Source organism: Periplaneta americana, chromosome 11 (genome assembly GCF_040183065.1).
Source record: "Periplaneta americana isolate PAMFEO1 chromosome 11, P.americana_PAMFEO1_priV1, whole genome shotgun sequence".
NCBI classification, from domain to species: domain Eukaryota; kingdom Metazoa; phylum Arthropoda; class Insecta; order Blattodea; family Blattidae; genus Periplaneta; species Periplaneta americana.
Genome location: NC_091127.1, coordinates 98762586 through 99916018, shown reverse-complemented (window position 1 = coordinate 99916018; position 1153433 = coordinate 98762586). Strand labels below are relative to the sequence as shown.

Genomic DNA, 1153433 nt, shown 5'->3' with positions numbered 1-1153433 from the left:
AAAAAAAATTATTAAATTAAAGCTAATGAAACTTGGGGACATTAATACCAATTACAAGTGGTTGATGTATAGAAAAACTTAAGTTTATAGCTTAAAAATGTATAAAATAATAATTTCAGACATTTCATTCCTTAACTACTCTTTGGCCTCCAAAAATGCCGCAGTTCCCCGGCTGAGAAACACATCTTAGGCCGGAGTGTCGCACTAAAGTAAAATGAGGAAGAGAGGGCCTTATTATGAAAAATGTTGAAAAATACAGGCCTAGATAATGCAAATGGAGCAGGAAATGCTTCAATTGTTCTTTTCGATGATGATAAATCGACGTATCATGAGCGATAGTAATGTAAATGATGCGGAACGTGTGTGTATTTGTCACGTAAGCACAAATCTGGACTAGAATTCGGAGAAATTTCCATAAATTTTATGATATTTCAGGGACAAACTTCATCCAGCCACAAAACTTCAAGCCAGGAGACGTCCGTGAAATTTATTTCCAAGAGAGATAGAATGCCTTTCCATAAACACCTTCGGAAAAAAACGTGATAATGAATATCCCGTGCTATGTTAAAGATCCCGCTGAATGACAAGTCTGCAGGTGTAATTACTACCCAGGATTCGTTCTGTGAACTCTAACGATTTCTGTGATCTCTGACGTTCGAATCAGAATAACAGGCAAGTCTGTTCTTAGCGTCATTGTGCTAGTTCACTGAATTGCAGGGAAAGCGTTTGACGGAATAGCATAACGATTTTAGTGAAAATTAAAGAGGTAAGAAATGAGCCAGCTGAGGCTAAAGAACAGACGAGATAAAATCTCTGCGTCTGCAAGCTGGCATAAAATATGTTCTACAGTCGCTCATAAATATTAAGGAATGTACCGATGATTGAACATTGGGGCTGAAAAGAAACCTTACTGAGACTCTAATACGTACGTGTCTATTATACTAAGATATACATGAATCGGATTAGATAATTTTCATATGATATATTGGCGAAATATTAGAATCGAAATCTGTATTCATATATGAGACGCTAAGAATAACAACGGCAGATCCCAACCGACCTCCAATTATCAGATAGGTGTACTATATACTCCTTCCATTTACCTTTCATACGGTGAAGTATCATATTAATTGGGATATGACAAAGTTCTCATATTCCACATTGAAAATTAGTCCCTAGTGGGAAAGAAAGCTTTCTCAATGAATAAATGGCATATACAAACATTGTGAGTGAGCTTTTGTTTGTGTTCACTATAAGTTCATTGCGTTGTAATCAACATGATGGCGTCTACGAACTCTTTTAATAAAAAAATTCATATTGTTGCTCTTTGGATTTACGTGGTAAAAATGAAAGTTTTTGATTCAATTATACATAGGCTAGATTTAACGTATCAGAACATATAAAGTTAAAAAAAATCATCGTTATCCAATTTCTTTTAATTTCTATATACTCTGTTTAACTAAACAGTAGAAAAACAGACAAACTAATAACGACAAAGAATCAAGAATTTGTATTTAACTTTAAGGAGTTAGATACAGCTTACAGCAGTAATTTTTTTGGAAATATTCAAAATTATTTCCTCCATTACTGTATCTCATACAATAATGAAAATTGGTATGTGTAAAACGCTGTTTTTCTGCTATAAAAAAAAATATTTTTACGATTTAAAAAACTTTATTTATATTCTTTTAAAAATTAAAAATGGCGGTAGTTCACTGTGCAGTGATGAAGCGTTTCCCTCATAACTCATAAACTTCTTAACTTTTTTAATTTTTCATGTTCTGTCTCTCTTATTTTATTGCTGAAACTCATGTTTACAATATCATGCTCTTTCAATTACATTCCTTAATAAATAATATATATTTTATTTGTGTTAGAAGAAAATACTCATATTTGATCATTTTTAAAAGAATTTAATTTGTATCAGACAATCTTTCAAAGGTGGAGAAGTGATCTTGATTCATATTGTAGATATGACACGCATAAATATACACAAAAATATTTTTATCACAGAATGTTGTATAATTTCTGAGTTATGTGGGGAACTCTTCAACACTGCACAGTGAACTGAATTAAAAAAATGTAAATAATTTTTTTAAATCGTAAAAATATTTTTTTCATATAACAGAAGAACAGTGTTTTACACATACTAATTTTCATTAGTATAGCTACAAGATACAGTAGTGGAAGAAAATAATGTTGAATACTTCCAAAATTTTACTGCTGTAAGATGTACAGTTTCCTGAAAAGGAATGAGACGATTGAATATTCCTAAGTCTCAGATGTAAAACACTGCGCATGATCAGAGACCAGAGCACTGATACACAAGATAACGAATATTGAGTTACTTAGATTCAAGCTATTTGGTTTGTTACTAGCATCGTTCCGTAATTCACTTCAAAAACTGCAAAAAATATGATAATATTACGTAAATAAGAGATAAATATATACGTAAATAGTGTATTTAAATCGACAATGGACCTTCATGACTAGATCGACACTCCGCACAGAAAGTAAAGCTTTCGTGTCGTTGCAATAGCTCAGACGCTAAGATCTCTGCGTCTTGTGTAGAAGAGAGCGAGTTCGATTCTTAGTCTATATCAACGATTTTTTTTCTAAATAACGTTGAAATAGAGTTTTACATAGTCCTCAGATTAAGTGTTAATGATCAGAGAAATTACAAAATTACGAGTTATAATATTATAAACGTTAATCTAATGAATGCATTTATATACACACACATACAATGTAAATGCATTATATATATATATATATATATATATATATATATATATATATATATATATATATTAAAAACTAACCATTAAAATGAAATTAAAAATATATTCCTAAGCCACACGGACAAACGATTACAAAGGTTTAGAGTCCTTAGGCCATGTCATTTGTTGAGTAATTATTACAATATTTTATTAGTAGCTTTCCCATATGTGTAATAAATGCACTCGCACAAAACAATTTTTGTTAAAAGCGTGGCTTTGGATTATTTCATTCTCACCCCTTCAGTTGATTTTAACTATTTTATCTACGTGTTTAATTTAATGTGCATTCAATTTAATTCATGTTATGATTGAATGTATAAGCACTGTTGCAGTTATTGATTAATTACATATATTAATACTAACTATTAAATGCATGTGTTAAGTAACTAATTGCAGTATCTTTTGCAAAATCTTGAATGTTTAAGTTGTCAATAATATTTCTGTACTATATACTATAAGAAGTTAAAAGAATTTGCAATAGATTTGGGATCCTCTACTTTATAATCACTAATTTTAATGAAAAAATATTTTCTTTCTTAGGATATCTACAAGTTTAACTTTAATAATATTCCGAATAGCTTTAATTGCATTATCTGGATTTTGTGCTTTTCTATTCAAGTGTGTTCTATTTCCCTCTTTCATAATTTTTGATAAATTACACTGTACTTCTTGTAGTATTTAAGAATATGAGGATAGTTACATTGCAGCTCATTACATATAGATTCTTCTTTTTAATACATGAGATTTGTAAGCCCTTGCATTATCTACATGATTTTACTTTTCAATTTTTTCACAACATTGAGTGGAGAACATCCACTGAAGTGATTCTGAAATGAAGTGAAAAATACAATACATTTACTCTTAATATCAGTAGTACCAGTAACATAAACGTTTTTCCAAGATTCATTTTGTAGACATAAATGTGAATAATCACTAGATACAGCATTTACGACCCATTTTTAGTTTTTAAATTAATATTTTGAAATTGTTCAGTAACATTGGAAACAGGATTTGTTTATCATGTTCATACAAGCCATTGATTATAGGTGCTGCCGAATAGGAATTCAGTCACCTGATTTGAATGTCATCAAAAATTTATGGGCGGAATTGAAAAAGAGAAGCATAGCCACCTATGCCCACCGACGCCCTCGAAATCGAGACGAATTGTGGGATCAAGTTCTTGAAACCTGGGAAGATCTCGCCGGGGATTAGAATTTATTCCACAATCTCGTGACATCCATGCCGGACCGACTTAGAGCTGTAATAGAAGCTGATGGCATGTGGACAAGATTTTAAGTTGACAGGTCTCTTTTTGTTTCTTGGGATTTTTGTTTGAGGAAAAATACTGTTAACTTTCAAGTAAGCTTTATTTTTTTGACGAGGTTCAGCCCACTTGTAAGACCCAGAAATTTGGCATAAATTATTCATATTTTTCGACAAATTAGATAGTCTAGGAACTCTGAAGAAATTAATTACACCTCAATAAAAAAAGTTTCACCTGGCATCGAACACGAGACGTTTCGGTTAAGCAGTGGAACCGACACGCTACTATATGAGCTACCGAGACAAGACAGTGACAACAGCAGTCTAGAATGTAGATCCCATAGCAGGCATTTGCCATTCGATACAGAGAAGCAATGATAGCTTGTGACCCTAGCTATGTTGTGAAATCGTGGCCTTAAATGGCTGTTTTCTTCGTGATTCTTATTTTGGTCCTTGTCCTTGTTGTGGTCCTCATAACAATTCTTGCTGTATTTCTCATGTTATGTATCGTTACGTCGATATCGAGTGAACCGCGCTGTAGAACTTTAACTTCCGACGACCAAGAGTCGTCTCATTCCTTTTAAGGGTAACTGTACCTAACCCCTTAAGCATTATATTTAACAAATCCTGAAAAAATGTAGTCTTAATATTAAAAATTCATAAAGCTTTAAAAACAAACATAAAATGTCGTTTTTCTCAAAATGAACTTCGATTGGGTTCCGCCGTTACATTGAACGCCAAATATGTATATGTCGCATATTTCTGTATTTGTATTAAATGATACAAGGTGAAGCATAATCAGTGACTCATGAAATAAATTAAATATAATGTAACGGATACAAATTACTCTACTGAAACTAATGTGCATCTATTTTGCTGGGAGAGAATCTTGGGTAACATTTCATAAAAAAAATTGTATCCTCCATATGTCAACAATCGTTTTCCATTCATTGCACCAAACTCCTGCGAAAGTTTTCCAACACTCTTTTGAGAATCCGGGAACTTCAGCAGAAAGCTCTTTCCTTCAAATAGCTACAAGAAATAAAAAAAAAAATCAAGAGCAGTAAAGTCGGGGGATCAAGATGGCCAAGTTTATTTCTTAAACGAGAAATCTCACGTCCCAGAAATAATCTTCGCAAAGTGTCCACACTCAGACGCAGAGTGTGGGCTGTGGTGCCTTCTTATGTGAACACGTTTTCCAACTTCTGTCAGAAAGTTTTAAACTGCAAGCATGACGTTGGACAGAACGAGAAGAATTCCCCAGCACAGCGACTCACACACGCTCAATATTCTCATTATCACCATCCTTCTTATATTAGGCAACTTTTCATGTAGCAGTCTATATTACTGTTCTTGCCATCGTTTTCTTGGACGTCCAATGTCTCTTCTACCAACCGGTCTGTAGTGCAAAAACCGATGTGGTGGCCTAGTAAGTTGCATTCTTTGTACATGAGATAACCAATTATTCCTATATTGCTTTACTCTCTCGTTTACCTCAAACAGTTCTAATTATTCTCGGATATCTGTATTCCTTTTGTGATCTTCTTCTGTAGTCCGTAATATTTCTTAGGAACTTCATTTCATTTGATTCAAGCCTAACTTTGTCGTTTTCATTTGAAATACAAATCTCATTACCATACAATAACTTTGGAACAGACATTGTAATATAAAACTTTAGGATAGGCTAGTAGTCTATGTAGCCTTATTCTTTTAGGTATCTGCATATCATGCCATTAATAAAGTTTAATTTTTGTGTGCCTTTTTTTTTTATTTTGCTCAAGATTAGCCATATAAGACACAGTACATCCTAAATATTTACACATGTTCAATTGATCCATAGTATTGTTCTCTATTACAATCTTGGCTTTTAAGTCACTTTACTTTTGTTTGTAGATATGGACATATCGAAAGTTCAGAATGGCAAGGATCTGTCTAGTGTTTAGTAAGTTTTACAGGAGAACATTTTAAAAGTTTCGTTGTTAATACAATCATTGCAGATAAGAATCTTTTCAAACTAACTTTATCACGAACAATATTTGAGATATCAACATATAATTTATATGGTAGATAGCTGTGAAGTAGCAGAATTCAATGCGACAAAAATCTCAATTTCGCTAAAAATGTCAGATGGAACCTTGTCATTCTGAGCTCGCGATATTATATTCCTCTCCTATATTATCATGAGTTCTGATAGTTTTTCAGCGTTGATATTTATTTACAACTGATCCAGTTTGTCGCCAGTGTTCTACTCATCGATGTATCGTTGAACTTTAAAGAGCTCTTCTCCGACAAAGTCCGTCACCAAATTCTCTTCTAAAAGCACGCTGGACCTCAGCAAAAGGTTGGTTCTTATTAAACACTCAAAGAAAAATATATATTATTGCACCTATCTATTGCTAAGAATTTATAACAATGACGTCTACACAACAATGATATCACATTCCTCATTTCCTTAACAACTTATGTGAAGTGCCGACTTAAAAACTGAGTATGAAAATCTGCTACCTAGTATAAAATAAATTCTACCGTCAAATTTATCTCAGAAATCGCATTTCCAAAACTTCGAAATACTCACTTCCATTCAACTCGTGACAAAATCTCGTCCCTTACGAAAGATTCAGTAAGTTAATGTTCTATTTAATTTTCATATCGATATTTTATATGATTTATTTTAAGACTTTGCTTTCTCTACAGAGGACTGCGTACAAGTATTTTCTTCGCTACGATGATTGACTGAAATGAATAGGTTTGGATGTCATGAAATATCATAAGTTACATCAATAATTTACTAACGGTCACCAGCCCTAGGTCTTTCCATCTAGATAACTCGAACTAATTCAGTAGCACTACTCTTCCCAGCGTCACACAGAGAGAAAGATGTAGGTATGGCTTCCTATCTTCGTGCGACACCACCTAACTCTTAGTCTACACACTGCACCGTATGCTTTAAGGGGAGACTCCATTGAAAATCATGAAAATTTTACAAACAATTTTTATTGAGTAATTCATTCCATTAGAATGTATATTTTCATACCCGAAATATATTTAGTTCAATTCTGATTACAAATATGTTTAATACATTTTAATGAATGTTGTAAGAGGGTGTGCGATTTAATGGGTTAGGAACAGCTTACAGCAGTAAAAGTTTTAAAATATTCAACTTTTTTTTCCTTCATTACTGTATCTTTTAGAGTAGGCGCAAGAAGAGCTTGTCACAGTAAGCTGCGCGAACTTTCGGAAACGTTCGGGTGCACTCGACTTCGCTTTGATTCGATTGGCAAACTGTCGAGTTCTCAGTCGTCTGCTGGCTAGATGTTTCGAGTGAGATTTATCACAGCGCATGTAACGTAACCTAAACTTGTTGCAGAGTAACTAATAACATACAATTGTTGAAAATACAGAAGTACGAATTTTTTTTACATATAAAATCACTGAATGAAATGACAAAGATATTATAAGAAATATGTAATCGTGTAATAATTGATATTTGACGTTGTAATAAAACACTAATACTATGTGATTTTATTAAAATGTTCCGATAACTAAGGTACTATGGTCGGTTTATTTTAATCTGTATATATTCCTTATGTTACGAGCGGAGTCTGTTTCGTTTTTCATAAATTTATGAACGTTATAAACAGATATCGAGATTTTGGACCCGATAGAACAAGTTTACTAAGTCCATACCATAGGCAGCTTCTGTTTGAGGTGGATGGGAGTCGGCACCAGGAGAGACATGTGTACATAAAACCAAGTTCAGTCCAGTCTGCTGGTGCTGTACAGTCACGTTCCAAAGAAAACAACTAATTTATCAAATACGTAGATTAAAATACAAACCTATAATGCGAAATTTTCAAAATTAAATTAATATGCATTTCTTTTCGGCTTCTTCCATAAGCACATGTGCAATACTTACACAACATACATAAGAATCATACACAATATACACAACTTATAATGTACAATCCATGATATCCTCACAATATAGCCTATACAATATATAATGTAATGAGAATTTATGTTCTGTTCAACTTATTTATTTTCCAGTTTTATCTCCTAGAATACTATTTGAACTGTTACAATGTACTACAACACACATTCTCAAGGTCTCAAAACTAAATTTTCTTCGGTTGTCGGCAAGACAAAATTTGTATTGGGAGAAGCTCCGTTCTACATCACATGATGTAATGAGTGCATAACGATAAAACACTAAATCATTGAAATCTGTCTTCGCTACCCCAGTAGTGCCCGTAGATTTCTTTCCTGCTAGCATGTCTTTTATGTTACAGAATATGGCATATCGACTGTTTTTACACAAAACTGAGCTTAATTCCTGTTTAACACGATTACTAGCTGGTGTAGCGGATGCTCGATGAATTACTTTCGTTATCCCAATTAATTTTAGAGCTTCAGCAGACGAATAATTGACGTTTTCTATAACCTCACTGGTTAGTAGAATTTTTTTTTTTCCTGAACTGTCAGTCAAAAGAGGGTTCCGACTATGACATTTACTATACATCTGCCAGCTGAATCAGTGGCTTCATCTATCGACACCCAGATTTTATTATTTGCTGTTTGTTGTCTAATGTTACTTAATGTTCTATCGTATCACTTTCTCAAGTAAGTCTGCCGAAACGTCGAGTCAGTAGGACTATTCTCTTGGTATATTTTTCCATGAGAGCTTTGAAATTAGGGTTATTTACTTTATTAAATGATATGTTTACAGCCACCATCATTTCACATAGATCTAGGAAGAACTCGGATTCTTTATTTATAAGTTAATCTGACACAGGTGGAATTTCTTCTCTGTTAAGAGACAATATGTTTATATGTGAAAAGTGTTTTTGGGAGTTACAATGGGACATGACACAATTTAATGTAACATAGTCCCCATTAACTTCAAAATAATCACTTCCGAACTCCTGCACAAATAAATGCGTCTTAGAGTATTTCACTTTTGGCATACTTACTGTTAATTATATTCTTCGACTAATCAGATAGATAACCACATGCACATATCAAAACTAGACTGCTATCTCCTGTCCTCTCTTCTGACAACGTGAACTAGGCGTACGGGACTGTTTTTATTATCAGAACAGTACCTGCCTTATGAGTATGACTGAGTAAATAAAGCACATGGGATGATAGGTAGGTCGCTACCATCACTGCCCCCACCCACTATCGTCCTGCTTTCCAACTTGAAACCGCACTGTTTTCGTCTATCGGGTCTAAAGTCTCTAAGCCTGGTTATAAATAATTCTCTAGTTTGACTGTGTAACGTTTCATTAGCACTTCCTAATTTAGAGCGAAACGGGGGGCATTGTTAAGTACATAGAATGTTATACAGAACTCTGTTATTTAACAAACACACTTTGAACTACATAAAACTCCTGATATCAGAGATAAAACGCAGAATATGTAACGCAAACACTAGCTTCTACCCGCTATGCAGAGCAACAATCCACGATACGAACAGTTCAAGACCGCGCTTTCGAATGCGCCCTGTAATCAGCATTAGATGATTCATAGCAGCCCTATAACGAGCATGGCGACACGAGGACCGAATATCGTTGTCTGCGCATCAGTCAAATGGGCAAGCTTTCTTTGCGCTTCCTTTACAAATATGAAAATTAATATGTGTAAACCACACTTCTTCTGCCACCTGGAAAAAATATGTTCACGATTAAAAAAAATTATTTACATTTTTTTTTTTTCAAAATTAAATTCACGGTGCAGTGATGATGCGTTTCCGACTTAACTCAAAAACTATCCGACATAGTGTGATGAAACTTGTTGTGTATATTTATGCATGTAATATCTACAATATGATGCAAGATCACTTCTCTACCTTTGATAGATTGTCTGATAAAAATAGATGCATTAAAAATGGTGAAATATCAGTATTTTCTTCTAACACGAAATAAAACAAATATTATTTATTCAGGAATGTAGTTTAAAGAGTATGATATTGTAAACATGAGTTTCAGCAATAAAATAAAAGAGAGAGAACATGAAAAGTTAACAAGTTTGTAAGTTATAAGGGAAATGCTTAATCACTGCACAGAGAACTACCACCATTATGAATTTTGAATATATATATATATATATATATATATATATATATATATATATATATATATATATATATAATTTTTAATCGTAAAAATATTTGTTTCAAATAGAAGAAGGGCAGAATTTTATACATACCATAAACATATCATATAATAATGGAGGAAAAAAAGTTGAATATTTCCAAACATTTTACTGCTGTAAGCTGTACCTAACCCCTTAAAGAGCCGACAAAATTAATTTTTCTTCAAAGAATTCTTTTCTGCAAATTTATGATTAAAAATCTAGTAACTTTTGTTCTAAAGTTGGCCCCCTGAAGTTACTAGATGAATGACACCACCTTGCTGTGATGAGATATTATTTATGCAGTAGTTAGTACTTACTGTATACATGCTTGTATCATTCCATTTCATTTTCTTACTGTATTTGAGCATGGAGAGAAAAAGGAATTTGTTAAAGTTAGCGCTAGAAATTATTAATACAGATGATATTAATGATAATAGTAACACTTCGAAAGAGGATTATAATATTAATGAAAATTGTAATACACTTAGTGATTATAATGTAGATAAAATGTTTCAAGATTCTGGCTCAGAATAATAAACCAAATCCTGATAAGGAATACATTCTATTTTTCATCCATGAATTATGTGTTATTTGTTTTTTTTTATTTTAATTTCATTAATTAGCCCCAATTATCAGTAATAATATTTATTATAGTGCTTTTACTAGTTAGTATGTATCAGGGAGTTCTGATTCAGACGATGACCCAGTAATAGATATTAGTAATGAAATCACTCTTTTCGGAAAGAAACAGATATTGCCTGATACGAAAAGAGGGATGCACAACATGCTACTTCGGCGTAGCTCAATGGTGAGAGCGCTTGGTACATAGAACCAAGGACCCAGGTTCGATCCCCGGCGCCGGAGCGAATTTTTTTCCTCTAATATTAACTGTTACCATAACATATATTCTGTAGAACCAAAGATAAAATAAATAGTAATAATAATAATAATAACAATAATAATAATAATCTTTAGTAAATTAATATCATTCATTCTGAATGATGAGATATTCGTATCATTATTGCAATTAGACGGCCAATGATAATATAGTAGGATACGAGAGCAATATTTTAGTTCAATGTAACAAAATGAACGAATATTTACTTTTCTATTAACATTATATTATCATGTATTTCCTTCTCATCCTCTGGTTGAGTGGAAGAGAAGGCCTCACGGCCTTAACTCTGCCAGAAAAAAAATAAAGCATTATTATTATTATTATTATTATTATTATTATTATTATTATTATTATTTAATGAGTAACAAGTTACTTTATTATTTTTTATTGTTGTGCTTCCTCTGCTTACTTTTTTATTTTCGAATATCCTAATTCTCTAAATAGGCGACATCCCAGATGAACTAATCCCAGCAGATCAGCAAGCTACAGAAATAGGGGTCAAAGATGAGAGTGAAAGCGACGAAAAAGAGACGTCAAGAAAGAGTAAGAGACATCAGCCATCATGGAAGAAGAATATATCTAAGTTAAGCAGAGAACAGAGAGGGAGATCTGACATAGTGTACAGGTAGCCTATATCTTCAATGTAGGTAAGCCTTCCTGTAAGATAAAGTCGTCTGAACTGTAACAAGAGATTCACAGACGAAGAAAGACAACCTACGTTCGATGAATAATTTGTTAGATGTTAATGGGGAAAATATGCTTTTGTTTGGAATCATAGAACCATTTCAGGTTAAACAAATGAGTATTTCTCAGAAATATCGCCAGAAGTCATAGATATTTACTTACAGTTAATGGCAAAAGTAGGTATATATGTAAAGATGAGTCTTGCCTGTGTATGACTTAGGAATGAAATGATTAGCCTAAAAAAAATGTCCCGTTAAGGGCAAAGGCCTCCTCCTATAGAGGGAGAGCTCTATTTGTCTCACGCGGTGAGCTACTCCGCGTAAGAGTGGAATTGTTCACTTGGTTCACATTCTGCACACTTTGGTATTGTTCGCTTGTTTCTGTCGCACTGGTTTTAGTCGCTGTTCACTTGTCTTCTTATGTTTCTCCAGTCTTCCCTATGTCTTGCTCTGCTTGACCAATGGCTTCCTACTCGTTCACTGAAGAGGTCGGCCCATCTTCGTCTTGGTCTTCCGGGTGATCTCTTGCCAATGCGGGGATCCCATAGTGTGACTTTCTGCGACCATCTTTCGTCTCTAAGTCGTGCAACATGGCCTCCCCACTTCCATTTGGTGTTGGTGGCTTGCAGTGCTGGATCGTTAATTGCTGCCATCTTTTGTAGCACTTCGTTTGGAACTCTGTCCCTCAGTATCTTTCTCAGCATCTTTCTTTGGCATATTTGGAGACTGTTACGAAGTTTGGCAGTAAGAGACCACGTCTGGCACCCATATAACAGTACAGGAGTTACGCAGGTCTCCAATATTTCTACTCTGAGTTTCTTGCTGAGTGTTCCCTCCAGTATGATGAACTTGAGACTCCAGAATGCCTTCCACGCGAGAGAAATCCTTCGTTTTATTTCCTTCTCTGTCTTCTGATGAAAGGAGACTAGCTGTCCTAGGTATACGTATTCAGACACGTATTGTAGTTCTGCACCATCAATTATTATGGGTGACTCCGGCCCGTTCGACATTACTTGTGTCTTGGTCATATTCATCAGGAGGCCTGCTGATCTGCTGGCGTTGCATAAATCTTGGAGCATTGACTGCATTTCTCTGGGTGATTTGGCGAACAATACGACGTCATCAGAAAACCTTAGATTATTTAGTCTGCTGCCGTTGATGTTTATTCCACAATTTCTGTTCCAGTTCAGTTTGCGAAAAATGTCTTCTAATACACTTGTGAATAATTTTGGGGAAATTGGGTCTCCTTGTCGCACTCCTCTTTTGAGCCCGAATGGTCGTCCTTCGATCTCGGTTTTCACTTTGGCACAGCTTTGATTATACAGTTTATTTAGTATCGTGATGTATTTGTTGTCGACTCCCTGCGTATGTAGTGCTTACATTACACTCGAGTGTTCAACCGAATCGAAAGCTTTGCTATAATCTACAAAGGCCAGGTATACTGTTAAATGAAATTCTTCAGCCTTTTCCATGATCTGGCTTACGGTTTGGAGATGGTCTGCCGTGCTGTACCCTGAGCGGAACCCCGCTTGTTCGTTAGGTTGATTTTCATCCAGGGTTTTCGTTAACCTTCTAGTAATTGTTTTCGAAAACAGCTTATATAAGTTAGACATGAGACTTATTGGCCTATAATTGTTTAGGTCATCTTTTGTGCCTTTCTTGTGGAGGAGGATTATAGTACTTGATTTCCACTGGTCCGGTATTTCCTCCGTGTCCAGAATTTTGTTGTATATAGTGGTGATGGTCGGTATCAGATGACCTGCGGCTTGCTTCAAGAATTCATTGTGTATACCGTCTTCGCCGGGAGTTTTTCCATTCTTCAATTCTTCTATTGCCGTCCTGACTTCGCTGGCTAATATGGGAGGAGTGACCTGGGAGGGGTTGGTATTGGGTATATGGTTCGTTGCAGGATTCTGGAGTGAACTTGTGTATAGGGATTCATAGTATTTTGTGGCTGCTTCGATGATATTATTCCTTGAGGTGATGCGGTTCCCTGACGGGTCTTTGGTTCCTAATATCCATTGTTTTCCTCCATATAGCTCTCTTTTTTGCCTTTCTGACTGATTTGTAAGATTCAAGTATCTGTCGCGTAGAAGATGCTCGGTGGTTTCGGATGTCTTTTCGTATTTCTCTCTTTGTTAGCTTATCTATCCTGGCGTATTCTTCTTTGTTTCTTTCCGAGTCATCTCACGTGAGGTACAGCTCCGATCTACGTTTGATTAGTGTTATGGTTTCCTCGCTTAGCTTTCCCTTGTGCTTCTTTGCCTTGTCTGCCTTTTGAGTGTCTTCGTATGATTGGAGTATGCAGTGCTCTAATGAGTCATATAGTTCTTGTGGCGTTTTTCCTATGCTGAAGTCCGTCTGTGCCATCCGATTCTGCATTTGCCTCTTATATTCTTCATTGTCTAACATTTCTATGCTTGGTTTTCAATGTTTCTCCCATCGTCGTCTTTTTTCTAGTTTCAGTGTTGCTTTTACCATTCTATGATCAGTGCTGAATTTTAGGTTTGTTACGACTTGAATGTCACTTATGGAGTTTTGTCTGTTGCTCAGGATGTAGTCAATTTCGTTTTTCGTGCTGCCGTTGGGTGATCTCCACGTCCATCTGTTTTGGGGATTTTTCCTGAAAAAGGTGTTGGCTGTTTTCAATCTGTGCTCTTGTGCAAACTGGACCAATCTATCTCCTCTGTCATTTCTTCTCCCAAATCCATGTGGTCCGACTGGTTCTTCATCTTCGTGGCTGCGTGACCCCACTTTGCCATTGAAGTCGCCTATGATTAGGTTCGTTGGTGACTTGAACTTTTCTAGTGCGTTATCTAGACTCTTGTAAAAGTTTTCTAATTCGTCTTCGCTACTTGCTTCTGTAGGGGCGTACACTTGTATAATCGTCACTGGGGAATTTCTCGTTGCTAATTTTAGGACTGCTATTCTTTCTGATATACCCGTTAGTTCCATCACCATGTGTTTTAGGTCTCTTTTGACAATGAACCCCACCCCTTTCTGGCCTGGGGTTGTGCCTATGTGAAACAGTAGATCACCATTTTCTTTTTCTATTATTGATTCTCCCATTCTTCTAACTTCGCTTAAGCCTAGTACGTCGAACTTTATTTCTTTTAAGGCATTGTCCAGTTCTTCCTCTCTGTCGCAAGTTCTGAGGGTTTGTGCATTTAGGGTCGCTATTATTATTTCTGGTTCAGAGTTTCTTTTGTGTTTCCTGGTCAGTGTTTTGGTGTGATTTACGTTGCTTGTGGTTGAAGCAGGGTCTGCCAGTTTACCCACTGATCATTTATTAGGAGCCACAAAATACTATGAATCCCTATACACAAGTTCACTCCAGAATCCTGCAACGAACCATATACCCAATACCAACCCCTCCCAGGTCACTCCTCCCATATTAGCCAGCGAAGTCAGGACGGCAATAGAAGAATTGAAGAATGGAAAAACTCCCGGCTAGGACGGTATACACAATGAATTCTTGAAGCAAGCCGCAGATCATCTGATACCGACCATCACCACTATTTATTATTTTGGTAGCTGACTTTCACGATGTTACCTTTCTCTCTTTCTTCTCTCGCTCTAGTTCTGAGTGCTTGCTATATCTCCCTTTCCTGTCTTGTGAGATCGGCGTCAATGTAGCAGTCTTCTCCTTTGAGTTTGTTTTTGTTCCTCATGACTGCAATTTTGTCGTCCAATGTCTTGAATTCTACCCTTACCAGGCCTCTATCTGATTTGTCTTTACCTATGTATATTGCCTTATTGTATGTTTCTTTGCACTCTATCCGTCTGAGGATGTTCTTAACTTTGTCATCTGGTGTCTTGCTTGTTTCTTCGTCAAAACCCTTGCTTTTAATGACTACATTGTTTCTCTTGTCTTTGCGTTGTCTACGTTCTTCTGCTTCTTCCAGTGATCTGACTCTGTCTTCTATGCGCCTGACTGTCTCTGTCGTCGTATTTTCCCCATTAGCTATTTTGTCTTTCAGTATGCGGCATTTTTCTTCTATTTTCTTGTCGAATCCCTTAATTTCATCTTTCAGTTCCTTGATGTCACGTCTTGTTTCTTCTCTTAGGTTTTCATTTTGTTTTCTGATTTCTTTTATTTCGTTCAGTATGATGGAAAACATATCTTTAACTTCCGAGCCCCTGTCTTGTTCCTCGTCTCCACTTGTTCTACTGCAACTGTTGCGTTCATTCCCTTTTGCGTTTTTGGTACTTGTAGATTTCTTCCCTTCCATCGCTGCGTGTGACTTGTAAACTCCTGTTCCTGTCGTGTATGATGTGTAGTCAGTAGCTGAGCGTATTTATGACTGACGTCTGTCTGCCGGGTAGGCCTCACTGCTTCTCTCCTTCTACTTCTCCCCGTGCTTATACGATGACCTCTGCTGTCCACTGGCTGGTTTGCTATCTAGTTGTTAAAGTTGCCGCCAGATCGCGTGTGGCTGATTAACGTTGGCGCTCGCGTCGCTGTACACAATCTATTAACACTTCAACAGTTGGCTCCCCTTCTCCAAGGTTCGATCAGTCGATGTGTGATCTCTCGCTATCTTGTGTGTGACTTAAGATGGCGGTGTTGTTAACTCTTTGTGGTTTGCAGTTTTGTTACGTATTAACCTATGTTTCCTTGGGATTTGTATTCCCCTAACACTCACACTTCTTTGTTATTATGTCTAATTTGTCTTTCAATTATTCTACATACCTCTGCTTTGTTTATTCCGCTGTGACACTTCTTTTTATCCTCAGTGACTTGCACAACAACTTTTACACTTGGCAGTAGTACCAACATCCATCCTTAGGAATGAAAAAGTTATATTTATTAAGAGGCTAAAAATCCGAAAGCATTTCTACACCTCAAGGTGATATGACAACCAAGCAACACAATGGGCCAAATACAACATCAAAAAAGGATGAAGAGCTTGTTCGTGTGCATATAAAATCTTTCTCAAAGGAAATTTTCCACTATTCTGGAAACAAAATCCCCATCACAGGTATCTATTCCTTATATTATCTGTAAATAAAATGTAGTCTATAATTTGTGTGAGAGTGACGTATAAGTAAATCCATAAAACCTGTATCTCTTATCATTAGAGCCCGGATGTTTGGCAAAATGCCTTTTTTTTTACTGGGCAGAAGTAAATCATTATTTTCATAGATATACATGTGATTTGGAGTAAATGAAAGTGATAGGGCATTTTTTTTTTGCCTAGTTTGCCCTTTTAAGGTGTCCCTTACTAATAAATGCCTTTTTTTGTCATTTTAAAGCAATATTTCTTGCTTATTTGCAATTTTCTAATTAATGCAATGTGTATGAATTTTAAATATTTGAAACAATGACTAACTTTACTAACAACAGTAAATAAAAGTAATTTATTTCGGTGCTTAATCTGCTATATGTATATATTAATGTACATATTTAATGGTTATTCCAATCACTGTAACATTAATGTACCACATGACATAGTTTCAATATGTGCCTGAAGATGCCAAATAGGCGAAAACGTTAGCATTAAATCTTTCAACTTCAACGAATTATTTATATTTATAAATATTTGTTGAAGTTTTTAAAAATTGAGAAATCATTTCGACTGAAGATATAAAATAAATGTTCTTATATTATATTATATTGTATTTTGACTTACCTGAATACTATCAAAATACTTTCTAAGATAGCGTACTATTGCCAATTATTCAGAGCGGAAATACGAAACAACAATACTTAACCTCAAAAGTAAGATAAGCTGAAAGATTCTTACAGACATTTATTTATTACTTGAAGTTACTAAAAACGCAATTTTCAGAGTTAAATTTTGTTGCCATTTCTTGATTTTCTGTGATTGATACTAAAGTACTGTATGAAGCGTCTTATCAGATAAAACGCTTCCTTACAAAACGTCTTATCAGGTGAAACACTTCCTTACAAAACGTCTTATCAGATAAAACGCTTCCTTACAAAACGTCTTATCAAGTAACACAACTGTGATTGGTTGATTTTAAGGCGGTTCTGAAACGTTATTGGCCAATATCGTAATTTTCATCCTATAAGTTGAGTAGTCATATAAACCGTCTTATCCAAATTTTTCATTGCGAACTATTGCACTATATATAAGTACCGGTATTTAAAGCTTCAAGCTACGAATCAAGGCAAGTAGGCTATAGAGGGGAACAAAGAAAAGAACAATCTCATTATTCTTTACAATAAAATATTTGTTACAGGCGATTGTAATTAATAAGGAGTTATAATACATCACCAATATACAGAGTGCAGCATAAGTCAGTTAACCTAAAATGCATAGTGCAATATTAATATATTATTAATATACAAAAACAGTCGTCATTCTACAGAAATTTGTTCTTTCGCTAAACTTCAATGAACGTAACCAATTCTTCGTTTACTTAGAATGTAATGTAATCGTATAATGTGATTGAAGTCATTTTAATAGCCATGTTTTCTTATTGATTGTAACATTGGCAGGTCATATAGGTAGCTAAAGTACCAAACCTGTTCAAATTAATTTTCAAAATTCGCTGTCTTTTTATCCAATCTTTCACCAAACTGGCTCACATATTTGCCTTGTTAATCATTGTGTTAGATATAAAGGCTATGACGAATGTATGCTTTTATGAGTACATACATACATACATGCATGCATGCATGCATGCATACATACATACATACATACATACATACATACATACATACATACATACATGCATGCATACATACATACACACATACATACACACAGTCACCGGCGTAGCTAATCGACTAAGGCGCTTGCCTGACGATCCGGAGTTGCGCTTGGGCGCAGGTTCGATTCCCGCTTATGCTGATTACCGGGTTAGGTTTTTTCCGAGGTTTTCCCCAACCATAAGTCAAATTTCAGGTAATCTATGGCGAATCATCGGCCTCATCCCGCCAAATATGTCGCTATCGCCAATCCCATCGACGCTAAATAACCTCGTAGTTGATACAGCGTCGTTAAATAACCCAGTAAAATAAAAAATAAATACATAAATACAGCCCACACCTGTGGAGTAACGGTTAGCGCGTCTGGTCGCGAAACTAGGCGGCCTGGGTTCGAATCCCGGTTAGGGCAAGTTACTGGTAGAGGCTTTTTCCTGGGTTTCCCCTCAACCCAATATGAGTAAATGCTTTCATGTCATTCAGACGCTAAATAATCTAAGATGTTGATACAACGTTGTAAAATAACCTACTAAAAATTACATACATACATACATACATACATACATACATACATACATACATACATACATACACACATAATTTAGTCGGCCTCAGTAGCATAGCTGTGTTTAAATGCGACAGGCTCAAATTACTGACATGTAAAAGAACTCCTGCGGGACAACATTCCGGCACACCGGCGACGCTGATATAACCTCTGTTGTTGCAAGCGTCTTTAAATAAACCATAATTTATTTATTATTTACATAATTCAACGAATGATGTTCTCCAAAATCTTTTATGTGTTTTCTGCCAGTGCAGTGGTATCCACACTATGCTTCATGTAAACTACTGTAGATCAGGCGCTCGTAAGTTATTGCTATACTGTACACATGTATAAAAACCAGCTAATACGGACGAAGGTTTTATCTAACAAACTATATTATAATGTAATTTAGATATTTTAACTTGTTACTAACACGTAGTGAAGAGACTTGTGATAAGGTCAATATGAACACATCCGCTGCTCTTGCATCAAGGATTCCACTGCTCGGCCCAATGCAGTGTTTGCTCAGCCAACATGTTTCTAGGCACAAAGAAACCCTTCAAACAGCCCAGAGCTTTCATACGAAACCAAATGCTAGTCCGCCTCTACATAAAATATTACATTGATTTTGTTTGAGCACATTAATACAATTGTGAAATACTTCATTATTTTTTATTCCCCTGTTTACTTTATGCCGGGACGTTGCTTCCTTCCCTACTTTCAATTGATGTAAGAAACTAGTACTTTCATAAAAGATACAAAAGTGAATTCTTATGAAGCACTTGAATGTAAGAAACGTAGTTTGCTGTATATCTGTAATCCAGTGAAAATTTTAAGACAATTTTTTCTTCTTCTTGCACAGTGCACGTGTAGACAATATAGCCTATATGTTTACATCACTGAATAACAAATTTTTACTTTTTGTCTTGCTTCAAAATAAAAATAGGTGAAAATAACTAATATCTGTGCCCTAAATCTGAATTTACAATCCAAATTGCTACATCACGTACCATCTTCCGGGGAAATGAATTGATTTTTTTAATGACAAAAAAAAAATATTTTTCACTACTACTGATAAAATTACAACAGACTAGGGATTCAAAATGCCTCATAATCCTTGAAAAATGTGTACTGGATACAAAATTATGTTAAATAGTTTAAAACTCAAAACACACAACAATAAAAATATTTCATTTATTCAGTGACAACCAAAGTCAGAATTTTTATCGCTTTTACGAATATATTACACTGAAGCTAAAGCCACAAGTTGTATCGCACACATATATATATATACATATATACATGTGTATATATATATATAATCATCATTTTTAAATCAGTGACAAATTGGAAATTTTATGAAGGAACTGCTAAGTGCCATGATTACTGATTGGATAGCTTACACGATTTAATTTGTATTTTATTACGTCGTTAACACTGTTTGAAAAGATGACTGGAAGGAATTAAAATATAAACCTATGTAATAATGCAATTTTGTAATTTATATTCAAAACCATAACCCCTACCTTGTGCAGGATCCTTTCCTTGAAGTAAAAACTACGTTCTTTGAAAGGTTATTGAACTCTGTAGTATAATTATGTTATATGAAACTGAATTCTTTTTATAAGGTAAACGTAATTTTTTTGAATAGTAATTACTGGAGAAGTTCAGTTTTAAGAAAAAAGTCTGGAAGAAATGAACTGGATGGACATGTTCAGCTTTAAAAAATCAATATTCTCAATGCTGTTTAATGGGATATATTCACTTTCTTTGAAAAATAAATTTACATATAGTTAAATGTCAGGTAGATCTACCAAACAGAATTGTAACAAAATTTCGTAGTTTTAGGACATGTTCGGTTTTGAAAAAAAAACTCTTCGATTATTTTGTTAAACATTAAAATTAATAATCAAGAAGTTCCTCAGAATGAAATTCATGGATAAAAATGAACGAAATTATCTGCTATAAAATTATACACTTCTATTAATTATACATTTCTAATAATTAAAAGAATGTCACACAAATTGAGAATTCCATATTTATGGAGCACAAAATCAGTTTCTCGAATATGGATCCGGAGGAAGAATAAATATTCCTAAAACAAAGAAACAATGGGGAGAGCCTTAGGAGTTCCAAAGAAGCCACTAGACCTACGCTTCACAGCTGATCAGTAACATCATTTTATATTATATCTCCAGAAACAAAGAAACCCTACTTCACCATATGTTACGGTTGTAGTTTTAGTTTGGTACACAGTTAAAAAAATTACATATTTATATACCTAGCATAAATAGTTCACTACGTGAATAATTCATACAATATTAATTCTACAACACTTATAAATGAAGAGTCCACTGCGAAAAGGGGGAATGTCGAATGTATTGCATACAATACAATTGCAGGAAATACAATTTAATTTTTGACATTCCCACTCTTTGTGTGGAACTGTCATCTTTCTTGCAGTGCAACAATGTGTATTATATTCTACTCCCTTTAATCTATAGTACTGAACCTTCATCTCATTTTTCACGAACTTACGACATTCCCCCTTTTTGCAATGGACTCTTCAAATCTATCTACAAAGACGAACCTATACATATATATAAATATCGATAATCTTACAAAAATGAATCTTACAAAATAAACAAACTTTTTATAGCAACATTTTATGGAAAGTAATTTTGAAAGATGACGGCATAAATAATGTTTTATTCTGAGAGGTGTGATATTAACACAAATCTTTTGCGTTCAAATACTTCGCACTTAAACTGAAGGTGCTCCACATTCTATAATGCTTCTCCGCATACAGACTGAAGTTCTTTCTCTGTAACAATTTGAAACCTCTGAACTTCCTATGCCCCGATAAAAACTGCGTTATTATAAAGTTTAGCGAAATTTGATTCTTGTTGAGTCGGTCAAGTACAGTAGGGAAATCTAGTTTCTTGGTTAGGAATACACATTTTCTACTGACCCATTCTTCATTCCAACGTTCTTTCATGTCCCTCTTTAGCACCTTTCTAATATGTGCAGTAAGACACTCAATGTAAGCATAGAATTAGAAGAGCAGCTGCTTTGACCACTTCATCGGCTATTTCGTTTTCCAGAGTAGCGGCATGACCACGGACCGAAGTTTGACAGATCATTATCATCAATTTCAATATCATTGTCATTATCGAATCAAGCTCAGGACTTAGTGATTCATTCTGGATTAAAATGTTAAACCAAAATAGGTTTCGTACAGTCTGTATTTTTTAAATCTAGTACTTTTTAGTATTTATTTATTTAGCCTAGTAGAGATAAGTTCATCAGGTCTTCTCTTCTCCTCTACCCTCTGCCAGAAGTTGTATCTATGTGCTGTATTCAACATAAGGAAGTCAAGCGGTATGCCTATATAATCTATATTTTAATATTACATAATTTATAGTTTTCTGCTCAAGGGCAAGTCTTTCACTGCCAACCCAGCATTCTACAATCTATCCTATTTTTTCTCATACTGAATTAAGATATTTTGCGTCACCTATGCTGTTTTCCCTGAATATTGTATTACACGAATATGCCTTTGTCTATTTGTTAATGCTAATGCTGAACGTTGGGTCTGTACTAGAGATGAACAACGATCGAGAAAGCAAGACTAACAGCGCCCGCAAAGTCGAAAACCCGCACGACAATGTCCTATACGTCGCTCGTTGATGTAAACACTGCTTGTGAGTGTTTCCAGACGCCGATATCGATCACTCCTGAAGTCCCGAACATCAAGCAGCCTTCAATTGCCACAGTTGTTTATACCTGACTGAACGTTTATCTACTTTGGCAACTGTAATATATGTATAAATAATCAAGTAGCCTATTAGAAACATCACCTCTACCTTTGAGTGTATAATAATCCGTTCCCCAGTCTTATTTAATTACTAGGCCCTTATTAAAAGGCTAGGAATTTTCTTCTTATATGTTTCAGATCAAGTGTGTAATCTGAAGTAAAAAGATATTTACGTTATGTTTTATGTTTATTACAAATGCAAATTTATTTGAGAATTGTTTTTTTTTATTTCTATTTATGTAACCATAGATAATATCATATAATAGAACCATAAGATTTTAATAACTAAGATATTATACCGTTTTGTCTTTTTGTCTCATTTAGAATTAAAATGTTATTTATTTCAATGATGTATGTTATTCAAAGTTACGAAATCTTTCCACGCCAACCAAATGCTATTTCGAGAATGATGAGCGAGACTGGAAGTGCACGAGAGTTACGAGACGACACTCGAAAGACATATGCAATGAACACAGCGGGCCAGTGTCATATGAGTGATTCAACAAAAAAACTGATTTGGCTTGGTTTTAATTGGGCTGCACCTGGGACGAGTTCGTACACTTAGGCACGGTTTGGCCCTTTGTGCACCCTTGTATGCGGCGATTGTCCAAGTCTGACAGGTGGCCTAGTGGTATTCGTGAATCTGACGCTGCCAGGTAGGCCATCCTGACTCAACTGGTAGAACTAGATCCCTTTTCTCGGACGAGTAGCCTAATAAGTCCTCAGGGATCCGGACACCCAAGCCCTTCCTATCATCGTCGGCTGACAGGTGAGTCATCCTGCCTCAGCCTATGACAGACATGAATAGCCTGATAAGTCTCAGGGGTCCGGAGCATCGGAAATCCTCACTACCCCATGTTCGATGACATGAGGGGGGAGGTGGAGAGTGTTGGTGGAATGATAGAAGGCAACATGAGTACTCCGAGAAAAACCCTATTAAACGTCTGCTTTTTCCACTACAAATTCCATCAAGACTTGTCCGGGAGTCTAACCCGGTACGCCTGGACGCAAGACTAGCGCTCTATCACTTGAGCACAGATATTACGGATATTATTGTTTAATACAGGGACATCATTTTATTTTTACTAACATTTCCAATATATTATCTTGCCTGGCTATACCTTTGGCTTAAAGGTTGTGAACCGGAAACACCCCTTCCACTAGAGTACAATGATACTGGCGTAAGATACAAACAAATCACTTTACTAGGTATAGGAGGGATGAAAAGTAGTTCATCCATTTACGTAAAGTAGGAAATATCGCAATTTTGAATTTGATAATTTTCATTAGGTTTTTCTTTAATCAAAATACAGTAAAATATTAACAATTTATTGTTTTTACTCTCGAACTGAGCTGTCCTTTCGGACGTATTCATTATGCAGCGCATATTATACTGTCTATAGCACATTAGCGTACAATATAGAGAATGAAGTTAAATTGAAAAATAGTCATAATATGGATATTTAAACACATATTTGAAAATGATGGCCGTTCATTTCTATGCAAGTTTCAATTCTTTTTTGCATATTATCGCACTATATACAGTACTATTGTACCTAATTCCAATTACCAGTTTCGTCTTTCGTACTACTAACTCATGTTGAAATAATTCTGTACCTACTCTATAAAAGAGTACCTTACGTACTGTATATTCAATCTTCACTTCTGTCCGATCCGAAAAGATAAAATTATTCAGACATGCTATTTATTATTCGTTCAAGTGGTTTTGTCGAGAGTCGTATAAAGGAGGGAAATCACGTGACAGTTAATTACTTAACGAGGCCTTTTTATTTAAGTTATTTTAAACAGTTGTATAATATTACGTAGACGTGAAATTCCTAACAGAAGTTAATGTTTTCAGAAAGAGCTAAGACAGCCCTGCCACAAAGGGACGGGCAGAAGTGGGTGGGGGAAACCGGGATGCGACACAGGCAAACGGACGACAGTACCTGTGCGAGAATATCATTCAATATTGAAAGCGAACATATTTCTGGAACGTACTATACTCACTAACTCAGTACTGTTTGTGTTTCCTAAGACTGTAAGGCGACTTTGACTGTATACGCTTGGTTCTGTGTGGGGATCGGTTGCAAATTCACTAGTAGAGGGGGTGGGAGTGAAGTACATTCAAAAACTCAGGTACAATAAAAATTGAAGTAAAAATAAAATGATGTCCCAGTATATTCACAACTATTATTACAATGTACCGAAGTACATACGATATTTCCGTGCATCCTTCATCATATTCACAAGTCCCCAGTCAAAAGTGACACATTCCTGAACATATGCCACACATTGTAACAGTGAATTTACAATCACAGTGATCCATAATAACGGATTTTCTGACAAGACGCATTCATTAGCCGGTAGGGCCGTTCTCTTGACTCAGCAGATCCGCTTGTCTTCGCAGCTAACTGCTTGTTAGATAAGAGGATGTCAGGTCCTTGCGTCGCGTCGAGAGAAAGGCGGCATCGATCTTTCAGTTGTTGCTCATCGGACAGAAGTACCGATGCTCACACCCTCTTGAAGGGTCCAGTGGCGGATCTCGTAAAACGTTCAGAAACGTTAACAATCAGTACGAAATTGTTTCTTATTCGTAATTTGTAGTTAAATCTTTCTATTTTGTTTCTTCCAAAAACCGCAAGATTATTTGGCGACACAGTGTTAACTACCGCTAGATGTAGTTAGTGTAGACCTACTTTTATCAATTTTGTAAGGATTACTAAGGGTTAAAGTTTTCTTGCGCGACGGACGTACATGCGAGAGTAGTGCCTGGATTTATGGGATTTTATTGACACATAGTAACACTCGTTAGGATCTCGCATCCCAGACGTTCACGATCAAATGTTCCTATACTAAAATTGATTTCTACTCTATATGACCTACTTCAACGCTTTTAAGTATTATTTAAAACGAGATCACTATAACACAGTGAAAACGTTATTTATGTAAAATAATGTTGAGTCCACCTCTGTGGAGTAACACTTAGCCTTCTTGGTCGCGAAACGAACGGGTCCGAGTTCAAATCCTGGTTCGGGAAAGCTACCTGGTTGAGGCAATTTACCTGGTTGGGTTTTTCACCGAGGTTTTTCCTCAGCCACTGGAAACAGAATTGCTGGGTAACTTTCGGCGTTGGTCCTCCGACTCAATTCGCCTTGATTAGTAGTCCTATCATTTCATTAATCATCTTAATAGTTTACAGGTCGATCGATAGGACATGGCGGGAGAGGTTTCAGGATCTGCCTATGGACGGCATCTGTCTGCGGGAGCTGTACATATCCAGCGAAGCCACAGGGATTCAATGCGGACTGCATGCGACCAGATGCAGTGTAGCTCCCTCGGATAGATGGCGCATTGGTGGGACATGGAATCGACTGCGGCATGTTCTTCTAATTGAGGATGCAGCAGATTCAGGCGTATGAATTGCGAACAGATACCATCGATCTGAGGAGGCCGCAGAACAACAACACAGGGAGGCGAAGGAGCAAGACTTTAGTCAGAACTGAATGCTGTGGCTGAATCGATACAATGGCACCACGCAGCGAATCATGCACCTGAAGAGCGATTGTAATGGACTTCAACAATGATTCTAGCATAAGGAGGTTACACAATAAGCCTAAGATTACGATCCTTACCTGCGGGCCCTCCTCCGAAAAAATAAAAAATATTGAAAATACAGAAGATAACAAAAGGATAACAAGAAAGCCACGAGTAATTCACGAATGTTAGGATTTGACTGGGTTTGAAAATGTAGGCCTATGTATGTGTGTGCGTGTGTATGTATGTATGTATGTATGTATGTATGTATGTATGTATGTATGTATGTATGTATGTATGTATGTATGTATGTATGTATGTATGTATGTATGCATGTATGCATGTATGCATGCATGTATGTACGTATGTATGTATATATGTATGTATGCATGCATGTATGTAAGTGTGTGCGTGCGTATGTATGTGTGCGTGTACGTGTGTATGTATTTGTGCGTGTGTGTATGTATGTATGTATGTACGTACGTACGTACGTACGTATATATGTATGTGCCAGATATTCAATGCATTCTAACAAATTTTTTTACAATCCTGGACGGTGATAGGATTTTTCTCCATGCGAAAACTTACATAGCGGTCCCTGGGGCCCTGTTAAATTAAGTGTCGGGCTATCCCCAGGGATAAATGGCGATCAAATCGTTCCGACCAGACTATCTCATCCTAATTCCGAGATCACTGAAGAATGATGCTGCATCTCCTATTCCTCCATACGCCATCATGCCATCTAAAGGGGATGTTTCTACCAAGAACAATGCCTACATTGTGGAATGTTGTTAGAGACTATCGAAAATGAAAGTGACCACGTAATATCATATATTTGTGCCATCCACCTACTCGTATGCTTTGAATGATTATTTTATTTCCTTATTTTATTTTTGATGTCCATTACCCTACTGATTAAGTATCAAAAAATATTATTACTTCGCTTTCCTTTTGTTTTTGTCATCACAGTTTCCTGACACTAACATTACCATGTGAAACGCGTACATGAAGATTTCTGTATTTATCTGTCTTGGTTTCTTCATAAAAAGTTGTTTCCTGATATGAGGACCTATTAAATAATTAATTATTTCACTCCCCGTCACAATGATGAGACAGTAACTGGTTAAAACAGTGCTACACTTAACCGAAAATCTATACTTTATGTTTACATGGAATTCACAAGCTCCTAACAAGCGACTGTTAAAAAACTAGTCACGCGTCATTCATCAGTGGCAGCCAGGTAGCTCAGTTGGTAGAGCGAAGTTCTTGGGTTCAATCCTGAGTGGTGATGCGTTTTTTCGTTGCCAAATATTCTAGAACAGTCCCTAAGTTCACTTAGTCTCCTACAAAATTGAGTATGGTAGTGGATCTTTCCGGAAGTTAAAAGAAGGTTAGAGTGTAGTGCCAATAACATTATCTCATTCTAGCGCCGAGGTGAAGAAAAGTGGAGATCTACCGCCATCCTACTCTTCAAGCGTCATCATGGAGTATTAAAGGGATATCTCTACCTAATATTCACCAGTGACAAAATAATTAAGTTATCTAAGACGGATATTCAAATAAAGGAGTATGTCTTTTTCCTATCTTGAAAGGACATTATATTTTATTTATGTCTACTTTTATTAGTTCAGAATTTATAAACGTTTGAATTTTGACAGTTTCTCCAGGTCTCTATTAACATGTAGAAAATATAATCAAAACCTTTTTTGCTTTGAATATTTTGAGGAAAGATGAAAACTAGTTTAGAAATTGTGAAGCACTTAACTCACTTCGCAGTTTCAAAACATAAAATAATTGACAATGTTCCAAAGATTATTTCTTCATAATGCTAACACCACAGAGAACACAAGGCTCACGTGTGTAGTCCTCAATGTCTGAAAGAATGATAAAGATTGTGCAAAGCCTCATTTGAAATTTAGAATGTTTCATTTAGTGTTTTATTCCTTTACTCCTTATGTGAACAGATATCAGAAAATGACCAGTCTCTACTGTGGAAGATAATGTAAGTCTGCAGATTTACTTTCCGATAATTATATCTGGTTTCATTTCCTTTCTTTTAAGTTCTTTGTGTATTAGTTATTTTCTAATAAATTTGTATTGAAACAGAAGTATGTATTTGATTTGAAAATTGAAGAGTTGAGAGCCATAGTTGGGCCAAGCGCCATTTATTAAAAACGGGGAAAGCAAGGGTTAAAGTTAAGTGAATATCATAGTTTAATGAAGATTAACATATCATTTAGTTTTAATGTGTACACTTTATTCTACTTGCTGTATGTTTGCATTGAATTATAGTAATAACTTCATTTTAATCCTAGTTTTCTACGGTTTTAGTAGATGGCGCTTGGCCCACTATGGTTCTGAATCCTTCAATTTTGAAGAATAAGTTTCATGGCATCGAATTTAACCGACATGGATCGTAAATGAGACTGAAAAGTGAGACATTAACTTCACTTTAAAGGCAGTTAAAGGCAGTGTTTTTCAATTATATACCTTTTCTATGGAAGAATGTAACGTATATATTCATATAATTCTACAAATTACAGATAATTTCAGAAGAGAAGATAAAATAAATTTGAAATGCGTAAAACATTTAGTAATATTCAAATTATAAAACTGTAGAAAGTTGTTGGAAAAGAAGTATTATACTATTTTATACAGGCGAATTAGAAAATTGAGAAGACTAGAATCAAACTGGACTTGACGAAATTGTGAATTTTGGGATTAAGGTATGTTTCAGTGCAAAGTTTGCAGGGAATGTGATAAATTGCTCGTTTGAAGTCAAATTGGAATTTATCTGCCTTAACTTTAATAGTAAAACGACCGTGTGAGTCTACTGCATTAGTTTTTCGTTTTTTCTGACAAATCAGATTTTTATTAAAGTGCAGATTGATTCTATGCCATCCAATTCCAATGTCTGAAACAAAATACTTCAGATGAGAAGAGTACGAGCTGAATATGACAATGAGCACAATAATCATTTGCCAAAATTGTTAAAGTATTGTTTATGTATGACAGATTTTTAGCTCTATAAACTAGACAGTCATTATAAAATTTTGAGCTAGGACTTACAAAGCAGCCAAAGTAGAAGATGGTTCGAATATTAATGTACCTACCGTTTGTTCATTAAAGTCGTCCTCACTCATTTCAAGCCGTTGAAACTATTGAAAAGTACAGATACTGCAACTACAAAACAAGCTAGGGCTTGTTCTTTCAAGTATCTTAGGCGTTAAAGTGATTCAGATAGAAATCTTACTAGGTATGAGCAGTAGTAAAGTTTGTGCAAACTGTTGTATTCATATAAGAGAAGGGATGCCATGTCACTTGCAGGATACTGTTTATTTTTATTTTTGGAACCGCCTAAAATGTTTATAAATTTAGAGACTGATGTTGTTTGACATAGGTTTCTCCCGATCCTGCATTCTAGCAACGAATTGTGGTGTCAATGTTACGGAGAGCTTTAAATTGATGGAAACGTTTACCTGCTAAGCGGTTGGAAACTTGAAGCCTTGACAAATATTCCGACTGCCCTGTCACACGACTATGCAAGCCATCGCACTGCCGAGGGATGTGGCTTTCGTTGGCACTGGCCAGTTCTTCTTGCAAATTAACATAACCACAGTTTTCAAGAAGCTACTTGACGAGGACTTTTCAGTAGTCATTGGACAGGACATTCGACCGTCTGAGATCTTATTACATTACTTGAATTCTAACAAATGTCAGGAATTTTTACTTTCTAATAGCAAAATGGAAGGTATCGTGATACTGTAACAATTCATTTCGCCATTTTTTTTTAAAATACTATAATATTTCATCCCGCGCCGTGGCGTTGTGGTCTAAGGCATCTAGCCTAGGGTTCGCGTTACGGAATGCTCGCTGGTTCGAGTCCTCATGGGGGAAGAAATTTTCTCATGAAATTTCGGCCAATGTATGGGACCGGTGCTTACCCAGGATCGTGTTGCACTTGGGGAGCTACGATAGATAACGAAAATCCGGTTTCGCAAACCAGCTATAACGGCTGGGGGGAATCATCGTGCTAACAACACGATACCTCCATTCTGGTTGGATGATCGTCCACCTCTATTTCGGCATGTGGACGTGAGGTCAGCAGCCGGCTGGTCGGTCTTGGCCCTTCATGGGCTATAGCGACATGGATTTACTTTACTTTTTTACTATAATATTTCAGTGCAGTTTTCCTAGAAATTGTTATTAAAGAAAGTCACACTTTCTGTTCCCAACTTCTACAGTGATTTCTCCTAGATTATTAAACTGATGTTGTGCATGTTTAATATGCACGAGTCATATATCCAATAAATATTATTGTTAAGAAAATAATGTTTCCTTATGATAGTACCACAAAATATTGATGTGCCCAAAACTGGCTCTAATTACTTAATTCTAATTTTACTATTCCTTTATACGAAGCAAATAATCGTAAACTATTTGACCACAAAAAAATAATATCAATATTTATACTAACACATGTAGGCCTATATTTACATTCGTGTTCACCGCTGTGGAGTAACGGTTAGCATATCTGACCGTGAAACGAGGGGGCCCGGGTTCAAATCCTGGTTCGGACAGCTCACCTGGTTGAGGTTTTTCCGTTTTTTTTCTCAATCCATTAAGAGCAAATGCTGGGCAACTTTCTGAACTCGACCCTGGACTAATTTCGTCCGCATTATCACCTTTATATCATTCAGATGCTAGATAACCACAACAGTTGACAAATGTCGTAAAATAACCCACAAAAATGATTTACGTTCGTCATAACGAGGGCCTAGAATTTGATATGCCTCGATTTCTTGTTTATAATTTGTAGACACGAATCACTTCATTCGGAAACGGCGAGTTTTAGTAATATTATGATAATTTGGAAACATAAAATATCTACGATTTATTCAATGTTCAAGAGCAGAGGTCTCCAAAAAGCATATCGTCATTCGTCCTCTCGATGCTGCCCGCCGAACACAGTGTGCTGTAAGGCTAGATAAAGGGGAGAGACTCGTACCTCAACAGATGGAAGCGATCAGTGGGGGATCGCGGCAACAGTCTGCTTATGTTTACAAATAATAACATCAAAAGAATAAGAAATATCATAAGTTTGTATATTATTTGACATACTATGAAGCTGGAGCCCCGTCTGTTGCTATTGACACACGCCATTGCAAATTCAACCTCTTCTGTTCTATGGTGCCTTTCAGTGCCTGGAAAAGATCTTCTCCAGTTGTATTTTGTAATTATATCTAGAAGACATTCAGACACAGTAAGATGTTCATTAACTCCTCGGATGAAAATGGCTAGGTGAGCTTTGTCATTCTATCCGTGCTTTCGTCCAATGCAAGTGAGTAACCTAAAAACTGGTTAATTGTGGTTTCGACTTCAGATTCAATTGCATTTACAATCTTGAAATTCCTTATCTGAACTGTAATTGCAAACAATTTAATTTTCTTAAACTCTGACTTTGTTCTGGACACAGTATTTTAGTAGCGTCCTGTATGCACGATTTTATAAATGATGTTTCTGTAAAGGGCTTCATTGATTGTTCAATATTCCGAGCTAGAACATAGCTAGAAAGAAGCTTTTTTGTTTAATACTGAGGACACGTGTGTGATTTGTGTTTGTATTTTCTTGTTTTATATTTATCAAAATATTTGTAGGCCTACGCATTTCACCTAAAATTAAAAGAAAAACTATATGTTTGTCATGTAGAACTGAGTGTAAACGTATTGTAATATACTGATTATTTTATATAACCAAGTTATACAGATAGCCTCAAAATAAATTATTTTCACATGTTCAACATGCCTGTAATTGTATGATATTCTTTGTGGAGAGTCGAATATTGTCGTCGCATGTTGAATTTTAACACACCCTTAAGAATTTTCGAACAAATTAAGCATTCCACATTCTCCCCACTAAAAAAAAAAATTCTCTTCCTATTCATCCTTTGAATGTACCACGTCCATGATTAGAAGACATTGTGAAACTGTGGAACACTCCGACTAACACAATGATAACGGCAGTCCGCCACTGCCCTTCGTTTGCTCATAAACATTGAGTACAGTACAGGTGGAGATGGGTGAGGTGGAGCGCGCTCATTACGTACTGGCTTCGGTTCCGTTCAGGGACTTACTCGCGAGTACGCTTTTGGAGACGTTTGTTCAAGAGGGATTAAAATATTCAGTGTTTAATCCTATGTTCAAAAGAAGAGAATATCTCCAGTAAATTACATACCCATATCACTTCTACCAGTTTTTTCCAAAGTGATGTTTAAAAAACTACATCATCATCATCATCATCATCATCTTAAAAGATACATTTTAGTTCCAGAGAAGTTTGGATTTAAGAAAAATAAATGCACGGAAAATACAACATTTAGCTTAACTGACAAAATTCTGGAGGAAATTAATAAAAAAATTCCAAGTTGGAGGAATTTGACTGTATAAATCATAAAATTCTGCTAAACAAATTAGATTATTATGGAATTAAAGGCGTTGCACAGCAATGGTTTCACTCGTATCCCATAGACGGCAAACAAAGTCGACATGAATACAACTATGAACTCTACCTCGATATGGAAAACTATTAATAATGGAATTTGAAAAGGATCAATATTAGGTCCCCTATTTGTCCTAGTTTCCATAAAAATGATCTTGCCGTTCTAATGAAAGATGTAGGTCATCCCATATTATTTTCAGATGACACAAGTATAGTAATTATTACAGCTAATAGCTCCAACACATTCCAAACTTCAACGGAGGTAATTCTGCTAAAAATGTGTGTTTGGTTCTCAGAAAATAAATTGGTATTAAACTGTAACATGACTAACACAATCCAATTTAAATCCTGCCAAAATTCAATCTCCAAATTTAAAGCACAATAATTAACAGCAGGTCTCAAATAGAACCAACAACAACCAAATTTGTTAGCTTACAAATCGATAATGTGTTAAATTGGAAAAATAATACTAAAGAAATTAACACCAAACTAAATGCAGCATGTTTTGCTATTAGATCTATACAAGAGATATTTAAATATCAATATCTTGAAAATAATACACTTTGCATACTTCCACCCGGTAATGAGTTTTGAAATAATTATTCTGGGAAAATTCTACAGATAGTAACAGTATATTCCTACTACAAAAAAGAATAATTAGAATAATAGCAGATGCCAAATCTAGGGACTCGCACAAACCATTTTAAAAAACTGCAAATAATGCCCATGGCTTGTCAGTATATTTTTTCGGTAATAAACTTCCTTGTATGTAATCGTCAAAACTTTGCAACTAATTCAACAGTTCATAACATAAATGAGCGTCAAAAATAACTTTCATACTCCAACGGCAAGTCTATCGTGTTATCAAAAAGGAGTGCCTTATACAGCAATAAAATTCTTTAATAGCCTACCTATGGATATAAAAAAGGAAACTCAAAACATACTATAATAAAATATAATAAAAGTTTCAAGTTCAATCTATAAGATTTATCTATTTTGCAAATGTTTATTTGCTATAACATTGTATATGGAATATTAACGTTTTCGCCTTTTCGGCATCATCAGATATTGTTAAGAAACACGAAATCTAAACCTTGAACAAATTAAAATGTACATAGTATTATGCATGACAAAATGGACTTTCATAAGTTTTATATAGTTATGTCTTATTAATGAAAAAGGTTTATTTTGAAAAAGATTGCAGGAAATGTAAATTTGGAAAATTTAGATATGATTTCTGGTACATATAACTCATGTTACAAAACACATATAAAATAATTAAAATATACAAAAGTGTTGCATATTATATCCTGCATTAAGTCATTAACAGAAATATCAATATCAGCAAATTAATAAAATATTGGTGGAAAAGACTCAATTGTTGAATTTGTAATTATTTACCGAGGAATTATGAGTGGAATGGTGATATAATATCAATCTATTTTATATTTAAAGAACATTTGTTATAAAATCAACAATAGATAATTGATAAAATTTGATAAAATCGTATGTGTCGTAATATGGTGCCATGCTGTTACAATTAATCATTAATAGTTGTTTAGTAATACATTTGGCTGTTCTTCATTCATCAAATCTTTAATATGTGAAATATATGTCTCAATGATTTATCTAAGAGATATTGAGTGGCTAATAAATTTTCAAAAATGTGAATAATTGTATCCTGTCGAAAACTTACTTATTTATTGCGTCTAAAAAAGTACTGCATTCAAATTGTAGCAAATACCATTGTATATTGGTAAAAATATAAGCTTGTAGATTTTTTAAGAATGGGTGATAAGCTGAAATATAGGAAAAGATAGCCTATGTAGATTTGGATCAGAAGAGTTTAAATTAATATTGATGTGTTAATCCTAATGACTTACAAATATTTCAAAAAAACGTGCAAACGGTTGTGCTGCGAGAGGTGGGAGAATGAAAATTCAATGAATTGTAAAATACTCAAAACATAAGATTATGTAGGGCCAAATTAAAGAAGTACCAAATTTCTCATGCCTTCTATTCTGTGGGTGAATTGACGACATTCAACAACGCTTCATGAATATTAAGTATTTGATGACGTATTTAAGTATTAAGTCTTTAGCGTTTGATGGATTGTTAAAATATTGTATGATAATAACATCACAAGTATTATAATAATATAATGTATAGGCCATTCGGTATCTTGTGAAATCTAGCTGGACTGAGAAACTTCTCTTCTTCGCTATGCTTCAACTTGTAAGCTAACTAGCACGCTTACCCCAGCCATAAGGTTATTACTCTCAAATAATGTTTCATATAGATGATTATTCGAATAAATAAAATTATTTATGATTGATTCATTCATGAATAACGAACTATTCGTCAATTGTAAATGAAAATTGTATTCAATAGACAATATTTTCAATCGTCAATAGCGAATAAATTTTATTTTTTATGTTAACTTCGTACAGTTATATTCTCTGCGCTGGCAATTGTTTACAAACAACTAAATAAGTTGTCAAATATTTGGACGAAGAAAGGATTTTTATTAATTTTATTGCTCTTAATGATTACTACTGAATGAACATCTTCGTCAAGGCGTTGTTGTGTGATATTAATTCTTGAAAGCTTGTATACTTCTGATACAGTCGCAGATTTATTCCTTGCTTTCTCAACCTGCGTGTATTCACTGTCCTTCCCCACCATTCTACCTTCGAGAGCAGTTCTGTATCTATCTCCAAGCAGTCTATGGATCATCGCCGTTGTGTTCTGTGTATCTATCAGGTAATATAGTTCAAGTGTTACGGCGCTGGTCTTCCATCCAAGCGGTTTGGGCCGCGAAACGAGACATGACTCTATCAGGAATCGAGGCAACAATGACAAATCTCCCAAGTAGCATCAACTATCTGATGGTGTGTTTGAAATCAGAATAGTTCTCAAGTCCAATTTAAAGATTACAAGTGAAGAAAAACGGAGTGATTCAAGATTTTTAAATCATACAGTCAGTGATTACAGTTTTCATACATGAGGCTTCTAGAATCAAAACCCTCCAAGTCCATAAAACAGAATTTGTAGGAAAATGGAAAAAACTGTTTCCATATAAATAAACATTCTTGGGATATAAACAATGCTTTTATCAAGTATTTTATTATCATTAGATACGTCCAAACAAATTACAGGATTGCCCCTTCATTGAAACTAACAAATTCGTGAGGTTAAATTAGCACCTAACTGATTTTGAAACTGATAAGTGTATTTGGAGGCTTTTGAGAGTAAGAGAATTAGTTCTAAGCACAAAAATGAGTCAAAAAGGAAAACATTTTAACTTGCTCCTTACAAATTATGTAGGCAATGAAACCCAGATGAAGTATGATTATGCACATGCTTTAAACATAACAGCAGTATAAATTTGAATATATGTTACACTGTTTAAGTTCAAACAAATTTTACACAATATTGTCACATTCCTCTTCCTCCTGATTAACATTTTTTCTTCGTCTTCTTATTCTTCACGTTCAATTCTATTGTTTTTTTTCTTGTTACTACCTTTGCAACAACAGTGTCAGTTCTATAGTTAAACTCATCTTGCACTGTTTTCTGATCTTTCAATGCAGATCGTCTTAAAATAAATCTTTTACAGGGACTGAACTTAAAATAGCAGGAGATCTTAAAATTATGTCTGCCTCTTTCTTCCAGTCTTGAAGAGGTAGGCCTACATCTTCATTTTCAAGATTAAAGACTGTTCCATGTTTGCCAATAATATCTTTATATTCTTGGGGATCTACAATCACTTCCTTATTTCTTTTTCGATTACCGGTACTCCAAATATGCGATCGGGAGGGAGAAATGAATGCCCAACCACAGGAAATGTAATTTACACTTTTTTAATAGTTAGAGGTGCTTCAGTGAGTAGCCATTTAGAGCACATTCCAATCACTGTTGTATTTTTATTTTGTGCAGTAATAAAATTGTCTTATTGCTGATTATCTGATGAAGAGTAGGAAACGGAATGGAACTTCTTTATGTCCAACAAACTTAAACTGTTGGATTTCCATTTACTGCCAACAGCATGATTACAAGCTGGTATAGTAGGAGGGCACGAGAGGAATACCGACAAAATTATGTACTTAATTATTAATTGGTAAGAATAGGCCTACAATATGTTATAATAATTTAATATTGTACATAATGTTTATTTTTATCATATTATGTTTTCTATGTGATGAAAATATAATTTCAACCACACATACCTTTCTTTCCTTTTCATTTCTCTTTTCCATTTCTCCCTATTCAGTGTTTTTATAGGAGCTTTTCTTTGTGAACATTTTCGTAACTCACTGCTCATTCTATCCACCATTTCACTGAATATTATTAGAGTAGAAATTAAACTTAATAAGGTTTAACAAGAGCTTAACCACACAAATAATAAATCAACATCGCACAGCTGAGGAATGCTGGATAAAGCAGTCAAACAACCTGATTGACAGAAAGTGACTTGGAGGTTTTTGAAACTAACAATGGCCGAAATTCAGTTGGATCTAGCGGATATTGAAACTAACCCTAACTTTTGCCCAGCATTTTTAGAGGAATCCAGCGGATATTGCAGAAAAATAATGCCAGCATCGGATTGGCCATGCAAAGATACACAGAAAAATAACTTTATCTCATTTTTTTTCTTCGATGGACTTGGCGGGTTTTGATTTTAGACGCCTCACATCTAACCCGCCATGACTTGGGTAAAGAATGATGCAATAAATAAATATAATAAATAATTATGTTAATAAATATGCTAATAAAATAAATATGTTATTAAATCGATCATTGCTTAAACGTTATTTCATTCGTAGAATTTATCTTTTTATTCGTGTTCACGAATAATTTTCATTAATGTTATTCGTCAGCAACGAATAGGCCCTACAGGGTTGTTTCCGATCTTTGATAACGAATTTGAATGACGTCACGTGCGTCAGGAATCACACCGACAGCTGAATTGCGGCGAGAGGTAACAGACCAGTAGTGAGTTATTTCATAATCAGAGAGCACGGTGTATCACATTAGCAATGCCCAAGAAAATCGAGCCTTTTTGGGAGGGTTACGTAACAACCCTTTCCGATGCCAAGTGCAGTCACGTGAAAATCAGAGCAGCCTGCAAAAAAACGTGGTTTCTTTATTTCCAAGAGACGATAGGATTAATTCCAGAGAGGAAGAAGCAAGCAAATCCACCCCCCCCCCGTCACAAGTCTCCGCACCCCACGAGATGATACAAATTAATTCCATTCGAGCTTTACCAATCTTATTGAGTATACAGAAAATGCCTTTCTTGGAAATAACGAAACCTTGTTTATTGCAGGCTTCTTTTATTTTCACTTAACTGTACTTGGCATTGGAAAGGGTCGTAATGTACTCCTCCCAAAAGGGCTCTATTTTCTTGGGAATTTCTACTGTGAGTCGCCGTGCACTCCGACTATGAAATCACTCACTACTGCTTTGTCACCTCGCGCCACAGTTCAGCTGTCGTGTGACTCCTGACGTACATGACGTCATTCAAATACGTTATCAGGGATCGGAAACAACCCTGTAAATCTCAGGAATAAAAAGTATTATTTGATATTCGTGATTAACGAATAATTTTCTTTATTCGTAATCATTATTCGTAAATCGAATAAATTTTGCACAACACTGGTTACTATGAACAACGGCGCACGAATGCATTTCGTTTCACGAGATAACGAATGACCTATGTCTTTTAAATCTAATTCCAGTGGGCTACACTTCAGACAAACTGTCAGTGTAACAGGTAAAAATAGCACCGAGAATTAACCGTGGAGCGCTAGAGAAAGAATCCTGCAATGTTCTCTTTCCTGTCGTAAGAAGTGAACATGTTTGAGGCGTAAGTAGCTTTCACATGAAGTGTGTTGTTCGACGCCCGTTACAGGTTGCATGTTGGTCTGTCAGAAGGAAGTAGTGAAAAGTGGGGTATTCCCTTGGTAATGATTAGTTCTCTACAGTCCAACAAAACAGAGTCAAGTTGAAGTGACTTAGCTACCTCATTCTGTTTCAAATTACGTTTCTTCTGGCACAGGCTGAAGGATGATTGGATGGCGATGCTGATTTCAGCACGTCACGAAGTACTCTCACTTCCACCCATACAAAAATTGACACAAAAATGTGTGTGCCAATGCAATGTTTAGGCAACAATATTTAGGCTTATATTGCAAGTAGACAAGATAACAGGTAAGAATTAAACGAAAGTTTACAAAATAAACTTGAAATTAACAAATCGTGCGTTCATTTCGAAACTTCCCGCCTTGAATACCTAATTTTAGTTGTAGAGGGGACATGATTTTCAGAAAAAAAACACGTCCGTTTATTTGTCGAGGGGAACATTCAAAACCACTGCTGGTTTTAATATTTTCTTCCACCCCTTCATCATCTCACCCCAATTTTTAATTTCAAATTGCATCCCCTTTCTTCAGACTAACATTTTAAAGGGGATGATAAATTCTATCAGTCTACCAAATAAATAAATGAATAAATAGATAAATAAATAGACAAGTAGATAAATAGATAGATAAACAGACAAATAAAGAAATAGACAAAGAAATAGACAAACAAATAAACAAACAAACAAACAAACAAATAAATAAGTAAATAAATAAATAAATAAATAAATAGTAAGAAGTTCTTCCCATCTGTACGTCTGAGGATGAAACAAAATATCACGTTGACAGCAGAAGTAAGCACCATGAACTCAGGCCATGGAAAAACCAAGGCATACCTACAACGTTTCGAGATCAAAGACGACACATCGTGATCATGCCTTCAATATGCACAAACGGTAGACCACCTAATATACTCGTGTATCAAATTGAATAAATAAAGATATATATAGAAGAAGGGAATAAATAAAAATCAAGATAGATGGCCAGTGTCACATGAGGAACTATTGTTAAAACACTATATGGAATTCAGAAACTTTGTTCAGTCAACAGACTTCACAGTAGTGTAAATATTGTAAATAGGGAAAATACTACTCTAGTTAAAATTAGTATTAGTATTAGTATTAGTATTAGTATTCAAGTTAGATATGTTAAAATAATTATAAGGAATTCATAAACCTTATAAAATCAATAGACTTCCCAGCAGTGTAATTATTATAAATAGTGAAAATACTGCTCTAGTTAAATTGGTATTAGTATTAGTATCAGTATTAGTATTCAAGTTAGATATGTTAAAATCATTATAAGGAATTCATAAACCTTATTAAATCCATAGACTTCACAGTGTAATTATTATAAATAGTGAAAATACTGCTCTAGTTAAAATTAGTATTAGTATTCAAGTTAGATATATTAAAATAATTATAAAGAAATTCATAAACCTTATTAAATCAATAGAGTTTACAGCAGTGTAATTATTGTAAATAGTGAAAATACTGCTCTAGTTAAAATTATTATTGGTATTAGTATTCAAGTTAGACAATTATGTTAAAATAATTATAAGAAATTCATAAACTTTATTCAGTCAATAGGCTTCACAGTAGTGTAATTATTGTAAATAGTTAAAATACTGCTCTAGTTAAAATTAGTATTACTACTAGTATTAGTATTCAAGTCAGATATGTTAAAATAATTATAAGGAAGTCATAAATTTTATTCAGTCAATAGACTTCACAGCAGTGTAATTATTGTAAATAGTGAAAGTCCTGCTCTTGTTAAAATTAGTATTAGTACTACTACTAGTATAAGTATTCAAGTCATATATGTTAAAATAATTATAAGGAATTCATAAATTTTATTCAGTCAATAGACTTCACAGCAGTGTACGTAATTATTGTAAATAGTGAAAATACTACTATAGTTAAAATTAGTATTATTAGTAGTATTAGTATTTAAGTCATATATGTTAAAATAATTATAGGGAATTCATAAACTTTATTCAGTCAATAGATTTCACAGCAACGTAATTATTGTAAATAGTGAAAATACTGCTGTAGTTAAAATTATTATTACTGGTAGTATTAGTATACAAGTCACATATGTTAAAATAATTATAAAGAATTCATAAACTTTATTCAGTCAATAGACTTTACAGCAGTGTAATTATTGGAAATAGTGAAGTAGTTAAAATTAGTATTACTGGTAGTATTAGTACTCAAGTCATATATGTTAAAATAATTATAAGGAATTCATAAACTTTATTCAGTCAATAGATTTCAGAGCAGTGTAATTATTGTAAATAGTGAAAATACTGCTCTAGTAAAAATTAGTATTACTACTAGTACTGTATTAGTATTCAAGTCAGATATGTAAAAATAATTATAAGCAATTCATAGACTTTATTCAGTCAATAAACTTCACAGCAGTGTAAATAGTGAAAGTAAGTATAAGTAATTCATAAACTCTATTCAGTCAGCTGATTTTACAGCCTTGTAAATATTGTAAATAGTCAAAGCACTACTATTGTTACAAATAGTTTAGCCTACTATTAGTTTTTTTAAGTTCAGACAGAATGTAAAAATAGTGTAGCAACAATTGTGTGTAGTAATGCATTAATGCAATGGAGCGTACTGAATAAAAATAAATATATAAATAATAATAATAGTAATAATAATAATACTAATAATAATAATGATCATCATCATCATGATAATAATTCGGCCCATCCGTTTCTGAGATAGAGCTGGGAATGTATCGTTAAATGAAAAGTTAAGTTGAAATTAGGCCTTATTAAGAAAATACTGTGGTATTACTATGTGAACTAGAAAACAAAGGAAGAATAAACATAAAAATTCTGTACGTGCCAATAACATTGAAAATTATTTTTCCCTGGCTCAATCCACTAAGATAATGATAAGTCCCACTGTAATTATATTCAGGCTCTAGCTTCTCCCTTAGATGTGCAAAACGTACCTATTACATTACTAATCGCATAAGAAAGTTCTGTTTTCTGCGACTTGTCTCTCTGGCACTTACAGCCTTTTTATGTCCAATCTTCAAATCTGTTGTTTGCCTGGTATGACTAGAGTTCCTGTTGTCGTAGAATTGCCCAGCGTTCTTTTATAAGTTTATTTATACACCCTTTCACATCTTAGGTCATATCGCGTGTGTAGGATTTTTGGTTATTTATCAGCAGGCTGTGAACTCTTGCTGTGATTTTGTTTTTATTGTCATTTGTTAATTAAACAACGGAACACATATTGAACCTTTGATTATATGTATAACGCATAATACTCCTGTAATTACCTCTAATTGAGGTCCTGGCTGATATGTACTGTACATCTATTATTAGTCAGTACATTTTACTTGACGATATGACGTGTCAGAGGAAGAACAACAATTATTGTGTGTATGTATACATATGAAGTCTAGTTAGTTTAATATGTAGCTAATACTCGTTGTATGCAATGAAGGGGGAAAGGAACTGGTCACCCTAACCCATTATCTCATGGCATAGTTGTCTCATAAGTGGTGCCATGTTGGTATCACTTGAGAGGTTCAGACCTGTCTTCAGACAGTTGACTAAACCAGGGGTTCCCAATCTGTGTGTCGGGACACACGCGCAGCCCCATGAAGTGTGTCGCGAATTTTTGAAATTGAAAAATAAATTTTATGCCATCCAGAAAGTTTCTTTACAACGCATTTTTTAATTACAACGAAGTCTTTGATATGGTACATTTTATTTTGAGACAAACTTTAATTAAAAGTGAATACCTACAATAATTCTTAGTAATTTATTTTACACTTCCCACTAAAGTAATAAGTTACAGTTTAGAAACGTCAGAACTTATAGGTCAGTTTTAGTATGAATGAGCCGGTTAAAGTGCGGTTATTTTATGAAAAGTGCTTTATTTGTATTTTATCATGGACAAATTTTTAATTCGAAAAAGGCAATCTGAAACAAGATCTGGGTTAGAATTATATAACAGCAGTGTTAATTTAAATAATGTGCGCGAAAGTTCCCTTCAGGGTTCACAAAAACATACTGCGTTTCGTAAATATAGTGATGAATACCTGCAATGTAGTTTTACGTGGCGTGGAGATGAATATAAACAAAATCCCAAGTGTCTTTTATGCGGAAATGTTTCGTCAAATCAGTCGATGGTGCCGAATAAACTAAAAAAGAGTTTACAACTGCCATTTTCAACGTCATACTTCTGTGAATCTGCATTTTCTGCCATGAAAATAGTGAAATCTAAACAAAGGAACAGACAGCTGCATCTTGAAGATGATTTACGTATCCTGTGAACCATAAGGTCACATACAGAGAAATTCTGTGCAACTCACCAAGCGCAGACTTCATATTAATTTAAATGAGCGAGTTTTCAAAAACGATAATAATTTTTTTTTCAGACATCCAGCATAGATAAGTTGGGATTTCTGACACATACCTACGTTTCTTGCTAATTCCATTCAAGTTGCTGCTTGGTTTTTTTTTTTATAGAATTTTCGATTGCGTGTTAAAATTGACTTATCCACAACACTGGATGTCCGACACTACATAGAAGTTATCGGTGCTTTTATCTGGGGGAACGCGCTGAAACGGCGTTCCGATACTTTTTCTTGCATTTTTAATCATGGAACCGAAAATGTGTGAATAACTATGCTTTTAATTTAATTTTTCCTTGAATTCCGCTTAGACTTTGAAAGTCTTAGTTGTATGAAAAGGAGGATAAAAATGACAAAATTTCCGGGCAGTGATGTGTAATCATCTCTCGGTCCGCTATAAAATATTCTACACAGAGTTCCACCACCATTTCTTGTACAAAAAAAAATTACTTGTTTCCGTTATTATACTGTTATTAATAAAAATATATTAGTGTGTCGTGATATCGTGGGTGTTCAGTAAAGTGTGTCGTCAATCAAAAAAGATTGGAAACCATTGGTCTAAACAACTCCTGTAATAGTATTTTTCATATTCTTTAAATATGTTTCTGGCTTTATGTCAGAAAAGGATGGACCGAATTATTATTTTTTATATAGGCCTACCGATAGAATTTATAATCCTATTTAAAATTATGTGTCCGAAGATAAAGGGTGCATTTTGAAATACAAAAGTTGGAGATGAAAGAGCGGAACAGAATATCCAATCTGTAGCAGTTTTGAACTTTTCTCTCGAAAAATAAACCCACATATTTATCCTCAAAATCGTGTCCCCGCACATCTAAAATTATTCAAATTTGAAAATTTTGAAATTAACACATAGTAGCCTATAGGCCTACTTATAGTCTAACATTCAACGACTTAAAATGTTTAATAAAACGTAGCATAAAATTGACTGCAGCAAGGCAGGCTGCAACGTTATTGCAGCTCCACTGCGAAAATAAATAATCATGAAATATCAAGGATATAGCTGATAAGAATGTTAGATTTACAATTAATACACTGTGTTTCGCTTAGAGGAATCTAATAATAAGTGCTAAATTAAAGTATAAATAATGGTTTTATAACATAACTTTTCTTTGTAAAAATTGTTGTAAAAACTTTCCGAGTTTCGGAGAATGGTCAGTGTAACTCGATATGTGCGCCTCGACCTACCCTGAAGACATCCAAAAGTAGTCAACTTTCTGCCAAGTATTCCATAACATTTGCGGAGTGATTAGAACAGCTGCATTTATAATGCGTTCTCAGTTTTTTCAAAGTGTCAAATTTATCACGTTGGTCGTCATAAAGCCCAAAAAGAAGTCAATGGGCGTGAAGTCGGGTGACCTAGGTGGCCAGGCAACAATAACAAAAGTTCTGCACATGTCCAGATACATATTCCCTTCGATTGTTGCCTCGATGAAGGAGAATGGTCCAATGACGGAATGTTCGACTGAATTGCGCCAGGCTTCTTTCCACGATAAACTTTAATGCGCATGCGCATGAACATTCAACTGTTTTTAAACCATTTCTGCATAAACTTGGACAGTTTCTGCATTTTGTCAGATGTTAATGAAAACAATATCTTCATCAGATTTTAAATGGTGAGCATTTATTTCTCGATTCCTCTAAGCGGGACACGGTGTATAATTGATGTAACATATTAAAATATAAAATAATATTAATCTGAAAAATTTTAACCATCTGGTTGTGAATCTTAAACATTTCTATATGAATGTATAGGAAAGCAAAAAACGGATACAATTTGAATGTTTTGAAATTATAGCTTTATCTGTGTTACTTTATGGATGAAAGCGTTGGATTTTGACAAAGCAACAAAGGCGGAGAATAGATATCAGAAATGCGATTCGTATGCGGAATATCTGGGTACCAGTGGACCGGCTATATTTGAAATTATATCACAAAATATAAATATTTATAACATGTTAGAGATAATTAATTAATCCCATTTACAATGGCGTAGAGTAGACACATAAAAAATAATGAAACCAAATGAACTTCGAAAGAAATTTTACTATATAAACAAGACGAAGGCGAACTAAGCTTTGGGACGACAAATTAAAGATTCTTCCTTGAAGACGGGGCGGTATAAAAAGATCATGAATATATTATATATGAGTAATACATTCTATGTCCTGTGAGTGCCATCGTCGTCTGAAGCATCCTTCCTAGGACTTGAGTTAGGGAATGCGCGCTGATTTCCTCATGGAGAAGAAATTTTCACATGGAATTTCGGCTAGTGTATGAAACCGTTGCCCACCCAGCATCATGTTGTACTTGGGGAACTACGATAGGTAGCGAAATCGGTTACGAAAGTCAGCTATAACGGCTGAGAGGATCAACGTGCTAACCAAACGCTATCTTCATTCTGGTTTGATGATCTTCATCTCTGCGGATGCATGTATACATGAGACCAGCAGCCGGCTGTTTGGTCTGAGCCTTTAAAGGGCTGTAGTGCCACTAATTTTTAATGCATTCCATTCTATTTAAACCTCTAATACTCTAACACACATGAAAAAGCAAAGGAAAAATGGAGATATGAAACTATACGAAGTGTAAGCGAAATTCAAAATACTTAATTAACATTTAACATTAAATACATATAACTCATTACTGGAAATAGATAACCTGAAATGATTTTCTTGCCATCTTCTTTGCAACATGTCCCTTGCTATCGTGGCCATCTCATCACGAGTGCAGGTTCGTTAAATTGAGAGATTAGTCACTTTAGACTCATATACACAGTTGTTAACTTCTCCCCACAAAAATTAATATAATAGAACGATGTCAGGTGAATGTTGTGGTCACGAATTCGGTCTGTTGTGTCCGATAAAACGACCTGGAAAATTGATGTTGTGGAGCTCTTGATCCTGCATATTCCAATTTAAAGAGCCCCATAATTTCGAAGGAACGCTGTAAATTTTCGGGTTTACATGAAGTGTGCACAAACGTTAAGGTAAACGTCATCACTTAGCCAGGTTCTCTTGCTCCACAGACGAAGAAATGACCCGACAATCCTGTAACTCGTCAGAGCAGATAACATGTTCGGTTTGAAGTTATTTCGGATGTGTGAATTTTGCGAGCACCATATCCGAATATCATGATCTTTGTGTAATCCTGACAGTTGTGATATGGTCTTGTCGGAGTACAAGATTTTGAAAGAAAAGGACAGGGTTGGTGTCTATAATAATAATAATAATAATAATAATAATAATAATAATAATAATAATAATAATAATAATAATAATAATAATAATAATAGTTTTATTTTCCCTGGCAGAGTTAAGGCCATCAGACCTTTTCTTCCACTCAACCAGGATCAAATCACATACAGAAAAAATACATACCGGTATACAAATATGAACTTAAAAATAATAATAAACATAATTAAGTAGAAAAGAGATATTGAATACATATACACAATCAGTATTAACTTTGAAATAACAATAATAAAAAAATATATATGTAATAAAAAAAGAGACTGAATACATAATCACAAACAGAAAAAAACATTCTAGTATACAAGTATTAAGTTAAAAGAAAAAACAAATAATTAATACATATGAATATAATCTCACAACTAAAGGAATAGTACAATTAGTATGATCCGCACAGAACGTGTTACATTGAGATAATGACAATTGCCTAGATATTAGTGTTAATGGAAAAATAAAGTAATGACTGTGTAAAATAATAATAATAATAATAATAATAATAATAATAATAATAATAATAATAATAATAATAATAAATAAAAATTATACCTAAAAACTAGTTCTGTGCATTTAAAATATTTCTAAACAACCTAATTTTAAACAACTGGGGACTAAGACTATCCCTGATTTCCAGCGGCAGCGAATTCCATGAGCGGGCCATGGCTATTGAGAAAGAACTTGAGTAGAGAGATGTCTGATGACATGGTATTGATAGCAACAGATTGTGCTGTGAACGTGTATTACGATTATGATGTGAAGCTAGGAGAGTAAACCGAGAGGCAAGGTAGTTGGGTGTGGAATCATGTATAATTCGATATAGCAGGCAAAGAGAATGTACTAATCGTCGATCTTGCAAGCGGAGCCAGGAGAGTCGTAGAAAATATTCCGATATGTGATCATGTCGGCGGATATTGAAAATAAATCGGACGCAGACATTATGTACACGTTGAAGTTTTTGAGAAAGTTCAGCACTTAGGTCACTATATAAAACATCACAATAGTCAAAGTGAGGCATTACAAGGGTCTGTACTAGAATTTGTTTTAGTTTAATAGGAAGGAAATTTTTCTGGCGTTTCAAAGAATGCATGATAGAGAAAACTTTTCTACATATATATCTGATTTGCGTATTCCAGTTCATATTAGAGTCGAAATAGATGCCGAGGTTTTTTACAGTAGCACTGAAAGGAATTATACGACGCAGGGTGTTAAGAAAATTTTTATCCACGTGGTTTCTTGTTTGGCTTGATTTCTTCGATATTCTGCACTTTATATCAATACAAATGAAGACTAAGCAGCACTCGATGACCTGTTGTCGGTGCCATGATAGATTGTCTTGATAATTGGCAATTGGATTCTTCTCAACTTTTGTTAAATGTCGTCCGAATTTCTTCCATGATGTCTTTGAAAATGATTTAAAATGATTTTATGTGCTTTCCGAGATAGCCTATTCCAGAACTTCTTCCGATCGCTAGGAAACTTTCTGACTGTTACCTAATTTTTTCATCAAGTGTATCTATTCTACAGGGTGTTAAAAAGAAGTATCCAATATTTTAGGTGTTACTATACATCAAAACAAGAAAATAATGTCTAATAAACATGGGTCCTACAACACATACTTTCTGAGATATGAACACTTGTTCATAGGAGGTGGTCAATGTGACGTTCATTCATGACATACTATCACTATCTAAAATATTGGATACTTTTTAACACCCTGTATATATTTGTTGACAATTTATTTGTATCAAAATTATTGAATTTATTACCACATTTTATACGAAATCTGAGCTCGCTATTAGGGAGTGGCCATACTTGTTTATTTGCCTTACTAGAACAAAAACAATGATTTTATGGCCAACTAAAATTACAGTTTTTCCCTTCTAGTATCAATTCAAATCATAATTTCTCACACTTTTCTCAATGATTGATTGATAATTGAGAGTTTGTAACGGATCACGATGTATAATGTAGCTAATATATTGAAAACAAATTAAAAGAAATAACATTACTATTATAATTATTATAATTGAAATCCGTACTGTGAAATGAAAACAAATAATTGGCAATTCTGTATATTCCTCTATAATGTAGATAATTGGATATTAAACCAAATAACAGAGAAAATAATTCAATATACTGAATTATACATGTGCCCAGTTCTTCATCCTGCTGTACACGAGAAAATGAGGGGTTGATGTCTAATTGAACCAAAAAATCCTATTAATGAGGCTTAGCGTATTTACCCTGGCTAATTAGCGTATAATTGCGCAAAACACCTTCTCCTCTGTATCCCCACTCTTCTGCATCCCTGTTCAGACCTTCCTCCTTCTATGCAGCCCATTCTACTGAAGAAATTTTGAAGTACAAGGAACAAAGTATGGGGTATTTCAAAAGCCAGTTCAAACATTAAACCGCTATAAATATCATAATATTTGAGATAGGAAAAAACCAAAAATATCATAGTGTTTGGAAAAAACGGGGTTTACAAAACATTGGAAAGATGTCCGCCGTTCTCTTGTTCAACTTACAGCATTCTGTCTGCGACATCATGCACAGCATTTTGCAAATAATGTCTTAGAATATTTACAATTTCTTGCAACATGACAGCTTTCAGTTGCAGTAGGGTTGTTGGATGTGTCAGGAAAACTCGTGCTTTAAGGTAACCCTCACAACCAAAAGTCGGCCGGATTGAAATCTGGAGATCGCGGAGGCCACGTTGCTCAAAAATGCCTACTGATGACACGATCGTCGAACATCTGCGTATCTAATTGTTTTGCAGGGCTAAAGATGTAGGGTGGAGCGGCATCTTGCATGAAGATTAGGTTTTCCATGTCGTGATTCCTCAGTCTAGGGATGACGAAGTTCTGTAACATGCTGTTGTAGCGCTCCCCGTTTACTGTAAAAGTCTGTCTTATTCCATTATTGTCCACACCTGCGGAGTGACGTTTAGCGCGTCTGGCTGGGAAACCAGGTGGCCCGGGTTCGATTGCCGGTCTAGGCAAGTTACCTGGTTGAGGTTTTTTTCCGCGGTTTTTCCTCAACGCTATATAAGTAAAAGCTGGATAACTTTCGGTGCTGGACCCCGGACTCATTTCATCGGCATTATCACCTTCATCTAATTCAGACGCTAAATAATCTAAGATGTTGATAAAGCGTCGTAAAATAACATACTAAAATTAATGGTGGAATTAACACGTGTAATTGATGTTTGTTTCCCGAACAAAGTGAATAGTAGGCACTTTCCAACAATATGGCGTCCGCGATGTCCAGATTTCAATCCGGCCGACTTTTGGTTGTGGGGCTACATTAAAGAACTAGTTTTTCTGACACATTCAACAACCCTACTGCAACTGAAAGATGCTATCTTGCAAGAAATTGTCAATATTCCAAGACATTATCTGCAAAATGCTGTGCAGGGTGTCGCAAACAGAATGCTGTACGTTGAACAAGAGAATGGGGGACATCTTCCCAATGTTTTGTAAATCCCGTTGTTTGCCCAGCACTGTAATGTTTTTACTTTTCCCCTATCTCAAATATTATAATAACTTACTTAATGTTTGAACTGACTTTTGAAATATCCTATTCACTTCGTGCTTTGATTAGAATTGGGACTAACAGCATTTTGCCACGACCACATTTAATTTTTGTGTAAAATAATACCAGTATATACTGGCGTTATTCTGGTGGTCTAAAAATTGCTTGAATTTTGTAATATAACATTGAAATGGAATAGCAGTGACCAGGGCCGTATTTAGACATTCTGTCACCAGGAGCAGTTTATATTCTGCGCCTCGATCTTTAATCGATTCATTGCAATGCAGCCAAAAGGATCATTACAATACTTACAAAATTTCATCAGTCGTAAATCATTTGTACTCAGCTTCAAACAGAGGGTTTCGGCTCTTGAAATAATTGATGGTCTACACCCATGGAGTAACAGTTAGTGTATCTGACCGCGAAACCAGGTGGGCCGGGTTCGAATCCCGGTCCGGGCAAGTTAGACCTACCTGGTTGAGGTTCTTTCCGGGGTTTTCTCTCAACCCAATTCCAGCAAATGCTGGGTAACTATCAGAGCTGTATCCAGGAGTCATTTCACCGACATGATAAACCTTCCTTTCATTCTGACGCTAAATAACCTGAGATGACGATACAGCGTCGTAAAATAACCCACTAAAAATAAAAGGAAGTGATAAAAAAATTGACATACAACATGACTTGATTTTTTTTTTTTCAAAAATACTTTATTCAATCTAAAAAATATTATTTTAAAATAACAGTTAACTAATATTTTTTTTATAAATTTGTATTTATCGGAGTAAATACATTTATTGTCACTACTGGTGAAGAATTGTTATTCGTGCCGTCTACTGTATTGTATGATTTGCTTCAAAAATATTATCTCTTAAATCAGAAGCTTTGGACACAGAGGGCCGTATTCATAGACATTTTCAGCGCGGGTTTCCGGTGGATTATCAGCGTTTTTCGTATTCATAAACCAGTGTTAGAGAAAGGATATGATTTGAATTCTGTACAAGTAACCAGTGGATAGCCGGGGCTAGCTTAGCACGCTCGTAGCGCGTGCTGCGAAATGTCTATGAATAGCACCCAGAAGTACCAAGTTGTTGAGCCGAACTTTTCGAACCGGATTTCTTAAAAATAATTCTAGTTTTGGAATTTGTTTTAATTAAATTGTTCCGAAGAGTTCTTTTCATTATTTTTGCATTGCGCATCAATTTAACTGTATGGTCACACGTTCTTTAATAATTAACTAATCCCTAAATCACACACCAACTGACCAATCTACTAGGCTACAATCACGTACAAAAAATTCGTAAGTACACGGACCGCAGAGGGTTGAATTCGTGTATTGGTTGTGTTGTTGGGTTAGAGGGAGACATCGCTACAATGACGCTATATTTGTGGAAACGCGTGCAAAAAAATGTGTAAGTACAAGGATAGCTGAAGTTTAACATTGCCTTTCAACAGAGAGCACTGTACAGTACGATTATTTAGTCCTGACAGTCCCCGGCAATGTGCGCCTGTGTCAGGCGAGTCCATTTAGTTTCGCCAAGGGGTGTTAGGGTTAGTCTCTCGCTTTCCTTCGAAGCGATCGGTTGTCATCCGTGCGGTAGAGCGGTATGTTTCTAGTACAATTAAACTATACTGCATTCCTTTACCGACCACTCGCCCATATCTCTAATCCGGAGCTCTTCCCACTATTCCTATTACTTCCCCTCTTTCGCGTCGCTGAGCTGTCAGGACTAAATAATCGGTCTGTACAGTTTGAAAAATAAGTAACGATTTTTTTGTGTTTGACTGGGTGTGCTATATTAAACCCTAAGACGATGTACACGGCCAGTAACTGTCAGCTTGTTAATCTATTTCCATTATTATAGTATACCATTAAATGTCGCTATCCCTAATTTTTTAGCCTGATTCAACTCAAATATCAGTGGCTCTTTTAATGAATGCTACACGTTATAATTTTTATTTATATAAATTGTTTTATTTAACGACGCTCGCAAATACAGAGGTTATATCAGCGTCGCCGATATGCCGGAATTTTGTCCCGTAGGAGTTCTTTTACATGCCAGTAAATCTACTGACATGAACCTGCACACTCTAATGCCATCGACCTGGGTCGGGATCGAACCCGCAACCTTGGGCATAGGTCAGCACTGTACTGCTACATTTTTATTGTTACTTTGAGAATGAGAAGGACCACAGTACGCCATTTCACAGATGAATTGGTAATTGCTTTTTGTTGTACCGAAAAAAATATTCTTTTATTCGATTTGGGCTTGTTTGAATGTCGTTATCATGAAATTTTTTTCGGACTGAATTACTTGATACGAATTTTAAGTATCTACTTTTTAAGTGTACTTTATCCCCACTCATAGCGAAATTCGCGAATGTTTCGAGTAATAATGTCGCCCCAAAAATTCTGCCGCCTGGCATTGATTCTCTTCGTTACAAGTATGTTCTTTCTTTTACTGGTGATTTTGGTAGTAATGTAAAATCTGATTAATATATTCAAACCTCAAAATTTCTTAATTTTGTATTTATTGTCAATCTTCCAAATAACATTATTTTACACTATCTTAATAGAGAGCTGCAGAATAGGGCTTACAACCGGTTTTCATTCGATAGGTCAGAGAACATCCGTCAAGGTAGAGCATCCGACCGAATGTTCGAAATTCAACCGGTTGCCAATGATGTTTTGCAGGCTAGACAGAACACTGACATTTTCTGAGTACACAAACGGAGTAACAATTAAAGGAAATTTACCATGTGTAATTTTAAAAATGTATTTGCTCAATATAGGTATTTGCTCAAAACATATATTAGATAAATGAACGAATGGAATCGGTAACAACAAAGATAATAAGTGTAATGCATAACATCAAATCTGGTGTGTAAACAAATGCAAGAATACAATAAATTATAATTACTTACTAAATAGAAGGACAAATAAGTACCTACAATCTATTGTAATGCTCTGATTGAGGTTCTGGATGATATGCACATCTGTTATCAGGTAGTACGTCTCACTTGACGATGTGTGTCAGAGGAAGAACAATTGTTTGTATGCATCTGAAGTCTGACTAGTGTAATATGTAGTTAGTCGGCAATGTATAAAATGCAGGGGGAAAGGAACTGGCCACCCTAACCCATTATGTCCTGGCCTAGTTGCCTAGTTAGAACAATCTATTGTAACGTTTACACTTACTTACTTGCTTATAAATTGCTTTTAAGGAACCTGCAAATTAATTGCCTCCCTCACATAAGCCCGCCATCGGTCCCTATCCTGTGCAAGATTAATCCAATCTCTATCATCATATCCCACCTCCCTCATATCCATTTTAATATTAGCCTCTATCTACGTCTCGGCCTCCCGAAAGGTCTTTTTCCCTCCAGCCTCCCAACTAACACACTATAAACATTTCTCGATTTGCCTATATGTGCTACATGTCCTGCCCATCTCAAATGTCTGGATTTAGTATTCCTAATTACGTCAGGTGAAGAATACAATGCGTTCAGTTTTACGCTGTGTAACTTTCTCCATTCTCCTGCAACTTCATCCCTCTTAGCCCAAAATATTTTTCTAAGCACCTTATTCTCAAACATCCTTACCATCTGTTCCTCTCTCAAAGTGAGAGTCCAAGTTTCACAAGCATAATGAACAACCGGTAATATAACTATTTTATAAATTCTAACTTTCAGATTTTTTGACAGCAGACTAGATGGCAAAACCTTCTTAACCGAATAATAACACCCATTTCCTATATTTATTCTGCGTTTAATTTCCTCCCGAGTGTAATTTTTATTTGTTACTGTTGCTCCAAGATATTTGAATTTTTCCATCTCTTGGAAGGATAAATCTCTTTTATATTTCCACCTCGCATAATCTTCTGGTCATGAGGCATAATCATATACTTTGTCTTTTCGAGATTTACTTCCAAACATATCTCTTTACTTGCTTCAAGTAAAATTTCCGTGTTTTACCTAATCGTTCGTGCATTTTCTCCTAACATATTCACGTCATCCGCATAGACAAGAAGTTGATGTAACCCGTTCAATTCCAAACCCTGTCTGTTATCCTCAACTTTCCTAATGGTATATTGTAGAGCGAAGTTAAAAAGTAAAGGTCATAGTGCATCTGTGCAGAACTCTATATCATACATTATTACGCATTTTTTTTTTAAGATAATCACTTTTTATTCTGATATAGGTCTCTATTTCGGTATACAGGTCCTTCAGAGTATCTAAAAATATAAAAATATGTGGATGATACATAGCGAAATTCTTTTTCAAATTGGGTGTACAATGCTTCACAATCATTCGGTTTATTTCCAGAAGACAAAGAATGTAAAGCCCACATTATCGGAGAAGGAAACTTTCTAAACTCAACTAGATAATATCTGAAAGTTTGTAAGCTTCTTTATTTGTGAAGCATTCATGTGGCCTAGTGGGGAAGGGAAAAATGAGCTTCTGCGAAGAATAGAGGTTGGGAGAAGGGAACCATTTGCGCAATTATTGTACTACAGACTAGAAATAATACTATCATTATTAAACATCCAGGAAGGGGACATATCTGTCCATCTGTGCAATTGCACTGCACCGGAGAATGATATGAAAGTTTGAAACCATAGAACGATGAATTTAAAATGATATAATTCTTCATTACAGGGCCTATCTGGAATGCTAGGCTATAGATACATGATATTTGGAGCTCGTATAGGGACTCGGCCCCAGATAGAAGAGGTAAAATTAACGACAGCTATTTTCTATCCATTTCACAGGAATGTAAAAGGACTATAGAAATGTGACTTAAGTGCGTGATAAGTGAACGATCTGTGATCATTGAATTAGGTAAATATAAACAATGAGTCCACACCTGTGGAGTAACGGTCAGCATGTCTGGTCGCGAAACAAGGTGGCCTGGGTTCGAATCCCGATTGGGGCAAGTTACCTGGTTGAGGTTTTTTCCGGGGTTTTCCCTCATCCCAATATGAGCAAATGCTGGGTAACTTTCGGTGCTGGACCCAGGACTCATTTCACCGGCATTATCACCTTCATTTCATTCAAACGCTAAATAACCTGAGATGTTGATACAGCGTCGTAAAATAACCCAATAAAATAAAAAAATAAATAAACAGATGATAAGATTGTTGTTAAAGTTCTGAAGATATTACAACGTCCCTAAAAGTTACAGAAGGCGAGAAAGTAAGTCAAAAGTAATAGTTGTTTGCAGGCATAAGAGAAGATAAAATCTGTTAGAAAATTACTCCTAATTATAATGCACTTAGTGCAAGATATTCGGAGTTTTACAACTCTGTCAGAGTGATCAGCCTAGATCGAATCCGCTGAAAGGTCATTTTCTTCTCGGCAGGTGGATTCGCTTCTTCAGCGCGACGGTGACAGTCGGTGACGTCTACTATTTACGGTAACAAAGTATTACAAGATGATGTGTTCATATAGTTTATGCAAGAAGTTTCTGAAAATTCCAATTTCCCTTTCTATACACTTTAACACCACTTAAGAAATTATTCTTCACTCTATGCAGTTTACACTCGTGATTTGGAGGCTGTTTATCTTCGGATATTTTTTTTTCAGTTTATCTAAGTTGCTTGGGTTGGATTTCTACAGTTCTTCTTTCATTGTGGCTATAAATAATAGTCACAGGGTTTTCAGGCCAGAGTCGTGGAAGCTATCAATATTGGTAATCAGGCGTCTTCGACGAATACATCATGAATTGCCCGAAAAGAAATATTGATGACATGCGCTGTTGTAGAATCCTGTTGATAGAAACCGAAATTACTCTCGCTTTTATTCACTTGATTAAAAGTGCCCAAAAATTCATGATAATGTACAGATACGGGAATAAAATTTGGAACTCACTTATTGTATAATTTTTGCTTACAACACACTCAGCATCTAAACAAGAGCACCTGAATATATGCTACTTGTGGACAGTCGTGCGAAATTGTTGCCTACATGCAGGTGAACTCCCATCAAGACTCGCTCCGAATTTTAATTCCTTATCTGCACATATCTGCGTTTAGTGACCGCTAAAAATTGGTTCTAAAATATGCTCGCCACTAATGGAGCACGAAGCAACGATTTCCTTGTCGTGAAGGGGCACACCATGGAGAAGTCTTGTTTTATATACTAAAATATCGGTTGTTTGAAGCATTTTAGATACATCTACGCAGGTGGTACCAGGCCACGTCTGAAAATAAAATGGATCTATTTCTTCGTCATGAACTGAAAATCCACCCGCAAATTCTGCTCCTAGAAACCGGATCACCGAAATGATTTAAATTTAATTTTAAGTACTGATATTTTAGTTGTTAAGCTTATATAATTTTTCCTGGAGTTTTTTTCTTACAATAATATCCTTCTTTAAATACTATATCGTCTCATTATAGGCCAACGTAACACTTTGTTAATTTTACAGGAGAGAGAAAAAACATTAAAAAATTACCACTTTAATAATTTATTTAATAACTCTCTTAAAATGCTGGCACAACTCCGTATTGCAAGGTGTTATAATGGTTTCAAAATAGATAAGAGAGTTTATTTTTAACTGCCAAATTAATGTAAATCTGAGACGTTTGTCCTTCTGGTAGAACGCCGCCATTCTGCAATTCACAACTCTGTACTAATTATTATAATACGATATTTCAAAGTACAGTTATACTCAACTAAAATTGAAGATTTTAATTAGCTTCAGAAATGTTCTAATTAATAGTCTATCTTTCGCAAATAATGTTTGAAAAACCTTAAACTTTATTCTAAAATTATGAGTTGGACGACCTTAACCTCATATTTCAAACCATAACAATTTACAAAGATTCTTAATAATATTATTAGAACACAAAAAAGTGGATGAAATTCAAACTTACCTGTTATTGTTGTACATTTTGAACATCCAATGGTGATAAATAATATTTGCATTGCAATTTATTAGATAACTGCCACAGTAACAACAATTCTGTTAGCAAAATTCGCTCATCAAATACGCGGGATAACCAACATTCGCAGATTAAAGAAAATATAGGAAAATACAGTATTACAAAGGAAGAACTGTGTTTTTGGAATCTATTTCTTGTTTTTTATTGCGTCTCTGTGATATTTAAAGGAAAAATCAGTAAGTATTTATGACATAACATGGCTTATTGTAAACATAGGACTTTGGTTCTTTTCGTGGTCATGTCTCATTAACATCGGCCCCAACAACCAACATTATTTTCTCATTTACGGCCACAATATTGCGAGAAAAAATCAGTTCTTTTGTATGTTAATGAAAAACATGGTATAGAATCACATAGTGAACATAACTCATTTTATGAAAAAATGTTACATTGGCCGTTATGCCTCTAATGGGGCGATATGTAGAATTATTGAAAGCTTTATTTACAGCTGTCTGTATAATATATGATGCATAAGAGACACAATTCCCTCTTTTTCAGAGCCTTGAGTGTATAGTTACTGCTTACCTAACTTGTTTTAAGTGTGATCAAACACCGGATTCTACTTATAACTGGCTTTTAATGAAGCTTTTCTGTGTTAAAATTTCTCGCTGCAGGTAATATGGAGAAGAGGAAAGCAGACAAGAGATTGTTCTCTGTGACAGAGGGAAGTAAAAGAGAGGAAGATATAATTTAGTGTGGGTTAATTCTATTTGTATAAGGGTGCATTACTTTCTGACCTCAGGGTTCGTGACCCACGTGGCGGAGGGAAGCCATCTGAATCGGAGCGGAACACAGCGAAGAAAAGTTATTTTTATCAAATGGCAGCACAAGCGTATTCCTTTTTTAGTAATAGGATTCAGTTCTTGTTGGAGGCGGAACAACGCAAAAACGAGGGACTAGCGGCGATACATAAGCAATCTGAATTGTTCTTCGAAACACGTAGTACACACTTCATGACGACTGCTTAACAAAAAGGCCGGAGTTGATACCCAGGAAAGGCAGTGAGGAATGTAGTGGCACTGGATCTGTGACTATGTTTTCTCTGAATCCTTTGGTTTCTTTTGTCCTTGTCACTCCGTAATTGACCCAGTATAATTGTCTATTATCGGACTAATTGCATGAAAAATTACTTTACTACTACATGTAGCAACACAATTTTCAAAATATTTTTGTGACTAATCTGTTAAGGAACACTAGAACTGAGTTTTGAAATGTTTCCATTTTCAATCAGGTTTCTTTCATTTTTCTTAATAGTTTGTTAGATGCATGAAAAATAACGTGTGCAATTTTTTAGCTCAATGAATCTGCTATTTTCGCATTTAATTTTATTTTAATTATGCATATCAGTGGTATAATAAAAATGTTCCAAGCGTATTACATTCAAAAAGAGAAAGTTCATATTTTTTTCATATGGACCCTGATTCACTGGAAATATTTTAACAATGAAAATTTCTTGATATTTACGTTAGATTAGGCAAAATAAAGTTTTGAAAACCATACATTTATTCATATTTTTTATTTACATAATAATTCTTTAGCTCTTAATTTTCAAGATACAGTAAAATTTATTCAATTCGGAACCTGAATAATCCGGAATCCCGTCTATTTCGGAAAAATTTATTGGTCCCGGCGTATGTATTATGTGTAGTTTTTTTCTGAATAAAACTGAAACTGCCCAACGCGGAAATGGAAACTGTCTGCTGCTGTTATGAACAAAAATAATATTTTTGACACACTAATTTAATGTAAATTATATTTTGAAACAATATATAATTTCAAGGAATGTACGAAATAGGCCTATGTAGGTCACTAAGATAAAAACAAATTTTCTTTGCAATTTTAGAGGATATGATGGTCTAGCGTTCATAAATCAATGCTTCACACCCATATACTCTCTAAGCTGGGCAGTGCGCAAGTGTAGTGAATTAAATTATTTCGTGGTAAGCGTCGAGTAAAAATGTTAGTGATGAAGTAAAAGTTATTGAGTTAAAGGTAAATGAGAAACTATGTTTATGGGAAATAATGTTGACGTTCAGTTTTGGAAGTCTCAGGTGTAACACTTCAAGATAATAAAAACCTATTACGCGTGAGTTACTTGCGGTCACTAATGACATAAAAAGAAAACGGAAGACAATTGGTTATATGGAAATCAATGAACTGTCGTGGGAATGGTTTCTTCATGCCATTTCAAAGACCATGCCAATTTCTGGACCTATTCTGCAAAGTAAGCCCTTAACCTTTAGGAGCCGTGCGTCCATTATAGTGGTCAGCTAATATTATGATCATGTTATAAATTGTATGTTATATACAAAATACGTTGATATTCTTTAATTTTATATAACTTTAAGGACATTGCACTTGATTAAAACAATTTTTTGTAATTTTTTTTTCCCCTAAAAAAAAAAAGGGCAAAACCATTTCAACTGGAGTCAACTCAAACCCCGTCAGCTTCCATGCGTATCATTACACCGGTTGCTTTACATGGGCCGAACATAGCTTGTGCGTCTTAAACCGCTCGGCTAACGAACTCAACACGAATTTACCCGGTCATGCAGGTATACGAACCCCTGAGTGAGTTAGGCATTTACATGCAATAATGGCATAAGTCTTCCCACTTCTAAGGGTTAAACTGGCAAAGAAATTATTTAAGCCAGAATTCAAGGCTTCTAATGGATGGTTCTTAGTCCATTTAAATAATGTACGGTGATATGCAGTACAGTACTGTAGCATAGTGTTAAATATTAAATTTAGTGTGATTAGTAATCTTTAATAATGTTTAATGAGTTACAATACTGTTAATACAGAAAATAAGCTGTTCATCACCATGATTCCTCAACAAAATAAGCGACAAAAAACGGATTTAATGTGAGCAGTATTAAACAGACATTTGTACTTCTTGCAGCTTGCGGCATTCCATTTTATTTTTTATTTACATAAATGATAAAATATTCTATTTTAACTTCATACCTGAATAATACGGAAATATGTCCACAACGGACAAAAATTAGGACCATGTCACTTCCTTCTTGAACAGGTTTCGCTCTACTTTATATTTCTCAACGCTAGATCTCAAGTAATATATATATAAGTTATATATATATATATATATATATATATATATATATATATATATATTGACACGTACGAATATTGTCATTGAATTTAGTGGAAACTGCATTGGCATAATGCATCTTGAACATCATAAATGCACGATGAAAGAGTAGTGGAACGAAGAAAAATTCTCTCCATCACTGGGATTTGAACTCGGGTTTTCAGCCCTACGTCCTGATGCTTTATTCACTAAGCCACACAGGATTCCCATCGCGGTGTCGGATCGAATCGTCTCAGTTTAAGTTCCACTATTCTTTCATCGTACGATGACGCAGAATATCGGCATGGAAACATCATATGTACTTCTGTACATTAAATTATATATATTATAAATGTAGTTTCCAGAAAAAGACAAAATTGTGAAAAGAGGTACGATAATAATATATGGAGCAGGACTATATAAAAATCGCTCCTGGACCTCATAAAAGACCTGAAGGCACAAAACTTCTTACTAACAACTTCCTAAGCGCCAAGGAATATTGTTGCACAAAAAACCGTAAATAGACTTTTTGACCACATTTTGTAAAAACTCACTCCTTACTTATTTACAAATGGCTTTTAAGGAACCCTTAGGTTCATTGCCGCCCTCGATCCCTGTGCAAGATTAATCCAGTCTGTATCATCATATCCCACCTCCCCGAAATCCATTTTAATATTATCCTCCCATCTACGTCTCGGCCTCCCCAAACGTATTTTCCCTCCGGGCTCCCAACTAACACTCTATATGCATTTCTGGATTTGCACATACGTGCTACATGCCCTGCCCATCTCAAACGTCTGGATTTAATGTTCCTAATTATGTCAGGTGATGAATACAATCATGGCTCTCTTTTTCCATTCTCCTGTAACTTAAACTCTCTTATCCCCCAAAATTTTCCTACGTACCTTATTCTCAAATACCCTTAATCTCTGTTCCTCTCTCAAAGTGAGAGTCCACGTTTCACAACCATACAAACAACCGGTAATATAACTGTTTTATAAATTCTAACTTTCAGATTTTTTGACGATAAAATAGATGACAAAATCTTCTCAACCGAATAATAACAGGCATTTCTCAAATTTATTCTGCGTTTAGTATCCTTCCGAGTGTCATTCCTATTTGTTACTGTTGCTCCAAGATATTTAAATTTTTCCACCTCTTCGAAGAATAAATCTCCAATTTTTATATTTCCATTTCGTGCAATATTCTAGTCACGAGACATAATCATATACTTTGACTTTGCGGGGTTCACTTCCAAACCTATCGTTTTACTCGTACTTACTTCAAGTGAAATTTTCGTGTTTTCCCTAATCATTCGTGGATTTTCTCCTAACATATTCATGCCATCCGCAAAACTCAGTCATAGTGTACTTAATATTCAGTCAGTAAGTCAGCCAGTCATTCAGTCGTTTTGTCTGTCAGTCAGTCAATCGGTAAATGAATGAAGATAGTAATGAATGCCGCATAGATTGTTGACACAAAAGAATAGTTTTTTTTTGTCATTGGAAAAAATTCAGAAAAATGTATGAAAATTGTTCTTGCGCCTAGAAATGAGTATAATATAGTTATTTATGCTGTAAGAGCAGTAAGTAGGATTCACCAGCCCAGGACTAGTTTGCGCCCGAACGAAGTGAGGGTTAGCAATATTGAATCCGAGGATGGTCAACTCTACATACCTCCCGAATTGCATATAAGATTTTTCCACTCACTGTTTCTAAATATAGTTATTTATTTCATATTATTTTCATTTTATATACATTTATATCAGTTAATGTTCGACTTGTTCATTGACAGTCTGTTTCTCATAGTATTGTTTGTTACCATGGGACAATAGCTGTTTATTTATATGAAATAGGTATGCAGACATTTTGATTTATTTTAATGCTGATAAGAAAAAAAATGTACAACAGCATAGGAAGGCTACGAGTGCAGATTGTCAATTTGTACTTCCAGAAAAGTCAAAGAAAAGATATGAGAAAGTTCATAAGTGCTTCAAAATATGGTGTTCTAAAAAGGATACCACCTAGAGTTGAACAATGACCGAGAAAGCAAGACTAACAGCGCCCGCAAAGCCGAAAACCCGCACGACAATGTTGTCTACGTCGCGTCGCGTCGTTGACTGAAAGACTACTTGAGAGTATTTCAAGACAACGGACATAGAGTCCTGCAAAACCGGTTGAAAACCGAAGTAACTTACATAGCGCTACTGAACGCTGGCTTTATAGGCAGTATGCGAAGTACATCTGCTTGCGTACTGCCTCAGTATTCGGTTTAACTAGTATTCGAGTTGATTCGATCTCTCTGTGGGTGGACGGCTCTGGCGTATAAAATGAAGATCACAGTGAACCATCCAGATATTAGCCTATAGCTGCGGATCATCAAGATGAACAAACAGCATGCAGAGTGAAATTACAGACGTTGTAAAGCGTAAACTGCAGGAAAAATCTTTCGATATCCACAAATTACCAAGGTTGTAATTTTTGCTTGCACTAGAAAACTGAATTATAATATTACAATAATGACACACTTTAAAAACAGTAAACTTGATCAATAGTAAAACTAAAACAAAAATAACTTTATATCTTCTGAAACCTAGTACAACCAATGCTTTTAGTATGTTTACTATGACTAGAGTCATAAACGTAATATAGGTTTTCCATTCATTTAAGTGAAAATTATCGCAGGGTTATTTCACTTCTACCCTGTACATGAATAGCTACTGTTTTGGAGGAATGCATTTAGACTTATTAATTATTTTATTTTATGTTTTGTGATTAATTTTAATTCTATTTTGGATTTATTTACTTATTATATCTCACATTATACATTACGCTCATTTCATTTTCTACATACTAAATTGATGGAAAGATCACCAAACAACTCTAGCCTCTCCAGCAACACTTGTGAAACGAATATTGGCCATTCCATGAATAAGTGTTTCCACCGAGCGTAACTTTAGACTAGTAAAACAGATTTATTAATACATAAACACAAGAAGTCAACTCTGAACATGTAGTCTATGATAATAGGCCCTAATAATAATTGTGAACATCAAATAGTTGATATTAGCACGTGTGTAATAAAATAGTTCTTTGAATGACACTTGTTTTCTCTGAAGTAGATATTTTCTATACAGAATGATTTGTTTCTAAACCTTGCTATTCTTTTGTTATTCGTAGTTTAGAAATGTGTAAATTATACTTATTTTGTACAGAACGACAACCATTGGGAGCCAAAGTAATCGTATTGTTGAAAATAACATTATTGTTTATCTTTTTAAATTGATTTCTTAATAAATAATATTGCAACTGATTAGAATAATTAAAAAGCATGCAACTATTGTTTTAGAGATAGACCTATACATTTTTTTTAGTTTAGAGTACAAACGTCATAATGGACTTATGTACTTATTTTCTATTTTGATTTATAATGAATTGTAATTATATTTTTGAATATGTTTACATTATGATATTTCACATTATACATTACGTCTATTTCCTTCGATGTCACTGTGCCCATTGTTCATTTATTTGTTACTAGTCAAATTCCTGCAAGTTCGAAATACAAAAATAAATGTATTGAAGTGTCAAATTATTTGTATTCCTATTTCAAGCAAACATATTTTTGTAATTAAACAAAATAAATATCCTTCAATATTATTACTCTGTTTGTATACTGAGAAAATGTTAAAGAGTTATTGCATGATGAAATGTACCTGGTGTTATTTGGAGATCGTATTTTCTTCCTCCTTACCATTTCTTTCTGTGTGAGATTTGTGTTTCAAATAATTCGCGATCTTACATGAATTTATGTAATATCGATCATTGGGTTATACAAATTGAAAAAGATTCAGTCAATATGTGACGAGAAAGAGTTACGACGTAATCAAATGATGAAGTTATGACGTATAGTGTTCAACACTGGTATAGAAAAACGCCACCTATATAGCGTTTATTGGTAAGAAAAATATACATGGCTTGTGCACGTCTTGTTCTGTGAAAAACTATAACATTGTTTAACATATATATATATAAGCAACTTTCATTAGTAAAATCTAAAAGTTTAAAATATAAACGATACTTATAAAGTTACTGCAAGTTCAGAATAATACAAAAAATATATGTGTTGTAGTGTCGAATGAACTGTAAGAATACTTACAAACACTTTTTCTTTCAATAAGACAACGTAAATTTCCTTGTTACTCCGGTTGTGTACTCGAAAAACGTTAGTTTCATGTAAATCCGCCTGATGTTCTGTCTACTCTGCAATACATCAGGCGTAACCGCTCGACAACCGAGTTATTCGGCCCGTTGTTCATCGTAGCTGGTTGAGCTCCGACCGGTCGAATCTAAACCGGTTGTGTGGGCAGTTTTGCAGGTCTCTAATCGGGACTTCTGGAGTGAGCAACTCTCCAACGTCAAGCAATCTTGAATCGCCAAAGTTGTTTATACCAGACAGGTTTTATCTACTTTGGCAACTGTTATATACGTATAAACAATCAAGTAGCCTATTTGAAACATTATCTCTACTTTTTAGTGTATAATAATCTGTTCCCCAATCTTTATTTAATTACTAGACCCTTTTTAAAAGACTATGAATTTTCTTTTTGTATATTCGAGATCAAGTATACAAAGTAAAAAAAATATATTAACGCTTTGTTTAACGTTATGTTTTATGTTTCTTAGAAATGCAAATTTATTTGAGAATTGTTGTAAAGTCAAGACATCAGGACTTCGGGAGTGAGCAACTCTCCAACGTCAAGCAACCTTGAATCGCCAAAGTTGTTTATACCAGACAAGTTTTATCTATTTTGGCAACTGTTATATACGTATAAACAATCAAGTTGCCTATTTGAAACATTATCTCTACTTTTTAGTGTATAATAATCTGTTCCCCAATCTTTACTTAATTACTAGGCCCTTATGAAAAGGCTAGGAATTTTCTTTTTGTATATTTGAGATCAAGTATACAATCTCAAGTAAAAAAATATATTAACGCTTTGTTTAACGTTATGTTTTATGTTTCTTAGAAATGCAAATTTACTTGAGAATTGTTTTCTTTCTATGTATATAACAATAAGTAATGTCATATAATAGAACCAGAACATTTTGATAACTAAGATATTGTTTTGCTTTGCATTTTTGTCTCAAACATTTCAAATGTTTTTTATTTCAATGATGTATGTTATTCAAAGTTACGAAATTTCTCCACGCCGACCAAATGCTATTTCAAGAATGATGAGCAAGACTCTAAGTGCACGAGACGAGACGAGACAAATGCAACGAAAAGAGCGAGCGAGAGCGGCAGTTAGTTTTGTTCATCTCTAGTACCAACATTTGTGAAAATTCGTTGCTGGCATATTTCCTAGACAAGTCTACAAGATTACACTCCGCTGCAAGTTTATGGTGTGAGTATTAGATATTGAAAGCTATGTTGGTGATAGTTTACGGAACAAAAAAGAGGTAGCCCGAAAGATTCTTTACGGAGAAGGGGAAAGTTCTAGCACTAATGAGGCAGTATTCGCTAAGATGAAAGTAGTTGAAATTATAGAAAGCGATGATGAATTGGATCGGAATATTGTAAATAATAAGAGCTCCTGCAATAATTGTAATATAACAATCAATTTTAGTGATTTGTATAAGATAAAATCAGAAGAAATATCAAATTTGTACCATATTGTATTTTCGTTAATGCTTTATTTTAAATGATTATTTATGCAATTCAAGAGGTAACGTCAAACATCTGATTATTTTTGTTCAACCTTCATTAGGTTTATTCCTATCGTATTTTGTTTTCATTATTGGATGAAAACACAATATTAATGCAGCAGAATTGTGTTGGTTAAATAATTATACAATTAGATAATGCATTATGAATTTTTTTTGGATAGAAAGAAATAAATACGACTACTTCCTGAATTGCATCGAAATATTGTAAATAATTTCAGCTCCTGCGATAACTTCAGTCCGACATCGTAGGGAGGTAAGTTAACTTACTTCACTTGACAGGCAAGTTCTACTTGTTCATCAACATGCAATATACATAACACAGTCTAGCATATACAGTCACGAAGCTTGAGCTGTTGAGGGCACTAGGAACAATAGACTATGCCTGTACTATTTCACATTGTCTGTGATGAGGCTATAGTAGCGATCCTAGTGGTTAGCAACTATCTATGGATGCATATTCCCTACGTATTGAGCTTCGTGACTATATATACTAGACTGTGATACGTAATAGTATACGTACCATAGCATGAGTGGAAAAACATTTTTAAAACAAGGGGAAAATCTGTAAGCTCTAGGGATAGGAGCAGATGGCAACTGAAACACCCTTCCTTCCGTAAAGAACGCAAAAGCACAGAAAGTTAATTTTGTTACATGTAAACAGTGTCAAGTGAATTTAACGTCTAGTAATTAATTGCGGGAAAGTTACTATGAAAATTATTAACGTCCGTAAATCAGCTTTTTTGGCTGTTTGTAATGAGTCACGTTTTGTTATAACCGTCACTGGGATGTGAGGGAGTAATGAAAAAAAAAAAAAAAAAAAAAGGAAGAAAGATATCGGATTTTCGATGCAGGGGGAGGAAGAGTGGGTAAAATGAGTCGTGTATTGCAAGAGACAGCAACAAGAATGAGGCAAAGAAGGAGAGAGCTAGAAAAGGGCGGAATTTGAAAGTGGTAAGTGAGACGGAAAACAGATAAATGGAAGACACAAGAATTTTAAAAGAGAAAAGTCATAAACAGAGGAGGGGGATGCCAAACTCTTTGAGGCGGTGCAGATAACAAAGATTCTTAATTTCAAGCGAACAGGAAACATGACGTCATAGGTCACAAAGAGGCTGCAGCCCTCTGTGAGCTCGTTTTGGAACCACCAAGCAACACGGCTCGCGAATGCTACATTCTTATGTTAATTCCGAAAAAAGGAGACGACAGCCGCGCAAGAAAATTAAAAGCAGAATTATAATAATGTGAGGGGAGGTATTGTACCACAGCATTGTGTGCGGCCTTAGTGTAGTTGTGTCTAATAAAAGAAAGAAGGAAGGATAGAAATACAATGCAAGTAAGAGGATCAAGATACGGGGAAGTAGCAAAGTGGAAAGACCTGAGAGGAAAAGGACAAAATAAGACATTATGAAATGAGGAGAAAGTAGAAAGTAAGTCATAGCAGAAGTACTACCACACGAAAAAGAGTATATAGGAAGCATTAACAATTAGAGAGCATTAAGCTGTAAAATTAAGTAAAGAATGAATTAAATAAAGTACAGTATTAGGAACGAAAAAAAAAAAACAAACAAAACAAAACAAACCAAAGTTACGGAGTTCAATTTTAGTTTTGCTTAGTGTCCAGTTAGATTTTATTAAATTATTTATATTACTCATTTACAAATGGCTTTTAAGGAACTCGTAGGTTCATTGCCGCCCACACATACTGTAAGTCCGCCATCCGTCCCTATCCTGTGCAAAATTAATCCAGTCTCTATCAGCATATACCACCTCCCTCGAATCCATTTTAATATTATCCTCCAATCTACGTCTCGGCCTCCCCAAACGGCTTTTTCCCTCCGGCCTCCTAACTAACACTCAATACGAATTTCTCCATTCGTCCATTCGTGCTACATGCCCTACCCATCTCAAATGTCTGGATTTAATGTTCTTAATTGTGTCAGGTGAAGAATAAATTTCGTGCAGTTCTGCGTTGTGTAACTTTCGCCATTCTCCTGTAACTTCATCTCTCTTCGCCTCAAATATTGTCCTAAGAACCTTATTCTCAAACACACTTAATCTCTGTTCCTCTGTCAAAGTGAGAGTCCAAGTTTCACAACCATACAGAACAACCAGCAATGTAACTGTTTTATAAATTTTAACTTTCAGATTTTTTGACAGCAGACTAGATGACAAAATCTTCTCAACCGAATTATTACTGGCATTTTCCATATTTATTCTGCGTTTAATTTCCTCCCGAGTGTCATTCCTATTTGTTACTGTTGCTCCAAAATATTTGAATTTTTCCACCTCTTCGAAGGATAAATCTCCAATTTTTATATTTCCATTTCGTATAATATTCTGGCCACGAGACATAATCATATACTTTGTTTTTTCGGGGTTCACTTCCAAACTTATCACTTTACTTGCTTGGAGTAAAATTTCTGCGTTTTCCCTAATCGTTTGTGGATTTTCTCCTAACATATTCACGTCTTCCGCATAGACAAGAAGCTGATGTAACCCGTTCAATTCCAAACTCTCTCTATTATCCTGAACTTGCCTAATGGCATATTCTACAGCGCAGTTAAAAATTAAAGGTGACAGTGCATCTCCTTGCTTTAGTCCGCAGTGAATTGGAAAAGCGTCAGATACAAATTGGCCTATACGGTGTCTGCTGTAAATTTCACTGACAAGGAGAGGACACGCTCTGTATATCACTGAATTAAATAATATTGTGTGAGATGAAAGTACAAGACGTATTGTTTAAAATCATACCTGGTATGGGAGTCCAATGACCCCTCGTTTTGGAAATATTGGCTATTGATTGTGACATAATTCCGTTAGGTGCCTAATAGGAAGCATTAGACTATACAACAGCGTAGCTCATATCGTTGGATACTGAGTTGTCATCCAGGCAACCCCAATTCGAATCTTAATGCCTTCTCATTTTTTAAAACTTTATATTATTATTATTATTATTATTATTATTATTATTATTATTATTATTATTATTATTATTATTATTATTATTATAACCAAAAGGACAATTTGGCCCAAGATTGCAACGTCAAGTAGATGAACTCACTTCTAAACTCGGATATATATGTGTAACACTTACTTCATCAGGAAAGCTGACATCTCAACTCCATAAGCAATACCTGGAGAAAGTAATGAAGACATATGTGAAAGGCCAGCCATTTTTTCTAATTCTGGACTCATGGAAAGGGCATGTAAATCCTTTTTTGTATGATGAAATGTTTATAAATGAAGAAAATGAAGTAACGTGCACTCTTAAAGTGATTTTACCCAAATGTACTGGATTATGCCAGTCATGTAATGTTTATTTTTTTAGACAGGTGAAGATTTTAATCAAATATTTGCAAAATAGCTCTTTCCTTTTACAAACTGGAAGACAAATTGCTTCAAGGGAGAATGCCCTCAAAATTCACTCCTTAATTCACTTTCACTTGTCAGTTCCTATATTCAAAGCCACGTTGAAATATGCGTTGTATGCATCAAAATTAATAAACGAACGAGAAGTGTTCGTGAATGTGAAAAATGTCTGTTTCGCAGCAGAAGTGCAGAAAAAAGTGTGTGACTGTGGACAACCTTCTTTCATTTGCTGTGCATGATGCAGGAAATATGTATGTTTTGTGTGTTTTATGACATTTATCATAATGAATCATGCACAAAATGAAGTGGAATAGGAACAGAACAGACACCAGTGATCTTCCTACGTAAGCAATATTTCCTTGTTTATCCTTGACAATATAATGTTAGTTAATTAGTAATTTGTTTAAAACATGATGAAGCGTTCAATACATTGAGAAATATGATATATGTAAATATATTACTGTGATTACACTATTAATCATTTTTAAAGAAAATACAGGACCAGCTAAGATTCGAACTCAGGTTGCCTGGATAACAACTCAGCACCCAATCATATGAGCTACGCTCTTACACAGTCTAAAGTTTCCCTATTAGGCACCTAACGGAAGTATGTCATAAACAATAGCCAATATTTCCAAAACGAGTGGTCATTGGCCACCCTTACCAGGTATGACTTTAAACAGTACTTGTTGTACTTTCATCTCACATAATCTTATTATATTCGGTGATATGCAGAGCGTAAAATTCTCCTTGTGAGACATTTTAATTAATCGAACTAGTTTCTTGTGAATACCAAATTCAATAAGAATATAATATAAAACTTCTCTCTTCACCGAGTCATATACCTTTTTAAAACGTATGAATAACTGATGTATTGTACCCTTATAATCCCATTTTTCTTCAATATCTGTCGAATAATAATCGTTCTATTATGCCTAAAACCGCACTGATGATCCCCAATAATTTTATCTACATATGGAGTTAATCTTCTCAAAAGAATATTGGACAAAATTTTGTATGACGTCAACAAAAGTGATATTCCTCGAAAGTTACTACAGTTGGTCTTATCACTCTTCTTAAAAACTGGTACAATTATAGACTCCTTCCATTGTTCTGGTACAATTTCCTTTTTCCAAATAGCAAGTACAAGCTTATAAATTTCGCTAGATAATGCGTTTCCACCCTCTTGTATTAATTCTGCTGGAATTTGATATATAGATTATTTATATTTCACTATAATAAAATATCCCGTTATTTTAGTTAGAGAAAACCAACGACACTGTTGAAATATCTCAACTAGGAATATAAAATGGACTCCGCCCAGAAAGACCTTGGATGGACAATGTATTCGTAAGAAGATAATTGTTTTATTTAAGATGATAATGTAGTTTGAAGACAGCTCTTAAAATATTAGTAAATACAGTTTTATTATGTTATATCTGCAACAAAATGAGCTACGCGAAGCCTAAAAACAGATTCATACAAAGGACGTACAAGACAATAAATATTATCACGGACATAGCTTAAAAGAAAATCACAATGAATAAAGGTGTAGAACAAAATCTATTGTTTGTCACCTAACTTACTTAAATTCAGCATAGGCAATCACATAGTTAGGTACACAACATAACAACAGGTATTTAAGTAAGTGAGGACAAGGCACAAATATGTTGCCGTTTCCTAAGAATTCCATTATAATAAAAGATGACGAGGCATAATGAAAGAAAGTGATATATGATTTTAAAAATAAGATAGGTGTAAAATTTTAAAATTTAAAAAAAGACAAAACTATTGCAGACCATGAATATCTTCAGGGCGTAAGAATTAGCCTAATTGTTCTTTACAGTAGTATCCCTTTTCAACTACTGCAAGTATAAATAATATAGCTTATAAAAAGTAAAGAAATAAATTACTTAACAGATTTAATTCTAATAGAGGCACATTGAAAACATTAAGGAATAAACAACGAAAGAAATACAATGTGTAAGGGTATAAGTGCCATTATTTAAAGTGATAATTATTCATGCCATAAAGCAGAAAAATGTCCTTACAATATTTTCTAATTGCAATATTTAACTAATTATTAAAGTTTACAATATTAGGCGTTTGGTAACGTTGCTGGATGGGGAGGAGGGGGTTTAAAAGTACACAGTACAAAAGGGTACAGACATACCGGTACAAAACAGATGCTCTGTTCTAATGCAGGAGGGGGCCATGACAATACTGTTGTTTACATGAAACGAGCAGCAAATACAAACCTCCAATCTCATTAACAAAACATTATGGTAAATTTACATTTTATGTAACAATATTGCTCCATTTCTTAATTGTACGTCTAAAAAGTAAACAGTAATTGTTTTCTGCACAAAATCACACGATTTTTTTTTTAATGCAACATTTTAATCTCTCCTCCTTCCGTGAAGCAGTATCATTTTTAAACAGATTTTTGGTTGTGTGATTTTCGAAACGGGGTAAGAGACTTCTAGTTTCTTATAATCGTTGATAAACTGCTGCAAACGTTCGCCGAATAGGTAACCTTCTTTGAGGAAAACGTTGACGGTACATCCTTCTTGCCTCACTTGAATTACGACGACTTTCTCCATAAATTAATAACATATGATATTCTTAAACTGTGCATGACATTGTCGAATACCCTGTACTAAACTACCATCCGCTAGGCAGTAGAGCTATGGACAGGGAGCTTGAACTCAGCAAACTCGTACTTACATCTGCAGATTACTGCCGCTGAACACGTTGCCAAGTCTCTCAAGCCAGAATATTAAAAAATTTATGCAAGCATTTTTATTTAATTTCATGAAAACGTAATAGAACACACAAATATTTATTTAAACTAATATTACTTCTATGCTAGCTGTATCTACTGATGCAATTGCTTTCGTAATTTTACTAACGATAGCCTATAAGTAGTATAACGCAAATAAAACAAGGAAATAAATATTTTTTCTGGGAAAAATTTCGAGTTTAGACACTATGTTGTATGGACATTTTTTGATCCTGTAGACCATCCCCGACGACTGTTAAAAGGACGGCACTTATACCCTTAAACCTTGTATAACTTCTTTAATTTAAATACTAGCAATACCCCATAATAAATTATGGAAGCGAAACTTGGATCATGTCTACAAAAGACAAAAATAATGCAGGCAAATAAAATATTTCATATCTACAGTATTAAACTCTGTGAGACTGGACTATAACTTTCTTAGTAGAAGTGATATAATTGTGCAGATTGAAGGGGCAATAGAACACATTAAAAACTTCAAAGGGATAAATCATCCTTACCAGTTTTCCAAATGATAAAAGTAAAATTCACAATCGTACGATTAGACTAGTACCTTATCGAGTAACACTGTTAATATTTAGGGGAATATTAGTTTTCCCTGAGAAATATATTCATTTGGAATCAATATAATAGTACCTACCTATCGCTATATCCAAGGTATAAGCTGTTAAAATCTGCACAACGCTCACGCGCACGCACGCACACACACAAAATTCAAGACATAAGACGCAAATTAGACGAATTAAAAGAAGTTACTTCCTTACTAAAAAGTTTACGAAATTAAGTGTTTGGAGCACTTCAGGAGAATGCGAGCTAACAGGATAATTAAACCAATTTTTTATTACGAAATTAGAATATGAAGATGTAAAGATCGACCTTGAAGAACATGAAACGAATGAAGCTGGAACAAGTTTTATTACCTAATTTGTCCTAATCCATAAAATGAAGAAGAGCAGGACAATTACAATTATAGGAACACAGAATGGAAAATAAAAGTCGTGATTAAAATACATAATTGTTACATTTCTTTGAAAGTAAACGGAAAAAAAATGTCTATTTACACCAGCGATGACCAAAACTCGAGCTGCAGTGACTACATGCGACAGGCAACCTATGAAGTAAGGAGACGGAGGAAAGATACTTGGCATGAAAACTACAATCAGTGGTGGTTCCTGTACTAACATCTTGATCAATCCCTCGGGTAAAATTCTCAAGCTTTGCTGTATCAGTAATGTCACTGCTGTCATCAACAGTCAATGAATGATATAAGATTTTTCTTGCTTCTTTTTTAACCTCTCTCTTGAATATAATCAGGAAATTTCTAAATTCTCTTCTCGATACTTGATCGAGAAATTCGTAGTTTTACAAGTTAAAAACTTCTTATGGACAAGTTATTTAAGCTATTTAACCATTACTCTTTTGAGAAATTGTGTTCTATTAAAAGACTTAAAAGCACGAGATATTGCAAACCACATTAGGTAGCTGACTTCCTTACATTTATTTATCTCATCTTTCTCTTCCTTGCCATGATTTAAGAAATATCAATTCTTGGCGTTTAGCAGTTCGTTGGCACATTATATTGAATTAGTTTTTCTACAATATTAGTATTAAATGAATAACTAATAAGTAATTACCCTCATCTAAAAATTGAGAAGATTAAAATTGAGATGAAACTTAATAATTTTATCGTTCTAGGGAGAAGATCTAAAAATATCAATATTCATGCACGTACAGAAGAATTATAGAAACACATACTTAGTGGTAAATAATAATAATAATAATAATAATAATAATAATAATAATGATGATGATGATAATTTATTCAGCGTGGCAAATAATGTTTGTATATACTCCTAATTAAACCGTTGAATAAAGTAAACATATTACATTTTGTCCGACAGAACAACAAAAAATTTCTCCTTTCCATTCTTTACGAAACCATCTCTTACTGCTTGTAGGGACAGAGTTTGTAGAGTGACATGATATCGCCACTGCTTACCTTCATTACGTGGATGAAACACACAGTAATGTACAGGATACTCCTCGTACCGGTTTGAATGTCTGTGATTACACGATGTAATCACGACACCCGCTTTGGTCACCGCTGGTTTACACTATAAAATGCTTGTTAAATATTATGAAAGCTATACGTGTTTCCAAAAAACATTTTAGACTATTCCCTTTTATCAACTAATGTTTTCATTTTGAATACATTGTTTATCAAGTTATGTGAAACACACAAGAAAATTACAACGAATAAACACATACGCGATAATTAGATTTTTGCCGGAATTTCACCACACTGCTGTGGTTTACTGTCGTACCCAGTGGGCACAGCTTTCCCGAGTGTGGTACTAAGCCTGTCGCGGGGGAAGAGATAGGATGATAGATGGGAAGTAGAGATGAGGGGGTAAAAAAGGATTGGGAAGGAGTCTGGTCGTGGCCCTTGGAATTAATTGGCAATTTCCTAGCATTCACTTGGAATGACGTGAGAAACCACAAAAAAGCAAAGTCTGGATAGCCGAGCTCTGGGATTGAACCCCGGAACTTTCAAATAAAAGGTGATAAAGATCACCATTACGCCGCACAGTGATCCTTTTTCGCTATGTGGCCGCGTAAAATACAATAATTGTGTATCACATATTTTCTTGCTTTATGGAGTTTTTAATTACTGTAATATCCAAGGATACGAGATTTGTTATAGTTATGCTTATTTGTGCTGCTCTTGTGTTGTAAAAAAAGTCAGTAGTATGGTGTTTAACACATCCCCGGCCTGAAGCCGATCTCATAATTTATGTTCGATAACTGTGCTTGAAAGGACGTGTTTTTTCCGACGATTTTCATCTGTTACTGGTGGATACGGGAGACTAAAGTATGTGCTATGTTTGTGATATTTTAAAAATCTCACACAACTTACTACTTTAAAGTGAAATTTGTTTGAAAATTGAGAAATTATTGCTATTTTAACTTCTAGTTTTGAGTATTTTTACATCCGGACATCTAGAATTGTCAACGATTTGTCATTTTTCAGAAGACTAAAGCCAATACCTTTATTCTTTCTCCTATATAAAAACTAGCTGCTACGTTTTGCAACTTTGCCTTTTTTCAGGTTTTATTACTCACAGAACGATCTTTTTTATGTTTGGCGCCATACAGATGACAAAGCAGAAAGAAGTGATGGACCATTTAACTGTTTACTGTAAAATAATGATTTGAAAACTTACAGATAATCCGTTTTAAAGATACTATTAAAATTGTTAATTTTGCTTGCTCGTCACCGAATCCTGAATAAATTTCAGTCACAAAAAGTAGTGGCTAGAGAGAAATTTCTTTTATATGAACAAAATTTAAAAAGGTTTCCATAAGTGCCTTGTCATCTAATGCTGAATATGTTTTTGGTGTTGTCAAATTGTGTAATAAGCAGCCTCACAAAGAAAGCGCGAAAGAGAAGTGGACCTATACTTAATGAAGTTCTTTGTTTATCAAGACCCCGCGCCCGCTTAGGAACTTAATCTGAAGCTTACAGCAGCACTGAGAACTAAATATTATTCAAAACACTTTTAACACTGAATTACATTAAAGGGAAAATTAGTAGTGACAACTGTTCATTATTAGTATACGTGATGTCATCTCACCCCATTATTTTATACTTGTAACATTTTCCCCACAATTTACAGTATAATAAAAAAACTAGCTATGTCATAATAGAAAACACTGAAGTGATAAATGTGTGGTACAGCCCTCAAAATGAATGTTTGATTACAATACCACCCTTCTTAGAAGGACCACATAAGTAGCACACAGCTGCAGGAATGGCACTGCAACTGTAGAGGTGAAATCATTACTGTGAATATATCAATATAGAGTATATGTAGGAATACATTCACGTGTATCTAGTTTTAATGTATTAAATGTATTAATGTATTAAATGTATTAATGTGTTGTTAAAATTTGAGGCACCCACTGCTTTCTGTATGGAAAGGAAATGTACTTACTGATTGTAGTGAAATATCTTACTTGATTAACATAAAGGAAACCATGTAATGTTTTTATTGAAATATTATGTCATGTGTGAAGTTAAGAGTGCAATTAAAATGAAAATTATAATGTAACTGATTTCTTCTATGTATTTTACTTACATATTTCATACATGCAGTAATGAAGACCTGAAGTCCTACAGTGTTGTTGCCTATAGAATACCAATATATCTATGACTGAGTTAATATTAAGCCTAAATTGAATTCGAATCATGTCGATATGGATAAGGAAAATGCTTAACATATGTAAAAATTGTTATATTAATGTTTCTACATCATTTTAATACTGAATCGAATTTTGCGCGGCCAAATAGGGTAAAAGGATCACTGTGCGCAGCAGTGGTCTGTAATACTGCATCCACAAAAGAAAAAGGAAAATAACAATTCGTATTCCGTCACAGTATAAACTCCGATGTCTCCATTGCGGTAAATAGTAGGGATTAAGAGTGTGATAATGGTAATTGAAAGGTTTCACTTTTGTTCCGAATGAAACACGAGCACGATCGAGACAGAGCAAACACGCACATGTAGCTGTAGTAAGACGCCTTCTTGCATTTAAAATGCGTCATAATAAAGTACGATGATCAAATATAATGTTTGAAGAGCCTATAAAACGCTTTAATGGTCGGAAACACAGAACCGAATCTTAATTTTATGACGCTCTCGTTTGAGAAGTGATGTTACGTCAATACTAATGGATCCCGCGGTCTAGCTACACGACCGCTCAAATAATTTATCTGCTTCCTTGATTAAATTGCCACCATTAAAGGCACGTTATTTCGAACAATAAATAATTTTACTAGCTAGGAATAACAAAGTTTTGAAGTAGTTCGCATCGATTCTTCTTCTAGATACAAGTAAACTTTCAATTCCACTGAGAGAAGAAGTGATCTAACTCTTTAACAATGTATATTCTTTTTTAAAAGAAAGATTAATGCCTACTGAGAATGCCATACATTTACAGATAGATATTCATGATTTTACAATTCCTTTGGTTTGATAACATGCACACACTAATATATACCAACATATTCTGTTCCCCTTATTCCGTAAGTTCTTTCCTACAATCGTCCATTACAGACGTGCTCACGGCGGACATACAGCATTGCCCACTGAGCGCCCGGTGCAGGAGACGGGTGTGCGGAGGAAACCTGTTGTACATACAGGATGATTCAAAACCTCTGCGAGAAACTCTGAGGAACCCTTCTTTGTTAAACAACCTAAGTCTTTTGACGCGTAGTTCCGAAGTTACCGTTGAAAATGTTTTTGCGCGGCGTACGTCAATGTATGCGAATGTGTGCACCCCTGTTTATTTGTTGAGATGTTTGCAAGAGAAGAAAAGTGTTGTTGATGTTGTTGCTTTACGTTTAATGTTCAATACCTTTTCCTTTCAGTTCAGTGTAATCATCAATTGAGAATGAATGTCTACGCCAGGCATGTCAATTGATGCCCACAGGAGCAAGCGCCCGCTTTAGAGCCCAGGAGATCCTGAGCGCTTTACAGCGGAAAGGAAAGAGACAGACGAAAGAGGGGTATATGCCGCTTGGTCGAGCTATATTCAGGGATGGCCAGCACTGATTCAATAGATAAAGGGAAGAGAAATTATTAAAACTGTATCCATGTTAATTTTTAGATTTGTCTGAGAAGTGTACGTGTATTATAAGAATGTAAGTTTTAATTTTAATGCTCATTTTTCACAATTTGATTTTTTTTATTGAAAAGAAATTTGTCTCACCTTTTCGTATAGAAAAATGAAATTTTCAGGTATAGGCCTATTTATTTAGTGGCCTTACAGACTGTTTTCGTAAATCTAATATACCGTATATACGTATTACTGAAGATAGTGTATTGAAAATTTTGAAAATATTCGCATGGAAATTGTTTGTAAGGAAATTAATTAACAAAGCAACTACTGTTACATCATAAGCAAAAGATACGTGCCCATGTGTTGTAAAAATGTCAGCTCTATAGCTTCAGCAGATTTCGAGAAAATAATTTAATATTCTGATGATAGGAAGTTGCTCATAAATATCACCTTAAAAGCATAATGCGATAAGAGTTTTGTTACGTAATATTAGTTACACTTAAAACGGATACAGTACCTAGGTAACTTTGTACTGTAATATTGTTTTGATTAGTTTATTGATTACTTTTATAAGGCTAAAGATACCATCAATATAAATTCCAACTTGTCATGTCATACTCAATCTCTTTCTTTGGAATATCACTTTCTTTATGAATGATGTGTTTCATCCACTCAATACAGTATAATATTATACTACTATGGAATTTAAGTGAATATTCCTTCTTAACTCTCTATTATGTTATTAAGATTTAAAACACAAGTGCAATATTAAGAAATCAGTATTAGTACTTTTTTTTTTACAGACAATATAGATAATATTAAACAGAAAGAATCCATATAAAAATAACAACATAACATTTCACGTTCCGTTTGAAGTTTGTGCACCACTGTTTTCTTAATCCAACAGGTTGCTTATTCATATACACAACCCTTCCTCTTTCCATACTCAGCGCTTGCTGCCCGCGCACGACGTCAAGGTCAGAAAAATGCGCTTGCTTTGACATCACTGGTCTACGCGGTCTTCCACCAACGCGCCGGGGACGAAGAGACCCATCGTCTCAAAGGCGCTGACAAAGTAGAGCAAACATTGTGTGGTGTGGGTGATTTCTGTTTTGAAACTGTTGTTCGTAGACCTAAATTTGGGGAGCTCTTCCTCCGTTTCCGCGAGCCTCCCCATAACACATTACCATGTCGGCTAACTCGGGAAAAGTGTAGACACCCATTCTCAACAGCGCGTCTGGCCGCGAAACCAGGTGGCCCGGGTTCGAATCCCGGTCGGGGCAAGTTACCTAGTTGAGGTTTTTTCGGGGTTTTCCCTCAACCCAATAGGAGCAAATGCTGGGCAACTTTCGGTGCTGGACCCCGGACTCATTTCACCGGCATTATCACCTTCATCTCATTCAGACACTAAATAACCTAGATGTTGATACAGCGTCGTAAAATAACCCAATAAAATAAAATAAAAATAAATCCATTCTCAATTGATGATTACAGTATACTGAACTGAAAGGAAAAGGTATTGAACATTAAATCTAAACAAACAACAACAACATTCTCGTCTCTTACAAACATCTCAAAAAACAAACTGGGGCGCACACATTTGCATACATTGACGTACGCCCGTGCAAAAACATTTTCAACGGTAACTTCGAAATGACGCGTCAAAAGACATAAGTTGTTGAACAAAAAGGGTTCCTTATTGTTAGATCTATCACCCTTCAGATTTTTTCGCAAAGGTTTTGAATCTCTCTGTATAAACAGATCGTGTCGTGCATCACATTTATCGTAACCAAGCAGTAACGTGTCTGGCGATATGTAACATGGATAGGTCTACTGATAAGTATTTAGTGTTTACTATTTATTTATTTATTTAACCTAGTAGACATAAGGCCTTCCCTTCACCTTTACCACGGTATTACAACTACAGTTTGAAGAATAAAATTAAAATTAAAATTAAAATTACACTTGATATTAAATTTACAATTAAAATAAAATCAAAGTACTAAAGCATTACCTGATTAATAAAGAAAAGAAAATTTATTTTAGAAGTTAAAAATAAAGAAAGAATTAGCTACTGAAGTAAAAATTAAACGTAGAATAATTTTATAGGGATGATATTACTGAAGATTGAAGTATTTTATGCTACAATAAGAGATATATTTGCAAAGAGAACAGAATAAGTACCGGCATTCCATTAAAAGTGACACTTTTTGTTCACACTGGTGAACGTGTCAATCGCGTATTATGCGGACATCCTGTTATAGGTACAAATATATCGTTAAGCCACATTACAGCATCAGGTGTGTTTAAACATATAATGATACTGTTGGAGATGTGCGTATACAAGTAATAGTAAATTTAAAGCAATCTCGTCAATGAGGTAAGTTGTTTTAGGAAAGTACAGTATTATTTCAGATATATCCCTGCTTATTGCAAAAAATAAATAAATAATTAAAAAAATACACACAAGAAAATGCATAAAGGAAAATCATAATGATAATATTTCGTTGTGTACATAACGTAAATATATTGTAAAACGTCTCTCCAATTTTAAGAGACAAATGAAAATGAAGTAATTAAATATTATTGTCAAAAATTATAAAATAAAATGCATACAACAAAACATTTTGTGTTAGTGATGTAAATATATTATAAATACAGCTGTCTAGTTTGACGAGACATGTTGATATAAAGTGAAAAAATATTTTTGTCAATCCCACTAGGACAGAGGTTCTTAACCTATTTTGAGTCAAGGACCCCTTTTAAAATCTGGTGAAAGTTATGGAACCTCTCCCTAGAAAAATGTAAAAAAGCGACAAAGATTTTTAGATACGCTTCTGCCTTTTACGTTGAAATAATATAGTGAATATACATGTTAATTTTTATGTGGTCTACACATCTATAAGTCCCCAAATGGTCCATGAACTCCGGGTTAAGAGCCACTGCACTAGCAGGTTAGCAAATGAGTCGTCGCCACTGAACTCCTCTTGCCTCATATTAAGACCAATAACTACCCGGTACTCGCCCGCCTAGCCCAGGGCATGCCCGATTCCTGCCCGCCTGAGGTCTATTACTTGGAAGCTTAAGATATAATAATAATAATAATAATAATAATAATAATAATAATAATAATAATAATAATAATAATAAAGTTATCACACTTATAGGGAAATAGCCTATAAGATCAAATATGCTTATAGGACAGGTTTCCCCATTTTCAATATTTAGGATACGATATTGGCCAAGATTTCGACAGCGATATTGATAATAAAATTTCAAAATTTAACTAAATATGTGGAACAATAGGAAACACTGTAACTAAGAAGAAAAACAAAAAAAGAAACGCAGATGAAATTCTGTAAAGTTATGGCTCTTCCTACTATATTACATGCATCCGAAAATTGGGTACCAATACAAAAGAATGTGGGTAGAATTCAAGCTAATGAAATGAAATTTCTTAGATACGTGAAAGGATGTACACGACAGGACAGAATTAGAAATGAACATATAAGAAATGAATTGCAGATTACATCACTGAATAACAAAATAGAACAATACAGAAACAAATGGTTAAGTCATGTAGGAAGAATACCAGATGGAAAATCTCCAAACAAATATTTTCATATATTCCACAGGGAAGAAGAGATATTGGTAGACCAAGGAAAAGATGGCTTGACCTTGTTGACCGGAACAGGTGAAATCACCTAAACTTTGCTGGGACAAAAAATTAAAATAATAATGATGAGCTAATTTAAACATTTATTCTGTGATATAAGTAACCATTAAACATTTTGAGAAACTTGAAACAGCTATTATTGTTAACGAGAATTATTTGAAAAATATTTCCTTAGTCTATTCTTAAATTGGTTTGATGTCTGACAGTCTCTGACATTATTCAGTAGGGAATTCCAAAGTCGAGGAACAGCCAGAGTGAAAGAAGATAAATATGAGGATGTTCGGTGGGAGGAAATGGAAATGAAATAATTAAATCTTATTGTCAAAAATTATAAATAAAATGCATATAGCAAAACATTTTGTTGTATTGATGATGTAAATATATTATAAATACAGCTGTCTAATTTGACGAGATAGGCTATGAGTAGAGAACTTTGATTGATGCAATCTGTATAGGTTGGTGTCTTCGGAATGACATAATCTCTCCTCAATTTCTTACAACATTAGCCTGTATAGCTGTATTCTTAAAAAGTAGAATAATCTTGTAGGCCTATTTGTGAATAAAATATATTATTTATTTACTTAAAGGAAGAGACTAATGAAGTGCTTTGTGTGGAGTGTAGTAATGTATGGGGTAAAAACATGGACACTACGACGAAGTGAAGATAATGAATAGAAGCATTTGAAATGTGGATATGGAGAAGGATGGAGAGTGTGAAATGAAAAGACAGAATAAAAAACGAAGCTGTTTTGGAAAGAGTGGACAAAAAAAGATTGATGCTGAAACTGTTAAGGAAGAGGAAAAGGAATTACTTGGGTCACTGGCTGAGAAAAAACTGCCTACTGAAGGACATACTGGAAGGAATGGTGAACGGGAGAAGATTTCGTGGCAGAAGAAGAAGATATCAGATGATAGATGACATTAAGATATATGGATCATAAGAGGAGAAAAAGAGGAAGGCAGAATATATGAAAGATTGGAGAAAGCTGGGTTTGCAGTGAAAGACCTGCCCTTTGGCAGAACAATGAATGAATGAATGTACTCGTATAACTCTATCCTCCCAATTTGTGAAAACCAATTGATTTGTTAGTTCAACATTTTAATTAAGTTTAATATTTCTGATTGTTCTCAAATGTTTTCATTTTTGGCATGGTACATTTTTCTATACACAGCGAAAGCTCTCAGGAATTTTTATTTCTGTCACTCTTAATGAAGGTCTTTGCTTTGCAGTCAAGGCCCCCAGCACTCCGCATCAGAGATCAGCATTGGACCGCCATTGTCTCATACAACGGCATTATATAGTTTCTGTTCTGACTATACATTTTCAAGTTCCATTAACTGTCCCGCATAATAATTTTCTCACGAACTCTGTGATTTTCAACCTACTACCAAATAAATTGCTTCTTCAATATTTTCAGTGATAGGTTCATTTTACAAAAGTTCAATTCTCTTAAACAATAATCGTATTTTGTTGAACGGCTGTGACTTAGAATATGTGTGAACAAATTCATTCGATTTTAAGTTTATATCTGAACAGTATCTGCGGGATTGTAACGCATTTTTCGTACATTTTTACGAGATATAAACAAATTGATTTGCTCCCATATGGTTGGAGTTTATTGCTCCATTTAGAACCTCCTAACTTCTACGATGTAGTCACGCAAGGAGCTCGCTCCATGTCCCGACTGCGGCAACGATACCCCCTCACAATGCTCTTTTTATGGGCAGCCTTTTACTATACTCCGAAGTGAGAGCAAAGTTGCAGTGGAAGTCGTTTTATTTTCTTTGCACAGTTAGATTGCTCATGACAGTAGGGTTGTTAGGTAACAATTCTGCCTTGTCTCCGAAACTTTGGAAATACTCAGAGTATTTCTACACCCTCGTGATTTGCGTCAACTTGTCTCTTAATACTACGTTCGCTATTATGAGAATTATAAAACTAGGCTTTCAAAATTGTAGTAAAATGGAACTTAACTGTGGGAAAGTGAACTTAAAATTACTTTGCATTATAGTTTTATATTCAGTCTTTAACCGTGATTTTTATATGCCATATAGTTATTATTATTATTATTATTATAATTATTATTATTATTGTTATTATTATTATCATTACCATTATTATTACCATTATTATTATTATTATTATTATTATTATTATTATTATTATTATTATTCAGAGGGATGAAGTTGCAGGAGAATGGAGAAAGTTACACAAAGCAAAACTGCACGCATTGTATTCTTGACCTGACATAATTAGGAACATTAAATTCAGACGTTTGAGATGGGCAGGGCATGTAGCACGTATGAACGGATCCAGAAATGTATATATACTGTTAGTTGGGAGGCCGGAGGGAAAAGAACTTTTGAGATACCGAGACTTAGACGGAAGAATAATATAAAAATGGATTTGAGGGAGGTGGGATATGATGGTAGAGACTGGATTAATCTTGCTCAGGATAGGGACCGATGGCGAGCTTATGTGAGGGCGGAAATGAATCTTTGGGTTTCTTAAAAGCTATTTGCAAGTAAGTATTTTTATTAGGGTCAAGTCTTGTAATGTAGACACAAAAATTTTCTATCGTGCTTCCCATATAAACTATTCGGACTATTTTGACGAGTTATACTGTACTGCCGATTCGGAGTTGCGTTCGGATGTGGGTTCGATTCCCGCTTGCACTGAGTACTTGGGTTTTTTCCGAGTTTTTCTCTAACCGTAAGATGAATGTCAGGCAATCTGTGGTGAATTCTCGGTCTTATCTTGCCAAATACTCTCTCGCTATCACCAATTCCATCAACGCTAAATATCCTAATATTTGATAGAGCATCGTTAAAGAATAAATTAAAAAATATACATGCTGGTTGATTAATTTGAGAAAGTTGCACTTGAAATCGAATATATAATGTAAATTAACCCTTAATCGGTAGGCTACTAAAGATCTCATTAAAAAAGACTTTCTTCTTAACTTTCAAGCAAATAAAAAATGTCATTTAATCATATTGAACGTAATCTATAGCTTATTCTTCATTAGAAAGACATAGAATTTTCTATTCCAGATACAAATTCATATTTAGAAGAAATTATTTTAAAGAATTCTAGAACAAGAAATGAAGTAAGAGCTCGCAGCGCTTTTATTATAGGTTTGTTCCAGGAAGCAATTCAGAACGCGTTACGAACTAATAGCGAACATATTTCGATGAATGCGCCAGCAGAATAAACGTTCTCAGAACTAGTTCGAGATTTTACGTTTTTGGAACGTTTCTTGAACTGTTCTTTTACGGCCTTATGGGTTTCTTTTCATATTAAAATTATATTAATTTTCCGAACTTAATTCGTCATAAAATGTTACTATTACCTTCCAAATCACTGATGACAGACTATTTTTTTTTATTTTAACCTCACCAGTCTCGAAGCATTTTAACCTCAACCTCAGATTGAGCCATTTGTGCATGCCATAGCACTTCAGAATTCCCAGTTCCTGCTCTTGATCGAGAACCTATTTCACTCGTTCCGAACGAGTTCCAAAGCAATTTGGAACAGGAAACTGGGAGTTCAGGATCAGTTCAAGTCTTGTTGGAACGCACATTAAGCTACTGCGCATGAGAAAACATTTCAGAATCGATACTGAATCGTGCTGGAACAAACCTAATATTACACATAATATTCCCATTTCTTTTTCGAATTCACTTAAATTCATATTTCATGTGGTTAAAAAAATTAATGTGTTCACAAATTAAGGTAGTAAGATAAACAGTTTAAGAATCAAGACATAAATTACTAATCATACTACAGATAGATCTTGATAGTCGACGAAGTCCCTAATTATTGCTGAAAGTGGCTAATCATTTTTATTTAGCGGCGTAATGTAACTAAAAGTATAATTTTAAACATGAGAAACCATAACCTTAATCTGCTGCATCGCCAATATTGCCAAATATATTATTTAGATTCAAGACAACCGAGTATTTTAAAAATGTATAGTAATCCAATAATAATAATAATAATAATAATAATAATAATAATAATAATAATAATAATAATAATAATAATAATAATAATAATAATATTATTATTATTATTATTATTATTATTTATATTATCATTATTATTATTATTATTATTATTATTATTATTATTATTATCTGTTCAACAAAATTGTAACTCTAATTTCATTACTTATGATTCTAATATCACTGACTGTTTGTCCCTGCCTAATATTACATTCGATGATGTAAATAAAGCTATTAAAAAACTAAAGCCTAATAAATGTAAAGGTACTGATAGCATTCCTAATTTTATAATCAAGGGTTGCTCTAATATTCTCTTGCCTGTTTTAACTTTTTTATTCAATCTTAGCTTAAAAACAGGAATTTACCCGTCACTTTGGAAGGAAGCATCCATTATTCCAGTTTTCAAAAATGGTAATAAAAATAGTGTTACTAATTATAGACCCATTTCTATCCTAAACAATTTTTCTAAAATTTTTGAAAAAATTATTCACAAACACATTTCATTTTATGTCAAAAATAAGATCAATTCGGCCCAACATGGATTTACAAGAGGGAAATCTATAACTACTAATTTAGTTTCCTATCTTAATCTCATAATGCCTATAGTTGAAAATCAAGGTCAAATTGACTCAATTTATTTTGATTTTAGCAAAGCATTTGATGTTGTTCCTCACAAAATTTTATTAAATAAATTAAGTAATTTTGTCTCTCCACTAACTACGTTAATTGGTTTGAAAATTATTTAACAGATAGACAGTCTTGTGTTCGACTAGGTAATTCTCTCTCGGTTCCATTTAATAGTTTATGCGGTGTTCCTCAAGGGTCTACATTGGGACCTCTCTTATTTTTATTATTTATAAATGATATAAGAAAAAGAATAAGTTCTAGCTGCCTTTTATTTGCGGATGATCTCAAAATCTTTCGCAAAATTAATAGTTTGGTTGATTGTCAAATTCTTCAAAATGACATTAATTCAATTTCACAATGATCTGTTGAAAATGGAATGAAAATTAATCAATCCAAAACTTCTGTTATTTCCTTTTCACGGAAAACTATCTCCCTAAAATTTAACTATTCTCTCAGTAATGTCGTAATTACTAGGACAGATTGTATTAGAGATCTTGGTGTCCTACTTGATTCAAAATTATATTTCCATGATCATGTGCAATATATTTATACCCATTCGTTAAGAATGCTTGGTCTAATTAGGTCTATAACTTATTCTTTTTCCACTCCTATGTGTTTATTAATTTTATACTATACGTTGGTTAGATCCAAGCTTGAATATGCATCTGTTGTATGGAACTCCATTACTTCCACTGACTCGGCTAAATTGGAGAATATTCAAAGAAAATTTATTTCCTTGTGTTCTTATAGATTTTTACCAAATTCCGATTATAACTATGAGATTAAATGCAATTATTTCAATTGCGGTTGTTTGTTCACCAGACGTCAGGATCTTGATTATTTATTTTTTTGCAAAGTCATTAAGGGTGATATTGATTGTGAATCTTTCATAAGCAATATCAGTCTTCGTATTCCTGCTAATGGTTTAAGATTTCATAAATTGTTTTATAATAAGAATCCTAAATCTCTCTCTCCGGTCTGCAGATGCATTAAATATGCTAATTTGCATGGATTCAACTTGGATCCATTTAATGCGTAGTATATCTTTGAGTTTTTAACTCACTGATCTTATTTTAATAATTATTTGTCCATTTTATTTCTTGCATTTGGTCAATTGATTAATGTAGACTATTCCATTATTTCAATTATCTCATTGTACTAATTTTATAATTTTATAATTATTATTTGATCATTGATTATTATATATTGTTTGTATTTCATCTCATTGCCATTTTCTATCACTCATTCTCATCATCATTTGTTGTTTTGTTCTGTTTTGTATCGTGCAAAACTGTAATTGGCCTTGTGCTGTTGTTTTTGCACGTTAATATTCTAAATAAATAAATAAATAAATAAATAAATAAATAAATAAATAAATAAATAAATAAATAAATAAATAAATAAATAAATAAATAATAAATAAATAAATAAATAAATAAATAAATAAATAAATAAATAAATAAATTATTATTGTACTTGAAACAAATCGTGTCTAATTCTGATAGAAAACCACGTAAACCCAAGGAATGTTTATAAAATAAATCTGACATTATTTACATCTGAAAATATAAATCCTTGCTCTCAAAAGTAGATGTATTAACGGGTAAATTAATTTAATGTAACTCTATCGACTCACAAATGCATTTTTATTTACTGCTTGAAATATAAAATAACACAATTTTTGCCTTACTACATGGCACTATTTAGTTTCAAAACTAAGTTCCATTTACTCTGTTGTTTGAATGTACGGAACAAAGTATACCGCAAATTGAATTTCATTACATACAGCACATACCGTATTTCTATTTATCATCATGTTTTCATTCTCCACACTTTGTATTCTAGCACATTTCTTTATTCTATGGAGAAAATTAATTTCCGACTCGTACAGAATGAAAGTGAAATAGCCCTGCATATTTTCAGAACGAATAGCTCATATTGTATGTAACAAAAACTATAATATCATATTTGTTAAAAGTTCATAGTTTCTATAGAAATTTTTTTTCCCCCATATTTTTAACAATCTCTTATTCGGTAACTATTGTGGGTAGTATTGTGATTTTTGTTCATATTGAGAGAATATCTAATAAATAATGATTTATCCCTCTGGCGTATTTCAATAGCGTGGACGGTTTTCGTGTAAATTTAATTTAAAACCTCTAAATTTAAGCCACTGCACGAATCGAACTCGTGACAACGTCCAGGCAGAGTACAGCTCACGTACTGAGAGCCAAGTTCTTTGATCTCTTACATCCGTATCAGGAGTAGAGTGTGTTAGCGGCGATGTTGCCGGAGTGCTGAAACTTCAAATTCATTTTTTAAATAACCGTCCATTTAATTACAAAACGTAATACAGGTTTTCTATTTATTTATGTGTTTCCTATCGCCCCTTTCAATCTGCAATGTTATTGCACTTCCACCCAATATAATTTACTTCAATCACTTTCATAAAATGATTGTTATTTATGCAACAAGTGGATAATCTTGATGGTGATGGCATGAGTGAATGTTGTCGCATGAACGACATCTTAGCATTATAAATTGTAGGAAATACGAGTAAATTCAATTCTGGATCCATAGACCAGCTGACAAATATGTTCGTATCGATTACTTGCTCCTGGCCTTGGCCTTGAGTAAAGAGCAATTTATGACCTTGCAGGTTATGTTCCTTTATGTTGTTAATATAGGCCTAGTTTCTTTGAACCAGAGAACTGTTTTATGTGATATTACAAAAGTGATACAAAATTGTTAAAGATTGGAAATAAATTATATGTTACCTTTCGTCCTGCATTTCATTTCTTGTTACGTCGCGCGTTGAAACAATAACCAAGATAGCAAACACGTCATTGTTTTTATTGGCATTCGTGTCATAATAAGGCAATTACGCACGGTGTTCGATGTAGTAATCACCTGTTTATAATGCTAGGACGGCATAAAAATGTTCTCTTTTCAAATATCCACTCCACATTGCTTTGTCAGTATCTTATAAGTAGGGCTATGACTAAGCCCTAAAAATGTCCAAAATATGCAGTAAGCATATATATATATATATATATATATATATATATATATATATATATATATATATATAGGCACTTATGACCTAAAAATTCCGAAAGTATGCTCTGTAACATAAAAAAGATGACATAAAAATTGAAACATTTTTTATAGTTATCTTGGCGGTAAAACATAGGCCTGCAAAATTAAGAGTCTTAAAATTGTTTCTAAACGTCTAGGCTACATTTATGGTTTCTTGAGGTGCTGAACTCAAACATGAGCTTAGATTTTCTCTATCGCGTACCATTTTTCCGCAACATACATTGGCACTTTTAGCAATATGAATGTATCGTTATTGAATTGAATATGAAAAACTGATGAAGGTAAACATGTCCTGTGGCATATATTAAAGATATATTTTACAAAAACTATTAGATCATCATAATTAAGAAATCACATTTAGTCAAATTCTTTATACCACCTATTTCTCTTCATGGTGAAATTGCGTTTGTTGCTTTATCTCTTGTGTGAGATTCAAGAGAATCCAGTTTTTTGTTCCCATTAACTGTTTCTTGCTCTGCTGTCCTATTCACAAAAGAAATATGGAAACTTTCTATACTCAGCCTGCTGATCAAGAAGCATGCATAACTCTCTCAGATCTTCACATATTATCCAGTTATTATCGTTGTAAGAAACAGTTCAAGATTCTCTTAAGTTTCTTTAAGGTGTACCGAATAATCAACAGGTAACGAAGCATACTTGTTGCCATTGTGAAAAAGCACTCATCACTGCCTTCAGAATTCTTTTGGAGGAATCCATCGAAGTCTCCATTCATCAACTTTGTACTGAACATGAAACTTTTGTATCAAACCAGGAATATCACTGCAGTATACTAAGGCATCTTCTTATGAAGATCAGAGCGTAAATTCTTCTTCTCTACTCCTGTACCAATGAAGAAACGTTTTGGTGCCAGCAAATTTATTTATTTTAATCTGAAGCGTAAGAGCTCAGCTTTTTCCTTTGGGTAATTTTAAATCTCTTATTAAATCATTAAGTTCAGACTGGTAAACTCTTCAGGACTTTCACTTTCTACATCGCACAGCCTTCTAGAATATGTTTCTGATCCTAATCAACTGGTTAGTACAAAATTTTGCGTTAGAGAACTGGATTATGGATGCAGAAAAATCACTTAATTACTTACAAATGACTTTTAAGAAACCCGCAGGTTCATTGCCGCCTTCACATAAGCCCAGCATTGGTCCCTATCCTGTGCAAGATTAATTCAGTCTTTATCATCATATCCTACCTCCCTCAAATCCATTTTAATATTATCCTCCCATCTACGTCTCGGCCTCCCCAAAGGTCTTTTTTCCCTCCGGCCTCCCAACTAACACTCTATAAGCATTTCTGGATTCGCCCATACATGCCATATGCCCTGCCCATCTCAAACGTCTGGATTTAATATTCCTAATTATGTCAGGTGAAGAATACAATGCGTGCAGTTCTGCGTTGTGTAACTTTCTCCATTCTCCTTTACTTCATCCCTCTTAGCTCTAAATATTTTCCTAAGAACCTTATGAACCTTATCAGAAAAATCACTAGTATATTAATAATATAAAACATAAAATATAGTTTCGTGTAAAAATGTTGCGTGATGTGCCATTTTTGTCATTTATCGCTTCAGCACACAAAAATACATAAAGGATAACCAAAATTGTTTAATTTTTTCATCGCAGGTCTGTGTAATCTATGCCTCGAATGACAACCTGAAGAAGAAAAAGTGAAATTTAAAGAATTTTAAGGCATATAAATTTTATTCACAGCAGAAAATGACAACTTATTTTCATAAAATTGCAATGTAGAATGAATACTTTGTGCAAATTTACAAATGAAAATTATTATCTATTGTCAGCTAACAAAGTTTTGTACACAGAAAGCTTTTTCTATTTTTACTTCTACTGATAAAATGGGAGCAAATTTAAAATATCACTTGACTCAAATTATCTCGCTGTCTCTCACACACACGCTCCGCTTTCTAAAATTAGGCAATAAAGTGTTTTTTTTTTTCCTAATTCCATATCCAGTTGCTTCAAGTGAGAAACCCTTTTACTACCTCCATGAAAAAGACAAATAATTGACTCGTGGGCTTTCAGAGTCAAGTCCATTTTACACATTCCACAGAAGAAGGGGGGGGGGAAGAAAATATTACAATTTTTCCAGGGGAAAATGAGAGAACATAATTCTAACAAATCCAAAGAATGACGGAAACCAATATTGGATATAGACAAGTGTATAGAAAGGTTCGAAGTATAAAAATATGATAAATATGATTAACAGATAACTAAAATACTCTCTATCAGGATAAAAGTATCAAACATGCACAAATATGCTCTAACAAAGTCCTTACTTTAATTAGTTATTTTATGAAATGGATTTCTTTATAGGTACTTTAGATAATCATCGACTTTATAAAATTATGCTAAATCATGAAATTCTTAGCCCTACATATACTGTTATAACTTAAAAACCTATCACATTTCATGTTTCCACAACGCAAAAACATCATTGGGAACATTTATTTCCTCATAGTAGTTTTATTTTTACCAGTGTCTTTCGGTTACAGAAAAAACTTTTTAATAGGTAATGTAATAGCTCATACGAGTACTTCGTTTGGTTGAAAGGTATGCAGAGTGAACCGTAAGTAATGTCATAAATTTCAGAAGGTTATTCTTTCAGATATTTCAAACAAGTAAGTTTTGCTCGTTTATGCTTCATTTCCGAGATAAAAATGATTTAAATGAAAGACTTCATAAAGTGTTCTGGGAAAGACTTTGATTTAATTCGCAACATGCTCAGTCAATTTCAAAAGCAGTGTTTGAAAGAATTTTAGTTTCGTCCTTTAAATATGCAGAAATTTGATATGAACAAATGCAACATTTTAAAATTCCTTTTCAGAACAGAAAGTTAACCTTTGTTCGGATAAAATTTCAGTATATTTAGAAAACGAATCTAAAATTCTTTCAATCATTTATTTTATCATAATACACTGTTCTCTTAAACTGACTGAGCATATAGGAATTTAAATCAATAGCTTTTCCAAAATACGCTACGAAGTGTTTAATGTATAACAATTTTATCTCGGAAAGGAAGCAAAAACGAGAAAATTTGTATTAAACCTTTTTTTTTTCGAAATATCTAAAAAAAAATAACACCCTGAAATTAATGACATTACTTATATTTTACCCTCTACATAATTTTAGTGGCTCTATTATCTGATATTTAAATTTGAAACTAAATCCAAATAATCTAAAATGGGGGATTTTCCAAGGAGTTATTTGTAAGTCGTAAGTTTCGAAACTACTGACATTAAGTTCCGACTTGGCAATCGTTTAAATTACAGTAGGATTTCACAGTGTATAACAGTGTTGTTTGTGCACCTCATATATTATTAAACTAACCTTTGAAATAATAATAATAATAATAATAATAATAATAATAATAATAATAATAATAATAATAATAATAATGGCTTTATTTAACCTGGCAGAGTTAAGACTTTTAGGCCTTCTCTTACACTCAACCAGGATTAAAACTTGCTTACACATTTGAACATAAAACTTGATCAGAATTAAGTAATTACATACTGATTACATAATGAGATCAAAAGAGGTAGTTACATAAAATTTACCTCATAAAATAAAAATAAACATAGTGAAATACGTATTAATTTGTTAGAATCAAATGCGAATCACAGAAAAACAGAAGCCAATAATTCAGTAAAAAAGAAAAATGTACACAGTAAAAATAAAAATAAACACATTAGTATACATATTAATATTAGATTACAATTAAGTATGACTTACATAATTTAATCAGAAGCCGACAATTGAATAAAATGTACACAAAAAATGGATTAATAATAAAGAACAACAACACAGTGGGATACATATTGGCGTTAAGTGATAAATAAACACGATTTAGATAATAAAAATAAGAAAAAAAATAGCCCTAAATGCAGTGGAACACATTTGCAACACGTTAGGTCTGGTAACTCATCATAAGATACATTTCTAATTTACATTTAAAGGAAATTAAAGTTCGGCAGCCCTTGATTTCAGGCGGCAGAGAATTCCAGTGACGAGAAGTAGCAACAGTGAAAGACGAAGAATAGAGAGATGATGTGTGCAGTGGTATTTCTAGCGTGCTGTCATATTGTGACCGAGTATTTAAGTTATGATACCGAGAAAGACTGTGGAATCGGACAGATAAGTAAGAGGGAGTAGAGGTGAGCAAAATTCGGTATAAGAGAGAAAGGGAATGTAACTTTCTCCTCTCATTACCCTGAGCCACAATAATTTATCGAAAGAAGGCGAAATGTGATCATAGTAGCGGACATTACAAATGAAACGAACACACGCATTATGAACACGTTGCAGTTTCTGGGATAAATCCACCCCGAGATCACTGAATAAAGCGTCACAATAATCGAAATGAGGCATAATAAGAGTCTGTACAAGCATCTGCTTTAATTTAGCTGGATAGTGGTACAATCTTTTTAATGAGTGAAGAGTGGAAAATACTTTCTTTCATGTGTGTTTGATATGCGTATCCCAGGTAAGGCTAGATTCAAAATGAAGTCCCAGGTTTTTTACAGTTGAACTGAATGGAATGATCGCTTTATTCAGAGTCACGGGAGGAAGGTTGAGTTTATTAATATCGGGGATTAATCTTTTATTCGAAAATAAGATAGCCTGTGATTTATCTGTATTTAAGTTAAGTCCGAATTGTTGAGACTAAGATGAAACGGGTTCGAGATCTTTATTGAGTCTATTAATACAGTCACTTAGTCTATCAGGACTGGCGGAAATGTATAATTGAACGTCATCTGCATAAATATGATATCTGCAATATTTAATGACTTGGCGATATCGTTAATATAGAGACAGAAAAGCAATGGACCCAATACTGAACCCTGGGGTAATCCTGACTCTACTCTCTGCCAGGATGAGAACCGATTATTAAAGACAACACGCTGCTGGCGGCCAGTGAGGTAGGAGTGCATCCAGGTGATAACGCTGTCAGAAAAATTTAACACTCGAAGTTTAGTTAATAGTAGCTCCATGTCAACAGAGTCAAATGCTTTGCTATAATCCAATAAAATTAATATTGTTGCTAGTCGTTTATCCATAGCCTCTAGTATATCTTCAGGTAAATTCAATAAAGCAGTGGAAGTGCTATGCCCGCTTCTGAAATGAACTTCAAATTCAAAATATATCAATAAAGCTAAATTCATTATATTTCATTAATTAAACATGAAATAGGCGACATGAATTAAATTCATTTAGAAAAACCCTGTTACTTACATAAAATTTAAAACTTCATTAATCACAAATTGCTTTTAAGGAATCCGCAGGTTCATTGCCGTCCTCATATAAACCCACCTTCGGGCACTATCCTGTGCAAGATTAATCCAGTCTCTATCATCATATCCCATCTCCCTCAAATCCATCTCCCATCTACGTCTCGGTCTCCTCAAAGGTCTTTTTTCCTTCGGCCTCCCAACTAACACTTTATATGCTTTTCTGGATTCGCCCATACGCGCTACATGCCCTACATATTCCGTGAAATTCATGTAACACTATTGTTTGTACACTTACTCCACGGACAGAGGATAGTTACGTTTAGATGCATAGTAAAGAAGCATGCAGTGTGCACAGAGTTGCATTTCAGTTGAGGTCACTTGCTGCTAGTCTGTCATTCAGAATTGTGTACAATGGAGGGTCGTAAAGAGCTCATTTCCGATTTAAAGAAAGTTATTGTTTGCGTGGCTCTCAAAGACAGATAAAGTAGTGCAGTAAAACACATTCTGCAGTACAACACATTGTAGAAAAATTTCAAAATCATGGAACTTGGAATAATTTGGCAAGAATTATCAAGCAAAAATTGCTAAACGCACATGACCAGAGATTCATAGTTAATAAACTTGTCAAAAATTCAAGAATAAGTGTTCCACAAATTCGAGTCATGATTGAAGAGTCTTCAAACACGAAGATCAGTAATCAAACTATCCGCCGTGTGTTGTGGAAAAATGGTTACCATGGCAGAAGACACGACAGAGGCCGTATATTATTGAGACAATTCGAGCTCGAAAATTAGACTTCGATACAGACCATGTTGGTAAGGATGAAGAATTTTGGAATAAGGTGATTTGGACAGATGAGACGGAGATAAATCTTTATGGTTTCGATGGCATTCATAGGATATGGAGAACGCCCAATACAGATAACGATAGAAACAACACATTAGCTACAGTGAAATACGGAGGTGGATGCATACAATTGTGGGGCTGTATGTCTGCTAATGGTGTGGGGACTATTGAGTTCAAGATGGGAATATGGATAAGTATGTGTACAATAATATTATAAGGTCAAATGTTAGGCAGAGAGCACAAAAAATGGGGATGCCACTTGTGTATAAGTTCCAACAAGACAATGACAATAGCCCTACTGCTCAAATCAATAAGGATTGGCTCATAATATGGAACACATCCCAGCAACTGAGAACACCTCCTCAATCACCAGACTTGAATCCCATCGAACATTTGTTGGAAACTTTGAAAAGAAGTGTGAGAAAAAAGAAGTGTACAACCACAGAGGATTTCAGACGTGTAGTGAGGGAAAACTAGGCTAAAATCAAACCAGAACAGTGTAAAAACTTGGTAAAATGAATGAGGATGAGATGCCAAGGAGTAATAAAGTTGAAAGATCTTGCTACAAGATATTGTTTTTCGAAAGTGTAAATAATGAAAGTGTACAAACAAGACTGTTACATATAAATTGGGCATGTTTTTGTTTATTTTGTTTTGTTTAATGTATTCAGACATTTATATTTAATTTTTTTTACTGTAATATATACCATGTGTAATAGTTCTCTCATATGAAAAGAAATTAAATTATATAATTTCATAAGATAAATTAGCGTTTTATTTTGAAAATAGAACTGTACAAACCACACTGTTATATACTGTATATATATTTTTTCTTTCTTTCTGCCACATATTGCTTTTGTACTCGCAGGAATATGAATTTGTGGAGAGTCGATGCGTAGGTACTCGATTACTTGCGTGATACAACTTGATGTCTTCCTCAATACTTCAAATAGGTCATTAAAGATGAGTCTCAATTTCGTATCGATCAGCTACTGTTTCTTGGAAATCTGTTTTTCCTCTGTAGGAATCATACTCTTTTTTATAGATGTGGCCTCGACCAGGGAACGCGATCAATGTTGCTCAAATAGGGGCTGCTCGATATCTCACTCCTTGCGGCCTCTCGCTCTTGGACGCTGCTGACGATATAACAAATTACTATGTCTTAAAGCAGCCAATCGAACAGCGTTTACAACTCTCAGGTCTTAACGATGACTCAGATGTCCGCTGTAATTGTAAGGATTTCCTAAAGCTAGGTAGTATGCCATAGGCCTACGCGGTACGTTTCACCATAGGGCTCCCATGAGGGTTTTTCACTTGCGAATGCGAAACAAAGCAGTATAGCGTATACCATTGCTTGGCCGAGTGGTTAGCAGCTATCCCTTACCGGATTCGATTCTCGTTCGGGTCAATTTAGAATTTTATTGACAAAGCAGGCGCTGAGGTGTTTTTCTCGTGGTTATCTTGTTTTACCATCCATCGTCTCTCCACCAATATTCCACAATCTTTCTTCACTCTGCCAGGTCCCGACTCAGGTCTCCAGAAGAAATGGCTTGGAAGATTGGTGGTCAGTTGTCCCAATTCGTTTATCCATATTCTTTTTTCCCCATCGTTTGTAATTGCAGACATAACCTAAATTCCAATGCTCATTTTACCACTCCTTTTTTCCCCACTCCATTTCTCCCAATCCTCTATTGCCATTCTATTTATCCCAATCCTTTATCCGAATCTACACTTCAAAACCCGCTTCGCCCAGGATATTCTTACCATGAAAACCTATGACCCTCTGCTATACGTTTCGATAATAACGAATAATGTTTTATTGAATTATCATAAATTTTATGTAAACTTAGTAATATAACAGCCGAAATTGTGAATTTTTACAAAGGCATGTATATTTAGCCTATGTTACAAAGATTATGTAATCTTTGGCACTCTCTCATAACTAGCGGGAACAACGCGTATTCATCATTATTGATAAGTACAGAAAAATAAGTGAAATTTAAATATATTTACAAGCAATTGAACACAATTTGAGTTCTTGAATATGAAGTAGTACCGTGCAAAATAAATTTAAATTGAATCATGAAATTCTAAATGCATGTATTGTATAGATTTAATCAGTGGTCTATTTCTACCTTCGCTCTTGAATTTTTTATACCGGCAGTAGTTCTTTTCGCCATCGTTGTCTTCGTCTTAATAATAAGCATTATCACGATTTCCGCAGAAATACTCACGGGATGTCAGACAGAAATAAATTGGCACGAATAAAGAGGTTGTTAGCTGTGCGGAGCAGATCTCACTATGGAATTGTTTAAATATGAATAAAATGACTTTTTATAAATGCAACTGTAACTGTAATATGAAAATTAGAATATTTCCCTGGCACTGCCTAGCCTCGAAAAATATTACCTTTGCGCCGCCAGGACCTGCCAGACCTGAAATATACCCCTGGATCTACTTAATGTACAATGTAACATTAATATATGGATAATAATTAAACATTTAAACAAATTGTGAAGAGGTTAGAAAAATAAATATTTGAATAAAGTAAAATTTTAATGCGTTTGAAGCTGGGAAAGATGACTGGGAAATGAATAATTTTGAAAAGGTAATATTTGGTGCTATTTGCTTTGGGAAATTGTAACCACCTGGTTTGGAACTATCCATTATCTTATTTCAAATTCTGCGCACCGCTACCCCAATCTATTTGGCTTCTCGTTTTCAAAATTTATCCGCATATCATAAGCTAAGTACAAATCTTATCATAACAATTTACTCATTATACCCTACCACAAGACATCTTTATATTCTTCATTCTATACAGTTTCAGTTGCTAGAAATTAGAACTCGCTTCCGAGTGATATAAGGGGTTGTTGGACAATAACTTCATTTAGGTCAAAATTACATAAATTCTTACTTAACAGATTAATTGCTGATTAATATTTGTTACTTATAATGAAACTAACATCTGTCCATTCTTATTATTATTATCATTAATTTCTCTAAATAGATTTACAAAACCTCTAACGGCAATTACATTAATATTCTCATTATAGAAATAGAAATATATATATTCTCCCTGTAACATAGTCCTAGTAAGCTTATATTAAATTAATTTTCATCATTTTACTAGCTATCTCAAATATTAAATTAATTATAATTCATTGAATTAAATTAGCTCATAAATTAAGTTACTACTTTACCTTATAGATTTATCTAAATAAATGTGTAGTGAAGAATATTGCTGGAGAACCTTTTAAGTGTAGTGTAAATATTTGTAATTTAAATTTATGTATTGTATTGATTAAGGCTGGTTGAGTGGAAGAGAAGGCCTTATGGCTTTAACTCTGCCAGCGAAAATAAAACATTATTATTATTATTATTATTATTATTATTATTATTATTATTATTATTATTATTATTAGTGGAAAAAATGAATTGGAAAAAATGTCTACCTGCCAGCTGCAGGAATTCACAAGTTGTACATGTTAAGTTTATTAAAATGTAATTAATTACTTCCCATTAACTTACTTTTCTTAACTGGGTTGAAATTTAAAAAAATCGAAGAGAAAATGGAGGCATCCCAGAAAAGATATTTGAACGTATTTTCTCTTCACCATAATACATGTCCTTCACGCCAAAATTCATTACTGAGTCGTCGTGCTATGTTCCTGTTAAGATGAAGGAGTTCTGAGGCAATTTTTCACAATCGTTCCTTATATAACAATACGGTTTAGGAGTAAACTGTATGGATTTCGTGTGGCTGCATGGGACTGGCATAAAAATTCTGTGAAGATTTTCTCCCGGGAACACGCAACAATGTGGCAGTAATGTCACATCTCTCTGCACTGGAGATAAAAATGTTGATAAATTGTGTATAAAATATTTAATAAAAGGAACGGATGTTCTCGTAGAAAACCTACTTACATATAAACTCTATCAAACAAAATTAACACTTCTAGTCTGAATTCGGAAAAGCAGCACGTATGGAACTACAAATGATAAATTCAGTAGTTGTTTTTTCAGAATATAACATTACTATACCTTTTAAACAGTGGCGGCTCGTGATCATTTTTTTGGTGGGACCAGATATTTCACAAATTTTTCGGTGTTAAATAATGCGCCAAGATTTTTATTTCATCTGGTCAATCTTCATTTTCCTATGGGCACTTCCAACGGACTCCTAACGAATATTCACACGTTCATCACTGGAATTGTGGCGCTGTAAATCAATTTTGAACACTTTTATCACAGCCGCGACACATTTCAATTTTTATTGTACAGTATATATGCAATTATCACTGCAATGACACAAAAATTCTTGCAGAAACACAGAATCAACTTAGAAAACGTAATTAACAGGGTCGCAGTTTCACTTCACTTCCACTAGACGACTCTGACTTCTAGCAGACGACAGGCTATAGGTGAAGCAGGGATGCCAATTACAGTAAACGAAATGAAACTAATGTGAGGAATGTTACAACAGGTGTGCTAACGTGAGGAATGTTACAATAGGTGTGTAGTACGTGAGGTTAGGTTAGGTTAGGTTTGGTTACATTAGGTGTGTAAGATTATATGAATGGTTACCACAGTTGGCGACACTGCAATCATTGTCCCACTCCACCTCAAATTACGTCACAACGACGAAAAATGGCCGCCTTCTTCATTCAAGCAGGACGATTTTCCTATATCAGTAAGGTACCTATTTAGGGCGGGTTGGCTGGGACCTCAGCCCTCGCAGTGATCACATCGAGTTTCTTTTATTCCATACTACAAAACTAAGGTATTTTCAGTGTTTCTTTTTAATTCTCTATACTGTCCATACCAAAAGGAAGATTCACCGCACCAACATATACTTGAGCTATGAGTTTATTTTCTAAATGAAGAGTCCATTGCAAGAATGAAGGATGTCATTTGGAATACATTTTTCAGGAGAAGCAATTGAAAGTTTGAAATGCTTAGCGCTCAAAGCTTAACTGTAATTTTCCGATCATTACTGGACAATGACTATCAGTGTTAATGCCATATAACTCTCTATGTACATTCTATATGTCTTAAGCTATGCATTGACGTCTTGGTTAATTTTCGACAAGAAACTTGCATCCATCATTCTTGCAGTGGACTCTTCAAATTGAAAGGTTGTAGATTTTGTTTCAGAGCCTCGCTTAGACCGTTAGCCGTGCGGTTGTTTACCTCTTTGAAAGAAAAAAACCTGTCCACAGGTTTAGAACCTTTCATGTTCAAATTCAAATTCAAATTTATTTATTTAATACTCAAGGTTTACACTACATTAGGCATTGCAGCCTGAAAGAGTAGAAGCTCGTGCTCGGGCGCAATTCAGTCTACTTATATAAAATTGAAGAGTGTTAATTCAGCGCAATAATATGAATGTATCTCAAAATAATAACAAATTGGCTTTTGCAGGCTATATCTGTTGTTTCGTCAGCCTGCACAACAACGAAATCTGTAGAATTAATGTTCTGTTTCAGATCTTTTATGTATACACCATACATACTATTCAATAATTGATTTTGTATAATGTGTAAATATATTTAAAAACAGAAGTACTGTTTAAGTGTTCATCCAATACATTATTAAGACTGGCAAGTAAAGATAACAAATCTAACAAATTTCCCCGAGTTTCATATCCCTGATTTTCATTCTGAACCCTCAGTTATAATTCGTGAGTTCCGCGAAATACTAAAGAATCAATTACTCTTGCTGGTATATGTCCGTTTTTTGTGTCCTGTTTGTTGAATTTCTAGATTGAAAATTTGACAGCGGAATCAATTTGTGCTACGATATTTACTGTCCCAAATAGTTTAAATTTACAAGAAGTTTCTAAATGTATTGTATTTTCTTCTTGTTTTTTGATGCGTTCCCTTATAGACTATGTTTTAGATCTTTGCAACCTGTCGACGTCCACAGTCCCTCGCCACCAAACAATGGACAATGGAAACAAAATAAACTTTTTCGTCACTTACAATTAGCCAGAACTTCTTTGTATACCACGAGTTGCAGAAAGTTCTTCTTTTCATACCATCCTCCGTGTAAAACTGAAGTCATTAGGTTGATGCGTGCCTAGTCGTTTAATTTCAAGTTTATCTTCTAATTTTAATGAAGAAAACGATATTTTAATAGGTAATCCACTTTATTCATGTCCATATACTTCGCTTGCATGCACTATTCAAAGTTCACACGGACACTTCCAGAATTAACCCACTGTTCAGTAGCACTGCGACTCAAAGTACACCAAATAACTGCGACTGTCGCTTCCGTCCGGCAGACGGGCCAGGCTCGTTGGGCCCCAACGAGAAGCATTAAGGCTGGTTCACAATAAGCCGGGAAAGGACACGACAACGGGAACGAAAACGGAAATAATGTTAGAATAAATGTATTTAAATGTGAGCATTCACAATTAACTATTGTGAATGCTCACAATTAACTATTGTGAATGCTCACATTTAAGTACATTTATTTTAACATTATTTCCGTTTTCGTTCCCGTTGTCGTTTCCGGTCCCATTTTATTGTGAACCAGCGTTTATACTCGTGACGGTAACTTCGTAACACTTCGTGAATCTCCGTCGATAGCGAACATTGCTTATTTAATACCTCGCACCATGGCAGTTGAGCACTAAAGTGATTCAAGTTGTGGGGCCCTTTGACGCGGGTCCAAGCTCACAATATTTAGTGTCATACAATCTTTGACGTTTTACTGACACACATTGCGCCATGTTATGAAATTTACTGAAACAATTATGAATCCAGTGCACTGTCCTCAACAACATGTAAGCAATTTAAATGAGAAAAGAAAATTGCTGGGGAACGAAATATTGGCGGGGCACGGCCCCGGTGGCCCCTAAGGACGGGCCGCCCTTGCCCTTAAACATTATCTCTACAGGTCACTTATCTACAAAAATCTTGAGAAATATTTTATAAATATTGTAAGGCACAATGAAAACGCCAAAAAGGAAATTCTTAGTTGTACCTACGAAATCTCTTCCTCAGCAGAACTTGCTGAAATAAGAGATATGAAATACATTATTTTAAGAATTTTTATCTTAACGATTTAACAAAATTGAAGTATGAGACAAACTTACATTTCTTATTAACATACTAGAATTATATTCAAATAAATAAACGTTTTCACCTCTTGGTATCATCTGGTTTATATTTGCTTACATGTATTATATATTTAATAAAACAAATGTAGGCCTATACATGATGATGCCAAGGGGTGAAAACGTTTGTTCATTTTAATATATTTTAACTATGACTATTAACTTTGACTATGTCATACTAGTTTTGACCAACAAAACTGTACGAAAGGACGTCTTTCAACCAATCATGGCTGCTTATCGCACAATTTTATCACTTCCCTAGAATATGTATATTTTTAAACTTACCTAGCATTTGTTTATTTTTGTCACTTCCCTAGCATTTGTTTTTTGTTTGCCAACATTTCAAACTGAAAATTCTTTACGGTAGGCTACCATAAAATATGCTTTGCAATCGTCATTTGTTTCCTGTAAAGATAGTCGACTGAAAATGGCGGCTCCGTTCAAACGTTTTGTGAAGGTAACATTAGTGAAACAGAATTTTAGTAAGTCAATTGATACCTATTTTATTGTATTATAGTACGGTACTTTATTTCTTCTAATCTTCATATGCTTTCTTCTGCTTTTATGATCTCTTTGTTTGCCAAAATTTCAAACTGCAAATTCTTTACGGTACTATAAATTATGCTTTGCGATCGTCATTTGTTTACCGTATAGACCACACCTGCACAAATAGCGGTCAACGAGCGCGCGCGCTCGTTCGGAGCGGGAGAGCTGTGTTTACCGCTCGCCGAAACGGAGAAGAAGATACGTCAGAATGACATAGACTTGCTGTAGGTAGAGGAGAGGGAAACGACCACTCAGCTATCTAATGGAGTGCAGTGTGTATTCTCATTAACTGTTTCACGTTGCTTACCTATTGCTACAGTACAGTATGGAGGAATCTAAAAGACGGAAAAGTGATCATTAGGCAAATTCTTCCAATGTTGCATGGGAAAATGCTTATTTTTTCATAGCTGCTGGAGTAAATACTCAGTGCCTTATCTGCCACAACATTTTGAAAGGTAGAAAGAAACATAATATAATGCGTCATTACGAGTCCAGACATAAAAATACTTACGATTGTTTTATTGCTGAAGATCGCAGTGAAAAGTAAAGGTTCAGGAGTTACGAAAAGCCCACAATTGATATATCATATCACCAGTTGAAACAGTGGTCCATGATTTGCAGCTTGAACTTATTGATCTTCAGTGTGACATAAGAGCTAAAGACCGTTTCAATAATAGTACTAGCCTTGCTGCTTTTTACAACTCTATACCTTAGCAACAATATCCACCGCGACACAAACTGGCTGCGAAAATGATTAGGCTCAACATAGGCTACATTTGTGAGCAATTATTTTCTATTATGAACTTTAATAAGTGTAGGCATCGAACATTTCTGTGTGATGTTTTATTGCGATCAGTACTTTTTCTTTCAGCTGCTAACATAAAACCCTGTTTTGATGTAATGATAGAGAAACATACAACATAACATCGTAGTTTTAAGTAGGTATAGCAAATATATTAATGTATTTCTTTAATATAAACATTCATTGATTTCTCTATTATTCAGTAAAATTTTGGTTTCTAAACGCTGAAAGGAAATTTATTTCATAAATACTCTTACTTCCTTTTGTACATTGTACCTTCGGTACGAGCCCTCCTCTTCTAATCGAGTCCGTACGTAAACAGCGCAATGAATACCTGTATTCCGCTTGCGAGTTTGTGATCCTGTCGGAGAGCGCAAACCCTGTGTAGGTCTGCGTTAGAATTTATTAAACTTCAAAAATTTAAATGTCTCTCTTCAGGGAAAGGGCCAGCTCATTGTTGATATGTTGAATAAATTACGGGATTTCAGTCGTAAACTTACACTTTTCGTAGGTAATATGGCTCACTTTCCAAAGATAGAAACTGCTCGTGATGAAGCCATGTTAAAACGATTATGTGCAAATATTAATTGAAATTCAATATGAATTTAATTCTAGGTTCCAAGATCTTGTCTTAATTGGAAAGAAGTTTAAAGTTATTATAATAAATTCCTTCAAAATCAACTGAAATGTATGTCATACAATTTACAGGTCGGTCTGGTTGGCGCAGTTGGTATAGCGCTGGCCTTCTATTCCCGAGATTGCGGGTTCGATTCCGGGCCGGTCGATTGCATTTAAGTGTGCTTAAATTCGACAGGCTCATGCCAGTAGATTTACTGGTATGTAAAAGAACTCTTGCGGGACAAAATTCCGGCACACGGGCAACGCTGATATAACCTCTGCAGTTGCGAGCGTCGTTAAAATAAAACATAACTTTTAACATTTAACGATTTGCAGCTCGAACTTATTGTTCTTCAATGTGACCTAATGGCTAAAGATCGTTTGAATAATACTACTAGCCTGGTTGAGTTTTACAAGACTAAACATTAGCAATAATATCCACGACTATACAGGCTGGCTGTGAAAATGATTGCCATGTTTGGCTCAACATTTATATTTGTGAGCAACTGTTTTCTATGATCAACTTTATTAAAGGCAGGCATAGAACATCTGTAACTGATGTTTCATTACGATCAGTAGGCTACTGTTCCTTTCAGCTGCCAACAGCATAAAACTTCGTTATGATGTAGTGATAAATAAAATTATAACAAAATGATATTGTAGATTTAAGTAACTATAGAATTTCTATTATTTCTGTAAAATAAATATTTCTTTATTAATTAATAATAGTCCACGATAGTTATGCAAACACTGAACGGGAATTCATTTCATAAACACTCCTAATAGCACTTCCTTTTATGTATATTTTGTACGAGATCACCCATTCTTCCAGTCCACCCTTTTACAGAGCGCAGATAATATCTGCATTCCGCTCATGAGCAGTGAGCCGGCTCGGAGAGCGCAAACCTTGTGCAGGCCTGGTATAGACAGACAGTCAACTGAAAATGGCGGCTCCGTTCAAGCGTTTTGGTGAGGCTAACATTAGTGAAATAGAATTTAACAAGTTAATTAATATATATTTCATTGTATTAGAGTATTTTATTTCCTGTAATATATTTATATACTTTCTTCTCCTCACACATTCAAAAATTGATGGAATAACATTTTTTACGCCTCATCAGCACCAGACTTCGGTAAGACGCCAGATGTGTAAGAAATGGCAGAGCGTGGCTATGTGCTGTATTCTGCAGTTGTTTGTAACTTTCCGCATTTTCAGGTATTTTATGGTCGTGTGCAATAAGTGCGCATTATAATTGGTTACTGGTAACGGAATGTCACTCGAACGAGGTGAATTGACCTAAACCTTTATTACTGCTAGATTTCTGGTTATCTTATTAATTTTCACTCTTTGTTAATTGTTTTGATGAAGTTCGTACTTTTCTTAAGGCATAAATGTCTTCAGTCCAGTTTTTCGACTAATGTTGAGATACCCTTAACGAAATTATAAAAGCACTTTGTTTCACGTGCGCTGGATTACAGCTGTGTTATTGCGCATCCAAAGTGAGATTTGCATTGCATAAGATGTTTCAAGAAAGTTCGGAAGAAGTCATGAAATTAGTTGGCGAAAGGCACAACAAAATGAACTATTTTATATAAGTAATCTAACATATTCCTAAATTGACTACATCAAGCACAGTTCTGTTTGTAATGAACTTGGTTTTGAATCTTAAATTACCCGAAATCAAGTAACGAAGTAGGTCTCCTATTCATCCTGAGTAAATCAAGTATAATAAGCAAAATGAGTAAAACAAGTGACACTAGCTAAAACTACGATTAGTGCAGCGAGCGAAATTAGCAAAATAGCAAAGTGTTAAGATAAGCAGAACAAAGTGAAGTCAGTCATCCACTTCCTTATGAGATATAATGATGTCAGAATAAAATTCTTATAAATGTGACAAGTTACCCAACGTTCGTCATAGACAGTTGCTTCACTTCCGCCTCTCTTCATAGGTGATATGCACATTGCAGCTCGGCGCACGATCATATTTTCGCCACGCTGGTCTAGAGCATCACGCATTTCAATGTTCGACCTCTCCAGATTTGTTATTGATGTACTTAACATGCCGAAATTCTGTGAAATGAAAGAAATACTTTGATGAAGTTCCTCTGACAAGTTACTTTATGGTCCTAAAAGCAGAGCTGTCTGCACTATCAAATTCATTGATAACTTTAACTATAACTTCATAATACATGGCATAGAACTCATAGAGGTCTTGTAACCTGCTCATGCCTTTGATTGAAGTCATTACTGTACCAGGAGAAACTACTCCCATCCAATATAGCTTTTGTGACAAACATGCGAACCCTGGTGAAAAGAATCACTGTAATTATGGTCAAAGAATGGTAGATAGTTGTTAACTGTAAAACTGAAATTTGGAACTAGTACTAAGGGCATGGTCGTCGTGTATTTTGTTTCCTTCTGAAAGGCATGAAATGGGGTGTACTGAGAGGGAAACCGGCAAATGAAACTTTTCCACTTCTGAATCTAAGTACAGTTTCGTCTTGATAGAAACAAAACGCAGATAACATAAAGTGGCGGTGTAGAAAATAAAAAAGCAAGGAGAATGATAGGAGATAAATGAACCCTTTACAACGTCAAGAAGGTACATGGGGGGCATGGAGATAGAGCTCCATGATTTCATGTCCTAGGCATCAGAATGAGGGACAGTGGTTGTCACGTCAGCCAGTCTATCTTTCTACGCCCAGTGCATAATTTGACATGAAGCTGAGTGGATCCCACAACAGCGGACGTTCTGGCAAAGGCAAAAAATTCCACCACTATCCTCCATTCCATAGTCAGTTGGTCAATTAACTGAGCTATCCGGCCAGAAATAGTGAGCATAATTACGAAATAATTATAGAAAAAGAATCAATTTTAATAATAATTATTATTAAAATTGAATTTTTTCTTTAATTATAATTAAAGTAGAGATGCAACAAGCAAAGTAAACAAATAAATAAATAATAAAATGGTTAATTGAATGAAAAATAAAATAATTTTAACTAATGAAGCGATGACCCACTATATTACTCGTACTAATTCATTGGCACTTTTAATAAATTCAGAAATATTAAGTTTGTATCAAGTTTATTTCTCCCCCCCCCCTTTTTAAAAGCATTCACATCCTTTAATTAAACAACCTCATAATATTTGAAGCAAACAACCACAGTATACGAAATTACATCTGTTTGAACAACTTTAAAATTTGACAATATCTTTGGATTTAAACAGTACGGTAACAGTAAAATTAGAATTCAGTCTTTCAGGATTTCCATTATCTCATATCTCAACACAATTAGCACATGATCCTTAATACTCTATCAATCAATTCATAATCTATACGAATCATTACAGCATACAGACATCCGATGTAGCTTCATTCCAACCTAGCAGAATCCTGTATACCATCACCAATCTCTAACAATTGGTTGAATATCTCGTTACCAAGCAATATCAAAGCTCCTTTCTATCTGAGCTGACCATCCTCAACTCCCCACTCGTCCCGCCATCCAGGTGGAGGCGAAAGGCGATCGACGCATGCGCATAAAAACGAGAAAACGTCAGAATTTGCTACATCGAAAGTCCTTCTTTTCTGAACACACATATTCAAAGATCATAAAAAAACACCAGTGCTACATATGATTACATTCTGCCGGATTACAAAAGAAACCACTCAAACATACCGTTACACTAATTAAGTAATAGGAGAAAGCTAAAATATTCAAATTAAATTATTGAATATTAATACAAAGATTTGCCCGGATATGTTATGGGATGAGCTCTTATATAGAAGCCTTTCTGAACAAAGCAATTTGTGAATGCCTACATTTCTTTCAATATAAAACATAAGACAAAAATAATTATGTTGTAGATTCTCGAATTAGTTTCGTAAAACATTTCTGTAAAGATAACCGTTATTTATGAAAAAAAACACGCTTCACTACTTAGCGATGGAAGTGCGACAAACGGAATGTTTCTTTTCCTAAGAGTACGAGCCCAAGAAAATATGCGTTCTAATTAGAGGAAGGCTTGATAATATTGGAACATACTTCGAAAAAATATGTCGTAAATCTTTACGGTGGCCAGATTAGAAAGCCTATGCTCTACGTGGAGAGCAATAACATTTCCTATTAAGTATTATTTGTGATTTTCACTGTGTTAAACGTGAGAAGTTTTGGAGTTTTTGCACCATGTCGTAGGTGAATGATGAACGTGGAAGGCAGGAAATAGGCTAGACTTGGGGAATGGCTCGTGGTGGCAGATCGAACTGATATGTTTCTCTTTCTCTGCCTTCCTGACGACGGAGCCAGGACTGGACTTGAAGAATGGCGCTCGGTAACGAATCCAACTGATAAGTCCTCCTTTCTCTGCATTCCATGATGATGGAGCTGATACTTATCCTCAAAACTTAAAATGTTTTTACTTGGATGACTCGATGTTGGAGCTAAAAATCTTACAACAATTTTATTTCATCTCGCGCTCTAAAATACAATTTTCGTATACAAACTCCGCAGGCACTGTCTTTAAGATCTCACAATAAAAACCCATATAGAAAGTGACGGAATCTAGATGGTCACAGGTACCAATATGTGGGTTTTATTTTATTAGTTCTTTTTTTTCATTTATTGATTGGTAAGATAATAAGGATAGTGCTGCAGTACATTACGGCATATTCAAGTCACAAAGACGATCAATGAACTATGTAGCTAGAATTAGGTGTATGAAAGCCTAGTAACATAGGTAGAGTCAAATCTCGCCATGACATACGCACTACATTCTGTTTCATGTCTGGCGTTTATGTCACACATAGCTTTACTATTCAAACACTTAATTTTAAATTAATTTATTCTTAATAATTCATGTATATCTTCTAAACATGTCAAACATTTGTAAGAATACACTTTTATACAATCATCCTAAAAGTAGACACTCTAACGCTAGACATGCGCCTTAAAATTGACTATTAAACACAAGTACTTTTGACACTAGTGCGAAAAGTGTTTATAACACTTACTTTCATATGTTTTAATCAATTATTGTAAATTGCTCCCCACCAGATGTCAAGCGGCAGTAATTACAACCGATCAATATAGCTGTTCAAACAATGTCTGGCTTGCTTTTAAAAATGACTATTTTGCTGAGGAAACGTACACAAATTGCATAAATTGCTTCAACAACTATTTCGTTAAAAATGATAAAAAAGAGTTAAGAATTATTTTTATTTTTTTTTATTCATTAAAGACATCAGCTCAAAGAATTTGAGTGACCACAAAAGTCCTGAAATCAATAAACATGTACAGTATAATGTGATTTGAAATATTAAAGAAAAAAGAAAGTTAATTGTTGAAGGAAAATAATATAAGTGGATTAATTGAAATAGAGATGATGATGTAATACACTCAGGGACAAAAAAACCGGACACTTTAATATTTGCTGGTATTTTGCAAAACATTATCTTCTCATACAATATTATGGTAGCCATCTGTTGTTATGGAGACGTGTATACATTGTTGATTGTTTTTGTTTTATAAACAAGCCATTACAACCAAATATTCCAATTTTGCTTTCGGAGTCTCAGCTATAACAATTTTGTCTCAACCATTTTGTGCTTCATTATCGTTATCATTCGTTATTTCTTTATTTTTACATTTTCTGAGTTTAAGTGGGGTTGTAACATTTGTCTTAACACAAGATGCGACCTGAAGATGTGGCTCGATCTGTAGCCCTTTACGATGATGGACGCAGTGTACGTTACATTGCAAATGTTATGAATATGGCTAGAAGCACAACCCATGATGCCATAAAACAGTATAGAGAGACCCTAGAATATACCAGAAGACCAGGTTCGGGTCGTCCAAGAGCTACAAATCCAAATGAAGACAGGTATATGGTGTTGAGAGTTCTTAGGGAGCGCAACCTGCCAGCTACTAGTGTAGCCCAGAAATTTGTTAACATGCATGGACGCCCAATTTCGGCCAAAACAGTTAGAAGGAGGTTGAAAGCAAGTGGACTGATATCAAGTAGACCTGCAACTGGTCCCAGACTTCTCAGGATGCATCGAGTTGAACGACTGCGTTTTGCAAATGATCACAGGGATTGGAGAAATGGACAGTGGAGCTGTGTTCTGTTCACCGATGAGTCCCGTTTCAATCTGTGCTCACCTAATGGACGTGAAAGAGTTTGGAGAAGGGGGGGAGAACGATTTTCACAGTGTTGCATTTCCGAAAATGTGCCGTATGGAGGTGGTGGAGTGATGGTTTGGGCAGGAGTGTGTACGGATGCTCGTACAGAGTTGGTTTTTGTTGAAAATGGAAGACTAAGAGCTGATAGGTATATAATTGAACGTTTGGCTGATCATGTTGTGCCATTTGGCCAATTTGTAGGCGATAATTTTGTTTTAATGCATGATAATGCACAGCCGCATATTGTCCATGCGGTCGGAGATTATCTCCAAGAAGTGGGAATCCATGTTCTTCCATGGCCAGCAAGGAGTCCAGACATGAACCCAATTGAACACGTGTGGGACATGCTGGGACGGCGTGTTAAGAATAGACGACCGAGAATAGAATCGTTACAAGAGTTGAGGCGAGTACTTGGCGAAGAATGGGAACTTATTCCTCAAGAAGACATTGCTAACCAAATTGAGAGCATGCCAAGACGTATGGATGCAGTTATTCAAGCCAGAGGGGGTAATACCCGTTACTAAAAAGAGTTTTTAATGTTTAAGGCACCATAAAATGAAAAAAAAAAACAGACCAAACGATGCCATAGTTATACGCTCTTTGTAATTTTTTGTAAATTTTCTCATCAGAGAGTTTTTGTTTCAAATGTTGTCGTATAAGGTGTTAAATGAAACATTATTTTGTTTAAATGGGTTTTATTTCATTTTGAAATAATTGGCAACAAAATACAAGTAAATATAGAAGTGTCCGTTTTTTTGTCCTTGAGTGTATTTGAAGAGAATCCTTAATAATATTTATGAGAATAGACATTACATAATCAAAAGGAATGTTAAGTTCCTTAAGATAATTCCATATGAATTTTGTAATAGAACCTCTACTGCCAAACAGCAAACCAATGACAGATTATTGTTTAAGAGGGACGTTGTAATTTGGAAAAAGATACGGCAGACAAGGTTCATATATAGACTTCTTCTCAATATCAACTTCGGTGGCCTGATTTAGGTTCCTTTCGAAACGGATAGTAGGGTCAAGAACAAGGGCTCGTTTTAAGCGTCCATTAATAGCAATAATGTCCGCCCGTCTGAAAGAACCATCTGATGATACAAAATGTACTTCCTATGAATCTCCCAATTTAAGGTTTTTAAGATGTCGCCAAAGCATGTCGTACACGATCATGTCTAGCATTGATCAGCAGCTCGCCTTCAGGGCATTGTCCAAGCAAGTGTCCAAGTGTTTCAAGCTCACTACAGTCTGGATGACGGCAGCGGGTTGTGCTTAGAGTTCTGTATTTTTGTTATAATCATTTGATTGTAGGAAGAAAGCAGCTTATTTTGTGTAATTTCCTAAATTTAATCAATGAGGGTGGTTTATGTTCTCTCTTGAAAGGTATACACCATTTTGAAATAATTTAATGCACAAACATAACTATTACATGAAATGCTCAATAAGTTTTGTGGCTTTATTCTCTTCAGCTGTAATCAACAATAACAACAATCCTGGTTGCCAGGCGACGATAGAAAAAAAAAGGTGCGAAAACGAATGAGGTGTATAAACAATTGAATATTATTCATATTTAAGTGTAGCAATACATAGATGCCATTTGAAATTTCAAAGTGGGGGTTGGTATGGGTGGATGGTAAAATCTAAAATGCGTTAAGCCTGGTTTCAGACTTCCCCCTCAGTATCTAAATTGACGTGTTTTCTGTCTAATTAATTTAAATAATTATTTATTTAGACTAGGAAGTTTTGAAATAAAAGCCCTGTATGTAGACGATTATAAACTCTAGGAGGTACCAGGGTATGAATCGGGGACTCCTTGAACTGCAGTCGAGTTCTCTACCATTGAGCTACATCATTCTCTTTTAGTATTAAAATGAGGGAAAATACATTAGTAAAGATGGGGAATTGCCTATATAGCAGCACGAACTAACTGCTGTGTAAAACATATTGTGAGAAACACAAGTTAAAAATTATTTTACTTTGCTCACAGAATTGCCACACACGGCCTGAGACCTCGTTTCACAAATATCATCGCTCACAAAATAAAATCATTTCTAGCAATTATATCATAAGTAACTACTGTACTTCTATTTGGAATTTTTCTTTTAAGTACGGTAGTTACTTCTCAAAACCAAATATTTTATGGATACATATTATTATTATTATTATTATTATTATTATTATTATTATTATTATTATTATTATTATTATTATTATCATTATTATTATTATCATTATTATTATTATTATTATTATTATTATTATTATTATTATTATTATCATTCAGAACTGTTTAAAACCTGGAAAGATTCAGTATAATATTGCTGCAAAATGTTTAGAGTAGGCCTATGTATAATTCATAATTTCCCTCCAGGGACTTAAAAAACGTACAGTTTTTAGTTAAATTACATTTTGTATATAATTGTCGGAAGTGTTGACCCATAAATTGTTCCTCGTAATTGGGAAACATTGTTTCAAAACGTGTTTTATCCATTCTTGTAAAGTTATTTTACAGTCTATGAATGCAGAATTCAAATCTGCTACGATAACATAATAAAACGAGTTGTCTCCCATCTTAAAAGGACGTGTTGTCGACTGAAATTTTTCACTGCACAAAAAATATACTGAGCTAGAGAAAATTCATTTTGAAACGTTACTCATCAATTTGTAGGCATATATACATACCACTGATTGAGGTTTTGGCTGATATGTACATCTGTTAGGCAGTACATCTCACTTGACCATATGTGTTTTTATGTATCTGAAGTCTAATTAGTGAAATATGTAACTAATCGGCTACGCATCCAATGGAGGGGGAAAGAAACTGGCTATCCTACTCCATTATCTCCTATCAGACCTGTCTTCGGACAGTTGACTAAACAACAACAACAATATATAGCCTATATTGAGTGATTTATTCATTCATTCATTCATTCATTCATTCATTCATTCATTCATTCATTCATTCATTCATTCATTCATTCATTCATTCATTTATTTATTTATATATTTGAAGCCACTAGCAAACAAATTTATAAAACATCAATTAAAATGATCTGTAATATTAACTGACTGAAATATATAAAGACGAAATATATGTACTTCGCACTGAAACTTTAATTTTGGCAATAGTTTTAACAATGGTGAAGCTTTGTAACGAGGTTCGGTGTGACATTACATGTAACAAGAATACTAAAAGATACGCACCGTTTTTAGTATCTAATTTATTCAAAACCAATTACATAGTGTAAGATTAGAGTGTATACTTTTGGAAACCAGACAGTCTGAGAATTAAATGGATGGCATAATTATTCACTTCTATATTATCAGAAACATGAAAAGCCGAAATTATTTATGAAGATGCAGTAATCTGTTTTAGAGTATAGTAATTGTAACTTTGTCCAATAATAATAATAATAATAATAATAATAATAATAATAATAATAATAATAATAATAATAATAATTATCTGTTCTGGAAGGGATAAGACCGCAAGGCTTTCCCTTCCACTTAACCACTATTTCACTTACAAAACTTACTTACATACTTACAAAATGGCTTTGAAGGAACCCGCAGGTTCGTTGCCGCCCTCACATAAGCCCGCCATCGGTTCCTATCCTGTGCAAGATTAATCCATTATAGGATTATAGAATTAATCTATTTCACTTACACGTAACGAAAATATTACACGTACACGCTCTTAAGAGACAAAGTAGCAACTACTAAAACTTCACTAATAATGCAAGGATAAGTTTGTCAAATTATTTACGATCACAATTTCTAACGTTACAAAATCGCATTTGCAGGAATAATTTATCTTCTGTAATCTCCAAGTGAATGATGTACTAACAACGAAGGATGTAACCTTCAAAATGTAATGATTAATTTCTCCAGGCTTGCTGATTGAAAGTTTAATAAATTTGTTTCACTAGTCGCTATCTAGGGGCGAGATGGGTAATTGCAAGCATTGAACTTCGTAGTGTTATAAATTCCGAGATAATTTTAATGTAACATTGAATCTTTCGCAGATAATAAAACAATTAGATTCTATTAATATTTACAAGTCAGAAAAAGTCACAAATGAATTTTTAATGAGTTTCAGCAGCACTGCAATGTGAGTGAAGTCATCCTGAACACAGGAGACAACGATACCAGAGTTTATTGTCTTTACCGAATTCACCTCAAAACAGGCATTGGAGAAAAAAATGAGAGTATAAGAGTATAAGGGTGCAGTACATCAGTTATTTATTGATTTAAAAAAGGCATACTACTCGGTTAAGAGAGAAGTTTTATATAATATTCTTATTGGAATTGGTATTACAAAGAAACTAGTTCGATTAATTAAAATGTGTCTTACATAAACTTACAGCAGAGTCCGTATAGGCCAGTTTCTATCTGATGCTTTTCCAATTCACTGCGAGATAAAGCAAGGAGATACACTATCACCTTTACTTTTTAACTTCGCTTCAGAATATGCCATTAGGAAAGTTAAGGATAACTTGTCTATGCGAATGACGTGAATATGTTAGGAGAAAATCCACAGACTCTTAGGTAAAACACGGAAATTTTACTTGAAGCAAGTAAAGCGATAGGTTTGTAATTAATACCGAAAAGACAAGGTACTCGTATATGATTATGTCTCGTGACGAAATGGAAATATAAAAATTGGAAATTTTTCCTTCGAAGAGGTTGAAAAATTCAAATATCTTGCAGCAACAGTAACAAATATAATTAACACTCGTGAGGAAATTAAACACAGAATAAATATAGGAAATGCATGATATTATTCGGTTGAGAAGCCTTTGTCATCTAGCCTGCTGTCAAAAAATCTGAATGTTAGAATTTATAAAACACGTAGGGCCTATACTGTATTACCGGTTCTGTATGGTTGTGAAACTTGGACTCTCACTTTGAGAGAGAAACAGTGATTAAGGGTGTTTGACAATAAGGTTCTTCGGAAAATATTTGAGGCTAAGAGGGATGAAGTTACAGGAGAATGGAGAAAAGTTACACAACACAGAGCTGCACGCATTCTATTCTTCACCTGACATAATTAGGAACATTAAATCCAGAACTTTGAGATGGGCAGAGCATGTAGCACGTATGGGCGAATCCAGAAATGCATATAGAGTGTTAGTTGGGAGGCCGGAGGGAAAAAATACCTTTGGGGAGGCCGAGACGTAGATGGGAGAATAATATTAAAATGGATTTGAGGTAGTGTGATATGATGATAGAGACTGGATTAATCGTGTACAGTTGTCAAAAAAAAAGTGGCCGCACTCGTGAACAGCGAATATTTTCAAAGTCCACTTCGGGTCGCGGCGATGTTACACGATGCATGTGCTTGTACAAGCAGTTCCGGAACTATGAAAGTATTCCATATCTGCGCCTCGTAGACCAGCGGTAGAGTGCTTGTTTAATGATTCAAAGGTTGTTGGTTCGGGCCTTCTTCAAGTTTTCATTTTATTTTTAATCGTTCTTTAGCGATGTAAATGACATTCAAATTATCATTTATATTCAGTTATCGTTCTTTATGAATATCACGTTATTTATATTTTGTTATCGTTCTTTAGAGATATGAATAAAATTCAAGTCATAATTTGTGTTCTGTTATCGTTTTATAACGATATGAATAATAATTATTGTATTTCCAATGGGGGTTAGCCCTATTTTACATATGTATGTTAGGGCTATAGCTTTACACACAAAAAAGATAAGCATAAAGAGAAATGGAAAAGAAAATTAAATTAGCTTATGCGATGTAAACAAAACATAAACAATCCGTAAATTAGGCATTGCGATTGCAAAACAAATATCAGGTATCAATTTAAAACATACAAAAACATTAACAACACACATATGTAACACTTCTATAACACAAATATGCAGCTTTCCGTACCATACGTCATAAATTAATACACAATAGTCACACAAACACAATCAAATTATAATTACGATATTGCGACGATATCAAGCATCCCATAACTGACTCACATACATAACAAATCAAGCATCCGTTACAACACATACACTTGAACATAGTAACCACACTTTTAAAAGTTACAAATTTGGCTCCAAGAAGAATAAATAGGACACTGTCACTAATCACTATTCTTCTACAATTTCTTAAATACATCTGTAATAAATCTGTGAAATTCCGATATGAATAATATTCAGATTTTTGTATTCTGTTATCGTTCTTTAGCGATATGAATAATATTCAAGTTATCATTTAAGCTATATTCTGTTTTCCTTCATTAGCATTATAAAATAATATTCAAATTATTTATATTGTTATTGTTCTTTCGCAATATAAATAATCTGTATTTTATGTAAGTAATTATTATAACACAAATAAACATTTTTCTTTGTAAAATAGGTTATTTTATTTAGATAATTGAATACGTATTATATAACATCTTATATTAAGTAAACAAACCGATATTTATCGTTTATCTTCTGTTATCGTTCTTTAGCGATTCAAGTTATTTATATTGTAATCGTTCTTTAGCGATATACTTACAAATGGCTTTTATGGAACCTGAAGGTTCATTGCCACCCACACATATGCCCGCCATCGCTCCCTATCCTGTGCAAGATTAATCCAGTCTCTATCATCATATCCCACCTCCCTCAAATCCAATTTAATATTATCCTCCCATCTACGTCTCGGCCTCCAAAAAAGGTCTTTTTCCTTCCGGTCTCCCAACTAACACTCTATATGCATTTCTGGATTTCCCATACGTGCTACATGTCCTGCCCATCTCAAACGTCTGGTTTTAATGTTCCTAATTATGTCAGGTGAAGAATACAGTGCGTGGAGTTCTGCGTTGTGTAACTTTCTCCATTCTCCTGTAACTTCATCCCGCTTAACCCCAAATAGCTATGTTCCTAAGCACCTTATTCTCAAACACCCTTAACCTATGTTCCTCTCTCAGAGTGAGAGTTCAAGTTTCACAACCATACAGAACAACCGGTAATATAACTGTTTTATAAATTCTAACTTTCAGATTTTTAGACAGCAAACTAGATGATAAAAGCTTCTCAACCGAATAATAACACGCATTTCCCATATTTTTTTCTGCGTTTAATTTCCTCCCGAGTCTCTTTAGCGATATAAATAACATAAATTTAATATTAGGTTTAGAAAAATCCAGTTGCATAATACTGTTATTAGTTTTTCTTTTTGTATTATTACATTATACTATCTTGAACCACAATAAAATGAAAAGGAGTAACGAGTAATCGAACCTGAGACGTTGACATCTAAATTCCGACGTTCGTCCGCTGAGTTACGAGGGCGAAAGTGTGGAAATATTTTCGTAAAATTTGGCCCAATCACACTAAGATTTTCTGATGATTCGTAGAAGCTAGTCCAGGATGCGGGGGGCAAAGGCTAATTGGGATTTCCCGGTCTCTGATCGGGTCAAACATCCTCATAGAACTAATATTTAACCCTTGCCGTGACTTTCGGTGAAGTCCGGAGGGCCCAATTAGTCAAATCCACTCTCCTCATCTCCACGCTTGGGCCCCCTGGAATCTAATAAGATGCGAAAGAGATAGTGGTGTGCGGAAAGCAACGGGATGTTACCGCATTTAGGCCTATCCTTCCCAAGAAAACTGCAAACATGAACAAAGGAAGCTTTTAATAGAAGAAGAAGGATCTTCTGCGGACCTCTGGAAAAAGAACTAAGGAAGAGAGTAGTGAAGTGCTTTGTGTGGAGTGTGGCATTGTATGGGGAAGGAACATGGACATTACGACGAAATGAAGAGAAACGAATTGAAGCATTTGAAATGTGGATGTGGAGAAGAACGGTGCGTGTGAAGTGGACAGACAGAATAAGAAATAAAATTGTGTTTGAAAAAGTGAGTGAAGAAAGAATGATGCTGAAACTGATTAGAAAGAGAAAAAGGAATTGGTTGGGTCTCTGGTTGAAAAGAATAATAGACGACATTAGGATATGTGGATCATATGCAGAGACTAAGAGGAAGGCAGAAAATAGGAAAGATTGGAGATTGCTGGGTTTGCAGTTAAAGACCTGCCCATGGACAGAACATGTATGTGTGTATGTTCAGAATGCCTGGAATATCATGTCTAAGAACAGTCGCTATTTGCAAAGACTAGTCGATTCCATGCCCACTCGACTGCAAGATGATCGAGATAAGAGGAAGATATTGAATTGTGGCTTTTTGTTTTGTTTTTTGAACGCTTAATTGTTTGAATGTTTTAAGACCGACGCCAGTAAATTTGTTTTGTTTATGTCACGAAAGATATTTTTATTGAGAATAAAATCTTTTTTCTTTCCATTTGCAGCCACAATATCATAATGATAAAGTCATGGCATGATATATTAATGAACCTGATGTTAATTACTAAAATAATCGTAAAAGAGAAAGGAGCCATTGTGTATAGTTTGTCTCTCTCAAAAACAGAACAAAATAAGAACATAAAAAGCACGAGGTTGTAATCGAACGCAGGACCTCAGGAATAAGAGGCCGGAAAGCTACCATTACGCTATCGAATAACACACAGAATACTTCAATTATAACTGTAGATATCAGGCAACGTGGTCCAACAACATGTAACATCGCCTGTCTCCGAAATGTAGAGAAGATACCCGAAGGGAACTTTGTTTTAAGAGAGCGGCCACATTTTCTTTTGACAACTGTACAGGATAGGGATAGTTGGTGGGCTTATTTGAGGGCGGCAATGAACCTGCGGGTTCCTTAAAAGTCATTTGTAAGTAAGTAAGTAAGTAAGTAGCAGGCACTTACTGTTTGAATCATTTATTTGTGACTGAATGTTGGAACGCAGGAGGAATATAGGGGGAAATACCCCAACTGTCGCCATTAGAATAGTTTAGATGTGAATGGCCATGGAAGTAAAGTAACAGAAAATCTTTATCGTCAAGTTAGCAGGTAATTAGTTGTAGTTTTAGGAGAGATTACATCAAATCCGGATCACTCAGATGCAAATTACTTAACTCACACACAATGAAGCCAACAAATTGTAAGAAAACTGCAAACAAATCGACTGGCACACTGGAAGCGATTGAATCAACAGTACAGCGCTTACACTCGACTAGATTGACGATACCGATGTTGCCGCTAGACTAACTCATCGAACACGCCAAAGAGTGCTGTCATATCCTAAAACTTTGGTGTACCGTTGCCCGCTGCGTACGGAAACTCGACTCTCCGCTAATTATCATTCAATTTGTAAATAGTCTGCTCTTATTGTTACTCGGAACAATATATTTGTAGAAGATACGTCAAAACTTTTCATGTGGGCCTAAGTAATAATAATCCGTTCACTGTATGTATAAGATTCGAAATCACGACCGTATATTGCACATGGCATTAAATGGAGTGCTTTAGACGTCGTTGTTTATCGCGATTAGTTATTTATAGGCTCTGTATTCCAGCTACTTAAAGACTGAAGTTAAAAGCACATTGGGTATGTATAGTACGCCGAACACAGGCAATGCAAAGGATAAAGATATAAACAAACAGGTCGTTGCTGCGTGTTTGTGGAGTACAGTCAACGCCCGACATTCTGAAGCTATAGTAGTAAACACATGCTTGAGCCGAGATGTTCATTTTCGTTATGATCTTTGCAGTAAATAATAGCATGCCTTTGTAAGTTACGGAACTTGAATATATACAGATGTCACTTGAAATGATTTTATATTGCAAGAAATTCTTTCAATAGCACATGATGATATTGGTGCATGATGTAGTACAAGATATTCCACTTGCCTGATACTTTTTTTTTCGTGTTTCATTAGGATATTTCATATCGCATATCACTGAAAACCCACTAATTTTCCATGTACTTTCCTAGAAATTCCCTAACATGTATATTATTTAATTTATTTATTGGGATGTTGGTACTGAACATCATGGTAGGCTACACAAATTCATCCAAATCGAGTAAGTATCTTCATAATGTTCAGATTTTAATGGTACTGATTCTTTTTGACTACGTTCAATACACTTTCTGTGCCTTTTGGTTTTGCAATGTCTTTCAGTGCACTGTTTTTTGTCACGTTTACGTTTATTTGACACAATTTATGTGTAATGTTGTCTATACTGACAGTGAAAATATTAGTTTAAATATCTTCAAATATGCCTTGCAATATTACACATTTGAACGTCTTACCTAAGACATTTTACCTCTACAATGAACCTTCAGTCAGTTAGTCAGCCACAAAGATGTAGTTATGCATATTTTAATAATACGACTAGTAAGAGCAGTTATCGGTAAGACTACTCACTATGACTGCGTCCCGAGTTTGACTTTCTAGAGGAAGAGGGGAGAGAATGCGTAACTATTTTGTATACGAATGTACCTGTACCTGCGCTGTGACGTCACATATACTTCGAGTCAGGCAACTACTTCATTCTAGTTTATATAGGTAGCTGGAATACGAAGCCTTGTTATTTACCTAGTACAGGCATGCCCAGCAGAAGCAAATCTAGCCTTCAATCGAGGTGCAACAGAGACGTAGATTCTCAGAAAAGCATTCAGGCACACGCATAAAAGATATTCTACGTTACTTTCACACTTCGCTTGAAGGCTAGAGTTGCCCCGACTTGGCATGCCAGGCTTACGCCTACAGTTATTAAGGTATGAAAATTCATAATGTTTTCAGGAAAAAGATGTTTTAAATATGGACAGACAGCATAAAAAGAAACACTTTCACTGTTTCAACAATGTTGAAAAGAAGATTTTCGAGATAAGGTTAAATTATACACGGTATACTTCTCAAATTCGTAAAATACACATTAAAACTTTTCATCGTTGAAATAATATACTTCCTATAATCATGAATTAAGTTCTAAAACTTCTCATTGTGACAATAATTTATGTAAACACTTTAAATTTACAAAATAAATATGAAAACGTCAGTTGTTCTCGAAAGGAGAGACAGGATGGTATCTATTTATGTAAAACATTTACTACTGTAAAATTCATGTAGGGGAGTATACTGAGTCCTTCTGGGCTACCTCCAATAGGAGGCAGTTAATAAAAGTAAATTCTCAGTGCATTTCGAACTTGCGGATCAAGGTCAAGCAATGAGCTGCATTTGCCATGCATGCTTATCTCTTTCCTGGACCATTCTCCTCAATTAAAGTCAGCGGAATAGACGAGATTACCAATACTTCAGTTCACAATTTTCAGTTCAGTGACTTGTGGTTTGTACGTTTATATGTGACCTTGATCCGCCAGTTCGAAATGCGCTGATTATAGAAAGTTTGGAAATGACTATAACACTGACATAATAGCATATGCTTTAGTTGCTGGCGAAGTCGAAATGTTTATATTAGCATGTAAATGTGGCTAGTGAGTACGTAGTTGAGATAAGAAACGTACAGGCGCCACAAGCTACGAAATAAGAAAGCATGCTAGAGAGGAATAGTAATCCAGGTCTGGAGATAACTAACTCCATTCCAAAGAATTTATTAGAAAATATAAATTAACCAATCAGGAAAATGTTCGAGGAGTTATAAATTCTTTGATAAGCTCCCCATGCCTAGTCTCTTTAGATTAGAGCTTCACAAAGGGGAATTATTCGCATGTACAACTGCTAGTAGGCATCATTGAAAGCAGCGGCCGAGGCGTAAGGAAAGTATTTCACATTGCTTCAGTAAAATTGCTTGCTACTTACAGTTTGATACAGATTTAAAACTTTTTTTTTCTCTCCCGTAATTAGCTCCGGGCTTAATGGTACGAGACTTATTCAGTTTTTTACCAAATGGAATAAAATTAGTTGGGTAGTTACTGAATGAACCGTTTTCTGTACAGCAAGAGCTTACATTTTCTCCCGATTTCTTTTTAGATTATACACACTCTTTCTGTGTCTGAACGAATTAAACAGACCAGGGGTATCAAAATCTCAATTAACTGTAAGAGTCATATCATCCATATTCATCACCATGGATGGGCAACTCGTGCTCACAAAGTGCTAAAAAAACCTTGAAAGAGAGAAAGACAGGCGGAGCCAGCCGCAGCAGTTAAAAATTGTTTGTAGTTTCCCTGCAAATGCAGTTAATTGCCACGGTGCGCTCTGGCGGCTCATGCAGGCGGTCGTGTATCTACTGCATGATTTGAATTTCAGAATGACGCATGGTACAACAATTATATAGTCCCGACGCTGTTATTTCCGGAGTGACTCCGCCTCTTTGCTTACGTCTTAGAAAGTGAAGACTCTATAAAGTCTAGGCAGGTAGTATCGTTCGCCATTTTTGTTCTTACGTTGCCGAGCTACCATACGAGGAATCTATTTGCCACAACGTTAAACATTATCATGTCGTAGCTCCTATGATAATAAATCAAACGCAATGTAATTCAGCAAGTAATTGAGCGGCAAATAACGTCTTCGTGTGCTTTATGCGAACGCCAACGAAAGAGCTAAAATGGCGGGCGATTGTATTAAGTGTTTATCGAGCCTTAAGAAATGAATCAGCGAATCACAATACGCACACGTTTAAATGTAGCGAAGGGACTATAGTAATTTTATACAGACTGTACCTAAACACACATAACAAAATTATATTATTTCCTATTAGCTTTGTAATTAGTTTAGTACTGGAAACACGAACTGAATATAACCTTTTCAAGATTCAACAAACGTAACTGCAACACTTATTATTTATTATTACACTATTTGTTAATATTTCTTATTATAAGTCTTATTTGAAACATAGAACGCGAGAATTTTCAAATCTTTATACATTAAAGAGTATTTCTCTGTTCTCAGAAAGGTAATAGTTGTATTCGCAAAGAATCACAAATTCAAGGAAGTATTTTTCACATGTGACGGCAGATAAAATAAACTTACTTCTAAGCTCTTTCAGTACATTGAGACCTTTTACACTTCTTTCTTGTATTAAACTCTGACTCAAGCATATACAGTATATATGGAACCAAGGAGTATATTTGGAAATTCTAACTTAGGCGGCATTACGAACAGTTCGATCTTTACTAAAACCTTCACTGTGTTTATTTGTAACATAAAATCTGCAGTGTTTGGGAACATCTGCTCGCTTGGGAAAAAAGACATAAGTATTTCTACCATTACAATAATTCATACATAAAAAAATCAAATCGGCGTAAACCAATGTGAAGACAGTTTTTTTCCTTTTCCTGTGAAATTAACATTTTTGACTTCTGCCACTTTTCCCGAGCATTACAAAAATGTCATGAGTAAGAAAGTGTAATAGATCATAATACAAGCTTTACCTCCTTAAAAATTCTTTCTCTTTCGACTCATCACTAAAGGGAAATGATCTGGGAATTATATTGTTTTCCACTCAAAACGAGCCGCCACTTACTGCAGACGCGAGCAAACTTGTATACAGACACTACAGTACAGAGTCCGTTCTACCTGCACTGAGGTTGTGTTCACACTTCGAGAGCACGAGTTGCCCACCCATGTTCATCACCATCCTGGTGAAATTTTGATTATGAAATCAACCTGAGGTTAGTTCCAAGACAGAAATGTGATCTTTAGCCCGCGTATTACTCGAAGTGAGAGATGTTTGGGTCAACGAGTCGATAACATGTTGTTTATAAGACAAAGGCGATATCAAGGTGGATGAAAAAATGGGTTCCTACTTTAGTTCTCTTTGGTGAACGGATACTTTTCAGCAAAAATAGGCTCCTTTATGCCGATTCTAAAATATATTTTAACCGAAAGATGTAGCAACAGAATAACTGAATCTAAACCACGACATAGGCTAGATAGGGCAGACAAAATGAATCATTTCCTATATTCGTAGCATTGTCACTCTGAGGCTCTCTTGACAGTTCAATGACTTATGCTGAGCCTGTATTTCCCAAGATAAAAGTTGTTAACTATGGACTACGCATGTCATCCTACTCCTGTTACAGATTGATTAGACGACAGGAAAGACAGTGGCGAAGCTCTTAAAGGCTTTTGAGGCTTATTTTACCCAAAAAAAACTGAGTAATTAGGCCTATACCTAGTAACAGTAGTCCTATAAGTTCATAATAACGACGTATCGTAACACTTGGTTTCACTGCGATCCTTCCATATATTAAGTCCGCAATGGAGAGTTCAGTGTGTGACAGAAACCTCTAAAGGCTTCTACGATCTTGACCCGCAATCTTGAGGGGAAATGGATAGGAGGTATCAATTCGCTACATCTCGGTACGAAACGCGGATAGCATCAACAATAATACGGTGTGCTATATTGGCGTTCTATGATTGCGCTGAGTTGTTGAGTGTTAATTTAATGAAAAGTGAAAGCGTGTGTGTGTGTGTGTGTGTGTGTGTGTGTGTTACATATTATTAATTTTTGTGTAAAATAGCTCATATTGAGAGAACATTGAGGTCATTATTTGTAGAATAATTAAAAGAGAAAGCTTTTTAAAGTTGGACGTGTGAAACAAAATTTGCTTAGATAAAAAGTAGATAGACAACACATTTACATACTGTACCATGCGATCACGTTATGGACATGTTTCACTGTATTAAAATGGTAAATGGAGGAAGCAGTAGCAGTAGTAGTAGTAGTAGTAGTAGTAGTAGTAGCAGTAGTAGTAGTAGTAGTAGTAGTAGTAGTAGTAGTAGTAGTAGGGTAGACAAGGGTGAAACGGGTCACCAGATGAATCGGGTCAGTTTTGAAAACACCGCTCTGTAAGCCAAAGAACAAAGAATACTGGATTGTGCGGTAGCTAGCGTTGAAGTTGGGAACTTCTTCAATGCAGAAAAGCGGGAAAGCACTATAATTGTATTGTTTTCGGTGCGGTGTTTGAGGTAGAAAGTTGCTATTGTAACGATAAGTAGTAATATTTTGTTTAGTTTCTTAAATTGTAGTGTTTATATAATCTGCGTTTTACCAGTTATTAATGTGATACTTATATGATTTAGTAATTAAGTTGAAAGTGGACTCTTAAATGATAGGTTACCCATATGTTGAGCTTCTAAGACCAATAAGTATGGCAAACCTTACGATGCAAAATATTACTGCTCTTTGGGTGATTCGGGTCACTATTTTAAGGGTGAAAAGGGTCAGAATATTTTTAACAGATTTCACTGAAATATGGTTTATATTTGTCCTAAATGGGGAAATACATAAGGAAGACGCAGTCTTCATGATTGGAGGAGTATATGTAGAGGGCAATAAAAGCTTATCGTGAAGTACAAAGCTCTTCAATGTACCACATTACTGCCTACAAAGACGTCTGGAAAGTGAGGTCAACCAACAGGTAAAGAATAGGGGAGAACAAACCGTGTTCTCAGCTGACCAATAAAAGCAGTTTGCAAATAGAATACTTAGGACTAAACTTTCAGCTTGTGGGTTTGAACTGAATGTTCGATGTTTCTAAAGGTGCCCATTATCATCATCATCATCATCATCATCATCGGCAGGAGATAAATCATCAGGTGAATGTAACTCTGCATGTGGTTTTTGTAATGTTAGAGTGATCCTGTTTCTTTAAAGCTCGGAAACTGTGTACAATGCATGGGAAAGGGGGATGAGTGGTACCATGAAAATTGTGTTAGAGCTGAGAGTAAGAAGAGATTTATTTGTGGAAGATGTTCATTGAATAATTAAAACAGGACGTTTGTTGCTTGTGATGAAAAATTGGTATTAAATATTCAAGGTGAGCCATTAGTATGTTTTGAAAACGTATGAGCGTGCTTTGGATACAAAATAAGAACAATTCCTTATATGAAAATTTGACGGAAGTAGTGATTTTCGTTTTCATAAGCATCTGATCATATTGTGTTGTTTTTGTTTTGATTTTGTACCAGTGTTTGTTTACAAACAACACAGTAACAATACAGTAGTACATTGTTTTTTGTTTTGATTGAACGCGGTGGTCCAGTGCCTTGGCCATCCAGATCAGCGGACTTAACCCCTTTAGATTTTTCCTTTTGGGGTCACTTGAAGGCTGTCGTCTATTCAACACCAGTGAATAATGCAGAGGAGCTATTGCAACGTGTTGAAAATGCATGCCAATTGATCCGTGATGACAACATGGTGTTTCAGCGAACTCGCCAGTCGTGTGTACGTCGTGCTCAGGCATGTGAAATAATGGAGCGGGACACACTGAGCATCTTTTGTAAACAAGTTTCTCAACATGTACTTGTGACACAACAAATAAAGAACAAAAACAAAGTATGACCATTTCTCCAATAAAGAAGCATTTTCCGTCAAATTTTCATGTAAGGAATTGTTCTTATTTTTGATCCAGGAACACGCTCACGCGTTTTCCAAACATATTTATGACTCACTCTGTGTAATTTGTGTGGATCTGAATCTTCATAAGTATTTTAAATTGTACAAGTTTACGAATAGAAATGAAAAGTAAGAAAGTTTCCATTCGCCCTTCTTGATGACCCTATTCACCCTGGCTGCTTAGGGTGAAAAGGTTCATGCAGTACTTTGTTTAATTTCTAAATAAGCTAAATTGTTGCAGAGTTAAATCTAATATAGACATTTAAACATGTAGCTAAAACTTCAATCTTTCTGACGAAGTATCACACTTTAGCTTCGATGTTAAGTTATGTGAGTTATTAGAGTAAATATAAATTTTGACCCTATTCACCCTTGCCTACCCTAGTAGTAGTAGCAGCAATAGTAGTAGTAGTAGTAGTAGTAGTAGTAGTAGTAGTAGCAGCAGCAATAGTAGTAGTAGTAGTAGTAGTAGTAGTAGTAGTAGTAGTAGTAGTAGTAGTCCTGGTCACTCCGCAGTGAAGCACAGGGTCTTGATGGAAGCATGCCATCGTATTCTATTGTTCGCCAACGCTTTAGTTTCTTTCCAGTTTTTCCCTGCCTGTTTAACCTCATCTCTAATTGTGTTGCTCCATGTTATTTTAGGTCGTCCTCTTTAGATGGAGGAAGACAAAATATAAATTTTAAATTTTCGTGGCATAAGAAATATCCTTTCCTAACAGGGCATCCGAGACAACTAATTTATATTGTTATACTTGTATTCTGTTTGGGGATGAAAATGTGTAGTCATCATCTTTTTGTGGGGTCGTCTGTGTCAGAAAAAAATTGATAGAAAAGCCGAGAAACAACTGCTCCAGAAAAAGATTTAAAGTAAGCAGATTTTTTCAGCGTACCCTGTATTTAATATAATCACTTATTTGATAATCAGTTTTCCCATGGCGATGCACAAAGGCGGGAGTGCCGCAGAACTCCGTATTAGGACCACTACTCTTCTCTATCTACATTAATGACGTATCAAAGAGCTTACCGTAATAATACGATCACTGAATCAATTGAGAAGTTGAATTGTAACCTAGTCACTGTTTCCACTTGGGCGGCCAATTTCGAACTCGCACTTAATCCAAGTAAGACTCAAGTTATAATTATTGGACATGAACGTTTAGTTAACTCTTTTAATAGCAGTAATCTTCCAGATGTTACACTTAACACACTAATCCCTTATTTATCTGTCGTAAAAATTCTTGGTTTCTTTCTCGATAATAACCTAAATTGGAATTTTCAAGCTTAAGCAAAAATGAAAAAAAAATATATATATATATATATATATTCCTCCATTCACTGTTTGACTGACTTAACGGTCACTGACTATATGGTAAATTCTTTCTTTAGGCATGCATCCTGATAGCGCTGTATTTTCAAAATTATCTCTGAATAATCCCTTCCTATTATCTAACATTATTTGAAATACGTATATTAACATTCTATGTATTCTAGATTAATTCTACTACACAGTTTGTAGTTCGTTGTCTAATTAATAGTTCATGGTATTTTACTGTTTAATTCATAAGTAACTCTTGTATACATGTAACTTTTATCTAATTGTTTTATTCTTTATAGCTTGTAAGTTCATACATATGTATATATAGGTACTTTTTGCTGGTTTGCGTGAAAGAGAAGGCTTTACGGCCTTAACTCTGTCTGCTAAAATAAATTATTATTATTATTATTATTATTATTATTATTATTATTATTATTATTATTATTTACATGTTACCTTCGCCACTGGAATAGACCATTGTGAACCACATCGTGAATACGGTACAGCAAGCTAAACATTTTCGTGATAATCCCCTAATACGGGACAGGTGCCAACCTTCTACATGCATAAGAATCTTGAATTTAAACAGGCTAGAAGAAGGAAAAAGACCCTCAGAAGAAGATTCCTCCTAACGAGAGTATGTGTAATCCGGCAAAGGTGAACAACGCCTAAAGACATGGATGCAATATTGAGAAGTAGAATTTGTGTATATTACAGTTAGGCATTCTTACATTTAAAAATGTAGGGAGAGTAGAAATGAAGTCGACATCTTGTAAGAATGTTGTGTCAGAAACCTACGGAAAGTTTTATCAATAACTTTCAGGCTACTGGAAGTAGAAGCAGACATGGTATCAGATAATGATTCTTTGACGATAGAGAAACTTGTGATCGGATGCTTATGATAACAGAAATGATTGGAAAATATTTCTATGAATGGCAAGGTTCTGAGTGGACTCATCGGCTGTGATACAGGCTTTTATTGAATAATTTTGTTTCATTCTAACTTTAGTTTAAAATTTGATCCCGTTCATCATACGTCATTCTTTGAGAATAAATTCTGTAGTCTTTTTTAATTGATTATGTTACTACTATGGTCATCTAGCGTCTGAGTGAGATGAAGGTGATAATGCTAGTTAGATGACTCCAGGGTCCAAAGCCGGAAGTTACTCAGCATTTGCTTTTAATGTGTTGAAGGAAAACTCCGGAAAAAACTTGAATCAGATAACTTGTTCCAGTCAGGGATTTCAACCCGGGCCAGCTATACATTACTCCACAGCGATGCTCTCCGTACTTCAAAATGACCATTGAGTAAAGAATCACAGTGTAATGTTCTTCTTTTCTTTTCCAACTAGGAATTAGATTAGAGGCCTACTACGTGCTTCAAAGTTGGAACTATAGCTATGTCTTGAGGAGTGTACCAAGATTAATTTATAAAGATTTTGTTATTTTTCGTTCTTATCATTTTCTATAGTACACTTGTCTCTATGGAATTATATCCACCATATTTATAATTAAATGTGATTTAAAAATTTCAATTTTGTTTGCCATGTTTAAATCTTGGGCAACACAATTATTTCTCCATAGATCTTATCTAATGCAATATTTACCTGATTTTAAAACTGCTTCAAACTGAATTACACTAGTATATCTACTTTGGAAATTTTCTCAATTCAGTGTTTATATATATATATATATATATATAGAGAGAGAGAGAGAGAGAGAGAGAGAGAGAGAGAGAGAGAGAGATATTTGAAGAAAAGTAAATGGTTCAGTCATAATTAAGGATGACCTCGAGGACCCGGAAATTAATAGCAATAATAAAATGAATTAAATATGAATATTTAAAAAATGAAATGTAATTAAGCACTGTTCATATCAAATATAAAATAAAATCTTAGAAGATAACCTTAAAATTAAATTTATAGATATAAGATTTTAATTAAAATTAGTATGGAATATCCTTCATTAAGACCATGTGAGTGGTATAAATGAAATTGTATAATCCGCAGGGAACCTAATTTGGGTGATGATTTTTGAATTTCAAAAGATGGTATTGATAAATGTTTTGAAAAATATATGTAAATTTTGATAAAGAACCCTAAGCACCAAAAAGTAAACATATTACTGACCAATTGAAGAGAGAGCTTGGTTGAGATATTTCTCCTTGGGTATGGTTGGATCTATGATAATCGATCTATATCACCTTGAATGAGAGTTTGTATGTAAGAAAACGGGACGAAGCTGTAGATTAGCTTGCCATTCTAGACGGTGATCGCAATCCAATGCAATTGTTATTTAACCACGCTTTACTAACTGTGAGATTAGCGAGATGGTACTCAGAGAGACGAGTTTCAGAATACGCCATATCATTGTCTGACATTCGCTTTACAGTGAAAAGAGTTTGAAAAGCCAACAACGTAAAGACCGGAAACAGGTATATGTGTTGATTAACATAATCTGTCGTCGGAAACTTGTGGAATAATGAAAAAGGAAACGGAGGTATTTCCCAACAATTTGCACCAAGCATATCTCTAATCATCTTAAATTACATTTGGGATATTCTTAATTTGAATTAGACTTTTAGATGTCATCTAAGTCACTAGGCAAGCAGTAGAGATCTTTCATTACTTTTCTCGGAATAAATTATATTGTAAATGTTGAATATATTCTTATGGATTTCAGCAAAAAACCTCGGTTTTTCCGTCGGCCGACCTGCAGCAGATTCCCCCGCTGCCATCGCTGATTGCGTTTGAGAACTGAAAAAGTTTCTCCGTACTAAAACTTAACTATTAATAAAGTTCGGTACTCACCTTTCTTACAGTAGCTGCTGGAAGTGTTGCACATCTTGTGTGATATATAATTTATATAGTAGTAAGAAACTGTCATTCACACACACTGCTCTAAAACAACGAATTTCTCTTCGAAAGTTTTAAGTTCCTCAAATGTGTAAGTATTGGTTATGTACACTTTATTCTTCAGTGTTTCCCAGAAATAATATCACATGTTGTCAGATCTGAAGAAGGAGAAGACAGTAACCACACGTTAATACGAGTAGTTCTACAGACCGGATGCAAGAGTGGCTGTAATTGGGGAACCTGCCGCAGGTCGGCGTACAGAAACACCGGTCACGTTCGCTAGGACTTATTGTATATTTTTTTAAAGATCATGACAAAGATAATGAAAGAAATTGAACAAACTTTTATAAATAATAGCTGTTTCTTGTGGACTCTTCGGAAGCAAAAGTGCGACAGTGACAAGATAACTAAAAGCAGATTACAGCGACTTAAATTTGAATTTTATGATGAACCTTGAAGGTTACAATAAGAGACAAAATAAGATATTGGTATATAGAAACCAAGAAAAAAAATGTGTTTGTGATAAAAGCGTTAGATTACCTTAAAATATTTCTGGGTCACTTGTCTAGTCAACTGTCCGAAGATAGGTCTGAAATTAGACTTTGTAGGAATCTCGGTCTCCATGAAGGAGAAATGATTCGTAGGAAAACTAGTGGTAGAGGCATTTAAATTGGGATGTACGCAGACTTATTGATTGTGTTCTCCCTAACACAGAGAGGTCGTCCGTGTTGCGGCGTAGCAGGGAGTTCAAAGGAATATTTCCACGCGCCTCATTAGCCTTGTGTGCGGAGTCATTTAGCGCCCTCTCAATTTAAGCCTTGACGTCACGATGCACGGCGTTAGTCCACTGCTTCCGTTGAAGAAGATGGAATAAAATTTACTGGCTAGAAAACTTCTCAATGTAGACTTACTGAAACCTATGAAACATGTACGAACTCTTAGGATCGGTAATTACATTAATAATAACAACAACAATAATAATAATAATAATAATAATAATAATAATAATAATAATAACAATAATAATAATAATAACTCCATAGATTATATATAATCTTTATGAGAGGTTACAAACACAAAAACAAAACCGGTACGAACATATTCAGCGTATGGAATATTATAGACTTCCTAAAATCCCCCTTCACTACAATCCTATTGGTAGGAGAAGCGTTGGATGACCTAGAACCCGCTGGATAGAATGATGACATCATCCTTCAAAGTCGGAACAGGCCTTGAGGCCTATACCTTGAAGTTGAAAAAGAAGAAGAAAATAATAACAACAATAATAAAAATAAAAGTAAATCCATGGCGCCACAGCCCATGAAGGTCCAAGACCGATCAGCCGGTTTCTGACCTCACGTCCACATGCCGAAGCAGAGGTGGACGATCATCCAGAATGGAGGTATCGTGTGGTTAGCACGATAATCCTCCCAGCCGTTATATCTGGTTTGCGAAACCGGATTTTCGCTAACTATCGTAGGTCTCCAAGCGCATCACGATGCAGGGTGGGCACCGGTCCCAAACACTGGCCGAAATTTCATGAGAAAATTTCTCCTCCCATGAGGACTCGAACCAGCGCGCATTCCGTAACGCGAATCATAGGCAGCATGCCTTAGACCACGACGCCATGGCGCGGAACAATAATAATAATAATAATAATAATAATAATAATAATAATAGTAATAATAATAATAATAACAATAATAACAATAATACTTACTTACAAATGGCTTTTAAGGAACCCGCAGGTTCATTGCCGCCCTCACATATGCCCGCCATCGGTCCCTATCCTGTGCAAGATTAATCCAGTCTCTATCATCATATCCCACCTCCCTCAAATCCATTTTAATATTATCCTCCCAACTACGTCTCGGCCTCCCCAAAGGTCTTTTTCCCTCCGGTCTCCGAACTAACACTCTATATGCATTTCTGGATTCGCCCATACGTGCTACATGCCCTGCCCATCTCAAACGTCTGGATTTAATGTTCCTAATTATGTCAGGTGAAGAATACAATGCGTGTAGTTCTACATTGTGTAACTTTCTCCATTCTCCTGTAACTTCATCCCGCTTAGCCCCAAATATTTTCCTAAGCACCTTATTCTCAAACACCCTTAACCTATGTTCCTTTTTCAGAGTGAGAGTCCAAGTTTCATAACCATACAGAACAACCGGTAATATAACTGTTTTATAAATTCTAACTTTCAGATTTTTTGGCAGCAGACTAGATGATAAAAGCTTCTCAACCGAATAATAACACGCATTCCCCATATTTATTCTGCGTTTAATTTCCTCCCGAGTGTCATTTTTGTTTGTTACTGTTGCTCCAAGTTATTTGAATTTTTCCACCCCTTCGAAGGATAAATCTCCAATTTCTATATTTCCATTTCGTACAATATTCTGGTCACGAGACATAATCATATACTTTGTCTTTTCGGGATTTACTTCCAAACCGATCGCTTTACTTGCTTCAAGAAAAATTTCCGTGTTTTCCCTAATCGTTTGTGGATTTTCTCCTAGCATATTCACGTCATCGGCATAGACAAGAAGCTGATGTAACCCGTTCAATTCCAAACCCTGCCTGTTATCCTGAACTTTCCTAATGGTATATTCTAAAGCGAAGTTAAAAAGTAAAGGTGATAGTCCATCTCCCTGCTTTAGCCCGCAGTGAATTGGAAAAGCATCAGACAGAAACTGACCTATACGGACTCTGCTGTATGTTTCACTGAGACACATTTTAATTAATCTAACTAGTTTCTTAATAATAATAATAATAATAATAATAATAATAATAATAATAATAATAATAATAATAATATAGTGTTATTTGGGAGACCAGAGGGAAAGAGATCTTTGGGAAAGCCGGGACGTATATGGGAGGATAATAATAAAATGAATTTGAGGGAAGTGGGATATGATGACAAAGACTGGATTATTCTTGCACAGGATAGGAACTGATGGCGGGCTTATGTGAGGGCGGCAATGAATCTGCGGTTTATTTAAGAGCTATAAATAAGTAATAATAATAATAATAATAATAATAATAATAATAATAATAATAATAATAATAATAATAATAATAATAATGATAATAATAATAATAACGATATGGTGGAAAATTACTACCGATTTGTTTTAGCTACTTTTCTCTACAGCAGCGGTGACCAAAACTCGAACGGCAGTGATTGCACGCGAGAGAGAGTGTAAGTAGTAAGGAGACCGGAGAGAGGTACATGGCATGAAAACTACAACCAGTGCAGTGGCTGTTCGTGAACTAAGTTTGAGTTCTTCATGAACCCCGCGAATAAAAATCGCAAGCTTTGCTGCACTAGTAATGTCACTACTGTCATCAAGAACCAATAAAAAATAAGTACATATTTGTTGCTTTTTTAAAATATTCCTCATGAACACAATCAGAAATTTCCTTAATTGTCTTCTGGATATTTAGTCGAGAAATGCGCAGTTTTTCAAACTAATTAACAATTTTCATTGGACAAATAATTTCAGCCACTTTGATCATTATGCTTATATAAAACTCTCCTTCGTTGGAAGGCTTAAAAGAACGGGCTATTTCGTTCGCCACTAGTCAGCTGGCTTCCTTATTTTTAATTATGTCATCTTTCTCTTCATGACGATCATTTAAGGCTGATTTCATTCCTGGGGGCCGTATTCATAGACATTCTTAGCGCGGGCTTCTGGTGGATGATCATGGAACTAACTTTTTCGTATTCATAAACCAGTGTTAGCGATATGATATATGAATCCTGTACAAATAATCAGTCGGTAGCCAGGGCTAGTTTAGCACGATCATAGCGCGGGCTAGCGAAATATCTACGAATAGCACCCTTGGAGTTTAATAGCTCGTTTCATTACTACACTAGCACGTAATATTCATTCAGTTTCTCTATATTATTATTATTATCAGGGAACGGATTTATATGGACTAAAAATATATGAAATATGTAAATATATATGTAGTTATTTTTACCAAAATATGGAATTAAATATGGATTTTTACCAAAATATGGAATTAAATATGGACTTAAAATTATAAAAAAAATGACTATGTACGTTAAATATTGGTACATTTTAATCAAACTAAACAAAAAATATAATGGACGTACCTTATCTTCCAATGTAGTTTCAACAAAACACAATTTTTATTGTCTGTTACCATAACAATAGGTTACAAACATTTCTTTCAAGTGCTGAAAAGTGAATCTTCTTCTATTGTCTCTGAGGATAGATTTATACTGACTAAAAGAGCGTTCGACGTCACAAGAAGTAACTGGTACATAATTCAATTTCACAATGTCTGCTGGGGATAAGTCCAAGTTAATCTTCACTGTTGATTCACCACTCATCACAGCAACAACCTTTTGTAGTTCTTCATATCCAGGGTTTTTTGAAAGTACAGTGTCCACCTTAGCTCTTACTGCATCTGCAACTTTACCTCTACCACGATTCAGTTGTTCCACAGTACTATTTATAATTTCAAAAATTTCAGATAGTGAAAGGTGCCTATTTTGGAGACTTTTGAGCGTTTTTATGATGCATGAAAATGTATGCTGAATGTGAGCTAAGTCATTCTTCACACTTATGTCACAGGTAACTGTTTTCGCAGTATCAATTGAGACTGCATCTTCAGAGTCCAATGCAAGGAGAACATTGTTAATAGAGTCTATATGTTCGGCATAATATTCAACTGCTTCTAGCCATGTACCCCATCTAGTTAAAATTGGCTTTGGTGGCAATGGAATTTCAGGGTACATTTCTTTCAACACGTTAACTCTACTGGGAGCTTTGAGAAATACTTTTTTCACTGATGAAATCAACAAATCTACTTTAGGGAAATTGTCTCTGACCACTTCTGCCACACGATGAAATGCATGCGCCACACAAGTAAAATGAGTCAATTTAGGATATACAACAGATAATGCTTGTCCAGCTTTGACCATATAAGGGGCAGCATCGCTAATAAAGAATAACACATTATCGTACATAATACCCTTTGGCCACAGGATACCCATAGCTTCGTTGAACAGTTTAACTATAGTTTTGTTATTGCACTTTTCTAGAACATCACAATGTAAAAGAATTCGTTCAGAATATTGTTCACTTAACAAACCGATAACTACATTACCAACAAGTCTACCTTCTTTGTCGGGAGTCTCATCAATGGAAACCCAAATTGAACTATCTTTAATTTCATCTCTTATCTTCTGTATTGTCTCATCGTAGATGGATGGAGCATACGTCTTCCTAAGTGTTGACTCATCCGGGATTGTATGTTGAGTATATTTTTCAAGGAATTCCCTGAAGACCTTATTCTTTAGTTTGTAGAGAGGAATATCAGCAGAGATGAGAGAACGGCACAGGTCGATGTTAAACTCAGATCTTACATTCGATGTTGTTGGTTGTGTTAAAAACAATTGTCTCTGCTTGGAATTTAGTTGTTTGTTGGCCTGATGTTTACTAGTTGTAATGTGTTGTTGCACCAGGAACTTTTGTGTAGATGATACTGCACACTGACACAAATTACAAAATAATATTTTATTGTCAGTTGATAAACCATCTTCTTTAAATTCTGAAATGTAACTTGTTAGTTTTGATTTTAAATTGACTGAATGACGTACTTTTGGCATATTTACCGTCTTTATAGTATGATTTACAAAACTGAACCTATGTGTACTCTGACTGGCATTTAACTGTTGAGCTGCACAACTGAAGTCTGTTAAAAATTTTAAATTAAATTAATACAGTTTTGTAACTTACTTTCCCATTGTTGATAGGACTGCTAATTTTCAAATAACTCTGATGTTAAAGGGATTACTGAACATGTGTTTAAATCTCTATTGTTGAAATGTATTTTTAAAAGTTAATGGAATTTTGTTTTGTTTTATTGTTAAACCTAATATAATATGGACTGTTTTATATGAAATATGGAAAATATATGGAAATTAACGAAAATATGTACTAAACTCTAAAATATGGAAAAATATGGAAAATAAAAGTAGGATTTTTCAACCCTACACATTGTGAAACATAAAGATAATGCAAAATATAAATTATATTAGCTTTATAAGTAAATATGTATTTACATATAAATCCTTTCCCTGATTATTATTATTATTATTATTATTATTATTATTATCATTATTATTAAATCAATAACTAGTAAATAACTGATAATAGTCATCAAGAGATCGAAAAGGAAATTAAAATGAGATATAGCGTAGTAATTATTTTTGCATTGAAGCGAAGATGTAGGCCTATATATTCGGGCACGTACATAAGAATTATGGTAACACTTGCTGGTAAATAATAATAATAATAATAATAATAATAATAATAATAATAATAATAATAATAATACCTGTTATGGCTGTGTATTCAGCGTAATGCCCTGTATTGTCGCTTCTATACAGGGTGTTTAAAAAATACGGGGCATAATTTCAGGTACGGTATATATTTCCCACATGTAGACAAAATAATTCATTACAACATGTGTCAGGAAATGCCTTATTTCCGAGTTATGGCCTTCACAACATTGAAATTCACCGGAACGTTTTTCTTTCCGCAGGTAGTTGCCGTCAAAGAGACATTAAGAGGGCACTCTGACAGTTTATTCCGAGACGAAGGTTACATTTAGTTTTGTGTAGGCGTTAGAGTGTGCGACATGTATTCAAATCAAGAGCCAGCAGAGATACACTTCATGTACGGTAAGGCTGACGGCAATACTGCGCTGGCTCATCGTTTGTACCAGGAGAGGTACCCACAGCGACGAAGTCCAGATCGGAAGACATTTGTACGTCTCCATTACCGTCTGTGCGAGCGAGTATGGAAAATTTAACTCTCCTGGTTTGGGAAGGGGACGACCAAGATCTACAGGAGGAGATTCTGGAGGCTGTGAACATGACTCCTTCTATCAGCACACGAAGGGTAGCGTTGCAAGTCAATGTTCCTCATACGACTGTCTGGAGACTGTTGAAAGAGTATCAATTGTATCCTTATCATTTGCAACGTGTACAGGCCCTGTCACCAGCAGATTACCCATCTCATCACCAGGTGCGGTTCTCCCTCAACATGTGGGCCGGTATCATTGGTGATCGATTAGTTGGACCCCATGTACTTGTAAACAGACTTACGGGGCAGGCGTACACAAACTTCCTGGAAAACACCTTACCTCATGTTTTAGAAGACACTCCACTGATCAATCGTCAACACATTCACTTCTTGCATGATGGCGCTCCTGCACACTTCAGTCGTACGGCTCGCCGGTACTAGGATAGAAGGTTTCCTGATCGATGGATAGGTAGAGGTGGCCCAATTACTTGGCCTCCACGCTCACCTGATCTGAACCCTCTCGATTTCTACTTGTGGGGCCATTTAAAATCATTGATTTATTCGTCTCCGGTGCCTGATTTGGAATCCCTTCGGAATCGAATTGTGGCATGTCCTGAGGACATACGCAATACTCCTGGAGTTTGGGATCGTGTTCGCAGGTAAATGAGACATCGATGTGAGGTCTGTATTCAAGCAGGAGGTGGACATTTTGAACATCTTCTGTAATGACAACGACCTGCGGAAAGAAAAACGTTCCGGTGAATTTCAATGTTGTGAAGGCCATAACTCGGAAATGAAGCATTTCCGGACACGTGTTGTAATGAACTATTTTGATTGTCTACATGTGGGAAATACATACCTGAAATTATGCCCCATATTTTTGAAACACCCTGTATACTACTACTAATTGAAGCGTTGAGCAAAGGACCATATTACATTTTCTCCGACAGAACAGCAAATAATGTCCTTTTCTCAATCTGTACGAAACCTTCTGTTTCTGCTAATAGAGACAGAGGGTTTGTAGAGCGACATGGTACCGACACTGCTTACCTTCAGTACGTGAGCGAAACAGAGAGCAATGTACAGGAAACTCCTCTTACTAGTAAGAATGCCTTCGATTACACGATGTAATCACGATACCCAGTTTGGTCACCGCTGCTCTACAGTAACGGGTTTTGACATTCCGTTAAACAATTACATCTGATAGCGGGAGAGTGATCAATTGAGTGGCATGGGCTACTGAAGAGCAGGAACATACGGGCCCATATAGAGGCTCTTTGCAATGGATTAATATAAATTGAAATTATTCGAGTTTATCATTGAGAACTGATTGCATTATTACTGTTACAGCACTTTCAAGCTAAAATGAGTAGGCCTACTAATAGTAAATTAATTTAGTATGTGGCCACAAAGTTACAATAGTAAAATTAGATTAACAGTGTTATTATGACAAAAGTTTTAAATTCCATAGATCGATTATAGTATTTCTGTATCACGCTGTGGTATGTCCAAAAATCCGGATTCACTAGGCTAAATATAATTGATATGTAAATGGTGATTATAGATTGTTTATTGGCGTCAATATAAACTACTGTTTATACTATTCAAAATCTATTAAATGGCCATATGATAGTAATGGAGATATGATGCAGATGATTAAAATAATATAGCCTATCGGGAATAAATCTGCACGAAACAGATTCGTTCATCATCATAATACCACTAAATACAACGGTCATCAAAGGCAAAAATACTTTTATTGTGAAAAAGTCTACTAAATGACCTATGCGGCAAGAATTTTAACAGATTACAATCATACGAGAACAAAATCTTAAGAACTCTTTCTTCTGCGGGAAGAGTTATAAACAAATTATTGCTCATTGTGTCACTTCTGGCAATTGACTCAAGAGGCTTATCTTGTAAGATTGTGGATTATTTGTATTTGCTTAGTTATGTCCACTATCGAGAAATTCATAACTTATTTTCATTTGAGGGCTCCTTCCCTATTTTTCGTGAAATTCGTTGCAATCCACTTGATCCTGGTTTGTTTTTTGCTTCGTCTAACAGTTAGGCCTATCTCTGGACCCCACGATGCGTTGTTCTATACCAGGCCTGCACAAACGGCGCTCATTGAGCACGGCAGCTCCTTCGGAGCGGGAGAGTCGTCGAACAGCTCGCCAGAAAGGCGCGCCGGAATGACGTAGGCCTGCTTTAGGTAGAGCATAGTCCACGCAGCTATCTGGTGTAGTGTTTTTTATCAGTAGCTATTTCACTTTGCCTATCTACGGCTACATAATGGGGGAATCTAAAAGATAGAAAAGTGATCATCAGGCAAACTTTTTCAATACTGCATGGGAAAATGCTTATTTTTTTTTCACAGCAGCCAGAGTCGATACTGAGGGCCTATCTGCCACAAATGTTTGAAATAAAGAGGAAAACATAATATAATGCGTCATTACTAGTCTATACATAAAAATACGATGATTTTATTAGTGAAGATCGCATAAAAAGGTTCAGGAGTTGAAAGTTGCATTATGACATGAGGTAGGGTACGTTAGAATTTATTAATCTTCAACAATTTTAATATCTCTCTTCAGGGAAAAGGCAACCTCATTGTTGATATGTTGAATAAATTACGGGATTTCAGTCGTAAACTTACACTTTTCGTAAATCGGTTTCGGGAAGGTAATATGGCTCACTTTCCAACGATAGAAACTGCTCGTGATGAAGTCATGTTAAAAGATTATGTGCAAATATTAATTGAAATTTAAAATGAATTTAATTTTAGGTTCCAAAATCTTCTCTTAATTGAAAAGAAGTTTAAAGTTATCATAATAAATTCCTTCAACACCAGTTGAAACAGTGTCATACGATTTACAGGTCGACCTGGTTGGCGCAGTTGGTATAGCGCTGGCCTTCTATGCCCAAGGTTGTGGGTTCGAATCCGGGCCAGGTGGATAGCATTTAAGTGTGCTTAAATGCGACAGGCTCATTTCAGTAGAATTACTGGCATGTAAAAGAACTCTTGCGGGACAAAATTCCAGCACACTGGCGACGCCGATATAACCTCGGTAGTTGCGAGCGTCGTTAAATAAAACATAACATTTAACCTTTAACGATTTACAGCTTGAACTTATTGATCTTCAATGTGACCTAATGGCTAAAGACCGTTTGAATAATACTACTAGCCTCGTTGAGTTTTACAAGACTAAACCTCAGCAATAATATCTACGACTACACAGGCCGGCTGTGAAAATGATTACTATGTTTGACTCAACATTTATATTTGTGAGAAACTTTAATGTTTTCTAAAATCAACTTTAATAAAGGCAGGCATCGAACATCTGTAACTGATGTTTCATTACGATCAGTACTGTTCCTTTCAGCTGCTAACAGCTTAAAACCCCGTTTTGATGTATTCATAAATAAAAATATAACAAGATGATCTTGTATATTTAAGTAGCTATAGAATTTCTATTATTTCTGTAAAATAAATATTTCTTTGTTAATTAATAAGAGTCCAAGGTAGTTTTGTAAGCACTGAACGGGGATTCATTTTATGAACACTCGTACTAGTACTTCCTTTTGTTTACATTTTGATCGAGATCACCCCTTCTTCCAGTCCACCCTTATAGAGAGCGAGCCAATAAGTGCATTCCGCTCGCGAGCTGTGAGTCGACTCGGAGAGCGCAAACCTTGTGCAGGCCTGTTCTATACTCTCAATCGAGACGTTGACCTCGGACATACAGTATCTTGCCCCAGAGCAGGGAACTTACTGATACAATGATCAGCTGGTCGGTAATTTTGCATACAGTGGTGTAAGAAATTGTACATCACGCAACTCCGGCTTAATCTGTCTTCCAAACAATCATGCTTACAGTGATATGTTATGTCATACTCTCTATTTTTACATGTTCCCTTCGAAATGTTTTACATCGCTCCTGCACTCGGATGGGAAATTTAGAAATGGTGGCTATCTGACATTGAAGGGAGGAGATGGATGGAATTTTCTTCATTTTGGGCAAAAGCATTTTCTTTTTACAAAATGAAGCTACGATGCCTACTTCACATTTTGACGAAATTTTAGAACCCTACGGCTGGCAGTTCTGTCATTAATTACGTCATCCTCAAAAAGACTGCGTTTATTAAGTTTATAACGCATGCAAACTTTAAACTCATTTTCCATTACAAAATTTATGCTAAGAAGCTGAAAAGTTTACTGCTTGTTCTGTAATGTATACTTAACAAAGTTATAGGTTATTGCGATTTATATATATATATATATATATATATATATATATACGCTTAGTTTTTGAAAAAAATAAATATGGTCCTGTACTCTGTACGTCTGATAATAATTAGAATATGAAGAGGTTTATTTTTTTCTCAGTTTTTATAAGATAAAACTAAAAAATGTGAGAACATAGGAACTTTTCAAACAGATGAAAGGTACTATAAAAATTTGGACATTATACTTAAAATAAGGGAAAATGAAAAGTTTTGAAAATTTGTTAATTATATTTTAAATTTAAATTACTCTTAAATTATTCAACCTAAAAATTTGAAACTTAAGCAAGTTTCTTCTCTCTCTCTCTCTCTCTCTCTCTCTATCTCTATGAGGCCGGGAGGGAAACACCCCTATCCACTGCGACCTGAGGTCTATTATGCGCCCTTGGGATGAGTTGCAGCCCAACGACCACACCCACGCCGAACCGACCCAATCCCTAACACCCTAACGACCAGTCCCGACATCCCTCTAAGTCCGTGTACCATTCCAACCCAACAGACCCCACATTCCTCCCTCAAACGGTCTTAGGCTTACGCCCCCTCTCCCGTCTGGACAACGGTCTGAGGTGTAAGCCACCTCTCCCGTCGGTAGGAGAGTGGGTACCGCTGCTGGATCACCAACTACCATTCTTTGATATATCCATGAAGACCGACCGAGAGCGTCAGGAGCCTTGGAGAGCCGCCGCAGGCGCGGTCTGGGAACCAAGGAAGACAACCGGAGTGATAAGGAAAGGATGATAAGGGAGCAAAGGAACTGATGAGAATGAGTGAGGTTCCACACGCCTGATAAAGTTACCTGATATTCATTCATAGACGTGAGGGAAACCCCTCAAAAGAACCTCACCCAGGCAACTCGTCCCAAGCGGGGAATCGAACCCCGGCCAGCTGGGTTCAGGAGCGAACACGCTACCACAGTGGTGGACTAAGTAAGTTATTACTAATAATAATAGACGTACTTGTACAAAAAATTAAATCTCTGGCTTAAAAATATATTAAACAGAAATTTCACACATCGCCTCGCTTAAGCTGCTTGCGTAGTCAAATCAGCACCATACACTCTTATAAGAACACGATATGCAGAACTGACTCTAGATTTGTTGTCCTAAATTTTCTTTCATTTCACTCCTCGACAGTTCCTAATTCACACTACTGACGGGATACCCAAGGATTACAAACTTTATATTTAGTATGGTTGAGACTTTGAAAGTGATAAACCTGGTGCTTTTCGGAGCTACATAACAGCATCATCATTAGGAAATGTAGACAAAGGGGAATGGGGAAATCTATCTGTTGGATCCGTTACCTAGAGGTGTTCTCTAGGACTGAAAGCCAAGTATCCGAACCACGAACTACGAATTAAATGAAAAATAGAAGGAAAAACAAATAAATGAAACGTGAGTACGCGTCTTATTAAGGAATTTGGAGCTATGGGAAGAATATAATATATGTGGATTTCAAATCGGCTGACCACTAATTTCGCTCCGTTTTGCAACATTTTATTGAAGTAACCTAGAGAAATTTAAAGTGGAAAGCCGAAAATGGACGTAACTTAAGGTGGAGAGATACCGCACAGCAACACTCACAACATAGCTGAACATCAGCAAGATGTTAGCGGGGACAGAGCGAGAGATGGGATAGGTACTATGTAGCTATCCTCGCTAAACATGGGAAGCAGGTCATTATAATTAAGCGAGTAATTCCGAATAAGCTTGTCCAGAAGTAGGCATACCTAAAACAACTCCCGAACGCCAAGACACCGTTTTATAAAAGCTTTAATTTGGAAAATGCCGAAAAATATTACGGGATATTATGTAGGTCCGTAGTCAATTTGTTTTGGGACTTGTCCCAACAAAATGAGGTAAGAACATAATTATCTAGCTAATTGCATAACTATGTAGTTAACTATTTGACTACTTGTTTAGACAATCAACTAGCTAACTACCCAACATAGCAGCTATCGCACTAGCTAACTACTTCATCTGATAAGTAATGGTCTAATCAATTAATTAACTATCGTGCGTGGTAACTGCGTGTAACTTGGAAAACTAAATCAATTGTCAGTTCAATAACTTATTAACATATTCCGTTAAATGATTGAAGTACCAACTTAACCGACTAAGTTCCTCAATTATTCAATAAGTTACAAAATTAATGTTGCAATTTTTTAACCACGTCGTCGTACGTTGAATTATTATGCTTTAGAATAGACCGGATTTTAAAGGGAAAATTTTCATCAAAAAAGGACAAAAAAGGGAAAGTTATAGCCAAACATGAACTTGAAAAAGGACTATATTACTCCCCAAAAGACAGTTCAGTAGCTACATTCAAGGATATACATGGCACATACAATCTTTCATTTTTCTTTTCACAACATAAGGGAAGTGTTGTATTTGATATAATTAAAAAAGGAATTCAAAAAGGACTATATTACTCTCTCAAAAGGATGCCATTTTAATTGAAAACACAGTTCAGCATATTCATGAATACAGATAGCACACACAAGCTTATATTTATCGCTTCACAAAATTAGGAAAGTGTTGTATTTGATCACATTCAACATTTCAATATGTTTCAACATGATTCTGCCTCTTTGAATGCAGAATGTCTTTATAAACAGAAAATGACCGCTCAACATGAACTGAAACCAGAGGTGAAAATTTTCTTTTTATCCTAAACTCTAAATCAGCACACTTTATTAGTTTTTCATTGTCTGGAATCAGAAGAAGGACGAGATTTATTGTCGCTTGCTCTGGAAGTTATAGGCCTATCGGAAAAAATGCAGAAAAATTATCTAAATGTTTGCGAAGGACCAAAATGAGAGACGTTTCTAAAAAAGAGAATATGGACTAAAAAAGGGAAAAAAGGGAAGTAAAAACCACATAATTTGGGCGGTGGAATATAGTTTTGAACATCGTAATTAATTATTTCATGATTCGTGTTGAAATAAAAAAGGGATTCCCTTTAAAATCCGGTCTCTAAATATAACTAATGACAATCATCTCATTTCCTCCTCCAACCAAAGTCAAATATAAAACTTTACTCATCTACCAGCACATACTTGCTTATATTCTGTGATCTGACATAAATACTGATAGGAGTTGATTGTTTATTTATCGATTAATCCATTCATTGAATGTATCACTGACTCACAGTTCACTAATTTACTCTCTGATTCATCATATATCTTCTGGGTTGGTTAGTCAACTGTTCGAAGACAGGTCTGAACACCACAAGTGATACCAACATGTCGCCACTTATAACGCAACTAGGCCAGGAGATAATGGAGTAGGATGATCAGTTCCTTTCCCTCTATCTTCTGAGTATTACTGTTATTTAACTCATCGTCTACAAACTTGTCACGCGAACTGTACACCTCGCTCAAAATTACCCAGATATTGGAATCCTCTTTCCATTCTACATTGTCTCATTTCTTAAATTGTTCTCGCACAATAGTTTGCCCATTAGCAGAGACTGGGTATAGATTTTTGCTAGTACTAACACACTATGTCCAGGATAAATTATTTCACAATTATTTGCCTACGGCGTTCTCTGGACACATTAATAGCAGAAGAAGTACACAAGATATTTCCTAAGATTAGCAGTTTTGACTTTCACAATTTATGGAGGATAATAGGGTCATTACTGCACCGACATGGAATAAACAATGCATATTTGTACAGTTTTAAAATTGCATTGAAAATTTCATCTTGCAAATTAAATCCAGTCTAAAAGAAAAAAAGTTTCACCTTTGTCATTGCCGTGTCCAGAACTGAATAATTAGGTTGCTACTTGGCACAGTGCTGCCCCCTATGCCGTTTGAGCCATACTGTGTGTAATAGGGTAAAAAAGGGAGATGGATAGACGTAGATACAGATAAACGGCTGGACTGATGGAAGGAAGTATGAATAATCGATAATGTAGGTAGGCCTAAATAGGTAGAATTACATTTTGGCAAAGAGAAAGAAGACTGTAGTCTGTGCATTTCGAACTGGCGGCTAAAGGCTGCGTTTGCCATGAGTGTTTACCCCCCACTCATGAACTGTTCTCCTCAAGAAAAGTCAACTACACCAGTAGCGCGGCATATTAGAGCGGGAGGGAACCAGCCAGAGCTTAGGAGAAGGGTATAGTATACTGGGTGTTCAGTTCAAAATGTGTCATGGCTCGCTGTATGTCGTCATGTGGCTAGCCGATGAGCCTAGAGAATTCAATCTTCCTACACTTCCGCAGAGGCGTATTACCTAAATGCGAGAGAAGTTGCCTAGCAAGTACGGCGTTCATCCTGAAGATTACTTACCGATACGTACGGTAACGCCAGTAGTGGCAAGAATGTGAACTGTTTGGAAATTGAAGTGAGTTTTTTCTTACTGTCGGGATATGGGGAGAGGTTTAAGACGATTACTTACGTATTTGTTAACTTGGACCACAGTCTACTATATACAGTCGCGAAGCTTGAGGTGTTTTTTTGCAAATCTCGTGATAAAGCGCTCCAAGCGGTTAGCAACTAGAAACAATAGACTGTCCATGGTCGACTTTGGACTGTGTCGTATTTCTATCGAGTGCTAGCTCGTTGCGTATTTCATATTGATGCTTATGAAATGTTCGTTATTGGTTGTAATGAAAATGTTAATGGCTAAAATATAATAATTTGAATAATAATATGGGACAAGGAGGAGACGTTTGTAGTGCTACAGTAAGAGAAAGAGGCCAGAGTTATCCTTTTTCCGATTTCCGAAAGATCCAGAAAGGTTCCTGGGTTTCCACAAGAATGCTGTGCAGAAACAAAACTCTTAATTTTGAAGTTCTTTGCGACTGTTAGAATACATTATATCCTTAAATTTCACAATGAAATGTTTCAGTCTAACCGAAAGGACATTAGATACCGGTTAAAGTTCTGTCACTTGGGCCGCTAAATTTCCAGAGAAATAAAGGTTAGGTCTACTTTTTTTTTCAGAGGAAATATTTTTAATTGTAGCTATTAATTTTGTTATTTTTATGTGTTATTTTACTAAAGACGAAGAAAAATTAAGTTTGTGTTAATGAAATTTATTGATCACGTTTTATTTTCAATTCTGGTGGGATTATTATTGCTTAGGCCTACCTTTTTTTTCAAAGGACATGTTTTTAATTATAGCTGTTAATTTTGTTGTTATTTTTATTTGTTGCTTTACTAGAGACGTAGAAAAAGCCTGTTACAATAAAATTTATTGATCACATTTTATTTCCAAGTCTGGTGTGATTATTATTGCTTAACCTCATCCCACTTTGTTAACTACGTACCTAAGCCTACACTACAAGTACCGGTACACGTAAGTTACTCCATTAATTCATATTTCCATTATTATTGTTGTAAAGGGAAATGCAATTTAATATTTATTGGTTTCATAGTTAATTATCGCTATAATCTTGAATGAGTGAAGCTATTATAGTAAATTTCAGTTCGTTTTGCACAAACAAAAATTATATTAACTTATTTCTTGCAGGTATCTTCGAGTTTATGGTGGAATTTAATATACTTCATTAAAATAATAAATTAACTTTATGCATTTAATATTTCAATAATGGAAGGAAGGTGTTAATTTTTCCAAAAGAACACGACAACGAAAGTGTAACATATTTTGTCGTCTGCTAGAAGAGAGAGATCTGCGATGATGAGGCGATAGTAGCGATCCTAGTGGTGGGCAACTACCCATGTTTGCATTTTTACTACATATTGAGCTTCGCGACTGTATATAGTAGACTGTGCTTGGACGGTCAACATGGACACGGAGCATTTTTATTTGTGTTGTGGAATGTTGCCGTACGCAATCGATGATAACAAATACCCTGCGTACGACTTGCCCGCGCAAAACACAGTTCGAAAGAGGTTATGGTGGCACACAGACTTTACAGACCGCCATTTGTTGCTACGACATTCAAGTTATACCGTACACGTTCCCAAGTTCAGATTGAACGCCTTGATTAATAGGCAACTTCTCTGACATAAAAGCTGAAACTCACTTCAAATCGCTGACTCACAACAGTGACGTCATGACACACTTTGAAATGAACACCCAGTAGAGGAGACGAAATGATCTTGATCCGCCAGTTCGAAATGCACAGATAGATGGATGTTTCGATGGATGGACGGACGGACGGACGGACGGACTGATAGAGTGACGGAGGGATAGTTGCAAGATGGGTGGATTGAGATTCGATGGGCGAATGGATGGACATTTTATTAGACATTTCAAAGCTTAATTATTTTTCTGCACTGCAATATCCTTTCTGTAGTCCATAACTTTGTGTGATACCGCAAGTTATATTCAACCCTTGTACACATCGTCTAGCAGAGGTTTTTATTTAATAGGATTCATTATCCTCAAATTGAGTGTAATTACCTTTGCCTAAAAGGACTAGGTTATGAAGCTCTAATGACTTGTTTTGCTAGTGGTGTAAAATAACAAAGAATAACGTGAAAAACAGTCATAAAATATTCTCTTTCTACGCTTATACCAATTTATATTTCATTATAAATTAAGTACGTAATTTTTTTCTGGTAATTTTAATAATTACAAGGGTTGGATTACAAGGGTTATGGCAACACTGCTGTCACATGTCGATGGTGAGTTCGAGAGCTGCCAGCTGTGTGGACATAAACAAGGACTGCTAGATGAGTTACTGCAGCTAGCGGCGACAGTACTCTGTCAATCTACTGCAGTGTATAGAACGTTGACTTTCATAGGGATAGTATGAACGCCCTAAGACCATGTTTACAAAACTAGAGCAACGTTCCTGGATCAAAATTGAAGTGGCACGAGGTCGTAGTGCCCAAGTATGTCTTCAGGGACTGCGTGATGTAAGTGGCGATGTAGCGTTGCCATATGGCACAGTGGCACGATGGGTTAAAGCGTTCCGGAAAGGCAGGGGCGCCGTTCAGGACAACTTCCGTACAGGACGACCCACGTGGAAAACGACACAGTTCATCTCCTTGCTTCACTGTTGGATGCTGATCGCCGATGGACTGCGCGTGAGTTAGCAGGGGAAGTCGGAGTATGTCACAAAACTGTGCTCCACATTCTGCACGATATTTTGGGTTACCACAAAATTGCAGCGCGTTGGATACCGCCAACGAGTTAGATACTATAGAGAGGCCAAAGACCTCAGAAAGTTAAAGACAATTGAACATCGGTCCGCCATGTTTCGGTTAGTCAAAACAAAGAGGCGTGGCTCGGAAGTTGTAGGAAATGACTGTGATGAAGTTAGTATTACTGTGGATTGAGTTACATATTAAGACTATGTTAATAAGTAAAAAGTAAAATACACACAAAACTTTACGTTTTATAACAGCTGTAGGCCTATGTTTCATTAGTTTCACTAAATATAGCCCAGATATTAAATGACAAGCTATACTCGATGCAACCAAAGCAAAACACCTAAAGATGGACGAATTTAATCGGCAGAAGAAAAATAAATAATTTTTTGACTTCGTCACAAATTTAATTACCTTACAGCTAATCTAACCTAATATAAAATTATGTAATTCAGTGCTCACCAGGTGATTTCAAGAGAGACGACGTATGTAACTAATAGGAGTAAAATATAGGAAAGGTAGTGGCGAAAATTAAAAAAAATATCCAGTAATTAAGTTAATGAGAAAAATTCATTTGAAATTGGAATTAACACAGAGAACTTTTGAAAACTGCAATTATTAAAACTACAAATAACCTCTTAGCATGCAACATAATAATTAAAGAATGACACTAATAGAAAGTTACTCATGATCATAACTCACCACATTTATTGAAACGATTAGATACTTACGATTAACATTGTTATCAGAAACAACAGGAGCCACAGCTAGCTACACTTCTTTTCGCTTGATGGAGACATCGTGTAGTCTAATATAATTTGAAACAAATATTGTCGCGGGATGGAGACATCGTGTAGTCTAATATAATTTGAAACAAACATTGATCTCACACGAGTCTCGCAACTAGGCAGAGGCTTTTGCAGAATAAAACTGTTCTTACATTATTTTGAACAATAATGACAAATTGTGTGTGATGCAAGTGCAAACTTTCCTCTTTGTTAACAAAAAGAGCCCTACGCACTAATAAAACGAAAATTGGAGTAGGCCCTATAAACACAATAAATACTGAACTCTTGATGGTACAAACTTATTAATACAAACATTTCACTTATGCTCAGTCCGTCTTATCTTATAATTCTCTGCGGCAATGGTACCTGTATTGAGAGGGTTTAATTATCCAGCAACGAATATTATGATTTACGATACATTTCATTTAAATCCGAAGGAATGAGACATTTTTGGAAATTTTAAAGTCTTAATTGCAGCGTACCTTTGATAAGCACTCCTTACGGAGGCTGGCGGTATTATAGACCGCCATGTTTTTTAGGGAACGATCCATAGTACTGTTGGCCTCCGCAGGGAGCGCTTATCAGAGGTCTTCAGCCTCTCTATAGTATCTAACTCGTTGGATACCGCATGAAATTTCCGAGATGCAACAATGTCACCGCTATGCAGTCGCACAGGCCTTGTTGGACCGGTACCAAAGGGAAGATGAAGACTTTCTTGGACGAATCGTCGCTATGGACGAAACCTGGGCGCGCTCATACAAACCAAACTTGAAACTCCAATCAAATGAATGAAAGCATCCTGGTTCTCCTCGTCCAAAGAAAGTGCGCCCTACACAAAGTGCTGTGAAGGTGATATTCATTGTATGACATTGATGGGGTAATACTGTACCACGCTGTACCTTCAAGGCAGATGGTAAACGTGGACTACTAGTGCAGGTTCCTGCAGTACCACCTTCGTCCAGCGCTCAGGAGAAAGCGACGTCACTTGGTGGCACAGAACCCCATCATTCTACGTGACAATGCAAGGAGTCACACCGCTGCTGCTGTCAAGGACCTCTGACGCCGCTGGCAATGGGAGATTCTGGAACATCCACCGTACTCACCCGATATGAGTACATGCGATTACGATCTCTTAGCCAAAGTGAAAGAACCACTGCGAGGGACCCGGTATAATACCAGATATGAACTTATCCGTGCTATAGGGCGGTCAATACGGAACATCAACAAAGATGGACGCGCTGATGTAGTACGATGCCTTCCAAACATTTGGCAAAAGATGATAAATAAGGGGGACGACTATGTTGAAGCTACGAAAATGTTGTACCCCTGTCAATAAAGCCTTGTCAGAAATATGTAACTGTTGCCATTACTTTTTATCCAACTTTCGTATAAATGATAATAATGCATTTTGTCAATATTTAATTAATGCATTGGCTTTCAAGCCTCCCAATTTGTACAAACAATGAAAAATGTTAATATAGTTTCAAAAAGAAAGATATGTTATATATATTAGCGCAAGGTATTCGGAGCATAGAGATAGGCCTATGTAAAGTATGAGATACAAATTTTGGTACTATTCCAAAGCAATCACGGAAGGCAAAGCTGTGAATTATTACCGACATTGTTATGTTTCTAAATGCGTCAAACAGCGAGAATTTCTTTCATAAAGTTCGATTGCGTATCTTACTAACAAATGGAGCTGAATTCAAATAATCTAAAATATTTACAGGTGCCGTTCCTCTAGTAGCTCTGTGGTGAAGCACTGGCTTATCGTTCCGAAAACTCAGATTCGATTCGGAATTACATTCTAGCGATGGGAAAGATTAGAAGATAAGATTTTTGCTATTTAATTTCAGTTTACAAATTTCATTTCACCCAAAACCTTTATTTCGCTCTACATTTCCTCTTCTTTCATATAATTTTATCACACGTATGTTCAAGTAGACCATTCTCTTAACATCCAGAGTCAAGGTACCGGGCATATTGGCAACGCATGATAAGCGGATGCATATTTATTTTCAGTTTGCTGTCGATGTATTCGCTGTCGGATTTGATCCATACTCGCTTCACTCGCTAGGGATTTCCAGGTTCTCTCTGTGGATGTGTCACCTCTCTGTTGCTTCCGTTCATGTCTCCGTACACATTAGTGGTGAACATGTATTATTTTTCTTCGCACAAGTTGAGAACGTACGACAGTCCTCCGCGCTCGGCCCACTCATCTATGTAGTTTAGTTTGCACTTTAACTAAATCTCCTTTGTCATAATATCCACATCTACGTGTATTCGGATGGAAGAGCCAAACGGCATCAGGCTTTTTTTTGTTGTACCATTCGACCGTGCTGAACTTATTGTGGATTATTTGTGTCTTTTCGGAGGTTAAAGATTTTCCTTTACCGATCTCATTGAGTATAGCAGAGAAAGTTACATCGGACTGTCTCCTGACCCAGGTTACTGAGAAAAAAAAACGAGACTGCCAAGAAACGCTTCCATGAGTAAACTGGTAATAGGTTTTTGACTCCACGGGTATGATGGAAAGTGTCTCAGATATCCACAGAAAATTATGTTCATTCGACCGGAGGAATCGTCGAAATTTCTCTTGATGTACCCATGCGTGAATGGATACTGAACGGTATTCCGACTCAGAACATAATAATTTCGTCTCTTCCGAATGCTTTCGCATGACACTCAATGAGCTCTCTTGAGGAGAATTGATTCGATCGCCTGCAGGTGATTATCCGAAATGCAGAATAAGCTGCTTTGCCTGTGATCGCAACGACTGCTCTTTCAGTAGCGAAAGAGGCAACGTAAGTCTAAGTATTGGTTTCGGTGGCATGAATCTGGATGAATCTATTTGCTGTCGTCTTGAATAAATTCTTGCCACTGCCTGCTACCCTAGGTCATATACCTAAATTGCTCGGCCTTATAGGCTTTGATGGCAACAAATTTTGTCAGGTTTACTATGCAGCCATCTAGTTGTTTCAAAAGGAGTCACGTCATAACTCCCATTTGAATTGCATTAGCGACTGTACTGCCATCTCATGTTCGTTTACAGCGAACGGGTGGCATTCTTGCTGGTTGTTCTCTTCAAAGTGTTACCGATTCTAACATAGGGATGAGCAAGCTGTAATATATGTGAGCTGGGCTGCTACTCAGGTACAGAAGAACATGGAACTATAGGTTTGTTCCCCACTAATATCTCGAATGCGGTGAGAATAAAGTCTTTCTACTTCGCGTTCGTTACTCTCATTCTGTGCTAGAACTCTTCAGAAGCCAACACTTAGCCACTTAGGGATTCAAGTCTTTCCAAGCAACAACAGGCGGGGCAACTAGCTCGTATTTTTTAGCAGTGAAAATTATTAAGATAATGTACTAAAAACTTTTAGTTTAGAAAAGGAATTAATAAGTGCCATGTTTTTTGCACTATAGCCTAAGACTCTTTTCGTACCTGGATAAAAATGAAAAGGTTTACAAATTAATTAGGAATTGAACCTAGTCTATAAGGATGGTGCTGCTCACATATTCTTCACAAGTTAGTTTTTAAAAAGTAGATCTGACGTCCAGAAAAGGAATAAAATGATAAAGGAGTATAAATTGTGAGCTGTGGTGAGGCCTAGATACATACATGTGGAGATAGGCTACACAATAACCGATAATGAGGTATTTGACAAGTGAATGAATGAATGAATGAATGAATGAATGAATGAATGAATGAATGAATGAATAAATAAAAATAAATAAATAAATAAATAAATAAATAAATAAATAAATAAATAGTGTTTTCAGAGGTGACGATTAGTTGACAAACTAATTTTCTGAGTTTTAAATATTATAAATACTATAATATAAATTAAATTTAAGTCGCAAAATTTTGATCATAGCTGTACTATTTCTTCGGCGGAATCTAGATACATCGGTTCGCGAGTTCAAACCCGGCCAAGAGCGATTGATTTTAAAGAAAATAACATTTTTAGCATGACTTGGAAGAGAACAAAACATCGGAGACCAGTGTTATACAGATTTACGACGTGTCAAACAATCCTGCTCCTGATCCAGCGCTCGAGAGAAAATTTGGCAACTATATCTCGCCATGTCGAAATTTGGAGCAGCAAGATTGGTCCATATCAGTGGGTTAAACACTCTACCCTAATCCGTGCTATCAACAGAGCCTTATCGATTCTAATGACTCCCGTTATTGAAATGTTAAACAATTAGTAACCCTTACCAGTCATCAATTTTCGAACGTTCCTCGGCTCGTTCCCTTCCCCAACAGTGTCTAGGCAACTTTCTAACAAACAGTGAGGGCTCGACCCACCATATTCCGGCCGGAGATTCGACGAGGGCCAAGAACGGAGAGAGAAGGCGGATAATACAAGAAAAGAACTCGCAGTCTAGAAAGAAACTTTCGGCCAAGAATTTAATTGAGAGAGTGGAGGCAGGGGTTGAGATATAGAAATGGCCGCTGTATAAGAACCAACCCCAGTCTCTCCCTTTCTCATCTCTCTTAACCGTAAATCCGCTCAGAGCCACTTGCTAGCGGTTAACTGTAGTCTACAACGAACGTTCAAAAATTTTCTTCCTACAATACCGGGTGTTGTAAGGAAAATATTAAGTTAGCTAATTTTAACACTGAACTTTTCAACTCTTCATAAGCTTCCTCTTTAACCACACTTCGAACATAAAACTAGACAAATTCATAATAATATTCACAACTTGCTTTGAGATAACAGGCCTAGCAGCCTCTTACAGCCTACAACAATCTTTATTGAGGCCTTCAACAAATATCTTCCCTCGTATGCGGGAAAGTATCTGCCTGGATATTGTGAAAATTTCCATTCTTATTAAGCTAATGTTGCCGATACTCTTGTAAGTGTACAATAATAGGTTTTATTGAAAACAATAAATCCATAAATTTTATAGACATCAAAAATACAAAAGTCGACAACAAACACACATTCAAAGACTACAGAATACCAACAACAACACAAATACACAACACATCCAATCATCAAACACAACACAAACAAGCTGCATTCCGAACAATGGCACACAGACTACTCATCATACCAATGAACAAACATGACTACAACGAAGAACTAAACACAATCAAATACATAGCACAAGAAAACGGATACAACCCCAACATAATAGACAACATACTAAGAAAGACAAAACATAATCACAAAAGCACAACAATACAACACAAACACAAGATTGCAACCTCATTCAAGAAATTAAATTACAACATTGCTTAGAGAACAAATAATATCCTACAAAAGCATCTCAACACACAAACGAACAAATAGAACCACACAGGCGTATACAAACTCAAATGCAACACCTGCAACAACTTCTACATAGGACAGATAGCAGATCATTTAAAACACGTTACACATCACAGATATAACAAAACTACAAAACACTTCCACATATGCAGAACACATCACAAATACCAACCACACCTACAGAAATATTAACACAGACATGGAAATTCTACACATCCAACCAAAAACCCAGAAACTAACACCCTAGAACAATACGGAATATAGGCCTATGGACACACAAAAACACATCCAGATGAAATTCTCAACACACAACTCAATTTCAGAAGACACACACTCTTTGATTCCTCGTTACACTATACAAATACACCCCCACAGGAAACAAACAAAATGCGCCAAGACCAGCAATAATCAGTTTTGAATATGGCCGATGACTGGCTGAAATATGTTAATGAGGTAATGTAAAATTTAACACGAGAAAGACGTAATACGTTTTCCGAAGTAATATAGTGTTAAAAGTTGAGTAATCAAGATGTATAATAGGTTTTAGTTTTAGTTCGTCTGCAATTTCATAATTATTATTATAATCCAGGAGACTGTAGCCAGAAGTCATCCCATAAAAATCCTATTTATACAGTTGCTCAACATAAATCACCTTGATAGGAAATAGTTCAAGGTTCAGTAGGCCTACTACAACCGAGGATTAGTCTTGCTAAAGTTTAATACGCTGTAACTTGAGTGTTGTGTGGTTTTGGGCTTTCAGGACTGGAAGAACTTAATGTTCTTCTTCTTCTTCTTCTTCTTCTTCTTCTTCTTCTCCCTTCAAGGTTTAGGTGATATCACCTGTTCCGGTCTCTATCGTCCAGCCACCTCTTGCGAGGTCTACCCAGATCCCTTTTACCGATCGGGCGATAATTCATTATCTTCTTTGGTAGCCTATTCTCTGCCATTCTGTCAACATGATCTTTCCATTTTGTTTTATTTTCTTCTACCATGTAGTGTATTGAGAAAATATTTAAATCTGATCTTATTGTTTCATTTTTTATTTTATCGGCTTTAGTGCATCTTCCTACGTATCTCATAAATTTCATCTCTGCTGATTGTATACGTGATTCTTCTTTTTTTGTTGTTGTCCATGATTCAGAGCCATATATAAGAGTAGGTACAGCCATAACTTTATAAAATTTCATTTGAGTTTCTTTTCTCGCTTTTCTTCCTAAAGTTCTTCCAATTGTTCCACATATCATCTGAAATCTATTAACTTTCTTCTCAATATCTTTCTCATAATTAAAACTAATATCACATCCTAGATAATTGAAGTGGGATATTTGTTCTAAAATGTTTCCATTTACTATTATCTTAGATCTAACAGGATTTTTCCCTTTAAAAGCCATTATCTTTGTTTTGTTTGCAGATATAGTTAGATCGTAAAATATTGCGTTTTGGCTTAATCTATACACTGCTCTTTGTAGGTTATCTTCTGTTTCCTGGATAATTATTTGATCATCAGCGTATAGTAAAGTATTAAAGGTGTGTTAGATTCTATTTTAATCGCAGTCTGTATTTCATCTTTCCACTTCAAAACTAGATCGTCAATATATAAATTAAACAGAGTGGGTGATAAACTGCACCCTTGTCGAACACCTAAATTTGTTAAAATTGCTTCTGACACTTTAAAACCTGAGCTAATAACTATTTTGGTATTTACATATAAACTCTTAACGGCACTAATAAGGTGCTTAGGAAAGAACTTAATGTTAATACTTTATTATAATTTTGAATGTTTTTAGTATATCACACTCTTCTTAGTATGATGAGTTGTAGTCTAATATTTAAAATTTAAAAGAAGTAATTTATTCTAGCACGACTTGTCGAAAGCAAGGCTTCTTTCCGAGGTTCTAACTCAACCTCTTATACACTTTTAAGCCTGTTTAGGTTAGGATATATTATATATTATATTATATTATATTATATTATATTATATTATATTATATTATATTATATTATATTATATTATATTATATTATATTATATTATATGTTTTCTTTGTGCCATTTTCATTTTAATCTGTGTGTTCTTTTGGATCTAATCATAGGTGAGGGGGTGAAACCTACAAAGTAAGACTTGTTTTACACAGCACGTATGGTCAGAAGACCCGTGCATGGGATTCAAGAAACTTCTGATAATATAGTACATCTGTATGTGTAATATTGCTCAATAAATCCAATATATGAATATGAATAGCAAGTAACTTTTGGCGTAGGACTCTGAACTCATTTCGCGGGAATCATTACCTTCATTTCAATCAGACACTAGTAACTATAAGTGTTACCAAAGCGTCGTAAAATAAACCAATTAAAAAAACTACTGGCGGTTGGCGGAAAGGATTGGCGGTGTTTAAAGAAGTGCAATACGCAGCATATACATATATTTATGTTTTATCTGTTGTATGGACTTCTGTAATACTAGCGTGATCATGCAATAGCGTGTTTTCATGTTTATTGTAGCATGCGTATTTTACATACTGCTGACAATACTGACTGTGATCTGCGCCATCTATTCGTACAAGTTATAACTAATGAGTCTACACTTACAAGAACAAATTATAAATCACTATCGATTAATAGGAGTCGGTAGGCCTATATTTAAAAATCAGTGTAGCTAGACTTCTACTAAGTGACGGAAGAAAAGCATCCGTCCTTCTGCAAAGTTTATAAACTACTGCGCTTTCACCAATCTACATCGAAACGAATGTAACAGAGTGTTACGAAATGATTACCCTGATTTCACAGAATGTCCCGAAATGTTTACCCCGATTAAAAACTGTCATTGCTTTCCACTCATGCCACTGATTTCTGATTTTCCTTTGTAAGTGAGATGGCGCTATGTGGCTATGTGCTTCAATTCCCAAGTCCGCCACTAGGAGCGCTGTAACTACTGAATATGTGAAATGGATTCGCTACAGGAAAAGGCACAGTGTGTACTGTACAAATTTTACGAAAGAATCCCTACGGGAAACCCTCGGAAAGAACCTCATCCAGATAAGTTGTCCCAAGCAGAATTTGTACTCGGGATCGTTCGTTTCATGGTCAGATGTGCTAACCGTTAAAGACAAGGTAAGTTTTGTCAGAGTACCTCTATCTTCACTTTCTTTCTTTCTCTAACTTCCTGGTTGAAATTTCGTTATCATTCCCAAAAGAAGCATCAGTACTCGCTTTAAAATATTGACCCGAATATATCACCATGTCCTGTCAACCGCTTTGGAGTAACAGTTACTACACAGCGGTGGAAAAGGCATTGTAATATATTCTGGAAAATATTTTAAAGCTAGTACTGCTTCATTTGGCAATGATAATGAAATTGAAACCAGGAAGTTTGCGAAAGAAGAAAGTGAAGATAGAGATACTCCAACAAAACTTATCATGATTCTCTCTTTTGCCTGTATTAGATTTCAAATACATAGTTAGGGTATGGCCGATGACGAATAATTTTTAAGGGGGGAAAAATAATATATTCAGCATTGCCTTCCTTTGCAAGGAAAGTAAAGGTGTGAGACCCATGGTGTAGATCAGTGGTTGTCAGCACTCGCTTAAATGGGTATTGGGTATAGAGAACAGGGAAGCCTGCACCTCCGTGCAAGCTTCGAGGGAGGGAGAGGGAGGATTCTGGCCTTAGGTGATGCGGACGATCAGTGGAGACTAGAGTAGTAAGTACTATACACTTGTGGGTGGTTTGTGTACATACACTATAGCAGAAAGTTCAAATAGTGATTTACATAGATCTTCCACCCATACGTTGTTTAACCCTTCATGTGAGGAGGCATTTTTCTTACAGAGTTCGAAAATGTAGCAAGATGTTTAATTTAGTGTAAGATACTCCATGTGATAGATAAGAAAATACAAGCAGCAGCGTCACTATGACAACTGTCATGCTAATGAATACAACAAATTAAAGACGACGAAGAAATCGAAATGGTGGAGCAGTTAAAAAACACCATTATTATTATTATTATTATTAAGTATTATTATCATTATTATCATTATTATTATTATTATTATTATTATTATTATTATTATTATTATTATTATTATTATTATTATTATTCCGATACTGATGTGCAGTTAGTCAGAGAATGTTTCCCTAGGCCCGCAGAATACTGCATCAGGCATCGTGTCTTGGACGAGACAGTTTCGTCTCGGACCGTCTGATACTGGACAAGACTGCTTCTGTCTTTCTAGAACTGTCGACAGTTTCGAACAGAGTTTCGACACGACGTACGTAGTTTGTTTTTCATACATTGCTATTCTCAATTGCGACCTGATAGCAACCGACAATAAAATCGTAGCAATGATCGATTATTTTATGCGTTTAGAAGAATAAAATCACTATAAATTTAAGTACATAAATTTCTTTCAAAACTTCTTTCCGTACTTTATATATTAGATTTCTCCTAATGATATTTTTTTTCAATGTAAAACAAAAAGTGGGGGTTCTTACATGCACATAACAAGTCTATCCATTTGTAATTAAATTGGAAAATGCTCATAAATAGAATATAACAATAAAATTATATTTAACATAACCCACGCTGGACATACAGCAAATTACGTGAATGAGTAAGTGTACAGCAGACTTCACACATACGAAGAATGAAATGTGCGATCTTGTCCGCTAGTGGACGAAACTTCAGGTGACATCACAGGTGATACCGCCCGAGACGGTCTGTGATTGACTGGGAAGGATTTCCATGCAGTATGCTGCCGACCTTGCTCACATTAGCGTTCTTGAGGATTTTTTATTACTTTGTGTTATTCACAGGAAGACGTTCATGAAGATGATGTCAGTGTTCGAGTTAGTTACAAAACTGCTCTTTGTCTTGAAAGAAAACTCCGACCATTCACAGATGGTGATTTGTTGAAAGAATGTATAATAGACGCTGCCGAAGAACTCTGTCCTTAGCAGCTACCTACAATTAGAATAATACATTGTCATAGACTTTAGTCCGGAGAAATTATTTCCTCACATTCCAGTGAAATATCAGGATTTGTGGTTTGTCTCCTCCTTTGATTCGACTCCACAATTTCAGAGATGACTTTTTAAAAGTTATTTGACATTAAAAACGGAAATTCTGAATATTTATTAACTATGTAAAATATGCCTACTTAAATACGCATGTGAACATTGGGTGCTTCATTACACTATTAGTACTATTGAATTCCACTGGGTTAGGCCTACGTAATTTATGGTACGAACGAAAAGCCGCCACTGAAATACTGCTTACCCGTCCTCTCCCATAAATGCACAAGAGGGCTAGCGGGTAAGAAACGCTAGCAAGAGCGTGCACTCCGCTGACGACTGCTGGTGTAGATGTCCTGCACGTAAATGACTGTGTTGTGGAGTAAGATGATCCTAGGCCAACTTCACCGACTATTTATCGCTCATGAAAAAATTAAATTCTACTAAGTATCATAACTTCATAAGCATCGCCTGTTATTCTATATTCCGCTCTGATGATTTACAAACGGAAGATTATGGCCACGGAAATTGAATTCTTGAGTCAGAAGAACAGAAAGAGCGTTGTAGGACATATTTGGGATACGAGTAACATAGTATGTAGAGTAATACATATTTAAACATCATTTTAAGGCTACCACTTGAAACATAGCGAAAAATAACGCAGAGAGAAATACCAAAATGAAGGAATGGATGACAAGATATAGGGCTATATATTCAGAGAGAAGAGTGACTGCATATAACATCATATGATACTATATATACCAGGTGTTTCAGATCACCCTTATCAGGTTCTTTTTCTCAAAAACTAGTATATGAAACTGGTTGCTTTAAAACATTTTTTATAACCGAAACCTATGTAAGGAATCGATTGGTGGTAGTACCATTTCCCCTAACAAACAGGAAGTAGGGTATCTTTGGCCAAATTCGAAATTTCAAATGGGAACATAGGCCATTAAAGGTACTATTGGAAACTTATTTAAAAAAGGAAGAACTTTTACTGAAACTTTTTCTAACTTTTACTGTTTACTCACAAAACAACAAGAATGGTATCTTCTGAGAAATACTGTACGTTGTATTGTACGTACTGTACCGGTAGTAGGTAATATGATAATTGTAAACTCTGCACGTTTTGAAGTCAAGTCACTTTCCAATGTCTTTTATTTTGCATAGTAATAGTGAATTTTGCTTATTCGTCCATATAACGTAGTCTCCCTGTGGTGTGTTATTTGGAAAATGCCATCCACAAATTAAGAAGCATTCGACATGTTGATGATACTTGGAGAATGCCATCTCATTTACAGAGAAGCAGTACATGTTTACGCATAGAGATATCCATTGCACCCCCATCATTCGTACAATGTTTTCCAGCGTCTTGCAAAGCGTGTGCGTACAAACGGTGTGGTGCAGCCGAAACACAACAAATGAGCGTATCAGACGACCTATGAGGAATGAAAAAGCTGGCGATGTCCTCGCTGCGGCGATAGTTAATTCTCATGACTCCACAAGAAGGATTGCCCGTGACTAAGATTGCACCATAGTACAGAGTTTACAATTCTCGAAGACAAACTATTTCATTTCATCCATACCATATTCATCTCCATCAAGAACTTTATTTTATTTTATTTATTTTTATTTTATTTTAAATCCACCACCAACAGAAGCAGGCTGTAATAGGTGGCTTACATAGATATATATATATATACACAAAATACATAACAAGAGAAAAAAACAACAAAACAAACAACGCAAACGAAAGAAAGAAAATACATAATGGTAATAAATACTAGAATATAATATTACAATTTTTAAATTTACATATAGCTATATCTTCTCACCATTCTTGAGCTGCCACAAGGGACACAGAGTACTTAACCATAGAAATTTTAACAAGTTCATGAAAAACCATTGATTTTGTTTTAACAATGAAATTCCTACAAGTACATAACTGCAAATATATATATATATATATATATATATATATATATATATATATAGATTAGTGAAAATATACCTATTTTTAGAAAGGTAAGTGTTACAAAAAAGTAAAGAATGCTACTGAACTTAGTTTGATTTCGAATATAGGTGATTCTTCAGGAGAGTAATTGACCCTTTCAATGCAGCTAAGGTTACAATCGGAATAATAAATGTAGGTATTCCAAGCCTCTTAAACACATCTTTCATGAAGAGAGTAGCGGTACCTCTTGCTCCAACCAGAAGTCCGATTACTTCAAGCTCTTTTAGCTGGTATTTTTTGAGGTAATAGGGAATGGTAGGATTGCAGATATTCTTTTTTTTTCATTATCCAGTTCTGCTGGCTGTTCCTCATCCGTTTCGAAACGCACAGTGGGATCAATTATGTATCCAGATCTTGTAGATTCCTTGAATGCTATTATATCTATGCGCCGTGTACTGCCAGTGACGGAGAGACCATGTACTTCTTCAAAGGTATTGTAATCGGCATCTTTAAGGGCAGTGGCTATAATTGATCGTACTTGGTGGTGTCTAGCGTTTCGCAGAGCTTCACCGTGCGGACAGGATCCCAGGACGTGTGCAAGAGTTTCAACCTCGTTGTGGCAATGCCTACAACGGTTGTCCTGAGATCTTCCCGGCACAGCACGTACTGCAGCAACATTTCCAACCATTTTAATGCCATCGCGCCATTCGCTGTTGGAGAGTCCTTCGTGTTTACAAATCCATTTGTTGGCACCAGGATATTGTTTAAATAAAACCACGTCTTTCCCTTTCTCTGGATGACGACACCAAATATCAAATTCTCTGTTCCTCAGAAGGTTACGAATCTTTGTAACATTTAAGAAATGTTCATTCTTATGAAATAAGGCATCTTCTGGAACAATGTTCAGAGATTGGGCACATCTAATGCTCTCCTCATGAATCTGACGTATTTGTATAATGTATGGGTTTTGAGATTTGTGTAAACATCGAAGGGAATTAATTTGTTGTAGTAGTACTTCCCATTTTGTTCGAAATATTCCTAGTCCTTTGTACTTCCTAGGACTATAAATCATTGCATTAGGAATGTCTGTAGGCAGATTCAGTACATCTTTCAGTGTACTTTTTATTAATTTGTCGGCGTCATCCAAGAACTTTTTTGGTATAAGTTCAGAAGGGATGGTTTGAAATTGATATATTAAGGAAGGACAGACGGAGGTATTTAGAACACAATATTTCTGGCCTGCATGAAGAAAAGGTGACGAGGTAAGAGTTTCAAGTTTATTATTTAGATCTTTCCATGTTGACTGGGGATTGAAAACTATTGAGTCAGAGAAGTTTACTCCCAGATAGCGAATAGAGTCGTTTGTACCAATAGATTTAATTTAAAAATCAGGATATATACTGAGATTATGTCCGACAAGCTTACCGTTGGAGATATTTATAATTACGGATTTATTAGGATTTAATTTTAGCCCAATATCTGTAAATCTTTGATAAGCCATTCTTGTCAGTTCAATAGCGGAAACTTCGTCTATACCAATAATTACGGTATCTTCGGCAAAGCCGAGAACAGTTAAAGGAGGCAGTCCTGGTACAAGTTCAAATCCAAAGTTGATGTTATTGTCTGCTCGCATAACTCATTTAAAATATGATCTGTTACTAAATTATATAAAGCTGGCGACAGAGGGGATCCTTGCATGACTCCTTTCTTTAGAACAATTGGTTTAGTTTTTGTGTGACCTAATTCAATTCGTGTTGTGTTTCCCTCCTGTAAAGCTATCACAAGTTGGGTAAGTTGTGTTGGGGCAGGAGAACTTTCCAAAGTAGCTCTTATGTGGTCATGGCCAACACTATCAAATGTCAATATAATGATGCAAAATTATTTAAAAACTAGAGTAAAAACATTATAATGCACTTCTTCATAGCCTAATTAACATCCAGACTCGTGTTGATTTCTGCAACTGGTTTCTAAACACGCACCGTCATTTTGAGTTCAGAATTTTGTAAACTGATGAGGTAACTTTCAAAAGTAATGATCAGATGAATCTCTACAATGCCCCTTACTGGTCTCCGGCTAATTCACACTGGCTACGTGAAGTGAATTACCAGCACTTGTGGAGCCTCAACACAGGGTGTGGTCTTTTCGGACACAAAGTCATAGGACCTAACTTTCTTTAGGAGAACTTGAATGGTAGAACGTACGCACGTTTCTTTCGAAACATTTTGTACCAGTTGCTTCATGATGTTCCCATTGCGCTTTGGTTAACGATGTGATTTCAGCAGGACAGCTGTCCGCTTCACTTTTCACGTAGGGCTTGGCGAGTTATTAACCAGTTATTTCCCCTACAGTGGATTGGATGAGGAGGACCAGTAGCTTGGCCGGCCCGATCTCCTGACTTCGCTCCAGATACTACTTCTTATGGGGAAGAATTAAAGACATGATCTACTAGGTGCGTCCAACAACTAGGAAAGACATGAAACAAAGAATTAGAGAAGCCTTTGGATCTTTAAGGTGTGCTGAAGTGCTCCGTGCAATTACGGATGTTAGGAGGATATCAGAACGTTGTTTAGCACAGGGTGGCGGACATTTTGAATACTTACTATGAAGAGTGTTCGTACGTAAACAACGTACAGCATTTCTCAGAAGATACCCTTTTTGTTGTTTTGTAGATAAACAGTAAAAGTTAGGAAAAAAAGTTTCAGTAAAAGTATTTCTTTTTTAAAGTAGTTTCCAATGGTATCTTCAATGATCTATGTTCTCGTTTGAAATTTCGAAGTTGACCACAGGTACACCTACTTCCAGTTTGTTACGGGAAATGGCATTATCATCAATAGATTCTTTTTATAGGTTTTGGTCATTAAATGTTTTTTATGAAAAACCAGTATCACATAGTTTTCGAGAATGAAGGCTGATACGGCTGGTCTGAAACACCATACGAGTGTATATATATATATATATACACACACATACATACATACATACATACATACATACATACATACATACATACATACATACATACATACATACATACATACATACATACATACATACATACATACATACATACATACATACATACATACATACATACATACATACATTACTCCGCCGATATAAGAGAAAGCTAATGTCTACCTACTTAGATATAAGCATCTGTAGCTCAGTGGGCGCAAACATTTGGACTCAGACTAAATTCAGACAAATCACGAGCCATAATAATGAACCACCAACGAGCATTAAACAAAATAGAACTAGCCACTATATCAAACACAAAAATAAATAATACCACAATCACATATAGTAACACAATAAAAAGATTAGGAGTATATTTAGATTCAAATTTAAATTTTCGAAGGCAAGTAACCTATATATGTAAGTAAATTTTTTCCATAATTCATTCCCTCAGACACATAAAAAAACGTTTCAAATCTCAACCTTAAAAAAAAAAACCTGATCCAAACCTTAGTGATGCCCCACTTCGATTATTGCGATTCTCTATTCACGAATCTAAATACTGATCTTGCCCACAGACTACAGCGTGTTCACAATATCTGCGTTCGTTTCGTTTTTAACATTAAAATATTTGATCATGCAACACCGTCACTAGAAATATTGTCTTGAAATCCACTTGAAAATACAAGACACCTCAAATCCTTCTTATTACTATTTGAAATCATCCATACCTCCATATCCTCTTACCTAGCATCTCGTTTTATTTACCTTTCACTACCTCGAACCTAGAACATGTACTTTCTCTCTATTCCTCTGCACAAAACATCCTTCTACTCATCATCTTTCAGCATATCGATTCCACGTCTCTGTTGGCTCATCGGAAAACCAAGGTCAGGATCGCCTACTCCTACTTTTTGTATGTTCGGACTAACATTTCACTTCTTCTTCAGTCCGTCAAGCAATTGTATGCAAATTTTCTTCTTTCACCAGTCTTTTTTTTTTTTTAGAAAGAATCGAAGGAAAGAATTTGGAAGGTATGAGAATGAAACATCTGTTAAAGTGGAGTAGGTGGAGGACAGAGAGAAATTTGATGGCGGTTCGTCAGCTACCGTAAGGGACAAGATTCAATATCTCTTTGACGTATGGATCTCATTTCGGGTAAGCATAAGACGATAGAGGTATGACTGTTCTCGTAAACTTCCAGTTGTTGCTCTTGCAAGAGACATTCGATATCCTATATCTTTCTTTGTTTAGGGTTAAAATAATGTTATATTTTATGATGATATTAAATTTTATTAAAATGTCCACACTCAATATTGCTTTTGGCCCGATAATTCCATACAGTACCACAACATTTACGACTGTCATTCCTGTTGTGCGTGAAGTAAAGGAAATGCCTTAGAATTAAATGTGTACGCAAACTGAATTGTTTTCTTAGATCTGTTGAAAGCATTCGACACTCTAAAATTAATATCAATTTTAAATCAACTTGATATAACTCATAGCTAGGGACATTGTAAAACGGCGAATATAATACATAATATAAAATCAATGTCAGTAAAAGTAAGTAAATAGCCTTCTGTAGAATGCATAAAGCAATTTGTCTCGGATATCAGCTGAATGGTACATCGGTGCCACAAGTGAACACTTGTAAATACCTAGGTATATATTTAAGTAACAAACTGGGTTGGGAGGAACAACTCAATAATACCACAAGGAAAGCCTGGAAAGCACTACATTTCTCTATGCGTATTCTGAAGAAATCTAACCGAAAGTCAAAAGAATTAGCGTACAAAACCCTTGTTCGCCCAATTATGGAATATGGAGCAGTAGGTTGGGATCCGTACAGACAAACCCAAACCGATTCGATAGAAAAGGTCCAACGCAAGGCAGAAAAATATGTCAAAATGGGGAAGGGACATGGTGAGGAGATAGTAAAAGACTTAGGGTGGGAACTTCTCAAATCAAGGCGACGAAAAACCAGACTCACCGCGTTGTTTAAGGCACAAATGGGGGAACAAAGCGTGGACCGATATCAATGCTAGATTAGCAACACCATCATACTTAGGAAGGGCTGATCATATTAGGAAGTTTAAATGTAGAAAACAAAGAACGGACGTGACAAAATTTTCTTTTGTTAACCCAAAATAGTAGACTGGAACAGCTTACCTGCGGCAATCTTTCAGGGTGGTCCTCTTAAAATCAATACATTTAAGGAAAGGTTAAGAAGATTAGACTGAAAATGTAATTGGAAATGCAGTGTAATTATTTAAGTTGTGTCATGTACTTAATTGAATTGATATATAATTAATTAAGTTGAAATGTAATTATTAAGTTGATATGTAAAACAATTAAGTTGATATGTAATTAATTAAGATGATATATGTAAATAAATTAAGGTGATATATACTTAAGATGATATGTAATTAAATTGGTATGTAATTAAGTTGGTATTTAATTAATTAAGGTGATATGTATTATTTAAATTGGTAATAGTTGGGTGAAATAGACGTACTTATAAGTTAGATTTACTTTTGCTTATCGTAGGCGTTATTATAGAATAGTTTTTAATTATAGTCCTAGGTTTATTGCATCTACTATTTATATATTTACGTTTATTTCATTTTATTTCATTTAGGTTTATTTTATTTATTTCATGTAATTGTAATTATTGTATATTATATATCACTGCCACCGGGTGTATACCCAATTGTGGTGTTAATAAATAAATACATACATACATACATACATACATACATACATACATACATACATACATACATACATACATACATACATACATACATACATGCATACATACATACATACAAGACGATAAATGAATCTATGCAACTAGCCAGATATGTAAACCGTGAAAAATGTCGTTCTTTAAATACATAATTATGTAAATGATGATAAAACATTCCTCACCATAAAGCCCAGTTACACAGTAGATGGAGAAAAGTGTCATGTGAATATAAAAAAAAGCATTAGGCCTATGCTTATTTGCATATACGAGAGGCTATTTAGCTACCGAATTATCAAAATAGCTTACATTAATTTCTTAATCTTCGTTTCGTACTCTTGCTGACAATTTGGTAAATATTTTCTTTAAACATTTCTTCGTTTCTTCTTGTATCAGCGTCTAACCAACCTAAGCAATTAGATACTCGTAACACGGAACAGTCATGCTGTCCACATGATAAAACATGAAAGACAAATCCATTTTCAGACTTATTTTGAATGTTTCATTGTCGAAAATAAATTAATTGAATTTCATAATCGATGAATGTGCGATTCAACGTTATTCGTAGAAAACGAGCAAAATTCGCAACAAATCATGATCGTTGTTCTGACGGGTTAAAAGCCACGACTTCCATGAGGTAAGTCGCATTAAAATAGATTTAATATAAGTAATTTAATATTTTTTGTAGTATAGCTCTCTCTTATAGTGAACCCCTCAATAATTATGCTTTTCTCTCTGCAGGAAATATTTACGTCTTTTGTCAGACATTATGAAACTTTGCACTTATACTTCGTTCCAAGTCGCTGTGAGACAAAATTCTGAAAAGTGAGATTTCATGTGTTTTAGACAGTTACTACCATCTGTTGCTCTTTCCCTAAACTATATTTATTTAAATTTATTTAAATTTATTTATTTATTTAAATTCAAATATACAGAATAAAGAAATATAATTACAAAAACAAACAAAGAGAAATACAAATAAAATAATACAAGCAATATAAAAAGAAGATACAGTAGTATTAACAAAATTTGAGACCGAATGAGCAGCGCTCGTGCTCGGTCGCAGTTCAGATATATTATTAAAATAAAAAAAAAAAAATAAATAAAAATAAAAAAATAAAATAAAATAATAATAATACTAATAATATAAATAAATAAGTAAAATAAAATAGGAACTAAAATATAATTACAGCGGCAATGGAATTAAGTATATAATATAATATTAACACTAGAGAAGAATAATATCGCACGTGAAAAGTAGGACTAATATATATTTCAAAATTATAGAATACAAATATAATGTAGGTTGATTAATTCATACACATAGGCTATAAATTTATTTAATCAAATTGAAGATATTAACACGTTTCTAATTTTCTTGTTATATGTTAGTGGGTTACATGTTAGAAGTTCTGGGTGTAATTTAGTTAAAGCATTGTACAACCGAGGGCCAAAATTTATGCTATGCTTTAGACCAGCAGATGTGAGACATTTAGGTTCTACTAATGTTGAATTAATATTTCGTCTTGTGTCATAATTGTGTGTCTGTAATACAAACTTATTACGATTTTTATGATAAAATTTTAAGAGCGTATACTTATAAATTTGTTCAATATTAAATACATTAAATTCAGAATAAATTAATTTAGTTGGATAATCGAAACGTTTCTTCAAACAAATTTTAATTATTCGTTTTTGTAGTAAATTTAACGGACTAAGATTAATTTTTGTACTTCCACCCCAAACAATTATACCATATTGAATGATAGACTGAATAATGGCCAAATAAACATTTCGTAGAACTCTAATAGGTAAGTAGCATCGAAGATTAACGAATTTATAAATTGTTTTACGAAGCCTCTTACAAAGATAAGTAATGTGATGAGGCCATTTTAAATTCTGATCAATAATGATACCCAGATATTTGACATACGTGGCTTCTTTCAAAGGTGGACATTTACAACTTTTGGGATCTAAACAATTTTCACTGTGTATTATTAGTCTATATTTATCGCTAAATTTAAAATTTTGAACACTGGCAGCTGTTAACGAAAAAGGAACTAAAGTTGATTTAGATATATTTAAAGAAAGGAAGTTGGAATTAAGCCATTTTTTAACAATGTTAGCACCTATATTAGCATTTCTATATGCTTCCTGCCAAGAAAAACCACTGAAAATAACTACTGTATCATCCGCATATGAATATATAGATCCATTAAATTTTTCTAAATTTATATTTAGCAGATCATTAACATATATTAGAAATAAAATAGGTCCCAAAATTGTTCCTTGCGGTACACCTATATCAATATATTTGTATTCGCTAAATTGATCTTCAATTTTGGTCATTTGCCTTCTGTTACTAAAATATGATTGGAATAATTTTAAAACTATACCCCTAACTCCAATAGTATGTAGTTTGTCCAAAAGTAAATTATGATTGATAGATGTGGAATTGCACCAACCAATGCTAGAGCACTCTGGTTAATTGTAGGACATGACCATTTTCGTAAAAGTCTTATTTTTGTTATTTTCTTTATGCCATAGCTCCCTCTTGCAGTAGGCCCATCAATTACTATTGAACCAATGATAGAGGTCTCATTCGACGCTTTTTGAAGTTGGATGGTCTACCCTCGCCCAACTTCAAGACAAGCGTGGAATGAGACCTTTGCCATTGGTTGAGGAGCAATTATACTTCTCTTCTTCTCTACCGGAAATATTTACGTCCCCTGTCCGACATTATGGAATGAAGTATAATAACAACTAAGTAAACAAGACAACGAATGAAATGTGTGTTGTGGTACAAAATTCGAAGGAATAGCATCAATTCAACTTATTTTCACCGTGAGTACGGTTTCGGAGAGCTCCCAATCAAAAGTCGATCAAGTTATTGCACCACACGTTAGAACAAATGGCGTATTCTCGACACTGAAACTGCCGTTAGCGCTGCTAAGGAAGCAATATGTATATCCGCAGAGATGGCTATGCCATACAAACTATAGGGGAACAACTTACAAAACTCTGTTGGTCTGCGCATGAGTCAATCTTAAAGAGTGACACAATATATTATTCATCTCCTCCTTCCTAATTGTTAGCCAATAGTAGCGCGTACTGATAGCAGTGATGCGTCAGATGACTTGTCAATCAGTAGCGACAATTGAGGCGTTGACATGGGGAAGGTAGAAATAAAAAAAAAAAATCATTTTTCAGATTTTTCATTGAAAAGGTAGTATAACATATCGCCAATGGCGTAGAAATGGCAGTAAGTCAAAATGTTGAGTGATGTATTTTCTACGAGCAATACAATATGGCACCTGTGTTAAGTATGCGTGAGTTGGCATGGAGAAGGGAGTAAGTCAACAAATCGCCTTGTAACCAGCTGCTACTCTGTGACCAACTGTTCATTACTGTGTTTACGTTTACATTAATTTTGATTTGTTAGTAGCGTTAATAGATGTTGTTATTACAATAATATGCCTCCGAAACCTGTTCCATACAAACTGGTAAGTCGTATTTTTCCGTCTGCAATGAAATTTACTTGATTTACATTCTGTGGTAATGAATGCCTAGTTTTGTTTCTTGTTGTGGTCTGTTTGTATATTTCCTTTGTGCAGGCAACTTGTACATGCAAATATGGCTGCCATCGCTTTGACGAGAATGAAGTACGCAGGCTGTACTCAGATTTTTGGAATCAAGATGGGATGAGTCAAGGTAATTTTTTGTTCGGTTTAATCAGTATAGTTCAGATAAAGCAAAGGAGGCTGCGTAAAATCGACGATCCCGGTTTGAGCAGAAGACAAATATGTCACGTATTGTTTACCTTCAACAAATGAGCAACAATAGGAAATCGTTTCCCAAATTCTCCTTCCATTGCCCTCGAAATGACACTTGTTCAACATGAGACCTTCTGAAAACTGAAACAAACTTTGCAGTGAGACCAGAAAAGCTGCATCTCATTTATACATAAGAGTTACATCTCAGGAAAGCTGAGAAAGCTATGAAACTATTGAGCGATGATAATGCTTCTTCACGGATGCTCTGAAGTACCATATGCATGAGTTGGTCGCAGAGGAAACGAGGTGGCCTCTTGTCTTCTAAAAGTGCTTACTCAAAAGAGAACTTTGACTGTGTGGTGTGACAACTGCACCGGACAAAATAAACATCGGATGGTTGATAATGGTTTTAATCTACGCAATGGTACACAGTTTGGTTGATAATATCAATTTGAAATTTCTAGTGTCGGGGCATTCATATACGTCATGCGACCGAGATTTCGGCATAATAGAGAACAGGAGGAAAGTTTCAAACCCAATGATTCCTGACGAAATAGCTGAAAGTATTACAGAGGCAAAGAATGTGCAACCATTCAATGTTGTAAAGATGACAGAGGAAGATTTCTATGATTTCGCCTCAGTATGCGACACACTGTTGAATACACCACCAATAATGATCAGCTCTGCTTCTTGGATTAGAATTTCGAGGGATAAGCTGCCATCACAGAAGTAAGAATTTCGTTCAATGAAATGGAAACATGGAGGGAGGACAACATTTTCAAGAAGGATAAATTTGTCAAGAACATCTCTGCAATTTATCTCTACTACCAATCGAAAGAAGGCCCATCATTAGCGAGCGTAAAAGAAGACCTCTTGTCGATGTTGCAATTCATGGACATCAAATATCATGCATTTTACCGTCACCTTTGTACACCATAATGGCATTTCTTATAACAATGTAATAACTTGCTTTAAATATATTTTGTAAAGCTAATATGGATGTTCTGTAACTATTTTGGAAATACAACTTGGTATTTAGTGGTGTCAAATTTTTTTTTTTTTTTTTTTTGCTTCTCCTGTAAAATTTGCTTCTTATGACTTACTACCTTTCCCATGTCAACGCCTCAATTGTTCAGATTAATAGAGGGGAAACTCCAGACTCCGCCTCCAGCACAGCGGTAAGGTTTAGTAACCTCCTACAACGGAGTTTTGTCAGTTGTATGCCTATAGTGAACGTTACCTGCAACTCTACTCCTACCATATGCAAATGTGTTCAGGCATTACTTGATGATAATCGGTAGAAACTGATCACATGTATTTTCATACTACAGCTGCAAGAATAAAACAAACTGGGCATGGTGTTCTAAGGGGTTGGCTCATTGAGCAAAAGAGTACGTGAATAACATATCTCGTCAACTGTTGTGGTCGTGGTAGATCAATTATATGATCACCAAATCTTCAAGTCTGAAGCTACCCGATTTCTACGATATCTGTGTTTGGTGTTTTGTGAAGAATGATGACTATGCACAGAGAGCCAACTCACAGCAAAGATTTCGTAATCTTTTTAACCCTAAAATGCTATCATACTTATGCAATTTTGACGTATAATGGTAAACAATGAATTCATCTCCACTAATTTTCCCACTAAGCCAGCCCATTATTCTTCTAGCTATGCCTCCATCTGTCAGTTGCTGACTAGCAGTCGTGATAGGCTCCAACTTACACACTGAGGTAAGTTATTATATGATATATTTGGAAGTGTATGTCAGACTTACGTAGGTATCAACAGTAGGTTCGTTGCAACAAGCGGTTCATGGATCAGTTCATGTACGCTAGTTGAGCACTTGCTGTGGGATTGAAACTGGACTGGACGCTGTTGGAACGCTTTCGCGGATCGTTATGTACTAAATCCAGAGTTGCTATAACTGCGATCATCTTTGCTAAGAACGGAATGCTTAATTATTATTGTTTCGCAGCTAATTCTAATTGCAGAAAACATAATTTCGACCATTTTCTATAAAAAGATGAGAAAAAATATGGAAAGCAAGAATTCCGCTAATTCAATGTCGTGTATTTGGGGATTCTCATCCAAAAAAAAATTTTTTTAATTGTTAATTTATGTACATTATTTATTATACTTTAAATCAAAGCTGCATATTGAAATTAACTATTTCAATATCCAAATTATTTCCATTCTCTTTCTTTTTGGCGAAAATTTAAATTAAATCTCTAGTTTTATTAGTCGTCTGTACTGTCACTTTTCATCTTAAACTCACTGATGTGAATAGTCGATCATGTCTTTCTTCGGTTACCAGAAGACGCTTTTTCTGTACTGCGCATGCTCACGATAGTTACGGACGGTTCCTGACTGTTGTTGGAATGAACCTAGTATTTATAGAACATTTTCTGTCAGTTAAGTTTATTAATTTTATTTTAAGTTTCTTTTATCTAACAATGTAACACCGGATCAAAACTTTCGTCATGATTCTGACACTATTATGCAAATTATAGATGAAAGTTCAGATCATGGTGCTGAAGGCAATATAGAGATTGAAGATGGAGTTTCTGATAGCGACAGGAATCCAGTACCGAAATGAAGTTACAGATCAAGGATAAAAAATTAATTGAAGATTGAGTAGGAGAGAGAGACTGAGAATAATTGTAGGAAACAAGCGAATGGAGAAAGATGGAAAAGAAGCTAGGAAATGGAAAACAGGAAACTCACCACATATTTAGTTACCGAATAAAAAAACAAAAAATATACGAAATTCAATCAAAACATCTTCAGTACTGAACTTTTTAAAGACGACTTAAACAAATAAGCAATACGATAGAAAGAATAGAAGAATCTTTAAATTACTGTATTTGGAAAAAAAATTGAGAAGAGGCAGGAAAATAAGAATGCGTACAAGAGTAAAAGGCTGTATGAATAGGTACAGAATTTGATACCACACAAACTAAAATGGAAACGGCAGAATTTAATAAGATTAGAACACACTAAGCTTATGCGAGAAACCAGCATACGAACAAGCTGTATGAAATACAATAGGAGACTGAGTGTTGCGAAGAAGAACGATGAACTCACATCTCTCTAAGATTCGAAAGAGAAAATAGTTAAAGTTGGTAAAGACCGAGAAGGAAAAACGTGTGACTCCTATCTTGATACGTATAAGCAAGCTGCAATCTCTGTAAATAAAAATAAATGAGAATATAGTCTATATCGCATTGTATTTTGTTAAGATGTAATGATAGTGAAAGAAATCATCACTGAGGTCATTGTTGCTTACTAATTTCTTAAGCTTGCTTGCGTATTAGAGTTGAAAACGACATTTCAACAGAAAGCTCCGATAACAGAATTGATAATGTCCACTTATCCCCTTTCTCGATATAGGGCCAGCGTTAATTGCCGGATGACAGAAGAAGTCAACGTTATCGTGTCATGTAATGATGCCATTATTATGAGAATTAAAGAAGGTATCGTTTTTTAACAGCAATTTCGAAGTTTGTTCCAACATGTCGTGGTGCTATAGGAATCGTAGGAGTGTCTGAAAATCTTACTGTTTTCACCACTCGATTCGTAATTCGTCCATGTAGGCCCTTTAGTTTTCTATCTACAAATATCTTGGAGCAACAGTAACAAATATAAATAACACTAGGGAGGAAATTAAACGCATAATAAATATGGGAAATGCCTGATATTATTCGGTTGAGAAGTTCTTGTCCTTTAATTTGCTTAAAAAATTGAAAGTTAGAATTATTTATAAAATATTTAGGTACTAGTGTATTACAGGTTGTTCTGTATGGCTCTGAAGCTTGGAGTCTCACTTTGAGAGGAAAACAGAGGCTAAGGGTGTTTGAGAATAAGGTGCCTAGGAAAATATTTGGAGCAAGAGGGATGAAGTTACAGGAGAATGGAGAAAGCTACACAACGCACAACTGTACGCATTGTATTCTTCATCTAACGTAATTAGGAACATTAAATCTATACACTTGAGTGGGGCAGGGCATGTAGCATGTATGGACGAATCCAGAAATTCATATAATGTGTTAGTTGGGGGACCTGACGGTAAAAGACATTTGGGGAGACCGAGACGTAGACGAGAGGATAATATTAAAATGGATTTGAGGGAGGTGGGATATGATGGTAGGGATTGAATTAATCTTAAAAACCATTATGTTGTGTTCCGATAAGTCAATGTGCAATGTCAAATTATTTAAAGGGAGTATTTCCGTCGAATTACTTATCAATATTTAAACAATAACAAATGATTACATCATGTAAAACTTGTTAATGTTATTTATAATTTGCAATATGTTGCAAACGTTTTCGCAAATCAATTGGCATCTTGAAACATTAATGAAATATCTCAGTTACATTACAGACATGTTCAAAATTAAAAATATTTAAATTAAATAAACGTAATAAAACATTTATAAATTAACAATAGTTGTGTTACTTATTGCACTACATACAATTAAGGTAATCCAGTAAGGGATGAGTATTTGAAAGGTTCAGAGCCACAGTGGGCCAAGCGCCATTTATTAAAAACGGAGAAAACAAGAGTTAAAATTAATTGATTACCGTAATTTAACTAAACATATAGCAAGTAAGATAAAGTATGCACATTGAAATTAAATGATATGTCAACCTTCATTAAATTATTGTATTTATTTAACTTTAACTCTTGCTTTCTCCATTTTTAATAAATGGCGCTTGGCCCGCTATGGCTCTGAACCGTTCGTTTCATTTAATGATTAGTTACGGTACATTATAAACAAATTTTGTGAGTTTCATATCATAAACGTGTTCAAATTTAACAACAGTTTTGACATGTCTTTATTCTTAAATTGTTAATGTGTAATATTGTGTGTTATAATCATTAAAACAACTATTATGTTACATAGTAATGACATACTCATGTGTGAATAAATTATGGGGTTAAAATTTCCATCAATAATCAAATTCAATGTATTTAATGGTTAGAATTATTACTGGACAAATTGAAGTGTGTTACCTTAAATGTTTTATGTGCTGGTCGTGACTAAAGAATGTGGTAGTATTTCATATTTCTTATTATAGGAACATTTATATTGTGATTTATTAATTTATTTAGTATGAAACAAGACTTTGTTCACCTGTAACAGGATTTTGATTCATCACCATAGATAAGTTAAATTCGCTTGAGATGAATTGCGTCCATTGATTAAAAGTATCTAGTTTTTTGTATTTCATTCTACATAGAGCGATTCAATAATAAAGACTGGTCAAACTGTTGTTAAATTCTGAACACGTTTATGATATGAAGCTCACGAAATCTATTTATAATGGTACATAATCACTAAATGAAATTCTCATCCCTTACTGCCTTACCCTTAATTGTGTGTAGTGCAATAAGTAACACAATTATTGTTAATTTATAAATGTTTTAGCATGTTTATTTAATTTAAATATTTTTAATTTTGAGCATGTCTGTAACGTACATTGAGATGTTTTATTAAAGCCTGAAGATGCCAATTGATTGGCGAAAACGTTTGCAACATATCGCAAATTATAGGCTAAATGACATTAACAAGTTTTACATCATGTAATCATTCTTCTTTATTTTAATACTGATATCATTATGGAAATACTCTCTTTAAATAATTTGATATTGGATTAATCTTGCTCACGATAGGGACCGATGGCGGGCTTATTTGAGAGCGGCAATGAACCTCCTGGCTCTCTAAAAGTCAATTGTAAGTATTTATTAGTATTTATTATTTTTATTATCTGACCTTCCAAGGCTTGCCTAAAAACACAGTATAACACACAATTTACAATAATGGTTGTACATGAATAGGGACATGAAAAAATATGTAGATAAAAATTTAAGATAAAAATACAGATTTTCAATCACAAATATATAATTAAACAATTATGTGAAGTGTTTACCAAATGGGTGATTTTGTAAGATGACAACTGAGTATTTCATTATGGTTTGGACAAATTCGTCTTGAATACATTTTAGTAGCTTATTTTACGACGCTTTATCAACATCTTAGATTATTTAGCGTCTGAATGAGATTAACGTGATAATGCCAGTGAAATGAGTCCGGGGTCGAGGACTAAAAGTTACCCAGCATTTGCTCATATTAGGTTCAGGGAAAACCCCGGAAAAACCTCAACCAGGCACCTTGCCCCGACCGGGAATCGAACACGGGCCACCTGGTTTTGCGTCCAGAAGCGCTAACAGTTACTCCACAAGTGTGGACTCGTCTTGAATATCTTTATCTAGTTTATATTTCCCTTTCCATGTCACAAAAATTTAAGGACTATTCCTCGGGACCCCAACAGCAGACCTGTCACTGTGATACTCTGGACGTTGTATTTGTTATGGAAGTATGGTAATGTTGACTTATATATTTGTTTTTTCTCTTTATCAACATCAATAGGATGTGCTTTGGACTGTTCAAAGTGTATTGTAGGGTCGATGATCACTGTTACAGATTTTTGTCCTATTGATGGCGATGATGTCAATCCTACGTACATTATCTTGATCGGCCAAATAATGAACTTCTTCGTAAACTTCCAAATCTTTGTTTCGGAGAGCAGCAGCAAGAAGTGAACGAATTATGTTATGTCGTTTTATTCCTAAGATTTCTCCCCGATGACACTTCCCAAGCACATAAGGCATGGAATCCAACTCACTACAGTGTCTGCAGTGAGATGTGCGTGTGGAACGTCCTGGAAGACCTCGAACTGACGCTACTATGGCCCATGGCTGTCATTTTTATCATATCTCTCCACTCTGAACTGGAAAGACCTTGCTTTTTAATAATCTAAGCATTGACAGATGATAGTTTTCTATCTAAGGTCAGGTCATTAACTGCAAACTTCGCATTCTCCAATCTTTCCTATTTTCTGCCCTCCTATTAACCTCCACATTTCAGTCATATATCTCAATGTCGTTTATCATCTAATACAGTATCTTCTTCTGCCACGAGCTTTTCTCCCGTTCACCATTTCTTCCAGGACATCCTTCAGTTTCTCAGTCAGTGACTCAACCAATTCCTTTTCGTCTTCCTAATCATTTTCATCATCATTCTTGCTTCACCAACTCTTTTCAACACAACTTCATTTCTTATTCGGTATGTTCATTTCACACGCTTCATTATTTTCCATTTCCACATTTGAAATGCTTCTAGTCGCTTCGCTTCACTTCGTCGTAATGTCCATGTTCCTACCCTATACAATGCTACACTCTACACAAAGCACTTCACTACTCTTCCTTAGTTCTTTCTCCAGAGGTCCGCAGAAGAAACTCTTTTCTATTAAAAGCTTCCTTTTGCCATTGCTATTCTCTTTTGAGTCCTTGGCAGTAGCTCATGTTACTGCTTACAGTACACCCCAAGTATTTGAAGCTGTCCACTTACTCTACTGCCTCATTTGTAATTCGCACGTTTACCTTCTTTATAGGCTTTATAGTCTTCGTCTTATTTGCATTTATCTTCATCCCATACTGCTCACAGATGTCATTGATCTCCAGTAGCATATCCCTGAGTATCGCCTCTTCTTCCGCTAACAACGCCAAATCATCAGCAAATTTTATAGACTTTATCCTTCTTCCTCCTACTATCACTCCTCCCATGTTCTGAAAACAGTTATTTACTATATCCTCGAAGTAGATGTTTAACAGGATCGGTAACAAAGGGCATCCTTTTTGTACTCCTCTCCCTATTTCACTTCCTTGTAACATTCCTTTTCAGCTCCTGACTTTTACTTTTTCATAAATAGCCTATTAAGATTACTGAACAAAATTAAAGGAGGATATTTTCTGTGATTTTCATTTATAAATTATGTGCGAAATAGAAATTACACTCGAATATCTGCGATAAAATTTGGAGGTATTATAAGTGAAAATGGATTTTTGAAAACGTACATCTCTCCATTAATAGGTATATAAATCATGCGATAAAAAAGAGAGGAATGATATTTTGTTTCGTGAAAGTTGAAGTGGATTAGCAAACTTCTTGTACTAATTCATATGACCAACCACGATGACACATGTTCAGTCTTCATCTGTTGATATTGCAATACAGTAATTTGTATTTTTTTTTTATTTTACTCCGTACTTTTTTTGTTCTTGTGGATGAATTGTAGTATTTTTCATAGTTTGAGGATAAATGTTATAAACAGGAAATGCCCTTGTGGGCAGGGCTTAGAAAATTCATACAAATCTACAAATAAATATGTAACTGCAGTTCTTTATTATACTGTCAATAATGAATACACAACCAGTTCCATCGGAACTTTAAAATAGATCTAAAGGAAAATGAATTAGAGACAAGTTTCAGAAAAAAGAATTAAGTACGATGCTTGTAGCGATTTTTCGTATAAAATTAGTCACTTAATATTTCATATCCTTTACATCGAATGCTAGAAGCAGAATATAGAACTGATGTAGAACGTGGCTGCAAAAGTCATTAATTATTTTCTAGGATCAGTGGAAAGTTCCGTTACGAGGATACAAAAATGTAACTTTAGAATTCCTTGAAAAGCAGTGTAATGATTGACTACTAAATCTGCTTTCAAAGCTTTGTATGGCGGGAGGAGGGGTGAACAGTGACATTTCAGAAACGCGTGTGTTAATAATGAGAAAGCATTTGACATTTCTGTAACAACGTGCAGGTAGTCAGAGTGTTCGGAATGATTTCAACGGAGACAACAACAAGGCTGTTCTCATTTCGATACCCTTAACAATTACTCATTACGCAAAGAATGTAAAGTACGAAAACGATTTTCAGCCGGGGTACTATATAGAATTACCATCAAAGCTTATGGTAACATAGTGGTTTGTTGTAATTTATTCGTTCACAAACTGCAACTATGGCGTTGTGGACGTCAGATAGCATCATCATTAATTAGCTTATGCACATTTCAACGCGAATTCGAACAGCGACATGCTGTATTTTGTCTCCATCTTCAGCCGTTAATTTTCTGTCAGTCTGCATCATGCTACGCAGGAACTCAGTTCAAATATCTGGTAACACTTCGGTGAGTCAATCATCCAAACTGCACTCTTTTTTATTTTTTATTTTTATTTTTATTTTTATTTTTATTCTTAAAAAGTGGTCTTTTTCAATTTGTTAGACAATAGTACACACATCACAAGATTACCTTGTTTAATCCTTTATACGATATTTTAACTTCCACATCTTTCAATTCAAGTAATTACACAATTAATGCAGTTTCCTACAAAAGTTTTTCAATATTTTAGTACATTCATACGTAGAAGATACAATATAATTTGTGTTGATAGAAATTAATTATATTTTATTTTTCTTTTAAACTTTTTAAGTCAACAAAAGATACTGTAAAGTATTGTAATTTTAAGACAATTTATTATATTTAAAATTGTTTTAAAATTTCAAATTTTAACATACATTAAATAACTATTATAGTTATTAATTGCAATTGTTTCCGTTGCAGTCGATGTAAATTGATATCACTGAAGATGGAGAAGCATTCTTCGAAACAAGTATGATTAAGAAGCTCAACAGGCTTAAAAAGTGCTCATACAACTGCAGTATATCTCCTTCAATTTTATGTATTTTAAAACTGATCTAAGTTTAGTAAGACTTTAAACACAATTTAAATACTAGATACAGAATCCAAATATTCCACCAACACCATTTTGTTCTTCAATCACTCTCCAAGCTTTGTATTTCATTAAAAACATTATTCTTTCCAGAACTTTTATTGCTGTTAATATCTTATGTGACCTCACTTCGACATGCATTGTAATACAAGCTTTAGTAGATAGTTGACACCCACTAACTGCGTAAGAAAGCAAAGCCAGTAAGGAAAGCTTCACTTACTTCTGTCTGTATATCAGCATCTTTTTCATAACTATAGCACTTGTGTTGCACTTTAATACCGATAATTACATTAATTTCCGGCAGAAGGTCGACAGCTGAGGGTGGAACTGGCCGAGGGTGAGGGGTGTTTTTTCTATTTGCTTTTAATTGCGTGTATATAGGTTTCTATGTCTTACCTTTATATTTATTATTTGTATTATTTATTGCAGTTTCAATAAGGAATTGAATTGAATATATATATATATATATATATATATATATATATATATATATATATATGTGTGTGTGTGTGTGTGTGTGTGTGTTTGACTGTGTTTTTTTCTTCATATCTTACATTTAATTTATTTTTATTATTTTTGTGAAATTTGGTATGAAGTTATATTAGTTTTAATTGTGATAATTAATGATAACGGTAGTAATAATAACCATTACTGTTTTACTATTCACACACTTCGACTGATAATAAAACAGAGTGCAGAATGGAATGCAAACCTGTAGGCAACCTTTATTGATTTTCAACAGGCTTTCGATTCCCTGAATCATCAGAAAATCTGGAATGTAATGAATGAATATGGATTGCCAGAGAAAATAATCAAAATTATTCAAAATATATATGATGGATATGGGTGCCAAGTTCTACATAATGACCAACTCTCACAATCTTTTCCAGTTACGAATGGCGTTCGACAAGGGTGTATTTTATCTACAGTGATATTTATACTGGTGCTGGATTATATAATGAGGGCAACAACGAAGGATGTAGCACGAGGTATCAGGTGGAACCTGATGGAAAAACTTGAAGATCTGGACTATGCAGATGACATCTACCTCTTTTCCCAGTGTTTTATATACAAGCAGAATAAAGTACATGATTTATATACTGTTCTTTAACTTTTTGTTGAATTTTAACTGCTTGTATACTTTGTGACCTGGTAGAGTGTAAGAGAAGGCCCTATGGCCTTAACTCTGCCAGCATAAATAAAGAATTATTATTATTATTATTATTATTATTATTATTATTATTATTATTATTATTATTATAGGGTAGCTAAACCTGCAGGGTTAACAGTAAATATAAGGAAAACTAAAGAATTACGCATAAATTATAAAACACTGAGACCTCTGATGATGGAAAATCAAATTATAGAACAAGTTGAATCATATCTGGGAAGTATAGTCTCCACAACTGGAGGAGCCATTGACGATATCAGATCCAGGATTAAGAAAGCAAATTCGATATTCATTCAATTGTATCCGGTTTGGAGAACTATAAACATTTCTAACCATACAAAATTGAAAATCTTGAGGAGTAATGTTAAAGCTGTCCTGTTATATGGATCTGAAACCTGGCTATCAAACAATGCAATTATAATAAGGTTGCATTCCTTTATGAATAGATGTCCGAGGAAGATTTTAAATATGTACTGACCAATGATAATAAGTAACGGAAATTTATGGAGATTAACAGAAGAAGAATCAATATAGATTCAAATTAAAAGACGGAAATAGAGGTGGATAGGACATACTCTGAGAAAACCTAATGAGGCTATAGAAAGACAAGCATTGGAATGGAATCACCAAGGAGCTAGGAAGGTGGGGCGACCAAGAGGGACATGGAGAAGAACGGTTAATGAAGAGATGGGAAAGTGTGGGAGAGTCTGGAGAGAAGTGAAGGCTACGGCAGCAAATCGTATCCGTTGGAAGATTCTCACCGAGCCCTATGCTCCACATAAGGAGGGAAGGGACGCACGCACGCACGCACGCACGCACGCACGCACGCACACACACTCACTCTCTCTCTCTCTCTTTGAAAGCAAAAGTTCTACGGTTAGAAAATTGGCCAGCCAAGAAAAATAAACTGATCTCAGAATATACTACAAACTTAATTAAATTTGGTAATAGTATAGATTTTAGCAAGTTACAATGAAAAGAATAATTTGTATATCCACCATCTGTAAGAAAGCAAGTAACTGTAATATTTAGTTAACATAGCATGTATACCAAGTTAATATCATTGCATATAATATTACTTCACAGTAATGGAGCATGCAGGTTGACTTAATAAATTAAAATAAAAAACACACATTTTACTATTAATAGTATTATTTTTGTTTCCTTTGTAGATTCAAACTGTGCCAGTTATAGCACGAATCGCCGTACAGATTCGTGGGAAGGAGCTTGTGAGTTAGTATAATTATTTTGTATCAATAAATGCACTTCATTCATTCATTCATTCATTCATTCATTCATTCATTCATTCATTCATTCATTCATTCATTCATTCATTCATTCATTCATTCCATTCATTCATACATTTATTCCATTCATTCATACATATTTAATATTGTTCAGTAATTTCATAAATTCCTAACATTTCTTATATATCTCTGGAAATATACTAAGAACATATGCTATAACTAACATTTTATCAGCAATAAAATTATAACTGCAAATTCATGCTGCGGATACCTATTTGGCTTAACGTTCCACTTTTTCAATTCCTCAGGCCTTCTACACAAGAGCGACACACTTTATGAGTAGCTCAAGATCTGCTGTCATCGCCCAACTACAAGAAAAAGTACGACAAATGAACATTGTTTACGAAAGCTGTTATATTTTATCTCTGTTTTATAGGTGTATATGAACCACAACATACACATAAAAAGTTGGATCATTTACATAGCCACGTTTCGACACTTCTCTAACACACGAAACAACACTTAAAACAAGTTAGTATATGAATTCTCGCAAAAAATAAGACCTGGGGACAAATAACTTTAACACTATAAACGTAGACAATGAACATACTGAACCTCCAACTTTTACAAAAATGAGTTAAGGGAGGAACGCTATACAACCACATTGAAATATTTACATCTCTTCCTCACCACTCGGTGTATGACTGGTAAGTCATAAAATACATATTTGGGATCCCTTAAAACACTTTATGATCATTAAAATTTCAACTTCCTCTAGGAAATATTGTTTGATGTTGATAAATAAGGATCTCCTAAAATAAGTAATAAATCATTCCCTTTCATTATTAAGTGACGTTGTTTCTATTACTGTTGAAAAAAACCCGCTAATATACCAAAAACTGGGTGGGGTCAATTGTGCAAATACCTGACGTGATATTGTAAAATGAATTTAATTTTCATAATCAGCATGAAAAAATGGTCCAAAAGACATTTTTTAAATGAAAACATCAAACCCATGCAAACCAATGTAATTATCCCACATTTTTCAGGTAAGTGTAGCTGAAATAGATAATCATAAGTACAATCTATAATCCAGGGCTAAAGGAAGAACCTTCTTGACATCGTTTAGCCTATTACAGTATTGTGTTAAATTTTGTTTTTTAGAAGTGTTTAGTTGTGCTACCCATAGTTTTCAGGTAACTGTAGTTGAGTTGAAATAGAATGCCATAAGTACAAGCCTTGTGGGCATCCTTTATTACAGTTGTAATAAATGAATGTAACACATCAGATGTGGTTAGTTGTGCATTTTTGTCTTGCAAATAATTGCACAGACTTGTACAGATTATGAGGACATATTTTCTCTTTTAATGAAGAATTAGGCCACCAAATATTTATTGAAAACTCCAGAAACATCTAATGAAATAAGTAGCAGTTTTAACGTGGAAGACACTTTCATCCATCTGTTTTTAGTAGGTTATTTTACGACGCTTTAACAACATCTAGGTTATTTAGCGTCTGAATGAGATGAAGGTGATAATGCTGGTGAAATGAGTCCGGGGTCCAACACCGAAAGTTACCCAGCATTTGCTCATATTGGGTTGAGGGAAAACCCCGGAAAAAGCCTCAACCAGGTAATTTGCCCCAACCGGGAATCGAACCCGGGCCTCCTGGTTTCGCTGCCAGACGCGTTAGCCGTTACTCCACAGTGTGGACATCCATCTGTTGTACTACGAACGATAATGTATATTCAGCTATTCTTTATGGTATAAATCAACATTTTTTGTCACTAAGACACTCTGCTTTACAAAAATAATAGGCCTACAATATGTCGATTAGGAGCTTCTTTAAGAATTTCCGATAACACTGAAACTAGTGGTAGATTCATTGGCGCTGAGTTTACTTGCAAAGTTATGGTTGGTTACAATTATTTTATATTGTCTTGAATGAGTGTGAATTAAAAAATAACATCATACATTTGTATGCTGTGCGTTCAAGTTGTAAGGCCTCCACTCCACGACACCATTATCGCATATTGTCTTAATTAACTAACAATAAATCTCAATGGATGTTACGCTATGCAAGCGGATAAACCGGATGAGAACACGCTGGTTTTGTAATGAGAACGTCGCCATTTGAAGTATCGAAAAATATATCTTCTAACTCTCGCTGCAGCCTTTGAGTTCTGTGAGCCGTACGGTGTTGCCAGTTTTGCCACGCATTCACAAAGATTGCTCGCGTCTTTTAGGCTTAATAGTATGTTTCTGCCCCTCCAAGTCCCGAGAAAAAAATAGGAGATTTTCGTACACCTCGTAAAATTATAGTTACTTCATCTAATAACATTTAGACTAGCAGCAGCAGCAGCAGCAGCAGTAGCAGTAGTAGTAGATTTATTTCTACTGGCAGAGTTAAGGGCATAATGCCTCATCTTTCACTCAGCCAGTCTATCATGAAAACAGAGGAAACATATTTATTTAATGCATGTTCAATCGTCAGAATACATTAAAAGTACTAGACTGAATACTTTTAATGTATTCTCTCGATTGAATATCTATGCGTTGTGTGACTGATGATGTGTTTCTCAGGAATACTCTTTTTTCTCAGAAACTTAATTTTGTCACTTGATCCATTATATACCGAGTGAATCTTCTCATCCTGCGAATTGAGAAGTTGTGCAGTACCGGCGTTTTACAGACTATACCGTAAACAATGTCCCCTGACCGAATTGACTGCTATGTACCGCACTGAGGACGACGACTGGAACCATCTATTTATAGGCAAATTCAATATCTAGAATGTTCTACACATTCGGACAGAAACCATGATTTGCTACAACGTTCTCGAAACACAGGTAGATTATGAAAAAAAGTATGTATCCAGATCCGTGATCAGACCCCGGACCTGCACCGTGTTAACCGTTGCGCTATCACAGCACAGTAACCCAGGTCAACATCGTAGCCTCATCGGACGGGATGGTGAATGCGTTGTGAGGACCTGCATTTCGCATTGTCTGTAAAAATTCAGGTTTGCATAGTTACCAATCCGCAGGATGAGAAGATTCACCCTATATATTCAACTCCAAAATTTCAAAAGTTGCTTGAAGAGTAGAATCCAATTAATTAAAGCAGAACAATGAAGTACTGAGTTTTGAATTTAAGAAAAGCTAGCACAAAAATTTGACAAATGTCAATGCTATGGGAATGTTATGCAGTTGAGTTGGCTCGGCTTTTTGAAGGCTGAACCCTGGTACGGATGAATGCATTTGTCTTCAATTTGGCTGTACGCCCCATATAAACAATGATTTTCTAAATTCCTATGTTGTCTGAGTGACATTTGTGAATACGACACTGACAGGTGGCTTATCTTGTCTCAACCCTAACAGAGCCTGGTCCATCCTCAGACGAATACCTGAGAAGCCTTAGGGTTCGGAGATCTAAGCCCTTTCTATATTAGCAATCGAATCCTGTATTACCCCGAAGACTTTCCCTCGCCTATTTTTATTCATAACTATTGCAGACGAGAGACAGATGAGTAAATAAGTTGTAGATGGAGAGTGTTGCTGAAATGACATAGGGAAACGAGTACCCCGAAAAAGTCCTCTCCAACGTTTGCTTCTTCTGTTACAAATTCCAACATCATCTAACCTGGAATCGAACCCTAGTCGCCTACATGGAAGATCAGCGCGCCTCGAACTGTAGACGTGGCAGACAGGTGTATATAGCAGAAAAATGTCAAAATAAATTCAACTAAATACTTCAAATAAATGCCAAAACAAATTCAACTACCTAATAAACTACGGGTTCTAGGGGCGTCAAATGTTTTTATCAGTTCTTGTCATTTTCTCGTAACTTATCATTTTGACTTAGGCCAGAATCCACCTCTTAAATATTGTTTGCACATGAATTTTTAGTTCCTGTAATACCAGAGATGCTTAAGAAGTTTGCTAATGGACGACTGACATCGAAAACGCTTTTGTATACTAAAGGTTTCGGCAACTGAGCGCCGCCGACTGGCACTGGGTTACGGTCTTTAGCTTTAACATCATCGAAACTCGTCGCCATACTGTTATTTACACACATATTTTATTAATCTCAAATGATGTGAAAGGAGTGGATACACAAGAATGGAATGGCGAGTGCTATCGAAAAATCGAAAAATCGAAAGAGAAATGGAAGGACAAATTTAAAAGGTACGCAAAACGCGTCCTTGCAAGGGGTTGGGAGCTGTACAAAACTAAATATGTGAGCTCCATGCCTGTTGGCCACTAGTCTCACTCCGGGTTACGCTGCTCCACTGAAGGAGCTCTAGAAAATTTTGAAGGGGAAGCCGAAATTGGACGTAAACTCTTAGGTACTACATACGCGAGGGGGACGGAGATTTGATCAAGTGATCACGGGACGAGGCGAGGAGGAGTTGGCTGGTGTTTGCCGTTAGGATGGCAAGAAGCTGTCATCTGTTGTTCGATGACAAGGCATGTGAAGGCAGTCGGAAGAAGCGCCGTGAAATCTAAATCTGCAATTTGAGAGATCCCAGTCCTTTCAAATTGCGACTAATTGAGTGACCTCGTACATTTAATATACAATTTATATGTTCTGAACTAGGGCATACGTCGTTTATAATAAAGGGGAATATATATGGGGAAGGGCATATAGGTCCGTGGCCCATTTCTTATAGGGCTCATCCCGACATTTGTCTTACGCCTTAGGAAAACCACGGAATACCTTAGGCAGGATGAGTTGTTTCATATAAGAGACTAGCCAATTTGCGAGTGCTATAGAATATTCGGACCTTAAATTGCAGTACAGCGCTTACGGAGTGCGTTGTTGTGACGTTAACTGCAGAAGAATGCGCGCAAGAGTGGCTTAAGCGAAATGTCAAACTACATAAGCTTATCCATGAATCGTGTGTTCTTAATTTGAGAATCCATTTTACACTCTGATATCATATAGGCCTATATCTTATTTTATCTTCCACAAGTTATACTTTAAGAAACTCTACGCACAAGCACTAAAACACGCACACATAAAATTACTATCCTTACTTTTACGTAATTGTATAGTAGCCTATATTAGACTATAAAATTACTTATAATCGTCAATGCACCTGACCGTCTCAAGATTGAAATGTATATAACTCCGTGTTTTCCACGAGGGAAAATTCGAATGTGTGTATGTTGTACGATAGCTGCAAGAACTATATCACATACCGGTATGTATTTTTCTGTATGTGATTTGATCCTGGTTGAGTGGAAGAGAAGGCCTGATGGCCTTAACTCTGCCAGAGAGAATAAAACTATTATTATTATTATTATTATTATTATTATTATTATTATTATTATTATTATTATTATATCGGCGCATCAAAGCGAAACAGAACAGATATCCATTTTTCCTAAATCATAAATTTGGAACTAAATGAGCTACAGACTTGAGGTTGGTTTTAAAAATAATTTCCATCTTAGAAGGACATTTCTCCCGCTTCGATCCCATGTGTAGACAACACCGAAAAAAGTTTTCCTCTGGCTGACTTTTTCGTGTTTTCGTTTAAAAATTTCTGACTATGACTAAAAAGAAAGAGACATTCTGCATTCTTTTATCTTTAAAATGTAGATTTAAACTTACGTACGTAGAGAGTGAATGTTTCTTCATCATGAGTAAACAGGAAAATATTCTACCTAATTTAATATAGGAGTTATGACGAGATATGTTTCGTGTAGCGAAGATTTTGCATTTGGGGTAAATTTTCATTATATTGACATTTTAACCCTTAATTACTTCGTAAGATATTTTTCATTCATACCAACAGATGCAGCTTCAAATTCTCTAATCAACTATATATTCATGTGTTTTAATCGATTAGGCTAATATATATTTTACGGAAATGTGGCAACCTCGTTAGATTAGGAAAATATAGCGCTTATAGTGAAATTCATGAGAAGGAGAGAGACGAATAGATTCCATTCTTTGCTTTATTGCAATTTAAGGTCCGAATACTCTATAGTAGGTTATTTTATAGGCTACACGTAGAGAGGAAGGAAAATTTTCGGAAAAAAAATTCCGGTTTCTCGTCCATTACAAGCGACATTGCGGTCAACGCTGGCGATCGAACCCAAGTCAACCGGAGGAGAGGCATATACTCTAGTAGTAAACTACTGGAGAAGCGATCGTAAAATTAGAATGGAAGGATGAATGGAAAACATGTACTACACAATATTTCTAAAATCCACCATAAATGTCAGAATATTTCTTTCATGAGGAGCAGACGGCTGACCCAAACTATGACTGACTACTTTTAATGTATTCTGTCGATTGAACATGTATTAAATAAATATGTTGCCTCTATTCCCACGATAGAGGAATATTAAATGAGGTATCAGTTCATTGGAGTCCGCTGCAGTTGTTGCTTGCTAGCGCTGTGGATTTTATTTTGTAAATAATACGCAGACATAAAACGGTTCATTCATATCCAGTCTGCCATAAAATGTACACGCTTCTTCCATTTCAGACAGTATTGCCATGTTGTGTAGACATCATTTGTGTGTCTACAGTCTATCCATTATTAGAAGCGGACATTTCATTAATTTCACTTTCCAACTCCAGGAATAGTACAGAAGAAAATCATGATATTAAAAAATTATAATTTTAAATTCCCATGGAAATGCAAATTTTTAATATTCTTTATTGTATAAAAATGGCTTTCGGCATGCCGTTTGTTTGTCCTTAGTACGTTTTTTGTTTATGGGCAGGTCTTTCACCCAAATTACTGAATGATTTTTGTTCATATATATGGACTGAATTCACCTCGCACGTAGGAACACGGTAGACATATAAAATATAACAAATTCTTGACTGTAGAAGCAGCATAATTCTATTTGAAGTGATTTTACTTTTATTGTTCTTTAGCCAACTGTACGAAGACAAGTGACAGCAACAAGGCATCACTCATGAGGCAACTGGGCCAGATAATGGGATAGGGTGGCGAGTTCCTTTTCCCCTCCATTGCATACATCGCTGACTAGTTACATATTACACTAATCAGACTTCAGATGTATACAAACAATTATTCTTCCTCTGACACATATCGTCGAGTGAGATGTACTGCCTGATAATTGATGTACTTCAGAACTTCAATCAGCGGAATGTGAATTTATTAAAAGCAGAAAATAATATTTACTTAATATTGCCTTACGGAGTTTTAATAATTATTATTAGAGGAGAAAAATTCGTTCGGGCGCCGGGGCTCGAACCCGGATTCTTGGTTCTACGTACCAAGCGCTCTCACCATTGAGCTACGCCGACTTCAATCCACATCACCAGATCGAAATCCTTCAGTGTTTTTCCCTATGTGGCCTGACTCCAAGTTGGGCATAACATGTTGAAATTTTATACTACTGGGTTCAAAAATTTCCCGGAATTTTACTACCACTTTTCGTATTAATATATAACAAGGAATATTATACATTTGTTTTGTTGGTAACATTCATGATGTCATTTCCTTAAAGTTTGTTGATAATGGCGATTGTTGGTTTTGAGTTGTAGGGAATTGTTTATCATAGTGTTTTGTTTGTTCGTCGCATTTTGTAACTATGTCCACACAGCAACGTACAAACATCAAGTTTTGTGTTTTGTTTCACAAAACGTACAATCATCAAGTTCTGTGTTTTGTTACACAAAACTCCTGCAGAGACATTAAGATTGTTGGAAGAAGCATATGGCGAAGCAGCAATGAAAAAAACTCAAGTGTATGCCTGGCATAAACGCTTTTCTGGTGGCCGCGATAGCATCAAATATGACGTACGCAGCGGCCGACCAACAACTGCAACAAATGAAGCAATCGCTCAGCGTTTGCGTAATGTTGTGAGGGACGACCGACGTAAAGCCATAAAAGAGATAGCAGCAGAGGTCGGAATATCAGTCGGAAGTGTACACAATGTTCTTCACAAGCATCTCAACATGCATTACGTGTGTCAGAAGTTAGTTCCGAAAATGTTGTCGGCAGAACAGAAAGAAACAGGAATGACTCTTGCTGGGGACATGATCAGTATGGCTGATGAAGATGGTGATTTCTTAAAAAAAAATATTGCTGGTGATGAAACTTGTGCTACTTGTACGACCCAGTCCCTAAACGACAGTCATCTGAGTGGAAATCGAAAACATCTCCTCGGAAGCAAAAATTTCCTAGGGACACTTCCAAAGGCAAAGTTATGTTGGAAGTTTTCTTCGACTCTCAGGGTCTCATCCACCATGAGTTCATTCCAGAAGGTCGTACTGTAACGAAAGAATTGTACGTAGAAATCCTCCTTCGCCTCCGGGACGCAGTGAGAAGGAAACGTCCAGAAAAGTGGGTAGAAAGCAACTGGTTCCTTATGCATGACAATGCACCTGGTCATCGCGCAATTATTGTAAAGAATTTTCTTGCCAGGCACAACATAACTGCTTTGGATCATCCACCATACTCTCCTGATCTCTCACCACCTGATTACTTTCTGTTTCTCTGCCTGAAAAGTCATCTGAAAGGACGGAGATTCAATGCTGAAGAGGTTATCGCAAACGCGACGAGAGCACTAAGACGGGTTTCACAAAATGGCTTGCAGGCCTGCTTCCAGGAACTCTACACGCGTTGGCAAAAGTGTGTCGTTGCGGAAGGCAATTATTTTGAAGGGAATGCTGTAGAATAGTGTTTAAGGTACGTTGTTTCTATGATACCAGCAAATTCCGGGAACTTTTTGAACCTAGTATGTATTAAGTCAACCTGCCATTATACAAGGAGCGCACTCAGTTGAGTGACTTGGTGGCAGAGATTTCACCGTAATATGCACAGTAATCAGTACAGTATTATGCACTGTTGTTCGAAAAATCTACGTAAAGATTTTTTTCACGTAGATTCTAATAAATACCAACAACAAAACGAAACTAAATGTGATAATGTTATGCTTTGAGAGTCACAGAAGATGTTCCAAATGGTGACCATTCACATTAATCCACATTCGAAGGCGTTCCCCGAAAGACCGTATGACTGCCCGGGATGTTGCTGGCTGAATGGACATACAAGCCTGTCGAATGCTTTGCTGCATGTTGTCTGGTGTTGTCAGAATGGTCTGGTACACAATGTCCTTTACAGTTTCCCACAAGAAGAAGTCGAGTGGCGACAGATCCGGAGAACATGCAGGCCACACTGTACGTGGATTGTGGCGTCGACAGTTGTTGTGGTTTGTTTACATGTTAAGACAGCAAACACACAACACACAACGTGTACAGACGTCAGTCGTCTTACGTTTTGTGTAAGTTAATGCACAAGAAGAATGGGACACCACAGCAAACGGCACATTCTGATGACATTCATTTTGCATTTTGTTGTTGTTATTGATTGGGAAGGTGACATTGTTATACATTTTTGAACTCGTTTTAATGTGTGTAATCAGTGTAACATGATTAAAGTATGTAGTGCTGCTTGAAAAATTGATGAAGTCACGTGTGTCTTGTACCATAATGTAGTTACATGTACCAAATCTCTACAATCATATTAGCCCCTTGTTCTAACACAACTCTCAAAAACAAAAATTCCAATACCTATCCAAACAAAAGAAGTTAGAATAGTTGCACAAGATAAATGGGACACTCTGTATGTGGAAATATCTACCTTGTGACGATGGAGAATGTGTAACACATTTCCTTGACTAATGTCATTACTAATAGACATAACAAGAGAATTAATTTTGGGTTAACAGCAACAACAGCTAAAGCATTAACTTAAACCTCTTTCCCTGTTTCTGTCTGTTTCTAACACGATTGCGAGATATTACACAGCCACTTTGCCTTAATTGACGGGAGAATTAGTGAAAGTCGGGATGGTTGGCTCCATATGTCTTGGCGTACGAATTACAAAATAACACTGAATGTGTGTCACATTTACCATACACAAGTTTCTCATTGACTTTTTCAGGATTTGGAAAACATTCTGTGGCCGCGTGTGCTCAATCGCTGGCCTTTAATCCAGGCTGCCCAGGTTCGATGTCCGTTCAGGTACTGATAGAATTCGTGGTGGACAAAGCAGACTTTGCAGAAGGTATATCTCAGGGCACTCCCACATCCCTCTATCGTTCCACCAATACTCTACATCCTCTCTCCATTTAATCTATCATTTGCAATAAGTAAAAACAGGCTGGAGCTAAGTTTCGAAGTAGTACGTGTTTGTGATGGTAATGTAGGAAGGGCATGCTCAAAGAACCACCTGTCAGCGTCGGATTCACGAAAGCCATTCAGACCATCTGTTCAACTTGGACAGTCATCCCACAAACCTATAGGGGGCACAATGGACCAAAGGAAGTCAAGATGCGTCCAGGGCTCAACTCTGGAAATGCCACGTCAAGCCAAATATCGTCTTCTGTACAATATCCACCACACTTTTCTCTTATGAAATACGACACAGCAACGATTCGAAGTCTTAGTGCTCTTCTTTGGAACGAAACAAAATGTGAACAAAAACAGTAGTTGAAATAAACGATCAAACAGGTTACTTACTTCTTTAAGGCTTTTAAGAAACAAGGAGGTCCATTGCTGCCCTCACATAAGCCCGCCATCGGTCCCTATCCTGTGCAAGATTAATCCACTTTCTATCATATCCCACGTCTCTCATATCCATTTTTAAATTATCCTCCTATCTACCTCTCGACCTTCCCAAAGGTCTTTTTGCCCTCTGGCCTCCCAACTAACACTCTATATGCGTTTCTGAATTCTTCCATACGTGATACATGCCCTGTCGATCTCAAACGTCTGGATTTAATGTTCGTAATTATGTCAGGTGAAGAATACAATGCGTGCAGTTCTGTATTGTGTAATTTTCTCCATTCTCCTGTAACTTCATCCCTCTTAACTCCCAACTATTTTCCTAAGAACATTATTTTCAAACACACTTAATATCTGTTCCTCTCTCAAAGTGAGGGTCTAAATTTCACAACCGTACAGAATAACGGGTAATATAACTGTTTTATAAATTCTAACTTTCAGATTTTTTGACAGGCGACAAGGTGACAAAAGCTTCTCAACCGAATAATAAAAAGCATTTCCCTTATTCATTCTGAGTTTAATTTCCTCCCGAGTGTCATTTATATTATTTTGTTACTGTTGCTCCATGATATTTCAAATTTTCACCTCTTCATTTCGTGCAATATTCTGGTCACGAGACATAATTATATCCTTTGTCTTTTCGGGATTTACTTTCAAACCGATCGCTTTACTTGCTCCAAGTAAATTTCCCGTGTTTTCTCTAATCGTTTGTGGATTTTCTCCTATCATATTCACGTCATCCGCATAGACAATAAGTTGATGTAACTCGTTCAATTCCAAACCCTATATGTTTTCCTAAACTTTCCTAATGCGATGTTCTAGAGCGAAGTTAAAAAGTAAAGGTGATAGTGCAGAAACTGACCTATACAGACTTTGCTGTATGTTTCACTGAGACACATTTTAATAAATCGAATTTGTTTCTCAAAAAATATAAACTTCTATAAGAATATTATATAAAACCTTCCTCTTTACAGAGTCATATGCCTTCTTGAAATCTATGAATAACTGATTTACTGTACCCTTATTCACCCATTTTTTTCTCCAATATGTGTCGACTACAACAAATCTTATCAATAGTGGATCTATTACGCCTAAAACCACACTGATTATTCCCAATAATTTAATCTACATATGGAGTTAACCTTCTCAAAAGAATATTGGACATCATTTTGTGCGACGTCAATAAAAGTGATATTCCTCGAAAGTATCATAGCTAGTCTTGTTCTCCTTCTGAAAAATAGGTACAATAATGGACTCCTTCCGTTGTTGTTGTACAATTTCCTTTTATCAAACAGCAAGTACAAGCTTATAAATTTCACTATATAATGCGCTTCCACCGTCCTGTATTAATTCTGATGGAAATTTATCGATACCTCCAGACTTTAATTTTTTCCATCACAATTTCGAATTCAGAAAGTGTGGGTTGTATTTGAATTTCTTCCCGATCACTTCTACAAGTATTTGGCCTATGCATAGATAAACAAGAAACTTTCAATGTGGAGGTGCTACATATTACCTCAAAACGAATATCGCCTTAAGTTTTTTGTGCAACAACATTTATATAGTTTAATTTTCACTAGGAACAAAAAGATTGTTACATTTAATATATATATATATATATATATATATATATATATATATATATATATATATTGAGAGAAACGTACTTTCTATAATTCTTGCAAACCTTCAATACGCTAGATTTATGAGCCGCTTTCATTTCGTGAGAACATCACGTAAATACCAGGACTCATTTAGATGATATTTAAGGTGGTAACATTAGCGGTCGCATTCCATATGTGAGCTATATAGTTTGATAATCTTAAATGATGTGTAGGGAGGAGAAACGTAAAGGTGAAATGGAGAGTGCAAGCCGTGAGAATTTAATATAAAAATGTTACTCATCACTTAACTTGCCGGTTAGTAAGAAAGTCTATTCGAGTAACTGTAGATTATGGAGAGTGGCAGGAAAGCATGATGTTGCCGAGAGTGAATTTTGTTGTATATCTTTGAAATATTCACTGAAGAAGGGAAAGGATTTAAGCTAGAAGAATGTTATAACTTTCTAAATAAAAGGTTCTCTTATTTCATATGTTAGTGAATATGTCAGACTTTTACTTCAATAGTAATTACTTTAGGTGTTGTGAAATGCAAGCATACTATAAGAATTATGAATACTATAAGAATTATGAATTTAAATATTTTATTTTTCATTTATACTGTACTATGCTATACTATAAGAATGCATACTATAAGAATTATGAATTTCAATATTTTATTTTTCATTTATTTTTTATTTACAAAAGTCCATATACAAATAAAAACTCACAGCAGAAACACATAGCAGATAAATACTCAATGGAAATTTCTACCGAAAAAAACTAAAATATGGCTTTTTGTGGCAAAGAGCCTGTTTCTAGCAAGATTTATATTAATGCAAATATTTCGGAGTTTTTAGAATTTAAATATCTTGGCTACAAATTATCTCTTAGCAGATTTTGACATTCATGACAAATTTTTACGGTATAATAAATCAATTGGCATCATAAATATAATCATGAAACCATCTCTAGTTGAGCGCTAGTTGAGCGACATACCTCTACTTGTCTGTATAAAACCTTAGGTCGACCAGTCCTGAGCTATGGAAGTGAAGCATGCACTGTAAGGAAATATGACGCAATTAGAATCACTGATGCATGCGCCGAACAGTTGGCTATACTAAGTAGGACCATAAAAGAAATGAAGACATATTAAAGGAACTTGAAATGAACTCTATACCGGTACTAGCAGAGATACTGTATGTCACTATCAAGACAACTGGCGTCAGCATGTGAGGAGTATGTCTAGGACTAGAATACCTCGTGCAATCCCGCATTACGAATCTAGAGGCATGAAATCAACTGGACGTCCAATTAAGACATGCGCTGAAAACTTTTGTGGACCGTAACAGTCCTTCTGGGACTATAACCTGTATGGCTGATTATGATGATGATGATGATGATGATGATGATGATGATGATGATGTATTTGAAAGGACACCCAGGTTTACGGGTATCATATAATTATGTACCTTGAATAAGCTAATCTACTTATAAATTGCAGCACGAAATCTTATAAACAACACAAACTGACTCATAATATGTAACTATTCAATTAAATTTGATATTGAAGATATATTTAGAGAAAATTTGACTGTAATTTTATTTCATCTTCGAATCTTACTGCAACCTTCATGGATAGTGTAGCAGTAGGGCTGCCGTAAGAATATTTATGGACAGAATAAGGAGCTAGGCCTATAACTTAAAGAACTAGTAATGGAATAAATATACAACATCCTAAACGAAAGTGGCATCAGCATGTTCTGAGAATGGAAAATTACAAACCGCCAGTCGAGGATCTATGCGAAGATTTTATTATCGATAGATGTAGACTGTAGTAGGCATGTAGCCTAACATGTAAGTTACTGCTTCTGTTCATGATGATGATGATGATTATGGTGATGATGATTATGATGATAGTGGAATGACATTGGTGGTGACGGTGGTGGTGGTGGTGGTGGTGATAGTGGTGATGGTTGTGTTGATATTACAAATACATCTAGAAAAATAATGTAAAGCATGGAATCATGATTGAATGATTACAGGCACTTATGCCATTTATACCGCCAAAGTTCAATTTTGACATGGGCAAGTCCGCCTGAAGCTTTCTCAGCGTTCTGACACGTGCCGCATATCTATGATACAGACTTCTGAGCTTTACTTCCTTTCAAAGGAAAAAGTAGGCTTACTAAGGTTTCTTATCGTCCTGGACCAGAGATGAACCCACGTACTTTGAAATTTAATCACAAAATTTCCAATGACGACTGTAAAGTAGCCTAATATTAGCAACAATACGTAATTTTAATTACAATAGTATTATAAAAATATTGATGTCATAATAAACCACAAAGTCTAAGCAAAACAGAATAAAATCCATGCACGAGAGTCCCTGGAAGTCCTAGGCCTACTAGTCGACAGCTGGTGTTATGTTCATATGTTCAAACAGAGGTGAACGATCTCGAACCAGTACGGATGCAACATATGGTTAGCATGACAATCCACCTCGCAGTTATAACTAGATCGCTTCTGTACCTATCATGATGCTCGGTGTGCAGAGATCCTATAAACTGGCCAAAATTTCGTGAGGAAATTTCGTCTTCCATGAAGACTCGAACCAAATGATCGTTCTACAACGCTAGTCCAAGGCATGACGTTTTATCCCACGCAAGTACGGCGCAGAATAAAGTCTAAATTGTGTCCTAACTTCAGTTGTATGTCAGCTGCGAATGTAAGCACTAAATTGTACCAGAATTTTGGATTAATTATTCTAATTTTTACTGAAAATAGCTGTATCATTGCATGTATTATTTATTTATTTATTTATTTATTTATTTATTTATTTACTACGCTCTCCCTTTATCAAAAAGAAATAATGAGGTATCACAAGTGCATCGTTAATAGAACTACTTCGATTTCTTTGAAGACCCGGCAACACTAAGCAAACTTTGTAATGAAGAGATGATATTTTGTATCCTATTCCCGTACTTATTTCTATCACATTTATCTGAAGTCACTATCAATAATACAATCAACATACTCGTAAAATGCAACACGGGTCAAATTTGTTCCGTTAGACATTGAGCTCCTCTTCAGCTACATATGAACAATAAAACGGCAAGCAAGCTGTCAGCTCTTCAGGTAAGAAGTGGGTCAATGAAAGCTGGAGTAAGTAGAACATTCAGTTCGACGTCGATTTTTCTAATAGTAATGTTAATAGTGTCTTAAGAGGATAAGTTTATCCCATGGAACAAACAGATCGACGATGCAAATTCTAGTGCCTCTCCCATCTGTGTCTCAACAGCACCTCATTACTAGTCACTTATAGAAACCTTCTTGTTGTACCAAAAGGTGGACGGACGGACGGACGGACGGACGGACGGACAGACAGACCGACAGACAGACAGACAGACAGACAGACAGACAGACAGACAGACAGACAGACAGACAGACAGATATAGATTAGGTAGGTAGATTTATTGAGCAATATTATACCTACAGATGTACTATGTTATAAGAATTTTCTCTTAAATCCAATACAAAACTTCTTTCGAATAATTAATTTAGATTTACCCCAAACTATCCACACTAAACATGTTTGAATTGGAAATAGATAAGAAATCACCACATTTACTATCAATTTCTTCACATTGAATATGGTAATGTCGTAACGTTGCACTGAGTCATTTGCTGGAGGACTCGTTATACAGTTCGATATTGGTTATTAGAAAATTATTGTAACATCTTAATTAAGAAGGAAACATACCTATTCACAGTTGACATACAGTTCTTAAAAGTAATCCTCTCCAATATCACATATCCGTCGTCACATGTTTGGAAGGCCCGGTTGCCAATCACAACGGTCACTTTGTTCTAAGCTTCTAATTGAGTGCTCGATAGCTGTTACAATATGCAAATCTAGTTTTTCGGGTAAAGCTCCCTGTAAAGCAGATTTGAATAATTTCAAGGGAAAAATTGTTCCGGGGCAGGGTATCGATCCCGGGACCTCTGGTTGAACATACCAGCGCTCCACCAACTGAGCTACCCAGGAACTCCACCCGACACCGTCTCAATTTTTCCCCTTTATATCCACACAACTCGCGTGAGCTGACGAGACGCCAGAGCCCCGCATCGAGCGCGCACAAACTCTGTGTCACTTGGAATTATGATTTTCTGTTAACCTGTCTACAGTAACATATATATTATGCAAATCTAGTGTTTCAGGGAAAGCTCCCTGGGTAGCTCAGTTGGTGGAGCGCTGGTACGTTCAACCAGAGGTTCCGGGATCAATACCTGGCCCTGGAACAATTTTTGCCTTGAAATTATTCAGCTGTTACAATAACCTGTATATTTCTAAAGCGCACCACACTCAGTAGTTCGCTCATCTTAGGGAAAAGGTTGCAAGGATTCACACATATCTGGAGAATATAAAGGTTACTCTAGAATTTCCCATTTTCACATATTAAGTAAATTAATCTCTTGTACACCCATATGACGAGCATTATTATGACGCACAATGGGATGAATATTCAAGAGATCTCGGCGCGGAATATTCTCATGCTTATTGTTTTAAGTCTGTAAAGGATTGTAGAATGAACAATTCAAAAATTCTTTAGATAATCCTACACATCCAGCAGCGATTCTCCTCCAGTAATGCATTCACATGTATTGTCACTAGCAGGCGGTGATCTACGAGCTTCACTTTTCTGCTTGACACTTTCTCTTCTACTCGCCTTTTAGCCTTTTAACAATACAATATTATGGTAGCGCTTCCAAGTGCAGCAGAGTTCTGCAACTTGGTCATAGATAGTGCTGACTCACTATTCACAATAATCGGAAATTCTATTTTTGATCACAATGACCAAAATATCACACGTCTTTCTCCTAATCTACTCTGTTCATAGCTAACTGCAAGATAGTAGTAGTGGTAGTAGTAGTTTATTGACATTTCCGGCTTTGAGCCAGAGGCCGTTTTATGGTCTTATATGCGCAGGACGCCCTCTCCAGCCATTGTACATAAATAACAATATATACACATATGAGACTATTTCTGGCTAGTGAGTAGGAATATAACATACATAGGTTACATATAAGGAATGGTGAACGGGAGAAGAGTTCAGGGCAAAAGATATCAGCTGATAGACAGCGTTAAGGTATATGTATCATATGGGGAGATTACGAGGAAAGCAAGAAATTGGAAAGAATGAAAAATGCTGGGTTTGCAGTTAAAGATCTTGGGCAGAACATTATGCATGTATATATATGCGCATACATACATACATAAGTACATACATAAGAACATACATACATACATACTGTACATACATACATACATACATACATACATACATACATACATACATACATACATACATACATACATACATACATACATACATACATACATACATACATACATACATACATAAGTTTCCCTTTCCGCTGGCAGAAGCATCTGAATGGTTATGGAGAATTTCATGGGGTAGAGCTATTTTATTGATTTGTCTCTCTGTTGCCGTCGTGTGTCCTCCCAGACAGTATAAACATATGTTCAAGAACTAATATCAATCAGCTTCGCATAGGAAATTACAGAGAAGAAATTAATAAAATTCGTCATACCTGACAACAACAAGTACAACTGAATTGATGATTGCAAAAAGCGCATGAGTCGCCAATTCTTAAATTTACAGGAGAAGCAATAAACTAATTTGTATTCACATTGCTGCTTCGAGGATAACTTGCTCACTCTATGTAATTGCAAATAACCATTCTTATTAGATGTAGTTAATGCATTTAACTAATGTAGAAAGAAATTTGAATTAATAAGTTTGTGACTCATGTGATTTTTGTACTGAATGGAATATTTGTATTTAACTAAACATTGCCATTTTAATGCATAGCATACTAAATTATTTTACATAGCAAAACTAAAGTTATATATTTAAAGTAATTTGTTAATGCAATGATAATCTCAATATAACGAATATAAATCTCAAACATTAAGAAATCTCTGGTCTTTCTAGTCCTTGTCAGAAATCTGTGTTCAAACTTGATCAGTTCCTTCTCAGCATATTTCATCACCCGCCCCCTTTTCTTCTTCATCGTCTTCCGACGGCCATTGTTTTACATCGTCATACCATGGCTGGAACTCATGAGGGATGTATGAGACAAGTTTTTCAATATCTTGAAGTTTGGACTTCTTGATGAGTACCTTTCCTAACGGATTTGATTTCCAGATAGGTATAGCAAAAAAGGTATTGGTCTTATTCAACTTGAAAGTATGTGAAGATATATATATATCGACATAGCTTGTTCTCTGCTTCATATTTGAAGGTCATAAACTCAGATGGTGCGAATGAAATCTTCGAATGTTTTGGAATTTCTTTTCCATATGATTCATTGGAAAGACATCCGCTTATAATGAGCTGGCCAACAGGTTTTGAAGCCGAATATATCTTCAGCTGCCAGATGTTCAACAGAAAATTTTTTTTCATGTTCCTTCAATGATTGTTTTTTTATTCTCCAGGAACGTAGATCTTCACCTGACATAATTAGGAACAATAAATCCAGACGTTTGAGATGAGCAGGGCATATAGCTCGTATGGGCGAATCCAGAAATGCATATAGAGTGTTAGTTGGGAGGCCTGAGGGAAAAAGATCTTTGGGGACGCCGAGACGTAGATGGGAAGATAATATTAAAATGGATTTAAGGGAGTTGGGATATGATGATAGAGACAGGATTAATCTTGCTCAGGATAGGGACCGATGGCGAGCTTATGTGAGGGCGGAAATGAACCTCTGGGTTCCTTAAAAGCCAGTAAGTAAGGAACGTAGATCCTATCATGCTCCTTCAGCGTCTTCTTGATTAGGCAAGAATGAATGTCCACGTTGTGGAAAGTAGTGAATTATTTCATCAAATCTTTCAGTATGAGTTAGAGACAGAAAGATTCTGATGACAGTATGATTCTTGTTCTGCCCTTGGCAACTGTCTGAAAAAAAAACATGCAGAATTCGTACTGTTTCAGGCACACATGTTTCTATGTATTTCAGAACCATTGAACACACCTCATTTGCACCCTTCTTGGCTTCTCCTTCATGTTATATGAATAATTTAGAATCATTAGTCTTCAGATTATGAATTACAAAACAGTAAACCTATAATTGCCTCAAAAGGAAGACATCTTGGACTGCTAATTGCGGAAGAGGCATATTTTACATGAAGTCGAAAATTATCGCCTACTGTCATCACTTCCTTGAAAATGTTTGAAACTTTGTAAGTACTGGCAACGTGATGGCTGAAAAACGTTTGCTATTAAATCGCTGCAAGTTCATAATACTCGTTTGCGTGCAAAAACAGCATGAGTCATTGAGTCATGTGCTTTTTGCTCTCACTCACCTCTATTAAAGCTCGATATTCTAGCAAAGACTAATGAGACTCATGCATCTTTTACACCAGATGTGTAACTACTTTCTACGAGTAGGATTATGACATTAACTCAATTTCATAAAAATGTTGACTCATGTTGTTTTTGCAATCATCGATTCAATTTAAAATGAACTCCCTGTGTTATAAGTAGACATCGGATTTTTAGGCACTAAAAATTGCAGTTTTAGGCGCCTAAAATAAGCTCAAAATTTGTAAAATTAGGCTCTATTTTAATGAAAATAGGCATTTTAGGCACATCAAGGTATCATACTTATTTCTTTCACTGAAATTTTTAGTTATACACTAAAATACGCACAAAAAAGTATGTTTAAACATTAAAAAAGAATACTATATTATATTTATAAACAGAGCTGCACAAATTTAATATATTGAAACTAATGAAATAATGATTATTGATATCAAGATTACTCATTTTAAGTTATTGAAATTCAGTTCCATGCTCAGACTTTATTATAATTATCTGCACAGTACACCACCAGAATTTTTTCTAAATTCTCCACAGTTAACCTTTGCCATTTGTCACTGAGAATCATTTTGAAAGCAGAAAAACTTCTTTCAACCGAAACTGATGTGAGAGGCGCAAATTTTAAATTAGATACAATAGAAACATCAATACTTACTGGAACATTTACACTTTCCCCCGATATCACTCTTGATATTTTTTCCAGCAATGAAAATCCTACATTCTTATTTAATACGTTGTCCCACTTATTTTTAACTTTTTTTCCCAGTTTCGCCCAAAGCAGAATGTATGTTCACTTGAGCTTCCTTTATTATTGCTATTTGGCTACAAAGAGATTGTTTTTCACGTTCTAATTGTTCAATGCTTGCAGGTATGAAAGAAAAGTTTGATGTTATGTAGGCAATATCGTTTTTCACTCGTGAGTCATTCAGACAATCTTTCACTGCTTTCACACACGCTGCACTATCAGTTTCAGGTAATTTATCAATAACTGTGACCACTTCTTTAAAATACTTAGAATAATACACCACAGACTGAATCCAGGTTCCCCATCGTGTAACAACCGGCTGAGGTGGGAGTGGGATGTCTGGAAAGTTCTCTCTGAATATTGAAATCCTGGATGGGGCTTTACAAAAACATTTTTTTGTGTTAGAAATAAACGAATTGACAAGAGGAAATTCATTCCGGATTGTTTCAGAAACCCTGTGAAGGCCATGTGCTAGACAGGTTACATGCGTGAGGTTAGGATAAAATGTTTTAAGAAGTGGAGCTGCAGCAACCATGTATGAGGCAGCATCAGTACAAAACAACAGAACTTTAGAATCGTCTATATTACCTGAGTATAAAAACTGTAGGCCTTTATTTACAAAATAAGCAATGGCTTGGATATTCACTTTCGAAAGTTCCTTAACACATACGAGGTGTGGAATCGAAGGTCCATCACGACTAAGTTTTCCTACTACCATATTTGCTATATACCTATTCATAGGATCTGAGGTTTCATCCACAGAGACCCATATGTAAGAATCACCTATATCCTCCCGAATGGAAGCGAAAGTTTCATTGTATATTCTGTCTAAGTAATTTTTTCTTAGGGTCGACTCAGACGGGATATTTTGTTTGCAGTATTTTTGTAAAAACTGTCTTAAAACCGGATTTTCAATTGCATTCCAGGGAATGTTAGCAGCAACAAACGCTCTGGTTAAATCAGCATAGAAATTTCTGCTGAGATTGGATGAAGTAGGCTGTGTTAGTAAAGTTTGTTGCAGTTGATTTTTCTGCTGAGCTTTTTTGCCTTATGAGCCGCTCCTTGCACATGCTGCTTTAGGTGGCACTTCTTTTCTTGCGAAATCTAAAAATGTAAAGTAAACTGAATTAAAATAAAATCCTAATTGTTGTATTGCCGTATTTCTATCACAAAGTTAGTGGGTTCGAACAATCAAAATTTTAATGACCTGCAAATACTTTAACTATCGGAATTTAAAAGGTTAAAGTGTAGTGGTCTTAAAAAGAATTATACCTCAGGATAGCTCAGTCAATGTATAAATATTATAGGCCTACTCATTAAAATTAATAGAATTTATATATTTCAACTATTGTTACACACCTGTTTGCTACAAATCTTGCAGAATATTATTTTTCTATCATAAGTGAATTCTGAATATTCTGTTAGCCATTGCCGGATCAATGTAGATTTTGCACTTACATTGTTCGGCATTATCGCGTTAAACTTCACAGGAAAACGTCCTACCGCTCAAAACTTCTCAACACAAATAAGGTGAGGGAAAGAGCAACTGTTAACGAGCATTCAAATGAACCGTTGTTATTGAGATTCAATTGGACAAAAATACAAAGTTCCACTTATTGTTGCATTTCCTGGTAGTGTTAACACTAGGAGGGCCATTCTTTTAAATATTTTGTAACGGTTTAACCTACTAATTCGCAGTTTTACGACTTTTCATAAATATTTCAAAAACACTCTTTCTCCAAAAATTGTGATTTTATGACACTCTGAAGGGCAGTACAGCTAATCGGTTTCAGACCGAAAACAGTCATTTTTATAGTATAGTATATCTCTGAATCGGTAGCAGCACATGTTGTGATTGTTGCCTGTTTCAAAACTAAGGTTGGTTCTTTGTCGTCATTTATGCCTCCAAACATGTTAAATTCAGTGAAATCTATTGCGAGTGTCGTGAGATTCAAAACATTTTGTTTCTTTTATCAATGGTTTCATGGCCGGTGTGAAGCGAACTTTCCACTTTTTAAATGCCTTAAATTTCGCAGTGAATGCATGTATAAATTATAAAAAGTAAGAGTAAAATGCGAAACTTTACAGTGAGTTAGGCATTTTAGGTGAATATTAACAAATTAGGCTCTAATAACCGTTTTAGGGCATTTTAGGGAACTATAAAACTCTTTGAATACCTTTCAATTTCCATGAAACACAAATATTAATAATTATTTTTACTTTTCTCCTAAAGAAACAAAATAGGCATTTGCCCTAGAATACGATGTCTGGTTATAAGTAAGCGTTTTACTAGTGAAGATATGCGTAAGGCGTAAGCGATTCAGTTGCTTGGCACTAGGCAACACTACCCTTCATAACGCAGACTCGACATTTCCTGTCTTGTTATATGAACTCTTGCTATCGGAAACGCTAGGGGCGTAACCGTCCCGACAGCTGAGAAAGGAGACTGAGTTCCCACGCTCCATTACGGAAATGGATTTATATTACATTAAGTAAGAATGTAATTACCCGGAAAAAAAGCACGACGGCTTATGAAACCCGGGTGAGAGGGCTAATGGAAGTGAGGTGACAAAATTAGTGTGCGTTAAATTTATTGGATTAATTTAAAAGTTTCCATCCCTTCAACCCTTTCTCTCTCAATATCATAAATACAAAATGAAAGTTTGCATTTTCTAATCAACTACTTTTTAACTCCCGGCTCGCGAAGTAATTTATACAGAGTAGTTAGAAAAAGACAAACACGAGCACATGATAAATGTGATTCCATAGAGAAAAAATCGAGATGCAGCTCTGTGCATATGTTGTTGACATCATTATTATTATCATCACATCATTTCTGTGCATATGTTGTTGACACCATCATCATCATTATTACCTTCTTCTTCTTCTTCTTCTTCTTCTTCTTCTTCTTCTTCTTCTTCAGGGTTTAGGTTATGCAGTCCGTTCCGGCGAAGTCATAAATGAAGGGTACACGGGAATAACGATCAAGGTCCATTTTAGAAAGTTTCGAGAAAAACGAATTTTAAAGTTTAAGCATTTAATACTTTGTTATGTATGTATTTAATAGAAATTGACGTAGTGGAATGTCAAGAACGATTATTTCTTATTACTAGCTAGACCACATGATAGTACTTCCTTTCCACTATAAGATAGCATTATTAACTCAATTTCGATTTTTGATGGACCTTGGTCGTTTTTCCCGTGTACCCTTCAAATGGAATCCATCTTCTACGGGGTCGGCAAACACCTCTTGTTCCTCTCGGATTATATTGGAAAGTTCTCTTTGGTATTATTTCGCTACTCTTTCCCATTAAATGTTCTGTCCGTTTATTTTTGTGTGTTTAGAATTTATTTTCAGTATATATATATATATATATATATTATATATATACATATATATATACATATAATTCCTCTCTGATAGTTTCATTTTTTATCTTATCCTCTCTTGTGCATCTCTTTACATTACGTAGGCATAGCATTTCGGCTGACTGTATTTTGCTTTTGCCTTTTGATTTGATTATCCAGTTTCCACTTCTATATAACAACGAGGGGACAGTCACTGTTTTATATAATTTAAGTTTTGTATCTTTCCTTATTTTCCGGCCCTAAAGTTTTTTTATGGTTCCATATACAGCCTGAAATTTTGTTATTTTATTTTCCATACCTTTATTATCCCGATAAATTATATCACACCCTAAATATTGAAAATGTGATATCTGTTCTACTAATGTATTTTATAAACTAATTTTAGATTTAATTCCTTATTTACCAATAAATATCATTATCTTCGACTTGCTTATTGAAATTTTGCAATTGTATATTTTGGCTATTCATTTAAACTTATATGCCAACGTTTGTAGATCTTTATCGGATTCTGCCAGAAGTAAATCATCTGTAAATAATAATAATAATAATAATAATAATAATAATAATAATAATAATAATAATAATATATTTATCTTTTCTTTATTGTAAATTAATATTCCCTTATTATTTAAAAGTTTCTTCCATTCAGTTAGGATGTCATCTATAGTCTATAAATTTTAAATAAAATAGGTGAAAGTGAACACCCTTGTCGAACTCTTTGGTTCACTTGAAAAAAATTTTTATTATTTTTGGTCAGTAGAGGGTCAACACAAAATGCATATAAAGTGTTAGTTGGGAGGCCGGAAGGAAAAAGACTTTTGGTGAGGCCGAGACGTAGATGGGAAGATAATATTAAAATGAATTTCATGGAGGTGGGATACGATAATAGAGACTGGATTAATCTTGCACAGGATATGGACCGATGGCGGACTATGTGAGGGCGGCAATGAACCTGCGGGTTCCTTAAAAACCATTTGTAGTAAGTTAGTTAGTAAGTAAGTAAGTAAATAAGTAAGTAATAGGGTCTATACAAACATTTTGTTCCATAACACAAGTTGTTATAGATTCTATAATCTGAATGAAGAAGCCTTTTCCTTTTTAGGCTGTTCCAAATTATTTCTCTGTTTACCTTATCAAATGCTTTTTCTAGGTCTATAAATAACAAATGTCTCCCCAAGTTTATCTGTCTTCTTTGATCTATTATCTGGTTTTGGGCAAACACAACATCGGCACAAGGTCTAACTTTACCGAAACCATTTTGTTCTTGTGCTAATGTTATTCCGATAAAATTTTCTCAATTATTTTTGCTAATTTATTTTTATTGTTATTATTATTATTATTATTATTATTATTATTATTATTATTATTATTATTATTATTACGACAAACCTGTTGATCAAGTAAAGGCTTTCAAAATTTGTAGGATAGGGGAAGTTAGGCAAATATGAGCAACATAAGGCATTTTACGCTATATCTTGCACTTGAGTAATGATAACATCTTACAAACCTAGAACATTTTGGAGTATATCCATTTTTTTAAATATAACCCATTAAAATGTTAATATATTCCTTTAAGTAGCATATATATATGATTTTTAATAGAACCTTATAAGTATTCACATTATCTGCACTGTAAAGAAAATATGGACACATATGTTGGTAATATGGGCATTAAATATAGGAATTAAATGCATTTTTAATTTTCAAGCATATATTTAATAAAGATACATGTATTTAATGCTTTCTACACTAACCATCCATAGAATAAAGTTATTGGTGAAGTAACAGAACACTGAGCAAATGAAAAAAAAAAAACTAATATTTAAGTAAAAACTGAGACTACATTAAAAAAATGATTTTACACATTCAATGAGTAAGAAAGACTGTGAAAGGTATTTTAAGTAGTGACAAATTTTATTTCAAATCGTATAAATCCTTAAAGACTAAGAAGAAATGCAAAAGAAACCAAAATAATGTTCTAAATTTATTTCGTGAAGTCATCACAGAAAAATGAACCACTTTCCATCTCAATACATTCTTCATTGTATGAGAAAACGCATGATCTTTCACATTGTACTCACTTTTCTCCATTTTGCTCTGTGTAATAATTTCCTCTACATGCAGGACAAATGCAAGAAGCATTTGTAGAAGTGCGTTCCTATTCAAGTGCTTTCAAGTTGCTGATTTTCTAAATGTATTGTCTCCTTTTGTCACTCTTTTGATAACTTCAGGCAAACAAATGAGAACGAAGAAAAATATTCTAGCTTTTGTGTAACATAACATTAAATTTCTATAAACTAAATTTTGTATATAATTTGTATTATAATCAATAAAATTATAGCAATGAACATAAACTATTATTATACGACTATTCTGGTATTGAGAAGGAAGTTACAAAATCATCGAATGTTATTTTTTATATTAGAATGAAAAGTTAAAATAAGTAGGACTTGGTATTAGAAAATAATTGAGATAATTAAAAGTATATGAGTAAATTTCAAATATATAAATGATATTTACCTCTTAAAATTCCAGTCTATAGAAAAATATTAATAAACGATTTTAAAAATAACATTCAATGCTTGTGCCCATAATACCCTGAATGACAGTGCACATATTTGCCTTAGTGTATTATTTCAACAAATGACCAGTCTGTCCAGAGAGTACATGTTTCAGAACCCCCACCATATGGTTTATTGTTCTGTTTAAATCTACCATTCCCGCCTGTAAAGTTTTTCGATACTACTCACACAATTGTGGCAGTCATTCTTTAAATAAATCATGTAAAAATAAAAAACAGTATTATTTTTTCTATGCTCTGAAGTGTATCCACATACATAATTGGGTTCCAGGATGATTGGTCTACTACAATTATGTCCACTTTTCATCAAGTCCAAAGAAAAAAATGTTCATAATCACGTTATGTCCACAAGCGTTTTGTACACTGAACATAACGTCCATAGACATGTAATCCACAAACAAATATGTCCACAAGAAATTTTGTCCATTACATTTTATACAATGACTTTTACTGTCAATTAATTATAATGTCCATAATACATCTTATAGAGCAGAAATAGAAGGTTGTTTTTTCCACTTCTGTCAGGCCATTTGGCGTCATGTTGTTCAACTTGGATTAAAGGCTGCTTATAATAACAGGGGAAATGACAGAGAAAGAAATGACATTCGAAAATTAATTTCTATACCTTTCATACCAATGGATCATATTGTGAATACATTTGATGAAGTTTCTGATGGTGTAGAGGAATCAGTATTAGATTTATCATTATACATAGAAAGGATCTTTGTAAGAGGGATACCTGCCAGAGGTAGAAGACGAGAGGTGCCGCCTCGCTTTCCTCCGCATGTCTGGAATGTTTATAACCTTGTCTTGAATGGGACTCAAAGGACAATTAATAAAATAGAAGGCTGGCACTCCAAATTTCAAAAAACTATAACTCACCATGCTAACATGTGAAAGTTCATCGAAAACTTGCAGAAGAACCAAAATGACAATCAGTTATTAATAAATCAATTAATGGCAGGTCATATGGCAATACGTATCCCATAACGAAGTCCTATGTTTTAAATTAAAGACACATTGAGGAAATGGTGCGGAATTACCATGTATAAAGAGAAAACGGTAACGATAGATATCTTAGAGGCATTAGTTATCGGTTGAAACTGTACGCAGAAGAACTTTCTTATGATGAAAACGACAATGAAACAAATTAATGGTATTTTTATAATTGAATTAACATATGCTACAATTACAGTTATTATGTAGTATTAAAATTGATGGGTTGTGGGCAAGAACATGGTAACCCACAATTTATTGGTTTTGTGAAAAATGAGGAAAAGTAACTGTGTTATGTATTCCAAAGAAGAGAAATGTGGGTTATCGAAACAAGTATAACAAGCCATCTCTTGGGGATAGACGCAAACTACTTCGTCACTAGATAGAGCATGTCCCCTAACATATTATCGCCCTGTTAGTTCAAAATTCGTCTTCATGTGGGTTACCATGTTCTTGCCCACAACCCCTCAATTCTAAAATAATGTACATCTGGTTGACTGTATTATTTCCATCATATTAAAAGCAGACTGATGATTTTTTAAATTGGTTATTACTTCAGATTTGTGGATATTTTAAATTATAAACAAACCATCTGTGAACACAACTACAAGTGGACCTGTAATATAGTGGACTTTAAATAATTAGACCCATAAATTAATGGACTTCAATGTAAAGGTCAGAAGAAACTGGACATTTGGACTGTGGACGTAAAAAATGGACTTTTGTCTGTGGACATAAAGAAGTGGACATATCATCCGTGTATCAAATAATTGTATTTGTAGCGTTCACATGTCCAGCAGCGTCACTATGGTTCGCCACCTTAGTTCAGGTTTACCAATATACTATCTGATGCTTCGTAACTCACGAAGAATTAGGGTAACTTGGGCATTACCTTAAAAGTGCCCATATTATCTGAGTGCCCATATTTCCCTAATTTCCCCTATAGTGCATCCAGTATAAAAGAAAAATAAATTAAAATCAAATTTTAAAATGTAGACCTAATACAACCATGAGCACAATCAACCAACTCTTTAAGCTGAATCTAGTCCAAAAGATGCCAAAAGAGTGTCTAAGGCAAAGTTATACGACAGCGAAGCATGGACCATTACGTTAACGACAAAAAAGGTCTAGAGACTAATGAAAGTAGATTTATGACTTCAGCAGAATATATCACACTGACAAGAAAATGAATGCATATATATAGGGGAAGAAGTACAAATTCCACCCCTTCCAGAAGACACAGATAATTGTAGAAACAAATGGGAAAATCACGTGTTACGAATGGATACAGAAAGAATTTTATGACATATTTTGAATTATTATGCCCAAGCGAAAGCGATCGTTAGGAAGACGTAGTAACAAACACTGGCTTGTAAAGGCGTAACAAATGTCAGGATGATACTAATAATGATGATGATGATGATGATTATGATTATGAATATTATTATTATTATTATTTTTACTGTACATTATTATTATTATTATTATTATTATCATTGAGATATTTATTTGTACATTTCTAAAATATAGGGTGTCCACATGAAACCTTTACACCTTAAGATGTTAATAACAAATTATTGAGACAAGATATCTGGATGCGGTTTTCAGCATGTGAATCAGAAACTGTCAAAGTTTTTTTATGGGGATTTTATTTGATTGTTGTTGATTGCAGATGTGAATTTTTGTGAAATCTGAAATCTGATAATAAAGGAGATGTGGACTCCTCAGGAGATGGCACAATGTTTTTGGAGACACGATCAGATATATAGGTGCAACGGAACCAATATGGAACAGAACCGCCATAATGGCAGACAATCTGGGAGTAGCACCAAAAATTTATAGAGACTGGCAGTGAGCGTCATAACACTTTGAACGAGTGCAAGATGTATTTGTCCCCTAAGAAATCCTTCCTCAGCTTCAATTCTAGCCAGCATGTCGACAGCAAATGCTGTGCAGTATGGACGATTATCTGGCTGAAGAGCTTGTACTAGCTGAACGTTGTACGCGTACAGCCCCAGATTCTTGTAAAGGACTTTGTGGACAGTCGAATGCCGCAAGTTCAGTTCAATTGTGAAATTACGAATGGACTTACTGATCGTGTCTTGATAAACCAGGATACACATTATGCCATCTCCTGAGGTGTCCACAGCTCCTTCACTGTCAGATTTCAGATTTAACCTAAATTCACACTTGCAACCACAAAACGCATTTCAACAAATTCTCATAAAAACTTATAGAGTTTCTGGTTAATATGCTGAAAACCGCATCCAGATATTATGCCTCAATAATTTATTTGCATCTGAAGTTGTAAAGGTTTCATGTGGACACCCTGTATATAACGTTTTCGTTAGCCTATTCATGTTACCAATAAAATTATCCCCCATTTGTTTGTCAGTCTCTGTGTCTCTCTTTTCATCTGCTTACCAATTTTATTCTAAATACACGAACGAATTTAGTTCACACTAATTCATTATCTACTAATCAATTCGACAGAAATTTGTCCATAAATATGAGTTTCCTTCGAAATAACATGAACGTATTTAAAAGGTTATTTCAATTCGCTAAGTCTTTAACTACATTCTTCTTAATTGTTCATTGCTTATACAACGGTATTCAGCGGAATAATATAGATCTATGCTTGTAAAATGATAAAGTACCACGAATCGATTATATCTATACTTCGTACCATAATATATGATAGGCGACGTAAACATTGACAGCAGAACAAGGGAGAAGGATAATTGCTATTCTACCAATGGTAGAGGTCATATTTCAGGCTTATCTTGAAGTTGGAGGGTCTGGAGCATTCTACCTCCGCCCAACTTGAAGATAAGCCTTGATTGTGAACTCTGCCACTGGTTGATTAGCAATATCCTCCTCCTTTCCTCTACCGGAAATGTTTACGTCGCTTATTAGACATTATTGAACGCATTATATAGCCTATAATAAGTTGCAAATTTGAGGTAAATTGAACCGTTTACAACACTGTGAAAAAATGGGGACAGTCAGTTCAGTCCCAGTACACATGTTTACAGACGAAACTTGCGTCAATTCCATCCCTGTTTTTCAAAATGTATGAATCAGTTCCACCCCAAAGCTACCTACCTGCCTCTGTTACCTGCGAATTAAAGGTAACTATAATGTTAAATTGCTTTTATTGATGCATGCGTAAAAAGCAAGATTAGTTCAGATTCGCCGAACAGATGGCGGTAGAAAACCAAGGACTGCATGGATCACGTACTACCAGACAATTATCATGTCCAATTAAAATTACGGTACTGTAAACACAGGGGATGTGGTTATACAGTATTAAGGAAATGTCAGTTGTGCACTAGCATCAAGTTGATGATAAGCGAGTAGAGTACTGATCACGGTAGAGTAGAGTAAGATTGCACAGTGGGATAGTAACTCTTAACTCTACTACTTGCCTACCCCCACCACTGATTTTTACTCTACTCTACCGGCACTATACTAATGAAAACAGATTTGGCATAGTCGAGTTTATGTTTATGAAGGTACCATTTGTTTGGCGCGTTTTTCTTAGTTTTGTTTCGTGCTTAATGGGAAACTGAACTGAATTTTGGTAATTTCTAAACTATAAAAAATATATGAATTGTTTTTTTACATACTAATTCTGGGCATTACATGCAAATTTTCAAAGCTGTAGTGTAAGTAATATCAGCATTATTATTTGTATTAATTTTATGTTAATATTTTGACATCAATATAGTTCCTATCTTGTGCTATAATTTCACAAATTTTTTAATATATATATTTTTTTTCTTAGGGTAGCTTTTGGTATGTTAAAGCATAATTTACATTTACTTTGCTCACGCTCTAATTATGTTTTGAATTAAAAGTTATTAAATTTAATCATTTCAAAATTTAAAAAAAAATTATGCATAGCCTATTAGGGAATTAAACATTTTTAGACTCAATCATACTTTACACTACAAAATATTCAATGCCAATTATCAAATATTGGAATACCCTGAAACAGCAGAACATTTTTCAGAACAATATGACTCATCGTGGCATTTAAATAGGTAGCGTGCGACTTTTAAATATGGCGGCAGAAACACCTGTTAGAAGCGGAATATGCAAATGAAACTTGGTGAAATGATTCATAACAATATTTAAAATTCAATGTAAAAATCCGAAAATCGATTTTTAGGCCATATATACCCATTCTCTGTTTAATCCCATCTAAAAAAAATACGTGATCTGAGTTGGAGACAATTTTTTAAGTGATCTTCTCAAGCAGTGTCTCGTAGTTTTCCGAAGTCATCCTCAAACACGATTTATACTCTTGTACGTCCTCTTCAGCGAGTTCCCCCAGAAGAAGGGCAGATGCTCCCCGAGTGTGCACTCTTTTGATCCCTATTTTCTTTGTTCTATTCTTTTCTTCCTCGAGAGCTGAATTCGCTTCCACAAGCAACATTTCAGCAATAATTTTCAAAGACTTCCTCAAAGCAAAATAACGACGGTTGATGTTCATTTTTGTGATTTAAATTTTGCGCTGTATATCTCTACTATTTCATATTATTTTCCTTCTGCGTGTGAACGGGTACTCTACTAAATTCGGTAGAGTAGAGTAGTTCGGCTAAAAACTATTCTAGTTTACTCTGCTGCTGACTCTACTAATGAAAACTAGGACTTACAGATAGGAAGCAGAGAGCAGTTCACGTTTACTCTTAAGATATGAACTGCCAGAATTATTACATTTACGTTTTGATGTCATTATTAACCTTGCGAGGCCACCGGCGTGGCTCAGTCGGTTAAGGCGCTTGGCTGCCGGTCTGAAGTTGCGCTCGGGCGCGGGTTCGATCCCCGCTTGGGCTGATTACCTGGTTGGGTTTTCCCGAGGTTTTCCCCAACCGTAAGGTGAATGCCAGGTAATCCATGGGAATTCTCGGCCTCATCTCGCCAAATACCATCTCGCTATCACCAATCTCATCGGCGCTAAATAACCTCGCAGTTGATACAGCGTCGTTAAATAATAAAATTAAAAAAATTTACCTTGCGATAACAGTATAACATAAATACGAGGAAAAATATTAGGCATACTTTCTGTGTAAAGCGAGAGAGACTGTTTGCTAGCTAAAAAATCATTTGAAGCTAAGCTCAGATCATCTCCAATGCAGCTTAAGCTACTTTTATATTAAAATGAAATCCCACAATTTTCTTATACTGTAGACGCACAGTGACACCAGTTCCACATGAGTAACCTACTACTGTGAAAACGACCTAATAGCAATTCTGCCAAGTGACATACTGCACGAAAAGTCATCAAACAGTTGTTTTTAGTAGGTTATTAAACGATGCTATATGAACTACTAGGTTATTTAGCGTCGATGAAATTGGTGATGACGAGATGAGGTTGTGAATTAACTGCAGATTACCTGATATTCGCCTTATGGTTGGGGAAAATCTCGGAAAAACACCAACAAGTTAACCAGCCCAAATGAGAACCGAACCAACGCTCGAGCAAAACTCCGGATCAGCAGGAAAATAGATCTGCTCACTACGTCGGTGGCTCTGAAATTTGTTCGCTAGTTAACAGTTTCCTTATTATCAATAGAGGAGGTTTTATTTTTAATGCTAGAGGGCGCTGAAATAGTCAATAAACTCCTATCTAAGCAATAGAAACGTTAAAAGAATTTGTCGCTCAAAACACTGCTTAATAAACACCATGAGGGACGCACAACATGCGTGTATCACTACATACTCTTCAGATTCAGGCGCTGGGCGTTAAAATACGTTTAAAAAATGTCGGCGAGTTTAACCACGGATAACTGAAGCCGCGGATGTAGATTCCGCAGATAAGGGGAGGGATTACTGTAGTGAGGTTTTCAAATGAAAGGAGCCCGAGGTCCTGTATCATATGGGAGATCTATACATATTTGGAATTTTTAAAAACTGTCCCAAACTGTTCCACCAATTATTTACTATTCATGATTATTTTGCATTTATTCTACTGCCGGAGAGAAGAGAAACAAAATTGAGGAAGATTTTAATTATGGAATTTTTAAAAACTGTCCCAAACTGTTCCACCAATTATTTACTATTCATGATTATTTTGATTTTATTCTACTGCCGAAGAGAAGAGAAACAAAATTGAGGAAGATTTTAATTATGTGAACAATGTTTGTATAAATCAGTTTAATATTTTCTCTCTTACCTTTATACATAGCTACACTTTGAATTATCTATTGATCTAGCAATAAAAAGTTTATTCTCCAAGAACAGAAATAAAAGATGTCGTTTTCGTTTCGAACAGGGTTGGTGGTGTAAGACACAGTGTCTTGGACTTACCAAAGAGTACAGATCACACAGTTCCAGAATTGTATAATTTCTGGATTTTTTTTTCTTTTTTTTTTTTGGTTTACCATTCTTAGACCACAGAGTTATCGACGAAGCACTCACTGATGACATAATGCCTTTACAACCAAAAGATCCACGGGTTAAACAATTCTAGAATTATATCTAGGAAACATTATTTACATCCAGATCCCACATTTCCTCAACAGTATGGGCAGAATTTGTAGTAACAGCACTGAGAACAACAAATAACTGCAAATAATTTCATTCGAGACTTCATAGTCACTTTTATTCTGTTCAACCTAATATTTACAGTTTTATACATATTAAAAGACATACAAAGTGAATCTTCAAGAAAAACGGCTGAATTTCAACAAGGGCTTATTGATAGATTGGATTTTATCAACATTATTTTGTATAAGCCTTTATCTAAAGAATTTCAAATTCAAAAGTTAGTAATATAATATTTACCTAAACAATTTTAGAAGTTGGTTGTATTATACATATTTTTACCTAAATAATTTCGGTAAACATAAACTTCTAGAAAAACGGAATATTGATGTTTAAACTCCTATAATGACGAATAAATACAACCTCCTAGCTACAATTATTACTGAAACATAAATGGATATAAGAAATCCAATGCGCATATACCGACAACAATCTAGGAAACATCAATGAAACTTTGAAAATACTAAAAATCACAAATGATCCCACAATAGAAACAGCTGAACAATTCCACATCATAAAAGACTACAACTCAGGAAAACCCCTTCTAAATGAACAAATAGCTAACACAAACAATCCACTCTTCAATTTATTCAAATTATTCCCGCCCAAACAAACGCACACACAGTTCCCACCAATCCCCTCTCCACTTCCGGTATTAGATAACGTAACTTAAAATACTGTGAGCAAGCCCATCACTTTAGTATCAGCCTAGCATCTAGCACGAGCAGACCAACACATGTCAAACCGTAAGTTAATTTTCTTTCGTAATAGTCATTACCCCAAGCAATTTTAACCAAAATTAATACAATACCAGCTAAATTTTCAAATCAATTTATTAATATTTATTCACATTGAATAATTTCGAGGGAAAAATTGTTCCGGAGCCGGGTATCGAACCCGGGACCTTTGGTTTAACGTACCAGCGCTCTACCACTGAGCTACCCGGGAACTCTAACCGACACCGATCCAATTTATCCCTCTATATCCACACACCTCAAAGTGGGCTGACAACCGTCAAGCAACCAACTTCGAGTGCACACTAACTCCGTGTGACTTAAATTGTGGTTTTCTGTTAACGAACAGTGACGTGTATTATGCAAATCAAGATTTCAGGTATAACTCCCTGTAAAGTTGATTTGTCATATTAATCTAACTTCACATCTGAAGATGATACACAAGTATCGAAAACGTTAATGAAAATTTATTTATTTTATGATAAGCAAAGGCGGTTTTGTACACATATAATTACAGTCAAACATTAATAGCTTATCGGCAAACTTCAACATGAAATTGATTTCTACTGATGTGTACTGGGTGACTTCTGCCGAATTAGTTATTCTTTCTCACATGAAATGATTCGCAAGTATATATTGACTCCTTAATTCGCTGTCGCTGGAAGCAGAGGCTTATAAACTTAGTACAACGAAAATATCGTCAAATATGTAATGTTGTATCACATATTACGTGATTTGACATCAAATTAGATGTTTAGTAGTGTAGGTACTCAGATTATCACGATAGATCTAGAAAAAGTTTTAGTAGTTTACGCGATAATATTCTAAAAGTATAATAATAATAATAATAATAATAATAATAATAATAATAATAATAATTCAGAGATAGTATCAAAATTGCAGCTGAGCAGAGCATAGGTTATTATGAAACTAAGAAATAGAAACCGTGGCTTGATGAAGATTGTTGCATGGTAGTAGAAAGAAGGAAACAGGCAAAATTGAAATTCTTACAGGATCCAGTTGAGGAGAAGAGAGATAATTATTTCAATGAAAGACGGGAAGCAAGTCGTACACTTAGGAATAAAAAGAGAGGTTACTTGAAGGAAAAACTGAATGAGGTAGAAACAAATAGTAAGAATAAAAACATTCGAGATTTATATAAGGGTATAAAGGAATTTAAGAACGGATATCAGCCAAGGGTAAACGTGATCAAGAATGAGAATGGTGACTTGCTTGCAGACTCTCCATCAATCCTAAACAGATGGAAAAACTATTTTGCGCAACTACTAAATGTACATAGGCCAAATAGAAATGATCGGGACGATATTGAAATACAAACTGCTGAGCCATTTATACCCGAACCCACGCTTTCAGAAGTCGAAATTGCGATAGAAAATCTGAAAAAGTACAAGTCTCCAGGTATCGATCAAATTCCAGCAGAATTAATACAAGAGGGTGGAAGTGCATTATATAGCGAAATTTATAAACTTGTACTTGCTATTTGGGAAAAGGAAATTGTACCAGATCAATGGAAGGAGTCCATAATTGTACCTATTTTTAAAAAGGGGGACAAAACCAACTGTGGTAACTTTCGAGGAATATCACTTTTGTTGACGTCGTACAAAATTTTGTCCAATATTCTTTTCAGGAGATTAACTCCGTACGTAGACGAAATTATTGGGGATCATCAGTGCGGTTTTCGGCGTAATAGATCGACTATTGATCAGATTTTTTGTATTCGGCAGATAATGGAGAAAAAATGGGAGTATAAGGGTACAGTACATCAGTTATTCATAGATTTCAAAAAGGCATATGACTCGGTTAAGAGGGAAGTATTATATGATATTCTTATTGAATTTGGTATTCCCAAGAAACTAGTTCGATTAATTAAAATGTGTCTGAGTGAAACATACAGCAGAGTCCGTATAGGTCAGTTTCTATCTGATCCTTTTCCAATTCACTGCGGGCTAAAGCAGGGAGATGCACTATCACCTTTACTTTTTAACTTCGCTTTAGAATATGCCATTAGGAAAGTTCAGGATAACAGGCAGGGTTTGGAATTGAACGGGCTACATCAGCTTCTTGTCTATGCGGATGACGTGAATATGTTAGGAGAAAATACACAAACGGTTAGGGAAAACACGGAAATTTTACTTGAAGCAAGTAAAGCGATCGGTTTGGAAGTAAATCCCGAAAAGACAAAGTATATGATTATGTCTCGTGACGGGAATATTGTACGAAATGGAAATATAAATATTGGAGATTTATCCTTCGAAGAGGTGGAAAAATTCAAATATCTTGGAGTAACAGTAACAAATATAAATGACACTCGGGAGGAAATTAAACGCAGAATAAATATGGGAAATGCGTGTTATTATTCGGTTGAGAAGCTCTTATCATCCAGTCTGCTGTCCAAAAATCTGAAAGTTAGAATTTATAAAACAGTTATATTACCGGTTCTTCTATATGGCTGTGAAACTTGGACTCTCACTCTGAGAGAGGAACATAGGTTAAGGGTGTTTGAGAATAAGGTGCTTAGGAAAATATTTGGGGCTAAGAGGGATGAAGTTACAGGAGAATGGAGAAAGTTACACAACACAGAACTGCACGCATTGTATTCTTCACCTGACATAATTAGGAACTTGAAATCCAGACGTTTGAGATGGGCAGGGCATGTAGCACGTATGGGCGAATCCAGAAATGCATATAGAGTGTTAGTTGGGAGACCGGAGGGAAAAAGACCTTTAGGGAGGCCGAGACGTAGATGGGAGGATAATATTAAACTGGATTTGAGGGAGGTGGGGTATGATGATAGAGACTGGCTTAATCTTGCACAGGATAGGGACCGATGGCGGGCTTATGTGAGGGCGGCAATGAACCTTCGGGTTCCTTAAAAGCCATTTGTAAGTAAGTATAATAATAATAATAATAATAATAATAATAATAATAATAATAATAATAATAATAAGTAATAATACTTTATTGCAAGAACAAATATACATATTGATTTTTATATATAACAACTCTAGCACTCCCAGAAGAAGTAAGTTACATACTCGTGCTCAGGTGGCAATCCACATAAGTTAATGTTAAGATATTTTATTGAATAACAGAGTCAAAAGTAATAGAAGAAGTAAATAAGAAGAAAAAACACATATCACAACAATTGAACTTTAAATTTTCTCTGTTAACAGCAACTTTAAGTAGATTTTTTTTAAAATAAGGACCATTAGCAAATTGTATGTTTGGGAATTTATCTATTATCATGTTATAAAACCTTAGTCCGAAGTTGCTACTGTGATTGTAGTACATTTAGGTACTGTCAAGCATATGTTGTCTGATCTTTTGGTTCTATATTTTTGTGAATATAAATTAAATATATTTCGGTTTTATGTTCGAAATTCTGCAATATATTGTTACAAATTTGATGGAAGTCAAGTAATTTAAATTCTGAATACAACAGCACTGAAGAATAAACAAGAGGTTTACTAAGACATATTCTTATTATTCTTTTCTGTAGCAGAGTTATTGGAATGATGAAGGTACTATAAGCACTACCCCATTCTATAATGCCGTATTGTAATATAGCTTTTACTAATGCGAGGTAAATCAGTCGTAAAGTATGGACAGTCAAGTAATTTCGTAGGATGACAAGATAGTGAATATTTTTTCTTAATCTATTGCACAGAAAAAGAACATGTTTATCCCAACGTAAATGTTGGTCGATTATTGTTCCGAGATATTAAACTTGATGAGATTAATTTAGAATAGGAAAGTTACAATTATTGGAAGAACAATTGGATATATGAATTTTTAAACAGAAGAGCGAATCAGGAGATTTCATACCAACAGATGTTAACGAAAAAGATACAACCGTAGTTTTAGAATGATTTAAGACAAGTATGTTGGAATTACATCAATTTTTAATCAATGAGATGCCATTGTTTGCATTAAATTAGGCATCATCCCAAGTTTTTACCTGTAAAAATAACAACCGTGTCATCTGCATATGAAAATATCTCAGTATTGAATTTCTTCAAATTAATTGTCAATAAATCATTAATATGTATTAAAAACAAAATTGGCCCTAAAACAGTCGCCTGTGGGACGCCGATATTAATATTTCGAGTGCTACTAAATTTAATATCAATTTTGGTTACAAATGTTCTCTTACTAACGTAAGAAGCAAACAATTTCAAAAAAATTCCATTAATTTCTATCTTATTTAATTTGTTTAGCAATAAAAGGTGATTCACAGTATTAAAGGCTTTTCTGATGTCAATAAAACATTACTTTTACCTCCCCGATTATTAAGATGACATTGAAGTTTACATCCGTCTAATATTTTTTTTAAGTTGGCTAATAGTTTTTAATCTCACTAAATTTTAAGGCAAAAAATGCAGTGAACATTATTAACAGTCGCATAACAATAGGGGGGGGGTAAGTTATTGACCCCAGAGAATATCTTTAATGATTTCTCTTTTATTACTGGGAAATTTATGCTGTGCTTTTCGGACATTTTTTGTTGTTATGTTATACACACTGTACTAGGAAATTAACTTTTGGCGGCAGTCCATTGTTGAGTTATAGCGATTTTTGTCGGTACATGCGCATTGGATTTCTTATATCCATTTATGTTTCAGTAATAATTGCAGCTAGGAGGTTGTATTTATTTCTTTGACAGTAAATATGGCTAATAAGAAGTACGCTATATGACAGAGACAGACATTGATGATGCGATATTTGACAGTTCTTGAAGCGAAGCTGAAGATGTTATTCAGGAGCCTAAAGGTCAAGATATGTCAAGAGAAAGAAGTGAGTCGGAGGAAGAAGAAGGTAGGCCTAATGTTTGCTTCACTCTTTTGTATAATAACACTATTTTTCTTTTTTTAAATAAACTACTGATCAGAAAGTAATAGGTTTCTGGTTACGTACGTGATGTATTTAAATACTTATTGTTTTAGAAGTTCAGCCCGTATGAAGGCATCTAAGTCCGGAAGCAAAAATCGACCAACCCCCTGGAAATATGACAGCTACATCTGGTAATATATGGAAAAATGAACCAGTACAAATGAGAAAAGGCGACACTCCGCTAACATCATCAGAACCCAGGGAGGACCTAAACCGGAAGTGAAGCCTGACACTCCAAGGGAAGCATTCTGTATTTATTTCGATCATGATGCTCTATATATTATTTTGATCCACACAAACCAGAGATTGGAAATACTCAGGCAATTATGTGCTGATGCATTTATTCGAAATTCGAAAGATTTTGTCCAAGAGGAAATTTTAGGTGTTACTGCACTTCTTCTAAACAGTGAGGTGAATCGATAAAATAAAGAGTGTTCGTGAGCTATATAGTGAAGAAAATTTTTCACTGTATAGAACTACACTTCCAGAACATAAATTTAGATTATTACTGAAATGTCTGCGTTTTGATAATTCAGATACACGTGAAGATCGGAAGAAGAGAGTGTAATTTGCTCCTATCAGAGATATTTGGAATTTGGTGGTGGTGTTTTACAATCCTAATGAGTCTGTCACTTTGACGAAGAACTAATAACTTTTCATGGGCGTTGTCCATTTAGGTTATATATCCCAACCAAACCAGGCAAATATGAGTTAGAAGTAAACGTGTTGTGTGATTCCAACACAAACTACGCCTCACAGCAGATCCTTATGCAGGATAGTTTGAATCTGAGCAAAGACATCATAACAGTGGTCCTGAAGTAGTGAAAAGGTTGGTCCATATGTCTAACTTGGAACAATCAGAACGAAATATCACAATGGACAGGAAATTCATAACCATGTTACTTGCAACGGAATTGTTGAAGGAGAAAGTAACTACAGTTGGCACCATGCGAAATGACTGAAGAGATTTACCGACAGACTCTCGCCCCGTTTCTTTGAAAAATGCCCAACCTGGAAAGGTTAGATTCGCCTTCACTGAAGATACCACCTTGGTCAGCAATGTCCCAAAGAAAGGAAAAGTTGTGACAGTCCTTTGCACGCAACATTGTGACATGAAGGTGACTGACGATAAGCCAGATATAATCCTATTCTACAATTCTACTAAAGCAGTAGTGGATGTTCTTGACAAGTGCATAAGAATATATTCTTGTTGTCGGGGAACGCGGCGATGGCCAAGGGCGGTTCTATTCAACCTCATTGACATTGCAGCATATAATACATACACATTGTTTCTTGAAACTAATGCTCAATGGGCTAAACAGTACAAAAGAAAGAAAGAAAGAAAGAAAGAGAAAGAAAGAAAGAAAGAAAGAAAGAAAAAAAAAAAGAAAGAAAAGGATTCTGGAAGGAAAATTTTTTTGAAAGAACCAAGTCAACAACTTTGCATCATAAATATAAAGAAGAGTGCTGAAAATTCGGTTGGCTATTTACAAAGTATATAGATGCTTCATGTATGTATATTTGGTTATAATTTCAATCAAGAGCAAGGTGCAGTGAGCAGAGGAACTGTACGTTCAGAACCCACACAGAAAAGTAGCTCGTAATGCAGTGACAAATATTCCAAACAAAGGCGGTTGTTATTTATGCCCAAGAAGTAAGGACCGCAAATACATGAAGACCTGTACTTCATGTAATAAGTACATATTATGTTCTGATCATATGACGAATGAAGAGTCCATTCCTATTAGAACCTGTCCACACCAGTGGAGTAACGGTTAGCACGTCTGGCCGCGAAACCAGGTGGCCCGGGTTCGATTCCCGGCCGGGGCAAGTTACTGGGTTGAGGTTTGTTCGGAGGATTTCCCTCAACCCAAAATGAGCAAATTCTGGATAACTTTCGGTGATTGGCCCAGGACAAATTTCACCGGCATTATCACCTTCACATCATCCAGACGCGAAATAACCTAACATGTTGATAAGCATCGTAAAATAACCTACTAAAATAAAATAAAAAATATTAGAACCTGTTCGCAGTGTGATTCTGAATGATTGTTTTTGTTTGCATAAATCTGCGGTATATTGCAATAATGTTTATTTTATTTTTTTTTGCATTTGTTCAAAAAAAATTTTTGTATAGCAAAATGCATTCAATAAAATTTATATAAAGTTCCTTAAGCCATAAAGATTACAAAAATATATAGTTTAATTGCAGAAACAATATAAAATACGTGGGGTCAGTCACTGACCCCACCATTGGAATTAGTTGGAGTAATAATGGGCATTGGTATGCGACTGTTAACCTGTCTGTAACATTCAAGAAAACAAGTAAAATTGTTACGTTACAGACAGTACTAGATCTGCAAAATGGAAAGGAAATTATTGTTTGTGTTAACGCTGAAGTTAACAATGCTGGGACGGAGCTGAATAGCGACCCAGTAAACCTTCGAACTACTATAGTTAATTTTGACAGAATTGAGGTAAAAAATTGGCCACGGGACGGAATGGACTATCCCAAGAATAATAACCAAAATCACACTGTAATATATTCTACAACTCATATGGCTTCAGTAGATAAGTTTACCAGACAAATTATGGTTAAGATATGCAGAATGTTAAAAAAGTATCCATTATTTTAGGAGGTGCTAGTATGCATTAAAACAAGAAAATAATGTCTAATAAATATGGGTCCTACAAAACATAATTTCTGAGATCTTGTTCATAGCAGGTGTAACGTTCATTCATTGCAATGCATCTTCTGCCCCTCGGCGTAAGGAAACAGGCACTCTTTGAAATTTGTTTTAATACGTTAATAAGAAAGTCCTGATAACGATCTCCAGTTAATCTCTGTGGTAGCACGTATGACCCTATTAATCTATCACCAAGAACGTCTGCACATAAGTTGATTGAGAATCGGTGCTGATGCCTTGTTTCTTCAACTGCATGGGGATTTTCATCAGCCCACACATGCTGATTACGAAAATTCACAACACCATCTCTGCTGAACCCCGGTCATATCCGCAACCAAACTTTTCTTTTCAGTATTCCTTGCGACGTATCAGTATTTCATGCCAGGGGTGTCAACTACGGTGTGATTATCTGGTAGTCTGCTATATTTTAAGGCAGAGAAATGCATTGTCATGAATGGACGTCACACTGAGCACCTCCTATGAACAAGTGTTCAGATCTCAGAAAGTATGTGTCGTAGGACCCATGTTAGTAGACATTATTCTCTTGTTTTGATGCATACTATCGCCTTCTAAAATATTGGAGACTTTTTTTAACAGTCTGTATATAATGGGGATTTGAAAGGTGATGTGATTCTTATCTGGTTACAAAGGACTCACATTTTACTGTTCTTTTGAATGTTGTGAGTATTCTCGAAAACAGTATGACAGGCAGCGCTTAGTGCGGTATATTGCAATTATACAAATAAAAATATTGGGTAGCATTTTGATCGCAGATAATTTATTATCAAAATCTTTGATTAAATAATTAGGGCCTTAATACTCCCTGTTATTTACAATTAAAACTTATGAGCTACTAAATGTTACTTTGTATTAATTTTCAAATTCAGAATTGAAATATTCTGGAACACATTTCGTTTAATTACATATGTAATCTCTTATTTTATTTAGTAATGCAAATATAAGATAAAGAATAACAAATATTTTTAAATTATAACGCCCTAATTTGTACAGCATTGGGACCGCTTCACGCTATTAATTATATGTAAATTTGGGATTCCTTTAAAATGTAAGCTATACTGCCATCTAAAACGATATGAATTAAGCTATAACTCTGTTCCGTCTTTACACTGCAAGCCTACAACTTTCCATAAAGCAGCGAGCGTCTCTTCAATCCCTCGCCCTGTAGTTCCAATAATTTGTTCTAAATTCTGTCTCTAGAGATCTACACTATATGGATGATCTATCACTTTTTCGTATTCATCATTTTGACAGGATATCAACACATGTTGTCCCTCTGCTATTAACATTTTTTTACGTATGTGCTCAGCTAATCTACGACGAACAAGTGTGGAAGGAAGTTTTCTGCACTCGATTTGTTCATAAACTGTTACCAAGTCTAGCTTAGAGATTGTAATTTATTAAATTCATTGACTCTGTTCAGTATCCTTGACAGTAAATGATTACACTTTAATTGATTACTTATATATATATATATATATATATATATATATATATATATATATAATCTGAATAGGGCTCAAAATCAATCCCTTTATTGCTATTTATGAAGAGACAATATGGACCTTACTTCAAATACCCAAAAGAAAAATGCAGAAAATCTGAAAATCACATTGATACTGATAACCTTTCACTTCACTCTCATCTCACTCCACTGCACTGGCACTATGATACATCTCACTCATTGCACTGATACTAAGACACATTTCACTGACACTATTGTATAACATATTTCATTGATACTATATAACACACTATAAATTATCACAGATCGAAACTATTCACTGCCACTGTAAACCATAACTTCACTGACTCGCCACGCTTCACTGATACAATAGTTCAAATAAGACAAACAATTATACCCTGATTCATACTTATAAACAGAACTACATTAAACTGAAAATTTGTAGTCTGGGACCCTCTTACAAGCTATTTTAAAATAAGTTACAATTCAAACCAAGGGAATAACTCATCAGGATAAGTAAATACATGTCACTTTAAGTAATGTAACGTCACTTTTATTTAATTTACACTTTATACACAACTTTTCAATTTATTTATAAATCTCCTTAAGGAAGGAAAGTTCTCAAAGACCGCTGCAGGTAGGTCATTCCAATCATATATAATTCTATTTAAAAATGAGAATTTACCTACATCCGTTTTCTGTTTCCTACATTTGATTTCAAACTCATGATCGTTCCCACCATAGTACGCTGACTTCTCTAACCGAGCCGTTCATGGTTTTTGACCTAGGTGTGCTCTGTACAATGATGTTATTCTAGTTCTTCTACGTCTGTTTTCCATTCAAGTTCTTTTATCGTATCATTCCCGTCTCCTCTTTTACCTTTAACAAATTTAGCTGCCCTATACTCGATTCTTTCTAAGGAATTTAGGCTATCTGATACGCCTACATTCTATAGGGATTCCAACATGTAATTCGGTATTCCATTAATGGTCGCACTAAAGTTAGATATGCTATTTCCCTCGATTTGGCGATAGCCTTTTTCAGATTCTCATAATAAATTGAAGTGCCCTCCATGCTTTACCCGTAACATTATCAGTAGATAAGAAATGATGGGTACTAACTGGCTCCTAATGGCTCCCATGGCTCCGCAAGTGACGTCATCGTACTAGCTGGCTCCCACGTGACGTCATAGTACTAACTGGCTCCCAGAGTATGACATCACGGAGGGGGTGGGGGGCTTAAATTATGACGTAGGAAAGGGGCGTAACTTAAATTACGTCAAGGTTAAAGTGTGACGTCATGCGGGTATGATGTTTATCTCCTCAATGTGGAAATTATGACGTAAGAAAGGGGCGTAACGTCATAAATGGCAATCTAAGAGTTCAAGGTTAAAGTGTGACGTGCAGGTATGTTGTGGCATGACAAGTTCATACATGTTTATCTCATCAATGTTGCTATGTGTGCAAATATAATGCTGAGTCATATCCAGCAATTGTTCTCAGGTGAAAGACACAAGTTCATACATGATTGAAAACTGCTATGTGTGCAAATATTACACATCCGGCGAAAAATTAATCTATCACACTTAAACACATACATTCTTTTTCTTAAGATTCTAATGTAATGGTAATTTAATTGATTGGGGAATGGGTGTTGGAATGTGGGACATAAATGGATAAAAAATTAATCTAGCACACTTGTAAATTAAACAGGATGTGGCTGAAGTGACGTTATAAATTTGTAATTGAAGTTGGAAATGGGGGAGGGGGGGGTAAAAGTGTACTTTAAGCCAATTGTTGAGTAACTGATAAAAAAATTAAGATTCTAATGTACTGGTAATTGAATTGATAAATAGTAATGGGAAATGGAAATTGGAATGTGGGAATTATTGATGGCGTAAATGGTTGTACTTTAAACCAATTTATAAAAAAATTAATCTAGCACATTTGTAAATTAAACACATACATTCTTCTCATATTATTCCAATGTAATACATTTTGAGTGGTTTGTTTAGCGTATTTAATTTAAGCCATACATTATTACCAACATTAAATTCATCAGAATGTGACATTATTATGATTTAGGGCAGTAATTGTAGCAGATAAATCAATGTAGATGTATATGTTGTGTAATGCAGAAGTGTGCAAATATTATGCAAGCTTGCTGAATCACTTCCGGCGACGATGCAATTGCTGAGTAATGATAAAATCATGTTCTTTAAGCACCTGCAACGTGTCATATTACACAAATATTGCATGATGCAAATAATATGCAAGCTGTTAATTCACATCCGGTGAAGACGCAAGTGCTGAATAATGGCCACCTTATTATTATTATTATTATTATCATTATTATTATTATTATTATTATTATTATTATTATTATTATTATTATTATTATGGTTCCAATTTAATACATTTTGAAGTAACATTTATTGGATTGATTAATAATTTAATACATTTTGAAGTAACATTTATTGGATTTATTTTAAGCCATACATTATTACCGAAGCAGTTCGTAGTATAGTAATTTCTTCTTCTTCTTCTTCTTCTCATTATTATTATTATTATTCGTCATAAAGAAGATTAAAGTGCGACGTTATAAATATGTAATTGAAGTTGGAGTATCTGAAGTTGGAAATGGGGGGGGGGATTTGATAAAATTCTAATGTAATAGTAATTTAATTGATAAATAGTAATGGGTAAGGGAAATTCGCAAGTGTTAATTGACATTGGAATGGGGGAATTATTTATGGCGTAAATGGTTGTACTTTAAGCAAATTTATAAAAAAAAAAATAATCTAGCACACTTGTAAATTAAACACATTCTTCTCATTTTATTATTATTCCAATGTAATACATTTTGAAGTAAAATTGAGTGGTTTGTTTAGCGTATTTAATTTAAGCCATACATTATTACCAACATTAAATTCATCAGAATGTGACATTATTATTTCGTAATACAGTAATTGTAGCAGATAAATCAATGTAGATGTATATGTTATGTAATGTTATTACATATGCATAAGTGTGCAAATATTATGCAAGCTTGCTGAATCACTTCCGGCGACGATGCAATTGCTGAGTAATGATAAAAATGTTTTTGAAACACCTGGAACGTGTTACATTACACAAATATTGCATGATGCAAATAATGTGCAAGCTGTTAATTGACATCCGGCGTCTTATGTTACACAAATATTGTATTGATTACAAGTAAATAATAGCTATCTGCTATGTGTGCAAATATTATGCAATGTCACATCCGACGATGAAATTGCTGAGTATTGATAAAAAACATGTTTTTGATAATGACCTTGGAGGTAATATGGCTGGATGATGAGGTGAATTATTTAGAAGTGTAATGAAAGAAGTATTGCAGTTTGGAATAATTGACATTGAACAAGTTTAAACAGCAGTGGGAGGGGGGGCAAGATGATGAATAATACGCTCGAATTTATACAACTATTACACTATCACATATTTTATAAAAGATCTTTGTCAAAAAAAATTTGGTAGTGTAATAGCAGCCATAGCGTTAATAATGTCTCACAATATTTATTTTTTATTTTAATTTAGATGATACTGCATCTCCAGTATCGGTTTGAGCTGAAGAAGAAGAAATCGCACAATTTAAATGCTCTGAGTGTAAAAAAAAAGTGACCAAGATGAAGCGTGGTGAATGTTAAGCTTGATTATGAAGAATGTTCGAATTGTAATAAATGTTCTTTTTGGAAATAGTTTTGCACTGTAATTTCTTCTATGTCTTAACCATCCATTTCCATCTCACATAACCAAAGGGTTGGGTTCGTTTAGAGAATTAAACTATAACACTTTCCTTTCAGATATTAGTAATCCTTTTCCAATATTGAGAATTGGTATATAGGTTTTCAAATATTATTAATCCTTAAGAATTGGTGTATAAGTTGAGATTATTCTAAACATACATGTTACAAGAATATAACATAATTCCAGTGGTAGCTTATTGATTTGGGAGTGGTGGATTCATTACATGTTTGTATGATAAAACCTTAAACTGAACCTGGTCATTGGGGATGGGGATGTGCTTGGTAAAAGAAAATAGTAACAACATAAAATTATGCGTATATATTTATTCATAAAAAGAAATACAATGCATTGAGTATTGAAATATATTTTCAGTTAGTGAATCCCAATTTTGATAATGTTTTCACCAAAATTGAAGAAATTTCTTCCAAATTATACACATAACTGATGATAAATAATTTTTCCACACCCTTTGTATAAACACAACCAATAAGATGGCGCCAAGTGACGGGGTGTTTTCAGCATCCTTGCTGCAAATTGCCATGGAGACGGCGAGTTCATTTAAAATGCAGTTGTTTGTCCAAGCTTCTCGGAAACCATGTACATCATAATAGACGTTCTGAAAAAAAAGAACGGTGTAGCATCATACATATTGTAAATTGTATAATGTCACAGAAAATAGTAACACATACTTACATTTTTAAATATATGAAAGCACTTTATACATAATCCAATAGGAAACCTTGTACATCAATGGACGTCCTGAAACAAAATAAAAATGTGTAGCATGGTACTTATTGTAAATTATGTCACAGAAAAAAGTAACACATACTTACATTTTTAAACGTATGATATGAGTAAAAGCACTTTATACATAATCCAATAAGACACTTTGAACATTGTGTTCGAACAACGCTCTTACACCCTTTTTGCACACATCTCCTCCGACTTTTGAATGGGATATATTGTACCAAATGATTTATACCATCATATCGAGATTCTCTACTGTTATATGTAATCGGAGAACAAGTTAGTCTCACACCCGCTTTCTTTGTGATAAATATTGCAACTGATACGAAAATCGTAATCTTGTGACATGTATGTTACAACTTGTCGAAAATCGAAATCTTGTGACATATACGTTACACCTTGTCGAAAATAGTAATCTTGTGACATATACGTTACAGCTTGTCGAAAATCGTAATCTTGTGACATATACGTTACACCTTGTCGAAAATCGTAATCTTGTTACATATACGTTACACCTTGTCGAAAATCGTAATCTTGTGACATATACGTTACAACTTGTCGAAAATCGTAATCTTGTGACATATATGTTACACCTTGTTGAAAATCGTAATCTTGTGACATATACGTTAGACCTTGTCGAAAATCGTATTCTTGTGACATATACGTTACACCTTGTCGAAAATCGTAATCTTGTGACATTTATGTTACAACTTGTCGAAATTCGTAATCTTGTTGCGATAATGCAACACCATGTCGAAAATCGTAATCTTGTGGCATATACGTTACACCTTGTCGAAAATCGTAATCTTGTGGTATATAAGTTACAACTTGTCGAAAATCGTAATATTGTGACATATACGTTACAACTTGTCGAAAATCGTAATCTTGTTGCGATAATGCAACACAATGTCGAAAATCGTAATCTTGTGACATATACGTTACACCTTGTCGAAAATCGTAATCTTGTGGCATATACGTTACAACTTGTCGAAAATCGTAATTTTGTGGCATATATGTTACACCTTGTTGAAAATCGTAATCTTGTGACATATACGTTACACCTTGTCGAAAATCGTATTCTTGTGACATATACGTTACACCTTGTCGAAAATCGTAATATAGTGACATATATGTTACAACTTGTCGAAAATCGTAATCTTGTTGCGATAATGCAACACCATGTCGAAAATCGTAATCTTGTGACATATATGTTACAACTTGTCGAAAATCGTATTCTTGTTGCGATAATGCAACACCATGTCGAAAATCGTAATCTTGTGACATATATGTTACAACTTGTCGAAAAACGTATTGTTGTTGCGATAATGCAACACCATGTCGAAAATCGTAATCTTGTGACATATATGTTACACCTCGTCGAAAATCGTAATCTTGTGACATATACGTTACACCTTGTCGAAAATCGTTATCTTGTGACATATGTTACAACTTGTCGAAAATCGTAATCTTGTGACATATACGTTACACCTTGTCGAAAATCGTATTCGACAAGGTGTAACATATATGTCACAAGATTACGATTTTCGACATGGTGTTGACATTATCGCAACAAGAATACGATTTTCGACAAGTTGTAAGATATATGTCACAAGATTACGATTTTCTACATGGTGTTCCATTATCGCAACAAGAATACGATTTTCGACAAGTTGTAACATATATGTCACAAGATTACGATTTTCGACATGGTGTTGCATTATCGCAACAAGAATACGATTTGCGACAAGTTGTAACATATGTCACAAGATTACGATTTTCGACATGGTGTTGCATTATCGCAATAAAATTACGATTTTCGACAAGTTGTAACATATATGTCACAAGATTACGATTTTCGACAAGGTGTAACATATATGTCACAAGATTACGATTTTCGACAAGTTATAACGTACATGTCACAAGATTACGATTTTCGACAAGTTGTAACGTATATGTCACAAGATTACGATTTTCGACAAGTTGTAACTTATATACCACAAGATTACGATTTTCGACAAGGTGTAACGTATATGTCACAAGATTACGATTTTCGACATGGTGTTGCATTATCGCAACAAGATTAAGATTTTCGACAAGTTGTAACATAAATGTCACAAGATTACGATTTTCGACAAGGTGTAACGTATATGTCACAAGAATACGATTTTCGACAAGGTCTAACGTATATGTCACAAGATTACGATTTTCAACAAGGTGTAACATATATGTCACATGATTACGATTTTCGAGAAGGTGTTGCATTATCGCAACAAGAATACGATTTTCGACAAGGTGTAACGTATATGTCACAAGATTACGATTTTCGACAAGGTGTAACGTATATGTCACAAGATTACGATTTTCGACAAACTGTAACGTATATGTCACAAGATTACGATTTTCGACAAGGTGTAACGCATATGTCACAAGATTACGATTTTCGACAAGTTGTAACGTATATGTCACAAGATTACGATTTTCGTATCAGTTGCAATGTTTATCACAAAGAAAGCGGGTGTGAGACTAACTTGTTCTCCGATTACATATAACAGTAGAGAATCTCGATATGATGGTATAAATCATTTGGTACAATATATCCCATTCAAAAGTCGGAGGAGATGTGTGCAAAAAGGGTGTAAGAGCGTTGTTCGAACACAATGTTCAAAGTGTCTTATTGGATTATGTATAAAGTGCTTTTACTCATATCATATGTTTAAAAATGTAAGTATGTGTTACTTTTTTTCTGTGACATAATTTACAATAAGTACCATGCTACACATTTTTATTTTGTTTCAAGACGCCCATTGATGTACAGCTGTCAAAAAAAAAAGTGACCGCTCTCCTGAAACAAACTTCCCTTCGGGTATCTTCGCTACAATTCGGAGACAGGCGATGTTACATGTTGTTGGACCACGTTGCCTGATATCTACAGTTATAATTGAAGTATTCTGTGTGTTATCGATAGCATAATGGTAGCGTTCAGGCCTCTTATTCATGAGGTCCTACGTTCGACTACAACCACGTCCTTTTTATGTTCTTTTTTGTTCTGTTTTTGAGAGAGACAAACTATACATAATGGCTCCTTTCTCTTTTATGATTATTTTAGTAATTAACATCAGGTTCATTAATATATTATGCCATGACTTTATCATTATGATATTGTGGCTGCAAATGGAAAGAAAAAAGATTTTATTCTCAATAAAACTATCTTTCGTGGCATAAACAAAACAAATTTACTGGCGTCGGCCTTAAAACATTCAAACAATTAAGCGTTCAAAAAACAAAACAAAAAGCCACAATTCAATATTTAGTCTATCTTCCTCTTATCTCGATCATCTTGCAGTCGAGTGGGCATGGAATTGACTAGTCTTTGCAAATAGCGACTGTTTTTAGACACGATATTCCAGGCATTCTGAACATACATATATAAGTGTTCTGTCCATGGGCAGGTCTTTCATTGCAAACCCAGCAATCTCCAATCTTTCCTATTTTCTGCCTTCCTCTTACTCTCCGCATTATATCCACATATCCTAATGTCGTCTATTATTCTTTTCAAACAGAGACCCAAGCAATTACTCTTTATCTTTCTAATCAATTTCAGCATCATTCTTTCTTCACTCACTTTTTCAAACACAATTTTATTTCTTATTCTGTCTGTCCACTTCACACGCACCGTTCTTCTCCACATCCACATTTCAAATGCTTCAATTCGTTTCTCTTGATTTCGTCGTAATGTCCATGTTCCTTCCCCATACAATGCCACACTCCACACAAAGCACTTCACTAGTCTCTTTCTTAGTTCTTTTTCCAGAGGTCCGCAGTAGATCCTTCTTCTTCTATTAAAAGCTTGGGAAGGATAGGCCTAAATGCGGTAACATCCTGTTTCTTTCCGCACACCACTATCTCTTTCGCATCTTATTAAATTCCAGGAGGCCCAAGCTTGGACATGAGGAGAGTGGATTTGACTAATTGGGCCCTCCGGACTTCACCGAAAGTCACGGCAAGGGTTAAATATTAACTCTATCAGGACGTTTGACCCTATCAGAGATCGGGAAATCTCAATTAGCCTTTGCCCCCCGCATCCTGGACTAGCTTCTAAGAATCATCAGAAAATCTTAGAGTGTCATTGGGCCAATTTTTCCGAAAATGTTTCCACACTTTTGCTCTCGTAGCTCAGCGGACGAACGTCGGAATTTAGATGTCAACGTCTCAGGGTCAATTCCTCGTTATTTCTTTTCATTTTATTGTGGTTCAAGATAGTATAATGTAATAATACAAAAAAAAAAAAAAAACTAATAGCAGTATTATGCAACTGGATTTTTCCAAACCTAATATTAAATTTATGTTATTTATATCGCTAAAAACGATTACAATATAAATAACTTGAATATTATTTATACAGTATCACTAAAGAACGATAACACAATATAAATGATAAATATCGGTTTGTTTAATTAATATAAGATATTATATAATACGTATTTAATTATCTAAATAAAATAACCTATTTTACAAAGAAAGATGTTTATTTGTGTTATAATAATTACTTACATAGAATACAGATTATTTATATTGAGAAAGAACAATAACAATATAAATAACTTGAATATTATTTTATAATGCTAATCAAGGAAAACAATATAAATGATAACTTGAATATTATTTATATCGCTATAGAACGATAACAATATAAAAAACGTGAATATTATTCATATCGGTATTTCACAGATTTATTACATATGTATTTAAGAAATTGTAGAAGAATAGTGATTAGTAACAGTGTCCTATTTATTCTTCTTGGAGCCAAATTTGTAACTTTTAAAAGTGTGGTTACTATGTTGAAGTGTATGTGTTGCAACGGATGCTTGATTTGTTATGTATGTGAGTCAGTTATGGGATGCTTGATGTCGTCGCAATGTCGTAATTATAGTTTGATTGAGTTTGTGTGACTATTGTGTATTAATTTATTATGTATGGTACGGAAAGCTGCATATTTGTGTTATAGAAGTGTTACGTATGTGTGTTGTTAATGTTTTTGTATGTTTCAAATTGATAACTGATATTTGTTTTGCAATCGCTATACCTAATTTAAGGATTGTTTATGTTTTGTTTACATGGCGTAAGCTAATTTAATTTTCTTTTCCATTTCTCTTTATTATAATCTTTTTTTGTGTATAAAACTATAGCCCTAACATACATATGTAAAATAGGGCTAACCCCCATTGGAGATACAATGATAATTATTATTCATATCGTTATAATACGATAACAGAATACAAATGATGACCTGAATTTTATTCATATCCCTAAAGAATGATAGCAAAATATAAATAACGTGATATCCATAAAGAATGATAACTGGATATAAATGATAATTTGAATATCATTTACATCGCTAAAGAACGATTAAAAAATAAAATGAAAACTTGAAGAAGGCCCGAACCCACGACCTTTGAATCATTAAACAAGCACTCTACCGCTGGTCTACGAGGCGCAGATATGGAACACTGTCATAGTTTCGGAACTGCTTGTACAAGCACATGCATCGTGTAACATCGCCGCGACCCGAAGTGGACTTTGAAAATATTCGCTGTTCACGAGTGCGGCCACTTTTTTTTTTGACAGCTGTACAAGGTTTCCTATTGGATTATGTATAAAGTGCTTTCATATATTTAAAAATTTAAGTATGTGTTACTATTTTCTGTGACATTATACAATTTACAATATGTATGATGCTACACCGTTCTTTTTTTTTCAGAACGTCTATTATGATGTACATGGTTTCCGAGAAGCTTGGACAAACAACTGCATTTTAAATGAACTCGCCGTCTCCATGGCAATTTGCAGCAAGGATGCTGAAAACACCCCGTCACTTGGCGCCATCTTATTGGTTGTGTTTATACAAAGGGTGTGGAAAAATTATTTATCATCAGTTATGTGTATAATTTGGAAGAAATTTCTTCAATTTTGGTGAAAACATTATCAAAATTGGGATTCACTAACTGAAAATATATTTCAATACTCAATGCATTGTATTTCTTTTTATGAATAAATATATACGCATAATTTTATGTTGTTACTATTTTCTTTTACCAAGCACATCCCCATCCCCAATGACTAGGTTCAGTTTAATCATTGACATTCTCTCAATCATCCTTAGGTTTTATCATACAAACATGTAATGAATCCACCGCTCCCAAGTCAATAAGCTACCACTGGAATTATGTTATATGCTTGTAACATGTATGTTTAGAATAATCTCAACTTATACACCAATTCTTAAGGATTATTAATAATTGAAAATCTATATACCAATTCTCAATATTGGAAAAGGATTACTAATATCTGAAAGGAAAGTGTTATAGTTTAATTCTCTAAACGAACCTAACCCTTTTGTTATGTGAGATGGAAATGGATGGTTAAGACATAGAAGAAATTACAGTGCAAAACTATTTCCAAAAAGAACATTTATTACAATTCGAACATTCTTCATAATCAAGCTTAACATTCACCACGCTTCATCATGGTCATTTTTTTTACACTCAGAGCATTTAAATTGTGCGATTTCTTCTTCTTCAGCTCAAACCGATACTGGAGATGCAGTATCATCTAAATTAAAATAAAAAATAAATATTGTGAGACATTATTAACGCTATGGCTGCTATTACACTACCAAATTTTTTTTGACAAAGATCTTTTATAAAATATGTGATAGTGTAATAGTTGTATAAATTCGAGCGTATTATTCATCATCTTGCCCCCCCCCCTCCCACTGCTTTCTAAACTTGTTCAATGTCAATTATTCCAAACTGCAATACTTCTTTCATTACACTTCTAAATAATTCACCTCATCATCCAGCCATATTACCTCCAAGGTCATTATCAAAAACATGTTTTTTATCAATACTCAGCAATTTCATCGTCGGATGTGACATTGCATAATATTTGCACACATAGCAGATAGCTATTATTTACTTGTAATCAATACAATATTTGTGTAACACAAGACGCCGGATGTCAATTAACAGCTTGCATATTATTTGCATCATGCAATATTTGTGTAATGTAACACGTTCCAGGTGTTTCAAAAACATATTTTTATCATTACTCAGCAATTCCATCGTCGCCGGAAGTGATTCTGCAAGCTTGCATAATATTTGCACACTTATGCATATGTAATAACATTACACAACATATACATCTACATTGATTTATCTGCTACAATTACTGTATTACGAAATAATAATGTCACATTCTGATGAATTTAATGTTGGTAATAATGTATGGCTTAAATTAAATACGCTAAACAAACCACTCAATTTTACTTCAAAATGTATTACATTGGAATAATAATAAAATGAGAAGAATGTGTTTAATTTACAAGTGTGCTAGATTATTATTTTTTATAAATTGGCTTAAAGTACAACCATTTACGTCATAAATAATTCCCCCATTCCAATTTCAATTAACATTTTATAAATTGGCTTAAAGCACAACCATTTACGCCATAAATAATTCCCCCATTCCAATGTCAATTAACACTTGTGAATTTCCCTTACCCATTACTATTTAACAATTACTTTACTATTACATTAGAATTTTATCAAATCCCCCCCCCCATTTCCAACTTCAGATACTCCAACTTCAATTACATATTTACAACGTCGCACTTTAATCTTCTTTATGACGAATAATAATAATAATAATAATAATAATAATAATAATAATAATGAGAAGAAGAAGAAGAAGAAGAAGCAATTACTATATTACGAACTGCTTCGGTAATAATGTATGGCTTAAAATAAATCCAATAAATGTTACTTCAAAATGTATTAAAGTATTAATCAATCCAATAAATGTTACTTCAAAATGTATTAAATTGGAACCATAATAATAATAATAATAATAATAATAATAATAATAATAATAAGGTGGCCATTATTCAGCACTTGCGTCTTCACCGGATGTGAAGTAACAGCTTGCATATTATTTGCATCATGCAATATTTGTGTAATATGACACGTTGCAGGTGCTTAAAGAACATGATTTTATCATTACTCAGCAATTGCATCGTCGCCGGAAGTGATTCAGCAAGCTTGCATAATATTTGCACACTTCTGCATTACACAACATATACATCTACATTGATTTATCTGCTACAATTACTGCCCTAAATCATAATAATGTCACATTCTGATGAATTTAATGTTGGTAATAATGTATGGCTTAAATTAAATACGCTAAACAAACCACTCAAAATGTATTACATTGGAATAATATGAGAAGAATGTATGTGTTTAATTTACAAATGTGCTAGATTAATTTTTTTATAAATTGGTTTAAAGTACAACCATTTACGCCATCAATAATTCCCACATTCCAATTTCCATTTCCCATTACTATTTATCAATTCAATTACCAGTACATTAGAATCTTAATTTTTTATCAGTTACTCAACAATTGGCTTAAAGTACATTTTTACCCCCCCTCTCCCATTTCCAACTTCAATTACAAATTTATAACGTCACTTCAGCCACATCCTGTTTAATTTACAAGTGTGCTAGATTAATTTTTTATCCATTTATGTCCCACATTCCAACACCCATTCCCCAATCAATTAAATTACCATTACATTAGAATCTTAAGAAAAAGAATGTATGTGTTTAAGTGTGATAGATTAATTCTTCGCCGGATGTGTAATATTTGCACACATAGCAGTTTTCAATCATGTATGAACTTGTGTCTTTCACCTGAGAACAATTGCTGGATATGACTCAGCATTATATTTGCACACATAGCAACATTGATGAGATAAACATGTATGAACTTGTCATGCCACAACATACCTGCACGTCACACTTTAACCTTGAACTCTTAGATTGCCATTTATGACGTTACGCCCCTTTCTTACGTCATAATTTCCACATTGAGGAGATAAACATCATACCCGCATGACGTCACACTTTAATCTTGACGTAATTTAAGTTACGCCCCTTTCCTACGTCATAATTTAAGCCCCCCACCCCCTCCGTGATGTCATACTCTGGGAGACAGTTAGTACTATGACGTCACATGGGAGCCAGTTAGTACTATGACGTCACTTGCGGAGCCATGGGAGCCATTAGGAGCGAGTTAGTACCCATCATTTCTTATCTACTATTATCAACATGCTCTCTCCAAGAAAGTTTGTAGTTTAAATATACTCCTAGATATTTACAACATTGTCCTTGCAGAATTACAACGTCATTGAATTCGTAGTTTAGACTAGTTTCTTCTCGGGTTTTACCACAATGTTACAGATGTACTGCCTGGTAACAGATGTAGGCCAACATATCAGTCAAAAACTCAATCTGTGTATAATACATTGAAAATAAACAAAATCTAGCAATAATTTCGGAAGCAGGCACAAATATTCAAGCAGAAAGGCGAAAATTAGACACTATGTCTTGGGTCACTTTCTTAGTAACCGGCATACCAAAATCATCTCCGTTCCTAGAATGTCAAAACTGTTTCTTGTATCATCACAATACCGTTATTTGTACCAACAGATTACACTATTTCTAGCTGTTTTGCATAACAATATTTCTGAAACGCTACTGTAATATCTACTAAGCTTCATCACTCAATTAGTAGCCTCTTATAACTTCAGGAAACGTAGTACGTATGTGGTATAGGACACACGCACTTTTTGATCGGAAGGGAAACTTTCTTGAACTTGTATAAGAACTTCATATCTCCCAGTCTCTCCCCAAGCTCTTTAGTTATATCTCTGAGCCAGAGTGTGGAACATTTTGCACTTTGTCCTTGTGTTCCTTCACACGATATCCAGGCACGAGAACTCTCGGTCTACAGGAACTACAATATTGTAACATCAAGCTTTGAAGAAATTTCTTTGTCCCAGATTGCGTGGTTCTCCTAAGATAATGCTTGATAGCAATGTTTAAAATTATGCTTGTAACGTCATGTCGCAAACTTTTACATCCAGGTTTGTAACAAAGTAACAGAAAAAATACGTTTCATATAACAACATAGTATAGGGTAGTTCACCCTATTGTCAACCACCTCCCAGTAGTCAGCCATCTTGGCATAATTATGAAAAAAATAAGTACATCAAAGAATATGTACATATTCTGTTGGCTCACCAGTACTCTGCCATTCTTTGTCCAGCCCTCGAACCTCTAGTAACCTCTGATGTGAAAAATATAAAGCAATAGTTAGCACCTAAACATGTTGTGGAGAGCACCATGTTGTTGTTGTGTGATATTCTTGTGCGTTGAACAACGTGCAGTGTCATTTTATTACGTCAGTATTTCGTTGTTATAAGTCATAACCACTTAAAACAGTGATTGAGTGACTTGAAATATTCTAGAATAGTTAAATGAGCACTGAATTTGTGTTTTAAAAGTTTTAAATTAAGTATTTCAATGGAGCTGACTATAGGAGACTTCAGTAAGATAGAGAAGCCAGTAGTCAGCCTAGGCGGCTGACTACTGGAGCTATGGCTCACACTGAGTTTAAAGACCATTTTCTGTCATCTGCAAGCTTAAAGCCTGGCCTTTAATGTCAGACCATGGTATTTTGGTTTAAATACATAAAACCCAGTAGTCAGCCTAGTAAGACACATAGGCTGACTATTGGTATCTTGATTTACCTATAGTCAGCCACCATCTCAAATATTAAAATCTAAATAAAATAATGTAATAATAATAATAGTGTAGAACTCATGAGAAGTTACCTACACCTTGCTTCCTAAATATACATTTTACAGATAGGCCTATAAATAAAAATGTTTTCGACTAAAAAGGTGAAACGACCGATTCACCAATATGAAGAGAGGGCGTTAGTGGAAGCTTTGCTTGAGATTCGGCAAAATAATTTAAACATTGGTAAGGGACATTGCCAGAGGGACAAAATTTTGAAGAGCATCTGTTCTGGCCAGGTCCCTTATCAAATACAAAAAAGGAACATGTTAAAGAGAGAGTTCCATGTACTATTTCATCAGTACATAATTGCATTTAAACCTCCCTCTCTTGAAGGTTACATCATAGAACCTACTGTGAGATTCGAATCGCATGAACACGAGGGGAAATATATATTATATACCTTCCATAAATTTTTATGAGGAAAAATACCATCTGGAATCCATCGTCATTACGGGACTAATGATAGGAGCCCGTGGGACCATACCCGGGTTCCTAGTCGACTTCTGTAAATCTTTTGGCCTGAAAAAAGGTATTTTAAGAGATCTAAGAATTGCAACACTCAAAGGATCAATAGTTATTTTCAGGTATCATACATATGCACCATGACTTTAATTCGCATCTTCTTGACGTTACTTCGTTTATTAACACTTGTTTAAATATAATTCAAATTGTTATTTTTCACTCTAACAACAATGTTTCACTAAGCCTCAACGCATATTTTAGTTGTATTTATTGTTTCATGGCATTCTTTGCTAATGACAACCTGTAGTTGTTACAGGAAGAAATTAATACATAATATAATATAATATAATATAATATAATGTAATGACAAATTACAAATATTTTAATGCAAGCAAAAAATACATACAGTAACAGATATTTTACAACACTATTGCAATAATCATATATGAATATTCTTCAAAATTCGATATAATATAATACAATATAATAATAAGTGCTTTGTGTGGAGTGTGGTTTGTCTGGGGCAGAAACATAGACATTACGACCAAGAGAAGAGAAAGGACTAGAAGCAATTGAAATGTGGATATGGAAAAGAATGAAGTGTGTGAAATGGATGGAAAAAACAAAAAACGAAGCTGTGTTGAAAAAAGTGGGTGAAGAAAGATTAATGCTGGAACTGATCAGGAAAAAGAAGCAGAAGAAAAAAAGAAATTGGCTGGGTCATTGGCTGAGGAGAAAGTGCTTACTGAAGGATGCACTGGAAGAAATGGTGAATGGGAGAAGAGTTTGGGACAGAAGACGCTATCAGATGACAGACGACATTAATATATATGGATCATATGTGGAGACTTAGAGGAAGGCAGAAAATGGAAAGAGTGGAGAGAGCTGAGTTTGCAGTAAAAGACCTGCCCTTGGGCAGAACAGTAAATGAATGAATGAATGAATGGAATAAAAATATAATAATAATAATAATAATAATAATAATAATAATAATAATAGTAATTGTAATAATAATAATAGTAATAATAATAATAATAATAATAATAATAATAATAATAATAATAAAGAAGGAAACAGGCAAAATTGCAATTCTTACAGGATCCAGTTGAGGAGAAGAGAGATAATTATTTCAATGAAAGAGGGGAAGCAAGTCGTACACTTAGGAATAAAAAGAGAGGTTACTTGAAGGAAAAACTGAATGAGGTAGAAACAAATAGTAAGAATAAAAACATTCGGGATTTATATAAGGGTATAAAGGAATTTAAGAATGGATATCAGCCAAGGGTAGACGTGATCAAGGATGAGAATGGTGACTTGCTTGCAGACTCTCCATCAGTCCTGAATAGATGGAAAAACTATTTTGCGCAACGACTAAATGTACAGCTGTCAAAAGAAAAAGTGGCCGCTCTCCTGTATCAAAGTTCCCCTCGGGTATCTTCGCTACAATTCGGAGACAGGCGATGTTACATGTTGTTGGACCACGTTGCCTGATATCTACAGTTATAATTGAAGTATACTGTGTGTTATTCGATAGCATAATGGTAGCATTCAGGCCTCTTATTCATGAGGTCCTGCGTTCGACTACAACCTGGTGCTTTTTATGTCCTTTATTTGTTCTGTTTTTGAGAGAGACAAACTAGACATAATGGCTCCTTTTTCTTTTATGATTATTTTAGTAATTAACATCAGGTTCATTAATATATTATGCCATGACTTTATCATTATCATTATGATATTGTGGCTGCAAATGGAAAGAAAAAAGATTTTATTCTCAATAAAATATCTTTCGTGGCATAAACATAACAAATTTACTGGCGTCGGCCTTAAAATATTCAAACAATTAAGCGTTCAAAAAACAAAACAAAAAGCCACAATTCAATATTTAGTCTATCTTCCTCTTATCTCGATCATCTTGCAGTCGAGTGGGCATGGAATTGACTAGTCTTTGCAAATAGCGACTGTTCTTAGACACGATATTCCAGGCATTCTGAACATACACACATAAATGTTCTGTCCATGGGCAGGTCTTTAACTGCAAACCCAGCAATCTCCAATCTTTCCTATTTTCTGCCTTCCTCTTACTCTCCGCATATGATCCACATATCCTAATGTCGTCCATTATTCTTTTCAACCAGAGACCCAACCAATTCCTTTTTCTCTTTCTAATCAGTTTCAGCATCATTCTTTCTTCACTCACTTTTTCAAACACAATTTTATTTCTTATTCTGCCTGTCCACTTTACACGCACCGCTCTTCTCCACATCCACATTTCAAATGCTTCAATTCGTTTCTCTTCATTTCGTCGTAATGTCCATGTTCCTTCCCCATACAATGCCACACTCCACACAAAGCACTTCACTAGTCTCTTCCTTAGTTCTTTTTCCAGAGGTCCGCAGAAGATCCTTCTTCTTCTATTAAAAGCTTCCTTTGTTCATGTTTGCAGTTTTCTTAGGAAGGATAGGCCTAAATGCGGTAACATCCCGTTGCTTTCCGCTCACCACAATCTCTTTCGCATTTTATTAAATTCCAAGGGGCTCAAGCGTGGAGATGAGGAGAGTGGATTTGACTAATTGGGCCCTCCGGACTTCACCGAAAGTCACGGCAAGGGTTAAATATTAATTCTATCAGGATGTTTGACCCGGTCAGAGACCGGGAAATCTCAATTAGCCTTTGCCCCCCGCATCCTGGACTAGCTTCTACGAATCATCAGAAGATCTTAGAGTGTGATTGCGCCAATTTTTCCAAAAATGTTTCCACACTTTTGCTCTCGTAGCTCAGCGGACGAACGTCGGAATTTAGATGTCAACGTCTCAGGTTCAATTCCTCGTTACTCCTTTTCATTTTATTGTGGTTCAATTGTATGTAATAATACAAAAAGAAAAACTAATACCAGCATTATGCAACTGGATTTTTCCAAACCTAATATTAAATTTATGTTATTTATATCGCTAAAGAACGATTACAATATAAATAACTTGAATATTATTTATACAGTCTCACTAAAGAACAATAACAGAATATAAATGATAAATATCGGTTTGTTTAATTAATATATTGCGAAAGAACAATAACAATATAAATAACTTGAATATTGTTTTGTAATGCTAATGAAGGAAAACAGAATATAAATGATAACTTGAATATTATTTAAATCGCTAAAGAACGATAACAATATAAAAAACGTGAATATTATTCATATCGGAATTTCACAGATATATTACAGATGTATTTAAGGAATTGTAGAAGAATAGTAATTAGTAACAGTGTCCTATTTATTCTTCTTGGAGCCAAATTTGTAACTTTTAAAAGTGTGGTTACTATGTTGAAGTGTATGTGTTGTAACGGATGCTTGATTTGTTATGTATGTGAGTCAGTTATGTGATGCTTGATGTCGTCGCAATGTCGTAATTATGGTTTGATTGTGTTTGTGTGACTATTGTGTATTAATTTATGATGTATGGTACGGAAAGCTGCATATTTGTGTTATAGAAGTGTTACTTATGTGTGTTGTTAATGTTTTTGTACGTTACAAATTGATACCTGATATTTGTTTTGCAATCGCAATACCTAATTTACGGATTGTTTATGTTTTGTTTACATCGCGTAAGCTAATTTAATTTTCTTTTCCATTTCTCTTTATGCTTATCTTTTTTGTGTATAAAACTATAGCTCTAACATTCATATGTAAAATACGGCTAACCCCCATTGGAAATACAATAATAATTATTATTCATATCGTTATAATACGATAACAGAAACAAATGATGGCCTGAATTTTGTTCATATCTGTAAAGAACGATAACAAAATATAAATAACGTGATATCCTTAAAGAACGATAACTGGATATAAATGATAATTTGAATATCATTTACATCGCTAAAGAAAGATTAAAAAATAAAATGAAAACTTGAAGAAGGCCCGAACCCACGACTTTTGAATCATTAAACAAGCACTCTACCACTGGTCCACGAGGCGTAGATATGGAACACTTTCATAGTTCCGGAACTGCTTGTACAAGCACATGCATCGTGTAACATCGCCGCGACCCGAAGTGGACTTTGAAAATATTCGCTGTTCACGAGTGCGGCCTCTTTTTTTTTTTTTGACAGCTGTACATAGGCCAGATAGAAATGATCGGGACGAAATTGAAATACAAACTGCTGAGCCATTTATACCCGAACCCACGCTTTCAGAAGTCGAAATTGCGATAGAAAATCTGAAAAAGTACAAGTCTCCAGGTATCGATCAAATTCCAGCAGAATTAATACAAGAGGGTGGAAGTGCATTATATAGCGAAATTTATAAACTTGTATTTGCTATTTGGGAAAGGGAAATTGTACCAGAACAATGGAAGGAGATTTTTTGTATTCGACAGATAATGGAGAAAAAATGGGATTATAAGGGTACAGTACATAAGTTATTCATAGATTTCAAAAAGGCATATGACTCGGTTAAGAGGGAAGTATTATATGATATTATTATTGAATTTGTTATTCCCAACAAACTAGTTCCATTAATTAAAATGTGTCTCAGTGAAACATACAGCAGAGTCCGTATAGGTCAGTTTCTATCTGATGCTTTTCCAATTCACTGCGGGTTAAAGCAGGGAGATGCACTATCACCTTTACTTTTTAAATTCGCTTTAGAATATGCCATTAGGAAAGTTCAGGATAACAGGCAGGGTTTGGAATTGGACGGGTTACATCAGCTTCTTGTCTATGCGGATGACGTGAATATGTTAGGAGAAAATACACAAACGATTAGGGAAAACACGGAAATTTTACTGGAAGCAACTAAAGCGATCGGTTTGGAAGTAAATCCCGAAAAGACAAAGTATATGATTATGTCTCGTGACCAGAATATTGTACGAAATGGAAATATAAAAATTGGAGATTTATCCTTCGAAGGGGTGGAAAAATTCAAATATCTTGGAGCAACAGCAACAAATATAAATGACACTCGGGAGGAAATTAAACGCAGAATAAATATGGGAAATGCGTGTTATTATTCGGTTGAGAATCTTCTATCATCTAGTCTGCTGTCAAAAAATCTGAAAGTTATAATTTATAAAACAGTTATATTACCGGTTGTTCTGTATGGTTGTGAAACTTGGACTCTCACTCTGAGAGAGGAACATAGGTTAAGAGTGTTTGAGAATAAGGTGCTTAGGAAAATATTTGGAGCTAAGCGGGATGAAGTTACAGGAGAATGGAGAAAGTTACACAACGCAGAACTGCACGCATTGTATTCTTCACCTGACATAATTAGGAACATTAAATCCAGACGTTTGAGATGGGCAGGGCATGTAGCACGTATGGGCGAATCCAGAAATGCATATAGAGTGTTAGTTCGGAGACCAGAGGGAAAAAGACCTTTGGGGAGGCCGAGACGTAGATGGGAGGATAATATTAAACTGGATTTGAGGGAGGTGGGATATGATGATAGAGACAGGATTAATCTTGCACAGGATAGGGACCGATGGCGGGCTTATGTGAGGGCGGCAATGAACCTTCGGTTTCCTTAAAAGCCATTAGTAAGTAATTAATAATAATAATAATAATAATAATAATAATAATAATAATAATAATAATAATAATAACACGGGCATGTTATGAGAAGACAAATTAGTTTAACTGAGAAGCCCTGATTTGGAAACCAAAAGGAAGAAAAAAGGAAGGTAGCCCACAACCGATAAGGAAATGAAGAAGATTGTGCAGAAGTGAAACCTGATACATGAAGAAATGGCTAGATCGAGAGAACTGGAGAAAGAAGGTATATTTAAGTTGAAGAAACCTCTATCACAGAAAGTCTTTTATAAGATAATTATAATAATAGTAATAGTAGTAGTAATAATAATAATAATAATAATAATAATAATAATAATAATAATAATAATAATGTGCCACACTTAAAATAAAATCTCCAGTAGTAGTTGCAAACTGTGTAGCATGGGAAAGAAATTGGTAAAGTGAAAATAAATAATTGTTGTAAGAACAAAATATTAATGATTTCTTATAGTAATTCTGTTACACTGGCTCCATCCGCCTTCACAGTTTCAGAATAAAAACAAAGAAATTTTACTAGGTCAAATTTTGTTCGAATCGAGCGTCACAAAATGGCAAACAAGAACATAATAATAATAATAATAATAATAATAATAATAATAATAATAATAATAATAATAATAATAATAATAATTATTATTATTATTATTATTATTATTATCACTATTATCATTATTATTATTATTATTATTATTATTATTATATTATTATTATTATTGGTGTGGATAATGAAATTAGTTTGCGCCAACAAAGAACAAAAATATTTTAAAATAATTTTGTTCATCAGGGGAAAAATCAAAAAGGCATGCTCACCTTGTTACAGGTCTTCAAAGATTTCGAAATTGAATAAAATCGCTTCTTTAAATTTCCCGAGAATGAAGGCTCACACCTTGTTAAGGATAAAAGCGCTTTTTGCATCTCATGGGCTCAGTTTGTCAGCTTCACCCTCCTCGCTCGCGACTGGTGCATTAATATTCTATGTTATGCACAAGCAGTCCAGATCTGGGTCCAAGAGGCTAATTTTCCAACTGTGACGAATTGCGTAATTATACTCGTACGTGTGTTATAATACGCGTTGTTGTACCAACTTAATAAACACTGAGCGGTAAGAGCTATGAAGTACGTTGTTGAGAATTAAGTTCTTTATTGATAGCGTCTCTTTTAACTCGCAGCAATCGAATGGAAACAGATTCGATTTCTGAAAATAGAACTGTCAATTTATTTCCCACTGCAAACAAATGTATCGCTTGACTTGAGTTAAGTCCATGTTAATAAAAGCCAACATGCTATTTACATGCTCAGGAAGCCATGAATGAATTGAGAACAGAACCGGGAGAACAATCCAGTTAGAATCACCAATTAAAATTGTACGAACTCAGATTCGCTTATCGGTAAGAAATTGAAAAACATCCTACAACTAGAACTAGATATGTTTCCTTCTCTGGTGCCTTTCGTAGTGGCCATGTAACATGATAGACACATGGCCAGAATGTTAGGTTACTTGTAGGACACGCCAATTATTTGTTTAAAAATTCTCTAAATAATTATCACGAAACAAATCAAAGGTTACATATAATGTGGAAGCAAATATTATTCACCCAGCTCAAGCAAGAAACCTCACAGTTTGCATTACTCCACACTTAATTCGGCTTGATTGGTTCACGGCATCAATCTACAGTGTCATTCATAAATACGTGTAAAAGCTTTGAGGGTGTAATGTAGAGGTAAAAATGAAATTAAAATGTCCTACACTGTATAACTTTTCCCGCAAATCCTTAGTTTCACACTTACGACGCATGACGCATGATGTTGTTAAGCATAAAAATCCATGAGCCAGTGAAACCTCCGGATGTGTCACTTTCGCCTACATAGCGACTGCGGTAGATGTTTGTTATTTGTACGCCATACTACAGTTGTTTCTAACCTCCTAGGATTTTGTTTACTGTAAGTAGGTATGTTTAGTTTTACGGCGCTGTTGCAGTTCCTACTGTCACCACGTCTCGTAAGTACACGTTCATTCTGTCGTTAGTTCAGTAGGCTTCAGTTGTGTGCGATATGATAGATCATGAAGGATCAGCTGCTTGGCCAGCCAGATCACCGGACCTGGCCCCCCTGGACTTCTACCTTCGGGACCGTCTGAAGGCCCTCGTTTATGCTACTTAAATTCCGAACGTAGCAGAACTACAGCAGCGAAATCAAAATGGCTATGAAATTATTCTGAATGAGTTGAATGAGGTCTGTAATACTACAAGATCAGTACATACATTCGTTCAGTTAACAAAGTCCTATTAGGTCGGAATCAACTGTAGTGAGGTGTACGAATAACAAACATCTAACGCAGTCGCTATGTAGGCGAACTTGACACATCCGAAGGCTTTACTGGTTCATGTTTTTGATACCTAGCAAGACAAAACATTCTGCATCATAACCCTGAAATTAAGGATTTGTGGGAAAAGTTGTATAAAACATTTCAGTTTTATCTTTACTGCTACATTAATCCCATAACGTTTGTGAAGGTATTTATGAATCCACCTCTAGCGCATTGATCCTCCATCCAGGCGGACCCGGCTCATTCTCCAGCCAGTTTGCAATGGAATTAGCAGTGGATTTTTATTTTAGTTGGTTATTTAACGACGCTGTATCAACTACTAGGTTATTTAGCGTCGAAGAGATTGGTGATAGCAAGATGATATTTGGCGAGATGAGGCCGAGGATTCGCCATAGATTACCTTGCATTCACATTACGGTTAGGGAAAACCTCGGAAAAAACCCAACCAGGTAATCAGCCCAAGCGGGGATCGAACCCGCGCCCGAACGCAACTTCAGACCGGTAGCCAAGCGCCTTAACCGACTGAGCCACGCCGGTGGCTAATTAGCAATGGACAAAGTAGACGTTGAAAGGGGGTTTTCTCGAGATACTTCTGTTTTCTTCCATCATTCCAAAAGCACTCTATACCTCTCCCTCATTCAATTAATATTATGTAATTAATTAAATTATATATATATATATATATATATATATATATATATATATATAGTAATTTATTGATTTATTCTTGTGTACTTAAAGCCGTCGGGCCTTCTCTTTCACACTACCAGAAATAAGAGTACAATAAAAAAAGAAAATCAAACTAAAAAACAAAGTAAAACCACACGAAAATATTACAGACTAGTAGCACAAACTTTAAACGAGTGATTGGTTATAATAATTATAGTTAAGAAACAGGGATAAGTTATCAACGAATATAAATAAGAAACTTGTAATTTTAAATCTAGAGCAAAAACACAAATCAACACATTTAGTTGTACTTAAAAACGATGAAATAAGATAAAACTTTCCAATTTAATTTTGAATTGTGTCAATCCATGATGTCATTAGGTAAAAAATTCCAGAGGTGAGGTATTTCTGCAGTGTAGGAAGATGAGTATAAAGAAGTTCTGTGCTGAGGAATAGAAAGAAGTGCTTAATCCGAATTAATTTGTCATTTGCAATAGTAGAAACAAGCTCTGTTGAAGTCATGGGAGTAGTATGGGTTTCCAACGGTGATCTAGTAGGGCTTGGGGCTTCGTATCGCTGGGGTTTCTAATGATGAAGATCATAATTATACCTAGGCTCCGTATTTCAGCTATCTATAAACTGGAAAGAAGTCCGATTCGAAGTACATGTGACGTCATAACGCAGGTACAGGTACGTTCGTATACAAAATAGTTACGCATTCTCTCCTCTCTTCCTTTAGAAAGTCAAAATCAGGAAGCAGTGTTAGTGAGTAGTCTTCTGAATCACTGCTCTTACTAGTCGTATTATTTAAATAACTACATCTTTGTGGCTGATTGAAGGTTCATTGCAGAGGTAAAATGCCTTGCTAAGACGTTCGAGCGCGTAATATTGCAGGGCATAGTGAAGGATATTTGAACTAGTATTTTCACTGTCGATATAGACATTACATATAAATTGTGTAAAATAAATGTAAATATGACAAAATAGTGCACTGAAAGACACTGCAATACCAAAAGGCACAAAAATGTGTTGAACGTAATCAAAAGAACCAGTACCATCACAATCTGAAAATTATGAAGATAATAAGTCGACGTTGAGCATGGATTTGTGTAGCCTACCATGATGTTCAGTACCAACATTCGAATTAATAAATTAAATTGTCTACATTTTACGGAATTTCTAGAGAAGTACACAGAAAATTATTGGGTTTTCAGTGATGAGTAACATGTAATATCCTAACAGGAAAAAATATCAGACAATAGAAATATCTTGTACTCTTCTATCATGCACCAATAACCTCATGTGCATTGAGAGAATTTCTTACAATATAAAATCATTTCAAGTTCCGTAACTTACGAATGCACGTTATTATTCACTGTAAAGATCACGACAAAAATGAACATCACTGCTCAAGCATGTATTTACTAGTATAGCTTCACAACGCCGGGATTTGAATGTACTCCACGAACACGCAGCGACGACCTGTTTGTTTATATCCTTATCCGTTGCATTACCTATGTTCGGCGTACTATATACCCAATGTGTCTTTAACTTCAGTCTTTAGGTAGCTGGAATACGGAGCCTAATTATAACTATGGTTTTAATTGTAACGTTTATATTTAAATATATAACGGAATGAAATTCGATTTCTGATAAAGAATTTTAAGTACATCTCTATTCATTTGAACTTGGGTGGTTCCTGTATTATGTTTGTTTTATATAGTCTTAAGCATTTTCCTTCTGTTGTGTTGACATTATGGCAAAGGATTCCTGTTTGTGAATGTTTAATGCTAGTTTTTAATCTTCACACAAGTAGAATAAGAATAAGCAAAGTTCCCAAATACTGATGATAATGTTAATGGCAATGGTGAAAAAATATATAAATTAGTAGAAATAACCACAATTTTGTTGCTTAGTCAACTGTTTGAAGACAGGTCTGAACCTCATAAGTGATACCAGAAAAGCTCAAATTATGAGGCAACTAGGCCAGGAGAAAATGGGGTAGGGTGGCCAGTTCCTTTCCCCCTCCATTGCACACCGCCGACTAGCTACATATTACACTAGTCAGACTTCAGATGCACACAAACAATTTTATTCTTCCTTTGACACATATCGTCAAGTGAGATGTACTGACTGATAATAGATGTACAGCTGTAAAAAAAAAAGTGGCCGCACTCGTGAACAGCGAATATTTTCAAAGCCCACTTCGGGTCGCGGCGATGTTACACGATGCATGTGCTTGTACAAGCAGTTCCGGAACTATGAAAGTGTTCCATATCTGCGCCTCATAGACCAGCGGTAGAGTGCTTCTTTAATGATTCAAAGGTCGTGGGTTCGGGCCTTCTTCAAGTTTTCATTTTATTTTTTAATCGTTCTTTAGCGATGTAAATGATATTCAAATTATCATTTATATCCAGTTATCGTTCTTTATGGATATCACGTTATTTATATTTTGTTATCGTTCTTTAGAGCTATGAATAAAATTCAGGTCATCATTTGTATTCTGTTATCGTATTATAACGATATGAATAATAATTATTATTGTATCTCCAATGGGGGTTAGCCCTATTTTACATATGTATGTTAGGGCTATAGTTTTATACACAAAAAAGATGAGCATAAAGAGAAATGGAAAAGAAAATTAAATTAGCTTACGCGATGTAAACAAAACATAAACAATCCGTAAATTAGGCATTGCGATTGCAAAACAAATATCAGGTATCAATTTTAAACGTACAAAAATATTAACAGCACACATACGTAACACTTCTATAACACAAATATGCAGATTTCGGTACCATACATAATAAATTAATACACAATAGTCACACAAACTCAATCAAACTATAATTACGACATTGCGACGACATCAAGCATCCCATAACTGACTCACATACATAATAAATCAAGCATCCGTTACAACACATACACTTCAACATAGTAACCACACTTTTAAAAGTTACAAATTTGGCTCCAAGAAGAATAAATAGGACACTGTTACTAATTACTATTCTTCTACAATTCCTTAAATACATCTGTAATAAATCTGTGAAATTCCGATATGAATAATATTCACGTTTTTTATATTGTTATCGTTCTTCAGCGATTTAAATAATATTCAAGTTATCATTTATATTCTGTTTTCCTTCATTAGCATTATAAAACAATATTCAAGTTATTTATATTGTTATTGTTCTTTCGCAATATATTAATTAAACAAACCGATATTTATCATTTATATACTGTTATCGTTCTTTAGTGCGACTGTATAAATAATATTCAAGTTATTTATATTGTAATCGTTCTTTAGCGATATAAATAACATAAATGTAATTTAGGTTTGGAAAAATCCATTTGCATAATACTGGTATTAGTTTTTCTTTTTGTATTATTACATTATACTATCTTGAACCACAATAAAATGAAAAGGAGTAACGAGGAATTGAACCTGAGACGTTGACATCTAAATTCCGACGTTCGTCCGCTGAGCTACGAGAGCAAAAGTGTGGAAACATTTTCGGAAAAATTGGCCCAATCACACTCTAAGATTTTCTGATGATTCGTAGAAGCTAGTCCAGGATGCGGGGGGCAAAGGCTAATTGAGATTTCCCGGTCTCTGACCGGGTCAAACATCCTCATAGAACTAATATTTAACCCTTGCCGTGACTTTCGGTGAAGTCCGGAGGGCCCAATTAGTCAAATCCACTCTCCTCATCTCCACGCTTGGGCCCCCTGGAATTTAATAAGATGCGAAAGAGATGGTGGTTTGCGGAAAGCAACGGGATGTTACCGCATTTAGGCCTATCCTTCCCAAGAAAACTGCAAACATGAACAAAGGAAGCTTTTAATAGATGAAGAAGGATCTTCTGCGGACCTCTGGAAAAAGAACTAAGGAAGAGACTAGTGAAGTGCTTTGTGTGGAGTGTGGCATTGTATGGGGAAAGAACATGGACATTACGACAAAATGAAGAGAAACGAATTGAAGCATTTGAAATGTGGATGTGGAGAAGAACGGTGCGTGTGAAGTGGACAGACAGAATAAGAAATAAAATTATGTTTGAAAAAGTGAGTGAAGAAAGAATGATGCTGAAACTGATTAGAAAGATCAAAAGGAATTGGTTGGGTCTCTGGTTGAAAAGAATAATAGACGACATTAGGATATGTGGATCATATGCAGAGACTAAGAGGAAGGCAGAAAATAGGAAAGATTGGAGATTTCTGGGTTTGCAATGAAAGACCTGCCCATGGACAGAACATGTATGTGTGTTAGAGTCGGGCAGACTGCCTCATATTATCGCCCGTTCTCGGTTGCGTAATCACCGCAGTCTCGCCCAGTGCGCGAGTACCTAACGTAGCCAAATGACTCATTGATAGAGAACACGAGATTCTCTTGCTCCCGAGATTACCGATACTAGATCAGTCCCGACAGTCTCGGACGTCTATGCGGGACTGTTGTACTGATAAGCAAGCAATATCGCTCGGGCCGTGCTCCTATAGGAAGCATTGGCTTATGCATTTCCCGGTTCTTTAAATATATATCATGTCGTAGCTCCTATAATACTTAATCAATCGCGCTGTAATTTTTTGGATTGATAGCTCAATGTCTAAGGAAAACATAGGAAGAAAATCGAACTGAAAATATTTTTTGGAAAGTGAGAAAAAAAAAATATTAACTTCGATGGAGATTGATGTGTTCAGAATAGACATTTGCAACTTCACCTTTCACCTTTGAAAACTTTTTTGTTTTTCACGTTAGATGGGGGGTCAAAGCGAGAGAAATGTTGAGAAAGGATGGAAATTACTTTTAAAAGTGATGGCCACTCAAAATTTTTACTGGTTCTCGAGTAACTGCGAGTTAACCTGTTAGCGCAGGACTCATGACTCAAACGTTTGTTCCGTAAAATTTGTACGGAACCTTTCAACGCATGAAAACTCGTTATTGGACGGATAGTATTAATTGATATTTTAATAAAGATAGTTGAAAATGAGGCTATATAGTCCAAGATGGTTTACACTTTATAGTAATTAGGCTATCTTTTATAGCAACTAAATAAAAAAATTGTTTGTAACACAATGATATGAAACATGAAAATATTAAAAGCTGGTTCACAATAAACCGAGAACGGAAACGGCAACGAGAACTAGAACGGAAATATTTTTAAAATAAATGTATTTAAAGGTAAGCATTCACAATTAACTATTCTGAATGCTCACATTTAATACTGTACATTTATTTTAACATTATTTCCGTTCTCGTTTCCGTTCCCGGTTTATTCTGAACCAGCCTATACTATAGAAAACTACACTTTCTATTGGTGTGCACGTTATAAATTATTGTTACAGAACAATCATTATCGTATTCTAGCCATGTTACAATATAAAATTATATAGGCCTATATGATTTACAATAATTATCCTATGTTATAGGAACGAGAATAACAAATTAAGAATTAATCAGATTTCTAATACTTGTACCTAATGATAACTTACAAGACAGTAATAAATAATAATCATCATAATAATCCTGATAATCATAATCTTAATCATCCTAATGATTACGATAATGATGATAACAGTAATACTACTAATAATAATGATATAATGATAATAATAATAATAATAATAATAATAATAATAATAATAATCGCTGTAGAGTAAACGGTTAGCACACCTGACTGTGAAACGATCGGCTTCCGGTTCGAATCTTGGTTGGGACAAGTTAAGACTGGTTCACAATAAACCGAGAACGGAAACGACAACGATAACGGAAATATTGTTAAAATAAGTACATTTGAATGTGAGCATTCACAATTAACTTTCACGTTCCCGTTAATCTTCTCGTTAATTGTGAATGTTCACATTTAAATACATTTATTTTAACACTAGCTGTACCCGTGCGCTCCGCTGCACTTATAAGACATAAATATAAAGTAATTACATAATTAAAATAGAACATTGGGTCCAGGGAACACTCGTGTTTGATAGAAGAATAAATCGTTTAATATGTTACTTAATTTAAATTGTATTTAAATAATTAAAATGCTATCATTTTGATCCAGAGACCACTCATTTGGTGCAAATATAACTCGTTTAACATTTTTCTAAATTAGTCTTGAATGCATCCTTTAATAAATCACTCCAAATTAATAGAGTTGATTGTGTAAAAATGTAAAAATTCACGATCTTCTATGCACTACTGCCATAGAACGAATAAATTTGTTTTTCTTCCTACTAAAAAATTTAATAGTTTGCACATAGCAGTTACGGAACAACGACGCTACAATCTGAGGCGGCGGTGGAAATGTATTATTATTTTAAAACTCTTTTATATCCTTAAATATCAGAGCTATCAAAATTTTGCCTGGAATGAAACTTATCGAAAATCATTTTTGAAGAACCTTCTGTTATGTAACATTTTTCACAAAAATCAATAATAAGCGAGATATTTTGGTTTATTTAATTCAGGTCCCCTTATAACCGCCCTTTTAAATAAAGTATTTTGAATGCTACATAGCCTAAAATCTAAGTTACAACGAACTTAATTTATATTCAAATTTTCACTGAAATCCGTTCAGCCATTATCGCCTGAAAAGGTAACTAACATCCAGACAGACAGACAGACAGACAGACTTAAATATCAGTCCTATCAAAATTTTGCCTGGAATAAAACTTATCGGAAATCATTTTTAAAGAAATTTTTGTTATGTAACATTTTTCACAAAAATCAATAATAAGCGACATATTTCGGTTTATTTACTTCAGGCCCCCTTATAACCCCCCCTTTTAAATAAAGTATTTTGAATGCCATATAGCCTAAAATCTAAGTTACAACGAACTTAATTTATGTTCCAATTTTCATCGAAATCCGTTCAGCCATTATCGCGTGAAAAGGTAACAAACATCCAGACAGACAGACAGACAGACAGACATACAAACAAACATTTCAAAAAAGCGATTTTCGGTTTCAGGATAATTAATTAATTATATATGTTAGGACCAATTATTTTTGGAAAAGCGAAAATTACCAGAAAAATTTCGCTTACAGATTTATTATTAGTATAGATTATTTCTCGTTGTCGTTTCCGTTCCCGGTTTATTGTGAACCAGCCTTTACCTGGCTGAGGTTTCTCGCCTCAACCCATTGAGAGCAAATTCTGGGTAACTTTCGGCGCTGGACCCTGGACTCATTTCGCTGGCATTATCATCTCATTCAGACGCTAGATAGCTATAGCAGTTGATAAAGCGTCGTAAAGTAACTAATTTAATAATAATAATAATAATAATAATAATAATAATAATAATAATAATAACCCTCTTTTATTCTCTGTTGTTATGATAAAGCAAATATAAATGACACTCAGGAGGAAACGCAGAATAAATATGGGAGGAAATGCCTGTTATTATTCGGTTGAGAAGCTTTTGTCACCCAGCCTGCTCTCAAAAAACTTGAAAGTTAGAATTTATAAAACAGTTACATTACCGGTTGTTCTGTATGGTGGTGAAATTTGGACTCTCACTTTGAGGAACAGAGGTTAAGGGTGTTCGAGAATAAGATTCTTAGGAAGATATTTGGGGCTAAGAGGGATGGAGAATGGAGGAAGTTGCACAACGCAGAACTGCACGCATTGTACTACACCTGACATAATTAGGAATATTAAATTCAGAGGTTTGAAATGGGCAGAACATCTAGCATGTATGGGCGAATCCAGAAATGGATATAGAGTGTTAGTTGGATGGCCGGAGGGAAAGGACGTTTGGAGAGGCAGAGACGTAGATGGGAAGATAATATAAAAATGGATATGATGGTAGAGACTGAATTAATCTTGCTCAGGTTAGAGACCGATGGGGGGGCTTATGTGAGAGCGGCAATGAACCTCCGGGTTCCTTAAAATGCATTTGTAAGTAATTATGATCAATTTGTGAAAGGATCTACTCTATTTCGTAATTCTGTCCTTCCTCTTGCAAAAGTGTTTCCATTTCACATGCAGCATTTTATCAGTTGGGAAACAAAAATATCTTTTGCCAGAGTCTTTGGTCCTTTATAATATAAATAAGTATTAATTATTTTATTTCGTCCTTACACAGCACAATAATTACCCATGCTGATGAAGATGCCGTTGCATAACAACGAAACATCCAGATGTGAACGCGCAATATAATAATACAGTCGTGTGTTATCCATTACTATAGCGTATACAAAACACTATCGAATGATTAAATATGCAATGTCAACGAAATGCTGATAGCGAGAAAGTATATCATAGCTCCAACCATAACTTGTTATTGTTTTAGACTAGCTTAGGATTAGGTAACGACTGAAAGTGCTGCATTATTTTGCTTCTCCAGAAAGGCAATAAGTAGTTCATTAAAATAGTGTGACTTCTGTAAGAATGTCGACAATCATAATGTGCTGTATTATTGCATACCACACTGCTGTGCCTTCTTAAATTACTTTATGAACATTAATATTTCAGAAAGAGTCACGAATTTCAGTGATGAGCGGCAATTAAGCCGGCAGTCAGTGTACGCATTTCGTAACGATAAGTCGGCCGTGCGATAACAGGCCGGGACCCGGTATTCCTCGTTCCCGAGAGTGCCAATCTCGAGATTACGATTCTCGGAACTGGCGTTATCGGCCAGCCAGTCTCGCCTACGAGACGAGCGGGAGTAAGAGGCTGTTTGCCCGACTCTAATGTGTGTATGTTCAGAATTCCTGGAATATCGTGTCTAAGAACAGTCGCTATTTGCAAAGACTAGTCAATTCCATGCCCACTCGACTGCAAGATGATCGAGATAAGAGGAAGATAGACAAAATATTGAATTGTGGCTTTTTGTTTTGTTTTTTGAACGCTTAATTGTTTGAATGTTTTAAGGCCGACGCCAGTAAATTTGTTATGTTTATGCCACGAAAGATATTTTATTGAGAATAAAATCTTTTTTCTTTCCATTTGCAGCCACAATATCATAATGATAATGATAAAGTCATGGCATAATATATTATTGAACCTGATGTTAATTACTAAAATAATCATAAAAGATAAAGGAGCCATTATGTCTAGTTTGTCTCTCTCAAAAACAGAACAAAAAAGGACATAAAAGCACGAGGTCGTAATCGAACGCAGGACCTCATGAATAAGAGGCCTGAACGCTACCATTATGCTATCGAATAACACACAGTATACTTCAATTATAACTGTAGATATCAGGCAACGTGGTCCAACAACATGTAACATCGCCTGTCTCCGAAATGTAGCGAAGATACCCGAAGGGAACTTTGTTTCAGTAGAGCGGCCACTTTTTCTTTTGACAGCTGTACCGCAACAGAGGATATAAACACATATGCTAAGTCGAAAAGAAGCCTGTGTGCTGAGATATAAAAGGTAAATTCAATTCCTGAAATGCAATTTATTAAAAGACTAAGGCTGGATGAAATTTAAATTGAAACTGATTCCATAAGTAAATAATAGGGGAAAAGAAACTGGCCACTCTACCCCATTATTTCCTGGTCTAGTTGTCTCATAAGTGGTGCCTTGTTAATAGCACTTGTGAGATTCAAACCTGTTTTCGGACAGTTGACTAAACAACAAACAACAACAAGGAAATAATAAAAAGAATAAAGGTTTTGTAAACGATAAAACGTAATGATTCAGAGATACCTAGTTGCCTCATAAGTGGTGCCTTCTTAGTATCACTTGTGAGATTCAAACATTTTTTCGGGCAGTTGACTAAACAACAAACAACAACAAGGAAATGATAAAAAGAATAAAGGTTTAGTAAATGATAAAACGTAGATACAAAAATTCCTAGTTCCCTTATAAGTGGTTCCTTCTTAGTATCACTTGTAAGAATGAAACGTGCTTCTTGACAGTTGACTAGACAACAAACAACAACAAGGAAATAATAAAAAAATTACGGTTTATAGAGGATTCCACGTTAATAAAAAAGCATTGATCTTATGGGCCTTGCTTAGTACACTGTTGACGCAAGGTGCCTCCATTAGAAGAAAGAGTGAGGTACAGTATCTCTGTCTCATTGTCTTCCTAACACGTACAGTTTATCGCACAAAATAGTCTCGTCGAGTCCAAATGATTGAAAAAACCTATTAATGCCATAATTATTTCTGAAAAAAGTACATTTTATATACATTACAATTAATCTTTGGACATTTAGGCCATTAACCAACTTTTGGATACCTGAACTAGGTTATAAAACAATAAAATGTTTAAAATACAGTTTAGGCATCTAAAAATACAATTTTAGGCAGCTGGAAATACGATTTTAGGCACCTAAATGTTTTTACCCACTCCAACTACAATAACTATAACGATGAAAATGATTAATGAATATTAAATATCACGCTATACAGTGGTAAAGACAGTAAAAAAATATTTAGGAACTTCATTTTATTATGTCTTCAACTACTACTAATCAACTTATTAATGAATTCATTGGCCTCATTGCTCTGTATGGCTGCTGATACATGTCTCAATGTCACAATTAATGTAATTAATTTCTTATTAACACATTATTCATAATTGCCTTTGCAGTACATAATGATCAATGATCATAATACAAGCCTACATTTTCTGTTGTAAAACTGTACGTTTTGTTAGTTTTGCTCTTATAAAATGGTTCTATTTTTCCACGCGACACTGTTCTTTTATATTCCTACTGCCCGCTCAAGTGGTCAAAAATAAAACCCGTTACTTTCCCGGAATTTTTTCATTCCTACAACCAAACTATTACGATGTCTTTGAGCCAGAACTTCCTCTTTCATTGCTGCACTAAAAATGTCTCGCCCGTGTCGGACTGGTTAAGCTTGGTTCACAATAAACAGGGAACAGGAACGAGAATGAGAACGGAAATAATATTAAATACATTTATTTTAACAATATTTCCGTTCTCGTTTCCATTACGGTTTATTGTGGACCAGCCTTTAGCCTCCCTGCATTCCAAAGTGGCGCCCCGGTTTCGATTCCATCTGAGCCAGGAAGTAATTTGTGGTTGACAAAGCGAACGCGCGAAGTTTTTCTCGGGGTTCTCCCGTTTCAATAGGGTAAACATAGGTAATTTCATGATAATTTCATGAAAACCAATTTAAAATGCAAATGTGTAAATATATCCTTATTCCGATTTTTTCATCTAAAAGATGATAATTTGCTGTACAAGTCTGGAGACATAAAAGATTGGATACGCTCTTGAATATGTGCCAAAAACCACTTTTACAACTTAAGCTGAAAGGTTGGTTATTTCGTGATAACCTTGGTAATTTCGTGATATTGCATTGATAATTTCGTCAGAGGTAGAGGAATTGTGGAAAAATTCATTAAAGTCAAATGAAATTCTCATATATTGTTACAAGACTTCAAACACACCAATTCCGTCTAATATTCATACCAAGAAAACATAGAAATACATATCAACACATAATAAGAATGAAATCAAAGTAAAAATTGAAATTGAAAAGGGATCTTCTTTGCCCTGAAAGGACTTTAATATAGCCTATATTACTAGGGTAACTACAAAAGTAATGCATAACGTTTGTATAAAAATTATATTTTAATCCTACAGCTTTGCTATTTTCACAGAATGTAGATGCATCTTTAAGGAACAAAATGTCACTTTTCCACATAATCCCCGTCCCTTTCAACTGTCTTACGTAACCTAGGAACGAGGGCTTGTAGACCAGCACGGTAAAAGTCTGGACCAACACGTCTGAGCCACTCTTTAGCAGCGTGCACAAGGGAGTCATCTTCTAACCTCGTTCCGCGAAGGGATCCTTCAGTTTACCAAAGAGATGGTAATCGCACGGTGCCAGTTCAGGACTGTAAGGCAGATGTTTCAGTGTTGTCTTTCCGAATTTTCTGATCTGGTCTGTGGTCTTGTGACTGACATATGACCGTGCGTTGTCGTGAAATATCAGAACATCCTGCTTCTCCCGATGTCGTCGAACACGACTCAGTCGAACTAGAAGTTTCTTGAGATTTGTAACATACCCGTCAGAATTAATGGTGGTTCCGTGTGGCATGATGTCCACAAGCAAGAGTCCTTCTGAATTGAAAAACACAGTAGCCATAACGTTTCCTGCTGAAGGTGTACTTTTGAATTTCTATTTCTTTGGTGAATTTGCATGATGCCACTCCATTGTCTGCCTCTATCTCCGGTCCAAAATGGTGAAGCCATGTTCCATCTTCTGTCACAATTCTTACAAGTCATCTAGCACTTATCATTGACACTTAGCATGATAACAAATCAAACAGAAGATATACTGAACCCATTGCGTCTCCATTTTCTTTTTTGTTATCACATCTTGTCTTCAGATTTCTAAAATTCCTATTGTAATACAATTTTTAAAATAGTAAAAAATGTAAATCAACAAAATTTCGCATCAAACAGCTAAGATTTCTATTAGTAAAGCTAAGCCTATATGGCGACTACAGATGTATCTAAAATTCCAAAAACATTTCCTAAAATTTCATGAAGATACAATAAATCTTTGTACCAAATATCATATGCTTTCCTTTAGTAATAAGCCTGTAATGTAATTACAAGCATCCACAAAATTTGTACGCCTGAGAAGTCGACGCAACTTGCTCTCTCCAAACATAAAAGCTCACTGAAGCAACTACAATAGTCACACAAAGCTTAGTTGTATGTTTCTGGAAACTGGACAACATATGCGATCCCTTGGCGGAAATTTGAATCTCGTAACACTTTTGGTTAGTTCACAAAAGAGCAAAGAAAAGGTATGACGAAATAACCACTGCCACGAAATTACCAATGTTTACCCTACACCTCAACACCCTGATTCTGAGAGTCCCGAGTCAATCCTCCATAACAAATACCAAATGGCTGATAGTTGTTGGTCTACATATTTATTTTTAATAAAGGCTATTACTACTACACGGAAAAAAAAACATATTAACAATAGGTATTTTTCTATTCTAAAACTTAAAAATAACTCATAATGGGGAGAAGTAGGTATTTTACGCACCATAAAGCCCATACCAAATGTTAACATTTTGTGTAAAACTTGAACTTGAAGCTATTTCAGCAGTGGTAGTTTATTCCTGCAGAAAAAAATTGGCATTTAGTCTAAAAACCGAGGTCTAATTATGGCACATTGCATGCAGTATACATATATTTATAGACATCGCAGACAATGTTATACTTATTTTAACAGTGTGAAATCCTGATCTCAACTCTACCACCCCTACTTGTCTGTTGAAATCCGCAGTGGATATGTTTGGCAAACGAGCGGAAGACTATTCTACTAATTCAGCTGTTACCCCGATATTCGTAAATTAAATATATGGTAATTTAGTAATAGTAATAGTAGTAGGTTTATTTTGCCTGGGAGAGTTAAGGCCATGAGGCCTTCTCTTCCACTCAACCAGGTTTCAATAATATACATGAAATACAAAATTTGATTACAAAACAACACAAAAGAAAATACCTTAGAAATTACATAAAATATAGTAGAAAATTACAATAGGAAAGATCAGTTACATAATATAAAATTACAAATAGTCAAGATCGGTTATGTAATATATAAAATAACGTAGAAAATTACACGTAATCAAAATCAGTTACATAACACAAAGGGGAAGTGTAACAATATTTTAGCACATGAAATCGCTCTAGATATCAATGAAATTGTGTTCATTAATTAAAAGTAACTAATTAATTACTAATTCTGAAAAAAATATTTATAAATAGTTGATGGAAACAGCCCCCATTCGTTCAAAGCTTTTTTCTTAACGTGAAATCCTCTATAGTAAACGATAAAATGTAATGATACAGATATTCCTAGTTGCTTCATAAGTTCTGCCTTGTTAGTATTACTTGTGAGATTCAAACCTGTTTTCTGACAGTTGACTAAACAACAAGCAACAACAAGGAAATAATTAATAAATTAAGGTTTAATAAACGATAAAATGTAATGATACAGAGATTATAACAGCCGCCATCTAACAAGAGTATAATATGGATTTTGTCGGAGGGAAATAAAAGGGAGACAGAGAAAAAGCTACAGAGAACGATGAATCCAGAAAGGAATGTGTTTCTAATTCTTGAAGTTGAGTAGAAAATTGAAGCGCAAAATGCTGTTTATGTGATCTTTGTTAAGATAGAAAAGAGAATAATATGGAATTAATACTTCCCAACATAATTTTTATACCGTTAAATTTATTCAAATTTAAATGTAAATAACACCTGTTCACTGAATTTGTAAACGTCCTGTGTATAGATACTGTTTCCGATACATAAATAACGGGTTTTATCTTAGGGCAATATATTTAATTTGCTAATTTTGTGATTAAAAGGCGGCAATACTTGCTGTCGTTGGTCACAGTCATTACGCCCGCCTCTTCCCCCACGTATGGATTTGTATTTTTAATCTCCGAGTGTAATATATATTGTTTATTAGCAAATGACCGCCCTTCTGGAAAATGCAATCGACGACCTGGCCTGAATTCCGCCCCATCTCTCTCGGTTCTCTAATGCAGGTTTAAAGCGGAGGTTTTTACCCTGTGGCTAGATATAAATAATCAGTATAAAACTTTTTTTTACGCGGAGCATTATTTGCTTTGCAATAAATTACTATTACGTTCCTGTAAAATACTGCGTAATATATTTATAATTCTATAAAATAAGGTAAAAATAGTGGTCGGATTTATGCCTCTAGAAATTCACATAGACTAATGAACGAATCCAGATAAATCTTTCTAACAGCAAACAAACTAAAAGTAGCTGGTAAGTCATTGAACAGATTCATCCAATTAATACTACTGGATGAACAGTATAGAGCAGAACAGGTTTCACGGCCGGCCGGCTATGCGCGCGGAGGTGAGGGACTCAAGGCCGCACGAGGCCGTGAAACCTGTTCTGCTCTATAGTGTTCAACCACTGATATCTCACTGTCGAAACCAGGGGCACTGATAGTTGAGCGGCTAGGGTATCATCGATTTTCTACGCAATAGAAGCAAGTGATAGAACTCTGTCCTTTGTTTAGAGGTTAGAGGCTAAACTACCAGTCAGCTGTTTATTCCTCCACCATATTTTTTTTCGTTTCTGACAGGTACAGCGGTACCAACCCTAGCATACAATAATTATGCTATGTTATGCTGCCCATGATTGGGCAGTCTCCAGAGCAGTTTTTTGAGCGCTTTCAATCGGAGACCTCTGATTATCTCCGATTGACGCCGCAACAAATTCCTATGGACAAGCAAGCAGGCTGTTATGTGCTGTGGCGCAGTCGTACACTTTCCGCTGAGAATTCCTTAAATCAAATCATATAGTGGTTCGAATTCAAGTATTTTTTAATAAATGTGTAATTTCTTGTTTATTCTCTCATTTCTTTGACTCTCTCTCTCTCTCTCTCTCTCCCTCTCTCTTTTGCTTGAAGTGCTGCTTTAGTAGACAGATTTTTTTCTACATTTGAAATTTATAGCATTTGTGGAAGAGCGTGCTAGTATTATGTTATTGATCAAATTAATATCATTAAATTCAATTATTGCGAAATCCATAGCAAAAGTAATGTTTTAAGTAGGTAGCTAATATAAACAATTATAATTCTCCCATAAACTTTCGTTTATTCACAAATAGTTACTGCCAATAGTCTAATCGATTTAGCTTAACGTAAAATATATTAAATAGAATATCTGAATGGAACCGAAGAAAAGTGTGATATATGTTAAGGTTTAGTAATATTAGTAGTAGTACCTAGTAGAGATAAGGCCGTCAGGCCTTCTCTGCCCTTCTACCAGGGGATTACAACTGTAATATGAACAATAAAATTACAATTAACATTAAATTTACAATTACAATTACAATAAAAATTGAAGTACGACAAGATTACCTGATTAATGAAAGCTAGACATTTTATCATAGAAGTTAAGAACAAAGAATATTTTGTATTTACTGAATTACAAATTAAACCTACAATAACAAAAATCTATAGTAATGAAATTACCGGATAGTGAAATATTTTGTGATAGATTAAGAGAACTATTTACAAGAAACCATGTCTGAACGAGTTTCAATTACTGGCCAAGTGCCTAGTAAGTTTGCCTTTGAATTCAATTTTATTTCGACAGTCCCTGATGCTAGCAGGTAACGAATTCTAGAGTCTTGGCAGGGCTATTGTTAAAGAGGATGAGTATGAGGAGGTGCGATGGGATGGTATTGTTAGTATTGTTTCATGGCGAGAGCGTGTGTTCTGATTATGGTGGGAAGAAAGGTAAGTAAAGCGAGACGACAAGTACGAAGGAATAGAAGAGTTCAAGATTTCGAAGAGAAGGAGAATTGAATGTAAATTTCTTTTATTATCTAGTTTAAGCCAACCTATTGTTTCCAAGGATGGGGTAATATGATCATATTTACGAACATTGCTTACAAAACGTACACACAAGTTATGAGCACGTTGAAGTTTCGTTTTGTTGTCGCTGGAAAGGTCAGTCAGTAAAATGTCAGCATAGTCAAAATAGGGAAATACAATCGTCTGCACAAGGGACTTTTTTAAGCAAGAGGGAATATGAACATTTATCCTTTTTAGCACATGGATAATAGAATATATTGTTTACCGTTTAATTAATTCGGGCTTTTCGTTACCTGTAACTCTGGAAAACAGTTTAAATAATATATAAGAATATATTCTATTGGAACATAGTACAATATTAATAAATATACCATACCAAAATAACAATAATAATAATAATAATAATAATAATAATAATAATAATAATAATAATAATAATAATAATAATAATAATAATAATAATAATAGGCTAATAATGCATAAAATTTAAAATATCAATAATGTAAATTGTAAACAATTTTAATAATAACCCCGTTGACAAAATTCTGCCGCTTTAAACTGAATGAAATAATGTCCATGTGTCGAATACCCGCTTCAATGCCATTTTATCCCACTGACAACTCCGCCAGTCCTGGCGGTCGGTCATACTTTTGCTAGGGGACCACTATCATCGGATTTAAACAGATCGATATAGCCTAAATCAATTGACTTTCCAAGTTCATATGCTAGCCTTTTATCGGTTATCTGTTTGATACTGAAAATATTGTAACTTAGAGGCAAGATTGGCCCGCTTGAAATCCACTCTCCTCTTCCATCTAATCTCCTCGATCTCCTTTTCAATTCTGCATTAAAGGATTTCGCCATAGATTATTCCAAGGGATCTTAGGACTGTGATGCTTTAGTAAATTGCACACTTGTCCTTTATCTTTCTTAAATGTACTATTTATAATTTCGTCTTTGAAGTGAGGTCGAACTTAGTGTCTAGTAAGGCGAAACGTTATAAATAATTTTGTAATATATTCAAATAATACCTTTGGTTCAGCTTTTTAAGTTCTGCATTTACTGCATTACGCCAAATTTTTTCCACCTCAACTTCCTCTGTCGTTATATCTTCAATTACTGAAATATGTACGGTATTTGCAAAAGTAAAGTATTATTGAAATTTTATCCGGTCTTCTTGTATTAGTTCTTCGTAATACACTTTTCACTTGTTTAAGTTTATCAGTAGTAGGTAGGCCTACATATTTGTTTTCTAATTTATCCTTTTATTGCTTATTATTTTCTATGCCTCTTTGATTTAGTGTTTAGGCTATACTTATTAAATTTATGCTCACGTTTCTTTACATTCTTTATTCTTGACTATTACTATTGCCATTTTGAATTCTCTACTCGTCCTTCGGCTTCTGTATTTTCCTGTGTTCTGGGTCATGTGTTACCAGCCATATTTGATAAGCACCTTCCTTTTTCACCTCTTTTTTCGCAATCTCATCAGTACACCAGTAGTTTCGAGATCATATTTGTCGATTTTCATTTCCTCCAAGACTTTCATTTGCCGCATCACGGATTGCTTTTATTATTTCTCTGCATAACGCTTCTGGCATGGTACCGTAAATTAAGGTAATTCCGATATAGTATTATAATACCGATCGTTTTGCTATTGCATTAAAAGAATGTAGCTCTAGTTAAATTATATTGTTTGATATGTCAGAGAATGCGGTATTTACGACGCTAATAGTGTGGCTCTTATGAAACAGCTGCGTGAACGTTTGCAGTTGTATTAATTAAGTTTTGTTTTCCATTGTTGATTCGAAGTCGTTTTCTGCTAGCTATAATATCCTTGTGTAACTTCAGTTCTGCTGCTTCATTGCAAGAGTTTGTAAGGTAAGTGAGAGTTAAAATGTGTTGTATAATAAGTTGCGTATGTTATTCGTAAGTTGAATAATTATTAGACCTTACCTACTTAAAATTAAAACACTTAATATGGGAAATGGAAACTTTTCAGGGTAACTCCGATCATGGGTAGGACATATACAAAAAAAATTGGGACCATCAGGGAGATGTAGATACAATCCAATACACTTGGATAATGCTCTTCGGGTAGTAATGAATGGAAAATTATCTATTAGGAAAGCTTCGGAGCAATTTGCTGTTCCTTACACTACTCTTAATAACAAATTGAACAACAAATATACAAATAAAGTTTGGGCTCCCAAAGCTTTGAGTGACAATGAAGAGAAATATCTTGTAGAAGAGCTGATGCAATGCGCAAACTGGGGATTTCCCTTGAAAAAAAGTGGATGTAAGGGATGTTGTTCAGGACTACTTGAACCGGAAAGGAAGAGTGGAGAAAAGATTTATGAATAATCGTCCTGGAAATGAGTGGCTTTATGGATTCCTAACTAGGAATAAGGAGCTCTCAAGCAGAATGAGTAAAAGCACGAAGCGATCCAGAGAGGCGATAACGAGAGAGACAATGAATAAATTCTTTCATAATTTAGAAGAGACACTGAACGGAGTTCAGCCTTCAAATTTGAAAAACTGCGACGAAACTAATTTTTGCGATGATCCAGGGCAGAGTAAGGTCATAGTTAAGCGAGGTGCGAAACATCCAGTGAAAATTTTGGACAGCTCTAAAACAAGTATTAGTGTTATGGTGGCGGCTGCTGCAGATGGCACAGTACTTCCCCCTTTCACTGTGTACAGAAACACAAATCTCTACGATACCTGGACAGAAGGTGGAATTAATGGTACAGGATAAGTAGATAAGAAATGGTGGTCACGTGATGGCTCCCATGGCTCCCCATGTGACGTCATTGTGAGCGTGGCCAAAGTATGACGTCAGAAGTGGGCGAGGCCAAAGTATGACGTCAGAAGTGGGCGTGGCTAAAGTATGACGTCACGGAGGGGGTGGGGGCTTAAATTATGACGTAGGAAAGGGGCGTAACTTAAATTACGTCATAAGAATTCAAGGTTAAAGTGTGACGTCATGCACACGTGCAGGTATGTAATTGAAGTTGTGGAATGACATGTTCATACATGTTTATCTCCTCAATGTAATGTCTGCTATGTGTGCAAATATTATGCTGATTCATATCCGGCGAGTTAATTGTAAGATGGGGGTGAAATACACAAGTTCATACATGTTTGAAAATCCCATCTGCTATGTGTGCAAATCTTATGGTATTCACACCCTGCGATTTTTCTCGCCTGCTATGTATGCAAGGTCACATCCGGCGAGTGTCCAAGAATTAATCTATCACACTTAAACACATACATTCTCTTTCTTGAGATTCTAATGTAATGGTCATTTAATTGATGGGGAATGGGTTGGATATTGGAATGTGGGACATAAATGGTTGTACTTTCCGATAAAAAATTAATCTAGCACACTTGTAAATTAAACAGGATGTGGCTGAAGTTGGAAATGGGGGAGGGGGTAATAATTTGAAATACATACGGCGTAACTTAAAGTGTGACGTCATAAATTTGTAATTGAAGTTGGAAATGGGGGAGGGGGTAATAATTTTAATTAAAGAGTGACGTCATAAATTTGTAATTGAAGTTGGAAATGGGGGAGGGGGGTAATAATTTGAAATACACACGGCGTAACTTAAAGGGTGACGTCATTCACAAGTGCAGGTATGTAATTGAAGTTGGGGCGTAACGTAATAATTTGAATTACACATGTTCATACAAGTTTGTATAGTTGAAATACACAAGTTCATACATGTTTGAAATTTCATCTGCACAATTATGATATTATTACACGTGCAAATATTATGCAAGCTCACATCCGGTGATGCAATTACTGAGTAATAATAAAAGCATGTTTTTGAAGCACCTGCAACGTGTCATATTACACAAATATTGCATGATGCAAACATCCGGCGATTGTGCTTCAAAAACATGCTTTTATTATTACTCAGCAATTGCATCACCGGATGAGAGCTTGCATAATATTTGCACGTGTAATCACATCATTGTGTAGATGAAATCTCAGACATGTATGAACTTGTGTATTTCAACTATACAAACTTGTATGAACATATGTAATTCAAATTATTACGTTACGCCCCAACCTGCACTTGCGAATGACGTCACACTTTAAGTTATGCCGTGTGTATTTCAAATTATTACCCCCTCCCCCATTTCCAACTTCAGCCACATCCTGTTTAATTTACAGGTGTGCTAGATTAATTTTTTATCGGAAAGTACAACCATTTATGTCCCACATTCCAATATCCAACCCATTCCCCATCAATTAAATGACCATTACATTAGAATCTTAAGATAAGGAATGTATGTGTTTAAGTGTGATGGATTAATTCTTGGACGCTCGCCGGATGTGACCTTGCATACATAGCAGGCGAGAAAAATCGCAGGATGTGAATCAGCATAATATTTGCACACATAGCAGCTGGGATTTTCAAACATGTATGAACTTGTGTATTTCACCCCCATCTTACAATGAACTCGCCGGATATAAATCAGCATAATATTTGCACACATAGCAGACATTACATTGAGGAGATAAACATGTATGAACATGTCATTCCACAACTTCAATTACATACCTGCGCGTGTGCATGACGTCACACTTTAACCTTTAACTCTTATGACGTAATTTAAGTGACGCCCCTTTCCTACGTCATAATATAAGCCCCCCTCCCCTCCGTGACGTCATACTTTAGCCACGCCCACTTCTGACGTCATACTTTGGCCCCGCCCACTTCTGTCGTCATACTTTGGCCACGCCCACAATGACGTCACATGGGGAGCCATGGGAGCCATCACGTGACCACCATTTCTTATCTACTAGGATATGGTCGCAATAAAAGCGGCTGGTTTGATCTAGAAACTTTCGAGGAATGGTTTTGTAAGATTCTCCTCCCCTATGCAAAGAAATTATAAGGGCCTAAAGTAATGATCGGCGATAAATATCTAGTCATCTGTCCGTAAATGTAATCAAGCTATGTGAAGAAAACAATATAAGATTTGTGTTGTTGCCACCTAACACAACGCACTTATGTCAGCCACTTGATGTGGCATTTTTTTCATCCACTCAAGGCAGCATGGAGACATGTGTTGGAGCAGTGGAAGAAATAGGGGAGTAGGGGAGTAATGCCAAAATCGGATTTTCCACGATTGCTAAAAATGCATTCTTGAAAATTGGAGCTACAGATGCTGCTAATGTTAAAGCAGGTTTTAAGAAGTCCGGTGTTGTGCCTCTATGTCCTGAGAAAGTATTGTCACAAATTCCAGACAGCGAAACTGGCAATGAGTCTGATGAAAGAGAGAAATCATGGACAGATTCGTTTGTAAAGCATCTTAAGGAGGCTCGGTATGGAAATTCAAATGCAAAACAAATCAGACTTGGCAAACGTCTAAATGTTGCACCTAGCAAAGCAATAGTTATCAGGGATTTTTGAAACCAAGTTACAGAAAACACATCATCATCAGAAGAATCCACATTGTCAGACACAGATTCTAGTTCAACACTGTCTGAAACCGATTCAAGTTCAGCACACTCTGACATAAACACTAACTCTGCAAACGTATTGTCTCTTCCAAGCACATCAGCCAGATATAATCTCAGACACTTAAAGTAAACATCCGTCCATATTTTTCAATGTTGTGATATCATATATTGTAGCTTTATACTTTTTACATTGTCATAATGCCTTTTTATAACTATCTTACTTGAATTGTCATTAAAATATCACTTTTGTGTAGGTATCAATACATTGGTGAAATGTAGCCTGGTACATTGTTCTTTGTAAGCCCTAAGTTTAAAATACTTTTTAAAACTTGAAATACTGATCGGTATAACACCTTCATGATCTAATAGCGTTTGCAAGGGAAATTAAATTGGTGATCGGTATTACCCCATTCTAACAGTTAACACCGATCACTGATTTTTCTTTGAATATTTTTTAAAACATAAATTATAGATCGGTAAAACCCCTTCAACAGTTTAACACCAATCATAATGGAAATTAAATGGGTGATCGTTATTACCCCAACATATGAGGTAACACCGAACACTGATTTTTTAAATAAAATCATAATTAAAATTAATAAAATTATGAAAACTGTATCTACAGATTCCTAAAGATATGGAGATAGTGAATTGCGTTATTACGCACATACTGAAGAAAAAACTTATCAACTACGTACGAAAAAGTGTTGAAAGTGATCGGTATTAGACCATTTTACGGTATCTTCTATTTGTTGTAATTTTCCGCTTAATCTAAGCTTATACAAAAACTGAATTGAAGGACTTTGTAGAAGTTCTAATTTATATTTAGGGTACATTTTATTTTATTTCATTTATACTCTCGTATTCAGTATGTTTACCTACTGTAGTGTCATCTTTGAATATGGGAAAAACAATTCTGATATCAGAAGAAATTAAGCTACACTCTGCTCCAAGATAAACCCTACAATGTTTAACTTCCGTTCGATTATTTTGTTTTGCTACAGTCTAATCTGTCAACAAATAGGATTTCCTTCTTCGTTTCGCAAACAATTATTTGTATATTCTTGCTTTAAACGCACTCCATTTTTTTAATCATACTGTCCATGCATTTCTGCTAGGTGTTCTCCATGGTCATTTAGAACGTCTTCTCCAAATTTTTCCACAACACAATTTGGGTCTTGTTTGTGTACTTTTCCATTAAAATCTCCCAAAAGATAAAACCCCTTTGTCTTTCCAAATTGGTCTAGGAGGTTTGCCAACTCCTTAAAAAATAAATATTTCAATATCTGATGCATTAAAGTAGGGATGGGAAAAATGTTCCCGCGCGGGCACTGTATACACCACCCCTTCATTTCTCCCTACACAAATATTATACCTGTTTGCGTGTGTGGAATATGGCAAATAAATTGTAGGTTTCGTTTAGTTTCCAAGAAACAAGGGAACATGATTCTTTTGTTACTATGAATAAAGGTAAAATTCAATGCGTCAACTGTTCAATTGGGATTTATGTAAAACATAATGTCAGACGCCACTTTGATCTTGAACATAAGAAGGATTTTGGCGAGCATAAACGTACACGTAAGAGTTTAAACAGGATAGTTAAAAATGGTTTTTATTAATAAAATAGTTCTTGCATGTGATACTTTTTAACTTTGCTCTAGAATATGCCATTAGGAAAGTCCAGGATAACATAGAGGTTTTTGAAAATGAACGGATTACATCAGCTGCTTGACGTGAATATTTAGGAGAAAATCCACGAACTGTTTGGGAAAACACGGAAATTTTACTTGAAGCAAGTAATGATAGGTTTAGAAGTGAATCGCGAAAAGACAAAGTATATGATTATGTCTCGTGGCCAGAATATTGTACGAAATGGAAATATAAAAATTGAAAAATTATCCTTTGAAGAGGTGGAAAAATTCAAATATCCTGGATCAAAAGTAATACAATATAAATAACACTCGGGAAGAAAATAAACGCGGAATAAATATGGAAATGCCTGTTATTATTCGGTTAAGAAGGATTTGTCATTCAGTCTGCTCACAAAAAAACTGAAAGTTAGAATTTATAAAACAGTTATATTACCGGTTGTTCTGTATTCTTGAGAAACTTGGACTCTCACTTTGAGAGAGGAAGAGAGGTTAAGGGTGTTGAGAATAAGGTGTTTAGGAAAATATGTGAGGCTAAGAGGGATGAAGTTACAGGAGAATAGGGAAAGTGACACAACGAAGAATTGCACGCATTGTATTCTTTACCTGACCTAATTAGAACATTAAATCCAGACGTTTGAGATGGGCAGGGAATGTAGCACGTATGGGCGAATCCAGAAATGTGTATAGAGTGTTATTTGGGAGGCCGGATGGAAAAATATGTTTAGAGAGGCCGAGATATAGATGGGAGGATAATATTAAAAAAAATTAACCTTTTTCAAATACCAGGTAAAACCAGGAAGAAATTGTATGAATTATTACGTAGTGACAAGTCTCCTAACTTACGTAATTTCGCAGCTAAAATGCGAACATTTTTTCTTCTAAAATGAACGTGATGAAAAATATTGCGTGTACACGTCTAACAGCCTATCATGACGTAACTGTTTTACATTTATGTAGTAATAGTATTCATCCTAATATAGATAGATACGCCCTGACCAAACATTATAGGCTTATAAGTGATTATTTATAATAAGTGCTACGTCATAGTGACCATATGAATGCTAATATTACATATTTGACTTGGTTTGAAGAGTTTAATGTAATGGCATGCCGGGTTAGTTTTGTATATCCCTGAGAGAAAGTGAAGCCAAATTCATGTGATGTAAACACGTCCGAAATATTATGGAAGGGGTGAATTGGATCACATTTATCTCCCCTCCGTTAGGACCATCCCTTCATTAGGCTTATCTTTGGGTGCATAAATAGCAGTAATACAGCCATCGCCAGCGTCTTCGGCCCTTATCCTTCAGTACAAGCCCAGTCAGTGAGCCAGTGCAGCTGAGAATGATACCACCCAAATACACGTCACGTCAGCAATCTGCGAATCATAGTCGTCAGTGTTATCGCCCACAAACTGCGGCAAAGGCAAGATACTAGCACTTTGCGTTTGTGGGTTGTGGGTTGTGTCCTTGGCGTCTGTTGCCTCAGTTGTGAGTGGTACCACCTTTTAGACACAAGTCTCTTCAGCAATCTGCTAATCACAGTTAACATTTTCTCGCTTATAGACTGCGGCAAAGACAAGAAACTCGCTCCTAACGTTCCCATCACTTATTTCACTCGCCAAAAATGGTGGCTTTGGTTATAACTATATATTACCATATTCCTTAAGTAGTAGGTCTACCGGGATTAGGTGTTCATTGACACATTCTCATCTCTTAGTACACAAACTGATGTAATTTTGTATTGATATTTGTAGTATATGCAGGCTTTAAAAACTGGAGTTCTAATCTATTTTGACAGGATAATTTCATAGACTATAAAACTGCTCCATGATAATTGACTTTTGAAAGATTGTTTTGCTATACGCTACAAATCTCTGTAAAGTTTGTCTTACTTCTCAAGAAGATACCTTAATATTAATAGGAGTTATAAGCTATTTCTTCTCTCGAAGCGGCTGACCAATTTTTTTTTTTTTTTTTTTTTTGCCCTGTGAACTTAAGATACTCACGACTCTTTTAGGAGAGAAGTATGAGGTAAGTAGACTTCAACGTGTGGGTCTGCAGATCAGAATATACGGCAGAGAGACCGGACAATTATCATGTAATAGAAACAATATTGTCAGACCAACTCTATGGAGGAAACGAATCTTGCTCACGGAATCTCTGATGTCGTTTACAGTCCACACTACAAAGGAAAAGTCTTACGTGGCAGGCCACCTCCGGTCAATAACATATGACACCCTATTCAATATTTTAGAAGAAAGAAAAGCGTTAGGGAAAATGGAGAGCCCAGAAAGCTTACATTATGATATCCTCTCCACAGCAAGCATACTGTACCATCGCATCGACACCGATAGGTTATCAAGTAATGTAGGCCTATATTGTAAAGTATAAGGAACAATTTAATTCAATATTTCACCCTTCGTGAAATAGAAAAATATTGAACTTTGATTAACAATTTTTTTCATTTTTTTCAATGAATATAATTTTTTCCTCGTGTTATGTGTGTGATATTCTTAAATCCGAAGATCTGCTTTGTAGAACACAGATTGAAGAATACACTGTAAAATATCATGTAAATTGATTCAGTAGTTTCAGAGAAAATGCATATAAATTTGAAAAATATCAACGTACAGAAAATTGCTTTTTTTTTTTTTTTTTTTTTTAATGACGTGTGAATTATATATGCCGCCAAATTTAAAGAGGTCATTTCAAAGGATTATCTGTGGAGATACCCCCCATATTATATATTGTTTCAAAGAGCAAGTTTTATACTATTATTTTAAACACAAAGTAAAAAAATATATATTTTTTTGACGTCTAATCACTACCCGGTACCTCCTATAGTAAATTAAATAAATTAAAGAAAGGAAAAATATAATAATTTGATGTTATCGGATGATCAAATTATAATACAGTATGTTCAGAATAAATTACAAGTAGTCATATTTCAATTTTAGTAAATATATAACGAATATATTCTATAAAATGGTGCTTTCCATGGTATTTATAATTTTGATTAACAATTAGCTATTAATTATTTTAGAATCAGTTGTTGTATAGGGCCTATGTACACAGGATGTAGAAAAAAGTATCTAATATTTTAGGAGGTGATAGTATGCATCGAAACAAAAAAAATCTAATAAACATCGGTCCTACAACACATACTTTCTGAGACATGAACACTTGTACATAGGAGGTGCTCAATGTGGCGTCCATTTATGACAATGCATTGTTGGCCTACAATACAGCAGCCTACCAGGTAATGATACCGTAGTTAACACTCCTGGCATGGAATTTTGATACGTCGCAAACTAATGCTGAAAACAAAAGTTTGGTTGCGAATATGAGCAAGGTTCAGTAGAGATGGTGTTGTGAATTTTCGTAATCAGCATGTGTGGGACGATGAAAATTTCTATGCAGTTTAAGAAATAAGGCATCAATACCGAGTCTAAATCAATGTCTGGGCAGGCGTTCTTGGCGATACATTAAGAGCCATACGTGCCACCACAGAGATTAATTGGGGCTCGTTATCAGGACATTCTTATTAACGTATTGCCTACCTTTTTGTTCCATGTCAACAAAGACTATAGATGTGGTTCATGCATGATGGCACACCAGCACATTTTTTCCGCAATGAGTGTGAACACCTGAAGCTGAGATTTCAGGACCGCTGGATTGATTGAAGAGGCCCCACACACCTTGACCTGCTCGTCCTCCAAACCTAAATACCTTAGACATTTGGTTATCAAGAATAACCAGGTCAATTTTAAAGAGTGCTTGATTCCTTACGCCAAAGGGCAGAGGAATGCACTGCCATAAATGGACATCATATTGAGCACCTCCTATGAACAAGTGTTCAGATCTGAGAAAGTATGTGTTGTAGGACCCATATTTATTAGATTTTTTCCTTGTTTTGATGCATACTATCACCTCCTAAGATATTGGATACTTCTTCTAACACCCTGTATATCATCCTGAGTTCTAAACTAACTTATGTTACACGATAATGTTTTAGATATGCCTACTTGCTAATTTTAACCATTTTTATTCTAAAATGTCAAAGAATAGACTGACAATTACGGCATTTCAAAGCAATAATATGATCACATAAGAAATGTGCTGAATAATAAAATACTGATACTGATATAGTACAGTTGACACGTTTCATATAACTTGGCTGCAACATTACTTACAAAGAGGAAAAATATATACTGAAGGAAAGTATAGGGTTCCAAAGACAAGTGGGACAACAGAAAGATTATTTTTGAATGAATCAAGAAGAGTAACCAAATTGAAAATTGTATAAGCTCATGGCTATAGACCTACCAGTTCTGATATGTGGCAGTGAAAACTGGATTAAAACAAAATGAGAAATATCCAAAACACAAGAAGCATAAATGAAGTTCCTGAAAATAGAAAAAGTTTGTACAAAATGAGATAGAATCAATGATGAAGAAATACGTAAATAAAATAACATATTCATTAAATAATGAACAAATTGAAGAGTACAAATCAATTAGAAAACCCATTTCGAACATACAAAGGAAAGGAAAATACCCAAGATACCTCAGGAATAGAAACCTCGTGACAGGTGTGACTAAGACAGATCAAGGAGAAGACCAGTGGCGTCGGAACAGGCAGCGTTGCCTACTCCCTGCAGTGGCGACGACGACGACGACGCTTATCTCCTCATATTAGAGTTGTACAAAGGAACGTCATCAGTCGCAGACTCTTTCTCCCTTCCTTGTCAGTGCTCTGCAGACACAAAGGGTTCCTCGACTGGAAGCGCCACGCATATGAAAGACGCATCGTAAGTTTTCAATATGCTGTAATCTTACCTTGTTACAGGTTTTTTTCTTTACATAGGAGAATTTTATCAGGTTTTAAAACTGTCAGGTCTCCTCTACTAAGCGTTCGTATGTTGTGCATCTAAAATGTTAAACTAAGCATATAAAGTGTTTTAGAAGGAGAAAAATGTGAAATTAAAAGGCAACAAGTTATTTCAAAATAGTGCATACTTCAGTAAAATGATTCCGAAGTAGTCACTTTGTTATCACCTTCAGTCATGTAGACTGTTTGTCTTTGTATGGAGGATGGACACAAAGGCTAGCACTACAATGCAAATCACAGAAACCTGCAGAAAAATATACTCTATTATCCATGCGCTAAAGAGGGTAAATGTTTATCTTCCCTCTTGCTTAAAAAAGTCCCTTGTGTAGACGCTTGTATTGCCCTATTTTGACTATGTTGATATTTTAATGATTTACTTTTCCAGCGAGAACAAAACGAAACTTCAACCTGCTCATAATATTTGTGTGTACGTTTTATAAGCAATGTTCGCAAATATGATCACCAGAGACCGGATTTTAAAGGGAAAATTTTTAATCGAAATAGAACAAAAAAGGGAAAGTTACAGCCAAAAAAAAAAAGGACTTGAAAAAGGACTATATTACTGCCTAAAACATACTTCAGCACATTCATGTATATAAATGGCACACACATTCTTTCATTTATCTCTTCACAACATACGGAAAGTTCTGTATTTGATATAGTTAAAAAAAGGACTTCAAAAAAGACTATATTACTCCCTCAAAAGGGTGATATTTTAATTGAAAACACACTTCAACACATTCATGGATACACATAGCACACACAAGCTTATATTTATCCTTCACAACATAAGGAAAGTGTTGTATTTTATCACATTCAACATTTCAATGTGTTTCAAAATGAGTCTGCCTCTTTGAACGCAGAATGTCTTTATAAACAGAAAATGATCGCTCAATATCAATTGAAACCAGAGGTGAAAATTTTATTTTAATCCTGAACTCTAAATAAGCACACTTTATTAGTTTTCCAATGTCTGAAATCAGAAGAAGAACGATATTAATTTTTGCTTGCTCAGGAATTTGCAGACCTATCGGAAAAAATATAGAAACTTATCTAAATGTTTGCGATATTCTGTCAAAAAAGGACAAAGATAAGAGATGTTTTAAAAAAAGGGGGGAAAGAGAGGAATATGTATTAATAAAGGAGAAAAAAAGAGAAGTCAAAACCACATGATTTGGTCAGTGGAAGATAGTTTTGTACATCGTAATTAATTATTTCATGTTTCGTGTTGAAATAAAAAAGTGATTCCTTTAAAATCCTGTCTCTAATGATCACATACCCCATCCCGGGAAGCAATAGGTTGGTTTAAACAAGATAAAAGAAGAAATGGACATTCACGTTTCCTTATCTTCGAAATCTTGAACCCTTCTATTCCTTCGTACCTGACGCCTCGCTTCACTCACCTTTCTTCCAATCACAATCTGAACATACATTCTCGCTATGAAGCTATATTAACAATACCATCCCATCGCACCTCCTCATACTCATCCTTTTACAGCCCTGCCAAGACTCTGGAATTTGCTACCTGCTAGCATCAGGGACTGTCGAAATAAAATTTAATTCAAACGTAAACATACTAGGCATTTGGTCAGTAATTGAGTCTCGTTCAGGATGGCTTCTTGTAAATATTCTCTTATTCTAGCATAAAATATTTCAATCTCCGCTAATTTCATTCCTATGTAATTAGTATAGATTTAATTTGTACTTCAGTAGAAAACATTCTTCAATTTTTCTTAATTTGACAATATTTTTCTAGCCTTTATTAATCAGGTAATCTTTTAGTACTTTGATTTTTATTGTAATTGTAAATGTAAAATAAATTTGTAATTATAACTGTAATCGTATTCTTAATATTGTAGTTGTAATCCCCTGGTACAGGGGAAGAGAAGGCCTCATGGCCTTACCTCTACCAGATTAAAGAAATATAAACTAAATACAATGTAGTATAAGCCTTGGTGTGTTTCAACACCCCTTTTTTTTAATTTAAACGACCGTATTCTTCGTATTTATCATGAGTCAGCTAATATCATGCTATGTGCCGATTCAGCCTTGTAGGTTAAAGGTTCTTTTCAAAGTTCCACGAGATTGCACTTTCACTCCCTGGAAAACAAACGCAGCGCGTTTCTTCAGACCGATGACACCTGCACACCAGTCATAACGCCGACGTATACTGTCCAGAGTCCGTTTATCATCGAACAAAGATTAGTGGCAGCGATTTGGCTTCATGAAAGACGTCATACCGGCGGCACCATGGAGACAATGAAGATGAAATTTTTGTTGACCGCATTGGTGTGGAACAGCCAAGGAAAGCAACATTGCTGAGGTGGGAGAAACGTGCTTTTGCAATGGATAGTGTGAAAGACCATTCCAGAATTGGAAGGCCGACAACAAGAAGAGAAACATATCACACTGTTGAGGCATCAGTGGAAAGGTCTCCCCTAAAATCCACTCGGAAAAGCTCTGCAGAGCTTGGCATTCCTCGTTGGACCATGATGAAACACACAAAAATTGATTTAAAGCTCAAGCATTTCCGTGCATTCTACGTCAATTAATTAAGCGATGCTGATATGGATGCACGTGAAGCGGCATTTGATATATTTCTTAAAACGTTTTCTGGGGGTTCATCAAGGAACAAGCGCGAAATCACCGCTATAATACAATGACACAATTACGAGCAACTGTGAAAGATGTCTTCAACGAAGTGACCCTTGATTATCTCCGCAGAACATCTGCCAGGACATGACGCAGAATTCAGCTGTGCTGTGAAAATAAAGATCTTCATACCGATGTCTTGGATCGTTAAACTACCAGATACTTGTCCATATCATTTAATCAATCAATCAATCAATCCATCAATCACTCTCTCAATCAATCAATGAATCCAATATTCAATCATACCCATCGTAGTGTCGTAATAAATTGGCGGTACGCCCTCTCCTCAGTTGCTCTGTGAATTGTTATGCTGTTTTTGAGTTCTGTGGTGAATTTTGAAGTGTAAAGTGTTGCGTTACCTGTTCGATAAGATATATTGTGGCAGTGGATAAAGGGTACATAATAGTTTAGTGTAGTGAAGTGTCATGTTCTATGTACAAGAACATTTTGACAAGTGAATGAACTAGACTGATGTAAAATTGGAAAGACATTTAGTACCGGTAGTACATTTTCCTCCTGGTACCATTCAAAAATAAAATATAAGTTCCACTGGTGTAAGAAAACGTGTTGTACAAAGTATCGAAAAAAAAGTGCAAATAAATAATTGAGCGATTTGGGAAAGGAGAAATTTTGTGTTATCTCGCATCAGAATAAGATATTGGCGTTACAGCTGTGCGCGATTTAATGAATAACGAGGATAAAGTGTTATGTATCGCTGTATGCCTAATTCACTGTGTTTATTAGTTCAGTGGCCGGGAGGAAAAAGGTCTTAAATAAAAATGTTATACTTTTCAGGAGAGCTGTTGAAAGATTGAAATTGGTGTCAATTATAGAGTTCTTTTAATTAAGAGATTTTTCATAGATTTTGTTTATATCTCTTCTAAAATAGGTAATGTTCCTCATTTAACAATTTTGTTGATTATTTCCAAAAATAGCCGCACTTAAGCTCTTTTAAGACTATAACCCAAACTGTGAAGAAGGGACTATTTAAACATAAGACCTTTCCATGTCAAAATAAATGGGAAATATAAATTAATAGGAATGCAAAATAGGTGGTAAACAATATAGGACTGTTTACCTGGAGCTTAAAGTTTTAAAAGAAAAAAGCATCAGTATGTGATAAAATAGCTAAAATACAAGTTACACCTTTTTAATAGGGAAGCATGGAAAGTAAACTTATGATGTTTGTAAGAATAAAGTATTAAATATTCTTAAGCCCTTTATTCTGTGTGTGCTCGATTCAAAAAGTACTTGGGACATTTGGTAACGTTCTATAAATCCAGTTAGGAGTCTTATTTTACTTTAACCGTTTTACCAGATTGTAGATAATTGTTTTCGCATTCAGAATATATAAAAATTTCATTTTCACAAAAAATTGACTTAAGACCATTTTCCTCCCGGCCATATAGTTACAACCAGCATAATATTGTTTAGTGTAGTGTTATTTAAAATGATTTTTCCCTTCATTGCGCATATTAGGTCGTTTGATAAAGCATATTTTATAACTTAATAGTGCATGAAATTCCTATCTCTACTAGATAAATAAAATTCAAGTGAAATATTTTGGGATAATCTTGGATACTCGAAACCCAGCAATTTCCAAGAAGTTGATAGCTTATTAATGTCGAACTGTAAGAATAAAAATAAACTAAAAAAAACGGTTGTGCATAAATAACTAAAACAAAGTAAAACATTCTCTCCAATAACCGGCACTGAATTGATATATTTACTCGTATTTAAATGTGGGGCCGAGTTCTAGGACAAAGACGACTGTAATGATTTGAAGGTTTGCTATTGGCGGGATATATCTAGTGTATTTTGTCTGAAACCATAATTCAGGAATAGAGGCCTTCTACATGCCATAAGCTTCAAAGGGATAATGACTCCTGATTACTTATTTCTCTATCGAAAAAAAAATCATGCTAAACATTTATGGCTTTAAACATCCATTTATGTATTTCAACCATTGAGTTTGCCACAGTTCAATATAAACTACCCATTTTAACGAAAATCGTGCTACGGTTTACTGAGTCTGCACACCTTAACAGATTTGCATGCTTGACGGAGTGTAAATTATTGCAAAAATTGTCAATTTGAATGAAGGATTTAATTATGTGAAATTAAATTCCAGTTATTACAATGTTTACAGTTATTAAAGTAATATCAAACATGTTTTTAATAATGTCATAATGAATTGTTATACAAAGAATATTTAATTTTAGTCAATGATAATTGAGTTAATTTTATAAAATTTAAAATATGTTATGAGTACAAATTGTACTTAATTGAGTGTCTATCAAATTAATTCAATGGTTCGTAATTGAATCGTATGGACAACAAATCTGGTGGCGCATTGTCTGCACGGTTACGGAAAAGTTCAAAATTTTGTAGAAGGAACGATTGTGGACACGAATAACGAAACGTATCGCTCGTGCTTTATGTCAGACTTGGCATCATATTGATCTTAATCCAAGGGACCTCTATCTTCGCAATTTTTACAAAAAAAAAAAAAAAAAAAATCCATACTTGAATTTGAGTTAAAACAATCCAAGGATACAGTATCAAGAAAACAGGAGTAATAATAAAAGTAATAAGTCCCGCGGCGTAAGTATCACGTATTGTACTAATGATATGTCCATTGCTTCTAGCCTTCGTTTTTCTTCCTTTGTTAGGCTCCGTAATTGTGATCCATAAAGGACGAGTTGGGGCAGCTGGTTTCAGTCCTCATGAAGAAGTGTATTTTCTCATGAAATTCCGGCCGGTATATGGGACCTTTGTTCAATAATCATTGGGAAGAATTTAGAGAGCTACAGTGTGTAGTGGAATCCAGTTTGATCAACCAGCTATAACGGCTGAGGAAGATGATCATATTGACCACATGGTACTACCTTACTGGTTGGATAATATTTAAACCCTCTGTGGCATGTAAATCTGAGGTGTTTATCTTTCAAGGACTATCGCACCACGGGTTTGTATTTATAATTTTGCGGACTCATGTTTACTGGAACTCTTTTCTATATCATTCCTATATTTTTTCCATCGCTTTTGAAACATCCTATATAGGCCTATCACATATTTCAAGTAAACATTTTATTGAAGTTAAATTTAGTTTATTACTCTAATCTGACAAAATTGTTTTCAATGCACTGCACTTAGCGATGAAGTCATTACCAATCGATTGTTAGAAACAATGCAGGTTTCATTGAAGACTACACTGCAGGATCACAAGATATTTCTCACCCATATTATCTTCACTGTTGCATAAAAGCAAGTTAGAGAAGACAGAGTTTTGGTTTATATCTAAGGGGAGTCAGTAGTGGCAAATAGTCGTTCCGAATGGTGGTAATCGCTAATCTTCTAGGACCTTGGGTTTTGATAAATGTTTTCCACTTATTATAACCTATATTGCAGTTTGAAATCTGATGTCATTTAATATCTTAGCTCTCTTTTGTATCGATCAACACAATTAGTGCTATACATACCACATTTAGTGCTATACATACCACTTCTGAATTAAGTAAACAAATACAATGTGAGTAAAAAAATTCAGCGATTTGCGGTGCATGAAGGTATTTTCATAGTAACATCTCAGGCCAACAAAATGAGAAACACAAGAAAGAAGCAACTCTTTATGCTTGTAACAGCCAATCAACACATGAAATTCTTCACCGATCTGCATCGCACCCTTGTAAATGCTTGTGTTATGCCCCAGGGCTTAACCAAACCCTGTAGCATATTTTCCATTTGGGCATTGATTTCGAAACAATCCAGGAAGAGTTTTAAGACAAGGTGAATGCATTGGATCTATGTCTAACAGGAAATACGAAATGCCTCTAGCTTGCGAAGAATTTGCACAGAAAGCAAATTCTCCACAGAGCATGTACCGAAGCCGGAGAACTTGCTGATACGGTAAGAGTTACTTGGTTGCCACATGAAGATTTGATATCACTGCCTGCGATAAAATTATTCTTGCGCCATCAATCACAGCTGGACTAATCACATTGTTCCAGTTAATTAATCATGCATTTTAATTGGTTAAATTAAAATAAGCACTGTTCAGACTATCTTCTTATGCGTAATCCCAACAAAGCGACTTATTACTGTATTGTATCGAATAGTTTCAGTTGAAATAGTTGATTAATTAAGATGACGTTTTAAAATGCGTATGAACAAACAGATTCTAAAGTCCTGCTCAGCTGCTCGATAACATCGGTGACGCCACAGATGGAAAGCCGCGAACAGAACATAAAAAGAGTTTTTTGTTGATGGATTAAAGACAGTCGTGGAGAACCGAGAAGAAGGCGAGGATCGTGACAATAATAGGAAGCACAGTTTTAAGATGGCGTTAGGTCCCTCAGCAGTTATTTTATGTAAGTAATGTCTAAACACTTTGTTTAAAATAAATCATGTTTAGTTTAGTGTGACATCAATATAATCTTGAAATCTAAATCAGAATCAAGCAGTTTTCCTATATGATACGCTATTTGTTAAAAGGGCGGAAGTCACATTTTTTTCATAAATCATTTTTTGTATTCAAATGTGTCCTCTTACCATAGACACATCGATTTATGTAAAAAGAACCTTAAGAAACTCAGTGCAAATAGTTAAATTGCAGTATAAAGTTTCATAATTAATGTTAAAATGGCGGATGTCCTGGACTTCTGGCTTTTAACAAAATTCCTGATTATATACGAAGCTGGGCAATCTGATGAAATATGTCTTCAGTAATAATATTGTTAATGGTGCATGGTAATGCAATACTGCAGTGTGATATCAGAGTTAAAACGTAATTTACACATCTGAAGGTACTGAAGAAGGTTTTCCTGGCAAAATAGAGCGAATTGAAGTGGATGGTGTAAACGAAATATAATTAAAAACGCTATATTAATGGGTAAATAATATGATAACCATTACCGTGAAAACGCTTTTTACTTCCTTTTAGTATTCTGATTATTATATTTTTTGTGTCTTTGTTTTATGAAGAATTATAGAAAAGGATGCAAATAGCCATAGTAGCTGAGGCGCCCTTTTTAAACCCCACTAAAATGATAACCATGTTGGGAAATTTCCCTATTAGAGGCCATTGCTTCTTAGACTGATATGGTGATTTTCCAAATATCAGAAGATACCTCCGAAAACATAACCGAATTTACATCAACCCACTGAACTGATAATTCAAAGTAGTACCTCCTTTAAATTCACTGTTGTGGAAGTTAGTCCAACAAATCCAAAATTTTGCAATTTAAAAAACTAGTGGCAGAAGTACTTTACGAAAAACCAGTTGAAAGTGAAAGTGCTAGGGAAAAGGATGAGAAAGTACACTTTGCAATTAGTGACTTGTTTCATTTTGTATATGACCATCGGCACCCAGGGACTGCTGTTGCAAGACAATTTATTAATGGATTAACTCAACACACATCCATCCTTCACCATGATTCTGATATCAGCATTCGAAGTGTCCGAGCTTAGTAGCTTACTCTGAAGGGAATCGCTGAATAAAAAAGTCAGTGACTTGAAAAACAAGTCTCCCATATGCCTATATTGAAGAAAATTAGACATATTTATGAAATATCACAAATTCAGAAGCTTTGAAAATAATGGACCATGCATTATCAGTAATAATTCCAACTGCAAAATGTGTGTTCTTTTGTAGCAGTTAACTAAATTCTATGAATATTGATAATTTTCTTAAGGAAAATCAGATATTATTTTACAAATTCAGCTTAATAATTGGTTTATTATAATATTGTAGCGTATTCATTAGCCTATATTTTGCTACCTTTTTCTCAATTAATATGGAGTTGCATACAATTTTAAGAAAATGTATTTTTTTAAACTTATTTGTTGAAAGGGCGGAAGTCCAAAAGTAAAAGAGCCTATTTATTATCTTAGTTAATGGAATAGTTTAGAAACATTTTAAGTTAGACTTATGACGCTAAAACTAATTTTTAAGACTGAAAGGAAAGTTTTAATTTTCATAGCATTTCCGGAAATAGTTTTTTGTCTCTCCTGTAAAATTTTCATTTTTAGACTTCTGGCCTTTTAACAAACAGCGATTCATATATACTGAGAGAACCAGCCCATTCAGTAAAGTCAACTATCTTTACAATTATATTATAATTGTGGTGTCATAAAATCCTGATAAGTTTGGGTACCATCAGAACACAGTAGCCAACCGTTCTACAAGCCGTCGTAAGATAAGATAAAACTTCACTTAATTTGTGTTGTGTGTCATAAGAAACGCGCACAACACTTCCAATCCATATCTTTGAAGTAAAATACATGCATTTCCTTTTGTTTTCTAAAGAGGTACATAGAACATGGCAACTCTGCAGTTTGGGAGAACTATGTTTCATCTGTGTACATTCGGACAATAGCAAAAGTAAGAGCGAAAGTATAACATGCTGCCGTCCGTCTGGGTGGCACAGTCGGTAGAGTGCTTGCCTTCTGTGCCAGGTTGCGGGTTCGATCCCGACCCAGGTCGATGGCGTTTAAGTGTGCTTAATTGCGACATGCTCAAGTCAATAGATTTACCGGCATGTAAAAAAACTCCTGCGGGATAAAATTCCGCCACACCGGAAACGCTGATATAATCTCGGAATTTCCGACCGTCGTTATAGAAAACATAATTTACAATTTACAACCTGCTGCCATTGCGATTTATATAGAATAAACCATGGATAAAGAGAACAGATATACCAATCATTACAGTCAATAATGCCACTATTCCGTACCATTCTGTCGTCAGAAACCAAGGCATTTACTTAGATGAAAATTTAAATTGGGAATACCAAATAAAGGAAATACACTTCTTCCCGCCAAAATTAAAACAGACTTTAGTGCAAATCCTCGTACTACGAGTACCACTGTTTGACTATTGCGAGGTAATACTTACAGACTTGACAACTGAACTTTCGAACAAGCTGCAGCGTGTGCACAATGTGTGTGTACGATTCATCAGCAATTCTCGCACATTTGACCACATTGCACCCTCGTTCAAATATTTTTCCTGGCTACAATTCAATAACCGTAGAACACTTCATTCGCTGTCTCTTTTGTTTCGAGTTCTCCACACTTCTATTCCAAATTATTTTCGTTCCCGTTTTAACTATTTATCCTCCAATCACAATCGAAACACCAGGTCACAGGAGAGCCAAATCCTAGCAATTCCTTCTTATAGAACATCCCACTATTCATCCTTTTTTACTGTCTCAGTCCCCCGTGAATGGATTGTCTAGCTCACAAGATTAGGGGCTGCCAGACAATAACTATTTTCAAGAAAAGGCTAAACGATTTCTTACGGACTCAGTGAAATTGAAGTTACAATTATAATCTTGTTCGAGTTTGATAATTAAATTATATTAAGTATGATTATTATTATTATTATTATTATTATTATTATTATTATTATTATTACATAATTATTTTATTGGTGTCTTCGGAAGATAAAAGAAATTGTCATCGTATGATATTAATTGTGTATTGTATGATATTGTATTGTATTGTATTAAGTATGTTTTGTTTATAGTAATGTTGTAATTTTGTATCATACTGGTTGAGTGGACGAGAAGGCCGAATGATCTTAACTTTGCCAGTTAAAACAAACTATTATTATTATTACTATTATTATTACTATTATTATTAATATTATTATTATCATTATTATTATTATTATTATTATTATTATTATTATTATTATTATTAGAAATATGATCATCTTGTTCAAAAATATACAACAGTCTTTTAACGTATGAGTTATTGGACAAGTGAAAGAGTAAGACTATAACAAAGCAATGTTTATTTTGTACTAAGCAAAATGAATATGTACATTGTTATTTTAAGTGACCTTGCCATATTTATGGTAAAGACATTAATAGTGTTAATAGCGTTCCATCTAAAAGTGATTCATGCCTTACATCGTGTGACAAGGGTGGTGCAGAGAAAGTAATTTCAAGTTGATCTATTATTTCCGTTCATTTAGAAGGTATTCCTCACAGCACCCAGCAGAGTTCAGTAACTAAACATGTACTCCGAAATATCACAGCTTCCAAAACTTATAGGCTATTAAGCGCTCGGGGACATAATTGGAATCAGTATTCTACAGCGCAGAACATGTTGACGCTCCAGGCATCCCAGACTCCACGAATGCTAATTCCATTGCTGTTACGAAAGGAGGGTATCTGCAAGAAGACTGGGGAAATTGGCACACAGTATAATATACAAATTTTCATCCTTCTACACGGCGATCAAATATTCTTGATTTTAAAGTACTATGTGACAATTTAAAACACTGAGCAATACTATAAAAATTAAAATATTGTAAAAGTAATCTGACAGATAGGTCTACTGTAAGGGATATTTGAAATAATGCGGTAGAACCTCTTACGCCGATGCTATGTTTGCATTGTGGTTGGTGACTGTCATTTTGAGCAACTGTCGTGATGTACAAAATGGTACGTTAACTCAGGTTTGTTAGTGGTGTGATGCTGTAGGCTACAGTAATAACTAGCAACCGTATTTTGTTCCACGAGACTGCGGAGTTAAAATTTAACAAGTAATATTTAATATTACTCGAGTTTTCAAGTAGACTACGCATGTATATACAAGCGAATTATTTGACTGGCTGCTCACATGACTCCAATTTGATCAAGTTGGATAGAACAAAACATCACTCGCTTTAACAATTACACTATAGTCCCGTCGCTCTAATTTCCTGCAGCCAATCACGTTGCAGGTAGGCTACATTTAAAAGTGTGCGTCTTGTGATTCGCTGATAAAGACGTTATGTATTTTCTAAGGCTCGATAAATACTTAATATAATCGCCCGCCATTTTGGATCTTTGTTTGACGTTCGCAGAAGGCACGCGAAGACATTATTTGCCGCTCAATTATTTGCTCAATTACAGTGCGTTTGATTTATTATCATACGACATGATAATGTTTAACGGTGTGGCAAATAGATTCCTCGTCTGGTAGCTCGGCAACGAAAGAACAAAAATGGCGAACGATACTACCTACTTAGTCTTTATAGAGCCTTCACTTCCTAAGACGTAAGCAAAGAGGAGGAGTCATGCCGGGAATAACAGCAACTATAATATTTACAATTTAAATTATTTACACTATGTACAATACAATACGTTATTTTTACTATGTACACTATAATAAAGAATGTAGACCTATAACTGATGACACATTATTTACATTTTTATGTAGAGTATTGTGTATTGTAATGCAAGGTAAGGTATCTGGAGGTAATACGGCATCCTTAGTTTGAATTAACTTTTTCATGACTGGTATTCCCTAAATAAAAAGTTCGTGTGTTTGCATGAACTTTGTTTCTTTATGCTTACATACAAAACTAATCCAAGACTTTTCTTTAAACCGTTTTTTTTGTTTTGTTTTTCACATTTTGAAAAATCTCACATTGTGCAGGTAATATTCCATATGAAAGTAATATGGCAAGAAGAAAGAAAATTCATTATTCTGGAAACAAAAGCATTTATGGGAGATTAATGAAGATTGGATTTAAAATAATGGTTCTTGGCTTCACACAAATAACTTGTGACTAGGTCTATAAAACATTACGATTTGAAAAAAAAAATTACTAAGTTAACAAACATAAAATAAAAAATATATATCAATGTGTATATGTGACAAAAAGTCTTTTGTGGGTCCAACACATTCCTCATGCATGTACATACACATCACAAATTGCACATAGTCCCATATCCATGTAGCCATATTACATGCATCAAGCACCTCTCGAAAAATCAGCTATTTTCAGTTCAATATGAAAGCAATTTAAAAATGCATTTGGATGTTTGTAACGAGCATTGAACAAGTTATAAAATGTATTATAGGAACTATAATTAACAGTTGCTTGAAAAGAAATACAAGACAAACTTACCAACAGCAATATTATAACACCGTCTTAATCCGTAGCCCAAATCAAAAAAAGAAGATCTGTGGAAGCAGTTTTGCTATTATCAACTAATGTCGCTTATTATGTAGCCTACACTTCCTAAGACGTGGTACGACATATTGTCAAAAAACTTTTGGGTATCATATCAATTAGCTATACAACAGTAATGTAAACACATTATTGTTTTTTTGCATTGACCGTATTTGTATCACATACCTTTTTTATTTAAGAATACTATAGTCTACTTATTTTTAAATAGTGTATAATAATGTAAATAATGTTTGATCAACGTAAGCCTGCATTCTTTATGTAAGCCAATTGTCGAAAAACTGTTCTTCGTCTCTAAAGTATGATCTTTCTTCAAATATTACTTTTGTTGTGGGATATGATTTATATTTTTAATATATCAAATTTACTTCATTACGTTAATCATTGTATGGGTTCGGAACAAGTTGTTTTTTACGGTGATGGGTTATTAGCTCTTCGCCCAACCCCCAAGCTGGACGACCACTCCTTATCGGCTGTCCACGACTGCTTATTCAATATATTCGCAGCTACCCTCCATATCTAGAGGCCGTCTCTTCTGTCCGCAACTGACGACGCGACATGCCGTGGTGATATAGAGTGTTAGTTGGGAGACCGGAGGGAAAAAGTCCTTAGGGGAGGCCGAGACGTGGATGGGAGAATAATATTAAAATGGATTTGAGGGAGATGGGCTGTGATGATAAGATTAATCTTGCATAGGATAGGGATCGATGGCGAGCTTATGTGAGGGCGGCAATAAACCTGCGGGTTCCTTAAAAACCATTTGTAAGTAAGTTGTAAGTACGTTAATCATTCCTTTGGTCCAAACACTAAATTGTAATTGTTTAACTTTTATAATCAAATGTATCTAAACACATTCACATTTTGTTCGTACTGCTATTACGATTATTATTATTATTATTATTATTATTATTATTATTACATTGTTTTCTGTATTCCTGTTATTTGTAATATTTGCTATATATTTTTATGCTGATTGAGTGGAAGAGGCCAGTAAAAATTAATTAATTAAATAAACGAATACATAATTAAAATTGTAGGAAAGGTCACGTAGTATCATTCTTTATCACTAGAAGGTCTATTTTTCAATCATGAATAGAATGTCAACTGCACACATACAGTACAAGACTCAAATGTTGCCTAAAGCCTTGGTTTCTCTGAACCGACGTATGCGATTGCGAGGTGCAAGGCCCGCCACGCACAAATTCGGACTACACGAGAGATAGTGAGTGGTTTCTATAACTGCGAGGTGCGAGGTCTGCGTACCTCGTAGCCAAAGAAACCACTCACTATCTCTCATGTAGTCCAAATTTGTTCGACGCGGGCCTCGCACCTGGCATGCGTCGGTTCAGAAAAACCAAGGCTTAAAGTAATTGTGTCGCGCTCGAAATATGACATTACATCAATATACTCTATGAACAACTAACCTTATCTCCGTATGCCATGGAACAGAATACGGTCCCTAGTAATAACTGTAAATAATATAAAAACCAAATAGGAATACATATATATATATATATATACATATATATATATGTAAAATCAGTACATATGTAAAATCAGCTGTAAATAATCCGGAGAATAGTGATAGTTTTAGAAATGTTTAAGCCCATATCTGATTGACTGGCTTCTCAGATCCTATGTTCCCTATCTCAAAATGTTCAGTATAATACCACCTATGTCCTGTTTAATTTTGTCATGCTTTTACTGAAACACTCTGCATAACAGAGGCGCTATGAAATATTTAAGAACCATGTCGTTTAAATTTGGCGTCATGATTTATTTATTTATTTATTTAATTTGGGTTATTTTACGACGCTGTATCAACATCTAGGTTATTTAGCGTCTGAATAAAATGAAGGTGATAATGCCGGTGAAATGAGTCCGGGGTCCAGCACCGAAAGTTACCCAGCATTTGCTCGTATTGGGTTGAGGGAAAATCCCGGAAAACACCACAACCAGGTAACTTACCCCGACTGGGATTCGAACCCGGGCCACCTTGTTTCGCGGCCAGACGCGCTGACCGTTACTCTACAAGTGTGGACTGGCGTCATGATTTTGAATAGCATCCATGCCCAAAATTAACGCGGTTAAACAACTTATTAACCTGTGCTGTAGCTGAGGGGCTCTCTATATGTACTTATATTATTTTGTACTTCCTTAACGTATACAGGATGAGTCAGGACCTTTGTGACAAACTCTGACGAACGTTTGATCTCATAATGAGTATCATTTTTTTGTGAAATAACCCATGTTTTCTGACGCGTCGCTTGTGAGCTACGCAAAATAGAAGAAAATCCAAGTTGTGATTATATTTACAATTTTGAAATTAATTATTCATTTATTTGTTTAAACGCTCTTGTAGACAATTTACAGAATGTGTTCAAAGTGTCTTCCCTGAACCAGATTAATTTCATTACACTGCTGTAGCAGTGACTGCTGGACTGTCTCGAACATTTAAGGTCTATCAAAAGTAAAGGTTTCCGTAAACATCTGGACTGGATTTGCCCATAATTATCTGCTCGGAACTGTCATTTTTCCGCCTTGGATTGGGAGAGGAGGACGTGATACGTGGCCAGCGCGATTACCTGACTTAATGCCCGTACATTTTTCCTTTGAGGACATGTGACGAGTGTAATGTATGCCACACCAGTCGACAGCAGAGAGGAACTGATTGTGCGAACATTCGCTGCTTTTGATCAAATTCTACATAGACTTGTAATGTTCGTCAGTATCCAACAATCACTGCTATGACTGTGAATGAATGTAATAGATTCAGGGCAGACACTTGAATAGGCCTACTTTCTATAATCCGTCCATAAGGGTACATGAAGAAATAAATGAATAGTTAATGTCTACATTGTAAATGTCACTAAAACCTGTCTTTTCTTGGATATCATGTACCTTCTAAACGATGCTGCAGAAAACATGGGTTGTTTCACGAAAAATTATCCTCATTGAGAGATCTATCACTCCTCAGAGTTTCTTACAGAGGTACTGACTCAACCTGTATATTAGGTCTAATGCTATCTCAGATCATCATCATCATCATCATCATCATCATCATCATCATCATAGTGTTATGATCATTATAATACATTACATAACATGTTTATGGTCCTAGGACTTCGGAGTCTCGCTGAACAAAAGTCCATCAGTGTTAGATCATTTTCTGTGCTTATATTAATTTTCTTGGAGCTCTTCATTTGATTTCTAATTTCATTCCGAAATCAGGGGTGCCACAGGGTAGCGTTCGGGGGCCATCACTCTTTATAATATACGTAAATGATTTAGGACAGAATATGACATCAATTGTGAGGCTGTTTGCAGACGACTACATTGTTAGAAATAATTCAGATGTGAATGCTATTCAAACGGCCTTGAATAAAATTTATAACTGGCCGTTAATGCATAGGATGAAAATAAATTGTTCTAACAGTAAATATGTAACATTTTGTAACATCCGAGAGGAAACTAGCCTAAATTATAAATTAAATGGTGTTCTATTTCCGCAAAAACATTGTTGTAAATAGGCCTACCTAGGAGTGTATTTAAACTCCAAACTTTCTTGGAGTAAAGCATGGAGGGCACTTTACTATATTATGAGAATCTTGAAAAAGGCTAGCCTCAAATCGAGGGAAATAGCATATCTAACGTTACTGCGACCATTAATGGAATACAGAACTACATGTTGGGATCTCTATAGAATATATCAGATAAATTCCTTAGAAAGAATCCAGTATAGGGCAGCTAAATTTGTTAAAGAAGAGAAGACGGAAATGTTACGATAAAAGAACTTAAATGGGAAACACGGAAAACAGACGTAGAAAAACTAGAATAACATCATTGTATAAAGCACATGTAGGTCAAAAAGCATGGGTAGACATAACGGCTCAGTTAGAGAAGCCAATGTACTATGGTAGAAGCGATCATGATTTTAAAATCAAATGTAGGAAACAGAAAACCGATGTAGGTAAATTCTCACTTTTAAATAGAACTATAAATGACTAGAATGACCTACCTGCAGCGGTCTTTGAGGGCTGTTGTTCCATTAAGGAGATTCAAGAATAACTTAAAACGTTGTGTGTAAAGTGTGAATTAAAATTAAGTTAACATTTATTTTTTAATGTGACATGTATTTATTTAGCCTGACGAGTTACTCCCTTGGTTTAAATAGTAAGTATAGTTTAAATGTAGTTTTGTTTATAAGTATGAATAACGATGTAATTTTATATCTTATTTGAACTATTGTATCAGTGAAGCGTGGTGAGTCAGTGAAGTTCTGGTTTTACAGTGTAGTGAATAGTTTCGATCAGTGATAATTTATAGTGTCATTGAAATGTGTTTCATAGTGTCAGTGAAATGTGTTATGAAATTTAGAAATTTTCTCACTATTCGTGAGCTGCCACAAGGGACAAAGAGCACTTAACCATATAAATGTTTACAAGTTCAGTGAACCATTAATTTTGTTTTGACAATGAAACTCCTACAAGTACATAGCTGCAAATACATTTTGTGGTTGGTTGAAATATATAGTTTTAGAGAGGCAAGTGTTACAAAAAAGTAAAGAATGCTAATGAACTTGGTTTCATTTCGAATATAGGTGATGCTTCAGGAGAGCAATTGATCTTTTCAATGCAGCTAAAGTTACAATCGGAATAACAGATATAGGTATTCCAAGTGTCAGTGAAATGGATCATATTGCCAGTGCAGTGAGTGAGATCAGAGTAAAGTGAAAGATTATTATCCGTACCAATGTGAAACTTCTGTAGGGCCTATACATATGTAGGTTGTAAAGTAAAATTAGGTTCACTTATTAATTAGGTTATTTTATGTATTATTAATTGTAATTATTGTGTATAATTGTATTGTGTATTCTTATTGTATTGTGTAAATAACTGTAGTGTGTATCAAATTGTATTTTGTATTGTGTAATTGTATTGTGTTTCGTAATTTTATTGTGTATTATTTATATGGTTTGTACCACTGCCACCGGGTGCTTGCCCACTTGCAGTGTAAATAAATACATACATTTTTGTTTTTAGTGCAGTCATTAGGTTAGTGAATATAATTGCTGTTAAAAAATATTTCGGCTGTCTTCATATTCGTTTTATAGGGATCCATGTCAACTCCGTAAGAGGAGATGCGGCAATAATGACAGTAGTAGTGTCAGTAGTGATTTATTGAGCAAATCTTTAACGTACAGTTGTTAGTCAGCACCGAAATTCAACATTGGTTAGAACCATGTTATTAGAAATCTTTTCCTTGTCGTAAATGTACGATACGGGACCCGCAGCTTTGCTCTGTTCCCGAAGACAGTCATGCTAAGGATTATATCACCATTTGAAATCACCAGTCCTTTGTCAGGTTTGAACCTCTTAACATCGAATTAAAAGGCTAGTATGGTAAATATTAGACCAGCGAGACAAATGTACTACAACAAGATGCTTGCAATGGCTCTTATAAAACTTGATTCTTTGTTTTCTCGTATTTAATTTGAAGTTTTATCTTGTAGTAGACTAAACACTAGAGATGAACAACGATCGAGAAAACGAGATAACAGAGCTCGCAAAGCAGAAAACCCGCACAACAATGTTGTATTACGTCGCGTCCTTGACGTAAAGACTGGTTGCGAGTCTTCCGAGACTCGATATTGATCATCTCCCATAGTCCCGAAGTCAGCAGTTGTTTATACCTGACTGAACTTTTATCTACTTTAGCAACTGCTATATATGTATAAAACATCAAGTAGCCTATTTGAAACATCTCTACCTTTCAGTGTATGATAATACGTTCCCCAGTCTTTATTTAATTACTAGGCTCATATTGAAAGGCTAGAAATTTTCTTCTCATATGTTTAAGATCAAGTGTGCAATATCAAGTAAAAAGATATTGATGTCACGTTTTATGTTTCTTAGAAATGCAAATTTATTTGAGAATGTTCTTTTTTTTTTTTCCAATTACATAACCATAGGTAATATCATATAATAAAACCAGAACATTTTGATAACTAAGATACTGTTCTGTTTTGTCTTTTTTCGCATTTAAACATTAATTATGTTATTTATTTCAATTATGTATGTAATTCAAAGTTATAAAATCTTTCCACGCCGACCAAATGCTATTTCGAGAATGACGAGCGAGACTCGAAGCGCAGGGAGAATGACGAGCCGAAACTCGAAAGACAAATGCAGCGAACACAGCGAGCGAGAGCGGCAGTTAGTTTTGTTCATCTCTGCTAAACACTAACTTCACTCTAGTTATTTCATTTAGCGCATTCTCAGTCTTTTTATATCATGTATCATACCTTAGGTCATAAAATCATACCTTCTGAAATCAACAGAGTGTATTCAGCACCGATCTGTCAGTTTTATTTCTCCATCTATTTTACCCTACATCGCAGTAAAAGTTATCTATTCTAGTGTTATCTGCTGGCTTGATATACAGCTGCTTGATCTAGTCACTGAATTGATTTCATTGTAAGAATCCGTGAATATATTCTCGGAGTGAAGATATTTTCATATTATCACGAGTTGAGGCAAATCGCGAAGCGCTCGTCTTTTGCCCATGCATTATTAGACGCTCCCTGCTTGAGAACGAAGGCAGAGCTTGTAAAAAATCTTCTCTTTAGATAAATCTTTGCGCTTTGTGGTGCGCGCGTGTGTAGAGTATTAGAAAGAATGGCTTGTACCATCACCCCATAATTTAAACATCCTGACCCTAGAGAACTCTGCCTACAAAGGCTGCGTCCCAGTGTCGCTGGCTTCCGTCTTGTTTGTCCGTCCGCCCGCACCTGCTGTAATATAGAATGAAAAAAATAAATAAATGTTTGTTCGTTTATTTAAAAACATTAATTTCTCTTTAACGTGCATTTGTCATGCTACGGTACTCATTTTAACGGATGATAATTTTATAGATATCGGGCTTTTAATTTATCCAATGACATTGAAGCATAATTCAGGCAATTCTACCATCGTTTTTGTTCCAGATAACAAAGAAACTATTTTTCAGGATTAATGTTCACCCGAAGTTAAAAATTATTATGTTTTAAAATGTTACTTACAACATTAATCGATTAGAGAGACAGGTTGCGAATTTGAATAGCCTGTGTTCAATTTATGGTGAAAATACATTTTCCATCTCGTCATAACATCCTGAGCGATTCCCGGGTCCACTTTAGTCTTAGATCATTCCAGAGCAGCGGTGACCAAACTGGGTATCGTGATTACATCGTGTAATCAAAGACATTCATACTAGTAAGGGGAGTTTCCTGTACATTGCTCTCTGTCTCGCTCACGTACTGAAGGTAAGCAGTGTCGGTCCATGTCGCTCTACAAACCCTCTGTCTCTACGAGCAGGAACAGAAGGTTTCGTACAGAAAGTGAAGAGGAATTTATTCGCTGTTCTGTCGGAGAAAATGTAATATGTTGCTTTGCTCAACGGTTCAATTAGTAGTAGTATATAGAAGCCACATTACAGAGCATTACGCTGAATACACAGGGCTATTTATTATTATTATTATTATTCAACAAGTGTTACCATAATTCTTATGTACGTGCCTCAATATATAGGCCTACATCTTCCCTTGAATGATAAAATAATTACTATGCTATATCTCCATTTTAATTTCTTTTTTAAGTCTTTTGATGACTATTATCAGTCACTTACTAGTTATTGATTTAATAATGATAACAATAACAATAATAAAAAATAATAGAGGAAGTGGTGGTAATATGGAACCTATATTTATTATGGAACCCCTAGCTGCTGTCTCTGCAAAGTGTAAACATCTGGTGGTTGACATTTCTATTGCTTGTATACTATGCACCTACAGCTCAGTAGCGTTCCCAGCAGCGTGAGTGAAGCAGTGTGTTTGTGAGAATATTTTTTTCAATTACAGTGCATTTCAAAACTTTTGCAGGTATGTGTACTGTATAACTTTACAGGTTATATATGCATCCTTTTACCTTAATAATTGCTGTATTTCATAGACGAAGGATTGTTCTTTTATCTACTATAATATGTTTTGCTTCGCATTGCAATGGCCGTTACATAACCTGACAAATTTCCAATATGACAGTGTCGTTAATATGGAAACCTCGCTACGACATAGCTGAAGTTTTTGGCCGAGCTTATCTTAAGGTTCAGACTGGTGAGATAGCTCTGAATGGATTTCGTGCTAGCGGGATCTACCCTTTAAACAGAGGCATTTTCAGTGATGTGGACTTCATTGCTTCTGGAAATGGGAGTAGGGAATCTGCATTCCCTGAACATGGTTCTGATGCCACAGAAAACAAAATTGAGGGAGTTTCGGATTTAGATCATGTAAATTTGCCTAGCACTCCAGAGAAAATTGACCAAAGTTCTACATTTGTGACACCGGAAGACATCAGTCCTGCATCGGCACCGAAGAAAAAAAAACATCTGGCAGGGGGCGTAAAGCCTCAACTGCAGCACATATTACAGGCTCTCCTTATAAGAATGGACTTTCGGAGTCCTTACAAAAACAGTTATATAAGCCTTCCACTTCAGGGACTAGTCTGAAGAAGAGCAGAACAATCATCAACAAAAGAGGACAATCTAAACGAGGCAGAAATTCAGTCCAATTTAAAACTCGCGGTGGTAAAAAGTCACTTATAGCAAGATCCAGAAAAAAATTAATCTGATGACTCGGAAGACTCTTCCGATCAGATGTCAGTTACTTCTGATACTTCAGAAATATGAGCAAATGCTGGGTAACTTTCGGTGCTGGACCCCGGACTCATTTCACCGGCATTATCACCTTCATCTCATTCAGAAGCTAAATAACCTAAGATGTTGAGAAAGCGTCGTAAAATAACCTACTAAAAAAAAAAGATATTTCAGAACTTACCATCGCACCTGGAGAACCATCGCCACGACAAGCAGATGCTGAATGTTCCTTCTGTGGAGTTAAATTTTCACACGACACTCGGGGTGAACTGTGGGTTCAGTGTCAGATGTGTGAAATGTGGTACCACATAGAGTGTGCGGGTTGTGAGGGGGTAAATTATGTTTATGACTATTGTAAGTGAAAGAAACTCAAAAGGATTTTACATTGTTGCAGAGTCTGCTATTATATAATGACTCAATTTGTGTTTACTGCAGTTATGTTGTTTGTGTATTGTATAAGGTAGTGTTGTAGGATTATTTGCATTTTGTTGTAAGATTGTTTGCATTTTGCTAGAGGGGTTCCATATTACCCACAGAAATTCAATACCTCGTTAGTTGACAAACTTAAATAAAATACAATTTTCTCGAAGTAAGAAATTTTTCTCATGAAATTTCGGCCAGTGTATGGGACCGGTGCCAACCCAGCATCGTGATGCACTTGGGGAGCTACGATATGTAGCGAAATCCGGTTGCGAATGCCAGCTATAACGGCTGGGAGGATCATCGTGCTAACCACACGATACCACCATTCTGGTTGGATGATCGTCCACCTCTGCTTCGTCATGTGGGCGCGAAGCCAGCAGCCAGCTGGTCGGTCTAGGCCCTCCACGGCCTGTAGCGCCACGGATTATTATTATTACTTTTTTTTTGGTAAGTCGCAGAACTGTATATAAGAACTATGTAAATCAGCTTTCAAGTGACATTAAAATAATTCAAAAATCTTTCAAAGGCAAATTGCAAATACAGAAAAACAAAATGGGGTTCCATATTACCACCACTTCCTCTAATAACAATAATAATAATAATAATAATAATAATAATAATGACAATAATGGTAATATAAAGAGATTGATTGAATATTGTGTGCTAGTGTAGTAATGACGTCAGCTATTAAATTCCAAGAACTGATATCAGCCTTCAATCATCGTCATGAAGAGAAAGATGACATAAATAAATGTAAGGAAGCCAACTATCAAGTGGCGAACATAATAGCTCCTTCTCTTAAGCCTTGCAACGAAGAAGAGTTTTATAAAAGCGGAATGATCAAGGTGGCTGAAATAATTTGTTCAATGAAAGTTGTTAATTTTGAAAAACTGCGCACTTCTCGACTAAATATCCAGAAGAGAATTCAGGAAATTTCTGATTGTGTTCATTGAGAAAGATTAAAAAAAAAGCAAGAAATAAACTATATATATATATATATATATATATATATATATATATATATATTATTGGTTCTTGATATCAGTAGTGACATTACTGATACAGCAAATCTTGCTATCTTTATTCGCGGGGTTGGTGAAGAAATCAATGTTAGTGCACGAACTACCACTGGTTGTAGTTTTCATGCCATGTACAGCTGTCATAAAAAAGTGGCCGCACTCGTGAACAGCGAATGTTTTCAAAGTCCACTTCGGGTCGCGGCGATGTCACACGATGCATGTGCTTCTACAAGCAGTTCCGGAACTATGAAAGTGTTCCACATCTGCTCCTCGCAGACCAGCGGTAGAGTGCTTGTTTAATGATCCAAAGGTTCTGGGTTCGGGCCTTTTTCAAGTTTTCATTTTATTTTTTAATCGTTCTTTAGCGATGTAAATGATATTCAAATTATCATTTATATCCAGTTATCGTTCTTTATGGATATCACGTTATTTATATTTTGTTATCGTTCTTTAGAGATATGAATACAATTCAAGTCATCATTTGTATTCTGTTATCGTTTTATAACGATATGAATAATAATTATTACTATTATAGCTACAGTATCTCCAATGGGGGGTTAGCCCTATTTTACATATGTATGTTAGGGCTATAGTTTTATACACAAAAAAGATAAGCATAAAGAGAAATGGAAAAGAAAATTAAATTAGCTTACGCGATGTAAACAAAACATAAACAATCCGTAAATTAGGCATTGCGATTGCAAAACAAATATCAGTTATCAATTTGAAACATACAAAAACATTAATACACACACATACGTAACACTTCTATAACACAAATATTCAGCTTTCCGTACCATACATCATAAATTAATACACAATAGTCACACAAACACAATCAAACTATAATTACGACATTGCGACGACATCAAGCATCCCATAACTGACTCACATACATAACAAATCAAGCATCCGTTGCAACACATACTCTTCAACATAGTAACCACACTTTTAAAAGTTACAAATTTGGCTCCAAGAAGAATAAATAGGACAATGTTACTAATTACTATTCTTCTACAATTTCTTAAATACATCTGTAATAAATCTGTGAAATTCCGATATGAATAATATTCACTTTTTTATATTGTTATCGTTCTTTAGCGATATAAATAATATTCAAGTTATCATTTATATTGTTTTCCTTCATTAGCATTATAAAATAATATTCAAGTTATTTATATTGTTATTGTTCTTTCGCAATATAAATAATCTGTATTTTATGTAAGTAATTATTATAACACAAATAAACATCTTTCTTTGTAAAATAGGTTATTTTATTTAGATAATTAAATACGTATTATATAATATCTTATATTAATTAAACAAGCCGATATTTATCATTTATATTGTGTTATCGTTCTTTAGTGATACTGTATAAATAATATTCAAGTTATTTATTTTGTAATCGTTTTTTAGCGATATAAATAACATAAATTTAATATTAGGTTTGGAAAAATCCATTTGCATAATACAGGTATTAGTTTTTCTTTTTGTATTATTACATTATACTATCTTGAACCACAATAAAATGAAAAGGAGTAACGAGGAATTGAACCTGAGACGTTGACATCTAAATTCCGACGTTCGTCCGCTGAGCTACGAGGGCAAAAGTGTGGAAACATTTTCGGAAAAATTGGCCCAATCACACTCTAAGATTTTCTGATGATTCGTAGAAGCTAGTCCAGGATGCGGGGGGCAAAGGCTAATTGAGATTTCCCGGTCTCTGACCGGGTCAAACATCCTGATAGAATTAATATTTAACCCTTGCCGTGACTTTCGGTGAAGTCCGGAGGGCCCAATTAGTCAAATCCACTCTCCTCATCTCCACGCTTGGGCCCCCTGGAATTTAATAAGATGCGAAAGAGATAATGGTCTGCGGAAAGCAACGGGATGTTACCGCATTTAGGCCTATCCTTCCCAAGAAAAATTGCAAACATGAACAAAGGAAGCTTTTAATAGAAGAAGAAGGATCTTCTGCGGACCTCTGGAAAAAGAACTAAGGAAGAGACTAGTGAAGTGCTTTGTGTGGAGTGTGGCATTGTATGGGGAAAGAACATGGACATTACGACGAAATGAAGAGAAACGAATTGTAGCTTTTGAAATGTGGATGTGGAGAAGAACGGTGCGTGTGAAGTGGACAGACAGAATAAGAAATAAAATTGTATTTGAGAAAGTGAGTGAAGAAAGAATGATGCTGAAACTGATTAGAAAGATCAAAAGGAATTGGTTGGGTCTCTGGTTGAAAAGAATAATAGACGACATTAGGATATGTGGATCATATGCGGAGAGTAAGAGGAAGGCAGAAAATAGGAAAGATTGGAGATTGCTGGGTTTGCAATGAAAGACCTACCCATGGACAGAACACTTATATATGTATGTTCAGAATGCCTGGAATATCGTGTCTAAGAACAGTTGCTATTTGCAAAGACTAGTCAATTCCATGCCCACTCGACTGCAAGATGATCGAGATAAGAGGAAGATAGATTAAATATTGAATTGTGGCTTTTTGTTTTGTTTTTTGAACGCTTAATTGTTTGAATGTTTTAAGGCCGACGCCAGTAAATTTGTTTTGTTTAAACCACGAAAGACATTTTTATTGAGAATAAAATCTTTTTTCTTTCCATTTGCAGCCACAATATCATAATGATAAAGTCATGGCATAATATATTAATGAACCTGATGCTAATTACTAAAATAATTGTAAAAGAGAAAGGAGCCATTATGTATAGTTTGTCTCTCTCAAAAACAGAACAAAAAAGAACATAAAAAGCACGTGGTTGTAGTCGAACGAAGGACCTCATGAATAAGAGGCCTGAACGCTACCATTATGCTATCGATAACACATAGAATACTTCAATTATAACTGTAGATATCAGGCAACGTGGTCCAACAACATGTAACATCGCCTGTCTCCGAATTGTAGCGAAGATACCCGAAGGGAAGTTTGTTTCAGGAGAGCGGCCACTTTTTCTTTTGACAGCTGTACCTCTTCTCCAACTCCTTACTTCTTAGACTGTCTCTCGCGTGCAATCATTGCCGTTCTAGTTTTGGTCACCGCTGTTTCAGAGGATGCAAGCATGGTTCCCTTTGCATCACCGCATACTAGTGTGGAAGTAAAGAATGAGCGTGATGAAGATGATAAATACTTACTCATTATAAGTTTTACGCGTTAAGCAATATTTCAGCTGGTTTATCATGCTTCAACTTATACTACCATTTATAGTTTTTCAACGGCTTTTTGGCGGAATTATTAATATAAAACTCATTCATTTTTTTATTTTAACAAGAATGGTGCTAGCCACAATGTACTGGGCTTAAATTACAGTAACTCTAGGAGACTACTTTGCCTTTACGTTAAGTACTGAAAATGCCTTCCCTCCGTCTCATTACGCAGGTGAACATGTCATTAGAGCATCGCGTTGTCAGTGCCATTGATTTCGCTTGTAAAATTTTACTTCTACTTCGAAACGTTCAAAGTTCGAGGGCGTGTAACTTAAGATTTTCCCTTCAGTTAATCTCACAGGAAAACATTTTGTCAGATCAAATGTAGTCATCTCGGTTATAACTATTTAATGACTATGATGCGGCCCTGAAAGAAACTTTGAATCAGCGCCATAGACTAGTATGACATGTGACAAGTTGAAAGTAACCTTAATCCAGCTCAATCTCTTTCATTTGCTCTACAAATTCCATGAAAATGCGATAGTACTGTGCGGTGTTCACTGTTCTGTCAAACAAAATTAGAACCAGTATTGTGTCTGCTGAAATTGTGTACGAAACTTGCCATTTCATTTGGTGCATGGGAGCTTTATGAATGGTAAGCGGATGTTAAGCGGCCTACATGCGCCAGTTCTGTGAATTCACCTAGCCACACAAGTGAAATCATGCCTCGTCTTTGAACCAGGTAATGGAAAGTATGGCAGGATTTTTAACAATGGTCGCCTGGAATGAACGACATAATCCACTCTTTGAGACTTACCTGGCTCCATCAGTTCATGAACAGCCATCATGCTCTATAGCTCTATGTTAGCTTTCTTCGCAGCTCTCTACACATCGAGTACGATCACACGGACTCTTTTACTTTAATTAGTAATTTCATGACATTTCATCAACTGCAATGGTTATATAATGTCTGAGTGAGATGAAGGTTATATTGCAGACGAAATGACTTCAGGATCCAGCGCCGAAAGTTACCCAGCATTTACTCCTAATTGGTTCAGGGAAAACCCCGGAAAAACATCAACTAGGTAACTTGTCCCAACCAGGATTTGAACCCGACCCAGCTCGTTTCACGGTCAGGCATGCTAACCGTAACTCCACAGCGGTGGATTACACGGTATCCAGTGACAGATGTCTTAATGACTTCAGTCCCTCCATAACGTCCACAGGAATAGCCGGCGAACCGCCAGCAGTGTAGACTGTAGATCAGCGGTGACCAAATCACGAACGGCATCGAGAGACAGTCTATGACGTAAAGAGATGGGGGAGAGATACTGCGCATGAAAACTACAACCAGTGGTTGTTCGTGCACTAACATTGAGTTCTTCATCAACCCGCTAATAAAAATCGCAAGCTTTTCTGTATAAGTAATGTCACTACAGTTACCAAGAGCAAATAAATATAAATTTTCTTTCCTTTTTCTTTAAATATTCCTCATGAACACAATCAGAAATCTCCTGAATTCTCTTCTGGATATTTAGTCGAGAAAGCGCATTTTTTCGTAATTGATTAACAACTTTCATTCGACAAATCATTTCAGCTACATGGTTAATTATTACTCTTTTATAAAACTTTACCCCGTTGGAAGGCTTAAGTAGTCATGTCAATTGATGCCCATAGGAGCAAGCGCGCGCTTTAGAGCTCAGGACAGCCTGAGCGCTTTACAGCGGAAAGGAAAGAGACAGACGAAAGAGGTAGTATATGAGTCATTCCACGTCAAATCGCACAAAATTATACAAATTTTGACCTTCATATTTCTGATTGCGTTTATATTTTTTTTACCAATTCAATGGGTCTCATAAACCAACAAGTCTATTTTTATTTCCTCCTAAGTCCACATGTTTTTAAAATATTACATGTTAAAATTCGTTAAAAATGTCGCACAATGCAACATTTAAAGCGTCATATTTCTGACGATATTGATGTTAAAATTTATTTTGAAAAATGCATTTTAAAAATTAAAGTACTGTCGTTTATTAAATATTTACTAACTAATTTTAATATAATTATTTCAAATATTTTTTTTATAATTAAATTTTTAAAACATATACATCAATGTGAAATAGCCCTATTAAAAATCTAAAAAAATGCCTTCTAGGTGCACTGAAGTATTCTTAATAATTCCAGAAAAAATCAGAATGGGATCTCCAATAGTTTAATGGAAATTTAATTACTTATGACAGAATGTGTAGCGGTCGGCGCAGCAGCAGTGGACGGGAAGCTTTAAAGCGCGCTAAGAGGTTTATCGGCGCTGGATAATTGACTGAACTTTGCAACATTACACCCAGTACGGATCAAGTTACTCGAGGAAACACTGCTAATTTACTTATTATGATATCTTCAAATAATTGTACATTATGCTTTTCAAATGTTTCTTTTCATTGACATTTTAAATTTTCATCCGCCTACCTTCTTTCTTGAAAGAAAATTGTTTTACTAAATCTTCAGTTTTCGACAACGGAATGAAAGAATATAATTTTAATGTACCAGTTATTGGTTTTAGATTATGGTATCTGGCCTGCAAATTTTCCGTGTGGTTTTTGTGCTTATTGAATGGACAAAATATAAATGACACGTTAGAAATGTTTTTTGTGACTAATCAAACAGTTTTTTTGTGTTGTTATAGGATCTTGTATAGGCTAACTCTCGTGGCAAGTCTTTTAACAGTATCTCCAATGCCAACACATGGACCTTTACCATGCGACATTGCAAAGAAGTGTCATTCAGCACTAATTCCAAAATCGTCTTCATGTAAGCAATTTTTTTTTTTTTTTTTTTTTTTTTTTTTTTTTTTTTTTTTTTTTTTTTTTTTGGTGAACTTGATCCATTGGAAAAGTAGATGATTTTTTTTCATATCGTTGAATTCTTGCTTTAGGAAATTGATTGCTTCGGATTGAAAAAAGTGAAAGGGATCGGTGTCATGTTTCATGGTTTCTGAGATGACATTACTTTTGTAACGAATTTCTGTATCTCCTTTGAAATATACTACGAAAGGATTTATTTATTTATTTATTTATTTATTTATTTATTTATTTATTTAAATATACAGAACAAAGAATATAATTACAAATAAGAGAAATAGAAATAGAATAACACAATCAATATAAAAAAAGGAGATGCAGTAGTATTAACAAAATTTGAGACCGAATGAGCAGCGCTCGTGTTCGGTCACAGTTCAGATATAATATTAATAGGCCTATAAGAGAATATAAAATAAAATAAAGTAAAATTAAAATTGTACTGTATTGTGGCTTGGCATATGTTCCAATGCACACCTTGTATTGAATCTTGTATTACAAATTAATAATTTTCAGAAAAGTCTGCAATAACTATGTAATTTTCAGGTTGTACTTTCTTTGCATTCCGTCAAAAATAAAATATGGCTGACTTTTGAATGGATGATGCATCTTCTACATGAAAAACTTAACATGCTAGGGAGACTTTTACTTTTGAAACTTTTCACGTGGGTATCGTTTTGTTATATCCTTCATTTCTTGATAGGGGATTCTATTGACATCAAACTCTTGTTTAATTAGTCAATATTAGTGATTTCTAGCACTGTATCCATAGAACTGCTAGAAGAAATACTGGGATAATCACTTTCTCTGTCCGCACTTTCATTTGATTCATGTTTATTAATATCAGAAGAACTACCGGCTTCACATATAATTTCACCTGACCTATGCGGAAATTGATTGATTTTTACGGAACAAATCACATATTTGCACACTCAAAGACTCCTTTAAATTGAGCTTTATCAATAAGTCGCGACTTACGCGTCTTAGTGTACTTTTCTTTTTAAAAGCGTGATTAGGAAGGTAAATGGATTTAAACACTTGTTATATATTACGCGATCTTTACCATCACTCATGTTGTGTAGAAGTCACGTCACTGCTCGAAATTCAAACCCAAACTGATTATTTTTCTCTCATTCCGTCTGTTTACTGCCATAAAGTTTACTGCCTTACCCAGTATTGCTATCATCAAGCACTTGGCTATAAGTTATTACAGTATAAACTGTGAAGGGCCAGCCCTCTTAGCTGAGCTGATAATAATAAAATAATTTTAGATAAGATATTTACTGTTCCTTAAGGTATTAATCATTTTATGATTAGTATGGTGACATCAGATGCAACGGGAAATTTCCACGGGCAGCCTTCTAGCCTATGGCTGCAAGCAGTTCATTAGCTGGGCATCGCGAGCGCGTGCATGCCTCCGGAAAATAAATTGTTACAAATGTATGGGTGCCGATCCCATATTTATAAATGCAGTAGTTTACAGATAAGACATCAGCGAACAAGTCTATATTTTTTTTCAGATTTTTAACTTGGCTATTTAATATAGTAATTTTGCTTTGAAAAAGAAATGATTAAAAAAAATAGGCCAGATTTTTAATTTATTTGTGATAGGCCTAAAGTAATAAAAAGTTTTGTATTTCGTCTTTTAAATGCGCCAAACCTAAAATCTCAATTATATGCAGACACAATGTCCCAAGCGAGTTTATGTAACAGTGCACGCATAACTTGCGTAACTTCAAATATTCATAACTACACAAATAATAATTGTGAAAATAAAAAAATATGGGTCTCCTTATTTGATGTCTGGAATTCATGAAAAAAAATTCGACCATTTCCGAGAAGGTCGTGTTTTATTGCTGTGCGATTTGACGTGGAATGACTCATATGTCGCTTGGTCGAGCTATATTCAGGGATGTCCAGCACTGATTCAGTAGATAAGGGGAAGAGAACTTATTAAAACTGTATCCATGTTATTTTTAGATTTGTGTTAGAAGTATAAGTGCATTATTAGAATGTAAGTTTTAATTTTAATGCTCATTTTTCACAAGTTTGATGTATTTATTCAAAATAAATATTTTCTCAACTTGTTTTATAGAAAAGTGAAATTTTCAGATATAGGCCCATTTACTTAGTAGCCTTACAGAATGTTTTCGTAAATCTAATATACCGTATATACGTATTATTGAAGATAGTGTATTGAAAATTTTGAAAATATTCGCATGGAAATTGTTTGTAAGGAAATGAATTAACAAAACAACTACTGTTACATCATAAGTAAAAGATACGTGCCCATGTGTTGTAAAAATGTCAGCTCTATAACTTCAGCAGGTTTCGAGAAAATAATTTAATATTTGATGGTAGGAAGTTACTCACCAATATCACCTTAAAAGCATAATGCGATAAGAGTTTTTTGTGGAATATTAGTTACATTTAAAACATATGCAGTACCTAGGTAACTTTGCTTTGTACTGTAATATTGTTTTGATTAGTTTGTTGATTACTTTTATAAGGCTAAAGGTACCATCAATATCAATTCCAACTTATCATGTCATACTCAGTCTCTTTCTTTTGAGATATCACTTTCTTTATGAATGATGTGTTTCATCCATTTAGTACAGTATAGTTGTACTACTATGGAATTTATGTAAAAATTCCTTCTTAACTATTTATTTTATTATTAACATTTAAAACATAACTGCAATATTAAAAAATTGGTATTAGTACTTTTGTTTCACAGACAATATAGATACTATCAAACAGAAAGAAGCCATATAAAAATAACGACATAAAATTTCACGTTCCGTCTGAAGTTTGTGCACCATTGTTTCCTTAATCCAACAGGCTGCTTATTCACACACACAACACTTCCTCTTTCCATACTTAACGCTTGATGCCCGCGCACGACGTCAAGGTCAGAAAAATGCGTTTGCTTTGACATCACTGGCTTAAGAAAACGAGCTATTTCGTTCGCCACTAGATAGCTGGCTTCCTTATATTTTATTTATGTCTTTGTCTTCATGACGATGATTGAAGGCTGATTTCAGTTCTTGGAGTTTATAAGTTTGTTTCATTACTACAATAGCACGTAATATTCAATCATTATATTATTATTATTATTATTATTATTATTATTATTATTATTATTATTATTATTATTATTAAATCAATAACTAGTAAATAACTGATAATAATCATCAAAAGATTAAAATGGAGATATAGCGTAGTCTAGTAATTATTTTACCCTTCAAGAGAATATGTAGGCCTATATATTCAGGCACGTATAGGGTCTATAAGAATTATGGTAACACTTGTTGATACATAATAATAATAATAATAATAATAATAATAATAATAATAATAATAATGATAATAATAATAATAATACCTAGCCACCGTCATGGCTCACAATCAGTCGGTTAAGGCGTTTGCCTGCCGGTCTGAAGTTGCGTTCGGACGCTGGTTCGATCCCCGCTTGGACTGATTACCTGGTTGAGTTCATTCCGAGGTTTTCCCCAACCGTAATGTGAATGCAAGGTAATCTATGGCGAATCCTCGGCCTCATCTCGCCAAATACCATTTCGCTATCGCCAATCTCATCGACGCTAAATAACCTAGTAGTTGATACAGCGCTTTAAATAACCAACTAAAAAAATAATAATACCTGTTATGCCTGTGTATTCAGCGTAATGCCGTGTAATGTCGCTTCTATATACTACTACTACTACTACTACTACTACTACTAATTGAACCGTTGAGCAATGCAACATATTACATTTCCTCCAACAGAACAGCGAATAAATTCCTCTTCCCATTCTGTACGAAACCTTCTGTTCCTGCTAGAGACAGAGAGTTTGTAGAGAGTTTGGTACCAACACTGCTTACCTTCAGTACGTGAGCGAGACAGAGAGCAATGTACAGGAAACTCTCCATACCAGTATGAATGTCTTTGATTACACGATGTAATCACGATACCCAGTATGGTCACCGCTGCTGTAAATGAACTATGTTTGCCGGTTTTACTCACTCGGGATGCTATTCATAGACATTTCGGTAGCCCGTGCTACGATCGTGCTAAACTAGCCTCGGCTATCGACTGGTTACTTGTACAGGATTCATATCATATAATATCGCTAACACTGGTTTATGAATACGAAAAACGTTAGTTCGGTGATCATCCATCGGAAGTCCGCGCTAAGAATGTCTATGAATACGGCCCAAGATGTCTAGTTGTTTTCTACTTGCGTATTGACGCCGGTGTTGTGTTTCTGTCTGGACGATCTCGGACACCAAATTCCCTCTAGTATGTCCTTGGCGTCGCTATAACCGAATTTATTGTCCAGCAGTTTTTCACAAGGGACAGCCTTTATTGTAGTGTGTACTGCATCTTGCAAGAAAACATTCTCATAGAGGCAGATATGAAATCTATTTTTTACAACATGTTAATAATGTCAAAACAAGTCTTGTACAAATTTTGGCCACTCGAGCGCAATTACGAGAGCCGTCCCGAAACTAAGTTTCCTTGGGGCCGTTTGCATAAATAAAACACAATGTCATGGAAAAATTTATTGGAACAGATACAACAATTGTTGAGCTATTTTTCAACACACACTCCGTCGGAATTGATGACATTTGTCATACCGTGGGATCAACAGAGTGGTGCAGACGGCTGTCACACACTGGTTCCGATCCCAGGCGCAGACTTCTACGACACATGGCTACAAAGTTGATCCCACGGTATGACAATCTCTCAATTCCGGTGAGGAATATATTGAAAAATAGGTCAACAATTACTGTATCTATTCCAATAAACCTTTCCATGAAATTGTATATTTCTGTAAACTGCTCCAGGTAAACTTGTAGAGCCCTCGTAATTGCGCTCGAGTGGCGAAAATTTGTATAAGCACCAGTTTTGATATTATTAACATGGTGTAAAGAAAAAAATAACTTTTTTATCTGCCCCCAAGAGAATGTTTCCTTGTTAGTTGCAAATTGCGAAACAGCTTTAAGAAACTCAAACTCCCACGTAACACATGAACGAAATCCCTAGACCTCCCCCTTTTAACTTCAACAGGAAAATGAAACATTGTGATGTATTCCTTTTGAAATGAACAAAGAAATGTATGAGTTTTATACGAATTACTGTATATAAAATTTATATCTAAATTATTTTTTAAATACCAGCCCAATGAAACAGTGTGCTCTCATTTCCTGGATTATATAGCCTACTGTATATTAGGCTTAGTCATTTCCATTAACTATAGAGAATTAAAATATTTAACTTCAATTATGAATTGTATAATAATTTAATTGCACATAAATAATTAATTATTATGAAATTTACATAAATAACTACAAGTACGAGTATATCGTAATAATTTATAACAGTTTTCCACGTACGAATGTCTGAGTTAATAACAGGGACAAATGTTAAAATACATGAATCAAAAGTCTGGAACCATATAAATATCTTCCATATGCTTTATTTTCGATTGCTATTGGTGTTAGCAGTATTTGTAAGACCAAATGCTCTACCAGTGACACATTCGATTCTGGCCCTCAATTTTCTCTTCATATGTAACGCCAAAAGAACAAGTCAAGGGTTGTTAAATCTGGAGACCTGGCCGGTCATTCTACTGGTCTATGCTGACCAATCTAATGTCCATGAAACTGTTTGTTCAGTCTGCTACAACATTTCTGTCGCTTAACCTACCAGAATGAAGACAATTATATCAATTCTTTCCTCTTTCAATAACGCCATCACGAAAATTAAGAAATTTGTTAGAGGAAAGCTTCAAATAATCACAACAATGCATCGAAACTGTCACAGGTTAACCAAAGATTAAAGTAGGGAAAGTTAATTACCAGAATTGCATAAAAATACCTTTTCCAAAGCCTCTTTAGTACTATACCATGTTACAAAATATCTGTAGATGCTGTAACTAATATTAGTGTCAGTATTACAGTTATCTTTAAATAACTTGAAAATGATTAGAGATATCTCAAAACGGATTGCACCATTGTTTTACTCAGAAAATTTCACATAATTTTTGGTACTACATAACTCCTTTTCCATTTAAAATTTCAAAGTTGCATTCAAAATGACGGCTTTTGAGATAGCTGAGGGCTAGTGTCACCGGTAGAGCATTTGGTCTCACAAATGCCGGTAACACCTATAGCAATCGAAAATCAAGCATATGGAAAATATTTATTGGTTCCAGACTTTTGATTCACCCTGTATATAAAAATGAGACACTATTCACCAATAAAATATATTAAAATGAGACATTATTCACCAAATATGTCTTATCATGGCAGCTATTTGGACTACAATATTGGCAACGTAATGTAGAAATAGTTCTGCAAAAAATAAATATCATCTCCGACGGATAGGCATCTGAGGACATACCAATCTTCTCATTTTATTTATTTCTGCAGTTTGTACAATATGAAACAAAATCAAAGAAATTCTGTTGAGCTAATATCGAGTGTTATGGATTTCAAATACGGATCTCTTAATATTTTATTTAATTACAGGATCAACCGTAAGTAATGTCATTAATTCCAAGGTTTACTCTTTGAGATATTTCAAACGAAAAAGTGTAATAGAATTTTGCTCGTTTCTGCTTCATTTTCAAGAAAAAAATTGTGTATGAAATATTTCATAGCGTACAATATTTTGGGATAGATGTTGATTTAATTCACGATATTCTCAGTCAATTTAAGAGAGCAGTATATTATGATAATAAATTATTAAAATAATGTTAGTTTTGTCTTTTTAATGTGGCAGAAATTTTATCCCAATAAATGTAACTTTTCGTTCGTTTCGAGTGAGATGAGAGTAAAGTGAAAGATTATTAGCAGTACCAATGTGAAACTTATGTAGGGCCTATAAATATGTAGGTTGTATTGTAAAATTAGGTTCACTTGTTAATTAGGTTATTTTGTGTATTATTATTAATTGTAATTATTGTGTTTAATTGTATTGTGTATATAATTGTACTGTATAATTGTATTGTAATTTATATTGTATATTATTGTATACTAGAAGGCCATGGTTTGATCAATGTGTGCTCTTTCATTTCAAACGTTTATTATGTGATTAATATCCTTAACTGGATTAATTCTTGATTATCCGAAGACTTTCTTATTTCGTTTGTTCATGTGTATATTAGGAAAGTTTTTCATCATGTGAATCTTCAAGAAATTCAGTGTGTTTTCTAGTGACTTTATAGGCTTGTTGATTTTACATAGCAACAGTGCTTACAAACATTAATTCGTTTTATTTCGTTTTTGTGTAGTTTATTTACGCGTTTTAGTTTAATTTATCAGTGATGTCAACCAACATCCCTCTGTCTACTCCATTTGATTTTACTAACACTTCTTCTGTCACTTGTACTTTATGTGATAAATCTTTTACTCATCGAGGCATCAATACCCACATTTCGAGATGTCACACATCAGAAGATTCTTCGCTGAATATTACCCCAGCAGCAGCAGAAAATCCTTACGATATTTCTACACATATTAGTGCTACTAATCAACCTGATGATAATGATTCATCATTACGACAAAATAAAATTGGATGTATTTATTGCAAAAAGTTGTATGATAAAAGGGGTATTCATAAGCACATGAAAGTGGCTCATGGTATACGGTCAACTGCACTTAACATCTGTCCTCATTGTAATAAATTTTTCAAAGGTGTTAAGCAGCATATTGCTAAAGCTCATCCGGAAGAATTTCGTACTAATCTATGTTCTAGTTATAATTCTAATAATCAGAATGTTTCCCTTGATATACCGGAGATACCACTCCCTAATCTCGAGAGTGAGAATGTTTCAGACAAAAATGATGTTCATGGGTTTCAACAAAATTTGGATGAGTGGATTCAAATTTTTCAGAGTAATATGGACGAGGAAAACTTTCAAAAATATACGGAAGATTTCAAAGATTTTCTTGGTACTGCTCATCATTTTCTCCCAGGCCCCAAACACCCCGCCACGCGGTATTATCTAGCACGCAGACGTGGTGACTTCAAAAATAATAATAGACACTATACTGAAACCACAAATCCGCAAAGGAAATCCAAACGAGAAAAGCAAGTCAGACTAGAAAAATACAATTACCAGGTGACACAATTCCTATATTATAACCAAAGAAAGAAAGCAGTTCGTCGAATATTTGAACCAAAGAAATGTCCTTTAAGTATTCCGGTAAATGAGATTGAAACTACGTTTAATAATAAATTTAATAATGTAAACCACCATCACTTGGATAATTATCCGAACCATATTACTGAAGTTGACAAAGATGATATTAACAACAAATTTCTGGATACTGTTAGTAAGGAAGAAATTCTTAAAGCTATGCAAGGTATTTCGATTGACACTTCTGCAGGACCAGATAAAATATTGATGAGAACTATTAAATGTGAAAAAGTTGCAGTAATTTTAGCATTAATAGGAACTAAAATGTTATCACACAATTGGGTACCTAATTTTTTTCGGAAAGCTAGAACTGTTCTTATATATAAAGGTGGAGAAAAAAAGGACCCAAATAATTATCGACCTATAACCATTTGTTCAGTAATTCGAAGAGTTTTGGAGAGGTGTCTTTGTTCAAGAATGCAACAATACGTAGAATTTAATGAAAACCAACGAGGATTTGTATCTACTACTGGTGCACAGATTAATGCCTCTATATTAAATTCAGTTCTTCGTAAGGCCAAAATCGAAAAAGAAGATGTCACCATCTTGTTTCTTGATGTGCATAAAGCTTATGATACTGTTGGACATCGGCATTTGGAATCTGTCATTCACAATTCTGCCCTTCCCCAAAAATTACAGGATTTAATTATAAATTTACAGTGTGGAAATGAAACCCAGATAGAGGTTGGAATCCATAAAACAAAACCCATACCGTTTAAACAAGGGGTTATGCAAGGCGCTCCTCTTTTACCCAATGCTTTTTAATCTCAGCATAGACCACATTTTTGATGAATTATCCGAGCCTAGTGTGGCTGAAGAATTTGGATATGACCTTGTATCGGATCTAAATAATGTAGTAACATTAGGCTTTGCGGATGATATTGCACTTGTTGCTAAAAGTACAATTGCTGCATCTGAAATATTTACCATGACAAAACGGTCATTACAGCAGATCGGATTAAGTCTAAATGAATCTAAAACTCAAACCATCGTTATCGAGAAAGGAAAATTAAGTAGTACGACATTGAATCTTGGAGGATCAATTGTTAATAGTATTGATGGAGATGAACGAATCAAATACCTTGGGATTCATTTTTCCGATGAAATTAAGTTTGACATTGCCAAAGTAATCAATAATTTAAATAATAAGATCCAAGCTTTAACATCTACTTATCTTCTGAAACCAGAACAAAAACTCAATGTTTTAAATATGTATATTTGGCCTATACTTGTTTATCCTCTTCAAAATGCTCCCCTTCACCAGCTTTCTGACCGGTTTCTCGAAGATGTGGATAAGTTAATTAAAAGTTCGGTGAAGGAAATTTTATGTTTGCCAGGAGACACGCCCGACGCGATGTTGTACACCGAACGTAAATATAAGGGTCTCAGCCTTTTCAAAGCTCAATGGGAAGCATATTTACAGCATCTCAATATTTGCAACACATTATTGAGAACCTCGAATCCTCTTGTCGTTTCTACAAGGAACATAGCAGCAGAAAAGAAAGTATGTTCCAGGAAGTTAAAAATTCCACCTGAAGATCTGGATATAAGTAACATCAATGTCCATAAACTACGACAAAATCTTAGGAAACAAGAGTACGACAAATGGTGTGCGCTTCCACATAAAGGAAAAGGTGTTATTTTATTTCAAGAATATACTCCCGGAAATAAATGGATTTTTTCTAAGGAGGGTCTATCTTCCTCTGAATGGCGGGACGCAATTAAGATGAATGCTAACGTAGCACCAGTGAGAAGTCTTCATGGGAGATCCTTGGACGGTTTCCGTTGCAGATACTGCAACGAGATTGAAACCTTAGCACACGTCCTAGGATCCTATCAGCATGGAGAACTCCTGAGAAATTCACGCCATCATAACATCCGAAAACTAATAGCACAAGCCCTTAGAAACAAATCCTTCGAGGTCCATGAAGAGGTGCACTGCGTTGCGTCTGAAGGCGGCGGAATTAGAAGAGCGGACATCGTGGCTCTAGACAAGACTAATAGTAAAGGCTTTATACTGGACCCAACTGTTAGATTTGAGATGAGCCAGACCCAACCATCCGAGGTCAACAAAGAAAAACAACAAATTTATGAGCCTACTATTCCGTATTTTCGAGAAAAATATCAGATGGAAGGCACCTGGGAAGTACATGGTTTAATGATCGGAGCGAGGGGCACCATCCCACGATCAACTGTAAACACTATCAAAACATTTGGAATCCATGACATCATTCCAAAAATAATTACTTCAACCATTAAAGGGTCTGTGGCAATTCTGAAAAATCATTTATACGGAATATCATAATACCCCCCCCTTTTCTATTCGTTAGTGTGTGATTGTTACAAATATATGTACAAATTTATTATTTCTTAAACTTAAGCTCCTAGTTCACATTTAAATTTGGCTCATCTATCTTACTGTAATCATTACTATTCTTATATGTGTGTTATTCTGTGTTTTTGGCAACCCAGGATGCCTGGGCAGACTATTTCTTGAAATAAATTATATATATTGTGAATTGTTTATATTGTTTATACCACTGCCAGCTGGTGCTTGCCCACTTGCAGTGTAAATAAATACACACAAAAGAATTTTAAAACGCAATCTGACAAAGCTGTGAAGGTTATTTTCCTGGAGAGAGGCAGATATACGTAGACTTAAATATCCTGAATAGCTCGTATGTGCTAGGGATGGATGAGACAACGAAAATATGTGAACAGAAAATACACATAATTGCTTTTAAAGACAACTCGGAAAGTTTGATTTCTTGTATACAAGTTTACCGGTTACTGCTTTAAAAAATAAAGTAGGGGGTGCGGGGACTATATCTACTTTTTTTTTTTTTTTTTTTTTTTTTTCGTAAGAATTTTTTTTTTTATTGCAACACAAAATTATATACAACTATAGCAATAACAAAACATTTCAAACAGACAATACTTAATAAAATAATGGTCCCATATGAATGTTGAATAATCTGAGTGAGATTTTCCTAGTACAACAAAAGCAAATATTTCTGTACACATGATAGAATTATTATACTCCTACATACAAAAAGAACATTGTGACATTTTAAGGGTATATGCATTACTTTAACGTTCAGTTCAAAGGTATTTCAATTCCTCTGCTTAATGTTATTAGTAATCACATAATTAAGTACAAAAAATAAGTCTCAAAAAGTTAAAGAATCTTAAGTACTTGTTAAAAATAAGAAATAATTATAATAATCATAACAATAATAACAATAATATACCCCCAAAATATATTCAGTGATCATATTATCAGTCAAACAACAACAATTATTGCACTGATAAAGAAAATGAAACCTTTCCTACATACTACAATTTTATGAATTAATATTTTTATTACATTATTTCCATATAAATGTGTGGACATTGCTTTAACATTTTAATCCAATATTGTTTCCATACAAAGTGCTAATCGCTTCACAATAGCTGCCTGTGTTGTCTTGGGTTTATAATAAAAACTTGGCTTGAGTATAAAGTTTAAATCTATGTATGTCACAGGGATATGCGCGATGTCACTAATATCCTGAATTGTAGTTTCCCAATATTGTTTAGTCCTCGGGCACTCAAGAAAGCGATGTTGAAGATTGTCCTCTTCTTGACAATAGGGGCAGAGTGATGTCCGGGCTAATTTGATATGGTATAATTTACTGTTAGTTGGAAAAATATCATTGACCACTCGAAACCATAGGTCTTGCTGTTTAAAGGTCAAAACACTGTTTCGTATATTCTTCCAGATCCGTTTCCAATTATACACAGGAAAACGGCACACAATTTTAGGAGCTGGCAAACTTCTATTCATATACTTATAAATATGTTTGGCCGTGACAGAATTTAGGATATTTTGTGGTATATAACTGATTTCCTGTTTGAAAGTGCGTATTTGTGGTGCATGACTTGGCAGACCTCGTAAATCCGGTGGATTCTCTAACTTGGTTATGGAGACCCATTTAGAGAAGAATGTGAAGGAGAAGTCATCTCCCTGTCCTTGGACGTGAAGAAGATTCCGGTAGACGAACAGACTGAGTGCTTTAGTGTAAGGGTCAAAAACTCCTAAGCCTCCTTGAGATTTTGCCAGGGTTAACTGATCTCTTGGTACTCGCAATATCTGTCGGTTCCACAAAAACCACCCTGTAGCAGAACGCAATTTCTTACCAATTAGACTTGGAATGGGTAAAATTTGCGCCATATACCAAGCTTTCGACAAAGCATATGTATTGATATATTGCGCTCTCTTCACCAAGTCAGCGAATCGAAATTTTTGTGCAGACAAGACGTGACGAACAGCATTAGTGACCGAATTCCAGTTATATCGTATTGTTTGACTCAGATCGTTGAAGAAAGTGACGCCTAGGATTTTAATGGACGAGTGAATGCTGAGCCAACTAGGAAGTGGAATCTTGTCTTCTTTTCCGATGTACATAGCCTTCGTTTTCTTTTCATTTAATTGAGCTCCCGTTTCTCGACTATACTGTTGTATACATTGATACATTCTTGGCAATATGGTAGCATCAACTGCAACTATAGTGACATCATCGGCATAAGCTCGAATAATAGTGTCTGTATTCATAGGGTAAATACAAGAAATATTCTGTAACAGAGGATCCAAAGTGAGAGCAAAGAGATGCATAGACAGAGGGCAACCTTGCCGCACTGATCTTTCCACAGGGAAGGCTTGTGTAAGATGTCCGTTTACTAACAGTTTTGAATTACTAACAGCCATTATATTGCGTAGGCAAGCTATAAAAGCTGGGTCTATGTTTAACTCCATCATTCGTTGTAGTAGATAATTATGACGTACTCTATCAAATGCATGGTCAAAATCAAGGGAAATAAGCATATGACTTTGTTTATTTTGTTTTGCGACACTGATGCTATCACGAATTGCACATGTAGCATTGAGAATATTTCGGCCAGCCACTAAACATTGCTGATGAGGTCCTATTACATGTGGAAAAATTGTACTCAAACGTGTCTTCATACACCTCATAAATATCTTGTAATCGCTGTTCAGGAGAGTAATGGGACGGTAGTCTAGAGCTGTCTTCGGGCAAGCAATCTTGGGTATGAGTACCATTATTCCCAAACAAATATCGCTGGGAATAACAGGAGATGTCATAAGGGCGTTCATTATTTCTACCATTTCCCTCTCGATTATACTCCAAAACGCAATGTAGAACTCGACTGGAATTCCATCCGCTCCTGGTGACTTATTCAATGGACTAGCTTTAATAGCTGCCAATATATTTTGTGTTGTTAAAGGCGTTGTGAGTGTAGCTGATGGCGGGTTATTCTGACTGGCTTGTATATTGATACTTGGCGCAGCAACTGGTTCGGTATATAGATTCTTGTAATACTCGTACAAAACAGAACGTATTGATGGTTGTGCTGTGTGTATTACTCCATCAGCAGTAGTAATCATGTTAATATATTTTCTTTTCCCCCTCTTCGTCTCTCGAATGACATCATACATGGAAGTTGACTCCCCTGACATACTGTTGGACCGGGCTCGTATTTGTGTACCTCTATCTCGATCATGTTGAATTTTGAGGATACTTGCTTTAACTTTTTTCAGTAAAGTGGTTAATCGAGGTTCTGTTGAAGACGAAGCATATATGTCCCTCAGTAATCCATACAAATATTCTTCTTGTCCTTTTATTTCCTGTTGTCGAAGAATGCTATAGTATTTCATCCATTTTCCTAATTTTTGTTTCGTATTGACCCACCATTCTAAAATATTTGGATACCTCGACTTCTGGCGTTGATATATTCTCCACTTGTGTTCCAAATCCTCTTTGAAATCCTCTTCCTTCAATATGCTTGTGTTAAGCTTCCATATTCCTCTGCCAAATGGAGTGGGTAGACGTGGAATTCGTAGGGTTATTATATAACCACAATGATCAGAGAAAGCGACCGGGCATATGTCTGTACCTCGAAGATTGGACTTCAGGTTCTGTGTCATATATATTCTATCTAACCTTGAAGCGCAATTATGACTTTTATATGTGTAAAGGGAATTTCGGCGTGTCTGTAATTTCCATGAATCCAATAGTTTTAGACCATCGATTATATTTTGGAGTTCCGGGCAAGGATGATATTCTCCGGAAGTGTCGGAGGCGTGTAATACACAGTTAAAATCTCCTCCTAATACTAATTGTTCATTTTTACGTGCTAAAAGCGGTGTTATATCAGTCGTAAAAAACTTCTGACGTTCACGTCGTTTCTGAGAGCCTGAGGGGGCATACACATTCACAATATGGATATTATCTACTCGGAGTGCTATTCCCCTTCCATCGGGAAGTTTAATTACGTCTGTATATGGAATGTGATCTTGAATCACTACAGCTGTTCCTCTCTCGTCGGTTAGAATGTTGGATTCTATATTATAACCAAATATGCTGTGAAGGTCCGAAGTCCCGACCTCCTGCAGTAAGCCAATCTGGATGTCCATATTGCGAAGACACTGTGATAATAACTTAATTTTACGGGGAGAGGAGATATTATTGACATTTAAGGTAAGAATATTAATGACATCCGTCATGAACGAGAAATAAATATAGAAAGGGATTAAAGAAAGGAAAAATATGTTTAATAATCCAAAGGAGTGAGCTTTCTTAAACCAGAATGGATTGAAATGAGACATGATTAAATGTGTCAAACTGAATAAGCATTTATCTTAGGTATGTCAATATAATAACAAGTGAAAGATATTAATCTGTTACTCGCAGAGGAGGAAACCCCAACTTGCTGCCTTCATGCTTATATGGGTGTAACCTACCCGCTCTGTTGCCTCCTTTGCTTGTCTTCTGCGCGGCTATGTCCTTGTGTTGAGTAGCAGAAGTTGACCTGTGGCTGGTGTCGTCTGCGTCCATCATCTCATTCCATGTCTGGTCCGCTTCAAGTTGTGTAGGTATATGTGTACTAGATTGCTTCTCCAATGAAGATGATGTACTACCGCCTTGTAAGTCATTCTTAACAGTTGACGTGTTACTTGATGTCTTACGTTTGTTATCGCACACAGAAGTCAGCTCAGATTGAAGACGCGCGCCGTCTCCTGACTTTTGTTGATCGGAATCTACACGGGTTCCCTCAATTTCATCTGCAGAATCAGTTTCAGAATTCACCGGAAGAGGTGTCGTCCCCGGATTTTGCTCTGCCTCTTCATGGTCACGAGTACTATGTTCCCGATGTTGTTCAGTCGTTGACCCATTAACTCCGTCCCCTCTAGACTGCTTGTGTTTGTCAATTTGGTGTTCCGTCTCCATAATGTCCGATGGACGTGATATGACGTCATCATTCTCATTAAGGTTATCGGAAGCTTCACTCTCCTTTTGTTGACTAGAATGACTTCTGGGTGCAACTGTTGATCTCGACGTCGATTCGGCATTTTTAAACAAATCACTCATAGTGAAGACAGTTCTAGGGGCAACAGTGATTTTCGCTTTTAAGTTTCTGTTAGGACATGTATTCCGCAGATGGGATAATCCGCCACAGATGAAGCATGATTGTTCCTGGCCTGGATACGTCACATACGCCTCGTATGTAGCTACTACAATGGTGGATGGGATCGGTTTGTCAATGACTATATTAACTAGCCTTATTCCGGTATCTACATGAAATCGATATCGCGACGACCATCTTTCACTATCTATTTGTTTTACTTTCCCATAATTTTGGAAAACGTTATGTAATCGTTCATTGGGCACCTCGGGGGGGATATTTAACACTCTTACGACAGTACTTTCTTCTTCCGCTGGGGAAAGCGTAACGTCAACTCTGTCTCCACTCTGTAAGGTTAAGGTTGATGACCCTTCGTAACGTTGCAGGTAATTCTCATACACTGTAGACGTTTTAAATTTCAAATAAACAGCATGTTGTTTACTTACAAGTTGAATTGTTTGTAGGTCGTCTTCTTGTACATTTAACTCGTCTGCTATCCATTGATGAATTTCCATAGCACTCGGACGTTGCTGATCCTTGTTAAATGTTGCTTTGATTGTATGCTGCCGAATAACTTTTGTTGCCATGTTAACTTATTATGCGTATATGAACACACACAGAAATAAACAACAACCACTCAATGTTAGCTGCTTGCCTGCTCAGACCCAACGCGCTGCTGGACACGTCCTACTGCGATGGCTGTCAGAGCTAGGCTATACTTGACTGAAGTAAATGCTTGCAGTACAACAAACGATTTTTTTTAATCATTAAGTAGATTTGTATAAAGTCAAAGTTTTCCTATTGCCTGTGGTAACTGAATATGTAATTAAAATTAAATCGAAGAGTTTAAAAATAACTTTTTTTTTTGTTCGTTTAACATAGAATAAGCATGTCGTATTTTTATTCCTTTTTCTGCGGTGGTTTAAATGTTTTAAAATTTTGTTTTTATAACGTGAAATAGGCATCATTATTGTTTATGTTCTCTAGAATATTCAACTGAAATGGTAGTGTGAAAATATTTGTTAAACGTTTGAATATAGTTTGAAATAAGTGTATCTTATTGCCTGTGTTATCTGAACATTCAATTAAAATTAAGTTGTAGAATTTACTTGAAATTTTTTAAAGATTTTGTCTAACGCTAAATAAGCATTATTCAATCTCCGTCCTCTATCACAGTTTAAACACAACAATTAAAAGGTACATCATCTGTATTTTTTACAAGTTTAAAAACAATGTACATGGCAATGACCTCCCACTTCCCTATTCAAAACAAGCAAGGTGAAGAAGTTCTTCAGAGGAACGCAATCTAATATACACTCCTTACTTATTACAGCGTTGCACGACCTGACAATTCATATATTTTAAAATCCACATATTTCTGGAAAACTAGAAAATAGCAGAAAGGCATTTGACTTTGTTGTTGGTCTTTACTAAAGAAATAATATGCCAGAATAAATGACATTCCTTACTGTTCAATCTGTATTTATTAGGCTATATTTCGTGGGCATTATTCCAGGATAAACTTACTCAGATAAGCTGGATATGAAGAAAATGTGTCTAGTGGTTTAACAAATTCGGTACCTAAGCACAGACAGATGGACAGCGATAACAGACAGAATAAAAAATGTTTTCGTAATGTGTGACTCTGAAAGCAAACTATTCAATTTTACTATAAACATATTGAAAACTGTTCCTTGAAGCAAAGAAAGTAAAAAAGTATGGACCTTGCTTTCGGTGGTTATTTAACGGCCCTCTATCATCTATCAGGCTGTTTGGATCAGTAGAATCTGTGACAGTGAGACGGTATATGGCGAGATGAGATTCAGGATTCGTCTCAGATTACCTGACATTCTTATTATGGTTAGAGAAAACATCGGAAAAAAATCCAACGAGATAAGCAGCCGAAGCGGGAATCGAACCTACGCCAGATCGTAGCTCCGCATCAGAAAATAACGCGCCTGTCAACTGAGCTACACTGCTGATTACTTTGGGACTCTCATCTCCCATCTCTCATGTGCCAGAAAGACACGCACGAGCATTTCTTTCTCCCTTATTGACATGCTTTCTGTTAAAAATTTGGCGCGACGCTGAATCCTTAGCTTTACTTTTCTACCGTACCTATGAACAACACACGCTATATACAAATTTTTTTTTCATTCTAGTAAAGTGGAGTTCCTAGTGTTACATTCAGTTTGCCTTTATAAATAACCATACGGTATTCGACCCATTTTCTATGGCCATTCCATACTTTCCGAACTTGGAGCTGCAAATGGCTCTGTCAGATAACTCAATGATACAACGTTGGTATCTAAATGCAAAAATGCGCGCAAATATTTTGACGACACTTCGGTACTGTTCCAAACATTACAGTTTCCTATCCTTTCACCACCTACATTGTAGCTGTCTCCATCCCAGATATACCTAAAATACTCTCAGAATAGTACAGCTTCCCATATGTGGAGACGTTAGCCTTACTAATTGTTTGCCAGTAATGAAATAAAATTCATCAATTCGAGTTTGAGAGTTAATAAATCTTACACAGATACATTTCTCAAAATAGGTAGGTGGATCTCGAGGTTTACATCAATAACAGCTGTGGTATTTGTTCACACGACAATCCAATAGGCCTACTACATCATCATTATCATCACCATCATAATCATCATCATAGTCTAGGTTTCTTAGCTAGTTTTTCCGATTTCAGAATTTAAAAAAATGTGCTATTTAGGCCTATAATAGATTTCTCATATGAGCTATTCCATAGATTTTTTATGGTGTTCTGCATCTCGTTTACAGGATGTTTCCGAGCTGGTGTTACTAACTTTCAGGGATGATGGGGAAAGTTACATGTATCAATTTGAGATAAGGAACCCTGGTCCGAAAATGACTGAGTCGAAAGTTATAAGCAAAAATAGTTGTGTGGAAATAAAATAGTTTTATTCCTCTGTACACCTTACTTATGTGTATTTTCCTTTACACCTTATACTGTATTCATCTGACGCTGTTTACATTGTTTGCCTACAGTACCGTATTCAGTTTTGAGAGACGTACTCCCCGAGTTGTTGAAACATATCCCACTGGATGTTCGTCAACGTATGTGGTTCCAACATGATGAAGCCCCATCCCACTTTACACATACTGTTCGTGACCACCTGTGTGCGACTTTCCCTGAAAGGTGGATAGGAAGAGGAGGTTCTGTTTCGTGGTCAGCTCGTTCACCTGATCTGACCGAACTTGATTTCTTCTTGTGGGGTTATGTGAAAATTCTTGTGTATGAGACACCAGTCGACACGGAAGAGGATCTCTGAGCACGATTTCTCGCTGTCTGTGACAATGTTCGAACAAAACCGGGGTTGTACCAAAGATATGCCTTCAACGAACCTGGGGGACGCAACTTTGAACACCTGTTGTGAATACAGTACAGGTATGTGTACGATGTACAGATAAATACACATAAATAAATTCTACAGAGGAATAAAGTTATTTAATTTCCACACAACTATTTTTGCTTATAACTTTCGACTCAGTCATTTCCAAACCAGGGTTCCTTATCTCGAATTGATACATGTGCCCTTCCCCATCATCCCTGAAAGTTTGTAACACTAGCCCGGAAACACCCTGTATATGGGTCTCTGTTATTTTCAAACTTTTTCGGATAATTATTACATTCCATTACTCTGCTATGTTATAGTCTCTGTATTAACAAGTTTTATTTTAAAAAGTGTATTTACATATTAATTAAACGGATATTATACAATAGTGAATACTTACTTATAAATGGCTTTTAGAGAGCCCGTATGTTCATTGCCGCCCTCACATAAGCCCGCCATCAATCCCTATACGGAGCAAGATTAATCCAGTGCTTAGCATCATATCCCAACTCCCTCAATTCCAATTTAATATTATCCTCCCAACTGCGACTTTACCTCTCCAAAGGTCCTTTGCCTTCAGATCTCCCAACTAGCACACTATACGCATTTCTGGATTCACCCATATATGCTACATGCTCTGCCCATCTTAAACGTCTGGATTTAATATTCCTAATTAGGTTATGTGAAGAACACTGCGTGCAACTCTGCGTTGTGTAATCTTCTCCATTCTCCTGTAACTTCATCCCTCTTAGCTCCAAATACTTTCCTAAGAACCTTCTTCTCTCTAACACCCTTAACCTCTGTTCGTCTATGAAAATAAGAGTCGAACCATGCAGAACAACAGTCGAACCATGCAGAACAACCGATAATATAAGTGTTTTATAAATTCTAACTTTCAGTTTTTCTGAAAGCAGACAAGATGACAAAAGCCTCTCAACCGAACAATTCGGAGTAGGAGACCGCAATAGTTAATGTTCATCTTAAATTATATAGCGTATGTATATATTCTACTATAGAGTTAGCTGGCTAACTTTCCAAGGAAAGGACCCGTGATGGATCCAAGAACTTAAGCTTATATTGGCCAAATCTGTGTACGATATGCACTATGAACTATATTGTTTCAGTCCGAGTAATAGTCTGGGTGCCATTAATGAATGCGATGCAGACAGGCAGGCCATCCTGCCTGAGTCATAACAAAGCAAGATCCTATCTCCGGACGGGTGCTGATAAACCCTAATGCCCGGAATCCCAGGCCTTTAAACTTATATTAACGTCAGAGGCTCGTACTATTCTCAAGGTCAGTAAAACTGTAATATGGTAAATTCTCAAAAAAAATATATCACAGTATTACCCATATCACAGTACCCTATATATATATATATATATATATATATATATATATATATATAAGGGAAAAACTCATTGAAATATGTACCTACTGATGGAATGTTGAAACTAGACCCATTTTTGCAAAGGATTGACCGCTTTGCATCAAATGAAAACCTCGAGTTTGCAAAAGATCGTGTTAATTTTTTTTTATTCATGTTCATATTTATTCGTATTCATGCAAAATTAATTTCTAGTCTATTAGTGCCATCAGAACAATAGCGAAAAATCTCGAACTTGAAATGTATATGACTCTGTGTGTATCGAATACTTAGTTGAGATTTGAGAGGCTATTTTCTTAAAAAAACTGGCACACTAACACAATAATTACTTTTTACTTTATAACTGTTAAAACTTTCTATTTTTGATTGTCAACGTATTTTATGTTTCTAAATACTGTACAAAGTAAGATATGTATGCCAATAAGACTTTTTTTTTTTTTTTGTAAGTCATCTCGCGACCTTCCTTAGCTCTTTACACCAACCCCCAGGGGGTCGCGACGCCTACTTTGGGAACCATGCTTGTAACAAATAGACATTAACATACAGTAAGTAAATAGTTGAATAATTTAGGTGAATGAACTAAATTAAACATTTGTAACAACAGTTCTTCTTGTCCACACCTGTGGAGTAACGGTTAAGCGCGTCTGGCCGGAGAACCATGTGATCCGGGTTCGATTCCCGGTCGGGGTAAGTTACCTGTTGAGATTTTTCCGGGATTTCTCTCAACCCAATATGAGCAAATGATGGGTAATTATCGGTGCTGGACCCCGGACTCATTTCACCAGCATTATCACCTTCATCTCATTCAGGCGCTAAATAACCTAAGATGTTGATAAAGCGTCGTAAAATAACATAGTAAAAAACAACAGTTCTTAAAAAAAAAAGAGTACGCCCACATATAGGTAATTCATAGGTGATGTTGCAATTTACAACATGCACAGTAAGGTGTTATCTTCAAATATAAAATACAGGACAGACAAACAGTGTATCATCGACAGACTGGACATCCCCACATCTGCACTTGGATATTTGTGTAGTCTTAAAGTAACTGAACCTTTATGAGTTTTAGCCTAGCCTGATTTCCATGTAGAATATCGTCGTTGTTCCTGCAATAACTCCTATGTGCAAAATGTAAAATTATTCAGTAGGAAGAAAAACACATTTATTCATTCTACGGCAAAAATAGGCCTACATAAGAGACTGTGAATTCTTAAATTTTCTAAAGAAAGAAATATAATTACATGTAGGAGATTTTATTATTTGCTGTGTCATATAGGAGTTATTGCAGGAACAACGACGATATGTTACTTAATTTTTAGTTTAATCTATGAGATGGGACAATTTTTTGTGTTTGAACAAGATAGATCTGCAGAAGCAGTTTCTTTCGACAGCTCATCTGCTCGTCCATTACCTACAATGCTGTTTTGATATTTAAATCAGGATAGGTATATGAAACTTTCGTAATTTTGAAATTAAGATCTTATTCCACATCATTAGAGCGAAGATTCTTATTGCTTTGGACTAACTGAAGTGCTTTTGTATACAGAATATATTTTGTTGGTAGTACTCCACTTATTACTTCAGATATGACGAATAAAGTTCAAGCTACAAAACCCTTGGAATCTTCTCCCTGTGTTCGAGAACCGTCTGTGTACGGCACGAATGTCAAAGCGCCTGTATTACGTGCTAATACTTCAAGCAATACAAATCCAACATGGTTTACTTTTCAGCAAGATGAAGTACAATCATCGCTCTTAAGAAAATGTGCGGGTTCTTGAGATGACGCAGTGCAAACGCTTCCACATCCCTGGGATACAATACATATGTATAGGGTATCTGACTGAGCTGTTCATATTTGCTTAGGCAGCCCAAATAGCAGCCAAGACATGCTGGAGTTAATGGTTTCGTGGCGGAATCAGGGGTAGGTGTAACGCTCACTGACATCATTACGTGAATGTTACGAATATTAGTCTTCGTATGATAATTTTATGTTAAACACGTGCTGTGAAACTATTATGTCAATTATTTATTATTTGTCTCCTTTCAAACGTTTATTCCTGTGTTGGACAATGTTTTATCGTGTCATTTGCTCTTCTTATAGTTCCTATTACATCGTTTTCTTAATACGCAAGTTTTATATATATATATATATATATATATAAAATATTTTCATTTTTTTTATATTTCTCTCTTACATGAAATTAAAATATATATATATAATGCTATGAATCTTTCAAAATTCAATAAATCAAATAAAACTGAAATGTCATTTATGTATATAATACATTACTCCATTACACTATTGCTTAATATTTTGTATGTATTTTACAATTGTATTATTTAATACTTTTTCATTTCATTTTATTATTGTTTAAAGAGGCCACTGGCCCTTGTACTTTCTAGTTAACCGAATCTTCTGTGTTTTTCATTCATTCATTATTAGCACTACAGCCCATGAAGGGCCTGGGCTTCCTTAATCAGTAGAAACCATTCATCTCTATCTTGAGCCCGTTGTCTCCATCTCTTACATCCAACTCACCGCAGATCATCCTCCACATCCTGAAGCCACCTCAACCTTGGTCTCTCTCTGTTCCTTAATCCTCCTGGGTGTCCATATAATGCCCGTTTAGGTAATCGGCCTTCTGGCATACGTTCAAGATGTCCCAACCATCTAAGTCTGCCTTCTTAATGAAGGAAACTATACTCGGTTCTCCATACAGTTCCATTAGTTCTTTATTTGTTCTACTTCTAAACTGACCATTTTCAAAATGGGGACCATATATATTTCTCAGGACTTTTCTTTCCCAAACTGCTAGCATATTTTCATTATTTATTGTTAAAACCCAAGCTTCGCTAGCATATGTAACCACTGGTCTTAGAATAGTTATTCTGTGTTTTACCTGATAAAATTTCATTGTATTTCTTGTATTATTATTTTGATATTCATCACTTTACTTTTGCTTACATATATTTGATTATTTATATTAAACAATTAAATTATTATTATTTTAGTGCAGGCTTAAACTTGTAATATTACTTTTTAATTATTGAATGTAAACTCCACTCCCGGCCACAAGCTTTTGCTTCATCGGAAATGCCAACCAAAAGTGCACCCAGTATTATCGTTCGAATAAAATTATTATTATTATTATTATTATTATTATTATTATTATTATTATTATTATATCCAATATTTAGAATTAATTATTTTTTATTCGGAATAAGCAACTATCTTTAAAGAACAGGCAGCGCAGAATGTAAACAAAATTTATTAATTTATTTCAATATATTTTGAATACGTGACACCTAGTGACACTACCATGAGAACGTAAAAACCTAGGTATACCAAGAAAAACGCTAGATCCAGACTGCTAGACCACATGTTGTAAGACATCGCTACGAGATCGAAAATAACCCGAATGGAGTTGGACAATGTCGACGTGTTTACTTGCTGGAACATCTTATATTTAATTATTCTTTCGATATCTTTCAATTTTTCTTCTACAAGCTTAGAGATTAGCACCGCGAATGGTTATCAACGGTAGAATTCGAGCTTTTATAGCTACTGCTGCGGAACATTGTTATTCCTATGATGTTGCAATGGATTTCGTATTTCCATTTTAAAGTAGTATAAATAAAATTATAATATTCTAGAATCATAGATTCGATGTTGGAAATTAAAAGGTACAAAAGGGTGGATCGAATATCGAAGCCTCTCAAGTAGTCAGTTTAGCTAGGAGCCATGAATTATCCTCGTGAGGTCTACTTATTATAAATATTTGTTTCTTTATTCTGACGCGTCGTATAAATTAATGTATCAATCAGTCCACAGAACGTATGTTTATTTATTACTCGAGCTGTTTTCAATCATTACGTACACTAAAATACAAGCGCTGAGAATTCCAGCGACGAAACGTATTGTGTGGCCACTATTGTCAGCAATGTTCGAACATGAGAATGAATGTCAAGATACTACAAACTTCGCCCTACTCCACAGGCATCCCAAGAGTACATGGAAGTGAAGCGTGTAAACTAAAATAACCGAGTTCGTTGAAAACCGGTAAGAGGCCCTATGTTCGGTCCATGTTTTCCGAGTTTCTGTACAACTGAAGCTCCCTTTGTGTTTGTTCAATCTTTCCCTTTGTTTACATTATGTTCGGTGCCTTTCTCCTTAGTTCATCCTCTCCCTTGCGCCTTTATGCTTTAGCTGCATAATTATGTCAAACATGTATCTTGCGAAGTTACGCACAGTAATGAGTATAGACAATTTTTCTTGTTATTAACATGACGAAACATCCACAAAAATATACATATAAGTAATAAAAAATATGTATTTAAAAAACGCATATGTTCAAAGTACCGACTAGTATTGTGCGATGTTCAAACATGAGAGAGGAAACCAAAACATTACTGTACAAACTTCGTCTCATTCCATATGAAAAACTAATCGCAAGATATATGCTCAAATCCTTAGGCGGTTTAAAATAGTGTCCTGCAATTTTCGAACATGAGAGAGATAATCAAGAAATTACAAACTTCGTCTTATTTTATGTGAAAAACTAATCGCAAGGTCTGTGCTAAAACATGAAGGGGTGGGAGTGGAGGGTAGCGAATATTTTTAACAAGGTGGAAGAAACACGACAGCCTTCTTCTGCAGAGCGAACATCGATCCATGTCGAACTTCGTCATACTCGATTAATTTGAATCGAACATAGAGCCTATAATATACGTTGCTAATATTTTTATCATCAGTATAGTCACAGAAATATTGTTATCGAGCAACTGTGAGTTATTTGAATATTATGTGAAAAATGTAATTACAGCTATATTCTGTCGGTAATTGGTATAGTAACAACTGTAAAGAATTTTTAAAAACATAATGTAATTTACTTATATGTACGTATATTTCTCTCGATGTTTAATCATATTTTTGTAATAAGAATTACTTTTCCTTACATCTCCTTATCCCAAGTAAATTTTTTTCTATCTTATCTTTGTTACTATATCAACATGAACTGTACTAATTATACTACTAATAATAAGTTAATATTAATCCATCACCAAGTCCACACCTGTGAAGTAACGCTTAGCGCGTCTAGCCGCGAAACCAGGTGGCCCGGGTTCGAGCCCCGATCGGGGAAAGTTACCTGGTTGAGGTTTTTTCCGGGGTTTTTCCTCAACCCAATATAAGCAAATGCTGTATTACTTTCGGTGTTCGACCCCGGACTCATTTCACCGGCATTATCACCTTCATCTCATTCAGACGCTAAAAAATCTAAGTTGTTGATAAAGCGTCGTAAAATAATCTACTAAAAAAATCCATCACCAATCTCAACATCGTCTCTTTTCTCACCCATTTATTACTAGTAATATCATTACTACTAACTTTATTATTATCATCTTTATGTGACTTTTTTTCTTAAACATTTTGTCTACAAAGTATGTATATTTATGTATTCTTCTATCTACTGTTCTTAAGAATGTGATCTTAGTACAAGAATATCAAATTTTATTTTAGAAATAGTAGAGATTTCTATTTTTGTGAATTACCGGTATGTATAATCTGTGTAAGCAGAATCTTAAATTTAAATTTAAAAAAATAGGTATGTTTGGTGAACAATGTAAAATTGTATGTCATTTTCAAGTCTCTCTATCAAAACTGAACTGTCCCCGAACACCAGCTTTGCTCTTTCGGGGTACTTTCATGTAGCGTTTTTTGTGTATGTGTTATTATTAAATAAATCTAAATCTAAATCTAAATCTAAAATCTAAATAAACTTTCAAATATTTTTTTCTAAAATTCTTCCTCAGCTAAAAGCATGAAGGGATGGGAGTGAAGGGTAGGAGAGGTCAGCGAACTTCAAGGACACAGATCATACAAGGAGCAAGTTCGAGCGAGCTGTGACAGATCCGCTTCTTCAAAGCAGACTTTGGTTCTTGTCACGTTCGACAAACTTGAACCGAACATGAAGCCCGAAATGCGCGACACTACTGCGTGTTCAGTTCAAAGTGTGTCATGGCTCGCTGTATGCCGTCATGTGGCTAGCTGATGAGCCTAGAGAATTCAATCTTCCGACATTTCCGCAGAGGCGTATTACCTATGTGCAAGAGAAGTTGCATAGCAAGTACGGCGTTCATTCTGAAGAGTACTTACCGATAAGTATCGTAACGCCGGTAGTGACAGAAATGTGAACTGTTTGGAAACACGTACTGAGGTGAGTTTTTTTTTCTTACTGTCGGGATATGGGGAGAGGGTTAAGACGATTACTTACGTACAATATTTGTTGACATTAACTTCGACGGTCAACATGGACACGGAGCATTTGATTTGTATTGTGGAATGTTGCCGTACGCAACCGATGATAACAAATACCCTGCGTACGACTTGCCCGCTCAAGAGGTTATGATAGCACACAGACCGTACAGACCGCCATCTGTTGCTACACGTTCAAGTTATACCGTACACGTTCTTAAGTTCAGATTGAACGCCTTGATTAATAGGCAACTTCTCTGATATAAAAGCTGAAACTCGCTTCGAATCGCTGACTCACCAACAGTGACGTCATGACACACTTTGAAATGAACACCCAGTAGTGTCTAACCCTAGTCGTGTTGTGCATGGTGCCTAAAAATTTATTAAGGACTTGAGTCAGACCTCTGTACATATCGTGCTTGAAAATGTAAGTTGAATTAACCACAAGATGATAATGATACCTTCGATGACCAGCTGATAGAAAACTAACTCTTTGTTCTATTTCGTAGTTAATTCCTTTGTCAGAGATCAGTTTTGGCAATGGCAATGAAATAGAGTACAATAGTGCTATACTTTATTATGGAACCAAAGCTGCATCTGTTAGGATGGTGTGATACGTAAAATAAATCCATTTTGAATCTGCAGTAATTTTTGAGTCCAGTATTTGCTTAAGAAGTTTCGAATAGCTAAAATTTCAAAAACATCACAATATAGAACACGTAAAATATCGGAATTTAGTCACCTACTTGACTTCGTAGCACTAACAAAAGTAGAATGAAATTTACTTCAGATTTACCAGATTTTCGAAGTGGAGTCTGGATAACCTATGCCCATCAATATTATAACTTATAGGTATGTGCAGTAACTTATTGTTTGAATGCATTCGGTGTTGAATTGTACTGGGTCATCATTTTGTTTTTACTAACATTTATAATATTAACCTGGCTATACCTTAGGATTAACAATTGAGAACCGCAAACACTATGTTACCCCCTTCCGCGACCGGAGTTTGATCATACTAGTATAAAATACAAAAATATCACTTTACTGGGTATAGGAGGGAAGAAAAGTGGCTTATCCATTTACGTAAATTAGGAACCATTACGATTTTCAGTTTGATATTTTTTGTTAGGTTCTTATTTACTCAAAACACAATACAGTATTAACAATAAGTGTTTTTACTTACTAACTGAACTATCGAGGCGGACGTATTCATCATGCAATGTATAATATACTGTCTACAGCACATTAGCATGCAATATGGAAAGTGCATTTAAATTGAAAAATAATCAAAATCTGTATATTTAAACAACATTTTGAAAATGATGGCCGGTCATTTCTATATGGGCTTCAGTTCTTTTATGTGCATATTATCGGAAAGGTTTTTAAGAATAGGTCTATCTTCTGAAATTGAATGTGTTGTTCCAGGAATGTAATTCTTTAACTCTTCTATTGCTGTAGGATGTTTAACAAACACAACTCTTTTATAGTAATGCCAAAAGAAATAATGCACAGAATCAATAAACATGGGGGGGGCATAATCCTGTGGCTCTTGAAATAATAATTCTGTAGCTACTCTATAACAGGATACCTTACTTACGTATTTTAATCACTTCACTTCTGCCCGATTTTCACAGATAAATTTACTCAGTTTGCTGTCTACTGTCCGTCGAAGTAGTTATGTCGCAGGGTCGTAGAAAGTGGGAAATCACGTGACAGTTACTTAACGAGACCTTTTTATTTAAATTATTTTAAAAAGTTGTATAATATTACGTAGACGTCCAAATCCTGACAGCTAATGTTTTCAGAAAAGCGCTAGGACAGCCCAGACACTAGCGTTTACAGAGGGGCCAGCAGAAACGGATGTTGGAAACTGGGAAGCGACGTAACCAAACGGATACAGTACCTGTGTGAAAATATGATTCAATAATGAATGCAATTTATTCACTGGAAAATACGACCATATTTCTGTAACGTACTATACTCACTCACTCAGTACCGTATACTGTGACCGTAAGACGTCTTTAACTGCATATGAGGCCTTGGGTAGAAGTTCACTAGTAGAAGGGGTGAGAGTGAAGTACATTAAAAAACTGGATACAATCAAAATTGAAGTAAAAATAAAATTATGTCCCTGTACTAACAGGGAATCTTCATTCCTTTTCTTAGAGACTAACATGGCCGTTCTCTTTGTGAGAGTTAAAGTGAAGTTTGTTGTGAATACCCCATTTCGAAACGATGTATAGAATTGGCTTTTTCTGTTATGGTTTCTAGGATTTTTTAATTTTTGTTAGGCATTATTATTACGTATTTCTCATCGATCTGAAAGGGTTATGTTTATCTCTCTCTATAGCATTTTCTAAAAACTTGAAAATATTGGGTCATCCATAAAATTAATTCTGTGATTGCGGCTTCCTTCGACGGTTAAATTTCTTGTCAATATTAATTTTCCAATTATAAATATATTATAGAACACTGTGAAAACCCGTGTACCTAATTTATTAACGGCACGTAAATTTATTAGGAATTTCTGCATAATGTTATAATCTAAGAGCTTTTTGAAAAACGAACTCTTGTGATATTATATAAATAATATCATCTGGACTTCAAATTGGTATTACTTTCCATTTTTAAAACTTCACAGTCTTCCTGACTTGAGTCTGCGATCCACAGGGTGAGAAACACTTAGCTAGTATGTAGGGGTGAGGATTGTACTTACATCGTGTATATTTTATTTACAGCAACATTGCAGGCATCTTATACAAAGCAAGCCCTGTTCGTGTAATCTCAAAAACAACGCTCTCTGAAGAAGGAAAGAGGGTAACTCCTATCTGACGTCATTTGTCTTCTTTCAGCTTGTATATATTAACATATGTCTTTCGCTATACAACCTCGCTAGGGATTCCTTAGGAAATACTAGCACAGAAAGGGGCACATTATTACTAAGTTATTTAAAGCTTTGCGTGCATTGCTTAGTAACAAGAAACAGTTGAAGAACAGATGCGATTTTCCTAACGACTTCCATCTTCAACATAGTCTTCTGATACAAACTTAAGAGCTGAAAGGAAATGATGTTAAAATGACTCTACGATGAATACTATGAGGTTTTAAACAAGTTAAAACTGGATACCGTACTAACTGCATTTTATAGTTTGTCAGGAACTGAAGAAACTCTTCAGTCATTTGCCAATACAGGAAAAGTCTTGGGCCATAAAGAAAGATGTTCGAATTTTGCGCTGTGAAATTTATGTCTGTAAATTTTTACATATAATTAATAGAATGAATGTTACTGACAGATAACAGAGTCGCGCATGTCACATACAGTTCACAATTGCACAGTGTTTATTTCCGTGATGTACACTTGAATGGTCAATAGAAAAAATCGAAATAAGCATGGCAATTTAAGAACTTTGGTCCAGTGGCGTCGCTGTTATAAATATCAACTTAAAACAAGTAGATTGTGTATACAACCTCAATAATCAGTTCCCCTTTAATTCATGCATGTCTAAGGTTATAAATTTTCACAGAAGGTGAATAAACGAATTTTAAAATAGCTTCCTATTGTGTTATTGTTAATGCAATTATTGTTTTAAGTAAGGGAGGAAGCAAAGACCGATTATTGATAAGTGGTTCGTAACGTCTTGAATATTTAGTTACTTTGTTCTTCAGACCATAAGAACAGCATGAAAATAAACCGATATGCCATTCGTTAATGTTGCTATAAAAAGATTAACTTCACGTGACTGTAATTTTTCACTAATTTTATTAAAACTTCTTGTAACTAATTTAACTATTTGCTATAACTTACAAGCAAACATTCTGATGGGGGCAGATAAAAAAGTTATTTTTTTCTTTCACCATGTTAATAATGTCAAAACAAAATGCTTATACAAATTTGTATCACTCGACAGCAATTAGAGGGCCGTAAAAAGAAAGTTCACCAGGGGTCGTTAATAGAAAGAAAACAAAATTTAATTGGAAAAATTTATTGATACAGACATAACAATTGTTGAGTTATTTTTTTTAATAGTCCCCACAGGGATTGAGACATTATCATACCATGGGATCGACAGAGAGATGCAGACATTTGTTAAACGCTGGTTTCGATCCCAGGCGGCAGATTTCTACGACACAAGGATACAAAAATTGATCCCATGGTATGACAAATGTCTGAATTCCAGTGGGGGATATGTTGACAAATATCGCAACAATTGCTATATCTGTTTCAATAAATGTTTCCATGCAATTGTGCATTTTTCTGTAAATGGTCCCAGGGAAAATCACTTTCTGGACGACCTCGTAATTGCGGTCGAGTAGTCAAAATTTGTAGAAGCACTTGTTTTGACACTATTGACATGTTAAAAAAATAAATGAACCTTTTTATCTGCCCCCTCAGAATATTTGCTTGTTAGCTGACAAACCGCGACTTTGGTTGAGTGCTAGGACGCTGGTCTTCCATGCAGACGGCCTGTTTTCTATCTCCGGCCTGGTCGTGGTAAAAATAAAGAAGACAGACGTTGCAGAGAATTTTTCTCTCTAATTCCATCAACATTATCCACTTATCCCATTTAATGAATTATCTCCAAATAGTTCGACTGAATTCTTGGAGATTTGTTTGGTGAATGGAGTTGGCTCTGTCAGGGATGAGTGTTTTTTGGTAGGTTATTTTACGACGTTTTGTCAACATCTTAAATTATTTAGTGTCTGAATGAGATGAAGGTGATAATGCCTGTGAAATGAGTCCGGGGTCCAGCATCGAAAGTTACCCAGTATTTGCTATATTGGGTCGAGGGAAAACCCCAGAAAAACCCCAACCAGGTAATTTTCCCCGACCAGGAATTGAACCCGAGCCACCTGGTTTCGCGGGCAGACGCGCTAACCGTTACTACACAGGTGTGGAGTCAGGGATGAGATAGGATGGCCCGCCTGTTAGTATCGAATTCTTAAATGCTATTCAGCCCACCTGTCGAATTGGAACAATCACCACATATAGAACTCGAAATGGGACAATGTAAGTCTATTGAACAGATCCATTAAAGTTCCTGCCGTCGAAAACCAGCTAATCTGATAAACACGCATAAAATTAATAATGCAGAATGGCGACATTGGCTTAGATGGGGCGTTTGTGGATCGAAGTGTATACAGACACAACTTCTATAACATTACTGACGTTTCGAGTGTTTACTGGTGACCCGCAGACATTTATCAAGCATGTGCTAGAGGCTTTAAGTGCGATCAGTGAAATTACAAACATCATCATCACTTGAAACTCGCAACCAAAGCGTTTTCGGATATTGAATTTCAATCTAACATTGCTTTTCTCCTCTCTCTCTCACAACAACAGAAGTTAATGCGATAGTGCTAGTCCCCATGTGGAGTAACGGTTAGCATGCCTGTCCGTGAAACGAGCGGGCCGGGGTCAAATCTTTGGAACAAATTACGAGGTTGGAATTTTCCCGCCTCAACCACCTAAAGCTGGGTAACTTTCGGCGTTGGACCTCGGACGTATTTCCCCGCCATTAATTTAACTTCATCTATCATCATCAATAGTTTCAGGTCGACCAGGAGATTCAGCTGACGTGGTGTCGTGATTCGCCTACAGGTATCATCTGTCTGGGGGAGCTGCACAGATCCCGGGTAGGTGTAGAGGGTTTCACAGCGGACCATAACAGACCAGGGAGCCACTAGTCTGTGTAGCTCCTTGGAAATTATGGCACTATGATGAATCGTGAAATCTGCGGTGCTGAAATGTTCAGGACCATGTAGGATGCAGTAGGACGTAGTATGCGAATTGCGAATACATGCTATCGATGAGGGTGCGGCATATCAACAGGGAGACTGCATCACACTGGATGTCATAGTTGAATCGATAATATGGCACGAAGCAGTGAATCATGTATCACATACTTAGAGAATGCGTTCCTAAAGACTTCAACAATCATTCTACAATAAAGAGGTGACAGAATAAGCCTCAGACTGCGGTGCAAACTTTCGGGCTCTTCTCAGAAAGGCAAATTTATACCAAATGCAGAAATGAATGTCATAGTGATGGAAGCACTATCTACTTTTGATGCAGTCAGTGAGTTAAACTTTTTATTAAGTGAGCTTTTAAATTCATTTACCGGGAGAACCAATTATATTTTTGAAAAACAAATTAGCAAGACAACAGATTTTCTGCCAATATTCCGAATTCCTCGGTAATTAACAATCTACTCGATTTCTTCGCATATTAACAATCTACTTTGCTGAAGTACCGATCTGTTAGTGAGTTGAAATTTTTCTTAAGTGAGCTTTTAAATTCATTTAGCGGAAGAACCAATCATATTTTTGAAAAACAAATCGGAAAGAAAACAGATTTTCTTCCAGTACTTTGATTTCTTCTGATATCAACAATCTACTTTGCTGAAGTACTGATTTGTTAGTGATTTGAAATTTTTATTATGTGAGCTTTTAAATTCATTTACCGGGAGAACCAATCATATTTCTGAAAAAGAAGTTAGCAAGACAACAGATTTTCTTCCAGTATTCCTATTTCTTCTGATATAAATCTACTTTACTGAAGTACCGATCTGTCAGTGAGTTGAAATTTTTATTAAGTGAATTTTTAAATTCATTTACCGGAAGAAGCAATCATATTTTTTAAAAACAAATTAGCAAGACAACAGATTTTCTTGCAGTATTCGATTTATTCTGATATTAACAATCTACTTTGCTGAATTAATAATCTGTCAGCGAGTTGAAATTTTTATTAAGTGAATTTTTAAATTCATTTACCGGGAGAACCAATCATATTTCTGGAAAATAAATTAGTAAGACAACAGATTTTCTTCCAGTATTCCGATTTCCTCGGATTTTAACAATCTACTTTGCCGAAGTAATGATCTTCGGTGAGTTGAAATTTTTATTAATTGAGCTTTTAAATTCATTTACCGGGAAAACCAATCATATTTTTGAAAACCAAATTAGCAAGACAATAGATTTTCTTCCAGTACTCCGATTTCGTCTGATAGGCCTATCAACACTCTACTTTGCTGAAGTACTGATATCAGTGAGTTGAAATTTTTATTAAGTGAATTTCTAAACTCATTTACCGGGAGAAGCAATCATATTTTTGAAAAACAAATTAGCAAGACAACAGATTTTCTTCCAGTATTACGATTTCTTCTGATATTAACAATCTACTTTGCTGAAGTACTGATCTATTAATAACTCGTAGTGTGCCCATTACCTTTTTTCAATATCAATTTACTCACTGTACAATATCCACAATATATTCCCCGCGTTGTACGCGAGACTACGATGTGCAGCTATAAAAGTTAGTAGGGGTCATGGCCGTGGATAAGATTCCCAATAACTACTTGGGTGCTTTCATTTCTAATGTCTAATATACTTTGATAGAGTGTTATCTCATACGGAGGCCGGTGTCGTGTTGATTCTACGTCACAGAGTTTCATCATTTGTCCTAGTTGTTTCCAGGTTGAAAAACATTATTTAAGGCAGGGATCGGCAAAAATGCCATCATGATATCTAGCAATAGTGACGTCGCAGGGGCAGCATAGTAAACTGTCTTTGCTTTACCCTCTCCCTTCCGTCCAACTCCCCTACAACTTCTGTACACAGGCATCTATCAGTGGCGGGTTACCTGATTACATTTAGATTGCTTCTTTCTCAAAACCTTCAACGTCTGTTCGGAAACGTGTGTTTAAGGAAGAATGGGAGTAACAGTATTTGTTGTGCACATGGTGACAATGTAGACGCCTATTGTGTTCTGAAATTCTAATAATCACTTATAACTGAAAGAAAGTGACATTACGACACATCGTAAGATTATCACGAAATCGTAGGTGAGCATGAAAATATCTAATGTAATTGTAAACGGAAATGTATACAGTAGGAAATAAGTATAAACGTAATTTTCTTTTCGTTGGACTGGACGAGGCGAAGTAATTAAAATATAAAGAACTAAATTCAAATGAGAGTTCCGGTATCAAAATATGATGAAACAAGCTATGAGTCAAAGGGAATTCCACGCAAGTTATGCTATTGCTTAGAAATCGCAAAATTATTGAAGTGCTATAATGAAGGACAGTTCATTAAAACATGTCTGAATAAAGTTGCTAACATTATTTGTTTCGAATAATCTGATGTTTCTAACAGTATGAAATTATCGACACGAACAATGCAAAGGAGGATGAGGGATATTGGAATACTAGCTGAACGAAAAATAAAATCAAATATGAATAAACAGTGGTCTACTTTCTAGCTTTAGATGGAAACACAGATGTTGTTACAGTAAAATTGGTAACGTTCACTTCCGGAATTACGAAGGATCTCTCTGTATAAGAATATTTGCTCGATGTCATTGCATTTAAAGGAAATACAACAGGAGAGGAGTTATTCCTAGTATGAAGAAAATAATACAGTAGAAGAAATGAATCTGAACGTCAAGCAACTTGTATCTGTAGTAAGATACGGGACTGGAAATACAACTTTAAAAAAGTCTACTCGGTGGAGTAACGTGTTATTAAAAGACCTGAAAATAGGTAAGAACATTAAACGTTGCCAATGTACTGTATAATATACCAGACTGGCTTAGATTTATTTAAAATTCTCTCCATAGAAAATATGTGTAGTCCTATCTTAGATCGTCTGCCACTACTCAACATAGCTGCTATGTTTGGTTCTATATTCAGTATATTTCGAAACAATTGTTTCCAGAATGAAAACTTGTAATATCTAAACATAGGTCGTGACTAGCAGGCGAAAATTTAGAGTTTTATTAAGAGTGGTCATTTGTGACGTATTTTCCTACGTTGTTGTAGGACAGTAAAAATAAAGATGAAATAAAATAAAATTTGTTCATCTATAAATCTGAATTGTGTAGTCTACGTCAGATGCTTGTCTTGAGAGTCCGCCGCTTGGATCCGAACGGAGTGCTCTACACTCCTTGGTTGATATTACATGTTATGAATTGCGGCTTGCGTTCAGTGATGTCATAGTGAGTACAAATTTGCCGACGGTTGATTTAAGGTATTGAAACCCTAGCCTCTTGGGTGACTGCTTAGTGTAGACCCGTCTCTATGGTTCCGCAAAATCTTCTTACGGGTTCAGAGAAAAATATAAAAAATTAAATTTAAAACTGATTTTTAAATAAATCCACTCGAAGCCAACTATTTGACTGCAGTTTGCATCCAAGCAGAAAATAAGGAAATGCGTTACGTCCTTTGGTTCCTAGAACTCTAATATGAATATAGGAGAAGCTCGGGTTACTTTCATACACCAATTCACCAATGAAAGTCGTTTTATCATAGCCCGGTGTCTCTGACGCCGCTGGACCTCTCCAGGGTAAACTCATGAAAGTTCCGAGAAAGTTACTCCTACGGAAGCCAGATGGCTAGGACGATCTTGGCTTTTCTAGCAATATTCATATGACTCTGTCTTCCAAGTACTAGCGTAGCGCTACTCCCTTTATTCAGTTCAGTTTAGGACACTCTCACGTTCACTTCAGTTCTCAACTTTTCAATCTCGATTCTTGCTTGTAACTTACAGCCACTAAATAATATTTATAGTTCGTTAAATATGTCGTATAATCTATCAAGTGTTAATGTGCAACAATTAAATGTACGGTACTTTTTCCTCATCCATACTGTACACCAGCCGTCGGAAAATTTGTACTCACGATGATATCACTGAAGGCAATCCGCAATACATAAGATGCAATATCAATCGAGGAGTATAGAGCACTCCATTCTGATCACAGTGGCGGATTCTCAACAAAAGATCTGACGTAGACTCCACAATAACGATTTATAGATGGACAGATTATATTTTATTTCACCTTCATTTTTACTGTGCTACAATAACCTAGGAAAATACATCACAAATTGGCACTCTTAATACAACTCGTAAATTTTCCTCTGCTAGTCACGATCCGAGCTTTGTTTAGATATTACAAGTTTTCGTACAGAAAAGAACCCGAAATATATTTAATATAAAGCCAAACATAGCAGCTACGTTGGACAGCGGCAAATGACCTATAATAAGACTACACGTCATGTTTTCTATGGGGAGCATTTTAAATAAATCTAACGCAGTCTGGTGTGCTATACAATGACAACGTTTTATGTCCTCACTTATTTCCAGATCTCATAATAACACGTTACTCCAGCTAGTAGGCCTAGACTTGTTTAAAGTTGCATTTCGAGTCTCGTATGTTACTACAGATACAAGTTGCTTTATGTTCACATTCATTCCTTCTATATATTTTCTTCATCCTTGGAGTAACTCCTTTCCTGTTGTATTTCCTTCAAGTACGATGACATCTTGCAAATATTTCCTATACAGATAGATCCTTCGTAACTCCGAGAGTGAACATTATCAATTCTACTGTATCAATATCTGTGTTTCCACCTAAAACGCGAGATTAGACCACTGTTTATGCATCTTTGATTTTATTTCTCGTTTAGCTAGTGTTTCAATATCCCTTAACCTCCTTTATATTGTCCGTGTAGATAATTTCGTACTGCTAAAAACATCAGATTATTCGGGACAAATAATGTTAGCAACTTTATTCAGACATGTTTTAATGAACTGTCCTTCATTATAGCACTTCAATGATTTTTTGATTTCCAAAGCAATAACATAACTTGCATGGAGTTCCCTTTGACTCATAGCTTGTTACATCATATTTTAGTACCGGAATTATTATTTCAATTTATTTTTTTATGTTTTAATTGCTTCGCCCCCGTCCACCCCTACGAAAAGAAAATTATGTTTATACTTATTTTCTACTGTATACTTTTCCATTTGCAATAAATTACATTGGATATGTTCATGCTTATTTATGATTTCGTGATAATTTTATGACGTGTCGTAATGTCGCTAGATGTTTGATTTATAAATGACCATTATAATTTTAGAACACAATAGGCGTCTACATTGTCACCATATGTACAACAAATACTGTTCTTCCCATTCTTCCTTAAACACACGTATCCGAACAGACGTTGAAGGTTTTGAGAAAGAAGCAATCTAAATGTAATCAGGTAACCCGCCACTGATAGATGCCTGTGTACTGGAGTTGTAGGGGAGTTGGACGGAAGGGAGGGGGCGAAGCAAAGACAGGTTACTGCGCTGCCCCTGCGGCGTCACTCTCACGACGACATTACTGCCTATCCCTGTTATACACACTACACATTGTAATAGTGTCCTCAACAGCTATTTGTGCTTTAAGTACACAATTAGGCCTATATAGTTAATGGCGACAAGAAAAGCATAGAGTGAGCCGATATCTGAATATTCCCGTTGTTTTAAAATCCAGCATTACAAATTTTCTTGTCACATATTTCACTTCCAAGAAACGACTAAATATTGCACTAGGTCTATCTTTAGGTAAAAGTATAAAAGACAACAATTCAATACCTCGTAACACAAGAAAGGCGGGGAATACACTACCTTAGTAAGTCACCCAAGTTTGGTGGATGGACGGCGTGGGTAGTTGTTCCTTTACGTCAATGTAATTCCTGTCCATTGCAAATTGCCAGCGAAAACATGTTTCCTCTCCCTACCATTTACGTCCACGTTTTGCTATTACCGCATGTCATGCGATATCCAAATGGACAGGATTCTTGTACGAATAAATTTTTAAATGAAGTACTCCATTATTTCAATGGCCACTTCTAGCTAGCCATACTAGTACTACACCTATCGTTGCAGTCAACTTTTTCTTCCAAAAGTGGATCAAAAGAGCACAGATACAATGACAGTAAGAAAAAAAAAAGGAGATTTTTGATCTTAAACATTATTTTTTATTTTAAACCCTGATCACCAGGCAGCGCATTTCCGTTCTCACATGTACAGCGGATCGAGTAGGTTATTCTGGTACATCTATCACACTCTCCATTCCTAAACACAGGACATCCTTCTATTCTATGTCTTTCACGGTCTCTGCAGCTCATCTCTGGAACTCTCTACCACAACATGTCAGAGACTGTCGGACATTGTCTAGTTTCAAAAATAAACTAAAATTGCACTTTTTCAATTCAATTCCTTTCAATTATAAGCCCTTTTCTCTGCGATAGTTTTGGAAAAATTATTGGCTATTTCTTTTCCTTCCTTTCCCCTTTTCCGTTCTCTTGATTACCAGACCAATTTATTATCATACCCTTTTTATTGTGAATTTTATTTCATATCCATATTTCTTTTCTTTCTTATTATTTTTTTACATTCCATTTTGTTATATTCTTCCTTACATTTTCCATATTGACTATGTGTACTAAATGAGTTGCTTTTACTATATTCCAATGAATTTTACTTTCTTTTTTTCTAATATGGTAATATTTTCATAGTTGTTTAGTGTCGATTTTGTTATGCTATTATTATTATTATTATTATTATTATCACGTCACTTGGATGCATAAGCCAGGTAGAACTGCAAGCAGGTACGAATGGGATCATTAAATAACAATAATGTAATGTCTTATAAATATGCCGCTGTAACGTCATATGACGCAGAAAGAACATTCTCTTAGTTTAATCAAATTTTATGCGATGCTCGTAAAAGATTTGCATTTCATAACCTCAGAATACACGTTTTCGTTCACTGCATCGGGATAGGTTTTGATAAATGAATTCTTGTAGGCTATATACAGTGTGAAATGTAAATATTGCTAATTCGTATATTGATTTTTGTTATTATTCTTTTGTCCCTGTAATGTCATGTCACGTAGGAAGAACATTTTCTTAGCTTAAACAAATTTTTACTGGCAGTTATAGTAAAAGATATGAATTTCATAATATCAAAATATATGTTTTTGTCCACCGTAACGGAGTTGATTTCGTTAAATGAATTAATTGTATACATATTATAAATGGAGTAGTTACAGTTAATGTGTATCATGTTTACTATTATGTATATATATATATATATATATATACACATATACACTAGTTCAGTATTATTATCAATCTAATTAAATTTTCTGTCATATGTAGCACTAACATTTTGTACAGGGCTAGTTTCACAGTGTTATTGCGTTTACATGGTTAAAAATTAACTGGACAGACCATTTCAATTTAGTAGTAATCCTACTTACAGTTGTCATGCTCCTTTATTATTCTGTACTGAACTAGGTTATACCTTTCGTAGCGTCCTGACATAAGCATTTCGGGTCAGAGTGTGAACAGGAAATATTAACCGGTAACTTTCCTAACTTGTTTGGGAACGAAAATGGTCTGCCTGCTGATCACACATACAGTATAACAAACTGATCAGCCTAATGCACTTTCAAGGCAACTTTTATCAATTTCACTGTGCTTCCATCTAGCGATTGCAAAAGAAGTCACGTTATAACCCTGATGGAATTGCATGGAGTAATAGCTTGCAGCAGTATTTTCATCTAGCAATGGAGGTCCAAGTGGTTGTTCTCTTTTATATGTTGCCATTTCATAACATGGGATTGACAGGATGTCTCAAAAGTGATGATCAATAATTTGTAAATGAAAAGTACAAACAAACACAAGCAAAAAACTCTAATACAAATCGGTCCGCAAATTAATACACATTTTTTGTTGAGAGACCTCGCTAAGTGCAGATGTGCTTATATTCCTAATTGAATTCTACCTAGAGAAGGTATTCAAAATACTGTCCATGCTGAACGCAACGTTGTGCTCTTCTCTCTAGCGAGCTACGAATTCTCTCTGCCCGAGAGGATTCGCTTGGATCATACTTTATTTGCTGAAAGGCATGTTCAATCCGAAACTGCTCTGCCTAAGGGAATATCGCATGAACGGTTAATTTGCGGACCAATGCTTATATGAGCTTTTTTTTGCTTCTTTCAGTTTGTACTTTCATCTGTAAATTATTGACCATCACTTTTGAAACAAACTGTATATGCGATCATGGATTGCAACTGGCTGATGTGAAGGGGAGCATAACTTGATATATAATATCGCATCTAGTCACTGTATTTATCTATACGCTGAAAGAAACTTTAATATACAACAATATATTTTAGTTTCCTATATTAATTTAGCCATATATATATATATATATATATATGTGTGTTTTTTTTTAATTTCAAAGGCATGTTGGGTCCGAGAAGTATATTTAATACAATTTTAAATAAATAAATATATATATATATATATATATATATATATATATATATATATATATATTATTACTTATCAACACTCAACCATTCAAGTCATTACATTATGACATAATTAAGGTGATTCATAATGAGCGACGAACGTTTTCGCCATAAGTATGGCATCCTCAGTTCTCATAGTAGCGAAGACACATAATGAACACTTATAATTCTGGTTTAAATACAATCATTAAAATATGTTTGAACGAACAAGGTTAACATAATGGGCAATATAACATATGTGATTATGAACATATGCGTGATATCAAAATCTAAACTCAAGTACACAGTATTAAAAATGACACACAGTGTGCTAGTGGTTAAAGTGTACAATGAGATAAAATAGTTCGACAGTGTTCAATTGCGGGTAGTCATGGATTACAAAGTAGTGGAACATGCTGTGGTATACAGCTCGCTTGTGTTGCTGTGTAATAAGTAGAACCGTGACATCGGTATATTTGTATTAGTTTGAAGGTGAAGACGCCGGACAGAATGTAGTCGACGTGTTTCGAGTAGGTACTGGCAGGAGAAGCGAATTTGACACACGCGTAAGTAAGCAAGTTCCGTGTTTTTTATACGATTATTGCGTATTATAAAATCAAGACAATACAATTATTGTATATAAGGATTAACATCAAAAAGATCTATAATTTCAAGGTTGAGAATAATTGTTGGAAATCATATTTAAATTTTCACAAATGTGGTAAAACATAAGCCTGAAAAGATTTTTTTTTTATATTTATAGTTTTGTATTACAGTTTTACAATGCCGAAAATGTATATGGAGTATGATATAAGCAAAAAGGTGTGTGAGAAAATGAACACAGTAATACAAAAAACTGTGGAATCAATACATTATGCAAAATTGCAACAGTTTTGTCAGGTGGCAAGTGTGATTGTTATAAACTTGATGTAGAAATGGATGATGTCAAATATTTTACATATACACCCTTGCTTTCAGCCGATGTTGAACGCAGTTTTTCCGCATGTAAGATTATACTATCCGACACTCGGCAGTCATTTTCATTTGAAACTTTGAAAATGAATGGTGTTGTTTATTGCAGCAGGAACCGAAACCAGGCGAACAACATGCAAGAAAAGTAAGGTACATAATAGATGTGACAAATAAATTAATGTAACAGTTAAATATCGGGAAAGCAAAATTATAGGTCATATACCTTTTCGGAATTCTAAAACTGTAATGCTAAACTTTGAATATTTCAAAAAACATGTTTTCAGACTTACGTTTTACCACAGTTGTGACAATTCAAGTATGATTTCTCAACCTCGCCAAAATTTTAGACCTTTCCGATAATAACCCTTATATACAATCATTATATTGTCTTGGTTTTATAATACGCAATAATCGTTTACAAAACACGGAACGTTCGTGCTTGCTTAAGCTACGTTTTCCAAGGTGCGACTATTCCGATGATCGTTCAACGATTATTGTTGAACGATGAAACGTTGAACGATAATCGTTGGTTACCATTTTGCTCGGAGCGTCTACGATTTGTTGATTTTTCACTAGTCGCGTGTTTTCATTCGCAATCGCATCTGCTCTAGAGCAGCCGTGGCGAAAATGTAATCGTGCGCCGAGCCACTGTGAAACCTGCAACGTACATAGCACCTATGGAGGGAGGTGGACACCCGAAGGGGAAGTTAAGCAACTGTCTGACTTATTAACGGATATTCATTTTCTTTAGTCAAGCACTCAAATATAATTTTATACAGTACAAGGCTACAAACTGATGTTTAGTACGTATAACGAAAAAAGAAATGAATAAGAAAACATAGGACACATTATCACAACCTAAAATCAACTGTCTTCAGCATGTCTCTGCGACAGAGTTTCAAAATCAGGAATTATGTCACTTAATGCCAGTCGTAGTTGATCACGAAGGTATTTGTCTGTCAGTTGTGATCTAAATTTGGTTTTTACTATTTTCATTGTTGAAAATGATTTTTCAAACGTAAATTGTAACAAACATGGCTTCAACAGAGGAAACGAATGAACGAAGTTTCGGATATTAACTTTTTTTTGGCAAAGATTTGAAAAGTTCAACATTTTTCAAGTCCTTACATATAACTTTCATTTAGCACCATGTTGTAAATGTGTGAGTTTAAATTGGAGATCTAACCGTATTATTCGTACACCTGCTGAAAAAGGATTGACGTACAGAGGTAATAATAATAATAATAATAATAATAATAATAATAATAATAATAATAATAATAATAATAATAATAATAACAATAACACTTAACCTTGTAATGTTTTGTGGGCAAAATGTAGTGCAATGCCGTTTTATGTTACACAACCTTTTTCACGTAATACTTTTGGACAAATCATATATTTTATATTATCATACTGGCAGCAAAAAAATGCGTCCTCCCATCCTACTCTGAAACTTTCGTTTTTGTAGAGGTACGTGGTTTCGAAAGAGACATTGCGACGATACGCCACTCGCAGACAAATACAAATGGAACGGAATTTGACTCCACTGAGTGAGAAGGTGGGAGTTGGAAAAGGTAGGAAGCAAGACAAATGTATAGCTATCATTGCGAGCCACAATGTGCTCGTGAGTCACATTTTCGCCACGGCTGTTCTAAAAGAAGATTGTGTTTCACAGAATGAGTTTAATAAGTATACGTAAAAGATTACTTAAATACCTTTGATTGAGGAGATAGAAGACGACGAAATGCTTCTCCATACGTATGGGATGAAAAGAGCCAAAAGACACAGTCTGCTTGAGCTCAATAATGAAGAGAGACTATCAAAAATTTAAATTACTTAATTAATAACTTAATTTTCCAACTTTACTGATAAACTCAGCCCATATATTGTCCTGGACTCTTTGATCCTTGTAGGACGCATGTGACAGCTGCAACAGTGACGGATGATTCTCCACTTCCTCAAGAAAAATTTCATCATCAACGTCAGAAAACGAAGGAGCCATGATACACGTCTTTCTCACAATAAATTCTAGCGACTAACGATTATATTCAACCTTTTCCTGAACGACTATTCAAGACGTACGATCGTCGTTAACGACTCTAGCGGCAGTTGCTCGGAGGAAAACAGCTCCATAGGAAATACAAAGAAATAGTGCACAACGATTATCGTTGCACGATCATCGTTGAACGATCATCGTAATAGTCGCAACGAGGAAAACGTACCTTATAGGTACGTACATTAAAGGTACGTTTTCCTCGGTGCGACTATTGCGATGATCGTGCAACGATAATCGTTGAGAACTATTTCTTTGTATTTCCTATGGACCTGTTTTCCTCCGAGCAACTGCCGCTAGAGTCGTTAACGACGATCGTACGTCTTGAATAGTTGTTCAGGAAAAGGTTGAATATAATCGTTAGTCGCTAACGTTTGTTGTGAGAAAGACGTGTATCATGGCTCCTTCGTTTTCTGACGTTGATGATGAAATTCTTATCGAGGAAGTGGCGAATCATCCGTCACTGTGGCATCTGTCACATACGTCCTACAAAGTCTCAAGGACAATATATGGGCTGAGTTTGTCAATTAAGTTGGAAATTTAAGTTATTAACTAAGTTATTTAAATTTTTGATACAGTCTCTCTTCATTATTGAGCTCAAGCAGACGGTGTCTTTTTGGCTCTTTTCATCCCATACGTATGGAGAAATATTTCGTCGTCTTCCATCTCCTCAATCAAAGGCATTTAAGTAATCTTTTACTTCTACTTATTAAACCCATTCTGTTAAACACAATCTTCCTTTAGAACAGCCGTGGCGAAAATGTGACTCACGAGCACATTGTGGCTCGCAATGATAGCTATGCATTTCTCTTGCTTCCTATCTTCTCCAACCCCACCCTCTCACTCACTGGAATCAAACTCCGTTCCATTTGTATTTGTCTCTGACCAGTGAGTGGCGTATCGTCGCAATGTCTCTTTCACATTTTTTTGCTGCCAGTATGATGAGAATATTAAATGTATGATTTGTTCACAAGTATTACGAGGAAAACGGTTATGTAACATAAAGCGGCATTATACTACATGTTACTCATGATACATTAAAAGGTTAGGTATTATTATTATTATTATTATTATTATTATTATTATTATTATTATTACCTCTGCACGTCGATCATTTTTCAGCAGATGTACGAATAATACGGTTAGATCTCCAATTTAAACTCGCACATTTACAACGTAATGTTAAAAAAAAGTTTTATGTAAGGACTTGAAAAATGTTAAACTTTTCAAATCTTTGCCAAAAAAATAAATATCCGAATCTTCGTTCATTCGTTCGCTCTGTTGAAGCCATGTTCGCTATAATTTACGTTTGTGAAAAATTGTTTTCAACAATGAAAATAGTAAAAACCAAATTTAGATCACGACTGACAGACAAATACCTTCGTGATCAACTACGACTCGCTGTAAGTGACATAATTCCTGATTTTGAAACTTTGTCGCAGAGACATTCTGAAGACAGTTAATTTTAGGTTGTGATAATGTGTCTTATGTTTTCTTATTCATTTCTTTCTTCGTTACACGTACTAAACATCAGTTTGTAGCCTTGTACTGTATAAAATTATAATAGAGTGCTTAACTATGGAAAATGAAAATCCGTTAATAAGTCAGATAGTTGCTTCACTTCCCCTTCGGGTGTCCGTCTCCCTCCATATTTGTTATGCACGTTGCAGGTTACACAGTGGCTAGGCGCACGATCACATTTTCGCCGCGGCTGCTCTAGTACGATGCGATTGCGAATGAAAACACGCGACTAGTGAAAAATCAACAAATCGTAGACGCTCCGAGCAAAATGGTAACCAACGATTATCGTTCAACAATAATCGTTGAACGATCATCGTCCAACGATAATCGTTGAGCACTATTTCTTTGTATTTCCTATGGAGCTGTTTTCCTTCGAGCGACTGCCGCTAGAGTCGTTAACGACGATCGTACGTTTTGAATAGTCGTTCAGGAAAAGTTTGAATATAATCGTCAGTCGCTAAAGTTTATTGTGAGGAAGACTTGTATCATGGCTCCTTCGTTTTCTGACGCGGATGATGAAATTCTTCTCGAGGAAGTGGAGAATCATCCCTCACTGTGGCAGCTGTCACATGCATTCTACAAAGGATCAAAGGGTCCAGGACAATATATGGACTGAGTTTGTCAATCAAGTTGGAAAATTAAGTTATTAATTAAGTTATTTAAATTTTTGATACAGTCTCTCTTCATTATTGAGCTCAAGCAGACGGTGTCTTTTGGCTCTTTTCATCCCATACGTATGGAGAAGTATTTCGTCGTCTTCCATCTCCTCAATCAAATTCATTTAAGCAAACTTTTACGTCTACACATTAAACTCATTCTGTTAAACACAATCTTCCTTTAGAACAGCCGTGGCGAAAATGTGACTCACGAGCACATTGTGGCTCGCAATGATAGCTATGCACTTCTCTTGCTCCCTACCCTCCCCAACCCCCACCCTCTCATTCACTGGAGTCAAACTCCTTTCCATTTGTATTTGTCTCTAACCTGCGAGTGGCGTATCGTCGCAATGTCTCTCTCGAAACCATGTAGCTCTACAAAAGCGAAAGGTTTAAAGTAGGATGGAAGGACGCATCTTTTTACTGCCAATATGATGAGAATATTAAATATATGATTTGTTCACAAGTATTACGTGGAAAACGGTTGTGTAACATAAAACGGCATTATACTGCATGTTACTCATGAAACATTAAATTATTATTATTATTATTATTATTATTATTATTGTTATTATTATTATTATTATTATTATTATTATTATTATTATTATTATTATTATTATTACCTCTGTACGTTGATCATTTTTCAGCAGATGTACGAATAATACGGTTAGATCTTCAATTTAAACTCACAGATATACAACATGGTGCTAAATGAAAGTTATATGTAAGGACTTGAAAAATGTTAAACTTTTCAAAGCTTTGCCAAAAAAAAAGTTAAAATCCGAAGTTTCGTTCATTCGTTTGCTCTGTTGAAGCCAGTTAGTTACAATTTACGTTTAAAAAATCATTTTCAACAATGAAAACAGTAAAAACCAAATTTAGATCACGACTGACAGACAAATACCTTCGTGATCAAATACGACTGGCAGTAAGTGACATAGTTCCTGATTTTGAAACTCTGTCGCAGAGACATTCTGAAGACAGTTAATTTTAGGTTGTGATAATGTGTCCTATGTTTTCTTATTCATTTCTTTTTTCGTTACACGTACTAAACATCAGTTTGTAGCCTTGTACTGTATAAAATTATATTTGAGTGCTTGACGTAAGGAAAATGAAAATCTGTTAATGTCAGACAGTTGCTTCACTTCCCCTTCGGGTGTCCGCCTCCCTACATAGGTGCTATTCGTTGCAGGTTACACAGTGACTCGGCGCACGATCACATTTTCGCCACGGCTGCTCTAGAACGATGCGATTGCGAATGAAAACACGCGACTAATGAAAAATGAACAAATCGTAGATGCTCCGAGCAAAATGGTAACCAACGATTATCGTTGAACGATCATCGCAATAGTCGCACCGACGAAAACGTACCTTTAGGCGTGTGTCAAATTCGCTTCCGCTGCCTGTACTTGAAACGCCTACTACATTCTAACCGGCGTCTAATTTTCACCTCAAACAAATACAAATATACCGATGTCACTGCCCTAATAATAAGTGGTGGGTCCACACCTGTGGATTAACGGTCAGCGCGTCTGGCTGCGAAACCAGGTGACCCTGGTTCGAATCCCGGTCGGGGCAAGTTACCTGGTTGAGGTTTTTTCCCGGGTTTTCCCTCAACCCAATATGAGCAAATGCTGGGTAACTTTCGGTGTTGGACCCCGGACTCATTTCACCGGCATTATCACCTTCATATCATTCAGACGCTAAATAACCTAGATGTTGATACAGCGTCGTAAAATAACCGAATAAAAAATATGTGTTGTATAAATTCAAAGTCCTGTAATCATAATGTGGGAAAATGTAACTTTAAAAAATTGGAAGTTACATTTTCCCACATTATGATTAGAGGATTCATACATCGCTTATTACCCTACAACACGAGCGAGCTCTATACCACAGCATGTTCCACTACTTCGTAATCCATGACTACCCACAATTGAAAACAGTCAAACTATTTTATCTCTTTGTACATTTTAACCACCAGCACATTGTTTGTCATTTTAAATACTGTGTACTTGATTTTAGATTTTGATGTCACGCATATGTTCATAATCACATATGAAGAGTCTACTGCAAGAATGATGGGTGTCATTTGGAATACATTTTTCAGGAGAAGCAATTGAAAGTTTGAAATGCTTAGCGCTCAAAGCTTAACTGTGATTTTACGAACATTACTGGACAATGACTATCAGTGTTAATGCCATATAAATCTCTCTCTGTACATTCTATATGTCTTAAACTATGCATTGACAGTCTTGGTTCATTTTCGACAAGAAAGTGACATCCATCATTCTTGCAGTGGACTCTTCATATGTTTATATTGCCCATTATTTTAACCTTGTTTGTCCAAACATATTTTAATGACTGTATATAAACCAGAAACATAAGTGTTCATTATGTGTCTTCGCTACTATGTGACCTGAGGATGCCATACTTATGGCGGAAACATTCGTCGCTCATTTTGTATCACCTTACGTCATAATCTAATGACTTGAAGGATTGATTGTTGATAAATAATTCTGACGATAATAAATCAATTATTTAAAATTATACTAATATAATATAGTTTACTTGTAGCGATATATATACTGGGTGTACAGTTCAAAATGTGTGTCATGGCTCGCTGTATGCCGTCATATGGCTAGTCGATGAGCCTAGAGAATTCAATCTCCCTACACTTCCGCAGAGGTGTATTACCTATGTGTCAGAGAAGTTGCATAGCAAGTACGGAGTTCATTCTGAAGAGTACTTACTGATATGTACGGTAACGCCGGTAGAGGCAGGAATGTGAACTGTTTGGAAACATTTACTGAGGTGAGTTTTTTTCTTACTGTCGGGATATGTGGAGAGGGTTAAGACGATCACTTACGTATTTGCTGTCATTAACTTCGACGGTCAACATGGACCGGAGCATTTGATTTATATTGTGGAATGTTGCCGTACGCAACCGATGATAACAAATACCCTGCGTACGACTTGCCTGCGCAAATCACAGTTCGAAAGAGGTTATGGTAGCACTGAGACCGTACAGACCGCCATCTGTTGCTACGACGTTCAAGTTATACCGTGCACGTTCCCAAGTTCAGATTGAACGCCTTGATTAATAGGCAACTTCTCTGACATAAAAACTGAAACTCACTTCAAATCACTGACTCACAACAGTGACGTCATGACACACTTTGAAATGAACACCCAGTAGCAGTATATCACCATATTTCTATTCGCCCTTCTCAAGATTTCATCATCAATGTCGTCGTCGTCATCATCACCATCACCATCATCTTCATCATCATAGTCGTCTTTAAGAAAGGGACCATCAGAGTCTTCGTCGCCCACTAGAAATGTATCTATTACAATTATTGAAACTACTGTTTACTTTTTTTTTTTTTTTTTTTTTTTTTTTTTAGAGTTATAGCTCGAGATGCCTTCGACTTAAAATCGTATACAACCATTTTTTTCGAAAATGTCACAAGATAAGCAAACAGAGTAACTCACATGATGTGAGGTTGGTAACTCATGATTATATCTTTGAGAGACAACACAGAAACCATATTAAGAAAGATAGGAATGTTCTGGCTAGGATTTAAACGGGATTGTAACCCACCATGGCTGCTATGCAGTGTTTCTTTGGAAAATATACTTAATAATTTTAGGTAGTCCTGCTGAGTTCATACATTCATTCATAGTGAACTGACCAAGCGCAGGTCTTTCACTGCAAACCCAGTATCCTCCAGTCTTTCCTATTTTCTGCCTTCCTCTTTGTCTCTGCATATGATCCATGTACCTTAATGCCGTCTATCATCTGATTTCTTCTGCCCCGAACTCTTCTCCCATTCACCATTCCTTCCATGAGCACACACAAAGGTATATATTCTTTGAATTTGTATATGCCTGAACTTTTGAACAATTAAATTAGTGATTACATTTTGTTTTGTTTGAGTACAGAGAGATCTTTCGCTGAAACACGGTAAGTGCTTCATCATACAAATACTGGACGTCATATGAGGTGAAGAAATCAGCAATCACATTACTGATCGTTATAAGTCATCATCCGTAGGTTGTTAAGAAAATAATGGATAATTATTTAATTTGACTAATAATCTAGTCAAATAACACAACTAAATATCTGAACACGTTACTACTTGAAAAAAATTAATGACCTTTTGACGAAAACTAGATGTGATCAAACGATATAAAAATTACAGAGTTGAGTTTGTCAATAATTTCATGTGACATATTAAAAAAAAAATTGAAACGCAATTTGTGTGTCTTGTGTCACATGGCTATATAAATTTTATCAAGTAAGTTAAATGTTCAGGAATCTGAATATATTTCATAATGAATACAATTTTGTCATTTCTTCGGCAAAAGATTTCTAAATAAATTAAAAGTGACATGATTAACTAAACTAAATTTATGACGTCTAGATCGAAATACTGAGTAGTAAATTGAAAGTGACAAGTTTCACTGAATATTATAATCTTGTGATGTCTATTTCGAAATAATGAATAAGAAATTGAACGCGGCTACACTAACTGAATAAAATCTGAAGATGTCTAATTCGAATAGTATGTTCAGTCAAGAGTCCGAAGTCTGGTAGAAGCCTCATAAGTGACACCAATAAGGCATCACAAAAGGAATAAATATAATTATAATCTAAAAATACTGAAGACGTACTAATTTTTTATAATATAATTTTAAAATATTTTCAATGTTTGCCTTTCGATCCGAGATTTTCGAATTAAAAGTTGGAGGAAAAATATTGCCTTTTATGGAGTATGTCCACTGTCGAAAGATATACAGAACTAAGAAGAAAGTGTCGCATATTTGTGATATCTGAAAGAATCCTACTCCCTTATTAAGAGAGTTCCAGAGAAGGATTATTTTTCCGTTCTACTGCGTATAAAAACGGACGATAAGATTCTAAAGAGCAGTAAATAAAGAAGAAATAAAATCGAATTCATTAAAAGAAAAAGAAAAAAAATTATATTTCTCGTTTATTGTGAGCAAACTTTTATAGGTATTATCGCAATAATTTCGTGTAATTTTGGAAGGAATTTTACGTTTAAAAATGACGCTATATTACATTAACAAGAATTAGGAATCAAAATAACGAAAAAGTCAGATTTCCTTATTTATTTACTGAATATACTAAAATTAAACTCAACTATATTTTTGCGAAAATACTGTATTATTTCATATTTGCGTTATGTAGCATTTAGCAATTTTTTATTTGGAAAATGAAAGCAAAATCGTAATAGTTTTGTCTATGATTCCACAAGAACAGATGCGCAATGTACCCAGATACATTCTAACGCAACATGAGTAGGCTAAATGCAGGATAATTAAATAAGCTATGCGAGGTAGTAATGCTTCATTCATGTTAATCCAAACAGTGCGAGTACTGGCTGTTGTTTTGAAACTATTTCTTTCAAAGGAAGGAATGCTGCACTGTACTCAGGTTTTTTTTTAATTCTCCAAATAAATTAATGTTACAACTTTTCCATGAGTGCTGGAAGTTTCAAAACTTATCTGAATAATATTTGTTGTACATTTGAGATGGGCAGGGCATGTAGCACGTATGGGCGAATCCAGAAATGCATATAGTGTCTTAGTTGGAAGACCGAAGAGAAAAATACCTTTCAGGAGGCCGAGACGTAGATGGGAGGATAATATTAAAATGGATTTGAGGGAGGTGGGATATGATGATAGAGACTAGATTAATCTTGCACAGGATAGCAATCGATGGCGGGCTTATGTGAGGGCGGGAATGGACCTGCGGGTTCCTTAAAAGCCATTTGTAAGTAAGTAATATTTGTTTTGTTAAGTAATTTATTTAAAACAATGAATAGGGATCATCTTTTCAATGACTAGCATACTGATATACTTTACATAATTTATTTTTACACAGCAACGTGATTATACAGATATTCACTGCCTTCTAAATCCGAAGCTATAAGTACATTAACAATAATAGACCTATATTAACAATTTTCATGTACGGAAGCACCCTATGCATTTGCTAAACTGATTTTTTTTTTCATTTTATCTCTGGGCCACCGGTGCACTTTTGAAAGTCGATTGAACACAAAATTATTTGAGAATATTGAAATATTAATATCCAGATATAAACCAACTATCTAATCTAAATAAGATGGCTTGGTTTTTTGCTTTTCATGTTGGTTTTCTTCTAGACAAGAGCGGTAGGTCTGCATGTGTTTTATTTTCGTTGACAAGTGACAACAGTTCTAGGTTCTGGATACTAATGAATTTGATGAATATTCATTAATATGTCACATCAACGGACGTATATACGTCATCCAACATCGTAAGACGAAGTTTACTAATGAATTAATTTCACACAAATGATTTTATAAAACGTCTCGAAAATGCTAAATTTATGAGTCCATCAACTGATATGAATTAGACGATCTTCCATTCATGGTAAAGATATATTAAATTAACAAGGATTAGGGATTAAAATTGTGAAATAAAAATAAGTTGTTATATTAATTTCTTGCATAAACTAAAATTGAACACGACTTCACAATTCTGCGAGAATATTATTTACGTTAAAATTACAAAGTACAGTATTTTATGTTTTCATAGTCAATTGAAAATGTGAATAATGATTTGAGGTTAGCCTGTGAGGATATCGTACTGTTTGTAGACTCCAAAAATGTACAGTCTAAGATCATGTTTTTTTTTTTTTTTTTTTTTGCTGAAACAAAGTATCTTGTGTTTAAACTAGGACAAATCCGTAGCGATCTGCCGATTCTGTATCGTCACAAATTATAGCTAAATCATGTTTGTCAACTAAAGATTTTCTTATATTATCAACCATTTCTTCACTGTAGTGGGGAATATATTCTTATATTTATTGTTTAGGTCGTGGAGGTCTGCCGATCCTAAGAAAATTAAGAGAATTTTATTTATTAACTAAAATAAAATAACTGTTATAGAAATTATGGGTGGTATTCATAGACATTTCGCAGCACGCGCTACGAGCGTACTAAGCTAGCCCCGGCTATCCACTGATTACTAGAACAGAATTCAAATCATATCCTATCGCTAACACTGGTTTATGAATACGAAAAACGCTGATAATCCACCGAAAGCCCGCGCTAAAAATGTCTATGAATACGGCCCTATATGTCTGATTGAAGAAATACTAAAAATTAGCTTTCAAAACTTCAAATTAACTTCATTTTGTTGAATACTTTAGCGGCACGGTACCGGTACCGGCACTTAAAAAAGGAAACATTTTCCTCATTAAAATCCACTGTGAAATAGTAGTAATAAAGAATACTGTTTTTATTATGAAGCAAAATTCTCACCTGGAATATATTTCTGAATACAATTTATATCTACAGTTCATTCACTTCTTGGATAGAAATATTTGAATTTAAAAACATTTTTGCTGTATCACTTTTTGTAGCTCTTTTTACTATCTAACGACTCTTCAATAATTGATGCTTGTCTTTTAGAAGCTACATTGCTTTTTCAATCGCAGACGTTCTTTATATTTTAAACATGTTTATACTTTATCATATTCTTATCTATGCAAAATTATTAACCGATTTTTTCCCAGTTCACCGGATTCCCTACTTTGCAGACAGACGATAGTAAAATTCAAATTCTCGCTTAAGAGTTTAAGACTCCAAAGTCCCCTAAAGGACTACAGATGTGTCTCACGGATAATGTACGGATTAGTTTAAAGGTTACATTACTTACTTACTTACAAATGGCTTTTAAGGAACCCCCAGGTTCATTGCCGCCCTCACATAAGCCCTATCCTGTGCAAGATTAATTCAGTCTGTATCATCACATCCCACCTTCCTCAAATCCATTTTAATATTAACCTCTCATCTACGTCCTCCCCAAACGTTTTTCCCTCCGGCCTCCCAACTAACACTCTATAGGTGCATTTCTGGATTCGCTCATACGTGCTACATGCTCTGCCCATCTCAATCGTCTGGTTTTAATGTTCCTAATTATGTCAGGTGAAGAATACAATGCGTGCAGTTCTACGTTGTGCAACTTTCTCCAATCTCCTGTAAATTCATGCCTTTTAGCCCCAAATATTTTCCCAAGAACCTAACAGAAAATATACAATAACGGAAAAAAATAGTTATTAACCCTACAGTACTCGCGCGGCATACATTTGTAATTGCTGATTTTCAGACACCGGAATTTTAGGCATTATGAATCATTAAATTAGGCAGGCAAAAAGGCATTATAAATAGCTAAAATACGCAATGAAAGGCAATTACAAAAACCTTGGACTTGACCCACAACCTTGCACTTTCCACAAAGAGATTTCGGTAGCAAGAAAAGCTTTACGTAAGTTGAATGCAAATTGAGATTTTCGACTCGAGGTTGCAATTAATGTTGGAAGCAAAGATATCTTCCCAGTAGCCTTAGAAAGTACATTTTTGTGTTTGGTTATACTTATATGTTGGGATATGAATAGCTACAACAACGTAGCAATGAAAACTGAAAGAGAAATAACCGTTAAAGCTAACGTTATATCCGCACTCATTGTTGCCTTGTCAAATAAACACAAGCGATACCGGTAATTAAAACGCTTACTGTTATACACTTTTGCACTTTAGCACTCATTGTTGCTAAGAAAATGTGAACTGACTCAAAGATAATAACATACATTCGGTGAAGTCACTTTCATTATAGCGGTTATAGAAATGAATTAAAATATACCTGTAGGCAATTTTTAATAATAAATTAATAAATAATAGATAATATTCAAATAAAGGCAAAACAGCATTTATTTTGTAAATCAGGCATTTATATTAAAAAAGGCAGGAAAGGGCAACATAAGACTGTTACGTTTCAATCACAAAGGTATAATTCGTACAGATTTACTTTCAAAATGAAGATAGATATAACACATTTAAAAAGGCATTCTGCCAAAGTTCCGGTCTCTGCTGATTATTACGTCATTACATCTCCGCTCTCAATGCTGACAGCGTGAAATTTTCAGTACTTTCTTTGTACGGCAATAAAAAAGCAATATTTTTAAACAGAATTGTAACAATTTCATCGTTTACTAGGAGAAATCCTGGTAATAAGCTACATTCTATAGTACTTCGAAGAAATGTTGCCGGCTTCTTCTAGTCAGTAAATTCTGTATAGCCATTTTCGAAACAATTGGAAATCAACGTAAACTGCATACAGTTGGATTCTGCTTCATGCTGAGTGATGTTATCATTTTGTGACAGTGGTACTACGCTCGTAAAACGAGTAGTAGTTGATGCACCCAATCTGTTACCTCATAACCCGGCCATAACTCAAGTTGTTCGTATGCCTGACATGTAGAATACTACACAGTCGTCATGGTTACAGCCTCAGAGCGCCACGTCTGAACATGCGGAAAACGATGAAAGTCCACATAAAATATTCAACTTGTACAAACTGGGTAGTGATGTGTGCAAATTCATGCCACAACAGTATCGATATAACTATACCAGTCATCGATGCGTTCATAGACTAATCAATGTCAGTGGAAAATGTTGATTCCTAGGCATGCATAATTAGCATAATTAGTGTTACAAAAATGTGAATGGAAAGAAAGAGTACACAGAGTGGACCGCAACGCGGGATGAGACTCGAGAGCCTAGTGAGAGCAACGTATCTAAGAGAAGACACATTCGAAGACAAACTCTGGTTCTCGAGGTTGGGAGTTATGCGAAAGGCCGGTAACATTTTTTTTAATGTAAAACACTAGATAGTCTTAAGCTGAAAAAAAGGAATTCAAGAGATCAGCTTAAACTAGCAACTTGCACGTTCGATGTCTGTGCACATAAAACTTGTGATTTAAAAGGGAAATGGACAGATAATATCAACGAGTTATATACTATACAATGGCAGTATACCTTTGATAAGCGCTCCTTGCGAAGTCTGGCGGTACTGTGGTTCGTACAAACAAAACATGGCGGGCCATAGTACTGCCAGCCTCCTCAAGGAGTGCCTATCAAAGGTATACCACATGCAAATGAGTTGTAATACTACGGGAGACTTTGAATAATCAGGTGTGCCGTAGTTTTCAATGAATAGGCTACTTTATTTCATATTCTTGTATGAAAAAGTTTCAATAATAATATTCTACAACATAACTATTATTATTATTATTATTATTATTATTATTATTATTATTATTATTATTACTGTTATTACTTATGTATATGTATTAATTGTAGACTTGGGTCAGTGAAAGAGCAGGCCTTAACTCTGCCAGGTAAAATAAAATAACATTATTATTATTATTATTATTATTATTATTATTATTATTACATTATTATTATTATTCGATACGTCAATATTTAATTTAAACATTTCGCTATTGTTTTTGTAAAAAGCTTATTTATAAATAAATAGAAAAGTAATGAATTTCTAAAATGTCTCATTCCCTTGAATTTAAATTAAATGTACCGTAAATCATAATATTCGTTTCTGAATAATTAAACCCTCTCAATACAGGTTACATTGCCCCAGAGAATTATAAGGTAAGACGTACTGAGCATAAGCGAAATATATATTTAATAAGTTTGTACCATCAATAGTTTAGTATTTATTGTGTTTATAGTGCCTACTGCAATTTTCTTTTTATTAATGCGTGAGGCTCTTTTTGTTAACAAACAGGAAAGTCAGGACTTGCATCACACACAATCTGTCATTACTGCGTCAAATGTAAGAACAGTTTTAATCTGCAAAAGCCTCTGCCTAGTTGCGAGATACGTGTGAGATCAATATTTGTTTCAAATTATATTAGAAGATATGTCCATCACGCGAAAAGAAGTGTAGCAAGCTGTGGTTCCTGTTGTTTCTGATAACAATGTTGTACCTTATCGTTTCAAAAAATGTGATGAGTTATAAATATGAGTATCTTTCTATTAGTGTCGTTCTTTAATTTATATGTTGCATCCTAAGAGGTTATTTGTAGTTTCACTAATTGCAGTTTTCAAAAAGTGCCTGTGTTAATTCCATTTTCAAATGAATTTTTCAAATTAATTATTGTTTTTTTTTTTATAATTTTCGCCACCACCTTTCCTATATTTTACTCCTACTAGTTACATACGTCGTCTCTCTTGAAATCACCTGGTGAGCACTGAATTACATGATTTATGTTAGGTTACATTAGCTATAAGGTAATTAAATTTGTGACGAAGCCAAAAACAGTTAAGGGTTGAACATAGCTGTAAACTAAAATGCAACTGGAAGCAATCTCAATATACAGAGCGTTCCAGTGACAAGAGAAAGTGAAGATTGCATACGCCTGATGCAGTACTGCTTTCGTAGCTGATGCCTCATTATCATAAACAAAAGATTTGGGCTAAATTAAAAGAAAAAAAACAAGGTTCCTTGGAGAATCTAGTCAATATCCACCAATAACAAATCGACTCCAGATTATCTCCTCAGTGAAACACAGTATAGGGGAGAGATTGGTTACCATGTCATTCAGGTAATCATCTGGTGGTAGATGAAAGAAACGCACTGTCCGATATTACCCGATGTCCGATACTACCCAACTCTCCCCTATCAATCAATCAATCAACCAATCAATCAATTCCGTGGCGCATCATATCTCAGGAGGTTTTTGGCCTTATTCACAATATCATCAACCTGGTGTTGTTCATATCCTCTTAGGAAGATGAAGTCTATTCTAACTTGATCTCACCACCACGTTGCACCATAGTTTCGGAGTGCTAAGAAGTCTTCGATCAAATGTGTCGCCTCTCCATGTATCTACTCTCTAGCAAGACGTTATTTTCCCTTCTGAGAACATGTCCCAATTATAGAATTCGCTTACCGTACCCTTCAGAACTACTATGATGTCCGAATTCTTATACATCCTTCTAACTTGTTTATTTTCCTGAATTATTGATAATGAATTCTCATTAATGAAACTAAGGATGTTCCTTAAAATTTGGTAAAAAACACAATTTTCATTCTTTTCATCCTTTGTTTATTTACTTGATTATTTAATGACGCTGTCTCAACTACTAGGTTATTTAGTGTAGATGGAATTGGTGATAGCGAGATGGTATTTGGCGAGATGACCCGAGAATTCGCCGCACACTACATGACATTCACCTTACGGTTGGAGAAAACATCGGAAAAAATCCAACCAGGTAATCAGCCGAAGTGGGAATCGAACCTACGCCCGAGCGCAACTCCGGATCGGCAAGCAAGTGCCTCAGTCGACTGAGCTATGCCGGTGGTTCCTTTGTTTTTCCAATAAGGACATCAGAATTCCGCATATGCTAAGACATTCAACTTCCTTTATCCTCTTTCAGGGCAAAGATAGAGGTGTGAACCTTTAACAATGCATTTATAAAATGAGATTAAAGGTAATCGTGATAGGCAGTCTCCTTGTCGTAATCCACTATCAACTGATAAACTTCCTGATAACAATCATATTTTTAGCCTACACTTTGATTCAGCAATATACATTCTCTTGTAAGAGTAACCAGTTTCTCGGGAACATCAACTCTTAATATTTTCCTCTCAGGGAAGGTAGAAGGCGCAAAACGTGCTCTGGGCCTTCTCACTTCCGTCCGGTTACCTTAGACAGAATCTCGATTCGTCACTGAAAACCACCTGACTCCACTGCCCTTCAGCTCAGTGCTCATGTCCTTGCACGAAAATATGTAGATGGCCCCGTCGGTGCTCTGTGTTGGATAATAATCCATTTTGGTAGAAAATCTACAGATGGAGATAAACCACCTTAGCAAGCTCTGGGCCTGTTGCATGTTTTCTTGAGGCTAGGTCTGTCTCGTGTAACCTTCTCTTCACTGTTTTCTCACTTAAGATTGTATTCTGGACTTCTATGAGGTAATTTCGTACATCAAAATTGGTGATATGTCAATTTCGCAGGAGTTGCAGCTTCAAGAAACGGTCTTTTCTGGCCGAAGTGCATCTTGCATGGCCTGATCTCCTCTGGAATGTTCCTGGAAACGTTTTACAGTTCGAAGGATACTACTGCGAAACGTACCCAGGATCTCACCAACGTTGTGGTAGCTGCGGCCTTCATTTACAAGTGCGACTGTAATAGCCGAATCTTACAGGTTTTCTTACGCATACTTCCTCTTAATTCTTTTCAGAATTTCCACAGAGAATGTTCACATTAACGCTAAACATCGATAACGCAACAGTATCCTAAAAACAACAGATTTAAGTTCTAACACGCAAAGGACTGGAAAAAAATAAAACTATAAATGACGCCATTGTTGCTATCATCATATTTATGTAAGCATTGTTAAAGCAAAAAATCTTTGTTGAAATGATTATTTTATAATTCTATGATATACAGTAGCAGAAACAAATTTCATTCCTCTCGGCTCGGTTAGAGAAGCCAACGTAAAATGGCAGGAATGATCATGATTTTAAACTCAAATGTAGGAGACAGAAAACGGATGCAGGTAAATTCTCATTTTTAAATCGAACTATACATGTTTGGAATAACCTACCTGCAGCGGTCTTTGAGGGCTGAACTTCCTTAAGGAGTTAGGTACAGCTTAATGTTTGGAAATATTCAACATTTTTTTTCCTCCAGTCCTGTATCTTGTACAAAAATTAAAATTAATATGTGTAAAACAATGTCCTTCTGCTATATGAAAAAAAAATATATATATATATATATGTATATTACGAATAAAAAAAATATTCTTTTTTTTTTTAGAATTCAAAATAGTGGCAGTTCACTGTGCAGTGATGAAGCTTTTCCCTCATAACTCACAAACCTTTTAAATTTTTCATGTCCTCTCTCTTTTATTTTATTGCTGAGACTCATGTTTACAATATCATGCTCTTTCAACTAAATTCCTTAATAAATAAATATATATATATTTTTTACTTTTTTGTTAGAAGAAAATACTGATATTTAACCATTTTTAAAATGAATTTTTATCATATAATCTATTAAAGGTAGAGAAGTGATCTTTCATCATATTGTAGATATGACATGCATAAATACACAAAAAGAATGTCATCATAGAATGTTGGATAGTTTATGAGTTATATGGGAAACGCTTCATTACTGCACAGTGAACAGAATTTAAAATATATATATATATATATATATATATATATATATATATAATTTTTTTTAAACCGTAGAAATAGTTTTTTTTTCATATACCAGAAGGAAAGTCTTTTACACATACTAATTTTCATTATTGTACAAGATACAGTAATGGAGGGAAAAAATGTTGAATATTTCCAAACTTTTACAACTGTAAGCTATACCTAACTCCTTAAGGAGATTCAAAAGTAATTTAAAAGTTTGTGTATAAAATGTAAATAAAAAAAGGATACGTTAAATTAATTAAGGTGACATGTATTTACTTAGCCTGACGAGTTATTCCCTTGGTTTGAATTTTAATAGCTTGTAAGTATATAAGTATGAATAAGTGTGTAATTGTTTGTCTTATTTGAACTGTTGTATCAGTGAAACGTGGTGAGTCAGTGAAGTTATGGTTTACAATGGCAGTGAATAGATCAGTAATAATATATAGTGTCAATGAAATAATATTCTATAGTGTCAGTGAAATGTGTTCTAATGTGTCAGTGCAATGTGTCATAGTGCCAGTAAAGTGAGTGAGATGAGAGTGAAGTGAAATATTATCCGTACCAATGTGAAACTTATGTAGCGCCTATACATAATATGTAGATTGTAATGGAAAATTAGGGTCACTTATTAATTACGTTATTTTATGTATTATTATTATTATTATTATTATTATTATTATTATTATTATTATTAACTGTAATTATTATGCCTTTTGTAATCGTTATGTATTAATTTTTATTATGTGTAATTAAGTTACCATTGCCACTTGCAGTGTAAATAAATACATATTAAACATATATTTAAATGGCGTATTTGTTAAAAAAAATAGGTATCACTGTTCCTTCGGAGGGCAGTGTTAAATTATTTATATAGGTACAGCATGTGTGACCATGTGTGTGAGTGTGTGTGTGAGAGAGAGAGAGAGAGAGAGAGAGAGAGAGAGAGAGAGAGAAAAGAGGAAATATGATATCATATTTCGTGTCAACAATTACATTCATGCAATGCAGACCCTTCAATTTTGTACTGTCACAATTACATTAATTACAAATACATTTTCATTTACTCTATATCGCTGTTTTTGCCCAGTTCATACCTAACTATACTTAAACTGGGCCACACAAACTAAACATGTACAGTATGAAAAAAAAGTATTTTCTGTAATGCACTCATTTCGACGAATAAAAAAAAAAATCCCTTTTAAATTAAAACAGATCTTCGTCCAGACACTTATCACGCCACAGTTCAACTACTGCGACGTTCTATTAAATGATCACAGCTATGATCTGACCCAAAAATTACAGCGTGTCCACAGTGCCTGTGCTTAGTGATTAATCGTACAGCGTCCTAAAGGTAGGACAGGATGTCTTCATCGTCCTACCAAGTTAAAGTGCTTATGTAGGATTTTCTGTCCTGCCGAGAGAATATTCACCTACATCATTGACAAGAGCGTTTCTTTCTCTATTACTGGAAAAAAATAGGATGGTAAGACATATTTTTGCTGAGAAATGGCGGATTCTATCAGTAATGGTGCGCGAGTTTTCGCTAAAGCAATTCTCTTTGATGCAGATGAAAGTAACCCTTGGAGTAAGCCTGTTTTTGGTGATACATGGTCTGAAAGTGTGTGTGAAGGAACTGTATTGAAGGTAAGTGGGAAACTTGTTAAATTAAAATGGAATAATGATAATAGAATAATGTGGGTTCGTGCCTCAGACATAACTAACATAGCCAAAAATGGCATTTCTTATAACTTCAATAATTCTTCAAAATCTGACAAGAAACAATAAGAATCAAGACAAAATGTGTTTGCTCCAGAATGAGGAAGATAAAACAAAAAGCTAGTTACTTTTGTGTTGCTTGTGGCCCAAGAAAAGTTAAGTGGAGTCCTCAAGCTAAACGTGACTGTTTTGCATTTCATGTTCAGAATGGAATTCCTGCATAATTAATGAAAGTTAATAATCATTGGACTTAGATCATATAAATGACATTTTTAAATTATTTATTTTCAAATTTCTTTAAAGAATCTGCAGTAATATCTGGCCTAGTATTCTATTTCACAAGCAAGTATTAAAAACAATGGGTCGTATTCATAGACATTCTTTGCGCGGGCTTCCGGTGGATGATCAGCGAACTAACGTTTTTCGTATTCATAAACCAATGTTAGCGATATGATATGATATGAATCCTGTACAAGTAACCAGTCGATAGCCGGGGCTAGTTTAGCACGCTCGTAGCGCGGGCTAGCGCAATGTCTATGAATAGCACCCAATATGTTTAAAAAATAAAATAATAAAATGTTAAGATTCACACATTTACTTTTCTGATAAGTTGGGATAAAATTTTATTTATTCAGTTATCTTCCTAATGTTACAAATAAAACTAATGTGAATTGCATTGAAAACAATAAATAAATTATTAGTTTACTACTTTTGTTTTTCTATTTACAAAGTCAATAAAACTGATGTAAACTGTATTGAATAAATAAATAAACAAACAAAACAAAAAAAAACTAATAATACGTCCTTCTGACAGGACAATAGGATACTACCGGCAGGACCCATAACTTCCGTACTGCACTCAGGACGTTACAGAAATACGTACTGCTAGAAGGACAGCTAATGGAAAATATTGTTTAAGAATCTGTCCTACCGGAAAGACAAATTTCTATGTACAAAAGTCCTTCTGGAAGTGCTTCGGGAAGAACATGACTCTGTACGATTAACCATTAGTGTATATGTACGAGGACGTGCTGAAAAGTAATGCCGCTTATTTTTTTGTCGTTATGAATATAGTTAAAATATTAGTGATAGTACATTGTATTCCGTGAACGTTCTGCTTTCAGTGACACAAGTTTCGTTTCTCTGCCAGTTGAGAGCTCTGAGTTATAGCCTGAAACATGGCTGCGTGTACCAGCATAGGTCGGTTGTCTGAAGCAGCGTGCTGTGATCGAGTTTAAACAGCAGAAAATGTGTCCCCGATAGACGTTAATCGGAGACTGAAGGCTGTATATAGTGATCAATGTGTCGACATCATTACTGTGTGACGTTGGTCTGCTCGTGCTAGCAATGGACCTGGTGCATCTCTCAACTTGTGTGACAAATGACGCAGTGGAAGACCAACTACTGCAACATAATATATAACGCTCATCAGAACTGAGTCAATGAACTCATTAAACGAATCGTCGCATGTCTGTCAATCCAGTGTGGCATATCAAGGGGACGTGTGCAGGCGATAATTGCAGAACTGGGATTCCGGAAAATTTGCGCATGATGGATGCCTCGAATGCTCCTTCCTCACATGAAACAGAAGAGATTGGATATTTTCCAACAATTGCTTCTGCGCTACGAACGGAAAGGCGATGAATTCTTAAATAACATTGATGAGTAGGCCTACACCATTTCGATTCCGAAAACAAGAGGTCATCAATGCAGTCCGCCACAAAGGATCACCTGAACCCAAAAAGTTCAAAGCTGTGACGTCAGCAGGCAAACTCATGCTTACAGTCTTTTAGGATATTCAAGGTGTGGTACATATGGAATTCATGCCTAAAGGCACTACCATTAATTTTGTAAGGTATTGTGAAACTCAAAAAAAAAAAAAAAAAAACTGAAATCACGAATTCGAAGGGTTCGTCCAGATATGGAGGAGCTCCTCCTACAGCATGACAACACCAGCGCAATGACATCAGAACACATTTGGTTTCGCTGCTGTTGGTCATCCTCCATATAGTCCCGATCCGGCGCCATGACATTTTCATCTGTTCCAAAAACTGAAAGAACAATTGAGTCTTCAATCTTCGATGAATGTCTATCGGGGGCACATTTTCTGCTGTTACAAACTCGATCACAGCACGTTGCTTCAGACCACCGACATAGTGCAGGTAAACGCAGCCATGTTCCAGGCCAGAACAGTGTACATTAGAGAGTACTGCAACCTCGGCGACGGCGGCCATATTTACTCCTTGCTCGGCACAGAAGCGTATGCAGTAATGCTAGAACGAAGGTCATTAAAGGCGATATCATACATGTTGTTGTAGTTTATTGAATACAGGGGACATGGATTAATAAACAGTATTGTTACAGTGAAATTACTTATTAGAGATAACATTTTACTATTTATGTTAGGCTATGTCCATTTCATTAGGGATAATATCAGCAATAATTTTCTACTGCAATTCTCATACCAACACTTCGATTGCCACATTTAGCAGATTGTTGTAGTGCATTTGCTGTAACAGACAATTTTCTTAACAATAAATACATTCTAGTTTTAAAATACAGTAATAAGACTTTCTCAAAAATATTATAACAAGTTGGGAATTTATGATTGAAGTGTTAATGAATAAAGACGTCAAGTCCTTTAGTGTCAACTCATTTTCTACCGACGTTTCACATTTGTTCCTGAAAATGTTTTTCTGCATTTAGGATTATATCAAACATAGATTTACAAGGGTATACAAGTGACAATTTCTTGTACGACTTGAGAGTCATTAATGTGCTAATAAAATTTATAGATTCATCCTTGTTAGAGATGAAAAACGGTTTTCACAAGTACTATATGACTTATTTTGTTTTATTTTGAACAAAACTGATTCCAACAAATAGTAAAGAGTTTGTTGTACACAAAATCAATATTTACATTTTCAGTTAAATTACAATTTATATCAATATCCTTTTGCTTACATTCATGTTCACTAGGTCTTTCTTCTTGGGGTTACTTGCATCTGTAGCTAGAAACTCAACTAATTGCTCAGAATCGCAAACTGCGTAACGTCCATGTTTCGTTTGTAATAAAAACTGAGGAATCAATATTAATCGTAATGCAGTTTTGAATTCTTTTCCTTTCGGGATTGAATTTCTGGAACGAACAGTAGACAATAAATTGTCTAATGCATCCTGCGTGCATCTACTTAACATAAGATATTTGAAATCGCTTTATTAAGACAACTTTCTTGAATATTAAGAACTGTTTTTGTTGCCAGTATTATACCAGTTTTGAATGGTTTCCAACGTCCTCTTTTGCCCATCTTGATATTTTCAATTATCAATAATATGTCATTGAGAAAATTATATCATTGATGTAAATTAAACCAGAGTTACATTGTTGTAGCTACTGTTTATACGAGAGAGGAAATACAAATGTTCGTATGGATTTATTCAACCGACTTAATTTAAATATATTCTACGTACCAAAAACTAAACCAGATGAATTGTCGAACTGCAGATCGGGTTTCAAGGCCATTTCATCTATCAATAGCACAGCATGCCTCTCGTAGGGTTTCATACATTTAATTTTAGTCTCTAACAAAAGAAACAAATCATATAATATTCCAGGTTGCAATTTAAATACTTCTAACCGTTTCTGAAGAGTTTGAATGCTTGGTATTGGATAATTCTGATTTCTAACTATTGAAACACTTTTTAATTGTATCTGTTTGCCAATGACAGCCGGTCATCCTTCCTTTTCTTTAAATATTCTTTATGATCGTCATTAAAAACAAATTGAATGTTACTTTTCAACGTTTCTGTCTCTTCATTCATGTGTTTTACCTTTTTTCTACACGACTGCAATTTTCGTTCCAACTAAATTTTGGATTTGTTTCCTCTTGTGTCGACGCGTTAGGGCTTTCGTCTACCGTACCACTGAATCATAAGGAACTGTTTCTTTCACACCTGCAAGATTCAAAACTGTATTATTATCTATTATATGGTTAAATTTACGACTAATATTTTCTGATACTGTACATTATTTACATATGAATAGTTTAATACAGAGTTAAGAACGTAAACAATAATTAAATTGTCATATTATAGATATGTTTATTTTATTTCGTGAAATATTATATTATCGACTTCATACATTCAGGACTATAATGTTTTAATGTGCTGAATTTCAATGTCATAAAATGGTTGTTAACAAAGGAGCTTTATCTTTATCATTATTATTATTATTATTATTATTATTATTATTATTATTATTTCTTTCGTTGCAAGGGATAGTGATGTGCACTCTATAACCTCTCCTATCCTATTCTCAACCTCTCCTTCCCGCGGTGCAATCTGATTATATTAACGAGGCTCTGAGGACCGAGTCACAGCGCTATAATTGTTCCATCACATATGGAGGAAATTTCATAATTTGAAGCCTGTCCAGAAGGCTTAGGTAGCAGCCCTACCACTGGACAACTGTGCGACATGCTTGTAACTTGTTCACAGAAATTTCTCAATTTCATTCAAGTATTTTTTTCTAAGGGAGAGGATATTGGTTTTAAGGAAGTCTAGACATAAATTAGTAGTAATCATTTCTATAATCTTATACAACCAAGCGTTGTTTACATTGTTATTGCTTTCTTAACTCTCAGTTTTAATGTATACTCATTTAAGGTGAAGGAATCAGTATAAACCCCATTGAGTTACACAGGGGACAGGGAATTACAGCTTGCATGTTCATTTCAGTTCCATACTAGAAGTGAGTGTTCAAATTAACACGTTACGCGTTCTTCGTTATTTATCTGTAGGGAAAATCTAGTGCTCAATTTCATAGAGGGCTAAATGGACCCTGGAACCGTTCTGGATGTAACGATATTTTTAAGAATTCCGCTTCCAACTGCCTTCTAATGACGGAGCCAACTCGATTCCATCAACTCGCATGTCAAATCTAAATTTTATATAATCCAATTTATCTTAACTTCATAATTCATCATTGGCTTTACAACCCATTATTTTGGTCCTCGCCTTTTCAGAACAGGTTATCGCAACCCAACATAAGTCACACCCAAAATTGGCAGATGTGACACAACGTGAGGTCTATATGACGCTAGACGTGAGCTTTATGATAAGAATAACAAAAAATAGAATATGAACAATTGACAAATACCCATGCTCAAAGTGAGATTTTAAGCCACAATAATAGTAGCCTTCGCTCGGTTACCAACCATAATCGACGTTTATCTGACCTGCTTATAATACTGTGGATACAATGCTAAAATAAGTACTCTATGTAATGTAATAGAGAGCCAAGTTACTATTAATATAGGTATAGTGCAGAATGTTGAGAGTATAATTTGATTTATGTAAGTGTTGCCATGTGTTTCAGTATTACACGCGTACATACGGATGGATTGGGGCATTGCACTCCTGACCTCTAGAAAAGGGAACTGTGGCAGTCCTGCTCTCCGCATTACAATGATTCCATCTAAAATACAAGCCATATCGGATATGCGTCAAGTCTCGTGTATAAGCGAATCAGTTTTATACTCTTCTTTGTTACTGTTATTTTATTTCACGGACATCTGATCAAAAGATATCAATTTTACGAGAGGACGGAATGTATAAAAATATTTCCCTTGCAGATTCTCTAAAACAAAACAAAGTTTGAACATCGCTTCTGTGTTCCGTCAATAAACATATGAGACAACCAGGTGAACATGTTCCTATGGCAACATTTTTATACGCTCCAATCTAGAAGTAAGTCTGTCTACACATATCAATGTAAGCTGCTTTCTGTACACACTCGTGTTCAGCGTGGTCGGAAAATCCCCTGACCACTAATAGAGTATTTACTTAATTAGTAGCCTACTTATTAGTAGGCATAATATTATTTTATTTTGTAGCCAATTGCAATTCCAGTGTCCAATGGATCTTTAAGTTCACTATCATGCTGTAAACCTACACACAAATTCAACATTTGTCTTGACATCTTTTGAAGCCTAATCGGTGAGAAATTTCGAAACGCGACCTTTACAGTAGGCCTATTTCGTAATTCTACGTTACTATCTACTAACGTAGAATAGATAGATGGATTTATTGAGCAATATTATATATACATATGTACTATATTATCAGAATATTCTCTTGAATCCAATGCGCGGCTCTTCTGACCGTACGTGCTGTGTAAAACAAGTCCTACTTTGTACTCGTAGGTTTCATCCTCCTCACCTACAGCTCGACCAAGTTAAGTCTGCGAGCCGAGAGGGGAAGTTGGAGGCAGTTCTGTAGTGAAAGGAGTCGGTAACGAGAGGAGACCAGTACAGTCTCATATGACAGCAAAGTTTTCCTACTGCGCTTCAGTTCATAGAGCAGTAATAATTTAAGACACTTTGAAATAGACTGTACTTCTACTTCTGCTTGGCAGTGAGGTCTGGTGTTCTGATTGGCAAGCGTGGGTGCAGGAGAGAAAGTTGCATGAGGGGCGGGAGGCTGGGAGACAGCGTAGCTGTTGCCTTTATCTGAAGACAAGGACAAAAAATGCTTGCGCTTCGTAGTGTATTTTAAACGATGTGCACACGTTGAAATCTGAGCATCAAGTGACCTATGTGGCAACTGTGTTTTGCCTCTACATTCCATCCCGATATCTCCCCACCCGCAGACTTGACTTGGACAAGCTGTATGGTTACATCCAACCACTCTCCAAAAGAACACACAGGTTACAATGAAAATGGCATAAATATAACGTATTATATAATATATACTAACCTAAAACAGGCATAAAAGTGAGTTGTTACCATTATCCCATCGTCAGTTCGCATCATAAACTTCAACAGCTGAAGTTCTAATCTGTCTCGCCTTTAAGAGGAACAATCCAGTCTTTTGTTCGCATTCTCTATTCCCCATGAGGTTAAGGAATGCAAGCGAACTCCTATTCTGACTTAGCATCGAGGATGGTAGATATTTTCTCCGGATATGTTCCGTTTCTACACACTGCAATAAAATGTCTCCATGAGTCCTTTCCCGTTAGTAGCGCAACAACGTGAAGACAGGTAGGCTTCGATGATTAACCATAATTTTTTTCAAGTCAGAGTTTCGTGGTGGCAATTTCAATTAAGGTAATGTTTCTGGATAACCACGGCCAATCCAGCGGCCTGGAAAATGTTTATTAAGGAACTCACGCACACGAAGAAGTAATATAGGAGGTACTCTGTCGTGCTGTAGACATACACGTCCCACTATACAAATTTTTTTAAAGCTGTGGCATTAACTATACTTCCAGTATGTATATATAACTTTAGCCATTCACGGACCCATAAAAATATGCATAGTCCAAACAATTGACCTGATGTCATTCCAGCCCATATAATTATGTGCTGTGCATTCATTTTGAACTTACGCTTGCAATGATGATTTTGTTTATTCTAGAGGACATTTCCGACTCGTGAACTACAACAAATCCCACATTCATCAGGAAAAGCAACTCTGTGCGGAACACTGCATTCGGAAATCGTGCTAACAAAGCACGGCATGCTGCAACACGATGTACCAGGTATTCACTCAATAACACATTGACAAACATCGGGTAAATTTCTTTCAAGTGTAATTTCATGACGTGATCTTGCATTGTTATCCACAGTAAACCAAGTTCACCAAATCGTTTACGTTCCGATTCCAGTAGAGATAACCCAATCAAAATAACGACTGTTGCATGTTTGCAATCGTGTCATCTTTTTGCCATTCGGCGGCCAGTCTTTAACACTGCCTAAGGAAAATTCACGTTTTCCCTACTGAAGCGTTGTTGCCGTACGTTTTTGGAACGAAAGTATTATTTGTGTTATTGTTTGTCCTCTGTGTTGTTAGTTAACCACCCACTGGCTCAACCGTTCCTATATAGTATACCTATTTATGATAGCTTACGAACGCCATGACGTGATATACGTGAAATCTTACGAAAATAGTGATTGTGCCCGAACTTGTACGGAGTGTTACCTGCCAAATGAATACTACTGCCAACCCAACTACCTACTGAAATAACAACATTCCTCCTTTTAACCTTCCTCTTGAATATAATCAGAACTTTTCTAAATTCTTCTCTCGATACACATAGCCAGGAACAGAAAAATGAGATAAATAAATGTAAGGAAGTCAGATACCTAATGGGGTTTGAAATACTGTATCTCGTGCTCTAAAGCCTTTCAATAATGGAACAGAATTTCTCAAAAGAGTAATCATTAAAATAGTTTCAATAACTTGTTCGTAACAAGTTTTTAATTTTCAAAAACTACGAATAACATGACACAACCAGGTGAACATGTTTCTATGGCAACTTTTTTATAAGCTCCAATCTAGAAGTAAGTCTGTAATCAAAGACTTTCAAACGGATATGAGAAGTTTCCTGTACATTGCTGTGTGTTTCATTCACGTACTGAAGACAAGCAGTGGCGCTCAGAACCAAAGTGATACAAGTGACGTTTAGTAAGTTTTCAGACAAATGACTTTGAAGTTGAAAAGGAAATTTAAAAATCTGTTACAGGACTATGTTGCTGTAAATTTACAGTTGTATAAGTTGGTACCTATATTTTTTAACTTCTAAATAGAAATTTTCTAAAACTGTTTAGGTAAAATAGGGTTCTAAAGTCACTTATATTATTCTGCCACGGAAACATTTTTGTGGAGGAGTAATATAAGTGCAAGGGTTTTCAGTATTTCTATATTTCTTAAAAACAGAACAAGAACATTGCTTACAACATTGAAATATTCCTGTCTTAACAGCATTTGAGCTTTCCTATCATATTATGACACAAAAATGTGTCTTTATAATCGAAAGAAGTGGGTTAAGAATATTTTTAATTTTCAATTAATTTCAGCGTTAGTCGCTGTCCATTACGTCACTAGCCTCATCTGAATAAGTCACATCTCTCTCGGCTGCCACATCTGTGTTTTTGTCATGAAGTGCATCTGTAGGCCTCCTGCCGTGAGTATGCCTTGAACTTCTCTTCCATGCCCTCTTCCACGCACTCTTCCACGTCCACGTCCTGCAGTCATTATAAGCCCCTCCTCATCCTTCACGTCATCAAAGAAAGACTGGTGTAAGGGTGAGATGAATTTCTTTAGATCTTACAAGATGCTCTACTTAACAAAAGTTATCCTTATTGGATCACTGTATAGTTGGTCCAGCTCAATGTGCGCAGGCCTGCCGCGAAGATGTTTCGAGAAGTCAGCGCTATAATATATTACCTCTCTCCATTATGGCAAATGAATTAGTCATAAACAGGAGAAACGCAACAACACTATGTAAACATCGCACTTGTATTAGTTTGCCTCTCAGTCAAAACTCTGTAAGCATTGCAATACAAGAGTTAGGTCAACAGGGAGCAGCACTTATATTACTTTTCCTCTGAATAGAAATGACATTAAAGATTTAGAATATACACTTATCTCACTTTTATTTTAAATATCCTTGTATCACTTTGCTTCTGAGTGCCTCAACAATTTCTCTAGCAACTATCATCATCAGAGTTAAATAAATGAGCAAAGCCTTCTAGTCGTTGTGATGTGATCACCGACTTTCTTATCGATGTCAAACATGACATTACTTATGAGTCATATTTTCGTTGAAGGAGGACTGAACCGATGCACAATCAATCTGGACTTAAAAGTAAAATAATTTAAAAATATAATTGTTTGTGTAATTATTGAAAACTACAAATTTAGAAAAATTGATATTTTAAAAAATGGTGTGGTGTTGTAGACCTACCTTGTATTGTACAACTAAGTGTTGTCAAGCTTTTGGGATTGTAAATTAATTCGTGAGTGAAGTGAAGTGTATTTAAAAATTTCTATATAGGCTAATTTTCCTCCTCTGAGTGACGTCAAACTTGCCTTAGAAACTATTAGAACTGCACTAACGAAGGTCTTCAACATGTTAGTCCTAATAAAGTGATGTCACCGATACAGCTTAGGCGATAGTACGGTCCCCTGCTGATCTGCAGCTTCGCTTGGTAATTGAAGAGTCCACTGCAAGAATGATGGATGTCATTTGGAATACATTTTTCAGGAGAAGCAATTGAAAGTTTGAAATGCTTAGCGCTCAAAGCTTAACTGAGATTTTCCGATCATTACTGAACAATGACTCTCAGTGTTAATGCATATAACTCTCTATGTACATTCTATATGTCTTAAGCTATGCATTGACAGTCTTGGTTCATTTTCGACAAGAAAGTGACATCCATCATTCTTGCAGTGAACTCTTCAATTGGTTTCATTCTTACTTATGTTGGTTACGTGGTTGGATTTTTCTGAACTTTTCCCCAACTCTAAGGCGAATATCAGGTAATCAAATGTACAGTTCTCAGCCTTACCTCGCTGTAATCAATTTCATCGATGCTAATAGCTTACTACACCCCTCAGCCGCTCAAGATTGAGAACGAAAATCCCGTTGCAACCTTTCGTAGACGGGTTCACAAAAGCATTAGAATCGCTTTGCAATTGGGTATTTTATTTTTTCACAAACGGGCTGTGTTTCATATTAAATGTGGCAAACGTGTTTTCTCGAAGGGGAGAGAGCCATTGGAAAAAGGACTACAGAAAAATGATTCTGTTGTGTCAACACGCTACACCCCCTACAAGATTTAGTGATCAAGTTAGTGACCATTCACATAAGATGATGTTATGATTCTGATGGGATAAGAATGCGTCGTGTATTATAAATTACTTCTCAGGAATATAAGCATAATTGCTGACATGCATTGCCAATAAGTCAGAATCTTGCGGCCGCAATTTAAGAAAAACGGCAGGGAAGATAGAATCAAATGCTGCTGCACCACGATAAGCAATCCCGCAATACGCTAACATGAAGAAAGCTGCTATCCACGACCTAGAATGGGAGGTGATTCACATCCCCTATATTCTTCCGATTTTGCGCCCTCAGATTTCCACCTTTTTCATCCTATATCCAACATTCTTCAAGGGAACTCCTCTGGTTACGAAGGTGTTTTACAAAATTGGCTTGACTACTTCTTTAACTGCAAATCAGGAGGTTTCTTTAAAAAAAAATATTCCAGCGTTGACAGAGAGTCACAGAAAATGTAAAAGAATATATTACTGATTAATTTTTTCTTCTATTTTCCTCAAGAACTTTTGTCACAGCGAAAAAACGCTACGAACTTTTGCTTCATCGTAATGAAAACATAATTTATTTTATAAATAACTGCGTTCGATAGAAACTGTAAATTATCATTTGTCAGTTCATTCTATATATTTAAAATATAAAGATATTTGTTGAATTAAATTTGGAAAAAGGCATTCTGCTTTTAAATTTCAAATTAATATTCATTATTTTTTACTAGAATGATTATATTCTATGTGCATCATTCGCATATAAATTGACTTTTAAATATTGAATATTAATATCTATTCAGTAATTTAGGAGAAATCACTGTTTACAATGAGACAGAGGACATACCCAACAGCAGTCTTTTAAATATGACGATAACTTGAACGTGTATTCAGGCGAAAATATCGAAGTCATTTTCATTACAGAATCGCAATGCAACCCATTATATTGCGAATAATAAGGAAATGAATCAAAGGAAATGCTGGTAACTAAAGAAACACTTGTGAAAGAATGAATAGAATTTATATAATTGCGTGAAACATTTAAGTGGTTAGTGGTTGTGTGATTTCAAGTAATCGTAGATGAGAATTATCTTACCATAATCATAAAACAAAGAACTTGAATTTCTAACGAATATCGTAACCTGTGCAAGAAAATAAATGCAGCATTAAAACAACATTTCGAAGAGCCAGTTCAAAAGGGAAACAATTCAAAATGCAAAGTTTTGAGATAGGCCTAACTACATTTTAAAATTTCATATTGCAGTGAGAAATTCAACATCAGTCTAATTGGAACTTATAGTAGGCTATATGAGGGACTTTTCACAGCAACATGAAACTTTAAAATGCAGTTATCCCAAAACTTTGAATTTTCAGTTTTTTCCCTTTTGAATTGGCCCGTCGATTTAGTCTCCTAATAATTATAGCACTATGCTGTGGTTAATACATCCGCTGCCTATGTTGCGGGTTGCAACGGCGCCCTCCCGCTTGGGATAAAGATGAGTGTGGAGTATTATACAAATAGTAACTATACCAATGTAAATCCAGCTTAATGTTAGGAACAATTTTTTTTATATCGGTTGTGTAGTTATGATGGAGATACCGTTATGTTTAGTGTTCATGTAAGTTATTGTCAGTAAAACAAGAAGCAAATGTTTCAATAACAATCACTGCAGTAACTTCAGTGATATACAAGTTAGGGGAAAGGAAATAAATGTTTTTAACACTACAAATCAGATCGGAAAATTGAAGATACAGGGAATATTTTCTAACTTCCCCGGAGAGTTGCCGGTTGCCGCTTCCCGCTTCCAGGCGACCTTGTGACTAACACGCTAATGACGCAGTTCCCGGTTGACGGTCTCAGTGCTAGATTGGCTGCAGTACGGGGTGGATGCATACTCCAATTTTCTTTAGTTTCTGAGATGTGCTTAATGATATGTGTGAAGTTAGTGATTAGTGTGTGAAGTGTTTAGTGCCAATGCAATTTTCATTATGTGAGCGTGTGTATGTTTATGATACTTACATAAAATACAGAAAATCTTGTGAAAAAAGCGACTTAAGTTCCGACAGAAATTTCCAAACAGACCCGTACACTGTGTAAAAACAAAACAAAAACAACCTAGTCAAAAACTCAAATGTTAATTAATGTTATGTTATATTTAACGACGCTTGCAACTGCCGAGGTTATATCAGCTTCGCCGGTGTGCCGGAATTTTGTCCCACACGAGTTCTTTTACATGCCTGTGAATCTACTGACATGAGCCTATCGCATTTAAGCACACTTAAATGCCATCGACCTGGCCCGGGATCGAACCCGCAACCTCGGACATAGAAGGCGAGCGCTATACCAACTCCGCCAACCAGGCCGACTTAAAAAAAAAACTCAAAGAAACAGGTTCAATAAATGATCGTAAAAGATAACATAAGAGTTGAAATGGAGTTAATCAGTGCTACTGAACTTGTGAAAGTTGCCTGCCAGGAGAACAGCAGTGCACGCATAGCGGAAGTCAGTCGCCCTGCGGCTGCAACCGAGAATTTCTAACTCTTTGGGACAGTTGAAAGATATTCCCTATATTTAAGTGTCGAATAAAAAATGGGAACAAAGTTATGAGTTTTGTATATTTGAAGCCTATCATTCGATATAATTAGAGCAACAGAGAGTAATATCCCATTTGAGGAACACGTAGAAACTTAAAAACAATTTCAATATTAAATAACTCTAGATCAGGATATAAGCCTGCTTAATTCACGTAGTATTTCATTTTACTGTATAGATACTAGTATGGAAATAGGGATGTTCTTGGCGTCTGTTTCGTCAGAGAAAATGTTAAGTATTACTGGACCAAGGCGAGTGGAGCTGCGGGCGTAATGTGAACTATCGCGATGAGGTATTACGAACGCAGGAGCAGTGGCTCCGGGCTGCAGGACTCCACTGCCCTTGGTCGAGTAATAATTTTCTTATCAATCGAATGGCAACCCCGTACGAAGCATTTGTGTATTATCGTAAGAGTAGATAAGGGTGAAGGAATGTGATTCTCTAAGACTGCGCAGCAACAAACGAACGCATAATACCTCGGCCTAAGCGTGCGCTCTCGCGGGTTAAATCGATCGCGTAATCACGACAAGTAAACAAACAGACTTGCCTTATATATTTGTTTCGCTATCATGCACAGACTGGAGAAACCAATTACAATAATTTATTCTTGAGGCTGGAGCATATTCACTTAATTTATAAGTTACTTGTTTATGAGTGTAAGTAAAACTTCTAGGGTGGTCTGGTTTCTGAGTATTTGTATATTCTGACTTCCTGACCTAGTCGTTTTAAAAACTAAAGAGGACATTATGCAAATTTGGCTTTCAGGTAGAAGTTCCCTCAGAAGCAGGCTTGAATAATTCCAAGGAAAAAAATGTTCCGAGGCCGGGTATCGATCCCGGCACCCTTCGCTTAGCGCACGAATGCTCTGCCGACTAAGCTACCTCACTGTAAGTTGGGTTCTGGTGTCTTGTCAGCCATTTTGAGTTTTGTGGCTATAAAGAGAAGAATTGTGACGGTGTCGCGTATGGTTCCTGGGGTACCTCAGTCGGTAGAGCATTCGTGTGGTAAGGGAAGGGTCCCGGGATCGATACCCGGCCCCGGAACAATTTTTGTTTGAAATTATAATTATTAAAGGGGAGATTGTTCGAGTCTGGCAAATATGTCATCCAATTCCTCTTCGGTGAGAACGCGAGGCTCACCAGATTTTATTTTATCCAGAATATCCTATTTCTTCAAACTTTTCCACTGATCTGCGATTCTGGTTCTGTTTCGAAAGTTTTTACTTTAAAACTTGCGTTGAAATAAACATTGATACTCTCGTATAGAACTGTATATCTAATACTTCTTCATATGAAACACTCTGTGCTGTTAACTGTACATAAGACATTCACAGAACGACAGTACGACTACGACTGACCGTCGAACTAATCGCTCTCTTTTCCTCCCGACAGCTGACAATACTTCCCTTTGCAGCACAGGATACTAGCGATGCGTTTCTTTATAGATTTAATATATTATTATTCAATTACATTTTTTTATTTAATCCTAGTAAGCGATGTGAAAGCAATTCATTTTAGAGAATTTGGGTTTACTAAATCTAAAAGGACTCCACACAAAGAAAATTCAATGATTTTTCAACACATTCTGTACGTTTTATGATCAGAAGACAGTAATCACCAGCCTGCGGCCTAGGGTACCGAAACGCATTAAGTTACGAACGCGGCAGCCATTGAGAGGATCAAAGCTTTCGTCGAGGGGGATGACGCACTCTGTTAGTTCGTGGAATCAACACCGGCCAATTTACAACGGACGAGTACTAGATTCGACCATCAAAAGAAGATATTTATTTATAAAACATAACCCCCTCCAGAGTGATGACATGTGCACAGGTAATGAAGGCCTGCTATACCTACACGATAATTGACATCTTATATTAGAATATTTCAAATGTAATTATTTCGGAATCTATTCCAAATTAATGGAATTTGTTATTTATATTCTTTATTTTATTACAGATGAAGTTACCACATATCTCATTACCTAGCATTTCATAAATACCTCTTTAATAACATGATGTAATATGTTTATGTTTTTATGCGTTCGCATGCGTGTACGTAGAGTATGTATATACTTTTAGAGTCAATTTGGAAAGTACTATGCCGTTTTCTTCTCAAAAGATTTTGAAAATCTAGGTATACAAAACCGTATAGGCTATATTTGAAGAAACAGCTACACTCACAAATGAATTTCCAAACTTTGTAAATCAGCGACTGTGATGTATTCTGGAGATTGAATGTACTAGTAGCAACAAACACATTCAAAATCTCTAATCGCGTAAGGAATAAAATTTATAAGTACTGTGAACTACAGTATTATACTCTATTTTATTGAACAGAAAGGAAGTGTTTTCTTGACATAACCTCATGAAATAAAGATAATAAACAGGTGTTAATTAGGAAGAAACATTCTGCCTTCTTACAGACACAGTTTTTATTCTTGTTAATTTGAAATACTATTCCCAGAAAGAGAAAATGAAAAACTGAACAAATAACAGTGACAAAGACAACTGTGAAGATTAAGTTAGTAAATGATAGTGAAAGATGGGAAATAAAAGTCAGAATATTGCATTTATATAATAATTAATTGTAAACACCATAAAATTTTGAGATGACCAATCTATGAAGAAGTGTTACAAAATAGTTAGATAGTCTGTTGTATTACATATTTTATCTTTTCTTTAGACTTGACATGAATTTTAAGTTCATTTGCATTCATAAAATTTATTTTACATAATTTTTGCCGGGATTTAATAAATATAATGTTACGTCTTCTCATTTTATTAATTTAAAACGAAATGCACAAAGGCAATGTTATCACCTATTTTTCAAAGGGTTTTACATTTTTTCCACGATGATAAGGCTAGAAATGCCAGTTAGAGTATCTTTCTCATTATTTATGAAATACTGTAATGACACTTGAAACCAATATGTTTTTTCGGTAATGGCGTTGATCTGTGTAAGAGGATTAATGTGTATCATGAGACCGGTGCATCAGTTGCAATAGGTGGCCATTAACATAAATTGATTTTTCAGTTCCCTGTAACATTGCAGGAGGCAGCTAAAAAACACAAATGAGATAAAAATAATGTGTGGTAGTTGACGTCAACTTTCTATAAACAAATGTGTATAGTTGGATAAAACCGACAGTGGATGTGTTGGATGCAATACATGTAGAAGGCTAACGTCTAAGATCTGTGACTTCACAGAAGAACTAAAGCAAATATAATTGCGCATAAAAATTTTACTTTCAAATTCCACAAATAATAGCAAAAAAGCGAAAAAATTAAAATGACAATAGAGTTGATAGACGTATTGAACAACATTTAAAGTTAAGTACAATATTTTCAGTACCTATATTAGCCTACATGGTTTCAATTCACAGCCATCCTCTCTCGGAAGTACTAAGCAAATACGTGCGAATAAAATGGACAAAATTAGTGATTTGCTTACATTAAAGGTAATCAACAACATTAATTCGAAAGCACATTCCCCAAAAGTGGAGAAAAAGAGAAATTTTCCAAAATATTAATTCAAGTTTTGTGTTATTTTTAACGAAGCGTGAAACATTTCGCGTTAAAGTTTTTCAATAATATTCTTAAGATGTAACATTAATTATTTCACAGATTCTACAAATGTTTTTCTGATTTAAAACGGCCAGAGTTGAAAGATACGAAATCTATTTATGATACGTCAACTCTTAATAAAAACTTACGAAGTGACATAAATGAGGGGCTCACAACCAGATTGGATAAAGTCCAGCAGTGGTCAGTTTGTGGATTAATACAATTTCGGATGAAGAAAACATAGATTTATTCATTGCCATAACAAACCAAGTCCATAACTCATTTGTTCCTCCACAGAGGGCAGCATTTCCTATGGAAGGTGAAGGTTGCTAAGCATGAGCCAGGAACTTTAAGACTCAGTTTCTCAAAATTATTCCAGAAGGACTTGGTCCACTCTGGTTGTGAACTTCTCAAATGTCGCTTGAAAGATTAGGGTGAATATTTAGTCATTTTACGACAAGTACGAGTATAGGTATGACAAATTAAATGGCTGTAGGGACCGGTCGTTAAGGGGGTCAAGTGGATAGATCGGTGCGCATAGAGGATCGGTGGGCACGCGACTCATCCCATATAGGGGGTGTACAATAGACTTCAAGGTCGTAATGCGTGGAATGTTCCCTCCCTCCCAGCAAGACAAAAAATTATTTTACGATAAAAAATACGACTATTACTATAATTTTTTATGGCAAAATAACTTGATTTGTGTTTGAGGACTTTGTGTTCCCAGTGCAGCCAAAGTGTCTGTATACACTGTTGGTTACGTTCCAGACTATTCTCAGTACAACCCAAATGTCTTTAGATGTAGACGGAACCATATTTGCCTAAGAATAACATGAATTTCATGTTGAAGATATACCGATAAGCTGTCACAATTTGACTATAATTATGTGTATATATTCCGCCTTTGCTTATCATACAATATGAATGAATTAATTAGTCATATTTTCTCATTAACGTTTTCGGTACGTAACTTGTACCATCTTCAGATGTTTGTATATGATGCTAATTGTTAACCAAGCCTGTGGGTGCATGTATCTGGACTTAAATGGTCAGTGTTTTTGTGCATGCTGTGCGATGTCGGTGAAGTGTTGTCATGATTACACAAATGTTCACCTTAACTCTTATATACTATTTGCTGGTGCAACACTTTATCAAGCTTAAATTAGAATGTTTCAGTCGTTATTTAAAAAACACTATTTAAAAACACTGTTTAAAAACACTGTTTAAAACTATTTAAAAGCACATAGTTTTTACATCACTTGTGAAGTATGTGATCACTTATTGTGTGGTGTTTGCCGGTTTGAAGTTAAATGAGGCACTTGTGGTGATCTTGTTTAGCGTTGAGCTGGACGCAATATCGTAACATGGCTATGTTTTCTAAAAGTGATGTTGAAACACTTCTATTAAGTTGATGGCATATGTAATATTATAACAGAATGAAGGTTGTCAGGTCCGTGGCTTTAGTATCGCCTGGCGTGTCTGTAACAATATGATTAAGTATTAATTTATAAATTTGAAATTGGGAATGTTTGTAATTAAAATTGGAAATTCCTTTTACTGGTATTGGTATGGTTAACTGCTTGGGTAATGCCTATTATGTAAGAAAAGTAACTTACAGTTTTAACGTGTATTGATCTGCTCGTGCTTGATGCTAGGCTGATACTAGAGCGATGGACTTGCTCACAGTATTTTTTTAGTTAGTTATATTGTCTGTTTCCGGAAGTAGAGGGGGTGTCGGTGAAATCTGTGTGTGTGATTGTTTGGGCGGGAATAGTTTGAATAAATTGAAAAGTGGGTTATTTATATTGGCTATTTGTTCATTTAGTAGGGGTTTTCCTGAGTTGTGTTCTTTTATAATATGAAATTGTTCCGCCGTTTCTATTGTGGGGTCGTTTGTGATTTATTATTATATAATATAATATATATATATATATATTATATAATAGGCATTACCCAAGCAGTTAACCATACCAATACCAGTAAAAGGAATTTCCAATTTTAATTACAAACATTCCCAATTTCAAATTTATAAATTAATACTTAATCATATTGTTACAGACACGCCAGGCGATACTAAAGCCACGGACCTGACAACCTTCATTCTGTTATAATATTACATATGCCATCAACTTAATAGAAGTGTTTCAACATCACTTTTAGAAAACATAGCCATGTTACGATATTGCGTCCAGCTCAACGCTAAACAAGATCACCACAAGTGCCTCATTTAACTTCAAACCGGCAAACACCACACAATAAGTGATCACATACTTCACAAGTGATGTAAAAACTATGTGCTTTTAAATAGTTTTAAACAGTGTTTTTAAACAGTGTTTTTAAATAGTGTTTTTTAAATAACGACTGAAACATTCTAATTTAAGCTTGATAAAGTGTTGCACCAGCAAATAGTATATAAGAGTTAAGGTGAACATTTGTGTAATCATGACAACACTTCACCGACATCGCACAGCATGCACAAAAACACTGACCATTTAAGTCCAGATACATGCACCCACAGGCTTGGTTAACAATTAGCATCATATACAAACATCTGAAGATGGTACAAGTCACGTACCGAAAACGTTAATGAGAAAATATGACTAATTAATTAATTCATATTGTATGATAAGCAAAGGCGGAATATATACACATAATTATAAGAATAACATACCAATTTGTTTAGTTTCACAGAGGGTGTAATCAATGAATTTTGGTTTATTGCACATGATATACAGCAGTATGATTATCTTTATTTCAAAACAGATCTACTTCCTCCATTTTCAAGCGACATTTTCGTGACACTGTATTAATGAAAGCTATGCAACAGATTTTTGTTTAAATGGTACAAGAATCATATTAAGATGGAAACTTGTATCTTCACTTCTTTCAATTTTATAAGGAAATAATTATTAGTACTCATTGAGTCATGACATTTACTTAGTAGATGCAATTAACTAAATGTATCTTTCATACTTGTAATAATGTACCCAGTAAATATAAAAAAATAAAACCCTGGATCACTTCGGGTATTGTTAAATCAATACGCACAAGAGACAAACTAGCAAAAATAGTAAAATGTGAACCTTTGAACGAAGATTTATCAAAAAATAAAAATAAAAAGTACAGAAATATCCTAACTTGCGTTATAAGAAATATGAAAGTTACTTACTACTCAGAGAAATTTGTCAACAATAGGAATGACCCCAAAAGATTTTGGCAGACTATTAACGAAGCTACCAACGTTTCAACAAATAAAAGCTGCGGTATTAATGGAAATAGTAAATAGAGATGGCTTAGTTATTAAGAATCATTATGATATTGCAAACGAACTTAATGCTCATTTTACAAACATAGGACACAATATACAGCATCAAAAATAAACAAAAACACAAGACTCTCTTCTTCCTTTTCTTATCCATCATCATCATCATCATCATCATCATCATCATCATCATCATCATCATCATCAATGTTCATGTTTCCCTAAGTGATAAAGACATTACAACTATTGCTAAAACTTAAAAAAAAATAATGTGGCTCCGAGTATTGATGGTATCACTACTAGAACACTCAAAATGATTATTGAACCTATATCGATACCACTAACCCATGCTTTAATTTGGGCATATCGCAAGGTGTATTTCCAACTGATTTAAATGTGCTGTAGTAATACCTATATACAAATCTGGTGACAGAAACAATCTCAATAACTATATACCCATCTCACTCTTACCAAGTCTCTCTAAACTATTAGAAAAATGTATTAAAAGCAGACTAATTAATTTCTTAGAAAAAAACAATCTAATAAGTCAAAAGCAGTTTGGCTTCCGTACTAACATGAGCACGGATGACGCTATTATGAACGTAACATCAAGGATTATTAAAGAATTAGACTCGGGTAAAAAATGTCGAGGAGTTTTTCTAGATATTCAAAAAGCCTTCGATACTGTAGACCATAATATACTCACTTCTAAACTTCATGCCTACGGTATTAAAGGAATAGGTTTAAATTTATTTAAGTCATACTTAAGCAACAGATCCCAATTAACGAAATTTAACGATTAACACAGTGAAATTCGTAATATAAATATAGGTGTGCCACAAGGTACGGTATTAGGCCCTCAACTATTTTTAATATACATCAATGACTTGCTAAATATTGATATTGGAAACACATCTGGAGATATATTTGCATATGCCGATGGTACAGCCGTAATTTTTAGTGGGTCGAATTGGAATGATGCCTACCTAAATGCTAATAGAGGTATAAATATAATTAAGAAATGGTTAGATGAAAATTTGCTCTCATTGAACATTTCAAAAACAACTGCAATTCCTTTAAAATAACGGCTTCTAGTCTGAGAAAAATCAAACTCGATAAGGATACAAATTTCAAATACACAATTGCAGTAACATAAACTTGATTGATTGTAATTGCTGTATCTTGACAGAATCCAATCAAGTAAATACTTACGTGTTGTCATTGATCAACATTTAAGATGGAATAAACATGTAACATATTTATGTAATAGGTTACGGAAAAAGAACTCACAACTTTGTAACCCTTCGCGCATATATGCCTATCTATGTTCTTCGTGTTGTTTATCTGGCCTTGTTTCAATCAGTCATTCAATACGGAATAATAGGATGGGGTGGAATGACAAAGACTACCTAACTCCATTAACATTACTACAAAAACGTATCATCAAAATTTGTCTGCATAAACCATTGATTATCCGACACAATTTATTTATTCTGAATTCCAAGTACTAAAAATTGAGCACATATATAAGCATACAGTACTAATTTATTTTCACAAAAATCGAATGAATTTTATAACTGAAAAACATATACATAACACCAGAAGAAATGTCCCAACTCTTTTGGCAGAACCTAAATGCCACGCTACAGCTGGATTAAGAAACAGTAGGAATTATGGACCAAGATTATACAATTCAGTATTGAAAAATAATCCAGACTTAAGCAATCTACACATTCTTAAGTTTAAAAATAAAGTGAAAATGTTTGTATGATATTTGATACATTTTATTATTATTTTAAGTGTTATTATCATTATATGTTACTAATATTTATTGTATTTATCTGATGCATGTAACCTATAAGATAAAACATTGTAATAAATAGATATAGATCATTTTCTCAATAACAGTGTATATCGCCAATAGATGATTTCTTAGCATCGCCACAGATACACTTGATTGTACTTGTCACTATCTCTGTCACTAGAGAATTATTCAAATTTATATTTTCCCCGCCATTCATAAAATATTTTGATATGATACCTCTTGAACAAAAGGGGAGATCTATAACTGAAACTTCATTAATATATTTCATTGTTATTTGTATTTATCCTGGTAATAATGAACATTTTGACTCGTAGAAATTTTGCTTTTCAGCATTAACTTCCCATGATTGTATGAGAAGATTCGAAGAGAACGGCAGTTACGTAGACCTTCGACCCCCCTACTACCAATAATGCATAGCACAATGTCAATACGGCGGTTGCTGTCGTCTGCGATACATCGAACTTTTCTCTTGATTTTCGAGTTCACCATTTTTTTTCTGGTTATTATATGCTTATTTAAGTTGTGTTAACTCTCGCTAGTGGTTTTATATTTTATTTTATCCGTCTTAGTATTTATTTTATTATTGTAAATATTTTTCTTTTGTCACTAATATTATTATTATTATTATTATTATTATATTATTATTATTACTATTGTTACTATTATTTCTAACATTAACATTATTATTGATCTCTGTAAAATTTATGTAGAATACTGGACTGTACCCGAGCACGAGCATATGCTCATTTCGGGTATATATTCATACGTATAATTTCAAATGTAAATTGTGAATAAATCTGAATTTGAATTTGAATTAAGTTATAATCTCAGTTATTTTGAGTCATTCATTTACAAAAATACGGTTCTTATAGGCTACCACACAACAAACAAAGTTCATATCGAATGCAAAAATATGAAAAATACTTGATATAAGTTAGGTTTCCTCATCATATTTATCAATTTCTGCAGTCAATATATCTGATGCAGCATTGTAAATTTTTCTGAAGTTCAAAAGTGAAGACACCTCCATATCCATCAAGGTAGAGTTAAATTTCAAGTCATGATGGGGTGGTTATTTGTGATGGAATTAGATCTAATTAGAGATGTTCTAGATCCGGCATTTTCTTTATTTTTTCAGTAAAGGGGTTCCTGTCCAATTAATGTGAATGGAGAGCTAAAACACCAATTGAAACATTGTCAGCAACGAAATATTATTCTGGGGTTAGTCTGAAGGAAGTAGAAAAGGAAAACGAGCAGAGTAAAACATTCAAAAATATTTCCATTCCTGAACCAACCAACAAAGATAAAATTGAATTCTGAGATTTTGAAAAGAATTTTTCGCATGATTTTATGATACAAGTGAATTTATTAGTGCACCAGAAGTACTAGATGAAAATAACTGGCCAGAAAATGAAGTGAAACTAGCGATCTATGATGATGAGAAGATTAAATTACTTTGTGATGTGACAAACATGTGAAATTTTGTTTTTGTTTCAGAAGGTTCTAAAAACGTGAACTTCATTGCCACGTTATTAAGGAGATTTGCAAATTAAAATTATGTAGAAAGGTTCTTAAGACAGAAATATGTCTTTGGGTACTAACCCAACGGATCAAAATCGTACCAGTTTCATCAGCACAGGTAGAGCGTGACTTCAGTAGAATGAATAAGATATTAATAACTGAACGAAATAATGAGTATTCATACCCTCAGCGCTGCCATGTTCATCGTCATCAATGTATCAGTTCTGAAGGAATTCCCACGAACAAATATGCCACCAAATGGATGCAACAAGGCCACCACTCCGCATGCAATGCTCCACCCCGACAAAAAGTACGACCAAAACCCGTTGCCTCAAGCAAACTGTTTATTTAAGGTATTCCAACACACATGAAGCAATAAGTTACACTATATTTTGTAGTTTAGAGAATGCTATGATACCGTAAGCTGTCAAAATGCACAAAATCTGCTGATTTTTTTTTAATTTGACTGCCCCCGCCTCTGGAGAAATTTTTCAAATCGCACCCTGTAGTCAGTAAACACCTCCATAATCTTCATAAAGATAGTGGTGGGATGGATGAATACCGACGAATTTATTTTGTGATGCGGTGATACCAAGTCTACAACGGTCACCACATTATACTTGCTTACATTCTGTGCATCAGATTGCTCGAAAAACGCTTGGTCAACGGTGCATTATCTTCATCGTTGCACAGAGTCTTTCATCTGGATGACCTTTCTAATCGAGTACTATTTAAGCTCGTACACCACTTACTGCCAGATTTTTTATGCAATAGTTTGTAATACTGGCAAAAATGAAGTGAAGTGGAGAGTTTTGGCAAATGTAGATCGAATACCTACGTGTTCACGAAATGACAAGCACTCAGACATATTCATGGCGATATTCTAGAAACAATACTTATGAATACAAAAAAGAACGATAATTTCCAACGCTGAAAATTTATGTAATTGAGGTCTGGATATGTAGGCTGGATTTTTTAAAAGTAATTATTCGTGAAAACAATGCTAATATACTCTGTAATTACATACCTTCTCATATATGATCAAGTTTAATCGTTGATCTCATATCAGGCACTTGCCTTTTATCAAAGGAGAAAATTACACGAATGCTATTGGCGTATTAAGTCCTTAGCACTCCTTATTAAGCATGACTTAACTCGTATATCATTTACTAACTAAAAAAAAAATACGGAAATAATTTGAAGTACTTTTCTCTAGAGAGTTTGCAAGGAAAAAGTGGAGTTCGTGTAGGTTGAAGAATGTCAGAAAATAAGTTCAGTAAAAGTTTGAATTGCACACGTTAAAATATAATTCCTAAGTGATTTCCAGATATTTGTAAATACAAATACGCAAATGCGCATATAAGTGGAAGTACCGTACTTACAATGAAAAACGTGGACAACAAAAATGGATTGAACATAATTACTTTCATGACATAAACATTATGATATCTGTTTTAGGTTACTGTATGTGAATTAAATATTTGAAAACTTGTTCCCTTTTGAATAATTATTTATGCACACCATACAACTAATTAAAAAAATTATCTTTTCTCTATAAATCGCTTTTGAATTTCCCTTAAGTTCATTCCAAAATAACAGGATAGATGAGCATCTGGACGAGGTCACATTTTTCAATAATTCATTCATGCATAATTTTCCAACCAATTGCAGGTCCCAACTGCAAACTAGCATTCGCCAATCTTATCTGTTTTTCGCCTTACTCTTTGTCTCAACATAGGATCCATATCTCTAATGTTGACCATCATTTCTGATATCTTCTTCTATTCCGAGCCGATAAGTCCCGAGGATCCTGGGCCCTAAGACCTTCATGATCAGTCGACGCTGACAGGAAAACATCCTTCCTCAGTCCCTGACAGCCGGGTCCCATCCCCTCACGAGTTGCTTGATAAGCCCTACCCAAGGGTCCGGAATCCCAACCCTTCCTACATCAGCATTGGAAACTCGTATTACCACCAAGACTTCACTCCAACCTATTTCATTGTTGCAGATGATAGATGAAGTGAGGGGCAGGTTGAGAGTGTTAGAGGAAACAGGACTACCCCGAGAAAAATCATTTGCATCGTCAAATTTGTCCAACAGAAATTTCATCACGACCTAGCCGGAGATCGAACCCTGGCCGTCTGAGTGAAAGATCAACGCCCTAGTATTTGAACCACAGACGTGGCTCGAGTCGAAATTCATCCTACTCACAGCGATGGCATGTTCTCGGATGAGTTTTCGATACTTCAGGAAAACATATGAATCGAATACTATAACTAAATTTTAATTCATCCATCCTACCCAATACAGCAAACACTACAGCCCGCAGTAACCACCAATATATTGTCAATGCACAATATAAAGAGGAAAGGTTCTGTTATTGATGGTTGTAAGTACAGTACCAGTACGGCGTTTCAACAGTTTTCAGTTGTATTTTTTATCACGGAACCGAGAAATGTATTAATAATTAAGTTTCTAACCAAATAATTCTTTGAACTTCGCTCAGGCCTTTAAAATCTTTAAGTTGGACGAAAAGGAGATTAAAAAGATAAAATTCCATGCAATAGGTAGGTAGATAGATAGATAGAACTTTAATGTCGATGGCATAATGTATGCATAGACATGGTCAAATATATACAATTACAATTTAATGTAAAAAAAAAACATTATTCATTTCAACGGCCCATGCGTGCATCCTCAAGACTGTAGGGACACAATTTTATTAATTTCGTTTTTATATATTTCTTAAATTTCAGAGAATTTTTTGTATATTTGATGTCATCAGGAAAACTGTTGTATATTTTAATACCAAAGACCATATATGTTCTACTAGTATTTGTAAGGTGGTGAACTGGAATAGTTAAACTATTTTTGTTACGAGTGTCGTAGGTATGGAAATCACAATTTTGATGAAAATCAGACAGATTTTTATAAATTAGTAGTAAAATATTAAAAATGTATAAACCATAAACAGTAAGAATATTATATTGTAAAAAATGTTCCCTACAAGAGGTCCTACTGTCAACGCCCGCTATGCAACTGACAATACGCTTTTGAGCAATAAATATATCATTCAGCATGGTTCCAGATCCCCAAAAACAAATACCATATGAAAGCCTTGACTCGACGTGTGCGAAATAATAAGACATTAATACATCGTGATTTATTATCGTCCTCAAAATTCTGATTTGATAACAAATGCTATTGAGCTTAGAAATTAAACTTATGCAATGGGGTCTCCAAGACAAACAATCATCAAATGTAACGCCCAAAAATTTAGTAGTTTCCCATTTACATAAGTATTGATCTTGAATAGAAATATTGATGTCCTTCAAATTTCTCTTTTGAGAATTGTGAAAGTAAATATATCCGGTCTTATTAACATTTAAGTGAAGCAGATTGCTATCAAACCATGTTTTGAGATCTTTTAACAGGTCACAACAGGTTGTCTCTAAATCCAGTTCCTCTCCATCTTTTACAATGACAGAAGTATCATCAGCATACATACACATAAAATGATTTCTTACATACATGGGTAAATCGTTTACATATAAAAGAAACAATACAGGGCCCAGAACAGAGCCCTGAGGAACACCCACATCAATATGTACATTCTTGGATCTATATTTATGTGTAAAATTATTAATTTTATGATCCTTGTGTAGTATTTCCACATATTGATATCTGTTTTGAAGATAAGAGGCAAACCATTTTAAAACTATCCCACGAATACCATATCTTTCAAGCTTAGCCAGAAGAAGGTTATGATTCACACAGTCGAAAACTCTGCTAAGATCGCAAAAAATTCCAACAGGAGGCTTACCATTATCAAGAGCAGACATAATTTCATTGAATACGCTATAGATTGCAGTATTGGTGGACTTTGAGGGTCTGAAACCATACTGATTATTGACTAAAATATTAAAACGATCCAGGTACTTGAGTAGTCTGTCTAGCATGCAATATTCAAAAACCTTAGAAATAGTATTACCAATTGCAATGGGTCTATAATTTTCCACTTTAATCATCTTCCCGTACGTTATAATATATTGTAAGTAGAGTTTCCTCATGGGGGAAGAAATTTTCTCATGAAATTTCGGCCAGTGTATGGCACCGGTGCGCACCCAGCATCGTGATACACTTGGGAAGCTACGATAGGTAGTGAAATCCGGTTGCGAATACTAGCTATAACGGCTGGGGGATCATCGTGCTAATCACACGATACCTCTATTCTGGTTGGATAATCGTCCACCTCTGCTTCACCATGTGGGCGTGAGGCCAGCAGCCGTCTGGTCGGTCTAGGTCCTTCACGGGCTGTAGCGTCACGGATTATTTAAGTAGTTTCACCTCGTTTTTCTCCAGAAGAAAGCATTGACCATAAGTATACTGTAGGTATTATAAAAACAGTAAGAAGAGAAGGAGAGGTACACTGTCAAGACTTTCAATAAGAAATTAGTGACAAATACAGGAGGTGATGTAGTGATAATGGAGGAACACATCAACATGAAGGATGTGATGCGTTATGTCGTCAAATAGTATCAACTGGCGTTAAGCCTAAGATTTCTTACGATCTGCAGGAATATCCTTTTAGCAGAAGAAATTGTATGCCAACAGAAGAAAACAGTTTTCAGTGTTTAACCAAAATTATTGAAGACGTTCAAGACGTGTGGCATCTTCCAAGCTATATAGCAAAGAAAGGGAAAACATGTTAGTAGTTGAAGATAGGGTGTGGAATAGGCATATTATCTTTTCAGGTGTAACAAATATTGTGTACATGGTACAAAAATTTAGTCTTCTCTTTCATGGCACTAATATTTCCAGTGCGAAAAATGTTCCCCAAATATTCACTATACATTCGGTGAAAAACAGAAAATACTTTCAACTAGCCTTTGGTCTATTTCCAAATAAAACTAAAAGCATATGTGACAATTCTATTGCATCTGGTACGAATATGTAGAGAAAATTAAGTCCTCAAACAGTTGCTATTAAGCAAATCAAGATTTCAGGTATAACTCCCTGTAAAGTTGATTTGAATAATTTCGAGGGAAAAATTGTTCCGGAGCCGGGTATCGAACCCGGGACCTTTGGTTTAACGTACCAACGCTCTACCACTGAGCTACCCGGGAACTCTAACCGACACCGATCCAATTTTTCCCTCTATATCCACAGACCTCAAAGTGGGCTGACAACCGTCAAGCAACCAACTTCGAATGCACACTAACTCCGTGTGACTTAAATTGTGGTTTTCTGTTAACGAACAGTGACGTGTATTATGCAAATCAAGATTTTAGGTATAACTCCCTGTAAAGTTGTAAATCAGTACACCACGCTCCACTTCTCAGTGTACTAGTGCCTCCTGATCTTGTCTGCTGTACGACTGTCAGAATCAAATAGGTAAATACCATAGTAATATTTTGTTTACAGATGAAACTTCCTTCACAAATCATGGTAATGTGAATTTGAGGAATATGCACTACAGTTTGGACTCTGTAGAATACGACAACGGTGTTGTGCTGTTTTGAAATTGAGTTTTGTTAACGTCCTGCGACATATGAAATAGTGAAAGCTATAACAGATGAGCCAGTTGTTGATAATTCTGGGCTCAAACATCATAATATCGTACCAGTATGTTACCTGACGTGAACGCTTCATAATATAAGTACATTCTAACAAAAATTCAGCATGAATTTAATGTTTTATGTTAGATTGTTAGTTTAAAATAGTTATCTGTTACATCACATCTGTCACTGCTCCACATGTGTCGGTGCATGTCTCATTTTCCGTTGCGAACATAAGGTAAATCAGCGGTTGTGGCGCTGAACGATTTAGCGTTACGTTAGTTGATATGCGGAGCCTTCTTATATGGAGTGAGGATTAGTGTGTTGATTATTCGTGCAGAATCTAGTTTTAGCGTTTCCACCAAATAATTGCCCATCGTTAGATTTGAGGAAAGTCCGAGTCATATCCCTCCAAAAATTATTCTGTCATTAAACACCGTTTCCTTATCAATTCCAGAGAATCATTGGAAACATGGGCTGTGGCAAAGGTTGTTGAAATATGTATTTGTCTCTCATTATCTGAGGACAATTAAAAATAACGGCGCGAATATTTGTATACTGTACTCCTCTGAATTTACTACACAGTATCTATTGTTCTGTGAAGCTAAAAACCACGTAAATAAAACAAGTCTCATCAGAGGAAGTTATTAACAGTGGATCAATACTACAGTTAATAACGCTCTGTAAGACCCAATTACAGAAATTCAATATACTTACGCTGTAATGCGGCCGTAATTCTTGGACTACAGCCAATTTATAAGGTTTCAGTTTTCAAAGCATAGTAGCCGTACGGACTGAGGTTGTTGATGCGAATTCATCCTGTGATACACGACAAAGATATTTATTTCGAGAACATTCCACTGTTGCACCAATTTAACCTAGTTTTATCTCGTTAGGATCCTCCCGTTTGGCTTACGGATTGTAGGATTTAGCGATCTCTTTTTCGTTAATCTAAGAACAAATTTATTGTGTAATCTATACTCTTCTTGGATCTGAAATACCAAAAAATCTCTCTCTAAAATTACCTACACAGATCTCGACATGAGTCGATTTTATATATCATACGTATGTCATATATAAAAATTCTTTGTTGTGGCATTAACTTTTCAGCTGGCACTTCAATGCTTTAACAATCTAATGTAATGCACACACACATACACACATTGCAGACACTGAAATTACATTTCAAAGAAAAGACTAATCGTAAATTAGGGAGACATAATATCACAATGTACGACATATAATTATCACATAAAGGCGCATTACGTGGCCTTGAGGTGACGTAATATCAGGCTATTGCGATTCGTCCCGCTCTTTTGGCCCAGATATAGTTATGTACTTTAGAGACAAATATACGATTAACGTCTATTCAAAATTAATGTATTTAATGTAGCTGTAATTGAAGACTCGATTTCAGGAAGGTTGAAAGTGTAAATATCTTTGAAAATTAGTTTTATAAAATAGACTCTGTCTCTGCTCAATCGAGTAAGAAAAGAACATAAGTTCCATAGTAATATTATTCAAAGCCTAGTTACTCTCATAAATGTACAAAAAGTATGATATTCCATTACTAGTTGCACAAGAACCCTGTTTTCTAGGAGTTTTCTCTTTGGCATTTACAGCGATTTTTATGTCCAGTCTTTAATTATAATTATTTCCTTTTAACAGTCCTATAAGTTTGTTAGCACGAGTAGCCTACATATGAAAACATGGACCATACTACTGAATATAATTTATTTTGGCATTTGTTAAGTTTTTAATATAGATATTTTACTGAAAGAACTTTCTTTCATACGATTATGTCGTTCATCTTGTATGAAATTATGTTCAAAGAACATTACACAAATTTTCGTTAGTGAAATCAGAAGACAATAATAGCTTTCTTTGCCACACTTTTTAATACCTTCATTAAACTTCGTCTTTCTTTTTTTCTGGGACTACAACTTGCAGTTAATGAATCTTCTTTCGACGTTACGATATTCAGTAGTATTAAACGCGTTTTTAATAAATCGTCAGAAGGATTCAATTACAGAGAACTTGCCAGGTTACCTAATAAACCGTCAAACACTGGTATATAGACAAATGCAGTGTGTTTCCTCCTAACATGTCTTGGTGTCATTTTCTTCTTTCACGGTGTGTACTTTTGTTGACGTATTAGAATGAGTACTGTTGTATTGCAAATTGTTAACTTATGAACTTTTCAAGACGATAATTTCGTATCGATATATTAATTGCCTAACAATATTGTGATAGAGTTCGTTATATTAATTGCCTAGGAATATTGTGATAGCGTAATCGACAAAATAATGTACAGTAAACTATGAGCAATTATGTGAAATTATTTGAAAGTTTGGAAGAAACACAGTAGCTAATGAAAGATATGTTTATACGCAATTAAATTACTTTGAAGTATGTGTGAAAGTGTATGTATGTATGTACGTACGTATGTACGTGTGTACTGGTGTAGTATGTAAGTATGTATTTATGGCTTAGGATCAAATGTAATACTGCCTGGCAGTCAAATAGGACTAAAAGCAATTGGTTAAGATTTTGATTGGTTGCTTAGGATTGGATGTCTTCCATTGCGAAGTCTTTGTTCAGAGAGCCTGAGAAGGAAACTTTCTATTTGAGAGTCTGTGCTAATGCACTTCATACAGCTGAAATACTAAATAGGTCTGCTAGTCGGGTATACTCTGCCTTAGTAGGAAGCGGGTACTTACGATTCCGAAGGGCGAGAGTCCACCGATGTGGGGCAGATGTCCGGGCTCGTCCGCTATGGAGCAGTCTGCCCTAACAGAGAGCAACAATCAGCTGACCAGTCGAGCGACACATGAGTAGACTACAAGCAGAGAGGTTGGAGACTCACCAAGGAGTGTTGCAGGTGTGGGTGAGCGTGAGGTAGCGAGCCCCTAGCTGGTACAGCATCCGCAGCACCCCGAGACTGGTACCTATTGCATGTCCGCCCTCCACCCCTATCAGACTCGCCAGCAGGCCCGACTCATGCGCCCGCTCTATGCCTGGATAAACAAAGAAAAATGAAAAAAAAAATTAATTAACTGAAAACTGAATAAACAAATCAATACTTACTTACTTACAAATGGCTTTAAGGAACCCGAAGGTTCAATGAAGCCCTCATATAAGCCCGCCATCGGTCCCTATCCTATGCAAGATTAATCCAGTCTTTATTATCATATCCCACCTCCCTCAAATCCATTTTAATATTATTCTCCCAACTACGTCTCGACCTCCCCAAAGGTTTTTTTCCTTCCGATCTCCCAACTAATACTCTATATGCGTTTCTTAATTCATCCACATGTGCTACATGCCCTGCCCATCTCAAACGTCTGGATTTAATTTTCCTAATTATGTCAAGTGAAGAAAACAATGCGTGCAGTTCTGCGTTGTGTAACTTTCTCTATTCTCCTGTAACTTCATCCCTTTTAGCTCCAAATAATTTTATAAGAACCTTATTCTCATACACCCTTACTCTCTGTTCCTCTCTCAAAGTGAGAGCCCAAGTTTTACAACCATACAGAACAACTGGTAATGTAACAGTTTTATAAATTCTAGCTTTCAGATTTTTTGAGAGTAGACTAGATGACAAAAGCTTCTCAACCGAATAATAACAGGCATTTCCCATATTTATTCGGCGTTTAATCTTCTCCCGAGTGTCATTTATATTTGTTACTGCTGCTCCAAGATATTTGAATTTTTCCACCTCTTCGAAGGATAAATCTCCAATTTTTATGTTTCCATTTCGTACAATATTCTAATCACGAGACTTATCATATACTTCGTCTTTTAGGGATTTACTTCCTAACCTATCGCTTTACTTGCTTCAAGTAAAATTCCAGTGTTTTTCCTAATCGTTTGTGTAATGAAAGAAATAATATAAGTAAGAAAAATGGAGAAGTGCAATGAAAAGACGAAACGAAGCTTAAATAATAATGGAAAAATAAAGAAAACGTGTATAAATCAAGAAGGAAATAGAGTAGCTAAAAGGAAGGAATGAGAAAAATTGTCTAAAAGGAAGGAAAGAAGAAAGTAAATACGAAAGAATAGAGAGAAAACAGTGAAAGTGGGAGACGAACATAAATAATTGAAGGGAAACTAAAGAAGAAAATTAAAATAAAAAAAGAAAAGTACAAATTGGGAATGAAAATCTACAATGGGTAAATAAATTGCTGAGAAAGAAAGAAAGAGAAAATAAATTAATACAAGTAGAAATAAAGATATATGCAAAGCAGATAGTAAAAATTCAAGCAGAGAATGGTAGATAAATGTAAATAATACAATGATTTATTAAGAGTACAGTATTCGTTTTACACGTATAGAACTACTCATAGGTAATATTGTGAATTACCTAAGACTAATTCATGGAACATTAGCATTGTATTCTTTTCCAGCAATTCTATATTGTACAGACAGCATTATTATTATTATTATTATTATTATTATTATTATTATTATTATTATTATTATTATTATTATTATTATTATTATAGAGAAACTGATTGAATATTACATGCTCCAAAGAACTGAAATCAGCCTTAAATCTTCGTCTTGAAGAGAAAGATTACATAAATGAATGTAAGGAAGCCAGCTATGTAGGGCGACCAAGGGTAAATGGGGTCAAAAAGTAAGAAATCCTTCATTTTATTGCTAATTTCATAATATATCACACTCATAACATATTAGTTACAGCCACATGTAAGTACTACTTCCCCAAAAATGCTTCTTTTTTACTCTAAACTGTCTGTACATGAACTGAAATACTTCACTGCAGCGACCCTTTATACCCTTCTGTATAAGGATAAATTGGGTCAGTGTTTAGGGCAAATCGGGTCACAATTTTTTCCCGCTATATACGTGCACGGAACGTTAAAATAATATTGAATTGATTTAATTTAACACTTTATACCTTCACAAACAAACACTCTTTCTTTTCTGCACCAACGAACTTTGTTGCAGTGTAGTCCAAAACCACATGCGTTCATGCGTACAGTTTCAAAATTCTAGACACAAGTTCATTTTCTTGTTCTGGTGTAAACGTAGTTTGACGGCCTTTACTTTTCAAGTGGTTGTCCTGACCACTTCGAAGACGTCGTTGCAGACATGAATGAGGAACTCCTAACAACTCAGCAGCATGACGTTGGATTCTTCCCTAGCGAAATTCTTTAACAGCCTTCTGCATGTCGTTCTCAGTTCACGAATTTGACGTTTTCCTCTTACATTTAATCATCTGTCACAAAGAATTGAAAATAAATACTTAATTTGACTGGACTGATTTGAAATATGTTTACCCTATTTGTCCGATATTACTGACCCTGTTTAACCCAAATTTAGAATTTTTTGCTCTAGAGGTTAGTAATACTGAATGCTGCTTCGACGAAGGTGTTAATAGCCATAACCTCTTCTAAAAAGCTTAAAATTAATATTGAAAGTTAATCGCACAAATTCTCTGCAATAATTGTAAAATAATAAAGGAACCGTAAAGCATTATTTAAAATGTATAAAATACTCTTAAGTCACCTTTATATTCTCTCTATTCTTTTATTGTCAACACAAAGAATACACACACCAGCTAGCATCAATGGCACTCAACGTGTACAGGAAGTTCTCTTCCTGACCAGTATATGGTAGCACTTGATTGAACTGGTTTACACTTGAATATGGAGACAGGGTTTTGAAATTGACCCGATTTAACCTCTGACCTGATTTAGATTGAGTTACCCTAGTGGCGAACGAAATAGCTCGTTCTTTTAAGCCTTCTAACGAAGGAGAGTTTTATAAAAGCGTAATAATTTGTCCAGTGAAAGTTGTTAACAAATTTTGAAAAACTGCGCATTTCTCGATTAAATAACCAGAAGAGGATGCAGGAAATTTCTGATTGTCTTCATGAGGAATATTTATAAAAAGCAAGAATATTTTTATATATTTTTAATTGGTTCTTGATAACAGTAATGACATTACTGACACAGCAAAGCTTACGATTTTTATTCAGTGTTAGTGCACGAATCACCACTGGTTGTAATTTTCATGCCATGTACCTCTCCCCCGTCTCCTTACTTCTTAGACTGTCTCTCGCGTGTAATCACTACCGTTCGAGTTTTGGTCACCGCTCCTCTGTATAGGGAAGGATCTGGAGTTATGGAGAATCAAATTCATTCTAGGGGATAAATATATCAACCGGAAACTAAAGTTCGAGGCTCTCAAGACATGCACATTTCCCGTGCTACTCTATGGCTACCAAACATGGACGCTGACTGGCAAACAGAAAACAGCTATGACAGAGACAGATGAAGAAAGGAAAAAAAAGGAAAAGACAGGGTATCGAATGAACTGTCTATGGATGTAGTGAAGAGAGTCATAGAAATGTGGAGTAGATGCGATGAGACTATACCAAACAAAGTGGACAAGTGCAGCTCGATGTGGATCCCTTAAGAGTACGTAAGTAACAAAGGGCAAGGAAAGAGGTTCAGATGGGCAGATACGTTTGCTAAGGAGGTAGACAAACAGTGTTCAAAGATAGGAAGATGTGGTAAATATTAAAAAAGTAAAATAATACAACATAATTGAATGAAAAGTGAGTGTGACTTAAGAAGTCATCTACCTACAGTACAATGTTTAAGTAAATAAGAACACTTGTTCAGAATCGTATATATAGATCCAGAGATACGCTAACACGAATAAAACTATATGACATATAATTAGTTGTACATTCGTCATATGCTGACTTCGATGTAGTGTTAGTGGAGAATGGGGTTTTCGTACGCAGTGGGGTAATGGTGCTCACCTAAGCTTTAGGATATGGCAGCACTCTACAGGTAGTACGCTAATTAAAAGATAATAGCCACTCGCAATGAAGTTATAAAAATCACGAGATATAAACTTGGCCACGTTGGAGGTCACATTTAGAATGCGAGGTATGCAACGAAGAATGAAGTTATCATTTGGAGATTATAATGAAAATTAAAATAAGTTATTAATTATATTTTATACACACTTGCCATTTCTCACATGAGAAAAGTGTCGGCTATCCATGCCTGAGACCAATAATCTAATTTCAGCAAGTCCAAATGGAAGAGGTATTGGACAAAAGCACTATTGATAGCAGGATCTTTCCTACAATGCTTCCGCTCCTCTTGTTAGTATTTTCCCATAACTAAATTCATCCCTTTCATCATTCAGACATAACGTATAATCACATCCCTTGGTGCACCACGGGTAAATGTATTCGCGGTAAATGATTTACAATTTTGACGCTCTACTCCCGAAGGAGTGTGACAGTGATGAAAATTTAAGCTCCACTGTTGAAAAAATCTATTACATATTCGAAGAAATGACATAGAGTCTATAGGATAGCTACACCACTGTGCAATTCGATTGATAGATATTAAGTAAGAAGAACACTGTGTGTTTTAATTGGATTCAAGAACATGTCCAAAGCGTAAATGGTATATGCTGTAAGTTTCAAATGTTTTAATACCCTAATCTAGAAAATGAAATCCATTTTGAGATAAGACTGCGTCATAGTATTTACTGATTTATTTACTTCAAGTGCCAATGTGTCTCATAAATATTTCAAAATTGTATAAGTTATTTTATTATAGGCATAGGTGTGGCAAATAAATGAAATGTATTCGTAAGCTTGCAGAACGGTAAATTAAATACCTAATACAACTGTAAAAAATAGACCTTGTAATATTTGATTATAATTATTTTCTAGAAGACCATGAATAAATAAATAAATAAATAAATAAATAAATAAATAAATACATAAATAAATAAACACATATAAACACAAATCATTATCTTCTGCTTCCAAAATACATTTCAGTTTATTGTACGTTGGAAATAAGGTTGCACAACAAGACAAAAGTAAGGCATCACTCATGTTGCAGAGTGCTCACGATGCCTACGAGGCAGCCTAGAGGTATTCATATCAATGACGTTTGCCATTCGAATAATATGGAAACGACGTTGGAATCATCTTACTGACTTACTTTTGCACAGCAAAGCTACTAAGTGGTTTCTCTTCAACATCAAAACGTGTTATATTTTATTCAATAGTCTCTCGGCTACCAAACTCAGAGTACACATACGTTGCCTCCATAAGCCTCGTTGCATTAGGTAGGTGATATATATGCATGTATTTCTATACTGGTTGAGTTGAAGAAAAGGCCGTATGGCCTTAATTCTGCCAGTATCAGTAAAAAGAAATTAAATATATTACTTAAAAAAATAATTTAAATTTTAGAAAAGGCCAGTGCCAGAGTGCTGCATTGGAGTTAAATCGCTCGCTTGAACTCGGTCGAATGTCGCGCCCTCGAATGAGATAAGATCGGTCGTGATACGCTTGTAATATATATAAAAGCACAGCACAAGGTCATAGCCTATCACCGACATGTCTTATCTTGTATGGAAGGCAACAGATAAGATACACATATGTTTTGCTCACACGGTAAAAATAAGGCTTTATTTTCTGCGTTTATGACAAACGTCTAATGGAACGTACAAAACAGTAACATGAAGTTATAAATAAAATATTATGAAAACTTCGATATGCAGTTATTATTCCTAATTAATAATTATTCAATATTTGATTTACCACATATATAATATGATAGAGCCATACATACAGTAGTGTTCCGCCTATATACTGCGACAATGTAGAAACGGTTTACAAAGTGTTATTATACAGCAGTAAATTAATAACAATATTAATACAGAGATAACGTCACAGAAAATATAATAAAACGAATAATCATGCTGCACAACTGTTACAGACGCAAACATTGATACACTAATTATTAGAGATTATTATTATTATTATTATTATTATTATTATTATTATTATTATTATTATTATTACTAGAAAACTTGATACATTTCTTGCATTATCGTGATTGCGTTCTCCGTTTATAATAATTACATTTACATCCAATAACATCTATGAGATATGGCAGAAACAAAATCACTCCTGTGTGTGTGGGGGGGGGGGGACATTTACCTACAACTTTTATATTACATTTTAAAGCACGTTTTGTAGTTGTACTATGGAGAGGTTAGTTAAACACTGCAAAGTTTTGAAATGATAAACATCTATGATGTTACTACACAGTTCATCACTGTAACAAGAACGAATGTCTAACGCTCGACTTATACCGAGGATTTATCGCTCGCGACAATTTTACCCATCATGCATGTTCGCTACCTATCGGATTATGCTATGAATTACTTGGCACTCGAGCGAAAACGTCCGATGCAGACCTCTGGTCAGTGCAGTATCAATCTTTATGACTGAAATGCATCTTCAGTAGTCTCCAAGGTCAAGTTTTGAATCATTCATAAAACGTCAACTACAGAACAAACAAGATGCAAGTGTTCCCTGATAGTACCTGTTCCAATCACCAAATATGACGATACACCAATATAGTCTATGAACAACTAACCTTATCTTCGTACACACCCTGGGACAGAATACGGTTCCCAGTAACTAGTGAACAGATATTTCCTGTATAATCCTTTAGCAACATGTTATAATCCACTATAGGTACGCTGGGAAATTATTTGTACAATCCCATTATTTGCAGAAGTGTGCTCCTGATTTGGCGACGTTGTTAGCAGACGAGCACTCAGGACGAGTGGGGCTGTGCAAATCGTTCTGACAGAATTGGTGTGTCCCCCATTACAATTTCACGCGCCTATTACGTAAAATCTCAAGTTCAGGTTTTCCTTTTTCGTTTTCGAACACTATATTGGACAACAGGAATGAAAATATGGAATAAAAATCAGAAATCAAAGAAAACAATACAAACAAAGCTACTTATCCACATAGTAAAAGGCTGACTTTCGTTATAGAAGAGAGACTACGACATTTCCTTTGCCATCACGCATTCATCATGAGGCAGAAGGCAGCCACTTTCTTACAAAACCCCAAGCCCAGTTTCTAGGTGACGCTAGTATGTTTCGACGACGACTGTCTTCATTGCTCCATGACCATGAAATAGATAGACAGACAGACAGACAGACAGACAGACAGACAGACAGACAGACAGACAGGTAGGTAGGTATATAAGTAAGTAAATAAATAAATAATTAATTAATTAAATATATAACTTCGAACTTCACTGTAGAACCGAGGCAGTCATAAAATAATAATAATAATAATAATAATAATAATAATAATAATAATAATAATAATAATAAATCAAAGAATAAAGATACATATTATTATCTTATACAGGGCTATCATTTCAAAACTTCCCAGTCTAAATAAATAATTATTTAAATTGAATTCAATTTAAACAAAAAACATGTCAATTTAGATATTGAGGGGGAAGTCTGAAACCAGACTTACTTCCATTTAGATTTCACCCCCACCTCCAGCCACCCCCACTTTGAAATTTCAAATGGCACCCCTATATTTTTATACTTAATTATGAAAGAGCATTTAATTGTTTATAAACCTAATTGATTTAGTTCACACATTTTCTTTTACATCATTGCCTGGTAACCTCGCTTTTTTTTTTGTTACTGTTGATTAGAGCTGAAGATGCAAACACCATTGGACATTTCTTGTAATAGTTGTGTTCGTATATCAAATAATGGTAAAATGGTGTATACCCTTCAAAAGAGAACAGAAATCATATTTATTTATGGAGCTGAAAACCGTTGTGGTCGTAGAATTGCTAGATTTTTCAACGAGAGGCATCCTGAGAAAAATGTTAAGTCACCGATATGGCATAGATCTAATAGGGAAATTTGAAGAAACTGGTTCTGTGTGCAAAAAAGGGGCGGACGAACCTGAAAACTCTATGAATCTTCGTAGACTGAAATACTAGGTCATTTCATTAATGAACCCACCACCTCCATTCCAAATGTAGCTGATGTAACAAACATTTCTTTTGGTTCCATACATAAAGTGCTGAAAATGATAAAAATTTTCCTCCACGAAATACAAAGTCTCCAACAACTCAGCGAAGGCGATTTTGATAGAAGTATAGAACTTTGTGAACATGTCTCAGAGAATTGAGATGATCCAAATGTGACACAAAATATTTGCTTTAGTGATGAAGCTACGTTCTTCTTAAATGGGTTTGTCAACAAACACAATTTGTAGGTACTGGGACATTGAAGACCATCGCGTGTTTCGTGAAGACAATACCCAGTTTCCTCAGAAAATCAATGTGTGGGCTGGAATTTTTGGGGATGATATTGTTGGACTGGTTTTCATTGAAGAAAACTTGACTGGAGAATTTGTATCTGAACATATTAGAAAATGTAATTGATCCACTTATAACACTGTAGCTAGAGAACTGAGTCAATGAAGCAAACTTGGTATTGGACGAACAAAATTTGCATTTTCAACAGGACAGAGCTCCCCCACACCATGCAGTACCTGTGCGACAATGGCTGGATAGAAGATTTTCTGGAAAATGGATTGCTAGGAGAGGTGCTGTAGAATGGCCGGCAAGATCTCCAGACCTGGCGTCGCTTGACTTCTTCTTATAGGGTCATTTTAAATCAGTTGTTAATACTCCTACGCCTGAGAATATTCAAGAACTGGAAAATAGAATAACCCAAGAATGTAATCGGATTAGTAAGGAAACACACCAAAACGTTCGGTAGGAGTTCCAAAATAGACTGTATTATTGTTTAACCAATAATGGGGCACATTATGAAAACTTGATTTAGTGCAAAATATACTGTTTCTTATCAGGTTGCCAGGCAAAAGATGTGAAATAAATAAATGAGGTGTATAAGCAATTCAATGTTCTTTCATATTTAACGATAAAAATATACAGGTGCAATTTGAAATGTCAAAGTGTGGATACCTCTGGTGGAGGGTGAAGTCTAAAATGCAATTAAGCTGGTTTCAGACTTTCCCCTCAATATCTAAACTGACGAGTTTTTTTTTTAAATTGAATTCAATTTAAATAATTAGTTATTTAGACTGAGAAGTTTTGAAATGAAAGCCCTGTATATAAAAGTCACTGTGACACCTCCAGAAAGAGTACATACTCTTACTCAAGGGGCATTACCCAAAATTTTAAGACAAGTATTTAATGAACAAAACATAAAAAGTAAAAAAGTAAAAGAAAAAAATGCAGATTTTATAATAATAGAAATGTTATATTGCCTCCCTAAACAATAATTTATAATTGATATTTTATTGATTGATATGTGTTATTTTTTTCAATATGAAGACAACTGCTTTATTAAAGTGTATTTAGTTCTTAGAAGTGTCATTACAATAGAAGATTGATAATCCGAACTAATTAGATTCGCGGATTTTTCGGATTATCAAATATATGGAATTACTCTATCGACGTACCTGAACTAAAAAAAAATACATTAAACAGTAGTGTAAATAAAATAGGGTTGTAGAAATTGATGTGTGAAGTACAATAATAAAACATATAGCTAAACTATACAAAACAGTAAAAGCAAACTAAATCATAATGCTATATTTAACTAAATAATACAAATACGTTGAAAAGAAATTGCCTTCCAAAGGATACACTGGAAGGAATGATGAACGGTAGAAGCGTTCGGAGCAGAAGACGATATCAGATGATGGATGACATTAAGATATATGGATCATATGAGGAGACAAAGAGGAAGGCAGAAAATAGGAAAGACTGTAGAATACTAGGCTAATCTAGTCTTTCAGGTAAATCGAAAAAATCGAAGAATCGAAAGAGAATTGGGAGGACAAATTTAAAAGGTACGCAAAACGCGTCCTTGCAAGGGGTTGAATAATTTCAAGGGAAAAATTGTTCCGGGGCCGGGTATCGATCCCGGGATCTCTGGTTGAACGTACCAGCGCTCTACCAACTGAGCTACCCGGGAACTCCACCCGACACCGTCTCAACTTTTCCCTTTATATCCACACAACTCGCGTGGGCTGAGGAAACGCCAGAGACCCACATCAAGTATACACAATCTCTGTGTGACTTGGAATTGTGGTTTTCTGTTAACGTACACAGTGCCGTATATATTATGCAAATCTAGTCTTTCAGGTAAAGCTCCCTGTAAAGCAGATTTGAATAATTTCAAGGGAAAAATTGTTCCGGGGCCGGGTATCGATCCCAGGACCTCTGGTTGAACGTACCAGCGCTATACCAACTGAGCTACCCGGGAACTCCACCCGACACCGTCTCAACTTTTCCCTTTATATCCACACAACTCGCGTGGGCTGACGAAACGCCAGAGACCCACATCGAGTGCACACAAACTCTGAGTGACTTGGAATTGTGGTTTTCTGTTAACGTACACAGTGATGTATATATTATGCAAATCTAATCTTTCAGGTAAAGCTCCCTGTAAAGCAGATTTGAATAATTTCAAGAGAAAAATTGTTCCGGGGCCCGGTATCGCAGTGAAAGTCCTGCCCTTTGAGTACAATACTATAGATTGTTCCACCTTAAGAAGAAAGCATTGGTCTTACGGGTCTTGGCTAGTACACTGTTTCCGCAAGATGCCCCCGTTAGTAGAACGAGTGAGGTATAGCACCTCTATCTCACTGTCTTTCCTAATACGTACAGCGTTCTACACAAGATAGGTATGTTGAGTCCGTTGGAATGATAAAAAAAACTATTAACGCCATAATGATGCCTGCAAAAATATACATTATATTCTATAAAATATATTATAACTAGACTTCGGATATTTAGGCCATTAACCAACTTTTAGACACCTCAACTAGGCTCCATAATGATCGAAAGTGCGCATTAAAATAAGTTTTAGGAACGTAAAACGTTACTGCACTTACAAATGATGATGATAATAATAATAATAATAATAATAATAATAATAATAATAATAATAATAATAATAATAATAATAGTCCTAATAATAATAACAATAATAATAGGCCTAATAATAATAATAATAATAATAATAATGATAATAATAATAATAATAATTCATTCATAGTGTTCTGCCCAAGAGCAAGTATTTCACTGCATATCTACCATTCTCCAATCTTTCCTATTTTCTGCCTTCCCCTTTGTCTCCGCATATGATCCATATATCATAATGTCGTCTATCATCTGACATATTCTTCTGCCCCGATCTCTTCTCCCGTTCACCATTACTTCCAGTGCATCCTTCAAAAGGCAGTTTCTTCTCAACCAATGACCCAGCCAATTTCTTTTCCTCTCTCTGATCAGTTTCAGCATCATTCTTTCTTCATCCACCTTTTCCAACACAGCTTCCTTCGTTTTTTACTCTGTCCATTTCACACACTCCATCCTTCTCCATATCCACATTTCAAGTGCTTCTATTCGCTTCTCTTCACTTCGTCATAATGTCCATGTTTCTGCCCATACAATGCTACACTCCACACAAAGTACTTCACTAGTCTCTTCCTTAGTTCTTTCTCCAGAGGTTCTTTTTCTATTAAAAGCTTCCTTTGCCATTGCTTTTCTCCTTTTGACTTCTTGACAGCAGCTCATGTTACTGCTTATAGTACACCCGAAGTATAATAATAATAATAATAATAATAATAATAATAATAATAATAATAATAATAATAATAATAATAATAATAATGATAATACTAATAATAGCAATAAGAACAATAATATAATAATAATAATAATAATAATAATAATAATAATAATAATAATAATAATAATATAAAACTGTTATTTTATTGGGTTAAGAAGTGCTTATAATACAGACTTAAGATTATGTGCAGCACACGTTTACCGTTATTAAATGTTAAGAAGCGTTTATAATACAAATTTAAGATTATATGCAGCACACGTTTTCCGTTATTAAATGTTATTGAGCGCTTATAATACAGACTTAAGATTATGTGCAGCACACGTTTACCGTTATTAAATGTTAAGAAGCGTTTATAATACAAATTTAAATTATATGCAGCACACGTTTTCCGTTATTAAATGTTACGGAGCGCTTGTAATACAAAATTAAGATTATGTGCAGCACACATTTTCCGTTATTAAAAACGTTAAGAAGTGCTTATAATACAAATTTAGGATTGTGTACAGCACACTTTTTCCGTTATTAACTTCACACGTTAATCAAACAAGAACCTAAGATACATACCTAATGCCGTTGTTGTTTTGCTGATAGTTAAATTTTGTGCACTTCTTCAAATAAGCGCAGACATTGTACGTGTTTTAACAGTGTCAAATCTTAGCCTCAACTGTACCACCCCTACTTGTCTGTTAAGTTTTTCAACGGAAATGTTCGACAAGCGAGCGGAAGACTATTCCATCAATTTAGCTGTTACCCCGTTATTTGTAAATTAAATATATGGTAATTTTAGAGGTGTAACACAATTTTAGCACACGAAATCGACCTAGTTCTCAATGAAATTATGTTCTATGAATTAAATGAAATTAATTAATTCCCATTTCTCCAGAAAAATAGTTATAAATAGTTGATGGAACAGCCTCCATATGTTCAATGCCATTTTCTTAAAGTGGAATCCTCTATATGAATGAATGAATACAAACACTACAGACAGTCCTACTTACTTACCTTCAGGGCAAGAAAGGCTAACGAAAAAAAAATGTTCGTTTACTGTGCTTTCCTGTATTGGACGTATATTTGGTAATGCGTTCGGATTATCAAGGTTCTACTTTATTAGCATAAGATATATTTATAGTAACACTAACAAAATTTCAGGCAGTTGTTTGTATAATACTTTATCGTATCCTCTCCTAGAACTGATGTATGGACGTTGTTTACTTTTACTCCTCTCACAATTTGAGTTTTAATGCAGCCGACATATTTCAATTCTACTCATAGTTATTATTGTAAGAGAAGGTGAATCCAATTACATGCGAAATATTTGAAATCGGTAGCTCATCCAGCAAAATGTGCTGAGCCGTTATTCATTAAACGGTTTCATAAATTCGATACGACTCTGCAACACATGCATAATTTGAGCTCAAGTCTGCTTTTCATAACGGATTACTGGTCCGAATATTCTATGGCATATTGGCAGTTGTTTAATCCGGTAATACGAAACAAGCACACGTCGGCCTTGCTAACACTATCTCGCAGCTTGATTCACGCTTTATTTTATATCAGGCTTATGACGTTTCGCTTATCACACGTGTTCATTGTCTAGTCGCATTAAGGCAGCCATTCTTGACGTTTTAATAGGGATATCGCCCAATATTGGCCTGTTTTTCAAGTATCATTAATTAATAAACATTCTGTTTAGTGTTCGTGAGCTTCACGTAGCAATTTTAAGACTTTCAATTTTCTAAAATGTAATATATATCATGATAATTACCGGATAAGCAATGACCAACATAAGAGAAATTCCATAACACAGTCTATCCTTACTCGAGAAGTAAAATTTTACAAAAGGATCGTTGTATTAATGCAAACGCCTGCGTTTATGGTGCTTGTTCTTGAATACAATGCACAATCTGCGAGCATCTGTTGATAGTGTAGCTGATAATGGTACCACCTGCTATAAACGTCACGTCAGCAATCTGCCAACCACAGTTTGTTGTCAATCTTGCTGCCCAGACTGCGGAAAAAGTATGATATTCGCACTTAACTTTCCCTACGCTAGCGGTCCTGCGGTGTTTCCTTGAGTACAGTGTCAGTCAGTGAGATTCTGTTGTCACTCCAGCTGAGAACGGTACCTCCTTCTAAATACACGTCACAGCGACAGTCTGCCAATCAATTGTCAACTTTATTGTCCATAGAGTGCTACAAAGGTAAGACATTCGCACTTTAGGTTCCCATTACTTATTTTACATGCCAAAAACGGTGGCGCGGCCTATATATATATATATATATATATATATATATATATATATATATATATATATATATATATATATATACAGGGTGTTTAAAAAAATACGGGGCATAAATTCAGGAATGTATTTCCCACATGTAGACAATCAAAATTATTCATTACAACATGTGTCCGGAAATGCTTCATTTCCGAGTTATGGCCTTCACAACATTGAAATTCACCGGAACGTTTTTCTTTCCGCAGGTCGTTGTCATTACAGAAGATGTTCAAAAGTCCACCTCCTGCTTGAATACAGACCTCACATCGATGTCTCATTGACCTGCGAACACGATCCCAAACTCCAGGTGTATTGCGTATGTCCTCAGAACATGCCATAATTCGATTCCGAAGGGATTCCAGATCAGGCACCGGAGATGAATAAACCAATGATTTTAAATGGCCCCACAAGTAGAAATCGAGAGGGTTCAGATCAGGCCAAGCAATTGGGCCACCTCTACCTATCCATCGATCAGGAAACCTTCGATCCAAGTACCGGCGAGCCGTACGCATGAAGTGTGCAGGAGCGCCATCATGCAAGAAGTGAATGTGTTGACGATTGATTGATCAGTGGAGTGCCTTCTAAAACATGAGGTATGGTGTTTTCCAGGAAGTTTGTGTATGCCTGCCTGCCCCGTAAGTCTGTTTACAAGTACATGGGGTTCAACTAATCGATGACCAATGATACCGGCCCACATGTTGAGGGAGAACCGCACCTGGTGATGAGATGGAACAGTTGCACGTGGGTTTCCAAACGCCCATACATGCTGATTGTGGAAATTTGTTATGCCATCTCGTGTCAACTGTGCTTCATCTGTAAATAATACTAATGCAGGAAAGTTCGGATTTACACCACACTGCTGCAAGAACCACAGACAGAACCTAACTCGTACAGGGTAAACTGCTGGTGACAGGGCCTGTACACGTTGCAAATGATAAGGATACAATTGATACTCTTTCAACAGTCTCCAGACAGTCGTATGAGGAACATTGACTTGCAACGCTACCCTTCGTGTGCTGATAGAAGGAGTCATGTTCACAGCCTCCAGAATCTCCTCCTGTACTTCTGGAGTTGTAGATCTTGGTCGTCTCCTTCCCGAATCAGGAGAGTTAAATGTTCCATACTCGCACAGACGGTAATGGAGACGTACAAACGTCTTCCGATCTGGACATTGTCGCAGCATTGCCGTCCGCCTTACCGTACATGAAGTGTATCTCTACCAGCTCTTGATTTGAATACATGTCGCACAGTCTAACGCCTACACAACACTGAATGTAACCTTCGCCTCGGAATGAACTGTCAGAGTGCCCTCTTAATGTCTCCTTTGACGGCAACGACCTGCGGAAAGAAAAACGTTCCGATGAATTTCAATGTTGTGAAGGTCATAACTCGGAAATAAAGTATTTCCGGACACATGTTGTAATGAACTACTTTGATTGTCTACATGTGGGAAATACATACCTGAAATTATGCCCCGTATTTTTTAAACACCCTTATATACTTAAGTCTTTTAGAGAACCTGGAGGTTCATTGCCGTCCACACATAAGCCCGACATCGGTCCCTATCTTAAGCAACATTAATCCAGTCACTACAATCATGTCCCACCTCCATCAAATCCATTTTAATATTATCTTCCCATCTACGTCTCGGCCTCCCCAAAGGTCCTTTTCCCTTCGACCTTCCAGTCGACACTCTCTATGCATGTGTGGATTCGCCTATAGCTACGTGTTCATGCCCTGCCTATCTAAAACGTCTGTTTCTTATTTTCCTACTCCGTCTTTTCCAGAAAAGATTTTTAACACCACAATTCCTACTTGAATACATTGATAAACTCATACAATATAATCATTAGCTTTTGGAAAACAAAAATAAAAACAAAAATACAGAAATAATGAAATTACTAGCGTTTGAAACTAAAGGTACATATGACATTATATCCAAAAACAGAAACGTTACACATTTACAAAGATGGATCTCTGCACAAAATTTTAGTACTGTTGCTGGAGGTATTTACTGTGATACTTTTTACTTCACTTACACTAGGACAGTACGATGGTGAATTAGAAGCTATTAATTCCGGTCTGACCTCTAAGATTCTATCTCTGATTGAGGTTCTGGCTCATATGTACATCTGTTGTATTATCTGGCAGAATATAGAGTGGACATTGTGCCACAATGTTTGAAGAAAATTGAAAGTGCGTCCGTCATTAAAATAAGCACCCAAACAAAGTAGCGTGACGATAAGTAAGGCTAGAGTCGAGCAGTTATAAAAATTTCATTTGCATAAATCAGTTAAACTGAAATGGAGAAATGTAGTTTTTCGTCAAAAATTTGACTTACATGCTAGTAACTTAATCTAAAATAGAGAACTTATGTAAGCTAAAGTTAAAACACTTGAGCTATTTCTAGAGTGAAAACTTAAAATAATAACCTAACGGAGCAAAATTGTCATGTAGGCCTACGTACGACAAGAGTTCCAGCAAATATACTGAAGGAAATGTCAAAATTATTCTTAAGTTCTTTTTTTTAATGTGACCTGTAAGACTGGCTATAAAATTAACGAGTATGATTTTATTAAATTGTTTTCCTACTCTCTACACGCTGCAAAACTACTTATTATATCATATTATAGAATGAAAGTAGGTCCTAAGTGTAGTAAACAAACTTCACCTCTAAGCTTGTAGTAAAACATGATTCAACACGCTTTTATTTTCTTTAGAGGAAACCAAATATACTGTATATCCAATAGTTTTGATTACTATTAATTCTGTTAAATTTCATAGCTGTTTCTCCAGAAAAGGTATACCAAGGAAGGAAAAATTTTCTTTTGTTTTTGTGACTTCTACGAGATGCATACAGTAATAAACACTTGATATGTCTACAGGGTGTAAAGGGCATAAGTGCCGTCCCTTTCACAGTCACCGGGGACGGTCTATAGGATAAAAAAATAACCATGCAACGTAGGTTTTCTCAGAAAAAAGATATTTATTTTCTTATTTTATTTGCGTTACACCGCTTGTATCGTTAGTAAAACTACGAAAACAATTACGTCAGTATATATATATATATATAGCAAAATGTTAATATTAGTTAAAATAAATACTTCTGTGTTATATTACATTTTCGTGAATTAAATAAAATGTATATTTAAATTTGTTAATATTCTGACGTGAGAGACGTGGCAACATTCAGCAGGCACAGGTACTCTGCACAGACGTAAGTACGAGTCAGCTGAGTTCAAGCTCCCTGTCCATAGCTATATTGCCGAGCGGATGGTAGTTCAGTACAGGTTATTCGATAAACTACTTACAATGTCATTCAGAGTTTAGGAATATCATATGTTATTAATTTATGGAGAAAGTAGTCGTAATTCAAGTGAGGTAAGAAGGATGTATCCTTAACGTTTTTCTCAAAGAGGGTTACCTAATCGGCGAACTTTTGTAGCAGTTTCTCAACGATTATTAGAAACTAGAAGTCTCTTACTCCGTTTCGAATATCACACAACCGTCAATTTGTTTAAAAATGATACTGCTTTACGGAAGCGGGAGAGATTAAAATGTTGCATTATAAAAAAGTTTTTGTGATTTTGTGCAGAAAACCAATATTGTTTATTTTTTAGACGTACAATAACATTGTTACATGAAATGTAAATTTACCATAATGTTCTATTAATGAGGATTAAATTTATACTTCCTGCTCGTTTTATGTAACAAACGTATTGTCATGGGCCACATTAGAACAGAGCATCTGTTTTGTACTGGTATGTCTATACACGCTTGAGCTGTACTGTGTACTTCTAAACCTGCTTCTGCCCCCTTGAGCTGTACTGTGTAGGCTACTTCTAAACCTCCTCCTCTCCATGCAGCAACGTTGCTAAACGTCTGATATTGTAAACTTTCATAATTAGTTAATTGTTGTAGTTGAAAAAAATTGTAAAAATATTTTTTCTTCTTTATGACTTGAATAATCATCAGTTAAAATAATGGCACTTATACCCCTTACGCCCTGTATAGTGATAAGTGGTTTAATTTGCAGCATCACAGGAAATTTCCATCCTTATTTCTGTTCCAAATTATTGTCGGCACTCAAGTTTTCTTCTGTCTACGGTACCTACATATGACTCGACTAAAAGCCAAGTACGTAAATACAGTTGCTTATTTTTCAAAGGGAAGCTGCAAGAAAAGAGAAATACTGTAGATATGTATTCGTTATCTCCTATCTCCGTATACTCAACGTTGTAAGCAACCAAAATCATACAATTGAGGGCGCTTATTTTATTACTGTCATATTTCGCCTCGCCACCTCTAAGAGCGCTGTACAAGCCAACTTGACCACTCTATAATCTCTTTTCTAACTCGTTGGTTACTAGTAAGCAATATAAGCAATGCTCGAGGGAAGGAAATGACCATCCTAACCCATTATCTCCTGGCTTAGATATCTCATGAGTAGGGGGCGGATGTTGATGAAAAGTTATCTTCTTATTTTTCACATTAGGACGATGCCTATTAATACATAAATCCATTCTATGTTAATATCAACGTAAAAAAGTGATTTCTTAAATTGCATCTTTTACGTTTAACTAATAGGTCATTTATATATTTTTTGGGCATTTTTTCATCATTTTTAATATGTTGAAGAACTTTCAGATCATTTGGAATGCATTTTACTTTCTTATTTACCGATAGGTCTGTTAAATCATTTTCTAACCAAATAGGTCAGTAGCAATTACCTACTGAATAACTGAATAACAGTGAAGTTTGAGTTTTATAGTTTGAAACTGACTCTAAAGTTCATCCCTCATTCCACTGAAGGCTTCAGTTCATACAACGGATGTAATATAAAATGCTTGACAGCAGCTTAGTTTAAGTGAGAACTTTGACCGCTACTGTTCTTTTGTCGGTAAGAGGGTGTCTTTAGAATTTATGTTTGGAAGGGAGGAAACTTTCGCCATGTCCTGGACAGGACGTTGTGTCCTCAGCATGGTTCGAAAGGGATGTCTACTGTGTAGTAGACAGTGTTTTTAACACAGAGATTGCAAGAATGTACTCTGCGCCCACAATTTGCTTTGTCATTCACACTCTCTCATCTGGAAGATCTGGTAACAAAAGTAAAGCGCGAAAGGAGGAGGAGTTGGAGAATGAAGGCACTGACATGGACTACTCCTGATTGAAACACCTTGTAAATCCTCATTAAAATCTATAGTTTTTCCTTAAAACCTTTATTTTGTTGCATGTTCTTTTCCCTTATCTTAGCCAAATTCCAGAAAGTTGCCTCGTCTCTCAGAGATTTGCAGGGCAGTTATTGATACAAGGTGACTAATATTTAAGAAGGTGTGGTGCGAGTACGCTGAATAATATTTTGAATGTCATTTTCTTTTAATTTCATGTCATTTTTCCATTAGTTTAAGGGCATTTTAATGATCATTTTAAGTATATTTTTAGGTTATCAACATCCGCCCCCTACTCATGATTGACGCCTGGTTATATTCAGACCAGTAGCTGCACATGAATGTTTGGTAGCGCATCTTTTCAGAATTGAAATATATACACCACCAAAATATATTCCTTGCGGAGTAGAAAGTTCTATCATGAACTTACTGTACACATTGAAATCTAAGGCTATCAACATTTTGGATAAAAGAATTAATTTCACAAACGTTTACTTGTGTATTGGAAAACAAAATAATGTTCTGAGTATGTGATAAATTAATAATTCGTTACTTCGATTTTAAGTTAAATTTGACTACAAAACTACTTCACTTCTTTATACTTCTTACAAAGTTAATTTTCCTACTACTAAAATTTACTCCTGATCACATAATGGCTTAGGGGTACTCTTTAATCAATACGAGTCCAGGGTTACATTTCTCAGGCGAAGGAATCACTGTTTGCCGTCAGCCTTTTTGTTTTTGCGTACAGAGATAGATCACTGAAAGGTAAGACGTGGATTCTATGAAAGAGATTCTTTGTCTGTACAGTTCTAATAAGGGAAAACCATTTGCTTGAAGGTATAACTGCTATATTGATCACCATGCCCTGATCAAGACTCGTTTTACAGGCACTGTCAGCATACATCAACCGCAGCATATCAGATGATGTCATAGTTTTTTCCTATACGTTCTGATCGGCATTTGCAAAATGAATTACCACTGGAATGACACCTGTACTCGAAAATTAAAATCAGGGATTGATCTCGTCTCGGAATGGATGCTTGCCTCGAGGGGCTGAGACAGGAAAACCCACTTGTCAGCGTTGGATTCACAATTATCATACAACGCCACTCATCGGACTTGGAAAGATCATCGCATGCAGAGAGCACAATGGGCCTCTGTCGCCTCAGTACAAGAATCCATCCTGAGTCAAGCCCTCACAAGCCAATTCAACCCAAAAATGTTCTATAATCTACGAAAAAAATCAGGAGGACAATGTACAGGAATAACTAATTAAACTCTGTGAAATGATTGGTATTTAATGCTTACCGAGTTTCAACTTCGATAACGAAATTAGAGTGTATACTTTCTAACACGTTTGACGTAGTACAGATGAGGAGGCGAGACCTGGCATGAGAGCTGTGCGAGAGGGGAACGAATGAGCTATCAGAAAGAGAGTTTGTTTCATGATAGTTAATATTATCGAATCTACCCACATGAAACTTCATCTCAGACTAAAAACTATCTTTCCCCTCCATTAGTAGAGTCCTGCGTTTGGTTACTTTGCATGAAGTTAGCTGTAAATCAATCATATTGTACTCGCTTCGTTTGGTAAGGAGAGCACTTTACGAGTTGACAGTTCACGCTGCTCCCCGCACGTCCGGTACTTTGTGTTTACATACATTCGTGTAGGTTATCTGTTTTTATAAGTCGTGAACAACAGAAATTGTACTCAGTACAAAGTACCACTTAGTAATAATAATAATAATAATAATAATAATAATAATAATAATAATAATAATAATAATAATAATAATAATAATCCGTGGCGCCACAGCCCTTGAAAGGTCGAGATTGACCAAACGGCTACTGGCTTCAAGTTCACAAGCCGAAGCAGAGGTGGATAATGATCCAACCAGAATGGAGGTATCGTGTGGTTAACACGATGATCCCCTCAGCACTTAAAGCTGGCTTTCGCAACCGGACTTCGCTACGTATCATAGTTCCCCAAGTGCATCACGATGATGGGTGGGCAACGATCACATACACTGGCCAAATTTTATGAGAAAATTTCTTCCCCATGGGGACACTAAACAGAGCGCATTCCGTAACGCGAGTCCTAGGCAGGATGCCTTAAACCACAACGCCACGGCGCGGGACTACAAAATACCACTTGGATTTAATAACAACAACAAAGTACGACTATTTATTTAAAGGCAGCTTATATGCAATAATAGATCATTTTTGCAGGGACAGATAGAATTAAAAAAAAAAAAAAAGAAAATCACGAACTAGCCCGTTTATTTTCAGGAACCACAAAATTTTTCCCACACATGCAATGAGAAAACAATTCGAACTAAGACAAAGACACATTTACTGAAATGTATTAAATAACTAAGCAATGCAAACACACGCTCTCAAAAGCGCTCTGTAGCTAGAATGTAGTGATACTATTTAGAGATGCCTTCAGTGAATACCATCTTACACTCTACACAACTTCACAAATCCTTCATCAGTCATTCCAATGAACCACTCAGTCAGATTCCAGCTCAAATGCCACCGCAAAAACTACAACGCTGATTGAAAAGGAAGGGGCGACAGATTTGCTCAAATGGAAAACTTTAATGAGAAATTCTTCTATTTATGAGCAAAATCACTGGATTGCAAACTAAATATGTCCTTCTAATGTACTAGGTTTATATTTTATGTTCATTTGCAAAACTGTAAATAACTTAATGTTATAATAAAGTTTTATACCATTAAAAAGCAGGTGGCACATAACCGGTGCCTACTGAAGATAGATAAATCTTCATTTGTTAATCGAAAATCGCGCCCGAATTTGCCAAATTCATTACCAAAAACACTAACACTTGAATCAGAATGAAAAATTCGTACATCGTATTTCATGTAAATCACTGAGGTTGAACCTGCGTTGTTTCATTCAGACGTACACACGTTATATTTAATTCAATATGATATTAATACTACACATATAATGGTTGTGTACCTTCAGTGCTGGTGACCAGGGTCATGTAGGTAGGGTACTTGGCTACCAGGCGTCGGATCACATCGATCTGCTCTAAAGCCAATTGCACGGCGTCCAAATGCTGCGTCGAGCAGGGCACATAGGCTGACCAGAACTGGAACAACACAACGCATACTGTCGGTCACAAACTATGTAATGGAAAAAACACTAGCTGTTTAAATTAATTACTCATATTATCTAAGGCTAGGAAGAAAAGTGAATATTATGGTAGTATAACACTTGCAATATTCTGATATGTTAATTGTTGTTTAGTCACTTGTGCAAATATAGATTTAAACCTTATAAGTGACACCAATAAGGCATCTCTCATGAGGAAACTAAGCCAGGAAATAATGAGTTACGGTGGCCCTTTCCTTTCTCCCTCTATTGGATATATCGCTGACTAATAACATATTTCACTAATCAAGCTTGAGATGGTAGGTAGAGTGGAAATTATACAGTTAAGAGTTATTACAGATATACATTAAACATGTACTATGTATGTGTGTGCGTGTATGTATGTATGTATGTATGTATGTATGTATGTATGTATGTATGTATGTATGTATGTATGTATGTATGTATGTATGTATGTATGTATGTATGTATGTGTGTATGTATGTATGTATGTTAAAAAAATGTTATGTTTTATTTAACGACGCTCGCAACTGCAGAGGTTATATCAGCGTCGCCGGATGTGCCGGAATTTTGTCCCGCAGGAGTTCTTTTACATGCCAGTAAATCTACTGACATGAGCCTGTCGCATTTAAGCACACTTAAATGCCATTGACCTGGCCCGGGATCGAACCCGCAACTTTGGGCATAGAAGGCCAGCGCTATACCAACGTGCCAACCAGGTCGACTGTATGTATGTATGTATGTATGTATGTATGTATGTATGTATGTATGTATGTATGTATGTATGTATAAACACTGCAAATGGGTATATACCTGGTGACAGTGGTAGCTAATTACACTCAATAATGACATTAAAAATATAATTAATAATACTAATAATAATAATAATAAATAATAATAATAACAATAGAAATAATAATAATAAAAATTACAAGGAGCATCCTAAATTAAATGAAGCACGATCACTTAAAATACATTTAAAGGAAATCTAATTTGTATCTTAACCGTAAACTAAAACCCACGAGTATGATATGTTCATACGTGCACAAATACCTTTCAGGACTACACTCATTTTGCTGTCAACTCACTACTGCACTGGAACTAAGACACATTTCACTGATACTATCCTCATTTTACTAACACTTCAAAGACATTTCACTGTTGAAATATTTTGCACTGCCACTGTAAACTATAAAACCTCACTGACACAAACACACTTCACTTACAAAACATACTTCACTGACACAAGACACTTCTTCATTGATACAAAACTTCAAATAAAAAACATCAATATAACACCCTTTAAATAGTGTGTGCAATATACTAGCTTCTATTAGTAAAGTCCTTAACCCTATTTTTAAATATTTTTTTGGTTATTGTTGTGTGTGTGTTTTTTTTGTATGTGTTATGACAAATACATATGTTTGTGTGAATGTATGTATATGTGTTTGTATTTATATGTGTATGTATAATTGGAACTTAAATATCATTTTCGTAGGTAATATTCAGGTATTTTTATTTGTATACTTTAATTCACAAACCTGTGTAATAAGCTTGGTGCATAAGTTCTTAGCGCTTTGTTTCGCGTGTTGGTACTCCGGTTGCTATAGGTTTATTTATCGATTGTCATTTTTTATTTGAAGTTCAATTGTTTTGCTTGAGTTTACATATTGAAGTTTTCATTTTTGCAGATAGTGAGTGAAGCTGTGGACACTAGATAATGAGTGTCAAGTGGAGAAAGTGGAACATTTCCGACGTATTCTTCTTTCTGAGTTCAATAGAGGGCCGAAAATAGTGGAGGCGGCCAGAAACATTTGCGCCGTGTATGGGAGAGCATTGCAAGAAAATGGTATTCTCGTTTTGACATTAGTGACTCTCCACGTTCATGAAGACCTTCGGAGTTTCATGAAGACCATTTAAACACATTAATCCACAATGATCCAAGTCAGTATACCCGAGAACTGTGATGAACTGTGACCATTCCACCATCGTGCGACATTTTCATTCAATGAGCAAGGTTAAAAAATCAAGTATATGGGTACCGCATGTTCCAAGCCAAAACCACAAAAATCAGCGGATGGCCATACGAGCATCTTTGCTTGCTCGTCAATGATTGGCTCGTGAACAACATCGAACATTCCTATCCAATATCGTTACTGGTGACAAGAAATGATGTCTTATGCTAACCTAAGAAAAAGAAAGGAATGGTTGAGCCCCGAACAAAAAAGCAACTCCCTGTACAAAAGACAGTGCGCATTCACAAAAGATAATGTTATGCATCTGGTGGAACTGCGAGTGTGTGCTGTACTATAAATTGCTTCCCTGAGGTATAACCATCACTGCCGACATTTATTGCCACCAACTGAGACGTCTTGCACACCCAATCCAAGAAAAAACGACTAACAAGACTGCGTGAAGTGATGCTACTCCACATTAACGCCCGTCCGCACTCTGCTAACTTGATACAGAACACTATTCAGGAATTGTGTTGGGAAGTCATTCCACACCCCTGGTCTTGCGCCCTCAGATTTTCAACTTTTCCGCTCTCTATCGAACAACATTCAAGGAACTTCCTTTCCGGATGAAAATGCGCTCTGAACTTGGCTTGACGACTTCTTTAATTCAAAATCACGCGATTTCTACAAGCGTGGAATTTAAAAACTACTCCAGCGTTTGCAGACTGTTATAAATAATGAAGGAGAATATATTTTTGATGAATTAAGTTCTCTCTTATGTGTATGTGATGTGTTTCATAAGCTTATGAAAAAACGCTACGAACTTATGCAACTTAATACAAAGTATGCATTTCTGAATAGTTATAGGCCTATAATAAAAATACATGAGGATATAATGGATATTTTATTTAAGATATGAGAAAAGCACCGGTAATTTATTTTTGTATCAAATCATTGCCAGAATCTTATTTCTGTTTGAAATATAATGCATTTCATTATCGAAGAATAAAATTGTTAATTTGTATGGTAACAATATACTGGAGAAAGATAACTAATTGTAGACAATTCTGAATGTTCGTTTAGATTTTGACTTTTGCACTTCTACCTCTCAGACTTCCAGTATCGGATCAGTTTTGGCTGCAAGGCAATCCATTGTCTGGGTTTGCAAACTGAGTCTTTGCTAAACTTATCGAAATAAATTTTCAGACTGATTTTTGCCATCTAATTCAATTACATTATTCAAAATACTTGGCACAGAGTTTTTGATGGCAGACACTTCTTCCCCAATGTGGTGTTTAAGGGGTCGGGGGAAGGGTATTTCTTACAAAAGCGAAGAGGCGAATCCTCCTCTCTTGGAATTGAATTGTAAAAAGTTACAGGAGCCAGTCCGACCCGTGAAGTACAAGAGGAGTGTTTCGCAACTTTCGCTTTACTTTCCATTTGGAAGTCGTAACTTGGAAATAAACTCCGCACTTAAGCGTCAGATCACATGACCCCATTTACATTTTTATCTTTCAGAGCCGATTACGAGCACATTTCCCAGCAGAGAGGAGCATTTCTCATCTAAGAAACTCTCAGGCGAAATTTTGTCTGATTTTTCCCTTTCATTATGCAAAGTACGGGAAAAATATGCTGATAAATGATAATACAAGTATATCTACATCCAGATTTTAACGGAAATGGAATTCTAAGCATCGGCACCGAAAATTGTGATTACATTGACTTTTGGGTAATAATTTATTAAATGATAAAATACACGTTTTTGGTCAATTTTGTAAGTGTTCATTAAAATTGATAAAATACAATACAATTGAAGAAAAAATATAACAGTTATATGAGCACTATGTCTGTTCAGCTTCTTTATTTATCATGTCATGTTTCGGAAATTGCATCCTCTTCATCAGTGACATCAAGACATCTTTTAAGCAAATTTTGTTTTGTGTTAAAGAAGTCTTGACATCACTGATTATGAGGATGCAATCCCCGAAACATGTATGATAAATAAAGAAGCTCAACAAACATAGTGCTTATATAACTGTTATATATTTTCTTCAATTTTATTGTATTACATCAATTTTAATGAACACTTATAACTGACCAAAAACGTGTATTTTATCATTAAATATGGCTAGTAAAGAAATGGTTGTCAACTTATACCATGACGTACGACTCAAAATAGAATTCATAAATAAGAAAATATGGTTCAACAAAATTTGCTTAAAAGAAGTCTTGACATCACTGATGATGGGGATGTACTCCCCGAAACACGTATATAAATAAAGAAGCCAACAGACATAGTGCTCATACAACTGTTATATATTTTCTTCTATTTTATTGTATTTTATTATAATTTCTTTGTTTACAGAAGTTACTTTCTGAAGCCACCATTCTAAGTGCCGATACAACAAATCAATTTTCTGAAACAATAGTTCTTGGAGACGTACGATAGACCTAAAAATAGTAATTATAATTTGGCATTAATATTCATGAAAAGGGAGTAGGATAGTAGTGTGATTTTCAAACATCAAATTTGTATGACTTTTGGAGGAATGCATATTTCCGATAACGCTGTTACCAAGGTATTTCGGACTTACCGTCTAACAATCCGTCAATCTAATTCTACTAATAATTCCACAATTTGGGACATCTGGTCGACATCTACGGCTGACCACTAGGATCCAGAATACAAAGCAGAAGTTAACTTAAAAATAAAATAAAATATGATTTGCGAATAGAATACAGAACAATGATCAATTTAAAAATGAAGTTCAATTTAATTTCGGAGAAACATGAGATGAAAGTACAATAAAGAGCAATGAAATGAAGTAAAAAAAAAAATAAAATATTACGTAGTGATATACAAGAGAATGTGTAACATGGATAATGAATCTCTCAATACTATTAGACAAATTTTGTTAATTTCCTCATTAGAAAATTTAAGAGAAAGGAGAATAGTTTTTATTAACTTAAATGGAGTTCCCCTAGCGCCAAGAAGAAGTCTTTTCGCTTCCTATGTATTAATATTCATTTTGTATCTCACTGAATGAGGAATACATGGATTTTAAATAGATTTCTTTCCATCGTTAATGTTATTGGCTTGTTGATCATCGTTCTCAAGACGGACAGTGGGGTCAAGAATGAGGCTTCTTTCATTCATCCAAACACTAGAAAGGGTTCGTTTATGGTAAATATCTATATGTCCATTGGCGTGAGAAATGTTAGATGATTTGCAATGGGTTCTACTTAAAGAAAATAAAAATAAGCAGATATTTTAACACTTATTCCTAAGTTGCAGAAAATTTCAAATTGTGACTTGCACAATATTGACATTCACAACTTCTTAATAATGCGGAAAATAATTCGAAGTGAAATCACATAGTCCTACGCTAAGTATCCCTATCTGAAATAGAAAAAGACAGGCAAATTATTAACTTAAAATTATCCAGAAGCAACATGTCAATTAGTATGTAGGCAGTAATAATATTTAACTCTCTTTTTAAAGAAGTATTCGGAGGATGTAAGCTTAGCATAGTTATCAGTGGCAGTGTTGTAATTTGGGTAATTTAACATCATCATGATCAATTATTTGTGACAAAATAAACACAAAATTATTGACGTATAACAAATATCAATGAAATAATTTTACAAAATTGTCATTTTCAGAATTTGTACTAATGAACAAAAAGAATGGCGGTGTTTCATTTCTTTACTTACCTTAAGTGCATAAATTCTATCTCCGTAGAATATAGACGGATATTCATGTTCAATGCCTAACAAATATTTATGAAGCAGAAATTTTTATGAATTCCTCGTATTTCAAGATTTGTCTTTTGTCATGTTCCGAAAAATTCAACTTTACAGACTAGACAGGCAAGTGACTGGACTGTCGTACCTTAACGTCAGCTTGCTCAGCTAAGACGTCACATTGACGAATATTGATTATATGTGGGATTCGAACTGCAGACTGTCTCTTCCACGCAACGTTGTAGTTAATTTCTTACCTCTATAATATTTTTAGTCTCGCGCTATAGCGTCGTAGCATCAACCCTAGGACTCGCTTTACAGAATGAGAGCTGGTTAGGATCCTCATGGGAAGGAAAATTTTTTTTAATGAAAATTCGGCCAATGTATGCAACCGGTGTCACTCCGCACGGTGATGAATTTGGGGAGCTAAAATAGATACCATGATTCGGTTACGAAAACCACCTATAATGACTTGAGGGATTATCGTGTTCATCACACGATACTTCCGTTCTGGTTCGATGATCGTTCATCTCTCCTGAGGCATGTGAACATGAGACTAGCAACCGCTGGTCGATCTTGGACCATCACTGGCTGTCGCGCCACGGGGTTATTATTATCGTTGTTATTATTATCGTTATTATTATTATTATTATTATCGTTATTATTATTATTATTATTATTATTATTATTTTCTCAATCGTACTATCATGGACTGGAATGCGTTACCTGCAGACTTACTAAAGGCTTTACCAATAACCAAAAATGTATTTAAAAATAGACTTAAGAACTTTACTAATAGATGGTAGTATATTATACACACTATTTAAAGGATGTAATTGATATTTTGTTATTTGAAGTGTCGTATCATTGAAAAAATGTGTTGTGTCAGTGAAGTGTGTGGTGTAAGTGAAATGTGTTTGTGTCAGTGAAGTTTTATAGCTTATAGTGGCATGCAAAGTATTTGAACAGTAAAATGTTTTTGAAGTGTTAGTGAAATCAGGATAGAATCAGTGAAATGTGTCGTACTTCCAGTGCAGTGAGTGAGTTGACAGCGAAAAAAGCGTAGTGCTGAAAGGTTCTTGCGCAGGTATGAACATATCATACTCTGGGTTTTAGTTCGAACTTAGGGATAATATACAAATTAGATTTACTTTAAATGTTATTTTGAGAGATCATGCTTGATTCAATTTAGGATGCTTCTTGTTATTTTTCCTATTAATTTTTATTACTAATTATTATTTATTATTAATTGTATTTTTTATTAGTTGTGCTTGTTATTAATTGTCATTATTGAGTGTAATTAGTTACCACTGCCACCGGGTATATACCATTTGCAGTGCGAATAAATATATACATTATTATTGTAAGATATATTTAGATTATTCTGAGATCTTGGTCACTATTTTGTTACAGGCGACAGGCTGCAAACTGGAGAAGTCTGTGTGGAAGCACATTCCTTTTATTCTCCTAGTAATTTCCTAATATTTTCGAAATTCCACTCAGTATCTCATACAATCAATCGCGCATGCTCTTTGACGGATGAATGCGGTCTGAGCATTCTTATCATAGACACTTTTCTTGTGTCTGGGGTTTCTGAACGAAAATGAGTCCGTTCCTCGCTATGCACGGTTCTCCGTGATCTAAAAACAGCTGTTTGGGACCATTGTTGTGTAAGTTAAGGCGTAGTCGATAAGATTTTAAAGTTGTATAATGCATTTTTCTTCCAAGTTATCTCTTTCGTATCGTTATGAAATACTTCATTTGTTTGTTTTTGTTCCTTTTTTTAAGTTATTTATAGTGGCTTTAACTGCTATGATCAGATCGCAACTTTACTACAGATGTGATATCATTTCGTCTGAAGTTTCTGCGTTCTTTCTAACTCAGAGACTTCCGAGCTCCTACTTGAGGCTCTCTCTCGTCATCAAGACATCAACCGCGCCGGCTAGACATTTAAACCCCGACCGGACCGCCAAGGTGCTCTCTCACCAACATGACATCTGTCATGTTGTCTGGACACAATAATTTATTTTGTGTAGAATCGAATACTAGCATGGCGTAAAATGAATTTGTTTAAATGGTTCGTGGTCCTTGTGGATGACAACAGTTTTATTGCATAAATGAACATGAAATAAAGACAGGTAAATTTAAAAAAAATGAGAGAATTTACATTCCGGCGATTATACAGGATGCTTCACGAGGATTTACCGTCCATTACGGAGCTTATTTCCGAGGACATTCTGAGCAAAAAAAGTCATTATAAACATTTGTCCTAATCTAAATATTTTCAAAGTTACATTAATTTGAAATTGTTAGTAAAATATTTTTTCTTTAGTTTTAAGGGTAAAAAATATTACAAATAGAGAATGAACTATTCAGAAGTGTCATTTCTTTAATTAGTTATTGTTCTGAAGCTAAAAATGTGTTGTTAATTGTTTTGCACAGATTTTATTTTTCAATTTTTAACTAAAAATGACATCATTCTTACAAACGTATCAAAAAAATTGTTACAAATCATACGACTTTAGGAACTTGATTCTTTAAATTTTAATTATGTATTTTAACGTTCAGTCTTAAAGAATTTACAAGAGTGGCGTGAATTGTAACAATTGTTATGATAATTGCGTAAGAGAATGTAATTTTGCAGTTAAAAATTGAAAAAAAAAATGTACAAAGCAACTATGGAATTCACAACACATTTTTAGCTGCAGAATACTAGCTAATTAAAAAATGATACTCCAGAATAGTTCATTCTATATCTGTAATATTCTTTTACCCTTAAAACTCAAGAATAATGGTATTTTACAAATAACTTGAAATTAGTGTAATTCTGAAAATATTGAGATTAGGGCAAATGTTTATATGAATTTTTTGCTTAGAATGTCTCTGGAAAAAAGCTCCGTAAGGGACGGTAAATCGTTGTGAATCATGCTATATAATATGGTGACAGAACACGTTAATACCAAGAGTAATGTAGGCTACACTTTCTAACGAAACTCTTCCAAACCTATCACGTATTTTTCAGCCAGATTTACGTTCAATTGAAAGAAAATGCAGAAAAAAGAATTGCTTGATATCTACCTATAACAAGGACTCTAACTTTGTTCCTCGCTAATAACAATGATCGTACTTTGACACACTAGCAGACTATCTTATCTGGTCAAATGTTATGGTCCTGCAAGTCTTCACTTGCAGAATTCACCTCACAAAGAGATATATATTCGTCAGCTCCTATCACACACCCACAGTCACATGTACAAATATATTTATTTAAAATGTATAATTTTTATAAGGCAATGGTATTTTACGACGATTAATTTATTGTAAATTAATATGTGCATAGAATTAATAAATAATTTAACGTAATAGATCGGTGTAATTATTTATTAAACTTTCAATGAATGCTCAACGTTCACTCAATCCTATAACATTTGACTAAATAGTATAGATTCAGAGTGAAAGATAAATTACTACAGCTTCTACCAAAAGTTTAAGGACATCCCATCAAAAGAGATGTTTCAATCCTGACTTTATATTTATGTGAAACCTCCTGATCTTTACACAGGGAATAAATGTCTTTGAAAAATAAACTTTTTACTTTAAACCCAATCTTTCTATCTGTCAAACTGTGGATTATATACAAATTTTCTGTTAGGAAAACTTATTGATAAATTACCTTTTTTGTGGGAAAAATTAATTACTCCATAATGAGTGTAGTTAAACCAATGAAATTTGGGATTGAGTTAGACATATCTGAAATATTTCTTCTGCAGTTATCATTTTTTATTTTACAAATTTGTGACAGCTCGATCACACATTGTAACCAGATTTTTTTTATCTTTCATTAAGGAAAAATTTCCAGTTTCCAAAGTTCTCTTAAGTTTGAAATTCACGGGAAATTGGTCAGGGACCGCCATTGCCATTTACATCATCACACTGGGAGTTGGCAAAAACTTGTCAATCAGCTTATTTTCTTCATTTTTAGTAAACAGTTGTGGATTTTGTTACACGTGTGGAAAGGTTAGATTTGTTTAAAAAAAAAAATAATAAAATGAGTCGAAATTCTTTGAGTATGGACTTAAAGTGACACATTATTGTAATATGGAAGAATGATTTCAGAAAATATTTAACTTTATATTAAAATTCATTGATCTACGTAGGCCTACACAAATTCTGGAGTGTTTAATTTGTTTCTAAGAAAATAATTTGTCAATAAGTTTTCATAACAGGAAAATTGTTTTATAATCCATACTTTGAAGGTAGTGAGACTGGATTTGCAGTGAAAAACTTCATTTTTAACAGAAATTTATTCCCTGTATAGAGATAAGGTCGTTTCACGTAAGTATAAAGTCAGAAGTGAAACCTCTTTAGAAGGTGTTTCCTAAAACTTCTGTCAGGAGGTGTAGTTTATCAAATACTACGTATTTTATTCTTGAAAATAATTTGCCCTTTAATTGTAAATAAATAATTTAGTTAATTTTTGTCAGTTAAAGGCTTGAGTTATTAAATCAATGATTTTTCACACCTAGGAGTATTGCTTTATCTACTTTTTGATATAATATTGTCTCAAAAAGTCAATAATTGTTTTAAGATTCTGAAACAAAACAATAATGTGTGTTACAGTTAACCATAATTCACTTCGAAAATTTATATACTTTGAAGAACTAAGTTATTTTGTGGTTTTTCAATTATTCGTATGTCAGTATATTCCTGAAACCCAAATTTTTTTCCACATGCTTTACATTTATTCTTAAAACGTAATATTCTTTAGAGATCATTATATTCTTCCATCGTGACAAACTAATTTAATGATCCATTGTAACCTCAAAGCTGACTGTAAACCACTAGTTTGGTGTATCAGTTTTGAACAGTTTTAAAAATGTAATTCTTACAGTTACCCTATGACAGTTATGGAGATAAGATATATTCTCCCTGTAACATAGTCCTAGTAAGCTTATATTAAATTAATTTTCATCATTTTACTAGCTATCTCAAATATTAAATTAATTATAATTCATTGAATTAAATTAACTCATAAATTAAGTTACTACTTTACCTTATAGATTTATCTAAATTTAAATAAATGTGTAGTGAAGATTATTGCTGGAGAACCTTTTAAGTGTAGTGAAAATATTTGTAATTTAAATTTATGTATTGTATTGATTAAGGCTGGTTGAGTGGAAGAGAAGGCCTTATGGCCTTAACTCTGCCAGCGAAAATAAAATAAAACATTATTATTATTAAACATTATTATTATTGTGTTCCTCCCCTCTGTCCGTGTTTTAACTCCTTCCACGAACTGCCACGACTTGCCTTCTTTACTAGGCAAGCACTAGTATGTCTTTCATAACATTTGATTGGGCATCAGTGATGGAGTCGTGTGTCATGGTAGAGCAAAGAAATATGTTTTAAACTCAAATGGTAATTAAAGTACTTTTGTGTCGCTCATAATGATAAGGAATTGTGTTTATTATATTGTGCCCTGTTTAATGCGCAACGACATTTTAACACTGTTCAAGCAAAGGATTATAGTGAACTATGTTTTAGAGGTTTCAAATGTTACTTCATTTCATTTTTCACATTGTGGTTGTCATATAGATAGTTGGCTCTCTCATTATATATGTGTACTATTTTTTTACAAAATGTTTGTGACTTTAAGATATTCCGAATTACGCATATTTAAAAGTATACTTTTTATATTCCTTCCGTATACGCCCGAACGGTCTCAGAAAGTTATAAGAGTTGAAGAAAACTAGACATGAACCCGCTTCAGTTTGTTTAGGAACAAACGTAATTCAAGTCAGATATCTCATCTCGAAGCATATAGCCGAAAATTTGAAATGTTTCTTGAAAGGAGAATTTATTAGAAAATATTTGATGACTGACTCCGAGCGTCTTTGTCCGGAAAAAAATACTGAAGTATTTAAATCAATAAGTCTCTCTCGGCGAACTATTACAGACAAAATTACGGAAATAGCTAAGGACGTTGAAGATGAGCAAAAAGTAAAATTGAGAGATTTGATATGCTACCCTTTAGATATCGACGAAAAGATACAAAAGACACTGCGCAATTAGACATTTTTCTACGGGGTGCGGATTCTGAACTCAGCATATTAGGAGATTTTCTGGATTTTGTATCTTTGAGAGGCAATACAAAGGGGAAATGATATTTTCGAAGCTGTCTTTGAAGTTGTGACAAGATATGAATTATCCTGGGAAAAATTTATTTGTATAGCCACAGATGGCAATAGGGAAACATAATGGCTTCGTAGCTATACAGTATTACGACGATTTCTAAAATCCTTTAATGAATCTTGAGATGAATTAGTTGCAATTCACTGCATAATACATAGGGGCATTATGTGCTAAAGCACGATGTCTTGATAATGTTATGCAGATAATCGTAAAAACCGTAACAATGAGTATTACGAGTAGTTTTATATTTTGTAATAAAAGAGTATTATTGTTATGTTATGTAATTAGATGGTATTATTTTCATGTTCTGTAATGAAAGAGTATCATTTTGGTTACATTTAATTAAATATAATATATTTATGTGTAGTTGTGCAAGTAAAGAAGTTTGAATGTTTAAAATAAATGCGATAGGGTGAAAAACTTGCACTAAAACCAGAAGTAAGTCTGAGTTAAACCAACATAAATTAAATAATTATTTTTAGTTGGTTATTTAACGACTCTGTATCAACTACGAGCTTATTTAGCGTCGATGAGACAGGTGATAGCGAGATGATATTTGGCGAGATGAGGCCAAGGATTCGCCATAGATTACCTGGCATTCACCTTACGGTTGGGGAAAACCTCGGAAAAAACCCAATCAGGTAATCATCCCAAGCGGGGATCGAACCCGCCCCTGAGCGCAACTTCAGACCGGCAGGCAAGCGCCTTAACCGACTGAACCACGCCGGTGGCTAATTGAATAGTTATATGATAGAACATTTGTTATTAAATAGTATATTTATTGTGTATAATCACTATTTGTGCATATGTCAGTTCTAATTATTAAATTATATACTTTTGAATTTTTAATAAATAATTAATAATACTAATACTAATATTTATGTGTAGTTGTGCAGTACCTTATTCATTTGAATAATAATAGATCTAAATAGTTATAATTCGATCACGTTCTGCCACAGGTGACGTCTTGTGTACAAACAGAAGTTCAAAGAAGGAAGTAAACGTATCGCTGCTGTTGGAAAGTGATGTGGGTTAATAAAACAAAAAGCGAGTTCATCTCCTTTTCCCCAGGGCTGCCCTATGACATCTGAATTTTACTAGTAAACCTATATATGTTTAATGCTGGCATTATTGTTGCATCTGTTCTTAAAACATGATAATGCTATTTAAAGTTCAAAATGTTTTATAATGTTGAAGAGTTAATGACTTCTTCTTCATAGGTAGGAGTTAATAACTATTTATAGTCGTTGATGCATTTCTGAAACAGGGTAGAGTAACAGTCTAGTTTATACAGTCACGAAGCTCAATACGTAGTAAATATGCATCCATAGACAGTTGCTAACCACTAGGATCGCTACTATCGCCTCATTACAGACAATGCGAAATAGTACCGGCACAGTCCATTGTTTCTAGCACCCTCACAACTCAAGCTTCGTGACTGTATATACTAGACTGTGACAGAGTTGTATGTAGTCGTTTCAATTTCAGCCTATCATTGAAGCTTTTATTTCCTCCTGCAGACTAAGAGACAGAGGACTGGGTTGTGTTCTTCCCTGCATCAGCAAGTTCTTCATAGGTTTCTAATAACCGGAATCGAGGTTTGGGTCCCTGCAGACGTTGCCGATAACATATATCTGCAGATTTACTGTCCCTGTGAACGGATGTCCGCCTCAAGAGATTTATGTTGCTTGGGGACTAAATCTCTCTCGACTCTACCCTTTCCACCTCTCTACAATTCTGATTCCTTCTTCCCCGATTTCAGGATTTGAATCCGCTCCCTATACGAAGAGAAGGATATTCGGCGGTACAAACGTCCTTTCATATAAGGCTGTGCGTTTGAGCAACAATACAGCCTGTTTGATTCACGCAACGAAATGATCAGTCACCGAAGTAACAAAGCAATTTAACGCGCTAGAATCAGAATCCATGCCCAACAGTGAGCCGGAAATGAAGCCGTAACACACCAGCATAAAACCGTGCACAGATCGAAACGCGTCACACTTAGCTGATGTTTTCTCACAACTAGGATCCGGAATTTATTCTGTGCGATTTGTAGTGGACAAAAGACCTTCAGCGATGTTTTCTTCATGTATGTCGGCTACTCCTACTATTGTAATTCCACCACTGCACGAATCTAGTGACCTTGATATGCCTTGTTCCTTGATTTATGATATCGACGGAAACTAATCTAAACCATAATATTTTATCAACGGAAACAATAAAGGAAAAAAACAGAATTGGTATTTCTGAAATCAATTTTTCCCACTACACATCACAATGTGCATCGTCAAAATGTATAATTTACGATTTATTTTTAAAAATATATTTAAGGTACAACATTAATTCCCTCACCCATCTTATTCTGCATTTGGGTTCGTTCCCCCCCCCCCAGAGGATATTTCCACAAATGTCAAAAATCACTGTAAAAACCGGACAACGACCACAGCTTGGAAAAAAGTTTTATGAATCTTCAAATAGCAACATGAAATGTACAAGGAATATTTTCTAAAGAAATACAATTACTAAAGAAGCTGGAAGATAGAAAAATTAATATAGCAATACCTACAAATGGTTTTTAAGGAACCCGCAGGTTCAATGCCATCCTCACAAAGGCCCGCCATTGGTCCCTATCTTGTGCAAGATTAATCCACTCTCTATCATCATATATCCATTTTAATATTATCCTCACATATATGTCTCGACCTCCCCAAAGGTCTTTTTCCCTTCGGTCTCCCAACTAACACTCTACAAGCATTTCTGGATTAGCCCATACGTGCTACATGCCCTGTCCATCTCAAACGTCTGGATTTAATGTTCCTAATTATTCAGATGAAGAATACAATGCATGCAGTTATGTGTTGTGTAACTTTCTACATTCTTCTGTAACTTCATCCCTCTTAGCCCCAAATATTTTCCTAAGAACCTTATTCTCAAACACCCTTAATCTCTGTTCCTCTCTCAAAGTGAGAGTCCGAGTTTCACAACAATACAGAACAACCAGTAATATAACTGTTTTATAAATTTTAACTTTCAGATTTTTTGACAGCAGACTAGATGACAAAAGCTTCTCACCCGAACAATAACAGGTATTTCCCATATTTATTCTGCGTTTAATTTCCCCCAGAGTGTCATTTATTTTTGTTACTGGTGCTCTAAGATATTTGAATTTTTCCACCTCTTCGAAGGATAAATCTCCAATTTTTATATTTCCATTTCGTACAATATTCTGGTCACGAGATATAATCATATACATTTTCCTTTCAGAATTTACTTCCAAACGCATCGCTTTACTTGCTTCAAGTAAAATTTCCGTGTTTTCCCTAATCGTTTGTAGATAAAAAAAACAACCACAATAGACTAAGCAAGAACGAAAAATTTCCGTTATCCAAGGCAGTTCTATCGTATAGACCAATAGGACGAAGAGATCAGAGTAAACCACATACAAGATGGTTCGAATAGTGAACGGCCATAGACAAAATTGTCTAAACCGGAAAGTCAGCAGAAGAAGAAGATGAAGAAGAAGAAAAAGAAAAGGGAGGAGAAGAGACAACATTAACGTAAAAAATGTGGTACTTTATATCTACTTTCACAGTTCTTTCAATAAAACAATCTCTGTCCACTTCTACGTCTACGTCATTAAGTGAAAGAAAAATAATAGATTTTCTGTCCTGTGCTGCTTACTAGCCAAATTCGCTTCAAATTATTCTATTCAAATATATTGTCGCACACACAGTGCTATAGTTGGGCCAGAACAGATCGAAACGCAGTTCCGGTTAAAATTTTAGTTGTACTTTACCGTTCCCGTTAAAAATTAATATGACTTCACCGTTCTGGTACAAATATTCTCTTACTTCTAGGTAAATATTAATGGATAGAAGGATTTTGTTTAATTTATCGGGTCCAGTATTCTAGCAAATTTCAATTTACGATAGACTTCCATTAAACAGAAACACAAAAAGATAAAGTTGGAGTGAGATGTGATCAGTCCATTTTTTTCTTCATGCAGTTCAACACTATGCAGGCAGACGGAGAATGCACTTAGTTGTATAAAAGTGAAGTTAATCTCAAGAAATGCCGCCCAGCTAGTGAATTTGCAGTGTCATCAATTGAAATTTTTCTCTCTAACTGATAAACAAATGAATTTACTTGTAAATGAACTGAATTTGTCTAACACAAAAAACAGGCCTCTGAGACTAATATAGGTGGAGTTCATAAAAGTGTAAGCAGACTCTGAGATATTTTTCTTTTGCTAGAAAAGCGACCCTTTCTATGAGATTGAGTATTAAACTGAAACACATGAACTGAAATTTTAAAACTAATAATCGGCAACCTGCGATTTTCAACACCAGAGTGCAACAGATCAATCATCACAATGAATAAAGTAATATCAAAGAAGAGAAATGCTCTCCTAGTGTTACGGGCAAGTGGCTTGATATTCATAGGCAGTGTTTGCCCTCCACTTCAAGAGTTCAGTTCACATTCCTATGTACAGAAACATCATTTTATTTTTACTTCAATTTTTATTGCACCTGAGTTTTTGAATTTACTTCCCTTCCACCCCCTCTACTAGTAAATTTCCTACCGTCCACTACTCAAAACCAAGACACCGTGTGCAGTTAAAGTCGCCTTACGGTCATAGTAAACAGTATTGAGTTAGTGAGTATAGTACGTTCCACAACTATGTTCGCGTTTTCCAGTGACGAAAGAGCTTTCAATATTTAATCATATTTTCGCACATGTACTGTCGTCCGTTTGTCTACGTCGCATCCCGGTTTCCCCCAACCACTTCTGCTCGCCCCTCTCTAAAGGCTAGTGGCTGGGTTGTCTTAGCTCTTTTCGGAAAACATTAATTTCTATTAGGAATTGGACGTCTGTGTAATATTATAGAACTGTTTAAAATAACTTAAATAAAAGGGCCTCGTTCAGTAATTGTCACGTGATTTCCCCCCTTTCCAAGTCCCTGCGACAAAACTACTTGGACGGACAGTGAATAGCATGTCTGAATAATATTATCTTTTCGGATCGGGCAGAAGTGAAGATTGAATTTACAGTACGTAAGGTACTCATTTATAGAGTAGGTACAGAATTATTTCAACATGAGTTACTAGTATGAAGGACGGAACTGGTAATTGGAATTAGGTACAATAGCCTATAGTGAGATAATATGCACAAACGAACTGATGCCTGTATCGAAATGAATGGCCACCATTAAAAAAAAATGTGTTTAAATGTCCATATTATGATTATTTTTCAATTTAACTTCATTCTCTATATTGTACGCTAATGTGCTGTAGACAGTATAATATACACTGCATAATGAATACGTCCGAATGGATAACTCAATTCGTGAGTAAAAACACTTATTGTTAATACAGTACTGTATTTTGATTAAACAAAAACCTAATGAAAATGATTAAACTCAAAATCATGATATTTCTCAGTTTATGTAAATGAATGAACTACTTTTCTACCTTCCTACACCTAGTAAAGTGTTTTGTTTGTATTTTACGCTAGTATCATTGAACTCCAGTCGTGGAAGGGGGTAGCAAACGGTGTTTCCGGTTCTCAACCTTAATCCAAATGTATAGCCCGGTTAATATTGGATATGGTAGTAAAATTAAAATGATGTTCCTGTATAATCGTGTTTGCGAGATGGCAAATGAAACAGTATGTAGAAAACGACAGCCAGTGAAAGAAGTTACATACGAGTCTTTTGAAATAGACTGTAAGGTGAGTTCCACTTAAAATTTTTTCCCAACTATAATACTGCTCACACACGGTATTTTTCGGAAAAGATAAGGATCTGAAATCATAAGACATGGAATACAGGTTTTGTGATTTCTTCATGCATTTTTATACTTACAATGACAAAGAATATCTGTTGGTTTCTTAGATGCTTCTTTTCAGGCTGTTCTGATTTTTTTTTACTCCAGTTATATTAAGAATTTTTGCTATTCCATTAAATGTATATTATCATGTTATAGTGATGGATCAATGCCTCATTTGTCATCTGATCGGAGACAGAAAAGATTTACCTTCTGTTTCGTGCAACACAAAGAACGCTAATGAAACTGCTTTGCTCTAAAACTTGTGGTTGACTAAGATTTCATTAAAACTATTTCATGCTTATCTAGCTGTGTCTGAGGTATTTCAACATCTTGTTTACTATCTCTTCGTTGAGCTAATGTCCAGTCTCTGTTATTCACTTGTGATGCGAATTCCAGCGAATGAGAACATAAACATGCTGTAAAATGTGTGGTGTTTACTGCTCTCATGAAATGACCTGAACCCGATGGATTTTAGTTCGCCTTGTTCTTGAGGCGTTCCGTCTCTTGGTACACTCATTCACCATGTCTGTATTCACTGCTGATGTTCCATATAATTTACTAAAACTTTTTTGAATGATAGCCACAATTTCCTTCTCAGCAGTATTAAGAAACTCGATTACGGTTCCTTCTTTGTACTGTACATTACTCAGAGACGTCATCTTGAATGTCGCCTATATTAAATTAGGCCTATACAGAGTGTAACTGTAAGGAATATAATTGCCGTCCTTTCCACAGTCGTCGGGTACGGTCTACAGGATCAAAAAATGTCCGTACAACATACGGTCAAAACTTGATAGTTTTCCCAGAAAAAAATATATTTCTTCTCTTATTTTATTCGCGTTATAATGCTTATATCGCTATTAAAGTTACATCAGTCGGTATATATAGCAAAGAGTTAATTAGTATTTAGTAGTATTTATTTATTTCACCTGGTAGAGATAAGGCTGTCGGGCCTTCTCTGCCCCTAGTTTAAATACATATTTGTGTGTTCTATTACGTTTTCGTGATATTAAATAAAATTGCATGCTTAAATTTGTTAATATTCTGGCGTGAAAGACATGGAAACGTGTTCAGCAGGCAGTAGACCTACGTACGTGTTAGCTGAGTTCAAGCTCCCTGTCCATAGGTCTACTGCCGAGCGGATGACAATTCGGTACCAGGTATTCGATAAACAACTTATAATGTCATTCACAATTTAGGAAAATCATATGTTACTAATTTATGCAGAAAGTCGTCGTAATTTAAGTGAGGGAAGAAGATGTACCGTCAACATTTACCGCAATGAAGTTTACCTAATCGGCGAACTTTTGCAGCGGTTTCTCAGCGATTATTAGAAACTAGGAGTCTCTTGCCTCGTTTCGAAAATCACACAAACAAAAATTTCTTTAAAAATTGTACTGTTTTACGGAAGCGGGAGAGATTAAAATGTTACATTTAAAAAAAAGTTCGTGTGATTTTTTGCAGTAAACCATTATTGTTTATTTTTTACACTATAATAAAAAAATGGACCAATATTCCCAATATTGATAAATAAAATGAAAATTCACCACAAAGTTATATTAAAGAGATTGAAAGTTTGCATTTGCTGTTCGTTTTATGTAAACAACGGTCCGCCCCTGCATTAGAACAGAGCATCTGTTTTGTACTGGTATATCTGTAACGGCTTGAGCTGTACCGTGTACTTGTATACTCTCTCTTCCCCATCCAGCAACGTTGCCAAACGTCCAATATTGTAAACTTTAATAATTAGTTAAATATTGCAATTAGAAAAAATTCTGAAGACTTTTTTTTCTTCCTCATGACATGAACAATCATCAGTTGAAATAATGACACTTTACCCCTTACACTCTGTATATTTCAATATTTTGGCTCACACTTGGACAACTTGAAACAGTAGACAGATAAAAATTTCATATCAGTCATTCTTGTAGGATGTTTAAAATGCTAAGAAATGTTTATTGTTCGATAATAGTTTCTCAAAATATTTTCTTGCCACTTCTGACAGAAATAAATGTTCTAAGGTATATCTTATTAGATCCAGAAATATATCTGGAGAACATTTTCATTAGTTATAAATTAATAAAGACGTTCTTATAATAAGACACAAATATAATTTTCTATATTTCTTTAACTAGAGATCACTAGGTGAAAAAGATTCAGAATAACATTTCACACATTACAAATCAACTTCCATCTCTATAAGACGTATATTAATTCAAATGTAAGTAAGTAATGGAATAATGACGATAAAATAATTCATAGGTAACATTCGTAGCTTAAAAAGCAATTAGCAAATTAACATTTTCTCAGCATTTCTATTTGCAGTAAAGTTGAATATGAAATGCATAGGATAAATTTGACTCAGTATAATATTTTCCGAATATTTACTAGATACTAAATCTGAGATGAGCATCACTTCAAATATACAATGTTTTGTTTATGCATTCCGATATAATATTTCTTTTCAAAATCATCTACTCGTAGTGTGCAATTACTCTCTTTATATTCGCACGAATAAGGGCTTTTAATTTTCGATTTACCTAGTTCAAAATTCAAAGAATTTTCTTATATACTTTGACGTAAGAATGTTTAATATTTAGGATCATTTGAATTCTGAAAGAGTTCACCTGTATTCTTAAAGTTTTTCTCGTTTTTCTGCTTTAATAAATTATGTAATGGTACTGTATCTGAAAATGGAACATAAAATATTTCGAACATTCTTGATACCTTTGGGATAATGAGTCATGATTTTTGAAAGCTCTGTGTGTTAAAATTGTCTTCTCTATTCTATTTTACTAACGCAACGAACCAAGATTTTCAAATTGACTTGAAAATTTAAAAAATGTTTGTACTGATATCCATTTCAACACAAAGTAATACGATTTTTCATCTGTATTCATATTCGAAGGATCTTCTGTAAATATTTCCGGAATATGAAGTAGGGATTTTTCAATAATGATCATTCCTAGTGTTTTATGTGTGCAATTTTCAATCATTAACCAGGAATTTGTACTAGAAATATGTCCTACCACTACTAGTCTATTTTTTAAATGGATCCAAATATTCGAATGGCTCAATATTGAAATTTCTCGTACAATATCTTGGCTGGCCATTTATTTAAAATAATGTAACTAAATCTGTTACAGAAAATATTTTCACATTTAAAGAATTTTTCGTTCCTTCAGAGGAACGAAATAATCAGTTTCTTCCATTACTTTAGCTATGTCCTAAAAATTTCATATGCTCCATTTTCAGATATAGGCCCCTACTCTAGTTCTTAACATCGTTACAAATTGTAAAGTCATTTTGCATTTGTCTGTCAGTTTTCGACCCATATGACCTGCTTTCCTGTCTCACCCCTCATGGTGCCACTTACAGTCTGCTGTTTGCATACGTCATGGAAATCAATATCTGCACCAACAGCATGACGTTCAGATGATGACTCCAGCTGATCCCTGACAAGCGATATAATTAGAATATTATTCGACTTATATTAGACTAAAATGACTTCAAACAATTTCACTGATGAAGTAAACTACCCAAATTTTAAATTTTATTGTCGAGTTCGCATAGACGTGCCAAATTATTAGGTTATTACTATTATAGCATTATTATAATACTTGATTTGACAACAATATGGATTAAATATTCCAATTTAGAAAAATAAATACAAAATCTTTATAAATATGAACTTAATTAGTTATAAGTTTGAACTAGATAAGCTGATTTTTAAACATGTTAATACATTTACTTATTTAAACTGTATTCTCCAATATCATACTGAGAAAGTATACGATTAACTTGATTAAAATGTTTGGAATATAAGCAATATAATAAAAGAAAATTTAATCCGACACTCTTTAAGAATTATAATACAGAAATCATTATTTCGTATCTTCATCTGTAATAAATACAGGGACATCATTTTATTTTTACTAATATTTCTAATATTAACCTGGCTATACCTTTGGATTAAAGGATGAGAACCGGAAACACCGTTTGCTACCCACTTCCACGACTGGAGTTCGATGATCTGGCGTAAAATACCAAGAAATCACTTTACTAGGCATAGGAAGGAAGAAAAGTAGTTCATCCTTTTACGTAAATCAGGACATAGGCCTATCGCGATTTTGAGTTCGATCATTTTTATTACGTTTTAGTTTAATCAAAATACAGTACTGTATTAACAATAAGTGATTTTACTCACAAACTGAGCTATCCATTTTGACGTATTCATTATGCAATGTGTATAATACTGTCTACAGCATATTACCGTACAATTTAGAGAATGAAGGTAAATTGAAAAATAATCATAATATGGATATTTAAACACATTTTTGAAAAGGTGGCCTTTCACTTCGATACAGGCTTCAGTTCTTTTGTGCATATTATCGCACTATAGACTATTGTACCTAATTCCAATTACCAGTTTCGTTCTTCGTACTAGTAACTCATGTTGAAATAATTCTGTACCTACTATATAAAAGAGTACCTTACGTACTGTAAATTCAATCTTCACTTCTGCCCAATCCGAAAAGATAAAATTACTCAGATATGCTATCTACTGTCCATCCAAGTGGTTTTGTCTCAAGGTCGTAGAAAAATAGGAAATCACGTGACAATTACCTAACGAGGCCCATTTAAGTTATTTTAAACAGTTTCATAATATTACGTAGACGTCCAATTCCTAATAGAAATTAATGCTTTCAGATAAGAGCTAAGACAGCCCAGCCACTAGCCTTTACAGAAGGGCGAGCAGAAGCAGGTGGGGAAAACCGGGATGCGAGGTAGCCAAACGGACGACAGTATCTGTGCGAAAATGTGATTCAATATTGAAAAATTTTTAGTCACTGGAAAACGCGAACATAGTTGTGGAACGTACTATACTCATTAACTCAGTAATATGTCTATGACCGTAAGGCGAATTTGACTGCATACGTGGCCTTGGTTCTGCGTGGTGGACGGTTAGAAGTTTACTAATAGAAGGGATGGGAGTGAAGTACATTAAAAAACTGAGGTACAATAAAAATTGAAGTAAGAGTAAAATGATGTCCCTTTATAATACAGTAATTTCGGTCGTGGTATCCGCAGTGGTTAATGTATGAAGCTTTGACGCTGTGGGAAGGCTACGATCGTGGATTCGAATTCAGCTTAATTCATGGACGTTTTCTTGTTGTAAATGTCTAGTGACGCAGGTATGACGCCATGTTGATCATACGTCACTGGAGCTCTAACGTTTGTGTGTAGTCCTAAATTCAGTACTCCGTTTTGAGAACTTCTTGGGAAGTAAACTAAGTTCCACTATTTGTAAATACTTTGAAAAGAAATCAAATAAAATTATGTTTTGAGTTGGCCGAGGAAAATGCAGAGTTCGAATGAAATCTACAGAAATGTGATTACTCGTAAGAAGGGCCGAGTAAACATTATTGGACCAGAAAAGGGTCGGATGAACTAAGAATTAAGTTCGTAGAAGATGAAATGTCAGTATATAGAAAAAAAAGTGATGGCAGGGAAGTACGTAGAATAGGCGTCACAATAATTGAAATCAGTAGACTAGTCCGAGATGACATTGCCATTATCCTACTGACATTCGTATCTGAGGATCGCCAGTTCAAAGCTGTCGACGGCACTATATTTTAAATGGTGACAAAGTCTTTAGTATAATTTCTTCTGAAAAGGCAATAAAGCTAGGAGAATCGTGTCCAGGCTGTATGGTACGCAAAAGAAACCTGTGCCTGAAATAGGGTTTGAAGCAAAATTTATCGGCCATTTCTCATCCGCTTTTATTTTGGATTCTGAAAGCGATATGAAATATGATATTACTATTAATACTATCACTTGTCTTATACTAATTTTAAACCTGTCACTAAATTTTATTATGAATCTAGGAGGAATAAGCCTATATCACTGAAAAAATCCCTCAGGGAGTTTAAGAAGAGAAAGTTCAAATAAAACGGGCCAAGTACTTTGTGTATTTATAGCATTATTGTTATAATAATAATAATAATAATAATAATAATAATAATAATAATAATAATAATAATAATATTAATAATAATAATAATAATAATTGTAAAAATAATTTTATTTTTATTGGGTTATTTTACGACGCTGTACCAACATCTCAGGTTATTTACCATCTGAATGATATGAAGGTGATAATGTCGGTGAAATGAGTCCGGGTCCAGCACCAATAGTTACCCAGCATTTGCTCGTATTGGGTTGAGGGAAAAGGATAACCACGGAAAAAACTCAACCAGGTAACTTGCCTCTACCGGGATTCGAACCCGGGCCACCTGGTTTTGCGGCCAGGCGCGCATTTGGCGTCATGATATTATTATTATTATTATTATTATTATTATTATTATTATTATTTTATTGATGCAGATTCTCATTCAACCTGAAAAGTTCGAAAAACAATTTTTGGCAACTAGTAAATGTACACAGACCAAATGGAAATGATGGAGACGATATTCAAATACAAACTGCTGAGCCATTTTATACCCCGAACCTACACTTTCTGAAGTAGAAATTGCGATAGAAAAGTTGAAAAACTACAAGTCTCCTAGTATCAACTAAATTAGATCAGAATTAATACAAGAGGGTCATTATGTAGTGAAATTTATAAGCTTGTACTTGCTATTTTGGAAAAGAAATTGTACCAGACCAATGGGAAAAATTCATACTTGTACCTATCTTTAAGGAGGGAAAGACTAACTGTACTAAATTTCGAGGAATATCGATTTTATTGGCGCCGTACAAAATTGTGTCCAATATTATTTTGAGAAGATTAACTCCATTTGTAGATGAATTTATTGAGGATCATCGACGTGGTTTTAGGCGTAACAGAACGACTATTGATCAGGTCTTTTGTATTCGACATATAATGTATAAGAGAAGAGTTCATCATTTATTCATAGATTTAAAAATGCCTATGACTGGGTTAAGAGAGAAATTTTATATAATTTTCTTATTGAAGTTGGTGTTACCGAGAAACTAGTTGCATTAATTAAAATGTGTCTAGTAAAACTTACATAGAAATCCGTTATGAAGAAATAGGAGTAGGAAAAATTATGTTTTAGTTAGTTTTAGCCAACAGTTTTAATTAACACACTGTAGAGTTCCCCGCACGTCCTCCCGCGTGACGGTAGGCAATTATTTACCTGCCAGACATCTGAACTTGGCATGGTATACAAACAGTTGCTGCTTGATAGGAGCAAAACTCATGAGAGCGAATAACCTGTCTTAGGGTCAGATTGTTCTTCTTCCAAGACCGAGGATGAGTTCTGCTGAAAATAATTGCGAGAGGCAAGAAAGGATAAAAAAAATATTGCTGTGATATTGTAGTCGCATTTGTAACATAATGCGATAAGATCATAGGTTTGCTGTTTAAACCTCGGCCGAGAATAATGAAATTTTAGGGAGGCTAAACTTCTTTCGATTGGATTTTTTTTTTTGGAATAATAGTAAGAACGTGAATTATTTGTAAGATAAGTGATCCAAAAGTGGCCATAACTAAGCTTTAACAAGTTTTAATATATTTGTAGTGAGATTTACCTAGGGTTCCAGGATAATTGGTCCATTAGAGTTATGTCCATTTTTCATCAAGTCCAAAGAAAAGAGAGTCCATAATCACGTTTTGTCCACTGATCATAACCGTCCATAGACATTTAATCCACAAACAAATATGGCCACAAGAAATGTTGTCCATATGCATTATATAAAATGAATTTTAGTGTCAGTTGATTATAATGTCCATAATACATCTTACAGAACAGAAATAAAAGGTTGTCTTTTCCACTTCTGTCAGGCCATTTGGCGTCATGTTGTTCAACTTGGATTAAAGGCTGTTTATAATAACAGGGAAAATGAGAGAGTAAGAAATGACATCCGAAAGTTAATGTCCATAACTTTCATACCACTGGATCATATTGTGAATACATTTGATGAAGTTTCTGATATTGTAGAGAATCAGTATTAGATTTATCATTATATATACAGAAAGTACCTTCGTAAGAGGGATACCTGCCAGAGGTAGAAGACTAGAGGTGCCGCCTCGCTTTCCTCCGCATGTCTGGAATGTTTATAACCTAGTCTTGAATGGGGTTCGAAGGACGATTAATACAATAGAAGGACGGCACTCTAAATTTAACAAATGTATAGTAACTCACCATGCTATTATATGGGAGTTAATCGAAAACTTGCAGAAGGACCAAAACGACAATCAGTTATTTATAACTCAATTAATGGCAGGTCATATGGCAATACGTCAACCCCATAAAGAAGTCATATGTTTTAAATTCAAGACACATTGAGGAAATGGTGCGGAATTATCATGTATATAGAGAAAACGGTGACATTGACATATCTTGGAGGCATTAGTTGTCGGTTGAAACTCTATGCAGAAGAACTTCCTTATGATGAAAACAATAATGAAGCAAATTAATGGTATTTTTATAATTGAATTAACATATGCTACAATTACAGTTACTATGTAATATTACAATTCTAAAATAATGTACTTCTTGTTGCTGTATTATTTCCATCATATTAAAAGCAGACTGATGATTTTTTAAATTGGTTGTTACTTCAGATTTGTGGATCTTTGAAATTATGGACAAACCATCTGTGGACACAACTACAAATGGACCTGTAATGTAGTGGACTTTAAATAACTGGATCTATAAATTAAATGGACTTTAATATAAAAGACAGAAGAAACTGGACATTTGGACTGTGGACATAAAAAATGGATATTTTGTTTGTGGACATAGTGGATATGAGAGCACTAAACTGATTAGGGGTAAATGCAGGTTGACAATAGCGTTACGTCTCTGGAGGTCAATATCAATGTTGTCATGTAAAACTCTCTCACAAAAACGTTTGGTGAATTTCTTCCATTGACGAAAAAAGTTATACATCCAACGGTTGAAAAAGGGAAGTAACACCAGGTGGAGTGGTTGTTACCTGTATATGTTTATCCTCTATATTCACTAACATTATTAAGCATCTCTGGAAGAAAGCTACTTTTCCAGTTGAATGTGATGTCTTTGAGGCTCCTGGCAATGTTATCTGGGACACTGAAGATTCAAGTTGCTCAACTCCCAACTGAAGACATGCATCTTTCATGCAATGTGCTTATTGTCGTTTACATTTGTGCTTAACGGATTTATACATCAACACCCAAAAACATGTTTTAAGTACATGTAAGGACAGCTAAAATTAGTAGAATAATTATTATTTATAGATAAATTTCCTTTCGTATTCATTATTATACCAATATCTATATAGGTTCATAAACATTGTATAATTGCACTACAGGCAGCTACAATTGGTACCATAAACATTGATTACAACTGAACTTTCCATCGTATTTTATTTTATACCATTATCACTCAGACACTTCGCGAATGTACCTTGTTAGACTAGAATATGTTTAGTTTAATGTAGTTCGTTTATAAGTATGATTGTATGGCACAATAAGAGTGTAATTGTTTGTCTTATTTGAACTGTTATATCAGTGAAGCGTGCTGAGTCAGTGTAGTTAGGGTTTACAGTGGCAATGAATACATTCAATCAGTGATAATTTATAGTGCCAATGAAATGAAGGGTACACGGGAAAACTAACAATGTCACAAATCTGTTAAGGGTGATGTCGTTATCTAATTTCACTGTATTACTACAAACTTTAGTGTTATTTTTACCAAAAGTGGTATAGGAGAGTTAAAACCACGGATACACTCATCATTTCCTTCATTCCAAGTAGAAACACCAATAAACTTTGCACTAGTAAACTGAAATAGATCATTATCTGACCCTTAATGGGAATGTGACATTGTTCGTTTTTCCCGTGTACACTTCAAATGTGTTCTCTAGTGTCAGTGAAATGTGTTATAGTGCCAGTCAGTGAGTGAAGTGAAAGAGTAGGCCTATTAGTACCAATGTGAAACTTAACTAGGACCTATACATAAGTATGTTGTAATGGAAAATTAGTTTCACTTATTAATTAGGTTATTTTATCTTTTTTTTTCTCTCTCGCTGTTATTAAATACTCGTTTTAACATCTTTGGTCAAATCGCGAGTTAAACTTTGGTTGAAATCCGAAGGCCTATGTACTATTGTTGAGACTCGTTCTATGTATTGTTGTGAACTAGATGGTGACTGTATATGTATCACTAATTTGTTATGAATATGATTTCGGCGATGAATGAGGCCGGTGATATTCAGGGATGTTGTGGCCCGAATTTCCTGGGATTTTCCTTACGGTTGAGGAAAAACCTTGAAAAAACTCAATCAGGAAATTCAACCCGACCGGGAATCGAACGCAGGCCTTCTGCGTAAGAGACCAGCATGCTGAACCCTATACCATAGAGGTGGTCTTTATGTATTATTAATTGTAATTATTGTGTATTTTGTAATTATTATGTATTAATTTATTGTGTATTATTTTTATTGTGTGTAATTAAGTTATCACTGCCACCGGGTGTTTGGCCACTTGAAGTGTAAATAAATACATACAAACATAGCAGTTGTGCAAATCTAGTCTTTCAGGTAAGGCTCCCTGTAAAGCAGATTTGAATAATTTCAAGGGAAAAATTGTTCCCTTTCAAGTCACACAGAGATTGTTTGCACTCGATGTGGGTCTCCGGCGTTTCGTCAGCCCACGCGAGTTGTGAGGATATAAAGGGAAAGATTGAGACGGTGTCGGGTGGAGTTTCCGGGTAGCTCAGTTGGCAGAGCGCTAGTACGTTCAACCACAGGTCCCAGGATCGATACCCGGCCCCGGAGCAATTTTTCCCTTGAAATTATTCAAATCTGCTTTACAGGGAGCCTTACCTGAAAGACTAGATTTGCATGATATATATGTCACTGTGTACGTTAACAGAAAACTACAATTTCAAGTCACACAGAGATTGTGTGCACTCGATGTGAGTCTCTGGCGTTTCGTCAGCCCACGCGAGTTGTGTGGATATAAAGGGAAAGGTTGAGACGGTGTCGGGTGGAGTTTCCGGGTAGCTCAGTTGGCAGAGCGCTGGTACGTTCAACCAGAGGTCCCGGGATCGATACCCGGCCCCGGAACAATTTTTCCCCTTGAAATTATTCATACATAGCAGTTATTTTGAAATTCCGGGGTACAGTCATATAATTTAAACCAGTGGTTCCTAATTAAGAAGAATTCTTTTTTTTTCCATAAAATGACTAAAATACGATATTTTTAAAGTTGGTCCATAGTGACTCTTGTGGCGAACAAGGTCTGCAATTGGAGTTTTTCTCGGGGTTCTTTCGCTGTCCCATATTAGATATCTAAATTATTTCTTTAAAATTCCCCATTTCGTTATCATTCGATAGCATTCCCCGAATGCCAGCTGGCGACGCAAGGAGAGGGCTAGATTAGGGACGAATGGGATTACCTACTAGAAAATCTGATTCGCAGCTACCTTATTGTGGTCAGCCAGTATGGGTTTGATAACGCGCCTAGCTTGAGGTTAAGCGCAATGGATCTAATAAGTTCGCTGTGATGAGTCGTAGAGCCCTCCCCCGAAATTCAAATTCAGTTCAATTCAAGGTCGGTGCAATATTCTAACTTTACTGATCTGGCAACCCTGGCTGCGCGTCAGTCATTCTCTTCTCAGCCTGTCGCACATCTACTCTGTGTTTATTCAATATTGACTTGTGGACTTGTGCCGCTTTCACTGAAGTATGAGTCTTGTAAACTCACTTTTGTGTGCACTCCTCTTTTCAATTCTATTTTTCCAATTTTGCTATGACAACCTTTACTATTTTAATTTTCCCGCGAAACACCAGTGGATGATTCGCAGCATACCGGTTGAAAATGACTGATCCACAGAGTTACTAGATAGTCTACTGACAGTACCAGGAAGCGCTGAAAACTGACTACAGTATATGGATATTTTTCATCTTCGAAAGTATCTGAAAGTTATTGAAATGGCATGGCGATAAACAAACAATGCAGGGATGAGAATTTAAAAAAATAGATTTAATAGTGGAATTAACAAAATAATCTAAATATTCTATTCAAAATAAAGAAAACATTAACACTTGTCTAAAATGAAAAATCATCAAGGAAACTAATAAGTAAGCGTATTTTGAGTATGTTTGAGCTGCCGGTTTAAAATTTCAAATCTGATCTTATTTTTCCCTACAAGTATAGCTTTCCAGTAATACTTTGCAGCTATTCATGTGAGAATACTGTAATTAACTAGAGTTAAAAAATATTTTTCAAATTTATTAAATTGTTTATTTTTCTTAGTACCTGCAGTTGATTCGGCGTAATAGGGCATTTAAATGAAACTGACATAAGATCTCATATGTTCATTATAGGCAGTAGCATCCTACTAAGATAATTGCCAATACTCAGATCTTAATATAGAAAAAAGATGGCTGCCGTATAGGTCCAACCACTTCCGTCTATTATAGACGGCTCCGTTATATCCTTATGTCAAAAGAGTTATATTTTTATCATTTAACTAGCCGTACCCGTGCGCTCCGCTGCACCCGTTAGAAATAAATATAAAGTAATTACATAATTAAAATAGGACATTTGATCCAGGGAACATTTGTGTTTGATATAAGGATAAATCGTTTATTATGTTACTTAATTTAAATTGTATTTGCATAATTAAAATGCGATCATTTTGATCCAGAGACCACTCATTTGGTCATAATAATGATTTTAGGAAATACAGGAAACGAATGTACACAATAGCCTATCAAGTTTTCTGTGCATAAGAAGCTATTTTAATCTTATGCAACATTTTTCACAAAAATCAATAATAAGAGAGATATTTCGATTTATTTAATTCAGGCCCCCTTATAACCCCCCTTTTAAATAATTTATTTTGAATGCCATATAGCCTAAAATCTAAGTTACAACGAACTTAATTTATATTCCAATTTTCATCGAAATCCGTTCAGCCATTATCGCGTGAAAAGGTAACAAACATACAGACAGACAGGGGCCTGAATTAAATAAATCGAAATATCTCGCTTATTATTGATTTTTGTGAAAAATGTTACATAACAAACGTTTCTTTAAAAATAATTTGCGATAAGTTTTATTCCTTGAAAAATTTTGATATGACTGATATTTAATGAGATAAATGAGTTTCAAAATTAAAATAACTGCCATCTAAGGCCGTGTAATGAATTAAAATACAAATGACTTCGTCTATAAGGGGCCTTGGACAGCAACAATCGAAAGCTATGAAAAATAGCCTACAGATAATGTTTCTGTGTTTGTATGAAGTAATATCGAAAGCTAAATTAACCGATTTGTGTAATTAATTATTAATTCACCATTGGAGAGTGTAGTTTCTCTAGATGGACATAATGCTATAATGTTATTACAGTAACTTCTGAGTGAATCGAGGACAGGTAAGATTAAAATAGCTTCTTATGCACAGAAAACTTGAAAGGCTATTCTGTACATTCGTTTCCTGTATTTCCTAAAATAATTTTTATGACCAAATGAGTGGTCTCTGGGTCAAAATGATCGCATTTTAATTATGCAAATACAATTTAAATTAAGTAACATAATAAATGATTTATCCTTATATCAAACACGAATGTTCCCTGGATCAAATGTCCTATTTTAATTATGTAATTACTTTATATTTATTTCTAACGGGTGCAGCGGAGCGCACGGGTACGGTTAGTAATAATAATAATAATAATAATAATAATAATAATAATAATAATAATAATAATAATAATAATAATAAAACAGCTTACATTTTATGTTCTTATTAGAAGACGTTGACGTAAAACTAGTGTCCTTGGCCTACTTTCTTCTGAATTTTAATTCTTTATGTTTCGTCACTTTTAAACTTAATTCTTCATGGTTAGATTCATCACTTCTTTTCACTCTTTTAGAAAATTGATTTGAAATGTTTTTTTCGTTCAGAACCTTCGTATAGTTATTCATGAAAATATTTGCTAACACTTTCATACATTTCTTCACAAGGCTTCTAAGTGCAACACCACATATGCAGAGATCATCCATATTAAAACTGTTTTCACACATTTGCAGACCCAGTGTAATTAGTGCGGTCCTCTGAGATTTTAATTTGAGAAATTCAAACTCATATGGACTGCTTATTAGGACTTAAAATAGGATATACATATTTCAGCACAAGGAAATTAGGAAAGAAGAAGGACACTTTCACTGAAATATGTAAAAATTTCTTCTGTATGACACTGCAATACCATATCCTCTTGGGATTGCAACATGACTTGGCAATTGACACATCTTCTATTTTTACCTAATTTTTCAAGAGCTTTCTCGCTTGTGTAGCTAGCAAGGCAGATTAAAATCTTCTGTGTCTCAACAGGAATTTGACAATTTTGAACTTCTTCTATTGCAGATTCCAGAATGTCTAAATCTTCAACTGTTTCTTCCTTGCTTGTTTTCTGCACTTCTACAGCAAAATCATTTAATTTGAATTCACCAAATTTATCAGATTTCAATTTCAAAACACTCAGCATTTTGAGTTTCCTCTCCGATTCAAGAATTTGGTCAACTGACACATTGTATCTGCAACTACTTAGTCTTCTATATTCACCAAATCTTGCTTCTAAGCTGTCAGTTTGTAATTTGGCTATAAGAATGTAGGGCCAATCGAATGTACTGAAAATATATTTACATAATTGTACGACTGTAATGGGAGTATAGGTCAATGCATTTTAAGTTTCTTTTGTCAGTTTTCCCCTCATGTCTGGCATATGACACATATCAATGTAAGTTTTCAAATTTTCCAGAAAGACAAGTTTGTCATCATTGATCCCATTAATTGGATTAGCATCACCACTCCTAGTATATTTTCCTTTCATTGGATGTTTCACATTTACAATGGTCTACCACTTAGTGATGAGTTTCAGAAATTGTACTGTGCCATCAGAAATACAAACTCCTTCTTTCTTGAGTGTTTCAAATGCAGCTGTATTGTTCAAATCAAATATACGGATTGCTAATAAGACATTCTGTCTCTCAATTGACGTAGGATAAAGTGCTTTTCTAGACAAATTAGGAGCTAACTTCAGTATCATATTTTTTTTTCTGAATTAAACAGATTTTTCAAGTCACAAAAGTTTGCTTCTACACTTGTATATTGACATATAGTAAGAGCACCCTCAGTAGTGTTAGTGACATCAATGATAGGGAAAACCTCTTCAACACTTGGTATTATGAATGTCTCATTAGGTCTAATCAACCAATTGTTGCGGATACATTTTAGTAAATGTACTGTATCAAAAAGGAGAAATAACTGTTAACTAGGATTTACTGGATTTGGAATGCTAGGTTTCAGAGGACCACCACACAGAAGTTCAAACATTTTTCTATTTACAGTGTGATATTAAACACACTACATGAAATCCCAGATCTTCCATCGTTCCCAATACTTCCAATGTTAGTTTATGCAAAGTGTTGCCATCTAACTTTTTTATTAGAAAAAGGCCTATAACATCTTTGTTATGCGAGCGTAAAGAGGATGACATGAAAGCCTGCATGGTACTTGCTGTCTGTTACTGAAACATTTTCTGCCAATCCCAATATTTGCCGTACTTTATATGATACCTTAGGATTGAGGTAAATTTCATCAAGCAGAAGAGAAATAATTTTCTCTTCATTTCTTAGAAATCTTGATTTTTCTTTCAAGTAAGCCTTATGAGAAGGTCCTATGCTAGAGGAAATGGGACCCATTTTACTTAAAAATTGTTTTAAATAAACAGGATGTGGCAAAGTCATTACATTGGTTTCTCTCGTTGATTTATAGGCTCCAGGAAATGAATAAAACAATTTTTCAGACCAAATTAATAAATGGGAAGAGTATCTTACTTGTTTCCTCAAAGGTAAGTCTAATTGTTTCACAGAAAAATTTACTTTGCCTAACTTATCTTCACCTAGATCAACATCGTCATCAGTACCGGTACCAAGAGTGTCTCTGATATTGTTTGTTAATATTTTAATCCTTTCATTTACTGTAATTACCTTATCTGTGCAGCTACTGAGGTGATTAACTAAATTACCAAATTTAGTCCATGTATCACATTTTAGATCCTGCCCTTCAGGTGCCAGGATCTCAATATAGTGCTCCGTTGGAAGACACACATTTCCATAGAATACCATAACATCTAAAGTACTAGTAATTTTAAAAGTTACACATAATATTGGAATTTCATCTACACCGTCATCTTTTATTTTCAAGAAAACAACATAGTCACCTTTGACAACAGTTATAAATGGATCCACACTTCTTTCCTGAACCTCCCTCTTGAACTGATCAAAAGTGCTAATAACGTCCTTTCACGCCATTCCCTGAAAAACTGTTCTTCTCTCTCCATTTGTTTGTCTCTCCGTTGAGCTGGATCCTTTCTGAGAGCTGGAAGACTAATAGTATGGTATGACGGTTGGTTGGGAAATATGTTTGGATATGCATCATTGGTAAGTTTCGGGAATTTACGGGGAACACGAATAGGATCACCAGTTACGACAGGAAAAATATCTTCCCTTATAACAAATCTAGGTTCAAATGTTTGATGCATAAAAATGTAGTTTCCTTAACACAGAAATTGTCATGATGTATACACCTTAACCATTTGTCTCGTAAAGTTGCATCTTTCTGGAATTTAAACGCTGAAATGTCTGATACAGATCCATAATTCAAACTGCAACCCGGTATACAACACGAACGACCCATTTCACTAAGTAACTAACACAAAAAAAACACCATAACAAATCCACGTGTTAATCATGCTTGGATCTCTATCGGCGCCATTTTGGCCACTATCGATACTTGCACTGAGTATTGGAGACGGTCTTGGTCCTACTTAGTGATGAGATAAACTGCTCTTTTGTGGTCACTGTTCGACCTGTAATTGCTCATTTATGATCACGGTGTTCTTAGACACTGAAACAGTGATTGAACTGCGAACTTATTCGAGGTGAACACTGAACAGTTCATTCTTCCCCGCTCATCACAGCGTCTCACTGCGATGTTTCAGTGCTCTCGATATTTCGCAGATGGTAGGTGAGGGCGAGAAAATGTTGAGGTAATATGTTTGTACTTCACAGAAGTCAAGTGTAAGCACAATACTGAGATGTAAATACAGGCGTTTCATTATTTTAAAAACAGATTAAAGTTTTAAAAGCCAGTATTTATTTACTTATTAATTTATCTAATTATTTATTCATTCATTTAATCTAATGCTATAGACAAACTGAACATTTATTTTCTGGCTACCCAATATAATGATTTCCATTTGATGTTGTCCACTACTCCCGAAGTGAAATATTATAAGGGGAAAAAAAATGGAAAATTAGCAATTTTTTCATTGTGTGTGTGTGTGTGTGTGTGTGTGTGTGTGTGTGAATTCACACATCACTCAGAAGATGAATGAAACATTGTTACTTTTAAATCATTGTCATATTTGGTAAAATTTTGGTATTATTGTAATTTTACTGGTTGATTAGTGTAGCCAATTAATAACGTCACTGCTTAAAATAATGGAATCAATTAAGCAATGTAAAAACCTGCCTGATTTTCGGCTGTCGGCTGACAATAGTATATTTCCCGGCTTTAAGAAACTGAAATCTGTTCAGGATCAGCCTGAAATCTACTGAGTTGGCTACACTGAATATATAGTACAGTATTGTTAAAATCGGGCGCTCACAGTTCGCGGGCTTAGTTGTTCCCAGTGTTGTCACTAGGTAGCATAAGCACAGCAGCGCAACGCACGCAGTGAGTAAAGACCGTGAAATCTTCAGCTGGTGAGCAGTTTAGCTCTCGAACTGTGATCACTGTTTAAAGAGCTGTTTAATCACAGGTGTGATCGTGATTTTTCGATCACCGTGATCAAATCACAGGTTAGTGATTTTCTGCTCATCACTAGTCCTACTCGTGAAGCTAGAGTTGTTGAAGGAACTATTTCGCATTGTCTGTGATGAGGCGACAATAGCGATCCTTGTGGTTAGCAAGTATGTATGAATTAGTGATGGAGGAAATAATTTAAATACCGATATATTGATATTGCAATATATTGCAAACCTAATTTCGATAATCGATATATATTGGAGAAAATATATCGAACGATTATCGATATATCACTATTCCATAAGCAAATTACATTTTTAGGTGTACATTTACTGTATTACAATAAAATTACTTAAATTTTAATGTTTCTTTTTACCATTGAAATTAACATCATAACAGTCAAAAGCATAAATGCAAAATTGTAACCAACAATACACTTTCAATAACATACGATGTAGGTCCTAACCTAAATCAAAATTATGGTGGAAGTAAAGTGAACTTAAAAAATGCTATAGGCCTAGTGGGAAAGAGTTAAGTCAGCTCTACTTAGTTGAGTAGGCTTATTTGATATTGGAACACGATTAAATTATTCTAATTTTATATAGGATTCAATCCAGGACACAAATATAATGATCTTTTCTACGTAACAACGTAATTATTTTTAAATGTAAGTAAACAGAACTTGTAATTATTTTTAAACGTAAGTAAACCTACTTAGAATGTTACAATTCTTAACAAACTTCACAGTTGATTTGATGCAATCCTTCTATAGTAAGTTTCCATTGCAAGTTATTGTTATACTCCAACATTTCAAACAACAATGGTGATGATGATAGGGATAACATTTTTATGCACTAAAACAGCGTTGTCAGACACAGCCTAAACGGAGCGGAGCGCTCCACTATAACTCGTTGCGTGCTCCGGTGCTTCCACAGACATAAGCAAGTTTACCCTCCGACTGGACGTCTCTAGCACCACAACCGGTTTCGGAACTTACAACTCTGACACTATTACACTAAAAGATATAATAAGAAAACAGAATGTCAGTACTAGGTTGTGCATAGAAATCATAGCCGTAAACAAATGTCACATCGGTATTAAATCCTTGTTTCTCTTTCCATTTCAGAATGTAGAAATAAAAGTTTTGATACCCGTTTTGAGGTCAGACGGTTCCCTTTCAGGGTGGGAGTAGCTCCTGCCTTGGAGAACATTCATAACAATATTAAAACAGTAGTAGATAAACCTGCGGTCTGTTTAACGATCGCACACGATGCATTTTGAATTTGGTGCTGCATATTAAACAGTTTGAATTCGAATTCCGGTCCAGCCAATTAGAGCATGGTAATGATTGCATTGGATAGTTCAAGGTTGCACAATTATGTAACTATCCACCTTCATTAGTGCCATCTCTCGGGAATTATCGGAGTTGTCTAGTGTGGAAATTGTGGTTGATAATGATAATTCCACAAAAAATCGATAAATTTATGAGAAAACCGATATATTATATGGTATATTGAATCAAACTTTCGATACCGAGTTATGGATATATCGAAACGAAAATATCGGTATTTCGGAAAAACATATATATCGTTCCCATCTCTACTATGAATGCATGTTCCCTACGTATTGCGCTTCGCGTCTGTATATACTAGACTGTGTTATATGCATATTAGGTTTCATGGACACTTCAATATGTGAAGGTGCTCTGGTAAAATTGTAAAATAATTCTCTGATGTTGTGGCATAAGCTGATATGTGCATTTTTCTTATTTTATAATAGAGCAGTTTTAAAGTTTATTCTTTCAGAAAAAATTAGAGATATATTAGAAGGAATATATTTTTATTAGTATCAGTGTTAGCTACTAATGGGATTAGACATACTATGTTTTGCAATAACGTTAAAAAACATTTGCAACATATTTAGACAACAAAATATTTTTGCTGAAATTATACATTACACTGGTCAACAATGAAAATGTTTCTTGCTCAAAAATAGCTAATTGCTATGTATTTCCACCTGCTGAATTCAAAAATCACCATAAATATGACATATTAGCTCTTGCTTTGTAGATAAAGTGACATTTTATTTTTTAGAGTCAACATTTTCAGTTTGGGGGAAATTTGGGGAAAATTTTGTTTTGGGAGTTGGCACACTTGTCAAATAACAAAACGCAAATGTTCTTTAGCTGTTTCAGTTGTAAGTTACAAACATAGGTATTGTTGCTGTCACTGTGAATTTCATATTGTTTCTGCTGTAATTAATGCAGAATTTCTGGTTTGGAAATGTTTTTAAAGCGTAAAATTTGTAAAAATGCCACGAAATTTGTGTGTTTGAAGTAGAAAATGAAGAAGTGTGAAACAAGAAGAAGAACCCAACAAGCCTACCACATCCCAGGACCCTGATTTTGATGAAAAAGGATGATAAACAGCACAGATTGAGTCAAACGGAATTGAATGATCTCATTAGAGACCTTGACCTGTCAAAGAAAAAGGCAGAAATTCTAGGGTCTAGACTACAGCAATGGAATCTTCTCGAACGTGATTTCAGTGTCTCACAGTATAGACAACGTCACAGGGATCTGCTTCCCTTTTTTTAGAAGAAAAACAATCTTGTTTGCTGCGACATTAATGGCTTGATGAAATGTTTGAATTTGAACCATGATCCAATTGAATGGAGGCTATTCATAGACTCCTCCAAGCTTAGTTTGAAAGCTATATTACTTCACAATGGCAACAGTCTTCCTTCTATTCCTGTTGGTCATGGAGTTCATGTGAAGGAGATTTATGCAAATACATATGACAGCCCTCTTCGACTCAATCGAATATCATGGACACAAGTGGAAAATCTGTGGTGATCTAAAACTCATTGCTGTACTCTTAGGAATGCAACTGGGGTACACAAAATAATGCTGCTTTTTATGTATGTGGGACAGCAGGAATAGGAAATCACATTATATTCAGGCAGACTGGCCTGCAAGAAATCATAACCCTAGCGAGAAAAATGTTGTTGCCGAGCCTCTCGTAGACCCAAAAGATGTTCTTCTTCCACCCCTGCATATTAAGCTGGGTTTGATAAAATATTTTGTCATAGGTATGAACAAAGAAGGACAGGCCTTAAGTACGTAAGAGAGAAATTTCCTAAATTAAGTGATGCCAAAGTCAAGGAAGGTATTTTTTCGGGCAACAAATTCGAGAACTTGTGAAGAATCCTGCATTTGACCAAGTTTTGGCGGGGAAAGGAAAGGAAGTTTGGGAAGCCTTCAAGGGAGTTATTCATGGATTTTTAGGCAACAAAATAGATGATAACTACACTCAGTTGGTGACAGTGCTCCTGCAAAAATACCATCAACTCGGATGCAAAATGTCCCTTAAAATCCATTTTCTCCACTCCCACCTAGACTTTTTCCCTCCTAGTTGTGGAGCTTTCAGTGATGAACACGGAGGAAGGTTCCATCACGATATTTCTGTTATGGAACGAAGATATCAGGGCCGCTGGAATGAAACAATGCTTGCGGATTACTGCTGTCTTTGCGTAGGGATGCTCCGGAACTCACTCACAAGAGGCAAGCTAAAAGACGACGATCTCATGAAGCCACACATGATTCTCTTCAGACCCAACCATCTGCCAGGTATTCTTCCATAAATTTAGAACTCTTAGAATGTAACTGCCATTCAAAAAAAAATTAAATGCACTTTCAATGTGGTTGGCATATGTAAGTAAAATGTATCGTTTTCTCTTAATCCGTTAAACTGAAATACTTCCACCTATTGTGTATCACAGAAACTAGAGCTAAGAAAAATTTTTCATTGTCATATTCGTTTTTCTCAACGCAAAATTAGTAAGAATTGACTCATGAAGTGCAAGAAACATTCAAAAATTTTTTTTTTTTGTTGGCCAGTGTTATCAGCTTCTGCCATAAAACTACATGGGTTCGGTACTGTCACAGAGTTGTTATGTTAAATTTATGACGAGCATTATGCCTCGTAAGTGATAAGAACCATCTTAATATTTTTTGCTGTATTTGTGATTCATTTACTACAAAGTCTCAGTAGCGTACAATCACACTGGCCCTTAAGCAGCTGTATCAACTGTACTTTCAAATGCTACTAGGAGATCAAGATAAAGTAGTGGGCACTACATGTAGTGTGTACTTCATGCTGTAATGCAGTGCGTGACTGGATGAAAAAAAACACCATTGCATTTTGCTATTTTTGCTGCGTCGGTATTAAAGGTTTCTCAGTGAAGAATAAACATAAAATTGCCGATCCAAATTTACACTCTACGATAAGGACAATCTCATACAATGGCAAAAATTTACCAATTCCTAAGTCTCCTGGAGAAGTACTTATTTCTTCGTTAGTGGAATGTGAAGATGATTTCTCAACTCATCGTAATTCAGGTGGGAATATCTTGCACAGGAAAATGGATCAGACTCAAAACCTTTAATCGAAGGAACTCAAAGAGTCAATTAGATATCTTTCCTTACCAATATACAAAGGAGAACTTCTTGCTTCTAGGATGAATAAAATAAACATGTTAAAGCCTAATGCCAGAGTTTGCTATTTCCATGTAAGGAATTACATGTTAAAGCAATTTTTATGTTAAACGTCCCTAATGGTTTATTGTCGTAACATCTGTGACTTATTGCAAGAACAGCACCATGAGTATAAACCATCAAATTGCAGACTGTTCATTGACTCTGTACAGCACAGAATGAAAGCTCCATAGGGGAGAGTCGGATAGTATCGGACAGCGGGTAATATCGGACAGTGAGTTTCTTTCATCTACCACACGATGATAGTACCTGATTGACATGGTTACGTTTCTGTGACGTCGCATAGAGAAACGTAACCATGTCACTCAGGTACTACCATATGGTGGTAGATGAAAGAAACGCACTATCCGATATTACCCGATGTCCGATACTACCCGACTCTCCCCTAATGGTAATTCGAAACTTGTTCTTATGTTCTAGAAAGTTCTGTATTTGCAGTATTTCTTTATGTTATACACTTCTGGCAATAAAAATTATTATTATGACATCAAAAATTGCGCATTTCACACATCTAAAGAAAACATATGGCAACATGAAAATGTCACTAGGGGCAAATATAGTTATTATGGCTACCAGTGGAATATCTGTGAGATCTCAAGCTTATTGGCATGTTGATGGGTGTGCAGCCTGAATTCAATAAATGTTACAGCCTTTGGGATAGTCGCAATGCAGATCATTCTATAAGGGATGATTGGGGACCTAGGAAGATTTATGAATCACGAGATCATAGTGCTAACTACCAATCTCAGATGAATCCCAAGAACATATTATTTCTTCTATTTCCTTATGTAAAATTTATTGGGATTGATAAAGTGCATAGTAAAGAACATGGCAAAGAAAAAGTCACAATTATATCAATATCTAAGAAAAACATTTTCTATGATATGTGAAGCATAATGACGGTATCTTCGTTGGATTTCAAATCTGAGAAAATAAATGTTCAAGATGAAGCTTTTTTATATTTTGTCTATTAAAGAATACTCTACCTGTGAAAATTTCAAATGAGCCTGCACAAAGTTTTGGGCATCGAGGCACTTCTACACTCATATAAAGAACCTGGATTTCGTACATCAAAGAAAGTTCATTTCTTTCATTGAGGCCTAGAATTCCTTCTAGAAAACCTCGGTGAAGTAAATGACGAGCAAGGTGAATGTTTCCACGAAGACACAAAGTCAATGGAGCAGCGTTATAAATGTTCCTGGAATGATTCTATGATGGCGGATTACTGTTAAATGCTGTACCGGGATGCTCCAGGATACAGAAAGGGGAAGTAATCAACTTTTAATTACTTTCTTTCAAATGAAGGTACATTTATCATCATCATTTTATCATATATTATGTCTTCGTTTCACGGATATGAATATGAATTGCTACCAAAATATATCAAATAATGTACTGCAGAAACTATTACTTACAAATTGATTTTAAGAAACCCGGAGGTTCATTGCCGCCCTCACATAAGCTCGTATCCTGAGCAAGATTAATTCTGTCTCTACTATCATATTCCACCTCCCTCAAACCCATTTTTATATTATCCTCCCATCTAAGCCTCGGTCTTCCGAAAGGTTTTCTTTTCCCCTCCGGTCTCCCAACTAACAATTTATATGCATTTCTAGATTCGCCCATAAAAACTATAACAAAAAGTTGAAATTCATTTTCGTAATGAAAACGAAAATTCGGTCTAGAAGTAGGCGTACATATATGTTAATTTCAGGTGATTAAATAAAAAAAAGTTAAATTTTGTAGACCAGCTTAGTGGAATAAAAATGTTAGGAAGAAATTAAATAATTCCTTAATGTTCATTACTGTTACCATTATTCCTTTCTTCTCTTTCACTGTTTGCACTTGTCATTCCATTATTATTATTATTATTATTATTATTATTATTATTATTATTATTATTATTATTATTATTATTATTACTTTAAGTTGCTGTTATGATTTCCCGTAGGTTGGTTATGTGTCTTTGGTACCTCATTTGGTACGTATGCACTGTTTTACAAATTATTCTTTCAGTTTTATAATTAGTTTCCCAAAACTTTTCTAACTTTTCTTTAAAATTCAACTTCATTTTTATATTATTTTCTCTTTACAGAAGGAAAAAAAACGTAGTATTTTATTTTGGAAGAAGTGAAATTTATGACATATACTTAAATTCACCTTTAAGCATTTCTTATATCCGTAAGGAGTAATTTATTAATTAACTCTTATTTTGCGAAATAAAATGTGTTAAATGTGGTAAAAGTGTAGCAACATTGAGATGAGGTACGAGAAATTTGAGGTACTAAGACAGACCTGCAGAACTGTAGCTCCTCAGAACGACTTCTTTCCTCCCCTTTCTTACCCCATCCACCTTTTCTACCTGTGCGGTCATGGCATTCTAGTTATGCTCGGATGCATCAACATTTATTCTCGCGGCGGAAGTCGATCATCCCTAATAGAAGTGGAGTGAGGCTGACGTCATATTTCCCCTACTTGCGAGTTCTGCTAGCCTGTACTAAGAGAAAACCTATTTCTCTGGTTTTCGTACTACAAATTCCAGACTACATACTGGTATAGAAACCTGTCTCCATTCTTGAAAAAATACTTCCTATGATCTGAAAAGAATTTTGAGGATATTACACATTTCATGGTTACTTACGTTCTGTAATTAATTTCCATTCTAGGGTAACGTTTTTATACCTCAATGAAAAAGTACTTTTTTGACATACCTCGTAATGAAATAAGATTCTTGAAAATAACAATATATATATATATATATATATATATATATATATATATATATATATATATACCCTAAGTAAATCCTATGATTAAGTACTGTACACATATTCCTACGTAATGATACAGGATATGTTTAATAAATATTGATAAACGCACATACAAAACGTTGAGCAGCTCTCTTATCATATGAAATATAAGTTTCAAAACTCAATACTCCAACCGTTTTTATCGATCTACACTTTTGCTCTTGGTTCGGAAAGTACATGATATACTTCGAAATGCGACGTTCTTCCATTCTCTGGACGTAGGCAGATCAGCTGCAGCGACGGTCGTCAATGTTTCAAGCAGACGTCTTACGCCCACGTTATTATGATTTTATTTTAATATGTTCTGTCTCATTCCAGCTGTACATCTTTGATATCTCATAGACCTATGTCTTTTCTTGTCATTGCCCATGTTTCGTCACTATTGAAACATGTAGTAATTGGCAATGTTACCAATATGACATAGATTATATATTTTTGTTATATATTCTGTACATTTATAAAAAATTTAGTTTCCCATGTTATCAATTACATTCCTGTCTACATTACGTAACTACATTCATACATTTTAATTTACATCGCTCGTTATCTACCTCGAGAAGAACACAAACCTTAAAGTATTTCCGAACGCATGCATAACTTAGGTTTATATGAAAACCTATTTATACTGTAGCCTATAATGTAATCTCCTGTAATATTACTACTGCTTATGAATAATTAATACACATAATATTAATATGACTATAGAAAGTTATTGTTGCTTATAATGAAATTCTGCATCTTACTTGATATTCTGCCATGACTACAGAAAGTAAAAATAATTGCAGCATCTGAACTCTTTGAAACATTCGCATTGTACACCATTTTCAATAGCGGAAAAGAGTGAGGTTATAGAAATTCATGACAGATGGAATTACCATTCCCCACACCCAAAAATTTCAATAACGGATGGTTTAAAATAACTTTTAAAATATTGTTCGATATCATGATATTATTACTCACGTATTTTATTGGTTTCAGAGTAACGTAACTGTTAAATATTCTTCGTAGAACTAATTAATTATCCTTTTGTTAGAAAAACTCTCTCCTAATAATAACCTGTAATCCTCTCTGAATGTTTCAACACATACAACCATCTGCTTAGCAAAAACTGTAAGCAATAAAACAATTTATTTACTGGTTGTCGTCAAGGTTATTACAATAATACAGCCGTTATTCGATCATTTACAGCATCACTGGGCGAAGAAGGATTCTTGAATCCCCTTACTTCAGCTTTGCGGTTAATGAACTGAATGTTAATCCGAGTTGCGTTCACTATGGATTCGGCGCAAATTGTTTTCTCCTCACCCCTAATTTACAAATAAAATTGGTGTTCATATTGTCAGTTGCAGGTAGATAGTAACAATACTCTTTCAGTATAAAATTCAGGCAGGTAATAAATAATCTTTGTAACTGGAAACATTAAGTTTTGTTCATTATGATTGAGAAGAGAGAGCCTCGGTGTTGAAGAATAGGGTATCTTCCGGTACCACGAGTGATAAAAATTGAGGAATTCAATAGTCGCTAGTGATTGACACTAACTATATTTTACAAATTTACATACAATTGCTAGAAGTATACTTATAATTTAGTTTATTAACATACAGGCGAAGTGAAATAAACCTTCAGCTTTACAGACCGAATTGTTCATATTGAGCATAACAAAAAAATCTAATACAATATCGATGGTAAGTTCGAAATAAAACATGTTTTATCCTAAAACGTTAATGTCGTCGTTGTGGATAATTACTATGCACAGGATATTGATTTCTCTCAGTACGAATATAGAATTTTTTTTTCCTTTGTCGTATTTCGATAGAATGGGCGACTTTCGTGTAAATTAAATAAGAAGTATTGGAAATTTGTTTCCTGTTTAACAAAACTAGATGCGACAACACTGATCAGCTGTTCTCGCTCCACATGAGTTCGTAGTCAAGGTCGTCTTGTCCCAGTGCCGTTCTACGTTTGGTTTCGGGCAGGATATTATACAGGGACATTATTTTATTTTTACTTCAATTATTATTGTACCTGAGTTTTGAATGTACTTCACTCCCACCCCTTCTACTATTGAAGTTCTACAGAATCAAGGCCGCATATACTAAACAGTACTGAGTTAGTGATTGTAGTACGTTCCAGAATTATGTTCGCGTTTTCCAGTGACGAAAGAGCTTTCAATATTGAATCATATTTTCGCACAGGTCCTACTGTCCGTTTGCCTACGTCACATCCCGATTTCCCCCACCTGCTTCTGCTCGACCCTCTGTAAAAGCTGGGCTGTCTTAGCTCTTTTATGAAAACATTAATTTCTATTAGGAATTGGACGTTTACGTAATATTATACAACTGCTTAAAATAACTTAAATAGAAGGGCCTCGTTAAGTAATTAACTTTCACGTGATTTCCCCCCTTTCTACGATCCTGCGGCATAACCACTTGGACGGACAGTAGATAGTAATTTTATCTGTGCGGGTCGGGCAGAAGTGAAGATCGAATTTACAGTACGTAAGGTACTCTTTTATAGAGTAGGTACAGAATTATTTCAACATGAGTTACTAGTATGAAGGACGAAACTGGCAATTGGAATTAGATGCAATAGTCCATAGTGCGATAATATGCACAAAAGAACTGAAGCCTGTATCGAAGTGAACGCCCACCATTTTCAAAAATGTGTTTAAATATTCATATTATGATTATTTTTCAATTTAACTTCTTTCTCTATATTGTACGCTAATGTGCCGTAGACAGTATAATATACACTGCAGGTACGTTCGCATGAATAACTCAGTTCGTGAGTAAAAACACTTATTATTCTTAATACAGTACTGTATTTTGATTAAACAAAAACCTAATGAAAATTATCGAACTCAAAATCGCGATATTTCCTAGTTTACGTAAATGGATGAACTACTTTTCTTCCCTCCTATACCTAGTAGAGTGATTTGTTTGTGTTTCACGCCAGTATCATTGAACTACAATCGTGAAAGGGGATAGCAAACTGTGTTTTCGGTTCTCTAAAGGTGTAGCCAGGTTAATATAAAAATGTTAGTAAAAATAAAATGATGTCCCTGTATATTGTAGATAGTAAATTGAGTTATTTTGAAAATGTTAGTTGAAAATAGCAAACATACGTGTCAATATATTGTAATTTTTGTGAAAATGCCAAAAAAATTACTTATTACTTATTGGCTTTTAAGGAACCCGGAGGTTCATTGCCGCCCTCACATAAGCCCGCAATTGATCCCTATCCTGAGCAAGATTAATCCAGTCTCTACCATCATATCCCATCCCCCTCAAATCCATTTTAATACTATCTTCCCGTCTACGTCTCGGCCTCCCCAAAGGTCTTTTTCCCGCCGGCCTCCCAACTAACACTCTATATGCATTTCTGGATTCGCCCATACGTGCTACATGCCCCGCCCATCTCAAGCGTCTGGATTTAATGTTCCTAATTATGTCAGGTGAAGAATACAATGCGTGCAGCTCTGCGTTGTGTAACTTTCTCCATTCTGCTGTAACTTCATCCCTCTTAGCCCCAAATATTTTCCTAAGAACCTTATTCTCGAACACCCTTAATCTCTGTTCCTCTCTCAAATTGAGAGTCCAAGCTTCACAACCATATAGAACAATCGGTAATATAACTGGTTTATAAATTCTAACTTTCAGATTTTTTTGACAGAAGACTAGATGACAAAGCTTCTCAGCCGAATTATAACACGCATTTCCCATATTTATTCTGCGTTTAATTTCCTCCTGAGTGTCATTTATATTTGTTACTGTTGTTCCAAGATATTTGAATTTTTCCACCTCTTCGAAGGATAAACCTCCAATTTTTATATTTCAATTCGTACAATATTCTGGTCACGAGACATAATCATATACTTAGTCTTTTCGGGATTTACTTCCAACCCTATCGCTTTACTTGCTTCAAGTAGAATTTCCGTGTTTTCCCTAATCGTTTGTGGATTTTCTCCTAACATATTCACGTCATCCGCATAGACAAGAAGCTGATGTAATCCGTACAATTCCAAACCCTCTGTGTTATCCTGAACTTTCTTAATGGCATATTCTAGAGCAAAGTTAAAAAGTGGAGGTGACAATGCGTCTCCCTGCTTTAGCCCGCAGTGAATTTGAAAAGCATCAGATAGAACTGGCCTATACGGACTCTGCTGTAAGTTTCACTAAGACACATTTTAATTAATCGAACTAGTTTCTTGGGAATACCAAATTCAATAAGAATATCATATAAAACTTCTCTCTTCACCGAGTCATACGCCTTTTTTAAATCTATGAATAACTGATGTACTGTACCCTTACACTCCCATTATTTCTCCAATATCTGTCGAATACAAAAAATCTGATCAATAGTCGATCTATTACGCCTAAAACCACACTGATGATCCCCAATAACCTCACCTACATATGGAGTTAATCTTCTCAAAAGGATATTCGACAAAATTTTATACGACGTCAACAAAAGTGATATTCCTCGAAAGTTACTACAGTTAGTCTTGTCCCCCTTCTTAAAAATAGGTACGATTATGGACTCCTTCCATTGTTCTGGTACAATTTCCTTTTCCAAAATTGCAAGTACAAGTTTATAAATTTCGCTAGATAATGCGCTTCCACCCTCTTGTATTAATTCTGCTGGAATTTAATCAATACCTGGAAACTTGTACTTTTTCAGGTTTTCTATTGCAATTTCGACTTCAGAAAGTGTGGATTCAGGTATAAATGGATCAGCAGTTTGTATTTGAATTTCGTCCCGATCATTTCTATTTGGCCTATGTATATTTAGTAGTTGCCCAAAATAGTTTTTCCATCTGTTCAAGATTGAATGAGAGTCTGCAAGCAAGTCACCATTCTCATCCTTAATCACGTTTACCCTTGCCTGATATCCGTTTTTAAATTCCTTTATACCCTTATATAAATCTCGAATGTTTTTATTCTTACTATTTGTTTCTACCTCATTCAGTTTTTCCTTCAAGTAATCTCTCTTTTTATTCCTAAGTGTACGACTTGCTTCCCGTCTTTCATTGAAATAATTATCTCTATTCTCCTCAATTGGAACCTGTAAGAATTTCAATTTTGCCTCTTTCCTTCTATCTACTACAGTGTAACAATCTTCATCAAACCATGGTTTCTTTTTCTTAGTTTCATGATAGCCTATGCTCTGCTCAGCTGCAATTTTGATATTATCTCGGATATTGTCCCACATGCTATTAACATCAAACTCTTCCTTAGCTTCGTCGGAAGTTGCTAAAGCAGCAAACCTATTTGAAATTTCAACCTGATAACGTTGCTTAGTTTCGTCGTCCTTTAATTTCAGAATGTTGAATCTCCTAATATTAGCTTGTTGCTCTACTCGCTTAGCTACTGATAGTCTTTCTCTTAATTCTCCAATTACCAAATAATGATCAGAATTACAGTCTGCCCCCCTGAAAGTTCGAATGTCTATTATACTAGTATGTCTCCGTTTATCTATCAAGATGTGATCTATATGGTTGTGTGCCATTCCATCTGGAGAAATCCAAAATGCCAATTAAGATATTGTAAATAGTAAAGTCAGTGTTTGTGGAAGTGCTAGCTAAAATAGTGTAAATAGTGAAGTTAGTGTTCATGGAAGTGCTAGTTAAAATTACTACGTTTCCATGGAGTACTCAGTTCGATTTGAATACAGTTTCTATATTAAATACGATGTCCCCGATCCCTGTTTTCATGCAATTTTCAATACGTATTGAAAACGATCTGAATACGGCGGTTAACGAATACGGAAGCTGAAGTTTCGAAAGTAGTTATGTTGTCATAGATATATTAGCATGTTGGTCAATCTGCAGGTCTTAGCTATGATGACTGTAATGAGTTTTCTTAATAAGGTGTATGAAAACTTAACTGGCTGTTAATGAAGAATGGTAATAGTAGCTTGCAGGAAAATACAAAATTTTGTGTGTTACAACACGCCTTTTCAACATATGTAATTGAGCTCGCAGTTTGTAAAACAGCTGACACATCAAACAAATGATGATTGATCACGCGCTTAGCATATTGAGATCGTTTTGAATACGATACGTGTTTTCATGCAAATTTGAATACGATCCAGTCGATCCCATTCCATTTGAGACTCAGATCGTTTTGAATCCCTGTTTTCATGGAATTTTCAATACGGCAATCACAGCTGTCTGCCAGCTGATCCGTGATACGGGCAGCGTAATTCCATTATTTCGCAAACGGGGTCGATAACAACTGACGAAAATGTTGAAAGGGAGGAGAAGATTTTAAATTTGGTCTAGAAAAGCCCGGGCCGAAGCAGTCGTGTAATTTTGCAATACGAAGTTTTTTGTTTAGAACTCACGTTGAATGAGTTCAATGCCTCCGTGCGGAATCTTGGACATTACGATGTTACCAGTGTGCTTAAATTTTCGATGCAAATATTTATTTTACCATACACTTACTCGTAATCTGAAAATGTATAATAGATATTTTGTTTAATTTCATGTAGGCTAATCTATCCCTCCTTTCATTGCTTTCATCCAGTATAATATAATTCTTCTACTTACAAAAAACCGATATTTAAAAGTGGTATAGTGATCTAAACTTTATTATTTCACTACTATATATTGAAAAAATAAATAGAGAATTCTCTTTCCATAAGAATCTCTTGTCTATAAGGAAAACAAATTGACTAAGATATTTCTAGTTCAAGGTCATTATGTAGGCCTATGTTATATTTTAAATGAAAATACAAAAAAACTTTAACTAAAATTGTTAAATTTGAAGTTCATAATTCCATATAAACTGATCTGTTGGTACTGATTACGAATAAATTCCGTGCAGATGTTTAGGATAAATCGCTGTAACAGAGAGGTGGAATGTTAAACATTTATTTTTCGGTTATTTAATGTTGAAAAAATATATTTTTTTACTCCAATATCACAATAGTTTTTGTTTGTTTTCATTTCGACAGAAAGGAAATAAGAATTGAATGTTGGTAACAGTTTTCTTTTCAGTTTTCTTTTCTTTCTTTTCAGTTAAGTAGCAGCAGCAGTAGTTTGCCTGTCAGAGAGGCCATAAGGCCATCTCACTCAACCATGTTTCAATTATACAGGTTGTTTCAAAACTAGGGGGCATAATTTCAGGTATGTATTTCCCACATGTAGACAATCAAAATTATTCATTACAACATGTGTCCGGAAATGCTTCATTCCCGAGTTATGGCCTTCACAACATTGAAATTCACCGGAACGTTTTCCTTTCCGCAGGTCGTTGTCATTACAGAAGATGTTCAAGCTGTCCACCTCCTACTTGAATACAGACCTCACATCGATGTCTCATTGACCTGCGAACACGATCCCTAACTTCAGAAGTATTGCGTATGTCCTCAGAACATGCCACATTTCGATTCCGAAGGGATTTCAAATCAGGCACCGGAGACGAATAAACCAATGATTTTAAATGGCCCCACAAGTAGAAATCGAGAGGGTTCAGATCAGGTGATTGTGGAGGCCAAGCAATTGGGCTACCTCTACCTATCCATCGATCAGGAAAACTTCCATCCAAGTACCTGCGAGCCGTACGACTGAAGTGTGCAGGAAAGCTATCATGCAAGAAGTCAATGTATTGACGATTGATCAGTGGAGTGTCTTCTAAAACATGAGGTATGGTGTTTTCCAGGAAGTTTGTGTACGCCTGCCTGCCCCGTAAGTCTGTTTACAAGTACATGGGGTCCAACTAATCGATCACCAATGATACCGGCCCACATGTTGAGGGAGAATCGCACCTGGTGATGAGATAGAACAGTTGCACGTGGGTTTTCATACGCCCATACATGCTGATTGTGGAAATTTGTTATGCCATCTCGTGTCAACTGTGCTTCATCTGTAAATAATACTAAGGCAGGAAAGTTCCGATTTACACCACACTGCTTCAAGAACCACTGATAGAACCTAACTCGTGCAGGGTAATCTGCTGGTGACAGGGCCTGTACACGTTGCAAATGATAAGGATACAATTGATACTCTTTCAACAGTCTCCAGACAGTCGTATGAGGAACATTGACTTGCAACGCTACCCTTCGTGTGCTGATAGAAGGAGTCATGTTCACAGCCTCCAGAATCTCCTCCTGTACTTCTGGAGTTGTAGATCTTGGTCGTCCCCTTCCCAAACCAGGAGAGTTAAATTTTCCATACTCGCTCGCACAGACGGTAATGGAGACGTAGAAATGTCTTCCGATCTGGACATTGTCGCTGTGGGTACCTCTCCTGGTACAAACGACGAGCCAGCGCAGCACTGCCGTCCGCCTTACTGTACATGAAGTGTATCTCTGCCAGCTCTTGATTTGAATACATGTCGCACAGTCTAACACAACACTGAATGCAACCTTCGCCTCGGAATGAACTGTCAGAATGCCCTCTTAATGTCACCTTTGACGGCAACGACCTGCTGAAAGAAAAACGTTCCGGTGAATTTCCATGTTGTGAAGGCCATAACTCGGAAATAAAGCATTTCCGGACACATGTTGTAATGAACTATTTTGATTGTCTACATGTGGGAAATACATACCTGAAATTATGCCCCGTATTTTTAAACACCCTGTATACATGAAATACAAAATTAGGTGATAGATCACAAAACAACATAAAAGATACCTTAGAGATTCCATAAATATAGTAGAAAATTACAAATAGTAAAAATCAGTTACATTAATATATGGAGAATATAAAATAAAGTAGAAAAATACATATAATCAAAATCAGTTACATAATGTAAGGGGAATATATACAATTTATGAGACAAAGTGCTCGACATAAACTTGACGGTTAATTCACTTGCGATACAATACACAGTTAACATAGGCCTTCTAATGGAAGAAAATAGGTGGATTACCGAGACATAAAATGTTGAATAGCAAAAACGTACTATAGAGTCATTCCACGTCAAATCGCACAGGAATAAAATACGACTTTCTCAGAAATGGTCGAATTTTTTTTCATGAATTCCAGACATCAAATAAGAAGACCCGTATTTTTTTTATTTTCACAATTATTAATTATTTGTGTAGTTATGACTATATGAAGTTACGCAAATTATGCGCGCACTGTTACATAAACTCGCTTGGAAATCTGTGTCTACATATAATTGAGATTTGCGGTTTGGCGCATTTGAAAGACGAAATACAACACTTTTTATTACTTTAGGTCTATCACAAGTGAATTTAAAATTTTGCCTATTTTTAATCGTTTCTTTTTCAAAGCAAAATTACTATATTAAATAGCCAAGTTAAAAATCTGAACAAAATATAGACTTGTTCGCTGATGTCTTATCTGTAAACTACTGCATTTATAAATATGGGATCAACACCCATACATTTGTAACAATTTATTTTCCGAAGGCATGCAAGCGCTCGCGATGCCCAGCTAATGAACTGCTTGCAGCCATAGGCTAGAAGGCTACCCGTGGAAATTTCCCGTTGCATCTGAAGTCACGATACTAATCATCAAATGATTAATATCTTAAGGAACAGTAAATATCTTATCTAAAATTATTTTATTATTGTCAGCTCAGCTAAGAGGGGAAGCCCTTCACAGTTTATACTGTAATATAGCCAAGTGTTTGATGATAGCAAGACTGGGTAAGGCAGTAAACTTTATGGCAGTAAACAGATGGCAGGAGAGAAAAATAATCAGTTTGGGTTTGAATTTCGCGCAGTGACGTGACTTCTATACAACATGAGTGATGGAAAAGATCGCGTAATATATAACAAGTGTTTAAATCAATTTACCTTCCTAATCACGCTTTTAAAAAGAAAAGTACGTAAGACGCGTAAGTCGCGACTTATTGATAAAGCTCAATTTAAAGGAGTCTTTGAGTGTGCAAATATGTGATTTGTTCCGTAAAAATCAATCAATTTCCGCATAGGTCAGGTGAAATTATATGTGAAGCCGGTAGTTCTTATGATATTAATAAACATGAATCAAATGAAAGTGCGAACAGAAAAAGTGATTATCCCAGTACTTCTTCTAGCAGTTCTATGGATACAATGCTACAAATCAGTAATATTGAGGAATTAAACAAGAGTTTGATGTCAATAGAATCCCCTATCAAGAAAAGAAAGATACAACAAAACGATACCCCCGTGAAAAGTTTCAAAAGTAAAAGGCTCCCTAGCATGTTAAGTTTTTCATGTAGAAGATGAATCATCATCCATTCAAAAGTCAGCCATATTTTATTTTTGACGGAATGCAAAGAAAAGTACAACCTGAAAATTACATAGTTATTGCAGACTTTTCTGAAAATTATTAATTTGTAATACAAGATTCAATACAAGGTGTGCATTGGAACATATGCCAAGCCACAATACAATACAATTTTAATTTTACTTCCTACTTTAATTTATTTTATATTCTCTTATAGGCCTATTAATATTATATCTGAACTGTGACCGAACAGGAGCGCTGCTCATTCGGTCTCAAATTTTGTTAATACTACTGCATCTCCTTTTTATATTGATTGTATTATTTAATTTTTATTTCTCTTGTTTGTAATTATATTCTTTATTCTGTATATTTAAATAAATAAATAAATACATCCTTTCGTAGTATATTTCAAAGGAGATACAGAAATTCGTTACAAAAGTAATGTCATCTCAGAAACCATGAAACATGACACTGATCCCTTTCACTTTTTTCAATCCGAAGCAATAAATTTCTACTTTTCCAATGGATCAAGTTCACAATAAAAAAAAAAGAATTTTAAAAATAATTGCTTACATGAAGACGATTATGGAATTAGTGCTGAATGACACTTCTTTGCAATGTCGCATGGTAAAGGTCCATGTGCTGGCATTGGAGATACTGTTAAAAGACTTGCCACGAGAGTTAGCCTATACAAGACCCTATAACAACACCAAAAAAAAAAAAAAAAAAAACTGTTTGATTAGTCACAAAAAAAATTTCTAACGTGTCATTTATATTTTGTCCATTCAATAAGCACAAAAACCACACTGAAAATTTGCAGGCCAGATACCATAATCTAAAGCCAATAACTGGTACATTAAAATTATATTCTTTCATTCCGTTGTCAAAAACTGAAGATTTAGTAAAACAATTTTCTTTCAAGAAAGAAGGTAGGCAAATGAAAATTTAAAGTGTGAATGAAAAGAAACATTTGAAAAGCATAATGTATAATTATTTGAAGATATCATAATAAGTAAATTAGCAGTGTTTCCTCGAGTAACTTGATCCGTACTGGGTGTAATGTTGCAACTTTCAGTCAATTATCCAGCGCCGATAAACCTCTTAGCGCGCTTTAACGCTTCCCGTCCACTGCTGCTGCGCCGACCGCTACACATTCTGTCATAAGTAATTTAAATTCCATTAAACTATTGGAGATCCCATTCCGATTTTTTCTGGAATTATTAAGAATACTTCAGTGCACCTAGTAGGCATTTTTTTAGATTTTTAATAGGGCTATTTCACATTGATGTATATGTTTTAAAAATTGAATTATAAAAAAAAATATTTGAAATAATTATATTAAAATTAGTTGGTAAATATTTAATAAACGACAGTACTTTAAGCTTTTAAATGCATTTTTCAAAAAAATTTAACATCAATATCGTCAGAAATATGACGCTTTAAATGTTGCATTGTGCGACATTTTTAACGAATTTTAACATGTAATATTTTAAAAACATGTGGACTTAGGAGGAAATAAAAATATACTTGTTGGTTTATGAGACCCATAGAGTTGGTAAAAAAAAATATAAACGCAATCAGAAATATGAAGGTCAAAATTTGTATAATTTTGTGCGATTTGAAGTGGAATGACTCTATATGGCATACAGATACAAACGATTAAGTAAAATATCGAGATAATTAAAAAAAAAGAAGAGGGAGGAGAAAAAAATTATGACTTGCTCATTTAAAATTATTTACAAACTTCCGCAAGAGTCTAGTTTTGTTCAATAAAAACATTTCTAAGTAGAGTGTACTAAAAAGATTTTAGAGTCCGATATGTACTCCGATGCAATCTGTATGATGTGTCAAGAGCTGTGTCTAAGTTTCTGACATAGGACAGTAATAGAGGAACGTATTGTAAAAATATACAGGGACATCATTTTATTTTTACTTCAGTTTTTATTATATCTGAGTATTTTAATGTACTTCACTCCCACCCTTTCTACTAGTAAACTTCCACTGCAGTCAAAGTCGTCTTACGGTCATAGTAAACATTCCTGAGTAAAGTATGTTCCAGAAATATGTTCGCGTTTTCCAGTTACGAAAGAGCTTTCAATACTGAATCATATTTTCGCACAGGTACTTTCGTCGGTTTGCCTACGTCGCATCCCGGTTTCCCTACCCGCTGCTGCTAGTGGGTGGGGTGTCTTAGCTCTTTTCTCAAACATGAATTTCTGTTAGGAATAGGACGTATACGTAATATTATACAACTGTTTAAAATAACTTAAATAAAAGGGTCTCGTTAAGTAATTAACTGTCACGTAATTTCCCCTCTTTCTACGACCATGCGACAAAACCACTTGGACGGACAGTAGATAACATGTCTGAGTAATTTTATCTTTTCGGATCGGTCAGAAGTGAAGATTGAATTTACAGTACGTAAGGTACTCTTTTATAGACTAGGTACAGAATTATTTCAACATGAGTTACTAGTACTAAGGACGAAACTGGTAAATGGAATTAGGTACAATATTCTACAGTGCGATAATATGTACAAAAGAACTGAAGCCACCATTTTCAAAAATGTGTTTAAATATCATATTATGATTATTTTTCAATTTAACTTCATTCTCTACATTCTACGCTAATGTGCTGTAGACAGTATAATATACACTGCATAATGAATACGTCATGAATAGCTCAGTTCGTGAGTAAAAGCATTTATTGTTAATATTGTACTCTATTTTGATTAAACAAAAACCTAATGAAAATTATCAAACTCAAAATCGCGAAATTTTCTAGTTTACATAAATGGATGAACTACTTTTCTTCCCTCCTATACGTAGTAAAGTGATTTGTTTGTATTTTACGCCAGTATCATAGAACTTCAGCCGTGGAAAGGGGTAGCAAACGGTGTTTCCTGTTCTCAACCATTAATCGAAAGGTATAGCCACGTTAATATTAAAAATGTTAGTAATAATAAAATGATGTCCCTGTATTTTCATATCTCTTTATTTTTCTCTCTTCTCTAGATATATACTCTCATAATACGTCGTTTTATTAAATGAGATAGTCCCTTTTAAGTAGTGCAGAGATATGATTTTCTGTGGAAATATTACCTCGTACCGATCTAAACAGTGAGTTTGGTCACATCCATCATCTACATATTCTACAATCATTGCATTTTTGTCACAGTTTTACAACCCAGTCGCCTATGATTTTAATCGGCACTTTCTTTCGTTTATTAACTTTTCTTAATATATTCCATAATACTTTATCTTAGGTTTGTTTTATCTATTTTGTCTGCAGCGTAAGTCAGAACCGAACTTAAAAAACTGATTTTTAATCATTATTTCGCCTACCACTTTGAAGTAGTGGTCAGCGTGTGTAACTGCGAAACTAGCTGATCCGGGATCAAATCCTGGACAGGAAAAGTTGCCTAGTTGGGATTTTTCCTCAACCCGTTACGGCTCCGAACGCTGGGGTTCATATCGCCGTCATTATCGCCTTCATCTTCATCCATGTTGCCTAATTACTTACACATAAATGTCATCCTGTTATGCGGGGCGAACAGAATTAGACATAGGCTAATTGGTGCTCCAATCTCAGTACAGGATTTTTCATAATAACCGTCAAAAAGTAGGCAGACGCGCAAACGGCTAAACGTCAATATGCGTGGCGTTAGATAAAAATTCATTATTTTTCTCTAATGTAGTCCGGTTTAAGGGGACTGCGTAGTATGTATAGGCCTAAGTGATATAAGTGAAGAACATTAGCTGTTATTCTTCAACTTTTGAATCTATCAATTTACAATTTTTACAGCTTACACAGGTTACAGAGTCTGGCTGGGCGGAAGAGAAGGCCTACTGGCCTTAGCTCTGCCAGATTAAATAAATAAATTATTATTATTAGGCCTATTATTATTATTATTATTATTATTATTATTATTATTATTATTATTATATTTGCAGGTATATTTTGTATTACTATATTACTATGATGTACCGAAGTACATATGGAATTTCAGTGCAGTAATTCTGCGTTTTCATAGGGTGAAGACATTCAAGACGGCTCCATATTCCATCGGATACCGGCCACTTAGTCACTCGTAATGAGTGCATATCTGTACTTGTGGTTGGACATATGTCTACTGTCACACATACTGTGACAGGGTACACGAGGGTATGGCAACAAAGGCGATCACAGTAGGTGGAACTTAAAAATGAGAGAGGTTTAATCCGGCATTGGAACTTGAATCCGGTGTGGTTTAGTGGATAAAACGCAAGCACGTAAAGGTGGAAACCCGGATACGAGTCCCGGTACCAGAGAGAATTTTCCTCCGGTATATTTTGGTTTTCGCATAATTTTTCTACGTCATATACTTGATTTTATAAAAATGTTTATACTTGAAAACTATTAACTAAATTTAATTTAAATACATGGGTACTTTAGGAACATTTTCTTAGCAACTACGCAGGAGCTGGCAGGCTGAAATTTTGAATACTACTATTTCATACGTTAGTGACGAAGCATGGCGACTTTCACAAATTTATCAAAATTATTATAAATTTTACAGATAGAAAAGTATGAACATATTACTTATTTATTTATTTCTTTTTGGGGCAATAGAGTGAATCGGGGCGAGATGACTATCGGGGAAAGATGTCTTCATCAGAGCAGTGTATATCAGAGAGTACCGCATTCTCGACGGCGGCAGCCATATTTACTCCTTGCTGGGCACAGAAGCGTAAGCAATAATGCTAGAACGATGGTGATTAAAGGCGGTATCATACATGTTGTTGTAGTTTATTGAACGCAGGAGACAAGAATTAATAAACATTATTGTCATAGTGAAATGACTCATCAGAGATAACACTTTATTATTAAATGTTATGTCCATTTCAATAGGGATAACATCAGCAATTTTCTAGTGCAATTCTCACACCAACATTTCGACGCCTCATTTAACAAATTACTATCGTGGATTTGCTATAACAGACAATTTTCTCAACAATAAATATATTCTAGTCCTAAAATAGTGATAAGACTTTTTCAAATATATTTAACGAATTAGGAACTTATGAGTTGAAGTGTTAATTAACAAAGACTTCAAATCCTTTAGTGTCAATACATTTTCTACCAAAGTTTCACATTTTTCTGCATTTAGAATTATATCAAACACGAATACAAGTTATACGTGATATTTCCATGTACGACTTGAGTGTCACTAATATGCTAATAAAATTTATGAAATCATCCCTGTTATCAGTTATTACATATGAAATACAGTTTTCATAAATATTATATAACTTGTTTTGTTTTATTTTGAATAAAACTGATCCCAACAAATAGTAAAGAGCTTGTTGTTCACTCAAGTCAATATTTCCATTTTCAGTTAAATTAAAATTTAGCCTATATCAATTTCTTTTGCTCACATTCATCTTAACTAGACCTTTCTGTTTCGGGTTTACTTACATCAGTACCTAAAAACCCAACTAATTCTTCAGAATCGCAAACTGCATAATTTTCATGCCTTTTTTTTTTTTAGAAAAAACTGATGAATCGTAATGCAGTTTTTTAATTCTATTGCATCCGGGATTGAATTTAAGGAACGGACAGTAGAAAATAAATTTTGTAAGGCATCCTGAGTGCATCTATCTAGCATAAGATATTTGAAGTTCACTTTATTGAGACAATTTCTTGAAAACTCAAGAACTGTTTTTATTATCACATTATACCAGTTTGGAATATTTTCCAACGTCCGCTTTTCTCCACCTTGATATTTTCAATTATAGATATTACGTCATTATACTTATGACTTCTAAGGAAACCGGAGATTCATTGCCGCCCTCACATAAGTTCGTCATCGGTCCCTATCTTATGCAAGATTAATACAGTCTCTACCATCATATACCACCTACTTCAAATCCATTTTAATGTTATCCTCCCATCTACGTCTCGACCTCCCCAAAGGGCTTTTTCCCTCCGGCTTCCCAACAATACGCTATATAGATTTCTGGATTCGCCCATACGTGGTACATGCCCTGGATTTAATGTTCCTAATTATGTCAGGTGAAGAATACAATGCGTGCAGTTCTAGGTTCTGTAACTTTCTCCATTCTCCTGTAACTTCATCCCTCTTAGCCTCAAATATTTTCCTAAGAACCTTATTCTTTAACACTCTTAACTTCTGTTCCTCTCTCGAAGTGAGAGTTCAAGTTTCACAACCATACAGAACAACCGGTAATACAACCGTTTTATAAATTCTAATTTCCAGATTTTTTGATAGCAAACCAGATGACAAAATCTTCTCAGCCGAATAATAGCAAGCATTTCCCATATTTATTCTGCGTTTAATTTCCTCCCGAGTGTCATTTATATTTGTTACTGTTGCTCCAACATATATTAATTTTTCTACCTCTTTTAAGGATAAATTTCCAATTTTTATATTTCCATTTCATATAATATTCTGATCACGAGACATAATCATATACTTTTTTCTTTTCGGGATTTACTTCCAAACGTATCGCTTTACTTGCTTCAGTGAAGTTCCCGTGTTTTCCCTATTAGTTTGTGTATTTTCTCCCAATATATTCATGTCACCCGCATAGACAATAAGCTGTAATGCTAATTCAGTACAACAGCAATTGATTACACATTGATTAACTGCACAACAACACGGCATTCTCCATGATAACGATGGAATATCACCCTAGAAACCTGTGTTCCTACGCAAGTCTTGCGGTGTACTGAGTCTCCCCAGGAGTAAATATGGCCGCCGCGTCGGCATTTGTCGGATCAAAAGAATGCGGTACTCTCCAATATACACTGCTCTGGTCTTCATGATCACTGAGACAGTTGAATGTCTGTAGAGTGGAAGCTAACTCATTTTGCCACGTGTTCTTGTTGTGAGAAGAAGAAAAGCAAGAAAACAGCTCATTTTTCTGCTATAAAATAATTGCAAAAGTATGTTAAAATTTCAATACATCGCTGTATTCGCAATAACAGTCAAATCTTTGTAATGGATATTGTAGTAAAGGTTCTAAAGATTTATTGTTATCAACCAACGACCTTGTTCCGCCATCTTAGGTTGCGTCACAGCACTAAGCATCTTACCCCTATACTTGGGGAAGATGCTCACTTCTTTTCGGGTTAAGATGGCACTTGTTGAAAGAGTTTTGTTTTTTGTTTTATTGCAGGGAATGCGGAAACATTATGTAACGGCCTTGGTAGAAGTCAGTGGATTGAGGACAGTCTTCACCTTACAACATGGGGTTTGAAATGTTTTAGAGCTTCGCAAGCATATTACAATACCCTTAATCGCCACCTAAAAGAGAATGATGACAAAAAATGTACTGGATTGAATTCCTTGTGTGCAAGAAGTGATTTTACGACTCACGAGTCTTGCAATAAAATATGTGCAATGACTGTGTTGCTAAGTAGTGATAAACGAGTGAGAAAGTGTCCATAAGTTTTAGATTAAGTCAATTTTGTTACGTACATGTATTAAACCAAGTTCAGGTAAAATATATAATCAGTAAATGTGTTAATTGCATTTGCCATCTTACCCGACTATCGGGGGAAAATGCCTACAGCGCAGGTAAGAAGAAAACCTGTATCTATAAACAAGATAATTAATGTTTTCAGTTTTGTACCAAAAATATAGTTTCAAAATACCTTCCAGACTTTGATATTTCAATATGAAATTCAAAACTAAATGAACAGTATCTTAAAATTTCAATCAAAGAACAAGTTAGGCATCTTCCTCCGATTGATTCTCTATTGAACGAATATTCAAAATGTAATGAGAATGATAGCAAATTTAGTCAACTGCATTGGAAATGTGCTTGAATTTTTAGGAAATTTAGTGTAAAGAGTTTGTGAGAAAATGTTCCTGAAAACCCTACGTTTTTAAATTAAATTTAATTAATACTTTTCCAATTTAAATTTATTTTATATAAAACAAAGTATATAAGGTAGAAAGATAAACTAAAAACCAAACTATACCTCCAAATATTGTGCGTATGCTGTAAAAATGGTAAATTAATAGATTCAAGAGTTGAAGAGTAATATCAAAATTTCTTCACCCATACACAACAATCATACACTCAGACTACCCAGTCTCCTCAAAACGTACTTTAATACACTTCAGAAAGAGCTTGTTTTCTTTTCGCAATGTTAATCATGATTATTGTTTCGGAATACCAGTATTATCACTGACAACCCGGTTAACATAAGCATTGCACATTACATAAATTAGTATAATTTTCGGCCGATATAATGAGTTATTTTAAGGGGTTAAGTACAGCTTACAGCAGTTAAAGTTTTGGAAGTATTCAACATTTTTCCTCCATTACGTATCTTGTACAAAAATGAAAATTGGTTTGTGTAAAACACTGTCCTCCTGCTATATGAAAAAAAAATATTTTTACAATAAAAAAATAGTTATGTTTTTTTTTTAAATTCAAAACGGTGGCAGTTCACTGTGCAATGATGAAGCGTTTCCTTCATAACTCATAACCTGGTTAACTCTTTCATGTTCTCTCTCTTTTATTTTATTGCTGAAACACATGTTTGCAATATCTTGCTCTTTCAAGTGCATTCTTTAATAAATACTTTTATTTTTATTTTGTGTTAGGAAAAAAAGTACTGATATTTGATGATTCTTTTAAATGAATTTATTTTTTATCAGACAATCTAACAAAGTTAGAGAAGTGACCTTGCATCATACTGTAGATATTACATGCATAAATACACACAAAATGTTCATCACAAAATGTTGGATATTTTTTAGTTATGTGGGAAACGCTTCATCACTACACAGTGGAATGAATTTTGAAGAAAAAATAATTATTTTTTTTCAAATCATAAAAATATTTTTTTATATAGCAGAAGGGCAGCGTTTTACACATACTAATTTTCATTATTGTACAAGATACAGTAATGAAGAAAAAAATGTTGAATATTTCCAAATTTTACTGCTGTAAACTGTATCTAATCCTTTAATCAACACCATCGATTTCCTTTTATCTAAATAACATAATAAATAATAATTATAGGGTTGAACTAATACAGAGATGTGAATTAAGCACAATAAAACATTCCAGTATGAAGAGAGAGAAAGACTAAGGGACTTAATTTGTCACAGCACTTTTCACACTGTCTTCTGTAACAGTTGCTGGGAACGTGCATAATTTTACATTAATTAGTTACGAAGGAGAGAAAGGAACACTCGGTAGTCATAAGTACTGCTGTAGGCAGCAACTGTTTCAACATTTCACTGGAATTAAGTTATCATTGCTAGAACGCATGTGGATTCATTGTTGGAAAGCGTCCGGTCCCAGATCATAGGCGGATATGTCACTTACTTCCTTTACAATGGATTTTGAAGTTGTCAGCTACATGTATACTACATGTATATCCAGCTATGGAAACAGCTTCTGCCGCTTCAGAATGATGTATGAGAAACTGGTCAATATCACGGACATGCATCTTCAACTCTTCGGGTTTCTACAGTAAATGTGAAACACATTCAACTGTTCGGTTTTCTATAGCAAAAGAGTGTATCGTTTTAACCAGGCCATATCTCTGAATAAGTCTTTCGAATATATTGTGGGACAAATGTAATGGTTTCATCTGAACCCAGTCTGTCTGTTTGGAATATAAAGACGTGTCTGGTGTGATATATGACCAGGAATAACATGGAACTACGGAATACAGCAATATGCACAGGCCAGGAGAATGGATTTTCACTTCGTTCTCTACGGTACTTAGTGAGATGGGGGAGGGGGGTTTCGGTTGTTACGCTTACATTAGCAAGTTACATAATTTATTAATTACTACATAATACACAGGACACATTAATCTTGATTCCTGATAAAAATTGTATGGATGCATCAAGCAGACACAGTCAACAGACCAACATTACATACAAGTTCTTGCGGGAGTGGGTTTACGGGGAAAAATGCAAATTTTTGAAATATTCTGGCAAGATATTTTTATTTTAAGTATCGGGAAACTCTATACACAACTGAATGCATGGTAAATTAATAAGTTAAAATAATTCATTCATAGTTTTTTGTACAAGAGCAGGTCTTTCAATGCAAACCCACTATTCTCCAATCTTTCCTATTTTCTGCCTTCCTCATAGTCTCCGCATACGAACCACGTATCTTAATGTTGTCTGTCATCTGATATCTTCTTCTTTTACAAATTCTTCTCCCGTTCACGATTCTTTCCAGTGCATCCTTCAGTAGGCATTTTCTTCTCAGTCAGTGATCCAACTAATTTTATTTTCTCTTCCTCATAAAAGTTAGTATTATTCTTCATCCATTCATTCTAGCACAGCTTCATTTCTTATTATTTGTTCATTTTGCATGCTCCTTTCTAATTTTCTAATTGAAACATAATTAAATATTTTCCTTTTTATTTTTTGTCTCATATTTTTTCGATTTTTAGCACATAAAAAATCAATATTTTCCAGATTTTTAGCACCCAAAAATTCGAGCCCTACTTATGACTGGTTTTTTTATTGCAAGTTTATAAGAACTGACGTAATTTGATTCATTAGTAATTTATTTCATAAAAATGTCTAGATGGAACTAATCGGAATCTCACTGGAATAATAAATAATCCCAATATAGTGTTTATTCAGTTTAATCATTCCAGAGCTGTGGAAAAGATGTTCGTTTTATTTCGTTATCTGAGTTTTATTACTGCTCATAATTAAGCCAACGTCCTTGCTGTGTTTAATGATGTATCAATCCTTTCTGCTTGATTTCGAGAGCAATGTCATCGTCAACGAAGCAGATATTGTAAGATTTCCACGTTGATAATATTTATAACCCACACTCCTTGCACATTTCAACTTTGGAAACAGATTCCCCTGCACAGATATCAATAATATCTGTGACATTCAATAGTCTTGCTTAGTAGAGTATACTTCATTCTTTCTAAACTGAAACAGATCTTGGTACAGAGCCTTGTGATTTCTTATTTTGACTACTGCGACCTTTTGTATAGTGACCTTAGTGTTTAATTATTATTGAAACTTCAGTGTGCTCATAATGCTTGTATTCGTTTCATTTTTAACAGCCGTCGCTATATCATGTCTCCGAGTATTTCTTACAATTATATTGGCTTCGCTTACGAAAGAGACGTTCACTCCATTCACTCTGTTTGCTGTATCAGATTCTAAATAATTCCACGCCTATTTACCTAGTTCCTCGTATCACACTTTTAGCATCCCACCACAACCGTGATATATATTCACAGCATAACCTTGTTCTATCAATACCATAACATAAAACATCTCTCCTCTCTGCTTCTTTTACAATACACACACCCCGTTCCTGATATTCCGTGTCACAGGAAATTAGGAGCAGCCAGAGTCTAAAATCTTTTAAGTACACTCTACTTAGAAATATTTTTATTGAACAGAACTAGACTGTTACGGAAGTTTCTATATAATTTGCTTTACATTGTCAAGATCTTTTCTCTCCATCCCTTTCTTCTTTTCTTTTATTATCTTGATATTTGACTTAATCCCTTATGTCTGTATGTTAAAAAGTACGTTTTTGCTATTGAATTGGTATGTCTTGTAACCCGATTATATTCGCATGTTAATTTAGTAAATAACTGCATATTCTGAAGTGAATTCGTTTTCATTCAAAGTTTCTCTATGCTCATTATTATTCGATGAGTCTCTTATTGGTATAATATATGTAATCGTGGAGTTTACATCTAGCTGTTTATGTCTTTTAAATTGTATATATTTCCCTTACATTATGTAACTGATCTTGATTGTATGTAATTTTCTACTTTATTTTATGTAATCTCTAAAGTATCTTCTTTCGTGTCGTTTTGTATTTTATTCATCTATTTCATGTATATTATTCCAAGTTGGTTGAGAGGTAGAGAATGCCTTACGGCAGGGCTCGGCAGCAAGAGCGGATTCTACTCTCTCACGGGGAGCCATATGATTTCTCTTCATCCCCTTTCTTCACCGCCGAACACCGCGCAGCATTGATTCAGTAACTGATGAATATTAAGCGTCCCCGTTTAGAGACTGGATGACTGGATGCTCTGCCGATACCCAGCCCTGCCTTATAGCCTTAATTCTGCCAGGCAAAATAAAGCTATTCGGCTGCTACTGCTACTACAGTGTGAAAGTTTCTGAATGCACTATAGACAATTTCAAAATCATTGGGTTTTGCATGTGCGTTACTGAAACTAATAGTCTCCCAGATATTTTACAAGAGAAAATTGATCATTGGGTGAATTATTTGAAATAATTTTATATCTAGTTGGCATTTTTCCTCTCAACATCATAAATTTTATCTCTTGTTAAACATTTCTGTGTTATAATATTACTTACTTACTTACAAATGGCTTTTAAGGAACCCGAAGGTTCATTGCCGCCCTCACATAAGCCCGCCATCGGTTCCTATCCTGTGCAAGATTAATCCAGTCTCTATCATCACACCCCACCTCCCTCAAATCCATTTTAATATTATCCTCCCATCTACGTCTCGGCCTCCCTAAGTGTTATAATATTCCCCGGATAAAATCATCATATTAACTATCATCACTATTGCCGTCATCGTTGTGAATATAGTAAGGGATTACATCTTAGATACAGTCCGGCTCCTTAGCCAAGTGCTATCTCCACCTCATGAGCGTTATTTTCCTGTTTCTCTTTCTCATGGAATGCAATTTATGTTTCGTTCGTTGAGACATTCCGTTGTTCGTTCTTTGTAGGTGTCAATACCTCTTTCCTTGACGGACCTTTATTTCTCCTAATGTCAATGTTACTTGAAGCTCTTATTGCATTTCTTTCTCTTCTGTAAGTTATTTTATGTCTTAGCACGTTTTCGAGATCAAGATTTTTCATTTACCTTTCCCATCACTTTTTACTACTTTGAACGATATAACAAGGAATATATTACGAACACTTCATCGCACATAGTTTTAATTTCATTTTATGCCTAAATTTTTTCTTTTCATTGTGCTACGGAAAGTTGGAAGATACCGGTACTTTCATTTGTGTCTGGATTTTGATCTTCTGTCTTCAGTTTTCTTGACATTGAAATTATTTGTATCCTTTTAATATTTATTAATTTCATAGCTTTTTGATATCGTGTCATGAGTCCTAAAATTCAATTTTCAATGTAAAGTTATGCTTTTATTAGTGCCCAGAACTCTATGCCATTAAGAAAATAGACAGTTCACCGATGTGGAATAATGGCCAACACGTCTGGCTATGAAACGAGTGGGCCCGGGTTCAAATGCTGGTTAGGACAAATTACACGATTGGGGGCTTTTTCCGGGGTTTTCCCTCAATTAACCTAAGCAGAATTGCTGGGTAATTGTCGGCGTTGGACCTCGGACTCATTTCGCCATCATTAATTCATATATCATCATCATCATCATCATCATACATATATAGGCTACATACATACATACACATACATACATACATACATACATACATACATACATACATACATACATACATACATACATACATACATACATACATACATACATACATTACAATAGCCCGGAGTAAGTTCACGGTATAAAGTGCTGTACTATACAATAGCGCGGCCTTTCGGCTACCAGTCATTCACAAGAATAGAAGTGATAAGAACAATAAGCCTGAGGCTATAATGTAAGCTTTCGGGTTCCTCCTTGGTACAAGAGAGAGAGAAAGAGAGAGAGAGAGAGAGAGAGAGAGAGAGAGAGAGAAAATAAGCAAATTCCAATGCTGTACAATTACAGGATTATGCTTCATCTTAATTCAATGTTTTCACTTTATTGCTTAAGGAATACATCGTAATTCACTTAATTATGTTTTTAGATATCGATTTTGTTTCGCCTATTTGGAGTAAATGTAAAGGAGGAGCAGGGTAAATAAAGAAGAATAAAAAGAAGATTATTCATAGCTTAAGAGTTGCAATCGTTTTGTAAATAAAAATCGTAGAAGAGAAGTAGATTTATCATTCGTTTAAAAAGTGGTATACAGACAACAGCAGAAGAAACGATAGTATACACAGAAGGTGCGAGAATTAAGAAACCTAGGGTCACAGAGAACATATTGGAGAAGATGGAGGAGAGGAGAAAATGGAAAAAACATCAACACAGAAGAAGGTAGAAGAAACTACAGGAATCTAAACAACGAAATAAGAAGAACTGATAAAGAAAAAGAAGACTGGATCAAATAGAAATGTGAAGAAATAGAGGATCTAGAGTGGCTCTATTTTCCTCCACCATAATTTGTATGAAAAATTTGGGACAATTTTTTAAGGTGGAAGCTTGAAGAATGAATGAGACTGAAAACACTTCTATATTCGCATCACTTTTATTAACAAGACAAACTGTTCACATTGGGTACCTATTAGTTTGAATGTTGGTTTTTGCTAGTGCTTCGTGTGTTTCTGTGAGCAATTTGAGAAGACCAGGGTAAATAACAGAGCGAATATTTCAGATGTTGCGTTCATTAGTGTCACGTCACCGAAAGTCAAAGTGGGAACATCAGCTTCTTTCATTTTCGTGTGAAATAGTTTAAATTGTCAACTTGAAATGTCTTCCACTTCTTTTCTTTTCAAAGATTGACTTAGTTTTCCCTATTAAGCCTTTCATCGATAAGTTTTTCATGATTAGGTTTTTCAGAATTTTCCACTGTGCAGTTATATGGATTGATTTCAGAGAAGCATTTACATGATGAGGAACAGCAATTCCATCGTTGAACAGCTCCAAGTTCTTTTGAAATTTGTGCAATCATCCACATCAAAATAACAGACCTATTGGATTCCTCTGACTAGTCACGATCACCATAATGCCGAATCTTCCATAGGTCTACTGCAAATTCACCCTCTTCTGTGTGAGGAGAGAAGTTCTGAGGCACTGCATTGGATCCAGAGGCGATTACAGGAAAAAAGTAGAAATACTTGTCTTATTACCAAAATTAAAAACTGTAATGATCTATAGAAAATAAATGCGACCTCTAGATTGGCAATATGACATAGCGAAATGAAATATTGTACAAAATTGTAAAAGTATAATAAATAAAATATGTGTCCACGTATATTTCAGATGTACTGAGACAGAGTTAGGTTAGCTCAGTCATATGTACTTATTTATGTATTATCATGTAGGTAAACAGAGTCTCTAAGATCATGAGCGTATATGTAAACTGAATCTCAGTATATCTTTAAGATACATGCAGATATACTTGATTTATTGTACTTGTCTAGTATTATAAAATATTTAAATATTAATGGTTGTTTTTCTTGTAAATACGCTATGTGATGTTCACAATCGACAGCCCGGACATAGTGAACCTATACGCTTCCTTTGTAAGGGAAATTACCAAATTCTTCATGGTAGGCACCGACTTTATCAACTTCGGCAAGTACAGCCTCCTGGAGATAGATGACTGACCCTTCGTAAAGAATAGCCAACATTTATCCCTCATTGATCGACGGAAGCCACTCAATATCGGAAATTCTCCTGACGTCAACAGTTGGAACTACCATTGCATGCTCCCCTCAGCTAGGGGCTCAGTTAAGAACATTCACAGAGGAGAAGTAGCTGGCTGGTCGTCTCCACACGGCATCACCGAAGCTCGTACACCTACCATTAAACTTTATTTCTAACTAGGTGAAATGCAAGGTGTTGGTGAAATGAGAATTATATAATTGAGGTTTATGTGAGTTTCCCGAGAAAAGTTCTCATTAAACACTCCAACAAAATCCGAGGATCGAACGTGATTTGGGAATATAATAATCCACTCTGTAGTACTGGCTTACCATGGGGTGAATTTAACATTCTGATATCACTATTAAGCGTAGGAGATTTCTTTCCACCATCAGACCAAGAGGGAGGAAATAGTATCTCGATCAAAGGCTACCGATATCAGCAGGTAGACTTCAAGTCGACCCTTTTTTAAGGTTTACACATATGTCATAAGTAGAGCCCGGATGTTAGGCATTTATAACAGTTAAAATGAGCAGGCAAAAAAAAAAGACAATAAAACGTAAAAAAAAGCACAATAATCTTTGAAGAAGGCATTATAAATTTTAAAAAGGCATAATATATTTTAGCAATAAATTTAAATTATATCAACATAACTCACATATTTACTTCGTAGGTGACACATGTCGAATATATATAACTCTTTTTTTTTTTTTCGTGATTAACAGTCTTTTCACAAACATTACGTAACAAAACTGTTCCATCGGTTGAAAACACATGGACACCAAATTCACTAACGTAAACATGAAGTATACTTTTCAATGGTTTACTGAATTAGGCATTCTAGCTAACCGATCTTATACCTTCTGTCTCCCTAAAATAACTGATTGTTCCTCTTTCAAATTTCTTTCTCCTACAATAATAAACACGTGTAGCACAAAATAGTAACAGTAAGATATGAAAATATGAAAGCAAATAATTGAAAATGCTACGTGACAACTTCCATGAGAACGAGCTTAATATTTAAAATTGTTAAGCTAATTGTTGGTATCGTGAAGACATGACAATATTATATTCATTTGAAACTGTGATTGTTGATCATTATTCATGTTACACCAATAGTATTAAAGCACGATTATTAGCAGATTAAAGACCGAAATAAATTACTTTTATTTACTATTCTTAGTAAAGTTAGTCATTGTTTCAAATATTTAAATTTCATACACATTACATTACAATTAATTAGAAAATTGCAAATAAACAAGAAATATTACTTTAAAATAATTAAAAAAGGCATTTATTAGTAACAAAGACCTTAAAAAGGCAAAATAGGCAAAACAAAAATTGGCTCTATCACTTTGATTTACTCCAAATCACATTTATATCTATGCAAATAATGATTTACTTCAACCCAGTAAAAAAGGCGTTTTGCCAAACATCCGAGCTCTAGTCATACGTAAGTTGCTTATAGGCCAGAATAGTAGTTAGCCTTTAGTTACGTCACCAATTTTCTCTATTAAAATGTAAATGAAAAGTGAGAGTACATATGGTAACATAACTGCATTTTAAGTCCAGTCCTGAATACTGAGAATTCTTACTTTGGAATACAGACTTTCTTATTGAATAAGACAGTAAGTGTAATACATAGAGGGTTCCCTTTTTCACTCCTCCCTCTTATCACAGAACTGACACGTCATATGTTTGTACAGCAGTGACACTGTAAAGAATTTCAAAGCTTCACATGATGTTCAGCATGGCGAAAGGTTGCCATCATACTTAACACTGAATTTGACTGAATATTTCCTGCATTAAAATTTGTATTCCTTATGTACTTATAGATTATTACCAACACATATAATTATGAAATTATATGACAATGTTTACTCTTGATTTAACTTGTCTCTCAATTTTTACTTCTCAACTGCGATATCACTGTAAATATATGTATAGCCTAATAATTCCACGATTCATTACATCGTAGTATGATTTCTTTTTTCACGCTCAATACTATTAGGAATATACCAAATATACCAAACAGTGGTTAATATTCCTCTTAAGACAGAATCCGTTAGATTAAAATTCAATCTAATACAGATTGTGTGAGGTACAGGAATTACGAGACTGGCCAGGCAGTCGTTTGCTGCGAAAGTCAAATCACAGAGCTGATTGCATGGGTGGACGACTCGGTATCTCACTGGGGAGTTCGAAGAAAGTGCGCCGAAGTTAATTGAAGACCTGAGAATTCTACCGACTTTGTTATTGAACATTACGGTCCCTATTTCTGAATTTCGTTCTCGCAGTTATTCACATAATTTTGTCCTATGCAAGAGGAGGAAGCTCAATTTATTATGTAGCGATTAAGGGGTTACGTACAGCTTACAGCAGTAAAATTTTGAAATTATACAACTTTTTTGTCCTCCATTACTGTACCTTGTACAATAATGAAAATTAATATGTGTAAAACACTGTCCTTCTACTATATGAAAAAAATATTTTTTACGATTAAAAAAAATTCACTTTTTCTTTTTCAAAATTTATTTCACTGTGCAGTATTGAAGTGTTTCTCACATAACTCAGAAACTATCCAACATTCTGTAATTAAATTGTTTTGTTCGTATTTATGAATGTCATATCTATAATATGATGCAAGATCACTTCTCTATCTGTGATAGATTGTCTGATAAAAAATCAATTCTTTTTAAAAAAAGGTCAAATATCAATATTTTCTTCTAACAATAAATAAAAATATACTATTTATTAAGGAATGCATTCAAAAGAGCATGATATTATAAACATGAGTTTCAGCAATAAAATAAAACAGAGAGAAAATATTTTTTTTTTTCATATAGCAGAAGGACAGTGTTTCACACATACTAATTTTCATTACTGTACAAGATACAGTAATGGAGGAAAATAAAAATGTTGAATATTTCCAAACATTTTACTGCTGTAAGCTGTACCTAACTCCTTAAGTAAATGTAAGAATCTCAAAGAGTGAGGCGCGAGAATTCAATATTTTAAAACGAATAGGCGCATGTGTTACCTGAAACCTCTCCTATAGGTGCATCTACCACAAGGAGTTGTACTCTTTCTTAGCTCGACTTTCTAGTCTTTACCCAAGATGAAATGAATATTGAGGCATATAGAGGTTCTTATCGGGCAGGACATGGAGCATCTCTAAGCGCTTTAGTCCAAATAGACATTTGTGCAACCCTGATAACATGATGTGTGCTAATTTTTTGCCCGGCTCCACCAACGCCACACAACGCATTTCTATTCATCCATTAAATCCTGTACCATTCGTATGGTTAGTGACCTGCCGTATCTCTCAAACGTATAGTCAATTCCATTAATGCCGTCACATTTCGAAGTTGTGTTTACAGTCAGTACTTCATCCCCTCCCAGTACTATGCAAGTATGTATACAGACGTACAGATAACCATCCCTATGAGCTGTGGAATGCCTCTGCACTTCTTAAAATATTGGCATATATCGCAAACGAGTTCTAATTTTTTGATGACAGCGCAGCTGCTACTCTGGCATGAACACCGCTGAAAACCGGAACACACAATGTGGGCGAGTCAAGCCTCACGTGCACATTAGTGACGGGAGTAGAAGATATAGTTTTGTTCTCAATACGACTAAAGAACGAGACGGCTTTAATGCACATCCTGTGTACATGAGTCGTCATGCACCCCTCAGGAGGAAAAAATCCTGAGGAGCTCTGGAGTCTTTTGTGCTGGGCTATGAGTCGTCTGCTATCCGTCCCTCTGTCATCTACTTATCTTTTGACAAACCGCGGGGAATTAGAAGGGCAAGTTTAAAAACAATGGCGGATGAACTGACTGCAAAATTCCGAAACATATCTTCCTTTTAATCTAGTTTCCACTAAAGTAGATGTTAATATAGGAAGCTATTTCTGCGTACTAGAAAAGTGAATGTGATATTGATAGAGAAAAACTGGCGTAATATTTACATGGGAGATGGAATTACTCTGAGAAAATGTATGCCAAAATAACATAAATACACTTTATCACTTAGACTAACAAGAATTTGAACTCGGGATTTGGACTAGAAAACCAACGTTCTGCAGGCTTGTTTCTGATCTCTGATAACGAATTTGAATGACATCATGTTCGTCAGGAGTCGCACGATAGCTGAACTGTGGCGCGAGGTGACAGACCAGTAGCGACTGATCTCATAGTTAGAGTGCACGGCGACTCACAGCAGAAATTCTCAAGAAAATAGAGACTTTGTGTGAGGGGTACATTATGACCCTTTCCAATGCCAAGTACAGTTAAGTGAAAATAAAAGAAGCCTGCAATAAACGAGGTTTCATTATTTCCAAGGAAAGTATCTTCTGTGTACTTAATAAGATTAGTAGAGCTCGAATGGAATTAATTTGTATCATCTCGTGGGATGTGGCGACTTGTGACGGGGGTGGATTTGCTTGCTTTTTTGCACTGTGGAATTAATCCCATCCGAGGTTGCCAGTCTTATTAGGTACACACAAGATGCCTTTCTTGCAAATAACGAAACCACGTTTTTTTGCAGGCTGCTATGATTTTCACGTAACTGTACTTGTCATCGGAAAGGGTTGATATGTACCCCTCCCAAAAAGGCTAGATTTTTCTGGGCATTGCTATTGTGATACACCGTTCATTCTGATTATAAAATCACTCACTACTGTTCTGTCACCTCTCGCCGCAATTCAGCTGTCGGTGAGATTTCTGACGCACATGAAGTCATTCAATTTCGTTATCAGAGATCGGAAACAACCCTGTATGTGTTCGAGTAACGCTGCACTTCAAGAATATCGAGATAAACTGTAACAACTGAAAAGAATGAATAGAAACTAACACGACAGCTACGAACCAGAGGCGATGAATGATAAGTGTCGTAAGTATCCAGAATTTATTGGACCACTTTGAACAGACAACAAGGTCCGAATCAGCGTCGTGTATTACATGTTCGGTTCAAGTTTGTCAAGTGCAGCGAAGTTTGACAATCGCCGATGTTCTCTCTGCAGGAGGCGGCCGTCGTGTTTGTTCCACCTTGTTATAAAAATATTCGCTGTCCTTCACTCTCACCCATTCATATTTTAACCTCTTAAGGATTTTTAGCACAGACCTTATGAATAGTTTTTCATATAAAATAAGATGAAGTTTATAATGTCTTCGTTGTCTCTATCATTTTCGAACATTGCAGGACACAAGTCCAAATCATAAATGATATTCATGACTATAATCATCAGTCTCTTTCGATAACAACTTTTGTAAGGTGCCTATGTGATTATATAAACATATATTTGTGAATCAGATATTTTCTTCTCATTAGATTTTTTATATTATTGGTGTATCGTAATTTCAAACTTGGTGTACTATGTTACAAGTTAAGAGCACTTCGAATAAAACTTCTATAATTTCAACTTCAAAAACTGTCTAAAAATATTTTCCACTTCGTTAAAAAGTCTTTATCTTTATATTGGATTTTAACGAAAATTTGCTTCATTTTGTTTCCTTCTACAACTATTGTTCTCGTCGTATTTTATCTTATTTTTATTTATTTATTTTGCTAATAATTATAACAAAGTATAATATAAACAGAAAAACTTTAGCTCGCCCTTGAAAGAGTAGAACTCGTGCTCAGGGGCGGATTCCTGAATTGAAATTAAGAAGTATATAATACAATTTGTGTTATGTCTACTACGCAATAAGAATATATAAATTTAAATTTACTATTTTTCAATTTTTATAAAATCCATACATAACTTTTTAAATTTAATACTAGAACTATTAGAATTGACAAGATTAGGATGTTTAAATATAAATTTGTTATATATTCTTGGGTCTAAATTAATACTGTAATTAAATACTGTAGCAGTGTTGCATTTTGGTTCAAACAATCTTAAATAATTTATAACTTACCTTTTGTTTCATAAATATGAGAACAGAATTCAAAATTATTTCGATTTTTATGTACGAATTTCATTAATACAATATAATAAATTGTGTCTTATTTCAAGAGCATAAAGTCTAAAAGCAATTTTTGAGATGGAAAATTAATAGGTTTACGAAGACATATTTTAATTATTTTCTTCTGTAATAAATAAAGTGGATTAAAATTGGATTTGAATAAGCTACGCCATCCTATAATTTCATACAACATTTTCAAGCTTATATTTCTTCCGAAGCCATTTCTAAGTTTCCCATACTAGTCATTTGTACTTTGTTTCTTTGATCACACTTTACCACTTATTATTATCTTCCTCATTTCGTCTCCTATTTTACTGCTAGTTTTTAATTTTTAGAGGAATATCATTATAATTTCATTAATGAACTGCTGGGTTTAAAATTCCCTTGCGGAAGAAAAATTTCCATTGGTTTGGATCACATTTCTGCACATTTAAAGGAAAAAACTAAAATTCTTTCAATCATTTATCATAATATTACATTGCTCTCTTAAACTGACTGAGCATATTGGAATTAATCCAATAGCTTTCCCAAAATACGCTAAGCAATGTTTCATATAAAATAACTTTTTTCTCGAAAAGGAAGCACTAAAGAGCAAAATTGTATTAATTTTTTTTAATAGCTCAAGGAATAACCCCTTGAAATTAATGACGCTACTTCCGGTTTACCTTTTGTATATATGTATTTGTAAAGTTTGATAACGTTTATTCCTACATTCATTAGCTCGTTTATTATTAACACATCAATGAATTTATTAACTGCTTTCAATCTTCCATTCTTTTTTCTTCTCTTTATTTCCTTCTTCCTTTATTTCTTTCTTGGTCTCTTCACGATGTGCTATTCGCTTTTTGATATGTTGTTTCCTATTTTCATTCTTTTTTACTCATTTTTTATTATTATTCTCTTATTTTCTCTCAGTCGCTTTATTTATCTTCCCTATCTTTTGTCTCTGGCATTTATAACTATTTTCTCTTTAATAATTACTAATGTTTTTCATTGCCTCAACTTTATTTTTCCTCTATCTAATAACACTTATTTCTTTCATTTCCTATTTTTTAATTGAAAGAAAATGATTTCCAATGCAAGTTGTAAATATGTTCACGCTTATGCCATAAATATAAACATAAGTAGATTAACATCCCCTTCCTACGAGAAGCTTGTATTGGGTGCGTGTAACAAGATGTGACTGTAAATTTAGTAGCGAAATAATTCCAGCTATCTCAGATATGTGATGCAATAAAGATAAACAACAAAAGCGGAAATCAGGGAACAAGTAAATATTACATGGCAGCTGTAACAACAAGGGGCTCCATAAATCTCTTCCCTATTCCCTGCGGATATTTCACCCCAGGCAACTCTCCCTCCTTTTCCAATTACTGATGGAAGATGGCAGCACTGGCGATGTAAAATTGTAATGAGGAACAGGAGAGCGGAAGACAGAGAGAGAGAGAGAGAGAGAGAGGGGGGGAAATGGGAGAGAGAGGGAAGAGAATGGGAGAAAGTAGAAATTTTATAGGAGTAAATAAACAGTAAAGTTAGTTTTTCTTTTGATTCGAAATATAAACCCTGCCCAGCATTTTAATTCCAATCTTTACAATATAAACCGTATTTACTTGATTTCTGCTTTGTTTTCTTATGCGATTACTTCCCTGAACCCCATTTTGAAAAGGATTCGTAAAACAAATAAACTTCTTTCAGCCAAAATTAGTTTCTGTTATTTATGCTCAATGCAATTAAGAGATGGGAGCTACATGCCTTGCAGCGAATCATCGGAGTCGAGATACTAAATGGCATTACAAATTACAACAGTTTCTGAAACCAATAGGCGGTACTTTCACATATCTTGGGATAATTTGAACTCTGATTTATGGCTAGAAACTTTCTGAATTGTGTTTTAATTTTACATTCATGACTATATGTAAGCAAAGGAAGGAAGAGTCGAGTCGTGTTTGTATAAAAAACTGATATTCAATGGCCTTTCAATATTCGTTTCCTACTTCAATTGCTCACGTGGTTTATTTCTACTGTTGGGCCTATATACAAACACGGTGTCTTGTGTTATATTTGCGGAAGTGAAGTTGACAGGTGTTTAGTATTATATAAATATATTATAAATTAACAATAATAATAATAATAATAATAATAATAATAATAATAATAATAATAATAATAATAATAAATAACAATAATAACCATAATAATAATAATAATAATAATAATAATAATAACAACAACAATGATATTATGAGACAACATATGCTATTATTTAAAATAGGAAAAGTTCACAAATGTGGAATAACTGTTAGCGCGTCTGGCCGCGAAACCCGGTGGCCCGGGTTCGAATCCTGGTCAGGACAAGTTACCTGGTTGAGGTTTTTTCCGGGGTTTTCCCTCAACCCAATATGAGCAAATGCTGGGTAACTATTGGTGCTGCACCCCGGGCTCATTTCACCGGCATTATCACCTTCATCTCATTCAGACGCTAAATAACATAAGATGTTGATAAAGTGTCGTAAAATAACTTACTAAAATAGGAAAAAAATTAAAATAAATAATGATATTATATCTCATTTCGTATTCATAATAATATCTCAATAATTACACTAGTCTGCGATGAAATTCCTGCCTCCAAAGTTTTAATGTTTTTAGGGTATTTTTAGCATGCTGAAATCAAATTCAAAGCCAAAAAGTTCCTATCACGTCCCAATTTTTTGTTATTTTAACTTTCTTATAATATATTACGACAATTTATAGCGTAATTATTTAAACTGTAATACTTTAACATATGTAGGTTTAGTATGTTAGGATATGAAAACCAAATGTATTCAACATATTTTTAAGATGTTTATATTGAAAACCAAGGACACTGGATGTTTCTTAGTAGATAGGGGGTGCAAGCACATAAGGAAGTTAAGGCGAAATAACGTGCAGCCTTGTCATTATATTTATTTGTGAAAGACAGAAATGTCAGCCACTCCTTGGTGAGAGACTGAACTCAACTCGTCTAGTTTCTCTCACATTTCATTAGTCCGCGTTTCAACTGGAAACGAAACGAAATCAGTTTGAAGCTTTATTATGGAGTAGAATGTTGAAAGTTTTTAGTTTAGTAAGAAAATATTTACCATGTTGCATCGAGGATGTCTAAATAATCCAGACCATTTTTGTTATATAACTTATGTAGGATATACACATTGCCTAAGCAGAGGTGTAAAATTACAGATTTTGTGAAAAAGTCATACCATGCCTATTTTGGGATCAAACTTGGAGACCAAAGTAAAGCTTGGGCACAACACGAAGTATGTAGAGTATGGATTCAAGAACTTCGTCATTTGATCAAGTGGAGAAGACCGTTGCTATCTTTTGGAGAACCTATGGTTTGGAGAGAGCAGTCGAACCATAGTAATGACTGCTACTCCTGTTCGTGTGATGTGAAGGGGTATGATTCTAAACATAAAAATCAAATCGTGTATTCAGTTGTTCGGTCAGCCATTTTATCTGTGCCTAATGTATCAATCCCTGTGCGACCAGAAAATCTTAAACAAACATCATTCTATTGGTACTGACATCGTGAAATGGGTTTTATAATACTTTTTCTCCGAAGATGATAATCTTGTATATTGCAGTAATGAGAAAGAATTTATGCTAAAACTTGGACTTCCAAACTATGACCTAAGTGAATGGAAACTGTTCATTGATGCTTCCAGGCGAAGTTTAAAGGATTACCTCCATCATAACGGGAACATTTTTGGTTCAGTGCCCGTTGCCTCTTCAGTGATCCTCAAAAAATCATACACAAATTTGCAACTGCTGTTATTGCGACTAGACTATAGGAACACAACTGGCAAGTTTGTGATGATTTCAAAGTTCTTATTATGTTGCTGGGTCAACAATCTGGTTTTACTAAATTTCCATGCATTCTTTGCCTGTGGGATAGTAGGGCACGAGTTGATCACTGGACTATGAAAGACTGGCCACCTCAACAAAATATGGAAATCGGTTGTAAGAATGTTGTGCGCCAAAGCCTTGTGAGTTCTTCTAAAGTTGTGCTGCCATCTCTCCACATCAAACTTGGCTTAATGAAACAGCTTGTAAAAGCTTTAAATAAGGAAGGAGATTGTTTTAAATACATATGTGAGAAATTTCCACTACTGTATGTAGCAAATTGAAAGAAGTTATACTTATATATATATATTGTTTTAAATACATATGTGAGAAATTTCCACTACTGTATGTAGCAAATTGAAAGAAGTTATACTTATATATATATATATATATATATATATATATATATATATATATATATAAAATGGCCCTGACATAAGAAAGCATGTCTGGTGCAGCATTTAAAACAGTATGAATGGAAAGAAGAAATCAGCATGGTTGTTGTTCTGTGAAGTTGTTTTAAAATTTCTTGGCAACAAGGATCCTAATTACGAAACATTATGGCTAACATGCTTGAAGCATACAAGGAATTTGGTTATAGCATGAATATCAAAATTTTCTGTTTTCTCAGCTAGATTATCTCGCCGAAAATCTAGGATTTTTCAGCTAAGAGGAAGATGAACGATTTCACAAGTATCTGCAGGAGTTCGAAAGAAGGTACCAGGGACGCGGGAGCATCAGTATGCTTGGTGATTATTGTTGGATGTTAAAGCGTGAAATACCTGAAGAGAAACATAAAATAAAGAGGAACAGGAGGACTTTCTCAACTAAGAAGCAAGTGGTGTAATTTTTTGGTTGATACATTGTGCTAATTTATCCATCCAATAGTGAAGTAAACAAGACAAAACAAAGCAAAAACACTCTAGTGACATGTATGAACAACCATACACATAATTTCAGCAAGTTGTGTCTTTTAAATATTGTTTTTGAATTTGAAATAAAAATGTGAAATGAAAAAGTTTGTGATGAAATTCACGAAATTATAAAATATATTTAAAGTGATTTTGCAAATAAACCTGACGTGATAGAAGCAAACGGATTGAAAATTTGGATTCATCACATCGACATTATATAAAATCACATTACTTAGTTTAGGCAACAAATACAAAGTTGAAATTCGCAGGCTAGTGTTATTAATAAAAGACAAAGGAAATCCTTTTATGTCACAGTTGAAGGAAAACGTCTGGAAAACTCACTGTGAGAATGACTAATTCAGTGAAAGTGTTCAAAGGACAGAAGACACTATTTTCTAACACGAATTCAATTTTTTCTGGGGCTTAAATGTCGTACTATTTTATGTGCAACTCTTATTCAAATTATTATTATTATTATTATTATTATTATTATTATTATTATTAATGTCTCGTGACCAAAATATTGTACGAAATGTAAACAAAAAAATTGCAGATCCTTCTAACTGGTGGAAAAATTCAAATATCTTCGAGGAACAGTAACAAATATAAATTACACTCGGGAGGAAATTAAACGCAGGATAAATATGGGAAATGCGTGTTATTACTCGGTTCAGAAGCTTTTGTCATCTAGTCTGCTGTCAAAAAAATCTGAAAGTTAGAATTTATAAAACAGTAATATTTCCGGTTGTTCTTTATGGTTGCGGAACTTGGACTCTCACTTTGAGAGAGGAACAGAGATTAAGGGTGTTTGAGAATAAGGTTCATCGGAAAATATTTGGGGCTAAGAGGGATGAAGTTACAGGAAAATGGAGAAAGTTACAGAACGCAGGACAACTGCACGCATTGTATTCTTCACGTGACATAATTTGGAACATTAAATCCAGGCGTTTGAGATGGGCAGTGCATGTAGCACGTATGGGGGAATGCAGAAATGCATGTAGAGTGTTAGTTGGGAGACCGGAGGGAAAAAGATTTTTGGGTAGGGCGAGACGTAGATGGGAGAATAATATTAAAATGGATTTAAGAGAGGTGGGATATGATGATTGAGAGTGGATTAATCTTGCACAGGATAGGAACCGATGCGACGGCGGGCTTATGTGAGGGCAGCAATGAACCTGCGGGTTCCTTAAAAGCCATTTGTAAGTATAATAATAATAATAATAATAATAATAATAATAATAATAATAATAATTATAATTATTATTATTATTATTGTTATTATTATTATTATTATTATTATTATTATTATTATTATTATTATTATTATTATTATTATTATTATTATTATTATTATTATTTAAATACTGGACATATCCAGAAAAAATTAGTAGTGGAATCGGTCATTTTCACTGATTTAACATGATGCCTGTCAATTGTTCGAAGAGAACTGTTGTAAAACCATACAATAATACATGTACAGCTGATAACTGAATTACTGCTATCTAGTTTACAATTATTAAGCTGGATTTAACATTATTATTTTACCATTACTCTCATTTCCTTTATAATAGAGTTTCCTTAAGCGAAAATGTCATACAATCTTTCTTTTTTTAATAAATTTTTATTATGTTTAATCTCATCATTTAGTATCAAAGTACAATGCAATGGGGTATAAGCACGGTATAAAATTCCTTTTGCTCAACTTAATAGGCACACGTCTATTAGTTTCCCTTCAGGGAAGGTCACGGACTGGGACTGTCCTCGCACGCAGGCCGTTCGAGTGGACCCATTGTACTATTCGAGATAGAATGGTGTGTATACCCTAAGGCCCTCCGGACTACAGATTCCCCTACGAGCCGCATCCGAACTCCCCTACAGTCTACATGATATTTTTGCCTTTCCACATAGGCCTCATCGCGTTCCGTGATACCCGGTCCCACGAATTTCCACGAGCCCAGTGGAGAGCCCACGGTGCACAGCACTATCACCAGTAACGAATGAATACATATCCAAGAGGTTAACCTCAGTGGCAGCCCGGAGTTGACTCTACATCTGAGAAATACAGGAATATAGTAGGAAAGAAACGAAAATGATGGTGAAAGACAGGAAGTGTAATTATGAAGCCGAAATGAGTCCCAGTTTCAACGTCGAAAGTTAGCGAGTAATTCTGCTCCAAATAGTTAAGGAAAAACCTAGGAAAAACCTCAACCATGTAACTTGTTAAGACCAGGATTTGAACACGGTTCCGTTCTTTTCACTGTCAGATGTGTCTTTTTAGACAGTCAATGACGGATCATAATGAAATGTCATACTACGCTACTGCTTACGGTAAAATCTTTTATAATAATGATGTTCATAAAATGAACAAACTTTGGTTTCCAAAATTAATTTTGTCAGTTATCATCAGGGAAAGGATTTATATGTAAATACATATTTACTTATAAAGCTAATATAATTTATATTTTGCATTATCTTTATGTTTCACAATGTGTAGGGTTGAAAAATCCTACTTTTATTTTCCATATTTTTCCATATTTTAGAGTTTAGTACATATTTTCGTTAATTTCCATATATTTTCCATATTTCATATAAAACAGTCCATATTATATTAGGTTTAACAATAAAACAAAACAAAATTCCATTAACTTTTAAAAATACATTTCAACAATAGAGATTTAAACACATGTTCAGTAATCCCTTTAACATCAGAGTTATTTGAAAATTAGCAGTCCTATCAACAATGGGAAAGTAAGTTACAAAACTGTATTAATTTAATTTAAAATTTTTAACAGACTTCAGTTGTGCAGCTCAACAGTTAAATGCCAGTCAGAGTACACATAGGTTCAGTTTTGTAAATCATACTATAAAGACGGTAAATATGCCAAAAGTACGTCATTCAGTCAATTTAAAATCAAAACTAACAAGTTACATTTCAGAATTTAAAGAAGATGGTTTATCAACTGACAATAAAATATTATTTTGTAATTTGTGTCAGTGTGCAGTATCATCTACACAAAAGTTCCTGGTGCAACAACACATTACAACTAGTAAACATCAGGCCAACAAACAACTAAATTCCAAGCAGAGACAATTGTTTTTAACACAACCAACAACATCGAATGTAAGATCTGAGTTTAACATCGACCTGTGCCGTTCTCTCATCTCTGCTGATATTCCTCTCTACAAACTGAAGAATAAGGTCTTCAGGGAATTCCTTGAAAAATATACTCAAGATACAATCCCGGATGAGTCAACACTTAGGAAGACGTATGCTCCATCCATCTACGATGAGACAATACAGAAGATAAGAGATGAAATTAAAGATAGTTCAATTTGGGTTTCCATTGATGAGACTCCCGACAAAGAAGGTAGACTTGTTGGTAATGTAGTTATCGGTTTGTTAAGTGAACAATATTCTGAACGAATTCTTTTACATTGTGATGTTCTAGAAAAGTGCAATAACAAAACTATAGTTAAACTGTTCAACGAAGCTATGGGTATCCTGTGGCCAAAGGGTATTATGTACGATAATGTGTTATTCTTTATTAGCGATGCTGCCCCTTATATGGTCAAAGCTGGACAAGCATTATCTGTTGTATATCCTAAATTGACTCATTTTACTTGTGTGGCGCATGCATTTCATCGTGTGGCAGAAGTGGTCAGAGACAATTTCCCTAAAGTAGATTTGTTGATTTCATCAGTGAAAAAAGTATTTCTCAAAGCTCCCAGTAGAGTTAACGTGTTGAAAGAAATGTACCCTGAAATTCCATTGCCACCAAAGCCAATTTTAACTAGATGGGGTACATGGCTAGAAGCAGTTGAATATTATACCGAACATATAGACTCTATTAACAATGTTCTCCTTGCATTGGACTCTGAAGATGCAGTCTCAATTGATACTGCGAAAACAGTTACCTGTGACATAAGTGTAAAGAATGACTTAGCTCACATTCAGCATACATTTTCATGCATCATAAAAACGCTCAAAAGTCTCCAAAATAGGCACCTTTCACTATCTGAAAGTTTTGAAATTATAAATAGTACTGTGGAACAACTGAATCGTGGTAGAGGTAAAGTTGCAGATGCAGTAAGAGCTAAGGTGGACACTGTACTTTCAAAAAACCCTGGATATGAAGAACTACAAAAGGTTGTTGCTGTGATGAGTGGTGAATCAACAGTGAAGATTAACTTGGACTTATCCCCAGCAGACATTGTGAAATTGAATTATGTACCAGTTACTTCTTGTGACGTCGAACGCTCTTTTAGTCAGTATAAATCTATCCTCAGAGACAATAGAAGAAGATTCACTTTTCAGCACTTGAAAGAAATGTTTGTAACCTATTGTTATGGTAACAGACAATAAAAATTGTGTTTTGTTGAAACTACATTGGAAGATAAGGTACGTCCATTATATTTTTTGTTTAGTTTGATTAAAATGTACCAATATTTAACGTACATAGTCATTTTTTTATAATTTTAAGTCCATATTTAATTCCATATTTTGGTAAAAATCCATATTTAATTCCATATTTTGGTAAAAATAACTACATATATATTTACATATTTCATATATTTTTAGTCCATATAAATCCGTTCCCTGGTTATCATCAAACTGCTGAGCATGATACCGAAACACATTAAGTTACGGACACACTGACCACTGTATTATGTAGATCGTGGGAAATGGGAAGTGGAATGGCTCAACATGTTAACATTCACTCACAGTAGGACACAAAATTAATGTTCACGTTTACGAATATAATATTATACCGAGTGTAAGGGGTATAAGTGCCGTCCTTTTCACAGTCGTCAGGGACGGTCTACAAGATCAAAAAAGTCCACACAACATAAGGTCAAAACTTTGTAGTTTCCCAGAAAAAAATATTTTGTCCTTATTTTATTTGCGTTATAATCGTTAGTAAATTACGAAAACAGTCACATCAATAGGTACATCTACCAAAGAGTTAATATTAATTTAAATAATTATTTGTATTTTCTATTACGTTTTCGTGTAATTAAATAATAATTAATGCTTCAATTTGTTAATATTCTGGCGTGAGAGATGTGGCAACATGTTCAACAGGATTCATGCATCTGACATACTCTGCACAGATGTACAGATCAGTTCAGTTCAAGCTCCCAGTCCATAGGTCTCCTACCGAGCGGATGGCAGTTCAGTAAGGTTACTCGATAAACAACTTGCAATACCATTCACATTTCAACAATATCATGATATGTTAATAATTTATGGAGAAAGTCGTCGTAATTCAATTGCGGCAAGAAGGATGTACCGTCACCGTTTTCCGCAAAGAAAGTTATCTAATCGGGCGAAATTTTGTAGCACTTACTCAACGAGTATTAGGAACTGGGATTACAATACCCCGTTTAGAAAATCGTATACCTCAACGACGGTGGAAACGTGGAAAATCTTATAGAGCAATTCCACGTGTAAGTGACCGACATTTACAGTACACTTTGACAGCAAAATGTCTGCCTAATTTGTATAATGGGTTGAAATTAGACTGTGTCACCGCAGGATTTGATAGATGAAAGTTTACACTTAAAATACATATAAAAATAAACGTCTTTAATAGAAAAAGTATACTATTTATTTACGTCCAAAATGTAACTGACTGACAAATATCAACTCTCTCTTCGGGTGAACATGGTTCTCCACAGAATTCACTGAATTGTCATTCCTGATACAATTTTGCAAAATATAGTTCGGAAAGGAAATTGTAATCTTCAGTTTAAGATGAAAACGACCTCCAAACCACGATTAGTAATGGAGTTATGGCCGAAAAAGTGATGTGTAACTGACTGACCTCATTCCGTAACTGACTGACATCTCTGAATTTTAAAATAAAGTTGCACTTACGGAACCGTAAATAGTATAAAATAATATTAAATTTGATAAGTAGTAAATTGACGTAACGATTAATTTAAATGAATATGTTTTCCAGAACACAAAAATTATATTGCTTAACCATGCATCTTAAATGACACAAATTAATGCAGATACAAGCATTACATAGGCCTACTTAATAACATATATAGTACACTGTATATACTAGCCATACGCATTGGTGTTTAATTTTAGGACTATAAGTGTGTCACAGCAACCTTGACAGCGCTTATCACTATATGGCATCAACTCCCCAGCGAAGACAGTATGTTACGTTATTCAAGCGTGTTCCTACTGACCACCTTATCGATTACGATAAGGTGACGCAGATCACAGTTTATATTTCCCATGCCTATGGCTGTTATATATTATGTTCATAATAATAGATTAGAATGTTGAGTTCTACTTTTAGATTGAATTTGAACCATTGGAATTAAACACGTAGAAGCACTCCACGGCACTCGTTGACTCACTTATTAAGTCTAACAAGTATGTACTGCAGGAACACTGTCAATATGTCACTTGTTATCTGAACAAACTTTAGTTCCTTTTCATACACGGAACCTTAGATCTTTCGCACTGATTGTTCACAAGACAGTTGTGCATATTCTATGACGTAGGGATCTAACACTTTCACGTAATGAACTCCATGAGTTGCCGGAATAGGTGCAAGATGTTCAAATCGTTTTTCGAGATAATTCTTTCCTTCGTCTATCTCAATCTGTGCTACCTCCTGAACAATAATTTGGAATTTTTATTGTTCACAATGCTACAAAATTCTGTAGCGCTTTGCATCTTCTTTCCCGATTTCGCAGCTATCCATGCCATCCTTTTTACTTGGTCTCCAATCGCATCCACGGCCCCTTTGCCACGATATGACTGAAAGAAGTTCCATTCTATGTTAAATTCAAATATGCCAGCAAGCAATGTCACATTGCTCAATGTATACTTCTGTTTGAAATGACTCGGTGCTCCATCTAAAAATATTTTTCCCACCAAACCCTTTTCGTAGACAAACATCCACTGCATATTTGTCATGTGCTACATAATCTGACATTAATGCAGAGGATTTCTTCTGAATGTCCCTGTCACCTTCCTGTTTAAACCAGGCAACAGCAGTAAATATTGAGACCTGCTTATTGCTGCAATGAGCTGCCTGAATCTCATTTTATTCTTTTCAGGTGTAATTACTGCACACTTAACACCAGTTCACGTGTAACTTCACCAAGGCCTTCCAAGAAACTAAGTACGCTGTGAGAATGAACAGCATAACAGCTGAGAGAGAGAGAGAGAGAGAGAGAGAGAGAGAGAGAGAGAGAGAGAGAGAGAGACATGTCAGTCACTCACAATGTCGTTGCGGAAAACGAAGTCACTTTAGAAGAAAATGTTCTAATACTTTTTTATTGGTCATGTAATAATAACGCAGAATACCAAAGGAAATTTTAATCTGTCAATTATTGTGCTGTGTGGAAGAGTTTTTATATGTTTCTTGTGACGGACTGACCGTAACTTACAGTACAAATAATTATAATGATTTTAAGTTATTTAGGATCTTAGGATACTTCAACTAATTTCATATTTACTTCAAGGAAAGACCAAAATATAGTATACCAAAAAGACGGCTCGTAATAAAACAAATTTACATGTCCAAATTGTGACACGAAACATAAATATCTATATGTGTTTTTTAAAGTATTTGGAGTATGACAAGATCTGCAGCAATTTATAGACTAAATGAAAGAGTATTTTAAACATTATCTTACGAAATAAGGCAATTTAAAGTATAAAGAAACATATTTCTTCAACAAAAATAGTCCTACATCAATTTCAAGAAGTTCACCTCAATATGACATTTTCGCGGAATTGCTCTATATAAATCGTTATGTACAATTTTCAAATATAATTTAAGGATTTCGTGTTGCTAAGACAACAAACTGAACTTAGACAATCACTTATGAATAGTTTATTTATAAAAAATGATTTACCGTCAGGTGTCATGTCCTAAAATATAACAAACTGCAAACTTTAAGTTTCTTTAAAACTTATGCTGCCTTACGGAAGTGGGAGTGATTAAAATTTTTCATTAGAAAAAAAAATGTTCATGTGATTTTGTGCAGTAAACCATTATTGTTTGTTCTTTAGACTACAATTAAAAATGGAGCAATATTGTTAAATAAAATGGAAATTTGCCATAGTATTCTATTAAAAAGATTGAAAGTTTGTATTTGCTGCCCGTTTTATGTAAACAATAGTTGTCATGGTGCGCCCCTGCATTAGAACAGAGCTTTTTTTTATCGGTATGTCTGTCCTCGCTTCAGCTGCACTGTGTGCCTGTAAACCCTCCCCTCCTCATCCAACAACGTTGCCAAACGCCTTATTTTGTAAATTTTAATAATTAGTTCTACATTGTAATTAGAAAAAATTGTGAGGACATTTTTTGTTCCTTATGACATGAATAATCATCAGTTAAAATAATGACACTTAAACCCCTTTCTCTCTATATACAGTGCATTTCTAGTATAAAAATAATTGCCTAACATTACATGTTTTTATATTATACCGTACAAGTTTTGACAGTATAAATAATAATCATTTGTGTGTGTGCAGGAAAAAAAAAATATAGCTACAGTACTTACATAAAATAAATTTCTTCACAATTCAATGCACCGAATGACAAGGTACATTCGCAACGTATGGAAAGAATTTTTTTTTTAAGAAACGCTTTGAAATATTGTTGAAATGGATGTTGGCATGTACCAAAATTATACACAAATTTCTATGGGCATAGGAGTGTACAACAGGAAATATTAGCAGAGGCGAAAGAATTAGTAGATCAGAATACAGGAGAAATAAATAATGAAGAAAGAACAAATAATAATGAATCAAGTGACTACAGACAGGAGATTGAAAGGGTTAAGATAAACATAGAGGGACACAGTGAGAAGATTGAATTGCTGAGACATGATATAGAAAGAATGAAGAGGAAAATTAAGCAGTACGAAATAAGTCAAAGAAAAAGGACATTGTTATTCTTTAGAGTAGAGAAAAAAGGAATTCGCAATAGAAACCGGGGAGGCAGTACGCAGAGTATGCTAAGAGATCTTCAAACTGGAGGTAAGAGCAGAAGATATCGAGAAGACTTACAGAATCGGATTAGAATGTAAAAGGCCTTTTGTGATAAGATTCTCAAATATAGTAACCAAAGAAAAAAATATTAAGGAACTTACACAGAGTGCGAGGAACGGGAATGAGAGTTGAAAAAGACCTGAGCTACGAGATCAGGATGTAAAAGGAAGCTACTACTCACTTTCATGAAGGTGGCAAGAGCGAATGGACACTTTGCAAAATTATATGAAGACAAATTCAAAATCAATGGGAAATTCTATGACGTAGAATTCTGTAAGACAAATGAAGATCATCCAATATTTGGATTAAGTACGAAGAAGCGAGAACATCAATATGAAAAAGAGCAGAGGAGATCTGAAGACACGAGGTCATAAGGTACGAATGGGAAAACTGATGAAATTACAATCGTGAGGAAGAAGAATGGCCAAGAGGAAAATAAAATGAAGCAACCGCAGTTATCGCACAAACTGGAAAGTAGAGAAATTGAAGAAAATCATTGGCATGGATTAATACCGACCAGCCCAACTAAACAGATGTTAAGCGAAGATCGGACAAAATATACGTGACAGGTGATGGACAGTCTGCTCAATCAGCAATTGTGATGTAAAGTAACTATCATAACAAGAGTGTTGACCAGGTACGTATAGACGAAAAGAATTGGCTGAATTGCAAATCGCGCCGGAGGAAGCGAGACAGAACCAAGAAATTTTGAGATCAAAAATACAAAAGAAGAAAACATATGTGAAGAAATCAGATAAGAGAGGGCTTAAGTATCACAAATACTATGAAGTTTAGTGACATGAGTAAAAATTCAAGTAATTTTGGAAGTGATTTTACCAGATTAGTAGGAAGGAAGGTCAGTGCCGAGAGGAGAAGTGAAATTGTTTCTGTGAGTGCAAGAGCTGAAATGGTGAGAAGTGAAGTGAAGAGAAAGAATGACAAGTTTATAACAGAAAAGGGTGAAGTGGATATTTCTGGTCCAGAGACGGCTAAGGAAGAGACGACTGCGGACTTAGTAAATAAAGTGAAATATGAAATATAGGAGTGTAATAGGAAGTTAAATAAGACGATAGAAGTATTGAAAATAGGTAAGGAGTATGGTGGAGGAGGCTAGCTAGGATAGCAAAGTATATTATGTAGAAAATTAGTTGAGATCTGAAGCGAGGACAGACATACCGATACAAAAAAGAAGCTCTGTTTTAATGCACGGGCGCACCAGGACAACTATTGTTTACATAAAACGGGCAGCAAATACAAACTTTCAATCTTTTTAATAGAATACTATGGCAAATTTCCATTTTATTTAACAATATTGCTCCATTTTTAATTGTAGTCTAAAAAACAAACAATAATGGTTTACTGCACAAAATCACATGAACATTTTTTTTCTAATGAAAATTTTTAATCACTCCCACTTCCGTAAGGCAGCATAAGTTTTAAAGAAACTTAAAGTTTGCAGTTTGTCATATTTTAGGACATGACACTTGACGGTAACAGACATAATTACGAACATATTGGACAATGGTGTAATATATTTTAGTGACAAGTATTATTAGAAACACTGTGTGTTCGATATAGACTAAGTGAACTGAAAATCTAGAACGGACTGATAAAAGTGTCAATTTTGAATGAATTAGAGGACTGCAATAGGAAGTAAGTAAAACGACAGAGATAAAGAAAATAGGTGAGAAGTATGGCGGTGGAGGCTAGCTAGGATAGCGAAGTATAATATGTAGAAAATTAGTGAGATCAGAAAAGGCAATGTACACAAGAAACAGACATAATAACGAACATATTGGGCAATGGTGTAGTATGTTTTAGTAAAAAGTATTATTAGATACAGTGTGTGTTCAATATAAGTGAACTGAAAATCAAGAACAGAGTCGTAAAAGTGTCAATTTTAAATGATCTAAATTAAGTTGCTATATTTTAAAGGTGGGAAAAAAAATGTTATGTTTTATTTAACGACGCTCGCAACTGCAGAGGTTATATCAGCATCGCCGGATGTGCCGGAATTTTGTCCCGCAGGAGTTCTTTTACATGCCAGTAAATCTACTGACATGAGCCTGTCGCATTTAAGCACACTTAAATGCCATCGACCTGGCCCGGGATCGAACCCGCAACCTTGGGCATAGAAGGCCAGCGCTATACCAACTCGCCAACCAGGTCGACTAAAGGTGGGAATACTGGTCAATTTAAATGAGGGCGAAAGTTAAATTTTAAGATCGTCTACAAAAGGTATATCTGTAATGAATGTAATTGTGGCACCGGATACAAAATTGTGAGGTCCACATTACATGGATGTAAATGTTGACATCAAATGTATGAAACATTAAATAAAAAAAAACTCTATGAAATTCTTTTTCATGTTTTATATCTGGTTTTGATGTTGAAGGCCAGTTTTGACTGTACCGATATAATTAAATATTTTCCATGTACCTAGTGCTATTACACTGCTTTTGAAAGAATCGACTTCTATTGGTCCTTGTACTTTTTTTTAACAATTTGCAAAATTCAATATCTTTTTCCTTTAAGAAGATGCTGAACATCACACTCAGACACAGACTACGTAACGAAGATATAAGGAGCCAAACACATGCCAAAGACGCAGCAGAGACGGTCGACAAGCTGAAGAAGAAATGGGCAGGACTCAACACGAACCGGTGGACACAAATCCTTACGACATGGGATCCAGGATTGGCAAACGCAACGCTGCAAGACAGAAGACAGGTGGGCGGAAGAACTTAGATCAAGATTCGGCCATCTATGGTCAAGAACAGCGAAAGACCGACAACAATGGAAACTAATCACAAAGTGATTTGCAACCCAACCTGTGACTAGTGAACAGTGGAGCCATCAGTGTTTACCCAGACAGATTCCCAATCAATTACATTACAAAAGTGACCATCATTCCCGGAACGGCTAACCGGAGACTGCTTGACAAGCCACTCTGCATAGTCAGGAGACCCTTGCCCTTCACGGGTTTTCGTGGCTAATTCTTAATTCTTATAGAAAATATTTCTTTCTGAACTTCTCTATAAGTTCGTTCTGGTGTTCTTAATTTTCGATATGTTCCTCAGTAGTGTTAATTATAAAACAGCGAAATTAACACTAACACAAATACGCATGTATAAATAATGAAATAAATAAATGAAAAGAAATAAAATATACTTGTTTACTCACAGGATTTCAAGTAGCCTACGTGTGGTGACTGCAAGAACTCACGACAAGCAGAAGTAGAAAGGCCGTAATGTAATTTCTTTAGAAACCAACTGTACTCTCAGAGTGCCATCCCAACCCATGGATCATGACATCATGTATATTCCGTGCGTTCCAAACTTCAGTCTCGCGAATCGGTGACCCTAGGTCGCAGTCTGGTTATCATATACACCAAAATGTCGAAGACGTCCTGGAAGACCTGAAAGGAAATGGCTAGAGACCGTAACGGGCCAATGAGACCCAATAATTGCATGATGATGATGATTATTATTATTTTATTTATTTTAGTTGGTTATTTAACGACGCTGTATCAACTACTAGGTTACTTAGCGCCGATGAGATTTGTGATAGCGAGATGACATTAGGCCGAGGATTCGCCATAGATTACCGTGCATTCACAATACGGTTGGGAAAAACCTCGGAAGAAACCAAACCAGGTAATCAGCCGAAGCGGGGATCGAACCCGCGCCCGAACGGAACTTCAGACCGGGAGGCAAGCGCCTTAAGCGACTGAGCCACGCCGGTGGCTGATGATGATGATGATGATGATGATGATGATGATGATGATGATGATGATGATGATGATGATGATGTTCATAGTCATGGGTGGTTAACTCCTGCTCACAAAGTGCTAAATACCTCGACACAGAGACAGACAGACGGAACCAGCCGCAGCAGTTACAAGTTGTTTTTACGTAGTTACGCTGCAAAATCAGTTCACCGCCTTGGTGCGTTGTGGCGGCTCATGCAGGTAATCATAATATCTATGCCATCATTTGTATTTCAGAATGACGCATGGTACAATAATTATAGTAGTTTTAAACAGACTGTTCCCAAACACACACACTAAAATTATATTACTGTCAAGCTTTCCAAATATATTATTATTATTATTATTATTATTATTATTATTATTATTATTATTATTTAGTACTGAAAACATATTAAGCTGAACACAACCTCTTCAGGATACAACAAATAAGTGCAGCACATATTAATTATCATTACACTGTTTATTAATACTTGTTTTACTTGAAACATAGAATGTGAAAGTACTTTAAAGAGTACTTCTCTGTTTTCAGAAAATTATTAGTCTATATTCTTAAACAATCACAAATTCAAGTTATTGTTTTACGCGTCACGGAAAATAAAACAAATATTCTCCTGAGCTCATTCTGTATGTTTAATGGTTTGACACTTCTTTCTTACATTAAAACCTGGTTCATATTTGGAAGCATGTAGAAGCAAATATACACTATGCGGCAAAACAAACAACACTGAAATTATCGCCCATCTGCTGTCCATGTTTCCCCAGCAACATAGCATTTATTTATTTTATATTATTGTTTGACATATTGTATATTCAGTGCTGAAGCTAGTGCTGCAATCCTGGTTCTCACAGCATAGGAGAAGGTGTTTATTGTCGGCCATTATTGCCTGTCATACGAAGTACTGAAATTACAAACATAGGCCTACTCTGAAAATCAAGATAACTCCATGCAAGTCCGTACGATGAAACTTCTCGACGGTCGACAGCTAACATTGTTGCTTTATTTGGTGCCGCATTGTTAAATCGCTCCTGGTACTGCTCAGTGGCGCAAGCTCGGCCCAATCTGACGCCTCACTCCGTTTGACGGAAATAATGCTCGACAATAAACACCTTCTCCTATGTTGTGACAATCACAATTGCAGAAATCAACACGACCCTGAACACACAAAATGTCAAACTATTATATACAATAAATAAATACTTCGTTCCTCGGGAAACGTGGACAGCAGATGAGCAATAATTTCAGTGTCGTTTGTTTTGTCGCATACCGTACTTACTAGGCGGGAGGAAAATAAGCTTAGATTTGGAAATTCTGACTTATGCAGCAAAGCGAACAGTTCAATTCCTGATTTCGCCGAGACTCAGAGTGGTGTGCTGTTCTGTAAATTTATCAATTTCAACCTCCATACTTTCAAGATCTTCTGTCGGCTGCAAACCAAATGGATTTGCTGAAAGATCTCTATTCCTTGTCCATTGTCACTATCTTTCCAAACCTACCAGTGAATTCTATTGTAAGATCTTGAAGAAGGGTCTTAAATTTGATAAACACATTTTCTCCATCACAGTTGAGGACAGTTTTGTATTCAAGGAAAGTAGTGAAGTTGATAATGTTGTATTTTTGATACTGTCATATTATTTTTATTTTAACTAAAATTATGTCGTGTAATTTTGTAACTCGTACGCACGACGTGATGATGATACGTGATATTAATGTCACTTTATTATCACAATTTTTTTTTCCTTTATCTCTTCTAAAGCTTTCTCTCTTGCAGATCCAGATAATATTTCTTTACCTGAACCTTCATCACGTCTATTTTTAAAATGTCTTCTGGTATTAAAATTTGATGCGTAAGAAAGTGTAATGGAACATAATGTAAGATACATAACTTTACCTTCCTTCTGAAAAAAAAATTACTTTTTCTACCACTCGTCACTAAAAGGAAGCGATCTTATCGGATTATACTGTTCATAACGCATAACGAGCCGCCACTTACTGCACACAAAAACGAACTTCCCATATAGCATTACCAAGAACCGCATACAAGCACTACAGCTAGCACAGAGTTCGTTCTACTTGCACTGAGGTTGCGTTTACAGTTTGAGAGCACGAGTTGCGCAACTACGTTCATAGTAAACATAGTTACATGCAGAAAGTTGGTCTGAAAATGAGGGAGAAAGGAATTGTGAATTGTTTAGAAGCGGTGTAGAGAGGACCTTATATATTGTTCGTAATGGAAAAGGAAATCACAGTTTTTCAAAGACTAGTTGTATGTTCTTTTTCCTTTGATACAGATGAGATTAAATTGAGTTCCTACTCATTGAAGGAGTTAAACAGCTAAATCTGTCAGACTGACCAGCAATAGCTAGGAGAATGCTAGGTTATACAGGGTGTAAAAAAGTATCCAATATTTTAAGAGGTGCTAGTATGCAACAAAACAAGAAAATAATATCTAATAAACATGGGTCCAACAACACATTTTCTGAGATCTGAACACTTGTTCATATGAGGTGATCAATGACACGTCCATTCATGGCAATGCATTCTTCTGCCCTTTGGCGTAAGGAATTACACACTCTTTGAAATTTTTTGTTACTGCGTCAATAAGAAAGTCCTGATAACGAGCCCCAATATTAATCTCTATGCAGCACGTATGGCCCTATTAATCTATCACAAAGAACGCCTGTCCATACTTTGATTGAAAATCGGTGTAGATGCTTTGTTCCTTAAACTGCATGGGGATTTTCATCAGCCTACACGTGCTGATTACGAAAATTCACAACACCATCTCTGCTGAACCCTGCTCATATCCGCAAAACTTTTGTTTTCAGTATTCCTTGCGACGTATCATTCATTATTCCATGCCAGGGGTGTCAACTGCGTTATGATTATTTGGTAGTCTGCTATATTGTAGGGCAGGGGAATGCATTGCCATGAATGGACGTCACATTGAGCGCCTCCTATGTGTAAGTGTTCAGATCTCAGAAAGTATGTGTCGTAGGACCCATGTTTATTAGACATTATTTTCTTGTTTTGATGCAGATTATGACCTCCTAAAATATTGGAGACTTTTTTAACACCTGTATACAAGGTAACGGTACGTAGATCATAAATGAGGGTTCAAAGGGAGATATTGTAAGAATATAAGAAACATAATAAGAAAATAGAAAAGTTAAGAAATGTACTAGTAGAAAGATAAGCAGTATAGTGTAAATGAGTTAAATGTAGGATGGATGGTAGCATTTGCACCAAAATGAAATTGGTAATAGATCACGAGATGAGATTTGAAAAATCTAAGTAAGTTTTTTTCTAACATTCACCGTTTTAGAAGAAATCGTTATGTTCCTATAAAGCATTTTGCAACAACATAGCTACTGAAATAAATCTACAAAGGGCGGCCTGCACTCCTTACCTTCCCCTCCCCCTCTACTGTACTCAGTCAGTTACGAGCGACAGTTCGCTGTGTTGCACGATTTTTGAAGTTATTCAATTTAAATGTATAACTTAACGGTTCGATATGCAAAAAAAAATTCAATACATTAACTGTTCAGATTATTTTTAACCACCTGCTTCTATAGCAATCAGCCATTTTTCGGGCCATTACCGCAATTGAGTGCTGCAAACACTAGGAAAACACTATTTTTTCCTGTTGAACGGTGCTTCATCGAAGGAAAAGTGTTATAAATGTTTTGTTACATTTAACATGTAGAATCACCTCTTAAATTTTGGTTCATCGGTCCCCGTAAGAAAGACATTAAGACGACTGGTAATATAGCTGTGGGAGAGGGACTCAAGAAAATCGACAATTGAGGGAATGGGTTAAACCATTTTTTTACTTTACTTAGAGTTTACTAACCTCGTCGCTCAAATATTATATTCAACCCTTTGCACAGCGCTGCAATAAATTCTACCTAACCCTTTCCTAAAACTGAATTTGAATAACTGTGAGGGGAGTGACACAGACTTGATAAACATAGAAACGTGGGATAATTAAAGACGACATATCTTTAACAGAAATGAAATTTATTTTGGGAATCGTACGATATAAAATAAGAAGCAAGTTGTTTGAGATTCTGTTAGCCTATTTTATGTCTTCTTGTACTCCAACATTGAAAGGCCTGGATAGACTCCTTCATTCTGACTACTTGCTAATACGAGTATAAATATAAATATACAGGGTGGCCCACTTAACTCTTTCACCTTCGATGGCGTGTGAAATATTTAAGATATACACAAACCGACTATTACAAGTTAAATTACATCGAAGAGGATATTTGATACATGTAATGTGTTTTTTGTACATACATGAAATAATTTTCAAGATATTGGAGTCAACTTTCTTTTTTTAAATGGGAACCAACTATGTTTTGTATTGCAAATGTTGCGTTAGCTCTGTCTAATAACAACTGGCTAATTTACAGGCTGTTTGAATGTAACCGGTAAGAGTAAACATAAACAATGACTGAATGACTGACCCTTCCTTATAATGCTGGGTTAATTGAAGGCCGAACACACCTATAGTACTGTACATTACCCAATACAATTCTAATTTCTTCAGTTCTATACTGAACAACTGAACGATAAGACATCGGCGAGAAATTTGATTGCGCACCGGAGATTTTGTGTTTTGTTTTTTGATAATAGTTGCTTATTTTCTATTGTACATTACTTTTATGTGTAACTTCACCATGTGTAACATTTCCATAGTATTGAAATGTACAGTACATTGTTATTGTGATTTAATTGATACATAAATCTAACCAGAATTATCCTCCCTCTGTTCGATCCTTGGTCAGACATTACTTGTATTTACTCTTACAGGTGACATTCAAACAGTCAATAAAGTAGGCAGTTGTTATTAGACAGAGAGAACGCATCATCTGCAATAAAAAACATAGTTGGTTCCCATTTAAAAAAAAGAAAGTTGACTCTAATATCTTGAAAATTATTTCATATACAGAAAAATAAATGCATTAAGTGTATCAGATATCCCCTTAGATGTAACTTAAATTTTAATTGTCGGTTTATGCATATCTCAAAATTTTGACCCGTTATTAGAAGTGAAATGGTTAAGTGGGCCACTCTGTGTGTGTATGTGTGTGTGTGTGTGTGTGTGTGTGTGTGTGTGTGTGTGTGTGTGTGTGTGTGTGTGTGTATATATATATATATATATATATTAGCATCTTCCTGTGCCCAAATTCTTCTCAGCCATTTTTCTCTATCCTCCCAGTCTCCTCCTTCTAAGCCCATCATTTTCATAGCATCTGCAATTAACTGGTCTCCTATTTCCCGTTAGTATCCAATCTAAAATTTGTTTTGGGGGCCGATCATCATCATCCAACCTTCTAATGTGTCCATACCATATCAACTGCTTATTATATACATAATCCAAAATATAACCTTGATATTCCATCCGGCTTTTAATCTCATTTCTCACCCTGTCCAAACTTGAACAACGTGCTGCTCTTCTTAAAAAAAAATCAATTTTAGTGAAGGTCAATTTAGATTTTGTCTTTGAATTATATAATCATTTTTCTGCTCCATGGGTTAGTGTGCTCCTGACTGTTGTTTTGTAAATACTTATTTCACTTGTTTTTGAAAATTGTTTATCCCATAAAATTCCATTTAACATACTTATTGTATGACATTGAGATTATTAATTAATAAGGGCTTAATAGGATTTATACTATTGCTCTTCAATCAATTTTCTTCATATTTGAATTATATCTCTTGCTTTATTGGCTTCATTTTTAATACCTCTGAATTATACTTCATCTTACTTTATAATATAAATTTTGTATAGCCTATAATATTTCGACAATCGGCATTTAATGGCAGTGTGACGTCAGTCCTACGTAACCGCCCCCCTTATGCCCAAGGATATGCCACTTGTACTCATTTCTGTTGGAGGCTGAGTGGATCCCAGGGCCATAGTGAGACTGTAATGATTAGATCAAAGAAAAAATTCATGACCCCCAACGGAAATCGAACCCGTGACCTCCAGGCTTGCAGCGTTACGTCTTAACCGGGTAGCTACCGCGCGTCCCCATAACTGTTACTATAGTATTGTGTCATTATTTAACAATTTCAAACAATTTACAAGTTACTCCACATCGACAATCATTAGCAATATCTTCATGACATAATCCTAATCCATTTAGACTTGTTTAATAAACCATATTTCACATTACTATGTTTCACATTCTACATCTAAGGCCAGAGGGCCGCAATTTAATAATCCGAGAAAGAGTTGGGAGCTCGCCCAACAAGTTGAGACACACTGCAGTAAAATTTAAAATGAATAATATGAGATTCTGTACCATTTTAAAGAATAAAACAATACAATTGTGTCTTTACTTAATGCAAAATAAAATTGTTATTTTTAAATATTCATAGATCTTTATAAATATAATAATAATAATAATAATAATAATAATAATAATAATAATAATAATAATAATAATAATATAAATATATTAATGTCACAAATATTATTATTACTATTATTATTATCATCATCATTACAATATAATATTTTGTTCGCAGTCACTCATTAACTGATCTGCGGCCCCCAGGAGGCATCGTCCCCCAGTTGAGAATCACTCGTCTGGAACATCATAACTGAGTGATGCATGTCCCCTGAATGGATGAATATCTCATCCCGCTCAAGTAATTACATTCAACCTAAACGAAGAAGTAATGGAAAGAAATTTTAGGAGATATGGGAAGTATAAATTAATTTGCATGCTAATCAGTAAAGCCCGTATTTCTAAGCACAATCAAACAGTAAAATAAGCAAGCAAATAAGCACGAAAAAATGGTGAAAATAAGCAGCAAAATAAGCAAAAACGAATACACGGAAATATGGTGATAAATTATTTGTTTCGTAGAACTCTTTCCTTATTGAAGGCTGTTGCTGTATACAAGGAAGGTCATCCTGAGATTTTCCTATGTGAAGCTCCTGCGTCTGTCAGTGAAGAATGATTTGTACAGTGAAAATGTTCTTTCGACGGAATGTCGGAAACGCTAATACTAAACACAAGTTTTTGAAAAATGTATCACTAGAACTCGATTGTTCTCCCACATTGCTTTTAATCAGTTGCTGGTTTAACTTAGACTTATTCTTAAACCTCTCCCTATGCCGCATTTTATTAATACGCTGCACAATGGCGTATTTTTTCTTCTCAGAAACTCTCTTTTCACACACCAAATAAAATAGAACACTATAGTCCTCACTGAAAATATTACTTCCAAACTCATTTAAACATTTGATTAAGAATGCTGATTTAGAAGTTTCTGTGGGTGGCATTCCTTAACTACAACAGTAAGCAATCACACAAACCTTATTGAACCAACGCGTATTGCACAACTTGCACACTGCAGCTTGGAACTCGGAGATTCACCATCCATGCACATGACATCATTCCGATAACGCGATAAGTGCGATAACCGATTGACCTGCCTAGTCGCAGAAGTTTTGCGTGGAATCCCAAGGTTCTCTCCTAATTAGAACTACTCAGTTTTATTTCACAACATCCTGGATCAGACCCTAGCATTGCTTTCTTACGCATTCGAGTGAAGTTAATTTTTTATTATCCAATAGAAGAAAGAGAATCTGGATAAATGACGGCTAGGAGTGAAATATGCACTTTTAAAATTACAGTTTTGGGCAAAATATGCTGTTTTAATTAAAAATCGTAGAATAAGTAAGCAAAAACGTTTTCCTGCGAAATAAGCATTTATAAGCACTAACAAACATAGCTAAAACTGTTTATCTAGATGTGTCTTTCAAAGTATAACCTTTCTGCTTACCTATAATAGTGTGGAAAATAATATGCATTTTGCTTAGAAATCGCGGCTTTATTAATCAGGCTTTTAGTGAAAAGATAAACCTTGAAAACGACGTATATATATTGCTTTGAATTCACACTGTGTTGGATAGTAACTGGACACCCCTGGAATGATGTAGTTCCACCAAGTCCTAATAAAACACTCAATTTACTGGAGAATCGTCTGTACCACTCACAGGGCACTCCTCTCACACTCAAACAAGATTACACGATGACAATGGGACGAGGCCAGAGTCAAAACGTTTTATTTTTACTGCGTTAAACTAGTTCTAACTTGAAATGACCTCTGCTCCGGTCAACTGCATCTAACGTGCAGTAGAAGAATAAGTGGCCCACACAGAGTCCCAGTTCCAGAGTCTTTGATATAACGTTGAAAATTATATGTTTACTTCCTCCTAACGAGAGTTTTCCTACGTGTGGCTATGTTACTCCACGAGTATGGAATTATAACGAGTTCTATGGTTGCTGTGTTGTTTTATTCAAAGGCCTAATGCATTTAGCGACCTCTGCTTCTGTAATCTGCCAGCAAGAACAACCCAGAAAAAAAATTAGTTTTTTAAATAGAGGTCAAATTGTTTGTCATTGTTTGAATATATGAAGGCAGAACTCGGACAAGGTTAAATTACTCAATAGAAGAGAGCAATCAAAAGATTGTAAGGAATTTGGTTTGTTTTTTTTTTTTCATGTTATAAACAGAATGACTATGTGATGGAAAATAACTGAAGATATAGTGTTTCTATCTGTAAATCCAATGAGTTTCGTTAATATTCCGAACATGAAAAACTTATTTCCCCTCTGTGATGGCGTACCAGTGTGTATTTCACGGCTTGTGGTACAATTGAAGGGTTCAGAGCCATAGCGGGCCAAGTGCCATTTATTAAAAACGGAGAAAGCAAGGGTTAAAGTTAAGTAAGTACTAGTATCATAATTTAATGAAGAGTGACATATCTTTTAATTTTAATGTGCATATTTTATCTTACTTGCTATATGTTTCGTTAAAATTATGGTAATCACTTAATTTTAACTCTTGTTTTCTCCGTTTTTAATAAATGGCGCTTGGCCCACTATGGCACTGAACCCTTCAATTAGAGATGAACACTGGGCCGTCCGTTGCTCTTACTTCGCGGGTTAAGTAAAGCACACTGCATATCTAAAATGGGTAGCTTATCGATATAGAGCTATAAATTCAGTAGTACAGACAGTAAAACGTAAACAGTTTCCTTCACAGTAATTTAAAGTGAACGAAAGGTATTTATATTATTATTAGAACGAAATACTGTACTCACAAATAAAAAAAAGTGACTACATAAAAGTTTAATTTCAAGTTATGTTAATTATAATTAATGTTGTTAATGTTCTGCATTTCTTTTTCAAGCAATGTAAAATACACAGTTGTAAGTTAAAAAGCAATATTATTATTGCATATAAAATATGTCTTTACTGAGCGTCTGTAAAGAAATAGAAGACAGAGCTGCAGTGATACTGAGGTGGAGGACATTCAATCATAGTGTTCTGCCCAAACCCAGCATTCTCCACTCTTTCCTATTATCTGCCTTCTTCTTTGTCTCTTCATCTTCTTTGTCTATCATCTGATAATAAAAGATTGCTATAACGATGAGAAGAAATATTCTCTACCACGAGTAACAACTTACTTAACCACTTCCGTTTAAAAAAAATCATTAGAACGCTCATTTGAACATTAGGACGTTTCGGAACACATTGAAAAAATCGCTTGGAAATACAAACGGCGATTCTACAGTCATCCGCGGGACATGTAAACATCAGATACCTTGTTACAAAAAGTAGTCTACATCCTGAAGCAACGGTAACTATAACAAATTGGGAGTATATATCAAACATATTGTACACATAACATTAACTTGTATTTGATATTCAAAAATTATAAAATTAAACTGTATTCGGTAGAATCACAAGGAGAAAGAGAACATTAATAACTAGAGGCAAATCCTTTCACGAAGAGAAGAATAGCCTATATATTTAATACTTAACACGGAGTAATAATAAAATTATTATTATTATTATTATTATTATTATTATTATTATTATTATTATTATTGACTTACTATTATTTCCTATAACCGTGATATCATAAGGACGAAAAATCCTTGAGGACGAACAATATAGGTGGATGAAAAGAAAGTGCAGAAAGATATACTTACAATGGAGGAAAGGTAAGTATAGACGAAAAGTAAGAGTAGGCGAAAAGATAATCGACGGAACTCATGTCGACGACACATTGGGAACATGGTTGTTATCCAATTAAAAATAATAATGAATGGTGGCAGTGTCAGAAAATTTCGATTTCATTTATTCGTTAACTCTGTACTCAAGGATTGATCTACTTTTATAAAAAAATATGAGTTTTTTTATATGCTACTTTTAATATGATAAAAGCTTCTCAACCGAATAATAACAGGCATTTCCCATATTTATTCTGTGTTTTATTTCCTCCCGAGTATCATTTATATTTGTTACTGTTGCTCCAAGATATTTGAACTTCTCCACCTCTTCGAAAGATAAATTTCCAATTTTTATATTGCAATTTCGCACAATATTTCCGTCACGAGACATAATCATATACTTTGTCTTTTCAGGATTTACTTCCAAATATGAACAAGTTTAATGTGGTAATACTGTTATTTTCAAAATAATAAGAGTAAAGGATAATATTATTTACAGAAATAGCCTAGGTTATATTATGTATAAAGTACAGGAATATTGTATTGTAATGCATTATTTGCATAATGAATGGTTAATATAATAGTAGAGTTATAAAGTACCCGAACAATTTAATAATTTTCCTTCATTATAATTAAAAGGCATATGACTCGGTTAAGAGAGACGTTTTATATGATATTCTTATTGAATTTTTGTATTCCCAAGAACTAGTTCGATTAATAAAAAAGTGTCTCAGTGAAACGTACAGCAGAGTTCGTATAGGTCAATTTCTGTCAGATGCATTTCCAATTTACTGTGGGCTAAAGCAAGAAGATGCACTATCACCTTTACTTTTTAAATTTTCTCTAGAGTATGCCATTAGGAAAGTCCAGGATAACAGAGAGGGTTTGGAATTGAACGGGTTACATCAGCTGCTTGTCTATGCGGATGATGTGAATATGTTAGGAGAAAATCCACAAATGATTAGGGATTTTTACTGGAAGCAAGTAAAGAAATAGGTTTGGAAGTAAATCCTGAAAAGACAAAGAATATGATTATCTCTCGTGACGGAAATATTGTGCGAAATGGCAATATAAAAATTGGAAATTTATCTTTCGAAGAGGTGCAGAAATTCAAATATCTTGGAGCAACAGTAACAAATATAAATGATACTCGGGAGGAAATAAAACACAGAATAAATATGGAAAATGCCTGTTATTATTCGTTTGAGAAGCTTTTCTCATCCAGTCTGCTGTCAAAAAATCTGAAAGTTAGAAATTATAAAACAGTTGTATTACCGGTTGTTCTTTATGGTTGTGAAACTTGGACTCTCACTTTGAGAGATTAATATAGGTTAAGGGTGTTTGAGAATAAGGTGCTTAGGAAAATATTTGGAGCTAAGAGGGATGAAGTTACAGGAGAATGGAGAAAGTTACACAACACAGAACTGCACGCACTGTATTCTTCACCTAACATAATTAGGAACATTAAATCCAGACGTTAGAGATGGGCAGGGCATTTAGTACGTATGGGCGAATCCAGAAATGCATATAGAGGGAGGCCGGAGGGAAAAAGACCTCTAGGGAGGCCGAGACGTAGATGGGAAGATAATATAAAAATGGATTTGAGGGAGGTGGGATATGATGATAGAGAATGGATTAATCTTGCTCAGGATAGGGACCGATAGCGGGCTTATGTGAGGGCGGCAATGAACCTCCGGGTTCCTTAAAAGCCAGTAAGTAAGTATGTTACTTTTAATTCGAATATGAACAAGTTTAATGTGGTAATACTGTTATTTTCAAAATAATAAGAGTAAAGGATAATATTATTTACAGAAATAGCCTAGGTTATATTATGTATAAAGTACAGGAATATTGTATTGTAATGCATTATTTGCATAAAGAATGGTTAATATAATTGTAGAGTTATAAAGTACCGGAACAATTTAATAATTCTCCTTCATTATAAACTAATTTCCCTGCTACAAATTCCCCTACTGTCAGCGTCTTTATTTTTGTAAATTTTATTTACACACGCTTTAACATGTAGATACATCTGCGTGGCTGAGTGTTTAAACTTTCAACGTGTCCCACAGACGGCCCGGGGTCAAGTCCCGGTTGCGTCTGAGATTCATTGAAAATTCCAGAGCGACACTTTTGCGGACAAGGTCGCATTTGGATTTTCCTCGGGGTTATTCCGTTCCCCCATATTAGTAATCTACATCATTCCGCAAATATTTATCCATTTCCTCATCATTCCGAAGCGTTCCCTTAACGTCGGCTGGCGAAGCACGAATGGGGCTGGCCTAGAACGACTGCATTGCTTGCTCAGTGTGATCAGAGCGCTTGGTACTTAGAACCAAGGACCCGGGTTCGATCCCCGGCGCCGGAGCGAATTTTTCTCCTCAAATTAATAAATCTATAATATAAAAAATACAGTCACATTAATTTCTTAAATATTGCATTATTGGTTACTGCTAATTTCACTGAAACAAATTTGTTACAGACCTACAGATTCTCTTTCATGACTGGATGATACTTTATGACACAATAATCTTTTCCTGCTTTCAGGACCCAAATTGTTTCTGCTATCTGTAAAAATAAACTTGTGCATAGTAAATGTTCCTTCTACATCACATGAAGTGAGGGGTAAAAATCTAAATCTGTTAACACGATATGATTAATGCCCACATCACTTTCTTATCACTCTCTTAGGCTACTTTGCTGAGTTCCCTCATATTCTTCAGACCATCATTCTTTACTTGGCTGAAGACGAGTTTTCTCTATAAAATTCATTCAGAACTGTTTGATCTGCTTGCGTAATATGTACAAACTATTGAAATCTCATTGCGACTGTCTTAGAGAATAGGGGGAGGTGTGACTACATAAATTCTTGTAAGAAAGACAGTAGAGCAGGGTTAGCGTGGCTAAGATTGGGGGCATGGAAGGGTAATAAAATTGTCTACGAAAAAAGAGAGCATCTTTGTCCACTGTGCGGGGAAAAGGACTCCTAGAGACACATTTTATTACAGTGTGTAATATCCGGGGAAAGTATCTATAATCCTAGATACTAATTCAGAATAGGAGTTCGCTTGCATGTCTTGACCTTATTGGGAATAGAGAATGCGAACAAGACTGGATTGTTCCTCTTGAAGGCGAGACAGATTAGAACTTCAGCTGTGGAAGTTTATGATGCGAACTGACGAAGGGAAATTGTAAATACTGAATTATACACTTTTATGTCTGTTTGCATGTTAGGTTAGGATATATTACATAATGTGTTTTGTTTGTGCCACTTTTATATTAATCTGTTTGTTCTTTTGGAGAGTGGTTGGATCTAATCACAAGTGACGGGGGTTAAACCTACAAAGTAGGGCTTGTTTTACAAAGCACGTACGGTCGAAAGACCCGTACATTGGATTTAAAGAAAATTCTGATAATATAGTTCATCTGTATGTATAATATTGCTTAATAAATCCATCTGCCTAGAGAGAAAATCCAGAAAGGGATAGCTGCACTATATCAAGGGATACCATTTGGTTACAGCCACGTTAATATTTCTTTGTTTGTGTACAAAAAAAAATTATATTTCTATATACTTAAGTCTTGTCTCTTTTTTACTTTGATTTATTAGCAGCCATCACTTTAACCGAATTATATATTTATTTTTTCATTTATAAAACTATAAAAATGATGATTTACAATTAACAAAGATGAATTAAAAATATATAGATCCTGGAGAATTGATATACTGTGGAAACAATCTATACATAATTGTTAAATTGTTTCACGTGCTCCAAATAATAATCCAACCACAAACTATCTTTCTAGGAATTTAAAATGTTTTTGAAAAAGACCTTGCTTCCAGCAGTACGCAGGCTTCGTGTTACACAGCACGTTGATTGTCTTTATTTTCCTCGAAGTACTGTTGTGGCATCTAGGGGTGTCATTCACGCTACGAGTCCACATCTGTGGAGTAACGTTCAGCGCGTCTGGCCGCGAAACCAGGTGGCCCGGGTTCGAATCCCGGTCGGAGCAAGTTACCTGGTTGAGGTTTTTCCGGGGTTTTCCCTCAACCAAATACTAGCAAATGCTGGGTAACTTTCGGTGTTGGACCCCGGACTCATTTCACCGGCATTATCACCTTCATTTCATTCAGACGCTAAATAACCTAGATGTTGATACAGCGTCGTAAAATAACCCAATAAAAAAATTCACGCTACGAGCGTGCTAAACAGGATTCATATCATATCATATCGCTGACACTGGTTTATGAGTACGAAAAAAAAGTTAGTTCGCTGATCATCATCTACCGAAAGCCCGCTCTAAGAATGTCTATGAATACGGCCCTAGATGTTTAAGAAACCAAATGTATGAAAGTGTGAGTTCCGAGAGCTGAACTACACCGTGTTCAGTGTTGCCAACAGTTGTTCGTATAATCCCGCTAGATGACTTTCGAAAACCCGCGATTTTCTAACAAATATCTCTAGATTTTAATATGTACTTATTATTCAATAATACTAATACTAATAATAATAATAATAATAATAATAATAATAATAATAATAATAATAATAATAATAATAATAATGGTCAAGATAGAGCATCCACCCGCCAACGTAACTAATATTGCACACTATTATCATTGCCAATGTGGTTCTATAAAGCAATTTTGAACACTTTTATCACAGACACAACATATTTAAATTCTTATTGCAAGATATATGTTACCGTTAAGACCCAAAATTCGACAAAACCAGTTTCAAATAATAAAAACTAGTTTTAAAATATAGGTAATTAGAAAGCGAATTTTCGTAAGATCTAGAATCAATGACAGGTCAGGTTTGGTTTGTTTAGGTTTTTTTAGGCTTTTACCAAACAAAAACCTAAACAAACCAAACCTAACCTGACACTGATTCTAGATCATACGAAAACTCACTTTCTATCTATCTATCTTTATTTGCTTAAACTAGTTTTTACTAATTTACAATTCATTTTAATATATCAATATGCCTGGTAAATTATTAATAAGTATTTAATGAATTTCAATCTTAAGGCATATAAACTTGCAAATGTTTATTTGCTATTTAATAACAATATATCAACGTTTTCGCCGTTTAGGGCATCTTCAGATATAACAAAACATATTATCTGGACCTATGATAACATATTATGCAAATTACAAGGAAAATACAGAACAATATATGTGGTACATGAAATTCATGAGCTTTATGTAGATATAACATGAAACAGGATGAATATTGAGATAATCTTTGAATTTGAACTTAGACTGGACGAATATTTTATTTTATACATATAGCTCATGTTACAATTAATATACAATGTTTAAAATTTGTCAATGATGTAAATCCCGAAAAGACAAAGTATATGATTATGTCTCGTGACGGGAATATTGTACGAAATGGAAATATAAATATTGGAGATTTATCCTTCGAAGAGGTGGAAAAATTCAAATATCTTGGAGCAACAGTAACAAATGTAAATGACACTCGGGAGGAAATTAAACGCAGAATAAATATGGGAAATGCCTGTTATTATTCGGTTGAGAAGCTCTTATCATCCAGTCTGCTGTCCAAAAATCTGAAAGTTAGAATTTATAAAACAGTTATATTACCGGTTGTTCTATATGGCTGTGAAACTTGGACTCTCACTCTGAGAGAGGAACATAGGTTAAGGGTGTTTGAGAATAAGGTGCTTAGGAAAATATTTGGGGCTAAGCGGGATGAAGTTACAGGAGAATGGAGAAAGTTACACAACACAGAACTGCACGCATTGTATTCTTCACCTGACATAATTAGGAACTTGAAATCCAGACGTTTGAGATGGGCAGGGCATGTAGCACGTATGGGCGAATCCAGAAATGCATATAGAGTGTTAGTTGGGAGACCGGAGGGAAAAAGACCTTTAGGGAGGCCGAGACGTAGATGGGAGGATAATATTAAAATGGATTTGAGGGAGGTGGGGTATGATGATAGAGACTGGATTAATCTTGCACAGGATAGGGACCGCTGGCGGGCTTATGTGAGGGCGGCAATGAACCTTCGGGTTCCTTAAAAGCCATTTGTAAGTAAGTAAGTAAGTAAGTAAGTATATTAATTGTAACATGAGCTATATGTATAAAATAAAATATTCGTCCAGTCTAAGTCCAAATTCAAAGATTATCTCAATATTCATCCTGTTTCATGTTATATCTACATAAACCTCATGAATTTCATGTACCACATATATTGTTCTCTATTTTCCTTGTAAATTGCATAATATGTTATCATAGGTCCAGATAATATGTTTTGTTATATCTGAAGATGCCCTAAACGGCGAAAACGTTCATATATTGTTATTAAATAGCAAATAAACATTTGCAAGTTTATATGCCTTAAGATTGAAATTCATTAAATAGTTTTTACTAGTTGAAACTGGTTTTGACGGATTTCGGGTTTTAACGGTAACATATATAATATGGAATTATCACTACATTAACATATCCATCATTTCACAAAACACACACAGAACGAATTAAATGTAATTATGAAAGCCGCTTATAATGCTAATATGAATTTAATTTCAGAAACTTTAAAGATTAAAAACCGCTAGTATTCCCGCTAAGCGGGATAATATAATTTTATCCGCGAGACGGTTATCCAAAAAAGCTAGATTTAGCGGGAAAACCGCTGAATTGGCAACACTGACCGTGTTCCGCTTAGAGGGATCGAGAAATAAATGCTCACCATTCAAAATAAGATGAAGATATTGTTGTGATTTACAGCCGACAAAATGCACAAACTGTCCAAGTTTATCCACCAATGGTTTAAAAAGGAGTTGCATGTTCATACGCATATGCACTAAGTTTAGCGCATTTCAGTTGAACATTCCGTTATTGGACCATTCTTCTTTATCGAGGCAACAGTCACAGGGAATGTGTTTCTAGACATGTTGCAGAACATTTGTTGTTGATCAACTTCTCCCAATATCGGCTTTTCAGCAACATGGGGCTCCACCCCATTACTATGTAGCAGTGCTTGGCTTCTTGAATGCAAACTTTCCCAATAGGTTGATCGGAAGAGGAGAACCCTTGCCTGGTGACCTAGGCCAACCGACTTGTCGCCCATTGACCTTCCTCTGGGGCTTTGTGACAAGTGCTGTATACCAACGTGATACAGTTGACACTTTGGAAAAACTGAGACAAAGCATTATAAATGCAGCTGCGCTAATCACCTCACAAATGTTATGGAACACTTGGAAAGGTTGGATACCTTTTAGATGTCTTCAGGGTAGCTCGAGGCGCACACATCGAGTTGCACTGACCATTCTCCGAAACTCTGAGAGTTTTTATATCAAGTTATACGAAAAGTTATGTTATAAAACCATTATTTATACTTTAAATTAGCACTTATTTCTCGATCCTTCTAAGAGGGACACGGTGTATATTGGAGATGAGTCACATTTTCGGAGCAAAGACTATGGGATTCTTGACAAAAACATGCAGTGCGAGGCTATGCATTGTCATGGTTGAAAATGTTTTTTTTTTCTTACACTTAATGTTTACCACTCAGTAAACAACGTAACTTCTGAGCGTCTTCATTTAATTATAATTATCCTGTAAGCTTACAAAATCTTCACAAAGCGTCCATACTATTACTACTTACGCAAAACTCTCGTGAGATACCGGCGTAGTTCAGACTGTGGCCATTTTAATTTGGGGATCCGGAGCTGCGGTTGAGCATGGATTTGGTTCTCGAGTGGACTGATCATGTGTCTATTTTTCTTAAGAGGTTTTCCGAACTGTCAGGTGAATGTCAGGTAATCACGATACAAATCCTCGGCTTTATCTTGTTATTTAATATCTCACTATCACTATCGACGCTAACTAATAATAAAAATAATAATAATAATAATAATAATAATAATAATAACAACAACAATAATATATTTTTGCTACAACAAAGAGACATATTGTTTTTTATAAAAAAACACTCTAACATCCCCAGAGAAAGTACATACTCGTGCTCAGACAGCGTTTAAGATAAGTAACTTATTTTATTAGTCAGCAGAATAAAAAGTAAAACAAAAAACACGGATATTACAATAATTGGAACACCATATTTTCTCCCTAATTATTAATTTCTTTCATTATTTTCTTAAAATAGGAGCATTAGCAAATTGAATGTTCAGAAATTTAGCTGTTACCTTAATATAAAACCTTGGACCGAAGATGCTGCTGTGATTATAAGCTACAGTTGTGGTACATTTAGGTTCTGTCAAGCATATGTTGTCTGATATTTTGGTTTTATATTTATCATCATCATCATCATCATCATCATCATCATCACCTCTTCATGGATTAGAAGATTTCTCCTGTTCCGGCCTCATGTTATATATTTATGTGAATACAAATTAAATTTAATATCTTTCGATTTTTATGTACGAAATTCGAATATCATTATTGTTATAAATTTGGCGGATATCAAAGGCTTTAAATTCAGAGTATAACATTTCTGGGGGTTAATCAAGAGGCTTATTAAGATATATTTTTATTATTATTTTCTGTAGCAGTGTTATTGACTTGAGGGAGGTAAATGACCTATGGTACAGCGTTGTTAAATACGTACTTACTTACAAATGGCTTTTAAGGAACCAGGAGGTTCATTGCCGCCCTAACATAATCCCGCCATCGGTCCTTATCCTGTGCAAGATTAATACAGTCTCTATCATCATATTATCCCACCTCCCACAAATCCATTTTAATATTATCCTCCCATATCTATGTCTCGGCATCCCCAAAGGTCTTATTCCCTCCGGTATCCAAACTAACACTCTATATGCATTTCTGGATTCGCCCATACGTGCTACATACCCTGCCCATTTCAAACGTCTGAATTTAATGTTCCTAATTATGTCAGGTGAAGAATATTATGCGTGCAGTTCTGCGTTGTGTAACTTTCTCCATTCTCCTGTAACTTCATCCCTTTTAGTCTCAGATATTTTCCTAAGAACTTTATTCTCAGACACCTTTAATCTCTGTTCCTCTTTCAAAGTGAGAGTCCAAGTTTCACAACCATACAGAACAACCGTAATACAACTGTTTTATAAATTCTAACTTTCAGATTTTTTGACAGCAGACTAGATGACAAAAGCTTCTCAACCGGATAATAACGAACATTACCCATATTTATTCTGTGTTTAATTTCCACCCGAGTATCATTTATATTTGTTACTGTTGGTCCTAGATATTTGAATTTATCCATCTCTTCGAGGGATAAATATCCAATTTTTATGTTTCCATTTCGTACAATATTCTGGTCACGAGTCTTTTCGGGATTTACTTCCAAACCCATCGCTTTAAATACCGAGTTGTTAAATATCGAGTAAATAGAATATCATTCTCCTCAAGAACAATGAATGGCTTGACAGCTCATTTATGTGAATAGCCAGAGCAAAATACTACTACTATGCCAACTTCTACCCTACGCATTACATCGTTGATATCAGAAACGCTTGAAATACAGTTAGATTTCATAAAAATGAGATACGAGACAGAAACATCGAAACCAACAAAACACCCAACGTTTACAGTATCGTTATCTGCAGAATATCGTTACGGCGTTTTACTGTAATGGTAGCTTTAAAATGTTAGGTGAAAGAAATGGGTACATCGGAGAGATGTGATCTTGGAAAAGTAAAGATGTTCTCCTTGTGAAGATTATATTCCTCTGGAGATGTTTCTATGGCCGGCTTGTTATTATGCTCATGAACCTTGATACGCTTCTCGTATTTTTTTTTATTCCTAACAATCCTACAATTTGGTCATCCCTGTTCCTTAGCTTACAAACGTAGAACGTATAAAACAGTAATTCATACGACATTTAAGTTTCATAAATCAAATAGTAGTATCTATGCACACACGAATTTCACGAAACAGGAAGAAGAAAGAGGAATATAGACTTATAAGTTTCGAAAAAAAGAAAGGACGAGCTTTTCCTCTTGTTTGTCTAATGTTTTATTAATTTCTAGAGTCGACTGCTGCCGAACTTTACTGAAATGTAAAAATCCTTTATAAACTGACAGAAGGGAAGGAATGGAAAGATTTGCCAACTTAAATTGAAAACGTCTCTAATAAAAACGGATTTATATACAGTAGTTGGTCATGCAATTTTTGTATCCGAGAGACGCACTGACGGCTCTTTCAACGTTTGGGAAGAACAACAATAAAGAAAAGGGAGTAGAATCCTGTGACATCCCATTCTACAACTCTTGCATAAATCAACTCTGACAGAGTCTCCTACAATTTGCTTGCTTCTTGCATACAACTTCATTGAAGTTTAGTGTACAAAATCTTGTCGAATTACGCGTACGTTGTAGGGTCCTAATCAATTTGAGGGCAACCGCACCAGAAAACATTAAATTTGCAGTCTGGTATACGTTACACTGACTTCATGTGGTTTTTTTTTAATTTTTTTAGTATGTTATTTAACGACGCTGTATGAACTACCAGCTTATTTAGCGTCGATGAGATTGGTGATAGCGAGATAGTATTTGGCGAGATGAGGCCGAGGATTCGCCATAGATTACCTGGCATTCACCTTACGGTTGGGAAAAACCTCGGAAAAACCCAACCAGGTAATCAGCCCAAGCGGGAATCGAAGCCGCGCCCGAGTGCAACTTCAGACCGGCAAGCAAGCGCCTGCTTCATGTAGTATAATAAAATTTCTATACATCTTGATTACACTACTTTTTAACACTATATCACTTCGGAAAACGTATTATGTCTTTCTCGTGTTAAATTTTTACATTACCTCGTTAACATGCTTCTGCCTGTTATCGGCCATCTTCAGAACTGGTTGTTGCTGGTCTTGGCGCCACAGGAGACACAAACAAAAGGCGCCAAGACCAGCAACAACCAGGTCTGAAGATGGCCGATAACAGGCAGAAACATGTTAACGAGGTAATGTAAAAAGTTAACACGAGAAAGACATAATACATTTTCCGAAATAAAATTTGTACTTCAGAGGTAAGCTTTTAAGTACGTACTCACTGCAGGAATATCGTTGTTTGAATTACATTACGAAAACAACTACGTCAGTATGTGTATCTAGCAAAGAGTTAATATTAGTTTCAATAAATATTTGTGTGTTCTATTACGTTTTCGTGAACTTAAATAATAATACTCGTACATGCTGAAATTGTTTAATATTCTGGTGTCAGAGACATGGCAACATGTTGAGCACGATTCATGCAGCTGACTGCTCTGCACAGACGTACAGATCAGTTGAGTTTAAGCTCCCTACTCCCTATTCATAGGTCTCCTGCCGAGCGGATGGCAGGTATTCGATAAACAACTTACAATGTTATTCATCGTTCAGGAATATCAAGATATAGTATTAATTTATGGAGAAAGTCGTCGCAATTCAAGTACGGCAAGAAGGATGTACCGCCAACAATTTCCGCAAAGAAGGTTATCTAATTGGTGAACTTTTGTAGCAGTTTCTCAAAGACTGAGAGTCTCTTACCCCATTTCGAAAATCACACGGCCAAAATTTTCTTCAAATATTATACTGCTTTACGGAAGCGGGAGAGATTAAAATTTTGCATTAGAAAGAGTTCATGTAATTTTGTGCAGTAAATCATTATTGTTTATTTTTTAGACGTACAATAAAAATAGAGCAATATTGTTAAATAAAATTGTAATTCACCATAATGTTCTATTAATGAGATTGAAAGTTTGTATTTGCTCTCGTTTTATGTAAACAACAGTTGTTCTGATCCGCCCCTGCATTGAAACAGAGCATCTGTTTTGTACAATATGTCTGTGTCCGCTTGAGCTGTATATACTGTGTACATGTAAACCCCCTCCTCCCCATCCAGCCAAAGTCTAATATTGTAAACTTTTATAATTAGTTCAATATTGCAATTAGAAAAAATGCTGAGGACAATTTTTGTTCCTTATGACATGAATAATCATCAGTTAAATTAATGGCACTTATACCCCTTACACCCTCTATATTCTATCTATATAAATATGAAGAAAGAGTTTTTGTATGTGTGTGTGATGTAAGTTAAGCTAACCAATTTTTTTGGCCGTTGGAAATTCCCCCTATCATACAAATCAAATATGTAGACTAACTCTTCTCGGTTTCTCAGCCAGGCGAGTTGGAGATTTGCTTCCAAGCTTTCGACGTCTAGCTCTGCCATTTTCTTCAGGGAATGAAGTGATGTGGGACCATGTCTAGCCGGTATATACACAATAGTAGGGCATCCCGCTGCGGGCCAATCAGGAGCTATGACCTAGTCCCGACCGCCAGAGTCCTGATTGGCCCGCAGCGGGAAGCCCTACTATTGTATATACACCGGCTAGACATGGTCCCAGAGATCAGTGTCGTCATGAAAAATGTCGACACGCTGATCTCTGAGGACGAACTAATGCAGATCCTGGCTGTAACACATCCAGGCATCACACGCATTAAGAGAATTATCTCCGCACAGACAGACAAACCCACCAACTTAGTTAGAATATTCACAAATGACATCACCACAGCAGACAAGTTACTAGAAGGAATTAAACTTGCAGGACGGTACTACAGAGTAGAGCCATCACACGAGACAATCTTCCACCGACCGTGCCTTAACTGTGCACAATACGGCCATACAAGGACAAACTGCGACAAGCCCAAGACTTGTTTTAAGTGCGGCAAAAATCCCGACCTTTGCAACCACAACCGCCTATCCCAGATTAGGTATTGCGCCACGTGCAACAGCGACACCCATTATACGGGCCAAGCTCGCTGTCCAAAATATCCAAGGACTAATCTCATAACCTCCACCGATCCCACGCATGTCCCCATAGACACCCACAAACCAATACCGAAACCTATACCCAAACCATCACAGTCCGTCTTCAAACCAACACTTCCCAAACCCGAATTGTCTTATGCGGATGCAGCTAAGACTATGACAACCAAGACAACCACTACAGACGATCCACAGACAGACAAAACAACCACGGAACAGCTGGTCGAGGGGGTTCTACGTTCTGCTATGCAGAAAATAGAATCCTACATTGACCGGCAACTAAACAGACTACAGGACGAAATAGTGACATTCACTATTTCCTTACTCACTACAGACACAAACCCCACGAAACGACACACGACACTTGCCACAGCCAACCAGGCAGCCAGACGGCTTCTACGGAAACGAGTAGCCCACCACTTTGTTGGTAACAGGTTACGAGTCTCCCTAGCGCCACTACAAAAACGTGACTAGGACAGAACTGACCAGAGCACTGGACTCTCCACCTCTCATTAACATCTGCGGGGCATGGTGCTAACTTCACTTCATTCATTCACTCACAATTCAACTGATAGCGTGCACATTTTTCATATAATCATTTACAGGGGAAAACACACTACTGTTAGTTGAGAGGGCAAACGGCTTTTAGCTGGGAACCTCGAACTAAAGTTAGCGAATTGCATGTCGAGGAACCAATGGAGGCATGGGATGCTTACCCTGCCTGCCATTTTAAACATCATTCATTCTTTCTTCGTCCCCTTTCATTCATTCATTCATTCATTCATTCATTCATTCCCACATCACTTCATTCCCTGAAGAAGGTGGCAGAGCTAGCCGTCGAAAGCTTGGAAGCAAATCTCCAACTCACCTGGCTGAGAACCCGAGAAGAGTTATTCCACATCAAACGCCGGGAAAGCCTCAAGTCATACAAATCAAATATGGTTCGACGTAAAACACATTTCTGACAATGATCTAAATTTGTTGCACGCTTCTACTATGCTCACACTTCCTATTTTAGCTGACTCTTTGCACTCTCTAAGAATATTCATTACAGCCTGCTTATGTAAAACTTTGCGAGTAGGTACTAGGCTTGCGAAATGACATTATAAAAGTGAATTTTTCACTATGATTGAGAATTAAGAAATGTAATCTCATCTCTTATACAGAGTTTCCGGGAATGAATGGTGGGGTTTTGCGAGTTCACTGTGAAGCATGTATAATGTGTAATGGAGTGAAGGTGCTTGTAATTTGTTCAGCAACTCAGTTTCCTTTCACGTCTATGTTGCGTATCTTACCAGATTTCTGTCATAATAAGTCATTTTTAGATATTCCTAAGTCCACAGTGCACGATGCAGAAGAGATTGAAATTACAGGTCTATGAAATCCAATTCTTGCATGCAATAAACCCACAGGATAAGTTTCTCAGAGCTGAATTCGCTGCTATCATGCTACAAAGAATTGGTGATGAACCAGAATTTCTAGAGAATATTCTTTTCTCTAATGAGGCGACTTTCCATGTCGATGGTTTGTGTTAATCGGCAGAATTGTGTAATTTGGCACTCGGATAATCCACATTAGATACATGAACACAATCGAGAATCTCCTAAGGTTAACATTTGATGCGGTCTAATGCACAGTATATTTGGTCCATTTTTTTTAAACAAACAAACAATTGGAATGCATGAATGGACGTATATTATTACAATGGACCAAAGTACATATGACATTTCCGTGCAGAAATTCTGCGTCATCATATGATGGAAATGAAGTTTCAAATCATCCTTCAACAAGATGGAGCACCATACCATTCCGCAAATCATGTCCGAGAGGAGTTAATTCATCGATTTCGAGACCGATGGATTTGCAGAAATGGACCCATCTCATGGCCGCTAGAAGTCCGGATCTTACTCCACTGAACTTCTGCCTTTGGGGCTATGTCAAGAATGAGGTCTACACTGAAAGAACTTGGAATCTTGATCACATAAAACGAAAAATCAGAGAAGTACTCACAAGCATTACGCCAGATGTTCTTGTCAGAGTGTGGACTGAAACTGAATTTGGCTTATACGTCTGTAATACTGGTAATAGTAATCTTATTGAAATTTACTAACATTATTTGGAAACTGTTTGAGTTATTGAACTAATTATAAGCACCTTCAACACATTACAAATAATACATGCTTCACAGTGAACTCATAAAACCCCAGCATTCATTCTCGGAAACCCTGTATTTTGGTTTGACAAAACGAGAGTCGCTGTGTTTATACGTATTAGCTTCAATGTTAATCCTTATCTCGAAAACCGCTAATTGTACAGACATGGGGTTTGGACAGTCGCCTTCAATAACAATAGCTATTTGTCATGACATTATCAAAAAGTTCTATATGTAATACAATTTGTGCATGTAAAGAAACAAATAATAAGGCTTCGTCACAGCGGGCTTTAACTAGACAACGCTGCAGCGATCTGAGTGGCTGACTGCAGAATAGGAGACACGTCTAGCCCCGCTCCTTGTTCATAGTTGTTCTGCGTTCACTTTAGTACTGATTCACTAACTCTTGTTTCAATTATTATTCTTTCTGCAGAACAGGAAAGTTAATAAACTGTTTTTGAAACAAGGGGCATTTCTTCTAACGGAATATTCCCTGAACTTTCCATTTCTTTGGAATCAGCTGCTACGAAAATCTATTTTGCATTTGTAGCTCTAAAATATTCATTGAATTCCTTTTGACAAAGGACTACTTATGCCTCTCCAGTTGAGTTCGCATCACCTGATGGAGGACAATTTACCACTTCCTCAATGTTTCAAAGTTTTTACCTACTACAGTAATCCGTAACTCCCAAATACGTACTCCAATGGATCAGCACTGACTTTGGTGGTAGTGAAGTCCCAATCTGGAAAAATCCTTCAGGAACATTCCTTTAATCGAGAAAATGTGTATCTTTTTACACTCGCGAACTCAATTCGAACTACTTCAATTCGGTGGATTCCATCTGCTAATCATGTAATGTAAGTTGAAATTCTTATAAACTATCCTGCTTCAAGCATCAGTCAACAATGAAAAGAATCTTCTATGTTCTCGAATTTGGATGTAGAGATTGTGGGCCTGAAGTAACGAAATAGAGAATAATTTCAACAGACTTCTCCTAACTGCTTAATAGATTAGGTTCTCCGGTGTCTCCTTGCCAACAATGCCTTTACGTAATCAGACGTTTCGCTGATATACAGAGTGATTCAAAACCTCTGAGGGGTGATAGATCTAGCAATAATGATCTTTTGAAGCGTCGTTTCGAAGTTACAGTTGAAAATGTTTTTGCGCGGGCGTATGTCAATGTATGAGAATGTGTGCACCCCTGTTTGTTTGTTAAGATGTTTTTAAGACACGAAAAGGGTTGTTGTTTGTTGTTTACGTTTAATGTTCAATAGCTTTTTCCTTTCAGTTTAGTCTAATCATCAATTGAGAATGGATGTCTACACTTTTCCCGAGTTAGCCGACATGGTAATGTGTTATGGGGAGGCTCGCGAAACGGAAGAAGATCTCTCCACATGTACCAACAACGTTTCAAAACAGAAATCACCCTCACCACAGAATGTTTGCTCGACTTTATCAGCGCCTTCGAGACAATGGGTCTCTTCGTCCTCGGCGCAATGGTGGAAGACCGCGTATACATCCATTCTCAATTGATCACACTGAACTGAAAGGAAAAGGTATTGAACATTAAACGTGAACAAACATCAACAACCCTTCTCCTCTCTTACAAACATTTCAACAAACAAACAGGAGTGCACACATTTGCATACGTTGACGCACGCCCGCGCAAAAACATTTTCAACGGTAGCTTCGAAACGACGCGTCAAAAGACATAGGTAGTTTAACAAAAAGGGTTCCTTATTGTTAGATCTATCCCCCCCTCACAGTTTGTCGTAGAGGTTTTGACTCACCCTGTATATGTATATATATATATATATATATATATATATATGAATACTAACTTGAATTTCTCTCGCTATAGATAAATCCATATCTATAAAATACAATTTCTGGTAGTTTCACATCCAGAAACTATAGGCTTGATTATTAGTGAAAGTGTACTTCCGAAAAATCGTTTGTTTTAAGTTAGCTGTTTGACACTTTTTATAACATTGATATGGTGTACATTTCAGTCGGAATCTATAATTTTATTATAGAAACGTCTCAGTTCTAGAGTCTACTTTAATTTTAATTTCCTAGAAAACCATGAAACGATACGAAACAAATTAAGATTCTGACCGCAAAAACAAAGTTGTTTGAAGCACGAAAACTGCGTTTAGCAGCATTTATTTATACCGGTATATGCGACTATAAAATCTACCTCTACATGGGGAACTATTAATAATGGAATTCCTCAAGGATCACTATTAGGATACCAGTACCCTACTTTTTCTAGTGTGCATAAATGATCTTGCCCCCATAATAAAACACATAGTAAAAGATGTAGGTCCTTCCATAATATTTGCACACGACACATGTATAGTAATTACAGCCAATAATTCCAACACATTCCGATCTTCAACAGAGGAAATTCTTCTCTAAAAATGTAACTGGTTCTGAGTCAATAAATTAGTATTAAATTGTAACAAAACTAACATAATTCAATTTAAATCCTGACCAAATTCAACCTCGTAAATTACAAGCGCAATAATGAACAATAGGTCCCTAATAGGAACAACAAACACCAAATTTCTTGGCTTAAAAATCGATAATGTGTTAAATTGGAAAAATCATATTAAAGAAATTAACCCAAAACTAAATTCAGCATGTTTTGCTATTAGTTATATGCACAAGATAGTAAATATCATTATCTTAAAAATAAAATACTTTGCATACTTTCACTCGGTTATGAGTTTTGGAATCATATTCTGGGGAAATTACAGAGATAGCAACAGTATACTCCTACTACAAAAAAGAGTAATTAGAATAATAGTAGGTGCCAAATCTAGGGAATCACGTAGGACTATTTTTTATGTTGCTTGGTTATTTAACGACGCTGTATCAACTACGAGGTCATTTATCGTCGATGAAATTGGTGATGGTGAGATGATATTTGGAGAGAAGAGGCCGAGGATTCGCCATAGATTACCTGACATTTGTCTTACGGTTGGGGAAAAAACCTAACTAGGTAATCAGCCCAAGCAGGAATCGAACCCGCACCCGAGTGCAACACCGGATCGTTAGGCAAGCGTCTTAGCGGACAGAGCTACGGCGGTGGCCGTGTAGGACTATATTAAAAAAACTACAACTAATACCCATGACTTGTCAGTATATTTTTTTTCCATTGATAATCTTTCTCGTATGTTACGGTGAAAACTTTGTAACTAACTCTACAGTTCATAGCATAAACGCGCCAAAAACGAACTTTATACTCCATCGGCAAGTCTATCATGTTCTCAAAAAAAGAGTGCGTTGTATGGCAGTAAACATTTTAATAACCTCCTTATGGATATAAAAGATTAAACTCAAAACATAAGATTATTTAGGTCCAAATTAAAAAGTACCTAATTTTTCACGCCTTCTCCTCTGTAGGCGAATTCACGACATTCAACAACGCTGCATGAAATTGATACTAAAACTTTGTGTTGCACTAGTAGACTATATTGTAAACCTCTTCTGTATATATAGTATTTCAACTAGATTGTGACTATAAATTAACACTTTATTAAGATTTTGACTTGTTCCATATTCTAGCTGTGAAGCAATGTACGAATACCATGGAATATTAATAAAAACAATACAATACAATACAATAAATGTATTACAAGCACGCCAAAATATTAAATCTGTTTTATATAAGTATAATATTTTCATAACTCAAACATGAATTGACGAATATATTTGCCCCTTTGAGTTAAGCAAAACCACACAGTAAAGGCTTATCTAAGTCATTAAATTACACTAACTAATGTGGTGATCGATTATTCCTTAATAATATTTTGAAGTAGACAATAATGTGCTTTAAATAATTCGAAGAGCAACGAATATTAAATGCATTATTCTTGAAAATATAGATCACAGACGAAATAACATCCCGGACTACGACACGAATGAGTATATAATTAAACATTTTCCCGCCCATAGTTTAGTAGGAAAAACCTTTGATTCACTGCTGAATTAAATTATTACATTTTGCTTTCATACGAGGCATTTGTCTTAAGTTCAGTGCTGCTAACTAAACTTGCACCGGGTTAATCACAGAAAATAGTCTAATGAAAATCACTCTTCTGCAGCTTTAAAAATGTACGAGGACAACTAGCACAGCTATAGTATAACTTTCTGTAATAACACTGTTACATATCAAATAAACGTCTGTGAATCGTAGATCTCTGTTTTCACTCCAGGTGTGTTTCGGAGCAGTTATGCATTTTACCTTGTTCTAGTATTTACCTTATAGTAGCAAATTATTACATTATGTCTCTGTTTATTCTATGCAATATGGTCTTATGTAACTAACAATTCTCATTACGTTAATTATATATGTACACACGTGTTTCAGAAATAAACATTTATAAGCATTAAACAGTTAAACAAACATAGAAAGACAAGACATTTCGAGGCAATATGAAAACCAACCAGTGTCCTTGTTTATTAATGCTACACTCATAAATGTATTTATTTTTAAAGTTACAAAAAACAGTATATCTTAATCATCCGAAATACTGTAATTACACAGACAAATAAGCAAGTGAAACTATTTGTTTACTTTTTCAATCATCTATTGCTTTATAAAAGCCTTCCAGTGTGTGAAATATTATTTCCTTCCAGCGACAATGTACCATCAACTTTAAAATTTGGATATGTTGCAACAAAATGAAATGTTAATGAACAATTAATGATCGATCTCGAAACACTCACAAGCAGTCTTTACGTCAACGACGCGACGTATACAACATTGTCGTGTGGGTTTTCGGCCTTGCGGGCGCTGTTAGTCTTGCATTCTCGATCGTTGTTCATCTCTACTGGTATGCACAATTTATACACACTACAAGTTAATTAATAAACATATTGTGACTTGTCCAGATTAATGGATATGCATTTCTGAAACTACATTCTTTCAACAACCTTGTCATTATTACGTACAATAAAGAAACTAGAGTTTTTTTTTAATGTTGCAACACTAATTTAAAGTTGCATAGGCCTACATTAAGTTAAAAAAATTACCTGCCGAAATTTGAAATTTCCACCTTATCATTTGTAGGTGTATTAATATTTATCTTCATTATATGAGAAAGAATAGGAACCAACCGACAAATTTTATTTCCAAAACAAACAAGAAATTCAATTGAATGATTGTAAATTTACTCTCAGCAGAACACAGTTATTCAGAATTACCAACATTCTTATTCTATTATTCTAATATGGCAGATAAGTGCAATAGATTTAAGCTCCATATATAAAGTATTCCTGAAAACTTTCATTAGAAATAATGCCAACATGAGCTAATATAAATTTACAAGATAGAGCACCACCTATTATAGAACAATTAATTTATTTTCATGATCATGCCCTAATAATTGAGGAGTTTGCCGGAAAAAGGGCGTATACGTCAATATGGTGAATTGAGATACAGGCAATCTAAGATCTTAAAACGCACCTGAATAAAATGTTATACAGCTAGTGAACAAAATTATACATTAACTTAAAACTCTTAGCGAGTATAAATGTTTTGTAGCATTTAGGCAATTTATATTATTAAATTTCCTTATACTTGTACCATATAAAACTTCGGTCTATACGCCCTTTATCCATATAATGATTTGCTTAGGGGATTTAATGTAGATTTCAAGTTTAAATTTCACACAGAATTGAAACAAAGATACATTTTATGACATTTATTATCTACTTCTAAAGTAATTTACATTATTTCAGATATACTGAGTAGACATTAAGTACGCAAAGCAAAATCTCTGAATATAGGCTAACAGAAAAAGAAAATCTCCATTTTCTGTGAACATAAATAAATAAAATTTATACTTTGTATAATCCTGATAACAAGAAGACCAAAAATCTGAATATTGTAACAAATCTCTTTAGAGAACATAAAATATTTCCGTCTGAATCTATGAGTTTCATAAGTTTGTTTACTCTTAAAGCAAGGACAATAATGAACAGAAAAAGCAGCCAAAGGAAACAACTGGACTGACTAAATTGAACTATATATATTTGCTTAGTCTCTACCAAGAGAAAAAACACACAGTACAGTATGCGGTAATGCGCAGCACTAGCTCTACTTGTAGACTGACTAACTAAATCGCGCGCGCACGCACGCAGCCCTGTCCTGCAGGTATGTACAGTACAATCAAAACAAAATTTCGCTACTATAATTAGCGAATTATTCACTACATTTTAAACCGTTTTCCCGAAGAAGGGCGTAGAGGTCTATCCGCCTTTCTTCCGGCAAACCCCTCAATTATTATCATATTTTTAATAGTTGTATCATACATAATAATTGCAATAGTTTACAATAAATATATTAATCGATTCCTATTGGAAGGTCAAATAATTGAATAAGCATGGACAATTGCCCCTGCAGTAATTCTAGTTTTTTATTGCAATACCATTCTTACGACTACTGTATTATATTTATTAGATGAAATTAATACACCTACAGTAACATTGAAAACTATTGGACATCAATGATATTGAAGTTATGAATAGCCTATTCAAATTTTGCAAAAGTGGAAACCATCTACAATGTTTACCGAGTGTACCACAGACATATAGCATATTATTTCCGACATATTTTCAAATGCATCGCTATTCCATCTGCAGGTTCAATCAGTGGCGTACTGGTTCAAAAATATTTCACGTCATTACCTGCAAGTCTGAACCCGCAGACCCCTACTTCGCTATCTAAAAATACGTATCTAGAACCCCTCTACAACCCCTTAAATTTATTCAGTTGAATTCTGAAACATTCTGTATATAAAATGTTTTTTTTTTTAAGAATGGGAATGAAATGCCACACCTAGAAAACATATGATACTAGGGGCCAGCTCAATAGACAAATGACAACCAACATGATCGACGATGATTCGATTTCTCGGAGGTCTTCAGCGATTAATGTGAGATGGCTTTTCTGAATTCCCAGCTCGTATCGGGACGGTAGGAATGGAGGTGACGCTGAGGGCAAGATTGATGCCTATGCAACACCGCATCCCATGACAGCTCCTCCGGTGGATTGATGCCGCCCACAATTGTGACATTTTGCATAACTTTCCGGTTGTCTACGTACAGTCTATTTCAATGGCGGTGAAAATAACATTCCAATGTAAGATGCAGTGACTAAGAGAGCTCAGTTTATGTGTGTAACTCCATGCAATCTTCATAATATGTACATCACGATATTATAAATACTCGTAGTATTTAAAAGTCTTTTCATAATTTTTATAACAAAGTAATTTCGTAATATTTATTTGGTGCACAATCTTACATACAGTAGATAGGCCTACAGTACATAAAAACAGACTTTCGACACATTGATTTGAACTTAAATTTAATTGTTCTCAACTTAAAACTTCTTCATGTTTACGCTTTTGTGTTATTTGTTAAATTGAATTGGTGATTAATTGCTAGAGACCGGATGTTTAGGTATTTATAACAGTTAAAATAGGTAGACAAAAAGGCAATAAAAATGTAAAAAAAGAAATAATAATCTTTGAAGAAGGCATTATAAATTTTAAAATGATATAATATATTTTAGCAATAAATTTAAATAATATCACATAACTCACATATTTACTTCGTAGGTGACACATGTTCACTTATAAAAGCCTTTTTTTCGTGATTAACTGTCTATCGGTTGAAAACACATGGGCACCAAATTCACTAACTTAAGCATGAAGTTTACTTTTGAATTGTTTACTGAATTTAGGCATTCTAGCTAACCGATCTTATATCTTCTGTCACCCGAAAATAATCGAATGTTCCTCATTCAAATTTCTTTCTCCTACAATAATGAACACCTGTAGCACAAAACTGTAACAGTAAGATTTGAAAATACAGTATGAAAGCAAACAAATGGAAATGCTACGTGACAACTTACGAGAACAAGCTCATTATTTAAAATTATAAAGCTGATTGTTGGTACCGTGAAGACATGACAATAGACTATTATATTTGTAACTGTGAATTCTCGACCATTATTCACATTACACCAATAATATTAAGAAAGACAATTATTAGCAGATTAAGCACCGAAATAAATTACTTTTATTTACTATTGTTAGTAATGTTAGTCATTGCTTGAAATATTTAAATGTCATACACATTGCACTACAATTAATTAGAAAATTTGGAAATGAACAAGAAATATCGCTTATAATGTCAAAAAAGGCATTCATGAATAAGAAACACCTTAAAAATGCAAAATAAAAATTAGCCCCATCACTTTGATTTACTCCAAATCACATTTATATGTATGCAACTAACGATTTAGTTCCACCCAGTAGAAAAGGAATTTTGCCAAACATCCGGGCTCTTTTATTTGTATTAATAATTATATATAATAAATTTTCAGTCAAATACACTTTTCAATTTGTGAGGTCAGATAATCTGTTACATCACAATATTTAATACGAAGTCACTAATATTTTCGACTTTAAAAAGTCATCTTCAGGTGCATGAGATGCAAACAATTTTTAAAAATAGTGATAAGTTGATCTAGCAATTAATAACATAGTAAGTAATGCACGTACTGGCTTTTACAATTATATAAATTTCGTGCCTCTTGAGGTAAACTATACATGGTAAAGCTGAACACTGATGCTAAATTCTCTATGTATATAAGACAAGGAGAAGACACAGCATGATATTAACCTTATATAATTAAAGGCTAAGTATTCTCATTAGATCGTATCATTAAAATTAATTTGTACAGTTTGATATTAACTATGTTAAAATGTTAAATATAATGTATAAATTTAAAAGATGGAGAAGCTGTGATGCAAATGCTGTTGGTGGGAGAGCACGCAGTCTAATTCGTCGTGGTGAATGCCATAGTTGTCTGAAAATATTTTAGTTAATAGGTTATTATTAATTTTGAAAAGGTTGTGAGAGCTGATATCAGCGTTTCTTAAAGGTTTATTATATTTGTACTTACATAGTTGTTAAGTTGTTTGCTTCCAGACAAGGGGGCATGTTTCACCCGACGTTACATGCTTTAGACTGAGTGATGATGTATGGACAGATAACTAAGAGGAAATGCCAGGAGTGACTATTCGATAACATATTATTTTATTAAGTTGTGATGTAACAGATTATCTGACCTCACAAATTGAAAAGTGTATTTGACTGAAAATTTATTATATATAATTATTAATTGTATTCACACTTTTCTGAACCAACATGTCTTTCAAATTCTTTTATTTGTGTCTAAGTCCTTAGGTGTAATGTTATTTGTTTTTGTCAAGAATTAAGAATTAAGAATTAAGAATTTTGCCCAAATTATAAACAGTAATATTATTATTTTTATAAATATTGTATTCATTTCATTCAGGATCTATTTGTGTTGATTCACTGATTTTCTTGCTCCATGAAAGGCACTGGAATTATGAGGTTTGAACTTACGGATTAGTATCGTCATGAATGACGTCAGTTATATATACGGTACAATGCTGTAAATATATAGTTTATGCTGTCACTTTACTTCTCTCTACCCAATCGTCTTATCTTATTAACTTATCTTATACTACCATCTTATTCATTTTGGAAGAACATTCGTCGATATCGAAGTGTCGCTACAGAAATCCAGGTGAAGAGAAAGGGTAATGGAATTGGGAAACGAAAAGTGTAAAACTATTTAAACTTAAGGTAACTCAATAATTAAAAAACTTATGAAATTGATCCCTAATGGAAAATGTTCAGAAAATACTTTTAAAATGGTAAACCATATTTATTTGTTTTTACAATATTTTAACAATTACTTGCGTTTTTTTATTGTTTAGTACAGCAAATATCTATGTCGAAGTGCTGTTAAAAGCGTATAGCTTCTATAATGTTAAATATACAGGTTGATTCACAAGGGTTTACCGTCCTTTACGGAGCTCATTCCCAAGGAAATTCTGAGCAAAAAATGTCATATAAATATAAGTCCTATTCTCAATATTTACAGAGATACGTTTCGTAATTGAAACGCATTGCTGTGAACGCGTGATTTTGGTCAGCGTGCGGTCAGCGGTCAGCAGCCAGCAGCCAGCAGCCAGCGCGAGTGCTACGGAAATTAAAGATTACCGTATGGAGTTACGTAGAGCGACGAGTGCCGTTCACAAGTGTGCGGCCAAGTGTACCCAAGCCGACGGCGACATTTTTTAAAACGTGTTGTAAACTCTCCAAGACTCTAAATTAGGGTAGAAAATTAAACTGCATAGAATCAAGTCGGTGGAAGTGGTGTGATTTATAATAATTGTTGTGATAAGTGCATAAGAATAATGTAATTTTCTAGTTAAAATAGAAAAAGATGTCTGTACGAAGCAACTAAAGAGTTCACAGCACATTTTTAGCTTCATAATACTTGCCAATTTAACAAATGTTTCTGAATGGTTCATTCTCTACTTGTATTCTTCTTTTACCTTGAAACTAAAGAAAAAACTTATTTTACGAACAACTTTAAATTAGTGTAACTCTGAAAATATTGACAATAGGAACTATGTTTATATGACATTTTTTGCTCAGAATATTTTCAGAAATATGCTCCGTAAAGGACGATACATCTTCGTTAATCAGCCTGTATCTATGTCAAAGTGCTGTTAAAAGCTTATAGCTTCCGTAGTATTAAATATGTATCTGAAAGGAACGAATGAAACAAATAATATTGTTTAGGATTGAGCTCTACAATAATATCATTATTATTTAAATCAGAGAAAGAAGATCGTAGTTTCACAAGCAAAATACATTAAATCAAAACTAATACTTCTGAGAAAAATAATGTGTCTTTATAAACTTAGAATTGAAAAAAAACACTTAAAGAGACAGAACTTAATAAAAATAATATTTCGAGGATTCGGTTTTGTCAAGAACATTCAAACGCCTTTTTTTCAGATTTAATATCTTTGACTTAATGGGTATTGCTTGTAAATCGACGTTATATTCAAACCCTTTGATATTAAATCGCAAATTAATATATTAATAAGTACCAAATGCACCTCGAAGTTTGTTTGCCATTTTTATTTAGCCGATTGAAGATAAACACCGGAAAAATTTTAATTAGACTGTTTATTTAAACCGGAATTTGAACACAGACCACTAGTTACGTAATCAGATAAGCCGACCACTACTTTGTAACGGTGGACAAATTCTTAAAATTGTAGATTCGTAGTTTAAGGTCTTGAACAATTTAGGCTCTTTTAGTAAATTAGCCTACAATAGTGTGTTTTTCCAGTCCTTTTAACAGCGAGCTACTTATTCTTATGATTCTTAGAATTGAGCTATCTCTAATGTTGTAATTGTATAATGGAAAAGTGGTCAAATGGTAAGAAAAACGGCGGGATATGTCCAAATACAGTCATTTTCAATCAATTTTTTTTTAATTGCCGGGATTTCAATGTAGTACTAAGGCATGGAAAGCTAATGATTTCAATATCTGGGTACACTGTGTCAATAAGTTCTTTCAAACGAGGAAATTAAGCAACGTCTCATTTTATTCTACAGAGTTTAGAGTCCACTCCGAGCTAACCAAACTTGTCATTTCATTTCTATTTTTTTCTGTTAAGACAGAAATCTTTCTTAACATTCTATAGCTGCTCATTCTCTGCTGCTGTTGGCCTATATCATTTGTGCTAGGAGTTGATATTTCCGCTTGATTCCACTTCCAACTTTTAATGTATTCAGTGTATATAGGTATAGGCTACAATAACATGTACTTATATGTAAAAGTGTACATATATTTGGGGTGAAACTTATAAATCCAACATTAATCCGCTAATTTTACTGCAGAAAAAAAAAGTATTAAAAATTTGTTTTAAAAAAGCAGAAATATTACTCAACTGTACTGTTGTTTAAACATTTAAAAGTTTTCAACATTAAAACAAATTTATTATTTTATTTTATTAAAATATTTTCACAGGAATCTTAATGACTTTGAAAGCTATATATACATAAATATAGAACTAAAAATATGAATTCTCTGCGTTTATCTGAACCTAAATGTAAAACCAATGCAGCTTTTTACCATAACATGAGTCAAGGTCCTATATTATTAAACCAATTTTATTCCAATAATATTTTAACCATTAATCCTCTCCAAATTAATAAAAAATATAAAAAATTGTACTAGATTTATAGTTTGGGTTTCAAGATATTCAACATTTTTAATCTGTATTCACTCTCAATTTTACTTTTATTTTTGTTTATATTGTTTGTATTGTAATTAATTTATTCAAATCTTTCTGATTTTCACCAAAATACAGTAGGACTCCAATTTAGAGGAGAGAGCATTCAACTTGCAAGCAGGGTTTGTACAGTTCATGGGACGCTGCTGTCATGTACACAACGAGTACTCGATACACGATAAAGATTCAGGGAAGATAATAAGAGTGAGCCTAGAAGAAAAACTGTAGGCTATTGGTGCAATAGAAAATGGTGAAAAAATAAGTAAAATTGTTAAGCGATGTAATCTAACCTTATCCGTTGTATACAGGATAAAAAAAAGACGTGAAAAAATTGCAGAAGAACTGAAAAACAAAGATGGTAATGTACAGGAAAAAAAAATCTGTGAAACTTCCTGATAACAAGAAATGAGAGAATGAAACGTTTGAACGGTTCAAGCAAAAGAGAAGTGTGGGAATTCCTGTGTCAGGTGAAATACTGTGTGTGAAAGCCTGTGAAATTAACAATGAACTTGGTGGTGATACAACATTTAAAGTTAGCAATGGGTGGTTAAGCAATTTTAAAGCGCTTCATGGCATTCGCTAGATCTCAATACAAGGCGAACAATGAAGTACCGGTACAGATACATCACCTGTTTCTCAGTTTTTGAGGACCTTCATCATGAAATATTACGTCGTCAATTAAGTAAAGCTGACTTAATTGGAAAGAGCTTCTCGACAAAACTCTACTCTCGGATTCAGAACGTTCGGCGCCAGGGTTCAAACAACAGAAAGAACGAGTCACTTTACTGATGTGCTCTAATGCCAGTGATACCCACAAGCTTCCCCGGAAAATAATAAAATCCAAGGGCATTTAAGAATGTAAATATCAATAATTTACCTGTATTTTTAGTAGGTTATTTTACGACGCTTTATCAACATCTAAGGTTATTTAGCGTCTGAATGTAATGAATGAGTCCGGGGTCCAACACCGAAAGTTACCCAGCATTTGCTCATATTGGGTTGAGGGAAAACCCCAGAAAAAAACCTCAACCAGGTAACTTGCCAGGTAAGAGGCAATATTTGTCATGAATAATGCATCTTGTCTTTTAAACGTCTGCCTGCAGAATGATAATAATAACATAGTTTGTAAATTCCTACCACCTAACACTACTTCCTTAATATAGCCATTGGACCAAGGCGTAATAGGGAATGTGAAGAGTCGATATCAAAACTATTTCATTCAGTGCAAGATAAGAAAGGATTCCAATGAAAATGTCCGTGAGTTCTTAAAGAAATACCCCATAAAGGATGCAATTGATAACATTGCAAATGCTTGGAATGATGTATCCAGGGAAACTTTAAAGAGAAGCAGGAATGAATTAACACCCAATTAATAGTTAAGGTGACTGTAAGGTGTCTGATTATTTTTCAGAGATTATTATGTAATTAATTTTATAATTATTTTGTCATTAAATAAGTGAATGAACAAATGTTCATGAAATATATTTGTTATTTATTCATTTGTTTGTTGAAATTACGAAAATATTGTGTTCATGGTGTATTCTGTTTAAAGAGATCTATATTTTATTAATAGAAGGAATTTAATTTTTCTTATGACACCTATTAAGGAATAGACTGTTTTGGTATCGTATATTTAACTACATGCTAATAATAATAATAATAATAATAATAATAATAATAATAATAATAATAATAAACAGGTTCATATTAACAAGGAACAAGTTGATTTTAATACTTTTCCTATGTCCCTCTCTACTGTACTTACAATAACATCTGAACGAGTGCAGGGGTCTTGCTGCACAAAGTGCATCGTCTCAGGCGAACTTAGCGTTTACAAGGTATTCCTCTAAATTGGAGTTCTACTGTAGTGACTTTCATACTTATGATACTCGTAATAAAAATAGTTTAAGTATTCCGGTACACCACCTTACAAATATTAGCAGAACTTACATGGTTTCTGGTATTAAAATTTACAATAGCTTGCCTGAGGATATTAAATATACAAATAATACTTTTAAATTCAGTAGATATATAAAAAATAAATTAATACAGTTATGTCCTTACAGTCTAGAGGATGTACATGTGATCCTTTGAAATCTTCCCTAATGTATTTCACATTTGACTTATTGTAATTTTAATGTATTAATGTATTTTATTGACAATGTCTATTTATATATGCCTCTGATAAAATTTATCCATCCATCCATCCATCCATCCAGTTATGTGATAGCCTATGTATTTGTAAGTAATCTTTGTGTAATTGTATCGGATATGCATTTAATTATAAGGCTAATATACTTTATGGTAAAGAATTCAATAAACTTGGATATTCAATGATGATGATGATGATGATGATAATAATAATAATAATAATAATAATAATAATAATAATAATAATAATAATAACAAGCATATAATAAATAAATAAATAAATAAATCAGTAAATAAATAAATAAATACATATTATTTGTGCTCTGTAATTTGCATAATTTCATTTAAGTATTAAATTGTAAATGCGTCCTTAAGATGGCCCTCTTAATTTGGGCAATCTCGTTAAGTCCGCATAATCTTGAAGATGAAATAACTATTTTAAAAAGAAATACAATGCTCCAACAATTAGTTTATTTCATTTTACATAGACCTATGTGCTCCTAAAATGGATGGGACACAGTTGTAAAAACGAAACTGTATTTTAACATTTCATTTTTAGAATGGCTTTCTAAATTCAAGTCTCTATATGGTCCACTGTTTTATGAAACACCCTATCGCATATTTTACACGAAATACAATTTAGAAGAACCTGACAGGGGCAGGCTAACTGAATAAAGACTAATAAAAATTCGTTATCTAACATCTGAATTAAAACAAAAGGAAAGAACTGACAGAACAAATTAAACTAACTGAAATTATTCAACAAACAAACCGCGCAACTCTGCGTGCAGGCAGCGCGTTTGCCTCTGCCCGTCCCACAAGGCCCGGTGGTGTGGGTGGGAGCGGAATGAAGTCATGACGCCAGAGATTCGACGTACGGACATCTGTACAACCTAGCGTGCTGCTCGACTTATTCATTACGGTTCGTGCGGTTGTCAGCTGCAGACAGTGATGCGTCCTACAGCAATGCACTGCCTTCATTGGTTTTGGAGCCATTCTTAACAAAACCAAGTCATAGTGAAAGCAACTGTTCCTACTGGAATAAAAAATGAACTTTGAATTTCGACTATTGTTGTTAAGATACATTACACGTTGCTAAACAAAATTTTAGACACAAATAGTTTATAAGGTAGTACCAGAAGCGAGTTACCAATGTTGCATTTTACATGACTGCAAGAGATTTAATTAAAATTGTGAGATAATTAAAATATTGTACGTAATATTAGGTGACAAAAGTAAGGAAGTCAGATTGAAAGAAATTTCAGTGAAAAGGTAAAGGAAAAAATGCAACCTTATGCACGATTGTTACAACTTATTACAATACATAAAAATGGCTGCGGTTTATCAAACGACCACGACTAGATTTATTACTTACGATGTTATAGGGCAGGACGGACTTATGCCTTGGTTACTGCAGCCAAAGTAGTCTCATTGTACACTCACGTTTAAAGATACCTGATCCCAACTAATCGATAGTCATCTATCATTTATTCGTGTCACTGTGGTTTCATTAATTTTTACGTGCAGAAATAGATGGCGAAGATAGCAGTCAGTGTCGCCAGCAGTATGTGAATATACCAATATTAAAGCATTCAAATATTTGATTTTAAATATTCCAAGTTCAGCGGGGAACAGCTTACATTGTCAACAATGAGAATAATTTGTACTTAATCTTCATAATCATTTTTAATTTTGAAATGACAAGAACGCGTTAAGGAAAATAAAATTTTGTAATCATAAAATAATGTAGGAGAAAATAGAAATTGTTTACAATTTAGGCCTACACGATACAGAATTTTCGATTAGTTCTTGCCAGGTGTCATTAAAGTATGACATAGGCCTATAGATTATAACCTTTAATACATTATGTTTCTAAAGTTATCTTCTGAAATAAATAATGTACAATATTTTCTATGGTTAATAGAAGAAAAATAAGTAACATATTATTTCAATGTCAGTGTCATGGTACATTTATTTATCTGACCAACAACTGACCTGGAAGGCGATGCTATTCCATTCTGTTATTTTGTGTATTTAATTTTTTTTAGAAATTCAGAGATGCTCTCTAATTCTTTAATTTTCTTTAGAGATAAAAATATTATTGTATGATAATAGTGTCACCTATTGAGAAATAACGTAACTATTTCAAAGTTTGTCTCTTTGTTATAATCTTTGGTTCTGATTTATCCCGTCGTTTTAGAAGTTCGCTTACATGATCAGAAAATTCTAGAAGACCGATGTACACCGGTACGGAATAAAATACATGACAGTTGTGTGCTTCTTGCGCATTAGTAGTTCTTCCATCTTTCGCATCCTGCGTTCCTCTCTATTTCCTGGTGACTGTCTTCCGTATCTAACAAGCAAACATTCTTATGGGGGGCAGATAAAAAGAGTTATTTTTTTCTTCCACTTTATTAATAATGTCAAAACAAGTGCTTATACAAATTTTGGCCACTCGAGCGTAATTACGAGGGCAGTAAAAATAAGTTTCCCTGAGGCCATTTACAGAAAGAAAACATAATTTCATTATAAAAATTTATTGAAATAGGTACAGCAACTGTTGAGATATTTTTCAACATATTCCGCACCGGAATTGAGACATTTGTCATACCATGGAATCGCCCAGATCGACAGAGAGGTGCAGACGGCTGTCACACACCGGTTCCGATCTCAGGCGGCAGACTTCTACGACACAGGAATATAAAAGTTGATCTCTCGCTATGAAAAACGTGTCAATTTCGGTGGTAAATATGTTGAAAAATATCTCAACAATTGCTGTGTCTGTTTTTAATAAATCTTTCTATGAAATTATTGTTTTTTGTTCTGTAAACAGCCCTAGGGAACTTATTTTTTACAGCCCTCGTAATTGCGCTTGAGTGGCAAAAATTTCTGTAAGTTCTTGTTTTGACATGATTAACATGGTGGAAGGAAAAAAAAACACTTTTTTATCTGCCCCCATGGGAATGCTTGCTTGTAAGATCTCTTGAATCGCTGGACCTCTTTGGAGAGTGTTCTCCGAGTCGTCCACCAACTTTTGAATATACCACAAGCATTCCCATGTCGCGGTAAGCGGACGAGCCGAAACCAAATAATACACAAGTAAATGTTGAAATTAGAGATAATAATGAGTTTTGGTTCAATAGTCAAAATCCGAAGACAGGTTGAAACCTTGTAAGCGACACAAATAATGCAGTACTCATAACGCAAATAAACCAGGAGGTAATGGAGTAGCGTGGCCAGTTCCTTTCCCCCTTTGGTTGAATTATGAGTGTAAAATAATTGGAGAGCGCAGGGAGCTACTCAATCCTGCCTCCAGCCACCACGAGTATTATGTTTGCTAGAGCAGTCCTTCAACATGAATTCTTGCGTAACAATGCCACGCGCTATCCGTCGGACACAAAGGCGGCACTTCCATTGCTACCAGTAAAGCAGTCAGCTGGTGTCATGTCACCTCAAGGTCATGTAGTAGGACGCGTGTATATTTTTGATAGGTTATTTAATGACGCTGTATCAATTACTGGGTTATTTAACGTCGATGTGTTTTGGTGATAGCAAAATGGTATTTGGCAAAATGAGCCCGAGGATTCACCATATATTATACTTTCGCCTTATAGTTGGGAAAACCTCGAAAAAAAGCCAAGGAAATAATCAGCTCAAGCACAACTCCGGATCGGCAGGAAAGCGCCTCTGCCGACTGGGCTACGCCAGTGGCCGATTGCGTTTTACTGGTTGACACAGCGAACACAAGTATCGAATTGGAGGCGGTGCTGTTGCTCGATTACGTAGAGTTTCCTCGAGGAAACTGGTTATAGGTGTGTGGTGAAAACCACATTAACTCATTCTAGTACTGAGGTCAAGAAAGCATGGTGCTCTACCTCCATGCTCCCAAGTGTCTTCATGGCATGTATGGGGATACCTTTACCTTACGTGAGAGAACGGTTATGGGTTTGACAGTAATGGCGATTCAGACTATATTACCGCTCAGGAAGAAAGAAATAACAATACTGAAACAGTTGTGAGCTCCATAGATGTACTCATACTTATACGTATTTACGTTTAAAAGTCTTAAGCAATTCTGTGAATTTTATGTCTGGCGTAGGGTACAGTAAAACAAGACGATTTTGTCCTACTTCCTGCTGTTCAACGTCTTTTGGTTATCTTTTTGCCTCTAAATTCCTGTTGTGAATTCGAAGATAAATGCCACTTGTCATAAAGAAATCTTCTTCAAAAACCCTTTGTCAGAGGCATGTCTCGACTTTACCCACAATCAGGCATCAACCTTTCACTGAGCTATACAAAGAATAAAAGATCAGTCAGAGATTTTGAAGTACTTCGTATCTTGTCTGATTTAAAGACAAGCTTGGCTTCAAAGGAGAACGACTGTTTTAATACACTATCTGTCAGAAGCAGTCTATCAAATTTGGAAAGAGAGGGCGTTGCTTCAGAAATAGCGAAATTTCGAGAGTGCGTTCATACTTTCTACCAAGTTGGAGTTAAATATTTAGTAAAATGGACGGCGCCGATTGAACATTCGAAAAGATTTATTTGAGCATCACTCAAAGAGATACCGAGATACAGAACACCATACTTTTTGTCAGGAAAATACGTTCTTCAGTTGAAATTGTTCCGTGCGACAAATGCACATGAGTTAAACAATATGAATATGTAACTAGCCAAGAGGAGATCGGACAAAGAATCACCAGACCAGCGTTGGGAGGATATTCTTTGCCACTTGAATTCTCATAATGTGCAGTGTCCAATTATTTTTAAAACATGGAGTTTCTTTTCTATTTGCTCGGAACTAATACATCTACTGAACGTGTGATAAAATTCAGCTATCAATAAATACTCTAAAACGGATGATAAACACTAAAGTTGACTTCAATTACACGTGTTCCAACTTTTACAAACTGCTGTGTAACAAAGATGGTCTCTTTTTTAGTTGTTTTTTTTATCCACGCTGTATCAAATACTCAGTTATTTAGCGTCGATGGCATTCGTGATAGCGAGATAGTATTTGGCGATATGAGGCCGAGGATTCGACATAGATTACCTGACATTCACCTTACGCTTGGGAAAACCTCGGAAAAAAACCCAACCAGATAAATGAGTCCAAGCGAGATACCCATGCCCAAGCGCAACTCCGAAAAGACGGCAAGCGACTCAGCCGACAGAACTGGGCCGATGACCATAGACTATCTTCTGAAAAAGATTAATTCATCCCACAAGTATGCTACTAGTTATCAATACAGTTCGTTCGGAAAGGTTGGCTGGAATGCAGTGTTACATAATGACATAAATTGCCTTAATTGCTGCATTACAGACCGATTATTTAGTCCTGAACAGCTCAGCGACGCTAAATAGGGGAAGTAATAGGAGTAGTGGGGAGAGTGCAGTTAAGGGCAAGCGGTCGGTAAAGGAATGCAGTACAGCTTAACTATACTGGAAACACAACGCTCTACCGCATGAGTGACATCAACGCTCTGACTGTAGGCTACTGACTAACCTGTACATGCCTTGGCGTAACTTAATGGACTCGCCTGACCCAAGCGCACGTTGCCGGCGACTGTCCGGACTAAATAATCGTACTGTACCTATCTTTTAATGAAACGACTGTCAGTACACAAACTAGCTATACTTCGGGTTTACGTAATTATTGCAATTATTTTCTGTAAGAAGTGCGCTATTTATGTCAGAAGGTTATTTTGGAAAGTTAACTTATTCAGGTTTCAAAATAACAACTAATGAAACCCGTTAAGATGCGCATGCTTCTTCATATACACAGAGCGTGCGAGTTTCTAGTTCCAGTTTGCTACTAACTTGGGATTTTTTATTTATGTATTTATTTATTTACTTACTCATTTACTTACCTTCTTACTTATGTACGTACCTACTTGTTTGTTTGTTTATTTATTTATTTATTTATTTATTTATTTATTTATTTATTTATTCATTCATTCTTTTAGAGTTAAGGCCATGAGCCTTCCCTTCCACTATGTAAAACTGTGACGATACTTATTTCACCACTCATTTTAAGTTATGGGTGTCCGGATGTTGTAAATTGAAAATACTGTCACCTTAGATGTAAACGAATATCGGTGCAGACAGAGAGCAACGTTTTCACGCTAAAGACGACCAAACCATAAACGATTGGAATAATTATCCATAGAATATGGCAAGAACGTTATAAAGCAATTTTCTTAGCGGACACTCGCCTACTCTGTAATATAAATAAAATAAGTGATTTAAATTTTGCCTGACGTGCATAAAATAACAGACGTCAATGTAAATACTGCAACTAAGCACTGTTTCAAATATAAACGCTTTATATTGCTTATAAATATAGGCCTAGCTTATTTTATTTGTATTTCCATTAACCAAGTAAATGGAAGAAGTTTACTTCTGTTATTTTATATAGTTTATAAAATATGATTAAAACTTATTTTATATATATATATATATATATATATATATATATATATATATATATATATATATATTGCAAAGAGGGTGAGTTGCAAGATAATATTATATTAATTGATTCATACACTAAATGAGCTCAAAAATTTCTTACCGTCTACACCAAAAAACCGATTAGTGCAAACACTCGTTAGGATATCCTATTTTGATTATTGTGACTCTCTCTTTACTGACTTAAATATCTCACCCACAGACTCCAGCATGTTTATAATGTGTGATAACTAGAGCAGTGTAAAGGGAGCAGTTATTCGACACACCGGCAACAGGGCAAGGGTTGTAAATTCACCTTGTGTACCCGCAGAGGTCTGACTCTGCGGTACACAGGATAGCTGCAAGCAGTAGGTACAGCTTGGTAAAGGAAACGTCAGTACTGAAGAAAGATAAGAACAATTCGGTTCTAGTGTTACGATGCCTAAGGGGGAGAAAATGCGTTTAAAGGTGCTAGTCATAGACATTCGCTAGCCCGCGCTACGAGGGTGCTAAACAGGATTCATATCATATCATATCGCTGACACTGATTTATGAATACGAAAAACGTTAGTTTGCTGATCATCCACCGAAAGCCCGCGCTAAGTATGTCTATGAATATGACCCTAAGAGATTTCTTTCCGAATATGGTGATATATTTTTTTTTTTTGTTGCAACGAAGATAAACTATTCTGTAAATTGTGTAAAATATCAGTTTCAGTAACTAGAGCATATAATGTTCGAAGACATGTAAATAGGGATGTACACAAACGTGTTCTCATGAAGTTGAAAAAAAAAAAAAGGCGAAACATGTGAGCAGGGTCACAGTTCTTCATCCGTGTTCCATGAAGAAATGTGTGATGTGTTTTGTTAAGCATTCAAGAAGATATGTCATGGTGTATCTCTTCCTCCTTCTCCTATACTTACTCGATGGGTTCCTGGTTGAAGGCCTGCATTTATTACTGTAAATATTTCGACCAGATCCAGAATGTTATTCAATCATTTGATGTGAAAGATGCATTTGCAATACCAATAGCCCAACATCTGTTGGTTGATTCAAGCATAAAACAACTATTGGAATACATTGAATCGAATTACGGGTTTATTCCTGATTGTGAAACAGCTTTAGAAAATTCTGGTACAAAACTGGTTGATCAGATTTCCCTATTGCGAAATATCTGGAAGAAAGTAACTCAAGTAGACGATAAAATTTCTAAAATAATATCTGCGAAAATAACAAATATGTTGAAAAAATGGTGGATATTATAAAGTTTGCAAGATTAGTGACAGTATTTCTGGAGATAAAGATTCCTTTGAAGAACTAACAGAAATTGAAAAAAAATTGTACAGGATTTTACGTATGCCTGAGTTGTTTCAACAGACGTAGAAAGAAGCTTCTTCACATATTATAAGGCCATGCTATCAGATAGACGATAATCGTTTTCTGTTAATAACTTACAAATGTCATTTGTTGTGCATTGTAACAATATTTGGAAGAAAAGTGATAACGTATAACATGTGCGTTAATAACTCACACTCATTGTAAAGAAAAGAAAAAGACAAAAAACAATAGTTCAAGTGCTTTTGCGAATAGAATATCATGAACCCGTTAAAAATAAACAGTGATTTTGTTTGCGTTATGTATGAAATCATACATGTAAAATATATATTATTTGTTCAGGATGAAATGGTTAATTAGTTTTGTAATTTTGAAATCTTATTAAAGTATCTGTAGAAAATTAATTGCAGAAACGTTAGGGAACTGTGTCATTTCTATTGTGTCGTCTGTACGTCAACACATCGTGTACATGACCGTCGCTTGTACACAGGGAACACGCCGAGTAACGTCGGAACCTTTCCTATGATGCCATTCCGTCTGTCATGTGCTCCGTCTGCACCGCTCTAGTGATAACGTTTCAACTGCTACATTCGTCGATCTGGTCCTGTAAAACCGTCCCTGAAAATGTTACCATAGCTTCGGCTGGGTGAGCGAAGAACTTTCCTTGTCGCTGCTGTTTAATATATTGGATGCATCCTCACCAAGATATTTATCAAATCGTTTCAGTTGACTTTCTGTTCTGCACAACTTTCACACTCGCTCCCATAATGCCCTGTCCTGACAATTCCTTCACACAACACTACACTGCAATCTTTATCTTTCAAGTGACACTTGCAAAAGCTTAGAATTCTTTACTTCTATATATCAAAGATTGCCGGGAGCTGTCAAATAAAAAAAGAATTGAAAATTAATCTGTTACAGTCAAACACCTCACTATCATAAAATGTAGACAGGATTTGTCTGCTCACACTTTTATTTCCTTTCTCTGTAATTACTAGGCTTAATATAGCTAATCAGTGAACAGCCTAATGTTACTTACTTCTTAGTGTATATGTTTAAGGTGAACGCTTTATTTGAATCTTTTTATGTCATTACTGCATTGTAAAATCATTTCATTGTATTTATTTTAGTTACTATATTGTAGGCTACTTCATATGGTTTGTAGTTGTAGTAGTAGGCCTAGTAATTAGTTCTGGTTGAGTGGAAGAGAAGTTCTGACAGCCTTAACTCTACCAGATAAATAAGTAATGTACGCTAAGAAGACGCATATATACCCAATTGTATGTATTTTATAAATCCCAAACGACTTATAGTTGTCACCGGAAGAACAAAGAACACAAGAATTTCGTCGCATAAAAATAAAATTTGTTATTTGAACACACAAGCTTCACTAATAGATTTAGATATTTGTAATGTTTATTAGCAAAGACCTCTAATACAAATCTGGCTTTCATGTAGATAATCCCTGTGAAGCAGGCTTGAATAATTTCAAGGGAAAAATTGTTCCGGAGCCAGGTATCGATCCCGGGACCCTTCGCTTAGCGCAAAAATGCTCTGCCTGCCTCACAGGGAGCTTCTACCGGAAACCCAGATTTGTATAATATATTCGTTACTGTAGGTACGTTAACAGGAAGCCACAATTTAATTCACACAGAATTTGTGCGCAATCAAAGTTGGGTTTCTGGCGCCATGTCAGCCCATTTGAATATAAAGGGAAGAATTGTGACGGTATCGTATATAGTTCCTGGGGTAGCTCAGTCAGTAAAGCATTCGTGCCGGGTCCCGGGATCGATACCCGGCCCCGGAACAATTTTTCCCTTGAAATTATTCAAAGACTCCTACTTTACGACACAATGTGCTCTCTAAGTTAGTGAACTGTATTCTTGAAGGTCGACTTTTGTTTCACCATATTACTTCGCAGTCCTATGTTTTGAAATTAATATCAATTAACAAAACCGCAGCAAATTAGAACTGTATTCTAAACTTAAATTCGGATGAGTGTCTTCCACAAATGAGATCTATACTTCCTTATAGTTCGGTAGAAGGAACTGAATAAATATAAAGTGAGTCTGAATGGTTAGCGTGTGTAGTATAAATACACCATATAGGCTAGATCATGCTGCAGGATTTAAGTGGAATGACTTTTCACAATGTGCATATAAGATTTGTGTACACAGAAAAAAATTCCATTCTAGTAAGCCCATATAGATATATGCTATATTTAATACGGAGAATAAAACAAATTTATTTGTGCACACAGTTCTTTCAAGGTGTGCCACACATAAGTAAACGATTAGAAGGAGCATAGAATCCTCTTTACTTCAATACAGTGTGAAATAATTTAAATCATGATTTTAATCACATGATTTTTATTATATACATCACTGATTTTAATCAAATTATTTTGATGATAATAATCAGTGAATTATTTTTTAAAATTATGTTTATTATTAATTATTTAAGTAATAATTGACAGATACATCTTATTTGTTAACAATGACATACCCATTGGGTAAATACAGTATGCGCCAAAACAAACAGTACTGATAATGTTTAGTATATATACAGAGTGATTCAAGAGAATTTACCGTCCCTTATGGAGCTTATTTCCGAAGACATTCAGAGAACAAAATGTCATATAAATATTTGTCCTAATCTCAATCATTTCAGAATTACACTAATTTGAAGTTGTTTGTAAAATACCATTATTCTTGAGTTTCAAGAATAAAAGAATATTACAGGTAAAGAATGAACTATTCAGGAGCATCATTTCTTTAATTAGCCAGTAGGCTATTCTGAAGCTAAAATTATGTTCTGAAGTCCATAGTTGCTTCGTGCAGAATTTTTTTAAACTACAAAATTACATGTTCTTACGCATTTAACACAACAAATGTTGTAAATCACGCCACTCTTGTAAATTCTTTAAGACTGTACATTAAGATGCATAATTAAACCGTACAGAATGAAGTTCTCAAAGTATTATTTGTAACAATTTTTGTGATAAGTGCACAAGAATGATGTCATTTTTAGTTAAAAATTGAAAAACAAAATCTGTGAAAAGCAATTAACAACACATTTTTGACTTCAGAAAACAAGCCAATTAAAGAAATGAAATCTCTGAATATTAATTCGCTTATTTACTTACAGATGGCTTTTAAGAAACCCGCAGGTTCATTGACGCCCTTACATAAGCCCGCGATCGATCCCTATCATGTGCAAGATTAATCCACTCTCTATCATCATATTCTACTTCCCTCAAATCCAGTTTAATATAATCCTCCCATCTACGTCTCGGCCTCCCCTAAGGTCTTTTTTCCTCCGGTCTCCCAACTAACACTCTATATCCATTTCTGGATTCGCCTATACGTGTTACATGCTCTGTCTATCTCAAACGTCTGGATTTAATGTTCCTAATTATGTCAGGTGAAGAATACAATGCGTGCAGTTCTGCGTTATGTAACTTTTTCCATTCTCCTGTAATTTCATCCCTCTTATCCCCAAATATTTTCCTTAAGAACCTTATTTTAAAACACCCTTAATCTCTGTTCCTGTCTCAAAGTGAGAGTCCAAGTTTCACAACCATACAGAACAACCGGTAATATAACTGTTTTATAAATTCTAATGTTCAGATTTTTTGACAGACTAGATGACAAAAGCTTCTCAACCGAATAATAACACGCATTTTCCATATTTATTCTGCGTTTAATTTCCTCCCGAGTGTTATTTATATATTTGTAATATTTTTTTACTCTTAAAACTAAAGAAAAAAGGTAATTTATTAAGAACTTCAAATTAATGTAACTTTGAAAATATTGAGATTAGGACAAATGTTTATATGACATGTAAGTGACGATAAGTCCTCGTGAATCAGCCTACATATAAGGTATTCAAAATAAGTTCCATTTTTCAAAAGGTAATACGATTGTGAAATTTTTAGATTAAAAAAAAAACAATTTGTTCCTAAAGAAGTGGGATTCTATTAAAATGCGCAAAAATTAAATATGACCACCACCGTGTTGTTCAATAAGACATAGTATTTCTTCTATGCTATGAACAGGATTTATAAGCATATTCCTAGGGAATTTTTAATGACATCCGTTATTGACTGTTTCAGTTCCTCAGGTGTAGAAGGTCTAGTAAGAAATTCTTTTCTTTTACATAACCTCATAACCAGTAGTCAGCTGGATTTATGTCTGATGATCTAGAAAGCCAACTGTTCGGACAATGTTTACTAATTACACAATCACCAAAAACGTGTTGCGCACTAGTGTTTTTAATTTTTTTATGTGAGGTGGAGCGCCGTTTTGCATGAAAACAATTTTTTTGATTTCATGATTCTGTAATATTTGATAATATCGCTGCCCGGTTACAGTCACTGTTTTTGTTTGTCCATTTTCGATTTCTTCATAAAAATATGGCACTATTATGAAATGTAACGTAAAATCACACCAGACTGTAACTTTAATATCATGTAAAGGTAGAATCATTGTAAAACTTATTAAAATTACTCTTCTACTGCCGTCTGTATCCTGAAAAAAATTGCTTATAAAGCGTGACACAGTTACCATAACAACGAAACACGCATCGATAAAATAAGCCTCAAACTTTCTAAACTGTAATGGTACCTATATGAAACCAAACTGCTAATATGTACAGAAGATATAGCTGTTTCAAAATAGGAACTTACTTTTGAATAACCTTACCAAACATGAACACATGATGATGGCTCAATTTTCTCTAACGTTCTATAAAAAAACATGTTCAAAATGCTTCCCATTATGTTGCAGACAATACTCATATCTTTCGCGTAGATTCCGAAACGTGTTTGAAAATGTATGTTCTTGCAAGTGGTGAAAAAGCTCTACGATTTTTCATCGCAATTCCACAATATTGTTGTCTGGGAGTTCTGTCGAATAATTCATTCCTTCAACTTGCTCCTTGCATATGCATCGGGTGGCATAGGATCAGCTGAATGCTATAGATACGGAAAATCTGTTCCACGGGAAATTAACTTATATGTTCACCAAAATGTTCCCGGAGAAAAATGAGAGGGTATCTGTCAGTGTGGCAGGTGGTTCCATCTTGACGGAACCATTGAATATGATGTGCGATGTTTCGTGCACGACAAAGTCTTTGCAGATCCCTCAGAAATAATGTGATGATGTTCCTACACCGATCCCGGTTAAGTCAGAGGATGTCCACCATCGTACAGCTTTTGCAGATATGGCACACCATATTGTTACACGTTCAGAATCAAGGAATGCCTAAACAATAAAATCTGGCCATTCAAAACCAAGGATGTGAGTTGTCTGTTTATTAATGTATCCACCAAGTTGAAAGTGACATTCGTCACTGAAACCATATGTTAAACAAGATTGTGGGATTCTCGTTTGTCATAGCTAACACTAAGCCCAATTCTGGCACGGAGATCAATATCACTCAAACGCTGTCAAATCTGGATTTGATATGCATATCCACCAAGTCCCTTGAACATTCGACATATGGACATTGTACTGATATAAATTTTCAACACTTTTCGCCGAAAACTTTTCGGAGACTATAACACCCGGGTCAACAGCCGCCCATGATTATTATTATTTGCCACAGTAAGAAGCGGACCTGTGCAGTCTTTTCTTTGAGTGAGGACGCTTCCTGTACGCCGTAACTTAACAACTTTTAACAAAACCGCGTTACTCAGCGGAGCTTTGTAAAGCTTAGCACGAAACTCATGTGAAACTTTTTTCAAACTAGGGTTATTTGTGCTGCCTAATCCGTATGAACGGAAATAATACCCTAAAATAAACACCTTTTCCTCAGTTGTGAGAACCATTTTAGCAAATCTTCACTAGAATACAATAATGAGTTCAGACAAACAAACTTCACAATGGATACGATACGTACTTGCGCAGTATTAGTATGAGAATTTCAGTACTATTTCTTTTGGCACATACCGTAATTAAAATCAGTTTTCTTTCTTATAGCTGTCTAATGCTTGCAGTCCACTGTTGTTCAAATTCAAACTGATGTTTTTTTCTTTTCAGTTTGTTTTATATAATTTCTGAGTTGACATTTATTAGTAATTATACTTTTTACATAATTTACTGAACACATTTAGGACAATTTGCTTTTCGCCACTTCTCAACGGTTTGTCTTTTCGATGCTTAACATATTCTATGCGCGCAGCCATCTTGCAAAACTGAAATTTAAATTTCCGCTCTTCTCCTTCCTTCCATAGCATTTTCTGCGCATGCACTACATGCTATAATATTTTAATATGTTATACAATTATGAATTTATGGCATATTTTCATAATTTTTACATAACCAAACAATGTTTCAAAATTGTTTTAGAAAATGATTGTTATGACTTTATTGAAGTGATAGGGTTGATTTTGCGAAATACACAGCGAGCTACATTTTCACCTACGCTAAGTAACACAAAAGTTGTAAGGTTCCATCAGCCAATGGGATCTTACTCATACAATTTGTTTACATGACAACATATTCTAAGTCCGGAATTAGTATAGCTATGCTAGTAACTTGTTATGCTAAGAGAAGAGTCACTTTATTGAGTGTATTAAGTTGTATTACTTGTAAAAGTGCAGTAAGGAGATTATCGTTAACTTAAGATTAGTAAAACAGGCCGAAAACTTGATCTAGTTTGGAGGGAATTATTATTATTTTTTTTAATTTTTCCCACTTAAAGTGGAAAAGTAATGAAAGCTAAATGCGAATCATATGGTTTAGAAATGCAGGGATTAGTTTCTACAATGAAGTTACATATAACAAAAAAAAATGTAACAGCGTGAAAGATAAATAAAAAAAAATAGGATAGACTCACTCCAATAACTGACAATGAAGATAAAAATTTAGAGATAAGTCTAGTAGTTGCACTTCACTATCAAAACAAAAGACATCATTAGTTACGGATTACCTATCCATCGAGAGACCATTGCTGAAAATTAAGAGAAGTCAGCTTAGACCCATTTTTGTGTGAACAAGTCAAAAACAGAAAGAGAATTTTAGATAAACAAGTTTAAAAATTCTATTATGTTACAAACAGTTCCTTCTGTTACCTTCAACTATAAGACAGAATGTTATCATACTCCAATTAGAATTATTGTTAAAACACAGAATGTAGATTGATTCATCATTCATCCTAGGTATTTCATAAACACTGAAGCGCTCACCAATCTGAGAACAATTTCAAATGATATATGTATAAGCAAGAATTGAAATTTAAGAAATCCGATTTAAATTAAATAAATTTTATTAAAGGCATTGTTTTTTATTTTCTTAATAAAATCATGATTTTTTACACCCTAGTTGTGGAGCTTCTGGTTTCATTTGTTTCAAGTATTTTTTGTTTTGGTAATTCGGTAGAAAACGTTGATCAGGTTACCACAGGTTAGGTTGGGTTTGTTCAGGCTTTTGGTGTGCCTACGTAAAAGCAAGGAATACCAAAAACCTGAACAAACTAAACCTAACCTGTGACATCCTCGCTGATATGGTTAATGTACGTCACATTGACAAACGTTTTCTATTGAATTGCTGTTATAATTTACTTAATAATAAATCACACCACTAACCAAACAGTAGTTAGACTTTTTCCAGTTTTAAGTCTAACTACTGTTTGGTTAGTGGTGTGATTTATTATTAACCACCCTTTTTTACTTCAATAAAACTAATTTTAAAAAATAAGTAAAAATACTGAAGTAAAAGAGTTCACTGAAAATATCCGGTATAAATAAGAAATCTGATTTAAATAAAAAATCTAATTTAAATTTTAAAATCTGATTTAAATAAAAGAATCACCGCTTTTGATTTAATTTAAAAAATCGTTATTTTTTTAACCCTGCTTTTAATATGAGGAAGACCTGAATCTGTGATGAATATGTTTTAATGCATGCGAGGAAAGGCTGAAGAAAATAAGTGTCAAAATGAACAATTTTTTGCTGCTATTACAATTTCGTATTATTTCCAATAAGAAACGATTGCATTTGAAGGTTTATATTTTGACATTGAATATTAATATTTTGAGTTTAACTTTTAATAATTTATTATTCGTAATACTGAATACCAGAAGACCATACGGGTATTAAGAGTATATCCGTTATAACATCTTTCCTAATTTCAAGTTTTAAGCAAATGAAAGAAAATTTTGTTTCATTCTCTTCTAGCTCGAGCATAACATTAATTTCCGAAACACACTATGGCAACAAGTCGTTCCTAGGATACGTAATAGCTTCCCACTATTTGCTGTTAATTCGTGTGTATGTATGTCAGTTTCCCGGCTTGAATTTCCAACTTAAATTCTCTCGAGCGAGGAAGAGAGATACTAGTCACTACACCGCGATACCCGGTCCATCTGTTACAAGCAATCCTGCCACACAATTAAGCTTTCACACGAAGTGTCCGTCCCACAATACGGCTGACACACTTGTCTAAATCTTGCGTACACACAGAAAATGGTTTCCATTATGTGAAGCACTGAAAGAAAATCTTCACGTCAGAGCGGAAAGTTGGAATAACAATCTTTGTTGGTAGGACCGAATTTTTCTTGTGGCTGTCATTCCGTGTCCGCCATGCTATTTGCTCTCACCATAAACAAGCGAGTGTTTCGATTCAGTGAATCAGTGCTTGGTGACTTTCTAAAATAACGTTAGAATCATGATTCAATTTATGACTTTTTACTACTCATACAATTCATTATGATGTACTGGAATAATTTCAGAAATTAGGCTAACATATTTTAAAAGAATATACATACAAAAGTTTTATAATATTTCAATGTGAAAATTCCTTTCACAGAACAGTACAATAACACTTTAAGAAAAGAACCAATAGGTAAGAAAATTGTAACAGTTTACAAGTAAGAACAATAAAAGAAGTAAATTAATGCAATTAATGGAATAACATATAGTTAGCCAAGATGGAAAAGTTTCTACATCCATTTCAAAGCCTTCATGTGTGTCCGATAGACTAAACTGTAGCCTTGTTAAATAATTGAATAAAATGGATCCGTCTATGCTTATCTTATGTGTTTTTGGGATAATCTTATACAAACTAAAATTATCTAAGGATAACATTTTTTTCTATCAGATATTTTTAATTTTGAAAGTGTTGGAATTAAATGATTATTTACTTACTTATAAATGGCTTTTTAGGAACCCACTGGTTCATTGCCGTCCTCATATAAGCTAGTCATCGGTCCCTATCCTGTGCAAGATTAATCCAGTCTCTACCATCATGTACCACCTCCCTCTAATCCATTTTAATATTATTCTTTCATCTACGTCTCGGCCTCCCCAAAGGTCTTTTTCCCTCCGTTCTCCCAAATAACACTTTGTATGCATTTCTGGATTCGCCCATACGTGCTACATGCCCTACCATCTCAAACGTCTGGATTTAATGTTCCTAATTATGTCAGGTGAAGAAAACAATGCGTGCAGTTCTGCGTTGTGCATCATTCACCATTTTCCTATAACTTCATCCCTCTTAGCCCCAAATATTTTCCTAAGAATCTTATTCTCAAACATCCTTAATCTCTCTTTCTCTCTCAAAGTGAGACTCCAAGTTTCACAAACATACAGAACAACTGGTAATACTAGGGCTGGATAAAAAGTAATGGCAACAGTTCGATATTTCTGACTTGGCTATATTTACAGGGGTGCAACATTTACGTACCTTCTATATAGTCGCCCCCCTTATTTGTTACCTTTTGCCAAATGTTTGGAAGGCGTCGTACACCATCAGCGCGTCCATCTTTGTTGATGTTCCGTATTGACCGCCCTATAGCACGGATAATTTCATCTCTGCTATTGTACCGGGTCCCTCGCAGTGATTCTTTCACTTTGGTGAAAAGATCGTAATCGCATGGACTCGTCGGGTGAGTACGGTGGATGTTCCAGAATCTCCCATTGCCAGCGGCGCAAGAGGTCCTTGATAGCAGCAGCGGTGTGACTCCTTGCATTATCATGAAGAATGATGGGATTCTGTACCACCAAGTGTCGTCGTTTTCTCCTGAGGGTTGGACGAAGGTGGTGTTGCAGGAACTTGCAGTAGTAGTCCGCGTTTGCCGTCTGCCTTGGAGGTACAGCGTGGTACAGTATTAACCCATCAATGTCATACGCCACAATGAACATCACCTTTACAGCACTTCGTGTAGGGCGCACTTTCTTCGGACGAGAAGAACCTGGATGCTTCCATTCATTTGATTGACGTTTCAAGTTTGGTTGGTTCGTATGAGCGAGGCCAGGTTTCGTCCATAGCGACGATTCGTCCAAGAAAGTCATCTTTTCTTTGGTACCGGTCCAACAAGGCCTGTGCGACTGCATAGCGGTGCCATTGTTAAACCTAGGAAATTTCATGCGGTGTCCAACGCCCTGTAATTTTGCGGTAACCCAGAATGTCTTGCAGAATGTGGAGCGCAGTTTTGTGACGTACTCCGAATTCCGCTGCTAACTCACGCGCAGTCTATCGGCGCTCAGCATCCAACAGGGAAGCATGGAGTTGAACTGTTTGTCCTCCATGCGGGGTCGTCCTGTACGGAGGTTGTCCTGAACGGCATCCCTGTCTTCCCGGAACGCTTTAACCCATCGTGCCACTGTGCGATATGGCAACGCTACATCGGCACATGCTTCACGCAATCCCTGAAAACATTCTTGTGCACCACGACCTCGTGTCACTTCAATTTTGATCCAGGAACGTTGCTCTAGTTTTTTAAACGTGGTCTTAGGGCGCTCGCACTATCCCTATGAAAGTCAACGTTCTACACACTGCAGTAGATTGACAGAGTACTGTCGCCGCTGGCTGCACTAACTCATCTAACAGTCCTTGTTCATGTCCATATAGCTGGGAGCTCTCGAACGCACTATCGTCACGTGACAGCAGTGTTGCCATAACTTTTTATCCAACCTTAATATAACTGTTTTATAAATTCTAACTTTCAGATTTTGACATCAGACTAGATGTCAAAATCTTCTCAACCGAATAATAACAGGCATTTCCCATATTTATTCAGCGTTTAATTTCATTCCGAATGTCATTTATATTTGTTACTGTTGCTCCAAGATATTTGGATTTTTTCACCTTTTCGAAGGATAAATCTCCAATTTTTTTTTGTTTCTATTTCGTACAATATTCTCGTCATGAGACATAATCATATACTTTGTCTTTTCGAGATTTACTTCCAAACCTATCGCTTTACTTGCTTCAAGTAAAATTCCCGTGTATTCCTTAATCGTTTGTGATTTTCTCCTAACACATTCACGTCATCCGCATAGACAAGAAGCTGATGTAACCCGTTCAATTCCAAACCCTCTCTGTTGTCCTGAACTTTCCTAATGGCATATTCTAGAGCGAAGTTAAAAAGTAAAGGTGATAGTGCATCCCTTTGCTTTAGACCACAGTGAATTGGAAAAGCATCAGATAGAAACTGACGTATACCGATTCTGCTATAAGTTTCACTGAGACACATTTTAATTAATCGAACTAGTTTCTTGGGAATACCAAATTGAATAAGAATATTATATAAAACTTCTCTCTTCGAACTAAATGATTAGTATTAATAATTATGTACTTGTTGGGCCTATTCAAAATTAAATTACGTTTGAGAAAGTCTTGTAAGAATTTATTGATTTTAGAGTTGGGAACGTTTCGACTCTTTACTATAGGCCCCATAGTTAGTTCTGACTTATGCATTTTGGGAGGACTTTCATCGTGGAAAACAACAGTAAAAAATTCCCCTGATCATATTCCAACTGATCTGGCCAATAAACTAATTCAAGTTAACCCAAATGTACCCACTCTGAAAGCCCTACCCAAAAGCCATAAGTCAGAACCAACTGTGAGGTCTATAGTAAACAGTCAAAACGCTCCAACCATAAAATCAATAAATTCTTACACAAATTTCTTAAACGTAATTTAATTTTGGATAATAAACACACAATTATTAATACTAAACAATTAGGTAGAACACTTTTAAAATTAAAACCATCTAATAGAACAAAAATGTTATCCTTGGATACTTCTAATTTGTATACGAATATTTAAAAAAAAACACACACACATAAGATAAACATAGACGGACCCATTGTATTTAATTATGTAACAAAATATCTACACTAAAGTAATACCGATTCTAATGGACATTTACTCAACAATAAAAAAATGAATGCTGTAAGTATACATGGCTTAAAGTGGAGGTAACCCTCCTAATGATAATAAAGTGGTAAATATTAAGAATTTTGTTGTAGATATTTCACTTCCTATTAAAAATGTTTGGTTAATAAATGAAATTTGATGTGATCTAACAATTGTAATGATTGATAAAGTTAGAAAATACGTCCAACAATTTCAATAATAAATGTATGGCACAGAAATTTAGACTCTTCAAAGTAGTTGTATGTGAGGTCAATTAAACATAGTTTCTTATCACAAAAAATAAATTAAAATTACACAGGGAATAGAAAGAGGTCAATGTTAGATAAAATTAGTCATTGCAAAAGAAAAGCCTACATTCCTATAAAAATTAAGACATTACATTGAAAACTTTTGAACTACAGGATCTGACACAAAAGAAGATAGTGATATTATGTAGGCATACAGTACCTAATATATGTGCCAAATACATTTATTCTGTTATAATTTAACATTCGCAATGAATGAAGGTAAGCGTGCTGATAATGAAGGAAATTGTGATATGATGACACTGGTGGTAGTGCTATTGTGTGGTGATGATGATAAAGTTGATGAAATTTTATTCAGGAAAAGAAGAGTTAGATTTCATTTAACAGAAGCAGGTAAGGCTATTAAGATTTTATCGTCCCATAACCACAGGGTAATTGAAATGATTTACTTTAAAAGAAAAAAAATAGCGATAAAGCAAGAAGTTCAATGACTTTATTGTATTATGTCACAATCATGACATACCTAATTCACATTTACGTTTTAAATAAGAAAGATACTATGTAGTGAATTAATGCACTGAGCCGATTTATAATTCAATTATATTGTGTTTCCTGTACGGTGTCCAAGACCTGTGCTCACTTTGCTTACGAGACGGTAGAGCAGATTTTCGTCGACCACCTGGTATAATATGCGATAGCTATCACGTATTTTACACAAGAAAAAATGACCGATTTGTACATTTCTGAAAATTAAAACGTTTATTTTGTTTCTTTTCTTTATCTTTCATATAAATATAAATAAATAAATATATATATATATACATTTTTTTCTTCATAATTTTCATCATAACCTCAACACAAAAGCACTAAGTACGATTCTCGTCACAGTCAACACGATAATGGCTTTTACGTAAGAAAACGAAATACCACGTTGTTTGATGATGACCATAGAACATTCATACAGTATATCATTCCTCCCTTAGCATGATCTAGAAACTTACATCCGCTTTGCGGCTTTCTGTCTCTTAATAATTCCCTAAGTGTTTTCCGTGGAACAGTGAATTCAGAATCGGTACAAGTTTGGAAAGGGAATTTTCTAGTTTATTTGTCAGGAATTTTAGTTCCCCAAATTTCTCTCTTGTCACTACTGTAGTTAACTCGCAACGAATAAATAGGCCTATAAGTTTAAGTCTAAAAGACAGGATATGAATCTATGATTTAGCTACCATGTAACATAATATCCGTGTGATGCATTCCGTATATAAAATGTAGGAGTAATTAAAGTATTACTTGTTTCTTGTCGTACAAAAATAACTGAGGGGACACTGTAACGGGCCCAATTTGTGCAGCCACATTACGTTACTTACTTACAAATGGCTCATAAGGAACCAGGAGGTTCATGCTGTCCTCACATAAGTCCGCCATCGGTCTCTATACTGAGCAATATTAATCCAGTCCCTACCATCATATCCCACCTCCTCGATATCTATTTTAATATTATCCTCCCATCTACGCCTTGGCTTCCCCAATCGCCTTTTCCCCCTCAAGTTTTCCAACTAAAACTCTATATGCATTCATAGATTCACCCTTATGTGCTACGTGCCCTGCTCATCTCAAACGTCTGGATTTAATGAGGGATCGGTGGAGCGGAGAAAAATTCTCTCCAGCACCAGGATTCGAACCCGGGTTTTCAGGTCTACGTGCTGACGATCTATCCACTAAGCCACACCGGATTCCAATTCCGATGCCGGATTGAATACTTTCAGTTTAAGCTCCACCGTTTAGTTTCCCTCATCATATGATAACCCCGAATTCCTGCATGGAAATATCATATGTAGTTCGGTACATCGCTATAATATGATATGCATACATAATGAGTTAGTGATTTAAGATGGCGCTCATTCCGTCGAATCCCGGCCACTTTATCACTCGTAATGAGCGCACCTGTGCACATTAGTGTGTTGGACATTGTGCCACTGTCACACATCTGTGACACAGTGCATGAGGCTTGGCCACTAAAGGGAAGCTAAACGGTGGAGCTTAAACTGAGAGGATTCAATCCGGCATCGGAATTGGAATCCGGTGTGGCTTAGTGGATAGAGTGTCAGCACGTAGAACTGAAAACCCGGGTTCGAATCCCGGTACCGGAGAGAATTTTTCTCTTCTCCACCGATCCCTCATCATATGATAACGCAGAATTCCTGCATGGAAATAGCTTATGTACTTCGGTACATCGCTATAATCTGGATTTAATGATCCTAATTATGTTAGGTGAAGAATACAATGCATAGTTCTGCGTTGTGTAACTTTCTTCATTATCTTGTAACTTCATCCCTCTTAATCCCAAATATTTTCCTAAGCACCCTAATCTCAAACACCTTTAACCTCTGTTCCTCTCTCAAAGCGAGAGTGCAAGTTTCAGAACCATACAGAACAACCTGTAACATAGCCCTAACTGTTTTATAAATTCTAACTTTCAACTTTTTCGAGAGCAGACTTGAAGACAAAAGCTTCTCAACCGATTAATAACAGGCATTTCCCATATTTATTCTGCAGTAATTAAATCATTACATTCTTAAATTGATCTCGAGCATAAAAGTATAAATTGACAAGAATCACTTAGTGAAAACTTGCAAATGTTTTGGTATATACAGTGCGTATATCACATTGCCACACTTTTTCCTTCGGAAGTTCAGTTTGCTAAAAATAAGTTAGTTTTGCACAGTACGGACGTGAGCACAGACGGAATCAACAACGTTATTACGTCGCCATATCTCCCTTTGAATATTGTCTAGCATTTCGTGTCGACATTCAACTGTTTTCTGCACTTCGCAAAGCAAGTCTCCGTCGTTTGGAACGAAGGCTTCGTGTTCTATGGTAATTGAATTGGTAATAGATTCAGCATTGTAATGTGGCGCGAACGTAGTTTTCTGACTGAATTCCAACCTGTACCTTAGAATAAGAAGATATAGACGCATCAGCCGAATCAGTAGACCAGAAGTGAGTTCAGTGAGTCTAGGCTTCTATACTCCAGGTCACAACAGAATCTTAATTCTTTCCTATCATCGCACAGTGTGCAATTTTTCTAATCTAGGAAGACAAAAATCAAATTTCGACTTGTTAATTTAAGCATAGGTGATAAATATTGCAAATTATTCACATGACATCGAACATTAGGTTAAAAATACATTGGACACATTTTTATCAAACCTTTAATATTTGGAGAATGTTATGCGAAATAGCTTTTACTGTTTTATCAGCAGGAAGCTATATTTAGAAGGGTATAAAAACGAGTTCTTTCTAAACACACCTCGCTCCGGTTCACTCGTAGACAGAGAGGTTTACTGTGTGTATGAATAAATGCCAATTGTTAGTGATTTATAGTGTTGTGAAACATGTAGTCTGTTCAGATAGTTACGTTCTTACTAATGCAACTTCAGTTTCAATTTTGCAAAATATTTTACTTCTTATAGTACGGTTTAAATATTACAATTAAGAAATGTTTTTTTTTTTTTTAATTTCTCCAAATATAATGTCAGTTTTAGAATAACCGGTCATGCCCGGTTACAGCAATTATTTTACCATTTAATACAGCATCATTTAAAAGATTGAATCCTTGTTTTAAAGTCTGCGCGTTCTTGCGCATTTTTCAGTAATTAATTGTTTTTCAATGGTGGGGCATGCGATAACGCGGCGGCAACTGTTTCACGTTTGACTTAACAGCAGAAAAGGATAATGAAATAAGGAAGTTTTTAATCGCTATGTGTGTTAGACCTGCAAAATTATTCACATGACATCGAACATCAGGTGAAAAATACATTGGACACATTTTTACCTAACCATAATAAACTCACCGTGGATGAGTACTCGTATCTAGTAGTTGAACAAAATTAATAACTTCTCTGCATTCTAACAGATTTTTATAAAACTTTGTACAGCCTTACAGATGGCGCATATTTTTTGTGTACAAACTCTGATTATGTTTGCACAAAAACAACTACGTAAAGATTAATTTTTGGTCCTCCAGAATATATCTGTTATGGTAACAATGGTTATTAGAAGAGAAAAATTCACTCCGGCGCCGGGGATCGAACTCGAGTGCTTAGCTCTACGTACCAAGCTCTCTAACCATTGAGCACAGGATCGAATCTCTCTCCTCTAGTGTTATTCCCTTTGTGGTCTGACTCCAAGTTTGATATATATCAAGTCAACTGCCATTATACAAGAAGCGCACTCAACTGAGTGACTTGGTTGCCGGGAATGCACAGTAATATGCACTGTTGGGCCAAGAATCTACGTAAAGATTAATTTTTGATCCTACAGATTATATTTGTTATGGTAACAATGGAGCTGTGGATTGAACTTCGGCGTAGCTCGGTGCTTAGAGCGCTTGGTACGTAGACCAAGGACACGGATTCGATCCCCGGCACCGGAGCGAAATGTTTTCCTCTAATAACCATTGTTACCATAACAGATACAGAACTCATGTACAAAGTTTCATAAAAATCTGTTAGATAGGAGAGAAGTTATTAATTGTCTAAAATCACCCCTTAATACTGTAAAATTCCTCTTAAATTTTGAAATAATGAAACCATAACTTTCGTAGCTAATTTCTGTGGTAGAAACGTTTCTTGAGATATATTATAAGAAGGTTGCCGTCACTGTTTTGAATTTCTTTCTGGGTCTTCGTGGTTTTCTCATATTTCGTCGATAGTAAGATGACTACTTTCACTAAGAACAATGTGAAGGCAAAATTTCACTCTTTCTAGATTTTGGTCAGCATTCAATGCGTTAGTAGACCATTTTCCATGGAATGATTTAGCCACAAGCTTTGAAAATTTTCACCCATACGAAGAGATAATATAAAAGTTTCAAAATGCTGTAGCTAATGAAATCCATTGCCATCTGTGACGGGCTAAATTCTTATCAACCCTCTTCCCCTCCTATATGCCACTAGTGAATTAACGATTCCAGAGAATCGGGAGTACGTACTGACAATGTACAACATCGTTATTCATAGTACATCTTGTAGAGACAATTTGTCATTTCCCAATACCTGTCGCTTTGAACCTGACGTCACTTTATTGCTAACGTTCACTAATTACCTCGCATCGGAGAGACTCCGCTACCTCGACATGTCGCTCGCAGCAGTGCGGGATGCATTATCATTATGCACTTGTATTCTACTGTCTTTCTGTGCGATATTCCCTCATTTTCTTAGATATTCTGTCACTGCTTGACTCGCTCTTTCTTTCTTATTTTTTCTATTTTTTTTTTTATTTTTTTTCTCATTATAGATTTCTTGCTTTTCCCTAAGTTCCTTCCGATTTTCTTCTGTCTATTATGCATATTTCTTCCTTTTCCTATTTTTTCTTGTTCTTGTCTTACTATACTTCTTTATTTATAACCATTTCTCTTTTTCATTCTCTCCTTTTATCATTTTCACAATTTATTTCTCTGCCTTGACCCAATAAATTTTTCCTCATTTCTTATTGTTTAATTTATTCCAGTATGTTCTTTAGTTTGCATTTTTTCCTACTTCACTGTGTTCATGCAGCCTTACATATACAATCTTATTTCTTTTCATCGGCGAATGAATGAATGAATGAATGAATGAATGAATGAATGAATGAATGAATGAATGAAACAAGCAAACAATTAATCGATCAACAAATGAGCATAGTATCAAAGTTAGAGAACTCCATTTTTTTCCATTTCGAGATATCAATTGTTTTAATACAATTTTGTAACTGAATGAGATTCTGGAACTGTTTAGGTTAAAAACTGACAGAACACAGCGAAAATAGCACTTAATTGTGCGCTTTAGAATCAAAATGTAGACAACTACACTGTGTTTGGTTTCAAATTAAGACAATTCCTTCAGTAGCCAATGAGAAGCCCACATTCATACCACCTTTTCCCATCACGCATCGCGAATCCAACATGGCTGATTGTTTATATAATCGATCTGTGGATGAATAAGACATACCGTTTTACGTAAATTTCCTTTGTAAAAGTATGTTACATTGTTATTTAAATAAGAATATGGAAGTTCATGTCAAAAAATTTCCTCGAAAGGAAGCGAGGAAGCTTCGTTTGGTTTCACGCCCGACCTTCCCTTTTACTCTTACCCCTCAACTGAAACGTTGTTCCCGTACTGCGCATCGCGAGTGTCTTGACAAAATTCATGAGCTGTAAGACTATCGGGGTGTGATGTAAGTTTTTGGCCAACGGTAGTGCGTTAAAAGGACACTGAGGCAGTTATTCCGGTACCCAGGATAAGGCTATTGAAAATGTACGAGATCGTTCGATGGAAGTCCAAAGAAGTCAATGAGACAAGTAGCCAGAGAACTTGGAATGAAACAGTCAACGGTACCTACATAAAATTCTTCACCAACGATTACATTTTCAAGCCTACAAGGTACAGATTTTGCAGAAAATCAAAACCGACGACCGACCAAAGCAAGAATCATTTACAAACGATATGTAGGATCGCTTTGCGAATGACAGAAATATTTTATCGCGTATAATGTTTTCAGACGAGGGAATGATTCATCTTTCAGGAAAAATCAATCGCCATAATGTGCGAATTTGGGGCTCTGGAAATCCCTATGTTGTCCAAGAACATGTGCGTGGCAGTCCAAAAATTAATGCTTGGTTGGTATTCTATACAATGTTATTATTGGGCCGTTTTTCTTCGCCGAGAACGCAGGATTGAAAATTTTGAGAGTTCTACAATCATTTCCATGCATAGTGTTATTTGTATACAAACCTTTCCTTTAACTCTATGTGTTTCAAATGTTGGAGGTTCATGGTGGACACCTTGTACATCTATCCATCTACCAATCCCACAATTCAAGAATATTTCCAGTAATATAATTCTATCAGTCTGTTAAGTCCATGGGCATACTTTCATCCCTTCACAATTCATTTATCATTAACGTCTCCTACTTATAATCTAATCCAATCATAGACTATATAAATTCACCCATCCATTCATCCATCCCTACATATATATCTGCCAGCCAGAATGTCTGCCTACCTGCCTGTCTGTCTGTCTGTCTCTGTATCTGCTTATTTATCCATCCTTCCTTTTCTTCAACCAATCATCCGTCTAGGTTTAGTACTCTATTTCGGGATCCGGATCATTCTCCAGAAATTTTTCGCAACTAGGACGATTCGCAACAAATTACAATTTCGTCATCGGACGATTCATAACACATTAGTTTATAATTTCGTTACCGGGCGATTCGTATCACATGACATTTTTGTACAACAATACGTAGTGGGAGACAATAACCCCTTTCTCAACCGAACATATGAAAAGGATATGTTAAGACCTTAATGTAATTCCAAGAACAACGAACTGTGAGGCTTGGTATAGTCGACTCAACCTTTTAATGGGAAAATCGCACCCCTCACTATATCATCTTCCGGCACTCCTTCAGAGAAAGACGGCAGAAATCAGCATGGTAATAGAAAGAATAGCAAGTGGCATATCTCCACCCAAGAAAAAGAAGAAATACGTTGAGTCAGATAAAATAATTCAGAGAATTGTTGAAAAATATGGAGAGTACAAGGATAACGATAATATATCGGAGTACGACCTCTTGAACATAACGTAGGAGGATTTTTTTTTTACTTTTATATACTGATAACATAATGAAATTAATACAGTTTTTAAGATTACAATATTCATTCATTCATATTGACAGCAAATAGTACTGTGACAAATTTGTCATTCTAACGAAGATGTCACATGTTACGAAAAAATACTTGTGACCAATTTATCATTGTGATCAAAGTTTCATTGTGACGAACTACCAGTGATTAAACTGGCCGGTGACGAAACATTTGTGACAAAACGTCCTAGACCTCACTATTTCATGGGCTTACTGGAAAAAGTTGGTAACTGCATAGCAAGACAATGAAACTTACCGACTTGTTCCTGTAAGTCGACTGTTTATTATTCTCATTCATCCGCGCACTTATCCCTCCATATATTCTTCAAAGCGTCTCTTTCCTTTGTTTTACCCTCCACGTCTCCTTTTATTTCCATCGATTTTTTCATCATTTACATTTATTTTTCAATTCTTGTCTCCTAATAGGGGCCTATACTAAATTACTCCTTTTCTCTAAATTTCTATTATTATTTTACTTTATACCTGAATTTTTATTTGTTCTTTTGTCTTTTGATCCCTTAATTTATTTCCGTATCTCTTTCCTCTCAATTTTAACTTCTTGCTATTCACATTTCTTCCTTGTTCGTTGCTTCCTTTTAAATTGCAGTCACTGTAACTTGAACCAAACTTCTCGCTAGGATGTGAACCGTTACTGTGGAACACTGTGTGCAGAGTGCTGCTTCTCTGATGAAAGCTCTTGCACTCGGTATCACACAATTTCGTGGTGCAGTATGAAACCACATCGTCTTTTGAGCAGGAATTTCTCCTCATCCTCCCGCCTGAGCATTGTCTGTGGGCGAGGTGCAAGAATGTAGACCTCAAATTGGGGCGGTTATAAATAACAGCTCGCAATTACAAATCAATAACATGACGGACTGGAGTGAGGTCATGTCCAGTACAGGTCTGATTCCAATACCTATTTACTTCAAGCTTCTAATCAATATTCGAAAGGGGATTAACTTCAAATATATTAATATTTCGCTTGTATATCTAGTAAGGAAATGGACATTTATTTTTGAAGCACAACAAGAACTACCTACGTATTTCTCCCTTCTACCGTGCTTCTCTTTTATTGCCACAAGTGCCACATGAGAGTGTGACGTTGGTGCTTGTGAATTATGTAGGGCAAAGACTTTTAAAACTGACAATAGTATAACCTACAGAAATTAGGATGATGTTCATAAGAAAACATTTAAGAGGAAAAATAAAGGGATCCAATAATTAGTAATAACCTGTCGCATTTCGGAACTAACATAACTTATGAAATACTGCATGTGCAATAATTATTGTTATTATAATGCCAGCACACTATCTTGCAGAAAGAACAATTGAGTCGTTTATTTCTAAAACCCCAAAGTGACAAAAACAAAACTTTTGGAAAACCAATAAAAACTGTTTAGTTTTATTAATTTTATTTTATTGTCAAATTGTGTTTAACAAGTGATATTAGTTGCTAAACATAAGGTTTATTTACCATTAGTTGTGTTTAAAATATAAAGTTCCTCAAAAAATTAAATTAATTAGGATGTTACGGATTTTTCCAGCAAACAAACTGACACTAAGCAAAGCGTTGCCTTTTTCCAGGTATTAAAGTGAATAAAAGTAAGTATGAACAAACTTTATAATATATGTAAAAACTACAGTATAAAATCACAAAAAATTTAAGTTTTTTTTTTCTGCTGCAACAGACATTTTTCTTATCAGGACTTGTTATTTATTTTAGTCTTCACTTCCACTGTCATTACTATCTTTGTTGGTGGTAGGTCATGTGTATAGTTCTGTGTAGAATCCTTTCACTTCATCCGGTATCTACTGCAAAATCTTCTTAAGGTCGTTCATTTTTTTAACATTGATTGGTAGCCTCGAGCTGTTATAAGCTAGGTCTGTTGGCAGTTCAAACGTTAAATTTTCAGCACAAACATTTTTCTCAGGAATTCAGATGGCGAAAACTTCTTCCGATACAATGCTGTCAATGAACTCTTTAAAAGAACTTTAACTTTTTATTCATTGCAGTGAAAAAAGACATTCACCTTCGACTACTTTATTTATGTGTTGCTAGTTATGGGGTTTTTACAATAAATATATATTTCTTGTCCAATTTTTTACATGTTATAGTCATGCTAGATATAGGGTTTTTATATCAAAAGATGCGCATTCATGCTGGCAATCAAAATACACAAAAAAAGCATCTTGTAAAAAAATGTCGGTTGTGGTATTTTTACAATTAACGATTCGATTGAAGTCTCTTCTGGAGAGGTACTTCTGAGATGAAGCTAACTAGAAAATTCTGAAGCAACTGTAGATATATGTCGGCCATTAAAGTTTCTTGATAAGAACTAATCCAGTGTCCATTTAAAATCCAATACCAAACATTAGTATCCCACACTTGTTAACATTCCTGCTATCAAAAGGGGTAATGCGATTACCCTACTGACGATTTTTCATTATTATTATTATTTTTCTCCATATTTCTTTTTGAAATTCCATCTGTTCGTACGTTATATGTCTACTAACAATTTGAATTGGCGATAACATAAATTATTACTCTAATTTAAGATATAATTCACATTAGTTACGTGGGATGTTCTTATTAACCCCCTTGGTAGTCTGTGTCATGACAATTGCAGAATATAAAATTTAATCTGAAGCTTAATAAAATTTTCCTCATGCCTATATTCGTCAGGGCCCAAATTATTTTGTTTTGTGTTATTTATAACAATTTTTATATTATTATTTATATAAACATGATCTTTCATTCGCAATTTTTTATTTTTTATTTCTGCGTATTACGGTTTTTCTGAAAGTGATTTTGTTATAAATAATTATTAGTTTAGCCTTTTTTCGAGACGTTCGTTGTAGTAAAGGTTATGTTCGAATACAGTATTTGAATTTCAACATATAACTAAAATTAGATTTATTACTTTTTTACTTGGTTATTTAACGATGCTGTATCAAGTACTAAGTTATTTAGCGTCGATGGGATTGGTGATAGCGAAATGGTATTGTGAGATGAGGCCAAGAATTCGCTATAGATTACCTGACATTTGTTTTACGATTGGGGAAAACCTCGGAAAAACAACCAGAAAATCAGCCCAAGCGGGAATCGAACCCACGCTCAAGCGCAACTCCTGGTCGGCAGGCAAGCGCCTTAGCCGACTGAGCTACGACGGTGACGATTTATTACTTTCATATTTTTATTTATTTATTTTTAGAAATTAATTTTTATTATATTTTATTATAAACAAATGTTATTGAGTTGCTCATGGTTGTATGTATGGTATTCTAATATTTAATTTTCAATAACTAACTGAAATGATTTCCAATCTATATTATAGTGCTGTGACATTCATTTCTTATAAATATGTTTTCCACCATATCAAACTTATGTAGCATTAAGAAGTTTGTCTTGAAATGGAAGAGAGGAAAATTTAAATTTATTTGATATGTTACCTTATAGTGTCACCAGTAACATATCTGAAGTTCATTAATTTTGATGTGCGTTTTAAACAAAATGGAACAGGACTTTTGAACTGCCTTGTGTTTTTAAAAATAAGGTAATTATTTTAGAGTTTTCATAAATTGTTTATATTACAAATGCTTAACGAAGATTGATGTATGATTTTGAATGGAGTAATTATATTACCCCCCTTGGTAGTAGTAAATTGTGAAAATCCTTGGTAGCAGGAGGATTTCCAGCATGCAATGCGGATTCTCTGCAGTCCAGTGGTGTACATTCACTACCCCATTCTCATGAAATCTTGCTTCAATTGCCACTAAAACTTTAGACGGTAGACTAGAATCATCACCTACTTTAATTGTCACTTTAAAAGCAAAATTAAAACGTCTCTCATAATCTATATCTCTAAGACTCTTTACTAAATGCACCGTGAATGGATGCAATTTATGCTGTTTATAAATTGGTCGTATTGTTTACTAGAGATAATCACATTTGTACCATATACAAATAAGATTATCTTGGCTAAATTAGTAATTATTGTTGGGGCTGAATCATTAATTGGAAACAATAATGAACCTAAAATTCATCCCTAGAGAACTCAATATCTAATATTTATAAATTCTGATTACCTGACATTCTAACTATTTAATGTATTTATTTAAACTTTTCCTTTATTATTTATAAGTAAGGTGTAAAGCAACCTAAGGTGTTATCATTAACAACAAAAAACTTTAATATTCATTCTTGATCCACATCCATTAGCACTTGTATATTACTAATTCTCATCGCTTAGTCACCACATGACTGATGTCTTATTGGTGTCAGTCCGGCCAGTCTTCGGGCTGTTGAGTAAACATATATACAGTACATACTTAAGTGACTAATGATAGAGGTTAGGGGATATATTTTGTTCCTGTCGAAAATATCCGTTCGGGCAAGTGATGGCGTATAAGTGTCCTTTCAGAAGGTCCTTTCCAGAAATTTCAAATAATATCCGTTCATCCAAATTGTCCAAACCCGAAATATCCTCTCTCTCACACTATTTTGCGTTATCTATTATAATTATATTGAATGGCGATAGGATTTAGATGTACTACTCAGCTCAGTTGTCCGAATGATCCTGGATAACGATCTCAAAAGAATGCGGACCCTCTAGTCTTACTTATTTGCCCTGATGATAGAACTAGTATATAGTTTCGAAACATTGGAAATGTCAAGTTCTAGGAGATAGCTTAAATCTGATTAAGTAAATTTTTCCATACACCAAGGTAAAATTTCATATGTCAAACTAACCTTACTGTTGAGATAATATTATCTAAAGCATTTATTTACATTTAGTCGCATTTACAGAAAATACTGCAAGTTGGAAATCTCTGTATTGCACATTTTCGTTTATATTTAAGCAATTCTTTATTTATAATTTTCAGCCCAAGTGTACGTCTCACTGCTAACTCGGCATTCTCCAATGTCCACTATTTTCTGACTTTCTCTTGTTCTCCGCACGAGATCCATAGGCTATATATTATTTTCTTAATATCGTCTATCGTCTGATATTTTCTTCCGCCCTTACTTCTTCTCCCGTAAACCTTTGCTTCCAGTGCATCATTCAGTATAAAGTTTCTTTTCAGCCAGTGACCCAACAAATTCCTTTTCCTCTTTCTGATCAGTTTCAGCACCATTCCTTCTTCACCCGCTCTTTCTAGCACAGCTTCATTTATACCACAATGTACACTGAGACAGTGGCAACTTTGCGAAGCTAAACAATTGCCACCGCTGCGAATATTTCGCGCGGTGTGGGGAGGCCTTTGCGCTATATTGTCTGTCCATTTCACACCGTACATTCTTCTCCATATACACATTTCAATATTTCTAGTGATCTTCTTCACCTCGTCATAATGTCCATGCTTCTGCCACACTCCACATAAAGTATTTCACTAGTCTCTAAAATCAGGTAATATTTTGGTTTTTAAGGTCATCAGTGCGTGCATATTTTCACAAATATTAGATCATAAAAATCGGGTTCTAATGATTAATAACTAAATGCTCTGCTAGGAATCACGTCATGTTTTACTAGAATGGAAAGGTAATCATCTGCGAAGCAATAGAAAGCAATGGACAAGCGTCATGTTAGCAAATAATATAACAAACGGAAGGCTTTCCAATATGTCCGATAGTACCTCTTCATCATAATATTATAAAGATCTATAATTATAGTAACCAATAAATGAAAATCCTAGAAATATGTCATAATAATAATAATGTGCATGTCGTTTTGGCATATGATAAATACACCACATGAAAATTAGTTCAAAGAATAATCTAAGGCATAAAAATGATCGGTTTAGAAATCTCTGTACTCCAAATAACAGACAAGGCAATATTACGTAACATATACAGGAAAATTTTCAAAGAATAACTTTACTTTAAAGAGAGGACGATTATTTATAATAAATAACAAACCATTTTGTAATGCAGTCAACAGATGCCCATAGGCGTAAGTGCGCACTTTAGAGCTCAGGAGAGCCTGAGCGCTTTACAACGGAAAGGAAAGAGACAGACGAAAGATGTTGTATATGCCGCTTGTTCGAACTAGGCCTATGTACAGGGATGGCCTGCACTGATGCAATGGATAAAGGGAAGAAAATTTATTAAAACTATATCCATGTTAATTTTTAGATTTGTCTGAGAAGTATAAGTGCATTATAAGGATTTAAGTTTTAATTTTAATGCTCGTTTTTCACAAGCTTGCTTTTTTATTCAAAAGAGATAATTTCTTACCTTTTTTTACACAAAAGTGAACTATTCAGATATGTTTATTTAATAGCCTTATAGGTACTGGAACAATGTTTTCGTAAATGTAATTTATCGTTAATACATATTACTAAAGAAAGTGTATTGAAAATTTAAAAAATATTCGCATAGAATATGTTCGTAACGAAATGAATTGACAAAGCAACTACTGTTACATCATAAACAGAAGATATGCGCCCATGTGTTGTAAAAACATCAGCTCCATAGCTTCAGCAGATTTCGATAACATAATTTAATATTCTGATGATAGGAAGTTGAGCACCAATATCATCTTAAAAGCTTAATCCGATAAGAGATTTGTTATGTAATATTAGTTACAGTTAAAACATATACCTAGGTAACTTTGCTTTGTACCATAATATTGTCTTGATTAGTTTATTGATTAGGTTTATAAGGCTAAATATACCATCAATATCAATTCCAACTTATAATATCATACACAATCTCTTTTTTGGGCTATCTCTTTCTTTATAAATGTGTTTCATTCACTTAGTACAGTATAGGTTGTTTAAAAATTTAAATTACGGTTTATTTAACGACGCTCGCAACTGTAGAGTTTACATCAGCGTCGCCGGTGTGCTGGATATTTGTCCCGCAGGAGTTCTTTTACATACCAGTAAATATATTGACATCAGCCTGTCTCATTTAAACACACTTAAATGCCATTGACCTCGACCGAGATCGAACCCGCAACCTTGAGCATAGTAGGCCAGCGCTATACCAACTACGCTACCGAGAGCGACAGTATAGGTTGTACTGATAAGTATAGAATTTATATGAATATTCCTTCTTAACTTTTTATTATGTTATTAACATTTAAAACACAACTACAATATTAAGAAATTGGTGTTTACTTTTGTTTTACAGACATATAGATAATATCAAACAGAAAGAAGCCATATAAAAATAACGATATAAAAATTTTACGTTCCGTTTGAACTTTGTGCACAAATGTTTTCTTAATCCAACAGGCTGCTTATTCATATATAGTACATAATCCTTCCTCCTTCCATACCTAGCTCTTAATGCCCGCGCACTACGTCAAGTTCAGAAAAATACATTTGCTTTGATATCACTGGTGTAATGTATTCCACGACTACCAGCCGTCATGGAGTGTAATGCTAAATTAAGTAATGTATGTAGAGGAATAAGAAGAATAACTGCGATCTTGAAACTTAATTACAGAGGAAATGCAAGAATCTAGGAAATACGAATTCTTTATAGCCTATTCATAATCTTCAGAAGTTGTTGTCGGGAATCACTGCACATCCTAAACCTCACTTTAAGTTAGGAAGAAAATAATTGTCGCAAAAATGTCCAAATGAAGAATTCTATTTGTGTAAAGCTTGCACAATATTCGAAATAACTGTCCAGAAAGATACAATTAGTAAGGTTTCCAGAAACAAGAAAAATATGAAGGGCCTAATTTGTTTCTTGGTGTTTTATGTTTTTCAAACGACTCTACCATACCATTCATATATGTAAGTAAATCAATAGATTTATGTTTAGAAACAATTAGCCTGATGCTGAATTTGGGACATCCCATTAAAATACATGTAGCCTATTTTTATGAGCACTCCAATCATTGAAAGCACTTGGAAAATCAAATTCTTTACGAGTAGGCCATTTAAGATTTATTTTTATCAGAATCCTAATTCCTTTTACTGAAAAGTTGTTTCTAATTTCAGTTTCTACAACATTCCTGTAACTAATTCGTCGCTCACAATTTACAGTGTGCATTGTAATTGTTGCAGCATGCTGTGCAACTAAATCAATTAGAGGAAATTGTTCATTTAACTTGTTAACATTAATTGTACCAACTCTGTGAAATCCACTCCTGAACAACTGTTGGTCAATACCTACTTGAACATTGCCCATTCCATTAAAATTTAATTTAAATCTAGATCCTCCAGAACTATTTGCTGCTACACATCTTTGATTTCATTCTCTCCATAATTATCTTCGTTTCTGAAGTTTTCTCAAGTCCAATTTGATTGCAATTTTGCACATTTACATTGAAACTTTGTTGTGTTTTTGGTAGTCAAGTATCAAAATGCGACATATTTGACTGTGGCTCAAACTCTGCTCTACAAAAGTTCCTGGGCAAGCTGAATCAAATTCAGAGTAGATTATCGATATTGAACTTACGAATCACGTTCTTCGAGGATGAGATGTAATAGAGCCATCGGCATATCTCAGGCGGTAGCGCGTTTGCCTGCTGATCCGGAGTTCACTCGGGCGTGGGTTCTATTCTTGCTTTAGCTGATTACATGGTTGGGTTTTTTTCCGAGGTTTTTCCCACCCATAAGGAGAATGTTAGGTAATCTATGGCGAATCCTCATCTCGCCAAATAACATCGACGCTAAATACGCCAGTAGTTGATGTAGCGTCATTAAATAAACATGTAAAAAGATATAACTATAATATCCAATTATCAGTTTACATTATAACCTGATTGCCTCTTATCGTACCGTTACAATGTCAAAATTCTTTATGATTTCTTAAAACACTTGTTACTTTTAACGGTTGTGTTACAGAATCTGTCAAGATATGCTGTTTTTATGCTTTGCGTTTATATGAAGATACGTCCTTTACGAACTCATTAATTTGTTTTAATGAATTACTCTCTACCTGAAAGACATATTTCCTGCAGCCCCAATACAGCATTAAGCGTAAGTTGTGCTGTATTTAACGATAAATGAAACCTGTTATAAGAACGCTTTCTGTTCTAAATATGACAGTTCGATCAATTAGCCAGACTTGATTAATTAATTAAAATCTTTCCCATGTGTGTACTCGTCGATTTTCAGCAATTTATCAGTTTCAGAATATCATCTCAGTGATGACGAGAGACCCAGTTATTGACAAATATTCGTGTTTTAGCAGCTTAATTCTGTCATCTAGTTCAGATATAGTTCGACGAGTTGTATGGGATAATGTTGAAGAGGGCTCTGAGCAGAAACGCAAACCAATCCGCCAGGATGAGTAATTACCATAGTTAAGCTACTAGGGGATTCCAATGGGGTAAAGAATTGATCAGTCATTGACGTAATATTGTGAAGTGCGAAGCTTCAGGTAATAAAACCGGGGATGAGTTTCCAAAAGCAATTGCCGTTCATTTTACAGTAAAATTCGAATAACTTACATTCAATTTCTCAACTCAATTCGTTCCAATTTGAAAGTAACGGTATGCTATAGTAGGAATACGTAGGAGTAATAGAAATTTCGTCCGTATTTACACGAGAATTTCTGTAGTTCGACACAAAATATTCCGTAAAATGTATTGTAAAATGTAAATGTGTGTTTACATTACACAATGCAAGAAGATGAAATAATGGTGTCGAAATACAGCGTAATTCAAAAGTGATGGTCAATAATTGAAAGATGAAAAGTACAAACTAATACAAATAAACAAAACACACTTCCAGTAACCATTAGTCCGCAAATGAACCCTTTTCGAAAGAATACACATTTCCTGCTAAGATGCACCATTGACTATGGCAGCACTAGTTCTGGAGAAGGCTGTGAATACTTTGCAAAAGACAGTTTTATTCAACATGAATGTTTAGGTTTTGGTTTCAGCACCACAGATGTCTTATTAAACACAAGAGAGATGATTTTTAGATTTGGCTACTGGAACATCACAGAAGTTTACGGATGCAATAAGTACAGATACTTTAAAAAAGGTTCACGGTCATTTTACCCTAGGAAGTTTTCGCTGGACATATACTCCAAAAATATTTTTACCCCCCTGACCTTTTTTCCCTAAAATCACTTTATCTAATTTTTCCCCCTATATATATTTTCCTTGTCTCGTAACCCAATTTCAGTAGAAACTCCACATTTCTTCCTGTTTCAAACACCTAAACTCACTCATCCTCAGTTTCAAAATCTTCATCTTCATAGGAATCATGTATTAGTTATTTATGCAACAAGAGGATAACCTTGATGATTATGGCATAAGTGAGTGTCGTAATAAGATTATCCACGAGTTGGATACAATACTCTATGGGATCTTAGCATTATAAAGTGTAGGAAATAAATTATGAAAGAAAGTCGGGATCCATAGCTGACAGTCTTTATATATTCGTATCGATTAGTTGCGCCTGACATTGACATTGAATAAAGAGAAATTGATGACCTTGCAGGTTATGTCATAAATGTTCCTTAATTTTTTTAATGTAGTTTTTGTGAACCACAGAACTGTTTTATGTAATATTACAAAAGTGATACAAAATTGTTAAAGATTGGAAATAAATGATACGTTACCTTATATCCTGCATTTCATTTCTTGTTATGTAGAAGCGGTAAGCAAGCCAACAAGCGTTCCTATATTACGTCATAGCGAATACGTCACTGCTTTTATTGTCACGCATGCTATAATAAGCCGATGACGCACGATGTTGGATGTAGTAACAACCTGTTTATAATGCTAGAATGGCATACAAATTAATTTCTGTTCAATGTTTTTTAATATCTTTTTGGTAATTCCCTTAAATCACTCAATGATTTTGGTTCAGGCAACTGATCTCTTCTACGCTCCCGTCTGAGAGACCTTTTTAAGTTATCTCTTTCTGGCAAATAACATAAAACACCAGATGCAATTTTCGATAATTCTGTTCGAATCAATATTATTGTGATGGGGTTACCTCGGAGTGTTCCTTAGCTGTTCTCTTTAAACAGTGGTGAGCTGTGCCTGTACTTTCTCATGATTAGGTGCATGGGCATGACTTCCCTCTTTAACTCAATTGCATTCTCAGAGCCTTTGGTTATGGCAGTTGTTCTGCATTCCGGTTTCTTGTAACATGTCCAATATTCCTTTTCCACTCTAGAATCTCCCCCTGATATACGTGTCCATTGCAAAGTAGTCTTTTCTACCCCAAGATGATATTATAAATTTGAGAAACGTTAGGCATTCTACTTCATAATTTATAAGAGTGTTTGATATTCGACTTGAAAATGTATAATTACATGAGAAAAAATGTAACTATTATAAAATAGTATAAATTACTTGATGGGATAAATGGTATAAGGAAAAAGGGCTTTGCGAAAAAAATTGCTAGGAATAGAAATTATTCGGGAATAATTGTTGTTGGGAAAAAGTGTATAGGGAGAAAACATTTTTGGAAAAAAAAACCCTAGTGGAAAATTACTGCGAACGGTTAAAAACAATGTAACATATGTGTTCAAAATTCTGCCTTTGCATCCGAACGTATGCCTGAACTCTTCTCCGTAATGAGCTGAGAATCTCCGCTTGCATTCATGGGTCACTTCTCATTTCCTGAAAGGCTCCTTCAATATGATGCTGCAATTCCTCACATGTGGTAATGCCATTAGTGGAAACGAGGTTTTTTACATAAGCCCGTACAGAAAAATTAATAGAATCAATATCTGGTGATCTAGGAGGTCACTGTACTGGCCTCTCCTGCACCTACCCACGATGAATATAAATTATAGATGGTTATCGAGCCACAAAGAAATAAAAATGTAGCAGTGAATCAACATGCTTAAACCACATGTTCTGGAACTGCTGCAGTGGAATATCATCATCAAAAACGGTCTGGAAGGACATTCTGCAACAATTAATAAAGGTATCGCTCTCCGGAACCCTCGACACTTACCTCAGGTCTTTTCTGTCCCCACACCATTTTTCACTGCTAATTCTACTGTATCTACGTTCATACACTCCGAAGTGTACCAGTAACCTATATATGCTGTCTTTGATTATTTTAGTTTCTTTTGCAATTAAAATTATTTCATAAACATGTATTCATTTTTTCATGTTTATTGCTTGGATTCGTGAATAACCCCAGATAATAGAACACGTCTTTATTTTCTAGTTAGAATTAGTTTCCAGCGATAGTGTTTTGTTGTAAACAAAGTGAACATATACTTTGAAAAATGATCAAATGAAACAAATATAGCAATCTGTCATGTGGGCTGTTGGTAAAATGTACGTTCAAGAGGAATCATTATTTCTATTTGTAAAAGTAGCTTCTTGTTCTTTCCACTGCAGTAGGTGATGAGGCTAAGTTAATTAAATTGTCTAGACATAATAATTAACACCTGATGCAATAACAATTTCCTTTTTGTGCTTTATTTTAGGGAAAGTGAATGTGTCTCTGATAACCGAAAATAAATTTAATAAATTTAATCATTGTTTAAGCATAGTGAGTAAATCTAGGTGCAATAAAAACTTTCAATTTGCTTGTACTCCATATGAAAATGCAATAAGCTATAAAAATCCTAATTATAAACAACAAATATTCTAGGGGTAAAGAAATGATCCCAGATAAGTAGCATGAAATTCTAGGGTAGCTACTTTGTGAGGGTTAAAAATTAACTTCTTCTGGTTAATAAAACTTCTCTGGTGTTGAAATCATAACCTAAACATTAACTACCCTTCGCAAATAATTCATAGCTTTGCAAATCAAGCTTTCAGGTATAACTCCCTGTGAAGTTGATTTCAATTCATAGCTTTCTTCGGAACGAGTGCTCTTATAGTCAGTAGTATGTCCTGACAGAAAATGCGTATGACATCGAAAACAGATTATTTGTGGACCAATGTTAACAGGAAGTATTTTGCATGTATTCGTTTACAATTTTCAGCTTCAAATTATTGACCATCTCTTTTGAATTAACTTGTAGAACAAATGACGGCACAAAAATAATACGTATATAAGAATAATCAAATAAAACTTTCTAAAAATCACACAGAAGCAGCCGTGATTGACTTCATAGGTATTGTTAAAATAAAATGGATGAACAAGTGCTTTAGTAGTAATAATTGTAACGAAAAGAATACTTGTGGAGGAAAATACATATTACATAGTATCTTACTTACAAATGGCTTTTAAGGAACCCGCAGGTTCATTGCCGCCCTCACTAAGCCCGCCATCGGTCCTCACCCTGTGCAAGATTAATCCAGTCTCTATCATCATAACCCATCTCCCTCAAACCGATTTTAATATTATCCTCCCACCTACGTCTCGGCCTCCCCAAAGGTATTCTTCCCTCCGGCCTCCCAACTAAGACTCTATACGCATTTCTGGATTCGCCCATACGTTGTACATGCCCTGCCCATCTCAAACGACTGGATTTAATGCTCCAAATTATGTCAGGTGAAGAATACAATCAGTGCAGTTCTGCGCTGTATAACTTTATACATTGTCCTGTAACTTCATCTCTTTTAGTTCCAAATATTTTCCTAAGAATCTTATTCTCAGTCACCCTTAATCTCTGTTCCTCTGTCAAAGTGAGAGTCCAAGTTTCACAACCATACAGAAAACCGGTAATACAACTGTTTTATAAATTCTAACTTTCAGATTTTTTGATAGCAGGCTTGATAACAAAAACTTCTCAACCGAATAATAACAAGCATTTCCCATATTCATTCTGTGTTTAATTTCCTCCCGAGTGTCACCTATATTTGTTACTGTTGCTGCAAGATATTTGAATTTTTCCACCTCTTCGAAGGATAAGTTCTCCAATTTTTATATTTCCATTTCGTAGAATATTCTGATCACGACACATAATCATATATTTCGTCTTTTCGGGGTTTACTTCCAAACCTATCGCTTTACTTAACGGAAATATGTTTCCCGTCTGAAGTGTCACTATTTGTTAATTTCAAACTGGACACGATGTTTGTATTCACATTACATAGTAGTTACTCTGGTTTTGTAAGAGTTCAACCTTTCGATCCGGCCGGCGTTTCACAGAATTTCTGAATTGCTTTAATTCTTATTTTTCCCACAGAATATAGGCTGCTATTATTGTTTGAGAAATATTATGAACAATTTTGAAGCTACAATAAATATAGTCTATATTTATTGGAAGATTCGGGCGGCTCCCGAGTCCTCGACAACAAGTAGTTCTGGGAGGGGAGAGGAGGACAGGGCCTGTGGCGAGAATACATCACACTGTTACATCTGTACGAGGTGGGGGTGGAGTCCCTGTGGAGAGGAATGTGTCATCCTTGTCAAGGGAATGCGCCACATCCCACAGTGTTAACCCCCAGGGGGGTGAAGTTGAAACCTCTCTCCGGTATCGACACCCTCTGGTACAATCACCTCAATATGTTAGCCGCAGCCCCGCGCAGGGATGAACAGACACGTCAAGGCCTCCGTCCGAGTTTTATTGTCAGTGACAGAGCGAACCGCCCAGTAGAAGCAAACTTATTGAAAAGAAATAGCACATGACATTAGTTTTAGCGTACAGTAAACGATTAATTGTACATTGATTTTATTTCAATGACGGCATCCGCAATAAATAAAAACTGAATTCATATTATAGAATATAAATAGAGAAATATGGAAATAATCGGATCCCACATGTAAACAGAACATAGAAGGAAAAAATTTCACAGTTAATTGAGTCGTTGTATTGAAAAAAAAAAAATAGTTCAGCATGAGATTTGATATATATCGTGTCCCAGAAACGCCTTCCCCTTCTTCAAGTTACGCTGCAGGATACTTGCATAGCTAACGTTCACTTCGAAGGAGTATTAGGAGTGATGGAAGTTATATCCAATTACGGTTTAGTTTCTTTCAAGAATTATTGCTCACTAGCCGTACCCGTGCGCTCCGCTGCACCCGTTAGAAATAAATATAAAGTAATTACATAATTAAAATAGGACATTTGATCCAGGGAAGATTCGTGTTTGATAGAAGGATAAGTCGTTTAATATGTTACTTAATTTAAATTGTATTTAAATAATTAAAATGCGATCATTTTGGTCCAGAGACCACTCTTTTGGTGCAATGACAATTCCTTTAACATGTTTCTTAATTTTTATTACATGCATCCATACTTTAATGAAGACTGACATATCATTTGGATTTAATGTGTATACTTTATTTTACTTGCTATATGTTTCCATTGAATTATGATAACTTAATTTTAACCCTTGTTTTCTACGTATTCAGTAAATGGCGCTTGGGCCACTATGGTTCTGAACCCTTCGAGTAACTTAAATAACTTATATTATATTATATTATATTATATTATATTATATTATATTATATTATATTATATTATATTATATTATATTATATTACATAAAAAATGTGTTGATAACGGATTACACCGGTAAGTAAGTTTTTAATTTGTTATGGGGGCTCTTGAATCTCATGAGGAACAAATTTTATTTTACAACAGCGCAACATAATCTGCTTGGCTCATTACCCAATTTTTTTGCATTGCATTTAATGCATATGTATTTTATATATTTTAACACGATTCAATTGAGCATAGTTAAAATTTGGATTATAAAATAATGGAATGCTAAGCTAACATATTATTACTGCATACTAAATCAATACACTCTTGTGCTTCGTTAATTCTCCGAGATAAACATTATTTTAAGAAATACAGGAAACGAATACACAGAATAGCCTATCAAGTTGTTTGTGCATAAGAAGCTATTTTAATCTTACCTATCCTCAATTCACTCCGAAGTTACTGTAATAACATTATAGCATTATGTCCATCTAGAGAAACTACACTTTTCAATGGTGAAATAATAATTAATTACACAAATCGGTTAATTTAGCTTCCGATATTACTTCATACAAACACAGAAACATTCTCTGTAGGCTATCTTTCATAGCTTTCGATTGTTGCTGTCCAAGGCCCCTTATAGACGAAGTCATTTGTTTTTTAATTCATTACACGGCCTTAGATGGCAGTTATTTTAATTTTGAAACTCATTTATCTCATTAAATATCAGTCATATCAAAATTTTTCAAAGAATAAAACTTATCGGAAATGATTTTTAAAGAAATGTTTGTTATGTAACATTTTTCACAAAAATCAATAATAAGCGAGATATTTCGATTTATTTAATTCAGACCCCCTTATACCCCCCTTTTAAATAATGGATTTTGAATGTCATATAGCCTAAAATCTAAGTTACAACGAACGTAATTTATATTCCAATTTTCATCGAAATCGGTTCAGCCATTATCGCGTGAAAGGGTAACAAACATACAGGCAGGCAGGCAGGCAGGCAGGCAGACAGACAGACAGACAGACAAAAATTTCATAAAAGCGATTTTCGGTTTCAGGGTGGTTAATTATATATGTTAGGACCAATTATTTTTGGAAAATCGAAAATTACCAGAAAAATTTCGGCTACAGATTTATTATTAGTATAGATTAAATCAGCATGTTTGCCTATCCCTGACGACGGTGTGGTTTGGTTGCCTATTTGAATGATATGGACGGCGTTTCAGAGACATCCTGTATATTTCTATAGTAACAAAGTATTTTCGTACCCAAAACATATTTATTTATACAGTAAATGAGCCTTAAATTCACCTATAAAATTAAAACTCCTCTAATCCATAGCAAAATGCAAACCTTGCCTCATGCACTGCATAAAATTTGATGTATATCTCGTCTCATCCTAAAATTTATAGCAAATATTTAAACAATTTAGTTAAACCTACATACAGATAAAAGACTATGAATAATGTTGCAATATAAGTTCAATATCATTCTGAAATTAGCCTCGACAAATTAGAAGATGTATTAATTTCAGTATGAAATACAATGATGTCCCGATATTAGTGAAAATGGGCGAAAATAGCAGCATACCATGAAGGGGAAAAGTGACGATGTGGAGAAGAGTACCAGGGACGTTTAACTGATGTACAAATAAAAATTAAGAGCTTAGAATATAAGAGTGTACTTAATTTGAACTGTAGGCAATCTTAGTAGATTTAGTTGATTTTTTACTACTGAATTCACAATATAGAGAAAGCCTGTATGGATTTATTTATATAAATAAGTGTTCATACAGAAATATTATATTTCAGTGAAAAGCTGCACATACGGGGGTCGTTTGAAAAGTTCATAGCCTGACATAGAAATTGAACTACGATTATTCTGAAACAATATTTATTTCTCATCATAACCCCCCCTCCCGAGATTCACATACTTTGTCCACTGGTGCTGCAATGCTGCTATACTCTACTTATACATAGATTCCTCGAGGCCAGCAAAAAAGCCTTCTGCTGCTGTGATAGCCTCTTCATTTGACGAAATTTTTTCCCCGTCAAGTAAGTTTTGAGCTTTTCGAGCTTTGGGAAAAGAAAGAAGTTTCAGGGTGCGAGATGTAGTTAGTAATTCGTATAATTTTGTAACCGGGATTGCAGACGTGTGAGCAGGGCATTGAAGTGATCAAACACCACTTTAATCTTGGCCATACCCGGCTCTTCTAGTGAATTTTCCCCATTAATTTGCTGCAGCAGATTTGTATAATATTCTCCAGTTACTGTTCTCCCCTTTGAAAAATAGTCAATCATGATTATCCCCCTAGAATTCCATAACCAAACCAGGCTAGTACGCACAACCGAAGTTGGCCAAAAAGAAAATTCACCCAAAAAAATTCGCCCAAGAATATTAATCCAGGAATATTCGTCCAAAGTGATTACACCCATCGATTTTCATTCTCATCCTCATTCACAGAAAATTTACCCATTGCGATGAAGTTTAGTTTATTTCATAGTAAATACATTTTATCAGTTCTTTTCCGTGGTAACATTTGTATTCCGAAACGTGTAAGTGTATATGAATATCTATTTCATTTTCAACAATAAAGTGCATGATTTGTTGATGATGTGGCGTTGTTAGCAGACGAGGAGACGTTACTAAGGGACGTTACTGGAGCTAAATGGCAGCTGTAAGAAGTATGGGATGAAGATAAATGCAAACAATACTAAAACCATGGTCATAAGAAGAAAAATAAAGAAGATAAACGTACGAATTCTAAACGAGGCTGTAGAACAAATGAACAGCTTCAAATCCAGAAATCAGATCTAAGACGAAGAATAAAATAACCACAAAAACGAAAATACAAAAGCTTAAATATAAGGCTGCAAAATATTTCCCAAACGTATCACGAAATCAAAGACGAAGGACGTGTCTGAATATTTGAGTGGTTACAACATTCAAAACTGAAGAAATCCATCAAGACTCGATTTCTGCAATTAAATAGGCCTACAGTTTTTTAACGAGATATGTAAACCATTCCAAATTTCGTTCCACATAATTATTGTATTATCAACTAAAAAAATTCCTAAATATGAGAATATTCTTTGTTCTAATTTTCTTTTGGGTTAATTCATTTGGGTACATTCTCCGGCGCGTCAAGCGTCGATGGTTAAAATTTTATTTGGGCGAGTATTCTTTGTGTGAACTAGCACCGAACCTACCACAACACGAACGACATGATTTTTCCTGCCGATTGAACAAATTTTGCTTTCTTTGGAGGCGTAGAATCACTGTGCTTCCATTGCTTCGACTGCTGTTTTGGCTCTGGCATGTAGTAGTGGATCCAGGGTACATGAGTAGTCACAAACCGCCTCAAAAAATTGGCTGTATTTTTTTCGAATCGAGCCAGACAATTTGACATCGGACATGTTTCTTTTTTTTTCCCGGTGTTAACAAACGCGATCCTTTGGACATCTTCGAGACATTGACTGAGATGTGGACTACCCGTTCAGTTGAAATACGCATAACCTCGCTAATTTCCCGCATTTTTCCGACGATCATTCCTCATATTGTGAATTTTTTTCTACGATTTCTTCATTTGTTTCTGTTAGAGGACGTCCACTGCTGTGGTCGTCGGGAAAGCATTCGTGGGCAAGCGAAGGGTCCCGGGATCGATACCCAGCCTCGGAACGATACTTCCTTCAAATTATTCAAACCTGCTTTTCAGGGAGCTACTACCCGAAAGCCAGATTTGCATAAGATTGAATTTTGTTCCTCAGATGAACACACAAGCTAAATTATACAAGTGGGTGTGCAAAAATCAAAATCAAATTAGTATTTGATGTGTTTTATTTTAGTAGAAAATTATTTGGAATTCGGATTCGAAGTTTAATTTTTATTTATCTCAAAACTCCGTTTTATGACTTATGTCCCTTTACCCAAACGACACAGAATTATTCTAATACCAACACAATAAACTATGATCAATAAAAAAATATATTATTGTCGCTGGTTTTGTACGTATTGGAATCAGTTTCCCAACATGATTTATATGTTCTTCACCTTTAACTTTGGTATTTCTTATTTTGTCTTCCTTCTTTTCTTTCCTCTTCCTCTTCTTTGTCCATTGTATATTTGGATCTGGTTCATTTTGATGATCATTCATTTGTAAAACGAATTATTTAACCAATAACACTGATAATAACAGCTATTATGGCGATGAAACAAAAGAAGCCAACACTAATGTCATCTTAATGCAATTTTCTAACAAGAACCGGATAAGTTTGTGACTTTTTCGTTTTGCCAGAAAGACGTTGGACTAATACGCCTTTTTCAGAAACACTACATTTTCAAACATTTATTTCAATGACACAAATCCGGTTTTTGTAGAAATTCGTTATGTCAATAGTTGCCACTTGAAATGAAGTAAAGACAAGTATACTATGCTCATAATTTGATTTTTTGACTATTCGATTTTGCTATTATATTCTGAAGGCGAGTATGTGGAACAATATCAAGAGAACTAACTCAATTTTTATTCATAGTAACATTGTCTGTGATTTCTAAAGAAAAAAATTCATGGTATTTCATTGGAAAGAAATGTCATTTTTGTAAATAATTATTATAGAAATGGGATACAAATGCTGAGAGAATGGATATAACGCTCTTATACGCCGCTCGTATACATCTGAGATAGACACTGGTAACTACTTCCTTAACGGAGGTAGCACAAATAAAAATTGTTGGAAGGGGGATGGATGATATTTTACTTTGGCCGTGACCCAAAATGTGAATGGTCACGGAACCAGCAGCCGTCAGTGATTGCCCCTCCTCCACTCATAAATCAAAATGAATATTTGTTTGCTCATAAGCAATCTGAGACTAGTGCTGCAAGAAGATAAGATCACGTCAGGCTGTCTGTATCAATTGTCACGAAAAGTCACAGCCTTGAATCTTGTAAGCCGCAGGATTTCTAGAGCAATATGCAGGAATACATAAATCTCGCATGCTACGTTTTTTTCGTCTAGAAATATGTCCTATCAGGAAACTGATTCTACATCCCTTATGAATTACATTTCTCGCCAATGACAGGGGTCTTGTAGTTACCGTGCCAACCGTTGCATCCGGCCAAACGCGATGAATTTTAACGGGAGGCAAAATAACTTAAAATTGCTTCCTTCGAGAAGGAAGTGAAGCTGCGAGACTCGTGTCGTGGTTCGTAATACGTGAAAGAACTCAGTCTCTAATCATCGTTATCATCGTTATCATCATCATCATCATACTATTATCACAGTCTAGTATATAGTCACGAAGCTGTGATGATTTTTTGCATTTTTCGCGACAGTTGCTAGCCGCTTGGAGCGCTGTGAGTACTAGGAACAATAGACTGTGCCAACAGCGTATAGATTGCCACTGCCACCGGGATCTAATACAGGCCGTAAGACCATATGATTCGCTTAACCCAATCACGAAGGGCGGCGTTTCAACCATATAAATTAGTTGGAATGCATAAAGAGTAACATATATTTATCTAAAATGTAGTGTAATTGCATTAATAAAATTTAAAACAATAATTATGGGACACTTGAGACATAATTCACTTGCGAGTTAAGGTGTAATATTTATTTTTGGTGTGAAAATTACGTTGTTCGTATGTGTAATACCTGTCTTTATTTCGATTATATATTGCGAAATTCTTGTACATTCATTTATGCACAATTCAATAATTTTCAGTTGCACCGCACGGATATTTAGATATGTTGAAATTATAGGTTATATTTACTGTACCAGTTGCCCCTTTTTGTCTAATTTATTGGTCTCCAATGCCCTGCCATTACATATGTTATGTCATATGGAAATTAGGCTATAGGTTATGTTTACTATATTTAATTTATATTATATTTTATTAAACCTCAAAATAGCTTCCAATCTAAACTTAAAATGTTGATGCGAACAGATTATATTAACATGTTAAATTCTCTTTACATTAAAATAACACAGTTTTGTAATTATTTCTGCAACATATTACGCAACAAGAAGTAAACGGAACTTATGGACACATTATACTAAATAAAACTTAGCAATGAGAAGCAATAGAGTTGTAATATAATATTTCACTGAGTTCCATACACTGAAATAGAAAACGCGAACATATATTACGGCCTGGTCTAGATCGAAAAAGCATTGACTGTGCCGTATTTCGCACTGTTGTGAAAAGTTGTGTAAACTGTGAAATGTTCGTTATCGATTGTAATAACTGTAATTGACTAAAATACAATAATTTGAATAATAATATGGGACAAGGAGACGTTTGTAGTACTATAAATTGTAAGAAAATGAGTTCAGAGTTATTCTTCTTCCGAAAGATCCAGGAAGGCGAGTTTATAAAATCTACGAGTAATATATATTTTATGAAAATAATATATAGGCCTAAACCCTATGTATTTCATATTTCAATAGTGGAAGGAAGATGTCGAAAGTACAATACATTTTATCATCTGCTAGGGAAAGGATCTCTGATGAGGCGATAGTAGCGATCCTGGTGGTTAGCAACTATCTATGGATGCATATTTATTAAGTATTGAGCTTCGTGACTGTATATACTAGACTGTGCTATTATGGTGTTAAGCCTTGTGACCTGTTTTGGTTTCAGTGATCTAGAAGAATTTGATTCCTTCTATCTTTGTAGCCTGTATTTCAGAATTCAATCCATTAAATGTGAAGTGCGATAACTCAATAGAACCTTAACTAGTCAGTAATCTGAAATGGAGGAAAGGTAATGAAGTTAACTTAGAAACATTGTATAATATACGTAACCCTTTATATGTGGAAAACAATTTATTATTATGACTATAAATCCATTTTCAATTGTACTGCAGCCGAAGCTTATTTTACTTACAACTCCAGATCGGTCTGTGAATGATTTTGCCGCCAAAGGCCGCGCTCTTATATTAATTCAGCATACTACTGGGAGAGCATTCGTGCGCTAAGCGAAGGGTCTCGGGATCGATACCCGGCCTCGGAACAATTTTTCCTTGAATTTATTCAAAATTCCATCTGCACAAAAAAATGACTTATCCCCTTTTACCCCTAACATTACGGAATTATTTGTCTTTACTTGATATATCCGACGTACCACAGATTTCAAAGGCTGAAGGACACAAATTTAGAAAGAGAAAATGTGGACATAAGAATACTGTTTATCTTGTTCAGGAAATCGATCCAACATTAAGTTTTTAATTCAATAAAACACTTATGAAGTATTTATTTGTATGTTGATACAGTTACAACATGAATGAAACATGATTTTATATACTTTTTCTCAATTAATGTGTGTACATATAAAATGTTCTGCAAAAGTGGATATGTCCAAATGTTTTTCCCCCCCAAGAAACCATATAAAAGAGAATAGTAAAACTTTTTACCAAATTTGGTAGATATATGAGATACCTTTATAAAAATATATCAGATTATTGTATTGTATGAGGGACGTGAGGGATAGTTTTTTTCATTTTCTGAAAAATTAATACTATCGAGTTGTATGGTTTTTGCTATCAAACCCTTCAATTTTACCAACAATTCAGTTCATGTGAAAGAAAAGGTTGCCATATACACACGCTAATGAGGTGTGGTAGTTCTCTTGACCTCGGCACTAATAGAGGTGTTACGGTCAGCAATCGCTTTTAGATCTCAGAGTCGTTCTGCATATTGCAATGAAATTAACAAATCTTATCTTCGCCTGAGCTTCAATTCGATCTCTTATAGAGTCAGTAGTCTGGTGCCTTACTGACAAGTCTAAGTCTACTTTTGTTTAGCGTATGACAAAAATTATAATTGTATAGAGAAACAAATATCAATGTCAATCATATTCTATATCTAAGGTATCTGTATTGTGCTTACCAATAAATAACTCAGAGTTTGAGTTTTACTCTAAAGAAGGAATTTTTGAGAACCATAAAATTTCTTCTGGAATTCCGCACCTTAGATTTATGTTATGTAAAAGAGACTTATCTCTCACTTTAGTAGTCCAGGCAAAATTTGCCTTCCTTTGACAGTAGGAAAAAAGATGAACTGCATATTACACGAGAAAGATATAGCAGAAGTGTATCCGAGCTATACTCCAGAAGTAAAAATGACCATCATCATAATGATTTCCTTTACCGAAAGGTATGCATGTCTGTATCATTAAGTGTAAAGTAAATGGTATGTTTCATCCACCACACGACTGACTGAACGTTTTTTATTCCACCGCTTTCTAATTCACAGTTTCGTAGAACAGACACATCTCTCTCGCCATTGGAATTATAAATTTCAGTACCGGCATTTCTCATAACTATGGTCCTAGAACACAACTGTAGTCCATTCAAATTTTGTATTCCAAAACGTAGTACCTCGTTTATCTATATTTTTTTTGTACTATAGTTTGAATTCAAGTCACTGCAGGTATCTATGAACGGTCTATGTTATTTCTACAATGTTCTTTGAATACTTGTATCATGGACCATAGTTGTGTTCCAGAACCATAGTTATGGAAAATGACGGTACTAAGGTACCACCATGAGTCTACAGAATTTCATTTGAGTTTCTTTTCTACTGAAGTTTTTCTATGTTTTTGCTACTGTGCTATATCTGTGCGTATAAACTTCTTGCCGCAAGTGTAAACACAAATCTAAGTAAAAGATCGAATTGACCGAGATCTACCCAATATTATTTCAGTTTCAGGTAGTTATTTTTCAGGAAGTTGAAAGCGTGAGTTTTTCTTTGAAGTTATTATTTCTCGTATGTGATTTGCTGTATTCACTCATTCATAGTGTTCTGGACAAGGGCAGGTCTTTCACTGCCAACCCAGTTTTCTCCAGTCTTTCCTATTTTCTGTCTTTCTCTTAATCTCCGGATACGATCCATATCTTATTTTATATCTTCTTCTGTCCTGAACTCTTCTTCGTTCACTTTTCCTCCAATGCATCCTTCAGTAGGTAGTTTATTCTCAGCCAGTGACCGAGCCATTTCCTTTTTCTCTTCCTAATCAGTTTCGGCATCATTGTTTCTTCAGCCACTCTTTCCAACATAGCTTCGTTTCTTATTCTGTATGTCCATTCCACTGGCTCCATTCTTATCCATATCCACATTTCAAATGTTTCTAGTTGTTTCCCTTCACTTCGTCGTAATGTCCATGTTTCTGCCCAATACAATGCTGCACTCCACACAAAGCACTTCACTAGTCTCTTCCTTAGTTCTTTTTTCTGAGGGCCGCAGTATGTTACTTATCATCCCTTATATCTATTGGTTGTTTAACATTTAAGTAGTCGCGTGCGGGTCATGTTGACCCCAGTGTTATATGTTGGTTTGTATTATTTTTACGCTGTTGCCTATATTACCCAGCTTATCAGTACCTTCCTGAAAGTGTATCAGCAATACAACTACATCATAACTTCCAGTTTATCACTGTCATTTGTTGCGTTAATTTAAATTTTGTAGGCTGGGGGTTCTGTTGACCCCCACGCGACTACTAATGTCATAAATTAGTCCACAAGTAGTATAGTGTTACTTTTGTAATTCAATACGTGAAGCCTCTTACTCTAGAAGATTAATGCATGTAATGATGCATATGAGCTAGAATATTTACATAGAACCAGGATATTTAATATTTTAATTCGTGTTAATTGGGGGTCCCTCTTAACACCCACGCGACTACTAATGTTACAAATCAGTCCACAAGTATTACAGTGTTACTTTTGTGGTGTATATACATGCAAATTATTACTTAAGAACATTATGGCAAGTAATGACCCATATGAGGTAGAAAGTTTACGTGGAACTATAAATTTTATATTTTAATTCGTAGTTTTGCTTGGGGGTCACTACTAATGTCACAAAATAGTTCGGGAATACTTAAGTGTTAAATGTCGTTACGTTCGAACACAGGAAACGACTCGAGGAAATAGACCTTATTATATCAGCAATTTTATGGAAAATGTACCTATAGTTTATCTATTGTTAGCCCAACGGAACATTTAAATTATTTCTTTTGTTGGAATGGAATCAAAATTGTCTCTGGTAGTCAATTTACTCCAGTTATATTGAGAAGGAATTTCACACACACACACACACACACACACACACACACACACACACACACACACACACAAAGGTTACATACATACATGCACAACCATCATATTTTTTAATTGGTACCCAGGAATGCAGAAAAATTTGTGTTATACATATGGCACACCCTGTAATTGCTATCAGAAAGTGCAATGAAAAGTGAGTACAGACATATGATTCAATCGTAAGTCGGAAATCAGTTTGAATCGATAGGTTATTGGCTTTCAATTTCTCTGTTGTCACAAGGGTGATATTATCTTTACTCGTATTAAACGAAATAATTTTATATGAATAAAGCTTACGTCATTAAACCAAGCAGCTAATTCACAACACCCACACACGCCACAGTTCACATTTAAACAGGAAGAGATTGTTATTCGATACATCTGATTGTGTATTCCGAGCGAATTCGTAGCAGATTGAAATTCTGTTGGTATATCTGTTTCCAAATCTGTCTCACCTACTTCTGCAAAGTCCGCTCAACCTACCTGAATACAGATTCTAGTTCCATATAATTGAATGTGGTCGCTAGGCAACACAATTGTGTTGAAACTAGTGTTGCCAACTATTATAAACACAATTGTACTTCAACTTCGCACAAGATTACCTTGTAAACTTAAGGTAATGCCCAGAATACAAAACAGGGGGTACCAACTGCCATGATCACCGCAGACTAGAATACAAATCAGGGGTACCAATCTCGATGATCACTGCGGTATATGTATTTTTTCTCTTACTTTTCCCGGCAACTTTCAGTAAAGAAAGACGTAAGAGAAGATTGTACATACTTTGGTTTCAGACGTGAGGGAAATTTCAGATAGGGAATGTGGTTAGTATGCAGGACGGCCTAGATTTTATTTTTATGCTATAAGTTATTATTTCTCATTCTGTTGGAAGGACGCAGATGGAAGATATTCGAAAACAAGACACTGCAGGTGAATGTATGACTGCAAGAAGAATGAACTTGCAAAGGGCAGGGAAAGTACGTATGGCGTAAGTTGGGAAAGTATAGAAGGCGGATGTGTTCATTATCTGAAGAAGTCGGATTATAAATTAATTTCTGAGGTTTTAAATGCTGCTATAATACCCACTAATGCATTTACTTTTTTTCAGTATCAAAGTTGTCGCCATCATCATCATCATCATCATCATCATAATAATCATCATCATCATCATTATCATAAAATATTTTAAGAATATGTCTCTAAAACAAAACAAATTATTATACAGATTGTTAAAAAGTACCCAATATTTTAGGAGATGCTAATATGTATCAAAATAAGAAAATAATGTCTAATAAACATGGGTCCTACAACACATACTTTCTGAGATCTGAACACTTGTTCGTAGGAGGTGCTCAATGTGATGTCCGTTCATGACAATGCACGGAAACAAAATATTAATGAGGCATTGAACTCAATGACATAAGATAGGTGCCCAAAAACATCATTTGCGGGTTAAAAGACTCTTGATATTGTTGCCATAGCCTGCTTCAATGATGGAAATATCATAAGGAAGGACATCCTTCAGGAGATGGCCATTGTTTCTGGAGTTTAGTGTGATAGTATGTTAAAAAAAAGTTGGACAACATTCGAATGTGACAACCAGATATTAGGACTAAAATCAATGTAGAACAACAAAAGGCAAGGAAGAGAGGAGCAAAAAGTGCCCAACAAGACAGAGAAAGGGTAGGAGATGAAGATGAAGGTGCTGGAGAACTTAAAGCTGTAAAAAGTTAGTAAACACAAAATGCGGTGTCATGGTTTTTTGCAGTTTACCGTAATTTATCATTTTGAACATAAATTGTCTCCTATCTCTGAAACTAATGCACCAATTCAACTGACTTTTTTTCTGTATGCTTTTTAGTCTATATGAAACAATCTGTATCATTTATAATTTAAAGAATTGACTTACATTTTGTAATATATATATATTAACAATTTTGTTGCGATAAGTAAATTAAAAAACTAAACGATTCACATTTTTTATTTTAGTCTTAGGTATAGGCTACGTATAATAAAAATGAACCATATCCACTAAATAGTTTTTGAGAAACACTACAGCACAAAGGCATAAGTGTTAAAATTGTTATAAACATTTAAATGTGAACTGTTTAAACAATTCACAAAAACTGTGTACTTTGAAAGTATCACTGAAATTTCCAAAGTGTGTTTAACAAATGTGACATCTTTGACTGTTTTTCAACAAATACTTCTTTCGATATAGTCATTTTAACAAATATGTGACTTTTCATAATTTTCTCATATTGCGCCCCATTAACGTTCAGAACCAGCAGAATACACTTGATGTACGTTCATGGCTTTTAACAACTAAGAAAAAGGATTAAAATACATCAATCATTGTAGCTTACAGTATGAGGAAAGCAGAAAATCGAATCTAACAACAAAAACCATCTTTATCTTCACATGATCGATCAGATAAGTACAAGCAGGGTGACCAGATTGGGCGATATGTAGCCTTTTGAGTTATGTAAATATTAAATTTTGCGAATATTTTTTTTTTCTAAAAATACGACTATCACTATTTGGTGATATTTTCCCCGAAAAACGTGATTTTTGGTCTTCATAATGCTACCTGTATTCTTAACATAGTTTAATACAAACATGATTTCCTCCTTAACAAACAACAAAGTTTTTTATAGTGCAATAAGAGTATTAGACTGACAGGTTCAATATCAATCTAGGATCTCAATATGCAATAGCACTCGAAGCCAATAATCACGTAGAAATCACGATTGCAGTACCAATCAGTTTTCTCAATTCAAGACTAACATCATGGAAAATATGCACTTAGAGTGGAGAAAATTTCCGACAGCAAGGAACTTGTCATATCAAACTTTAGTTTCATTATTCCATTGTTAGTTCCTTTATGTCATTACCCTGAAAGATTAATGATGGTACGAAACTAATAATAAATTAATTCTAAGTAAAACTGCATGGATCAACTTGAAATATTCGACTTGAATTATTTTAATTGTTTTATTAATTAACACAGCAAAAGAAATTAGTAAGTTTTTTAAAATATCACTTCTGCATAACATACAATATGGGAATTTATGCTTAAATACAAAGCTGAGGGAGTAAATCACTTTTTCAAAGAAACATCAACATTTGCACTTAAGGGGTATTATTTCCCTTCCTGTAAGCAATTCCATACTCGAGAGAGAGAGTGAGAGAATTGTGTTAAGATAAAAGTAAGAAAACGAATAACAAATCAGATGTTAGTATCAATATTATGCCTACGTATACACTTTCTTCACTTAATTTTAGTTTATATGTGTATTATATTATAAGGTATAACTTGAAAATTGTCACTGTTGTTAGGTTTAAAGCTAAATGTGTGTCTCAAGTATGTTTAATTGAGCTTATGAACTATGTTATTATTTTAACATTTGAGACATATTATGATGCCTTTAGAGGCGGTCGTATGAAAGTTGAGTGATCGACGACATTGGGCTACAATAGCGGCGCAATACGGCGATTTGACCTGAAAACAATCTGGCCTCCCTGAGTACATACTCACTGGATGATCAATGCACATTCGGTCAGTCTATGCATCTCCTTCCTGATGCGTGTGTTATATTTGTTTCATCACTGTTAATGGTTTACCCAGTTGGGTATTTCTGCTTGCTGAATATTGACATCAGAGCCTTTCCCTCCAACACACACACCCACACACACATAGAATCTATATCATACATATATGTAACCTGTCTCCTATCTTCGAACTGCCTGAGTATGACTAAGACTCGCATAGGACTACGTATACACTATACAGTATTTGAGGAACCTAATTACATGTCTGAAACTTACCGTACCTAAAGTAAAAGAGATAGTTTCCTTAAAGAAGTGGCCCATTGTTGAATAGAATGTAACTTTAACAATTGGACTTCACCGACTCTTCTATTCTATTACACATACTGTATTTATTCGACGCTGCTCCACTATGGTGTGTCCAAAACTATTTCCGACCTGACAAATGGCACCTTTAGCATGTTACCATGGCAACCATTCAAATCAACCAATCACGATACATACGTAACCATGGTAATGGAACAGTGTTGCCATGTCTATATTTACAAGTTGTACGTGCATACAATGACTCCTATAAGATATCCTACAAGCAAAACTCAGCTCGAACTCCTCGCGCCGCGCATGCTATACCCCTCTTACCCCCCTGCAGTAAGCTTGAGAGCATGCTGGGAACGGGAGCATACGTCATCTGCTCGAGATAGTCACGCCCGCTGGTTTCTGCGCACTGATTTTTCCTTGTTGGATGCCTATAGTTGGTTGGTTAGCGCGTGTGTTGTGTGAATTAAAAATATTGTTTAGTTTTATTATTGTTTTAGTGTATCGATAATTATTTTGTTTAAATTATATTACACGTATTATCTTAGTTGTCATGGTGGAGTGTGTGACTAGTGTCTGCGAGAGTTACTAAACAGGTGTCTTGTGCAATGTCGGAAGAAAGGAAAGGCAGGAGGAGAACAAAGAATATTGTACAAGGTGCCCCGTTAAAGAGTCAAGCGCGAGGAATGGTGTGCAACGTAACAGAGTATTTTGAGAGGGAAAAGATGATGTTGGACCTCTTTTACCTTTGGCTCAAGTTGTAATGAAAAACTGCTGCTTATGTTAAAATTAATAAGAGCACTGTTATCGATACTGAAGAAGAAAAAGGCCGTGTAGATGAAGATGACGCAGGGCCTTCAAGACTTGAAACTCTGGGAAAAAGGGAAAAGTGGAGGAAAGTGTAACAAATATAAATTCTATCCAGCAAGATACTTTTCTTTACATGGTTGAATACTGGCACTCATAAAAGTAAAATTATCGTATTAAATTTAAACTTGTTTTTACAGTTTACAGTTCTTTCGATGCTTTTCTAACAATATTAGGCTACATTACATTGAGAAATATCGGTACTATTGTTACTTGTTCTACTACTACTACTACTACCACCACCATCACCACCACCACCACCACCAATAATAATAATAATAATAATAATAATAATAATAATAATAATAATACTATACTAAATAATAATGTACACTAATTTTAATGCATATCGTCGCTTAAGAAACAATACCGCGTAACTGACATTTTTGGTCAAAACTGTTTTTTTGCACAGATGATACCTCCACTGTCATCTGCATGCATTGACAAGCGCGGAAATTTGAGTGCATGAATGGCCTGCGTGCGAAGGAGGAGGGTACAATACCGCGAATCTGAAGTCACGAGAAGTCTGTAGGAAATACCGCGTATCTGACAACAGATATGCTGTTATGTCTACTCCCTGCGCGCCCTCAGTACGGAAGCTGGTTCTCGTTACTGGCTTGTAAAATTGTGTCAACAGTGTGTAATATTCTGAGAAGATTAAAGAAGTGTTCAGTTTCAATTATTTAAAAGGTAAATATAATAGAATTATTTCACTAATGTCAATTGAATGTTAGTTGAGCTGAATTCCCGCAGAATCTTATTGCAAGTTCATTCACTGAAGTATAGTAGGCTACATTTATTGTTTTATTATTAGCCTATATAGGCCCACAGATACAAGAAAAGAAATGGATAATGAATCAGACGACGGTCAGTTTAGCGAGAACGAAATATTATCTGTGCTATGTTCTGCATCCAAGGCGAGAGAAACTTCTGTGAACATTAACGAAGGTATGGCATAAGAAATATCACAGTTATTAAACGTTTATTTTTCTTCAGTTACGGAATCATAACAGCAAACTTAATTTAAGTACTTAATATAAATAATCGTGAATGGGCCGCAAAAATAATTTGTGCTACATTCAGTGGTGCTGAGCTTGGTTCCTTCCATTTCCTCCGGTATGAGGAAGATGTAAATTGATGATAATATTACTACACATGTTTTTAATCCATTTATATCATATTTATAAACACTAGTAATCTCATCTTATTCGTAGGTGTACTGCCTGATAATTCAAATGCAAAAGAAAACCATCCTTCTTAAAATGGGCTGCTGCAGATCAGGCATTGTACATCCAGTGTTACCGGAAAGGTTATGATCGTATTATGCAGTCTGGTATGATTTAAAGCAACACTATTAAAATAATACCGCTAGAAATAGGATAGGACAGAAACTGAAGACAATACCCCGTCAATGAACGATCTACACCAAATTTCGGATGCGTCTTCAGATGTAGACGACCTCGAAGAATTCATGAGTCCTACTTATTCTACATCTTTACATTCGTCAGAAAAAGATAAAGAGAAGAATCTACAAGCGTTTCATGGAAATTTGACAGAAAAGAGAAAGAAGTTCAAAACCACAAAAGGGTAAGTGGAAGAAAATGAAAAATAGAAAACTTAGAATGGAAGAGGAAGCTTATCTTAGCTACAAGAGATCGAAAGATGGCAAAGTGACACATGATACGGAAAGAGATGCAAGGAATTTGGGGCTAGAGTGTAGTTATAAAATGTGCCAAAATTCGAAAGTAAGGGGATGTAATTTAATTTCTAATGAGAGAAGACACATCTTTCAGGCATTCTGGAAAATTTTGACTTGGGAACAGAGGACCGTTTACGTATGAAATCTTGTGGATTTCACTCCTACGAAAAGACCTGGTAGTAAAAATTTTGAATCAAGAAGAAAGAGAACATTTGTCTACAACCTAAAAGTTGATGAGAAAAAAAAATCAGGTTTACCAAAAGATGTTTCTGTGTACATTGAGAATTAAAGAATGAACTGTATGATATTGGTTACCTAATAGTACTGATGCCGCCCCTTCAGTAAAAAAAAAAAGTCATATTCTCGTGCAAAAGCACAGAAAAAAGAGCATTAGTAGCCTGCCTAAATTACCGTCACATTATTGTATATAGAACCGATTGTGCCATAGTTTTTATGATAGTATTCCACACTAGGGTTATCAAGGATTACTTTTTGTGATTTCAGCATAGGCCTATCATTATTTCTTTATTGAGTTTAACGAATGTTGTGCCTGAAAAATTATCATAATTATTATATTTTTATATGATTTTCTTTTCATTATTCGCAAGTCACTCAAGTCCATTGTCAATAATAATAATAATAATAATAATAATAATAATAATAATAATAATAATATTATTATTATTATTATTATTATTATATTATAAAATTATATTTGTCAGCAACGTTTTAGTAACAATTCTACTTATCTATTCAAATACGTAGTGTGAAAATAAAGTACCTGGAATCAGATTGTCATTATTATTATTATTATTATTATTATTATTATTATATTTATTATAACAATAAACATTGAACTGTGTCTTCTTTTTCCTTTCCCAGTTTCAGCATTTGACTGACTAAGAATGCAGCAATCATTGTCTGGAACGTAATCTAGTGCTGATTCAAGCTACAGCCTACCGACCTTGACCTCAAGTCAGATGGTAGGACAACAATTCAGATAACACATTGACACATACAAGAGTACGAATAATATTTCCAGTAGGCAGTTTTCACGCAAAGAAAACGCTTGTCAACATGTGTCCTGAAGCTGCTAAAGTTGTCTCACAATACCGCGTAACTAACAAAATGTAGTCAACGGCAGAGTTCCAATACCGCGTAAGTGACATGGCCAAATGTGTACGGCCATGATCATCCATTTTCACTTGGTTACAAATTAGTTATGCTATTTCACAGCCATACACTACGTTTCAGAACTATTGCGTTATTTTTATGGTTTTTATTCGGTTTTTTCCTTCTCCTGTAAAATTTACATTTTGTCAGTTACGCGGTATTGGTTCTTAGGCGACGATATTATTCAACAAGTTGGTTAGCAAAATATACATTCATGTCAGCTGTTCGTTACTGCACTCTATCGGCAGCGCGCTCGCTTACACGTAAGATGAACAACATGACAACACTGCTCCCCCTTCTCTGTAAGCTGTCAAGTCGGAAGTAGTTTTGGTCATACCATAGTAGGGTGACAATTAAAGAGAAAAAGCTTAGGCTATTAAGATGACTTAGGTATCGTGGAATCATAAGTTCTTGACGTAATGGATATCATAAGAAAGTTCTCAAAACTCCTCATAAATACAAGCGCACCAGATTAAAACTGCTGAACAAAGCATTCAGTGTTCTCTTCGATGATGCAGTGTTATATTGGTTACAAGCTTTCTGAGTCGGTTCCGGCTGTGGGAGAGGGATTTTTAATTCTAGAACATATAGGTGGGGTCATATTGCCTGGAGCTATTTTAATTTTTGCAAAATATCACGTGATATCGTTTCGTTGTCTGTTTCACTCAAGGCTTCTATACACTCAATAAGTTATCTCATTTCATTAGCCAATCAAATGGCTAGTTGGCTAATGACGCGCGAAGAATCCATGCTCATTGGTCATTTATTTTCAAATTGATCAGCGACAACAGCGTACAGTTACCCTTAAAAAGAATGAGACGATTCTTGGTCGTCGGAAGTTAAAGTTCTACAGCGCGGTTCACTCGATATCGACGTAACGATAAGTACCATGAAAAATAGAACAAGAATTGTTACAAGGACCACAAGGACAAGGACCAGAATAAGGATCACGAAGAAGACAGCCATTTAAGGCCACGATTTCACAACTTAGCTCGGGTAACAAAATATCATTGCTTCTCTGTACCGAATGGCAAATGCCTGCTATGGGATCTACATTCTGGACTGCTGCTGTCACTGTCTTGTCTCGGTAGCTCATATAGTAGCATGTCGGTTCCTCTGTATAATCTCCGTATAACCGACACATCTCGTGTTCGATCCCAGGTGAAACTGTTTTTTTATTGAGTTGTAATTAATTAGTTCAGAGTTCCTCTACTATCTAATTTGTTGAAAAATATGGAATAATAATATATATCCAATTTTTGGGTCTTACAAGTGGGCTGAATCTCGTCAAAAAAAATAAATCTTACTTGGAACTTAAAAGTATTCTTCCTCAAACAAAAATCATAAAAAAACTAAAAGAGACCTGGTAACTTAAAATCTTGTCCACATATCATCACCTTCTATTACAGCTCTAAGTCGATCCGGCATGAATGTCACGAGATTGTGGAATAAGTTCTGATCCCCGGCGAGATCTTCCCAGGTGTCAACAACTTGATCCCACAATTCGTCTCGATTTCGAGGGCGTCGGTGGGCATAGGTGACTATCCTTCTCTTTTTTCAATTCCGCCCATAAATTTTCGATGACATTCAAATCAGGTGACTTCGGAGGCCAATTAATGATTTCGATCTCGGGTCTCCTTTGAAACCATCTTTGAATGCTTGCGGCATAGTGCACGGGATGGTTACCCTGCTGGAACAGCAATGTTCCTTCGGAAAAACGTTCTAGGACGGAAGGAAGGAAATATTTTCCAGAATGTGCTCGTAAGTTCCCGCATTAAACCGGCCATCGATGCGTTCTATAACACCAGGTCCACCACCAACACGATATGCTAAAGTGCCCCGATCTTTTACGTCGGTACACATAGCGCTGATCATGTCGGAGACCATCCTCACGATAGACACGGATAGGACCTTCTTAGTCACTCGAGATGGTTGTTTCTTCGGAGAAAATTACATTTCTCCAATCGAAATCCACTCGATTGGTAGCGAAGGCAGCTTGTGCTTTCCCCAATATTTCCATTTGCGCAGCCCTCCGGCTCCTAATACCGCGGTTCCTCAACCTGCTGATCACAGTCTGTGAAGAACCGGGAAAGTTAGATGCTGCTCTTATTTCGTTAGCAGTCCGAAAGGGGTCCAGTCGAACTGTCTCGAATAAGAGAGCATCCTCTTCCAATGAAGAAATCCGCGGACGCCCAGGAATAGGGCGATTTTTGACCTCCCCTGAATTTTGGTAACGATGAACCCCCTCGCGGCTGTACTTCCAGGAACACCGACCAAACGGCCAGCAGATCTAGCCCCATATCCAGCCTCAACTAGAGCTATAAATCGCTGTCTCATGTCACGTCGGTTTGCCATTAAGATGAGAAATGAGGGATGACGATAATACTTTAGTGTAGACATGAATATTTAACGTGATATAGAATTATTGAAATAAGGGGCATCTTGCACAGTAAGAGTTCATAAATCAATCCTAAATTAAATGTTTAAATAACAGGATATAACAGGAAGTTCAATTGTTGCGAAACTAATCAAATTAAATCTAATTACATTAAGTAAACAAACCCCAAGTTATGACACTACTTTGCTACAGCTAAATTGTAGGTTATTAACATAAGCATTGAATAGGTCCGTGCTTATGCGTTGGACGACAAAACCAAACATAGAAAGTTCGAATCTTGCCGAGGAATGTAACTTCTTGCTTTTTATAATGTAAATCAGACTTCTAACTACATTTATATTCCTTACATTTATTAATATTTATAGCCAACATTGAATTTGTAAAGAAAATACTTTAGAAAGGTCATATGGAATTTGTGATCTGTAGTGACATAAACATAGATTATCTCTCGGAACTTTTCCGTAAAAGTAAATTAAATTCACTCCTTGAAACTGGAAACCATAGTCGTAGAGTCATTTTTCCACCTGCATACAAGCTGAAGTAGCACAGCCATTGATAAAAGTTTTGTACACAGAATTAGACTGAGAGAACCTATTCGACAGAACCTATAACCAAAGGCTTGTCTGAACATGATAAACAAATCCTAAGTGTTTCCAATGTCACTGAACAATTTCAAAATATTAATTTAAAAACTGAAAAAGGGTCGTAAATGCTGTAGCCTCTCTAGTGATTATTTACATTTATGTCTACGAAATGAATCTTGGGAAAACGTATATGATACTGGTACTACTGATATTAAGAGTAAATGTATTGTATTTTTCACTTAATTTCAGAATCACTTCAGTGGATGTTCTCCACTCAATGTTGTAAAAAAATTCAAAAGTAAAAACATGTAGATAACGCAGGGACTTAAAACTCTCATGTATTAAAAAGAAGAATCTATATGTAATGAGTTGCAATGTAATGATCCTCATGTTCTTAAATACTACAAGACGTACAGTGTAATTTATTAAAAATTATGAAAGCGGGAAATAGAATACATTTGAATAGAAAAGTACAAAATTCAGATAATGCAATTAAAGCTATTCGGAATATTATTAAAGTTAAACTTGCAGATATCCTAAGAAAGAAAATATTTTTTCATTAAAACCAGTGATTATAAAGTAGAGGATCCCAAATCTATTGCAAATTATTTTAACGTCTTATAGTATATAGTAAACAAATATTATTGACAAATTAAACATTCAAGATTTTGCAAAAGATACTGCAATTGGTAACTTCACAGATGTATTTAATAATTAGGATTAATATATGTAATTAGTCAATAACTCCAAAAGTGCTTTTTCGTTCAATGATAACATGAATAAAATTGAATTCACATTAAATTAAACACTATTGCAAACACGTAGATAAAATAGTTCAAATCAACTGAAGGGATGAGAATGAAATAATCCAAAGCCACACTTTTAACAAAAATTGTTTTGTGCGAGTGCATTTCTTACACATATGGGAAAGCTACTAATAAAATATTGTAATAATTACTCAACAAATGACATATCCTAAGGACTCTAAACCTTTATAAAAGTGTGTCTGTGTGGCTTAGGAATATTTTTAAAGTCATTTTAATTGTTAGTTTTTAATATATATGCATTTACATTGTATGTGTGTATGTATAAATGCATTCATTAGATTAACGTTTATAATATTATAACTTGTAATTTTGTATTGTCTGTGATCATTAACACTTAATCTGAGGTCTTTTTAAAACTCTATTTCAACGTTATTTAGCTATTTCAAAGTTATTTAGACAAAAAAAAAGTTACGTAGACGAGGAATCGAACTCGCACTCTTCTACACAACACGCAGAAGTCTTAGCGTCTGAGCTATTGAAACGACACGAAAGCTTTCTTTTCTGTGCGGAGTGTCAATCTAGTCATGAAGGTCCATTGTCGATTTAACTACACGATTTATGTATATATTTATCTTTTATTTACGCAATATTATCATATTTTTTGCAGTTTTTGAAGTGAATTTCGGAACGATGCTAGTAACAAACCAAATAGCCTGAATTTAAGTAACTCAATATTCGTTATCTTGTGTATCAGTGCTCTGGTCTCTGATCATGCGCAGTGTCTTACATCTGAGACTTAGGAATATTTAATCGTCTCATCCTTTTCTAGGGAAACTGTACATTACAAACATAACCGCCTGAAATAAAAACATTACAATGGGTGTAAACCAATTGTGTACGTATCATAATGTGAAAGTGTTTATACCGTGTATATAAGAGCTGTACTTACACTTGTCACTGCATTATTTTTCTACATTTCTTAATAATTCGTCTGCTCTCAGTATTCCCGTCCGTTTTCGTCTGCTAGTTTCCAGTCCTGTGTTTATAGAAATTCTAACATTGAATGTTTTTTTTTTTAATATCTCATTCTAAAGTTTGGAAAAAGGGGCACGTATCGGTAATGAAATGTCAGCTATACGTTCCTTTACAATAATCACTACAACTCAACAATGAATTGTCACTGGGAGCTTTAATGATTAACCCACTCAATATGCCATAAGGACAAAATGTCATAATTACGAGAGAATTATAGTGAAATAACATCACTGGTATTAGTCGCTAACCCTCCACCCCTTTCGTATGCGACTGCTAGTATAAGTAGCATAATTGTTTTGTTGATTGTAAGTTATGTACGACCCAGCAGAGAGTTTACAAAAGAAAGAAAATAATTTAAAGGTTAACATAGATGGACCTAATCTAATTATGCAACGATGATATTAATGAAAGGTACTTACATAGGCCTGCGTGATTAATTTAAACTTACCTGTAGGCTTTAACATTCTCGGTCGTTTCGGCTTTATTTTCATTAATGCTGCTCGCAAATCAAGAACAAAATCGTCATCGGAACGCTCTCTGCTTGCATCAGGACTGAATTTATCTTGTCTTTTGCACGCAATTACCCATTTCTTTTCTAATGTCTAAATCTTTAGTAACGGTAAAGAAAGACAAAACTTTATTTTTATCATTAGAATTGTGGCATACCACAGAGGTTCCCAAGCATTGTGTCGCGCAGCCCCATGGAGTGTGTCCGAAATTTTGGAATTGAAAAATAAATTTTATGCAATCCAGAAAGTCTCTTTGTGACGAATTTTTTATTTACAACGAAGTCTTTGATATGGTACATTTTATTTACCAAAGAAAGTGAACATCTGCAACATCTGGTCGATGTTTATAATCCAGATATAATAATTGGGACGGAATCATGGCTTAGGGAAAACATAAATGACTCGGAAATTTTTAGGTCGGATTATAGAGTCTTCAGAAAGGATAGAAGTGAAAAGGGAGGGAGAGTTTTCGTTTGTACTAAGATAGAAATAAGTAGCAATCTTCTGTGGATACATGAGGAAGTTGAAATATTGAATGTTCAGATAAGAAATGGGCGGGAAACCTTAGATGTAATAGCATGTTACAGACCACCCAGTGAATTAAACAATTTAACTTTGCACAAACTAAATGAATATCTTAATACAGTATCAGAAGACCGAAACGTAGTAATTGCTGGGGATCTAAACCTCCCGAAAATTAACTGGAACGGGATTTCAGGTACAAATTCAGATGCACAGACCCTTGTTAATGAATTGATCTGGCGTAAAGATTTCACGCAGGTAGTAAATGGTCCGACGCGTGACAATGTCCTCTTAGATGTTTACCTACTATGACCAGTCTCTCTCTTTGTCAACTCTGAAAGTCTTCATAAAATAAGTGATCACAATAGCGTCTTATTAGAAATCTTCTGGGAAAACACAGTAAATCCGAGGTCAAGACCACTGTCTGTCTGGAAATTCAACAAAACCGATGTCCATGAATTACAAACGTTTCTACGACAAAAGCATGATGATTTTCTAAGGACTGAAGGAAATATGGAAAATGTGTGGCATAAATTTAAGAGTATAATTTTCGAGGCATTAGTAAAATGTGTACCTTCTAAAATAATTAAGAAAAATCCGGACCCAGAATATTACACTAATTATATTCGCTACTTAAAGAAAAAGACAAGGCGTGCATTTAGTAAACGTAAACGAAGCCATGAGCATTGGGAAAAATATGTCGAATTAATTAAGAAACTTGAGTGTGAAAAAAGGTTAGCTCAGGAAAATTTTCTAAAAACTATTTTAAAAGAAGATGAAAGTAACAATTGGAGACAGTTTTATAATTATGTACTCATGAGAAAAGGAAAAAATGAAGGAGTAGTGCTTTTACGAAATCAGAACGGAGAAAGTATAACTGATGACAAAGAAAAGGCCGACTTATTAAATTCCTATTTTATTTCGGTTTTCAATAATAAAAATAATAATAATAATAATAATAATAATAAAAATAATATTTTATTTATTTATCAAAGCTTCCTCAAATTAGAGGCTGCCATTAGACAAAGCATACAAAATAATGCAAGAACAAATAGAAGATGAGAGCTAAAAGAGTAAGAAAAAAAAGGCAAACAAATACACAAACAAACAATGGCAGTTTACAGAAAAAAAAAATTAAATAAAGAATCATTGAAAGCTAAGAATGAAAAAGAAAAATGATAATGGTGCGTCAATTTTTTCCATACACTGAATTAGAGTCCATATACGTGGTTCCGTAAGAGTTTGACTGACTAATTATGAGGAGGGCCAGTTCATTCAGAAAAGATTTGTGCAGTCCTAGGGTCTTACAGAATTGAGAAGAGAAGTTAGGTATCGTTCCTCTTGCTCCAAACATCAATCCCGTAACAATGATGATAATAATAATAATAATAATAATAATAATAATAATAATAATAATAATAATAATAATAATAATAATAATAATCCCGCTGATAGGAGTGGTTGTGTCACAGACCGTGAATGTGAACCAAATTCGACTTTTAAAATAATTTCCAAAGGGGTTAGAGAGATAATAACGAAATTACAAAAATCGGAAGTCTCGAGGACCAGATAGTATTGCTACAGAGATTCTTAAATTAGGTTCTGAGGCCATAATTCCATACGTAATGCGTATATTTCATGTTTCCATAAACAATGCAGCTATTCCATGTGACTGGAAATCAGCTATAGTGGTACCGATACATAAAGGTGGAAATAAATTAGATGTCGGAAACTACAGACCGAACAGCCTTACATCTGTCGTATGTAAAGTCATGGAGCATTTGATATCGGATTATATTCGTCATGTTCTAAATGCGAAAGACTGGTTTTACAACCGCCAGCATGGTTTTAGGGAAGGCATCTCTTGTGATAGTCAAATTACGTCGCTGGTTCAGGATCTAGCTGAAGAGGTAGATAGAGGTGGAAGAATCGATGCAGTTGTGATTGATTTTTCGAAAGCATTTGATTTGGTGCCACATGACATATTAATAGATAAGTTAAGTAGGCTAGGAATAGATAAAAGAGTGGTGCTATGGATCCACGAATTCTTAAAAGGTAGAACCCAGAGAGTTAGAGTAGGTCATGAAATATCGGAAATTGGAAATATAAGTTCAGGGGTGCCACAGGGCAGCGTTCTGGGTCCATTACTCTTTCTAATATACGTAAATGACCTATGCCAGAATATTACATCAAATGTGAGGCTATTTGCAGACGACTGCATTATCTATAGAAAGATTAGAAATAATTCAGATGTAGATGCTATTCAAACAGACTTGAATAAAATTTATGACTGTGCGTTAATGCATAGGATGAAAATAAATGGTTCTAAAAGTAAATCTATAACATTTTGTAAAACCCGAGAGGAAACTAGTCTTAATTACGAATTCAGTGGTGTTGTAATTCCGCAAGAACAATGTTGTAAATACCTAGGAGTGTATTTAAACTCCAAACTTTCTTGGGGAGAGCATGTTGATAATGTTACGGGTAAAGCATGGAGGGCACTTCACTTTATTATGAGAATCTTGAGAAAGGCTAGCCCCCAATCGAGGGAAATAGCATATCTAACGTTAGTGCGACCGTTAATGGAATACGGAACTACATGTTGGGATCCCTATAGAATATATCAGATAAATTCCTTAGAAAGAATCCAGTATAGGGCAGCTAAATTTGTTAAAGGTAAAAGAGAAGATGGAAACGATACGATAAAAGAACTTAAATGGGAAACTTTGGAAAACAGACGTAGAACACTAGGATAACATCATTGTATAGAGCACATCTAGATCAGAAAGCATGGGTAGACATAACGGCTCGGTTAGAAAAGCCAACGTACTATGGTAGGAATGATCATGATTTTAAAATCAAATGTAAGAAACAGAAAACGGATGTAGGTAAATTCTCATTTTTAAATAGAACTATAAATGATTGGAATGACCTACCTGCAGCGGTCTTTGAGGGCTGTCCTTCCTTAAGGAGATTCAAGAATAATTTAAAAAGTTGTGTATAAAGTGCAAATTAAAATTAAGGTGACATTCAACATTTAATTTTTTAAGGTGACATGTATTTATCTAGCCTGACGAGTTTACTTCCTTGGTTTGAATTGTAAATTATTTAAAAATAGCGTGTAAGAGGGCCTTAGACTATAAATGTTTAGTTTAAATGTCATTCTGTTTATAAGTATGCATAAGGATGTAATTATTTGACTTATTTGAACTGTTGTATCAGTGAAGCGAGGTGAGTCAGTGAAGTTATGGTTTTACAGTGCAGTGAACAGTTCCGATCAGTGATAATTTATAGCGTCAATGAAATGTGTTCTATAATGTCAGTGAAATGTGTTACAGAGTGTCAGTGAAATGTGTGCTAAAGTGTCAGTGAAATGCGTCATAGTGCCACTACAGGGAATGAGATGAGAGTAAAGTGAAAGACTATTGAAACTTATGTAGGACCTATACATAATTATGTAGGTTGTATTGTAAAATTAGGTATTTTATTTATGTTTTATTATTATTGTGTTAAATTGTATTGTGTATTCTTATTGTATTGTATATAAAATTGTATATGTGTTGTAAAATTGTATTGTGTATTGTAAATTTTATTGTGTATTGCTTATCATTTTATTGTGTATTGTTTATATTGTACGTACCACTGCCACCGGGTGCTTGCCCACTTGCAGTGTAAATAAATACATACATACAACAATGCTTAGTAATTCGTTTACCTTTCCCACTTAGTAATAAATAGAGTTTAGAATCGTCAGAACATATTGGTGAGTTTCAGTATTGTACTGTACGTACGTGTGAGCAGGTGATAGTGTGACTATATTATCAAAAGTGCATTATTTAGATTTTATCATGGACAAATTTTTAATTCGAAAAATACAATCTGAATCAAGTCCTGGATTAGATGACAGAAGTGCTAATTCAAATAACGTGAGCGAAAATTCGCTTCAGGGTTCACAAAAACGTACTTCAATACGTGTATATAGTGATAAATACTTGCAATATGGTTTTATGTGGCGTGGAGATGAATATAAACAAATACAATGTGTCTTATATGCAAAAATGTTTTGTCAAATCAGTCGATGGTGCCGAATAAACTAAAAAGCCATTTAGAACTACCGTTTTCAACGTCATACTTCCGTGAATCAGTATTTTCTACCATGACAATAGTGAAGTCTAAACAAAGAAATAGACTGCTGCATCTTGAAGGTTATTTACGTGCTGACCTGCCATCAATAAGGCCACGTAGGAGAAAAACTGGGTGGAATCCACTAAGCTCAGATTTCTCATTAGTTTAAATACGTGAATTTTCAAAAACGATAGTAAAATCTTTTATTGGAAATCCAGCATAGGTTGGGATTTTTGACACACATACCTTTGTTTTTTCTAATGCCACTGAAGTTGCTGTTTATTTCTTAGAGTTTTCGATTGCGTGTGACCATCGACCTATTTACAACACTGGATGTCCGATACTACATAGAAGTTATCAGTGTCTCTTTTTCTGGCAAAACGCGCTGGAACGGCGTTCCGGCATCTTTTTGTTGCACTTTTTCTTCATCCAACTGAAATATATATGAATAACTATGTGTTTAATATTTTTTTTTTCTTTGAATTCTGCTTAGACCTTGAAAGTCTTAGTTGGACGAAAAGGAGGTTAAAAACGACAAAATTCCCGTGAACAGTAATCATCTCACCATCCGCTATAAAATATTCTACCCAGAGTTTCACCATCTTTCTCTCCAGAGGAAAAGCACTGCTTGTTATGTATTATGTTATAATCATTAATAAAAACAAATAAATGTGTCGCGATAACGTGGGCGTTCAGTAAAGTGTGTTGTCAGTCAAAAAAGGTTGAGAACCACTGGCATACCACAACAGCACACCTTTGACCTGGCATAATGCATTTAAAACAACAGAAAAAAATACGAGATATTACTTTGAAGCATTCGAATTTTCAACATTGCTTTGATGCGCTCAGCAGTCTTGTGACGTCAGAATCGCTCTCCTTTCCCCGTCGACTGCTCGCAATTAAGCTCGATACTAATGCAACCTATGAGAGAGATTTAGAAGCCTTGTGTTTCACTGCCATGTAAATTCATTAAATTTCGCATTACAACGATGGCAGTGTGAAAAATGATAATTACTATTATCTTGTTGGTCCTCTTGGGGGAAGAAATTTCGGCCAGTGTATGGGACCGGTGCCCACCCAGCATCGTGATGCACTTGGGGAGCTACGATAGGTAGCGAAATCCGGTTGCGAATGCCAGCTATAACAGCTGGGGGGAATCATCGTTCTAACCACACGATACCTCCATTCTGGTTGGATGATCGTCCACCACTGCTTCGGCATGTGGGCGTGAGGCTAGCAGCCGGCTGGTCGGTCTAGGCCCTTCACGGGCTGTAGCGCCACGGATTTAAATTATCTCGTTGGATATTAAAGTTTAAGGGTCAATTTAACCCTGTGTATTTGTTATAAGTTGTCCATATTATATACCATTGGAAAATAATTATTCCCATTTATGCACAGAACTTGAATTACTGTTGGGATTTCAAATTACTGATGCAACAATAAACAATAACGTTATATGGTTCTGTTAGCATTCAAATACCCACCGTAATAATTCAGTTGTAGTAGTCAAGTAAAATAAACAAGACGGTGGCCACTGAGGCTTTTCTATGGAATGCTGGATAAAGTTGCAATCAACTCACGTATCATATTCTCACAAGCTATTCCCGAATGGAATAATACAAGAAAACAGTACTTGAAGGATCTAGGATTGGCCTTTGTGTTATCCATCATGAAGCAGAGACTTCAGAACAAGAATCTTCCGAGAGAACTGAAAGAACTCATCAGCAATACTTCTGGAAACGCAGTATCTCCTCATCAGTCAGCCCAAGTAAACGAGAAAGGAAAGAGAAAACTGCGTGACTCCTGCCCACGGAATAAAGACAGAAAATCAAATATTATCATACGCAAGAAGTATATCAGAGCATAGAGTTTACGTGTGTGTGTTGATACAATAGACTGTATATTTTCTAATGATAGGCCTAATGATATCTGAACGTGATTAATATCAATTAAATAAAAGGCAAATGTTAGTTGCTTAATAATATTTGTTCAAAATTTGAATTATGATGTTTAAAATTGAAATGATAGGTAAAAAACTATACATTTAGGTAGAATTGCCCTTAAATAATTTTTCTTTATTCAGTTCAGTTGGAAAAATGTTCAATTTAAATAATAATAATCATAAAATATATTTATTTAACCATTTTTGTATCTTTTATATTGTGAAACTACGGTATTGGGTCAAGGTGACCTCATCTACAGGGTGTTAAAAAAGTATCCAATATTTTAAGAAGTGCTAGTATACATCAAAACAACTAAATAATGTCTAATAAACATGGGTACTACAACACATACTTTCTGAGATATGAACATTTGTTCATAAGAGGTGCTCAATGTCACGTCCATTCATGGCAATGCATTCTTGTGCCCATTGGCGTAAGGAATTACGCACTCTTTGAAATTTATTGTTAATACGTTAATAGAAAGTCCTGATAATGAGCCCCAGTTAATCCCTGTAGTACCACGTATGGCCCTATTAATCTATCATCAAGAACAACAGCCCATACGTTGATTAAGAATCGGTGCTGATGCCTTGTTTCTTCAAATTAATGACAATTTTCATCAGCTTACACATGCTGATTACCAAAATTCACACCACCATCTCTGCTGAACCTCGCTCATATCCGCAACGAAACTTTTGTTTTCAGTATTCCTTGCGACGTATCAGTATTCCATGCCAGGGGTGTTAACTACGGTATGATCATCTGGTAATCTGCTGTATTGTAGGACAGACGAATGCATTGCCATGAATGGACGTCACATTGAGCACCTCCTATAAACAAGTGTTCAGATCTTAGAAAGTATGTGTCGTAGGACCCATATTTATGATATTATTTTCTTGTTTTGATGCATGCTATCACCTCCTAAAATATTGGATTTTTTAAACACCCTATATATATGTTTAAGGAAGGAAAAAAGTACCTTATGTTGAGTTAAGGACGAAAAAAATCGACAGGTGCTTAGCTTTATATGCTACATATCTCTATGTAGAACTACGTGTGGATGTGGGAAAAATGAATATAAATTATGTATATAAACACTTACGACATGAAGCCTCAGGGAGTTTAAATTTTTATTTCAACACAAGTTTTACTGCACAATTAAGCATAGAATCAGGACATGACCGATCTGTTTACAACTTTAACTGCCGACATGACGAAAGGAAATAGTTTCAGAAAAATGTTTATTGAAGAAATGGGAAGACAAATGTTCTTAGAATGTTTATACTGATGGCAAAATCGTCTTCTGTTCAATATGGCTTGTTAACACGTATTACTTTAAATTATTTTAATTTATATCGTATTAGCTATGAAACCTCTAAAATGTATTTTTACTGCATATATATTTCTATTTTAGCACATATTTGTACAGTTTTTATTTGCACTGTTGCATGCATTTTTTGAGGTTATTAATTTAATACATAAAATTCCGTGGTCTAGTAGACTAATAATAGAAGGTAAATTAAATAATATTGGAAAAATCAGGAGGATAATTATTAACATACACGGAATAAATTTTATATATATATATATATATATATATATATATATATATATATATATATATACTGATATAAGCCGACAGGATGGCGAAACATAGAGACTCGTGCATGAAGCTTAATTCCCTCACACCTAGATTATGATGTTGAAATATAAGAATTAAAGAATAAACCTCAATGCTAATTTACTAGAAATAATAACCCAAATGACAGAGATACATTGACTTCATTCTCTTTCTTATGAATTTTATTTTTAACAGCATTTAATATTATACGCTTTAGGAACAACAACCTTCAACACAGAGAGATACGTAGCTGATTACCATGAATGACAACCCTGGGCGTAAGTCCGCGTTAGTGGATCAAGCACTAGCGAGCTGGTATTTCGTTCAGGTGTGCTGGGTTCAATCCCAGGTTGGATCGTATTGAAATTCGCTGTGGAAAAAACAAAAGCTACACAGGATTTTTTCTCAGGGTTCTTCCTTTTCTAACATTCCATCAACACTCTCCATCTCTCCCCAAATTCATCTATAATCTGGAATAATTAGGAACAGGCTGTGGTTAATCTTGGTATTATTACGGTTTCCCCATGCAAGTAGAGGAAAGGTTTAGTTCTCCGGGCTCTGGAGCTGATAGACTACTCCTCCGTGGGTGGGACCTCGCTGTCAGGTCTGAGGTAGGATGGCCCCTCTGTCAGCATCGGATTCACAAATGATACACAGGCCACCCTTCTAATTTTTTCAATAGTAATTCTTTAACACAACAAAGTTTTTACGTAATTTTCAGACTACAAGATCACACGTGCCTCCAGGCGTTACATACAGCTATAAGCATGATGCTGCATATATATATATATATATATATATATATATATATATATATATATCTTCACTATCTTTTAACTGTATATTAAATTGTGGCTTGTAAATGCAGACATTATGACATTCATTATTTACGTGATACCTTTTACATATAATCGCAAGGAAGCGCATCCTGTTTATTCCACATAATTTTCATATTGGGCCTACTGCTTGATTTTAATATTTTAACCATTTTAAATTTGTATATACCTTTAATGTTTCATGATATTCATTCCTTTTGTATGATCTCACAATTTTAACATGATTCACCTTTATGTAACCCATTGTTTTTCATTGTTTATAATGTAATAACTGTTCATTTTAAGGGTTAATGATGATCTGATGACGGTTTTTTAAAAAAGCGAAAACGAATATAATGAAATAAAATAGTGTACTATTACATATTATCAAATGAGATACGTTTAAGACGGTTTTATGTAAAAAACATTTGGTAATTATCGGATACAACAGGGTATTCAAAGAAGGAATTAACTATAGGACAGGGGTTGTCAGCGCAGAGCACCCTGAGGTTAGCGTCTCTTACCCGCGGAAAACACAGCGCACCATAGTACACTCGTAGCTGCTAGCGGGTATACTCTCTATCTCTTCCTGCTGCACGACGGGGCACACGGGACGGCACCGCATACCCTTTGCACATTTCAGCGAGTGCTGACGACCACTGCTATAGGATATAGCCGCGAGCGGGATTGAACCCTACAATCTTAGCTTTCGGGCTGTGTCCAAGCTGCTATTTTTTTGCAGTTTTACTGTATTTATTTATTTAATAATAACATATACATAAAAAACGCTACATGAAAGTACCCCGAAAGAGCAAACCTCGTGTTCGGGGCAGTTCCGTTTTGATAGAAAAACTTGAAAATGACACAATTTTACATTGTTCGCCAAACATACCTATTTTTTTCTGAATTAAAATTTAAGATTCTGATTACACAGATTATACATACCGGTAATTCACAAAAATAGAAATCTCTGTTTCTAAAATAAAATTAAAAAATTCTTGCACTAAGATCACATTCTTAAGAAGAGTAGATAGAAACATACATAATTATACATACTTGGTAGACAAAATACTTAAGAAAAAAGGTCATATAAAGATGATGATAATAAAGTTAGTAATAATAATACTAGTAATAACCGAGTGTAAAAAGAGACGATGTTGAAATTGGTGATAGATTAATAGGCTGTTAACTTATATTAGTAGTATAATTAGTACAGCCTATGTTGATATAGTAACAAAGATAAGGTAGAAAAAATATACTTAAGATAGAAATAAACTTGTTTTACAATATATGGTAAATATTATAAAACAGGGAAGTCTGTCCTATACATTTTTAAAATCTGGATCTGAAAATTGCGTTGCTTAAAGTAGTCAATTCTGGATGAAATTTTATTTTCGAATTATAGAGACGTGGACCATAATTTTACTATGTAGTAAAGTAGCAGAGTGAAACATTTAGGTTCAACTAAATTAAGAATTCCATTTCGTCTTGTATTATGATCATGTGGCTGAACTATTTATAAGCCCATGTCGAAAACTTCCCTGAAATTGCACATATTCTGACATGCTCACAAGAGGCAGACGAATATAAAGGTTAACTTTCCACACTAACCGTACAGTCATAAAAGTGCAGTTTGTATGAAAGCTTATCAGGATACTTAGCAGCCTTGCGCTTTGAGTGGATAGTGCTCACTCAGCTGGAGAAGTCCTTTATGCACACCATCTTAGTTTCCACGTCACGTGAAAAGTTAGAAATTTATAAAGGAAACAATTACTTTCTTCTTAAAGCTACTTTTGTATACAAGTTTCACACCATTGCCGTTAGAAGAACAACTTTTTTTTCACGTTTGCATATCTGTTGTGAAAATCAAACTTTGTTCTAAGTTCCAAGGAAAATTTCCGTAGGTCTCATTTACAGTTTCCTTTTTCTATAACATAATACTCGCTATCAATCAGCAGCTTTACCAGCATCACCATCACCTGCTAAGAGTACATAAGTTTAAATGGAAGATTTGCGACTGCTACCGTGGCTTTCTTGCTTTGCAAAGACCGATTTTAAACAGATGCTTTGTGAGTAATGGCAATGTCGAGAAGTTCCAATTAATGGCGACTTGTAGGAAGAACAGAGTAAATTGTCGTGAAATTACCACTGACATGGTACAGCGTGTTGTAAATAACATGAAGTTCTGCCTCCGGACATGTCTGGAATTCGGAGGAGGTCACACTGAACATATTGTATGTTGTAGCCTATGATGTGGGTTTTGTCGGACATGCTGTAGAACATATTCAAACTTTGGCTCGCACAATTCAAATCTGTTGCGAAACTAGCCGATTCTTTGTCTTGAAATTAACGAAACATGTGATCGATGAATGTACAGTAATAATAACTGTGGATTAAATTATAAATAAAAATAAAAATAAATTAATATCTTATATGAACAACGGGCTACCAAAAATATACTCTTTCATGAATAGTAACCTTCCAAGTTTCTTCGAGAACTAGCACAGCACAGAAAAACGAAACCATTTATGCTAATGAAAATGAACTGTTTATTATTAGGGCAAGTGCACTAAGTATGCTTACTCATTTTATAACTTACAAATGGCTTTTACAGAATCCGGAGATTCATTGGCGCTCACACATAAGCCCGCCATCGATCCCCATTCTGAGCAAGATTAATCCAGTTCCTAGCATCATATCCCAACTCCCTGATAACCTCAGATATTATACTTTTGAACTTCTGCCACATTGTAACATTTTTGTTTCTGTATAGTGTATAGAAACAAACCAACATAATCTTACTGAACTCTGGAAGTAATATTTGCATCCAGATAGTGTAGTTTTGGACTTCCGCCATATTGTCAGACTTTTGTATCAGTAACAGAAATGTACCTTCACAGTCTCACTGAGCACCTGGAAATATCTGTCTTGAGATGGGTTCAGTTTTGGATTCCCACCGCGAACCATACACTGTAATTAAGCAGCTCGAATTATTTCACTTAAGAAATGTGTAGTTTTGGACAACCTCCACATCCTTAAGACTTCGCTTGTAAGACACACACTTAGTGAGCAACTGGAACTCTGTCTTCAGAAAAGTGTTGACTTGAATACTCATCATGAATCAAACCATACACTCTGACCAAACAGGTGGAAATATTTGTTTTCAGATAGAAGCCGTTTAGTACACCAACCATGAACCAACCATACACTCTAAGTAAGTAACTCAAACTATTTCTCTTTAGAAAGGTAATAGTTCTGGATATCCCACATATTGTTTGACTTTGACTCTATAACATGAATCAATCCACACACTTTCATTGTGTAACCAAATTATTTGTCTTCGGAGAGGTGTAGTGTTTGACACTAGCCACGAATGGATCCATACTCTGTTACTTAGTATCTGGTACTATTCCTCTTCAGAAATGGATAGTTTAGGATACCCGCCATATTGTTATACTGTCAGCCTATTTCTATAACAGGAATAAAATTCCACTGATTCTTACTGATCAACTAGAATTACTTGTCTTCAGAAAGGTACAGTTTCGAACAAGCGCCATATTGTAAGGTTTTTTCACCATAAAAGGAATAAATCCATACTCTTACAGAGCAGCAGAAATTATCTTCTTTGAGAAAATTATAGTTTTGGATAACTGGCACGTTGTTAGAATTTTAACTCTGCAATGGGAATCAACACACATATTCTTGCAGAGAAACTAGATTTAACTGTCTTCAGAGAAGTGTAGTTTTGGACACATTGTCAGATTTTTATCTCTGTCACAAGAATAAACCGAGTAGCTGGAATTATTTCGCTTCAGAAAGCTGTAGTTTTACATAACCCTCCATTGTGACACTTTTCTCTCAGTAAAAGAGTAATAGGAATGAAGCCACACACTCTTTATTAAAAGTTAATCAAATGTAGTTATGAATTAAATCACAATCCGAAAAATCTTAACTTATTCTTCAATTAACCATACGCGACAAGAGTAGGCTTGTATCTTCGTAAGAAGTATTACCCATTCTTAATGAGAAGTTGGAATTGTAATAGTAATAGTGTGCAGAAAACTATAATACTGGATATCCGTCCCATTGTTATTCTTTTTCATTTTCATAAAATTAAATTTGAAAATGTGCTTATGCAATTCCAGAACATTGATATAGTTTCCAAATGTAATGTGGAACGAAATCAACAAGTTTTTTAAAAATCTTGGAAACAACTAACTGACGGATATATAATAGAAGTAGAAGGTAATTATTGTGATGTGTGTATTATTAAAACTGTGCACCCCTGTTTAGCGGTCCAGTGCCGCGGCTTGGCATGAGCTAATGCCACGCATAACCGAAGTAGAACCACAATAAGCAGGTCCGGGAACATACAATTCCCAGCTATGCCAGCACAAAATGGCTTCCATCCCATGATGCATTGCAAACCGCTGCAGGCCCTAAAAATTAATCGCAGGCAGCCGAAATAGTTCGACTTCATTGGATTTTATGAAAGCCGGTGCATTATTTATACTCACAAAGCACAGCACTAAAATCTGCCAGCCTGGGTCGTCGGATCTACTCTCATCAGAGTCCTAGTTGGCTCTTTTCAATGTGTTTTTGTAATTCCATACATGTTTCACCAATATCTGCACAAATAGAATCCTGACTACATTAAACTAAAATTCTGTGTGTTGTGTGCATAACCCTCACCTCTAGATCAGAGTTCAGAATATTTATACGATTTTAACCTTGTAAATTCTGAAAACATTTTTCTTATCACTCAATTAAACAAGTGACATTGTTCGATTAATTAAAATGTCAGGCTCATAAACTGATGATAATATATTTAGGAATACATTACAATAAATCGAATCTGACATGTGTATGGGTTACTAAAACATATGGTATGAATAAAAAAATTATAATATTATTCCTTAAATACTAGAAAATGACGGCCTTCCCAGTTTTTTGCTCTACTGTTTCGGAAATAGGATTAAAAGCATAAAAAAGGAATACTGTGGCACAAATGTTTATGTCTAACAAGAGAGAGGCTATAAACTTAAAGAGAGAAAACAAAAGGAAAGAGGAGCAATTACAAGAAATGTCTTTTGGTGTAACTCGTATCGTCAGAAATTATATTGTTATTATAAAGATTATATTTCATGATTAAATACACTGAATACATTAATGAATGGGATGAAAGATGATAGAAATATTTTAATCTATAATGGGAAAGGCGAGCGATGCAACTGCAGACTGATTTCTATAAATGTTCTGTTGTTAGACGATTAATTGAGAGAGTTATTCATGTAAAAATTAGACAATTCGTCATTTTGATTGAGAACTAAAGTGGTTTCGTAAGTCAACCAGGTACTTACATCAATATTTCGTTAGTTGACTGTTGTTTACGACAGGCTAAGCAAGATAAGAAAGATCTTAATCTTTTGAACATCTAGAATAAACACTTAACACGCAGCCTTTACCGTCTCGTCTTCGCGAACTAATACAAACCTTAACCAAAGAAACTTCACTACCATCCAGTCTTCAGGTTGAAAGCCTGATCGTATCCAACTCAAAAGTGGGGTTTTTCAAGGATCTCCATTGTCCTCTCTCCTTTTTAATTTAGCCATTGATTTCATTATTAAGAAACTGACAGAAAAACGTATCACTGACCGATATGGTTTTCAAATTAATTCAGATTTAGACAGTTTTACTGTCTGCCTTTGTAGATTACCTAGTTGTCCATGAACCCAGCACATGATGGTTGTAGCTCTACTTCAAAATATTGGCCTACAGCTCAATATTCAGAAATCGGCATTAATTAATATTCATAAATGAAAGCTACTTGAAAAGGATTTGTTTGTTCACCATAACTCGTATATAAAAGCTATTGGACAAGTCATCCTCAGGTCTTTCAACTAACACTCTATATGCATTTCTACACTCACCCATACGTGCTACATTTCCTGCCCATCGCAAACGTCTAGATTTAATGTTCCTAATTATTATGTTAGGAGAAGAATACAACAATGCGTTCGGTTCTGCGTTGTGTGACTTTCTCCATTCTACTGTAACTTCGTGCATCTTAACTTCAAATATTTTCCTAAGCACCTCATTCTCAAACACCCTTAACCTCTATTCTCCTCTCAAAGTGAGAGTCCAAGTTTCAGAAACATATAGAATAACCAGTAATACAACTGTTTTATAAATTCTAACTTTGAGCTTTTTTTTTTTTTTTTGAGAGCAGACTAGACGACAAAAGCTTATCAACCGATTAATAACAAGCATTTCCCGCATTTATTCTGTGTTTAATATCTTTTCGGGTGTAATTTATATTTCTTACTGTTGCTTCAAAGTACTTCAATTTTACACATTTTCAAAGGATAAATTTACAATTTTTGTATTTCCATTTCGTACTATGGTCTGGTCACAGGACAGAATACTATATTTGTTTTTCGGAGTTTATTTCCAAAGCTATCTCCTTATTTGCTACAAGTAAAATTCCTATGTTTTCCCTAATCGTTTGTGGATTTTCTCCTAACATATTCACTTCATCCTCATTGACGAGCAGCTGATGTAACGTGTTCAATTCCAAACCCTCCATGTTTTCCTGGACTTTCCTTACGGCATATTTACAGCAAAGTTAAAAAATAAACGTGAAAAATGGGTAAAAAATTGTTCCGGGGCCGGGTCTCGATCCTGGGACCCTGCGCTTAGCGCATGAATGCTCTACCGACTGAGCTACCCCAGAAACCATACACGACACCGTCACAATTCTTCCCTTTATATTCACACAATTCAAATGGGCTGAGAAGACGCCAGAAACCCAACTTTGAGTGCAAAAAATTTTGTGTGACTTAAATTGTGGCTTTCTGTGGCGAAGGGGTCCCTGAATCGATACCCGGCCCCGGAACAACTTTTTGCCTTGAAATTATTGAAGCCTGCTTCACAAGGAGCTTCTACCTGAAAGCCACATTTGCATGATAGTATATTTCCTTCCTTTAGCCCGCAGTTAATTGGAAAAGCGTCAGATAGAAACTGACCTATACGGACTCTATTTTATGTTTCACTGAGACACATTTTAATTCATGGAACTAGTTTCTTGGGAATACAAAATTCAGTAAGAATATTACATAAAACTTCTCTCTTAACCGAGTCATAAGCGTGGAAGTGGATGGTAAGTAAGGATGGTAACTTCGATACAGAAATCTAACCTCACATTAGCCTCTCCAAAAATATTTTAATATCTCTATTTGTTTATTAGTCTGACCCAAGAATTTGAGTTTGCCTTGCGACATAGAATAGCTCACAATAACATTTTAAATTAAAAATAGTATAAACAGATTTCAAAGAAAAGATATTAAAATCTAAACATTAGATCTAGTGGAATTTAAATTGAGTGTACTCCATGAAGATTCTGGCAAAATATCGCTACGGAAAATTTTATTATGTGGTGACAATGGCATCTTGAACTTCCCTCTGAGTGAACTGCTTAGTGAACTTACTCACTTCCTATGTTAACAATGTTATTGTTACATTGTTCATTGTTAGTTTTGCCACGACATATGTACGTAAAGCCTAAAAGAAGGAGTTTTATGTACGATGTGTGTAAAACTAAACTCGTGTAGAACAGTGGCAAGACGATTCGCAAGAGATATCCTTATAATTCTGTTCCAAGTAGAAAAACCGTCAACTTGTAATAAAGCCGTAACAAACATGATTTCTGAACGACAGAAAACCTGTTACAAGACGCAGAGCTCTTACGGAAGAAAATTTGTATGAACAAGAGAACTAGTGAAACATTTCCAAAATATATACTGCATATATCGAGGCGTAGCTGTGTCACGGATACGGCCTAGGGTTTTACGTGAATGTATCAGACTCAATTCGACGGATCTAAACGAGATCTTTTATTTGGCACCAAAATAAGCGTGCTTTGTGAAAGCACTGTCAAAGCTGCAATATATCGAGCAGAAATATTAAGATCTATTTTCGAAAAACTAACACTCATTAAATGCCATTAATCATTCTTATAACAGCATTCTGCTACTGTACACACTGCTTACAACTCACAACATCTCATTTCAGAGATTTTAGAGGATGGAGTTACCAGCGCTGGATTGTGGCCACCTTAAAAGACAGAGTTTATAAGACTAACCCTTAGATAAACAGAACTGAAAGAAAGTAGTAGTCGAGACACTTTCTTAATCACATCTAAAGAACATAAGTTTGTTAATGGAAATTTCCTAAGCAAATGTTGAGGATTTCGCAGATAAAGGACATCATTTTCAACAATTTTCACAATAAAGATCAATGCTAATTACTATCCGGTTTGAATATAAATTTATGTTTTCAGTAACGAAAGAGATACAGCTGGAAAGGTAAGATAACTCTTATGAGGTTGTCGAAAGAAAGTCAGTGCCTTCCCTTCAGCGCGTGTTTGGTAAAACCCTAGCAAATATTTTATCGTAGCAGACAGACCATGATGACATCATCTCCTCTGTAGAGGCTGGCAGAAAGGAAGCAGTGCCTTCCCCTTCCTTTAGCGAGTGTTTCGTAAGACCTGGACAAACATTTTATGTGCAGTAGACAGCAGGCCGTAATGACATCTCCTCTATAGCGGCCGTCAGAAAGGAGGAAAAACCTTCCCTTCAGCGCGTGTTTGATTCATGTCTAATCTTTCCGCGCCGAAGAAATGTATACACACTTTGACAGGAAATATCTATTTAATATATTTCAAATTTGGACCGAAAAACAACAGTAATGTGTAATATAGAGTCCTGTAAACAGATGAGACTCACATACGTAGTGTTGCTGTGCGACAAGTCAAATAACAACAATAACAACAACAAAATGGAGCCAAGATTATCGTTTGAACAGCGGAAAGCAAATTTGAAGTGGTATTGGAGAACAGAGAATGTTGTTGAAGTTCAACAGCAATGGAGACGTGAGTACAGAACAGAACCACCAACGTGACAAATTTGAGAATCATGGTACCGTATGCGATGTTTACAAAAGCAGATCTGGGAGACCTCGCATATCAACAAGCCCCGCGTTCTCGGCTATGGTTTTGGAACGTTTTGAACACTTACCGCAGAAATCGACAAAGCAATGTGCAGGTGAGACTGAGAATAGCAGAACCAGCGTACTTCGTATTATTAAAACAGCAAAGTTGAAAGTTTTCATTCCAAGACTTTTGCATGCATTAAATTAAGATGACCCTGATTGGAGAATGCAATACTGTGAGTGGTTTCGGAACATGGTACAAGAGGATGAGTCCTTCGCAGGGAAAGTTGTTTGGTCTGATGAGGCACAATTTAATTAGAACGGAACAGTTAACCGGCATAATTGTGTCTACTGGTGTGCAAACAATCCACATATTTTTGTAAAAAAAAAAGGCTGATAATTTACGTGGAATTAATGTTTGGTGTGGGTTGTCATCCAGGGGCCTAATTGGATCATTCTTTTTTGATGGAACAGTAACTGGCCAAGTGTACCTGAACATGTTACGCACATCCTTCTTACCAGCCATTCGTACATTCTATGGAAATGAGGAATTTTACTACCAACAGGATGGTGCACGACCATTTTACCAACGAGATGTACGTGCGTACCTTCATAACAATTGTTATAACTGCAGAAGTCTAAGATGATTAGTGCTCAACATTTTCTGTTTGTGTGAATTCATATTTGTTATGTTAACATAGTTTTTCCTTTTCTTGAAACGGGTATACATTTTTGGCACCCTATCTATATATCTTTTGTGTAACAATTGAAAGAGAAATCGTATCGCCTTTGCGGCGTTCTATCCGTAATCTTTCGTAATGTATCAATCAGAATTCTTGCTACTGCAATACGGAATTAATGACTCTGGATTTCAAATTTTATAAACCAAAGAAAGGAGACAAAATCATAAGATGAAGGGTATAGCAAACTTCTAGACAAACCTTTACTTTATAAACAATGTGGACGTAATTTTCTTCATCCATTTATGCAACATTTGAAAGAGAAATCCTATCGCCTTTGCGGGGTCATATCCTTAATCTTTTATAATGTTGCAATCAAACTTCTTCGTACTGTAATACGGAATTAATGGCTCTGGATATTTCAAAGAGCTTATTACTAAGTCTTACGGGAAGGCGGCGATAGCTGTTACCGGAATGTAAACAAGTGAAGAAGATTCTAGTTCCAGAAAGTGACGCGAGAGGGTTCTGTTATATAGATCTTGCCGGCATCCAATTAACACGGACCTGACCTCAACGGCCCATCATTCGCGGCGTTAGCCTGTTGCTCAAAGCCATGTTAAGCAGTCTAATTAAAGTGCTACTTAAGCAGTTTGCTTAAGACCGTGTTTAACTAAAATGAAAGAAAAGTTTTCAGCAAAGCGCTCGGGGGCAACACTTGCTTTCAAAGCTAAGATGTAGGGGAATTTGTAATTTTAGAGTTGGCAGCCTGGCCTTTCAAAGCTTTTCCATCAACACCAATAATATGGCGAAGCCTGACTGCAAATATAGTTGTTGACACTTCTAGCAACGTCATGCGGCTAAAATTTAGAGCGCAAAACCGACATAGGAAACTTCGTTCAGATAAACTATGATGCAAACTGTGTGCAAAATCTCATTACGTTAAATTAAAAGCAAATGCAGTGATAGGGCCTAATGGTTAAGCAAATATCGGTTTATGTGTAAGTCTATGTACATAAAATTAATGAAAAGTTAATTTATCTTAGAGGTCCTCGATACACAGTTACGTTTCCCCATTATGTCAACACTCCAGTGTTAACGATCATATTGCACTTTTCTTAAAATATTTCCATTTAAAAATATAAGAACGCCCCATTTTCATATAGTGTTACTCGTAAATTCGGAAGGAGATGTCGTCAATAAAATTTACAATATTTAAAAGAAGCAGAATTAAGAAAATTTAAGGAGGTAAGTAATATTAATGTAATCTTTGCCAGTTATTTCTATTTACTACTATCATAGGAGTAACACATATATCGTTATTCGTCCTAACATTGTAAAAAGCATAAATAAAGGCACACTATTGACAGCATCGTCTTCAGTCCCATATATATATATATATATATATATATATATATATATATATATATATTGAAAAAAAAATCGGTCACATAACCATTCTAGAGTTCCAAAAATCCCAAATCAAGTCTTCACACAAAATCAAATTTTGGGGCAATTTTGACTCTTGGTGCCCCCAAATTTTAAATTCTAATTTATAATTCTGGTGTAGAAATGTAGCAAAAGTGATACCCTTCATTTCCATCAAATTTAATTTTTCCAAATTTTAAAAAATATCCAAGACACTGCAAAAAAAATTAAAAGGCAATTATGTAGAGTATACTCTACAACAGGACTGAAGACGGTATGTCGATGCATCAGGAAGAAATTAACGTCAACGAAATCAAACAAAGCTGGAAGAAAGAAGTAGGCCTACTTATAAACTGAAACCTCTCTAAAGGCTGTTTCGCCGGCTAAATGCGATGACAATCAAAATTCAATAAATTATTGAAACATCAACGCTGATGAATACACAAACAAAGGGTACAGATTCGATTTCGAGCAGGAGTTTTAACATTTTATCATATTATATGTCTTCCATAACAGCCAGGCGTACGTTCTTCTTGTATTTATAGTATCTATCTAAGCGATAACTTTCTGACTCATTCGAGTACTACATCAATCCGGCTACACTTTACCGACTGGTATCGGATCGTAATATTCACAAGAGTAGTATCGAAAAAGGCGAACATTTATTTAACAATCTCTTCATGCTTGATATTTTCCTGAATGGCTAGATGCAATTGCTACACCATAATCAAGAAAAATATTCATTTTGAATACATTTAACAAAGAAACGAATTCAGTGTTAAAGGAATTAATCAACAGATATTTTATTTGAAAATTTTAGATTATGGGTAATGAGTTACTGAAGACTGGGAAGATTTTTGAGAAGTATTAGGACTAAATTTCCTTCTTGTTCGAAATGAAGAACGAGGCCTAACACTCGTGAAGGATTATGATGTTGATGACAGTGAAGACAATGACGACCATACTAATTTGAAGTATTGATAAATAAATGTAGTACAAATAAAATTATTGAAAGAAATAATAATCATGTACAGGATTTGTGTGTTAAATGCATATCTCATACCATAAGCGCGGTTTTGGTGACAGGCTTTGGGGAGGTTCTGAACAAAAGTGCGAGAAAATTTTAATTGCTCTTTCTAAAAAAATTCCTTCACATATTTTATGGAAATTAACATCGTTTGATTATTTTCGTATCGATGGTGTTTAGGTAAAATGCTTAACTCTAATAAGTGACTGTTTTCTGTAATTAGATAAAATTTAATTACAAATAGTGAAGATATGTTTTTTACAATTATGTTTACATTCCTTCATATGAAGTAACTAATAAAAAAGTGTTCAAATTTAATTATAGCTGTTTCTGAAAAAAATATATATTTTGTGGAATAAGTCCTTTTACCTGAACATGATGGTTATAATTAGACTTCGTGGAATTGCCACGAGAATCGAAAGGTTTACTGCACACGCGGTATAGACTGTATGAGAAGGGGGCGTGCGAAGGATGGAGTATGCCTCTGATATAAACACTGAGCAGTATACTGCGGTTACAATAAAACCTGTATCCTGCATTCAAGAAATATAATGAATGATCATTGAAGTAGGAAATATCTAAACATGTAAATACACAATTATTTATAGTGATATGTATTAACTCTTAAATGTAAGATACTCACATCATCCTTGAATATGTGCATTGCAGTGAAGAGTTACGTACATTTTGAGCTATTGCAAAGTGAACCTCCTCCGATGGTTACTTACACAGTTTTTATATTGGGAAAATGGACGTTCAACATCACACGATGTAATAGGTGCATATTTGAAGAACGGGAAGTCACTACCTTTTAGTAAAGCAACTTCAGACTTCTTGTCGTGACCTGATAGTACATCATTTATAATACTAAGTTGTGAATAGGCAGACATTTTAGCAATAACGTTTCTCAACTTACATTTACCTTTTTCTGAAATTAGTGAAATGTTATTTTGGATAACGGTTTGTGATACTTTATCCACTATATTAAGGGCTTCTGAGAGTTGTAGTTTAGACGATTCTAACAGGATGATGCTTTTGGACACGATTTTAAAATTATTAGAATCAATGTACAGAATAGTATCTTCGAAAAAAAATGTTATGTTTTATTTAACGACGCTTGCAACTGCAGAGGTTATATCAGCGTCGCCGGATGTGCCGGAATTTTATCCCGCAGGAGTTCTTTACATGCCAGTAAATCTACTGACATGAGCCGATTCTGAAATATTATATTACGGCATGTTTGATTGAATTCTTGTCTGCACTGAACAGATGTTAAGCTTTGACTATTCCAACCACAGTAATGCAAAAACAAGTGCTTACATAGGTATACATTAGCTGTAGCTGCTCCATCTATTTGGACCGGTCACAACTCTTAACATGAACTGCTTATACTATGAGAGCAGGCGGTCGCTCACCTCCTCTATACTACCGTACATCGGCAACTTGATAGCATGCTGCGTGTGGCAATTCAACGAAGTCTAGTTATAATACACATGGAAATTTCTTAAAACAATATGGTTGAAAACCATGTCCCCTATGTACTAAGTTTTCCTTTTTTACTGCCTTTTCCACCCTTCGCTGATCCTTGCACTGATTATGAACATGTGCTATTCTGCCACTGCTACTGTTACAACTGAATTTGTCATTCTGTTCCCGTTCATTGCAGGTTTTATTTTGAGGAGTTTTCGTTATTAAGATAGTATCCATTATTACAGTGATCACTTCACAATGACGCCCCAGCGACCACGGTCATCACATAAAACAATGACTAAAACTGAATGTTACACTAGTCAACAAATTTTAACTTTTTGTCTGTCACAGAAATGAAATCAGCTGATTTTTACTAAATCGACCCTGCTGATTACGAAAATGGCAGCGAAAAATCTGTAACACGTAACATTTTTGTGTGACAGAAGGGGAAATATTTTGATTAAAAAAAACGTTTTCGCGCATTTCAAGAGACGTAATTACAACAGTGAAAATAAATAAATTCCTAAGATGCAAAATTTATACACAAAATACACTGACATTTCACAGAAAAATAATAACGCCGCATTAATAATAATTACAATAAGAAAAAAATAGCATTATGTTCCTTTTTTTCCTTTCAAAATAGGCTTTTACTTTATTAATTTAAAACTGGATCAAATGAACTATAATTTTTTAAGGTTTATAAGTTAAATTGATTAAAATCTCAAATCAAATAATTTAGGAGCCCTATAATGAAGTAAACAACCATATACAGACTTCAAGCTAGATTAAAAAAAAAAGGATTTAGTTACTTAGAGTTATTTTTTCCTCTTGTAGTTTGAGTCACCTCCTCTGAACAAAAACCAACAGTAGTCCCCCATCATACTAGAATCCCACCTTCCTTGATATCGTTGTTCCATCCTGTGTATATCTTGATGGAATCTTTCCGCTTTTTCATCGCTTATAGCTCCTAAGTTCTCTAGAAAAAAGTCCAGATTGGAATGGAGGAAATGTATTTTCAATGACATTCGACAACCAAGCTTCTGGTAACTATGCAGGAGTTCTTGTACAAACTGTTGGTAATTGTCAGCTTTATTGTTACTTAAAAACCCACTAACAACACTTACAAAGGCATTCCAAGCTTCTTGTTCCTCAACACTTAATTTTTTTTCAAAGCTCTCATCTTTCAAAAGTTTCCTAATTTGAGGGCCAACAAAAATTCCCTCTTTTACTTTAGTCGCACTGAGTTTCGGAAACATATTCCTTACATATGCAAAACCTTCTCCATTTTTATCCATAGCTTTAAAAAAACTCTTCATTAAACTAAGCTCGATATGTAAAGAAGTAAGCAGTAATTTTTCCGGTTTTACTAAAGGGACATACTTGATGTTATGTTCTCCTGGGACATAGCTTTCTCTGGGAAGCCAGTCTTCACTATGTAATGTTTTTCAGTCGCTCTACTACCCCACAAACAGAGAAAGCAACAGTATTTTGTGAATCCATCCTGAAGTCCGAACAATGAGGCGACAATTTTCAAATCTCCGCAGAGTTGCCAGCAGTATATTTTATATTGGACTGCATCTAGTAACACTGACAAATTTATATACGTTTCCTTCATATCTACTGAATACGCCACTGGAATTGATGGTTTAGTGTTTCCATTGTGCAATAACACTGCTTTTAAACTTATTTTGGAAGAATCTATGAATAATCTCCATTCCTCTGGGATGTGTTGAAATCCTAGTTCTTCCATTAAGCCGTCTATATTTACACACATTCACATAGAATTCTTCATTATAAAATACTTTGAAAACCGTCCATGTCTCTTCCTGTACAATGAAATTTTAGTATCTGGTGCTAGCAGGTCCCATTGCAGTCTGGACCCTAAAATCTCAGCTTGTTGTTTAGTGAGATTAAGATCTCTTATTAAGTTGTTCACTTCACATTGTTGAATGAAATGGGGTTCTTTATGATGTTCTGGGCTATAAGATGGATCAGAGAATGTTTATGGTTGAGCTAAATCATCTGTTTGGTCTATTGGAAGAACCAATTCCTCCGATTGCGAAGGAGGATTAGGAACAGGGAGTTTTGGTCCAGGTGGTACAGGTTTTATTGCAGATGGAACATTAGGATATTCAATTTTAGATCTTGTTTTCTTTGAAAATCCCGCAATCTTTGTTAAACAGAAATAACAGTGCAAATCTAGTCTTTCAGGTAAAGCTTCCTGTAAAGCAGATTTGAATAATTTCAAGGGACAAAATTGTTCCGGGGCCGGGTATCGATCCCGGGACCTCTGGTTGAACGTACCAGCACTCTCCCAACTGAGCTACCCGGGAACTTCACCCGACACCGTCTCAACTTTTCCCTTTATATCCACACAACTCGCGTGGGCTGACGAAACGCCAGAGACCCACATCGAGTGCACACAAACTCTGTGTGACTTAGAATTGTGGTTTTCTGTTAACGTACACAGTGATGTATTTTCCCTTGAAATTATTCAAATCTGCTTTACAGGAAGCTTTACCTGAAAGACTAGATTTGCATAATATATACGTCAATGTGTACGTTAACAGAAAACCACAATTCTCACACAGAGTTTGTGTGCACTCGATGTGGGTCTCTGGCGTTTCGTCAGCCCACGCGAGTTGTGTGGATATAAAGGGAAAAGTTGAGACGGTGTCGGGTGAAGTTCCCGGGTAGATCAGTTGGGAGAGTGCTGGTACGTTCAACCAGAGGTCCCGGGATCGATACCCGGCCCCGGAACAATTTTTCCCTCGAAATTATAGAAATAACAGTCTTCTGCATGGCTTGTCGGTTCACGCCAGATCATTGGAACTGCAAACGACATACTTCGAGTCTTCTCTCCGTTCATCCAGTTTATCAGTTTTGAGTAACATGTTGTGCAGCACATATGGGGAGCCCATGATTTGTCCTCATCACACACATTACATTAAAAATAGTAATAATATGCTTGTTTTAACTTATCTGATAACGGCCGACGCTGCGATTTTGCCATAAATTCTCCACATACGTAACAAAAGCTGTCCGGCGAATTTACAAACGCACGACGAGATTTTTTCATTCTGAGAAAGAGTAAATGAACGCGAAGATAAACACTTAAAACCAGCGTTACAACTTGTCACAAGCTCAAATAATATTCAACTAATCCTAAAATGCAATCTATTTCACTCTAAAAGCCCACCCTCTCAGTGCTTTCTGTCGGTCTAGCGTCATAAAGCAATAAAATAATACAGCTATATATCATCCACTACTCACCTTATTAATGCAGACTCATGTATTTGAAAGAACCTATCCCTTAAAATACACTTTTAGTATATCCTAAGGAACAATAAGTTATAAAACGTATGAATATACTGTGTAACCGTTTAAATAAAGTCCATAGCTCGATACCCGAGTTCTTTGGTAAATTCATTCTTATTTTTTCACAATTTCCAATTTTCCTCTTTAATGGTACGTGATGAAAAATTTTCAAGTTTAGATCTAGTATCAGCACACAAAAATTAATCTAAAATGACCATTTTCACCCTTGTGACAAAAACCTTGTTGACTAGTGATTATTAACGGTTATTCTAAATTTCGGAACAAACTTAAATGCGTATGAAAAAATATTGACCATCAATAATAATTGCAAACTCTATTAGGCAAAAATACACTCGAATAGGCTATTAATTGAACTGTTAATTCCGTATTATTTATTTATTTATTTATTTATTTACTTATTTATTCTGACAGAGTTAAGGCCATCAGACCTGCTGTTTATTATTATTATTATTATTATTATTATTATTATTATTATTATTATTATTAATTACAACTGCTACTGTCCTGCCCCAAAAGTTAATAGATTTGAAAAGATGTGGATCATAGACAAAGAAGTGGAGTTAGGGTTGTACATAATGTGCTGGATTGACCGATCTCAAATGTAGTATAATAATAATAATAATAATAATAATAATAATAATAATAACAATAATAACAACAATAATAATAATCCGAGACACGACAGCCCATGAAAAAAAAGACTGACCAGCCGACTGCTGGCCTTAAGTCCACATACCGAAGCAGAGGTGGACGATAATCCAACCAGAATGGAGGTATCGTGTGGTTAGCACGATGATCCTCCAGCCGTTATAGCTGGCTTTCGTAACCGGATTTCGGTATCTATCGTAGTTCCCCAAGTACATCACAATGCTGGGTGGGCACCGGTCCCATACACTGGCCGAATTTCATGAGAAAATGTCTCTGCCCATGGATCTCAAATGTAGAAGGGGAGAAAGAGATGGTCATTGTGAGCTGCGTTACTGACATGGTCATTGTGAGCTAATTCTCTCTATGGAGTTAAGATAACCATTTTTGGCTTATGTCCTAGTTACTAAAAGTCTTGTTTCTATTTAAAGAAATCAATTAATTTTTAAAATGAGGAATGTCTCTTAGAATTTCTTGGAGGAGCGAACGCCTCTCCATTAATTGTAATGAGAGGCGATGCCTTTGACTTTATAAATTGAGAGAAAAGAAAATGTCTTTTCCCACCCAAAGAACATTAGAAAACGTACGTAATGTAGTTTAGTTCTGAATCTCACTTAAATCTTCTTTGATACTCTTCTATAGCACCATATTTGAAACAAGGCGCATCTTTAGCCGAACGGCTAGGCTTTCCACCCTGGTAGCCCGACTTCGAATTTCGGTGGGTTCATGTGGATTTTATGGTGAAAAAACGTGTTAGATCACGGGACATTCTCGTTTCTCCTACCGGCATTGTATCATTGCTCCATTAATCATCGCAATGAACACATGCGTACACTGTAGACCACCTAACATGGTGCAATATGGACGACGCTCTACGGCAAAGTGGCTATAAGTAGCTACGGCGTGTTCCTTCTAGAGGGAGACACTTGGGTGAATGAGGGGAAAATCAAATACCCGCCACTGAAAAAGTAATATATTAATTTCAAACAAAATTTGTACTCGTGCACATTTTTCCTTTACGTTGTACTGTATAAATCCTATCTGTTTATTCCGATATTTAATATTAATATTTTTTATATGTGTATTGATAAAATCGTAATGATGTTTTTTTATATCTGTAATGATGAAATACACGTATTACTTTTAAATTAATAATTTTTAAGGCATTTAAATTAAACGACAATACAAAACTTTCATTATAAGGTAGGTATCCCTAAGTACGCCATGTCTCCAAAATTCGCCATTCGTCGTTTTCTTTAAGACACAATATTTGGCCAAATGTTAGCAACAGTAACTCGATGCGTTAGTACTTTGTTGATTATTCAAGGTACATTAATAATATTACTAATAATAATATTATTATTATTATCATTATTATTATTATCATTATTATTATAACTATTTCTTACCAGTGTTTATTATTGTCACACTAACATTAGTTATCCAATTTTCATTATTTACTTTCATGTTGTTTTATGATCTAGATATTAATGTAATAACTATGTAAGCAAATGTATTTAATTAGAATTAGAGTCTGGCTGGGCGGAAGAGAAGGCCTACCGACCTTAGCTCTGCCAGATTGAATAAATAAATTATTAATATTATTATTATTATCATTATTATTATTATTATTATTATTATTATTATTATTATTATCAGTATCTATTGCTATGAGGTTGTCACTATATTGCGTTAAATGTGGTTGCCGATATAATATTTGCTTCGTATCAGTTTCATACAACAGAATAAATAATGCGTTTACAGAGAGTAATATATCAATCGAAAGCCTATTTTATGTACTTTCTGGCTGTATTTTTTAGAATTACACTTACTATAGTGATGTCCTTGTTTATAACATTAAATGTTGGAACTGCTTTTAAGTTCACCACTGCTGCTTCTTTCATAGCCAACTTAGAATCATACGTTGTTGCTTCTCTGAGATCGTTTTAACACAGTTGGAATTTTAATAACTGATTCCATTTTAATGCTAGTGTTTCAGATATTTTATATGTAAAAGAATTCTAAAATTATTAGTTCTGTGATACTTTATTAATAACAAAACTTCAATTTCAATTATGACCATTCCTTCTGTATTAAAATGTATTACATCTGAATTCTGATGATAGTAAATATTATTTGAATTTGCAACAAGCAGCAAGTGGACAACTAGAGAACACTTGCGTCCTAAATTCGCCAGTTGCATCGCCCTGTCTCTATTGTTTTTGTACGAGAAGGAGTACCTTATTCTTTACAAAACGTTAATCTATGATGCTGTTTAGTATCAATATTGCAACGCAATTTTTTATATTATCGAAATATGACTTCATAATCAATTTTAAAAAAATGCTTAAGATGGTAAACTTAGAGAGACTTACCTTAATTTATGTACAGCATTACAATGTTTTCCTGTGCCTATGCCTATATTGCTTCTTCTCCACCTGTCTCTAACCAACAAGTGCAATTCTTCCAGTTCTCTTTCTCTTATCTCAATTCTGGCCTCTTGTATCCACAAGTTTTGAGGTCTGCCTCTATTTTTCTCCCAGGTGGACATCATTCCAACAGCTTTCTAGACAACCTTTCCCCTTGCATTCTTCTCGATGTCCATACATATTCAATTGCTTATACATATGGAGTAGTCGACGCATGGAATATGACCAGATAACCTGGAGATATTGCAACATTACATTGAATTACACGAGATGCTACCTGAGTTATGTAACTCGTCCGACGCGTCATATGTGAATAAAAAACGGAATAGAGCACTTGTTGGGTGTGTTTGAGAAAATTAAATCAAATGTAAATCGTGAAAGTATGAGAAAAAATAAGAAATAAAATAGTTACAGGAAGGAATTGAAGAAGATAATGGCCTCGAATTGCTAAGGTATTGGCACAAACGATGAATATGAACCATCATGGGCGTTTCATGTACTCGGATTTATAAAGATATCAGTATTTGCTTTTTCTCTCAACAATACATATTTCAACTCATAATCTTGTTATGCACATACCTAGTCCACAAACTGAAATTAACCCTACACATCATTCAACTGACAAGAGAACAGTCCCAGGTCGTAGAGCTTGAATTTAATGAAAATCCATATTTAAGCTAATTTTAGTTCGTCAAGAAACGTGGTGATTGTCGTTCGTTTCGCTTTTTCCTCGTTTATAAAATGTATTGCCTTGAAAATTGTTGCTACTCAAACCGTTTCTTGCGCGCACTCGTATCTTCATAGTTCTGCGATAACGTATCACAGCTCACACAATAATGCTCTAGTCTATTTTCTTTTTCTCTTAACTCACATTAATGGAGTGCTTTTGCTGAAATACAAATTAAATTTGAATTTAAAATATATATTAACTATGTGACTCACCTTAAATATGATAGCAGAACGAAGAGCAATAAATCTATTCGTTCTGTTAATAGTGTAGATTCGAAATGAAGTCGTTGGGATAAAGGGACATTCAATAGTACAAACATATTATACAGAGTGTTTAAAAATACGGGGCATAATTTCAGGTATGTATTTCCCACATGTAGGCAATCAAATAGTTAATTACAACATGTGTCCGGAAATACTTCATTTCCGAGTTATGGCCTTCACAACATTGAAATTCACCGGAAAGTTTTTCTTTCCGCAGGTCGTTGTCATTATAGAAGATTTTCAAAATGTCCACCTCCTGCTTGAATACAGACCTCACATCGATGTCTCATTGACCTCGAACACGATCCCAAACTCCAGGAGTATTGCGTATGCCCTCAGAACATGCCACAATTCGATTCCGAAGGGATTCCAAATCAGGCGCCGGAGACGAATAAACCAATGATTTTAAATGGCCCCACAAGTAGAAATCGAGAGGGTTCACATCAGGTGAGCGTGGAGGCCAAGCAATTGGGCCACCTCTACCTATCTATCGATCAGGAAACCTTCGATCCAAGTACCGGCGAGCCGTACGTACGACTGAAGTGTGCAGGAGCGCCATCATGCAAGAAGTCAATGTGTTGACGATTGATCAGTGGAGTGTCTTCTAAATCATAAGGTATGGTGTTTTTCAGGAAGTTTGTGTACGCCTGACCCGTAAGTCTGTTTACAAGTACATGGGGTCCAACTAATCGATCACCAATGATAGCCTACCGGCCCACATGTTGAGGGAGAACCGCACCTGGTGATGAGATGGAACAGTTGCACGTGGGTTTTCATGCGCCCATACATGCTGATTGTGGAAATTTGTTATGCCATCTCCTGTCAACTGTGCTTCATCTGTAAATAATACTAAGGCAGGAAAGTTCGGATTTACACCACACTGCTCCAAGAACCACTGACAGAACCTAACTCGTGCAGGGTACTCTGCTGGTGACAGGGCCTGTACATGTTGCAAATGATAAGGAACAATTGATACTCTTTCAACAGTCTCCAGACAGTCGTATGAGGAACATTGACTTGCAACGCTACCCTTCGTGTGCTGATAGAAGGAGTCATGTTCACAGCCTCCAGAATCTCCTCCTGTACTTCTGGAGTTGTAGATCTTGGTCGTCCCCTTCCCAAACCAGGAGAGTTAAATTTTCCATACTCGCTCGCACAGACGGTAATGGAGACGTACAAATGTCTTCCGATCTGGACATTTTCGTTGTGGGTACCTCTCCTGGTACAAACGACGAGCCAGCGCAGCATTGCCGTCCGCCTTACCGTACATGAAGTGTATCTCTGCCAGCTTTTGATTTGAATACATGTCGCACAGTCTAACGCCTACACAACACTGAATGTAGCCTTCGCCTCGGAATGAACTGTCAGAGTGCCCTCTTAATGTCTCCTTTGACGGCAACGACCTGCGGAAAGAAAGACGTTCCGGTGAATTTCAATGTTGTGAAGGCCATAACTCGGAAATGAAGCATTTCCGGACACATGGTGTAATGAACTATTTTGATTGTCTACATGTGGGAAATACATACCTGAAATTATGCCCCTTATTTTTGAAACACTCTGTACAGACTGTTTCTTCACCTTCTTCTATAACACACACACTGTTTTCAACATGCAATATTGTCGCAAGAACGTTATCCAACATTATCACATGTTTCTCCGTCACAAATTCACACCTCTGCCATGCTCATGTCTTTAAGAACAGGCGAATGAAACTGATGATACACAACAGAATGCAATGCCCTTATGAAGCCCCTATCGTTCAATGTGTCTGAAATGTTTTCACAGATAATTTTATGTCTGAAATACTCATCTAACTTCCGAATTAGAATATATTGCCCAAAAAATTACACAAATATTGTAGTGTTTGGAGGGATATTTTGTGTTTTAATTGTCTTACCAGGTAAAGTATTGTGTACTCCCTCAAAAACGAATATAGTGTCATCTATCTGATCACTCCAGGAATACAGAATTAGTAGTGTGTCTTTCTTAATATCCAGGAGAAATACATCTCTTAACCATCTCCTCATGTCATTTTTTTGTCAGTTTACCGGAACTACTTGCATCGAACACATTAAAATAATGGCTTAACTTTGTCTACACGTTGTTTTACTTTAGATCCAAATTCACCTTTCGGTTCTTGAAAGCATAGTATGCACAGCTGTGTTCCTGGAATTCCAGTTACATACCTATGGATTTGATCGGTGTACGAAAAAGTGAAAGATGGCAAGGATTCCACTACTACTGTATTATTTTGAGTTAAGAGAGAGAGAGAGAGAAATACTAGAGTATTAATGCGACAGCTGTAATACGCAGTCGTAGAACTATGAGGATCCGAGTGCGCCAAAAAGCGGCATAATTAATAAAGATTTTGAAGTCAATATATAGGGTACTTCAAAAGTCAGTTAAATATTAAACCGTTATATAATATTTGAGATAGGGAAAAAAAACAAAAACATCACAATGTCGGGCAAACAACGTGGTTTACAAAACATTGGGAAGATGTATGATGTTCTCTTGTTCAACGTACAGCATTCTGTCTGCGACACCACGCACATTATTTTGCAGGTAATGTCTTGGAATATTGGCAATTTCTTGCGAGATGGCATCTTTCAGTTGCAGTAGGGTTGTTGCATGTGTCGAAAAACTCGTTCTTTAAGGTAACCTCATAACCAAAAGTCGGCCGGACTGAAATCTGGAGAACGCGGAGGCCACATTGTTGGAAATTGCCTACTGATGACAGGATCGCCAAACATCTGCGTAATTAATTGTTTTGCAGGGATAAATATGTGGGGCGAAGCACCATCTTGCATGAATATTTCGTTTTCCATATCGTGATTCCTCAGTACAGGGATGAAGAAGTTCTGAATCATGTTGTAGTAGCGCTACCCGTTTACTGTAACAGTCTGTCTTATTCCATTATTGTTTTCTTTGAGCAAAGTCTGCAATTACGAGAGTTAAATCCACCATTAAATTTTTTAGGTTATTTTACGATGCTTTATCAACATCTTAGGTTATTTAGCGTCTGAATGAGATGGTGATAATGTAGGTGAAATGAGTCCGGGGTCCAACACCAAAAGTTACCCAGGATTTGCTCAGATTGGGTTAAGGAAAAACCCCGGAAGAAACCTCAACCAGGTAACTTGTCCCGACCGGGAATCGAACCCGGGCCACCTGGTTTCCAATTCAGACGCGCTAACCGTTACTCCACAGGTATGGTCAATAATTAAATAAAACAGACTGTTACAGTAAACGGGAAGCGCTACTACAGCATGTTACAGAACTTCGTCATTCCTATACTGAGAAATCACGATATGGAAAACATAATCTTCATGCACGATGCGCTCCACCCCACATCTTTATCCCTGCAAAACAATTACGCAGATTTTTGGCGATCGTGTGATCAGTAGGCACTTTCCAACAATGTGGCCTCCGCGATATCCAGATTTCAATCCGGCCGACTTTTGGTTATAGAGTTACCTTAAAGGACGAGTTTTCCTGAAACATCCAACAACCCTACTGCAACTGAAAGATGCCATCTCGCAAGAATTGCCAATATTCCAAGACATTATCTGCAAAATGCTGTGCATGGTGTAGAATACTGTACTTTGAACAAGAGAAAGAGGACATATTCCCATTGTTTTTATACCCCGTTATTTCTGCAACACCGTGATGATTTTGTTTTTTTTCCCCCTATCTCAAATATTATAATATTTATATCGGTTTAATGTTTCGACTGACTTTTGAAATACCTATAATTCGTAAACAAAGAAAGGGCGAAACGAGCTACTATCATCATGTTTCTTAACGAAAAAAATTAGCTTAAGGGGTTAGGTTCTGGTTACAGCAGTAAAATTTTTGAAATATTGAACATTTTTTTTCCTCTTCATTACTATATCTTGTACAATAATGAAAATTAGTATGTGTAAAACACTGTCCTTCTGATATATAAAAAAATATTTTTACGATTAAAAAAATTATTTACATTATTTTATTTTATTTTTTTTCAAAATTCAATTCAGTGTGCAGCGATGAAGCTTTTCCTACGGAACTCAAGAACTATCCAAAATTCAGTGATTAAATTTTGTGTGTATTTATGCATGTCATATATACAATATTATGCAGGGTCACTTCTCTACATTTGATAGATTGTCTGATAAAAAATAAATTCTTTAAAAAAATTGTCAAATATTAGTATTTTGTATTACACAAAATTAAAAAAGTATATATATTATTTATTAAGGAAAGTAGTTGAAAGAGCATGATATTGTAAACATGAGTTTCAGCAATAAAATAAAAGAGAGAGAACATGAAAAAGTTAACAAGTTTTTTAGTTACGAGGGAAAGGCTTCATCACTGCACAGTGAACTGCCATCATATTGAATTTTTTAAAAATAAATAAATGAATATATTTTTTTAAATTGCAAAAACATTTTTTTCATATAGCAGAAGGGCAGGGTTTTATAATACCAATTTTCATTGTTGTACAAGATACAGTAATGGAGGAAGGAAATAATGCATATTTCCAAACATTTTATTGCTCTACGCTGTACGTAACCCCTTAAACATCCATTTTTAGTACATTCAAGCTCCACGACTTGGGATGGATCCTTTGTGAGTTGTCTGCTCAGTACGACACTGTATTGATACTTTTATCCTCACACCTAATTCTGAAACTTCTGTTTATTCATATTAAACACGTAGGGCATAATTAATAAAATTGTTAATCATTCTATTCCTATAGAATTGTTTAATAAGTTACCGCACAGGCACATGATGCAAGTTATACAGGCCTACAATTTAAATCTGTTTTGTATAACTGGGTAATCACCAGCCATTTTATAGTATTAGCGAATTTCTTGACACTACCGTAAATGTATTCTAAATTTTTAAGCTGCACTGCTCAGTATTATTACGATTATTATTAGTGTTTGTTATTATTATTATTATTATTATTATCATCATCATCAGAATAGTTATTGTTTGTATTCATCTGTTTTTTTCATTCTATGTCAAAATATTATTTTATATACAGCCTGTAAGAGGTATGTGTCATTATTTTAACTGATGATTGTTCATAAGGAAGAAAAAAATATCCTCACAATTTTTTACTAATTGAAATATTTAACTAATTATTAAAGATTGCAATATTAGGCGTTTGGCAACGTTGCTGGATGGGGAGGAGGGAGTTTACAAGTACACAGCACAACTCAAGCAAAATACAGACATACCAGTACAAAACAGATGCTCTGTTCTAAGCAGGGGTGGACCGTTGTTTACATAAACCGAACAGCAAATACAAACTTTCAATCTCATTAAAAATTTTGCCGGCCCGGATGGCTCAAGCGGTAGGGGCACGGCATGTCTATCGCTTGGACCGAAGGGTTGTGGGTTCGATTCCCACCTTGGGCATGGATGTTGTGTTTGTATTAGTGTAAGTGAAACAAATGGAAAACAGAAAACAAAGATAACTTTGGTAAACGGCCTCTGGCCGGTCTAAATTAAAAAAAAAAATTGAAAGAACTTTATGGTAAATTTCCGTTTTATTTAAGAATATTGGCAATATTGGTCCATTTTTTATTGTACGTCTAAAAATAAGCAATAATAGTTCACTGCACAAAATCACACAACTTTTTTTTAATACAACATTTTAATCTCTCCCGCTTCCATAAAATAGTATCATTTTTAAAGAAATTTCTATTTGTGTATTATTTTCGTAAAGAGGTAAGAGACTTCTAGTTTCTAATAAACGTTAAGAAACTGTTACGAAAGTTCGCCGATTAGGTAAACTTCTTTGTGGAAAACGTTGACGGTACATCCTTCTTGCCTCACTTGAATTACGACGATTTTCTACATAAATTAATAACATATGATATTCCTAAACTGTGAATGACATTGTAAGTTGTTAATCGAATACCTGGTACTGAATTGTCATCCGCTCGGCAGTAGACCTATGGACAGGGAGCTTGAACTCAGCTGACATGTACGTAAGCAGAGTATTGCCTGATGAACACGTTGCCACGTCTCTCACGCCAGAATATTAAGAAATTTAAGAATGCAATTTTATTTAATTTCACGAAAACGTAATAGAACACACAAATATGCATTTAAACTAATATTAACTCTTTGGTAGATATACCCGTTTTCGTAATTTTCTAACGATATAAGCAGTGTAACGCGAATAAAATAAAATAAATATTTTTTCTGGAAAAACTATCAAGTTTTGCCCCTATGTTGTAGGGACATTTTTTGATCATGTAGACCGTCCCCGACGACTGTGAAAAGGACGGCACTTATACCCCTCACAACATGTATACGTTAATTTAATATATTTTAAGTCTATTGCAATAAATTGTTGCTCATGACATTAATAAACGATTGATTGATTGATTCGGTATTTGTCCAGTTTAACCTCCTCGGACCCATGTGGAAATGAAAAACACTGCAACATTGAAATTTTGTTATTTTATTAATAACTGAGCTCATTACACAACATGCTGCATGAAAAATACATACTCAACTTGAAAGGGGCGTAACTGCGGGTATCATACATGATACTGTGGGACTTTACCGTTACATAACAATTATGAGTGAAATTGTTTGTAGCAGTTTCTGTCATTATTAAAACACAGAAAGACTTTGCAGTCAGAACACTGTACATAAGTCAGATACTTGCAACCAGGATATCTGCATTTCGAGCGATTCTTCTGCTTGTCTGACAGATTTTCTGGCAAATGTAGTGCATTAGATTTCCTCGAAGCCTCATGAGGAATAGGGATCATTTTCCTACGTTTGGAGGAAATGTGTTCATGATTGTCATCTTCATCACTTGAAGAGTCTTCGCGTGTCTGTCCTGCAGAATGAATTAAATTTTCTGCAATGTCAAGGCGAAAATTAAAATAATCAAGAACCTCTTTCTTCTGCAAACCACTTTCTGGACACTGAGCATCTGAGCGATACTGTAACTAAGCTGCAGCTAAACAAAAGTAAAAAAAAATGGAAAATTGTTCTTTTTGTCCATTGACCAGTTCTTGTACGGATCGCATACTTTGCTATTACCCTGTCCAGAAGGTCTACTCCCCCCATGAATGTGTTGTACTGGGATACAACATGAGGGCGCTCTACCAAGATATACTTGTTGTCTTTTTTAGACCACCTTCTACATTCTCCTACTGGCTGAACTCCAAATTGAGTTGATGCTAGGTAAATTCCCTTGCTATCATACCATTTCAATGAAGACACCTTATCATCCTGTCTCACTATTTGGTCATGGCTTCCACGTCCGGCCTTCTTCAGTGCTGCGTCATTCACAAAAGAAACTGCTTTAGGAATTCTGCTGGACATTATTGTCCCAGAAGCAAGAATGCTCCTAAGATACAGTAGATCTAATAGGGGCACAGAAGTAAAATACCTATCAATGAAGATAGATGACCAGCAGGAAGAGTGTCACACAGTTTGAGCACTGCCTTGCCTCCGATATCTAAGTTCTCTGGTGTGGAAGCAACTACACTATGGAAACCAGTACCCTTCCCCTGGTACATTACAAAATCTAAGGGGAGACCAGATGCTGAAGCCATGACAAACAATTTCAGGCCTACAGGACATGGTTTTCCACGAACATACTGCCGCATGCTCATATGACCATAAAATGGTATCATTTGCTCATCAATGCTAACATTTTGTGGTCGTGGAGTCTGCAGGCAAGATTGTCTGACAATATCAAGCATCGGCATCACTTTCCAGAAGCGATCCGTTTTCCTGCCATCTTCTGACACACTATTGTCATCTATTACTTTTAGATTAGTTCTAAGCTCAAAAAAATCGATTTCTGGACATATTGTCTGCAATAATGGGAATCCGGGTTCTCGCCGACCAAAACATTTTCAGTCTTGGATACCCAATCAGAGTTCTGTAAATGCAAGCACCAAAGAATTTTTTGATTTCAGTGGAATCAGTTCCGAGAGATTTTCCTGTCTGCACTACTCCTCTCATGTTTGTACATTCAGCAACTGACTGAAAGAAATCTTCATTCAATCGCTGCAGGAAAAAATTCGTATGGCTTGCGCAAGTTGAAGTTTTGGTCAGGCCTTGGTGCACCTGGAGGCAGGTTAGGTGAAAATCTGTAAATTCATAACGAAAATTAGATTCTGCAATTAAATGAAGCAAATGCTCCCTCTCCTGTATATTTGTCCTACCGTAATTGGAGCCATTACATTCTAATTAGGGCAATTTCCGATTTAGATTTTTTTCATTTTCATCATTATTACCTACAGCCATATGTCCTATGACAGCACGCACAATTTTTTACTATATAGGTCATTAAAACTTACATTTCACTGCTTCTGTATGTTTCCTGCACATTCTGCCTCCCTCCTGCAGATTGAGAAGTTCGTATATCGTATATTACTCAGGGGTTCTTCATCTGATGAGTCCCATGAAGAATTATGTCCTTCATCTAAAATCGCAGTTTGAGGCTCAAACTCATCCTCCAAGTCTTCAATTTCAAAATCTGAGACATCTGGGTCTATTTGGTTCACTAACGTTGTCAGTTCTCCTTCACTAAGTGCTAAAAATGAATTAACATTCAATTACAAACAAACATAGTTTCACTTGGTTAGGATCCGAAGTATCAATAGTGATACTTTTATGTTTCGTTGTGGTTTTTTTATTATTTTGTAATAAATAATATTTTCAATAATAGTTAAGCACTTATGTAATATAAATAAATAGAATTATAAACAAATGAAGCAAGGAAACACTTTTAGTAACAATACTTACGTTTATTTTGTCCCGAGTTGGAAACACAGCTGGAATCTTCCATTTTGCTCACACCTGACATCTACTGGACGCATCCAGCACGAGGAAATAGCTGAAGGTCGCGTTCCGCCAAGTTTATCGTATATGATACTACGGGTCCCATTCAGGACAGGACACTACTTTGCGCGGTAAAATTAAATAGAGAACAGAAGTATCACATATGATACCTGGGAACCGAGGAGGTTAGTTACATCTAAGAAAGCACAATATTTTTGCTGAACAGACAGAAGATGGGCCATTATAGTGGAAAACAATAAATCTTCAAAACTCGTTCCAGTTGCAAGACATCGCAATTTAGAGCTATTCTCCATTCAAGAGATAAACAGTTCTTTACATTCGTATTCTGTTTCACTAAAAGGGGGCGTACCATTCGAAATACCAGTAATTTACCTAAAGTAGGCTCTCACTCATTCGGAGATTTTGTTGCATTGTTCTCAGGAAGAAGCTGTTTTTTCCACAGAAAATTCATATGAGACTACATCTCTGGGTTTTATAGCCAATATTAAACCAATTTTTTCTTCGTTTAACTCGTGCGATATGCTGCTAGTTTTATTATTATACCTAAAACATACCTTCCATTTATTAGAATTCATTGTACTTTCACGTCTGTACTGAATAAGAAAACGAGAAGCGCATTAATATGACCAGATATATTAACAGTAGGCTAATACTGATTGCGTAGGGTTACTAAAATATTGATGCGTTCTCTGAGTAGTGACCCATTATTACTGATTATTATTATTATCCATGTAAGTACTGCATTACAATATTTATTTTTGTCTCTTCCTAAAATAATTTTAAAGCGGTTAAGTTAAACGACAAAATAACAAGAAACAAAAATGAGTAGCTACTGTAAGTTCGTCATTCACAGTTCTTTGACAAGATTCGATTGATTACAATACTACGCCAGTTTATTACTGTTGCTGAATCAGTTAACTTCTTGATATTATGTGTCCAACAAACTCTAAACAATCTGCAGAAATCAATTTTTCGATACGTGAAGGAATTTGAAAGAGATAATATCAATCAAAATAGTAAAGTGTGTTTTCTGTTGTATGTACAAAAAAATGTGGCTTATAATACAATTTAATAGTTTTTCAGGATATTCAATGCAGTAGAGACCCAGAAACAATTTTTTGGCCATGCTTACTGAGCAAGTGCATATTATAATCAGGCTTCGGTCTAGAGTACCGAAACGCATGAAGTTACGAACACACGGACGACTGTGTTATGTAGATCGAGTGGAGTGGGGGATGGAGCGCGCAGTTACTCCTTGCGTTAACATGTAAACATTCAGTCACAATAGGACACAAAATATGTGCCCGTGTTTGCGTAATATAAACAGTCCATTTCTAATATATTACATGTTTAATTTTACATTATATTAATCATGTTTTAACAATCTAAAACAATAATTTGATTTTCTATGTCTCATTTTCATGTTGAGGGCCTGTCTTGACTGTGTAAGTCTATAATAATAATAAGAAAATATTAAGAATATCAGAAAATATTCCTTTCCGAACTTCTCTATAAGTTCTTTCTGACGTTCTGAAGAGAATGCTTGGTGCACTTAGTTTTCGACATATTCCTCAGTACTGTGAATTTAAAAACAGCGAAATTAACACTAACATAGACAACTACATAAATATAGCCTATTTGTGTACTGTCAGAATCTAAAGTACGTATGGTGATAACAGGGATCCATGTCAAGCAGCAATAAGAAAGAAGGTATAATGTACTCTCTTACGAAACCAGTACTCTCACAGTGCAACCTCACTCCACGAGTCATGACGTAATTTGTATTCCGTGCGTTCCGAACTTCAATCTGGTGACTTGGAGACTCTAGACCGAAGCCTGATTATAACTGGAACTTGGAAAATTCATGTGGTTCAAATTTTGTTTCTGAGTCTGCACAATACTAGGATAGATCTAATGAAAGTTTAAATAGAGACAGAGGTTGATTGGCAGTAAAATAATTTACAGTAGCATTTCTAGTTCCTGTTGTAAATATTTATATCTGGCATTAGTGTGAGAAAATATACTGCTATGGAAACTTATGAAGGTTAACTGAAAGCTTGATAGAAAATTACACTGCAACTAGAAAGGCAGACGAGTTCACACTGCATAAACTATATTTGCAAGAATGTTTTGATAATCTGATGTTATGAGATATCTGGAACTATTTGAAACATGAAAATAGAGGGTAATTAATGAGAGACAGAGGTTGATTGGCAGTAAAATAATTTACAGTAGCATTTCTAGTTCCTGTTGTAAATATTTATATCTGGCATTAGTGTGAGAAAATATACTGCTATGGAAACTTATGAAGGTTAACTGAAAGCTTGATAGAAAATTACACTGCAACTAGAAAGGCAGACGAGTTCACACTGCATAAACTATATTTGCAAGAATGTTTTGATAATCTGATGTTATGAGATATCTGGAACTATTTGAAACATGAAAATAGAGGGTAATTAATGCATATGACTGCCGTAGCATAGGATCTGGCTCCCGGCGACAGGTCGAGCATCAGCCGGTAAAATGTTGCCTTCAACGGTGGAAGCAGAAATGGATTACGATGTACCTATCTTACAGTAGATGTTGAAAGTGTCGTCCTTCCCCTCGTATACAAGCTTGATACCGCAAGAATATGTGGTCACTCACTCTTCAACTCAACAAGTGGAATTCTGGTTGAATCCTGAGAGCGCGACGACCAGAAACCAACACTAATTACTTTGTCCTGGAACACATTATTTATTTTATGCAATGATTCTTGAGTCATATCCAAAGTTCTGTGGAAACCAACCCTAATTTTTTTTCTCTTCCGTCTTCTGCTGAAGAAAGGGGTTTAAGATTATTGTTTTGAGAGAGATCCGCATTCATTATCTCACGATAAAATATTGAACGTAATATTGTTCTCCTTGTACTTATCGTACACTACACACCAATTTTATGGTAATAATAGTAACATACAAAATTACAGGTTTTTCTTGGAAGACTAATACTGACAATACCGACAATTTTGTGAGTTCATACGCCCATTTAGAAGAATGTAATATTCGTCTCAGAAAAAACGGCGCTGCGAATCAATTTCAAAGAAACCAATTGCAATAATGTACTCTTAACCAGATAGCTTTATAGCAAAACATGAACACATGTGTACGTATATGGTTTCAACTTTAGTATAACTTCTTTAATTTCCTTGCAGAAGACTCTCAAACCTTTGCCTATTGTGCAACTTTAACTATTGATTTTTATAGGGAAATCAAACTGGCTTCTTTAAAACTGATCGAGGTCGGGATTGTTTTTTCCGACATTGAACCTGTGGTTTCAAATTTCGTCACTTGTCTTTGTAAGTACTACTTCTTGAGCCTTGAGCTTATAGTCACTGCTTACTTAACTTGTGTGAAATGTGGCAACTAATGGGCTTTAAAGGTGGTCGTATGAGTTATTTCTTATTCCATCTTACATAATTGATTTGGGGTATCGAAATTATGTCATTTGTTTACAATATTTTGTATTAATTTCTGCAACATTCTTTATTATCTGTATATCCTAAAAGTCTTTAGAAAACCCTTTTTTGAAGTCTAAATATGATTAATACTTCACTATTTATAATCCACATATCTAACCTCATAAATGCCGATACATTCAGGGTATAATTAAGACCTTCGTATCATTTCGTATGTTGTTCTCCAACAAAATCTAGTGCGAAGTTAATACAGTAGTTCTGCATTTATTCACCCGATATATATTTCTTCATTTAATGGTTTAACAATGAAGCGCTTATACTTCTGCTTAACACACACTACGTACGGTTCGAGCAGATGGCCGTAAACCTTTTAAGCACTGTGACGCTCATACGTTATGTATGTTTCGTTGCTTCCTAAAGTTCCTTATCCTTCCGTTTTGTACCCTTTTTATTTTTTATTTAGTTTACATTCCTCTGTTATCGGTATTTATTTTGTTTTCTGTTTAAATTTAATTATATTTAATATTAATTATATTCCTACATTACTTAGATTACCGTTTAGTTACACCAGATTCCACGTTCTTCCTCGCTGTTTATTTAATATTATTACACCAGTTTGTTATAGCTCCGCTAGATGTCACCTCCGTTACTGTTCTCTTGTATTTTCTCTGTATGGCATAATAAATATATTGCTACCCTGTTTTGAGGTGAGGCCGTTGTTACTGGTCGATTTTAAAATGTAACTTTCTTTTTCTCGCAGTAGACGTCGCGAAGAAAGGAGTGTCATGTGTAGGCGTCATGCAGTACAGTACACATCGAGAGGAGGGAGTCCATGAGTGTTCGTGATGCAGTAGACATCGAGTGCCTTGGAGATCATGAGAGTAGTCGACATAATGCACGCTTGCCGTGTGCATATCAGGAGAGTTCGAGAAGGGAGAGTCAGCTATGTTCAACACGAGATGGAGTATGGCATGAATCGACACAATGCACGCTTGCCGTGTGCATATCTGGAGAGTTCGAGAAGGGAGAGTCAGCTATGTTCATCACAAGATGCAGTATGGCATGAATCGACACAATGTACGCTTGCCGTGTGCATATAAAACAATGGAGACTTCACCATGATTACGAGCACTGTGTGCATATAAAGCATCGGAGTCTTCACGTGGAACATTGTGCGTGATTTACGGATATGAGTGGCCGTTGGTGTTCGCTGCTGAGAAATTACTACGCGGAATCATCTGGGAACATTAACTGACGGACGAGTTTTTCCGGAACGGGTATTTGTATAAGTTCGAGTTAACATTATTGAACAAATTGAGCCGGGAAGTGTGATCGATTGTGAAGCATGGACTGTAAAGAGAATGGGTAGGCTCGGCCTAGTAGCACCTGAGGTATATCAGAATGAGATTGTATGTGAATGTGGCGAAAGTATGCAGGGTTGTATGAAATCAGTGTTGTGTAGAGATTTTTGTACCTGAAATGTTTGTTGTTTATTTAAACGTTTATTTTATTGTTAATTAATTATAGTTTGCGTTGAATAGTGAGTGGTTTTAGAGTAACTAGAATACCAGACAACTCAAATTCCATTAAGTTTCATGGATCTAAACAAAACGGATAGGTCGTGCGCGTCACACCACACTTCAAAATTCAAATCCTCGAACTATTTCTCACTTGTCAGAAACATTCCAAGAGTATTGAAATGTCACTAAATAGAATGTATGAAATTCTTTCTGTGCTCCGATTTATGGGATCGAAATTAATTATGCTAGTTACAAAATTTCTAATATAATTATATAATTATTTTATTAAATGAATTTTAGACTTTAAAAATAAATTGCTGCTAACATTTGCGATTACTGGTACGCTGCTTTCCGCATGGTTACGATACGAATTGGGAGAGACATTTCCATTTATTGGACACGCCTAGTCTCCTTACAATACATTTAAAACTTAATTTCATTCTCTACTCAGAAATAACACGAGTAATTTAGAGACAATAGGCAATATTCGCATTCCTGTGACAGATTATTGATGTTTAAGAATTGTATTATGAGCAATGTATCCATAAATAAATGTAGAAATTTTTAAGCACTCGCTACACAAGTTTAGATAGTGACAGGGAGAAAGAAATAAAAGTATGAGAGTAAAAAAACAATACAAATGAAAGAGAGAGAACGTAAAAATCGAAGGAAAATATAAAAGTAGTGAGTTAGGAAACAAGAAGAAGAAGGCAAGGAAAATAGAGAAAAAATGTATGAAGAACATAAAAGAATGGCTCTGAGATGCTGTCCCGTATACTGCTGTTTGCTTCGTGAACACAATTCTAGGCATGGAAGTCACTACAGTGTAGGGTTTCGTAGAGAAACGTTCAAATTAAATTACAGTTAAGATAGAGGTTAACAAAAAAAGTCTAGATTCAAGGCGTCCTAGTGTCTCAGCAAACTTTTCTGCGTGGTAATAAGTCAAAAGTAAAAGCTGGCAACCTCACTTATTAAAAAATTATATTCTAACAACGTAACTATTTTTATGACTTAGGAGTAGGGATATAGTTTGGAAAATTTTCATTCCTTAGATGAAGGATATTGGAATAATTATAAAAAATTCACTGGTCTGTATGAAATTTGTTTTTTGAAAAAAAAATGAGAGTTTCTGAATCAGGATTTCACTTTGATTGCAAAATTTAAATCGTTTACGTGCATCATGTCAGAATTTTCTACCAATAAAATGTACACAGGGTGTTTATAAAATACGGGACATAATTTCAGGTATATGTATTTCCCACATGTAGACAATCAAAATAGTTCATTACAACATGTGTCCGGAAATGCTTTATTTCCGAGTTATGGCCTTCACAACATTGAAATTCACCGGAACGTTTTTCTTTCCGCTGGTCATTGCCGTCAAAGGAGACATTAAGAGGGCACTCTGACAGTTCATTCCGAGGCGAAGGTTACATTCAGTGTTGTGTAGGCGTTAGACTGTGCGACATGTATTCAAATCAAAAGCTGGCAGAGATACACTTCATGTACGGTAAGGCGGACGGCAATGCTGCGCTGGCTCGTCGTTTGTACCAGGAGAGGTACCCACAACGAAAATGTCCAGATCGGAAGGCATTTGTACGTCTCCATTACCGTCTGTGCGAGCGAGTATGGAAAATTTAACTCTCCTGGTTTGGGAAGGGGACGACCAAGATCTACAGGAGGAGATTCTGGAGGCTGTGAACATGACTCCTTCTATCAGCACACGAAGGGTAGCGTTGCAAGTCAATGTTCCTCATACGACTGTCTGGAGACTGTTGAAAGAGTATCAATTGTTCCTTATCATTTGCAACATGTACAGGCCCTGTCACCAGCAGAGTACCCTGCACGAGTTAGGTTCTGTCAGTGGTTCTTGGAGCAGTGTGGTGTAAATCCGAACTTTCCTGCCTTAGTATTATTTACAGATGAAGCATAGTTGACACGAGATGGCATAACAAATTTCCACAATCAGCATGTATGGGCGTATGAAAACCCACGTGCAACTGTTCCATCTCATCACCAGGTGCGGTTCTCCCTCAACATGTGGGCCGGTAGGCTATCATTGGTGATCGATTAGTTGGACCCCATGTACTTGTAAACAGACTTACGGGGCAGGCGTACACAAACTTCCTGAAAAACACCATACCTTATGATTTAGAAGACACTCCACTGATCAATCGTCAACACATTCACTTCTGCAATGATGGCGCTCCTGCACACTTCAGTCGTACGGCTCGCAGGTACTTGGATCGAAGGTTTCCTGATCGATGGATAGGTAGAGGTGGCCCAATTGCTTGGCCTCCACGCTCACCTGATCTGAACCCTCTCGATTTCTACTTGTGGGGCCATTTAAAATCATTGGTTTACTCGTCTCCGGTGCGTGATTTGGAATCCCTTCGGAATCGAATTGTGGCATGTTCTGAGGACATACGCAATACTCTTGGAGTTTGGGATCGTGTTCGCAGGTCAATGAGACATCGATGTGAGGTATGTATTCAAGCAGGAGGTGGAGTCTATATGAACTTCGTGCAAACATAGAAACATCTTCTGTACTGACAACGACCTGCGGAAAGAAAATCGTTCCGGTGAATTTCAATGTTGTGAAGGCCATAACTCGGAAATGAAGCATTTCCGGACACATGTTGTAATGAACTATTTTGATTGTCTACATGTGGGAAATACATACCTAAAATTAAGCCCGTATTTTTGAAACACCCTGTATGTTTCTAAAATTTTTTCATTTATTTCCGTTTGAAATTTGTTTATAAATTATTTGAAGTGCACGACATTTTATAATTTCAACGTTGTTACTTAAATTCTTAAAGAATAATTGAAGACCTCCCATTTTGTGGGGGATATAAAAAGAACCATTCTCCGTAGTCTATATGAACTTCGTGCAAACATAGAAACGTTTCTGCACAATTTAACAGTGCAGCAGTATGATGCTGTGATCATTAGAATATGTCGTACATGATGGTGGAAGATTTCCCTGATTAACCTATGAAAACATTAAAGCTGGTGTATTGAATGGCCCACTAATTCGAAAATTGATGATGAACAGCCAGTTGGAGAGTATGTTGAGTGAAAATGTAAAGGATGCCTAGAATGCATTCAGAAGCGTCGTCTTTAATTTTTTTGGAAATAAAAACGTCCTAAATTAAGTTAAGGTAATAAAAGTGATACAGGGTTGTTTCCGATCTCTGATAACGAATTTCAATGACATCATGTGCCTCAGGAATTACAGAGACAGGTGAATTGCGGAGAGAGGCGACAGACCAATAGTGAGTGATTTCATAGAGTGCACGGGTCCACACCTGTGGAGTAACAGCGCATCTAGCCGCGAAACTGTGGTGGCCTGGGTTCGATTCTCGGTCGGGGCAAGTTACTCGGGTGAGGTTTTTTCCGGGGTTTTCCCTAAACCCAATATGAGCAAATGCTGGGTAACTTTCGGTGTTGGAACCCGGACTCATTTCACCGGCATTATCACCTTGATCTCATTCAAACGCTAAATAACCTAAGATGTTGATAAAGCGTCGTAAAATAACGTACTAAAATAAAAAAATTAAATAGAGTGCACGGTGTACCACAGTAGCAATTCCCAAGAAAATTGAGTTTTTTTTTTGGGAGGAATACATAACAACCCTTTCCGATGCCAAGTACAGTTACTTGAAAATCATAGGAGCCTGCAAAAAAAAACGTGGCTTCATTTTTTTCAAGAAAGGCATCGTGTATGTACCTAATAAAACTGGGAAAGCTAGGATAGGATTAATGCCAGAGTGGAAAAAGCAAGCAATTCCACCCCCATTATAAGTCACCGCACCCCACGAGATGATTTAAAAGTTATGTACAGCACGATTATTTAGTCCTGACAATCGCCGAAGATGTGCGCCTGGATCAGGCGAGTCCATTTAGTTACGCCATGGGGTGTTTGGGTTAGTCGCTCGCTTGTCTTCGGAGCGATCGGATGTCATGCGTGCGGTAGAGCGGTATGTTTCCGTACAATTAAGCTGTACTGCATTCCTTTACCGACCGCTCGCCCTTATTTCTACTCCGAAGCTCTCGCCACAACTCCTATTACTTCCTCTCGACTCGTTAAGCTGTCAGGACTAAATAATCGGTCTGTAACATTGTTACGAAATAAATATATAGAAGATCATGAATGCAATATTATTCATAAATGTGAATTAGAAACCAGTATCTGAGAATATGCCCCGCTGTTTAATTTGTAATTATAATTGTAATTGTATTCTTAATATTGTAGTTGTAATCCCCTGGTAGAGGGGAAGAGAAGGCCTGATGGACTTATCTCTACCAGGTTAAATACTGTCGCTTTGGAACTTCATTCACACTGGATATTGGATGTGATATTGTGAACTGTGTTCCAATTCCTACATTTCTTTTAAAATAATTACAACATTTATATAGTTTCCTATAGAAGTTAATCTACCACAATACCTTTTATGTGTCTCTGGACCCTGTACTTTCAATTTCTTTAAAAACTCTTACAATGACAAATTACAGGGTCCACTCCTCAAACCATTTACGATTCTTAACCTTCTCAGTGCGCTGAAACAATCTGTGTTACCTTTATACTAACACTGAATGAGACGAATTACTCTTTGTAAAATCAAAACTGTTCTCTTCTGATATGAATTTTCGAAGCAACGCACTTAACTCACTCAAGCATAGTTTGAGTATCTGTTTATTTCATTTGCTATAGCAATAATTTAAGCATAACTATGCGAACATAATCCATTTTTCTACGAATTTGTAAAGAAAGAGGATTTTAATAGTTATTTATGTAACAAGTGGGTAATCTTGGTGATTATGGCACGAACGTCAGTGAGTGCGACAATTTTCATGAGTGTCATAATAAGATTATCCAGAGTTGGATGCAATACTTTATGACACCTTAGCATTATAAATTGTAGGAAATAAATTATGTAAGAAATTCGCGATCCATAGCTGACAAATTGTCTTCATATGTTCGTTCGATTAGTTGCGCCTGACATTGGCACTGAGTAAAGAGAAATGGATGTCCTTGCAGGTTATGTTACAAATGTTCCTTTATTTTCTTAATAGGCCTATAGTTACTCTAAACCACAGAACTGTTTTATGTGATGATATTAGCCTACAAAAGTGATACAAAATTGTTAAATATTGGAAATAAATGATACGTTACTTGTGTCCTGCATTTCATTTCTTGTTACATGGCACTTAGAAGATAGACGAGTTGCATGCATTCCGATCCAAGCGTTCCTGTATAACGTCATAGCTCAATACGTCATTGCATGCCATATTAAGCAGATTACGAACTATATTCGATGTAGTAACAATCTGTTTATAATGCTAGGATGGCATAAAATTTATTATAAATAGCATTCCTTAACCCATGCATTATACTTTGTCTTCAAGTGAAGCCGGACGGAATTGTGTATTTAATGCTGTAGAAGACTAACATATCTGATTACTGAAGTAACAAATTTTTACATTTGTCTTCTTCGTCACTGCCTCCTGCATCGGCATACGCTTGTCGTAAAAAAATTGATAAATGTTTTCAGACTGTGAAAATAGCAGGAAAGCTGACTCGGGGAAAGTTACCGTACTAGTTTCTAAACTTTATCGGAAATCCATTCCGTTTATTTGCCAAACATTTCATCTTCCTGAATGTATGTGAAATACTTCTTTGCAGCAGTTATCTTACCTTGCATATATATACAGGATGATTTACGAGGATTTATCGTCACTTACGGAACTTATTTCCGAAGACGTTCTGAGCAAGATATATCCTATAAACATTTATCCTGATCTCAATAATTTCAAAGTTACATTAATTTGAAGTTGTTAGTGAAATACTTTTTTCTTTGGTTTTAAGGGTAAAAAAATATTAGAAATAGAGAGTGAATTGTTCAGAAGTGTCATTTCTTTAATTGGCTACTGTTGTGAAGCTAAACATGTGTTTTTAATTGCTTTGTACAAATATGATTTTTCAATTTTTTCAACTAAAACTGACAGCATTCTTATGTACTTATCACAAAAATTGTTACAAATAAGAACTTGATTCATTACAGAATTTACAAGAGTGACATGATTTGTAACAATTGTTGTGATAAATGCGTAATAAAATATAATTTTGTGGTTATAAATCGAAAAAATTCTGTATGAAGCTACTATTGAATTCACAACACATTTTTAGCTTCTCAATACTAGCCAACTAAAGAAATGATACTACTGAAAAGTTCATTATTTGTAATATTCTTTTACCCTTGAAGCACAAGAATAATGGTATTTTACAAACAATTCCTAATAATTAATGTAATTCCGAAAATATTGAGATTAGGACAAATGTTTATATATAATTTTTTGCTCAGAATGTCTTCGGAAATATGCTCCGTAAGGGACAGTAAGTCCTCATGAATCACTCTGTATAGATGTAGAGTATGTATACATATATATATATATATATATATATATATACACACAAATATAAGGATACATATATATATACACAAATATATTCATGAATATATATACAAATATATACATACATATATATAACATACATATATGCACATATACATACATATATAAACATATAGGTATATACATACATATATATAACATGCATATATACACATATACATACATATATAAACATATACATACATATATACACACATATGTAGAGATGTCCCATTTCTCATGTGCACCTATTATAACTTTGTTTGGATAGGTATTGGAATTTTTGTTTTTGAGAGTTATGTTAGAACGAAGGGCTAACATGAGTGTAGAGATTTGCTTCATGTATCTACATTATGGTACACAACATGACATCATCAATTTTTCAAATAGCAGGACATACTTTACTCTTGCTAAATTGATTAAACACATTAAGACGAGTTCAAAAATGGATCACAATGTCACCTTCGCAATCAATAACAACAACAACCGAATGAAAAATAAATTCCATCAAAATGTGCCGTTTGTTGTGGTGTCAAATTAATCTTGTGCATTAACTTACACAAAACGAAAGACGACTGACGTCCGTACACGACCCACGTACACTAGCCTAAACGTTCTCCGGACCTGTCGTAACTCGACTTCTTCCTGTTGGGGACTGTAAAAGACAGTGTGTACCAGAACATTCTGACAACACCAGACGACATGTAGCAAAGCATTCAACAGGCTTGTGTGTCCATTCAGCCAGCAACATGCCAGGCACGGGGAACGTCTTCGAATGTGCATTAATGTGAATGGTCACCATTTGGAACATCTTTTGTGACTCTCAAAGCATAAAATTAGCACATTGGAAGTACGTTTTAGTTTCGTTTTGCTGTTGTTATTGATTAGGAATATGACATTGTGATACATTTTTGAACTCGTCTTTATGTGTATAATCAATGTAACATGATTAAAGTATGTAGTGCTATTTGAAAAATTGATGCCGTCACGTGTATCTTGTACCATAATGCAATTAAATGCACAAAATCTCCACACTCATGTTAGCCCCTCGTTCTAACATAATGCTCAAGAACAAAAATTACAATACCTATCCGAACAAAAAAGTTATAATATGTACACAAGATAAATGTGACACCCTGTATATATTCCGGTGTTGCAGACCACATGTATCGGCCTCTTTTATCTCGAAAACTATATAATATTGGTTGTTCATAAAATTTTTGATAAATAAAATCTATGTAAAGAATCGATTGGTGGTAGTACCATTTCCCGGAAGTAGCGCTACCTATGTTCACCTTCGAAATTTCAAATGAGAACATGGATCATTGAAAGAACAATTGGAAACTTCTTTTAAAAATAAACAACTTTTACTCAAACTTTTCTTTCTAACTTTTATTATTTACTCACAAAGCAACAAAAATGATATCTTCTGAGAAATGTATGCTGTTTATGTACGTACACTCTTCATAGTAAGTGTTCAAAATGTAGCCACCCTGTGCTGAACAATGTTCTGATCACTCTATAACATGCGTGATTGCACTTCAGCACATCTGAGAGACCCACAGGCTTCTCTAATTCTTTGTTCCATGTCTCCTCTAGTTGTTTGACGTACCAGGTAGAACATGTATTTAATTCTCTCCCACAAGAAGAAGTCATTTGGAGCGAAGTCAGGAGATCGAGCTGGCCAACTTACTGATCCTCCTCGTTCAATTCACCATAGGGGAAATACCTGGTTAATAATTCGTCGAGCCCTACGTGAAAAGTGAGCCATACATCCGTTCTGCTGAAACCACATCATTAACCGAAGCGCAAGGGGAACATCATGAAGCAACTGATGCATAATTTTTCGGAGGAAGCGTGCATTCTACCATTCATGTTCTCCTCAAAAAAGTACGGTCCTATGACACTGTGTCCAAGGAGGCCACACCATGTATTGAGGCTCCACACGTGCAGGTAAATCACTCATGTCGAAAGTATGGATTAACCGGACACCAGTAATGAGCATTTTAGAGATTCACCTGACCATTATTTTTTGTAAGTTGCCTCGTCAGTCCACAGAATTCTGAGCTTTAAATCACACTCCGTGTTCAGAAATCAGTTGCAGAAATCAACACGAAACTGGAAGTCATGTTCCCGAGTTCCTGATGGAGATGAATATGGTATGAATGAAATTTGTTGTCTTTCAGAATTCTAAATACTGTATTATGGTGCAATCCTGAATCAAATGGCAAAGCCTTCTTGTGGGGAAGAATTAAATACATGTTCTACCAAGTGTTTCCAACAACTAGAGAAGACATGACACAAAGAATTAGAGAAGCCTGTGAGTCTCTCAGCTGTGCTGAAGTGCAATCACGGATATTAGAAGGTGATCAGAACTTTGTTTAGCACAGGGTGGCGTACATTTTGAACACTTACTATGAAGAGTGTACGTGCAGTTACCCTTAAAAAGAATGAGACGATTCTTGGTCGTCGGAAGTTAAAGTTCTACAGCGCGGTTCACTCGATATCAACATAACGATACATACCATGACAAATAGTACAAGAATTGTTACAAGGACCACAACAAGGACAAACCAGAATAAGGATCACGAAGAAGACTGCCATTTAAGGCCAGGATTTCACAACATAGCTCGAGTCACAAAATATCATTGCTTTACTGTACCGAATGGCAAATGCCTGCTAAGGGATCTACATTCTGGACTGCTGCTGTCACTGTCTTGTCTCGGTAGCTCATATAGTAGCGTGTCGGTTCCACTGTATAACCGAAACGTCTCGTGTTCGATCCCAGGTAAAACTTTTTTTTTATTGAGGTGTAATTAATTTGTTCAGAGTTCCTCGACTGTTTAATTTGTCGAAAAATATGGAATAATTTATGCCCAATTTCTGGGTCTTACAAGTGCTCTGAACCTCGTCAAAAAATTAATCTTACTTGGAAGTTAAAAGTATTCTTCCTCAAACAAAAATCATAAGAAACAAAAAGAGACCTGTTAACTTAAAATCTTGTCCACATGCCATCAGCTTCTATTACAGCTTTAAGTCGATCCGGCATGGATGTCACGAGATTGTGGAATAAGTTCTGATCCCCGGCGAGATCTTCCCAGGTGTCAACAACTTGATCCCACAATTCGTCTCGATTTCGAGGGCGTCGGTGGGCATAGGTGGCTATCCTTCTCTTTTTAAATTCCACCCATAAATTTTCGATGACATTCAAATCAGGTGACTGCGGAGGCCAATTAATGATTTCGATCTCGGGTCTCCTTTGAAACCATCTCTGAATGCTTGCAGCATAGTGCACGGAATGGTTACCCTGCTGGAACAGCAATGTTTCCTCGGAAAAACGTTCTCGGGCGGACGGAAGGAATATATTTTCCAGAATGTGCTCGTAAGTTCCCGTATTAAACCGGCCATCGATGCGTTCTATAACGCCAGGTCCATCGTAAGACATCCACCCACAACATGATATGCTAAAGCGCCCCGATCTTTCACGTCGGTGCACATAGCGCTGGTCATGTCGGAGACCTTCCTCACGATAGACACGGACACCGACAGGACCTCGAGATGGTTGTTTCGTCGGAGAAAATTACATTTCTCCAATCGAAATCCACTCGATTGGTAGCGAAGGCAAGACGGTTGACAGCTTGTGCTTCCCCCAATATTTCCATTTGCGCAGGTCTCCGGCTCCTAATACCGCGGTTCCTCAACCTGCTGATCACAGTCTGTGAAGAACTGGGAAAGTTAGATGCTGCGCTTATTTCGTTAGCAGTCAGAAAGGAGGGTTCCTGTCGAACTGTCTCGAATAAGAGAGCATCCTCTTCCAATGAAGAAATCCGCGGACGCCCAGGAATAGGGCGATTTTCGATCTCCCCTAAATTTTGGTAACGATGAAGCCATCTCGCGGCTGTACTTCCAGGAACACCGACCAAACGGCCAGCAGATCTAGCCCCATATCCAGCCTCAACTAGAGCTATAAATCGCTGTCTCATGTCACGTTGGTTGGCCATTACGATGAGAAATGAGGGATGACGATAATACTTTAGTGTAGACAATGACTATTTAACGTGATATAGAATTATTGAAATAAGAGGCATCTTGTATAGTAAGAGTTAATAAATCAACCCTAAATTAAATATCTAAATAACAGGATGCAACAGGAAGTCCAATTGTTGCGGAACTAATCAAATTAAATCTAATTACATTAAGCAAACAAACTCCAAGTTATGACACCACATTGCTACAGCTAAATTCTAGGTTATTAACATAAGCACTGAATAGGTCCGTGGTTCAGCGTTGGACGACAAAACCAAACATCGAAAGTTCGAATCTTGCCGAGGAATGTAACTTCTTGCTTTGTATAATGTAAATCAAACTTATAACTACAATCATTCATATTTCTTACATTATTTATAGCCAACATTGAATTTGTAAAGAAAAGACTTTAAAAGGTCATATGGAATTTGTGATCTGTAGTGACATAAACATAGATTATCTCTCGGAACTTTTCCGTAAAAGTAAATTAAATTCACTCCTTGAAACTGGACACCTTAGTCGTAGAGTCATTTTCCCACAGCATACAAGCTGAAGTAGCACAGCCATTAATAAAAGTTTTGTACACAGAATTAGACTGAGAGAACCTATTCGACAGAACCTATAATCAATGGCTTTTCTGAACATGATAAACAAATCCTAAGTGTTTCCAATGTCACTGAACAATTTCAAAATATTAATTTAACAACTAAGAAAGGATCGTAAATGTTGCATCTAATGATTATTTACTTTTATGTCTACAAAATGAATCTTTGAAAAACATATATGATACTGGTACTACTGATATTAAGAGTAAATGTATTGAATTTTTCACTTCATTTCATAATCACTTCAGTGGATGTTCTCCACTCAATGTTGTGAAAAAATTCAAAAGTAAAAACATGTAGATAACGCAGGGACTTCAATATCTCATGTATTAAAAAAAAGAATCTATATGTAATGAGTTGCAATGTAATGATCCTCATGTTCTTAAATACTGCAAGAAGTACAGTGTAATTTATCAAAAATTATGAAAGAGGGAAATAGAATATATTTGAATAGAAAAGTACAAAATTCAGATAATGCAAATAAACCTATTATTAAATTTAAACTTCTAGATATCCTAAGAAAGACAATATTTTTTCATTAAAACCAATGATTATAAAGTAGAGGATCCCAAATCTACTGCAAATTCTTTTAACGTCTTATAGTATATAGTACAGAAATATTATTGACAACTTAAACATTCAAGATTTTGCAAAAGATACTGTAATTGGTTACTTAATAGATGCATTTAATAATTAGTATTAATATATGTAATTAGTCAATAACTGCAACAGTGCTTTTTCATTCAATCATAACATGAATAAAATTGAATGCACATTAAATTAAACACTATTGCAAACACGTAGATAAAATAGTTCAAATCAACTGAAGGGGTGAGAATGAAATAATCCAAACCCATACTTTTAACAAAAATTATTTTGTGCGAGTGCACTTCTTACACACATGGGAAAGCTATTAATAAAATATTGTAATAATTACTCAACAAATGACATAGCCTAAGGACTCTAAACCTTTGTAAAAGTTTGTCTATTAATATATATTTTTTAATTTCATTTTAATTGTTGGTTTTTATATATATGCATTTACATAGTAAATGTGTGTGTATAAATGCATTCATTAGATTAACGTTTATAATATTATAACTTGTAATTTTGTATTGTTTGCGATGATTAACACTTAATCTCAGGACTTTGTAAAAACCCTATTTCAACGTTACTTAGCTATTTCAACGTTATTTAGACAAAAAAAATCGTTGTGTAGACTAAGAATCGAACTCGCACTCTTCTACACAACACGCATTAGTCCTACCGTCTGAGCTATTGAAACGACACCAATGCTTTCCTTTCTGTGCGGAGTGTCGATCTAGTCATGAAGGTCCAAACATCGATTTAACTACACGATTTATGTATATATTTATCTTTTATTTACGTAATATTATCATATTTTTTGCAGTTTTTGAAGTGAATTTCGGAACGATACTAGTAACAAACCAAATAGCCTGAATTTAAGTAACTCAACATTCGTTATCTTGTGTATCAGTGCTCTGGTCTCCGATCATGCGCAGTGTCTTACATCTGAGACTTAGGAATATTCAATCATCTCATCCTTTTCCAGGGAAACTGTACATAAACGAAGCTCCTATACCAGTAGCTGCGCAGAGCATACTGGACAGATCAAATAGAACGTTGCGAGCAACGCCATTTCTGTGGGAGCTCAAGCTTGCGGACTATTAAGTTTCTAGCTACAAATATCACAAATATAAGTATCCGGACCCTTAATAATGCATATAAATATAAAAAGCTGTGAAATTATCGTTTCTCCTTACCATAGTAAAATAATAAGTACACAGTAAGATTTATAAAAGCAATACAACTGGACTGAATTGCGTCAATAAAGTTTCATACGAAGGTATGCCTGCTGTAGTTGAAGAAATAAAGTACCTACAGCATATGCTCTTTAATTACAACATTATTTTTGCCGAAACTTACAATCCTCTTGATATTCATATATTAAATGCTATACAAATGTTATTGTGATTAAGTGCCAATAAAAACTGACAGAAATGAATAAATAGTAGACCTACTATTTAACCTAAAAATAGTAAAAAGACTTTATTATATAGAGTGTTACTAATAAATCCACTAAATCTTATTTCAAAATGCATTATCCTACTGCTGCTGCTGCTACTACTACTGCTGCTGCTGCTACCACCACCACCACCACCACCACCACCACCACCACCACCACCACCACCACCACCACCACCACCACCACCACTACTACTACTGTAGCTGTAGCTCTCTTTTTAATAAATCAAGCATCAGATCTGAAAAATTTGGTGTTTACAATTTCATGCAACTTCTCACTAATCAGGTTGTTTTTCCTTCAGTTACTTAGTCAAGCTTCTTAAGTTTGATATAACTGCATACCTGTCGCATCCCCTGATTGAGCGTCTGGCTGATATGTACAGTACATCTGGTATCAGTAAGTACATTTCACTTGACGGTATGTATTAGAGGAAAAACAATTGTTTGTATATGCCGTACACTGATCAGTGTAATATGTAGTCAGTCGGCGATGTATGAAATGGAGAGGGAAAGGAACTGGCCACCCTACCCCATTATCTCCTAGCCTAGTTGCCTCATAAGTGGTGCCTTCTTGGTATCACTTGTGATGTTCACACCTGTCTTCAGACAGTTGACTAAACAACAATCTGTCACATTTTCTTTTACAAGCCAGGTTTTCTTTTTTCAAACTCCTAATCTGTTCATTCTTTTTCTGTAACTCACCTTCCATTTATCTCAATCTTTTCTTGGGGACTGGTATATAATTGTGTTCCGCAATAATAATATCGGGGACGTGTGAACAATTCGCAGTAATAGTTCCATTGTCTGGTTCTCAGACTCCAGTACTTCTTTTCAGAATTCTTATAGGTTGTTTTCTACCTAAAAATAATAATATACCACGAAAAAAATAAATTCTACTAAATATGGTTTTAAATAATGAAGTTGAAGCAAATGGAAATTAGGTCTATGTGAATTTAATTTGTTCTACAATGAACCCATCCGCATAAGATGTTCTGGAAAATTAAAGACGGATGAAAATGTGTCATCTTCCATTTTTTATGTTATTTCCGAAGCAATCTTCTATCAAATGTTCAGAATACAATTTGTGTTGTGATAATTTGTTCGAATAAATTATCTCTTCTAATGGCAGATAGCCATCGCAAACGTAGTTCTGCCTTTTTTTTTTAGGGGGAAAGCTAGAAATAACACATATTTGTTTATAATGCCTCTAGCATATTTAAAAAATACCTTCAATATATTTGCCGAAATAGTTTTAGTGCAAGCTGACAGAATAATTCAATCTGTATGATAGTGTTATTATTATTTTTTTGCCTGCATTAATTGAACGTTAGATTATTAGATGCATTAAAATATCGTTATTTAAGCATGAAAAGTGATGCTGTAGCCTTTTCTGAAGCGATTTGTGCAGTTACAAGCTTTACAAGAATGCATCATTTTGATATATTCATCAAATGCACGCTGGATACATTCGCAATCACTATCACAACCAACTGTTAAATGCCACACTTACCACCATGATGACGATGCGCGAAAGGTTTCAATTTTGTACAGCACCGCAGCGCTCGCTGTGCGTCTAGGTAAGCTACTATAACGTCAATCACATAAACAACATACAGCATTTCTCACAAGATACCATTTTTGTAGCTTTGTGAGTAAACAATAAAAGTTAGAGGAAAAAAAATCAGTAAAATTTGTTTTGTTTTTAGAACTAGTTTCTAATGGTACCTTCAATGACCTATGCTCTTATTTGAAATTTTGAAGTTGACCACAGGTAGCGCTACTTCTGATTTGTTACGGGAAATGGTACTACCACCAATCGATTCCTTACATGTGTTTCGGTTATCAAAATGTTTTATGAACAACCAATATCATATAGTTTTCGAGAAAATAAAGGCTTATAGGCCTACGTGTGGTCTGCAACACCCGGTATATATGGAGTTAAAGATTATGGACTTAACCTTCCATTCAGGGGGAAAAATCACTATTTAGAACCATGGATAGAATTATGGAGTTTGAACACAACTTTAATTCTGGAAGGGGCAGTATATTTCCCAAAAGGCAGCGATTTTATAGCAGAAATAGAAACTTACGTAGAATAACTTTATCCAACAATTAAGCAGTGTGCAAATATCATTTCAGAAATATTTTCCACCCTCCATTAAATAAAATTTGGACGAAAAATGCTTTTAGCTTTTCACGAAACAGGCTGATTTCAGACTTTTTTTTTAACATAAATTTAGTGAACTTTCCCTCACTGAATCCTTGTGCAGAGAAATATTCGAAAATTTCTAAATATGCAATGATGGAAGTTGTTTACGAACTTGTGATTTTCGCGATATACAGCAACAATATTAAAACATTGTCATAGCCTGGATGTCGTGCCAGATATCAAAATAAAGCATTTTCCAGTCGCCCTCAATTTGGAGAAAAATTTCGAGGTGAGGAACATTTCCATTCTTCACATTAGCAAAATATTAGAAGGTAAGATTTGTTCTTGTGATATTTGAAATTATGCAAGAATTCTATAAATTTTTAGGGTCTGTATAGGCCTATTCATTAATCCAATGCTGTATATGTAATGTTTTCCTGATTCCACATATCAGGTAGATAATATCAGGTAGATAAGAAACACAAAATATCGGAAAAAATAAAGAACTAGTGGTGTAGGAGAAAGAAATAAGCTACTCACCCCGATGAATCTCATTCCAGCATGTGGAAAAAACTTATGTTAATGATACGTTAAATTTATTATGAATTACTTGAAATGAAATCCTTAATGTTTGAACTCTTAATAGCGTCTCGATATTCTCATACCGGTATCACTCTGTCCACAACAATACTGTAAGTTAAATGGCGATTTTCAAAAAGGAGACAGAAATTTGTTCACCTGTGATTTGTTGTGTACAAAGCAGCTGTGTAACAGAGTTAGAGTTTACGTAGAACATGTCTTCCCTTTCTACAGATACTAACGAATGTATAGGTAGATTCATGGTATGTTCTCATAGTTTTCAATGGAGTATATCTAAACGTGTCAGAAAAGTTTGTTACCGGTTTATATTGTTTCCTATAGCAGGTAATGGATAACATTCATATAAATGTTTTGTTATGGTTAGTAGGCAACTACGATTCATATAATATGCTATGAATTTTAAATTATATCATATAAAACCTACAACAGACTAAAAATGGTGTTGAATATGTTAATAATTAACACAAGCAATTAATTTTAACTATTGTTAGAAAATACACATATATATTTATAAAAGTATGTAATTTGTTTTATCTCATTTACAATTTTATTGCTGTATAAAACAGTGCAGCGGAGAGTTTCGGAGCGCTTTCTCCTATTAAATTTTGAAATGAATAACTAAATAACATTATTTTTTTCTCTTTATAAAATAAAACTAGATACGTAACGTCCTAAGCAGTCTATTGATTATCGTACCTGCAGTGAAGGAATATACCCCATATACTACTTCCACAATAGAAGGGAATAAAGCTGTTAACTTTGAATGAAAGATTTACTGTACGCAAAAATCTGTGAATTGATAAAATGGAATTAAAATAAAGTTGTGTGTACAGACAATCATTACTTGGCTTTAAATTCTCAGTAAAATATCATATTAAGGGTTGAGAGTTCCTATCATAGAAACGAGTGGATATAATGTCCATTCAAAATCTCACTGGCTCATGGACCTCTGTATGTAACAACACCTGCCCATGTATTGTATACAATACAATACAATATTGACAGCTAATATCCATTGAACCAAGAGATTCGAGAAGAGCGAATGGACACGTTGTGAAATGTTCAACATTGTAATCACATATTCCGAAAGTCAAGCTGCATCTTCTTCCATTTGCATAATAACTTTCGTTTCTACTAAGCTTCTTTAATTAAATATAAATATTGTTGTAACTGATCAATAATCACTTTCAAAATAACTTAAGGGATTAGGTACAGCTTACAGTAGTACAATTTTTGGAAATATTCAACACTTTATTCCTCCATTACTGTATCTTCTACAATAATGCAAATTGGTATGTGTAAAACAATGTCCTTCTGCTATATGAAAAAAAAAATTATTGTTACGATTAAAAAAAATATTTATATATATTATTTTTTTCAAAATTCAAAATGATGGCAGTTCACTGTGCAGTGATGAAGCGTTACCCTCATAACTCATAAACTTGTTAACTTTTTCTTGTTCTCTCTCACTATTTTATTTTATTGCTGAAACTCATGTTTACAATATAATGATCTTTCAACTACATTACTTAATAAATAATATATATTTTTTAATTTTGTGTTAGAAGAAAATAGTGATATATGACCATATTTTTAAATGAATTTATTTTTTATCAGACAATCTATCAAAGGTAGAGAAGTGATTTTGCATCATATTGTGGTTACAACACGCATAATTACTCACAAAAAATTTCATCACAGAATGTCTGATAGTTTTTACTTATGTAGGAAACGCTTCTTCACTGCACAGTGATCTGAATTAAAGAAAAAAATGTAAATAATTTTTTTAAATCGTAAAAATATTTTTTTTTTCATATAGCAGAAGAACATTGTTTTACACATACCAATTTTCATTGTTGTACAAAATACAGTAATGGAGGAAACAATTTTGAATATTTCCAAAATTTTACTGCTGTAAGCTGTACTTAACCCCTCAATTTAAAAAATAACGGAAAGATAAAGACAACAGAGTACTTCAAGATGAGTGTTCAGAAAGAGTGATGTCATCGTAAGACACTATTAAGCCTGAAGTATGACTGAACTGGAAACGCTTGCCTGATCACTGCTATTCAGTTTTGATTCCTGGCGAAAGATATACCAATAGTTGAAGTAGTGAAAGTAGTAACAGCTATGTGAAGGTTTGATTGTAACTGTGAAATATTAGGTATGAAAAGTAAATTTAAATTCTGAATATATAAAGATAATCATGTGCAAAATTAAAATTACATCAATTTCACATATTTAATACTCTATGAACTCATTATGAATCCTCAGTTATAATAAGAATACGAATTTTATGTCATAATGCAATCCTATTCTTTTTCTATCATGTTTGAGTCAATAAAGTTGACTGAGCATTACATCATAATCGTCCTTATTTATTATTAATAACAACTCTAAAGAGCAGGCATCGCAAAATTGTGTTTCGTGGAATAGCGCCTGAACTCTAACGCAAGTTCCAAGTGACAACACCCCTCTCCGCGCTGAACATCTTCCTCTAGCGCTGTTTGTACTATTAGCGGTGACCTCAATCTTTTATCCAGTACCATCAGAATACTGATTTGGCGTTCACAACAGATATTTCTGAACAGCTGAACAAACTAAACTGTCAACTTCAAAAATGTGATCAGAACATAGTTAACATGTATGACGCGGAAGTACCTTTTTCTACGATGATAAATGTTTGGAAAGTGCAAATGAAAGAAAATGAGTTTCGTCATTTTTCTTGTCTGAAGTCACTTCAAATGTTTCTGACTCAAGAATAGATAAATACTGCAACATCCTGAAAACTTTACTTTCAGAATTTAGAGATAGAATGTTTCGCGATTTCACACAAATGGAAAATGATTTCTCTCTATTTGCAAATCCTTTTAACACTCCCTTCCGGAAGGTATGACCAGACTTACAATTTGCTGATCTCCAAAAATGACACCTTTGTGAAAAGCAAGCATTACAATTATTGTGTTGGTTTAGATCAGACTTGCAGTAGTGGGCGCCAATTGAGGCGTACGTCACTCATCGGAATAAGTCATTCAACTCTTCCTTCCACCCCCCCCCGTCATTGACTTGGTAGGGGAGGGGATTTGTATTCAGTGTCTGTGTTATGTGATTGCGTATGGGTCACAGAGATTTTCATTCAACGCTGGTTGACTGTGGAGGGGAACAAACGCTTTCCCCATGCTTTGTGTGTAGCGGGTAGTATTTATATTGCATCATGAAATCTTGACGTTTTGCTATACCTGTTCAAGAGCATTATACAGGGTGTTAAAAAAGTATCAAATATTTTAAGAGGTGATAGTATCTATCAAAACAAGAAAATATCTAATAGGCAGGCGTCCTAAAACACATACTTTCTGAGATCTGAAGACTTGTTCATAGGAGGTGCTCAATGTGACGTCCATTCATGGCAATGCATTTTTCTGCCTACAGTACAGCAGACTACCAGATAATCAACTATTCGCATGGAATAACGATACGTCGCAAGGAATACTGAAAACTAAGTCTGGTGTTCAGCAGAGATAGTGTTGTGAATTTTGGTAACCAGCATGTGTAGGCGGATGAAAATCCACATGCATTTGAAGTAACGAGGCATCAGCACCGATTTTCAATCAACTTATGGGCAGCCGTTCTTGGTGATTGATTAATAGGGCAAAACGTGCTACCAGAGAGATTTACTGAGGATCATTATAAGGGCTTTCTTATTAACGTATTAAAAGTAATTTCAAAGAGTATGGTTCCTTACGCCGAAGGGCAGACGAATGCATTGCCACGAATGGACTTCACATTGAGCACCTTCTATGAACAAGTTTTCAGATCTCAGAAAGTATGTGTTGTAGGAACCATGTTTATTAGACATTTACTTGTTTTGATGCATACTAGCATTTCCGAAAATCTTGGATACCTTTGTTAACAACCTGTATATGCTCGCTGAAGGCTGAACGAGAAATATAATGAGCAATATTTCATTTTCTTTATATCTAATGTTACAATTTCTGCCTGTTTGACCTACATATGTGACATTGTATTCTTAAATTGACAACTTAATTTGGGTACCCCGGTTGAGTTAATTATACTAATGTTACTGTTTTTTTTTAATTTATTAAACAGAATTTTACCAGGGAATTATTAATCCTATATGCGATATTGAAATTAAGTTTTTTTGAAAAGAGTAGTAATATTGTAAATGTATTTATTAGAATAGACGAACGTGATGTAATATTCTTGCTCTTTTTTATTAGATAAGTGTGTAAGGTTTTTCAGTTGTTCTTGTTTTAAACGCTAAATGATCTAATCAACTGTCGTCGTATTGAAACCATTGCCTTTTGTTACTGTGCGTATTGTATCTAATTCTTTTTTGTAATCAGGTTTTGATATTGGGATATTGAGTAATCTATTGATTAAACTTTATAATCCTGCTCTTTTATGTTGTACAGGATTATTTGAGTAGGTTGGAATTAAATGTGTGGTCTGTGTGGGTTTTCTATATATTTTGTAAAGAAATTTATTAGTAGGCTCTGTATTCCAGCTACCTAAAGACTGAAGTTAAAGACACATTAGGTACATAGTACGCCGTACACAGGCAATGCAACGGATAAGGATGTAAATAAACAAGTCGTCGCTGCGTGTTCGTGGAATACAGTCAACTCCGGACATTCTGAATCTATACTGTACTTGAGCCGTGATGTTAATTTTCGTCCTGATCTTTGCAGTGAATAATAACGTGCATTCGTAAGTTACGGAACTTGAACATATGCGGATGACACTTGAAATGATTTTATATTGCAAGAAATTATTTCAATAGCACATGACGTTATTAGTGCATGATGTACCGGTAGTACAAGATATTCCTATTGTCTGATATTTTTTCGTGTTTCATTAGGATGTTGCATGTCGCGTATCCCTCAAAACCCAGTAATTTTACATGTACTTTTCCAGGAATTCCCTAAAATGTACATTATTTAATTTATTACTTCAGATGTTGGCACTGAGCATCATGATAAGCTACATAAATCCATGCTAAACGTCGAGTTAATTATGTTAATAATTTTCACACTTTGATATTACTGGTTCCTTCTGATTATGTTCAACACACTTTTTGTGCCCTTTGGAATTGCAGTGTTTTTTAGTGTATTGTATCTGTCACTTTTACGTTTATTTTACACAATTCATATGTAATATTGTTGAAAATATTAGTTCAAATATCCTCAATTATGCCCTGCAATATTACACGCTTGAGCGTCTTACCCAAGACATTTTACCTCTGCAATGAACCTTCAATCAGCCACAAAGATGTCGTTATTTAAATAATACGACTAGTAAGAGTAGTGATTGATAAGACTACTCACTATGACTGCGTCCAGGTTTTGACTTTCTAGAGGAAGAGGACAGATGATGCATACGAACGTACCTGTATCAGCGCTGTGACGTCGCATATACTTCGAATCACGCAACTTCATTGCAGTTTATAGGTAGCTAAAATACGGAGCCTATTTATTAGCCTTTCTTTCTATAGTCTTGTCTAAAAGATGTAAAGTCTTATCTGTTTCATTTTATTTAGTGAACTGAACCTTAAGATGCATAGATTTTATGTTACCTAACAAATTTTGAGAGTCAGTGTCTTGATATACTAAAAGAGTGTCGTCCACATAACATAACCATCTAACAATATTTTGTGTCTTGGATGCTATAAATTTATTTCCGAGTTCCCTCAATTTACTTCCGTTTACTGTTGTATTCAATTTAATATAATATGCTATTTCTACATTAAGTTTTAGTAATGCTTCTTGAAAAAATATTTTCTTGTTCTTTCATATTCTGGACAAGATAGCAGAATGTGTAATACGTCTCCTTCTTATTACATAAAGGACATATGTCTTTTCCTACATCTCCTCTTCTATTTTTTTAGCTTCCAAATTCTCAATCTCCACCTCAGTAGTCCCACCCTTTCTTCCCTGTTGTTAACTTTTGTATATTCTTCCTGTCCCCATACGATTTTCATTTATTTGTAATTTATTAATGATTTTAAGCTATTTAAATTTGCTAAACATTTCCTGTCTCACTATCTCGTTACTACTCATTTTTATAATATTATTTATCAAATTTACATTAATTTTTCCATTTTCTTGCCATAACCAATTTAGTCCTAAATTACTTACATAATTTTCTAATACTTTTATCTAATTTGACTTAGATTTCATCGTTTGTAGGTATTTTACATATCTTTCCAAGACATAATTTTCCCCTTTCTCTACGATATAACCCAAAAATTTAACTTTCCTAACTAATATTGTTCCTCTACTACCCTCCATCTCCATTTCCAATCTGACTGCTACACTTGAGACATTCCATGGTATCCCTAAATATCTCTTACAATATTTAGATATTATTATGACTATATTTACTTCAGATAAGTAATTTCCCCATATCTAAATATTATATAATATCTTTACTTCAATCATGAGCCTGTAAATATAATTTAATTTTTGCTATCTATGTTGGGCCATTTATTTAAACATTTGTCTATTGCTGTTTAATGCTACGTTTCCTTTATTTGCGATATTTTCATTTTGTTCTTTCCAATCTTCTTTACTACATAATACTTACTTACTTACAAATGGCTTTTAAGGAACCCGAAGGTTCATTGCCGCCCCCACATAAGCCCGCCATCGGTCCCTATCCTGTGCAAGATTAATCCAGTCTCTATCATCATACCCCACCTCCTTCAAATCCATTTTAATATTATCCTCCCATCTACGTCTCGGCCTCCCTAAAGGTTTTTTTCCCTCCGGTCTTCCAACTAACACTCTATATGCATTTCTGGATTCGCCCATACGTGCTACATGCCCTGCCCATCTCAAACGTCTGGATTTACTGTTCCTAATTATGTCAGGTGAAGAATACACTGCGTGCAGTTCTGTGTTGTGTAACTTTCTCCATTCTCCTGTAACTTCATCCCGCTTAGCCCCAAATATTTTCCTAAGCACCTTATTCTCAAACACCCTTAACCTATGTTCCTCTCTCAGAGTGAGAGTCCAAGTTTCACAACCATACAGAACAACCGGGAATATAACTGTTTTATAAATTCTAACTTTCAGATGTTTTGACAGCAGACTAGAAGATAAAAGCTTCTCAACCGAATAATAACACGCATTTCCCATATTTATTCTGCGTTTAATTTCCTCCCGAGTGTCATTTATATTTGTTACTGTAGCTCCAAGATATTTGAATTTTTCCACCTCTTCGAAGGATAAATCTCCAATTTTTATATTTCCATTTCGTACAATATTCTCGTCACGAGACATAATCATATACTTTGTCTTTTCGGGATTTACTTCCAAACCGATCGCTTGACTTGCTTCAAGTAAAATTTCCGTATTTTCCCTAATCGTTTGTGTCTTTTCTCCTAACATATTCACGTCATCGGCATAGACAAGAAGCTGATGTAACCCGTTCAATTCCAAACCCTGCCTGTTATCCTGAACTTTCCTAATGGCATATTCTAGAGCGAAGTTAAAAAGTAAAGGTGATAGTGCATCTCCCTGCTTTAGACCGCAGTGAATTGGAAAAGCATCAGATAGAAACTGACCTATACGGACTCTGCTGTATGTTTCACTGAGACACATTTTAATTAATCGAACTAGTTTCTTGGGAATACCAAATTCAATACGAATGTCATATAATACTTCCCTCTTAACCGAGTCATATGCCTTTTTGAAATCTATGAATAACTAATGTACTGTACCCTTATACTCCCAATTTTTCTCCATTATCTGTCGAATACAAAAAATCTGATCAATAGGCGATCTATTACGCCGAAAACCGCACTGATGATCCCCAATAATTTCATCTACGTACGGAGTTAATCTTCTCAAAAGAATATTGGACAAAATTTTGTACGACGTCAACAAAAGTGATATTCCTCGAAAGTTACCGCAGTTGGTTTTGTCCCCCTTTTTAAAAATAGGTACAATTATGGACTCCTTCCATTGTTCTGGTATTACATCTAAATATCGTCGCCTGAATGCAAGAACTGGGTAATTTGATTTTTCGTATTTTGTGACATTGCTTATTTATTTATTTATTTATTTATTTATTTATTTATTGATTGATTTATTGATTGATTTATTGATTTATTAATTTATTAATTTATTAATTAATTTATTTATTAATTTATTAATTAATTTATTAATTTATTAATTTATTAATTTATTAATTTATTAATTTATTAATTTATTAATTTATTAATTTATTTATTAATTTATTAATTTATTAATTTATTAATTTATTAATTTATTAATTTAATTACTTAATTAATTAATTTATTTATTTATTTATTTATTGATTTATTGATTTATAGATTTATAGATTTATTTATTTATTTATTGATTTATAGATTTATTTATTTATTTATTTATTGATTTATTGATTGATTGATTGATTGATTGATTGATTTATTGATTGATTGATTGATTAATTCATTGATTAATTGATTAATTGATTAATTAATTAATTAATTAATTAATTAATTTATTTATTTATTTATTTATTTATTTATTTATTTATTTATTTATTTATTTATTTATTTATTTATTTATTTATTTATTTATTTATTTATTGCAGTAAGGAATATGTCTCGTTTTCTTTCACCTATTTGTTATATTGGAAAATAGATCCGCTGGTATCGTTCGATCAGTTACCTAGATCCTGGATTATATTTTGTGTGATTTTTGCTATGCTATAAAAGAGGTAACTAAAAAAACGCAAATTTCGAGTTACCTAGTTTTTGCATTCAGGCGACGATATGTAAATTTTGTCACACTCTCAATTTCAATATATATTATTTAGGTACCACTTTTATTTTTACTCCGCATTGCTCCTTCCTTGCATATCAGTACCTTCTATACTTATGGTTCTGAGGAACCCGGAGGTTCATTGCCGCTCTAACATAAGCTCGCCATCGGTCCCTATTCTGAGCAAGATTAATCCAGTCTCAACAATCAAATCCCATCTCCCTCAAATCCATTTTAACATTATGCTCCCATCTACTTCTCGGCCTCGCAGAAGGCCTTCTTCCTTCCGGCCTCCCAAATAACACTCTATATGTATTTCTGGATTCTCCCATACTTGCCACATGTCCTGCCCACCTCAAACGTCTGGATTTAATGTACCTAATAATGTTACGTGAAGAATACAATGCGTGCAGTTCTGAGTTGTGTAACTTTCTCGAAGTGTACCTGCAATAATTCCAGACATTGTTTAGTCAACTATTAGAAGACAGGTTTGAACTTCACAAATGACACCAATCAGGTATCACTCATGAGGCAACTATGCAAGGAGATAATGGGGTAGGATGGCCAGTTCCTTTCCCCCTACATTGCATTCATCGCTGACTAGTAACATATTATACTAATCAGACTTCAGATGTATACAAACACACATATTCCCAATTGAGATGTACTGCTTGATAATAGATATACATGTCAGCTAGAACCTCATCAGAGGTAAATATAACATACAGAGTGATTCACGAGGATTTACCGTCCTTTACGGAGCTTATTTCCGAAGACATTTTGAGAAAAAAAGTCATATAAACATGGTTCCTATTCTCAATATTTTCAGAGTTAGACTAATTTAAAGTTGTTTGTAAAATACGTTTTTTCTTTAGTTTGAAGGTAAAATAATACAAATTGAGAATGAATTATTCAGTAGTATAATTTCTTTAATTGGCAAGTATTATGAAGCTAAAAATGTGCTGTGGACTCCTTACTTTGCTTCGTACAGACATCTTTTTCTATTTTTAACTACAAAATTAGATTATTCTTACGCACTTATTACAATAATTATTACAAATTACACCACTTCCACCGACTTAATTATTTGCAATTCAATTTTTCATCCTAATTTAGAGTCTTGGAGAGTTTACAAAACAATTTAAAAAATGTCGCCGTCCGCTTGAGTACAAATGGCCGCACGCTTGTGAACGGCACTCGTCGCGCTACATAACTGCATACGGCTGTCTTTGATTTCCGTAGCACTCACGCTGGCTGCTGACTGCACGCTGACCAAGATCACACGTTCACACCAATGCGTTCCAATAACGAAACATAAGTCTGTAAATATTGAGACTTGGACCATGTTTATATGACATTTTTTGCTCAGAATGTCTTCGGAAATAAGATCCGTAAAGGACGGTAAATACTCGTGAATTACCCTGTATAGTTCATATCATCAACAATGGCAATGTACAGTATTATCCTTCCTTATAGTTACGTCCACATCAATGAAATTCACACTGCCAGATTATTACTGTTCAAAAGTGTTTACAACGATCACATATTGTAGACAACCAACAAACCTTGCTTGAAGTTTTCATCCATGCTCATTCAGCACCATATATGCCGTTAGATTAAAATTCCGCGATTTTATATCCAGCCTAGTGCAATTGGTTTTGAGGAACTGTAAACTACTTGAAATATCATTTTTGTGTATTAAATTTTGGTAGAAATTGCGTCATACATTTACGGAAAAAAAAATAAAAAATAAAAAATAAACTTGCTCTTCAATGAGATAGCTCTGGTCAATAACACCAAGAAGCTATATTCACTCTATGGACTCTGAACAAACTTCTCGACTAAGCAGCAGATATTTCTGCAAAGCAACTTATTACGGTCTCTGTCGTCTCGGAGAACAACACAGAGAATGACGTACAGTTGTTCAGCGGTCACAATTATCCATCCCCTTTCATCCTGACATTACATCTCTTATTATTATAAACACATTCAACTCAGAAATAAAACTAATAACGCTAGAAACCCACCAACCAACTCACCAACCTGCCAACAAGTTCTTCATGATTACAGTTCTTCTCAATAAATTGTATAATGATTTCCATGAGTAGACTGAGTTCTAAATTCATGTGGAATAACAAGTAAATCTATGACGCTACCATGATATATTCATTTCCATTCATAGTTTTCTTTCCAATGGAGGTCTTTCACTGTAAACCTAGCATTTTTCAATCTTTGTTAATTTCTGCCTTCCTCTTAGTCTCCGCATACAATCCATGAATCTTAATGGTTAATCGTACAGAATCTTGTCCTTCCCTAAGCGCTTCCAGAAGGACTTTTGTATATATCAATTTGTCCTTCCGGTAGGTAAAGGTAAAGGTAAAGGTATCCCCGTAACATGCCATGAAGGTACTTGGGGGACATGGAGGTAGAGCCCCATTCTTAAACAATATTTTCCGTATGTTGTTCTTCTACCAGGACATATTTCTGTAACGTCCTACCGCCAGTACGCAAGTTATGGGTCCTGCTAGTAGCACCCTGTTGTTTTGTCAGAAGAACGTGTTGATTATTTCTTTTCTGTTTTGTTTGTTTATTTATTCATTTTTTTCTATTTATTATTTTCAATAGAGTTTATATTAATTTTATTGACTTTGTAAATAGCAAGAGAAAAGTAGTAGATTAATACTTACATATTTATTATTTTCAATAAAATTTACATTAGTTTTATTTGTAACAACAGGATAATAACTGAATAAATAAAATTTTATTCAAAACATACGAGAATCATAGAATTATAACATTTTCTTATTTTTTTTAACATATTGTTTTTAATAGGCCTACTTGATTGTGAAATAGAATACTAGGCCAGATATTACTCGAGATTATTTAAAGAAATATGAAAGTCAATAATTTAAAAATATCATTTCACTTGACTAAGTGCAATGAATACTAATTTTCATGAATTATGCAAGAATTCCATTCTGAATGTGAAAAGCAAAGCAGTCACGTTTAGTTTGAGGACTACACATAACTTGGTTACAAGCAACACTAAAGTAACTAGCTTTTTGTTGTATCGTCCTGATTCTGGAGCAAACAATACATTTTCTCTGGATTCTTATTGTTTCTTGTCAGACTTTGAAGAATTATGGGAGTTAGAAGAAGTGCCATTTTTGGCTATGTTAGTTATGTCCGAGGCACGAACCCACGTTATTCTGTTATCACTATTCCATTTTACTTCAGCAAGTTCTCACCTACCTTCAATACAGTTCCTTCACTAACACTTCAGACAATGTATCACCAAAAACAGACTTACTCAGAGTGTTATTTTAATCTGCATCAAAGAGAATTATTGCTTTAGCGAAAACTCGCGCATCGTTACTGAAATAATCCGCCATATCTCGGTAAAAATATATTGTACCAATTTAATTTTATTTTTTTGCACTAATAGAGAAAGAAACGCTCTTGTCATTGATCTAAGTGATGAATCTGTCGGCAGAACGCGAAATTCTACATAACCACTTGAACTTGGTAGGACGATGAGGACATCTTGTCCTGCCGGTAGGACGCTGTACGATTAATCATTAATGTTGTCTATCATCTGATATCTTCTTCTCCCATCTCCCACTTACCATTCCTTCCAGTACAATCGTCAGTAGGCAGTTTCTACTTAGCCATTGACCAAGTTAGTTTCTCGGATAATATTTTATTATTTATTTAAATTAATTTTGCAATAATTACAGTTTTTATGTTATACAACGATCCAATGATTCTTCCTGATTAGTAAGTAAATTAGTAAGCCTGTTAGTGAGAGTTGCGAGACAATCTTAGTCCTTATCTACCATCGTAGTATATAAACGTCTTCATCGTCTATTCCTGGCGTGTTAGTAACCCTCCAACACAGCAGTAATAAATAACTACGTAATATAATCAAAGCTCGGGACAAATAATGTCTCCTGCATACGTTGGATAATTTCCATTTTGTAGCTGTAGATGTTACTGCTAATGCAGATTACTTCACTGGACGATAATCACGTCACGTGGGCGCCGGTCCAGTTGCGCAGCCGTGTGGAAGGATTTTAGACGGCGCCAGCATCTTGTCACATTATACGCAGGGATGTGAGCGCCCGGCGTTAAAGTACGTTACAGGGCGCGATCGAAGCAAGCCTAATGCCCTTCCCATGTTTGTCGCGCATCTGTCTCTCCGTCCGTTTGTCTGGACGTGGAAACGCTGACCATTCGCGCTTGTACGACAAGGACAAGGAATTTTTACAAGGAATTCTAAGTTTGATATCTGGACAACGAACACAGTGGCTACGAAATTCAGTATGATGTAAGAGACGTTATTTGCCTAGTTTAATTTCATTTATACAGACTTTTAAAATTGTCTTCCTCCTACATTCTTCAGATATTAATTTGTATTTATACCTGTGGCGCCGTCCTGTCGCACAGTGTGCAATTTTCCCAGTCTAGATGGACAAAAATCAAATTTCGACTTGTTTACTTAGGCATAGGTGAACATGAATTCATGTTTTTTTAACATTTGAAGAATGTTGTGAGTAACAGCTTTTACCGTTTTATCAGCGGCAAGTTATATTTAGAATGGTATGAACAATGAGTTCTTCCTAAAATTTCTCACTCCGTTTCAGACGTAAACAGAGAGGCTTACTATATGAGTTAAAAAGAGCCCATTGTTACCGATTTATTGTGTTGTAAGACATGGAATCTGTTGAGATGGGTACGTTCTTACTAATGTAACTACATTTACAATTTTGTAAAGTATTTTTCTTCTTACAGTACGGTTTAAATATTACAATTTCAAAAAAAATATTTGTTTAAAGTTCTCCAAATATAATGTGAATTTTGGTATAGCCGGTCACTTTCGGTTACAACAATTTTTTTACCATTTAACACAGCATCATTTAGAGTGCTGAATGCTTGTTTTAAAGTTTGCCCTTTTTTTCGCATTTATCAGTAATTATTTTTTTTCGGTGGTGGGACATACGGTACCTGTTCCAAGTTTGGCTTAACAGCAGAAAAGAATCATGAAATAAGGAAGATTTTAATCACTGTGTGAATGTTTTACGCCTTCAAATTATTCACATGACATCGAATATCAGGTTAAAAATACATTGGAACATTTTTATCTAACCTTAACAAGCACACTGTGAATCAGAACGCAAATTACTAGCTGGACAAAATTAACAAGTTCTCTGTATTTTAACTGATTGTTAAGAAACTTTGTACAGGACTTACATGTGGCACGTTATGTTTTGTGTACAAACTCTGATTACGTTCGCACAAGAAAAACTAACACTTTATAGCGTGTGCATTTAGACAGAATCAATAACTTCTCTCCTATCTAACAGATTTTTATTAAACATTGTACGGAAGTTACAGGCAGCATATATTTTTGTGCAGAAACTATATTTATGGTGCCGTAAGATGAACTACCCCTTTACAAGGATACATTCAAACAAAAGTAGTAACTTCTTTCCTATCTAACAGATTTTTTTGAAACTTTATACAGAAGTTACAGGTGGAATACATTTTTTGTCTACAAAGTCTGATCACGTTTTATAAGATTAACTGCCCATTTATAGTGGTGCATTTAGACAAAATAAATATCTGTTGTCCTATATAATATATTTTTATGAAACATTTTACAACAATTAGGGCTGTAGGTAGCATAAAGATGTTATCAGAATTTGTACATAAAAATATATGCTACCTGTAACTCCTGTACAAAGTTTCATAAAAATCTCTTACGTAGTTAATTTTGTGTCAATCCACCCCCTGTAACGGGGTACTTCCTCTTACGATTCCGTAAATATAGTTTATATATATATATTAAAAAATACGGGGCATAATTTCAGGTATGTATTTCCCACATGTAGACAATCAAAATAGTTCATTACAACATGGCCTTCACAACATTGAAATTCACCGGAACGTTTTTCTTTCCGCAGGTCGTTGTCATTACAGAAGATGTTCAAAATGTCCACCTCCTGCTTGAATATAGACCTCACATCGATGTCTCATTGACCTGCGAACACGATCCCAAACTCCAGGAGTATTGCGTATGTCCTCAGAACATGCCACAATTCGATTCCGAAGGGATTCCAAATCACGCACCGGAGACGAATAAACCATTTAGGCCCCACAAGTAGAAATCGAGAGGGTTCAGATCAGGTGAGCGTGGAGGCCAAGCAATTGGGCCACCTGTACCTATCCATCGATCAGGAAACCTTCGATCCAAGTACCGGCGAGCCGTAAGACTGAAGTGTGCAGGAGCGCCATCATGCAAGAAGTGAATGTGTTGACGATTGATCAGTGGAGTGTCTTCTAAAACATGAGGTATGGTGTTTTCCAGGAAGTTTGTGTACGCCTGCCTGCCCCGTAAGTCTGTTTACAAGTACATGGGGTCCAACTAATCGATCACCAATGATAGCCTACCGGCCCACATGTTGAGAGAGAACCGCACGTGGTGATGAGATGGAATAGTTGCACGTGGGTTTTCATACGCCCATACATGCTGATTGTGGAAATTTGTTATGCCATCTCGTGTGAACTGTGCTTCATCTGTAAATAATACTAAGGCAGGAAAGTTCGGATTTACACCACACTGCTGCAAGAACCACAGACAGAACCTAACTCGTGCAGGGTAATCTGGTGGTGACAGGGCCTGTACACGTTGCAAATGATAAGGATACAATTGATACTCTTTCAACAGTCTCCAGACAGTCGTATGAGGAACATTGACTTGCAACGCTACCCTTCGTGTGCTGATAGAAGGAGTCATGTTCACAGCCTCCAGAATCTCCTCCTGTACTTCTGGAGTTGTAGATCTTGGTCGTCCCCTTCCCAAACCAGGAGAGTTAAATTTTCCATACTCGCTCGCACAGACGGTAATGGACACGTACAAATGTCTTCCGATCTGGACATAGTCGCTGTGGGTACCTCTCCTGGTACAAACTACGAGCCAGCGCAGCATTGCCGTCCGCCTTACCGTACATGAAGTGTATCTCTGCCAGCTCTTGATTTGAATACATGTCGCACAGTCTAACGCCTACACAACACTGAATGTAACCTTCGCCTCGGAATGAACTGTCAGAGTGCCCTCTTAATGTCTCCTTTGACGGCAACGACCTGCGGAAAGAAAGACGTTCCGGTGAATTTCAATGTTGTGAAGGCCATAACTCGGAAATGAAGCATTTCCGGACACATGTTGTAATTAACTATTTTGATTGTCTACATGTGGGAAATACATACCTTGAAATTATGCCCCGTATTTTTGAGACACTCTGTACATTCTACCTGTAACTTCAGTACAACGTTTCATAAAATCTATTAGATAGGAGAGAAGTTAATACTTTTGTATAAAACCACCCCCTATAAAGTGGTAGTTCCTCTTACAAAAACGTAGTCAGAGTTTGTACACAAAACATGTGTGCTATGTATAAGGTCTGTGCAAAGTTTCATATCAATGTGTTAGAATGTAGAGAAGTTATTAATTTTGTCCAGCTAGACTTGCGTTAGGTATTACACACTTTGTGTCGGTAGAAAATGCACATCCATATATTCTGCAATTGGTTAAGTAGCAGACTCTTCATTTACTGTTAGTAGAAAGACAAGTGAACATATATATTGTAGATTAAAGTCTTTTATTGCACTATATATACGTAAAATGTATCGCGATGTAGACACTGCGGGGAATATCAGTGAAAATATCAGAATTGAATATATCAATATACAAGTCGAACCGCAAGTAATATTAACTTCAGTGGGTTTTTCTTTGACATACTTAAAACAAAAATGTCTAATGCAATTTGGTCGTGTTTGCTTCCTTTTTGAGATAAAAATTGTTTTATATATGAAATGTTTCATAAAGTTTTTTGGGAAAGTCAGTCATGGAATTTCCAATATGCTCGGACATTTTAAGAGAGCAATGTATTAGAGTGGATCGGAGGAACATGCCTAACTTTTTCTATGCTAATATGTGTATTTTACCTGAACATGGTTCGATTCATGTATATAAAAAAGGACTTAATCTAAAGCCCATGGACACTTTCTCTCCCGTTTATTACTATTTATCAACATAGTCGTTCCACATATTTTTATTGCTGTGTGTAAGACTCGTGAAATCACTTCTTGCACACAATAAATTCAATCCAATACATTTCTTGTCATCATTCTTTTTTAGGCGACGTTTAAGGGTACGGTAAGGAATCTCGTATGCTTGCGATGCTCTAAAACAGTTCATATTCCCTGTTCTAACATGTTCCATCGCAAGTTGAAGACTGTCCTCAGTCCACTGACTTCTATCAGAGGACCTTACATAATGTTTACGCATTCCCTGCAATAAAACAAAAAAATAAAACTCTTGCAATAAGTTGTCATATTAACCCGAAAAAAGTGAGCATCTTCCCCACGTATCGGGGTAAGATGCCTAGTGTTGTGACGCAACCTAAGATGGCGGAACAAGGTCATTGGTTGTTAACAATACAAACTGTAGAACCATTAGTACAATATCCATTAGAAATGTTTGACAGTTATTAGGAATTCAATTTTGTATTAAAATTTTAACATACCTTTGCAATTATTTTATAGTAGAAAAATGAGCAGTTTTCTTGCATTTATTCTTTTACTGACGAGAACACGTGGCAAATGAGTTAGCTTCCACTCTACAACATTCAGCTGTCTCAGTGATCATGAAGATATTCGCGTGGCGTTCTCTCTTGGAACAATGTGAAACTACAAAGGAATAAGTATATTCCCCCGATAGTCATCTTCCCCTGATTCACTATATGATAACAAATGATTGAAATAGTTTTAGTTTTGTCCTTTAAATTTTCATAAATTTTATCCGAACAAACGTTATATTGTAAAATTATTTACAGAACGAAAAGTTACAACTTTATCAACTTTCGTACTAGTAGGCCTACATCATTAATTAGGACGAGGGTCTGTGCATCTAATTCTTCCAAGTCTTTGACTTTGTAAAGTTGCGTTTACCTATTTACGTTTCCGAATGATTCACAAAAGTCGACAAACACTGCGTACAATTTCTGCTTCGGTATTCTCAGAGTTTTGTCGATGTCTCAGAGAAGGATTTCTACCGCCTGGAGTGTGGAACGCCTCTTCAGGAAAGATTTTTTTTTCTAAGATCTGCGTATGCAGTACTTTTGTTAGTCTGATATTTAGGATGTTGGCTACAAGTTTGAAAGTGTTATTTTGTAGTGCGATGCCCCTTTATGAGTTTGGGTTGTTTCTAGCTTATTTTCCTTTTTACAGCATCTTAAGGGTTAGCGTGTCTTCAGGAGATATTATGTCCCCAATCTGTAACAATTTGTTGAAGAGTTCTGCCCACGTTTGTTAGAGTTCTACGTTTTCGTTCATAGGAATTCATTAAAAATTTCTCTGTGTCTATACCGAGCTGGGATGTAGTTGTATTTTTTCCCATTGCGTTATTTTTTCACATATCTTTTCTTATTGACTGGATTTCCTGTGCTGACTCTTCTGGTTTCTTTGCATTTATTTTCTTGAGAATTTTGGGTTTTGCTGCTCTTTTTCGTTGTCTCTGGTTGTGTGGGTCTTGAATTTTTCTATACTAGGACGTTTTTCCTATGTAGTATCAGGGTTAAGGCGGTAAAGACTTCTTTGTCTACTTTTATATTGTTCCCTCTAAGGAAGACTAGATCAATTGTGCTGCTGGCACTTATGCAGAAATATGTTTTTTGTTAGCCCTGTTAATGAGCTTGAAATCTTTTTCTTCTAGTGTTTCGGATTAGATTTTGATTCCCTGGTTCATTGTCTCCTGTCTGCAGTTTCAGTCCCCTGCTAATATTGCTGGTTATTTTAGTGTCGCTTGCTTGATGCCGCTCATCTTGAGACTATGATGTGAATATTTTTTGTTTTCGGATAGTATGGGAACATTAAATAGCATGGCCAGAGGACGAATTCCTGATGAACTCCTGTTAAAATTTGGCGAGGCGCGAAGTGAAATTTATTTAATACTCTGGTCCTATTAGATAGCGCCAAAGAAGGTTTTCCATTCCATCTGATACTCCCAGGTCTAATATAACTTCACAGTCCCTCAGTCCTCAGATTATATCGAAGGCTCACTCGATATCCAGGTACACTGCAAGTCATGACTTCATATAGGCCCTTTTTCCAAAACGAATCCTTGCATTTTCTGAAGTTTCCTTGAATATTTTGTGTTAGTTTTTAGTAGTCACTCACCTAGTTCTAGAGCTTCTATCTCTTGCCCAGAGAGAACTGTGACCTCCGCTCTCACCACTCACTTTGTCCAGGTTTCCAACCTCTTCGGGACTCTCCCCTGCTGCTGTTCAGCTCTAGCTTCGAATTCTGCTCTGCAATATTTCTTTCCCTTACCTACTAGGTACCTATTTTATGTTTTATCCAATTTCGGCATTTTTACAAATTTCCTATTTCCTTCAATGGAACGGTGGAAAAAGAAGTGGTCAACTGACTTGGAACTCAGGAAGATTCTAAGTCACTAATCCAAATTTCCTTCAATGGGCGCAATTGAAAACGTTTTAATTACTTCTCCTCTCAATCCCGCCTCCTTAATTAATTCGCTCGACCTCCAGCCCTAGAGGATAGCTGTCGCTAATGAATCCAAGAGATAGGTTTCCCCATTCCCTTATGCCTATTTTCGCTGATGATTTAGCCAACATGTTACTCTGAAAGGTGAATGTCTTTCATGTAGACCACCGTGCAAATATTCAAAAGCCTGGCATCACGTTAATAATAATGAAAGCTTTAAGCTATAATAAAACTAGTGTATAACAATCCAGGGACAGTATTGTGGTATACCGGTATTGGTATTTGTACGAAAGGTTTCTTAGTATTTCCTCTGCTATGCACTTCATGAAATTGTTATATACCAGTACAAAACGTCGTCTCTTCGACATTACATAATAGGATCAATTGATTTCCCCTTACAATAATTATTACTGAAATAGACTACTCGATGTCAACAACAACACACACTATCCTATTTTTCGTCTAAAAATCCTTCGCTCTCGGTCATCTTTAATTCACCGTCGATTATTAATAAATTTGTATTAGAATTAGCCTGTTAAATCCCTTGGAGGGAAAAGTTTCTTTCCGGGCAAGGAAACCAAATTAAACAGCAACCTCGGTCAGCTACCCCAGAAAATTCTGAAAAGATTTAATATTTTAATTGATTTTTAAAACTGACTTCAATTAATTTTATTTTAATTTTATTACATATTACTTATACACAGCCCCATATTTAGACAATGTTATGCTGACTAGCCGAAAAATTGTTGCGTCCTGACCTACTTACGTAAATCTTAAATATTTAGCAATGAAGCTGTAAAAGAAGTGGCATATAATAATATTTAATATATGCTACTATTCAAAGCAGTCATCTGTGAAGTGGGAAAATATCGAAAAATTATTTTCAACTAAGTGAATAAGATTTTTTTCATTCCTCAAAATTTTGTCACCCCTTCGAATTTGCCGCGCCGTGGGGCTACGCTCATGTGAGCCATGCGGAATTAATACAACACTGCATATACATGTAGGCCTACATACAGTAAAATTCTTCACACCCATACGAGCAAAACTTTGTGTTGGTTTAAACACAACACCTCATCTACTGTACGGTTTATATTTCTGCAGTGCTTGGGAAAAGTGGCATAAGTCAGTTTTCACAAACCTTTTTTGATAATTTATGAACAACTTACACTGGTTTATGTCGATTTGATTTTTTTCTGTGTGAATTATTGTAATGGGAGGAATACCTATGTATTTTTTTCCAAGCGAAGAGATGTTCCGTAAGTTGTCAATAAATTATCAAAAAAGGTTTGTGGAAACTGACTTGTGTCACTTTTCCCGAGCACTACATATTTGATATCAAGACCGTGTGTAGATAGCAGGTAAAGTGTTCAGTGCACAAAACTAGGCCCAATTTTTTTCTAATAGATCAAATTCATTCTCTTCTTATAACTGGAAGCATAATTTCGTAAATATAATGGCTACTCTAGTGATCCTCAAGGATCAATATTAGGTCCCTACTTTTTTCTTGTGTTCATAAATGATTTTGCTCCCTAAAAAAAAAATGAAGGTAATACCATATTATTTGCAGATGACACTAATATAATAATTATAGCCAATAACTCCAACACATTCCAACCTTCAACAGAGGAAATTCTCCTCAAAATATGTGAATGGTTCTCAGTCAATAAATTAGTATTAAATTGTAACAAAGTAACATAATTCAATTTAAATCCTGTCCAAATTCAACCTCGCAAATTACAAGTGCAATAATTAAAAATATGTCCCTAATAGAAACAACAACAACCAAATTTCTTGGCTTACAAATCGATAATGTGTTAAATTGGAAAAACGATATAAAATAAATTACCCCCAAACTAAATTCAGCATGTATTGATGTATGCAAGAGACAGTAAATATCAATATCTTAAAAACAATATACATTGCATATATCCACTCGGCAATGAGTTTTGAAAAAATATTCTGGGGAAATTCCACAAGTAGTAACAATATATTCATATTAAAAAAAAGAGTAATTAGAATAAGAGTAGTGCCAACTCAAGAGAATCGTTTAGGACTGTTTTAAAAAAACTACAAATAATGCCCATGGCTTTTCAGTATATTTTTTCATTAATTATCTTCCTCCTATGAAATCGTGAAAATTTTGTAACTAATTCAGCAGTTCATAGCATAAATACACGTCAAAAATGACTTTCAAACTCCGTCGGTAAGTCTATCGTGCTATCATAAAGGAGTGCGTTATATGCCAGTAAAAATTGTTAATAGCCTACCTATGAATATAAGAAATAAAATTCAAAGCATAAGATTATTTAGGGGCAAATTATAGAAGTACCTAATTTCTCACGCTTTCTATTATGTAGATGAATTCATGACATTCAACAACGCTTCATGAATATTTGTATCTTGTATTAATATTGATAATAAAACTTTGTGCTGTACTAGCAGACTATATTGTAACACTCTTCTGTATATATTTCAACTAGACTGTGACTATAATTAAGACTTCATACTACTATTAAGATTTTTTTTCTTTTGATATGTTCCATATCCTAGCTGTGAAGCAATGTACGAATACCATGGACTGTAACTAAATACAGTACAGTACAATACAATACAACACAACACAATATACAGTGAAACCTGTCTAAAGCGGCCATCTGAAGTTACCTTGTAAAATGGCCGTTTTATCAGTGGCCGCTTGATTAAGGTTGCGGTTTTTATGAATCAGCATGAAAATACTGAATTTCGTTGATTTTTTAGTATTGTGCGCGTACAACAATCGTGCATATTAATGTCAGTCTCTTCCATTCTTGGCAACTAGCATTTTCAAAACTCGCTTGAGGTACCTCAGTTTAAATGACTGAATAATACCTTGTTCAAGGGGCTGGAGGTGTGATGTCGTATTTGGAGGAAGAAACACCAATTTCACGGATCACATTGCGATTTTGTCGTTCAATCTTCGAATTGAAATTGCATAGCCAATTCTCAAACAATGATGATGCCACCTAAGTTTATTGTTGGCAGTCCACTTCACCCCCAGTAAGCCCATGTCAATATTTTTTAAACATCTCGGTTTCAATGATTTCTCTATCATTAAGAGTGGTTCTTTTTCTCCTGCAGCATTACAAAAAAAGAAAAGCAGCAAGGTTATTCTGTCTTTTGCCAACTTCCCCCCTTTACACTCTTTTTTCTTAAAACTTAAAGTTTTGTTAGGGAGGGCTCTGAAAAAAAAAACCTGTATGAAAAGAAGAAACATTCGTAAAAGCTGTTCCAAATAGAGAAAGATAGAAAGAGGAGGGAAAAAATAAAATTCGAATGGTTAACTACTGACCTAAAACATACCGTCACATTTTCGATAGAAAAAGTCCGTGTTTCAGTCCTTTAAAAACGAGTAAGAATTTATAGCTGTGCAGGGTCGGAGTGGAAAGTGACAAAAGAGTCATAAACAGTAACCAACTAACCCCAAGATATGTACTGTTGTACACTTACATAGCTATTGTCCCCTGTCCTCTAACCATCGAAAAAATAGGTCAGATAGTATCCGTGAAAAGATTTTTTGTTGGACAGTGACTGTTATAGTCAGGTTCCAATCCAAATAGACCCCGGCCGCTGGCCGGCGCATGAGGTGGCCGCTAAATAGAGAGAGAATTTGTATTGATCTTATGGAAAATCCAATTGGTTCCGGAGAAAATTGGCCTTTTGGCCAGGTGGCCGTTTAAATGAAGTGACCGCAAAGGCAGGTTTCACTGTATTGTAAAGGGGCATTAGATCCATAAAACATGTTTTGTGTTATACACTATGAAATTATTTCATGCATTTTTAAGTTGATATAGGCCTACAGGATATCTTCAAACTAAGTAACTTCTTAATTATTTGTGTCCAGTGTTATTACTAGGGTCGTGACATCGGTATATTTGTATTAGTCTGAGGTGAACATACGACGCCCCGGACAGAATGTAGTCGACGTGTTTCAAGTACAGGCAGCGGAAGCGAATTTGACACATCTAATCAAGGACGTTCCGTATTTTGTACACGATTATTGCGTATTATAAAATCAAGACAATACAATTATTATATAATAAGGGCTAATAGCCTATCGGAAAAGTCTGAAATGCTGGTGAGGTTGAGAAATCATACTTAAATTGTCACAAATGCGGTGAAAAATAAGTCTGAAAATATGTTTTTTTTTTTTTTTTTTATATTTAGAGTTTTGCATTACAATTTTAGAAAGTCGAAAACGTATATGGCGTACAATTTTGCTTTCTCTATGTTTAACTGTTACGTTAATTTATTTATCATATCAATTTCGTACCTTACTTATCTTGCATGTTGTTTGCCTGGTTTCGGTTTCCGCTGCGATAAACAACAACATTCATTTTCAAAGTTTCAAATAAAAATGACCGCCGAGTGTCGGATAGTATGACCTTGTGTGCAGAAAAACGGCGTTCAACATCGGCTGAAACCAAGGGCGCATATGTAAAATATTTCATATTATAAATTTCATTTCTGCATAACAGAGTAATACAAAAAAAAACGTGGTTTCAATTCATTATGCAAAATTGCAAAAGTTTTATCAGATGACAAATGCGATTGTTATAAACTTGATGTAGAAATGATAACATGAAACTCTGAAAGTGAATGTTGGTGTTCATTGCAGCAGCAACCGAAACTAAGCGAACATGCAAGAAAATTAAGGTACAGAATAGATGTGATAAATAAATTAATCTAACAGTTAAATATGGGAAAAGCAAAATTGTACGCCATATACGTTTTCGGCATTCTAAAACTGTAATGCAAAACTCTAAATATAAAGAAAAACATCTTTTCAGACTTATGCTTTACCACTTTGTGACAATTTAAGTATGATTTCCAACAATTATTCTCAATCTCACCAGCATTTTAGACCTTTCCGATATTAATTCTTATTATACAATGACTGTATTGTCTTGATTTTATAACACGCAATAATCGTAAACAAAACACGGAACGTGCTTGCTTAGTCGTGTGTCAAATTCGCTTCCGCTGCCTGTACTTGAAACGCCGACTACATTCTGACCGGCATCCTATGTTCACCTCAGACTAATACAAATATACCGATGTCACGGCGCTAGTTATTACAGATATAATTGTACGAAATGACTTTTTCCTGAAGGACATCAGTATGTCAGTATTACTGCTACCTTTCTAGGGGACGCGTAGCAGCAAAGAGCGACTTAAACAGAATTTAACGTTTCTCAATATTTTATATCGCACGCACGCACGCACGCACGCACGCGCACGCGCACACGCACACACACAGATAGAGTTTATAGTTTCCAAACTCAGTAGAGATATCCATCCTTCACTTCGCTTTCCGTTCTTTAAGTTCGATAACATTCAACATGTTCATATAAAGGCATAACATCCTTTACCCACCGGCATCTCTTTACTAGAGTTGGGCAACACGATTCTTTTTCAGAAGTCGATTTCAACGATTCAGTCATACATTACGAATCGATTCTAACGATTCGTTCACGATTCTTCTCAGTCTGCGATTCCAACTATTCTTTTGAATCGTCAACGAGTTCACGATTCTTCCTACTCTGCGATTCCAACGATTTGTCAACGAACGACTTACAGGACACTTTCCTTTGCAAACCACGCGTAGAACAAAAACGTTCTACATCTCTCTCATAGATGGCATAAGAGGCGAGACATTGGATTGTCTCTTTCTCATTGGCTGGAACCATTCAGCATGACCGCCATTAGTCTACAAAATTATCCGAGGTAATGTTTCTAAATTATAATTGATCAACTGAACCTTATTACGAAGTACATTTTTTGCATTACATCTCTAACTATGCACATTTCAGGTTTGTGTTCATTATTTTTCATACTTAACAAATGCAGTATTTTTATTTCACTCTCGCTCGGGAATATTCGGCACGGTTCGGAAATGTCCGTTGACAGGTTACATCAAACAAGTAAATAGAATCGTGGGTTACGATACCATGTCAATTCGTTACTATTCTTTTGAACGACGATTCGTTGATACCACGAAACGATTCTTACGATTCTTTATTATTAGTCGTTCGAATGAACGATTCGTTCACGAATCGACCCAACTCTACTCTTTATCAGCCATTGATACATAAATGTATTGTTTTCTCCATCTCCATTCCTTTTCATACATCCAAGCCAAACATACCTACATTTGGTTCATAGAACTGAACAACTCCATAAACAAACGTTATGTTGTAAACTCGAAGTATGAACGAACCAACTGAAATGAAGCCGTACGTGTTTTCCCTTTATTTGATAACGAGCGGTCAGACATACGCGTCTACCACTCGCCCCCGTTTAGCAGCCATTAAATTACCACAATAATTACGTTTGGTATAATGTTTATAATCCAAGCACATGGCCTTGTTATTCCGGCCGTAAAGTCTTGCTAGTTGCCATAACAACCTCACGTTTCGAGTCGTTTCCATAAATGCTAATGTTGCTATAGAGACCAACAAACAGTTGAATGGTCGGCGAGAAATTCAATTGAAACTAACTTTTCGAAATAATTTATATCACAATTAAGTAGGACCTAAACAGAATTACTTCATGCAGAAATTCGGAACAAGAAACAAGGGATGTACAAGCAAGTTAGAATATCTCCCATGCAGGGGTATACTCAGAGAGGATATAAAGTCTCGATCCATTTTCATGCAATAATGGATATTCGTACATGAACTGTATATAGAGTTTTGCTATGGTGTGTACATATGTAATTAATATTCAACCAACGCTTTCCCAGCTGACGAATATGCAGAGGTTCAGCACAAGTATGTTCATGTCCATCACGTTCACCTGATTTGACGTTCTAAGATTCTTTTGCTTGGGGGTTATCAAGTCAGAAATATACAAAATCAAAGTAGAAAATATACAGGATCTGAAGAATCGAATTCCAGAAGCATTTGCAGCGAACTCTGGCGACATGCTTACGAATGTATTTAGCGCTTCAACCAAACGTTGGACACAATGCTGTAAAATGGATGACTAACCTAACTCCATTTTCATTACTAGTTAAGTGTAGGCTCTCTTTTCGAATAGTTTGTTTAAAAATATCCTCCCGTTCTACTTTAGCGTTGAAATGTCTCAAATAAAATTTTAATGTATTATCTAGATATCTGATCAAAAGTGTGTGAGTTTTTACTCCTTCAGGGAAGAATTAAGATTGTATTTTTGTACATGTTATTTTACTAACAATAAACAATAAAACAATTCCTCATAGAATCTATCCTTTATATGGTCGATTTCCTTTCTCTAGGGGAGTGAGCATTTATCACTACGATATAGCACCATCTACCTTTAAGTACTAAATACGATAATCTGATATCATACTGATTTTATTCTTTTATGAACAAATAATCATATTCCTAATTGGTGATTATTGTTTCCTTCCCCATAATACAACAAGTATTCTCCTATTTTCAATATGTCATTCCCATCTAACCTAATCTGTTGCACTCCCACAAAGTTTATTCTATATCTAACTAGTTCTTTTGCTGCTAATGTTACCTCTCCTGTTCTATAAAGACTAGTTATGTTTCAAATACCAAATATCATAACCTTATTCCTTTGCTGTGATCGTGCCAAAGAATCAGTCCCATTACGGGGCTTACTTTGAGGTTTCGTAAAAAGCTGGCTTTTTACGGTGATGTGTTGTTAGCCCTTCGCCGAACCTCTAAGCTAGGAGACCACCTCTTATCGGCTGTCCACGACTACTTATTCAATATATTCGCAGCTGCCCTCCTTATCTGAAGACCACCTCCTCTATCCTCTTTCGCTCTGTGTTTTAAAAATGTTTAAACCCAATCATTTTTTGCACAATACAAAACTGAATATCAATTATCAAATATTGCAATGCAAAACATCAGAAAAAGTTTCAGAAAAATATGTCAAAAATGTGGAAGTAGCTAGGTTTTGAATAAGTGAACCTGTAAAAGAAATTTAAAACAAGAAATAGACACCATAGTTTAAAACGTAATAATTTACTCTGTTAACAAATTCAAGGTTTTAAAACTGTCCTGCTTTCTAGGATGTGCCTTCCTTTGTCTTAGCAGCTTCCTCTTATCTCATTCTTGCCATCGCAGCGACGAGTCTCCTGATATTTAGCTAAAGCTTGCTGCTTTGCTTCCCTAATCCAGTGCGAGTCCCTCGATATTGACAGAACCACACTTTCACCCCCCCCCAGGAGACATTCCTGCTACTTTCTGTGTTTCTGTTACAGTTTTTGTTACTCCGACATTAAAATCACACACAGCTTCGATCACTTCAATTTCCAGACGCCTTCTGGAACGGAATCGTTCTTTCGGATACTTCTGTCAGATGACAGAGTGCAAACTCTCACACATCTGTCGAACAATGTTTTGATACCAATTTTTATAGATTGGCATCATCTGTGAAAAATATGCCTCTTTCAACATTTTCTGTATGAGGTAGTGGTTGTGTTCTTTCAGCCATGGCTCGCTGGTAAAATCGGCATGAGCTCTTACCTAGTGGACATTTATTATGCTGTGGCTTTTAGTTTGTTGAAATACTGTGCAGTAATGTCACATAAATTGCTGACTTAATTCCATTTACATTACCTTTATACTAGATTTTGATATTCAGATATTGCTTCGTCAATTTCTTGATTGTTGTACTCTCAAAAGTTCCATGTTCCTTCCCGTCAAGCGTCACACCGTGGGAACGCCACTGTAATACAGCATTGTGCAGTGCTGTTCCAGTCTCTTCCCAACATGGTTCTCACACTCCTCTTTCACTATAGTGAAGTCTTCACCATAAGGCTGTACCTCGTTTATTTTGAGAAATGTCTGCATCACCATCTAACAGAAGTGTCTTGTGATGGAAAATATGACATTCGGATTGCTGCCAAAGATCTACTGCTACCTCAATTTTCATTGATCCAGAAGACCCATCATATTTTATGTCTTAATCCAGGTTATTAGTTTCCTTCCAAGTTGTAAATTCTTGTGACTCTTTACCTAGATACATTTCCTTCAATGTACACTGCTGGCAATACCGTACTTGGATTTCACAATATAAGCAACCACATAGCCAGTGAAGATTTCAAGAATGTTTGTCCAAACATTTTCGTCCAGTACAACATTTCGTTCAAATTTCTATGGCCAACACATTTAAGTCCAGTGGACTAAGTCCATAGCATTTTCGTTCAAGAGTAAATTTCGTCCAGAATTTTTAGTCCACAGATATTTAGTCCAATATACATATTGTCCAATCGTGATTGATTTTGGATAGTCAGATACTAGAAGCACATTTTAAACAGATGCCAACAATATAATACCAAATACTGGAGAACTCAAAAATGGACAGGTGTTGCTAAGGAAATGAAAACGTTAGTTTTATTTAAAATTATCAGGTATGGATCCCAAAGTAATTACTTGAAACTCTAAGAATTCACTGCTCATAAAAGACGAGTACTGTTATCGAACCAGTATATATTGACGATATGAGAATCGGTCAACCTGTAACGAACGAGTAGAACCCCGAAGACGTTAATTAAAGAAAGAAATCATTACACTTTCTAAGAAATAGCTGCAATGAATGCATGATCTTTGTTCTTTGAAATAACTCGAAATAAATCTCATGTTTTATTTCAATGATTATTTTTTTGCAATAAACACAGCTACGAAAATTTGAAGTAAATTAATTTGGACTAAATCAGGTCAGGACAAAATATACGTAGGACGAAATTTCACATAGTATTAAAATGACATGGACGAAAGATTTGTATACAAAATTTGATGCAGCTGAAATATATAACTGGACAAACGTAAAATTAGGATCAAAATACGAATGGATGAAAAGGTAATGGACTAAGATTCTTCTAACCCCAGTGACATACATGGAACGGATTCTCTGTCTGAATATGCAAACAAGGTCTCAGAAAATTGAGGAAAACCACAGTACGTTTGAAATAGAGAGAGGAGAGAATCTTGCAGAGGGAGCAGCTGTGGGTCACAGCGCAACACTTTAAAAATGGCAGCCGAAACAGCTGTCAGAAACGGAATATGAAATTGAAACTATGTGAAATGATTCACTACAATATTTCGAATGGTTTATTTTAAAATTCCATATATGCCTAATTTTCAGTTCACTCCCCTTTTTAACATATTTACAGTATGATACGAGTCATCCATTTCCGATACCTATTAAGTCCTTCGAAAAAATTGTACAGAAATCAGGAAAAACTGTCATTTGTTTCCAAATTCGCTTTTCTATAATTCCTTTGTTTAGTTTTATATGATAATTTATTTCTATCTGATCTACATGAAGTACTGAAGTCATACTGTAATAGTTTCTTTTTAATTAAATATTTTAAGTTGGATTTAACGGTGTTAGGTTCTGTAACTGGGATATAACAGGCTTTGGAACTGTATTTGACTATTCAAGATTGCACACAAGAAGGGAGAATACTTAAGACATTTTAATTAAAAGTGACTTAATTACTGATTTATTATTAAAACATTGTGGACTAGAATTAATCTGTTACTATAGTATATTAGGATCAATTTATCACTAGCAAAAAAAAAAAAAAAAAAAAAAAAATGCAGATGGAACATAAAATTTACAAGAACTATAATTCATGTGTGGCACGTTAAATATATTTCCTTATGATTCTGTCTTTCTGATGAATAATAATTATTTTCCACTTTTCACTTAAAGATTTATATTGTATCATCTTGATTTGGTAGTTCACCTATTTCACTATTCTTCTGGCTGTTCAATTCCTATTTGTTGTGTTAAATTTTTGTAAAATAGAAGATCCTCGTAACTCTCCCACTCAGGTCCATATTGATTATTTAAGAGGGTTCTGATATCTTTCATTTTGTCTTTTGTTTAGCTTTACACCCTTTTCAGTTTCTGTGTGCTGAGTTTTCATGAATGAATTTCCCTCTTCTGCAGATATGTTTTCCAACTCCAACATCAAGGTTGCAACTTTGCTCACCTTGAACAGTTACTGACCGACCCCGTAGTGGTTTTCTTCTTGATAATGTTCCTTTTACATCCTTAACTGGAAATTCCAAGCTGAAGAAGGCTTCACTATATTTTTGACAGCCGATTCCCAATCAGACATCTGTACATCTGTTCCTAGATTTAATATGGTCCCAAATTGAATAATATAATTTGTTCGTAGTCAGTACGTTTCAAGATAAGGCTTCTTATTTTAACTTGCTCCTCTATATGACCAAACAATCTATCGGGAGGTATAAACGAGTGACCAACAATAAGGGACAGTAGAATAATATTCTTGGCAGTTTTTGGAGATTCTTTGGCTATCCAGGAGCATAGCATCCATAATTTGGTTTTTATTTATTAATTTAGCAGAAATGATGGATTCAAAAAAGTGTGACTGTAACGTTAATTGAAACTGTATCTTCTATAATGTACTTTTTTCTATTGGACTTAACAGGCTTATGTACATAACGTTTTATGGAAATGTAACAACCATGGACTTAACAGATTCTGGAACTGTGGCTAACATTCAGTCGTAAATTTGAATAGGAAATAACGTCTATAATACCTGTAAATATAGCTTAAAATGTGTAAGACATGCCAGCTATCAGATGATGTACAAAACTAACATTTGTAATTTTTGTGGACTTACGGTTTTTGGAAATGGGCGACACATATCTTCTTGAGTTTCGGAGATAATGGATCATTAAATAAGCAAATTTGGCGATATAGGACATTTAATCGCTTCTTAAAATCAAAGAACAATTTTCTCATCTCGAAATTTATTTCGACCAATTCTTATTCCCCATTATTATTATTTCTGTTTTACATCCTGCATTATATGCAAAGACGAATATGCCATATGAGCTACCTTGTATGAGTGTGGGGCAGTTGCCTCCCGTCGTTAGTTTTAATGAGCGAAAGAAATATATCATATTTTTATTGACCACAAACGATGAAAGCAGAGAGAGACCTGAAAGTTGTTAGGAAAAGAAACATAACCATATTTTCTTCAGTTCGAAGAAAAGTAATTTCTTGGGGAAAAAAAAAAAAAAAAAAAAAAAAAAACTGCTGTATTAAAATGCACAAATGCATTATTTACACATTAATATTAAATCGGATATTTGGAAACGGCCACAAGTCCACATTTTTTTTTTTAATTACAGGACAGAGTAAAAAATTAATAACATAAATCCTGTAATTAAGTATAAATATTAAGAATTAAGAATTAGCCACGAAATCCCGTGAAGGGCAAGGGCCTCCTGACTATGCAGGCTGGCTTGTCAAGCAGTTCCCGGTTAGCCACTTCGGGAATGATGGTAACTTTTGTAATGTAATAATGTGTTTAAGATGCTGTCTGATTTAACATTGAAGGGTTCACTAGCTTGGTTTACAAGTCACTTTGTGATGAGCTTCCATTGTAGTCGGTCTTTCGCTGTTCTTGACCACAGATGACTGAATCTTGATCTAAGTTCGACCGCCCACATTGTCTTCTCTCTTCCAACGTTACTTTTGCCAGTCCTTGGATCCAATGTCGTAAAGATGTGTGCCCACCGGATCGAGTTGAGTCGCATCACGTGTCCTGCCCATTTCTTCTTCAGCTTGTCGGGCGTTTCTGCTGCGACTTTGAGATGTGTTTGGCTCCTTACGTCTTCGTTAGGTAGTCTGTGTCTGAGTGTGATGTTCAGCATCTTGCTCTCCAGTTTTATTTGGCATTTTCTCAGCATTTCCAGCTCTCTTTCCGTTACAGACCATGTCTGTTCTCCCTATAGGAGTACTGGAAGGATGCATCTGTTCATGACTCCGCTTCTTAAATTTAGATTGTAAATCTTGTCTGTCAGAATGAAACTGAGGCTCCAAAATCTCTTCCATGCATTTCCAATTATTCTCTGAATCTCGTTCTGTCTCTGTTGAGAAAGGACATTAGTTGGCCGAGGTAGATGTATTCAGTCACGTAGTTTGGTTAGTCTTCTCCAATTAGACGATGATTCATAAATCTATTACAATAATTTCAAAAATCGCCTATTACAGTAATTGTAACTATTGGTGCAAATGGGGAGAAGGCGGAGACTATTGGTAGAATGACAGCAGAAAAGGAGAATATCCCGAGAAAATCCCTATGCTACTCTTTTTAGTCCACTACAACTTTCAATACAATCTGGGCGGGGATAGAACACGGGCTGTCTACTCAGACCAACAAGCTGTAATTGAGCGGCAGTTGAGCTCAAGGTGAATCCCTCAGCACAGCAATACAACAGCCATTGTAATAAAATAACTTGAAGAAAAATGCATATATTTGGAGATATGAATCTTACCAAGAACTAAATAAAGAAATTATCTCGGCATTCTATTGCTAGTACGAGGCTTAGAGAAGTGGCTTTTTCACTGCAAATTCGCAGTTCAGTTCAAAGAACACACTAATGTAATAAAACGAATTTTAAAAAATATTGTATAGGCTTATATGACCCTTTCCAAATGACAGAGTCAATTACGTTTGAGATACAAATAATGGTTAGAGGCCAGAGGATTATTTGATTTGTTTCAGTCGAACTGGTCGCGAATTTCTTCATTTCCTAACAAGGTTAATTAACTCTCTCATATCCCTGCCGTGCGTTGGTGATAGAAATTTGCTCTCGTCCGTTTTCCATGTTTCTCTCTCAAATGTATTCGGTTGTATGACTCTATTACACATTCTGGAAGTTTCCTTGTAAGTATAATAGATCCATAAGCGTACCCTGGTTTACCCATGGTAACTAAGGACGAATTAAATATGTGACAGACTAAAATTGCCGCTTCATGTCTCCGAAAACTGTAATTGGTTAGATTCCATCACTTCCATGCTGAAATGAATATTGCTAGGATTCAATCATCCTGACGACATCATGTGTTCATTTATAAGGTGTAAGTTGTTAGATCTTGTGACAATAATAACTGAGTGTTAAAATTTTGCATTGTGGGATATATATAGGATATTTCAAAAGTCAGTTCAAATATTAAACCGCTATAAATATTATAAAATTTGAGATAGGGAAAGAAACAAAAACCCCACAACCAAAAGTCGGCCGAATTGAAATCTGGAGACCGCGGAGGCCACATTGTCGGAAAGTGCTTTGGGTAGTTACGACATTATTATTTTAAGGGTGCGATATACTGTACCTCTATCCCTCACATTAGCAGTTAATCTTCTTTTACGTGCTGTGCACGACTGTTTGTCTTTGAAGAAATCTATGTTAAAAGAACTTCATCATCCTTAGTTTTGACCCCTCGAAACTCACGCATGTTTATCAAATACTAAAATTAATCGACCACGAAAGAGAACTTCTCGAACATATCTACTTGAATTTTTAGAACTTCACAGTCAAATGTTTACAGAATGCGGTGATTTAGAACAATCAAAACAGGGGAACTGGACAGCAGTTTTTCAAGAAGATAATTAGATTTCGACCCGTGACTTGGAAATCTTGAGGAAGGACTATTAAGTAAATGAAAATTTCTACATTTTTAAAGATACAGCTTTCGTTGTCGGTACACATATGTATCTCGGCAATTTAATAAAGTTACCAAAATTTGATATTCATAATATACTTATTTTTTTAATTATTAAATTTAAAAAAAAGAGGACATATTTTCGAAATTCCACCGATACAAATTTCATTCAATTAATCTTAATATTTTTATACAGCACAAGTGCTAAGTTAGGAACAGAAATGTGTGTAATTCTTCTTCTTCCTATCATGGGTTAGGCCTGTTCCGGCTTCAGTTCACCACTTCCTTGGCCTTTTTTCATCTCTTCTTACTCGTCAACGTCCATGACTCGCATCCATAAAGCACAACAGGGAGCGCCATGACCTTATACATCTTTATTTGTCTCTCTCTTCTGGTCTTCTTATCTAGGGTTCGTCTGATCGTGTCACAGATGTTGAAATTTGTGTATTTTTGTTTTTATATCTCGGTCGTTGTCTTAGCTTACATCACAATCGAGGTAATTAAAGTTCTGCACTTCTTCCACTAATTGGTCATATATATAAATTTGATATCTAACAGGGAATTTTCTGAAGAAGGACATGGCTTTACTTCTCTGACTTAATATTCCTCAATTATATTCATTTACCACTTGGCTCAGCTCATGAGCATTTATTTGTATATATTATTTTTTTTATTTTAATGTACCGAAGTACATATATTTTCATGCAGATATTCTGCGTCATCATACGACGCAGAATATCTGCATGGAAATATCATATGTACTTCGGTACATTAAAAAATAAATAAATATATACATATGATATGCATAAATCACTTCGTGATTTAAGACAGCGCTTATTCCGTCGGATCCCGGCCAACTAGTCACTCATAACGAGTGCACCTCAGCACATGTGTGGACTTCAGTCCTACGTTCATAGACGTCTATGACGTAGTGCAGAGGGCGGCCACTAGAGGGAACCCAAGAGTTGGAACTTAATCTGAGACGATTCTGTCCGACGCCGGGTGGGTATCCGGTGTGGCTTAGTGGATAAAGCATCAGCACCTAGAGCTGAAAACCCGGGTTCAAATCCCGGCGCCGGAGAGAATTTTTCTCAGTTCCATTACTCTTTCATCGCATTTATTTGTAGCTCGCCTTCGAATCTTGCTATTAAAACCTAATAATATTCTATGTACATACATCCCAAACCCCATTTTAATTTTTTCCGAGCTTCGAGTCTTCAATTTACGAAGGGCATCTTCAAAATATATATTAAATAGTGTAGGGGACAAACTGCATCCCTATCGTATTTATTTTTTAAACAGTCCCAAATTAGAGAGAAAAACTAATTTGTACAATAACTACATATTTAAAAATTCATTTTTATGACATATATTTTTCTTTTGAAAGTTACATAGTTTGGAAGAGTTCCCGTATAAAATTGTTATGGACTGTATAGTGAATACAAAGAAAAAAAATAGATTCTTAGCTGTATAACAGTAGAAGCCTTAGGGATTTCGGTGAAGAGAGATGCACAAAACCTTTAGCGGAGAAATGTGACTTTAAAGTTGACACTTCAGGAGGGAGGACGTTAAATTATGAGTCATTATGAGAGTTTTCCGTCGTCTTACGCACTTTAAATTTTGTAAATATTAGAGTAGGACATTAGGAACCATTTAGAAAAGAAAATTTTAATTTTGTCCAAAAAAGTCATATTTTCTCTATAGTCCTCCTATGCGAGAGAGCGGTCGGATCTCGCCAATAAACACGCAGGCTACGACCTGTTATAATGCCGTAAGTAGTATATATCGCGCACTAAATTAATACTACTACTATTATTACTAGGCCTAATAATACATTAATAAAAAGGATATTAATTATAACGATAAAAATACTAGGACTAAATAATCATGTTAGGAATAAATAGTAATAGCAAATGAAATAATAATAATAATAATAATAATAATAATAATAATAATAATAATAATAATAATAATAATAATAATAATAATGACAATTATTCGTTTAGATAGAGACACATCCAAAGAAAGGAACAAAACGAAATGTAAATTAAATATTGTTTTGAGGTGTTGACAGTCTTCCAAGTGAAAGGGAGCATTTTAAAATTTACGTCTATCTATACAAAGTAACTGAAGCATGTAGACATACTCAGTACCATAAGTTAGTCAGGTTTTAAAAGTCGTTAAGCCAGTAGCTTTAACCATCCACCATGGCGTGATTTGGACTGCCTATTGGAATAATTTGGACAAAGTTTCTGGGGCAACAAATGTATGTCTTAAGATCTACTGTGATTCCATACGAAAGTAATGTGGGAAGATGAAAGAAATTTATTAATTTATCCTACAACATTTTGAATTAGAAGAGCATAGCAGGAGCATATATATCTGAAATGTCTCGTTTAAGACCGGTTAGCTGAAGGGCACGAAGTCAATTAAGTTACCGAAGATTACACTTAAGTTTCTTGGCTTCTTGTTAAACCATTGTTGACGGAGAACATAATGTGTTAAAGTGAGAGGACTAAGCGCTTTAAAGACAATTTGATCTCTCTGGAGAAGTCCATCATACATATGATATAATTTACTCACCTGAGCGGCCACCATGCCTTCGCGTAGACGCAGAAGGTCAGTGTGAGACCATGAACTGCGTGACCAAGGCGACATGTCTCTCAGGTCCTCAGCGAATCGGAAGTTTACCAGCTGATTTTTGAGGAATTTTCGAATATTCCAAGGAAGATCGTTATGTCTGAAATAAAGATACATTTGACAAATTTTTACAAGTTCATACACTTCAAGAAAAATATGATCAAAAAAGTGTCATTCAATTATCAATTACGTATAGGCTAAGTCGTTTTCTAATATTATAGAGCATATAAATTTTAACCTAACTGTAAACAAATTCACTCAGAAAACAGATTTTTCCGAAGTAACAAACTTCTACTGCCGGAATATTAAATTGTACATACTTTAATCTCTACTTTACGGATTTAAATTCACAATAGGAGTAAAGAGTAGGTACTCTCTTATCTCTACCGCAAGTCCCTACGAAATGTTGCGGCCGAAAGTAAAGAATTCTGAAACGTGTACTATATTGCAGAGAAAATAAAGATTAATAAAAAATACTTAGGTACACGTTTCTATATCAGAAATGGCGAGCCAAATATACAGGCTATATTTCAATAGCTTGGATGAAAGTAAATACAACGTAACATAAAAAAAAACTCATTGTAAATGTAATATTACATATGTCATTAAGAATCAAATATAGATCTTAAAATATAGAATACTGTACATCATAAGTATAAATTTTCAAAGCGGATATACTGTACACTACGAGACTAAAGGGAGAAGCAGCATAACGACAATTAACTTTGAAGAGAATGAGCATAAAAGTAAGATTATATAAATGCATAAATTTGTTAGAGGATTATACAAAGACAGTAAAATTTATGGAATGGTAGCGCTTTCAGATACCCTGTTCTTCAACAAGCAACATGGATTCAGAAAGTGACTATTAATAATTAACTACACTTTTACTTTAATAAATAAAGTTGAAAAATATGTTGTTTATCTCTTATCAAAATTAGACAACATTGATACTTTTGATGCCCTTTACCATCTAACTGGTTCAATGGAGGATTTAGTGAAGAACTGTTTTCAGAACATGGGAGGAGTGATAGTTGAAGAAAGAATAATAAAGTGCGTAAGATTTGCTGATGATATGACGTTATTAGCAGAAGAGAAGATGATACTAAATGATATGCTATTGGAGATAAATGACAGCTGTGAGCAGTATGGGATGAAGATAAATGCAAATAAATCGAAGACCATGGTGATAGGAAGAAAATTAAAGAAGGTAAAATTACGAATTCCAAATGAGGCAGTAGAGCAAGTGGACAACTTGGGATGTACTATAAGCAGTAATATGGGCTGCTGCCAGGAAGTCTAAAGGAGAGTAGCAACCTCAAGGAAGATTTTAATAGAAAAAGGAGCATCTTCTGCGAAAGAATTAAGAAAGATTAGTGAAGTCTTTGTGTGGAGTGTAGCATTGTATGGGGCAGAAACATGGACATTACGACGAACTGAAGAGAAGTGAAATGTGGATATGGAGAAGAAAGGAATGTGTGAAGTGGACAGACAGAATAAGAAATGAAGCTATGTTGGAAAGAGTGGGGATGAAATAATAATGCTGAAACTGATCAGGAAGAGAAAAGAATTGGTTCAGTCACTGAATGAGAAGAAACTGCTTACTGAAGGATGCACTGGAAGGAATGGTGAACGGGAAAAGTGTTCGAGGCAGAAAAAGATATCAGATGATAGACGACATTAAGATATATGGATCATATGAGACAAACAGTAAGACAGAAAATAGGAAAGATTGGACAAAGCTGGGTTTGTAGTGAAAGACCTTACCTTGGACAGAACACTGAAAGAATGACCGGTACGTGGTGATTGAGGGGGAATAGTAAATATTTTTTGGGGGTGATGTTATGGACTATTCTGTATATACAATGTATCAAAAAGGATGGCGCGAACTTACACGGTTGGAATTACATGATAATACAAGCAAATATGTCCCAGTAAACATTGTTACCCAAACGAGCAGTTGCGAGAAAATTACGAATGAATGGTTAAAAGCCGCCACTGACTTCATGTGAACATCCTCCTAGTTAGTACAAGTGAATTTGAAATTTCGAATTTACTATTAATTTTTCATTTGAATTAGTTTACATATTCACTTTTGAAACAAAGTCCACATCATTGAGACATTGAACCTGTTGGAGGTGGTAAGGGTACAGCAAATTGCGATGTAAAATTCTCTATACAATACTGTGGTTTAATATAAGCTCTTGTGTGGCGATTCTTCTCGTCGAAGTTCCTGAGTTGTACTGCTTCCAACACCAAATCCTCAACCTCACGCATAATACTGTGCCATGTGCCAAGCTTCCATTTCTCTGCGGCGCTGATGGACCCTTGTAAATGTATGACTTTCGGGGTGTCTTCGTTCAGGATATGTTTCTTGGTACAAGCGTTCAGTCTCCCTGAATTGCCGTTAGCCCTGCCATACATGAAATTCATATCCCCATACTCTTCATTACTGTAAGGTTCCATTGTAACTACAGTACAGCACAACTGGCACTCCTCAGACAAGTGACGTGACTGATACCTTTTGAGACTCTGTACTGTATCCGTCCTGTTCGTTATGCGTGTATGGTTTGATTACAACTCCACCTCTCGGCAATGTTCAGTTTTGTAAACATAAAACATAGGACCGTTTCTAGTGAGCAAGGAGTAAACCATACGATGTTACAAACAATTGCGTCAGTGGCGGCTTGTAACCATACATACGCAATTCTTTTGCAAACGGCTTGTTTGCGAATCCATGTTTACTGGGATTATTTTTCTTCTATTACTGTCGTGTACTTCCAACCGTGTAAGTTTGCGTCAACCTTTTTGAGACACCCTGTATAGTTGCTCATAAAACGCAAGTCCAATGCATACATCTGTTTGAATGTTAAGCATAACAAGCCTTACAAATGACTACCTAGCACTGACTACCGTACCTATAGCTCGCGCAAGGAACGATTACCGAAAAACGGTAGTGGCGTTACTGTCTGTTTTGACGTGTGTATGTAGGCACGACGAAGGAGCGAGAGGTGCGGGGCGATGGAATTATTGCCTCTTGCAAGAAGATGAACAGATGGCGACATCGCCTGTGGAAATGAAGAGCGTAACAAGAGAAACATTCGAAGCGAATTAAAAGCGCAACATTATGTTTACGAATAAAATAATGATAATCTACGAGGGGAACGCTCTATCACTACATAATAAAATAAACGCGCTTGGAACAAGGCACGTACTCACATGCAGTGGAACTGAAACTAAAATGTTAATGTAACTATCACAATGTAAAACTGATCGATGTCGTTTCTCTTCCGACTGTACTCTTGAATATTATTCAAGTTATCTCGTGACCTTTCCTGTCGCCCGCCCTTCCTTATCGAATTGTTTCGTTCGCATTCTTGTCGTCGGTGATCCCTGCTTTCAAGACCTATAGGGCTACAAAGGAATAGTATGTGTAGCTCTTTGTGATCATGTGAGGTATGAACTGTTCATAATGCTCGTAGAAAAAGAACTACTAAACATTAAAATGTGATTAATGAATTTAATAAGAAATCACTCAGGATTCGATACCCGCCCCATAATAATTTTTCCCTTGAAATTATTTAAGTCTGTTTCACAGGGAGCATTACCTGAGAGCCAGATTTGCATAATAAATGTCACTCTTCGTTAACAGAAAACCACAATTCAAGTGACACAGAGTTTGTGTGCACTCATTGTTGGGTTCTGATGTCTTGTCAGCCCACTTGAGGAATGAGAGCCGGTGTCGGTTACAGTTCCTGGGTAGCTCAGTCGGTACAGCTTTGGCGCGCTCAGTCGAAGGTCCCGAGTTCGATACCCAGCCCCGGAACAATTTTTCCCTTCAATGCAATGGGAAACTTAGCAATGCTTTTCCTCGGCCAGCTTGTCGATGTTGGCATCAATGTTGAAAGTCGCTATGCGCAAAGTATTCGCAAGGTGTTGATACTTTTTCAGAGTTCTTGTCTTGGATGTCATATGCTTTATTCTAGAGAACTGCTCACATAAGTTTGTGCTTTCTAACCAACGCACATCTTCAAAGCGTGCCGACGAAGACCAGCGAATGCGTCCTCAAAAATATAATTAATATTTACAAAATATAAGCATCAGCACTAGAGAGCTGCAGAATGGGGCTTACAACCGGTTATCATTCGACAGAACCTGACATTTTCTGAGTACACAAACGGAGTCGCTATTGAAGGAAATTTACCATAGTGCTTTCTGTGGAGTGTGACATTTTATGGGGCAGAAACATGGAAATTTCGCCGAAATTAAGAGAAATTAATAGACGCATTTTGAAATGTGGATATGGAGAAGAATGGAGCGTGTCAAGTGGACAGACAGAATAAGAACTGAAGTTATATTGGAAAGAGTGGGTGAAGAAAGAATGATGTTGAAACTGATGAGAAAGAGAAAAAGACTTGGTTGGATCACTGACTGAGAAGAAACTGCCTATAGAAGGATGCACTGAAAGGAATAGTGAACGGGAGAAGAGTTTGGGGCAGAATAAGATATCAGATGATAGACGACATAATATGTGGATCATATGCGAAGACTAACAAGGAAGCCTTTGAGTGCGAGGTCACAAGTCCAGTCTCTAGTAAGGCTTATTTGACAGTGTTATATTAACAATATTATGACAGGAAAACTATTAGCTGCTAATGAGGAGGGTAACAGAAAATGAGTGTTCGGGAGATGCAGAGCTCAATCCTCTATGGGATGTATGCATTATATATATTACACTTCACAAAATTGACATCATCGACATTCAAGAAATGTTAAAAATAAACCATTAACTTGCACCATGAGCACCGAATGAAAAGTGACGCGACAAAGTGATCACGAAGGTTCGAAGATCCGTTAAGATCGAAGACGAACTTCTGGGGAGTTATAAGCTGTTCAGAACGTTCAGATAGGTATCCACTCTTAAAGAATGCATATAGAATCATACTGGTATAACGTGGTGACGAGAAATGATGGATTGTGATGGCATGCAACCGAATGCGAAACAGTCTGTCGTAGAGTTTATCGTGAAACTGCGGAATCGGCCCTAAAATTTGTAGATGAGATAAACAAACTTGTCCCATTGTTCAGTAAGGAATTTGTTTTCAACTCCGATCAAACAGGATATGAAGAGGAAATGAATGTGAAAGGAACCCTGGAAATTAGAGGTACCAAGAGAGTTGTATCAAGATCAAAAAATATAAATTTTCTGGCGCATCGTACACAATTATGCCAACTATTAATCAGGATGGTAAATTAACTGGGAAGTTATTTATTGTGTTCAGAGAAGTCGGATGTGTTCTGCCCCCTACGATTCATTCTCGTGTCAGTGATCTTGCAAGGGCAGTAGGGAATATTTACGTCACAGCAAGCAAAAGTGTGAAAATGGGCTTATCAGAACTACAGCTATGGTATGAGCACTTCTTTTGGCCAATAGCTGTTGAAAATAATTTGTTTTTGCTTGATTCCTGGTCTGCATACCAAAATCATACTTCTTTATAGCAAACTATCTCTCCTGAAAAGTATGTAACATTGCAATTCATACCACCTGGAACCACTGGACAAAGTCATCTTCTGGATGTTAGCTTTTTCCGTGCCTATAAAACATGTTATCGCACCAGGTGCAGCTATGCATTTTAAGATAGCTAGCTTCACGATAAACTCCACAACAGACTGTTTCGCATTCTTTAAGAGTGGATACCTATCTGAACGTCCTGAACGGTTTATAACCCCGCAAAAGTTCGCCTTCGATCTTGATGGTGCGAATTTTTGTGATCACTGTGGCGCGTAATTTTCCATTCGTTGTTCATGGTGCAATTTAGTTGTTTATTTTGAACATTTCTTGAATGTCGATGATATCCATTTCTTGAAATGTAATACATATATCCCATAGAGGATTGATATCTGCATCTCCCGGAAAGTCATTTTCTGTTGCCCTCCTGATGCACATGGTAGGTCATTAGCAGCCAATATTTTTCCTGTCATAATATTGTTAACACATCACTTTCAAATAACCTTACTACAGACTATACTTGCGACTTCGCACTCAAGGGGTTCCTTGTAAGAGGAAGACAGAAAATAGGAAAGATTGGAGAAAGCTGGCTTTGCAGGGCAGAACAGTTATTTATGTAATTAAAAAAATCCCACAATTGATTACATACTTTATTACACTTATCATCATAACATAATTATATAGATCAGACCTGCAGAACTGTAGCTCTTCAGAGCGACTGCCTTACTACCCCTTATTACCCCACCCACCTTTTCTAGCAGTGCGGTCATGGCGTTCTAGTTACGCTCGGCTGCATCAAGATTTATTCTCGCGGCGGCAGGTATACAATACAATATCAAGAACTACAAATGAACAGATAATAAAATCCTTAGGAACATACCTTTAGAAAGTAAGAGAAAAATTAATGAGGGAAATAAATGTTAAAAGACATGTAAAATGAATTTTAAAATCTATGTGTGCATATAATATATCGTCCTATTACTAGTAAAGCCGATTAAGTCCACTTTTGTGTAAAATAAGTTAAGTACAGACCGCGACTTGTCTTTCCGTGCTCTCTATTCTACTAAAATGAAATAAGTCCTAAATGTTGCATGCCGGCAACAAACCAATTACTTTATTTGAAGAATTTATTATGGTTTTTCGTTCATTAATAAAGTTTTAATTCCTGTTTTTATAAACCTTACATTGCTGGTCTTAACTGGGTTTACTAGTAATGGGACGATATATAAATTTTACATTGATACGTGAATGATAGCTATATGACCGGATGTCAATGCTGTCATTCAACATTGTAACGCACTCCAGCCAAATAAATGAATAAATAAATAAATAAATAAATAAATAAATAAATAAATAAATAAATAAATAAATAAATAAATAAATTAATTAATTAAATAAATAAACAAATAAATAAATACGTAGACGGACAGACAGACAGACAGATAGATGGACAATACGCGTACTGCAGTTTAAAAAGAACTGGAACATGGCAAAATCTAAACCCCTGAAGAAATACTACTTCCAAAGGAAATGGGAATATGATTATTTTGTTGTTGAAGAAGACGAAAGAATTGCTTACTTACTTTGTCCCATACAATTTATTTCTAGTCGTCATTTCAATATTAAACCACATTTGAACAAAGCCCACATTAATAATTATTATGGAATGCACAACCTTTCGGGTAAGTTCATTATTGTGAACTGTATATTGATTATTTATTTATAAATTAAGGACGTCATTCGTTGTGTTGATTCTGAATTGATATTAACAGTGACTTTCAAGGTTAATTACTTAAATGCTATAAATTTATGTTTCGTAGGTAATGATAGGAGGAAAGTTTTAAAAGTCTAAAGGAGATTAGGTGCAAAGAAATCACAAGGAAACTACCGACAGGAAATCTAGCATAATTGTAAACCTTGAAACGAGATAACGCATTATAAATACAATGAATTTATTACAATCCTTTTTGAAAATTACATACCGCCACAGATGGACCTTTGAACGGGCAGAGAATGTAAACAACTCTACGCGGAACTCGATCATTCCCAATAGAAGTGGAGTGAGGCTGACGTCATATTTCCCCTACTTACGGATTCTGCAAGCCTGGCTTAAGATGATTTAATCACTTTTGCGAGTTATGTCTCCCAATGTTTAAGCTTAACCACAAAAGTTTTCATGTAACCAAACAGAGTATGCACCTATTGATCTTGATCTTTGGATAGTAGCCTCGTATTAGATTTGCATACAATGAAATGTCGCAGATGTGGGTCACAAAGTCAAATTTCTGTCCCAAATTCGGATCGTTGGATTACGTAATCAACTTTCCCTTAGCTTGCACGAAATGTTGTATTTCGCTTCTTAAGTCAAAGACACTTTTAGGAACCTAGTCTCTCTCACTATAACAAACCACATCGCCGTAATCCGCTTCCCACCCTTACCCATCAGTTACCACACCTTCGAGATTCGTTGAGCGTTTTGTTGGTGGCTTCAATATTATCAGTGCCTTTCGTCGTTCCTTTTATACGTACGTGAGCTAGCAGTTTTTCTGATACCACGAAGAAAGATATCTAGTTATGCTGTGCCTGTCACATTTGTGCTCTCATCTAAATAAATTGAATAATAATGACAAATTCGTACGATTGTTCCTGTTTAAGTTTCTTCAAGATCTTCTTCGACACGTCTTGCTATATTTACATCAGAAAAACTCAATTTTTAAACACATCCTTATTATTTTGGCACAGAATATCCCCATTAGCCGTGAGACACTCTTTCAGAAACTCGCCGTCCAAAAAGACTTTTGATTTTCATCAATTTTTTATGGCTTTGTAATGGTTATTATCCGCTGAATATGCCCCACACTAATGAAAAAAGTCTGCTAATATAATACCACAATACCCTATAGCTGACACGGAGAACCTGCGTGGGCTTAAACACGAATATCAATTGTTCACAACTGACTGACTCTGGATGAGATCCTCTCGTATTTATATGAAAATAACGAAATATCAATAACCTTCGAAATGTAATTGGATGGCACTAGACTACGCACTCGGACAAACTACTACTTCAGCCATATATGTGCCACGTTAATAATAATACACCTCACTTGGACGAACAACTTGAGCCATCTACCTGCGACGTTAATACTGATAACTAGGGGCGGATATTGATGATCTAAAAATCTGTTTAAAATGATCATTAAAATGCCGTTAAACCAATGAAAAAATGACGTAAAATTAAAAGAAAATGACATTAAATATTATTAACAGTACTCGCACCACAACTTCTGAAAAATTAGTCACCTTGTTTCAATGACTGCCCTGCAAATCTCTGAGAGAGGAGACAACTTTCTGGAATTTGGCTAAGATAAAGGATAAGAACATGCAAAAAAATAAAGGTTTTAAGGGAAAACTATAGATTTTAAAGAGGGTTTACAGTGTGTTTCAATTAGGAATGGTCTATGTCAATGTCTTCATTCTCCGTCTCCTCCTCCTTCCGCGCTTCACTTTTGTTACCAGATCTTCCAGGTGAGGGAGTGTGAATGACAAAACAAATTGTGGGCGCAGCGTGCAATATTGCAATATTTGTGTCTACTACAGTAGACATCCCTTCCGAACCATGTTGAGGACACAACGTCCTGTACAGGACATATGGTGAAAGTTTCACCCCTTCCAAAAATAAATTCTAAAGACACTCTCGTACCGACAAAAGAACAGTAGCAGTCAAAATCCTCACTTAAACTAAGCTGCTGTCAAGCATTTTATATTACTTCCGTTGTGTGAAGTGAAGCCTTCAGTGGATTGAGGGAAGAATTTTAGAGTCTCTCCCAAACTATAAAAATCAAACTTCATTGTTATTCACTTAGTCAGTAGGTAATTATTACTGATCAGTTTGGTTAGAAAATGATTAACAGATCTACCAGTAAAGAAGAAAGTAAAATGCATTCCAAATGATCTAGAAGTTCTTCAAAGTATTAAAATGACCAAAGAATGCAGAAAAAATATAAAAATGACCTATTAATTCAAAAGCATCAAAAACTTAAAAAAATTCAATATAAGAGATTACTTTTTTACGTTGATATTAACATAGAAAGGATTTCTATATTAATAGGCATCGTCCTAATGTGAAAAATTAGAACATGACTTTTCATCAACATCCGCCCCCTACTAATAACTAACAAGGAGAGGACATGCTCTGTATATCACCGAATGGAATAAGATTGTGTGAGATGAAAGTACAAGACGTACTGTTTAAAGTCATACCTGATATGGGTGGCCAATGACCCCTCGTTTTGTAAATATTGGCTATTGTTTGTGACATACTTCCGTTAGGTGCTCATTAGGGAAGCAATAGCCTTTGTAACAGCGCAGCCCATATGGTTGGATGCTGAGTTGTTATCCAGGTAACCTGAGTTCGAATTTTAACTGGTTCTATATTTTTTTTCTTTTAATAATGATTAATATTGTGATCACAGTTATCTATTTACATACCTATATCATATTTCTCAATGTATTGAATGCTTCGTCATGTTTTAAACAAATTACTAATTAACTAACATTGTATTGTAAAGGATAAACAATGAAATACTGCTCACGTAGGAAGGTAAGATGTGTCACTGGTGTCTGTTCTATTTCTGTAGCAGCTATTCCATTTCATTTTGTACCCGATTCATTATGATGTCATAAAAACACAGAAAACATACTGCATCATGCACAGCAAATGAAAGAAGGTTGTCCACAGTCACACAAATTTTTCCGCACTTCTGCTGCGAAACAGATATCCTTCACATTAACAAACACTTCTCGTTCGTTTATCAATTTTGATGCATACCACGCATATTTCAACATGGCTTTGAATATAGAAACTGACAACTAAAAGTGAATTAAAATAATAATAATAATAATAATAATAATAATAATAATAATAATAGTAATTATGATAATAATAATAGTAATTATGATAATAATAATAGTAATTATGATAATAATAATAATGATAATAATAATAATGATAATAATAATAATGATAATAATAATAATGATAATAATAATAATAATAATAATAATAATAATAATAATATCAAGCTTTAAAAAATGAGAAGACATTAGGATTCGAACTCTGGTTGCCTGGATGACAACTCAGCATACAACCACATGAGCTACATCCTTACACAATCTAATCCTTCCATATTAGGCACCTAACGGAAGTATGTCATAAAGAATAGCCAATATTTCCAAAACGAGGGGTCATTGGCCACCCATTTCAGGTATGACTTTAAACAGTGTGTCTTGTACTTTCATGTCACAAAATATGATTTAATTCGGTGACATACAGAGCGTGTCCTCTCCTTCTAAGTACCGCTTGTGGCTGGTAAATGACTGGAGAAGCATGTATGTTTTATATGTTTTATAGAATTTTATGTAAATTATCAAATGCACAGCGTTCCATGTGAATCGCTTCATTGAAATTTTTAAAGTTGCCTGCACTCATTTACATTCCCTTCTTGCACTTGTAATGCTTGTTATGCGATGCATTGTATCTCCACACCGGATGAAAATGGGCACGTGTGTATAAACGTTTTTACTCAAATTGAGTCATATTACCGCCTCCTAAAATATTTATTATTCTTCCTGATTCATCCGGTAGATTATCAGATTATAAATTTCATTTTATAATATCAATTTGTTCATGTTAAATGTAATTCGTTTTCATGAATTTTTTAGTCGATTCTGCTCTGTAGCTGCTTCCTCTTATGCTCTTTCTCTCGATATAGGAGACCACACTCAGTCCGTTGTGGATTTTTTGTACTGATGATCTGTCTGTCGCAGAAGTTGAGAAGTTGCTTAAGAAATTATGCTTTGTGATAGATTGTAGGATTGGAAAGGAAGCTGGTAGTCGTCTTTTTAATTGGTACTATCCCAATATTCGCCTGGAGGAATTTTAGAAACCGTGATAACCCAAAGTCAGGAGAGGCTGGTCCCTGGTATCGAACTACGGACTTCCCGGAACACATAACGGATGTCTTGAGTATTACACCACCGTCCTCGGTATATTCGTAGCAACGAAGAAACATAATTAAATTTTTCTAAATTCATTAAATTATTAAGTGCGATCGCTAATCATAAAAAATCTAAGCTAAACCAATTTATGTTACATTATCTCAACTGCACTCGATATATACGCTACACCATTTTAGTAACGAAGTGACTTGCATGTTATACCAGTTCATTTATATTATACTTTTTCTTCTACTTGGCCGAAATATCTACTATAGGTTAATAACTGGCAAAACACCGCTAAAGGAGGTTACTAAACCTTACTGCTGCGCCGGAGGCGGAGTCGGAGTTTTCCTCCATTAATCTGAACCATTGTCGCTACTGATTGACAAGTCATCTGACGCATCACTCCTATCAGTTAATCATTCCCCTAACTCAATTATTCTCTCAGATTCACGTCTATTACATTAGCACATGAAAAGGTTGTCCTTCGTTATTTTTAGCGTGATCAACACATTTCTTTAGGAATATGTATGATAAGACTTTCTTGTGTTAAATTTTAACGTACCTTGTTTACATGTTTCGACTTATTTATGGGTCATCTTCATTTCTTTAACTGCGAAGAGGCGGCGACACAATCGTTCCTTCACTTTAAGTGGGGACCCATTTTATGTTGCTTAGTAGGTTATTTTACGACGCTTTATCAACATCTTAGGTTATTTAGCGTCTAAATGAAATGAAGGTGATAATACCGGTGAAATGAGTCAGAAGTCGAGCACCGAAAGTTACCCAGCATTTGACTCAATTTATGTTATAAAAATGGAATCGAAAATACTGGACACAAATTGACTAAACATTTTAGTTTGTCCCTTAAATAAATGAAACCAATCAAAATAATAAATGTTTAATTTTAAAGCATTGTTGTGTTTTAAAGATAAATAATGTTTATGTACGCGCTACGAGACGGGCCGCGAGCGGTCAGACATAAACGTTTAATTTTTCTACTTCAAAAACATATTTTCCCATACTGCAATAGCATAAAACAAACCTCAATTAAGAAGTCTTGCATTTGTTATGTTGCGGTTACTCAAACATCTTAAAAATTTGCAAACAATACCCTTCAACAAGCTTTTTGACTCATTAGAATGTGACTACTACTACTTTTTGAGTTATTATTAAGTATACTAAATGTGAAAACATTCTGCTTCATTGAAAGTTTAAGTAAGTAACGCCTTCTTTCGTTATTGGCTGACAATTAGAAAGGAGGAACGTATGGGCAGACCAAAGGAGTTTATTAAATATTTCCCTTAATGTTTGTTACATGCTTCATGTTGTAAGTCATCCTTGTTATGGTGTACCAAGATTAAATTCCTACCCTCTTCACAGTGTGTCCTATACCGTAATAATAATGGACTACCATAATTATGTGGATTTTATGTAAAGCAACTCTGAAGAAAATATTAGAAGTAGTGTGTCTGCTATAAATTTTACATCGTACTTCAGATGTCTATCCACGGCAATTCCACTCAATCTGAGAAGTGCATTTAGAGCTAACAAGTCGATTTTCTTATGCCACTTAACTCATTGCTAGAATACGGCTAACAGTTTCAACCAAGACTTTAAAGCATTCTAAGGCTCTGATATATAAAGAAGAGTTTTGCACCCTCTCTATATCTGAAGAGAGTTTACTCCTGTGTAGGTTGCTACTCCTCTTTATGTGGATGTAAAAGGGTTGCAGGGTGAATGCGCCACTACTCCTGAAAGGCTTCTTAGCTGAAGGATCCCTACTTGGCAAGTGGACACTCCTACCTAAGAAGTCAGAGCGCTCAAGGGGGATGAATTAACAGCCCCTTACCGGCAACGCTTGGCTTGCCGACTTCAAGGGGTTCACGGCTAATGTGTGGCGGTACACGCACCTGCCACCCCGTACTCCTAGTAGCTATGCAGACAGTTTGACATCATTAGAGTCCGGCAAATCAATTACCCAAATGCCTAACCAGCACTTGATGTCACACTAACTGCATCTGTCGGAGACAATTTGAATTACTGATATAGCCATGCCGACAACAATAAGATAATTGATTTATCTCAGCTCAAAGCCGATGTGTCATAGTTCTCTTTCTGAAAATGTCTTTATTGATTTCTCAATGGTAAACGTTTAAACTAGATGAATTTAGAGAAATATTTTCTTTCGATTAGAATAATTTTCAATAAATTAATCAAAACTAAGAGTAAATCTAAAAACAAGAATACAATAGCTATCTATAGATCATGAGGGATTATATGGGCGACAAATAGAACAAATTTTCATATGGTCTGATATTATACGGACTCAATGGAATACTTCATAAAGTTAGAGTAATTTAAATAAGAGACTTAACATTTCAATTATTCATTCATAGTGTTTTGCCCAAGGGCAGGTTTTTCACTGCAAAACCCAGCGTTTTCCAGTCTTTCCTATTTTCTGCTTTCCTCTCTGTCTCCTCATAACATATATATCTTAATGTCGTCTATCATCATATATTTTCTTCAGACACTTGTCTCATTCACCATTCTTTCCAGTGCATCCTTCAGAAAGCAGTTTCTTCTCAACCAGTGACCCAACCAATTCCTTTTACTCTTCCTGAACAGTTAGAGCATCATTCTTTCATCACCCACTCTTTCCAATACAGTTTCATATCTTATTCTGTTCTGTCCATTTCACACGTTCCATTCTTCTTCATATCCACATTTCATATCGTCGTTTTTCCTGCAATAACTTCTACGTGACATATTTATCGATTTTCAGATTTTTGCTCTATTAAATAACTTAAATAGTGATACAGCAAATAATAAAATCTCCTATATGTAATTATATATCTTTGTTTCGAAAATGTAAGAATTCACAGTCTCTTATGTACGGCTGCCATAGGATGAATAAATGTGTTTTTCCTACCTCCTGAAAGATTTTATACTTTGCACATAGAAGTTATTGCAGGAACAACGACGATATGTATTGCTATTCGCTACTTCTCACTTCGTAATAATATCTATGTTTCTGCCCTGTATAATACCACACTCCACACAAAGCATTTCACAAGTCTCTTTCTTAATTTTTTCCGCAGAAGATTCTCCATTTTCTATTAAAAGCTTCCTTTGCCATTGCTATCCTCCTTTCGACTTTCTGGCCGGAGCTCATGTTACTGTTTATAGTACACCCCAAGCATAAGAAACTATCCACTTGCTCTACTGTCTCCTTTAGAATTCGCAAGTTTACCTTCTTTATTTTTCTTTCTATGACCATAGTCTTCGTTTCATTTGCATTTATCTTCATTTCATACTGCTCACAGCTGTCATTATCTCCAGTAGCATATCCTTCAGTATCATCTCCTCTTCTACTTAATTCTACATAATTCTCCTCTTCTACATAAATTTTTAAGTAGGAGTATAGTTTATAATAATTAACAATAAATTCTATGTAATAATAACAATAGACTTTTTAAATTATATTCTTTGCATGATAATATCACTCAATATATTATATTGACATCACTGATTTAAATACTGAATTCCAAAATAGAGTTACATTGACGTATCACAAACAGTTTAAGAGAGTCAGTTAAGTAATGTTACTATTTTAAAGGCTATATGTTGTACAATTACATATTCATACGTGCAAAAGAATTGATTATTAAAAATATAGCGATTTAAAATGTAATCCGCGCGAGTACTGGTGTCATAAAATTTTGGCGCGAACACTGCAGAGTTAAACGGTATATATAGTATTAACTGGTCTCCATCTCATGTTATATATAACTGATTTACTATTGCGGTTTTTTCGCCAATTTTATTTTAATTAACACAGGTTACTCCTCATTGCGTCTTATTAGTACGATATTGAGACGTAATTGTGCAGAAAGGAACCGACCATAAAAGTATTTTTAGCAAAATTGTCATGCAAAAGAGATGTCATTCCATATCCTAATTCTAGAATATTCATTATTAATTGGCATAACTTATACATTTCTTGGTAACAGGTTCACTTCTATTATGTAAATATGATCATCATAATTAATGCCAGCCACCGGCGTAGCTCTGTCGGCTAAGGCGCTTGTATGCCGATCAGGAGTTGCGGTCAGGCCCGAGTTCGATTCCCGCTTGGGCTGATTACCTGGTTCGTTTTTCTCAGAGGTTTTCTCCAACCGTAAGTCAAATCAACCATCTCGCTATCACCAACCCCACTGACGCTAACGTCGTAGTTGATACAGCGTCGTTAAATAACCAAGTAAAAAATTATTAGTGTCTGATTTTGTAAACATGCAAGTGTTTAGACCTATACGTACTTAAACAACTTTCATTTTTAAGGTTTCAACATAGGTGTACCGACATGAAATTTTACATGCAACAGTAGTGGGGAACAAGATAATAATTTCAAGTGCTGGTATCTCAGAACTTAGCATTTGTGGCAATGTTCCTATCTGCATACCTTCGTTGAATTGCTTAGATGAAATTTTGGTATTATAGGTACAATTATTTTTTTTCGTTTAGAATTTTTGAAAGAAGAATTTTACTGCAAGTATTTAAGGGAAACTTAATTTATATACTTACAGTACTAAGAAAAGTTTTCTAGAAGAAGATTGCCTGTAGGAGTAATTAAGAGGAAACTATTACAATGTGAATCAGAAGTAGTGAACAGTTCTACAATCATCGGAGGCAGTAGTTTCCTTGAAGCAATCAATAAGTATAAATTAAGCCATAATCTATGGCAGAAATATTTGTTGAATGATGCCCACAGTTGCAGAAAATGTGCACTATTATCTGAGTCGTTATCTTGAGAATAATTTCTCACAGAATATGATCTGTGAAACAATAATTGCTTTAAGTGACTTACAAGAAACCAAATAAATTATCATGTTTCTCAATGTCAGTAGATATCAGTTGATACTTCAGGCACACATTGCATTGGTTCTTCTAAAAGTCTATTTTCTCCTTTCATTCCTGTTTGTGAATCCGGTGGAAATAACATTTATGAAAACTATGATAATTTACAGCTTGAAACAAAAAGCGCTGTAATAAATTATTATTTAGATTATGATAGGGCAAACGTTTTACATCAGACCAACCAATACAACAAAGAGGATCTTTAGTTATGTTTTACGAATGTTAATGAGATTCTGCCTTCTATAAAAAGTGAAGGTAAACTTACGAGAAAGAATATTGCTTTTACAAATCAATCAAGCCGCAGTGAAAGCCAGATTCAATCGTTGACAAGAGACAGTACTACGAGATCTTATTATTATTATTATTATTATTATTATTATTATTATTATTATTATTATTATTTTATTATTATTATTATTATTATTATTATTATTATTATTATTATTATTATAAGTTAGAGAAAAATTAAATCCTGAAGAATGGAAAGACCAAAAAAAAAAAAAGAATAAAGAGAGAATCATACTTCGGAGTCAAGAAAACTGCCGCTGGAAAATTGCAGATTATAGAAATGAAAGCAAGAGAAATGAAGAATCGTTGCAAAATGTGTTCTTTCAAAGATCATAAGAAATCCTTCTAATTGCAACGAGATCACAGCCTCACAAAAGAAAGAAAGAAAGAAAGAAAGAAAGAAAGAAAGAAAGAAAGAAAGAAAGAAAAAAAGAAAGAAGAGAATGAATGAAATCAATGAATTCTGGACAATGGAAATATGAGATGAAAGACATGCCCTTGTTCGTTCTCTAGTAGATTAGCAAATCCCTAAATGCAAGAGAAATACAACAGATGATGATGCTACATCAAGTATAATATATCAATTTATTTACAGTACCACATCAAGACGGAAGAAACAGAATGCATGTATGTAAGAAAATGTTCTTGAACATATTGAGATTTGGTGAAAATGGACAACTCTTATGTATTCTTTCAGGATTAGAACATAATGAAGCACATATCAAAAGAGCATGAGGGAAGGAACTTCGTAACGAACATACAGTATTTTGTCTAAAAAAATTCTTACAAGTTGAATCCGAGCCCTTAATAGTCATACACTTACAGAAGTGGCAAAAAAGTACTTCATTTTCTCTACAAATGCACGAAGATTTGGCACATTTTAAACATTTACATCTCCAATTACCTATTTGGGATAATTCTGTCAATTCTTTTGTGACATCAAACCACATTCTAATACTTCAAAACCAAATTCACGTGGATCTAATCGAACAACCATGTCACTAATGTAGTGTTCCTCAGAGTATGTGTAGAGGAATGGCCTTAACAAATGTCCCTTTGGCTAATACTCGTACTTCTGCTTACAGGTGGCAAATATTCAACGTCTGAGTTCTTCCCATGATCCCATGATGAAAGAGTCACAAAAGCAGTTAATCTAAATGTATGCAAGATGACCCTTTCCTTAATAACTACACTAATGGCCGGTTTGTTCAAGTATTGTTAGAACACTTAACGACTGTTAAACTTTCAACAATTTGTTAAATACAGTTTTTCCATTTATTCAACACCAGTTTGGCTTAACAGATTCTCAACCGTTTGTTAACTTTAAATGTAGGATTTCAGGCCGTTAACTCATTTAACAAACAGTTAAACATGGCGGATAACACCACAGCTGTTCAGACAATAGTTCTGAAAATAACAAGTTATGTTTCTCTTTGAGGAATGTTTAGAGTAAGGGCCGGTTTCACCAAGCTTCAGTAAATCAGTCCAAATGAAACATTAACTAGTACTGAACATTAAAATATTTACACGAGTACGTTTATATGAGCGCTGTCTCCGTAGTCTTCAAGTCGAGCAGCTATATGTGCCTCGTCGCGCTGGTTGCGTCATGACTTTCCGATGGAGCAGTCAGTAGCGAGTTGGCTTGCTATCCCAGGCGCCCGTGTTAAATTCTCGGCGATAACTTTTTTTTATTAACGTAACTAATTTTTATACATGTTACCTTTCTTCATTTTTTTTTAATTTTGTGTAGTGGAACTAATTATGTCGCAACTCTGGTTCCACTAGGAGAATTTAAAAAACTCTTGGGAGATCAATTTTCTTCCCGAAATAAAACAAAGATAAACAAACAAATTAAAGAAAAGAAAAAGAAATACACATGTGAATCTAATACATTATCCACATGCCACCGGCGTCTATCACTCCCTGGCATTTTCGGGGCATTGAGTCCACCAGATCGCGAAAATAGTTCTGGTCCTTAGCGAAATCTTCCCAGGTAGCCAGAACTTGATCCCAGAACTGATCTGGATTTTTAGGTGGGATGTCTCGATATTTGTCAGTCCTCCTCTTTTTCATGGTTTTCCGTGAACCGTCTTTGAACGGTGTGCGCAGGGTGATTATCATGCTGGAAAATTAAATTTCCATCGGAAAGAAAACGATTACAAATTCCAAGAGCCCAACTCTTTCGCTTCTGTTTTAAAGCCAGTGCAAACATATCTTATTGCTAGCTATAATACAATTCTAATAAATGAAAGTTAATATACCAATTAAGTTTTGTTATGTTTGAATGCACATTATGTATTAATTTACTAATATTTCTTAGATACCGGTATGTAGTTATAATAATCACTTTCATGTCTTAAAATAAAACTCAGTTGTATGTTACCTAGCTGACTAGTTTCAGCTTTGTCTCAGCCGTTTTTATGATATTCTAACCCATGACCAGTTTCTTCTAAAATTTTGAGTACCGGTACCACGATCTTCGTGATGCGGTATCTTTTGTGAATTATTGTGTCATTCAAATTTTCCAAATGATCGGTTTTTAAATGGTTAACATTATCTCCATTTGACTCTTAATTTTCGAGCAGTTCCAGATATAACAATTTGCGTCGAAACGTTCCGCCATTTTATATTGCATCTAATGAATAATTAAAAATTTAAAGACTGAAATTTCTATCACTAAATTTAATGATAGTTTTACTGGTTCGTTAGGCTAAAGATGCTTGGTGAGATATAAAAATGATTTTATGAACCAGTAAATACATTAATGATTCATTAACACCTTAATGAAGCTTTGTGAAACCGGCCATAAGACTGGTAATATATAATTTAAAATATGTTTTGGAATATTAATATAGGGAAGATAATCTTTATAAGTCAACTGATTATCATACTGACGCTTATTTCGATGCTGAGCTATTATCCATTTAATATTGAGGAAATGTGCGATCTCAACGTGGCAAGAAATTGGAGTCAGATTTGAATATCCTACAAACAGAAATAGGCCACTTGTTCCAATTCACCAGCTACTATTAACTCTAGATTCTATGTTACTGGCTCTTCAACTATAGCCGATGTCAATAGTGCTTCAAAATATGCAGTGAGTAAATAATGAAATGTTTCAGCAGCAATTGCTTCTTTAGGACGAAATTACATATAATTTATACATGGACCTGAATTAGATAATTTTATATGATACGGAATTCTCCTCGGGGTTTTGTGTACACTTGACTACACACACATTCGTGTAATTATTGTCACCTGGTGGTCATAATGCTGATATTTTTCTAAACAGAAATTCATATTTAGCATTACAAAATATAACCATACTTATAATAATTATTATTATTATTCAATAGTAGTCAACTCTCTGTACTGTATGAATCATGCCTACTGTAACAGGTTACGATTTTACACATGTTTCATGACTTACTCTACAGTACAGAATTTAAATAATAATACCAGCCAATTAGAATTTGTCTTATATATGCAAAATCATTACCAACTGCTGTTGAGTAGTTAGAATAGTATTAACGACAGTAAAAGTTAAGTGTTGGTTATTTTAAACAAAATTATGTTGGAAAAATGGAAAACATCTTAACAAAACGTTAAAAATAAACCAGCTGTTAATTTAACATTTGTTAAGCCAAATTAAACATTACTTGGAAAAACTGGCCATAAGTAGCCTATTCTTCCGAAAGTTAAGGCATTTTTGTATATCATCCCAGTGAGGCGATACCCTAAATTTCTCCATGTATCTTGTATATGCACTATTAAGAGCTGTTTTGTTGTCATCCAATTGATTATTGTTATCTGGTTCAAATAATGCGTGGATGGCTGGAATTAAAGAGCATAAGTTTTCACTCATGTTTGGTGAATAGCAGGAGAAAGGAAAAGTCGCGTGGAATCACCAACTCCAGTGCGCACCCACATCGCTTAGATACGAAGTCAATGAAGTGTAACCCAGTAAAAAGAAGCTAAAACCATTATATCAATGTCAGCAGTAACAAGAACGATATTAATAAACCAAAATTAACCTTGCAGTTACTATTATAATTAAAATATTTTTAATTTCAGAGAATAGTTTATTTAACATCTAATTTTCGAGATTAATGAAAAGATATATGTTTTTTCTCTGGAAGTTTAAAAGGTATTACTCATTTTTGGTTTACGAGACAAATGTTCTGAATGAATCATCATTCTAAAATCAGTTTCTTCTACTTCAAAACTGTTTATTACTGGATTATTTACTTGTTTTTCTTCTAGCACAGATGTACATGATATCTCAAATTTATCTCCATAAAAGACCCTGTAAGTGTTGTTGGTAGGACATGGTGATTGCGTCAAAGACGTCTTCACTGTAATCACAATTAATTCTTGTAAGTATATTTGTTTCTTTATCAATCCAAAATAATTCTAATTCGACAGACAATGGAACGTCTTTAGAGACGGGACCACATCTATAACAATGCTCCTACCTTGCCCCTGTTATCTCAGACTTTTTCGGTAATAGTTTGTTTCAGTAATAGTTGCGAATAACATAATCGATTCTTCAACACGAGTGGTTCGTTAGCCTCTGTGGGTTTGAAAACATCATATCATTTTTTCCAAAGTAGTCACACAACAGTAGCTTTAGTTCCTCGTTACAGACAGTGATGTGTTCATTACGTATATTAAATTTGTCTCGAATATACTGCGTGTATATCTATATAACCTTCCTCTAATCCATATTTAAGATCAGAAAATGCTGCCACTTTTCTTCTAACTTGAGCTGTACTTTGAAGTTTCAGTTTGTATCTCAGTAAATATGCAGAAATGCATTTGACAAAGTAACGTAATAAAAGTTTTTTTTTTCCCCCCCAAAAATCCCTCACCTCTTGGTCACTCAATTATTCTAGACTTCTCCTAAATACGGTTATCTGATTTGTGATTACAAGAAAAAGGTGTCGGTACGTAATGCGCTTGGGGAAAGTGGTGGCTTGAATGTTTCCTTCACTTTTCTTAAGATCATTGTCTTCAGTCTGACGAGAAGTATTCTCATCTTCATTTTCTGATCGTTCCCTCTCATTTTGAAGATTTTAAAGTGACTTCTTATGGCAGTATTATTTGCAGCATGCTTTAGTCACGTGATAGTAAATTATTGCTCCACACTTAATCTGATCAAGCGGCTAGAAACAATGTAATTTCGTCCTTTCGCAGATTCCCTGATTTTGTTCCTATATCTGCATTAAAATCTTTTACAAAATTCTATGATATCTATATGTTCATTTCATTTCAGAATCGTGGGAACAAATATAAAACATTAATACCCGCTAAATACTTTAATTGTTGTTATCATTTATTTCCACAGAAAACCTCTTTTATTAGTTTCCTAAGGAGAGTGGACAGTGATTAGGGGTCAAAAATCCGATTTTTTATTTAATGTTTCGAAAAAAGTATGAAACAAGCGCTTTAAAATAATATATAGCCTATGACATTCTGGGAGTATCTCTGCAGATAAGCCATTTAAATGGCCTCTTTAAATTTGCGGCGCATGTAATTCATACATTCCTTTTATTTTAAATGCACTTTTCGGTAAGTTGATATTTCAAATTTAAGTGCATCTTTCTCTGAAACTACTCAATATATTTACATAAAAATTTTACAGCGTCATCTGCAGCCATTGTTCTACAATATAGACCTACGCTTTTATGGAAATCTCACGCATAACACGAGAAAAAATATATATGTGTTGAAAAAATTCTTAATGGGAGTTCAATATTTTTTCTGTTTCACTAAGGTTCAAATATTTAACTAAATTTTGCTTTAGAATTTACAATACAGGCCTACATTCCTTGATAACTTAAAAGTATACAAGGCATATGAGTGAAGATGGTAGTTAGTAACGTGCACTCATAGACTGAGGTACATTTAACAAAGTGGAAAAACAATTTATCAGTTATAGCCCTCTTTTGCACTTGGATAAGAAACTAATTAGTTGTCTTTCATATCGATGAATTCGGAATGATTTATTGTAGCTATAACCATGGAAATTTTTAGTTCACTATGTACACTAAAAGCCTAGAAATGGTGAACTAAACATTTGTACTGAAATACTTTAATAGCACAGGTATCACTATCTGCTCCCCTAAAAGGTTAAATTGTTATAAAAATTACACGTTAAATGTAAATCTAGCAAGTTTTATAGTCGAACAGCCACCATCTTCGATGATGTCGCAGCCGTAAACTGTATCATATGGCGGATATTCACCCGAGTCAGAAATACTTACTAGGACATCTACTAAGCTTTCATGGAAAAAAATTATTTGTACACGACTTTTCCTACAGAACCATAATCAAGCACTGATCAGGCCTATTGCTGCAGAGAAAGTTCATCCTTTATTATGTCTGGAACCAATATGAAACACTAAATTAGAATTTATAGTCAATATAAGAATCAATGTGAACGTTTAAATAAAAGATGTAATAGGAAAAAGTCTTCAACACTGAACGTTTTCGAAAAAAAGACGACGAGTACGTAAAGTGCATGCAGTTTAAAATATAGCTTATACAATTTCCTTTATTGAATATGTTAAATTCAAGATTCATTAAGAAAGAATATCAGGGTCATAAGCTATACCAAATCATTCAACCCTTTTTTAAAACATATAACCTTTCGCACTATCATCGATGTTAGATATATTTCTTCTCGTATTCTTTCCAGTTTTGTTGGTGTATGTACAATGTTAATTATTATTAAAGTTATTTTGAGAAATTCTCCGATTTCTATGATCTAAATCCAGTTTTGGGTTGTAGTTTCTTTAATAAAATTGAACAAACACAATAATTCATGTTTGTAATATATCTTGATTGTTTAATAATATTCAGGACTTGGAGCCATGCGGCAATATAGGAGTTACTAATTTTGATTATGAAGCTAAATGAAGTCGTTCCTTTCTTTAGCCATTCCATTTATTGTTTGTCCTTCTGTTTTGAAAACAAGTACAAACCGTTTTAAAAGTAAATTTCTTTAATTTCTAATCCAAAAAGAACGATCGGTTGTTGGCATTCAAGAAACAAAACGAGTACACGCACACATTTGACAAGAGATTGACTTCGCAAAAGGAGAGCACCCGGGAACTGTTTATGTAGTCATAATGATTAATTGAAAGGAGATAATTTTTTTTCTCCGCCCTGAGTAGAGTTCGGCATGACACTGAACGATGCAGCTATTCAGAGATGGAAATGCATCTGTCAGGGTGCCTCCTTTCCATTTCAATTCCGCATTGGGAATCGATCTATTATGTCACTATCACAGTTTAATGGGAGAGAGGAGAGGGTGCGATGCATTATCTTCGGAATATGGCGACGCGAGGGCATAGTGATGTCCAAATTACTTGTGTATGTCTTTTTGTTCGTCTTACCATCTCATCTATTCTATACTATCTAGGAAAAACTTTTATGTAGAGATTATTTATCTAGATCTAGAGCTAAATCTTTAGAGCATAAAAACACATAAATCGAAGGAGGGAGAGCTCCCGTGATTTTGCAGGTTTCTCGTAAGACGATGGTTATACAGGTTAATCGAATTCCCAAAAGAAGTTGTGTTAAGGGGACTTATACCTGAATACATGGAACGAAAAGTATTATAAACTAGCCAGTATGTAAACTGCAGACTCTCAGAAACTTGAAGCCATAATTTGAAGTACTTTTTACAGCGTTGTAATGGAATATTTTAAGCAGGGACAACTTTTAGGTACAGCTGTCAAAAGAAAAAGTGACCACTCTCTAAAAGCTAAGTTCCCTTTGGGTATCTTCGTTACATTTCGGAGACATGCGATGTTAGGCTACATGTTGTTGGACTACGTGGCCTGATATCTATAGTTATAATTTATTGTAGTGTTCTGCATGTTACTATTGTAGCGTAATAGTAGCGTTCCGGGTTGGTATTCATGAGAACGTTTGTTCGAACACGATCTAGTGCTGTTATGTTTTTTGTTTTGTTTTTAAGAGAGAGAGAGAGAGAGAGAGAGAGAAAATATAATTGCTCCTGTCTCTTTTATGATTGTTTAGTAATTTAGATCAGGTCATGAATGTATTCATGACTTTATCGTTATTTATTATGACATTATGGCTATAAATGGGAAGAAAGATTTCATTCTCAACAAATCTATAAATCGCGGCACAAACAAAACAAACTTACTGGCGTCTCTCTTAGAAAATTCGAACAATTATAAGTTAAAAATCTAAAAACATAACAAAATGTCACGATTCAATATTTTTATTTAGTCCATCTTCCTCTCATCTCGATCACATCTTGCAGTCAAATGGACATGGAAATGACTAGTCTTTTCAAATAGCAACTGTTTTCAGCCACGGTATCCCAGGCATCCTGAACGAGCTGCCACAAATCATCAGGATACCTTGGAGGGGGACTGGGCCAATTTTTCCCCATATACGTCTTTACTTGTACTCCGTAGTTCAGTCGGAAGGACGTCGAAATTTAGCTGTCAACGTCTTAGATTCAAATTCTCGTTACTTATTTTCATTTTATTGTGTTACAAGATAGCGTAATGTAAAAATATAAGGAAAAAACTAACACTAGTATTATGCAGCTGTAGTGTTCCAAACCTAACATTAAATGTATACTATTTATATAGCTAAAGAACTATAACAGAATATAACTGATAACTTTAATATTATTTATATCGTTAAAGGACAATAATAGAATATAAATGATAGCTTGAACAAGGCTCAAACTCACAACCTTCTAATCACTAAGCTAACGCTCTACCACTGTCCTACGAGACGCAGATCTTGAATGACTCCTGCTTAAACACAATAGTTTTGAAACTGCTTCAAAAGCGTTTCTACAAGCGCATGCATCATGTAACATCACCGTGATACAAAGTGGACTTTGAATAGATTCGCTGTTCACGAGTACGATAACATTTCTGACAACTGTACACAGCTACTTACTTTACTCAATATTATTTATATGAAATAAAGTTCTTAAATTTGCATACAGTGCAAATATCTTAAAAAATATTTTTTTAAGAAAGTTGATATATTAAATAATAGACTTTCGGAACTGAAGTACGGTAAAATTATAGTTCTACCACACTGACATAAGATTTTAAAGTTCGTTACTTTTGCGGAATATACGAACTTTAACTACAGTGTTTTTTTATCAAATTTATATAATTTTAATAATACTATTCAGAGAAACACTACTAAAATAAAGTGTTTTACAGATTAATGAAGTCCTACTAGCAAAGTTTCAAGCACATTACGCATTTTTCTCTTTAGATGTATTTGCAGTTATACACATATTTAGGTATTTAATTTTCTTCCCTAAATTGTATAAGAAAGAGTAAATGAAAAAATGGAAATGATGTTCAGAAAACTATCCGTTGAAACGATAGAAAAATATAAAAATAGGTACTCAAATTTCTGTTCACTTCTTGTTTACACAACTGTCCGAGTACAAGTCTGAAGCTCAGAAGTGATAGCAAGTAGATGCCACTCATGAGGCAACTAGGCCAGGAGATAATGGAGTACAGTGGCCAGTTTCTATCTCACTCCAATGCATACATCGCCGGCTAGCTACATATTACACAAGTCAGACTTCAATTGTATATAAACAATTATTACAATGTACCGAAATACATATGATATTTCCGTGCAGGAAATCTGCGTTATCATATGATGAAGGATGGATAGAACACAAAAAATGTCTCTACGGCACCAACACCCCGAACTCGGGTTTTCAGCTCTACGTGCTGACGCTTTATCCACTATGCCACACCGGATTCCAATTCCCATGCCGGTTCAAATCCCCTCAGTTAAGTTCTACCACTCAGTTTTCCCTTTGATGGCCTACCGCCATGTACTTTGTCACAGAATATGTGACAGTAGCACAATGTCCAACGCACTATGTACAGAGGTGCACTCATCACGTAGAGCTGAAAACCCGGGTTCGTGCCGCGGTGCCGAAGAGAATTTTTCTCTGTTCTAGCCGTCCTTCATCTAAAGGAAACTTTACTGAACACTTTAGCACCAATACAATATGCAGTAAATATGTGAGGAAATTTTACTTCATATACAGAATTCGTTGAAGATGCAATGGATTTAATAATGTATTTAAATAGGTATAACCAGGCAATTTAATTTGGTTCTACTAAGAATAATGTACTGAAAAGCTGTTAAGAGCAGTGATGGACGCATAATGTATAGGCTAAACAGTATAGGGTAAACACTGGTAATTTCTGGCAGTGGTTATTTCGTGATACTTTTTCTTTGCTATTTCGTCAACTAACCAATGCATTGGTTGCAATGGTGTTACGACATTCAAATTTCTGCCAAGGGATTGCATATTTTGTCCGGTTTCCAGAAACATACAGCTACGCTTTGTGTGACTATTGTAGCTGCTTCAGTTACCTTTTATGTCTGGAGAGAGCAAGTTAGTGTCGACTTCTCAGGCGTACAAATTTTGTGGACATTTGTAATTACATTACAGGCTTATTACCAGGGAACGGATTTATATGGACTAAAAATATATGAAATATGTAAATAAATATGTAGTTATTTTTACCAAAATATGGAATTAAATATGGATTTTTACCAAAATATGGAATTAAATATGGACTTAAAATTATAAAAAAAATGACTATGTACGTTAAATATTGGTACATTTTAATCAAACTAAACAAAAAATATAATGGACGTACCTTATCTTCCAATGTAGTTTCAACAAAACACAATTTTTATTACAAACATTTCTTTCAAGTGCTGAAAAGTGAATCTTCTTCTATTGTCTCTGAGGATAGATTTATACTGACTAAAAGAGCGTTCGACGTCACAAGAAGTAACTGGTACATAATTCAATTTCACAATGTCTGCTGGGGATAAGTCCAAGTTAATCTTCACTGTTGATTCACCACTCATCACAGCAACAACCTTTTGTAGTTCTTCATATCCAGGGTTTTTTGAAAGTACAGTGTCCACCTTAGCTCTTACTGCATCTGCAACTTTACCTCTACCACGATTCAGTTGTTCCACAGTACTATTTATAATTTCAAAACTTTCAGATAGTGAAAGGTGCCTATTTTGGAGACTTTTGAGAGTTTTTATGATGCATGAAAATGTATGCTGAATGTGAGCTAAGTCATTCTTCACACTTATGTCACAGGTAACTGTTTTCGCAGTATCAATTGAGACTGCATCTTCAGAGTCCAATGCAAGGAGAACATTGTTAATAGAGTCTATATGTTCGGCATAATATTCAACTGCTTCTAGCCATGTACCCCATCTAGTTAAAATTGGCTTTGGTGGCAATGGAATTTCAGGGTACATTTCTTTCAACACGTTAACTCTACTGGGAGCTTTGAGAAATACTTTTTTCACTGATGAAATCAACAAATCTACTTTAGGGAAATTGTCTCTGACCACTTCTGCCACACGATGAAATGCATGCGCCACACAAGTAAAATGAGTCAATTTAGGATATACAACAGATAATGCTTGTCCAGCTTTGACCATATAAGGGGCAGCATCGCTAATAAAGAATAACACATTATCGTACATAATACCCTTTGGCCACAGGATACCCATAGCTTCGTTGAACAGTTTAACTATAGTTTTGTTATTGCACTTTTCTAGAACATCACAATGTAAAAGAATTCGTTCAGAATATTGTTCACTTAACAAACCGATAACTACATTACCAACAAGTCTACCTTCTTTGTCGGGAGTCTCATCAATGGAAACCCAAATTGAACTATCTTTAATTTCATCTCTTATCTTCTGTATTGTCTCATCGTAGATGGATGGAGCATACGTCTTCCTAAGTGTTGACTCATCCGGGATTGTATGTTGAGTATATTTTTCAAGGAATTCCCTGAAGACCTTATTCTTTAGTTTGTAGAGAGGAATATCAGCAGAGATGAGAGAACGGCACAGGTCGATTGTTAAACTCAGATCTTACATTCGATGTTGTTGGTTGTGTTAAAAACAATTGTCTCTGCTTGGAATTTAGTTGTTTGTTGGCCTGATGTTTACTAGTTGTAATGTGTTGTTGCACCAGGAACTTTTGTGTAGATGATACTGCACACTGACACAAATTACAAAATAATATTTTATTGTCAGTTGATAAACCATCTTCTTTAAATTCTGAAATGTAACTTGTTAGTTTTGATTTTAAATTGACTGAATGACGTACTTTTGGCATATTTACCGTCTTTATAGTATGATTTACAAAACTGAACCTATGTGTACTCTGACTGGCATTTAACTGTTGAGCTGCACAACTGAAGTCTGTTAAAAATTTTAAATTAAATTAATACAGTTTTGTAACTTACTTTCCCATTGTTGATAGGACTGCTAATTTTCAAATAACTCTGATGTTAAAGGGATTACTGAACATGTGTTTAAATCTCTATTGTTGAAATGTATTTTTAAAAGTTAATGGAATTTTGTTTTGTTTTATTGTTAAACCTAATATAATATGGACTGTTTTATATGAAATATGGAAAATATATGGAAATTAACGAAAATATGTACTAAACTCTAAAATATGGAAAAATATGGAAAATAAAAGTAGGATTTTTCAACCCTACACATTGTGAAACATAAAGATAATGCAAAATATAAATTATATTAGCTTTATAAGTAAATATGTATTTACATATAAATCCTTTCCCTGCTTATTACTAAAGGTAAGCATATGATATTTGGTACAATGATTTATTATATCTTAATTAAATTTTAGGAAAAGTTTTTGGAATTTTAGATACAGCTGTAGTCGCCATATAGGCTTAGCTTTACTGTTAGAGGCGAAATTTTGTTGAGCATTAAGCGTTACATTTCATACTATTTTAAAAATTGCATTACAATACGAATTTTAGAAATCTGAAGATAAGATGTGATAACAAAAAAGAAAAGGGGGACGCAATGGGTTCAGTGTAGCTTCTGTTTGATTTGTTATCATGCTAAGTGCCAATGATAAGTGCTAGTTGACTTACTTGCAAGAATTGTGACAGAAGATGAAACATGGCTCCACCATTTTGGACCGGAGACAGAGGCAGACAATGGAGTGGCATCATGCAAATTCACCAAAGAAATAGAAATTCAAAAGTGCACCTTCGGGAGGAAAAGTTATGGCTACTGTGTTTTTCGATTCAGAAGGACTCTTGCTTATGGACATTATGCCACACGGAACTACCATTAATTCTGACTCGTATGTGGCAACTCTCAATAAACTTCAAGCTCGACTGAGTCGTGTTCGACGGCATCGGGAGAAGCAGGATGTTCTGCTATTGCACGACAACGCACAGCCATATGTCAGTCACAAGACCACAGACCAGATCAGAAAATTCGGATAGACAACACTGAAACACCCGCCTTACAGTTCTGAACTGGCACCGTGCGATTACCATCTCTTTGGTAAACTGAAGGATCCCTTCGCGGAACGAGGTTAGAAGATGACTCCCTTGTGCACGCTGCTAAAGTGTGGCTCAGACTTTTACCGTGCTGGTCTATAGGCCCTCGTTCCTAGGTTACGTAAGGCAGTTGAAAGGGACGGGGATTATGTGGAAAAGTGACATTTTGTTCCTAAAAGATGTATCTACATTCTATGAAAATAGCAAATCTTAAGGATAAAAATATAATTTTTAAACAAATGTTATGCATTACTTTTGGAGTTACCCTAGTAATATAGGCTATAGTAAGTCCGTAATAAAAGTGTTCAGGGCAAAGAAGATCCCTTTTCAATTTCAATTTATACGTTGAATTCATTCTTATTATGTGTTGATATGTATTTCTATGATTTTCTGCTATGAATATTAGACGGAATTACTATGTTTGAAATCTTGTAACAATAAATAAGAATTTCATTTGACTTTAATGAATTTTTCTACCTCTCACGAAATGATCAATGTAATATCACGAAATTACCAAGGTTATCACGAAATAGCCATCCTTTTAGCTCAAGTTGTAAAAGTGGTTTTTGACACTTCTTCAAGAACGTGTCCAATCTTTTAGGTCTCCAGATTTGTACAGCAAATTATCGTCTTTTAAATGAAAAAATTGGAATAGGAATATATTTACACATTTGCATTTTAAATGCATTTTCATGAAATTATCACGAAATTAACAATGTTTACACTATACTTCTAAAAGCACCCGCCGTTGCCCGGGTTTTTATTTTTGCTTCTTGACTTAAAGAAATCTCGGCAACCCAACTATAGAAAACCAAAATGAATTACTGTCTTCACTAAGCTTTCCTCGTCCCTAAAGATGAATTTTTACATAGCGTCACTTACATGAATTAATGACCTTCTTAGCCAAAATGCCTGCCAAGATTAACACAATTTAAAACAGCTGAAGATCAGGCACCGAAAGGAAAGATGTCATCATGTGCCTTACTGTTTTTGTTTTTAATTAGCTTTGTGTTGTAGTTTAGCTAAACAAAAACATCCTCTTCGTCGTTTTACATCTGTTGAACATTGACTCGATGTTCTACATTGATCTAAAGCTGTGCTGACACAAATTTAATGTAATTTTCTGTCTATGTGTGCTTTCGCTTGACGTTTAAAGACAGTTTAGCCGAGGATGATGAATTTTAAAAGGTAATAAAATTATTTGCATGTATTTCTTCGGAAGGCAACTAAATGTATGGGTCGGGGGTCGTAGACTTACAGAATGTAGAACACCCTTATGCTTGCTCTGTGATCGTGTTAAGAAAAGTCGAGTTTTCAAACGTCTGTTCAACATTAATATTTCCTAATTTCAGAACTATTTACAGGTTTATTTTAAGGATTGTGGCTGTTAAGTTTTGCTATTCCAAATAACTGGAGATGATATAATTTGTAAATAGTAGCGGGCTTACTGATTCTTACCACATGGTTAACCCGAATTATTCCTAGTAAATTAAATGAATTTCAGCTCCCTAATATATTATTTATTCATAGCGGAAAACCATTATGCTCTTTGCACATATTTCTGTTATTACTCAATTGATGTTTCACATTTAAATATTTACAATTTTAAGTATTTAAAATTGTCATTATTTAATACACATTTATAGCATAAAATCTATAGATCCATACATACTGCATCTCTAAATTAACTTACTTCTGTTCCTCGCCAACGAATCGTGGTCCTAGTCATCATACCGAAACTGAAGTTATGGAATGAGCGCTGGTTTGAATCCTCGTGGGGAAGAAATTTTCTTATGAAATTTCAGGTAGTGTATGGGATCGGTGTCCACACAACATCGAGATGAACTATGGCAGTTAAGATACCGGTTTCAAATACCAGCTATAATGACCAGAAAGATCGTCGTGCTAACCACAATTATGCCAATTTGTTCTTTCTGGATCTGCTGAGGCGTGACGCTAGCAGTTGGCTGATCGGCCTTATTCCTTCATGGACTATCGCGCTGCGGTTTAAGTTAACTTTTGAGGCCTCCTCCTTGTACTTAACTTTAAGGCCACTATTGGACTAGGCCATCAGTGGCGCAACTGATGTAGCTCCGCGTTAAATTGGTTAACTACAGCGAAAAAAAAATTAACACCCACTTGTTGCGCTACTGCAAAAGATTATTTTGTTCATTTCATAAAATGTGACTAGTTGCAGGAAATGGGAGCTAAAGTCGGATTTTTTCAATTTTTTTTGTTTGTTTTTTTTTTTTTTTTGTGGTTTCAAAAAGATAATTAAATACTGAGAATTTAAAAAAAAAATCATGTATTACTTATTGAATATTGATATTACATTATGTACTTGTCGAGAGTCCACACCTGTGAAGTAACGGTCAGCGCGTCTGGCTGCGAAACCAGATGGCCCGGGTTCGAATCTCGGTCGGGGCAAGTTATCTGTTTGAGGTTTTTTCCGGGGTTTTCCCTCAACCCAATACGAGCAAATGCTGGGTAACTTTCGGTGCTGGACCCCGGACTCATTTCACCGGCATTATCACCTTCATTTCATTCAGACGCTAAATAACCTAGATGTTGATACAGCGTCGTAAAATAACATAAATAAATAAAAACTTGTCGAGAAAAATGCAATAAAAGTTTTCATTTGAAGAGTCCACTGAAAGAATGATGGATGTCACTTTCTTGTCGAAAATGAACCAAGACTGTCAATGCATAGCTTAAGCCATATAGAATGTACATACAGAGTTATATGGCATTAACACTGATAGTCATTGTCCAGTAATGATCGGAAAATCACACTTAAGCTTTGAAGCGCTAAGCATTTCAAACTTTCAATTGCTTCTCCTGCAAAATGTAGGCCTATTCCAAATGACATCCATCATTCTTGCAGTGGACTCTTCATTTGTTTTCTTAGCAACTGTAAAGAAGATTTAGGTATTTAAGAAGTACTGTATGAAACTACGTCCTAGTTTAATATGTAAAAAAAGCTTACAGGTAGCGCAATATGTCAAAACATAGAAATGCAATTTTTACACAGCAAACTTGTTTTTTGTTCTCATGTAAAATCTCCTTTCACGACTTTAGGTCCCTTTTCGCGCAACGGGTCACATATGTAATTACACGAAACTGTGCTTCTCCTTGCTCTGTTAATACAAAAAAGAGAAGGTGCAAAGTGACGAAAATATATATACATGCAATGTTAGCTTCGATAAAGAAAAAGAATTGCCTTACACTGTAGGCTTTCACGTTCGGCGTCATTAGGCTTTGTATTATCCGGGCTAGAGTGCCGTGGTCTGTTGGTAATAACTGTCCCGGTATACATTTATTGATGCATAATAAATTATATAAATTCATGTACACAAGATCCTTCGCACGAGCTCATAAGGCCATTCGTGCTGTAACTATGCACAGTTTGAATCTTCAAAACGAAAATAATGCCTACTAATAATAATAAAATAGTGAAACAACAGTTATTATTATTACTACCGTTATCATTGATTACCACTATTATAACCAATCTAACTTTATACCAAATTTCACAAAAATAATACAAATAAAATAAAAGGGAGATATGAACACACACACACACACACACACACACACACACACACACACACACACATATATATATATATATACAGTATAAACAATTCAATTTCTTGTTGAAGCTGCACCAAATAATCCAAATAATAAATATAAAGGTAATACAGTATACAAATAAAAACATACACACGCAATAAAATACAAAAGACACAGTAAAAAAAAAAACTTATCCCCTAATTATATCATTCGCTCTATGTTAATATCACTCATTGCAACACTAATAAATCTTTTCCTTATCCATCGGCTCCCTCCCCCTCGGCCAATTCCACCCTCAAACTGTCGAAATTTTGCCATAAATTTTCCCACACTGTCACAGGATTTAACGTTATTTAATACAGCGTATGTCGCCAAGTGCCCCCTGCTAGATGTAATGAAGGACTCTGGCAGGAATCGTTTCCTCAGAGCTTCTGTGGCTTCACACTCCGACAAAATGTGGTGTGATGTCTCGCCTCTACCGCAAAGAGGACATATTCTCGCCTGCTCTTCGTTGACGATTTTAAGTGCCCTCCAGGCTCCTAGACGAAACCAGATTAAACCTAGTCTACCATCTTTGCTACCTCCATAGAGATATAGTTCGGCCCCCCAATTTGTTTTGATCATCGATTGGATCTCCAGAGCAACCTTATCCCTACATTCCCCTTCTGTTATTTGCCTGTCTATATCCTTCAGGCGTTTCTTGACTTTCCGCCAGACATTTCGCTTGTTCCTGCAATCTTCCGCGATTATAAATCCCATGCCTATTTCCTCCAACCCTCTGCGTAATCTACCTGCCCAGGTTACTTGGTCTCTCCTCTCGAGTTGCTCCCTATAACAGACCGCTCTAATAAGAGACTGATCTCCATGCACAATCCTCAAGTAGTACTTTAAAATTTTTATCTTGCATTCTATTGAGTCTCTATGGCGTCCGAATTCTCTTAGGATTCCGCTGTTAGCCGTTCCCCTCCCCACTCCCACTATCCGTTTTAAAAAGTCGCTTTGTACCTGGTTAAGCTTTTCCGTTCTTCCCCAACCCCAAATTTCTGCCCCATACGTAATTGTAGATCTAACTACAGCGTTGTATACTTTATCTAATAAATTTAGAGAGACTTCCGGGATTTTGTTACGTATCTTCAGCGTTTCCATCGCTTTTATCAATGCCCTATGCTTTGTAGTGTCTATATGTTTATTCCATTTTCCGTTCATCGTCATTGTTACCCCTAAGTAAAGAAAACTTTTCACGTTGTTCAGTGCTCGGCCTTCGTATGTCCAAGTCTCCGTTTTACTGTAAACACATCCGTTCTTAAAGGTCATAGTCTTCGTCTTTTCAGTATTTACTTTTAATCCCCAGTCCCTAGAGTATATTTGAAGCTTGTCAAGTCCTTTCTGCAATCCCTTAAACACTTTTAGAACATAATGTCAAATCATCACCGTATAATAGTACTGGAATATTCACGTCCCCTATGACGGGGGCGTCGATGTCCTCTCGTAACATAATCTCTGTTATATCGTATACATCTTCAGTGGCGTGGTGTACGGGAGTGGAGAGATCTGCTGTGTGTATCAAGAACGCCTGGTCGTCTCGTCCTTCGTACACATAGCAGATCTCTACGCCCCCGTGCACCACGCCACTGAAGATGTCCAACGGAGTAGTGGACGAAACGTTTGGTTGTGTTACCAACAGACCACGGCCCTCTAGCCCGGATAATATCAATCCTAAAAGGAATTGTATTATACTTTAATTGAGGAACTCAGTGGAAGATGATACATTCTTCAATTACTTTCGCATATCGAAATCATCATTTTTCGAACTTTTTGATTACATAAAAGAACACACAAGTGTGTTGACACGCAGGTAATATGTATTCCACCTGAGATGGTTTCTTCTTTTGTCCATGTTTCACACCACTTTTAATAACGTTTTCACTCGACATTATATCACAAATCAACTGGCACTATTCAATTTTGTGGTTAAGTGAAGAGAGTCCAAACTTGTAGAGTAACGGTTAGCGTGCCTGGCCGCGAAACCAGGTGGCCCGAGTTCGATTCCCGGTCGGGTCAAGTTACCTGGTTGAGGTTTTTTCCAGGGTTTTCCCTCAACCCAATATATGACCAAATGCTAGATAACTTTCGATGCTGGACCCCGGACTCATTTCACCAGCATTATCACCTTCATCTCATTCAGACTATAAATAACTTAAGATATTAATAAAGCGTCGTAAAATAATCTACTAAAATAAAAAGATAAAGTGAAGAGGGTGGTAGGAATGCACGTGCAGTTGTGGTGGCGCCACTAGTGACGTAGCTTAATAGGCTACATATAAAACAATGCCTCGGCCAGTAGTGACGCCACCAAATGTTACCCGACCTGTTGCTGGGCCTGTCCACCAGCAAGCCATCTATTTTCGGTGGCGCCACCAGTACCCTAGTTCAGGATTGGAGAACTAGGCGACAATTGTGGCGCTGTGTCACTCATCGGATACGTCACTCACCCGTTCCTTCCATTCCCGCGTCATTGACTTGGTAGGGGAGGGGATTTGTATTCAGTGTCTGTCTTATGTGATTGCGTACGGGCCACAGATACGTCATTCAATGCCGGTCGACTGTGAACGGGAAACCAACGCTTTCCCATGCTTTCCACCCCTCCCTCGCCAGTTCTGAATCCTTTCCCTAGTCTAATAGCTCTCATTAGTTTCAATGACCCAAGACGTGCTGAGCCACCAGTGGATCAGCTTGGTTGTGCCATCAGTGGCCTAGTCTAATAGAAGCCTAATTTTCTATTTCAATGAATTTTCAATTCTTCTAAGAGCACTGTCCCAAAATATGCTGTTCTCTCATGCTATATTATACTTATAATTTCAGAAAATAAATAATACGTATTGAGTAAAAGACCGCCCATTTCAGGTGAGGGAGATACAGTTTGTAAAAATGTTTACGAATAAAACTAAATCACTAAGAATTAGGAGAAAAAATACCCCTTCACGTACTGCGTTTCTTTACACAACTCTGAGCTGTGCGTACTGAGGTGCTACACAAGTATATCGCGTTTACATAAACAACTGGAGAAAACAGAAAACGGATAAAGGTAAATTCTCATTTTAAATATAACTATAAATGATTGAAATGACCCACCTGCAGAGGTCTTTGAGAGCTGTGCTTCCTTAGTGAGATTAAAAAATAACTTAAATGGTTGTGTATAAAGTGTTGATTAACAATTAAGGTGACATGTACTTATTTAGCCTGACGAGTTATTCCCTTGGCTTGAATTGTAAAGTACTTTAAAATAGCTTGTAAGAGGGTCTTAGACTATAAATGTTTAGTTTAATGTAGTTATATTTATAAGTATGGGTAAGGGTGTAAAAGCTTGTTTTATTTGAACTATAAATAAGTGAAGTGGTAAATCAGTGAAGTTATGATTTACAGTGACAGTGAATAGTTTCGGTCAGTGATAATTTATAGTGTCAGCGAAATATGTTCTATAGTGCCAGTGAAATGTTTTATATAGTGTCAGTGAAAAGTGTTCTGAAGTGTAAGTGAAATGTGTTATAGTGCCAGTGCAATGAGTGAGGAGAGTGCAGTGAAAGATTATTATTATTATTATTATTATTAATTATAATTAGTGTATTTTGTCATTGTTGTGTATAATTATGTTGTGTTTTAATTTTTATTGTGTGTAATTAAGTTACCACTGCGACAGGGTGTTTGCCCACTTGCAGTGTAAATAAATACTGTACATACACATAACTCAGCTTCATGCGTATTAATAGATGTTTTGGTAAATTGTGTTTACGCATAATGTATGCAAATCCAACTTGTTTGTGGCCATCTAGTGTAATAATTAGCCTGTTATGCCTTAACTCATTTCACAGTCATTGTCAGTCATGTCACAGCAAACTCAACTTCTCAGATTATATAATTCATATTGGTTATTGAGTAAACATGGAAATTAAAGACGGTTATGAATATTATATCCACACTTTTTCTTTTCATATCACCACATCATTATCCTTTCATTTTTATGAACTATAATAATCTTCCTACCAATTTAAAATCAAGTGCACAGAACGAGATTATAATGTAATACATATTTTTTAAACCTTGACAGAGTAATTTTGAAATTGTATGGCCCAAACTACCTTTTAGAGAAAACTCCCTACAAAGTCAAGTGTCGTGAAATTAGATGAGGACATTCTGTTGCATGCTGCTTTGAAGCAAGGACTGGGCGTAACAAAGAGGTTTGAGAACGGAGTGTGGGCGGGAAAGAAGCTTCATTCATTCTAGACACAATGAAATATTTCGTCATTCACATTCTACGTCTTCTAGTCGCAGATTTTATATAAAGACTAATAAAATTACGTGAAAATTATGTGTGTTCTCTTGTGTGAGTCTGAGGGTCGGTGAGAGGTTTATTTATTCTCTATTAGTCTTAGTCTTCAGAACTTGCTATTCAATAACGTTATTGATTTTACTAACATGATTATACGCTTCCCTTTTAATCTAATTTATTTTGTCATAGAGTGGAAATAGTTTCCGTCTTAAGCAATCCATTGACAAAAAAAAATTACCAGCCTATATGAACAGCCAGAAAAATGCTGCTGGTATGTAATAACTGAAGAAAAAAGGAAAAAATATTTTTCTGTAACTGTCAAAGATTTCCCAGAAAAAAAAATATATGTTTTGCGAGTCTACATTTTTTTAAATTGAGAATAGAAAGTCATTATTTACTTTGTCTAATACTTACGTTGAAGCAGTTGTTTGTTACTTTGTTGTGTCTCTGTTGTGTACTGGTATGTATTGGGCGCAAGGTCATTGGCAGTGGCATTCATGTTCAGTCGAAATTAGGCTGCTATCAAACTTAAAAACATGGCATTTCACAAATTAAAAATAAAATTATAAGACATAATTAAATTTTACTGGACATTTTATTCAGTAGAATGATGTGTACTGTCTAACTTTGGCAGTTTATATTATTCACACCTGTAGACCTATATTCCCAAAGGAAAGTGGTATTTATTGTTCTCCGTAATATCTTCATGAAAGTATCTAAGGTGCCTATAATGGACGGAATATCCAAATATTTGTAACTGGGAAAGACAGGACCGTGTACAAAACACGACTTGAGAACATAAACAGGGTTAAATTTGAGTCCTGATGTTGACAAATAAAATGCCTTTCCTTTTCTCTTCTGTTTACGATAGGATGAAAATGTTCCCTTAAAATATTTACTCTTTATATTGTAGCCTTAAGAACACGAGAATGATGTCAACACATTAAGGGACATCGTAAGAAAAACTTACTATTCGAGGTCTCAGAAAAAATTACTGAATCTTAAAACAAATATTTATTTATCCAACGTAATCACAGTTTAACTTTAAACTATAACCACAACAGTCATAAAGTACGATGGAAGAGTAATGGAACGGAGAAAAATTCTCTCCGGCGCCGGGATTTGAACCCGGGTTTTCAGCTCTACTTGCCGACACTTTATCCACTAAGCCACACCGGATTCCACCCCGGCGTCGGAAGAATCGTCTCAGTTTTAAGTTCCAACTCTTGGGTTCCCTCTAGTGGCCGCCCTCTGCACTACGTCATAGATATCTATGAACCTAGGACCGAAGTCCACACATATGCTGAGGTGCACTCGTAATGAGTGCCTAGTTGGCCGGGATCCAACGGAATAAGCGCCGTCTTAAATCACGAAGTTTACGCATGTCATATATATTATTATAATGTACCGAAGTACATATGATATTTCCATGCAGATATTCTGCGTTATCATACGATGAAAGAGAAATTTTCTCCGTTCCATTACTCTTTCATCGTATGATAACGCAGAATATCTGCATGGAAATATCATATGTACTTCGGTACATTATAATAATATATATGATATGCGTAAATCACTTCGTGATTTAAGACGGCGCTTATTCCGTCGGATCCCGGCCAACTAGTCACTCATTACGAGTGCACCTCAGCACATGTGTGGACTTCGGTCCTAGGTTCATAGATATCTATGACGTAGTGCAGAGGGCGGCCACTAGAGGGAACCCAAGAGTTGGAACTTAAAACTGAGACGATTCTTCCGACGCCGGGGTGGAATCCGGTGTGGCTTAGTGGATAAAGTGTCAGCACGTAGAGCTGAAAACCCGGGTTCAAATCCCGGCGCCGGAGAGAATTTTTCTCCGTTCCATTACTCTTTCATCGTATTATAACGCAGAATATCTGCATGGAAATATCATGTGTACTTCGGTACATTATAATCATATATAAGTCATGAAGTAATTTTATGTATTGAAATAATTGTTTACCTTGGTTTGCAAACCACCTTTCCACAATAGTTCATACTGCTTAATTTCGATGAAAACTTCCTTCCTTTCAGAGCTCGTGAACCTGGAGACGAATAACACAGTGCGGCATGATTTTCCATAAGTTTTATTGAAACTAAATAGCGTTTCTTATCCACTTTTGTGTGCAGATTTGGAAAATGTACTTAGGTTTTGCCCATCACATCAGGATATTCCACAATTCGCAATTTTATTTTTAGTTAAGGGATGCGAGGACAGAATTTTCAGACTTCCACATTTCTTGACAGATTTTCTTAAAATTTTTACTGTCAATTAACATATTAACAGTAATAATATTATCTGAAAGCAATCGGACTAATAGTTATTAAATTATTATTTTTTAAATATTTTATGTACAAATAACGCCAAATAATGAAACGTTTCATAGGCCACTCTTTTCTAGATATAGCATTAAATGTAATAATATTTCTTTTGAGTATGAATTACAGTCATAGAAACATTTGTACAGTGAAATATTTAGTATAACTGATTTCATTTAATTGTAATATTTGGGGGGGGGGGATTGTAGACCCTATCCCAGCCATGTTAATTTTACCTACTTTAGGTACACTTTTGTCAGAAACTATCGCACAGTTATGAAACTTTGCACATTTATAGTTTCGATCTTTCTGAATCTTTGTGTATTTCTAAAGTGTATTCGTACAAAAATTAATGTTTTAAATTATTCTTTATAATTTTTTTGCTGTAATTTTAAAGTAATTTCATATATCTCTCTGTACGTTGTAAGGTTAATGTGGATATGAATTAAATATTTTATGTTCTCAGCTGCCGCATGACTGCGTTGTGTTTCACACTGGTAGAATTTTTCCATCCCTTAATGAGCGGCCGCTCCCTGATTTTTGTACCTGAAGTAAATGCACACGGATATGCAGGTGCCTGTTCCTATCTCATGACTGTTTAAAGTGTTTTTCACACAGTATGTCTGAGCTGCTAAAATCTCGAAATGTCACGCACAGATGCAATAAAACATGTGTAATTGCACTTGGTAGCAGATTTTAGAAATTGTGCTTCTGCATAAATTAAAAAAAATCGTGGCATGAGAATATTTAGATCCCGCCTGCTTCAGAATATGAGGAATGGAATTGAACAGTCTCCCTCACTCAGTTATGATAAAGTCGAGTCTGGAATTTTTGTAGCCACTCAGATACGTAAATTAATTTTAGACAATTATGTTGACGCTGTTATGTGTTATTCAGAAAAGAATGCTTGGGATAGCTTCAAAATAATGTTAATCCAGAAACCTGAAGAACCAGGATTTTAGTCCGAGTACTTCAATAAAATTATATTTGTAATAATAATAATAATAATAATAATAATAATAATAATAATAATAATAATAATAATGCAGTAATAAATTCATCAGAAACATTGAAAGCCACAAATACCTTCTTGGTATTATTTGAAACAAAATCTGACAGATTCCTTACTTCAATATTTTGTTCATTAATCTTAATTCCTTGTGGAATGTGGTACTCTCATGTTTTGTCTGATGATATCATTGCCAATTTGAAGTCTAAGGGCACATCTTTACTGAAAAATGCAAGACCAATAAAATTATAATTTCACTCAAAGACCACAGATGCCTTGATAAGTGTTTGAGCTAACGTTTGCAACATTTGTGATTTTATATTTTACAAGATTTTGCAGAAATTCAAGATCCATCCTTGAGCAAGTGTAGTAGATGATACCGTAAATATTATTTTAAATCAAACTGTACCACGGACAGATTGAATTCACGAAGGGAGGAACTGTTAATTGAAACAGATCGAAATATGTAGGCTATATATTTAATATATTACGATGTACCGAAGTACCTAAGATATTTCAGTGCAGAAATTCTGCGTCATCATATATCTTTGTCAGCACGTAGACCTAAAAACCCGAGTTCAAATCCCGGTGCCGGAGAAAATTTTTCTCAGTTCCATCGCCTTATTAACTTTTAATCATTAAAACTATTTTGCCATCCACCAGGCTCAATGTAAAGCACTGGACAATGCTACGACGTCTCTTGTTAAGGTGTTTCTTCAAGAAAGAGGAGTGAGAGTTGCAACATTTCTTTGTAGTCATCCCTAAAATTATATTTTGCAAGCTGACTATGAATGAAACAAATCAAATTCCTCTTAAATAATTTCAAGGGAAAAATTGTTACGGGGCCGGGTATCGATCTCGGGACCTCTGGTTGAACGTACCAGCGATCTACCAACTGAGCTACCCGGGAACTCCACCCGACACCGTCTTAACCCGACGGTGTCGAGTGGAGTTCCCGGGTGGCTCAGTTGGTAGAGCGCTGGTACGTTCAACCAGAGCAGATTTGAATAATTTCAAGGGAAAAATTGTTCCGGGGCCGGGTATCGATCCCTTGAAATTATTCAAATCTGCTTTACAGGGAGCTTTACCTGAAAGACTAGATTTGCAAATTCCTCTTAATTGATTCTAATACTCTAGAAATAACTTAATCATATATACCTGACTCGTATACATCTTTATCAAGCTTGCTCCAAGAATTAAGGGGTCCATTGGAAAAGGGGTCCATGCCACATTCCTGTTGATTTTTAATTTCTTCGATTATTCGACAGATCTTTCCAACTAGAATCTCTTTTATGCATTTCCAGTCTTGTGGCATGTATCTACCGGACCTGGTAAGCATTTATAAATTCCTCCTCTTCACTTGAAGATAAAATCTCAAGTGGAATAAAATGTTTCTCGTACTAAATTTAGTTTTTGTGGCATGGCCCCATTCTCAACTGAGCCACTCAATTATCAAATCTCTGAACGAATTGGATGTTTGGTTCACTTACAGCTTCCACAGTGTATCGAATACATGTGCAACAAGAAGTTAAAATATGTTATTTCTACAAGTCTAATTCACAAGGAGTAATTTTAATATTTTGTTCCAGCAAAATACAGGCTCCACTTTTCAAACCTGTATTGCTTGCTATAGTGTCAAATGACATGAAATGGATACTTTCAGCCAAATTCCAGTTCTGTATTAGTTGAAATACCACATTTACTTGTGATATTCCATCCTATTTGGAAGCTTCGGAGAAGCAAGAAGTAACATAACCTCCTCCCCTAAACAGATTCTTTTATAAGTGTGTTCACTGAGAATGCAAGTCTTTAATTTTATTTAACACTAGACCTCGAATTTTAGGCTAAATACCTGTTTTTGTTTATAGGGCTAACTAAAATTACTGTACTTACATATCTTCACTTTTCACATAAATTATGAACACTTGGTAGCAGTTTTATTGTGCCTAAAATGCCTATTTTGCCCATTTTGACCTATTTTAATATTTTAATCTTCCATCGTATGATAACGCAGAATATCTGCATGGAAATATCATATGTACTTCGGTACATTATAATAATATATATGATAAGCCTATGCGTAAATCACTTCGTGATTTAAGACGGCGCTTATTCCGTCGGATCCCGGCCAACTAGTCACTCATTACGAGTGCAACTCAGCACATGTGTGGACTTCGGTCCTAGGTTCATAGATATCTATGACGTAGTGCAGAGGGCGGCCACTAGAGGGAACCCAAGAGTTGGAACTTAAAACTGAGACGATTCTTCCGACGCCGGGGTGGAATCCGGTGCGGCTTAGTGGATAAAGTGTCAGCACGTAGAGCTGAAAACCCGGGTTCAAATCCCGGCGCCGGAGAGAATTTTTCTCCGTTCCATTACTCTTTCATCGTATTTTATGACTCTTGTGGTTATAGTTTAAAGTTAAACTGTGATTACGTTGGATAAATAAATATATGTTTTAAGATTCAGTAATTTTTTCTGAGACCTCGAATAGTAAGTTTTTCTTACGATGTCCCTTAATGTGTTGACATCATTCTCGTGTTCTTAAGGCTTCAATATAAAGAGTAAATATTTTAAGGGAACATTTTCATCCTATCGTAAACAGAAGAGAAAAGGAAAGGCATTTTATTTGTCAACATCAGGACTCAAATTTAACCCTGTTTATGTTCTCAAGTCGTGTTTTGTACACGGTCCTGTCTTTCCCAGTTACAAATATTTGGATATTCCGTCCATTATAGGCACCTTAGATACTTTCATGAAGATATTACGGAGAACAATAAATACATGAAAAGGTTCGGTACTTTGGTCCTCTGTTATGAATTCGGGTGGTCCCTGGCTGGGTTACAGGCTCGGCGCCAGATATGCAGGGAAAAGATGGCGAGAAACGCCATGTTCATAGTGCTTTAAATCGCCCTTTTGTTGTTGAAAGTAGAGTGGGAAATGGGTAGGCGGGTACGGTAAGAAATTTCATAAAATATTAGTACTAGGAGAAAAAGTGAAAGACGATTGCCATGTGTAATTTTCGAAGTCTGACATTTTCAGCTATAGTGTGATACGCAATTCGTTTCAATTTTATTTTTTCTTCTGTCTCTTTTGAAGGACCACAAGGACAGAACTCGAGGAACACAGGTAGTCCGCGGACCATAGTTAGAGAAACGCTAGTATAAGGTAGTAGTGGTATTAATCTGGGCAGGTTTCGCTGTATGATCGGAGCCATGAACATGGTGACTGATGTGAGATTTTTTCTCTTGCGACACCTAAACACCAGAAAACAATAGCTACGAGTATAATTATTACTCTGTAATGTTCGTTATTGATATGAGAATTTGAATTATTAAAATGCACGTTTCCGTGTTGTGTTTAGGTCAAAGATAGGTTATCTATATACCTGTCATTCGAATAAATAAATAAATAAATAAATAAATAAATAAATAAATAAATAAATAAATAAATAAATAAATAAATAAATAATTAAATATATAAATATATAAATAAATATATATGAACAAATAAATAAATAAGTAAATAAATAAATAAGTAAGTAAATAAATAAGTAAATAAATAAATAAGTAAATAAGTAAGTATATGAGTGAGTAAGTGAGTGAGTGAATGAATGAATGAATCAATCAATCAATCTGTTATTTACAAGATGAAAAAGAGAAATTTATATACTTTTAGGTTTATTAAACTTTGACGACTTACAGACATCTCTAATTCTACAAGGTAATAACTTGAGTGTGTGTGAAAAGTTATCCTCTTTACTATCACGTTATGCATTCAAAACTCTGCTATCCATTTAAGGGAACAAAGTATACCAAGGTGAAACATAGGAACTTGAGCGTTCTGAATTTCAACTAAACAAGTCGTTAGAGCTTGGCAGTCACACATAACTGCCTTTAGGGATTTGAATAGAAATTTTACAAATAAAATAAAGTTTGAGGATGAGTCAGTGTTTACGCGGAATTGAAAATGAGTCTCTTAAAGAATCAGAGCAGTGACTTCAACAAGTTGAACCGTTCAATTATTGCGGCCAGAAGCTGTCAATGCTGACAGTGACAAATGGCTGCATGCATAATGGATGATAGATATTCGTGCAGTACATTCACCAGTTTAGCAACTGTTAGCTGCGAAATATTTTCCTTTCCGCCTTTTATACACTTATGTACAACTTTGAAGCTTCCTTTATCACCACTCCTTTTTCTTTCACCATTCGTTTAATAAGGCTTTAGATAGCCTACGTCCAAGTTGACGTTTTCATTAACTTCTCATTTATTTCGAATTTACGGCCTTCTTGACTTTGAAAATTAAAGCTTTATGCAGTGACAAATATCCCACAAACTACTTTATAATCTATTTATATTAAACTACTAACTAGTCTGCTTACAACTTTCTCACTTTTGTTGCTAATTCACGTATTGACTTCTGCATGCATTCTTACATAAAATGAAGTGGTATGAATTTTACCTATTACTCAGAGGGTTTAATTTATCGTAAAGGTAAAGTTAATCTACTTATGCCATGAATACACTCGGAAGTCATAAAAGTAGAACTTCATGCTTTATTGAACTCTACATTAGAATGAGGTATCGGCACCACATTCATACCGCCTTTTATCCCCCGGGAAAGAGTCCATAATCAATTCAACAGTAGGCTGAGTGGACTTTGGTGCCGTTCTGAGAATTTTGAGTAGATAATCTGGCCAACATCTGGAAATGAATCCGGGACCTTCCCGTCTGAATCGAATTGCTCGATGCATGCGAATTGCATTAGGAAAGGAAAAAAAAAATTCCGAGTTGAGTGCCACGATATTCTAGGAGGTATCAAATTACGCGCCATCACATCACATAGGCATAACGAAATTTAAAGTTATTCAACGTTTCCCTTTCCATTTTTACACTTAACACTGATAGCTACAGCTTCAAGAAAAATCTAAGATTGGTAGGCTTATGATTAGAAAAAGCCTCATATTATATGTATTTTGCTTTGGGCAGACATTGATAGGTACCTTTTTGATACAGTAAAATGGTGTTATTTCATTGTTTTGTAAGAACATCATTTTGTTATTAATTGCAATCGGCATACCAATGAACCAACACGACTGCGAAGAAGAGCTAAACATAATCAAATAAATAGAACAATAAAACGGATACAACCCTAATATAATAGACAACATAATACGAAAGACAAAACGTAATCACAAAAAGATAAAACACAAACACAAGAACACAAAAAATAAATCACGCTAACATACGAAAACAAAAACACATACGAGATTGCAGCCTCATTCAAGAAATTAAATTACAACATCGCATACAGAACAAATAATACTCTACAAAAGCATCTCAACACACAAACAACACAAACAAACAAACAAACACAACCACACACACGTATACAAACTCAAATGTAACACCTGCAACAACTTCTACATAGGACATGCAGGCAGATCATTTCAAACACGTTACAAAGAAACATCACAGCCATAACAAAACTACAAAAGACTTGCACATATGTAGAACACGTCACAAATGCTAACCACACCTAGAGAGACATCAACACAGATATGGAAATTCTACATATTCAACCAAAAAGCCAGAAACTAAGCACACTAAAACCATACGAAATATATACACACAAAAACACATCCAAATGAAATTCTCAACACATAACTCAGTTTCAGAACACACACACGCTTTGACTCCACATTACATTAAACAAACACACCCCGACAGGAAACACAAACAAAAGGCGCCAAGACCAGCAACAACTAGTTCTAAAGAAGGCCGATAACAGGCTGAAACATGTTAACAAGGTAATGTAAATTTAACACGAGAATGACACATACCGTAATACGTTTTCCGAAGTGATATAAAGTTGAAAGTGTGTAATCAAGAAGTATAATTGCAATTTATCTTCAACGAGTTTCTGTTCTCTCCAACACGTTCACCTTCCCTTATTAATAACTAGTGTATTTTGAAAGTGAAATTTTAAACTATCACTCATCATGGTAGTAGCAGTTGGTTGAATGATTGAATCTCCCTCATTTGAATGCATCTAAATATAAGATTTCAGTAGCTATTGTTATTAAAATAAATATTTATTTCATTGAAAGCTGTTAACAAGTAGTTTTTTTTCACTCATCCTGTCGCGTTGCGTTACTGAAGAGAGTTGACTTATTTATGTGCTTACAGTAGCTATATGCTTGACAGTCTACTTCAAATTAATTTTGTTCCGCTTTCGGGGATTCGACTTTTCCTTTTTGAGAGTCGTCTTCGCATGCAACTCAAGTTTGTCTTCAAAAATCCCTGCATGCAATTCATTGTTTACTATTAGGATCTGTAATAATCCCGCGTAGAATTCGAGTGCGCCCTAATTGCTCCACCATCTGAGCTACACGGCTTGCCTGAATACAACATACACCTAAACTATATTTTGGACGTTATTCGACCTATGAAACTGACCGACACACGTTGAAATTTCCTCGGAAATATGTTGGTCATTGATGATTCTCCCTCTTACAAGCAAACATTTTGACGGAGGCAGATAAAAAAGTTAAGTTTTTTCTTTCACCAGATTAATAATGTCAAAAGAAGTGCTCAACAAATTTTTTCCAATCGTTCGCAATTAAGCTTACAAAGGCCGTAAAAAAATAAGTTTGCCATGGGCCGTTAACAGAAGGAATATATGATTTTATTGGAAAAATTTATTGGCACAGACACAGAAATTGCTGATTATTTTTCAACATATTCCGTATCGCTCAGACGGGCGTTCCACTTGGGCTGATGACATGGTTGGGTCTTTTCTGAGGTTTTCACCAACCGTAAGGCAAATGTCAGGTAATCTATTGCGAATCCTCGGCCTCATCTCGCTAAATGTTGAGCTTGTTTCCAAAAGGTACCAAATCCATAATTTTCGAAAAATGAGTTACAAATGACAGTGCATACCTACCAGGCTTCGGCATCTGTATGCGATAGAATTTTTGTCAAAAAGTACCTAATCCCGTGTATAGAGGTCGTCTAAGTTTACACTTTACAGCAGGACATACCGTATACGATTCAATTTTCAAAGCATAAAGTAGGCTACCTACTTCTCTTTCAACGATGTGGCTGTGTGCTATTATGTCAATTTTCTTCAATTTCCAGTAATGGGTGCCATGTGCATTAGGCCTATGTGTTATTCTGTGTAACATTTTTGTGCTTCTTGTTATATCGATTTGTGGTGAACTCTTCAAAATGGGTTCTGATATTTGAGATGAATATGTCGATTTTCCAGAATACAGGTGTACATTCTGCATATGTAGTGACACCAATATTTACGCACAAAATGCTCAGAAATGGGATAACACATGATTGTATTTTGGTTCAACTGAAAGAAATACCAAACTGTAGCCATGTAAAACTAACTAAAAAAATAACTTGATATCTCTACATTCTGTTAGTGGATACGAATTATAGAAAATTTCACCTTACAAGAGAGTCGTGAAAATAAATAGCATGGCATCAGATGAACCTTTATTAATGTTGTCGACGTAAACTATGATGTTTGATAAGTTTTGCTTTTGTTGCTGCTGTTACAAAATATTATTTATAAATGTTGTCTTATATGTGAAACAACATTGTACTTAATACTAAATGCCACAAATATATTATTATTGCAAGTTATTTAATCTTTAAGTGCACTGTATAGAAACCTTTTCGAAATTTTATGCCGAAATGTACCAAATCCAAAATTAAACTCCCTATAATTTGGAATGAAATGTGGAATAACTTAAAATTTGCTATAAACATATAAAAAAAGAGGTGCAGATAAATCCTAAATTAAATATTGATGTATTACAATAATTAGTATAGCTTCAGTACGTATTCTTGCTCTCTTGTAAAATTTGTCCATTTGGATTTGGTACATTATGGAAACAAGCTCCACAAATATCTCATTATCACCAAGTTCTTCGACGGTAAGTAACCTCGTAGTTGACACAGCGTCGTCAAATAACCAAGTATTGAGACATTTTTCATATCATGGGATCGACGGAGAGGTGCAGACGGCTGTCAAACGCTGGTTCCGATCCCAGGCGGCTGACTTTTACGACAGGAGGATACAAAAATTTATCTCATGGTATGACAAATGTCTCAATTCCAGTCGGTAATATGTTGACAAATACCGCAACAATTGCTGTATCTGTTTCAACAAATTTTTCCATTTAATTGTGCTTTTTTCTGTAAACGAACCCAGGGAAAATCAGTTTCTGGACGGCCTCGTAATTGCGGTCGAGTGGCCAAAATTTGTATAAGCACTTCTTTTGACATTATTAACGTAGTGGTAGAAATAAATTAACTTTTTTATCTGCCCCCATCAGAATGTTTGCTTGTTAGTTAAAATAGAAATAATTGTCACTCACTCATCCACCTCTCCAGTTTCATACAGCCGTATACCAATGCATCGATCTATCCGCCCACTTATCCATCTAGTTACACATTTTACCAGTACTGTATTAACTCACCTACCCAGCCATCCATTCATTCGTTCAGCACACGCCCACCTACAGAACTTGCGTACCTGTCTGTTCTATCTCAGTGCATCCGTCATTTCATCAATTCATCCATCTTTCTGTATAGCGTCCGCTCCATCTACCTTCTGCCTATTTTAAAACTTTATATGCCTAATTATACATTTACCGCCTGATTGTCTTACTGTTCATCTATCCGACTTTCTACTCAAATTCAAGTTTTAAATTTATTTATTCAATACATTAATATATATATATATATATATATCCGGCGTGGCTTAGTGGATAAAGCATCAGCACGTAGAGCTGAAAACCCGGGTTCAAATTCCGGCGCCGGAGAGAATTTTTCTCCGTTCCATCACTCTTTCATCATATGATGACGCAGAATATCTGCATGGAAATATCATATGTACTTCGGTACATCAAAATATATATGATATGCGTAATAAATCACTTTGTGATTTAAGACGGCGCCCATACCGTCGGATCCCGGCCAACCAGTCACTCATTCGGGTGCACCTCAACACATGTATGGACTTCGGTCCTGCGTTCATAGACATCTATGACGTAGTGGAGAGGGCGGCCACTAGAGGGAACCCAAGAGATGGAGCTTAATCTGAGACGATTCCAACCGGCGTCGGGGTTGTATCCGGCGTGGCTTAGTGGATAAAGCATCAGCACGTAGAGCTGAAAACCCGGGTTCAAATTCCGGCGCCGGAGAGAATTTTTCTCCGTTCCATCACTCTTTCATCATATGATGACGCAGAATATCTGCATGGAAATATCATATGTACTTCGGTACATCAAAATATATATGATATGCGTAATAAATCACTTTGTGATTTAAGACGGCGCCCATACCGTCGGATCCCGGCCAACCAGTCACTCATTCGGGTGCACCTCAACACATGTATGGACTTCGGTCCTGCGTTCATAGACATCTATGACGTAGTGGAGAGGGCGGCCACTAGAGGGAACCCAAGAGATGGAGCTTAATCTGAGACGATTCCAACCGGCGTCGGGGTTGTATCCGGCGTGGCTTAGTGGATAAAGCATCAGCACGTAGAGCTGAAAACCCGGGTTCAAATCCCGGCGCCGGAGAGAATTTTTCTCCGTTCCATCACTCTTTCATCAATACATTAAGATTTTTACTACATTAGACATTACCCATCCGGCGTAGTTCAGTTTAGTTATATAAATATTCTACAAAACTGAAGTTCATTCAGTACAATAGCGTTAATATAGAGTAAAATACTGACAGTATATATAAATATAGAAAGTTTAGGATTAACTCTAATTAATGCATTATACATAGTGAATGGTAACGTCTGCACCAATGTGAAGCTGGTAATAGATCAAGAGAAGAGATTTGAAAGATCCGAATAATTTTTTTTTCCTCAAACATTTACCGTCTTATAGGAAGTAGTTATGTTTCTATAAAGCATTTGGCAATATGATGAATACTGCAATAGCTCTATCAAGAGCAGCCTGTACTCCTTATCTTCCCCCTCCCCCTCTGCTATACTCATTCGGTGACGCGCGACAGTGCGTTGCGTTGCAAGATTTATTTTAACGAATTTCGCAATTATTCAATATAAATTCATGGCTAAACGGTTTGATATACAAAAAAAATCAGACATTAACGGTTCAGATTATTTTACCTACCTGTTTGTATAAGAATCAGCCATTTCTCTAGGGCTATTACCGCAACAGAGTACTGCAAACATTGGGCAAAGACTATTTTTTCCTGCTTAACGTGCCGGAAAAGTGTAATAAAAGTTTTGTTACATTTAACATGTAGAATCACCTCTCAAGTTTTGGTGCATTGGCCCCCTTCCACCCTGTATATTCTGGTCCAAAATTTCTGCTGTATTTCAATCCAGTAATTGTGTAGCATTTGGAGGTGTTTACAAAATAAAATAATTTTGTTTCGTACTGTTTTCTTGAGGATCAGTTTTAAATTTATTTTGATTTTCATGGAAGCAAATTAGCAATATTTGTTTATAAATTTGTTCTAGATTTGATACAGCAAATTTCTGAAAAATTAATTTTGTTGGGTAAACTAAAGAGGATTTAATATAGACAAATTTTGATAATACTCTTTTGGAGTAAATACAACTTGTTTATTTAGATCTTGATACGACAAATATATATTAAAACGGATTTTTTATAACTAATCTATACAGTGATGGGCAAAGTGCTCTTCACTAAATATTTGTAAGTGCCCATTACTTGTGCAATGATATAAAACTGATAGCCATTAATAAATGCCTTTTATGTTTAGTCGATTATTTATCGTAGCTTACAGCCGAAGTCGAACTCTATAGTCCTATTTTTCTTTCAATCTCGAAGTGCAAAATATTGGAAAAATTATTTTAAATTAAAGATCAATTGATGTCATTAGTTGAACCACTTCAGAATGTTCACAGGCTTGAAACTTATGCTAAGAAGTTTGGGCTACCAAGATCAAAATGAAACGGTATATTAAGGGACAGTGCAAATCTATATTTGCTAATTCCTTTTAAGAATAATACTTCTTGGAACAGAAAGGTAAGTTATAGCTTTCCTCCGAAGTAATGCCATTATTTAGAAGCAAACAGTACAAGGTTGACGAAGGCAAATTCAAATGTGAATGAAGACAATCTAAAAAAAAAAAAAAACAGTTTTTCGAAACTGAATCGATCATAAAGGAGGAAACCCGTCACAAAGAAACAATTTTTCACCAGTACTGAATGAAGTTCTAAAGTCTTCCGTGAAACCTCACACACTGAAAAATGGATTCACAGCAACCGGCCTTTTTATCCTGGAATTCCAGCAACATTGGTTTTACAGAGTGAAGAGTATCCTAGATGTTGGAAACATAAATTAACTTCAATTTAGAAGTAACTGTCTCAGTTTTATATCATAATATTAATGTACCCATCATTGTATACCAAAGTGCCCGAGTTAGACGCTCGACTGCCCATCAGTATGTTTTTCTTCCATTTGAACATTGATGTAATTTCGAAACTATCAGACATTTATTATTGTCAATTATTTTTTTGTGACAAACAGTAGTAAATATATTTAGGTGTTTATTGAAAAAAAAAAAAGAGAAGAATATCGACAGAAAATTATGTTTTCATCCAAATATATTTTTTTAATGCATCTTAACTCCTTCAGTCCCGAATTTATATTAAAAAAATTAAAAAAACTGGTCACATAATCATTTTGGGGATCCAAAAATCCCAAATCAAGTCTTCACAGAAAATCAAAATTTGGGGAAAATTTTGACCCCTAGGACACCAAAATTTTAAATTTTATTTTTAATTCAGTTATAGAAATGTTTCAAAAATAATATTCTCCATTCCTATCACATTGAATTTTTCAAACTATTTAAAAGTATCGAAGACATTCCAAGAAAGGAAAAAAGAAACAATGTACATCAGGCCTGAAGGGGTTAAAGTGCCCTCTTTGTACAGTCTTAGACAAAAAAAAAAAATGACCGGCTGCCATACGCTAAGTATCCTTCGGAAAACTTCGGTTGATTCCGTGAGAAATTAGGTTTATACATAAAGGAATTTCTTACGCACGACTTCGCTCTGTTTTTTTTGTTGTTATTTGTTTTGTTTGTTTTTTGCTATCCCTCGCCACGCAAATAACTAGAGTTTCAGAGTCAGCGGATAGGAATATTTTTTTCCTAAGTCTATAAACACACTGTTTGCTAATGAAAAGGCAAATTAAAGGGTTCAGTGCCATAGTGAGCCAAGCGCCATTTATTAAAAACGGAGAAAGCAAGGTTTAAAGTTAATTGAATACCATAGCTTAATGAAGATTGATATATCATTTAGTTTCAATGTGCATACTTTATATTACTTGCTATATGTTTCCATTGAATTATGGTAATAACTTCATTTTAACCCTCGTTTTCTACGGTTCTAGTAAATGGCGCTTGGCCCACTATGGTTCTGAACTTTCAATTAACATACACAACTACCATTATGTATAACTTCCATTATTTCAGTGTTGCTTATTGGAGTCAAGTCGCTTTAACGTACATACATAGGTGAAAATGTATTAAGTTTTAGTTGGATTAATTTATCATGGTTAAGTATCAAATCAGTCTTCAGAGTAGCGAAGGAGTGGAAAAAAAGTCAAGAAGATATTTATCTAAACGCTTCAGTTGCAAAAACATTTAAATACTTGTCAAAACAGAATGTAAAGAGGAGAATAAATGTCTTTAATCTCAGGTCCTTCTTCCGACAGCAGATGCCTCGGTCCTGTTTTCTTGGCTGTTAGTCTGTTTGATGTAGCTGCCTGGGTTGTAATTAATGTGCGAATTAAAGACTTTACAACCCTCTCGTCAATCTGCTCCCCTACAGCTACTGATTAAGCTGTTTACAAAAGGTCTCGACCTTTCGATAAATTTCGTGTTCGTGATATCGATTCTGATTCTTTGGTGTTTTTCCAATAACGTTATTTTTCTTCGTTCGTGTCTCATGAATCTCTTTTTTTCAGCATGAGGTTCTCGTGTTTACGTAGAGGAATGAGTTGTAGTAAATTTAGTGGTTCTCACAGAAAGTGAATTACAAGTTATCGAACATAACCTTATCTTAATTTTCAAACAAAATGGACAAAAATCACATAACGAATACCACATAGTTCTAAATGACTTCTCATTTTCTGACTACAATGGGGTCACTGCAAGTTGAGGAAAAGACACATTAAGGAAGGAGATACACTATAGGCCTGCAATAATTTAGTGAAACATTTTTTTATATACATTTCAGCTACTATAAAAGCTACATAAAAAAAATTGTCTTATTTAAGAGGCATGATGGAGCCGATAAGCTAATTACTATAAATGACAATTTATTACATGTGCCGTCTATGCTTATCCTTATTTAACAAATATATTGGTTATACAATATTTTGTTACATAATATATATTTATTTGAACGTTTTCGGCTCTATGGAGCCATCATCAGAAACAAGTAAGCCCATATGTATGGTGTGAGTACACTATATGTTGCCGTACAAGTAAACTCAATTAATGTTAAAATTAAAAGGCATGTTTCTATTTAAAAACAATAATTGTAAGGCAGAAATTACAATATAAATACAAGGCGGCTCTATGGGCCGTGATAAAATGTTACAATTGCTGATGATAAAATTAACTAAAATACTTTAAAATTGTTGAGATCAGAATTAATAGTCGTCCAGTTTGATGGTTATGTAGCTTTCCATATTTGGTGGGAGCTGGGGCGACAGCTGTGGGGAAGAAAGTATCAAATGTAATATCTATACTCAAAAATTTTTCAATGATGCTCGTTTCCAGAACAAAGTATATACATATCTCAATGCTATTAATGCCAAGATCTTAATAATTCACATGAATCTGTTACAGAACATCTCGTGTAGAGATTATATGTACGTAAGCGCACGGAACAGTTGTTTATTAGTTAAAAGATTGAACTATTAATTGTTAAAAGGGCAAATTTTTACAAAATTAATAAGAGAAACGTAAATGACTGTGTCTTAGATTGAGAACTGTATGAACTGCAACTTACTATAAGTGAGGATGTGTTCTTGAGTTCACTGAAGACAGAAAGCAACTGGTCGATGCGCTCCGTGTACAAAAATTACGTAAACTATGTCACAGCTGATGGTGGAAGGGGGGGAGAATAGTGGTAGGTTGATAACCAATCACGTGTACTGTGTGCGTTCAGATTGAATAACGGATTATATAAATTTGGGATGTGCTCATTTAAGAGAGGAATACCTAATTTTAATGCCCGGGCTATATGAAAATCTTCTGCTGCAGTGATAACGTGCAATTATTTAAAGGGAGAATTACACGTAATGTTTCATTGATGTTGGTTAATTCGTGGCCATTCTCAATAAGGTGGGTCGCGAATTTAGATTTTCTCCTGTTGTATTTGAAATCTGCGACATGTTCATTAAATCTGGTTTTAAAATTCCTACGAGTTTGTCCTATGTATTTGTGAGGGCAATTTTTGCACTGTAACATATATATCCCCCTGTTCTGATGCTTGTCGATTACGTTAATTTTATTGGGTAAAATATTATTGAGTTTATTACTTGTTCGGAACGCTAGTTCAATGCCATGTTTTTTGAAAAGGTTATTAAGTTGGTTGGAAACTTTACCAAAGTATGTCATAGGGACTCCTTTTTTAGGTGTAGGGGGTTCAATGGCTGAAAGTGTAGTGTGTTGGTTGTGTAGCAACTTATTTTTCCGTTTTTGAAACAGCTTATCTATTTCTTGTTTATTAAAGCCATTAGATCTTGCTAATTCTGTGATATAAGTGAGCTCTTTGTTGAATCGTTTTTTACTTAAAGGCACCATTAATAGTCTATCAATGAGGTATCTGAATTTGCTGAGTTTGTGTGTCTCGGGGTGATTAGATTCTTTATTTATGGTATGATTTGTGGAGGTAGGTTTTCTAAAAATATCAAAACTTATCTTGGAGTTCATTACAAATATGTGCAAATCTAAAAAGTTTATTTGTAATGAACTCCAAGATAAGTTCTATGCGATAAATAAATCCAAACTACTCTGTAAATAATATATTGATGGATTCTAAATAATGATATTTATTATACACAAATTTCTCAAACACTTTTGAAGCTACTGTTAATGTTTACAATTTTTTTTTCTTATATTTTGTATCCGTTCGTTTATAGTACAGGGTTACTCCCGTATAAGCTTCGTATTAAAAATGTGAACTCACGTTTATAAAAGTAATGAATTTAGAAAATGCACAAACGTTTATATTGATAATAATAATAATAATAATAATAATAATAATAATAATAATAATAATAATAATAATAATAAAATAATATATTACCATTACTATTAATTTAATAATGTATTATTACTATTATTATTATTATTATTATTATTATTATTATTATTATTATTATTATTTATACTGGCAGAGTTCAGGCCATTAGGCAGTGATATCAAATCAAGCTCATTTTTCTGACGACGTCATGCGCGGGCATCAAGCGCTAGATATGGAAGAAGCAAGGATTATGTATATGAATAAGGAGCCTGTTGAATTAAGAAAACGGTGGTGTACAAACTTCAAACGAAACGTGAAATTTTATGTCATTTTAGATGGCTATTTGTAATTTGATATTATCTATATTGTCTGTAAAACAAAGTACTAACCAGTTTCTTAATATTGCAGTTAATAACATAATAAAGAGTTAAGAAGGAATATTCATATAAATATCATAGTAGTAAAACTATACTATATTAAGTGAATGAAATATCATTCATAAAGAAAGTGATATTCCAAAGAAAGAGATTAAGTATGACATGGTAAGTTGGAATTGATATTGATGGTATCTTTAGCCTTTTAAAGTAATAATAAACTAATCAATATAATATTACAGTACAAAGCAAAGTTACCTAGGTATATATTTCAACTGTATCTAATATTACATAATAAAACTCTTATGCATTATACTTTTAAGGTGATATTAGTGCGCAACTTCCTACCATCAGAATATTAAATTATTTTCTCGAAATCTGCTGAAGTTATAGAGCTGATGTTTTTACAACACATGGGCACATATCTTTGTTTAAGTCTACCTGGTTGGCGAGTTCATATAGCGCTGGCCTTCTATGCCCAAGGTTGCGGGTTCGATCCCGGAACATGTCGGTGGCATTTAAGTGTGCTTAAATGCGACAGGCTCATGTCAGTAGATTTACTGGCATGTAAAAGAACTCTGTGGGACAAAATTCCGGCACATCCGTCAACTCTGATATAACCTCTGCAGTTGCGAGCGTCGTTAAATAAAACATTTTTTTATGATGTAATGGTAATGCCTTTGTTAATTCATTTTCTTACAAACATTTCTCATGCGAATATTTTGAAAATTTTGAATACGTATCTTCAGTAATATGTATTTACGACATATTAGATTTACGAAAACATTATTTCACTACCTGTAAGGCTACTAATAAACATATCTGAAAATTTCACCTTTCTGTAAAAAGTTGAGAAAATATTGCTTTTGAATAAAAAGGAAACTCGTGAAAAATGAGCGTTAAAATTGAAACTTGAACTCTTATAATGCGCTTATACTTCCCAGACAAACCTAAAAATTAACATGGCTATAGTTTTAATAAGTTCTCTTCCATTTAACCATTGAATCAGTACTGGCCATCCCTGTACTCGGCTCGACTAAGCGGTATGTACCACCTCTCTCGTCTGTCTCTCCTTTCCGCTGTAAAGCGCTCAGGCTCTCCTGAGCTCTAAAGTGCGCATCAATTGACATGACTGCCACAGGGTCTTCTCTTACACTCTAGCAATTCATTTTGGTGAAAAATATTTCAGTTTTCACTGATCAAGAAATATCGAAAGATTCGACAATATCCATAAGTTCCATCTTCTAGAATCTGGTGCTGGTGTTGAGAACTTATTGCTAACGGATACAACAGTTATATTCTACTCTCACTGCATTCCCCGATGATGTAGCTAATGCGTAGTTCCGGCATACTGAATGCTTCTACATACATCACATAGTGCAAGACCCAAGAATTTCACACCATGTTAAATGCGTGAAAGTCTATTAAACACTTTCACTGTTCACATTAGATTGCAATGCGTAACCTATTAGGAAGGAGGTTTATTAAGATTAAACGCAATAGATATTAGATTTCTGAGAATAATAGCTGGATATGCTGCCTTAGGTCACAAAAGAAATTGCGATTTCTCCCAGGTTCTCTAAGTGATATCACTTACTAAACAAGAATAGAATAAACGGTTCACTTAGTAAGGCCTGTCAACCGTCAACGATTATAATGATTATGTTGGTGTTGATTCTTTACCAGACAAAATTCAGCTCTTGTAATAAGAAAATCGGAAGTAAAATATTTTCCGTGACATAAAAAATATAGTCACTGAAGAATAGACTAGAACATGACAAAGAAGAGAAGATTAATAACGTTTTAGTTATTTGTTTCTTGTAATCTGATATACATCTTTTCCGTTAACTTCATTCGCAAAGATCCATATATTACATTTAAAGGTTGAATAAAACGATTTACAGAAGCATTTATTTAAGGAAGTCGTGAATCATGTCTTAAAATTTTCCATTTCAACATACAATTGGAGGGAAGAAGTGCATGAACACAAAAAAGGAATAAATTGGATAACAATCACAAGAATGAGAAACGTGTGGCAGGAACACGACTTATGTAACTGCTCCGATCTCCGGTCTTCGTGTAGGAATGTTTGCCGGGAAATCTCGGAGGTCACGCAACTTCAGAGGAAAATAAAATTAACGCTACAACTTTATAATACATGTCCATTTCGGTTCTAACAAAAGAATTTGAATCCCTCATTTTAAATTCTGATTGTAGTCGAATAGGCAATCATTAGTATAATTTGATATATATACTTGTTAATATTAAATTAATCATCAACATGGAAACGTAGCCAGCGTTTTGGGAACCTTTCCAGACGCCACTTCTCTGGAGGAATTTTTTTTTTTTTACTTGAATATCTAATATGTTTGCAGTTTCCTTTTCCTCATTTTTATGTTCTTTAAATAATTATATAATTTTGTAGACAATGTCACTAATATAATAAAATTATTTGAATATGCATATGATAGTAGATCATATATAAGTCAAAGGAAATATCTTCACAAGCTGTATTTTATGTACCGGTACCATTTCATTATTTTCAAAATTATCTTAAGTTTCGCTTATAAACATTTCTATGTATTGTCTTAAGACACTTTTTAATGTTCTTCAAATTGAATAAATACGTACATTAAACAATGAAAGAAAAATCATCAGAGTGAAATATGAATAAATATACAAATGTTTCAAACATGATAAAACAGAGAATATGAATATATTTTCTTAAATAAAATGGTGGCATTTCAGAACCAAAATATTAGCAATATTGTAACAGATAACAATTCCTTATGAAATTAAATATTTAAAAAGGGGAAATCCGAAATTCCTTATTGTAAGAATTACAAATAATTCAACAAAATTAACCACATATATTAATTTTCTCGCAGCATACATCGACTGTGAGGAAGGATATCCATTCAAATTTTATAAAGGAGTGTATATGTCATTCGTTATATCGCGAAATCAAATGCTTGTATGTGTCGTAGCTAATAGTTAGAATCTTATGGTGGGAGTAAGCGAGGTAATAAGTTGCTAGTGGAGGGAAGCTTCCCAGTCCACTTCTCCTTTCCCCTTACGCACAGGTAAGTTTCACGAAATACCGAATGCCCTATATTTAAATAAACTATTTAGGGAGCTACTATAGGTAGCGAAATCCGGTTACGACAATAAGATACAACGGCTGGGGGAATAATCATGCTAACCATGCAATATCTCTGTTCTCGTTGGATGATCGTTATCCTTTGCCGAAACACGTGGACGTGAGGTCAGCAGTCGGCAGGATGCCCTGTCCCTTTGTGGGTTGTTTCGCCCGGGAAGAGTGAATTTTCACAAAATTGCGGTTGGATCAGTGTGAGATATGTGAATTGTCACAAAGCCATATGTGAATTGTCACAAAAACATATGTGAACTACCACAAAGGCATAAGCTACAACTTTCCTGTACAATATTTTCCCTCCCTTTTTGTACAGATTTGCGACAAGCATGATTGATTTGATTAAAAATGTTATTCTCTTTTTGTTAAAAGTTAAAGAAGTTAGATACCATGGAAACAAATTAAATTAAGTCTTACTGTCACAAACTACTGTTAAAAGTTAAAAAAAAGTCAGAAAGTCTTACTATCATATTCTGCGTTTTAATGCTATTTTTCTATATGAAATTCCAAGATTATTCACAACGTCTAACAGCCTAATATAGGTTTCAAGTGCCTTTTTTGGCAAATGCGCAAGTAGCAAAGGTATGTAGATATTATTTAACAGGCTATGCACGAAATACAATTGATAAAAGTGACGGATACAATATTGAAATGTCCTATCCATGCGGATAGTGTCTGCATTATTCAGAGCTAATACATTTGTGGAACACGAGAAAATCACTAACTCACTTTCTACGTCGTTTTCAAGAATAAAATCTCCGCCTCTATTTGTCTTTATGGTCATTGATTCCAGCACTTTTTGGACCTCTCGTCTTGTTTTAGGCAATGCGGGACGTACAGCTGATCTTGCAAAATATATATTTGCCTAATTAGTTCAAGATCCTCTGTTGCCAACTCATGTTCATTGTCATGATTTGCCAATACAACAAGATGAAGGTTTTTCAGATAAATTTTCTACTGCTTTTCTTTTTCAAATACTGCTTATTTCTTGTCGATTTAATTTTACCTCGGCTATGCTCGTATGATGAGTGAAGTCACACTTACCCATGTCACATATTTCTTCAGTTAACCCTGTTGTGTAAACCTTCGCCCTGCAGCTTCTTTGGACACACCGCCATGTATGTTTGTTACTTTTAGATATATAATGAATATAAAATTTAAAATTGTTAAACACTGAAGGTCGTTTACTTTTTCACTAAGTCAAATGCACTGCCATCACTAAGCAGGGTAGAACAGACACTGATACGAAACATAAGCAACTTGATCGGCACAGGTACCAACCTCAAAATTTACCGCAGGTAGTTTTGTGGCAATTAACATATCTCGCAGATACCAACTCTAAAATTTACCGCAGGTAGTTTAGTGGCAATTAACATATCTCACAGATACCAACTTTAAAATTGACCGTAGGTACCTTTGTGGCAATTAACATATCTCGATCTTGTAACTAGCTTTACCTGTTCGGGTTTTGAGGCAATTCACCTGGACTCGTTTCGCTACGGATTTATAATTATTTTTTTTAAATTGTGTAATCTGTAATATTATTGGTTGTTGGGTGTCCTAGAAAACGTTGAGCTGATATATTGAGAAGTCGGAATGGGAGACATGCCTATACTTGGAAAGGTTGATGATGTGATATTGTTGCTATCATTTTCTGTTCTTATCAGTTTCATTACGACGTTCTAAAATACAACAAATATTTGATATGGATTTCACAATTATTTACTGATAGCCTAACTTTCATTTAAGCACTTCAAAAATCATCCTCTAAGTTATTGACAGGCAAGGGATTTGGAGTATTATAAAGTAATGGTGAAATATTGTATATACAGCCAAAGTTGTTGTGAACTTGAACCGAGCAAGTGCACTGATCAAGCAGGAATACAGTTCAGTCAATGAAAATTACACGCAACTTGTTGAAAAATTATTTCAGAACCGGCACAGTACTTGCTCCGTCAGAATATAAACAACTAAACAGTGCAGATGTGTTCAAGTGTGTCAGTCAGCAGTTCGTGCACATTTCTTGCAGAGTTATACCAACAATAGAACAAGTACAGTGTATATAAAATTATGAGCACGTAGCCTATTTGAGAATTTGATGGCGTCTTTATTATTGAAAACAATATACTATTCTGTAAGTTTTGTTGAGATTTTTCAGGGTTTTCTCTTAACCGTAAAGAAAATGCCAGGAAATTCGGGCCACTACATCCCTGAATATCACCGGCTTCATTAATCACCAAAATCATATTCATAGCCCAGAGCAGTGTATATACGCATTCTCGGCGACGGCAGCCATATTTACTCCTTGCTCGGCACAGAAGCATAAGTCGTAATGCTAGAAGGAAGGTCATTAAAGGCGATACCATACATGTTGTTGTGGTTTATTGAATACAGGAGACGAGGATTAATAAACATTATGATCATAGTGAAATGACTCATTAGAGGTAACACTTTATTATTTATGTTATGTCTAGTTCAATAGGGATAACATCGGCAATTTTCTACTGCAATTCTCATACCAACACTTCGACTGCCACATTTAGCAGATTGTTGTAGTGCATTTGCTATAACAGACCATTTTCTTAACAATAAATATATTCCAGTCCTAAAATACAGTGATAAGACGTTTTCAAAAATATTATAACTTGTTGGGAACGTATGAGTTGAAGTGTTAGTGAATAAAGACTTCAAATCCTTTAATTTCAACTCATTTTCTACTAACGTTTCACATTTTTCTGCATATAGAATTATATCAAATACGAATTTACAAGGGTATACAAGTTACATTACCTTATACGATTTGAGAGTCACTAATGTGCTAATAAAATTTATAGATCCATCCCTGTTATCAGTTATTAGACATGAAAAACAGTTTTCACAATACTATATAACATATTTTGTTTTATTTTGAACAAAACTAATCCCAACAAATAGTAAAGAGCTTGTTGTTCACTCTAGTCACTATTTATATTTTCAGTTAAATTACAATTTAGCCTACACCAATTTCCTTTTACTAACATTCATCTTCACTAGACCTTTCTGTTTCGGATTTACTTACATCTGTACCTAGAAGCTCAATTAATTGTTCAGAATCGCAAACTGCGTAATTTCCATGCTTCGTTATTGAGAAAAACTGAGAAATCGTAATGCAGTTTTGAATTATTTTGCATCTGTGATTGGATTTATGGAACGGACAGTAGAAAATAAATTTTCTAACGCATCCTGCATGCATCTATCTGGTATAAGATATTTGAAGTTCGCTTTATTAAGACAATTTTCTTGAAAATGAAGAACTGTTTTTGTTACCAATATTATACCAGTTTGGGATGACTTCCAATGTCCCCTTTTGTCCACCTTGTTGTTTTCAATTATAAATATTATGTCATTACTTATTTATGGCTTTTAAGGAACCCGAAGGTTCATTGCCGCCCTCACATAAGCCCGCCATTGGTTCCTATCTTGTGCAAGATTAATCCAGTTTCTTTCATTATATCCCACCTCCCTCAAATTCATTTTAATATTATCCTCCCATCTACGGCCTTCCCAAAGGTCTTTTTTCCTCCGGCTTCCCAACTAACACTCTATATGCATTTCTGGATTCGCCCATACGTGCTACAAGTCCTGCCCATCTCAAACGTCTGGATTTAGTGTTCCTAATTATGTCAGGTGAAGAATACAATGCGTGCAGTTCTACGTTTTGTAACTTCATTCTCCTGTGATTTCATCCCTCTTAGTCCCAAATATTTTCCTAATTACCTTATTCTCATACACTCTTAACCCTCCGCTGGACACGTTAATAATGTTATGTGTATTGGCAAATGGGGCATGGGGTCTCAAAAGACTCACATACCCAGCGAAGGGTTAATATCTGTTCCTCTCTCAAAGTGAGAGTCCAAATTTCACAACCATATATAACAGATAATATAACTGTCTTATAAATTCTAACTTCCAGATTTTTGGACAGAAGACTAGATGACAAAATCTTCTCAACCGAATAACAAACATTTCCCATATTTATTCTGCGTTTCATTTCCTCCCGAGTGTCATTTATATTTGTTACTGATGCTCCAAGATATATGAATTTTTCTACCTCTTCAAAGGATAAATTTCGAATTTTTATATTTCCAGTTCGTATAATATTCTGGTGACGAGACATAACCATATACTTTGCCTTTTCGGGATTTACTTCCAAACCTTTCGCTTTACGTCTTGCTTGAAGTAAAATTCCCGTGTTTTCCCTAATCGTTTGTGGATTTTCTCCTACCATATTCATGTCATCCTCATAGACAAGAGGCTGTAACCCGTTCAATTCTAAATCCTGTCTGTTATCCTGAACTTTCCTAATGGGATATTCTAGAGCAAAGTTAAGAAGTGAAGGTGACAGTGCATCTCCTTGCTTTATCCCGCAGTGAAAATATTATGTCGTTGAGAAAATTAATCATTGAAGTATATTCCTCCTCTTGTTTGTGACTTAATGCCAATTTTGTATAACAACAATTGATTACACATTTATTAACTGCACAACAACACAGCATTCTTCAAGATAACGATGGAATATCACATTAGAAACCTGTGTTCCTATGCAAGTCTTGGGTTGTACTGAGTCTCCGCAGGAGTAAATATGGGCGCCGCGTCGGCATTTGCCGGATCAAAAGAATGCGGTACTCTCCAATATACACTGCTCTGTCATAGCCAATCAATAATAGATCTACAGACGCCACGTAATTCACAATAGAACCAGTAGTAAACAATAGTACATAGGTCTTTCGATTTCATCCAAAAAGATTAACTCGCGATATGACCAGAGATGTTACAGCGAGTATAAATAACAGAAAAAATAATGAAGCGTTAATAAACGCGAACCAAAGTGAAGTACCGTCAAATCAGTCTAGGATGTACTCTAGTTCAGTCCTGGACATAAGAGGGGAAGTGAAAGGGACGGATAAACCCGCTCATGTTCTTTTCACTTTCACCGCCTTATAAACAAACACACAGTAAACGCTCTGAGCATCAGTAGTGGATTTTAGGTGACCAGCAAGAGCCGAAAGGTCGTTAAAGCTATGATGCCTGCCTGATACAATCCGTCACTGACCTTCCTGTCTACTAGTACCGCACCAAAACATTATAGTCTCAGCCGGAGAAGGTGGAGTGGGGAGTTAAGGGAAGATCTGCATTGACTCAATTGAGCTATTAGCGCCCAAGCCTGCTCTAGTTCATTATGATATTACATCACGGTGTCAGGATGAACATCTGAAGAATGTGAATATTGTGACTGGCGATAGTCGAACACAGTAGCACACAGCCTCATAAGCCATCCCATGCAAGTCATAGAACAATTAGATATAACTTATAACCAGAAATGAAGGGGCACAATACTATAGAGCGATCCAAAAGTCGCGCACATCTTAATAATACGTTCACATATAAGTTATTTATAAAGATGAATTTATTACGTATACCTACAGCACTTTTCACATGAGTGACATCATTTTTCACAACATATGCTGGAAATGGCAGCCTCGTTCAATAATGCATGTACAAACACTTTTTACCATGTTTGCGGTCACTTTTTTGAACACGCGTACACTGATGTTTTTAATTACTAGATGACGGAAAAATGTGCGTTACCACGCGATACAGGTTAGTTTGGTCTGAAGTAGGGATGACGTCTCAGGTACAAGCGCAATAACATATATGCATTAGAAGAGGACAGCAGTATAAGCAGGAACCAGCAAATTACCTTCAGTGTCAACTTCTAATCGTATGGGAAAGAAAGCCAGGTATTTACAATATCGTTTACTGCCTTTGTGCAGTTTGTAGTGTTGTGTAAAAGTGATTTAAAATACCTACCTCGAAGCTTTTGGAATTAAACAGTTTAAGAAATAAATATGGAAGAGAGATTTTGATTCCGCAAGGGGAAAATATTTTCTGTGCCATGCGCAAATGTGAAATTAAAATACGTAGGAAATATTACATAGAGCGACATTATAACAGCAACAAACATACCGAAAATGTACAAAGGTCTCCGACATCAAATAATGAAAGACATACACGATCTGAATTTAATGTGGATTTATGTACTATGATGATTTCTACAAATACTCCGTTCAAGAAACTTGATAATCCAAATTTTATAGGTGAAAGGGGAAAGAAAAATTCCACAAATTCTGCAAAAAAAAAATACCGGTTATATAGTTATGTGTAACATTTTGAGTGGAGGGAAAAACGATATACTACGGCGCTTTTTTCATTTGCACTTCTAACATCTTGTGGCACGGAAAGAATCTTTTCGACATTGAAAACTGTTTGATTGAAAGACGTCGAACTTTCTCTTTCGACAATTTACGGATGTATATTGTGGTTGAGTATAATGCATCCTTTAATCGTCCAGTCGGTAGTAGTTAACATTTAAGGTAAGTTTTTAAATCATAATAACTATATTACAACTTCATTCCATTATTTATAGATCGATTGAATGGAGTGATGAGGTTCTCATTACCAGACTGCACTCTCTTCCCGCTGTTTACGTGAGTGGATGATAACAGTATAGTCCGTTGACACTGAACTTAAGGCATAACGCACATTTTTCCGCCCTTTATTAATTACAGTTGTTATGTTCCTCTTTAGTTCCTCCAGAGTGTTCGGCCTTGTTTGTATATCCTTCCTTTAAGAATAATTCTGAGGACGTCAAATCGGGGGAACGTGGGGACCATAATCCTTGAGAAGTGATACGCTCACCAAAAAACTCGCGCAAAAACTGCATGGTTTCATTAGATGTGTGACATGTGGTACTGTCCTGGTGGAACCAACAATAACTTTCATCATTTTCAAGAAGGTCTGAACCATATTCCCTAAAACGGGCGATTAATCTCGTAATGGTCGAATTATTACGTCTTCCACATCCGAGTAATTCCTACGAAATTCGTCTACAACACATGCATAAGAACGACTGTAAAAATAATGTTCAATAATGAAAACTCGTTGCTCTTGGGAAAACGAAATCTTTGCAGAGCAATAAACAAAGGACTACTGCAAGCGTCAGTGCGTACATCCACATCACAATGACGTCTAGGTTTGTTGCTATTAATAGCCATGATGTTATCTAGCGGTAGCCGATAGCACTTTCCAACTGCATTACTCAATATAGACACTATATGTGCGCGACTTTTGGATCGCTCTGTATTACCACTACCATCAGTACTACCACTCTCACTACCACCACCATCACTATTTCTAGTACACTACTAAGTTATTACTTGAATTCATCACAAGTGATGAGTTAATTATAGTACATATCTCTGAGCTAATTATAGTACAATTTGCGTCTTCGATCTTCAATTAACACTTTTATAGTTACTACAATTTGTATCACAAATGAAATACAATGAAATATATTTGAAGAACAACAGATTACACTTATATGAACTACAAAATTAATACAGAGATTGTAGAAGAATTAAAATTTGTTCTGGTAATAGAAAAAGAATAGAAAATTATAAAACAAAATATTTTCAACACGTAAGCTACACAGAATGGCAAAAAAACAGACTACCTAAAATTTTGAATATCTACGTCCCAATGGGAATCGAAATCTGTCACGACAAATGACAGATTATTTGAAATATTCTTACCAGTTCCTACTTCAAGTTTAAGACAAAAACTAGTCATCATTTGGTGGTACGCATAGCGACGATGCTGCTGTCACTTTGAATAAGCGAGGATCAGGGGTCGTGTTTTGAACTAGTTTTTTTTTTTTGTCTGGGAGCAGGGGTTCCTGCAGCAACAGTAACTCGATCCCAGAGATCAATATGTAACTCAGTGGCTGTCATAGCCGTAAGCGTTTTCCTCTTATTCTTATTCTTCTTTCTACTCGAGGAATTTCGAAGGCACTGGGGCGAACCTTTAGACTTGAGTTTTCAATCTTGTTAAATCCTAGTCAGTTCCTTGAAAGAAAAGAAGAAGAAATCTCTCCTCCGAGGTAAAAGAAGTAAATCTGCGTGATTTTTCTCTGTTTTACTTTGCCATTTTCTTTTCCTCGCGCAAAGTTGCCACAGTGACTGGGATACCAATTAGGACCTGATCCCAGAGCCAACTTTCTTTTTCCTTGTTTTAGCCCTCTCATATCCTTCTACAGAGACTAAACATGGTATGTGGGTACATTTACTTTCCGCCATGTGTCTGGTAGAGTGTGAAGAGAGCAAAATAATTTTGGACTAACCTCTTTTTTCTCTTTGTTTGCGGGAGGAAGGAGAGTATTGTAACAATGACATATATTTGTAGAGCGTTAAGAACTCTTTCTTTTAGGAAACGAATGAAATACATTTTCTTTTTTATTTGTTTACTGTCCCATAAAGTCTTTCAAGAATAAGTGTGTTTTTTCCTGATTCTTTTTAACAGCTCGTTCCTTGTTTCCTTATAGCTTCATAATTCAATGCTAATTTCACAGAGGTATTGTGTCGTATTTCTGGTGACGCGACACTTCCGTCTGTGTTTTCCTTTGGTAAATTTATATTTTAAAATGCCATCCAGTATACAGGTTGTTTCAAAAGTTTGCGCACAAATTTAAAGAGCTTATAGAGGGGTCGAAATAAAACTACTTTAGAATAGGAATTTATGGTCTAGGACAGCGATAATCAGAACACTGCACCCTCGTGCTAGCATCTCTTACATACAGACAAGACACTGCCCTAGAGTGCATTCATGGCTGTTGGGGTTATGCTGTCTCCCTATCTCTTGTGCACGACGGAGCATATTTCCTTACCCTCCATGCACTCTACTCATTTCAGCGAGTGCTGACGACCACTGGTCTAGGAAGTAGTCCTCGGTCAGTAAAAGCTACGGAATGTCAGAAACTATATAATGGACAATCACACACTAAGTTAAGCAAAGATAATATTCACTCAACTTTTTTTACAAAAATTTTCAAATTGGAGACCACCATATTCAGTACAGGCATAACATCGTCCTAGGAAATTCTACCAAGTACATCACGCATCTCACGAACCTCATCAGATGCTGAAAGTATCCTGGCTAGAAGTGTTTCTTGGCAGGGAACTGCTGTCTCGTACACGAGATATTGAAGAAGAAATCAAGAGGGGTCAGATCAGGGGAGCGGGGTGGCCATGCAATTGCACCTTCCCTTCCGATCCAACCCGAGTTCTGACAACGTGTACAGTAATTGTTCCATTTCACGAATACAATATCATAAACACAGCAGTTGCCCTTAAAGTACGTAATGCCTTAGTATACACTATCGATAAAGTTATGCAATGCATGTCTCGGAGTTCTAACGTGTACAGGTACTGTTCCATTTCACGAATACAGCATCACAAAGACAGCAGTTACCTTCAAAGTACGTAATACCATAGTGTACACTATCGATAGAGTACTGCAATGCAAACAACCCACTTGTCTCAGAGCGCACGAATGATTAGCAGATATAAACAGAAAAGATACACAAATACTGTACTGTACCTTAATGATATGACAAGGTATGACAACAGACTGAACGTCTTCATCATTTCATAGTCTATGGAACCCAGTGCCTCATTGCAAAGTAAGCTTACATCTGCAATGTAGTTCCTGGCATTTCCAAGCGTGCACTGACTTAGGAGTACTTCCTAGACCATGAATTCGTATTCAAAAGTTGTATTTCGATCCCTCTATAAACTCCTTATGTTTGTGCCCAACCATCTGAATCACTCTGTATTTATTTATTATTTACAAAAATTCGGTAACAATACAAACAAATGGCCACTGTTTCGAGAATTTAGTAGACTTGCGCAGTTCAGTAGGCCTACCCTTCATAATGCAAAAATATTTTTGTCCTTCTGTCCATTTATGTACAAAAAATTCATTCGGAAAACATTCTCAATAAAGATTATTAGATCATATACAAAAAGCAAAAATTGAAGTTAGATCAAATCCATCGCAGTTCATTTTCTTTTTAATTCTTATAATGTAATCAATACCGATTTGAAACAGCAGAGAAAGCAATAACAATATTAAGACGTATGTCACCTACACAATTATACGGAAACTTCCACAATAAAAGTATTAGATATTTTCTGTAGTAGAGATAAGTAACGGTGTGGTGAACGTAGACAAGGTTAATTCCAGCAACACTTGCTCTTACTGCAAACTTTGCTGGGAACATATCTTTTCAGCAATGGATGAATTTAGAATTTTGAAGTATCTATGTAAATTCTTCTCACCCTCACCCTTCTTCTGTAAGTTAACTAATTGTTACTATCATGATTCATCAGCTATGCGTCATGTTTCCAATGGTCTCAGGATCTTCTTTTATGTTCAGGATAATTACAATATCTATTATATGGTGCCATACGGGAGAAATGTATATTCTATTCCTGTCATCTCCTTGTTTTCCACAATTCGACATTCTTAATATTGGACTGTGCTCTGATTTTCTTGCTGTACATAGAAGATTATAATTTAGCAAGGTCTGCTTTTACAATTTACCTCTTCATTCCTGTTTTCCATTGTTCTTGCCGTATCTGACCTGTTTTCTATTACGTAAATTAAAGTTGGTCTTATAATGCTTTTGTAGAATTTTATTTAGATTTTCTGAAGTTATTATTGTTTCTATTTAGTGCCAATCAGATATGCGATTATAAATACCAAATTGGATTTTATTTCTTAAAGCTTTACTTTGTTCTGTAGGTCGCCATAATTTGGTGTTTCAAATACCGACGTAGCTCAGGTGGTAGCGCGTTTGTTTAATGACCCGAAGCTGCACTCGGACGTTTGTTCGATTCGTAGTTGGGATGATTAGCTGGTTTGGTTTATACTTTGTATTCCAAACTGCGAAACGAATGTAAAATAAGCCATGGCGAATCTTTGGCCTCATCTCGCCAAACACCATCTCGCTATTACCAATTTTATTATGATAAATAGCGTAGTTGTTGATGCGGCGTCATTTAATAACCGATTTAAAATAACCTGCCATTTTATTTCATAAATATTGGAAATATAATCTATTCGATTATTGTATTGTTACTTAAACCACACAGATACTATACTTAACATAATTTGGGGGGGGGGGGAGGGGTTTCTTCGTTGAGATTTTCATTTCATGAATTTCACAGCTTCTTTAAAAGCTATTAGAGTAAACTGTGTGTAATTTACTTGCAGAAATGTTGGATATCCTTGCACAGAGAAGAAAAGAAAAGAAATGACGATATAAGAAAATAATTATAACGAATAGTACCCTACAATCTTCTTAATACGAATATATAAAAGTGAATGTGGGTATGTATGTATGTATGTATGTATGTATGTATGTATGTATGTATGTATGTATGTATGTATGTATGTATGTATGTATGTATGTATGTATGTATGTATGTATGTATATGTATGTATGTATGTATGTATATGTATGTATGTATGTATGTATGTATGTATATGTATGTATGTATGTGTATGTATGTATATGTATGTATGTATGTATGTATGTATGTATGTATGTATGTATGTATGTATGTATGTATGTATGTATGTATGTATGTATGTATGTTCCCTATACAAATCTATATGCATTGACCGATATGTGCCAAAGTTAGCACATTTAACCTTCATAACCAGGAGAAAAACATAGGCTGCATTAAAATTGTGCAAATGGACGTGAAATTAATAAAAAATAAAAGAGAGAATTAAATACGATCAAACATTCATGTATAATATTAAAATGCAATCTCCTATGGTCAATTGTTCTTTATTATTGTCTTTTGCATTCAACATCGACTTTCACGAGGCCATGGAAATTATAACACGAAATTAAATAACATTGTTGATGCACATCATGAAGGCTAAAACTAAATAATTCAGAAATAAGTGTCTTTACGCAATCCAAGGCCATATTATGAATTTCTCGATGCAGATGTAGATAGTGAGCAGACTGTGTTTTATTCAGGTGTATTCTTGAATTCTTCGAAACCACAAGGATTGCTACCATATAATTTAATACTTAATACTGAATTACTAATAATACTATTGCTATATACTATATAGTGATTCTCTGGTACGACCGATAAAGTGATAAATTTTAGCTGTCGACACCCCAACGAATTCAGATTGGAAACAAGATTATTCCCTGTTTATCGTCAGCTGTCTCTAAAGTTCAAGTGAAAGCACACAGAGACATGAAATTAAGTGAAATGCACAGCTTCAGATCAATGTACAGATTTTATAATTTATTTTATCTCTGCCTATGTGCAACGTCACATTCGCGGGGGAGGAAAGGAGACGGCAGAAAGGTTGTAATGCTTTTTAATACATTGACTCCCATGACTAAGATAAGCCACGTGAAATTTAACAGTCATTGACAGGTAGAGATAAAATGTAAGATCTGTATAACAATCATACAATGCTAAGTGGACCTATAGAGTCCGAGGGGTGTGTTTTTGTTTTGCTGAACTTCAAAACATTGCTAATTCATTTAAAGTTTGTATGACTGTAGCCTATATACGTTCGTTTGGTTTTAATTTATTTATAGTTTGATTTTTTTTTATTATTTTATTTGTATTTCTGGTGATGTGAAAGAGAGGGTCTGATGGGCTTAACTACTCCAGAATAAACAAATAAACACATACTATGTATATAGATGCAAATTAAAAGATATTTGAAATTAAAGCACGTGATGAAATATTTCATTTTGTTGCAGATGTTTTAAATTGAGTTAATCTTGTCAGGCATTTGGCTAAGAAGGTTATTAATTCATGCAATTGACGTTATGCAAAGATTCATCTTTATGGACGAGGCAAGCTTTTTAAAGACGATTCGATTTGGTTGCCTATAGTTGATTTTCTGAGATTTCTGAAAGGTCTAACAACCAGTTTAATTTAAGAAAAAAGAAGCCTTCAGCTAGTTTTAAATAAGATAACCGACATCTAATGAAATGTTACATGTAGACCGAATTGTAGTAAGTAGACTACAAAAACTATTGCAGAATTATTAATAAAGAAATGAGATTTACAAAAACAATAGTATAACACCAAAATGGGTCAGCAAATTGTCCATTTCTTTGTAATGATTTTTTTTTGAGAAACAGAACAATAAAATATTATAAAGCAATAATGAAGTGAGATTTTCATGTGAAGAAAGTTATTCCTGGAAACCTGCTTCTCTGAAAGTCTTTTCAGTCACAAACCTTATAGAAAACAGAAGGGAACAAACCCAGGCACGTCTAGGGAGAAGTTGTCTGTCAGTATTAGAATTAAAGGAGATACAACAGGTTTTGTGGAGAAATTTACGATTCCTGGCAAGCGACTAGTGAATTTTTTCTCCTAGAGATTGCCAGAAAAATAAAAATGATAGCCGTAACATGTTTTTTATGCATCTGAGAAAATTAGGTGATTACCTTCAGAAACAAAAGGGAAAGCATTAGAGATCTGCGAAGTGGATCGGAAGTAACTAGAAGAGACGAAGTATTTTCCTTCTGTTTGAATTGCAATGAATTTCAGTCAATTAAGCAAGAAGATTCTTGGAAAGAAACTTGATAAAAGGAAACTAGTACAATCGTTGCTAGAATTATATAAACCTTTTCCCAATATACAGTTTGTTCGTAACTTTCTATAATCCGTCCTGAATTTACTTTTTTACAACGTAAGACATGGGCTCACAGACTGACTAATTACGAAATACGGTTTAATGGGGCAATTCAATTAAGGCCTAAATTTCTACTTGTTTGAATTCACCTGAAACGCCTGTTTATACATGAAACAAATAGCATGTTTTCGAGGACACCATTTCAGTAGTGTAAGCCTACCTGTTTACAACAGAGATGAAGGATCCGTTTAGCATCAAACAATCGAAGCCATTTATTGTTGCATGATAAATTATGGATTTTGTTGAATTTGTTTCCGTCTAGATTTATAATAATAGAACTTCATGTAAAATAAATTGTATTTTCAAAAGCGCTTAAATTATTATAATCCAGAAAGTAAGTTTCCCGATTTTTTCCCCTTGAAAGTAAACGTAATTAGCCGTGTCAATTGCGCATGCGTAACAGATCTATGACGTATCAATCATATGCCAGCCGGACAGGTCCCGCCTGGTGCTAGTAGCGTGGCAGCAGTGGTCCGAAATGGAAGCTCTTATTCCTTCTCCCGCCGCCTGCGAGGTTCCGTCGGTTATAAAGTTCTTTAATGCACAACGCATTGCGCCAATTGAAATTCATCGACAGCTCTCTCAGGTCTATGGACCGAACATCATGAATAAGCAGATGGTGCGTCGCTGGTGTAGGCAGTTTTCCGAAAGTCGTCAAAGTGTCCATGATGAAGAGCGCAGTGGGCGACCGTCCCTCATCAATGATGATCGTGTTGTGCTGGTGCGACAGTGCATCATGGAGAACCGTCGCTTCACGATTACGGAGCTGAGCAGCCATTTTTGCAAATATCGCGATCCTTGTTGCATGATATTGTCACTAAGCACCTGATGTTCAAAAAAGTGTGTGCCAATTGGTGCTGAAAAACCTGACACACGAACACAAAATGCAACGTTTAGGAGCAGCACTGACATTTCTGCAACGGTATCACGATGACGGCGACGAGTTCCTCGACAGGATCGTCACGGGCGATGAGACTTGGATTTCGAACTTCACCCCGGAAACCAAGCAGCAGTCAATGCATTGGCGGCATAGTGGATCTCCGGTCAGGACGAAATTCAAACAGATGCTGTCGGTACGGAAAGTGATGTGCACGGTGTTCTGGGACAAGAAGGACATTCTGCTCATTGACTTCCTTCCAAGAGGTGAAACTGTGAACGCTGACCGTTAATGTGAAACACTGCGAAAATTGCAACGTGCCATTCAAAACAAGAGGCGTGGAATGATTACTGCAGGTGTTGTGCTCATCCATGACAATGCTCGTCCACATACGGCTCGGCGCACAGCAGCTGTTTTGACGGAATTTGGCTGGGAGTTGTTTGATCACCCACCCTACAGGCCTGATCTTGCTCCCAGCGATTTTCACGTTTTCTTGCACCTCAAGAAATTCCTGTCTTCCGGTGAGCGTTTTGGCAACGACGAAGAGCTGAAGACGTCTGTCACACGATGGTTCCATTCACAGACGGCAGAGTTCTACGACAGAGGGATACAAAAGTTGATCTCACGATACGACAAGTGTCTCAATTCTGATGGTGGCTATGTTGAAAAATAATTGAAACATTGCTGTACCTGTTGCAATAAATGTTTTCCTGAAAGTGTGTGTTCCTTTTTTTTAACAGGGAAACTTACTTCCTGGATGCGCCTCGTATGTCCAAATATAATGAATTAACAACAAAATGAAGAGAAACAAATAGAAGCATTTGGAATGTGGATATGGAGAAAAATAGAACGTGTCAAGTGGACAGACAGAATAAGAAATGAAGTTCTGTTAGAAAGAGTTGCTGAAGAAAGAATGATGCTGCAACTGATCAGAAAGAGAAAAAAGAATTGGTTGGGTCACTGGCTGAGAAGAAACTGCCTACTGAAGGATGCACTGGAAGGAATGGTGAACGGGGGAAGAGTTCGGGACAGAAGAAGAAATCAGATGACATTCAGATATGTGGATCATATGCGGAGACCAAGAGGAAGGCAGAAATTTAGAAAAGATTGGAGAATGCTGGGTTTGCATTAAAAGACTTTCCCATGAGCAGACCCCCTATATTATGTATGTATGTATGTATGTATGTATTATGTAAGTTTACATTAACTGTCTTCAAAAATATAGTATATCATGTCATGGAATAAAATATAATATTACTGTAGTAAATTAAAAAATATAATATCACAATATGCGATTAATATCGTTTTCCAATCAGTATTCTCGAAATAATACTAATAAATACGGATCGAGGTTTTTATTCATCATACATAAATTTACTTGTGAATTTTTTTAATAAAACATAAATCTCGCATGTCTTTACCTCTAATGGATGTAATTTACTCTTAAAATGTAATGTATAATTGGACGAAATTCAGAAAAAGTATCTCCTACTATTTGTCTATTACGCGCATCTAGCTTCTTAGGAACCCACAACATATTACTTATGTTCAGCGGCAGCAGGCCGACGAAACCCGAAACCTAAAAGCCTTGGTTTTTCTGAACCGACGCATGCGATGTGTGAGGTGCGAGGCCCATCTCGCACAAATCCGGACTACACGAGAGATAGTGAGTGGCTTCTATGGCTGCGAGGTGCGCAGACCTCGCATCTCAGTTATAGAAACCACTCACTATCTCTCCCGTAGTCCAGATTTGTGCGAGGCAGGCCTCGCACTTCGCACGTCGAATCCGTCGGTTCAGAAAAATCAAGGCTAAAGGATGTCGGTACACACAAAAGAACTTTTAACAATGCAACATGCATAGGCATATTGATCTTTAATTTATTTCATACACATCATAATCTATAAACCCCCAAACCTATATATAATCTCACAACAACCAACCATTTAAAGTTTTTTTGGTAGTTATAGGCTATAAATTCTAGTTTTCCCTACCATCTTTTCAATTTCTCGACAAATACCAAAATGCATAAGAGAATGTATTATATACATAGTAGTTTCAGGTAATTAATTAAGTCCAATATTAAATTTTATCTGAATCTGAACATGTGCTTAACAGTATTACAATTGAAGCGTTGATCCATTATATTACTAATTCATTAGAACCTTTAATAAATTCAGAATATGAAATTTGTATAAAGTTTATTTCTTCCTTTTTTAGCAATCACATCCTTAAATCAACAAATTCTCTTGAAACTTTAGTTAAACAACCTCTTAATATTCGAAACAATTTAAACAACCAAAGTATACCAAATTACATCTGTTTGAACAACTTTTAAAAAATTGACAACTATACCTTTGGATTTAAACAGTGACTATAAAATTAGAATTCGGTTTTTCAGGATTTCCTTTATCTCATATCTCAACACACTTAGCAAATGATCCTTAATACTCTATCAATCAAATCATAATCTATACGCACCATTACAGCATACAGACCTCCGATGTAGCTTCATTCCAGCCTAGCTCCAACCACTGATTGGGTTTGTTTGTACACTAGTATTTCCCACTGCAAGACGAATGTTATATAGTCACATGACACATCCTAGGTTTTACTGTATATCGTCAAATACTATCTCGTTATCACCAATTCCATAGATGGTATGTAACGTAGTAATTCAGCGTCGTTAAGTAGCTGACTAAAATTACGAGATATTAGTAAGGCTTCAACCTTGGCCAACGCTGTGGAGAGACGGTTAGCATGTCTGGCCGTGAAACGAACGGGCCCGGGTTCAAATCTTGTTTGGGAGAAGTCACTTTGCTAATGTGTTCCTAGGTTTTCCTTCAACCAATCGAAGCAGAACTGTGTTGGATTCATTTCGCCATCACAATTGAAGACCTAACATTCTAAATGATTAAAAGGTAGCCACGAAATCCCGTGAAGGGCTAGGGCCTCCTGACTATGCAGGGTGGCTTGTCAAGTAGTCCCCGGTTAGCCACTTCGGGAATGATGGTCACTTTTGTAATTTAATAGTGTGTTTAAAATGCTGTCTGGGTTAAGGTTGAAGGGTCCTCTGTTCACTTGGCTGCAAGTCACTTTGTGATGAGCTTCCATTGTTGTCGGTCTTTCGCTGTTCTTGACCAAAGATGGCCAAATATTGGTCTGAGTCCATGCGCCCACCTCGTCTTCTGTCTTCCAACGTTGCGTTTGCCAATCCTATGTGTTAAGTGCCAATTTTTTCAAAATTAATTTCACTCAGTCATATGAACTCATATGAACTTCCATAAGAAAATATCATATTAAATTGAAATTAAGGAAAATTGTAAATTTAAATTTATATATTCTTATTGTTTAGTAGTCATAAGACAAATTGTATTATATACTTCTTAATTTGAATTCAGGAATCTGCCCCTGAGCACGAGTTCTACTCTTTCAAGGATAAGCTAAAGTTTTATCAGTTTATATTTTACTATTGGCTTGTACAGCAAATGCTGGAACTAACTTCATTAGACTTTGAAATAAATTTTTTCCAGACTTCTTGTATTTTCAATGAATAATACCAGACATTTTGAAAGTTATTTGCTTCAATAATGGTGAAACATACTCCCTCTGAATCTCTTTTTATGCAAAATACTTTTTCTTAAAACTATCCACCTTCACTTTTTGTTTTAATGGGAAAAAGCAAGTAACAATGTCAGGACGATCAGTGGGTTTTTCATGTGGGAGTAAAGCAATAGCTATTTCAGGTCATTGTGGATTGTAGGTGAAAGTTAAAAAAGTAAGGTTTGCTACGCTTTCGAACAACATCTTGGTATAGCTGCTGCATGTAGAGCTTGAAATGTGGAGGGTAAAATCATTCTATCCTGCTAAGAGATCTTGTTGAAATGATCGGGAGACTACAAAATTTTGTAGGTATCTTATTTTATCAGTAAGTAATACCTTGTGATCTTTCCTTAGGAACTAAAATTTTTGCGTTCCCTCGAGCCAGTATCGAAGAGAATGACGCATATAAATATCTATACCACACCGCCATTAAGTATATGAAAAAGACCCAACCCCACTTGATTAATAACTATAAAAATATTTTATTTTTAATAATATTATTATCTTACGTAAGTTCTGTAGTTACACATAATAGCCGCCACTCAGTAAATTATAGAAATGAAGATCTAATTTAAGATATTTTCTACATCTGCTTATATAACCCCAAAACGTTTCACTTTCATATCATCAATATAGCTTTAATATGTATACTTAATGAAAAATAGTCACATCAAGGCATTAACCATAATATTATTTCATTTCTAATCTTTATAATGTCGTCAAACTATCTCAGGTTTTTTAGATTTTAATATCCAATACAGAACTGTCACACACCGCAGATTCAGACATGTAAATTATTTTTAGCAAGTCTTGAAGTTTTTAATAATCAATTGAGTTTGAACTCTAAATATATCAGCAATGCTGCAGGTCATGGCCTTCGTGTAATAGCCTATTGTTTATTGTAGTGTGTGTTTTGTTTTATTCTGAAATGGAATTAGTTCCCAAAATTGACCAAAGATGGATTTTGGAAAATAGGAAAATTATGTAGGCAAACTAACGCTTCACTGAAACTTACTATTCTTCAGAAAATTCTTGGATGCCAAGCTTCAAAATCACGGGTCATTCATTAAAATCCGTTCAGCTGTTTTCCCTTAATTTCCATTACTAGTTCAAATTATATATTATTTACGATAAGATGTTACAAGTATTATCAAAATAAATAAATAAATAAATTGTCTCTGTCTTAGCCCAACTGTGACTCACTCGTGCTCCAAAAGACGGCGTTGTAGGTATCTCAACATGCATTGCGCAGTGTCTTTTCATCACTATCTCAGAAAGTTGTTTTTGGCACTTGGCACATTCACAATGTTAAATCCTCAATTACACTTCCCTTGCTTTCTCCGATGTAGAGTCGGCTGCGAGCCGCCATCGAACTTGGTACCTATAGTATGTGGACATCAGTTACTGGCGGTAGTGCTATGTACTCTGGGCTCTTCCTAAGCTCATGGTAGCTCGTCGTACCGTGCTTGAGGGACAGCGATAAGGGCTATAATGAAAGGTCCGCAGGGAAATCTGTGGCTCGGGGGACCTTAGGGCATGTGCAGAATTCCATTGCGGTTAGTACAATGGTCTCACACAATTGGCCTATTTGTGAGGGCAGTCCCCAGCGTGTGCTCCTACCTTAAATGGGAAATAATACCTCGGAGATCATTTACAATATAGGAGCGATAGAGTCAGATTATCGATCACTGCAGATAATAGATCAAGCCACTAATTCGGTTTGCTAATCAGTCAGACAGCGTGACAGTGAGTTAGTCAGCTTTCCAATTATGCAATTGAGCATTCACGCAGCTATTTCAAAGAATGGATAAAAATTTGAAGCCTTCAGCCCAGTCTGTTATTCCAGGGATTAGACCTACATATGCATAGGTACCCAGGCCGGTCGGTTTATAAGTCAGTAAGTCATGCATCATTTCAGTAAGTCAGTATCTTAAATTATCAGTAGGTCAATCAGGTATAAAATCATGCACGTATTCTGTTAGATAAGTAAATAAATACATTCGGAGAGTAAAAATTAACGCCTTCAGTAGCTCACAGATTATCAGTCTTTCCATCACTCGGGGAAGTATTCAGGCAACCACAGATTGTATAGTATTCAGTGACAGTCATTCTAGAGACAAATCATTGGTGTAGCACGAAGTCCACAAAGTCCTGTAATATTTTGTTCGTTTGCGCTTATGTTTTCAGAAATAATTATTTTATATGATAAATTCTGATTCCATTACATTTTAAACATATTATTAGAAATATAGGGTAAGGAGGTACATTTTCTAACATAGTACAATTCTGAACGCACTAAGATTTTTTAACATTTGCGAGTTTCATATGTTCGTAACTCTGCTTGAGTTATATAGCGTCGATAATCAATCTTCTATAACTTTGTCTCCTAAAAAGCTGTATTGTAAAGTGTTACTATTACCACTAATAAATCATTTTTCAAATAAAAGGTACGTACTTTGGCTACAGAATATGCTCTGTTATAAAATAGCTCGTAGTTTCCCGTTGTGATATTATATTACAATGATAAATATTGGTTTACATCTGACTCTAAACTGTTCTGTGGTCTTCGTTACACATGTCACCGGCACACCAGTGCTATCTATGGGCAGTTTAGAAAACTATTTATTCATTTCTTAAGGATCGCTGAAGTAGAATTTCGAACATTATTCAGGTATAATTCTGAACACTAAGAGTACAATTTCGAACAGTTGTTTGTAACCATCCTAACTACGTCATTTCTGTTTGTTGGCATTTTAGATGCCACAAAGGAAACAGAAAAGAAAATACGTCTGAAATGGGATTCTAATGCTATGGAAAATACAATCAAAAGTGTAATTTCAGGGGATATTTCATTGAAAGGAGCATCTGCGATCACCTTCCACTAAGCACTCTACATGATAGAGTAAACAAGGAAATGGAAAAACAGGCTGGTCTTACTCCACGTGTTACAGGGGAGATTGATCATCCCACGGCACTGTCTGGAGACATAGAAAAGGCTTTGGTAGATAGGCTCCTGTACTTAGAAAAATAGAGAGTTAGGTCTTACCCCCTTATAGGTTAACCGTGCTGCTTTTGATTTGGCCGTGGCCAGAGTCCCTCAGAAAATTCGCAAAATGGTCCTTCTGATTTTCCAGAAAATGTAGCTAGTGCCATTCTTAACTCACCGGAGAAAAACAGCTTGTTTACGTCAAAGAAAACTGCTCACGTCACTCCACCTTACTTCGCAAGAGCATATCAACGAGATACGATCTAAGAAATTCTCTGCAGTTATTACTCGGCCTAAAGGAAAGAATAAATCTACCCCCAAAAGAAGAATGAAACAAAGGAAAACATCGTCGTTCCATCAAATGGAGACGAATGTGGCCTCAGCCTATTGAATTATTATTCAAAAGAATCCATGTTAAAAGGCGAGTGGATCCGTTGCCAGACGTGCGATGTGTGGTATCACGTAGTGCGCGTGATTCCAGTTGATAATGCAGTTTCTTTTGATATACCTGACCTGTTCAAAATTGTGCTCCTATGATACATTTTCTAACGTTTTTTTTATTGAAACATATACAACTATAGACAATGTAAACATCCTTTATTTCTTATATTGTTGTGGAACGACAACTAGGTCTTGAACATTGTATTCACAATAAATTTAGAAATTTCTTATGCTTATTTTGCCCACAAAGTACAAATATGTTTACTATTCGAAATTGTACCCCTTTACCCTATATTTAATAAATTTAATGCTTCTACATTATAGTTCTCAGTTCCAACAAATGAGTTCCTTAATGTTTCTCTTACGTTTTTAGTTTAAGACAGATTCAGTACCTTAATTTTAACCAAAATTTTTCTGTTAATTTTCGCTTTTCCAGGAATAATTGTTGTACATTTATAACTAACTATCCTGAGAAAGAAAATAGATTTTTTAAATTTATCTTCATCTAGTATTGTATGAGAGTGTTGTGACTGAAATGGGCCTACGTATTTTTTATTGTAGGCCATAAGTGATCTAGCACAGTGGTCGTTAGTACTCGCTGAAATGTGCAAAGGGTACGCGGTGCTGTCCCGTGTGCACTGTCGTGCAACAGGGAGAGATAGAGAGCATACCCGCTAGCAGCTACAGAGTGCACTCTAGTGCACTGCGTTTTCCGCGGGTAAGAGAGATTAGCCCCAGCGTGCTCTGTGCTGACGACCCCTGATCTAGCGCATGACAACTTGCACACAATGAACTGAAGGTCGGGGTTTGGAATGGTCCACAAGCCACAAGTAGTGCTAGATATGTTACTTTTCTAATTATCCAGTATAGAGTATGTGCACTATACAGAACTGTTAGGCCTACCAATTAAGTGTATGACTTTCTCAGTGACCATAGATTATCTCTAGAGTGGCCGGTTATAATTTTAAGGTTATTGTCAATTATTTAAATGTGCTTTCTCTCTAGTGTGTGGTGTGGTACGATATCGAAGTTGCACTTTATTTGTAGTGTAAGTTGTACATTAATAAATTATGTCCCATTGTTAAATGTTTTATATACTAAATGACACTCCATGGTTCTGCCTGACAGACAGCATCCAGGCTCCGCTGTTTCCTAGAGACAAAACAAAATTCGGAGATTTAATAAAGATGAGGAATAATTGGAGATTCATTTACGAACTAACAATTCAATCATTTCAGCGGTTCGACTAAGGGAAACTAGCGTCGAACACTTTGTTCGACTTTCCGACAACAGAGTTCGATCTTACCAGGCTCGAGAAAAAGGAAAGAGCGCCTGAAAGTTCTCAGAGATTTAACGAATGAGAATGCATTGATTTAGTATCCAGTAGTAAGTAGTATGTTAGCTTAGCATTCCATTATGATCCAAATATTGATTATGCTCATTTTAGTTGTGTTCAAATAAGTAAAATGAATAAACTATGCAATAGATTCAATGCAAAAATATGGGGTAATAAACCAAATAGATTATGTTGCACTATTGGTAAAGTTGTTCCTCTTGAGATTCAAGAGTTCCCACAATCAATTAACAGCTTACTTATAGGAGTACATTCGTTATCAACACACTTTTTAAACAATATTGAGAAAAGCTTAAATATAAACTAGAAAATGTATGTTATAATCGTAACAACATCTCCTTTGAATTCATAGGGTTTTTTACGAAAATATTTTATGGAAAATCAAAGTAAAGCTCGATTTTATGCCTCTCTTTGCTTATAAGTTGTGCAGGACTCTCAGTTTCTAGTCCGAACTTTTAACTTTCGATTGCGAATGAAAATTGATTTCATTTTAATCTAGAGCAGCGACATCCAATATCTCTATACTAAGCCTTACGGCGCCAACATGAAAATCCAGGCTATCTTTCTTCCAAATTAATATAATTTTATATATTTTCCAAAGTTGAAAATGTCATGTCAGCAGATGAAAAGTCTATATGAAGTGACAATGTGGTATTACTGGATTAGAAATGAAAGAGGAATCTAAGTTTTTGCAGAAACCATCCTACTAATGATTTGTATGTCACATTAACTAAATTAATTTCATGTTATGCTAAAAATATTGGTAAGGGGAAGAACAATGAATAAAATTAAGAAACATATAAAACGAGATTTTGCAGAGTTTTTTTGGGCTTAATACTGCAAGATCATATTCGTAATATCAGTAATTCAGTACATTTAAAAGACAATATTATTATGAATTGAATGCTTTAAACTGCAGTATTTATGCAAAGAGAAATCCAATTCTCATATTACCAAAACTGCAAATTATACACTATCCTCAAGTAAGTAGTTCTGGAAGTTTAATGGACTGACAAATCAGATTGAAGCCGATCCAGAAAGCCTGACCTATATTTTATTGAAAAAAAAAGACAAATTGACAAATTTCGAGCGCCTTGATTTCTCCGTGCTATCACAGTCTAGTATATACAGTCACGAAGCTCAATACTTACTAAATATGCAAACATAGACAGTTGAAATATGCATCCATAGATAGTTGATAGCCACCAGGATCGCTACTATCGCCTCATCACAGACTCTTTCCCCAGCAGACGATAAAATGTACTGTACTTTCGATATCGTATTCTTTTGAAAAAATTAACACTTTCCTTCCACTATTGAAATAAGAAATACATAAGGTTTATGCATTATTTTCATAAAGCATATATTATATTTTATAAACTCATCTTCCTGGATCTTTCGGAAGAAGGATAACTCTGACCTCTTTTTGTTACAATTTTTATAGTACCACAAACGTCTCCTTGTCCACATTTTTATTCAAATTATTGTATTTTAGCCATTTACAGTTATTACAACCGACAACGAACATTTCACAGTTTATATAACTTTTCAAAACAAAGCGAAATACGGCACAGTCAATGCCTTTTCGATCTAGACCAGGCCGTAATGTGTGTTCGGGTTTTTTATTTCAGTGTATGCAGCTCAGTGAAATATTATATTATAACTTTATTGCGTATCATTGTTAAGTTTTATTTTGTATAATTTGTCCATAAGTTCCGTTCACTTCTTGTTGCATAATATGTTGCAGAAATAATTACAAAACTATGTTATTTTAATGTGAAGAGAATTTTACGTGTTAACACAATCTGTTCGCATCAACATTTTAATTTTAGAATGGAAACTATTTTCAGGTTCAATAAAAACGAATTTATATTGTGATTTTAATTTAGCACATCTACCTTCCATAATTGTAGACAAAAAAATTTACCATACCACTCCATTGAAATTAGTGTACGTACGATTGTGTTACTTCGTCTCTTAGGTAGTAAGTACAATTCAGTACTCAATTGCAGTTTGTAGTATGAAAATACAGACAAATCGAATGTGAGGGGTGTCATGAATGACAATATGTTTAATTATAATGTATAATTGCGAATATAGGAATATAAGTTAAATATAGTAAACATAACCTATAATAGCCATATGACATAACATACAAATATAGTGGCAGGGTGTTGGAGACCACTAAAATTAGACAGAAAGGGGCAACTGGTAGAGTAAATATAACCTATAATTTCAACATCTCTAAATATTCGTGCGGTGTAAATGAAAATTATTGAATCGTGCATAAATGATTGTACAAGAATTTCGCAATATTTAATCGAAATAAAGGCAGGTATTACACATACGAGCAACGTAATTTTCACACCAAAAATAATATTACACCTTAACTCGCAAGGAATTATGTCTGAAGTGTCCCCTAATCATTGTTTTAAATTTTATTAATGCAATTACACTACATTTTAGACAAATATATGTTACTCTTTATGCATTTCAATTAATTTATATGGTTGAAACGCTGTCCTTAGTGATCGGGTTAAGCGAGTCACATGGTCTGCCTTACGGCCTGTATTAGACCACGATGGCAGTGACACAGTCTATTGTTCCTAGTACTCACAGCGCTCCAGTGGCTAGTAGCTATCTCGAGAAATGCAACTCGTTGGCAAAAAATCACCCCATGCTTCGTGACTGTATATAGTAGACTGTGGTGCTATCCTGTTTTATAATTGCTCTGGGATATCACGAAATACTCTCTTGCGGACATCTGCCATCTCAATCGCGCTGTTGACTTTCAGAGACGTCTATGTGAAACTCAAGAATTTGGTGGAGCGATAAACAGCTGGTCAGTACCTTATGCTGGAACCCTATCATTGCGAGAATGCGATGCGTGCCATATAAATCCGACACAAAAAAAATTCTGTCTCACTTCCTTCGGTAATAATCAGGCAGCGCATTTTCGTTCCCAAACAATTATGAAAGTTATCGGTTAGTAAAGGGGTCGTCAGCACAGAGCACCCTGGGGCTAGCATCACTTACCCGCGGAGAATAAGTGCACCATGGTGCACTCGTAGCTGCTAACAGGCATGCACTCTACCTCTTCCAGCTGCACGACGGTGCACACGGGATGGCACCGCTTACCCTTTGCACATTTCAGCGAGTGCTGACAACCACTGGGTTAGTATATACTGAAGTTTCAAGGTACGAACTCTAACATTAAATGCTTACGTCAAGATGCTATGGAAGGTAAAACCTATTTCGGTACATTAATAATAATAATAATAATAATAATAATAATAATAATAATAATAATAATAATAATAATAATAATATTGGCGTATGACAACTGTAAGTGGGATTGCTACAGTCTCTCGAGCTATTTTTTAACCACATAAACGTAATAACATTGCAAAACTAGCGCTCTACAAAATATTAGTGCTACATATGGGAGAAAATATAATTAGATCTATGATAATACGAACTAGTATATATAATATTGTGGGCCTAGAACATAATAGTAAACATGACACACATTCATCACATATTCATTATACGCGCTGAGTGCTCTTTCCAACTGAGCTATGCCGGGACACGATCCACGGTGCCGGCCGAACTCCTCTCGTAATACGATGAAAGAGTAATGGAACAGAGAAAAATTCTCTCCGGCGCCGGGATTTGAACCCGGGTTTTCAGCTCTACGTCCTGACGCTTTTATCCACTAGCCACACCGTGATTTAAGACGGCGCTTATTCCGTCGGATCCCGGCCAACTAGTCACTCATAACGAGTGCACCTCAGCAGATGTGTGGACTTCGGTCCTAGGTTCATAGATATCTATGACGTAGTGCAGAGGGCGGCCACTAGAGGGAACCCAAGAGTTGGAACTTAAAACTGAGACGATTCTTCCGACGCCGGGGTGGAATCCGGTGTGGCTTAGTGGATAAAAGCGTCAGCACGTAGAGCTGAAAACCCGGGTTCAAATCCTGGCGCCGGGGAGAATTTTTCTCTGTTCCATTACTCTTTCATCGTATGATGACGCAGAATATCTGCATGGAAATATCATATGTACTTCGGTACATTATAATAATATATATGATACGCATAAATCACTTCGTGATTTAAGACGGCGCTTATTCCGTCGGATCCCGGCCAACTAGTCACTCATTACGAGTGCACCTCAGCAGATGTGTGGACTTCGGTCCTAGGTTCATAGATATCTATGACGTAGTGCAGAGGGCGGCTACTAGAGGGAACCCAAGAGTTGGAACTTAAAACTGAGACGATTCTTCCGACGCCGGGGTGGAATCCGGTGTGGCTTAGTGGATAAAAGCGTCAGCACGTAGAGCTGAAAACCCAGGTTCAAATCCCGACGCCGGAGAGAATTTTTCTCTGTTCCATTACTCTTTTTTATCGTATGATGACGCAGAATATCTGCATTGATATATCATATGTACTTCGGTACATTATAATAATATAGATCCTCTCGTAATGTTTTACGGCCTTACTACCTGCACTTTAGACAATTTAAGTCATACATGCAGGAGCGCATATTTAAATGACTTTTATGGCCATATGCAACATCAGTTTGTGACAACTACTAACAGTTATCACAAACTGATGTTGAATATAGCCATAAAAGTCATTTAAATATGCGCTCCTGCCTGTATGACTTACATTGTCTAAAATGCAGATAGTAAGGCCGTAAAACATTACGAGAGGAGTTGGGCCGGCACCGTGGATCGTGTCCCGGCATAGCTCAGTTGGAAAGAGCACCGAGCGCGTAGAGCTGAGAGGTGCCGGGTTCGATTCCCGGTGCCGGAACGAATTTTTCTCGTATTAAATGGTGATAATGACACACATTAACTGTAATATATACAAATAATGTATTTAACAAAATCAGCTCTGTTACGGCAAAAAGAACACCGGTATATATTCTGAGATTATGAAATTAATATATTTTACCATAACTGTCAATAAAAATTTAAGCTAAGAAAATGTTCTTTCTACGTCACAGGACGTTACACTGACACAATTATAATAACAAAAGTCAATATAGAAATTAACAATGTTTACATTTTACACATTATACAGTATAAAACATACAGATCAAAATGAACTACAATATAACATAAATTGATAAATTAAATAATATTAACACAAAAGTCTGAACGAAAATGCAACTTACTCAGTATTAGAATCGGATCACAATGTAGCCGTAACTTGGCGTTTTACATAAACAACACTGACGATATAGCGTCTATATTGTACTATGATTCATAGTCTGCATACCTGCTTATGCATCCAGATGACGTAATAGATGTACCAGAAGAAACCACTCGATACGCTGTGCGTTTGGGAACACAAATGCTCTCCCTGGTAATAATTCATAATATTCGATCCTATATAAAGTTTTGAAATTTAGATACTATTGGATGTTATCTGTTTAATGGTTTTTGAGAACAAGGTGCTTAGGAAAATATTTGGAGACATGAGGATTGAAGTTACAGGAGAATGGAGAAAGTTATACAACGCAGAATTCCACACATTTTTTAAATATTCTTTTTTTTTTATTTACTTATTCTTCTTATTCACAATTTTTGTATTGTATTTTTCAAAATTAAAATTATAACATAAACCTACTCTAATAATTGAGGAGCGTTTTTGCAAAAGTCGATAGATGCAGAAATCAAGATTTTACAGAAATTTACAATAAGTGACAGGATCTATCGAGTTTTGAAAAAAAAACCTGGAAGGTTTGGTAGTCTCTACATACGGTATGAATCAAGTTTTAGTAAATCTGATTTCATAGACCGATTCCGGAGGTAGAAAACATACGATATCCATATGTAATTCACTTTCTAAAATTTCTGCATCTATCGACTTTTGCAAAAACGATCCTCAATTGTTTAATTGTTTTATTAACCCTAATCATCATAATACTTATTCCTATGTAATTCGTATTTTGTGTGATGGAAAAATTATGAATATAACTTATCAATTCTAAATATAACGTTATAATAAGTAAATATATACAGACACTAAATCGTTCACGCAAACTCTTTGACATTTCATTGAAGAAAACATATTTCAGACACAAATCAGGAATAGGATTTCAAATGGAGATTAATTGTAAGTTTTGTTAATGAATTTTACCTTGTAACATTAATTTTTCTCTGTATATATGATTAGTTGGCAAGAGAACTCATTACTTTCTTGTATGTAGACCTAATATATAAGAGCTATTAAGAATAATTATAAAGGAATAAAGAAACTTAATACAGAATATAACATAGATTCTGAAGGGAACGCTTATTGGAAACATAAATTTATTTATATTAAATTCAAGTTAGAAAATAACATTATATTTTAAAAATGAATTAATATAATCAATTATGCTGAGTTGAAAATTTAAATAGTTGAAATCTATGCAACTAATTTCACTCTTAATATTATATATTATTATTATTATTATTATTATTATTATTATTATTATTATTATTATTATTATTATTATTATTATTATCGCCGCGGCCTCATGCTTGACATGCCGGCATCATACGAGTACAATAATATAAGGTGTGCTTTTAAAACAATTTTGTCGATCGATTGTTTCTCTGTAGGTTTCACTCTAAGCGTCACGTTGCCAAGTCTACTTCCTCGATAAGAATAAGCACTAGTTTGTTATATTGTTAAATGGCTATAACAATAATAATAATAATAATAATAATAATAATAATAATAATAATAATAATAATAATAATAATATTGTTTCATATACGAATACGTTAACATTCTTAAATTTTAATAATAATTCTTTCATAATAATTTTTAATCACATATCTTAATGTTTGTCCTCAGCACAAGACATTACAACCTCGGTTTTAGTCCACGTAGATTAGACAAGTAGATGTCATTTTATAATGGAAGGAGCTTATTGGTTGCAACATAGAAATTGAGGCGAGTGATTGGAGCAGCGACATAAGAACTTGAAAATAATAATACAAGTAAATTTAAAAGACCTGCCGAATGTTACTCACGAGGCCGCTCAAAGACCTGCCGAATGTTAAGCATGAGACCGCGGCGATAATACCGGTATTAAACCTTCAATATGAATAAATGTAATTCATCACACTAGATATGTAATGCAAAATAATAATAATAATAATAATAATAATAATAATAATAATAATAATAATAATAATACTTACTTAATTATGGCTTTTAAGGAACCCGGAGATTCATTGCCGCCCTCACATAAGCCCGCCATCGGTCCCTATCCTGAGCAAGATTAATCTAGTCCCTACCATCATATTCCACTTCCCTCAAATTCATTTTAATATTATCCTCCCATCTACATCTCGGCCTCCCCAAAGGTCTTATTCCCTCAGGCCTCCCAACTAACACTCTATATGCATTTCTGGATTCACCCATACGTGCTACAAGCCCTGCCCATTTCTAACGTCTTGATTTAATGTTCCTAATTATGTCAGATGAAGAATATAATGCTTGCAGTTCTGCGTTAATAATAATAATAATAATAATAATAATAATAATAATAATAATAATAATAATAATAATCTTCATCATCATTAGTGCTTAGAGAAATGAAGAATGGAAAAGCAACAAGAGTTGATGAAATCCCCACTGAGTTAGTGAATTGCTCGGGTGAAGACAAGAAGAAAATTTAATCACTATGGAACGAAATATATGAGAAAGGCCAATGGCGTGAAGATTTTATGGAGACGGTGTTGCTGCCAATACCAAAGAGAAAATAATATTGCCAAGAAATGTAAGGAGTTAAGGACTATCAGTCTGATATCGCACTCGGCGAAGATTCTTCTGCGAATACTGAATCGACGTTTATATTGTAAGATAGAAGGACAGTTGGAAGCAGAGCAGTTTGGCTTCAGAAAAGAAGACATCCTGAAGGAAATAAGTGTCGATTGGAAAAACAGGAGGCTATTCAGTAACCTATATATGAAACAACGAGTGAAAGTCAGGATAGGAGAAGAAATGTCTGAAGGAAGTGAAATAGGGAGAGGAGTACGACAAGGATGCCCTTTATTATCTTCCCTGTTCAACATCTACTTGGAGCATTTGGTGAACTGTTTTCAGAACATGGGAGGGGTTAAAGTAGGAGGAAGAAGAGTAAAATGCCTAAGATTTGCTGATGATATGGCGTTGTTAGCAGAAGAGGAGATGATACTAAGGCATATGCTACTGGAGCTGAATGACAGCTGTGAGCAGTATCGAATGAAGATAAATGCAAACAAGACGAAGACTATGGTTGTCGCAAGAAAAATATAGAAGGTAAACTTGTGAATTCTAAATGAGGCAGTAGAGCAAGTGAACAGCTTCTAATACTTGGGATGTACTATAAGCAATAATATGAGCTGTAGCCATGAAGTCAAAAGGAGGATAGCAAAGGTAAAAGAAGCTTTTAATAGAAAAAGGAGGATCTTCTGTGGACCTCTGGAAATAGAATAGTGAAGTGCTTTATGTGGAGTGTGGCATTCTATGCGTCAGAAACAAGGAAATTAGGACGAAGTGAAGAGAAACGAATAAAAGCATTTGAAATGAGGATATGGAGAAGAATGCAACGTGTGAAGTGGACAGAGAGAATAAGAAATGAAGTTGTGTTAGAGAGAGTGGGTGAAGAAAGAATGATGTTGAAACTGGTCGGAAAGAGAAAAAAGGAATTGGTTGGGTCACTGGTTGAGAAGAAACTGCATGCCGAAGGATGCACTGGAAGGAATGCTGAACGGGAGAAATTTCGGGGCAGAAGAAAATATCAGATGATAGACTACACTAAGGTATGTGGATCATATGCCGAGACTAAGAGGAAGGCAGAAAATAGGAAAGATTGGAGAATGCTGAGATTTCAATAAAAAATCTGCCAATGGGCAGAACACTTATGTATGTATGTATGTATGTATGTATGTATGTATGTATGTATGTATGTATGTATGTATGTATGTATGTATGTATGTATGTATGTATGTATGTATGTATGTATCATCATCATCATCATCTGAAGGGCTAATGCTGACCGGCTGGCTGTTGGGGGTAACATGCTTGTGACTTAATAGACGGAGAACAATCACAAAATCAGAACAGCGTTATTATTATATTGTTGGCTCCAAAATCCCTTATCCATTTTAGGCGGCTTTCGAAGCCAGATTTCGCTAGCGATCGAAGCTTCTCTTATTCATCACGATGCTGGATGGGCACCGGTCCCATACACTGTATGAAATTACTTGTGAAAATTACTTTCCCATAAGAACTAGAACCAGCGTGCATTTCGTAATGCGAGTGCTAGACATGTGGGACTCCTAATAATATACAAAACAATAAATTAATATAGGAAACAAATAGTGGACTGGAAGAAATTATAATTACAAAGTATAATGTATTAACTACCGATATTGAATAATATGTGATATACTTAAACTCAATTCACCACACCAAAGGAAATATTATGTTTAACAGATTTGAATTTGAATCAACATTTAACATTTTTTTTAAATACATCTACATCTCTTGAACAAATACCACAGTCTAGTATACAGAATGTTTAAAAAATACGGGGCATAATTTCAGGTATGTATTTCCCACATGTAGACAATCAAAATAGTTCATTACAACATGTGTCCGGAATTGCTTTATTTCCGAGTTATGGCCTTCACAACATTGAAATTCACCGGAACGTTTTTCTTTCAGCAGGTCGTTGCCGTCAAAGGAGACATTAAGAGGGCACTCTGACAGTTCATTCCGAGGCGAAGGTTACATTCAGTGTTGTGTAGGCGTTCGACTGTGCGACATGTATTCAAATCAAGAGCTGGCTTCATGTACGGTAAGGCGGACGGCAATGCTGCGCTGGCTCGTCGTTTGTACCAGGAGAGGTACCCACAGCGACAATGTCCAGATCGGAAGACATTTGTACGTCTCCATTACCGTCTGTGCGAGCGAGTATGGAAAATTTAACTCTCCTGGTTTGGGAAGGGGACGACCAAGATCTACAACTCCAGAAGTACAGGAAGAGATTCTGGAGGCTGTGAACATGACTCCTTCTATCAGCACACGAAGGGTAGCGTTGCAAGTCAATGTTCCTCATACGACTGTCTGGAGACTGTTGAAAGATTATCAATTGTATCATTATCATTTGCAACGTGTACAGACCCTGTCACCAGCAGATTACCCTGCACGAGTTAGGTTCTGTCAGTGGTTCTTGCAGCGGTGTGGTGTAAATCCGAACTTTCCTGCATTAGTATTATTTACAAATGAAGCACAATTCACACGAGATGGTACAACAAATTTCCACAATCAGCATGTATGGGCGTATGAAAACCCACGTGCAACTGTTCCATCTCATCACCAGGTGCGGTTCTCCCTCAACATGTGGGCCGGTATCATTGGTGATCGATTAGTTGGACCCCATGTACTTGTAAACAGACTTACGGGGCAGGCGTACACAAACTTCCTGAAAAACACCATACCTTATGTTTTAGAAGACACTCCACTGATCAATCGTCAACACATTCACTTCTTGCATGATGGCGCTCCTGCACACTTCAGTCGTACGGCTCGCCGGTACTTGGATTGAAAGTTTCCTGATCGATGGATAGGTAGAGGTGGCCCAATTGCTTGGCCTCCACGCTCATCTGATCTGAACCCTCTCGATTTCTACTTGTGGGGCCATTTGAAATCATTGGTTTATTCGTCTCCGGTGCGTGATTTGGAATCCCTTCGCAATCGAATTGTGGCATGTTCTGAGGACATACGCAATACTCCTGGAGTTTGGGATCGTGTTCGCAGGTCAATGAGACATTGATGTGAGGTCTGTATTCAAGCAGGAGGTGGACATTTTGAACATCTTCTGTAATGACAACGACCTGCGGAAAGAAAAACGTTCCGGTGAATTTCAATGTTGTGAAGGCCATAACTCGGAAATGAAGCATTTCCGGACACATGTTGTAATGAACTATTTTGATTGTCTACATGTGGGAAAGACATACCTGAAATTATGCCCCTTATTTTTTAAACATCCTGTATACAGTCACGAAGCTTGAGTTGTTGAGGGTACTAGGAACAATAGGCTGTGCCGGTACTATTTCGCATTGTCTGTGAAGGACGATAGTAGAGATCCTAGTGGTTTGCAACTATCTATAGATGCATATATAAACATAAATTTAACTTCTCTTAAGAAAAGGTTGTCAGATTTGACAAAGCGTATTACATATATTTTGGAAACACAACTAAAAGGTAAAATGATATATATTTGAAACGGTTAGGGAATCGAATATACAAAATGTCAGAAAAATTTACACCTAAGTAGCGTTTGTGCTCATTTACAGTTAAGAAAGGGGGGGAATATCATTAGATAGGTTAGAATAATTGGAATGCCATATACCGCGACAAATAATAATACGGATATATTGGCATTGATATCTAAACCAATCAACAGCCATCGGTTAAGATAACTTGAAATTTACATTATCACTCCCATACAAATGATTTCTCAATATCTGAACCGATACTTTGAGGGCACTAATGGCTATTTCCTTCACAATGCTTGTGTTAGGCCCAGGTTTTTACATTTGTTGGCAAAGAAGGAGGGTATGGAACCTCGTGCTCCTACCATCAGACCTATTACATCAATGTGGGACAGGCTATATTTATCTTTATAGAACGGGATTGTTGGTTCATAGATCCGTTTCTTTTCACTGTCCACCTCATGCGGTTGATCTGCATGTGTCTAAAATCTTATGGTAGGATCGAGAATGTATGCCGAGTTGTTCTTAATGACAATAATATCAAATCGCCGAACACTTCCTTGTGTGGCTAGTCCCTGCACCTCTTGATAGACTGTAAACCCTACTTCCTTCAGATCCTCGGCCAGCATAGAACGGACAGCATGGTGATGGATGTTGCAAAGGGCCTCACTATAGGGGCAGAAGCCAAGGATATGGGGAAGAGTTTCAATCTCGCTGAGACAGCGCCTACTGCGGGTACCATCCCGACTTCTACCCGGTACAGCTCGGACCGGAGCAATATAGCCTACCATTCCGAGAGGGTTAGACCTTTGTGATTTCTTATCCAGCTGTTTGCTGGGGGGAATTCTTTGTTAAGAATCACTCCTTTACCCTTTTCTTGCAATGTACACCAACTTTCAAATTCTTTTTCTATTAAAGCGTCTCTTACTTTTTGAGAGTCCACACAATTTTCACGATTATTAAAAAAAAAAAAAAAAAAAAAAAAAAAGAATTAGCAGGAGTTAATTTAAGGGTCTTTAAACATGTTTTACTCTCCTCAATAAGGTCCCTAGTGGAAGTAATGTAAGGATCATTAGTTTTGTGTAGTACCCTTAAGCCGTTAATGTGTTGTAGCGTGGATTCCCAGCGTACCCTAAAAAGACCAAGACCTTTATATTTACGATGTGTATATACCATAGAATCGGGTGTGTCAGCCGGTAGGTGCAAAATTTCTTTAAGGGTGCTTTTAATAATTTTATTAGCGTTATCTTAAAAAGTATTGGGTATAGAATAATTTAATGGGAAAGATTGTTCCGGGGCCGGGTATTGATCCCGGGACCTCTGGTTGAACGTACCAGCGCTCTACCAACTGAGCTACCCGGGAACTCCACGCGACACCGTCTCAACTTTTCCCTTTATATCCACACATCTCGCGTGGGCTGACAAAAGGCCAGAGACCCACATCGAGTGCACACAATCTCTGTGTGACTTGGAATTGTGGTTTCCTGTTAACGTACACAGTGACGTATATATTATGCAAATCTAGTCTTTCAGGTAAAGCTTCCTGTAAAGCAGATTTGAATAATTTCAAGGGACAAAATTGTTACGGGGCTGGGTATCGATCCCAGGACCTCTGGTTGAACGTACCAGCGCTCTACCAACTAAGCTACCCGGGAACTCCACCCGACACCGTCTCAACTTTTCCCTTTATATCCACACAACTCGCGTGGGCTGACAAAACGCCAGAGACCCACATCGAGTGCACACAATCTCTGTGTGACTTGGAATTGTGGTTTCCTGTTAACGTACACAGTGACGTATATATTATGCAAATCTAGTCTTTCAGGTAAAGCTCCCTGTAAAGCAGATTTGAATAATTTCAAGGGACAAAATTGTTACGGGGCTGGGTATCGATCTCGGGACCTCTGGTTGAACGTACCAGCGCTCTACCAACTAAGCTACCCGGGAACTCCACCCGACACCGTCTCAACTTTTCCCTTTATATCCACACAACTCGCGTGGGCTGACGAAACGCCAGAGACCCACATCGAGTGCACACAATCTCTGTGTGACTTGGAATTATTGTGGTTTTCTGTTAACGTACAGTGACGTATATATAATGCAAATCTGTCTTTCAGATAAAGCTCCCTGTAAAGCAGATTTGAATAATTTCAAGGGAAAAATTGTTCCGGGGCCGGGTATCGATCCCGAGACCTCTGGTTGAACGTACCAGCGCTCTGAGACTGTGTCGGGTGGAGTTCCCGGGTAGCTCAGTACGTATTTAAGACGTTTACTGCGTACGGCAGATTCTGCTGCAGAGCTTGCGATTTTAGGAGTTTTATATTTTATATGTTGCACAATTTTATAGTATTGTGAAATTTTGGTTAAATTTAATTTTCCTACCCATTTTTTTCTATTGTTCTATTAAAATTATAGCATACTATTGGTTTGCGCAGAAAATTCTGCAAGCTAAGTTCATTAGACGTTCAAATATATATATATATTTTTTTTTTCAGATTTATTTTCAATGAAAAATACCATACACTTTGAAAAGTTATTTGCTTCCATAATAATGAAACATACTTCCTCTGAATGTTATCTTATGCCAAATAATTTTTTGAACCTATCCACCTTCAGTTTTCGAGTTTCAACGTCAAATGCAAGTGAAATATCAGGGCGATCAGTAGGTTTTTCATGTGGGAGTAAAGCAATAGCTATTTCAGGTCATTGTGGAATGCAGGTGAAAGTTAAAAAAAGTCAGGTTTGCTATGCTTTCGAACAATAGACATAGCATCTCGGTATAACTGCTGCATTTAGAGCTTGAAATGTAGGGGGTGAAATCATTTTATCCTGCTAAGAGATCTTGCTGAAATGATCGGGAGACTATAAAATTTTGTAGCCCTCTTATTTTATCAGTAGGTAATACCGTCTTTTCTTAGGAACTGTAATTTTTGCGCTCTTTCGAGCCAATACTGAAGAGAATGACGCATGTAAGTATCTACACTACATCGCCATTAAGTATATGAAAAAGATACAACTCTACTTGATTAATAACTACAAAACTATTTGATTTTAATAACAATATTATCTTACGCAAGTTTTGTAGTTTATATATCGCTGGCTCAGTATTACAAGGTTCTGTGTCTATATCACAAGTATTACTACATACACCCTTGCAAACATTTAGCCAGCGATATGTATATATATATATATATATATATATGTATGTATATGTATATATATGTATAAACATCATGACATTAACTATAATAATATTTCATTCGTAATAGTAATAATATCATCAAACCACCTGAAGTTTTATAGATTTCAATATCCAATACACAGTTGTACTGAGAAAATTACAGAATCAGACCTGTAAATTTTTTTAGTAAGTCTTGAAGTTTTTAATAACAAATTGAATTTGAACTATAAATATGTCAGCAATTCTGCCTTCGAGTAACCTCCTACTGTTTATTATAGCGTGTTTTTTTATTCTGAAATGCAATTAGTTCTCAAAACTGACGAAAGATGGATTTTTGATAATAGGAAAATTATGTAGGAAAACCAACGCTTCACTGAAAGTTACTATTTTTGTGAAAATCCTTGGAGGCCAAGCTTCAAAATGACGTATCATTCATTAAAATCAGTTCAGCCGTTTTCCCGTAATTTCTATTACCAGTTCAAATTATATACATATATAGATACCCCATTAACCTGTTGTATCCTATACGATACTTTGTGAATTTAAGGGCTAATTTAATGCAGATATGGATAATTAGTACAAACACAAAAGATGCACGAAATATTGAAAATTGAGTGGAATTACGATGTCGTCAGAGATTGCCGAAAAACAAGATAGTAAAATTTGTTTAAAAGATCGTATGTCAGGAAAGAATCATGTATATAAATAACTTCTAACCTACCGTATCTTGAAGAAAGCTGAACCTCACCTTCTGAGTCTCCTTTATCATAAATATGAGTAAAAGTAGACCAAGTACTCACCCATCAACGAGAGGAACCTCGTGCAGGATCCTGCGCACTGTGTCCAGCCGGGCTTCGAGGTGTTGTCCCAGCCCGACGCGGCCCGCCTGTAACTGTAGCAGCAGCAGCCACAGCACGGCTAGGCGCATGCTCGGGCCGCGCACCAGTCCTGCAACAAAGACAGACATTGTTGCCAATTTAGCAGCTTTCCCGCTAGATGTTCTTTTTTAAAAACTGATAACCGAAAAGAATATTATCTAGTCAACATCCTTCTACAACACTGAACATACTTCTTCCGCTTCCACCGTAAGTAAATATATTCAATTAAGCAGTCACCCCTTTCTACACAGTCGTATATTGATTTCAGAATTGTTTTCAATAGTAATTCTTTAACACAACAAAGTTTTTACGTAATTTTCAGACTACAAGACCACACGTGCCTCCAGGCGTTACGTACAGCTATAAGCATGAAGCTGCATATATTTCTTCACTACCCTATAACTGTATATTAACTTGTGGCTTGTAAATGCAGATATTATGACATCGATTATACCGGTATACAATTACAAGAACACCTTTCACATATAATCGCAAGGAAGTGGATGCTGTTTATACCACATAATTTTCATATGGTACCCTCTGCGTGATTTTAACACTTTAACGATTTTAAATTAGTAAGTAATATAGGAACACTTAATGTTGTATGATATTCATTCATTTGTATGATCTCACATTTTCAACATGATTTATCTTTATGTAACACATTGTGCTTCATTGATTATAATGTAGGATAGATATTAACAGATAACATTCATATACAGCATGGAGCTTAAATAATCCTGCAAATTGAAAAGGACGATAGGGTAGACTTAAATGAATAGAAAACCTATAATATTAGATTTTGTTGTTAAATACACTGTTAATTAGGAAATTGAATTGGAATATGGCAACATCGCCGCTAACACACTTCTGCTTCTTCTCATAATACAGACTTAAGAGACCAACGAACTCAGGTCTGTCTACCTTAGTAAACTACCTCTCATCTCTCTTTCTGGCTACAATGTTGCAAGCGGTCAGTGATTTCAAATTAGCGGTTTTCAATTAAATTTACACGGAAGCCACTCACGCTATTTAAATACACCAGAGGGATAAATATCCTATATTAGATTTTCTATCGATGAGGCCTAAATCGAATAAGAGGGCTTTAAACATTTGTAAAAAAAAAAAACATTTTTTATGAGAAAACTATGGACTTTCCACCAATACACCTTTTTTTTTTAATATAACATGAGTATTCGCTCTGAAATCTGTAGGGTTATTGCACTTCCACCCCATACAATGCTTTAATTTCCACGTTTATCGTTGTGAATGAAAAGTTTGCACAAACATTAAAATACAACTTAAGTAAGCTTATTATTTTGATATCCGTCTGTTAAGTGAATATATCGAATGTTCAATTCACAAAATGTATTTCTCTTACCCTGTGTTTCTGAATTTTTTTAATTATTATAAAATGACATAGACAATTTCCTACATTAAATTGTGATTAAAATTCAAGTATAATCAGGCCCTTAATTGAGTAGGCTACATCAGTAAAGTGTACTTGCACCTAAGTGTGAATACGATATCCATTCGATTATACACGTACAGAATGTCTTGTTAGATGACTCAATATTTTTTTTCTCTCTTCTCAACTTTTACAATAAACTGCCTAGCTATTATTAATGAGTTAATCTTTTAGTATCGGTACTTTGATTTTTATCGTATTTGTAAATTTATTATTAATTGTAATTATAATTGTAATTGTATTTTTAATATTGTAGTTGTAATTCCTTGGTACAGGGAAAGAGAAGGCCTGATGGCCTTATCTCTAGCAGCTTAAATAAATAAATAAATAAATAAATAAAAAATATTATAATGCAGAATCGCTCTATATAAACGGTCAAAGTAGAAACGTTATTAATATAAAAATATACGGTACATAACTATAAAAGTGAAAACTTATACTACACTAACATCTTAACTGGCAACATTGTAAGAAATAATAAAATACATGTTATACCAGCGGTCATCAGAACACTGCACTCTCGGGCTAGCGTCACGTACCTGCGGACAAGACACAGCCCTAACGTGCATTCGTGGCTGCTGGCGGGTATGCTGTTCCCTATCCCTTGTGCACGACGGAGCATATTTCCTTACCTCCATGCACTCTATCCATTTCAGCGAGTGCTAACGACCACTGTATTATACTAAAAATCCCGAATTCGACCCTTTATTGTGAAACATTTTGAAGCAGTAATTAGGAGAGGGAGAGACCGATTTATTAGCGAAGTGATATCTCCATATTTTTATTACATGTATTCGCGGGGATGTTCTGGCGACTTGGTTAGAATTAGCTTCCCACGCAGGTGTTGTTATGGGAAATCCAAAGTCTAAATTTAGAGATGACGTATTTCGCGCCCAATGAGAAGAGATCTTGGTTCAGCTTATGAGGTCACTTTGGACCAATAGAGAATAGATTTTAGGCCGGTTGAGTGACGTAGTTTTTAGCCAATAGGATAGCTAGTTTTAGCATAGGATAGGTTTTTATAAATAAGGGTGACGGGGAGCGGAGATGATCACAACATCTCATCGTGTCGGCGGCCCTACATACAGGGCACAATCACTACTCCTTTTCGTGTCGACGGCCCTACATACAGGGCAGAATAACTACTTCGTTTCGTGCCGACAGGATAACTACTTTTCTTCGTGTAGACGGCGCGACATCTTTTTTTCGTGTCGGCGGCCCAACTTAATAGTCTTTCTTCCGGCGAAGACTCGATAGATAGAACTTTGTCATCGGCGAGACCACTCGTCAACGTTTAGGAGCTTCGATCATAGTGTACTGGGCAGAGTATTGAATTTATAGTATCGGTTAAGTCTTATTCAGAGTGGCCATAGAGTCGATACAGAAGTGCGACCAACGATTGAATTATAAGTCAGCCGGAAATACATACTCTAGGGTTTACCAAGTGAATACGACAATAAACTTATAGTTTTCGAGTTTACACTGCCTTTTATGTAAGTAGCCGGCTTGGTATTATTCCCGACATCATCCTATACCACAACAGTACCTCGGCTAAATTTTGTCGGCTAAATTTTGTCAACATGGACAATCGCTGTCCTTTACTCAAAAACTGTCAACTGGTCTAAAATATCTCTTAACGCACTTCTGCAATTTGTTACGTAGCTGAGTGCTTAGTTTGCAGGGAAATTAATTTCTATGTATTTGAAAAATATTTAGGTGATAAGAGACATTATGAATAGATAATAATGTTGAAGAACGCAGCTTTTAAAATTCCACAAATATCGAACGAAACACTGTTCAATCGAAAAAGGTATAGAAATTTCAGTACAATCTCAAAACGGCGTCAGCAGAATCACAAAACATTGTTCATAATTAATAGAATAGTGAGAACCTCAAATGTAGTCTATGTTACTGTGTTCGTTACCACTGAAAGAAAACTGCCGGTAAATTGTATTGTTTTAACACATTAGCATAAAAGAAATTAGCGCTGTAACACGGTCCATGCACTGATACTGAAGATCTAAAGCTCCCTTTTATCAACGAATGAGAATAATGACAGTCCACAATTAGCACTTTACAAACTAATCCTCCACATGAGTGGATTTGTTGGATAATGGCAAAGGTTTTCTATCTGTGGCTACGCAAAGCGTTATATGGAAATTGGTTTCACGGTTTCTGCGAGTGTAAACAGAAGCTTCGAGATTATGATGTTGTGGATAAAATATACGTGAATAAATTATGTTAATACAAAACGAAGAATGAATATAGGCCTACAAAAAAAAAGAAACGATATACAAAATATTTGTAAAAATTTTCTAATCTCACAAGCAGGCTGTATTCAAGGTAAGAAATTATTTTATCGACCTACACAGGAAACACAATGTGACCCTAGAGCAGCGGTGACCAAAATTCGAACGGCAGTGAGACAGTCTAAGAAGTAAGGAGACCGGGGGAGAGGTACATGGTATGAAAACTACAAGCAGTGGTGGTTCGTGCACTAACATTGATTTCTTCATCAAGCCCACGAATAAAAATATCAAGCTTTGCTGTATCAGTAATGTCACTACTGTCATCAAGAACCAATAAAAAATATATACAAATTTTCTTGCTTTTTAAAAATATTCCTCAAGGAACACAATCTGAAATTTCCTGAATTCTCTTCTGGATATTTAGTCCAGAAATGCGCAGTTACTTCAAAATTAATTAATTTTCATTGGACAATTTATTTCCGCCACCTTGATCATTACGCTTTCATAAAACTTTCCTTCGTTGGAAGGGTTAAGAGAACGAGCTATTTCTTTCGCCACTAGATAGCTGGCTTCCTTAGGCTACATTTATTTAGGTCATCCTTCTCTTCATGACGATGACTGAAGGCCGATTTCAGTTCTTGGAGTTTAATAGCTCACTTCATTACTACACTAGCACGTAATAATCAATCAGTTTCTCTGTATTATTATTATTATTATTATTATTATTATTATTATTATTATTATTATTATTATTATTAGTAGTAGTAGTAGTAGTAGTAGTAGTAGTAGTAGTAGTAGCAGTAGTAGTAGTAGTATTAGACCTATTATTATTATTATTATTATTATTATTATTATGAAATCAGCAACTAGTAAATAACTGATAATAGCCATCAAGAGATTAAAAATTAAATTAAAATGGGAATGTAGCGTAGTAATTATTTTATCATACAAGGGAAGATGTAGGCCTATATATTGAGGCACGTATATAACAATTTTGGTAACACTTGCTAATAATAATAATAATAATAATAATAATAATAATAATAATAATAATAATAATAACACCTGTTATGCCTGTGTAGGCCTATTCAGCGTAGGTCTAATGCTCTGTAATGTCGTTTCTATATACTACTACTAATTGAACCGTTGAGCAAAGCAACATATTACATTTTCTCCACAGAACAGCGTATAAATTCCTCTTCCCATTCTGTACGAAACCTTCGTTCCTGTTCGTAGATACAGAGGGTTTGTACTAGAGCGACATGGTACCGACACTGCTTACCATCAGTACGTGAGCGAGACAGAGAGCAATGTACACGAAACTCCCCTTACCAGTATGAATGTCTTTGATTACACGATGCAATCACGATACCCAGTTTGGTCACCGCTCCCTAGAGGCACGTAGTCAACATTGAGCCGACGTCAATCTCAGAAAATTCATACTCGTATTAACAACAGACAAAACAATCCATACTCGAGGAGGGATTGAAACTGACGACAATGATTTCTACTCAGCGTTCTTCTTCATGTCTCAGCTGTTCTGTTATATTTGCTAAGATCGATAAGAAAAATAAATGTATAAATAAACTAAAATAAAAATAATTATAAATTCTTTTCTGATATGGCAGATGGCTGAAATAATGACATAATAATTGATTTGTATGAGTCACAAGTTCTCGGACCAGTTACTCAACCTCCTCGTCTGTAAAGATCGGCTTCTAGAATTTGCTTTATCTCAAATTAAAAAAATGTATTAATGAATAGATTAATGAAAGATAAAGAGATGGGACCTCGATACTCGCGATACCTCGATACATACGATACTCAGTAATAACGAAGCATGTCTAATACACTGGGTAAGTCTTTGTTACCTTTGCGATACTTTCAATTTCTGCATTTCAAATAATATTCAATCTTAAGTCCAAGAATTTCAGCACGTAGTGATTATGTTAACATGCTCTCTCCAAATGGCACGCACAGTTTCCGTAATTAGTGACTAGAAAACAGAAATATGTGTACCTGTTTTCTCTCCAATACAAAGCATGTGTCGCCTCTACCCTTTTCCTATTGCCAGTCGGTTCAATTAGTGAATACTGAATAACAAAGACTGGTGGTGGGGGAAGAGTACCGACCTTTCAGCTTATAGCTGGCAACTTGGCAAAACAGCTTAAGTTATAAATAACTATATAAGCAATACCATACATATAAAAGAAGAATAAACCGTAGATTCGTAGAACCAGTTACAATACTTGTAATTTAAAATAAAGCGGTGATGCGAGAGGGTGAAAACGATGGCGTGAGAAGAGGCGTACTACCTAGCTACCTACAATAACAGTTACTGGAAGAAGAAGAATAAGAAGAAGAAGAAGAAGAAGAAGGAGTGCTTTTCTCAATGTTTTCAAAATAATTAGAATTCACTACAAAATACATAGGCCTACCATATTATACTTTGCCTAACCCTTCCCTCTGAGCTTCGAGATTTCTTTTAGCAGGTTATAGTGTTACTGTCAATACTGTAGTATGTAGTTTGTTTGTGTCTAACTATTCCTCAGCGTGCAGTACATTGTGTGTCATTTGGAAAATTTACAAAGATATTTTTAACAACCGAGTACCGAGTATCGATGTCAAAATTTTGGTATCGGGTATCGAGTATCGATAAAAAGCGATATCGTTCCATCACTAAAAGAAAGTATGAATGACCGAATGTATAAGTCAGTGTCATCATCCGTGGTTAAAGTGTCAGTTTTTATAGCTTCATATCTGTTAAAACCCCAGATATAAACGTGACGAGGAAGTAGAAGTAAATCTCCCTCACATGCATATTTTTTATTCTGTGATGTTCAAAGACGTACCGCAGTCTCTCGCCTTGGTGACAACGCGAAAAGGGAGTACAGTTACTTGTGAATACATAGAAGTCTTGAAGTCTTGCACATTGGAAGGTGAAGCGCGATGAACGTGGACGGATCTTTTCATGGATTTATTGTTTCGGAAGGGTACAATTTCAGGATCAGGATCAGCTGCGCGGCTGCGAGTGACGTGAAGTGTACTAACAATTGAAGACTGCTCCGTAATAAGGATGCAACCAACAAAATTATAAGTCATGATTCAGGAGAAGAGAAAACAATCTCAGGGGCATCTTTCATTAGCCTATATTTACGAGCAGAACAATTAGTACAATCAAGGATACAAGTTTTTTTCAGCAATTGAACGCAATAATTTATTGTTGTGAATGAATTCTTTAAAATTGCTTTTTTTCACCTTAGTCACATAATTAAATTATTTAATTTTACATCTTTTTTTCCGGGGAGGTCTACAATAATTCTACAACAACAAGTTTGAAAAAAATGCCTCAGACCTCAATAAACTGAAGGTAAAGACGGTGAAATTCGAGACGTAGTAAGCAATGTTGATCGAAGAGAAGGAAGCTTAAATTGAAGATCTCATTCATATGAGATCTATTCTGCATCAAGTAGTAATATCAGCTATATTAGTGAGAACTAAAGAAAATATAGAAGCGGTTGAAGCTGAAACCTGAATAAAACTTAGTAGATCAAGAAACACAGAATACAGGAGCAGAAAATTTCTATTTTGCAAAACAGTGAATTAATTTGACACAACAGAAAAAAAAAACAAAGTTGTATAGATTTATAAGCGTGTGTTGCAAAAGTACTTATCACATATTGACTTTCTGAAGATTGTCAGATAATTAGTATCGATAGTTATTACCATTGTCTCTGCCACTTAAACAGAAATTAACCTCATATGAAAATATAATGTACCTCACATCTAAGCCACCGGTGTAGCTCAGTCGGCTAAGGCGCTTGCCTGCCTATCCAGAGTTGCGTTCGGGCGTGGATTCGATTCCCGCTTGGACTGATTACCTAGTTGGGTTTTTCCGAGGTTTTCCCCAACCGTGAGGCAAATGTCAGTTAATCTAAGGCAAATCCTCGGCCTCATCTCGCCAAATACCATCTCGCTATCACCAATTTCATCGACTCTAAATAACCTCGTAGTTGATACAGCGCCGTTAAATAACCAAGTAAAAAAACCTACATCTACGAATATACGCATCTTCTCAATTGAGATGCACAGAAGTATTCTTTGTGTCAAATTGTCTTCAATTCTTGTAAACACTGAATTTTGTTTGGATCCCAGTACCTACTCTGATTTGAACCATTTTCATACTTACATTGGCATGACTGACATTGTAGCAGTGACGCGCAGTCCACCCAAGCAACCCAAGCATGGCTTGGGCAGCACTGATTGATTATAAGAATCACGACATTACGTAAATCAATTATTAAACTTTCTATTTATTTAATCACAAAGTCTCGAAACATTTCTAAATACGTTTGATTTATTTTAAGTCGCATCATGGGGCCTATACAATGCACATACTGCAGTCCCGAGCTGGCAGCAAAATGCCAGCAGTGCAGAATGCAGGTTAGCATGGGCGTTGCCATGACAACCCACGTCATCATAACTTCTAACCAATGAGGGACGCCTCACGAGACTCCAGTAGATGCATATACCCCAAACAGCCCGTAACCTGCCTGGGCTGGCTGTGTGCGCGAAGTCGAATGAGTGTAAAACGTACTGTTTCTCTCGCGTTTGTTTGTACCGTTACTTTATAGTTATATTATATACGTGTATATAAGTGCAATAATAAGTTTTGATTATGTTTAGTGATAATAACAATAATAATAATAATAATAATAATAATAATAATAATAATAATAATAATAATAATAATAATAATAATAATAATTAATTCAGCAACAAAAGAATAGGCCTATTACTCGCTATTTTCAGAATACCAATTACTAAACATGCGATTGACTTACTGGAAGTGTTAAATGTAACAGACTCTTTTATTGCAATTGTTTGCTGTTTAGCTGTGACAGAAGCTCCATTTGGAGAACCACAGAATACAACAAGCTAAATACAGTCATTTATCTAAAGCAATACGGAATCATGATGTTGCTATTGTACATATTCGTGCTTCTAACGCACTCGCGACTTTTGGAACTGTGCGTATTGAAACTGAGCTAAGTGACCAAACACAACAAAGCATTATTCTACATAATGAGAAGATAACACGCAATAGAGACATTCTGAAAAGGCTTATAAACGCCATTTGTTTACTTGCAAAAATGGAACTTTCATTTAGAGAAAACGGTGAGTCGAAAATGTCCAACAACCGCGGTAATTATTTAAAACTTTTGGACTACACCGCCCCGTATGGCCCTCTTCTAAAAAGTCATTTGGAGATGTCTACAGTATTCAAAGGTGTATAAAATCGTATTCAAAATGATTTAATTGAATCAATTGCCAGTGCACAAGACTTTTCAAACTACAGTAAGAAACTTGTTGCAAGATGAAAGTGCAGTGATGGCCTCTTCATTACATGGTGTCAAGCTAATATTAAGGCGTCTTTTCCACAAGCTCTCTTTGTTCACTGTTATGAGCACTGTTTAAATTTATCACGGTCCCAAAGTGCTTCAAGTATTCCTGAATGCCGTATATGTTTTGTTACTCTGTCTGGGCTTGCAGCGTTTTTCTCCAAATAATCAAAGCGCACAAAATTTCTTGATGAAATACTGGGTCGACGATTACCACATGTTTTCCCAACAAGATGGAATTACTCGTCACGACTTACCAATACTTAGAGTAGTCTTTTATAATAGTACTAGCCGTACCCGTGCGCTCCGCTGCACCCGTTAGAAATAATTATAAAGTAACTTAATTACATAATTAAAATAGGACATTTGATCCAGGGAACATTCGTGTTTGATAGAAGGATAAATCGTTTAATATGTTACTTAATTTAAATTGTGTTTAATTTTTTAAAATGCGATCATTTCGGTCCAGAGAGCACTCATTTGGTGCAATGACAATTCCTTTAACATGTTTCTTAATTGTTATTACATGCAACCATAGTTTAATGAACATTGACATCATTTAGATTTAATGTCTATACTTTATTTTACTTGCTATATGTTTCCATGGAATTATGGTAATAACGTAATTTTAATCCTTCTTTTCTACGTATTCAGTAAATGGCGTTTGGCCCACTATGGTTCTGAACCCTTCAAATAACTTAAATTATATTATATAATATTACATATTATATATTATGTTATTATATTATATTATATTATATTATATTATATTATATTATATTATATTATATTATATTATATTATATTACATTATATTATATCAGAAGTTACTGTAATAACATTATAGCATTATGTCCATCTAGAGAAACTACACTTTCCAATGGTGATATAATAATTAATTATACAAATCGGTTAATTTAGCTTCCGATATTACTTCATACAAACACAGAAACATTCTCTGTAGGCTATCTTTCATAACTTTCCATTGTTGCTGTCCAAGGCCCCTTATATACGAAGTCATTTGTTTTTTATTTCATTATACGGCCTTAGATGGTAGTTATTTTAATTTTAAAACTCATTTATCTCATTAAATATCAGGCCTATCAAAATTCTTCAAGGAATAAAACTTATCGCAAATTATTTTTAAAGAAACTTTCGTTATGTAAAATTTTTCACAGCAATCAATAATAAGCGAGATATTTCGATTTATTTAATTCAGGCCCACCTTATAACCCCCCTTTTAAATAATGTATTTTGAATGCCATATAGCCTAACATCTAAGTTACAACGAACTTTAATTTATATTCTAATTTTCATCGAAATCCGTTCAGCCATTATCGTGTGAAAAGGTAACAAACATACAGACAGACAAACAAACAAACAAAAATGTCAAAAAAGCGATTTTCGGTTTCAGGGTGGTTAATTATATATGTTAGGACCAATTTTTTCGGAAAATCGAAAATTACCAGAAAAATTTCGGCTACAGATTTATTATTAGTATAGATTTTTAATTTTAGGCAGTAGTTGCAGTAGGCCTAATCTTATAGATTTTTTAAAAAGAAATGGTACCAAATACCAACGTATTTTTATAATTAGTAATGAAATATAAGTAGTAAGAAGGAAAAGAAAACTTGACTACGTGGCTGCTTGGGTAATCTGTTGGGCCACCGCACGTCACTGCATTGTAGCCATTCAAGTGTCACTTGTCTTACAGATTTATGCGAGTCATCTTGAATGGATAACTACAAGAACATTTTCTCCTCCTGTAAATGCATCTGTATGCAATTAAGCAGAACGAAAACCCAGATTCTAAAATAATCTTATTTTTTTCTTTAATTATAGAAACATAACTGCCCAAGAATTTCCATGCTTTGTGATAAATTAAGTATTAAGCTCTATTTATAAGAACATAATTTTGTACTTATTCCTATTTTGGTTCATAAAACATTTTTTTTTTTTCCATTTTACATTTATGGCAATGTTCGGTCACTTTCTTACTACTCGAGTTTAATGATTTTATATTCAACCAATTCTGTAAATGTTGTATAATTTCCTTTTATTTCGCACATATTGTCCACAACACGACTAGCACCTTTCCAATAACACAGGGTAATCCGCTAGGGTATGGATGAAATAAAAACACCATACAATATTTACTACTGAACTTTATTTGTTGAAACTTTGTGCATACAACACTGAAAGGTGGGAGATTCCTCAGGGCTCAACATGAAACCCATTGCGCACCCTGCACAACTCATAACGGTAATGCAATTCAGCCCATGTCCGTTGTAACACAAGAGGAGTGAATTGTTGAAAAACTTGAGTAATTTCTACTCTCAGATTATCAATGTTCTTGGGTTTCTGTGAATAGACTATGTCTTTAACAAAATCTTACACGAGGAAGTCAGGAGGGGTTAGATCTGGGGAGTTTGGGGACCAATCCAAGAGATAGCTGCTTCTCGTACTGAGTTTTGCCTGCGACTTCCTGTATGTATTTTTTTAAAGACAGAACCTGTTTCTACAAATGTTCGATACCACAACATTATGGAATCGCATTTAGGTAAATTATGCACACCATACTCACGTCGAAATTCTCTTTTAACTCTATTAACACACTCAAATTTAGCATACCAAAGAACACATTGTGCCCGCTGTTGATTTGTAGTAGCTATTTTAATCATCTACAATTTTCATTTGTCCTTTCAGATTATGCATTGTTGATTGTCATATATGGAAACTCCCATCTTTTAATCATAATATAACCGGAAAGAAATTTTTCCTACTACAATAATAACTTTATAATAATAAATTAATATTATCCATGCCCAAACGGATCAGACTGTAGTTTTGTCCAAACTGCAAACGTTTTCTTTTTACTGATAACGCTATAGTAAAATTTCTTATGTATACATATTTCTGATGTCATGGAAGAGAAGGTCTAATGACCTTATCACCAGTAGAATACAATTAATTATTATTTATTATTATTATTATTGTTATTAATTTTATAGTGCAAAATTTAATAAAATGGCTTAAAAATGAACCAAAATTTGAAATATCGTGAATAGTGGATTAATGGTTGATCTTTCTATTTCAACGTCATTTCTTCCTTTTTGCATGTCGGTAGACTGTCCTTGAAGACAATTTTATTATGATAATATCTAACCAATATTCACCAAGAAAGGGGGTAATCATCTCTATTATTTACAGAAGTAAACCAGACTTAGAAGCTTTATAAAATAGACCTCCCTAAATATATCTAGGCCCTATTATATTAGTACAGAAACCTACAGAACAGCCTGCCGATATTTGGCAGGAGCAAACGTGCAGTGTCTGGTCTGCCGTGAAATTGTAGTTTTCATTCAGTGATTACAAAATAACATAAACCTAAAGTTAAAGCAAGTATGTCATGCAATTAATTAAAGCATTTCGTGTTTCAATATGGTAAAATCTTGTTCAGTATTGAGAGATTAATATTATTCAGTCTGCTTTGTGAGATTTTCTGCAGAGAAGAACTATATAGCAAAGCTGAAACCTAATACCACTACCACAAGAAAAAATTACGTCGGTAATGCTACGAGCAAACAGCAACATAAATTCCAGAGAAAATATATGAAGAAAATATAAATGCCAATTAACGAAACAACAGAATTAGTGGGACAGTACACAGCCGATACTGTAATTGGTATGATGTTGGAATCTGAACATGGTGAAGTATTCCTATCAATTGTGAATGCCCAAAAAATTATGTGTTCAATACTCAGCTAAGCTTTCAACAACTCGGTGCAATTATTACGGAATTATTGCATCAAATATGACAGTTTTTTATCACGGATATGACATCATAATTATACTGAAAACAGGGAATTCCAGCAAGGCACTATAGGCCTACTAAAATGTGAAATAAATTATCTTACAATACTACACTTTATTGTAAATATTTGTTTAATCCCTTCCCTTAGCTTAGCTTAGACCAGGGACGTCAAAGTGCCTGTAATACGTGTTCACTTTTTTTAGCAAGACAAAGTACAATCATCGTCCTTAAGGAAATGACGTGCGGGTTTTTGAGACCACGTACTGTAGGCGCTTTGATATTCGTGGCTTAGACGGTGATCCTGGAAACCACAGAAGATAAAAAGTTTTACTTTTCTTGTGAAGGAAGACACACCCTTTCCATCCCATTGCGTTCGGTCATTTAAATGAATGAATGAATTAATTAATTAATAGATAAATACATAAATAAATATGGAAATGAATAAATAAATGAATAAATATATAAATAGATAAATAAATAATTAAATAAACAAATATATAAATAATTATGATGTTACAAGAAAATTCCAGTTCTTTTACGTATTTATTTCTTTTTAGTAGGTTATTTTACGACGTTTTATCAACATCTTAGGTTATTTAGCGTCTGAATGAGGTCCAGGTGATAATGCGGGTAAAATGAGTCCGGGGTCCTGCACCGAAAGTTACCCAGCATTTGCTCATATTGGGTTGAAGAAAAGCTCTGGAAAAAACCTCAACCAGGTAACTTGCCCCAACCGGGAACCGTACCCGGTTTACCCGAATCCGCGGCCAGACGCGCTAACCGTTACTCTACGGGTACAGGTATAGACTTACGTATTTGAACGTGATTCATCAACACATCTGACATGAAATCCATGTGAATGAATTTTGTTCAGGAAATCAAAACAGATAGCATTAGAGCCGAAAATTAAATTACTGTAAATAATACATAAGCTAATTTCAATAAATATAGCATTACACAATAACATTTCTATTTCTACTAAATATTGTGTGCGATATTTACTTTGAATAATCGTAACACCAACAAAATCAGTCCACGCTCATACAAATTGCAATTTTAGACAACTTCGAAGTTCACTTTGATCGTTTTGTTGTTATTCTAGCTGTTCTTGAGTTAATGTATGCGAATTTAATCCTCATAGAACTTAATGTTCAACTCCTATCAGATGAAGTAAATCTATTGGCTTCATGTATTATATTTTCTGTCATTTGAAATATGAATGAATATAAATAGACACAAAATTCTAAGTTCACGGCCCCATCATTTTGAATGACAGATGTCATTGAATTAATAGTTTGAAGGTCTGATTAAGAAGAGTGGAAACATATTGATCGAAAGTCTTACTCATCCATATCCTTCTAATTTCCGTGTACAGGAATTACATGTGGCTATTACTGAAGCGGAGACTATACGGAAAGGATTAATGGTTTAATTATAAACCAACCAGATACGACTGTGTTGACTTTCGAATTGGTATTTCATGGTACAACATAGTGAGTAAGAACATTATATCCGTTATCAGCCATTTCGCACAAACTAGGAATTCCAATGAAAGAGTGTTTTTCAGGAATATTCGTTTATTATTAGTGTAAGACATAGATAAGGCTCTAAATTTAAACATTCTAATGTTTTATTTTGAAAAGGACAATATTTTACTAGTTTTATGGACATTGAATCTAAGTGATCTTGGCTGGGTAGTAGGTACTGTTTTGTTTCCCTGAAATTTGCAGCACTTACTCATAGAGAGATCAGCTGGTAATGTATACTTTTCAAGGAGCTGTTGTTGATGAAATATTTTGAGAGTCTGTACTGTTAATTCCAGATCTCCAGGATCAAGTAACTTTTTACTCTGTACTATATTCTTTCTGTCATTTATTTTCAGTAGTTCGGGTTAATAACAATTAATCTCATATTTCAAGTGAATATTCTGACTTAGAATATTCCGTTTTGAAACTGGAAGAATGAAGGACAATAACACATCTGTAACATCCGTAACGTGAAAGAAACAGGTATAAAATATTTACCGATTATATTTTCGTGAACTAACAGGATGCCATGAGATTTACATAGCCTTCACATGAACACAATGAGAATGAATCTCTTTTTGCTTGAGGCAGAGAACTGAATTTTATACTCTTCTTTAATAAGGTATGAAGGGAATTCACAAATCTTGTAATATCCGTGACGGAACCTTTTATTTTCTGAAATAATAATATCTTTTATTTAACAACCGTTTTCTGTGAAATATTGTTCTTCAAAATTGATTCTAATAATAAAAGTTGACAAAAATGATTTAATTTTCTATATACAGAGTGTTAAAAAAAGTATCCAATATTTTAGGAGGTGATAATATGCATCAAAATAAGAAAATAATGTCTAATAAACATGGGTCTACAACACATACTTTCTGAGATCTGAATACTTGTTCATAGGAGGTGTTCAATGTGTCGTCCATTCATGGCAATGCATTTCTCTGGCCTACAATACAGTAGACTACCAGAAAATCATACCGTATTTGACACCCTTGGCATGGAATAATGATACGTCGCAAGGAATACTGAAAACAAAAGTCTGGTTGCGGATATGAGCGGGGTTCAGCAGAGATGGTGTTGTGAATTTTCGTAATCAGCACGTGTATGCTGATGAAAATTCCCATGCAGTTGAAGGAACAAGGCATCAACACCGATTCTCAATTAACGTTGGGCAGGCGTTCTTGGTGATAGATTAATAGGTCCATACGTCCTACCACAGAGACTTTCAGGACTTTCTTATTAACGTATTACCTGCCTTGCTTGAGAATGTGCCATGTCAGCAGGACTACAGATGTGGTTGATGCACGATGGCGCACCAGCACATTTTCTCCGCAATGTGTGTGAACACCTGACATTGACATTTTAGTACCACTGCATTGGTCGGGGAAGCCCGACACCTTGGCCTGCTCGTTCCCCAAACATAAATCCCCTAGACTTTTGGTTATGGGGACACATGAAGCAACAAGGTCAATTTCAAAGAGTGCGTGATTCCTTAAACCAAAGGGCAGAGGAATTCATTGCCATGAATGGACGTTAGATTGAGCACCTCCTATGAAGAAGTGTTCAGATCTCAGAAAGAATGCGTTGTAGGACCCGTGTATATTAGACATTATTTTCTTGTTTAAATCCATACTAGCACCTCCTAAAATATTGGATACTTTTAACACCCTTATAGAATTTGAAAATAGTAAAAATGTAACATCCGTGATAACTGTAATGACTGTTATATTTTAAACTGATGTATCATGCAAACTGTAATGCACCATACATTTGTTTCATGATACTCAAAAGTTTTGGAAGATTTCATCTCCTTGGCTAATGGGATAACAGATTAATGGCTTTGTTCAACCTTTGAAATTAGATAAATAGCGAGATTCCAGAGACACGTTATCTCATGTTGTTGGCCCAAGACAGAAAAAATGTCACATTAATAAAAAACGCCGAATTTCTAGACGGGATTTGAACCAACGTCCGTTGCTTTAACGTAATGTTAAATTTAGACACCTATGCCGTTGTGTAGAACTGTCTAATAACTAGTGACCGAATTTTAAATGGAAAATTTTTCATGAAAAGTAACAAAAAAAAGGGAAAGTTATTGCCAAAAAAAGGACTGTATAACTCCCCAAAACACACTTCAGCATATTCATGGATAGGCCATACAAGGCACACACAATCTTATATTTGGGACATTCAGAGCATAAGGGAATCAAATCCCCTTTAGGTCATTTGGGAGATATTTCGTCTGTACATATCTCAGATGAGGCTACTTTCAGAGCACAATCTTTACAATGGTGCACATGTTTAAAATCACACTCCCCTTTAATGGGTTATTAACTATACATAAAAACTTTAAGTCTAATTTTCTGAAATTTTTTTTTTTTTTTTTGGTGACTTAATTCCCTTGTGCTCTGAGCGCCCCATTTATCTCTTCACAACATAAGGAAAGTGTTGTATTTTATATAGTAAAAAAAAGACTTTAAAAAGAACTATATTACTCCCTCAAACGGACGCTATTTTAACTGTAAACACACTTCAGCACATTAATGGATACACATAGTACACACAAGCTTATACTTATCGCTTCACAACATTCAACATTTCAATATGTTTCAATATGATTCTGCCCTTTGAATTCAGAATGTCTTTATAAAATAAAATGACCGCTCAACATCAACTGAAACCAGAGGTGAAAATTTTCTTTTTATCCTGAACTCTGAATCAGCACACTTTATTAGTTTTTCAATATCTGGAATTAGAAGAAGAACGATATTTATTTTCGCTTGTTCAGGAAGTTTTAGGCCTATCGGAAAAAATACAGAAAAATTATCTAAATGTTTGCGATATTCTGTCAAAAAGGACCAAAATAAAAGATGTTTTTAAAAAGGGGGGAAAAGGGAATATGAAGTAAAAGAAGGGGGAAAAAAGTCAAAACCACATAAGTTGGTAGGTGAAAGATAGTCTTGAACACCGTAATTAATTATTTCATGTTTCGTGTTGAAATAAAAAAGGGATTCCCTTTAAAATCCAGTCTCTACAGTAATAACACTTTCCTACAAAGCGCAGATTAACGGCTGGCTACTAACACTTCCTCATAAAATGCTGACTACGGCCTCTGTGGACTGTGTAATTACGTGTGGTTCGAGTATATACCGCACGTGTTATTTCAATAACCATATTTATTTTTCTCTAAGTCTAAATAAATGGAAGTGTTTAATTAATATATCGTTTTGATTTAATTGAAAGTGTGTAATTAAATGTAGTTATAAGGGCGTAGCACTATTTAATTGATATTATTTTACTGTGTATCAGATGTTCCGAGAAGCACGCATGCTCCGTGTGGATTGAGTTGAAACGAAAAAATTAACATCCCACGGCGCATGCCTCCAACATTAGAATTGAAATTGCTGCGATGAGCGTATTTATTTGAATTGTTCCGCAGCAAATGTTCCAATTTGACGCATTAATTAATGTGTTTGAAAGCGGAGTGATTACAGTCAACATTTGGAATAATTGAACAGACATTTTTAAACTCATGATGGTCTGAACTCCAGAAATAAAACGGTGTCCGCTCTAATAAATCGGCTAACACATGTTTATACAGAAAAAATACACCTGTATACCAGGTAATACGTGAAACAGAGTACTAGCCAGATTTTACAAAATATCAGTTCGTTTTGGGTTGATTTTACAAATAGGGATCTTGAATAGAGCTAAAAGCTGCAACGAAATTTCTAATTTGTGAAACAAGAAACGTCATTAAGTAGTGTTCTTGGCGTTAACATATGTTTTCAATTCATATTTTATCATGTTTGCCTGATCATCAATCCATCTTGAAAACCATTTTCCCTACGAATTTCATTTTAGGAAATTACACATTATTTGGCTATAATAATTGTTACAGGGTTTTGAAGTTTAAGGCCTTGAAACGCTGACACACTATATTACTAACTCATTGGAAACTTTAATAAATTCAGAATATGAAGTTTGTATTAAGTTTATTTCTCCCTTTATTTTTAAAGCAATCACACTCTTAAATCAACAAATTCCCTTTAAACTTTATAACCTTTAGTTAAACAACCCCATAAGATTTGAAACAAACAACCAAGGTATGCCAAATTACATCTTTTGAACAACTTAAAAAATTGGCAACAATATCTTTGGATTTAAATAATGACTGTTAAATTAGAATTCAGTCTTTCAGGATTTCCTTTATCTCATATCTCAACACAATTAGCACATGATCCTTAATACTCTATCAATCAAATCATGATCTATACGAACCATTACAGCATACAGACTTCCGATGTAGCTTCATTCCAGCCTAGCAGAATCCTGTATACCATCATCAAACTCCAACCATTAGTTGAATATTATCTCGTTACCAAGCAATATCAAAGTCCCTTTGAAATCTGAGATGATGTCTCCGACAGTCCTCAACTCCCCACTTGCGATCGACTCATGGTCATAGAAACGAGAAAACATCAGAATTTGCTACATCGAAAGTCCATTTCTGAACACACATATTCAAAGATCATAAAGAAACACCAGTGATACATATGATTGCATTCTGCCGGATTACAAGAGAAACTACTCAAACATACCGTTACAGCCTGCATACGTTTAGAAGATGCCTGATATGCATATTACTTTTCCTTTTGCTGACGAACAGATTTCTACCACAGAATTAAAATAAGATTAAATATATGAACAGAAGTTATTTTCATGCACCTTATGCGAATTTTTAAAAATTATAAGGAAATTATATATTAATATTAAAACTATTACGTATATTATATCAACTGGGGAAAGAACACACTATTTCAATCATAGATATTTTATGAAGTCACAAAACAATATACGTTTTGATATAAATAATAAAATAATAATTTGAATGCAAGTATTGTACAGCATGTTTTGGCACAAAAGTATTGCCAAGGTAACTATAAGAGATATTCTTAAAATAATTGGAATAAGAATTATTATAGTTATGATTTAGAAGTAATATAATAAATAATGATACAAAATACGAACTGAAACGTCGGCAGACACTAAATCAGAATCATATAACTTGCGAAAGAAGGAGGCAAAAAAAATGTAATAAAAATGAGAAGGGTAGGTTATGAAAGAAGATGATAGATTAATTACCTCTTGCTGGTAAGGTTACAGAAAAACCTAAAAGTATTATACACGGTTATGATTAATACTACTAAGATTTATTTAAAATCATCCGTCCTCAAGTGAGGTTGATCACTGGGATCCGGAACTAACAAACGTAAAAGATAAAAGGAAATGAAACGAGTAAAATAATTATTCGATTTGTACATTAAAACAAAAATTTATGTGTTGACATATAGATGATAATGTAGAATTTGAAGAGAGGCCTTCAGAATTTTCATTACAATCTTGTGAACCTTATAAAAGAGAATTTTAAAAGTTCTAAGGATATTACATGTAAATTTTGGTAAACAACTCCTCGCTCCAAATAGTAAGCCTGTAACATCTCAGTTGTAAAACGAAATGTCTTATTTTTCACTGAAGTATGGAAGACAAGATACATATTTAGCTCGCTTGTCATCATTTATCTCCAGTGCCTCATTCGTGTCTCGCTCAAAGCAAATCATAGGGTCCAAGAACATCGCTTTCTTAGTTCTTCTATTGATGGCAGTTATATCCACCCGTCTATGAGAATCATCTTCAGACACAATGAATCTCCTCATGTACTTCCCATCCTCTGTTCCTTAGCAGGTTGGCAATTGCTGTACGGGCTCGATGGTGTCCGTTGTTACGCAGTAGTTCTCGTTTGTTACAGAACCCCAGTACGTGGCCAAGTGTTTCAGTCTAGCTGCAACCGGGATGGCGACAACGTGAATGTTCTGCCAGAGACAGATCTCACTGCGGTGACGTTGGACGAGTGACTGGCTTTAATGCTCTGAAGATTGTATTAACATTAGATATTGCACAATTTTTGAGGACTTTGTGTATTTTTGGCGCTAAATTTTCCTTAAGCACTCTCGTCAGAGAAAGACTTAATTTAGGGCCGTAAATGTACGACACGGGAGTCTCACTTGTACTTCTAGTCCGAAGGATGCCCTGTTAATAATTTCATTCCATCTTCAGAATCTACTGCTCTCTGCTCAGTTTGAGCCCAGAGACCAAAAGCAAGCATGATTATCGAGGTTAACAAATTTAATGTCTGTTTTGAGTTTGGATAGGCAGTTATATATGTGTTGTGGAATGATCAGAATAAAAATCAGTGTTCTTTTCTAAATCGACATCACATAAGTTTCAGCTGTATTATCTTAAGAAAGGAAAACCAACAAAGTTGAACTGTGACTGATATCGAGTTATTTGTGTCAGAGACGCGACGAATTAGGCTGTCGTTACTGCACGAGTAAAAATGGAAAGTGGAATAATTTTATCATCATTCTTTCAAGACAGTTAGCAGTGAAGAGATACGAAACCAATTCTGCATCCAAAACTTCAACTTACAAAGAAAAATGGTACCAATAATTGACGGAACACCGTATACTTACTTACAGACGGCTTTTAGAGAACGCAGAGATTCATTGCCGCTCTCACATAAGTTTTCCATCGGTCTCTATCCTGACCAAGATTAATTCAGTCTCTACCATCATATCCCAACTCAATAAAATCTATTTTAATATTATACTCCCATCTACTTCTCGGCCTCCCCAAAAGCAATTTGCTATTAAATTAAAAAATTCATTTACACTCCTCTCAGTTTAGTTAGTTTGTAATATCTGATTTGTTTTACAAATTCATTTGTATTATTGTTAATTTTAGTTAGCTTGCGATTTGCTACTTACTACAAAAATTTATTTGTACTGTTTTCGTAAATTTTACTTTGCCTGTGATTTTCTATTTTAAACATTTAATTAACTTCTGTTGTTAATTTTACTCAGTTTGCAATTTGATATTAATTTGTGCCTATTCTATTTTGTTTGTAATTACGATTTATCAATAAGTATATTATTGCATAATCTTGTTATTGTATGTATGTTCCATGTCCAAACACTGTATATGTGTAATTAAAAATAAACTACCCCTTTTCCTTAACGTCTTCCAATAACATTTTATATGTGTTTCTGGATTCGCCCATACGTGCTACCTGCCTTGCTCATCTCGAACGTCTGGATTTAATGTTTCTAATTCAGTCAGGTGAAGAATACAAGGCGTGCAGTTCTGCGTTATGTAACTTTCTTTATTCTCCTGTAACGTCATCCCTCTTAGCCCAAATATTTTTGTAAGCAACTTATTCTCGAACACCCTTAATCTCTGTTCCTTTCTCAAATTCAGAGTCCAAGTTCCACAACCATAAAGAACAACCAGTAATATAACTGGTTTATAAATTCTAACATTCAGATTTTTCGAGACTGAACGACAAAAGCTTCTCAACCGAATAATAACAGGCATTTCTCATATTTATTCTGCATTTAATTTCCTCCTGAGTGTCATTTATATTTGTTACTGTTGCTCCAAGATATTTGAATTTTTCTTTTCAAACGATAAGTTCCCATTTTTTTTTATTTCCATTTCGTACAACGTTCTGGTCACGAGACATAATCATATACTTTGTCTTTTCTGAATTTACTTCCAAACCTATCACTTTGCTTACTTGAAGTAAAGTTCCCGTGTTTTCCCTAATAATTTATGGATTTTCTCCTAACATATTCAGGTCATAATCATAGACAAGCAGCTGATGTAACCCGTCAATTCCACACGCTCTTTGTTATCCTGGACTTTCCTAATGGTATATTGTAGAGCAAAGTAAAAAATTGAAGGTGATAGTGCATCTCCTTGCTTTAGGCCGCAGTTTATTGAAAATCATCAGACAGAGTCTGGCCTATACGGACTCTACTGTACGTTTAACTGAGACACAATTTAATTAAAATTGTGTTTTGGGGATACTAAATTTAAATAAGAATATTATATAAAACTTCTCTCTTAACCCAGTCATGTGCCTTTTCTAAATCTATGAATAACTGATGTACTGTGCCCTCATACTCCTATCTGAATAACTACACATGTATAAAATATATGTGCAATTTTCATATAAAGATCTCAAATAATGTGTTTTATTCAATTTCAGGTTACAAAAGCTTTTGCCTGCTGATCCGAAGCTGCACTTCGTTGTGAGTTTGTTTCCCGAATAGGATGATTATCTGTTCCTTTATGCGAGAATTTTCCCATTTGTAAGGCGATGCCAGGGGCTGGCGCCAGCGTTTTTGGCTTGTGTCTTATAGTACCCAGTTTGTGAGCATGTTGCTAGTGCAGCTGAGAATGGTACCACTTCCTATACACGTCACATCAGCTATTTGCCAAACACAGTTGTCAGACTGACTACGCTAAAGGTAAGACACTAGCACTTAATGTTCCCATTTACTTATTTCACACGCCAAAAACGGTGACGCGGACTGTAACTCCATGTCGAATTTTCGGCCATTTTTCTGAATGCCTCCAGTATTGTACTGACGTTAAATAGTCCAGTAGTTGATATAACGTCGTTAGATAACCTATTAAACAGTATATTTCAATTTTATTCTTGATCATAAGCAGAACCCCTGTATTCAGGAGATAATGGGGGTCTAGTATCAAAACCTACCACATCCACTTTGCTATATTTCGAGAAAAATGAGAAAAACGTGCAGTTACTTTGATATAAGATGTATGTGGCCCTTCTTTAGCAGATGATTGGGGTTGGTGGAAATCTACTAAAATAATAAGATTCAGAAAATCGTGCCCCCCTAAATAATTATATTTTTGACAGTTTATAATGGATATGGTTGATTTTGATATATCACCCATAAGAACATGTGTTAAATAACTAATAATTTTTCTGTTAACATGAAAAAGCATTTTTTCTAGTTTTATTGAATTAAAAACAGTTTTTTACACAACGCCTTTATCATGAGGGTTAATGGATTGCTCAGTCTCGCAGTAATCTTCCTCTGCTTCTTCCTCAGTTACTCCAGAATATGGACGTAGGCCTACACATAAAATAATGTTTATTTTCAAGCTTTTTGAAATTAAAAATATAGGTTTCACACAATGACATCATCATGGGGGTTAATGAATTGCCCAGTCTCGCAGTAATCTTCCTCTGCTTCTTCCTCAGTTGCTCCACAATTTAGTACATTCGCATAAAATTTCAAGCGGCCGTCTTGTTGCCATTCACTTCCAAAACGTTACTCCAACAGATTAGCAACGTCTGTGATCTTTTTAGCGCATACAGGTACACCAATATTTACCGCCATAGGCTGAAGTTGTGAGAGGGCTTTTTCCACGACGAACTATAATTTTCCCAATGCCAGTGTCAGTCATGTACGTCGATTCCCCACATATAACAATTCTATTGTCCATCTTTTGTATTTTAATTCTTTTTACAGTGGATATTTGAAAGTGAAGATTCTGAGAGGATTTTTACAACGTTTGCAGCAGCTTCTTTCCAATTATAAACATTTCAATCTCTTCCAATGCGGCACACCTTGCCATACTTACCGATAATGTTGTTATAATGTTGTGGGTTCAAAATCTCCTGTTCTTTGCGTACTGCTGTTTCTATGGAACCAAACACTCTATCTGCTGGTAAAAATGAATGGCCAGTAACGGGAAAGTGAAGTTCCATTTCAGTGATGTTCTCTATTGACTTAGATACTAACCATGTTGCTGCCATTGAAACCATAGTCATGTTCTCATTTTGACCAGTGCAGCCGTCTGAAAAAGTCGTATTTTCCGTATTTTGTCTGAATCCACTTTCTGCAAGATGTCATAAATGGCTGAAGCTATTTCACTGGATCCTCTAGACCTTTCATTTTCAGTCCAAACATAGCACCTAACATTGTTTATGCCTACTAGTTGTTTGTTAGGGAGCATCGTCACAAAAGCGAAATTGTGTAGGTAAAGTTATCTGCTATAGTATGCTGACATCCCCTATTTTGGGTATTTTTGGGTTTTCACAGTCAACACCAAAGTTACCTCGTCATCTGTGATCCTGTTTAGCAACTGATGGAAAGATTTTGCTCGTTTCTTATGAACTTTTAGCTGAAGGATAAAATATTGCTTCTTTTCTTCATCTCTTTCCATTTTTGCTTTATTCTTCAGTCTTACACAGATTGAACAAATGTCGGTGCTTGGGTTTCCAAATCCAACATTGAAATTGGTATTGAAGATCTTGCGAAAATATTACTCTTTTAGAGCGGTATCATTGGAATACATCCGCCACAGCTTCGTCCTACTCAAAGATGGCGGTAGATAATGTCTTTTTTGAAGATCCTCGACAATAATGGCTCTCCATCCCTTTAAATGACTATGAATGTTTTGATTGCATCTGCTTTTCAAGAAAAAGCCTCTACCTTCTGATTATCACCACGGTGTTCATATCGGACCTATGAATAGGGTAGAAGTAGACAAATATTAACTTTGAACAAGAAAATAATGAGTTCATTAGAACTAATAATTTCAATGCAATGGGTATTATCAATCTTATGTTTTCTCCGAATTGGACACCTCTCAGTGGGTTGTATTGAACTTCCTGAATATTTTTTTATGTGAGCTGGTCTAGGGTCAAGGATGTGTACATATTATGTGCCAGCGAAATGTTCCTGCTTATGAGTCAGAGTGTCTTCGAAATTAAAACGCAGGCAAAATTGACCTTGCAATGTTATCGTCATGTTTAGTACGATGCCACTATTGATACGTAAAATGCATGTGTTCGTGAAAGAATTAACAATACTATGCGTAAGAGTACGGTATTTCTCCTGTAATATTATTGTTCACTTTATCTTCTGTGTGATTTTGCAGCGTATTTTCATGAATTGTATGTAGTAATAAACCTAACTGTAATATTACCATTAATGTGGCAACATTTTAAAGTATAGAAATATTAATTTCATATTTTAATCCTCTACCAATTATTACGCTAATTCTAATGACTCAATAACAATATTGTAATTCCATTAGTTAATTTTTCGTTAAAAAACGTAGACAGTGAGCACCTTTAAGCCATGGACAGTTTCCTTCTTACAAGACTTATTTGAAAGCTACAGCTTTTGAAAAATGTTATTAATAATATTTACCTGCCCTGTACGATGGTAATGTGTAACAATTGATTCCACCCGTGATTTACCAACAGACAGAATTGCCAGAAACTTTCTGCGGCAAACACGAACACAGATCTTGTCTTTTTTTTATGAAGTAGTGTAAAGAAACTTTCATCTTTTCACTTGTGGTCTTGCGTCTAATGCAGTCATTTATAGACACATGCTTCAAAATGAATGCATCTTGGCCTCTTTTTTCTGTATTGGAATAAAATGCAGAATTTAATCTGAGTATATCAGCCTCAGAAAGTTCAGAACATTTCAAAGCCTTTGCTTTTGTTTTATGGTCGCATTGTTGGAAAGTCGGCGGTTTTAATGTGTACCTACAATCCACAAATGACATGCTGTAGCATCAACAATGGGAGATTTTATAACAATTCTAAACATGGCACGTGACTTGATATTTTCAATTGTCGTACACCAGTGAAAAGAAACATTTTCTTATCTTTGCTTCCTCTTCGTTGTAGTGCTCCATTTTGAATGCCGAACGCCTTTTCTCGTGATGTTTTCGGTGTAGTTAGTGCAGGTGACATCTTAAACAACAATACTGTAACAACTGACTCGCATGTAATGTAGAGTAACCGAGAAGATTGAGCTCACGCGATTAAATAACTTCCAGTCATTTGTGAATGGATGTGGCAGGTTTTGAAAGTGAGACATCGAGCATTTTCCTTGGATGTGGCAGGTTTTGAAAGTAACTCCAATTTTTACTATGCATTATATATGGGTTGTAGTTCAAATTTGAAAAAGCCAGCCAGTGCATATGGTAGGTGTTAGAAAGTACTCCAAAATACATTAGGAAATTCGATTTAAAAAAAATGGATATGGTAGGTTTTGATACTAGGCCCCTCTAATAATTATGAACTTACGTGTATGTTAAACTTTAATCTGCGGATCCTTGTTTACTGGAAATTTTTTGCTCTTCTTCGTATTTACCTCGCATTCCTAAATTTTTTACCATTACTTTTGAAATACCCTGCACGTCAGGATCTCAAAAAAAAATATTTTTTTTTCAGCAAGAAATTCTTTTCTAGGCCTTTGGAACTAAATAATAAGTGAAACATAATGACAGACTCTGTATCTGCATTATAAATATCATAAGTTCATAACATTAGTCTGATATGTAAATACTGATAGTGCGGGACTAACGTAACTCATATAAACAGAGCAAGGCACAAAGAACTATTCCTCAGTATAAACTACAAGAGAAATGAAACTGTAAATCTCAACTTCATCATAACACGAAATACTTCCAGGAGTGCTCTGAATTAAAACTACGCCTGTTGCAATTATTCACTGATGAGAACATTATGAGTTTATTTAGGAAACAACTTTCGCATGCAACATTCCCATGTGCAATACGAGATCAATCTTCATTCGTTATATGGGATTGCAAGTTTCATTAAAACTTAAGTTCTAAACAGCATATAAGACCTGCTGCGAGTGCTGGAAACATTTATCAGAAGTCGAACGTAACTGGGTCATATCAGCTGCTTGTCTGTGTTGGTGATATTACTGTACTACGATAACAGATACTACGAGTATTTAACTTCATGCTGTGTGAAACGAAGTTCGAACTTACAGTATGTCACTTTGATATATCGCTGGTCAACAGTCATTTTGCACCAGACATAAAACTTACAAATTCCTACTAATTTCGACCTCCTGAACTCAAAAATAACAAGCAAAATGTTCCATCAGTTAGGGTTTACGAGATGCATAATATAATTCATTTCCTACGCAGTTTATTAAAAAAATCACTGTATTTTGTGTGTAATTAATTTGTTTTACAAATGTGAATACCCATTATGTGAAAACAATATTAGTATAAGTAGACCACCATGTTAGAAGCACTTGTAGAAATGGAAATGATTGTATTGCCCTTTTACGAGTCTATTTGGAGGTGAATTTACGCTATGAATTCATTTGGGTTTATCTAATTTTACTTGAGGTGTGTAGTTCTTTCACTATGAGCTTTAATGACATTACTATAGTTTATATTTTGTAAGAGACCACCCTGTCAAAACCACTTATAGAAGCGGAAATTGTTTTATTGCCCTTTTCGGTTCCATTTGGAGGGAGAGAAACAGGTTCGCTGCATGAAATCACTTCACTTTACTATGAGATTTCCTTGGTATTAGTATTCTGTGTAAGACGTGTACTTTTTTAAAGTGTGCTTTAATGATAATTAATATTTTATGTTATGTCCTCCTAAGTGTGTTAACAAAACAGACAGTTCCTGCTACATTTTTGGTGAGTTCGTTCCAGTTAAACAAAAATGCAAATTAACCCCATTAACACAAAAGCATACGAATTATAATTTGGGTACAAAGTAGGCGATTTTGATTTAAAAATGAGCCCCTAATATTTGTTGCAAAATTTGTACCTCAAATTTAAAATACTGGTTAAAGGGGAAAAATCGATCCAAGAGGTTTGAGGTACTAATGATTTGGAGGGAACCAACAAATCATAATACAGACTGTTACTTTTGTTTGACTCCACCAGTACAGGGTATAACATTTAAAAGCAAACATACAATCTCCTATCCAAACATTCCATAAGCCATCCGATTAGTCACTCACAGTTCCGAATTGCCTGTGCTAAAACCTCCAATTAATTTTGTACATGATTCTTCTTCATCACCCGAAAAAGAAGCTGACCCATCTGAAACCTTCGAATACGAAAGCAGTTCCTCAACAGAGCATATTCACTTTCTTTACTCCCATCTTGACTTTTTCTCTGAGAATTGTGGCGATTTCAGTGATGAGCATGGAGAGCACTTTCATCAAGAAACTTTAGCAACGGAAAAAAGATACCAAGGACAGTGGAGTACCAATATGCTAGTGGTCTATTGTTGGACTCTAGCTCGTGGTGTACCTGATGCCCAGTACAAAAGAAAATGCAGAAATAGAAAGTTGTAATCTTCTGAACAGTGAGCATTTAACCTTATTGCCATTACTTAAAGCAGTATTTTGAATACATATAAATTCGAAAATTTCTCAAAACCCGTATCCAACAACTGTTTTTATTGGCATATTCGTATTCATGAGGTTCAAATTATATAGAAAACATGTATCACATACCCAGCGCAAAAAAAAAAAGAAAGAGTTAAAATTTGTTACGCAGCGTATTCATAGACTTGGATTTTGTAAATAAGGCAATAAAATGTTCATACCAAAATTACTCTAATAGAATATTTTCTTCAACAAAAATTTTCAAGATAAATATTTACATAATACGTTAAAATAAATACATCACTACATCACTGGTTTCTAATATTTTGTAGAAGTAGCCTTTGGTTTTAATAACAGTTTCACATTTTCGCTGCATGGATCTTACAAGGCGTTCACAATTTTTAGGGCTATTTTTTTTATCATTCCGTAGCAATCTCCCTTTTCAATTCTTTTTTCGAAGAAAGATGTTTGCTGTAGATTCTTGGCTTCAGATAAGCCCATAAAGTTCAATCAGCAGATTGAGGAGAAGTTCTCAGTAGTTTAGGCACGTTTCAAATTAACCAAGCCCTATTTATTTCGGCCGTATGTTTGGGGTCATTGTCATGTTGGAACATATAGTATGTAGGCGTCATATCCAATTTTACCCCACTTTGTTTAACATTCTTCTTAAGAATGTCCACGTGTATTTCCTTGTCCATTAGACCATCAATTAACTGCATATTCCCACCCCCTCTTGCTACCATTCACCCTCACAACATAACAACCACCCCCTCGCTTTATGGTGAACAGTGTGTTGGCCACATTGCTGTCCTCATTTTGTTTTCTCCGTACTTTGCTGTCGCCATCAGCACCAAATAGGTTAATTTTAGTCTCATCACGCCTGACAACATTATTCCAAATTTTCTGGTCCTTATGTACTTGTTCTTTTGTGAACTTTAGTACTGCAGTTCGGTTCTTCCTACTAAATAGCTAACTAAGACCTTTTCCTTATAATTTTACCGCGGTAACCCCATGTACGAAGTACCCGACGGAAGCCTCAGTACATATCTTCTTATAAGTAGTTAATTACAGTGATGACCTCAGTTTTGGAGAACTTACAATAGGGTTCGAGTTTACTTGTCTTACAATGGCTCGTTCCTCTTTTTTCACTTAACTCCATTCGTTTCGTTTTTTCTTCGTATATTCTCCACCGAACCTTTACATTTAAATTTATTAACAATATATTGCACCGTTGCGTGACTTTCTTTATAAGTTGCCCCATTTTTCTTAACGAATATTCTTTTGGGGCTAGACTGATAATTGTCGTCTTGAGGTCGAACTGAGCGCTTTATATTTACTCATGTCTGCCTCCAGACTAGACGGCCCGGGTTCGATTCCTGGCGGGGTCAGAAATTTTCATGTAAAATTTCTACCTCGGGGCTAGGAAAGATAGCGGTGCACAACTTGACATCACTAAATTGTCCACCAATATGCCTGGGTTAAATCCTAAATCTCTCCGCAGTGCATATGAAGAGAAGGCATATTTCACTCTTGATAGTGATTCGTCTGTCGGATGGGGACGTTAAGCCTGGCGGCCCCCTTGGTGCTATTCGACAGGAGTAGGATATATGCCGGCACCGGGTTCCCCTTCTCCCTTCCTCACCTTCACCATCATCCTCACCCATTCCCTACAATACACTTACACATACACTCACCTAGTGCACGACATACAGTGGGAAAAAATTTTTCCGGGCTATCAGGCCGTGGTCCGTTGGTTGTGTGACCATGGCCTGATAGCCCGGAAAACTTTCTCCTATTGACGCCGGCCGTGAATGCTTACATTCGAATATAACACGACATGCAGTATCTCACAGATACATATCATGCATAACGTGGCCTGCCGAAATGGTGTGTAACTTCAAAATTTATTTTATTTATTTATTTATTTATTTATTTATTTATTTATTTATTTATTTATTTATTTATTTATTTAACCTGATAGAGGTAAGGCCATCAGGCCTTCTCTTCCCCTTACCAGGGGATTACAACTACAATATTAAGAATACATTTACATACATAGATCACAGTCCTGCCATCTATCCGCAGTATCACGTTAAGTGAAGAGGGAAGGCATTAGACAGAGACAGATATTGACTCATCTTGAAGAGCACTACCTGACGACTATTTGTGCCATGTATGAAATTCAAATATGCTACTACGCACTCAAGTGTTTGAACATGAAAGTGGCTTGTATTTTGGGTTAAAAATACTTATTTTGTTATAAATAAAATATTTTAGTTTTGAAGGCTTTTTGCTTTGGATATTTACACATGCTATGTCTCTATATTCAAACTACAAAAATACAATTTAATATTTGTAATACCTCATTTAAAAATTATGTTTTATAATATACTTGATCTTGTATGAATAACAAAGTGATACACTGTATGTTCGTCGAAATGCAGAAGTGGTCAGTGCATTTAACTAAGAAACAAGCGAGCCCGGTTTCAAAATCTGGTTGGGACAGTCTGCATGATTCAGTTTCATCTGGAATTTTCCTCACCCACTCGATAACAAATTAAGCTTCTTGCCGAGTGGTACCCACTGTCATTTCACTGCCAGTGACATTAATGTGCTACGAGATAACAAGGAATATTATAATATTTACTTTTGTGAAACCTTACATGTTTGTTGAGTTGTATGTTAGTGTCGGCGAAATTATTGACCATTCTTCTTCACGATAAGACACGAATTGTTTAAGAATTTGAGCACGATTTCCTACAGAACATGTGACAGTTTTGCCTATCAAAAGAACACATTATCAATTTTAGCTACGCTCTTCGTACCCCTTTACGTTATTATTTGATTACACCAATATTGTAACCATATTTTTTACGAAAGTGCCAAATGAAAAGAAAAGAATTGAAACATGTTATCTTCATGTACTAGTTAAAAATACCGTTTGTTATTGGATTAAAGCTCTCGAGTTTTAACTTTTATTGGTGATAAAATCCTTAACAATTTCATCTAGTATACAAGGAGTACAGCGTAAGGTCCTGTGTCGTAGAATTTCAAAATATGCCATAACTGTGTGAGGTGTCAGAGCAGGAGGAAATACTTTCCTGCCATTTCTCGGACACGTCTGTCGTGCGACGATATCCGTTGCTTCTCCCCTGGCGTGTCGTCGAGGTGAAGGAGAGGGGAAACGTGGTGACGGGACAAGAGAGCCGAAGCTAAAGGGGGTGATGTGAGTTTATGATGAAGGAAATGGAAGATTGTTTTAAACAACATTTGTTTATTAACTACAACAAAATGTCTTTAGTGTCACTATCACTAATAGGAATATCAGTACCACTGAAATGTTACTAGTTTTACCGCTATTATTAACCTATCTGATTACTGCTTCAAGACAACTCACAAACTTCGATGTCTGTATTCGATTTATATTTCTATTTTGTCCGCAACTTAAATTAATGTTTCTGGTAATCGAAACTAATTTTTATTGAACAGATCTATTAATATATCCCAAATTAGATAAATTCTTTTTGATTTTGGATGGTTAATTGTTAAGCTCAGTAATTCTTAACTGTAGGTCTTTACATAAAACTATTTACAGCGATTCATTATTTGTTTTTGGGTAAAAGAAGTAAAAATTAACAGAAAATTAATGATAAAATTGGAATGAAAACAGCAATTACTATTAATATTGAGGATTAATTTACATAAAATGTTATAAAAAAGTGAAAAGGGGTTCGTAGGATCACTGTAATTGCAAGAAATGTTTATGTTCTCTGTTAGGTGTGATGTGGTATTTAGATTTGTAAGGAAATGCTTTTTTTTTAATGATTATGAATATAATTTAAGGTGAAATAAATTTAATGAAACTAATGTGTCACATTTATTATTGATTATTTTTCATTTATTTATTTATAAATATATAGTCTATTCGTGACATATACATCTGTAAATGTTTACAATTAAATTACTAGGGAGCGGATTCATATGCACTAAAAAAAGGGTACTGCATGTATGCATTTAAAATCCAGGAGATGTGCACTAACAATAAGAAAATATACACTTTTAAATTTAAAAAAATATATATTATTTTAAATAATTTACCATTATTATTATTATTATTATTATTATTATTATTATTATTATTATTATTATTATTATTATTATTATTATTATTATTATTACTACTATTACTGCTTTTTGTGATATATGCCTAAGAAATATTGAGATACTCTCAGTTGTTAAAGTTGTATGCCCATCAACCCTCTGCTTAAGCTGCACACTTCTGACACATTTTTCGTTAGGCCTCGTTGATAAAACTAATTCTAAATTAATAATTTCTTTGCTGCTAAGCTGTTCTAAAATAGAATGCACTATGCACACTGTCGAAGTTTCTCTGACTTGTCACCATAATAAATGAAATATTATTTACCTCTTCGGTAAGTAGAAAACATAAAATTGCATTATCGTATCTAGCCTATATTATTCTTCATAAAATCTTATGCATGTGCAAAGTAGACGAAAAGGCAGTTTCTTGTTTTGTTTATCTATACTTTTAATCTCAAATTTCATCCATCATAACGTTCCAATATTATACATTTGAACAAAGTCAGCAACACATTTAATTACGGAGTGCTTTGTTGATAGCCGCGGAATTGTCCACAATGATTCGCCAACAACAGTTGTTAGATTGCAATAAATACAATTTAACTATTGCAATGTGTTTGAATGTCTATGTTTCTTCCGTAAATACCAGTATTCCATTTTTCCGATTTTCCGTATTGTAAATCTTCGTTTGCTAAAATAATTAACAGAAAATTATTTTATATGCGCTATAAGCTGAAATATACATTAACCCTTAAGTATTCATTGTATATGTGTTAACTGTAAATGTACAAAGACCGGTAAATCTTAGAATTTACCGGTATAACCCAACATTTACCGTTATAGTGCGGTAAAACCCGAAATATCTTATTAGATGTATATATTTTGAACTTTTACCAAGAGATGTTGGTAAATATCAGGATTTACCGATCAGTTGTGGGAAAATCGTATTAATTTAATAATAAAATTCTTACTAAAATTTGCCCTTCTTCGCACTTTTACATATCTATTTCCGATTCATTTTTTTATTGTTGTTTTGGGAACTATATGAAAACAAAAAAAAAAAAAAATCACCTCAGCAATGACTGAAATAATTTGCATTTATTTTAAACTGATGTTATTTAAATAATCTTACATTCCAATGTGAGTATAATAATTATATTCCATATATTTTTTTATTATCCAATTTAATAAACCCTATTTCACCCGGAGATATATTAGGGTTATAGTTGGCATCAAAATACATATTTTATAACAAAAAAAAAACTATAGTAAAATTATAATATAAAATTGTGGTCACAGTTACAATTCTCATGAATTATGTAGAAGAATGCACCTTAATGAAAGAATGGATCCTGTTAAAGATTAATGAGATGTTTGAGGAATAATCAATGCAAAAGATATATAAGAATGTCTAACCGTTTCAGAGTAAATACACGACCTTAAAAATATAATCAATAATACATTAATATAACAAAGATTGACTTTCACTTTCAAATTAATACTTAATTCATGAACAATGGAACACTTAAGAGTAATAAAAGGATATTACAAGCAATGATTTACGGTTACAAGTTAAATACGTGATTAGGAACAAGTACAATGATTAAAATAATAACACAAGTAATGACTTATAACTAACGAATAACGAAATTCTTGAAGGGCAATATATAATAGTAGGGGCAATACAAACGATTTAAAAACAAGTGTAAACAGTAAAGGAATAGTAGAAAAATTGGCTTAAAATTACAATGAAAGAGTAATGGAACGGAGAAAAATTCTCTCCGGCGCCGGGATTTGAATCCGGGTTTTCAGCTCTACGTGCTGATGCTTTATCCACTAAGCCACACCGGATACAACCCCGACGTCGGACAGAATTGTCTCTGATTGAGTTCCAACTCTTGGGTTCCCTCTAGTGGCCGCCCTCTGCACTACGTCATAGATGTCTATGAACATAGGACCGAAGTCCACACATGTGCTGAGGTGCACTAGTTATGAGTGACTAGTTGGCCGGGATCCGACGGAATAAGCGCCGTCTTAAATCACTTCGTTCGGGTTCAAATCCCGGCGCAGGAGAGAATTTTTCTCCGTTCCATTACTCTTTCATCGTATGCTGACGCAGAATATCTGCATGGAAATATCATATGTACTTCGGTACATTGAAATAATATATGATATGCGTAAATCACGAAGTGATTTAAGACGGCGCTTATTCCGTCGGATCCCGGCCAACTAATCACTCATAACGAGTGCACCTCAGCACATGTGTGGACTTCGGTCCTATGTTCATAGACATCTATGACGTAGTGCAGAGGGCGGCCACTAGAGGGAACCCAAGAGTTGGAACTCAATCAGAGACAATTCTGTCCGACGTCGGGGTTGTATCCGGTGTGGCTTAGTGGATAAAGCATCAGCACGTAGAGCTGAAAACCCGGGTTCAAAACCCGGCGCCGGAGAGAATTTTTCTCCGTTCCAATACTCTTTCATCGTATGATGACGCAGAATATCTGCATGGAAATATCATATGTACTTCGGTACATTGAAATAATATATTAAAATTACAAGTTAAACACATTCTTTTTAAAGCAATAGGTAACAACAAAGAGATATAATATCAATACACTGACTGTAGTTACTGATTAAACACATTATTTTAAAAACAAACACGCAAAGGATCAATAGCTATTTTCAGGCATTATATACATGGACCATGTCTTCAATTCACAACTTCTTGACGTTACTTCGTATATTATTTTGTGTTTCAATCTATTTCAATTCGTTATTTTCCACTGTAACAACAAAAATATGTTTCATAAAGCCTCAAGGCATTTCTCCATATTTATTGTATCATGGTACTCTTTGTCAATGGCAACCTGTAATGGTTATATATATATATATATATATATATATATATATATATATATATATATATATAATAGTTATTAAACGAATTATTTTAAAAGCAATAAATAACTATACTAAGAGATGGCTTAAAATTTACGAATTAAATACATTATTTAGTAACAAAAATTGGCAATAAGAAGGTATTACAAGAAATGACTAATTAAAATAAAAATTAAAACCAATAGTAGAATATTGTAGTATGCGAAATTGATGACGTACAGTTTCATAATAGTTGATTAGAACTAATACGATTTTTTCCTGGAATAATTTAACATTTTACAGTTTCACTAATATTCCATATTAAAAATAGTGAAAAATATTGTAGTTTTAACCACTGTCTGTTGTAGTATTCCATACAAAAATTAACAAAGCCTTTCCATTCCCTCGGACATTATGAATGTTAATTCTTGTTACAAGAAGGTTGATTGTTATGACGTTTAGAATTACACAACATGGAAGATGATTTACACAAACATTTTTTTGTTGAACACTTTTTTCAACAATTACACTTTTTGAACCCTTGTCTTCCAACGAAAGGTATCTTGCCAATCACTTCCCATACACTAATTTCTTCCTACTTCTTCGATGCTGATAAAATTTTCTTTGCACAATTTAAATTGGTTCCTCGTGTACAATGACTTCAGTTTGCCAGCTTTGGAACCAAGTTGATGAAACTCTTCATCTTGAATATTTATGACCACTGCTATTATTGATTTTGCGTCAATCTTTGCCCGGTCTACTTTGATTCTTAAGTTCTGTCCGACTGAAAGTTTTGAAATTTTGCTTTCATTTTCTTCGCTTGCATTTCAAGATTTCTTTGTCAGCCTCTCAGATCCTTTCACTTTATCGATTCTGCAAATATGTCTGAACCTGCATAACGGTGGCAGAATTCTTCGTTCTGGATTCTTCGATCTAACTTTTACAGTTCGCATCGGTAAATTCTAACATTTACCGGTCTTCGTACGTTTACGGTAACATATTAAGTATAAAATCTTGACCTTCGGTTATAAATAACTTGAAATGCATATACGGTAAATAATTGTAACATATGATTTGCAATTAAGGAATAAAACATGCAAATATACTAAAATCCGCCCCTAATAATTAAAGTGTTTCATTTGAGTTGTTCTTTTGGAGAGGTATTAGTATGGGTCAATGATAAGATAAGTAATAAATATGATAAAATTCATACATGAAATTAAGTCTATCCCTCTAACAAACACCGTATCAATACAAGAGTCCAACCCGTAGCTAAACAAGTGACTTCAGGATAGTATAGATTAACTCATTTCCGTTGCTAAACAACTGACGTCAAGCGTTGAATTTTCGGAACATTTTATTAATTTAACACTCGATCATAAACGATCCACGTTGATCCGGTGCTAAGTAAACGATGTCAGAATATGGACACATGCAGTTCCTAAGCAACTGATCAGATATTGATCTTTTTAACAGTTTATCTATTTCACTCTCGACCATAAACGTTTCACTTAAAAAATTTACCTAAAAAAGACAAAATTAAGTTAAATTTTTACATACAAATCAAAGAAAGTGTATTAAAGCAATAACATTAGAATGGAATCAACAATTATAATTTGAAATATTGCAGACGATGTATTACAGAATTCCGTTAAAGAAGACTAGCATATAAATTGGGAGATGACAAATTTCGAAGTCAGAGAGTTTATATGAAATTTGAAAAAGAATTGAAAATAATATAAATAATACAGCAGTTCAATAAAATACCTTACTATAATAATACCGGACAGCTACATACTAGCAGTGAGTGAGTGCGAAGTGTAGCGGAGCTGACATCTAGCGGAGAGGTGTGGTATTACGACCACAAATACAAAATATTAACATAGCTGGAATCAGACTATTGTTTAGGACGAGAGGTACTAATGTTGAACAATATACGAGACACTTAAGAAATGTTGAATAGTATTTCATGTAACATTATTATTTTATATCAAAGGTGCATAAGGAGAAATATTGCATACTTTTTATTATTTTCCGTAGTTAGTTGTTACATTTTTTTTTTTTTTTTTTGCTTCAGTGATACAGAATTAATTCTGACGTTAAGAATAAATTTACAGTAAGTTTACGCTTTATATAGGCATTGCTGACAGTTGCAAAGATAAAATTAGTAGTAGTCTAGTGCTTGTAATAATTTAGTGAAGGTATGTGAACAACAATAGATCTTAATTTGGTAAAACTTTAACATTTCCAATACATTTCAACCTCTTTTCATTAATTACGCCCAAATAAAAAAGCTAATTCTTATTGTTCTATCAACACAGAGACGAATACATTTGGCCTAATAAAGAATGTTGTTGATCACATTCTACGATCCCTCGGAAATCGAAACTATGATTTGAAGCAGTTTGTAAAGTTGTAATTGTAGCAGTTATAAAGAGCACATATACACCTTGACATTTTAACACAACACTAATTAATAAAACTATTCACTAGCCCAGCAACAATCTACATTATAGTAGATTACAGCTTGCTTCGCTGGTTTCAGCACACCCTGCCGCCTATGTAGTAGCACCTGCGCCGCCACTCGCGCGCAGAACTGCTACCTGTCCGGTATTATTATAGTAAGATAGTTTTCAATAACTATTTGTTAAAATGGAATCCAGAACTAATACTGAAAATTTTAACAAAACACGAACTTGACAACTGGTGACCCATTCTATTGCTCGTTCTACAAATATTTGACAAAGACAAATCATCAAGTGAGCACACGAAAAAAAAAAAAAAGACACGTCTTCGAAATGATTGGCTGTGCATGCCTGAAGCCATTCAGAACTATTAATCTATGTGACTAAACTTTTCTATACTCCTGATAATAAAATTTGTCAGTTAAGGATCATTCCTATAGCGCGATTTATCACAACTCTGTTATTGGCGCTTTATACACAATTTTAGTTCCACTCTTATTAGTTCCTTGGAACGTAAGCTATATGAATTTTACAGATATATATATATATATATATATATATATATATATATTAGATAATAACCGTGAATTTGAACGCGTAAGTTTCATGTATTATAAGAATACAATACATCAGTTATTCATAGATTTCAAAAAGGCATATGACTCGGATAAGAAAGATGTTTTATAAAATATTCTTATTGAATTTGGTACTCTCAAGAAACAATCTGATGCTTTTCCAATTCACTGTGGACTAAAGCAAGGAGATGCACTATTACCCTCACTTTTTAACTTCGCTCTAGAATATGCCATTATGAAAATTCAGGATAACAGAGAGAGTTTGGGATTGAACGTGTTACATCAGCTTCTTGTCTACGCGGATGACGTGAATATGTTAGGAGAAAATCCACAAACGATTAGGGAAAACACGGAAATTTTACTTGAAGCAAGAAGTAAATCCCGAATAGACAAAGTATATGATTATGTCTCGTGAACAGAATATTGTACGAAATGGAAATATAAAATATTTGAGTTTTATCCTTGGAAGAGGTGGAAAAATTCAAATAACTTGGAGCAACAGTAACAAATATAAATGATACTCGGGAGGAAATTAAATGCAGAATAAATTTTCATTGTCTCAATGTAACACGTGCTGTGCTGATCATACTAATTGTACTGTTTCTTTAGTTGTGAAATTATGTTCATATGTATTAATTCTTTTTTTAAGTTAATACTTGTATACTAGAATGTGTTTTCCTGTTTGTGATTATGCATTCAGTCTCTTTTTTATTATGTATTACTATTATTATTATTATTATTATTATTATTATTATTAAGTATGAGAAATTTCTGTTATTATTCGGTTGAGAAGCTTTTGTCATCTAGTCTGCTGTCAAAAAATCTGAAAGTTAGAATTTATAAAACAGTTATATTACCCGTTGTTTTGTATGGTTGTGAAACGTAGACTCTCACTTTGAGAGAGAAACAGAGATTAAGGGTCTTTGAAAATAAGGTGCTTAGGAAAATATTTGGGGCTAAGAGGGATGAAATTACAGGAGAATGGAGAAAGTTACACAACGCAGAACTGCACCCATTGTATTCTTTACCTGACATAATTAGGAACATTAAATCCAGAGATGAGCAGGGCATGTAGCATATATGGGCGAATCCAGAGATGCATATAGTGTTAGTTTGGAGGCTAGAGAGAAAAAGACCTTTGGGGAGGCCAAGACGTAGATGGAAGGATAATATTAACAGGGAGGTGGGATATGATGATAGAGAATGGATTAATCTCGCACAGGATAGGGACCAATGGTGGGCTTATGTGAGGGCGGCAATGAACCTGCGGGTTTCCTTAAAAGCCATTTGTAAATACGTAAGTAAGTTTCATCTATGTCAGCTCTTTCACACCCTCTAACGCCAAACATTGTTACCCGAATTCCATTCCTTGCACAGATTGCACAACCATCGTGAACGGTTCAGAATATTTCATATTATTTTCTTGAGAATGGATCTCAGGAACTGCAAAACAATATCTTCCTAAGAAGATAATTTTAAGTTATAAGAACAGTAAATGTAAATGTAGAGTCCGTAAAATAAATTGTGGACAGTGATTTCTATTTGAATAAAGCGATTCTGACATTGTCAATTTCTCAATATATTAGAAATGACATTTTTTTACGAAAATTGCACTAAGGGACTTATTTTAAAATGCAATACGAAGCCAGAGCCACATCATTCATTTTCTAAGAATCCATAACTAATATCACCTTTAAAATGCCTCTATTTCGATTAAGGCATACTGTTACCTTTATAAGCATGCCTTTTATTTTACCTCAGCTTTCGGCGTCTCTCTATTAGATATAGGCTTATTATCTTTTGCTCTTCATTATTGCTTTGGTGTTGAAATTCTGAATCAATGCACATTAAATTTACATTAGAGTGCGCAATTGTACCAATACATTAATTCGTTTCTTTTTTTTTTTTTTTCTTTTTTACAAAAGTACGACAAGCTAATGTACCAGAACCGTTATCTTATTCTTGTGTTACGATTTACTTCCTTTATCGAAAATAATTATCATAAGAAATGCAGTCATCCCAGTTGTGACTTGACACCTTTATAACTCAGGTGGCCTCTCAAAGCTGTCATGAAAATTCATTCTATCAGGTAGCACTCATGGAATATTTCGTTAAGTATAGATCGTATATATCAGTCCCTTTTGCATTATGGTTCAGTCCAATGACTCGAACACATGTACGATTATGCAAAGTGTGACAATCTAGAATATAGTATTTTGAATTGTTGGTAAAAGCAAAATTTATATTACAATGTATTCAACTAAGTTCCGAAAAGTCACTTGGAAGATGTAAAAAAATAGCAATGTATGCAACTAGGACAGACTTACATTGAGTTAGTAAAACTGCATTTCTTAGCCAGGAAACTTTAAGACGACTTCAAAGGATGTCAGCCAAGAACATTTCGTAATGAAAATGAAAAATGTAAGGAATATAGGGTTCTTATTCCATCCTTATTGGAAGCTCAAAATTCTTAATTGAGTGTGGTCTTCATCTGTACTACAGGGTGATTCACGAAGATTGTGCAATACTCTAGGATGTGATTTCTGACATCAGTTCCTATACACATGTTTCCGATTTTGAATAGTTTCAGATAAAATCACGTTTCTTTCTTCCGTAACACGCATTCTTGTGAACTCTCTCTCTTTCTCTCTCTGGACGTGTGGAGCTGTACAGCTTGATTCAGGGATTTTGGCCTCTGCAAAAAATATGTAGATAGTAAGAGCGAGTTACTCATCACTACTGGCGTTCTGGGTCACACAGGTCAGGCCGCGCAGTCATAACATCTAACACTTCCTTCTTATCATGTCGCGGTACATTCCGTTTTAAAATACAATATTCTTCCACACGTCCCGTTACTAACCACTTCGTCTGTTGACTAAACAATATTATGATGACATATTTTCTTGACATGAGTGTCCCTCAGCTCTGAGCATAGATATTTTCATTCTTCCTCTTTCCTCTTCCCCTTCTACTATCCGTTATTTAGGAGAAGACGAGCGGAAAGACTATCGCTGTTGATTTTTATAAACATCGCTCAGATAAGCATTCCAGTAGCCAGGTTATTACTCGTGCTGGAAACATGAGTAACAATGCGTATGAAAATTAAAGCTAAATTGAACAGAAGGAGACCTAATATTTCCGCTTACTGCAGTATAAATATTGCACGTGTTGTCGTACGTTACCTGTTCACATCCCTTCCTCCTCAGTCCGCTCTCGTCTTCTCCTGAGTCACCGACAGTATGCACATTTGTGATTAAATTTCTTTCTTATGACGCAACACACAGCTCGCTCACTAGCCAAACAACTAAGGACAGAGGCTATTAACGCTGAATCGAGCTGTATGTGTTACAGTACAGCTGACAGCAGCGACACAAAATCTCGTGACATTAGGGTCATAGAAATAAAGCGACACCGGTACAACGTACTGTACTCCAACCAGGAGAAAGTCTCAGGGGAATGAGAAGCAGCGGGGAAATGCTGTGAATGAATGTTGATGTCATAAGGTCACACGCATCTCCATTGGCTAACTTTCAAACCACAAACGATAACACTGACACACATACTTATTTATTTATTATTTTGCTAATATGTAACAAAAATTATAAAATATGCAGAGAAACTTTAGCTCGCCCCTGAAAGAGTAGAACTCGAATACTATCCTAGTTACTAAATTAGATCACTGTTAATCTCCTGGTCTTTTAATCCCTCCATACAGGAAATAACATATGAAGGAGAGCGCATGGTTTTTAAACTGACGTTATAACGGTAATGCTATCTATCTACTTCGCTCCAATAGATGACGCAATAGCAAGCACATTCCTTTCACGGTTAATCTCCTGGTTGGAGAACAGTATCTACTTAGCTTGCAAACAACGTAATCGGGCGGCTACGAGTATTGCTGCAGAAGTGGGATCTTTGTAAACTGGCTTTAATACAGATTTTTCAGATAAGTAATAATGTGAATGTTCTTTAATGAATTTATAATACAACCAGTACCATTGTTGTAAATAATTTAAATGCTTGAACCTTCATAACATCTACGTTTATGTTTAACATTCAGGAGGGCGTAACTCACTCAATTTAAAAAATATGACATATGTTTATATGAACTTTTTCCTCAGAATGATGCCAGAAATCTCATCCTTGAGTACTGTACAATCTTCGTGAATCACTCTCTATATACTTCTTTCGACCTACCTACATAATGGGACTCCCATGAACTGTAATCAGCTTGAATCGTCGTCAGACCTCTACTTGATAAAACAGTAGACCAAATTTTGAACTACAAGTTAACGACTTTCACTCTGTGTGTTTTTCCCCCTTATAGGAAGGAGGGACACGAAGGTTTACACTGCAGCCTAATCATTTATTTTGGAAAGTTCAGTTTAATGGACAGGTATGTTTGTACCAAATTTAAAGTTGTGTAATAATCGCATTTCTTAAATCAAAAACTTATAGCTCAGTGTATGGTTTATATGTGCCACATTTTTTATTGCTAAGATATTCGGTTATGAGATTTAGACCTTTACGGATTGTGTTTAAAAGAAATAAATGGATTCTTAGACCATATAAGATTTAATTTAGGCAATGTCAAGGAAATGCTTATATGTTTCTTCAAATGAATTATCACATAATAACGAAGTGATTTATGTTTTAAAAATAATCTTCTTAGGTAATGAGTAAGTATCTTTCTAATGAAGGGACCTGTAAATAGTTCCGACATTTCTTTACTTTAACCCATTTATGCCCAGATTATTTTTTTTTTAATTTTTGTTTCACATATCATATTAAGTGTGTCAGAGGGACGTTGTAAGTATGAGGAACTATGAAAATACTGATTTAGTTACTTCGGTAAAAATTTATGGGATGGGTCGATAACGACCCACTAGGCACTTCCTCGAGAATTTGTTCATTATGATGTTTTGATGATTCCTTGTTTTATTTATGCTTTTGCGTAGTATGCAACTTCTTAAATTTAAAAGTAATATATAAACAAATCATTACCATATTAAAAACGCATAACATTAAAAAAAATATTTATTGAATAATTTCCCTGAGAGCTATATACACATTTACATGTATTTTACATTTACACATCTGAAAGGAAACCTTGTACTGGAAGAAATAAATAATTGAAACATACAATAAATTATGGTACATGACATAAGGTCCACACCTGTGGTTAGCGCGCCTGGCCGCGAAACCAGGTTGCCCGGGTTCGAATCCCGGTCGGGGCAAGTCACCTGGTAGAGATTTTTTTCCGGGTTTTTCCCTCAACCCAATATGAGCAAATGCTGGGTAACTATCGGTGCTGGACCCCAGACACTTTTCACCGGCATTATCACCTTCATCTCATTCAGACACTAAATAACCTGAGATGTTGGTACAGCGTCGTAAAATAACCTACTAAAATACATGACATATGTCCTTAGTTCTACTCAAGATATGGTGCATCTCTGACATGCTTTTACATTGTCACAAATCTTGTATCGCTATCTTTGTTGTTGGGCTATAGTGTCCACAGTGATCCTTCCTCTGATGTTCTTTGATGGTATCGAAGGAACGAACTCGTCTTACACTCTTTGGAGAAGTATCAAATTTTAGGCTTGCGTTATTTCGTGGCCGAAGGCGAGTGCATCCAAAGACTTTCCATATGATCGACTGACTGAGAAAGCCTAGCATTGTTCATGCACACATCTAATAACCACGAAAGTAATGGTATGTGCCATTTTTTCCAAATATATCAGAAGTATGTACTCCACTCATATTGCACTTATATTTACGGAAAACATAAGGCAGACGAACTTTGATTTCCTCTTCGTGTAAAGGGGTTACTTCATGTTCGTTAGACGTGATGCTCACCTTTATTTCTTTCTCGCTGTATTCTACGTGTCGGTGGTGGGGAATTTTCAATTTCATTGGTGATAAGATCTGAATCTTTTCTAATATCGGTGCCCCCATCCTCAATGAACAATGTCTAGTAGCTCTGTCACGAACTCTGCTACGGCTTGTAGTTGAGCTCGGTCGGAGTCCTTGCAATCTTCATCTCCAGAATCAGCATCCGTTATCCTCAGGCACACCAATGAATATATCTGCCCCCTATTTTGGGATTTTGGAAGAATCAGATCTCTCCAACTATTCTAGAATTTAGATTACCGTCAGACCAGTGAGTCTGAAAAGAGGAAATACTTATGATTATGGAAACTGTTATGAAGGATCTCAGTTTTCAGATGGGGCCAGTAGACAACTCTCATGAAGATAATAAAAAGACAAAACGAGGTCATTCTGATTGTTATTCACACCCGGCTCTCATAGGTGCCGCTAGTGCTGAGAATTATGAACTACTTAGTTCGTCAAAGACTATTCAGAGTGCATCCCAAGCGGTGAGATATAACATTACACAAATAAAACAATGTTGTAAACAAAAGTGGTAATAAGCCTGAGATATTCTGAGAATGCTATCTGAATTATCATCCCCAAAAGCACTCCTAATCCTTACACAAACTTCTATTGAGGTAGTTGTTCGTAAAAACATCACTCAAAGAAAAATAATAAGAAAACAAAATGATTTCATAATGAAAAGCTATGTGAAAGGTAATCCTCGAATAAGTGCTTAGTGGGTCGTTATCGACCCACACTAAATTATAAGCCCTACTGTACAGCAAATAGCGTAAATATTGACAAAAACATACAAGATACATATTCTCCTGAATCTTCTTGGCAGAAAACACTGATTGTTAATAAAATTCACGGATTGAACAGAGTTTTTACTCACTTTTTCTTCTCCAAGGCAGACGGTAGTTGCGTCATATTTATTCGGCAAGTTCCCGCGCAATAATGACGTGGTCTGTTGGTTCCCCTCGTGTTCCATAAGTGTATTGTACCTTTGAGCATCTAAGAAAAGTAGACATGTAGTGTTGTCTAGACTAATTCGCGTGGAAAATAATTTTAATCAATGGGTCGAAAACGACCCACCTGGGCATAAATGGGTTAATTATTTATTATCAACGCACAGACGACAAAAAAATCTCTTCTCATTTTGAAATAATCGCCTTGGATTCTTTTCTTTTGCAGTCCTTTGTTCCTATTTGTAGCTACGAATCTTAAACTGTTTCTTAGAGTTGTGTGTGTATGAATAATATTTCCCTATCTGGCAATTAAGTAACTTGATTAAATGAGGGGTTCGGGAGTAAAACATGATAAGTTACGTTTTAGTGTTTTGATGTTATTAGGTAGGTAAACATTTATACATGCAACAATCGGCCTCGGTAGCGTGGTTCGAAGTTGCGGGTTCGAACCCAGCCCATGTCGATGGCATTGAAGTGCGACAGGCTCATGTCAGTAGATTGATTGGCATGTAAAATAACTCTTGCGGGACAAAATTCCGGCACACCGGCGACGCTGATATAATCTCTGCAGTTGCGAGCATCGTTAAATAAACCGTAATTTATTTTATTATATTTAAATGCAACAGTTTGTATAGTGCCAGAAAAGTAAAATATATATAGCCTACTTCTGCCATCTGTTGAGATGTTAGAAAACTAACTACTGCATTATACGCAGAATGTAAGATACCATATTATACGCTACATATTTCATTTTTTATCAAACTGTCAGTTACCATGTTTTACGCCGCTCAAATATAGAAGATACAGATTAATAAGTATTTCAATTAATAAATACTTCAGTACTGATGAGAAATGACTAGTAACTTTATCCTGAAATTCTCTCAGAGTACTCTGCTTCGCAGTGTTAATTTAAAAGACAAGATACTAAATGTAGGGACCTTTGTTACTCGTAGGAATTTCTGTCTCTTTTAAAAATTCATCGCACTGGGGGGTCGAGCTTGAACCTACGCAATTTGGATCGATTGGCAAGTGTAGTAGGACCTTGACGAAGACTAGTACAACATTAAAGAATCTATAAAATATCGAATGCATCACCATGAAGTAATAAGGGTGAGTGTATATTTATTTGTTTGAAATAAAACATTTCATTTATGGCCGGCCTACCTACATTATACGATGTTTCCACAGTAACGAATTTATTCATTATCTATTACAATCCCAAATGCCTCCCTAACAAAAAGACCAACATTGTGTGAACAAAACGGTACACACGCACACATATATCCCGGCTTATTGTTCGCAAACGTGACGTCATTTTGAATGTAATACGCTCGCAGTATGCAAACTCTATTTCCTAGTAATTACATACAAATTTAAGCACTCGCTTTTCCACGAAAACTCAGGCGTATTCCGAAATTATAGTGGTACAGCTACTGGCGCTCTTGTTTTACAGTTCAACGTGTCTTCAGCAACGTACAGAGTGTTCCAATGATGAGTGTACTCCGAATTCGACCTTTTACTGCCGTACATTTTCATTACGACTATCACAGACCTAACAACAGGAACGAAATGAGATAAATGTGTTCTAACCCACAGGCGAGGCACTACTGTTTAGCTAAGAGAGAACATTTCAGCATAACCCTTGTTAGGGAATAATGATGTGAACATGCATAAACTCCTTTAACCGTAAGACAAATTTAATTCGGGGCAAATAAGTATTACCTCCTCGCAGTCACTGTATAGGTAGGTTCAGAAACTGGTTTTAGTATACCATGAATACCAGCACAAAGTTTTCCATCAAAATTTAAAATAACAAATATCGAGTAACCAAATAATTTTAGGCTTTTCTTTTTCAACAAAAGTACTCTGAAGACCTCTCTTTTGGAATAGATATTGAAAGGTACCAGTATTTGCTTTCCTTCCATCCCCCTTTTTTTTACAAGATTCCGAACTGGTTCAGTATTGGTTTTATCTTTATTAGGTTCAGAAATAAACCAAAAAGATATCACCAATTGCAGATATCAGGAGATTGAACGGTAAAATAATTTTTTTAATTTTTATAGTTATATATACAGAAATAGAATGGCAATCCTGCACCAACCTGTACTGTACGTTCAAGAATTAAAGAGTATCACAAAATAGTGCTGCCTGTAAAGTTACACTCTTGAATTTTTTAACCAATGTATAGCTTCCTGCACTTTGCTATAAAAAAAATAGAAATTGATGTTACCATTGTTTTTATTACTTCCGAAGGCTTTCAAGTGTCGATTATTACTGCTTGTATTTTTGACGAACCAACATTCGAAGTAACTATCGAAGACTCGAGATATACAAGGAGAACCTTAAGTAATCTTATTAATTTCAGGGGGTTATTCTGTGATATATTTCAAACGAAATATTTTGATACAATTTTGGTCGTTTTCTCCTTCCTTTTCGATATAAACATTGTTTTATATGAAACAATTCTTAGCGTGTTTCGGAAAAGCCATTGATTTAATTCCCAATATGTTTGGTCAGTTTAAGAGAGCAGTGTATTATGATAAATTATTGAAAGAGTTTCAGTTTTTCCTTTAAACACGCATACGTGTAAAACAAACAAGTAGTATAACATTTTAAAATTCTGCAAAGGAATTTTGCAATGTTACATTTGTTCGGATGAAATTCAATTTTGTAAATTTAAAGGACAAAATAAAGTCATTTTAATCATATATTTTCATAATATACAGTAATACTCTCCTAAGCTAACTGAATATACTCGTATTTAGAAATAAATCAATGGCTTTCCCAAAACACGTTATGAAATGTTTAATTATAAAACATTATTTATCTCGAAAAAGAAGCAAAAATGAGAAAATTATATTAAATACTTTTGTTTGAAATATCTCACGGAATAACCCGATGAAATTAATTACATTACTTACGGTTTAGCCTGTATATTCGCTGTCAGAAAAACAAGTTGACGATTGGATTTTCAAGAACATCTATTCAGGCTTCTGACATTTTGTGGGGAATGTTCTATTCCAGCTTTCTCGACTTTCTCATATTTATTGTGTAATAGACGGTCAGAAATTCGGTAATACCTATCAAGATAATAATTCATAGTCCCAGCGGAATTTCTTGTATTTTTTCTTCTTGCAGCTGTTTTATATTTTAAAGGAAAAGCGGTCGTATTTTTAGCAAGCACCAAAAAGGAACTCTAGAAATGACCTATTATTGAACATTTGCAATAATATTGAAAATTCACAGCAGTTAATTATTATGACACCTCTTGAAACATCTTCTGGACACTTGCTGTTTCTTGGTCTATTCGGATTAGGAGATCTTTCTCTTTACATCAAATATACATAGTTTTAAACTTTAAAATTAATAGATACCTTAAAGTTACCTTTCAGTTCTACCTTTCAGTATGGAAGAATAAACAAAATCCATTTGAATACTTAAAAAGTTCAGCGATGCTAACTACAAGACAGACAAAGATTTAATGGAGTAAAGTTTATTGTGGTTTACCAAAAAATTAAATTTGTTGGAAGGTTATATTATTTTCGTTTTATACTGAATACTATATTAATATTCTGTCTTATGTAGGATGTATTCAGTGAATATCGTAATAAGTTAGTATTTCTGATAATTCAAATTGCACGTATGGAGAAAATGTAAAATATACTACTTGAAATCCATTAAATACATTTTATTTGAGTTTCTGTCCTTCTCGTACCAGAGAGACACGTGATATTAAAAGTGACAGAAACTGAGGAGAGATGGAGCAATAGAGAGTCTGAAAGGACAGAATTATTCATGTATGGTTAAAATTTGTGTTATGGGATTGACTGTGGATTGTGTAGAACAGCGGTGACCAAAACTCGAATGGCAGTGATTACCCGTGAGAGACAGTCTATGAAGTAAAGAGACGGGAGAAAGGTACTTGGCATGAAAACTACAACCAGTAGTGGTTCGTGCACTAACATTGAGTTCATCAACCCGCTAATAAAATTCGCAGGCTTTGCTGTATCAGTAATATCACTACTGTCATCAAGAGCCGATAAAATACATGTACAAATTTTCTTTTTTTTATATTCCTGATGAACACAATCAGAAATGTCCCGAATTCTCTTATGGATATTTAGTCGAGAAAGCGCAGATTTTCAAAATTAATTAACAACTTTCATTGGACGCTTTTATAAAACTCTCCTTCGTTGGAAGGCTTAAGATAACGAGCTATTTCGTTCGCCACTAGATAGCTGGCTTCCTTACATTTTATTTATATCATCTTTCTCTTCATAATGATGATTTGTGGTTGATTTCAGTTCTTGGAGTTTAATATCTCGTTTCATTACTACACTAACACGTAATATTCAATCAGTTTCTCTATATTATTATTATTATTATTATTATTATTATTATTATTATTATTATTAATCAATAACTAGTAAATAACTCATAATAGTCATCAAAAGATTAAAACAAAATTAAATGGGGATATAGCGTAGTCTAGTAATTATTTTATCCTTCAAGGGAAGATGCAGGCCTGTATATTCAGGTACGTATATAAAATTATAGTAACACTTGCTGATAAATAATAATAATAACAATAATAATAATACCTGTTATGCCTGTGTATTCGCTTCTATATACTACTATTAATTGAACCATTGAGAAAGGCAACATATTACATTATTTCTCCGACAGAACAGCGAATAAATTCCTCTTCCCATTCTGTACGAAACCTTCTGTTCCTGCTAGAGACAAAAGGTTTGTAGAGCGACATGGTACCGACACTGCTTACCTTCAGTACGTGACCGAGACAGAGAGCAATGTACAGGAAACTCCCCTTACCAGTATGAATGTATTTGATTAAGCTATGTAATCAAGACACCCAGTTAGTTCACCGCTGGTGTATAATGATAAAGAATGTTCTAATATAGGGCTGGGCACCAAGAGCGAATTCTACTCTCTCACGGGGAGCCATATGATTTGTCTTCAACCCCTTTCTTCCCCTCCGAACACCGCGCAATGTTGGTGTCGTGACGGATGAATATTAAGAGTCCCCGTTTAGAGTTTGGATTCGCTCCCGGTGCCCAGCCCTGTTCTAATATATTATGCAATCACATAGTTTATCCTCAAGCTGTAAGCAAGAAGCCAAAGTTAAAGGTAAAGTTTAGGTACTACTTGTAAAAGGATGCTTCAGTATGTAAAGCGACAGAAGAACTGACTGTTAAATGGCATTTGAACATGCAGAAAATTACCCAGTTAAATATATTTTATTATTTTTATTTTAGTAGGTTACTTTACGACGCTTTATCAACATCTTAGGTTATTTAGCGTCTGAATGAGAAGAAGGTGATAATGCCGATGAAATGTGTCCGGGGTCCAACACCGACAGTTACCCAGCATTTGCTCATATTGGGTTGAGGGAAAACCCCGGAAAAATCCACAACCAGGTAACTTGCCCCAACCGGGAATCGAATCCGGGCCACCTGGTTGCGCGGCGAGACGCGCTAGCTGTTACTCCACAGATGTGGACCAGTTAAATATAGTGGAACAATTTCAGACCTATGTAACTACTATTAATCATATTATATCGTGAAAATAATCATAAAGGGACTTCCAGGACAACAAGCATATATCAAGAAACCAGAATAACGCAGAAACAGTGATTAATGTCTACAATCTGACTAGCCGAAGAGTTATTTCCTACTACTGTTATGTCTGTTGCTCACGGTCAAATTTTTCGCTAAATTTATTGAACAATAAATAGGATGAAAGTTTTTGTAAGGGTTTTATTAAATTAGTTCCTTGCTCAGTGTTCATTAATTTAATGTTTATGTTTGACCTTCACAATCTGTACACCAGATAGCGCTGATTCCTCACACTTGCTTCGGTGATTGGTGGTTTCATCCAATATTCGACGTTTAACCAAACTCGGTTTTACCAAGAGGAATTTTAATAAAACTGAATTGAATTAAGTTCCTTGAACAATAAATTTAACGAAAAATTTTACCGTGAGCTACAAGCATTATATGAAACATGACAGCCAAATACAAATATTATGTTTTCTTCCTTCTTGCACTCTTGTGATCCACATTTCGATAAATTATATAGTGAGTGGAAGTGATATAAAGATTGAAGGGAGCTGTAGGATATATTAAAATAACTATTAACCTAATTTCTTGTAATTACGTGCACGGTTAATTACAAAAGTATGCTCAATGTCTGCGTAGTTTGGCAACAGCGCATTGCCGGTCCATCTCCTCAACCCTCCCCCAGTGGCAATGATCTGAGTAACGCTGACCAAGGATGTAAACAAATGTCACTTGCATGTCACTAAACTTCACACTGACGTATATTTAAATATATTTATTTAATAATTTTAATTAAATTAAACACTTCAAGCTACCGAAATAATGTTTTAAATCTAATTTTTTAGTAGATTATTTTACGATGCTCTATCAACATCTCGGGTAATTTACACTCTGAATGAAATAAAAATGATAATGCCGGTGAAATGAATCCGGGGTCCAGCACCGACAGTTACCCAGCATTTGCTCATATTGGGTTGAGGGAAAACCCCAGAAAAAACCTCAACCAGGTAACTTGCCCCGACCTGGATTCGAATCCGGGCCACCTGATTTCGCAGTCAGACGCGCTAGCTGTTACTCCACAGGTGTGGACGTTTTAAATATAATATTTATTAGACATAGCATTATGAATTTTAAGACAGTTGAAATTATTGAAAGTGTTTCGACTTACTTTATTGCACTAAGTTATATGACAGAAATACACCGTCCACACCTGTGGAGTAACGTCTGGCCCTCAACCCAATACGGACTCATTTCACCGGGATTATCAACTTCATCACATTCAGACGCTAAATAACTTAGAAGTTGATAAATCGTCGCAAAATAACTTACTAAAAAGCAAGTACATCGCAGGATATGTGTATGTTATGAAAGTTCATAATACAGTTTCGCGTGAAGCATGCTTCGTCTGTAATCATGATACGAGTATTTCCTACAAAATGTTGATCCTGCATACACCAATAACACACGTGAATATACATTATAAGCGCTGATTGTGATATGGGAACAATAACTTTTCTGTGTATGTTCATAAAACAGTCCACCGCGATGTTCCAATCTCACGAGCAATATAACGGCTACTACGCTCTAGACATTTTCCACCAAATTCCAACGAGTCATTTATTACCAAACTTACGAAAATCCGGTATTACATTTTCTATGTAATGTATACATTGACAAAATGATATAATTACCTGTACATTTGGTAGGCCTACATTCCTAATTGAAAATCTTCATGCAGTCCTCGAGCGACAAGAGTACTAGGCCTACAACATGATTCTCCGTGAACTTAAAATCATGTCGAGATATTCATGGTTTGAAAATTTTGAAGTACTTTAATACACACCTACTAAATAATTTAGCAAGAAAAGAATGAATTGCGCTGTTTAAAAAAATCGGGGTACCTTCTACCCACGAATATAAACGCACAATCTCCGGCCGGACGTCCACGTATGGTAGAGCCCGATCACAAACTCGTGGCACCTGCGCGAAAGACGAATTGGCATCCACTTACATGGACTCGTCCAAGAGTCTTGCTGGAGGGGTGTTTGAACAGTATTGTCTATGAGTAAGCCAGTCATGTCAATTGATGCCCATAGGAGCAAGCGCGCGCTTTAGAGCTCAGGAGGGCCTGAGCACTTTACAGCTGAAAGGAAAGAGACAGACGAAAGCGGTAGTATATACCGCTTGGTAGAGCTATATTCAGGGATGGCCAGTACTGATTCAATGGATAAAGGGAAGAGAACTTATTAAAACTGTATCCATGTTAATTTTTAGATTTGTCTGAGAAGTATAAATGCATTATAAGAATGTAAGTTTTAATTTTAATGATCATTTTTCACAAGTTAGATTTTTTTATTCATAAGAAATATTTTCTCAACTTCTTTTTATAGAAAAGTGGAATTTTCAGATATAGGCCTATTTATTTAGTAGCCTTACAGAATGTTTTCGTAAATCTAATATACATTAAATACGTATTACTGAAGATAGTGTATTGAAATTTTTGAAAATATTCATGGAAATTGTTTGTAAGGAAGGGAATTAACAAAGCAACTGCTGTTACATCATAAGCAAAAGATACGTGCCATGTATTGTAAAAATGTCAGCTCTATAGCTTCAGCACATTTCGAGAAAATGATTTAATATTTTGATGATATCACCTTAAAAGCATAATGCGATAAGAGTTTTGTTATGGAATATTAGTTACACTTAAAATATGCACAGCACCTAGGTTACTTTGCTTTATACTGTAATATTGTTTTGATTGGTTTATTGATTACTTTTATAAGGCTAAAGGTACCATCAATATAAATTCCAACTTATCATGTCATACTCAATCTCTTTTTTTGGGATATCACATTCTTTATGAATGATGTGTTTCATCCATTTAGTACAGTATAGTTGTACTACTATGGAATTTATGTGAATATTCCTTCTTAACTCTTTATTATGTTATTAACATTTAAAACACAAATGCAATATTAAGAAATTGGTATTAGTACTTTTGTTTTACAGACAATATAGATAATATCAAACAGAAAGAAGCCATATAAAAATAACGATACAAAATTTCAGTTCCGTCTGAAGTTTATACACCACTGTTTTCTTAATCTAACAGGCTGCTTATTCATATACACAACCCTTCCTCTTTCCATAATTAGCGCTTAATGCCCGCGCACGACGTCAAGGTCAGAAAAATGCGCTTGCTTTGATATCAATGGAGTAAGCAGTAACCCGCACACACAGAACCCCCCCACTCCCAAGCCTCAGAAAGAAGTTCGCGCATGTGGTGCCACGAGTTTGCGATCAGGCTCTACTAATACTGTTCGCTTTAAATACAAACACGAACTCAGGTCTGAATAGCAGCATTCCGTTCCTAGTAGTCACTACAGCAGGATTACCAGACATCTAATGGTAGAAATAACGATGTGTTATTTTTTTTAATTTGCAAGAAGAACTGTACATTTTACTGAAATATGTATTTCAAAGGGATAAATATTTTCTTATCTGTGTCTATAATCATAGGGGTAGAAATGAGAATCGTACCTACTTAACGAGTAAAACAGCATTAACAAATAGAAGATTTTTTTCTGAGTTAAGTATTCGTTTGGGATTAATAGATTATTAGAAATTTTGTTGTACTACAGCCAAGGAATAAATTGATAAAATCTACATATTTACATTACTTCCTCTCTGTATACCGTCCTTAAATATCTGTACAGATGCATTTTCTCTCACTCTCGTTATGATAAATTAAATCTTGTCTTCACGCTGTGAATTGTACATGAAATTTTGTTTTCTGCCTTCTGTTTCTGCATTATTTCTAATTCCAACTGCTATTCAGTTCTCCGAGAGGAAATTGAACACGGATTAAATATGGGAAATGCTATTATTATTCGGTTGAGAAGCTTTTGTCATCCTGTCTGCTGTCAAAAAAACTGGAAGTTAGAATTTATAAAACAATTATGTTACCGGCTGTTCTGTATGGTTGTGAAACTTAGGCTCTCACTTTGAAAGAGAGACCGAGTTAAGGATGTTTGAGAATAAGGTGCTTAGGAAGGCATGAAGTTACAGGAAAATGGAGAAAGTTACACAACGCAGAACTGTACGCATTGTATTATTCTCCTGACATATTTAGGAATATTAAATCAAGACTTTTGAGATGGGCAGGACATGTAGCACGTATGGGCGAATCCAGAAATGCATACAATTTGTTAGGTGGGAGGCCGGAGGGAAAAAGACCTTTGGGGTGGCCGAGATGTAGATGGGAGGATAATATTAAAATGAATTTGAGATAGGTGGGATATGATGGTAGGGACTGGATTAATCTTGCTCAAGGTAGGGACCGATGGCGGGCTTATGTGAGGCCGGCAATGAACCTCCGGGTTTCATAAAAACCATTTGTAATTAAGTAAGTAGGTTCAATTCTCACTATCTCTGAGTATTTTCATAAATACAAAATACAGTATTTAGTGAATTTATTTTTTTATGTTTTTCTAGTGTTCCAATTTCATATATGTCATTATGGTTCTTTGTCTTTTCACTTATCATGTTGTCTAATTTTAACTATTTTGTTGACTGCTGTCATCTCTAAATATGTTTTGATGAAAACTCTCCCGAGTCAAAGTCTGGCAGTGTAAAAAAACTTCTGTTCTATAATAGGCGACATGTAGTGGTATCGTTTATTCAGATGATTGGATGAGATGCGGAGGTGATAAGTAGAAGACATTAACTTTTTGGTGTCGATAAAAGGTGGTCTGTACTTAAATTTTGCCACAGATTAAAACAGTTTAAGTTTCAGGATACCTTTGCGTGTCGTAAATGTGTAACTTTGGTCTTAGATCTTCAAATCGTTTCAAAAAATTTTGCCCTGTTTAAAATCCGTCGCCTTCGCCAGAGTTTCAAATAGCTGATTTAAAATTTAATGACTAGGATGGTTAGCACTTAACCACGATGAGCGTTTCATCACATATATGTTAATATGTTAATCTGAAAAATGTTAATATGAAAAATGTAATAAGAATTTCGCACTTCGCGTTGTATGGATGTGAAATTTTCAGAAACTTCAACATACTTGTTCGGAAGTGTCAATTTCCATTACTAATCCTATTCCTTCAATCTATAATCATGGTATTTTATACCCATCGGCGGATTTAACTCACCTTATTTTTGTTGAGACATGAGTTTGTCCTGTTTATCCTTTAAATAATTCCTCAATTTTCCTTTATATTTCTATAAATTTACTGTATATTTCTCCTTTATAGTGAAAAAAATTGGATTAAGAATATGACAACAAATAAAATTATTTAGTCACTTAATCACAGTCTCAATTACCACCGCCTGGGCGTCCACGCCTGTGGAGTAACGGTCAGCGCGTCTGGCCGCGAAACCAGGGGCCCGGGTTCGAATCCCGGTCGGGACAAGTTACCTGATTGATGTTTTTTCCGAGGTTTTCCCTCAACTCAATACGAGCAAATGCTGGTTAACTTTCGGTGCTGGACCCCGGACTCATTTCACCGGCATTATCACTTTCATATCATTCAGACGCTAAATAACCTAGATCTTGATACAGCGTCGTAAAATAATCCAATAAAAAAATAATAAAAAAAATACCACCGCCTGGGTATATCAGCAAATTTACTGATAACATCGTCACTGTGTTAGTATTCTGAAGTACTTCATTTGCTATTTGAAGCATGCCCAAATTAATAAACCATAGATCACTGAAGTTTTCAGTCATGGCCTGGTTCTTCTCGTTGTGAGTGTGGGTATAGCCTCTACTAGAAGGCATCTAACAAGGAAAACTCGGTGCGCAGAAACCAGTGGGCGTGACTGTCTCGCGCAGATGACATATGCTCCCGTTTCCAGCATGCTCTCAAGCCTACTGCAGGGAAACAAGAGGGGTATAGCATGCGCGCCGCGAGTAGTCCGAGCTGAGTTTTACTTGTAGGATACCTATAGTACTTTCCTTCACTTGCTTCGTTTTCCAGGGGCTGGCTCGCGAGTTACAGAATGCCGACGTATGTTATATACAGTATACTAGTTGATTGTTAATTGCGTGTGGCTCAGAAACAAGTCTTTATTGTGTTATTAAAAGTACGTTATGTTTTAATGCAATACTATCATCATCACCGCCAACATTATCATCATTACTAATATTGTTATTATTACAGTAGAATCCCGATTATCTGGGCTATAAGGGTCGAGGGCAATCCGGATAAGCAAAAATCCGGATAATGCGGAGGGTGAGAGGGCTATGTGATTTTTGATCCTCTAATCTTAAAGGGACAAAGATCGAGCCCAATAATGTAGAAAGACGTTACTCATATGTACATAATAAACGAGGTTTTATTCATAACACAGTAGGCCTATAGTATGTAATTTACTTTTAAAAACTTTGTAATTGTTTATTACACTATTGTAATTTTAAAACAAAGCGATCCGGATATCACGGATGGCCGGAAAATCGAAGTTTGGATAATCGGAACTCTACTGCATTATTATTATTATTATTATTATTATTATTATTATTATTATTATTATTATTATTATTATTATTATTGGAGGACTGACTTTTATTCACAGCTGATTTAATTCTGTCCATTAGACATAGTTAAATATTACAGAAAAATGTACTTTTTTAACCAAGTTCTTCCATCACCCTAAGCATTTTATAGATATTGAACGCAGTCATATTGCTTGTCACTTTTACTTATTGATTTTTTAGTAGTAGTAGTAGTAGTAGTAGTAGTAGTAGTAGTAGTAGTAATAGCCTAATAGTAGTAGTAGTAGATGTGGTATAAATAGTAGTAATAGTAGTAGTAGTAGTAGTAGTAGTAGTAGTAGTAGCAGTGGAAATAGTAGTGGTAGTAGTAGAAATTACAGTGTTAGTAACTTAGTAAAAGTGGAAGTGGTAGTAAGAGTAGTAATATTAGTAGTGGAAGTGGTAGTGGTAGTAGAAGTGGTGATGGTAATAATACTAGTGTTAGTAACAATGTGTTAGTGTAACAATGCTCTCTACTATAAAGTTTGTAAAGCGACGAAGTTCAACGTGGACAATAAAAGGTCATCGAATTATGGCTAGATTCCTGTAGAAGAGATAGGAATATTCTGCATACTGTCAATGTACGATATGGGACCCACAGCTTTCCTTCCATCTCGGAGGAGACTAAGATTTTATTGCCCCTTAAAAGTCAACGCCTTCGGCCGGGTTTTAACCAGTGAATCTTGGATTTAAAAATCAGAATGGTAATCGCAAGACCACGAATACCAACTCTTCATGAGAGTCCAAAGTTCAGAAACTTAGGTCTATTGGTGACACCAGCGTTTCTGGCGCGTGTCCTTGAGTACAATGCACAGCCTGCGAGCATCTATTGACAGTATAGTTGAGAATGGTATCACCTCCTATACACGTCACATCAGCAATCTTCCAACCACAGTTGTCAGTCTTTCTGCCCAGACTGCGGAAAAAGTAAGATACTCGCACTTAACTTTCACTACGCTAGCGTTCCTGCGGTGTGTCCTTTAGTACTGTGTCCACTCAGTGAATTTCTGTTGCCACTGCAGCTGAGAACGGTACTTCCTCCTAAATACACGTCACATCAACAATCTGCCAATCAAAATTATCAGCTTCATCGCCCATAGACTGCTACAAAGGCAAGACACTCGCATTTAAGGTTCCCATTACTTATTCCACGTCCCCAAAACGGTGGCGCGGCCTATACAGAAAACTGTGAAAGGTTATAGTGGTCTGTCCACTTTATTCTATTAATGTTTTTCTACGAATAGACATCCAAAATGTTATAAACAAGCTGCGGATTTATAGGCACTAAAACAGTTGAAATAGACAGACAAAATAGGCATTCAAAATTCTAAAATAGACATTTAAAAAGGCACTAACAAATTTCTAATTCTCAATGGCTAATACGACCATAGCGTAACATTATACACTACTTTCTATAGGAATGTCATTATGGCAGTGAATAATTAAATATTCGTCCAAATGTAATGAGAACTGATGTCTATTGTCTGTAAGAATGTTCTTAAATTGGGAGAAACTCCCTTCCACTTCACATGAAGTGATGGGGCAATACTTCAGGAATCCAATCTCAGCTGGGGACCAAACCAGTGGGAACGCTGTAATGTCAATGTATTTTCCGATCAGTGCTTCTGATGACTTTTGCTTTGGCATATCTCCACGGTATACTTCACGTATTACAGCAGAAAACTCAACTCCAAACTCAATTCACAAAACGGATACACAGTTTAAACAATTACCCTAGTCAACTACCACAATGATTCATGCGGCTTTCGATATACATTTTTTCTTATCGGTTGATTTTAAATTATTCGATTTCTCCGCGCTCTGGTGGCAGTAAAACGTAACACACAGAATTATCGATAGTTCTATATTTTTTCCCTCTGCTAGATAAGAAAGAAACAAATTACAGATTCAAAAAATAACGATAGACTGGTCAGTAAATTCAAGTATAATATATAATACGGACATTTAGGCAACTTTTACGCATTTACAGTATAAGCAAATAGGCATTTACGAGTGAAATAGGCATTTAAAGGCACTATAGAATTCACATACTCACAATGTCTTAAAGTGGATATGTAACCTAAAATCTTCCGCCTTCAGGTTAAGTATTAAAATAGGCATATATGCATAAATCCGCAGCTTAGTATAAAATATTAACGAGGTTTCCTTAGATTTATACTTATAAACATCTTCTTTTCATTTTAGCGTAGCATTTATTATTGTAAATAGTGATTAAACTAACTTTTTACAACTTTCCTCTTACTTTCTCTCACAATAATTTGAAGTTGCGCTTTCATTTGTCTTCTGTAAACGGATTCTCTTGTGACAATGTAACACAAATAAGAAGCTGGGTGCAGATTTCAAAATGAAAGTGAACGTTCCATCCCTTGGCTCATGGACTCTTTGACTGCGCCGCCATCACGGTCGGTGTAATGACGTAATTCGCATTCATGGAGGAGTCGAGTTCATAGAGACAAAGTAAGAATGTCTCGGGACACATTTCCATACTTTAATTACTCTTCCTTCAGCACGCGTAATGCAAGACGCTTCAGTAATTGTAGTCGCACGAAGTAATATTGCTTTCGATGTCTCTGAACAATATACGCGATACCACATTCCATATTATTTATTTACTAGAGAAGTATTTGCATTCCCTTCGTTGTATTCGTTTCAGTACTAATCAAAATTGAAGTGGAAAGAATTGAGTATTATGCTATAGGTAAAGTTGCCTAAGTCCATGACATATTTAATAAAGTTTACATTTATGCCAAAATTGTAATAACAATTTTCAAATAACACATAAATGACGTTATTTGGACCTTTAGCTACAGTTTTTACAACATTCAATGTCAACAGTTTCACAAATTTGGTATATACTATATGATTCTCCATTGTTATACAGTGGCTCCTAAATCCGCGATAGGGATCCAAATTCCGTGATAGTGGTTTCCTAATTCCGTGAGTGATATCCTAATTCCGTGATACTAAAATAATCCTCATTAACTGCTCAGAAAACAAACGTGTATTTGTAAAAATACATTAAAGTCATGGTATATTGTTTTAATATGGATTAAGCAAGAAATTACAACATAGAAAAAGGGCCTAAGTGACAGATTTAATAGAAAATACTTGTGTAACTACATGAATACATATTACATATTAATATATTATAAACAAAATAAACTGAAAGTTAAATTCAATACAAAATTATATTTGAATAAGTTGAATTATAACACAATTATTTCTCATTATTTATATTCCTAAAAACAGCAGTAATTAAGTTAAATATATACTCTATTATTTTATTATAATTATAAATGATGTTTCCTGTAACTTATTTCTATTATTATTTCCACGAAACATTTTCTTTCATAGACATTCATTTTCACAATTTATCGTTGGGATCACTGGTCGAGTGAGCCAGGAAGGAGATATATGAAAATAAATCCGAAAATGGGAAAGCTCCTGTAGCATTGTTATTGTCTCATAATGTTTAAATAATCATACACATTGTTTTAGCCGACTATAATCTACAGTAATATATCATTTTTATAATGCTATATTAATTCTTATCTCAAATACAAAATGCTTCTTCAGAAATGGTCACAAAAGAAAGAAAAATTTACTGGTCAACCACCTTTCACTGAACAAAAGATTCTGCAGTCGACTGCTTCTATTCAAAAGGCGGGTAGTCAATAGAATTGAAAAGAAGACATTTCCTGGCATCTGTTAGGTATTTTAAAAACTTAAAAGTCAGAGACCAGAACTCCATGGCAGTCAATTGAAATTTTGTCACGGGATTAGGGGTATCACGGAATTAGGCACCTTTACCCTACAGTCACCATGGAAACGTATTTCTTTCTGCTACATTAACTTTTTCTGAAGTAAATATAGACTTCCACCATCTCGAGAAGGACATATTATAATATTATAGTGCTCACTAATTTAGCGAGATACAATTGCAAATAAAGATTAAGTTTATAGTCTGTGTAGTGAATTAAGAAAGTGCTAGAAGCTTTCGGTTTCGTTTCCATGAACATTATTATAATCGTAATCCTCGATGTGACTATCTTCTTTATCATATTAACCAACATTTATTGTTAATATTTATTTATACTGGTAAAGTTAAGGCCATTGAGGCCTTCTCTTCCACACTACCTGAAGTTTAATACACAATGAAACACTGATAAAAATAGTAATATTAATAGTCATACGCAAATGTAACAATCATTTTCATACACATTAACAAGCTTACACATTAACAAGCAAATATTGACTAAACGTGATACATAATTGATTTACAATTCATATTCTAATTCTACTTTATGATAGGCCTAAATGACAATTTATACAAACACACAGAATAACCTATATAATATTAAGTTTAATAAGAATTCTGTTCTATGAATTGATCATTCTTAAATTTTTAACACTTTTCCTCAATTATAATTACCATTAAAATAATATAGAAATGATATAGGCCTATGATAAGATCAAAATGTAATAGTTGTGGAATTCTATTGCTCAAGAGAAGCCGAGAGAAACGAAACGAAAAATGTTTCACAACAATAATTTGTTTTAATATTATACAAAATATGTTCTAGAAGAATCTCACCACAATTTCTGAGAAATCTTCAGTCTATCAGTAATAACAGGATAAAAATATAATTACAGTTATATAAAAGATAATACCTTAATATTATAAAAACTTGGCAGAGAGGATGGACAGACGTTAGGACTGACAGACAAGTAGGCAAGTGGACGGACGGACAGAGGAACCGATGGACTGATTGAGAGACAGACGTTGTTAGATAAACAGATAGGCAGGTAGGCAGTTCGGCAGGTAGGTATGGAGATAAGCAGAGAGGTAACCAGGTAGGAGGTAGGTAGCTAGACACACAGAGAGACGAACGGAAGGACAAAACAAGGACCGACGGAAGAACGAATGGACGAACATACAAACGGACGTACCGACGGAGAGAAAAATATAGAAAGACGGACTTACGGATGTACAACCGAACTGACAGAAAGACAGATAGGCAGGCAGGCAGACAAACGTGTAGGTCAGTGATGTCAAAGAAAGCGCATTTTTCTGACCTTGACGTCGTGCGCGGGCATCAAGCGCTAGGTATGGAAGGAGGAAGAATTCCTATATGAATAAGCAGTCTGCTGGATTAAGAAAACAGTGGTGCACAAACTTCAAATCTAATGTGAAATTTTATGTCGTTATTTTTATATGGCTTCTTTCTATATTTTATTTATTGCTGTAAATCAAAAGTACTAACACCAATTTCTTAATATTGCAGCTGTATTTTAAATGTTAATAACATTAAGAGTTGAGAAGGAATATTCACAAAAATTCCAAAGTAGCACAATTATATTATACTAAGTGAATGAAACACATCATTAATAAAGAAAGTGATATTCCAAAGAAAGAGATTGAGTATGACATGGTAAGTTGGAATTGATATTGATGATATCTTTAGCCTTTATAAGTAATCAATAAACCAATCAAAACAATATTACAGTACAAAGCAACGTTACCTAGGTAGCCTATATGTTTCAACTGAAACTAATATTACATAACAAATCTCTTATCGCATTATGCTTTTAAGGTGATAATGGTGCGCAACTTCCTATCATCTGAATATTAAATTATTTTCTCGAAATTTGCTGAACCTATAAGGCTGACGTTTTTACAACACATGGGCACATAACTTTTGTTTATGATGTAACAGTAGTTGCTTTGTTAATTAATTTCCTTACAAACATTTTCCATGCGAATATTTTCAAAATTCAAATGTTCAATATTACGTATTAACGATATATTATTTTTACGAAAACATTGTTTAAGAACCTGTAAGGCTACTAAATAAACATATCTGAAAATTTCACTTTTCTATAAAGAAAGCTGAGAAAATATTCACTTTGAATAAAAAAGCAAACTTGTGAAAAATGAGCATTAAAATTAAAACTTACATTCTTATAATGCCCTTAACATCGATACAGTTTTAAGAACCTGAGCCACAATAATTTATCGAAAGAAGTCGAAATGTGATCGCAGTAGCGGACATTACAAATGAAGGGAACACACGCATTATGAACACGTTCCAGTTTATGGGATAAATCCACCGTGAGATCACTGAATAAAACGTCACAATAATCTAAACGTGGCATAATAAGAGTCTGTACAAGCGTCTGCTTTAATTTAATAAGTAGTTAGGTAGGTTGTAGATATATAGGTAGATAGACGGACAGGTGAATAGGTATACAGTTGTATAGCTAGATAGGTATGTGTGTGGATAGGTAGATAGGTGTATATTTGGATATGTTGGTAAGATATGTGCAAAGGCGGGTATACGATAGTTGGATAGGAAGACAGATGGATAAATGGGAGGATGGGTGGGTAGGTAGGTAGATAGGCGGGCTGGCACTCGGGCAGGCTTGCAAATAGTTGCGTAGGTATATATCTAATTCGCGTACAATAACATAAACAGATAATTATGTAGTTACGTATTTAGGTAGGTAGGTAGGTATAATAATAATAATAATAATAATAATAATAATAATAATAATAATAATAATAATAATAATAATAATAATTCTTTATTTATACTGGCAGAGTTAAGGCCATAGGGCCTTCTCTTACACTCTACCAGGTCACAAAGTGTACAAGCAGTTAAAATTTAACAAAAAGTTAAAGAACAGAATAATAATAATAATAATAATAATAATAATAATAATAGCATAATAAAATCGACACTAAACAACATGAAAAAATACCATAATAGAAAAAAAGAAAGTAAAATACATTGGAATATAGTGAAAGCAACTCATTTAGTACAAATGGTTAATATGGAAAAACGTAAGGAAGAATAAGTATATCAAAATGGAATGTAATATAATAATAAAGAAAATAAATACGAAAATTAAATAAAATTCACGATAAAAAGGCTATGTTAATAAATTCATCGGCTGATAAAGACAACAAAAAGGGGAAAGGAAGGATAAAGAAATATATAACCTAAATTTTTACAAAACTATGGCAGAGAAAAGGGCTTATAAGTGAAAGGAACCTAATTCAAAAAGTGTAATTTTAATTTATTTTTGAAACTAGACAATGTCCGACAGTCTCTGACATGTTGTGGTAGAGGGTTCCAGAGATGAGCTGCAGAGACGGTGAAAGATGAAGAGTAGAAGGATGTTCTGTGTTTATGAATGGAGAGTGTGATATGGTGTTGTGAGCGAGTATCTATTTCGTGATGTGAGGACAAATGTTGAAAACGAGAAGCTAGGTAGCTAGGGTTAGAGGTTTGAAGAATATTGAAGAGTAAAGTGAGAGAGTGAATAGTTCTTTGCTCTTTGAGACGGATCCAGGACAGCATATTTAGTAAAGGTGTGATACGGTCAGATCTACGGACGTTGCAAATAAATCGAACGCATGCATTATGAACACGCTGTAGTCTGTGTCTCAAGTTAAGGTCAGTGTAGAGAGTGTCACAGTAATCAAAATGAGGCATCAAGAGCGACTGCACTAAATTCTTCTTGAGAAGCAACGGAAAGAAATTTCGAATTCTTTTTAGTGTGTGAATTTTCATAAAAAATTATTTTACATACGTGTGTGATTTGAGTTTTCCAACTTAAGTTTTTGTCCATATAAATTCCTAGATTTTTTAGTCTATCACTGTAAGGGATAACAGTTTCACTCATTTTGACAGGAGATAAGTCACCTGTATTTAATTTACTTAAAAGTCGTTGATGTCCCATTATAATTGACTGTGATTTCTCTGAGTTCAGTTTCAGTCCAAACTTTTTCGTCCATGAAATAATTGATTTTAGGTCATTGTTTACTTCATTTATTGCGTAATTTAGTGCCGATATGAGGTATAGGCAGTTAAGTAGAAAGATATACGAGAAATGGATGTACTAAAGACGAGAAACTAACAAGTATATTATATTATTTATTATATAATTAGAAATAATTAGTTGCAGGTAAAACGTGGGAATTTTTTATACCTGTAACAAGCAGTTTTATTTCAACAACTTTACATTAACCGCTTAACGTCTCCATCCTACAAGGCATGCTGGATTGCTTGGGATTGAAGCTTAACCGCTCTAATGTTTCTTCCCGGCCCACAGCCGCTTGGTTTGGACGTGCCATGAATAATTTACACTTAAGTGATGTACCTAACATTATCGTGTGTAGCCAACTTTTAGGTAATTGTTATTTAAGGAGGAGCAGGTGGAAAGCGACGTCTCCCCACTGCACAAGCTACATGATGCTGCGTTAGAGGAAATCTCAACTAAAATCTTTCCTTCCTCTCCTTTTTCTTCTGGATGTTTCTGTAATGAGATTTGGAGTAATAGCAAGTTCATACTGGGCAATGTTTCTACAACAAATATATTGATTACGTCGATATATAATTGGACTTTTGAAACATCACTTGTCTTTGCTTGCCTAGTGATTATAATACTCGCTTCTTCATCTGAAGTTCGAGGTTCATTGCGGTATGTGAGACTGAAGGATATTTAATTATGATAAAATGTCAATTGAAGCTGTTTTCAGAGGATCTATAATAAATGTGAATACTGTCTTTTTTCGCCGTTCTTGCATTCCTTACTCTTTCAGAATAGCAAATCCCGGGATTGTATTAGGTGAAAATGCCATAAACCAATCTATTCGGCGAAAGTAATCGCTTTGGGTCGACGAGTCACTCGACATTAAAACCGAGATTGGTTAAAGAATCTTATGAGAGATAAAATCATTGTTACGTCTCTTCATTGACGGTAAGTAGAGACGAGAATTTCGTTATATACAGAGTGATTCACAAGGATTTACCGTCACTTATGGAGCTTATGTACGAAGTCATTCTGAGTAAAAAGTCATATAAACATGTCCTAATCGTAATGTTTTCAAAATTACATTAATTTGAAGTTGTTAGTAAAATACCTTTTTTCTTTAGTTTTCCGGTTAAAAAATATTACAAATAGATAATGAACTATTCAGAAGTATTATTTCTTTAATTGGCCAGTGTTCCCAAGCTAAACATATGTTGTTAATTGCTATATACAGATTTTATTTTTAAATTTTTAACTAAAAATGATATCATTCTAACGCACTTATCACAAAAATTGTTACAAATCATACGACTTTAGGAATAGCTTCAGAATACTAGCTACAGTAATTAGAGAAATGATACTCCTGAATAGTTCATTCATTATCTGTAATAGGCCTATTCTTTTTACCCTTAAGACACAATACTAATGGTGTTTTACAAACAACTTCAAATTAGTGTAATTCCGAAAATATTAAGATTAGGACAAACGTTTATAAGACGTTTTTGCTCAGAATGTCTTTGAAATAAGCTCCGTAAGTGACGGTAAATCCTTGTGAATCACCCTGTTTTGTGAGTATAAGATAGATGAAGGATTGAGACTTTTTCTTTCTCACATTGAATTGAAGTTTGTTGGTAACATTTTCACCCCAAATTGACATGTCTTCTGTGATCGGAAATAGAGAAGTGAGTTCCGTTATTGTGAGGATAGCACAGATGAGGCAAATCAATCTACTTTTTCTATCTCACATTAAATTAAATTTTCTAGGTAATCATTTTAACCCCAAATTTTGTTAACGGATGTAATTACATCTTCATTTCAGTTCCACTTATCTTAGAAATGAAATATTTACACTATTAGATTAGCAGAGCTCAAAAAGTACTTGCATGAAGACGTCTCTGCCTAGAAAGGGGATACACAAATAGCAAGGAATATGCAGTGGTGACTGTATCCCTACATACCAAGGTGAGGAAGCAAGAGTTCAGCCGTTTTAAAAAGAATCTTTTAAAGAGTGCTGTCCTCATATTTTTACAACGCTTAATTTTCAATTTGTATGCCACGAACCGAATAATTACAAACGGCAGTGGCTTGTATGTGACCTATGTTTGAATCTCTCACTTCATCATTTATTTTGTTTGATTGGTTTTCTGTTGAATATTATAGAACTATTATTTTGTAGTTTTTAATTGATTTTTACTTAAAAAGGCGTTTTCTGTGTGTGTTAATCTCACATTATAACATAGTTATGTGGTAAGTGTATTGAGTGCAATAAAAAGTATTACTCTCATCTATACTTATAATAAATCTGTAGCCTAAATTTTTCTGGTAATTTTCGATTTTCCAAAAATAATTGGTGTTAACATGTATAATTAACCACCCTGAAACTGAAAATTGCTTTTTTGAAATTTTTGTTTGTATGTACAGTATGTCTGTCTGTCTGTCTGTCTGTCTGTCAGTCTGTCTGGATGTTTGTTACCTTTTCACGCGATAATGGCTGAACCGATTTATATGAAAATTGGAATATACATTAACTACGTTGTAACTTAGATTTTAGGCTATATGACATTCAAAATACTTTATTTAAAAGGGGGGTTATAAGGGGGCCTGAATTAAATAAATCGAAATATCTCGCTTACTATTGATTTTCATGAAAAATATTACATAACAAACGTTTCTTTAAAAATAATTTCCGATAAGTTTTATTCTATATAAAATGTTGATATGATTGATATTTAATGAGATAAATGAGTTTTAAAATTACAATAACAACGCCATCTAAGGCGCTGTACTGAAATAAAAACAAATGACTTCGTCTATAAGGGGCCTTGGACAACAACAGTCGAAAGCTATTAAACATAGCCTAAGAGAATGTTTCTATGTTTGTATGAAGTAATATCGGAAGCTAATTAATTGTTTAATTATTATTTCACCATTGGAAAGTGTAGTTTCTCCAGATGGACATAATTCTACAATGTTATTACAGTAACTTCTGAAACATATAGCAAGTAATATAAAGCATATACATTAAAACTAAATGATATGTCAATCTTCATTAAACTATGTTTGCATGTAATAACAATTAAGAAACATGTTAAAGGAATTGTCATTGTACCAAATGATTGCTCTCTGGACCAAAATGACCGCATTTTAATTATTTATATTCAATTTAAATGAAGTAACATATTAAACGATTTATCCTTCTATCAAACACGAATGTTCCCTGGATCAAACGTCCTATTTTAATTATGTAATTACTTTATATTTATTTCTAACAGGTGCAGCGGAGCGCACGGGTATGGCTAGTATGTGATAAATTTGTTGATTTTAACAAACTTGTATCAATATAATTACCATATACAGTATGTTAATTAAGTATGGAATATTGCTAATAACCTCTTATATATTCATTTTATGAAAAAATACCAGCAATAAAAGTTGTTGGAGATATCTAACAAACTTATGGCTGTGGTCTCACAAAAGTATTTGTAGTGGTTGGAAGTGAAGTGAGCTGCGGTCGTGAGTGACGCTACCATTTTATTACCTATAGTTCAGTACAAAAGCTAAAAGATATTAAGCATCGCAAAGATCAAATACAAACTCAAAGATATTAATACATAAAGTCAAAGATATTAAAACAGTGTTAAATCTTCCTCAGTATTGATTCATGTACACAGTGTGGCAAAAAATAACACTTTTTTATATAACATTGTAGATATTTCAAATCTCCATTCAATTTTACATACAAATATAAGTTTAACTCAGCATAAATGATGAATACTCTCTTGTAAATGTTATGGTTCTTTCAAATGCTTTGTTAATGTAACACAAAATCAATATAATATATATTCATGATGGAGTAGGCCATGAAACGAACAAAACAATAACGTAATTGTTTCAGAGAATGTTTAAAATTATGTTTCTTTCAAATGCTTTGATATGTAACAAAAAATAAATATGTATTCATATGGAGCAGGCCATGAAAAAAAGAACATAAATAAACACTGACTACTTTTCATTCAACAGTTTAAAACGGTTCATTATGGCAATGCTTTCCAAAAGAGAAAGGATAGAAATTCTAATGATGGTTGGTTATGGTGGCAGAAGAGAAAACAAAAACAAAAGGTATGTAATTTATTGATTGAGGTATACACATATAAGAACATAACACAGTCAACAGTTTCAAAAATAGTAAAAAAAAAAAAAAATAATGAAACAGGAAGTTATGTTATTGTTTTGTTTGTTGCATGACCTACTCCATATGAATACATCTATTTGCATATAAAATTGAATGGAGATTTCAAATCTGTAAAATTTAATATAGAGTGCCATTTTAAAAAATTATTAATTAGACCACAGCCATACGTTTTACTTAGATATCTTCAACACCTTTTTGTTTTTGGTATTTTTTCGTAAAATGAATATATAAGGAGTTATTAGCAATATTCCATACTTAATTAACACACTGTATAAATGTTATGTGGGCAGCCGTGTAGCTCAGTTGTTAGAGGAGCTGGCTACGGACTGGAAAGTCCGGGGTTCGACCCCAAATGTGACGGGATTTTTCTCGTTGCCAAACTTACAGTACAGCCTCGAGGTTCACTCAGCCACCTATAAAATAGAGCACCGGGTCTTTCCCGGGGGTAAAAGGCGGTGAGAGCGTGCTGTCGAACACACCACCCCACACCACCCCATTCTGGTGCCGAGGTCATGGAAAGCATGGGGCTCTACCTCCATGCCCCCCAAGTGCCTTCATGGCGTGTGACGGGTGTAACGTTGAGAGAGGACTTAACGCAATCCCGGCATGCACTATTGAAAGACTGCATCACGCGATATGGACTGACTAATGTCTGGACCACAGACGGTATTATTTTTGTTAAAATTGGGAATGTAAAACACAAAATTGTAAAAGCTTCTGATCTGCCGTAGTTAATATGCAAGCACTAGGTCATAACATCATACACTACCACATTTTCTTAGTCCGTAATTCAATTTTTAGTGGTAGGATTGCAATATTCACTATTACTGTTATCATATAAATATTATTATTAATCTCTTTCATTATTGCATTACTATTAGTTTATATTAATTTAGTTTCTGTAAGTTGTCAGTATTGACTGCATCGAGGTGAATGACTCGCTGTCTGCAGCCCCTCACACAAACGACTTTCACTTTTCTGAATTCCCTTCCACAGCCTCACCCCCACCCACCCCAGCCACCCCTAACCCACTACCTGCTACTTCGACCAGTGCCCTGTTAAAATCGTCTTTCAGCTCGCATCCTAACACTTTAAAAGTAGCCCACATAAATTCTCAAAGCCTTCTCTGTCATTTCAATGAAGTTCAGTCTATTTTCTCTCCTTTGTCTCTTCACGCTATTCTTATCTCTGAAATGTGGTTGAAGCCTTCCCTATCATCTTCTCTAGTAAGTTTAGATAATTACACCCTCTGTAGAAATGACCGAATTGTTAAACGCGGAGGTGGTGTTGCGATATATGTGCGATCGGACTTACCGTTTAAAATTGTCTACCAGTCTTCGAATGAAGTCTTAGAACATCCTGAATAACTATTCATCGAAGTCGGTGCAGGCAACAAAAAGTGCCTCCTTGGAGTTGTATACAAACCCCCTAAATCAGGATTCTTAAGTGATCTTGAAACACCTTTGCTTAATCTTGTGCCTCACTATGACCATACTGTTATTTTAGGCGATTTCAATACAAACTTATTAAATTCAAGTAATTACGCTACAGTTCAACTTAAGAACATGTTTGAGTCTTACAATATATCCATCCTTCCTTCCGCAGCTACCCACCACACCCAGGAATCGGAGACACTTCTTGACATTATTGCCACGACTAATCCTCAGTTAGCATTAACGAATGGACAACTACCAGCGCCGGGTATCTCAGCACACGACATAATCTTTCTAGAATATTCCTTGTATTGTCCAAAATATAAACCTCACATCACATCATACCGTGACTTGAAGCATATTGAGCATGATAAATTAATCAACGATGCACTTAGCCTGCCTTGGACTGAAGTGTGGAATTTACCAGACATTGACGACAAAATCGAAAAATTTAACGACCTAGTAATCCAGTTATACGATAAACACGCACCCTTGAAAACCAGACGAGTTGGTAGACGCCCTGCGCCTTGGATGTGCGATGCCATAAAATTACTCATGACAGACAGAGACACTGCTTATCGTAAATACAGACGGAGCAAGGACGAATTAGATTTTAATACTTACAAAGTTTTAAGAAATAAATGTAATCAAGCAGTAAGAAATGCTAAATTACGCCATGCACATTCCCTTATTATACCTTCGGTCAGTGCGAAAGAATTGTGGCGTAACCTTAATAACCTGGGTCTAACAAAAGCAAAGCCTCGGGTAGATAACATCAACTTGTCACTCAATAGCCTAAATGAACATTTCGTCACTGCTCCACCTGAACCATTACATAAAAAAGAGACTCTTGAATTTCTCAGATCTTGCCCCCAACCTCTATGGGATAAATTCTTCTTTAAATACATTAACCCGACTGACGTAATGAAGACGCTGCGATGTATGAAATCTAAAGCCCAAGGTGTAGACAATATAAATATCACTCTCCTGTATAAAATAATAGATGTGATTCTGCCGACCGTCACCCATATATTCAATGCATCTATTATGACTGGGTCCTACCCCTCACTCTGGAAAATGGCATTAGTGAAACCTTTACCTAAATCTAACACACCTTCTACAGTAAACCAATACAGACCGATATCAATTCTTCCCACTCTTTCAAAAGCATTAGAACATATTGTACACGGACAACTTACGAACTATCTCGACGAACACAAACTCCTCGATGACTATCAATCGGGTTTTAGGCATGGACACAGCACTACTACAGCCCTACTTAAAGTGACCGAGGACATCCGTGAAGCTATGGATAGGGGTGAAGTAACGGCACTAACTCTTCTCGATTTCAGCAATGCCTTTGGTTCTGTTGATATCGACTTGCTTCTTGCAAAGACGAAAACTTTGCACCTATCAGACAATACCTTGAGCTGGATGGACTCCTACCTACGGGACCGCCAAGAGTGTGTTTCACTTGATAATCAATTCTCCCAATGGCGATACACAAAGGCGGGAGTGCCGCAGGGCTCCGTATTAGGACCACTACTTTTCTCTATCTACATTAATGACGTATCAAAGAACTTACAGTATTGCCGATATCACCTCTATGCCGACGACCTACAACTTTACATACATTCCAGACCCAATACGATCAATGAATCGATTGACAAGTTAAATTGTGACCTAGCCACTGTCTCCACTTGGGCGGCCAATTTCGGACTCGCACTTAACCCAAGTAAGACTCAAGCCATAATTATTGGACATAAGCGTGTAGTTAACTCCCTTAATAACAGTAATCTTTCAGTTGTTACCCTTAACAACACGCTAATCCCTTACTCATCTGTCGTAAAAAATCTTGGCTTCTTTTTTGATAATAATCTAAGTTGGAATTTTCAAGTTAAAGAAACGATAAAGAAAATCTGTTCCTCCTTTCACTCTTTGAGTCGCTTGAGAAACTTCTTGCCCCAGCAACTAAAACTTACCCTAGTACAAACCCTAGTAATGCCGCACTTCGATTATTGTGACGTTTTGTTAAGTGATCTAAGTTCTGAACTGTCAGTCAAGTTACAGCGAGCTCAGAATATGTGCATCAGATACGTGTGCAACATCCGACGATATGATCACATATCACCGTCCTTCGCAAGTCTCTCGTGGCTCCGACTTAAAGAACGCAGAACTTTACACTCTTTGTCTTTACTCTTTCGAATTCTGCACACCTCAACACCAAATTACCTTTCGTCTCGTTTCTCTTATCTATACTCTAACCACGACGTAAATACCAGATCACTTATCTGTGGCACGCTAAATATACCTCTTCATAGAACATCTTGTTATTCCTCATCTTTTACAATATCCACCTCGCGTCAATGGAATTCCTTGTCACAAAGTATTAGGGGCTGCAAGACAACAAACACCTTTAAGAACAGCTTAAAAGATAACCTTATTAGCATTTCACTCCAATCATACTGATTTAAAATATTACTGACTACACTGTTGCTTTTTTTCTTTAGACATCATCCTGACTGTGCTGCATTTTCAAAATTGTCTCATAATAATCTCTTTCTATTATCTAATATAATTTGAAATATATTAACATTCTATGTATTTTAGTTTAATTCTGCTACCCAGTTTATTTCAGTGTTTAATTAATAGTTCATAGTATTTTGTTGTTTAATTCGTAAATAACTCTTGTATACATGTAACTCTCATCTAAATCAAATTGTTGAATTCTTTGTAAGTTCATGCATATGTATATACACTTTTTGCTGGTTGTGTGGAAGAGAAGGCCTTACGGCCTTAACTCTGCCAGCTAAAATAAATCATTATTATTATTATTATTATTATTATTATTATTATTATTATTATTATTATTTTATTATTATTATTTACCTTGTTTTACCTTTTTATAAATGTTATTCAACAATACAAAATGAATTAATTTTGAAGATTAAATATATCCTTATAAGTTAATGTAGAACAATTCTCATCTGGGAATTCATGTATATCAATGTACAGTTTCCCTAGAAAAGGATGAGACGATTGAATATTCCTGAGTTTCAGATGTAAGACACTGCGCATGATCGGAGACCAGAGCACTGATACACAAGATAACGAATATTGAGTTACTTTAATTCAGGCTATTTGGTTTGTTACTAGCATCGTTCCGAAATTCACTTCAAAAACTGCAAAAATATGATAATATTACGTAAATAAAATATAAATATATACATAAATCGTGTAGTTAAATCGACAATGGACCTTCATGACTAGATCGACACTCCGCACAGAAAGGCAAGCTTTCGTGTCGTTTCCATAGCTCAGACTCTAAGACTTCTGCGTCTCGTGTAAAAGAGTGCGAGTTCGATTCCTAGTCTACACAACGATTTTTTTTTGTTTAAATAACTTTGAAATAGAGTTTTAAGTGTTAATGATCACAGACAATACAAAATTACAACTTATAATATTGTAAACGTTAATCTAATGAATGCATTTATACATACACACACATACAATGTAAATGCATATATATTAAAAACTAACAATTAAAATGAAATTAAAAAATATTCCTAAGCCACACAGACAAACTTTTACAAAGGTTTAGAGTCCTTAGGCTATGTCATTTGTTGAGTAGTTATTACAATATTTTATTAGTAGCTTTCCCATACGTGTAAGAAATGCACTCGCACAGAACAATTTTTGTTAAAAGCGTGGCTTTGGATTATTTCATTCTCACCCCTTCAGTTGATTTTAACTATTTTACCTACGTGTTTCCAATAGTGTTTAATTTAATGTTAATTCAATTTTATTCATGTTATGATTGAATGAAAAAGCACTGTTGCAGTTATTGACTAATTACATATATTAATACTGATTATTAAATGCACCTCTTAAATAACCAATTGCAGTATCTTTTGCAAAATCTTGAATGTTTAAGTTGTCAATAATATTTCTGTACTATATACTATAAGACATTAATAGAATTTGCAATAGATTTGTGGTCCTCTAGTTTATAATCACTGGTTTTAATGAAAAAATATTTTCTTTCTTAGAATATCTACAAGTTTAACTTCAATAATATTTCGAATAGCTTTAATTGCATTATCTGAATGTTCTACTTTTCTATTCGAATGTATTCTATTTCCCTCTTTCATAATTTTTTATAAATTACACCGTACTTCTTGTAGTATTTAAGAACATGAGGATCATTACATTGCAACTCATTACATATAGATTCTTCTTTTTAATACATGAGATTTTTGAGTCCCTGCGTTATCTACATGTTTTTATTTTTGAATTTTTTCACAATATTGAGTGGAGAACATCCACTAAAGTGATTCTGAAATTAAAGTGAAAAATGCAATACATTTACTCTTAATATCAGTAGTACCAGTATCATATACTTTTTTCCAAGATTCATTTTGTAGACATAAATGTAAATAGTCACTAGATACAGCATTTACGACCATATTTTAGTTTTTAAATTAATATTTTGAATTTGTTCAGAGACATTGGAAACACTTAGGATTTATTTATCATGTTCAAACAAGCCATTGATTATAGGTTCTGTCGAATAGGTTCTCTCAGTCTAATTCTGTGTACAAAACTTTTTATCAATGGCTGTGTTACTTCAGCTTGTATGCTGGTGGGAAAATGGCTCCAGTTTCAAGGAGAGATAATCTATGTTTATGTCACTAAAGATCACAAATTCCATATGAGATTTCTAAAGTATTTTCCTTACAAATTCAATGTTGGCTATAAATATTAATAAATAATGTAAGGAATATGAATGATTGTAGTTAGAAGTCTGATTTACATTATAAAAAGCAAGAAGTTACATTCCGCGGCAACATTCAAACTTTCGATGTTTGGTTTTGTCGTCCAACGCATAAGCACGGACCTATTCAATGCTTATGTTAATAACATAGAATTTAGCTGTAGCAATGTGGTGTCATAACTTGGGATTTGTTTAATTAACGTAATTAGATTTAATTTGATTAGTTTCGCAACAATAATTGGACTTCCTGTTATATCCTGTTATTTAAATATTTAATTTAGGGTTAATTTATTAACTCTTACTGTGCAAGATGCCCCTTATTTCAATAATTCTATATCACGCTAAATAGTCATTGTCTACACTAAAGTATTATCGTCATCCCTCATTTCTCCATATTTTTCGACAAATTATACAGTCGAGGAACTCTGAACAAATTAATTACACCTCAATAAAAAAAGAGTTTTACCTGGGATCGAATACGAAACATTTCGGCTATATGGTGGAACCGACACGCTACTATATGAGCTACCGAGACAAGACAGTGACAGCAGCAGTCCAGAATGTAGGGCCTAGATCCGATAGCTGGCATTTGCCATTCGGTACAGAGAAGCAATGATATTTTGTTACCCGAGCTATGTTGTGAAATCGTGGCCTTAAATGGCTGTCTTCTTCGTGATCCTTAAACTGATCCTTGTCCTTTTTGTGGTCCTTGTAACAATTCTTGTTCTATTGTCATGGTACTTATCGTTATACGTCGATATCGAGTGAACCGCGCTGTAGAACTTTAACTTCCGACAACCAAGAATCGTCTCATTCTTTTTAAGGGTAACTGTACATCTTTGCTTACTCGACTGTACCGGTTGTGGACAAACCAAGTTGCGTGCAATAAAGCCTTAACGACGACAACGTTTTGAAAAGCCACTTAATGAGAAAATTATTGACCGTTACTCTTATACAGCGCAAATGATTTGAAATATACTTAGCAGTAATCGTCTTCTAAAGTATAGTGTTTGGCGAGCAACCAACTATTGCCTGCCCAAATCCGGGCAATAATTGAAGTTTTCGAAAAAAAAATTGAAGTTCATCTCTCTCGAACAGAAATATGAAGCCTTGGATTTTTCACACTCTTTAAATAGAAATAATTATAATTAGTCTTGTAATGTTGGGGACCGATTACACAAGTTGGCTGCAGCATGATACATAGGCCGGGGACGTGAGCTAGTATGAGGACATTGACTTGGTTCTGCGACCGATTATGCGAATAACAAGGTGCATATAAACAAATCTGAACAGCTATAAAAGTAAATATGCGCTGCATAGCATTACGTAGGCCTACTTTTCGTTATTTGCGCAAGAATATTATCATAGAATTAGGGTTTGAGTTTCCTCCTTTATTTTCTTGTACTACAATGTCTCTGTATATGTTATTGGTTGTCAATAATTTACATGTAATGTTTCCGTCATTCGTTTCAAAACATTCACCAAATTCCGCTGCAAAAATATGCGCCTGAAAACCTTTAATCTTCGGCATTATTATTCAGCACGTATACTGTCTACGCATGCTACTGTAGTGACTGGCGAATGGAGTATTCAGCAGGTACACTGTTTATGTATACTAGAGTACTGATTGGTGAACGGATAGTCAACTTGAAACCATCGTAACCATGGATGGGCAACTCGTGCTCACAAAGTGCTAAAAAAATCTTGAAAGGGAGAAAGTCAGACGGAGCAAGCCGCAGCAGTTACAAGTTGTTTGTAGCAGTTCACTGCCACGGTGCGCCCTGGCGTCTCATGCAGATGGTCGTGATAACTACTCCATGATATGAATTTCAGAAGGACGCATGGTACAATAATTATAGTAGTTTTGGGCATACTCTCTAAACACACATAACAAAATTATATTATTTCCTTACTTACTTACTTACTTACAAATGGCTTTTAAGGAACCCGAAGGTTCATTGCCGCCCTCTCATAAGCCCGCCATCGGTCCCTATCCTGTGCAAGATTAATCCAGTCTCTATCATCACACCCCACCTCCCTCAAATCCATTTTAATATTACCCTCCCATCTACGTCTCGGCCTCCCTAAAGGTATTTTTTCCTCCGGCCTCACAACTAACACTCTATATGCATTTCTGGATTCGCCCATACGTGCTACATGCCCTGCCCATCTCAAACGTCTTGATTTTAAGTTCCTAATTATGTTAGGTGAAGAATACAATGCGTGCAGTTCTGTGTTGTGTAACTTTCTCCATTCTCCTGTAACATCATCCCGCTTAGTCCCAAATATTTTCCTAAGCACCTTATTCTCAAACACCCTTAACCTACGTTCCTCTCTCAGAGTGAGAGTCCAAGTTTCACAACCATACAGAAGAACCGATAATATAACTGTTTTATAAATTCTAACTTTCAGATTTTTGGACAGCAGACTGGATGATAAGAGCTTCTCAACCGAATAATAACACGCATTTAACATATTTATTCTGCGTTTAATTTCTTCCCGAGTGTCATTTATATTTGTTACTGTTGCTCCAAGATATTTGAATTTTTCCACCTCTTCGAAGGATAAATCTCCAATTTTTATATTTCCATTTCGTACAATATTCTGGTCACGAGACATAATCACATACTTTGTCTTTTCGGGATTTACTTCCAAACCGATCGCTTTACTTGCTTCAAGTAAAATTTCCGTGTTTTCCCTAATCGTTTGTGTATTTTCTCCTAACATATTCACGTCATCTGCATAGACAAGAAGCTGATGTAACCCGTTCAATTCCAAACCCTGCCTGTTATCCTGAAGTTTCCTAATGGCATATTCGAGAGCGAAGTAAAAAAGTAAAGGTGATAGTGCATCTCCCTGCTTTAGACCGCAGTGAATTGGAAAAGCATCAGATAGAAACTGACCTATACGGACTCTGCTGTATGTTTCACTGAGACACATTTTAATTAATCGAACTAGTTTCTTGGGAATACCAAATTCAATAAGAATATCATATAATACTTCCCTCTTAACCGAGTCATATGCCTTTTTGAAATCTATGAATAACTGATGTACTGTACCCTTATACTTCCATTTTTTCTCCATTATCTGTCGAATACAAAAAATCTTATCAATAGTCGATCTATTACGCCGAAAACCGCACTGATGATCCCCAATAATTTCATCTACGTACGGAGCTAATCTTCTCAAAAGAATATTGGACAAAATTTTGTACGACGTCAACAAAAGTAATATTCCTCGAAAGTTACCACAGTTGGTTTTGTCCCCCTTTTTAAAAATAGGTACAATTATGGACTCCTTCCATTGTTCTGGTACAATTTCCTTTTCCCAAATAGCAAGTACAAGTTTATAAATTTCGATATATAATGCACTTCCCCCCTCTTGTATTAATTCTGCTGGAATTTGATCGATACCTGGAGACTCGTACTTTTTCAGATTTTCTATCGCAATTTCGACTTCTGAAAGCGTGGGTTCGGGTATAAATGGCTCAGCAGTTTGTATTTCAATTTCGTCCCGATCATTTCTATTAGGCCTATGTACATTTAGTAGTTTGCGCAAAATAGTTTTTCCATCTGTTTAGAATTGATGGAGAGTCTGCAAGCAAGTCACCATTCTCATCCTTGCTCACGTTCACCCTTGGCTGATATCCGTTCTTAAATTCCTTTATACCCTTATATAAATCTCGAATGTTTTTATTCTTACTATTTGTTTCTACCTCATTCAGTTTTTCCTTCAAGTAACCTCTCTTTTTATTCCTAAGTGTACGACTTGCTTCCCGTCTTTCATTGAAATAATTATCTCTCTTCTCCTCAACTGGATCCTGTAAGAATTTCAATTTTGCCTGTTTCCTTCTTTCTACTACCATACAACAATCTTCATCAAACCACGGTTTCTTTTTCTTAGTTTCATAATAACCTATGCTCTGCTGAGCTGCAATTTTGATACTATCTCTGATATTTTCCCACACGCTATTAACATCTAATTCTTTCTCAACTTCGTCGGAACTTTCTAAAGTGGCAGACCTATTCGAAATTTCGACCTGATAATTTTGCTTAGCTTCCTCGTCCTTTAATTTCAAAATATTGAATTTAGTAATATTAACTTGTTGCTCTACTCGCTTGGCTACTGATAATCTTTCTCTTAATTCTCCAATCACCAAATAATGGTCAGAATTACAGTCTGCACCCCTGAAAGTTCGAATATCTACTATACTAGTATGTCTCCGTTTATCTATCAAGATGTGATCTATTTGGTTGTGTATCAATCCATCTGGAGAAGTCCAAGTATATTTATGTATATCCTTATGGGGGAATGTTGTACTTTTGACAATTAAATTTTTCGATGTGGCAAAGTTGACTAATCTAACTCCATTGTCACTACTAATTGCGTGTAGTCTCTCTTTTCCAATAGTTGGTCTAAAAATATCCTTCCGTCCTACTTTAGCGTTATATTATTTCCTAGTTTTGTAAATTAGTTTAGTACTGGAAACGCAAACTGAACACAACCTTTTCAAAATATACGAGTAACAAATATAGTTGCAACGCGTATTTATTATTTCACTGTTTGTTAATATTTCTTATTATATGTCTTATTTGAAATATAGAACGCGAGAATTTACAAGTCTTTATACATTAAAGAGTATTCCTCTGTTCTCAGAAAGGTAATAGTCTGTATTCGCAAACAATCACAAATTTAAGGAAGTATTTTTTACATGTCACAGCAAATGAAATAAACTTACTTCTGAGCTCTTTCTGTACATTGAGAGCTTTTACACATTTCTTTCTTGCATTAAACTCTGCGTCAAGTCCATACAATATATAGGGTGTTTCCGGGCTAGTGTTACAAACTTTCAGGGATGATGGGGAAGGGCACATGTATCAATTTGAGATAAGGAACCCTGGTCCGGAAATGACTGAGTTGAAATTTACAAGCAAAAACGAAAGAATTTTATTCCTCTGTCCCCTTATTTACGTGTATTTATCTGTACATCTTACACATACTGTATTCATCTGGCAATGTTTACATTGTCTACTTACAGTATTACGTTTAGTGCGCTGTCTGAGGGGTGGGGACAGGAAACTACACTAAAGCAATACAGATAGCGTAATGTGTAACGGACATGGTCGGTCCTGATAAGCACGTCTGTAGACAGCAGTGTATGTGTACAAGTTGCAGTGTCCAGTCGATCAGTCCTAGTGAAATGGAGGAGTACACGAGAGCGGATTTTCGAATATGTATGTGTAGACAAGTTCACCGATTGTAGACAAGTACCCACATAGGAGACATCCGGCCCATATCATCTTTCCACGACTGTTCCAAAGGTTAAGGGAAGGAGGGCACGTGTTGCCAAATTACAATTCTATTTCCACACAACTATTTTTGCTTATAACTTTCGACTCAGTCATTTCCGGACCACGGTTCCTGATATCAAATTGATACATGTGCCCGTCTCCATCATCCCTGAAAGTTGTAACACCAGCCCGGAAACAAACTGTATATGGAAGTAAAGAGTAAATTTGGAAATAATGACAGGCAGCATTACAAACAGTTCGATTCCTGATTTCGCTGGAATCTGAGTGGCGTGCTGTTCTGTAGATTTATCAATTTAAGCTATAAACTTTCATAATTTTCTATCGGCTGTAAGCCAAAAGGATTTCAGAAAAATCTGGATTTCTTGTCAACTGTCACTGTTTCTCCAAACTTACCAGTGTATTCTGGTGTAAGTCTTGAAGTAGGGTCTTATGTTTGATAAGAAGATTTTCTTATCTCTCTTCAAGATTGTTTGTAGTCAAAGAAAGTGAAGTTGTCTATGTTCTACATGATACTGTCACATTTCAAATTTATTCATAAATTCTCTTAGCCAGTCGATCACATGTCGTGCAATTCTGTAACTCCCACGCACAACGTGCTAACGATATTTGATATCAGTCTCACCTTGTTGATATCCCACTTTTACCTTTAGCTGTTCTAAAGCAGATGTAGACAGTATTTCTTTACTAAAACCTTCACTGTGTTTATTTGTAACATAAAATGTCATGCGTAAGAAAGTGTAATAGAACATAATATAAGCTTTACCTTCTTTCTTAATAAAAAATATTTCTCTTTCGACTCATCACTATCTAGATTTCCCCCTTACCATTATTACGATTATTATTATTATTATTATTATTATTACATTGTTATCTCTATTTCTGTTATTTATAATATTTGCTGTGTGTTTTTACGTGGGTTGGGTGGAAGAGAAGGTCTAAGAACTTATCTCTGCCAGTAAAAATAAATAAACAAACAAACAAACAAACAAACAAACAAATAAATAAATAAATAAATAAATAAATAAATAAATAAATAAATAAATAAATAAATAAATAAATAAATAAATAAATAAATAAATAAATACTGTAATTTAAATTGTAGAAAAGGTCATCATAGTGTCATTCGTTATGACTATAATGCATTGTGAACAGTTTGCGGAATCTGGTTTTTAATCATGAATAAAATATCAACTACACCACAAACAAGACGCAAATGTTCCCTAACAGTGCTTGTGTCGTGCGCGAGACATGACGTCACATCATGATGTCTATGGACAACAAACTAATCTCATCTCCGTACGCCCTGGGATAGAATACGGTCCCTAATTATGACTATTGATTCATTACCGGAAGCAGAATCTGAAAACACGTTTCCCAGTAATACTATGCTTATCAATTATCTCCCTTTGATGAAATAATACCAAACCCACTTTTAGATATCCACTTTAAGAAATTATATTCAACTGTGTAAGACGAGAAGGCATCCGGGTGACCGTATTTGAAAGTAAGGGAAACCGACGACTGTTTTAGGAGGAATATTTTCCTAGAAGCTTAGAACAAGCGTTCTTAATCTTATGATTTAACTTATTTTATTCCTTGCCACACATATCGAATATTTTAACACAATTTTATTTCACATATCGCACAGTAAAATCAATTAACCTTATAAAATTTAAGAAGTGCTAAAGAAAGCCTTAAAAACCAATTAAGGTTAAACAGAACAAAATTAACTAAAAAAAGTATACTGTATGGGTATATAAAAATAATAATTACATTTACAATACAAGAAAACTGTCTTGAAACGATAACAATCTAACTATACTACCAGACATTTAAATAATTTATATTTTGCTTCGATAGTTAAGTATGCCTGTATGAACAATGCACTTTAATTACGGTGAATTAACAAGTCGGCAGAGTCCAATTTTGTGCAGTAGTGGAAGGTGTAGAAATTATGTAAGTCGTGACTTAACATATACATTGTTGCGTCAAACATGGTCTGTAATCAAGCTACGCTTCTATAATAAAATTATTCATTTATTCGTTTAATTCTTCGTTAGCATTTTCTCAGATGATGTTCGCTGATAAATTTGTTAATTCTTGGCACAGTGACAGTTTATACATCTCGAAATTTGCAGCATTATACGAAAATTTATTTCAGAAATGGATAGGCGACGATTATTAATTTACAACAGAGAGTAAAAAAAATTCTGTCAAGCTTGTCGAAAGTAAGTAGACGATATACAAGGTGGGCCAGTCAAACGGAAAGATTTGATATATGGAGAGGGTGAGAATGAATATAACCGTCTCTTCTCTACCTACCTACTTTACAATTTATGACTCTTCAGGCGATGACGTCACTATCTCTGCGTTCCCTAGTAACCAAGTTGTTTGTCTCTACCACGTTTTGTTAAATGGTGCTCATCGTTACTGCAAACTGCGATTAATTGATTTCAATGGTCAATGAAACATTTCATGATTAGGGGGAGGATGTTGATGAAAAGTCCTTTTCTTATTTTTCACATTAGGACGATGCCTATTAATGTAGAAATCCTCCTCTATCAACGTAAAAAATTCTTGTATTGAATTATTTTTTTGCGTTTTTTGACGTTTTGAACTAATAGGTCATTTATATATTTTTTCAGCATTTTTGGCCATTTTTAATACTTTGAAGAACTTTTAGATAATTTGGAATGCATTTGACTTTCTTCTTTAGTGATAGGTCTGTTAAAACATTTTCTAACTAAATAGGTCAATAGTAATTACCTACTGAATAAGTGAATAACAGTGAAGTTTGAGTTTTATAGTTTGGAACAGACTCTGAAGTCCATCCCTCATTCCACCGAAGGCTTCACTTAACACAACGGAAATAATATAAAATGCTTGACAGCAGTTTAGTTTAAGTGAGGACTTCGACCGTTACTGTTCTTTTGTCATTACGAAGGTGTCTTTAGAATGTATGTTTGGAAGGGGGAAAACTTTCATCATGTCTTGGTCAGGACTTCGTGTCCTCAACATGGTTCGGAAGGGATGTCTACTGTAGTAGACAGTATTTTTAACTCTTGCGAGAATGCACGCTGTGCCCACAGTTTGTTTTGTCATTCACACTCCCTCATCTAGAAAATCTAGTAACAAATATGAAGCGAGGAAGGAGGAGATGGAGAATGAAGGCACTGACATGGACCACCCCTGATTGGAACACATTGTAAACCCTCATTGAAATCTGTAATTTTCCCTTAAACCTTCATTTTGTTGCATGTTCTTTTCCTTTATCTTAGCCAAATTCAAGGAAGTTGCCGCCTCTCTCCGAGATTTTCAGGGCAGTCATTGAAACAAGGTGACTAATTTTTAGGAAGTTGTAGTGCGAGTGTGGTGAATAATATTTAAATGTCATTTTCGTTTAATTTAAGTCATTTTTCCATTAGTTTAAGGGCATTTTAATTATCATTTTAAGTAGATTTTTAGGTGATCAACATCCGTCCCCTAGTCATGAGAAATCTCTCCATGCCCAAAAGGTTTCATCAACTGGAATAATCGGCCCATTCTTTTTGGGAATGAAGCCGGAAATATTTTGACTGTTAATTAAGTACGATATGTTGCAATGATACAGAACTTTTTACACCAGAACTCGCACATTTTCCAGTGAATGAAAACACACTCTTTCAGCAGGACGGAGTAACAAGCCACACCGCAAGAATTTCGATGTATGCTGTGAATACTTTGTTCCCGGCCCGCGTCACTTCTCGGAAAGGGGATATCACTTGGCCGCTTAGGTCACCTGATTTATCGGTATATGATTTCTTCCTATGGGGACACCTCAAAACGAAGGTGTTTGGGAGCAATCCACCCAGAACAATTCCAGCCCTAAAACGATATATACGAGAAGAGGTCGCTGACAACAGGTCGTGGCCAGACTCGAAGAATGTGTGCGTTTCAATGGAAGTCACTTGGCTGACGTAATTAAAAAAAATAGTTTTCTTTTTTTGTTTCATATCTATTCATGTACTTGTCATTTCTACTAATTAAATTGATATAATAGTAACTTTTCATTCTTTTTCTGTGACTTGAAATCTTTCCGTTTGACTGGCCCACCTTGTATATACTCGTAATAAGCAGTCGAACAAATATTAGCTCTCAAGCAAGACCTTCTGTTGTTTAGTTTCAGTAATTGAAATGGAAAAATTCTATTATGGACTGGAAATTAAATCTGGGTATCTCAGTGGTTAGAACATCAGCACTTAAGGCTGATATAACTTTCCTCTTTCAGTTTTTCAACGTTGTTGATCATCGGATTTTACTTCTAAATATTTTCGTGTTCAGCATATTTTCGATGTGATTTAATTTCTTCTCCAATTTAAGTTTTTTATTTAAATTGAGAGTTTAATATTAGGGTCTAGCCTCCGTGGCACCAATAAAATTTTCCCCCAGGACATCCTGTGCTGTTGAAAAAACAGTTTCAGTATACAAAGCAGTTGATAGAGAATAAAAAAACATTTATTCTAGAAAATTTAGACAAGTAGCTTATCAGTAATATTGTAATTAACACACTTAAAAAGCATATATTTCAGTTTCTTGATCAATAAAAATAAATTTGCTTGATTTGAATAATTATTGATTATTTCATCACGTGTAATAATTGATAATTTTTATAAAAACTTTAAAGAAGGCTATTTTCTGTAAACAGAAAAGGTAAAATGATCTTCAAAAAAATTAAAAATATTCCGAACCCTGCTAATAACCAATTATTGCTGAAAGTTAAAATGTTATTTTGACGATATGTTTAAGCAATATGTTTGCGACACATTGTTTGACTTTGAAATGGCATAAAGCCATAGAGAACGAAACATCAAAAAAGTTCCGCACTGAAAAAGCAGCAAGAGATATTATATTATTGTTTTATTTAAATTGAGAGTTTAATATTAGGGTCTAGCCTCCGTGGCACCTAGTATGTAATGTTTTAACACGGAATTCCGCGATTTTTTTGTTCATTCGAAGCAATTGAATCGATTATTTTTTTAAAGTCACACGTCCACTTTCGTCAATTTTACGGAAGCATAAAACTGTTTATTTTGTAAATGGTACTTTGTAGTGTAATCAGATTTTTTTATTCGACGACAGAGGTGTAAAGTTACATTTACATGTACAATCTAATGGTAACATCACTAAAATTTAATTGTAAAAAAATAGGATTTATAATGGATTTGTGCCCCTTTAATAATAAACAGTAAGTAAAATATAATGAAATCAATTTTTATGTTCTTGAATGTGTCTTAACTATTATTGACTAACACATACTTAAGGATATAACTGTTAAGAACATTATTTTGCTGAGGCAAGATCTATTATTTCTGAATTAAAACAATTATTTAATAATTATTTAATCATTTTAAAGCACAAGAACTTTTAAGTTTCTCCATTAAACACTTCCTCTGAAGTTTGCAATCATTTTCATTGTTTTTTTCTTTTTTCTTCTATCGGCCACTGGAGAATTTCTTCTTAAAATTGAAGATATTCAGGAAGTACATACTGCATAACTTTGCTGACATCTTCAACTTTATTCTTATTTATTGGGACTTTTCCATTATATGCATGACTTTCAGTTAGTTTCTAGTCATTAGGATATATCGTATTGGTTCAAAGCAGTAACTTGAATGGGTGTGTCATTACTCCATCAATATACGATCATATAATCATCGTATTCATATGCAACCACTTAGCATCAAAAATCATTATTGAATACTGTGAAATTTGAGAGTGTATGTTCTGATCTTTTAGGCACTCCTTTCCTTAATGATTCAACTACTCGCAATTTTTAACTGTTGTAAACAAAGAATGGAATCATGGGGTTTTATATTGTACATCATGCAAAGAATGATTGAAGAAGATAGGTCACATGTCCTGAACACGTGACCTTTCATACTAAACGGAAACTTCTTTACATTGTAACATTCGGTAGAGTGCACATACTTGTGCCTTTTCTACAGCAAAAGGTGCGCTACAGTAAGAAGAATATGATGGTCATAACTCAATTTGTCAAAAAAGTGGACGTAACCTTTCAATAATAATAATAATAATAATAATAATAATAATAATAATAATAATAATAATAATAATAATAATAATAATAATTAATAATAATAATAATAATCGTTTCAATTATGTTTTCATTAAAGGACTGTATGCTGTCGCAGCTATACTTATTTGTGGATATAATTATAACAAAATTAGATAAATGATCCACCGGGTGTACTGCGTTTCCGTTAACAAAATGGGAATATGTTTATCTATCAGAGGAACTGATTGTGTGTACCTTTCCGTTTCTCATTATTTGGAAAGTTAAAAAATATATATTGTTAGTCTTCAAAATGTTTGCCCTACATTTCAAAAGGCTGGAAGGTTTCAGCATTTCCATTAATGAACAATGTTATTTTGGCATGATTTCTGTCTCAATTTATCCATTCTTCTGTTCATCCGTCCCTATGTGTTTGTGCAATCTTTTCTTCTGAATTACTGGAGAATTTCCTTCAGGTTTTTCGTTAACATGACTATCATTCTTAACAAGAGTAATAATAATAGTAATAACAAGATAACAACAACAACAACAATAATAATAATAATAATAATAATAATAATAATAATAATAATAATAATAATAATATTGAGAGTGATGATATTCATCATCATCATCACTAACACTTTTGGGCATTATTGTTCCTTTGAACATTTTCCGTTATAATTTCCGCTCTTTCTTCGAGAGTTGTTCTGTGTACTGCATAATATGGGTTTCGCAATTTATGGATACAATATTGTTTCATCGATAATTGTGACCCTTAATTCTCCCGTAAAATTATATTTTTATTGTTCTTTGTCAAATCATATATTAAATATAAATATTTATAGAATTTGATTTAAATGCATATATTGGCCTACATTTCAACTGGTCATTATTTATTCTATAACTACGCAGTCTATGTTTTGAAATAAATTCATCATTAGACCTCGGGTTTTATGTAATACAGGGCCGGGCATGAGAGCTGCTCAGTCTAGTCGGCCAGAGCTGCTCTCGCTCCGAAAGCCACTTCAATTCCAAGCTAGAGCAGAACGCTCACGCAGTGGCGGACTCGCATTACAGCTACCTTCCCTGCATTAATGTAACAAGAGCCACGGTTGTTCTAGTCATTCAGTCTGTCAGTACATAATAGTTTATAAGGATATTATATCAATCCATTGTACATTACAGAATTTATAACACTCTTATTAATTTAATGAAATAAACTTCGCTCTATGCACACACACAAATCATTAGGCTTATTTACATAACCCATACGCACATACTGCAATCTCCTCACCACAGTTCTACGAGACAGACGTATGGCTTCCACTTCCCCTACTTGCTGTGGACAGAGTTCATCTGCCAATATAATTAAACATCGCTTGATGAATTCACCTTCGTTGAATGTTTTCAACTCCTTTGCAATTTCGTGGCAAATTTTGTAGCTAATTCTCATAGCCTATTCACTAAGTGCATTATTGTCATCCTGTTAATATATAATATAATATAATATAATATAATATAATATAATATAATATAATATAATATAATATGATATGATATGATATGATATGATATGATATGATATGATATGATATGATATGATATGATATATGATATGATATAATGTAATGTAATGTAATACAGTACAATACAATACAATATAATATAATATAATATAATATAATATAATATAATATAATATAATATAATATAATATAATATAATGTGATGCGATGCGATGCGATATATGATATGATATGATACGTATGATATGATATGATATATGATATGATATGATAGAAGATATGATATGACCATAAATTAATACAACTTAAAGAAAAAGTTTATCAGGTACATTATATTGGAGTATCTATTCGATATTTATATTGCATTATAAGTTATTATAGTAAATTTAGTAATATATAATTTTAAATTATACAAATATGATATATCATAGTATAGTATATTACAGTTCATGATATATAATATGATATGTTATATATCATAAAACTTGTATATGCCTAATTTAAAATTATATATCACTAACTGTATAATAACTTATAATGCAATGTAAATATCAAATATTTATACTCTAATATAATGTATCTGAGAAACATTTTCTTTAAGTTGTATTTATTTATGGCGTTCATTACCAACATATTTGTCATATTCAGTAGCATCTTGTAAAGAATAATGTCGTTGGATATTGAATTTCTTAATCAGTTGAAGCGTTTTATGCCAAGTTAAACACTTTGCTAATCCACTGCTCTCTACCAAAAAGAACTCCTCCTCTCATGATACATTAAAAGCATTGGGAATAGCGGGATGCTTTAGTGTATGAGCGGGAGCTCCGTCTTCAAAGTTCGCCGTCATTCTGCACAGTCACCACTGCACCGACACTGAATGACGTACAGTATGCATACGTCAACCGCTCGCGAGACCTGCTCTTTAAAGCACACAGCGCTCATTTCTCAGAATCACGTAATGTGCCCAGCCCTGATGTAATATGAAAGTGAAAAATATGTACATAAATACGTAAACACAATTGGCAAAGTATATACTGTAGATAAATATGTATCTACTAATGACAAGCTATACGTAAGCAAGAAAAAAGGAAATAAAACGAACTTTATGCTCGCAAAATCAAACAAAAACAAAATTAAATTAAGACGACAAAAATTAACCATTCATCTCCATGCACATTTTAATACATTAATAAGTGTCAATGAAGTTTTGGAGACAAATCAATAATTAAATGCATTCAAGCTTACACCTAAGTGAAATTAGACAGTTTTATTGTAGTGAACCTACAATTTTCATATTCTTGCACATAGGCTACATTATTTTGAATTATAAATAGTATATACAAATTTTCAGGTCAATTGGTATATACTTTGTACGTTTTTAAAAGTGTTTAAAAATATTTGTACTTTTTTCATCTCATATAAAATCATTTTTAACTACAATTTTACTAATTGGCATGAATATTTTAAGTCTGATTATTTGTTTGATCTACAAAAATTGGTTTACATTACTGTAGCTCAAATACGAAAAAAAAAAAAAAAAAAAAAAAATGCCATGATTGTGAAAAGAAATCGTTTTGAAATCCTAGTGATATATCCATGCGAACTTTCATATAAGCTTAGTATACATTGCGGGAGTGGAAAAAAAAAAAATCATACTGCCATCTCAAAATTTGTGGAAGAAGAGATTTTGAACACTGACAAAAGTAAAAAAAAAAAAACTAAAAATCGAGAAAACTGGAGTATTTTTAAAGAGTGAAAACAAAGAAAGATTTTTTTTGTAAAAAAATGACATTATTTAAATTCAGTGCAGGTTCAGTACAGTAACTATGCAGATGGGACCCACCGTTCGCACTGAGATTTGCACCTTACAAAAGCATTATTTACCTTGACTAAGAAATATACCAAGTATCAGCATCGCATGTATCTTCATTCTGCGAATAATAATAAAAAAAAAAGCTAGTCAGAGTCTGAATCTACTCTCTCACAAAAATACAGCCCGAGAGCATAGTCACTGCCATGCCGGTGTAAACACGATGCGCGCGAGCATTGGACGAGTCTATCAGGTTGCGGAAAGTAAGCAGGGGGTGAGTAGACCAGTTTGATGCAATCGCTGATACCGTGCAGATGGTATTCGCGCTCCCTCTGGAGAGAGTTATACTGGCGGCGTGGAAAACATCAACCATAGTGAAATTAGTTCATTGACAAGTAAATTAAACAAAAAAGTGTTACATAGTTAAACTCGTGAAGTAATTGCGAATGTGTTCATAAAGAAAGAAAAGGAATGTGGGACTCCCCTTAAATTACAGTCTGTGCTAGTACGGGTAGCGGAAGCAACGAAAGTGTCATTACGTTCCGTTGGTCGCATTAAAGCAGAATTAGACAATATTAAATCCGCATGGCAGATACATTTTGACGCCTCATTAAGAACGACCCAGACGGCCAAGAAAGTCGTCGATGGATAGGTTCAATACAGATGTTATTCGTCGAACTGTTCATGACTTTTATAAAACAGAAAAACAGAGACTGACTTTGAAGAAAGTACTTGAAAAAGTGAAAAGTCTATCAATTTCGACTGCAGTATATTTACGCTACGAAAAGTTCATGAAACTGTAATTTACGTGGAAAAACACAAGCAATAGTCCACACCTCTGGAATAACGGTTAGTGCGTCTGGCCGCGAAACCAGATGGTCCGGATTCGAATCCCGGTCGGGGTAAGTTACCTGGTTGAGGTTTTCCCTTAACCCAACATGAGCCAATGCTGGGTACTATCGGTGCCGGACCCAAGACTCATTTCACCGGCATTATAACCTTCATCACATTCAGGCGCTAAATAATCTGAGTTGTTGATACAGCATCGTAAAATAACCTACTAAAAAAACAAGCAATAACAGACAATCTTTAATTGAGTAGAATCGAATTCGGGCACTGAGAAATGCGTATCTGCGAAAGATAAGAAAATATCGCAGACAGTCTCGACTGATTGTATACATGGATGAGACGTATATCCAACCATCGCACACAACACCATATGATTTCAGTAGTTAGCGATAGAGTCTAACAACAACAACAATAATAATAATAATAATAATAATAATAATAATAATAATAATAATAATAAGAATAATAATAATAATAATGTTTTATTGATGCATTCGAGATACAGGAACAAACTGTATAAACAATTCTCAAACTCTCAGTAATTTGAGATTCGAGATTAAAAGGTTAAAAAAAGTGCATGTATTTGAGTTACATTTAAAAAATTTAAAATATTTTAAATGCATGAAAATACTTAACATATACCAAAATATGTAAAAGTAAGCAGCTTAAGATTTATGTATAAGGACCTGTTTAGTGATTCGCCTAATTTTTTGTTTTCTTCTTAGCTAGATATATAGGATTATAATGCGAAATTACATAAAATCCAGGCTCTACTCATCACTTAATAGACGTATTTGAATTTGTTTTTTTTTTCCTGCTGTTTTAATGTTTCCTGAAGCGTCTCATAAAAGAAACAATTGATTTAATTTATCTTCTGAATCTATAATATATTCCAAGTGTATAGATTTTAGTATGTTCATACGCAATATCTATGGACTTAATTTTATCGAAGAAACTTGCGCGTGAGACATAGTAATCGAATAGCATCGTACTGCAATCTGTTAGAACGACGATCCAGTAAAAACTTTGTATAGGCCTACACACTTTTCCAATTAGTTCAATATAAAAATAATTTCAAATTAACATTACAGGTCAATATTCCCAAAATGTTCGGTTCAAAATAGTTACAGGTTGAGTTACACGCAGATACCTACTCTTGTCAGATACGGTAGTAGAGACACCGCCGGTAGGGATTAGCTGTTAAGGCTGGTCCACAAAAAGCCGGAAAAGGAAACGAAAACGAGAACGGAATTACATTTATTTCAAAATTTTCGTTCTCGTTTCCGTTCCCGGTTTATTGTGAACCGGCCTTTAATACTGACACTGTTTTGTCTGGGTTAAGGGTCCAAACAAAGTACTTCGGCAGTGGAAATTTTGTGATTGTTAAATAATGAAAGAAAAGTAAAAATACGTAACGTAGAATTTACTATATGGAAAGTGAGCTATCACAAGCAAACTTACCTGGACACCGTTTTAAACTAACACAATTTTCACTTGAACTCATCCAGATTTAATTCGGGTTTTCCGGTGTATAAAGCTGACACTGTATCCATTCACTTAACGATGCATCTCTACAGAATAAGAGTTACAGGTCTATGTCCAGAACAATTCAAGACTGGTCATAAAAACGCTGTAGGTGCCAAAGGGAAAAGTTCTAGAAAAAAGGAGTTTTATGTGCAACTAGTAATGTAATACGATAGCGAGCAAGTGTAGATACGAGGGTGATCCAGGAAGTAACGTCCGTTTTTCCATTCCCGCCGGGCAGGTCAATCCTTCCCCTCTATTCAAGGTCGACTGGTTTATAGAACACCATTTCTCAGTATTCTGTAAATGGACGTTGTAACGAGTTGTTATTGTGCATTTCGTGAGTGTTCAAAATGAACTGTGTGATACAAATTCCCACCTACTGTAAAGTGAGAAGTGCTATTCGATTCTTGAATCTTCAAGGTTGGATTGATATAAATCAAAGTGATTTTAATCATAATTTTAATCAACTGATTTTTTAAATCTTCGATTTAAATAATTTTTTGTGTCCACATTTGTATTTTAAACATATAAAAATGTATTCTGTGAGGTCAATGTTATGCCATAGAAACTAATTTCTAGTAAATGGATATGCCCGCGATTCAATTGTAACCCTATTCGATTGACCATTTGGATGATTACCTAGAAAGTCTGACATTGAAACAACGACAATGCAAAGAACACGATCCTTCAGCATCCATATATTTAAAATGAAAGAACAACAAATATTTGCCATATAAGATTTATATTGTTAACAAATTTATTAACTACAATAACACAGAAACACATACTATATGATCATAGTACGTTCTAATATTAGGTTTACGTAAAAAACAAACACAATCAAATGATATATCAGAATAATTGTTATACATTAATATAAATTAAGCAAGCTTATAGTAATATACATATTGAGTGCAATGTTCACATTATATGCAATAATACTTTTTTTTTTAATTATGTGTAATATTTTGTGCAATAATGGAAGTAGATGTTTTAACTTATAACTAGGTTTTTAACTTTGTAATAATTTATAGAGTGATAATAATAATTAATACTACTATTGTTTTTTAATGTTACATTTTAAATCATATTTAATTTTCAATTTTTCAATTTATATGCTAATTAAATAAACCTCTCCTTCCTCGGACACGATGTTGCCTACGCTTCAGCCATACAGTGTGGGTGTTTCTGAACTATGCATTGCGGTCAAATGTAAACAAGAGCAGGTTTCAGACATACAGATAGAGTATACTTCGGTTAACATAAACATAGCGCACTACCTGTTCGGAACATTTAGAGTGAAATATAAGTAATGTAAAGTTGTTGCCCTTGCCGTTTTTTAGTAGGTTATTTCACGACGCTGTATCAATACCTTAGTTTATTTAGCGTCTGAATGAGATGAAGGTGATAATGCCGGTGAAATGACACCGGCACCGATAGTTACCCAGCATTTGCTCAAATTGGGTTGAGGGAAAACCCCGCAAAAACATCCACCAGGTAACTTACTCCAACCGGGATTCGAACTCGGGCCACCTGGTTTCGTTGCCAGATGCGCTAACCATTACTCTACAGGCGTGAACTCTTGATGATCCTCTATGGAGTGTACAATTCAACTAAAGTCTACATATATTAGAAAGACTTAATAACTTATATAAAGTAATGACAATAACACTCCACTACAGGTTAGAAATCGACTCGCTCACTTACTCCCGCACTGGAAAACTTTTGCAATATATGTTCTTAGCTACATATGTCATAATATTTGTTTTCGTTTAAAATCTTAATAAGTCATTTTGACGGAAATATATTCAATTAATCTAATAGATCTGTGTTGTTCTTGACTGAATGTGATTGGTGAATTATACCTATGTTATTTCCGATTGTGTTTTCCATGTATTTATCTGGCCTGTATGATAGTTTAGACCAGCGGTTCCCAAAGTGTGCTCCGCGGAGCCCTTGGGGCTCCGCAAGTGAGTCTCAGGGGCTCCGACCGCGGCAGTTATGAAAATGAGAAAAATTTCTGCTTTCATCTAGTCTCTAGTGCGGAAAACGTAAACTACTTCCATCAAGCGAAAAGTACTTTCTCAGAAAGTGGTTTGATATCTTCTTGCTAGATAGAAGCAGCAATAATAGATCTACTAGAGTCATCAGCCATCAACCAGTGCTCAGTCAAAGGGAATAATAACAGCCTTACTTTCGAAGAAGATAGTGCGAATTCTTTGGGATTGAGTTCAGAATATGCTGCACATGATCCTACTTCAGAGTTTACGATGTCTAGTGTAGAAGGAAGCAAAAAACTAAAATATTGTGATTCATATTTGGATATGGGATTCACTGAGTTTGCTGATGGACGTCCACAGTGTGTGAAATGTAACAAAGTTTTGCCGAATAGTTCTATGTTACCTGCCAAGCTTAGGCAGCATTTCGAAACTCATCCTGACTACACAAATAAAACTGCAGATTACTTCAAAAGAAAATGTGACGAACTCCATGCAGTTCAGACAAAAATTTTATCTCGTATAAAGACAAATAACTATAAAGCACTGGAAGCGTCGTACTTGGTTAGTCATGACCAGGGTCTTACTGGTAAATCTCATACCCTTGCCGAAATTCTTATAAAACCACTCTTAGTGAAGGTAGTGAAGTGCATGGTGGACGAAAAACTACGAACTTGATCTCCAGTGTACCCTTATCAAATAACACTGTGCGTACTTGGATCCAGGATCTATCAAATGATGTTTAAAATACCATAATTTCCCGTGTCAGTCAAACGAAATTTTTGCAACAACTTGGCGAAACCACGGACGTTGCCGGATTAGCTGTGCTAATGACGTTAGACGATACAAATTTTCAGGTTCTTTTCATGAAGATATTTTGTTCTGCAAGCCATTACCATCTTCTACAAGCGGTACTGAATTTTTTTCCCTGATAGATGTCTTCATTGAAAACTCGACGCCATGGTAGCATTATGTTGTACCGATGCAGTACATCATAATAATATGATATGTGTAAGTAATCACTTAGTGATTCAAGACGGCGCTCATCCCGTTGGAGCCCGGTCACTTAGTCACTCGTAATGAGTGCACCTCTGTACATAGTGCACTGGATATTGTGCTACTGTCACACATTTTGTGACACAGTATATGGGGGTAGGCACCAAAGGTAAAACTGAGAGACAGAACTTAAACTGAGGGGATTCGATCTGGTATCCGGTGTGGCTTAGTGGATAAAGTGTCAGCACGTAGAGCTGAAAACCCGGGTTCGAATCCTTGTGGTGAAGAGAATTTTCTTCTGTTCTATCCCCCTTCATCGATACCATGAGACAATTGCACAGATGAAGCAAAGACCATGGTAGGTCCTGTTGCTGGTACTGTTACAAGGACCAAGAAAGTTTGAAAAAAACTGTACAAGTAGTCATTTTGTACTACACCGACACGCCCTCGCAACGAAAAAAAAATACCAACATTATTAAAGCAAGTACTAGATAACGTCACCTAAATTATCAAATTTGTTAAGGCACGACCTTTGCAGTGTAGGCTATTCAAAATCCTGTATGAAGATATGAGAAGTACACACAAGTCATTGTTATTATTTATTTATTACACACAGAGGTGCGGTGGTTGTCGCTTGATAAGCGTTGTCTTCACTTTTGAATGATCAAAAGAGTTTGCTAGCAGGTAATTTTAATGATTAGGAATGGTTGTGCAAATTATGTTACTTGGCACACATTTAAAAAAAATTAACGAATTCAGCAATCCATATAAGGGGAACAGAAGACTATATTCGATGCTAATGACAAAATTGCGGCACTGAAGGAAAAAATAACGTTCTACATGGAAAGAGTCTAGAATAAGGATGACATGTTTCTCATTGACTTCAAAATTTATGCAAGAAAATAACATAAAATGAATAACTCATTCATAGCAATAATAAAAGAGCACCATGATAATTTGTTTCAAAATATGAATTCATACTTTCCAAGGGACACTCAGGAAACGATTCGATTGTAGATCCATTTTCAGTGAAGTCAAAACCAGCAGCCCTCACTGCGGCAAGAATATGAGGTCCTTATAGACACGGTTTCGGACGGCCACTGTCAGGCATCATTTAAAAGCAAATCACTTCCCGAATTTTGGGCTGTTAGGGGAGGATCATTCTATATTAAGTTCAAAAGCTAAATTATTTGGATGCAGAAGACGATATGCGTCTTCAACTGACTTCTGTGACACCAGACATTGACAAACTCTGTCGCAAGAAACAGGCACATTCTTCACATTAATTCAGGTATAAATGTAACATTGTAACATTTTCTAAATACAGTATCTTAACTACCGGTACTACTTATAATTATCATTTTATAGATTTAAATAATATTGTCTCCAGTTCGTTTTTACTATTGTTTCATTTATATATACCTTATTATTCATGCTTCCGTATACATATCATGTGTATTATGCTTCATAGAACATATACAGACAGAACTAAAAACCAAACATTATTTCTTGGGGCTCCACGAGAAAATTTTGCTTCAAAAAGGGCTCAGTGGCTCAAAAAGTTTGGGAACCGCTGGTTTAGACAATGTAATTAAGTAGGGGTCTGATTGGTTTATTAGGCTTATGTATGTTACGTTGAGCATTCAGTTTTGAAGCTTCCGGTTTCATTTGTTTCAAATATGATTTTTTAACTTAAAACTGGAAAAAATTTAAATACTGTTTGGTCATTGGTGTGATTTGTTATTAACAATACCTTATTTACTTCAATAAATCTAATTCAAAATAAATTAAAAGTATTTCAGTAAAGAATGTTACTGAGATAAAGAAATCTGATTTAAATAAAAAATAATAGCCTAATGCTTTATTTTTATTTCTGGCAGAGTTAAGGCCGTGAAGCCTTCTCCTCCACTCAATAAGAGGATAAAAAGGAAATTCATAATAATATAATGTTAATACAAAAGGAAGTTATAGATATACCCAAGACAAAATCGAAACAAAAAAATATGCATAAGACAGAGGATTATCGAACCTAAATGCTTACTTGCACTAGAAGACAAATTAAATTATATGATTACTTTATAAACTAGTTATAATTGGGAATTTTAATGTATACTCTGGTATACTGAGCGTTCTAAAATAAGATGTTTCATTTTGAACTGATATAGGTTAAGTTCGAGCAACCCCTAACATCTGTACGTAATGAATTCCAAGAACGGATAGTGCCTATTTTAAAAGACGAAGAATACGCGGAAGTTCTGTGGTGAGGGACTGACAGTAGAGTGTCGTGTTGTGACCGAGATTACAGATTATGATCTGTGGATAGATAATGAAATCGTGATGCAAGGTGTTCAGAGGTTGATGTATGCAAAATCTGATAGAGAAAAGGACAAAGCAAACTGTGTCTGTCTGCCAGCCGGAGCGAAGATAATTTATTGAAAGATGGTGCAATATGATCGTAGAGACGGATATTACATATAAATCGAATACACGCATTATCCGATTTAAGTAAAGAAAATCACTGATTTTGATTTTAATTTTAAAAATCATTATTATTTCCACCGTGGAACGCTCAGAACTCGGAACTTTGCAGAAATTGATCTGGATGTCTCATACGACGCCAGAGAGAAAGCATCAATTTTGTGAATGACATCATTCCTCATCACCCAAAAAATTTGCGAAAATTCAAACAAACCCTGTCAACGCGAAAGTCGTGACGACGGTTTTTTGGAATCATAACGGTATTCTCTTAGTAGATTCCATGCCAAAATGTACTAAGATAAATGCAGTTGGGTATTGCGAGACGCTAAGAAAATTACTTCGAGCCATTAAAAACAGGCGACATGGAATACAGTCTCGTAGTATGAGTTTCTCTATCACAATGCCCGCCCTCACACTGCTACTGCAACCCGACACTTGTTGGATCAATTTGGGTAGGACGCTTTTGATCATGCAACCTACAGTCCGGACCTTCTTCATATCGATTTCCACCTTTTCACTAAGCTCAAAGAGTTTCTGGGCGAAAAGCGTTTTGGAAGCGATAACTAGTTGAAAAATGCAGTGAAAAATGCTTAATAGGCGGAGGCATACGACAAGAGGATTCTGAAGCTCGCAGAGAGTTAAGGCAAATGTTTAACCTTTCTGCTACCAAGATGGGTAATAGGATTACCCCACGAACGATTTTTCAATATTATTTTTACTTTTCTCCATATTTCTTTTTGTAATTCCATGTATTTGTCAGTTATATGTCTACTAACAACTTGAATTAACTGTAACATAAATAATTACTCTAATTTAAGACGTAATTAACATTATTTATGTGGGATGACCTTGTTATCTCCTTTGGTAGTCTGTGTCATGTCAATTCCAGGATATAAAATTCAATTTGTAGCTTAATTTTCTTCATGTCTATGTTTGTCTACCTCCAATTTATTTTATTTTGTGTTATTTATCACAATTTTTATACTGTTACTTTTATTGTGATGAACTTTTGTTCGCAGTTTTCTATTTTTTTATTTCTGTGTGTTAAGGTTTTTCTGAAAGTGATTTTGTTAGAAATAATTATTAGTTTAGCCTTTTTTCGATATGCTTATTGTAGTATAGGTGTTGTTCGAATACAGTACGCCTATTTTAATTTCAACAAATAACTAAAAGTAGATTTATAATTTTTTACTAGGTTATTTAACGACGCTGTATCAACTACTTTGTTATTTAGGATCAATGGGATTGGTGATCTCGAAATGGTATTTGGCGAAATGAGGCCGAGGATTCGACATAGATTACCTGACATTCGTTTTACGGTTGGGGAAAACCTCGGAAGAAACCGAACAAAATAATCAACCCAAGCGGGAATCGAACCCATGCCCAAGCACAACACCGGATCGGCAGGCAAGTGCCTTAAACCGACTGAGCTATGCTGGTGGCGTTTTATTTTTAGAAATTAATTTTTTATTTTATTTTGCTTTATTATTAACAAATGTTTTTGAGTTTCTAATTCTAATATTTACTTTTCAATGACAAACGGAAATGATTTCACATTTATGTTATAGTATTTTGACTTTCATTGATTTAAATTTTTTTTCCACCATGTCAAAATTATGTAGCATTAAGAAGTTTGTCTTCAAGACGAAGAGAGGCAAATTTAAATTTACTCTATTAGCGTATATTGTCAATGGTAACATAGGCCTATCTAAAGTTCATTAATATAGGTACACGTTTTCAACAAAATGGAGCATTAATTTTGAACCACTCTGTTTTTTTATAAATAGGATGATTATTTTATATGTTTACATTTTTGTAAGTGTATAATCAATAATACATAAATTGTTTATATTCCAAATGCAGTAGCTGTCAGCGGTTACAAAGGTTGGCAGTTCTGCATGAAAAATAGTGTATTTAGCAAACGCATGCTGTTTATTGAATCTAAATCGGATAACGCGTGTAATTACAGCGCCTTCTCAAAGTTGACTCTGCACCCGAAATTGTACTCTAACCATCCGAGCGCCCTACCCACCCCGTGCGCTACACTTCTCCCTCCCGACACTACACGTAGTCGAGATGTGCTCCACATGTTGATACCGGAATGAACAACCATCAGGAACTTTCTATCGTTCGAACGCTTTTGACTCCTACCGAATTTCGTTACGCCAACTTTTCTAGCCGAATTTAGAAAATGGTTGGTCGTTCACGTTTTCATCTCATTCATTTTAAAATAAAATACAGAGTGTAACAAAAGTTTCTGTAACAGAATGTTAAAATTATTCTCTTGTTAATTTCCATTTTCTCAGGAACCATGGCCAAATTTTATGGTGTAGGAGTTGGTAGTACTTGATTGTGGTGTGATGCAATCCTTTATTATTAAATTGGCTGAAAATGTGATATTTACCACCAAATTTAAAAAAAAAAAACTAAAATTTTCACTGTACCAGAAACTTTTGTTACACTCTGCATTTCCTTAGACACACTGACTAATCACATCACACCACCCATAGTATTTACCACACTGGAACTGTAATGATATGCAGTAAATCCAGAAGCCTATGTGTCTTAACGCAGGTCATAAAGAGATGAGAGTGTTGGCGGTTCTTTTGTATATTCGGAGAGAGCTGCTTCGGTTGCAGCTCTAATGCAGTGTTATGGGAGAGTGAAGGAAACAAGTTTTCTGCTGCCACCTACCCTTCGTTGAGCTCCAGGAACTGCCGATCACAGATCCGAAAAGTACACTACAGATAAAATTCTCGAGCAGTTCAAGGCTCCTACAGACAGTAAAATCTCGAATCGAAGGAGAATGAATTGGAAATATAAATGTAACAATGAAATAGATTACATAAAAGCACGTTTTACATTTTACAGGTCCATGTAAATGGCGGTTCTGCAGCTCTGCAGTTCTTATTGTACAGCCGCCCCTGTCCAAATGCTTAACGAAGATTGATGTATGATTTTGATTGGGGTAATTATATTATCCCCCTTGGTAGTAGTAAGTTGTGAAAAACCTTGGTAGCAGGAGGGTTAAATGAAGGAGGTAATTATGTGGATAAGTAAAATAAGCTTCATTTGTACAAAGGAAATAGATTTTTTAATGAATATTTGTTTTTAAAGTCACTACAGCCAAACGGTCGTTACATCCTGGATCACCCTCGTACGTTTTGCACATCTATGGGAGAAGCTAAGTTCTAAAGAAAGTTACAATGGAACTTATCCTCTTTTTTTCTGGATATAGATTCTATTTCGAAAAAATCTTATTTTCAAAGATATTGACACTTAAACCTTCTTTATGTCCATTCTTCAATTACTAAAATCATTTACATGAACAAATTATTTTGATTTTTATTGCTACAATTTACAGATGTAGTCCTTGACTGTATAACAATGTGCACATTTCCGTTTCAGAGGTGTAGGGTAATAGGATTATAGCGAGAATAAAAAATGATTGGCGGTATTAAATTTTGCCATGCCAAAAAAATTTGGTATGTCAAAAATCCGTGCCATAAAACTATGATACTTGTCTCCTTTAAAAAAAAAAAAAAAAAAGGCTAAAGCTGTTCTATTTTCATTACGGTACACTTAAAATTTCTTTGTCCTCGGCTGGGTGTGATCTGCAGTTCTTGTAAACCAGCTATACGATAAAGCAGTTGAAGTGGTGTAAGGGTGTAAGAGTGTATGATATTTTAGTAAACTTGGAATACGGATAGTCACAAAAGCTTCCGCCACTTACACTTGCTTGTTACCAATAAAGAGGAAAGCGAAGTGGATTCAGTAGTTACTCAAGTACTTGTTAATTAAAGCAAAGGGACAAGAACTCTCTCAGAGATTTTCTTTTGTTATCGTGCTAATTAGTATGCATTCCTCTTTTAGCTCTTTGCATTTTCTACCGTCAAGTTAAAAACATCTTCCTAGAACTTTACTTCTATTCCTTCAAGTAATCTGCACAGAAAAAATACATTCGCCTTGTGTATACTTTATTCATTTTTCTATCGTCCTCTTCTAATGTCATATTCATTAATGAATGAATAAATTGATTGATTGATTAACCTATTGACTGCTTCACTTAGTCATGTGTCAGCAATTCATTACTGTTTTTAGTTACGTTCACACTCAAACTTTTATCATTCTTTGATTAACTATTCCGCTCATTCATTCCTTCATTATTTCGTTCATTAAATCAATCAATCAATCAATCAATCAATCAATCAATCAATAAATCAATCAATCAATCAATCTTTCACTGCATATTTCATTTATCCCCTCACTCATATATTTTGTAATTTCCTAAATGATTTGTTACTCAATAAATAAATAAATAACTAAATAAATAAGTAAAGAAGTAAATAAATAAATAAATAATATATACGGAGTGGGCAAACTAAAACTCGCCCGTGGAAAATATATATGAAATATATGAATTTATATGCATAAGACTGGCGTAGAAATGACCCTGACATCTCCCGCATGCTGTGTCATTACGTTTGAGTGAGAGAAGCAGACATGTTTAGTGGCCAGTTGAATACAACACAAAATGGTGCTCACGATAAAACAATGCGTGTTCATTGTCGAGTGTTATGCGAAACACAATTCATGGAGAAGGAGTGTGAAACTGTTTGCGCAAGAGTTTCAGACTGGACTTGTTTTGGCAAAACCTCTAGCAAAGGCTGCAATGCAAAACTTAGTGGCAAAATGGAGTGAAACGGGCTCTGTAGCGAATAAAAACCGTAACTACCCGAAAAGAGTTCGTACACCAGAAAACATTGTTCAAGTTCAGGAAAGCCTGGAACAATGTAGAGGCAGTGCAATCTCCTGGCCACCTTGATCGCCTGATCTCTCTCCCTGTGATTTTTACCTGTGGGGCAATTGAAGAGTCAGGTGTACTCAATCCTTACGCACTGGAAGAGCTACAGCAGAACACTGAAAGCCCTATTGCTGCCATCCCTCAAGCAGAGCTGCTACGCGAATCACAATTTAATGAAGCGAGCACAGCGCTGCAGCGACATCAACGGTGGCCATTTTCAGCATCTTCTGTGATTTACATTAACAAAGGTCAGTCTTAAACAGTCTTATAACTATATATATATATATATATATATATATATATATAGTATATGTATTACAGATTTTTCGGGCCAGTTCTATTTTGCCCTCCCGGTATATATAATAAACAATTAAATAAACCAGCGAATGAATGACCGAGTAAGCAAGCAAGTAAGCAAACAAAACAGTAAATAAATCAATAAATAAATAGATAAATAATTAACCAAACAAGCACTCATTTACTCACTCATGAATTGATTCATTAATTAATTTATATCATTCGACCACTATCCATTATGCACTCTTATTAATTGTTCACACATTCGTTTTTTTCACTCTTTTATTTAAAATAATTCTTTGCAGAACGAAAAGTTACATTTGTTCGGATCAAATTTCCACACATTTAAAGGAAAAAACTAAAATTATTTCAATCACATTTCCTCATAATACGCTTCTCTCTTAAATTCACTGAGCATATTGGAAATTAAATCAAGAACTTTCCCAAAACATGGTATCAAATATGTCGTATAAAACAATTTTTATTTCGAAAAGGATTAAAAAACGAGCAAAATTTTTAAACTTTTAAATTTTAAATATCTCAAAAAATAATCTCCTGAAATTATTGACATTACTAACAGTTCAACCTGTAGGTATAAACTCTGATATCCAGTTGCTAGTTCTGTTGCTGGTTGTCCTAATATTTATGTAATTCCTTTACATCGTAGATCATAGCTTTGGAAAGAACAGTCATGTATAAAGATTCGATTCAGGCTACGATACATCTCCTGATGATATGGTGTGAAATACTATGGTGATGAGAAGCAAAACATGTTTTTGGTTCCGAGAGTCTGTTCTGGGCCTGTTTCTTGTCCAGGATATCTTAAAAGGCAGAAACACAATACAGGGTGATTCAAAACCTCTGTGACAAACTCTGAGGGGTGATAGATCTAACAATAACTCTTTTTGTTAAACAACCTATGTCTTTTGACGCGTCGTTTCGACGTTACTGTTGAAAATGTTTTTTTGCTCGGGCGTATGTCAATGTATGCGAATGTGTGCGCCCCTGTTTGTTTGTTGAGATGTTTGTAAGAGACGAGAAGGGTGGTTGTTGTTACTTTATATTTTATGTTCAATACCTTTCTCTTTCAGTTCAGTCTAATCATCAATTGAGAACGGATGTCTTCACTTTTCCCGAGTTAGCCAACATGGTAATGTGTTATGGGGAGGCTCGCGGAAACGGAAGAAGAGCTCTCCACATGTACGAACAACAGTTTCAAAACAGAAATCACCCTCACCACATAATATTTGCTCGACTCTATCAGCGCCTTCGAGACGATGGGTCTCTTCGTCCCCGGCGCATTGGTGGAAGACCGCGTAGACATCCATTCTCAATTTATTTATTTTTTTATTTTATTGGGTTATTTTACGACGCTGTATCAACATCTAGGTTATTTAGCGTCTGAATAATATGAAGGTGATAATGCCGGTGAAATGAGGATGGGGTCCAGCACCGAAAGTTACCCAGCATTTGCTCGTATTGGGTTGAGGGAAAACTCCGGAGAAAACCTCAACCTGGGATTCGAACCCGGGCCATTCTCAATTGATGATTACACTGAACTGAAAGGAAAAGGTAATGAACATTAATCGTAAACAAACAACAACCCTTCTCGTCTCTTACAAACATCTCAACAAACAAACAGGGGTGCACACATTCGCATACATTGACGTACTCCCGCGCAAAAACATTTTCAACGGTAACTTCGAAACGACCCGCCAAAAGACACAGGTTGTTTAACAAAAAGAGTTATTGTTAGATCTATCACCCCTCAGAGTTTGTCACAGAGGTTTTGAATCACCCTGTGTAGCAGAAGAGGTTATGCAGGACAGCGGTATAAAGCCTTAAGGCCCATTCACAATGAAAATTAAACATAACCGTAACATAAACACAGAAGTTTGCGCCCAGGCTACCAAATGGGATCATTCGCAATGATTCACATAAGCATTGACATAAACATTACCGTAAGACGTTAACATGAAAGTTTGCAAACACCAAACTTTCATGCTTATGCTTACGTGATTTGCAAACAGAACACAATCGTGGAGCGCTGAAGTATACGACAGAATATGAGGAAATGGCGTTGTTGTTGTTATGTTTCCATGATTACCAAGTATGTTTGCTGTTATGTTTATGTTCGCATCGTCAATAATGGTATGACTTCTTGATTTTACTGTAACGTTAAGTTAACGCTTACGTTATGTTTAATTTTCATTGTGAATGAACCTTTAATATCTCGGTGTTGAGTCACCAGAAGGTTTAAATGCGATGGCTAGACTTGCGAGAAATGTTGTGTAATTATTTGTTATAACGTAGAGATGTGCTTTAAATGATATGCTTCTATTTAGGAAAACACTAAGGTGTGTCAATTTGTATACGATTTGAATATCCTCATGATCCATCTGATTAGGGGAATGTTAAACTTAGTTTTGTTGTAACAAATAGAGCCGTGGTTTTCGCTGGACTAAAACTCAGGTTGTCATGACCCCTTTTAAAAGTTTGTCTAAAGCTTCACTGACAATGCTTGCCAAATTCTCTGTTGTTTATGATTTTATCAACAAGACAGCGTAATCTGCATAAGCAATTAGGGATAATCCATCGTGCAAGTGTTGCTATAAAAGATCGTTGTACAGGATTACCCAGAACTCCACACTACATGTTGAGCTGTGTGGACAACTTCCCGTTATGTGTATTATGAAGTTATGATTGTGCGATATAGTGCATGTAGGCCTACTGTTTTACTACTATTATTATTATTATTATTATTATTATTATTATTATTATTATTATTATTGTATCTACAATGCGGGGTAGGCCTATTTTACAAATGTATGCTAGGGCTATAGTTTTACACAAAAGAGATAACCATAAAGACAAATTGAAAAGAAAAGTATACTAACCTACACAATGTAAAACAAAATATAAACAATCTGTAATTTAGATATTTCGATTACAAAGCAAACATCAGGCATCAATTTGAGACATACAGAAAAAAGAGTTACAATACACATACGTAACACTTCTTAAAAGTCGTACTCTACTATACAAATATGCGGCTTTCCGTACCATCCATTATAAATTAATACTCAATAGTCACAGAACACAATCAAACCATAATTAAGACATTGCGATAACATCAAGCATCCCATAACTACGACTCACATACATAACAAATCAAGCATCCGCTACAACTCATACACTTCAACATAATAGCAAAACTTTTAAAAGTTACAAAGTTGACTCCCAGAAGAATAACTAAGACACTGTTACATTGAGGAATGTTATTTTCTACAAGGTCTTGAACACATCAGTGACAAATTTGTGAAATTCCTTTAAGCAACTTTGCTTCAGAAGAACTTTTGTTATAGGTGGTGTGAAAGTTATATCGCATATGTTAAGATGGGTTCCTAGCCGGTATCTCTTGCGTTCTTGTAGCGGGCACTCAAATAATAGGTGGTCGACTGTCAAAGCAAGCGCATTTTTCTGACCTTGACGTCGTGCGCGGACATCAAGAGCTAGGTATGGAAGAAAGAAGGATTATATGTATAAGAATAAGAGCCTGTTGGATTAATACAGTGATGTACAAATTTCAAACGGAACGTGAAATTTTATGTCATTTTTCTATGGCTTCTTTCTGTTTGACAGTATCTATATTGTTTGTGAAACAAAATTAGTTCCACCAATTTCTTAATAGTTCAGCTGTTTTAAACGTTAATAACACAATAAAGGTTTAACAGGGAATATTCACATAAATTCCATAGTAGTTTAACTATACTGTACTAATTCAATGAAACACATCATTCATAAAGAAAATGATATTCTAAGGAAAGAGATTGAGTATGATATCACAGGAAAGAGATTGAGTATGACATGGTAAGTTTTTTGGGTTATTTTACGACGCTGTATCAAAATCTAGGTTATTTAGCGTCTGAATGATGTGAAGGTGATAATGCCGGTGAAATGAGTGCGGGGTGCAGCACCGAAAGTTACCCAGCATTTACTCGTGTTGGGTTGAGGGAAAACCCCGGAAAAACCTCAACCAGGTAACTTGCCCCGACCGGGATTCGAACCCGGGCCACCTGGTTTCGCGGCCAGACGCGCTGACCGTTACTCCACAGGTGTGGACGACATGGTAAGTTGGAACTGATATTGATGTCACTTTTAGCTTTATAAAACAAATCAATAAACTAATCAAAACTGTATTATAGTACAAAGCAAAGTTACCTAGTTATGTTTTAACTGTAACTAATATTACATAATAAAACTCTTACGCATTATTGGTGCCCAACTTCCTATCATCAGAATATTAGATTATTTTATCGAAATCTGTTGAAGCTATTGAGCTGACATTTTTACAACATATCGGCACATATCTTTTGTTTATGATGTAACAATAGTTGATTTCTTAATTCATTTCCTTACAAACATTTTTCATGCGAATATTTTCAAAATTTGTAATGCACTATCTTCAGTTATACGTATTTTCGATAAATTAGATTTATGAAAACATTGTTTCATTACCTGTAAGGTACTAAACACACATAGCCTATCTGATAATTTCACTTTTCTGTAAAAAAAAAAAAGTAGAGAATATATTTCTTTTGAATAAAAAACCAAATTGTGAAAAATGAGCATTAATATTAAAACTTACATACTTATAATGTAATTATATTTCTCAGACAAATCTAAAAATTAACACGGATACAGTTTTAATAAGTTCTCTTCCCTTTATCCATTGAATCAGTGCTGGTCATCCCTGTATATAGCTCGAAAAAGCAGCATATGAGTCGTTCAGAGCAGAAGTGGTGTAAGTAAAAAATAGGTAATGAGGGTTAAAATAAACATTCTGTAAAATATAGCGCAAAGGAACAATTAACATTAAATTTATTTAAACTAGCAAGAAGGACATATTAATTGCTACTTTGCGCTGTATTTTACAAAATTTTTACTTTAAAGCTCATTACCCAATTTTGACTCACACCATTTTTTCTCTGAACGGCTCATATAATACTACCTCTTTCGTCTGTCTTTTTCATTTCCGCTATAAAGCGCTCAGGCTCTTCTGAGCTCTAAAGCGCGCGCTTGCGCCTATGGGCATCAGTTGACATGACTGGTCTATAGGGATAAATGTGTCAGATAGGCGGTACATTGGCACACTCTATAGGATTTCTTGTATATTCTTTTTCCTGTGCCAAAAATTGTTGAAAATTTGTTCAAATAATACTATACTCGGCATATATTTCATAGGAGCCTAATTTCCAGGGATTTTGAGAACTCTGCATAAAGCCAAACTTATTTGAGCTACTAACTTCCGCACTCAGGTTAGCGTTCCTACCTTTATTTCATACGAAATTCCGCCTCATTTATTTCTCTCAGTGGTATGCACTTTGCTCTTTTCAGTCTTCTGTGACAGGCTAATAGACATAACACGTAGTTATGTACTCCAACAGTAACTTCTTGTTTCTGTATGAAAATTTTGAGAGGTGCTAGTCACAAATGTGAATGATACAACTTGCCATTTATTGTACGACTTCATTAATGTGTTATTTTTGTTACCTTGCCTAGAACCTCTTCAGATGCATGATCGAAGGTTTACGTTCTATGTTTTTGTGTGGAATTAGGAGCTTATGCTCCGAGAACATTGACTTATCACTAACATAACAGCTTGTTATATACTGTACTGCAATAATGGCATGCTATACACAGTGATATCAATGAAAGTGGATGAATTTACTCGGCAGTAGTTTGAGACATTATAATCATCTGTTATATTACAGCTAGTTTCGTAAAATAATTTGTCTCTCCTTCTTAATCAATAACTGGCATGTGCTTTGCATTCACATCCCTGACAATGAGTAGCAGATCTTATCAAAGATACTTACATACGTGTGTCGCTGCTGAAAGTACATTATCAAAGATGTAGAATGGGTAAATTTAAATATTACACATGAATAACTTTACATCACCTATTCTTAAATTACGATGCAGTGATATGATTAAAGCTGACGTAATTTAAGAGAATTTGCATAATTTGTTATAATAGTGACCCTAGTAGGCCTACTACTAAAAAATTAGTAATGGTGTTATTTCATATTTAAAATATGAATTATTAGTAACTATTAATATAATATCAATTACAAATGACTTACAATCAGTGATGTCATGGAGGCCATACGGGACCATACATTGTATGGAAACCTAGAATCTTTCAATGAACCGTATGGGGAAGAGAAAATTTTGCCTCTATGGAGCCATACAGTGTATAGGTGCGTAATTTTTGTACATGGATGTTATATTTTACATGGAAATCTGTAGGCCTACTGGTCTTAGACCATCTCTTGCAATTCCTAATATATCTTAATTGCTGTTCATAAACATAAACGGTCCACCTCTACAGTGCTGAAATCCAGAACTATATATACAAAATTATATTTTTCCAGAAAAGCTACACCAAAGGAGGCAGTTTTCTTTTGCTTCACTGTATATGGTGATAAACGTATGATTTTAGTTTGCAACCACAAATTCTTTCAACAGAAAAATCGTTTGATACTTATCTGTTTATTCTCTACTACTTGTTACTAATTACCAACTTTTATTATATACTTTCATGTTGTTTTATGGTCTAGATATTAATGTGATAACTATGTAAGCAATTGTATTCAATTAGAATTAGAGTCTGGCTGGGCGGAAGAGTAGGCCTACTGGCCTTAGCTCCGCCAGATTAAATAAATAAATAATAATAATAATAATAATAATAATAATAATAATAATTATTATTATTATTATTATTATTATTATTATTATTATTATTATTAACATATGAGAGATCCAGGATATATTAGGGAAATTGACCATTTTCCCAGTATGGCGTCTTGAACCTCTCGAGTGTAATATTCGTAACAAGTTGAAGAGGCTGAAATATTGCATAAGAACATATCGTACAGGTAAGTATCAAACGATTTTTATGTTATTTGTGGCTCCAGACTAAAACTACTTCTTTATCACTGCAAACACCTAACTGAAGACAGTGAAGCAATAGGAAATTTTCAAGGGAGAAAATAAGGAGAGGGCGTAGGGCGAAAAAAATATATCATGACAGCACTGCTTACAATTAAGTAAAGAACTATCTGGAATAACAGAATCACAAGGAACAACAATAAAATACAAAAGAAAGCAGTGTATGTGTTACTCCCGACCTATAGTACATCACACACGAATTCATATTTTAGTTGCCTCTTATCTCTTACCGTAAGAGCTACAGTTATATTAATTTCTGACATGTAAAAAATAATGTTATTTTACAAAACATAATTCAATCCCCTAAAATGAAGACAAACAATTCTTTAAAAGATTATAACATATATATATATATATATATATATATACACAGGGACATCATTTTATTTTTACTAACATTTTTAATATTAACCTCTCTATACCTTTAGAGAACCGGAAACACCGCTTGCTCCCCCCTCCAAGACTGGAGTTCGATGATACTGGCGTAAAACACAAATCACTCTACTAGGTATAGGAAGGAAGAAAAGTAGTTCATCCATTTACGTAAACTAGGAAATATCGCGATTTTGAGTTTGATAATTTTCATTAGGTTTTTCTTTAATCAAAGTACAGTACTCCACAAGTATGTTCGCATTTTCCAGTGACGAAAGAGCTTTCAATATTGAATCAAATTTTCGCACAGTCCGTTTGCCTACGTCGCATCCCGATTTCCCCCACCTGCTTCTGTTCGCCCCTCTGTAAAAGCTGGGCTGTCTTAGCTCTTTTCTGAAAACATTAATTTCTGTTAACAATTGGACGTTTACGTAATATTAAACAACTGTTTAAAATAACTTAAATAAAAGGGCCTCTTTAAGTAATTAACTGTCACGTGATTTCCCCCCTTTCTACGATCCTGTGGCATAACCATTTGGACGGACAGTAGATAACATGTCTAAGTAATTTTATCTGTGCGGGTCGGGCAGAAGTGAAAATTAAATTTACAGTACGTAAGGTACTCTTTTATAGAGTAGGTACTGAATTATTTCAACATGAGTTACTAGTACGAAGGACGAAACTGGCAATTGGAATTAGATGCAATAGTCTATAGTGCGATAATATGCACAAAAGAACTGAAGCCTGTATCGAAATGAACGGCCACCATTTTCAAAAATGTGTTTAAATATTCATATTATGATTATTTTTCAATTTAATTTTTTTTCTCTATATTATACCCTAATGTGCTGTAGACAGTATAATATACACTGCATAAAGAATACGCTCGCATGGATAACTCAGTTCGTGAGTAAAAACACTTATTCTTAATACAGTACTGTATTTTGATTAAACAAAAACCTAATAAAAATTATCTAACTCAAAATCGCGATATTTTCTGGTTTACGTAAATGGATGAACTACTTTTCTTCCCTCCTATACGTAGTAGAGTGATCTGTTTGTGTTTTACGCCAGTATCATCGAACTACAGTCGTGGAAGGGGATAGCGAACGGTGTTTCCGGTTCTCTACAGGTATAGCCAGGTTAATATTAAAAATGTTAGTGAAAATAAAATGATGTCCCTGTACTAATAAATGATTCTACGTATTAAATGAGCATTTAAGGTCATACCATAAAATACGTCCAATCCATAACATAATACTTGATAGTTATTTTAAACAAACCTAACATGAAATAGGATCTTGTAAATGACATTTTTCTTAAATATTTCTTGACCAAGCTGCCAATCATGTCATTTTACTCTTGGTCCTGACATCTAAATCAGTCAGATTGCAGTCACTTAGATTGTATTAAAAGACAGTAGTATCTGCATTGCAATGTTAAGATAATATCATGTTCTAGGAAAGTGAGCAATGAATATATGGAAAATTAATTGAGGCGCATAACTCCAATACAAAGTTTTCATAACAGGAGTGAACAGATTTGCAAGCGTGCTTGCTCAGTGATGTGCGTCATATGCAGGCGGTACTCCAATTTGTCTAGGTTCTGTACAATCTCACGAAATTGAGAGCATCGATTACCTACACAATATGAAAAAAGAGATTCTCCTGTTTTTGATATAGTCATAATATCAGAAACTAATCTATGATATCAGAACGTGAAACCAAATAATCAGTTAACTTCGTAATGGCAGCAAGGGAGTTTTTATCTTGTACTTTGCGATCTGGCACATCTATTCTATACTAATAATAAATCTGTAAGCGAAATTTTTCTGGTAATTTTCGATTTTGAAAAAATAACTGGTGTTAACATGTATAAATAATCATCCTGAAACCGAAAATCGCTTTTTTGAAACTTTTGTTTGTATGTCTGTCTCTCTGTCTGTCTGGATGTTTGTTACCTTTTCACGCGATAATGGCTGAACGGATTTCGATGAAAATTGGAAGTTCGTTGTAACTTAGATTTTAGGCTATATGGCATTCAAAATACTTTATTTAAAAGGGGGGTTATATGGGGGTCTGAATTAAATAACCCGAAATATCTCGCTTAGTATTGATTTTTGTGAAAAATGATACATAACAAACGTTTCTTTAAAAATGATTTCCGATAAGTTTTATCTCAGACAAAATTTTGATAGAACTGATATTTAAGTCTGTCTGTCTGTCTGGATGTTTGTTACCTTTTCACGCGATAATGGCTGAACGGATTTCGATGAAAATTGGAATATAAATTAAGTTCGTTGTAACTTAGATTTTAGGCTATATGGCATTCAAAATACTTTATTTTAAAGGGGGATTATAAGGGGGCCTGAATTAAATAAACCGAAATATCTCGCTTAGTATTGATTTTTGTAAAAAATGTTACATAACAAAAGTTTCTTTAAAAATGATTTCCGATAAGTTTTATTCTAGGCTAAAGTTTGATAGGACTGATATTTAAAGATGTACAAGAGATTTAAAATAACAATACAACACATTTCCACCGCCGTCTCAGATCATAGTGTCGTTGTTCCGTAACTTCTATGTGCAAAATATTAATTTTTTTTAGTAGGAAGAAAAACAAATTTATTCATTCTATGGCAGTAGTGCATAGGAGATCGTGAATTCTTACATTTTCGAAAGAAAGAAATATAATTAATTTATTATATATAGTAGATTGTATTATTTTCTGCATCTCTATTTAAGTTATTTAATAGAGCAAAAATCTGAAAATCGATATGTGACATACGAGTTATTGCAGGAACGACGACGACGGCTACAATGAAATGAAAACAAATGGCTCTGTCTATATAAGGCGGCCTTGACGTTTATCAATATTAATATAGAGAGAATATTTTGTGTGTTTGTATGAAGTAATCTCAGACGCTAATTAACCTTCACTATTTGAAATTTGTAGTTTGTCTAGATGGATGTAATGTTACAAATGAGGACTGAGGTAAGGTGAAAAGAAATCTGTACGCACAGAAAACTTTATATTCTGCCGAAATATTGTATAACTTGATTATTGCAACTTTATTTGGTCCACATAAAATACTCTAATTTTATACACTCATTTTACCATAGAGATCACTGGAGCTGAGTTATATTAAAAGGTGTCATGAAATGGCGTTCCTGCTCTCATAATTTACCTATATTCATTTCCTGTGTTTCTTAAAATAATATTTATGTAGGGTACCTCATTTTTTTATTTGCATAAACAATGATATTCAACCGAGCGAGCTGGCTCAGGCGGTAGCATTTGAGACTCGCATTCGGGGGTCCCGGGTTCAAACCCCGTGGCCGACCAATCTGACTGGGGTTTTTAATATTTCCCTTAGTCATAAAGGCAAATGCCGGATTGGAAAGATTCATGCCATTATTCATCACCACTTCAATTACCAATACCAAAAACATTAATCAAAATCTATAATCATTTACATGAACACAAGCCATCTACAACACAAATAGAAACAGGAACTCAACAAGAGTAAAAACGGCCTGCTGATATGACCACACATTCTAAACACGCGACATGACCACAAATGTTAAGGCGTGAATAAAATAAACTTAACAAAAGAAAAAAAAGATGCACAGTAAAGTTAACATAAAAATGATCTTCGTACACAATCAACTATATTAATTTGGAGTGATGTATTAATGGATGCATTCAAGACTAATTTATAAAAATGTTAAACGAATTATCTTTGCACCAAATGAGAGGTCTGTGAACCAAAATGATAGCATTTCAATTATTTAAATAGAATTTAAATTAAGTAGCTTATTCAACGATTTATTGTTCTATCAAACACGATGTTCCCTGGACCCAATGTTCTATTTTAATTATGTAATTACTTTATATTTATTTCTAATAAGTGCAGCGGAGCGCACGGGTACAGCTAGTTACTGAAATGAAAGTAATATAAATTGAAGTTATTGAAATATTGTTCTGTTAAAAATCCATAATATAGGCCTATTAAAGCACTCGTGTGTGCTAAAATATGACTAATACTTTCGAGGGTTAGTAAGTCTGTAAGACAAAATAGAAGGTCAAATTTTGTAAATAAATTTTCTGATACTTCATTGACAATACATCTGCTGTTACACTGTCAAATAAATATTTACGATTAAAGTTACAGCACACATGAAGCTTACTGACTTAATTGTGTTCAGTCAGCGTCATAATTTCTTCTATATAGTTTATTATTCGTTTAGATCAGGCCCGCGTATAATAGTGTTCTACTGGCAATGTGCAGCAAGAGGGCCGGCGTGGCAAGTTGAAGGGGCTGTTTTGCCTAGTGTGACGTCAGCTGTCATGACCAGTGGACTTACAGCGTTAACCACTATCACATCAGTAACCTACAAACGTACAGAGGAACATTGTCTGAACCAAGTACAAGCAATAAGCGGAGATCTACCAGGCCTACTTGATGTTTGATTTGAAAGAAATGTCCTTTATTGATTTTGAAGGAAGTGCATGTTTAATATATACGAAGACTTTAGATCAGTTAAAGAAATTCAGTCTTAAGATACATTATTCCGTATATCACAGCCAACAATATTATGATGATATGACTATGTCAGTGAATAATAAATGAAATTAATAAATTAAGAGCTACAATAAAAGAGGTTTAAATTAACTTAAAATAAGCCTTTTACTACTACTGCTACTGCCACTATTATTATTATTATTATTATTATTATTATTATTATTATTATTATTATTATTATCTTCATTACTCTTCAGCGTATCTATTGCACTGTAAATATATTTTGAGTTTCAGAGAGACACTGAAAAAGAGATGTACAACGAGCCAACTTAACGGCTTATTTACCGAATCTGTTTACATTTAGGAAGGCCTCTCAGAAATATTATTGCAATGTACCGAAGTACATATGATTTTTCGTGCAGAAATTCTGCGTTATCATATGATCAAAGATTGGTGGAGCGGAGAAAAATTCTCTTCGGCACCGGGATTCGAACCCTAGTTTTCAGCTCTACGTGCTGACGCTCTATCCACTAAGCCACACCGGATTCTAATTCCGATTTCGGATTGAATCCTCTCAGTTTAAGCTCCACCTCTCATTTTCCCTTTTGTGGCCAACCCTCATGCACTGTGTCACAGATGTGTTACTAATAATTGAGAAGGGTTGAAGCTGGCCTCCAAGGCCGGGGGCTATTGTTTAAAGGCTGTGAAATTTTACAGTTTGTACTACCTGATTCGAGAATAGTATTCTCATTCCCTGTGTCCAAGCAGTCACTGCTGCAGTGGTAAATTAGCTGGCTCTATCTTATTTTATCAGAAATACACCCCACATAGACTACATTCGCAAAGTCTAAAAGTTGTTTTCTGCGCCGTGTAATTCTTCTCATGAGCTCACCAGTTTGTTCCAGCTCTTGTATTTGAAAGTTTAACGCGCGCGTAAATGTACACATGCTGTTTAATACTGTGTACGTATATATTAGTTTATTATTTAGTGTATTTAGAGTGTACTAGTGATAAGTGTATATAGTGTATTAATCCTACATCTAAGTGTATATTATATGTTTAATCACTATAGCGCTATTATACAAATACGAGTACTTAGGTACCAGTACATAGAACATATTGATAAATTAGTGCGAAATATGTAGGCCTATCCCGAAATTGACACGGTTTATAATTTATTAGAAATGCCGTTTTATAGACTTAAACATGACGATAAAAAGAGGTTTTAAATTCTGAACGACCTACACTTCCATTTGTTCTTTGTTGTAAAAAGTTCTAATAAAATAGAGAAGTTGTATAAAATAACTTTAAAAAAAATTCTTCCGATGAAAGAAGCTTTTCTGTTTGAATAGATTGAATATTTCACTCGCAATGCTACATCACAGGAGGGACTTTCATCATTAGTCCCATAGCTTTGCATAGAGATATACTGTCAGTTAAACTCAGACATTTTATGAAGACATCATCGACAGGTTTGCTGCTTTAAAAGATACGAGGATGTAATGTAATGTATGTAATTGGGTGAGTCCTGAAATAAATTAATTTTTCTGTTTACATGTGTTCTAGAACTAGTAGAATTGTATGTAGTTTACGAATAGTAAGCCTACTCATTATATTGGTAAAACTGTTCTTGCATTTGTGTATGTGAACATCACTTCACCTATTTTTTTTTTACGGCGAGCCGCTACTGACATATATACATACATTGATGCGGCAAGCTTGGATCCGAGAACAAAACTCTGGACTCGCCTTGTCTGCGGGGCAAGAACTCGCTCATACGGGCAAAGTATGCACGGGTTTGATTTAATTTGTACCAAGTATAAAATGCCTGACTTCCTAATAGAATTAGAACGATCATATTCTTGTAGACCTGGTTCTACTCCTCCTTGCATTTTGCATAAACTAAGAGACATGACCTGTAGAGCATCTTGATATTCAGGGGATACGCACAGCGTCCAGGGGCGCGATGGATGAGTCAGAGGGTGGATATTTCGGACCCCATCTATCATCTGGCACAGGTGATTATTACGTCGATAAGTATTGCCGTGTGCGAGGTTGGCGCCAGCGAGGCACCATCGCCGATTGATCTCTGGACCGGTGGGTGCCAGGCCATGCGGATTTTCATGTCTCGAGCGTATATCCCGGCAAATTTCGTCACTAATGACCGTAAATTATTGCTCATGGGCGGGATAAGTAATCCCAACTGATAACTGGATGGAGCAGTAGCATGAGGAGCACCATGACCCGACGAAATGTAGCCGCCCCAGGTATATCGACACCTTCAAAACAGACCCAAATAAACAAAGTCATTCTGTTTTAAATTATTATAATTGAATAGCTAAATGAGTAACTTATTGTATTCTGTGTCCGCAGAAACATTCCGGAATTATAAACTGCTATAATTCTGTCACTATATGTTTTAAAAAATTCATACCGGTGTCATCAGAAAGAACAGCTCAAAGAATTTCAGGAAATGCGTAATTGATAATTGCTGTTGACCGAAACAACAGATGGCAGCACAAGAAGAAAGAAAAAATGCCTTTTCCGCTATTTCGCTTGTCATTAAGGCAACCATCGTCAGAAATGTCATCGCGATACCTGTTACTAACAGCGTATTCCGAATCTCACAGGACCGGTGGATAACAATGACGTCACGCTGCAGCGAAACAGGAACAAAACTGCTGGAATGCTCGATGGCTGTCATGGAGGCTGCACAATTGTCTGTGCTACACTAGCAAAATTTTGCGAAATTTCCGTACTGTCAAGTCGTTCAAAGAAAAGAGAACATAAACAATTTATTTCTTGAACCGGTAGTAATAACTGGCACGTTGCCATGTTTTTATCTTGGTTATTTAACGACGCTGTATCAACTACTAGGTTATTTAGCGTCGATGAGATTGGTGATAGTGAGATGATATTTGGCGAGATGAGGCCGAGGATTCGCCATAGATTACCTGCCATATGTATCACGGTTGGGGAAAACCTCGGAAAAACCCAACCAGGTAATCAGCCCAAGCTGGAATCGAACCTGCGCCCGAGCGCAACTCCGCATTGGCAGACAAGCGCCTTAATCGACAGAGCTACTCCGGTGGCTCGTTGACATGTTCACTCATAAGCCATTAACATATTGTTTTTACGTTGTGCTCATTACAAACAATACAAAAGAACCAAAGCAGAACACACCGCCATGACACAACAGTGCACGATGTCATTCGTCTGCTAATTCCTGTCCTATACAAGAATCAATCAGATTCACTGATGGGGACTGACGGAGATTGCCACTACGTCTGCAAGCTGATGGAACCGGTGTGACACTGGTGGAGCATCAGTGATGTCATCGTTGAAATTCGGAACACCTCGATGCCATCAGATTGCTCAGCTCTGAGATTCTAAGTGACGTTGCAGGGGCAGGCAAGGAATACACATCCCCACTCCCAACCAACCCTCTGCAGGTACATTGTACAAGTAGCTACTAGTGGCGTAACATACAGCTAGTTAAGCTTGGCTCTGTCCAAGGTAGGAAACGTGTATTTAAAGAAGAATGGGAGGAGACGTATTTTTCTTGTGCTTGTGGAAAAAATAGTTGTATGTTTATTGTGCTCGAAAGTTTTAAAGGACATTTATCAACACAATATTAAACGTCATTATAATGTAGCCTATGTCATAAATAGCATCAGAAGAACACAGGTATTTATGAACATTTTAAATTCAAATTGCAATACGAAGGGCAATAGCAAAACGTAGTACGATATGGTGCGATCATTCATTACAATGATAGATATCTGGAAATCAATTATGAGTAAAAAAGAATCATTTCCCATGCTTACAATTTCTTTCTGATATTTCCGAATCAAATTCAAATAATTATGCTCATCTAAATCTAAAAACAGAATTTCAACAACGGAGATTCGGTGATTTTAAAAATATTGCAAATGATTTCTTTCTTTTTGCGAATCTTTTGACTATAGACAAAAACAAGGTCAAGCCACAAATGCAGCCAGTAGTAGGTGATTTACAGAGTGATACATATTTACAAACGCGGTGCAAAGACATATGTGGTTGAATTTTTTTTACAATTCTGTCTACGGAAAAAATAAGTTTCCCTTAGGTTATTTGTCGCCAATATTGGGGCTATGTTTGGTTCCAGTTATAGTTACGAATATATATATATTTCTTCAAAATTGAAACTTGCAAAATCCAAACAAAGATCGCGGCTGAAAGAAGAAAGTTTATTCGCTATCTTGAGATTGGCTACTTGTGACTAATGCTAGGTTTACACGGCGACAGTATAGAGTGAGAGAAGATCTAAAGTATGAGGAGAGCTTTCTAAAGGAGTGTTTACATGGTGACAGAATATAGCTTCTCTAAACCCATTAGCGAGCTCTCATGAGATTTATATAACTCTAAACTCTAATGTTACTCTCCGGACCGTTTACATGGTGCAGACAGTTTAGAGTGAGAGAAAGTATTACGAGCATATAGAAAAGAACAGGCTGGTCAGTGCGTTTACAACTATGGCAGAAGCAAAGTTTTTCTGCCGCTGTAGTGTGCAATTCTTCTGAATTAAAGAAGGCAGAGGAGAAATAGATCTACGTGGGAAAAACCCTGTATATCTCGCCGGAACACGCATGGAGCTTACACATCGGACCTGTAATTTGCAAAAAAAGACACAACTATGAGGATTGCCATCAGTATAAAGGAAAGGCTGTTGGTCACATTACGCTTCCTAGCAACAGGTTTATACCCTAAACACATTATTTCATTGTTCTTAACAGAATAAATTAATAATAATAATAATAATAATAATAATAATAATAATAATAATAATAACAATAATAATAATAATAACAAATAAACATATGAAAATGGTAGACTACATTGTGCATGTAAAATGTATTAAGTTTCTTTCATTATGTTCGAAAAGGTATGGTGTATGAATAGAACAACAGGAAGGTAATGCCTGAATTTATAATATGTAATATCTTTTCATATCAAAAATGACAACCATTTATTTTAATATAATTGATACGTAGAAGTTTTGAAATTACATCTATTGACCATAAAATATTGTACGAAGCATTTAATACGCAACGATGAGTCCTTTAAATGCCACAAATGTCAATGTCAATAAGTGCTCTGCTACAAATATCTAGCACCGAACAGCGCTCTGAGCGGCGGAATTGCGTCTCTACATTTACACGGCGAGAGTTTAGAGAAGAGAGGGCTAGAGATTATAGCTGAGTATAGCTCGTGCGGAACCTGGTGAAACTTGGAGGGAGAGAACAGTATTGTGGTGTGGGATCGACTACCGACCGATGTTATGTGACGAGATGCAAGCGAGACTGAACAAGCGTTACCCCCTCCACTCTTAACCGCCCGTAGAACTGGTTTCTCCATCAAGGTCAAGCTTCACCAGGTTCCGTTCCAGCTATATCACCGTGTAAACGGTTTTGAGAGTAGGTATCTCGTTGGCTCTAATTAGATATTAGAGAGACTAAGTAGAGCGGCCTTGAAAACTGCTCTCGCCGTGTAAACACCCTGGACAAAGAACTCGCATATGCTCTCAACTCTCATTATAGCTACTCTAAATTATTCAACTCAGTTGAACTTTTCATAAACTCTCGCGACAGAAGCATTATAAATGACTGCCAAAAAAAATGGAGTGTCGAAGACACGAAGATTGATTGAAGCATATGAATTGGAAAGTTGTTTGTGGAATGTGTTTAACAAGAATTACAAGAATAAGGGCCTTGAGAAAACAGGAATTGTCAAAATCAGCTGAGACTGTTGAGGCGTCTGAATTTGGCTTTTAGTTTTGTTAATTTATTGTAATTTGGCCGTAATTTTAGCGAGGTCCATTGTTTTAATTGTTAATTTGTGGGTTTTATTCTTGCTTATTTATTTGCTGGAGAAGGTACAGCGAAAGGTCCATAACCTCCAGTAAGTGCGAACTGTAATAATAATAATAATAATAATAATAATAATAATAATAATAATAATAATAATAATAATAATAATAATAGTGATAATAATAATATAATAATTATTATTATCACTATTTTATTATTATTATTATTATTATTATTATTATTATTATTATTGTCGCTATTATGTTATTATTATCACTATTGTATTATTATTATTATTATTATTATTATTATTATTATTATTATTATTATTATTACTGTGCAATTATCACCATTCACTTGATGTGGAATATTTTCTATATTTCTTTAATACTATTGATAATGCATCATAATAATAAAAATAACGCTCACCTAGTACATTACAAACAAATCACATAACTGGTACAGTGGGGTCTGTACCGGAATCTGTTAACAAGAATATAGTTATAATTTAACAAAACGAAACAGGCACAACTATTACATTGTATTAGTAGAACCATTATAAACACAATATAATGAAAGAAGATGAACAATGTTATGTGAAAAATTATTGTTTTTTTTTTCTTTGAACTCTCGGTCTCTTTTGAGGAGCTTAAACGCAATCAGTTATTTTCATCGCAAGTTCTGCACACTCTTTTTTTTTAACATTGGAGGTAAATTGGACTTTGGCCCTTGTAGCAAGAATATTTTCTCCTCTTTAATTTCGGGAGGCACAAAGCACATCTTCTTCTTCTTCTTCTTCTTCTTCTTCTTCTTCTTCTTCTTCTTCTTCTTCTTCTTCTTCTTCTTCTTCTCAAGAACCACTTCTTCAGCTGCATCCGTTGCCTTTCTTTCATCAGGAAGCCTGAAAATTGTCTTTATACAGGTTTCTTACAAAAGACCTTTCCGGTTTCGAACACATGTAATTTACGTGCTATGAATCTGAGGTGCATGAAAATAGTACCAATGGAAAGAAACTCCAAACGTTTAGTTTTTTGACTTAAAGATGTTCAATGTGTCCCCCCTCCTTAGTAACATGGCACACATCAAACCTATAGTCAAGTTCCACGTAGGTACGCGGATTTTCCGATCATTAGATTCTGAGGTTATGTCTGTTCACCTTACAAGAAAGTTGAAAAGTGACGTCGTCAGAAAACACACGGAACGAAAAAATTCATCATCGTTTTCAATTAAAGTCTACATACTTGTGCAAAAATTTCTTCGTAGCACTTTGTCCTCTGGTATTAGGGCTTGCAGCAACTGTAGTAGGTATGGATGGAGTCGCAACTGCTTGCGAAGAATCGTGCCTTGAAATCTGTGTACCATTTACGGATTTTAGGCCCACTGGGTGGATCTGCACCAAACTTTGTTCGGTAATCCTTTTGCACATTAATAACCGACTGGTTCACATGAAAATTAAGCTCTTCTGTCGTCTATAGCAGCCATTTCGCCTCAACAATGAACAAATTTGTTTATATGCACTATTATGAGGTGTGTTATCAAGTAGGGAAACAATGTTAACACAACTAAACTTTTTGAGTTTCTCTTACCATTGGTACTATTTTCATGCATCTCTGATTCATAGAATGTAAATTACATGTGTGCCGACTTGAGCTATAATTTGCACATTTTTGATCAAGACTATCAACTCCGTCCTTCGTGCAATTATATTATTCTATACGAATAAATAAATAATGACTCACCCAACAATATTAGTAACGCAAGTGCTATGCGCAGTCAGGTTACACAACTGCTGACCACTGCTCAGAAGTTAGATGGGTGATGATGTCATAAAAACGCACTGACCAGCCTATTCTTCTCTAAATGCTCTCTCTCAACACTCCTCTCACTCTAAACTGTCTGCACCATGTAAACGGTCCGGAGAGTAACTTAGAGTTTAGAATTACATAAATCTCATGAGAGCTCGCTAATGGGTTTAGAGAAGCTATATTCTGTCACCGTGTAAACACTCCATTAGAGAGCTCTCATGATTCTTCAGAACTTCACTCTGAACTGTCGCCGTGCAAACGTAGCATGATTATTACTTTAGACCTGTATTTCAAGAGTTATGCGCAAGCTTGTATAATCTCGTACGCAACAGTCGCGAGAGTTAATGAAAAAGTTAAACTTAGCTGACTAATTTAGAGTAGCTATAATGAGAGCTGACAGTATATGCGAGTTCTCTGTTCAGGGTGTTTACACGGCGAGAGCAGTTTTCAAGGCCGCTCTATTTGGACTCTCTATTTAGATATTAGAGTCAACGAGATACCTGCTCTCGCAACCGTTTACACGGTGATACTCAGCTATAATCTCTAGCTCTCTTCTCTAAACTGTCGCCGTGAAAACGTAGCAATAAACTTAGAATTCTGTGGCAGCTTGAAAGTTACGGTACAGTAAATATGAAGTTTGTGATGGCTGCACGCCATTGATGTCTGAGCGGGCCCTCAACCCTACTCAAAACCATGCGACGTCATGTGTATTGTAGGTTGCATTGTCTGATGTCATCGTGAGTACAATTCTGCCGATGACTGCATTAAGACATTGTCGGATATAAGCAAATTGTGTTAAATGATCTGAATATTAAATTTTCAAGTCTGTGTGAATTGTGCTTGTTTATTTTTTCATTGACGTGGAACATTGCCTCGTCACTAAAATGAATTTGGCTGAAAGTTCTTCATCATCCGCCATTAGTGTTAATACATTTTCACAGAAAACACGTCGTTTTGCATAGTCATCAGGTTTCGACTTATACACTAATTGCAGTTTGTAGGGGGTGAAATCGCTGATGAGAACGTAGGACATTGGAAACGGTGGATTTAGAAATGTTTAACTGCAGACTAGCTCTACGCACAGACTTTCGAGGACTATGTACAAACGCCTCCCGCACCTGTTCTACAGTTTCCGCACTGACAGGCCGTTTCCTTTTATCACATACGCATCCATGATCTACAAAATCTCTATACCACTTCAGAATCGTTTTGTCGGTAGATGCCTCATGATGAAAATTTCGTCTGAAAGGCCGCTGTACTCTTACTACACTCCGAGTACTATGATATTCCAATACACACCAATTACGTTCCTGTGGATTCGCCATAACCCAAATACCCCCTCTAAATGCTGCAGAATTCATACAGACTTGAAAATTTAACATTTAGATCATTTAACACAATTTGTTTATATCGAACAATGTCTTAATGACAAATGAAATAGCGGAAACGGCGTGTTTTCTTTCTTCTTGTGCTACCATCTGTTTTTTCGGTCAACAATGATCAATTGCGCATTTCCTGAAATTCTTTGAGTTCTTCTTTCTAATGACACCGGTTTGAAATTCGCAAAACACATAGTGACAAAATTATAGCAGTTTATAACCCCGGAATGTTTCTGCGGACACACTGTGTTATAATTTACTGAGACAGTGACTATGAATGAGTGAATGAATTAGACAATAACAGCATATTGATAAATTTATATCAGTGAAGGAACAAAGAAAAAAAGACAAGAATTAATTATTACTTATGTGAGTCCTGGAAAGAGAATACAACGATTAGCAAATTAAAAATAGTGAATACAGATTCACTGAGTGTCAGAGATATGGATGGAAAAAGTACAGAGAGAGAAGATAATCCAGGGTCACTAACAAAGTGCCTATTTACTCATTTCAATAGAGAAACTGGAAGAGTGTGTAGTGAGGGAGTTTAATAAGAGAAATGTAGTGTAATGTGTAGCTAGTCGGTGATGTATACAATGGAGGGGGAAATGAACTGGTCACCCTACCCCATTATCTTCTGGCCTAGTTGCCTCATAAGAGATGCCTTCTTGGTCTTCGGACATTTGACTAAACAACAAAAGAAATGTCCAGAGTACTGTGAGAGTTTCAGAGGAGAGTATCATAGAAGGAAAATTACGTATGGAAATAATATAAATGTCACAGGGACATTATATAAACTTCAAACCTTTGATTAAACCAACCTCTAGTTTTTTTATAAAAAAATTACAGCCCAAATGTACAATTATTATGGATAATAATGTAAAGTAAGATTTAAATCATGAACAGGGAACTCGTATTTTAAACAGAGAAGACATCATGAGTACCTGCATACAATAGCAACTAAGACAGTGGAAGAAGCTAAGCTGTGTGAGAGAGGCTGTTCCCCGTCGCTGATTTAAATGAATAAACACTGTAGGGATGTTATGGTAAGGATAAGGGAGAGATGAAGAGAATAAACCAGAGAGGAGAAAAGTTGAATATGTAGTACAATGAGTTTTCAGATATTAAGATCAGAATAATGAGAGTTTTCTGTAGTAGAGAGAGGAAGAATCTGTTAAGTGGAGCAGAGAGAAAGTGAAAGTGCGTGCAAAGAGGGCGAGTGATCTGTTAAAAATACGAGTATATCATTAAAGGAGAAAAGGTGATAAGTGATTGAAATAGGTGACAGCAAGGAAGTATTACGAACATTTGAACAGTTGAAAAATAAAAGTACTGTAAGAGAAAGCACCAAAAAAACAATGAAAAACAGGGTAAATAATATGAGTATAATCCGGTAAGATAGAGCAAAATCCTATAGATAATTAGGGAATATTAGATAAATATAAACAGAAATGAAGATAAAGGGAAAATGTAAGGATAATTATTTTAAAGAAAGTTAGCAATAATAGTAGATGGTGGCAAGGATTAAATCTAAATCAGAGTAATGTAGACAAGTATTTAACAGTAATCAGAAATGAAATACAGAGAAGATAAGAGACGTTAATATTTTAAGGTATCTCTCAAAGGAAAAGGTAGGAAATAGTAGAGAAATTAACTTCATATAATGGAAAATATTATAAAGGGATAAATAAGTTAAGAGAAATAAATTAGAATGTAAAGAATGCCTAGATAGATGAATGAATGAATGAATGAATGAATGAATGAATGAATGAATGAATGAATGAATGAATGAATGAATGAATGAATGAATGAAGTGCATTTAGTAATACACAATTATACAAACTCGTGTACAAAGGATCCTTCGCACTAGTCCGTACAGCCATTCGTGCTATAAACTATGTACAGTTTGAATCTTCAAAGAAAACAAAAATAACACTACTAATAATAAAACAGTAAAACAACAGTTATTATTATTACTACCGTTATCACTAATTATCACAATTACAACTAATCTAACTTCATACCAAATTTCACAAAAATAATAAAAATAAAATAAAAGTAAGATATGAAAGGAAAAAAAAAAACACGCAGTAAAAACAATGTGAATGCCTAGATATATAATTAAGTGTGGTACCGTATACAATTGTACCCATATTGAGTGAGTGATTGAGTGAGTGAGTGAGTGAGTGAGCGAGCGAGCGAACGAACGAACGAACGAAGTAATTCATTAATTAATAAGAAGAAATAAAGTACTAATAACATTTCCTCTCGTTTCTCTAGTAGCTGCCATGCGTCCCATTATTTGAAATTCGTGGGTTCAAATCTATCAGAGGAAAAACGATTTTTAAGAAGAGAGAAGAATTCTTAATGTGACTTCCTTGAAAAGGAAAGTGGAATCAGAAATCTCACGTGATTAATTTGGAATATGAAGGAACAGCTATCCTGAAAAGGAATTACTGCCTGGCTGTTCTTTTCACCAGCAACTTCCTTCCTTTGCGACAGATTTCTACGCTTGTCCATGAGAATGCAGTATCCGTGACAGATCGCATGAAATGTGAGATCCTAGATGTCTCTGACGGAATAGGTTGGAACAAGAATATAAATGTTTCGTATTGTTGAATTACTTTTATCCACAGGTCTCCGCTAGATACAAATTGTTAAGCATTGCTGAAGCTTAACATAATTGTTTAAAAGACAATACAATGACTCAGAATATGTTAAGATAGACAATACAAACCTAGTGCAAGTCAGAAATACGTACTTGGTTTCATTTCCATAACCACTGAAACAGTTATTCCATTGTGTTGGGGGAGCGGGGAGAAATTTTGGAAGCTTTAATAGATTCTCAACACTTCAAAATTTGCAGTTATATCAAATTTTATTATTTTTTTTGTTTCCCTTTAACTAAGCAAACATACCCTTAAAAAACAATAATGCTCCTTTAAACTCCAAACCTTTGATTAAACCAACCTCTAGTTTTTTTTTATAAAAAATTACAGCCCAAATGTACAATAATGCCTGTTTAAACAACATTAAATTGACAATAAATGTTTAATTTAACAATATCAATAGAATTGCCTTTAAAAGATTTTTCAATACGTATCTCAATTCAATTAGCTCATAATCTTGATATTCTGTCAGAACCAATCTTAATATCTATTAACCATTAGGCCTACAGCATATAGATTTCAATGCCCATTCGTTTCAGCCTAGCGAAAACCAAGGTAGCACAACCAATCTTCCAATCATAGGTTGAAAAATTGTATCATCGCCGAACTCGAACACCAAACCCGGTCTTTAATGCCAGCTGATAGCTCCAGCTCTAGACAAAGACACAGACGACTCAGCGCGCACCATCGGGCTGGCGACCAAAGAAAATCGACGCATGCCACATCGAAAGATCTCTGTTTTTTGTTTAATTGTTTTTCTTTTTTTGTACACACAAACTCCAAGATCATAAAGAAAGACCACTCATACATATGATTACATTCTGCCGGATTAAAAAACAAACCACTCAGACTTACCATTACACCACAGTCTAGTATATATACTGTAGTCACGAAGCTTGAGTTGTGAGGGTGTTAGGAACAATAAACTGTGCCGGTACTATTTAGCATTGTCTGTAATGAGGCGATATCAGCGATCCTAGTGGTTAGCAACTATCTATGGATGCATATTTACTACGTATTGAGCTTCGTGACTGTAAATACTAGACTGTGGTTACACCATAGATATTAAGAAAGAATAACATAATACACAATTCATTAACTTTATGAAAGATAATTCCGGAATGGAATAATTATTATTAATCTAAAATCCTAAATGTGAAACAACCAGATCAAATTCACGCTTAGAGAAGCTGTATGTGAGAAATGTAGACAAGTTTTCTGAATATTTCAGTTACAAGAGACCTATGCTTATTGTAATAAATTCAAATTCCAAACTCGGTGATGTTGATGAATAAGGTGTAAATGTTGTAAATAAGGTACTGTACTGTATGTTTTATCATGCGCACTGCCTTCTTTCTGGGACTGATAAAGTATCTGTGCTACAAAACTTGCATCTAAGACTGTACTTTTATTGGGTTTGAGGTGCACTCTTCATGGACCCACAAATCGCATTGAAAACACATTACCCAAACTTCTCTACTGGTATCTTAAAGAAATATGGGAGTCCCACATAATACGTTCGTTACAGAACCCTGATATTGATGGAGAAGTTCCCATACAAAATTTCCGGCCAACTGTGTGTGTCCTCTATTTCGAAACTTACTATACATACATAGATATTTCTGCGAACTACCATTGCGATTGCAACCGAAAATATTTTGCGTAGACTATGTTCTTTATCCAGCAATGATTTCTGACGGATAACACAAAAAAGTAGAATCAATTGAGAGAGGACAATAACCCTGTAACTTAATTATAGCCATCAGATGAGTTAGCAGGTCACCATCTCACACAGATTGCAAATCAATACGTCAATCAGTCAGTATGTCATCATTTAAATGACTTATGCAGCCTTCCAGTCGGCTGTCCTCATGTCTGTTCGGTCAGTCAGTAGGTCAGTAATTCAGGTAATGAATAAACTATCCGTTGCCGATAGATCAGTCAACCAGTCAGTCATTTCTTCTGACCTTAAGCGAATTAGACAATTAATCAGTCAGCTAGTCAACTAGCCTGCCTAAAGACAATCTCAGAAAAGCATATCAACCAATGAATAATAAATTCATCCCGTTGTTAATCTGAGAGTTTGCAGGCTAGTAAGTGAGCGACTTGAATGGATGTCATTAAAAATATAACCTTGATTCTGATTCTATGGGGTAGATATACATATGCATTAGTGTAGTACAATATTCGAACACGAGAGGGGATATCAAAATACTACAAACTTCATCCTATTCCTTAGGCATCCAGCAATACACAGAAGTGAAGCATGTAAACTAAAATAACCTAGTCTATTGATCACCGGAAAGAGGCCTATGTTCAGTTCATATTTGCCGAGTCTCTGTAGAACCGAAAATCCTTTGTGTTTTTTCAATCTTTCCCCTTCCTTAAATATGTTCGGTGCCCTTCTTCTTAGTTCCTCCTCTTCCTGCGTCTTTATGCTTGGGCTGCATAAGGATGACCACATATCTTGGGAAGGTACGCACAGTAATGAGTACAGGTAATTTTACTTGTTATTAATGATTAAACATTCACAAAAATATACGTACAAATAAATGAAACAAAATATGTAAAAAAAAAAACAACGCATTTGTTCATAGTACCGAATATGTGCTCAATTCCTTAAGCGATTTAAAATTGTATCCTGCAATTTTCGAACATGAGAGAAGCAACCAAGACATTACGAATTTCGTCTCATTTCGTATGAAAAACTAAATTGCAAGATATTTTCTAAAATCATTATGCAATTAAAATATGAAGGAGTGGGACTGGAGGACAGCGAATATTTTTACAAGTTGGAACAAACACGACAGGTCCCCTCCTGCAGAGCGAACATCGACGAATATCGAACTTCGTCATATTCGACTAACTTGAACCGTACTTAGCGCCTGTAATATTTTTACTTGGTTATTTAACGACGCTGTATCAACTACGAGGTTATTTAGCGTCGATGAGATTGGTGATGATGATATTATATTTGGCGAGATGAGGCCGAGGATTCGCCACTGAGTACCTGACATTTCCCTTACGGTTGGGGAAAACCTCAGAAAAAACCCAAGGAGTTAATCAGCCCAAGCGGGAATCGAACCGCGCCCGAGCGCAACTACGGATCGGTAGGCAAGCTACGCCGGTTAGCGCCTGTAGGCCTAATGTATGACGTATAGTCACACAAATATTGTTACCGAACAACTGTGATTTATTTTAATATCTTGTGAAGAATGTAATTAGAAATACTTTTGTCGGTAATTGATAAAGTAAAAATCTGCCAGTATTTTTAAAACGTAACATGATTTACGTGCGAGTATGTACGTATATTTCTGTGGAAGTATAATCATATTTTTATAATAAAAATGATCTATTTTTACAGGTAAATGAAACTTCACAAGATTTGTTCTAAAAATCCTTAAGCAGCTAAAAGCATGAATGGACGGGAAGGGAGGGTAGGTGAGGCCAGCGAACTTGAAGGGGAAATTCGAGCGAGCTGAACAGATCCGCCTCTTCATAGCACGCTCGACAAGCTTGAACCGAACATAAGAGCATGAAATGCACGACACTAATATGAATAGAGAGTATCCTGATGCTGTAAACGATCTATTTGGATAATTTCACAGATTACACGTTTTCAGAAACTCTGATACCAAATTGTGACTTTGGTCATGTCATCTATGAGTCTGTCTGCTTGTGTAAAGTTTTTCTCTAAACTTTCTGTAGGATTTCAATACATTCACTACCTGCAAATCAACTTATTTGAGAGTGATACCCAAGACATGGTAGAACTTCCTAGTAGATTGAATGGATCTTTATTTGAAACAAAAGAACACAATGGTGATCCTACATCATTCAAATCCAAAGATTATCTTTATGGCTTTTTCAAGATAAACAAAATTTCAGATGAGAATGTTATTACGTACACTTGGAAAGTTAAATCGGCCGTCTGATTTTTCTGGAATTAAACTTCAACCGTACAGTTGTGGCCATATTTCATATGGATTTTTAAATTTATATTTGCAGCTTGTAAATATAAATTGCTCGACAAGGTTTTAACTTTGATAAAAGGACTTGTGCTATGAAAGGCCATCACTGTGAGATTATAATTATATTTAAATGATAATATAATAAAGACCATAAATTACTTTGAAGTGACAATGCCAATTTTACTTGAAACTACATCAATAGCCACTGACACGATTTGCCGTATGAATAAGGATCAAACAATTTAATGAGTTATATTTCATTCATAAAGCTACAAAATTATTTGAAATATCTATATATTTACGTAATAACCACTTTATAGACATTTTATTTCAGTTCATTTTATTTGATATCCCTTCGTTAACGTATTCATAGGCCCTAATATTAACGTTATGTGATAATCCCAGTAGTGAAAAATATGAAGTAGATTATGAGTTTCATTTAAAGGAAAACTAATGTTAACTAGGCTCTGTATATCTATCGTCTAGTTCAAAAGTGCGACAACTCAAAAAAACAAATTTTGACATATCTTCAGTTGAAAGTTCCAAATAAATCACTTAGAAAGGAACAGAGTTCTGGTTCATAACCACGACAATTAGAAATGAGTCAGTATTCAGGACGAGTTTATCACAATCTTCCAGTTCATTATTAATACATTTCGAAATGTACTAATAATGAATTAGTAAAGTCTATAGTTATATTTATTTCTAAAGCAGTTTATTTAGTTTTTTTTTTCTTTTTGGTTGTAAATATGACTTATCTCAATACTGAATCGGAAAGAGCTCCGAAAGGGGCTTTCAGTAGTATAAATAACTAACAAATGGCAATTTTTGAGTTGTCGCACTTTTGAGCTGGACGATCGATATTATAACTGAATAGTGGCGATTTTATTTAACTCGAACGCTTTAAATATTTCTGTCATTCAACTGAAAATACCTAGGAATAGGGTAATGTTTAGCAGCGATCTCGGGTGGGGGAAACACGTTTTTTTCTCTTGTACAGAAGAGGGACCCGAAGGCTTACACTGCAGTTTGAGGGTTATTGTGGTTACCACTCCTATTTCTTGTGAATGATTGGGTAGCCGTACGGCCGCGCTCTTGTACAAGTAGAGCACGCTGCACAGTGAACTTAACCCGGACTATTGTATGGATAATGATATGTGAATTAATGATGGCGAAGTGAGTCCGAAGTCCAACGCTGAAAGTTACCCAGCAATTCTGCTTCAATTGGTTGAGGGAAAACCCCGGAAAAAACCCAAACAGGTAACTTGTCCCAACCAGTAATTGAACTCGGGCTCGCTCGTTTCATAGCCGGACGTGCTGACCATTACTCCACAGCGGTGGACTGGGAGAACACGGGAAAAGCATGGAGAGCGTTACACTTTGTGATGGTGCTGAAAAAAGGCTCTGATAAATCCAAAGAGATTGCATATAAGTTTCCAGTTCGTCCAACAATGGAATATGGCGATGCATGTTGGGATGCTTACAGATAAGAACATATTAAGACATTGGAAAAGATTAAAGAAATTGGCTCTCAAGCGTTGTTGTAATAATCCAACATTAAAATGGGACACACTCACGGACAGGAGAACGCGAGTTCGATTATGTGCAATGTTTAAAACATACAAAGGTGACTGGTTGGCAAGTTGGTATAGTGCTGGCCTTCTATGCCCAAGGTTGCGGGTTCGATCCCGGGCCAGGTCGATGGCATTTAAGTGTGCTTAAATGCGACAAGCTCATGTCAGTAGATTTACTGGCATGTAAAAGAACTCCTGCGGGACAAAATTCCGGCACATCCGGCGACGCTGATATAACCTCTGCAGTTGCGAGCGTCGTTAAATAAAACATAACATTTAACATTTACAAAGGTGAGCCTGCCTGCAGAGAAATAAAAAATAGGTTGCAGCCGCTAAATTACTCTTCAAGGAACGGCCACTCACATAAATTGAGGGAAAGAAGACAGAGGACGGACACTGGAAAGTTTTCTTTTCTCAATCGAACTATCTGGGACTGGAATGCTTTACGTGTAGACTTACTAAAGGCTTTACCAATAACCAAAAATGTATTTAAAAATAGACTTAAGAATTTTGCTAATAAACAGTAGTATATTATGCACACTATTTAAAATCTGTAATTGATGTTTTGTTATTTGCAGTGTTGTATCAGTGAAGTGTGTTGTGCCAGTGAAGTTTTAGGGCCATATTCATAGACATTCTTAGCGCAGGCTTCCAGTGGATGATCAGCGAACTAACGTTTTTCGTATTCATAAACCAGTGTTAGCGATATTATATGATATGAATCCTGTACAAGCAATCAGTCCATAGCCGGGGCTAGTTTAGCACGCTCGTAGCGCGGGCTAGCGAAATGTCTATTCATAGCTCTCTTATAGGCCTGGTTTATAATGGTAGAGCAAGGTATTTGAATAGTGAAATATTTTTGAAGTGTTAGTGAAATCAGGATAGCATCAGTGAAATCTGTAGTAGTTCTAGTGCAGTGAGTGAGTTGACAGCGAAATGAGTGTAGTTGCTGAAGGGTACTTGTGCATGTATGAACATACCATACTCGTGGGTTTTAGTTCGAACTTAGGATTAAGATGCAAATTAGACTTACTGTACTTCTAAGGTTATTTTAAGTAATCGTGCTTCATTCATTTAGGATGCTCCTTGTTAGTTTTATACTACTGCTGCTGCTGCTACTACTGCTACTGCTACTACTACTACTACTACTACTACTACTACTACTACTATTAATGTTAATTATTATTATTATTATTATTATTATTATTATTATTATTATTATTATTATTATTATTATTATTATTTATGCAAATCTGGTTTTCAGGTAGAAGCTCCCTGTGAAGCAGGCTTGAATAATTTCAAGGGAAAAATTGTTCCGAGCCGGGTCACACAGAAGTCACACAAAATTGTGTGCACTCAGAGTTGGGTTTCTGGCTTCTTGTCAGACCATTTGAGTTGGGTGAATATAAAGAGAAGAACTGTGACACTGTCGTGTATAATTCCTGGGGTAGCTCAGTCGGTAGAGCATTAGTGCGCTAAGCGAAGGGTCCCGGGATCGATACCCGGCCCCGGAAAAATTCTTCCCTTGATATTATTATCACTACTATTAAAATATTATTAATTGTATTTATTATTAATGGTATTTATTATTAATAGTCATTATGGAGTGTAATTAGTTACCAATGCCACCGGGTATTTACCCATTTGCAGTTTGAATGAATAAATAAATACATACATTCATTCATTATAAAGTAGAATGCATAGCGATAACGCTAGTGATATATTATAGATAGCAATTATGAAATATTTTTCTGCTGTACGATATACAGCTCTTACAATATAGGCCTAGCTAATGATATACTTCCGCTGGTATTAGCATTTAGTGTATCCCTTCCCTCTCGATTCCACAAGTCGCTGAAAGCAGAGATCATATGTGTTCATACAGAATGGGCACCCAAAAATACCTTTTCAAGGAAACATAATTTTTCCAAAATTTATTCAAGAAATATACAATTCTGAGTAACGCTGATTCAAATTACAAAGATGTAATAATAATGATAAAAAAACAATCACGGCAGGGAAAAGAATATGCAGCATTTTCTTGGCAGACTAACGCGCTAACATTCAGCTATCAAGAGGAGATGGATGGAATTCATGAGTATAACGTCGATGTTAGTTGGAAATTGTCAATATTATCTATAATATCAAGCATTTACACACAGAGCGTTCATTTCAAAACGTCACAGTCTAAATAACTATATAATTTAAATAGATTTAGTTAAACAAAACACATGTAAATTTAGACAGGCCTATTAAGGGGAAAGTTTAAACCAACCAACCAACCAACCAACCAACCACGTGACGTGACGCATAACCTAAGTTATGCATTTTTTCAAGTATCACACCAAAAAGAGGTGTTTGCCAGCCTCCAATAGTACAAAATCATCACAATACAAATATTATATTAACACAAGAAACATGATTAGATTAATTGGCCAGTGAATTATGGTCATTTGAAAAGAAAGTGTTTAGATTCACCTATAATTTTCATACCTGAAACTTCAGCCTATTGACATTTCAATATATAATTAATGATCGACAGGGTAGAATGGTTTTATTGGCCATATTGCGTTGGCATATTGAAAGGCTGAATTGTCGCCATGACTTCTTGTATTGAACATACTAAAAACGACACTTGCTTAAAAACCTCCTTTAGTTCTAGTAGAACGTTTTGGATGTTAAAAGAACTGAACAATTTATGAAGTCCATGTAATTCTGCCTGTAATGGTTGAGTTGATTGTCTAGATGGTGATTGAGAATTGATAGACGCTATTTTAGCCCAAGTTGAAGTTGAGAAGTTTAAACCTAGTTTCAATTGCATATTAGTTTTCACTCCTTTACCGTCAGCCTCACCAATTTCAAATATGAAATATCACCCCTATTCTGCGATACTTAAATTGGAAGGAGAATTCAATTATAGTTCAAACATCTCATTCATTTGTTTTCGCATCTTTTGTTTACTATCGTCGCCTGGCAAACTGGATTGTTGTTATTGTTGACATAATTTCCATGTGACATAATTGTTATTGTGTCGTATTGCACCTGTGACAATATTAATATTGTGACAATGTCCGCGTGACATTTTAATGCACTGTGACGAAAAGTCGGCGGTACGTTCTGGTTATGGCAAAACATTCGGACACGGTTCACCTGATAGAATCGTAAATATATTTTGTACACAAAAAATATATTCTATCTGTAATTATATACAAAGTTTCATAAAAATCTGTTAGAGAGGGACGTTATTAGTTTTATCTAATTTACTCCTAAATGGAGGGTAATCAGAGTTTCTACACAAAAACATATGCTGACTGTCACTTCTGTACCTTCTTTCATAAAAATTCGTTATAATGGACAGAAGTTATTAATTTTGTCTAAAATCACTTCATGTAAAGGGTTAGCAGAATGTTAGTCCATTATGTTTTCGTCCATTCGTAATTTGGTCTTAATTTTACGTTTGACCAGTTATATGTTTGTACTGCATCAAATTTTGTCCACAAATCTTTCGTCCATGTCATTTTGGTATTATGTGAAATTTCGTCCTATATATATATTTTGTCCTTACGTGATTTAATCCAAATTTATTTAGGTACTTGAAATTTTCGTAGCTGTGTTTATTACAAAAAAATAATCACTGAAATGGAACACAAAATCCAGACGTTTGAGATGAGCAGAACATGTAGCACGTATGGGCGAATCCAGAAATGCATATAGAGTGTTAGTTGGGAGGCCGGAGGGAAAAAGACCTGTGGGGAGGCCGAGAAGTAGGTGGGAAGATAATATTAAAATGAATTTGAGGGAGGTGGGATATGATGGCAGAGACTGGATTAATCTTGCTCAGGATAGGGACCAATGGCGGGCTTATGTGAGGGCGGCAATGAACTTCCGGGTTCCTTAAAGGCCAGCAAGTAAGTAAGTAAGAAAGTAATCACTGAAATAGAAGCTGAGATTTATTTTAAGTTATTTCAAAGAACAAAGATCATGCATTCATTACAGCTATTTCTTAGAAAGTGTAATTTTCTTCTTTAATTTCCATCTTCGGGGTTCTGCAGGTTGCTGTGTAATTTCATTGCAGTTTGACCAATTCTCACATCTCCAATATATCCTGGTTCATTCTTATTATAAGAGTGGTGTTGATAACAGTATCCGTCTTTTATGAGCAGTGGTTTGTTCCTTTTGAAGTAATTACTTTGGGATCCATATCTGATAATTTTAAGTAAAACTAATGTATGCATTTCTCTAGCAACACCTGTCCATTTTTTAGTTCTCCATTATTTGGTACTATATTGTTGGCATCTATTTAAAATGTGCTTCTAGTATCTGAATATCCATAATCAATCACGATTGAACAATATGTATATTGGACTAAATTTTTGTGGACTAAATAATTTCTTTACAAAATTTACTCTTGGACGAAAATGCTATGGACTTATTCCACTGGACTTAAATGTGTTGGTCATAGAAATTTGGACGAAATGTTGTATTGGACGAAAATTTTTGGACAAACATTCCTGAAAGCATGCAAAGGATTAGTTCCTCTTACACAAACATAATCAGAATTCGTACACAAAATGAGATGTGCTACCTATAAGATCTGTACAAAGTTTCATAACAATCCGTTATAAAGCACAGAAGTTATTAATTTTGTCTAACTAGATTTCCGTTTTTGCACACAGTGCAGCGGTGGACCTTAATAAGTGTCATTATCGACTTTTCAATTAGGCCTAAATGTATGAACCTAAGAATTTTATGCTTAAATAATCACTAGTAGTTTTCTTCAGTTGGTCAAACGTTTAGGATGTACATTCCAACACATATTAAATGTATCTAAACTATGTTATGTGTACACATCTGGTTTTTAAAAATCGCACCAAAGTTAATTCGTGATGATGCGATGGTAATGTTTTGCTCTAATCCAACTATATTTCCACTGGAATGAAGCGTTCTTGAAAAGTAACAATTCCATAAATAATCTTCTTATTAAACAGGAAACAACTGCTATCGATTGAACAGTACTCATCTGTTTATTACAAAATTCAATTTTCAGGCCGTTACTAAATGGGATAATGTAATAGTGATACAGTGTTACGCAAAATTATGGCTAATCATTTGATGTATGTGTAATCCTGATGGAACTGTTTTGTACAAAATGCAATTACACAGCGTTGCTTGTGGAAATAAACGACAATAAATTTTAAATAAGGCTACAATTTCTATGGGAAAGAATGCAATTGGCCTAGTGATGCGACAAAAATTGAATTGTTCATAATCCACTCAATATTATTGTAGAAATGAATAGAATAATGACGTCGAACGATACCTTTAAATATATGTTAAACTGAAGTAAATTGTCTTAAATAATATTTCAAATTATCCCATTCAGTCACAGGAAGGTTCTTACGGTTGAGGGATATAAGACTCACTTCACGAGACAATCAGCAATGAGTAAGAGCAGATTTAAGTCAAGCCGATTTTTCTCCCAAAGATATACCCTACGACCTCATTTCTGTAACAGGCTGAGTGCAGCTCAAATAATTATATTTTAAAATAAACTTACATCTAATGGATCATTTTAGGGCATAACAACGCTTTACACCTGTGATTGAGGTTCTGGCTGATATTTACATCTATTATCAGGCAGTACATCTCACTTGACATTATGTGTCAGAGGAAGAACTTTGTTTGTATCAACAATCCGTCTCTGCTCAATTGTTTATCAATCTGTATAATTGAAGACATGAATGCAAGAACTAGATAATGACCCCATTTGGCGAAAATGAGTATTTATGTGATCTGTATTGTTGAGTATTCCCCCTACAGGATACCATTTTAATTATTCACAAAAAGTGCATACGTTTGTCAAAAGATAACATTGAAGTTTTAGTTACTTCCTATTTGAATGCAAGGAAAAGATAATGACAATAATCTACTTCCTGCTATAGTGAATCTGGACTTCTAAGATGGAAGAAAGTGAAGATCACAGTGCAATGAATGTGAGTTTTTAATATGGGAAAATATTATTCTAAAAGTGGACACTCTAAAGTGTACATGATGATGAAACCATTGGGAAGAAGGGAGTAAACGAGGCTGTGTCACTCTTACATTGAGAACTGTGTGAAGAAGGAAGTCAAAGAACAACTATGATGGCCAAAATAAGAACTTTGTGGTAGCCCAGTTCTTGAGTTCGCTTGCAGCATTTGGGCGATTTGTGAAATAAACCATCATTTTCTTGAGCGTGGCCATTCATTCAAGCCTTATGATAGGGCATTTGCACAAACCGAGAAAATTAAAATGAGGAAAGAGTATTTATTTGTATCAGAAGAATGGTATAACATTGAGTCTTCTGCATCCAACAGGTTCTCAGTTATTAGGGTGCGACAAGAAACCATATTTAATTTTAAAGAGCATATGACACCATTTTTTAAGAAAATAATAAAGAATGGAACAGGATCCTTTACAATAAGCCGATATTGGAATATCATTTATGAAGGAAGAGAAATATCTGTTTCCCTTGATCAGAACAACGTTGTCCAAAACCAGTTTTGTATGTTTAATTAAGCTCACAAGACTCCAGATTTTAATGCTTCCAAAGCATATTCTGCTAAATTGCCGTGGATTCCAAGGAATATAATGGCATAATGAAAATGACACAGAAATACATACCACCTGTGCATATGAGTTGATACAATGGTCTTACTAGTAATCACATTGCCTTGAATGAAGCGGAAATTGATGTCACATATTCTGACTCACCAGTTTGAAATAAAAATCATATTTTTCAACTTATATTTTCTATGTGTTCTATTTATTACTTTAAGATATGGTACTGTGATTATAAACAAAATTTCAACAATGTTTGGCATCATATCTTTACTTCTTAAACCTTGTAAACTATTTCAGTGCAAGAAATGGATATAACCATAAAATATTTTCCAATTTTTTTCATATTTACATATAAGTCACAGCTTCAAAACTTTGTGAATCCACACACATTACAGAATACGTTTAGTCTGTGTAAAAACATTTAGTTGATTCCGCATTTAAAAATGTGTAAATCGTTTTTCTCATTTTTCTCGGAACTTTACTTTTGGTCATTATCTAGTTTTTGCATTCATGTCTTCAATTATCCTAACATAGAGCAATCAATATAATTCTTCAGTCATTCCACAATACTTCCATGTACACATGCCTATATGAATCCATCAATTCATATAAAATTCTGTCCATTCATACATCTTACAACGCTGGTGTCGAACAATCAACCCTTGCAATCATTCATTCGTTCATTAATTAATTCATAATATTCTGCCCAAGAGCAGGTCTTTCACAGCAAAACTAGCATTCTTTAATCTTTTCTATTTTGTGCCTTCTCCTAAGCCTCGGCATACGATCTATACATATCATATTGTGACAGCGACGTGAGAATTGAACTCACGACCAGCGTCCCGCAAGAAAGCAGATCGCGCGGAGCACGGAAGGACGGCGCGCGGCGGAGTAGTGGGGAAAGGGGCCTACACGCGAGGGAAGGCTGCGCGCGCAGCTGCTACTTAACGCAGTGAATGGGAAACGGACCTTCCCGACTCTTCGAGAAGTCCGTCGAAGTGGAGATATCCAGATAATTTTCTACACACCTGTAGAAATTTCTCGCAACTATGATTTTGCTATAAAAGAAGAAGCGCCAGCGAACTCGAGAGTTTTCAGTTATTCAGTCAGTGAGTAAGCCAGAGCAAGCAAGCCAGACTTGTGTGCCGGAGTTCGGCTCGAGTGTGCGCCCGCATCTGCGTCAGCATCCGAAGGCCTGAGTTCGAGTGCAGTGGACCGCAGTTGGAGGGACCTGAGTTCGAGTACAGTGAACTGTCTCTGAAGGTCTGTGGTTCGAGGTACTGTGAACTCGAGTGACTGAGATAGAAGAACTGTGAACTGAGAACTGATAGTTCTGATTTGTAAATAGTGCTTTGTAAATATTAGTTAAGATTAACAGTTCATTGTTGTTCGTACTAGTCCAAGTAAATTGTCATTATCATCAGTGGAGTGCTATAACGAATACTGTGTTGAGTGAAAATCCAATTGTTGACGAGAGCGTTTAAGGCGAATTGTAGAAAGGAATTATAGTTGGAAGAATAAAATTCTATTGTTGAGTTGAAATAAAGTTACACTGGTGTCAGAATCGGGACATTATCGACAATGGAGAACCTACAGCAAATCCTGCAAGCCATCGCGGAAATGAAAGCTGAAATGAAAAACGACATAAGTGCAGTAAAAGCAGAAATGAAGAACGATATCAGTGAAGTAAAAGATAACATGAACAGGCACATTAGTGAGGTTAAGAACGACATAAGTGAAGTGAAAACTGAGATGAAAAATGACATAAGTGAAGTGAAAGGCGACATAAGTGAAGTGAAAACGGAGGTGAAAAGTGACATAAGCGGAGTGAAAGGCGACATAAGCGGAGTGAAAGGCGACATAAGCGGAGTGAAAGATGACGTCACTACGCAAATTGAAAGCGTTTCAGCCCACGTAGATGGAATTGTCGCCATCGTGAAAGACGAACTGAAAGCCGATCTTGACAACCTAATCAAGAATTTTACAACTATAAACGAGACAGTAACCGAATTGAGACAGGAGGTAGACCATTTCGACGGCAAAATCCGCGATCTCGAGCGTCGTCAAGAGCAGACGAGCGAGTTGCTGGACAAGACGCGTGAGGTGATGGACAAACACGCTGAGGAAAACAAGCACATACTCGCGTTAATGGACCAACACGCTGTAGAAAACAAACACATCCTCGCGTTGGTGGATCGCCAGGCTAGAGAACAGAAACAGATAATCGCCGAGGAAGTTCAACGGGCCGTGGAAAGATCGACGTCAGAATTGAGGACCTCATGTAGTGGCCATGTGGAACCATCGCCCTCAGCCAGGCATTACAACGTCAAGACGCCGAAGTTCGACGGTACGACGTCTTGGGCGATATTCCGTCGCCAGTTCGAGGCCATCGCAGAGCACAATGGGTGGACGCCGGCAGAGAAAACTACTCAGCTGCTGGCCGCGCTTCAGGGACAGGCGTCGGAGATTCTTCACAGCGTTCCAGAAGATGGGACAGCCGCTGAGATAATGGCGGCCCTGGAGGGACGTTATGGTGACCATAAACTTGCTGCAGCATTTAGGACCCAACTAAAAACGAGGGTCCAACAGTCAGGCGAGTCCCTACAAGAATTCGCGATGGCGGTGGAACAACTTGCCCATAAGGCTCTCAAGGGCCTACCTAATGACTTCATCGCTGGAGAGGCGGCCTACACCTTCGGCAGCAGAGTTCGAGACCCGGAAATAAGACAACAGCTACTCTTAGCAGAGCATCGCACCATCAACGCAGCTCTGGCGGTGGCCCTCAGGATGGAGGCGGCCAAGTTGGCGGCGGGAGTCTCAACACCGCACTGGATCAGGAGCGTCACGGCGACGGATGCTGGGGGGCGCCAACCGAAGCCACCCGAGCGCCAGCAGTCAACGGAGCGGCGGAGACGACGGGTGCCCATCTGCTGGTCCTGCGGGAGGCCGGGACACCTGAGAAGGGACTGTGACCGATCCGGTCACAGGCAGGAGAGAGAGGTGGCCGACGTCGAGGAGCGCCAACAGTCAACGGAGCGGCGGAGACGACGGGTGCCCACCTGCTGGTCCTGCGGGAGGCCGGGAAACTTGAGAAGGGACTGTGACCAATCCGGCCACAGGCAGGAGAGAGAGGTGGCCGACGTCGAGGAGCGCCAGCAGTCAACGGAGCGGCGGAGACGACGGGCGCCCACCTACTGGTCCTGCGGCAGACCGGGACACCTGAGAAGGGACTGTGACCGATCCGGTCACAGGCAGGAGAGAGAGGTGGCCGACGTCGAGGAGCGCCAACAGTCAACGGAGCGGCGGAGACGACGAGTGCCCATCTGCTGGTCCTGCGGGAGGCCGGGACACCTAAGGAGGGACTGCGACCGCTCTGGCCACCGGCCGGAGAGAGAGGTGGCTGACACCGAGAGGAGTCAACAGTCGCCTGAGCAACGGGGACGACGGGTGCCCACCTGCTGGTCCTGCGGTGAACCTGGGCACTTGCGGAGGAGTTGCGACCGACCTGGCTACAGTCAGGAGAGAGAGGGGGCCGATGCTCGGAGGAGCACGTCGGCGCCATCATCACCGTCCCCTCCTCTCGTCCTGAAACCGGTCGACAGAAGATGCGACGATGGGCTGATTGCTGAAGGACGGATAAAAGGCCGTCCATGCAAAGTACTGGTGGACACCGGGGCGATGCTCACTATCGCCAGACCAGACGTCGTGCGGGGCCTACCTGGGAGGACGCCGCTGCGCCAATACGAGCTACGGACTGCTTCAGGCGAGAGCTTGCCCATCCAGAGAGAGGTCTTCCTGGACCTGACCTTGGGGAAGAGGAAACTGGAGATGTGGGTGTTCGTCGCCAACATCACCGAGGACGTCGTCCTGGGACTCGACGCCATGCGGTTACTCGATGCGACGGTGGACGTCCGGCGCCGTATACTCCGTCTTGGTCGGGATGAAGTGTTCCTGATGGACCAACCCGTGGCCAGCGAGCTCTCCTTGGAGGGCCAAGTGGAAAAGCAAGATGGCGCCCACGCAGTACGAGTATTGCTGCCCAGCCAAGCCAAGGATGGGGTGGCACCACCATAAGGAGGGAGCAGCCGGAGAACCCCAAACGTTGGACCGATTAGCAGCCTACCAAGGGACTGCCCGGGACGAGCAGCCCTAAGGAGGGGGCAATGTGACAGCGACGTGAGAATCGAACTCACGACCAGCGTCCCGCAAGAAAGCAGATCGCGCGGAGCACGGAAGGATGGCGCGCGGCGGAGTAGTGGGGAAAGGGGCCTACACGCGAGGGAAGGCTGCGCGCGCAGCTGCTACTTAACGCAGTGAATGGGAAACGGACCTTCCCGACTCTTCGAGAAGTCCGTCGAAGTGGAGATATCCAGATAATTTTCTACACACCTGTAGAAATTTCTCGCAACTATGATTTTGCTATAAAAGAAGAAGCGCCAGCGAACTCGAGAGTTTTCAGTTATTCAGTCAGTGAGTAAGCCAGAGCAAGCAAGCCAGACTTGTGTGCCGGAGTTCGGCTCGAGTGTGCGTCCGCATCTGCGTCAGCATCCGAAGGCCTGAGTTCGAGTGCAGTGGACCGCAGTTGGAGGGACCTGAGTTCGAGTACAGTGAACTGTCTCTGAAGGTCTGTGGTTCGAGGTACTGTGAACTCGAGTGACTGAGATAGAAGAACTGTGAACTGAGAACTGATAGTTCTGATTTGTAAATAGTGCTTTGTAAATATTAGTTAAGATTAACAGTTCATTGTTGTTCGTACTAGTCCAAGTAAATTGTCATTATCATCAGTGGAGTGCTATAACGAATACTGTGTTGAGTGAAAATCCAATTGTTGACGAGAGCGTTTAAGGCGAATTGTAGAAAGGAATTATTGTTGGAAGAATAAAATTCTATTGTTGAGTGGAAATAAAGTTTCAATATCTTAAAGTTGTCTATCATCTCTTATCTTCTTCAGCCCGGAACCTTTCCTCTCTTCACAATTCATTTCAGTACATCCTTCAGCAGGAATTTTTTCTTAGCCAGTGACATAGTCAATTCCTTTTTCTCTTCTTTTTCATCAATTCTTTCTATCACAGCTTCGTTTCTTATTTTGTCTATCCATTTCACACGCTCCATTCTTCTCCATCTCCACATTTTAAGTACTTTCAATGAGGTATCTTTCATGTAATCATTTATTTACTTAATTTTTACCCACCTCATCCATCTATACGGGATGAACAGTAAGTAATGTCATTAATTTCAGGGTGGCATTCTTTAAGATATTTCATAAAAAATAGTTTAATACAATTCTGTTTCTTTTTGCTTCCTTTTCGAGATAAAAATTGTTTTATATGAAACATTTCATAGTGTGTTTTGGGAAAGCCATTGATTGAATTCCCAATACGCTCTGTGAATTTAAGAGAGCAAAGCATTATGACAATAAATAATTTAAAGAATTTAAATGTGGAGAAATTCAATCTGAGAAAATGCATCTTTACGTTTTTAAAATAAATTTCAAAATGTTACATTTGTTCGGACCAAATTTCTGCACATTTAAAGGACAATACTAAAATTCTATGAATCATTTATTATTATAATGTACCTACTGTTCTTGAATTGACTGAGCATATTCGGAATTAAATCAATGGCTTTACCAGAAGATGGTATGAAATATTTCATAGATATTTTTTTCTACAAAAGAAGGCGAAAACAAACAAAATTTTATTAAATTATTTTGTTTGACATATTTCAAAGAATAATCACTGAAATTAATGACATTACGTACAGTTGACTCTGTAGGCTATACCAATACGCCTATATTTGTTCAATATTTGAACAGTTATGTATGCAACATCCAACCATTTATTTTCCTAGTCATTTGCCTACATAGCCTACATATCTATAATTTATTTCTACTTGCATGTCTGCCTACCTCTATACATAATCTTTCCATATAATTATATTTATGTTCCTCTAACTCTTCATACAATCAATCTTCCACTCACCCTTCTACCTACACACTCAGATACTTATCCATTAATAAATTCACTCCGTTACCCATTCTTTTATTCAAATTAGGCTATAATAATAACAATAATAATAATAATAATAATAATAATAATAATAATAATAATAATAATAATAATAATGATTTATTTAACCTGACAGAGTTAAGGCCATACGGCCTTCTCTAACACTCAACCAGGAGTAAAAACTGCATTATAAAAACACTACAAATTTACAAAGTACACTATAATTTTACACACAAAACAGAATAAGATAATAATAATAAAATGTAAACAACAAGTAAGAAGAAATCAGACATAATATATAGCATAGAGAAGGAAAGAAAAAAGCATAATGAAATTTGAACAGCAGGTCAAAAATAAATGAGGCATACACAGTATAAAAAAATAAGACAATTATTAATAATAATAATAATAATAATAATAATAATAATAATAATCATCATCATCACCATAATAATAAGAACAAGAACAAGAAGAAGAAGAAATAAGAATAGTAATAATAATAATAATAATGATAATAATAATAATAAAATAATAACAGGCCTAATAATAATAATACTAATAGTAGTAATAAAATAGTGCAGTACAAAGCATACAATGAATACAATATTTTTAAGTACACATAGTAAGGAAAATTATGTTTATATATAGCTCAACTTATCACATTAGAGATGTACCATTATCGGAAAATATGAAAACAAAAATATAAAATAAGTTAAATATCACTAGAACATAAAAAAAAATGTGAATACGTGGAAACATGCAATACAACACTTGTCATAATAGTAAGTTAGTTTGGCAACTCGTCATAAGATAATTTTCTAACTTGGATTTGAATGATTTCAATGTTCGCCAGCCCTTGACTTCAGGCGGCAGAGAGTTCCAGTGACGAGAGGTAGCAACAGTGAAAGATGAGGAATACAGAGATGATGTGTGAAGTGGAATTTCTAGCGTGTTATCGCGTTGTGATCGAGTATTAATATTATGATAGCGAGAGAGAGTATGAAAACGAGCGAATAAATAACAAGGGGATGAAGTGTGCATAATTCGATATAGGAGAGAAAGGAGTGCAGATTTCTCCTCTCATGTAACCTAAGCCATGATAACTTCTCGAAAGAAGGTGAGATATGATCATAGTATCGAACATTACAAATGAAGCGGACGCACGCGTTATGAACACGCTGTAGTTTCTGAGCGGAAACAATCCTGAGATCACTGAAGAAAACGTCGCAATAATCGAAGTGAGGTAGAATGAGTGTCTGTACCAGCGTCTGTTTTAATTTAGATGGATAATGATACAATCTTTTTAGTGAATGGAGAATAGAGAATGCCTTCTTACATGTATATTTAATATGCGTATCCCAACTAAGATTAGATTCGAAAGGCACTCCGAGATTTTTACGGTAGAGCTAAACGGAATGATTGTTTTATTCTGTTTCACAGGTGGAATATTCAGGTCGTTGACTTCAGGAATTAATCTACGGTTCGCGAACAGAATAGCCTGTGATTTACATGCGTTTAGATTAAGCCCAAATATAGACAGTATTCATGAAGTTAAGTGCAGTAATAGTTGACTGAGGAAGGAAAGAATCTAAAATAGTCACAGAAAACATTCACTGCGCTACTACAGCCTTATGTGATCTGTGTGTCACAAAATTACGTAGGATCGCTTGGAATCAAATCCCATTTTCTTTGGATCGAATGTTATCTGATTCGTTTATCCAGTTGGATTTTTCTAACTATCCCTTAACTCTAATACGAATTTCATTAATTCAATAGCTGAACCTCAGCTCCACCTGACTAAACAGCATCACGCTTTCACCAATAAAATTCCTTTGACTACAGATGAACGATCGTTTGATACAGAGTCTTTAAATAAATAATTAAGGAAAGAAGACGATGTGATTAGAAGTTTGGCTCAGTAGTGAATTGCATGCAACTATTTGACTGGTGAGATTACAAGGCCAGCGCATCAGCGGAAATAATTCCCAGATAATTATTGAAGATTTATTACCGGATATTACAATTGTTCATATCGTACCAAAATGTATCAGTACTATGAAGAACTTAGTAGATTCGACAACAAAATTAGTGAAAGAGGACAGAGAATTAGCATAAAGATGACAGGCGAAACATGAGTTCTGTGAAGAAACTTGTCACACCGCTATCTCTGTTCTTTAACAATCCTACCAGTACTCGTCGCCCTTTCAAAACATCAGTTAAAGCTTATTTTAAATAATACTACCGTAAAATTGGGAACTAGGCAAGCGGGTGTAACATTGGAATATATGGGGGAACTTTGGCAATCATGTTTCTATTTCCGATGTTTCTTATTTTCCCATATTAATAATGGTTAAAACAATGGCTATTGATGAAATGAAAATGAATGGATGACTACCAAAGGTACAATTCCCTCTTCTATTGAAGAAACTGTGGGATACAATGAATTTAAACTTGCCTGGATTTCGGGCAACTGGACTTGTTCCGTTCAATCCGTCAAAGATTTCAGATAAAATCTCTGATATCGAAGACGGAGGAGAAATTAGAAGATTACTTCATAAGTGACTGACAGAGATGCTGCAGGAATTAAGATGTCATGGCAAGAGAAGAGGAATAAAAAATGAGAGAAAATACCAGTAACTCCAGGTAAAAATTAGGATATGAATTTATCTGAAGATGGAAAAGAAAAGACAGGAAAACCATTGTTGTATTTGTACGTGTCTCTGGGATAATCGATTGGGTTAGCTGTGTGGAGTGTTTTCGCTGGGTATGTGGGGATTGCAATGATATTACTACAGACCATCACTCTCAATGTCTCAATACTTTGATTCTGATTAAATATTTAATAATTAATATTATGAGTTCATTTATTTTTTAAAAAGGTTCTATTTTCAAAACTTTGGTTTGTAATTTTGTAATGACATCAATTATGATTTAATGTAATGACATAAGTAATGATTTAATATAATTTCATAACTTCGTGTTCATTTATTTTTTAAATAGTTGTAATTTTGTAATGACCTCAGTATTTTTTATTGGATATGTATATTCCAACTTACTGATTGTGAATGCTTAATTAGCAAAAATTATGAAATATTTTTTTAAAACGTATTTCTGTACCAAATTTACTTCTACTAAGCAAATTATTTTTCAAATAAACCTTCGAAATGAACCTGCCAAAGTTACTCGTTTACGTGATAAGTTGATAACATTGGAAAGCTAAAAAAATTTAAAAAAAGAAGAAGTAATTGTTAAAAGAAATTAAAGATAAGTAATTAATGAAGAAATAAAAGCAAGGTTTGAATGTCATACTCAATTGCATTATACAGTAGAGCGTCTCGTTTAGGCACAATGAAAACGTAAACAAAGTGCAGGTAACGTGTGGGGTGAGGACGAGCCGTACGATAAACACGAGGGTTGCAGAAGGTTTTACAACATTTATGGCGGAGCATTAATTGAAATTATATTTTTCAAAAACACACAAAACAAAAGAACACAAATTGCATAACGTTATCATATACACATTTTAACAAAAAAGGAATTATTACCTTGAAATAATTCAGTATAACAGATAAAAGTTTGCTCCTTATATGATGTTGCTTTCAAACAGCAATTTTTACGGCCATGAATTACTTTCTCTGTATGACTAACTTAATATCACGTCCGCCCCCTTGGTCTTGACGTAGCGTCCTGGATTCCTGATCAAGGTGGCCCGGTTTCGATTCCCGGTCGTGAAGTCAGGGGAATTTAATTCTGACCTCTTCACAGGGACTGTTTGTCTGTCCATTGTCACAGCGTCTGTGGTGTCTCGCAGTGGTCCCAGGTATCCTGGGCCAGGAAACGGGGGAGTCCTGCAGTGTGTGCGCGTGTTCAGTAGAGTTGTGGGTCTAGGCACTATAAGCATCAGGCTGCGGTGCCAAAAAATTAAAAAAAAAAATCATCATCCTCTGTGGCCGAATTAACAAAACTACAGTATATTGGTCTGAAGTGACAACACAATTTCCTAAACGTAATTATCCCTTCTCAAAGTTTAATTTATTCAGGCACTGTACCTGACCACTTCAGACCAATATAATGTAGTTTTGTTAATTCGGTCACAGAAGACGGTGATATTATGATGACCGTAAAAAATTGCTACTTGAAAGCAACATCAGCAACAGTAGCAAAATTTGATTTGTTATACTTAATTATTTCAATGTTAAAATTGATTGTTTGTTAAAATGTGTATATGATAATGTTATGCAATTTGTGTTCTTTTGTTTTGTGTGTTTTTTGAAAATATAATTTCAATTAATGCTCCGCCATAAATGTTGTAACTAAAACCTTGTGCATCCCTCGTGTTTATCGTTCGGCTCGTCCTCCCCCCACACGTTACCTGCAATTTGCTTACGTCTTCACTGTGCCTAAACGAGACGCTATACTGTAATAGTAATTCTTGTATGTGGATCTGGGAAACTTTAAAAAACATGAAAGATCCTGCTAATGTTCCCCCAATTTACGGTAATATTTTAGGGCGCACAATTGGTACAATGTTCTCTGCCTTGATCGCTTTTTTCTTTTTTCTTTTTTGTGTGTGAGTGAACATTTTACATAAAAATTCCGTTATGTTGATATTTGAATACTTTAAATTCTCCATTTTGAAAATACATGCTTCATGAACATGTTACTGACAAGTGAATGTCATTTACATATAGGAAATTAAATTCTATAATCACTGTATTACAGGGATGTCAAGGTCAGAGCACGTGAAAGACTGCACGTGCTACCAAGCGCGCACAGGTTGCAATGAATCTATTCTACAGGCAGTAGCGCAAAAAAGAAGGGGTGAGCAAAATGAACTCTATTGGTCTACCACTGCAAGATGAATTAAATTGCTCTTCAATAATAGATAATGTGTTACGATCATACAAGGAAACAAAATATAAAGGCATGTTTTGCAGCTTGTACCTCTCTAATAAATGCAATTAATTATAAAATAGTAGGGTATAACAAATAATAAACGTATATTCTCTTTAACTTAAGCAGTTTTACATAATGAGACCTATAATTCTGTAGTGCTCGGGAAAAGTGGCACAAGTCAAAAATGTTAATTTTACAGGAGAAGGAAAAACTGTCTTCACACTGGTTTATGTCGATTTGATTTTCTTCTGTATGAATTATTCTAATGGGAGAAATACTTATGTCTCTTCTCCCAAGCGAGCAGATGTTCCATAGTTGACAATAAATTAATAAAAAAAATTTGTGAAAACTGACTTATGCCACTTTTCCCAAGCATTGCAGAATTAGCCTAATTATTGTTATGTAACTGTTGCATAATCATGTACTACTTATATGAGCATCATCACACTTCTAGAAACAAATTTAAATTCCTGACTTATCGCGTATTCAGAAGTACTTTTTTTATTTTTGCCGACACCAGCCTTATGTCCGGTGAAATGATGTTTCCTGCAGCAAAATAATTTCTAATGGAAAACCTGAATTGGCTAAGATTCCAAATCCATTGAAGTAAATTTTTCAGGACCGCAAAGAAACTATAGGCCTATAAGCTTGCAGAATGAGTATCGAAATAAAATTTGGTGTGATCCAAAAACACAGGCTCAGAGTCGGACTTAGGATATTCTTTTTACAGAATGGTAGCCTATGTAAAACACAACTTGTTACAGTAGGTAAAATGTCGAATTCGGTAAATTTTGGACTTCGGATGTTTGTCAATTCAGGTATTCTATGTTAACTTTGTTGATATATTTTACTGAGTTTGATGAGTAAGGATCACAAAACAAATCCAATTTGGGCTGCGTAGGTCAATATCTTTAAATCGTCTATGGAATTCTTCCCAGAGATTTTTTATAACATTGCACTATTTTACACTGGCGAACAAGAGTTCAACGACTGAAGGCGTTGGAATTATAAAAATTTCACTGTGAGATCTGTGACATCCACAATGAAATCTTCATCTGAAACTTATAACAATATCTGTCGACACAAATTAATTAATTTTTTCCTTGCGATCTGAAATTAAAAACGTTCAGCTGCTCGAATATATCCTTGAGAAAGTTAAGTTCCTCGATCCATGTAGAGTCAACTAGTTCTGGACTGTCTCTATTTTTCTATTATGAATTCTGATAAATATTTACGCATTCAAAATACCTGGACAGAACTTTTTCTCGGCTTAACCAAAGGATATCGTAATGGTAAGAAACATCGTCAAACTGAGAATTTATGTACGAAAACCTGGACAATTTATAGACACAACTCTTAACTGACATGTAACGAATCTACGCCATTAACAGCACACACTTGGGAATAAATTTGAATAAGGAACAAAAAAAAAGTTTCCTTCCCAGGCAGGATTCGAACCTCGAAAGTCTTAGTTACCAGTCTATCGTGCTCTGGAGTGAACAAGGCTCTGAAATCAGCCACAAGGGTCGGTCCGGTTTTTTGCCACTACTGTACAACCCTTGTGTTCACCAGTGACTTGCACTGCGTGCCTTACGTGCTCTGATCAGCGCATACGGGCTGTGAGCACGTCTGCGCTCTCGTTGAAATCACTGCTGTATTATATTAACTGACTATTTTTACCATCATTTTGTTACGATGAAATTATGTTACATCGGGCAGCCGAAATTGTATTAATGTCTTTATTAGACCTACCATAAAATTTATATTATTACCAGATATAGCATCTTGGGGACCGATTGAAGGGAACACTGTGTATGCAAGTTAACTGAATGCTGGAGCATATGCTTGCGTATAGGTGCAAGAGCGGCACAATCATGTAGGTATTAACGCTACGAAAAAACAACTGTTTGTTCACCACGAGACACATATAGTTTGTAATTACCCTTCAGTACTCTACTTAGCTTCATAAACAGTGCATCTATAGTACATCATGACGAAGAAAAAGGATCTAAAAAGCATCAATTTGTGACAGAATTTAGAAGCGAATCTTTTGAAGTGGATGGGGAATATATTACCTGCAAACTGTGTAGCGCAGCCGCGGCGAAAATGCGACTCACGAGCACATTGTGGCTCGCAGTGCTTTTCTCTCGCTTCCTACCTACAACCCCCACCCTCTTACTCACTGGAGTCAAACTCCGTTCTATTTGTATTTGTCTCGGACCTGCGAGTGGCGTATCGTCGCATTATCTCTCTCGAAACCATGTACCTCTATAAAAAACGAAAGTTTCAAGTAGAATGGGAGGATGCATTCTCTTGCTTACAATATGATGAGAATATTAAATGTATGATTTGTTCACAAATATTACTAGGAAAACGGTTGTATAACATAAAACGGCATTATAAGTTACTACATGTTACAGATGAAACATTAAAAGGTTAAGTGTTATTATTATTATTATTATTATTATTATTATTATTATTATTATTATTATTATTATTATTATTATCATTATCATCTCTGTACGTCGATTCTTTTACAGCAGATGTGCGAATAATGCGGTTAGATTTTCAATATAAACTCACAGATTTACAATGTGACGTTAAATGAAAGCTAGATGTAAGGACTTGACAGATATTGAACTTTTCAAATCTTTGGAAAAAAATAAATATTTGAAGCTTCGTTCTTTCGCTTGCTCTGTTGAAGCCATGTTCGCTGTAACTTACGTTTGTGAAAAATTATTTTCAACAATGAAAATAGTAAAAATCAAATTTAGATCACGACTGACAGACAAATACCTTCGTGATCAACTACGATTGGCAGTAAGTGACATAATTCCTGATTTTGAAACTTTGTCGCAGAGACATTCTGAAGACAGTTAATTTTTTTAGTTTGTGATAATGTGTCCTATGTTTTCTTGTTCATTTCTTTCTTCGTTACACGTCCAAAACAACTTCCCCCTCGGTTGTCCGCTACCCTCCATAGGTGCTATGCACGTTGCAGCTTACACAGTGGCTCGGCGCACCATGGCCTTTTCGCCACGGCTGGAATGTAGCGTAAACATGAGGGATGACAAACGTCAATATGTATAGAGACAATGTAACACTAGAAAACTCACAGAAAATGGAAAAAATTGTATTGAAAAACGAAACTGAAAGATCTGTCAATAAGTAATTCCACTTCAAATAAACAATCACAATTTTAATTGGATTTGTGTGAGAACATGGTAAAGATTTACATCCTGTTCCTTAAACTACGTACAAATTCTACACTTTAAAGTCTTTATTGAAAAATACACAACTAAAAAGTTGCCAATCTATGTAACATTAAGGCAAAATTATTTTAATATATGCTACGATAACACATTGCATTAAATAAGACAGATGTATTTAGATTATTTTCAATATTAATATATCATTTATTTAATTTTCTATCAATGTTCTTATGGAACCCATCGTTCCTTGCAAGCAGTATTTATATCCATTAGACGACGAACATAGTTGTATAATATTAAAACTCAAAGATCCGTGCCTGATTCTGAACTACAAGATCAACACACATTCAGCAGTAAACAACGCTTATTGAGTTTTGATGTTACTGTATATTACTCGGGACAAATAGGAATACGGCTGTTCTCCGAGGGCGCCACTATAATGTTTACATGCGTGTTACGGTGGGAACCGTGAGTGGAGGGGAAGAGAGAGAGCATGTACACAACCTGCAAAGACGCAGTAGCCTACCTACCTAGACAGGTATGAATATCTAATTAGGAGCACGAACTTATATCGAAGATATATATAATAATCGTAACAGAGAATAATCGTTTTTTACCTGTTGGGATTTCCTTACATTCTGCACTATATACTAAAAATGTTCTACGAATGACACACTGATCAAACCCGCCAGCTTTATATTTCTTTTGTCGTTTCCGATTTTTGTCGGGTGTTACAATTTGTGTGTCCGCTTGCATTCTTTTCCTATATTACTCACCGATTTTTTCCTCTTTTCGACTGCTTTCGCTGTTCTTTCCAAAGCACTTTTCAGAGGAATAGCTAGACCACTCTTTTTTTCTTCTTTACAGAACTTAAATACATTACCTATATATTTATGGAAGTATTCTATACAGAGTAAATGACTAGAGCGGAATTCAGTATGAGTAGATAAGAGATGACGGTCACGTGCAGGCTCCCACAGGCTCCCACGTGACGTCACAGGTGGGCGTGGCCAAAGTATTACGTCATAGTGGGCGTGGCAAGTGACGTCATGGGCGTGGCTAAAGTATGACGTCATGGAGGGGGTGGGGGGCTTAAAGTATGACGTAGGAAAGGGGCGTAACTTAAATTACGTCATAAGAGTTCAAGGTTAAAGTGTGACGTCATGCGGGTATGTAATGGCATGACATGTTCATACATGTTTATCTCCTCAATGTGGAAATTATGACGTAGGAAAGGGGCGTAACTTAAATTACGTCAAGGTTAAAGTGTGATGTCATGCACACGTGCAGGTATGTAATCGAAGTTGTAGTATGACAAGTTCATACATGTTTATCTCCTGAATGTTGCTATGAGTATAAATATAATGCTGAGTCATATCCGGCAATTGTTCTCAGGTGAAAGACACAAGTTCATACATGTTTGAAAACTGCTATGTGTGCAAATATTATGCAAGATCACATCCGGCGAAAAATTAATCTATCACACTTAAACACATACATTCTTTTTCTTAAGATTCTAATGTAATGGTAATTTAATTGATTGGGGAATAGGTGTTGGAATGTGGGACATAAATGGATAAAAAATTAATCTAGCACACTTGTAAATTAAACAGGATGTGGCTGAAGTGACGTTATAAATTTGTAATTGAAGTTGGAAATGGGGGTGGGGGGTAAAAATGTACTTTAAGCCAATTGTTGAGTAATTGATAAAAATATTAAGATTCTAATGTACTGGTAATTGAATTGATAAATAGTAATGGGAAATGGAAATTGGAATGTGGGAATTATTGATGGCGTAAATGGTTGTACTTTAAGCCAATTTATAAAAAAATTAATCTAGCACTCTTGTAAATTAAACACATACATTCTTCTCATATTATTCCAATGTAATACATTTTGAGTGGTTTGTTTAGCGTATTTAATTTAAGCCATACATTATTACCAACATTAAATTCATCAGAATGTGACATTATTATGATTTAGAGTAGTAATTGTAGCAGATAAATCAACGTAGATGTATATGTTGAAGTGTGCAAATATTATGCAAGCTTGCTGAATCACTTCCGGCGACGATGCAATTGCTGAGTAATGTTAAAAGCATGTTCTTTAAGCACCTGCAACGTGTCATATTACACAAATATTGCATGATGCAAATAATATGCAAGCTGTTAATTCACATCCGGTGAAGACGCAAGTGCTGAATAATAGCAACCTCATTATTATTATTATCATTATTATTATTATTATTATTATTATTATTATTATTATTATTATAGTTCCAATTTAATACATTTTGAAGTAACATTTATTGGATTGATTAATAATTTAATACATTTTGAAGTAACATTTATTGGATTTATTTTAAACCATACATTATTACCGAAGCAGTTCGTAATATAGTATTTGCTTCTTCTTCTTCTTCTCATTATTATTATTATTATTATTCGTCATAAAGAAGATTAAAGTGCGACGTTATAAATATGTAATTGAAGTTGGAAATGGGGGGGGGGATTTGATAAAATTCTAATGTAATAGTAATTTAATTTATAAATAGTAATGGGTAAGGGAAATTCGCAAGTGTTAATTGAAATTGGAATGGGGGAATTAATTATGGCGTAAATGGTTGTACTTTAAGCCAATTTATAAAATGTTAATTGAAATTGGAATGGGGGAATTATTTATGGCGTAAATGGTTGTACTTTAAGCCAATTTATAAAAAAGTTAATCTAGCACACTTGTAAATTAAACACATACATTCTTTTCATTTTATTATTATTCCAATGTAATACATTTTAAGTGGTTTGTTTAGCGTATTTAATTTAAGCCATACATTATTACCAACATTAAATTCATCAGAATGTGACATTATTATTTCGTAATACAGTAATTGTAGCAGATAAATCAATGTAGATGTACCTATATGTTATTACATATGCATAAGTGTGCAAATATTATGCAAGCTTGCTGAATCACTTCCGGCGACGATGCAATTGCTGAGTAATGATAAAAATAAGTTTTTGAAACACCTGGAACGTGTTATATTACACAAATATTGCATGATGCAAATAATATGCAAGCTGTTAATTGACATCCGGCGATTGTTCTCACAGCGTTTTATGTTACACAAATATTGTATTGATTACAAGTAAATAATAGCTATCTGCTATGTGTGCAAATATTATGCAAGGTTGCTAATTTTATATCCGACGATGAAATTGCTGAGTAATGATAAAAAACATGTTTTTGATAATGACCTTGGAGGTAATATGGCTGGATGATGAGGTGAATTATTTAGAAGTGTAATGAAAGAAGTATTGCAGTTTGGAATAATTGACATTGAACAAGTTTAGACAGCGGTGGGAGGGGGGGCAAGATGATGAATAATACGCTCGAATTTATACAACTATTACACTATCACATATTTTATAAAAGATCTTTGTCAAAAAAACTTTGGTAGTGTAATAGCAGCCATAGCGTTAATAATGTCTCACAATATTTATTTTTTATTTTAATTTAGATGATACTGCATCTCCAGTCTCGGTTTGAGCTGAAGAAGAAGAAATCGCACAATTTAAATGCTCTGAGTGTAAAAAAAGTGACCATGATGAAGCGTGGTGAATGTTAAGCTTGATTATGAAGAATGTCCGAATTGTAATAAATGTTCTTTTTGGAAATAGTTTTGCACTGTAATTTCTTTTATGTCTTAACCATCCATTTCCATCTCACATAACCAAAGGGTTGGGTTCGTTTAGAGTTCCAAATGGGGAATGGGTTATTAACCTATAACACTTTCCTTTCAAATATTAGTAATCCTTTTCCAATATTAAGAATTGGTATATAGGTTTTCAAATATTAATAATCCTTAAGAATTGGTGTATAAGTTGAGATTATTCTAAACATAATTGTTACAAGAATATAACATAATTCCAGTGGTAGCTTATTGATTTGGGAGCGGTGGATTCATTACATGTTTGTATGATAAAACCTGAGGATGATTGAGAGAATGTCAATGATTAAACTGAACCTAGTCATTGGGGATGGGGATGTGCTTGGTAAAAGAAAATAGTAACAACATAAAATTATGCGTATATATTTATTCATAAAAAGAAATACAATGCATTGAGTATTGAAATATATTTTCAGTTAGTGAATCCCAATTTTGATAATGTTTTCACCAAAATTGAAGAAATTTCTTCCAAATTATACACATAACTGATGATAAATAATTTTTCCACACCCTTTGTATAAACACAACCAATAAGATGGCGCCAAGTGACGGGGTGTTTTCAGCATCCTTGCTGCAAATTGCCATGGAGACGGCGAATTCATTTAAAACGCAGTTGTTTGTCCAAGCTTCTCGGAAACCATGTACGTCATAATAGACGTTCTGAAAAAAAAAAAAACGGAGTAGCATCATACATATTGTAAATTGTATAATGTCACAAAAAATAGTAACACATACTTACATTTTTAAATATATGAAAGCACTTTATACATAATCCAATAGGAAACCTTGTACATCAATGGACGTCCTGAAACAAAATAAAAATGTGTAGCATGGTACTTATTGGAAATTATGTCACAGAAAAAAAGTAGCACATACTTACATTTTTAAACATATGATATGAGTAAAAGCACTTTATACATAATCCAATAAGACACTTTGAACATTGTGTTCGAACAACGCTCTTACACCCTTTTTGCACAAATCTCCTCCGACTTTTGAATGGGATATATTGTACCAAATGATTTATACCATCATATCGAGATTCTCTACTGTTATATGTAATCGGAGAACAAGTTAGTCTCACACCCGCTTTCTTTGTGATAAACATTGCAACTGATACGAAAATGGCATTCTTGTGACATATACGTTACAGCTTGTCGAAAATCGTAATCTTGTGACATATACGTTACACCTTGTCGAAAATCATAATCTTGTGACATATACGTTACAACTTGTCGAAAATCGTAATCTTGTGACATATACGTTACAGCTTGTCGAAAATCGTAATCTTGTGACATATACGTTACACCTTGTCGAAAATCGTAATCTGGTGACATATATGTTACAACTTGTCGAAAATCGTAATCTTGTGACATATACGTTACACCTTGTCGAAAATCGTAATCTTGTGACCTATACGTTACAACTTGTCGAAAATCGTAATCTTGTGACATATATGTTACAGCTTGTCGAAAATCGTAATCTTGTGACCTATACGTTACAGCTTGTCGAAAATCGTAATCTTGTGACATATACGTTGCAACCTGTCGAAAATCGTAATCTTGTTGCGATAATGCAACACCATGTCGAAAATCGTAATCTGGTGACATATACGTTACAACTTTTGAAAATCGTAATCTTGCGACATATATGTAGCAACTTCGACATGTTGCATTATCGCAATAAGAATACGATTTTCGACATGGTGTTGCATTATCGCAACAAGAATACGATTTTCGACATGGCGTTGCATTATGGCAACACGAATACGATATTCGACATGGTGTTGCATTATCGCAACACGAATAGGATTTTCGACATGGTGTTGCATTAACGCAACACGAATACGATTTTCGACATGGTGTTGCATTATCGCAACACGAATACGATTTTCGACATGGTGTTGCATTATCGCAACACGAATACGATTTTCGATATGGTGTTGCATTATCGCAACAAGAATACGATTTTCGACATGGTGTTGCATTATCGCAACAAGAATACGATTTTCGACATGGTGTTGCACTATCGCAACAAGAATACGATTTTCGACATGGTGTTGCATTATCACAACAAGAATACGATTTTTGACAAGGTGTAACGTATATGTTACAAGAATACGATTTTCGACAAGCTGTAACATATATGTTACAAGATTATGATTTTCGACAAGGTGTAACGTATATGTCACAAGATTACGATTTTCGACAAGCTGTAACATATATGTCACCAGATTACGATTTTTGACAAGGTGTAACGCATATGTCACAAGATTACGATTTTCGACAAGCTGTAACGTATATGTCACAAGATTACGATTTTCGATAAGTTGTAACGTATATGTCACAATATTATGATTTTCGACAAGGTGTAACGTATATGTCACAAGATTACGATTTTCGACAGGTTGTAACGTATAGGTCACAAGATTACGATTTTCGACAAGGCGTAACGTATATGTCACAAGATTACGATTTTCGACAAGGTGTAACGTATATGTCACAAGATTACGATTTTCGACAAGTTGTAACGTATATGTCACAAGATTACGATTTTCAACAAGCTGTAACATATATGTCACAAGATTACGATTTTCGACAAGCTGTAACGTATATGTCACAAGAATGCCATTTTCGTATCAGTTGCAATGTTTATCACAAAGAAAGCGGGTGTGAGACTAACTTGTTCTCCGATTACATATAACAGTAGAGAATCTCGATATGATGGTATAAATCATTTGGTACAATATATCCCATTCAAAAGTCGGAGGAGATGTGTGCAAAAAGGGTGTAAGAGCGTTGTTCGAACACAATGTTCAAAGTGTCTTATTGGATTATGTATAAAGTGCTTTTACTCATATCATATGTTTAAAAATGTAAGTATGTGTTACTTTTTTTCTGTGACATAATTTCCAATAAGTACCATGCTACACATTTTTATTTTGTTTCAGGTCGTCCATTGATGTACAAGGTTTCCTATTGGATTATGTATAAAGTGCTTTCATATATTTAAAAATGTAGGTATGTGTTACTATTTTCTGTGACATTATACACTTTACAATATGTATGATGCTACTCCGTTTTTTTTTTCAGAACGTCTATTATGACGTACATGGTTTCCGAGAAGCTTGGACAAACAACTGCATTTTAAATGAACTCGCCGTCTCCATGGCAATTTGCAGCAAGGATGCTGAAAACACCCAGTCACTTGGCGCCATCTTATTGGTTGTGTTTATACAAAGGGTGTGGAAAAATTATTTATCATCAGTTATGTGTATAATTTGGAAGAAATTTCTTCAATTTTGGTGAAAACATTATCAAAATTGGGATTCACTAACTGAAAATATATTTCAATACTCAATGCATTGTATTTCTTTTTATGAATAAATATATACGCATAATTTTATGTTGTTACTATTTTCTTTTACCAAGCACATCCCCATCCCCAATGACTAGGTTCAGTTTAATCATTGACATTCTCTCAATCATCCTCAGGTTTTATCATACAAACATGTAATGAATCCACCGCTCCCAAATCAATAAGCTACCACTGGAATTATGTTATATTCTTGTAACAATTATGTTTAGAATAATCTCAACTTATACACCAATTCTTAAGGATTATTAATATTTGAAAACCTATATACCAATTCTTAATATTGGAAAAGGATTACTAATATTTGAAAGGAAAGTGTTATAGGTTAATAACCCATTCCCCATTTGGAACTCTAAACGAACCCAACCCTTTGGTTATGTGAGATGGAAATGGATGGTTAAGACATAAAAGAAATTACAGTGCAAAACTATTTCCAAAAAGAACATTTATTACAATTCGGACATTCTTCATAATCAAGCTTAACATTCACCACGCTTCATCATGGTCACTTTTTTTACACTCAGAGCATTTAAATTGTGCGATTTCTTCTTCTTCAGCTCAAACCGAGACTGGAGTTGCAGTATCATCTAAATTAAAATAAAAAATAAATATTGTGAGACATTATTAACGCTATGGCTGCTATTACACTACCAAAGTTTTTTTGACAAAGATCTTTTATAAAATATGTGATAGTGTAATAGTTGTATAAATTCGAGCGTATTATTCATCATCTTGCCCCCCCTCCCACCGCTGTCTAAACTTGTTCAATGTCAATTATTCCAAACTGCAATACTTCTTTCATTACACTTCTAAATAATTCACCTCATCATCCAGCCATATTACCTCCAAGGTCATTATCAAAAACATGTTTTTTATCATTACTCAGCAATTTCATCGTCGGATATAAAATTAGCAACCTTGCATAATATTTGCACACATAGCAGATAGCTATTATTTACTTGTAATCAATACAATATTTGTGTAACATAAAACGCTGTGAGAACAATCGCCGGATGTCAATTAACAGCTTGCATATTATTTGCATCATGCAATATTTGTGTAATATAACACGTTCCAGGTGTGTCAAAAACTTATTTTTATCATTACTCAGCAATTGCATCGTCGCCGGAAGTGATTCAGCAAGCTTGCATAATATTTGCACACTTATGCATATGTAATAACATATAGGTACATCTACATTGATTTATCTGCTACAATTACTGTATTACGAAATAATAATGTCACATTCTGATGAATTTAATGTTGGTAATAATGTATGGCTTAAATTAAATACGCTAAACAAACCACTTAAAATGTATTACATTGGAATAATAATAAAATGAAAAGAATGTATGTGTTTAATTTACAAGTGTGCTAGATTAACTTTTTTATAAATTGGCTTAAAGTACAACCATTTACGCCATAAATAATTCCCCCATTCCAATTTCAATTAACATTTTATAAATTGGCTTAAAGTACAACCATTTACGCCATAATTAATTCCCCCATTCCAATTTCAATTAACACTTGCGAATTTCCCTTACCCATTACTATTTATAAATTAAATTACTATTACATTAGAATTTTATCAAATCCCCCCCCCATTTCCAACTTCAATTACATATTTATAACGTCGCACTTTAATCTTCTTTATGACGAATAATAATAATAATAATAATGAGAAGAAGAAGAAGAAGCAAATACTATATTACGAACTGCTTCGGTAATAATGTATGGTTTAAAATAAATCCAATAAATGTTACTTCAAAATGTATTAAATTATTAATCAATCCAATAAATGTTACTTCAAAATGTATTAAATTGGAACTATAATAATAATAATAATAATAATAATAATAATAATAATAATGATAATAATAATAATGAGGTTGCTATTATTCAGCACTTGCGTCTTCACCGGATGTGAATTAACAGCTTGCATATTATTTGCATCATGCAATATTTGTGTAATATGACACGTTGCAGGTGCTTAAAGAACATGCTTTTAACATTACTCAGCAATTGCATCGTCGCCGGAAGTGATTCAGCAAGCTTGCATAATATTTGCACACTTCAACATATACATCTACGTTGATTTATCTGCTACAATTACTACTCTAAATCATAATAATGTCACATTCTGATGAATTTAATGTTGGTAATAATGTATGGCTTAAATTAAATACGCTAAACAAACCACTCAAAATGTATTACATTGGAATAATATGAGAAGAATGTATGTGTTTAATTTACAAGAGTGCTAGATTAATTTTTTTATAAATTGGCTTAAAGTACAACCATTTACGCCATCAATAATTCCCACATTCCAATTTCCATTTCCCATTACTATTTATCAATTCAATTACCAGTACATTAGAATCTTAATATTTTTATCAATTACTCAACAATTGGCTTAAAGTACATTTTTACCCCCCCACCCCCATTTCCAACTTCAATTACAAATTTATAACGTCACTTCAGCCACATCCTGTTTAATTTACAAGTGTGCTAGATTAATTTTTTATCCATTTATGTCCCACATTCCAACACCCATTCCCCAATCAATTAAATTACCATTACATTAGAATCTTAAGAAAAAGAATGTATGTGTTTAAGTGTGATAGATTAATTTTTCGCCGGATGTGATCTTGCATAATATTTGCACACATAGCAGTTTTCAAACATGTATGAACTTGTGTCTTTCACCTGAGAACAATTGCCGGATATGACTCAGCATTATATTTATACTCATAGCAACATTCAGGAGATAAACATGTATGAACTTGTCATACTACAACTTCGATTACATACCTGCACGTGTGCATGACATCACACTTTAACCTTGACGTAATTTAAGTTACGCCCCTTTCCTACGTCATAATTTCCACATTGAGGAGATAAACATGTATGAACATGTCATGCCATTACATACCCGCATGACGTCACACTTTAACCTTGAACTCTTATGACGTAATTTAAGTTACGCCCCTTTCCTACGTCATACTTTAAGCCCCCCACCCCCTCCATGACGTCATACTTTAGCCACGCCCATGACGTCACTTGCCACGCCCACTATGACGTAATAATTTGGCCACGCCCACCTGTGACGTCACGTGGGAGCCTGTGGGAGCCTGCACGTGACCGTCATCTCTTATCTACTAGTATGCTGGAATGCAATGATCTCGCGAAGTAAACACTGCTATTGTCTACAACGTTGCAACATTGCAACTTTCGTTTTCTAGAAAAATTTCAAAAACTATGGTCGTATGAAGAAATATTATTTGACAAAACATTCCCAAATGATATGATCTGTTATGTGTGTGAATGATTGTAAAAGGTTACCTTCCACCCTGTATATAACAATTAATAATCAGTTGAAATAGTCTTGTAATAATATTAAGACCACACTTAGATTAATTCCATAAATGTTGTGTGAATAATAACAGACTGTATGCCTATATTTAAAATTAAAGTTTAAAATATCTAAAAGTTTAAAAACGACGGAATGTATCCACAAGTCATGCAATGTTCAAACAAGCAAAGTCTATGAGCAATACATATTGGCATTCAGTCGCTCGCAGCTATCAGTTGTAAAAATATCTTAAGTTAACCAAAAAGATATTTGTTTTTAATGTAATTAGGAAAAGAGGAAAGCATGAATAGTACTTTATATTAATACGAGTACTTACAATATTTAAGAGGGTGATGTATCCAGATGTTGATGCCATCTCGTCGCTGCGCTACATGACTGATCATGTGTACCTTATATGATGTGGCCAAGGAAACGAAAGGAAGAAGCCTGGCAAAACTACTCGATGAATGGTTACTTGAAGCGTGCATTTCCATAACGTTGTAAGTGCCGAAATCGGGAGAATCTATTTTTTTCACATATATCAATTGTAGATGCCCTGTTTGACAATATTGCGAAAGGTTATGAAGAAATTGCTGCTCCAAGTAATAAAGTAGTGCACTTTCAGGTTGTGCAAGTTACTACGTTGTATGTACTGTATAAAACTATTTTTGTTCCTATTGTAAACTTTACAAATTGGCACTTACAACGTTCTGGAAATGCACGCTTCATTTAGTGATGCGGTATAGGAGTATTGAAAGTTCGGAATCTGTTCATTAAGTAACTGTAAGTTATGATTATAGTTTTGGCGATGAAATACTGTTCTGCTGTATTAATAAGTTGAGGGTCATTCACTATTTTCAAAATTTTCAATGTATTATGAATACTGTTAAGTTCGTGGCCTGTATTAATCAAATATGTAGCAAATTTTGATTTGTTTCTGATATTAATAAAATCAGATTTGTGTTCCTTGAACCTAGTTAGAAAATTCCTTTTAGTTTAACCTATATATTTCATATTGCAGCTCGTACAGTCTAATATGTAAATGCCACTATGTAGATGTTTGTTATTATTCCTGATTCAATTGAGACTTATGCTATTCAGTTTATTATTGGTTTTACATCTAATATTTACATATTCCCTTTTGAAACAAGTCGATAATTGATTATTGACTTTCCTTGTATAAGTCATGGGATTCCAAAATTTAGCTTTTTTTTCTGGTAGAGAGCACCATTTTTTTAATTTTCTAATAGGCATACAATCTGTTATTAATCACACAACATTAATGGAATTAATCCAAGTGTGGTCTTTATATTACAAGACTATTTTACCTTACTAGTAATTGTTATACATTGCATGCTGTTGTGACTTAGAGCCACACTTATACTCTCTTATAATGAACATACAGGTTTAATTTTGCAATACATACAAGTGTTCACCTAATGTATATCACCTGTGTTCAGTTTTGTTGCTTTTATTGTGTCTATCATCTGTAGATGACTTTATATAAGTTGAAAATATTAATGAAATATATAATTTAATGTGATGTGACAGAATTCATTCTGTACTTACACACTTCGGTAAGTTGCTGACTGGAACCATATAACCATTTCTATTATGATATGGTCTTTATTTAGGACGTGTGCGACGATAATGCGAAATCTGCTGCTGCCGAATATCATTGCCATTATCCTGATCGTAGGATTCCGAGTTCCTAAACCTTAAAAAAAAAATATATATATATATATATATATATATATATATATATATAAAACAGGGTGGAAGTGATTCCGAGTTCCTAAACCTTTAATATATATAACAGGGTGGAAGTGAAATAACCTTGCAGATTGAAAGGGACGATAGGGTACACTGAAATGAATAGAAAACCTATATTATGTTTTGTGATTAATTAGAAAATTATGTTTGAAGTCTCAGCAGTCCAACAACATCGGCGCTAACATACGCTTCTCGTGATACAGATGTAAGAGGTCAACGAACTCGGTAACTCTGTGTGTCTTGCTAGATGAGCTGTTATCTGCCGCTCTGTTGCAACCAACTCGCAGCGTGCAGAGGCTTGAATTTAGAGATTTTAAAAATTAAATTTACACGAAAACCGTCCACAATATTGATATACGCCAGAGGAATAAACTATTCTGTATTAATTCTCCTATCGATATGTACAAAAATCACGATCCTTCTCGCAATAATTACCGAATAAGAGATTGTTAAACATTTGAGAAACAAAAATTATCTGAAAAACTATTAACTTTCCACCAATATATTACAGTTTTTTGTTACACACAATATGAGCTATTCGCTCTGAAAATTTGCAAGGCTATTTCACCTCCACTCTGTATAAAGGAAGAACAGATGGTCAGATAACTGGACACACAAAGCAATAATGTATAGATAGACGAGTAAAGAAACAGTCGGATGATATGAATAGATGGAACGATTGAGGTACAGATGGACGATTAAAGAAATATGGCCTGATAGATGAAGGGATAGATGAGCATCTGAAGGAATTAATCAACAGGTGGACTGATAGGTGAACAGACAGATGGATGGAGATGCAGAGAGTCGGATAGGTTGACAGACGAACGAATTGAGAAATACACTAACCTAGCGATGTCAAGGTCAAGAGTACGTAAAGGTTCTGCGTGCGATCAAGCGATCACTGTTTGCGATGATTCAATTCTGCAGGTAGCAGCAGTGAATAAAAAGGGGTGAGCAAAGTGAACTGTCACTGCAAGATTAATTAAAGTGTTCTTAAATAGTAGGTAAAGTGTTACATTCATACAAGACAACAAGAAATCGGAATATGTTTTGTAGAGTGTACTTCTCTAATAAATGCAATGAATTATAAAATTGTAGGCTACAATAAATAATAAACATATCTTCTCCTTAATTTACAGTATATGGTTTCAGATAATAGTTAGAATATAGGCCTAATTCATTTTATATAATTATCTAATAATCCAATTAATATAAAAAGAGTTTTCCTGTTTTAAACTCACCAATACAGAAGTGGAAGAAATTAGAGGACATTGTGCATACGGAAAAATGAATAATAGGCCTGAAATAAATTATAAACATACTTGGCCTATATTTTCTTTATCTTAGCAATTTTAGATAATGATGCCTATACTATGTAACTGTTACACCCTTAATAATGTGCTTATTATATGAGCAGCACATTTCTAGAAACAAACTAAATTCCTCACTTCTCGTCTAATACAGAAATGTTTTCTCTTGTTTTTGCCGACACCAACCTTCTTATGTCCGGCAAAATTATGTTTCTACAGCATGACGTAGCATAGCACGCTTATTATCATCTGATAATATTGGTATTAGTCTTAATTTTGTGAGGTTCGTAAGTGAGGAAAATTGCTCACATACGTGCTTACTGCCAAATATAGAAATAATTTGCTCCGCAAATATTCGTATCCTGCATATATTACCCGGCAAAGCGAACTTCCAACTCGGCTCTGTTCACAAAATTCAAAGAACCTGGAAAAAACGTTTCCTCGGCTTAACCGAAGGACATCACAATGATAAGGAACACTATCAAACTGAAAATCTATGGATGACGTATCTTGACAATTTTTAGACAGAATTCGTAACGAGTCTACGCTATTAGCATCATACTCTCTCTGTACTTTATTCTGTAAACTTAAATGCAATGCAGTGCGGAAGAACCTCTATAGTACATCTAAATTATATTTATTACTATTTAATGTCAATAAAACAACAAAATTTCAAGATATCATTATATACATCAATTAAAAATTTCAGGCGTTTCACATTGCTTCTCTTTGCAACTAAATGTTTTTCATATATCAGACAAAGGCCATTATCTCTTCAGTCACTTATAAGAAGTCAGGAGTCCAGTCAACCTAAAACTTACTGAACGACTTCATCCTCAATATCTTCTGTACAACCCTTGAATTCACCAATGACTTGTACCTGCATGCCGTACTGTACGTCTTCTGAACAGCGCATACGGGCGATGAGGCACGCTTGCGCTCTCTTTGACATCACTGCACTAACCGATAGAGAAATGGATGGATACAGAAACAAGAAAATAAATATAGCAACAGACGGAAGACTAGACGGCATGCTATATTTAACACTATGCTGTAAGAGACTCTGGGAAACTGTAGTCTTGTAAATGTTTTTTGCAGTAACGCAACACTTTCCTGTTCTCTTGAAATCTGGATATACACTTTTGAGTATGAACTTGTTAGATATCGTTAAGGGGTTAGGTGCAGCTTACAGCAGTAAAATTTTTGGAAATGGTAAACATTTTTTCCTCCATTACTCCATCTTGTACAGTAATCAAAATTGGTATGTGAAAAACACTGTCCTTCTGCTATATGAAAAGAAATTACGATTTAAAAAAAATCATTTATATATATTTTTCCAAAATTCAAAATGGTGGCAGTTTACTGTGCAGTGATGAAGCGTTTCCCTCATAACTCATAAATTTGTTAATTTTTTCATGTTCTCTCTCTTTTATTTTATTGCTGAAACTCATGTTTACAATATCATGTTCTTTCAACTAGATTCATTAATAAATAATATATATATTTTTAATTTTGCGTTAAAGAAAATACTGATTTTTGACCAATTTTTTTAATGAATTTATTTTTTATCAGACAATCTATCACAGGCAGAGAAGTGATCTTGCATCATATTGTAGATATGACAAGCATAAATATACGCAAAAAATTCATTATAGGAAGTTGGATAGTTTTTTAGTTATGTGGGAAACGCTTCATCACTGCACAGTGAACTGGATTTTGAAAAATAAAAATCTATATAATTTTTTAAAATCATAAAATTATTATTTTTTTCATATAGCAGAAGGATAGTGTTTTACACATATTAATTTTCATTGTTGAACAAGATACAGTAATGGAGGAAAAAAATGTTGAATATTTCCACAATTTTACTGCTGTAAGCTGTTCCTAACCCCTTAAGTTATGCATTAAGTAGCATATAATTCCGTAATATATTAAAAATATATGCTGTTAGGTAATTTTGTGTAAACGACCCGTTAAAATAGGAAGACGAATATTAACCGAGCTGAAGACAGGTCCTCGCCGACTTGTGCCTGTTTCCTACACATTAACTTGTAACTGTGCTCCGTATAAATAACAGAGAGCCGTTACTTACATCCGTGGCCGGCCTGCTATCTTCCGACTTCAGAGTCGAGTCTGGCTATAAACATCTCCGGAACAGAGTGGGATCCAACTTGCGTCATACAATCGAAGTTTATTGTTCCTTGCAGTCTCTCCAGCAAGTTTTCGTGAAAAAAAATACTATACCTATTTAAATTGATATAAAATAATGAACATAAGAGCTGTTATTCAAGAACTCACAGTGTCTGATATCTATTCTACAACAATTAGGGCTACAGTGATAAGCTTATATAAATTTTATTACTTATTCTAAGCTACAGATTGCTGTATCAATGACCACGTTTTTATACGAGTACATTTTAGGATTTTGCTGCCACAACATTCACATGCCAACTGTCTCTGCTTACTGTATAATATGTTCGTACAACACAGACGGAGGAGTCCTGACTTCGGAGAGACTGTTGTGTCTACATACGCCAGTGATGTCAAAGCAAGCGCATTCTTCTGACCTTGACGTCGTGCGCGAGCATTAAGCGCTACGTATGGAAGGAGAAAGGTTTATGTATAAGCAGCCTGTTGAACTAAGAAAACAGTGGTGTACAAACTTCAAACGGAACTTGAAATTTTATGTCGTTATTTCTATATGGCTTTTTCCTGTTTAATGTTTTCTATATTGTCTGTAAAACAAAAGTAGCTTACTAACACAAATTTCTTGATATTGCACTTGTGTTTTAAAACGTTAACAACGTAATAAAGGGTCCCGGGATCGAGACCCGGCCCCGCAACAATTTTTCCTTGAAATTATTCAAACCTGCTTTACTGGGGACTACTACCTGAAAGCCATATTTGCATAACATCATAAGGAATTAAGAAGGAGTATTCACATAAATTCCCTAGTAGTACAACTATACTGTACTGTACATCATTCATAAAGAAAAACATATCCCAAAGAAAGAGACTGAAGGCCGGTTTCATCAACCTTCGTTATCATTATAACGTCTCGTTAAATAACTTAATGACAAGTTAGTCAGTTTTTGTGTTTCACCAAGTAACATTATTGCTAACGCATCTTTAAATTCATCGTTAATTTATTAGGACCTATTCGTCGCGTTAAAACAGTAATGATGCGTTAAGAAGTCAACAACATGGCGGACGTAATTATTCGATGATGAAGTTCTTTATTTAGAATTTCAACATAACGACGAACTTATATGTTGTAATAACACTCGGAATAATCATTTTGGAGATTTAAGTGATAAAGAATTCCACGAAAGCTACACATTAAGGAAATAAGTAGTAAGAATGATTCTACAAGAAACTGAATACCGGTATATTGTATAGGTTAGAATACTACAGATAGAAATCACCCACTTAACGCCTCTTCAACAGATTCTTCTCGTTTTAAAATAACGTTGCGGGAAGTTTTGAAATAGTAATTGATGATATGAACGGGGTATCAAAAGCTGTATTGTCTAGATATGTGAATAAATTATCAGACGTACTATCAACATTACAATAGTCATTATTTCTATAGGCCTAATAAGCTTATAGCTAAATTTTATGTTGTCAATCGTATATCCTGGCAGTAATATAGCCAAAAGATTCTGCAATAGAAGATCTTATTTTTCCTTCAATATTCAAACAATTTCATAGGCCTATGTAACTCTCCGCATAGAAAAATTGTGGCTAAACTAGCGCTGAGGTAGTCTCCTTCGTACTCTGCTTATACACCTTGCACATACGAATCTGTGACAGGTTAGTTTGATTAGCTTAGGTTTTTGTTATGCCTTGCATATACGATCAACTGCATTACCACAAAAAAAAATCCCTTATAAGTTCAACGATTTTCACTTCTACCTCAGAACTACCTCAGCCCTAGTTTATTGAAATTGTAATAGGTTAGAATACGACAGATAGGAATCGCCCACTTAACGCCTATCCACAGATTCTTCTCGGTTTAAGATAATGTTACGGTCTACACGGATAGCACAACATTGCAAAGGAGGATGCCTTTTAAATGAAAAGGGTGCAAAGAGATTTTCTTTTAGGAGACAATGGATACCCTTTAAAATCCAATTTAATGATACCTCTCCTGAATTCTGCCACACAAGCATGACAAAATTGTTACAGGGTACTAATAAATCTACATGAAATACAGTGGAAAAGTAGTATGCAATTTATGGAAGAGGCGATTTCCCGTCCTAAATTTAGGCCTAACATAACTGCTTAGAATGCTTTGTATATAATTAATTGTGGCATCAATTTTTAAGCTGTCGACCTTACAGTCCGCTAAATTTTCTCAGATTTCCTTTAGCAGCTACAATTTAACTGCTCTACATTCCTATTATTTACATTTGGAAGCAGCTGTCTTTTATTTTTTTTTAATTGCGGTATGACAACATACTGTATTTAGGAAGATGTTCCTAAAATTACAGCCTCTTACCCGTTTGCCTATGATTGTTTCCTCATGCCAAACAAAGTCAGCCATGATCATATGTAACCAATGAAATTCGCGATTTCGAAGCCATGGTCGTATGAAAAACAAAACATGCAAGATATAAGTACAAAATCCCCTCGTTAGTAAACGCCTGTTAATTTTAAAGATACGAGGCTTGGTGAAACAGTCAACTTTTAAAGATTCCGTTAAAATTAAACGATCCTTTGTTGACAAGTCGTTGGTGCTGATTTAAAGAAGCTTGGTGAAACCGGCCATGAGTATGACATAAGGTGGAATTGATATTGATGGTATCTTTAGCCTTATAAAAGTAATCAATGGACTAATCAAAACAATATTACACTACAAAGTAAAGTTACCTAGGTATATGTTTTAATTGTAACTAATAGTGCATAACAAAACTCTTATCCCATTTTGCTTTTAAGGTGATATTGGTGCTCAACTTCCTGTCATAAGACTATTAAATTATTTTCTTGAAAACTGCTGAAGCTATAGAGCTGACGTTTTTACAACAAATGACCACATATGTGTTTATGATGTAACAGTAGTTGCTTTGTTAAATCATTTCCTTACAAACATTTTCCATGCAAATATTTTCAAAATGTTTAATACACTATCATCAGTGTGATAATAAATAAAAGGCAAAATTGTCATATCGTAAGAATTTTGATCATAGCATTTCTCAATATGCTATCTTCAGTAATATGTATTTACGATATATTAGATTCACGAAAACATTGTTTCAGTAACTGTACGGCTACTAAATAAACATACCGCTATCTGAAAAATTATCTTTTCTGTAAAAAGGTTGAGAAAACATTCCTTTCGAATAAAAAAGCGAGCTTGTGAAAAATAAGCATTAAAATTAAAACTTACGTTCTTAGAATGGACTTACACTTCTCAGACAAATCTAAAAATTAAAATGGATACAGTTTTAATGAGTTCTCTTCCCTGTATCCATTGAATAAGTGCTGGCCATCCCTGTGTATAGCTCGACAAGCGGCATATATTAGCCTACCTGTTTCATCTGTCTCTTTCCTTTACGGTATGAAGCGCTCAGGCTCTCCTGAGCTCTAAAGCGCGCGCTTGCGCCTATGGGCATCAATTGACATGACTAGGCTTCGAGACTTCGGATCCGATAGAGCAGTTCAGTGGGAAATCTGCATAACGGCGTAATGAGTATAGTGGTGAAGCGTACATTGGGTGGGAATACTGTAGAATGAATGACAACAAATACGCAAAGTAAACGCTCTGGATTTGAAGGTTCTGATGATTAATTTGGTTTTCATACAAACCCATTTTCAAACTATGTCTGAAACTATTACACGGTTAGAAAAGTCAGAGCAAGAGATGCCGTAAGCCCTCAAATTAGTTGAGGAAATGACACAGAGAATTGTCCACACTTGTGGAGTAACGGTCAGCGCGTCTGGCTGCGAAACCAGGTGGCCCGGGTTCAAATCCTGGTTGGGGCAAGTTACCTGGTTGAGGTTTTTTCCGGGGTTTTCCCTCAACCCAATACGAGCAAATGCTGGGTAACTTTCGGTGCTGGACCCCGGACTCATTTCACCGGCATTATCACCTTCATATCATTCAGATGCTAAATAACATAGATGTTGATACAGCGTCGTAAAATAACCCAATAAAAAAAAGACTCAGAGATTTAATGAGACATCAGGTACACCGGTTACTGAGCGTGTAAACAGAAGTGGAAATCAATTTTATGTAAAAATAACGGATATGGAGCATTGTGTAATATAAACAGCAAATTAGTGAACATAGAGTCACAAGAGAATGAAGGACTGTCTGTTAAAGGCTGCAATGATGTTAGGTTTTTTCGTTTTGCTCCTATAAAGTCATGCGACGTAGAGGCATCTTTTCACAATACATACTGTGTTTGGTAGACAACTAAAAAAAAATATTTACGTTTGAGACACTGAAAATGTATCTTGTAGTACATTGCAATTCGGTACTGTAAGTTAACTCTACTTCCTAAAGACGACCAATAGGATAAATGAAGAAATTAAAATTGCTGGATGTTTATTTCTACCATTAACACTGTGTATAATTAAACCCAAATGCATGTAAAATATAGGAGAATAAATGCTTTTCACATTCTTTTGTTATTGTCATTGTGTGATGTATATTTACTTTCAGAATGTACATAATTTATGTGTACGTTTCCCCATAACACCGTACTCTATTCTAAATAGCAACGTTGTTACCTCATAACACATCTCTACCTTTCACTACCTGCAGCGAGTGAACAACCTATAGTACAAGCACAGTAAACTTATTGTATCGGGTCCAAAGTCTCGAAGCCTGAACATGACTGACATATGCAGAGAACTACTGCACAGACATACTCAGGCTATCAAGGCAAATGAAGCACTCTCTCAGAATATCATGGTAGAACAAGTGTTTCGCGTTTGGGTATTTAATACAAATACGTATTTAAAAGATATCTTATTTAATATTATTAGGCCGGTACATGAATAAATAATTTCTGAAACTGTCAGAATGAAGTGGGTTCATAACATAAATAAATCTTGAACATTACAACATGAATAATAATGCTACGTAATAATTTTATCACTCTAGCTTTCAAGGAGTTGTTAAAGATATGTGAATAAGTTTATATAATAGACACATTACTCAAATATGCCACATAGTTCATAATTGCCCCATAAATCAATCACACTACATCATTTTAGTTTCACTAGCTGAGTCAGTATCGGAATCTCCACATCTTTCAGTTTCATTTCCAGAATTATTTTCTTTATGGGTGTTACTAGAAGTACACAACTTATTTTTAATCAATTTGTCCCTTTCTATTAATCCTTATTGTCTTCAATAGTCCTTTGCTATTTTTCCGACATGAGGAACGGAATTTTCCTAATATTTAGTGACTTAGCTGTTCTTTGCTAAATAGCGGCAACTGTTAACTGTTTCAATGAGGTTATAGAAACACTATCAGTAATATTATCTGCAACATTTTTGTGCACGCCATTGCACGTTATGTTACTTTTCCAACGGAATTATTATTATTATTATTTATTATTATTATTATTATTATTATTATTATTATTATTACTCACAAATGGCTTTTAAGAAACTCGCAAGTTCATTGCCGCCCTGACATAAGCCCTATCCTATGCAAGATTAAACCGATGTTTTGTGAGTTCTCTTAAAACCATCAACACATCAACACCAACACATACAAATAAATCTGATGACGCGCAACAGTTAAATCAATACGATGTCATCAAATCAGAGTAATCACCAACGTCAAACAATATTTCATAAGCGAACGATCTTTTGAATGATTGAAATTCATACTTAACTCACGATTTATCTACCACGAAAATCATCGTATACTCTACGACAGTAGTGGCGAAAAGGCCATGGTGCGCCGAGCCACTGTGTAAGCTGCAACGTGCATAGCACCTATGGAGGGAGGCGGACAACCGAAGGGGAAGTTGTTTTGGACGTGTAACGAAGAAAGAAATGAACAAGAAAACATAGGACACATTATCACAAACTAAAAAAATTAACTGTCTTCAGAATGTCTCTGCGACAAAGTTTCAAAATCAGGAATTATGTCACTTACTGCCAATCGTAGTTGATCACGAAGGTATTTGTCTGTCAGTCGTGATCTAAATTTGATTTTTACTATTTTCATTGTTGAGAATAATTTTTCACAAACGTAAGTTACAGCGAACATGGCTTCAACAGAGCAAGCGAAAGAACGAAGCTTCAAATATTTATTTTTTTCCAAAGATTTCAAAAGTTCAATATCTGTCAAGTCCTTACATCTAGCTTTCATTTAACGTCATATTGTAAATCTGTGAGTTTAAATTGAAAATCTAACCGCATTATTCGTACATCTGCTGTAAAAGAATCGACGTACAGAGATGATAATGATAATAATAATAATAATAATAATAATAATAATAACACTTAACCTTTTAATGTTTCATCTGTAACATGTAGTAACTTATAATGCCGTTTTATGTTATACAACCGTTTTCCTAGTAATATTTGTGAACAAATCATATATTTATTATTTTCATCATATTGTAAGCAAAAGAATGCATCCTCCCATCCTACTTGAAACTTTCGTTTTTTATAGAGGTACATGGTTTCGAGAGAGATATTGCGACGGTACGCCACTCGCAGGTCCGAGACAAATACAAATAGAACGGAGTTTGACTCCAGTGAGTAAGAGGGTGGGGGTTGTAGGTAGGAAGCGAGAGAAAAGCACCGTGAGCCACAATGTGCTCGTGAGTCGCATTTTCGCCGCGGCTGCTCTACGACATCCATGACCAACGAGCATTCATTTCAAATAATATCTCAACAAATCTGATTACACGTAACAGTCATTTATAATCAATAAGATGTCATCAAGTCAGATATTAAATTGAAACAGTAATCTCCGACATAAAATAACATTTAATTCATTAGCGAACGTTTTCCAATGAAATACATACATAACACACGAACATCAGCTACGCAAATTATCGTATACTCTACGACAATCCTCAACTAATGATTATTCTTAAAATATCTATTTTATCAATCATCATCATAAATTTTAACATTATTGACAAATTTTAATTATAATTGTATATTTTATTTGTAACATGAGCTATATGTATAAAATATTCATCCAATTCAATTTCAAATCTAAAGATTATATCAACAATTATCCTGTATTATTTCACATTTTACATAAAGCTTATGAATCTCATGCATTGCATACATACATTGTTCTTTATTCTTGTTATTTGCATAATTTATTATTATAGGTTCAGATTATATGTTTTCGTTATATCTGATGATGCCCCAAACGGCGAAAACGTTAATATATCTTATTAAATAGCAAATAAACATTTGCATGTTGATATGTCTTAAGATTGAAAATGTATTATATACTTATTTAATAATTCACTAGGCATATTGAAATATAAAAATGAATTGTAAATTTCAAAGAGGATTGTAGCAGAATCTCCCTGGTTAGTTGTCCAATGCATTTTCGGTGGAATAGATACAGTGAGAAAAGCCGTTACGCTAAGGAAGAAGAAGTAAAAACTCCAACCTATGCATTCCAGTTTTTACGCCTTTAGGATGATTTTCAACAAGTCGGTGTAAATATCGTTTTTATACTATTTGCGTACCAGACCAGAAAATTTATCCTACTTGCGTACCGGCACTAATTAATAGAATATCAGAGTTGCGTAACAGTCTGATTCACTGGTCAACAATGAATCTGTTAAATGTACCATTTCTGCTGTTTCTTATGTAATGTCATCTACTGATTCCAAAAATATAGTTAGAATTTTTCTACCACCCACCATTTTTTTCGTAATTTTACAAAAATTGATTTATTTTTATTGTTAGGCCCTAGCACAGGCCTGCACAAACAACGCTCAACGAGCGCGCTCGCTCCTTCGGAGCGGGAGAGCGGTGTTTACCGCTCGCCGAAACGAAGAGGAAGATACGTCAGAATGACAGAGACTTGCTATAGGTAGAGGAGAGGGAAACGACCACTCATTTATCTAGTGGAGTGCAATGTGTAGGCCTATTCTCAGTAACTGTTTCACGTTGCTTATCTACTGCTACAGTACAGTATGGAGGAATCTAAAAGACGGAACATAACATTTAACGATTTACAGCTCGAACTTATTGATCTTCAATGTGACCTAAGGGCTAAAGATGGTTTGAATAGTACTACTAGTCTGGTTGAGTTTTACAAGATTAAACCTCAGCAATAATATCCACGACTACACAGGCTGGCTGTGAAAATGATTGCTATGTTTGGCTCAACATTTATATTTGTGAGCAGTTGTTTTCTATAATCAACTTTAATAAAGGCAGACATCGAACATCTGTAACTGATGTTTCATTAGGATCAGTAGGCTACTGTTCCTTTCAGCTGCCAACAGCATAAAACCTCGTTTTCATGTACTGATAAAAAAATATAACAAAATGATATTGTATATTTAAGTAGGTATAAAATTTCTATTATTTCTGTAAAATAAATATTACTTTATTAATTAATTATAGTGCAAGATAGTTTTGTAAACACTGAACGGGAATTCATTTCATGAATAGCCTACCTTCTGTACAATTAGTACGAGATCACCCCTTCTTCCAGCCCACCCTTATACAGAGCGCAGCTAATACCTGCATTCCGCTCATGAGCTGTGAGCCGGCTCGGAGAGCGCAAATCTTGTGCAGGCCTGCCCTAGCATATAACATGCAAATGGAAAAAAAAAAAAAATTCAAATATTGCATTTGATTGCTTTAACAATTGACCTGTAACTTTATATCACTATCGTCTGTGAAGTCAGAATTGATAAAAATGATCCTCATTAGACTGTGAGAGTATTAGTTCTCAGTCGAGTTAGAACTTAGAATCATGAAACAAGTTTCATAATCCGTGTTTTTTTTTTGCCTAATTTTAAGTGTGGTAAAAGAATCTTATAAAGTGAAACATATCTCGAAATACTGTGTAAATCACAAACAATTTTTGTTATGTTTGTGCTTAATTAATTTTGAAAGCACACAGGTGAATTTTACTACATTACTTAAAAGAGCTTACGAGTGTTCTTTTGATTGCAAAATAATCAGGACAGGACGTGGGCTCCTGAAATCTGTCGTGCTCCATATAATTCTATTAGCCTAACTGATTGCCTGTAAGGATTCCGTCAAATGCCTTTTCTAATTCCAATGATATACCGGGAACTTAAAAATCATTCAACATACTGTTACTTTCTAGGAAACCAAAGATCAGAAGATTACAGAGAACTTGTCAGCAAGCTGATTCAGAACTATAACGTGATGGGGTATCATATATCTGTCAAAACAATTTCATGGATTCTCATTTGTCTTTCTTTCCTCAAAATCTTTGGGTAGTGAACGATGAATATGGGGAGCGTTTTCATCAGGACTTCTGAAATGGAAAGACGGTACTAGGAAAAGTGGAGCCTAAATATATTGTCAGACTATTGCTGGACACTCAAAAGAGGTGTTTCTCAAGCGAAGTATAGTCTAAAATCTATTTCACACACATGTTAGGTAATTAAATATGATTTTATGTAAAATGTTACAAGGTAGAAATACAAGAAAAGCCTGAAGTACATTTCATATAATTACTCAAAAAATCTGGGTGATAGATCTGAAATAAGCATGAAAAATGGGAAAAGAATCACCTTCTCTTTATGTTTTAAGAAAAAAATGTTTAATTTTGTTGATATCCAAGTTGCGTCTCGCCCTTTTAAATCATGCATTTTCCTTCCCCCTTAACTACACTTAGGACTGGCCACCAACTACTTAGAATGTGTGGCTTAGAACGTGTGATCGTACCTAATACGCAGTTAGGTGTATAACTGCAACAAATTTCTAGAACACAAATTGGAATGGTAGATAATACTAGTTTATAAACTATTGGATATGTTTCATAATTATGAGTTATTGTCTAGATAAGGATCAAATTTAAATTGCCTTCGTTAATATATATATATATATATATATATATATATTGTCACAACTTATTACGAAACAAATTTACAAAAACTGGAAGTCGTTATTAATATACTCCATTTCAAAATGCAGTTCTTATAATGCATACCGAATGCTAATAACAAATTATTCATATGTTCCTATGTTACATTCTAATTTCAAGTCGCTCTTTTCATGTAAGTCGTTATCATTATAGTGAGTCACAATATAAATTTAAATTGTTTCAAAGACCACGAAATTACAGTGCAGCAACTTGTTTTCTGAATGCGAAAATATAATGTAAATATACTTGATGTTAAATATAATATAATTATTCAATTTGCCTATGATTCTGAAATCATAGTGCAACTACAATTCCATTTGAAGTCACTGAATCCTCGGCCTCATCTCATCAAATATTATATCGCTATCACCAATTCCATCGACGCTAAATAACGTCGTAGTTGATACAGCGTCGTTAAATAACCAAGTAAAAAAAAAAAGATTCTGATTTAGGCTGTTTTGGACACGGACTGTTTTCTACTGGATACACATGTCTTCTATGTTTTGATGTAGGAATGCAACAGGAACACAAAGCGTGTGGTTTTGATAATCTAATATTGCTCCCACACAACCTGAAAGCACTCCGGATGATAGCCAATACAAATTTGACTTTCTAATTTTTTTGCATCCATTCGAGATAATAGAATAACGCACTGCTGAGAATATTCCGTACTTACAATAGTTATTACATTCGTGTTCGACTACAGCGAAATATGAAATATGCAAAATGGAAAAGAGAACAAAAAGGCTTCATGTAAACTACATTTTTGTCGAGCGTATAGCGACACAAAACATTACATGTGCAAACCAGATGTTTAAACCGCGAATGATGGCTGGACATTCTGCATTTTAAGTATCCGTTTTTCAGGCCTGTGCCGATAGGATAAACTTAGCAATAAATAGGCATTTCCTTTTTACTTTATTTCCACTGAAGCGTAAGATTTAATAGTGTATTCCAGTACCAAATAGATATTCGATACTCTGTGAATTTGCGCGCAATTATATGTAATTCCAATGAGCAATATTCCGAGATGTGTTAATTCTTCACTCACGATTTCTACTTTCTCCTTCCATGAGGTATAAATAAAAATTTTCACTTTGTTAAGAGAGATTTAGTTTTTTCTAGTTATTTAGTGACACTGTATCAAATAGTGGTTTATTTAGCTTCGATGGGATTGTTGATAGAGAGATAGTAATGGCGAGATAAAGCCGAGGATCCGCCATAGATTATCTGACACTCACCTCAAGATTGAGAAAAACTTCGGGAAATACTCAACCCAAGCGAGAAACGAACCCACGCCCAAGCGCAATTCCGGATAGACAGGCAAGCGCCTCAGCTAACTGAGCTACGCCGGTAACTCTGTAGTCTTTTGCACCTTTCATAATAAGAAGTTGTTCTTCCCTATATCGGAGGTCTGTCTTCTAATTGTTTCACTACCTTTATTACCACATTTATATTCAAAAATACTTAATTTTGTAGCAGTTGTGATTGTTACTTAACATTGTAACTACTGTAATGTAAGAATTTCACTACATTGTGCTTCATGTACGGAATTTCCGATCTATACACTTCAGTACATCTAATACGCTGTGAGGCTTGCGATTACCAGAGCTATTCTGTGACATTTTCTACAAACGGTTCGCTCTTCGTACCATTCTGAATTTCTATATAGCTAAATGCCATAGCACGATTTATTGCCGTCGTATCCGCATATCCTCTGCAGTTCAAAATATATTAAATGAAGAATTTTGTTTGTTTGGAAAAAATCTTTCGGACTTTACACCGTTTATTTGCACGCAATATCTCCTGCGTTACGGAAGTACAGTACTTAAACGTTTGAGCATGAGTATATTAAATAATTCTTGCTCTTTTTAATTCTGTTATCTATATCTATCCAATTTCTGTCACGTATAGGCCTACTGGTCTGGTTCAGTAAGATTCTTATTTCATTAAGTGGGTCATTTAGGAAATAAAGGGGATAAAATTATTTTGTACGTGTGAAATTGTACAAATAGGCCTATGTATTGTATTTCTTTTAGTTGGTTATTTAACGACGCTGTATCAACTACTAGGTTATTTAGCGTCGATGAGATTGGTGATAGCGATAAGATATTTGGCGAGGTGAGACCGAGGATTCGCCATAGATTACCTGACATTCACCTTACGGTTGAGGAAAACCTAGGAAAAAACCCAATCAGGTAATCAGCCCAAGCGGGAATCGAACCCGCGCCTTTATTGTATAAATTCTCTAGTTTCTGTTACCATTTTATTTCATTATTGCTGTTATTTCAAATTAATGTGTTCTATATGTATAGTTAATAAATAAATTTAAAATAAAATAATATACTATTTCTTGTAATATGTTACCTGACCTAGAAGTTAGCTAATCTGTTCCATCAGATACAACAAACAATTGAAGATATGAATTCAAAAGTGTCCTAAGTTCTATTTTTAGATTTTAATTCGCTTTATTCACGTTTTAATTTATCCTTTTCAAGCCTTGATATATAAGTTTGTAAGGTTATTTAACAGACTAAGTGTCTGCATATGTCTTTTTCAAACGGATCTAAGGGCGTCAAATTGATTTTATCAGTTTTTGTCATTTATCTCATAACTTGTCATTTTGACTTAGGCCAGTTTGGAATACACCTCTTTAGTTGAACCTCTTACTCAATCATCATGAAAGCATGAAATCTCACGTGCACTTCTATTTACTTAGGTACCTTAATTGTCCTGAATAGTCAATTAAGTGAGTTTGAGACTAACTTTCAATGGAGTTCTCCGTCATGATAGGGTTCATTTGTGTGCCGTCAGTCTCAAACACGGGACACACAGCTTTGCATCCCACCCTAAAGAAACCATACAGCCTAATAAGAGTTTAATTTCTCCTTAAAATGTGTCACCTTCGACAGAATTTGAACACGAAAACCTCAGATTTAATGGCTAACATCAAAACCAATGGGCCATCAAGAACAGCGGGAAGAATTTATTATATACCCGCTCTTATCAACGCATTTTATTCGAAAGTGGAACAGATTAGTGAACAATAGTGGTGGTGGTGGTAGTGGTGGTGGTGGTGGTGGTAGTGGTGGTGGTGGTGGTGTTGGTGGTGGTGGTGGTGGTGGTGGTGATAGCTTTATTTTGCCTGACAGTTATGCCCATAAGACCTTCTAAGAAACAATACAAAACAACATAAAAAGAGGCAGCTATTAGATTACATAAAATAAATTGGACATATAAATTTATCAAATTTGTCGCCTAAGAACTCAATAATAGTTGACATAATATAAATTAACAGCTTCAGAACCTATTTAAAGTAATAAATTTAAAGTATAATAGACAAATTCCATAAAAAATATTCCACATAACATTTTAAAATTCCTTTGCAGAACGAAAGATTAAATTTTTTCGATTAAATTTCTGCACCTTTAAAGGACAAAACTAAATTCTTTCAGACATTTATTATCATAATGCACTGGTGGTCGATGGCATTTAAGTGTGCTTAAATGCGATAGGCTCATGTCAGTAGATTTACTAGCAAGTAAAAGATCTCTTGCGGGACAAAATTCCGGCACACCGGCAATGCTGATATAACCTCGGCAGTTGCGAGCGTCGTTAAAAAAACAATTTTTTAATTTTTTAAGACACTATAAGCAGAATGGCAGAAGAAAATCTTGACTAGAATGTGCATGGAGTAAAACAGTCAATTCAAATCTTCTGATCTCTCTACAAGGTAACGTTTGTTAGGTGTGGTATTGGTATGCTGAGGCAAAGCTTCAACACATTCTTATTTATTAGAATTCACTGAAAACATTTTTCAAAAATTGTAATGGGCCTCATGTACTTGTTAGTGACAATGTTTTGCTGGCCAGCTACAAGACTCATTGATTAAAATAGGCATTACTCGGATGTACCACTTTTATATAGTGTATTTATACTATATGTTAGAATTTTAGCGAGATTTTCTTATATGCGGAAGACAACAAAATGTCACTGTATACAATGTGATGTTTTCAACATTCCAGAAGCTTGGGGAAAATGTATTGGACTATTAAAGGTTAAATATGTCAAGATTATATATACCGTCTTGTTTAGCTTATCAAAATTAGCCTATATGTGATTTATTTATTCACATATTTCACAACACATAGAAAGCAATAACAGATGAACGTTTTCGGCATAGTATGCCATCATCAGATCGTACCTGCTTCTCGCCATGCATCCACTGCTAAGCTTTCAACACAGCACTTCATAAGGCTTCACTCACACACACAACATGTATAACATACCTCCCAAGGAAGAGTTGTATTACTTCACATTACGAAATCAGCAATCCATATAACATACTTGCATTTATTTGTGGTGTTCCATTGATTTCTATAGTTTAATCACATGTTAAATGCATAATTCTACATGATTTGTTTTAGCTTCAGTACCATATACTATATGATCAACTCAAATTATTACTTATTTTAATCATCATTATAGTAATGTTTATAACTATGGTATTTTATTTATAACAATTGTAAAGTCTTCATATCTTGTTATCTGATGATGGCATACCATGCCGAATACGTTCATCTGTTATTGCCCCCTATGTATTGTGGCGTATGTGAATAAATAAATATCATGTAATTTGAGATAAGCTAAACAAGACTGCATATCTAACCTTAACAATTCAGCTTATCGGCAATCTATTCTCACTCACATAAATTTCGATTCGCTGGTCATGTCCTTCTGCCATCATCTGACTGCCAAACAAGTTCGCCATATTGAGTAGTGAAATTCCTTAACACATCGAACTAGGAGTTAACAGATTATGCATAGAGACTATAAATAAATCTAAACTTTTTATTATTAGATATTTTAAGAATAAAATTAACATCTTTAGTATCATAAAATAAACATGTAAACGCTTTCTCAATACAACTTAATCCAGCAACGAATAGAATAGCTTTGTACGAGTAGCAGAAAATTACAGCAAATGCTATTTCACCGATGAAATAGTTGGAAGTTCATTTTTGTTTTAAAATTATCATCAGTTCATATTTTTATCTGATCAAAGTAACAACCACCATAAAATAAGTCGATACGCGGGAATACTTACATTTTACTGTAGGTATGCAGAATTACCCGAGGGATTCGTAAATTCGTACTAGACTTGAGAAACGTAATTCAAGAAGGCACGGTGTCTGTCTCAAGAGATTTTCTTCTGAGTTACATAAAATTATAGCTCCCGAGCAAGCACCATACAAACTTAAGAAATTGTGATTGTGTTGTGAGGAAAAACTTTTGATTATGTAAACTTGCATTAAGATTGATTTCTCTCATATTTCGTAAATATTCACATATCCCATCCTAGATGAAATATGTTCGATGTTAATAAATGAAAATTTATAATCAAACAAAGAATGCTGCGTACTGTATATGGGTGGAACCTATCAGATGTAACACATGTAACATTGGCTATAATATGATTACTCTATACAAACTGTAAATATTGTGACGTAAGTAAACAGACTCATATATCAATGATTGAATGTAGGAAATACTTTAGTCATTGTTGTGCCTTTTATATTCGTCATTTCCTTCGCATTTAAACAAAAATGTATATAACATTTACTTTCATGATCTGTTTATACAGATCTTACGTGTCATTATTAATGGTTTGCTATATTCAATATTAAACTAGTTCGTAGCTTATTTGAGCATAATGTTCTATGTTCATCATATTTGTTTGTTTTCACTGCACCGCAAAAACCGAGTGCAACCCTGGGTAAACGTCATTTTAAACGTATTGTTTAACTGGATAACCATTTCACTGACACTAATTAACAGTATAATTTTATGATATACATTTCGGATATTATATAATGTCAGGAAAGAATAATCACATTCGTCAGGTTTTCACAATTATATGATTTCCACAATGTTGTTTTTATTTATTATGCTAAGTTGTACTTACCTGAATTAAATTGTACGTACTTGTTGGCTACATAGTAACATTTAGTTTCTGTTTTCGTTTTTTTTAGGTTATTTTACGATGCTTTATCAACATCTCAGTTTCTGTTTTCTCATTAAGAAAGGGAATAAATTGAGATATTAAATTCTAATAGTAAATTTCGAGATGTAAAAGATATTTATGTGCACCAAATACCGTCAAGTGGGGCTACTTTAATAAATTAAACTTACATTTTTAATGGTTACATATTAATTTTTGGGTATTTTAACGTATAAAAATATTGTCTTTACCTTTTCTATCCTATTTCTAAGAAAATAATTGTATTGATTTGTACCCGTGTAAAAAATAAAGACCATACTATCAAAGTTAAACTGTGATGGGGGCTACTTTAATATACCATTATTTAAAGCCAGATTTCCGTAGTAACCCGAAGGTGACGTAATAAAGTCAAACTAATGTTGTGAGATTTGCTTATATAGGCTATAGGTAAATCAGGGTATATTAAATAAATGAAATTATATTTAAAGGATATTTCAAATACCACATTAGTATTTCATTTGCAAGAAAAGTACAAAGGCTCATTGAACATTATAATAAACATAAAAAATTATAGAATTGAATTCAAGAATATTAGGGAAGACATAAATCATAGAATTGTCAGTTGGTTCTGCGACTGAAGAAGGTAAAATCTTGATGATGTGTTGCATTGAAATAGTAGTAGGAATATCCTGTCAGTTGGCTTAAATTTTGTTTCATTCTCATCAGCTCTTTTGAGACCATGAACCACTATTCCATTAATTTGATGTCATGTCCACAATTTCGCAGACACGTGTGAAGATTTTCTTACCTTTATTATAAAGAAATTTAGCAAGGATGAAGTTTCCTGTTTTTGGGTTTTCTGATTCTATTTGGCTTTGTTCAGCATCTTCTGGAATTTTGGGACTTGAAACTTTGATCTGCTCATTTACACAAATCACTTGAGGCTCTTCGTCATCACTGCTATCTTTGTTGTTTGAATTAGACTCAGTAACCATACTCTTCCCTGCTTCAACTTTGAGTCGTCGAGTGATGTCCACGCGGATGTCTGCTGAAGACTGCTCACGCATGCATGGATCAACGTCGTCAGATGATTTGTTTAATTTGTTGTAGATGCCATCAAAGTCGTTTCAGTTACATCATCTTCGAGAATAGCTAATAGAGGCTTACTGATCAGGAAATATTCTGGACTCAGACATGACGCGTGAAGTTCATTAGAAAAAAATGTATGTATGTATGTATGTATGTATGTATGTATGTATGTATGTATGTATGTATGTATGTATGTATGTATGTATGTATGTATGTATGTATATGTATGTATGTATGTATGTATGGATAATTTATTCGTGGATTAACATTTCTGTCAATGAAGTTTGGAAAGACTCATAGAGTTTTCTTGAATTTCCCAAAACGACAACTTTTTTTACAGTTTATTTTCTTAAACAAACGAATCATGTAAATTATATTGTGTAATTCAAGTACCTAGATTAAACCTTAAAAGCCTGAATTATTTTTCGTCAAGTTTTTCGTTTATTTCGTTATAGACTGATTAAATGGATGTAACTGAACACAACAATGCTTTTGTTTTCCATTGTTGAAGCGAATATGTGGAATTACAGGGCGTTACCATATGGTAACGCTAGGTCATTATGTTGCCAAATCTTAAAGAATGAGTTATTTCCTTATAATGGCATTTTTCAATCAATTTATTGAACTTATCTGAACTTTAACAGACAAATAATACATTCATCATTCATTCAGTGTCTGTCCAAGGTCAGATCTTTCACTGCAAACCCAGCATCCTCAAATGTTTCCTATTTTTTGCCTTCCTGTTTGTCTCATATGATCCATATATCTTCATGTCTTCTACCATCTGATATCTTCGTCTACTCCGAACTCTTCTCCCGTTCACTATTTCTTCCAGTGCATCCTTCAGAGGCAGTTTCTTCTCAGCCAGTGACCCAACCAATTCCTTTTCCTCTTTCTGATCAGTTTCAGTTTCAGCATCATTCTTTCTTCATCCACTATTTCCAACACGGCTTCGTTTCTTACTCTGTCTGTCCACTTCACACGTTCCAGTCTTCGCCATATCCACATTTCAAATGCTTCCATTCGCTCCTCTTCACTTCGTCGTAATGTCCATTTTTCTGCTCCACAGGATTCCACACTCCACACAAATAATACAAAAAATGCAAAACTAAGAAAATTACTTTCACAATATCTAAACAAAGATACACAATGCCCTCATTACAGGACACGTTAGTCTCCTTCAGTGTGCTTTCACACATATGCGAAAGTTTATAGAAAACCACAAATTATTGTCACAATACACTCGTATGAACAAAACACATTTTCCTAACATAACATGGGCTGCATAGACCTACATGAAATTTTGAGAACGCTGTATGCCAGAAGAGCATTCTTACCAGCACATTGCCGTCTTTTGTTTCCGGGTATCGGAATCACTAGAGTTCCACTCCATCGTATCTTATATAATCAAATGTTCTGCGAGTGATGTCCAGAAAGTAAGTCTCCCCGGAGCCGTTCACAGGAAGAAAACACAATTTCATGCAAAGATTTATTGGAACAGAAACAACAATTGTTGGACTATTTTTCAACATATTCCCCACCGGAACTGAGACATTTGTCACACCGTGGGATCAATTTTTGTCCCTCGTAGAAGTCTCCCGCCTGGAATCGGAAAAAGTGCGTGACAGCCGTCTGCACCTCTCTGCTGATCCTACGGCATGAAAAAGTCTCTATTCAAGTGGAGAATACATTGAAAAAATAGCTCAACAATTCCTGCATCTGTTCGAATAAATCTTTCCATAAAATTGTATATTATTTCTGCAAACTTCCCCAGGGAAACTTACTTTCTGGAACGTCTCGTAGCTACAATAACGCTGTATTTGGGAGTAGACGGTCACTCCTTGCCTTTTGGGGTGCTCCCGACTTGTTGAAATCTCTCATTTGAATTCCAATTCAGTCGATGGTGAGCCGGATCTTTTATTTGGCTGTCGAGCATTTTGTATAGCTACATCTAACATGTGAAAATGGGCTGAAAAAATTTTTACGTAGATAAAACGATATATTTTGTTTATAAAAAACAATTTGTCACATCTCTATCTTTAAAAGTCACTCTCTGGAGAAATCGATTGAAAGAATGTAACATACTTTTCATACACTCACGTTTCCCTGATGGCACCATTCCATAAATTGCAATGTTGATGGTATCATTCTCTTCGTATCACAGATTACTCTTCAACTTCCTCTTCTTCTATAATAAGGAATATCGTCTGGTCCACCTATTCTCAGTTTCAGCACTCAGTTTCCTTCCACTTATGTTGTCAAACATGCCACCCTCTACATCAGCAGAGTTCTCGTCAGATACAAAGTTGGGCTTTGGTGACTATGTAGAATGATCTAATTTTTCGTTTTCTAATTCCCAAAGTATCTCATGCACTTTCACGCACCTGTTTGTAACATACATTTTGTTACTTGTACTTTCTTGCAACTCCTCCGTCTTACTGTTAGTAGCAAGAGACCACAAAGAATGAATGACAACATATTAGCCTAGCGTTACCATATGGTAACGTAAGAAACAATGTATTATATCCACAACAATGTAATGGATTGTAAACTTGTGCTTGATGTACACGAATACTCAATCACCATTACGTAAAATACCACAACAAACAATACAATGAAGTTAACCAAAGTAACAAATAAATTATCTTACTTCCTGTTGCTCTCCAAAATTGCTGCTGAGAAAGCAACATCTAAATCGCACAGTTGCTCTTGCCCAACTGGTATAATAAAGTTGTGATTTCATAATGTAATAAGAAAGAACCAATCACGTAGCTTGGATTCACAAACAAAAATTCCAGTTTTATTAATTAAAGACGGGTGTGGGGCAGGTTATATTGCTTTGTGCACTGCGTTACCATATGGTAACGCTAGGTTAAAATGGGTTAAAAGTTATCATACTACGAAAGAATCTCATATCAGATTGGGCATATTCTCATCCAGTTTCTTTCATACACGCCAATAGTTTGCTATTCGTGAATACCTTCTTTAAGAATTTGTGACCAAAAATATCTCAGTTTGCCTAGTCTTACCTTTCTGAAACCCATATTCGGGTTATTATTGTGTCCTTCCATGCCTGCAGATCGCACCTCGTTATATATCTTCCTCGTTTTCATATCAATGCTGGTTACTTGCATCAAACCGGAATTCTCCGAAGGAACCCACTTTATTAACTGCTTAGTACATCGATGCCCTCTCCGACTCTTGTGCGTTTATCTGATTCCGATTTGCATTGATTTCCAATTCTTTGGCATTAATAGAACGGGTAGAGTTTGGACAATTAGTGACAGAAATTACAAACAGAACGACAACCTAAGACGTTGCATACCGTATCCGGCGACCATTAGACATCACCGTTTCTAAGGCGGAGAGAACAGCTTCTATCCCAATCTGTATTTCAAAACTGTTACAGCACGCTACGTCAGGGCGTGGATAGATTTCTTCTCTCTCTCTCTCCCTGGAAAATCTACTGCTCTTTTCCGTGTCTCCAGTTTCCTCACACTAATGGCAGTCTTCACTTCGCCAAATCGCATGTCTATTAGTTCCTCCCCTCAACTCCACCTTATTCCCTCCTTCCGCTCACTCATTGATGAGCTCTCGGAATATTTTCCACCTTACAAACTACGAACCCCCCATTTCAGTATTAAAACATATGCCATTAGTCTACTTGTCTTTCTCTGTTGCTCTCACATTCGCCGCTCTTTCGACTTACACATATCAATGAAGCTTACTTTAATCTATTTCTTCCACGTCTAATAATTTTTCTGCAATGTCGAGTTCAAATGTAAATTCAGAAGGCTGCAGGAAGTAGTTATAATGTATAATACGACGGATTTTAGGTAACACAAATAGGCTTGTATTACTTGTTTTTTTTACTTGGTTATTTAACGACGCTGTATCAACTACGAGGTTATTTAGCGTCGATGGAATTGGTGATAGCGATATATTTGTCGAGATGAGGCCGAGGGTTCGCCATAGATTACCTGACATTTGCCTTACGGTTGGGGAAAACCTCGGCAAAAACCCAAGCATGTAATCAGCCCAAGCGGAAATCGAATCCGTGCCCGAGAGCAACTTCGAATCGGCAGGCAAGCGCCTCAACCGACCGAGCTACGCCGATGGTTCACTTGTAGTAGTCTTTAACTCAGTGAATATAATAATTTTATTATCAACAAACTTGGGGTATAGTACAAATTTTCAAATTGCATGTAGCACAATTAACAGTGATATACATTGTACAAATCTGAGTTTGTTTATTAACAAATTTTTAGTTGGTTATTTAATGACCTTTTTTCAACTAAGATTATTTAACGAAGTTGTATGATCTATTGAAATTCAAATATAAATATTGGAAATTTATCATTTGAAGAGGTGGAAAAATTCAAACATCTTGGAGCAACAGTAACAATATAGACTATATATGGCACTTGGGAGGAATTTAACGCAGAATAAATGTGGAAAATGCCTGTTAGTATTCGGTTGAGAAGCTTTTATCATCCACTCTGCTCTCAAAAAAGCTCAAAGTTAGAATTTATAATACGGTTATATTACCGGTTGTTCTGTATTCTTGTGAAACTTGAGTTCTCTTAAAACCATCAACACATCAAGACCAACACATACAAATAAATTTGATGACGCGCAACAGCTAAAATCAATACGATGTCATCAAATCAGAGTAATCACCAACGTCAAACAACATTTCATAAGCGAACGATCTTTTGAATGATTGAAATTCATACTTAACTCACGATTTATCTACCACGAAAATCATCGTATACTCTACGACATCCATGACCAACGAGCATTCATTTCAAATAATATCTCAACAAATCTGATTACACGTAACAGTCATTTATAATCAATAAGATGTCATCAAGTCAGATATTAAATTGAAACAGTAATCTCCGACATAAAATAACATTTAATTCATTAGCGAACGTTTTTCAATGAAATACATACATAACACACGAACATCAGCCACGCAAATTATCGTATACTCTACGACAATCCTCAACTAATGATTATTCTTAAAATATCTATTTTATCAATCATCATCATAAATTTTAACATTATTGACAAATTTTAATTATAATTGTATATTTTATTTGTAACATGAGCTAGGCCTATATGTATAAAATATTCATCCAATTCAATTTCAAATCTAAAGATTATATCAACAATTATCCTGTATTATTTCACATTTTACATAAAGCTTATGAATCTCATGCATTGCATACATACATTGTTCTTTATTCTTGTTATTTGCATAATTTATTATTATAGGTTCAGATTATATGTTTTCGTTATATCTGATGATGCCCCAAACGGCGAAAACGTTCATATATCTTATTAAATAGCAAATAAACATTTGCATGTTGATATGTCTTAAGATTGAAAATTTATTATATACTTATTTAATAATCCTCTTAGAGCACAGATCCCACACCATCAGACTTAACACGTGTTTGGTTCTATGAATATATTTAACTTAAACATGTAATATTGAGTTGCTTATACAGTATGATTTCTATCCTGCCAACGATTAAACAGTGAAGATTTAATTAGAGAAGAAGCAATAGTTGATTGTTTTTGAAAGAGTTTTAGAATGGGTGGCCCTTATTTTTCAACGTTCTAAAAGTTTAGCTCCCACCCCTCTATCTTGTTCCAATCAACAAAAACACGATCTGTGCAAATTTTCAGCTCAATCGGACAACTGCAAGGCGACCCTCATCGACCATGAAATTTTGAAATTTTAGCCCGAAAAATATTTTTTCTAATATTATTAGATAAACATATAGTATTATTATTATTATTATTATTATTATTATTATTATTATTATTATTATTATTGTATGTGCTTTGTTAATTTATTTTATAACTAAACATGATATTTTTTATGAATAATTTTTCAGTTATTGATTCACAACTGTCTGTGCTGGCCTGCTGACTGCTCGTGTAAAGTGACTTTCAAGACTTTTTTCCTAGAGTTGTAAAATGGCATCAACTTCTTCACATACTTCGTCACATAAGTTTACTTTTATGTCTCTCACTTGTTGGCTACATCTCCAATCAAATCATCGGAGCCAAACTACCTTCAAACCGGCAAGTTTTAAGCATTTTCTTCTACAATGTACAAGTTGTAAATCTTACAACAAAGGAAAGTGTAGCATTGGAGATTCAAGAAGTTTTAAATTTTTGGCAAAAAGCACGAATCCGTACTAGAAAAAGTGACCACTGTGTTCATAAGTTATTCAAACTCTGTGATGATTGGAAAGGTTTATAGAAATATTTGAGTAGAACCATAGGCAAGGGAAAAGAAAAAAGGGATATTTTTGTGGAAATTATGGACGATCTCTTTGAAATAGTTCATTCAGAACTTTGGGACAGATGAAAAATGAAGAGGATAAGAATTTTTAACGATGATTTTTCTTGGCAGCATTCCAAAGAACGGGATATTGTTTCATATACTAGGAGCTGGAAGTCTTGCTAGGTGAATGACAAAAGCAATTTTTGCATTCAAGATAAACTTGTTTCAAGATCAATTTCAGGTATCTCATAAGGAGAAGAACTCTTTAAGAAGAGTATGTATTTTTCTTGCTCGAGTGTAGGCTATGTTCGAGCCTGGTTTCTGTCATCAGAAGCAATTAAACCATCTTATCATGCGTGAACTGATCAATTATCAGTATATTGATCCAGAAATCAGGCTGCTGCAAATAAATTTTCCAAGCATCTCTGGTACTTAGTTCCCGAAACTGTGGTTCTATCCTTATTTGATTACTATGTTCCAACAGCGGTTAAAGCAAATATGGCTCAAGTTATACTGGAAGCAAATGAAGGTGAAGAAGAAAAAGAAGAAAATCTACTGAAGAGCTACATTCTGCAACAGAATGATTTTTCTTCCTTTACAAATATTGAGTTTACGTCTTTTGTAACTCCTGGTACTAAAGTTTTCTTCACGAGATTTTCTATCAGCACCGATTTCCTCAACAAAGACCCTTCAACTTGGAAGGATGATCCTTCTACAAAAGTGGAATTTAAAAAACTTTAGAAGATAGTTGTTGTGAAGGACGTTGTAGAAAGAGAAGTCAAACTTATTCAGGATTACAATAATATTCTCACAAAAGATGAAACTGAGAAACAATTTGTTTTACAGATTGTTACCAGAGACTGTAAAAAATATCCAACTGCTACTAAATCCTCCCTTAGGAAAAAATAATGTTCAATGTTCGTTCATATACATAGTGTTTGATTCTGTAGAAATTATTGTTGTAAATAAAAATGTGTTTCTCTTATAGAAGTTGTTTGCGTTACTAAAAGAAACTTATATTTCTTACATTTTTCATTTTATTTTCAGGAATTTTTCGAATTAACTTTTGGGAAATTTCGTTCAGAATATTTTTAAACAATTGTTGGGGTCGCCAGAATGTCCACATAAATTTATCTAAAAAAAAAAAAAAGAAATGGTCGAGACAGGAAAGAGTACACTGCTTTTGTATGGAATTAATCGTTGCGTATACTATGCTCCAACTTCAAAGCGTTTGAGGGTAGCCAAGCAGTTGTCCGATTGAGCTGTAAATTTGCACAGATCATTTTTTTGTTGATTGGAACAAGATAAGGGGGTGGGAGCAGCGCAATTTTAACTTTCGGAAAATTACCTATAGCTAAGGGCCACCCTGGACACATGCCGTTATGTGCAATGGATTAAGTAATTCACCAATTTCGAAGAATGGCTCCATCCTTGTCTCCAAATGAACAAGAAATGGAGTGAGAATTATATCCTACTCTTAGATATCCTTACAAACAGTTAAAGCCCGCTTGATCGACCAACAACTCCCAGAAGAGTGAGGTGTTATAGCAGACTTGGAGAATTGGGCGACAATTGTTGCGTTGCGTCACTTATTGGAATACGTCATTCACCCCTTCGTTTCATCCCCGCGTCATTGACTTTGTAGGGGAGGGGATTTGTATTCAGTGTCTGTCTTAGCGTACGGACCACAGATACGTCATTCAACGCCGGTGGACTTTGAACGGGGAACCAACGCTTTCCCCATGCTTTCCACTCCTCTCTCGCTAGTTCTGCATCCCTGCGTTATAGAACTAAACGAAAATGATAAGGAAAAAAACTGATAAACAACGTAGTAAAAAAGATAGTATATCTGATTCTGTAAAAATCTAGTCTGTCTCTGTGAATGATCAGGTTTAATTTCATACCAAGTTCAACATCTAGCCAAACTATTAAAAATAAGAAATAATAAAAATCTGTGGTAAAAGTTGTTTTGTTAACGTCTCTAACTAGCATAATTTTCTATTTTGAATAAGAAGCCGAATTTCGCTAATTTTAATACTGTCTCTAATTAGGATATGGCTTGTACAACTGAAGGTACAATTTCAAAACTTAGCACTCCACTAGCATCAGAGTTGTGTTTCAGAAAAAAAAACCCTCTAAAACCCAATATACTGTATGTACCACAGAATACAAACTCTTCCATTCCTTGAAAGCCAATTTTAAATGTAAAATTCTGCCTGTGAAGAAAGGAAGTTGTATAGTAAACATTAATAAATACTACGTCTAGAGATACGTTTCCTTTATCATTTAAGGTGATAACTACACTGAAATATTCTAAAACTGTACCATCAAAGTGGAAGACAAGTTCAATAAGCCACTAAGCGAACATATATCACTCCTGCGTTCCAATACCCACAAAAAAATTATCCCATACATGAAACTAAACCATTTCTACGTACTCTCAAAGTCTCCACTCTCAATCTCATTGCAGATTCCATAGGCATTACTTGTCATGCTCAAAAAATCTTTCTGTGAAAACTCTGTACCAGCTGTAAGGCTATGTTCTTTTTTATTTTTATTATTATTTTGTGTGTGTGTGTGTATCCAATGCCCACTCACTTCACTGCACTGCGGAGAGATTTGGGATTTAACCCAGGCATATTGGTGCACAGTCTAGTGATTAGAAGTTGTGCACCGCCATTTCTCCTCATCCCAAGGTAGAAATTTTACATGAAAATTATTAAATCTCTGACCCCGCCGGGAATCGAACCCGGGCAAGCTAGTTTGAAGGCAGGCACGCTACCACAGAGCTAACCCGGCGGACTTATTATTATTATTATTATTATTATTATTATTATTATTTTATTACATTCCATTTTGTTTTATTCTTCCTTACGTTTTCCCTATAAACTATTTGTACTAACTGAGTTGCTTTTATTATATTCCAATCTTTAAATCTGTATTTCACTTTCTTTTTTCTATTATGGTATTATTTTCATGTTGTTTAGTGTCGATTTTGTAATATGTTAGTATTCTGTTCTTGAACATTTTGTTAAATTTTCACTGCTTGTATACTTTGTGACCTGGTAGAGTGTAAGAGAAGGCCCTATGATCTTAACACTACCAGTATAAATAAATTAATAATAATAATAATAATAATAATAATAATAATGATAATAATATTATTATCATTATTATTATTATTATTATTATTATATAATAATTTTCGAGTGCAGCGATATTTTACTACTTAATTAACTTATTATTCCCAGAACATGAATTTTACCAGCAATCGAGAAATATTGGGAATAAATTTGAATAAGGAACAATAAAAAGTTTCCTTCCCAGGCAGGAGTCGAACCACGAAAGTCTTAGTTATCAGTCTATCGTGCTCTGGAGTGAACAAGGCTCTGAAATCAACTACAAGGATCGGTCCGGTTTTTTTAGCCACTACTGTGCAGTACTCATTCATATCGTCCATTCAAATCAGCTTGGATATGGAACAAAGCAAATGTATTTCACTGCTGAATTTATTAGTTATAATAGGCTAAAAAAATCTACATCCTAAGGTTTAAAAGAAAACCACTCACTTACTACCATCCTATACTATGTCATGTCAAAACAAGTATCATATCAGGTCTCCATAACAGAGCTATGAGCCGTTGTAAATAAACAATGTGATATTCTTTATAAATTGAATTCCCTTTCTAATATCCCCGTATGCAGTGTTTAACCCAACAAATTTATTGCAATTTATTTAAAAAAAGAAACCATCAAAAAGGCACAGGGATAGCTGGAATTAGTCATATTCATAGCTTTTAAATACTGTCAAAATGCATAGGTGAGAAAATTGAAGATTGAAACATATCTTAAAAACTACTCTTACAATATAAAAACTGAGTTCAAATCAGGCTACAAACTCTGGCAATTTCTATCTATCAAGAAACAGAAGTCGATTCTCAATTACACTAGGGACATACATACATACCATATTAATGTGGTCTGGGTGTACATTGGAGAAACCGTGAGACCTAGAGAACATTTTCAATCCGTTAAAATAAAAATACAATACATATAGAGGAATGTCTCATTGACAGATCCAGAGTGGCTTCCATAGTTTTGGGGCAGATCACAAATAAACTGGAAAAATAACACCAACCTCAAACCCAAACAAATCCCACTTTCAAGGGTTATACAGAGTGTAAGGGATATAAGTGCCATCCTTTTCACAGAATGGGTCGGGGACGGTCTGCAGGATAAAAAATGTCCATACAACTTAGGTCAAAACTTGATAGTTTTCCCAGAAAAAAAAAATACTTTTTCTTCTCTTATTTTATTCGCGTTATACTGCTTATATCGTGAGTAAAAATATGAAAACAATTACATTAGTAATTATAACTAGCAAAGGGTTAATATTAGTTTAAATACATGTTTGTGTGTTCTATTACGTTTTCGTGAAATTAAATAAAATTGCATGCTTAAATTTGTTAATATTCTGCGTGAGAGACGTGGCAACGTGTTGAGCAGGCAGTACTCTGCACAGACGTACGTACATATCAGGTGAGTTCAAGCTCCCTGTCCATAGGTCTACTGCCGAGCGGATGGCAGTTCGATACCAGGTATTCGATAAACCACTTAAAATGTCATTCACAGTTTAGGAATATAATATATTATTAATTTATGGAGAAAGTCGTCGTAATTCAAGTGAGGCAAGAAGATGTACGGACAATGTTTTCCGCAATTAAGGTTACCTAATCTGCTAAATTTTGTAGCTGTTTCCCAACGATTATTAGAAACTGGGAGTCTCTTACCTCGTTTCGAAAATCACACAAACAGAAATTTCTTTAAAAATGGCATTGCTTTATGGAAACGGGAGACATTAAAATGTTGCTTTTAAAAAAAGTTCGTGTGATTTTGTGCAGTAAACCATTATTGTTTATTTTTTAGACGTACAATTTAAAAATGGACCAATATTGCCAATATTGTTAAATGAAATGGAAATGTATCAGAAAGTTCTATTAATGAGATTGAAAGTTTGTATTTGCTGTTCGCTTTATGTAAACAACGGTCAGCAGGGGCTGCATTATAACAAAGCATCTGTTTTGTAACGGTATGTCTGTATCCGCTTCAGCTGTACCGTGTACTTGTAAACTCCCTCCTCCCCACCCAGAAACGTTGTAAACTTTAATAATTGGTTAAATATTGCAATTAGAAAAGAATTGTGAGGACATTTTTTTCTTCCTTATGATATGAACAATCATCAGTTAAAATAATGACACATACCCCTTACAGTCTGTATAAAGAAGCTTCCCTCATGAAGTAAGATAATCATATCAACCAACCAACCGTGACTGTAACTCCTTTATATGCGACTGCCTGTCAGCCAATACGAAGTTGTAAATTTCCGGCTAAACAAAAAACTGTATAAAAAATTTCCTCGCGATCTTCCTTTTCTCGAGTCTTACTGCAAGACTGCACCACTATCCCGCACATGTTTAAACAAATCTTAACCGATTTTAGCTATCCTATTGAGTATTATTTTTACATCATTGGTGTTTAGTTCGATAAGCTTTCTCTACTCCACACATCTATTAGTTTAATTTTCATTACTTTTTTATGTTTCTCTCTTGGAATCTCAATAACATGTTCATTCTTTCTTTTAGATAGCACAAAAATCTCCTGGAAATCACTGGTCACCCAATCAGATTTAACAATTTGTAAAGACTCCGACGATTACGATACATTTCTCATTATAAATATTTGAGTTTAGTTCATTCCATCCTACAATATGACATTATTGGACGGGGTAGGGCAATGAAGTCTTCACTCATGCCATTAATATTATTACAGAGGAGAATAATAAAAATATGTATTAAGAAAAAAAAAAGTATTATCATACACACCTCATATACAAGGAATTTAATGTACTGAATATTAAGCAAATATACATATACACACTATTAAAATACTGCCACCAAAAATAATAACAATTATGACTATGTTTACAGTACAAGAAGACACATTATATCACGTCCTTTATTTGAACCCAAATGCAATTCTGAAGCAGGATTAAGGCATGTCTCAAATTTCGCCCCGAGATTGTATAATACTTCATTAAAAACATTCAAAATTAGCATCTTCCAATAATAAATAATTTCAACTGATTTTAAATACTGATTAGTATTCTAGTAATTATACATATAATATTTTTCATTTTTCATTTTTTTATATTTCTCTCTTACATGAAATGTTTAAAAAATATATATTTTTTTCTTGTAATTTTTTCAAAATTCAATAAATCAAATAGAACTAAAATATCACCTATGTATATTATATATAGGCCTACTCCATTATGTTATTGCATAGCATATTGTCTTTATTTTACAACTGTATTATTTAATACTCTTTAATTTTTTTTATTATTGCTTTAAGGGGCCATTGCCCCTTGTACTTTCTAGTTAACCGACTCTTCTGTGTTTTAACTGATCTAATTTCATTTTATTTCTTATATTTTTATTTCTTGTATTATTATTTTGATATTCACCAGTTTACTTTTGCTTACATGTATTTGATTACTGAAATTAATTTTAGTGTAAGCTTAAACTTGTAATATTATTTTTTAATTATTTAATGTAAACTCCACTCCCGGCCACAAGCTTTTGCTTCATCGCGAGTGCCAACCAAAAGTGTACCATTATTATCGTTCAAATAATAATAATAATAATAATAATAATAATAATAATAATAATAATAATAATCATTATTATTATTATTATTATTATTATTATTATTATTATTATTATTATTATTATTATTATTATAACTCTTCTGAATTGTAGTGAAATTGCAATTCCATAACCTAAAATGAGTAGCATTTGATTTGTTTATGATAAGGACGTGCTCCAAGAGTGTCCAGACATTTTTCTGGATTCAAGAATCTAGCGAAAAAGTGGACTTAATATGCTATTAATTTTTTTCGTATGATATAATTATTCGTGTTTTTATGTTGTACTATTAAAACTACTTGCATGAACTCTGACTTTTATCTTATAAATTTTTAGTGTTACACAACAACTTGACACTGTAAAAGCAATTTGAAGTATAGTGCAGTCATAGATTTGTATTACAGATATTTTATGGAAAGAAAACAACTGAAGAAATTATTTTTCATATCCATGTAAATTATCGATAATTTTCCTTTCCACAAATGTTTAATTAATTGGTATTCTAAAGCCATTTCCCGTCATATTGATAATGTAAACTTTAGCCCGTTTTCAACTTTCCCATTAAGGTTAGGCTTCTGATAATCCCAACACTTCCCTCCAATGTTTCATCCCTTAAGTACGAAAGAGGGATACCAAGTTTCACACGCAGGCAACACAACACGTACAACTCCATTGTTAGAGAGTCATAATTTAAACGGTAGCAGAAGTCCTTTGTGGCGAGACTAATTATTGGCCGGAATATTGCGCATACCTCGATTACACAAGCTCACCCTCATCCCTTGGAATATATAACCCGGTATCTGCATAACCCGGAGATTGTGCCAGTAGTGGGGGTGGAAATCTCTTAAAAGCGCCTTCCATATAGAGACTTGATCAAGGTTCTCGCTTCCTGCGGTAATTGTCAGCGCCGGGTCTCGCTTCTAGCGAAGAGGCAATGATGATAATCTAAATGATGACCGACGTCATCAACATGACTTCATTCAAGGTGAGTTTAGCTCGGTAGCAAGTAAGTGGTGTTAACCCATACTTATGCATCAACTCTCACATATTACGACAAACTCTGGTTCGTTTGCGGATGTTTCTGGAATCCCGTGTATTTCTCAGAATCATCATCATCATCATCATCATCATCATCATCATCATCATCATCATCATCATCATCATCATCATCATCAAGGATTAGTCTTTTTAGACTGTTCCGTCTACAAGGATTCCTTTCAGAATTGAAGGGTTCAGAGCCACAGTGGGCCAAGCGCCAATTACTAAAAACGGAGAAAACAAGGGTTAAAATTAAGTGATTACCATAATTTAACGAAACATATGGCAAGTAAGATAAAATATGCACATTAAAATTAAATTATATGTCAACCTTCATTAAATTATGGTATTTACTTAACTTTAACCCTTGCTTTCTCCGTTTTTAATAAATGGCGTTTGGCCCGCTATGGCTCTGAATCCTTCAATTGGTCTTTCCATCTTGTCTGTGGACGCCCTCTGTCTCTCTTCGCTATTGCTCTATATTTGTTTAGTTGTTTAGGAAGTCTATTATTATCCATTCTTTCTACGTGGTGATGTTTCCAATTTCATCCACAACGCTGTTTACATTCAATCTTTGTCTAATATCATTACTGTTTATTCGGTCTGTTCTTGTAAATTATATAATTTATCTTAACAATTTCATTTCTGCAGTCTGTATTCTCTGTTTTTGTTGTTTTGTCAGGGTAGCATTCTGCTCCATAAAGAATAGTGGGAACTGCCATGACTTTATAAAACTTTAAATTGTTTCAATACTCGCTTTTCTATTTAGATTTTTTCTTATTGTGCCACATAAACTTTGGAATTTTCGAATTTAAAATATACCTAGAAGAATTGGAGTATATAATATTCATGTGATTCTATATAATTGTGTTAAATTACACAAAGTATCTATAAAAATTGACATACATCAGTAACCTATGCACTACATTCATGAATCCTAAAGCGAAGGTATAAAAGATATAATACTTTCAGGAAACAATAGTATTTACTTCCATATAGTCTACTAGGAAGATGAAAAATGAGTTAAGAAAAAAATATATCTGCAGACAAAGAAAGTAAAATTAAAAACTTTGCTCTCAGTTTGAGAAAGATCTGGCTACCTTAAAATTAAAACATTCAAAGCCAGCTAGAGAAACACAATGGAAAATAATCAGTAGAAAATATATAACAATTTACATATGTATATATACAGAGTGAACCGTAAGTAATGTCATTAATTTTAACGTGTTATTCTTTGAGATACTTCAAACAAAATTTGTAATGTAATTTTGCTCCATTTTGTTTCGTTCTGGAGAAAAAAAAATATTTTGGAAAAGCTATTGAATCAATTCTCAATATGTTCAGTCAATTTAAGAGAGCAGTGTATTGTTTGTTGTTTAGTCAGCTGTCCGAAGACATATATGGACTCCACCAAAGAAGTTATATGACTCCACAATTGACACCAACAAGGCATCACTCATGAGGCAACTAGGCCAGGAGGTAATCGGGTAGAAAGCAGTGTTTTATGAAAATAAATAATTGAAAGAATTTAAGTTTTGCCCTTTAAATGTGCAGAAATTTTATTCGAAAAAATGTAAGTTTCTTTTAGCAAAGGAAATTTTTAAACTTAATGCGATTTGAAAACTTTGTAAAGATTATTACCTGTTGAGGGACACAGATATACGTGTCGTAGGCCAGGTACTCTGAACAGCAGGCGTGTTCGAGACGACGCCAGATGAAAAAATGAGAACTGTAAACATAACACACAAAATTGATTTTAAAGACGTCTCGGGGGAATTGATTTCATTTATGTAAGTTTACCGATTCATTCACTTAGTGTTCTATCCAAGGGCAGGTCTTTCACTGCAAACCCAGCTTTCTCCAATCTTTCCTATTTTCTGCCTTCCTCTTTGTCTCCTCATATGATTCATATATCTTAATGTCGTCTACCATCTGATATCTTCTTCTGCACCGAACTCTTCTCCCTTTCACCATTCCTTCTAGTATCACTCTAAAAATGAAAGTGAGATCTCTTAAATTTATTTTGAAATAAGCGTATCTTATTGTCTGTGTTCTCTGAATATTTAATTAAAATTAGATTGTAGAGTTTATTTTCAATTTTTCAAGATTATGTTTAACGTCAAATCATCAGTGTCCATTCTCTATTTTCTAAAACTGTTTGAAAGGACTTCAAGCTATCCAGAAGGAAGAAGAATCACGTGAGTTGAAGTCGCTCAATTTACCAAAGAAAAGTTTGTTAAAGAAACTCGTAAAGTTTCTCTAAAAATGTCCAGGAACAAGATCTTACTGAAACAAGATGTTCTTCTAATGGAGACTGGAAATTAAATGTGTGCAAACTGTAATAGGCCTAATATAATTAGCAAATGTGCAGATATAATTTTAATTTCCCTCTATTTTGCTATTATTTAAGATTGTGGCGCTATTGCAAAAGTGTCATTATTCTTTAAAATAATATGGATTGACATGAATCATGTGTTTATGATTCCACACACAAAATTTAGTGCATATTTGAAATACTAAAAATGTATTCAAATCGTCATTTTAAAAAGTATGTTTTTAAGACTTATGCTTACAAAATACTTTCTTGAAACGCTGCCATAACATTACAATAATATATATTATATATTATAAATTATTACACATCATGGTAAAATTAAATCTTGCAAAATGACTAGTAGTACTCCATAGATTTTTCAATATATTATTATTATTATTATTATTATTATTATTATTATTATTATTATTATTATTATTATTATTAATATAAGGGGTAAATATATACATCGCAATTCTATTTCTATGAACGAATAAAATGAAAATAGTTATTTATGGTACTTGTGAGGTAAGTGCATCTTTATTGCACGAGTGGAAAGATTTAAGCACGAGGCGTCAGCCGAGTGCTTAAATTACACGAGTGCAATAAAGATCACGCTCACAAGTACCATACGTAATTTTATCCATGACCATAACGAAAAATTATGTTTTATAAAAGAAAATATGTTGAAAATAAGTCCTCATGTAATCACATACCATGGCATGGATTTTAGAATCAATACGTGTACTAGGTAGGTCATGATGTAGGCCATGATTAGTAAAGAATGGTATGTAAGGCATCCAAAAGTTTCTTTTATTTAAAAAAAAAAATAACTTTATATACAACGCAAAATACATATAGGCTATTTTTTATAATACATTTCGTCTTTCTAATGCTAAAATAACTATGTGAAAATATGTTTAATTGCTCAGAAACTAGAGTGACAGAACATTTTAATACTTTTTCTTATAAACAAAACTGTATTATTAAGAATTTAGTTTCCCAATATTTATACGGCAGCAGAATTATTCGTAATTTATTTATTACATGGAGGAGTCCCCCTGGATTAAGTTAATGTCTCGCTTATGTTGTGTATTCTGCAGCCAGGTAGTGCCACTCGAAACTTCTGTCCAGCAGCCAGATCTTGGGGTCCTCTCGTTTTAGATCGGATTCGCACTCGCTCTTGTCCATGTACACCAAACACACCTTTCCGATGCCTTGGCAAGCGTCCAGTTCGAAGATCTTGCACTTGACGCCGAAGTTGGGGCGCTGCCTGGGGTCGTCCTGCTCGCTGCTGATCTCGATGTCCAGCAGCGTGGGGCATTCCGCATCGCCCATGCTCTTGACGCCGGCCAGCCGTCGTAACTCAGACATAGAGTTGATCTTCATGTAACCGATGGGGAGCACCTCGCCTTGTGGATATTCTCGACCATGGCATTGGATAAATAACAAATTATAATTAATTATATAATTTTAATATATATTTTTTCACTTTAAACGTGTATTTTCGTCTTTTTGAAGTTTCAGGGATTATTTAGAAGTGTTCACGGGACTAATGTGATTAAAAAAATTTCACATTTTACTTTTGTAAACTTAAGAGGAATATTAAAACTTAATTAATCATCGTGTCTGTTTAGCTCAGTTGGCTAACGCGTGTTGTTTTCAAAGTTTTCAAATCCTATAAACCCAACTTCGTAGGTTCAAGTCTCCTCGCATCCCAAAAGGTAAATTATTACAAAATAAAAAAAAGATGAATATTAGATATGGATGTAATGTACAAATTACGACGTAACAGATAGAGAAAAGAGAAGGAGATTGAGTATATGTATATTTAAGAAATGGTAATAAAGAAGTAGAGGTAGTGACATCTAGTAACTAATATATTAACTTCTTGAGTAATAGTTCAATGGAAAAGTATACGTGTGTACCCGGGTACTAGGAAAATACTAATGAACTGTGAGATAAAGTCTTTATCTCACTAGTGAAATAAAGTAATGTTGAATAAAAGCCTACTTTACAAACGCAAAAGTATTTAGTAAAGGCATGTTTTTCGTCATGGTCATGGATAAAGTAAGTTTTATTTCACAAAACAACAAGAATAATAATTACAATAATAGTAATAAATAATCATAAAACAAATCGTGAGAAAAGAAAACTAAGACCTAAATAAAGTAGCAATGTGGAAAGGTTACCAGTGAAAAGTGCAAATAGTTAGAGATGTGAAGTGAAGGAAAATGTGTCATTCAGGAGGGGGGGGGTCAATAATTAAAAGTACGGTATATATTTTTGGTATAATAATGGGTGAGGAGTAAAGTAGTGGAAGAATTGATGACAGACAAGAAAATATTAGTGGAAGAATTGCAATATTAAATTAAATGTAACGACCTAAATGACTTGTACAGACCGATTATTTAGTCCTGACAGCTAAGCAACGCGAAAGAGGGAAAATAATAAGAGGAGTGGGGAGAGTTCCGGAGAAGAGGTAAGGGCGAGTGGCCGGTAAAGGAATGCAGTACAGCTTAATTGTACTGGAAACATACCGCTCTGCCACACGTATGACATCCTAACGCTTCGAAGGCAAGCGAGTGAATAACCCAAACACCCCTTGGCGTAACTAAACGGACTCGCCTGACCCAGGCGCAGATCGCCGGCGGCTGTCAGGACTACATAATCGTACTGTATGAGGGGCATTATAAAACGGGGAGACGGCACTGTATACTAATAATGTGAAGTGCCGTCTCACCAAAAGATATATTGCTTAAGAGAAATATATACATTCATTGAATATATACTTTCATCCATACATTCATTAATAAATAATCATAATAAATAACACCTGGTGATCCCATAGTGGCGCAAACCAAGTATCATCTCAAAGACAGCGAGGTGATCTATTCACAAGCACTCTGTATCAACAAATCTGTCTGTAGGCCTATTTATGGACAATACAATTTCGTGAATGTATAATATAACGCAATACGCCAGTTGCATGAGCAACCACAATGTAAAGATCTTTACAGATGAATAAAAATATATATAAAGAAGGTGCTATTGATCAGGTCGGATGCGCTTTCGTTCTGTATTGCAACGGCCAAGAAGTGTACACACAGAGGAACAAACTTTCACCTGAATGATCCATTGTGCAAGCTGAATTATTAGCAATTAAGAAAGCAATGACATGGACTGAAATTCATAATTATAATTGCTGTATCTACAGTGATTCTCAAACAGCCCTCAGATCTATAGTAATAAGTTTAACTTATATCCTCTGTTATAGATTTATTTTATTGATTTGTCCTACAGAATAATATCTATGATATTGACAATTAATATTTGAGGAGAAAAATTCGCTCCGGCGCCGGGGATCGAACCCGAGTGAACCCGGGTCCTTGACCACTGAGCTACACCGAATTCAACCCACACCACCGGACCGAATCCTCCTCCTTCAACGTTTCCCTTTGTGGCCTGACTCCAAATTAGGCATATATGTTGACGTATATGTCCAATATCAACTGCCATTAACTTATACTAGGAGCGCACTCAGCTGAGTGACTTGTTTGGCCGGGATTCCGCAGTTACGTGCACAGTAATCTGTACAAATACAGGGTATTTCAAAAATACGGGGCATAATTTCAGGTATGTATTTCCCACATGTAGACAATCAAAATAGTTCATTACAACATGTGTCCGGAAATGCTTCATTTCCGAGTTATGGCCTTCACAACATTGAAATTCACCGGAACGTTTTTCTTTCCGCAGGTCGTTGTCATTACAGAAGATGTTCAAAATGTCCACCTCCTGCTTGAATACAGACCTCACATTGATGTCTCATTGACCTGCGAACACGATCCCAAACTCCAGGAGTATTGCGTATGTCCTCAGAACATGCCATTATTCGATTCCGAAGGGATTCCAAATCACGCACCGGAGACGAATAAACCAATGATTTTAAATGGCCCCACAAATAGAAATCGAGAGGGTTCAGATCAGGTGAGCGTGGAGGCCAAGCAATTGGGCCACCTCTACCTATCCATCGATCAGGAAACCTTCGATCCAAGTACCGGCGAGCCGTATGACTGAAGTGTGCAGGAGCGCCATCATGCAAGAAGTGAATGTGTTGATGATTGATCAGTGGAGTGTCTTCTAAAACATGAGGTATGGTGTTTTCCAGGAAGTTTGTGTACGCCTGCCCAGTAAGCCTGTTTACAAATACATGGGGTCCAACTAATCGATCACCAATGATACCGGCCCACATGTTGAGGGAGAACCGCACCTGGTGATGAGATGGAACAGTTGCATGTGGGTTTTCATACTCCCATACATGCTGATTGCGGAAAGAAAAACGTTCCGGTGGATTTCAATGTTGTGAAAGCCATAACTCGGAAATAAAGCATTTCCGGACATATGTTGTAATGAACTATTTTGATTGTCTACATGTGGGAAATACATACTTGAAATTATGCCCCGTATTTTTGAAACACCCTGTATATGCACTGCAGCTATGACAATATTATAGATATAGACCCATTTTATATTTAAGAACTTGTAATTAATTCAAATTAATGTAGTAGATATGTGTTATTTTCAAGTAGCAAGACTGAGTTACCCACGTCAAATGAATTATCTTTGTAATAATATAAACTATCAGTCTATAACTATAACCCACGTCAAATGAATTATCCTTGTAATAATATAAACTATCAGTCTATAACTATAACCCTAATGTACTTTCGGGTAAAATAGTGTTCAAGAAATTATTGTATACCGGTATTCAAATAAATAAATATATCGCAATAATTAATATATTTCACATGCGTTTAGAATTCTGCACAGATATGGAGATACTCGAAATAGTATGAATACATGATAATTCTAAGAATGTTTTTCTTAAAATTAACGATCACACATTTTCCTCTTTTCAATTTTTTTTTTATGTGTAGGAAACATTACAGTTGGTCATTTAACGAAGCTGTATCAACTATTAGGTTAATTAGCATCGATGGACTTGCTGATAGTGAGTTGATATTTGGAGAGATGAGGCCAATGATTCGGTATAAATTACCTGACATTCGCCTTACTTTTGAGGAAAATCTCGGAAAAAAAATCCAAACATCTAATCAGCCCAAGCAGGAATCGAACACACGCCCGAGTGCAGCGTAATAAATTTTAAATACGTGCAACCTAAGGGCCACGGTCCTAAATTCATGTAAAGTTCTGTGGGATTGAAACCTTTCTTTATTGTGTTGTGTACAATATTACGTCCATATGAAACATCGTAACTGCCACTTACACTTATCACTGAACTAAACTCAAGTGAGGCATATGTAGCAAATGGAAATATCTTAAAGAGTTTATCGGAGTTAAAGAGTTGGAGGTTCGATAATGCATGCAGAGATTCAGCCTGCGCATACCCTGCTGGAATTGAAAGATAACGGTCGCTGCAGTGTTCTGCAGTTCATTCAAAATTTATACAGAGACATCACCGCAATAAAATATAACATGCACAGTGGATATGTAGTAGCACAAATCCTCCCCTACTACAGAGGGAGAAAGAGAGATGAAGATGGGGTGAGGGAGAGCCTTGTGGGATATTTGAATTTTAAGAACAACGGAACCGGATTCCAAAACAATATGCATAGTGTCTTCATTCTTGTTTCCAGAAGGGACGTAAACGTTAAAATTGCGTTCCGCATAATGTTATAATTGCTTGTACCGCTTGTAGGGACATCTAAAACGGTTGTCAAGAGATAGTAAAGTTCTCATATTAGAATGGTATTACACAAAGTTAATCTTTTCTCTGTTTTTTTGAGTTAATTAATCTTTTTCTATCTGCTACACGGACTGTCTTGTGTCGACTTGGCTTTTGCGTTCGTCACTGTCGTTTGAGGGTCGTTAAGTAGGCTCCGTATTCCAGCTACCTATAAACTGGAATGGAGTTGCCTGATTCGAAGTATATATGACGTCACAGCGCAGGTACAGGTACGTTCGTATACAAAATAGTTACGCATTTGCTGCCCTCTTCCTCTAGGAAGTCAAAATCGGGACGCAATCATAGCGAGTAATCTTACTAGTCGCACTATTTAAATAATACTTAATATTTTTGCTGACTGAAGGTACACTGCAGATGCCTCAGGTAAGACGCTCAAGCGTGTAATATTGCAGGGCATAATTCAGGATATTTGTACTAATACAATCCCTGTCAATGTAGACAAAATTACATATAAATTATGTAAAATAAAGTAAAAGTTGTACAACATTATCTGCGCTTTTTCATATAAAGTATACAAAAATTTTACTGTCAGCAAAACAACAAATCATTAGGTATGTAACTTAGGTTCTTGTTTGATTACAGTGTGAAGTTAGTAACGGAAAAAGTGTGTTATACATTATTCTAAATTTGTATCATAAGTGCTCCTCAACATTTAATAACGGAAAACATGTGCTGCACATAATCCTAAATTTGTATTATACGCACCTTTTATCATTTAATAACGGAAAACTTATACTGCACATAATCCTAAATGTTTATTATAAGCGCTTCTTAACATTTAGTAACGGAAAACATGTGCTGCACAAAGGCTTAATCCTAAATTTGTATTATACGCTCCTTTTATCATTTAATAACGGAAAACTTGTACTGTACATAATCCTAAATGTTTATTATAAGCGCTTCTTAACATTTAGTACCGGAAAACGTGTGCTGCACATAATCTTAAATTTCTATTATAAGCACTTCTTAACCCAATAAAATAACTGTATTGATGTTTAACACAGTTTTTTATTATTAATATTATTATTATTATTATTATTATTATTATTATTATTATTATTATTATTATTATTGGTCCTATTATTTGTAATTGCAGTAACTTTTTAGGTGCCAAAAACTGTATTTTATTGCCTACTTTCGATCATTATGGAGCCTAGTTGAGGTGTCTAAAAGTTGGTTACTGGCCTAAATGTCCGAAGTCTAGTTATAATGTATATAAAATATAATGTATGCTTTTACAGGCATAATTATGGCATTAATAGTTTTCTTTTTTTTTTCATTTGAACGGACTCAACGGTGCCTATCTTGTGCGATAAACTTACTAGAACGCTGTACGACCGTTCAGGAAGAGAGTGAGACAGAGATACTGCACTTCACTCTTTCTTCTATATGACTGTCCGACTGTCCTCTAATCTTCTAACAAACGCTTTTTATGTTCTCTTACCGGCTTCCCGGCCGTGGCATCACCCACGTTACCCAGCAGGTGAGATGGGCTTTAGGACCTTTTCGTTTATATGTACTTTAGGATGCCATCTTAATCATTTATTCCTATTGCCGGCCTCGGTAGTGTAGTTGGTATAGCGCTGGCCGTCTATGCTCGAGGTTCTGGGTTCGATCCCGGCCCAATTCAATGGCATTTAAGTCTGTTTAAATGCGACAGCCCCATGACAGTAGATTTACTGGCATGTAAAAGAACTCCTGCAGGAGAAAATTCCAGCACACCGGCGACGTTGATATAACCTCTCAGTTGCGAGCGTCGATAAATAAAACATAATTTAATTTAATCTATTACAATTAAATCGATTCTGTGCAATACGGTAATAAGTCGCTTTGAAGGGGGTGTGCGTAAGAAAAGAGTTCGAACAATGCGTGTTTTAATTTAGCCAATTAAAATGGGTGATTACTTTCACTGGACCAATGTGATTAGTCCAGCTGTGATTCGTGGCGTAAGAATACTTTTATCATTGTTGGTGATCGAAATGCGACGTAACTTTTATCGAGTTCAGTAATCAGTTGGCTGCTCTCTTGCTGCTCAGGAGAGAAACGCTGGTTAATCACATACTTCGCAAGCTGGGACTCCTTGCGTTTCTTGCTTAATAAAAAACATAGTCTAGTATATACAGTCACGAAGCTCAATACGTTGTAAATATGCAACCATACATAGTTGCTAACCACTAGGATCGCTAATATCGCCTCATTACAGACAATTCGAAATAGTACCGGCACAGTAGCCTATATTGTTCCTAGCAACCTCACAACTCAAGCTTCGTGACTGTATATTTTCATACTAGACTGTGATACAAATACGATACATTCACCTTTCGTGAAACTTTTCCTGGATTTTCTCGAAATTAATTCCCAAATCGAAATCATGCTACAGGGCATGCTTAAGTCCTGGTGCATATATTATTAACCCTTCAATTGATAAAATTTGTTGGTTTCCTCTAATTTATAACCAGGTTACGTCTAGTCCCGGAATTTACGTTATGGGTCACGGTACTATTTTCCTTCATAGTCTAATTTGGACCATGCAGTGGAAGAGAGTTTTGTCTCTCTTCATTGAGGAACAAAGTTGAGTTTTATTCTGTCGTCTCTATAAACATCAAACTCGAAAATTGAACTATTATCGAATAATACAAAATAGAGACTGGCATAGCATTTGTGGCAAACGGGTGTCGTGCTATGACAAGCTAACAAACTTTAGAAAACGTGATGTCAGTTTTAAAACTGACACTTCGCAGCCCTGACATTGTCGAATGATGATGTAAATCTATTATAACCATGAGGAGCCACCACCGTAGGTCAGTCGGCTAAGGCGCTTGTCTACCGATCCGGGGTACGTTCGGGCGCGGGTTCGATTCCCGCTTGGGCTGATTACCTGGTTGTGTTTTCTTCGAGGTTTTCTCCAACCATAAGGTGAATGTCAGGTAATCTATGACGAATCCTCGGTCTCATCTCGCTATCATCAATACCATCGACGCTAAATAACCTAGTAGTTGATTGTCGTTAAACATCCAACTAAAAAAAAATACCTCTGAAGACATTCACTGGCATTAAAACTAAAGACTTAGGCGTACGCTACTAACGAATATCAAATATTTCTTCACAACTGCTACAAAAATGAGAATAAAAGTAGACTAAAAAACTTGGCTTTGGAAAAATATTATACGTTTTACTGTCTTGTGAAAACTGTAATTCACAAACAACTGTTAACGATGGCCTTGTAGCTCAGTAATGCAACTGGAAACAGAGTGGAAAATCTCGTGTGACTGCTCGTTTCAAACTTCCTGAACGGCTTCGGGGTCAACACAGCCCTCTTCTCTATCTAATCGAATACCGGGTCTTAGCAGGGGAAAAAGGCTGATGCCAACCACATCATCTATTCTAATGTCGAGATCATGAAAGTGTTAAACTCTTCTACTGTGTCTAAAGAGGATAGGTCTACTTTCACCAAGGGCCAATTTCATAGACATTCTTAGCGCGGGCTTCCGGTGGATGATCAGCGAACTAACGTTTTTCGTATTCATAAACCAGTGTTAGCGACATGATATGATATGAATCCTGTACAAGTAATCAGTCAATAGCCGGGGCTAGTTTAGCACGCTCGTAGCGCGGGCTAGCGAATTGTCTATGCATAGCACCCCAAGTGTTTAAATGTGGCCAGCTTCGTGGTCTTCTTCGGGCATAACCTTTCAGAGCTGATCGATACTCGATGTTAATCGTTGTGAAATTTCTTCAAACTAAATTACTGGATAGTGTTCGTTGTTGTAATTAAAACGATCTTTTCAATAGTAATTGAATGGCTATTGAAGCTACAAATGGGTTTTCACCTGTGTCAGTTACAGGAAAAATAACGATATTGCAGAAAAACTAAAGAAAACTAAAGAAATACGAAATACGTACAGTTACCCTTAAAAAGAATGAGACGATTTTTGGTTGTCGGAAGTTAAAGTTCTACAGCGCGGTTCACTCGATATCGACGTATAACGATAAGTACCATGACAAATAGAACAAGAATTGTTACAAGGACAAGGACCAGAATAAGGATCACGAAGAAGACAGCCATTTAAGGCCACGTTTTCACAACATAGCTCGGGTAACAAAATATCATTGCTTCTCTGTACCGAATGGCAAATGCCTGCTATGGGATCTACATTCTGTACTGCGGCTATTACTGTCTTGTCTCGGTAGCTCATATAATATCGTGTCGGTTCCACCGTGTTACTGAAACGTTTCGTGTTCGATCCCAGGTAAAACTCTTTTTTTTTATTCAGGTGTAATTAATTTGTTCAGAGTTCCTCGACTGTATAATTTGTCGAAAAATATGGAATAATTTATGCCCAATTTTTTGGTCTACAAGTGGGCTGAACCTTGCCAAAAAATAAATAAATCTTACTTGGAAGTTAAAAGTATTCTTCCTGAAACAAAAAATCATAAAAAAAGACCCGTTAACTTAAAATCTTGTCCACATACCATCATACATTTCTCCAATCGAAATCAACTCGATTGGTAGCGAAGGCAAGATGGTTGACAGCTTGTGCTTCCCCCAATATTTCCATTTGCGCAGCCCTCCGGCTCCTAATACCGCGTTTCCTCAACCTGCTGATCACAGTCTATGAAGAACCGGGAAAGTTAGATGCTGCTCTTATTTCGTTAGCAGTCCGGAAGGGGTCCGTCGAACTGTCTCGAATAAGAGAGCATCCTCTTCCAATGAAGAAATCCACGGACGCCCAGGAATAGGGCGATTTTCGACCTCCCCTGAATTTTGTAACGATGAACCCCCTCGCGGCTGTACTTCCAAGAACACTGACCAAACGGCCAGCAGATCTAGCCCCATATCCAGCCCCAACTAGAGCTATAACTCGATGTCTCATGTCACGTCGGTTCGCCATTACGATGAGAAATGAGGGATGACGATAATACTTTAGTGTAGACAATGACTATTTAGCGTGATATAGAATTATTGAAATAAGGGGCATCTTGCACAGTAAGAGTTAATACATCAACCGTAAATTAAATATTTAAATAACAGGATATAACTGAAATCCAATTATTGTTGCGAAACTAATCAAATTAAATCTAATTACATTAAGTAAACAAATCCCAAGTTATGACACCACATTGCTACAGCTAAATTGTAGGTTATTAACATAAGCATTGAATAGGTCCGTGCTTATGCGTTAGACGACAAAACCAAATATCGAAAGTTCGAATCTTGCAGCGGAATGTAACTTCTTGCTTTTTATAATGTAAATCAGACTTCTAACTACAATCATTCATATTTCTTACATTATTTATTAATATTTATAGCCAACATTGCATTTGTAAAGAAAAGACTTCAGAAATCTCATACGGAATTTGTGATCTGTAGTGACATAAACATAGATTATCTCTCGGAACTTTTCCGTAAAAGTAAATTAAATTCACTCCTTGAAACTGGAAACTTTAGTCGTAGAGTCATTTTCCCACCGGCATACAAGCTGAAGTAGCACAGCCATTGATAAAAGTTTTGTACACAGAATTAGACTGACAGAACCTATTCGACAGAACCTATAATCAATGGCTTGTCTGAACATGATAAACAAATCCTAAGTGTTTCCAATGTCACTGAACAATTTCAAAATATTAATTTAAAAACTAAAAAAGGGTCGTAAGCGCTGTATCTAGTGACTATTTCATTTATATCTACAAAATTAATCTTGGAACAACGTATATGATACTGGTACTACTGATATTAAGAGTAAATGTATTGTATTTTTCACTTTAATTTCAGAATCACTTTAGTGGATGTTCTCCACTCAATGTTGTGAAAAAATTCAAAAGTAAAAACATGTAGATAACGCAGGGACTTCAAAATCTCATGTATTAAAAAGAAGAATCTATATGTATTGAGTTGCAATGTAATGATCCTCATGTTCTTAAATACTACAAGAAGTACGGTGTAATTTATAAAAAATTATGAAAGAGGGAAATGGTATACATTTGAATAGAAAAGTACAACATTCAGATAATGCAAATAAAGCTATTCGGAATATTATTAAAATTAAACTTGTAGATATTCTAAGAAAGAAAATATTTTTTCATTAAAACCAGTGATTATAAACTAGAGGATCCCAAATCTACTGCAAATTCTTTTAATGTCTTACAGTATATAGTACAGAAATATTATTGACAACTTAAACATTCAGGATATTGCAAAAAATACTGCAATTGGTTACTTAAAAGATGCATTTAATAATTAGTATTAATATACGTAATTAGTTAATAACTGCAACAGTGCTTTTTCATTCAATCATAACATGAATAAAATTGAATGCACATTAAATTAAACACTATTGCAAACACGTAGATAAAATAGTTAAAATCGACTTAAGGGATGAGAATGAAATAATCCAAAGCTACACTTTTAACAAAAATTGTTTTGTGCGAGTGCATTTCTTACACATATGGGAAAGCTACTAATAAAATATTGTAATAACTACTCAACAAATGACATAGCCTAAGGACTCTAAACCTTTGTAAAAGTTTGTCTGTGTGGCTTAGGAATATTTTTTTAATTTCATTTTAATTGTTAGTTTTTAATACATATGCATTTAAATTATATGTGTGTATCTATAAATGCATTCATTAGATTAACGTTTATAATATTATAAATTGTAATTTTGTATTGTTTGTGATCATTAACACTTAATCTGAGTACTTTGTAAAACTCTATTTCAACGTTATTTAGCTATTTCAAAGTTATTTAGACAAAAAAAATCGTTGTGTAGACTAGGAATCGAACTCGCACTCTTCTACACTAGACGCAAAAGTCTTAGCGTCTGAGCTATTGAAACGACACGAAAGCTTTACTTTCTGTGCGGAGTGTCGATCTAGTCATGAAGGTCCATTGTCGATTTAACTACTCGATTTATGTATATATTTATCTTTTATTTACGTAATATTATCATATTTTTTGCAGTTTTTGAAGTGAATTTCGGAACGATGCTAGTAACAAACCAAATAGCCTGAATTGAAGTAACTCAACATTCGTTATCTTGTGTATCAGTGCTCTGGTCTCTGATCATGCGCAGTGTCTTACATCTGAGACTTAGGGATATTCAATTGTCTCATCCTTTTCTAGGGAAACTGTACAAAGTAGGAATATAAACAAAACACGTCAACGATAGTAAATAATAGAATTATGTAATTGATTGTAGCCAAGATGACGATTGCCAACGATATTTCTTTGGCGATTTGCGTTATAAACAATGAGAAGCATCTAAATTTACTGATGAAACATAGTAAAATGATGTTAATATAACAAAATATTAACAATTTTTGCTACAGCAATTACGCTATATACAGCAAGTGGCATATAAACGAAAACTAGAGAGAAATTTTTATATTGATATATTATTATATTTCTATTTTTGTAATTATATTCTGTAGTCTGTTGTATCATTCTGTATTATATGTTCTGTATTAACATATAAATTATTATAACAAAAAAGGATAGATCGCAATAGATGGCCTAAACAAATTCTTGCCTATGTACCAAGAGGAAGGAGAAATCTGGGGAAATTTGGGAAATTTTAATATATGTATATTCTATATTCATTTCGTAGAGATTCTATTAAATATATTCTTCTCATTTCTACAACTTCTTGACGGCTTTCTGTTTACATGCGTCATTTCCCTATGCAGTAGCTCTAAACACCGTACACAGACTAACATTAATCTTAATAGTTACTTACTTACTTACTTGCAAATGTCTTTTAAGAAACCCAGAGATTCATTGCCGCCCTCACTTAAGCCCGCCATCGGTCCCTATCCTGTGCAAGATTAATCCACTCTCTATCATCATATCCCATCTCCCTCAAATTCGTTTTAATATTAGTCTCCCATATATGTCTCGGCCTCCCCAAAAACCTTTTTCCCACTGGACTCCCAACTAACACTCTATATGTATTTCAGGATTCGCCCATACGTGCTACATGCCCTGCCCATCTCAAACGTCTGGATTTAATGTTCTTAATTATGTCAGGTGAAGAATACAATGCGTGCAGTTCTCCGTTGCGGAACATTCCCCATTCTCCTATAAATTCGTCCCTTTTAGCTCCAAATATTTTCCTAAGAACTTTATTCTCAAACAACCTTAATCTCTGTTCCTCTCTCAAAGTGAGAGTCCAAGTTTTACAACGATATAGAAAAACCGGTAATATAACTGCTTTGTAAATTATAATTTTCAGATTTTTTACCTGCAGGCTAGGTGACAAAAGCTTCTCAGTCGAATAATAACAAGTATTTTCCATATTTATTCTGCGTTTAATTTCCTCCCGAGTCTCATTTATATTTGTTACTGTTGGTCCAAGGTATTTGAATTTTCCAACCTCTGCGAAGGATAAATCTCTAATTTTTATATTTCCATTTCGTACAATATTCATAATCATATACTTTACTTTTCGGGATTTACTTCCAAACCTATCGCTTTATTTGCTTCAAGTAAAATTTCCGTGTTTTCCCTAATCGTTTGTGAATTTTTCTCCTAACATATTCACTTCATCCGCGTACACAAGAAGCTGATGTAACTCGTTCAATTCCAAACTCTGTCTGTTATCCTGAATTTTCCTAATAGCATATTCTAGAGCGAAGTTAAAAAGTAAAGGTAATCGTGCATCTCTTTGCTTTTGCCCGCAGTAAATTGGAAAAGCATCGGATAGAAATTGGCCTATCTGGACTCTGCTGTAAGTTTCACTGAAACACATTTTAATTAATAAAATTAGTTTCTAGGGAATACCAAATTCAATAAGAAAATTATATAAAACTTCTCTCTTTATCGAGGCATATAGCCTACCTTTTTGAAATCTATGAATAACTTATGTACTGTAACCCTTATACCTTATACCTTTCGTCTCGTTTCTCTTATCTATACTCTAACCACGACGTAAATACCAGATCACTTATCTGTGGCACGCTAAGTATACCTCTTCATAGAACATCTTGTTATTCATCATCTTTTACAATATCCACCTCGCGTCAATGGAATTCCTTGTCACAAAGTATTAGGGGCTGCAAGACAATAAACACCTTTAAGAACAGCTTAAAAGATAACCTTATTAGCATTTCACTCCAATCATACTGATTTAAACTATCACTGACTACATTGTTACTTTTTTCTTTAGACATCATCCTGATTGTGCTGTATTTTAATTGTCTCGTAATAATCTCTTTCTATTATCTAATATTATTTGAAATATATTAACATTCTATGTATTTTAGTTTAATTCTGCTACACAGTTTATTTCAGTGTTTAATTAACAGTTCATAGTATTTTGTTGTTTAATTTGTAAATAACTTTTGTATACATGTAACTCTCATCTCAATCAAATTGTTGGATTCTTTGTAAGTTCATGCATATGTATATAAACTTTTTGCTGGTTGAGTGGAAGAGAAGGCCTTACGGCCTTAACTCTGCCAGCTAAAATAAATCATTATTATTATTATTATTATTATTATTATTATTATTATTATTATTATTATATACTCCCATTTTTCTCCAATATCTGTCGAATACAAAAAATCCGTTCAATATTCGATCTGTTACGCCCAAAACCTCACTGATGATCCTCAATAATTTCATCTAATAATCTTAATATAAAACAAAAGTCGAACCACCAATATAGCTCAGGAAGTAATGACTTGGATTCGTGATCAGACACTGTGCTCGATTGGAATCACGCTTGGGCTGATTACTCGGTTCAGTTTTTCTCCGAGACATTCTGTGACTGTAAAAGTAATGTCAAATAATCCTATGGCGAATCCTCGCCATATCGATGGCCCAGAACCTGACTGTTTCAAGTCAATTTTACTATTTTTTTTTTTTTTCAGGAGAGACATTCAAAGCTACATGAAACTATTTGGAATAGTTTCATAGGAACCTTATGGAGAGGAATATTTATAATTTTGTTCGATTAATATAATATGCAGACAAGAACTGGAACATAATATAACACAGGTTTCTTTCTTATAAAAAGTTAGACTTAGAACAGTCTGGTTCTCAGCCATCGATATATCGTCTCGGTATTGCCAATTTCACCGATGCTTAATTATCTCGCAGTTGAAACAGCATCTTAAACATCGGCATACTCGATTTAAAATAAAACCTTAAAAAATAAGCATGCGCATGCCACATTTTAAATATTCTTTACTTCTTTATCTCAATTTAACATCTCTTTTTAGGTTCATTTATACGACCCACGTCGCACAGGCCTTTCAGGACCTATCGGGAGAAGAATTATTTTTTACTTGGTTATTTAACGACGCTGTATCAACTATGAGGTTACTTAGCGTCGATGGAATTGGTGATAGCGAGATGATGCCGAGGATTCGCCATAGATTACCTGACATTTGCCTTACAGTCGGAGAAAACCTCGGAAAAAATCCAACGAGGTAATCAGCCCAAGCGGGAATCGAACCCGCGCCCGAGCGCAACTCCGGATCGGCCGGCAAGCAAGCGCCTCAACCGACCGAGCTACGACGGTGGCTGAGAGGAATTAATCTACTGGATCACATACATACTTTTTTGACCACGCAAGTACAGCTGTCAAAAGAAAAAGTGGCCGCTCTCCTGGAACAAAGTTCCCTTCAGGTATCTTCGCTACAATTCGGAGACAGGCGATGTTACATGTTGTTGGACCACGTTGCCTGATATCTATAGTTATAATGGAAGTATTCTGTGTGTTATCGATAGCATAATGGTAGCGTTCAGGCCTCTTATTCATGAGGTCCTGCGTTCGACTACAACCACGTGCTTTTTATGTTCTTTTTTGTTCTGTTTTTGAGAGAGACAAACTATACATAATGGCTCCTTCTTCTTTTACGATTATTTTAGTAATTACATCAGGTTCATTAATATATTATGCCATGACTTTATCATTATGATATTGTGGCTGCAAATGGAAAGAAAAAAGATTTTATTCTCAATAAAAATATCTTTCGTGGCATAAACAAAACAAATTTACTGGCGTCGGCCTTAAAACATTCCAACAATTAAGCGATCAAAAAACAAAACAAAAAGCCATAATTCAATATTTAGTCTATCTTCCTCTTATCTCGATCATCTTGCAGTCGAGTGGGCATGGAATTGACTAGTCTATGCAAATAGCGACTGTTTTTAGACACGATATTCCAGGCATTCTGAACATACATACATAAGTGTTCTGTCCATGGGCAGGTCTTTCATTGCAAACCCAGCAATCTCCAATCTTTCCTATTTTCTTCCTTCCTCTTAGTCTCCGCATATGATCCACATATCCTAATGTCGTCTATTATTCTTTTCAACCAGAGACCCAACCAGTTACTTTTTATCTTTCTAATCAGTTTCAGCATCATTCTTTCTTCACTCACTTTTTCAAACACAATTTTATTTCTTATTCTGTCTGTCCACTTCACACGCACCGTTCTTCTCCACATCCACATTTCAAATGCTTCAATTCGTTTCTCTTCATTTCGTCGTAATGTCCATGTTCCTTCCCCATACAATGCCACACTCCACACAAAGCACTTCACTAGTCTCTTCCTTAGTTCTTTTTCCAGAGGTCCGCAGAAGATGCTTCTTCTTCTATTTAAAGCTTCCTTTGTTCATGTTTGCAGTTTTTCTTGGGAAGGATAGGCCTAAATGCGGTAACATCCCGTTGCTTTCCGCACACCACTATCTCTTTCGCATCTTTTTAAATTCCAGGGGACCCAAGCGTGGAGATGAGGAGAGTGGATTTGACTAATTGGGCCCTCCGGACTTCACCGAAAGTCACGGCAAGGGTTAAATATTAATGCTATCAGGATGTTTGACCCTATCAGAGATCGGGAAATCTCAATTAGCCTTTGCCCCCCGCATCCTGGACTAGCTTCTACGAATCATCAGAAAATCTTAGAGTGTGATTAGGCCAATTTTTCCGAAAATGTTTCCACACTTTTGCCCTCGTAGGTCAGCGGACGAACGTCGGAATTTAGATGTCAACGTCTCAGGTTCAATTCCTCGTTACTCCTTTTCATTTTATTGTGGTTCAAGATAGTATAATGTAATAATACAAAAAGAAAAACTAATAGCAGTATTATGCAACTGGATTTTTCCAAACCTAATATTAAATTTATGTTATTTATATCGCTAAAGAACGATTACAATATAAATAACTTGAATATTATTTATACAGTATCACTAAAGAACGATAACACAATATAAATGATAAATATCGGTTTGTTTAATTAATATAATATATTATATTATACGTGTTTAATTATCTAAATAAAGTAACCCATTTTACAAAGAAAGATGTTTATTTGTGTTATAATAATTACCTACATAAAATACAGATTATTTATATTGCGAAAGAACAATAACAATATAAATAACTTGAATATTATTTTATAATGCTAATGAAGGAAAACAGAATATAGGGTAAATGATAACTTGAATATTGTTTATATCGCTAAAGAACGATAACAATATAAAAAACGCGAATATTATTCATATCGGAATTTCACAGATTTATTACAGATGTGTTTAAGAAATTGTAGAAGAGTAGTAATTAGTAACAGTGTCCTATTTATTTTTCTTGGAGCCAAATTTGTAACTTTTAAAAGTGTGGTTACTATGTTGAAGTGTATGTGTTGCAACGGATGCTTGATTTGTTATGTATGTGAGTGAGTTATAGGATGCTTGATGTCGTCGCAATGTCGTAATTATAGTTTGATTGTGTTTGTGTGACTATTGTGTATTAATTTATGATGTATGGTATGGAAAGCTGCATATTTGTGTTATAGAAGTGTTACGTATGTGTGTTGTTAATGTTTTTGTATGTTTCAAATTGATAACTGATATTTATTTTGCAATCGCAATGCCTAATTTACGGATTGTTTATGTTTTGTTTACATCGCGTAAGCTAATTTAATTTTCTTTTCCATTTCTCTTTATGCTTATCTGTTTTGTGTATAAAACTATAGCCCTAACATACATATGTAAAATAGGGCTAACCCCCACTGGAGATACAATAATAATAATAATAATAATAATAATAATAATAATAATAATAATAATAATAATAATAATAATTATTATTATTATTATTATTATTATTATTATTATTATTATTCATATCGTTATAAAACGATAACAGAATACAAATGATGACTTGAATTTTATTCATATCCCTAAAGAACGATAACAAAATATAAATAACGTGATATCCATCAAGAACGATAACTGGATATAAATGATAATTTGAATATCATTTACATCGCTAAAGAACGATTAAAAAATAAAATGAAAACTTGAAGAAGGCGCGAACCCACAACCTTTGAATCATTAAACAAGCACTCTACCGCTGGTCTGCGAGGAGCAGATATGGAACACTTCCATAGTTCCGGAACTGCTTGTACAAGCACATGCATCGTGTAACATCGCCGCGACCCGAAGTGGACTTTGAAAATATTCGCTGTTCACGAGTGCGGCCACTTTTTTTTTGACAGCTGTACATGGAGGGATCAGCTCAATTCCAGGGCAACATCCGATACAACACAAAAATTTTAAGATACAGTATTACACACTATTCACTCACATAAATGAAAGGATTAAGGGAAGGATCGCAGTCCATGGCTGGACTTTCAAGAGGTACAATCATAGCATTTGCCTGGAAATAACTGAGGAATCCACGAAAAACCTCAGTTAAGATTACCGGCCCTGGAATCGAACACCGGACCTAACGAATGCAAGGCTAGTCCTCTACCACTCCGCTAGCTCGCTCGGTCACATAAATATTATCATAATTTGAAATAAATTAATGCTTGAAAATATTGTAATGATAAAATTATGGGAAAGTAACAAAAATTAAATATTTCTGTTACATATACTATAATATACAAAATAAATTAGACGAAGATATTGAAACAAAAAGTTAAATATAGGATAAACAAATTTAATATAACGTTGAAAATAAAATTTAAAACTGAAATCGGAAAAAAATGCGTCACTAAATTTGAACTAAAAAGTCTTCAAAGGTGCTCTTCTGTTTGTGAATCGTGAATTCGAAGGAAAAGGCAAACATTTCAAGCTATACACACACGATTCCTTCGCTCTGTAATAGGAGTTACATTAATTATACCATAATATCACAAGAGAAAATATAGATATAATTTTAAAAATTTAGAAGCTAAAAATATTGTATAAAATACAGTTCTCGCTAAAAAATATTGGAAAGGACATATGGATAGCTCGAATGAAAACAGAATTGCAAAGGTACTACCACGATACAGACCATGAGCACGTCGAGATCAAGCCGAAATCTAGATAGGGGGAACAATTTGGAAATCGGAATGTGCTTTTCGCTGCCGAACTGCGATCGGAAGAACATGAAGAAGAGTACTGCTGAGAAAATATATTGAAGTAATAAACTTATTAACACAATCCCCCGCCATGTGCATCTGCTTGCTTCTAATTTTTCTTCTTCAATGAATTTATAGCAGTTAGCTACATCAATATTATAATTTAAATTCTCAATCACAAATACTCTCACTGTGACGCATGTTCAACAATATATTAGGTAGCATAAAAATTACACCCAAACAGGGACTCGAACCCTGGACCCTTAGGTTAAAAGCCTAATGCTCTACCGACTAAGCTATCCAGGCTCACATAACAAGTTTGGCGATAGGTTTAGTACAATATCCTGGGACCTCCTAAGAATCGTCTGGCATTGTCCAGTCGACCGCCTGGTGGCGTAGGTATACATCTGTCACATTGTCTGTGAATATCGTGACGTCAGAGGGGAAGTAGCCGCCACACCATTAGCACTATTACCCATATTAAGAACATGAGACGTGCAGAAGCTTCAACTTAATTATATCATTAATAATGTGTAACGCGAATCACACCCTTTCCAGGAAGAGTAGTTTCATTCACGGCTATTTCTTACACAATATTTTAAAGATACAAATTCCCGGGTGGCTCAGTTGGCAGAGCGCTGGTACGTTCAACCAGAGGTCCCGGGATCGATACCTGGCCCCGGAACAATTTTTCCCTTGAAATTATTCAAATCTGCTTTACAGGGAGCTTTACTTGAAAGACTAGATTTGCAAATGTACATTAAATAAGAAGTTTTAAGGCCCTTGGTTGCCATTCGTTTAGTGAGAATATTGATGTTTTCTTACAAATACTACACCAATTGAAAATTATTGCGAACAATGCTACAATTAAGAGATTCTACTGATGATGTCAGAAGCTTGTGGTGTGTGACAGTCAATTCAGTATTGTATGCTACACAGAAAGCATACGCTATAAAATCTTAAATTTGTTGTTAGTGATTTCGTCGGTTTTATTTTAGATATGCTAAGTAGGCAAGTAAGTAGTAAGTGCTTTATGGGTGCTTTCCGTTTGTCACTTTGTTGAACACACAGCATTTGCCCTAGCTAAAAGAGGTGTCAGTTAACCATGTGTAAGTAACCGGTGATTATAAATGATGCACTGAAACTATACACAACAGATCGTAACAAGTCGCAGTGCTGTGCTATAGTGCTTCTCCTGTAAATTCCATTCCATTCCATCTTAAAGTTCGTAAAAATGTGCAAGGAATGGACATGGATTTACCTAAGTTCTTACTGTTCTTCCTCTAATAAAAATGGTTACGATGTTGCCGTTACCATAGCCAAAGAAATTACAGGGGCGCTTGGCATTCGTGTATTTCAGGAAAGTACAGTAAACTGAGAAAAAAATGATACGGGTTTTATAGAACCCCAGAAATTGCGTGAAAGGTTTGTCCTCTCGTTTGGATATTAATGTGATATTTATTTTTTTAACTAATTTATTTTTATTTGTAAGGATTGTCAATATGACTGAAAAAGAAATAAACTTTATGCAATTCATGCGTTAATTTATTAGTAAATATTTTTCTATTTTTTATTTAACATAGGCCTATACCATAGACCTGTACAAGTTTTTACAAAGGGATTACTGTGTGTTATTTGAAATATCTATTACTAAGCCAGCACGATTGCTAAGCAAGTGACGTCAGAAGCGTGACGTAACTCATTTCTGTTGTTAAGTAACTGACATCAGAAGTAGGAATTTTCGTAACGTATTACTTATTTGGCTCTGTAGCTTTAGTTCTACGTTAACATTTCTTTGATAGGTCGTGTGCTGTGGCAGAAATCGTGACATTTGTGGCTACATAATATATGTTATTTTAATTTCGTGGAGATTGAGTGTATGTTTATTGGTGTTATGTTTAGTAGTGGCGAGCGGTGACATTTTTCAGGGGGGATCAGCAATAATAGAACTGTCATGACATCATTTAATAATAAACAGAAAATTTAAAAAATATATATATTAGGTAATACGTATTACAACGAAAATAAGACTTACCAGTTACCACCTTCACGACGTGTACATCAACAGAATTCTCCTCTCTCCTTTTCGGGCAAATTTTTGTATGACGTCATCGTAAAAATGTATTTGGCTTTGAATTTTGTTCAATAGAGCTTTTTCAATCGATAACAGTGAAAGTCGCGAAAGCTTGTCTTCGCACTGAGTGTTCCGTACGTAACTCTGTACGCGTTTTAAACAGGAAAAAGTACGTGCCACTGTGGAGGTGCTCACTGGAATTGTAGCTATTAGGCAGCATAATTTATAAACTTCTGGAAATGCCTCTTCTCCTAACTCAGTGTCTTTTAAAAACTTTTCTATCTCAGTCACTGTCCTGCCTGAAAAGTCTGACAATCTATAAACAGCCACTAACTCACTTAAACAACAGGATTAAAACAAAAAAACTTCCAAACGAAGTACCGATGCTTAACAAACGGTCCAAAATACAACATTGTGACTGTTGGCAGCCGTGACTGGTACCACTGCCGGATGGCAACAATTCAGACGATGCAGTTGGTAAGAGTGCAATGGACTTGCATTTCGAAACGAGTCCCTTTCCATGTTTACTAAACAACGTAAAACACACAATATTGTTTTAATCCATGTTACACTTCACAGACACACTTTCAATACTTAACTGATAATGCACAAAAACAATAAACGTACTAATATATTCTTTCTAACACGAATGGAGACACGGAAATTGTTTATCAGGGATCGCCCAACCGTATTTACTATTCACGTAGACAAGGGAACAGATATAAATCTGCTAGTCCAGTCCGAGCTGACGGGTTCCCGTGCGCTGGACGAGTCCAATTCTACAGACGTTGAGCGCTGAGGGGAGGAAATAGATTGAAGTCGTCAATATTGTTATGTCTTGAAACTTTTTAAAATTCAAACATGAAATGTAATAAATTTTATAAACTGATGATACTTAGGGGACTAGGCTACTCTTACTAGTCCATTGGCGGGACGCCACTGATGTTTAGTATCATTTCGACCAGACTATCAAAAATTGCGCTACTTGGTGGATGCCTAAAATTGATTGAATATATATATATATATATATATATATATATATATATATATATATATATATATATATATATAAGAATGTAAAGAAGGGCTAGGCAAGTGGAGCATACAGTATAAGAGCAGCGAGCAGTGCGGCAGCTGACAAGGAAACATTTTTTCTTCCACCATGTTAATAATGTCAAAACAAGTGCTAATAAAAATGTTGGACACTCGAGCGCATTTATGAGGGCCGTAAAATTAAGTTTGCTTTGGACCGTTTACAGAAAGAAAACACAGTTTCTTTGAAAACATTTATTGGAAAAGATACAACAATTGTTGAGTTATTTTTCAACATATTCCCCACCGGAATTGAGACATTTGTCATACCATGGGATCAACAGAGAGATGCAGACGGCTGTCACACACTGGTTTCGATCCCAGGCGGCAGACTTCTACGACACAAGGATATAAAAATTGATCCCACTGTATGTGAAACTGTCTCAGTTCCATGGGGAATTTATTTAAAATAGCTCAATAATTCCTGCATGTTCCAATAAATCTTTCCATGAAATTGTGTTTTCTTTCTGTAAAGGGCTTTCGTAATTGCACTTGAGTGTCCAAAATTTGTATTAGCACTTGTTTTGACATTATTAACATGGTGGAAAAAAAAACTTTTTGTCTGCCCTCATAAGAAAGTTTGCTTGTGAGAGCGCTGTGTTGGTTCTGTTACATGGTCAGAGATGGATTTATATATTTGTATGCTGTACGACAACACTTTGAAATTGAACATAACGAAATTCATTGTTTAAAATATTTCAATAACATGTGAAAATGAAAAGAGTCCAAAAGATTTGTAAGTAAATCAAATGTGTAACAGATTTAAAATAATTGTTGGCAGGGTAAATATTTCTTCCGTTAGAAATTTGAAATCCCTTTAGTACTTTCATTGTAAAGATATTTATAACAGTGTAGATTGTTGGATATATTTAGGATGTAGCAGATCTTTAGATGTATATTTGTCCATGTTCTTAGAATAGGTCAAACTTGTTCAAATTAATAAATACAGGGTGTTAAAAAAAGGATACAATATTTTAGAAGGTGATTGTATGCATCAAAAGAAGAAAAATCTCTAATAAACATGGGTCCTACAATGCATATTTTCTGAGATCTGAACACTTGTTCACAGGAGATGCTCAATGTGACGTCCATTTATGGCAATGCAATTTTCTGCCTTACGATACAGCAGGCTACCAGATAATCATACCGTAGTTGACACCCCTGGCATGGAATACTGATACGTCGCAAGGAATACTGAAAAGAAAAGTCTGGTTGCGGATACGAGCAGGGTTCAGCAGAGATGGTGTTGTGAATTTTCGTAATCAGCATGTGTGGGGTGATGAAAATTCCCATGCACTTGAAGTGACAAAGCATCAGCACCGATTCTCAATCAACGTATGGGTAGGCGTTCTTGGCGATAGATTAAGGGTCATACGTGCTACCACAGAGATTAACTGGAGCTCGTTATCAGGACTTTCTTATTAACGTATTGCCTACCTTGCTGGAGTATATGCCATGTCAGCAAAGACTACAGATGTACATTTTTTCCGCAATGAGCGTGAACACCTGACGCTGACATTTCAGGACCGCTGGATTGATTGGGAAGACCCCGCACCTTGCCCTGCTCATTCCTCAAATCTAAATCCCCTAGACTAGGGGTCGTCAGCACAGAGCACGCTGGGCTAGCATCTCTTACCCGCTGAAAACGCAGTGCACCCTAGTGCACTGCGTAGCTGCTAGCGGGTATGCTATCTCTGCCTATTGCACGACAGTGCACATGGGACAGCACCGCGTACCCATTGCACATTTCAGCGAGTGCTGACGACCACTGCCCTAGACCTTTGGTTATCAAGAACAACCAGGTGAATTTCAAAGATTGCGCGATTCCCTACGCCGAAGGATAGAAGAATGCATTACCAAGAATGGACATCACAATGAGCACCTCCTATGAACAAGTGTTCAAATCTAAGAAAATATGTGTTGTAGGACCCAGGTTTATTAAACATTTTTTTCTTCTTTTGATGTATACTAAAGCACCTCCTAAAATATTGGATACAACACTGTGTATATAGTATAATATATATTTGTGTACAACCAGTTGTTTCATGAACTTTATCAACATTAGGCACTATTTTGACCTATTACAATAAAGTTTATGGGATAATAATAATAATAATAATTATTATTATTATTATAATTATAATTATAATTATAATAACTAATATCCTGCGAAACTAGAAAATCAGATATTTTCAGAAATGCTTTTAGTTCATTATTATAAATATTTAGGTGTACATTTGTCGCAAATTATCAGGACATAACAAGCAAATTAAGGATTTTTTATAAAGAGATACGGAGAAAAATGGAATTAATTTTAATTTCGCTATCTTACCTTCAAGAAGAAAAAGAAAGAAAAATTGCACAGTTTGTGGTGGAAATATGTAATCTGCGGCATGTGAAAGAAACTCTTATAGCACAATAGGTGTCCCTCAGCAAATATTAATGCTAAATCGCTGCCCAAACTTGAATTTGGGTGCTACAACCAGTTGTTTAAAGCTAATACCAAATACCACTGATTTTAGGTCTGCGGGCCTTACTAGCAAGTGCCTAAGCAGAGGTGAACGAATATCCAACCAGAACGAGGTAGCCTACCCTACGATCAGTACGATGATCTCCCAGCCGTTTTAGATGGCTTTTGAAACCGGATATCGCTAGCCATTATAGCTCCTCAAATTCATCACGATGCTGAGTGAGCACCGCTCCCATACATGGGCAAAATTTCATGCAAAAAATTCCTTCTGCATTCGGACTCCAAGTAGCACTTATTCCTATTCCGTAAAGTGCGTCTTACGTAAGATGCCTTCTATCTATTACTTTCCGTTGAGAGGAAAGACATTGCCCCCGTGCTACAGATTCGAATTTGAAAATAATAATAATAATAATAATAATAATAATAATAATAATAATAATAATAATTCGAAGCAAAATTATTGTGAGGGTATGTGAATCAAGTCAGTGTTTGTGCATCATAACTATCATTTAACTCGCCAGAATATGAATTTGGGTCTTAAGAGTGGAGAGCCAATACCCTATTCTCCGCGGCAAATTTCCTGCATATGACGAGAACCAATAAAAGATCGCTGGGTTGTGCGACAGAGTTACGTCTCGTGCGAGAGACTTACGGCGATACCGTAGCGCAGTGATGTCAATCAGAGCGTATATGCGCTACGAGAACGCTTGCGCTACTGGAGCACGCAGAGCGCGCCAGCTACGAATACGAGCTTCAGTGAGGGTTGTACAGTGTACAGTTGGCATTAATCATGCACCAGCGAAGAGATCGTATAACAAGTTCCAGGTCGAATGAGCACTGCAGTTCCTATGCAAGGAACAGGAAGGAGATAATACAGTGCTTAATATGTGGACAACATACGATTAGTAAGAAAAGTAGCATACAGCGACATTATTCAACATACCATGAACAAACATACAGAGATATCGAGGGGGAAGAACGATTACAATTATTACATACATTACAGACTACCGTAAGTGCAAATATCTAGATTATTTACTATGTATCAATTAATTTATTATTTCTTTATTGAGGGTCCTTACAGGGAGTTATCCCCAATTACAAGCACACCAACATAAAGAAATACAAACAACAAGTTAAAAACAAATGATTCATAAACATGTGCTGTAAACACAAAGTCTACAAAAGTTCAGTGTATATACTAATGTGATAAACTTCTAATTTCCAAATACGTAAACTGAATTGACAGATGTATAGGGCTACATAACAAAAAAATCAAGTAGAGTTATTAAAGAGGTATTCAATTGAAGACAGTCCTGTAGGCCTAAATAAATAGTGTTCAAATTTAATGTATGGGCTATTCCATCTCAATTCGACCGAAATATAGAGAAAATTGACCTTGCATTTTTTAAATACAATGAAACTTTTTCTGTCCGTTGACAACTGCGATACAATGCTTTGTGCAAAGTTTGAGACATCAGAACTTAATAGTGTTTAAATTAAAAATATTTTAATTTATCTTATTTTCACAAAATTAGCAACTTTAAACTGTTGTGGCTCCGAAACCCTTTCACCCAATGATCAAAATCATGGTTTATTTTGATGCTGAGAAATTAAAGTTTATATTGACATGTAAACAGTTTTTCTTACTTTTTATGGAAATGGAGAAATTTAGATTTTTCTTCATTAAGACGCCTTTGCCCACGAAAAAATATTTTTAAATTATATGGTTAGATTCCGCATTGAAAGTACAAATAAACACATATTTTTTACTGGTGCACCGTTGAAAAGAAAGTATTGAAAATATCAAATAAAGAAAATAAATAGTACGCGCGTGAACTAACCAGCTGACTGTGAGACGGGACCTAGCCGAGACAAGCAAAGCCAGGAGACAAAACATGTGATGTTTCGTCTAATAGCGCATAGCTGGGCCAGCTTTATCACAAGTTTTCATGAACACAGGAGTAAAGTGACGCCCAACGCTCGCTTATCTCCAGTGCGTGCGGTATATACTGCTCCGTTCAAGTCTAGGCGTGTGAAAATAATTCACTTTGTCCGCCCCTGTGTCTTGCTCTTATCTGTGTTTACGGCATCCCACTCCAGCACTTAAGCACGGGAAGGAATCGAACGTCCGTTATGCGCTCTTTCTTTGACATCACTGCCGTAGCGGAAGGGAGGACATAATCCTTGTCCGGCTTCGTTAACATTTACCATGTCGTAGCTTCTATGATAATCAAACAATCAATCAATCAATTAATCAATTAATCGCGCTGTAATTTTTATGAATGATAGATCAATGTCTGAGAAAAGCACAGAAAAAAGTCGAAATATTTCTTTTTAAGAGAGAGAAAAAATTGGTAATTTTGTAGTGATCTGTTCAAAATACACAAGCGTCAAAGTTGTTATTTTTCACTTTGGATGGAGGGGGGGGGGGTCAAAGCGTGAGAAATGTTGAGAAAGAATGGAAATTACTTTTAAAAGTTGAAGCTATTCATAATCTTTACTAGTTTCCGAGTTACGGCGAGCTAAAGGACCGTTTTCGTTTAACAGAAGACTGAAGACTGAACCTTTTGCCTTTTAAAAGAGAAAGAGCGCTTTTATTAGATCAAAACCAATCGGTCCTCGCGGCCGTTTGCCTTGGTGACGCTGAATTACGACAGTTATCCAAGTAACTGTCCACCATCTAAGGAACCATAACTGATTTAATGACCCATTCGCGGTTTCACCTTAATGCGGCTTGCACTGAGACATGCATGGCTTAATCTTTGAGACAAGCATATCAACTACGAGCTCAAAAAACTTGTAAACTCTACATATCAATAATTCCCATTCGTGAATGTTACGCATCTTTATAATAATTGCACAGAGGGAATGGTTTGACTTAAAATTACGGGTTTATTTCCGGTGTACTTAGAACTTGATTCTCTTTATAACTGGCAAGCTACTGAATTTCAGGATTAAATGAATTCCCGACCGCCAATGTCTTCACTGATAGCGATACTCCTTTATTAGACAACGTTGTGCTCCTTTGATTCGCGGGCGCCATGAAGCCGTTGAAGGTCATATGCAGGAGATTTGCCGCGGAGAATAGATGTCTGGATATTTTGTCAAAAGAAAGCAATTGTACGCTACACTGCTTATGTCAGCCTTATTATTATCTATGCATCGCTTCTGTCGTCCAGTCTGCTTTCAAAATTCTGAAAGTTACAAGTTATAAAACAGTTACATTACCGATTGTTGTATATGGTTGTGAAACGTGGACTCTCATTTTGAGAGAGGATAAGAGGTTAAGGGTGTTCGAGAATAAGGTGCTTAGGAAAGTATTTGCGGCTAAGAGAGATGAAATTATAGGAGAAAGGAGAAAGTTACACAACGCAGAACTGCACGCATTTTATTCTTCACCTGTCATACAGTAATTAGCCCTCAACAACAGACGTACTGTACGTAATGTTAGCCGTCAACAGACGTGCGATCTCATACTGCTGTTGTATTAGTATTTTTGTCTGCACAAGAATGAGGCAATGGATGTGAAATAACTTGGGTGATGTTCTTTTACATTCCTTCGCTTAATTTGAAAAAAAAAACAGAGATAAAATATACTGCAATATTTTATTTATAGAATCTTAAATGCTCAATGTCGTGACAAATACTGCTTGGAAATATATGAGTACACATATAGACGCGTTTATCAAAACTCAGTACGTATTAATGTTCAATTTTGAATTAGATTAACGGAATAATGGGCCTATACATTTAGGGTTATATTCATAGACATTTCGCTAGTCCGCGCTACGAGCGTGCTAAACTAGCCCCTGCTATCGACTGGTTACTTGTACAGGATTCATATCATATCGTATCGATAACACTGGTTTATGAATACGAAAAACGTTAGTTCACTGATCATCCACAGGAAGCCCACGCTAAGAATGTCTATGAATACGGCCCTTAATGTTTAAATTAAATAAAAACTGAAATAATATAAGTTTTAAGCAAAAAATTGAAATATTCCAAACACTGCCTACTTCATATGCAGTACACTTTCAATAGGCAATCATTGTTTATCACTCTCAAGGATGAAATGTTGTTTACCTGCAGAGTCAACCTCGCTATCCTCATCTTCTGTCCACTCAAGCACTGTCTCATTAAGCTTTCATCACTAACACTAACTTTTGCAAAGGACTTTGTGTAGAATCCATTGCGATAACGCAGAAAAACAGTCAAATGACACAGACGTGCAGCTTACGAGACCGCTAGCAATATACTGTGTATAATATCTCCAGTACTACAGAAATAATTGAGTACCACTAAGTGAACTGGGCAACTGGCTTCCCGCCAGAAAGTACACAAGCGTTCACATTCGTAAAGTGTCGGGAACCGGTTCATTTCCACATTAACATTTTTTGAAGCTGTCTCAGAGACCGCACCCTTGTGGTTGAGGGTTAGGAACATGTAGCATATATGGGTGAATTAAAAATGCATATAGAGTGTTAGTTGAAAGACTTGAAAGGAAAAAAACATCCTTTGAGGAAGCCGAGACGTAGATGGGAGAATATTAAATTTGATTTGAGGAAGTTGGGATAAGATTGTAGCAGCGGTAACCAAAGCGGGTGTCGTGATTACATCGTATTATAACAGATAGGCTATTCAAACGGGTACGAGAAGTTTCCTGTACATAGCTGTGTGTTTCATTCACGTACTGAAGGCAAGCAGTGGCGGTATCATGTCGCTCTACAAACTCTCTACAGGCAGTAAAACGTGGTTTCATAAAGAATGAGAAGGAGAACTTTTCTGTTGTTCTGTCGGACAAAATATAATATGTTTACTTTGCTCAACGGTTCAATTAGGAGTATATAGAAACATTAATTGCAACGCTGAATAATGTAGCATTGTTATTATTATTATTATTATTATTATTATTATTATTATTATTATTATTATTATTATTATTACTGACCACTAAGTATGTGTTTCTATAATTCTTCTGTACGTACATGAATATTGATACTTTTATATCTTCTCCTTAATGGATAAAATTATTAACTTTTATCTCAATTTTAATCTTCTTAATCTTTAGATGAGGGTAACTATTTATTAGTTATTCATTTAATAATAATAATAATAATAATAATAATAATAATAATAATATTGTAGAAAAATTGATTCAAAATTATGTGCCAACGAACTGTTAAACGCCAGGAGTCGACATGGTCTTAATTCATAGCCAGGAAAAGAAAGATGACATAAATAAATGTAAGAAAGTCAGCTACCTAATGGGGTTTGAAATATCTCGTGCTCTAAAGCGTTTTAATAGAACAGAATTTCTCAAAGAGTAGTGATTAAAATAGCTTAATTAATTTGTCCATAATAAGTTTTTAATTTTGAAAAACTATGACTTTCTCGACCAAGTATCGAGAGAAGAATTTAGAAAACTCCTGATTATATTCAAGAGCAAGATTAAAAAAGAAGCAAGAAAAATCGTATTTTATTCACTGGCACTTGATGACAGCAGTGACATTACTGATACAGCAAAGCTTGAGATTTTTATCTGCGGGATTGATCAAGATGTTAGTAGGAACCACCACTGGCTGTAGTTTTCATGCCAAGTACCTTTCCTCCGTCTCCTTACTTCATAGGGTGTCTGTCGCATGTAATCACTGCAGCTCGAGTTTTGGTCACCAATGTAGGAACTGGATTAATCTTGCTCAGAATAGGGATTGAGGCGGGCTTATGTGCGGGCGGCAATGAACCTCCAAGTTTTCTAAAAGCCATTTGTAAGTAGGCATTATTATTATTATTATTATTATTATTATTATTATTATTATTTATATTAAACAATTTTTCTGTGAATTTTTATGAAAATATTTATTTGATTCAAATATTCTCAATCATAATTATGTTTCTGTCTTGTATATTAATTTAATTTATGGCCACGTATGTCATGAGACGTTTCTATAATAACATTTCCGGTGTTTCAGTAATTATTTCTTACAGCGTTTTGTATTGTTCTGACGTCGAAGAGGTACAACATCACATATCCTGAAAATCTAATAGCTCAGGAATTTGTGTGTGAATCCACACGGTATATGTATTTGCTTCTTGTTTGTATTTTCATGTACTTTAATTCAAACTTTGATCTGTTAAAACACACATAAACAAGAGATCCTATTATGAAACATATCGCACTACGAGTACAATATTTCATCCAGTTACATTTTCCTTCCGTCAAAAATGTTTATTGCTTCCGTTTCCCTTCCTGTTCCGTGAACATATGATAATTTTCCTGTTAGAAATTAACAGTAATAAATCTGTAAGCGGTCGGAAAACTGCAATCAATTTTCGAATGATTACGATTAATTGAAAGCAAATTGACTTCCATCGATCAACAATTATTCCAAGCCGGCGCCAGTTAAAAAAGGAAAGAGGGTGAAACAAACCGAGCGTAGAGCTCCACAAATGCATCTAAAATAATAAAAACAGACTGGCCGACCCATAAATTGAAACTAGAATGGGAGGTTTGAAAAGTTATGATGAACTAGAGTAGTGTATTCGGCCCTCCGCGGAACTCATCAACCTCCCAATCCTTTAAATTAATCTCTTCCCGCTGTAGTATTTCACGCCCCCTTATTCAATGAAACTCTGCCTATAAACTAAGTGCCGCTGTTCCTTTTTTTCATGAGATTAATATTATGGGCAACGTAGAAAAAATAAATTCAGTTTTGGATATAAACGGTTCTTATTAAATATGTTTGTGAAAATAAAATTTAGACGTTTATACCGCTGCAGCTGTAGTCAAATTTTTGTGACTGATACTCTTGAATTTCTGTTAAAATGCCTTGTCATTTGAAAAGAAAAAAAACCTGAAGGGAACCACAGTAGTATTAAACAAAGCTTAAGATCTATATTAAGATTATTAATCTAAATAACTACACGAGAAAGGGTCATTATTAATAATGTAAACAAGAAATACAATAATAAGTGATTATACAAACGCTGTAATCTACACATCCAGTAACTTATTAATAATAAATTTCGTTAGACAAAAAGTGCATTTATAACTTAATTTTGAATTTTGATAGCGTTCGGCAACCCCGATGTCAAAGATGAGGTAATGATGCTGTATAGGAGGATGAATATAATGACATTCTGTCATGAGGTATTGAAAGAAATGCTTGATTCTGGTTCCGTACTGTTGTTAGAAACTGAAAACGTGCTGGTAGGTAAGTAGGAGAAGATGTATGCAAGAGTTTAAATAGCAGTGTCAGTGAATTCACGATTCTTCGTTCTTTCGAGCGAACCCATGATAAACGCTCAGGGATGGTGTTACATGATCAAATTTGCGCGTATTATAGATGAATTTTATAAAGATATTATGAGCACGCTGCAATCTCTCAGATAGGTTATTGGTTACATTTGTCAGCAAGGAATCGCAATAATTAAAATGGGGCATCACAAGCGTCTGACTGAGAATCTTTTTAGAGCAAATGGTAGAAATTTTCTGATGTGATTTAAAGAATGGAGCAACGAGAATATTTTATTACACATACTGTATATATTACTTGACTATTCAAATTTAAGTCATTGTTCATAAAGAAACCAAGTATATTCTGTTGATTTACCATTTAGTATTGTGTGTGTGGTAGGTTATCGCGGTCAAGAGTTCCAAGCAGACATTGATGCCCCATTACAACAGACTGAGATTTTTCTGGGTTTAACCTTAATCCAAACTTATGAGCCCACATGGAGATAGAGTTCAAACCGTCATTCATTCTATTTATTGCGTCATTCGTTTCGGCGGGGTGGAATTGGATGTAAATCTTCAGCATACATGTGATACTTACAGTGCTTTATTGTTTTCGTAACGTCATTGATGTAAATCATAAATAGTAAAGGGCTTAGACAAGATTCCTGCGGAACTCCAGACTTCACATCTAACCATTCCGAAAAAGTACTGCCTGCTATGACACATTGTTGACGGTAAAGAAGATAGGAGTGAAACCAAGAGACAGCAATTTCAGGGAGGTTAAGAAATCTTAACTTGTGTCAACTGTGTCAAAAGCCTTACTAAAGTCAATTAGCGCCATTAAAGTCAGTTTATGTGATCAGAGGTCTCGCGAAGATCCTTATTGACCTTTAGCAATGCTGTAGTCGTACTGTGTCCAGTTCTAAATCCTGATTGATGCCACTAGTCTACAAAATCAAACTTTTTTAAACATCAGAAATTAAAATATGCGTCTCTAGACCAGTTCTTCATAAGAAACTACTTTTTAATTTTTTCTAACTCGTACAATTTGTACAGTACAGTACCTATATGATATGTTATTGCTGCAGGTTATATTGTTATCCGTAAATCTAAGACCTAAAATATGATGAAATAATAATAAACATACCTTCTGTGATTAAAAGGTAGTTGACTTCCTCTTTTTACGGTTTCTGGAGCATCCAGGTACAATATCCAGCAGTAATCCGCCATCATGGAATGATTCCAGAAACTTGGTAACGTTGCTCCATTGACTTTATATATCCTGGTGGAAACGTTCCCCTTGCTCATCCCTTACTCACCAAGGTTTTCTGGGAAGAATTCTATATGGGAATTGCAGGAAATGAACTCTTAATGACAAACGATACACAAGTTCCTTGTATGAGTGTAGAAATTTGAGGTTACCATTCTTGAATTCAGGAGCTTTCCTCATGCCTAAGAAATTGCTGCATACCCATTTTAAAATTTCCCAAGCTGCTTGTTTCTTGTCTGTCAGAATAGTAAACAAAGCTTCATCTTTAAGGATTTCTCGGATTTCAAGTCCAACAAAGATCCCCCTTGTGACTCTGTTTTCGCCATTTTCTTTACTATGCACTTTAACAATCCCAATTTTATTTGTAGAGGAGTAAGAAATTCCTTCTTGGGATTCACAAGTGGTTGGTATTTAACAGAATGATCTCCTGGTTTATACCCTACATGTTCCTTAGTTCCCAGTCATGTTTAAGATAATGCTGATCTGTATTGTGGCTATCGCAAAGGCATAAGAAAAAGCAAAACTTTGTGAAGTCAACTTGCAAGTCCATCAACATGCCAAAAACCTTGAGATCTCCACAGATATTCCACTGGTAACGATCGTAACAAAGTGTCTCTAAACGCAGTTTTATGTTGTCATAGATTTTCTTGAGATGCACAGAATGGGCAATTGGAATCGAAGGATTCAAATTGCTATTATGGAGAAATACAACTTTCACACTTTGCTGTGAGGAGTCAATGAATAGTCTCCAATCAGATGGCATATGCTCTTGATGCAGTTGTGTGTATAGGGCATCAATGTTATGACAATAAACCATTGGACGATCAACCACAACAAATTGATTGAAGTTCTGTTTCCTAATGCGGAAATGACAAACTCTGACATCTTCCTTTCTTTCAGTCTAGAAGCAAGAAGTAATGCTTTGTATTTCGGTAAAGAAAGATCTCTAATTAAATAATTCAGTTCTTGCTGATTAAAAGGTTTCGGCTCTGAATTTGTCTCTGGGAGATAATCATTATCTAAATTCTAAACTTTGATAAAGTATGGATCCATCATCACATTGTATCTCTTTAGAGTATCAAAGACAGCACAAACTTTCTTTTAAAATATTATCATTGCCTTAGTCTCTCCTGTTGTATCACTTAATATAATCAAATAACTGCTGATATTATAAGAATTAAACGATAAAAAATGTTTAACAATTGTGGACATAAAGCATTCTATCTGCTTAAAAAGAGAGAATTTTCTGAAATTATTTATACCATTTTCACATGGATGACAATCTATCATCTCCCTTAATTATCAAAAACTGTACGTGCTAGAAAAAACTAATTACAGATTTGAAATCAGCAGTCCAAACTTTGCCAGATCCGCATAATATTAGGGTAGACTGTATAGTTATCGACACATTAAACACTTTTCTTTACATTTGTCTCCTGCAATTCTTTATTTTCAGTAACTAAGATGTTTTATATTTTGTTGCTATTTCTAAAGAACTCCTATGTTATCTTGGGTGAGTCAGATATTTTCAAATACACTTTAATGGTCATTAATTAATTAATAAATAAAACATTACAAAAAAGTATAATTATTGACACTTATTAGATAGATATTGACATCTTTGATACAGTTGTTGACACAAAAGTATTTTACTTACATTCAGACCTAGCCTTTTAAGTCCACTTTCACACAAAATGAAATGAAGGATATTTAGACTACATTACACTTACAGTACATAATAAATTATGTAGTCTATTCACATAGAGGTCAATAACTGGTTATGAGGAATTAACATGGAATCCTACATACGATCATGTAGAACGTCATCCATAAATGTTTTACAATGGTCACAATAGTCAATACTCCTGTCGGAATTTGATGTTGAAGGGAGATTTGAGAAAAATTTTTCATGAAACAATTTTTCACAGAAGTCACACTCTCTTCCATAATTCTTTACATCTGCTGCACATTTAAAACATAGTCCATATAAAGTGGGTCTTTGCTTTTTCTCTGAAATATTGAATACAATATCATTTTGGCTTGTCAAATTCTGAAATTTCGTTGTCTATTTTAGCTTATTATTTTTACTTTCTTTTACCCGATTTTCAGTTAGATTCTTCTTTACGCTTTGTTTCTGTAAACCTTTGTTCTCTTTTCGGACTGCTTTACTTATTTCTTTTTGTTTTTTCTTCTTTCTTTTCTTCTCTTTTTCTCTTCCTTTTCAATTTCTCTTTTCCTAATGTAAGCTTCTTCTTTCCTTCCTCATTGTGTAACTCCTGTCATTTATCTGAAGTCAGTACAAAAGGCATTCTTTCAATATTTCTTTTCCTCTTCCTCTTAGGGGTATTTGGCCATACAAGGATATCTGACAGTGGTGATTTACCCTGGTTATTTTGTGTTGATAGACTATTATCAACCAAAGCCGGGTTATCATTTACAAATCTTTGAATTGATTTTGATTCACCTATTGATTGATTTGCATCTGAGATGTACTTTTCCTCTTCGAGTACAGAAACATTATCTTCCTATTGAGTCAAATCTCTTTGTTTGTTCCCATTATTCTCTGCTGGTAATTGTGTTTCCAACATTTCAGTCGGACTTTCATGGTAAGATACTAGCTCCACCCGTATTGTAAACAACATTTTAGACTCTTCATTCTCCCAAGAACAAATGTTGTTGTTTCTGTCTATAGACTCAATTTTGAAAGAAAATGTTGACCAATAATTTCCTTGAATCTGCTGTATGTGAGAATAGAGTTGGATGTTCTCTGTTCATTGGTGTCTCTACTAGGTAAATCATTTCATTTGGCTTTTATTTTATGGCTGTCACCCAAACGTATTGAATAATCTATGGCATTGATACCCAAGGATATAGACCACAAGCTCTGAAACCTTTCTGCAATGTTTCAGCCTTTATTTGTGTCTTCACCACTTTTTCCACGATTGCAGCAAAGAATTTCTTGGTCAATGCTTGTGATGGGTGTGCCCTTCGCCATTTAACACAGCAGACTTCCATCCACACTTAAGGGGAAAGAAAGCAGATACATCTGCTGACTGTATAATTCTCGTACAATTTGGGTAAAGAACAATCAGAATTATTTTTAATTGAGAACACAGTTCACTCAACTGATATGTGAGATGAGTTTTATGCAATCCACAGCGTCTGTAGCAGTCTCCAATGCTTCAGAAGAGTATCCATGTTTTTGTTTATTCATATTAGGCCTAGGCGTGAATAAGAATAAGATAGTTGAATAATTTCGAGGGCAAAAATTGTTCCGGGGCCGGGTATTGAACCCGGGACCTTTGGTTAAACGTACCAACGCTCTCCCACTGAGATACCCGGGAACTCTACCCGACACCGATCCAATTTTTCCCTCTATATCCACAGACCTCAAAGTGGGCTGACAACCGTCAAGCAACCAACATTTGAGTGCACACTAACTCTGTGTGACTTTAAATTGTGGTTTTCTGTTACGTACAGTGACGTATATTATGCAAATTAAACTTTCAGGAATAACTCCCTGTAAAGTTAATTTGAATAATTTCGAGGAAAAATTTATTCCGGGGCCGGGTATCGAACCCGGGACCTTTGGTTAAACGTACCAACGCTCTCCCACTGAGCTACCCGGGAACTCTACCCGACACCGATCCAATTTTTCCCTCTATATCCACAGACCTCAAAGCGGGCTGACAACCGTCAAGCAACCAACATTTGAGTGCACACTAACTCTGTGTGACTTTAAATTGTGGTTTTCTGTTACGTACAGTGACGTGTATTATGCAAATTAAACTTTCAGGAATAACTCCCTGTAAAGTTAATTTGAATAATTTCGAGGGAAAAATTGTTCCGGGGCCGGGTATCGAACCCGGGACCTTTGGTGAAACGTACCAACGCTCTCCCACTGAGCTACTCGGGAATTGGATCGGTGTCGGGTAGAGTTCCCTTTAAATGATGGAAGAACGGCGTCAAAATGCCATCTTGGTGCCTCTCTGCATTTACTGTTGTCTCGAAAAAAATTAGGTCCAATTATTCGTCTTGCACTAACACCACACCAAACACCAATCTTCCTATCATAATGAGGGACTTCATAAACAACATTAGAATTTTCTGCACACCAATAGCGAGAGTTATGACTGTCCACACGACCGTTAAGGTGAAACCAGGCCTCGTCCGAAAATAACACAAGCTGTGGGTAGAATAAACGATCATTCAATTACGCAAGATACCATTCAGAATATCTCACTCTTATGGCTGAATCAGCAAGTTTTAAGCAATGGGCTCGTGTAAACCTGTAGGGTTTGATGTGTAACAGCTTTGTAGCTCTGTGTGCAGAAGAAACCGAAACCCCTACATGTTGTGCTAATTTTGTGAGTGATTTATTCGGTGACCGTTCAAGATTCGCACCAATATCATCTAGCTTTTCCTCTGTTAAAACTGTTCTTGTGCGCGCATTTTTTCTAGTGAGCAGTGAGCCAGTACTTTAAAAATTTATTTGAAATTACGTGAATCTGTGATAGTGGAAATTGCTGAACAAATGCATCGCGTACCAGTCGAGTCGACTCGTACTTAAAATAACTTTTGCATACGAAAATACGGTGTTGCAATGATAACTATCTCACCATTTTAACAGCTGAGATTCAGATTGGCGACTAATGCTTGCGAGGTCGAACACGTGCACGCTGCTTGCACGGACAAGAACTTTGAGCGCGCCTCCAATACTGCAGCTTATGTATCGGAGAGTAAAAACGTCGCTTGGATGGTCTTGGTTTCTATGGTAAACCCTGTATTGGTTAAGGATTTAGATCGGACCTAATGTACGCTGCAACACCACCTCTTTATAAAATATAAAATATATTTAAAAAATATGATTTTAAAATTATTAGCTCTAATGGTACCAAATATCCATGTATTGTGGGTCCCTGTCACCACGGCATGGCGCGTCCTCAGGTTGCGGATAGAGGAGACGGCCTCCAGATATGGAGGGTAGCTGCGAATATATTGAATGAACAGTCGTGGACAGCCGATAAGGGGTGGTCCTCCAGCTTGGGGGTTGGGCGAAGGGCTAACAACCCATCACCGTAAAAAACAGCTTGTTACGAAACCTAACAGTAAGTCTCGGAATGGGACTGATTCTCTGGCACGACCTCAGCAAAGGAATAAGCTTTTGAGATTTGGCACTTGGAACGTAACTAGTCTTTATAGAACGGGAGGGGTAACATTAGTAGCAAAAGAATAGCTAGATATAGAATAAACTTCGTGGGAGTACAAGAGGTTAGGTTAGATGGGAATGGCATATCACAAATAGGAGATTACTTGTTGTATTATGGGGAAGGAAACAAAAATCACCAATTAGGAACAGGATTATTTGTTCATAAAAGAATAAAATCAGCAGTAAAAAAGGTCGAATTTATCAGTAACAGGTTATCATATTTAGTACTTAAGGGTAGATGGTTCGACATCATAGTTATAAATGCTCACGCAGCTACAGAAGAGAAAGACGACCATATAAAGGATAGCTTCTATGAGGAATTGGAACATACTTTTGATCAGTCACCTAGATATCACATGAAAATTTTATTGGTGATTTCAACGCTAAAGTAGGACAGGGGGATATTTTTAGACCAACTATTGGAAAAGAGAGCCTACACGCAATTAGTAGTGACAATGGAATTAGATTAGTCAACTTTGCCACATCGAAAAATTTAATTGTCAAAAGTACAACATTCCCCCATAAGGATATACATAAATATACTTGGACTTCTCCAGATGGATTGACACACAACCAAATAGATCACATCTTGATAGATAAACGGAGACATACTAGTATAGTAGATATTCGAACTTTCAGGGGTGCAGACTGTAATTCTGACTATTATTTGGTGATTGGAGAATTAAGAGAAAGACTATCAGTAGCCAAGCGAGTAGAGCAACAAGTTAATATTACTAAATTCAATATTTTGAAATTAAAGGCCGAGGAAGCTAAGACAAATTATCAGGTCGAAATTTCGAATATGTTTGCAACTTTAGAAAGTTCCGACGAAGATGAGAAAGAATTAGATGTTAATAGCGTGTGGGAAAATATCAGAGATAGTATCAAAATTGCAGCTCAGCTGAGCATAGGTTATTATGAAACTAAGAAAAAGAAACCGTAGTTTGATGAAGATTGTTGCATGGTAGTAGAAAGAAGGAAAGAGGCAAAATTGAAATTCTTACAGAATCCAGTTGAGGAGAAGAGAGATAATTATTTCAATGAAAGACGGGAAGCAAGTCGTACACTTAGGAATAAAAAGAGAGGTTATTTGAAGGAAAAATTGATTGAGGTAGAAACAAATAATAAGAATAAAAACATTCGAGATTTATATAAGGGTAAAAAGGAATTTAAGAACGGATATTAGGCAAGGGTAAACGTGATCAAGGATGAGAATGGTGACTTGCTTGCAGACTCTCCATCAATCCTAAACAGATGGAAAAACTATTTTACGCAACTACTAAATGTACATAGGCCAAATAGAAATGATCAGGACGAAATTGAAATACAAACTGCTGAGCCATTTATACCCGAACCCACGCTTTCAGAAGTCGAAATTTCGATAGAAAATCTGAAAAAGTACAAGTCTCCAGGTATCGATCAAATTCCAGCAGAATTAATACAAGAGGGTGGAAGTGCATTATATAGTGAAATTGATAAACTTGTACTTGCTATTTGGGAAAAGGAAATTGTACCAGAACAATGGAAGGAGTCCATAATTGTACCTATTTTTAAAAAGGGGGACAAAACCAACTGTGGTAACCTTCGAGAAATATCACTTTTGTTGACGTTGTACAAAATTTTGTCCAATATTCTTATGAGGAGATTAACTCCGTACTTAGATGAAATTATTGGGGATCATCAGTGCGGTTTTCGGCGTAATAGATCGACTATTGATCAGATTTTTTTGTATTCGACAGATAATGGAGAAAAAATGGGAGTATAAGGGTACAGTACATCAGTTATTCATAGACTTCCAAAAGGCATATGACTCGGTTAAGAGGGAAGTATTATATGACATTCTTATTGAATTTGGTATTCCCAAGAAACTAGTTCGATTAATTAAAATGTGTCTCAGTGAGACATACAGCAGAGTCCGTATAGGTCAGTTTCTATCTGATGCTTTTCCAATTCACTGCGGGCTAAAGCAGGGAGATGCACTATCACCTTTACTTTTTAACTTCGCTCTCGAATATGCCATTAGGAAACTTCAGGATAACAGGCAGGGTTTGGAATTGAACGGGTTACATCAGCTTCTTGTCTATGCAGATGACGTGAATATGTTAGGAGAAAATACACAAACGATTAGGGAAAACACGGAAATTTTACTTGAAGCAAGTAAAGCGATCGGTTTGGAAGTAAATCCCGAAAAGACAAAGTATATAATTATGTCTCGTGACCAGAATATTGTACGAAATGTAAATATAAAAATTGCAAGTCTGCAGCTCACGCTTTAGTGAACCAAGAAGTCTTTCAGCATGCGTCATCTACTGCGAGCCTACATCCTTTTATTCGTGTACCTGTGTGTGTAAGTCGGTGGACAACAGGAATACCACTTGGATTTAGTAACAACAATAACGAAGTATATATTTAAAGGCAGCTTATACGCAATAAAAGATATTTTTACTAAGAATGGACGAAACCAAAAAAAAAAAATTCTGGAGCCAGACTCTTTATTTTCAAGAGCCACCACAATTCGTCCACACATGCAATGAGGAAACCATTCGAGCTAAGATAAAGGTACATTTACTGAATTATATTAGATAACTAGCTGTACCCGTGTGCTCCGCTGCACTTATTATAAATAAATATAAAGTAATTACATAATTAAAATAGAACATTGGGTCCAGGGAACATTCGTGTTTGATAGAAGAATAAATCGTTTAATATGCTACTTAATTTGAATTATATTTAAATAATTAAAAGTCTATCATTTTTGTCCAGAGATCACTCATTTGGTGCAAAAGATAATTCGTTTAACATTTTTCTAAATTAGTCTTGAATGCATCCTTTAATAAATCACTCCAAATTAATAGAGTTGATTGTGTACGAAGATCATTTTTATGTTAACCTTACTGTGCATCTTTTTTTTGTTAAGTTTATTTTATTCACGCCTTAACATCTGTGGTCATGTCGCGTGTTTAGAATGTCTGGTTATATCAGCAGGCCTTTTTTACTCTTGTTGAGTTCCTGTTTCTATTGTGTGTTGTAGATAGCTTGTGTTCATGTAACTGATTATAGACTTTGATTAATGTTTTTGCAATTGGTAATTGAGGCGGTGATGAATAATGACATGTATCTTTCCAATCCGGCATTTGCCTTTATGACTAAGGGAAATATTAAAAACCCCAGTCAGATTGGTCGGCCACGGGGTTTGAACCCGGGACCCCCGAATGCTTGTCTCAAATGCGAACTCGCTCGGTTGTATATCACTGTTTATGCAAATAAAAAATGAGGTACACTACATAAATATTATTTTAAGAAATACAGGAAATGAATATAGGTAAATTATGACCGCAGGAATGCCATTTCATCACACCTTTTAAAATAATTCAGCTCCAGTGATCTCTATGGTAAAATGAGTGTATAAAATTAGAGTATTTTATGTGGACCAAATAAAGTTGCAATAATTAAGTTATACAATATTTCGACAGAATATCAAGTTTTCTGTGCATACAGATTTCTTTTCATCTAACCTCAGTCCTCATTTGCAGCATTACATCCGTCTAGAGAAACTACAAATTTCAAATAGTGAAGGTTAATTAGCTTCTGAGATTACATCATACAAACACACAAAATATTCTCTGTATATTAATATTGATAAACGTCAAGGCTGCCCTAAATAGACGGAGTCATTTGTTTTGATTTCATTGTAGCCATTGTCGTCGTTCCTGCAATAACTTCTATGTCACATCTATGTCACATATCAATGTTCAGATTGTTGCTCTATTAAATAACTTAAATAATGATGCAGCAAATAATACAATCTACTATATATAACTTAATTATATTTCTTTCTTTCGAAAATGTAAGAATTCACGACCTCCTATGCACTACCGCCATAGAATGAATAAATTTGTTTTTCTTCCTACTAAATAATTTAATATTTTTTACATAGAAGTTACGGAACAACGACACTATAATCTGAGGCGGCGGTGGAAATGTATTGTATTGTTATTTTAAAACTCTTGTGTATCCTTAAATATCAGTCCTATCAAAATTTTGCCTGGAATAAAACTTATCGGAAATCATTTTTTAAAAGAAACATTTGTTATGTAACATTTATCACAAAAATCAATAATAAGCGAGATATTTCGGTTTATTTAATTCAGGCCCCCTTATAACCCCCTTTAAAATAAAGTATTTTGAATGCCATATAGCCTAAAATCTAAGTTACAACGAACTTAATGTATATTCCAATTTTCATCGAAATCCGTTCAGCCATTATAGCGTGAAAAGGTAACAAACATCCAGACAGACAGACAGACTTAAATATCAGTCCTATCTAAATTTTGCCTGGAATAAACCTTATCGGAAATCATTTTTAAAGAAACTTTTGTTATGTAACATTTTTTCAGAAAAATCAATAATAAGCGAGATATTTCGGTTTATTTAATTCAGGCCCCCTTATAACCACCCTTTTAAATAAAGTATTTTGAATGCCATATAGCCTAAAATCTAAGTTACAACGAACGTAATTTATGTTCCAATTTTCATCGAAATCCGTTCAGCCATTATCGTGTGAAAAGGTAACAAACATACAGACAGACAGACATACAAACAAAAATTTCAAAAAAGCGATTTTCGGTTTCAGGATGATTAATTATATATATTAGGACGAATTATTTTTGGAAAATCGAAAATTACCAGAAAAATTTCGGCTACAGATTTATTATTAGTATAGATATTAAATACGAAATGCAATGCAAGTCAAGCTCTCAGAGACGCTCTGAATCTATGTAGGACAATATTTTGAGATGCGTAACAAATGTAACGATATTAATTTAAAAAGCACATTCGACTTTCTTTCTACAACCGCTTTTGTTAACATTATGTATTAGTCGTAGTGACAAAAAACAAATCGAAGTCTGAAAAAAAATTGAATTCAATAAGCAATTAAGTCACCACATACAATTTTCAGTTGTCATGGTTACCTGGAGCACAGAATTTATCCACCCGTAATTTTACAATAAGTAAAACGCATTTAGATATTGTAGATCCCATTAAAGATTGAAATTAACAAATGAAAAACATAAATTTCAACACAAACTTAAAGTAAACACATTATGAGTGCGTGCCTTACGAGTCTCTACCAATTACAATCATTGACAGTAAACATTTTAAGTGTTTCAAATGAACAATTTTTCTGCTTTCAGATAAAATAGATTTTCTTCTCACCTAATGATGTGCTCGCTACCAAATTCTTCTACTGGGGCACTCATTTCCAACCGCCTAGCTTTGTCTTGTTTTCGTATGTTCACTGAACATTCTTCTTCCGAATAGTCACACTAATTGGCCAGACAGTCTCCATTTATTTAGGGGATCAGTTGTTCCCAAACTTTTCGAAGTTGCGATCCACTTTTGGGCGAGATTTCCATTCGCAATCCCCCTTCTTTCTATACCGGTTCCTGACTCCATTCGAAAAAAAAAAAAAAAACAAATCCCTGTAAAATCGCAAGCAACTATAATTTTACACAAAAACAGTGGGATTTTACTGAAAACAAATGCATACCACCCGAAATAGGATTGTAAACAACATATTTTTTTTATTATTTTCTGGAAGAAACTCAAAACAATTTACTACAATAACAGATTGATACTGAATCCGTTGCCATCAACTGGCTGAAATTCCAAAACATATGAAGGAAAAAGTCATTGAAATATGTACCTACCGATGGAATGATGAAACTAGACCTTTTTTTTTGGGAGATTATCAAGAGAATAACTGGAGTTTGAAAAATAAGCTCTCAAATTTTGTATAAAATTTGAAACCTCGTATTTATGCAAAATAAATGTTTTGTCTATGATTACCATCTAAACAAAAGCGAGAAATTGCTTTGAACATGAAAATGATATCACCGTTTGTGTATCGAATCTTAGTCTAGATCTGAGGGGCTACTTTCTGAAAAGAAGAGGCACATTTATCACATTAATTATTTTTTACTTTATAACTATTTAAAAAAATATATATTTTTATGTTCAGCGTTGTTTATGTTTGTGTTTCTAATGCAAAATAAATATACAGAGTAATTCACGAGGGTTTACCGTCCTTTGCGGAGCTTATTTCTCAAGACATTTTGAGCAAAAAATTTCATATAAACATAGTTCCTATTTTCATTATTTTCAGAGTTACACTAATTTAAAGTGTTTATAAAATACGTTTTTCCTTTAGTTTGAAGGTAAAAGAATATTACAAATAGAGAATGAACCATTCAGAAGTATCATTTCTTTAATTGGTAAGTATTATGAAGCTAACAATGTGTTGTGAACTCTTTAGTTGCTTCATACAGACTTATTTGTCTATTTTTAACCAGAAAATTACATTATTCTTACGCACTTATCACAACAATTATTACAAATCACACCACTTCCACCGACTTAATTATTTGCAGTTTAATTTTGCATCTTAATTTACAGTTTTGGAGAGTTTACAAAACATTTTAAAAATGTCGCCGTCCGCTTGAGTACATTTGGCCTCACGCTTGTGAACGGCACTCGTCGCTCTACGTAACTGCATACGGTAAATCCTCGTGAATCACCCTGAATGTTAATAAGGCGTCTTTGTTTTATTTTGTAAATTATTTCGCGTCTTCCCTCAGGTATTTAAACGACCCCCTATGAGTCGAGACTCACACTTTGTTAATCACTGTATTAGATGAGTGACCAGTCGTTCCTGAATATGTCGGTACATTCTACCTAAGAAATACAGAAAATAAATCAATAAAGTGAGTTAGAGTTCTGTAAATTTCTTTGTGGAGTAAAGTATTGATATGGATAAATATGTTCTTTTATTAAAATAAAATCTCAATAACAAATTTCCTACATTACATAACATTCAAAGATTACAACAGAGTGGGTTACAAATCAATAAAAAAACTTTGAACATTGGAAACGGTTATTACAATAACAAAACATTACTTATATAAAATTGAATTACCGAATAATTAAAAGATAACAAATGGAGAAACGAAAATAATTATTTTGCTTTGACCTGAAGAGTAGCTTCCAGGTAAACGAAATGCAGAGTACACAGCTCTAAGGCTTGAATATTTTACATGTTCGGAAATGGTGCGACTTTAATTACTGCTGAATTCTAACATATATGTTGTAAACCTATAGAGTAAGAAGAATGTTACCGAGACATTATTAATTAATGCATTGATATTTACACAGGGTGTCTTTGCTGGGCATTTCGAAAGTTAGGCCCAGGAAAAGACATTGCACTTAAACTTATATCGGTTCATTGTGCGACGTATACAATTATGTGATATCAGTTCAAATCCGATAGGTGGATTACATAGCAACCGAATCCGATGCTAACAGATGTCACCATCCTGCCTCAGTCCTGATAGAGCCAGGTTCTATGAGAGATCGAAAGCCCGCACTAGCCCAAGATTTCATCCAATTCTAATTTTAACTATTGCAGATTAAACATGAAATGAAGGGAGATGGACAGTAGTGGTGGAATCAGAAAGGGAAACAGAGTATCCCACAAACTCCTCTGTAAGGTCTATTTTGTCCAATATAAATTCCTTGACGACGTGGCTGGATATTTAACCAGTCTATTATATACAGTCACGAAGCTTAAGTTGATGAGGTTGCTAGTAACAATGGACTGTGCAGGTACAATTTCGCATTGTCTATAATGAGGCGATAGTAGCGACCCTAGTGGTTAAGAACTATTTATGGATGCATATTTATTACATTTTGAGCTTCGTGACTGTATATACTAGACTGTAATTTAATCTAAACCGTCAGGATAGAAGATCAGCGCTCCAGCGTTGAGCCACAGACACGGTTTATATATACAGAATAAACCGTAAGAAATGCCATTAATTTCAAGGGGTTATTCTTTGAGATATTTCAAACAAAATAGTTGAATACAATTTTATTAATTTTGCTTACTTTTCGAGAAACAAATTATTTTAGATGAAACATTTCATAGCATATATTATGAAAGCTATTGAATTAATTCCCAATATTATCTGTGTATTATAATGATAAATGATTGAAAGAATTTTAGTTTTGTCCTTTAAATATGCAGAAATATTATCCGAACAAATGTAAGTTTTCATTCTGCAAAGGAATTTTATTTTAAAGAGTAATGCAGTACGACAACGATGTAAAGGTTACAACCTGATGAGAGATAGATACACATATCGTAGGTTAGGTACCCTGAACAACTGGCGTGTTCGAGACGACGGTTAAGAAAACGAGAAATGTAAACATAACCCTCACTATTGATTTTAAAGCCATCTCGGGAAATTTGATTTCTTATGTGTACCTATATGTGCAGGCCTACTGGTTACCACTTTAAAAATGAAGTGAGTGGGAACTATTTCTAATTGCCTGAAGAAAAAGTCTGCAGTTTTTTTTAATCGTTAAGTTAATTTCTATATCGTAAAAATAAGCTTTTCATATTGTGTGTGTTCACCGAATACTCAATTAAAATTAAATGAAAAGAGTTTAAAAATATCATAAAAACAGCATACCGTATTTTTATTTTTGCCTGTGGAGTTTTAAATATTTTAACATCTTGTTTTTATAACTAGAAATATGCACCACTATTGTTTTCTTTCTCTAGAACATTCAATTCAAATGATGTGTAGAAATACATATTTTCTTAATTTATTTTGAAATAAGCGTATCTTATTATCTGTGTTCTTCGAATATTTCATTAAAATATGATTGTAGAATTTTTTTTCAATTTTTAAATATTTTGTTTAACGTCAAATGAGCAGTGTTCATTTTCCATTCTCTAACACAGTTTAAACACAAAAATTAAACGGTATATCATCTGTATTGTTTGTTATGCGTTTAAAAACAATGTATAAATAAGGACATGGTAGTTCGTCGACTCTAGTTCATTCTAAGTCAAAGAATGCCACACTACGCACGCCTCGAGCAGTAAGTTTTCAGTCATATCTTGAGCAGGTAATCGCTTTGCGCTTCTGTTTAAATATTATATATCTGTGCTGAGAGGGAATTAAAACTATAGCTTCCTATGAACCGCGCTACAGATATTGAAACATTTTTGCCCGCTCCACAATTATGTATATGACAATGACCTTCCACTTCCCTATTCAGAACAAACCAGGTGATGGGGTTGTTCAGAGCAACACAACCTGATGTGCACTCGCTACTGACTGCAGGGTTGCACGATCTCATAATTTACATTTTATAAAATGAAAGTTTTTCTGTAAAACTATTCTAAATATAGCAAAATGGTAGGTTATGCGACTTTTTTTGTTTCTCTTTACTAAAGGAATCATCCACCAGAATTAATGACATTACTTACGGTTCACCTGTATATCTAGTGTCAACACATTTTTACTTTTTTTTCTCCCCAATATTCTGTATAGAATTATTTTTACTTTACAATGAGAATTAAATTCCCGTTCACGGTGATCTGATATATAAGTCTAAACCCGGCCGAGGGTGATACATGTTAACAGCGGAAAAAAACGTTAGCATGGATTCCTTCGGGACGAAGGGGAGCTCGTGTCTTATATTTACGAAATGTAAAAGAACTACGTCCCTGATAGAGGACATAAAAGTTTTCTCGCCCAGTTGAATTTCGACATGGAATTACGTCTGCAACTGTAAACGTTCTTAGATGAACTCCTACTTCAAATTCTACTAACTTACTACTCGTACTTCATAGCGAATTTGGTCTAAATTCTTACCTTCCAACAGTATTATTCGACAGCTAAGCCAGTATTTGCAAACATATGGCGTTGAGGAAATCCTTCTCTCTCTCTCTCTCTCTCTCTCTCTCTCTCTCTCTCTCTCTCTCTCACTAAATCCTCTGTGATGTAGACGCCTCTCCCACGCAGGTACATTTATTTTATTTTCATTATTTTAATTATTTTTGTGAAAATTGGTATGAAATTGGATTAGTTGTAACTGTGATAAATATATTTATGGTAATGATAATTGATAACAGTAATAATAATGTTTTCATTTTATTTTTAGTAATATTCTTTTATTATTATTATTATTATTATTATTATTATTATTATTTTTAATTCAAACTGTTCATAGTTATAGCACGAATGGCCTTACAGGCTCGTCCGAAGGATCTTATGTACATGTGTTTGTATCTATTATACAGAGACATCATTTTACTTTTACTGACATTTCTAATATTAACCTGGCTAAACCTTTTGATTAACGGTTGAGAACCGGAAACACCGTTTGCTACCCAATTCCATGACTGAAGTTCGATGATACTGGCGTAAAATACAAAACAAATCACTCTACTAGGTGTAGGAGGGAAGAAAAGTAGTTCATCCATTTACAATAACTAGGAAATATCACGATTTTGAGTTTGATAATTTTCAATGGCTTTTTATTTAATCAAAATACAGCACTGTTTTAACAATAACTGTTTTTATTCACGAACTGAGCTATCCATTCGGACGTATTTATTATGAATTTTATATTATACTATCTGCAGCACATTAGTGTACAATATAGAGAATGAAGTTGAATTGAAAAATAATCATAATATGGATAATTAAACACACTTTTGAAAATGGTGGCCATTCATTTCGATATACGCCTCAGTTCTTTTGTGCATATTATCGCACTGTAGACTAATGTACCTAATTCCAATTACCAGTTTCTTCCTTGGTAATGATTTTAATAGGTTATTTTACGACGCTTTATCAACATCTAAAGTTATTTAGCGTCTGAATGAGATGAAGGTGATAATGCCAGTGAATTGAGTCCGGGTTCCAACACCGAAAGTTACCCAGCATTTGCTAATATTGGGTTGAGGGAAAACCCCTGAAAAACCTCAACCAAGTAAATTTCCCAGACCGGGAATCGAACCCTGGCCACCTGGTTTCGCAGCCAGATGCGCTAACCGTTACTCCACAGGTGTGGACTCGTACTAGTAACTCATGTTGAAATGATTCTGTACCTACTCTATAAAAGAGTACCTTACGTACTGTAAATTCAATCTTCACTTCTGCCCGATCCGGAAACATAAAATTACTCAGACATGCTATCTACTGTCTGTTCAAGTGGTTTTGTCGCAGGGTCGTGGAAAGGAGGGAAATCACCGACAGTTAATTACTTATCGAGGCTCTTTTATTTAAGCTATTTTAAACAGTTGCATAATATTACGCAGACGTCCAATTCCTAACAGAAATTAATGTTTTCAGAAAAGAACTAAGACTGCTCAGCCACTAGCCTTTACAGAGGGGCGAGCAGAAGTAGGTGGAGGAAATAGGGATATGACGTAGGCAAATGGACGACACTACCTGTGAGAAAATATGATTCAATATTGAAAGCTCTTTCGTCACTGGAAAACGCGAACATATTTCTGGAACGTACTATACTCACTAATTCAGTACTGTTTGCTATGACCGTAAGGCGACTTTGACTGCATATGCGGTCTTGGTTCCGTATGGAGAACGGTTAGAGGAGGTGGGAGTGAAGTACACTCAAAAACTCAGGTTCAATAAAAATTGAAGTAAAAAGAAAATGATGTCCTTGTATATAAATAAATGCACTTCATTCATTCATTCATTCATTCATTAATTCATTCATTCATTCATTCATTCATTCATTCATTCATTCATTCATTCATATAATGGAGGCATACTTCCTTAAAGCCCTCTTATTAACGAATTAAAATTCCTCTTGATGTTACGGAAATTCACTCATATTTAACAAAATGTCTTATAGAAAGTGGGTGAAAATAAAAACTATAAATGCATAAGGTCATTACAAACTAGTTATATATTATTTATTTATGTCACTTTCATTTGCCAATTTTCATAAATACATCAATAGTACTCAAATGTTTACAGTGTACGAGAAATTACATATAGGCTAATCTTATTTACTTACTTATGACTTGTAAGGAACCCGGAGGTTCATTGCCACCGTCACATAAGCTCGCCATTGATCATAATCCTGAGCAGGATTAACCCAGTCTCTACAATCATATCCTACCTCCCTCAAATCCACTTTTATATTATCATCCCATATACGTCTACGTCCGAATGTTTTATAAAATTTTATTGTTTTAAATGCGCCAGATAATTTATCCGTGGTGGTATTTGGTTTATTATTTTATTGTTTCTTTTTAAATACTACCTAGGTTATGAGAACTGCTCACTTTAATAATTTCTTAATAAATCACCTAGTGGATACTGCATTTGTGTAACTCGTTTTTACTGTGACAACGTGTTTTGGTTTTGTATTAGCTTTCAGATTATTGTATTGCTTGCTTTTTTTTTTATAAGAATTTCAGATAAGTGTGCAAATAGCAAGAATAGTTGACTTGCCCTTTCTAAACTCCACTAACTTACGAACTAACTTTACGTCTTCTCGGCCTCCCCAAAAGTTTTTTTCCCCTTCGGCCTCTCAACTAACACTCTATATGCATTTCTGGATTCACCCATACGTGCTACATTCCCTACCTATCTCAAACTCTGGATTTAGTAATCCTAATTATATCAGATGAAGAATATAATACGTGCAGTTCTGCGTTGTATAACTTTTTCTATTCTCCTGTAACTTAAACCCTCTTAGCCCCAAATATTTTCCTAAGCACCTTATTCTTAAACACCCTTAACCTCTGTTCCTCTCTCAAAGTGAGAGTCAAAGTTTCACAACCATACAGAACAACCGATAATATAACTGTTTTTATAAATTGTAACTCTAAAATGTTTTGAGAGCAGAATGGATGACAAAAGCTTCTCAACCGAATGATAACACGCACTTCCCATATTTATACTGCTAGGAAAATATACCGTGTTTGTTATTATTAAAAATTCTCTCTAGAATCCCAGAAAGGGTAATTACATATTCATGCTCTTGGGGATTTCCATAAAATTGTAACATAAATATTTTATTAATCAGCAGAATAAAAATTAAAAACAGAAAGAAAAAGAAAGATATTACAATAATTGGAACTTTATATTTTCTCGTTAAACAATACTTCAATGATTTTTTTTAAAATAAGAAGCATTAGCACATTGTATGTTTGGAAATTTAGCTGTTATCTTGTTGGACCAAAGTACAGTAGCTACAGTACTTTGATTATAAGCTACAGTTGTGGTACATTTAGATACTGCCAAGCATATGCTATCTGATCTTTTAGTTTTAGATCTATATTTATGTCAATACAAATTAAATATAGCCTGTTTTGGTCTTTATCTACTAAATTCAATAACACATTGTTATAAGTGTGATGGATATCAAACACTTAAAACTCAGAAAACAACATTTCTGAGGGATAATCAAGATGCTTATTAAGATATTTTTTATTTTTATTTTCTGTAGCAGTGCTATTGGCATGACGGAGGTACTAAAAGCACAACCCCGTCCTTTAATGATGTATTTTAATATAGAGTTAAATCACTATCAATTTTGGTTACATAAAGAATTTGAAAACAATTCCATTAATTCCTACCTTATTTAATTTTTCTCGTAATATACGTTGATTCACAGTATCAAAGGCTCTTTAATGTCAATAAAAATGTTGCTACTTCAAAGCAACAACTTCTCAAGCGTTTTATCGGAATAACAAGGGAACTTTTAATTTAATTGCCTAGAAGCCAATTCCTAATCTGTTTTTTTTCTGTTACACTAGCACATGTATACATTTCTCTAAGGAGAAACAAATTGGATTCTATTTTGAAGGATATTTGCACGCTTAAGAGTTTTATCAATCGAAGTTTGATGCATTGGTTCTTCAGAGAGATATTTTTATGGATCTTGTCAAAAGTGTTGTTACACTATTTTAATTACAGTGTTCCATTTATTCACAACGCTAAAAGACATTGCTACAATCCTGAAAGTGCTAACTCATAGTTACAGTATTTGAACTAATGTGGGACGCCCTTTTGGTTTCATCGACAATGAGTAAAGATAGTATTAATAGTCTAGCAGTTATTCCGGATTATGGTTAGGAAATATTTTTCATTGATATCGCAGAAGAGATCGTAGAACGCAATGTACTGTCCCACAATATTTTTCCTGTTTACTGTGTAATATAAAGATTAAACATATCTCCAAATACAGTCAAGTTCAAGATGTCCTTGTGTATATTCTTTTATCACTAATAAATTTTGTCACTTTCATACGCTTTTTAATTTTTACTCGAGTAGTTGCCATGCAAATGGACATTTGTATAAAAAAATAATTAGCCTACTTCATTTTCCACTTTTACCATCCATTGTTTCGGCAATGTTCCCAATGAGTACGTATACAAACTTAATGAAATTACGATGCCACTCCAGGGAATTTTTAAAACTCGGAGTCTATGTTGTTAATTTTTTAGGAAAGAGCGAAATGGATTATAGCGTGCAGGGACGTAAAAATATAAACAAACTACGAACGCGGACATTTAACGTTTACTACAATAATTGTAATGTAATTCTAAAACTAGACCGAACGCTTGTCATATGGTAGTGATGTCTGGTGATGGGTTTCAGATGGATTTCTGGAAATAGATCTCTTTGTGTATATTCACAACATTTTCACACTTTCGAAACAGTGAATTTTTAAGTGTACTTATACGGAAATGTATTTTTAGTAGGTTATTTTACGACGCTTTATCAACATCTTAGGTTATTTAGCGTCAGAATGAGATGAAGGTGATAATGCCGGTGAAATGAGTCCGGGGTCCGACACCGAAAGTTACCCAGCATTTGCTCATATTGGGTTGAAGGAAAACCCCTGAAAAAACCTTAACCAGGTAACTTGTCCCGACCGGGAATCGAACCCGGGCCACCTGGTTTCGCGGCCAGACGCACGGAAATGTATAAAACACTAAATATCCTGGCGTATACAGAGATTTCTTCCTCACACTTAATGCACAGTACTATAAATTTACAGCCAGAAGAACTTTACAATTCATAAAGGGTTTAAACATGAATAGAACTGATCGCGTGAGGATTGACTCAGTCACAATGCGTATTCTGTTGCTAAATCATTACTGTCTGCTAAGAAGGAAAGTATGAATATATCTTGCTGTCTATGCTGGGAACATACGGCAACTTGCGGCTTTGTACTCATATAGTATTATGTGAAATGTCATTACAATACATTCTTTCTAAGGTTGTCACAATTTTCTAATCCAGGACTACTATTTTATGAAATAGATTATTATAATTATTATTGATATTATTATTATTATTATTATTATTATTATTATTATTATCAAAAAATGAATATTGAAATAATTTCCAATATACAGGATGATTCACTACTAATGATCCGCGCTTTAGGAATCAGTTTTATAAGCCATAAAATAGCAAAAAATATCATATGAACATGTGTCTGATTTATCGACCGTTAAGCAATTACAGCTGATCGAATCCTATGAAAGTAGGAGCAGTTTTGAGCAGAACTAAGAGTTATTCATTTAAAATACACAGAAATATTAATTCAAAACATTACATTAGCCATAAAATAAATATATCTCACAGTTTGAAAGTAGATTTTCAAATATTCCTCCTTCCACTTCAATGCTTTTGGCTGCATGGATGTGAATGTCACACGTAGCGTTCCAAAACTCGGCATAGTTGTTGCTGATGAGCACAACAGCGTGCACAATACGGGCAGACCTGTCTTCCCCTCCCACTCCAGTACTTCAAGTCACAGTGCTACCTCCGTTTAATTTACGTTGTAATGCTCGCGTACGATGAAAGCTACTCGAAAACCTATTATTCACAGTATGACGTTTGGACGTTTACGATTAACTTTCAAACTAATGATAATCGGACTATGTTCATATGATATTTTACAATCAAAATGACCTATATAACTGATTCCTAAAGTATGGGGCATTAGTTGTGAATCCCCCTGTATACTACATAATGTAGAAATTAATAATATCTATGCATTTGTAGATGGTTGTATTTTATTACCCTTAGCTCATAAAGAAACTACAAAATTATCATCATCATCATCATCATCATCATCATCATCATCATCACAAGTATTAGACCGAGTGGCCTGTTACGGTCTTCTTTTATGTCCATCTCTTTTGAGATCTGCCAATGGACCTTTTTTCCTCCTGGTCGTTAATTTAAAATTTCCTTTGGAAATCTGTTCTTGCTCATTCTATTAGCGTGATTTTTTCCACTTTTCTTCATAACGCCAAATGTATTCCATCACTAACTCAGCCTGAGTTCCTCCATGATATCCTCATTTCGCGTTTTGCTGAATTTCATATATCCCGCAGTTCTCCTCATGAATCTCATCTCACATTCTGTGTTTCTCCTAATATCGTGAGTTTTTTTATGGTCCATGCATCGCTTCCATAAGAGAGAACTGGTCTGGCAAGAATATTACACGGGCATAAACGGTTATAATTCTGAACAATTTCTGGCTTAAAGCTTATTGAATATACTCATAGCTTTAGTGTATTTATTGATTTTCTGGGAAATATCCCTTTCAGATTGAAAAGTTAAGTTGTACCCAAAGTAATTGAACTCATTAACCCTCTCCAGAATTTCATTTTCTAAATATATTTTACTTCGAACTGGTCCTTTGGCGGAAAATGCCATAATTTATTCTTTATCAGATAAAATTTTCATGTTGTATTGATCAGATATTACATTATGGGATCTTTGTAAGTCATCTTCTGAAGATGCTAGTAGCACCAGATCATCAGCGAAAAGTATAATACTGATTGCAAATTTATCTTTATTAATATTTTGCGGTGTAGTTTCAGTTTCCATTCGTCCGTAATTGCATTCATGTATATTATAAATAACAGAGGTGATAAGCCACAACCTGGCAAACTCCAGCATTAATTGGTCTCCAGTCAGATAATGAATTCTCGACTTTAATTTCTATTTCAGTGTTATGATATATATTAAAAATACTGGAAATTATTTGTTATGGATTATTATCATGTGCTAGAATTTCAAGTAATTCACTCGCATTTCTGCTAATTTTCTCAAATGCCTTTTTGAAATTCACGAAAGCTATTGGCCTAATATTTTCGATATTAAATTGTCTGCGTTTCTCCATCAGAATTTTGAGTGCGGAATAGCCATCACAACATGATTGCCCCTTACGGAGACCGTTATGCTCTTCACTAATTTTGTCCGAATAATGTTTCTTAAGTGATTATATATATGTATATATTTTATACCCAGAATGTAATAAGCAAATTCCTCTATAAATAATAATAATCCGTGGCTCTACAGCCCGTGAAGTGCCTAGACCGACCAGCCGTCTGATGGCCTCACGCCAACATGCCGAAACAGAGGTGGATGATCATCCAACCAGAATGGAGTATCGTGTGGTTAGCACGATGATCCCTCACAGCCGTTATAGCTGGTATTCGCAACCGGATTTCGCTACCTACTGTAGCTTCCCAAGTGCATCAAGATGCTGGGTGGGCACCGGTCCCATACACTGGCCGAATTTTCATGAGAAAATTTCTTCCCCCATGAGGACTCGAATCAGCGCGTATTCCGTAACGCGAATCCTAGGCAGGATGCCTTAGACCCCGACGCCACGGCTCGGGACAAATGCCTCTATAATCTTCACAATCTTTTAGATGACCTTTGTTATAATTGTCATAATCAGTACTTATTGTAAATAGTATTAATGTTCAAGTCATTTTCATTATAAGCTCCTGTGTTAAAGAACGAACGGAAGCCTAAATAATCTGGTTTACAGTATTCCCCAATAAACCGTCCTTCTTTCAGTTATAATTTTCAAAATTCCCATCAGGATAAATATATGACTGTCTGTATTGCTCATTTCATTTACAATAAAATTAACGAAACGAGATACCCTTGTACTTTAACAAAATTTAGATGTTAGTTTTTAGACTATCTATAGGCAAAAACATTTAGTTGTTACATATACGTATGAATATATTAAAGCTTTTTTTTCAATTTTTATGGCTTAACACATTAAACAAAACCAAGTTACATATCACTGTTTTGTATATTTACATTTGTACGAACGTTTTCACCCTCCACAGGGTATCAACAGGTAAAACAATATTAAAATATCATATGTATAAAATCAAATATATAAAAATGTGCAAGACTGTTTATCATGATACATAACATATGAAGAAAATCTCGTATTATAATGTGCACAAATGAACATGTTAAAATGGACTTGAACAAATGTATGTTAATATTTAATGTAAATGACACTGTCCTAGAAGATTAATGAAAGTCCCATTTAATGGGTATATGATGAAGCCAATAGAATGGTGCAGGTTGTCAATATTCAGTTTTCAAACTTATATGAACTAAAATGTAAGTTAAAACAAAGTGTTTTGTATACACTACACAGAAGTATCACCAAATGTTGAGTCAAGATTGTTCACGTGTAGTCAAATGTTGTTCGATGAAACGATGGGTTGGATAAGTTGTTTTACAACAGTCATATAATTACCATCGTATGCTCAAAATCGTAATCTGAAAACAAATATTTGATGTTATGCTAAATGTAGAAAAGCGAGTTGACTTTAGAGTTGTTATTTTTTATATCAATACTTACATATTGGTGATCGGAGCTGAATGTAGATGTCTGTTCATGAGTTTGTATGCAGCTAACCAGATGTTACGTGTTACTTGCTGTTCCTACATCCGCGTAGTGATATTAAATATTATGGTAGAAAGGTTGGGGATATTATACTTTATTAAATTACTGAGTGTATAACGGGTTATGATTATGAATTAGATTTTCTTTATTATAGTGCCATGTTCTAAATATTGTTTAGTTATACAGAATTCTTCGGCGCTGTTTACTAGTTTATTGTCTGAACAAGATTTTAGGATTTTAAAAATGTCTTTGCTGTGTCCTAGTTCATGACCAGTTTCTATCAAATGTGTAGCATATTTTGATTACTTACGGTTATTTTTAGAATTCAAGGAATTGTAAATTCATAACGTTTAGGCCTAAATATGATTTGGTGTTATATTTATCTCTGTTTAGTTAAGCCCGTTAACAACAGGAACAACAGATAATAATACTGCGCTTACCTCAGATTCCTCACTTAATAAATGGCTATTTACACTTTGTTGTAGGTTACGAATCCTGCGTACCACCGCAAAGAGGCAACGGCAGAATACAAGGTGGCGAAAGGAAGTACTTTCACAGAGTGACGAGCTGCACGAAACTGAATAAACTCAAAATGATGCAATAAGATACGGACATAAAGTTAGATAGGTCACAAAACAAGATTTAGTAGTCTATACTGGGAAATTGGAAGAGTCATCTGTCAAGAATGGACGACTTCAGGCTGTATAAAGTAATTTATTACTATACAATATATCCCTGAAGAAGAAGAAGAAGAAGAAAAATAAGGGATGAGGGCGACCCATGAAACTCTGGAATGATGTGTGAAGTAGGAAGAAACAAACTTGCTTATACATTCAAGTGGATAATTCATTCATGCACTCATTAATAGTCTAGCGCAGTGATGCCAAAGCAAGCGCATTTTTCTAACCTTGACGTCATGCGCGGGCGTCAAGCGCTAGGTGTGTAAGGAGGAAGGATTATGTATAATTGTATATGAATAAGCACCCTGTTGGATTAAGAAGACGGTGGTGTACAAGCTTCAACCGGAACGTGATATTTTATGTCGTTATATTTATATGGCTTCTTTCTGTTTGATATTATCTGTATTGTGTGTAAAACAAAAGTATTAACACCAATTTCTTAATATTGCAATTGTGCTTTAAACGTTAATAACATACAGGGACATCATTTTATTTTTACTAACATTTTTAATATTAACCTGGCTATATCTTTGGATTAAAGGCCTAGAAACGGAAACACCGCTTGCTCCCCCTTCCAAGACTGGAGTTCGATGATATGGCGTAAAATACAAATCACTTTACTAGGTATAGGAAGAAAGAAAAGTAGTTAATCAATTTATGTAAACTAGGAAATATCGCAATTTTGAGTTTGGTAATTTTCATTAGGTTTTTGTTTAATCACAATACAGTACTGTATTAACACTAAGTGTTTTTACTCACGAATTGAGCTATCCATTCGGACGTATTAATTATGCAGTGTATATTGTACTGTTAGAGCACATTAGCGTACACTATGGAGAATGAAGTTAAATTGAAAATAATCATAATATGGATATTTAAACACATTTTTGAAAATCGTGGTCATTCATTTCTATACAGGCTTCAGTTCTTTCGTGCGTATTATCGCACTATAGACTATTGCACCTAATTCCAATTACCAGTTTCGTCCTTCGTACGAGTAACTCATATTGAAATAATTCTGTACCTGCTCTATACAAGAGTACCTTACGTACTGTAAATTTAATCTTCACTTCTGCCCGATCCGAAAAGATAAAATTACTCAGAAATGCTATCTACTATCCGTTCAAGTCGTTTTGTCGCTGGGTCGTAGAAAAGTGGGGAAATCACGTGACAGTTAATTACTTAACGAGGCCCTTTTATTGAAGTTATTTTAAACAGTTGTATAATATTACGTAGACGTCCAATTCCTAACAGAAATTAATGTTCTCAGAAAAGAACTAAGACAGCCCAGCTACTAGTCTTTACAGAGGGAAGAACAGAAGCAGGCGGGGGGAAACCGGGATGCGACGTAGGCAAACGGACGGCAGTACCTGTGCGAAAATTTGATTCAATATTGAAAGTTCTTTCGTCACTGGAAAACGCGAACATATTTCTGGAACGTAGTGTACTCACTAACTCAGACTGCATACGTGGCCTCGGTTCTGTGTGAAGAACGGCTGGAAGTTTACTATGTAAGGGCGGTGGTACGATCATCCACTCCTCCTCTTTATCTTTCTTATATTGGCTGCTTTCGCCAGGTGGACGGCACATTGAAAGGATTGGGTGTGCGCAGTGGAAGACTTTTAGAATGAATAGTGTGAATTTGTAAAACAAATATAATTAACAATAATAAGTAACAATGTACATAAATGAAAAATGAAATAACAATAAACATGAAATAGATGAGTGAAAATAGGACAAACTAATCTGAAATGATATCCCCAGGATATGTAAATCATGTAAGAATCATAAGGCTTAGGCCAACACACTTATGAGTGATTAAACCATCTAATATGGCCGTCTCTCGACCATCAGTGACTAACCTATTAACCATATGTTCATGACCCACTCTCTAAATATATATATATATATATATATATATATATATATATATATTAACTATCTGAGTATGAATCTGAACACAACACCCAGCCAGCACATTAACTTAATACATGATCCATTCGACCATAGATACCACTCAGTCTGACTAACCAAACTAAAAATACTTGTACACTCAATAAGAGACAATCTCTACCCAGCATAAGGCATTACATGACAGATCACTATACATTACCCATTGCACATATTGCTCACATAAAGTGTGCAAATAGCACTAACACAAATCTCTGCACTTTACAAAATGAATACCCAACGGAGAGAGAGAGGGATGGAGACAGATGCACGTAATAAGTAACGGACGATAATTCCAAATTCAAGGATCATTTATATAGCAACTAAACTCGAAGCACATGATAAGAAAATAGCGGCGAAGGAAAGCAACAATCAAAATGGAGCAGGGAAAACACTAAAACCATATGTGAGACCGTAATCGCTGCTTTATCACTCTAACCGTCTCGGAACATGAACTCACATTTCAAATCATATCTCCTTACATAATTCCCAATACAATTTACCTCAAACACATATATCTCACAAATATGTTACTCTATGCAAATACTAAAACTTGCCCCCAAGACGTATCACTACCAAGCGATATTTCAAAACTACGATCCACTAAAATCCCAAACATACACGACGCAATTTAACTACTCCACTGATCTATCTCCAGCACGTACAAAGCCCGAGTCACGTTGTCTATATCTGCCGCGTACCAAAATGCTAAGTCTTGTTAAATGTTTGTCGCGTACGACAGCTTGAATCTGAGCCAATTGTTTCCGAATATCTCCCGCGTACGAGAGCCTAAGTCTTGTTAAGTGTATCTGCCGCGTACCGCAACCCAAGTGACGTTCCGTGTATCTACGTTAAAACTGGTAAACTCTCTCCCCCTCTATCCTCGTGAGACTTAATGACCCGGCCAATAGGATTATTTGGAAAGAACAAATGAAGGGATTGATAGCGCTATCTATTCTGTGACGTCTGAGAGCGCTCTGACGGATGAAGTGACGTACTAGGTAAACCGGCCGTGGTAGTAGGCACGGCTCAACTAGTAGAAGGGGTGGGAATGAAGTACATTAAAAAACTCGGGTACAATAAAATTGAAGTAAAAATAAAATGATGTCCCTGTATAAAGAATTAAGAAGGAATATTCACATAAATTCCATAGTAGTACTACTATACTGTACTAAGTGAATGAAACACAACATTCACAAAGAAAGTGATATTCCAAGAAAAGAGATTGAGTATGACATGGTAAGTTGGAATTGATATAATTAATAATTGTATCTTTAGCCTTATAAAACTATTCAATGAACTAATCAAAACAATATTACTATACAAAGCAAAGTTATCTAGGTATATTTGTTTAACTGTAACCAATATTACATAACAAAACTCTTATCGCAGTCTTCTTTTAAAAGGTGATATTGGTGCGCAACTTCCTATTATCTGAATATTAAATTATTTTCTCGAAATCTGCTGAAGCTATAGAGCTGACGTTTTTACAACACAGGGACACATATCTCTTGTATACGATGTAACAGTAGTAGTTTTGTTAATTTATTTCCTTACAAACATTATCCATGACAATATTTTCAAAATTTTCAATACACTATATTCAGTAACACGTACTTACGATATATTGGATTTACAAAAACATTGTTTCAGTACCTGTAAGGCTACTAAATAAACATATCTGAAAATTTCACTTTTCTGTAAAATTGAAGTTGAGAAAATATTACTTTTGAATAAAAAATTAAACTTGTGAAAATTAGGCATTAAAATTAAAGCTTGCATGGTAACATATATATTCTGTAGGATCAAAATTAATTTTTACGTAAAAGTTACATTTTATAATGCACTTATAAATACTTCTCAGACAAATCTAAAAATTAACATGGATACACTTTTGATAAGTTTTCTTCCCTTTATCCATTGAATCAGTGCTGCCCATTCCTGTAAATAGCTCGACCAAGCGGCATATACTACCTCTTCCGTCTATCTCTTTTCTTTCGTCTGTAAAGAGCTCAGGCTCTCCTGAGCTCTAAAGCGCGCTCTTGCGCCTATGGACATCAGTTGACATGACTGGTCTAGCGTTAAGGCTAAATAATATAATATTGCTTTTACAGAATATATCAGAAATATGGCTATATGTTTGATTGCACCGTATGATGACAGTATTATTGTTATAGGAACTATGACACTACTGTTGGAAAGGCAATTCTTCGAATTAAATAATTCATTTACAAAAATACTAATCAAGTCATTTTATGCCTCAAACTGTTCACCATTCACATCCAAGCATAACTGACAACGCTTTGGGAAGTGTTAATTGATTTATGATACATATTAATTGGAATAAAATGAATTTTTTCCTCAATTGCTATTTTCAGCATGTCGACGCCTTGCAGTTTCCGGGCGTAAAACTTCTGCTTCAAATAATCCAACCACTAATTATCACAGGCTGTGAGATCAGAAGAACGGTCTGGCCAGTCTGTCGGTCCTCTTCTTCACATACATCTGTTCTGCAAATCACGATTCATAATATCTCTTGCTGCAATAACATAGTAGGGGGCGCACTGTCCTGCTGTAATAAGCAATATTCGTGTTCAGGACTTTGCATCACTGGCACCACAAGGATATCACAATAGCGATCAGCATTAAGGGTCTCATTCAAGATTCGCATTCCTAACAATCTTTCCCATCCAATCACAGCCCAAAATGTGATTTTTACTCGTCTTTAACGTGTCTTTTTCAATAACTTGAGGATTCTCTCTAACATAATAATGACAGTTATGTCGATTAACATGTCCGTTCACATGGAAAACAGCTTCATCAGAAAGTGCCATTTTCTTAACCAATGTTCGTCGTTTGCACATTCCCTTATAACAAATTCACATAATTTCAACCGCCTAACAAGGTCGTCTTCGGTAGTAAGTTTGTGGACACGAATCGGTGAACGGAATGTACTTGTCACGTTTCAAAGCACGAAACACAATGCCATGACTGATACCAAGCTCACGTCCAGCTTGGTGGGTCGATTTTTGTGGGCTAGTGTCGAACGTTTTCAGAATCCTTCCCGTTGTTGTTGCATCCGTGCTACTGTCAGGCCTTCCAGGAGGTTTTCCTTTCTAGGTTCTGGAGACTTTCCGTTGCCAGCAGTCGTTTTCCCCACTTACCCACAGTCGAAGGCTGCGTTAAAAAGTTAAGTTAAAATCACGTCTCCCCTATCTTGCGGTCTCACGATCATTACCATACGTTATTGTCCACGCTGCAACTGTAATTTTCTGTTAGATTTTCAGTGCCATCTTGACTAATGACATAAACTCAGCATTGTTGTGGTGTGATATTTTTATTTGAAAAATTGCGTTTCCAATAGTAACGCCACATTTCCTGTAACAATAATACTGTCATCACACAATGCAATCAAACGTATAGCCGTATTTCTGATACACTCTGTACAATAAGTCTGTGGAGAAATATGCAAATCTTTTTATATACATATTCAAACTTCATCAATATTTGATCTAGAATGCCAACTCCACTCCTGTTTAATATGTATTTCGTTGTTGACTGATATCTTTATCATGTCGTGTCGTATAGTAGGCCTACATTGTAATCCGGCTAAGGGAATTTATTTTTCACTTGAAAACCGTCGCTTGGCTGGAATTACTTCCTATGCAAGAGGGACAATCTCATACAAGGCCCGGGGCTTTCCCCGTTGGAACAGATAATAATTTTCAGAGATATTATAGAAACTGTAGCACATCCCAAACCTTTGTTCCCATCCCACTGGTCGATATTACACTCTATCCTGCTGTAGCGACTTACTGCTGATTGGAACTGGAGCTAGAGGAGATGAGAACTCCACACCTTGCGTCTATATTATATTTGAAGATACTCTTTTCACTCAATAACCCGACCATGAGATTTATGACTTTTTGTATAAAATTTACACTCGAAATTGATATCAGTTTGAACTCACGGTGCCTGTGACAATTAAAAATTCACATTTTCAGTCATTAAGTAATGAAATGAAAAATGCGTGGCCTATTTTATATTTAAATGAGATGCAGAGTCAAACAGAGATCAGTTTATTACTACTAATGGTCTGTAACAGCGAAAGCTGCTTATATGTTGGATGATAATAATTAATATACAGCGTGGAAGTTAAATAGCCTTGCAGATTTCCAGAGCGAATAGCTCATATTGTATGCAACAAAAACTATAATATCTTATTGGTGGAAAGTTCATAGTTTTTGTTTTCAGAAAAAAATGTTTTGTTCTAAATGTTCAACAATTTCTTATTCGGTAACCATTGCGAATAGAATCGTGATTTTTGTCCATATCGATAGAAAATATAATAAATAATAAGTAATCCCTGTGGCGTATTTCAATAGCGTGGGTGGTTTTCGTGTACATTCAATTTTAAGAACCTCTAAATTCAAGTCAATTGCACGAATCGGACAAGTGGCAAAATCTTGGCAGAGAGCAGCTCACCTACCGACAGTGACCGAGTTCGTTGACCTCTTACATCTGTATCACAAGTAGAGTGTGTTAGCGACAATGTTGCCGGACTGCTGAAACTTCAAACTTAATTTTCTAATTAACTGTGCATTAAATCACAAAAACGTAATATAGGTTTTCTATTCATTTACCATATCGTCCCTTTGAAGGTGACAGGTTATCTCACTTCCACCCTGTATATGCTCCATTCTTTCTCACATCCACATTTCAAATGAGTCCTTCATAAACATAGATATTTATATAAATTATCACTATCTTGGGCTTTCTCAGCTGTTTTAACTACTTGTATATCATTTGGATCCTTCACACGAATGAACTCTACATATAGTTGCTAGTGGGTAAATACTTACTTAAAAGGTACGATCCCAATTTTCTTAAAGTCCGCCCTAGGGCTTTGTTTGTAGACTTGACCAAACTCCGAATTTTTTGGTTTATAACAATTAAAATTATGTTTTTTTTTCCAACCCATTTTTCAGGACGTTTTAGTACTGTAAATGTTATGTTTAGAAATTCATAGGTTTTAAATGTAAGCAACATAGGCCCTACTATTATTATATTACGATAACCAATAAATAGACTTATGCTATAACATAATATTATAATATTTCTGATGACTATAATATTATAATATTTCTGATGACTAGGGGGCGGATTTCTATGACCTAAAAAAGCAGGATATATATACATGCATTTGTGACCGGAAAAAAAAAAAAATGACCAATGAAATCGAAATATGACTTTATCAGTAAGACATATGTTAGATTTTTTTAATTCTCGGCATTATACATGGATTAAAATACAATATCTAACCAGTTGGATGTTACATTTAAGCAAGTTACTTCAAATGTCCTCTGTTTTTAGAATAGAAACACAACACAGCATTCACAGTTTCTTCAACAGGATTCTGAAAAATAACACGGACCATGTAAAAGGGGGAAATTTTAATTATTGTACTTTCTTAAAACTTGTATGCAAACATTTAAGGATTAATTCGTATTAGTATACGAAAATATTGAAAAAAATCATATCTCAGTCTGCATTACCAGCTGGATTGTTGCAACTGATGACAACATGCATTTTAAGGTTGTCAAAAGAAAACCCTCTCTTGTTGTCACTGAGTATTATGTTATAGCGAGAGAAACTTCTTTCCACGTCAACTTTCATAGTATTACATTTCTCCGAAAATATATGTATTTTAGAGCTATCCTAAAAAACTTTTATATTATTACATTTTACCACGGCTCGTTACTGTTTGAGTGAATGCATTAAATATGAGTAATGCGCAAAATATAACATTATGACGCGAGTATTTACTAAATATGTTACAAAACTTAAAAAATGCATAAATATGGATACAGTTATTCCCAAAATACACACATCAAAATTGTCTAAGAAGCAGATGATTTTATTACTAAAACTCTTTCCATACTCAAATAAGTACTAAGCATTGAGCACACATAAGTGAGTTAGTAATGTATCCATGCACCAGACACCATAGCAACCAATGTTTTGTTTTATTTACATTATTACATTGGAGTGTCTTATTTTAGTGCGTCAGATAGGGTGATTACGTGACTAACAACCACGGGGTGATTTGTTCATTTGTAATGGAGAATGCGGGTAACTTCAACAGTGTAAAATGTTAAGAAATTGTAGAAACGAATGCTCAACGTCGTCATTTAAGCCACAATGACATGTTTAGAACAATTGTCAGAACTCAAAACAGTGGAACACAAACTGACGCAGCAAGGGCTCTGAATACTGGAAGAGGCGTAATATCCAGAAAGTGCAGTCGATATCGTGAATTTGGTAGTCCGGAAGAATAAAATCCAGGTAAACCGAGAGTTACAACTGCTGCACAAGGCAGATTTCTGTGCCTAAGAGCCTTGAGAGAAAGGACTTCAACTGCAAGCATGTTAAGAAGTGATTTGTAGAATGTTGAGAATGTGGTTGTATCGACCCAGACCATTAGGAAGAGATTGTACGAGAGAGGTCTTAATGCCCGTCGCCCATTGAGGTGTCCAGCTATTCGACGTGGAAATTGAGAACCTCGTGTTTTGTGGTGTCAGCAACATGAAGATTGGACAGATGACCAATGGGGTCAGGTTCTCTTTACTGATGAATTACACTTCGGTCCACATCCAGATTCCAGAAGAATATGCATATGGAGACAAACAGGTCAAGCAGAAGGACTAAGATATGTACAGGAGGTTCATAAATTCCGAGGAGACTCTATCACGATATGGGGAGGAATAATGGCACACAGGAACACTGACCTCGTTTTTGTTGAAGAAATATTAGGAGCAAATCGTTACATTCAAGAGATATTGCAGTCTGTAGTCTTTCCCATCCCTGAAAAAAGCTCGTCTTGAATTCCTTCTAATGCACGACAATGCCACTGCACATGTTGCCAGAATAACAACATAATGGTCGGGAAGACACAATATTCAAGTTATAGGGTGGCCTGCTCAGACCCCTGATCTTAATCCAATTGAGAATTTGTGGAATAAGCTTCAAAAATGAGTTCTAGAGGACATTGAAAACATTGAGACTTTCAATCAGTTGTTCGCACATATCCAAATTCACTGGCAGAATATCGATCTAGATGAAATATTTCATCTCACATCTTCCATGCCAAGAAGGTATCGAGCAGTACTGAATGTAAGAGGTGGTACTACTCGTTATTAATAATAAAATTTTTTGTGAAGTTGAGAAAAAAACAGCAGTATTGTAAAGATTTAAAACCACTGAGATTTTAAAACGTTAATCTTTTCATTTTGAGAACAGGTTATGCCTGTTTTTAACAGAACATTATTACACACTTTCATACAGTGTAGAATGTTTTCTATACATGAATGATACATAATAACACTTGCATCGCTATGTAGTATGTTTGTTCATTGAGAATTAAATAAAGTCTAAATGTGCTACAAGATTAAAAACGGTCCAAATATGCATTTATATGCCAAATAAAAACCCTTCCAATTTCTTCAGGATGCTTGGAATCAAGTTTAAATCAGTCTGAAAACCTAAACAATTCCATAGGAAAAAGTATGACATGTCATAGAAATCCGCCCCTTACTGATGACCAGGGAACGGATTTATATGGACTAAAAATATATGAAATATGTAAATATATATGTAGTTATTTTTACCAAAATATGGAATTAAATATGGATTTTTACCAAAATATGGAATTAAATATGGACTTAAAATTATAAAAAAATGACTATGTACGTTAAATATTGGTACATTTTAATCAAACTAAACAAAAAATATAATGGACGTACCTTATCTTCCAATGTAGTTTCAACAAAACACAATTTTTATTGTCTGTTACCATAACAATAGGTTACAAACATTTCTTTCAAGTGCTGAAAAGTGAATCTTCTTCTATTGTCTCTGAGGATAGATTTATACTGACTAAAAGAGCGTTCGACGTCACAAGAAGTAACTGGTACATAATTCAATTTCACAATGTCTGCTGGGGATAAGTCCAAGTTAATCTTCACTGTTGATTCACCACTCATCACAGCAACAACCTTTTGTAGTTCTTCATATCCAGGGTTTTTTGAAAGTACAGTGTCCACCTTAGCTCTTACTGCATCTGCAACTTTACCTCTACCACGATTCAGTTGTTCCACAGTACTATTTATAATTTCAAAACTTTCAGATAGTGAAAGGTGCCTATTTTGGAGACTTTTGAGCGTTTTTATGATGCATGAAAATGTATGCTGAATGTGAGCTAAGTCATTCTTCACACTTATGTCACAGGTAACTGTTTTCGCAGTATCAATTGAGACTGCATCTTCAGAGTCCAATGCAAGGAGAACATTGTTAATAGAGTCTATATGTTCGGCATAATATTCAACTGCTTCTAGCCATGTACCCCATCTAGTTAAAATTGGCTTTGGTGGCAATGGAATTTCAGGGTACATTTCTTTCAACACGTTAACTCTACTGGGAGCTTTGAGAAATACTTTTTTCACTGATGAAATCAACAAATCTACTTTAGGGAAATTGTCTCTGACCACTTCTGCCACACGATGAAATGCATGCGCCACACAAGTAAAATGAGTCAATTTAGGATATACAACAGATAATGCTTGTCCAGCTTTGACCATATAAGGGGCAGCATCGCTAATAAAGAATAACACATTATCGTACATAATACCCTTTGGCCACAGGATACCCATAGCTTCGTTGAACAGTTTAACTATAGTTTTGTTATTGCACTTTTCTAGAACATCACAATGTAAAAGAATTCGTTCAGAATATTGTTCACTTAACAAACCGATAACTACATTACCAACAAGTCTACCTTCTTTGTCGGGAGTCTCATCAATGGAAACCCAAATTGAACTATCTTTAATTTCATCTCTTATCTTCTGTATTGTCTCATCGTAGATGGATGGAGCATACGTCTTCCTAAGTGTTGACTCATCCGGGATTGTATGTTGAGTATATTTTTCAAGGAATTCCCTGAAGACCTTATTCTTTAGTTTGTAGAGAGGAATATCAGCAGAGATGAGAGAACGGCACAGGTCGATGTTAAACTCAGATCTTACATTCGATGTTGTTGGTTGTGTTAAAAACAATTGTCTCTGCTTGGAATTTAGTTGTTTGTTGGCCTGATGTTTACTAGTTGTAATGTGTTGTTGCACCAGGAACTTTTGTGTAGATGATACTGCACACTGACACAAATTACAAAATAATATTTTATTGTCAGTTGATAAACCATCTTCTTTAAATTCTGAAATGTAACTTGTTAGTTTTGATTTTAAATTGACTGAATGACGTACTTTTGGCATATTTACCGTCTTTATAGTATGATTTACAAAACTGAACCTATGTGTACTCTGACTGGCATTTAACTGTTGAGCTGCACAACTGAAGTCTGTTAAAAATTTTAAATTAAATTAATACAGTTTTGTAACTTACTTTCCCATTGTTGATAGGACTGCTAATTTTCAAATAACTCTGATGTTAAAGGGATTACTGAACATGTGTTTAAATCTCTATTGTTGAAATGTATTTTTAAAAGTTAATGGAATTTTGTTTTGTTTTATTGTTAAACCTAATATAATATGGACTGTTTTATATGAAATATGGAAAATATATGGAAATTAACGAAAATATGTACTAAACTCTAAAATATGGAAAAATATGGAAAATAAAAGTAGGATTTTTCAACCCTACACATTGTGAAACATAAAGATAATGCAAAATATAAATTATATTAGCTTTATAAGTAAATATGTATTTACATATAAATCCTTTCCCTGCTGATGACTATTACGATGAAACCAACTATCGGGATGCGTTTGTGTGGTGGCATTTCTGACATGAAATTGAGATAGTTCTGTAATTATGGAGTCGACACTGCAGTACTATTTGGAATCCCACACAAAATTAAATGTAGCAATTGCCGTTGAGAGAACATAATACAGTGTAATATCTCGGATAGAATATTTATCTAGAATGTTCTCATATTTTCAGCTGCGTATCCATGTTGCCTTTCAATAACTTGCATCATAGGAAGTTGGAAATTTATTCACAAATCATAGGGTGATGTCGGCTCACAGAAACATCAAATGTAGACCTATGCAAACAGTTCTCACAGTTGACGTTGCATGTGTGTGTTCTGCATTTCTTCCAAGCATTTTTTCATTCGTTATCATCTTCAAGTAGTCGACATGCAAGTGCTCTTTCTTTGAATGTTCGGTATGTTATACCATTGTAGCAACGCAGATCTGTGAAACTCCTTCAATGGAGGAGTAACATGAGTATGTGAAATCGGTTATGATCGCTTTATTTAATAATAACACCTTATTGCCAGAACAAAGATAGGCCTACATATTGCTTTTTTATATAAAAAAACACTCTAGGACCTCCAGAAAGAGAAAGTTTCATACTCGTGGTCAGGGGGCATTCCACATAATGTTAAGGGGTTAGGTACAGCTTACAGCAGTAAAATTTTGGAAATATTTAACTTTTTTTCCTCCATTATTGTACCTTGTACAATAATGAAAATTAGTATGTGTAAAACACTGTCCTTCTGCTATATAAAAAATAATTTTATGATTTAGAAAATATATTTATATATATATATATATATGTATATATATATATATATATATATATTTTTTTTTTTTTTTTTCAAATTCAGTTCATTGTGCAGTGATGAAGCGTTTCCCACATAACTAAAAAACTATCCAACATTCTGTGATGAAATGTTTTCTGTTTTTATGCATGTTATATCTACAGTAAGAAGCAAGATCACTTCTCTATCTTTGATAGATTGTCTGATAAAAAGTAAATTTATTTAAAACAATGGTCAAACATCAGTATTTCCTTCTAACACAAAAAAATATTATTTATTAAGGAATGTAGTTCAAAGAGCATGATATTGTAAACACGAGTTTCATGAAAAAGAACATGAAAAAGTTAACAAGTTTATGAGTTATGAGGGAAATACTTCATCTCTGCACAGTAAATTCGCATCATTTAGAAATTTGAAAAAAAAAAATATATAAATATTTTTTTTAATCGTAAAAATATTTTTTCATATAGCAGGACAGTGTTTTACACATACCTACTTTCATTATTGTACAAGATACAGTAATAGAGGGGGAAAAAAAGTTGAATATTTCTAAAACTTTTACTGCTGTGATCTATACCTAACCCCTTAAGACAATTCATTGAATAAAACAAATAAAAAAGGAGAAAAAACATATGTCACAAAAATTGAAAGAACACTTCATATTCTTCCAGTCACTTCGTTAGATTTTTTTCCCTTGAAACCCGTATAGACCTTCCTACTCTCAAACAATCTCTGCAGCTTTCCTGTGAGGAATTTCGATCAACTGCAACTCCTGTATGATAAGAGAAGAAGTTTTATGGATAAAGATACTAAAAATGTACGAAATAATGTTTTAATGCCAGAAAGTTCTTCGTGGCTGTAATAGTCACTTAATTAAAGGCGTCCCAAATTAGTTTAAATAATACAATACCATCTATGTTAAAACATTTCTGTGCATATTGATTGGCCTAAACAATTAAATGACCGCCATTGAAGTTTCAATTGAGCTTGTATTGTGCATAATATAATTATCTCGCTTTGAATATAGGCTCATTTGTTACATTCAAAAATGTCTCCTGTAAATGAATTGAGGGGTTGCATAGCAACTCATACCATCAGAGGACTTTTAAACTCGATCGATAATGACAAACGAACTTCGTTTATCGATATGCTTTATTTTTTATTTTGAATCATAAAAGTTAGAAGTATCAGAAATAAGATTCTTGAGAGCGTTTGCTGAATGTAGAAGGTCAGATAAACAATATAATGAGGCAATAAGAGAAGAAGTGAACATATTTAATTAAAATAATAAAATAAAAAAAATATATATATAAAATTATTATGATCATTTGTCACGAATGCCACATTCCCGCATTCCCAAAAATATCTTACAACATAAACCTAAAGGAAGAAGAGAGAGAGGAAGACATATGAAGAGATGGATGGACCAATTTCTTTGAGAGGAAGGAACAGGTCGAAAGGTCTAATCCTTGAAGATGTTGATGATTAATCATAAAGGTAAACATTTAAAGGTTTTAGTATTCTTTAAACTTTCTTAACTTAATAACGAATATTTCACATCGTGTTAGGTCCTATAGTTGTATTAAAATTTTCCGTAAGTAACGGAAATAAATATCTATGTATAAACGCTATTATTATTATTATTATTATTATTATTATTATTATTATTATTATTATTATTATTATTATTATTATTATTATTATTATAATCATCATCATCATCATCATGAAAGATAATCTGAAACACCGGTCATTACTCTCCAAGGATGAATTTTACATTATAGCGAATGTCCAGTACAATTTCAGAATTAGGTTCTTAGGAAAATAGCCGGGGCTAAGAAGGATGAAGTTACAGGAGAGTGGAGAAAGTTACACAACGCAGAACTGCGCACATTGTATTCTTCACCTGACATAATTAGGAACATTAAATCCAGGCCTTCTTGGGAAAAACGCAAATAAGATAAGAAATTATCATTGATGAACAACCCTTGGAGCAAGTGTCCAATTATAAATATTTAGGTTGCGAAATGGGTGTCTACTCAGGAAATTTAAAAGACATAGACACTAAATTGTCCAGATTCAAGATGATATGTAGCACCATCCATAAGACATTAAGAAATAAAACAAGAAAATAAACTAGAATGAAATTTTATAAAACAATGGCAGTCCCAACGTTATTATATGGTATTGAAGTCTGGGTAAGTTCGAACAGTACAAAAAGAAAAATTCAAAGTGCAGAAATGTATTTTCTAAGGAGAACAAAAGGTTACACACTAATGGACAAAGTTAAAAATGAAATTATAACTGAATTGCAGACAGTTTCTATAAATGAACAAATTGAAAGCTAGCGTAATAATTGGTTATATCACGTAGACAGGATGAGCAATTCGAGACTACCAAAATTACTGTATCAATACCGACCGATTGGAAGGAGGGACGTGGGACGACAAAGAAGAGATGGAGAGATATGCTGTGAGGACGGAACAGGTAGTTTGCGTATACCGTGAAGTGCAGAAGAAGAAGAAGAAGAAGAAGAAGAAGAAATCCAGACGTTTGAGATGGGCAGGGCATGTAGCACGTATGGGCGTATCCAGAAATGCATATATAGTGTTGGTTGGGAGGCCGGAGGGAAAAAGACCTTTGGGGAGGCCGAGACGTAGATGGGAGGGTAATATTAAAATCGATTTGAAGGAGGTGTGATATGATGATAGAGAGTGGATTAATCTTGCACAGGATAGGGACCGATGGCGGGCTTATGTGAGGGCGACAATGAACCTGCAGGTTCCTTAAAAGCAATTTGTAAGTAAGTAGCCTAAGTAAATAAGTATCATTATTATCATTACCATCATTATTGCTATTACTACTATATTTTATTTGGTAGCAGTCCTGGTCTAGAATTGACTTATTCCCCTGCTGAGTTACCAGTAAAAAGTGGGCATAATTACTCATTGTTGTCACAGAATGATGAATGTTGGTTATAAATTAATTATGCAGAATTATTAGTTCGTACGAGCGTGATAGATGTAAACTTAAATGTCAGCTATTCGTATCTCCGCATTCAGCTCGTGATGCGACAGAACATGAAGGGCAAAGATCAAGTAGCGGACTGCTGGAGTCACGTCTACATTGCTCAGAAGAGGTAAACGATCATCCTAATAGAATCAGAAAAAGTATTATCAGCACGATTATCTTTCCAGTCGTTATAGCTGATTTTCGATTCAGGATTTCGCTACCTTGCGTAGCTCCTCAAATTCATGCTCGATGGGCATCGATCCCACACACAGACCTTCGCTATAAGGACTGGAACCAGCCCTCTTTCGCTATGAGGACTGCAATCAGCCCTCATTCAGTAACATGAGTTGAGGTATGATGCTATATGCCACGATATCTCCGTAAAATAAGTAAATGAGATTTGGGGGAAACTTCCTGTCGACTAACAAACTGCTTAAATGAATTATTTGGAACGTGTCTGTCGATCGGTTGTTCATTCAATTAATCAACAAATCATTCTGAATTAAATGGGCGTATCGATCAGTAAATTTATCAATCAAATATTCAGTGAATGTTTGAGAGAATGAGGCAGTGAAAACAGGAAAAGAGGAGTGAGTGAGAGAGTGAGTGAGTGAGTGAGTGAGTTAGTCAGTAAGTCACATTGCTGCAAACCCAGAATTATCCAATCTTCCCTCTTTTTCGCTTAGTCCTACCTCTTAATCTCCCCATACGAGCTGTAGATCTTAATGTTCTCTATCATCTGATACCTTCTTCTGCCCCGAAGTATTATCTTGTTCACCATTCTTTCCAATTTATCCTTCAGTATGTAATTTACTCTTTGTTATTGTCCATCCAATTTCTTTTTCTCTTCCTGATAAGTTTCAGTATCATTCTTAATTCATTCACGCTTTCAAGCACAGCATCATTCTTATTTTGTCTGTCCATTTCACGCGGTCCATTTTTCTCTATATTCATATTTCAAATGTTTGTAGGTGTCTTTCTTTACGTTATTTTAATGTCCATGTTTCTGCCTAATACAATGTCACACTCCACATAACGCACTTCACTTTCTCTTCCTTAATTCTTTTTTCAGACATCCGCAGAAGATGCTCCTTTTTCTATTAAAAGTTTCGAAATCCACCGCTGTGGAGTAACGATTAGCACGTCTGACCGTGAAACGAGCGGGCCCGGGTTCAAATCCTGATTGGGACAAGTTACCTGTTTGAGTTTTTCCGGGGTTTTCCCCTGAACGCATTAAGAACAAATGCTGGTAACTTTCGACGTTGGACCCTGGACTCATCTCGCTAGGACTATCACTTCCACCTCACTTAGACGCTAGATAACCACAGCAGTTGAGAAAGTTTTGTAAAATAATCCAGAATAAAAGAATTTTCGATCTTCCCATTAACCGATCAAAAATTTAGTAATTTAGATATGAATGCTGGCTGCTGCACCAACTATGTGCTTTTTTTTCTATCCTCAATACCTTCTGCAATTGCACATCCACTACTCCATCCTAGATAGCCTACGTATTAGCTTAATCTGCGCGCTATCGTTATTTTTAATTTTTACTGCTTAGTTCGTCCTCCGCAAAACCACTACAGTTGGTACTTCAGAAATATTTAGTTTCAATTGAGATCATGTGCGGAGTTTCGGTATATCGAATGTTCACACGCAGAGAATTCGGTAAGATAAAAGACGTCGATCATTTTGATCTGACGCTCTTTCAATCAGAAATACTGTTCTCTTAAGTGTCGTAAATCTAAGACACCGATCTCTTCGATGAAGATTGCAGCTTTCTTCGGAAGAAAACGTCTCAGGAGACCGCAGAATTCCTTCCTAGATGAAAGGGACGAAGTAAATTGGTTCTAAAAATTGTAGCGCTCAAGAAACTTAAAAATGAGACCTTGATTATAACCTATAACATTATTTCTCTTTTAATATCTACAATAAGAATTATAATATACAACCTTTTCAACGTTCATTATGTAATCATCCTTCCTACTACACTCAATATTAAGAGACCAATAATTCATACTTATTTTTTTATAACTACTTCACTTAAGAATTTTAATGTAGGCTACCTGCTAGTACTTTGGTATTCAATAATACCCCATTCACTATAGAACCAGTGCTTGATTATTTGTTATAAATCACGATTTAAGTGGCAGGTTATCGGCCTTATAATGGGTAAATATATTCATTTTGTCTAAATCTTAAATACAAATATATAACCGATTAAACTGTCAATGACATATTTTAAAAATTGTTCTACAAATAAATAAAAAACCAGTAAACTTTATATTTTCTCAAGACTACCGTACAAGAGTTACTCTAAATGTTCACTATGTCCATGGACACACAACTCAATTTGGAGCGAATAAGAGCCACAGCAGCGTTCATCGATTTTGGGTTCAGTCTTTAGAGAACGTGCAAGGAATTCAATCTGGCAACATAGAGTGCCTCTCGAATCATTGGTATTCAAATATTCCCTCACAAGGAATCGATAACATTGACGTCCGGTGAGCGTGCAGGTCGAAGCACTGCAGCGTCATGTCTATCATCTAGATACCTTTCCGAACAGTTTTTTTACGGATTTCATTGTTGTATGTAAGATCCAGACGATAAGTGTGCTGAAAATGGCATCGACGCATCAATGATTTTCCAATGTATTTTCGATAATATCGTCAATAGTAGGACTACATATCACATCGTTTCAATCTAGGGAAATGTTAGTCCAAATTATAGTTCTCCTCTCCTCTCCTCTCCTCTCCTCTCCTCTCCTCTCCTCTCCTCTCCTCTCCTCTCCTCTCCTCTCTATATATTCGTGGCATTAGTGCTACAGGTACTTGTAATGTAAAGAACATAAGGAAATATTTCAATTATTTGCAAAATATAACTTTCTTTTTGTGCAGTTAGAATCAGTAATATTGGCATTTTATTTAATACTGCTTTCAATAACTGAAGGCATTCAACACGGAAATTCAATGCGAGAAAATAAATGGCCAACATATTTTTTCCCCAGCCCTTTATTAAAGACACTGATATACACACACATATATATATATATTTTTTTTTTTCTGGTTGAGTTCTCTTCCACACTACCAGAAATGAACTATGCAATGAAACAATGACAAAAATAGTAATATTAATAGTCATACTTAAATATAAAAATAATTTCCATGCACGTTAACGAGCTTACATATAATGAAATGTTGACTGAACATGATACATAATTAAGTGATTTACAATTCATATTCTAATTCTACTTTATAGTAGGCCTAAATGACAATTTATACAAAAAGCAGAATAAACCAGCGATGGGGAAAAGGTGTGGAACGAACACAATCAGCAACTTACTCACTCCACATCTAAAACAGCAAGGTCAGACGAATTTCGTCATTTCCAGGTTTGAGTGTTTACAAGGCGAGTCCAAAGCTGTGCAGTAGAAACGCTATGTAATACATCTTGGTTACACAAATTTTAACACTATATCACTTTGAAAACGTATTATGTGTCTTTCATGTGTTAAATTGTATGTTACCTTGTTACCACATAATGTTAAGATATTTTAAATAACAGAGTAAAAAGTAAAAAAGATGAAGAAGAAGAAGAAGAAGAAGAAGAAGAAGAAGAAACCACAGACATCACAATAATTGATTTAAATTTTCTCTGTTAACAGCAATTTTTTAATTATTTTTTTTAAAAAAGGTGCATTAGCAAATTGTATATTTAGAAATTTAGCTATTATCATGTTATAAAACCTTGGGCCGAAGTTGTTACTCCCTTCCGAGAACACCTAAATTTCTCTGCTATATGTTTTGAGAAAAGATAACTAACACGAAGTATGTTTGTTGCTAAACAAACTGAAGCTGGCTCCTCTTTGGTTTTTAATGAATGTTTTAATTCTTCCGATTTCTTATTGCGGGATGGCCCTATTTAAAAAGAAGCACATCAATTAGCGTTTAATCTGTAAAATTACTCAAAACCGTCACGATACTGTAATATCAGGATATCTCTTATAATAATAATAATAATAATAATAATAATAATAATAATAATAATAATAATAATAATAATTAATCCGTGGCGCTACTGTCCGTGAAGGGCCTAGACCGACCAACCAGCCGGCTACTGGCCTCACGCCCACATGTCGAAGCAGAGGTGGACGATCATCCTACCAGAATGGAGGTATCATGTGGTTAGCACAATGATCCCCCCAGCCGTTATAGCTGGTATTCACAACCGGATTTCGCTACCTATCGTAGCTCCCCAAGTGCATCACGATGCTGGGTGGACACCGGTCCCATACACTGGCCGAAATTTCATGAGAAAATTTCTTCCCCCATGAGGACTCGAACCAGCGCGCATTCCGTAACGCGAGTCCTAGGCGGGATGCCTTAGACCGCGACGCCATGGCGCGGGACTTATAACAATGTTACCACGATATACAGTAAATAGAAATTCAAATACTGTATTTATCTGCCATATTCTTCTCACTACACAAGGATCAGAATACCTCCTTGTTGCATAACAAACACAATGCTTTGTTATTTCGAGGAACATAAAAGTACTTATATTCCCATTCGTCTTTGTATATGTATCCTTTTATTTTGCTGTGGGACATGATTCCGCCACTGATACTCGCAGACTTGTTGTGACAGAGTGGTCGCGATGTGGACGGAAACAGATATAGGAATGAGTAGTCTGCAATAGCAGTGGGAGGGGTTCAACTATGCTTGAGGGGAAAGAAACACACTGTGCTACTTTTCCCCATCGCTGGAATAAAATATAAAAAATCGACTAACGGTCATGAATCAATTCCATATAAAAGTATGTAATTCTTAATTTAAATTGATTAACCGTTCGCCAATACCTGAAATGACGAGATAAGGAGTTCTATAGGCGACAAACTGACACGGGGAAAGAGGTACGGTGACGAGGAATGGATAATAAGGCCTGATGTTGATTCCGTAACGTTGTAAGATATTTAAAGCGAGTTACTGTCATTCCTGAAAAAATGTCATTCTAATGATTTTGTCGCCTATCAAAGTCAATCAAAATCGGCCGGGTTTGAACTCAATAGCTAGATTGGAAGCTATGTCAAGGGTGGCTGGTTGACGACTCTCCTCGGACTGACCTCTATAGATAACCTGACAGGCGGCCTGGTCAAGTAGAAGAGATAATGGACGTAGGCGTGGTTCGATAGGATACGATCTCCGTGGGGGAAAGAAAAGACGGGACGAAGTAGTTGCCTATAAGATGTAATAGTGTGACATGTTAACATAGTGTTGAAAGACCTGAGAAAGACAGTTTAATTCCTAAGCCCGAACACTGTGTATAAAATATAAGAGCGACAATTTTTGTAAGGTCATGGTTCAATTTCAAGTCCTTCTAAGCTACGAGGGTTGTCTGAAGTCCTATAATACAGCCCTGCTAAGGGTAAGTGCCCAGCCCCTTTCGATTTTTACGTATTATTACATAATTTATGTGATTTCCAGCTATATACGACATTACAAAATTACTGAAACAAACAAAAATTATATTAATTTAGCAATTTAACAGAAACTGCAGATACCGCTCTTTAGCACAGCATGATTTAATAATATATAAATAACGGCCTTAACTTTACAAGTCCACACCTATGGAGTAACGGTGAGTGCGTCTGGCCGCGAAACCAGGTGGTCCGGGTTCGAATCCCGATAGGGGCAAGTTACCTGGTTGAGGTTTTTTCCGGGTTTTCCCTCAACCCAATACGAGGAAATGCTGCGTAACTTTCGGTGCTGGACCCCGGACTCATTTCACCGGCATTATCACTTTCATTTCATTCAGACGCTAAATAGCCTAGATGTTGATACAGCGTCGTAAAATAACCCAATAAAATAAAAATAAACTTCACAAAATGCCTTATGTTGCCGCCCTGCTAAGGAGAAGTGCGGTATTTGCATAAAATTAACAAATGAAATAGGCATCCAGAACCATAAGGGTCCAAAGTACAGAAGCGAAGTTCAGAGAAAAATTGACATTAATTTATGAAATTCAAATTATTATTCAGATTTCTAATATGTGAAGTTTGATTTATTCATGGTACAATGTTATACATCCCACAATATCTATTAAAATATATCAGAAAATGCATATATGCTAAAATATACAAATTCACCACAGTGTGCTTTAAGCCCATATGATTCTAGGCGTTTCTTATGTCGAAGTTTTGAAGTTGTCGATTCTCTATTTCAATTAATAATCCTACATAAATAATATACAATAGCAAGTGCAGAAACCCATTAGTAAAAAAAATTGAATATATGTGACAAATCTTTTCTAATTATTTCACAACATGACATTATGAGAGATACAAAAATCACAATTTATGTAATATTATTAATAATAATCAATCTTTAAACATAGTATGCACAAAACGTTTACTGTGTTGGTAAATCTCGCCAGAATTTAATTCTGTTTTGTGGAATGACTTCTTTCAAGGTGTTCACAATTCTACCACTCTTCTCAAGATCAAATCCACAGGGCTTATCCAGATGTTCAGGGAATTGCATGCTATGTCTTTTCTGTGCTTTCTTTTGCAGGAAGTCTAAAGTTTTGTAACTTTCAGTTTCATTCTATGTTGTTTTGTACATCAATACATAGCTACCTCTCACCGATTTCCTTGAGGTAAGATAGTTTTGTAGTTTTTTTTTCTGGTGGACAGTGCAATCTTTCCATTTGTAGAAGTTTGTGTGATCCATCTTTATTACTTCCATTGTTTTTTTTTTTTCATTATTTTCATCTTGACAAGCGTGTACAAAATCTTCAAAGTCCTTTCCTGCTTTTTCAGAGACATTTCAACTTGGTAATGAATACTGTTAGCAGAACTAAATGTGTGTCTTGGTTCAAAATATAAAAAGTTGATTTCTTGGGAAGCTATTTCCTCGGAAATCACCATGAAGACCAAGAAAGAATACAGACACCAGTTCTTGTTCTGGCTTGAACAATTATCTACCCAAATTACAATATTTGATATTATCTCTTCGTCTTTCAGGAACATCTAAAACGTATCTATAATACCTTCCTTATTTCGTCCTGTAATAGCTTCATTACAAACAAATGCAAAAGGTTTCAATTTAGATACCTGGAGCGAATGTTCATGATAAGCTAGAATTCATAAGTTGACTTGCAACACTTAAATTGACATTTTCATTTTCTGTCATGCTGAATGCAGAACATTTTTCCATAGCTAATTTCACTATTTGTCTAGATCTAGAAGTAGACATAATTATAATTGTTTTTAACACAGACTGCTGTTTAATATCACACTGCCAGGTGAATACTGAAGCAGAAAGCGGCATGTGGATAGAAAGAGTGAGATAATGCTAAGAAATACCGCGGTGCATGCTTGGTACTAAACAACAATGCAGTATCTGGAACTCAGGTACCGCACTTTTGGGTAGCATGAGAGACATACTGTACGTTGTTTAGTTTAGCTAACGATTTTGTGCAGATACGGCAAAAGAAGAAACTTAATATTTCATTTGTCATTGCAGATACCGCAATTTTACTTAGTCCTATAAAGTGCGAAAACTCCATTTTTTTTTTAATTTTCTGCAGATACGGCTCTTTTGTTTAGCAGGGAATAATAATAATAATAATAATAATAATAATAATAATACACACATTATAACTTCGTCTTTAAAAAAATAAATATTAGAGTTGTTAAAATAACAGGTTTAGTATGACAAATTGCTTGCCAATAATCCTTAGAAATATACATATAATGGAATCTAATGGTTGGAGATGGTTTTGAACAATATTATGTTTTATCTCGCTCGCAGCCCTGCACGTTGGTAGACAATGGGAAGTAATTTCTGTTTTAAATTCCATAAACCCTTATCTATACGAGACAAGGAGACAGAGCGCCATTATGAGAGTATCTTAATGAGTCCGCAGGACACGACAATGGGTAGATAATACAAGGCGCTACCAACACGACAGAACAAGACTTCCCGCTGGAAGGCAAACATGCAAATATTGATATATGTGTGTACACAAACAACTAAAACTGAAGCACTAGGACATTCCGGAGCTATCTCTGTCTGGAATAAAGGAAATCTCGGTGTGTAATGGCATAAAGTGACACTTATAAAATGTAAGAGAGACTCAAAGAGGGGAAGGGACGGGAGGATAAAGTGTGTGCGGTGAGTATCTCTCCCTAGGTCACAATAGCGCCCCTTTACACTCCACTTTACCACATTTCAAGCTCCTCAGAAACGTCTGCAGACGACCTCGGACTCGTCCTTCCCAAACTTTCATCCCCCTACCCTCATTCCTAGCAAAGTTCACACGTATTTACAACCATGATTTTGAAACATATACCAACACGCCACGGGGAATGAAATATTTTCCCCAAGGGGTGGAAATATGGCACGAAAAACTTCAGAGTGCTAAGGCTTTATAGCATCGTTTCAGTAGGAAAAAATGCCTACACTGTATGTACATCTTCAGCATGCAGGCTGGAATGGGTGTTCATACACCCGTGATAAATTTGTTTGAATTGTTATGGAGATTGTGTGACTGGAGTTGTTTCAAAGAAAATGTAACGTTTTCAGGCACTTCTCCTACTGAATTTGGTTTGCTTACACACTGAGGCTGATATTTATAATCGACACTTTATATCACCATTTTGCAAAGTGATACTTTTCACGAAAGTGGCTCTTTCATATTAGTAGTATTCATAGACGATTGAACAAGTGCATTGTACAAAGTGTAACTTTATGCCAGCAAAGTGTAGAGTTACAATTTGGTTGGTAATAGAAGTCCCAAAACAAGTGAAAAAACAATAACAAATTAATTTGTAACCCACAGATTATAACGCTTGTGATTTGAGTTGGAAATTGATCGCGCGAGAAAGAAAATATATTTTTAAAGTTGTGTTATTTCAGTTTTTTGTTTTTGTTGTTGATAGTTTAGATTATTTCAGTCAGTTTAGATATATAATATTTCATTAAATAGGTAGTGATATTGCTGGTGAAAATTTTGAAGTTATATACTAAAGTTAGATTAGGTTTTGTACATCTCGTTAGGTTAAGTTTTGTATATATATATATATAAATTTTTGTTTTTCATTTATGTCGTTAGGTAAGGTTTTATACGTATCTGCTTCGTTGATATATCGTTTCATTCCCTTTATTTTCATTTTTGTCTTTTTCGTGAACAGTGAATAGAAGTCAAAGGAATGAAGTAAACATATTACTACTGCTTATTATTATTATTATTATTATTATTATTATTATTATTATTATTATTATTATTATTATTATTTCTCTCTCTCTTTCTCTCTCTCTCTCTCTGTTTCCTTTATTGCCTGCTCTTCAGGAATATTTTAAATGCCAAATTTTTCTACAGTGCAAAACAAAATAGACCTAATGGTATGAGATCTCTTTTCATGGTGAGGTTATGACTGCACATGAACTAGAGACAGTATCTCAGCAAAAAGAGCCATATCAGATGTATTGCTCACCGGTATGAAAATATATGTTATCAAAACAGTAATGATTATGTGAACATCAAGATAATTCTTATCTCAAAATAGAGGTAGTCAATAAAAATTTAAATCATTTTAAACCCAATATAATTATGGAATCAGTTTAGAAAGCAGGCACGTGAGGTCTCTCAATGCTAATTTAAAATAGTTGTACCTACATTAGATTGAAGTTAGTTTAATATTATTTAAGTTAAAAAATTCGTTTCAGAAATAAAAAATAGGTTATATAGGCATATCTACCTATATATCACTCCATCGAATTGAGGTTATAAATATACGAATGTTACAACAGAAATACCTGAACTATAATATTATAGATATTAATGTATGGTACATATCTGTAGCATAGAATTTTAATACAGTCAATAACTGTATTATTGGAAGCACTGGCAAGCCTCTGTTATTCGTTTTTGTCAACCGGTCCTCGAAAAGATGAGCAATCTTAATAACAGTTTCTTTATCAAATCGGAACCGTTTTTTTTAATTCTGTATCATTATAAAATTCCACGGAATGTCTTTAGGCCTATCCCTAATGTAGCGTTTTCGTACATTGTCCACTAATTGTGCAACCTCTTCCGCACGTTCTGATAAATAATTCGACAACTTTGAAGATGTCCGCCATTTTTGTACAAAGTGACACTTTCGGCTCAAAGTGTGGTCGAAAGTATATTTTCATCCAAAGTGTTCTTTTGCACCTAAGTGTCGACTGTGCAACGAAAAAGTGATAGTTTGCGTCTTCCAAAGGACACTTCAATCGTAAGTGTCGACTATGAATACCAGCCAATATAGTCAACGAAGAAATATCTGGGATTTGCTCTTGTTCGGATTTTACGAATTCTTAAATTTACTTTGAGTAATGTATGAACCAACATTTATTAACTCCGAAATAGAACAGTGATCACTGAGATGTGTAGTAGGGTTGTAATTGGAAGAGGGTGAGAAATGGAAAACAAAATTTGTCTGGAGACTATTCATTCAGGGGTAAAGTACTTTACACCATCAATATAATCTTCATCATCATTATTATCAACATCGAACCAATCATAGTCGTAGAAGTGAATATTAGAATTCAGCTGTATGAAACCGCTTTTCAAACTCTGTTATTCTACATTTACTTTGAATTCCATAATCGTTTCTGTTGATAATTTTTCACACTATAACTACTTTTAATGTGTATCCTACAACATAGCTTTCGTGTGGTGCAATGGGAAGTATGTCATAATTCATGAATTTGACAAATATAAAATGAAGATATAAAATAACATCAATAAAGCTTTACATAAATTGGGCTATATATTACAAACACAATATCACATATTTAAACACAAAGTTTGATAAATGTATTTGAATTTAAAATTGTGACAATTTAAAATACACATATAACTGAAATCATTGTAACATGAGTTTTATGTATTTAAATACTAAATAGAACATAATTATATAATGTAGACTTATTTATTACCTAAAATTTTTTTCGACAAGTAAAATGCATAAAACTCGTGCGAGATTATTACTTATTATTAACACCAATTTGATGATTTACTATAAGAGAAAACAAAAATTTCACTGTGTAATTTAGATATCGTAGAAGCAAATTGTATCTGATGATGCCGTAAAAGACGAAAACGCTTATACATTAATTTAATATTCAACATGACGTGTATTAGCAAATGTTAATGTTAAATTGATAAGTCATAAGATTGGAAAATTAAAACCCTATTTATTGTATTTAATGACTGACTTATCCAAATCAAAACATGAATTTAAAATTGATCAGCTTAATTAATCCATATCATACACCCTATAATGATAACTCCCTTAATGCTTAAAAAAAATTCTGCATATTATAATCTATGCATAAAAATGATAAATATTAACTGCTTAGTTGTTTAGTCAACTGTCCGAAGACACGTCTGTACTTCAGAAGAGATACCAAGAAGACATTACTTATAAGACAACTAGCCAGGAGATAATGAGGTAGAGTAGCGAATTCCTTTCCTCCTCCATCGCAAACATCGCCGACTAGCTACATATTACTAGAGCTGTTCAAGGACACTATAATGCTCTCCAATTTTTATGGTACTGAATACGACAGTCTCATTTCGTTAGGACTAACTCGCTCGAAAAGTCCATTGGGAGTTCCAGACGCCTGGACGGTTTGGATAGTTTGGGACCCAAACAGGCTCAGAAACTCGCTCTCCCTTTAACCTTTTTTTTGTCCCATTTACTGGCACTAATGCAAAGTCTATCGCTTACAGAATAAAAACAAGAATATCAAATCACTCCAGCTTTCACAGAAATTCGGATTTTCTGTATGGATTTATTTCAACAATACAACATTGTTCCTATTAATTAATGGGTTTTAACTTAACTGATAATTACGAGTGATAATGGGATATTAAAAATTACGAGCCGTATTCATAGACATTCTTAGCGCGGGCTTTCGGTAGATGATCAGCGAACTAACGTTTTTCGTATTCATAAACCAGTGTCAGCGATATGATATGATATGAATCCTGTTTAGCACGCTCGTAGAGCAGGTTAGCGAAATTTCTATGAATAGCACCCTTAGTGTTTTGAAATATGTACTAAATAAAATAAGAATAATAAAATTAATGAAATAAAATATGAAAGTAATTAAGTAAATTACTTTATACAATTTCAATTCTCGTACTGAGTAAAAATCAAACAAAGTGATATAGACTATTTGTTAATAAATGAATCTGAGGCAATAACGCCATATGCCCATACAATAATAGTAATTAATACAATGTCATCTGGAAGACATATATATTTTTTTTAATTCAGTTTCCACATTGTCTTATTTTATAACTTAAATTTCCCTGTGAAGGAAAAATATAATCAAAGAAGAAACGTGTTTTAATTAAGATATCCCTTGTGGTAATAATAGGTGTGCTTATAATAAATTAACAGCAAGTTACACTGAAATTTCATAAACAAGAAGAAAATGAGTACTTTTTATATTCTGCACCCAAATTGTTAAATTTTAATAAGGTGATACTGAGCTGTGAATAGAGTGATTTTCCCTTTGAAAAGATTTATTAAAATTAAAAACTTACAACTTAACTGATAATTACAAGTTATGAAGGGGTATTAAAAATTACGTCTTTTGAAGCATGATGAAATCGACAGATAGACTGATAAAATTATCTTTTTTTGAATATTTTTATGTAGAAAACGATATGTTACTGTACACCATCATTTTAATGAAAATAACTGAATTATAAAATTGAAGTTTATAAACTGTAGAATTTATATCATTTTAATGTGTTTAATTTTAAATTCAACATGTTTTAAAATATTTACTTACTTACAAATGGCTTTTAAGTAACCCGAAGGTTCATTGCCTCCCTCACATAAGCCGGCCATCGGTCTCTATCCTATGCAAGATTAATGAAATCTCTATCATCATATCCCACCTTCCTCAAATCCATTTTAATATTATCCTCCCATCTATGTCTCGGCCTCCCCAAACGTTTTTTTCCCTCCGCCCTCCCCACTAACACTCTATAAGCATTTCTGGATTCGCCCATACGTGCTACAAGCCCTGCCCATTTTAAACGTCTGGATTTAATGTTCCTATTTATGTCAGGTGAAGAATACAATGCGTGCAGTTCTGTGTTGTGTAACTTTCTCCATTCTCCTGCAACTTTATCCCTCTTAGTCCAAAATATTTTCCTAAGAACATTATTCTCAAATACCCTTCATCTCTTTTCCTCTCTCAAAGTAAGAGTCAAAGTTTCACAACTATACATAACAACCGATACTATGACTGTTTTATAAATTCTAACTTTCAGAATTTTTGACAGCAGAATAAATGACAAAAGCTTCGAAACCGAATAATAACAGGCATTTCCCATATTTATTCTGCTTTTAATTTCCTCCCGAGAGTCGTTTATATTTGTTACTGTTCCTCCAAGATATTTGAATTTTTCCACCTTTTCGAAAGCTAAATCTCCAATTTTTATGTTTTCATTTCGTACAATATTCTAGTCACGAGACATAATCATGTACTTTTCGGGATTTACTTCCAAATCTATCGCTTTAGTTGCTTCAAGTAAAATTTCCGTGTTTTTCCTAATCGTTTTTGGATTTTCTGCTAACATATTCACGTCATCCGCATAGGCAAGCAACTGATGTAACCCGGTAAATTCCAAACCCTGTCTGTTATCGTGAACTTTCCTAAAGGCATATTCTAGAGCGAAGTGAAAAAAGTAAAAATGATAGTTCATCTCCTTGCTTTGGGCCGCAGTGAATTGGAAAAGCATCAGATAGAAACTCTGCTGTAAGTTTCACTAAGACACATTTTAATTAATCGAACTAGTTTCTTGGGAATACCAAATTCAATAAGAATATAATATAAAACTTCTCTCTTAACCGAGTTATACGCCTTTTTGAAATATATGAATGACTGATGTACTGTACCCTGTTTTAAAATACTATCACAATGAAACAAGATAATATCTTTTAATTCAACACCTTAGGAAAAATAATTAGATTAAATTATCAACATAGTGTTCATTAGAAGTAACAATAAGTAGGTAATTAAAGCGAAAACGTTTGTCTAGATATTGTAATGTATAATAAGGTGTAACATCAATGTACTCACCTAATGATAAGTAAAGACTGAAATAAAAAGAAATTTGTTCTCTGATTTTATTTACTACACTCTCACAACTTACATTCACAATATCTCACGAACACAAAGAGCTACACAAAAATTGATGCGCTGGATGGCAACACTGCTTGTTGTAGTCTCTGCTATGGTGTCTTAGTAACTGGACATACAGCTCCCTCGAAGTCCCACTGGCTGTTGAGCGAGGGGGTTTGTAGGACTCGGAACTATCCTATCCATTTTATCGCCACTATATCAGCTGAGTTTGGGTTGGGTACCAATGATTTATTTGGTCGAGTGCAGTCCATTTAAAAACTAGTCTCATTTGTGTCCACCGTGGAGAATGAGCTATATTAGTGCTCCGTACTAGCTCATTGCACAGCGCTACATATTACACTAATCGGACTACAGATGTACACAAACAATTATTGTTCTTCCTCTGACACACATCGCCAAGTGAAATCTACTGCCTGATAATGTATACAGGCAGAACATATCAGGCAGAACTTTAATCAGTGTTACAAGTACTTAGTGGAATTTGCTAAAATGATATTGGCAGTGCAATTTCCTAATGAAATTCGCAGGAAATCTCTGGTTGGTTGATTGATTGGTGCTCCAGTCCTGATACTGGTTCGTCCCCATGTAGTGTGCCCTCCATGCATCCCTGTCGTTGGCCTTTTCTTTCAAATGTTGATAGTTGACACATTGTGCAATTTCTCTGAGTTTTTCTATCCAAGTGTTTCGGGAACGTCCTCTAGGTCCTGTCCCTTCTATTCGGCCTTCCATAACATCGCGTAAAATACCTCCGTGCCTGAATGTGTAGCCAAGCCATCTTAGTTTCCTGTTTCTATCGTTTGGATAATATCACAGTCTAGTATAAAAATTCACGAAGCTCAATACGTAGTAAATATGCATCCATAGATAGTTGCTAACCAATAGGATCGCTAATATCGCCTCATTACAGACAATTCGAAATAGTACCGGCACAGTCTATTGTACCTAGTACCCTCACAACTCAAGCTTCGTGACTGTATATACTAGATTGTGATATGTCGTTCTTCATTCACAATCTGCATAACCTCCTCATTTGATTTCCTCTATCCAAATGATTTTATCCATTCTCCGCCAGCTCCACATTTCTAACGCCACCATTAACTTTTAATCTTGCTTATTTATCGTCAGACCTGACAAAAGTTATGTTTTAATGAGACGCTTCTGTAACTATTGGGAATTTATAAGCTCTAAATTTTACGAGAATGATGGAAACTACGTACTTAATTTTCCGTGAATGAATAAATTTTGTTTATGCAAATAGGCCTATTAGGTTTGAGACTATTGCCTTCGTTTCACAGAAAACTATAAATGAAATTCGTTTTGTGAATATATAAATATTGTGGAAGAAACGATTTTATAGTTTTATTGTGTTGCAAAATGACCCTTTTATTATGTATTCTTGTGACTATGACTATCCAAGGAAACGTGGTAGGACTTACAGAAATGTGTTTCAAGATGTGAGACATTCCGTAAGAGAAGGGTGAGCCCGCCCAGGCAATGGTCGAATTTTGTATTTTTTACTCCTCCGAATATTTAAGGCACATATCTACAACTTAAGCCTGGCAGACGTTGGCGTGCTCTCTGTTACTACATCGAAATTATCATTGTTTGTAAGGTTGGAGAAACTGCGTAGTCTGTGACAGGTTCATAATATTCATATTACTCCGTACGAGAAGGACGAATACGCCACTCCGCCTGAAGGCGCGCGCCAGTCAGTCTCAGTGTTGTTGTAACCACACGGCCGAGTACAAGCGTAGTGAGGAATTACGTGTAATAGCTTAGTATGTGTAATAGTGACAGTGACAATCAACCAGCCATATCTAGTTACTGTAGAAAACGTCAGAGGCATGTTGAAAAATGGATAAACGTGCAAGCAAAAATTAAAAGGAATAAACGTGAATCGTACTTTAGTACGAAAACATCTCGACAAGTGCGAGCTCGCGGTATAGGCCCGCCATGTACTTCTGGGTGCTTCAACGCATTAGGCATGAAGAAAATACAATCTGTATTTCGTAATTTCTGGGAGTTGGGTGATACTGGCCTCCAAAATGTCTATATTTCTAAGCTTGTAACCAATGTTGATGTGAACAGATGTCGCATTAACAACAGGCCGGCCTCTCTCAACTGGTTTTGCCAAAGAGGTACTATGTCACGCCAATAAAGCTCACTTCTAATAAAGTAAATGCTCTAAAATTCTGCTTATCTATGTGCCACAGAACGTTTCTGGATGACGGGATGAGCAAACAAAATGTGCAACTAGCAGTGACCGACTCAGAAGAACATCTTCATGAAGATGATGTAATGGATTATTAGCACCTCTGTTCCCAGAACAAGTGAGACCACTTTTGATAGCAAGGTTAATAATATGACAGGTATCTATTTATTTATTAATAATTTCAGACACTTTGTAAATGTCACATCACAGTGAGATTAAGTGTTTTTATGTATTCATATATTATTATTAATATTATTATTATTACTATTACTAATATATTGTCATTAATGTCTGCCACTATTGAGTTCATTCTACGCCCTTTGCCTTTTCTAATATACTGTTTTCAAACTATTCCCATAATATTGATGAATTCATAATGTCATCCAGGATAACTATTAAATTGAAATATTAAATTGGACATTTAATTGCAATTTTCTATAAAGGTATTCGTTTTTCAGTTTAGAGAGTAATTATCATTATTTACAGACATGTCATTGGAGTCTTCGCCCTTATCTCGTTTACAGGTAAAATACTTTGAACATCGATTATCTCTACAAGTACATTTGGCGGGTTCGCCCTTCTCTTACGGAACGCCTCATATGAAAGACGTTTGTCTTGAAATGACGATGGTATCAAGACAGGAAATTGTAGAAGACAGTGTAAGCATTATGGTATATGTCCAATAAATTATACATGTAGTTACTCACTTCAAACAAGTGATCGTGAATGAGCATTTGAGTTCGTGCTGCCACAACGGTTTAGTGTCGTTTCGTCAGCTGCATGTACAATAAGGTTAAAAAAGGATGGGCCTGTGATAAATATGTTCCAGAAACAGAACACTGTACCTGCGCCTCTTTCTACTATACTACTGGCTAGTAATAAGGTTAGTGAAGGTGGTAATAATCAGAATCTTATATTATTTATTCGTGGGAAGGCTATGTCTGGAGCCCCTAATATTAATGGTACTAATCAATTACCAAAGCCTCCAATTATAATCGGTATCACTATAAAGAACAGTGCGCATGCCCGTCTCCTTGGAGCTCCATTTTACAAGATGACAGAATTAAACCATGTAGATGTGCTGCATTTTGTTCTAACATATGTTTTTAAATAAAGCGAAGGGTGAATTCTAGCTGCAACAAGGCCTCTGAAGTGTGAAATAGCAATACAATTGATAAAAATACTAAGTCTATCGAAACGAGGCACAACATTTATCAAAACGAAGACGAATGAGAAAGCAACGTAATAGGCCTACTGAAAGTATAAGCCATTATAGCGTAGATAGTTTAAGCATGGTCTAAAGTAGATAGCATTGGTCATACTAGGTTTGAATCTCCGTTTGTCTTAACTTTTTACATTACAAATTTACCATAATAAGTTTTTATATACACCATTTACACACGTACCAATTGGAGACATAGTCTAGTTGTCGATTGAACGTTTAGTAAATAGCACAACTCGTCCCCCAGGCAACACTACTGTCTGTTAATAACGGAGTTTACTAGTTCGGTCCCATGGTCAAAAATATATAGGTACTAGTTCGGTCCGGAGCCAAGAAGTAAACAGAACTAGTTCGGTCCGGGATCATTACTAGTACTAGTTCACAGTACTAGTTCGGTCTTGGATCGAAAACAGAGCAGTACTGGTTAGAAATCAAGATTTTCCTTCCCATTGTATGCAGGCTTAGAAGTGCCATAAGGTAGGTACGGATAAATTCGTGACTCGAAACAGCAAACAGCAAAATTGCCTGCCCCTTCCTTATGACAGTGTTTAAAATGTTGATTATCATGTACATAGCACAGTATAAACCTTAAACTTCTTAGTAGTCAGTGATACAAGAGCTATGTTTTAGGGGCAAATTTGTAGACAATGTTTTTTTATATATATTTGAGTCCATTTTTTGATTTAGATACAAATTCTGCCATTTTGTCTCTAATAAATTGTTCTTTCTTTAATTGGTCTCTTCTTTTTGTTGCTGGACTTCTAATTTTGTATGTCAAGTGTCAAATGAAAACATGTCGGATTCGTTACGACAGCTAGTTCATAATATATACTGTCTCTTTGATATATATAAAACTTGTCTAGGCCTATACCTGCAAATTAGTACTGTACCTTTGTGAACCACGGACCGAATTAGTACTGTATATTTCAGGTGTCTATCTGTTGGGGCCGAACTAATATGCACCCGTTAATTAAACCGTCTGCATTTATATCTGATTTATAGCCTTTAAAATATGTTTAACTATAACATTAAAAATGTTACCATTGTAAACATATAATTTAGTTATACTTGTTTTAATAATGGCAATACTGAAGTGATAATGTTTACCATTCTTCAGTTTACATTGGAGTTTCGCTTTCTGTTTGCATTGTTTGCATATATTCTTCACAGTTAGCGTTTACAATGTTTGAAAGTCAATTTTCTTAACTAATAAAACAATATTAGAAATAACAAAAAGTATAGCTATAATAATAATATACTGTATGAATATATTATATTGATATTTCATATTCTTCATCAGTCATATGTCCGATACTTGCAGCCGTTTAGGTCCTTGAAGCCCCTTTTTGCACCAGTCATGGTATTTCAAAAATTAATTAAGATCTACATGTCGAATTAAACCGTAAAACTTAGCGTGGGATCTAGAAAAAGATAGTTCGTCTTATTATTTCGCTACAAATTCAATTTATTTCACTTTGAAATATATTTTGAATATTAACTCCAGAAATAAATTGTATTTTCGTCTAAAAATCCCGTGACTTCTAAGAAAGTTTCATAACTCTCATAATGTAGGATCACTCACATCTTACAAATGTGTTATGACAAGGGAAGAGAATCCTATTACAATGAGACAGTCTTCAATCAGGGCAGCGATTATGTGACTTCGTCTGTAACATTGTCAACATATAAGCAGAAATAATATTATCATCAATATCATCATATTGTGGCATCGGGGAGTTTCGCGCGCGTCTGGGGAGAAAGAAGGCGCGGGGAAGCGGAACTCGGGCTTCGGCAGGCGCTGGAACGCGGTACGAGGCGAGGGGAAGGAAAAGTACGAGACGACGCGGAGCGGAGAAAGGAGGGGCAACATCTGGAAGCAGTTCTCTCCCGAAGATACTGTAAGCCACGCGGATCGAAGTTTCGAGACGTTATGGTTTAGTAATTAAAGCGCGAGCCGTCTTCGGAGCAGTTAGTTAGTTAGTCAGCTGCGAGGGAGCTAGTTAGTCTTGTCTTGGACAGCGGAGACGTAGCTAGAGGATCTGAGTTCGAGAAGCAGTGAACTTCTGTAATATATTTGCAAAAATTGCATAATGAAGATTATTAACAAATTTCACTAACACTTTTCATTAAAAGTATAAAATAATACAATAAAAATATCCACCCAGCCGTGAAGCGAACTTACAACCTCTGATCCCGAAATCAGAAACCTTACTGCAACGCTACAGCACCTTATTGACCTGGTTCCATTGTAGAAGGATCACTATCGTAGAATCAACTGGAATAAACATCACAACTTGCCTGCGTGTCTGAAGTTGCGTTCGGGCGCGGGTTCCATCCCCGCTTGGGCTGATTACGTGGTTGGGTTTTTTCCGAGGTTTTCCCCTACCATAATGTGAATGCAAGGTAATCTATGGCGAATCCTCGGCCTCATCACGCTATCACCAATCTCATCGACGCTAAATAACCTAGTAGTTGATACAGCGTCGTTAAATAACCAACTAAAAAAAATAACATCACAATATTGTCTTCGAACGCAGTGAGTTTACTCGTGTGAATCTGACTTAAAAACTTTACATCGAAACTACCAAGAGTTGGCCCATTCCTTTTGAACCCAAATTGTACATACCAGATAGTAATAGTTTTCAGACTATACGAAAACGTAATATCACGCATGGTTCATGGTGAGTGAAAGCAACAACGGAAGTAGAAATAAAAATTATTCTTACATCACATCAGTGAAAGTTTCACAATAAAATTACGATTGCACTCAAATGATGTTTATACTGAAATATCATTATTAATTAGACTCAACCGGCAACTTTTCCAATATAGAATACATCTGCTTCCTAAGGAAGACTCTCAAATGCTAATGGTTGACGTAGAGCATACTTAATCAGAGACATTGTTCACATAGTAACACGGATCTGTTACAGAAATCTTCCCAACTTCATTATCTCACCAATGAAAGACACCTTCACCCAGGCATGGACTAGGGGAAGTGGAATGAAGTGGTGCACATTTCTTAAAACAAAAATATGTTGTTCTTTAATTTCACAAACATTCGTGGTTATTATGTATTTGTGTAGACCCAATACAGTTGGGTTCAATTCCAGTCAAGAGCTATGTATTTAGAAGCTCACATCAGATGAATTAGAGGCGTTGGTCTCACAAAGGTCAAAGCTAGGAGATTTTAACAAACTGCTTTTCATCCAAAATTAGAGAACGTATTGTGTCACATATAGCACCAATACTCTACTCCAACAATCTTAAAACTGAGGCCAAATAGACTGACATTTTGAAAATTAAATACGCTGACTGCTGGAATAGAAGAGACGACATACTGTAATGTGTATGTATTTATGTATGTATTATGTGTATGAACGTATGTACGTAATGCACATATGTACGTTTATGTGTGTATATATGTATGTATGCATGTAGATACGAGGGAGAGTCAAAAACTAACCTTGGAATGGAATGGAATTTAACTGAGGGGGGCACGGATGGCCCAGAACTGCTACCTGTTCAGATCTATTACGCTAACCCTCGATAAGGAATGAGTTGCGTGCCACAGATACTCTACGCGCACCAACCCAACCACATGACTCCCTTAACGACCGGTCCCTACAGCCGACAGAAATCCATATACCATTCCTGCTTCGGCAACTTTCCCCAAGTCCCCCCTGTCGGTCCGAGGCGAAACTCGTTGCAGAAGCCATCCAACGTCGCTTAACTACATTCCACGGAAGCCGGTCGAGAGAGCCAGTAGCTTCGCCAGGCCGCCTGAAGAGTGATCTGAAAAACTAGAAACGGGAAGATGAAGAAAGGATGATGGGGGGGGGGGAAAGGAAGTGGCGAAGATGAGTGGGGGTTCCAATCGTCTGATAAAGTTACCTGATATTCATCCATAGGAGTGAGGGTAAACCCCCGAAAAAAACATCATCCAGGCAACTCGTCCTGACCGAGAATCCAACCCGGGACCGCTGAAAAAGTTACCTTAATAATTGTTTCATTAATTGAATATGTACAATAAGACAACAAACAGGACGCAGTGGGGACTATAAGTGATGAAGTGTTTGCAGTCTTCTTGTGCATATTAAATTAATAAACCATTATTACGGTTACTTTCTGATTCTCCCTCGTATGTATGTGCGTAATGAAAAAATTAGTAATGGCATCAAAGTCTGTTCGGTGGCTGAGTGGTCAGAGCTTTAGTCTTTCACGCAAACGGTTCGAGTCCCGGTGAGGCCTGAATTTTTAATTGCAAAAATTCATAGTGACACTTGTGACGGACAAAGTCGCAGTTAGATCCTTCTTGGGGTTCTCACGCATCTACAACAATCCGTCAAACATTTTCCATTTCGTCATTATTCCATAGCTTTCCTCCCAACGCCGGCTGGCAACGAACGGAAGAGCGGGTGGCTATCTCGAAACCTAGGATACGCAGCGAACCTTAGTGTAGTCGTCCGTTGTGGGTTTGGGAATGCTCATAGCCTGAAGGTTAGTGCAACAGATCGTAAAAGATCACAGTGCCGGGTCATAGTGCCCTCTTGTTGGAAATTCCATTCCATTACAATAACAGCGAAGCAGCATATTTGAAGTTATGGTGCTTAGAACTGCAGCTCCGGAAAAAAAAGAATGCTTTGTATCCTCTGCCAGGAACGAAACCCTTTTATTTGCCGTTAGTCTGTGATAGATGGCTCGAGGCTTTGTTTTCTGTTATAGGAATTATTGTATCTCTCTTTAAACACAAATTTAGGTTGCTTAAATAGTGTAGGCGTTTTAAGGCGTTTTAATTATGACATACTATATATATATATATATATATATATATATATATATTCTCTGTATGACTAACATAATATCAAAGTCAATGTAATTTTAACCTAAAATACATACAATAGAGATTGTCCTTTAGACACAATGAAAACATAAACAAAGTGCAGGTAACGTTGTGGGGGGAAGACGAACCGTATGATAAACACGAGGGATGCACAAGGTTTTAGTTACAACATTTTATGGCGGGGCATTAATTGAAATCATATTTTACAAAAACATACATAACAAAAGAACGCAAATTGTATAACGTTATCATATACGCATTGTAACAAAAGAAATTAATTGTAACGTTCAAATAATTCAATATAACAAATCAAATTTTGCTACTTATATGATATTGTTTTCAAGCTGCATTTTTTACGGTCATGAATTTCATTCTCTGTATGACTAACATAATATCACCGTCTTCTGTGGCCGAATTAACAAAACTACAGGAGGCTATATTAGTCTGAAGTGACAATACTATTTCCTAAACATAATTAGGCCTACAGTACTCTAGTTTTGTTAATTCGGCAACAGAAGACGGTGATATTATGTTAGTCGCACAGAGAATGAAATTCATAACAGTAAAAATGCTGTTTGAAAGCAACATCATATAGTCTAAGTAGCAAAATTTGATTTGTTACATTGAAATATTTCAACGTTAGTTAGTTAGTTAGTGGGGTTTAAAAAGGGCGCGTCAGCTTCTATGGCTATTTGCGCCCTTATCTAAAATCATTCAGTAAACACGAACATAATACAATAACCAGAATGCGTAAAAGAACTAAGAAACGTTGTCACGGTTAAAACGAGGCAAACAAATGCAGTTTCAACAAGGTCAAGCATAAAAACCATAAAAGTGAGAAGTTCTTAGATCCTAAGTAGTATTTAAAAAGAAACAACAAAACAATAAAACAAATGCCACCAGAAATAAATTGTCTGGCAAATTTATAAAATACACGGATGTAAAAGGTCCGTATGTCAAATTTGTTAAAATCATATACTAAAAAATATAACCTCCGGATGTAAAGAGTCCGGAGGATCACTAAAAAACTACATCACCTTGTCAAGACCTGTATTCGATAAAAATCTCAGAACTGCATTTGTACAATTAAAATCATTTCCAAGAGCGTCACGTAGGTTCGGCCGAATTCCATACTGCCGACGGACACGGTCGTATTTTCTACACTGTAATGAAAAATGTTCTACGGGCAGTGGAACATGGCATAGATCACATTCCGGCTGAGGCTCGCCACGTAGGACATGGCCATGCGTTAGATGACAGTGGCCAATCATCAACCGGGTGAGTAAAACTTCTTCGTGTCGTGACGCTCTTGTGGACGAATCCCAGACGTGAACAGTATTCTTTATTCTTTGTAATTTATTTCCCTCTCGTGGAGACCATTCGCCTTCCCATTGCCACCATAACATATGTTTCAAATAATTTTTAATATCTTGCCATCTCTCACGCCAGTACACCTCACACACATGTATTGCACCGTCCCTTGCTGCAGCATCCGCTGCCTCGTTTCCAGGAATGCCAACATGACCTGGAGTCCACACTACTCCAATCTCATATTCAGAGGTTAGGAGAGTGTGGAAAAGTTCCTGGGTTCTCAACACAAGCGGATCATCAGAATTCAGACGCTGCAGGGACACGATGGCGCTTAGAGAGTCGGAGCAGATAAGGAATCTGCCCCGGGGTTACCTTATTAAAAACATTAAAACTCTATAAAAAAACATATAATTCTACGGTAAAAACACTGGTGTACTGGCTCAATTTATATTTAAATATCTGTCCATTCGCAATAAAGGAACCAACATAATCATTTACTCGGGATCCGTCAGTAAAAACTAATGAGTAATTTGGATACTGTGATAAAAGTTCACTAAAACGAAGTCTGTACACAAAAGCTGGCATTACATTTTTTAAAACATCGGCTCAGACTTACGTCAAACATGGGACTTCGCATAGTCCAGGGTGGAGTGGTGGTGTACTCCAGTGTGCGAACTGTTGGCAAGCGGATGTCGAGCTCGGACAGTAGTTCTCGAAACCGCATACCTGCTGGACGAAGACTCCGTGGTTTTTCACTGTATCGGCCATAAAGAGATAGATGGTAAAAGGAGTCATAAGAATTGTGCTCGGGCTGTGAGCGGAGCTTAACAGCATACGAGCACAATAAGGCATTACGTCGCCGATACAGTGATGGTTCCCCCGCTTCGCAATACAGGCTCTCTATCCGACTCCTTCGGAAAGCCCCTGTGACGAGTCGTATCCCATGATGATGAATGGTGTCTAAGAGACGTAACTTGGATTTACTTGCTGAGCCATAGACAAAACACCCACAATCCAGCTTTGACCGGATAAGAGCACGATAAAGACGTAAAACCACTATGCGGTCTGCAACCCAGCGAACCCCTGACAAAAGGCGTAAAATATTTAACGATTTTTCGCAACGCCTTCTCAGATCACGTATATGCGCCTCCCACGTTAATTTATAATCAAAGATAAGGCCCGAAACCTCGCAGTGTCTGTATACTGCAATTCCACTCCATTAAGACGCAGTTCAGGATGTGGATGGAGTCCACGATGGTTGTAGAAGTGCACACACTGCGTCTTTTCAGTGGAGAATTTAAAACCATTGCGAACAGACCACTCTGAGAGCACGTTGATAACCAGTTGCAACTGTCGACCGATGGATGGAAGGTAGCGGGAGCTGTAATATAAACTGAAGTCATCAACGTACAAGAGAGAAGAAACTCGGTCACCCACACAATGGGCAATGCAAAAATGAACAACGCTTAATACAGACCCCTGCGGAACGCCGTTTTCTTGGAGATGTTCGTTAGAAAGTGTGGTGCCTACTCCAACTCGGAAATACCGCTCTGCCATGAACTTCGCAACGAACGTTGGGAGACTGCCACGAAGTCCCCAATCATGCAGAGTTTCCAGAATGCCATACTGCCATGTGGTATCGTAAGCTTTCTCTAGATCAAAGAAGACCGCCGCAAGATATTCCTTCTTGAGGAAAGCATCTCTAATGGCGGTCTCCATCCGAACAAGATGGTCTGCGGCGGATCTGTGCTTACGAAAACCACATTGGGTATTAGATAATCGGTTTTCAGATTCGAGTACCCACGTAAGGCTTTTTCTTATCATCCTTTCCATAACCTTGCATACGCAGCTGGTCAGAGAAATTGGCCTGTAACTACCAGGTAAAGAAGGATCCTTTCCCGCTTTCTAGACAGGGATTACAATGGAGGAACGCCAAGCAGATGGAAATACACCCTCTGTCCAGATTCTATTGTATATTGCCAGAAGAAAGGGTTTTCCAGCTGACGGAAGATGGTGAAGCATGCGGTTATGGATGTTATCTGGGCCAGGGGAGGTGTCAGGGGATGTGTCTAGTGCCGCCTCCAGCTCCTCGGATATGAACGGTGTATTGTAATATTCTCTGTTATCTGATTTAAAATTGAGCTTTCGTTTTTCCGCAGCATCTTTGGTTTTCAGAAATTCCGGGTCATAATTATTTGAGCTGCTTGTCTGTGCAAACGAGCTGGCGAATGTTTCTGCAATGTCTATAGGACTGGTGATCGTTACTCCATTACTTAAAATTCCCGGAATTACAGAACTACGTTTCCCCATTATCCGACGGACTTTGTCCATACGATGTTAGATGGGACGTTCTTTTTCATAGAATTGACTAGTTTGTCCAGGAAGTCTTCTTAGCATCGCACACCCTGCGACGAGCTTTGGCTCGTAGACGTTTAAACTGGACAAAATTTTCTTGGGTCGGATGGCGCTCAAATTGGCGTAAAGTACGTCTGCGGTCTCGGATTGTATCTCTGCAGGCATCCGTCCACAAGGGGACAGAGAAGCGTTTTGGCCTGGAGGACGACCGTGGGATAGATAATTCCGCTGACTTTATAACCACATTTGAGAAATGTTCCACTAAGAAGTCCACATTTTTTTGTCGGTTATCGTCGAATGATATGGACTCCGAAAATCCGACCCAGTCCGCCTTTTTAATAACCCAGTTTGGAGAGCGAGATACCGCAGGACGTAAAGAGGACATACGCATTCGAATGGGATAGTGGTCACTACCATGTAGGTCGTGGATCACAGACCGTTCGAAATGCGTGGACAAAACTGGGCTACAAATGGAGATATCTATCATGGAATATGTACCGTAAGCTAAGGAGAGGTGTGTTGCTTCCCCTGAATTCAGGGTAACAAGATTTAGATGGGTACATACCTCTGCTGTTTTATTTCCTCTGTCATCATCGGAATTTGAGCCCCATGAGTGGTGGGATGCATTGAAATCCCGCACTACCAGATATAGAGCAGGTACCTGCGAGAGAATGTCTTCAATTTCTTGTACTGTGAAAGGTGTGTCTGGGGGCATATATACAGAGACTATTGAGAACTATATGGAAGGTAAAGTTACTCTAGCGGCTATGCATTGGTGTGAACTGTTAATGTTGATAACAGAGGAAAAGATACTTTGGCGGAGTAGGAGAGCACAACCTCCATTGGCACGAATACCGGCAAGGTGATCGTACCGGTGAACGTAGTATCCCGAGATACTCAGGGAGTTTTGAAGCCGGAGGTGTGTCTCCTGAAGACATAAAATAGCAGGGTCCTCATGATAGATCAATAGTTGTAGTTCTGTGTATCTGCTGCGTATACCGTTCACAGTCCACTGTACAATATGTCATAACGAGGAGCTAAATTATGTTGGTGGCTTCACAGGGGATCTTCTCTTCTTATCATTTCTATGAACTGGTGCGTTTGATTGCGACTGCTTAACATTCGACCGTGGTGACTCACTCCCAGATCGTCGCACACCTGATCGTGACCTTGATCGAGGGCGGGATCGAGACCGTGATCTCGACCCGTCACCCGAACAAGGAGTGTGACGTCGCGGTGATCTACCAGGCCTTGAATCTCTTTCTGTCGCAACGGCAGTGATCTTTTTTGGAACGTAAGGCCTGATATGAAGGCCACACGAGTCGTCTGACTCAGCATTCTGAGTGGCAACTTCCACATACGTCTGGGTAGCGATCTCAATTCGCTTCCCAGGTATATTTGGAAGAGGTGGCGTTTGCGTAAAAGCGTCTATCCTCTCTGTCGCTTTTTTCAATACCGCTGCATAGGATTTTTCCGTCGCCTTTTTCTGTTGATCTAAAATACGCTTACGCGCCTCGAAAACCGTAATATTTTCCCGGACTGGGAGCTTTTGAATATCCTTCTCTACCACATACTTCGGGCAATTTTTAGAATTGGTGGCGTGGTCCCCAGAACAATTCACACAGTGCTCGGCGCCGGCACATGGGGAATCCCCATGGTCAGCACCACCGCACTTTGCACATACGATATCGTTAGTGCAACGTTTTTGCGTATGTCCGAACCGTTGGCACCTAAAGCACCTCATTGGGTTCTGCACATACGCACGAACTGGGACACGCTCGTACCCAACAAGGATGTATTCTGGTAGGACAGGCTTTTTGAAGGTCAAAAAGCAGTGCTCAGGGGAACAGTCTGTCCGTCCCGCTTACGTAATAAACGGTAAGCCTTGGACACAGACTGCTCCGCCAGTTCTAGTTGGATCTCTTCATCAGACATACCGTCCAGAGAATCCGTATGCACTACTCCCCGCGTGGTGTTCAGCTGGGAGTGCCGTTCCACTTTAATAGGGTAAGACCCTAGCAACTTCGCTTTCAACAGCGTCTCACTCTGTTTTGGAGATACTGTCTCGACGAGGAGACTACCGTTGCGTAGGCGAGTTGCATTTTTGACCTTCCCAACGAGTCCGTCGAGTGCGTGTCTCACGTAAAATGGACTAATATGCTTCATTGTCTTTTCTGTTCCGTCCAAGGTGATGCTGATAAACTTCGGAGGCGGCACTTTGTCAGTTACTTTCTCAGGGTCCAGTTCCATAGCAGTTTTCGTCATAATATGACCACCAGTCGTATCTATTCCTGTCTTCTGTTTTTTATTAGTTCTTTTCTGAGGGAGAAGAGGAGCGCGAGGACATTTTGAATTGGCCCGCCCTACGGAACCGTCGGCGTCAGCCTGCCACCGGGGGGGGGCGGAAGGAAAAGACACCTAAAATTCTTCTCGGTCTGTGCTGGCCGTGGGGACCCCCCCCCACAGCCCGATCCCAATCAACCCACTTTACGCAAGTTACCCTTCAAACTGGTCATTACACACCTAATGGCAAGTCTTACACCAGAGGCATGTCGCAGCTTTATGCCCCTACCACGGGAATAACAGCCCGTGGCTCCCCACTCTACACTGAACACAACCGCCAGACTACTCGGCTAACTCAGACCCACCTCCCAAAGCCGGAGCACTCCGAGATCGCACGCAGCTTCAGGGGACTTGTGGTTGATTACACTGCGACACCCATAAGTCAGCGGTAACTCGTCGGAGCGATATATTCACCCCGGCGAGCAGAGTCGGTCACCGGGATGTCTAAATCGCCCCGGTCCCCCATTGGGGCTCTACGCGAGTGTACTTGACGTCTGGTCCGGGCTCAGCACCTAAACTTGCATATAGGGGCAGTATGAAGGGTCCACTATTGCTTCGTTGCTGGGCGCCCTGTCGGGCCGCACAAGTTGGAAGTCGCGCTCGAAACCATGGGACAGGACCACGGAGATAGGAAAGATCCCCGCTGGTGTGACGGGAGTTATAAGCCTAAGATACTTAACCTAATAATGTATATAAAGACTAGAAGAGGAAGAGGAATGTAACCTAACAAGGCATCCTTAACAAATCAATCCCGTCATTATGGCGGACGTGGCAAAACAAACAGCGGGAATGGAGAGGTGAAAATGGCTGTGATGATGTGGTGGGCGTTCCGCATGCAATGGTGGCCGGCGAGGAGAAATACAGCGATGAAAAAGATGAGAGAATGAAAGGGGCTGGGTGGTGATAAGGCGATTAATGTCCGAAAAGAAAAGCACGAGAGCCACCATTGCATCCCCCGGTCACCAACTTGGCGGAACCTACCTCGACCGGTATTTCAACGTTACAATTTCATCTTTGTTAAAATGTGTATATGATAACGTTATGTAATTTATGTTCTTTTGTTTTGTGTGTTTTAGAAAATATAATTTCAATTAATGCTACGCCATAAATGTTGTAACTTGTACATCCCTCTTGTTTATCGTGCGGCTCGTCCTCCCCCCCTCACACACGTTACCTGCACTTTTTTTACGTTTTCACTGTGCCTAAACGAGACGCTCTACTGTAGCATGATAATCTCAAAATCGATATTATGTTACAGTCTACTTTCTAGAACGCTAAATGTAAACATACGGCAGATGTCTAGGATCCCTAAAGAAAGCCAATATATTTTCCCGCAATGCATAATTTTTGTTTCCATTAAAAACGTACCTATTCAGTATACCACATACTTCACATACACATCGGGTTATGTAAAGTGAAATGATTGCGGTGGATAAAGCAAATGAGTTCCACGGGAAATTATACATTCCCCTTAGTGTTCCTAAATTAAATGGAGTGTGTTTATGATCATGTGGCTGATGAGGAAACTTCCTGTACGACTTATGAAATATTTGACAAAAGCCATTAAAACATGCTTGAAATTTGGGTCACTTGCACGATCAAGACTTGTTCCTCAGTTGTGAGAACCACAATAGCAGCAATACGTGAAGCTCTAAATCTAGAATATATCTAAATAATCTGGCAAATGAATTAATTTCGGCACTTTGTTTGCTAAGCAAATATACGCAGTAGACGAGTGATAATCTCAGTACTGTTTCTTTGGCGCATACTACGTTATATCCCCATTAAACCTATTCCGTCTGTTGTTTAAACTTTTCATTGTAAAATGTCCTCTAAACAGAGACGTATGAAACGGCGTGAGTGATAAACTACACCTTTGTCTTAATATTTTATTTACTAGTATGTTTGATGTTTCCTTTGAAATTGTATTGATTTCGATTGACGAATTTAAGTAGCTCTAACTGACTAAGATGTCTTTTATTATTATGAGGGTATCCATATATTTTTCTTCAAAATAGTCCTTAGTTTTTTTACCTCTATTGATAAAGGCATATATTTTTATGTAATCTAATCCTGTTATCAGTTTCCAAATTGTACTCCCGTCTTCTTTCTACCATTTTGTATATACCGTAAATAAATATCGATGGAACAATTTTTCCTAAAACTGCTCTTCTAATAAAAGACAATTTTCGATTGCTTTTAATGTAATACTTACTAATTCTGTAAAGATCTTATGTCAGTGATGTCAACGAGAGCGCAAGCGTGCCTCATCGCCCGTATGCGCTGTTCAGAGCACGTACGGCACGCAGGTACAAGTCACTGATGAACTCGAGGGTTGTTCATTACACATTAAGGAAGAAGTCGTTCAGTAAGTTTTAGGATGATGACTCCTGACTTCTTATGAGTGAAAGAGGCGAAAATGTTCTTTGTCTGATATATGGAAAGCATTTAGTACAAAGAGGAGCAATGTGAAACGCCTGAAAGTATTAATTGATGTACATAATGATGTATTGAAATGTTGTTTTATTGGCATTAAATAGTAATTAATATATGTTTAGATGTACTGTAGAGGTTCTTCCTCGCTACATTGCATTTAAGTTTACAGAATAAAGTACAAAAAGTATGGATGCTAATAGCGTAGACTCGGTATCAATTCTGTCTAAAAAATTGTGAAGATTTGTCGTCCATAGATTTTCAGTTTGACAATGGTCCTCACAATTGTGATGTCCTTTGGTTAAGCCAAGGAAAAGTTCTCCCCAGGTTCTTTGAATTGGGTGAACAGAGTCAAAGTTCGAAGTTCGCTTTGCCTGGTAATTTATCCAGGGAACGAATATTTACGGCGCAATTTATTTCTATAGGCCTATTTGGCAGTAAGCACGTATGTGAGAAATTTTCCTCACTTACGAACCTCACAAAAACAAGACTAATACCAAGATTATCAGAAGATAATAAGCGTGCTATGCTACGTCATCCTGCAGGAAACATAATTTCGCCGGACATAAGAAGGTTGATGTCGGCAAAAAAAGAAAAAAACACTTCTGTATTAGACGAGAAGTCAGGAATTTAAATTTATTTCTAGAATTTGTGCTGTTCGTATAATAAGTACATTATTAAGTGTATAACAGTTACATAGAAATTAATTAGGTAGGCTTCATTATCTAAAACCTCTAAGATAAAAAAAAATATACTATGTTTATTATTTGTTGCAATCCTATTATTTCATTTATCCGTATGCATAATATCCTGTAATTTATTTCACTTTTGCATTGGTAAGTTTAAAACAGGAAAACAGTGTTTTAAACTAGTTGGATTATTAGATAATTATATAAAAATCAATTATATTCTAGCTATTATCTGAAACTATATAAGTTAAGGGTAAGCTATGTTTATTATTTATTGTAGCCTACTATTTTATAACTCATTGCATTTATTAGACAGGTACACTCTACAAAACATGTTCTGATTTCTTGTTGTATTGTATGAATGTGACACGTTATCTATTATTTGAAAACAGTTTAATTCATCTTGCAGTGACGGGCCAATAGAGTTTACTTTGCTGGCCCTTTCTTATTCGCTGCTGCTGCCTGCAGAATAGAGTCATTACAACCAGTGAGCACTTGATCGCACGCAGAACCGTCTACGTGCTCTTGACTTTGACATCGCTGTCTTATGTCCACTCTCTATCAACAGTACGTACTCTGTAGTTCCCACAGTCAGTCCAATTTAATCATCCGTGTTATACAGGGTGATTCACGAGGAACTACCGTCCCTTACAGATCTTATTTCCGAAAAAATTCTGAGGAAAAAAGTCATATAAACATTTGTCCTAATCTCAATATTTTCAAAGTTACATTAATTTGAAGATGTTAGTAAAATACATTTTTTCTTTAGTTTTAATGGTAAAAAATATAACAAATAGAGAATTAACTATTCAGAAGTAGGCCTATCATTTATTTAATTGTCTAGCGTTCTGAAGCTAAAAATGTATTGTTAATTGTTTTGAACAAATTTTAGTTTTCATTTTCTAATTAAAAATGTTATCATTCTTATGCACTTATCACAAAAATTATTACAAATCTTACGACCTTAGTAACTTGATTCTTGACAGTTTAATTATGCACTCTAATGCATAGTCTTAAAGAATTTACAAGAGTGACGTGATTAGTAACAATTATACAATTATTGTGATAAATGCGTAAGAAAATGTAATGTTGTAGTTAAAAAATCGAAAAAAATCTGTACGAAGCAATTATGGAATTCACAACATATATTTAGCTTCAGAATTTCTAGCTAATTAAAGAAATGATACTCCTGAATAGTTCATTCTTTATTTGTAATATTCATTTACTCTTAAAACTCAAGAACAATTGTGTTTTCCCAAACAACTTCAAATTAGTGTAATTTTGACATTATTGAGATTAGGACAAATGTTTATACATAATGTTTTACTGAGAATGTCTTCGGAAATAAGCTCCGTAAGGGACGATAAATCCTCGTGAATCACCCTGTATATTATTTTATTTATGTGTTGAGAACACCTGTAGAGATACAAGAAATAATTAGTATAAAATTACGAATATAATCTTGAGAATAATAACAAGATTTTAACAATTATAAACATAGACGCAAATTTTTTTACAACAAAAATTAAGGAAATCATGACTTAGGCAGTTATCTGCAGAATATAATCATTTCTCCTTCTCTAATTTTGAGATGGACGCCATTTGGATATAGAAATTGGAACGTCAAGAAATTGTGACCTAACTTCATTATCATCATTTTCTTTGGTTATTGCCATGAGTAAATATTTCTTACATTACTCTGAAATATTTTAATACATTTTCATCTTTTTCTTGTTGTATACATTGTTTCGTTGTTCTTACCACTATATGGAATTTCGAGAATATTATATCGCGTTCATATTATTTTATCCAATAGATAGAGTAAATGTTTTACTTGTCATTTTACTTTGATCCTTGCTCTTAAAACGATTACTTTCTTAACTATATGGATATGTTATATATATATTTACGTGCTAGAGTTCAATATTGAAAGGTAACTTCGTAAATTAAAATGTGACGACTCTCTTTGAGATTGTCAAATGTCAGAGATTTGTGTCCATACTCTCTTGGAATGAATACTCCCATGACCCAGAGGGTAATTTCTGGTGGACGAATTCCTATTCAGAAGTATGAGATGGTAGGCAAAGCTCCTGATCTACAATCAAAATTTTGTAGCAACTGAAATATCATCTCGAAATGAAAACCATGACGACTGAGAGGGCCATGGCAGACAGCGTTCTACGTGAAAGAGATAGAGACGGAAAATATATCTGGTTCTTCGTTGGATTCGTGGAAAAGTTTGGAAACCAAATATAATCTGAGGTATCCGTATCTAAGCTATTGAAGTTACTGTTTTGTAATTCATTTCCACATCAGTGCTACATATTGTCATGGATAGCATTGCGAAAAAATTCGTTCTAACAACATTGCTGTCGAACATACTATATTTCTCAATAGAATCCGAGTATGCGATGTATTGTAGATAGCTAATTTTCTAAACTTTTCAGAATACTTTATTAAGCACAAGATTCTTACAAGTTCCTCTTTTCTCTCTGACACAGTCACCCAGCTTGTAGAACGCTTGGACCTATCCACGCAACCCGCATTGTTCAAGATACTCGTAACGGAGATTCTGATGACAAAAAATACGCGTTGCGATGTCTTACCGTCCTCAGTGGAGCTGTACCATTGCGTTATTTCCCCGAGTAAAAAAACGACGTGCCTGAGGAGCGGTTCGTTTCTAGGGGCTACAATACTAGGTCAGTGAAATGCGTCATAGTGCCGCTACAGTGAGTGAGATGAGAATAAAGTGAAAGACTATTGAAACTTATGTAGGGCCTATACGTAATAATGTAGTTTGTAATGTAAAATTAGGTATATTATTTATGTTTTATTATTATTGTGTGAAATTATATTGTGTATTCTTATTGTATTGTGTATAAAATTGTAGGACTATTGTGTATTGTATAATTGTATTGTGTATTGCTTATCATTTCTTTATTGTGTATTGTTTATATTGTGTATACCACTGCCACCGGGTGCATGCCCACTTGCAGTGTAAATAAATACATACATACAATAACAGGTTGGGCGTAACTTGGAGCCACTGTCATGCGTACATAATCAAGGTATCGAAGAGTTGACTTAACTCATTTTACACAAAATGTATTTATTTAACCACTCGCTTATCCAATTTTACTGTTATCGATTATCACTTAGTTTCTATGTTCGACTAGAAGAGTAACAAAATTTATTAGAAAAGGTACATTTCGCGAGAAAATGAAATGTGAGACATTCATGTGGGAGATATGGCATAATAAAGAGCTTCGGTTTGTAATCACATATCTTATGTCATAATATAATATAATATAATATAATATAATATAATATAATATAATATAATATAATATAATATAATACAATATAATATAATATAATATAATATAATATAATATAATATAATATAATATAATATAGGTAATATAATAGTCCCGCGCCGTGGCGTCGTGGTCTAAGGCATCCTGCCTAGGACTCGCTTTACGGAATGCGCGCTGGTTCGAATCCTCATAAGGAAGAAATTTTCTCATGAAATTTCGGCCAGTGTATGGACCGATGCACACTCCCCATCGTGATTCACTTAGGGAGCTACGATAGGAAGCAAAAATCTGGTTTCGCAAACCAGCTATAACGGCTGGGGGGATCATCGTGCTAACTACACGATACCTCAATTCTGGTTGGATGATCGTCCACCTCTGCTTCGTCATGTGGACGTGAGGCCAGCCGGCTAGTCAGTCTTTGCCCTTCACGGGCTGTATCGCCATGGATTTATTTATTATTATATTATAATATAATATTGTTGTTTAGTCAACTGTCCGAAGACAGGTCTGATCCTCACAAGTGATACTAACAAGGCACCACTTATGGGGCAACTAGGCCAGGAGATAATGGAGTAGGGTGGCCAGTTTCTTTTCCCCTCCATTGCATGCATCGCTGACTAGCTATATATAATATAATATAATATGAAACAACATAACATAACATAACATAACATAACATAACATAACATAACATAACATAACATAACATAACATAACATAACATAACATAACATAACATAACATAAGCCACGCTTCATCCTTTCCTTCCATATAATAATAATAATAATAATAATAATAATAATAATAATAACAACAACAATAATAATAATTGAGATGGGCAGGGCATGTAGCACGTAGGGGGAATCCGTAAATGTTTACTTATAGTGTACTAGTTGGGAGGCCGTTGGGAAAAAGACCTTTGGGAAGGCCGAGACGTAGATGGGAGGATAATATTAAATTGGATTTGAGGGAGGTGGGACTGGATTAATCTTGCACAGGGTAGAGACCGATGGCGAGCTTATGTGAGAGCGGCAATGAACCTGCAGATTCCTTAAAAGTCAATTGTAAGTAAATAATAATAATAATAATAATAATAATAATAATAATAATAATAATAATAATGATGATGATCAAGGTGATGATGATGACTATCCTAAAAACTAATTTTCCTGAGGTAATAAGTGATATTTACCAACTCGCCGTTAGAGCTAGAAAGGATGCTAATGGATGTAGGCTAAGCGCGAGAAGTAAGGAAATAGATTTGGAAATGAAACCATCAAAAACAAAAATTATGACCAATTCCAGAGAAATACCATTACAAGTTGACAACAGGAATATCCAATACTGCATGTCAAACAGAGGAGACAAGGAGGTCAGAAGGCGTATAGAACTTGCTTGGAGTAAATTCTGGAGCCCTACGTTTATATTCATGGACAGAGCCATTAGCCATAGGACAAGTTTTGAAATGCTACAAGCCTGCGTTATTCCAATACTGCTATACGGATGCCAGATATGGGCGTTTTCGAGACACCAAACCAACTTGATCTATGTGTGCCAGCGCAAGATGGAGAGGAAGATACTGGACATGAGGATGGCAGACAGGATTGGAAATGAGGAGCTGAGGAAAAGAAGCGGGATGGACGACGCAACCACTAGGCCTACAGCACATCTCCTCAAAGGGCGCTGGGGACAACATGTAGCCAAAATGAAGCAAGACCGATGGGCCTACGCCACGACATCCTGGGACCCGAGAACGGGCAGCAGAAGCAGAGGTCGCCCGAGATACAGATGGTCTCAAGAACTCAAGGCGGCGGGAGGGGTCAAAGTGGACGAGAACTGGAGAGACAGAGTGAGATGGAAGGAATTAATATTATGATACAATAAACTCAATTGAAAAGTGTTACGGAGTCAGAATCAAGTGTGTTGAATTGTAGATATAAGTGTACCGGCATTGGTATATAAGTGTCTATAATAGGGTATTAATATTGGGTAGATATGAGGGGGTCAGAAGCAAAGGGGTACAAGTGACATTTCTAAGAACATGAATTACTTGCATCCAGGGTAAGCTAAAGCATCTAAAGATTTTAGTTGCAAAGGGATATATCTTTTGCAAAGGGATATATCTTACACACTAAAATTGAAATAAAAAAATTCACGGAATTTTCGAAAGCTTAAGTATTTCAACCACATTTTCTCACAAATAACTTAAGTGCACTTATACCTCTTTGCTTCTGACCCCCTCATATAAACTAGTAGAAACAAGTAAGTGTAGAGGTGTGAAGACGAAGTAAAGGGAGAGGAGCTCACAGGAATTGGCTCACCCGGTGAGATGTTTTTCGAGTTAGCCCTACCAGGAGGTAGGAGGCCCTTGCCCTAGAGGGATTCTATGGGCTTATCTTATCTTATGTAATAAGAAGGAATGGAAGATAGATTAATGAGGAAAATCTAAAAAGATCCGACAGATATGTCACAACAAATAACAGACGTACAAGTACGAGTGTGAGTTCCTTAAAAAATTACCACGCGCACACACAGTCTCTCACACACACTCACACTCTCCAATACACAAAAACAGCTGTGAATATCAATAATCAATTTTAAAAAGTATGATTAATGTCTGATCTATAATAATGAGCAGGAATTTACGTAATAGTAATAATACGATTATTAATTTGAATCCTTATAATTATTTGTTGTTTGTCGAAGATTTTCCGTAACCCATAGATACAGTCTACACATAGAAAATTTTATCTCACATGATTCAGAAAACACTTTTGCTTTAATTAATTGAGTATGACCTTTAAAATTAAGCTCTTTAGTTATGTTAGCCTTCACACAAGTCACTTCATTCATTCGTTTCCAAAAATGTTTTTTTTAACGTTAGAGTTTCACGGTGTTGTATGTAATTTCTTGTGTTTAAAATTATATACATATTAGTATAGGCCTATAACAACTGGAATATGTAGATTTATCCGCCTTCACATTAATGTGTACAAGATGTTTCTTTAATTATTAGTTAAATTAGAAAGTGTTTGCTATACAGTTGGACAGTAGACCTATTATGACAATAAAATATTTTCTCAGAATTTGTCTAGAAGAAACAAGGGAGGGCATTTTAAATCAATTGAATTGTAACGGGAAAGAACAAGTTTCATCCACTTCCTCCTCCCCCAAATGATTATGCATGCTGTGTGGTGTACGATTCTATTCATCGAAAACTGTGATATTGTGAACAGTCCAAGTGCTATGAGAGATCTTGTATTTGGCATACAAGTAAAGAACGTGTTAAAGACAGACTCTAAATTGCTCTCATGAACAGTCTGCTAAAGCGAACCAAGCTCCTTCTTTCCCTATACCCTTCAAAATTGTTTCTATCACTCTGATAACACTTTCTTCAATGTGTTCTGCAATGTTAATTCAATAATTAAGCGATAATATTATTCATTTATTGTCTTGATTCATATAAATAAATAAATAAATAAATAAATAAATAAATGAATGTATGAATATATAAATAAATAAATAAATAAATAAATAAATAAATAAATAAATAAATAAATAAATAAATAAATAAATAAATAAAATAACTTTGATTCGGCTCATTGACGCGTAACAAATGCATGTATGGGATGGAATTCTAGTCATATTACTTACTACTTATTGCTATTCATATTGTCTCAGGGTCTTAAGTCTACCAGAATAATGAAATAAATAATTAAATTTAAGTAGGTAGAATTTTGCTATCTTCAGTAAGGATAATGGGTAACTCTCTTAACTCGGAGGCTGTTTTGATTTGGGACACTCGCAACAAAAGAACAATGATTTTGCATGTTGTAAGTGACTTTTCCGCTACATGGGTGTCTGGAGACAAAGTGTACTGATTATGTCATTTAACTATTTTTTTTTTTTTGCAGGAAACAAAATACAATTTAAATAGGACAGATTTCAAGTATTTTGTGCCTTTGACTTCAACCGAATGAAGGGATTACTCTGAAAGTTTTGAGAATGAGGGCTATAAAAGTAAACACACTAAATCTTATTACTTTATCTTCTCTATGTATTCTACAGCACACTGTGCAGTGTCGCATCTGCTCGAACCATTTTTAAAACGCTGAACGCCAGACTTCTTTTGGCATGACGCATATACACTTCATATGCAGTCACTGCAGGTTCAGGGGATTCGAACCGGAAACCACTTTATGCAAAAGGAAAAAGTCACACTGGGGTGTAAGGAGAATGTTGCAGAGTCTTGACTCGCGATTCCTCCAGAAACCTGGTCGTCTACTGTGCGCTAAGAGAGCAGATGCATTGAGATGGTGAAGAATGAGTCCACAGAAGCCTGTCTTTGGACGCTTATTCCTTACTTCGTCGAAGATCATGGACAAGCATTTTGTTGTATAACATCGCGAGGTAACTGTATTTCGTTAGTCGAGTAGAATGGTGGCAATGTGGCCGCCGACAGAGAAAAAGGAGATAATTTTTCCCAAGGTTTCATACCTTCTTAATTTCTTTTGGTGGATTCTCTTCTGGGAAGACCCAGACCAATAACTGCCACTTCTTTTTTGAGTTATATTGGTATGTCAACTTTCATCACACACGATGATGTTATACGTACAGTATATGCTCCTTAAGCGTCCTCCATCTACGGAGCATTTTACGGCATCTTTCTACACAAAAAATCTGCTCTTCTCTAATAAGATTGTGGAGAATCTAGCGTCTGCAGGTCTTCCTGACGTGAAGTTTTACATCTATAATCTTCCTCATTGCTGTCGATTCAGTGTTCAGGGTTTCCTGAATCTACACGTATGTGTACCGTTGATCTTCTCTTAAAATCTGCTCTACCTGCACAGCATTTTCGCCTGTTGATGTTGTATATTGTCCCGCACGGACTTCGTTTTTAAAGGGAATTACTTCCTCTTTAAAATTCTGAAACGATACACCGAGACATGTGAGGAATAATGATTCCCGAATGCACTTTGCAACCTTTCGAGGCATTCTCTCTAGTTCAATCCAGTCTTGAAGTCATAGTAAATCGGGGCACGGAAATGTTCTTGCTTGAGATCTATAATTACTTCCTCTCAAAAATAACTGACTTCATTTAAATAAGTGTACAACTGCAACTACTGCCATAGCTAGTGCAAACTTTCTTGAGATACTGTCGTGAAATTAGAGTAGACATAGGAACATTCAAAATTACACATATCTTAATATTTTATCGTTTTTCCTAAGAACTTTCAGAGTGATCTTCGTATTCATTAATATTTTACTGAACTGATTACATTTCATGCTCGTCTGGCCGCGAAACCAGGTGGCCCGGGTTCGAATCCTGGTCGGGGCAAGTTACCTGGTTGAGGTTTTTTCCGGGGTGTTCCCTCAACCCAATACGAGGAAATGCTGGGTAACTTTCGGTGCTGGACCCCGGACTCATTTCACCGGCATTATCACCTTCATTTCATTCAGACGCTAAATAACCTAGATGTTGATACAGCGTCGTAAAATAACCCAATAAAATAAAATAAAATAAAATAAAATAAATACATTTCATGCTCAACAATCTCCGGTAAATTGACTCTTAAATACTGCAAGTTCACATAATCCGTACTACTTTTTAGTAGGTTATTTTACGACGCTTTTTCAACAGCTTAGGCTGTTTAGCGTCTGAATGAGATGAAGGTGATAATACCGGTGAAATGAGTCCGGAGTCCAACACCGAAAGTTACCCAGTATTTTCTCATATCGGGTTGAGGGAAAACCCCGGAAAAAACCTCAACCAAGTAACTTGCCCTGACCGGGAACCGAACCCTGGCCACGTGGTTTCGCGGCTGGGCGCACTAACCGTTACTCCACAGGTGTGCACTCCGTACTATACATAAGGAGAAACTATTGCTCACAGATATAGTCCAGGTCAGCTTACTTAATACTCTAAGAGTGAAACCTAAATATTTTCCCCCTATTACCACATATACTAGTGGATTATAGTGATACAACTGCAAGTTATTTTCTAACTTCGATTTGCAGTAAAGTAAACTGATGAAAAGCAAGTACCTTGGCTTGTGAATAAAAAATTAATTACCTAGTAATAATGGTATTAATAATAATATCAATACACAATTCAGTTCTGTTTCGTTGTGATTCCAATTCAACTCTTTATTCAGGTAAGTGTAATTAAATAAGAAATAACTTATAGACCTACTTCGTATGAAACATGCATGTAGATATATTAACATTATAAAGAAATTCTTTCGTGTTTAGATTTTTATTAAAATGTCCAAGAGAGGAAATAGCAAAAAAGAAAGCGCTTGAAAGTATTTTAAGTAAGCTATACATTTTGAAGTGATGTTCTGTTTCCGGAATTCCTACTAATCATTTCAAGTGATCAAACTACATGTTTAGGTTAGGTTCGTGAATCGTAAACTATTTAGTAAAGCAATGAATTTCATGTTACCAGACAAAATAAATTGTAATATTAGATCATACTTATTCTAATTACCAAAGTAATAAGCGAGAATTCCAGAAGGAAAATATACCATTTCATAAATTATTGAATCATGTAGAAAACACCTCGCAACATAAAGATGAGATGTGGTAAATAAGTAAGACAGACAGTTATCGTTAATTACTATATTATTATTATTATTATTATTATTATTATTATTATTTCACCGAGCGGGCTAGCGGCGTGGTAGAGGGCTGGTCTTGCATTCGGGAGGTCCGGGGTTCGATCACAGGTGTCAGCAATCCTAACTGAGGTTTTTCATGGTTTCCTCAGTTATTTGCAGGCAAATGCCGGGATTGTACCTCTTGAAAGTTCGACCATGCCGATCCTTCCCTTAATACTTTCATATGTGTGAGTGAATGCTGTGTAATATCTTAAATGTTTGTGTTGTGTCGGAGGTGGCCCTGACATTGAGCTGATCCCTCATCCGGTGAGGTCCTCCGTGTCCTTGTGTGGTCAAAAAAGTATGTATGTGATCCAATAGATAATTCCTCTCCCGATAGGTCGCGGCCTGTAAGGCCCGTGTGGCGTTGGTCTTATAAATGAACCTAAAAGGGAGAGGTTAAACTAAGCGAAAGAAAGAAAGATTATTATTATTATTATTATTATTATTATTATTAATATTATTGATATTATTATTGTTATTATTATAACTATTATTATTATTATTATTATTATTATTATTATTATTATTATTATTATTTCAATACGTAGCATTGTGATTGTTCCCTCTTTGGTGATAACTAGTTATTAGTTCGAAACACTGAAGAGACGGTCAAATTAGACTTTTCGGAACTACTCTTACGTGATCCTCACTATAGACGGGATTTCTGAAAACACATTCCAGGTCAGTGATGTTGGAAAAGTGTTTATCCGTCAAATTCTCGAAATCGATGTTTTACACAGAGTCGCAATACTTTTCCGTATACTTCGTAAAGAGTCAAAATAAAGAAGGATTTAATTGGTCACTAGAGATTGGTAGTAATATGAAATCTATTGTCCTTTCATGTTAATAAAATAGATTTTAACTATATTGGGAAATTGTGTAACTATTCGGCGGACTCTGTCAACATGTTTCAATGAAGTACATATTATCGCCGTAGATGTCTCTAAGGACGGCCGGTGTTGTCTGTGGGGATGTCTGCATGCCGTGTTGACTGTACAGAGTTGTTGCAGGCTACCTGTTGTCTGGGGATGGGAGTGGCAACTCTCTCATTAATCTGTCAAGCTGGCGCACCTGCCAGCATTGCAGGTAGATCGGTGCTTGGTACGGGAGGTCCTCAACCTTTCAGTGTTTTCTTTTGTTTATTCACGTGTCCATAGCAACTTCTCACTCGAAAAGATTAGACTTTCTTCCCGTCAGGCAAACTCTAATGTAATCTGATAAAACGTTTCTCTCTACCTCCATACATAAAGTTCTCCCTAGCTGAGTCTTGCACTTATTACTACATCACACTTTTCTCATAAAACTTTTGTTCAACATAACATTAAGAAATTTGCAGTATTCTGTATACCAATCAAGGTAACTGAGTATCATTCCTAAGTTCTGTTCTGTGCGTTAAATGAGCTCCGGAAAAGTAACATATACTTCCAGCACGAACAGGAGTATAGATACACTTGAACTAATACAGGAATTTAAAAATTTACAATATATTGCATAACTGTTATTATTTATTAAAACAATTAAACATATCCATTCAGTATAATATGTGTGTGTGTCTAATGCCTACCACTTCACTTGCGTGATTTGGGTTCCGCATACTGCGGATAGATGGCAGGACCCATTTTCAAGTAGCACACTACTTCGTCGGCCCAGATATACATGATGTGTGTCTGTGAAGAATTATGTCGTGTACTAGGATTAGTGTATGTGTAAATGTTCGTGTAAACAACAAGTAAGAAGAAATCAGACATAATATATAACATACAGAAAGAAAGAAAAAAGCATAATAAAATGTGAACAGCAGGTCAAAAATAAATGAGGCATACAAAGTATAAAAAAATAAGACAATTATTGATAATAATAATAATAATAATAATAATAAATAAGAATAGTAATGATAATAATAATGATAATAATAATATTAATAATAATAATAAATAAAATAATAACAGGCCTAATAGTAATAATAATACTAATATTAGTAATACAATAGTGCAGTACAAAGCATACAATGAATACAATATTTTTAAGTATACAAAGTAAAGAAAATTATGTTTATATATAGCTCAACTTATCACATTAGAGATGTACCATTATCGGAAAATATGAAAACAAAAATATAAAATAAGTTAAATATCACTAGAACATAAAAAAAATGTGAATACGTGGAAACATGCAATACAACACTTGTCATAATAGTAAGTTAGTTTGGCAACTCGTCATAAGATAATTTTCTAACTTGGATTTGAAAGATTTCAATGTTCGGCAGCCCTTGACTTCAGGCGGCAGAGAGTTCCAGTGACGAGAGGTAGCAACAGTGAAAGATGAGGAATACAGAGATGATGTGTGAAGTGGAATTTCTAGCGTGTTATCGCGTTGTGATCGAGTATTAATATTATGATAGCGAGAGAGAGTATGAAAACAAGCGAATAAATAATAGGGGGATGAAGTGTGCATAATTCGATATAGGAGAGAAAGTGAGTGCAGATTTCTCCTCTCATGTAACCTAAGCCATGATAACTTCTCGAAAGAAGGTGAGATATGATCATAGTATCGAACATTATAAATGAAGCGGACGCACGCGTTATGAACACGCTGTAGTTTCTGGGCGGAGTCAATCCTGAGATCACTGAAGAAAACGTCGCAATAATCGAAGTGAGGTAGAATGAGTGTCTGTACCAGCGTCTGTTTTAATTTAGATGGATAATGATACAATCTTTTTAGTAAATGGAGAATAGAGAATGCCTTCTTACATGTATATTTAATATGCGTATCCCAACTAAGATTAGATTCGAAATGCACTCCGAGATTTTTTACGGTAAAGCTAAACGGGATGATTGTTTTATTCAGTTTCACAGGTGGAATATTCAGGTCATTGACTTCAGGAATTAATCTACGGTTCGCGAACAGAATAGCCTGTGATTTACATGCGTTTAGGTTAAGCCCAAATTGTTGAGACCAGGAAGAGATGGAATCAAGATCTTCATTAAGACTATTAATGCTATCATTTAGTGCATCAGGACGCGCTGAAATATACAATTGAACGTCGTCTGCATATATTTGATATCTGCAGTGCTTAAATGATTTAGAAATTCCATTTATATAAATAGAGAAGAGCAAGAGGCCTAATACTGATCCCTGAGGAACTCCTCTATCTACAGTACGCCAGGATGAGAAACGATTATTAGATATGACACGCTGCTGGCGGCCAGTAAGGTAGGAGTATATCCAGGTGATAGCACTATCAGAAAGGTGTAGCGTTTGTAGTTTAGTCAATAGTAGATCGAAGTCAACAGAATCAAAGGCTTTGCTATAGTCCAATAAAACTAGTACAGTAGCCTGTCGTTTATCCATAGCTGCGCGTATGTCCTCAGTAACATTCAACAAAGCAGTAGAAGTGCTATGGCCATTTCTGAATCCTGATTGTAAAGGGTCTAAAAGATTAAATTCTATTAGGTAGTCTGACAACTGCTTATGAATGATGCGTTCCAGGGCTTTGGATAAAACGGGAAGAATGGAGATTGGCCTATAGTCTTTTGCAGAAGTTGGTGAATTTACTTTAGGAAGTGGGCGTACCAAAGCTGTTTTCCAGAGTTGCGGATAAACAGACGTGATAACTGAAGAATTGAAAATATGGGTTATTACAGGAAGCACGATATCAACTAACTTACTGATAAAGATTATGCTTATGTTGTCAGAGCCTTGTGCTTTAGATTTAATGCTTTTAAGAGCCCTTCTTACTTCAGAATCAGTAATGTGCGAGAAGAAAAATTTTTCGCGAGAAGGAGGAGGATTAGCTAGGAGAGTATTAATTGTATTTAGTTTTGACTGCTTTTCAGGTCGTATAGTGGGAGGTGAGGTAAAGTATTCATTGAGTTTATCAAGTGGTATGTTTATAACTTCATCTTCTGATGCTTTCTTCCCTACTCCCATATCACGTAAGTTATTCCAAAGACACCGCGGGGGAATGGACGGGTCGACGAGACTCAGAGCGTGACGGCGTTTAGCATTCCTAATGCTTTGTGTGGTTTTGTTTCTAAGTTTTTTGTAGTTGTTAAAGTTTTCGGCAGATTTGTTGTTTCTGTACTTCCGGAAAGCAGCGTCAAGTGACGTCATAAGATTACGAATACTGTCATTCAGCCATGGGGCGGGTCGGTGGATGACACGTCTCTTCTTTAAAGGTGCATGTTTGTCGAATAATTGTATTATCAAGTCATTAAAGGTGGCAACTTTTTCGTCAACTGTGACTAAATTAAAAATAGTATGCCATGGCATTTGTAAGGCGTCAGAAGTTAGTTGGTCGTTGTCAATGCCTTTTAGGTCTCTGTAAGTAATTACCTTAGCTGCATTTTTTGGGCACTGAAGAGAGCACTCGGCAAAAATATCATGACCGGATATTCCCGGAACTGGTAACTGTCCTGAAGTTAGAATTCTATCAGAATTATTCGTAATGATTAGGTCAATTAAAGTATCGGAAGTAGGTGTGTGATGGGTAGGATTGAGTGGAAGAATTGTTAGATTGAAAGTTTCAAACAAATTACGGAGTTGATTAGTCCCATTTGATCTGACTGCCAGAAGATTTAAATTGAAATCCCCCATAACCAAGACATGTTCATATTGCGGTAAAAGATCGGCTAACTGGCTTTATGCTGATTTCGTATTGTTTACTGCATTCTAACAGATTGTTTCGACACAGCATGCCTATATCCTGTTTAAAAAGTGAACCTTTTGTAAGGAGTATAGTTATTATCTAGTGAGGGTACTGTGAAAGTGTTTTAAAATATCGCTAATATAATCTGCAACTTTGCCTGTGCTTGTAAAAGACTTCGGAGATGGCTGTTCTTCAGTCTAAGTCGAAAATATATTACAGTGTAAAGTGTGTACGTTAGACATGGAAGTTAAGAAGCTTCGTGATTTACAAAAACATTGTGACTCTAAAAGAGACATAGAACATCTGAAATTGTATAGTGATTCGATTTTGTAACAGTCCACTTTTTATAAAGAGTTGTGTCTGATGCATGTGCAGTATTCCGTTGAATGAAGTTGAGAATACACATTTTAAACACTTCTACAAAATTTCTGACTCCAACAACCATGCGTATATAATACACCGTGTCCGAAATGAAACCTACGGATAAAGAAATTAATTAACTAGACATCCATAAAAGTTACATACGGCCAGCTTGCACTGAAATGTACAGAAGCTCAACAAGTTTTTATGTCGTGAAATTGGCGAACATGTTATTCCTATTATTGTGTATACACAGATTGTTTTCCAAATTGGCTGTATTTTTCACGAGATCTCCGCTGAACTGTAACCGGAAACTTCACTTCACCTTCCAGCGAGATGGAACTCCCCTTCATTATTGGGGACCAGTCGTTGAAACTTTACACAATAATTTCCCGGGACGGTGGATTGGTCGTGGTGGTCCTATTGCATGGCCCCTACGATCTCCTGATTTTACACCATTGGACTTTTTTCTTTGGGGATTCGTGAAAGACCGGTCTACAACACCAGCGTGGATAACCTTCAAGTGTTACGTCAAAGATTATCGACACAGTAAGATATGTAACTCCGCAGATGTTACACAATGCCTGGAGAGAGACTGAATACAGGTTAGATGTGTGTTGTGATACTAGAGGGGGACATGTTGAGATTTACTGATGGTGACATAAACTTGTTGAGTTGATTAATATTTTCCTCGTGTTATGAAATAACTTTACATTCTGTACGATCAACAGTTGGTAACAATAAAAGGGTTCAACTAAAACTGAGGAACGTCCTTGAAAAAAATCCTGCATAATCGAAAGTGTGTGAAATGAAAAATGAACTAAATAGTGATTTTTTATAGTAGGTTATTTTACGACGCTTTATCAACATCTTAGGTTATTTGTCTGAATGAGATGAAGATGATAATGCCGGTAAAATGAGTCCGGGGTCCAGCACCGATAGTTACCCAGCATTTGTTCATATTGGGTTAAGGGAAAACTCCGGAAAAAACTGAACCAGATAACTTACACCAACCGGGATTCGAACCCGAGCCACCTGGTTTCGCGGCTAGTTGAGTTAACCGTTACTCCACATGTGTGAACTCTCCGAGAATGTTAGTGGAAGTGTACAGTGTTGAAGCAGTGAGTAAAAGGTGTGTGTTTGAGTGGTTTATGCGCTTTTGAGACGGAAAGGAAGATTTCGAAGACGAGCCGTGTTCGGGTTACTTTGCTACTATCTTTCCCCATGCACGTCGATTGCCGCTCCAATGTTAGGAGGAAAGTAATCCGAATGAGAATGTAAAAAGTGTATTATGAGAGATATATTACACCCCATTTTCTCATAGGCACTTAATATGGTTTCCACAAGTTCGATGTAGATGTCTGCCCTAGAATTTACACGGAAATTTGAACAAACGTCTTTGAAAGCGCGCCATGCTATTTTTTCTGTAATGGAAAGTTTTTCCTCAAACAAAGAGTCAGTCATAACTTTGCCAATTTGGGAACCGATGAAAATGCCCTCTTTTAATTTGCTTTCACTGAAACTGGTAAACTTTTCTTTTAAATACTGAAAACCACACTCATGTTTGTTCATTGCCTAGACCTCACTTTGAACTGTTATGAAATTTACTGAATAGAAGTGACCAAATCTGTTTATTTATTAGAAGTAAAAAAGAACATGCCAAAAACCATATTAAACCGAAAATAGGTCATAAACTCATAAAATGCATTAGGTTATGTTTCGGTTTACAGCCACCAATCCGCGCCAGAGCGCTTATCGAAAAGTGAAATTGTAATATATCTTAAAAACCTTACGTGATACGAAAAAAGAGATGCATTTTCGGATTCAGCGCACACCAAACCATAAGAGACACATTGTTTTAAGTCGGCGCAAAATTCTTGTTGTTCAGTGGTCAATCCCATTGACGCTAAATAACTTAGTAGTCGATACAGCGTCGTTAAATAATAAACTAAAAACAGTGTATTTCATGCTCTAATTTGTGCATTAAAATTTTCCAACGGCGAATGAAATATAGTAGTAAAATGTGTTGAAAGAAGATAATGTCATCACAGTCTAGTATATACAGTCACGAAGTTCAATACGTAGTAAATATGCATCCATAGGTAGTTGCTAACCACTAGGATCGCTAATATCGCCTCATTACAGACAATGCGAAATAGTACCGGCACAGGCTCTTGTTCCCAGCACCCTCACAACTCAAACTTCGTAAATGTATATACTAGACTGTGATATCATCTTAGTTTATACTCGTAGTAACGTATTTTTAACAATACTTTAACTTTTATAAAAACATTCGTTTCTGTAAAAGAGTGATCATAATTCAAAATTTACTAAATTCGCAATATAAATTCTTAGTTTTCGAAACAACCTGTGTCAATTGCGACCCGCTAAAGATAATTACGTATAACAGAGTAACTTTTCGAACACTGGTGGGAGGAACGGAGGCAAGAGTTCTTCCTCGGACGGGGATGTTTGTTTAGCCCAAAACTTACCAAGTTACGAAGAAAAGATCCCGGATGTTTTTCGTTCAGACTACGGATGTGCAGAACTACTGCCAACTACAGATATTTGTCTGCTTCTCCAACTTTAGTTTGCGGATTTGAGAGCCCCCATTTATAGCGCCAACTAGCGGCACAACGGAAACTTCTCTTAATCGCACACCTTTAACGAAGAAACAGAAAGGAATTAATGCATTACTTAAAGTGAACGGATATGCGAGTATGAATATTAGTCTTTAAAATTTCCAGGATAAAACTTTTCTTACTGGTGAACGGAAAGACAGACATAGAGATGAATTATCGCAAATCACATTTCAGGTACTGAAGTTACTAGGGAAAGTGCAATTCTGTAACAATTTTAAAATTCTAACGAACTAAGTATAAATTAAATTCACGTAATATAATAAGCCTATGGGGAAAATTATTATTGTTTTACATACAAAGAATGGAAAATACAATCATAAAAAAGGACAAGTAACAATGACGTCATGATAGAATAGATCGTTTACTTACTTACTTACTTATGGCTTTTAAGGAACCCATAGTTTCATTGCGCCCTCACATAAGCCCGCCATCGGTCCCTATCCTGAGCAAGATGAATCCAGTCCCTATCATCATATCCCACTTCCCTCAAATTCATTTTAATATTATCCTCCCATCTACGTCTCGGCCTCCCCAAAGGTCTTATTCCCTTCGGCTTCTCAACTAACACTCTACATGCATTCTGGATTTACCCATACGTGCTACATGCCGTGCCCAACTCAAACGTCTTGATTTAATGTTCCAAATTATGTCAGGTGAAGAATCTTCATTATTCTGTAACTTCATCCCTCTTAGCCCCAAATATTTTCCTAAGAATCTTATTCTCAAACATCCTTAATCTCTGTTCCTCTCTCAAAGTGAGAGTCCAAGTTTCACAACCATACAGAAGAACCGGTAATATAGGCCTAACTGTTTTATAAATTCTAACTTTCAGATTTTTTGACAGTAAACTAGATGACAAAAGCTTCTCAACCAAATAATAACACGCATTTCCCATATTGATTCTGCGTTTAATTTCCTACTGAGTATCATTTATATTATTTTGTTACTGTTACTCCAAGATATCTGACTTTCTCCACCTCTTCGAAGGATAAATCTCCAGTTTTTATATTTCCATTTCGTACAATATTCTGGTCACAAGACATAATCATATACTTTGTCTTATAGATCGTATACTACCAATGCAAAATAGAAACAATCACAAGGAGGCAGATGCTTGCGAGGAACCTCATCATACATAGGCCTATTTATATAAGCGTTCAATATTTTACTTTTTAAAATTTAGATCCCTCTCTCATCAATGAGGTTTATTTCCACTGTAACGCATAGCTGAGTGATATCAAGAGGAAGCCTTTAACTTCGGTGATTCGGTTGCTTTTCCAATTTATTGAAAAATTTTCGTGACATTTTTCGCACATTTATTAGTAATGATTGGAAATTGCTATTTTAGATTTCCTTCGATTTTATCCTACACGACACCATGGTTCATGATTTCTACTAGCCCTACAACGTGAGATAATCTTCCCAGGATTTAATATGTTTAAAGATAAGGAGTAGCAATCCAGCTATCGTTCCCATGAATCCAAATATCAAAAGTAATTTTATTGGTATAAGATAATTATGTAAGATAACCAATTGGGAAACTTTATAATATGATGAAGGATGGGTAGAACGGAGAAAAATTCTCTCCGGCAACAGGACTCGAACCCGGGTTTTCAGCTCTAAGTGCTGACGCTCTATTCACTAAGCCTCACCGGATTCTAGCTCCGATGCCGGATTGAATCCCTCTCAGTTTAAGTTATACCTCTCAGTTTACCCTTGGGAGGGCTACCCTCATGTACTGTGTTACAGAATATGTGACAGTGGTACAATGTCCAACACACTATGTACAGAGGTGCACTCGTTACGAGTGACGAAGTGGCTGGGATCAGAAGGAATAAGAGCCGTCTTGAATCAGTAAGTGATTACCAGGGCCGTGACATCGGTATATTTGTATTAGTTTGAAGGTGAACATACGACGCCGGTCAGAATGTAGTCGACGTGTTTCAAGTACAGGCAGCGGAAGCGAATTTCACACATGCTAAGCAAGCACGTTTAGTGCTTTGTATACGATTATTGTGTATTATAAAATCAAGATAATACAATCATTGTATATAAGGGTTATCATCGGAAAGATATAAAAAATTGAGGATGAGAATAATTGTTGAAAATCATTGTCACAAATGTGGTAAAACGTAAATCTGAAAATATATTAAATTTTTTTTTTATTATTTAGAGTTTTGCATTATAGTTTTGGAATACCGAATATGTATATAGCGTATGATGATATGAGCAAAATGGTGTGTACGGAAATGAATACAGTTAAAAAAAAAAAAAAAAAAAAAAAAACTGTGGTTACAATACAATATTATGCAAAATTGCAAGAGTATTGTCAGATGACAAGTGCGTTTGTTATAAACTTGATGTAGAAATGGATGACGTGAAATATTTTATATATGCACCCTTGGCTTCAGCCGACGTTGAACGCAGTTTTTCCGCATACAAGTTATACCACAGTCTAATATACAGTCACTAAGCTTGAGTTTTGAGGGTGCTAGGAACAATAGACTGTGCAGGTACTATTTCGCATTGTCTGTAATGAGGCGATAGTAGTGATCCTGGTGGTTACCAACTATCTATGGATGCATATTTATTACGTATTGAGCTTCGTGACTGTATATACTAGACTGTGATTATACTATTCAACACTCGGCGGTCATTTTAATTTAAAACTTTGAAAATGAATGTGGTTTATTGCAGCAGGAACCGAAACCAGGCGAACAACATGCAAGAAAAGTGTGGTACGAAATAGATGTGATAAATAAATTAACGTAATAGTTAAATACAGGGAAATCAAAGTTGTACGCATATACCTTTTCGGCATTCTAAAATTATAATGCAGAACTATAAATATAAAAAAAAAATCTTTTCAGACTTATGTTTTACCATATTTGTTAAAATTTAAGTATGATTTCTCAACTTCACCATCATTTTAGACCCTTTCGATATTAACTGTGATTTTGTATTGTCTTGATCTTACAATAAAAACAATCGTATACAAAACACGGAACGTGCTTGCTTAGGCGTGTGTCAAATTCGCTTCCGCTGCCTGTACTTGAAACGCCGACTATATTATGTCCGGCGTCGTATGTTCACCTCAAACGAATACAAATATACCGATGTCACGGCCCTAGACATTACTTACGCGTATCATATTACTATAATGTACCGAAGTACAGATATTTCCGTGCAGGAATAGTGGATAAAGCGTCATCATGGAGAGCTGAAAACCCGGGTTCGAGTCTTGATGCCGGAGAGAATTTTTCTCCGTTCTACCCATCCTTAATCATACGGTAACGCACAATTCCTGCACGGAAATATTATATATACTTCGGTACATCTTAGTAATATTCATGATAACAGATTTTTTGAAAGATATATTCACAAGAAAGAACAATACAGAGGTCTGTACAATATTTTACACACAAATTGTGTCCAAAATAAATAATAAAGACTACATAATAAAAGTTCCGTGATAGACTAAAGGTATAGGCTATTCAGCATCTCGTGAAATCTTCCTGCATGTGAGGGGAAGGAAAAAGTGAACTGAGAAACTTCCTTACCTCGCTACGCTTCGACTTACAAACTACTGTCCGACCGAGTCGCAGGGTCTTCGAAATGGGAGAAATCACGTGACAGTTACTTAATGGGACTCTTTTTAAAATTATTTTAAATAGTTGTATAATTTTACGTAGAATTATAATTCCGTACAGCAAATAGTTTCAGGAAAAAGCCTAAAATCTCAGTCACTAGCCTTTATAGAGGGGCCAAAAGAAACGAGTTGGGAAAACCGAGATGCGACATAATCACTCTGACGGACAGTTCCCTTATCTTCACCGTAAAGTTCTTACTATAAGCTACAGCGCAAGAAAGCATTTCGTTTCACGAGATAACGAATAACCTATACCGTGAGGTTATTTGAGTTACGGGCCGCCTGAACGCGTTTGCTTGCTGCGAAAGCCGCAACCGGAAAAAGGGAGATAGAGTCGCCGCTTGTAAATACAGCATATTTATTTTAGTGTTCATACTTTTTACTGGAAGCATAAAATGATATGTGTATTTAAAACTCATAATAATAAGGAGCACTAATAGCCATATGTGTTATTAGTAAAGACCATTTTCTTATTCTAGCAACATTGGTTCACAAACATAAGTAACGCACACTACAGGATCACTCTGCAACAGATTTCTCCCTCTTAAATAAATACAGCGTCCTTCAGTTTAGCCATGTTTATGAAGTTAAATTTTACAAGAAAGGTTATTGTAATATAGGTTTAAACATTTCATTCAGAGCAGTACCTGGGTCATTCCATATACAATTTTCAGAATATGCCAGTGATGTCATGAATTTTTTTGCCCTTTTAGTATAATAATAATATTATGAAAATAAATTAAACTTCCAATATTATGACCGCCATATCAGTCATACTGATGACTGAAAAATAGGTGACAGTTACATGTTATTCATAATTTAAAATATTCTGGACACCCTACATGAAGTGTCAACGAAACTAAAGAGACGCCATTGTAAACCTAAACAACCATATATTAATACCGTCGCGAGGGGTGACTTTGTGCCATTCGCGAAAAATATTTGGAAGTATTCTTTAAGACCGTGACAAGGTTTTAAAGTCTACTTCCTTACGTTTAGTAGTCTCTAAAACCTTGTGACGGTTTTAAAGACTACTTCCTTACTTTTTTTATGAAATGCGCGAATGGCACAAAGTCACCCTCATGGCACAAAGTCACCCCGCTCGACGATACCTTAAAGACTAATTCAAATAATATTAAGGGGTGCTCATAAAAACACCTCATTGAAAAAAAAAAAGAAATACTTTTATATTCGAATGCAACAATTTAAATTCATACGAATTTCATTCCTATTGAAGAAAATCTTATTGTTAATCCATCTTCCAAGTTTTATGGCTTTATCTCAAAAAACCTATGAATAACTAAATTAATAAAATTATTAATTTTTGTTCCGACGGTTGAAAATCACTTGCTATATGTGGAGGTCGCAGCGTTCGCGAGATTTCATAACGATGAGTAATCTCAAACGACCGTCTCCCTGATCTTGATCGCACAACATTCTGTACGACTGGAGAGCCTACTTGCTGAGCTCCTTTGTTCCGCTGAGTTATTTTTATTAAAAACTGACATGATATTTAAGTTAACATTCTGAAATTTTCACAGTGCTATCACTATACCCTAAACAATTAAACACATGTTTTTTCGTCTGTAGAAATGAATTGCATTGTGTGTTCTATATGTTTTTAAATTATTTTACGGTGGGTAATTATTCAAAAAATTATATATATATATATATATATATTTCATTTTCAGGGAATTTATAAACAAGGCTCTCCTTTTCCGAACTACATTGAAATAACTTTTACATCTTCTTTTACATAGGTCTAGTAAGAAAACTTCAATGAATGAAGCTGTGTTCTTTGCTAAACCAATATTTTAAATGCTGATTGCTGCCAAACTATGAAGTATATAAATGTAATATTGTGTGAAATTCAGATTTAGAATATACAAAATAATCTGCTACAACATTTTTTATCTTTTTTTGAGACATCATCGTTAAAAAAAAACTTTTTACATGGAATGACCCACCTGTATTATTTATTGTACCGGTGTTTTAAGTTAAAATTTTACAGCAAAGATTATCGTAATACGGGTTTAATCATTGCATTAAATGCGGTACCCATGAAACAGTAACATTTTAAGTTAAAAAGGTGGTTTACATCAAAGATTATTCTAATAAAGACTTAAACATGTTAAGAGTAGTGCCTCTGATACAGTAACATTTTAAGTTAAAATTTTACATCAAAGATTGTTGTAATATAGACTTAAACATTTCTTTAAGAGTAGTATTTAAGTTAAAAGTTTACATCGGAAGCTATGTTTATTCTTTCGTAATACACAACATAGCCCCGTCCTTGATGCGGGAGTAGTCTTCCTTCATGCATCACCACGCGCCACTATCCTTAGATCATTTGGTTCACTGCACAAACTCCGTACTCACTTAACTTCAAAATGTAGTGGCTAAGATTCCGATCTCTAGTTAGGCTATTAGAGATGTTGAAAATAAATTCCGTCAGCGCAATACATTCTCGGCATTTGCATAGTATATACCTGTTAATTTTCACAGCTCCTCGAGTGTGATTTTTTGCATTTTCTCGTCTGATATTTTCTTTTTGGTTCCCTATTATTTGCGGGTTTTTCTGCTAGACTTGTTTTTTAAGTTCTGTAATAAATAAAAATCACAATGAGTCATATCGGGGAGGCGAGATAGCCACAACCCAGTACTGATAATTATATTTCCAAAAGTCCAGTAATATTATAATTGTGTTTCATAAGCAGTGTGTGCAGTAGCAGAATCCTGGTGAAATAATGACTGCCGGCTGACATTCAATATCTGTCTATTGTTCGAAAAATAGTTGTATTACACTACCGGTCAAAAGTTTTCGATCAGCTATGAAAACAACTACATAGGTACTTTATTTTAATGTACGAACACATCGGAAAAACTAAATAGACCAACAAAATAAATATTTTCTCTCTCTAGCATTATGATATGATAGAATATTCAAAACTAAATCCCTGTTTTAACCACAAATTCATAGTTGTGATAGGTGATCGAAAACTTTTGACCGGTAGTGTATGTCTCTTCATATCCATCATCATTGATAATGCCTTCATAAATGTAGGCTCTATTATTCTGCGTGCATTGAAACCACATCACACACCAATTTTTTTCAGGATAAAGTATAACTTCATGCACAATATCGGCTTTTTGTTAGTTCTAATATCGTTTGCTTTGAGAAATGACTCTGCCATGCAATTCCAACCAAGCTTTGTCAGAAAATATGATAAATTCCGGATTCATTCTGCCAGCAGTAACATTTTTCAGCTTTCAGTTACAGAATCGAAATCTAGTATTGCAATCGCACGGTTGTAGTTCATGAAATACATTTATTTTATAAGGTTTTGTTTCAGGTAATATAGTGACATTTCGTGCTGAGGATTTTGAACGCCTGTTTCTTGAACAAGACGACGGAGGGAGACTTTTTTGGGGGAATTTTCGACTCCACCTATTTCATTTAACTGTTCTTCTGTAAGAACACGGCATTTCGGGACACGTTTCTAATCATTTAGAAATCCTGTCTTTCTTAGATTTTTAAAAAGTTGGCGATCAGTTTCTCTGCCTGGAACAGGAATGGCATGATATTTTCTTGCGAATCACATTACACTTCTCTACAAGAATTCGTTTTCACATATATATCGTAGTCCACACGGTTAGTCGCGAAACCAGGTGGCCCGGGTTCGATTCACGGTCGGGGCAAGTTACATGGTTGAGGTTTTTCCTGGGTTTTCCCTCAACCCAATATGAGCAAATGCTGAGTAACTTTCGGTGTTGGACCACGGACTCATTTTACCGGCATTATCACCTTCATCTCATTTAGACGCTAAATGACCAAAGACTTTGATAAAGCATCGTGAAATAGCCTACTAAAATAAAAAAAAATATGTATCGTACATAAAATCCCGTTCTTTAGGACTATGTCTATGTAGTGATATAACTAGTAAAAGCAAGATTAATTAGAACACAATTTACACACAATGAATCGAGTAACACACGAATGCACAACTATTCTCTGACAAAGACTCCCTCATAATAACAACATGAGGTACCTGCACTTGTATTGAACGACCTTGACAACTGGATTCTCCCAGTACGCAGCCGCATTCAGGCGGCCCGTAACTCAAATAACCTCATTGTATATATCATATGAATCCTGTAGATTCAAAACTCCTTAAAGACCATATTCTTCAGAATTGAGTTATGCCCACACACTGCTTGCTAAGAATGAATTTCAATTACTTATATAGTTTGAATTCAAAAACCAATAAATTTGAAGCAAAACGTTTGTTAAAAGTCACTGTTGGGTTCAAAATTCAATCTATTTGCCACCAGTTACTGTAAAAATACTTCAATTTGTGGAAGTGCATATAGGAGATTTTGAATTTATAGGATTCATGTCATGGGAAATTAATAAACGCAAGGAATGTGACGAACTATGAAAATAAAATATTGCCGAAAGAATAACATATAATCAAATAGATTGTTATTCAGTAAGAAATGCTGTAGCTATGATGTAGAGGCACATATTGGAGCCTCGAAGAACTTAAGACGTAATGGACCACCGAGTTGGCAGAGTGCGAAGATGACCCAGGCGGATAGAGATTAGTATGAGAAAGAGGTGAGGTGTTAGGGATTAGTGAGAGAAGAACTTAAAGAATTCAGCTCACTGTGTGGCAAAGGAAAGTCCCATGTTGAAGGATACATGATACTAATAAAATCCTATAAGATTTATTTCTTTTGTGATTTGGGAATATTACTGTCTTTAATGACATGATTATACTATTTGATTATGTAAAGTCTGTCCTGAATTTGTTAAAAAAAAGATGTTGCTTATATAGGAACGCAGGAACAATATGCGATATGAGTTGCATGTAATATAAAATGTCACAATGAGAACAATTAGCGACAACAATAATATTGTCATATTATGACAAATGTAAACTGTGTACGATTAACCTACAGAATTCTTCAATTCTATTAATTCTCTGGAATTTTAAGCTGTTAGAGACCTTCTGCACCCAAGCCAAAACTGGTTATGACAAGCTCAAATAAAGTTGGATCATAATAAAATGCTTGTTCAATATAGAGGCTGATTTCAAAATTACGTATTCCTAACAAATATATTTTTCCATTTCTCCTTAAAAGCCGTGAAGAAAATGAAAATCAACAATGAAATGAATGGGATAAGAGAGGATAAGCATTTAAAAGGTACATGATAGAAATCATGTCCTTCAAAGTGCTCTGGTACTCAGCTTAACATTTATGTGAGCTCCTAGCCTAAATATACTTTGTCTCACTTAGTTCACATCAAAAGGGCTATAGCCCTCTTGGTTCACATTGTCTCAACTAAAGGGACTTGAATAAATTTTACAGGGATAAAAGCCGAAAAGAGCATCAATTAGTAGAACCTTATTTGGCTGGTCAGTTAAGTCAGCCATGCACAATTATATTATAGATTATATTAATTTGTCCTACAGAAATTATCTGTTATGTTGACACTGCAACAGCAATAAGAGCTACTTCAGTCATATCCCACAGCATCACCAGCCCAGTCGTCGAACCAAAGGACAAAACCAGCACCGACAAAAACAAGTCCCCGACGCAACACCTGCTGGTGTTAGAAAGCTCCGTTTTTGCTAGGCTCCGTTACGAAACAAAGATAAGTGAACGAAAAAATTTGAAAATTCGAAATGAATACCGGTGGGTGACAAATCCGTAGTCCCTTTCTACAAGGGCTCATCCCGACTTTTGTCCTAACGCCTTAGGAAAAACATGGGCATGAATGAATGAATGAACAAACGATTGAATGATTCAATGAATGAATAAACGAATAAATGAATAAATGAATTACCGGTACGAATAAATGAACGAACGAGTGAATGCTTGAACGAATGATTTAATGAATGACTGAACGAATAAATGAACGAACGAGTGAATGCTTGAACGAATGATTTAATGAATGACTGAACGAATAAATGAACGAACGAGTGAATGCTTGAACGAATGATTTAATGAATGACTGAACGAATAAATGAACGAACGAATGAATGATTGATTCAATGAATGAATGAATGAACGAATGAATGAATGAATGAATGAATGAAAGAATGAATTAATGAATGAATTAACGAATAAATAAACGAACGAATGAATGAACGAATGAATTAATGAATGAACGAACAAACGAACGAATGAAATAATTAATGAATTAAAAAATAAATGAACAAACGAATGATTGAATTAAGGGATAAATAATCAAACGAGTGAATGAATGAATGATTCAATGAGTGAATGAACGAATGAATTAATGAATGAAATAACGAATAAATGAACGAATGAATGAATTATTCGATGAATGAACGAAGGAATGAATGAATGAATTAACGAATAAATGAACGAATGAATGAATGATTTTTAATGAATGAGTGAAGGAAGGAATTAATGAATGAAAGAACGAACAAATAAGCGAATGAACGAACGAATGTAAGAATAAATGAACGAACAAATGAATTTATGATGCAATGAATGAATAAATAAATGAACGTCAAATGACTTTATGATGCAATGAATGAATGAAGGAATGAATTAATGAATGAAGTAACGGATAAATCAACGAACGAACCAATGAATGATTCAATGATTGAATGAACAAATGAATTAATGAATGAAGTAAGGTATAAATAAACGAACGAGTGAATGAATGAATGATTAAATGAATGAATGAACGAATGGATTAATGAATGGACGAATGAATGAATGAACGAATGAATTAATGAATGAAATAACGAATAAATGAACGAATGAATGAATTATTCAATGAATGAAGGAATTAATGAATGAATTAACGAATAAATGAACGAACGAATGAATGAATGATTTAATGACTGAGTGAACGAATGAATTAATGAATGAACGAACGAACGAATAAGCGAATGAACGAACGAACGAATGAATGAATAAATGAAAGAACAAATGAATTTATGACGCAATGAATGAATAAATAAATGAACGAACAAATGAATTTATGATGTAATGAATGAATGAAGGAATGAATTAATGAATGAATTAACGGATAAATGAACGAACGAACGAATGAATGAATGACGCAATGAATGAAGGAAAAAAAACGAACGAATAAATGAACGTATGAATGAATGAACGTATGAATGAATGAATGAACGAACGAACAAACGAATGAATGAATGAACGAATTAACAAACGAACGAACAAATGAATGAATGAATTAATTAATGAATTAACGAATAAATGAATGAATTAACGGATAAATTAACGAACGAATGAACGATTC

General features: G+C 35.1%; 2 protein-coding genes and 1 non-coding gene across 4 annotated transcripts; 1 reads left to right on the top strand and 2 right to left on the bottom strand.

The window, feature by feature from the left end:
• Window positions 1-231131: 231131 nt before the first annotated feature.
• Window positions 231132-1048878, bottom strand: LOC138708622 (dipeptidase 1-like). 2 transcript variants are annotated; one of them, XM_069838726.1, is made up of 7 exons: window positions 1048757-1048878; window positions 816471-816618; window positions 718082-718238; window positions 424159-424291; window positions 402066-402216; window positions 401920-401989; window positions 231132-231474 (listed from the first exon to the last, which is right to left on the bottom strand). In XM_069838726.1, the coding sequence occupies exons 2-7, from the start codon at window positions 816596-816598 to the stop codon at window positions 231259-231261; spliced, it is 855 nt and encodes a 284-aa protein (XP_069694827.1). In that variant the 5' UTR covers window positions 816599-816618; window positions 1048757-1048878; the 3' UTR covers window positions 231132-231258. The 2 variants fall into 2 exon arrangements, with proteins under 2 accessions (XP_069694827.1, XP_069694828.1); XM_069838727.1 differs by lacking the exon at window positions 231132-231474 and adding an exon at window positions 238062-238214.
• Window positions 370029-392720, top strand: LOC138708623 (uncharacterized). Its single transcript, XM_069838728.1, has 3 exons — window positions 370029-370198; window positions 377687-377810; window positions 392451-392720. Exons 1-3 carry the CDS (start codon window positions 370061-370063, stop codon window positions 392528-392530), a joined length of 342 nt encoding a protein of 113 aa, XP_069694829.1. The 5' UTR covers window positions 370029-370060; the 3' UTR covers window positions 392531-392720.
• TRNAK-UUU (transfer RNA lysine (anticodon UUU)) lies at window positions 1039265-1039337 on the bottom strand. Its single transcript has one exon. It is a non-coding gene; the product is annotated as a tRNA-Lys (tRNA).
• Window positions 1048879-1153433: the final 104555 nt, after the last annotated feature.

Excerpts from the sequence above, each read along its gene's own strand:
- LOC138708623 (XM_069838728.1), top strand. The coding sequence starts at position 370,061 with ATGGCGGATTCTATCAGTAATGGTGCGCGAGTTTTCGCTAAAGCAATT. Across the intron at positions 370,199-377,686 it reads GTGAAGGAACTGTATTGAAG|AGGACATTTCCGACTCGTGA; the intron begins GTAAGTGGGAAA and ends TGTTTATTCTAG. Across the intron at positions 377,811-392,450 it reads GCTGCAACACGATGTACCAG|CATTAACTTCCCATGATTGT; the intron begins GTATTCACTCAA and ends TTTGCTTTTCAG.
- LOC138708622 (XM_069838726.1), bottom strand. The coding sequence starts at position 816,598 with ATGCGCCTAGCCGTGCTGTGGCTGCTGCTGCTACAGTTACAGGCGGGC. Across the intron at positions 424,292-718,081 it reads AAGGCATGGTGGCCGCTCAG|TTCTGGTCAGCCTATGTGCC; the intron begins GTGAGTAAATTA and ends GTGTTGTTCCAG. Across the intron at positions 231,475-401,919 it reads GACTCTCGCCCTTCGGAATC|AACGTCTATTATGATGTACA; the intron begins GTAAGTACCCGC and ends CTTTTTTTTCAG.